Consider the following 1,041,648-nt stretch of genomic DNA (forward strand, 5'->3'; position numbering starts at 1 on the left):
CAGGGGGTCAAATGGACTGATTCGCGATTGACCTGTCTAAAGCATTTGATAGGGTGGATCATGGGAGACTACTGGCAGAAATGAGTGCAATCGGACTAGACAAAAGAGTGACTGAATGGGTTGCTATATTTTATAATTGCTTTTGAATTACTCGTCGCGAGCCATGAAGTATTTTGCGGCTCAGTTATGCCTTCGTGTAATTGTCGCCTGTTGAGTGAACTTGAACATCGTGGTTGGCATTGCCTTATTCTCCGCTCGGTAATTGTACGCCTTCTAGCGGCTGGCATGGTACTAGGCTCTCTTGTCGCTAGTATGTGTTGCTCTCTAGCTACGAGAACTTGAACTGACTCTGCGATCGACTGACGTAAGACGACAATGAATGAGGTGTGGAGTTGCTTCTGATTATTAGTTTGAAGAAGGCAGATTGCTGGCAACGATCTGGTACTTCATTAAGGATTAAAACTACACATTCGAGGACTGTGAGGATGGTTTTAGGACTGGATCCTGGGTGAATTATCGTCCATCTGGGCGATTACGCCCGAAGGCTCGGTTTGTTATTCTAAGAGTTTGTTATTCACCGACCTTGTGAGTATATTTGAATGTGCTTCTCTACTGGACTAACGTAGTCAACAGAATCTACTAATGCGTGGAATTTAAGGAAAATAGAAACTGTTTTGGCGGTATAAGGGGGTGAAAAATTACGGATTCAATGTTTCGGAAATTCAGTATTGAGAAATATTTGAGAAACAATTCGTGATCCTATCCATGTGATGTTGAATTTTATCCTTGGGGTTTCATTGTAATTGTAATGATGTGTTTCATTTTAGCTTCATGATATTGTTGTTTAAATGGTTCATGCACGTAAGATAACAAATTAATGTTAGAGGAGCTCCTAAGAAAGAGTGGTTATGTACATAGTATGAGTATAATGATCTATAAGGTGGTTTAATTTCATTTTATTAATTTATTCTAAAAATCGTGTTTATTATTTTGAAGAATTTTCAACAACCATTTGGGGAAGTAAGATAATTACGAGAAAGCTTTTCTAATGGACTCCTCGGTTCCTTCGTGTAGCCATCTTGTTTGTGGTGGTGGTCACGTGTTTCGTTGTCATGCAACAGAATGCAAACTGTTAGTGGGCGTTACTCTGTTGAGTTTGACATGTAAGTGTCGATTGATTATTATGACACTTGACATTCGCCTGATACATACATGATTTATCTGTGTGCGGAACCTCTTCCTGCGGTCTAGTGATATTTAGTTGATTTATGTGTCTCTTGGAGTAGCGATATTTATTTATTTGTCCCTCAATTATTTGTGGGTATTTATTGCATGATAATTGATTTTTCTTCTCGGGATAATTGTTGTTGCAAGACGTTTGCGATTAAATACCGTTTTCATATATCAAGTACAACCGAGAGAGTGCATTAGAAAAGGTTTTCAGTTTGGTATCCTAATTCTAGCGTTAAAGCATTGTAAAATTGGTGCTAATAATTTTTTTTACCTTTAAATAATCTTCAGTTGAGGAATGATATTATAAATATTTTAATTCGTAGATAGTTAGACGGGATCGGAAGTTTTGTTTTAATCAATTTAGCCTAAATGAAAGTTTCCTTTAAAATAATCTGAAGATTTGTTATTTCAGCCAACTATTAATTAAAACTTACTTTTAATTGTTCCGCTCGGCCTCTTGAGCCCTTATTTCCACAACTCGCGACGACCTTTTCCTTGGGATCTATTGGTAAGTGTTCTATTTATTATTATTCTTGTATTGCTTGCATAATCCCGGGTCGTGCTAAACACTTTTACTTATTGATATTATTTGTGTTGTGAGAAACTTCTAGAAAATAGATCTCAGAGAATTAGAGTAGGTGAAGCTTTATCTGACCGTGTAATAATTAAGACGGGAATTCCACAAGGCAGTATTGTCGGACCTTTACGTTTTCTTGTAAAAGGAGTGGAATCAGAGGAAACGCTTTTTGCGGATGATGTTATTCTGTATAGAGTAATAAATAAGTTACAAGATTGTGAGCAACTGCAACGTGAACTCGAAAATGTTGTGAGACGGACAGCAGGCAATTGTATGTTGATAAACGGGGTTAAAAGTCAGGTTGTGAGTTTCACAAATAGGAAAAGACCTCTCAGTTTTAATTACCGCGTTGATGAGGTGAAAGTTCCTTTTGGGGATCATTGTAGATATCTAGGTGTTAATATAAGGAAAGATCTTCACTGGAGTAATCACATAAATGGGATTGTAAATTAAGGGTACTTATCTCTGCACATGGTTATGAGGGTGTTTAGGGGTTGTAGTAAGGATGTAAAGAAGAGGGCATATAAGTCTCTGGTAAGACCCCCAACTAGTTATGTTTCCAGTGTATGGGAACCTCACCAGGATTACCTGATTCAAGAACTGGAAAAAATCCAAAGAAAAGCAGCTCGATTTGTTCTGGGTGATTTCCGACAAAAGTGTAGCCTTACAAAAATGTTGCAAAGTTTGGGTTGGGAAGAAGTGAGAGAAAGAAGGAGAGCTTCTCGACTAAGTGGTATGTTCGGACCTGTCAGCGGAGAGAAAGCGTGGAATGCAATTAGTAGACGAATAAGTTTGAGTGGCGTTTTTAAAAGTAGGAAAACTCACAATATGACGATAAAGTTGGAATTCAAGAGGACAAACTTGGGCAAATATTCAATTATAGGAAGGGGAGTTAGTGATTGGAATAACTTACCAAAGGAGATGTTCAATAAATTTCCAATTTCTTTGAAATCTTTTAGGAAAAGGCGTGGAAAACAACAGATAGGGAATCTGCCACCTGGGCGCCTGCCCTAAATGCAGATCAGTATTGCTTGATTGATCGAGCATCATTTTTGGTCATACAAATTTTAGTGAAAAATGGCAGGGTATATAGGTACTTTAAGGCAAAAACAGGTTCAAAGAAGGACATTCCCGGAATCATTAATGAACAAGGGGAGTGTGTATGCGAGGATCTTCAACACGCAGAAGTATTCAGTCAGCAGTATGTGAAGATTGTTGGTTACAAGGATAATGTCCAGGTAGAGGAGGAGACTAAGGCCAAAGAAGTAATAAAATTTACATATAATAACAATGACATTTACAATAAGATACAAAAGTTGAAAACTAGAAAAGCGGCCGGAATTGATCAGATTTCTGGGGATATACTAAAGACAATAGGTTGGGATATAGTACCATATCTGAAGTACTTATTTGAATATTGTTTGGTCGGAGGAGCTATACCAGATGAATGGAGAGTTGCTATAGTAGCCCCTGTGTATAAAGGAAAGGGTGATAGACATAAAGCTGAAAATTACAGGCCAGTAAGTTTGACATGCATTGTATGTAAGCTTTGGGAAGGCATTCTTTCTGATTATATTAGACATGTTTGTGAAATTAATAACTGGTTCGATAGAAAGGCAATTCGGTTTTAGGAAAGGTTATTCCACTGAAGCTCAACTTGTAGGATTCCAGCAAGATATAGCAGATATCTTGGATTCTGGAGGTCAAATGGACTGTATCGCGATTGATCTTTCTAAAGCATTTGATAGGGTAGATCATGGGCGACTACTGGCAAAAATGAGTGCAATTGGACTAGACAAAAGAGTGACTGAATGGGTTGCTATATTTCTAGAAAATAGATCTCAGAGAGTTAGAGTAGGTGAAGCTTTGTCTGACCCTGTAATAATTAAGAGGGGAGTTCCTCAGGGCAGTGTTATCGGACCTTTATGTTTTCTTATATATATAAATGATATGAGTAAAGGTGTGGAATCGGAGTTAATGGTGTTTGCAGATGATGTTATTTTATACAGAGTAATAAATAAGTTCCGGTTACAAGATTGTGAGCGGCTGCAGGGTGTCCTCGATAGTGTTGTGATATGGGCGGTGGGTAATGGTATGATGATAAACGGGGTTAAAAGTCAGGTTGTGAGTTTCACAAATAGAAAAGGTCTTCACAGTTTTATTTACTGTGTTGATGGGGTGAAAGTTCCTTTTGGGAATCATTGTAAGTACCTAGGTGTTAATATAAGAAAAGACCTTCATTGGGGTAATCACATAAATATGATTGTTAATAAGGGGTACATATCTCTGCACATAGTTATGAGGGCATTTAGGGGTTGTAGTAAGAATGTAAAGGAGAGGGCATATAAATCTGGTAAGACCCCAAGTAGAGTATGGTTCCAGTGTATGGGACCCTCACCAGGATTACTTGATTCAAGAACTGGAAAAAATCCAAAGGAAAGCAGCTCGATTTGTTCTGGGGGATTTCCAAAAAAAGAGTAGCGTTACAAAAATATTGCAACGTTTGGGCTGGGAAGACTTGGGAGAAAGGAGACGATCTGCTCGATTACGTGGTATGTTCCGAGCTGTCAGTGGAGAGATGGCGTGGGAGGACATCAGTAGACGAATAAGTTTGAGTTGTGTCTTTAAAAGTAGGAAAGATCACAATATGAAAATAAAGTTGGAAATCAAGAGGAAAAATTGGGGCAAATATTCGTTTATAGGAAGGGGAGTTAGGGATTGGAATAACTTACCAAAGGAAAAGTTCAATAATTTTCCAATTTTTGCGATCATATAAGAAAAGGCTAAGAAAACAACATATGGAAATTTGCCACCTGGGCGACTGCCCTAAATGCAGATCAGTAGTGATTGATTTTTATGATGTGAGTTGCTTGAGAAGGGGCAGTAATTTTTTGTCTCAAACGAAGTGATACCCTCTTGGAATTGAAGTTGATTCTTTTCTCAAACTCTTGGTTATCTAATATTCCATTAACTGCCTTGTAAAGAAATATCTGTTGAGCTAAAATTCTACGTGTACTGAGCTGCATTAAAACAAATTCATTTAATAGAGTTATATAAGAAACTCTTTGATGATATGATGATCGGTTATATTTTTAAAATATTAATATCGCAAATATTTGTTTTGTATTTTTCTATTTCTTTAATTGTGCACATGTACTGAGGAGTCCACACTACACATGCATATTCAAGTATACTTCTAACAAGATGACTGAATAAGATTTTAAAAGTATATTCATCCCTAAGTCCCCGAATATTTCTAATAATAAACTCTAATTGTTTAAATACATCATTTGTAATTTTGTGAATATGACTATTGAATGAAATTTTTGAATCAAGCATAACACCCAGATCGTTTTCTAAATTACACCTCTGCAAGATCTCACCATTTATACTGTAGTTATGCGCAGTCACATTCTTATTACGAGAAAATGTGATCACAATACACTTTTTAATATTGAAAAAAACCTGTTTGCATCACACCATTCAGTATTCACATCGCTCGCGCACCCAAACACGCATTTTCTCTTCATACACTACACAAAACGTTGGCTGTCTTAGAATATCTTAACATGTATTTCACATTTTTCTCTCCTCTTAATCCTAGGAAAATATTGCCAAAGCAATAAACCGTTTTGAAATGCGAAAATTTGGGCAGGCGAGTGTTTCAGATTCTGCCATTCAACATAGGCTACAGAATAGATATAAAATAGAATAGAAATGCGTGAGAATATTCATAGTGTTCATATTATTCTAAACATAAATAAATGACTCTCAACTCGTAGTCAGCTTGGAACCGGAAGTGTTAGGATGGTGGCGATTAAACTCCTACAAATGGCAAATAAGTTAATATGGGAAGGGCACCTGATTCAGAAAGTGAAGGAACCAATTAGAGGGAAGAATATTCTGGATGTTGTGCTGATAAAACCAGATGAGCTCTATAGAGAAACCGAAGTAATAGATGGTATTAGTGATCATGAAGCTGTCTTTGTGGTAATTAAAAATAACTATGAAAAAGGAAAATACTAAAATTAGGACTATTAGGCAGTACCATATGGTTGATAAAACAGGCATGAGGGAGTTTTTAATAAGTAACTATGATCGGTAGAAAACGGTAAATAAAAATGAAAACATACTCTGGGGTAGGTTTAAAGCAATTGTTGAGAAATGTGAAAATAGGTTTGTACCTTTAACGGTGGTAAGTAACGGTAAAGATCCACTACATTATAGCAGAGAATTAAAGAGCCTAAGAAGGAAGTACCGCACAGGTTAGAAAGAAATAGAAATAGAAATGGCTCTGGAAGTAAGGAGAAATTGAAGGAACTTACTAGGAAATTGAATCTAGCAAAGAAGTCAGCTAAGGATAACATGATGGCAAGCATAATTGGCGGCCATATAAATTTTAGTGAAAATTGGAAGAGTATGTGTAGGAACTTCAAGGCAGAAACAGGTTCAAAGAAGGAGATTCCGGGAATCATTAATAAGCAAGGAGAGTGTGTATGCGAGGATCTTCAAAAGGCAGAAGTATTCAGTCAGCAGTATGTAAAGATTGTTGGTTACAAGGATAATGTTCAGATAGAGCAGGTGACTAATACTAAAGAAGTATTAAAACTTACCTATGGCAAGAATGACATTTACAGTAAGATACAAATTTGAAAACTAGAAAAGCAGCTGGAATTGATTAGGATTCGGGGGATATACTAAAGAAAATGGGTTGGGATATAGTACCATATCGGAAGTACTTGTTTGATTATTGTTTGAATGAAGGAACTTTACCAAATGAATGGAAAGTTGCTATAGCAGCCCCTGTATATAAAGGAAATGGTGATAGACATAAAGCTGAAAATTACATGCCAGTCAGTTTGACATGCATTGCCTGTAAGCTTTGGGAAAGCATTTTTTGATTATATAAGACATGTTTGCGAAATTAATAACTGGTTTCATAAAAGGCAGTTTGGGTTTAGGAAAGATTATTCCACTGAAGCTCAACTTGTAGGACTCCAGCAAGATATAGCAGAAATCCTGGATTCAGGTCAATTGGACTGTATCGCGTTTGACCAATCTAAGGCATTTTATTGGGTAGGTCACGGGAGACTACTGGCAAAAATGAGTGCAATTAGACTTGACAGAAGATTGACGGAATGGGTGGCTCTGTTTCTAGAAAATAGAACTCAGAGGATTAGAGTAGGTGAAGGTTTATCTGTCCCTGTAATAAATAAGTGGGGAATTCCTCATGGCAGTATTATTGGACATTTATATTTTGTTATATATATCAATGTTACGTGTAAAAAGTAGAATCAGATATAAGGCTTTTTGCAAATGTTGTTATTCTGTACAGAGTAATAAATAATTAACAAGATTGTGAGCAACTGTAAAATGACCTCGATAATGTTGTGAGATGAACAGTAGGTAATGGTATGACGATAAACGGAGGTAAAAGTCAGGTTGTGAATTTCACAAATAGGAAAAGTCTTCTCAGTTTGAATTACTGCGTTGATGGGGGTGCAAATTCCTTTTGGGTATTACTGTAAGTATCCAGGTATTATTATAAAGAAAGATCTTCATTGGGGTAATCACATAAATATGATTGTAAATAAAGGGTATAGATTTCTGCACATGGTTATGATGGTATTTAGGAGTTGTAGTAAGGATTTAAAGGAGAGGGCATATTTGTCTCTGGTGAGACCCCAACTAGAGTATGGTTCCAGTGTATGGGACCCTCACCAGGATATCTTGATTCAGGAATTGGAAAAGCAGCTCGAATTTTTCTTCTCGATTTCTGACAAAAGGGTAGCGTTACAAAAATATTGCAAAGTTTGGGCTGGGAAGACTTGGGAGAAAGGAGACGAGCTGCTGGACTAAGTGGTATGTTCCGAGCTGTCAGTGATTTATTGATTGATTGCTTGCTTGCTTGCTTGATTGATTGATTGATATGAAAGACAGCAATTACTGAATCAATTTTGACAACCGTAAAACAGAGGCAGTCCTCGGATTCCTTTAAAAAGTCTGAGCCTGATTAACTCTTGCACAAACAAAACGTAAGTTACATCTGTCACAATGCAAGTAGTACAATAGATTTAATATTCTGTAATATGAAGAATTTTACAGAAGTATCGCAAAGAATACGGAAGAATATCGCCAGGAAACATAAGGCTGTAGTGACAAACTATTCTATATAGTAAAGTAGCACTACTCCGTCTCATACCACAAAGCGAGCCAGAGTACTGGATATACGGATGATTGAGGAATCTACTACTCAGATCACAGAAGCAATACAGTACATACGTAACAGATATGTTGACACTACCCTTCGAGAACTAGAATACATTGTAATCAGTGCTACGACAATAATACCAGAAATACCAGGAAAGGACAAATTACAAAGCCGTGAGCATAGAAGCAAAAGTAATGATTTTGAGGAAACAGCAACCTTTCTCGTAGAAGAAGCTAAGACCAGCCCATTCATGGTTTTAAAGCCGAGTATTCCGGCCTTCTCGAGAGAAAATGCTATGGAGATATGGCATGACCACTTCAGTAAGTTGTTACAGTCTAAGGACACTAGACACTGCGAAAATACTGCCAAACAAGGAAATGTTAGAATCTATAAGTTATTCACTCAAGATGAGATATTCGACGTAATTGCAACACCGAAACCCAATAAAGCCTGTGGACATGATTTGATTTTCGATTAATATCTACAGAGTTCAGCTCAAAAGCCTTTGGTTGTGGTACCATACACAACCATTAACCCGACACAAGGGAGATAGGGCCACCTTCCCTATTCTCCACTTGAGTAACTCCTGGCGCATCCACGTTGCGGGGGTGGGTATCCTCTACTCCAGTAGGCCGGTGTAAAAGGATGGCTAAGTTTAGGTGGGGTCCCAGTCCCACGGGGTATATCGTGGAACCCATGCCCAGGGTTACGGGTGAAGACCTTAACGGCGGATCCAGCAGAGAAGGAGACTTTCGGAATGGTGGAAAAGGCCGATGAGGCAACCCATCCTCACTGGGGTTAATTAGTTGAGGGCGTAAGACTGGTTAGACGGGACTCCTTAGTCGTGGTGAAGACAACCTGTCGAGGAGTAGGATGCTCCAAAATAAATGTCCCCAGCCAGTGGATAGGGTTGAGCCTGGGTTTAACGGCCTCACCTTGTAAAAAGGCATTGTTCAGAAGACTTCTACGAGAAAACCGGACGGAAATCAAAGACGACAAAAGCTTAGGAAAAGGACACGAGTAAGGAAATCGGACATAAAGATGGCGACATGGAATTTAAAGAACGATGTTGAAACCGGGAAATATGCAAGAAATTGTAAATGAATCAAAAAGATTTGGATACGACTTAGTAGCGATTCAGGAAATAAGATGGAAAGGGTAAGAGTGTATTGAAAAGAAAGATTATAACCTCTATTACAGTGGGCCGGAAGAAAGAACAGGACAGTTCTGTACGGGATTTATAGTACATGGGAAATTGAAGAAGAGTGTAATAGGATGTGAACCGATTTCAGATAGAATATGTAAGCTTAGGATTAAGGGGAAGTTTAGGAACATGACTGTTGTATCACACATGCACCAATTGAAGATGCGGATGAGGAAAGGAAGTAACAATTTTATGATAAGTTAGTACAAACCGTTGAAGGGGGACCAAGATATGACTTGATTATTATTTAGGAGATTTTAATGCCAAAGTGGGAAAGGAAGAGTGTACGAGACCAATAGCCGGGAAATATACACTACATGAAGAATCAAATGAGAATGGTTTTTACTTGGGACAGTTTGCAAGTACGAGTGGTCTTATAATTAAAAGCACCTGCTTTGATCACAAGAAAATACATAAAGGAACGTGGAAGATGCCAGGAAGCACACTGGTAAATCAAATAGATCATGTACTAGTGACGACGAGGCATGCAGCATCCATTATTGACGTAAGGACATGCAGAGGGCCAAACTGTGATTCTGATTATTATTTAGTAAAAGCAATAGTGAGACAAAAATTGGCAACAGGACAGAGGAGACAACCTACGGAGAGAAGGAAATGGAATTTGGAAAACCTACAACAACCAGAAGGAAAACAAGAATTCCAGTCAAAAATGAATAATACTTTACAGACGATTGGACAAGTAGCTGGAATAGAGGAAAGGTGAGCAAAAGTTCAAAAGTGCATACAAAATGCGGCACAAGAAACACTGGGTACCGGTATAGCTAAAAAGAAAATAAATATTTGGTTTGATATGGAGTGTGAGGAAGCGTTTGGAAAGAAGAATGCAGCAAGAGCAAAAATGTTACAGAGTACAGAGAGATACAAGGTCAAATAGGGAAAATTATGAGAAATGCAGACGTGAAGCTAATAAAATCTGTAAAAAGAAGAAAAGAGAGATGATTAAGAAGAAACTAGAGAGTATAGAGATACAAAGGTTACAGAAGAGGACAAAGGAATTCTATAATGAAATTATTTCAGGAAGGGGAATAAGCCAAGATTGAATGGCTGTAAGAATAAAGAAGGTAAGCTATTACAGAATGAAGTGGAAATAAGTCAAAGATGGACCGAATACTTCCGAGAGCTCCTTTACAAGGAAAGAGAAGATGTGGAAGAAAGTGAAAGGCATATGGAGCAGAGTGGGCCAGAACAATGGATAAATGGCCCCACATTGAAAGATGTAGAAAATGCTATTGCAAAATTAAATAACCAAAAAGCAGCAGGAGAAGATGGAATAACAAGTGAACTGATTAAAAATAGTAGCAAAGAAATGCTACGAGAGATACATGAACTGATTATTAAGATTTGGGAGGAAGAACGGATACCTGATGAGTGGAATACAGGAATAATTTTCCCAATATATAAGAAGGGATATTGTCACAGGTGAACAATGTAGTGGAAGTGGAAAATGTTTATTGAACACCTTATTTGTAAAGTGTGGTAATATGTTTTATTTGTAATGACCTAACCTGTACTGTGTAATATTTGTAACATATGGTATTTGTAAATAGTAGATTTCAGTTCTGTATTTACTGGAAATATCTAGAAAATTGTTACATGAATTTTTGAACAGGGTGTGTTGTATTTTGTTGGTTATGTCTTCTAGAATATATTTTCTGACTATTCTGGAAATGGAAGGTTCGCGAGCGTGTGTATTCGAGAATATTATTTAAAGTTAGCGACTGTAGTAGCAATTGTGATTGGTGAATCTAGGTGGTCATGATCGGACTCGTGCATTCTGATTGGCTACTCCAAGGCCAGGCTTTACCTATGTATAGAGAGCGAGGCAGCGTTCGTGATAATTCGGTCGGTCTTGTCTTGGTCTTGTCTTGTCTTGTCTGCCTAAAGTTATACGTCGTGTGCGACGCCTCGCTTCCGGGATGGGCCACCTTCGGATAAGCACTCTTGAATTCCGTTCCGGCTAAAATGTCCGTAATGTTCGGTTGCTATTTCCTATAGGAGTCTGCCCTAGCCTAACTTAGATTCGCCAAATTAATTATTTATGACGCCTTTGCTTTTCAGCTGGGCTGGCCTGTTTGTTTTCGAGGCATTCCCATTTCTTGTTTCACTAAATATGTAGATTGTTGTTTAATATATTTACCTTGGGGTTTGCCTCTGGTAGTTCAGTGTATCTTGATGTACACTAGAGTTTTGAAGAGTACGTTTACTTCACTGTAAATTGCATTGTACAACTGAATTTGTAACTAGATGTATAGTTGGTTTGAAATTTTGAACTTGTACGAAGACATTATCAAATAATCTCTAAGTTATGTGTATCAGAGGGAATATAGTTCGTAAGTTGCAAGTTGGCGGATTTTGTTCGGAATGTATTTGTAAAATCCTTTTGTAAATAACATTTTTCAAATTTAAGGATCACGGCTGACTTAGTTCGGGATCTGCAATCTAAGCCATGTCCATTACCCCGGTAGGTCCTGCCTGTTTCCACTTTCCTGGTTTATTGTCCACTAGTTGGCCCTACTGATATTTACGTATTATGTTGTTGTTGGTGGAGATCCGCGTAGTGCAGCTGATGTTTCGCTGAGTGTGTAGTGTTTTCTGATATTGTGTAGTTGCTCTTACTTCACCCACTTTATTGTGTTTAGTGCTTTGTTTTGTGTAACCACTGTAGTAGCGGTTACAGAAATAAATACGAATGCACTAATTATAGGGGAATCACGTTACTGAATATCATCTATAAAGTATTTTCAAATATTCTATTACAATACCTGACTCCATATGCTGAAGAAAGATTGGATGAAATATAGTTTGGCTTTAGGCGAAATAGGAGCAGAGTAGATCAAATATTCATGGTACGTCAAACGATGGAAAATGCTATCAGCATAATATAGGTCTACATATGTTGTTTGTAGATTTTAGATAAGCATTTGACAGTATATACAAGGATAAGCTATATGAATATATGGAGACAATAGGAATACCACAGAAACTGATTAGGATGTTCAGAATCACTTTAGGAGAAGTAAGGGCAAAGGTGATGGTGGATGGAAGAATTGGAAATGAGTTTACTCTTAATACAGGAGTCAGACAAGGTGATGTACTCTCAGCTACTTTGTTTAATCTGGCAATAAACCAAGTCCGTGAAAAAAATGGATACCGGAAATATTGTATATAAATCTAAACATATTTGTGTATATGCAGATGATGTAGTGTTAATGGCCAGGAATGGGAGATATTTGAAGGAAATGTTTCTTGAAATGGCGGAAATGTTTCTTAAAATGGAGGAAGCAGGAAAACGTATCGGATTGGAGGTGAATGACAGTAAATCTAAGTATATTCATGTGACTGTTATAGAGGACAGAAGAAGTCAAGATAATCTGACAATAAATTGGCATAATTTTGAGAATGTACGAAGTTTTGAGTATTTGGGAACCATGTTGACAAACAATAACAGAATAAGTGAGGAGATACCTCGTGGAATAATAGCTGGAAACAGGGCCTATTATGCAAATCTTACATTATTTAAATATCTTCTATTGTCCAAACCTACAAAATTCAAAATATATAAGGCCCTTACTAGACCTGTAGTGACATGTGGCTCAGAAGCCTGGAACCTTTTAGTTGATGACGCAAATAAATTAAGAATATTTGAAAGAAAGATTATTAGACGAATATATGGCCCAATTCAAGACCAGAATTGTTGGAGGATAAGGACGAATGCTGAAATACAGAACATATTAGACCAGGAGGATATAGTTAGATTTATTAAGGCACAGAGACTGCGATGGCTTGGCCATGTGGAAAGAATGGAGGAAGATCGAATGCCAAGAAAAGGAGTTAAATCCCGAGTAGTTAAAAGAAGGCGACAAGGAAGGCCCCTTAATAGATGGAGCGATGAAGTTGAAGCCAACTTGAGGGCAATGAACATCCGCCCATGGAGACCAGCCGCTCAGGATCGAAGTAGATGGCGGACTATCGTAGAAGAGGCCAAGGCTCACACAGGGCTGTAGCGCCGGATAAGTAAGTAAGTAAGTAAGTAAGTAAGTAAGTAAGTAAGTAAGTAAGTAAGTAAGTAAGTAAGTAAGTAGGTAAGTTCAGCTCAAAAACTCAAAAATTAGCATAGGCATGGACTGAAATGTTCAACGAATGTTTCCAGCTGGGGAGAATTCCAGAAAAGTGGAGGATTTCGAGAATTAAAACGCTGTATAAGGGAAGAGCAGACCCGGGTAACCGTGACTCCTGCAGTGGCATAGCGTTGGAATGTTCGTTACTTAAAACTCTGATTAAACTTCTGACGACAGTGGACAAGTGTATCCCAGAAGAAGAGTTCGGTTTTAGGAAATTTCGATCAAAAATACAAGCAGTAGAATGTTTACAAAATGACATACAAGAGGCTTATAGACATCCAAAAGCGAAGCTATACGCTGTCTTCTTTGAAACTACCAAAGCATTCGACACAATCAACAGAATAAAACAAAAACCAAACCCGAACATCTCGTAGGAGATGAGAACTTCTTTACAAATCTAGTGAAAAATGTGCTATCTAGAAGCTGTATTGAGGTTGACGATCCACCCAATATCTCTGACGTAATCGACCGGACGACAGGAATCTTACAAGGGAATCCGCTAAGACCCCGTCTATCACATATTGCTACATACGACGTGGTAAATTCATCGAAGACAGAGGACGTATAGATATATCTGTACGCGGGTGATACGGCCTTAGTTTCAACATCGGTCACTTCTTTACAAACAGCGTTTTATCATCTGGTAGACTGGGTCAATTGCAATGATCTCCAACTCAACAGGCTGAAAGCGGTGAGAATGACATTCAAGAAAGGAAGAAGACATTATATACTTAGGCAAACAGCCACTAAGCAATGTGAGCAGATTTACATATTTGGGAACCACTCTACAGACACAGGGAAGAACACTTTCTGCGCATGTCAGAGAAAGAGTAACTGCAGCTCTGATTGCAATAAACATATCAGACATATCGGAAAGATTTCGCTTCAAACATCGATGAAATTATTTCAGTTCAACATCATACCCGTAGTTGCATTGGTTACAGATTATTTGGTAATGTCTCACGAAATCGAACTTGAAGGATATCGAAAATTAAAGTCCACATACATGAAGTGAGTTCAAGGCGACTCCAAGTTCTTTTCATTCAGGTTAAGTTACGGATTGTACAGAAAAGCAATGCTGATGGAAGATCTTCGTGTACAGTTTGGATTGTCATCCACGCCATCCTACGAAGAAATAGTTTCCGAACATCACAGCGAAAAGAGAGACATATCTATTGAATGCTTCGTGGTAGATGCAATGTCGACAAGTGATGGAAAGAAGCGAACCATGAGCTGAGGCATCTCGTGACAAGTCTTGCGATTCAATGCTTTCACTTCAAAGTCTGTTGTACCGATCGATTCCACGAGCCATTTTAACCTTGTGTGGAAGGATATGCAATAGACACCTCGTGCTCTTCTGTGAGAACCGCCGTACGTTGCTCAAGAAGGTTTGCTCGGACGAGATTGCACAGATTACAACGTGACGACTGTCTAATTGTAGAATTTTCGTATGATTTATGTGAGTTTCTCTACGTCAGTTGCCAGGCTGAGTGGCCCAGATGCTTGAGGCGCTGGCCTTCTGACCCCGATTTGGCAGGTTCAATCCTGGCTCAGTCCAGTGGGATTACAATGTGTTCAAATATGTCAGCGTCGTGTTGGTAGATTTACTGGCACGTAAAATAACTCTTGCGGAACTACACTGACTGACAGTGACAATGCAACACCAAGGAGGAGTGGTTCGAAATGGATGAAAGTTGGGGAAAAAACAGAGACGGCACGAACGAATAATTGATGTTTATTTCAAACCGATATGCAGGTTACACAATGCGCACGGCATCGACTCAGTAGGATGTAGGACCACCGCGAGCGGCGATGCACGCAGAAACACGTCGAGGTACAGATCAATAAGAGTGCGGATGGTGTCCTGAGGGATGGTTCTCCATTCTCTGTCAACCATTTGCCACAGTTGGTCGTCCGTACGAGGCTGGGGCAGAGTTTGCAAACGGCGTCCAATGAGATCCCACACGTGTTCGATTGGTGAGAGATCCGGAGAGTACGCTGGCCAAGGAAGCATCTGTACACCTCGTAGAGCCTGTTGGGAGATGCGAGCAGAGTGTGGGCGGGCATTATCCTGCTGAAACAGAGCATTGGCCAGCCCCTGAAGGTACGGGAGTGCCACTGGCCGCAGCACATGCTGCACGTAGCGGTGGGCATTTAACGTGCCTTGAATACGCACTAGAGGTGACGTGGAATCATACGCAATAGCGCCCCAAACCATGATGCCGCGTTGTCTAGCGGTAGGGCGCTCCACAGTTACTGCCGGATTTGACCTTTCTCCACGCCGACGCCACACTCGTCTGCGGTGACTATCACTGACAGAACAGAAGCGTGACTCATCGGAGAACACGACGTTCCGCCATTCCCTCATCCGAGTCGCTCTAGCCCGGCACCATGCCAGGCGTGCACGTCTATGCTGTGGAGTCAATGGTAGTCTTCTGAGCGGACGCCGGGAGTGCAGGCCTCCTTCAACCAATCGACGGGAAATTGTTCTGGTCGATATTGGAACAGCCAGGGTGTCTTGCACATGCTGAAGAATGGCGGTTGACGTGGCGTGCAGGGCTGCCACCGCTTGGCGGCGGATGTGCCGATCCTCGCGTGCTGAAGTCACTCGGGCTGCGCCTGGACCCCTCGCACGTGCCACATGTCCCTGCGCCAACCATCTTCGCCACAGGCGCTGCACCGTGGACACATCCCTATGGGTATCGGCTGCGATTTGACGAAGCGACCAACCTGCCCTTCTCAGCCCGATCACCATACCCCTCGTAAAGTCGTCTGTCTGCTGGAAATGCCTCCGTTGACGGCGGCCTGGCATTCTTAGCTATACACGTGTTCTGTGGCACACGACAACACGTTCTACAATGACTGTCGGCTGAGAAATCACGGTACGAAGTGGGCCATTCGCCAACGCCGTGTCCCATTTATCGTTCGCTACGTGCGCAGCACAGCGCCGCATTTCACATCATGAGCATACCTCAGTGACGTCAGTCTACCCTGCAATTGGCATAAAGTTCTGACCACTCCTTCTTGGTGTTGCATTTGCTCTGTCAGTCAGTGTACATTCCGGCACCTCCGTATCTCCTAAAACCATCGAAAATAGTTAGTGGGACCTAGAAATAATAATTATTATTATATCTGTGGCAATTGACTGCAATACAATTATTATCGGTATTATTATAAAAGTGGTATTGCTAGGAATCTTGTCGTGGCAGTAGATCATTTTCGAGCAGCGTTAGCCAAATTTCTTTCGCTGTTAGCGCTCAAAGTCAGTCTTCAACTCTCGTGTACTCACACAATTCCTGCTTGGCAGCGAAGCAGGTAGGTTGTCCAGTGCGCAGTTTTAGTCGAGTCAAGTGTCGTGTGTGGAGTCGTGTCAACTAGTTCGTGTACTTCAATCCATATTCTTGGTGTGTTAAGTGCGCTTCATGGCAGCCAATAGTGGGGAAGAGGAAGCTCCTGATCCTCCACCATTAGTCGTAGGCCGTGAAGAAATTGTGCGAATGGACGATGATACATCAGCTAACCAGCCCCCTAGGATCTTAATCAAGTGCCACCATCTATTATTCGAGTGATAACATTCGTCATCCTCCTTCGTCCCCAGTGCCGCAAGAAGTATATCCACGATCACACTATGGGCCTTATGTTGTACTTGTTGAATCAAATTGTAATCAAAACATTGGCCAATTACATCCAAAGGCCTTGGAACGTATTTTTACGAATATAACATTTGTTTCAATTCAAGTACGCTGTCCAAACGATTGCCTTTATACGTCAACCAATACATACAACTATTAAGGCCAAAGCCTATATCCCCAATTCTAATTTCTTACGTGTGGGCATAATTCGTGGGGTAGAAAAAGGATCTATCTGATACTGAAGTTCTTCAAAATCTAAAATCAATCGTGCCCGTCAAATCCACCCAAAGACTGAATCGTAAAGTTGTACAACAAAATCGTGCTGAATATCTAACCACGCGATCGATTAAAGTTGTATTTAGTTTGCATCATTTACCCAAACAGGTTTCCTTGTATAATGTATATATAGACGTACAACACTTCATATTTGCTATAATCATTTGTAAAGAATTTCAAAGATACAGACACACTGAAAACAAATTGTAAAGCATTGGCACCTAGATGCGGACACTGTGCATCACAGCACTCTACAGCTGAGTGCACGGAAATCTTCCGCAAATTCACTCACTGTCAAACGGCCCATTCAACAGGCGATCGAATTTGTTGGGCTCAAGAGCACCAACTACGTGTAAAATAGATCATGAGCACAGAAAACCTCACATTCCCCGAAGCCAATTCTAAAATTCCACCCCCAGTGATTTACCCCACCCAGAACAGACAGTTTTCCACTCCTCACGAGACAATCTCCAACTCCCCTTCTAGAAAATCAGGGGAAAATGAAATTCACTGAGGTCGTGATGCAAAATCCTAGACCTACTCCCCCACTTGGTTATGACCGGGAGGAATATATTAATCTTCTAAGAACACCATCAATGCCCTCCTCTCACCCCAGTTCTTTCAGCCCAATTCAATACCCTCTGTTCAGCCCCAACCTTTAACGTCGGGTGCAAAAGTGTTGCCACACAGTGACCTGCTACCCACAGTAGGTAATCCTGTATAATGTCAAAGAGACCACCTCCAGCAGGAAATCCATCAAATTTTGCTACAACTCATACAAATGCTGGAAAATAGACCTCAGCTCTCCCATTAATCTACCAGTCACGTGATAGCATATATAACATTCTTGACTTCTATGACAAAAGTCCTCAGCGGAAAGCCAGGAGCGTTCTTCATAAACAGTATGAATTACAACTACTTATTACAAAAACCAATCCACAAATTTCCTCCCATATCGGCTTCAATATTAAAGGGAATAATATCGAGCGTAGTGATGGCCCGGGTTATGGTGGCGTGGCTACACTTGTACATAACAATTTGCCCTATCAAACATTTCCTACCCACAATACAATCCCAAATACTATCGTGCTGTATAATTATCTTCATATTATTAATATTTATTGCCCTCATGAGACCGTTATAACGGAACTACAATGGTACTAATTCTTTCAGCAATTTGATAATACGGCGTATATCCTGCTATTCGAAGACTATAACAGTCATCATACCATAAGGGGAAGCACTTCTGATACGCTCAATGGCTCCTACTTACGTAATGCGGTACACTGACATGGTCTATCCATCCTCAGTGACGGTTAACCTACACGTTTAACTGCTTGGGGAGAACCCCCAGCGCTGTTGACCTTACTTTGTGTCGTAATACTATGGTACCAGTTACCACGTGGCACACATTTGATACATACTCCAGCGATCATTTTCCGATTTTCGTGGCCTTCGAAAACCCCATCCATCCCCTGTTCTCTCAGCACGTTTAGCAATGTGTGATCACTTCGACATTTTGATTCGGATATATACCTCAACTTCCCCACTACCCAAATAAACTTACTACCCGATCCTATGTTAACGTACTTTCCACATCTCAACATTATGTAAGATTACAGTAATACCTTCCACCCATATAAATTAGCTATGGCCTTCCCACCGCGTCCCTCACACTGTATACACGGTGGGATAAAGAAGGTCATCAATTTAAAGTTAAAAACTTCATTATTGTTCCGTATTGAATAGAGAAAATAAGATGTACAATATTATAGGGAAGGATCCACCTTTCAATACTCTGTAGTAAAAAGTAGTTACAACCTGTCTAATGGGACCGGTTTCAACACATTTAGAGTGTCATCATCAGCCAAATCAAAATCAAAGTGGATATATAGGTTTTAAAATAATTTAAAACGTTAAAAAAGAATAAAGCCAAATAAAAATATATTAAAAATGGGAAGAAATAATGAAAGAAATACGAGGTTCAACTCGAGACAACTTGCCGTAGTAATTGATAAAGAAATGATATCGTCTATATGGGATTGAAATAAGTCCCATTGAGCACTTGATAGTAGGCGAGTTGCTTCGAGGTGAGATTCGTAAAGACGAATGTTTAGGAAAGATTTCTTCCTATAAAGGAATTTAATTTCATTGGTTAACCAAATCTTGTTAACTTTCTTTTGTGTTCTTGAACAATCATAAGAATTGCGATCTCTAAAACTGGTAGGTTTTAGAAAATTGGGGGTTAAATTTTGCGCGATACACTGTTTGAGAAAATTAATATCCTTGCCTAGCTTAGCAATCTTGATTTTAAGGCTTAAGTAGTTATAGGCTTTAGATTTTGCTTGGTAAGCATTATCATTTAAAGTTACAAACTTCATTATTGTTCCGTATTGAATAGAGAAAATAAGATGTACAATATTATAGGGAAGGATCCACCTTTCAATACTCTGTAGTAAAAAGTAGTTACAACCTGTCTAATGGGACCGGTTTCAACACATTTAGAGTGTCATCATCAGTCAAATCAAAATCAAAGTGGATATATAGATTTTAAAATAATTTAAAACGTTAAAAAAGAATAAAGCCAAATAAAAATATATTAAAAATGGGAAGAAATAATGAAAGAAATACGAGGTTCAACTCGAGACAACTTGCCGTAGTAATTGATAAAGAAATGATATCGTCTATATGGGATTGAAATAAGTCCCATTGAGCACTTGATAGTAGGCGAGTTGCTTCGAGGTGAGATTCGTAAAGACGAATGTTTAGGAAAGATTTCTTCCTATAAAGGAATTTAATTTCATTGGTTAACCAAATCTTGTTAACTTTCTTTTGTGTTCTTGAACAATCATAAGAATTGCGATCTCTAAAACTGGTAGGTTTTAGAAAATTGGGGGTTAAATTTTGCGCGATACACTGTTTGAGAAAATTAATATCCTTGCCTAGCTTAGCAATCTTGATTTTAAGGCTTAAGTAGTTATAGGCTTTAGATTTTGCTTGGTAAGCATTATCATATAAAGTTAAAAACTTCATTATTGTTCCGTATTGAATAGAGAAAATAAGATGTACAATATTATAGGGAAGGATCCACCTTTCAATACTCTGTAGTAAAAAGTAGTTACAACCTGTCTAATGGGACCGGTTTCAACACATTTAGAGTGTCATCATCAGCCAAATCAAGTTGTTTCGAGTTGAACCTCGTATTTCTTTCATTATTTCTTCCCATTTTTAATATATTTTTCTTTGGCTTTATTCTTTTTTAACGTTTTAAATTATTTTAAAACCTATATATCCACTTTGATTTTGATTTGACTGATGATGACACTCTAAATGTGTTGAAACCGGTCCCATTAGACAGGTTGTAACTACTTTTTACTACAGAGTATTGAAAGGTGGATCCTTCCCTATAATATTGTACATCTTATTTTCTCTATTCAATACGGAACAATAATGAAGTTTTTAACTTTAAATGATAATGCTTACCAAGCAAAATCTAAAGCCTATAACTACTTAAGCCTTAAAATCAAGATTGCTAAGCTAGGCAAGGATATTCATTTTCTCAAACAGTGTATCGCGCAAAATTTAACCCCCAATTTTCTAAAACCTACCAGTTTTAGACATCGCAATTCTTATGATTGTTCAAGAACACAAAAGAAAGTTAACAAGATTTGGTTAACCAATGAAATTAAATTCCTTTATAGGAAGAAATCTTTCCTAAACATTCGTCTTTACGAATCTCACCTCGAAGCAACTCGCCTACTATCAAGTGCTCAATGGGACTTATTTCAATCCCATATAGACGATATCATTTCTTTATCAATTACTATGGCAAGTTGTTTCGAGTTGAACCTCGTATTTCTTTCATTATTTCTTCCCATTTTTAATATATTTTTATTTGGCTTTATTCTTTTTTAACGTTTTAAATTATTTTAAAACCTATATATCCACTTTGATTTTGATTTGGCTGATGATGACACTCTAAATGTGTTGAAACCGGTCCCATTAGACAGGCTGTAACTACTTTTTACTACAGAGTATTGAAAGGTGGATCCTTCCCTATAATATTGTACATCTTATTTTCTCTATTCAATACGGAACAATAATGAAGTTTTTAACTTTAAATGATAATGCTTACCAAGCAAAATCTAAAGCCTATAACTACTTAAGCCTTAAAATCAAGATTGCTAAGCTAGGCAAGGATATTCATTTTCTCAAACAGTGTATCGCGCAAAATTTAACCCCCAATTTTCTAAAACCTACCAGTTTTAGAGATCGCAATTCTTATGATTGTTCAAGAACACAAAAGAAAGTTAACAAGATTTGGTTAACCAATGAAATTAAATTCCTTTATAGGAAGAAATCTTTCCTAAACATTCGTCTTTACGAATCTCACCTCGAAGCAACTCGCCTACTATCAAGTGCTCAATGGGACTTATTTCAATCCCATATAGACGATATCATTTCTTTATCAATTACTACGGCAAGTTGTTTCGAGTTGAACCTCGTATTTCTTTCATTATTTTTTCCAATTTTTAATATATTTTTATTTGGCTTTATTCTTTTTTAACGTTTTAAATTATTTTAAAACCTATATATCCACTTTGATTTTGATTTGGCTGATGATGACACTCTAAATGTGTTGAAACCGGTCCCATTAGACAGGTTGTAACTACTTTTTACTACAGAGTATTGAAAGGTGGATCCTTCCCTATAATATTGTACATCTTATGAAGGTCATCAACTCATAAAACACGTCATTCCTTGTTTCAAACCTATCGTAAAAATGTAAATCCCCAACATTATCTGCACTTTAAACGTCATATTGCTCACTCGAAGCAAGTTTTTAATTTCAAAAGACGAGCGGCATGGAAAAAAATTATTTTAAAGCTGAACACTCACATTCCTGCCGCCCACTTTTGGAATGCTGTTCGATCGCCTTCACGAGCCTCACAACATGCAACACACACGATAAAATCCAGCTCTATTCTGACCTCATTTCTTATCTCTATAACTCTTGATTATGTGGCATCTCCACTTGTTTCTCCTAACACCCCCTTCAATTCCCAATTCTCAGTCTTACTTCAACCCATCCATTCCCACGAAATGGAATTCGTCTTATAAACAACTCCCAATTCTACCTCTGGCCCTGATTACATTACGTATACAATGCCTCGCTTATTACCACCTCGCGCTAAACAAGTTCTTCTTGCTTTTTACAACAATATCCTGATAACTACCCGCACACCATACAATGGAATGCAATCTTTCTACTAACCATCCTCAAGCCATACAAAATACCGTCTGAGCCTAGTAGCTATAGTGGGATAGTTTTGGGTTCATGTATCCGTAAAACATTTCTAAAATTCCTTTTGCAAAAATTCATGTGGACATTAGAGTATTATAATCTTGCTCCTAAAAATCAATATGCCTTTCTGAAGGGACGAAGCTCGCAAGACGCCAATAATACTCTTATCTTTGATATTCTATTAGCGTGACATCGTATACAGAGAACCATCGCTATCATTTTAGATATTCAAAGCGCATACGATTCAGTCTCCCTTCACCTCCTCTGTGACAAGCTTCCTTCACGTGGTATCCCCCTTAATTTTTTAAATATCTTGCGGCAAGTACTAACGTATCGCACGCTCACAATTAAATCAGCACAACATCTTATACTGATCACCAAGCGTCCAATGGTTTACCTCAAGGAGATATCTTTAGTGGAATCATCTTCGCAGTATATATGAGTAACTTCGAGCAGCTAATTACACAATTTGCCCGATTACTTGCTTATGCTGACTAATTTGTAGTATATTTCTCACATGATAGTATATAAATGTGTCGAAATCATTTGTCACACATTATGAGCAAAGCATTACATTGGTTAGATTCGCATGGTTTACAACTCTCTATTGAAAAATGCTCACCATTGACATTTACTCATAAGTGCAACTACAACCAATCTCGTATTTCCTTTGATGGGTATGCAATACACATTTCCACTCATCACAAATACATAGGGGTTATCTTAGATCATAAACTAACCAGGAAACAACACATCCTAAAATTTCGTGATAAAGCTGATGTATAACTAAACGTTCTCAAAAGAGTTACACGCCAACATTGGGGAGCGGATCCAGTGACGGCTATATCGTTATTTAAAGCGTCTATTCGTTCGTATATGGATTACAGTGAAACTTTTATTGATAGCACGCCAATTTCTATCTTAACGCAACTAAATACACTACAATTTAAAGACTCCGTATTTTTCTGGGGGTTCTTTAAACCAACCCCACAAACGCTTTACTGGTGGATTATGTCGAACGTCTGTTATTGATTCACCGATAAATGTTAGCCCAGAAATATTTCATTAAAATTTGCCCTCGCGAATTATACACGTGTCCCAAAACTACAATAACTTCATGAATAATATCAATTGCAAGCCCCTAGAAACCCTCGTACACCTGCCATATATTATGCTTACATAATATTACATATTTATCGTAATTCCTTATTGCGAACCCCTAGGCTACCTTCGTACTTCTTTTCCCTAGCTAGTCTTTATCTTATTCCACATATCATTATCCCTTCGACATCAAGTTTATACTGGACACAACATGGTCCGTCTGATATAGAGTCGGATAAGAAAAAATGGCGAATATTCTTTACTGAACGAGGTATTGACCTATATATGGATGGTTCAAAGACCATGCAATGAGTTGGAGCTGCTTTCTTAGTACAATAATCATGTCACTGTACAGTACTGCCTACCGAATAAAGTTTCAATTTATTCCGTCGAATTATTTACAATTCGACAAGCCCTTCTCTATAATAAATGTCATGCCTTTACTAAAGTTACTATTTACACTGATGCTTTAAGTGTGCTACAATCGTTATCCTTCTTTACCTTATCCCTTAATTGGTATTTATATAATGTTAAGCATTAATGTGCACACTCGAAAAATCTGGGATTAACTCACATTAGTATGGGTGCCATGGCATGCCGGTATTTTTGGCAATGAAAAGGCTGATTATGCTGCCACACGTGTGGCTAGAACTACGACACCCCCTTACTGTAGCCGTCCCGCCATATGATTATTATACTCTTATAAAGGAAAACGCGTATCATTCCTGGTAATGGGAATGATGCAAATCTGCGCGGAACAAATGACGTTTTTATTATCACATTCCCCCCTTCATCCCTCTGAAGATTCTTATTCTCGTCACCACATAACACACATTATGAATTTGCGTTTTAATCATGCACTTACACCTCAGTAAAAAATAATATCGATTCCACATTACCAACCTGCCTCACTGCATATGTGGCTGTCCAGAAAGAGATATTAATCATTTAGTTTTTCAATGTCCTGTGTATTCTTCTCCGCGCTGAATACTTTTATCCCTCCGTGAACGCATTGAATACCGTTTCCGAACAGTGTTTCCTGTTTATTACATAATCTCAACCCTGCTATAATTGATACAATAAATCAGTTCATTGATGACTCTCAACTGGTTCTGCAAACTTTAGTAACTCCTTAACCTTTCTGACGGCCATACGCTACTACTTGAATAAACTTGAATATACCCATAAAATACTTGTATGGAACATCGAAGCATTAAGGAATGCATTGCCATACATACAGGAAAGTATATTAAAGGACATTTACGGAGCGATACTTACCGAGAAATTTCTTACAGAACCACTGAATCTGCAGTCATTCCACGCAGTGCATGCACTGTAAACACCGACAGCTGGCAGGCCAGCAGGAGGAGTCACATGCTACTATTAAGACAATTTGGGAAACCTTGAATGTGCTTCTAAAGAAGAGGATATGATAATAATTAGGCTACAATGGTCACCCTCTCACCGGGCGATTCAACGGAAAACACACTAGAAAAGGTATCCAAGGTAAAAAAAAGAAGGAAGAAACGAGAAAAATGTAATTACCGCTGAAAATTTTAAATGAAAAACTGACAAAACATTCACTAAGATAGAACTGCTTATGGAAGCTTTAGAAGAGCAAGGTTTTAAAATGGTAAACAATAAACATTGACCTACATATATAGCCCCAAATTGAACTAGTACAATCGACCTCGTCTTCTACAGAGGGGACAGGCTACGATTAAAGTAGCAAGGACGGTGGACCTTCTCAAAGCATTCATAAGGAAGAATATCCCTATTATAACAATGTTTCAAATGGAAACTAAACCAACAAAGACAAATGTGTTGGAGGGAATAAAATACTCGAGGAAACTGGATCACGAAATCTTGAAGAATAGTACGGGAGAAGTAGAGAAGGCGAGGGAGCTTAACGAGAAGGGAAAATTAGATGAGGCTTTAAAAACATCCAACAAGAGCAATGCAAACAGCCACCATGGAACGGAGGACAAGGCGAGAACAAAGATGGTTCGACCGGGAGTGCTTCAGAAAATGAAAGGAAACACTAAGAGCACTATTCAGAGCCAAAGAATCTAAACAGCAAGGTGACCTAACATACTACGCTGAGAGAAGAAGAGAATACAAACGTCTACTAAAACAGAACGGAGCTGACCATATAGAAAAAACGCAAGGAAAAAGGCAGTGAACGCGATGGCTGACCCTTTCATAGCTCTAAGGAAGAGGAATCCATTCATTACAGGAGAAGTACTGCCCCCTTCTTACCGGGCATAGCTCAGCTGGAGAAAGAGAGTCCCGAGGGTGGACCGTTCGTTGTCTGGCTTTACTTATTTTCGAAGGCAGGATAAGAGACAAGGACTAGTGGCAATAAGATAAGAATATAACACAACAGGTTCGGACATTTATTATAAACTAACACATTTAAAAATAACAAATTTAATTAACAATCTTGATAAGAAATTTAACTTTCTTCTCAGCCAGTTCCTCTTAACTGCATATAATCCCCACTATTCTCGGTCTACAATGTTTCTGTAAGTATACATAACGTTCATTAGCCTACTTCTGGCTCAACGAAATAATAACAAAATAAAAAAAAATTGTATGAGGACCTCCTCTTAATAACGATATTATTCTTTATAAGTTAAAAGAAAGTGAAAATTGTCTAATTCCCATTCATCGTGAATGTCGAATTACCAGATTTACTCATTCCAATATTTATCTCAAATAAATCCTTCCTTCTTTAATGTGCTGAATAAAGCGTTACCTCAATAAAATTAAAATTAATTAAACCAAAATCTTATCCAAAATATTACTAAAAATGTCTCCAATGGACTTAAATTTTGCACCATTTTGCCTGTACAATAATTATTCCTCTTAATGTTCCTCTAATATTTCGTCTGACAAACGTAAAGTTAACCTTTGGTATTTGACACTTCTAAAGAATTTTTTTTTAACATCGTAGGCTTTACAAAATTAAATAGTGAACCAAATCCAAGGAAATGATCCTTCCTTATTCATTACCGTGTGCCACTCTGAATCTTACTTTACTTAAATACCAAATAAAACCTAGTAAAGATTTAAATTACAAAAAGTTATGCCAACACAAACAACGACGCTGACAATCAGGTCTCAACGTAACTAACACGTGGTCTGGTCAAAATCATGGTCCAAAAATATCACAATGCATTGAAATAATATCAATCACACACACAGCATTCACACTAAGGCACACGAGAATTATTTACACTATTTACAACGAATATTGAATAATAATCTTTGATTTTTAATCCTAATATTTGAAATTTCTCGATGACGGCATCGGACAAAGAAAAATACTTCACGTCCCTCAGGAATGTGATGAAGTCTGGATAATCACTTAATTAAAGAAGATGAAATTAACAACTTTGATCATGATAACATCGGCGGTAGATGTCTGAAAAAATTTGTCGACTACAGAAACGCACATAAAACAGGTCAAATAAAAACATTCGCCTTCATTGTTCATGAGTCACGATATTATTATTACTCAAATCCACGTCTATCAATTAACACGTGCTCCACTTGAAGAAATCACGTTCAATAACACGTATTCTCCAAAATAAGACTCAATAAATGGATTCACAAATCACAAACAGACAGTAAATAATCCATCCTCAAGTCAATAAAATATAATAAATGATCTGACGAGAATCTGCCATATTCCAGGCTCATTTTCATCCTAAATGAGCACACATTAACATCATACACACAAGATCAAGCAATATTTAAACTCATGACCCTTATACATTTATTTAACCCGAGATGAAAATTCATTATTATTATTATTATTATTATTATTATTATTATTATTATTATTATTATTATTATTATTATTATTATTATTATTATTAGATTGCGAGATCTAAAATTTGCAGAATTTGGGATTCGACAATATATCAGATGACACTAACACGCCTTAAATCACAAATAAAGAAACTCTCACATAGAAATCCGGCGAAACACAACATGCCGTAAATCTGTCCCACAAGACTTCAAACAAATATATTCAAAAATTAAATTGTTAATTATCGGCGAGGACAATGATTTTTAAACACACAAGACTATTAAATGGGACAGCTAGAATAATCCTAGAAGACACACTTACGTTCAAGCTAAACTAATAGAGGTCAATATTCACCCAGACACAAATGACAAACTACCATCTCCCATATGAAAGAAGAGTGAAAATATTCAAATCTACTGCAAGACTAGTAGAAATATTACCACTAATGAATAAGAAAGCATTATTTCCACAAAGATGAACAGATAAACATTATTAAAGTGTACTTAAATGAATGATGGAATTGGATCTTCGCCGATGGTCTGGAACATGTGGTCAGTTATCTGCCCGGGGTCGCTATCTCCCCATGCCGGAGACAGCCTACATTTTAGCAGATCATCGTAGCCTCGGTGTTCCAAGTAAAGTTGCGGCAGGCTTCCTCTTCACAATGTAACAGCATCTTGAGACACTCGTTCCAACACGTAGCGATTTTCAATCAATCAATACTGATCTGCATTTAGGGCAGTCGCCCAGGTGGCAGATTCCCTATCTGTTGCTTTCCTAGCCTTTTCCTAAATGATTTCAAAGAAATTGGAAATTTATTGAACATCTCCCTTGGTAAGTTATTCCAATCCCTAACTCCCCTTCCTATAAATGAATATTTGCCACAGTTTGTCCTCATGAATTCCAACATTATCTTCATATTGTGATCTTTCCTACTTTTATAAACGCCATTTAAACTTATTCGTCTACTAATGTCATTCCACGCCATCTCTCCGCTGACAGCTCGGAACATACCACTTAGTCGAGCAGCTCTTCTTCTTTCTCTCAGTTCTTCCTAACCCAAACATTGCACATTTTTGTAACGCTACTCTTTTGTCGGAAATCACTCAGAACAAATCGAGCTGCTTTTCTTTGGATTTTTTCCAGTTCTTGAATCAGGTAATCCTGGTGAGGGTCCCATACACTGGAACCATACTCTAGTTGGGGTCTTACCAGAGACTTATATGCAATCTCCTTTACATCCTTACTACAACACCTAAACACCCTCATAACCATGTGCAGAGATCAGTACCCTTTATTTACAATCCCATTTATGTGATTACCCCAATGAAGATCTTTCCTTATATTAACACCTAGATACTTACAATGATCCCCAAAAGGAACTTTCACCCCATCAACGCAGTAATTAAAACTGAGAGGACTTTTCCTATTTGTGAAACTCACAACCTGACTTTTAACCCCGTTTATCAACATACCATTGCCTGCTGTCCATCTCACAACATTTTCGAGGTCACATTGCAGTTGCTCACAATCTTGTAACTTACTTATCACTCTATAGAGAATAACATAATCCGCAAAAAGCCTTACCTCCGATTCCACACCTTTACTCAAATCATCTATATATATAAGAAAACATAAAGTTCCGATAACACTGCCCTGAGGAACTCCCCTCTCAATTATTACAGGGTCAGACAAAGCTTCACATACTCTAACTCTCTAAGATCTATTTTCTAGAAATATAGCAACCCATTCAGTCACTCTTTTGTCTAGTCCAATTGCACTCATTTTTGCCAGTAGTCGCCCATGATCTACCCTATCAAATGCTTTAGACAGATCAATCGCGATACAGTCCATTTGACCTCCAGAATCCAAGATATCTGCTATATCTTGCTGGAATCCTACAAGTTGAGCTTCAGTGGAATAACCTTTCCTAAAACCGAATTGCCTTCTATCGAACCAGTTATTAATTTCACAAACATGTCTAATATAATCAGAAAGAATGCCTTCCCAAAGCTTACATACAATGCATGTCAAACTTACTGGCCTGTAATTTTCAGCTTTATGTCTATCACCCTTTCCTTTATACACAGGGGCTACAATAGCAACTCTCCATTCATCTGGTATAGCTCCTCCGACCAAACAATAATCAAATAAGTACTTCAGATATGGTACTATATCCCAACCTATTGTCTTTAGTATATCCCCAGAAATCTGATCAATTCCGGCCGCTTTTCGAGTTTTCAACTTTTGTATCTTATTGTAAATGTCATTGTTATCATATGTAAATTTTATTACTTCTTTGGCCTTAGTCTCCTCCTCTACCTGGACATTATCCTTGTAACCAACAATCTTCACATACTGCTGACTGAATACTTCTGCCTTTTGAAGATCCTCACATACACACTCCCCTTGTTCATTAATTATTCCTGGAATGTCCTTCTTGGAATATGTTTCTGCCTTAAAATACCTATACATACCCTTCCATTTTTCACTAAAATTTGTATGACTGCCAATTATGCTTGCCATCATGTTATCTTTAGCTGCCTTCTTTGCTAGATTCAATTTTCTAGTAAGTTCCTTCAATTTCTCCTTACTTCCAGAGCCATTTCTAACTCTATTTCTTTCCAGTCTGCACCTCCTTCTTAGTCTCTTTATTTCTCTATTATAATAAGGTGGGTCATTACCATTCATTATCACCCTTAAAGGTACAAACCTGTTTTCGCATTCGTCAACGATTTCTTTAAACCCATCCCCGAGTCTGTTTACATTTTTATTTACCGTTTTCCACCGATCATAGTTACTTTTTAGAAACTGCCTCATGCCTGCTTTATCAGTTATATGGTACTGCCTAACAGTCCTACTTTCAAGATTTTCCTTTCTATCACATTTATTTTTAACTACCACAAAAACAGCTTCATGATCACTAATACCATCTATTACTTCAGTTTCCCTATAGAGCTCATCTGGTTTTATCAGCACGACATCCAAGATACTTTTCCCTCTGGTTGGTTCCATCACTTTCTGAATCAGCTGTCCTTCCCATATTAACTCATTTGCCATTTTTGGTCATGTTTCCTGTCGTTCGCATTTCCTTCCCAATTGACATCTGGCAAATTCAGATCTCCCGCTACAATCACATTTCTTTCCACGTCGTTTCCCACATAGCTGACTATCCTATCAAATAATTCCGAATCCGCGTCAGTGCTACCCTTTCCCGATCTGTACACTCCAAATATATCAAGTTGCCTATTATCTTTAGAAATGAGCCTTACACCTAGAATTGCATGTGTCTCATCGTTAACTTTTTCGTAGCTTACAAATTCTTCTTTCACCGGAATGAACACTCCTCCTCCCACCATTACTATCCTATCTCTACGATACACACTCCAGTGCTGTGAGAAAATTTCTGCATCCATTATATCATTTCTCAGCCATGATTCAACTCCTAGTACAATATCTGGTAGATATATATCTATTAAATTACTTAATTCTATTCCTTTCTTTACAATACTTCTACAGTTCAACACTAACAATTTTATGTCATCCCTACTTAATTTCCAGTTCCCTGTTCCCGTATCACAGCTCCGTAGGCCATCCCGTTTCCCTGAATGTACCTCCCTATTACCCTTCCAAACAAATTTCCTAACTTATACGTACCACTGCGGTTTAAATGAAGACCATCCGAGCGCAGATCCCTATCTCCTACCCACCCATTAAGATCTAGAAATTTCACTCCCAGTTTCCCACATACCCACTCCATAGTCTCATTTAAATCCCCAATCACCCTCAAGTCAGTATCCCTCCTACACAGTATTCCACTAATAACAATCTCCGCTTTCTTAAACTTCACCCGTGCTGCATTTACCAGCTCCCACACATCTCCAACTATGTTGGTACTTATATCAGCTTGCCTTACGTTGTTGGTATCAACGTGAAACACTACTACCTTCTCCTTCCCCTCCTCCCTCTCTTCTACTTTCCTCAACATCTGCCTCAACCTAATTCCTGGATTACATTCTACCCTGGTTCCTTTTCCTCCACACACTTTCCCCACGTGTCTAACGATGGAATCCCCATGACCAGAGCCTCAACCCTACCCACCTCATTTGATCCCCTCCCCTCCTGGTCAGCCCTATCTTTCCTGATAGCTGCAGAAGCTACTTCCTCCTCCCTTTTCTCCTTCCCATGACCCTGTTCCACCTGTCTTTTCCTGTCCTCTACTCTACATTTCCCTTTCCTACCTTTTCCCTTCCTCCTACTTCCACGCATCTCAGCAACAGTTCCCTGTCCCTCATCTTCCCTCTGTTGTTCTACCTGGAGTGACTCGTACCGATTTCGCACAGACACCTGTCCTGAATTCTGATCCTGAATAGAGCCCTTAGCCTGCAATCTCCTTCCCCTTAGAACATTAGACCACCTGTCTTCTACAACTCCTCCCTTTCCTTCCCCTCCCTCTTGTACACCTACTGTAACCTGTGCATTGTTTGAGGGAGTCCTATCTTCCTTCCTGTCTTCTGTGAGAATCCTAATTATCTCCCTCAAACTTTCCAACTCCTCCCTCATAACCCTCAATGCCTCACCACAGTCAGGATCTGGAAGTAAGCCTTGAATAGATTAATTTTGGAGAATGTAGTTTGCCAAGTAATATGTGATGGAAGTCATCCACTCTTGGTAAAGGGAATTGGTCTACTACTGTCTGGTCATTAACTCTTTGGAAGTCTCCACAAGATTGTAATGTTCCATCTTTTCTTGAGTTAGGTGAAGTGGACTTGCCAACTGGGAACTGGATGGTTGAATCAGGCCAAATATATACTGTAACCTGTACGTTGTCTGAGGGAGTCCTATCTTCCTTCCTGTCTTCTGTGAGAATCCTAATTATCTCTCTCAAACTTTCCAACTCTTCCCTCATACCCCTCAATGCCTCATCACACCCACAGTAAGTACACTCGCGCTCCTTAGCCATTCTTTACGGGGAAAAAAATTAAATTAAAAATAAAATAACTTATTTGCAAAAAAATAAATGAACGGAGGGATATATTGTCTGGGATAGTACACAACAATAAGGTTAATTAAAGTAAACTCGTGTCCTCATCCTGAGGTTGTGCAGCTCTTTTTAGGCACACACCCATTGGAGGTGAGCTGCATGTACCATTTTAACCACATACCAGCCCTCCTGCCATTCTTAAATTCCTGGCATTACCGGGAATCGAACCCGGGCCCCCGAGGACGGCAGCTAATAACACTAACCGTTACGCTACGGAGGCGGAATAAGGTTAATTAATATACGACTACACTACAATACTCTTTACAATTTTCTTTACAATTTTCTTCTTTCTTCTCGTGGAGTAGAGGCTGAAACTAATAAACAGTTTTAAAATATGCTCCACACACATACGCGATGAAATTAATGATGGAAAAATACGTAACTTGTATTAAAGAAATCTGCCAGGCTCGTTGATCCAACTATAAACGAAGGGTGGCTGGTTTTACTGTCAAATAATATGTTTAAGAAGTAACCATCTCGAAGTAGACAGCACGTTTAAGTTCGCAGCATAGGAACACGTGGAAGAATCGAAGAGCAGAGAGAGATTCTTCTGGAAACACGGGTTTTTATGCATATGCAGGGAAAGGGTGTGGCACTATAATTGTCCGTAAATTGGTCGACGTCTAGCGTTCAAGTCTCGAAAGTACTTCTGCCTGAGATTTGACATGTGCTGTCCGCGTGTCCAGGCGGCCTTGGCCTACTCCCTCAGTGTGTCACGTGGGCCAGCTTATAGCCCCACAGAGAAAAAGCAATACATTTCTCCCCTACTAATAAGACCGGTTTTGAACTGTTGGGGCTGTCCCCGTAATACAAGGCTGGAGAATATGTCTCGCGCTAATGAAATAAAATTTTACACACTCAAATACCATAAATGCTTACTGTAGGCCAAATTTGAAGGGGACAGTACCAATAGAGACATGGGAAAACCACTTTAGCAAAATTCTAAACCAGCAACAGTATGGTCAGGCACAGACCTATGTTCCAATAACACAATAGATCCACATGTATGAGCCAGTAAAAAAGGAATAAGTAAGGCGGCGGATAAAGCACAGAAACATAAAAAGGCAGTGGCACCAGACAATATCTACATCCAGCACCTGAAGGTATCTGTGGATATTATGCACGATCTCTGGGTAGATCTAATGAACAAACGCATTGAATTAGGATGGATACCCGAAAGCTGGTGAATAGCAACAATGAAGATTCTCTATAAAGGGAAAGGAAGTACTACAAGCTTGGACTCATACAGGGGAGTGGTATTGGAAAGTGCTACGTTCAAGATGTTCACGAAAGTTATTAATGAAAGAATACTGGAAATTATCGACAATCAAATACCTGAATGTCAATTTGGATTCAGGAAAGGCAGGAGTACATTAGAAGCAAAGCAATTTCCTACCAATTAGAGGAAATAAATGACTTCCATAGACACTCCGGGGTGAAGTATTGTGTGGTATATGTAGACTGTATGAAAGCTTTCGACCTCGTAAACAGGAGAAACTTATCGAGAAAATTGTATGTCTGAAAAGGACCACCCAATTGCAAGTATAACAGAAGATTTCTTAAGGCATAACTACAAACCGGTATGTATAAGTAACAACGTACAAACATACAAACGAATGGCGTATTGCAGGGGGGCCCTATCAGTTCTACACTATTTAACATCTATACAGCAGACATCATGAAAATCATTAAGAACTCGAATACAACTATAATCATGTATGCAGATGACATGGTGATCGGGTCTCCTATAAGGACAGAAGTACAAGAAGTAAATGACAAGCTGGAGAATTGGGCCAGAGAAACGGTGTCACTATAAACCCAGAGAAAACTGTACAGATGACTTTTAGGAAAGGTGGAAAAGCGGCAGCAACCGACAAAGTTTTGTTTTCAGACACACCACAAGAGAGATTTAACAAATTCAAATACCTAGGGGTTACACTGCAAACAACAGCATCAGCGTACAGTCTTCATATAGAAGAAACGACAGCGGCAGCAATAAGGGCAATATACTATATAATGAATATTAGGAACCTGTCTATCAGCACGGCGATGCCTCTATTTAGAAGTGCAATAGCCCCGATCATAACCTATGACATACAGATCATCTGGGATAAGTTACAAATAGGTGAATTAACCAACAATGATAAGGTGAAGGCGATGTACATGAAAAGAGCAATGGGACTTCTATATGAAATGATGGGAGAAACATTCTTCATAGAGGACATCAGGATCCAAAGAAACATTCCACCAACCGGACCATATCAAAAGCTACTAAGAAACCGAAATAAAAAGAGATAAGGAATACAGATGGAATTCTACAGCTCGCCTGCTATGGTGGAGAAGTCCTGGACCAGAGAGAACCAGAAGCAAAGACATATAATAGCCAGACTTTCGGTACACGGCTTTTACTACATGCTGTGTATTAACAAGCGATTTCACAAACCAGACGTAGATTCCCTGCGTGTGCTGTGCGGCAAAATTGTGAGACATACCACATACTAAGTTACACGAAATGAACGAAGTCGATCACAGCCTACAGTAAGGACTAGGATTCTGTACTATGCTCAACTGAGCGCACCTTGTTCTTGTTATACGCTCCTACTTCCACTTGTGTTTTGTTTTCTGTGCGAAGTTCTTAATTTGAAGCTCACTTATTAAAAATGCGGTGGTGTTCACGCAACATTAGTACCATGGTTACCGCTTGCATCGCCAATATCTACGCGCGGTATGACTGTCCTGTATTCATTTCTCGCATATGACTCTCAGACGATACTATCGAAGGCCCTGTATCGAACAAAGCACAACGCTACGAACCACTGTACTTAGGAACTAGATCATCAGCGAGCAAAGGGGTTCTGGGGACGCTACAGCTTCGAAGATGCCTTAGGCCTCTAGTTACCAGATGCAACACCATTCGTCTGCAACGGTTAGGACAGGAACTAGACAAGACCATTGGTTTGAATAGCTTAGGGTAGGGTCTGGACAAAACCAGTGATATGAGGACAAGCCTAGTGGGTCAGGATGCGTAAGCCCCCAGGGTCGATCCGTGAAGAGGTCTTAGGCCTCTAGTTACCTGAGGAAATACCATTGGTCTGGACGGGTTAGGGTAGGGCCTGGACAATACCATTCGTCTGGATTGGTTAGGGTAGGAGCTGGACAAGACCATTGGTCTGGACAGGTTAGGGTAGGTTCTGGACAAAACCAGTGATATGAAGACAAGCAAAGTGGGTCTGGTGGCGTAAGCCCCCAGGTTAAACCCGTGAAGCGGGCTTAGGCATCTAGTTACCTGAGGAAACACGATTTGTTAGCAATTGTTAGTGGTTAGGGTAGGGCCTGGACAAGACCGTTATTTTTTACTTCGCGGGTTAGCGACGCTACTCGCTTCTAACCACTAATAGCAATGACGTAACAACACATTTTGCGACAGCCAATAGCAATGCGCGTAGACAGTACAGCAACGGTAAATGCGTACGTTAGGTTATAAAAGTAAACACACTTTCTGGGATGGGTTGGTGCGTGCCTGGCCAAGGTAACGGACACATTTCTTCTCTAAAAGAAATTCCACGCAAGTTTTGCATGTTTTATTCCACATCACCTCCTTATAAAACCTGCGTGCTTACGGCTGAAAATTTACCTCACACTTACTGGTGTGTGTACATTTGCACTGAAGAAATACTATTGCGTAAGTGTAGTTAGTGCTTTGCAACTTTAGTGTGAGTGGTCCCATAAAAACACGATTTGTGACTGGGCGATATTTAAGAGCACATAACAAATAGTAGAGACAATATGCGACACTTCCGGATTTCCCTTATTAAATGGGAGACGATTCGCAATTGGTGCTCCTAGTGGCGGGACCTGGAAATTCGTGCTAAATTCAAATATCAATGGAAGTGTACAGTATATACGGAAATGGATAAGTAAATTAAGTCTAGAAAGAATGTCTAGGACTATACCTAGACGGCTGATTCTTTTATTTCAGTAGCACCATTCCAAACTCAGTACAGTTTATAAATATTTCAAAGGGTCATATTCAAGACCAAAGCTAACAATCGTGTCAGTAAACATAGAGGGAAGACATCGAATAAAGATGCAATATTACAGCAAATGTGCCACACACACATATGTGACATTCTTTGTGTTCAGGAAACTCATAGAAGTAGTACACAGGACCTACCAAAATTACCAGGAATGCGACTTGTCGCCGAGAGACTTCACGGAAAATACGGCAGTGCAATTTTTGCAAGCCCTGAGCTCAATATACTATCAACCGCCGTTTCTGAAGATGATGATATAGAACTGATATCAATAGAATTATTAAACTGTGTGATAACGTCAGTTTATAAACCACCAAATGTTCCATGTCCGTTCATCTTCTAGGAAGTAACATCCATTTTGTTATGGGTGACATCAATAGCCGCAGCTCCATTTGGGGATATAGAGATGACAACGAAGATGGACTAGCTGTTACAAATTGTGCATCATGGCGCCCAATACCAGCAATGTTATGTGCAGGTCATGCACAATGTCAATCGAGGAGAACGAGAATTATGTGCAGTGTGACGGGAAGTGTAGTGAAACGTTCCACTTTAACTGTTGTTTTAAGGCAATGCTTTCAAATCCGGGGTAAATTTTGTGGCACTGTAAACAATACAATCATAACCCTACTTCGTCTAAACCGCCTTCAATCACTTTTCAGCATAATAAAGTAGAAGTTGACAATACAAGCCTATGTGACGCTGTGAACAATATGCAGCAAATCCTTAAAAAATGCCTGCAGCTCACTGGAGTTTCAGTCCAGAAAATGTGATGAACTGCTACAGCAAAACAGTGAATTTAAAATGTGCATAGACCATTTAACCAGCAAAGTGTATACAGCAAAGCTGAAAATAGTGCTCTCAAAGAACAAAATAATAATTTGAAGGATCAAATCAATGATCTTGAACAGTATTCTAAGAATTATAATTTATAAATCGCCGGCATACTCGTCTCTAAAAATGAGAATGTGTATGACACAGTAACTCAAGCTGCAGGTACAGTTGGAGTGGAAATTCAACCTGACCGAGAGGTTAAATATTGCCACCGACTCCCAGCGGCTACAGATAAGGACGGAAGGAAGAAGATTACTCTCATAATTGCGAAATTCTATTCGCGTATAAACAAAAAACATGATCTTGGACAAAAAAGAAAGCATGGGAAAATTCTCTGTGCGGATAATAAAGTCAGTGGGACACAACTGTATATTTAAATGAACACTTAACACTCCATGAACTACAAATTCGCTTGAACCAAAAACGGGAATATCTTCATGAGGAAAAATGAGGACAGTCCCATACTGCCAATAAAGACTGCAGCTGCCTAACCTGCAGCTCCTAAGAAGTAGAGACACTTAGGATTCCAGTTAGGGTATGTATACCTGAGCCAAGTGATTCATAAATATGCTTACATTGAGGTTCTCTCTCGAAGTGTGCACCAGGCAATAACAAATAGTAATGTTACACATTAGGCTATGGATATGAAACCAGATCATGAGTTAGGGCTTGCCGTATAAGATGATATCACCACAGGCATTGTAACACCCCTCAAGACTTGAACAAATTAATCCACTATACGGTATTGCAGGAATGAGAATTATGCACCTGAATATAAGTGGCATGATAACAAATGTTAAAACATGCTAGTTATGCTAAATCAACTGGACCATAAACCAGACATTATAATACTATCTAAAACCCATCTAATTAGGGAGATACCCTTCTCTATTTTAGGATATAATGGGTAACTAATACCCTCACAAAGTTCTACACATGACAGTTTAAAGATACACACACACGTAACCTTCAAACAAAATGTTGCTTTATCTACAGTGAAACCCTAAAAACAACCAGTGGTAGACTACTCAACTTAAAATATAATAAAGAAAGTTACTTGATACTTGCTCTGTACTGATCACCCTCCACAAGCCCAAAGATATTCATAGGAGAACTAGGAAATACACTTCGGCAGCTACCTGCAGCCACACATTATATAATACTAGGAGATATTAACATAGACATTTTAAACCCACCTGGACAGTACGCTCAAAAAATTAAAAATGAATACATAAACACCTTAAGTGCTAATGGTTACATTTCATATATCAACTCTGCAACAAGGATAACCTCAAAAATCTAGAAAATGTGTATAAATTATCACAAACATGTTAAATCCCATAGAAATAAATATATTAAGTTATATGTTCTATATACTAGTATCACACATCACAGTCCTACTTTCCTCAAACAAAAACAATCCCAGAAACATCATATACCACAAATGGAATGAAAAATACTGAACAATGCCAGAATGAATTATGAAGCTTTAAATCAAGCCTTAAAAAAGGAAAATTGGGAATCTTTCCTAAATGAACATGATGTCCACAAAGCGACCGGTAGTTTTATGCGGCTATTAACTCAACTTATCTCTGAACACTCTACTAACACAAGACGTGTAAGATCAAAATTCAGAGAGATAACTCCATGGATCACATCTGGAATCCTAGCATCCATTATAATAAGGGACAAATTACACCAGACAATTGTAAAACAAAACATGAGGTCCTCAAATAATGTCGAGGTCGCAAACACTATTAAAAAACATAAAACATACCGAAACGGGATAAACAGGCTCATTAAAGTAGCAAAAGAGGGGTACGATTCTAATAAAATTATGCCACGCTCAAACAATTATAAAATCCTATGGAAAAGCATAAATGATATAACATATAAAAAGGAGAAAAGAAATACAGATATAGACAGCATAAATCTTACAGACTCACAAGAAACAACCCAACCAACTATCATTGCAGACAAATTTGTACATTATTTCAGTGGTATAGGTTTAGAACACGTTGACAAAATAATGAATAACAGCAAAGAACCTAATGACACATGCACATACGACATTCATATAATACCTGAACCACAATCAATATTTTTTCTTCCCATAACAGAAACAGAAATAATGCATCACATATCAATCAATCAATCAATCAATCAATCAATCAATCAATCAATCAATCAATCAATCAATCAATCAATCAATCAATCAATCAATCAATCAATATTGATCTGCATTTAGGGCAGTCGCCCAGGTGGCAGATTCCCTATCTGTCGCTTTCCTAGCCTTTTCCTAAATGATCTCAAAGGAATTGGAAATTTATTGAACGTCTCCCTTGGTAAGTTATTCCAAACCCTAACTCCCCTTCCTATAAATGAATATTTGCCTCAGTTTTTCCTATTGAATTCCAACTTTATCTTATATTGTGATCTTTCCTACTTTTATAAACGCCATTTAAACTTATTCGTCTACTAATGTCATTCCACGCCATCTCTCCGCTGACAGCTCGGAACATACCACTTAGTCGAGCAGCTCTTCTTCTTTCTCTCAATTCTTCCCAACCCAAACATTGCAACATTTTTGTAACGCTACTCTTTTGTCGGAAATCACCCAGAACAAATCGAGCTGCTTTTCTTTGTATTTTTTCCAGTTCTTGAATCAGGTAATCCTGGTGAGGGTCCCATACACTGGAACCATACTCTAGTTGGGGTCTTACCAGAGACTTATATGCACTCTCCTTTACATCCTTACTACAACCCCTGAACACCCTCATAACCATGTGCAGAGATCGGTACCCTTTATTTACAATCCCATTTATGTGATTACCCCAGTGAAGATCTTTCCTTATATTAACACCTAGATACTTACAATGATCCCCAAAAGGAACTTTCACCCCATCAATGCAGTAATTAAAACTGAGAGGACTTTTCCTATTTGTGAAACTCACAACCTGACTTTTAACCACGTTTATCAACATACCATTGTCTGCTGTCCATCTCACAACATTTTCGAGGTCACGTTGCAGTTGCTCACAATCTTGTAACTTATTTATCAATCTATAGAGAATAACATCATCCGCAAAAAGCCTTACCTCTGATTCCACTCCTTTACTCATATCATTTATATATATAAGAAAACATAAAGGTCCGATAACACTGCCCTGAGGAACTCCCCTCTCAACTATTACAGGGTCAGACAAAGCTTCACCTACTCTAACTCTCTAAGATCTATTTTCTAGAAATATAGCAACCCATTCAGTCACTCTTTTGTCTAGTCCAATTGCACTCACTTTTGCCAGTAGTCTCCCATGATCCACCCTATCAAATGCTTTAGACATGTCATCGCGATACAGTCCATTTGACCTCCAGAATCCAAGATATCTGCTATATCTTGCTGGAATCCTACAAGTTGAGCTTCAGTGGAATAACCTTTCCTAAAACCGAATTGCCTTCTATCGATCCCGTTATTAATTTCATAAACAAGTCTAATATAATAAGAAAGAATGCCTTCCCAAAGCTTACATACAATGCATGTCAAACTTACTGGCCTGTAATTTTCAGCTTTATGTCTATCACCCTTTCCTTTATACACAGGGGCTACAATAGCAACTCTCCATTCATCTGGTATAGCTCCTCCGACCAAACAATAATCAAATAAGTACTTCAGATATGGTACTATATCCCAACCAATAGTCTTTAGTATATCCCCAGAAATCTGATCAATTCCAGCCGCTTTTCTAGTTTTCAACTTTTGTATCTTATTGTAAATGTCATTGTTATCGTATGTAAATTTTATTACTTCTTTGGCCTTAGCCTCCTCCTCTATCTCGACATTATCCTTGAAACCAACTATCTTTGCATACTGCTGACTGAATACTTCTGCCTTTTGAAGATCCTCACATACACACTCCCCTTGTTCATAAATTATTCCTGGAATGTCCTTCTTGGAACCTGTTTCTGCCTTAAAATACCTATACATACCCTTCCATTTTTCATTAAATTTGTATGACTGCCAATTATGCTTGCCATCATGTTATCCTTAGGTGCCTTCTTTGCTAGATTCAATTTTCTAGTATGTTCCTTCAATTTCTCCTTACTTCCACAGCCATTTCTACCTTTACTTCTTTCCATTCTGCCCCTCCTTCTTAGTCTCTTTATCTCTCTCTTATAATAAGATGGGTTTTACCATTCCTTACCACCCTTAAAGGAAAAAACATGTTTTCGCATTCCTCAACAATTTCTTTAACCCCATCCCAGAGTCTGTTTACATCTTTACCGTTTCCGCCGATCATAGTTACTATTTAGAAACTGCCTCATGCCTGCTTTATCAGCCATATGGTACTGCCTAATAATCCTACTTTTAAACCTTCCTTTCTATCACATTTATTTTTAAGTACCACAAAACAGCTTCATGATCACTAATACCATCAGTTACTTCAGTTTCTCTACAGAGCTCATCTGGTTTTATCAGCACCACATCCAGGATATTTTTCCCTCTGGTTGGTTCCATCACTTTCTGAATCTGCTGTCCTTCCCATATTAACTTATTTGCCATTTTTGGTCATGCTTCCTGTCGTTCGAATTTCCTTCCTAATTGACATCTGGCAAATTCAGATCTCCCGCTACAATGACATTTTATCCATGTCGTTTCCCACATAGCTGACTATCCTATAACATAATTCCGAATCCGCGTCAGTGCTACTCTTTCCCGATCTGTACAGTTCAAATATATCAAGTTGCCTATTATCTTTAGAAATGAGCCTTACACCTAGAATTTCATGTGTCTCATCTTTAATTTTTTCGTAGCATACAAATTCTTCTTTCACTAGAATTAACAATCCCCCTCCCACCATTCCTATCCTATCTCTACGATGTACACTCCAGTGCCGTGAGAAAATTTCTGTATCCATCATATCATTTCTCAGCCATGATTCAACTCCTATTACAATATCTGGTAAAAATATATCTATTAAATTAATTCTATTCCTTTCTTTACAATACTTCTACAGTTCAACACCAACAATTTTATGTCATCCCTACTTGATTTCCAGTTCCCTGTTCCCTTATCAACGCTCCCTAGGTCATCTCGTTTCCCTGAATGTACCTTCCTCTTACCCTTCCAAACAAATTTCCTAACTTATACGTACCACTGCGGTTTAAATGAAGGCCATCTGAGCGCAGATCCCTATCTCCTACCCACCCATTAGGATCTAGAAATCTCACTCCTACTTTCCCACATACCCACTCCATAGTCTCATTTAAATCCCCAATCACCCTCCAGTCCGTATCACTCCTACACAGTATTCCACTAATAACAATCTCCGCTTTTTTAAACTTCACCCGTGCTGCATTTACCAGCTCCCACACATCTCCAACTATGTTGGTACTTATATCAGCTTGCCTTACGTTGTTGGTACCAACGTAAAACACTACCACATTTTCTCCTTCCCCTCCTTCCTCTCTTCTACTTTCCTCAACATCTGCTTCAACCTAATTCCTGAATAACATTCTACCCTGTTCCCTTTCCTCCACACACTTTCCCCACATGTCAAACGATGGAATCCCCCATGACCAGAGCCTCATCCCTACAAACTCATTTGATCCCCTCCCCTCCTGGTTAGCCCTATCTTTCCTGATAGCTGCATAAGCTACTTCCTCCTCCCTTTTCTCCTTCCCATGACCCTGTTCCACCTGTCTTTTCCTATCCTCTACTCTTCATTTCCCCTTCCTACCTTTTCCCTTCCTCTTACTTCCACACATCTCACCAACAGTTCCGTGTCCCTCATCTTCCCTCTGTTGTTCTACATGGAGTGACTCGTACCTTTTCTCACAGACACCTGTCCTGAATTCTGATCCTGAATAGAGCCCTTAGCCTGCAATCTCCTTCCCCTTAGAACATTAGACCACCTGTCTTCTACTACTCCCCCCTTTCCTTCCCCTCCCACTTGTACACCTACCGTAACCTGTACATTGTTTGAGGGAGTCCTATCTTCCTTCCTGCCTCCTATGAGAATCCTAATTATCTCCCTCAAATTCTCCAGCTCTTCACTCATACCCCTCAATGCCTCGTCACACCCACACTTCGTACACTCGCGCTCCTTAGCCATTCTTTACGGAAAAAATGAAATTAAATAAAATATTCGCAAAAATAAATGAACGGAGGGATATTATTGTCTGGGGTAGTACTCAAAGATCACACTACAAGGTAATTAATATACGACTACACTACAGTACTACTTAGTCGTGCTCTATTTTTTATCCTACAACCCCTAACAGGATAAAAACTGCTGTTAATTACTGAATATCGAAAGTAATAGCCTACACAAGAACTACACAATTCCAAACTGCATTTAAGCCTATCCTAATTACAACAACAGTATTTTAGTAAGAGTTTCTACGGATACCTCTACTACACCAGTACTACACAATTATTTTATAATAATAAAATAAGCACACTAAATTCTAATAGGATATTACTCGTATACTGCTGTACAGTACACTACAGTAATTTTAAACTACTTTCAGACGTATCCTATTTACGATACCGGTACCGTACCGTATGTCACTACTAAGCACAACAGAAATGAAATTTGCAAGAACTACTGTACTCAAAGATTACCAATGAAGCTAAATGCTAAGACAATTTATTATTAGTATAACGGTGTAATAGATACACACGAAAGATAACACGCGAATATGGCAGGCAAGATACGGCACTATCTAAATGTACTGTATCTATACTACAATGTATCTACACTACACTACACTGCGTTTGGTTAAATGCTTAAGTAAAAAAAGGATTGCCGCAATAGAAGATAACTCAGCCAATGGCTATGACAGTATCTCAAGTGAAACACTTAAAACAATTAGTCTACATATTCTGCAGCCTCTGCAATATATTTTTAACTTTCACTAATGAAAGGACAACTTCCTGATCCGTTGAAAATTGCTATCCTAGTCCCAATCCATAAATCAGGCGATAAGAGAAAGTTAAACAATTATCGCTCAATTTCTCTCACAACCCACCTTTTAAAATACTAGAGAAATGCATTAAAACAGATTATTTAATTTCCTGAATAAGTATAACATATTGTCTCCAAACCAGTTTGGGTTTAGACCAAAAATTAGCGCTCAAGATGCAATATTTTCCTTAACAGATTATTTTGTATAAAACCATTGATAACTCCAAAAGGACTATTTCTATATTTTTGGATTTAACAAAGGCATTCATACCGTACCGTACTTAGTTAACAACTTGAAAAAGTAGGCATTCGTGGAATTCCTCAAAATCTAAGTAAAAGCTTTCTTTCGAACAGAATACAAAAGGTAACAATCAGGATACTCTAAGTAAAAGTGGTCAAGTAAAAAATTGGAGTCCCCCAAGGAACAGTGTTAGGACCAATATTTTTTCTGTTATATATCAATGATCTGTGTGAGCTAAACTCTAATGCAAAAATTAACTCATATGCTGATGACACGGTAGTCACATACTCGGGCGAAGCTTGGGAGGACACCTTCAACAGAGCTTAAGGAACCCTAGTCATAATTCAGAAATGGTTAAACAATCACCTACTTTAAATGAAAATAAAACGAAATTCCTCTGCTTTTCGCATAACAAAACAATGCAACCCTCAGACAACCTAACATAAAACTCCACACACCAACTTGCAAAAATACTGAAAGCTGCAAAGGTTATACTTTACAGAAATCAATAAATGTTCCGTACCTAGGGATAATTATAGATAGTTATCTGAAATGGAATTTTCTTGCATCAAATTTGATCTTTAAACTTCAGAAGCTTATATATTTTACAGAATTAGAAATGTTAATTTCAACAAAAGCCTTGAAGTCTGTATACCTTGCCTTAGTTCAATCGGAACTGCAAAATGGAATGGAGTAAATGATATTCACTAGATGCCATTATGTACATAATCTAGCTATTGTATTTTTGAAGCCCACACGCAAGTTTACCTTATGTAGGATTCACACTGTACGTTTTACTACCTCTGTATGTATATGTAATATATTGATTGAAAGAAATGTTTCAAATAGTAATAATAATAATAATAATAATAATAATAATAATAATAATAATAATAATAATAATAATAATAATAATAATAATAATAATAATAATAATAATAATAATAATTAACAGTTGGGGTGGAATACTTGATTCACACTGGGCTCAGGTAAATACATGCCAGAACTACATACTGAGAGTCATGTACAAAAAGCCACTGATGTTTCAAATAGATGAACTGTTCCACCAAAGCATGGTACTTAACATACGGCAGCTTTTTGTGCAGTCAGTGGCCCTATACATGCATAAAAATTTAAAGCTCTTCTGCAAAGAACACAAGTCAAAAATTTTCACTAGGCTGCAAGACAAAACTGGAATAAGTATACCACGCCGGAACATTTTACTTGGACAAAGAAATCTAAGTCGTCTAGGGCCACGGATATACAATGCATTACCTGTGGACGTGATCAGTGGCAGTCAGAATACCCTGAAGAAAAGGCTATTCACATGGCTCATTAACAATTATTACAAAGTAGGTCAAATTATACATTTCCGTTATAATATTTAAATCAACTTGCACACTATTCCTCCCTACTAAGAAACCAACCATCTCCTTAACCCGTGTCCCTCCTTTCCATTTTCCTGTTTATTACACCTAATTCAGAAAAACAGCTCATACAATTACTGTAGTCGAATACCTCTAAAATGATTATGGAGTAAACGATATTTACTAGATGCCATGATGTACATAATCTAGCTATTGTATTCTTGAAACCCACACACAAGTTTACCTTATGTGGGATTCACACTGTATCTTTTACTACATCTGTATGTACATGCAAGATACTGATTGTGAATAAAAATGTTTAAAATTATAATTCATGACAACAAGCTTCCACTGTCCTTCAATTGTGGCAGATTGAGACGCGGATAAAGTCCTGATATCATATTTGTTACTGATACCATATCCCATCATTGTGTAAAGGAATTCTCTGAACCTATTCCTCATACTCAGCACAGACCAAATAGGTGTCAGGTGCTCAGTCAATCAATCAATCAATCAATCAATCAATCAATCAATCAATCAATCAATCAATCAATCAATCAATCAATCAATCAATCAATCACTACTGATCTGCATTTAGGGCAGTTGCCCAGGTGGCAGAATTTCTATATATTTTCTTCCTAGCCTTTTCTTAAATGATCGCAAAGAAATTCGAAGCACACACACAAGTTTACCTTATGTGGAATTCACACTGTATCTTTTAGTACCTGTGTATGTATATATATAATATTGATTGTGAATAAAAATGGAAAGTGGAAAAATTATTGAACATCTCCCTTGTTAAGTTATTCCATTCCCTAATTCCCCTTCCTGTAAAAGAATATTTGCCCCAATTTGTCATCTTGAATTCCAACTTTATCTTCATATTGTGATTTTTCCTACTTTTAAAGACACCAATCATACTTATTCGTCTACTGATGTCCTCCTACGCCATCTCTCCACTGACAGTTCGGAACATACCACTTAATCGACCAGCTCGCCTCTTTTCTCCCACGTCTTCCCTGCCCAAATTTTGCAACATTTTTGTAACGCTAATCTTTTGTCGGAAATCACCTAGAACAAATCGAGCTGCCTTCCTTTGTTTTTTTCAGTTTTTGAATCAAGTAATCCTGGCGAGGGTCCCATACACTGGAGTCATACTCTAGTTGGGATCTTACCAGAGACTTATACGCTCTCTCCTTTGCATCCTTACTACAATCCCTGAATACCCTCATAACCATGTGCAGTGATATGTACCATTTATTAACAATCATATTTATGTGATTACACCAATTATATTAACACCTAGGTACATACAATGATCCCCGAAAGGAATTTTCACCCCATCAACGCAGTAAATAAAACTGTGAAGACTTTTCCTATTTGTGAAACTCACAACCTGACTTTTAACCACATTTATCATCATACCATTGCCCACCGTCCATCAAACAACAATATCGAAGTAACCCTGCAGCCGCTCACAACCTTGTAACTTATTTATTACTCTGTACAGAATAACATCATCTGAAAATCTGATTCCACTTCATTACGCATATAATTTATATATACAAGAAAACATAAAGGTCCAATAATACTGCCTTGAGGAATTTCCCTCTTAATTATATCAGGGTCAGGTAAAGCTTCGCCTACTCTAATTCTCTGAGTTCTATTTTCTAGAAATATATCCCCCCACTCAATCACTCTGTTTTCTAGTCCAATAGCACTCATTTTTGCCAGTAGACTTCCATGATCTACCCTATCAAATGCCTCAAATAGGTCAAACGCAATACATTCCATTTGGCCTCCTGAATCCAGGATATCTGCTATATCTTGCTGGAATCCTACAAGTTGGGCTTCAGTGGAATAACCTTTCCTAAATCCAAAACTGCCTTCTGTCGAACCAGTTATTAATTTAACAAGCATGTCTGATATAATCAGAAAGAATGCTTTCCCAAAGCTTATATGAAATGAATGTCAAACTGACTGGCCTGTAATTTTCAGCTTTATGTCTATCCCCTGTCCTTTATCCACAGGGGCTACTATAGCAACTCTCCATTCATTTGGTATAGCTCCTTCAACCAAACAATAATAAAATAAATTTCAGATATGGTACTATATTCCAACCCATTGCCTTTAGTATATCCCCAGAAATCTTATCAATTCCAGCTGCTTTTGTAGTTTCCAAATATATATCTTACTGTAAATGTCATTGTTATCATATGTAAATTTGAATACTTGATTAGTATTACTCACCTCCCATATCTGGACAATATACTTGTAACCAACAATCTTTACATACCGCACTGCTGACTGAATACTTCTACCTTTTGAAGATCCTCGAATACACTCTCCCCTAGTTCATTAATTATTCCTGGAATGCCCTTCTTTGAACCTGTTTCTGCCTTAAAGTACCTATACATACCCTTCCATTTTTCACTAAAATTTGTATTACCACCAATTATGCTTGCCATCGTGTTATCCTCAGTTGACTTCTTGACTTGATTGAATTTCCTAGTAAGTTCCTTCAATTTCTCCTTACTTCCATAACCATTTCTAACTCTATATCTTTCCAACCTGCACTTCTTTCTTAGTACCTTTTATTCTCTGTTATAATACAGTGGAACTTTATTATTCTTTACCACCTTTAAAGATACAAACCTATTTTCACATTCCACAACAATTGCTTTAAACCCACGCCAGAGTCTGTTTATAATTTTATTTACCATTTTCCAGGGATCATAGTTGCTTTTTAAAAACTCCCTCATGCTTGTTTTATCAGCCATGTGGTTCTGCCTAATAGTCCTAATTTTAATACCTTCCTTTCTATCACATTAATTTGTAACTACGACAAAAATAGCTTCGTGATCACTAATACCATCAATTACTTCGGTTTCTCTATAGAGCTTACCTGGATTTATCAGCACCACATACAAAATATTCTGCCCTCTAGTTGGTTCCATCATCTGAATCAGCAGCCCTTCCCATATTAACTTATTTGCTACTTGTTCATGCTTCCTCTCATTCGCATTACCTTCCCAATTGACATTTGATAAATTGAGATCCCCTGCTGCGCTCACATTCCTTTCCATATCGTTTCCAACATAGCTGATTATCTAATCAAATAATTCTGAATCAGCGTCAGCGCTACGCTTTCCCAGTCTGTACACTCCAAAGATATCAAGTTGCCTATTATCTTTAGAGATGAGCCTTACAACCAAAATTTCATGTTTTTCATCCTTAACATTTCGTTAGCCTACAAATTCTTCTTTGACAAAATGAATACTCCCCCTCCCGCCATTCATATCCTATCATCGAGCTCGATAGCTGCAGTCGCTTAAGTGCGGCCAGTGTCCAGTATTCGGGAGATAGTAGGTTCGAACCCCACTGTCGGCAGCCCTGAAAATGGTTTTCCGTGGTTTCCCATTTTCACACCAGGCAAATGCTGGGGCTGTACCTTAATTAAGGCCACGGCCGCTTCCTTCCAACTCTTAGCCCTTCCCTGTCCCATCGTCGTCATGAGACCTATCAGTGTCGGTGCGACGTAAAGCAACTAGCAAAAAAAAAGCATATCCTATCTCTACGATGCCTACTCCAGTTCCGTGAGAAAATTTCTGCATCCATTATATCATTTCTCAGCCATGATTCAGCTCATATTACTATATCTGGCAAGTGTGCATCTATTAAATTACTTAATTTGATTCCTTCGTTTACAATGCTTCTACAGTTGAGCACTAACACATTTATGTCATCCCTACTTGATTTCCAGTTCCCCGTTCGCTTAACACCGCTTCCTAGGCCACCCCGTTTCCCTGAAAGTACCTGCCTATAACCCTTCTAAACAAGTTTTCTGACTTACATGTACCACTGCGGTTTAAGTGCAGGCCATCTGAGTGCAGATCCCTGTATCCTACGCTCCCATTAGGATCTAGAAATCTCACTCCCTGTTTCCCACATACCCACGCCATAATCTCATTTAAATCCCCAATCACCTTCCAGTCAGCATCCCTTCCCTCCTACACAGTATTCCACTAATAACAATCTCCGCTTCCTTAAACTACATCCGTGCTGCATTTACCAGATCCCACACATCCCCAACTATGTTGGTACTTATACCTGCTTGCCCTACGTTGTTAGTACCAACGTGAAACACTACCACCTTCTCCTTTCCCTCTTCCTTCTCTTGTACTTTCCTCAATATCTGCCTCAACCTAATTCCTGGATAACACGCTACCCTGGTTCCCTTTCCTCCACACACTTTCCCCACATGTCTAACGATAGAATCCCCCATGACCAGAGCCTCAACCCTAACTACCTCATTTGATCTCCTTCCCTCCTGGTCAGACCTATCTTCTCTCACTGCTGCAATAGCTACTTCCTCCTCCCTTTTATCCCTCCCATGAGCCCGTTCGACCTGTCTTTTCCTTTCGACTACACTATATTTCCCTTTCCTACCTTTTCCCTTCCTCCTACTTCCACACATCTCAGCAACAGTTCCCTGTTCCCCATTTTCCCTCGGTTGTTCTACCTGCAGTGACTCGTACCGATTTCTCACAGACATCTGTCCTGAATTCTGGTCCTGAACAGAGCCCTTAGCCTGCAATCTCCTTCACCTTAAAACATTAGACCACCTGTCTTCTATAATTCCCCCATTTCCTTCCCATCCCTCCTTTACACCTACTGTATCCTGTAGTTATTTGAGGGAGGCATACTTTCTTTCCTGTCCTCTGAGAGAATCCTAATTATCTCCCTCAAACTCTCCAACTCCTCCCTCATACTCCTTAATGTCTGGCCACACCCACAGTTGCTACACTTGCACTCCTAAGCCATTATTTTTGGAATAATGGGAAGGAATTAAAAAATAAAATAAATTATTCTGTGCAGAATAAAATGAAAGGAAAGAAATATTGTTTAGGATAGTTCATTAAGATCACACAACAATGTAATTAATATAAGCTACTACTACACTACAATACTACTTACTTACATGAATTGTTTTCTACAACACCCTTACCGAATGAAAATTGCTGTTAATTACTGAAAACCGAAAGTAATACACAAAAATTAGGTCTACACAATTCTAAACTGCAGTTAAGTCTAATTTAATTACTGCAACAGAATACTAGTAAGAGAGTTAATACACATACCACAGATACTATATATACTATAGATACTATACTACACCAATATTTCACAGTAGTAGAATAAAAACACTAATTTATAATAAGATGCATACTATAATACACTACAATGAATTTAAAGAACGTTCAGACGTATGCTAATTATAATCAACAGGTTATTACTAAGCGCAACTGAAATGGAAATTAGAATTAAGTTTGAAATTCGCAAGACTACTCAAAATAATAGAATAAGTACTCTAATATCTAATATCATTACAATATACTACAACAGTTTTTTATCTATGTTCAGACGTATCCTTATTACAATAGGTTATTATTAAGCACAAATAGAAATGAAAATTGCAATTAGGCCTAAAGTTTGAAATTTGCAAGAACTACGGTACTCAACAAAGTTAAACTCGTAGAGAGAAGATCATTTATTTAGTATTACTTTATCCTACTATGCTCTAATAGAAATGAAACCTTGTGTTTGGTTAAACGCTTAAGTATCGAAAGGATTGACGTACACGAAGAAAATCACGAATATAACAGGCAAGATACTATCTAATATATTATACCTTATCTTCACTCCAATTCTCAACTGAAATGTAATTATATGATTATTACAGCTGGTGGATTACTATTATTTTCTCTTCTCCACGAGACGGAGAATAAAAGTGTCCTTAATTAGGCCTACTGGAAAATACGAGTTGTCTACAATAATTTTTCAGCGGTTCGACCTCAAATAATAACTTTCGAAGAAAGTTCAATTTTCAGTATTTTGACTGGGACGACTTCACCAAGAGTCTAGATCAAGCGATCTTAAACATTGATCCAAATCCAGAATCATATGATAAGTTCACTGATGCTGTCAAGAAATGTTCACGCAAATCAATCCCACATTGTTGCTGCACATGGTACATACAAGGTTTAGATTCTTGTGCAGTAGAAGATCTGGAAATGTACATTTCGCTTTAAGAAGCGGATCCATTTAGTGAAGAAACAATACAGTCTGGTAATAAACTGATAGAGACTGTTGGTAAATTGAAAAGGGAACGTTGGATTAAAATGATGGAAGAATTGGATATGTCGCAGATCAGCAAGAAAGCCTGGAGGCTACTAAATAATGACCCCACCAAGGCATCTGTTAATTACAATATACCCCCAAATGAAATCAACCATCAGCTCTTGTTGAATGGCAATGTTAAACGCAGAGATAGACCACCAGAATTTCTAAGTAATATTGAAGATGAAACCTGTGAAATAGCCAAAACTATTTTTGGAGAGCTGGAAAACGCCATCAAGTTGTGTAAGAACAGAAGAACACCTGGTCTTGACGGCATTCTTGTACAGCAAATTAAGCATTTTGGAAATGCTACCAAAGAATGGATACTCCAACTCTTTAATAACTGCCTGGAGCGCTGTCATATTCCAAAATTCTGGGGGAAGGCCAGAGTAGTTGTTATCCTTAAACCTGGCAAGGACCCTAATGACCCTAAGAACTTTCGACCGATCTTCCTTTTGTGTCATCTCTACAAGATCTTTAAAAGAATGCTCCTTAACCGTCTTGCACCATCTGTGGAGCCTTTGTTAATTCCAGATAAAGCTGCTTTTAGGCCACCCATGAACTGTACTGTGGAAGTAGTAAACCTAAAACACTATATAGAAGATGGTTTTCAATCCGGAAGAATCACAGGAGTAGCGTTTGTGGACTTTTCTTGTGCCTATGACACCGTACAACATCAAACAATGTTACAAAAACTGAACAGCCTTACAAACGATTTCAAGCTTACCAGAATTGTTGCTGCCCTTTTAGAGAACCGAAGATTCTTTGTTGACATTCAGGGTCAGCGAAGTCGATGGAGAACGCTAAAGAATATTCTTTCCCAAGGAAGTGTGTTAGCTCCCTTACTTTTCAATATATATCAAAAACCAGCCACATCCACCTCATACTAAAAGCCTCCTATACGCTGATGATCTGGCCTTGGCTACTCAGAGTGAATGCTTTGAAAGAGTAGAAAACAGACTCACTTCAGCATTGGATATTTTTTCTCACTACTACGAGACCAATAATCTCAAGCCAAACACATCAAAAACTCAAGTATGTGCTTTCCATCTGAAGAACAAACAAGCCCCAAGGAAGCTGCAAGTGAAATGGAAGGACAAAGTTCTAGAACATAATTACACAACGAAATACTTGGGTGTTACTTTGGATCGTTCTCTAACTTACAGGGAGCACTGTTCAAACATGAAGGCAAAAGTGTCCTCTCGGAACTCTCTGCTCCGTAAAGGGACAGGTTCAAAGTGGGGCGCCCTCCCTCGTACAGTAAGGACATCCTTAGCACGGGCTAGTCCCGTTTGGTTTAAATCTACACATGCCAGAAAGGTCGATGTCGCCCTGCAAGAAACATGCAGACATATTACACGTTGTCTGAAACCAACACCAACAGACAAATTGTTCTCCCTTGCAGGAATAGCCCCTCCTGAGGTCAGACGCGAAGTAGCTGCAAATGTGGAGAGGTTAAGGGCTTCTACCAGTTCAGCCCACCCCCTACATGGATACAAACTACCACCAACTCAATTGAAGTCAAGAAACAGTTTTATGCACTCCTCATCCCCTGCTAGTGCAGATGTAGGGAAGACCAGACTTCTACTCTGGAATCAGAAGATCCCTTTTCATCCAGATCGCTTAAAATTGGAGGAATAGCTCCCCCCTGCTCATGAAGAAACCTGGACTATTTGGAAGGTACTGAACAGACTAAGACCAGGCATTGGGAGATCAAAGGACAATATGAAGGAATTGGGCCTCCTGAAGGGCGATCGGGCCCTATGTGATTGCGGCGTGGTCAAACGACAAGGCACCTTAATTGCCTCTATGCCCAGTTAAATGCACAGAACCTGATCTGGCACAGGCCAGTATCAGCGCTGTTAACGTGGCTTAATTCTGGGCCGATATTTTGTAAATATCAGTTTAATTTTATGTAATATTGTAATTTCATATATTTTATCTAATTTGCATCTGTAATATATATTGTGCTACTGACACGAATGAATAATTTAAAGACTGAAATTAGACATATAATCAAGATGTGGAATGGACTGCTGTGAAAGGGCTTGATCTTTCATTTATGCATTACTATTTTAGCTTTAGCATTCCTGCATGAATTTTCACGGCTAGATTTGTCTTTTTTCTCATTTAAAAGCATTGTATCATCTCATTAAAACACTTGTCAATAAAAATATCGGAACATTCCTCACACACATGATTCAATGAATTTACATTTAAGAGCTGGACAATTTTTCTTTTAACTTGAAGCCTACTAAAAGAAAGAAAATCTATATATTTGGCCTCAAAAACATTCCAACTTTCCCTACAAGCAATAATTGCCATTACATTAGGGTAAAGCAAATTTACATTATCATATTGTTTCAATGAAATATGTACATTTCTTAAATCACCTATATTTTCTTTAGTGCTTGACAACACATGACGGCATTCTAAATGAACTTGGAACACAAACAGCCACACACGTATGCAAATGCATTTTCCTGAATTAAATCAAACCCACAGATCACACCTACAACAACACATCGGTACTTAAGTTTAACTGCTGCACTGTCCGGCTCCAAGGATAAATTATTAGCATGCCAGCCTTTGGTCACAGGGGTTTCTGGTTCTATTCCCGGCGGGGTCGGGAATTTTAACCATAATTTGTTAATTCCGCTGACACAGGGGCTGGGTGTATGTGTCGTCTTCATCATCATTTCATCCCCATCATGACGCGCAGGTCGCCTACGGGAGTCAAATCAAAAGACCTGCATCTGGCGAGCCGAACTCGTCCTCGGACACTCCCGGCACTAAAAGCCATATGCCATTTCTTTCTTTACTGCTGCACTATACAATAAAATAAGCGTATTTTATTTTAAGCCAGTTAAAATATTACTCGCGCAGGTCAGAAGTTTAGGTAGTACTATAAAAATCTCTTTGTAACTGGAAGAATATATATGCAAACAATTATTTACTTACATTTTCTTGTCAAGAGGGAAACGGAAGAAAGACCGCGAATCCTTCTGCACTTCATAATTATTGCAGTCAAACACAGCACATATTTTTCCACTCATATTGAGAGAAGATATAAAGGAATGCCTACGCTACTATTTACTTAAGTCAACTTAATGCAACGCATAAATAACGCCAAAACCTTCACCAACAAATACACGTGCCCTTATAACAGAATCAGTAACTCTAGTTTACTCCGCTAGATAGGGCTCTAATCGCTGTCCCTCGATATTTCGCAGTGTCGCGTATGTCTCTACTATATTTGCCCATAAACCCTCTGTAATGTTTTACTTCACGAGAACACTGAAATGTCATAGGTTGCTGATTTATTCTTACAAAATAATCATCCTCTGTTACAACATCATCAAAACATCACCATGACTACTATACTATTTCTTTCATGTAATCCATATTAAGCAGATAGCAAAGAGTATGTTATCGTCCATGGAGGCTCAAACTCCTTAGCTGTGTAGCGAAGAGGTACTGTCAATTAGATAATTCTCCACACTCCCCACGTTGAGTCGTATCACGGTTGCTCAACTCCAGTGGATGTACCAGCTGAATGGGTCTTCGAAACACTCTTCCCTCTTTGTCAGTCAGCTCACAGGACAAGATCTTCCCATCTCGTCCTATGACGAGTTTGGAGATTCTAGCTAGCTTCCAAATTTGCCTTGGTAGTTTATCGTCGCTTAGCAGATCTCCTTGTTGAAGAAGTGGACGATTCTGTTTCCGTTGCTGAACTTCATGGAAACGATTTAGATCCAATAGATACTCGTTCCTCCACTGGTAGTCATGATGATGTTTTGATGATGTTGTAGCAGAGGATGCTTATTTTGTAAGAATAAATCAGCAACCTATGACATTTCAGTGTTCTTATGAAGTCAAACATTACACAATGACTACTATACTATTACTTTCATGGAATCCACATTAAACAGATAGCAAAGAGTATGTTAACGTCCATGGAGGCTCAAACTCCTTTGCTGTGTAGCGAACAGGTACTGTCAATTAGATAATTCTCCACACCCTCCCCAAGTAGAGGAAGAACTCTCGTGTATTGACAAGCCCATTCAAATTTCAAAGGGAGTTACCTCTCGACAGTGATAGCGTGCGGACGTATTGTCAAGCATTGTCACGAGGTACAGTGGGAGGTTTGACGTCTGATGGTAAGAGTGTGCGAAGTAGACTATGGCAGCGAACAGTGGGGGTGAGGAGGCCCCTGACCCCTCGAAGTTAGTTGTAGTGCGTGAAGAACTAGTTTGTGTGGACCAGGATGTAGAAAACAGTTCTAGTGATAATAGTGATAAAGTGAGTAAAATAAATAATAAACTGCAACAAGATAATCGTTCGGATAATGTAATTGGTGATCAAGCTCCGAAGTCTGTGACACAAGAAACTACCCCAGTTCCAATTACGGTCCCTTTATCGTCTTCGTAGAGTATAATACATCCCAGAACATTAGTAATATGCATCCAATGACATTGGGACGGGTTTTTAGGAGAATAACATTCCAGGGATTAAATCTGTAGATCGACGGGGCAGAAATAAAGTCCAAGTTGAATTTGTGTATGCGGTACAAGCACATTCATTTCTCAGGCATCCTATATTAGCAGAACTTAATGTCAATGCGTATATACCAAGCTCAAATATTTTGCGAGTGGGTATTATAAGCGGAGTTGAGAAAACCCTATCCGATTCTGCCATCCTCAAGCATTTAAAATCTACTGTGACTATAAAATGTGTACAGCGACTTAATCGTAAGATAGTCAGTCAAGACGGTACCCAGTACGTTCCCACGGGATCCGTTAAAGTTCTATTTAGAGCCCAGATCCTACCCCAATATGTCTCATTTTATCTAGTCTACTTAGTGGTGGAACCCTATATATTTTCCCCCCGTTATCAGCAAAAATGTCAGAGATATGGACATGTAGGTAAGCATTGTCGGTCGACGAGTCATAGGTGTGGGCGTTGCGCTCTACACCATACCACAAAAGACTGTACGGAAACATACTTTCAATGTGTCCATTGCCAGGGACCGCATTCGACCGGAACACCAGAATGGCCGGCGCAACAGCAATAAGTGCGCATTAAAAGGATAATGAGTACTGATAATCTACCGTTCAAAGAAGCAGTGAAGAAAGTGCAGCCTGCTGACTATAACCCAGCTGTACATTCACAACATTTTCCCCCATTAACTCGGGAGACGTCGCCCCTCACACAAGAGAATCCTAGAAAACGAAAATTCACTCAATTTGCTATGCAAGCACCTAGGCCTGTGGCCTCCCCCCACGGGATATGATAGGGAAGGGTACTATAACTTTATCAGGACTCAGACTGGCACGGGGTTGAACTATTCAAGATCATCACATTCTTCCACTATTTCTATTCCGCTACCAGTGGCTGCAATAAACGCAACTGCTACAACTAGTAGTGCCCCAATGACAAAGCCGATTTCTTCTATTCAACAACAACGAGACCACATTCAAAGCGGAATTTATCAAACCATCACACAGTTCATTCAGTTAATGGGTGACAATCCAACATTCGCACAATCTATTTATCAGTTAAGAGACAGAGTTAACCAATTCTTACAATTCTATGATCAGAATAACCCAATGGAATCCCAGGAGTACTGTGTATAAACGACATGAGCTATATACACTGATTCAGGAAACGGTACCAAACTTTATTGAACTACAAGAAACCTGGTTTGAACCTTCACAACGCATTGCTTATCCTAAATATACTGTCGTTCTTAATGACGGGCCAGGATATGGAGGAGCTGCTTTTTTGGTACACTCTTCCATGACCTATAGACCTTTACTGACCATTCAGGCAATATTCCAAACGTACGTAATAGGAATGTATTATAAGTGCATTTTACTTGTGGATATTTACTGTCCACCGGACGTGTCTATCACCGAAAGGCAATGGGACCTATTTTTTCAACAATTTTCCGCCAAGCATTACCTGATTATTTTTGGGGACTATAATTTACATCATGCATTGTGGGAAGAAGTACGAATACACCTAAAGTTACTTATCTCTTGAATGCCGCTAATAAGCATGATCTTTCAATACTGAACGACGGATCCCCAACTCGTCTTACTGCGCCCCTTGTCCCGCCCAGTGCAGTGGATCTTACACTGTGCCGGAGGAGTATGGTGTCTATTACCACCTGGCATACTTTAGCCGACACGTACTCGAATGACCATTTTCCCATTGTCATTTTATTTGGTATAGGTAGACCCAGTTCATCAAACTCCCAAATACTTGCAGACAGCAATGTTCGTTCGTCGCGGCATTTTAATACACAGTTATATACTACATATCTTGAAGACCGATTTCGACAAATACCTAATAACATGTTAACTTATCAGTCGTTGTATCAGATTTTACAGGATTATATTAATCTACATCATCCTATAACACAATCTCCTTCCCCTACTTATAGGAGACCTCAGAAAATTAAATGGTGGGATGAAAAATGTCATTGTTAATTCAAACTCGTAAGCGTTTGTTTCAACAATATCGGCAACATCTCACACCTCAAAATTATTTTCGGCTTAATCGTCACAAAGCATATACCCGAAAAATATTTCATAAAAAAACGTCGTTTAGCCTGGCGAGAGTTAATATCTTCACTCAATAGACAAGTTTCTGCCACAAACTTGTGGAATGCCACAAGGGCGTTAACAAGAGTTACGCAACATATGCCTTCAATGACAATTCCTCGTCAAGTGTTATCAGATTTTCTTGTACACAAAACTCCGGATTATGTCGTATCTAATTATGTATCTTTACAAAATGCTCCCGATACACGTTTTTCTGTGTTATTACAGCCGTGCGATTACCGGGAATTAGAAGCGGTATTTCATTCTTGTACTAATTCCTCCCCGGGCCCTGATAATGTATCATATCAGATGCTTAAACTATTACCGACTCGAGCAAAGAAAGCATTACTAGATACGTATAACGATATATTCCGGACTTTTATTACGCCTCCTCAATGGAATGACTTTTTCCTTGTACCCATTCTGTAAAACAGGCAACTACCGGTACCTTCTGATCCAAACAATTATCGAGGTATAGTGTTAGGATCTTGTATTCGTAAAGTCTTTTTGAAGATTTTACTCCAGAGACTTACATGGGTATTAGAGTTGTACAATCTAACACCGCAATATCAATATGCTTTTATCAAGGGACGAAGCTCATACGATGCCTTCAACATGTTTGTTATTGACTTGTTACTAGCCCGTTATAGGAAGCAAAGCAGTCTTTCTCGATGTTCGACGAGCCTACGATTCTGTACCTCTCAATATCCTATGGGATAAGCTTGCATCTCTCAAAATCCCAATGGGGATTATTACCGATACCATTCTACGACATTTGCATACATATCGAACACTGATTACAAGACCTCACAACATAGAATACCCCCTCGTCAGGTGAGTATAGGGTTCCCTCAAGGGGATATGCTGAGCGGCATCCTTTTCGCCCTATACATGAGGGATTTTGAAACGGTTATTTTACGCTATGCTCGTCTCCAGGCGCACGCAAATGATTTTCTGATTTACTATACATATGAAAATTTACAAGGGTGTAAACAGCATATCATATCCACTCTTAGGAAGGCAATTACGTGGTTGGACTCACATGGTCTTCACCTTTCTATTTCTAAATGTCGTGCGATAATTTTTACGCATTCTATATCATACGATCGTTCTCTGATTTCCTTTGATGAGTATGAAATCCCCATTGATACTCAATATAAATATTTAGGCTTAATTTTAGATTATAAACTCACTTGGCGACAGCATTTCCAATACATACGCTCGAAAAGTGATAATTACATGCAAATCCTACAATCTGTCACCCGTCGACACTGGGGAGATGACCCGTGCGTTGCGATATCGTTGTACAAGTCCACTATACGAGCGATCCTCGACTATGGCTCCCTATATCTACAATGTGGCATTGAGTACGAACTTGACTCATCTTAATACATGTCAATATAAAGCATTGCTTATATGTATATGGGCCCTGAAGACTACACCCACAAATGCACTTTTTTTGGAATCTGGAGAACCTCTCTTGCATGTTTGCCGAAAAATGCTTGCCATGCAATATTTACTTCAATAATTCGCCCTTACGGGACACCCGTTAATTTCGAAGTGGCAACTCCTCCATGAGTACTTTCCAATTCATCGTCAAGGCTTACGAAGAATACTTTCTTTATATTTTGCTTTCAATATCCTAAAGTCGCTTAAAGATACATTACTACAAAGCGTATCGTTAATCCCCTATACGTTGTCGTATTCTATTACTTATTACAAGCCCCAGATGATAATTCTTCATCGAAGTCGCTACTCTGAGGCAATAAGTGCTCAAGAATACGCTCAGCTGTCAGTTTAAAAAGTTAAAACTTTCTTGTATTCCTACTAGCATAGATACATAAACCGATGGAGCTAAACATGCCACTGGAGGTGGAGCCGCATATTGTATACCAGCCATAAATATCAAGGAGCAATATGGTTTACCTAGTGATTGTTCAGTCTTTACCACGGAACTATTTGCTATCCAACAAGCACTCCTTGTTATTCAACAACACGACTATAAACGAGTTACCGGTACGATATATACGGATGCGCTGAGTGTCTTGCAATCACTAGCCTCCTATTCTCTATCTAATAATTGGTATGTATATAATGTTAAAAGCCTTCTCTATAGTCTTGATAGTTCTGGCATTTACTTAACATTAGTATTGTTTTCTGGACATATGGGTATTTTGAGTAATGAACAAGCGGATTTTCTAGCAAAGCAATTTTCTCGTCTTCCTGTTCCTCTTTCTAATAATGTCGTTCCTTCGTCAGACTGTATTTCTGTGATAAAAAATAGTGCCCGTAACGAGTGGCAGGACAGTTGGGGACCCACTGCCCAAGTCAAAGGTACTTTTTGTTATCAACTTCAGTCAGCCATCCCAACGAAACCATGGTGTACGAGAGGAACATATTCCCGAAGCCATATTACAAATATCATTCGGTTACGGTTCAATCATACTCTTACGCCCCAATACAAATTTCGTTTTCATTTGACACAGGCAGCTAGTTGCCCGTGTGGTGCTAGTGATGGAGATGCGAATCATCTACAGTACTTTTTCAGTGTTCTCAACATGTGGTTCCGCGTGTAAAGCTTATGAGTAGTCTTGTGCGTCTTAAACATGTCTTCCCAACCAGTGTTTCTTGTTTGTTATGTAATCCTTCTGCCGATACAATCAATGTCATAAATAAGTTTCTGGATGAGGCAAATATTATGTTATAACAGCCTGTGTGGTTATACTGTTCGGTCATGCTCATATACTCCTGCTTCCATTGGTATTGTTACTGATATACTTTCTGTGATCTGAGATTTTGAGATGGTGGCCTATAGTAGTGTAAATATTTAGGGTACAAAGTGTTCTCATAGATTGGTGTGTTTAATGTTTTACAGGCGATATTCATCAAATAAGGGATTTTGGGCTGGGCAAAATTATATATTAAGAGCCCAAACTACATCACCAAGGGCCTGTTCCACAAAAGTATGGTCTTGTACATTACAAGTTACTAGTGTGGGTTCTTGTAATGTATGGAGTTGTACATTTCTGTTCCACAAAAGATTGAAAGTCTCTTGTATATTACCAGTGAATTGTTACAAGTTTTACAAGTGACGACATATCAATAAACATACTACGTCATAACATGAATCAGCTGTTCATCTTCGTATTCCGTTCATTAAATTAGGTTATGTGTGTCTCATTTATCGTAATATCGTATTTTAAGGTAAGTTATGCGGCAAACATTCAAAGAACTCTAATATTTTTGTGAATTTCGTAATGCTACAATGTTATTTTTCAGTTTGTTTCTTTGATGATAGGAAATTCTGTTCTGTTCTTCCGCGATCCTCGCATGCTCGCTTGTGTTCCGCGATAGTCTGTCATATTAGGCAGCAGATGCCGCTAGTAACGATATTCGGCGCCAAACTTAATTATTACGAAATTGCAAACTCTGCAAGAATTGTAAAAATGGTGTCAAGGGAAACAAACTTATTCCTTTTGAAGGAAATAGAAAGAAGGAAAGATATTCTTTTCGGCGCATTCAGCGAGAGTCTGAAAAAACAAGACAAAGTAAATGGCTGGATGGAAATATTTGACTTGGGAAAAGCTCATGGAACTTTTGAGGGGAAAAGTTGGATGTACGTAAGAGATATATTCTGGCCTAATTTCAAGAAGGTGACACTAGTAAGTACGTTTTTATTTAAATTCTTCAATTAGGTTTATTTTAATTTAGTTTAATCAAAATTTTAATTAGGGTAATTATATTAACATTTACTACATAACAGTTCTTTTTTGTAGGCAAAGATTGATAATCAAAGGCAGACTGGCACAGGTGGTGGAAAACATGCCAAATTGACTGATATTGACAATAAAGTTTTGGACATTCTTGGAAAAAATTCACCGTCCGTTGACAGCCTCAGTGTCCCAGAATCTTACGATGAATCACCCTCAACAGCTGTTGTAGATATCTCCACCCCAACATTTTCCTGCAGTGAACGGAGGCAACCAAGGAAAACAGTTAGTAAAAGTCATGAAGAAAGCATGGCAGAAAATAAAAGGAGGAAGATTGATTTGCAGATAGATTTCTTCACCCTAAAAAACAGAAAATTAGCCCTTGAAGTGCTAGCAATGGAAAAGCAATTTTGCGTTCAGCCATCTGACACAGTAAAAAAATATTATCCTGAATTATCTGTGGACATTGTTGTAGTTTTAGAAGAAGGTTGTGAAGTAGTGATTGATTAAAATATAAATACTAAGTAATAGGTTAAAAGTTAAGTCTTTAATGTCTTAGATTCATTTTTTGCATTTTTTTAACAATATCATAATATAACTTGAAGTGTATTGTTTCAATATAATATTTAGTACTTAATAGTTTTTAATAAATTGGATATACAGATGAATTATCACTTTCACTGAAAAGTGTTAATTAGCTGATCTCTTCTGTAAGCTACAGCTGGTTCGGCAAGTTCTTCACCTTCATCTTCTGGCTCAGGTAAGTCATCCACAATGTTGTTTTCCTGCAGGTCTATTGCATTGATTTGTAACTCTCCTTGAGAAATGTTACATAGTGTTACACAGCATTTGAAAATGTTAGGTGCAAAAACGGGAAGTACTCGCAAATGGTTAAGACAGGGAAATTTCTCTTTGAGAATACCAATAGCATTTTCAATTAATCTTCTTGTACTCTTATGGGCTCTGTTAAACCTCTGCACTCTGAGTTCATCTAAATCGACCAGTTTAGGTGTAATAAGCCAATCCTTCAAAGGATAAGCAGAATCGCCAAGCAATACTGACTGCAGAAAGGGTCTCCAACCTTGCTCCATCATTCGAAAGAGTTAGCTGTTTCGAAGGACACGAGCATCATGGACGCTACCTGGCCAATTTGCGCTGGCATAATAGAACTTCATATCTGGCCCACATACAAGCATACAGTTAATATAATGCTTTCCATACCGATCAACATACTGCTCTTCATGAACATGGGGTGCATCAATGTTCACCAAAGTTCCATCTACACAGTCCACAACTTGAGGCATTTGAGCTATATTGTAGAAGTCTTGCACTATTTGCTCAGTATTTTTTTTGCTAGGGGCTTTACGTCGCACCGACACAGATAGGTCTTATGGCGACGATGGGATAGGTAAGGCCTAGGAGTTGGAAGGAAGCGGCCGTGGCCTTAATTAAGGTACAGTCCCAGCATTTGCCTGGTGTGAAAATGGGAAACCACGGAAAACCATCTTCAGGGCTGCCGATAGCGGGATTCGAACCTACTATCTCCCGGATGCAAGCTCACAGCCGCGCGCCTCTACGCGCACGGCCAACTCGCCCGGTACTCAGTATTTTCAGGCCACCGAACAATTTGAGGAAATTTTATATAATTTATTGCAGCTACCACAGAATGTATTGACCTACAGACTGAAGATTTTGCCATCCCATGTATATCTGCAATACCATCGTACTGACCACTATTTCCTTGCCAATGTAGTGTTGTTAGTAACTGTTGTTTAGCAGAGAGAGATTTATTTCTGTTTGTATGATGTTCTAACCTATGCCCAATATCCATCAAAAGTTCTTCCACTTGTATTGTGCTTAACCTAAAACGCTCATTGTATTCAAATACAGTCTTAAACTGGAAGTTTATTCTTTCTCTATACAGACGGTAGTTTTCGTTTTCATCTCCATCACTATCACTACTGCTAGACCACATATTTATCAAATTGTATGTAAAATAAGTATATTTAAATAGCACTAGTAGGTTTATTTATTCTTGTCCTTTCACTGGTAGAGAATACTTCCGAATTCACTAGTAAGTTACAAGTACTAGTACTTTTGTGGAACATACGGTACCTATAAAAATTCACTGGGAATTTGTAAGTATGGAGTAGTAAAGTACAACTGTAGAAAATTCTTTTGTAGAACAGAAACTCTGGTATTTGTACAAGTTACTAGAGAATTTACTTGTAATGTACAAGACCATACTTTTGTGGAATAGGCCCCAAGAAGTGGTAGAAGAAGAATTTCAAGGGGAAGGAGCAAAACGCTCGTGTACTCTAGTATTCAGGGTTGCCACCTTTAGTACTTTTGTACTAGATCTAGTACTTCATGGACATTTTTAGTACGTTAGTTCTTTTTATGGAAATCTAGTACCTTTTACGGAAGTAGAGCAGAAGCTCTTCTACTGCAGCAGAAGAACAAGAAAGAAATTGATAAGAAGTTTCAGAGACAAGTGCCTATCTTTTTATGTTGAATTCTGCGAACAGATTTTTAAGAGGATTGATTTTGTGATCCTATTTGAAAAATCTGTCCATGTCGAACTCAGAAAATTGCAAATGAGATAGCAGCTTCATCAGCACAATTCCATTAGCTATATATTTCCCTAATGTAATTACAGGAAGTGTTTATGAAGTTAGATACAAAATGGTGGTTAGCCAAATCCACAGAAATATAAGAGCCTTTCAGTCTGTCGAACACACAAGCTCAATATAAATATTATACTATAACATACACGTAAAAACACACACACCATTAAACAATATTTATATTGAACGTGTGTGTTCAACAGACTGAAAAGTTTTAAAGTCACATTTAACTGAGTAGACAGTGGAAAGTTCCTTCTTAATAAACAAGTCCACAGAGTCGCTGAAAGAAAACTAAGAGTATATGAAATTTTGCTTTTGAAGTGAAAAATCCTGTAGGCGACTACATCTTTCCAAATTTGACGAAATTTGTGAAGGCAGTGCTCTGTTTAGGGGCTGCCTGGCCGAGGCGGTAAAGGCGTGCTCGGTTCGCCCGGAAGGACGTGGGTTCGAATCCCCGTCAGGAAGTCGTAAAATTTAAGAAACGAGGTTTCCACTTCCTGAGATACATATGGCCCTGATGTTCACTCATCCTACGTCCAAAATGAGTACCAGGTTAATTCCCGGGGGCAAAGGCGGCCGGGCGTAAAGCTAACCGCTCTACCCCATCACGTGCCGAGGTTAACAATGGTGGAAGCCTTTACCTTCCACTCCTCCAAGGGCCTGTATGGAGGTGACTTTGCTTTGCTTTTTAGTGCTCTGTTTACCACATTTTTCTGCTGCAACAGAAGGTTTTCCTGCTGTTACTATAAATAAGACGAAACTGAGAAACAACATCGAATCCTGCATGTTGAATGGGCTCCTTCTGACAAAGGAGAAACTAAAACATTCATCTGCCCAAAATTTTCACATTTCTAAGCAGTTTATTGCTTTGCAAAGGTTTTCCGAGGATTAAGAGAACAGCAAAATGTGAAATGAATGTGAATATATTCTAAAAGACAGCCAACTTTAGGGTAGTGTATGAAGACAAAAGGTGTGTGAGTGTGTGGTGTGAATGTTGAAGAAATGCGTGAGAATATTCAGTATGTGCATATTCTAAACACAAATAAATGACTATAAATTCGTACTCAGCTTGGAACTGGATGTGTTATGATGGTGTTGATTGAAACTGAAACATTGCTGCTTCCCATAATAGATATCAAAACCAGTAAGTTCTGATTATTACAAATTTCTTATAAAATAAATATGTATTTTTAATAAGTATAAATTGTTTTCTATACTGCCTTTATGAATAATCCTACTACATTGTAAAAAAAGAAGATTTAGTACTTTTTCCCATAATTTAGTACCTTTTCAGGGGAAAATTTTGTACGAAACGTTTATGCCCGGTGGCAACCCTGCTAGTATTTAGTGATCGTTGACATAATGTTTACTCTTTGACGTAACGATCAGCTGCACTAACTAATCAAAATGTTAAAACAGAAAAGAAAAAATTCCCCATCCTTGAATGTCCCTCCGTAGGACAGAAGCGCAAAATTTATGTTGCATTTTTATTTAATATTTTTATGCTGGAAGTCATAGATTTATGGCGATTTGATATCCTATGTAGGCTACTGTCCCCGTTTGCGATCCCGTTCGCATCTCCGGCACGTGACCAACGTGAGTGGTGTTTTACTGTTTCGTATTTTGCCAGTTCGTTTTGTGGTTTAAGCGCCCCATACCGAAACATGTCGAGTCTTTATGGGCTGTCTTGTATGTTAGTTTTCGTATTGTTTTCCACTCTTACTATACGAGATTTATTTATTGCTTCCGATTCTGGTTCATACTTCAAAGAAATCCCTGCCACAAAAATGGGTATGAGCCAGTATGTAGGTCCAACTATGAAATTTCAATACTGGTAAGATTCAGTAAATTTTAAGAATTATTATCATTACTTCAAAAGCTCTCCCCTTATTTCAAAAGGATGTCATTTGGAATTACTTGTCCATTAATGACCTGTTTTTACAGCTACTCATGTGGTTATCATAAGGCATTCCAAGAGTATGGCAATATTATTCAACAAAAATATCCAGAAATCATCATTGAAGGAGAAAATTACAATCCTCCTACTTATATCATACTTATAGCAAAAATAATAGTAAGTGTTGATTATTGGTTTGTTTGTGGATAATTTGCATAAACTTGAGAAGCAAGTCTTATTTTTCCCATATTTTTAATTTTTCAGGGAGCTGTGAAAATGCTTTTAGTAGTTTGTATTATTAGCGGCGTGAACATCTTTCAGTGTATAGGTCAACCACAGCCATGGTGGTGGACATGGTGTGTTGATAACAGACTGTACTCTTGCTTGATGTTATTTTTCACCTGCAATGCTATTGAAAATCAGCTAATGTCTACTGGAGCATTTGAAATTACATTTAATGGTAAGTACAGAGCAGTGTAAGTAAGAGTATGAGCATTACAAAGATAGTGTTGTATAAGATATTTTTACAGTTGTATATTGCACAATTTTGTTATTCTATGAAAGTAAATATTGCGATCATGTGTTTGGGGATTTAAGAATGTGAGAAATTATTAACTTGCCAACTAAGCAACCGCAAGTACACCCGAGAAATCTCGGTTTTCAGTAGAACATTTTGGAGTGGATATAGAAATTTATATTTTAAAGCATTTTATTACTTATGCTAGGGTTAATATTTAGTCCTAGTATTTTAGTAGAATTTGAATTTTTTACTAAATTTCTGTTTTTCACTGTCAAGAAATACAAAAGGAACAAAAATTAATTAAACAATACCATCATCATCAAGGTATTCTGCCTTATGGCAGGTCTTGTCAGGGGACGACCTCTTCCATTGTTGCCTGTCCTGCACCAAGTTTTTCATGTCCGAATATTTATTTCCTTGGATATTGTCCAACATTTGTTATTTTTTCCTTCCTCTTCCTCGTTTTCCTTTCAACATTCCTTCTATTCCTTCTTTCAGAAAAAAGTCCCTCCTCAAACGATGTCCGATCCAGTTCATTTTTCTTCTTCTAATGATTTGCAACATACTTCATTCTTCTCCAACTCTTCGTAATACCTCCTCATTCCTTACCTGGTCTTCCCATTTCACTAGTTCTGTTCTCCTCCATACTCACATCTCTAGTGCCTCCAATCTTCTCTCATCTTCCTTTCTCAATGTCCAAGTCTCTGCACCATACAGCGCTATGCTCCAAATGTAACACTTAGCAAGTCTTTTCCTCAAATCTTTGTTTAGTGGTCCACAAAGTAATCTCGATTTTTTCTTAAAGCCTTCTTTTGCTATGGCAATTCTTTTCTTAATTTCTATCATGCAATACATATCATCTCTGATCATACTTCCCAAATACTTAAAGTTACTGACTTACTCTATTTCTTCTCCCCCTATACTAATACGAAAACTTCTACCTTTTCCTTCAATTATCATACTTTTGGTCTTATTAATTCTCATTCCATATTCTTCTAATTTCATGTTGAGTTTATCTAATATTTGTAGCATTTCATGTTCGCTTTCTCCCATCTCAACCATATCATCTTCAAATCTTGTACATTCTACTCTCCTACCTCCAACACAAACTCCACTTTTTCCATTAAAACTTTCATTGATTATTTCTTCGAGATGTTGAACAGTGTCGTGATAAAGAACAGCCCTGTCTTACACCTCTTCCTAATTCAGTTTCGTCACTCAACTCATCTCCTATTCTCACTCTTGCTCTCTGGTTTAAATACAAATTAGTTATTAGCCTTCTATCCCTCCAATCAACTCCATGTTTCTTCAGGATTGTCGTCAATTTGTCCCATCTGACACAGTCAAAAGCCTTCTCAAGCTCAATAAATGCAGCATAAACCTTTCTGTTTTTCTCTATGTACCTCTCTCCTATCACCCTCAGAAGTCCAATGGCGTCTCTTGTTCCAACTCCTCTCCTGAAACCAAACTGAACTATACAATTCCTGTGTCCACTCTGCAGTGTACCAATTACCAAGAGGTCATCATCATCGGTTTGCCCTTCCAGCGAGCCGGATAGGGTGTTTGAAAGCGAGCGTCTTCCAAAGTTGCCTATTCAAAAACATTTCGTTGTCCAAGACAGATTCCCAATTCCATCCTCTTCTCCTCACGTCTTCCCTCAGTTGGTCCATCCATCTTCTTCTTGGTCTTCCAGCTGGTCTTCTACCTGTTATTCTCTTTTCCAAATAAGCACATGGTAACCTTGTGCTATTCATTCGTTTAACATGCCCAAACCATTTAAGTCTAGATGACCTAAGTCTTTCCTCCATCGATTCATTTAGACCTAGGTTAGATCGGATCTCATCATTTTTCACATGATCAAGTCCGGGTCTTTTGGAGGGCAGTTCTAAGAAATTTCATTTCACAGGCTTGAATCCTACTATAATCCTTCGATGTTAGTGTGCAGGTTTCCAGAGAATATGTAAGGATAGGAATGAAATAAGACTTGTACAGGGTCATTTTTGTTCTTTGTGGGACTTTCTGATCCCATAGTAGGTGTCTAACGATGCTGTAAAAGTTAGAGCCTTTGGTTACTCTGGTACACCAAGTTTTCTAAGACTTTTCCAAATAGTTGATCTAGGAACATTATCATACGCCTTTTCAAGGTCCATAAACACAATAATTAGGTCTTTTCCTCTTTCCCAGTGTTTCTCTGCCAACATCCTCAAAGCAAATATCAGATCTGTTGTGCTTCTTCCAGTCCTAAAACCATGTTGTTCCTCTTCTAAGATAGGCTCTAGTATATCCCTTACTCTGGCTTCAATGATCTTCTCCATAATTTTAAGGCCGTGTGATAGGAGGGTAATGCCTCTGTAATTTTCACTTTTCCTTCTACTCCCTTTCTTAAAGATAGGAACTATCACCCCTTTTTTCCAATCTTAAGGTATTTCATTATCCTTCCATATTGTTCTGAGAACTCTATACAGCCACTGTATTTCTGGTGGACCAGCAGCTTTAATCATGTCAGCTGTAATTTCATCAGCTCCTGCTGACTTACCACTTCTCATCCTGTGGAGAGCTTGCTCTACTTCTGTCCATGTAATTGGGATATCTTCCTCTATTGTTTTCTGTCCTACATCCTCAACAGAAATCTCTTTAGGGCCATTTAGGAGCTTGTCAAAATACTGCCCCATTGTATCCGTGATATCTTTCATATTGCGAACTATATTCCCATCTGCTGTCTCCAGAGCTGTAATTGCTTCTTTATCTGATCTTTTACTTTTAACTATTCCATATATCATTTTCATATTCCCTTTACTGTCTTCTTCCAGTTTAGTTGTAAATTCTTTCCAACTTTTCTCTTTTTCTTCCTGTACAATTCTCTTGACTTCCAGCTTTCTGTATCTATATTCCTTTGCTATCTCTTCCAATTTATTGTTGTCTATTTGGTCACTGTTGATTCTTCTGTCAGACTTAGCCACATCAAGCAGTTTTTGGCTTTATTCCTTTTCATTATGGCTTCTTTCACTTTATCATTCCACCAAGATGTTCTTTTCTCTCTCACTCTTCTGCTTGTTCTTCTACATATTTTATCTGCACTACCAACCAGACTTTCCTTAAAATCATTCCATTCTTCATTACCTTTCTTTGTGTCTGTTATTGGTATTTTAGCTCTGATTTCCTCTGTAAACTGCTGTTTGACTTCCACATCTTTCAATTTCCAGTCTTTAATTCGGGGGTTTTTCTTCTTGTCTACTTTAATGATAGGTTTGGTGACTTTTAGGTCTGCAGTGAGGAGTCTATGGTCACTATCAAGGCTCTCACTAGGTATCACTTTTACATCATGCACCTTTTCTCCACTTGACCTATCTGTGATGATAAGGTCTATCACTGATCTATACTGACCGTCCCGACTGTATCTCGTTATCTTGTGGCTATCCCGTTTCTGAAACCACGAGTTCTTCACCAGAAGTTGGTTTCGTGTACATAGATCAAGCAGAAGTTCACCCTCCTCATTTCTATTACCAAATCCATATGGACCAATAATGCCTTCATAACCTGACCTATCAGTTCCTACCTGGGCATTAAAATCCCCAATTATCATTATGTTCTCTTCATCAATGATGTCCTCTAGTTTTTCTAAGAAGCTAACTTTTTGGTCATCGCTACAACCCTGCTGGGGAGCATAAACTTGGATTACAGTTTGAGTTTCTCCATTTAGGTATATTTTAGCTTTGATTAATCTCTCATTGATGAAGGAGACATCTGTTACACTATCAATGTCTTTATGGAGTATAAAACCAACTCCATTCCTCGCCACTGCAGGATTACCACTCCAGTATAATTTATATCCGTCCTCTAACATTCTTGTGTTGCAACCTTTCCATTTGGTTTCACAAGAGGTAATTGATGGAAATCTTACCTCATATTCCTGGTTGGAGAATGATAGGGACCCACGAACCTGCCCGTGGGTATATGGTATGGGTTACTGTAGTCACGTTTTACTTAATGAACCATGGGCAAGTGTGTGCGACCTAAGAAGTGGTCTTGAGAGACGGGATACCATTTGCTATGGAATAAGAGTGGACATATCAGATATATTGTGAGTCATGGTGCTCCTTGAGCTCACATGGCTAGGACCGTACCGCCCACCGGTGCTTTCTAACCCATTAGGGACGAGATTCTCAGTGGGGCTATGTGTAAGTAGACTTTTTACTGAGCACGCTTAGAACGTTTTAAGCAAGCCCCGGTCCTATGGGAGTAAGAGTCCCACTTCTATTTGACATGTGAGAGACTCTTTGGAAACAACTTGCAAATGAAATGAAATTTGATGGGGAGATGTCAGCATTAATGAGGCTTATGGAAGAAAGAAAGGTGGTGGTATATTTCGATGTATATTGGGACCAACTGAACTATGGGGAACTCCTTTCAAATGATTGGTGGCGAGATATCTTGGAGGTAAGCACAACGTGGTAGAGCAACACATCTGAACTTGAAGAAAAATATAGATTTGTAACGTAGAATGAAATAGTACTTGAAAAAAGGAGTTCCTCTGCTGGGTCCATTGTTTTGGCACTGTTCTGTTGAATTTGAAGTCTAGGTCAATTTCTGCCCATTTTCTCTGTCTGGTCCAAAGGCGATCTTATCTCTGCTGTGTGGACAGAAGCTGCAGACTGGTTTTAGATCTTTTATTAGGAATGTCTCTGCAACTAACTCTTATGCCTGTTCTGAAGGTGACATCTTGGAGATTCCTAGTATTCTTTTCATAAATCTAGCCTTAACATTTTTGGTGGTCCTTAGGTGGGATACTGTTAGATGCTCTCAGATAACTTCCAGCTTGCAAGTTAGCCCTGGGGTGATCTTGGCATTGAACAAGACCATAGCTGTGGTTTGAGTCAATCTGGGGGTGAACTCTCTCTTTTAACATACTGTTTAGATGTAGGTTTTTCTTTTACAATTTGCTTTAAATCGCTCCTACACAGATAGCCTTATGGCAGTGATGGGATAGAAAAAGGCGGAAGCGACCATGGCCTTAATTAACGTACAGCCCCAGCATTTGCTTGGTATGAAAATGGGAAACCACAGAAAACTATCTTCAGTGCTGCCGAAAGTGAGGGTTCTAACCCGCTATCTCCCGAATGCAAGCTGACAGCTATATAACCCAAACCGCGCAGCCACTTGCTCCGTAGATATAGGGTTGATCTGAGTGGGTACCTTCTTTGTTGGTCTGAATGGCAGCTTTGATTCTTTCTGTTGTACTCTATCTGTTGAATTATCTATACTTCCTTGGAGCAGTAGCCATTTCAAGGTTGTGCTTGTTGGAGACCTCTGAGAAGTGTTTTTCCCAGGAAGTTGTTGGAAATTTTGGAGTAGAGCACGCAGATAATTTTTTTGAGGGCTGTGAATGAATCTTTCAAGGTATCTTCAGCTTGCATTTGTGACTGCTTTTCTAAGTAGTGTGCTTCCTTTTTTGGAGCAGTTTTTTGTACGAAAATTCTCTGCATACCCTGTAAATTACACGTAATATCAGCTTCATATCTGTATTGATACTACTTGCTTGTTTGGGCAATGAACACTTGACTCCCTCATAGACATTGGAGGAAACTTTGTATTGAATAGGAGGATTTAATAAAGTCTTATAAGGGTGTAATACTCTGTAAAAGTGCACTTTCCAGTGGCTTGTCGTGTTTCATGTCCAGGGTTTCTTGCCGGAGCTTGTTACATTCTTTATCAAACCATGGTTTTGCCCATTGTTGGTGCCACTATTGGGCATGTTCTTATAGTGCTATTGACTTTTTCGCCAAGACAGTTTGTTTTAGCATTCAGTGTTCATTCCTTGAAAAGTCATGAAAGAAAGAAAGATAACCAAGCAAGTTGGCCATACGGTTAGGGTCACACAGCTGTGAGCTTGCATTTGGGAGATAGTGGGTTTCAAACCCACCGTCAGCAGCCCTGAAGGTGGATTTGTGGTTTCCTATTTTCAATCCAGGCAAATGTTGGGACTGTACCTTAATAAGGCCATGGGTGCTTCCTTTTCACTCCTAGCACTTTCCTACCCCATCGACACCATAAGACCTATCTGTGACGTAAAGCAGATTGAAAAAAGATAAAGAAAGAAGAAAGAGAGAGTCCAACATATAAAGCAGTCATGTTAATAAAGGATTGTTTTATTTTAGAAGTTATATTGTTCATCACAGCCCTTCCAACAAAAGTTTACAGTTCTTGTACTACCTTTTCCAGAAATCTGCCCATGGACAGCTCTGCACTGTTTAATTTGGTTTGCAGCCATGTTAAGAACTTTTTAACACATATTTCCTGTGTCCTTCAGTATAAATTTTGTTCTGCTTACAATTTTTATTTATACTTATCAAGTCAAATATTGAAATTTAGGAATAGATAATAAGATAAACATAATGACAGATGAGCATTGGCAGAGAGAGCGACATAAAGGAGACAAGGATGAGATCGTTTTTGCTTCCCAGCTTCATCAGGAGGACAGGCTCATTTAGGGGCCTTCTTGACAGGTCTTCGGCCTTGATGTGGGAAGCATGGATGCGAGACTTGTCCTCACGGACAGTTCAAATGTAGAAGAGAATGTTGGCTGCTCATTCGTTTCCTGTGATGTCAGCATCAAGATTTCACCTCCTACTGTCTGTAGCATATATACTGGAGAGCTCTTTGCCACCTTAGAAACTTGTTTGTGCTGAAGCATGATCGATGCCACTTTCTGTCTTGTACTGACTCAAGTTCTCTGCTGTGTATTGTTACAAATAAAAGACTGATTGTTTAATGATTTCATTTAGGATGAACCAAATAGATAAAAACAACAACAACAAAAAAAACACACATACTTCAGAATGAATGAAACTATAGGGAAATGGAACCTCAAACTTAATGCAAGGAAAACAAATACCATGACTACAAGGTAGTTAGAGTAAGAGGTAGGAATCATGCGCAGGTCTCCTCACCACGCTTGGCCATCAATGACCTCAACGTGAACCCTCAGTGCCTTGTCTTCTGTATGAGGTATGCTAATACACTGCTGTAAGCTATTATGTTTTAGCCACAAGTTAGAGATAAGAGAACTTCATTGATATTTTAACATCACCTAAGAAAATGCATTCCACTTCACTATTACAGTAGAGTAATAATACAGTGTGAATCAAGCAGTGTTTCTGAAGTATTTTGATCTGTATAAAAGGTTGTAACAATGCTAAGACTGTGATCGCAGTGGAATGGCCATTCCATATGTTCATGTTCTCAACACCTATGACAACAATAACAAGGGCCTCTAATTGTTACAGACTCGAACATTAAAGCTTGATGACTGCAAGAAGTATGTCCGTTGTTACAAGCAATATTGGGAAACTATATACACAAGTGATTATTTTCATCTTGACCGTATTGAAATTCAATTATTAAATGTTAAACAATTAATTTATTGAAACCACCTATTCAACTAGTATTGAATAGGTGGATTCAACTAGTATTGAATAGGTGGTTTCAATAAATTAATTGTTTAACATTTAATAACTATATACACTGTCAACAACACAAACAGAAAATGTTAGGAAACTGTCCACAACACAAACAGTACAGTAAATGTTCTCCAAGTGCCAGGAACTGTCAGATTCCATGTTAACGTTAGATAGGCCATGTAAATTAATGAGCCTGTATATTAACATTCTTAGCAGTGGTTTCATATACAACATAATAAATTGCCTTTCATAAAAAAATAACAGGTATATTATACACAAAGAATAATGCTGATATTAAAAAAAGAAAGAATATCAAACACACTTATCCATAGCATCAGTGGAATTTCTTTGCTTTTCTGCTTTCTTTATCGGTGTTATATTAACTGAAACCCGGTCTCTTGAATGTCTTACTTTTGTAAAGCGTCCATTCAAATAAAAGAACGGCTTCTCATGAAGCAACTTGCAAGCTCATAAATTTTGGTGAATTTCTTTTTGAGGATATCCGTAAGGTTTGTGATGATGTTGGAACCCTCTTTCAGTTCTTTCCCGTGATAAAATTGGAACTACCGAGCTTGATAGCTGCAGTCGCTTAAGTGCGGCCAGTATCCAGTATTCGGGAGATAGTGGGTTCGAACCCCACTGTCGGCAGCCCTGAAGATGGTTTTCCGTGTTTTCCCATTTTCACACCAAGCAAATGCTGGGGCTGTACCTTAATTAAGGCCATGGATGCTTCCTTCCCACTCCTAGCCCTTTCCTGTCCAATCGTCGCCATAAGACCTATATGTGTCGGTGCGACGTAAAGCAACTTAAAAAAAAATTGGAACTTTTTTGAAATATAATTTCCACCCCTTGTAGTTTGACCTGTTTTCTCTCCGTAATTACTTTCTGTATCGAGGTTCTTCTTTACCCTAAAAGCTATATAGCCAGTGAAGTCTTCAAGCAGCTCATCACGATCCTTGGTTTCACGACTGTCCAGAGCCGTTTTACTAGCTCTTCAGGGGCTTTAACAAACCCTTGCCCATACTGCGATAAGAAATAGGATGTTGTGGACTCAACGCTGGCCTTAGACTGGCACACGATATCAGAGTTTTGGTCGAGTTCATCAATACATATTTGGGCGTAATATTTCATAATCTTCCAGAGAACAGTTGGAATTTCTTATCGCCTCGGAAGCATTGAGGCTAGAAGCAATGATTTCACCTTTCGTGTCACAGCTATCGGAAGAGGATCATCATAAAGCCTTCCGAACCCTCGAAGCTGAGAAAGATAGCTTTCGTTAATGTCTTGATTATTTCTGTCACCACCAGGCTGAGTGGCTCAGACGGTTAAGGCGCTGACCTTCTCACCCTAACTTGGCAGGTTCGATCCTGGCTCAGTCCGGTGGTATTTGAAGGTGTTCAAATACGACAGCCTCGTGTCGGTAGATTTACTGGCACGTAAAAGAACTCCTGCGGGTCTAAATTCCGGCACCTCTGTGTCTCCGAAGACCGTAAAAGTAGTTAGTGGGACGTAAAGCAAATAACATTATTATTTATTATTTCTGTCACCATTTATTTACGTCAGTGGCTTTAGGGAATACATGAAAGTGTTTCATTTCTTTGTGTGCCTGCTATGATTTGTGCAGCCTGCAATGGCATGACAAAGTATACTGAAAAGTGTACACTATTACTGCTTTTTACGTTTTATCACATGAAATAAACATACCGGTACACAGTTTCTTATAGACCACAGATATGTTACTATCGTGTATTACTAGCACCTAGCTTCTGCGTGCACAGCGATTCTTATTCAAACTACCTCTACCTCATTCAGAGCAGATTCAACGCGAGGGTCCTGCGTGACGTCACAGCTCTGCTTTGCCACCGCGCACCTCTCTCGTGATCCCTACCTTGTATTCTACGTACCTTGCCATGACTATATTATGTAAATCCAAGAAAACACCTATAACACACATCAAAATTGGCCCTGATAAAATTGAACAAGTGAAACGGTTTTATTACCTAAGAACCCCAATCATGTGTGATAATTGGAGCATATCAGAAGTAACAAAATGGATAGCAGTGGCAAAGAGAGCTTCCAAGATGAAAAGCATCTGCTGGCCAACAAACATATATATATATATATATACACAAACTCGGAAGGCCTTTGCAAAAACCTTTTTGTGGAGTGTGCTTCTGTATAGTTGCAAAAGCTGGACATTACGAATGCAAGAAAAGACTAGAGGAAATTGAAATATGGATCTGGAGAAGAATGCAGAGTACAAGTTTGACTGAAATGAAAAGCTATTGCGAAGTCCTTAGAGAGATAGGAGAAAAATGGAATCTGATAACTGAAATTGAAGAAAGAAAAATAAAATTTATTGATCTCATTCTGTGGTATGAGTTTCTTTGTAACATGAATGAAGGAAGAATTGCTGGAAAAAGAGGAAGAGGGCGACCCAGTGTGTCTTATTTCAAGAACCTGCTTCTGAGGATGAACTGCAAGACCTATGCTGAGTTGAAAAACTGGCTCTAGATAGACATCTATGGCTGCCGTGACAAGGCTTAGCCTTTAGAATAAATGTTGATGAATGAATGAATGAATGAATGAATGAATGAATGAATGAATGAATGATAGTGGCTACTTGCAAGTCTTTTGTCCTCATTCAGTGGGTCTCAATCTGGCTTTACCTGGAAGGACAATCCCTTCCATAATCTTGAATGACAGGTCACCTTTCATTTGGCTTGTGGCTGCTTCACACACTGAACTACTCAATACATATACCTAAACAATGCCAGCAGTGGTGACTAGCACTCCCCTCCAACATGACGACAACCAAATCAAATCAAAATCTCTGTATTTGCAAATGAGGTGTCTACCTCAGTGGTAAATGGTATACTAAAATACGTTATTGTCAAGCACTAAATTTTTAAATTAACAAGAGAAGAAGAAAATTTTCCTAGAATACACCATTATACAATTTACGCTAACAATTTTTTCTATTACCTAGCTCATCCTTAATAAATTTATATTGTTTACAAAATTCTACTTATAATATCTCCCGAATTTACAAACATAAACCTATATACAGTATGTGGAATTACTTCAAATAATACTATATAACTGGTATAAGATTAAAATTTACGTTGCATTTATTTACATATTTATTTTTTACCCATTTTGGAACCTAAGTAGCATAACGACCTGCTGCGTCTTGACCAGAGCCCCTTTTGCCACCACTTTTCAGAGTTCCTGAAGGGCGTTCACAGCTACCTTAGCAGTCCCAGGGCCCTCAAAGTCCCCACTGTACTTCACCCCTACAGGCAGTCCCCTACTTTGGCTGTCCAAACTACTCAGACCAGGGGAGAGAGTCCGGCGCGCTGCCGCCTGAGCCACGGAGGCATAACAGGACGTACTATCAAGCGGTATATTTTGGACTTCCGATATAGTGCCACAAACCTACTATGCTGGCGTAGCAAGGGGAGAGGTGATACTCCCATGTGGCGCGTCCCAGGTGGCGGATAGGGGAGGGTCCTAACCGGCTTGCCGGCGGACTTGAGGGAAATAAAATACCTCTCATGGACCAAACACACAACACCCTGTGGGTGGGGGCTGCAGACGAAGAATACACCCATGGTATCCCACGCCTGTTGTAAGAGGCGACTAAAAGGGGCGACAAAGGGATGATCGAATTAGAACCTTGAGAGTATTTGTAATTAGTACCACCATGCGGGGAACACCCTGGGTCGTTTTTACTTGCGCATAGTACCACTGTGTTAGGTACAAAATAGGTTTGTGGTTAGTAGTACAGAGTGCGTTGCTGGCTTTTACAGTACCTGTGTTTAGTACCACTATATGAGTGACACCATGGGTGAGCAGCACCATGGTTCTGGCTTGCCCGTGATTAGTACCCACTATATGAGGAACACCACAGGATAGTGCATGGTCTCTATGGTTAGTACATTGTGATGAACACCATAGGTTTGTGTTGCCTGTAAATGGCACCGCAAGGTGCGAAACACCTTGTGCGAATATGTGCGAATTTCATTACCTGTGAGTAGCACCTTAATGTGTGTAATACTGAGAGTCTACGCTACTTTTGATTAGTACCGCAACATGACAAATACCATGGTTCTACTTTCATAGCGATAAGTACCATTATGAGGGGCAGATGACTTGGATTTTGGACCTCTTTAGACCACAAGCATCATCGATTCAGTATTGTGCTATAGAAGCAGTTCCTTTGTCAGTAATACTACTGTTTTATGTCAGTTTCTGTGACTGTGAGGCATTGGAGGTCAGCTCCACTGATTGTTTTCAATTCATATCCATCCATTCGTTCTTCGTCCTCTAGTTTTCAATTCTGGTCAGTGGAGGATTTTGAACTTTTAATTTTGTCATCAAATTTTGTCTCATTTCGTACCATTAGGGGCCAGTGACCTAGATGTTAGGTCCCTTTAAACAACACACATCATCATCATCATCATCATCATCAGATATAGTGGCATCGTTCTGTCGCAGATTACGCTTGTGACTTCCCTCCATCTCATACATGCTTCCTTTATCCTACTTTGTACTTCATCTCCTATCCTACCATGGTAACATGTAATAGTATTGATGCATATTTCCCTGAACACACACTGATTTATTTATTTTATTTATATCATATCGGAAGCATACATAAGTTTTAAATTAAATATGAGGAAAGAACATAAAACATAGTATAAATTATTCAGTGACGAAGAGCCACATTAAACTATGTGAACCCGAAACCTTGTGACATCAAGTGCATTGGGCTTTGCTTTAACCAGGTCTTCTGTTGTGCAACTGAATGGGCATGAACTACATTGCAGCAAATGGGCTGTGGTCTGCTCTTCTCCACATGCACACAAGGTACTGCCCACTTCGAAACCCTATTTCTTCTGGTTGACACTGCACCACGTAACACCACAGAGCAGTCTATTCAGTGCTCTCCAATTCACCCAATCTGTAACATTGCCAGGAGGGAGTTCCTCTTTTGGGGTCATCCATTGATTGATACTCGTATATTGACACCTGGTGCGCCATTCTTGAATTCTTGCTTGCTGCGCTGTTCCTGCAAGCGTTTTGATTACTCTCAAGAAGCTTTTCCTAGACTTAAGGCGCTGGCATGATGGCTCATATCCAAACAAAGGGTGGGCTTTAGATGTCAACGTCTTTCCCTTTTCTTTCTTGGCTGCCACTTCATGGCGGATATCGGGAGGTGCTATCCCTGCAAGGCAATACACTTTTTCCAGTGGTGTGGAACTCAAACATCCAGTAATAATGCGGCAGGTCTCGTTGAGTGCTACATCAACTGCTTTGGCATGGCAAGATTTGTACCACACCGGGCATGCCTATTCAGCTGCGGAATAGCAGAATGAAAGGGCAGATGTCCTCGTGTCTGGTTGTGTTCCCCAAGATGTTCCAGTTTCCGCACAATATTGTTTCTAGCAGCCACTTTCCGTTCGATGTTCAAACAAGGTTTTTTGTTGGTTAAGGCATGATCCAGAGTGACTCCGAGGTACTTCGGGGTAGGACAGTGTTGTAATGCTATGCCTTGCCAAGTGACCTTCAGAGTTCGGGAAGCTTCTCTGTTGTTTAGATGGAAAACACCACTGATGCAACAGTTTCATGACCTAGCTAGGTTGTGCAATGTTAATGATGAATGATGGTGGTCAGGTGCCATCAAGTCGTTGTCAACTCATGGCGACTGTATGGATGGACTGCCACCAGATGTTTTGGTCTTTGGCGATGTACTTCAGATCCTTCATTGATATGTTCCATATTCTATTGATCAATGAAATGCCTTGATGGTTGTTGGAATTCTTTCTGTTCCCTTGCTTATACAAGGGCTTTAAAAGTAATGGCAACATAGTCCATACTCTCACGGGAGATTGGGCATGCACAAATATGATGTAGGAGCATCAGTTGGTGCTGCTGTCAATGTGTAATATGCATTTGACGGACATCCAGTTGTGAGTGTTGTTGCTGTGTGGCGTTGAAGTGTCGATTTCCCCCTGTAAAGCGTGCTTTCTAAAGGTGAGCATTCATGGATTAAGATTGAGATTGCCTGTGGCAAGAATGCATTACCTTATAGGACGGTTGCATGATAAGTCAAGTCGTTTCCTACTGGTTGGAATGAGACTGTGGATTTACACCCACAGGTCGGCCATCCGTTCCTCAAGATCATATTGACACCATGCGTGGACTCGTATCCATAGACCATCAAATGGACTATCTGGAAATTATCTATAGAGGTTGGTCTCAGTCATCAGACGGTGTAGCACGTACTAACAAAATGTCTTAACACAAGGAAAATTGCATCCTGTTGGGTTCCACATCAACTCACCGTTGTACAGAAATGGGACCGGTATCCACTAGCTGGCCTCCACCTGGACAGATACCGCAACGAAGGAGACTCATTTCTGCAGCATATTGTTGCCAATGATGAGACGCAGGCATGAGCCTACGAGCCTGAATTAAAGCGTTAATCGAATGAGTGGCATCACAGAGGTTTGCCACGTCCACAGAATTTGGACAGGAACCCAGTTGGGTAAAGCTTATGCAGATTGTGGCACATGACTCTGAGGGTATTATTCTTATGCATGCTGTGCCTGAGGTACAAACCGTCAACAGTGACTACTATTGCTGATTTCTGGAATGACGTCTGCATCCGGCTATGTGGCGCAAACATCCACATTTAATGCGAGATGATTGCCCTATCATGTTGCATGACAATGAACATTCTCATGTCGCAAACAGTGTCAAGCTGTTATTGCGACAGTGGCATTGGGAGGTCTTGGAACACACTCCGTACTCACCTCACATGAGTCCTTGTGACTTCGACCTGTTTCCGAAGTCGAAGGAACCCCTCCGAGACCGCCGGACATGGTATCTGTACTCCGTGCTGTAGGGCGCTCCGTTGCTGTCATTGACAGAGAGCGCTTTGCCAGCGGTTCCTAACGGCTTCCCGACATTTGGCAAAAATGCGGTTGACTACATTGAAGGAAAGTAATGCAGTTGTACTTGTTAGTTCATTAAATACTGCATTCTATCATTATTTCCACTACTTTTCTTTAAGCCCTCGTAGATAACTTTACCAAATTTACCAATTTTCATTCATTGGGAAGGGCGTGAAGGAGTGGAACAGTTTACCAGGGGTAGTGTTTGATCCTTTTCCAGAATCTGTACAGATATTCAAGAAGGGAATAAACAGCAACAGAGAAAATAAATGAAATGTTAGAGGGCATTCGACCAGTGCAGGTTGTTGTAAATAAAAAATGTGTGTGAATAAATTAATTCCATCCCCTGGTCTAAGGAGTTTGGACAGCCAAAGTAGGGGACTGCCTGTAGGGGTGAAGTACAGTGGGGACTTTGAGGGCTCTGGGACCGCTACGGTAGCTGTGAAGGCCCTTCAGGAACTCTGAAAAGTGGTGGCAAAAGGAGCTCTGGTTAAGACGCAGCAGGTCGTTATGCTACTTATGTTTCAAAATGGGTAAAAAATAAATAAATAAATGCAAAGTAAATTTTAATTTTATACCAGTTGTATAGTATTATTTGTAGTAATTCCACATACTCTCCATGAGTTGACTATATTTGTAAGTACAGGAGATATTATAAGTAGAATTTTGTAAACAATATAAATTTATTAAGGATGAGCTGTGTGTTTAATAGAAAAATAGCGTAAATTGTATAATATTGTATTCTAGGAAAAAATTTCTTCTCTTGTTAATCTAAAATTTAGTGCTTGACAGTAATGTATTTTAGTGTACCATTTGCCACCGAGGTAGACACCTCATTTGCAAATAAAGAGATTTTGATTTTTTTTTTGATTTGAAGTGCAATTACTGCTTTGGTCCAGTCAGAAGGTACCTTACTAACTTTCTTTGCTGAACTTATTACTAGGGCTCGGATGTTTAGGAAAAGTCATATTTTTTCTTTGTCTCCATTTTATTACCTGATTGGATTTTGGTGCAAATCGGGTGATTATCGTCACAGTTAAGTGATTTTTATTTGTCATATAAATGTATATTTTGGCTATTCTTTGTCATAAGGTCATATTTTGAGTTATTTTCATAGGAACGTCATATTTCGGTCATATTTTGGTGGTTTGACGACAGCTGTAGCAGTGCAAAATCATCGCCAACTTTCCAAATGAGAACTAGTATTCACAAAACTGCTTTTCCGTATCGCATCTGTAGTCAATGCAAGTGGAATACTCTGCCGCTTCTATCAGGACTGCGCAGGAATTTTTTTCCTGCAGTTTGTCAGAAAGTCTGGCGTATATAGTAAGTCGAACTTTGGAATTATGTCGAGTGCAATTACTATTTTAGAAACTGCTAGCTTAGAAATCCATGCAAGTATTGAAAACGTGAGAAGTGTTGAACTTTTAGCACAACAATCACATGGAATAGTTAGCGCCAGTGTAAAATGGAAACTTTAAAATATGCTTAATCAAAGTGTGAGCAAGATAAATGATGTTCTTAGAGGAGAAGATACAAGTACATTTCAAGATGAGTGCATACTCGACAGCAGTGACGTGGTGCTCAATTTAAACTTTAACGCATTTGAGTTATATTAATGTAATCTGGGCTTAAACATTGCAAAATATTTTTTAAAAAAAATAGATTGATTTCTGGTTTTCTCGTATTTTAAACCAACAAAGAAGGGTGCAGACATGTTAGGATTTTTAACATGTTGTGTGATCTGATAATCTTAGCAAACTTAGTACTTTATAGGTATGTATTCACAAATATTTGATGAGTAAATGGAGGACAATAGACTGTGAATGACTGTGAATAACTGCTAAACATGTATATTCAGAAAAGTAATATGAAAGTATGAATAAACAATTTAGTTAACAAATATGTATCAAAGGAATTGCCATTTCGATTTATAACTTATTTTAAAATGGTCATATTTAAATCGATCATTTTTGGGTCATATTTTGCAATTTTTACGTCATATTTTGTCGCTTTTGAGGTCACATTTAATCACTTTTGAAGTCGTATTTGCTTGCTTATTTGAGCTATTTTTAGGTCTTACTCCATGAAGCCATTTCATCCATGCTATATTTCTTCATTTTTAGGTGGAGTTTCATCTATTCCTACAGCTTTATGACAATGGAGTTCATTTACCAACATTTCCGTTTCCTCAGGCGTAATTTCTCTTACATCATTGTCCTCCTCCTCATCAGCTTGATTGTTTGCGATGTCAACAAAAAGACTTCTTTTTACACTGAGATGATTTGCATAATATTCCTTCCACCTGTTCTGTGATTGCCAAAACACCGTTCAGTTTCTTTTTTTGTTCATTTTCTGGAATTCTGCAATACTGTCCAGTAAAGTTTCACTTCTGCTTGACCTAGCCTCTCCAGGCTATTACCCAAATCATCCCATGACTTCATTTTGGATTCAACAATTATTTGTTTTACACTACTTCTTTCACCTATTTATAACTGTTCGGATCTTCTTTCTGCTGAAATTAATTTGAGTAATAAATTTATAAACTACCTGAAGAAGGAAACCTGTGATATTGTTATGTGCCGGCCCCAAGGTAGTCCCTTTTGGTACTTCCACGAAGGGGCTGGTGACCCAGACGACCTGGGATCTCCCAGCCGGCCTGTGGGGTGGGGTGGGGTCGGCCTTTCCATGTATTGTTCTCGGCGGCCTGCTTACCTGTGAGTTCCTTGGAGATTGAACGGGAATGTTCTGTCTGTAGTGACATTGTGAAATTTCTGGATCAAATCATGCGAGTTATAAAAAGGGAGCCTAGTAGCGGACAGTCAGTCAGAGTTGGACTCCGTGTGGGAGTCAGTGTTAGAGTGAGTGACAGTTGGGCTCCGAGGTGGAGCCAGTGTGACAGTCAGTGAGTTGGGGTTCGGTGGCTGGGCTGAGGGCGACAGAGGTGTTGATTGTTGGGAAAAACTTAAAACGGTCCACCTTTTCAATACAAAAATGTTATATTTATTTATAACATGTATTTGCACTTGGAACTAGTTTCGACGCTGTGTTTGCGTCATTGTTGCGGCTTTTGTGTTGGTACTCGTCTGCCGCATTTCATTTTGTAACAGTTGGCAATGTGCTGCTGCGTTTTTGTTTTATACACAGACACTGAACATGGCGACCGGCAGCAGTACACGTGTTTTGGTGTACCTCCGAATTTGTTGTACATAATGTGTAAATATGCAGTGTTTTATTCATCTGTAATAAATGTTTGAATCACCTTGTGAGTGATGTGTTTGTGTCTGCTCGTTTGGGGCAGTCTGGTCCTCCATTTGATTTGTTTCAAAATTGTATTTGTGCGCCTATGGAACTGAACTTTGTTATGTGCGGCCGATATGTTGTTTCGTCGTTCGCAACATAAAATTTTGGTCCTTCCGGGCCGGATGAGAATCATTGTGAACTTTGAACATTGTGCTAGTCACCTAAAAATTGTTATAATAAGAAGAAATTTGCGCACAAATGTGCATTACATTTTAGAGTAATCCAATAAGGAAGCTGTTCTTTTGCTGCATGAATTGCTGCCTGCAATCTGCCTGCAATCGCCGTTTGAACATAGCAACGAGCTTGGCGCGAAAAGCATCGTGAACAGTTATTGTATAAAAGCACCAGGATGTCATGCTTAAGGCTAATTACTACGAATGGTTGAATTCGTCATATTGAGATTTCAACGAAGTCTACATTGTTTTGGAACTGCTTTGATATCGCACGTTAACAATCTGTGGAAGTTACCACGTGTTATTGCATTTGTTCTTGTGAGCTGTTTACGCCAGCCTTTATCTGATACCCTGATGTTCGAGATGTTAAATGCTACGTGGAATTTGGACTCCAGTGAACATTACATCGCAGACGTCATCCTTTGGACTTTCCAGTCACTTTGGGCATGTGATTCCAGCCAAGGAGTGTTTCCAGTGGTAGTGATGATTGATGATACAGCACCGCCATGTACTGTAAGTCTGTTCCATTTGTCTTTATTGTTCCTATCTTGACTAGGGTGGACATCCTGCCTGATATCCTAACCCTACTGCTAGCACTTTTCGTGTATAGAATTAACAGATTTGTCTTGACTTCTCATGGGCATTATACGATTTCGTGCTAATAATTTGTTGGGCCGCTTTGTGTATTTTGTATATTTTAGAACGTACGTGGTTTATTATACGTTATTTCATGCTTTTGTGCATCTACCTACATTGTTGGTTCCATTCAAAGACTGTCACTCATTCTAACAATGCAAATGAATGCAGTGCACTGATTATAGGGCTTATTGTTTGTATAGTCACCATAGTTGTAAGATTGATTTCTATTATTATCTTGTCAATAATTGATTACCTCAACTATTCATCATGGTGTTTGAATCCGAAGCAAAGGCTGTTCAAAAACGTGGTCTACTTAAAAGGTCATTAACTCACCTTGAAAATTACTTAAAGCAAGATAACATCAACCATCACGAACTAATTTCTAGGCAAAATAGGCTGCCAGAAATTTGGAAGGAATTCAGCATTGTTAGGGAGTATCTAGAATGTGAATTAGACTCAAAATCTAGCGAAACTCACTTTGGAGAGCATGATGAATTTGAAAACAGATATCATGCAATAGTTGCTAGGATTCAAGAATTGCTTTGCTCATTTGAGAGACCCACAAGTCCAAGCAATGCATCCATTATTTCTGATAACTCTACTCGGTCCAACTGTAGCTTGAAGCTCCCGCCCATTGAATTGCCTGTTTTTAAAGGAGATTTGACAAAATACTTGAGTTTCAGGAACACCTTTCAAAGCTTGGTTATTAACAATACCCACATTGACAATGTGCAAAGACTACACTACCTATTGTCGTCTCTTCAAGGCGAACCTAGGGATTTGTTAGATAACCTATCCATATGTGCTGATAATTTCACTGTTGCTTGGAATTTAATTGATGAAAGGTACAATAACAAACGCTTGATTGTTTCACAGCACGTAAAACATTTACTCAGTCTCCATAATTGTACTAGTGGATCTTCCGTTGAATATCGCAAATTGATAAACCAAGTAAAATCTAATCTTAGTGCTGTTGACAATTTAGAGGGTCAGGTTCCACTACATGAAATTTTGCTACAGGAATTGATTCTAAGTAAGATCAAGTCCAACCATAGGAGTGAATGGGAAAACAAATTTGCCTCCACTGATATTCCCACACTAAATAATTTGATTGATTTCTTGGAAAGAAAATGTCAAACATTAGAGCTAACAGAATGCAAGAAACCTGTTATTGAGCAAAAACGAGACTTAAAATCCAACCTAAAAGCCCTTCACATTGCTAACAATAGCACTTCCTTGAATTGTAGGTTTTGCAAACTTGATAATCACAGCATTTCTGATTGTAGAAAGTTCAAACAAGCAAACATTGATCACCGTCGCAAGTTTGTGAGGGAAAATAAACTTTGTTATCTTTGTTTTTCCGCTTCTCATGTTTCTAAACATTGTAAGCAAAACAAATGCTCCCAGTGTAATGGGCCCCACAACTTATTGGTTCACAAGGAACAAGCAAGTCCCAATAATAACAATAATAATATGAATGCTACAAGTTCTGCAATTGTTTCACCCACTGCCATGAAGGTTGTTTCAGGACTAGGTTCTAATGTTTTGCTGAGCACAGTGTGTGTAGGAATAAAAAATAGCTCAGGAGAGATTATACTAGTTAAAGCTTTGTTAGACTCTGCGAGTCAATTATCCTTTGTGACGTCTGATCTTGTCAAGAAGCTTGGTATTCGTACTAGGTCTTGTCGTCTACCTATTGTTGGTATAGGCAATTCGAATGTGTCTCCTGTAAGTTCCACATGTAACCTTGTTTTGTTCTCAAATGTATCAGATTATACATTGAAGTTGAACTGTGCAGTCGTGAACACAATCACAAGTCCACTCCCTGCGCAGGAAATTGATTGTTCCAATTGGGTTATTCCTGATGATATTATTTTGAGTGATAGGACATTTAATCAGCCCTCTACTATTGATATTTTGCTAGGTGCTGATGTCTACTATGAAATTGTGTCTTCTAATATTTTGCATAAGAAGGGTTATCCCGCCTTATTAGATACCGAATTTGGTTGGGTGCTGTCAGGCACTTTCCCTGAGTCGTGCATTAAGAATAATGCCAAGGCTCGTCGTGCTAATCTTGTAAAACTTGATTCTATTGACACTAAACTCCAAAGGTTTTGGGAGCTTGAAGAACTTCATCAACCAGTTCTTACTCCTGAAGAAAGGGCTTGTGAAGAACACTTTGTGAATAGTGTTCAAAGAGATGATTCTGGTAGGTTTGTTGTCAAACTTCCTATTCGTGCTGAAGTGCCACCTGTAGCTGAGTCTAAGCATAATGCTGTTAGAAGGCTCAAACAGATGGAAAATAAATTTGCTAAGCTTCCAGACTTGAAAAGGAAGTATGTAGATTTCATGCGTGAATACAGTGAAATGGGTCACATGGAAATTGCTCCTCCAGAGACCTCTAACTCTGTAAGCTTTTACTTGCCCCATCATTGTGCGCTCAAGGATTCTAGCACTACAACCAAGTTGAGAGTTGTTTTTGATGGAAGTTGTGAATCATCAAATGGGATAGCATTGAATTCTATGTTAATGGTTGGTCCTACTATTCAGCTTGACTTGCTGTCCATTGTTTTAAGGTTCAGAACCTATTTTGTTGCTCTTACGGCTGACATTGCTAAGATGTATAGATGTGTGCTAATTCATCCTGACCACAGAAATCTTCAGAAAATTGTTTGGCGTGAATCTACTGATGAAGAAATCAAGGACTACCGTCTTACTACTGTAACATACGGTACAAGTTCCGCCCCTTTTCTTGCTACGAGATGTCTAGTTCAACTTGCTGATGAACACAAGGAATCTCACCCCACTGCATCAGAGATCATTCGCTCTTGTTTTTATGTTGACGACCTGCTGACAGGTACTAGTTCAGTTGAAGAAGCTAAGGAGCTTCAATCAGAAATTTCTTCTGTGCTTGATAGTGCACATTTTCATCTTAGAAAATGGACGTCAAATTGTCCAGAAGCTCTTGCCAATGTCCCTGTAGAGGATAGAGAAATGTTGTCACCTTGTAACCTCACTAAGGATGAAGCTATTAAAACATTAGGTATCGTGTGGCATCCTAAATGTGATGAGTTTCAGTTTCAAATAAACTTGAAGAAAGCACCTAAGGAAGTCACTAAGAGAAGCATTCTCACTATCATTGCTTCCATATTTGATCCCCTTGGATTGTTAGGATGTGCCGTAGTTAAGTGTAAACTTATCCTGCAGTCTCTTTGGCAGTTGAAAATTGATTGGGATTTTGTGTTAGAACCTTCATCTGAAATTATTGAAATCTGGAATGCTATCTACAGTGAGCTCCCCTTGCTTAATGACCTCAGAGTGCAAAGAAATGTAATGCCCTTTGCTAAGAATAAGGTTATTGAAATCCATGGCTTTTCTGACGCTTCAGAAGCTGCCTATGGTGCTTGTGTGTATATTAGGACAGTATCTGAAAATGATGAGGTATCGGTGATCCTGTTGACTTCTAAATCGAGAGTTGCTCCATTAAAACAGCAATCTATTGCCCGTTTAGAGCTTTGTGCTGCTCTATTGCTTTCTCGCCTAATGAGTAAGGTAACTGAATTGCTGAAATTGCACATTCCTTTCTCAACATACTGCTGGACTGACAGCACGATAGTTCTGTGTTGGTTACAGAAACCCGCCAATTGTTGGAAAACCTTTGTCGCTAATAGAGTTGCTGAAATTCAATCCCTCACTTCAGTCTCAGATTGGAGACACGTACCGACCCACAGCAATCCAGCTGACCACTTGTCTTGAGGTGTTTTACCCTCACAAATGTTTTCTCTTGATGTATGGTGGCATGGTCCATCCTGGTTGCGCGAATTATTCCCGGTGTACCCTGATTTTGTTGCCAGTAATACACCATCTGCTGTGAATGCAGAATCGAAACCCTCTTTGAGAGTCTTGCTAGTTAATATGCACCCACCTGAGTTAGAGAAGTTTTCGTCCTTTCTCAAACTTAAGCGAGTTTATAGCTATGTTCTGAGATTTATTACCAATGTTCGCTCCACTAAGGATGCTCGTGTCATTGGTCCACTCACCCCTGAAGAATTGAGGATTAGTGAAATGAAGATAATAAGTCTGTTGCAAGCTATTGAGTATGGAAAGGAACTTCATGACTTGAGGTCTAATCATGTAGTTGCCTCTTCGAGCTCATTGAAAACTTTGAATCCATTCCTCGATGACTACGGGTTGTTGAGAGTCGGTGGTCGACTCATGAATTCTCAGTTGGAATACAATGAAAAACACCCCATCATTCTGCCTCCGAAACACTTTGTTACTAAACTGATTGTTAAACATGAACATGAGATGCTATTGCATTCCGGCCCTCAGGCTGTATTGTTTTCCTTGCGTAACAGATTTTGGATTCCACGTGGGAGGACAGTTGTTCGTGGTGTGATCCATTCATGCTACAAGTGCTTCAAGAGCAAACCTCCACTCACCACTCACATAATGGGTCAGTTACCCTCGTATAGAGTTGAGCCATCATTACCCTTTGTTAAGGTTGGTCTTGATTATGGTGGCCCAATCATCATTAAAGGTGATAACCCGAGGAGTAAGATAAAGTTTAAAGCGTACATTGCTCTCTTTGTTTGTCTTGTCACTAAAGCAATACATCTTGAAACTGTGAAGAGTCTAACGACTCAGGACTTCCTCGCCGCATTTAGAAGATTCACGGCGCGTAGAGGATTTCCAAATCTCATCTTGAGTGATAATGGCACAAATTTTGTTGGAGCCAACAATGAGTTATTAAGATTTATTAAGGATAGCTCTACTGAAATAGAGGAATATTCATCTAATTTGAATGTGAATTGGAAGTTTATTCCACCCTCCAGTCCTCATTTCGGTGGGCTTTGGGAAGCTGGAATAAAGTCTACAAAATCACTTTTAAAGCGGACCCTAGGAAAATGCATTCTTAATTTTGAAGAGCTGAGTACTCTTTTGTATCAAATTGAGTCTGTGTTGAACTCGAGACCTCTCTGTTCAATGACTGACGACCCCAATGATCAATGCTATTTGACACCTGGACATTTTCTAGTAGGGAGACGATTGACCTCTATCCCCTCTCCAGACATATCCAACAGCTCCCGCTCCTGTCTAACTAAATGGAATTTGGTGCAACAGCTGTATCACGATTTTTGGCAGAGGTGGTCAAAAGAATACATACAATCACTTCAACAAAGACGTAAATGGTCTTCTGTAGGAAAGTGGACTCCAACTGTGGGAGATTTAGTGCTTCTAAGGGAGGATAACCTTCCTCCTCTGGTTTGGAAAACTGGTATAATCCAGGAGCTCCATCCTGGTTGTGACAATATTACTCGTGTGGTCAGTGTAAAGACTAAAACTGGTCTTTTGCGCCGTGCCATAGTGAAATTGTGTCCATTGCCCAAGGATGTTGTATAGTTGTATATTTGTATATGTTGTATCTGAGTTTACTTTTTTATTAATTTGTCTGTGATGAACATGAACACTTGACTTTGATTTTGAGTGTTGAGATCCCTCAAAGGGGGGGGGTATGTTGCGGCTTTTGTGTTGGTACTCGTCTGCCGCATTTCATTTTGTAACAGTTGGCAATGTGCTGCTGCGTTTTTGTTTTATACACAGACACTGAACATGGCAACCGGCAGCAGTACACGTGTTTTGGTGTACCTCCGAATTTGTTGTACATAATGTGTAAATATGCAGTGTTTTATTCATCTGTAATAAATGTTTGAATCACCTTGTGAGTGATGTGTTTGTGTCTGCTCGTTTGGGGCAGTCTGGTCCTCCATTTGATTTGTTTCAAAATTGTATTTGTGCGCCTATGGAACTGAACTTTGTTATGTGCGGCCGATATGTTGTTTCGTCGTTCGCAACAGTCATCATCAGCCAAAATGTGGGAAATAGGCAAGATGTAGGCATTTATATTACACAAGGCGTTACATTAAACAATACACATCTTATAAGGAGATAAAAACAGGGACGAATGTAGAAACAAATGAATCGTTGAGAAAACAAAAGTTATACATATTAAAAATAACCTTAACCACATATCTTGCAGTGCGTAAGTGTTCTTCTTGAATGATTCCTGAATATATATATTAAAAAAAATAAAAAAAACACACATGCACACATTTCTGGAGAGCCAGCAGGCAGGACAAAGTAAAGTGAAACCTTAAGAGTTCTTCTGAGAAGAGTTCCTCATTTTTCTATGTTCCGACTAACTAATGAAGTCTCCCTTGAGTTCCTGATAAACATACACAACAGGAAAATCTCCTTCACTCTCAACAATAACTCTAAAGACCAACGGTAAAATTTTTATTTTAAATATTGCGCAGAGACGTGAAAGCATGATTTTGAACATGATATAACTCCTTCATATAACCCAGTTTTTTAATACAAGGTGTTGCATTAAATAATACACATCTTACGAGGAGATAAAAACAGGGACGAATGTAGAAACACATGCATCGTTGAGAAGGCAAGTTATACATATTAAAAATAAGCTTAACCACATAACTTGCAGTGCGAAAATATTTGCCTTGAATGATTCCTGAATACAAAACGCGCGCGCACACATTTCTAAAGAGCCAGCAGGCAGGAAAAAGTAAGGTGAAACCTTAAGAGTTCTTCTGAGAAGAGATCATCATTCTTTCTATGATCTGACTAACTAATGAAGTCTCCCTTGAGTTCCTGATAAACATACACAACAGGAAATTAAACAATACACATCTTACAAGGAGATGAAAACAGGGAAAGTTATACATATTAAAAATAACCTTAACCTCACATCTTGTAGTGCAAAAATATTCGTCTTGAATGATTCATGAATACAAAACAACCGCATACATTTCTGAAGAGCCAGCAGTCAGGAAAAAGTAATGTGAAACCTTAAGAGTTCTTCTGAGAAGAGTTCATCATTTTTTATGTTCCGACTAACTAATGAAGTCTCCCTTGAGTTCTTGATAAAGATGCACAACAGGAAATCCTCCTTCACTTCCAACAATAGCTATAAAGACCACGGTAAATTTCATTTTTAAATATTGTGCAGAGACGTGAAAGCATGATCTTGAATATAATATAACTCCTTCATTTAACCCAATTCCTATGTTTAAATAAAAGAGGTGTTGATTGTCGCTAGTGTCCCACCGAGGTTTGAACCAGGAGCTGTGGTTGTGGTGTTGGAGAGAAGAGCGTGTGCAGGCGACAGAACGAAAGACTGTACTGTGTCTTTGTGTAACTTTGTTGACTGAGAATCGCCATGAACCAGCGAGGAAACGCGCTATCGTGAGTGCAAGGATAAATGTACCCGTGTTAATGTTTGCTGTTGTATCATCCTGCTGTTGAATACTGTTGGGCTGTTTAATTGTTCACTGCATGGGACTCTGTGAAGAACCGGACCATAAGGGGAATCGAACCAACGAACAGTCGTCACGTGTTGTATAGCCAGTGTTCAAATCCAGCTCTCTACGAACAGTATTCAACAGCAGGATGATACAACAGCGAACATTAACACGGGAACATTTATCCTTCCACTCACGATAGCGCGTTTCCTCGCTGGTTCATGGCAATTCTCAGTCAACAAAGTTACACGAATACACAGTACAGTCTTTCATTCTGTCGCCTGCACCTACACGCTGGTCTCTCCGACACCGCAACCACAACTCCTGGTTCAAACCTCAGTGGGACACTAGTGACAATCAACACCTCTGTCGCCCTCAGCCCAGCCACCGAACCCCAACTCACTGATTGTCACACTGGCTCCACCTCGGAGCCCAACTGTGGAGGTAAATGCCCTTTGTGAAAGTGAAAGTAAGGATTATAGACGTTCCCAGGTAGCAACCGGCCGGGACTCCCGGGTGTGTGTACAGAAGAGAGTTGTAAATAGACTGGTAATTGCTGTAGTGTGGTCATTCATAACTGGTTAGAATTACCTGTGTTCAAATATGTGTGTGTGTGTGTGTGTGTGTGTGTGTGTGTGTGTGTGTGTGTGTGTGTGTGTGTGTGTGTGTGTGTGTGAGTGAGAGGGGGGGGGGGGTCATCCTGAAATAAATGAGAGTAATGAAACAGATGGAGTTTTATATTTGTAACAGTATTATACTTGAACTTTTTCAAATAGAAATTATAAACTACTATAAAATTATTAAAATTAAGTTATTAAAGTTAAATTAAATTAATTCCCCTGGACAAGAAAGGGTCTGTTAGGGATTGCTGTAACTACCCAACCATAGCACTTGTATCCCATGCAAGCAAAGTCCTACTATACATACTGAATCAACAGTTGAAGCCTTTCTTATAACCTAATATATCCGTGAAACAAGCAGGTTTTGTGGAAGGTAAAGGTACATGAGAGCAAATTCTGAACATGAAGCAAATAATTTTAAAATGTCGTGAGTTTCGTGTTCCTGTTTTTATCTGCTTTGTAGATTACAAAAAAAGCTTTTGACTGTGTTGAGTGGGACAAACTATGGAAGGTATTAGATGAATTTGGTGTTCCAGTACATCTCATGTCACTGCTGACAGGCCTTTATGAGAGTAACTTGGCGACCGTAAGGGTGTATGGTGATACTTCAGACTTTTTCAATGTATCCAAAGGCGTAAGACAAGGCTGTGTATTGTCTCCCCAGCTATACAATATCTATGCTAAGCACATCATCAGGAGAGTGCTGGATGGTGGGTCTTGTGGTATCTCAATTGTGGACGAAAAATCAACAACTTGCGTTTTGCTGACGACACTACACTCATTGCCAGTAGTGAAGCTGAGCTTGCAGATTTACTTGCAAGAGTAAAGGATGCAAGTCTCATTTACAGATTAGAAATCAATTTGAAGAACACCAAACTCATGATCATTGATCGTGGAAATCAAGTCATCCCACAGGTCGATTAAAGGGACTGGAGTTGGTTTATGACCTTGTGTACCTTGGGTCATGTATAAGAAACACAGGAAATTGCAAGAAAGATATAAAGAGGCGTATTGTCCTGGGACGTGCAGCCATGAGTAAACTAAGGTCTGGCAGAACAGGGCAATATCCAAAATCGCAAAGATTAGAATGGTTGAAGCACTAGTATTTTCCATGTTCTTTTACGGTTGTGACACACGGACCGTCAAGGCTAAGGACAAAGACCACATCGATGCCTTTGAGATGTGGTGTTGGTGTAGAATACTACGTGTAGCTTGGACCGAAAGGAGAACAAATGAGTCCATCATTAAAGAGCTGAAGATTGTGAAATGTCTCCCTACACATGTCAGTAAAAGAATACTTCAGTTCCTTGGACATATCTTAAGGAGAGATGCAGACAACCTGGAGAAGTCTATCATAGAAGGTAGAAGACCATGTGGAAGAACAGCAAGCAGGTGGCTAGATCAGGCTAGGAAGATAACTGGCCTTCCTCTTCAGAATGTCCTGAGAAAAGCTGAAGATCCAGTTGGATGGCGACGCTTGTGAAGCATGTAACTCCAGAGAGAAAACAATGGGATCACGATACTCAGTACTGAGTAATACGACTGATGGTGATGATTAAAATTATAAACTACTATAAAATTTAAACTTTTTTAAAACTATAATACTCTTAACTATGTGCTTTCTTTTTCTGGTAGTTTATAAATTTATCACCCAAAATTAGCTTCAGCAGACTGAATTTGACAGTCAAAACCTGAAAAAAAAAAAAAAAAAAAAAAAAAGCTTCAGATATTTAAAAAAGTCTGTTACCTACGTACAATGCCCTGTTTTCATCAGTCCTTGTTTGGATATGCCTTCTTTTTATGTTTCAGTTCATCGTCCAGCTCCATGGCTAAATGGTTAGCGTGCTGACCTTCGGTTGCAGGGGTCTCGGGTTCTATTCCCGGTAGGGCCAGTAATTTTAACCATCATTGGTTAATCTCGCTGGCGTGGTGATTGGGTGTATGTGGCGTCCTAATCATCATTTCATCCTGTTCTCAACGCGCAGGTCGCCTATGGGAGTCAAATCGAAAGACCTGCATCTGGCGAGCCGAACTTGTTCTCGGACACTCCCGGCATTAAAAGCCATTCCACAAAGATGTTTACTTTTTTTCATCTTTACACACAGTTGTTCCTAGGCATTTGCTTGCTGTTTCTACTGCATCGTCCCAGGACCTGCTGATTGTTTATTCTTTGATACTTCACACTAATAATATTGATGTACTGTACTTCTAATTTCCTCAACCTTGAATTTTTTTTCCTTATGTGTACCATAGAAAATTAGTTTCATTTATGCCTTCTGTACAGCAATTTAGTTTGGAGATTTCATAATATTTATCACAAGTCTTTTTTTTCTTTTTTTCTTACAGATGTTCCTGTTTGGTCAAAGCTTGAAACTGGAAGGATTCCTCAGCCAGCAGAGTTATTCCAAATAATTGACAATAACTTACGATTTCAAGGAAAAGTAGAACTGAAACCAGGATTTGCTAAGTAGTAATTTTTGTACTAGTTCAGGTCCAGCATAAAATAACAGACATTTCCAACTGTATATATTTGAATAAATGTCAGTTTATTTCAAATACACTGGAGATCAAAACTGACTGGCCAAGTTCCCAACTACCAGGGTTATTATTGTTGCTGCTGTTGTTGTTGTTGTTATTATTATTATTATTATTATTATTATTATTATTATTATTATTATTATTATTATTATTATTATTATTATTATTCTCTGTCGCTACTCGACACAGTCATGTGTCTCATCAGTGGGGCAGGCCTGTAACCTTAAGAACTTCTTGTGGGGTATTAAGCCAAATCTGTGTCGGTCATCCTACCAGTCATTTCCCCGTCTGCTTGCAAAGTGAAACCACTCATTTCTCTTGTTGTTACTTCTGTTCAAAGTACACGTCCATACCATCATAGACGGCTTTCTCTTGTCTTTTCAGCAACTGGTGCGAACTTCCGTGACAATTATAAAGTGTCCTTACATTTAGTACAGTTAGGAGACCTTATGGTGCCCCTCTGAAGTTCTATAAAGATCAACTCAAGAACACCTTGAGAAGCACAAGCATTGATCTATGACTTGGTGTGCCATTGCAAAAAAATCATACTCGCTGGCACTCAACCGCTTCAACTGTTGCTGCAAAGTTTGAACATAGACATTGAAGATAGGAATGAGAGATGTAAACTATGTCAGGCCCAGCCACGTGCTCCATCCTTCATTGAGTGCAATCAATATGGCCACCTGTTTCATGCCAGGATTGATCTGCTAGGCCATCAAAGACATCTGCATAAAGCATACAGATAATGAAAGAATTGCTGGAGAGAAATTAATACTAGGATACAAGCATCAGCCGCCGCCACCGATGGTGAAGTGTCCATCCGAGCATCTTTGTTTCCTTTTCGGCAAGTTGCTGTGCCACTACTTCTGATGAGGACCAGCATTCAACTGGGTAGACTACAGAACAATATATTTTCAACTTAAACCATTCTGGAATTTTCCTATCACAGAATACACCAGCCATAAAACACCATTTAAGCCATGCATTGTACACGGTTAGAGATTTCAGTACTGAGGGTTCTTGTCGTCGGTAGGTCAACACTGTTGATGGTATCCAAATTCTGTTTTCTTTTGTTGAATCGTAGGCCGACTGCTGCAAGGCAATCATTCCACGCTTGGACTTGATGTTGAGGGTTGGTCTTACCTTCAGAGTCAAAAGATATAAATTTCATGATGATTGATCTGTATTGAACTTTGATCACAATAGTGGTTAAATATTTTATTTTTAAGGTCCACCTTCCATGGCTAAATGGTTAGCGTGCTGGCCTTTGGTCACAGGGGTCCCAGGTTCGATTCCCAGCAGCGTCGGGAGTTTTAGCCATGATTGGTTAATTCCGCTGGCACGGGGGCTGGGTGTATGTGTCGTCTTCATCATCATTTCATCCTCATCACGACGCACAGCTCGCTTGCGGGCGTCATTTCAAAAGACATGCACCTCTGGCGAGCCGAACTTGTCCTCGAACACTCCCGGCACTAAAAGCCATATGCCATTTCATTTCATTTCCATACAAACTATGGAATGTTTACATTACATCTTCATTCAGGGACTAGTTTCAAGCTAACTGTAGGTCATCATCAGCCATAAAGCAAATCACACAAATACACCGAATAAAATAATCAAGGTACAGACACAATGGCCTTTAAAAAAAATGTATGCACAACCCATAGAACCCAACTTAAGACTGGTTACATGAATACATTATGTTAAAAGTTCAATCGATTAAGACACAGTGCAGTGTCAGTGACATTAAAATGATATGTACATCTATATATATAAAATTGGATGTTGGTATGTTTGAAGCTAATAGACTCAAAAACTACTGGACCAATTTCACTGAAATTTTCACAGTTTGTTCTTATTACATCCGAGAGGGATTATGAAGTGGTTTGAACGAAATCTGATTGGTAGTTCGGCACCAAGGGGGGAAAAATAAAATAGGGGAAGATAAGCAAACCGGAAGACAAGTCCGATCAGCGGGTTGCCTACCCAACAGTATGTTAAGATTATGATGTGTTCCTTAAAACTTATTTCTGCTTTTATCTTCGGTATAATTGAATCGTGCAGTCGAGTAAGGAACTAAGTCAAAATCGGCCATTTTCATTTTATTGCCTCATTTACCTCACATAACCAAGCCCTATCATTTGGTAAAGGAAAGAAATAAGTCAGCCTTCTCCTTGTGGGAGAAACAGTGGATGGACATCAGGCATATTGTGAAGAAACGCACTAAGTCGATGACTTAGTGCGTTTCTTCACCACTTGCTATTCATGACTTAGTTCCATTCTTTGCCGCACGTTGCATGCGATGTAGGTATAACAGGGGATATTTCAATTTACGGCGTTGGTACAACACAAAGGACAACATACTGGAGGGAAACAGAAATCGTACAGTACATGGTGGGTTATAGTGTACAGTATTTCAGTTTGTATCTCGGTGGATGACAAAGTGATCTATGTATTACGTTTGAGAATATGACTCCGAAAAGGAAGGCACAGCCTGAGGGCCATAAACATAGTGTTCTGAAACACGCAAGACTCAGAGGACTGGCATATGTGAATAAACGTGGGAGAGTTGTGGAAGGCAAAGAAACCGGTTCTGACTGCAGGTAAGTAAGGAGCTTGAAATGTATTACTAGGGATTGTTTAGTAAATAATATTCTAACATGCAACCAAACTTTCTACTCTTGTTTTAGATAACAATACATATGGTACAGATTTATACTTAGTATTAATAATATGTTATTCTTCTAGATGCAGAAAGAAGTGCTTTGAGATTATAAACGAAGAGGCTCGCATGTCCATTCTTTCCAAGTTTCTTCAACTTCCTAGTAAGGATGCACAAGATTTACACTTGCAGCGCCTCATCGAGAAGAATGAAATTAAGACCAGAAGACCGAGGAATGAAAATTCAAAGCAGCGAGCAGCAAGTTTCACTTACTTTGTTATGGATGGCAACAATAGAAAGAAGGTATGCCGTTCAGCTTTTATGAGCATGCATGCCGTCACTCAGAAAAGAGTATTCCGTATCATAATGCTTCTTCTTCATGGAGAAATTCCCAGGGACAAGAAAGGAACCAATCCAAATACCAGAAAGATACCGGAAGATGTCACTAAACTGATATCCGATCATATTCAATCATTCCCTCTGAAACGGACTCATTACGGAGGGAAAGAAGTGCATTACTTAGATGCCCGCTTAACTATTAAAGAAATGCGCAACATGTTTGTCACAAAATACCCGGAGTGTGGAGTCAAATACAGCTTCTACAGGACTTATTTTGTTGAGAATTACAACTACCGATTCGGACGACCACAGATCGATGTCTGCAGCAAGTGTGAGGAGTTCACAGCTAAACTTAGGAGTCCACGTATTTGTGAATCAGCAAAGCGTGCAGCTCAGGCTGAATATGATGTTCATAAAAGAAGAAGCAGGAAATTCTACAGGTCTTTGAAAGAAGTTGCAACACTATGCAGAACAAATGACAAAGTGACAGGCCTTGCCTTTGACTTTATGCAAAATCTGCCCCTGCCACATATACCGGTGCAAGAAGTGTTTTACATGAGACAGTTGTGGGTGAATGTGTTTTGTATTCATGATCTTGCAACGGACAAGTGTGTTGTGTATATGTATCATGAAGGCCAAGGAAAGAAGGGTGCGAATGAAGATGCTTCTTTCCTGAAAGATTATATAGACGAATTTGTGTCAGAAAATGTTGACCAGTTACACGTTTTCTCTGATGGTTCTCCAGGCCAAAATAAGAACCATACGGTCATAAGACTAATGCTAGGCCTGGCAGCTTCAAATCGATTTAAGGAGATTAGACAGTACTTTCCCGAGAGGGGTCATTCATTCCTACCATGCGACAGGGACTTTGGGCTATTTAAGAAAAACATTAAAAAAGTAGACAGAGTTTATACTATCGAAGAGTATATGGCAATTATTGTAAACAGCAAAGCAAATGTTACAGTTAAGTTAGTAGACTCAAGTGCAGTATTTAATTTTGACAAGTGGTGGCCTGAGTTTTTTAAAAAAGTGACTGTATCAGCTGAAACATCACAAAGAATACTCCTCGTGCTGGAAAGATTGCATTTTCTCCTTCTTCGTTTAAAGAATACAGATATAGGGCAGAGAAACCAGGAGTTATTGTAGCACTTCCCTTCATAAACAGCATTGTGAAACATACGTTTCATCTTGGGAAAGGTAACTTTTGCACATTTTCCTTGCAACCAATGGCAGCATATTCAGAGGGTGGGGTTCCAATAAAAGCTGAGAAAATAAAGGACTTGCGTAAACTGTTGAAATATGTTGCGAATGAGGATGCTTTGGCATTTTATTTGGACATTATTTCGCAGCCAATGAATTCCCCTTAGGTTAGTAGTCTCGGTTGTAATACTGTAGTTATTTGGCGCTTCAAGGTCATTTGTATTTGTTTTCCCTGTTTTTTTTCTGTTGGATAAACTGTAAACAGTGCTTATGTATTGCATTAAGCTATGTTTAATATATAACAAAGGTTGGTGTAGTTTGTATGAGAGATTTATTCCCAAACTCCAAATTTTTTTCGGTATTATTGGAGAAAGGAACTAAGTCAAGAAAGTTTAAACGGTCATAAAATTTATAAATTTTTCTTGAACATTTTCCTGTTACCTCCATTACATATCTATCACTGATCTAAATATTATATAAAATAATGGGAACTATTCATTGAAGCGTGTCGAAAAAAATCAGTTTTTTTTCTCTCCTGAAAAGTAGCAAAATCTGACTTAGTTCCTTACTCAACTGCACGATTCAATTATATAAAAATGAAAAGTCCCTTATATAAAAATGAAAAGTCCAAGTTCTGTCCCCATGGCACTGGGGGTGAGAAGGTGAGAAAATGTCGCAAATTACAGAGATTACAGGTGAATGTGTGTATGTTCCAGCATAGCTCTCAACCATATTTGATACTCGTATAACTTACTAACTGGAAAAATTACTGTAGGGGCAAGAAACCCCTAGCACCCCTAAAGGAAGGGGGTGAAACTTAAAAATCCGAAAATGACTATTAGTGACGAATTCATAGTCTTTGGGGTAGCTGAGATGAACTGTGACACACTGAATGCCGTTTAAGTCAAAGTTCATTCCCAATCGGTATGGTAAACATATTACGACTTACTGTTTGGGAAAGAAAACTGTAGGGTAAGACACACATACGGGCGGGATCGTACAGTATATTAAATGACTGTCATGACTGACTGACTGATTCATCATCGCCGAGCCAAAACTACTGGACATAAAGAAATGAAATTTTGGATTTATTCCGGAAATTCCTTTTAAGGGGGGTGCGGTGAAAAGAGGTTGAATACTTTTTATGAGGATACTTATATCTTAAAAACCGAAGATGTTACAGACGTGAAAATTGGTATTTTTAATCTCTTTTATAAATAATGAACCACATATTTTTTGTTTCTGGAAAAAAACACTTAAGAGGGTGGTAAAAAGGACTGAAAAGGGAGTGGAATGCTCTAAAAAATTGAAGATTTTACAGACGTGAAAACCGGGCGAGTTGGCCGTGCGCCTAGAGGAGCGCGACTGTGAGCTTGCATCCGGGAGATAGTAGGTTCAAATCCCACTGTCGGCAGCCCTGAAGATGGTTTTCTGTGGTTTCCCATTTTCACACTAGGCAAATGCTGGGGCTGTACCTTAAGTAAGGCCACGGCCGCTTCCTTCCAACTCCTAGGCCTATCCCATCCCATCGTCGCCGTAAGACCTATCTGTGTCGGTGCGACGTAAAGCCCCTAGCAAAAAAAAGAAAAAAAGACATGAAAATTGGTATTTGGAGTCTCCTTTAAAACTAAAGAAATACATATTTTTTTGTTTTTCGGAAAATCCACATAAGGGGATGAAATAATTGAAAAATTAGTTGAATTCCTTGTATGAGGATACTTATATTTCAAAAATTAAAGGTGTTGCAGACATGAAAATTGGTACTTGGAATCTCCTGTAGAAATAAAGAAACATGATTCTTTTGTTTTTGGAAAATCCACATAAGGAGGAATAACTGAGACATTGGTTGAATTATTTTTTACGAGGATACTTGCATCTCAAAAACTGAAGATGTTATAAACATGAAAATTGGTATTTGGTATCTCCTTTAAAAATAAAGAAATATGTATTTTTGTTTTTTTGTTTTCATAAAATCTACTTAGGTGGATTGGGCGTGGGGGTAGGACTGATAAAGGGGTTGAATTATTTTTATGGGGATACTTATATCTCAGAAACTGAAGATGTTACTGACGTAGAAATAGGTATTTGGAATCTCCTTCAAAAATAAACATTTTTTTTTTTTCGACTTGAGAGAAGATTATTTCTCACACCTATAGTTCTAAGTCGCATCTTAGAACCCAAAAGGCAATAGAACAAATGTGGTTTACAAAGACTTTCTGGGGTAAATGAAAATCAATTCTTCGGTGAGTTTTTATACTTTAGGGATTTTCAGATAATGTCTTAGTACAGTACCGAGGAACGATTACCTTTATCAGGTTATGAAATCTACACGAGCGAAGCCACGGGTAACTGCTAGTACCATGTATGCATCAAAGTAAGGCTCAAGAAATGTGTTGCACTATCTTAAAAAGTTGGTTTTGATCGAGATTCATAAAATGCTGGTTAAGGTTGACACATAGAATTTAGATTAATGCTGGCTTCTTAAATATGTTGCATTCAATTAAAAGTTCAATTGAGCTGAAGTCAAGGTGTCTTCTCAAGACGTTAAAAATATTTGAGTTATGTACACAAACACATATTCAATACACATGAATGCGATGCATGATGTTAGAAGGACTCTTCTGTTTTAAGACTTTTGAATGCTAATGATTGTTGCGCATGGAGGTCTAAATATATTGGTAGTTTCTAGAAGGTGGTGGGATTTCGCAGCTCAATGTAGACTGTAAAGTTGAACTAAATAAATAATAGCCAAGATTAGAAAGAGTCCCTGAATGAAGATGTAATGTAAACATTGCATAGTTTGTATTGATAAGGTGGTTCTTAAAATATTTAACTGTTATTGTTTTTACCTTCAGAGGCCAGCAGCATATTGTTAGCATACAGTAGAGTCCAAAGTGCAGTTTTTTGCTGTTCTTTTTTGACGTATACATGAGTGTGATGAAGAGGAGAGGTGAGAGCACAGATCCCAGTTGGACTCCCATAGATCCAATAATCCTGCAGCTGATTGTATCGGACTCTTCAGCTTATGGTAGAACAGTTCGACTCTTTAGGTACTCCATATTGAAGAAAGACAAGCCTAATCAACTTGTGTACCACATGGTCAGTCCTTTTCAGATCAAGGAAAGTAAGGTGTAGGTCTTTGACTTCTTGTGAATGAGGAATGCGGGACACAAATCCACATAGGTTGGCGGGGGGGGTTGACAATTTGTCAGATCATTTTATTGATAATAAGATCTTCATCTGTGATAGATGTCCTAGGTGATAGTTGCAACATTCTGCTTCCTGACCGGAACTATAGTACTTCATGTCTCTTCACCTGGAATCCTTCCCTCTTTAACACTTTGGAGTCCAGTTATATTTCTACTTGCAATTCTCCGTAGGTCCATTTTATAATCAGGCAAATATGGGACAAAATAAGGACATTTATTTATAGAATCAACAGCTTGAAAGTACACCTGTACAAAATGTTATATTATTAATCAGTTAACTACACTAACTTGTGATTTTTTTTCCATTGTGTGGCACTTTTGGAAACATTTGTTGGGATGGAGTCTTAGGTTCTATGGATAGGTTCCACAAATTTATTTATTGTATGGCTTTTAGTGCCGGGAATGTCTGAGGACATGTTCGGTTCACCTGGTGCAGGTCTTTCTGTTAGACACCCATGGGTGACCTGCACATCTGGATGAGAGATGATGACTATGATGATGATGATGATGATGGTGAGTTAGGCAGAGGGTGAAACTTGGTGTCAACACATAACCTACCCCTGTCGAATAACACCAAGGTGTCTGCTCAAAGCTTTACGTCCCCATCTGACAGACGTATCACCATCAACAGTGTCATATGCCCTCATTCCATACGAACACTGTGGAGAGGTTTGGAATTGAATCCAGGCTTTAGGCACGCAATCTAATGATTAGAAATAGTATACCACCACCTCCCCTACCCTGGTGGCCAACATTCTGGTAATTAAATTTTTTCAATGGATGAAACTCGAACTGGCTACCACGGTGTCGGACCATAACAATCATGGCCATCAGGTGGGCTTGGTTCCTCTACTAGCCTGCACTTTGGTGCCTGAACATACGGCATAATTTCTATTTTCTTGTCCTCTTGGGCATCAGTGATGTGTAGCTTCCTGTTGAGATGAAAAATAAACACTCGACTGACTACTATCATATAATTGCTTGTAAGTATCATCAGTATGTATGCCACCATTACAAGGAATGATCTTCATTGGGGTAGTCACATTAACGAGGTTGTAAATAAAGGATACAGATCTCTTCACAACATTATGAGGATATTTACGGTTTGTAGTAAGAATGGAAAGGAGAAGGCTTAAAAGCCTCTGATAAACACCTATTAGATTGTGGTTCCAGCGTATGAGACCCAAATCAAAATCAAAATACTTTATTTGCAAATGAGGTGTCTACGTCGGTGACAAATGACACCACACAAAAATACATTGTTCTCAACAACTAAAATTTAAATTCAAAAGAAAAGACATTTTTCCTAAAATACAGTATTATACAATTTACATTTAAAATTTTTCTGTTAAACACACAGCTCATCCTTATTAAATGTATATTTACAAAATTCTACTCATATCTTCTGTAACTTACGCACATAGTCAACTCATATACAGTATGTGGAATCACTTCAAAAAATACTATACAGTTGCTATAAGATTTAAATGTACATTGCTCTCTTTTAACCCGTATTGGTACCTAACGTGCATAATGACTTGCTGCGTCTTAACCAGAGCCCCTATTGCTACTGCTTTTCAGAGTTCCTGAAGGGCCTTCACAGCTATCGTAGCGGTCCCTGGGCCCTCGAAGTCCCATGATTACTTGATGTGAGAACTGTAAGGGATCCAAAGGAAAGCAGCACGATTTGTTCTTGGTGATTTCCAACAAAAGAGTAGTGTTACAATTGACAAATTTCATTTCATTTTCTGTGTTGTGTATTGATTAGGTGGATACTTTAAATAAAATAAAGTTCTTAACCAAAATAGCAGCATTACAAAAATGTTGCAAGCTTTGAGCTGGGAAGACTTGGGAGTAAGGAGATGAGCTACTTGACTAAGCAGTATGTAATACCAGTATAAATGGTCCATTATTGGACATTATAAATTTTCCAGCTAACTCATTCCCCATCATGTCCAATAATGGACCATTCATATTGGTATTATAAATTTACTCATTCGGGACAAATATTTCAATTTCCCTATGGGAATCAACATCTATATCATCTGATGGCCAGACAGGCATCAATTTTTGCTAATGAGACAAAGTCTCTCATAGTGCATTGGCACTGCCGGTGGCTCCAAGTAGCCTACGCAGTGGCCTCCACGGTATGCACTAGCCATGCACCTTGGTGGGTGTGCTATTTACCAACTGATGAGCCCAACTTAGCACACTGGGGTGAAACGCTGGCAACCAGGAACGAGTTAGCTGGAAAATTTATAATGTCCAATAACGGACCATTTATATTGGTATTATAAATTTACTCATTCAGGACAAATATTTCAATTTCCCTATGGGACTCTATATCATAAGCAGTATGTTCAGAGTTGTCAGTGGAGAAGTGGCGTGGAATGACGTGAGTAGAAGATTAAGCTTAGCTGGAGCTTTCAGAGGTAGGAAAGATGAAGATAAAGTTGGAATTCAAGTGGACAAATTATGGACAGGTTAATTTATAGGATGAAGAATAAGGAATTGGAATAATTTATCAAGGAAAATGTTCAATAAATTTCCGAGTTCTTTGAAAACTTTTTAGAAGAGATTAGGTAAAGAACTATTAGGGAATCTTCCACATGCAGCGTAAATGCAGACCATCTGTGATTGATTGATTGATTGATTGATTGATTGATTGATTGATTGAGAGATAAGTCTTCTAATATGATACAAATCAAAGATATCAGCACTATATAAAGGAATAGTTATGACATATACAAGGTAAAGCATATCTGCCCTTTACCCACAAATTTGTGAGAAATTGGACCTTAAAGTTAGGTCAGATCAGATCCAGAGTAGGACCTGGAAATGTTTATTAGCAATGACAGAGTGAGTCCAACGGAGGACCACGAAGTAACTTGTACCGAGCAAGTGGCAATGCAGTTTGGGTCATGCAACTGTCAGCTTGCATTTGGGAGATACTCGGTTTGAATCTTGCTATCAAACCCTGAAGATTTTTTTTCCCATGGCCTTCCATTTTCACACCACGCAAATGCTGGGTCTGTACATTAATTAAGGCCACGGTCACTTCCTTCCCACTCCTAGCCCATTCCTATCCCATCATCACCGTAAGATTTGTCTATATCTGTGCAATGCAAAACAAATTGTAAAAATACTTGTGAACTGAATCCCTGTGCTTTGATTTCCACAGTTCTGCAGGTAGATCATGTGGTCCATGTTTTATCTTACCCAGCACTTCAGTTACCTCAACCAGATGAGTTGGCTGTGCAGTTAGGGGCGTGCAGCTGAGAAATTGCATCTGGGAGATAGTGGGTTTGAGTCCCACTGTCGGTAGCCCTGAAGATGGTTTTCCGTGGTTTCCCATTTTCACACCAGGTAAATGCTCTGGCTATACCTTAATTAAGGCCACAGCTGCTTCCTTCCCAGTCCTAGGCCTTTCGTATCCTATCGTCATAAGACCTATCTGTGTCGGTGTGACGTAAAGCAAGTTGTAAAAAAATCAGTTACCTCAGCCTCTGTGATCGGCTAGACAGGTCCCAGTACAGGTGTAATCTCTGGAGTTGGAGTATGAGATAATTACTGTTTTCTCAAAGTGTTGCTGCCATTGCTCTGATACTTTCTTTCAGTTAGTGACAAGTTTGCCGTTTCATTGCCGATGCCATAAATTTTTTCTGTGTCAGCTGTGTGTCTGTGACACTGGTTAGCAAGTTGACTGGTATCTCGCTTGCTGGGTGGAGTGTCAACTTTATAATAGACTTTGCTGAACTGGGCTGATGTTGCTGCTACAACTGTTTTCTTTGATGCTCTCCTGGCATCACGGCTAGCATTCCAATATTCGTCAACTCGGTAGAAGCAAAGAACTTCAGATATAGTTGCATTTCACCTGTATTGTGTTCTTCACCTCTTCTGTCCATAGTTACGTCTGTCAACTGATTTTACATTGCCTTGGTTTTGTGGTGCTTAATACTCCATGAGAGGCTGTTTCTAAGGTGGAAAAGCGATGTCTAAGGGTACGTTTATGCTGCAGCTTTGCTGCTGGCACATTGCCAAGCCTCGCTGCTCGACGTTAGGCGACGACGAAACAAACCAATGGATCTCAATCGGTGCTTTTACCCTGAAGCTTGGCTCATAGCTGCACTGCTCGCTGCTATTCCCGCCACATCGATGGTCTCAAACATGTTTGTTTTTCGAGCCTGGCACGTTGCCGGGTATCCTGTAACTTGGACTGTGATTGGTTCATGGTCACCCGTTCCCCCCACTCTTCATCTTTTTGCACTCTATACAGATGTTCTGCAATCACTTGCTATTTGAACCTCTCTTCGAACGAAATGCAATTTGGAACCAGCAGCATGCGGATCATCAAAGGGGAAAATTCAGTGACGAGATAACGAGCGGCCAGTAGACCTCGTTCTTCATCTTATGAGGGATAATGGTCTGTTTTATTGGGTTTAAAAGTGAAGTTTCTATTTGTTTTTAATTTTTCTTTTATGGTTAACTACCTACTCTTTTATTTTATTTACTATGTGTTCATCTATCTTTGTGTATTTTTAATTTGAATTAAATATATGATTTTATTTCTATGTCAGTGCTTTATGCAATTTTATTACATTTTACACTTTTTTAATTTTAGAGGAAAATAAGGCATTATTGTGAATTAAATCCACTGATTATTTTAGATGCATAATCATTTTCCTCATTATCATTTTTCTAATCCTAGTCAGTGGGTTAATTATAACTTAATCCATTTCGTCTCATCTTGCACCATCAGGTGCAGATGACCTAGATGTTAGCCCACTTAAAAAAACAAGCATCATCATCATCAAACTATTGAATGAATTGGCAAAAGAATGCGGAACAATTATATCAACTTTGTTTTTATTTGTATTCTTGCTATTTAGGGACCTCTATCATTACAAGCAGGTGATTTATATGAAGTACCTTGATTTTCATGGAAAGTTAGACAATTATTTTTTTAAACTGCAAATACATTTTGTTCAGGAGACCCTAACTACAGTCAAAAAAAGGTACACCATAACCCCTTATTTTACATTATTCTAAAGTACACTATTAAATTACAAAATGAAGCTTTGGTAACTTCATTTTCCTATCAACTCCCGCAGTAGAAAAGCACTGAAAAATCCAGGCGAGGCATTTTACACTTTTTATTACACATTCAGTACACCAAATTATTGTAAGATATACTCGCCAACAAAACTCTGACTCGCTCGTTAAAAAACTCTGACTTTATTCCGCACTTCAAAAGCTTCAGCTGGAGCTGCGTTGTTCCTCCTTGACGGGGTAGCTCTTGGAAGTATGTCTTCGTAGTCGAAGTGTTCAGCCCCTCTATATCTATAATTAAATTATGCGAAATTGGAACAGCCTTAACTATCAGTTCTGCTGTTTTGAATTTTTGACTACAACTGAGAGCTGCCAGCAGCGTGAGCAACGGTACCTAGTGCTGCAGGGTAAAAGCTCCATGGTGAACAGCCTGGCTATAGTCAGCAGCGAGGTGCTGGGGCGAGCATCCATGTGCCAGCAGCGAAGCTGCAGCATAAACGTACCCTTAAACTAGAACTATATCATTTTCCTTCTCTCTGAATCGCCAATCACCACCTTTTCATCCATGCCAAGCCATTGTGTTCTTCCTTCCTCTGATGGATGTGCATTCGGACAACTAGTGGATGGTGATGTGTAGCAGTTGTTTCGTAAAGTCCGTTGCTGTACAAGAATGATACCGATCGGGCTCATTATTTTACCACTGTACTACCGTACATTCAAAGATGGGAAATTTACTTCTTGAAGGCATTCATGATAACTAGGTCATGTATATCAGCAAAGTCCAGGATTTCTATCGCCATCTTCATTTTTGTGTCCAGGACTATGGTTACTGTGGCATCGATATTCATCTGCTCTTGAACCAACATGACTGTTGAGATCACCAAAGTTGATGCTGATATCTTCGAATGGCACTTCCAAAACCTTTTCTTCAAGCATTTTCCAGAAGTCATCTTTTATCTTCTGTGTATGTCTAGTTTGTGGAGCATAACATGAGAATCTTTCACGCATGTAACCAAAACCATCTTCATCAAATGGGCATCATATTTTGGCTACAGTCACAAAATTTCATGTCAACGGTGATCCCAACACCAGTGATGGTCTTTGGGCTATTGTTATAAATGTTTTTATATCTCTTGCTGACATCCTGTAATTTTGCATCACTCCACCTGGTCTCTTGCACTGTGCAGATGTCAGTTTTCTGCCTTTTCAGTGCCTCAGCTACTTCACATACTCTTCCAGTCATACAGACAACCTAAGGGTGGAATACCTTGTACTCCAGGCATGACAAGGTCACGAGCTGCCTGACAGTTGTGCGTGCATGAGAAACAGCTGTTATGAGCACTTTCCGGGGACGTTATCAGAAGGGTGGTGTACATTACATGTTCATAACTAGTACTCTGGATAGTACATATATACTGTATATTCTTTCATGTAAGGACATACATAATTAAATATGTTCAACACACTGTTTGCATCGAATGTACAGAATTATATGTTTTGTAATAACTGTACACCTGGAAAACAAATAATTACTTTAAAGGTTGCCATAAGCACTGAAGTACAAAATAAGAAGAATTTATTATTTTAGGGGCTTAACATGCTCAACTCCCCTATGAGCAATTATGAAGCAGAATAATGCAGAACACTATGCCACTACCCTATCACTTCTGTAGCAAAACATCATGTTTTTATAAACTCAAAATATAATCTCTTTCGATTAAAGCAGCATCTCTTTGAAGCAATCATCATCGTCATTATCATCATCATCATCATCAATGCCCCACTTCAGTTGCATGGGTGTGGTTAATAAGCCTCCTCCACTCCTTGCTGACCTTCCACTTTTCCTGCTCCATTACTTCCGCCACATCCAATCCAGCTTCTCTATTGTCCTTCCAAATCTGATCCATCCACCTTCTTCTCAGTCTTCCAACTGGTCTCTTTCCCTTAATTTCACTTTCCAATTCCCTTCTTGCTACCCATTCCTTTCCCTTTCTTTTTTACATGTCTGAACCATCTCAGTCTTGCTTTTTGTATGTTCTGTACTAATGGTTCTATATTTAGCTCTTTTCTGATTTTAATATTTTGAATTCTCTCTCTTCTTGTCTTTTTAACCGATGTTCTTAAAAATTTCATTTCTACTGCTTTGATCTTACTATCTTGTCTCTTATTAGGTTGTGATTATTATTATTATTATTATTATTATTATTATTATTATTATTATTATTATTATTATTATTATAGTATAATGTACATAATATTTAGCCTCTTACTCATGTACATAGATCACTTTTATGGCCATACTTATATATCCATTTACTTTATTACTTATTGTGTTCTCTTTATGCATTGCTTATCTTTTCCAGTTTGTATCTTACTTTTTCATTATGACTTGTCTCTTTCTCATTATCTATACGCTCCGAATTTTATTCTATGTTACTTGTTGAACTCTGCTTTCTTTCTTCATTATATGTTGTCCAAATCTGTAATTTTTAGCTTATCTTTGATTTTATGATAGAATAGTACATTTCTTTTATGTATGTAATTATCTGTAGATTAATTATGTGGTTAAGTATAAGAGAGGACCTTGAGCCCTAACTTCGCCACTGCTAAAGTCAATAAATAAATAAATAAATAAATAAATAAATAAATAAATAAATAAATAAATAAATAAATAAATAAATTAGTTACCAGCGTTTCTAGTCCGTATGTTACAATCGGTATGAAATACTGTTTATATAATGTTAATTTTGTTGTCTTGAGTACTTTGTCATCCCATGAAAGCTCTCTGACTTGATGATAAAATGTTGTACTTTTACTTAGTCTGTTATTAATTTCAGGGTTGATTTCATTACTTCCATTAATAATGCTACCCAGATATGTAAACTGTTCTACATTCTCTAACCATTCTCCATCTATATTCATTTGGCTTCTCTTTTTCTCTTTTCCACAGTGCATGACTACATTTTTCTTTTTACTAATTACCATTCCAAACTCCTTCAGATTTTCATTCAAAATATCCAGTCTCCTTTGTACTTCCTTTTCTCCCTTTCCCCAAATCACCACATCATCTGCAAATACCAAAGCATTCACTTCATGACTACTGATACTCTGTTTTACACTTTTTTGATTTCATCCATCAATATAATAAACAATAATGGCAACAGTGCAGTTCCTTACTTGAGACTTTTTTTATTTATTTTTTTATAAAATGTTTGAGTCACCACTCCCCACTTGTACACTGTTTTTACTCTCATGATACAACATTTTTATCTTTTTAATTAATGATTTTGGTACATTTCTTTTCAGTAGGCATTCCCATACATGTTTTCTCTTAACCTATCATAAGCCAAATCCAAAAATACTATGAAAATGATTTCCTTGTTCCTTTCCAGATGTTTTTCCATTATCGTTAGCACTGTAAATATCAAGTCTATTGTTGATCTATTTGGTCTAAAGCCATATTGTTCTTCCCGTGTTTGTATTATATCCCTCAGTCTTTTGTTTATGACTTTCTCCATTATTTTTAGTGTGATAATAGGGTTATACCTCTATAATTTTCACATTTCTTCCTATTTCTTTTTTTGAACAGTGGTACAATGCTTCGTTGTTGCCATCATGTTGATACAAAAGTATTGGAATACAAACACACACTAACAAATTACTGTGTCAGTCTTAATATCACAGCCTATGTTGCTGCTGTATATTTCAGCCGTCACTTGTAGACCAAAACGGGTAACTGGAGCCTGTCATTAGAAGTTGTGCACAGCCCAGAGTCAGCAAAGTGAGGAAGTACAAGCTGATTGAGGGGAAGAGACTTGGGCCTGTGTGGACAGGTATTTCTAGCACGAGCACTGCACTTAAGGCGGGCAAGGTTTGACACCCATTATTTATAGCTTGCTTGATTAACTGGCATCACTTTGAAAATGCTGGTCACCCTTGCACATTTCTCAATTTGATCGGGCCAGCTTGACACGTCACCTATGGGACGTGTTCTAACCTTCTTCGTTTCCATATACAGGGTCTCTCATACAAACTAAGACCGAGCACACAATGTTTGTACTCTGTGCTACGGCAGTTGCCTCGGCTGAACTTATGTCGTGCGCAGCCGCCCTGCTTTAACCCATTCACTGCCAAACCCGTATATATACGTTATTGAACGCCGTGCCTCATCTGCCAAACCCATATATATAAGTTTTGGTGCAGCGTGTACTTCTCTGATCTCACAAATGAACGTGATACAGTGTCGTGCTTTGAGATTCCATGGAATTGCTCAAAGAAGTTCTGTATGGCAGATACACGGTACCACTCCATTTCATGTGTTTTGAAAGCAATCTGGAGTTTTTTCAGCTTCGTTGGAGTGCAACATCTTTCCCGTCAGCTGTCCTGAGAATGTATTTTTTTGGTGGTTTCGCTTTTGCACTCCCAACCAAATATCGGGACAGTTCCTATTCATAAACCACAGCCAATACCTTCCACTTACTTAACCAGTTTCATTCACCATCATTCATTTCATATTCATTATCTTCTCAACTGAGGTTTGAATCAGGAAGGGCATCCGGCCGTAAAAATATAACCTCATTTCATACCTCGTCCCGCATTGGGCTGCGAGGCTAAGGGGATGAAATGCATTCCATTAATAGTATCAGTAAATATGTGTCTGTAAAAGTGCTATTTCTTTAAAAAGAGCCATCCCAGAGGGCTCGTCTGGTCATCAAAACTCGGCAGTGAAAAGGTTAAGCATGTATACAATATTATATGAAGACTTACCTTATAAGAATGGCCAGAAGTGTCGTCTTCCTGAGTTATACAGGCATTATATCTGGTAACCACATTCTGACTGACGCGAGTGAGTTCTGCCACTGTAATGTTTCTGATTTAACTTGTAATGTTTTCTTTCAGTTCCTCCAGTGTGTGAGGATTTGTTCTTGGGTTCACTAGGCTAATTGGTGATAGTCCCAATGACAGTTGGAGTCGTGTACAGGATATCTATTGCACGACTCGTAAACACATACAACCATCACTTAAGTTATTTTTATTATTTGTCTGAAAGGATCATCTAATTAGCAGGCAATATGGACTGCAACGAGGACAAACTTCAATCCAAAACAATTTAAAACTTTAAGAACTTAAAAAAACTTTATAAATTAAACAGACAGCAATAATTCTAAAAGTACAAAAAGTTCATAAAATATCAGTCAGTGTCACAGTAAAAAAATTCTTAAAAATTCACTTGACGCATTAACAGGCAATATAAATCCTAAAAGAAACTTTTCAAAAAAAGTACACGTTATTTGACCTGTTTGTAATAATAATAATTTTGTGTGGCTATTTCTAGCCGAGTGCAGCTCTTGTAAGGCAGACCCTCTGATGAGGATGGGCGGCATCTGCCATTTGTAAGTAACTGCGTGTTATTATGGTGGAGGATAGTGTTATCTGTGGTGTGTGAATTGCAGGGACGTTGGAGACAGCACAAACACCCAGGCCCCGGGCCATTGGAATTAACCAACGAAGATAAAATCCCCGACCCGACCGGAAATCGAACCCGGGACCCTCTGAACTGAAGGCCAGTATGCTGACCATTCAGCCAATGAGTCGGACACCTATTTGTAATGAATGCTGCAGAGCAGCACAGGTCCTCTAGTAGAAATCCCTACTTGTGCTAATTCTGTGAGTGATTTATTCAGTAACTAATCAAGATTCACACCGTTATCTAGCTTTTGCTCTGTTAAAACTGTTTGTTTGTGCGCATGTCTTTTATTGAGCACTGAGCCAGTAGTTTCAAATTTATTTACAATTCAGTTATGTGAATCTGTGCTTGTGAAGGTGGCACTTCACCAGAAAACTGCTGAACAAACGCATCGTGTACCCGTCAAGCTGACTTGTACTTAAAATAAATTTTATGTACGAAAATACTGTGTTGCAATGATAACGGGCTCACCATGTTAACAGCTAAGATTCAGACTGGCGACTGCTGCTTGCAAGGCCTAAGAACTATGCACGTGCCTCCAATACTGCAGCTTATGTATCAGAGTAATAACGTTGCTTGGACGTCTTAGTTGATGTGAGAGACCCTGTATTTCAACACTGTCATGATGACATGAGAAATGTTTAATATCAGCTGGCCTACTACAAGAGTCTGCCACCGATCCACAGTTTTAAGCGGTGGGCCAACTGCAGGAAGGCAAGTTCCCTGTTGGTTCGATGGGAGGTATTCCATTTCCCTCCAGTCACTCATATGAGTGGCTCCCCTATTCCTTACCTGGGGATGAGCTCTCAATGATTTACAGTGTGCTCCAAGGCGATATGGATTTAGTCTTGTAATTTAGTTCTTATTTTCACTACCGTACCTAATGTTTATTCTGTCTTAGACAAGGAAGTTTGAGGAAAGTATATTTATCAAAGGAGTTCAATTTTATTAGCAATGCTCCATTGGTTCTTGAAATATCTATACAATTGCCAAATAATTCCTTAATTTTTAAAGTTGTGAACAGTAAAGCTTTACCCAGTAGACCTCCATCCTTGACCATATGAAACAAGTGAAGTACGTAATGAATGAATAGCAATGAAGGCTGTTTCAGATAATGCTTTGAAGGAGAATGAACAAAACATATGTTAAAAAGCACTGCAGTAAGGAACAACAATAGAAGGGAAAATATATTTAAAGGAAACTAATTCAACTTTTCAGTCTTCATGAAAAATTATACCATCCTGAGAGAACATGAAACACACTCTGAACCTTTCTGAACACTAACAGGTTTCTTAAGAGGTGGAAGATGTTTCAGTTTGGAGTCTCTTCCAACAGATTGCACCTTCTGTGACTATTGTCTTCTCTTTGCTTTCGGTCAACTGATTGTGGCTTTTGCACTTGTTTCCAGATTTACTTTTATAATCTATAGTTTTCTTTATGCTCTTGTCATCTCCACTTAACTATTAGCAAAGAGTTCTCCATGTACTAGCAACTTTTATCTTTCTCTTGTTTTCTCCAGTAACTGTAACTTTACCTCCTCGAAGTGGGATAGCTCTTTAGATAGTTGGTGGCCATGCTGAGTGTCGATGATGCCATCCCGATGAAATTGAGAAACAGAAATGAGCTTGTCGGAGGCTGAAAAGAAATGGACATTGAAGAACTTGTATTGATGAGGAGAAAGCTAATCTATTTGTGGGCCTTGGCCTTCTTCCTTTCTTGTCATTGCCATGCTGCTTCACTTTTTAATTCCTAGGATCCTGATGTCCTGACATGAACATTCCTCCTACCTCAGCTTCCGTCTTCCAACTTTTCAGGACTCTTCTGGCAACGTATTAAATATCTTCTTCATCACTTGATTGTCATTGTCACGAAGTACATGTCCGCTCATTCTAGCCTCTCGATGACTCGTCGGGTTCGTTAAATAGTGTGTTAATCTCATGGTTGTATTGTCTTCTCCACAGTCCATTTTCTTCTGCTGGCCCAAAATGCATTTCAAAATTCTTCTCTCAAAGATACCAAGCTGTGATTTGACATTTGTGTGTTCTTTTTTTATTTTAAATTCATCCTACAGCATTTGCAGGCTGCCACTAAGGCAAAAAGTACCTTACAAATTTTGGTTAGGCTTGAACCTATTGAATAAAGAAAGAAAAAGAAACAAGTAATATTTATTTTAAGGTCCATTTGAATGGTTCTTAAAAATGGAGAGTGAGCCTTTTAGTGCACTAATGGCAGTGGTAATGATGAAGGCTTTTGGAAGTTCAAACTGCTAGGAAAGAAAATAAGTCAGTGTGGACAAGAGTGAACAACAAGAAGGAAGTGTAGACATACAGTAAGAATATCAGTTTGCTACTAACCTACTAACCATGTAGGCCTACTGAGGCTGCAGACAGTGGGAGTCTGTCAGCAATTTTTGAATGGCATCTCATGCTTTTTATGTAAAATGTTCTTAGTTTTCTTATTGGCCTACCCTGTCAAGCAATTCATAATTCTTATGCTTGTGATAATATCCACACCAAGGGCAAAGCGTATCTTTCTCTCTCTTTCTTGAGGTCCTCCCATTTTTTTTTTTTTTTTTTTTTTTTTTACAGGTTCTGTACACGTGCAAGGTTTTTACCCCTTGCCATCCTTGAGGGTGGCATTAGCTGCCCTTCTGTATGATTGTGATTCACTGGGAGGGAGTTGCAGTGCCAGGCTCGTAACCAAAGATCCAGACAATGAGTCCAAAACCAACTCAGCACTGCCTCCCTCATCTTCCATACAATTGGTGCAATACCCAGTTGTCCAAGGCTCCAATGCCACATTTGCATTTCCATTACATGGGACAGTTGTTAATGTTTCAATGTTGCTGGCCTGTATTCCATTCCATACAGGCACACAGGATGAGCACCTGTTTTCTAAATGTTTGTCTTGAGGTGTTCAGACATTGGTTGGTCACAGAGATCTCCAGTAATTTGTTGCTATTTCATCTGTGCTGTATTGGTACTGCTATGGACACTGGAGAGGATATCATTGTTGTAACTAATGACTGAACCAAGCTACTTGAATCCGTGGTCTTACTTAGTTGTTCTTCATCAACACTGATGGTGTCGGGTATCTGGGGTCCACTTTCCATGTACTCTTATCGTCTGGGTATTAAGCCCATTCCTTTCATTTCTCTGCAGCCCTTTGATGCAAGGAGGATGTTGTCAGTGTAAAAGAGAGACCATGGATGAGGCCACTGGATGTTGGCAGTTATTATTGTATCCTTAAAAAGGATTGACAGTAGTGGCGAGAGGGCCAAGCCTTGGTGAACTCTTGCACTGATGTCGAAGAATGGTGAAATTCCAGTTGAACAACGGACTGTGCTATTTACATTGCAGTAGAGGGCTTTTGGCAGTTCAGTTTATGTTTCAGGGACATTGTGCGAGTGCGATGCATGACAGATTATAGTGTGAGATACCCTGTCAAATATCTTCTCCAGGGCTAAAAATGCCATATGCACTGTCGTATTCTTCTCCCAGTGTCATTCGAAGAGCAAACAGATCATGTGAATGCCATTTGTTGCCTGCATCCTTTGAAAAATTCACATTGCTTTGGTATAATGGCGATGAAGTTGCTAAGAAGAGTGTCAAGGGCTTGTTCAAGAATCTTCATGGTATGGCACAGCAGATGGATCTGGTGATAGTTTGGACATTCAGTTACATCGTCTTTTTCCTTTCGAATGGACAGGTATGCTGCTCAGCCAGACTGGGGGGACCTTGCCCGATTCCACCACACTATCAAAGAGGCCAGTGAAGTGGTAATGCCATGACAGATGAAAAACTTCCAGACTTCTGCTGTGATACCATCATACCCTGTTGCCTATCCACTTCTCATTTTTCTGAAGCCTTCTTCCACTTCTGTGATGGTGGTTGATGGTATCAATCCAAGAACCAGGTATGTAGTCTCTCTTGTTGGATGTGGAAATTCTTCATCGGAATTTTTTTAAGAAGTAATCTCTGGAGTTGGGTCTGAAAGAAATAGGTGTCTGTCATCCTTGTTGTTTTTGACTAGACAATATCTTGGTGGCCAGAGCTCATATAATTGAGCATAAAGTTTGAAGTTATCATTAGGACTGAATTACCTGTATATTGTCTGGCTGATTATTCATTTGAATGTTTGTATGTTAACATTTTAAATCAAATTAATGTAGTATGTTCTCCAATCCAGTCATCAATGAACTGTCCAGTTCCATGGCTAAATAGTTAGCATGCTGGCCTTTGGTCCAGAGGGTCCCGGGTTCAATTCCCAGCTGGGTTGGGGATTTTAACCTTCATTGGTTAATTCCAATGGCTCGGGGGCTGGGTGTTTGTGCTGTCCCCAACATTCCTGCAACTCACACACCACACATAACACTATCCTCCACCACAATAACACGCAGTTTCCTACGCATGGCAGATGCCGCCCACCCTCATTGGAGGGTCTGCCTTACAAGGATTGCACTTGGCTAAAAATAACCACTTGAAATTATCAGTGAACTGCATTTAGGGCGGTCGCCCAGGTGGCAGATTCCCTATCAATAATGTGCCTCGTATTTATATTTATTTATAATTGTTTACCTAGCTTTTTCTTAAATATTTTCAACGAATTTGGAAATTTATTGAACATTTCTCTGGATAATTTATTCCAATCCCTTACCCCTCGTCCGATAAATGAATATTTGCCCCGATCTGTCCTTTTTCCTACTTTTTAAAGATCCACTCAAGCTTTCTTCTACTTATGTCATCCCATGCCAACTCACCACTGACAGCTCGAAACATACCGTAGAGTCGAGCATCTTTTCTCCTTTCTCCCAAGTCTTCCCACCTCAAAGTTTGCAATACTTTAGTAACACTACTCCTTTGTCGGAAATCTCCCAGAACAAATTGTGCTGCTTTCCTTAAAAATTTTTCTAGTTTTTGTATCAAGTAGTCCTAGTGAGGGTCCCATACATTGAAGCCATACTCTGTGGTCTTACCAGACACTTATATGCCCTCTCCTTTACATCCTTACTACAACCCCTAAATACTCTCATAAGCATGTGAAAAGATCTGTAACCTTTCTTAACTACCTCATTAATATGATTACCCCAATGAAGATCATTCCTTATATTAACACGTAGGTAATTACATTGTTCCGCATGAGATACTATCACCCAATCAACACAATAATTAAAACTGAGAGGACTTTTCCTCTTGGTGAAACTTACAACTTGACTTTTCATCTCATTTACAATCATATCATTGTCTGCTGTCCATCTCACTACATTGCTTAAGTCCCCCTGCAGTCGCTCACAAACCTGCAACTCATTTACTACTCTATACAGTATAGTATAACATCATCCGCAAATATCCTTATCTGTGATTCCAGATCTTTACTTGTATCATTTATATATAAGAAAACATAAAGGTCTAGTGTCAAGCTAACTGGCCTGTAATTTTCCGCTTTATGTTTGTCACCCTTTCCCTTGTACACTGGGGTTACTATTGCAACTCTCAGATTCATTTGGTTGCATCCGGGAGATAGTAGGTTCGAATCCCACTATCGGCAGCCCTGAAGATGGTTTTCCGTGGTTTCCCATTTTCACACCAGGCAAATGCTGGGGCTGTACCTTAATTAAGGCCACAGCCGCTTCCTTCCAACTCCTAGGCCTTTCCTATCCCATCGTCGCCATAAGACCTATCTGTGTCAGTGCGACGTAAAGCCCCTAGCAAAAAAAAAAAAAAAAAAAAAAAAAAGATTCTTTTGGTATAGCTCCTTCTTGCAAACAGTAATCAAATAAGTATTTCAGATGTGGCACTACATCCCAACCTATAGCCTTTAACACATCCCCAGAAATCTTATCAACCCCAGCTGCCTTTCTAGCTTTCAACTTTTGTATCCTTTTATAAATGTCCTTATTACCATAAGTAAATTTCAGTATTTTGTCGTATTAGTTGCCTCCTCTATCAGTACATTACTTTTATATCCAACTACTTTACATATATATATTGCTGACTGAATACTTCTGCACAGACTGAGATGAACCTACTTGTAGGACTGAACAATATTTTGGCTGTGCAGCTTGCAAGCTGACAAACTTATGTTTTGTAACCCTCTGATTTTCACAAACTAATCATTTTTGGTAATCATCTTAGTGTGAGGTTAAATTCCAGATAAGACAAAAAAGAAAAGTAATTATATTGTTTTGTTGTTTGTTGCTTATTTGTTTATTTGTCCAGCAAGTAGAGTTTAAAGAGCTTGTTTAGGTATGGATATTCCACAAGGTCTAATAATGGAGGTAAACTCTGTACAGACTCTTTGAAATTAAGAAAGAATAGTGGTAGGATCATCATTGGCATTTTAAAGGAAAAACGCTTTCTGAAGGAAATTATTATTATTATTATTATTATTATTATTATTATTATTATTATTATTATTATTATTATTATTATTATTATTATTATTATTATTTAAAGGGGGCTAATATCTAGGTCATTGGCCCTTTTCTGAAGGAAAGACAACATAGTTAAGCTGAGGAGGATATAGAGAGGAAGACATGATTATCATAGATGTGGAAGAAATGACACAATGCCTGTATCAGGATGAGGGGACTAATTCTGTATCATAAAGTAAAAATTAAGTATTGATTCAAGAAATACTTGAATCATAGTCAATATGTACTGTAATCAAAGAGCCAACATCGAAATTGAAGGGCAGATTCTCAGCAACTTCAGATACCTTTGATTACAGTAGAAATCGACTATGATTTAAGTATCTCTCGAATGCCCTGTGTAATGTTATAATGACTGAAGTATTGCAAATATCCTAGCCTTTCAGCGACACAGACCATTTTAATGTCACTCTGTCTAGTGGATGTAGATGATTCAGGTGCAAGTGCTATGAAAATTTGGCAATGTCTTTAAAAAAATCACTGTTACTACAAAATAGCTCAGACATTAACCCATAAGAATGTTGCTTATAATCAATGATTTTATATTGTTTATAATAATGGAGTAGAGACCTGTTATATTTTAGACAGAATGATCATGACATTCTTTATTTGCAAGGGATGTTTCAGGATGTCGTGAAAACTAGTGTTACTATTGCCTCAGAAACATTGAGCAGAAGAATTGGAGACTATAGTTTTAAGATTTGTTTAGCACAAATCTCCAGTTAATTGGTTGGTTATTTCATGAGAAAGAGGACATGTATTTTGAAGTGTTTCACTGTCCGTCACTTGGCGTCTCACACAGCGACACACTCATTCCCGTTGTTTTTCAGATCTTGCTTCGTTTGTTGGTGATACACATTGAGTTTGATATGATAGAATTATTGTCTGATTTATTCGAAATTTCAATTATTTCACCTTCGTTCAAACTGCCCTACTTCCATGCCACGTAATTTGCATTTCAATCAGAGAGTGAGCAGAGTATTGAGTTCTAAGAGCTGTCAAGGCAATGGATAAAAAATGAAAGAAAATAGGACTCTCCAAGTAAAGGTTAAGGTCTGCCTGAAATTGAAAATTATTTAGGCACAATAACAGGAATCTCTTATGGGCTTGGCTGCCACGTGCAGGCATTTTGATTTGACATCATTTGTGCTGCTTGGCATCAACTTCAACATTCTGTGTTAGTTTAGCAGATCAATAAACTAATCATATCATGAGTTCATCTCTACTACAGGTAAGAATAACATAATCAGATTGAACACAAATGACAAGAGTAGAACTCAGACTTCATTGATGGAAAAAATACCTTCTAAGACAGGTATATTCCAGAAAGGCACTTGGATCTATTACATTCTTAAAGCTCCATGCTTCATTTTTAAAGAGAAACCATTCACATATCACTAACTCAAAAAACTCTTCACGTGAGAGCAGTAAATGTCCAACCCTGTACAGGTCTACACAACGGATAGAGCTCAGTCGGCGGCTAAAGAAGAAAATAAGGTCATACCACATATGGTTAACTGAAAGTATCTGTGTGAATGGTGAATGTATTAACATCATGATGCTGATGTCCGGCTCCATGGCTAAATGGCTAGCATGTCGGCCTTTGATCACAGGGGGCCGCGGGTTCAATTCTTGGCAGGGTCGGGAATTTTAACCATAATTGCTTTATTTCACTGGCACAGGGGTGGGTGTATGTGTCGTCTTCTTCATCGTTCATCCTCATCAAGGTGCTCAGGTCGCCTACGGCATCAAATCAAAAGACCTGCATCTGGCGAGCCGAACTTACGATCTCAGAGGATGGTTGCCTAGTTGTACTTCCTCTTAAAACAGTAATCACCACCACCTTAGATCTCAGAGTTTGGATTCTCAGATGCTATGTACTTTCAACATAGTTGTACGGTATGGAAGGCTGGACTCTTAACACAGAGTGGATGTAAACAACCAGGTGCCTTTGGAATGTGGTGCTGTAGACAAACAGATCAGCTGAAATTCATTTCTCTATCAGAGCATGTAATCTATCTGGTTTATATAATGAAGGGAGTAAATATAGTTTGAGATAATGCAGGACAAGATAAATGGGAAATGTAGACCTGTTCGACGAAGGATATAATGAATTTGCAATATGATTGTATGGTCTAAGAGACTATCTGTATGACCTACAGCAGTAAGTAAACGCAGGTAACACAAGAAATAAAAGATTTTATGATGTGTGAATCTTTACAGTTTTGAATGGGTTAGTATTTCTTCCTCTCTGTCTTTCCTTTTCCTGTTCGACTGTATTGTCTGAATTTGTTCTTGAAGAAAAATGTTGAAAGAAATGATTTATTCTTCAGTATTGGCATCTGTTGTTACAGAAGTATGTTTTGCATGTTGAAAAATTAAGTGCCTAAATTTTGTATTTAGTATTGCATTTTGTATTTAGTATGGTGCAGTTGTTATTAATATATTTAATCTCTAGGCAGTTTCATATACAGGGTTATTTTTTTTAATTACTTGATAACAAACAATATGCTTTTCACATTCAAGAATTGCCATAAGACAAAGCCTTCGGAGCACTGGGATTTCATAATTTAAAATAAGAGTGTTTGGAGAATCTTTAAACAAGGATTTTTTAGTTTATGGTCCATTGAAATGATTACATAATGTTACAACTGAGCCTTCCTAAGCTGTTACACCAAAATAACAGAAATTTCAGACACTAACAGAAAAGTTTGTACTATTACAATTTTAGGCACATAATTCATTCGTGCATAGGAGAGTTACGTTTTGAAATATCAATAATACTTCAGTTTCAGATCTAGTGGCTGAGAGCGGGCATGGCATTCACTGGCACAAGCTATGTGCTTGTAATCCCAACCACACAATTGGTACTGTACAGTATGTACAAGCATAAGCATGTCTCATGATGTATCCCTTGGTTTTTCAATGTGTTTGCAATGGGGAGAACTAAAGATTGGATAGGGAGGTTTATGCTTTTAAAAGAAATAAAGTAAGGTTATTGGCATGTGTTACAATATTCAGGAAATATTGCTGGTCTGTGGCATCATATCTCGAGAAAAGTCTGCAGTTGTACATTACTGTTGACAATCAACATTTGAGCCCATAATAAAATAAAAACAGTGTAAAGATCACTAAATGAGGAGCTACTTTTCAAACGTGTCCTAATTCATTCTGTTCATTGTTTGGTAATACAGTAATTCCACCTACAAGTCAACCACCAGCTGACCGTGAGCAGAAAATCAATGTAGTATAGTTTATCATATAAAGAAAAATACCTCTGCCTATAACATCTCTAAAGACAAAACTCCTGTTAGTGTCATGACAGACAATACTGTATTATATTCCAGTGTCCTGTCCTCTTCCATCATGACCAGTGAAGTCTAAATCAAATACTTGTATTTCTAAAAGGAGCTGTTCAGTTTTCATTTCCCATGTATGGTATTCTCACAACAGAGAGTGTACATCTTTAGTTAAATCTCTCTGTCCTATCTTAAGTTCGTCTGTCATAAACACATTGCAAACCCAGTGGATACATCCCATTGTGTTTATGAGAAATGCCTGTACGTACTGTAGAATGTATGTGGCTGGGATCACAAGGAAACTACTTTCACCTGTGAACGCCATCTGAAATAAAAATAACAGTGCCTGTTCTCACCCACTAGAGCCACAGGTTGAAGTTTTAACGATATTTCAAAATGCGATTGTCCGATGTATGAAGTAATTACTTGTCTAAAGTCATAATAGTATGAAATTGTTAGTTTCAGTAATGACTATAGTTCTGTTAAAAGAAACAGTGTTATTGTCAGTATCTCCATTATTGATAATTCCACAGAAAAACAAAACACAACTTTTTATGAGCTCCTTAATTCCATAGTAAGTGTATGAAAACAGAATATCAATATTTTTGGATTAGAAGTTATTTTGGTATAACATCTTGGTGAATAGCCCTCTATAATTCAAAATATTAATTACTGTCAATGTACTTTGATACATTTTGATTAGTGCTCTTGGCTGTTCGGTTTTACCTTTTTACAGTCGAAAGATTGTGGGGTCCCATTCCCTCTAAAGTCCAGTTGGCCATTTTTGTTCTGATTAAACATCTCTTTGGCATATACTATTTGTACTCAAGACACAATCTAAAAAGCTGAAAATCTATTTCTAGTCCAGTGCTATCATGAAAACTACATATGCACTTTAAAACTACAATAATTAATAGGGTGGTACATATTAGCTATCAGTGTACTTTAATATGATCACATTTTGATTAGTATTTGGATCCTGAAGATTATACAAACATACTTATCAGGTGCTAATTGCTAATCACACTATGTAATGTATTAGTGAGAATATGAAAAAAAGAAATTCAGTATAACACAAATTATAAAACAGAAGGGATTTTTTTGAAACACATTGTTTTGTCCATCTGGTGGACATAATTTTTTATATTTCAAATTACATCAAATAAGTTACCTTGGGTATATCATGAGATATATTTATGAATTGTAAACTATTTGCACACCTAGAAATATAAATGAGATTAAATAGCTGCAACTGAAAAGTTGTTACGTGGCCTAAAATTGTAAAAAATAATTGTGTGTGTTACTGTGCTCTTGTCTTCTTGCTGTGCTGTTTAATCCACGTTTCTGTAAGAAGTTTATAATTTGTAAACAGATCCATATATCTACATAAACAAAGTTGAAATTTTGTTGGTTCACTTCAAATTTAGGCCTCAAACTTTATACAGGGCTATTACAAATGATTGAAGCGATTTTATAAATTCACTGTAGCTCCATTAATTGACATATGGTCACGAAACAGTCGTAGAAAAACTCTAAAAGTTTTGGTCTGCTGAAGTCGCATTTCAGATTTCTGCCATGAGAGCGCAGCAGCAGTGAACAGTGCGCAGTGAGACAAGATGGCAACAGCAGCCGAGAAAGCGTTTGTTGTGCTTGAAATGCACTCGCATCAGTCTGTCATAACAGTGCAACGACACTTCAGGACGAAGTACCACAAAGATCCACCAACTGCTAATTCCATTCTGTGATGGTATGTGCAGTTTAAATCTTCAGGATGCCTCTATAAGGGGAAATAAACTGGTTGGCCTGCAGTGATTGAAGAAACAGTTGATCGCGTGCGGGCAAGTTTCACGCGTAACCCACAGAAGTCAACGGAGAGAGCAAACGGAGAGCTGAACATACCACAGCTGACTGTTTGGAAAGTCTTAAGAAAATTACTAAAGCAGAAGCCTTACCGCTTACATTTACTACAAGCCCTGACTCCCGATGACAAAGTCAAACACCTTGAATTTTTGGCGCGGTTGCAACAGTGTATTGAAGAGGATGAGTTTAGTACGAAACTTGTCTTCAGTGATGAAGCAACATTTTTTGTTAATGGTGCAGTGAACAGACACAATGTACGAATCTGGGGGGGGGGGGGGGGGGTAGAGAATACTCACGCTATTGTGCAGCACATTTGGAATTCACCAAAAGTGAATGTGTTTTGTGCAGTTTCACGGTTTAAAGTATATGGTCCCTTTTTCTGCTGCGAAAAATCTGTTACAGGACATGTGTATCTGGACATGCTGGAAAATTGGCTCATACCGCAACTAGAGGACAGCGTGGACTTAATTTTCGAACAGGATGGTGCTCCACCCCACTTCCACGGTGGTGTTTGTCAATTCTTAAACAGGAGCTTGCCAAACCGATGGATCGGTCATGGTGGAACTGATGATTAGCAATTCATGGCATGGCCTCCACGCTCTCCTGACCTAACCCCATGCGATTTCTTTGTGTGGGGTTACGTGAAAGACTCGGTGTTAACACCTCCTCTCCCAACAAACCTGCCAGACTGCGAGCTTGTATCAACCGTGCTTTTGAGTCCATTGATAGGGACATGCTGCGCCGTGTGTGGGGCAAACTTAACTATAGGCTTGATGTCTGCAGAATCACTAAAGGGGCACATATCAAACATTTGTAAATGAAAAAAAAAAAGTGTTTTTCTATGTGTGTGCAAAGCCTTGTGACAATATGTGAAATAATAAAGTTATTGTAAAGCTTTGGAATTGCTCAAATTATTTGTAATACTGTAACCCTGTATTTATCTTGGATTGGGGATATAAAGTTACATTTGAAAATATGTTCAGTTCAATTCTTGCCAGTCTGTCTCACCATCAACGGAAAACAGTTTAACATGTTGGCTGCCAAAGTGGTACATTGTAGTGATGAGTGAGTGTCTCGTGAGGCTACGAGGATACAAAGTACCACTGACAGGTTTTGTTACATGACTTTCCCTGCCAGGCTGACAGACCGCTGAGCTGTTTTCACCTTGCTAGTATACTGCTGTGGCATCGCAGAAAATCCTACATGTTTGGTTTCTAAATTATAGTTTTTATCTTTTATTAGTCTTATCTCCCTTTATTAGCAATATGTGAGTATTTGTCCAACTAGTTTAGCCATGCTCTTTTGTGTGCAAGGTTAGGTAACTCTCAAGCTCTGTCGGGAAACCTGTTAATGGTTTTCTGTGGTTTCTCATTTCACTCCATGGTTATACTTACCTTATCAGTATGTATGTATGTATGTATGTTCAGTCCATCAGCGATTCTGCTGGTGGGATCCTCAACAGCTCTGCCATCAGCTGTCATAGATGGCCTAGGCATCACTGAAGAGGCGTACTAGGGAAAATGAGGAGTAAGGTAGTTTCCCGTTCCTTTCCTCACCGAGCCAGAAGTTGCTATTTCATATCAGTCTGCCAAGCCCACTGAAATGCATGCACCATCCGACCCTATGAGCAATATTTTCACACCATTCATAGCAGGGACTGGCTGCAGAAGGAATGGTATTACTAGTATCACTCATACCTCAGTCACTTTCATTTCGTCAAAGCCAAGAATAAAGCTGAGACAGATCAATGAAAGTAACAAAATTGCTCTAGCCCATACCAGAAGATATAGTGCACTGTAAACATTAGGTCCCGCCAGCAAAGGCACGACCTTATCAGTAGACCACACCAATTCCTTCCAAATCCATGCACCCATACCAGATGCTTAACCCAATAAATTTAGCATAAACATGATCATATTTGCATTTTCTAAATTGACAACATTGATTTACAACATAACAAGGAGTAAACAGAAAATAATTTATAAGTCATATAACAAAACCCCCGTGGTCTCAGAAGAAACATGTTCAAGAAAAATATTGATTTATTTGTAAAATTTCAACATAGAAAATAATAAATCACACTTTTTACAATATCTACAGTACTTGAGTTGATGTAGGCTTTTGTGGTCTATAAGTTTGCCTCAAGAATATTTGCTGCAGGGTAGGTGAAACATGGCACCATCACTTCACAATCGTACTATAGAACAATGAGTGCCTTGGAGTTGTAGTGTTGAGCACTAGTAAACAAATTATGGTGCAGTCTGTTGGCTACAATGATTACTTTCAAGCTATGCAAGCTTCTAGTACCACTAGATTGCACCACTCTGGACATCTAGCCAAAACCATACAGTGACCTTTTCTGTGGGGCCACGGCAGTACCTCAGGGTGCTAGGAATTTTTCTTGTATTCAGTACGTATATTGAACACTTACGTGAAATATCACTTCAAATATTGTTTTACTTCTGATTTAATATATGCACAGTAGAAAGAAAGCTTCGGCCACCGGGACATTTCTAGCTTTGTGTCCTGGCAGTCAACGTGTTAACAGAATTTCTTGAAACTTGGTATTTAAGTTCAGGGATATCCGGAAAGTGCTCTAGGCTATATATTACTTGATTAAAATAGAGTAGCATAGTCATATTTCTTGGATTGAAAAACCGCATTATAAAAGTTATGTAAAATATAATTTTCAAACTTTTATGTTTTATCCACTTGTACCTTACTAGTAATAAAGAGAGATATTTGTGATTATCACATTTTCACAAACTTTCAGATATCTATGGAAATATCATTTTTATCTAAAAAGTAAACATAACAGTTATGAAAAAATCTATTTTTGAATAATTTTGTTGAATGCAGTTTTACTGTACAAGCTGTAATAATGAAGACATTCACGAATCATCATCAGTGACAAAGAAGTGACAATGAATCTTGAATCATTTGATGGTGATGATTGACTAAACAAATAAATGGTAGAAAATTTATTCTTTAAGCTTTCTGTGCTTCATTATATTTTTGTTTCTGATTTCCCAGTGGTCAGCTTGAAATCAAATAAAAATGGTAAACTGAATAATCAAGTGGATAGAATAGCTATTAGCAGAGTAAGAAAATTCCCAAACAGGACAGCATCCATTTACTCATTCAAATATACAAAAGAATTATAGTCTAGCTGGTTTTTATCAGTGGGTAAGAGGGAACTCTATATACAGCAGTTCTGAATATGATGTTATGTTGTAAATTATTAAGATGCTTGTGAAACTCAGCTCAATAAATCTAGTCCATTTACAACAAGTATTTACTAACTACTGTATTCAACCTCATTTCAAAATCAAATGACAGGTAGGATATACAAGATTGTTACAAGGTGAGATTAAAACTCAGAACCTCTATTAAATTTGTTTATTGTGAACAATTTAAGGTAACAAAAATCAAATTTAAGGATAACATTTTTTTGTTTTTTCTTACTGACTGCCTTTCATAATTACTAAACCTTGTGTTAATTTACCCTTTGCATAATGTAGTTGCTATTTGTGAATTGTTTAAATGTATATACTGTAAAATGCTTAAATTTTAGAAAATTAAATATTTTTGTAGAAAGTTATTTTAAGGCAGTAGTCCTGTGTATGTGCCAATACTGAGTGTTTGTTAAATACTTGACAGTGATACTATATGCCTCAATGTGTAAGACTGTAAACCTCTTCCAAGACTAGAATGTTTTATATATTTCAACTTCACCCAATGTGTACCTGAAATGCTTTAAATGTCAGTTGGCTGTTGATTATAAACATAAAAAAGTAACTTTATAAATATATTTAATAAATATTACTATACATCTGTATGAAAGCCTTTTTAATTAGCAAAAGTTATTTGCATGTTTTGAATTCAATCTAAATTTAAGAATGCTAATTCTATACGTCTTTGCAATTTTACCGAGGCAGTGACATGGCAGTGGAGAGCTTTGATCTTGACATCTTATATCTTTCTTTAAAATATACACAATAATTACAGCAAATGTTGCTGCTGTTAAACTTCACAGCATCATAAAAACTACCATTTTGTTATAAAATATATACAAAAAAATAGAGGAACATACTAAAAGAAAGCACTTCCATATTAATATATTAATGCAGTAGAAAATGGTAGTAGTGTGGACATCTTTAGTTTTTGTTAATATCTGATATCAACATTTTTATGGCACAGAAGATGAAGAAGAACAGCATCCAGAAATCACATTCTATTCTTCATGATGAGTCCACTTAAACACACATCTTGAATAATCTTTTCCAAGAGTTTTTAATGTGCTAAGTCTAAACTTTCTCCAGATCAGCAGTTTGTTTCCTATAGTGTCTGGAATTAACTGGAATTAACTGCACACGCTAATATCCATTTTTCATTCATGAACTTGAAATGGTCACCAAGTTCTAACCGTGGCGTCTACGGAGGCGCCTTCGACCTCCTGGTCTGTATTTGGTAATTTGTCGTGCAGGGACTTCAATCGGTATTTCAAAATCTGATTTTCTTCGCCTTATACAAACAGCACAGCGGCTGACACGAGTCTGTAAGAATCCAGCTTTGAGCGTTTGTTGTCTCGGTCTCCTGAACATCTCATATTCTTCTATGGTTGCTAACCAGTATGAATAAGCCGTGCTAAATAAGTGACAACGGCCCAAACCATGACATTCTAGGAACGGGGTTGCCCTAAATTCTTCTAGGCAAGATCCTGGTGACACCAGAGACTGGCCACTACCTTGTGCACCTGCATCTGTGTGCTGAAATGATAGAACAGTAAGCATGAATAAACAGTAAGAAAATATTTTCCCTTTTTAGAATGCTGGAGACAGGGTTGGTTGATTCAAATCACTGATTTTATCATGATTATTTCTTAAATCATGATGTGATTTTTTAAATGCCAGTCTAACAATGAACAAGCATAATGAAGTAGGGCAATATGATAAAAAAAGAAAATCTAAATTTATGACAGCAGGTGTGGAAAGAGATTCTTTCCCCCCCCCCTTTTACTTTTGGTACAGAGCAAGTTGGCCGTGCAGTTAAGTGCGCGCAGCTGTGAGCTTGCATTTGAACCCCACTGTTGGCAGCCCTGAAGATGGTTTTCCCTGGTTTCCCATTTTCACACCAGGCAAATGCTGGTGCTGTACCTTAATTAAAGCCATGGCCACTTCCTTCCTACTCACAGCCTTTTCCTATCCCATGCTTGTCATGAGACCTATCTGTGTTGGTGCGACATAAAGCTACTTGTGAGAAAAAAATCTACTTTTGGTGCAGTTCATTCAAGATAGGAAAAGGTATCAGTTAAGGGTGTGTACTGAGCCCTTTTTTATTTAACATCTATGGAGAATGAGGAAAGCAATAAAAACTGGCATGGTGGTATCAAAATAGGTTGAAAAATGATAACCTGACGTATGTTGATGACACCATATTATAGTTTTCTCATAACTTGAAATGCTCAGACTTCTTCGCAGAGTTGAAAAGGTAAGTAAAGTAATGAGTTGACAGATTAATAGAGAGAATGTCCGACTCGTTGGCTGAATGGTCAGCGTACTGGCCTTCGGTTCAGAGGGTCCCGGGTTCGATTCCCGGCCGGGTCGGGGATTTTAACCTTCATTGGTTAATTCCAATGGCCCGGGGGCTGGGTGTATGTGCTGTCCCCAACATCCCTGCAACTCACACACCACACATAACACTATCCTCCACCACAATAACATGCAGTTACCTACACATGGCAGACGCCGCCCATCCTCATCGGAGGGTCTGCCTTACAAGGGCTGCACTCGGCTAGAAATAGCCACACAAAATTATAATAGAGAGAATCAACGAGTCAAACTGGTTCAAAAATATGAAACATAGAAACAACTTGCAGGTAGTGGATAAATGTGCTTATCTATGTAAGCTCACTTATTACAAACACTGGTGGCTGCACTGTCAAAATAAACTGCTTACAAGAATAGGGAAGAATCGTGATATTACCATTGCCATCCTATAGGCATCTGAATGTTGGATGCAGAAAAAGATAGATCTTCAGTATATTAATGTGTTTGAAATGTTCTTTTGGAGGCGGATACTAGGAATTTTTGCAAGCTGAGTAGCTCCGATGGTAGAGCACTAGCCTTCTGAGCCCAATTTGGCAGGTTCAATCCCAGCTCAGTCCAGTGGTATTTGAAGGTGTTCAAATACATCGGCCTTGTGTCATTAGATTTACTGGCATGTGAAAGAACTCCTGCAGGACAAAATTCGGCACCTCATTGTCTTGGAAACTGCAAAAGTAGTTAGTGGGACGTAAAATCAATAACATAATTTATTATTATGATACTAGAATTCCATGAACTGTTAAGATAACCAATCAGTCAATACTTGGTGAATTGCAGATCAAAATGCAGCTGAATTCCATAGTTGAGCAATGAATTGTGAGGTATTTTGGGCACATTATTAGGAAGGGTAGATTTGGAAATCGTATCCTGCAAGGGATGGTTGAAAGCTCATGAGACCGTGGAAAATCTCCAACAAGATATATCGACCAAATTAAACACACTGCAAATGTTCCATTACAACACTGCATTAGAATAGTGGAAAATAGAGCTTGTATGGCACAACATTAAAAGTAGGATTTTTTTAAAATGTCCAAATTTTACGCTACTCAAATCAGATGATTGACAAAGAAGAATTAAAGCAAAATTGTCAATTTATTTAGTAGATAACATTTAAAAAGAGACCACTCAATATGCTGCATTCTTAGTGTATGGTGAAAGTGGCCATGGCTGATTTGCTTATTATATTTTATGAACTCTGACCTGTTGTGATAATGAAAAAGAAAAAACATTAAACATATCATCCCTGGAAAGGCAAAGTATCGTAAGCAACATTTTTGTCAAAATTGAGGTAAAAACTTTATATGTCAGTTGGACTCCTCTGCACATGCTGGCAAAGTATTGTAAGTGTCAAACATATCTAGAGGGTAAAAACAATGTTTAAAAAAAAAAAATCATAACCGCCATCAGTAATATACAGAACACCAGGTTATCATAAGCACCTTAAGTGCCTGAGTTAGAATCTTGTAATTTGCGTACAGATTATCATAAGCGACAAGTTTTAATTCTGGAAGGAACGTGAGATGCATCAGTTTCATTGTTCGTGACTGCTGTTGGTCATTGCTGTAGTACATGTTCTGTAACTGCCTCAAATCAATTTGGCACATGAAACATAAGGCACAGCCTGCTGGCGGACCTATTGCACATTGATTGACAGGTAGTATATTAGTGGAATGCAGAAGAGGGGCGGGAAGGGAAGAGAAGGAGCTGCTTCTTGTACCTTAAGGCCACAGCCGCTGCCTTCCCAATACTAGCCCTTTCCCATCCATCCGTTGCCAAAGACCTTCAATGTATTAGTGCATTAAACAAGTAGGAAAAAAATAGTAGAGCAGAGACAGCATGAGACTGAAGAAACTTTATTTGGTGCACTAGGAAAAACATGGAAAGGGAAAAAAGTGTGTAACGGATGGTTAAGATTTTGCTGAACAATCAAGAATTTTACATTCTTCTGAAAACACCTCCATCAATATCTAAATTACAACCTGTGTCAGGAGAGAGGATTGGTTTCCAAGGAAGTTGTATCAGTTGAGAAGTGCTGTAAAACAGTTAGGCTTTAACTGGAAAAAGATTAGTAATAATGGAAGGGTTTTAATCAAGGTTGCCTATACTGCGTCAACTAGAAAGACCCTGCACCAGGCCTCTCTGGAGGCCACATGACATGACAGTAGTTATCTTGTGAATTAATTTGTGAGTGAGTTGCTGTGGAAACAGAGTGCACTTCTGAAGACTGATGGATGATATCCAACAAGGAGATTAGCCGAAGAGGACGAAATTCCACCTCAAAACAACCAAACCAAGTGAGGGAGAAAATTTATGATCATCCTTCTCTTGTGTGGGAAAAAAAGTATCAAAATCTGGCTGTACCTTGTACTAAAAAACTGTTTACCAACAATGTTCCACAACAAGTATCTAAACCTTACTTACGACTCCAAACACATTGATCTACCCTCTAAAATATAACTGCTACAAAAGCTATAGTAAGAAGACCACTTTGTTAAACAATGCGCTCAGTGCTGACTGACATTTATGACTTTAAAATAAGTTCCTTTTCGCTATGATTAAATAAATACATAACATAATATGAAAATAAGGTGAAAAATTTATTTCTGGAGCAGAATAAAAACCAAAACTTCCAAAACTGTAAGTATTCAACTCGCTAATAGTTTTTATCCTCTCCTGTGAAATTCATATTTTGTTGCTTACAATACCTTCCCTTTTTGAGGGACGATATACAGTGTTAGAGTTACTACTATATCTGCTACCTGGTGGGACAAACTCTGATGAAGGTATGTATACCTACCATTAGGAAGCTGTATCCAGTCCACAGGACATCCCAGTCCCCTGGACATGATGGTATACTAATACTTTGACTGTGTACTGCAATCACACGGGTTGGAGCTTCACACACAATGCACCTAGAAATAGAAATAATTCTTAATTACTTTCAGAATGAGCCAACAAGGATATTAGCTCAAGAGGACAAAATTCAACAACACAACCCGCTATTCCCCTATAAAAGGGGAATGAACAATATAGAGGTAATAATAATAATAATAATAATAAATATCAAAGCATTCAATCACTTTAGGCCTTTCCAATCATAAAAGTACCGTTTTTTTCCCCCCATTGGGGCAGTGGGTTCATCAGTTGGATTGCTAGCTGCCTCTGTGGATCAGTGGTAGAATGTCGGCCTCCGGATCCCAAGATAGTAGGTTCAAACCCAGCAGAGGTAGTTGGATTTTTGAAGGATGGAAAAAAGTCCATTTGACACTCCATGTCGGCATGTAAAAGAACTCTGGTGACACATTTGGTGTTTACGGAATAAAATTCATTAATCTCAGCCATAGACACCCAAGAGAGTTTTGGTTTACTCGGTCTGCCATCCAGTGGGCCTAGAGTAAAATGGAATGTCGAAATTGATGAGCAGACAGCCAGATGGCATCAAATTGAAATGTCTGCACACGGTAGCTGAGGCCATATGATTATTATTGTTAGATGGATTGCTACATCTTTCCAAGCTGCTGGTGGCTAGTGTGCCATTGAGACACAACTGCAAGTGAGATAGGTACCTCCACGCTGGTAATGTCACACTTGAAAAGGCCTAAAGAGCCATCTAGCTGGCTTATGTGCCATTTTTCATGTTACAATTTGCTGTCATCTAAGAGCGAAGCAGAATTTTAATTTTGTAAGGTATTTGCAGAGTACACCACCAGGGGTCTTTAACAAGCCCATAATTATGATACAGTTTGCTACGATTTTTTTCCCTGCCCTTCAATAATTGGCAACCTTAGCCAGGATTGAATCCACACTCTTTGGATCACAAGTTGGACACACTACCTATGATCCACTGAGGTAGCTTTCCCTACATGTTACTTGATATTGGAATAAAGTACCCAAAAACTGTTTTAACAATTCATATTTATGTACCATCATCATCTAGCACAAGTTTCAGTCACTGGCTGCATTATTTGGAATATAAACCTTTGCATTGTTTCCTGTCATTCCACCAGCTCTCCATCAGCACTGTTCTAGTCTTCTCCTCTCTTCTCAGCACAGTCCTTTGGTTCCTTTAGCCATCTGTCTCTCTGTCTTCCCATCAGCCAATTACCCCACTCAAACTCTATCATGTGCATTCTTTCTGGGTATCCTCGAGTCCTCCATTCACTTGATATATCCATACCATCTTGGTTGACATTTCTCTATTCTATCTTGTAAGGGTTCCTAATTCTCATTTCTCACTCTGTTGCACGTTGTACTTATCCTGCTCCTCAAGGATTTATTATGATTATTATTAGAGCAGAACCTTGTTAATCCAGACTAATAGGGGGATAAGTTGACCAGATTAAGGGACGTGCAAATGAACTGAAATATTTGTCCCTATGAGAATCAATATCTATATCATTAACTGAAATAACCAAAAAGAACAGTAGAAACTGCATTAAAACTCCATTTAGAGGAAGAAAACAGTTAAAGGGCATAGGCCTAAAACAATTATTCATTATGTTATGGCATCTTGGAAATCTGGGAAGACTTGCTGAAAATGTGTGCCTAACTTTACCATTGTTTCCATGGCAGCTTGAATTTCAGTTTCTCAAACGTAGTTCATCATCTTGCTCTATGGACTTTCTAATTCGCTTCGATTCCCATTTTGTAAATTTTAGCACAAATGTCAGCAGCTCACTTTCTGTTCTTGATACCAGAGACAGTTTATTATTACTAATTTTTTATTATTATTTTTGGGATTAGAATAGATAGATAGAAAGATTTATTTATCACCAACACATTATTTTCCCAATTAAAGATGATTCAATAAAACATAATATACAACAAATAAATAACACTAATTTCCTAAAATAATAACCAATACCACACTTTCTTCGTACCAATCCTCACATACAGTTTAGAGACATGTACCCTACTAAACAAAGACTTCAGTAGAATTCAAGCAACTGAAATGACATTCATTAGGACCATGAACCAAACAACCAGAAAGGACAAGATTAGAAATGAAGTGAATAGGAAAGTAGCTGGTATTGAGGTTCCTATTATCGGTGTCATAAAGAAACGCAGACTTCAGTGGTATGGGCACGTAATGAGAATGAACAGGGAAAGACCTGCCAGAAAATATTTCGACTTTAATCTCGTAGGAAGAAGACCACAGGGAAGACCAAGAAAATGTTGGATAGAGACTGTAAGATCAGATGTGGAGGAGAGAGGATACAAATGGGAGGATGTACTGGATCAGAAGATGTATGAAGACAGAAGGAGATGGCGAGCGCTTGTACACCACACCCGGGAACCTGGAGTTGGGAAATGATGATGATGATGATGATGAATAACCAAGTTCAAACTAAATCTAGAGACCTTTATATGTGCATATTTAAAACACTTTAAATAAATAAATAAATAAATAAATAAATAAATAAATAAATAAATAAATCCAAATCTCCTTAAATAATTTACATTATTAAAATACATCTAGAAACATTTACATATTTTACAGAGAGGGCCTTACATTCATGATGTCATTAGGGCACGTCTGATTTTAGATGGGGGTGAGTGGAAAAGATCCACTGATTCACCCTCCTCATTGAGTGAAATAGAAATACTCTTGTGTTTGTGGCTCTGCCCAGAAAAGGGTGTACTGAATGACAAAATGATAACATATTAAAATTCAGAAAAATACTGTACTGTACAAGAATGAGATGCATTTAAGGGGTGTTTGAAAGACCTATCTGGCCAATGTCAAATAAACCAAGTTTATGTTCCTTCATCTTTGGGACCAATGAAGATAAGACTCTGAAATTTTTACAGCTAACTTTTGCATATTATTTGTGTATGCTGAAGCATAATTAAGAAATAAGATACAAAAAAATCAAAGATATTCTTTTTTTTAAAGATGCAATTTTTTATACAAAATGTAAATTCAAACCCCTAACTTAATGTCTATGCAAATCTATGCTATAATTATGCTTCAGTAGGGTTAGTAAGAAATAATAAAGCAGATCACAAAGTTTTGTGTAGCTATCACAAGTAGTTTTTCTGTTACAGAAACATTAAGTGTAAAAAAGTCATTTTGAGAAAAAAAGTTTAAAATGTAAAATTACAGCTTATAAATCTCATATTTTATCTTGTATTGGCTCAACACAACTAAGGTTAAGTTATAAGTAGGTTCCCACCTTCCAATACTTATCCATTTCTATATAATAGTTTTATTAATTACATAATATAAACCAGCTTAATCTCTAGGACATGTTTCGTTCTGATTATGGAACGTCTTCAGCTAAAAGATTTGACAAAATGGCAAGACAATTAAAACACATTGATAGTTATGATGATACAGTAGCTAAAAGATTTGACAAAATGGCACGAAAATTAAAACACACATGATAGTTATGATAAAATAAAATGTTCATTCATGTTGGTTAAAAATTTCAACAAGTCAGTGTCCAAGTGACAAAGTAAAATCGGTGATAAGGTTCTTCTTTATGTTGGGGACGTGTATATTTGTTAATCTTGAAGATAAAATTAGAGATATACAAGATTTTCTTAACGTATAGTTATCGGGGGAACTCTCGATAAAACAACCGTAGTTGAAGTTGAGTTGCGGTTGGACTATTAAAATGAGTCTGAAATGAGAAAAGAATGAGTAAAAAGGGGGGGTTATTTTAAGGAGAAAACCTTGTAAAAATGTATGTTCGTGAGAATAAAGGATAATGGAGTTGATTACCTTATAGTCAATCGTGTCGTATTTGATGTCCTCCCTTACGCCGTGTCGTTAACTGACTGAGTTCTGTGTACGTATGTGAGGCACTTGCGGTGGGCGGGGAATATCGGAAGAAGAGGTAGATGAAGTCAGGAAAGCGGGTGAAATGTTGTGTAGGGTGGAGCTAACTGAGGAGTGGCGCTGTGATAGGCTAGGGGAAATGGAAGGAAAAGTAGGGGGAATATTGTGTAGGGTGGAGCTAATTGGAAGAAGGTGTGTTGGTTGTTTTTTGGGATCCTTTTTGATGGTTTTTCTAGATGAATCTAATTTGGTAGCCTCTTCTAATAATATATTGATATTTTCCATGATTTCGTTAATATTCTGGCTAGGATTTCGTTTCTGATCAATCTCAATATAGATATTTTCAAGAATATTCATTAATTTGCCTTTGTTTAACGTTCGTAGAATGGTCAAGTCTCTTTCTATCGATGTAAAACTGTGTCTATATTCGGTCATATGAAGACTCATGGCCGAGTACTTCCTATGTTTTTCAGCATTAATATGTTCTTGATATCTTATTAAGAAATTACGGCCTGTTTGTCCGATATAAGAATTGGCACAATTTGAGCATTTAAGCCTATATATCCCCGAATTTAAATTTTACTCATTCTTTTCTCATTTCAGACTCATTTTAATAGTCGAACCGCAACTCAACTTCAACTATGGTTGTTTTATCAAGAGTTCCCTCGATAACTATACGTTAAGAAAATCTTGTATATCTCTAATTTTATCTTCAAGATTAACAAATATACACGTCCCCAACATAAAGAAGAACCTTATCACCGATTTTACTTCGTCACTTGGACACTGACTTGTTGAAATTTTTAACCAACATGAATGAACATTTCATTTTATCATAACTATTATGTGTGTTTTAATTTTCGTGCCATTTTGTCAAATCTTTTAGCTACTGTATCATCATAACTATCAGTGTGTTTTAATTGTCTTGCCATTTTGTCAAATCTTTTAGCTGAAGACGTTCCATAATCAGAATGAAACATGTCCTAGAGATTAAGCTGGTTTATATTATGTAATTAATAAAACTATTATATAGAAATGGATAAGTATTCGAAGGTGGGAATCTATTTATAACTTAACCTTAGTTAAAATGTAAAATGACAATAATTCACTCATATTTTATATGAAGACTCAAAATCACCCAGCACCACAGACAGGATCCTCACACTTGCACCCTTCCTTCTCCAATAACATTTTCCTTTAGCCTGACCTTGCTTCTTTGGTGGTTAACTTGGCTGCATGATGTGCTTTTGCAATTCTTAATTTGTCTGAATGTTGCAGTCCCGTAATGGTATGACAGTGAGGGTTAATCGTGAGATGTATTATCATTGTTATTATTCCCATGTTCCCATCATTAAATGTTAACACTGCATCACTGACTCCCCATTTCAAAGTTTTTAACCCCATAAATACCTTCTCAGGCACTCGAGTCCAGATAATATTGTTGAGCTCATTACAATTCTGAGTATTGAGCTCATGTAGAAACATTCTGAGGTCTGGATAAGCTAAGTCCATGTAGATTGGCTTTATGATAACAGCTTCAGTAATAGAATTATGTTCAAAATACTCTACTCTACTGAATGCAAAAACCACAGCCTTCTATGCGGAGAAATTTCAAAGATATCCATATACAAAGAAAGTGGGTCCAAACTAGCTTGACAGATATTCAAGTAATGTTATAAAATTAAAAATTAAATACTTCTAAAGGTCTCACAGAGATAAATTGTATACCACTTTACTCAGGAAAATATAATATTGTAAGACATATATTGTAAAATGTCAAAAAATTCACGTTTTTGTCTTTCAAACCCCACTTAACGCAACAACTTAATAACTGATTGCAGTATGTATCCACAACAATGGGCAAAAATCTTCAGCACCACACAGCTATGCGGCTATTGATTTCCAGCTTCTTTTAAAACTTTGCATTCTGCGTTTTGTAACAGATTTTTCTTTTTCCTGCATTTTTTTCCGTTCTTATGTCCAGATTAAGCAAAGTCTGGCTTACCGGGGTTTTACTGTGTTATTATTCTTCCAAGCCGGATAACTCTGTTGGGATCCTTTTCTCCTTTTGTGTTTGTCATGTGTTCCTGATCATTTGGCTTTCTTTTTGTCCTACACTGCCCACATCAAGACTGAAGATCTATCAAGATGGCTCCTCAATGAGTGATGATGTCCGCCCTCTTGATGAAGCTGGGAAGCGGAAACAAGCTTGTCAGTAGCTGAGAAGAGGTGGATAATCAAGAACTGGGGTTGATGAGTAAAGAGCCTATCAATTTAAAGATGACAGTGTAGAAAGATGTGGAGATTGTCATCGTAATATTGTGTTTTTATGTTTGTCCTAGTCTCGTGTCTCTGTTGCTTCCTCTTCCCAAACTGGCTTGCCATTGTGTTTGTCCTATTTTATGTTTCTTTTCTTGTTCCTTCTATCTGTATATGACTAAGTACCATGTAAAGCAACCATGATGCACCCCATGTAGAATGGGTTAGGAAGTGTAGAAATGACTTAGCCAGATGGTTGCCTTGGGAGCTGCCCTGTTTATACCACTACCTGAATGATCAATTTATTATTTATCATACAATCTTCCTGCAACAGCTGCAGGTTGCCCAAAGACAGAGAGTACCTTAACAACAATAATGGATGTGGATACAACAGATAATGTATGATGTTAAATGTAGGCAATCGAGTGAGGCATGTCAAACATTTATTTGAGGTCTGCAAGCATGGTTCTTGAAGATCATGATGGACTTCTTGAGTGTGGTAATCGCGATGTTATAGATAAAATCTCGATTCCGCCCAAAGGTGTTGCAGAAGTTGACAAAAAATGTAGGTATGATTCCTCTAGCACCTAACATCAATCCGATTACAGAAATGGATGAGATCGTATATTTTTGCTTATAGAAGTCCACGGTTTCTTCATAAATTCTTCTTTTCTCTGCATCAACCTCTTCCAGCTGGTTTTCGTTGGTCTCAAATCTAATTGTTGGATCAATGATGAAACCTTCAGAACAGGATGGCTTAAAAGCAATAATGTCAATGCGTTGGTTGCTTCCTCTGTTGGAGAGACCATGTTACTTTTTCATAGACATTATAATCTTGTCCTCTCAGAGCATTAGCTATCATTAATCTAGCTACATTATGACGTGAGGTGCGTAGTAATTCACCATGTGGACAGGCACAAAAGTATTATCACTCCAAGGAAATTTAAGAGCCCATTTGTCTCTTCCATGCTTGCCTGGTGGCCATGATTGTTAAGGCGTTGAAGTCTAAATGGTCTGACACCATGGTTAGCCAGTTCCAGTTCTGTTGGTCGAAAAAAATTTCACCGTCAGAATGTTGACCGGCAGGGTAGAGGAGGTGGTGGTATGCAATTTCTAATCACTAGATTGCATGCCAAAAGCCTGGATTAAATTCCAAACCTCTCTGCAGTGTTCATATGGAATGAGAGCATATAACGCTGTTGATGGTGATTCGCTTGTTGGATGAGGACATTAAGCCTTAAGCAGACCCCTTGGTGCTATTCGACAGGAGCAGGCTATGTGCCGGCACTGGTTTTCACCCTCTCCCTTCCTACTATCATATACCACGTTATTCATTTCATCTCATTAACTCCTCTGATAAGGTTGATGTCAGGAAGGGCATCTGGTCATAAAAACCTGCCATGACAGATTCATCTCACCTCAAACCCGACCCCGTAAAGAAACGGAACAAGGGTTGGACAAACAAACCATTTGTCTCTTCTATGTCCACAACTCTGTTTCAACACGTTTGTATGACACTATCATCGTAATTTTAATTTCCATACAACTACTTCCACTGTCAAACTCGTATAATCTTAGTCAATCTTCATACACTTCATTTTTTTCATCCAAGGTGCACTTACCTGCTTTCTTACAAAACATGAACTGCTGCTGCTACTACTACAGCCAGCCTGTACATAATCAATCAGTGAATCAATCAATCAATCAATCAATCAATCAATCAATCAATCAATCAATCAATCAATCAACCAGTCAATCAATATTTTGCTGCTCCAGTTTCCCAGGTGCGGTGTTCAAGCGCTAGCCACTTCTTCCTGTCAAAGTATAGTTTCTGTTCCTCTATGTCTCCCACTTGATATTCCTCTTGCTGACCTCCGATTTCACTGTGTTTATTCATCGATTTCTTGCCCTCCCTACTGGCCACTCCCCTTTCACTTCTCTTTCAAAGTAATTCCTTGCTGTTCTCGTTCTGACCATCCTCATAACGTGTTCAAATAATTGTAGCCTGACTCTTCTTAAAAACTCAGTAACAGGTATTCTGATATTTGCTTCATTTCTAATCTTGTCTTTCCTGGTCTTTTCGTTCATTATTCTAATGAATGTAATTTCTGTTGACTGGATTTTACTATTAGGTTTGTTCTGTAGGGTACCAATCAATCAATCAATCAATCAATCAATCAATCAATCAATCAATCAATCAATCATCTGCATTTAGAGCTCTCACACAGTTGGCAGATTCCATATCAGTTGTTTAAGTAGCCTTTTCTTACACGATTTCAAAGAACTTGGAAATTTATTGAACATTTTCCTTGATAAATTATTCCAGTCCCTTATTGCTCAACCTATAAATGAATATTTGCCCCAAATTGCCTCTTGAATTCCAGCTTTATCATCATATGATCTTTCCTACTTTTACAAGCACCACTCAAGCTTATTTGTCTACTAATGCCATTCCACGCCATCTTTCCACTGACAGATTTGAACATACTGCTTAGCTAAACAGATCATCTCCTTACTCCTAAGTCTTCCCAGCCCAAATTTGCTATGGTTTTTGCAACACTACTCTTTTGTCAAAAATCACCAAGAACAAATCATAATGCTTTTCTTTGGATCTTTTCCAGTTCTCGTATCAAGTAATCCTAGTGTTGGTCCCATACACTGGAACCACCCTCATAACCATGTAAAGAAATCTGTATCCTTTCTTTACAATCTCGTTAATGTGATTACCTCAATGAAGATAATTTCTTATATTAATACCTATGTACTTACAGTGTTCCCCATGATTATTATCTCCCCATCAATACAGTAATTAAAATTGAGAGGACTTTTCCCCTTGGTGAAACTTACAAGCTGACTTCTTATCCCATTTACCATCATACCATTGTCCGACTCGTTGGCTGAATGGTCAGCGTACTGGCCTTCGGTTCAGAGGGTCCCAGGTTCGATTCCCGGCCAGGTCGGGGATTTTAACCTTCATTGGTTAATTCCAATGACCTGGGGGCTGGGTGTTTGTGCTGTCCCCAACATCCCTGCAACTCACACACCACACATAACACTATCCTCTACCACAATAACACGCAGTTACCTACTCATGGCAGATGCCGCCCACCCTCATCAGAGGATCTGCCTTACAATTGCTGCACTCGGCTAGAAATAGTCACACAAAATTTTTAAAAAATCATACAATTGTCTGCTGTTCATCTTCCAACATTGTTGAGGTCTTTTTCTAGTTGCTCACAATCCTGTAGTCCAACTCTTTGGCTGAATGGTCAGTGTATTGGCCTTTGGTTGAGAGGATCCTGGGTTCGATTTCCAGCTGGGTCAGGGATTTTAATCTTCATAGGTTAATTATAATTATAATCTATCAGTTTCATGTCCGTATTGATACTTGGTATTCACAATCACAAAGAATGGGTACCGTCCACCTAATCATTACTTTATTATGTCTTTACAAGACATCCTTGCAACTCACACACCACACATAATACTATCCTCCACCACAATAACACGTAATTACCTACACATGACAGATGTTGCCCACCCTCATCGGAGGGGTTGCCTTACAAGGGCTGCACTCGGCTAGAAATAGCTACATGAAATTATTATTATTACAATCCTGTAACTTATTTATTACTCTATACAGTATAACATCATCCACAAATAGCCTTATCTATGATTCCAGTTCTTTATTCATATTATTTATATACATAAGAAAGCATAAAGGTCCAATCAATCAATCAATCAATCAATCAATCAATAATCAATTTCCCGCTCCAGTTTCCCTAGGTGTGGTGTTCGAGCACTAGCCACTTCTTCCTATCAAAGTAATCATTACAGGATCAGATAAGGCTTCACCTCCTCTAATTCTTCGAGTTCTTTTTTATAGAAATTTAGCCACCCATTCAACCATTCTTTTGTCTAGTCCAATAGCCCTTATTTTCATCAGTATTCTCCCATAATCTAATTAAAACGAACTTCAAAGCGTGGGTGGATCTGCGAGAACTACCAGTTTTCTTGTAAGATGACGTAAAGGATTTGTGCACTGATTAGTGTCTTTTGCTCATATATTAAATATCATACCTTGAAATGTATTTCTGAATATCTCTGGAATTGACAGGAGTCATCATCATCGGCAGTGGCTCGGCAGTGCTGAGCCAGTAGCTGTAGTCACTTCTGCTGGCGTAGTCGCACACGTTGTTCAGATTACAGAACAAGAATGGCATCGTAGAGAACCTAACAAGACAGCTACCAGGAGCACCTGTTACATAAAGAGAATCATAGTATTAATTATCATGTCTTCTCATTGTTTGCTCAGTACAGTATTTCCTTTAACCTGATTGGTGAGACTAATAAACATTATAATTGAAAAATGAAGTTGAGATGTGTATAGTAGTAATTAAGTTTCTGAAGTACTGAATAAATTAGCAAATCTTTCTGCTATAGTATGAAACAGAAAGAAAAATAGTATAGTTTAAACAGAAAGAAAAATAGTATAGTTTAATTATACGCTGATGAGCAACTGAAGTAGAGACACTTGGTTAAGAGTGTCTGGCACCCAGCTTCCTCTGATGACGATGGAGATGCGGCAAGGCATGGACTCCATAACACATCGGGAGTGTTGGGGAACCATACTTATCCATAGCCACTTCACAGCTCCCATAATGCGAGGAAATTGGGTGCACGTCTTTCTCAATAGCATCCCAGATGTGTTCAATAGGACTGAGGTTGGATGACTTTGGGGGTCAGGCAAGTATCCACATGTCCGTAGAGTATTCATCAGGCCCATTGGGAGCGATGATCCAGGCAGTTCCATATCTCCAACAGCGTGCTGGAGATGAACAAATGGGTTGGCACGATTTGAGAGAAGGTTCAAGTATCACTCATTGGTGAGGGACGTTGGCAGCCAGGAGTCCCACTTCATCCCTTGTGAACAGTCTCCATATGAGGACAGCTGCACCACAGACCTAAACTTCTTGCAACACATTTATACCATACCATCAGCGTGTACTGTCTGGTTCCTCGAATCATCTGTCCAGGCTTTGGGAGTTCAATGGTGATGATACTTTGCCCATGTTCATCTTTGTGGCTTGCGATGGATGGTGAGCGCAGGTAGACTAATGAGATGGCAGCTTCGTTACCCCATTTTAAGATGATGGTCTGGGGGTATGGTTAATCACACTCTGTTGTTATTCAGCATTGAATTCACTAGAGATCTGCTGCACTGTGGACCGTATGCCCACTCTTACCATCTGAGCTAGGCACCTACGACCGATGTCATCAACACATTGTACATCACAGCTGTTGACCTTGACGGCAATTGTTTTGCTCTAATCAAGAACTCACAGTACACTCGTGATGCAATGATTCTTGGATAGACTAGTGCTTGCATGAATTCAGAGATGGAATAACCTGCAAGTCTGACCCTGACAATCTGGCCACGATCAAATGTGCAGAGTTCAAGCCAATGACCTAGATGTTAGGCCCCTTTAAACAAGAAGCATCATCAAATGTGCAGAGATAGTCTTACTCATTCCATGCCCAACTATTACTGACACGGCCAGTACGAGGTCTGAAGACACTTCAGTCACACGCCATGCCAAACTATTACATTCAGCGGGCCATCCACATCGCCATTTCACCTAAATGTCAGCTATCTCTAATTCGGTTGCTCATTAGTGTATTTTCAAAATGTTATCCAACACAACAGCCTTCATATTTATTTCCTCATTACCATAAATTTTTAAAAAAATATGTGTATTAGGAAATATTGAGATCATTAACTTAATAATATGTCCTCCCATCTTGAAACAATATTTCTGTAACCTCCGACTTGGTAATATGTTTAGAGACATTAAACCAATTATTTGTGACCAAAACTGTTCTGAGTATTTGACTGGGTTCATTATCAGGCATTAAATTTAACAAAGATCTTAACGTATACAATATGGGTTTATTTGTTTTTCCAAAAGAATCAAACTCAAGAAGGATATAATTTTAATTTTATAAAATAAGTAAAAAATGTGGTCATTGAACATATTATGTCAAGTAAATGTTTTAATACAAAACTAAAATGATACTATATTACCCAATACTGTATCTGCCTTGGTGGATCAATGATAAAGTTTCCTCCTCAAGATCATGAGTTTTGATCCAAATTAAGTTACAAGATTTTTGACCATTTTTTAGACATCGACTAACTCTGTGCTACAAATTTTTGGTGGTGCAATCAGCCTTAGGAACTGTCCAGAGGAGTTACACTTTCACTGCCAGACAGCAGCACAATCACAACTCCTATACAGTTTCTAGCTAGGTAGTTGATGCTGCTCTATCTTTGATCAAATGAGGTAGCTTGATTGATGTCATATGGCCTCCGGAAAGCCCTGATGAAAGTGTTTCTACTTGATGCCCAAACCTGTGCATCTGGATGTGGGATGATTATGATAATGAGGTAGGGAGAGGGTGAAACCTGGTGTTAGCACATATTCTGCTCCTTTCAAATAACCTTAAGGGGTCTGCTCAGTGCTTAACATTTTCATCCAATGGAAGAATCACCATCAACAACGTCCATATGCCCTCTCTCCATATGAATCCCCCTGTGGGTGGGGGCAGTAGAATAATATTCACAGCATCCCCTGCCTGTTGTAAGAGGCAACTAAAAGGGGCCCAGGGGCTCTTTAACTTTGGAGCTTGTGTTGGTGATCACAGGGCCTTTAGCCGAGTCCTGGAATTTTTTCCACTTACTTGTGCCAGGATCCTCACTTTCATTAATCCCATCTGACCTCCCTTGGTCAACTCTTGTTTTTTTCTGACCCCAACGGTATTAGGTTTCCATGGCCTAGGGAGTCTTTCATTTTTTCCACTTACTTGTACCAGGATCCTCACTTTCATTAATCCCATCTGACCTCCCTTGGTCAACTCTTGTTTTTTTCTGACCCCAACGGTATTAGGTTTCCATGGCCTAGGAAGTCTTTCATTTTCACACCCTTCGTAGCCCTTGCCTTTCTTTGACTGATACCTTCATTTTTCAAAGTGTCGGACCCTTTCCATTTTTATTCTCTGATTAGTATTAATGGAGGATGGTTGCCTAGTTGAACTTCCACTTAAAAATAATAATCACCACCTCACCATATGAATACAATGGAAGGGTCTGGAATTGAACGCAGGCTTTTGATATGCAATCTAATAATAAGAAATTGTACGAGACTACCTCTCCTACCCTGCCAGACAACATTCTCAAAATGGAAGGAGTCAGACCATAATGATCATGGCCACCAGGTGGGCAGCACGTAGCTGACAAAGGATTAAAATGTAGTTCATTCTTGGCAAGGGAGGTGTATGATCATACTAACAACTTGACTTTAAACACAAGATAAACAGAAGACAGCAACCGTGGTATGTCCTCCAAACGTGTGAACCCAGTGTCCCTTTCTACTGAATGTGCCGGTGTACAGTGGTCACTAGTTAAAAACTTGCTCCAAGGTTGAACAGCGATCATATGTGGAAACTGCGGTTCTTTGCGATATCAAACTGCTGAGGCCTTCAAATATAAACAAATAGGGCTGATTACAGAAACGGTGTTTAGACGATGTCTACGGTTAAACAATGTAATTTGTATTATCATGTTGAGATGATTCCAGGAAGAAAGGTTAGTCCAACGGCTTCTTTGTAGGTTGCCCGCTGTGGAATCACAGTAATTCATTTGAAATGTACAGGGAGGTAGAGCTTAAAATAAGATTTTGTTTTTAAAGAGACTTGTTTCTTGAGACTGACAAAGGGCAATCCAGTAACTGTCAACTTGAATACAATTCTTGGCAACCGATATATTTTATTATACATGGGGTAATATTCATGGAATTATAGGTCACTTTGACTACATACATGTCAGACTTACTTGTCCCAATTGTCAGACATCAACTGGGAGGGATTCACTTTTATTTACTGCCAAGTAAGCACACATAATAGTGAAAACTAAAAAGTAGGTTGTATGTGGTTTTTATTTATATATATAGAATTGTCACACTAATTCAGATAAGTTTTTGGCAACTATGAGATAGGAAAAGGCAAGTGGTGGTGATCATGGTAATTATTGTTTAAAGAGGAGGACTGGGGAAAAAGAGCCGTGGCCATAATAACAGCCCTAGTATTTGCCTGGTGTAAAAATAGGGAAACTATGGAAAACAATCTTCAGGGCTGCCGATGATGTTTTTCAAACCTACGATCTCCAGACTACAAGCTACATCTATATGGCCCGTTCAACACATTCAGTTACACTTTACTATTGTTTCATCTTCCCTTCGTCGAAGCTATTTACAAGTAAATTACACTCACCGTACCAACGCTATAATCAAAGCTACACTTCCCCGTATGGTGGCTTGTCGCTTTAGTGTCGATACTATTGTGAAATTTAATTTCCACCAAAAGTGATATTCTTATCTGTGGGCAAATCATGCTCATGCTTAGCCATATTTCAGTAATGTGTAGGAAGACAAACAGCTGACTGGCGTTCGGTGCGTGCACCGACGAATTTCATTGGTTGAGACAAGCAAAGAGCTACATGAAAGATACTTCTATCTTTATTTTCAAACCAACATTGAAACTTTAAACAATGTCTAGTTAAACAACGGCTGAACATTGTTTATGCAGTGGAAAATCGTGTTCGATTTAGACGTTCTTTAGGTAGACGTTGTCTAAGGCTTAAAACTAGTCATCGTTTCTGCAATTGGCCCATAGTAACTGTTGAACAGTCACACAGGTGTCAGTGACCATTATCGAAAAGTGCTTAACAGAAAACAAATACTGTTCAGAAATTATCTATGTACATGGGTATTTCTGTGTTGACATGTTCCGAATTTTACAACAGGACTTGCAGATGTGCACGATTTGTGTGCATAAAAAGACAATGATTTCTATTTAATTATCTTTCCATTATTCTTTGTTATTCGCTCCTAAACCCAAAAGCATTTGGTGCTAGCACTGAGGAGCACAATGCAGTGGAATTCAATGGATATAATGGATTTACATTGCTGCTGCTTTATTGGAAGATATAATACAGTTGCCGTGACTTATAAAGTGATCCTCTTATACTGTCTTTCCTCATTGCTAACAAAGAATTATCATCATCATTCCCACATGTCCAGACATCTGCAGTTCCTCCTCATTTTAATGTAACTCTCCAACCCTTCTCAGGCTTCACTCGGCTCCATTGCTGTTCCTAACTCAGACAATTGCTTATAATCTGGGTCTTCCTTGACCCTATTTGTGATTCTACTGTTTATTTTGGCATTCTTTCTACATTCATATGCTTGACAAATTATGTTCAAACCATCTCAGTCTATTTTTTTTACATTTTATAACTCATCTTTACTATATCTCTCTCTTTTCTTAGATTTTTCATTTCTGAAAGATATATTCAATTTTAATTTTCCTTTGTTACTTGCCAGGTCTCAACCACATGTTGTAATAGACTACCATACTAACCATGAACATTATACCTTAATCTTTTATTGGTCTGTATCTTTATTCCACATTCTGTGACAGAAAACCCTCTCAAGGTCTCTCCCACAGCAGCTTTCCATATCCTGTCTTGAGATTTTTGTCTCTGATATAGCTCTCTTGTCCTTTGTCAACCACATGATCTTCCCTCTTGTTGAATATTTTTGTTAGTTCTTGAACCTGTTATAATTTCCTAAATCACATTATAATTTACAGGTTGGTTCATTGCTGAAGCTTCATTTGCAGCATCACTGTTTTCATCCATCATTATTACAGATGGTAAAAGTGACTTCTCTGTCTTGGTCTGATTTAAATTTCCAACTGTCTTGTTTTGCATATTTGTGTCTTGATTCAACTACAGCATTTAAAATGCATTTCCAGGCCAAGTGGTTCAGATGGTAGAGCGCTAGTCTTCTGAGCCTAACTTGCAGGTTTGATCCCAGCTCAGTCTGGTAGTATATGAATGTGCTCAAATATGTTAGTCTTGTTTCGGTAATTGTATTGGCATGTAAAATAACTCTTGCAGGAAAATTCTGGCACCTTGGTGTCCCCAAAACCATAAAATTAGTTAGTAGAACGTAAAAAACCAATAACAATATTATATTAAAATGCATTGCTTGTACCATTTTTATTTTCAGTATCTTTCTGTACCAAACTTACTAACACCGAGCTCGATAGCTGCAGTCGCTTAAGTGCGGCCAATATCCAGTAATTGGGAGATAGTGGGTTCGAGCCCCACTGTTGGCAGCCCTGAAGATGGTTTTCCGTTGTTTCCCATTTTCATACCAGGCAAATGCCGGGGCTGTACCTTAATTAAGGCCATGGCCGCTTCCTTCAAATTCCTAGGCCTTTCCTATGCCATCGTTGCTGTAAGACATATCTGTGCCAGTGCGACGTAAAGAAAAAAAAAACTTACTAAAATTCAACTGCTGAACTTCCATTTCTAAAACCAAACTGATCTTCGTGTATTTGCATTTCTACTCTTTCTGGAATTATTCTTCCTAGTATTTTGGCAACATGTGATGTAAAGGTGATTCTTGTATAACTATTACGTACCTTATTATCTCCTTCCTGCAAACAGCTATTACAAGCTATCACACCAGGACGGCCAAGTAAGTGGTTCACGTAAATGGAGGAAAGGAATCTGATTCACAGCTGTAAATTCCCTATTCCTATCAGCACCTCCATAGCATGGATTAAATACAGTAGTTTGAATACTATGATGGACCAGTGTGTCAAGAACCAGAATACGTGCAATCCAGAGAAATGGCAAGAGTAGTCTGGCTTCTCTGTTGAATGGTCAGCAGACTGGTCTCGGGTTCGATTCCCGGCCGGGCTTAGGATTTTAACTGTGTATGGTTAATTCTTCTAGTCTGGGGACTGGGTGTTTCTGTTTGTCTCAGTGTACTTCTCTTCACATACTACACTACTAACCACCACAGAAACATGCAAATACATTCCTCCACATAGAGTTGGCACCAGGAAGGGCACCCAGCCATGAAACTGCACCAAATCCATACCAGATGCTAACCCCAATAAACTGGGATTAAGACCAGGAAGAATAAGAAATTTTAAGATTAAAAAATAAGTGTCTAACTCCCTAGCTTCTTCAACAAAGTCAAGCAGATGTCCACACCTGCATGGGGACAGACCAGTATCAGCACCAGCACGATCTCTACGATAGATATGTAAGGTCAGAATTTACTTTTGCTCCTCCCTTAAGCATTCTTTGTTATCCCTGATTCATGATATCCAAATGTTTTCTTAAGCATGGCTGTTATACTTAACAATATTGATATATCTTCAGTCAGACAACTTTGATCAAGAAAATCAGCCTGTGTCACTGCAGGCACACTCATTGAGGATGAGTTTTATTTAAATCAAAACTGGAAGGATGAGTGGTTGGGATCACCTGATCACTCTCTGGGTCCTGCAAAGAAGCCAAAGGGTTTTGACCTCCCAAGAAAGCTCTGATGCAGCCTCAGCAGGCTTAGAACTGAACACGGTTGTGGAGCTGGATCAGCTCAGCAGTGTGCAACTGTGGTCTGGAAGAGAAGAAAATGAAAGCTGCCCTCTGTGTTCCTACCTTGGAAGTGCTAATGACCTGTTCATTTGCACCTCTGATGCCATTGGATGGCTGCAGAATGCAGACTTTCATGTGTAGTTTTGTAGTTTTACCTATCCTATGTGATCACCATACAATTAAATAAATAAATTCAAAGGTTAGTTATTCTATCTCCCTACTTATACCTAGTATTCTTTCTTCCTGAACCATGTGTTTCCCATAATCAATGATATCTGTATACAATAAAATAGAAATTTATTATGAACAAAGTGTATTTATTAATAATGTTCTAGAATTTAGTACTGCATGATGCAACAAGTATTTGGATATAATCATAGATAATAAATTTCGTATTATTCCATATTGAAGAGCAATATAATGTAAAATAAAAGCTAAAGGTTTCGACTTATTCACTTGTTTTACATTGCATTACATTTTACACTTGTTTTACATTATTTGGATATATGTTTATCAAAACAGAGAATTTACATAGACAAGAATGTCAAGATGGTGTCTTGGGAAGAAGTTGGTAAAATTCAGTAAATCAGAACTAAATAAAGGTATAATCATGTAATGAAAAAAAAATCTGAGAGTACAAATATAAACCCATTAGGTTTCTCTTTTCAGTCTGCATTTGTCTTGTGTTCCTTGCCTTCTGCTACCTATATAAAGCCTATGAAATCAACTTTATCCTGGGTCTATACTTCCCACAAGAGGATGTTTGATGAAAAAGGAGGCATGCCTCCCTGTTGAAGCTAGCAAATAAAAATGAACTCATGTAAGCTGATTTAAAAGAACAGAGCTGAAGAGAAGGAAGATGTTCCCTCTGTTGTGTATGTTCCAATCTTACTTTCAAGATACCAGTCTTTAATGTTTGTAAAGATATAATTCGGGGTGGTTTGAGTTTTATTTCTTTATTTAGGACTGTACTCACAAATTTTTTTCATGCAATAAGCCCATGATGATACAGTAGCTTAAGTAATGGTGTTTATCTTCTATATAAAAAAATCGTAATGATCGTGTGTCTGTACCTTGACTATTTTGGCAAAATTTCTGTACAGTTATCCATTTCAGGTGTAATAATAACCATCTGCATATTTTTTTAGCTTCAGTGTCTCCTTTTCTGTTTGTTTGTCTATAACTCAAAAACTACTGGATATAATTACAAGTAATAAATCTCATTGTAGACCGTATTGGACATCAGATTATGAACATTAAAATAAGAATAATAGTTAACACCAACTTTCCAATACTTATCTTTCCTTATATTTAGGAAATAAACATTACAACAGGCATTGTAAGATGGGACATGTTTCGCTTAACTGTCGTAAGCATCATTAGCCGAAATAAATCTTAGCCTAAAGGTCGGGGCCCCGAACCTAGTGTCCTTAAAAATATATGGCACCCTAAGAATCAACATTTACATTTAGAAAATCAAATAGACTTAAAACTAGTGTGAAAAAAAAACATAGAATGTTACAACATGGCTAGGAGAAAAACACACAATTGTGTTAAAACAGAGGATAAAAACAGAAGTACAATACAGAGCTGGTAGTGAAATGATTAAAATCATTAGGATATCGTTGCTACCAGTCAGTCAATCAGAATGTTCAAACATGAAACAAGAGTGAAAATATATAAGTGTGTTCGTCATGGCTAAGTGAAAAAAAACACGTAATTGTGTTGCCAGAGGTTAAAAACATAAGGTACAACACAGAGCTGGCAGTGTAATAATCAAACTCATAGCTACCAGTCAGTTTATAAGAATGTTCATACATAACAAAAAATGATTAATATAATCTTTTGATAAAGAAATAATTAAATCTCACTCATGTATAGATACGTGAGACGGGCAAGAGAAATCACATATTGTAGCAGACATGGAGTAGTAACACTTCAAACAGGATTGATCACACCTGAAGCCACTTATAAGGTAGAGGCCAATATCCACTTCATCCAAAACAATGGTTAAACCTGAATAACAGGTGTCTTCATTTTTACTGGGAGTTCAAGATCAAAACGGAAAAAATAAGATGCCAAGTGCATGAACTGAAATCTCTTATGTTGGATGAGCATTGACTGGAGACATTAGCCGTTTAAGCATGCACACAGATACAACACACGCAGCAATGGGCATACGTTTAACAGACCCCCTCGAACGGCTAATGTCTCCAGTCAATGCTCATCCAACATAAGAGATTTCAGTTTACGCACTTGGCATCTTATTTTTTCCGTTTTGATCTTGAACTCCCAATAAAAATGAAGACACCTGTTATTCAGCTTTAACCATTGTTTTGGATGAAGTGGATATTGACCTCTACCTTATAAGTGGCTTCAGGTGTGATCAATCCTATTTGAAGTGTTACTACTCCATGTCTGCTACAATATGTGATTTCTCTTGCCTGTCTCACGTATCTATACAAGAGTAAGATTTAATTATTTCTTCATCAAAAGAATATATTCATCATTTTTTGTTATGTATGAACATTCTTATAAACTGACTGGTAGCTATGAGTTTGATTATTACACTGCCAGCTCTGTGTTGTACCTTATGTTTTTAACCTCTGGCAACACAATTACGTGTTTTTTTTTCACTTAGCCATGACAAACACTCTTATATATTTTCACTCTTGTTTCATGTTTGAACATTCTGATTGACTGACTGGTAGCAATGATACTCTAATGATTTTAATCATTTCACTACCAGCTCTGTATTGTACTTCTGTTTTTATCCTCTGTTTCAACACGACTGTGTGTTTTTCTCTTAGCCATGTTGTAACATTCTATGTTTTTTTCACGCTAGTTTTAAGCCTATTTGATTTTCTAAATATAAATGTTGATTCTTACGGTACCATATATTTTTAAGGACACTAGGTTCGGGGCCCCGACCTAACTTTAGGCTATTTATTTCTGCTGATGATGCTTATGACAGTTAAGCAAAACATGTCCCATCTTACAATGCCTGTTGTAATGTTTATTTCCTAAATATAAGGAAAGATAAGTATTGGAAAGTTGGTGTTAACTATTATTATTATTTTAATGTTCATACTGGATATAATTCTACCAAAATTCATATTTAGAATCCACCTGTCTTTGGGTAGGTTTTAGGGCCAATATATTACTAAATCCCTGAACTGACTGGGGGTTTATACAAAACTGAAACTGTGATTTTTGCACTCGCACAAAATATACAGAACCAAACTTAATGAAAATCTACCTGCCTTAATGGAAATCAATTTCTAAACTTTTTTCTCATGTGCATCATTTTGATATGAGGATTAATAAGGGAGATATCATTTACAGACCAGTTTTTGGTACAAGTCTCACCGGACTTAACTCAAGAGTGGGTGCATGTAAAGCATATTTCCTATAACTTGAAAACTACTGGAGATATTTCAACCAAACTTCATATTTAGCATCCACCTGTCGAAATGTAAGTTTTTAGGTCCATACCATATCAAATTCCCGGAATGGACTGGAGGTTAATAGGGAACGAAAAGAATGATTTTACTCTCCCACAATATTTAAAAGACCAATCTGACTGGAAATCGACCAACCTTGATGGAAATCCATTTGTAAATCTTTTTTCTCATGTAACTCTTTTTCAGTAGGAGGATTAATAATGGAGATATCATGAACAGTCTGTTTTGCAGCTCAAGTCCAGCGTACATAGCCCAAAATCAGTTTTTACGTATAGCAGATTCCTCATCTATATAAATAAATTCGTAACAACCGTGTGTCTGTACACTGACCTTTTTGGCTAAATTTTCGTACAGCTATCTGTTTCAAGTGTAATAATGACAGTCTGCATATTTGTTAGCTACAGTTTCAGATTCCTCATCTATATAAATAAATTTGTAACAACCGGGTGTCTGTACATTGACCTGTTTGGCTAAATTTTCGTACAGCTATCTGTTTCAAGTGTAATAATGACAATCATGATTGAGGCACAATCTGCCAGACAAGCTAGAAAATTAAAACTTGGCGAAGTTATATGTCTTAACCTGTAATTGACGGAAAGCTTCCAAGATCTTAATAAATTTTTTAATTTTTTACCCCCAAATAATATCGGAATATTAAAGCAATTTTAATGACGGTGCAGACCTTTGTTTCGAGGTATTTCGCAGCTAAACCATAAGTTGTTTCACAAAACGGATGGCACAATCTCAGTTCAAATTGGAGTGATCTACAACTTTGGTCCTATGACGTTTCGTCGTATCTCTATTCCTTATATGTTAGATTTGTCTCTATTTCTCGATTATACCTACATTTTGCTCTTTGTACATGTATAATTCATAGTTCGAATCACTTATACGAAAGGTAGAATCATCTAATTCTACACGAGCATGGCCCACCCAGTATCCATACGCGAGCTAATTTCTCTGTTTGTAGCTGTCATATTAGTACCCAAAAGTAGTGCACTGTGAGAAAACCTTACCCAAATTTCACTCTGTTCAATGTTTCTAACTTAATTTCACCCATAAATAGATGAGACAGGAGAAAATATCTAAAGAACAGCCATTTAGACCGCCAAATGAGGCGTCTTAGAGTAAAATCCGATATGATGTATCGTTTAGCAGCAATTAATCTGTAAATGAAGGTTTGCAATATTGTAAACATGCATATACTTTGTATGCTGATCTATATATATTCATTGAAGTCGATGTGTAGCGATGTAGAAAGAGTGTGTTTGCCATAATAATCAATAGTGACTCTCAGCAGAAGGGCCTTTGCTATTGTAATCATTACTCTCCCCACGGAATTTGACTGGCAGTAGGAATGGGATCCTTTTCCAACTCCTTTGTATCTAGCTAGCATTAGTAATGAGGGACTACCATTGTAAATAAAAATTCACTTCTCGATTTGACTGTCAGAAGTCAAGGGAGCATGTAATTTGGTTCAAAACTCCCCTAACCGATTGTGTTTGGGAGTAGGCAAGTGCGCCCACCATTATAAACAAATTTACCAATCTAAAATGTGGCTGGCGTTAGACATGATGATGATGATGATGATGATGATGATGATGATGCTTGTTGTTTAAAGGAGCCTAACATCGAAGGTCATCGGCCACAGCATTAGGTATAATGGCCTTGGTATTATAATGGAAACTCACCAACTCGGTGTGACTGCCATTAAGGAAAGGGGCCTGTAATTATAATGATAACAGCACAACTCAATTTTGACTGGCAGTAGGGAAGGTGCCTGATTTTATAATAAAAACTTCTCAACTGTAATCTGTCTGGAAGTAGGAAACGGCACCTGCCATTGTAACGAAAACTCCCAAAATCGATTGTGACCGCGCAGTAGGTAATGGAACCTCCAATTATAATGAAAACTTTCTTACTCTATTGTGAATGGTAGTAGGCAAGTGAGCCTGCCGTTATCATCACAACTCCGCAACTCGCACTTTATACTGGAAACAACGTATGAGAACCTCCCCGTGCTGTTTCTGGATAACGCTAAGTGGCATACAAATAAAAAAATCTTATTCAATGCATGCATGTACAGTAATTTACTTCAATATCTGTACACAATGTAGAATACCGTAGCGAAGCATGGGTACATTTGCTAGTTAGATTATATATTTGGTGAGAAGAGATATATTTCCAAATAAAGATTTTGATCCACACTTAAAGGTACAAAATTATTTGAGGGCATCTGGCTCCATAGCTCACTGATCAGCATACTAGCCTTTGGTCCAAGTGGTCACAGGTTCAATTCCAGCTAGATCGGAGATTTTAACATTCATTTTAACATTCATTCCTTTGGCAGCACAGGGACTCGTTGTTTGTGTTGTCCTTAACATTAGATTTCATCCTAGGGGGGCCCCATACTCATGGATGTCCAGGTCAAAAGACTTGCATCAGGGCATCTCTGGAGGCCATACTACATTATTCTTTGTATTTTACAGCATTTATTGGCATGGGTTTAAAATCACTTACCTAAGTCCTGTCCATGAGCTTTAGCATTGCCCATGAAATGAAGTAGTGAATATCCATCCCACATCCTGACTGTATTTGCTGGACAAGCCGGTGTGAGTTCACTCTGAGAATGCCGAGTAAAGAAGAAACCTCGGCTCTTTGGTTCTGGGCCAGGTGGAGCATTATCACCCACAGGGCCAGGAAAACCTATGTCAGAGAGTTAAGACATTAGCTAAAGTATGGACTATAGAACACAGAAAAGTAATGATCTGGAAGAATATTTGTATGCCCACATACCAGGCAGACCCTTGGGCCCACGATTTCCATCTCTTCCAGTGAATCCTATAGCGCCTTTTGCTCCTTGAAGGCCTGGCAAACCTGTTCTTCCCAGCAGCCCAGGCTCTCCAGGAAATCCAGGAAGACCATCCAATCCTGGCTTTCCCATGAATCCCTGAAGACCAGGGAAACCTGAACAAAAAAGAAAGAATACAATAGTATTACTCTGAAATATAACTTCATACAAAAAATATTGTCTCAGTTCTATTGATAGAATGTATGATATTAGTCCACATTTACTGTGAAATATGTGTTGCTTGCCATTGGTAGGAAGACGTTGAATCCTATTATAATATTCTACATGTATTAGTGTAAGAAATGTTAGAAGGCATTCAACCTGTGCAGGTTATTGTATACAAAGAATTTTTATGAATAAATTAATTCCATCCCCTTATCTATGGAGATTGAACAGCCGAAGTAGGGGACCGTCTGTAGAGGTGAAGTACAGCAGGGACTTCAAGGGCCCTTGAACCGTTACAGTAGCTGTGAAAGCCCTTCAGAAACTCTGAAAAGAGGTGGCAAAAGGGGCTCTGGTTAACAAGCAGCGGATTGTTATGCATGTTAGGTTAAAAAAGAAAAAGAAAAGTAATTTAAATTTAAATTTTATAGCAGTTGTATAGAACAAAGAATTTTTTAATCTATTTAGGGGATTGTCGTTCACCCAGTCACCCGACCTGCAAGCCTGTTTCCCGCCAAGCACTTTGCTGTAATGCGCTTCTCGATGCCACAAGTTCCTCTCCTTAGAAGTCTACTGAGAGCTTTATCAATGTAAGGTTCAGTTTAGTCAAGTGTTCATGTGTTTAGTGCTCAGTGTGTTGTTTCAATACCATTTTCATTATGTGAGCATGTGCATATACATAATACCTTCATAAAGCACAGGAAATCTTGTGCGAAAATACTCTATGACTCAGTGCCGGGCAAGCGCTGGCCGCATTTAGGCAAAATACTTGGCGGGAGACAGGCTCCCAGTGCAGCTGACCGGGCGAGCGACAATCCCCCGAATAGATAAAATAATGTCCCTGTATTATCTGAAGTGATTCTACATACTGTATAGGAGTTCATTATGTGTGTAAATACAGAAGATATTATGAGTAAAATTCTGTGGCTTGGTTCTAAAAGGGCCAATGTCAAAAAACCTGTTTTTGAGCTATGAGCATTTGAAGTTTTGCTTATAGTTTTCCAATTATTTTTTTTTGACAACTAAATTTAAATAACTTTATACTTTCTTTATGGAAGTCACCTTATTAAACGCTAATTTTTTCTATCATATTCTTTAAAAATTGCCAGGTCTCTAATCTTTATTGGTAATCTAACATTACTGGCAAGGGCTTATTTAATTAAACGTTAACTGTTCATTTAGTACTTAACAGAGACATTGGCCCTTTTAACATGTTGCAAGCCAGGATAAAACACGTTTGTATCAGTTAATATTTCAATTTCGATAAAAAATGACATTGGCCCTTTTAGAATCAAGCCACAGAATTTTGTAAATAATATACATTTATTAAGGATGAGCTGTGTGTTTAATAGAAAAATTGTTAGTGTAAATTGGACAGTACTGTATTTTAGAAAAATTTCTTCTTTTTTTAATTTAAAATTTACTGCTTGATAATAATCTATTTTTGTGTATCATTTGCCACTGAGGTAAACAACTCATTTGCAAATAAAGTGATTTTGATTTGTTGAGTACTCAGCCCGAAGGCTGGTTGGATCCTCAACAGCTCTGCCATCAGCTATCATAGACAGCTGAGGCATCACTGAAGAGGTGTAGAAGGGAAATGAGTGATATAGTTTCCCGTTGCTTTTCTCATAAAGCCAGAAGTTGCTATCACACATTAGTCTGCTAAGCTCACTGCAATCCATGCACCAACCGACACTGTGAGCAACATTTTTCACACCATTCATAGCAGCGACTGGCTGCATAAGGAAGGACATCACTAGAATCAATCATAGTTCAGTTACCTTCATGTTGTGAAAACCATGGATGAGACCAAGACACGTCAATGAAAGTAACAAATTTGTTCTAGCCCATACCAGATGACAGAGAGCACTGTGAACACTAGGTCTCACCAGGAAAGACAAATTATTCTGTAAGAAACACAAAATTGCAGCAGTTTGGCATGTTGTATAACCTTGAGCTTTTAGCTCTTCCTTAGATCATAATTCCAGAATGGTGGTGTTGGTGATTACTGTTTCAAGAGAAGTACAACGAGACAACTCCTCTATTAATACTAATCAGAGGGAAAAAATGGAATGGGTCCAGTACTTCAAAAAATGAAGGTTTCAGCCAAAGAAAGACAAGGACCAGGAATGGTGTGAAAATGAATATCGTTGGCATCGGAAAAGAACAAGAGTTGACCGGGGGGGGGGGGGGGGGGGTCGGCGGATAGGATAGATGAAAGTGAGGAGCCTGTCACAAGTAAGTAGAAGCAATGCCAAGACTCAGCTAAGGGCCCTATGTTCGGCAACCTATGCTCCCGACAGTCAGGGTATACCATGGATGTTATTCTACCACCCCTACTGAGAGGGAAATCATAATCCCAGAATCTTGGTAAAAATAAAATTATTCCTCTAAGTAACATGTCTTGTTAATTAAATATATAAATATAAATTGTGTGATAACTCCTGAATGGATATCCATCATTGATGCCTTAAGGCACTGTTTCCCAACCTTCTTGTCTGAAGTACCACTAATACCTACATTGTAAACAAAATTTTAAAGACTGAAACATATTCAGAAAAGTAATAATATTCTTTGTTAATGTAATTTCAAAAAAGTAAATAGAATAGATATAATAAAGAGTAAGATAAAATTCTAAAAGAATTTAATTTATAAAGTCCACCTGTTCAATACAAGTTTGCCATTTGATAAATGGTTTCTCTAAAAAGCTACATAGGACATGTTTCAACCTAGCCTAGAGGTCATTATCAGCTAAAATAACACAAAGTTGAAAGACATACAATAACAGTGATACATAAATAATTTGAGATAAAATACAATCAACGAATGCAATGAAAATCTATGTTTAAAATGTTCATAGCTTCAATCTTGGACAAATCTAGTCATAACAGGTTTGGGTCCAACCATATTTATCATAACTATTGGTTGGCTGGAGGAATACTTTAAAATTGAGAAGACTGTCAAATGTTGTTCTATTTGTCATGCTTCTGGAAATGGAGTGAAGTTTGAAAATCCGTAAAATTTATTCATGGAGAATACAAGTATAGCCAGGATTTCCTCTTTCCTCCAGCCCTGTACTTGTATAGATAAGGTTGGCTTGGGTCATGTTGACAGCCATAAGTTCATTATTTGTAATAACAGAGAGTCATATTAAAGAGAGACTTGAGTTTATCTTTTTAAGATTTTATTCACGTTTCAAAATTGTATGCATTAAACCCATTGCGTACCACCGGACAGCACCTCAAGTAGCATTGGGTTATATGTATCATGAGCTGAAAAATGAAAACTTTTAGTTCAATTACAGTAGAACCTCAATTATCCATCCTTTGACTTGTTCCTACCATATTTTTATAAGGCGTGATCAAAAGTTTCCATTTGAGGGTGTTGCTGCAGTGGACATGCAACATAATGGGACTCCGAGGAAGGTATATAAGCACGACTTGTAGGCAAAGGGATTAGTGGGCAGTTGTGTCATGCTGAGGTGCGTGCGTTAAATGCGGCCTCGTGAACTATGGTGATGTTTTATCAAATGCGTCCAAACAGGACCAACGTGCTGTTATTCTCTTCTTGGCTGTCAAAGGAAAAACACTGGTGGACATCCATCGGAAAATGAAGACTGTGTATGAGGCAGCATGTCTGTCGAAAACCATTGTGGAATGGTGCACCAAGTTCTGTGCAGGTTGCATTTTGACACAAGACGCCAGTCAATCTGGTAGGCCAGCCTCATCCATTACGGACAGCAAGCGGGCGGTGCACCAGGTTGAAGATTTCCATGTGGTAAAACACTGTGTCCTGCTGCGTGAAGAAGTCTGTAACCACCTGCTGCATGCCCTTGTCTGACAGGAAGCATTGACCCTTCAAGGATGAGCGCCTCAATGCTCACGGCGATTTTGCCTGATTGGTATCCCGATTCAGGACCTTATGGCCGTTGAATGGAAATTTTTGATCACCCCTTACACCTATGATCTTTCCTCGCTCCATAGACTGTATGAAAGTTTCTGTAGATTCAAGTACAGTTTGTAGAGGAATACAGGATGAAGGTACAGTCTGTTCTTCCTCGCCACAGTCAACGGCCATTGGTTCATCATCTTGTCCCAAAACTTTGCATTTTCTCTTATTGAGTTGTTTTGAAGACATTGTGTCACGGAAGACGTTTATGCTCGAAGTAAGAATCGAAGCTAAACTGACTATAGTTGATGAGATGGAACCTTGTAATTTACTTTTTATATGGTTGGTAAGCTGATCTCAACAGCAGTCAATAAAACCCCCACTCATTCAACATACAAGAATACCACTTGTTGGCAATGGAAACTGTAGCCTCACAGAGGATCTGCTCTTGGATGCTCTGTACCTTATCTTTATAACAGATAAAACTTTATTATATTGTACCAAGGCACATAGAATTTAAGCTAGGATCGTTGATTGCTCACACGGGAAGACTGTCATTTAATCAAGGTACCCTTTGCTGTAAAAAAAAAAAAAAATAAAGAGAGAGAGAAAGGTATGACTTGGAACTTTTACACCCAAAAATCTTTCTTAAATTATGTTTGGAATTGACAGGCTGACTGAGTAAAAAAAAACACCACACATTGTATAGTAGTAAACATATACCGAGTCACTAGATTTTAGATTTCATGATTTAATGTACAAAAAACCTCACAAATGCATCTTTTGACAGATATTTGCTCACTAACAAGGACATATGTACACATTCCTCCCATGTATTGAACTCAGCAAATAGCTGTCATGTTGCCAACAGGTAAAGCATAGCACAGCTGGTTGTTGGTTCAAATGCTCTTATTGTATCTTTACCATTTAAAAATAGTGTAGATTTTTCTTTATCTATTAGAAAATTAAAAAACTAAAATTAGAATATAGGACTTCACTTACCAGCTAATCCAGGTAGTCCTTGGTCCCCAGGTTGTCCTTTGAGTATCATGTGAAATGGTACAGGGTCTCCTCTTTCTCCTTTGAAACCCTATCAGACATTAAAATTCTATTAGAATATACAAAGAAAGGCTTTACATAAGACAATCACATTTCATACAACTAATCAGCATTGCGATTCTACCAATAAAAAGTAGAATCATAACTCATCATCCCACAACATTATTGAGGTCATGTTGCAGTTGCCCACAATCTTGTAACTTATTTATTACTCTGTACAGAATAACATCATCTGCAAAAATCCTTATCTCTGATTACACTTCTCTAATCATATCATTGATATATATAAGAAAATATAAAGGTCCAATAATACTGCCGTTAGGAATTCCCCTCTTGATTATTACAGGGTCAGATAAAGCTTTGCCTACTCTAATTCTCTGAGATCTATTTTCTAGAAATATAGCAAGCCATTTGGTCACTCCTTTTTCTAGTCCAATTGCACTCATTTTTCCCAGCAGTCTCCCATGATCTACCATATCAAATGCCTTAGATAGGTCAATCGTGATACAGTCCATTTGACCTCCTGAATCCAAGATATCTGCTATATCTTGCTGGAATCCTACAAGTTGAGCTTCCAGTGGAATAACCTTTCCTAAATCCAAACTGCCTTCTATAAGACCAGTGATTAATTTCACAAACATGTCTAATACAATCAGAAAGAATGCTTTCCCAGAGCTTACCTGCAATGCATGTCAAACTGACTGGCCTGTAATTTTCAGCTTTATGTATATCACCCTTTGCTTTATACATGTTCATGTTGATGATATTAACTTATTTCACTTGCACTGTCCGCCTCTGTAATGTAATGGTTAGCACTATTAGCTGCCATCCTTGGTGGCCCAGGTTCCATTCCTGGTTCTGCCAGAAATTTAAGAATGGTAGCAGGGCTGGTATGTGGTTGCGAGAACCCCTGTGTTACAGAAGGGCTGTGATTCGAACTGTCTGTCTTGGTCGATTGTACAATGAGCAGGTGATCCGAAGTGTGAAATCCATACAGCGGCCAAACAATATCAGTAATTTCCAGTAGGTGGAAGTGGGCTAATAACATCCGCACATGTCGGAAGAGTGCAGAAGGCATAGAGATATCACCAAATGGAGCAATGTTATGACGGGTAATCTTACTGTGTTAGCAAACCTGGCAGGCTTACACCCATATACATGAATGGCTACATATAGCGTTCTGATACCAGATGGGTGGTAGCTGTGGTGCCTGGCTGACACAGATATTGAAGTGAGGTGAAAGCTTGTCAGTGGTATGGTGCGGTAATGAAACGTGTTGATCAGTTTGTGGAGGAATCACAAAAAAGTTCTATACTGGTTTCTGGGATATGGACTGGCTGCAGTCTAAGTGCTGAGCTTATTGTTAATAACATCATGAAGTTCACCAACATCTGCCTGGGATTTTGCCAAGGCAGAAAAATCCAGTGCGTGGCTGTAAATTCCATCAGCATTAAATAGGGCATTTGCCACCACATTAGATTTGACTTCAATGAGCAGTATGTCTGTCACGAACTCCAATGATAATTGGTTCAATTGCACATGTGGGAGTTCGTTACAATGTTATTGAAATGCATAGATCAATGATTTGTGATCTGTATAGATAGCGCACTGGTGAGCCTCCAAGATGTACTGGGAATGCTGAAGGTTACCACATTTACTCGCGTATTAGACCCCTTTTTCCCCCACTTTTACAGACAAATTTTGTTTTGCTACTTGCTTTACGTCGCACTGACACAGACAGGTCTTACGGCGATGATGGGACAGGAAAGGGCTAAGACTGGGAAGGAAGCGGCCGTGGCCTTAATTAAGGTACAGCCCCAGCATTTGCCTGGTGTGAAAATGGGAAACCACAGAAAACCATCTTCAGGGTTGCCGACAGTGGGGTTCGAACCCACTATCTCCCGAATACTGGATACTGGCCGCACTTAAGCGACTGCAGCTATCGAGCTCGGTGGGAAAAAATGTAAAGGGGTGGTCCAATATGCGATAACCTCAAATTTTATGCAGTGAACACATGAGTTCTAGGCCATAAAGAGCTATAACTACTTGTACATTCTACACTGTTCTTTAACCAAATGAATGTATTTGAGCTATACTGGCTATTTTTGTTGGAAGGCAGTATTTCTAAATGTAAAAAGTCAGTAAATGGTGAACACAACTTTTAGGCTTATATATCAACTAAATATAATCCGTTTTAGTTACTCATAGTATCACGTCATTCGTTTCATCTCATTAATTCCTCAGATGAGGTTGACGTCAGGAAGGGCATACGGACGTAAAAACTTCCTACAAAAATTCGTATCACTTCATACTCGACCCCATAGAGAAAAGGGATAAGGGTATCGTATTATCATATTATCCTCCCGAAGGTACCACCACCTTGACGAAGGCAAAACACATTTTGCCGGGTGTTCGGAGGCTTGCATGTTCAAATGATCCTTAGAGCTATGCTAGCGGGAGCACATACTCCTGGTAGGACCACCCAAGCTGGACAGGTCTGAGGTGATGATCCCGACTAAGAGGGATACCCTGGTCCCAATTTGGGGGTTGGGCTTAGGGTTAACTCCCCTACCTCGCAAAAAGACAAATGTTATGGATACCTTAAGAAATACTACAGGAAATTAAATTGAAACAATAAATAAAGTGGTTCAACCTATTCAATACAAGGAAAATAAGAAATGTAAATTTTACATCCTTATTTGATTAAAAGCGGTACTGGTTTTGACCACTATTCTGGGTCATCATCAGCCGATTAAATAAAAATATAAAACAATGCATAGGAGAACAATAAGTAAAGGATAAGTTTTCACTAAAAGCAGTTCAAGAAGCACCATAACACTATAGGGATTAGCATTGCGTGATGTAAGATCCTAAAATCCAGAAGAAGTCAAAGATCAGTCATTTAAATGAAGCAAGGTGCAAGTTCTTGAAGAGCAGCATAACATGCAATAACTGGCTGTCTGTTGTCTGGGCAATGAGAACTTTAAAACAGGGTCGAGCAAAGCAAACATCAACCAGATGTTTATGAAAACAACCAGGACTGAGGTGATAATGAATGAGAAAATTAGAGTCTAGTACGGGAAGAGTGACATCAGCTACAGTGAATTTTCATGAATGTTCATGACAAAGGCCGAAGTTAAGCTTTAAAAATAGTGTCCCATATGTGTGTGAATGGTGGAGTCATTAGCAGCATCGAGCTTGTATTTGGTTCGACAATGATGCCCCTTTGGGAAGATGCAAGGAAAACAACACAAGTCCGTGACAAGGGTATTGGAAAGTTGGTACCACACACAATGTCTATATCGGAGCGGATATGTAGAAAAATAGTTGGACCTAATGTTGCAAATAAACATTCTTGATTGCTATGGTTTTAATTTTGCGAGTGATCAGATATTTGTACATCCTTTGTACAATATATTAAATAGATACAGACTGCATTAAAGTATGGATTTAAAGTTGAGGTGGTCAATCTGATACCAGACAGAATTAATAAAACCAAATATGCCACATTTACGTATAATAACCCGATAATTCACCAAATCATGAATACGTTCAAGAAACATTTTATGAACATAGCCTTTAGAACTTCTAATACGAATCAAAGTATATTTTTTAATCATGGCAAAATTAATCAGGGAAACCATCGTTACTCGAAATCAGGAGTTTATAGATTGAAATGCTCAGAATGCGGGTTTTCTTATATCGGACAAACTGGAAGAAGCATTTTTACGAGGTACATGGAGTATTTTAATGCAGATAAACATAATAAATACTCAGCAATGAGTATGCACATGAAAGAGACAGGACACCATTTTACTTCCATAGAGAAAGATTTGACAATAATTAGGAGTATGGAAAAACGTAAGCTATTGAACGAACTGGAAAGCCTCTACAGTGAAACCTCGGAATGTGATTAACTTGGTCTACGAGTGTTTTGCAAGATGAGCAAACATTTAAAATAAATTGTAACTTGATAAGTGAGTGAGGTTCCGCAATATGAGCATCATGTGTGCCTAGGTTTTCCCCTCCCCTGTGTCTTTCTTGAATGGATGAATGAGGTCTTTGGTCCTGTAGTGAAGAAATACCTGTCAGAAAATAATCTGCCACTCAAAGTCTTGCTGGTTATAGACAATGCTCCTGCCCATCCTCCAGGCCTTGAGGCCTTGAGGATGACTTACTGGAGGAATTCAAGTTCGTTAAGATTAAGTTCCTTCCTCCCAACACTATTCCACTACTCCAGCCTGTGGATCAGCAAGTCCTTTCGAACTTCAAGAAGCTATACACCAAAGCACTATTTCAGCGATGCTTCGAAGCAACTGAAGGAACAAACCTTACCATCCGAGAGTTTGGGAGAAATCATTTCCCCATCGTGAACTGCTGAAGATCATCGATAAAGCCTGGGATGGAGTCGCCTAGAGAACTCTCACTTCTGCTTGTGGAAAGCTGTGGCCTGACGGTGTTCTTGGACTTGACTTTAAGGGGATTGTTGGTGAAAATGAGCCGCCGATTGTTGATGAAATTGTGTCCTTACGGAAGACTATGGGGTTGGAGGTGAATGACGTGGACATTCGAGAGCTGGTGAAAGAACATAGCCAGGAACTGTCCACCAATGAACTGCTGGACCTGCATTGTGAACAACAGGAGGAGATTATGGTGGAGATCTTGCGCGGGGAAGAGGAGGAGGAAAAGTCAATGGAATCTCTCACTTCAACTGAGATTCGGGAGAAGTGCAAAATGTGGGAAACGGTGCAAAATTTTTGTAGAAAAACACCACCCAACTAAGGCTGTAGCAGTACGAGCGATGAATCAGTTCAATGATAATGCAATGTCACATTTTCATGAAATCCTCAAAAAGAGGCAAAAGCAACAGTCATTGGACAGGTTCCTCGTTAAATTTTCACGAAAAGGAAACAATTCCAGTGAGCCAACTGAGAGTAGTGATTCCGTTAGTGAAATTCGTGCTACATAGTAACTCTTCTGATGTCATCTCTCGTCTCCCTCACACCAACAATGATTCTATTGTAAAGTGCAGTTTAATTTGTTTTAAGTTATATTTTGTTTCAGAAATGGTAAGTGAATAAATATTTTTGTGTTGTGGACGAATCATCTGCATTTCAATTGTTTCTTATGGGAAAACTTGCTTTGATATACGAGCGCTTTGGATTACAAGCATGTTGCTGGAATGAATTATGCTCACAATCCAAGGTTCCACTGTACATACTTTTGGATCAGAATTATAATAAGGATAAAAATCTCAATAATGTTACGGAAGTCAGAAGTCCTTTACACAAATTAACACCTAAGTTACTAAATACTGTTAAATCATATCAGAAAGGAATCCAACAGATGTTTCAGTTGTTAAATATAAAGGCTTATACCCCTCCTCCAAATGTCAAGCTTGCTCCCATCACTCGTAAGAATGCCCCACCTATACCGCCAATGATGCATAAGGGTCCGCCTATCTCCTCTCCCCTGCCAGGTTCACCATTACCTTTTACCCCCCGCCAAACGTTAAACAAGCTCCCATCACTCGTAAAAGAGCCCATCCTATACCGGCAATAACGCAGAAAGACCCACCCATCTCCTCTCCCACTCTAGGTTGCCCACCACCTCTATCACACAAATACAATACTAGGAGCTGCACTGGCAGACAGGTTAGCAACTCCAAATCAACAGGACGTACCTATCGCCTTAATAATAACAAGTAAGTTCCCATTTAAATGTGGTCAGTTAGGAAATTCACGCACACTTGTAATATTATAGTATTAAATTCCCCTTTTTTCTTTACAGTTTCCACTATCTGCATAAATTAGTCGGTCATGCATGACATTCTATACCTCGCAAATTTGCGTAATATAACTTACTACCTACATCTGTAAACAAGTTGAGCAGCATCTTTCAACTAGAGCCCACATTTGACTCCTGCACACATTCTGCATCCTGTCTGTTATATTTAAAGCAATATGGATTATTGTCTTTTCACAATTCAACTTGTGGGCACTCTATTTTAACTTACATTCTGGAAATACCACATCACTTAAGTTGCATTTTAATTTTCGTCTTTCCGTAAGATTGGTGTTCACCTTAGTGCTGTTTTTATAGAAAAACAATTACTACTGTTTTTAAGATGAAGATTCAATAATAGTTTCAGAGCAGGTTTTAAATTGACATTGTGATAATTTTAATTGTTTATGTTATCACGTTTAAACATGTCCCTTACAAGAATTAATTGTATGAAAGTGTAAACACCAATAAAGGTGATTTGTATTGAATAGGTGGACAAGAAATACTTCTTATTATAATTGCTGTGATTACGATTATGTTATCGAGACCAGAACAGATGTTACACCTTACATACTGTACATAAAGCCATGGGAGGTTTTGGGATTGCCTATTACTGTTTTGGTCCTAATATAAGACTGGGAATTTCACGTTTTTGTGTTAAAATGTTATAAAAACTGTATCATTTCGCAGTTGTACTGACTTGTATAGCGAGCGCGCTTTCCAACTAAGTCAAGGTCGCGAATAACCGTAATTTCGGAAGTGTCCCTTTCCAATTTGATTGTGATTAGTGACGGGCAGAACTGAATATAATGTATCTGAGAACTTGAGGATCGATACTTACAATCAAAACCGTATATTCTCGAGTTCAACATAACCTTTAAAAGTCGATTTAGGCTTGTTTTACACGGTAAAAGATTTTCAGAAACTGACTATGAACAGTACCTATACTGGTGACCAAACTAAAATGGAAAATTAAAAAAAAAAAAAAAGAAAGGGTTTTCGCCATCATGTTGGGCGCTTTTGTATCTAATGTGCTTTATTTTATTAGATTAGAGAATTAAAAACTACTAGTGGTCAATTGTTGTTTGGCTTGGCATTACGGGTACCTATTAGATTTTTTCAAAGAGTTTGGCTGATCAAAGTTGCTGAACTGAAAGAAGTTTTCAGAGGAAAATGAAAAAGTTTTCCCGGTAAAAGAGAATGAAAATTTTCGAGATTTTTAAGTCGTGTACGGTAATGAAGGTCTGAAGCCAGCCCCACGATCTAACTTGCCTGCCTCTCACCCAGAGGGTCCGGGTTCGATTCCCGGCCAGGTCAGGCATTTTTATCTGGATATGAGGGCTGGTTCCAGGTTCACTCATTCTACGATTACCTTTAATTGAGGAGCTATTTAATGGTGAGATGGCGACCCCAGTCTAGAGAACCAGGAATAATGGTCGAGAGGATTCGTCACACTGACCATGCGTCACCTCGTAATCTGCAGGCCTTCGGACCAAGCAGCGGTTGCTTGGTAGGCGGAAGGCACATTGGGGATGTAGTTTGGTTTGGTTTAGGAAGTTTGTAAGATTATAAGTATACATATTTCATTTTTGTGATGTTTACCCAAATTGTTCATTCGTTCCTGGATTATCAGTTTTCCTGAGTCGTACGTTTTTTTCTTGTGGTCCCTCCAAAAACGGAGAATTGAGGTTCCACTGTATCAACATACCACTTAGTTGAGTAGCTCGTCTTCTTTCTCCCAAGTCTTCTCAGCCTAAACTTTGCGACATTTTTGTAACGCTACTCTTTTGTCAGAAATCACCCAGAATAAATCGAGCTGCTCTTCTTTGGATTTTTTTTTTTTCCAGTTCATGACTCAAGTAATCCTCGAGAGGGACCCATACACTGGAACCATACTCTAGTTGGGGGTCTTACCAGAGACTTATATGCCCTCTCCTTTACATCCTTACTACAACCCCTAAACACCCTCATAGCCATGTGAAGAGATCTGTACCCTTTATTTACAATCCCATTTATGTGATTACCTCAATGAAGATCTTTCCTTATATTAACACCTAGATATTTACAATGATCCCCAAAAGGAACTGTCACCCCATCAATGCAGTAATTAAAACTGAGAGGACTTTTCCTCACAACCTGACTTTTAACCCCGTTTATCATCATACCATTGCCTGCTACCCATCTCACAACATTATTGAGGTCATTTTGCAGTTGTTCACAACCTTGTAACATATTTATTACTCTGTACAGAATAACATCATCTGCAAAAGCCTTATCTCTGAATCCACTTCTTTACTCATATCAATTATATATATATAAGAAAACATAAAGGTCCAATAATTCTGCTTTGAGGAATTCCCCTCTTAATTATTACAGGGTCAGATAAAGCCTCGCCTACTCTAATTTTCTGAGATCTATTTTCTAGAAATGTAGCAACCTATTCAGTCACTCTTTTGTCTAGTCCAATTGCACTCAATTTTGCCAATAGTCTCCCATGATCCACCCTATCAAATGCTTTAGACAGGTCAAACGTGATACAGTCCATTTTACCTCCTGAATCCAAGATATCTGCTAGATCTTGCTGGAATCCTACAAGTTGAGCTTCAGTGGAACAACCTTTCCTAAACCCGAACTGCCTTCTCTTGAACCAGTTATTAATTTGCATACATGTCTAATATGATCAGAAAGAATGCCTTCCCAAAGCTTACATGCAACGCATGTCAAACTTACTGGCCTGTAATTTTCAGCTTTATGTCTTTCACCCTCTCCTTTATACACAGGGGCTACTATTGCAACTCTCCATTCATTTGGTATATCTCCTTCATGCAAACAATAATCAGATAGGTACTTTAGGTATGGTACTATATCCCAACCCATTGTCTTTAGTATATCCCCAGAAATCTTATCAATTCCAGCACTTTTCTAGTTTTCAACTTTTGTATCTTATTATAAATGTCATTGTTATCATAGGTAAATTTTAATACTTCTTTAGTATTAGTAACCTCCTCTATCTGGACATTATTTGTGTAACCAACAATCTTTACATACTGCTGACTGAATACTTCTGAATATGAAGATCCTCACATACACACTCCCCTTGTTCATTAATGATTCCTGGAATGTCCTACTTGGAACCTGTTTCTGCCTTCAAGTACCTATACATACCCTTCCATTTTTCACTAAAATTTGTATGACTGCCAATTATGCTTGCCATCATGTTATCCTTAGCTGACTTCTTTGCTAGATTCAATTTCCTAGTAAGTTCCGTCAATTTCTCCTTGCTTCCATAACCATTTCTAACTCTATTTCTTTATTTCTTTCTTTCCAGTCTGCACCTCCTTCTTAGTCTCTTTCTCTGTTATAATAAGGTGAGTCTTTACCATTTCTTACCACCTTTAAAGGTACAAACCTATTTTCATGTTCCTCAAAAATTGCTTTAAACCCATCACAGAGTCTGTTTACATTTTTATTTACCGTTTTCCACCGATCATAGTTTTTTTTAAGAACTCCCTCATGCCTGCTTTATCAGCTGTATGGTACTGCCTAATAGCCCTTCCTTTCTATCACACTTATTTTTAACTATGACAAAAACAGCTTTATGATCACTAATACCATCTATTACTTCGGTTTCTCTAGGGAGATCATCTGGTTTTACCAGCACGACATCCAGAATATTCCTCCCTGTTGTTGGTTCCATCACTTTCTGAATCAGATGCCCTTCCCATATTAACTTATTTGCCATTTGTTGTTCATGCTTCCTGTCGTTCGCATTACCTTCCCAATTGACATTTGGTAAATATTAGAGACAATGCATAACACATATGCACAACGCTTCATTGGATTCTCACTACGGTTTTAATTTCACGACCAATCGGACCTTGAAAAAAAGAAAACCGTTCTATAAGATTACAAAACTAATTCTTTTAATAGATTTTATTCTGGAACTAAAATATTTTGTAGTTACTGAAGGACAATGTAAATATGTTTCTAGCTTTTGTCTTTACATTTTTAAACCTTTTCTTTTTTTTTTTTTTTTGCTCACATTTGATTGTAAAGAAACTGGACCATGTAGTGTACTTTCTGGGATGCAATGGTATTAAAGATTACAATTATTTCCATGGATGAAACGTTCGATGCTGAGGAGGCTGAGTTCACAGAGTCTGTCTCAGGTTGTAACATTTCATAAGTTTCAGTTTTGAAAATGATTGTTTTGCGGAAGAAACAGGAAAAATTAGATCTAAAATTTTATATTTTTGTACCAGTTTTCACTCTTACTTTAATAATAACTTGGTGTAGATATTTGTGAGAGAACGTACCGCTTGTGTTATGAGAGACTCAACACAATAATTTTCAGGCAGATGCAACCATCCGACAATTACTCCACATAAGCACTATGAAAACAAAGTATTTTGGCTCACTCTACAAACACATCACAATGTTGCCTTTCCCGTGCAGAATGGCATTTGGATAAATTTATTAATTTATTTGTTTTTTCTGGGGAAGTGTGCAGGCCCCCACCCCAAGCCTGCCTGCACTTCAGGCCTTGTGGGCTCTAACGTTATGCCACTATTGATACTTAATTCAAGGGAGCTGTTATCAGATGTCTATAATATAGGCACAGTGGGAGAGTATACATAGCTGTTAACTGACCTTGATTCCAGGGACACCTCTCAGACCAGGAATACCAACATCACCAGAAGGTCCTCTTTCTCCCTTCCTGCCAGGAGCACCAGGCCAACCAGGAGTTCCATCATCACCTCGTAAACCATCTGCACCGCGTAATCCGTCCAAGCCTGGAGGTCCAACATTACCTGTGATCCCTTTGACACTGAAAAATTAAAAGAAATGTATTACTCCAGCTGTTGAATCATACCTTGAAGTTTTCAGATGATCTGGAATGGCTGCAAAATCTGAAATGTGCAAGTAATGTTCTCTATTTCAAATTATCCTATTGGAAGGAAAGTGACATTAGACTGAGAAATAAGATAAGATTTCTCTATTCAGATATACCTATGATACAAATTAGCAAAGAGTCATACAGAATCCGCTGCTGCTTTCAATGGTAAATATGTCTGTGGTCAAGCACTTTCGATCATTTCTGATCAGCAGTCTGGAGAAGCAAGCCTGCTTCTTAACAGGAGGATCCAGGTTTGATTCCTGGCCAGGTTAGGGATTTTTAGCTGGATCCGAGGTACATTCAGCCTACATGAAATCAATTGAGGAGTTATCTGAATGTGAGACAGAGAGCCCAGTCTAGAAAGCCAAGAATAATGGACGTCAGAATTCATCATGCTGACCATGTGTCACTTTGTAATCTGTAGACTTTTTGGCTGGACAGTGATTGTTAGGTAAGCTAGGGCCCATCAGGAGTGTAACATTGTGAGTTTTTGTTTCATTTGTTTTTCTGTCGATATCTTTATGGTCCAGAATCAGAGAGAGAGAGAGAGAGTGAGTTCAGAACCTGTTGAAATTTTAAGTAGATTTCAGTCTCTAATGTGTTTGGTAATCTGGTCAAAATTCCAAAACAATGCTTACAGAACAAACCAGGACACTAAAACAAACTATAGACTTCATTTGTCGAGATATACATTCACCTCCTTCCAAATTTTTACCTATCCCAATTCCACCCGACCCCCCCTCTCTTTCTGTCTGTGTGTGTGTGTGAAGAAAGTAATGGGAAAGAATAAAATGTAATATAGAAAGCTAGGAATGAAGATAGGAATACATATAATGATAACAGGCCAGTAGGAGAAGATGGAAGAAAAAGAAATGGGAAACCAGGATAAATATCATCACAGCCATATTTGCATACATGAGTTCATTAGGGTGTGAGAAAGACTGGGAAGGAAATTTCCTTTCTATTCCTTTCTATTACAGAATTAACCAGTTAGGTTCCTTTTCTCCTTCCAGTGTTCTTACCAGAAAGTTTTGTCAACTGGGTGGCAGGAATAAGTAGTGGGTGAGGAATACTTTGTAAAAAAGAAGAATATAAAATTTCAATTTATTCCATCACAGCATTAACAGTAATATCAGACAGGTAAATATAAACTGCAGAATTGAACTATTTTAGTGTTATTATCACGAACAAGACATAATATAATATTTTGAACTTCTAATATTCTACTGTTCTTTCATAGTCACATAACACCAGAGCTTACTACTCGGTTGCTGTGGAATGCCCTACGGGTTTGTGACATCATGCGGAATCGATTGCTCGCATGCGATTCCATGCTAATCCAGACACCACTCGCGCATGATGATATGTGATAGTCAAGCTAAACATTTAAACTCCAATGTGATTGATGCAATTATGTTGACAATAATAAAGATTTAAATTAAATAAAAAGTCATTCGTGAGTAGACAAAAATGCTAAAGGATGACTCTGGATTGAGAACAGGCTACAAGAAAGACAAGTTAACAGTCAACTGTTTAGCCTTCGCAGACGACCTTACACTCCTGGCATCCAGTGTGAAGGAAGCTCCCCATCAACTATCCTCTCTCAACCATATAGCAGCTAAAGTAGGGTTGAAGATTGCCATCAACAAAACAGAGTTTATCACCAACATCAGAGATGCACCCAAATCAGTCCCACTGGGGAACAAAGCAGTACAAAGGACTAACTCCTTCAAATACCTAGGACAATGGATAACCCCAAACATGAATGAAGATCAGGCCATGCATAGCAGATGCATCACATTGGAAAGCACCTACCACCTATGTAAGAGTATGTACCGGTACAAATCCAAATCCCTCTCCCTTAACCTCAAAATTAGGCACTACAGTTAACAACGTCTATGAGGCAGAGATTGAACTTCTATGGTCAAGTCATGAGAATGGACAATCAGTGTCTCACCTCCAGAATCTTCCACAGCATCTCTAGAGGGAAAGTGACTACGTCTGGGAAGAGGTGTGAAATGGACTCAGGAGTAGAAAGACGTTCACAGTATAAGAATGAAGGAGCACTGGTCTAAGAAGAAAGCTGCTAGAGATAAGAACCTTGTAGTCCATAACAGGCCCAAATGGAACTTTAAAAAAAAAAAAAAAAAAAAAAAAAAAAAAAACAACAACAACAACTTTTACAGTATTTACATTTTAATTTGGAGCACCTAATGACTCAAATATGTATTAATATTATGTAACTATCTAGGTTATGTTAGGTGAGCGGTCTATAAAAATGACCGAGCAGTGCACCCATTAAAAAGGTCCTAGGGAGAACACTGCCTTCTATAGTTGGCCTGTGTTGTTTGTCTTCCATTTGTATAAACCTTCCACCTCTCTCTTTCTTTTCCTTTTTTGTGGGTTTGTCTGGTGTGATGAAACAGGAAAGCAGAAATGAGCTCAGTGAATACTGAGAAGCTATGAACTTTTAAGAACTGGGATCAATGATGACACAAGCCATCGATAGTAGTGGATGAAGACATGGAGCTAGTCCTTTATCATTTTGTGTTTTCATGTTGGTCATTGTATGTATACTTTGAGCGTGTTCCTGTTCACATTCCTATCTTTGTATCTCTGGTAACTAGCCACTACCTCTCCATTTTTCCCTCCATATGTCAGTTCCGTGTTGAGGAAATGTGCTCGATTCTTAGCATACCAAGGATTTTAATTCTGGACTGAGGGCTAGAACAAGGTTCACTCACTCATCAGATCAACTGAGGAACTGTCTCATATGAGAGGCAATGAATCCAATCACAAAAGTTAAGTGATACAACTGACGTTCATGCTGATCATGTGGCACATCTGTATCTGACTGGGCAGCAGTCATCTTGGCAAGCCAAGGGTCTTAATGTGCTACATGTGCCATGCTAATATAGGCAGGAGGATTTGGTTACAAACATTCAACAATCTCACCTTAAGGCTGGTATGCCTGGTTCACCACGATGTCCCTTGAAGCCTTGGTATCCAGGAGGACCATCTAAACCTGGCAATCCTGGTAGTCCTTGTGGTCCTGGCTGACCACGCCATCCTGCAGACAGAATTATACATGATAATACAGCATGCAGGCAATGTGTTGGGATAAGCAGCTGTACCTCAAATATTTATTTGATTAATGTTTGCATTAAGGAGCTATACCAAATGAATGGAAAGTTGCTATAATAGCCGCAGTGAATAAAGGAAAGGATGATAAACATAAAGCAAATAATTACAGGCCAGTCAGCTTGACACATGTTGCTTATAAGCTCTGGGAAAACATTCCTTCTGATTATATTACACGTATTTGCAAAACTGATAACTGGTTTGATAGAGGGCAGTATGGGTTTAAGAAAGGCTACTCCACTGACACTCAACTCCAGCAATATATAGCAGACATTTTAGATCCAAGAGATCAATGGCCTGTATCACTATTAACTTATCCAAGGCTTTTGAAAAGGTAGATCTTGGGAGACTACAGGCGAAACTGTGGGCTATTGGATTAGACAAAAGAGTGATGAATGGTTGGCTATATTTCTAGAAAATTAAACTCAGAAAAATAGACACAGGCTTAAGAGTTTTTCTGATGAATATGGACTCATTATATGTGGAAGTTTCTAATAATATTCTAATAACATGACTATACATGAGCATATTGAGCTGACACGAGTGAAACTGAATATTTAAACAGAGCTTTTCTAATTATGCAGGGGGCACTGACCTTCATGTTTGGCTCCTTAGAACAGCAAACATCACCACCATTTAATGACATTTGATTTTAAAAAGATATAGGACCACAAAAGGAAAACAAACTGGACTAACATTTTCCATTAGTGGAAATAAAAGTTATACATACCTGTTTCACCTTCCATTCCCTTGGGACCAACAATTATTCCACCACGAGCGCCCTCAATTCCTTTCTCTCCATCACGGCCATATTCTCCAGGAGCTCCTTTCTGTCCAGGTCTTCCAGGACGTCCATGACGCCCATCTATTCCTGGTCTACCTTTCTGTCCTCGTTCAGCATTCTCACCCGGAGGCCCTGGATTTTGAAAGAATTGGTTAATGGATATAAATTACACATACTGTAAGTAATAATCTGTGCATAAATAAAGGTTGACCATGGCATTAGTACAGTATACATCTAATCCGTCTTTAAGATATAAAATTATAATTACTATTAGGAAAAATATGAGTTAAAAACTCAGATCCTCTCAGTCTTATAAATGCCTAAGGGGTCTATCAGTCTTTGTGAGAATCTTGACTGTGAGTATTTATTCCTTACTTGTTTCTACCCTCAGCTTCACTAAGGCAATCACTGTTTCCAAAATATATACAAAAATATTTCAAGCATAATGAATAGGATACAGGCATCCAACATGAGCAGAATGTAGACAGACTGCTTTAAATAGCAAGACAATATTGCAGGCATTTTACTTGAAGAAAAAAAAAAAAAAAAAAAAAAACCATACATACATACATTATCATTATAGACTGTTATGCCTTTCAGCGTTCAGTCTGCAAGCCTCTGAGAATTTACTAAACGTCGCCACAATCTTCAATTTGCAACTAGTGTTGTGGCCTCATTTAGTTCTATACCTCTTATCTTTAAATCGTTAAAAACCGAGTCTAACCACCGCCGTCTTGGTCTCCCTCTACTTCTCTTACCCTCCATAACAGAGCCCATTATTCTCCTAGGTAACCTATTCTCCTCCATTCGTCTCACATGACCCCACCACTGAAGCCGGTTTATGCATACAGCTTCATCCATCGAGTTCATTCCTAAATTAGCCTTTATCTCCTCATTTCGAGTACCCTCCTGCCATTGTTCCCACCTGTTTGTACCAGCAATCATTCTTGCTACTTTCATGTCTGTTACTTCTAACTTATGAATAAGATATCCTGAGTCCACCCAGCTTTCGCTCCCGTAAAGCAAAGTTGGTCTGAAAACAGACCGATGTAAAGATAGTTTCGTCTGGGAGCTGACTTCCTTCTTACAGAATACTGCTGATCGCAACTGCGAGCTCACTGCATTAGCTTTACTACACCTAGATTCAATCTCACTTACTATATTACTATCCTGGGAGAACACACAACCTAAATACTTGAAATTATCGACCTGTTCTAGCTTTGTATCACCAATCTGACATTCAATTCTGTTGAATTTCTTACCTACTGACATCAATTTAGTCTTCGAGAGGCTAATTTTCATACCATACTCATTGCACCTATTTTCAAGTTCCAAGATATTAGACTGCAGGCTTTCGGCACAGTCTGCCATTAAGACCAAGTCGTCAGCATAGGCCAAACTGCTTACTACATTTCCACCTAACTGAATCCCTCCCTGCCATTTTATACCTTTCAGCAGATGATCCATGTAAACTATGAACAGCAAAGGTGAAAGATTACAGCCTTGTCTAACTCCTGTAAGTACCCTGAACCAAGAACTCATTCTACCATCAATTCTCACCGAAGCCCAATTGTCAACATAAATGCCTTTGATTGATTTTAATAATCTACCTTTAATTCCATAGTCCCCCAGTATGGCAAACATCTTTTCCCTCGGTACCCTAAAAGCCATCTCTGTACAGGCCATAAAGAGACCCCTGAAGTTGAAGGTTTCCACTATTCTTATCCTCAGCAGTACGTGTGACAGAGTAGTCAGCTCTATACACAACTGCCTTTGTCACCAGGAATTAAGCTAGTACTCAATTTTTGGTGTAGGCTGAGTGAACCTCAGGGCAGTGTGCCTCTTCAAAAGAAAAAATGACATTTCTAAATTTGAACACAGATATGTAAGAGTTTCTCTCCTTCATGTTCGACCCAGCCTCTTCCACTATGTGCACCAATGCTGTGTTATGTTCAGCTGCTACACAAACCACTTAACAACCCAACAGTATGTTTCATACTTTTCCTATCACCATCTATTACTATGTCTGTACATTAATGTGTAAATACATATTTGTTTCATTCCATCAGTATTGTATTTTTTCATGAATCTCTACACTCGTATACTCTATTACAGACACTCGTACATTTTCTCTGCTACACGGAAAAGCATAGAATTGAATTCGCTCTCTCTTCTTCTAAGCCCAAAGACATATTCATGATTCTGTGCTTTTCAATGCAGCAGAGAAAATGTACAAGTGCAAAATGTGGGTGTACTTTTTGGCTTCCTGACGGACAATGGAACCCGTGACCTTCCAGGTGAATTGAGCGTGCCTCAACGACCTTGGCTAGTCAGCCCCTATTACACATGGGCAGGGGTGGTGATAACTACTTGAAGGACAATTTGAACTAAATTAGAGCATTGTATGAATGTAATAAATGTGCTTTTGAATGAATTCTAAATTAATAACCAGGTCGAGCCCTTATAATATGGGTCTTTCTTGACCTCTTTTCATTTCATTTGTAATTCGATGGAATGTTTTGACATTGTTTGTTCATTCATCCATCCAATTCATTTGTCTAAACCACCTTACTCTATTTTCTCCACTTGACTTTTCCAATGTTGATTCTTCTATGTCTTCATTTTTCACTTTTTAGGAACAGATATATGTATTTAGAGTTATGAGGACTATGCATATGAATATTTTTGGAGGAATACAATTAATATCATTCTTATTCTCCTTTTCTGGCAAGACTAACAGTTAGCCCATTTTTATTTTTGTATTATCAGGTAAAATATGCACTAAAGCACACAGTTAGAAAGAATATTCATAAGAAATTTTTAGAGGAAACTGAATTGTAAGTGCATTTGCTAGGTTCCCTTTTTAATAGGACTAATTATTTAGGTAGTGTATTCACTTTTAAGGGACTCAGGCATACATTTTCCTCTGACTTTCTGCACATTTTCTTTTGCTGTGTGGCAAGGTAGGACTCAAAAATTTCAGAAGAATTGATAAAAATTTTGGAAGACATTCATAAATACACTGACTGACAGAGCAAATGCAACACCAAGAAGGAGTGGTTCAAAAGGGATGAAAGTTGGGGAAAAAACAGAGACGGTACGGACGAATAATTGATGTTTATTTCAAATCGATATGCAGGTTACACAATGCGCACAGCATCGACTCAGTAGGATGTAGGACCACCGCGAGCGGCGATGCACGCAGAAACACGTCGAGGTACAGAGTCAATAAGAGTGCGGATGGTGTCCTGAGGGATGGTTCTCCATTCTCTGTCAACCATTTGCCACAGTTGGTCGTCCGTACGAGGCTGGGGCAGAGTTTGCAAACGGTGTCCAATGAGATCCCACGCGTGTTCGATTGGTGAGAGATCCAGAGAGTACGCTGGCCACGGAAGCATCTGTACACCTCGTAGAGCCTGTTGGGAGATGCGAGCAGTGTGTGGGCGGGCATTATCCTGTTGAAACAGAGCATTGGGCAGCCCCTGAAGGTACGGGAGTGCCACCGGCCGCAACACATGCTGCACGTAGCGGTGGGCATTTAACATGCCTTGAATACGCACTAGAGGTGACGTGGAATCATACGCAATAGCGCCCCAAACCATGATGCCGCGTTGTCTAGGGGTTGGGCGCTCCACAGTTACTGCCGGATTTGACCTTTCTCCACGCCGACGCCACACTCGTCTGCGGTGACTATCACTGACAGAACAGAAGCGTGACTCATCGGAGAACACGACGTTCCGCCATTCCCTCATCCGAGTCGCTCTAGCCTGGCACCATGCCAGGCGTGCACGTCTATGCTGTGGAGTCAATGGTAGTCTTCTGAGCGGACGCCGGGAGTGCAGGCCTCCTTCAACCAATCGATGGGAAATTGTTCTGGTCCATATTGGAACAGCCAGGGTGTCTTGCACATGCTGAAGAATGGCGGTTGACGTGGCGTGCGGGGTTGCCACCGCTTGGCGGCGGATGCGCCGATCCTCGCGTGCTGACGTCACTCAGGCTGCGCCTGGACCCCTCGCACGTGCCACATGTCCCTGTGCCGACCATCTTTGCCACAGGCGCTGCACCGTGGACACATCCCTATGGGTATCGGCTGCGATTTGACGAAGCGACCAACCTGCCCTTCTCAGCCCGATCACCATACCCCTCGTAAGGTCGTCTGTCTGCTGGAAATGCCTCCGTTGACGGCGGCCTGGCATTCTTAGCTATACACGTGTCCTGTGGCACACGACAACACGTTCTACAATGACTGTCGGCTGAGAAATCACGGTACGAAGTGGGCCATTCGCCAACGCCGTGTCCCATTTATCCTTCACTACGTGCGCAGCACAGCGGCGCATTTCACATCATGAGCATACCTCAGTGACGTCAGTCTACCCTGCAATTGGCATAAAGTTCTGACCACTCCTTCTTGGTGTTGCATTTGCTCTGTCAGTCAGTGTATATCATAATAGGCTATTGACTATCATCATCATTATATGCAGTTTCAAGCTGTCGGCCAGGTCTGCTTGGAACATAAGCCCCTCCATTTCTTCTTGCCTTCCCTCAACTTCTCTCTCATTACCCTTGCCCAGTTCTGTCCTCTCTGTACACACTCTTCCACTCTGTTTATCTACCTGTCTAAAGGTCTTTCTCTCAGTCATTTTCCTGTTATGTCCATTTCATGCATCCTCCTCGGTATCCTTCCTCTGTCATTCTCTTCATGTGTCCGTACCATCTAAGTCTAGATGCCTCTATCCTGTTTGGTAGTGGCTCTTCTTTTACTATATCTCTAACCTTCTCGTTTCTCATCTTATCCATTCTTGTCACTCCTGTCCTGCTTCTCAGAAATTTAATTTCAATTGCCTATAACTCTGCCACATTACCAAAGTTTCTTCTGCATACGTCAGAATAGGTACATAGTACGCCCTGTATATCACTCTTTTGCTTCTCTGACGGACATTCTTGGAAGCTCCAAGTGCCTTACAAATTCCTCATACTAGTATACAATAATTAATTATGCTGCTTTCATCTCTCTTATTCTATTTCTGTCTGTTAGGTCATCAGCTCAGAGGTGGGTCAGAAAGTGTTATTGTAAGCAACACCTATTGTAATAAACAGACACACTGGCTGTGTTTGGAATGTCCATACCCCAGCAGCTTCCAAATTGCTGTGCAGAAAAATATTGGCTGTATATGTATTGCACAAGAATTTGTTACTATTTTCAAATTTAAAAGCTCATTCACTCAGTGTGAAATGTTTCAGATGCATATTTCCTGGTCTTATTTGGTTAAAGACTTCAATATTCAAGGAAACTTTCCAGTCTGTCAATTCAGTAATCAGAATGCCCAATTTTTTAAGAGAACATGGTAAAATAAAATATAAACCTATTACACCCAAAAGACTACCATGTCTAGTAAGCTATCAGTTTAGTGACAAACAGGAAAACTTCTTTGTATTGATTTATTTTATGATCTATGCTTCACCTTCTGCTCCGTACGGTCCTCTATCTCCAGGCATACCAGGTGCTCCTTCAAAACCTACATCTCCAGGTGCTCCTTGAGGTCCAAAATCTCCTCGTACTCCCTGTGAACATATTTTTCCAAGCATTTCACTAAGGGAGAAAGAAAGACATTTATAGAAATTTATAGAAATCTTAGAAGTCTTAGTTATAAAGCTAAAGTAATGGGAAACTATAGCTAGCTGTAACTCCAGAGCTCTCTCTTTATAACTGAGTGATGTGCTGATAATGGCAATCACCCAAGTAATTAAAAATTCCAGAGGAAAACAGTCACCCATTTGGATCTCTTGTGATAATCAGGAAGATGGAATACTGACATTCTGTGAGTTGGAATGTAGAATGTCGGAAGTTTCAATCACTGTAGTAGGTCAGAAAATCTGGATAGACCAAAGTTAGATGTAGTTGGCACAAGTGAGGTATGCTATCATGAAGAGCAGGATTTCTGGTCATTATCAACACAAAATCCAAAAGGATAAATGCAAGACTTGGTTTGATAATGAAAAAGAAAATAAGACAACAGGTAAATTACCATGACCAGCATAGTGAATGGACTATTGTTATCAAGACAGATGACACCAAGCCAACCCCACCATAATAGTAGTAGTCTGTATGACAACAAGTTCAGCCAATGATGAAGAAATCAAATTCCTTTCTGCCCTCCTAATATTTTGCATTCTTGAAGTGTATATGTGAGGATTTATAGAAGGCAGAAGTATTTAGTCAGCAGTATGTAAAGTCAGTTGGACATAACGATAATGTCCCAGTAGAGAAGGTGACGAATACTAGCAAAGTACTGACATTTACCAGTGATAAAGAAAGGTATTTACAAAAACATGCAAAAGTTGAAAACTAGAAAAGCAGCTGAAATTGATAAGATTTCTCAGGATATACTAAAGGCATATAGTACTATATCTGAAGTGCTCATTTGATTACTACAAAGGGAGTTCAATATATAATGCAACATTTTTTTTTTTCTAAAAGTAGGTTGGCTTTCTTGAGGATTCAAACAAACTAAGTTATTCCCCAATTCTTTTGCTACAATGCCCTATTTTTCACCATAATCTCCGTTCAATGCTACGGCCATACGCCACCGTATGTGAGGGCCTGTATTCCTACATGGTACCACTCGACTTGTCAATGTCAGAGCCAACGTCGTGTTGCATCGATAACTTCCTCATCATCCACGGAGTGCGTCCTTCACTGGGCAGAAGTCAGAAGGTACGAGATCCGGGCTGTAGGATGTATAAGGAAGAACAGTCCACTGAAGTTTTGTGAGCTCCTGTCGAGTGCGCAGACTTGTGTGAGGTCTTGCATTGTCGTGAAGAAGGCTCACCATGCTTTTGTCCACTGCCAGGTCTCCGTAGACATTCTGCAAGTGCCTATGTATATTTGTGATGCCCTGGTTTTCTGCCAAAACAAACTCAATAACTGCTCACTGTTTGGTTCGCACCTCTGTTACAGACGCCATTTTGAAGGCTAGTTACAGAGCTGCCACCTATTGTAAATTAATGAAACTCTACGATATGAAGTGGGAATATTCAAAGATGTCCCAAAGAAAATTTCAATTATTTAAAATCGAAATTGACTGAGAAATAAATTACATATTGAACGCCCCTTGTTTTTGCATGAAGGTGTCATACCAAATGAAAGGAGAGTTGCTATAGTAGCCTCGATGTACAAAGAAAAGGGTGATAAACATAAAGCAGATAATTACTGGCCAGTCAGCTTGACATGTGTTACTGGTAAGCTCTGGGAAAGCATTCTTTCTGATTATATCAGGCACATTTGCAAAATGACTAACAGCTTTCAGAGAAGGGAGTTCGGATTTAGGAAAGGTCATTTCAGCAAGGCTCCACTTGTAGGATTCCAGCAACATATAGAAGATATTTTAGGTTCAGGAGGTCAAACGAACGGCATCACTGTCGACCTATCCAAGGCTTCTGATAGGATAGATCATGGGTGACTACGACAGACATGAGGGTTATTGCATTAGACAAATGGTTGACTGAATGGTTGACTACATTTCTAGAACATAGAACTCAGAAAATTAGAGTACATGAAGCATTACCTGATCTTGTAATGATTAAGAGAGGAGTTCTACAGGCAGTCTTATTGAACATTTATGTATCCTCATATGTTTATAAAAATGTTATGAGTAAAGAACTGCAATCACAGATAAGGCTTTTTTCATGGAATAATAATGAACTTGCAAGATTGTGAGTGACTGTAAAAAGACGTCAACTATGTTGTGAGATGGACAGCAATTTTATGATGATAAAAAGGGTGAAAAGTCAGGTTGTAAAAGTTTCACCAAGAGGAAAAGTCCACCCAGTTTTAATTACTGTGTTGATGGAGTGTTAACCTATGTGTTAATATTAGGAAAGATATTCATTAGGGTAATCACATTAACAAGGTTGTAAATACAGGTTACAGATCTCTGTATATAGTTATGAGGATATTTGACGTTTACAGTTAGGATATGAAGGAGAGGGCAAATAAGTCACCGGTATGATTCCAACTAGAGTATGGTTCCAGTGTATAGGACTCTCACCAGGATTACATGATTCAAGAACTGGAAAAGATACAAAGGAAAGCAGCACAATTTTTTCTCAGTGATTTCTGACAAAAGAGTTGTGTAATAATAATAATAATAATAATAATAATAATAATAATAATAATAATAATAATAATAATAATAATAATAATAATAATAATAATAATAATAATAATCGTAATCGTATGGCCTCAGCTATCAAGTGCAGACATTTCAATTTGACGCCATCTGGCTGTGGGCTCATCAATTTCAACGTTCCATTTTACTCTAGGCCCACTAGATGGCAGACCGAGTAAACCAAAACTCTTTTGGGTGTCTATGGCTGAGATTTAATTAATTTTGTCAGGTAAACACCAGATGTGTTACCAGAGATCTTTTACATGCCAACATTGTACAACATGAAGTGTCGAATGGATTTTTTCTCACCCTTCAAAAATCCGACTACCTCTGCCAGGTTTGAACTTGCTATCTTGGGATCCGGAGGCCGACACTCTACCACTGTTATGAAAATGTTGTAAACTTCGGGCTGGCTAGACTTGGGAGTAAGGAAATGAGCTGCTTAACTAAGTGGTATGCCTGAGCTGTCAGCAGAGAGATGGCACAGAATGGCATTACTTTATGATTAAACTTGAGTGAAGTTTATAAAAGTTGGAAAGATCATAATATGAAGATAAATTTGGAATGCAAGCAGGCAAACTGGGGCAAATATTCATTTATAGGAAGAGGAATTAGAAATTCAAATAATCTACCAATGGAGTTTCCTTCTGTAGTGTAACAGTCAGCACTATAAGCCGCTGTCCTCAGAGGCCTGAGTTTGATACCTGGTGCTGCCAGAGATTTAAGAATGGCAGCAGGGCTGGTATGTGGTTAAAATAACACAAGCAGCTCTCATCCATTGGGAGTGTGCTACAAAGATTTGTACCACCTCAGGATGAGGATACGAATTTACTTTTCTTTTCACCAAGGGAGATGTTCAATAAATTTCATACTTCTTTGAATCTTTTAAGAAAAGTCTAGGCAATTGATAAGGAATCTTCCACCTGGGTAACAGACCTAAATGCAGATCAGAGGTGATTTGAAATGGGAAACCCAATTTTGAGGTCAGAACTTACCAGAGCATTGAGAGACCTAAATAGTAACAAGAGTCCTGTAAGTGATGATATACCTTGAGAATTTCCGACTGTATAGGGGGAAACTGACATGGAGAAGAGCAATCCAATTTTAAAAAGAGTGTGACTATATCTGTTCCTAAGAAAGTAGGTGCTGACAAATGTGAAAACTACTGTACCATTAGTTTAATATTTATCATGCTTGCAAAATGTTAACATGCATTATTTACAGAAGAATGGAGAAACAAGTTGAAGCTGAGTTGAGAGGGGATCAATTATGCTTCAGAAGAAATGAAGGAACATGTGAAACAATCCTGACTTTACGTCTGATCTTGGAGGATTGAATTAAGAGGACAAGCCCCGGTACATGGTATTCTCAATCTTCTAGAAAAGGCACAAGATAACATTGATTGGACTAACCTAATGTATTTGAAATTCTAAATGTGATTAGGATCAAAATACTCAGAAATAAGGATTATCTACAATCAGTCTGCAGTGATAAGAATCAAAAGCTATGAAAATGAAACAACAATCCAGAAAAGAAGGAGGCAGGGCTCCCTTTTCAATGTTCATAATGGTAAAGTGATACAGGAAATTAAAGAGGAATATGTAGGAAGAATCACAGTTCAAGGAGAGAGAATCAGAACTCTGAGATTTGTCAAGGATATTGTTATTTTATCAGAGTCAGCAAAAAGTCTGGAAGAATGAAATGTTAGATTAGGAAATTAAGTCTTAAAGGAAGGAAATGAATATTGTTACTTGGTTGGTAGAATAACTAATGATGGCAGAAGTGAGGAGGATATAAAATGTAGTCTAACACAAGCATGGAATGCCTTTCTGAAAAATAAATTTGTTCACTTCAAACACAGATATGCATATTAGAAATATGTTTTTGAAAACTTTTGTGTAGAGTGTGGCATTGTATGGAAGTAAAACTGGGACAATAACTAGCTCAGAAGGAAAGAGAATAGAAGCTTTTGAAATGTGGTGTTACAGAAGAATGCTGAAGGTGAATCAAGATGGTGAGAGGAGAAAAATTTGGGATAATTTGACTAGAAGAAGGGATAGAATGATAGGACACAACTTAAGACACCCAGGACTTGTTCAGTTAGTTTTTGAGGGAGATATAGTGAACAATAGCAGTAGACCACGACAAACAAATCTAAGTAGATGTAGGATACTCTAGTTATATAGAAATGAAATTAAAAGGTTAGCACAGGATAGGATGGCACGGAAAGCTGCATCAAACCATTCTATGCACTGATAACCCTGACAGCAACAATGCTGTATATCAGAGAAAGAGATCTGAATGATATAAAAAGCATTTAGAGAAACAACAGACACAGAGTTGAGAATTTCAGTCTGGTGTTCATCATGAAATGAAATTCATCACAGATTTTAGATGATGAAACCACTTTTGCCTCTACCTCAGGAAAATGGGCATCAACATTCATTGAGGGGCATTCTGGACAGAAAACTTTCTTCTTGTCTCTTCCATTTTCCTGTGTTTGTATTATACTTTCCACATCAAGACTGAAGATCTGTCCCTATGACTCTCAATGAATGTTCATGCTCTTCTCCTCATAAAGCCATGAAGTAGAAACATGCTCACTGGGGCTGAGAAGATTTAGATATAGAAGAACTGATTTATGAGAGTCATGTATCTATGGTGAAGATGGCAGTGTATTAAGGTATGGAGACTGATCTTATCTTTGTCTCTTCATCCTGTTTCCATACTGACCTGTCATTATGACAATGCCACATAAGAATTAGTTCTCACCTTACTTCCAGGGATCCCTGGCAAGCCATCTTCACCTCTTTGACCTGGGTAGCCTCGTAGGCCCTGCAGTCCTGGAGTACCTGCATCTCCTTTAATGCCAGGGGAATATTCACTGATTCCAGGTTCACCTACTTGGCCTTTCTGTCCAGGAAGACCTATGATGCCTCGATCACCAGGCCTGCCTGGCTCACCCGGGAATCCTATACATAAAATATAGACATTAATTTCTCAGGCTAGTATATAGTTGGATATCAGAAGAGAAGACAATGTACAAGGTGTTACATGGAATTTCAGAGAATTTGAATATCCCGTGTGAACAAGTAGCAGTACCAAGTTCTGATGCTAGGAGCCTCTTGGAGTATATTTCTAGTCTGGCAATTGGTATCCTTGAAAATGCACATGTTTTCAAGTCTTGATACTTTTCTTTATACCATGTTCTTGTGCTTCTGTGAATTTAAAAATGGCTAATGTTAAAGAAGAAAGAATCTGCATTACATTTTGCTTCAGACTCAATGAAACAAAGCAGAGTCTTTGCAGTAGTAGTTGCCTTCTTCTTTGCGACCGAAAATAGCATGCTAAGTTCTGGTGCTTCTGTGAATTTAAAAATGGCTAATGTTAAAGAAGAAAGAATCTGCATTACATTTTGCTTCAGACTCAATGAAACAAAGCAGAGTCTTTGCAGTAGTAGTTGCCTTCTTCTTTGCGACCGAAAATAGCATGCTAAGTTCACAGCAACAGTGCTAATACAGTAATTTGTTTTAACATTCAAGGAATTTTGCACAAGGAGTTCAGTCCACCACATTAGACTGACAACTGGAAGTTTTATTACAAAGCTATTTTGAGACGATTGAGGGAAGATGTGAGTTGCAAACAGGCTGATATGTGGAACAACAGGGATTGGTTACTACATCATAATAACGTACTGCCATATACCTGATAAGAAACATGACCACCACCACCTCCACCACCACCACTCGCCTGATCTGGTCATCTACTTCTTCTACTCTTTCCTAATATGAAACTTTGGTTGAAAGGGAAGAGTTTTGATTCCACTAAAGAGATCCAAGTGGAACTGCAGGTGGTGCTGAACACACTGAAGCCAGAAGACTTCAGTAAGTGCTTCCAAACATTAAAAAAATCACTGGAATTGCAGTATTCAAGCCCAGGGTGACTATGTTGAAGGTGATGGTGAAAATTATGTTTTAATGTAAGTACAGTAGAAGTCTGTTATAGCGAGAATTCATAACAGCCAAAAATTTACTCGCTACAGCGGATTGTCGTTATACCTGATTTTTGTATGAAAGTCGTAAAAATCCCCATAGACATTAAAATTGGTATGAAACAGCAATCTATTTTGTTCAACACTTGCATTTCCACGGACGATATCCACACTATGGATTACTTGTTCATTATTTTTTATGGAACCGTATGTTTAATTTCATTCTGAAAAAATTATAGTACTGTATTTCTCTGAATTCAAAATGAACCCCACTTTTTCCTTCAAAAAATTTAAATCAGGCTCAAAAAGTTCTTTGTAAAATTATATGAATGCCTTTGTTGTACAGTACGCATTTTTAGACGCTGAACATTGCCTTTCGTTATGCCGTGGTTTTTTTTTCTTTTGCAGCTGTACAATTATTCTTTATTTCCGCAGGTTTAATGACCACTAACGTAAAATTGGCATCATAATACCGAAGAGAACCCATTGAAAATTTGCCGGCAAAACCTATTCCAAGCGTCTCTACAATACGACGATCCATCACGAAAATATTCTCACTCCCTGTAAAACTGTTACTTTTACTCAGCGTCAGATATAATCGGCTACCGCTACATGCACGTCTCACTTGCCGGGTTCGGCCAACTTCAGCATCAGGTGATGTACAGGCCTAAACACGGACATTGAAGGTCAACGAACAAGTTTATTGCACCACGGTATGGCCATTCTGCCCTTTGGATTTTCGTGCACATGCCTTACAATTTCATCTTCGACTTCTTTAAAGCATCCTTGTTGCGGACTACTGAATGCATATTTTGTACAGTTTGCATATTTTAGCTATTTTGTCTTCACGCTAATGTCAAATATTGGCCTAATTGGCCTATGTCGTATTTTCTTTCGGCTGTAAAATTATTCTACATTTCCAAGTGTTAACTTAAAATTGGCATCCAAATATCGATGAGAATCCGTTGATAATTTGCCGGCAATACCTGTTCCACGTATCATTACAATACGACTATCCATCACGAAAATGTTCCTGCTGTCTATAAAACTTAATTTTACTAAGCGTCGGGTACAGTAGATGTTTTATAACTCTGCCACTGAGTAGCCATGGCCTTTCTAAGAATCTTCTGCCATATCTTGAGGTATATCACATTCTTACTCAATTACAGTATTAAAAAAAAAAAAAAAAGATTATAGTATATAACATTAAAATTAAGCGATCGTTTTCTTCAGCCTTTATTTTTAATGAGTTGACAGCCGTTATCGGCCATGTTATTTACGCATTTATTACGACAACGTGTTATCCTCTTTCATTTCGAATTTTCTTTAGAGAACAGCAGTTGATGGATATTACTAATTGACTCCAATATCGCCTTCAAATGTGTATGAGAGAGCTCACAAATGCACATAGCGAGAAAACTATACCATACCGAAGATGATTGATTGCATTTTGTGGCAAACATTCCATTTTTCTCATTCAAACAGCTTCACCTATTGTAACTTAACCATACTATATGTATGATGAAAACACGCTCAAGCACCAGTAGAGAAATTATAATCTTCTCGCTATAAATTTACACGATAATAGCCTTTCCGTAATTTAACCAGATGCGAGAAAATATAAACCAACCTCTGAAATAAATAATGCATTCTGCCATATCTCGAGGTGTATCCCATTCTTACTTAATTGCATTATTTTGCATTCAAATTAAGCGATCGTTTAGTCAGCCTTTATTTTTAACTAGTTAACAACTGTTATCGGACATGTTATTTATGCATTTGTTACGAAATATGCCCTTTTGCATTTCGAATTTTCATTATGGAATAGCAGTCGACGGGTATTACTAATCGACTCTGACATCGCCTTTGAATGTCAAAAGAGAACTCGCTAGTGGAAATAGCGAGGGAATGATACCAAAGGTAATTGATCGCATGCAACATAATCACTAAGGTGCATAAATACTGGGAAAAAATCGTGCACGTTTAATCACTCGTAATAACGGATGCATCAGTGATAGGGCTCTCGCTGTAACCGAAGGATAATACACAGTTTAATATAGGAATTTTGAAGGGACAGCAAATAATTGCCGTTATAACGAAGTTCTCGTTATATGCCGTACTCGCTATAGCGGACTTCTACTGTATTCATGTTTTATTAGGAAATTCTTGGAAATTGTATGTAGCACCTTGTCATCATTTGGAAGATCATCACTCCTACTACAGAATTAAACATCTTTAGAGACAGATGAGAAATTTGAGTAAAGATAAACATTTGGTATATAATCACAGGAAATTCCTATTTAGGTAAGGTAAGAGTACTTGGCCTTTTACTACACAATTATGAAAATGAAAATGAAAACCTACAACCTGTTTTCCAGTCATTTGACCGGGTCAGGGATGTAATGAATGAAACATATATAGGCTGTTATTACAATGAGGTCACCACTCCCAAGGTGATTTATTAATGAGTACTACACAATTATATGCTGTATAAATTCATAGACAATCAACATCCTTACTCGATACAAGACTGAGCTATATCACTCTCTTTTATTATGTTTCTTCAAGCTCATTGTACTTTGCTAGTGTAACATGTAGCAGTTCAAAACAAAGTACTGAGTACTTATCATTATGTTTGTCAGATATCAACACAGTAAAGTTATTAAATGAAAGTAGTGATGGATTTAAAATTAGTTATTATGACTCAATTAGTGATATATCTCAGTTATAAGGTATGATCAATATAAATCCATCCAAGCCCATTTACTAATGCAAACTAATACAATGAAATTACAAAATAAACAGAAACTGAAACAGAAACAGTTAAGTAGTCTGCCTCCGTAGTGTAACGGTTACCACTCTTAGCTGCCGTCCTCTGTGGCCCAGGTTCGATTCCTGGTACTGCCAGAAATTTAAAAATGGCAGGAGGGCTGGTATGTGGTCAAAATGGTACACACAGCTCACCTCCATTGGGGGTGTACCTGAAAAGAGCTGCACTATCTCGGGATGAGGATATGAGTTAAGTAGTAAGAAAGTAGTTCTGTTATAGGTATAAAATCACCCCATGCATACGGATATGAATCCCACTGTTTCACCAGATTTTGTAGTCCAACTCATTGGCTGAATGGTCAGTGTACTGGCCTTCGGTTCAGAGGGTGACAGGTTCGATTCCTGGCCGGGTCGGGGATTTTCACCTTCATTGGTTAATTCCATTGGCCTGGGGGCTGGGTGCTTGTGCTGTCCCCAACATCCCTGCAACTCACACACCACACATAACACTATCCTCCACCTCAATAACACGCAGTTACCTACAAATGGCAGATTATGCCCACCCTCATCGGAGGGTCTGCTTTACAAGGGCTGCACTCGGCTAGAAATAGCCACACGAAATTAAATTAAATTAATTAAAAACCAGATTTTGTTTCGCTATTGGCTTTACATCACACCGACACAGATAGGTCTTATGGCGACGATAGTATAGGAAAGGCCTAGGAGTCGGAAGGAAGCGGCTGCGGCCTTAATTAAGGTACAGCCCCAGCATTTGCCTGGTGTGAACATGGGAAATCATGTAAAACCATCTTCAGGGCTGCCGACAGTGGGATTCAAATCCACTATCTCCCAGATGAAATCACCAGATGTTGAACATCATCTTTAAGAAAGAAGGTTTGTGGTAGTTGCTTGAATCATTCCAATATGACACCTAGAATTCATCATTGTTTTCCCTTCAGAAATTCCTTGAGAGGCCTGAACAATCCTGTATTGCAGGATTCAAACATGTGTATGCAAGTTGTCATGAAGATGATGTTTTGTGCTGTTGTTTCATAAAGAAATAGGGAATATTGTAAAGAATAATAACAACATTTTTGAAAAGTACGTTCTACCTTAGATTTAAGAGCTCAAAATATTACAACTCCCAGGACTCAATCTTGTTTCCTCAGTCCTTCAGTTAGGTATATGCAACGGATTCTGCTTGGATCACCCATACATTCAGTTTTTTAAATAGTGGTCAGATGGTTGTTTGGGTTAGTGCTAGAGAGCTGAATTGTCAAGAAATCTGCACCATGACAATGTATCACTGCATCACTGAAGATTCATGAATTGTGTGGTAAAAGTAAACTTGTGTCCTCATGCTGAGGTGGTGCATTTTCCAAGGCCTCGATTCACTCGCACACATTTTTTTAGGCTATTTGGATGATGGGTTCACCACTCCCAAAGGCATGCAGATGAATGTTTAGAAGAGTTTCTAGAAGAACTGGAAAGTTGTATTGAAGAAAAAGAAGTTATAATAATGGGAGACATGAATGCACATGTTGGAAAAGACAGACAGGGAAAAGAAGAGATAATTGGAAACCAAGATGAAGAAGGAGATTTGATAATAGATTTTTGTAGAAGGAATGGATTAATTATTGGAAATAGGTGGTTTAGAAAAAAGAACTCACAGTAAATAACTAGATATGGTTGGGGAGAGAGAAAGGCAAAGACAATGATTGTTCTTATTCTGGTGGAGAAGGATAAACGTAGACAACTGGAATATGTGACAGCTATGCCAAAAGCAGATTTTGAAGGACACCATTAAGTGCTGGTAGCCAAATTAAGGCTTGGTAAAATAAAAAAGTTAATAGAAACAAGGGAAATAAAAATAAAGGGATGGAAGTTAAAAGAGAAAGAAATAAGGGAAAAGATTCAAGAGGACATATCAACGTTTGACCTGATCTTTACATTAAGACATATGATGGAGAAAAGGTGGGAGTTTGGAAAAGACATAGTAATGACATTTATTGACATTGAGAAAGCTTATAACAGTGTGCACAGACAGTTGGTATAGGACACATTAAGGAAAGAACAAGTTAACAGAGTGGAAGTGCAAATGATAAAAGCTATGTACAAACATTTTGTTAGTAGTGTGAAGACTAGTATAGGAAAAACAAAATGGCTTAAAGTTGAAACTGGTCTCTGACAGGGAAGTGTACTATCCCCCATACTATTCATCATAGTCATGGATGAAATTCATAAGAACATTAAACAGAGATTGGGAAGACAGGCAACAAAAGCCATGTTGTTTGCAGATGATATAGTGATATGGGGTGAGGATGAAACGGAAGTGCAAAAACAAGCAGATGTATAGAATCAAGAGATAGAAAAATTTGGGATGAAAGTAAGCACAGAGATAAGTAAAACAATAGTGATGACAAGGGGAAGGAAGGAAGGAAGGAAGGAAGGAAGGAAGGAAGGAAGGAAGGCAAAAGGTAAAACTGAATGGTAAAATTCTGGAAGCAGTTAAAAGTTTCAAGTAGTTGGGAAGTGTGATCACAGAAGATGGAAAGATAACCGAGGAAATTGGAAAAATAATACAACAAGCAAACAGCTTCTACCAGAGCGTAAAGGGTATTTTGTGGAACTAAGTTGTCCCAAAGAAATGTAAGAAAGTATTATATTCAACCTTTTTTGAACCCATATTAACCTATGCAACTGGATCATGGACAACAATAAAACAAGTGGAGAGTAGAATACAGGCAGCGGAGATGACTAAGAGGTATCGAGGGGAAGACCAGAATGGGAAATAGAAATGAAGAGATAAGGAAAAGGACAGGGATCTTGAAACTTCAAGACAGGATAGAAACAACAAAGCTAAAGTGGTATAGGCATATGATGAGAATGGGAGAAGAGAGAGTGCCAAGAAAAGCTTTTTAAGAGAAGTTTACAGGAAAGAGACCAAGAGGAAGACCCCAAAAGAGGTGGACAGATTCAGTGTGGGAGTGCATAGAGAAGAGGGGAGGAAAACCAGAAGATGTACTTAAAAAAAAGGAGAAGAGTGGTAGAGAGACAGGCAGGGATGGAGGTCCTTGATTCACAACCCGACCTGGGAAGCTGGAAACAAAAAGGAGGTGAGCTGCAAATTGTTTGGAGAAAACTAAGACAACTGGGGTTCCATCATCCACATTACATCTTGACCTTGATCCAACAGAAATTTGGTATTTCCTGAACTGGAATACACTCTGAAAGGGTGTCAGTTTCAGTCCATTAACTCACTGACATATGATTATTTCATACCAGAAAATGCAGCTACCGGGACATTATTTAATCTATGTGGGGAATTTCACTCGCCCGGTCGCCTGCGCTGCGAGCCTTTCTCCCATCAAGCACTTCGCTGTAATGCGGCCAGTGCATGTTTTCGCACACGATTTCCTTTACTTTATGAAGGTATTATGTATATACACTTGACTAAACTGAACCTTATGCTGATAAAGCTCTCAACATACTGCATAGGAGGGGAGCTTGTGGTGCCGAGAAGCACATAACGGCAAAGTGTTTGGTGAGAGACAGGTTTGCAGCGCAGGTGACTGGGCAGTGAGAATCCCCGAATAGATAAAATAATGTCCCTGTATTTATTTACATTTTAGGTTATGAAAATTACAATTGTATGAATAGTACATTTCAATGAACAATATTTGAGTTACTAAACGTATTCCTATTTTGAACTAAAATCTTTTAGTATCATGATAGCCTACAGGTTATCCCGCCTGAAGGCATCAAGTCTATTTTGTCTGACACCATGGTTAACCGGTTCGAGCCCTGTTGGTCGAAACAGTTTTTGCCAGCGAAGTGGCAGTATACACTTTCTAATAACTAGATTGTGTGCCAAAAACCTGGATTCAGTTCAAAACCTCTCCACAGTGTTCGTATGGAGTGAGGGCATATGATGCTGTTGATCGTGATTCATCCATCGGATGGGGACGTAAAGATTTGAGCAGGCCCCTTGGTGTTATTCAACAGGAGTAGGCTACGTGTCGACACTGGGTTTCACCCTTTCCCTACCTACTTCATCATCATCACTGTCCCACATCCAGACATGCAAGTCGCCCATGGGTATCTAACAGAAAGATCTGCACCAGACAAGCTGAACATGTACTTGGATGAAGAAGAAATTGACAAATTCTTACCTCATCCCGACGATAAGACATTGTGCCTACTAGCAGTAATTCCATGAAGAAAATGACCTAATTTAGTAGCTATGTACACAGGAAAAGTATCCTTTAGATAATCTACCATATTCCTAGCCATGAACATACTATTAATCTAGAAAAATCACAATGTAAAATTATAAATAATCAGAGAAATGCATTTCTGACTTGTATAGCTGATAAATCTTGTGCCTATCATTGCAGCAGAATGAGTTAAAGAAATCACAGGCAGATCTATGTGCAATCCCCAAAAATGCCAAGCAGGATTGCTTTCAATCAAGGAAATGACAATGTGAGCAGTATATTAATGAAGAATAGGAGAACTTCAAGATGGCTAAGTTAACTAGATTGTAGGTAAAATGAAAGCAAATTTTTTATATGTGAATTCTCCAAACAGGTCTCAAACAGTTGCTAATATTTTCACAAAATTGTATTACTTTCGGATAAAAAGTTCTTTAGAAGTCATTGCAGTATTTGTTTCAAAATATAAATGATTCCACTTTTACTCATGCTGGAGTGTTACATGAACTGACTCAAGGGTTATGCATCATACATGATAGACTTATAAAAGTATGCAAGCTTGCCTTTGTTATCATCTCCACTTACCTTCTACATAAGACTTCTCTTACATAAATATAATCACACATTGAATCTAAAATAGAAATTAATGATAATACACACCTGGCCTTCCAAGTTTTCCTGGTTCACCATCATTGCCAAGCATACCCTTAACACCAGGTTGTCCCGCATTACCAGGACTGCCTCGAGCTCCCTTCAAACCAAAGAGTCCATTGCGACCTTTCGGGCCAGGTAGACCAGGTAGACCTCTATCCCCTAGATCTCCTGGTGGTCCAACTGGTCCTGTTTCTCCTTCATCACCCTACACAGAAAATATGAATTTAAATCTCTTGGTACAATCTAGTAATGCTGTTATCATTTCCCTTCATCACTTATTACACACAGTGGAGTGAACACCAAGTGGCTTACAATATAATTGTTCAATAATTTATTAGCTTACGGTATACACACTAAAGAGACTAATAGTACAATATATTACATTATCCTTTTCACTGCTGAGTTTTGATGACCAGGTAAACCTTCTGGGCTGCGTTTTTTAAAAGGAAGAAACATTTTTACAGATACATCTTTTTATGATAATATTACTGAAATGCATGTCGACCCCTTAGCCCTGCTGCCCAATAGGGGGTGAGATGATATTTTACAGCATGTTTTTACGGCCAGATGTCCTTCCTGATGCCAACCTCAGTTCAGAAGATAATGAAAATGAATTATGGTGAATGAAATTGGGTAAGGAAGTGGAAGGAATGAGCTGTGGTGTATGAATAGGAACTGTCCTGGCATTTGCTTGTGAGTGAAAAAAGGAAAGTACAGAAAACTATTCTCAGAACAGTTGATGGTGGAGTTTGAACCCACTGGCCTCCCGAATGCAGTGCTTGGCTCAATAGCCATAGCATGTTAACACACACAGCTAATCTGCTCAACGATACTATTATGGAAATATAACAATTTATTGATCCAAGAACTGGTATTATCAAAATCATTAACATTTGAAAAAAAAAACTATCTGAGAAGGGGGTGACAATTCCACATCAGATTCATCATTACTACTTTGTCTGGTACTTCCTTGTAGTTCAATATTGTCCCCTACGTATTCTCCATCTTCTTTATCAAAATATAGCACTCTGGAATCACTATCAGTGAGGAAACAGTCAATTTCTTCGCCAACACTTCAAGACACCATGACGGCTACACGTTAGTGGGAAAGATATTTCACTCCAACAAAGACGAAATAAAATCAGATCACTTTCAAAACATGCAAAATAGAGTGGTATATCTGCTGTACAGATTTTCTTTGAGCATTTCCATGGAAATTCAAAGCATGACACTATATCCAGTTCATATACGAGATTGGTGAAGTAGACACTGCACCAAAACATATTTGTATGGGTTTGGTGGACAAAGCACAGCTTTCAATAACATAATTATATATGCAGGTTTGGCATTGAATGGGTTAATGGGTTTTTTACAAGGGGACATGATTAGCTCAGTGGATTTGCTGCTGGCTTCCACCTGGATGGCTAAGGTTCAAAACCATGTCATCTGGGTTGAGATTTTCATTCCAAAAATCATGTGGTGTCGGAAGGGAAAACAAAACCAAAATGTGCCTGGGTGGCTCCAGAGAACCCAGAAATAACTGGGATAAACTGAAGAATGTTCTCTGCATCCCTATGTCAGGAAATGGGATTAAGGGGTAGACATAAATACAATGAGTATTTTACAAAGAAGGCAAGAAAGTAAATACAGTATTGTAGTGTAAGTGATGATTCGGATAACTTAACAATGCTAAAGCCTCTTCAGACAGTGATGAAGTCAGCAGCCGACCCACGAATGTGCTACAAGGGAACTCAAATGTAATGTGGTGAACAGTCTGGTTCTGTGTCCCACAGTCAAAGCTCAGGGACAACCGCATATCCCACTTGAGCAGCACTGACTCACATCTTCCACAACCAATTCGAATGCAACCGAGACTGACCCAAGTTCCCCAAGGGATCCTTACTGTTCGGCTATGACTGGCATATATTTGGAACAGCACAGAACCATTCGGAGTGCCACTAGTCCATAATATTACAACCTCTTGAAATGAGTTGTTAGGCAGTTAGTTACTACTGAAGGTGATCTTGATTGCACATGATGAAATCTCAGATCTAGCTCACGATGGATCGGGAGGGAAACATTAAGTGAAATTGTTCTGAATTCCTGCACCAGATAATTTTTTTTTTTCTAATTCTTCTTGGTAGTTATATATTAATATAATAATATTGTGCTTGCAAAAACCTTGTTCCAAATTAAAAATGAAAAATGTAAAAATGAAAGAAAAACTGATCAACTCCTCAAAACTGAAAGAAGAATTACATAACCCAGCATTTTCAATTTTTTTTTTTTTTTTTTTTTTTTGCAGCAAGAGGTGTGATAGGTGATCTTAAACTAATTTTGGGTTGCTGAACACGAATCCGTTGTCCGTTTCTACATATCATGTCGCGTTTTCTTGCAATAGGTATATCAAAATAAGAGATACACCTGAATATTGCAAATAAAAAGTACTGAAAAATGATGATAATTTAGGAAATATTTATAATTTTTTGTATTCTATATATTTTGAATTTGTTGTATATTGTCTTGAATTATTATATACAATGAATAATTATTGAGTATAAAATTACAATGAAATATTTAGAATTTATTGTAATATAATACTGATTTACACAAAAACACATAAACAAACAACTCTGAGGCAATGAAAGCAATTTATGTTGACAATTAAACGTGATTTACAAGAAAACAATGTAACTTTTATTCAGTATCTTTATGCATTCATAAATGTGAACAAAATAAACTTTAATAGTCCTAGATGTTCCCTTGGAATGAACGCTTGGCTGCCCAGTATCTGACTGCATCAAGTTAGTCTTCTCTTTTCAAACACCAACAGTAGTCGGCCATCGTTGGTTCATCCGACCTCCCATGGTATCTTCTTTCTGCCTCCTTGATGTCCTGGTGGAACCTCTCTCCCATCTCTCATTAACAGCCCCAAGATTTTCCGGAAAGTGATCAAGGTGAGAATGAAGGAAGTGCAGTTTCAGTCTCATTTTACACCCCAACTCTTTCATATTATCCAACATCATTTTCACTATTGTTTTGTATTGTTCATCCTTTACATTTCCTAGGAACTTCGTTATGACGTCTCTTATTGAATTCCATGCAGCAAGTTCCATGGCATTCATCGTCTGTTCAAAGTTTCTGTCTTTGAGAAGCTTTCTAATTTGTGGTCCATTAAAAATGTCTTCCTTGACTTTTGTATCAGATAAATGTGGAAATTTGCTTGCAATGTATTTGAAACAGGGGCTACTTTTGTCCAAGGCCTTAACGAACTTCTTCATGATTCCCAGTTTGATGTGTAGCGGTGGCAAAATAATTTTTTGTGGGTCAACTAAGGCAGCATTTGTAACATTTTTCACACCAGGTGTAAAAGCTTGTCTCTTGGGCCAGGAAGGTGTAGACCAGTGTTTGTCCCTAGCTCTGCTGTCCCATTCACATAAATAACAAGGGAATTTAGTGTAGCCTGCTTGTAGTCCTAAAAGAATACCACACACCTTCAAGTCACTACACACATCCCACCGGTGCTCATGATATTTGATTTTATATAAAACAGTTTGCATTGTGATATAATTTTCTTTTAGTGAAATGGAATGTGCCACAAGAATTGAAGCTAGAATGTTTCCGTTATGAAGTAGTACAGCCTTTAAGCTCCTCTTAGAGGAATCCACAAACAATCTCCATTCTTTAGGATTGTAATCCCTCCCTAGATGTTCTATCAATCCTGGAATGTCACAGCGGTAGGTCACATCTTCTTCCTTCTTGAAATACTTCCTGAACTCCTTATATATATGTATATACTGTGACCGTATTGTCACAATGAATAATTATTTCGAATTATATATTTGGGAAAGAAGTAGGTTGGAAGCTTTCTTTGTGTGGATGCTGGCAGTTGCATCATATTGCACAACACTTCGCGACATAGAGGCGCCTGGAGCACCCAGTGGGTGGCTCAGAAAACCCCCGAATTGGGCGCGCATCATGGAAGAAGTAGAAGAAGAACACTGTTTTGCTGACTCCACCTTTAAAACAATTGCCAACGCACAGCGATGCCAAAGCGAGGGGGTAATTTAAAAGGTATTTTCAGCTCAAATAATGATTGTTTAACCAGAAATCATACGTCAGAGCAATGGGAAGAATATTGGATGAATTGTAAAATCAGTAACCAAGGTAGAAGAATATCACCCATGTAAATGCGCTTAAAGAAGCTTATGTAACTGGCTCGGCATCCCCACGCTAAGAGCGTAGCCAGATGCGTTTGGGGATTTCCCATTTCCCCTCCGATCTATATGAATTAATTGCTACGAATCTGAGGATCATTTCGAACTCCGCATAGCATCGCGTACTTGTAACTATTGAGTCACACAATCTGGCGCATAGTTCATTTTCACAGACCCGTTGGTTCAGAAGATGTCAAATTAGAGTAGGGGACTTTGTCCGTGAAACCACCCCTACTCCTGGTAAGCTTATAAGTTCTTGCACTTCCAAGGGTGAAGGAGTAGTCGAGGGCGAGCTTCAGGGGCAGAACAACGGTCGGTTCGCGAGCGGAACTGCCTTTGTTTTGTGTGAGAAAGTGATTGAAAACGGGAGTGAATTTTAAACAATTTCTCATGTACATTAATAATAGGAGAGGTAACTGCATGACAATGATATATGTGCGACATCCGACCACGAAGCAAACTCTAAATATGTGAAATTATGACGTAGGTTGTGACTGTATAAATTGAGTATGCCACGGGAATCAAATTCCGGACGGAGAACGCTCAGTGTGAGACTAATTTCTGTAGCATTGAGGGAGATCTTTTTTCGAGGAGTATAATTCTGGTATTTGAGGAACTCTGTTTCAGAAGAAATGAAGTAGACGTGAGACGAAGTACTGTTAAAATAAAATCCATGTAAAATTGAGAACAGGATTTCAGGATAAAAATTATCACACTAAGTAACAGGGAATGATAAATGTTCAGGATCTAACGACCCAGACAGAATATTAGGGGAAAGACGGTTGATTCGCGTCACGGTAATACAAGGCGATAGACTTAAGAGTAAGAAAATCGTGAATGTTCGACTTACCGTATTTAAATAAAGAAGTAGACTAGCTGAGGTATCTATCAAAATTAGCATCACGCAACTGGCAGAGGTCATAGAATGATAGAGGTGAAGTTTGATGGTGTCATATGATCAAGAAGTGCGCAAGGCTGTGTAAATATATTTTTTCAGTGATCTGTTTACCAGGAAGATGGATTACTCCAGCAACGTCATCGAACTCCTAGAACTCAGGACTGTACGAGCCAGTGACATGGAGTGAGCACCGATGGCAGGGCCCCAGAGGTCCGGACAGGCCAAGATGCACCAAAACTGTTGAGTACCAAGCTATTTTTCTTCCAATGTTAGTATTTCCCCTTGTAGATAGAGTTAATGTAAAGATAGGGTTAATGATGATGTAAATTGATAGGTTAAGTATCTCGGAGTGGTCGGAAGACCCCTTGTACAATTTGATTAATTTAAGTAGATATGGGAAGGGAGGGAACCAGGAAAGATGTATAGAGTTTGGGACCCCTTTTAGTGCCTGTATGTGCATGCCATACTATTTGGTTTTTTTATGAGTGCTGTGAAGGAATTGAGGGGGGAAAATGAGTAGAAAATTGTGCAGGTTAATGTCGTCGATCTCATCTGCATGACTGCATAAGACGAGCAGGGATTAGCAGGTGACAGGATTATCAACATGTGCCTGTACAGAAATAAATGTGGAATAGTGACAGCACTAAATTCGTAAAGGTAGAAACAGTAGTTTGTTTTGCATGCTAGTGTATAAGTTTTGGCTGTAACTGAAGATGTTCGAAAAGTTATGTGCAGAGGTTCGAGCATCCGCCCTCCTACACATTAGTTAGGCTAATGAAGTAGATATTTATTAGTTGAGTTTGAGAAATTCTGATTTATTATTATTATTATTATTATTATTATTATTATTATTATTATTATCTTAATGTAATTTGATCGGTAATTTTGTACCGATATATTTCGAGCAACAGGTTAGAGTATGACAGGTACACAATCTCGCCTCAGTAAACAGAGAACAGGGAACATTGCCGTGGTTGGCGGTTGACGGAAGTGTGGTAAGTGTACGACGAAGAGAATGCGCGATAGAACCCCAGACCTCTGGAGATATGAGGGAGTTGGAAGTGATTTAACGGCTTAATTTGAGAAATAATTCTCGGGTATTGAAAGTGTATGGGGTGGCTTGAGCAATGAATAGATTGCGCCAGTTTCAAATGAATTAAATTTCATAGACACAATGATCTAGAGTAAGTGGGTTGAATAGTGTCTGTAGCCTCCTGACCCTGGAGCGAGAGACAGCCGTAATTTATAACCGAGAGGGGAGAGACTGGTGAGGGAAGGACCAGACAGAAGCAGAGAAGTTGGTCGTTCTAACAGTATGCCTTTCTTTTGAGAATAAAGACGACAAAGTTCTGTAATTACCACACGCTGTAAGCCATGACCCACAAAGCAGTGTAGATGTTTATTTTTGTATGACAGTATTTCACATGATGAGGGTAATCAGGGATTGATTGCAGCATTCTTGATGGAATCGACCTGAGTCTCCTGTTCGAACCTCGAATGCACTGAAGAGAGTGGCAGCCCGCAAATATAGCGGATTATACGAGATGAAATACAGCCACTGATGTTTTGTGTTTGTGTATAATCTATGTTTCTTTTTCAGGGTGTAACCATGTTTGGTGTTATATACTGTTCTACGTGAATTTAGACTTCGTGAAATTTCGCTGATAGTTGTTGTGAGTGACTTGTTTCGTTCTCAAGCCTGTGTTCATTTTCCTTCTAATTTGGGGAGACGCGTAACCTTATTTTTCATTTCCATGGTTTAAGTAATGGGTTTTAGGGTATAGTCGGTGCATATGATTATTTCTCCAGGATAATTTTATTCATGTATAGATATTTGGTGGCGGTAGATGTAAGATAAGCGACCACTCTGAGGTATAACTGGATTAGTGTAAGTAAAATTTAACTTAGTGATATGGGATTCGGTCCCAGGGGATACTTGCATTTGGAGGAAGGTGGCTCATAATTGTAAATATGTAAAGGGTAATATGTTTGTTTTTCTGTAACACTCAACAGTTTTTAATGTTCAGTGGGTGATAGACAACAAAAACCAGAGGTAGAAATGTAGTATGTCTACGAGTATTGTCATCCCCCAGGGATGTATTTTGTGTTATATTGAATAAGGTTTCCATCAAGTTATTAGTCCGGATGGAAGAAATTTTTGCATCCGAAATGTTATCAGGAAACTGTTGTCATCCACATAAATATTCCTTTGGAATATGGATGGAGGTAGCTGATGGATTGTAGCACGGATTTCACCGTTGCTAAATAACTATATTGTTGTATTTTGTGTCAACATGTCAAGGTTGTAACTGATTTGTAGTGATTTCAACGAGCGCCTCAGTAAATTTGTAGAAACTTATTTGTGCCTATCAGTGTCGAAAGTTAGCATCCACAACCTCTTCCTTTCACTGTATGCCTTTAAGATAGTTATAAGTTTACATTTTTTTTTTATCGCCGCGAACGGTCTGCGACCCTGAGTGGCCGGGGTTCAGATCTTAGGAACAGGAGAGTAGCAGTGACCTTGCTGTGCCGAATGGATGTTGACCTCTCATGTGAGTGGATTAATTATACAATCCCAATGAGAGGGAATCGTCAAAGGCCGAAAAGGTCCCTTGACTATTGCCTTCCGTGGAGCATGGTCCCGTGTGAATGACCCGACAGGGTTACTTTTTGTTGCCACATGGTACCATGAGCTATGGGGGATGGTGGGAAAGGTCCCAATACCAAGAAAAGGTAGCTCCAAATGCAAGAAGGTTTTTTCTTTCAATCGTGACCCTACCAGTTCACTTTTTTCCTTTGTTACACCAAAGTCTCGTATCAGATTACTCAACTCCAATTGTTTAAACAATTGTGGACCTACTGCATCTGTGGCAGGTGAAAAATCCATATCAACTTGCTCGTTATCAGAATTTGAGGAACCGTCTGAGTCAGGTAAACTAGTAGGAGGAGAATGTATTGGAATTTCCGGTCCATGAGGAACAGGTCTCATTGTCAACTTTAAATTCGGGTACACAATACTATCCTTGTTTCTCTTATTGAATCCCGCTACTTTACACAGGCAAAAGTAACAGTCCCTGGTATGGTCCTGGGACTCGTGCCAAACCATTCTTATCCCAAATGGAAGGGCCTTACGTTTCCCAATGCTCCACTGTCATAGGTTTTGTAGGCTCGTTTTACAAATGATGTGGGGAGCCCACGACTTGTCCAGGTCTGGAAAATCTAAGTTCCCGAGGAGGGAAAATCCTTAAAATCCTTACATCTGATCTGTTTTTTTGTCCATGTCTCCTAATTTTATCTTAAAATATGCATAATATAAACGTTTCACTAATGCAGTTATGAGTCTACTCTGTCCCTTCATAATATAACAGCCACACACATAACAGAATGAGTCTGGCTTATTCACACATCTTCTAATTCCTGACACACTGCCATTTTCGAAACACAACACAGTATAAAAAGGTCAGACTTCTGCCACACTCATGACGCAACTGACTGGCTTCACCACATTGCCACTACCACAAGCTACAAATAGACTCTGTTATCTGACTAATTCAATGGAGGGGACATAGTCGGTGGAGGAGGTTTGGATTGACAAACGTATGCAACATTAACAAAGCAAACCATGGCCACTCTAACAACAGCCAATTCGCTGTTATCACAAAGCAGCACTGTGCCACAATGACACATTTTCAGACAGTAAATGGCCTGTTTCCCTGCCACATGTCTCTCCAAGTTAACATAAACTGTCCTTGTTGGTTCCATCCTCATTACATGCCCAAACCACCTCAGTTTGGACATGCTGACCTGATCTAACAATGATGTAACAATCTGAGCTTCCTTCCTAAACACACCATTCCTTAACTTGTCCAGTTTGGTTTATTGAATTGTGGACCTAAAGAACTTCATCTCGGATGCCTGCAACCTTGATGAGTCTTTCTTAGTGAGGGTGCAGGTTTCAATACCACAGGTTAAGATTGGTATGAAATACTAATTGAACATCACCAGCTTTGATTTTGTTGATACTTTGGGATCCCAGAGGAGTGTTCATACTTGCTGGTAGAAGTGAGAGCTCTTCTGCACTCTATTTGCCATCTCCTTTTTGGCTAGTTTATCTCGAGATATTACACTGCCAAGGTATGTAAAGCTTTCCACACTTTCTCGTGGATGGTTTCCAAGCATGATGTTCGGATGTTCGCTGGTCGTCTGTCTCTGTTTATTGCCATCACTACTGTTTTGAGTTTGCTTATCTTGAGATTGAACTCCTGGAACCTAACCTTCCATTCATTGAGTCTTGACTGAACTTCTTCCTCAGTTTCTCCCCAGATCATAACATCATCAGTGAAGGCCATTGCATTTAGTTCACCAGAAGTTTTCTTGATGTTCTTCATTAAGTCATCCATGATGGTGATAAACAATAATGGAGATAGTGCACTGCCTTGCTGGACTCCACTTTCGGTCTTGAAACAAGATGAATGTCCGTCACTCAATCGCACACAGCTGGTACAGTTTTCATATAGCATCTGAACTTTCCTCTCCAGTCCCTCTGGCACATTCCTTTTTCTCAGGCATATCTTCTCTCTTGCAATGCTGTCATATGCCTTCTCACTGTCAAGGAAAACCATAAACAGATCTTTGCCTTTTTCCCAATATTTTTCCATTAACATACAGACACTGAAGATTAGGTCTGTTGTGGACCTGTTAGGCCTGAAACCATACTGTTCCTCTTCAAACTGTGGCTCTGTTGGCTATATATAAATACTAGCTGATGCATCCGTGCTTCGCTATGGGATTCTCAGAAAGACTGACTTTGTGGTTTTCCTAACTGAAGTTGATATAGGTCATTACAAAAACATCAGTAGGAATGTAGCTGTTAAAAGCAATGTTATCATATAAAATACTCAATGAAATGAAAACTGCACATTTTCTCACTTTTAACGAACAGTACTACGGTGCTGATCTAACAGTCCAAAGTTCCAGAGCTGGAATGACCAGGCCACAGACTGCCATGAACACTCCTGTGCTATTGTTCCGTGAAATATGCAAAATGCTCATTCCAATCAGTGCCTCAGAGCAGGGATTGAGTAGCTTGAATGCTATGATGAACCAGTGTGTTGCGTACCAGTAATATAGGAAAATTTATGAAACAGAGGAATGGCATGCTAAAGAAGAAAGTTATATAACTCTCCAGCTACAGTACTTCCCACCAATATTTAGGCAGACTGTTACACTCGTACGACTGGGCGAGTTGGCTGTGTGGTTAGGGGCGTGCAGTTGTGAGCTTGCATCCGGGAGATAGTGGATTCGAACCTCTCTGTCGGCAGCCTTGAAGATGTTATTCCGTGGATTCCCATTTTCACACTAGGAAAATGTTGGGGCTGTACCTTAATTAAGGCCAAGGCCACTTCCTTCACACTCATAGCCCTTTCCTATCCCAACGTCGCCATAAGACCTACCTGTGTCGGAGCGATGTAAGGCAAATTTTAAAAGATACTTGGTGGACAGCAGTAATCTTATCTATCGGAGATGAGTGGTAACAGAAGACAAAGCACATCACAACAAACAATGGTCAATATGATGTATTGTTGATCAATTTTATGAGTTTTCTATGTTGTAGGCCTTCACATTTAGTTTTCTTTTGACTTTGTGATCTTAGGGCGTCTTATAATTATTTATAGCGTAGACTGTAGTTCCTTATTCTCCGACTTTACATACCGATTTTCATTAAATCCTGTCTACCCATTTTCTCGTGACTCGGCGCTGATAAGGACTTAGTAACAAAAATCCAAATTCATGATTATCTCTGATTGTAGGCGATATGGTAACAATGTATAAGATATAAGTGATTGGGAATATAATATTATATAACTTCAGTTATGTAGTATTTATCGATACGACCACTAATAACATAATTATTTTGGAATTCAATTTTAGGCCTACCCTTAAACTACCATTTTATTCAGTGTGAATAAAATTATCTATGGCCTAGATTATAGTGACTTATTCCCCGACTTTGCATACCAATTTTAATTAAGATAGGACCACTAATAACATAAATATTTGAGAATTCCATTGTACGCCTTCCCCTAAACTACCATTTTTCTCAGCGTGAATACAATTTTATGGCCTAGATTGTAGCAACTTATTCCTCAACTTCCTCCACTGATTTTCGTTAAGATACGACAATTAATAACAAATATTTGAGAATTAAATTTTAGGCCTTCCCCTAAACTACCATTTCACTCAGCCTGAGTAAAATTATTTATGGACTAGATTATAGCGACTTATTCCCAGACTTTGTATACCAATTTTCATTAAGCTACGACCACTAATAACATATACAGTATATTTGAGAATTAAATTTTAGGTCAGCGTGAATAAAATTATTTGTGGCCTAGATTGTAGCGACTTATTACCCAACTTTGTATACCGATTTTCATTACATTCTCTCCAGCCGTTTTCTCGTGATGCGTGTACAGACAGACAGAAATTACGGAAAATTAAAAAGTGCATTTCCTTGTTACTGTGGGCACTACTGATACAGAAATACCATCCTTTTTAAATTCTGAGCAATGTACAGACCAAACTCTTGTTTTATATATATACGTGTAGATCACCAAGGCAGCTTACCAGGAGAACAGGTAGTTTAAGGAAAGTAGAGAAAGTTGTACAACTATGACACTTGAAAGTGAATATGCTGCCTCAACTGTTAGCGTTATTAACAATTGTAGTCCACCAAGTGTATTTAGAATTTGATTTTCTAAAAGAAAAGAAAAAGGAAAAACCCATTCATATGCATTTCCTCCAGCAGTTTTCCAAGAAAACATTCTTTTCTATATTTTGCCACATACCTTACCCGTTAAAAACCAAAATTATTGGTAAAGGAGCGTACATACAGGATGTAGAATTTAAGTTCCTATAAAAATATTTGTGTGCATTCTCTTTGCTACTCTAATAGCTGAGCAGAAAATTGTCCTTTTATGAGTTAAAGAAGCATTTCAAGCATGTGATCCAGGGTGCTTGCATCTCCAGCACGGAGTCATATAATTGTAGGTAAAATTCTTGGACCAATATTAAAAGAGGACAAGTGACTTCAGAAAAGTTGAAGCCTCTGTAATTGTTGGACCGAGCAAAGGCGGGTACAACAGCTAGTGTTAAATAAAAGTAACAAAAATGTATTATCTACATGTATAAAATACATGTACTGACTGACTGATTCATCATCGCCGAGACAAAACTACTGGAAATAAATGAAATTTTGGAGATACATTCCTATTACAGTGTAGGTGCTCACTAAGGAAGGATTTTTGGATATTCCACCACTAAGGGGTGAAAAGGAGGTTGAATTTTCAAAATGAGCATATCTTATTTCTCAAAAACTGAACAGTTTAAATATATGAAAATTGGCATTTAGAATCTTCTCTAAAAATAAAGAATCATGTAATATTTTGTTTTCAAAATATTCCAATTTTGGGGGGGGGGGTAAATAAGTGTAAAGGGGGTTGAATCCTTTATATGAGGATGCTTACATCTCAAAAACTGAAATTGTTATTACAGACATGAAAGTTGGTACATAGAATCTCCTTTAAAAATAAAAAACCACATAATTTTTTGTTTTCAGAAAATCCACTTAAGAGGGTGAAAAGAAGAGAAAAGAGGATGAATTTTTTAAATGCATATATCTCATAAACTTACAGGTGTAAAAACTGGTATTTCAAATCTCCTTTAAAAATAAAGAAACAAGCATTTTTGTTTTTGTTTTTGGAAAATCAACTAAGCGGGTTAAAAGAAGTGAAAATCGGGTGAATTTTTAAAATGAGTACATCTTGAAAGCTTAACATGTTACAGACATAAAATTTGGTATTTGGAATCTCCTTTCAAAATAAACACGTATTTTTTTTTTGGAAAATTCACTTAGTGGGGGGTTGAAAAGGACTGAAAATGGGGTTGAATCCTTTGAAACGTGAAAATTGGTATTTGGAATCCCCTTTCAAAATAAAGGAACATATCATTTTTTGTTTGTTTTCGACTTGAGAGAGGACGGTTTCCCACATGGAGAGTTCCATGCCGCATGTTCCAGAGTTAGCTCTGCCAGTATCCTGGTCATCTTAGCCCCAAAGGCGATACTACAAACGTGATTTACAGAGAGGTTCTGGGACAAATGAAACACAATTTTTCGGTGAGTTTTTATACGTACTTCAGGGATTTTCAGATAATGTCTTTGTGCAGTACCGAGGAACGATTAATTTGATCAAATTATGAAATCCTCACAAGTTAAGCCACGGGTAATAGCTTGTTATTTATATAATTCAAATTAAAACTATACTGTACTAACAAACTGTCCAGGTCGTCCAGCAAATCCAAATAGCCCTGCATCTCCGGGAAGACCAGGAAGACCAGGAGATCCTTCAAAACCGATGCCATCTTCTCCACGTTCTCCTTTAAGGCCTGGTATTCCGGCAAGGCCAACTAGACCACGCCTTCCTGGTAGGCCTGAAAGTATACAACAGTAAAACTTAAAATAGTTATTCACAACTTCCTGTCTCCTGAAAGTATATATCTGTAAATCAAAAAATCAGGAGAACTGTCACTATGGACAAAATTATACAAAAATCTCTTTAATAGAATTATTAACTCATTAAAAAATGTTCTTATATAGGCTTACTTAACAATCATATCTAATAATATTTAAAACCTTATACAGATCAAGCCAATTATCAACTCCTTTTCAGTTGTTATGAATTATGAACATTCCCTACTATAAAATATTTTTCTTTTTTTGAAAGACCAACAGCTGACAAGTTTTCAAAGTTTTTATTGCAATTGATGACATTTATATGAGTTCTAATTCTCTGAATAGACTAAAGGTATACTTATATTGTTATAAACATGGCTTGACGAAACATCATCTTTCTTCTGCCAAGCCAGAAATACTCTCAATGAATCGCTCATCAATGATCTGCATATAGGGCTGTCGCCCAAGTGGCTGATAGCCTATCAGTTGTTTACCTAGCTTTATCTTGAACATAATCAAAGAACTAGGAGATTTATCAAACAATTCCCTTAATAATTTATTCCAATCCCTTATTCCTTGTCCTATAAATAAATATTGCCCCTATTTGTCATCTTGAATTCCAACTTTATCTTCACATTATGATCTTTCCTGTTTTCAAAAGCTCCACTCAAGCTTATTCATCAACTTATGTCATTCCATGCCAATTCTCCAATGACATCTCAAAACATATCACATATTGAATAAAACTATTTTCATGTTTCTTACCCGTATTGAACTTAATAGGTACTAATTGTTACAATTCTTGTTTTTATTTTCCACCTGAATACATAAAAATGTTTATTGTCTTTAGAAGGACATTTTATTACAATATTACACTAACAGGGACATGTTTTGCTCATTATATTGAGCATCTTCAGCCTCATTTGAACAAATATCTCAAGGTTAAGTCTTTACATTGAACCTTCTTATAATTAATTCATTTGTTAAAATTGTTTTACACCATTAAAATATTACCACTAGTTAACACATAATTAGAAAGAATTAACAAATTAAAATATGGCTGTGATGTACTAGATATTGATCTCATTTTACTGATGTCCAAGTCACAGTAATGTTCTAAACATCTGTAAGATTTGGCTAAAAATCTTGTTAATTCCCATTTTTTACTAACACTATTTAGTGCTAAGTTATTTTTCTAAGTTTAAATGTCGTATTTGAAATTAATGATGTTAGAAGATTAAACTTGCGATGTTTATCTTCTTCGTTGTACTTTCAGTTTAGTTGAGAAACCACTACATTATTAAAAGATTGTGCATTGAAGGTTTGTGGTCTGCTGGAAATGTCATACTGAACCATGCAGTAAACAATACACCAGCAGCTATCATTTATTGGCATCCCTTTTAACCAAGCTTCAATAACAAACAGATCAGTGTAAAAATAGGCTGACTCAAACCAGATGAGGTGTGACTGTTGGAGCACCGGAATCAAGGGATCGAGCACTCATAACCTAATCTAATATCATGTATTGAGAGGTATGTTTTCTCAAGCATTCTGACCGAGTGGGTATAACTAATTGTAGTGTCAACTCAAAGTCGAATATACTACCAAACTTGCATGTAGATACAAGCTTCGTAAGCTCGTACCAAAATCCATAATTGATTCACTTTCTCTTTGAGCAGCTTTTCTGAACTTGAAAGCCTTGAAGTACAAGTTTTTCTTAGGAGTAAAATAAGAGTTGAGCTTAGCAAGTGCTTTGGCATATGTGATTCCTGTATCAGGTAAGTTATCGAGAATTTCTCAAACACCATCTCCTGCTAAATTTAAAAGCACAGTTCTTTTTCTGAGGTCATTGGCTGGCTCAGTGAAGTACTGTAGTTTCTGAATGAGCATCAAACGATGGAGGTTTATTGGTTTCCTTGCCTGTAGGACTCAAATTCCGATGTCACCAATCTAATATTCTTCAAAAGGGAATAGTTTAGTTACTACTATACAATACACACTAGGTTGCTACATCATCATCATCATCATCATCATCATCATCATCATCATCATCATCATCATCATCATCATCGTCGTCATCGTCATCATCATCATCATTTTACAGTTCCAGTTTCCCGGGTACTACTGGCGAGCCTCTTCCATTCTGTCTTATTTTTGCTAGTTGCTTTACATCGCACCGATACAGATAGGTCTTATGGCGACGATGGGACAGGGAAGGGCTAGGAGTTGGAAGGAAGCGGCCATGGCCTTAATTAAGGTACAGCCCCAGCATTTGCCTGGTGTGAAAATGGGAAACCACGGAAAACCATTTTCAGGGCTGCCAACAGTGGGGTTCGAACCTACTATCTCCCGAATAATGGATACTGGCCGCACTTAAGCGACTGCAGCTATCAAGCTCGGTCATTCTGTCTTATTGACATACGTTCTGTTGTTAATGACGTCCTCCAGTGTCCTTCCCCAATCTGCAATGTCCATCCACTGGGTTCTTAGTCTTTCCACCATCAATTTTCCTGCCACGTCTTTCTAAATTAACATAAGCTGTCCTTGTTGGCTCCATCCTCATTACATGCCCAAACCACCTCAATCTGGACTTGATGACCAGATCTAACAGATGTCTCAATCCCAGCTTCCTTTCTAACCACGTCATTCCTTAACTTGTCCAGTTTGATGTTTTGAATTGTGGACCTAAGGAACTTCATCACAGATGCCTGCAACCTTGATGAGTGTTTCTTAGTGAGGGTGCAGGTTTTGACACCATAGGTTAAGATTGGTACTAAGTACTGATTGAACATCACCAGCTTTGATTTTGTTGTTACTTTGGGAGTGTTCATACTTGCTGGTAAAAGTGAAAGCTCTTCTGCACTATTTGCTACCTCCTTTGTGGCTAGTGTACCTTGAGATATTACACTGCCGAGGTATGTGAATTTTTCCACACTTTCTAGTGGATGGTTCCCTAGCATGATGTTTGCTAGTCGTCCCTCTCTGTTCATTGCCATCAGTACTGTTTTTGGTTTGCTTATCTTGAGATTGAACTCCTGGAACTTAACCTTCCATTCATTGAGTCTCAACTGTATCATAAATTAAAGATAATAAATAAAACACAATGGAGAGTCCTTATCCTTAATACCAGTTCTCATGTTTTACTGTTGCCAGCTGTTCACATGTTGATTACAGTACTACAACATGTTTTGTCATTTTATAAACAAGGTTGTAATATAATGAACTCTTTTTGGATCATAAATACATTGTGTTTTTGGCATTCTTTGATACTTTATGGGTCATTAGTATTTCTACCTGTATCAGGCACAACATTATTCAATGTGTACATCAATGATCTTCCAACAATAAAGGAAGTAAGTGACGTGAATATCAGCATGTTTGCAGATGATGTTATCATTTGGACCACAACACATAACAAACCAAACAGCAAATGCTTCTTGAACACAGAATGAACCAGGCACTTATAAAACTTAAAAGCTGGACTAAAAATAACAATATAGAAATCAATACTACTAAAACAATATATCAGCTTTTCTCCTTGAGACATCACAGTCTTACTTTCAGTTTAATCCAGTGATCAGGAACCTCCAAAAAGTGCAAGCACCAAGTACCTAGGTATCAACATGGACAAGAAGCTGAACTGGACCAAACACATACAGCAAGTGGAGGAAAAAGTAAACAAATGGATGAAATTGCTGAAGAGACTAGCAGGAGCTACTTGGGGGAGCACTGAAGACACACTCAACAGAACCTACAACACTTATATCAAACCTATTATAAAATATGGCAGTAAAGTATTTACTACAGAACCCCAATCAAACATTGATCACCTTGAGAGGTGTCAGAATAATGCCCTACAAATCACAACAAGCACAATAAAAACCACACTGTAACCGCCCTACAGTTGTATACCCAGAACTTATCAACAGAAGAAGAGATGAAACAACAAACAGCCAATGCATATCTTAGCTTACAAGAGCAATCTACAAATAAAACTTGAACCACTCTGTATGCCAGTCAACCCCATTGAATATATGCTAGTGACTGCAGATCTTATTTTGCTAGAAGAGGCCTCAAAGAAAGACTGTTCACCACATGATCTAAAACAGCTGGCCCTCTGTACAATAGAAGAAAGATATCCATCTAATCAATGGCTAAAAATATATACAGATGGCTCACAGGACAAAGAAAACAGAACTAGGGCAGGAATACAATCATCTCTCTTCTCACTCCACTTCCTAGTAGGCCAAAACAAAACAAAGTTTGATGCAGAGATAAAAGCAATTTCCCATGCACTACAGCAGTTATTAGGCAGAAACAACAATTACCAAATTTTTTTTATCCTTACAGAATCAAAAGCAGCCATCCAAGCCATCTCATCAAATACTAAGTTGCAAAATAAAGAACTGAAAAAAAGTCTATGTATGACAAAAACCCTCCAAAGACTCCACAAACAGATCTCATTTTGGTGGATTCCTTCTCATGTTGGAATAACAGGTAATGAAGAGGCAGATAGATTAGCCAAATTAGGTACCACACTACAACAACCTGCCAGTCAGACTAATTTTATGTCAGCAAAAAGGATACTGAAAAATACTATCAAAAACAGGCATGAAGAAATGGCAAAGTAAACAGCAGAAACCAAATTATGAAAGGATATTGATGCTAAATGGGATCAGTATAAAATAAATCCAAGAAGAGAAGCTGTAGCCTTCTTCAGACTTAACACTGGCCATGACTGTCTTGCAGCTCATCTGAAATGAATCAACATCCTGAGATCCGAAAAAATGCACACGTTGCCATGACCCTGGAAGCAAAATGGATAAGGAACACCTGCTACATTGCAACAAACTTGATGTGACAGCCAGAACTTCAGGAAATCTCACTCAACTATACTGGAATGCAAGAAAGCTGATTGATTGGAATCCAGGCTAGGCATAAGATACAACAACACCAACAATAACAACAACAACAACATATTTCTACCTTAATTACTGTTCAGATTAATCCAGGATCAATTTGTCATAAGACTGAGTGAGTTTAAACAAATTACTTTTAAGAAGAAGAAAGTATATTTCCATTCAAATCAAGAGGCTAGGAAAATCATTCACACCAGTCAAAAGTCACCCTTCTAAAAGAAAAAGAAGAGGAGACTTGATATGTATAATACTGGTTATGATATAATGAAAGTTTCTTCACCAAGTATGATCTGTATGATCTGAATGATGTTTAACTTATAACAACATATAAGGTAGATAAGATAAGAGATTAATCCTCACCTACATCACCCGGTTCTCCTCGCTCCCCAAAGGCAGAGTCATCTCCTGGTTCACCAGGGAGACCTGACACACCAATATCTCCAGGACGACCCTAGAAACAGAACAACAATCTTTTGAAATGTGGATTAATCTAGGTATATAAAGGAAAAAATACCACTGATTCGTTGACTGATCAGTGTATCTCCTGAACTCCTTAATGTAGGAAGTTCAAATTTCATATGATGTCTGCCCTTATATCTTCAATACTCACTAAGAAAAATTTTGATATAATTCCAACCTTAAGACAGGGGTTAAGCCCCAAAAATCAATCAGCTTTGAAAACATAAATATTCATTTATTCATTCCTCCAAAACTGTTTGATGTACAAAGTTGCTCCTTTGTGTCTTTGATATTGAATAAGATTTTAAAACAATCCACCCTTTGGCAGTTGAATCAGGGTTAAACCTGATACCAAAGTGATCCATTTCTCAAAAACCGTTTGATGTTTGAAGTGAACATTTCACATGATGGTCACTTCTATGTTCTGACTGCATTTTTTTTTTTTCTTTTCAAAAATGATATTTGTTCATGGCATTGACCTCTGCAGATCTTTTGCCACTACTTTCACCATTTGAGTGGAAAGTGTGAAGTGTTGAAAGTGAGGAAAGGAACGTTAAGGATGATACAAACACCCAATCCCCAGGCCAGGGATATTAATCATTTACAATTAAAAAACCCTCACCAGGCCGGAAATCAAACTCGGGGCCGCCGTGTCATAGGTGGACGCATTGCCCCCTACACCGCGGGGCCGGACTGTCCTGACTGTTAAATAAGAAATAGTTTTAAAACATCCCCCTCACCACTTGTTAAATGGGATTAAGACCCAAAACAAAAATTTTTATTCCTCCATACCAAGTTGAAATTTCATACGATGGTTGTTCTTTTATATCCTAAATGTAAAATAAGAAATATTTAAAATTATTCCACCCCTAAACAGTTTAAATAGGGGGTTTGCACAAAAAAAAAATTCCTTCGAAACTGTAAGACATAGAAGTTGAAATTTTTCACGATGTTGAGCTCAAATAGCAAGTGATTTAGAAATTCAACTCCTAAGGGTTGATGCATGGAGTGGACAGTTCACATCATGGTTCCTCTCATTTCCCAAGAATAATAAGAAAAAGATTTTAAAATTTAAACCGTGAGTTAGAAAAGGGTTACAAACTTAAAATCCAAAAGTAAAGGGTAAAGAACATGCATGGTTACATAAGGACATGTACCACTCTGGTACCGGTAACTTTTTTTTATATTTGTGTGGCCAGCGTACAGCTTTACTTCTGGCCATTCATGAAAGCATATAAACTACACATGCACATTTATGTTTGGTTCATGACCTGATCCTGGTGCTAGACTTTTGTATGTACTACTCATAGTTCTCTCTTTCCAGAGAGACTGCATTACGTAGGGTGGGGAATGAAAATATTTACAGACAGAAAGATAGTTCTCTACAGTGGAAGAACCCTGCAGACATGTGCATTTGATCATCTTCTTCTAAGTTATATATCACAGTGGGTATTTGTTGTTCTTTTGGTTAAAAAAATACAGTTTCATCATTTCAGCTGTGGTTGTTGGCTTCTGTCTTGAGGATTATAATCAAGCCCTTCTCTAGATTATACAGGGTCATCCAATTAATGCAGAACCCCAGCTGAGATGAGACTGAGGCCTCGGCTAGCAAGTTACCACTCCAAGCAGGCGGCTCAATACGAGAGCAAGCTATATTGACTGCCTGATAAATTCTAATGCACTTTAAAAGTACTCACCCATGTCACTAAAGGAGATACTAGAACTGCCTGCTTTTGTTTTTGATACATTTCTGGCATCTTATGAAACTACCCAATTACTCTTCTTAGTTCACTTTGAGGAACTGAATTGATCTTTTGATGAATGGTATCCTTCAGTTAGTCTAAAGTGTGTGGTTTTGTTATACACTTTATCTTTTAATGATCCCCATAGATAATAATTACACGCTCTTAAAGCAGGGATCATGGGGGCCATATTATGTTGTTGCTGATAACTCTATTGCCAAATATTTGTCAAATTCGAAATCAAAATCGACTTTCAACCTATTAGGTCGTGTTACATACATATAGTACATATTGAAGAGATGTTAAGTACAGAACAAAAATGGCCAACCGGACACCAGTGGGATCCGAATCCACAACCTCCCGATTTTGCATCAGGACCCACTATCTCCCAGGTGCAAGCTCACAGCTGCATGCCCTGACGCGAAATCTGGAGGTTGTGGGTTCAGATCCCACTGGTGTCCGGTTGGCCATTTTTGTTCTGTACTTAACATCTCTTCAATACATACTAAATATATGTGACATGACCTAATAAGTCAAAAGTCAATTTTGATTACAATGCGGTCATGAAAATTCAATATTCATTGACTTGTCAAATTTTCTGCAATGAAACATAGGCTCTATGAGCCCTCACCAAATCCTGCTGAAAAAAAAGAAAAAGAAAAAAGAAAATATGTTCTCTCTCAGTTAATTCATCAAAAGAAGGGTTACCAATTCCTGAGAACAAGGGAATTGTAATGCAGGCCCTTTAGCAGTTCCACGCTGATTTTTTATCTTGCCATACCAATTACTTTTGTCAACTAATGTTCTCGTTCAATTTGCCTCGAATTCTGGATTTCTTTTGCAGTCAGAATGCTTACAATAGGTTACCCTGTTACTTCCTCCAGATTTTCAGACTCTCTGTTACTTGGCTAGGTTTCCAACTTGCACCTTTTGGTAATTAAACCAAGCAGTGATTTCAGAGCGAGTCTCATGGTCTAAGGGTAGTGTGCCTGCCTCTCACCTGGAGACCCCAGGTTTGATTTACTACCAGCTCAAGGATCGAGGTCCACTCAGCCTCCGGGATTACAATCAAGGAGCTATCTGATGGTGAGATGGCAACCCCGGCCTAGAATACCAATGCCCGAGAGAATTCGTCGCACTGACCATGCGTCACCTCAGACCTTTGGGCTGAGCAGCAGTTGTGTGGTAGGCCAAAGTCCATTAGGGCTGTCGTTCATGGGGTTTGGTTTGGTTTTCAGTGATTTCAGGAGGTGACTTTTCAGCAAAGTAATCTAGTATTGTTCTTGGCACATATCTGAACGAACAGCTATCGTTGATTGTTCAGAGGCTCATGGGTAAATGATATTGTGAATTATTCTAAGCATGAAGAATTTGAATGGCTGTCTTATCTGTAAGATACTGGATTTACCACAATGACATTTCATCATTATTATGTAATTTACTTACCTTCAATCCAGCAACACCTGGTGGTCCCTGAGGACCTTCTAGTCCATAATCTCCCCGGTAACCTTTAGGACCTGGTGGTCCTGAAACACCTGGTCTCCCTGGAGTACCTGGTGTTCCTGTAAATTAAACACAACAGGTTTTGAGTTCTGTGAATAATTGATGGATTGTACTTTTTATTTTGCTATTTGCTTTATGTCGCACCAACACAGATAGGTCTTATGGTGACAATGGGATAGAAAAAGGTCTAGCAATGCAAAGGAAGCGGCCGTGGCCTTAATTAAGGTACAGCCCCAGCATTTCCCTGGTGTAAAAATGGGAAACCACAGAAAACCATCTTCAGGGCTGCTAACGGTGGGATTCAAACCCACTCTCCCGGATGCAAGCTCACAGCTGCGCACCCCTAACTGCACGGCCAACTAGCCCGGTAATGGATTGTGCAGTCACAATGGTCTCTTCTTAAAGAATTACTCTAGTAAAATACCATATTGGGCTAAATATAAGACAGCTTCACATATAAGATGACTGAATTTTTGGAAGGTATTTACAAGAAAATTAATTAATGAACATAATTACAACATATTCAAGCTCTCCTGTAACTAAGATAATTTAATAAGCCCTAAAGCAAATCTAAGAGCAAAAGTTTTAGTTTGGAATAAAATATTGTGGGCTTTGCTCGGTTTTATTATGTAAAAGCTGATAGGTAACCACATTTATCGACATAATCTGCTGATAAGGCATTGCACAGAAGTAGTGTGATGTCAGTGAAATCTACTGGTAGGTATTGTGCAATAGTGTAGACATCATAAACGGAGTTTCAAACGTCACATCATTTGCTAACACCACTCCGGGATTCCCTTACATTCAGTTACCTGAATTCTTATAGGATTATATAGAGCCTATACAGGAGAAGAAGCATGGGGAGATATCCGTGAGAGGCTTCAGTTGGAAAATAATTATATTGGTAGAACTGACCACAAGTACTAAATTAGAAGGAATTTTAGCAGAAGCGATTGGGGTAAATTTTCTTTCATTGGGAAGGGCGTGAAGGAGTAGAACAGTTTACCAGGGGTAGTGTTTGATCCTTTTCCAAAATCTGTACAGATATTCAAGAAGAGAATAAACAACAACAGAGATAATAAATTAAATGTTAGAGGGCATTCGACCAGTGCAGGATATTGTAAATAATAAATGTGTGTGATTAAATTAATTCCATCCCCTGGTCTAAGGAGTTTGGACAGCCCAAGTAGGGGACTGCCTGTAGGGATGAAGTACAGTGGGGACTTCAAGGGCCCTGGGACCGCTACGGTAGCTGTGAAGGCCCTTCAGGAACTCTGAAAAGTGGTGGCAAAAGGGGATCTGGTTAAGACGCAGCAGGTCGTTATGCTACTTAGGTTCCAAAATGGGTAAAATATAAATATGTAAATAAATTCAGTGTTAATTTTAATCTTATACCAGTTGTATAGTATTATTAGAAGTAATTTCACATACCGTACTGTATATGAGTTGACTATGTTTGTAAGATATTATAAGTAGAATTTTGTAAACAATATAAATTTATTAAGGATGATGTGTGTGTTTAATAGAAAAAATTATTGGTGTAAATTGTATAATATTGTATTCTAGGAAAATTTTCTTCGTCTCCCGTTAATTTAAAATTTAGTGCTTGACAATAATGTATTTTAGTGTACCATTTGCCACCGAGGTAGACACCTCATTTGCAAATAAAGAGATTTTGATTTGATTTGATTTGATTTATCTCACGTGCCACCCCTATGCCCTTGCAAATAATGAAAATAATTTTTTCAAGTTCTGTATTGACATTAACGTGTATAAATTTCCACTTATTCAAATATCCTGTATAATAGAATAATCTATTAGATTATTTAGTTAGCATTATTTTTAAGTGAAGATGTTTTGACTCTTTGAGCCATCATTAGCACTGGAGGACATATAATTGGGTATATATCGATTACATTAAAATAACATACAGAGATAAAATTTAGCTAGATATGCATATTAGAATGTACAGTCTTTATAGGATGTCTCGAAATGAAAAAGTACATGTGTAAAAACATCACAATTAAAATTGATGTGATGAAGATGACAATAAAAATTGTATTAAATTATTGCAGCTCCATCCATACTACATTCTTCAAATGGAAGTTCTTCCCAAAATTGAAGAATGACTTTATATCTACGTGACTGATAGATGTGAACTAGGACATGGTGTATCAAATGAAATGTGCCAATTAAAATCATTAGAGATCATACAGGAACTTAACAAGGAAGGTTTCAATGCAAACTATGGGTAAATAAGGAGCTGTTATTGAAGAAATGGATTTGTACAACTATTTCACAATCAATTCCTATCAATCAATACTGATCTGAATTTAGGGCAGTCGCCCAGGTGGCAGATTCCCTATCTGTTGCTTTCCTAGCCTTTTCCTAAATGATTTCAAAGAAATTGGAAATGTATTGAACATCCCTCTTGGTAAGTTATTCCAATCCCTAACTCCCCTTCCTATAAATGAATATTTGCCCCAGTTTGTCCTCTTGAATTCCAACTTTATCTTCATATTGTGATCTTTCCTACTTTTATAAACACCATTCAAACCTATTCGTCTACTAATGTCATTCCACGCCATCTCTCCGCTGACAGCTCGGAACATACCACTTAGTCGAGCAGCTCTTCTTCTTTCTCTCAATTCTTCCCAGCCCAAACATTGCAACATTTTTGTAACGCTACTCTTTTGTCGGAAATCACCCAGAACAAATCGAGCTGCTTTTCTTTGGATTTTTTCCAGTTCTTGAATCAGGTAATCCTGGTGAGGGTCCCATACACTGGAACCATACTCTAGTTGGGGTCTTACCAGAGACTTATATGCCCTCTCCTTTACATCCTTACTACAACCCCTAAACACCCTCAAAACCATGTGCAGAGATCTGTACCCTTTATTTACAATCTCATTTATGTGATTACCCCAATGAAGATCTTTCCTTATATTAACACCTAGATACTTACAATGATCCCCAAAAGGAACTTTCACCCCATCAACGCAGTAATTAAAACTGAGAGGACTTTTCCTATTTGTGAAACTCACAACCTGACTTTTAACCCCGTTTATCATCATACCATTGCCTGCTGTCCATCTCACAACATTTTCGAGGTCACGTTGCAGTTGCTCACAATCTTGTAACTTATTTATCACTCTATAGAGAATAACATCATCCGCAAAAAGCCTTACCTCCGATTCCACTCCTTTACTCATATCATTTATATATATATAAGAAAACATAAAGGTCCAATAATACTGCCTTGAGGAATTCCCCTCTTAATTATTACAGGGTCAGATAAAGCTTCGCCTACTCTAATTCTCTGAGATCTATTTTCTAGAAATATAGCAATCCATTCAGTCACTCTTTTGTCTAGTCCAATTGCACTCATTTTTGCCAGTAGTCTCCCATGATCCACCCTATCAAATGCTTTAGACAGGTCAATCGCAATACAGTCCATTTGACCTCCAGAATCCAAGATATCTGCTATATCTTGCTGGAATCCTACAAGTTGAGCTTCAGTGGAATAACCCTTCCTAAAACCGAATTGCCTTCTATCGAACTAGTTATTAATTTCACAAACATGTCTAATATAATCAGAAAGAATGCCTTCCCAAAGCTTACATACAATGCATGTCAAACTTACTGGCCTGTAATTTTCAGCTTTATGTCTATCACCCTTTCCTTTATACACCGGGGCTACAATAGCAACTCTCCATTCATCTGGTATAGCTCCTCCGACCAAACAATAATCAAATAAGTACTTCAGATATGGTACTATATCCCAACCCATTGTCTTTAGTATATCCCCAGAAATCTGATCAATTCCAGCCGCTTTTCTAGTTTTCAACTTTTGTATCTTATTGTAAATGTCATTGTTATCATACGTAAATTTTATTACTTCTTTGGCCTTAGTCTCCTCCTCTATCTTGACATTATCCTTGTAACCAACAATCTTTACATACTGCTGACTGAATACTTCTGCCTTTTGAAGATCATCACTTACACACTCCCCTTGTTCATTAATTATTCCTGGAATGTCCTTCTTGGAACCTGTTTCTGCCTTAAAATACCTATACATACCCTTCCATTTTTCACTAAAATTCGTATGACTGCCAATTATGCTTGCCATCATGTTATCCTTAGCTGCCTTCTTTGCTGGATTCAATTTTCTAGTAAGTTCCTTCAATTTCTCCTTACTTCCACAGCCTTTTCTAACTCTATTTCTTTCCAGTCTGCACCTCCTTCTTAGTCTCTTTATTTCTCTATTATAATAAGGTGGGTCTTTACCATTCCTTACCACCCTTAATGGTACAAACCTGTTTTCGCATTCCTCAACAATTTCTTTAAACCCATCCCAGAGTCTGTTTACATTTTTATTTACCGTTTTCCACCGATCATAGCTACTTTTTAGAAACTGCCTCATGCCTGCTTTATCAGCCATATGGTACTGCCTAACAGTCCTACTTTTAAGACCTTCCTTTCTATCACATTTATTTTTAACTACCACAAAAACAGCTTCATGATCACTAATACCATCTATTACTTCAGTTTTCCTATAGAGCTCATCTGGTTTTATCAGCACCACATCCAGGATATTTTTCCCTCTGGTTGGTTCCATCACTTTCTGAATCAGCTGTCCTTCCCATATTAACTTATTTGCCATTTGTTGGTCATGCTTCCTGTCGTTCGCATTTCCTTCCCAATTGACATCTGGCAAATTCAGATCTCCCGCTACAATCACATTTCTTTCCATGTCGTTTCCCACATAGCTGACTATCCTATCAAATAATTCCGAATCCGCGTCAGTGCTACCCTTTCCCGATCTGTACACTCCAAATATATCAAGTTGCCTATTATCTTTAGAAATGCGCCTTACACCTAGAATTTCATGTGTCTCATCTTTAACTTTTTCGTAGCTTACAAATTCTTCTTTCACCAGAATGAACACTCCCCCTCCCACCCTTCCTATCCTATCTCTACGATACACACTCCAGTTACAAGTGACTATTCTCATTTTGGTTCCGTATTGAAGTTGACGTATGTCTCAAGTGTTATTACAATATTATAAGTCCACCTGTTCAATACAATACAATATGATCCACTATTTCATATGGTCAAATGTTTTTTATACATAATACATAAAAGTCAAAGGTACATGTTTCACCCTCCTTAGGGGCATCATCAGCCTATATCAATCTTAAAAAATAATAATACATATACTTATAAATTATAGGTTAAAATGTTGAAAATGGTTTCGTAAAACATTATACAATAACATCTAAAACAACGATAATGTACCAAAGTATGTTAAAAGAGAGTGAAATTAACAGTTTGAAGATTAAAACGTGATTAAACATGAGATTTTGAGAGTCTAAAACTAAAATGGATCCATATTTTTATAATATCATTAAGACTGTGAAAGCCTTGAGTATAAAAACAATCATCAAAGGGGGATGTTTCTTCAATTCCCAAGTTGAATCCAAGGTGGTAAAATCACTTTCAGTTATTTAAAACGGAAGTGTGAATGTAACAAACAAGTTTAAAATGTATATGATTGGGATATCTGAAAGTCAAGAAGAAAATGGAACTTCTGTAGAGGCGATGCTTGTGATAAAACGTATGTCAAAGCTAGCAGAGTTCGGAAATTATGGTAGTCGAATGGATCTAAAAGATAGTCAAGTTGATATATAATTCCGTTGAAACATGTGTTGGAAGAAATGTTCAGGATTTTTCGTACGGAGCGTACTAAGTACGTCAGGTTGTCAAGCTAGCGTTGCTGTAACAACCTGACGTACTTAGTACGCTCCGTACGAAAAATCCTGAACATTTCTTCCAACACATGTTTCAACGGAATTATATATCAACTTGACTATCTTTTAGATCCATTCGACTACCATAATTTCCGAACTCTGCTAGCTTTGACATACGTTTTATCACAAGCATCGCCTCTACAGAAGTTCCATTTTCTTCTTGACTTTCAGATATCCCAATCATATACATTTTAAACTTGTTTGTTACATTCACACTTCCGTTTTAAATAACTGAAAGTGATTTTACCACCTTGGATTCAACTTGGGAATTGAAGAAACATCCCCCTTTGATGATTGTTTTTATACTCAAGGCTTTCACAGTCTTAATGATATTATAAAAATATGGATCCATTTTAGTTTTAGACTCTCAAAATCTCATGTTTAATCACGTTTTAATCTTCAAACTGTTAATTTCACTCTCTTTTAACATACTTTGGTGCATTATCGTTGTTTTAGATGTTATTGTATAATGTTTTATGAAACCATTTTCAACATTTTAACCTATAATTTATAAGTATATGTATTATTATTTTTTAAGATTGATATAGGCTGATGATGCCCCTAAGGAGGGTGAAACATGTACCTTTGACTTTTATGTATTATGTATAAAAAACATTTGACCATATGAAATAGTGGATCATATTGTATTGTATTGAACAGGTGGACTTATAATATTGTAATAACACTTGAGACACACTCCAGTGCCGTGAGAAAATTTCTGCATCCATTATATCATTTCTCAGCCATGATTCAACTCCTATTACAATATTACAATGTTTCCTTGGTGGCTATGAAGAAAAGTTGATGGCCTTTCATTGCTACATTATTATTTTGTGGAAGGGAAATTCCTATTTGCTTTCTCAAACTGGGAATGCTGACCAGACCTTCGTTTAGTTTGAAATGATACGAGGCAATACAGTTCATATTAAGGGTTCTAAAAGTGTTACCATAGGAACAGGCCGTTTGTGGTTCCAAAAAGAAAAACTCTTCCAAAAGGAAACTTGGTCACTATTTTCCAGACAAGTATGATCACATTTTGGGACAGTTTCTCATAAAGCGGTCACTGTTCTCCAGATGAAAATTATTGCATTTGAGGACGGTTTCTTCTAAAGCAGACAGGAAGCAGAAATGAGTGCACTGGAGGCTGAGAAGAGATGGATATGTAAGAAATGGAATGTATGAGGAGAGAACTTAACTATTTGTCGACAGCACTGTATGAAGATGTGGAGATTGTCCTTGTTTTCCCTTTCTGTTCCTCCCTCCTCACACACTGATCTGCTGCTGGTGGACGGCCGTACCCAGCTATGTATTCCTGTTTAGTGTATGATGTCAATCCAGCTCTCTCGCTCGAGGATATTACTACCGAACTTAGCCAGCTTGGTGTCCTTAGTGCCACCGGTCTCTACGCTGGCGCTGAACCTTCAATTGAAGTACTGCTTCATTTTGTTCCTTTTCTCGTTTCTCATATGACTTGAACTGACACTTATTTGTTGCTTTCCAATGCTTTAGGTTACCGTATGTTAGTTGATCAATTCTTGAAATCTGTCTGATACGAGCCAAGAACTTCCCGTGTTAGAGTCATGAGTTTTGTCTGGACAAATTAATCAAAGAAATACAGCAGAACCCTTAATTAGCGTTTTTACAGGGACCTGATTTTTTAACTTTAAATGGGGGTTTACCTTAAATTGAGGTTTCAGCAGAAATCACACTTTTCAGAAATCTTTGCCTGTATTAACATAAATTGCACAATCATACATTGTTTACACAGTGGTAGCAGTAAAACAAGGATACATATACCCTACACACGATAATTAGTTTTGTACTGTTTGTGCTGAAGATTGCGCTTGTGTTAAGTTGCCCCTGCCATCTAAGCAAGAGACCTGTATTGCACCATAAGCTGAGATTGTTCTTTAAAAAAAAAGTAATTAAATAAATAATTCAATAAATAATTAAGGCATGGTTAAGTACAGCCTAACAAATTTGTTCTTTTACACTATCATCAGATAACAGACCTATGCTATTTGCAGAACCCAGCTGAATAATTGCTGAAGGCAACTGATGATCCTCCACACACCTCACTCTTCCTCAATATTTTTTGTTCGGCCGGGGTGCCACATCATCTACATCTCTGCATCTCGCCGAGTCGCAACATCATAGGCTACCCCACGTTGGTAGACGGCCGTACCTAGCTATGTATTCCTGTTTAGTGCATGATGTCAATCCAGCTCTCTCGCTCGAGGATATTACTACCGAACTTCGCCAGCTCGGTGTCCCTAGTGCCACCGGTCTCTACTCTGGTGCTGAACCTTCAACTGAAGTACTGCTTCATTTTCCCTCTGCCCGTATCTGCATGTCTCTTCAAGATACCGGAGTGGTTCTTCATTGCCGTCTTCATCGCGTGACCTCTACTCCAGCTTACATCAGCATTCAAGACCCTACTTTGTCTGCTGTCTGATCGCCTCCACCCTATTATTCACTCCCTCTTCCTCCGTCTTCCTGTTTCACAACTACTACCGTTCCTACCATCTCAGCTCCTGCCTCTCCTGCTTTTCCCGACATTTCGCTTACCGTACCTGTCTTTACCACCACAACCACCACCACCACTATTTCTGCCCTAGTTTCTTCCAACCCTCCCATTACTACTACCACTACGTCCCATCCATCTCCCCTCCTGACCTCCCTCCCTCTCCTTCCTAACCCCGCTTCGCCAAGTACCCAGCAAACATCTCAACTGCCTTCTATCGAAGGACCGTCTACTGTTCCTCCTGTGAATGCGGAACGACCACCTTCGCCGCCGCCACCACCATCAGATCGCCCAACTACTTCCAGCTGTGTTCTTTGTGGGATGGACCCCAGCCTGGCGTCTGACGTCATCACCCGTGACCTTCGCCAGGCAGGCGTACTTGTAAGGAGATCACCTCGAATATATAATACCGATGGTCCTACGTTCCTGGTGAGACTTCAATTGCCGACTCACACCGATGTCCAACGTTTCATCGATCAAGGAGTCCACCTCTAAGGTCGTTATCATAGAGTGGAACCGTCTCATTTTCCTCTACAACAGTCGCACCGTCCTTCCTCATCACGCAGTCGCCCCCGGCCTGTCCCACCTCCCCAATCCCCTCGTCCCTCTCTGCGCTTTCCATCCGCCTCACCCCCTCCCACCTACTGTGCACCTCCATTACTTTTCTGAGACATTTTTCGCCTTCTCCTCACTTCCCTCGTTAACTTCTCTTCATTTTACCACCTTCTAGCCCTTCGTTTACTCCCTATCACCTTTGTGTAAAGTACTGCTTCTCATCTCTTGTATTGTATTGTGTACCTCTTGACAATAAAGCTATGTATAAAAATAAATTTTAAAACTTAGGCATAGGCAAAATTCCTCTCCCATCTCCTTCTTCCATCACATCTCCCCAACCCGCCCACATCTCTTGGCCAGAGAGAGGGCGTAACCCTCTAGGTGGCCCACCCCAGCCCTTCAGGGTGGAGAATGAAAGCATTTAAGTAAGTAAGATGATCCTCACCACATACACAGGGAAATGTGGTTGCTAGATGATGGATCAATATCTCATACGTCTTCATTGTACACTGTTATGCCTTTTAGCATTCAGTCTAAGTAAGTGCTTCCATAATTCTCCATTTGTAACCAGCTCTGCAGCTTCTTTTAGTTACACACGTCTTAAAACTTGGTCTCCCTCTCTCTCAGTTGGTTAAGAATTGTTTTCAATGTTCTTTAGGAATATGTTCGCTATTATTCTTGATAATGGTGAATCCATGGTCAACCCTCTCTTTTGACAGTAGATTTCTGTCGGTGAATGTAAAACTGCTTCAGTTTACGGTTGTTCTTATAAGGTTATACACATTTTTCCATAAAAGTGGGAAAGGATACCAAACCCACACAAAAATGCATTAAAATCGGTATACAACAGCAATCAGTTTAAGAATTTCGCAGATGTTTTCCAAACAGTGGCTTACTCATTAGCATGGTATTTTCTAATTCCAATAGTCTGAACATGCATATTCATTTTTTTCATTCTTAAAAATTGTAATAACATCACTTCAGAGGCTTGTGGCAAACTTTTCCATTTTCATACTTTAAATGGCATCACCTAACCTAGGTTTACTGCGCCTACATTATGAAAACATACTTCAAGCTCCCTATAAAGTAATGATAACCTTTTCACTATAAATTTACATAGGAACAGCCTTTCTGAAATTTAACCAGACGTGAAAGTATATAACCTAACCTCTGAAATTAGTTATGCACTCTGCTGTATCTTGAGAAGAAGTATCACATTCTTATTGTATTTCAGTACCTAGAATTAAAATTAAGCAATGGTTTACTTTGGCCTTTATTTCTAAGGAGTTAACAACTGCTGCCAGTGCACTGATTGCAAAAACATGTTCTCCCATTGTTTGTCGGAGTTGTGAAGAATTATTAATCGAGGTCAACAGCACCTATGAATGTGCATGTAGCGAGGAATTGATATGGAAGATTATCAATCGCATTCGATGTGAACCAAGACCAATTACAAGATGCTGGAGTAGAGTGTATGAATATTGATAACTGAAAAAATAACACGCCTGAATTTGCCCAAAATAATGGATGAATCAGTAAAAGGATTCTCATTGTAACTGAAGGATATTGCAAGATTAATTACGAATTTTCAAAAGGCATAATAATATTGTCATTACAAATGGGGTTCTCTTCTACTGTACTATAGTGGCCATGGTCGGATGCATATCTAACATTTCACTTTAGCCCTAAGTGCCCATGCTCTAAATTCCTCTTCTGCCTTCAGTCATCCTTAGCAAGCTTATGACGTCTTTTTCATAGGTAATGTCCCATAACTATAACAAATAGAAATAAATACTTGAGAAATTTAACATTTCCGTACGCTAAATGCGGGTTTTGCCCTGATGTGAATTATTTTAAATCAAATATAAAATTGCATTGCTCTTGTGGAATAATGTTCGGGAATTGAAATTTCTTCCGTTAAATGCGGGTTTACTCTAAATCAAGGTAACGTAAAATCGGGGTCATAATGTATATTCATACTAACCTGGTTCTCCCATCATACCACTATCACCATCCAATCCTGGAAGTCCAGGTGATCCTGCAGCACCAGGCCGTCCAGGGAAGCCTTGAGGGCCTGAATCACCATCAATTCCACGACGTCCAGGGAAACCAATATCTCCTTTTAAACCACGAATGCCCTTCAATCCTGGTTCACCATCTCGACCTGAAAGAGATTTCATCTTAATAAGTACTTTACCAGCAATGTTTTTTCCCGGAGAGAACATTTTGCAAGCAAACATCAACTGTTATTATCTTTATATAGATGCAAGCACATAATGAACAGCTCAGCATCACCCCAAGAAATTATAACATTACAAATGAGTGCTGTCTGTCTCACACACAAGTTACTCCCTCCCACTGTACACCCAGAAATGAGAGAATATGTTATAAAATACTAATTAATTAGATAGTAAAAAATTAAACCATTAATGTCCATATTTATATTTTTTACATTTCCTCTAAAATCAGTTAAAACTTTCTTTGTATAATGTGACTGAATGTAATAAGAAAGATTTATATAATTATTACTTAGTGGAAAGTGGATTTTTGGGGTGAGTTGTTAATGACCCACTGGGCAAAGTACAAACATTTTTTTATTTAATTAAAAAATTTACTAATAAGTTTACAAATAGATGCAGGATAAATTATAAATTAGCCATCATCTGAATAATGTTATAAATTATTTTATTTTAATATGAATTTATAATAGTGTTAAGTAGTATATTGGAGTGAATTGTTAAACATAGTTTTATTGCAATAATGATAAAATTAGTATTCAAGGAATGTAGCATATTTATTTGATGTTAATTTATACAAAGGAACTAGGCAAATTTAATGTTCGCCTGTTTATCAAAAACATGTCCTTTTGAGTTTAATTTAAAGTTGGGCCTGCCCCCTGATGGGAATTAAAGGGCCATGGTATTTTGACCGTGCAAAGGTAGCATGATCGTTAGTCTTTTAATTGAAGGCTGGAATGAATGGTTTGAGGAAATATTAACTGTCTCTTTATAACAAGTGGAATTTAACTTCTGAGTCAAAAGGCTTAGATGAGTATACAAAACGAGAAGACCCTATAGATCTTTATATGAGGATATACTTGTTTTGTTTCATGGTGTTGTTAACAAGTATGTTATCGTATTTTGTTGGGATGACATGAAGATAAAAAGTAACTCTTTATAGTTAGGGCATTGATTTATGGATGACTGATCCGTCATTAGCGTTTATAGATAAAGTTACCTTAGGGATAAGTTCTTGAGAGTTCTTATTGACAAAAAAAGATTGCGACCTTTATGCTGGATTAAGGAATATGATTAGGTGTAGAAGTTTAATTAATAAAGGTGTTCACCTTTTAAATCCTTACATGATTTGAGTTCAGACCGGCGTAAGCCAGGTTGGTTTCTATCTTTATAGTTGTAGGATGTTTTAGTACGAAAGGACCAAATATCTAAAATAATTTTTTTAAGATAATAAATATTAATACTACCTTGGCAGAGAAGTGCATTGGATTTAGAATTCAAAAATATAAGAGTATTACCGGTTGTACAGATAGTAGAGGTGTTAATAAGAATGTTAGGTGATGTTGTGTTAATTATCTGTGTATTGATCGGGGTGGCGTTCCTTACTTCACCATCATCATCATCATAACCATCATCATCATCATCATTTTCCAGCTTGCAGAAAATAATAGAGGCAATTAAAAAATGAAGTACAGTAGATAGGAAGTGCAGGACAGCCAGTGGCGTATACTGAGGGCTACCAAGGCTATCAGTGAAGCCCAAACCTCAATTGAGAATGATGTAAGTCTAAAGCACATTGTAATGTAAGCATCTGACACATTGTTCCATTTACAAAACTTGAAAGCAGTGAGATAAAACGTTGCACGTATTTCTGAAAGCAAGGCATTGGAGACTGATATTGCAGCCCAGACTCTTGTCCCTCTCCCCTTGACTCATCCCCTCGCCGTTTGTTGCTGTACATCAAATAGGAGTGGGGTCAGGGGGATAGGTGTGCTAGGCTTTGGTCCGTCAGATCACCACTGCTATCAACCATGCGTTACTAGCTGTACATAATTCCTCACCTCATACTTCTGACTTAATTATATGGACAACTGAGTGCTGGTATTTCACTCCCATTTACGTCTACATCCTTGTAGGAAGACCTTACAGGGCTGCTGTTAAAGGAGCAATATAACTTTATTTGTATAGGTAATTCTGCTAAAATGAAGTGTAATCTTTCAGGTTTAGTGTTATCTTTTGTTGGTTGGAATTGAACCCGTGATCATGGGTGGGACACCACCACTGATCTCCCGAGGAAGCTAATTAACCAGTGAATGATGGGCATGGCCGCTGTAAAATTAAACTTTTTATTTAATAATAATATTAATAATAATAATAATAATAATAATAATAATAATAATAATAATAATAATAATAATAATAATAATAATAATAATGGTGCATGACATCTGTATAGGCTTGGTGGTGACCTAATGAGGATAAAATGAATGGCAAAGACATCATAAAAACCCCGTCCCCAAGCTAGGGGAATCAGCAGTATGAGGAGTTTGATTCTGAGAACTGAACGGGGCCATCAGACCAAAGGCAAGCATTCTATCTGTTTAGCCACAAAGCCGGACTTTAATTTGCAAAACCTTAGGCTACCATCTCCACTGATCAGGTGTTGAGTATTGACAATAGCGGAGGCCAGGGCAGTAGCTTGTGAAGCAGCTTTGTCAATCAATCAATCAATCAATCAATCAATCAATCAATCAATCAATCAATCAATCAATCAATCAATCAATCAATCAATCAATCAATCAATCAATCAATCAATACTGATCTGCATTTAGGGCAGTCGCCCAGGTGGCAGATTCCCTATCTGTTGTTTTCCTAGCCTTTTCTTAAATGATTGCAAAGAAATTGGAAATTTATTGAACATCTCCTTTGGTAAGTTCTTCAAATCCCTAACTCCCCTTGCTATAAACGAATATTTGCCCCAATTTGTCCTCTTGAATTCCAACTTTATCTTCATGTTGTGATCTTTCCTACTTTTAAAGACACCATCCAAACTTATTCGTCTACTGATGTCCTGCCACGCCATCTTTCCACTGACAGCTCGGAACATACCACTTAGTCGAGCAGCTCATCTCCTTTCTCCCAAGTCTTCCCAGCCCAAACTTTGCAACATTTTTGTAACGCTGCTCTTTTGTCAGAAATCGCCCAGAACAAATCGAGCTGCTTTTGTTTGGATTTTTTCCAGTTCCTGAATCAAGTAATCCTGGTAAGGGTCCCATACACTGGAACCATACTCAAGTTGAGGTCTCACCAGAGACAAATATGCTCTCTCCTTTACATCCTTACTACAACCCCTAAATACTCTCATAACCATGTGCAGAGATCTGTACCCTTTATTTACAATCATATTTATGTGATTACCCCAATGAAGATCTTTCCTTATATTAACATCTAGATACTTACAATGATCCCCAAAGGGAACTTTCACCCCATCGACAGAGTAATTAAAACTGAGAGGACTTTTCCTATTTGTGAAACTCACAACCTGACTTTTATCCCCGTTTATCATCATACCATTGCCTACTGTCCATCTCACAACACTATCGAGGTCATTTTGCAGTTGCTCACAATCTTGACAACACAGGCTGCAGCTCAAAACGTTTAGGGCTTGACGTTCACTAAATCAACCATTGAAAAGTGGTAACCTAAGTCTAGTGGTAGCCCATGTCTTGATCCAGCATGCGCCACTGAGGACAGCTAAGGAAGAATGGCTGAAAGAGAATTGTAAGAATGTTGAATGTTGTATGGTTGTAGAAATGGCAAATGCTGCATACAGCAAAATCAAGGAAGTATTTGGAGAAAGAAAAACTAGATGTGTGGAAAACCACTTCTAGAGAAGGAAGACAAAGCAGAAGGATGACAGAAACATATTATTCAATGATATCAAGGGAAAGAAGTAGATGGTAAGATTCTGAAACAAGACGAGGCTGTTGATGCTGATGAAAGGGGAGTCTCAATTTTAAGGTCAGAATTCAACAGACCTTTGAGAGACCTAAATAGGAACATGGCACCAGGAATTAATAACATAATCTCAGAATTACTGACTGTCTTAGGAAAAGCCAGGATGGTGAGGTTATTTCATTTAGTGTGTAAGATGTATGATACAGGAGAAGTGCCATCTGATTTTAGACAGAATGTTGTTATACCTATTCCCGAGGAAACAGGTGCTGACAAGTTTGAAAACTACCACACCATTAGTTTAGTATCTCATACTTGCAAAATTTTAACATGTATTATTTACAGAAGAATGGAAAGGCAAGTTGAAGCTGAGTTGGGAGAAGATGTTTGGCTTCAAAAGAAAAGTAGGAACACACGAAGCAATCATGATTTGACGTCTCATCTTGGAGGATTGAAATAAGAAAAACAAGCCCACATACATGGCATTTGTAGATACAGAAAAGACATTTGATAATGCTGATTGGACCAAGCTATTTGAGATTCTGAAGATGATTGGGGTCAGATACCAAGAAAGCAGAATTATCTACAATCTGTACAAAAATCAGTCTGCAGTGATAAGAATCGAAGGCTAAAAAAAATAAGCAGCAATCCAAAAAGGAGTGAGGCAAGGTGGCAGTTTTTCCCCCACTCTTTTTCAATGTTTATATAGAACAGGCGGTGAAGGAAATCAAAGAGGAACACAATCCAAGGAGAGGAACTCAAAACTCTGAGATTATATTTGGGTCTGCAGAATCTGGAGAAATTGCTAAATGGTATGGACACAGTGTTAAAGAAGGAGTACAAGATCAAAGTAAACAAATCCAAAACAAAAGTAATGGAAGGCAGTCGAATGAACTCAGGTGAAGCAGGAAATATGAGATTAGGAATTGAAGTAGATGAATACTGTTAGCTGGCTAGTAGAATAACTAATGATAGCAGAAGTAAGGATGACATAAAATGTAGACTAGCATAAGCAGATAAGCCTTTCTTAAGAAAAGAAATTCGCTCACTTTGAACGATGATAAAGGAATTAGAAAGATGATTTTGAAGACTTTTCTCTGGAGTGTGGCATTGTATTGTTGTGAAAAATGGATGATAAGTAGCTCAGAAAGGCAGAGAATAGTAGCTTTTGAAATGTTGTGTTGATGCTGAAAGTAATATGGATAGATCAAATTATGAATGAAGAGGTACTAAATAGAATTGGTGTGAGGAGGACGATTTGGCAAAATTTGACCACAAGAAGAGGCAGAATGATAGGATACATCTTAAGACACCCAGGATTTGTTCAGTTGGTTTTTGAGGGAAGTGTAGGCAATAAAAACTGTAGGGGAAGACCAAGGTACGAATATGACAAGCAGATTAGAGTACATGTAGGATGCAGCAGTTACATAGAAATGAAAATACCAGGACAGTATAGGGTTGAATGTACAGCTGCATCAAACCAGTCTATGGACTGATGACCCAAACAACAACAATTAGCTGTCAAATTCTACTTACCATAAATATTTTAAATTTATGATGTGTCATTAAGAAAGACAGCTTACAGATTTATGAAATTTAAAAAAATGTGAGTCATTCCAAACAACAGCTAATGCTTATAATAATCAAATTACTGGAGTTAGAGTAAATGTAAATACCTACCTGGCAGACCAGGTGGACCAAAGACTCCCTGAAGGCCAGGCATTCCAGGGTAGCCTGGCTGTCCAGGAGCTCCTTGGATCACTTCACCAGGCAAGCCTTTGGGTCCCTGAAGAAAAATATTACACACAATATAATATGAGAGCACAGGAATGTATGAAAGACAGCTTGGCATAGTGAAAGGAAATATGAGGACAGGAATTATAAATTAAGTATACATGTATATATTACAGAGTATTATTTAAGTATTTTGTAAACTATGTAAATATTGTAAATAAGATCCAATCTTAAGATAGGTCTAGGGAACATTTTATATGTACATGGCAGCTCATCCTTTTTCTCTAGACCTTCCATGTACAGGAATTATGGTGAATAAATACTAATACTATTCGTCTACTAATCTCATTCCATGCCATCTCTCCATGACAGCTTAGAATATACCGCTTAGTTGAGCAGCTCGTCTCCTTCCTCCCAAGTCTTCCCTGCCCAAAGTTTGCAACATTTTCTTAACACAACTATTTTCTCATAAATCACCCAGAATAAATTGTGTTCCTCTCCCTGGGCTATTTTCCAGTTTTCAAATCAAGTAATTCTGGTGAGGGTCCCATACACAGAAACCATACTCTAATTGGGGTCTTACCACAGACTTATACACCATCTCTTTTATATCCATACTACTGTGACTTGCAGACAACATTATGATGCTAAAACACTGAGATGAAATGTCTCTTGCTGCTATCATGATGTTTATTCAGATGCTGTCTTTTCTGTTCTAGAAACAAGTTTTTCATGCTTACTAAGTCATATTTCCCAAACTAAGTGGCAGAGAAGACTTAAGTTTCCATTAATTTTTAGAAAGAGTTTCATTATTTTCTTTGGTACCATTTCCACAAGAAACATGGCTGTCTAAGAGTGATCTGCTGCTTGGTTGGTAATTCATCGCTTTACTGTATCATTATGCATAATGCATTCCTTTGATGAACATTTTTGGTATTTTTATATTTTTGATCTTCCTTGCGGCTTTTAGGCAATTAAAGAAGTGTTCTGAGGTTTCTGAGAAAAGTGTACCTAATTATTAAAAATGTCATTTTTGGAAATGTAATGCCAGATGACAGCTGATGGGAGTGGCAGTGATGCTGGCATATTTAAATAATAATTTTAAATACACTTCTTTTTTTGTGAAGAAACATTGTATATTTTTAGTTTATTCTATTCAGAGAAGTGAAAAACCAAAATGTGAATTTTTGATGACTGTTCACTTCTAGGTGCCCTTAAAGCAGTACATCCTTTATGAGGAATTGCAGTCAACTGGATTATATCATTCATCCAGAGATTATGATTAAAAAATGTAAGCACTATTTTCAAGTTTCTTCAGCTTTTCTTTTTAATGAGTTACTTTATGAAGCATTACTTGACTTGTCTGAGTCTAGAACACATTTCCCTTCCATTAATAAAAATTTTAAATCAGTTTTTTTTGAGTATCTTATCTTTTCACCTATCAGGTTTATTTTGTTGATATATAGGATGTTTAAAAATTATAGGTACAACGTACAGGGTGGGCAGAAGAGGCTGAAAACAAGGAGAAAAGTCCTAATAAAAGTAGGTTGTGAGACCAACAATTTTGTTGTTACAGCGTAATCACATTATTACATTGTTGTTGCTTTATGTTTCAGGTATCAGGCTCCACAGTGAATGTCATCAGCATCATGTACTTGTCATGGCACGTCCATACCTGAAATGGATGTTGTTCCTCTTTCTTTTAGAGAACTGCTTCAAATGCCTCACAAATTGGCATGAAATAGATCTCGGCCACATGTTCTTTAAAAAATGTGCAAGGTACCATGACAAATACTTCAAATGCTGCTACAGATGCAGGACACTGTTGACATCCAACGTGGACCCTGGTACCTGGAACATGATATGATCATGTAATCACATCTTGGAAATGATTATTTTCCTGACTTATGTTTATTAGGGACTTTTTCCTTGGTTCATTGTCCTCTACTCACCTAGCAGGTTGTAGCTGTGATTGTGAAACACCCTTTGGATATGGTTTGTCTGTTTTGTAGCATTAAACGGAGAGATACTGTTGTACAACCCTATATTTTTTAGATATTCAGCATTGTTTTACTGAGAGCATTCTATGATCTAGATTGTCATTCCTAGACAGCTACACCATCAGATGGAAATCATTCAAAATATTAAAATTAATGGCAGGATGTCATATAAAAGCAATTCTTTTCTGATTCTTGACATATGAAACAAACATGGCATAAAACATTATTCAATCATGAACTTCAAATAATTCACCTTGTGTGTTTCCAGTCAACTACTAGATTACGTACTACAAAATAGCCACTGCCCATATCTATGGTGATAAGTTAATAGGGAGTAATTTTAAAATATAAGTGATAGAGGTAAATAGATATCCTTGATGAATCCTGCCCAGTCATCATCATCTGGGTATCTTTTCAGCAGGCCAAGTAGGACTTTTGTGGACAATATGTCTCCATTGGTTCCTGTCATTATAGAGTTCCTCTCCTTTCACATCCTGCAGTGTTGTTCCTTTCTCGATAAGGTCTGCATTTATTTGGTCCAGCCACCTTCTTCTGGGATGTCCAACAGGTCTCCTTCTAGGTACTGCCATTTCCAAGTATTGTCTGGGTGTTCTAGTCTCTTCCATCCTTTGCACATGGCCAAACCATTTCAACCATGCAATGTATAGTCTTTCTTCCATCGTACAGGTCACTTGCATGTTATTTCTATTGCACTCATTTCTAATTCTGTCTCTTCTTGTTTTTTGCATAGCAGATCGTAAAAATTTCATTTCACATGCTTGCAGTTTGCTGATGTCTCTTTTCAATGATTAACACATAAGTCTCCAACCCATATGTCATGGTTGGCAGGAGGTAAGATTTGAACATTGTTTGTTTGGCTTTCATGGGAACTGCTTTCACCCACACCAGATTTTGTACCTGTTCTGGATTTCCAATTTAGCACTGCCCTGGTTCGATACAATACTTCCAAGACAGCTGGAGCTTCCTACACATTCAGTTCTCTCTCCATGAAGTTTGAGGTCACATTCGCTGGGTGTTCTACTAAATTTTGTTTTCTTCCTACTCACAGTTAACTTATATTCCTTAAATTTGTCGACCCAGCAATCTAATTTCCTTTGGACTTCTTGCTCTGTTTCTCCCCAAATGGCAACATCATCTGCGAACACCAATGCATTAAAATCTCCAGGTCCTGCCCAGTATCGGTTCTATTCACATACATTTCTCATACAGTGATAAAATTTAGAACCTCAGATGCAGTATTGGCTGATATCTAACTAACTGTGAGTAACAGAGAGATTGGCTCAATATCAAATTAACAATAAGAGTTTTGTTCTTGTGATGAAGTATACGGAAATACAGAAAAGAAAGAGACAGAAATGTTAATCAGTTGTGAATGGTGATTGATTGATACCATTTAGCCAAGAAAAGTAATTCAGAAATTACTTTCCTCTATTATCTCATACTATAAAACAACTTCTTCCTATGCCTACTTATTTGTGACAAATATGAATTGCAAGTACTGTGCAGTGATATGTATCCTACATATCTTTTTGCCAACTATGTTTCTATAGAAAACAGCTGAACATCAAAAGAAAAATGTGTCAATTTCTGTTTCTAAGTACTTAAGTAATTTAGTTGCTATAGAGATATACATATGATGGGAAGAGATCAAACAAGTATCAGTTTTGAAAATGAAGCTAAGAAGAGGATAGGTACATACATAAAAGATTAACATGATGACAAGCTAGAAAGAGAAAGGAGAAAAGAGAGCAAACATGGAAATACGACAGGACAAAAACTAATTCTGCATATTCACAAACTGCCATCTTTTCAGAAGGGCTCCTTCCTCAACTCCAACTCTTGCACATCTCTTTGTTCTCAGCCACTGATGAGCTCATTGAGGGAGTGTATGTATGAAGATGGTAGTGTGTGTATGAAGAAGAGGAGCTTGTACCTGTCCTTTATAATTTTGACATTATCCATGTCTCCCCTATCTTCTGCTTCCTCTATCTTTGTCATTTTCCTGCCTAGGCCACCATGCTATTTTCCTCCATAACTACAAGTCTGGAATGACCTATAAACCCTAATCTCTTCTTGTGTTCAAATTTGCCAGTTATTAATGTAACTTGGTTCGGTATCTTTTTGTTTGTGTTCAATTTAATATGCCACCACATTTCACACAAGTTACTGTGGATGCCACATTCCACATGTACACTTTATGAAACAAATGTAACAATGAAGAATAGCAAGAAGGCAGGCAAAGATGACTTACCGGCGGTCCTGGAAGACCTGCCAATCCAGGAGAACCTTTATCTCCTTTAATGCCTGTGGTGCCATCTGTTCCTCTTAATCCTTGACGACCTTGTGGACCTTCAGAACCTGGATCTCCTTTGGGCCCAGCAATACCAGGTTTACCAATACCACCTTCCAAAATTCTCTGACCTGGATCTCCTCGGTCACCCTTTGAACCAACTGATCCCTGAAATTTGAGGAACATATTTAGGAGTAGGAGTGTGTACATCAGTAGTTTCAAACATTTTATACGATGGGAAGTCCAACTGTAAAGTGAACAATGACATAAAAGACAACTGAAAAATTGGTAATCTTGTTATTATCAAGGGGCAGAGAAAGGTCCACCTATTCAATACCATTAGATTAATGTTATATCTTATATTAATGTTGGTACTGGTTTTGACCTTGCTATATTAGGTCATCTTCAGCCATGATCAAAACTGGAAAAAGCATGCATATAATATATTGAAATTATTTAAGAAATGACTAGGTAAACTGATGGCGAATCTGCCACCTGGGTGAATGCCCTAAATGCAGATCAGTGGTGATTGATTGGTAACTGATGTTGATAAGGCAGGAGGTGATCTATGTGAGAATGGCAGCACATAAGGATATGAAGTTCCTCTTTGTCTTTTCATGTTTATGTGCTCATTTCTGTTGCTCCCTATACCCACATTTATCTATTATTGAAAGGAACATCGAGAGAAACACATAACAGGAAAAGGACAATCATAGGTCAGTGTGGGAAGAGAGAGCAATAGAAAGAAAACACACAAGAACCAGGATAACCTCTACATCTTCACAAACTGCTGTCTTAAAATAGATTGGCTCTCCCCTCATCAATCTAAGTCCTTCTACATCCATTATCTCATCTCTTACTCTGTGTTTATCCAGCATTGTTCTTATCCTGCAGTTCCCACAGCAAGACTGAAGATCTGTCAAGCCTGCCTTCCTGGTGAAGCTGGGAAGTGGAAACAAGCTTGTTGGAGATTATTCTTATCCTTTGCGTTGGTCCCCAGATCGCAAGATAGCGGGTTCAAACCCGGCAGAGGTAGTCGGATTTTTGAACAGCAGGAAAAAGTCCATTCGACACTCCATGTTGTACAATGTCTGCATGTAAAAGATCTCTGGTGACACATTTGGTGTTTATCCAACAAAATTCATTAAATCTCAGCCACAGATGCTCAAGAGAGTTTCAGTTTACTTGGTCTGCCTAGAGTAAAACAGAACATTGAAATTGATGAGCAGACAGCCATATGGCAAAAAATTGAAATCTCTGCACACGGTAGCTGAGGCCCTATGATTATTATTTCTTCTTCTTCTTTTATCAATTTTGGCCAGCTGTGGATCACGTAAAAAACTCCTCATGATCTTAGTTTTCTTTGGTGCCAGTACTCCTTCATCCTCCCGCTTGCTGCTTTTTTCCTTTCAGCCATCCATTGTTGTTTCTTCTTGGTCGCTGTTTCTGGTTCTAGGAAACCCTTAAATGTGTGCAACTTTCTTCTGAAGGTGGTTCTATTGTGAATGTCTTGATGTGTGGTGTTCATTTCTTGCAAATCCTTCTTCGTGATAATAAATCATTTTTCATAAGAGCTGCCTTTCCTATTGGGCTTATTGAAGTGGTTAAACATTTTCTTAGCAAGCCTGTCATCAGACATTCTTGAAATATGTCCAAAAAATTTAACTCTTCTCTTTTGAATGGCATCTGAAATCCTGCTGCATGTTTTATATATTTCTTTGTTACTGCATAATTGATATGTGTCAGTACATTTCTTTGGACCGAGGATTTTTAAAAAAATCTTTCTTTCCTTCTTCTCAATTTCTTCAATAATGTCTTTCCTGTTTGTTAATCCCAGGCATTCTGAAGCAATGATGATGATGATGATGATGATGATGATTATTGTGCTTTTTCTATTATGAGTTCCTTTCAGTGTTCCTATCTTTCTATATGTGACTTTATTTGCATTTATTTGTTCCTTTCCAAGAGCTATTATTATTGAATTTATCCCTGTACATGAACAAGTTTTATCACCAGAAATGGCTTTAGGTGATAACTTCTCTTAAAGTGGTCAGGATTGTAAGAGACAAGAGTGAAAATGTCACCGCCCTTGGGATTCGAACCAGAATCTCCCACCCTTCAGATTAGTGCAGTAACTGCTAGGATGGCCAACACGAGAGAGATGTTGAACTGACTGTCTTTGGAGGCATCTACCAAGCAAAAAATTACTCTAAGTTTAAAACCTTAGTGGAAATCATTAGATTATGCGTCTTGTACACTTCATCATCATCATCATCATCTTGAGCAGTTTCCAACCACAGGCTGGGTCTGCTTGGAACATATGCCTCTCCATCGTTTTCCATCCACCACTTCTCTTCTCTCACTGTCATACAGTTCTCTCCTCTTGCCTCGATGCTCTTCTTTACCTCTTTCAGCCATGGCTGTCTTGTACACTTGTGGTTTACTAATCAAGTGAGGAATTTTTCTAGAAAAATAAATAGATTCAGTATATAACTATCATGCATGATTAATATAAAGGAAAATTATTTACCGGGGCTCCTGCGATTCCACGTCGTCCTGGCATTCCACCGGGTCCTCGAGGTCCTTGATTCCCGGGCATTCCTGGATATCCCTTTAGCCCTGGGGGACCTGCAGGACTAATGCCTGGCAAACCTGGCAGACCTGGAAGACCTGGAAGGCCTTCATCTCCATTGAAACCAGAACCTCCCTTCTGGCCTGGAGCTCCTGATCACATACAAAGTTTGTGCTTTAGATAAATGTTGAGATTAAATTTGTAGTTTGAATTCTATCTAATTTATCACATTGCCCCAATACCTTATAGTGATATACACAGTAAAGTAAATGTAAAGTGTGCATGGTAGACTTTTTGGTGTTAAGTTTGATATTTGTACTGTTTCGAAATTAGTCATAATGATGATTTTTGTGGACTTTCGGGAATTACAGCATAATGTTCTTTCCAACATAATAAGCAACAAGGACTGCCTCCATGGCTCACGCGGCAGCGCATCAGTCTCTCACCACTGGATTCCGTGGTTCAAATCCTGGTCACTCCATGCGAGATTTGTGCTGGACAAAATGGAGGCGGAACAGGTTTTCCTCCAGGTACTCTGGTTTTTCCTGTCATCTTTTATTCCAGCAACACACTCCAATATCATTTCATTTCATCTGTCAGTCATTAATCATTGCTCCAGAGGAGTGCGACTAGTTTTGGCAGCCAGCACAATTCCTATCCTTGCTGCTAAATGGGGGCTTCATTCATTCCATTCCTGACCCAGTCAAATGACTGAAAATAGGCCATGGGTTTTAATTTTGAAGCAACAAGGATCAATATCACAGAGACTCTACTTCTGATGAAAGAATGAGCAGTATGTAACCAGCCACTGTCTGAAAGTAAAAATGTCACAAAAATAGCAATTTCAACTGTACAGTAATGAGTGTAGCTGCGAAAAGTGACTTCTGGTGATAAAAAGAAACAACATTTGTTTTCATTGTACAGTTGTTATTTGCTGAAGTAGTCTAATATCTTGAAGGGAAACTGTTGAAGTAACTGTGTGCACAGCTGTTGTGCAGCAGTTCTTTTTTTCAGATTATGCAATACTTTGCAGTAGGTAATGTAAGGACTTCAGCAAATTTCATAATTTTTCATGATTCTTGTTGAACTTCATGATTCAAGTTCATTATTGTGTGTTTGCGATCATAAGAAGAATAAGCAGAATTCTATGTTATCTATCTATATATATATAAAAGAACATGTCCTGACTGACTGACTGACTGACTGACTGACTGACTGACTGACTGATTCATCATCGCTGAGCCAAAACTACTGGACATAAAGAAATGAAATTTTGAGGATACATTTGTATTACAATATAGGTGCTTGCTAAGGAAGGATTTTAGGATATTCTGTCGCTAAGGGGGTGAAAAGGGGGTTGAATTTTTAAAAATGCGTGTATCTATATCTCAAAATTTTAAAAGTTTACAGATGTAAAAATTTGTATTCAGAATCTCCTTTAAAAATAAAGAAACAGGTTTTTTTTTGTTTTGGGAAAATCCCACTAGGAGGGGTGAAAAAGAGTGATAAAGTGGTTGAATGCCTTTAATGAGGATACTTATATCTCAGAAACTGAAGATATTAAAGACCTGAAAATTGGTATTTGGGATCTCCATTACAAATAAAGAAACACGTATTTTTTGTTTTTGGGAAAATTCAATTACTGGGGAGGGGGTGAAAAATGGGGTGAGATTTTAAAATGAGTGTATCTCTATCTCAAAACTGTAAAAGTTTACAGATGTAAAAATTGGTATTTAAAATCTCCTTTGAAAATAAAAAAACTTTTTTTGTTTTTTTTTGTTTTCGGAAAATCCCACTAGCAGGGGTGAAAAAGGGTGATAAATGGGTTGAATGCCTTTAATGAGGATACTTATATCTCAGAAACTGAAGATATTAAAGGCCTGAAAATTGGGATTTGCGATCTCCTTTAAAAATAACGAAACACATATTTTTTGCTTTTGGAAAATCCAATTACTGGGGGGCGAAGAGGAGGTGAATTTTTAAAATGAGTGTATCTTTATCTCAAAACTGTAAAAGTTTACAGATGTAAAAATTGTTATTTAATATCCCTTTGAAAATAAAGAAACAGGTATTTTTTTGTTTTCGGAAAACCCCAATAGGAGGGGTGAAAAAGGGATTGAATGCCTTTAATGAGGATACTTATATCTCAGAAACTGAACATATTACAGACTTGAAAATTGGTATTTGGGTTCTCCTTTAAAAATAAAAAGCACCTATTTTTTTCTTTTAGGAAAATCCAATTAATGGGGGTTAAAAAGCAGTGACAAATTGAGGTGAATATTTAAAAAGGCTATATCTAAAATATATCTGAAATGTAAAATGTTACAGACCTAGAAATTAGTATTTGGAATCTCCTGCAAAAGTAAAGAAACATAGGTGATTTGTTTTTGGAAACTACACTTAAGGGGAACTAAAAAGGGGGTGACATTTTAAAATGAGCATTTCTGCAGTATATCTCAAAAACTTAACATGTTACCAAAGTGAAAAATAGTATTTTTTATCTCTATTAAAAATAAAGAAACATGTATTTTTTGTTTTTAGAAAAAGTGACTGAAAATGGGGTTGAATTCTTTTAATTAGGATACTGATGTCTCAAAAACTGAAGATGTTACAGACGTGAAATTTGGTATTTGGAATCTCCTTTTAAAAAAAGAAATACGTACCTTTTGTTTTCGGAAATCCAATTAAAGTGGGGGAACTGAAAAATTAGTTGAATTTTTGAATGAAGATACTGTTATCTCAGAAACGAAAGATTTTGCAGACGTGAAAAGTGGTATTTGGAATCTGATTTAAAATTAAACAAACACGTATTCTCGGAAAGTACAATAAGGGTGGAGGTGGGGTGGGGTGAAAGAATTGAAAAAATAATTGAATTAATTGTATGAAGATACTCACATCTAATAAAAACTGTTGTTACAGAAGTGAAAATTGGCATTTGGATCTCCTTTAAAAACAAAGAAAAACACGTTTTGGGGGGAAAATCGTCTTGGGGGTGGTCTTGAAAAGGAGTTGAATTCCTTTTTTGAGGGCACATATCTCAAAAACTGAAGATATCAGAGTCGTGATAATTGGTATTTAGAAGATCCTTTACTATTACAGAAACAAGTATTTTTTGTCGGAAAATTCACTTATGGGAAAGGAAGTGAAAAAAGTGAATTCTTTTTATAGGGATACTTATATCTCAAAACGTAAGGTAAGATACGTGAACACTGGTATTCGGAATCTCATTTAAACATAAAGAAACACGCCTTCTTTTCTTGGCCGGGGGGGGGATTAAATCAACTTAACGGTGGTGGGGTAAAAAAGGAGTTGAGACCAATTGATTTTACTGTTCACAATGTACTTATTCTGACCATAAACAGATCATTTTTAATCTTTCCTGGGTTCGTTTTCAAGAACCATCTGTTTCTTTGGAGAACGCATATAATCAAAAATTTAAACACATTTGAAATGAACTATAGGAATGATATTGACCGTGCAATTGTTCACCTCTTAAATAAGGTCAATAATACATGGAAGTATATCATTCGTATCGCCAAAAATCCCGCGCAATTACCTACGCGCTATAATGGTGCTCGTTGCATTGTCAGCAATGATGTAATGATGGCAGCAGATGTAATTAGCCGCCAAGTAGCTGTCTTGCATCTTGCTGTGGGTCCAGAACATCGACAATAATAAAATTTAAAAAAAATATATAATAGTAATAATAATAATAATAATAATAATAATAATAATAATAATAATAATAATAATAATAATAATAATAATAATAATAATAGTGTTCTGGATAGTCGTCAAAAGGTGCGGACTGCGCTAGAAACTGGTCCTGGCCGGGTGATGAATACGAATGCAGTCCGGCCGCAGGTTCAGTACCGCCAAGGCACCCACGACAACACCACACCAGATCTCCTCAGGGATTTGATCCATATTAAAAATGCTTATAGGAAAATATGTCAAAGATTTATGAACCCAACTGACCAGGTGGAATACCTGAACCTAGCCCGGGAAGTACAAAATCGATTGCTGGAAAGAAAGATTGAAAAATGGGAGGAAATTTGCCGTAATTTCTCAGAAAATGAGTCAGATCGCAAATTTTGGCTCATTCTCTCAGAAAATGAGTCAGATCGCGAATTTTGGTGGGTTTTATTTAAAACGTTAAACATTCAATTATAAATTTCAGTATAATACTGTAGCAAAGCACGGGTATCTTGCTAGTATTATAATATGAACCAACAAGGAACTTTACAATCTCGTTGTGATTATCATAATTTCAAAAATTTCTGTTCCTGATGGAAATATTTCCCTTAACAATGCATCCAATGTTAGGGACAGAAGAATAGGTTCATTAACAAAGCTTATCGGGCTTTAGGCTTACATGAATTTTGGTTAAATATATATATCAAGTTAACTACCATTTGTGTACAGTATATCTCTTCTGCATCACTGAGAAAGAAATGTCATTCCTCCCTCACTTTTTAAAGCAAAAGTACTGTTGAGAGAATACTCAAAGATAAATAACAATCCACTTGCTCATTCATTGGCAGAATATTCAGAACAACAAATTGATTTGCAGGATAGAGGGGAGAGTAATTCCCTCATATTCACCTTGGTAGGGCAGATGGTGGGAGCAGATTGTGAGAATGCCAAAAGACCTACTAAGAAGAAACCTTGGATGAGCTTTCTTGATCTATGAAGAACTACATACCATCTTATGTGGTTGTGAATCAGTGATTAATGCAAAGCCACTGATATATCTGAAAAATGAGAGCAAATTTGAGCCATTGAGCCCTTGCAAGTGTCCATAAGGAATAAGGAATATCTGGCTGTGTTGGTTCACAACAAACAGAATCTGAAGATCTCACAGATACTGCTTGGGAACGTTGTGCTCATTGGCAATGACAATACAAAGAGAACCTACTGGCCTTCAGGATGAGTGTTGGCCACATTCCCTGGGCATGACGGAATAACCCGAGTCGTTTACCTCCGCACTGCTAAAGGAGAAGCCACATTTCCAGTTCAACGGCTCTACCCCCTTGAGATGACATCAGAAAAGGAACGTGATGTCTTAGAGGTTATCCAGCAACGTGCTAAAGCACCATCTGAGGTTCCAGGAGGAACAGAAGAAATCAGCTGTGAAGATCACAAGGATAGATAGATAGATAGATAGATAGATAGATAGATAGATAGATAGATAGATTTATTGACCACCAACAGGCTATTTCCAATTACAAATGGTGTACTACACCTAAAATTTATTTCTTACAACTAACTTATATTTACAAATAATCAAGAACTATTTCCCCATGACACTACAGCCCTGAAGGGCTGCCGCTCAGCCTGAAGGCCTGCAGATTATGAAGTGTTGTGTGGTCAGCACAACGAATCCTCTCGGCCGTTATTCTTGGCTTTCTAGACCGGGATTACAAACTATAGTGTTCAAAAATTAACATTACTACATAGAGACCTATTATTTTACCATATGTACTGCCTTTCTAATTGTCTTTATATCAGAACAGAAGCAATCCAACACTATTCAATGTCTGCAGTGACTGTATTAACCACAAACTCCTGTGTGTTCAGTTCTACACTTGATCACGTGAAAGGTGACTCTGTGTCTTGTGTTTCGTGCCGAAACATGAAGTGGTAGGAGCTGCAGACAATCTGTTTAATTTGTTATGCATTTTATTGTGAACACTGTGTAAGCACATTTTGTGATGTAGCAGTAGAGCACTAGAGCCTCCATTTGCAGCTGTTGGCAAAACTCATCATATAATGAAGATGTAATCTTAGTTTCAAAGCTTCTGTTAGTCACCCACTTCATAAATTTTACCTGCACTCTCTCTAGTGAGTCAATTAAATAATGTAGGGATAGTATCCAGAGCTCGGTACCATATTCCAACCCTGACCTAATATAACTTTTGTGGTTATGTTTTTGATCTTAGATAAGTTGGACTATATTCCTTGGCGATGGCCCTGTGTGGAAAGTTTTTATGAGGTTTAACTTCAAATCAGTACTTATAGTTTAAGAATAATAACAATAATTATTTTCTACTGTTTTGCTTAAGTGCTTCCGACATGAGTAGTGCAGTAAAGTGCAAAATTTGGATATTTGAATAATTTACTTATTGAGGGGAGTGTGATATTTTGTTCTACAAACAGAGCTGAGCAGACATTATTATAGAATATCACTTACCTGGATCTCCTATTGGTCCTTTATATCCCTTGAAACCTTTTACATCAGGCAGTCTGATATAATCTATCTCGTCACCCTGTTCACCCTTGTTGCCAGGTATTCCTGGTTCTCCTGGCAGACCCCTAAAGAAAGAAAGAAAAAAGTGAGGATCAATATTGGCAAGCATAACAATTATTTCCAAGTCTCCTGTGCATGGCCAGCTCCAGGTAGGGAAACAAAAGAAAGGAAAGAAGGTATAGTGTTAAAAGTCTGGCACCCCCTGCATACAGAAGATGCTGGAAGACAATCATTTGAGTTGTATGCATGGCTGATAAATTTTATATTGTTTCAGCATGGTATATCTTCAGAACTTACAGGAATTTCAGGATGAATATTTATTTTTAAGGGTGTGATTGATGCACTCTTTCCCAACAAATAAGAATAACAGAGTGTAAGGTTGGGGGAGTCAACTGGCCATATGTTATCTGTAATAACTCCATTTTCAAAAACTTCACAAAACTGTCTGTTTCACGCAGTACATGAACCATTGTGGAGGCTCCAGTATGTTGATAATGTAGACAACACGGTTAACTGTGTCTAAGAATTGTCACATTAACATCACACCACACACTGACTTTTGTGTGTTAGTCCACGATTCATGTAGAGGTGTAACGAATATGATATGGGCGTGCCTACAGAAAACAATCAAAGAAATTATATAAGGCCTATGCAGCAAATTATTGTATATTTAGTCTCATTACTGTAATTTATTTCCACTACAATTTACACAATAAAAAATCTCTACTTAAACCAAGGCTCAACAGCTGTTATTTATTATCTTCTTTTTTTCTGTAGGAGAAACTATGTAGTAATACGAAGGTCGATCAAATACAAACGGGATTTTTGTTCCTGAACATCAACAGTTGAGATGTGGTCTTACATTAAACCCAGCAAAAACGCAGGCCATTATCGTTGGATACCCGAAACTACTTGTGAAGGTCAGTCGACCAGAGATTCCATCTATAAGGTTGTGTTGTTTGAGTCATCAGTCCATAGAATGGTTTGATGCAGCCCTCCATGCCACTCTATCCTGCGCTAACCTTTTCATTTCTACGTAACTATTGCATCCTACATCTGCTCTAATCTGCTTGTCATATTCATACCTTGGTCTACCCCTACCGTTCTTACCACCTACACTTCCTTCAAAAACCAACTGAACAAGTCCTGGGTGTCTTAAGATGTGTCCCATCATTCTATCTCTTCTTCTCGTCAAATTTAGCCAAATCGATCTCCTCTCACCAATTCGATTCAGTATCTCTTCATTCGTGATTCAATCTATCCATCTCACCTTCAGCATTCTTCTGTAACACCACATTTCAAAAGCTTCTATTCTCTTTCTTTCTGAGCTAGTTATCGTCCATGTTTCACTTCCATACAATGCCACGCTCCACACGAAAGTCTTCAAAAACATCTTTCTAATTCCTATATCAATGTTTGAAGTGAGCAAATTTCTTTTCTTAAGAAAGCTCTTCCTTGCTTGTGCTAGTCTGCATTTTATGTCCTCCTTACTTCTGCCATCGTTAGTTATTTTACTACCCAAGTAACAATATTCATCTACTTCCTTCAAGACTTCATTTCCTAATCTAATATTTCCTACATCACCTGCCTTCGTTCGACTGCACTCCATTACTTTTGTTTTGGACTTATTTATTTTCATCTTGTACTCCTTACCCAAGACTTCATCCATACCATTCAGCAACTTCTCGAGATCTTCTGCAGTCTCAGATAAAATAACAATATCATCGGCAAATCTCAAGGTTTTGATTTCCTCTCCTTGGACTGTGATTCCATTTCCAAATTTCTCTTTGATTTCCTTTACTGCCTGTTCTATGTAAACATTGAAAAGGAGAGGGGACAAACTGCAGCCTTGCCTCACTCCTTTCTGGATTGCTGCTTCTTTTTCAAAGTCCTCGATTCTTATCACTGCAGACTGATTTTTATACAGATTGTAGATAATTCTTCGTTCTCGGTATCTGATCCCTATCATCTTCAGAATCATAAATAGCTTGGTCCAATCAACATTATCGAATGCCTTTTCTAGATCTACGAATGCCATGTACGTGGGCTTGTCCTTCTTGATTTGATCCTCTAAGATCAGACGTAAAGTCAGTATTGCTTCACATGTGCCTACATTTCTTCTGAAGCCAAATTGATCTTCTCCCAACTCAGCTTCTACTTGTTTTTCCATTCTTTTGTAAATAATACGTGTTAAAATTTTGCAGGCATGAGATACTAAACTAATGGTGCGGTAGTTTTCACACCTGTCAGCACCGGCTTTCTTGGGAATAGGTATAACGACATTCTTCCGAAAATCGGATGGGACTTCTCCTGTCTCATATATCTTGCACACTAAATGAAATAACCTTGCCATGCTGGTTTCTCCTAAGGCAGTCAGTAATTCAGAGGGAATGTCATCAATTCCAGGTGCCTTGTTCCTATTGAGGTCACTCACAGCTCTGTCAAACTCTGACCCCAAAAGTGGGTCTCCCATTTCATCAGCATCAACAGCCTCTTCATGTTCCAGAACCAAGTTATTTACATCCTTACCTTGATACAACTGTTGGATATGCTCCGGCAATCTTTCTGCTTTGTCTTCTTTCCCTAGAAGTGGCTTTCCATCTGAGCTCTTAATATTCATACACCTAGATTTCCTTTCTCCAAAGGTTTCCTTGATTTTCCTGTATGCAGCATCTACCTTACCCAGGACCATACAGCCTTCGACATCCTTGCACTTCTCCTTCAGCCATTCTTCCTTAGCTACCTTGCATTTTCTATCCACTTGATTCTTTAATCGCCTGTATTCTTTTCTGCCCTCTTCATTTCTAGCATTTTTGTATTTTCGTCATTCATCAATCAGGTCTAGTATCTCCTGAGTTATCCACTGATTCTTAGTTGTCTTTTCTTCCTTCCTAACATTTCTTCAGCAGCCCTACTGACTTCATTCTTCATGACTCTCCACTCTTCCTCTATAGTGTTTCCTTCAGCCTTTTCATTTAGTCCTTGTGCAACATGTTCCTTGAAACAATCCCTCACACTCTTTTCTTTCAACTTGTCTAGATCCCATCTTTTTGCATTCTTTCCTTTCTTCAATTTCTTCAACTTCAGATGGTATTTCATGACCAACAAGTTATGGTCAGAGTCCACGTCTGCTCCTGGGAAAGTTTTGCAATCCAACACCTGGTTTCTGAATCTCTGCCTAATCATAATGAAGTCTATTTGATACCTTCTGGTGTCTCCAGGTCTCGTCCACGTATACAGCCGTCGTTTGTGGTGTTTGAACCAAGTATTGGCAAGGACTAAATTATGATCAGTGCAGAATTCAACCAGCCGACTTCCTCTTTTGTTCCTTTGTCCCAATCCAAATTCTCCTACTGTATTACCTTCTCTTTCTTGGCCTACCACTGCATTCCAGTCTCCCATCAGTGCAGAATTCAACCAGCCGACTTCCTCTTTTGTTCCTTTGTCCCAATCCAAATTCTCCTACTGTATTACCTTCTCTTTCTTGGCCTACCACTGCATTCCAGTCTCCCATCACAATTAGATTCTCATCACCTTTTACATATTGTATTAAATCTTCTATCTCCTCATATATTCTTTCGATTTCTTCATCCGCTGAACTAGTAGGCATATAGACCTGCACTATTGTGGTGGGCATTGGTTTGGTGTCTATCTTGACGTCAATAATTCTTTCACTATGCTGGTCGTAGTAGCTTACCCGCTGCCCTATTTTCTTATTCATTATTAAACCAACTCCTGCATTTCCCCTGTTTGATTTTGTGTTGATAATTCAGTAGTCGCCTGACCAAAAATCTTGTTCTTCCTGCCAACGTACTTCACTTATACCAACTACATCTAACTTTAGTCTATCCATCTCCCTTTTCAGGTTCTCTAACCTACCACAACGATTCAAACTTCTAACATTCCACGCTCCGACTTGCAGAATGTCAGTATCCATCTTCCTGATGATCGCCCCCTCTCGTGTAGTCCCCACCCGGAGATCCGAATGGGGGACTAGTTTACCTCCGGAATATTTTACCCGGGAGGAAGCCACCATCAGTACATCATTATTCATACAGAGAGAGCTGCATGTCCTCGGGAGTTAGTTATGGCTGTAGTTTCCCTTTGCTTTCAGCCGTGTAGCAGTATCAACACAGCTAAGCCATGTTGAGTATTATTACAAGGCCGTATCAGTCAATCATCTAGACTGCCGCCCTTGCAACTATCAAAAGGCTGCTACCCCCCTTTCGATGAACCATTCGTTAGCCTGGTCTCTCAACAGATACCCGTCCGATATGGTTGCACCTGCGGCTCGGCTATCTGCATCATTGGGACACGCAAGACACCCCACCGCGGCAAGGTCACATGGTTCGCGGAGGAGGATCTATAAGGTTATATAATACTAAAATACTATTCACGTCATCAGTAAAAGTCCTAGGCGTTACTTTCGATGATGACATGTCATGGAAACCGCACATTATGAAAATCACCCAGAAAACATTCTCTGCATTGCACATGTTGCATGGGTATAAATACTTATTTCCTGAAAAACTAAAAAAAATGCTGGTAGAAGCTCTGGTTTTCCCTCATTTCGACTATTGTGATGTGATTTACAGAGACGGTGGGTGCAAGTTATTGAGCAGATTACAACAAAGTCAAAATGCATGTGTGAGATACATCTATAACCGATGGTACTATGACCATGTAACTCCTTCTATAACCACCTATCTTGGCCCTGACTAGAAATCCGTCACACTGTTCATACCCTATGCCATCTCCATAAAATCCTTCCTTCTTCACAGCCATTTTACATTACTTCATATTTCAAATACCTGTCTTCTTATCACAGTCTTAACACCAGATCTACTAATAATTCCATCCTTGCTTTACCTACCCATAGATCTGCCATCTATGATAAATCATTCACAATAATTGCCTACCATGAGTGGAACCTCCTTCCTGAAAGTATCAGAGGGTTAAATGCTATTTGCACTTTCAAGGAAGCACTGTGGAGACATTTTATGCACCAGTAAGGATCATCTGTAAACTTGATGCTGCTAATCACAACCATTCTATTGTCATGGATGTTCTGGTAGAAGATTAGTCTAAAATTCTTACCCAATCTGCTTTTCAAATGTTATTAAATTTTATGTACTACCTCTATTTTACATGTAGGATATTTGTTTTAAGAATTTATCTTTTTATTAAATGTAATTTATTTCATTTTAATTTAATCTATCACTCATCATTCTTCTATTTCTATTAATTTAATTAGTATTAGATGTATTATTGTAAAGTGATGCAATGTAATATATGTATATTTCAGTGCCTGGTTAGATGGAAGAGAAGGCCTTAATCTTGCCAGGTAAAATAAAACATTACTAACTAACTAACAGTTGGTAGAACTGGCCCCGTGCTTCTACTATGCTTAGGCGGGACCGTTAGGAGTGGGGAGAGTGTGCTGTTAGATATTTCCCACTGTTTCATCAGTAACGCTCACGATGTCGAAGCAACAGGTGCACCCCTCCACTGCTCAATGCATAATTATAAAATTTCTTGCTTGTGAAGAACTTACAGTGGCAGAAATTTGCCAGAGATTGACTGCACAGTTCAGTGATCAAACATTGTCAAGGACGAGTGTGTTTGCCTGGCATAAAAAGTTCAAGGAAGGACGAGAATGTGTGGAAAATCAGCAACACGATCGCCGTCCTCGGACCAGCATTGCAGACAAAAACATTCATGCAGTTAAAGACACTATTGACGACGAGTGACAGTATCAGTATCAGAAATTGGAGAACCTACAGTTCTGTAAAGTGTGTTCCAGATGGGTCCCTCGCCTTTTGACCGAAACTGTCTCCAAGCTACAGGAAATGGACTGGAATACACTTGATCATCCTCCTTACAGCCCAGACCTATCACCGTGTGAATTCCATTTGTTCGGACTGCTTAAAGAAGCTCTTGGAGGGCAAGGATTTGAAGATGACCAGAGTGTGGAAGACTTCGTGTGCAACTGGCTGGTGACACGACCCTGTTCTTTTTACGATGAGGGCATCAAAAAGCTCCCCATACGCTGGAACAAATGCATTTCCAAAGCAGGAAACTGTGTGGAAAAATAAATTGTAATTGTCTTGTGTTTTACAATAAAGGAATTTAAATAAAAAATAAAATCCTGTCTATATTTGATCCCCCTCGTATATTCTGTTACTAAAACAAAGACATTGTTCCACCAAGGCAATGATGCCAGCTCATACCACTACACTATCTATATCCCTTTAATACTCTGTATACAAAAGACTTACTGTAAGATTAATAAAACTCGTTAACAAATTTTACTTTTAAACTAAATATTTTGTTGGGATTGAAATACAACATAAATTAGTACATGATTCCATCTTTTGTTCCTATTATTTAAAAAAAATACTGTACTCACAATACAAACTGAACTATGGGGCATGCTTTCTGCAATGTAAAGGTGTTGATGATTCCATTGAAATCAATGGATCTAGCCCTTTCAGATTCATGCCGAGGGTTCTCAAGTTCATGCCTTTCCAAGATATTTCTTTATCAGTTTAGGAAATTATTGCTCAATGGAAGAAACAGTAACAGGAAAAATTAGAAAGAGGTAAAACACAGTGCATAAGTCAGGGACACTTACAGCTAATGCAGAGTTACCTACTACTAAACAGCTTTGTTAAGTCAGCTACAGATGTTGTCAAGGTGATTTCTTTGTTCAGGCCATTTCTGAAACCCACTACCTGATCTGGAAATTCATTTGATAAATCTTCCTCATATTTATCTTGTAAAGTTATTGTTGCATTATGAATCTCTTCATTGGAAGCAGAATTTAGAACTTTAGTGAAATGGTTTTGAAGAAATGGCTAGCTTTATTTATACCCTCAAATATGCTTTTAAACTGAGCTAAAATAAATGTCCAAACAGCCATTGGAAACAGTGGTTCTGAAATATTGTTTTGGTCTACTAACCACTTATCCTGATCCAATTCATCAAATAATTTTTACTTTTCGGATGCTTCTATTTAAAAAATTTCCACTTCCTTGCCAAAGAGGGCAACCTGATTACGTTGCTTCTTCAAAATTATTTTTGTAGACAGATAAATTACCAGCTGCATTCTCAGGAATAGAATTAGAAATGAAGACATTAGGAAAATGACAGGAATCTTGAAACTTCAAGACAGGATAGAAACAACAAAGCTAAAGTAGTGTGGGCATATGATGAGAATGGGAGAAGAGAGAGTGCCAAAAAAAAAGCTTTTTCAGACAAGTTAACAGGAAAGATACCATGAAGAAGACCTCAAAAGAAGTAGACAGATTCAGTGTGGAAGTGCATAGAGAAGAGGGGATGAAAACCAGAAGATGTATTTAAAAAGGAGAAGAATGGTGGAGAGACAGGCAGAGATGGAGGTTCTTGATTCACAACCCAACCCGGGAAGCTGGAAACGGGAAATGAAGATGATGATGATTCTCAGGAATAGAACAAGCTTTATCAAGCTCTACATTTTCTGACTATATAATCTGTGATGCTAGATTAGTATAATCTATTATCTTTGTTTGAAACACTATCTGCATCATTTATTCAAATTTCTCTAACTGGTGTTTCAAACCAACAGCTTGTTCTCATTCTTCTTAGATATAACATTGTCTGGGCATTCTTTAATAAGAGACCCTTTCCTTCTCGTGCACTGTGGGTTTCCTTCTCTATTCCTAATGTATTTTGATCTTTTATTTTGCAAAACCCTAAGAAGCTTTCACTTATTTTCATGTCACATAGCTTCCCAGTAGTATCATTTGAAACTGTAACTTATCCAAATATATAACTTATCCTTATTTGTTGTGTTCTGGCCTGTATCTGTAATAACAGAAAAGAATGGGGAAGTTTTAATGCAGTTGATTTGTTTTTCAACTGCTTGTGACAGAAGATTTATCTGAACTGAATTCCTGAGGCACTTCTGTGTATATTTTGGTTTATTTATGAGATCACGTAAGACAGGATTATACTCTGAGGAAAGTTTGAAGATGGCTAAAAATTTCTACCATTAAGTTATCCTATTTCTTGCCTCCTCACCTGTAAACCATGTGACCCTGCTGTGGTGGGAAGGCTTGTGTGTCCCAATGAAGCAGGTAGTCGAACATTAGGTATAACCATATTAGATGAGTATCTGTTGAGAGATCAGACTAATGAAGGGTTCACTGAAAGTGGAGTTGCAGCCTTTCGGAAGTTTTAAGGGTGGAAGTCTGGTTGATTGACTGATGTGGCTTTGTAATAATGCTTAACTATGTTGATACTGCTGTGTGGCTGTTTCTAAGAAGGAAACTACAGCCGTAACAAACTGCCGAGGACATGCTGCTCTCTCTCAATAGGAACGAATCATGTACTGGTGATGGCTTCCTCCTGGATGTAAAGTATCCCCCCATTTGGATCTCTGAGAGGGAACTGCATGAGAGGGGCAATCATCAGGCAGATGAACACTGACATTCTGTAAGTTGGAGTGTGGAATGCTACAAGTTTGAATCGTAGTGGTAGGTTGGAGAATCTGAAAAGAGGAAAACATAGACTGAAATTAAATGTAGTTGGTAAGAGAAGTACATTGGCAGGAAGAGCAGGATTTTTGATCAGGCAACTACAGAGTGATCAAAACAAAATCAAACAGGGGAAATGCAAGAGTCAGTTTGCTAATGAATAAGAAAATAGGGCAGCAAGTAAGCGACTATAACCAGCATAGTGAAAGGATTATTTTTGTCAAGACAGACCCCAAGCCGATGCCAACCACAACAATGCAGGTCTGTATGCCTAGTACTTCAGCAGATGATGAAGAAATCAAAAGAAAATATGAAGAGATAGAAGATTTAATAAGATATGTACAAGGAGATGAGAATCTGAGGGGAAACTGGAATGCAGTGATAGGCCAGGGAAGAGAGGGTAATTTAGTAGGAGAATTTGCACTATGATGAAGGAATGGAAGAGGAAATTGGCTGGTAGAATTCTGCACCTATCATGATTTAGTCCTTGCTAATACTTGTTTCAAACACCACAAGCAATGGCTATATACCGGTACTTGGACAAGACCTGGAGACACTGGAAAGAATTAAATAGACTTCATTATGACTAAGCAGAGGTTTAGAAATGATGTGTTGGATTGCAAGACCTTTCCAGGAGCAGATGTGGACTCTGACCACAACTTGGTGGTCATGAAATGCTGTCTGAAATTAAAGAAATTTGAAGAAAGAAATGCAAAAAGATGGGATTTAGATAAGTTGAAGGAAAAGAGAGAGCAGGATTGTTTCATGGATCATCTTACACAAGGACTGAAGAAAACACAATAGATAAAGAGTGGTCAGTCATGAAAAAACCAAGATGGCGACTACTGTGTGTGAGTCTGTGATATCCGTAGTAGATAATGGTGTAAGATGCAGTGAAAAATGTGGCAAATGCAGAAGAGTAGTTAAAAATGGGATTCTGTGTCGTAAGTGTGATGAATGGTACCATTTTCGTTGTGCAAATATTGTAAATAGGACTGATATTGAAGAAAGTGAGTGGCTGTGTTTCGAGTGTAAACAAACTGATAGTGAGGCAGAACAACAAGAAAGAGAGACTTACGAAACTATAATTAAGATTTTAGGAGTTCTACAAGAGGACTTATGTGCTCTGAAACATGAAAATGAATGCTTAAAGGACAGAATAAAGAAACTGGAAGATAAAGAAGACATTGGAGAAGAAAGATCGCCGTGGAAGGAAGTGACGCGTGGCCATTTTAGGCCTAATGTTAAACATATGGGAGAAACTACGTACAACTTAAAACCGGGAAAAAACTCTTTGCAGTGCCAAAATAGATTTCAGTTATTGCAGCAAGTTCCAGAAGAAGACACACCAAGTTTTCCAAATAATTTTAAATCCAGTGGAGGTAACCTACAGAAGAAGAAAACCAACCGAAAGTCAAGATCACCAAAGATTCATCTCTACGGAGACAGTCAAGGGCGGGGTATGGCAGAAGGCATCAAGGATGAGCTGCAGAATCCAGAAACTGAGGTTTTAGGACTAATAAAACCAGGTGCCAAAACTGAAGACGTCCTTTCAAGTTGTGATCCTGTGTCAGAGAAGGACAATTATGTGGTGATTGTGAGTGGTACAAATGACATTGCTGCAAATGAAGGTAAGGAACTAATTACGACTCTCAGAGGTAAGATTTCCAAACTACCTGACTCAAAAGTAATTGTAGTAAATGTGCCACCCAGGTATGACCTTTTAGAGGACTCATGTGTGAACAAAGCTGTACATGATGTAAATATAAAAATCAAGAGATTATGTAAGAGTTTTAGAAATGTCTATGTAGTAGATACTTTAGGTCTTGGCAGGCAAATGTTCACTAGACATGGGTTACATCTAAATGGTAATGGAAAAGCAACTCTCTGTAGACAAATTGCTACAATTATCAACAGAGATTTGCAAACTAATCGGTACTTAAGAAAACCCGTACCACTAAACTGGCACATACAGGGAAACTTGCCAGAAAACCCAGACCCTTAAATCAAGATCTATGTACAAGGATCTGGGTTCCAGGGAAGTTCTCAACTCATGAGTCAAACGTTACCCAATTGCAACAGTCAAATTTTAGGGAGGAAGGAGGTCTGAGATTGCTCTTGGTAAACTGTCACAGTGTAGTAAATAAACAATTAAAATTCGGTACATTGATGGAATCTTATGAGACGGATGTGGTGATAGGAGTGGAATCGTGGTTGAGAGAAGGGGTGGGTAATACAGAAGTATTTCCAGAAGGGTATACAGTCTATCGTAGAGACCGAGGAGATAAAAAAGGAGGAGGGGTATTTATTCTGGTGAAGGAAACTTATTGTTCGCATGAATGGTTTACTGATGAAAGGGATGAAATATTAGGGATAAAATTAGTTTGTGATAATATGAAGGAGGTGGGAATTATAGGAACATATAGGCCTGGAAGAGAGGAAAGAGATATGGAAATATTTGAGAAAATAATAGATTATACTCATAAAAACAATAATGATACGGTAATAATTGGGGGAGATCTAAACTTGCCTGAAGTTGAATGGAATGGAGCTGCAAGTGAAGCCCATGAACAGAAACTGGCAAATAAGTTAATTTGGGAGGGAGGATTTACACAGGTAGTACAAGAACCAACTCGTCTCAATAACTTGCTAGATGTATTCTTGGTTAAGCCATGGGAAATTGTTGATAAAACTGAGGTAATTGAAGGAATAGGTAACCATAAGGCTGTAATAATGGATGTAGGACTCGTACCAAAAATGCTTAATAAGAGGGTCACAAAAGACAAGAAATTATACAGAAAAACTAAAGTTGATGAATTTGGGACTTACCTTAAATCACAATTCAGTTGTTGGATAAGTGAAGGGAATAAAGTGGATACACTTTGGGCTAAATTTAAAGGAATAATTTGGGAAGGAGAGAAGAGATTTGTACCTTTTAAGAAGGGTAAAATGACCTCAGACCCTGTTTATTACACAAGGGAAATAAGAAAATTAAAAAGAAAATGTAGAATAGTAAACAGGAAAATCAAAGAAGGTAGGGAGAATAGAGAAACTAGAAAACAACTAATGAGGGAACTGAATAGAGTGAAAAAGGAAGCAAAAGAGAATTATATGAATGGCATTCTTCAAGAGGGTAATGACCACAAAGGGAAATGGAAAAAGCTGTATTCATATATTAGGAATCAAAAAGGAAAAGGAATCCAAATTCCTACAATGGTGGGAGAAGGGGGTGAACACTATTTAACAGATACTGAGAAAGCAAACCTCTTTAGTAGGGAATTCCGAGATTCAGTAGAAGATTGTCAGGACTTGGAAACCGTAACAGAAGATAGAGAGGGAGAGACACAGAGGGAAACAAGAAGCTTCTCATTCACAAATGAAGATATTTTCAGAGAAATCCAACTGCTTCAGCAAGGAAAAGCAGCAGGAAGTGATCAAATTACTGGGGAGGTATTAAAGACAATGGGGTGGTATATAGTGCCTTATTTAAAATTTCTCTTTGACTATGTCATAAATAATAGTGTGATACCAAAGGAATGGAAGGAATCTATAATAATACCAATTTATAAAGGAAAGGGTGATAAAAGGAAACCAGAGAACTACAGACCAATCAGCCTGACCAGTATAGTTTGTAAAATACTGGAGAGTTTAATAGCAAAGTACATCAGAGGGATATGTGATGATAAAAATTGGTTCATGAGGAGCCAGTATGGATTTAGAAAGAAATTTTCTTGCGAGGCACAACTGGTGGGATTTCAGCAGGACATATCAGATCAGTTAGATTCAGGAGGCCAGTTAGATTGCATAGCCATAGATCTTTCCAAAGCCTTTGATAGAGTGGAACATGGAATATTATTAAAGAAATTGGAGGGAATAGGATTGGACGTAAGGGTTATACGTTGGATAAGAACATTTCTAAATTCAAGGGTTCAGAAAGTCAAAGTAGGAAATAATATATCACAGGAAGAGAAAGTCTGGAAGGGAATTGCACAGGGTAGTATAATCGGTCCGTTACTTTTCTTAATATACGCAAATGACTTAGGGAACAATATAACATCGAAAATAAGATTGTATGCAGATGACATAATTGTTTATAGGGAAATAAATAACATTGAGGATTGTTCAGAATTACAAAGGGACCTTGACAGTATCCAGGAATGGGTTGAAGAAAATAATATGAAGATTAATGGAGCCAAATCAACTGTTACAACTTTTACAAACAGGAGCTTTAAAACTGAATTTGAATATACTTTGGATGAGGTAGTTATCCCAAAAGATGGCAAGTGCAAATACTTAGGTGTGAGATTTGAAAGTAATTTGCACTGGAAGGGTCATGTTGATGACGTTGTTGGGAAAGCATACAGATCGTTACATGTCGTAATGAGGCTACTTAAAGGATGCAACAAAGAATTAAAAGAAAAATGTTACTTAAGTATGGTTCGTCCATTATTGGAATATGCAAACAGTGTTTGGGATCCTCACCAAGAATACCTAATAAAAGAACTAGATGGTGTGCAGAGGAAAGCAGCAAGGTTTGTAACAGGGGATTTCAGGAGAAAGAGTAGCGTATCAGAAATGTTAAAGGAACTTGGGTGGGAAACTTTAAGTAAGAGAAGGGAGAAAAGTAGACTTATAGGATTATATAGAGCCTATACAGGAGAAGAAGCATGGGGAGATATCCGTGAGAGGCTTCGGTTGGAAAATAATTATATTGGTAGAACTGACCACAAGTACAAAATTAGAAGGAATTTTAGCAGAAGCGATTGGGGTAAATTTTCTTTCATTGGAAAGGGCGTGAAGGAGTGGAACAGTTTACCAGGGGTAGTGTTTGATCCTTTTCCAAAATCTGTACAGATATTCAAGAAGAGAATAAACAACAACAGAGATAATAAATTAAATGTTAGAGGGCATTCGACCAGTGCAGGATATTGTAAATAATAAATGTGTGTGATTAAATTAATTCCATCCCCTGGTCTAAGGAGTATGGACAGCCCAAGTAGGGGACTGCCTGTAGGGGTGAAGTACAGTGGGGACTTCGAGGGCCCTGGGACCGCTACGGTAGCTGTGAAGGCCCTTCAGGAACTCTGAAAAGTGGTGGCAAAAGGGGCTCTGGTTAAGACGCAGCAGGTCGTTATGCTACTTAGGTTCCAAAATGGGTAAAATATAAATATGTAAATAAATTCAATGTTAATTTTAATCTTATACCAGTTGTATAGTATTATTAGAAGTAATTTCACATACCGTACTGTATATGAGTTGACTATGTTTGTAAGATATTATAAGTAGAATTTTGTAAACAATATAAATTTATTAAGGATGATGTGTGTGTTTAATAGAAAAAATTATTAGCGTAAATTGTATAATATTGTATTCTAGGAAAATTTTCTTCGTCTCCTGTTAATTTAAAATTTAGTGCTTGACAATAATGTATTTTAGTGTACCATTTGCCACCGAGGTAGACACCTCATTTGCAAATAAAGAGATTTTGATTTTTGAAAACAGATCAGTAGGGATGCTGAAGAAAGGTAAGATCAAGTACGGATCACTCAATAACTCAGGCGATACTGGACCTGACTGACGAATGGCAAAAGTATGAGAATGCTGAAAATTAGCAGGGCAGAAAAGAACACAGGGCAATTAAAGAATGAATGGATGGAAAGTGAAGAACAACTAAGGAAGAATGACTGAAAGAGAAGTGCAAGGATGTTGAAGGTTGTATGGTTATAGGAAAGTTAAATGCTGCATATAGGAAAATCAAGGAATTCTTTGGATAAAAGAAAATGAAATGTATGAATATTATGAACTCAGATGGAAAACCACTTGTAGGGAAAAATGATAGAGCAGACAGATGGCAGGAACATAAACATTCAACAATTGAATCAAGGGAAAGAAATAGATGGAGGTTCTGGAATAAGAAGAGGCTGTTGATGCTGATGAAATGGAAGACCCAATCTTGAGGTCAGAATTCAATATTAATATAGGAATTAGAAAGATGTTTTTGAAGATTTTCACCTGAAACATGTTGTTATATGCAGTAAGTCATGGACAATAACTAGCTCAAAAATGAAGAGAATAGAAGCTTTTGAAATGTATTGTTACAGAAGAATGCTGAAGAATCATGATGAATAAATGAACCGAAGATAGTTATCCAAAAGTATAGTTCGACACAAGACCAGGTTAGCACATTTGAATACATATACTGGCAAAACACTGTTGATATAGGAATGAATTCTGATCTAAAGAAAAGTACCTGTACAAACATTGGAAACAGATCCTTGAGCATATTTTAAATATGACATTAACACTGGCTTCTATTCATCTATATTTTTCGAGTCATAGGGTGGAAATGATGTTTGGATCTTCATTCCATAGACTGGTTTGATGTAGATCTCCATGCCACCCTTCCTGTGCTACACTTTTCATTTCTACATAACTACTACATCTTACATCTATTCTAATCTGTCATATTCATGCCATGGTCTACCCCTACTATTCTTGCTGCCTACATTCCATCAAAAACTAACTGAACAAGTTCTGGGTGTCTTATATGTGTCCTATCATTCTATCTCTTCTTCTGGTCAAATTTCGCCAAATCATTATCCTCTCACCAATTTGATTCAGCATCACTTCATTCGTGATTCGATTTTTCCATCTCATCTTCAGCATTATTCTGTAACACCACATTTCAAAATATTATATTCTCTTTCTCCCTGAGCTAGTTATTGTCCATGTTTCACTTCCACACAGTGCCAAGCTCCAGACGAAGGTCTTCAAAAACTATCTTTCAGTTCCTATATCAATGTTCACAGTAAACACATTTCTTTTCTTAAGAAAGGCCTTTTTGTTTGTGTTAGTCTGCATCTTATGTCCTCTTTACTTCTGCCACCATTAGTTATTATACTACCCAAGTAACAATATTCATCTGCTTCCTTTTCATTTCCTAATTCAATAATAATAATAATAATAATAATAATAATAATAATAATAATAATAATAATAATAATAATAATAATAATAATAATAATAATAATAATAATAATAATAATAATAATAATAATAATAATAATTTTGTTATGTAAGGGTCTGAAAACTTGGGGAAAAGTCTTTTAACATCACATTCTAGCAGTAGGGTCAGATATCCTCTTGTCATTAAGATCTCTTTCTTTTCATAAAATAATACAGTAATAGAAGAATTCACCTCAGTCCATCGAGTCCTGGTTCACCTTTCAATAGTTCCTTAGGAATTTGTGCATCTTCGCCCTTTTCTCCTGGTATTCCATTGAATCCTGGAAGGCCATCCAAGCCTGGAATTCCAGAGAGTCCAAGTTCACCCTGCAATCAAGGATTATTTGAGTTAAGAGAGTGAAGCATGTAGTGAACAGATAACTTTTCAGTTACTTTTACAGTATTTACCTTCTCTCCCTTTGGACCATCTGCACCGGGGAAGCCAGGAGTTCCTACTTTACCCTGAAGACCTGGTGGCCCAGCAGGACCAGGGAATCCTTTGTCACCCCAATCTCCTTTATCAGCAATTCTACTTCCAGGCCTGTACATAAGTTCACCCTTTTTTCCCTTGGGACCTGGTTCACCTTGTAGACCTGAAGATAACCAAATATTCATTTAGAGAACAGAGCAATTTCTGAACCACAGTAAGACATCACACTAGGGTGTAGACTCAAATTTATTGGAAACAGTAATGTTAAGAAAGAGAAAAAAAAGAAAAATATATATATATATCTTGGCAGGGATGTAATTCTCATACACACCATATACAGTAAGAGGATTAACTGTCCTCTGAGAACTGAAACAACAGACTAGTATGCTTTCCTAGGAATACTGTGAGACTAATAGGCAGAGGTTATGGCTTGAAGACAGGCAGAATGATTGAAATATGTGGCTAAGAAGGAACTACCTGAGGTTCAAGGCAAGTGTTTGTTTTGCCTCAACTAATGTTGACTCTTAGTCTCTGAATAAAAGGGAGGAAAACTCTGTAGAAATTAGTAGTATATTGATGAATCTAACAACAGCACTAACATTAGGACAGCACTGCAGGAATGTGTGTGAGTAGGAATAGTTGTAGTTTGTGTGTGGTTCTACAGAAAGTCACAATGAGGAGTTGTGGTTCTTCATCATCTATCATTTTCTTCAATGTGTATAAACAATTGAAAGTACCAAATCAATCAATCAATCAATCAATCAATCAATCAATCAATCAATCAATCAATCAATCAATCAATCAATCAATCAATCAATCAATCAATCAATCAATCAATCAATCAAATCTGCATTTAGGGATGTTGCCCAGGTGACAGATTCTCTATCTGCTGTTTACCTAGTCTTTTCTATAACTGCAAAGAATCAATCAAATCTGCATTTAGGGAAGTCGCCCAGGTGACAGATTCCCTATCTGCTGTTTACCTAGTCTTTTCTATAATTGCAAAGAATTTGGAAATTTATTGAACATTTATCTGGATAAATTATTCCAATTCTCAATGCCCCTTTCTATAAATTAATATTTGCCCCAATTCGTCCTCTTGAATTCCAACTTTATCTTCATATTGTGATCTTTCCTACTTTTAAAAACACCACTCAAACTTATTCGTCGACTAATTTAATTCCACGTTATCTCACCACCGAGAGCTCGGAACATACCACTTATTGTTGCAATTTACAAAATTCATTATATAGGTCCTATTAATACAGCTTAATTAAGAACTAATACAGTGTTTGGTTCAATGATCCACCCAGTCAATACACTTTACTTTATAAGTGAGAACACACAAAATATTTTATGCATTTATTTTATGCATGTTCTCACTTGTAAAGTGTAAAGTGAAGTAAGTGTATTGATTGGGCGGATCATTCAACCAAATATTAGTTCTTAATAACATACCACTTAGTTGAACAGGTCATCTCCTTTCTTTCAAGTATTCCCAGCAAAGTTTTTGTAGTGCAGGAATTAAATCTAAGAGGACTTTTTCTATTAGTAAAACTCACAACCTGACTTTTAACCCTATTTATCATCATACCATTGTCTGCTGTCCATCTCACAACATTGTCAAGGTCTCTTTGCAGTTGCTCACAATATTTTTATTTATTTATTACTCTACACAGTAAACATCATCTGCAAAGAGCCTTATCTCTGATTCCAGTCCTTTACTCATATGATTTATATATAAGAAACATAAAGGTTTAATAATACTGCCTTGAGGAATTCCGCTCTTAATGATTACAGGACCAGATAATACTTCACCTACCTCTAATTCTCCAAGTTCTACTTTCTAGAAATATAACCACCCATTCAGTCAACTCTTTTGTCTAGTCCAACTGCACTCATTTTTGTCAGTAGTCTCCAATGCCGTAGGCAGGTCAATCACGATATGACCATTTGACCTCTTCCAAATAACAAATATCCCCTGTGGGTGGGGGACACAGATGACGAATACAACCACGGTATCCTCGTGAGAGGCGACTACAAGGGGCAACCAAGGGATGATGAAATTACAACCATGAGACTACTTGTGATTAATACCATTACATGAAGAACACCAGGGGTCAACGTTACTTGCAATTAGTACCACCATGTGAGGAACATCATGGATATACATTATCTAGAGATAGTACTCTTATGTGAGGAACACCATGGGTCTGGGCGCTGCCTATGGTTAGTACCATAGTGTGTATCCCACCAAGGCAGTGGAGGGGGGCAGAGGGGGGGGGGGGGGTAGCGAGCACTCAGCTGTGCAGACTAATGTCCATGTGAGAAAAGGTGCTGTACGCTGTATGGTTCCCCTGTGTTCAGAATGGGTCTGCGTTACGTATGAGTAGTACCAATTAGTACCACAATATGAAGAACACCATGGGTCTACATTGCCACTGATTAGTACCACTATGTGAGGAACACCATGGGTTTGGCTATTGCCCGTGTTTAGTACCGAGGAACACCATGGGTCTGCATTGCCTGAGAGTAGTACCATTATGTGAGGAACACTATGGGTCTGTACTGGCTGTGGGTGGTACCATAATGTGCGATATGCCGTGGGTTTGCATTGCCTATGATTAGTACCACCAGGTGAGTGGCATCAAGAGTACATGTGGCCTGTGATTAGTTCCATTATGTGAGGAAAACCAAGGGAATACCGGTGCCCATGATTAGTCCCACTACGTGAGGAACACCACAGGTCTGCGTTGCTTGCGAGTGGTGCCACTTTGTGTGACATACCATGGGTCTGCATTACCTGTGATTAGTACCACTGTAGGAGGAACACCATGGTTCTGCTTTACTAGTGATTAGTACCATTATATGGGGCCAGTGACCTGGATGTTGGACCCCAGCAATTAAGGAATTGTGAATTGGATCCACTGATTGTTTTTGTTTCACAATCATTTTTTTCATCATTCATTTTAGATTCTAGTCGGTGGATATATTTCAAAATTTTAATGTTCATTTTGTTGCACCTTGTACCATTAGGGGCCAATGACATAGCTGTTAGACCCTTTTAAACAACAAACATCATCATCATCATCATCCTCAAATAACAAATAAAGTCTCTTATATAAAGGCATGAATTTAGAGAAGAATACATATTAGAATAAACAAATTGGCAGGTTAGCAATAGAAAGAAGACACAACGACAATCTCCACAGCTTCATATACTGCTGTCTTCTCATCAATCCCACTTGTTCTACATGAATTTCTTCTCAGCCCTCCGACAAGCTCTGCTTCTCAGCTTCATCATGAATATTTCCAAGAACCAATTTAAAACCCCATAAAAGTAATGCATTTTATACCTGTTTGTGGATGCAGGGTGGGTCTCGGCTCACAGGTGGCCACGGCTGGTCCGTGGTCCAACAGCTTTGCACTCTGACAGGCCAACCGAGCAGAGAAGGGATGGCCATGGCTCAACCATGGCTCTACGCCTCCGCATTCCGGAGACGGGACAGGGCTGGACCTCATGGCTAGCCCCAACCGTCGGCTGTCCTGAGAATGGTTTTCCATGGTTTTCCATTCTCCTGAACTAAGGCGAATGCCAGGACAGTTCCTAGTATAGGCCACGGCTGCCAAACCCCTCACCTTCTCCGAGCATCTCCTTCACCGTAACAAATCACTCTGCCTGAGAGACGGTGTTACTACTTAAGAGGCCCGCCCTTCAGGGGAGGAATGAAAACATTTCAGTAGCAGTAGTTCTGACCAATGACCAGGGATTTTCTTAGTCTGACCTTTTTTAAAAGACTATTTCCAGGGTTAAATCTACTGTATACTTTGTGAAATGATATCTATCTGCCTTCCAAAACAGCATGGCAGCAATGGTGTTAAAGCATTTGTTGTAAGGTACTCCACTCTCCAGTCGACCCACAAGTATGCAGTAGAAAGTGAAATGGTGACTCCTAAGTCTCTCGCCACATTTTTTCTAGGAGTAACGTTGCAGTACCATTAGATAAGAGCTGTGTGAATACAGTGTCCATAGAAGGATTACAACTCAGAGTTTCCCACTTCAAAGCTGATCTGTATTCAGTTAGAAAAAAAAAAAAAAAAAGACCTTATCAGTTGGAAGTTTATAGTTAAATACTACGTAGGTGCATTTTCAATAAAACTCAATCAAGGGACTACTACAAAACCTTCAGAAAGCAGCTCCAAAAATATGAAACCCCGACTCTACTGATGAAGGATGAAGATGGTAAGCTGGCCCATAACAATAAAGACAATGCAGAAATTCTAGCTAAATATTTCAACAAGATTTTTAAATTGTGAGGAACCTACAGAACTCCTTCATTTGGACACCAACACTCTGATAAAAACACCACCAGAGAACATCAATCCCCTCACAATAAAGGAAGTCTACCAAGCTCTGAATAAATTAAAAAACTACAAAGCGCCAGGAGAATAACAGACCTTTGCGGAAATCTGGAAATATGCAGGAACATCAGCAAAAGTTGCCCTCCATCAACAACTTGTCTCTATCTGGATTAAAGAAGAACTACCAGAACACTGGACAACAACCCTCATTCATCCACTGCACAAAAAAGGAGACAAAACCGACCCTAATAACTACAGGGGAATCTCGCTCTTAGACATAACACACAAAATATTTTCAATAATCATCCTTAATAGGATAAGTTTACAACTTGAGAAAGAAGTAGGAGAATATCAAGGAGGTTTCAGACCCTGGAGGAGCTGTCCTGATCAGATCATGAGTCTTAAGTTGATAATGGACTATAACAGGAGAAGAAACAGAGATATGGTGATAACATTTGTAGATTTCAAGAAAGCTTATGATTGCATCCACAGAGAATCTCTTTTTACAATTTTAAGACACCTTGGACTACACCGCAAATTAATAAACATGATAAAATTGACTCTCACCAACACCAAATCAAAAGTGAAGTTTAGGGGTGAAACATCAGAGACATTTGAAATTAAAACTGGACTACGGCAGGGAGATGGGCTCTCACCACTATTATTTAACTGTGCTCTAGAAATGGTAATGAGGGAATGGTTTAGGAAATGTCCCCCTAAAATAAAGATTGGCCGAAAAATCAAAACAAATTGCCTGGGTTTTGCTGACGATTTAGCATTACTATCAGTGGACATAAAAGAAGCAAAAACCCAGATATCAGAACTTCAAAACATTGCAAATAAAATTGGCCTCAAAATATCATTTGAAAAAACAGAAATTATGTCCCAAAAACCAACACAGCCAAAAGAAGTTACCATAAATGGTAATAAAATCAAAATAGTAACTCAATTTAAATATCTTGGTGAAGTAATAACACATAACCTAAATGAAAAAATCTCGATCCAAATAAGAACAAATAGATTAGCTAAAGCACAAAAATTAACATGGGATATCTAAAAAAAACACTCTCCATTCTCATTTCGTAGCATCTATCATTCATTAATATATCACTTTGGGAGCGGCGACCCCATCGTAATAACAGCCTATATATGATTCATTCATTACATCCCTGACCCGGTCACTGACTGGAAAACAGGTTGTAGATTTTCATCTAAAAAAAGAAATATCTATCAATAAATACAAAAATAAAACACTACAACACAGTTATAAAACTGGAAGCTACATATGCAGCAGAAACACTCTTTTACCTGAATAAACAATCAAAGACTGACAGACTTCAGAAAATTGAAAGGAGGATTGGAAGAACCTGCATCAACAAAAAATACCAGAAAGATGGACAGTGGCAGTTAATACCTAACAAAGTCGTGTACAAAGAGCTAGAACCCATTACAGATACTATGCGTAAGAGGAGACTGGGATTCTTTGGACATATCACGAGGATGCAGGATTCGAGACTTCTGAAACAACTAGTACAACACAATCTCATCTCAAAAAATACCACAACAGGATGTAAATGGATCAGAGAAGTAAGAGAGTATCTGAAGGAAATAGGCCTTACAACAGAAGGCACCACAAATAAGATAAAATTGAATACAAAAATCAAGAATACAAACCTCCGCTTTACCCTAACACAAAACAAACTAACAACACGCATATTTTCAACTGAGAAAAGGGCACAAAGATCGGAGTGTCTGAAGAAGTACTGGGAGGACCGCAAAGCCCAAACAATTCCTTCAAAGAGACCTGAACGACGGACTGACTAAAGTGATCCTATGTGGTCATAAAAGAAGAAGAAGAAGAAGAAGTATTGGTATTACTACTTAAAATTATTCCTACCCCTACTACTCCTCTAAAGTACCATTTGTTTCATGGAACCATCACTAGTCGCTTGTGTACAAGTTTAACAGTTGTCATGTTGACCTGATGGGTTTCTTTTCTCCTTGTGTTTATCCTATTTTCCTAGTCTTCTACTACCCCTCTACTACCTCAAAGTAAGGGTAAATTAACAGTATGTTGAACAGGATCCTTATAAAATAAACTGTTATCAAGTCTTGTATTCAGGGAACCACTAAGAAATTAGATAAAACAGTTTTGTACTCTTCAGGCAAAATTAATTTGCATTTAAAGAGTCTCATGTATGTAAGTGTATGTTATTTACATTTTACATGTGATGTACATGCCTGTGTTTCTGAGATGTTTCCAATTCTGTACACACTACAGGTACTGGAAGAAAAGTATATGAACTTCAAATTTTCTTTTCCTGTGTTTATCCAATTTTCTTTTTACTCTTCACTTTCGACTTGAAGACTGAAATTTATGACTCCATCAATGAGTATCAATGCGCACTCTCCTGGATAAAGCTGGTAATCAGAAAGGTGTTTGTTGGGGCTGAGGAGAAATACATTAGAAAAACCAGTACTGATGAGGAGAGAGCCCATGAAGACAGAGTACAAAGGTGTGGAGATTATCCTTATCCTCTTCCCTTCTTTTCTCATGCTTCCTGTTCCCACAGTAACTTGTCCTAACATCTATTCCAGACTTTGTTTCTCTCTTTCCTTCTTTTACCCTTGACAAGGTGTCGAGACATGTCACTATCAGTTGGATAATTTTCACCATGCTGATTGACCTTTGGCCAACTGCAAAGCTTCGAATAAAGACTTTCCAACAAATGTCCTTATCCGATCAAACCGTCTCATGGGTGCCCACTCCCAAGGTCTCCCTCCTGGTCCTTCCCTTCTACCACCATCTTCTCCATGGCTTCCTTCCTCATTGAAATATGGCCAAAGTATCTCAAGAATGCCCGGTCGATCTTCTCCGCGAGCCTCTACTTGACTCCAATCTCCTCAAGATCTGAAGCGTTGGTTCGGTGCTCTGTCCAAGATATGTGCAGGACTCGGTGGTAGACCCACATTTCCAACATTTCTATCTTCTTTCTGTCAGCTTTCTTAACTGTCCGTGTCTCAGTGGTGTATGTGGCGATCGGAAATATCTGTACATTTACGAGCTTCAGTTTCATATTCTTGGTGATGGTCCTGTCCCGTTTCATCCATATCTTGCTGAGTTTAGCAGTCATCATGCAGGCCAGGGCAAGGTGTCTTCTTATCTCATCCAAGCAGCCTCTGCTGTTCAAGACTTAATTTCTCAGAGAGATGGATCTCCTTACCACTTCAAACCCAGCTACCCTACTCATGTGTGCCAGGTTGTTGTTCACCCTGTCCATGATCATGACTTATGTCTCACTCTTGTTGATCTCAAGGCCATACTCCCTGCTCATTCTTATTAGTTGATCCATAATCATCTCCAGCTCCCAGGCACTTGTCGTTATGATGACAGTGCCATCGGAATACCTCAAGTTGCTTATTGTTTTGATCATTTTGCCTCCCACTATGAAGCTGCCTTCCCATCCAGGACCTTCCTCATGATGTGTTCAGAGCAGATGCTGTACAGGCAACAAAATGCATCCTTACCTGGCTCCTGCTTCGATCTTGAAGATGCTGGGGAAGATTTTGTTGACCCATACTGTGGCTCTGTTTTTAGTGTAGAGTGTCTTAATCAGAGGTGTCAGGTGATCTGGAGTTCTCATGTTCCAAAAGATGTCCCACAAAGGCCCCTACTTCATGGAGTCAAATGCCTTCCTGTAGTCAATGAAGTACAAGATATCAGGATGTGATGGTCTTGAGCCTTCTCCGCGATTTGTTGAAAAATAAAGTTCTGCTCCCTTGTGCCCTTGCCTGGCATGAACCCACTCTGCTCCTCAGCTATTTGTGGCAGAAGGAAAGCTTTCAGTTTCTCGATGATGTGGAGAAGGAACTTGCTAGCATGAGGGATCAGTGCCACTGTCATGAAGTTGCTGCAATCTGTTGGAACTCCTTTCTTGTAAAAAGGGCTGAATATTGACTAACACAACTCATCTACCTATTTCCCTATCTCCCATGCCTCCTTGTAAAGATCTAGTAATGTATCTACCCTTTCTGTAACCATAGCCATTAGGGTTTCAGCAGTGATTCACTCTACACACGGAGATTTATTTTGTTGCAGGTGTCTGATTGCCTTCCTATATTAGAATTGAAGGTTTGCTGTTTCCAGCAGACCATCCTGGTGTCCAGGGTTCCTTACTGGTCTCCCTTGAACAATGTTTCACAGTAGCACTTCCACACCTCGGTGATGCTTTTGGTATCATTCATTCATTCATTTATTTATTTAGCTTCCATAGACTGTACAATTACATATTTTGAAATATGCCAACAGTATAGGAGTTTTCAAGTGATTTCCTAATACTAACAATAATATATGCACAACAATGAACATTTTGAAAAAGAAGAAAAACAGAAACACCAAATACCTCAATGTTAGGACAGCACATCTTAATTTTTTAAAATAATATTAATAACCAATATTTACAAGACAAAATAAAAATATATTGGTGTGGTGTTAATAATGTGAACATAGTCAATGTGACATTAACATATTTTAAAGGCTATATACTAGATATTAAGAAAATTTACAAGTAGTAGCATCATTACCAGCACTTCATCATGTATTTTTCTGTACTATAGAAGCAGATACTCAGCAGGAGATTTTTTAAAGCTGTGGTAAATGAACTGATGGGACTAATATCTTTAATCTTAGTTGGAAGCTTATTATACAATCTGATTCCAACAGAGTCTACATGTCTCAAGGCAATGGTTTTACTCTTGTGCTTGATAAAAATATTATTTCTTGTTCGTGTCTGGTAATTGTGATTGTCAAAATTCTTTCTGAAGTGATCAATATTTTTTTTCACGTGTAGAATGCATTGCATGATGTATATGCTTGGTACTGGGAGTATCCTTAGTCTCTTAAATAATGGTCTGCAATGATCTAACCTGTTACGTCTCAATATAATTCTGATAGCTCGTTTCTGTATTCGAAAAATAACATCAAGATTTGATTTGTAGCAGCCCCAGAGACCAATAGCATAAGTGATGACTGAATGGAAATAACATATTCTTCACTACAACTATTAGACAAAATCCTTAAGGCAAAACAAACAGAACTCAGAGACTTCCCTGTTTTTTTAATATGACAATCCCATCTTAATTTTTCATCTATATGAACACCTAAAAATTTTGTGGTCAACATATTTTCAATTGCATTTGCATTTAATATAAGGTTGTGTTTTTTTTGCAGTTTTGTCATGGTAGTTAGATGCCTTGAATTCCATGTATTGGGTCTTTTTAAAGTTCAATGTTAATTTGTTTTTCCTGAACCATGATTCTAACCTAGACAGGACTGAATTTGCTGTAGTTTCTATAGACGTAGGGTCAGGATTATTAATAATTATGTTTGTATCATCAGCATACAGAACTGCTGCTTCTACTTGATTATTGTGAGGAAGATCATTCACATAGATCAAGAAAAGAACAGGCCCCAAAATACTACCCTGCGGAATACCTAAGTCTATGCTTTTTACCTGTGAGTGATATGTCTCATTATGCCCTTTACTGTTACAATGTGTAATTTCAACAATAAATTTTCTTGTCCCTATTTTGGTCACCGATGATTTGCTTTTTTATTCCGAATTCCATCCCTAGGTATTTCACTTTACTAAACAATTCACAAGATTCCTGATGCTTTGCTTGCTGTTCCAATTCATGGAAAAGGTCTTTGATTTGTGCATTCTAGTCCCTTATGATACACTTTGTATACTTAGTACATGCCTTCAATGTATGTATGTGTAAAACATCATTGTCTCAATAAATCAGTTTTTTTCTTGTTTTTCCTTTTCAAATCTAGTTACTTAACACATTAACTGCCTTTCAAAAACTGCTAAATTGCACATAGAGCAACAAAGAAGGTTTTGTTACATGGAAAATTCAAAGTGGTGTATGCAGTATAACACACTTATCTCACCTTAATCATTAACTGATTCTGATCATTACGATTAAAATATGGTTTTAACATTGTACCAGGTACCCAAGAAGTTTGTACTACTGGGATGAAAAGTGAAATTCAAACAGCAGGTGCTGGCAGCCCTGTGTGGATGACATCAGATGTTGACATTCCCATCAACCCTCTATCAGTGCAGAGTTGTGAGGCATGTTGATCATGTCGAAAGCAGTTCTGTGGGAACTACAATCCTGAAGTGAACACGTCAGTGTCAAAGGATATTTTATAGCCGTGTTTACTTTATGAGTTCAAATTCGGTAGCAGTGCTGCAGAAGCTGCTCGAAAAATATGCTCCGCATTTGGAGAGACATCAGTGGGTGAACGCATAGTGCAAAAGTGGTTCAGTCAATTTACATCGGGAGATGGACCAGTGCTGGTATTGTGGATTTTGAATTCCCAGAGCGTGGCAAGACAATCACAACCAAGGTGTATTCGTCCCAGTTGAAAAGGATTGCAGCTGCACTGCATCAGAAGCAGCCAGCACTAGTTAACAGGAAAGGAGTGATTCTTCTTCAAGACAATACTAGACCTCATATGGCGAAAGCGACCAAGGAGGTAACTAGCACACTTTGCTGCGAAGTTTCACTTCATCCTCCTTATTTTCCAGACATGGCTCCATCTGACTATCACCTGTTTTTGGCCTTGGATAACCATCTGTGTGAGGAACAGTTCCAAAACCGAGATGATATCACGCAGACTATAAGGACAATTTTTTGCTTCTAGTGACAATAACTTTTATAAAAGCAGGATTTATAAGCTTGTACCTCATTGGGGACATGTAATTGAAGCTGAAGGAGATCATTTTGCTGAATAAAATGCATTTGCAAGAAATTGCATAGCCGTTACTTCTCAGTGAAAAATATAGCACAAACTTTTTTGGATACCTGGTATTACTGAGAATATATGAACTTTTGATGGATTATCTACAGTATTTATTTTATTTTAATGCCATATAAACTCACCTGCAGATCCCGGAAGTCCAGTGAGTCCTTGGAAACCTTTTGGGCCAGGCCTACCTCTCACACCCTTTTCACCACGAGGTCCTCTTAGACCAGGGAACCCTGGTGGGCCAGGGGCACCATTCTGCGCTGCCTCACCACGTTCACCCTTAGGGCCAGGGAGACCTAAAAAAACAAGATTTCATCTAGAAAAGACCCTTTGACTGGAACATGAGTAAGTATTATGGAAGTCATTCTCCTCTGAATAATCTATTAAATCTATTAAACGAGTTTACTAAACACAGCTTTGGCAAATCCGTCCATTCATTCTACTGGATCGATTTGCTTCATTTTTGTTTTATTTTCTCCAGAATTACCTGCCAGGGAATTGTGAGATATATAGGTCTCTATGATCAGCCAACTTTGAGTAATCATAAAATCAAATCATTAAATGATCACTCCAGTAATGGCACGCAAAGGCGTACCCTACCCGCAATACAGTCTGCACTTAGCAGGTTGCTAAGCGACTAACACTTTCATTAATGTTCTGATATATGTGATTTTCATCCTTAGAAATGTCATTGCACGCAGACATGTTTGATTACTACATGTAAACCCAAAGAGCCACTTCCTCTGATCATGAAAGAATATTATTCTCTGCTAGATACTCTTTGATTCTCTAACCTTTCCCAGCTTCCAAATATTTTCAACAGATGGCAGAGCGTTCTTAATGACTTACATGCTGCTGAGAGAAAAATGTCTAGGCCTACGTGCACACAGACCTCATCGTGACATAGGCATTATCTGGGAACACCTATGGAAGGATAATCTAGCTATACTAGAAAGAGTGAGGGCCTTGCATCTTTAAAATGTTCTCTGGCTGGCAAAAATGCTCCTTTGAGACTAACTTATGAGCTCACAAGACAACCATTCTGTATAGAAGAATTGCGATTAATAATATTAACCCACAGCACACATTCATTAAGAACCAAAATTTTTTGGTATAACTCACACAATACTGAATCTTAGATTATGTGCCGGATTTCTACGCTGAAATATTTCATACAGCAATTTTCGCAGGCGCAACAACAAAATATGCGCAGGTATGACTGGAGATAAACAGCCAGATTGGATCTCATACCAGGAAGACTGATCAAAATATACAGCCTGTGAAAATACAAGTAAATTATGTTAAGTCTATATGGTCTGACACTGTGGTTAGCCGTTTTGAGCCCCATTGGTAGAAAACATTTTCAGCATCAGAATGGTGATTTGTCCATTCGATGGGCACATTAAGCCTTGAACAGACCCCTTGGTGTTATTGAACAGGAGTATGCTACAAGGTGCCAACGTGGGATTCCACCCTCTCCCTACTTTTTCGTCAGTCATCATCGATCTGCAGTTAGGGCAGTCACCAAGGTGGCAGATTCCCTATTATTATCATCATCATCCCACATCCAGACACACAGGTCCCCAATGGGCATCTCAAACGGACACCAGGCTAACCAAACATTACCTTCGGCACTGCCGGCACAAAAAGCCATACGATAAATAAATACTCGGTCAATGAAGCTTCTAGACTTCCACACCAACCGAAACACTTTGCTAGATTGGTCAAGAAAAAAATACTTTGCTGAATTATAGTGGATTTATTTTAAGGGCATTGGACTTATCAGTTCCATGACTATGCCTAGCAAGGATATAAACAATACTCCAGGCCTCGCCAATACAATATGCTACGAAAAACACATTGCAATGCCAGATCAGACAGGAAATATTAAAGAAATTAGCCTGTCTCAAGTAAGTGAAACAATGATAGGCTCAACTGGGACCCGACAATTGCTACACTCATCTCACATGTTGTGAGCCCTAAGGCCTAATAGGAGTGGGTGGGAGTAAGAGGCACAGCTGTGTTTATACTAGGAACATTTCCTTCTTGGTGCTCACTTCTTTACCACCCCTGGATGATCCTGAGTTGTCTCCATTTTTCATAAAATCTTGGAGTCATTGTCAATCAATTTATGGCTAAAGAAACATGGCTTGTTCAAATCAAATCGAGTCAACATTTTATTACCTGTTAAACATGTTGCTGAATAGCAGAGAAAAAATTATGAGAAAACTTGGAATAGCACAGAATGCGGTTCAGGAGAGGAAACTTGAAAATGTATTCCTTATAAATAATTAAATCCATTAGCAGTCACAATTTTTATTGAGAGATAAAGATTTTAAAATTAATGTGCAGTAACTGACAAGGCCTAGACAAAACATGGTTATGTTTCAGATTCCAAAATTTATGCTCAAGTTCTTTTCCCTTATCACAAAGATCGGCAATGGGCGAGTTGGTCAGGCGGTTAGGGGTGTGTAGCTGTGAGCTTGCATCTGGGATAGTGGGTTCGAACTCCACTGTTGGCAGCTCTGAAGATGCTTTTCTCATTTTCACACCAGGCAAATACTGGGGCTGTACCTTAAGGCCACGGCTGCTTCGTTCCCATTCCTAGGCCTTCCATGTTCCATCACTGACATAAGACCTATCTGTGTCGGTGCAACGTGTAAAAAATTCCCAGCAATGTTCGACACTAAACTTAACCTCACAACTGATTTGGAGATAAATTATACTCAGAATTGCAACAGGAGATAAAGGTTGGTTTCACCATTTCAAGGTTAAAATGAATGGCACCATTTGAATTCTCTGCCATTAAAAGGAATGCAAAGACCATGTCATCAGTAAGAAATCTTAGGTCACTGGCTGCTTGGATGCAGAGAATTTTTATTTGAGTTGATTTTATAAAACTTGGATAAACCATTAATGAAACTTAATATTTCCAAACACTGCACAAGCTCCATTGCTTATTGGGTAATTCTGGCAGACATGTGAAGTCAACATAAACATGTTGTTTTAACATTTGACTAACTGAGCAGAGCAGGCCTCAGCTTTACAATGGCTCCACAGCTCTGCATTCTGGAGACGGTGGGCTGCCGTCTGTCCTAAGAATGGTTTTCTATGATTTTCCTAAACTAAATGCCGGGACACATCCTTTTCAAGTCCACGGTCACTATCTCTTCACCTCCTCAGCATTTCAAATTACTGATACAAATCTTCCTGGCCTACGAGAAGGCATTCAGGGTACTGAATGAAAGTAAAACTTACGCTGATGCAGGAACTGTAAGATCTGGCTGGTGATAAAACCACTAGGCTGGATAGATTAGGTGTGGCTGGTGACAAGAGGCAAGCAAAGTGGGGGAGGGGGAGTCCATGGGTTTAAACTCCCCAGGTAAGGGCCGCAAAGCAGCCAACAGGCCTCTAGCATCCCCTGGATTCTGCCAAAATGTGACAAAAAGTAAGGTTAGGGGCACATGTGATGAAATTTGAAACTGTGTTTTTCTTATTTTCAACGAAGATGGCAGCCTAATGAGGGCACATGATGTGAGCTCAGTCCGTGACAGTAGAAAACTTGTCTTCAAGACAGCTGAACCAAGCCAGCCAATAGCAACACAAAAAATTGTCGCAAAACTCAGTTACACATTCTCCGATTTTATTCTTTATAAGCAAGAATACTTGTAGGGGCAGTCCCTGGCAAGCATAAATGAGGAATCTCTTCTCTATGCTACTTGAGGTATTGTTTATGTGCTTTTTCACCCACGAAGCGAAGCGTCAGCAGAAGTACCATCCACGTCTTTCTGTGTCCAGATGTAAGCTATATTATAACGATTTTGAAGTTTTGTTTCAGGATGAAAATGTGGGGTTAAAATATACGTTCTTAAAAAAGTATCATCAATTAGGGTTAACAATATATTAGCTAATATTTCTCATGAAAAGTTTGGAGAAAAGCAAGAATCTTAAATTGCTGTTAAATTTTTAATATGGTATTAACAAACAATTTGTTAGTATTAATTTAACAAACATTGATGAAACCAGGACTAGTTGGCCTATGGTACATGTATTCAGGCCACATGGGCCCAGGCCCAAGGAGACAAAATTTTAAATAAAAAAGGTCAAGATTTAAGTTGTGTGGAGAAAGGGAATTGTTGCTGCAAGAGCAAGATGTAAATTTAATTATGTATTTTAGGATGCCAGCATGCCAGTAACAAACTGCAGTTCTGGGAAAAATTAATAATTATTTACGTAGGCTACATCTCAAGTGCTTGGATCATCTGGCTATAAACCCTACTATAAATAGAAAAATATTTTAGTGAAACTAGATTTTGAAAACGTAATTAGTGTGTTTGCTTGTCCCAAAGCAAGAATAAAATCATTATTTGCCTAAGGGAATTCAGTGTTGTTACAGTGATCAACTGAATACCGTAATCAGGACCTGGAAGCTTGGTACAATACCAATATTATGGTTTACTTTTGGTGGTATTTTATACTGTAGTTTTAATTATTTCTGTCTTTATTGTTTCCCAACTATCTTACAATGTTTTGTTGAGAATCAGCTTTTTATATGGTGTTTGCTGAAGAGGCCTATATATCTCAAACTATACAGGCCTAGGCTAAAAATAATGGCAGGCAGAAAATTTTCTCGGGCTTTGAGGTGAAAAGCACTTAAAATACCGGTCTGTATAACTGAAATACCTTGCACTATCTCCTTCTCTCTAAACTGCCAAGAAGTGATTGTGCAAACAAAGCTTGGTGACCAAAGTCAAATGAGTAGGCTTTGCCTTACCGATGGCAGCTCTGCATTCAGGAGACAGAGCAGGGCTGGTCGCCACTGTTGGCTAACCTGAAAATGGTTTCTGTGGCTTTTCCATTCTCCTCCATTAAGGCAAATGCCAGGACAGTTCCTATTTTAGGCCACGGCTGCCCCCATCTTACCATTTCAGAAAGTCGCACCACTGTCACAAATTTCCTTGGCCTGCAAGGCAGCGTTACCATCTATACTTGGGCCCATACTTTCGAGCGGTGAAACCAGAAATTACGTGCGCGTCGTTGCCATAGTTACTTCCATCTGTCGCATATCATCCTGCGGCATATATGCCGATAAATATGAGATCACCTGATCACATAATCAAACCATCAAGTGCTGATAACATCAAAATTGCAGTCAGGGTTAAACTTTTTGTTTGTTTTGGAATTTGCTTTACGTCGCACCAACACAGATAGGTCTATATATTAATAAGGGCCCTTTACACGTTCAGACTTGTCTGCACAGACCACGTTTGCAACGACCGTCTGCAGATCTGGTCTGCACTGTTCACGCTGCGTTTACACGTTCCGACCATTTGTACCGCTTTCGCAAAGTCCTGTATTTCTAATCGAGACGAGCGCAGGTAGTATTTCCTGACCATGGTCAGATTATAAGTCAATTAACTTACAAAGTGGTACTTCTGTCTAGTGTTGTTATTTCGGAAGTTAAAAAGAGAAAGAAATCATAACGTAGAAGGTGCAAAAAGACTGGCTTCTACAACGCGTTTCGCTCTCGCACGTTGATCTTTTGAAGGAGTTGAAATTGGAAAAAGATGACTAGTTTAACTACTTAAGAATGGACGAAGAGACATTCTTAGTGCTGTTGCAGTATGTCACATCGTATATAAGGAGAGAAGACAGTGTAATGAGAGAATCGATAAGCACTTTAGAAAGACTTGTAGTAACAATGAGGTTTCTGGCAACGGGAAAAAGCTATGCGGACCTTAAATTTTCTGCTATAGTGTCTCCTTCATCGTTAAGCCACATCATTCCGGAAACATGCCGTGCTATATATGTTCTAAGAGAGGAATATTTAAAGGTGAGAATTCAAAGGCATTATTTTGCTTAGGTAAAATAGATTCCGCGTTCCTTCCTCAGCCACTGGAGTTCCGTAGCTGTAAGTTGAATGCATTCATTCATTCATCAATAATAAGGGCTCTCTTTTCAGCTGGTGGTTATCCGTGACAGGGAGAAAAGAGTAGCGGCATTTATTGGGTCATGCAAATATGCATGACTACAATTCAATCGTGCAATCATTCATTCATTCATTTATCTATTCATGCAGTCATTCACAATGTGTTTTGTAATTGTAGTATAACTGGATCAGGTACAGAATTGTGACATGAAGCACTAATTGAACTCACGAAGTGTTAAGATAGGCCTGCATGTTGTCCTAGATCATATAACACTGTTAACATCTAAGACAAAATGAATGAATGAATCAATTAATTCATTAATTAATTAAAATACAATTTGAAGATTGGATGTAAATAGTTAATAGGCTTAATTTTAATGTTTAATGTCGTGATAGATGGACAAGTTGTGATAAGGAAATGTTAGTTTTTAAACTAATACTTCATATTGCGCGTTTTCTTCATTCCGGACACTGTATTCTGTGCTCTTGATCTTCCAAACACTTGGCAATGATTTATAGAGTTCTATGAATTCAGTCATAAAGGTACGGGTACAATTATGCGAATCTTGAGTAAACTCACTCATAGCTGTTCCTGTATTGAGTGCAAACACTAAACTACAGACTACAGACCTATCTGCGCGTGGTCTGTGTTAATTCAAACTCCGCCAGACTTTGCACAGGCCGAACACAGACCGCAGTACAGACCAAAATTACGGTCGGCGATTCATTTACACGCAACGACTTGTCTGCACAAACACGGTCTGTACAGACAGATCTGTGTAAATGTCTGAGCGTGTAAAGGGCCCTTCATTATGATGACGATAGAATGACCTAGGAGTGGAAAGGACGCGGCCATGGCCTTGATTAAGGTACAGCCCCAGCATTTGTGGAAAACCATCTTCAGGGCTGCCAAGAAGTGGGATTAGAACACACTATTTGCCGAATACTGGATATTGGCCGCACTTAAGGGACTTCAGCTATCGAGGTCGGTAGGGATAAATTTATATCCATCAGTCAGTCATAGGAAAATTATAATGCAGAATAGAGCAGAATTGATACTTGTATTGACGCCAATTATTAATGCTATACTTGAAGAGTAAAACTAATAAAAACACTGATTAACAAAGATACTGTAGGCTAATAATAAACACAATATTCGGGAAACAAACACGTAAATAATAACAATCATAATATCCGGGAAACAAATAAGTAAATCAATAACAACAAAGCTTTTTTTTTTTGCTAGTGGCTTTACGTCGCACCGACACAGATAGGTCTTATGGCGACGATAAAACAACAACAAAGCTAACAACGCAGTATCATTCCAAATGTTATCACAAAAGTAACGGAGAGCAAGCCAAGCCACGTGGCGATAGCATCATTGGGATTGTCACCATGTAGCGCCATGTTCGAGCAGCGTTAGTTCTCTTTGCTAGCGCTAAACGTCAGACCAAGACCGACCGCAATCTCCGACAATAACAGCAAAACCAATACGGATGGACGTGGGATCAGTTGCCAACTGTTCAAGGTTAGGGCGTCATTTTAGTAACTTCATTTCGACGCGAAACCTTCGCATATCGGATTACTTCCCTCCAGGAACTTCGAGATCGATGGGCATGTCAAAATATACGGTAGTTGGTCTTAGTTAGAAACCAACTCCCCCGAGCCCCCCCCCCCCCCTCCTTGCCATGTCGGGGATACGGAATGCAAAATTGTACTCCCACCTCTCCCAGTCCAAAAGTCAAGGACGTATAATAGTGAGTCCCTGAAGAAAGTGTACACCGCGCAGCATTCAGCTATTTTAACACGACATACATCTAAAAGAAGACTGATACAACGGATGAATATTGAATTTTCATGACCGCATTGTAATCGAAATCAACTTGCAACCTACTACGTCGTGTTACGTAGGCCTACCCGTAAACTCCCGATTTTGCGTCGGTTGCTCTACGAGTTGAGCTGTGGTGTCCTAGGCCATCTTTGTTCTGTTACAAAGGCTCTGGATCCCACTGGTGTACGGTTGGCCGTTTTTGTTCTGTACTGTACTGAACACCTTTTCAACACGTACTACATGTCCTGATAGGTTGAAAGTCTGTTTCGATTACTAATAATACCGGTAGCTTGTTCGCACGGCTAGGCCTACTGTGAAGCAGACCCGTTATTCTGACAATGACACACGCTCTCTCTTTACTATTTGCTTTACGTCGCACCGATACAAATGGGTCTTATGGCGACGATGGGATAGGAAAGGGCTAGGAGTGGGAAGGAAGCGGCCGTGGCCTTAATTAAGGTACAACCCTAGCTTTTGCCTGGTGTTGAAAATGGGAAGCCACGGAAAATTATCTTCAGGGCTGCCGACAGTGGAGTTCGAACGTATGCTGATCATGACCATCAATTAATGCCATTGAATTTTTCTGGTTCCTTTCTTTCTTTCTTTCTTAATCGATTTACACTCCAGGGTCGGTTTTTTCCTCGGACTCAGCGAGGGATCCCACCTCTACCACCTCAAGGGCAGCCTTCGTACCACATTTCAAATTTCTTGGCAGAGCCGGGAATCGAACCCGGGCCTCCGGGGGGTTGGCACCTAATCACATTAACCACTACATCACAGAGGCGGATTTTTCTGCCTCCTTCCAGAGAAAACAGTGGTGTACAAGAATTTCCTTCTTGAATAGATCCCAAAATATGCTTCATTGAAAAACTTCACGAAGCATATGTTCTTATAACACAATGCCAGGCCATACATTGTGGCATCATGAGGAACTGGTATTCGGAAACGATTTAACGTCATTCAGTCTCCCGAATGACACTTTGGTCAGTTAACGAGAAAGCTACTAACAAATTACGGAGACTAAGGTCAATGAAGCTCTGGTAGCGGCAACTGCTCCGACTTGAACATTTTCAGCCTCAGTTTCATGTGGTTAATAAATAATGCAATTCATCCTGTTTCTTGTCTTGACACAAAACTGTATTTTACCTTAAACGTAAACATTTTGGAACTAAACCATGACGTAAGGGGCACAATCTCATCGCCTGTGATCGCAAGTATGCATCCGCTTTTTTACCTGACACTAACAATAATGTACTGGAACGCAACTTTAAAAATGTTTATGCTGTACATTTAAAGAATATATGCGAGACATTTCTTTTCTATTTTTCTTTCAAATAAATTCCCAGCCTGCACGTAAGTCATTGACGCCACCACTATCAACCTTATGAAATTTCTTCATATTTAAGGTAGGCTATAAGTTGATTTCTCTTTTATCATTAAATCAGTCGTTCGAGCAGTTTCTTGTTTGAATGAAGAAATCGTAGGGAAGGAAGCACTAGTGTGTATCCTGTAGACTCTTCTTGAATGAACGTCGCCTGTTATCTTGAGGGGGCGGACGTCCGCAGGAAAGAGATTGCATCCCGGAACAGCCAGCAGATAACTACAATGTCAGTGCTCCCTGCAAGGCAGTGGGCGACGAGTAAACTCTGTCTGGGTCCGAGAGAGAATCATGGTTACATTTTTGTTCCATCTAGGATTAACTTTTCGATTCTGTTCAGGAATTATGTGATGTGCACTCTAATCTACACCACGAGCAAACGCGTTCACAGTCTCCCAATTAACGGGTGCTGAATAAATATCCTTGAACGGATCTCTAAACTTTTCCCACCTGAAAATATTTTTGTTTAATTTTTCTTTAAAGTGAAAAACAAGGAAAAGAGAAAAAGTTTACTAGAAACATTATTCCTGAATATGTGTTGAGGAAAGGTACCGGTACAATTGGGAAAGCTTTCCCATTATTTGAAATTAAAATATTTTAAATGGCTCGTAACTAAACCTTTGGGAAGGGAATATAAAATAACGAGAAAAAAATCCCATGGCGCGAAAGCCCTGAAGAGCCATGGCCTACCAAGCTACCGCTGCTCAGCTCGAAGGCCTGCAAATTATGACATGCCGTCTGGTCAACACGACGAATCCTTGCGTTAATCTTGGCTTCCACCGAGCTCGATAGCTGCAGTCGCTTAATTGCGGCCAGTATCCAGTATTCGGGAGATGGTGGGTTCGAACCCCACTGTCGGCAGCCTTGAAGATGGTTTTCCATGGTTTCCCATTTTCAGACCATTCAAATGCTGGAGCTGTACCTTAATTAAGGCCACGGCCGCTTCCTTCCCACTCCTAGTCCTTTCTTGTCCCATCGTCACCATAAGACCTATCTGTGTCGGTGCAAGTTGAAAACAAAAATCTTGGCTTCCTAGACTGGGGACGCCATCTCACTGCCAGATAGTTCCTCAGTGTAATCACGTAGGCTGAATGGACCTCGAACCAGCCCTGAGATCCAGGTAAAAATCCCTGACCTAGTCGGGAATCAAACCCGGGGCCTGCGGGTAAGAGGCAGGCACGCTACCCTTACATCGCGGGGTTAGCGGTCAAATAATGACAATTTTACATAATGGAACACTTTACACGAAATTTACACGACAAACATTTAGTAAAGTAAACTCGTGTCCTCATCCCGAGGTGGTGCAGCTCGAATGGAAGTTCAGCTTCATGAACAACATAGCGAGCTTTGGTTCTACTTTTGCGTCGACATATTACAGTGACGTACGGCAAATATTCTAGGCCTGGCATCTACTGGTAAACCACAGCACAGAAACAATTGAAACACACTCAGCGAGACCGCACAATCATTGCAGTCCGTGTTGATGCAGCAAAAGCAACTCGTTAGCGCACTGTGTCGGCAGATGCAGAGTCAGCTTCGGTCATAACGGTGGCCACGGCTCTACCGTGGCTCTGCAGCTCTATATTCCGTGAGACCAACCGAGCAGAGTAGGCTTCGGCCGGAACGGTGGCCACGGCTCTACTGTGGCTCTACAGCTCTATATTCCGTGCGACCAACCGAGCAGAGTAGACTTCGGCTTACGGGTGGCCATGGCTGGACCGCGGCTCTACAGCTCTATATTCCGTGCGACCAACCGAGCAGAGTAGACTTCGGCGGGAACGGTGGCAACGGCTCTACCGTGGCTCTACAGCTCTATATTCCGTGCGACCAACCGAGCAGAGTAGACTTCGGCCGGAACGGTGGCAACGGCTCTACCGTGGCTCTACAGCTCTATATTCCGTGCGACCAACCGAGCAGAGTAGACTTCGGCCGGAACGGTGGCCACGGCTCTACCGTGGCTCTATAGCTCTATATTCCGTGCGACCAACCGAGCAGAGTAAACTTCGGCTTACGGGTGGCCACGGCTGGACCGCGGCTATAAAGGTCTATATTCGAGAGACGGAGAGGGGCTGATCCCCACCGTCGGCTGTCCTAAGAATGGTTTTCCGTGGTTTTCCATTCCCTTGCACTAAGGCGAATGCCGGGATACTTCCTAGTATAGGTCACGGCGGTGGACCCCCCCTCTCCCACCTTCTCCGAACATCTCCTTCACCGTATCACATCTCCCTGGTCTGAGAGACGGCGTTACCGTCTAGGAGGCCCGCCGTCCCCTTCTGGGACAACATTAAAACTTGTGTAGTAGCAGTAGCAGCAACACACCGGAATTGTTTTACAAATGTTTACGTCATGCGCTGACTTAGCTACGCCGATTGGAACATTAAGGGTCTTACTAATAAAAAGTCCTTATACCGTTGTTTAACTCTTGTTTAGTTATACAGTGAATAAACCCTGTATAAGCGTTTTACATTTTTCTTACTACTAAACGAGGTATACGCATTGTATTACTACACAGCACGTATACACTCGTTCCAAGGAGTAGGAATCTCTTCCTGCAGTTCACTGACGTATTTCGCACGTTCACCGCCTTTATGATCGCTTCTGCTGGTTATCTACGAGCAAAACTTTCCGGAAAGTCGCACAGTAACACGGCATATCAAAAGGCAGTGGCAACACTACGTGAGACAGCTGGAAATTCGCTTATACTGATATCAACATTTCTTCAGCTTGCTTGTGTAATGAACGCCAAAAAAAGAAATGGAATGGCTTAAGAAAAGATCAATAGCTCCTAACTGGGATAGTACGGAAAACGTAAGCAATTGTAATTGAATCGGCGGGTTGAAAAGGGTACACATTCCAAAATCCTTACTTTTCAGGAGAAAGGAAAAGCTGTTTTGTAGCTAAACGAAAGGTTAGATCAAAAAAATTTCTATTAGGCATTTATACATCACATTTCTACGTATTCAACTACAAAGTATGGAAATCATATTACGTACGGTTTTCAAGTTATACCATTTTTTATGTCAAGGAATATGTCCCTTTTTATACTCAAATTTGAGAGAGATCTAAGATCTTTGTAGAGGCAGATAATGTATAATAAACTCGCAATTTAAAGTCTATTAAGCAGTAACACCTTAATACACAAACATACGCCCAACCACAATTTCTTTTATAGTTATTCATTGTCATTCCGTGAGACAGCTGGAAATTGACTTATATTGATATCAACATTTCTTCAGCTTGCTTGTGTAATGGACGCTAAAAAAGAAATGGAAAAGCTTAAGAAAATATCAAAAGCTCCTAACTGGGGTAGTTCGGAAAACGTGAGCAATTGTAATTAAATCGGCGAGTTGAAAAGGGTACACATTCCAAAATCCTTACTTTTCAGGAGAAAGGAAAACCTGTTTTGTAGCTAAACGAAAGGTTAGATAAAAAAAGTTTCTATTAGGCATTTATACATCACATTTCTACGTATTCAACTACAAAGTATGGAAATCATATTACGTATGGTTTTCAAGTTATGCCACTTTTTATCTCGAGGAATATGTCCCATTGTATACGGTAGGTACGGTACCTACTCAATTAAGAAAGATCTTTGTAGGGGCAGATAGTGTATAATAAACTCGCAATATCAAAGGTCTATTAAGCTGTAACACATTTTTACACAAAAATACGCCCAACCATCATTTCTTTTATAGTTATTCATTGTCATTCCGTCTCTTTAAAGTGTTTTACTTGACGAAGATGTCTAGCTTCCATAACCTCTGAATGGTGTACGGTACCGTAGGATGTTTTCTATGTTTAAAATATCGTGAAGATCATCAACGTTATCGTAATTCTTTCAACGTGTGTTCAATGTTAAATGGATAAGTCGAATATTTTACAACGATTATATTACTGTCGACAATAAATACCACGAAAATAAACTGCTCACTCGTTTCTTTTTTTCCGCTACACGCTGCTATACAACGCTTATACAAGGGTCCTGGACTGTATAAGCAATTCAGTGAATAACTATAACAGATGTATACATAGGAGGCTTATACACGGTTTATTAGTATCGAATTTCGCGTAAACGGTGTATAAACCTTGTATAGAAGTTATACACCGTTTATTAGTAAGACGGTAATTCTATTGTCCTTTTTATAACTTCCTGTAGCGACATTTCACTAGCCACTATTTTTTTGGAATTAATCTGCCCGCAGAAAGGTACTGGTCATCAGCAGACGGGATGCACGCGAAGGCGAGATTAAATCAAATACAGTAGAGACAATACACGACACTGAGCGAGATATCGAGGGACAGCTATTGGAGCTCACTCTAGCGGATAGACCTGAACGGTACTGATTCTGTCATAAGAGCAGGTGTATTTTTGTGTCAAGTTTTTGTTGTTATTTATGCGTTTTCAGTGAGTTGACATAATTAAATAGTAGCGTGTGTCATTCCTTGATATCTCCTCTCAACATGAGGGGAAAGGTATGTGCTCTGTTTGGCTGCAGTAATTACGAAGTAGAGAAAAATGCGCGCTCGTTCTTCAGGTTCCCTCGTGTAAGTAATATTGTGTTTGTATATCTATTCTTCCAGTGACAGAGATTTTTATGGTACTTCATAATCTTCTGACCTGCTCGACCCATGTTTTAACGGGCTTAAAATATAATACGCATATTTTATTGTATAGTGCAGCAGTTAACCTTCAATACCGATGTGTTGTTGTAGGTGTGATCTGTGGGTTTTGAAATGTCACAGAAGCGATTTGGATAAAGTGTACAAGAAAGAAGGGACGTAAGGCTTGTATAAGAATTATAAGATCTGTTCAGATCATTTCCAGGCCAGCGACTTTAAAAATCCTCGACTATACAGCCAAGGGTATGTTACATTTTTACTCTAATTGTACGTAAATATTCCTCAAAGCATCACTATCGACAACATTTTCGAACTTTTCTTTCTTTTATCCCTCTTCTCAGATTAAAGCCGGGATTTTATAGATTTTCTTTCTGTTAGTAGGCTTCATGTTAAGAGGAAAATTGTCCAGCTATTAAATATTAATTCATTGCATCATATGTGTAAGGAATGTGCCGATATTTTTATTGACAAATGTCTTAATGTGATGATACATTGTTTTTAAATGAGGAAAAAAGACAAATCCAACCGTAAGATTTCAGGCAGGTATACTAAAGCTAAAAAAGTAATGCATAAATGAAAGATCAAGCCATTTCACAGCAGTCCATTTCACACCTTGTTTATATGTCTAATTTCAGTCTTTGAATAATAACCTTTTAAATAATTCTTCATTCATTTATCCAGAATTGCTTTAGTAACTTCGAAGTTAATATCTCAATACCACTGTCTTTCTAGACGTAATTTATTTGTTCATTTCCGTATATACATTTCCATTGATATTTGAATTTAGCGCGATTTGTTCAGGTCAAGTCACTAGGAGCGCCACCGTCGAATTGTCTCCCATTTTAGCAAGGCGAAATCCGTAAGTGTCGTGTATTGTCTCTACTGTATTTGATTAAATCCAACACTTCGTAAGTAATCACAATCGTGTGCGTCAGATAGAAAAGGGATAATTCCTTAATCCGTATTTCTAAGTAGGTAGACCCTCAATTTTACTGATTTCCATTACCTCACCTTGGATCGTTTGTCAAATAATGTCGTTAAGTTAATGCTGTGTGGCCTCCGAAGAGACCTTGTGTAGTCTTTCGATTTGACGACGTTTAGGCGACCCGCGCGTCTGAGAGTATGGGCCCCTACCTATGATGATGCACACACATCCGGTCCCCGAGTCACTGAAATTAACCAATGATGGTTAAAATCCCCATCCCAGCTGGTAATCCAACTGGGGACCCTATGGATCAAAGACCAGCACGCTACCATTTAGCCGCACAGCCGGACAAATAATATCATGATCTTACCCAAATATATTTATATGTATGGCAAATCTATCACAATAATACCCGAATAATTTTATTATCACGCAAATGAACTCATCTGTTACCTATTCGTATGCTATTTTGATATTATTTGGTAACTAACCCGGCATAACAGTCTATAATGAAGATGTATGCTTATATTTCATTGCAGTACTTCTGTATGTAGACATTGCAACTGGGATATCTTCTAACGGAAAGATATTTAATAATAATAATAATAATAATAATAATAATAATAATAATAATAATAATAATAATAATAATAATAATAATAATAATAATAATAATAATAATAATAATAATAATAATAATTGTACCGGGCGGTACACCTCTACTCTGTTTATTTAAAAGTTGCGCCAGTTGAAACTCCTCTTCTGGAGGAAGTCTGAACTTTATCTACACTATTAATCTACTAATTTCTCAGAAGATGTCACCACGTGGAAAATTTTGAGTTTTTGAACTGTGTCACTTTTGATGTGTTTTTGTCTCGCTTGAAGTAAGAAGTGTGAACTTTCTCTTCTAGAGGACACTACTGAAGAATTACAATAGTGCAACCTAGTGCGAAATCAAAGAACTATTTTGTTGAAGAAATTTTTATTTCAAATGTTTGTTCCTTGCTAAATTTCTTTCTGTTATTGTTTAAGTTGGCTGTATACCCCTCCTTTTCCCCTTAGTTTGGATCTAGCCAATCCCGAATTTCGTTAATTAATTTTCCACCAATAATGTGTTTCTTTTTCCTCTATGTAGGGGTTTCTTTTCCCTAGCCAATAAAATTTTTTGTGGGAGGGTGTTTTATTTCCCCTAACGCCTAGAATCTTCCGCGAGAGGATATAAACTGCTGATTTTAGGGTCTCCAGGCCACTTCTGTTCCATCTTTCAGTGTATTAAGTACATAGCAGGAGGCGGGAAGCGCCTCTTTCTTCGGCGGCGTCTACAACAAGGTAATGGCCAAGTAATAACTTCGTTCTTTGCTTGCTCAGCAGTTTAATCTTCGGGGCGGGTTCTAGGCCTTCCACCATGTAACCTTCCTTTAAAATGTAAAGACTACTGGTACCTATCCTATCTTCTAAACCACATATTGGGATAGAGAGTGCTAACCCTCTCGAGTTCCCACTCATATTGTTTTGAGGTGGACTTATTTTCTCAAACCAATTCTTCCGTGATGTAATGTAAATTGTTATTTTCTGAAGTCACCTCCGTAGTATGGGATTAGCCCTTGTATTAACGGCCTAGTGCCAAGTAGGTCTTAAACAAAGTGTATCAGGAGTGCGGTTAGCCTCCTCTCAAATTGTTATTTTAGAGATCATGTAACCAACTTTCTTTTTCATTCAATAGACCTCAGTAGGTTGGGTATTTTACCCCTGTGAATACGTCCTTAGAGGACAGCTTGAAGGTAGAGTTTGGTGTGGCCTTTGAGAGGCTTAAATTTTGAGAGCGGATCGCTCTTTTGAAATGGAGTGTCATATGCCTCGTGGAGGCTTTTCTGTGTAATTCGGAGCCAGGGGCTCCTAGGGATGAATGGGGTTTTCTGCCCCTCTGTTAAAACTTGTGTTTGTGGTAAAACTGAGCTGATCGCTGAAGTCAGGGCGTGAAGCCCAAAACCTGTAAATATTGTAACTCCCCTTGTTTTGCTACATTGTACCTGCCATGTCTGTTATTGCTTTGTTTTTGAAAAGGAAATATAACCTTGTAAAATTTTAAATTAATTTTACATGCACTATAATTTCGTAGCTTGAAACCCATTCACACCCGCACCTTCTTTTACGCATAACTACCGCTAAAACACGGTAACAAGTGGTAGCAGAGCGTGGTTGAATGGGTCTCAATTTAGCCCCTTTTGACGGCTAAACATTGCTTTGATTCGAACTCTAACAATTTTCTCAGTTGCTGGAATCTTTTGAGTTTTTCAAAACTGTTCCGTCATCATGCCCGGCCCTCGCGATGTTCTCCTCCTTAACTACTTGCGCAAAGAGGAGTTGATATACGAGTTAACTATCAGAAATGTGCAATCTGGAGGCACGGTTGCAATCGACACCAACAAGCTTAGAGAGTCCCTTGATTTGCCCATTTCCATCCCCAATTTGGGAGAGAAAGAAATTGATGATTCTCTTTCCACGATCGTCGAGAATATTACTGGGCTAGCATCTGTAGTCAGCTTTTTTGATGAAAACGATCCGTCTCCTAATCAAATTAAGCGTGTGCAAGGCAGGCTGTATCACTTTGCAAATAGAGTTAATGATCTGTTGTCTCTAAAGGTGAATGACGTTCAGAGGAAGGACGCTAATACGCTCCTTGAAACTATTTCTGAATTGTCTAATAAGGTTACTCAATTGCTAACCGGCGAAGTTCCTCCCAAAACTGATCAACCCGCCACAGTGAACGTAGGTAGTGATGAAGAGCCTCCTCAGGGAGAAGTCAATAGGATAACCGTTGCTGCTCAAACTATCTCTGCCCCATCGAACAACGAATCTGAACGCCGTGCGTCATTGGGTAACATCCGCTCTGAATTAACTTCTTTGCCATTGAAACCTTTAACGACTATGTCACCTGGGTTCAGTAGCTTGCCTCATCCATTGGTAATGTTGCTTAGAGGTATCTCTAAGTTTTCCGTCAACACCACCAGTGATGTAATTTCATTTTTAAGATTTCTAGTGGAATTTCAGGATCATGCCCTTGTGTTTTCTCTTTCCCCATGTCAAATTTTGCAAATTATCTATCCTTATGCTATTGGGGTTCTCTCAGATAAAATAGTAAGAGCCATAGCTGAACAGTCATCTATCGAAGATTTCCATGCACATCTGCTTGCAAATTTTATTCCTGCCCGCGCGAGGTCATCTCTTATTCAGAAATACTATTATCGAGTACAGAGGTTGGACGAAAACTTGGCTGACTTCATCCAAGATATTAAGTTTTATACTAGGGTGTTTGCTCTTCACTTCCCTGAGGATCAAATTGTACAAGCTATTGTGGAAGGCATTTCACCATCTTATAGATCATACTTGTGTTTTGCGGCGTGCCCGCAAACTTTCTCTGAACTTGAAGCGTTGGCCGTCTCAGCGGAAGGAGTTAGATACGCCGATTCTTTGCGTGTAGCGAAAGAACCCCCGCCTTCCTTTAGTAACACTCGGCCTCCACCTCGCCGACCAGTCACGCCCCGTAAATGTTATGCTTGCGGGTCGCCTGACCATCTGCGCAACAAGTGTCCACTGATCAAGCCAAGTGGGACTAGGAATGGAGCTGGTTCATCACAAGGCTGCTTTAAATGTGGGGCTTTCTCACATATCGCCAAGAATTGCCCAAACTCAAATAGCACCCCCTCCTGCTCTGGTGCAAATTCCACCCATGCCAATAATAAAAAGTGACTAGCGGCTTCGGCTGAGTCGACTAATTCTGCTTTCCAAGGCTCAGCCCCGGGCAAAAGGGTCGAGAATTCAGGGAATGAGCAATCTTCAAATTCTTTTTTTGAATGCCCCAGAGAGTGTCTTAGGATTGCGGCGGATACCCCCGCACCTGTTCCTTTTCTTAGGATTGAGTTGAATAACGAGCCTATAACAGCTCTCTTAGATTCAGGCAGCGTTTGTTCCATTATTTCGGCTGATTGGTATTCTAAATTGAAATCTGTTTGTAAACTCCCTGACTATGACTCATCTCCTGTTAAATATGTTTCGGCTAATTCATCTCCATTAGAAATTCTAGGTTCCTTACATGTCAAAATTCGTGTTTTTAAATTTACATGGAAAATCAAACTGTTTGTGGCTAAGCACTTGTCTTGCCCCATCATATTGGGAGCGGACTTCATTTCTCACACTGGTCTTGTGCTCGATCTCCAGAGTAGGTCGTGCACATTCAAATTTGCGTCCAATTGTAGAATTCCCTTGTTAAAGTGTAATTCTGTATCATGTTCATCTATTTCGCCTACCCAGGATGAGATGTTGTTAGACCTTAGACATCTACCTGAGGAGCAGGCTGATAGTATTCGGAAACTGTGTCAGTCGTTTCCCGAGGTGTTCTCTGATACTCTTGGTGTTACTGACCTTATTGAATACAAAATTGAGGTCACGGATTCGATTCCTGTTCGCTTTCCACCGTATAGGCTATCTCCACCTAAAATGAAGGCTCTGAAAGAAATCATCGATCAGATGTTGAAGGACGGTATTATTAGGCCCTCTAAGTCAGCGTATTCTTCGCCTATTTTTCTAGTACCGAAACCTCAAGGAGGTTTCAGGCCTGTCATTGATTACAGGGCTCTCAATCGGAAGGTGGTGTTACAATCTGTGCCCCTTCCCGACCTTCATTCTTGTTTTTCATGGTTTCGTAAGGCCAAGTTCTTCACCATCTTGGACTTAAATCAGGCCTATAATCAAATTCCCCTTGCCGAAGAGTCTAAACACCTTACAGCGTTTGCCACGGACTGGAATTTATACGAATACAACCGCGTGCCTTTCGGGCTCCCCACGGGGGCAGCTGTGCTCACTAGGCTACTAGATAGGGTCTTTTCCGACATCAAATTTGAGTACTTATATCACTACTTAGATGATGTCGTCGTATTTTCAGAGACCTTTGAAGAACATCTAGATCATCTGCGAGAAGTTCTCGATCGCCTTCGTAAGGCTGGGTTAACTGTTAAGTTGTCCAAGGTTGCCTTTGCTAAGCCCTCTATGTCATTCCTAGGGCATATTGTGTCACCCGATGGAGTAGCAGTCGATCATTCTAGAACACAGGCCATCCGTGATTTTAAACCTCCCAAGGACATCAAAGGTATCGCCAGGTTCATTGGTATGGTGAATTTCTTCAGGAAGTTCATTCCTAACTTTGCTAATAGAGCGGCGCCCTTAAACCTTCTTCGTAGGAAAGGCATCAAATTCGAGTGGGGACCTTCTCAACAAGCCGCTTTTGAAGATCTGAAATTAGCTCTCTGTAATGCCCCTGTACTTGCTATGCCTGATTTCTCGAAGAAATTCATCGTCCAAACCGACGCATCGTCGTCGGCGGTAGCTGCAGTCGTCCTTCAAGAGACTGAACTAGGGAGGCGCCCCATCGCCTATGCGTCTAGGACATTGTCAGCTCAAGAAGCAAAGTACTCCATATATGAGCTTGAAGGTTTGGCAGTCTTATTCGCCTTAGAAAAGTTCCGTCTCTATCTGGAACACGTCAAATTCGATCTGGAGACAGATAATCAAGCCTTAAGCTGGGTCTTAGGTAGGCCGCGTCGTACTGGTCGTATAGCCCGTTGGGCCATCCGTATTTCTGCCTTCCAATTCGATGTACGACATATCAGAGGTACTGAAAATGTTGTTGCTGATGGACTCAGCCGTATGTTTTCTAACGACGTCGAGACCCATGAACCTGTCGACAGTTCATCACCTTCCGAGTCCATACTATCTGAGGTTAATGCCATCCTAACAGATGCTCCCATGCTTTTTAGGGATATTGAGAAATACCAACGTGAAGATCCGACGCTGGCTCCGATAATGGAAACCCTTTCTTCTGGGGAACATGCTGTCCCTTATGTTCTGAGGAATGGTGTTCTATGTTGCCCTTCGAGGCATGATAAGTTGATGAAAGTTGTTGTTCCAGCGGTTCTTGTACCTATGATCTTCAAATACTATCATGAGACCCCATTGGGGGGGCACCTGGGTATCTTTAAAACTCGTGAAAAGATTCGTGAAATGTTCATCTGGAAAGGTATGGACGGTGAAATTCGGGAACTTGTAAAAGCTTGTAAATCTTGTTTGATCAGTAAACCCACCATGTCCTCTAAAGTAGGCCTTTTGTCTTCTCATCAAGCGTCGCGCCCCATGGAACGCCTGTATATTGATTATGTAGGACCCTTCCCCCAGTCGAAGGGAAATGCCAACAAATTCATCTTTGTATGTGTAGATGGCTTTACTAGATTTTCTTGGTTATTTCCGACTAAGCTGGCTACCGCTCAGTCCACCCTTACTTGCCTAAATTCTATTTTTGCTTCTTTTGGTCCGTGCCAATATATTGTATCTGATAATGCTAAGGCGTTCACATCTAATTTATTTCGTAAATTCTGTTTTGACTTGTCCATCTCTCATGTAACTACTTCCGCTTATTACCCTCAACCATCTCTGGCTGAACGGGTTAACCGTAATCTCAGGTCCGCACTTATTGCCTATCATCATGAAGATCATTCTAGGTGGGACACGTCCCTGCATTGGTTAGCTTTTGCTTTGAATTCGGCGGTCCATGAATCACACAAATTTACTCCAGCTTCTTTAATGTTCAAGTTTGTTCCCAACTCGCCGCTCTCTAACCTCTGGTCTCTGAATGACATTCTACCCGAGATAATAGATCCGGACAACATTAAAGATCTTTGGAAGAAGGCTAAAGCCAATCTTAAAGTGTCTCATGAAAAGGTTAGGGAAAGGTATGATCGTGGACGGAGACCCACCACTTTGAAGGTAGGTGACCAGGTTATGGTCAAAAATTTTGTTCCCGCGGGCAAGCTTGCCCCCAGATTTCATGGGCCTTGTATCATTCTCGATTTTCTTACGCCGGTTACCTTATTGCTAAGTAATCCAGCCACCGAGAGGATATTTAGAGTTCACCTGTCCCAGGTGAAACCGGTGTAATTTCTGTGTTAACTTGCTTCATATTATTTTGAAAGGATATGAAGGTTATATTTTTTTGAGTTTCACTTTTAAGGCATTCTGCCCCTTCTGTAATATTTTGGTTTTAGATGTAAGCCTTGTGTAAAACCTGCCCCGACCCGTTAAACTGCCATCCTGTTCTTGCCACGGCCATTACCACGCTCCCGTCTCCTGCTCCACCTTACACTGTGGCTTCATAATAGTAAATGCCATGGATATCTGCACGCCGCTGGCCCCTCAACCTCTCCACAAGCCTGTACCCTCAAAGAAGATGATAGTCCAACACAATTCTGCCGCCTAGCTTTAATGTTCCAGCGCCCCCGCAGCCGCGCAGCGCTGTGCAGCGACTGGGGAGGGGGATGGGCCCCCTCCTCTCCAGCGAGGACGACATGTGCACGGCGAGCCGGAGCTCTCCTCCCGGCCAAGGCTGATGTGCGGCGCACGACCTGCTACATGCCCGCAGCCTGTATCTGTTCACCGCGGGCGCGGCGTACTTCAACACCTCTGCTCCCCTCATAGTGCGGGCGAGCGGTATCTCAGGGTACTTGAGGGGTCCGAGCGGCCTCCGTTGGACGCAAGCTGCAACGGCCGGTCTGGCCATCCGACTCAATCTACATCAACTACATGGACAGTCACCATAAGTAATGATTACACTTGGGAATTCAACACCATATTTGGTGGACATTGCCAAATTTTTCATCACCTTCAAGTATTAAAAGTTTATCTTCAGAAATTCAACTTCTAAAAACAGAAAGACTTTACTTCACCTGCAACAACAAATTGTGAAACTGAATCACACAACATTCTGAAAATCTTGTAATCTATTTTCATATTCACTTTATAACTTGGAACTTGTTTCAAACTGATTTCATGTGTCACCCCTGGAGGAACTTTTGGGGGGGGGGGAGGTCTGTACCGGGCGGTACACCTCTACTCTGTTTATTTAAAGTTGCGCCAGTTGAAACTCCTCTTCTGGAGGAAGTCTGAACTTTATCTACACTATTAATCTACTAATTTCTCAGAAGATGTCACCACGTGGAAAATTTTGAGTTTTTGAACTGTGTCACTTTTGATGTGTTTTTGTCTCGCTTGAAGTAAGAAGTGTGAACTTTCTCTTCTAGAGGACACTACTGAAGAATTACAATAGTGCAACCTAGTGCGAAATCAAAGAACTATTTTGTTGAAGAAATTTTTATTTCAAATGTTTGTTCCTTGCTAAATTTCTTTCTGTTATTGTTTAAGTTGGCTGTATACCCCTCCTTTTCCCCTTAGTTTGGATCTAGCCAATCCCGAATTTCGTTAATTAATTTTCCACCAATAATGTGTTTCTTTTTCCTCTATGTAGGGGTTTCTTTTCCCTAGCCAATAAAATTTTTTGTGGGAGGGTGTTTTATTTCCCCTAACGCCTAGAATCTTCCGCGAGAGGATATAAACTGCTGATTTTAGGGTCTCCAGGCCACTTCTGTTCCATCTTTCAGTGTATTAAGTACATAGCAGGAGGCGGGAAGCGCCTCTTTCTTCGGCGGCGTCTACAACAAGGTAATGGCCAAGTAATAACTTCGTTCTTTGCTTGCTCAGCAGTTTAATCTTCGGGGCGGGTTCTAGGCCTTCCACCATGTAACCTTCCTTTAAAATGTAAAGACTACTGGTACCTATCCTATCTTCTAAACCACATATTGGGATAGAGAGTGCTAACCCTCTCGAGTTCCCACTCATATTGTTTTGAGGTGGACTTATTTTCTCAAACCAATTCTTCCGTGATGTAATGTAAATTGTTATTTTCTGAAGTCACCTCCGTAGTATGGGATTAGCCCTTGTATTAACGGCCTAGTGCCAAGTAGGTCTTAAACAAAGTGTATCAGGAGTGCGGTTAGCCTCCTCTCAAATTGTTATTTTAGAGATCATGTAACCAACTTTCTTTTTCATTCAATAGACCTCAGTAGGTTGGGTATTTTACCCCTGTGAATACGTCCTTAGAGGACAGCTTGAAGGTAGAGTTTGGTGTGGCCTTTGAGAGGCTTAAATTTTGAGAGCGGATCGCTCTTTTGAAATGGAGTGTCATATGCCTCGTGGAGGCTTTTCTGTGTAATTCGGAGCCAGGGGCTCCTAGGGATGAATGGGGTTTTCTGCCCCTCTGTTAAAACTTGTGTTTGTGGTAAAACTGAGCTGATCGCTGAAGTCAGGGCGTGAAGCCCAAAACCTGTAAATATTGTAACTCCCCTTGTTTTGCTACATTGTACCTGCCATGTCTGTTATTGCTTTGTTTTTGAAAAGGAAATATAACCTTGTTAAATTTTAAATTAATTTTACATGCACTATAATTTCGTAGCTTGAAACCCATTCACACCCGCACCTTCTTTTACGCATAACTACCGCTAAAACACGGTAACAATAATAATAATAATAATAATAATAATAATAATAATAATAATAATAATAATAATAATAATACACATAAGATGAGTTGTTAGCTCTAGCTTTATCTTTGCTTGACCTATGACTCGTTTGCACTCTGGAGAGATTTATTTACTTGATCTGGTCACAGAATCACGTCATCTCTTAACACCTACTTTCTCTTGTCTCCTAACCAGGACACAACTGCATACTCCACCTTATATGGTTTTCCGGCATGTGCATGCATAATGCTTATATTAAGTAACGCAACAGCTATTTTGTACAATAAAACGAATTTGCGTTTGGCCGGAATAACAGTTTTACTCAGAATGGCAAAAGGGTTGCCTAACGGTATCTCTCAGGGGACACATTGCAACCCTGAGTTGTGCGTAGTAGGAATCACCAGACATCGTTGTTCTCCTTCGTTCCGGATTTTGGCTGTCATTATGACGATTTTAACAAGGATGCGTTTTTGAGTTGGGGTCTATTTGGAATGAGAGCCATCAATTTTCCGACACCATTGTAGCCATGGCAACCAGTGTTCGTCTATGTACAGTAGCGTCATCTTCTCACTGTGCGCTTTCTTCCTTAAATTTAAGCTTGAAAAATCTCGTATAAAGTGAACCCCGTTCTACTCCTTAATCCAAAATTAAAATACTTGAACTGGCTGAAAAACGAATCCTTGGAATAAGAGACATGCACTCTAACTCTACACCACAAGGCTGGCTAATAATAATAATAATAATAATAATAATAATAATAATAATAATAATAATAATAATAATAATAATAATAATAATAATAATAATAATAATAATGTAGAATGTGTAATGAAACGTATCGTGGTCCCTAGTTGGTCGATTAGAGAATAATAATAATAATAATAATAATAATAATAATAATAATAATAATAATAATAATAATAATAATAATAATAATAATAATAATAATAATGGCATGTGGCCTCAGGGGAGGCCTGGTGCAGGTCTTTTTGATCTGACTCCCGTAGGCGATCTGCGCGTCGTGATGAGAATGAAATGATGATGAAAACGGCACCTACACCCAGTCCTCGTGCGAGGGGAATTAACCAATGATTGTTAAAATTCCCGACCCTTCCGGGAATCGAACCTGTGACCCCCTGTGACCAAAGGAAAGCACGCTAACCATTTAGCTATGGAGCCAGACAATAAATAATAAAAGTAATAATGTTACTGAAAATCTTCAAGACAGGCAAAGCACCTGGAGTGGATAATATTGTGACGGAGGTGTTGAATGTAGACTATGAGTTGACAGCTGAGATGCTTTTGCCATTGTTCGAAGACATATGGAAGACAGAGACACTCCAAGAGGATCGGAAGAAGGGCATTTTGATAAAACTACCAAAGAAGGGGGATCTGACTTGTTGCACCAACTGGCGAGGAATTACACTCTTGTCTATACCAAGTACCGATTGAGAGAACCATTGGAGGCCAAGATCCGGAAAGAGCAGGCAGGTTTTAGAGAACACCGATCCTCTATAGACAAAATGAATACCTTACGAATTACAGTAGAACAGTCCATGGAATATCATTCTTCACTGTACTTGGCATTCGATGACTTTGAAAGAGCTTTTGATAGTGTACAGCGCCAAGCAATCTGGAGAGCGATGCAGAGGTATGGGGTTCCAACGAAAATCATCAACATGGTAAAAATGTTATACAGAGGTTACACCTGCCAAGTGGAGCATGATGGAGACCTTTCAGAGCCCTTTCAAACAAAGTCGGGAGTGAGACAAGGCTGCCTGCTCTCACCTTTGCTGTTCTTGTTTACACTAGATCAGGTCATGAGAAAAGTGGCTGAAGGGAAGCAGAGGGAATACAGCGGGGGATGACAGATCGTCTGGAAGATTTGGATTTTGCGGATGATATATGTCTATTATCTCACTCATTTAGACATACGACTGAGAAAATGGAAGACCTCGAAACGGAAGCGCAAAAGGTGGGACTCAAAATAAATATTGCCAAGACAAAGGAACTAAGGATCAATGCCAGAAACACAAATCCACTGGTATTAGAGAAAAAGATAGAGCGAGCTGACAACTTCTGTTACCTAGGAAGTATTATTTCTAGAAGTGGAGGTGCCACTCAGAAATGAGTCACCGCCTAGGATGATATTATTATCATCATTGTTGAAAGTGAAAAGACGGGGCGTGCCGTGCGGTTAGGAGAGCGCAGCTATGAGCTCGCATCCGGGAGATAGTGGGTTCGAACCCCACTGTCGGCAGCCCTGAAGATGGTTTTCCGTGGTTTCCCATTTTCATACCAGGTAAATGCTGGGGCTGTACCTTAATTATGTCCACGACCGCTTCCTTCCCACTCCTAGCAACTAGCAAAGAAAAAGGTGAAAGTTAGATACTGCTAATTTGTGGAGAAATTCCTAATCATTTTCATTACTTCTTTCCTCTTCCAAAATTAACTTTCATTCACTTGAAGTTTGTTTTTTAAAGTTGCTTTAGATACGTTTCTAATTCCATAGTTTAGTTTCTTAAAACAACAGTCACGATGTATTCACGCACTGTGATCAGTAGAGAACTAATGTATAAAACATTTATGAATTCCAAGAACAAGAGTGTATTGGACTAGAACATGGGGTCTATTGGCAGAGGTTCTGTTAATTACAGTGGAATTATCTGTATTTATGTCAGCACCGACATTTTCCATTTTTCGTAGTCCATCCGTTTCCTTGGCCGAATGGCCAATGTACTGGTTCAGAGGGCCCCCAGGTTCGATTTCCGATCTAGTCGGGGATCTTAAATGTGTATGGTTAATTTCTGCAGCTCGCGGACTGCGCATCTGTCTTATTGCACACATCTTTATACACACACAGTGTATCACACCATCACAGAGACACGTAATATTGAACACATCCCTCCGCTTATGGTTGGCATCATGCCGTAAAACTGGGTCGAATCTACGTACGGGGGGATCGGAAACAACATGAACCGGCTATGTGGATATCCCGCGCCATTGTCATTTTATCATCCGGTGAAGTTAGCCAATCACATCGGATCGCAGGCGAATTCAGATGAGCTTTGTGAGGCGGTCTTGTTAAATCTGCATGAAACATAAGACCTGCTTGAGAGCACCAAACACAAACAAACCTTGGCTTTCAACCAGTGACACCGTGGCGCGGTCTTGTCAGCTCGGAGGTCCATGTTCAAATCCCTCTCCTAATTTTTCTTCGATTGGTGCTTTCAAGCTGGTCTTAATATACGTGCAGATTTAGCAACAGCACGTCGCAAATCCCATTTGAATTTGCCAGCGAAGCGATGTGACTGGCTAACTTCAGTATTATAGCGGCGAGAGGTATCGATTTTTTTTTCAAGTTATTCATCTTACCCGCTCCACGTTGTTTCCGACCACCCTGTATAGTACCAACCCCCCAAAAAATGCGAAAATGGTAGGAAGAAGAAAATTCGAAATTAAGAATAAACACGATAGGCTAAAGGGAAAGAATCTAACGGACCTTCAATATTTGTTTCTGAGATAAACTAACCTAACTGTAACTTATTTCTATTGACATTTTAGATAAACTTTGAAATAAATATAAACTCATCTATCAAATAAAATTACACTTGTAGACAACACAAGTTTGTTCAGATTTATAACGGCAATAACACATTGCAACCAAATACCTGCACGAAGCGACGAATTTAGCGTTCCGTAAATATCATTCTTTAAGTATTAAAAAAAATGAATGGGTCAGTTTTGAAGACCCTTTGCATGTATAAACTGAATATTTAACCCTGTGCGCCTGAAAAAAAAAGAGACTGAAACGTTTAACACTGATATCTTGGAAGTACTCAATTGGAGAAAACCTATTACATCCAAGCTTTTGATTGCCAAAGACTGGCTATTCAAGTCAATAATCCAACATTCCATACAATTGCAACCTTTTAACACTACAATTAAAGTCCAGTCGAACATGAACGAAATCATCATGATTTTATGAATAATAAATGCAAGTAGAGCTCTGAGTCTGTGCTGTAGTGGTTAGTGTGATTAGCTGCAAACCCCCGGAGGCCCTGGTTCGATTCCATGCTCCGCCACAAAATTTAAAATGTGGTACGAAGGCTGGAAAGGTGTCCACTCAGCCTCGGGAGGTCAACTGTGTAGGAGTGGTTCCATTCCCATCCTCGAAGTGGTTTTCCGTGCTTTCTCACTGCTCCTCCAGGCAAATGCCGGAATTGTACCTAACTTAAGGCCACAGCCTCTTCCTTCCCCGTTCCTTGCCCATGCCTTCCAGTCTTCCCATCCCCTACAAGGCCCCTATTCAGCACAGCAGGTGAGGCGACCTGGGCGAGGTACTGGTCCTCCTGCCCAGTTTTATCCCCCGATCCAGGACGCTGCCCTTGAGGCGGTAGAGCTGGGATCCCTCGCTGAGGCCGGGATAAAAAGAAAACCTGGAGTGGTAAACGGATTAAATGGGTCAGAAAGTAATGCAAAATGTGTAGAATATTTTATTACATAAGAAATGAAACACCAGTTTCAAAGTAAGCCCCATAGTAGTGACACACTACCGCGAGCGTCCGTGCCACTTTTCGGTGTGCTGTAGTTCACCTTTGGTCACTTCCGTCAGAGCGAGCGTCGCATTTATCTTCATTTCTTCGGCCGACGTTGATCTCCGCCCTTTGACCAGGGTTTTGACTTTTGTAAACATCGAATAATCCGTTGGAGGATGAGAAAGGACGGGTATGTTGTCCTCTGGGAGGAATTCGCTCACCTGGAGCGACTAGATTACTGGGGTGTTGTCGTCGTGGAGAATACAATATTATGTTCATTGCGCTGCATCACGAAGATGCCGAAGAATGACAACATATATCTCTTTGGTAAAAAGAAAACTCGTGTCCTCATCCCGAGGTGCAGCTCTTTTCAGCCACACCTCCAATGGAGGCGAGCTGCAAATACCAGCCCTCTTGCCATTATGCCATTCTTAAATCTCTGGCAGTACCGGGAATCGAACCCAGGCCCGCAAGTATGGCAGCTAATAGCGGTAACCGTTACGCTACGGAGGCGGGTGTCTCTAGCTACAGTTCGACATTTAGGATTGATTTAAAAATATACCAGTCCATGAATATCAATCAATCAATCAATCAATCAATCAATCAATCAATCAATCAATCAATCAATCAATCAATCAATCAATCAATCAATCAATCAATCAATCAATCAATCAATCAATCAATCAATCAATCAATCAATCAATCAATCAATCAATCAATCAATCAATCAATCAATACTGATCTGCATTTAGGGCAGTCACCCAGGTGGCAGATTCCCTATCTGTTGCTTTCCTAACCTTTTCCTAAATGATTTCAAAGAAATTGGAAATTTGTTGAAATCTCCCTTGGTAAGTTATTCCAATCCCTAACCCCCTTCCTATAAATGAATATTTGCCCCAGTTTGTCCTCTTGAATTCCAACTTTATCTTCATATTGTGATCTTTCCTACTTTCATAAACGCCACTCAAACTTATTTATCTACTAATGTCATTCCACGCCATCTCTCCGCTGACAGCTCGGAACATACCACTTAGTCGAGCAGCTCTTCTTCACCCAGTACAAATCGAGCTGCTTTTCTTTGGATTTTTTCCAGTTCTTGAATCAGGTAATCCTGGTGAGGGTCCCATACACTGGAACCATACTCTAGTTGGGGTCTTACCAGAGACTTATATGCCCTCTCCTTTACATCCTTACTACAACCCCTAAACACCCTCATAACCATGTGCAGAGATCTGTACCCTTTATTTACAATCCCATTTATGTGATTACCCCAGTGAAGATCTTTCCTTATATAAACACCTAGATACTTACAATGATCCCCAAAAGGAACTTTCACCCCATCAACGCAGTAATTAAAACTGAGAGGACTTGTCCTACTTGTAAAACTCACAACCTGACTTTTAACCCCGTTTATCAACATACCATTGCCTGCTGTCCATCTCACAACATTTTCGAGGTCATGTTGCAGTTGCTCACAATCTTGTAACTTATTTATCACTCTATAGAGAATAACATCATCCGCAAAAAGCCTTACCTCCGATTCCACTTCTTTACTCGTATCATTTATATATATAAGAAAACATAAAGGTCCGATAATACTGCCTTGAGGAACTCCCCTCTTAATTATTACAGGGTCAGATAAAGCTTCACCTACTCTAATTCTCTGAGATGAAAAAACAAACACAAAAACTCTTCAAGCATAACTTTTCTGTTACGTCTGGCAGCGGGGTGCAGGCTACAATCCACGCAGGTAGGGAAAAGAAGTTGCCTTCACGGCACGGAGGAGCTCTTGACTTGCTCTTGCTCTTTGACTCTACTGGTATAAAAATAAACTCTTCAGAATTCTAATAATGTCCAAAAATATGTATTCATATCATATTTTGTTTAAAGAAATGAAAATGATTGCGAACGAATGCATTTATACCATCACAGCGCAAACATTTGTGCTCACAAACGCGCCAAGTAATTACAACAACCAAGGGATCACGAGGGAAGAGATGCTTTAAGAGGCTAGACTTGCCAGTGATCTGTGCACCAACATGTTAAATCTTACTTTCTTTTTTTGCAGCAGTATGTAGATGCAATATGTTACAATCTGTCTGCAAAGGTGAGCGTTATATGTGTTTTGTGAAAATAACATGGAATTTACAAGATGGCAATCCAGAATGGTGAGCGAATCGGTGTAACCACAACCTGGAATATTTAACTTTGATTATTTTTTTTTTACTATTTTGTTTTACGTCGCACCGACACAGATATGTCTTATGGCGACGATGGGAGAGGAAAGGCCTAGGAAGTGGAAGGAAGCGGCCGTGGCCTTAATTAAGGTACAGCCCCGGCATTTGCCTGGTGCGAAAATGGGAAACCACGGAAAACCATCTTCAGGGCTGCCGACAGTGGGGCTCGAACCCACTATCTCCCGATTACTGGATACTGGCCGCGACTGCAGCTATCGAGCTCGGTACTTTGTTATTAAGTCACTCTTCATCGTCATGGAAATAGGGAAGGTTGACGTGCATGGTATGCTGAAAATAAGACATTTCTCTGTCGTAGAAAGGGCACACATTCTATAAATAAGAAAGTAACGTTATAGGATGTATTAACCCTTTATAACGCGATGGGAATTATTTTCCCTCCTTGGTATTTTGTCATTTCTGGGCGCTGGGAGTTTATTTCCCATGTATTGATGTGTGCTGCACTCTTGGGAATATCTGTGGAAGTATTCTGATCTCCTTGGAATCTTTAGCTTCTTTGGAAAACATCTGAAAAGCGATACTGTGCCAGCGCAACGCCTGTTGTGAACAAGATTTATGAAGTGAAAATAGGATAAGAAATCAACTTTTTATAAGTCTATATACTATTTACATTAATTTTCTTTGTTTATTGTGCATTTTTCTCCTTTGTTCTGAGATCATTTACTTCCTTTTACCAATTGAAGAGTTATGAGATATAAATTTCTTTCACATTGTATGTGGACATATGCGTCCCATTGCCCACATAGGTGCCCGAAATATTTCTGCTAAATAAAAAGTGAACTAACTGAACTGAAACTGTGTCCGTAGGTGGGCCGTGGAAATATGTTCCCACTTCTGAATGGCAGACAGCAGGCGGTGGGAAGCAAATTCCCATCTTATTACTGACCTCCTGAGCATTGGATTGTCATTTTTTTCTGTTAATTTGTAGTATCTAGCACTTATAGAGCTTGTAAATAAAGGTAGTTAGAAAAGAAAGTGTTTTATTGGGTACTGCCTTATAAAGGGTTAATCGAGTACACTTTCCATCGTTTCTTATCCAAACATGAGAGAGTGGTGTTCTAGTGTCACTCCTTCGTGGTCAGTTGTATTTCATCAGCATCCGAGACAACGTAGAAGAAGAACAGACACGCAGATAATTTTCAAGCAATTTACAGAGTGTCCTTTAGCGTCTTACGTGTGTTACATTGCACTGTGAAATGTCACTAGAGTCCAAGGAAGTGGACCCTTCAAAACGCGAGGCACAGTTCCCGGTGAAAGGCAATTGGGGCACTCCCTACTAACCTGGAAAATGTCTAAAGTGGGCTTCGTTAACATTCCAGTAGTAGAGGAAGACACTCACCTGGACTACACCAACCACAGTCGTCTCCCCTCAGACCTTTGAGTCCCTTAGGGCCTGGCGGTCCGTCCAGTCCTGGACGGCCTGCTGCTCCAGGATAACCAGGTAAACCAGGCTCACCGGGAGGACCGACAATCGCCACACCTTCTCCAGGAAATCCCTTAGGCCCTGTAATAAGCAAAAATAGGAAAATTAGTTTAAGTTGGGATAAGTGAAACAATATAGAGAAAATTCACACAAGCTCATGTCCATCAAGTCCCGCCCCCTCCATTGTACACACTCGTTATCCCTTCCCGTGGTAGGGAAACGAGCATCACAAGCCGAAATGTTAGTGTGATCGGCTATCACACATCTCCGGGACGATGTTTAGGATAATTCCTGTAAAGAAATTAACAACGGAAATAGGAGATATGGGAGAAATCGTATCCCATTTCTCCTACAATCACTGAAATTTCAACCTGAAGCGCGGTATTGAAAGTCCGATTTCTGGCGTTTGAGTTACAGGGGGATTCAATCGAACAAAAATTAAATGTGATCTCCTTATGAAGCTATATTCATGTCCCGTTATAAATCTTCTAGTAGAGTTTTATGACACGCCTTATAAATCTGAAGGAACAACAATTAATTATTTTAAGCTGATTCATGAGAATACCTACATTTAAAGATACTTTTGATATTGCGAAAAAAGTAGCTGTTGTAATCTCCGTAATAAAGAAATCAGGTGTTCAAGAGAAAATGCTCCTTTATCAACTTTTGATAAATTAAGCGAAATATTTAGCGCAGTAAATACTTATAATTAGTCTCATTAAATATGTATATTTGTACGCATGTGTAAATTTTCTCTTATAGCAGTTAGTTAATTTTCTATTACATCGTCTGTAATTGGGTAATGCTGTAGATGATAAATAAATATATTCTGTTCTATTAAAATATGAAAAGCTAGAATACTTGGATGTGGTCATAGGAACTCTTAATACAATATATTGGGCAAGGCATATTACGTTTTGAGCGAGAAGCTCCAGAAAGTTTCAACAGAGATAAGTTCAACCTTAAATTATTATAAACAAAATTGTGTTCAGTAATTGAATAAACCCTTTCTCTAGGAGCGGATTGTTCGTGAGGATAAAATATACCAAGAACGTTAATTTTAATGCACTGATACGTTTGGACAGAGTGTTTGAGGAGGAATATATGTCAAGAGGCAGTAGTAAAACAGTTCATATAAAGATGTGACCAACTTGCAACGTGTGTGCAATTACAGCTGTGTGTATGGTACGCGAACAAAAATTATTAAAGACATTCGAATGATTGATGCACAAACCTACGTCCTTTGGAATAATTTAGATTTTTTGTTTTTGAAGATGGATGAAAAGCGAAGTCTACGGAGACGAACTACTCTTGCATTATGTACTGAAGTCAGTGGTGAGATTCATGAACGTGTAATTTCCTGTGAACTGTTTCCGAGGATGTAGATTTCTGCATCAATAAATCATTTGTGTGTTTTGTACGGTTGTTTTTATGCACACCACACAAATAGCTGTATTTTGCATTGGACACATGCTTATATGACATTGTACTTGAAATAGTTTATACCTCCCGACGTATTTACCATTACTTCTGAAACACTGTGTTGATTTTGAATTAGTAACTGATCCTTTGTTCTTGATGAACGTTGGTACGTAGCAGCATTCTCATTCCTGTCAAGAGTCCACTTTCTCGACCTAAAGTGGGATGGAGATTCGTATAAGCGTTCCTTTTTCTCGTTGACGCCGTTAGGTTCATTGCTATAGATTTAGAAACAAACGATGGTATCGATGACGTATCCTTCAGGTTCGTATTTGAAGGTCATCATGTCGAATATAAGGGTGGATTGGATCCGTTAGCCGACGAGCCGTAGATTATTTGTATCCGGCGTAATTATTGGGCTATATAAAAGCAAGCAGGCGTGTAGTTTTACCAGACTGTTCATATCGTGATAATGACAACTGGATCTACAGCTATACGTGGAATCCAAACCACAGGGACGGAATGTTTCACTACAAAATCCCTCATGCATTGGCTGGGATTCAGGCAAGGAGCGTTTTGGTGGGATGCCAGCGACTAACCTTCTCGTCTATCACGCTCCTACTTGCTATCTCTACATGTGTGAGGAATGCTGGATTGTTCCGTATTGCTTAGTGTCTTATTAGGCACAGAGTTTGCTAGAATATGTGAGGAGTTTTTTGACACTGTCCTGGGACTTGTGAGACCTAGCTCCAACTACACTGACGTTGGCTGTCAACAGAGTCATGTCATTCACTACATGATACGCCTTCATGATGCAATATCAAACTGTTCACTGGAAGATGTTTGTTAGAAAGCAAATCACTTTTGCTTTTCAACTGAGCTCGCTGTTTTATGAAATTTCAAATCCCTTAGAAACTTTCTTAATTTTATTGAGTCTGGGAACACCATTATTAGGATTTCATACGGGATAATTCAAAGGTTTCCCACTGACGGGCTGAAATGCACCAACTTTCAAATAGGAACTTATAGCCTAGGTAGAAATCCTGCGTCACGTCTTACTGCTCCTCGCCATCGACTACGGTGTTCAGCCAGCTCCAGGTTGGTATTGAGCAGGGCTTCTACGAGGTCAGTCCAACGGGTTGGTGGCCTACCACGTCGTCGCATCGCATTGAACTTCTCCTGGACAACCAAATTTTCCCATGTAGGGGTTGCGAGCAATATGCCCGAAGAATGTAAGGATTCTCTTATGTTTCAGGGTTGACAATCTTTACTGAAGTCCGATTTACTCTCGAGGATGTGTGTGTGATAGTTTTGTTTGCTATCCTCGGAAGGCGAAGAATACGTCGCCAACACCACATCTCAAATGTCTCGATGCGGTGGTGGTCAGCAGTAAGTAAACTCCATACTCTGATGCGTAGGGAGTAACAGGGAACACGCAGGTTTGACAAGATTTATTTTTGTCAAATTGGTTATCGAAGTGTCCGCCATATTTTGGTTAGCTGCATCATAGCAGTTGTATGAATCTACGTATCTCCGGCTCACAGTTACCGTCACTACTCGCGATGTTTTCCATATATACGATCTGATTTTCCAACTCATATCTGCCAATCCTGTTAACATTTGGCCGATTCAGGTTTCCGCCGTCCACAATCATAATCGGGGTTTTACTAGCGTTGATACTTAAACTGTATTCAGTACCAACATCCTGCAACTTGCACGTCAGATCTTCAAGTTGTTCTTGGCTGGATGCAATGAGAATAGTTTCATCGGTAAAGCGGAGTTTAGAGATCTTAATACCACCGATGGCCACTCTATCATCACACTTATGTAAGAATCATGTATGATTCTCTTAAGATGACAGCCATGGTCAGTATAGTTGGAGCTGTGTCTGACAAGTTCTACGACAGTGACCGCTGTCAATAATACTGCGTGCCGACAAGCCTGGAAATGTCAGTAAAGACTTCTTATAGTGTCATATCAAAAGCTTTGTGTTGAGACACCAGTCCCCGACCCACAAAACCACTTGCAACATCTGACGAGGTTCGTGCGATGCGCGGTGTATTATTCTTGTGCTTCTCTAAACGATACAATTCAATGAGGCTTTGATGTTCGTTGTCTTGTGGCGCGCCAGTGACAGCTTCAGTAAACCAGGGAGAAATATGCTGCCATTCAAGCCCACCAGTGAGAACCCTGTGATATCCAGTGGAAACCTGAGAATGCTGCACAACAGTCTGTTGTCAACTCCGCGTGGAGTGGCGCGCTGTGTTGCGATATTATTCGTAGCCCAGTAATAGATTATCATTTCTATTGCATCGTCATTACACATTTCATAGGTTCTATATCAGTGATTTGGATACTAAGGAACTCACAACTCAATTGATCAGACCATAATGTAAATATGAAGTGAGCACCAAACTTGAAACAAATAAACACTGATGCATATGTACCGGAATTTTGTCCCGCAGGAGTTATTTTACGTGACAGTAAATCTACCAACACGAGGCTGACGTATTCGAGCAACTTCAAATACAACTGGACTGACCCACGATAGAACCTGCCAACTTGGGGTCAGAAGGACAGCGCCTCAACCGTCTGAGCCACTCAGCCCAAGAACACTGCAGAAAGAAAGCTGGCAATTCTGCTTTCTTCTCCTCGCATCCCACTCACTTCTAGGCAGCCCTTGAACTGCTGACAGAGAAGCAAACAACATTCACTGAATATTGTCTGACTTCACTGTGTGTACAAACGACTCTCACTGCAATGATTGTGAAATGTAGAGCACTTTTGAAAAAGAAAATGTTCATTACGTCGTTGCTGACATTCCTAGGCTTGCTCCGATGCAGGGTTTCGTCTTATGCAGTTCGAACCCTTCATGGGCTACTTGAATCATTCTGTATATTGTTGCCTAGTCCAGAAGCTCCGACGGTACAGCGCTGGTATTCCGCTCCCAAGTGGACAGGTTCGATCCCGACTCATTCGGGAGGTATTTGAACGTGGTCGAATACGCCAACCTTGTGTCGGTATATTTACATAAAATTATTCCTGAAGGACAACATTCCGGCATCTTGACTAACATTATTATTATTATTATTATTATTATTTTGCTAGGGGCTTTACGTCGCACCGACACAGATAGGTCTTATGGCGACGATGGGATAGGAAAGGCCTAGGAGTTGGAAGGAAGCGGCCGTGGCCTTAATTAAGGTACAGCCCCAGCATTTGCCTGGTGTGAAAATGGGAAACCACGGAAAACCATTTTCAGGGCTGCCGATAGTGGGATTCGAACCTACTATCTCCCGGATGCAAGCTCACAGCCGCGCGCCTCTACGCGCACGGCCTACTCGCCCGGTATTATTATTATTATTATTATTATTATTATTATTATTATTATTATTATTATTATTATTATGATATTCGTGATGTTTAGGCATCAGGAGGTTAGAATGCTAGGTGATTTGGCTTGTAGGAAGTGTCGTCTAGACTGCTCCACCATAATGTAGCGAGAATAACATAACTTCTAGGGTTTCAATAGACCGGGCTCCTAATGATTATACGAATTTCATAGCAGAACTGTTGTCTGGGCTAGAGTGTACTTGTTACCAGCTTCAGTAAGTTTGCATTCCGCCATATAAAAGTCTAAACGTCCGGGCTGTAATTATTATCATATAATGTTACAACGATACTTAGGGGAAGAACTTAGAGCTACTTGAAGAAAATAAGAAATGTAAACAAATAATTTAGGAAAATCGGCAATCCTGTAAAACCTGCTATGTTTTCCAGAACCTTCGAACTGTACGCTTAAAAATGAAGGTCACTCATTGAAATTTGTTCATCATTTTTCTCACAGTTTCCACTACCGGAAATGGACTTATCAAATTATCTATACTCCTAGATTCTTTGTCTTGACCTACCCTTACCTGTTCTTCTCTAAAGCCTTAGGAAGACCTACGTTTCGATTCAACCTCTTACCATATGGTTAAGCACTGAAATTCTAAGTTCACTTCAAATGATATTGTACGACATTTTCTTCAATGAAACTCATTTTCATACCCTGTAAGTTTACAACTACAAAAACTGTTTACCTGCTCGTCCAGCGTCTCCTCTGTCACCCGCTAAGCCGGGACGTCCATCTCGACCAGGAAAACCGTCGAGCCCAGGGGGACCCATGATTGTAACACCAGGCACACCTTTGGGGCCTAGCACTCCTTCAGGGCCGGGTGAACCAAGTGGTCCTTGAAGACCAGGTTCTCCGGGATAACCTGCAATGCAGAGTGATGTAAAGGTTCAGTAAAACAATACAAATATCTTATATCATAAGAATCTACTTCACACAGAATTACAATTTGACTGATGAATGAATAAATGTAAGATAGAAAGAAAGAAAGAAAGAAAGAAAGAAAGAAAGAAAGAAAGAAAGAAAGAAAGAATACTCTGCTCTTCCAAAAGCGAATGGGCAGGAACTCAGTGGAGATTATTCATTTACTTCAATCATAACTAATACAGTACATGCAGTTAGTTGTTTATAATAAAAATACTGAATATATATTTAAGAAAAATATTACAAAAGCTAATTAAATTATAATTTACTTATATATATTCCATAAATACGGCTTGGGACGAACTGTATTTTTAAGAATTAATCAAATTTAGACTTTTTGAGGTATTTGCTGGCATACAGTCTACGATAACTCCTTATGCATTTCCTCCTACTAGCTACATGTACCGTCTATGTCGCAGCTTCCTTAAATTTCTTTTTCCATATTCGTCTAATAATATTACATCGTTTTGCTGTTCCGTCAAACACCGCTGATCTGCATTTAGGTGGCAGATTTTCTTTCAATTCCTTAACTAGATTTTTTTAATGATTTCAAAGAAGTTGGAAGTTTTTCGGACATCCTACTTAGTAAATTATTCCAATTCCTAACTCCTCTTCTTATTTTCCTCTTGAATTCCAACCTTATCTTCATATTGTGATCTTTCCTACCTTAAACACTCTATCCAGCTCATTTGTGTATTAACGCCATTCCAAAGCATCTCTCCACTACCTGGTCGTAACATACCGCTTAGGCAAACAGCTCGTCTCCTTGCTCCCAAGTCATCCCAGCCCGAAGTTTGCAACATTTTCGTAACACTACTCTCTCCTCGGATATCACCCAGAACAGATCGTGCTGCTTTCCTTTGGATTTTTTCCAGTTCTCAACTCAAGTAATCCTTATATGGGTCCTATACACTCGAACCATACTCTAATAATTTAGAGTCTTACCAGTGACTAATATGCCTTCTCCTTTACAGTCTCACTACAATTCGTTTTTTCCTAACAATTTGCTTTACAGATAGGTCTTATGGCGACGAAGGGACAGGAGAGGGCTAGGAGTGGGAAGGAAGCGGCCGTGACCTTAAATGAGGTAGGCCCCAGCATTCGCCGGGTGTAAAAATGGGAAACCATGAAAAACCATATTCAGGGCTGCCGACAGTGGGGTTCGAACTCATTATCTCTCGAATACTGGATACTGGCTGAACTTAAGGTACTGCAGCTACCGAGCTCGGTACTACAATCCGTAAATACCCTCATAACCTCATGACTTTATTTACAACCTCGTTACTACCCCAATGAAGATCTCTCCTTATATTAACACCTCGGTACCATGTGCGTAACGTTAGGTGGATCCGTGCCTTTAAGGGGCCGCTAATGTAACTCTGCACATAAATGATCAGGGCGGTTTGCTAGAATCAGTGTATGTTGAGGGATTGCCACTCGGTTGTATCTAGCAGCAGTTTATTGTACTGGGTGTAACACAGCACAGCTGTAAACAATGCTTGCTCTAGCCGTCTCTCGCAACACCACGACATGTTACTATCAAACGACCTTCAGCAAATTATTGACAAATAATTACAGCCATGACAACTGATATCAAAATATCATATTTCAGTTAGAAAATTAACTTTGTTAACGTATAGTGCACCTGAAATCGCACTGTGCACAGATCTCGCTAAGAATTTAACTTTTGTCACACATTTATTGGACAATAACGTATAATTCCAACAATAACTTGGTGTAGTAACAATCAGTCAACTCAATTTCGAACGGGCTTTCTTTGCACGAAGTTAATAATGAATTAGGCTTATCAGTTGTACAGTTTGATATTTTTCCAATTTTATTTGAACAGTTTTTGATTTAATTTTGTTCTTTTTTGGTTTTGGTTTTTGTATTCGAATATATTATTGTAACCGAGATTTCAGTATCATTTACAGAGTATAGTTCTGTACTTACTGAAACATGAAACCAATTAAAGTTACGTGCGAACATCTAAGTGGTCTAAGGTTGGCAGTTCAGTAGCTTAGCCGTTAAATCAAGAAGGCTGTCAAGTAAAACCTATTAAACATTACTTTTTAACCATCTTACAATAACGAATAATCCCCTTATTTATATAACTTGACAATATATTGCATTACTTCTATCTGCTGAAATTATATTTAGAGTAGTTATAGGTTTTTACATTTTATTTGAGAGGGCTCAAAATTTTATTTTGGCAGGCGGGCCCGTGTGACACTGCTCGGTACTTACAGTGAACACCGTGAGGTACTTTCCCCCTATAATTAAAAGTGAGAGGACTTTTCCTCTTGGTGAAACTTACGGCCTGACTTTTTACCCCGTTTATCATCAAACCATTCTCTGCTGTCCGTCTCACGACATTGTCTAGGCCTTTTCAAACCATGTAACTTATTTATTACTTCCCAGTTTATGGGTTGCTGAACATGACAAAGTATACCATATAGGCAGTGTTGAAAATCATAAAGAAGAGTAGTCGTTAAAATGGGTTGTAAATGTGATTGCGAATAATTTGAAGTAACCCTCTGATCGCTGATACTGATACATCTATTAAGAACGCCCAGATTTCGCAGATATTTTCCACCAAATTTAGACATTGTTCCTCTGGCGCCAATTAACAGTATAACATCTTCCTCAAAAAATATTATCTGCCATTCCAGATCTCTGTTAGCATCATTTATATGAAGGGCCAGAGAAAAAAATCCAGATAAGCCAACATTTTGTCGTAATCGAGTTAGCGGTGATGTACTGCGCATCGAGCCTAGCTCAATTCAATTTACTACATTTCGAACTTCAATTAATCGAAGCATATGATTTTATAACTTTTTATTTGTTTATATAGTAACGTCTTGCAATGACATTTCGTTTTATGAGTTCTGAAGGAAGTTGACTTACCTGATTTTTCCCCAACCCTTCATATATATTCAGTATAAAGGAAACATAAATCTCCAGTTATCTCTGGTTGCTTCCATTCTGAGTTTAATTACTTAACAAGAAGTGTAAAATAAGTTCTTTTTTTCAGTTTTACATACCTTTCTCCAGTCTGTGTATTTTTCTCTGATTCTCCTCGTTTCTTTCCAGTCTCTTATCTTTATTGCATAAAATGCATTTTTTTCGTTATTATTTTGTCTTAACGGCTTTATTCTTATTTACCCCCACAAACCACCAAATTATTGCCCTTTTAATGAACATCTCAACTCTTATCGTAATATTTTGACTTATTTTGCACACTTCTACTAATGTTCTTACTATTTTATTTTATCATTATTGTTTAACTAACTGTATTTCAATTTTTGGCCATCTTCTTTCATTATCTCCTGACATTTTTTGATAAATTTCTTTTACATCCCCATTCCTGTGTCATCTGGTAATCTCCTCACCGCCCAGAATTACAATATTGTATTATATTTGCTCTGAAGTAACTTGTGATTTCCTAAAATGACAACATTTCCGCAATAATAATTCTGTGGGGGTTATTCCTGTCGTCCTCGTCGTCATCGGCTGATACTCATATTTGAGTATTCATTTCTCTCCTGTAATTCTTTCATTGTCTGCATACTCCACGCAGATGTCTTAGCAGATCAACCCTGGCATGAAACATGCGGCCGTAGGACTTTAGCTTTTGCGAGCAACGAGTTGGATCATTACTTATTTCAACAGTAGTAGGCCTACTGTACATCGTAACATACTAAATGTAAATTATTAAGTTCATAGAAGTCTTATATCGTTTGTGCTACAACAGGGAATTTCTGTGGGTATCCACATCCTTGCTCAGAAGGTCAACGGTTATGAGGGTCCGCATTCAATCTTCGGCAGGGCCGGGATTTTCTTCTGGCTCGGCGACTGGGTGTTTGTGTTCTTCTTAATACTCATATCTTCATATACACACAGCACATCACGATACAAATAAACACAGGAACACGCAATAGTGAAAACATCCCTCCATATAGGGTTGGGAATCGGACCGTAAAACTGAGCCAAACCCTCAAATCCTCATCTAGTGCCGACCCCAAGTAATTTACAAGAAGAAGAAGAAGAAGAAGAAGAAGAAGTTGTTAAAAGGGGCCCAACATCTAGGCCATTGGCTCAGAATTATAATAATAATAATAATAATAATCATAATAATAATAATAATAATAATAATAATAATAATAATAATAATAATAATAATAATAATAATAATAATAATAATAATTGTTGTCAAAAGGGACCCAACATTTAGGCTATCGGCTCAGAAGAAGAAGAAGAAGAAGAAGAAGAAGAAGAAGAAGTAGTAGGAGGAGAAGAAGAAGAAGAAGATGCAATATTGAAAATTAATGCTACATTGTAGAACCTAAGTTAGTTTTTCTACTTTTGTTGTTTAACTTCGTTAGGGGTAACTTGTTCCAGAGGCTCAGTACTTACCGTCGTCTCCTCTTTCGCCCTTGATGGAGATGCCTTTGGGCCCGCGAGGTCCTTGTGGTCCAGGTGGCCCTGGTTCTCCCGCCGGTCCAATGTAGCCTGGAGTACCCGGCGCTCCAGGGATCCCAGATTCTCCAGGCGGCCCGGGAGGACCTGAGGAAAAAGAAAGGTTACAACTTTGTAAACAACTAATCTTCTTTGAAATGTGAACATATTTTCCTAGTTCGTATAATATCAATAAAAACACCCTTTGAATAGAAAAGTGCTCAAGAAATTGATTTACAGATTGAAATTATAACGTATATAGAATCGACGTTTTATTCAGATGAAATAGAACAACATTCAATGTAACAAACAGTCCTACATTCAGAGTTTTCTAATACAAAATGGTCCACCAGCCCCTTAAAATACATGAAGATACGCAACCCACCTAACATTATTCTTGTTCAGTTTGCTACTTGCGTGCAGCGATGTAAAATGAACCAATCATCTGCCGTTTAGTCGTGTTATAATCCATATACTGCTTAGTACGAAGCGATCTGTTGTGGTGGAATCTAAATGAGAGCTTTAGAACATGAATTAAAGATATGTCTTGAATATTAAGGGTACGGATATACGGGGCGACTTTTGAAGCGTCAGCGGTGTCGCGCCTCTTAATTATACAGCGACTTGACTTGCGACTTCTAATAGTGACACGATTTCTCGCAGTAGAGGAATGGAACTGGAAGAAGTAGCCGCTGTACTGTATTTGTACGTCATTCTGAAAGAAAGTTTGACTTGTCAAAACACCGTCATGAGACCAGCTATTCTTGCGAAAGTGTTTCTATTTCAATCATACATTTCTCCTTGTCAGTTTCAGTAGCTACTACTCTCCATGTATGACAGAACAGTATGTACAGGGTGTTCATAAATATCTCGCGCCGTTGCCATTTTATCAGCTGCTCAAGTTAGCCAATCAGATCGCTTCGCGGGCGAAGTCAAATGGGCTTTGCGCGACGATGTTGCTAAATCTGTACGTGACTTCAGAACAGTTTGACAGACATGCCGAGAAATCCTCTTTTACATAAATATTTTTGAAACGATTCACAGTTTCATTGTACCTGTGTACGGCAGTGTCTCTGTTGATACGATAACACTATGTTATGTTAAACATGTATTCTGCCTTAACTCTACGCCCGTAGAAACAGTACAACACACAGCTTATTCATTCACTCGTGCAGTTGAAGTGAACTCAATTGGTTTTATGATATACATTCACAACGTATTCCTCTGATACATGGCAGAAGCCATTACAGTCGCAGCACCTGCATCACGAACGATTTCCTGAGAGAAAGAAGTCGATAACCAAACGTTCCGGAGACTTTGAATAACGCTTGTGTGTAAAGGGGGCTCTTGGAGGGTTAGTTATTGTTTTCTTAAAGATGTTATTCGTCCCATTATCTACTTTTACGGTTTTCGGAGTTAGCTCTTGTTAGAGCGCAAATGACGTCTGGTCAAAATGAAGAGCTTGTTCTAGACGCTGTTCGAAATGTGCCTCATATTGGTACACAGGCACTTCCACAACAGAATAACATCAACCTGTTATACGAGAATTACATAACAATACATTCCATTCGTACCATTTGTAATTATTGTCAGGATCTCTGCGATGTGACTTCAACGCTTCGGGAACATTTTGTCAATGGATATTGCACAAACTGAGCAATAAGGCAGACTTTCTACCAACATTCCTGTTTTTGAATGAACCACAACTTTACAACTACTACCACATCCCACGTAAAATATCTACGCGCTAGATGTTGTACGATCAGAAAATGAAGTTGTAAAACAAGTAGCCTACGGCACGTAAGTTTCCCCTTGTAGTTGGGAAATCTTCCTCTAACAGACACGTTTGCCTTCTTATTCCTCTGAAGAAGTGAACCACGTTTGAAGCTTAGATAGCATTCACATTACATCCTAGCAATGCTCTGTTGAAAAAATCTCTGAATACACGATTTGTTATTTCCTGACTAGGAGATACAAAACTGAACTGAATTGCATGACTCTAGACATATCTGCGTAACGTTGCCATGTTTAAAAACTGTTTTAAGTACATTAAGACAGATTTTTGGCCGCCCCCGCAGTGTCGGGGTAGCATGCCTGCCTCTTACCCGAAGGTCCCGGGTTCGATTCCCAGCCAGACCAGAAATTTTTACCCGGATCAGAGGCCTGGGTCGAGGTCCACTCAGCCTACGTGATTACAGTTGAGGAGCTATATGACGGTGAGATAGCGGCCCCGGTCTAGAAAGCCAAGAATAACGGACGAGAGGATTCATCGTGCTGACTACACGGCACCTCATAATCTACAGGTCTTCGGGATGAGCACCGCTCGCTTGGTAGACCACGGCCCTTCGGGACTCTTGCGCCATGGGGTTTCGGTTTTCGTTTTAAGACGAATATCTGCCGACCCAGCGTTTTAGTGGTAGTGAGCTAGCCCTTCATCCCGAGACCCTAGATTCGATTCCCGGCCAGATTAGGGATTTTTACTTGAATTTGTGGGCTGCTTGTAAGCCTCGTTACCCTACGTAAGAACACCTGAGGAGCTATCTGAAGGTGAAAGAGCGGCCCCGGTCAGCTGAGCGGGTTAGTCGAGCTGACCGCACGTCACCTCGCAATACGCAGGCAGCGCTTGTTTGGTAGTTCAAGGCTCAACAGGGCTGTAGCACTATTGGGGAGGGGAGGGAAGACTTACTGATCATATCGTCATTTAGAAATTAACTGCATTGTAAACTGCCTTCGTTTAAATTTAAGAAGCATTCATGCGCCAGAGAGAATAAGTGTTATTATGGTTTGAGCCGAGGGGTAGATATCGTCCGCCTTCCAAATCCAAGTTGAAGGATTCGGTCCCGACTCAGTCCACTGGTATTTGAAGGTGTTCGAATTCGTCAGCCTCGTGTCGGTAGATTTACCGGAACGTAAAGGAACTCCTGTGGGACAAAATTCCGGCACCTCCGTAAACGTAAAGGTAGTCAGTGGGACGTTTAACCAGTAACATTCTTCTTCTTCTTTCATTCTTAGATTTTGGCCTATTCTGGTAAACAATTGACTTTCTGGTTAGTCCTTTTTCCTGCTCCCAGAACTTCTTCATCATTTCACTGTGGTTCGTCTTCCTTTCCTCTGACCACATGTTCTTGGACTTTTCATTTTGTTTTTCCTGGAACCCCTTGAATTTATCAATTTTTAGCTCGATACATATCTCTATTAAAGATTTCTTTTGGACTGATACTTCAGAACAGTTTCTGCAGTACGACAGTTGGCTCTATTATATAAAGTTAAGGTATGTATTCACGTTTGAAACTGCGATTTAGGTCAAAATAATCAATATTTGGCTTTTGGTGTCAAATGAAAGCCTGGAATTTCTAGTTTCCAAATATGTAAGTATCATTGACCTGAGACATACAGAAAGGCCGTAAATTGTATTTAAATGGACCACTGCGTTCATGATTTCTCTGCTCCGGGGGCGTGGTCAGGTGCTAACATTCACTAGCTTTCCATACTCTAGGAGATTTTTCTACATAATTACATTTCAATACATTGCACTGGTGTTTCCCCACGTAGTACCTTTGTGAACCAAAAGATAGCATTGGTTGTCATATGATATATCTCTGGTGAAGGAATGTTGAATCTTGCATAAATGCTGTGCAATCCAACTATGAATGCCATGTGCTGTGTTATTTGTGTTTATATTGAGTAACTAACTTCTGCTAAGTGAACAATGGGTAGTAATAGACATAGTGGCTATAAAAGAAAGCGCCGTTGCTATGGAAATAAGTATACAATGAATAAACGAAATATTACTGAGACAGTAGTCCAAAATGAGAACAATAAAAATAAACTTCTCAATGTCAGTAGTGCTTCTGAGTCTAAAACTTTCTACTTCGCATTATGACAGTAATTGTGGTGATTCTCAAGGTAGTTTTAACATTATATTTAGTGTGGAATTTGTAGAAAAAATGTTATATTTGCTGGTATGTCCTGTCTGTATGAAATGTGGATCAATATCGCTGAAAAACTTCTGTAAACAAATTGGGCTTTTCTTGTTAGTTTGGTGTGTAGTAGTAGTGATTTTCAATCTGAACCTTAGTGTACATCATGGAGAATTGGTCACATTCCTGAAACTAATAGAATTGTGTATGGGATGCGCTTAAATGGTTGTGGGCGAAGTGAAGCAAGAAAATTTTCGTATATTTTGAATTTACCTTCACCGCCCGCACCTGCAGTATATACTGAACATGTCAAGATTCTGGCTGAAGTTACCACTGAAAGTATCTGAGGAAGAAAACGATTCAAAGAGGACAAAATACTACAATAAGAGGGACCTACTTATGCATCAAACCAAACCAAACCCACTGGCACTACAGCCCTTGAAGGGCGTTGGCCTACCAAGCGACCGCTGCTCAGCCCGAAGGCCTGCGGATTTCGAGGTGTCGTGTGGTTAGCATGAAGCATCCTCTCTGTTGTTATTCTTCGCTTTCTAGACCAGGGCCGCTATCTCACCGTCAGGTAGCTCCTCAATTCTAATCACGTAGGCTGAGTGGATCTCTAACCAGCCCTCAGGTCCAGGTAAAATTCCCTGATCTGGCCGGGAATCGAACCCGAGGCCTCCGGCTAAGAGGTAGGCACACTACTCCCACACGACTGGACCGGCCCTTATGCGTCAGGAGGGTTTTAATTAGCCAAAGTAAGTAACTTCAATCCCGAAATAAACTTCCAAGTTCAAGTTCAATTTTCCACACAGTGAATTTCTCCAGAGTTTTCATATTTCAAAAAATCATAACGTCATCAAATTTTAAGTTATAGAATACATTGATATGTCAAATTGAAGCTTATTAAAAGTAGAATGTTTTGAACTAAACATAATAATAAATAAGACTATAATAAGAAGGTACCAAATGAAAAAAACAAATCTAAATATTCTAAAATTTTGACCGCCATGAAAAATATATTATAAAAAATATGATATCAATAAATTCTTAAATTCTGTTTAGTTCATCACATTATATGCATTATTAGGATGAATTATGCGCAAAAATAATTGGAATTGAACTATTTTCCAGGAAGCTATGATTTTTGGAAATTAATGCAAAATTTTGGGGTTTTTGTCAATTATTTAGGAAACGGTACCTTAAGTGTGAAATTTTTATAGTGTAAATATCTTCCGTAAATGCAAGTATTTCATTGTAAAAATTTCAAAAACATTGATAAAATAGTACAGATTTTGGTCCGAAACGTGAATACATACCTTAAATTCTATAAGCCTTGTCTCATTGCAATGCGCTTGGAGGATAGTAAGTTCCTAAGTGTCACGATTGTGGCACTTCTATTCATTTTCATTTTGTACAGAGGCATCCCGGTTGGTGTTCAACTCTTAAGAAGTTGGTCAGTGTGAGCAAGTTGATCTTGTCCATGGTCTGTTAAAATACGGTGTAGTCTACACTTTCGTAGACTACCTCATCCCCAGGTAAACCTTGAAGAAAGCAATTCTTGATTTCAATAATCATTAGCGACAGCAAACGTTTCTCTTTCTTTAAGTTTCTGAGCGGTGACAGTTGTGCAAATAGATCTTCTATTTGTGGGTACATTTTAAGCTATCATAATCATCGTTCTAGTCCTGACTTCTAGTTCTAAAAGCCTTGTCGAAAATTCTATTTCTGGATTCAGAGTGCGCATGTTCCACATAGTTTCTTTTCTTCTGTAGTGCATACATTGAGACAAGATTAGCATTTCCTCATTTTCCTTGTGTAAACCACTTCTAGAATTTCCTTGACTTGCGAAAAACGCCTGAACTCGAATTGAAGTAAGCTTTCCTTGAGAAGGGAATGTTACAATTGATGGGCTATTTTAATCTTCTTCATAGCAGTCGGAGGCTATACAGCTACGGGCCTCGTTGCGCGCATGACGTTAGAACGCGCTTATGCATCATAGTCTTAAAATATAGTGCAGGTTTGGCTATTTTGTAAGGGATTTCACTACTGGACGTTTCAAACCGAGTGAACTTATAACGACAACTTCAGAACACGTTTTGAGAATTATATTGTGTCCACTTGCTTATGTGAAGCTCTCCATTTTCATATTTCTTTCTTAAACTTTCTTCATCAACTTCTTTTTTCTTCCTATCTGGATGTAAACGTACTTCGATTTCTCTCTTTCACAACACCCTACTTCGACATACTCGTTCATGAAAAGTTCTGTTCTCAGATTAATGTAAGTTTCTCAAATTTACATCAATACAAAAGGAGCTCTCATATAAGTCGCTTATGGAACTAGAGAAGGTCGGAACACAAAAATTTTGGATAATTTTAGGAACAAATAAAAACCTTTATTATAACACAGAAAGGATTGTAAAATAGTTTTATAGTAACAGCGATTGTAATAAGAGTAGATTTATATACAAAAGTTATCCCTTATTATGTTATATGACATGAAAAAGTACACAAAAAGGAGTGCAGTTCCGTAGGCCTACTGGCCATTTCTAGAGGCCTGCATACGCTGGTTTAGACACGGTCCGACTTCAACTGGTCAGCACACTGTTAGAAGTGAAATCAAACGATTCATACATCTGGTTCATCTCCATCCTTGTAATTCTATTGAGTAAACATTTTAATTTTCTCTCCGTTATTCTTTTAAAAGTAAGCACTGGATGTTAAAGTAAGTTACTGCTCGCCATAATCACCCCGCATTCCCTTCACGCCAGGTCGATTCATGTAGTCAACAATATTGCATTTCCTAATTTCACTGTAGAGAATAACTCCCGAAATAAACATATTTTCTGAATGAATATGTAATTCTAATTTCCTAATAGTGTTGTAAATTGTGTATTCAAAGCATTTTGGGCTTCAAAAATACCAAATAACTTCTAGTTACCTTTAAAAACAATCGTTTGATGCCATGTTTGCTACCCCCGACTACATTTTCTAATCGTATCATCGTCCATTTTCAAACAAAACACTGCCTCCTCTTAATGTGCATCTCTGAAGAGAAGCGAGATCAAGAGAGAACGAAAAAAAGAACGCATTCCTTCGGAAATTGTGTTATGCTAAATTTATTTACGATATACCAGGTGAATGCATACGTCTTTTTCGGTTTCACTAAGAGATGGCGCCAGCGAACAGTACGCAGCGTATGAATTTCACACATACGTCAGTTTGTTCTTCTGACATTAACCACCAACACACACAAGTTGAGTCCGCCAAACACTAGCGCCTGTATCGTTCATTGATCATGTCGACGTTTGTGCCTGAAAAAGACCATTTGCGGCACGCAATGCTTTTCTTACTTAATCAAAAGGAAAAGGTTGTGGAAAGTCATCGTTTGTTGGTAGAAACATATGGTGAATACGCTCCGTCGATTAGAACATGTGACACATGCTTTGTGTCTGGTGGGACCAGAGCGGCGGTATTGTGTATTATGAACTCTTGAAGCCTGGCGAAACCGTTAATGCACAACGCAATCGCTAACACATGATTAATTTAAATCACGCATTGATCGAAAGACGACCGGATTGGGCCAGAAGACACGGCAAAGTGATTTTCTTACACGACAATGCGCCGTCTCACACAACAAAACCAGTAAGGACATCTTGAAATCGCTTGGATGGGACGTCCTTCCGTACCCGCCATACTCTCCCGACCTGGCGCCATCTATCACCTCTTCGCATCAATGGGGCACGCCCTCGCAGAGCAGCACTTCAGCAATTTCGAGAAAGTTGGAAAATGGCTTGACGAACGGTTTGCCGTAAAAGACAAGCAGTTTTTCTGGCATGGTACTCATAACTTACCTGAAAGATGGGCGAAGTGTGTAGACGCCGATGGTCAATATTTAGAATAAACAAAAAATTATTTTCCCTTGAAAATTACGTGTTTTCTTTACCACAAAACTCGGCATAAATTATGCATACATCTGATACATTTCTCAAAGGAACGTTTCTCGGTAAATGGTGGGGGGAAGTCGATAACCTCATTGGGTGGCATCAAATGAAAGTAAATGAGAGTATATTTAATACCAGCAATACTTACCCAAAGGTCCTTGTGGGCCGATGACTCCAAATTTGCCATCTTCATCCAGGGTTGGGTCGTATATTCCCTGCTCACCCTCAGGACCTTGAACTCCAGGAAGACCAGACCGACCTGGTTCACCATGAGCACCCTATGCACATAAAAACAATAATTGCAATACGAAGGGCACTCTGTTGTAGTTCACTAACACACATGTGAGTACGGACCTTTTCACCGTCAAAGCCTGGGAGTCCACTGTATCCAGGAGCGCCCTTGGCTCCTTTGGGTCCACTAGGTCCACTGGGTCCATCTCGACCTTGCTTCCCTCGCTGGCCGTCCCTGCCCTGCTCGCCTTTCATTCCTTTCACACCAGGGAAACCCGGCTGGCCCTAAACACACCATTCACACATCTTTTGTTAGGCATAAAGGCTGTAAGACTGACCTTACTGAATACTATTTGTAAAAACTTATTGTTGTGGAACATTTTGGAGAGTAGCGATGTCATCGGTTAACTGTTCAAATACTGAATATTGAAGAATTTCCATAATAATCTATGTAACATGAAAATTACTTTCTATATCGTTCATTAATGTATAACTGTTTTTAAAGTAAGCTGAATCGATTAATCTTATAGGCACTCTTTATTATTAGCAAATTAAATAAGTTATGAAAGGAAGAAAGGAATAAGAAAGTGAAAGCACTTACAGATGGTCCCTTGTCGCCTGTTTCTCCTTTCAGTCCAGAGAGACCGATGTCACCAGGACGACCTTTGTCTCCTGGATATCCCTTCTGTGGTACCGTGCCATTCCGAATCCTCCAGCCTAGGAAGGCAGGAGGTCCAGGCTCCCCCTGCTCGCCGTAATCACCCCGCATTCCCCTCACGCCAGGTTGATAGTCCCCGGCCTCGCCTTTTATACCAGGAATTCCAGGAGGACCTTCTAATCCCTGTGAAGTCAAAACACCAGGCATACATTAATGTGTAACAGAAATATGTTACACTGATCACCTAGTAAACTTTCTGTTCATTGATCATCAGAGTATGGAAAATAAGCAATGTTGCAAAGCTGCGCTAGCTACCAGCGTCTTTGAAATGTCTGGGAATCCAACTGAAGAGCCCACTGCTACACTGGGAAGAAACGTTGATAATATCACATTTGAAAACACCTCATTTGATATTCGCAATCAATGGAAGTAAACTATGGTTTCCTTTTGGGAACTTATATTTTAGTATAGATGTTAGTCATGTTCAAGGATTCTCTAGACCGATGCAAAATTACGTAGGGAGAGCTGCATAAATAGCAGGGGATTTTAAATACCGCACTCCCATTGTTTATGCAAGTATATTTACGAAATCGTCGAACGGCATGTATGATCTAACCTATTACCGCGTAAAAATCAGTTGTCAACGACCAGCTGCTCCTCTCTGCCCTAGTACTAATACACTGAAAGAACAGACTTAAGGACAACAAAGCACACGGAGATTTCTATGAAGAATTACAGTAGTCGCTGTTGCTAGTAGAGTGTTTTCAATGCTGATGGTGAACGGAGAAAAGGCTGACAAGGAGGAAACCGTTCCGTGTTTACGGCTGAGGGAATGCTTCAGATCAGCTGTAAGGGAGTCCAAGGTGTGCTTGTTTGCTGCGGCACCATACTTCAACTGATAGAGCATCTGACGCGAAATCAGAAGGGTGTGGATTTGGTTCCCATTTGTGGTCAGTTGGCAATTTTTATTCTGTACTTACCATCTCTTCGGCGTAATGAGTATAAAGGTTTGTTTAGTGTACAATGCAGTCGCGAAAACTAAATATTCCATTAAAATTCAACTGCTGAATATCTCGATTTCAAGGAAGTTAGCCGGATATATACTGCAAGTTCTGCATAGTCATGTATACGTAAGTCCTGGTAACTTACTGGGCTGAAATACTATATATATATTTGATTTCAAAATGCATATTTGTACTGAAAATAATATAGTTTGTTGTAAAGGGCTGTGCAAACTCACCCAGTCTCCTGGCTCCCCCTGTGGACCGGGTGGTCCGCGAGGTCCTTCTTGGCTTGAAAATCCCTGGAAACAGAAGGTATCATTGAGTAACATGACGTCCCTGTTTCAATAAACATAAGTTATGGACGTTAATGTACATCAAACATAGGAAGCAGAGAATGGGGGATAGAAACAGACAAAGCGCAAACAAAATAACAGCGGAGTGAGGTAAGGAAGAATAAGACAAGGGAGAGACTCCTACTGGAATAAAAGTCAGTCAGATTAATCTAGCACTCTAACCTTGATAAGATAAAACTAGGATTTATCTGAGAAAATCTGTTGTACGAGTTGTGATTTATAGAGACAGAAATAGGCACTTACCTGTAGTCCAGGTAATCCTGCATCTCCTTGGTCTCCTTTTACTCCTCTGGTGTTCACACCTCCTTCACCGGGATCTCCTCTAGCCCCAGGGTTCCCTTGGGCTCCAATGGGACCTCTTGGGCCAGGCAGACCGCCTATACCAGGCCCTCCGTCACATCCATCAGTACCATTGCAACCGTCGAGACCAGGTAAACCAGGCAAACCAGGAGAACCAAGCAAACCCTGGGCAAAAATACAGAATGTAAAACACTAAGTACAAGGAACATTCAGGAAGTGATCATGTTATCTCGGATGAAGCTTTCTTAACTTGTCTCATTTGATAGCAGACGTAGAAATGCTACTTTCTACGGTCTTACAGCGCCGCGATTTTGAGATATCAAAGTTCAAAATTTATCATTCCAAGCTCACATCTCTTGAAAATCTCGTAAAGTGTAGATAAAATAGGTCAATTTCTTTCCTCTTCGTAATATTGTCTCAAGAAGTACCACGAACGGAGAGAAGTCATATCTTATTATCCAGACAACCAAAACGTATTGTGCCCCGTGATATCAGCTACAAATGTGAAGTACTAATTGGTGGTCGTTTAGCGTATCATGTTTGTTCGGCGGAACATTGACAGGATAGTCAACCCCCTAGACCAGGGATGGCGAACCTTTTCCAACTAGTGTGCCATTTTAAGTCTGGTTTATTATTCTCAACTGTTGACTGTGCCACTTGTTATTTTCCTTTAAGGAATGCCTACAACCTACAACACCCCTCCCACCCCGCAAGTTCCTTTCCAAATTCACAATTATGTTTCATAATATGCTATTTATTTAATTTATTTACTGATTTATTTATATTTATTTATTTATTTATTTATTTTGTAAATACATTTGATTGCATCTTCCGTGGTCGTATTTTACAAATACTCAAAAAAACTTAAATATGTAAGTTTTGAGAGTACATATTATTATTTGTAAATAAATAAATAAATAATAATTTCCCTTTGTAGCACACTTCGTCATTAAATATTGTTACCGAGCGAATTGGCCGCGCGGTTAGGAGCGCGCAGCTCTGAGCTTGCATCCGGTAGATAGTGCTTCCAGTCCCACTGTCGGCAGCCCTGAAGACGGTTTCCCGTGATTTCCCATTTTCGCACCAGATAAATGCTGAGGCTGTATCTCAATTAAGGTCACAGCGGTTTCCTTCCCACTCGGAAGCCTTTCCTATCTCATCGTCGCCATAAGATCCATCTGTGTCGGTGTGACATAAAACAATTTGTAAAAAGATAAATATTATTAGATATCCAAACACGAATATTGCCAATGGACTTCACTTCCTCCACAATTTAACTAATTTCCATCTCATCACATTTCCGAAAGGAAATCAGAAAGAACAGCTATCCTTGCTTTTAAGGTCACATCCATGCTTTCATCAAAACATACTGCATACATCTGAGAGTTATCCAAATTAGTTTTCAATTCCTGCGAAACTTCACTCATTCTTATTATTCTATCCTTGACAGCAGTTCACTTGGCTGGCATTCCTTTCATTCTCTTGAGTATTTGTTGTTTGTTAGGGAAGTTTTCAAATAATGTGTCGGACATGGAAGTTTATTTCAAGAACTCGCCGTCAGAAAGCGGTTTCCCATGCATGTCGTAGGCCTACTATGCAGTGAGACAGATGGAAACAGCCGCATTGATATTATTCCTCGGCCGAAAATATGATACAAAAGAACTAGTTTGTTTTGTGTAATGTTCGATATTTTGTGACACGAACTCTCTTCTTTCTTCATTTGGCATGGAACAAACATTTGAATCATTAGTCTCGAAATGGCGCTTTACATTAAATGTGAGGCGTACAATTGTTTTCGAACACAGGCAACATATCTTTCTAACAGTCTGAATTCCCTTGTCCACTGTTCTTGAAAAATCCAGTCACTACCTTTGTTAAGTTTCTGTTCTTTTCGGCACCGAAAACTTGTTTGCGAGGTCCGTATACAAAACCACCAGAAAACGACACTGTTATCTCAGTTGACTTTCGGACCTGTCAGTGAAGCAGTGTTTCCATATTGCACATCCGGACGGAACTAATATTTAGATTTTCGATATTTATTTCTTACACGTGAAACACTATAAGGTATGTATTGTCTGAGGTACAAGACGTATATAAAACATTATTATGTTCATGTGGTGTGCCACCGAAATCGTGTTCGCGTGTCACCTAGTGACACGCGTGGCATAGGTTCGCCATCCCTGCCCTAGACTATTTCACTTTATAATATCGTGTGGCTATTGCTAGCTTGGTGTAGCCCTTGTAAGGCAGAACCTCCGAAGAGGATGAGCAACGTCTGCCATATATAGGGAACTTCGTATGTGGAAGATAGTACTGAGTGTACTTGTCGCAAAAATGTTGGAGAAAACAGAAATACCCAGTCCCTGAGCCAAAGGAATATAGAATTTAAGATTAAAATTCCTATATCCAAAGAAGAATCGAACCCAGGGCCCAAGAATCGAAGGCCAAGATCATGACCATTCAGCCATGGAGCTGGACCAGTGACACGTTGATAATAATAATAATAATAATAATAATAATAGTAATAATAATAATAATGAGAGCTCGTGCAGTAGTAGGTTAGAATATGAACTTATTTGGCGAGTAGCAAATGTCGTCTAGCCCACCCTAAGGTCATATAGAGAGAGTTGCATAAGTTATAGGGGTTCAATAGCTTGTAAAGCAAGAGTCAAACTTGAGTCTGTTAGAAGGACTTTCAACATTGAGAGATGAGTCCGCCAAATAGATTCCATATCTACTAAGCCATTCACTTGTCTTTTGGAACATCTGGTTCGAGACTTGGACAGAGATGAAAAAATACGGCGTCTCTCCGTCCGTCACTGACAGACTCGAAGTTGGTAGAACTGTTTTAGTCGGGGACCAAAGGAGGTATGGTCCAAGAAGTGGAAATGGACTGGGTACTTAGCAAAATGTGGACGTCCACTGTCTGGTTGGTGAGTTCTAGTGAGGACAATTGTGCATGGGAACTGTCCAAGACAGGAGAACCTGGAAGACGACGGGGAAGGACTTTGCTTCAAAAGAGAAACAGGCTGTGATGATGAATAGCTCATACCCCTAATGCTTGTGCAAATCGCATTGCAGAAACCCTATGCAGGCTGGGAAATACCTGCTATTCGCTTAAATAATGCAGCATTCTAACATATTACTAAATAATAATAATAATAATAAAGTGCGGTCTTGACTTCCTGAATTGAAGTCTGAACTATTTGAAATCAGTTTCAAAACCCATCCTCAGTAACTTCTAGCGCTACTCTAGTTGACTACAAGTGACTCACTTTGTAATTAGTACACCTATCCGTTTACATTCATTGATGTATAAACTGAACTTTTTTGTATAAAGACTCACTGTATACGCAAAAAGTATTTGGTAACAATAATCGTACAACATATCCATAAAGCAGTACTCCTCAGGAAGTATTATATAAATGCACTAAAAATTAATCGTCAGAAAGTCGAAAAATTTAAGAAACGAGTTTTACACTTTTGGAGGTGCACATAGCCCCGAGATTTACTCAGCCTACACCAAAATGAGTAATAGGTTAATTACTGGGGACAAAGGCGGCCGGACGCAGAGCTAACCACTCTACCACACCAAGTGCCGAAGTTACGAATAGTGGAAGCCTCTACCTTCCACCACTCTCAGGGCCTTCATGGCCTGTACGGAGATGACTTTGCTGTTTTGCTATACCAAAAACGAACACACGTCTGACATCACTTTAGATTCACAGTGAAAGGTAAGTCTGCAAGTCTTCTGTCTTGCGTGACGCCCATCTTAGGATTGTCTTGAAAGAACTAACGTTTCACAATAGGAGGATTCAGTGCCATCCCATTCCTTTTGAAGGGCATTCTATTAATTAGCAAAGCCAATGTGTTCCTTCCTTCCGGCTTTGGGTCGCGCTTGTGCTCGGAGACTTTCAAATTTTTTCATTCAATCAATTTCTGTGTCAGGAAGTGTACATATAAAACCCAGTAAAATAAGTGAAAGAAATAAACTATAAAAATATTTCCTTTTCGAAGCCAATTACGCCATCACCCAAATTTTCCAGATAATAATGTTGGTTTTCTTTACGAAATGACTAATTATGACGTATTTAATTATGGATATGGAATAAATACTACTTAACGTCGTCTCATTGAGTAATTTAACGGAATTAAGATGTCCATAGGAGTGAGTATATAAATAACCTACAACCAGTTCCTGCAGCCTTGTAAGAACAGAGATCATCTGTTACCCGGTGAAGAAGCAAACAATGCAACACGGAGTACAGTAGACTGCCCAGCAACGAATCCATGTGATTTATACGATTATTATATCAGTCCGATAATTAAGGGGCAGATGTAGACTAGCGACAGCCACACAAAATTATATATCCTCGCAATTACAGAGTAGGTCCAAAGGAGCGCAGGATTCCCACAAATCTTCTCCAGTAGCGATGTATTTTTGTATATTCCTTCCAGTCTTTGCTAACGTCCATCTTTCGAATGTACTCTTGTATCCAATTCCGTCATCTTACTTGAGGACGATAAAGTGATCTTTCATCAGGTTTGAAATCTGGAATAGCTTTCGGACAATGACGGTTTCCCTCTTAGCAACATGTCGCGTCAGTGGAGTAGTTTGATTTACAGAAACCCAACGATGTCTGCATCTTAGTACATTTACTCACGTTTGGTTTTGTGCCTTATTCCTCACTCTCCTGTTCCTGCATGTTTCATAGGATCATAAATACTTCGAAGTATCCTCCCCTCAAACACTCGAAGTTCATCGATATCTTGCTTCCGTATACTTAGGTCTGTCAACTATACAAAAAAACGAAAATAATCTGGGTTTTATACAATATAATTTTGAGATTTTTTGATAGGTCGCATGATTCTGAAGCTGTAGTAGTAGCAATTTCCACCTTGCAGACGTGACTTGATTTCCTCTTCTAGTAATTTGTTTTCAGTACACAGTGAGCCTAGGTATTTGAAATGTACTCTCTTGCACCCCTTATTTCTAAGGTGCAAGGCTGACATTCCTTCAGTTATATCGAGTCGCTTGCGGGTTTGCAAGAAGTATTCTTTATTTTCTTCCTTATAAATAAATTAAACTTCTTAGATGCTCATAGATTTCAGTTCTTCCATGTGACTTATTTGAGCACCACATTGTCTGCATACTCTAGGAAAAAACCCGGCGGCCACTGAAATTGAGCAGTTGAACTTACAGAATGATCTTCTCAATAACAAGGTAGAATAATAGTGGTAATAAACCATCTCGTTACGGGAGTTGTGGTTTTTAATATCAAAACTCTGTTATATCATTACAGGGATGCCGTTAATCATAAAGGTATCTGAATCTAGACATGATAATAAGCTTTTGAGATTTTGCCATGTCAGAAAACAAGGTGAAGTTCTTTACGTTTTCGCAGAAATCCTTTGCGAAATGTAAATAATTTCGCCTTGTTTTCTTGATAAGGCAAAATCCCAAAAGGTTGTTATCATGTCTACAATTCGAGACCGTGACATCATCAATCTAAATATCTGAATCTAATCGGAGAAGTCCATTCTATGCATACGTAGAGGGAGAATTAATTGTAAGTTACCGATAGCGATTAATGATAATAGTTTTCAATTTGTGTATTGCAAGCACAATATGGAGGTGGTGTTGGGTTAAAGTTGTCATTCCATACCCGGACAGGGGTATGGCGGACCTCCTACACGGTAACGCCGCGGAAAAGGCAAGGAGGGTGCGAGTGTGGCCTAAAATAGGAACTGTCCCCACATTCGCCTAAGTGCAGGAGAATGGAGAACTACGGCAAACACCTCCACCTCCCGAATGTAGAGCTGCAACCAGCCGCTGTTTAGCCGAAGCATACTCTACTCGATATTCCGTAAGGAGTTGAGCAAAGAGATTATTAGGAATTGTTGTAGAATATAAGTGTCTTCTCTTCTTTGTTCGAGGACGTCCGGTATTTGCAAGGCTTGATACGAACTTTTCGTTTATATTATTACGTTCAATGTGTCATGCTTTATAACATGAAGAAGGCGTATGATATAAAGATGTGAGCAGCAAGTGCACCCGGTGAAGCGTAATGTAAGGACTTATAGATTGATGAGATGTGCGCATGTATTTCAATAAGGAGTGTTAACTGAAACGCGAGAAGAAGTCGCGAAGAGCGTGCCCAGGGCATTAGCGAGTTGAACCTAACTAACGAGCCATTAAGACGGCTGGACCGGCCTTGGACACCATAAGACAGCTTCCTGTCTTCGCAACGGAACTGGCTCCCATATAGCCAGAGATATATGGGGTTGTTGTTGTTGTTGTTATTTGGATCATCAGTCCATAGACTGATTTGTTGCAGCCTGCCATGCCGCCCTATCCCGTGCTAACATTTTAATTTCTACGTAACTGCTACATCCCACATCTACTCTAATCTCCTTGATATACCCTTACTATTCTTACCGCCTACAGTTCCCTTAAAACGTATTTATCAAGTCCTAGGTTTCTTCAGTTGCTAGCATGAATCAAAGATACCCTCGAAGAGCGATTTACTTCTCCGCAAAGGCCCCCTCTAATCTAATATTCAGTTGACATCGAATACTTCTTTTGTATCCACTATGTCCCTAGTTGGTGCAGTTAACATTACCACCTACATAGTACTCTTTTGGTGAAAAGACTGCATCTCTGTTAGAAATGACAACAGTAAGGGAGTTAAAATCTGAGTACCATGCTGCGCTTGTACATAAAGGATAGAGGAATGTGCTTCAAGAATAGAATGCGCACCGATTGTACGTGTACGGATTTTGAATTCACAGCACGCCCATTTCAATCAAAAAGTGGAGAAGGTCCTCTTATAAAATTGGCCAATTCAATTAGCTGTCTTTCCCTGAATTCCGAATCCACATTTCTGCCGAAAATTACAGAAAGGACCTGATTTTAGTGATCTATTTGGTTTGCTGTCAAACACCGTTCTGAATGTGAGCCTATTTTCTAGAAGATGAAAGCTGGATGCTGTTGTTAAACTTACCGGAATGCCAGGAGCTCCTTGTAAACCAGGTACACCAGGGTCGCCCTAGAAACAGAGAACATTCATATAGTTCAGCTCAACGGGAGAGGGAAGACGTCTGCAGCACAGAAATACCGGGGGAAAGTGGTTCGGTGTACTTACAGCGAGGATAATACAGTACCTGTTCACCTCTTGCTTCGTGCCAGGAAGTTGATGTGGTATCTGCAACACTTAAAATAACATTAGTCGAATGAAATTTAATCAAGGTGGGACTACACACACTGCAAGTGTATTTTTTTACGAAATATATTTATAGACTCAGTACAGCATTTCAGGGAGGTGCGCTACATTTTGACGAGACATACACCAAATCAGACGTATGTACACTGACGTGCATTAATAACTAGTGGCCAGAAATATTAATTTCAGGCAAGGAAATCTATACAGCCTTTCAGAACTTTCAGTACCGGATTACACTCTTTATCATTGGTCAGAGCAAACATGCATACATGTACACACCTGAAGAGCGAGGGGAGACACAGAGAACGAACACAGACATGTCAACTCACTGAGTGTACTACTACAGTATTACGAAACATTTTCATTCCTCCCCTGAAGGGGGAGGCGGGCCTCTTAGACGGTTACGCCGTCTCTCAGGCCGGGAGATTTGTTGCGGTGAAGGAGATGTGCGGAGAGGGTGAGGTGGTGGGCGGCCGTGGCCTATACTACGAACTGTTCCGGCATTCGCCTTAGTGCAGGAGAGTGGAAAACCACGGAAAACCATTCTCAGGACAGCCGACGGGCGAGGCCAGGCGAGAAATGCAGCACTGTGCCCCAGGCCCGTCTCCCGAATGCAGAGGCGTAGAGCCACGGTAGAGCCGTGACCACCTCTCCTCTGCTCGGTTGGCCGGTCAGAGTAGAGAGCATATGGGACAACAACCCACTCTGCATCTACCGACCCACTGAGTGTCAAATTCTCCTGTTTCTATGTAATCCTTGTGTGCAGAAATGTTAGCGATCTCGACCCTAAATGACATTGCACTCAACCACTGTAAGAAAGAATGGCCCTTACTTTCACCAATATAGGACTATTAAATTAAACTACTTTAATACTTTCGCGAACACTGTAAAAAGAAGAATTAATATACGGTATTTTGCACTAAAATATGCTCGGGTATAAAATGTGAACGTAAGAAATTGAGATGAAACAAACCGAGCGATAAAGTATGTGTAAAAATAAAAGATACAGGAATGCTTACATTTACAAAGACTTGTAAGTAAAGAATATTCTTCAAAAAACCAAAATATTAAAGAATAATGTTAGGCGAGTTGTAATAAATAAAATATGATATTCTCATAATATTATAATAAACTGTCTTAAATGAAACAAAGGAGTGCATATTTTTTTATAATGAAATGACAGTTTGTTAATTGTTTTCCTTGATTACGAAAAGCCAGTATCAACAGAATGTTTAATCATATAAACATCTAAATCGGTTCCCGAGAAACTGCCAGTTGAGTATGAACGATCAGTGCGCGCGTCGCGTCACAAACTACACTTCCTGAAATACGAACACATGTGACATCGTGCCGCTTGTCTCTTCTCCATTCTCAAGTTTGGCCAAAGTCCACGCGCCCAAACGTTGCTTGTTTCTCTTTCCACCCGGAATTCTTCCGATCGCGAGTGTATATTCGAGCCTTAGTGTGACGAAGTCACGTTGTCACATTCAGGATTATAGCTCCGGAACTCAGAGTTGATTGGAAATGTAGGAGTAAGTGGTTTGGCTAGTATAAAAATACTGGGTACCAAACATCGAATATAAAGTGCAGTAAAACGACCTATTTAATTCAGTAATTAAAGCAAAGTTATTGTATGGATCAGAAATTAGAGGGATAGATCATGAAATTGCAGCATTAGATGTAGTGGTAGGTAAATTTGCTAAAATAATTATAGGCTTGCCAAGCTGTACTGCAAATAGTGGAATGAGAATGATGTGTGAGTATACGAGTAGATATTGTGAAAAGAACAGTTTAATGATTGAGACTAAAAAGGGGGCCAGGAGGTAAAATACTAGGTATAACGTATCGGAACCAAATGGAATATCAAAATGAGGGTTACCAGGTTGATGGGGTGAAGAAGTTACTAGACGACATAGGAGTGGGGTACTATTGGGAAAGAAATCAAAGGATGACAGGAAATTGTTCAATGAGATAGTCAAAAGAGTGAAAGACACAGAAAGACAAACAATAAAGGCAGAATTCAGCAGCAAGAGAACACTAGAAGAATTTTGTAAAATAAGTGAAAAATGGCAATAAGAATTCAAATTTAACAAACAGAGAAATGAGAGATAATGTGGTGGTTGATGGGAACCTGACATACATAACGGAGACAGGGGGTAGTGTTATAGACTTGGCGTTATGTTCTAGGAATGCGTTGCCTATGATTAGAGGCATGAAGATTGAGGAATGGGGAGAGTCACATTACTGTCAGCGTAAATTATAGAGAGGACAGTGCCGTAACAAACAGCACGATGAAATTCAAAGAAAGAACAGTTGCTAAATTCAGGAAATGAAATGTCGTATGGCTTTTAGTGCCAGGATATCTCAGGACGGGTTCGGCTCGCCAGGTGCAGGTCTTTCTATTTGACTCCCGTAGGCGACCTGCGCGTCGTGATGAGGATGAAATGATGATGAAGACAACACATACACCCAGCCCCCGTGCCATTGGAATTAACCAATTAAGGTTATAATCCCCGACCCGGACGGGAATCGAACCAGGGACCCTCTGAACCGAAAAGCCAGTACGCTAACCGTTCAGTCAACGAGTCGGACGCTAAATTCAGATGGAGAGAGTGACTAAAGAAAGAGGTTATGAAGCAGAAACAGGTCGGATAGTGAAAGATGGAGAATAGATTCAATGACTGAGAATAACCAAACTGGTGTGGCAGTAAAACTAATAGAAAACACTATAAAGACGGTGGGGAAGAAGATACGGGTAAAGGAGAGGATGAGGATAACAGACAAGGGATGGTACAATGACGAGTGCAGACATAAACAGTGCGAAGAAATGAAAGCATTGAAGACATATGGGGAGTACAGCGGAGAAAGTCAAAGAAGAAGTAAAGAGTTGTTGAGCTGAATAGAAATTCCTAACACAATGGAAGTAGAAACGTGTGGGGTACAATTAAGCGGATATATGGAATGCAGAAAGTTGTTCGGCAAGCTGAAATAAGTCATGCTAACTGGGCTAACTGGGTGGAGTATTATAAGAAGTTAATGGGAAGGAGGGGGGGGGTGAAGACGGATGGAGTGCGAAAATAGAAGAGAATGGAATATCGGGAGATGCACTGCGGTCACATTAGATAAGGAAATGTCGATAGAAAAGTGGAAAAGATTTTAGAGAAAGGTGAAAATGGTACAGCAGGAGCTATTTCGGATATCACTAACGAATTTTGGAAGCAAGTGGCGAAGAATAGGCATATCCTAAAAAGCATTGTTAAATTATTCAATAAAATAATTTAAGGGAGAATTTCCAAAATGTTGTAGTCTTTTGTATATATTAAATGGATATAAATTGCATTAAAGTTTTTATATGTATTATTGATAGGTTTTCTTTGAGGGGGCTCAGTTGTATTTCGTGCAGGCGGGCCCGTGTCATATTCGTTACACCCCTAGCCGTGGCTTGAAGTGGGAGAATGTTGTGCTCGTTCTCCTTTGGCAGCAGGAATGAGGAGTCGAACCACTGACCTCGCTTACTCCTGCTGCAAAATTCAGATCAAAAGAGAGTTTTATAGAGAATATTGGGTATATGGGTATTCCTTTGTATTCTAGCCCTATTTTGATAGCCTTGTTGGGAAACCGAGATGAAGAGGAAGCAGTCGAGTGTGGAAGTTTTGCGTGGTGCACTCCAACTGTCCAACGCCATTCTCTTAATACGGTTACGTAATGTCTATTCCAGTGCTGTCGCCTTGTCTCCAGCTGCCTGGAGGGATGTGCCCTATCTTAGCGCACAGGATAGCATGACGTAAGCGTTCACACACGCCCACACGTCCTCTCTGTCATGCAGCAAGTGGCTCTCTACAGTCAGCTGGTGGAAGTAAACGTTGTTTTAAAGTATCGTCTTACCCGAGATAGTCCTGATTGATTTATATATTTTTGTAATTTAAACACAAAGTATCCCATTTTTCACTGATGGAGCTGAAATATCTAACGCGTAATTTTTAAATTCCCGTTCTCTCTTGACCTTTTCCACTTTTGCACACTTTTGCACACTTCTGCACTCTTAAGTAAAGATACTTTGAACAGTAATAAGAGGTGTTGACCTGCTTGCGTCTGCCTGTCTTTAAAACTACCATTGAGAGGATTTTCTCACAGATGAGAAGTTTGTGGAAGAAGGAGAAAAATAAACTTCGAATAAAAGATAAAGACGGTCAAGTCAATTTTGTTAGGATTTTACTAGGATTTTACTCGCACTTGCCTAATTTCTTTGGAATGATGTCTTCTGATATCAAACCGTAGAAAGCTACATACTATTCTGAAAATATGGAGCCCCCTCAGCCTCCAAATGAACAAATGTATCTGAAGCAGACGATTGTAAATAGATAACTAATTGTTGGTAAAATTAGTGTAAGCATTTTTAATATAAAAAAATATTCTGCGCTAAAGTTGAAAATAAACGTTTAAAATGAACTAATTATATTCATTTCGATTAGGAAATATGTCCTACACTTTTCCAAGAACTCTATCTAATGATGGAGATGATAATAATAAGCCTAGCAAAACCTTAAATTTAAGTCCACCTTATATGCTCCTGATATCGGAACAGCAGTTATCAGCTCATATTCATTGTAGGAGAAAGAGGAAGGTAATAATAATAATAATAATAATAATAATAATAATAATAATAATAATAATAATAAGTCTAATTGATACGTTTATAGTTCTCGAAGAAGTCAAGATGATGCAACACTCTCCAATATCATTTCATTTCATCTGTCAGTCATTAATCATTGCCCCAGAGGAGTGCGATAGGCTTCAGTAGCCGGCAAAATTCCGATCCTCGCAGCTTGATGGCGGTTTCATTCATTACATTGATGACCCAGTTGAATGACTAGAAACAGGCTGTGGATTTTCAACTGTATTGATGTCAGGACATACGAAATATTGCACAATTACCCATATTATTGACTGCATGTAATACTAAAAGATTATCTTCGGCTCTAAAAGCATTCCTCGTCAGGCTAACAATGATCGAAATAAGCACATGCGTGCTAACTGTTACCAAGTGCAGGCGTGCCTGAGGAAAAGTCACGGGATGTTATGAGACAGGGACAGGAATCTACAACACAAAAGCTCGCCCAACACTTTGTGTGAACTGCGTGCTGTTCAAGAAACATCTACGAACCACTTCACTTCCTTTAACGAAAGCGAGGTGAATACAAATTTTAAAATACACTCGTGAATAGGAGGAACCCACGAATCATGTCAATTGCTGTAACAAAAGCGTGGTCAATACATTTTTTCAAAAATATTGTGCGTGGATATAAACAGCAGGCGGTTTTTACGTGTGGTGGACAGGACTGCCCATATTATTATTTATTTTTATTAGCGATTTAGCGTCGCACCAACACGTGGAATGTTTCACCGACGCCGGGATGGGAAGGAGATAGGACTGGGAGGTAGCGGCCGTGGCCTTTATTAAGCTACATCCGCAGAATTTGTCTGGTGTCAAATCAAGAAACTACAGGAAATCATCTTCGGGGCTGCGGAAGATTGCATTCGATCCAACCATCTCCTGAATAAGAGCTCACAGCTACGTGACGCGAACTGCGGGGCCAACTTGCTCGGTAAAGCCAATGTAGTTCAAGAAAGAACTGAGCATAATTTTAAATTACGCCCTTTAACAAAAGTTCGGCTAATATAATTTGCGGATACATCAGTTATTCGCTAGATTTATTGGCACGTAAAAGAACTCCTGCTGGAAGAAATTCCGGTACCAAGCCGTTTGCGAAAACCGTCAAAAGTAATCAGTGGGACGTAAAAACAATAACATTTTATTATTCGGTTAATCGTCTATCGAGAGCAAAGTATCCGTCTGTACAATTCTGGTGAATGTGCTGCGGGTCAGTATTCACGTGCATCGCAAGCAAGTGCTGCCTCTGTTCTGTGTCTGTCTACCGGCACATTTTCTGAGCGGAATTGTGTAAAGTTCTTATATCTCGTCTCTTGCTATGGTTTATCGTAATATAATATAATATAATATAATATAATATAATATAATATAATATAATATAATATAATATAATATAATATTGAGGTTAGGGGCGCGCGGCTGTGAGCTTGCATCCGGGAAATAGTGGCCTCGAAGCCCACTGTCGGCAGCCCTGAAGATGGTTTTCCGTGGTCTCCCATTTTCATACCAGGAATATGATGGGGCTGTACCTTAATTAAGGCCATGGCCGCTTCCTTCCCAGTCCTAGGCCTTCAAAATCAAAAATCAAAATCACTTTATTTGCAAATGAGGTGTCTACCTTGGTGGGAAATAGTACACTAAATACGTACATTATTGTCAAACACTAAATTTTAAATTAACAAGAGAAGAAGATATTTTCCTAGAATAAAATATTATACAATTTACACTAACGATTTTTTCTATTAAACACACAGCTCATACTTAATAAATTTATATTGTTTACAAAATTCTACTTATATCTCTTGTACTTACAAACATAGTCAATCAACTTCGTCGCCATAAGACCTATCTGTGTCGGTGCGACGTGTGGCCTTGACCGAGAACTGCTCCGAACTAGCTCTGAATTTAGTGGGAAGAGCGTGAATTCAGAACTCACTGTTCAGAATTAGTTCTGGATTTCTGTAGGAACAGCATCGATGCTACTGCGTGAGCAGACAGTTCAGATTTAGTTCGGTACCGTGAGGAACAAACCTTAAAGTACATGCTAAGGAGGTGAGGGGGGATTTTTGGAGGTCCACTCTATCAAACGTATCTGCAAAATCGGCAATGATTAATTCAACGGACGACATGAACACGTAGGTCACTCACAGGACTCCGCCCTACGACGAAGAGCATTAGCCGAAAACTCAAGAAAGCCATATTTCTTGCCAAATACTGGGAAATTATTTGATTTGAAGAAGGAAAGAAGGGGACTTGTTCCAAAGAGTATAACATCGAGTTGATGCGCTCCAAAGTGAAAGAAGAGAAGTACCGCAACTAGACGTCGAAAGGATTCTTGGCAGAAAAACTGAACAGGCATAAAAGGTTAAAACATGTATGGGTAAACCCCGAAACATCTGATAAGTTAACTGCAAAGCCAAGGAACTGTAGACAGAGGCATGCACTGAAGCAGGTTCTTAATGTTTAAAGCCAATTAACAGGACGTTTGAACGAAAAAAAAAGGTTACCCGTTTGGACCAGTTCTTTCACGATGAAATGAAATTATAAACTGTGGGAACAGCAGTGAAACCTAAAGCAGAAAAAGACTTACATGCTAAACAGGACTATGTGATTTCAAAAACTATTAAACAAACTGGACTTGAGAGAGACATTGGACAAGAAGATATTCAACTTCTGAGGACAATCGTAAAGTCTAAATTAGTAGAAATAGTATGGTTTTGGTTGTTGTTACTTGTTGTTTAACGTCGCACTAACAGAAGCCGATTTTCGTCGATGATGAAACGGGGAAGTTTTTTAGAAAAAACCTGTGGCTATTACAGTCGGCTTCAGACCTTGTAATGCAGACCTTCTGATGAGGGTGGGTGTCGTCTGCCGTGCATGGGGAGCTGCATGTTGTGTGAGTTGCAGAAATGTTGCGGCGAACAGCTAAAGCACCACGTCCTCTAACCAAGGAAATTAAAGCGTTTATGATGAAAATCCCATGACCAACCGGGAATCGAACTCCGGAGCCCGAGGCCCGAAAGCCAGAGAGCCGGACCGGAAAGCGCTAGAACTGGGAAGGAAGCGACCGGGGCCTTAATTAAGGTACAACCAAACCATTCGCCTGGTGTGAAAATGGCCGTCAAAAAGTCTGCAAAATTTTTACAATCATTCTGATATCTTTAATGGTGTTCTAGCACATTGCAGTATACATTAAAGTTAACGTTAGTGTGAATCCGTGGCATACAACAGATAGAGACACTTTTCACTCAAACCTGTTGGTGCTAACTTAACAATATTCATATTTTATTTCTTACTATGTTGAATTTCTTTGGGCCTGCCGTGTGGTTTAGGGGTTCCATTCCCGACCTGGTTAGGGATTTTTACCTGGAACTGAACACTGTTAACTCAGGCGACGTGATTAGAATTGAGGATGTACCCGACGGTTGGATGGTGATGCCGGTCTGCAAAGCCAAGAATAGCGGCCGAGAGGCTCCATCGTGCTGACCACATGTCACCGCACAATCTGCGGGTCTTCCGGGTGAGCAACCAAGGTCCATCAGAGCTGTTGTGTCACGGGGTTTGTTTCTTGAATGTTTTTATTTTTATTTAATTATTATTAAGATGAACACATTATACCAGTCCAAGGCTCGCCCTTCAAACAGTCGATGACATCCGTAAAAGAATCAATGTCATCAAGAATCAATGGATAAATGTAGTGACTCGTTCATATCACCAATAGTCGCTACTGATCTCCATTTAGGGCAGTCGTCCAGGTGCCAGATTCCCAAACAGTTCTTTACCTAGTCTGTTCCTGAATGATTTCAAAGAAATTGGGAATGTACCAGACATTTCCCTTGCTAATTTATTCCAGTCCTAAATTCCTCGTTCTATAAACGAATATTTGCCCCAATTTGTCTTGATTTCCAACTATCTTCATTTTGTGACTTTTTCTACTTTTAAAAGCTCCGTTCAAGCTTATTCGTCTACTAATATAATTCCATGCCATCTCTCCACTGACAGCTCGAAACATTCCGCTTAGTCGAACAGCTCGTCTCCTTACTCCCAAGTCTTCCCAGCCCAAAGTTTGCAACATTTTCGTAACACTTTTTTCGTGAAATCACCCAGAACTAATCGTGCTGCTTTCCTTCGTATTTTTTCCAGTTATCGCATCAAGTAGTCTTGGCGTAGTTCCCATACACTAGAATCATACTCCAATTGGGGTCTTGCCAGTGACTCATGTGCCTTCTCCTTTACATCCCTACCCCTAAATACCCTCATAACCATGTGAAGCGATCTGTAAACCCTATTATGTGATTGCCCCAATGTGTAGCCAACTAGTAAACATCTAGAGGACCCGTACTGCGTGTCTCGATTTGAAATAGCCCCATTCGTTGCCCAGGTACTATTTTGAACGTTTACGTTTAGGATTTGTTTTACCTGCTGATTATCTGTGAAGTGTTTTTGTTTTTGTAGATTTCTTTATCGTGACGTTGCATTTTACCGAGTCTGAGGGCTAGGAGTGAGAAGGAAGCGACCGTGGCCTTAAGTAAGGTACAGTCCCAGCATTTTCCTGGTGTGAAAATAGGAAACCATGGAAACCACCTTTTGAGCTGCAACAATAAATTTCGAAGCCACTATCTCCAGAATGTCAGCTACGTAACACAAACCGCGTTGCCACTCACTATTTGGTAGCTTTAGAGTTACTGTTGCGTGTTTCACTTGAAGTTTTCCTTTTACATTATTTTGTTTGGCGTAGAACTTCCTACTTGAGGCAGTCCAAATTAGCTGACAAGTAACTGATCTTTCAAAAATAAAAATAAGTGATAATTGTATGTATTTATACTTAGCGCTATAGATGTGAAGTATACGGTTCCAACTGTCATTGGAACTATTACCAATCAGCATAGAAAACAACAAAACTGTAAATTCAGTACTGATGTCTGTCATTTTGGACGTTTCCTTTCTCACCCCTTATGACCCGAATGCCGATCGAGGCTGAACTTGTACTTCAATGTCATCCAGAGTGTCCCTAGACTCCGAAAACTATGGATTCTACAACAACATAGGCCGTTTTCGATTAGTTTTACTACCTCTCCACTCCATTCCTAGGGGTGATGGGCGTGTCTTACTCCCACGGCATTTCTCTCCAGATTGTCACAAGTCGTATGTTGAAATTTCAATTGAAATTTCAAGTTTGTCTATAGTCACTGTCATTTCTAATCGTTTAGCTTCGCCGATATCTTAACGTAAAGATATTGCGCCTTAACTGTGTGAAACCCGCTAAGTACAGACTGTATTGCGGGCTAGTATACACCTTCGCCTGCAATTATCGGAGATACAATTTAATGACTTGATTTTATGATTAATCAAACGTGACTGGTCTCAGATACCTAGCAATGACTCATAATTCACCCGCAGGTAATTTAAGAGAGATTAAAGCAAAAATCAAGCAAATTCGTCCAGTAGAAAGGACGTACGGATTGGTCGAACCTGTTTTAGTAAACCCTTTTAATATATAGATGTTATTGTTTTGACGTCCTATTACTAACTACTTTTGACGGTTTTAGGAGACGCCCAGAGGCCGGAATTTAGTCCCGCAGGAGTTTTTTCATGTCTAAGTAAATCCACCGACACGAGCCTGATGTATTTGAGCATCCTTAAATACCACAGGACTGAGCCAGGATCAAACCTGCCAAGTTGCGGTCAGAAGGCAGCACCTCAACCGTCGGAGTCACTCAGCCCGGCTGATATGAAAAGGTCTGTAGGTAGAAGTCAAGTGCCGTCAGAAACTACAGTATCGTGAAGTTCCACTTTCAACATTTTTTGGAAGAAAGTAAACATACGAAATTCGACATGCAGTAGAATAAAATGAAGCGATTGGACTTAATCAAGAAGGGTATCTTTAACGTTCGTTTTTTCATTGTTTATATTTCAGAGACGTCAATGACCGTTTCACGATTCTCTGTTTTTTATTGCGAAGCGAAAGCACCCACCCGAGGCCTGTGCTGTGATAATGACATAACACTAAGTAATTGTAGTTGTTATCCCCGAGGTTAACGCTCCTTTTTATAGGCTAGTGACTGGCTTTCTCCAGCAGGTGGCGGGGAATGCACAACACTTGGCCTTCATTCAATTCAATCAGCTCAGTGGCTGGCCGCACATTACAGCTATATGTTGTTGTTTTTTCTTCACGTAAGCGCACTGCACTCAGCATCTCTCGGCGTTAATGCTCAGGGCAAAGATCACTTGTCTGTCAGGACTTGTGTAACTTGTACATGGCGTAGCTCTTGATGATCAAGGGGGTTCTAGATGAGTCTAGCATTCCATTCACCTACTTGTGCCAGTATCGAGCGAGTTGGTCGTGCGGTTAGGGGCGCGCAGCTGTGAGCTTGCATTCGGGAGATAGTCGGTTCGAACCCCGCCGTCGGCAGCCCCGAAGGTGGTTCGCTTCTTTTGCACTCTTAGCCCTTTCCTATTCCACTGTCGCCATAAGATCTATCTGTGTCGGTGCGACATAAAGCAACTTGTAAACAAACAAAAACTTGTGCCAGTCTCCTCAGTTTCATCTTTCCCATCCGACCTCCCTTGGTCACTCGACGCACACTGTTGTTGCCTGAACCCCTCCCCCCCCCCCTCGACATTTTTGCCCGAGTATGTAATGAAAAACAACACCACCACGCATCTAAATGTCCCGCGTGAGCAACGCCGTTGAGCGGAGTACGTGGCGATCACCCACTTCTATACAAGCATTGTGTATGCGACTAGGGATGTTGCAATATTATCGATATGAGAAAATGTCAATATTCGATATTTCAGTATCGATGTTTTGTTCCGATATTTTGAGCTATCGGTACTATTTAATGATGTTTCTATGATTGAAAATATCATTAGAAAAAAAAAAATAAAGTAGTGATATTAATTGAACAATGGGTACAACATTATTATTAAGGCAGCTTCATGAACCGCCCATTACTCCAAAGGAAAAGTACGAAGTATTTTAATAGAGAAGAAAGGTAGTGACTGATAACAAGGACATTGTTGCCTATGCAGTCTATGTTCTGTGTGTGTGTGTCTTACGTAGCTGGTGTTGGTCTGTAGCAGACTTTTTTTATTTTGCGAGTAAATCGGAATTATTCATCACATATAATGTTCCTGCCTTGATGGTTTCTTGTGAAAAGTACTTTCAGTCGCGGAAATGGCTCCATCGACTAGTACAGTGCCGATGTACTTGACAAAAATAGACAGGTAAGTGTCGCAGTGTAATATACGTAGTATCAAGTAGTCGTGGTGAGGATCCCATACGCAAGAACCATACTCCAAATGGGGTCTTACGAGTGACTTATACGCCCTCTCCTTTACATCCTTACTACAATTCCTAAATAAATTCATAGCCGTATGAAGAGATCTGTAACCCTTATTTACAATTCCGTTTATGAAGCTGGCATTACTGACAATGCTAACACATCAGCCACTTTCGTATTTTCATAGCCAAATATCAGACTGAGACAGATCGATTGAAGTAATAAACTACTTCTAGTCCATACCAGAAGACATTTCCTGTGGGTTGTGGCGGTAGAATACATCCAAGGTATTCCCTGCCTTTCATAAGAAATGACTAAAACGGAGACTCCAGGGAATCTCACCTTGGGAGCTTGGGTTAGCGACTACTGGGCGCCTAGCTGGGTGAGGCATTGATTCTACTTTCTTGTATCGGCAGACCTGAAGATGGTTTTCCGTGGTTTCAGATTTGCCCACCAGGTAAATGCTGGGGCTGTACCTTAATTAAGGCCACCGCTTCCTTCTCATTCCTAGGCTTTTCCTATCCCATCGTCGCCTTAAGACCTGTCTGTGTCGGTGCGACGTAAAGCTAATAATAAAAGAAATACTTTTTGTGCCAGTCTTCTAAATTTCATCCTTCCTATCCAACCTCTCTTGTTCAAATTTTGTTCTCTTCCGATCCTGACAATATTAGATTTGCGAGGCCTATGAAGTTTTCGGCTTTACGCGCTTCGTGCCCCTTCCTTCATTTTCCGAATTGTCGGATTTCTTCCATTTTCTCTCTGATTAATGTTAAGAAACAAAGGCTGCCCAGTTGTACTTCCGCTTAAAATATCACCATCACCCCCACATATCAGAAAACATAGCTTTTTGGTAACACTAGATCTCTCCAGACGTAGATCTGGCTTTCGGTAATTTCTGTCAATTTTATGCCCAAGTTCGACAAAGGCAGATAGCTGAGATTTATGTACAAGTGACAGAATACAACACACGGTAAGGTGTCGTAATAGAAAGTTTAGTTCACAGCGTAGAGAGAAGTCATGGAGTGTGACAAAGGTCGGAGCCCACGAACTTTGTGATCTCACATTGCGCTAATGTTTATTTATATATCATTCCACTTATGGAAGAATGAGTTCATGTATCGTTTTAAAGTTCTAAACAAATCTGGACTGGTGCACATGTTCTCCCATCCGGCTGTGGCTACTTCCGCGAAGATGTGATAATAACTACGTCTACAGTACATTCCTCATGACTCATGGAGAGCGACATTTGACATATCACTCCCACGATTATGAAACGGTTCCTTGCCGAGCGCTTTGCTCCCTTACCGGGAGTTACGATGGAATTTTTTAAAGTAATCTTATTTTATGCATTACATTTTGTCCAGGGTTCCAATTATAGAATCAAGGAAAATTTCATCATCATCATCATCATCATCATCATCATCATCATCATCATCATCTGTTTACCCTCCAAGTTCGGCTTTTCCCTCGGCCTCAGCGAGGGATCCCACCTCTACCGCCTCAAGGGCAGTGTCCTGGAGCTTCAGACCCTTGGTCGGGGATACAACTGGGGAGTATGACCAGTACCTCGCCCAGGCGGCCTCACCTGCTATGGTGAACAGGGGCCTTGTAGGGGGATGGGAAGCCTGGAAGGGATAGGCAAGGATGAGGGAAGGAAGCGGCCGTGGCCTTAAGTTAGGTACCATCCCGGCATTCGCCTGGAGGTGAAGTGGGGAAACCACGGAAAACCACTTCGAGGATGGTGGAGGTGGGAATCGAACCCACCTCTACTCAGTTGACCTCCCGAGGCTGAGTGGACCCCGTTCCAGCCCTCGTGCCACTTTTTAAATTTCGTGGCAGAGCCGGGAATCGAACCCGGACCTCCGGGGGTGGCAGCTAATCACGCTAACCACTACACCACAGAGGCGGACATCAAGAAAAAATTATTACAGATAATGAACTGTTTTTTAAACATCGTTACGGCCTCATTGGACCATGTTTATGTGTTTGCCCACATGTCCTTCATTCTCTTAATGCCGGGCCGAGTGGCTCTGGCTGGCCTTCTGACCCGAACTTGGCAGGTTCGATCCTGGCTCAGTCCGCTGGTATTTGAAGGTGCTCAAATGCGTTCAGGCTCGTGTCGGTAGATTTAGTGGCACATAAAAGAACTCCAGCAGGACAAAATTACGGCACCACGGCGTCTCCGAAAACCGTAAAACAGCTGTTACTGGGACGTAGAAACTAATAACATTATTATTAACGTGAGATTTCTTCTGCTCTCTGACCAGGGAAGTCGTTGCACTGGTTTGACCTCATCTTCAGGTACCCTCCCTATCCTAGATTTTTTGTTTAAAGATGTGTCTGTCTAGGCAGGGGCGTAGCGAATATGATACGGGCGTGCCTGCCAAAACAAAAGTTCGGCCCCCTCAAATGTAACGCAAAACCAACGAATAACTAATATATGTCATCCCGCTCAGCTTCAAACCATCAGCCACTTCTTGGTGACATCTAGGTTTGCCTTTGAGATTCCGTCATACACAACCATTAACCCGGATCAAGGGATTTTTTTTTTTTTTTTTTTTTGCTAGTTGCTTTACGTCGCATCGACACAGACAGGTCTTATGGCGACGATGGGGCAGGGAAGGAAGATGCAGTGACCTTAATTAAGGTACAGCCCCAGCATTTGCCTGGTGTTAAAATGGGAAACCACCGAAAACCATCTTCAGGGGATTCGAACCTACTATCTCCCGAATACTGGATACTGGCCGCACTTCAGCGACTGCAGCTATCGAGCTCGGTGGTTCAAGGGAAATAGAGTTACCTTCTCCATCCTTCACTTGAGTAATTCTTGTGGGGCATCCACACTACGGGAGTGGGCGTCCTTCATTCAGTAGGCCGAAGAGATAGGATTGCCAAGTCCAGGTGAGAAGCCTGTCCCACAGAGTACATTGTGGAACCCGTGCCCTGGGTTACGAGTGAAGACCTTAACGGCAGCTACGCAACGGCGTAAAGTTATGGCTTGCAGGGCCTGAAATGCAAGCAACGAGACTCACAAACTCCTCGTGAAAAGTAAAAATAGTACATAGCTAGCCTAATGTCACGAGAATGATTAGGGCGATTTTGTATAATCAATCGAAATAGAATTTTCTTTTTACAATTTGTACGCAGAGGAATTTCCACTTGATAGCGCGTAGCAGCAGTTTAGTGTAACACAGCACAGCTGTAAACAAATGCTTGTCTCTCTCAGAAAAGACCTGCACCAAATTATTTAAAAATAATCGCACCAATGAAAATGATACTCCTGGTTGTGTAGTTCACCTGAGATCGTATTATGCACAAACATTGCACAACATTTATTCGACAACAGTGTGTAATGCCAATGAGAAGTTGTGCAGTAACTCATTTTCGAACGAGCTCTCTGTGCTTTAGTTAATAATCAATTGTCCGGTTTAAGATTTTTCAGACTTTATTTGTACAGTTTTTGATTTAATTTTGTTGGTATATTTTCCTGTTTCGCAGGGGCCTAATCGAATCGAGAAATCGGTATCGGTTACAAAGAACAGTTCTTTTCCTGTTTTGCTATTTGTTTTACGTCTCACCGACACAGATAGGCCTTATGGCGACGATGGGATAGGAAAGGCCTAGGAATGGAAAGGAAGCGGCCGTGGCCTGAATTAAGGTACAGCCCCAGCATTTGCCTGGTGTGGAAATGGGAAACCACGGAAAACCATCTTCAAGGCTGCCGACAGTGGGGTTCGAACCCAATATCTCTCGGATGCAAGCTCACAGCTGCACGTCTCTAACTGCACGGCCAACTCGCCCGGTAAGAATAGTTCTGCAGTGACTGAAATATTAAACGAATTAAAATTAAATACGAATATCTAAATAGTGCCTGGTTGGCATTTCGGCAGCTTAGGCGATAAACCAGGGAAGGAGTCAAGTAAAATCTATTAAACATGATTTTTAATAATCTTTCAATAACGAATAATCTCTTTGTTCATATAACTTGACAATATATTGCATTCATTCTACCTGCTGTAATTAAATGTATATTAAGTTATTAATGTATGTGGTGTAGTGGTTAGTTTGATTAGCTGCCCCCCCCCCCGAAGTCCGGGTTCGATTCCCGTCTCTGCCACAAAATTTGAAAAGTGGTACGAGGACTGGGACGGGGTCCACTCAGGCTCGGGAGGTCAACTGACTAGAGGTGGGTTCGATTCCCACGTCAGCCGTCCTAAAGTGGTTTTCCGTGGTTTCCCACTCCTCCTCCAGGCAAATGCCGGGATGATACTTAACTTAAAGCCACGATCACTTCCTTCCCTCTTCTTTGTCTATCCCTTTAAATCTTCCCATTCTCCCCACAAGGCCCCTGTTCAGCACAGCAGGTGAGGTCACCTGGGTGAGGTACTGGTCCTCCTTCCCAGTTTTATCCACGACCCAAAGTCTCACACTCCAGGACATTGCCCTTGAGGTGGTAGAGGTGTGACCCCTCGCTGAGTCCGAGAGAAAAATCGACCCTGGAGGATAAACAGATTAAGAAAGAAAGAAAGAAAGATATTAATGGTTTTACATTTAATTTGAGGGGCCCAAAGTTTTATTTAGGCAGGCGGGCCCGTATCGCATTCCTTACGCCCCTGCAGCTACGGCGGTGGTGATGGACTTTGGTAAGGCGGAGCTGGCGGAGGAGGCTATAAAACGTTTCATTTGTTGGTGATTAGTTTTTTAATAGTCCGCCTGTTGGCCATGACCGTTAAAGCTTTGAAGTCTAAACGGTCTGACACCCTGGTTAGCCGGTTCGAGACCCGTTGGTCGAAACATTTTTACCATCCGAATGCTGGCCGGCAGGGTAGGGGAGGTGGTGGTATATAACTTCTAATCATTAGACTGCGTGCCAAAAGCCTGGATGAAATTACAAACCTCTCCGCAGTCTGGTTATAAAACCTGGTTTTAAGTTTAATTGTAAGCCTTCTTCTTCTTCCAGCGCTTTTCTTACACCTGTGGGGTCGTGGGTGTGAACGGCGTCGCACATGTGAATTTGACCCTGTTTTACGGCTGGATGCTCTTCCTGACACAAACCGAATGTGATCACTATTGCTTGTTCTGTGGTGGCTGAATATGAAGAGGAAAGTGTCGAGATAAATACAAACACCCACTCATCGAGCCAGAAAAATTAATCACACGTGATTAAAATCCCAGACCCGGCCGGGAGTAAAACCCGGGACTTTTCGAACCGAAGGCCTCAACGCAGACCATTCCGTCAAGGAGTCGGGCATAAAATTAATTGCAAGTAAAATGTCATATTTCAAATGCAGATGAATGTAAGATGTTAGCTCCAACAGAATGGCAGGCTTCATAGCCTGAGTTCCGCCATGTAAAATAAATAAATAAATAAATAAATAAATAAATAAATAAATAAATAAATAAATAAATAAATAAATAAATAAATAAATAAATAAATAAATATTGGTTAGTGTGATTAGCTGCCGCCCCCGGAGGCCCGGGTTCGATTCCAGGCTCTGCCACGAAAATTTGAAAAGTGGTACGAGGGCTGGAATAGGGTCTACTCCGCCCCAGGAGGTCAACTGAGTAGAGGTGGGTTCGATTCCCACCTCAGCCATCCTGGAAGTGGTTTTCCGTGGTTTTCCACTTCTCCTCCAGGCAAATGCCGGGATGGTACCTAACGAAAGGCTACGGCCACTCCTTCCCTCTTCCTTGTCTATCCCTTCCAATCTTCTCATCCCCCGCAATACCCCTGTTCAGTATAGCAGGTGAGGCCACCTTTGAGAGGTACTGGACATCTTCCCCAGTTGTATCCCCGACCCAGTGTCTGAAGCTCCAGAACACTGCCCTTGAGGCGTAGAGGCGTGATCCCTCGCTGAGTCCGAGGGAAAAAACCGACCCTGGAGGGTAAACAGATAAAGAAGAAATATATATTTCATGTACGAATTATCTACAGCAGCTGGCGGCTGATACCACAGGTTATCTAGCGAACATGTTTGAACCTCGTGAGGAGCGATGGCTACCCCTGAGATCTGCACTTGCTCTGGCTAGCCATGCAAATGGGGACGTTGAACGCTGCAGACTGGTTGAGCAAGCAAGAACAAAACACCGCCATAACCCAAATACGACGTGTAGTGAGTAGTACTTCTACCATACTGGTGAACTGGGATCGTAAAACTCGTACGGATTTATTTTGTTCTTCTGCGTGCACAATAACAAATTCAAACTTGTCATAAATTTTCCATGAGAAGATTTAGAGATGATATTGAAGGAAATTAATTCTTAATGGCTGGATCGATCGAACTAATTGTTTGATCAGCTCCCACCCAGTGGCTACCTGTCTTATCAGATTTTTTATTTGTTTTACAAGTTGCTTTACGCCGCACAGACACAGACAGGTCTTATGGCGACGATGGGATAGGAAAGGCCTAGGAGTGGGAAGGAAGCGGCCGTGGTCTTAATTAAGGTACAGCCATTTGCATGGCTAGCCAGAGCAAGTGCATATCTCAGGGGTAGCCATCACTCCTCACGAGGTTCAAACATGTTCGCTAGATAACCTGTGGTATCAGCCGCCAGCTGCTGTAGATAATTCGTACATGAAATATATATTTCTTCTTTATCTGCTTACCCTCCAGGGTCGGTTTTTCCCTCGGACTCAGCGAGGGATCACACCTCCACGCCTCATCGGAAAACACGGAAAACCATCTTCTGGACTGCCAACAGTGCGGTTCGAACCAACTATCTTCCGGATTCAAGCTCACATCTCAAAGCCTCTAACCGCACGGTCAACTCGCCCGGTACTTACCAGATATTACTGCTCCTTCATACACGACAAAGAAAAAATCCATTGGACTTCTTTTCAAGAAGACCATTTTCCCACAGCTGTGGTGTCGCGAGTGCGAAGTGTGAAGCAAATGTGGATTTGGCCCTGTTTTACGATCGGATGCCCTTCCCGACGCCAACCCTATATGGAGGGATGTCATCACTATTCCCTATTTCTATGGTGGTTGATAGTGTGTTATGTTGTCTGAATTATTATTATTATTATTATTATTATTATTATTATTATTATTATTTATTTTCCACTAATTGTAGTTACAATTTAGGGATGGTGAATGGAGAAAGGGCATAGCCCCATATGAATATGAAGGGAAGAGTGTTGAGGCAAGCACAAATACTCAGTCTCCGAGCCAGAAGAATTAATCAGACGCGATTAAAATCCCCAACCCTACTGGGAATCGGGATCATCTAAACCGAAAGCCTCAGCGCTGACCATTCAGCCAAGGAGTCGAACTCAATTCAACAAGGCTAAGTTCTACAAAAAACCACTCTTGTACAGTTTTACCAGAGATGGAATTAAAATCACGTAAATCGCCGGGGACTGAGCTACAATGATTGAAATTTTTTAGTGCAATTAACGAATTGAAGTAATTTTGGAAAGAGCATCCATCTCACAATACCCACCTGTCAGAAAAGTCGAGGGCTAAAATCTTCCACGCCACGAATGAGAATAGGTCGCGGAAGATGTGCTTTCATGATGAAAACATCGGGATTCAACGATAGCGAGCGTCTCCTCGATTGTGGTGAAAATGAACAAAGGATCACAAACGCTGTGAAAAATTACCTACTGACAGCTTTCCGAGATTGTTTGGAGACTTTTCACAATACGACACCCAATGCACAAGTCTGAATTTTAATCCTTAACTGCGTATTTGTTGTTTAACTTTATAACTGTAGTTTTACCGGGCCAGTTGGCAGTGCGCGTAGAGGCGCGCAGCTGTGAGCTTGCATCCGGGAGATAGTAGGTTCAAATCGCACTATCGGCAGCCCTGGAAATGGTTTTCCGTGGTTTCCCATTTTCACACCAGGCAAATGCTGGGGATGTACCTCAATTAAGGCCACGGGCGCTTCCTTCCAACTCCTAGGCCTTTCCTATCCCATCGTCGCTATAAGACCTATCTGTGTCGGTGCGACGTAAAGCCCCTAGAAAAAAAAACTGTAGTTTATATTTAATTTATATATGCATTTGTGAAGTCATACAATAATAATAATAATAATAATAATAATAATAATAATAATAATAATAATAATAACGAGCGAGTTGGACGTGCACACGCAGCTGTGAGTTTGAATTCGCGAGACGGTGGGTTCGAACCCCACTGTCGGCTGTCCAGAGGATTTTTTACATGGTTTCTCATTTTCACACTAGGCAAATGCTGGTGCTGTACCCTAATTATGTCCACGGTTACTACTTTCCCACCCTTTCCTATATCATCGTCACCATAAGACCTAGCTGTGTCGGTACGACATAAAGCAACTTGTAATAATAATAATAATAATAATAATAATAATAATAATAATAATAATAATAATAATAATAATGGTTTTACGTTTTACAGTGTTTGGAGAAGCCGAGGTGACATACGCGTATTTGAGCGTCTTGAAATACCACCGGAGTAATCCAGGATTGATCCTGCCAACTTAGGCTCAGAAGACCACCTGAGCTAGCTATGATTTTATAGAAATTATTCATGATAAATTTAGATTCTTAGCAGCGAGGATGTGTTTTGGTATTAATGGCGAATTAGGAAGGACTACTACTACTACTACTACTACTAATAAAATGTTTTCATTCCTCCCCTGAAGGTGGAGGCGGGCCTCTTAGACGGTGACGCCGTCTCTCAGGCCGGGAGTTTTGTGACGGTGAAGGAGATACCCGGAGAAGGTGAGAGGGTTGACGACCGTGGCCTATACTAGGAACTGTCCTGGCATTCACCTTAGTGCATGAGAATGGAAAACCATGGAAAACCATTCTCAGGACAACCGACGGTTGGGGCCAGCCGTGAGGTCCAGCCCTGTCCCGTCTCCCGAACAGGGACAGAGCCGTGGCCACCCCTCCTCTGCTCGGTTGGCCGGTCAGAGTGCAGAGCTGTTGGACCACGGGCCAGCCGTGGCCACTTATGGGCCGAGACCCACTCTGCATCTACCGACCCCTTAGGAAGGAATTTAGAAGACATAGATAAGTTTTTACAGTCTGCGAACAATGTGAGAGTTCTAATTGCTATGTACGGTAAATCAAGGTCTACAACTGGTACGACGTTCTGACTAATGCAGAAGTTCCCAATAAGTGAAGAATTATATATCGTTGTTGCACCTCGAAATACCGCTATTTGACTATGTTGAGGGGAGAAATGAAAATGAAATGGCGTATGGAGTGTCGAAGGACAAGTTCGGCTCGCCAGATGCAGGTCTTTGATTTGATGCCCGTAGGTGACCTGCACGAGGATGACATGATAATGAAGACGACACATACACCCAGTCCCCGTGCCAGCGGGATTAACCAATGATGGTTAAAATTCCCGACCCTGTCGGGAATCGAACCCGGGAAGGCCAGCACGCTAACCATTTATGCATGGAGCCGTACAGGGGATAAATACTGACCCGCAACACATGTATCACTTAGAACGAAAATACGTCGATAAATTTCAAGCAACCTTAGACGACAGAAATCACAGATAAGACTTTCTGTGGATGATGTTTTCGAGAATGTTGTGAGATGGACAGCAAACAACGGTATGGTGGTAAACGAGGTGAAAAGTCAGGTTGTACGTTTCACCAAGAGGAAAAGTTCTCCAACTTTCAATTACTGTGTTGATGGGGTGAAAGTATCTCATGGGGATCACTGTCAGAACATAAGGGTGTATTGTACATAGGCATGGTTGGTTACAAGTGATTTAATAGAATCTGAGGATGTTCTCAAAGAACGAAACATGTCATTAATGTGTTATAATTAGTGTTTTGACAGACTGAAAAGCTTCAAAGTTGTGTTAAATTATGAATAGCTATAATTGTTTACATTCCGAGTTTAAATAGAAAAAAACGTGTGCATGTAATACGATTACTCGATGAATGTAGTTAATAAACAGTCCCTTCTGCTCAGAGTTCTAAGCTAAAATATTGTCACATAGCGCAACCACAATATAATGAATGAAGAATTGAAACTGATCTCTTTCGATAGTGAAAGACGAACCAACAATGAAAAGTTTGCAGTTATCAGCAATTAACTACTCAATGCATTCAATGTACGTAAAATCAGTGAAGATGAGGTACGCCAAACGTGGTCGCTAGACGTGACGGACGGTTATCACCTTCAGATAAGTGCAGAAAACTTTCCCGAAGTTACAAAGGTGAGAGTGGAGGACTACTACAATCACAATTTGTTTCTGCTGTTCATCTTTCTTTCTTTCTTAATCTGTTTACCCTCCAGGGTTCGTTTTCCCCTCGGACTCAGCAAGGGATCCCACCTCTACCGCCTCAGGGTTTCTTTACATCACAGATGGCCTTCTAAAAGGCGCCCAATTCAAATACACGGAGAAGGTGCACCTCCGGTACAATTATTATTATTATTATTATTATTATTATTATTATTATTATTATTATTATTATTATTATTATTATAAATAATAATAATAATAATAATAATAATAAAAATGTTATTTGCTTTACGTCCCATTAACTACTTTTTAAGGTCTTCGGAGACGCCGAGGTGCCGGAATTTAGTCCCGCAGGAGTTCTTTTACGTGCCAATAAATCTACCGACACGGGGCTGTCGTATTTGAGCACCTTCAAATACCACCGGACTGAGCCAGGATCGAACCTGCCAAGTTGGGGTTAGAAGGCCAGCGCCTTAACCGTCTGAGCCACTCAGCCCGGCTTATTATTATTATTATTATTATTATTATTATTATTATTATTATTATTATTATTATTATTATTATTATTATTATATCTTTTCTCCTAATTAATCACTTTGATGATGGTCCAAAGTCTATGATAACTGGAAAGACATCACGCCTATTCACTGCTTTCTAGAGTTGATCTCAGGAGTATGTGAATCATTTGCCTCGCTTTTGGAACGGGGCTGCCGAAGCCTATTGCACATCTCTGGGGCAATGATTAATGGCTGACAGATAAAATGAAATGATATTAGAAAGTGCTGTTGGAATGAAAGATGACAGGGGAAACCGGAGCACCCGGATAAAAACCTGCCCTGCCTTCGCTTTGTCTAGCACAAATCTCACATGGATTGACCGGGATATGAACTACGGAAACCAGCTGTGAGAGGGCGGCGCCCTGCCGCCTCAGCCACGAAGGCTCACCCATCTATGTATGTATGTATGTATGTATGTATTTTTTATAATTTACTGAACACTTTTATTAGCATCATGCTCCGTTTCTTCTAATAATACTACTACGAGTTGCAGACGTGAACATTTGTATTTGGAATCTCGTTTAAAAATAAACACACATTCTTTTGTTTCCGTACATGCATCGAGTAATCACATTACACGGGCACGTTTTGTCTGCACATATCAAAAAAAGATTTGCATCGCCTTGGTGATAAGATGTCCCGAACCCTTACTAACAGATGGAATAGAGATATAGACAAACAACATTTGTTGCTCATGAAAACCACACATTGCAAGTTGTACAATCATACACCAGCACCTCTGATACCCAGTAGCACGTCCTCTTGCACTGATGCATGCATACTGTCCACTAGTTCATCAAAGTACTGTTGATCCAGATTGACCCACTCCTTAACGGCGAGTCCGCGTGGATCTCTCAGATTGTTTGGCGGGTCATCTACAGGCAATCTCTCCAAATTAGGTATCACTGTGTTCTACGCAGAAAGTCAGGAACTTATAGTTAGTTGTATTCTGCTTTGCTTTTTCATTCTGTGATCACTAATCTTGATGTAGCAATGTATTTTGTTGAGCTATTAAATACATCTTATATATAAATAAGGAAGCTTGTCACAGTCGGAATGAGAAAACATGATGTTGGTTCATCTCGGAGTAAATAGAGAGCCTCAGAGTCAGAGGGATAGCATTCTTCTTCTTCTTCTTCTTCTTCTTCAAGTGCCATATCCGGTTGCCCAGACGTCGGCGATTACTCTGGAGAAAGTTTTTTTCTGTCTTCTGCTAGCCGGAAGAGTCTCTCAGTTGTCTCAATACCGGTCCACTGCTTGATGTTGTGTAACCATGTTATCTCTGGTCTGCCAACTCGCCGTTTGCCCTCTATTTTACCTTGGAGAATGAGTTTTATGAGGCCATATTTGTTTCCTCTTAATATGTGGCCTAGATAAGCTGTTTTGCGAACTTTTATAGTTGTTATTAGTTCTTGCTTTGTCCTAGCTCTCCTTAGGACATCGTTTGTTATCATATCTGTCCAGGGTATTCTAAGCATTCTTCTGTGCAACCACATTTCAAAGGCGGCAAGTCGTTTGATACTTGCGGCTTTTAAGGTCCATGTTTCTGCTCCATATAACAGTACTGACCAGATGTAGCACTTCATTAATCTCTGTCTGAGCTTCAGATTTAGATTATTATTACAGAACAAAGAGCTCATCCTGCGAAATGCACCTCTAGCGTTCTCAATTCTGCATCTGATTTCCTTATCTGGATCCATACTCTCTGTTATTATGCTGCCGAGGTACTTGAACTGGTGAACTTGTTCTATTTTACGGTTGTTTAATGACAACTTAGTTTTTTCTACATAAATGTAGAAAAAACTACATTTATGTAGAAAAACTAAGTTAATGGTATTTAGCAGAAATAGTAATGCAAATGTCACCTTGTCATTAAACAACCGTAAAATAGAACAAGTTCACCAGTTCAAGTACCTCGGCAGCATAATAACAGAGAGTATGGATCCAGATAAGGAAATCAGATGCAGAATTGAGAACGCTAGAGGTGCATTTCGCAGGATGAGCTCTTTGTTCTTGAAGGCCTTCTATAGTGTTGCACAGAATCAGAGTGTCATCTGCATATCTAATATTATTGATCAAAACACCATTTACTTTCACCCCCAGTTCAACATCATGCAAAGCTTCTTTAAAAATGATGTCAGAATACATATTAAAAAGGAGCGGCGAGAGAATACAACCTTGGCGTACCCCTCTTCTGATTTTCACATCTGATGTTTTGGTTTGGTTGATTGTGACTGTTGCTTGTTGGCCCCAGTAGAGATTCTGTATGATACGTGTCTTTTCCATCGAGATGTTTTCGTTGGAGAATCTCTATCAATTTTTCATGTTTCACTCTATCAAAAGCTTTCTCATAGTCAATGAAACATGCAAATACATCTTTGTGTAGTTGGCGGCATTTTTGGAGCAGGACATTGACGCTGAATAAGGCTTCTCGTGTGCCAAAGGCATTTCTGAAACCCATTTGGTTGTCATCCAAGTCTATTTCGCACTTTGTTCTAATGCGTGCGTGTATTATACGTAAGAATGCTTTTAGCATATGACTCATCAGACTTATGAGACGGTAGTCACTGCATTTCTTTGGATGAGACTTTTTAGGTATTGCGATGAATGTCGATTGCAACCAGTTCTCTGGGATTATTCCAGTATCATAAATTGTATTGAAAACTTTACCAATTTGGTCAACATTCTCTTCAGTTATTAGTTTTAGAACCTCGGCTGGTATCTGGTCTGGACCTACTGCTTTACCATTAGGTGATATTGTGAGGGAATGTAATACTTCTTCTTTTGTTATTTTTGGACCTTTCGCATTGTGTAAGTACACAATTTCACCTCTGTCATCACTGAACAATTCGTTTATGTATTCTGTCCAGGTCTGTATGACTTTTTGTTCATCTAGGATGGGTTTGCTGGTGTCATCAAATAGAGTCATTGGCGTCTGTTTTCTGTACAGCCCAGCTATCTCTTTTACTTTCTTGTATAACTTGAAACTATCATGGTCTTTATTTAGTTCTTCTATTTCTTCACAGTTCATTGTCATCCATCTTTCCTTGGCTAATTTGATTTCCTTCTTAATCTCCCTTTGTGTCTGTCGGTAGCTGTCTTCTCTGCCCTTTTCTTGTCTTCTCCGTTCCATTAGATCAAGTATTTCATCAGTCATCCATCTCTGCTTCTTTTGCCTTGTTGGTGTAAGATGATCCTTACAGACTTTTAACAGTGTATCATGTAATATTTTCCATTGATATTCTGTACTGTTGTCATTGTTGTTGCTATTGTTGGTTTGCATTTTGTTGTTCAGGTCTTGTATTACTGCTTTTTTAATTGTACTATCTTGCAATTTGGTAACATCAAACTTGTTAGACACTTGCTTTGATGTGGTAGTTTTCAATTTCAATCTGATATCTGCCACTAATGGCACATGGTCGGACCCAATATCTGCTCCAGTATACGTTGTTGCTCGTTTAACAATATTTCTAAATCTTTTGTTAATCAGAATATAATCAATCTGATTCCTGATTGGTCTTCCTGTTTCCTTTTCTAGTGGTGAAATCCATGTGTAGAGGCGCCGTTTATGAAGTTTGAACCAAGTGTTACAAACAACTAGATCTTGCTCTTGGCAGAATTGGAATAGTCTGTCACCTCTTTGTTTAGCTGAACCCAATCCATATTCTCCCACTAAGTCAGACCTTCTACCTTGCCAAATTTTGGCACTAAAATCTCCTGATATTATTATTATGTCAGTGCTGTTGAGTTCTTTACATACCTTATTCAGCATTTCATAGAACTCATCAACGTCATTGTCATGTTTTGTGTCCGCTGTTGGAGCATATACTTGTATAATGCTTACATTAAAGGGCTGATTCTGCATCTGTAACAGCATTATACGGTCAGAGATTGGTATGAAGTTTTTGACATATCTGACATAGTTCGCCGAAACGAACACACCTACTCCATTCCAGTGATTGCGGTCTTGCGGGTCCCTGCCAGAGAAGTAGAGTGTGCCATGTTCATGGCGACACAATCCAGAACCTGGCCAGCGTAGCTCACTGATTCCTAAGATGTTCATTTTCCATCGCCTGGCTTCTTGAATCATATTGTCCAGCTTTCCAGCTGCATATAAACTTCTAACGTTCCATGTAGCTATACGTAGTTGATTTTTAATTATGTTAAACCGGGGGATTCTTAGCACCCCTTGCCCACTAAAGGGCTGCCCGGGACTAGGGGCCTTTGATTTATTTTTTCTCTCCATAGTAACTTCCTGGGAAAATTGTCACTGGGGTGGTTTCCCGTTGCCTTCCCCTGTATAAATACAGCCGCTCCTGACATGGAGAACAGACATTGGGTGTAGCCGCCCACTCTGGATCAGACGCTACACGTCGTATCAAAATTTGCCCTTCTTAAGATGGCTGACAAAATGGGCAGGCTCTGTGTCCTAGGCAACCGCGTGAAAAGAGAGTAGAGTGCACATCTTCTTTGTGGTCTCCATGGTAGTGATAGCAGACGAGACAAAATGGGTGCCAGTTAGGGCAAAATGTTTAAAATAAATATAGCGAGTTTCCATCTAAGTAGTGATATCTGTGGAACTATTGTAACAGTGAACAAGATGGCAGATATTTAGGGCACAAAACTGATAATAAATATGACCCTAAAACACTATTAAATGAACGTGGACTCACTAAATAACACTAGCATAAACTCAGCACCCAAAATAAAATCACAAATACCCTCTGGAAACCACAAACGAAGCGCAGTTCTTCTTAACAGATGGATATAAGACGCACTACCACTACACATCTTATTCACTGGTGGCGCTCAGTACATAGCATTCAGCCGTAAAATTATACCTGACATTTATTTACTGGGATAGTGATAAGCTGAAATTGACTCAATTGTGCCGTTACATTGCTGGAGGGAGTGAAGAAACTCCAGCACGTCTCGAAGAAGAACGTTTATTACACCGAGGAAACAATGGACTGGAGATAATTACCACTCCGTGTTATGAGTTAGGCAAGTGACAGGTAGCAGCATATAAAACCCGTTCCAAAAGCGAGGCAAATGATTCAAATACTCCTGAGATCAACTCTCGAAAGGAGTGAATAGGCGTGATGTTTTTCCAGTTATCATAGATTTTGGACCATTATCAAAGTGATTAATTAGAAGAAAAGATAAATTGTACCGGAGGTGCACCTTCTCTGTTTATTTGAATTGGGCGCCTTTTAGAAGGCCATACGTGATGTAAATCCTGAAGTGTGTATTGGAAGAAGTTCGGAACTTTAATCATTAGATGTCTCTACTGTATACTTATGTGTCCCCTCTTGTGGGAGGACGGACAATTAATTTTCAAAGGGATTTTGTATGTTCTAGGTTTGTAAAACGGAAGTGTTCGTAGATTGTTTCTTGGTGTGCAAAGGTTACTGGCACTTCTATCACTTCCTTTCTTCTTAAATTATTAGCCAATCAAAAATTTTTGTATATATTTTGTAGACAGTCAAAACTGGGGGTGTGTACAGGCCATCGGCCTAGAGAGCTCTGGAACTTTCCCCTCTGCTATAAAAGCTGGGAGCTTTTGGGCCAATGTTGTATTTTTCTTCGCTCCAGTCTAGAGTGCATACGGTTACTGGAGGCAGGGAAAAACCTTGCCCGTCGTCGGAAGGCCACCATCTCAAGGTAATGGCAGACATCTTTTAAATATGTGATAGCTCCAGAGAGTTAACTTGTGGGGAGGGTTTCAAAATTCATTCTTAATGTAAATTTCTAAAGTTTAATATAATCTTTAAATGTAAATATTCAAGCAAGTCTAAGGACTCTATTCAAATCTCTGCTTGTAAAGATGTAACTTAGGGAATAAATAGTGTTCACCCTCTTTTAAGACCGATTCAACTTGGTATAGGGGTGACTATGATTTTCTAAAACTTTACATTTTAACTCTGTTTTGGAACTTAATATTTTCGCTATCTAGTCACCCTCTGTAGTATAGGCTTAACCTCTGTAACTTACGGCCATAAGCCCATATAGGATCCTAAGAATTTTTCAAAGTGTATTTCAGAAGGAATGCAACGGTTTCACCTCCTAGCATTTTGTTTATGGCCGATATCTTAAACCTTTTCTTTTGACCACTCAGACCATTTAGAATGGTCACTTATTGCCTCTGTTTATAGTGTCATTAATTATAGACAATTGTGAATCAGACTGTCGAGCAGAAAAGACAGTAAAAACAGAGCAGAAAAGACAGTAAAAACAGTTTACAAAGTGTAATGTAAAATTTCGATGGTTTTGAGAGGCTGGAATGTTGTAAATTTAAAAGCTCAGTCTCCGAGAGTGTAATTGAGTGGAGCAAAAGTGCTCTTTATAACTTTCGAGCTACGAAACTCATCTCTTTGAATTCATTGTGTCAACAATTTTCTCCATGGTGCCTGATTGTTATAAGACTTCAAATCATTATTGTTATAAGAGCTGACGAGCTCATCGTAATTCTACTTAACTGTTATTTGTTGTTCATCAAAGTTTAAAGTCAGAAAAAAAAAATACGTTTCAGAATTTATTTTAAATTATGCTCTCATCTTGTCTCTATCCACCCATTCAAGCCCGCACCTTCTTACACCTCTGCAATCCAGGAAATCCCCGTAACGATAATAATAATGTCCGCCTCTGTGGTGTAGTGGTTAGCGTGATTAGCTGCCACCCCCGGAGGCCCGGGTTCGATTCCCGGCTCTGCCACGAAATTTGAAAAGTGGTACGAGGGCTGGAACGGGGTCCACTCAGCCTCAGGAGATCAACTGAGTAGAGGTGGATTCGATTCCCACCTCAGCCATCCTGGAAGTGGTTTTCCGTGGTTTCCCACTTTTCCTCCAGGCGAATGCCGGGATGGTACCTAACTTAAGGACACGGCCGCTTCCTTCCCTCTTCCTTGCCTATCCCTTCCAATCTTCCCATCCCTCCACAAGGCCCCTGTTCAGCATAGCAGGGAAGGCCGCCTGGGCGAGATACTGGTCATACTTCCCAGTTGTATCCCCCGACCAAGAGTCTGAAGCTCCGGGACACTGCCCTTGAGGCGGTAGAGGTGGGATCCCTCGCTAAGTCCGAGGGAAAAACCGAACCTGGAGGGTAACCAGATGATGATGATGATGATAATAATAATAATAATAATAATAATAATAATAATAATAATAATAATAATAATAATAATAATCAGCGTACTTGTCTTCGTTTCAGAGACCTAGGCTTCCATCTCCGGCCGGGTCGGGGATTTTAACTGCTCATAGTTATTTCCCCTGCCTCGGGGACTGGCGTAAGGAAGGGCGTCCGTCTGTAAAACGGGGTCATAACCGAGTCAAGTGCCAATTATAAAAAAGTGCAGAAATAAAAAGAATAATTGGATACATACAAACAACCAGGCTGAGTAGCTTAAACGGTAGAGCACTCTCACACCAAGTAGGCGGATTCAGTCCGGTAGTATCAGAAGGTGCTTAAATACAGTACGCCAAGAGTCGGTAGATTTACTGGCACGTGAAAGAAATCTGTGGGAAAAAATTTTGTGCACCCCGTCCTCAAAAATCGTAACAGTATTAAGTGAGAAGTGAAACCAATAACAACACAACCATCTGAACCTCTCAGTCCGGCAAGAAAGCACCAGAAACAGCAACTTTCCTACAACAAAATCGTGTGTCTGCCTGTAGTAAAGGTCTAGAGATCGGCAGATACCTCTCTTCAGGGAGAACAGGGTATGACGTGGTCAGTGGTCATTGTAGTACCTACAATTTTTGTTTCATAATGATCTTCACTGTCCTCACGAGACTGAGCAACAACCCTGTTTTGCTACTTGTTTAACATCGCACGAACACATCGAAGGTTTTCGGTGACGGAAGGATGGGGAAGAGCTAGGATTGGAAACATAACGGCCGTGGCCATAATTAAGGCACAGCCCCAGTAATTGCCTGGTGTGAAAATGGGAAACCACGGAAAAACATCTTCAGGGCTGCCGACGGTGGGATTCGAACCCACTATCTCCGAAATGCAAGCTCACAGCTGCGTCGCCCTAGCCGCACGACCAGCTCGCTCGGTAAACACCTTTTATGTTAAAGAGAAACTCTAGACAGAACCGAGAAGTGATAGGCGGGATAAGAGTGCTGCTAGGAGATGGTTTTCCAGTAAGACACGCAGTGTTGACAGATCTAAAAAGTATTATTTCTAAAGGTAGCGCTTGAAAATTTGGAAGATATGTAGAAATATGTCAATTTTTATTATTTTACATAAAAGTTAAATGATCATACAATAATTAACATTGAGCGGTAATTCAGTTAGTCATTCATTTGAGGGTCTTGCTCTTCCTGATTATGACGATGATTGCTATTTAAAGAGGCCGAACATCTAGGTCACCGGCCCGTCCCCTTCCTCCTTGCCTCCGTAGACGCAGGCAGACACAGAAGGACCGTACCATATTCGAAATTCTAGCAGTTTTACTCTTCGATTGTCCCTGCGAACTTTGTGATAGGACACATATTGATATCTCATCTCAGTCAGCTGTCATATTAGAATGCTTATATGCGAGAGACGCCTGGGCCCGCGGTGTACGCGTAGTGTGCTTACCTCTTACTCGGAGGCCCTGGGTTCGATTCCCGGAGAGGTAAGGGATTTTGACCTGGTTCTGAGGGCTGGTTCGAAGTCTGCTCAGAATAAGTGATTACAATTGAGGAGCTACCTGACGATAAGATAGCGGCTCCGGTCTAGAAAGCCAAGAATAACGGTCTAGAGGATTCGTCATGCTGACAACACACCTCGTAATCTGCCCGCCTTCTGGTTGAGCAGCAGTCGCTTGGTTTGCCATGGCCCTTCGGGACTGTTGTGTCATGGGGGTTGTTTTATATGCGAGAGACCCGTACCGTACGTTATACATCTCAATCTCGCATCAAAAATTATCTTAAACTGATCGTAGATGAAGGGAAGTTGTACTGATGCGCAGTCCGATAAAATAGTTCCACCTAGTAGATTGTGACAATTGAGAACGAAAAAGAAAATCATATCAAATGATCATAATCATGTCTTTAGATAAATTAAACTCAAATTGATAACGATTAATATATTTGCATCTAACGAAGTCTGCCTCTGTGGTGTAGTGGTTAGTGTGATTAGCTGCCACCCCCGGAGTCCCGGGTTCGATTCCCGGCTCTGCCACGAAATTTGAAAAGTGACACGAGGGCTGGAACGGGGTCCACTCAGCCTCGGGAGGTAAACTGAGTAGAGGGGGGTTCAATTCCCACCTCAGCCATCCTCGAAGTGGTTTTCCGTGGTTTCCCACTTCTCCTCCAGGCAAATGCCGGGATGGTACATAACTTAAGGCCACGGCCGCTTCCTTCCCACTTCCTTGTCTATCCCTTCCAACCTTCCCATCCCCCGCAAGGACCCTGTTCAGCATAGCAGGTGAGGCAGCCTGGGCGAGGTACTGGTCGTACTCCCCAGTTGTATCCCCCGACCCAGAGTCAGAAGCTCCAGGACACTGCCCTTGAGGCGGTAGAGGTGATGTCCCTCGCTGAGTCCGAGGGAAAAACCGAACCTGGAGGGTAAACATTACGAACGAACGCATCTAACGAACCGTTTTCGAGGGACATGTGTATGCAATTTGGAGTCGACAAGTGTAGGATTCAGTACCTCGGAAGGGGTAATCTGACTCAGGGCCTAATTGTACTTCCTCTTAAAACAATAATCACCACCAACATCAGGGCCTATGAAACTACCACGAATGAAATAATAATTTCTCTAGAGTATGATGAGATGAGTCCGCCTCTGTGGTGTAGTGGTTAGCGTGATTAGCTCCCACCCCCGGAGGCCCGGGTTCGATTCCCGGCTCTGCCACGAAATTTGAAAAGTGGTATGAGGACTGGAACGGGGTCCACTCAGTCTCGGGAGGTCAACTGAGTAGAGGTGGGTTCGATTCCCACCTCAACCATCCTGGAAGTGGTTTTCCGTGGTTTCCCACTTCTCCTCCAGGCGAATGCCGGGATGGTACCTAACATAAGGCCACGGCCGCTTCCTTCCCTCTTCCTTGCCTATCCCTTCCAATCTTCCCCATCCCTCCACAAGGCCCCTGTTCAGCATAGCAGGTGAGGCCGCCTGGGCGAGGTACTGGTCATTCTCCCCAGTTGTATCCCCGACCAAGAGTCTGAAGCTCCGGGACACTGCCCTTGAGGCGGTAGAGGTGGGATCCCTCGCTGTGTCCGAGGTAAAAGCCGACCCTGGAGGGTAAACAGATGATGATGATGAGATGAGGCCTCTTTGATAAGGGAGCCTTCTATATATCTTTCAATCACGGCCATCCATCAATACTTCACATCACAGCCTGCACGGTTGCTAGGTAACATGGCGTCACATATTTTTTGTCGCTAATTTCGTGACGCACATTTTCAGATGACCCCCTGCCATAAGACTTATTTATATCAAAACCGGAAGTTGTTCGGAGGATCTGGCAACCCTGGAGACACGAGTATTGCTCCTGCCTGGTAACAAGTGACGTCACACTGAGCATACCGCTACCTGTATAGGGCGAGGTGAGAGCGCTTATGATGTCATACTTGTGGGATTGTTTACCTCGGATCGTGCCATTTAGGCACGGCTCACTTTCAACCTTCCAAGCCTTACGGAGCCGTGAAACCATCTCCCACCTAGTCCAAGACGAAACAGAACATTCCTCAGAAAGAACATGATCTACCTACGAGAGTAACTTTCCCTAATGGACCACGGGATAGGAATAACGCGGTGTGATTCCCTGTGGAAAGCTACGGCTCGAATCTCGTGCTGACTGTTCTTTTGCGGAACAAAATAAGCCCAGCAATTTCCTGGTGTGAAAACGGGAAACCGCGGAAAGCCCTTTTCAGGGCCGCCGACAGCAGGGTTCAAACCGGAATGCAAGTTCACAGCTGCGCGACCCTAAACACTCGGCCAACTCACTCGGTAGTTTGATTAAAGAAATACTTAGTAATTGAACAGCCATTCTACATTATATCATTATAGTTTTAAACTCTAATTTAAAATGTCAGAAAGAAAGAATTTGCTAATATACCACTAATTTTATCTCTGTATCCCTTTACTATGAACGTCTTTGAAATTATTATTCTCGACAACGTGAAACTACATTTTGATTACAATACATTATTAGACAATGTTTCAAAGCTAGCAAACATATATTCTTGTAATGTTGAGATACTGTAAATCTTAAAGCTTGTTTGTATTTCTTGTTGTTTCTTAGTTAGTCCAAACCTTAATTACTATTATAATTGAAGTGTATCTCTGCTGTATACTGTACTCATAAATAAATAAATAAATAAATAAATAAATAAATAAATAAATAAATAAATAAATAAACACGGACAGGTTCCTCACTTTCATCTTTCCAGTCTGACCTTCCTTGATCATCTATTATGCTCTTCCTGCCATCCGTCGCGTTGCGTAGCTCAGACGTTAGAAGCGCTGACCTTCTGAGCCCAAGATGGCAGGTTCTATCCCGGCTCAGTTCTGTGGTATTTATTATTATTATAACTTACTAACATGCAGGAGTCATCTACATAAAATACTAAATACGCCGAGAAGTTAGTTACCAAATTTCACACGATTATTTTAGATGATATGGTTTGCTCAACACCTAATTAAATATCTCACCGAGGGAATACAATTCCTGAGAACATCTTTCTTTCTTTCTTTCTTTCTTTCTTTCTTTCTTTCTTTCTTTCTTTCTTAATCCATTTACCCTCCAGGGTTGGCTTTTCCCTCGGACACAGCGAGGGATCCCACCTCTATCGCCTCAAGCGCATTGTCGTGGAACGTGAGACTTTGGTTCGGAGGAATACAACTGGGAAAGAGGAGCAGTACCTCGCCCAGGCGGCCTCACCTGTTTTGGGGGGGTATGGGAATGTTGAAAGTGATAGACAAGGAAGAGGGAAGGAAGCGGCCGTGGCCTCAAGTTAGGTACCATCCCGGCATTTCCCTGGAGAACTGGGAAACAATGGAAAACCACTTCGAGGATGGCTGAGGTGGGAACTGAATCCCCCTCTACTCAACTGACTTCCCGAGGCTGAGTGAATCCCGTTACAGCCCTAGTACCACTTTTCAAATTTTGTGGCAGAGCCGGGAATCGAACTCGGGCCTCCGCGGGTGGCAGCTAATCATACTAACAACTACATAATAACAACTAACAACTACTAACAAGTACCTAATAATTAAGATGGGAATTCCTCAGGGCAGTATTATTGGACCTTTATGTTTTCTTATATATATCAATGATATGTGTAAAGAAGTGGAATCAGAGATAAGGCTGTTTGCAGATGATGTTATTCTGTACAGAGTAATAAATGTTACAAGATTGTGAGCAACTGCAACGTGACCTCGATAGTGTTGTGAGATGGACGGTGGGCAATGGTATGATGATAAACGGGCATAAAAGTCAGGTTGCGAGTTTCACAAATAGGAAAAAGTCCTCTCACTTTTTAATTACTGCATTGATGGGGTTAAAGTTCCTTTTAGGGATCATTGTAAGTACCTAGGTGTTAATATAAGAAAATACCTTCATTGGGGTAATCACATAAATATGATTGTTAATAAAGTGTACAGATCTCTGCACGTGGTTATGAGGGTATTTAGGGGTTGTAGTAAGGATGTAAAGGAAAGGGCATATAAGTCTTTGGTAAGACCCCAACTAGAGTATGGTTCTAGTGCATCCCTCAGCAGGATTACTTGATTCAGGAACTGGAAAAAATCCAAAGAAAAGCAGCTCGATTTATTCTGGGTGATTTCCGACAAAAGAGTAGCGTTACAAAAATGTTGCAAAGTTTGGGCTGGAAAGAACTGGGAGAAAGGAGACGAGCTGCTCGATTAAGTGGTATGTTCCGAGCTGTCAATGGAGAGATGGCGTGGGAGGCCATCAGTAGACGAATTTGTTTGAGTGGTGTCTTTAAAAGTAGGAAAGATCACAATATGAAGATAAAGTTGGAATTCAAGAGGACAAATTAGGGCAAATATTTGTTTATAGGAAGGGGAGTTAGGGATTGGAATAACTTATCAAGGGAAATGTTCAATAATTTTCCAATTTCTTTGCGATCATTTAAGAAAAGCTAGGAAAACAACAGACAGGGAATCTGCTACCTGGGCGACTGCCCTAAATGCAGATCAGTAGTGATTGATTGATTGATTGACACATCATAGAGGCGGATATTATTATTATTATTATTATTATTATTATTATTATTATTATTAGTTAGTAATTGCCTATTTTGAAACTTTTTTTTGCTATTGCTTTACATCGCACCGACACGATATGTCTTACGGCGACGATGGGATAGGAAAGGCCTAGGAATTGGAAGGAAACGGCCGTGGCCTTAATTAAGGTACATCCCCGGCATTTGCTTGTTGTGAAAATGGGAAACCACGGAAAGCTATATTCAGGGCTGCCGACAGTGGGGCTCGAACCCACTATGTCCCGATTACTGGATACTGGCCGCAATTAAGCGACTGCAGCTATCGAGCTCGGTTTGAAACTGTTTACGATCTTTCAAACACATTACGACATTTAGCAGCTAAAGTACAATATTCATGCCTTGTTGTACAGTATACACAGTAGAATCATACTTACAGTATGACCAAATGCTAGAAGTGACATCCGCGCGTAGCCCATGACGTATCGCCCATGGCGTTGGTCTTTGAAGCGGGTACATAATACGACCGTCCGCCTCTGTGGTGCAGTGGTTAGCGTGATTAGCTGCCACCCCCGCAGGCCCGGGTTCGATTCCCGGCTCTGCCCCGAAATTTGAAAACTGGTACGAGGGCTGGAACGGGGTCCACTCAGCCTCGGGAAGTCAACTGAGTAGAGGTGGGTTCGATTCCCACCTCAGCCATCCTGGAAGTGGTTTTCCGTGGTTTCCCACTTCTCCTCCAGGCGAATGCCGGGATGGTACCTAACTTAAGGCCACGGCCGCTTCCTTCCCTCTTCCTTGCCTGTCCCTTCCAATCTTCCCATCCCTCCACAAGCCCCCTGTTCAGCATAGCAGGTGAGGCCGCCTGGGCGAGGTACTGGTCATACTCCCCAGCTGTATGCCCCGACGAAGAGTCTGAAGCTCCAGGACACTGCTCTTGAGGCGGTAGAGGCGGGATCCGTCTCTGAGTCCGAGGGAAAAACCGAACCTGGAGGGTAAACAGATGATGATGATGACATAATGCGACCAATACGCACTTCCTGCTTTCATGGATAAGGGGCGCGATTTATCCGGGTTGCAAAAAGGCTTTGGCCAAGGAGGGAAGCATTTCGCAAACATAATAATAATAATGCTATAGTTTTTACGTCCCAGTAATTACTATTTTACGGTTTTCAAAGACGCCGAGGTGCCGGAATTTTGTCCCACAGAAGTTCATTTACGTGCTAGTAAATTTACCGACACGAGGTTGACGTATTTGACCATCTTCAAGTACCACCAGACTGAGCCAGGATCGAACCTGCCAAGTTGGGGTCAGAAGGCCAGCCAGAGCCACTCAGCCAGGCTCATTTCGCAAACAGCGACGTTTGTCAGCTGTTCACGTTCCTCTGTGATAAAGGGACATCGTGAGTGGACGAATGACACCGTTGCTGGAAATAACCTTCGCTATTTACGTCCGACGTGAATATCCACTACGACGGTGCATGAAGGCCAACGGACAGGCTACAGTACCGTACAACAGATCACCGTCCTGATAACCGAGGAGGCATCCAGATTCGTTTCTACCACAACAACTCAGTGAATCCTTCTGCGAATGTGGTTCCGGAGTAGACGGAGAGTGACCGCACCCATGCTAACACAGTGCACCGACGAAAACGACGTGAATTTGCTCAACAGTATGGCGACTGGACCACTGCTGACTGGCGTGATTGGTGATGGGTTGCGCGCCTTGTCACACGGATAGAAGTGTCCGCACGTGCCTGAAAGAGCACCTTCAAAGTTCTCTCTTGCCTCCCGAACAGCCCCGATCTCAATCCTATTGAACATATGTGGGGCCACCTCGATCGTCGTGTTCGTCATCTATCTCCTCCGCCACGCACTGTAGACAGCATGGCTCCAGGTACTCATGCAGACCTATCAGCACTGTCAGCACGTCCAGCTGGTCACAGGGGTCACAATAATGTGTTTCGACTGAGCATACATATTGCTGGGACTGCGAAAACCTCTATGTGATAATATTTTTGGGGAAATACTGACACGCAGCACATATAATATGAAGAGCGAAAATTCCTTGAAAATATTCCCGCAATGTTGAACCTTAAGATGACAGAACCTTACAGGCCAACGTTCTAAGCTAAAATATTTCACATAGCGGTTTTTGTAAGCGCAATGCCGATATACAGTATGTAATTCACTAATATTCGAGTTTATATATATCATTTCACTGTTGGGTTCCGTGGTTCAAATCCCGGTCACTCCATGTGAGATTTGTGCTGGACAAAGTGGAGGCAGGACAGGCTTTTCTCCGGGCATTTCGGTTTTCCCTGCCATCTTTCATTTCAGCATCACACTCCAATATCATTTCATCTGCCAAGTCATTAATCATTACCCCAGAGGAGTGCGACAGGATTCGGCAGCCGGCATAATTCCTATCCTCGCAGCTAGATGGGGGCTTCATTCATTCCATTCCTGACCCGGTCGAATGGCTGAAAATAGGTATATAGGTATATAGGTATATACCCATACTCATTATAGTTGTAAACAACTTCCTGTAAGTAGTCTATGAAAGTGGTTGGGTGTAAAAGAAGGCCAGGTTAATTCACATGTAGCCTTTAGAAAGTTAGTAATAATCATAATAATGTTGTTTGTTTTTACGTCCCACTAACTACGTTTTTACGGTTTTCGGAGACGCCGAGGTGCTGGAATTTAGTCCCGTAGGAGTTATTTTACGTGCCAGTAAATCTACCGACACGAGGCTGACGTATTTAAGCACCTTCAAATACCACCGGACTGAGCCAGGATCGGATCTGCCAAGTTGGGGTCAGAAGGGCAGCGCCTTAACCCTCTAGGCCACTCAGCCGAACTAGTAGGCTGAGTTACTTGAATAATACTGTTTGTGTCTCTATTTAAAAGCCGGTAATACTTTTCACGCACCAATGCTCGTACCTTGAACTTTAGTTAAAAATATACGTCAAAGACTTAGAGAAACCAATTAATTTGAACGTTTACATTATATCATTTAAGAACTGAAAATATTTTTTTGAAAGTAGTGGACTGTGTGAGTGCGGAGTAGTTTGAGTTCTGTAGGTAACGGGAGCGCATGTACCCACACTTATTAATCTTGATTACTGGAACAGATGCACTACTTATAAAGACTGAGCATGACTGATATAGAACGTTAGATATGTTCAGAGACACTGATATCATGTAAAGTTCATATATAAACATTATTGCTTTAGTTTATTTGCATTCTTCTTGTTTTACTGGTATTTGTCTGGTAATTATGTTATTTAAAAACGTGCTCGTAAGTGTTAGGATGGTTATTTGTTGTTTTTATCATCATAGACCTTATTATTAATATTATTACTTCTAATATTTCTTTAAATATAATGTAGTAGAAATTAGTCTGTCGCCCCTATTGTAACTGGGGGAGTATCCCAGGTAAATAAATACATACATTTCTGCGAACTTACCAATATTGTCCTCACGAGGCTGGGCTAATCGTCTTCTAGTCCATCTGCTAATGCCAGTTGTTGCATCCGCCAAGGTGTGAACAGTTATCCATCTACAGAATCCTCCAACGGCTTAAGACACAGCTATCTAAATATACATTGGGATACACAAAGATCCTTCACAGCAAGAGTGAAAAAATAGCATTATAGAGGGATATATTTCTGTGCTGCAGACATGCTACCGAGAAGTTATAAATACATATAAACAATGCTATTTGGCATACAATAAACAAACAACCAGGCCCGGATACTGACACTGTCAAATTAGAACGCCTTCCTGTGCCTGAAGCTGCAGCTCTATAAACACAACCGGCGACAGATCTGTTAAATAATCCTCACCGTTTCAAACTTTATTCCTAGATTCCGTAAGTCCGACGTAACCGTAAAAATTTTCCTTATATACAACAATTTATTCTTCGTTTACGCAGTGAAATTTTCCTTATATACAACAATTTATTCTTCATTTACGCAGTGAAATGTCTTGTTTCGTTATTTATTGAAATTATGACAATTTTCAGTAAACTACACAAGATAAGGATAATAACTAAATGATACAAGGCATATGCGAGCCTGGTTATTTATTGACAACATGCGACACCTGAGCCATTCTCTCTCATTGCAAGTAAGCAGCAAGAATGTCTGATGGTGGATTGTGATGTAAATATCATGACAAGAGGAAACATTAACTTGCATGCACTGTACACCATTTTGTGAACTTGCTTCTTGCTACTCAAGGGCAAACATTACGTTGGTCATTTTACTTATACAACCGCATTCGGTTTTAAACTTACGAGATATCTCCTTAACAAGAAGAAAAGGTCGATTTAAAATTGCATAAATGAATGAATAATATTTTGTAAGTTATAGTAAACTAGTTAGAGTTAGATAATGTAAATAATTTTTATAAAGATAAAATACATAATGATTCGTAGTATTTCAAAAGACTTGTCGAATTTTTGCGGAAAATACACTGCACTAAACTTCGAAAATATTTCACCGACTTTGTACTTTTACAGAAACTTCGTCGTTAGTCAAGTAAACAGACTAGAGCACATCGGTGCGACGTAAAGCAACTAGCAAAAAAAAAAAAGACTAGAGCATTAACTTAGTTTACATATTTTAAAAGAATCTGGGAGAGAGTGATACACGAAGGACGCTTAAGTTTATATATGAAAAATCATCGATTTGATTCAGAAAAATTCTTCGAGCAAAATAGTTCAAGCAAATAAGCAGTTATTTTGAAATGAATTACTGATCTCCTTCTTGTGTACGAAGTGTATATAAAGTGTTTAGTTGATCACCTAGCTTGGTTGTTAGGTGAAGATAATAATTTATTATGGTGTTATATCTTGTTTAATACATTTTCAGAAGATATTTACTAATTTCACTACACGAAAATTGTTCATTGCATACTGTTTACGTAAAAGATAATACTATAAATCTTATCAGTATTCTTAAAATCTTGTACTAGTATATTCAGTTCTTTTCTGGAATAATGAAGTACTAAACTAATGAACAACGTATGAAAACAAGTCTAAAGAACTTGGTGGGTTTAATGAAAAAGCGGTGAACTTTAAACGAAGAAATCGCCAGATCAAAACCTGAGTTTGTATTTCCTTAGGATTACTTCTAAGATAAATGGAGGACCCTTGTAAAGGGATAAATACGTAATAAAAAAAATATCAACTCTATAGAAGTAGAAAACTACCGACCGGCATAAATCTTTTGAAAATTGGTGAGGGGGACATTTGACATTGTGTCTCTCGCTTCTAATGTGAGGTAGACTACTAATAAGAGCTACTTTCTTCTTCGGGATCTTCACGAAATGGTATCTGTGGTTAACAGAGGATAGACAATTTTAAAGAGTACATTTTAAACAAAAGGAAAGTGAAGACTATTTTTGAATGTTAATTGTTCATTCGATTGTCATGTGAGATACAAACTCTAGGCCTACACTTCTATGTGACTGAAAGAGAAGTTCCTTTGTTTCCAATTAGGTTATTATAGTATGTCGCTCAGTGGTGCTATTTCAATGTGAGAATGGCTAGGTGGTCACATAAACACAGAGTTTGGAGTACTTACCCGGTAGCCCTTCTCGCCGTAGCCACCGAAGTCGCCGCTCGCTCCCTTCTCGCTGTAAGAACCAGGTGGTCCGTCAGGTCCTATGTCACCGTGCGGGCCTTCGGGGCCTGGCATGCCAGGTATTCCTCGTTCTCCTTGGGTACCGCGTATCCCGGAACAGTCGCATTTGTAGGCTGCTGTGCATCCCTTACAGGCCTGGACACACAAACACAAGAAACAACAATTAAACAGGTAGGCATACAGCAAATACGGCACATTATTAAGTTTTAAAATGGAATACAAATTTGTAACAATAATCAGAAATCAACCAAAACGTTTGTACTACTGTATAAGCCTCTGTTCAACAGCAGCAAGACTGAAGAGACATTTGAAATATACTGCAAAGCATGCGCATATCAGCTACGAATTCTGAAAACAATAGGCTATTCATTCAATCTAGGAAGGCACGGCTTCTTGGCTGAATGAGCAGCGTACTAGCCTTCGGTTCATAGGGTCCCGGATTCGATTCTAGGCTGGGCTGAGGATTTTCAATACGTAGAGTTAATTGCTACATTTGTGTTCATCTTCGTCTACAGACAACAAATCACACTTGCAGCCACCAGAGAAACACGCAATAATTAATATAATCTTCCCCATAAGGTTGGCGTCAGGAAGACGTAAAACTGGGCCATATCCACGCAAATTATCGACCCCAATAATTAGGAAAAGGTACAGGAGGAGAAGAAGAATAACAGAAGAAAAATCATTGTTGAGTAGATTATAACTTGAGAGTGTGAAAAAATAAGGCTTTATATAATATTACATGTCTAGCTCATCTGGTGGCTAAGGTGTCGAGTCTATATGCTACGACACCGTGGTTAGCTGGTTCGAGTCCCGTTGGTCGAAAAAACTGTGTGAGGGTACATGACGCCGTTGATGGTGATTCGTCTGTCGGATGGAGACGTTATGCCTTGAGCAAACCTCTTGGTGCTATACAAATACGAGTAGGCTATGTGCCGTCTCTGCATTTCACCCTCTCCCTTCCTACTATCATATATCATGTCATTCATTTCATATTATTAACTCCTCTGATGAGGTTGACGTCAGGAAGGGCATCCAGTCATGAAAACTCGCTACGAAGATTCATCTCACTTCATACCCGACCACGGGACAAGGGTTGGACAACCAGGTGGTAGATTCCCTATCAATTGTTTACCTACCGCTAGTCATATCTTAAATTATTTCAAGGAATTTGGAAATTGATCGAATATTTGCCTTGATAAATGATTTAATTCCCTAATTCATCGTCCTGTAAAGGAATATTTATACCAATTTGTCCTCTTAAATTTCAAGTTTATCTTCGTATATGACCTTTCCTATTTTTAAAGGCTCCACTCAAGTGTATTCGTCTACTAATATCATTCGACGCCATCTCTCCCGTGACAACTCAGAACATTCCACTTAGTCGAGCAGCTCGTCTCCTTTCTCCCAAGCCTTCCCAGCCCAAAGTTTGCAACATTTTCGTACCTGGTGTGCGCGTTCGTGCCTTGATGTTGCCGGTCAGCACTCAGTCTCATAGAGGGCGTCGGGACGAACGACAAACAAACCCCAATGGCGCTACAGCCCTCATGGACCTTGGCCTACCAAGCGACTACTGCTCATTCCGAAGGCCTGCAGGTTACGAGGTGACGCATGGTCAATACGGCGAATCCCCTCGGCCGTTAATGTTTTACTAGACCGGGGTCGCCATCTCACCATCAGACGTAGGGCGAGTGGACCTCGAAACAACCGTCAGGTCCAGATAAATATCCCTGAGCTGGCCGGGAATCGAACCCAGGGTCTACAAGCGAAAGGCAGCCATGCTACTCCTAGACCGCGAGGCTGGCAGGACGAACGACAGTCATATACATTTTTGCCTTGAGCCTTTCGGGCTATGTTATGTAATAATTCCTTGGTAGTTGAAACTTGGGATAAGTGAAAGTTCCTGAGTGAAGTCAGATAATACAATATTATATATTTTAATTCACATGCTTCCTTCGTTTCAGAGTGATATGAGACGTTCGAGCCTCCGTGGCTCAGACGGCAGCGCGTCGGCCTCTCACCGCTGGATACTGTGGTTCAAATCCTAGTCACTCCATGTGAGATTTGTGCTGGACAAAGCGGAGGCGGGACAGGTTTTTCTCCGGGTACTCCGGTTTTCCCTGTCATCTTTCATTCCAGCAACACTCTCCATTCTCATTTCATAGCATCTATCACTCATTAATGTAAATCACTTTGGGATTGGCGGCCCCATCGTAATAACAGCCCATATATGATTCATTCATTACATCCCTGACCTGGTCAAAGACTGGAAAACAGGTTGTAGGTTTTCATGAGACGTTTACTACTCACGATGTTACCATGAAAACTGTTTTAAAATATTCTAGGTATGTGCGACATTTTCATGTCTTGTGGTGTGTGTTTATTAATTTTTTACGTTTTGTTTTATTTTCAAGTGCTATACTCACATTCATGGATCTAACAAAGACATACGATAGCGTTCTGAGGGAGAAGGTGTGGGAAACCATGGTCAACAAGTGACTGGGTGCACAAACTCTAGAAATGGTGCAAGCAATGTACAACTGCGTCAGCAGTGTACAGACTGCAGTTGGAAACGCGGAATGGTTTAGAAATGAAAATTGACTAATACAGGGGAGTGCGCGGTCACCTCTTTTGTTTCTGACAGTTATGGACGAAATTGTAAATGGGAACAGGGAGATGAAGTTATTACTATTTTGCAGACGATATTGTGGTCTGGGAACGAACAGCAAAGAATTACAAAAACAACTTTATGCACAAAAAGAAAAAAATTAAAAATTTGGTATGCGGGGCTGAGTGGCTCAGGCGGTTGAGGCACTGGCCTTCTGACCCTAACATGGCAGGTTCGATCCTCGCTCAGTCCGGTGGTATTTGAGGGTGCTCAAATACGTCAGCCTCGTGTCGGCAGATTTACAGGCATGCAAAATAACTCCTGCGGGACTAAATTCCGGCATCTCGGTGTCTCCGAAAACCATAAAAGGTAGCTAGTGGCACGAAAAAGCCAATAACAATATTATTTTAAAAATACAGTATGAAAATCAGCGTAAAGGAAAGCAAGACCAGTGTGATATCAAGAGAAGAAATACAAGGAAAAGACAATGTGAACATTAGTAGACACTTTCACATACCTAGGGAGTGAATTAATGCATACAAGGCTGGATATAGAGATTAGCAACAGGGTGCAACAGGGGAGTGTAAGAAACCTTGTCTGATATAAGAAAGTGCCATGGAAGTGTAAAGAGATCACGTACAAAATGTTTTAAGCATCCAAATTGACTAATGCGATTCAAACCTGGAACAATGACAAGTAGGGAGGAGAGTAGAATTCAAATCAGCGAAATGAAATACCTAAGAAGTATGATGTGAAATACAAGGAAAAGACAGAGTATAAAACGAAACTGGTAGAAAGGAAGTCGGAATAGAAAACCTCAATGAGAGAACTCATAGGGATAAACTAAGATGGTTTGGACATGTAAAGAGGATGAAGGAGAAACGAATACCAAAACAAATGACGGAGATGAAATTCGAGGGAAAGAGACCGAGAGGGAGACTTAGAATAAGATGGATCGGTTCAATAAAGAGGAGTGCAAGAGGAACTGGAGCAAAGATATGGAAGAGGAATGGTGGAAGGAGAGAGGAAGGTGGAGAAGTGCCATAAATGCCTCGGGATAAGGGGTAAAGGGGGATGGTGATTAGTTATGTATTTATCAGAGTTCGTTTAAATGCTACTCTAGTATTAATGCCGAAGTATCGGAATATTGCACTGGAAGGGCTTGTTTAAAATATCAGTAAATCTACTGCCATCAATCGTCTGAGCCGGGATTTGATCCCACAACGCTGCGAACAGTCGACGAGAGCTTTCACACATGAAGTGTTGGGTGTATACCCAAAGATATCAGCCCCAGGACACTAGGCCTCGTCCTAGACCGCCTACGATCTGAGTAACACTAATTTATATGATTTGTGTAGAACATAAAAAGACACTCTAAACACTTCAAATGCTTCTCTTGTTTCGTGGCAGCAGGGACTCCACCCATCCCGGCAGCCATAATATTCAGTCACCAATACAAAAAATAGGAGTTGATTGGTGGCATAATATCATCATCTCTATATTTGTAGTCCTGTGTTCGAATACTCTCATAACAACAAACAGGAAGCTGCTAATTCCAGAGAAGCTGCTCTAGAAAGGTTAAGGCCACAGGCACCCACTTTATTCCTTTTGCGGTGAGTTTCCTGTCGCTCTGCCCAGCACGCGTTCATGTGTGTGTGTGTAGTTCTTGGCTCTCCGTGACCAATTCGAGTGAACAGTGCAGTCAACATTTCTCTTTTCTGGTCAGTTTCAGCGTGGTGACAAATGTAAACAGTTTGTTAAGCTGAGGCGGCGAAGAAGCCGTGCTCGGTTCATGAGGAAGGAGGTGGGTTCGAACTTTCAGGAAGTCAAGAAATTTAAAAACAAGACTTGCAATCGTGGAGAGGTGCATGGCCCTGAGGTGCACTGAGCCTACACCACAAATGAGAACCAGGTTAATTGCTGGGAATAAACTCTGCCGGTTCAACTTACTGCCGAGGTTATGGCCATTGCCGGGCTGAGTGGCTCAGGAGGCAGAGCTTTCTGAGCACAGGTTCGCGGGTTCGATCCTGACTGACGTAGCTGATTTTTGAAGGACGATCAAAAATCTTGGCACTTCGTGTCATTGTTGTTGACATGTTAAAGATGTGGTGGCGCACTCAGCGTCACAGGACAAAATTAAACTAAGGCAGCCATAGGAACTGTTCAACAGATATCCACTTTCGTTGCTAGATGGCAGCACAATCGGGAAGTCGAAATTGGTAGGCAGACTGCCTACATGATCCCATATCAAAAGGTCTGCATTACGGCAGCTGACGCCATACGATTATTATTATTATTATTATTATTATTATTATTATTATTATTATTATTATTATTATTATTATTATTATTATTATTGTCTCTGTGGATCAGTGGTAGAGTGTTCAACCCGGCAGAGGTAGTCGGATTTTTGAAGGGCAGAAAAAAGTCTATTCGACACTCCATGTCATAAGATGTCCGCATGTGAAAGATCTCTGGTGGCACATTTGGTGTTTACCCGACGAAATTCATCAAAATCTCAGCCATAGACACCCAAGAGAGTTTCGGTTTACGCGGTCTGTCATCTAGTAGGCCTAGAGTAAAACGGAACGTCGAAATTGACGAGCAGACAGCCAGATGGCGTCAAATCGAAATGTCTGCACACGGTAGCTGAGACCATACGATTATTATTATTATTATTATTATTATTATTATTATTATTATTATTATTATTATTATTATTATTATTATTACCGAGTGGAGTGGCCTCGTATGTTAACGCGCTCCGGTAATGGAGTCAAGCTCTGGATTCGGGACACGAGTGGGTTCGAACCCCAACGTTGGCTGCCCTGAGAATGGTTTTCTATTAGTTTCCATTTTGACTGCGAGACTTAGTGGCTCAGATGGTTAAGGCGCTGGCTTTCTGAGCCTCAGTTGGCAGGCTCGATCCTAGCTCAGTCAGTTGGTATTTGAAGATGTTAAAATGCGCCAGCCCCGTGTCGGTAGATTTACCGGCACGTAAAAGAACTCCTGCAGGACAAAATTCCGGCAGCTCGGCGTCTCCGAAAACCGTAAAAGTATTTGGTGGGATGTATAACAAATACAATTATTATTCCGGTGGAGACAGTTCCTATTCAGCCAGTTCCTTCCACCTCCTTACCCAGTTTCGTTCACCCTCATTAATTTCATCTTCATTAATTCCTCAAAAATATTGGTGTCAGGAAGGATATTCCATATCATTTCATTTCACATTATCCCGAGCCTCGGACTCAGCGAGGGATCCTACCTCTACCGCCGCATAGGCAGTGTCCGGAAGGGTGAGACTTTAGGCCGGGGATACAACTGGGGAGCAGGACCAGTACCTCGCCCAGGTGGCCTCACCTACTATGCTGAACAGGGACCTTGTGGGAGGGGGGGGGAGATTGGAAGGGATAAACAAGGAAGAGAGAAGGAAGCGGCTGTGGCCTGAAGTTAGGTATCATACCGACATTTGCCTGGAGTAGAAGTGGGAAATCACGGAAAACCACTTCCAGGATGGCTGAGGTGGGAATCGAATCCACCACTACTCAGTTGACCTCCCGAGGCTGAGTGGACCCCGTTCCAGCCCTCGCATCACTTTTCAAATTTCATGGCAGAGCCAGGAATCGAACCCGGACCTCTGGGGGTGGCAATTCATCACACTAACCACTACACCACAGAGGCGGAAAAATTGAACCTTAAATAGAAATAAAAGCCATTTCTTGAGAGTTTCCAAATATCTATTGATTTTGTACCCATGTACGTTAACATTAGAAAGACTAAACCCATAATTTGGACAGGTGAGCTCTTTTCTTACCGTACTCAAAAGAATCTTATATGTATGTATGTATGTTGGGTATTCAGCACGAAGGCTGGTTTGATCCTCCACAGTTCCGCCAACAGCTGTCATAGATAGCCTAGGCGTCACTAAAGAGGTATACTAGGGAAATGAGGAGTGGTGTAGTTTCCCGTTGCTTTCCTAACTGAGCCAGAAGTTGCTATTACATATCAGTCTGCCAAGCCCACTGAAATGCAAGCACCAACCGACTCTCTGAGTGATATTTTCACACCATTCATAACAGGCACTGACTGCATAAAGAAAGATATTACTAGCATTACACATACTGTATCTCGATCACTTTCATATTGCCAAAGCCCAGGATGAGACTGAGACAGGTCAATGAAAGTAACAAATTTATTCTAGCCCAAACCAGAAGACATAGCGCACTGTAAACACTACATCTTGCCAGCATTGCACGAATCCGATATGTTGTGTCATATAACAGTCAAAACTTTCACAACTTTTAATCATTCTTAATGACAGACTATCAGTCACCATAAAGTATTAAATACCGAACGAGTTGGCCGTGAGGAGCTTGCATTCGGGACATAGTAGATTCAAACCCGACTGCCGGCAGCCCTGAATATGATTTCCCGTGGTTTCCCATTCTCACGCCATCAAATACTCGGGATGTATCTTAAGTAAGGCCAAGGCTGCGTCCTTCCCACTCCTAGCTCTTTCCTTTCCCATCGTCGTGATAAGACCTATCTGTGTCAGTGCGACGAAAGATAAAAATGTGTTAAACTTGCATTGTTTTTGTGAAGGTAAGAATTTAACTCTTCCTAGAAGGAACACCACTCGTAAAAATGATTGGTAAATAATTAATCTGTTAATACTTGGTAAATACCAGATTCTTGCTGTTCTTAAATAAAAAGGATACGCCTTTGTAGGATCAACCATCACATTTCATTATAGCAGCCGTAACAACAATGAATTATGATATCCATTACAGTCGACTGTTGCGAAGAAAACGTTTAGCCGCGCTGTGCGGAACAAATAGTGTAATTCGATTATTTCTCGTGACTTGTTTTTCTTACACTGTATAATCTTAATAATATTAAATTACATGGTATAAATACATATTTTTACCGTATAACCTAGACAATTATTATTTTTGTTATTTATTGTTATTTTATTATTGTACAATTTCGGTATATTTGTGATTTTCAAAACCATAATCTACACTTAAGTTTCATATCTGTCAAAATGACGGGTGATGGTTCTTCTACTGTAGGTATATTTCTAATCCTAGTCTTCTAATGTTAACTTTCGGAAAGCTCCACGAAAGGATGTCTGCGATAGAAAAGACTCCGTTGACAGAGGAAAGTCTTCGAAGGGAAATGATGTTCCATATCTTGGCTAACTCCAGGGCCAACGGCCTCCAAAGGAGGTCTGAAGGAACGTGGGTGCGCTACAGTTTGCTTAAGAGACTCTGCGTGGACCAACACCAAGGTTGACGGAAGGGTGTGGCCTCGCTTGCGATATTCTGACAGTCTCATCTATATGTATGCCATGTCGCAAACTCGTAACAATGGGACATTTTATGTGGAATATGAACCAATGGCTTTTTCACTTTCGGCATAAATATATTATTTGAGCAACCATGAAAGACAGGTCATACGCCATGATTATATCGCTTCATGCTTACGTAAAAAGCTCTTGCTTACGTACTATTTAACACAGTTTCCTCTGTGAACCAGTGTTAGAGCGTCAGCGTCCCAATCCGAAGAAGAATAATGAGAATCCACAGCCTTTCTCCAGTCAGTCGACCGAGTCAGGAATGGAATGAATGAGGCGCCCATCTAGTGGCGAGGATAGGAATTGCGCCGGCTGTCGCACTCCTATGGGGCAATGATTATTGACTGACAGATAAAATGAAATGACTATGGAGAGTGTAACCGGAATGAAAAATGACAGGGAAAACCGGAGTATCCGGATAAAAACCTGTCCCGCCTCCGCTTTGTTCAGCACAAATTTCACATGGAGCGACCGCGATTTGAACCACGATACCCAGCGGTGAGAGGCTGGCGTGCTGCCACACGATCCACGGAGGCTTTCTAATCCGAAGATTGTAGGTTCAAGCCCGACTGAGTTATTTTATTTATTTATTTATTTATTTATTTATTTATTTATTTATTTACATTTTTATGTGTTTGCCTTGTTTTGCTTGGCTTAGTTAAGGTTATGAAGCATTCTCTTACATTAAACTAAGGTTAAAAATGAATGAATCTAACACGGCACTTCCTGTCGTACACTGTCGCCATGCAAAATATTTCTGGTGATACTTGTAAGGTTTACCCGACAAAATTAAATAAAATACAAGCACAAATCGCCCAAAATAGATTTACTGTTTTGCCATGGATAGAGTATAAAAAAGAACGACTAAATTAGCACACAGATGGCGTCAAATTAAAATGTCTGCAACACGATAGCTGAAACTATACTATTACCACTATGTAATTGTTATTATTAGGCTATTATTTTTAACGTCCCATTGACTCACACAGGTCTTATGGCGACGATGGGATAGGACAGGGCTAGGAGTGGTGTAATAATACTTGGACGATCTTCATTAAATTATGAAGAAATGCTAACTATCCTTTGCGTCTGTGAGTCCCTGATGCTTTCCCGTTCTCTGACATACATTTCAGAAGACTTCAGGGATCCAGTGACGTTAACACCATCAATGTTTATACAAGAAATTAAGGAAGTAGGAAAACCTGATGTTGATAACGTTAATCCATGCAACGGATACCTTCGTGAGGCCTTCAGAGCAAGATTTCGTTAAGAATATTTAGGCCATTTAACACAAAATAGTTCTTAAAAACTTCAGCAGTTGAAGATGGGAGACGTTGTACTGATTGGCAATGCCAATGTGAAATGACTTGGATGGCGTATAACGAAGATAGCCAAGTTGATTCCAGGACGTGGTGGAGAGGTTCATATGGTATAACTCATTTGGCACGTGTCTGCATCCCGTGCAGCGGTTTTATTCCCTGACGTTATCGGTAGAGAAAATCCAGAGAGTACCGATAGCCCAACGAAGAATGGTGACAGAAAGAGTTCCAGTGCCGCTCCATTACTGAGAACGGTTAGGCCTATATGCCTGGACACATTTCTAAAGGGCACATAACCAAAACTCCTGATAGATTAAATTTATAAAATTGGTCAAATTGTTATTTTTGTTACGTACTTAAATCATAATTTTGTTTTGTTAGAAATGCCGGCTTCACAGTGTAGGGGTAGCTTTCCTGTCTCTTATCCGCAGGCCCCCGGTTCGATTCTCGGCCAGGTCAAGGATTTTTACCTAGATCTAAGACTGGTTCGAGGTTCACTCAGTCTATGTGATTAGAATTGAAACGCTATCTGACGGTGAGTCTAGAAAGCCAAGAATAACGGCTGAGAGGATTCGCCGCACCGACCACACGACACCTCGTAATCTGTAGGCCTTCGGGCTGAGGAGTGGTCGCTTGATAGGCCATGGCCCTTCGGGGACGTTGCGCCATGGGGATTGGTTTTGTTTTGTTATAATTTCTTATGTTGCAATTCTTATTCTTAACACGCCATCTCCTTACGGATGTTGGTGATCCACGTGATCTTGACAATGCAACATGAACATCTTCTTCTGATGGACATCTTTGCTGTACCCAGTAGCAGCGATTGGGATTTAGAAGTGTGTGTGTATGGTGGGGGGCAAAAGATTGTACAGACAGTAAATTTACCCGGGATTGTGGGGTATAGCGGGCGCGGGCGGGGTGTGTATACATACAAAAACTAGGAAGAAAAAAAGTCTACAAAATGGTAAGTTTTTTGAAGCTCGCTGAGCGAATTTTGACAGAGAGATAAAGGCTGAGAGTTTACCAATAGTGCGGTAATATTAGTCTTTGAGATTTTGATTCAGTACCATACAGTAAAACTTTCACCAAAGGAACAATATTACACATGTATTACTATTAAATAGAAATACGGGGTGATTATACAATTAAAAATAATTTAGTATTTGACTACACACTAAGAAACTAGCAAACACTAAAGAGACTGCCAGACTGACGAATGCACGCGGCAAGCGGGTGAATCATACTATGACCTTGGCAAAAAAAAAAAAATACCCCTGCTTCCCTTCCTCACAGCACATGCGAAGTCTCCAATACTGCTGTGGCGCTATACAAATCGGTTAGCCAGGACGAACGACATTTTCTGCGTGTTTCCGTTAATAATGTTGTTAATAATTAAAGAAAATAAAGGAAAGAATTCGCCGGTTAAAATGGAACAAAAATGTAATGTTTTCACTACAAAGTGGGGGCTGGGGAATAGCGACTGCCCCATCGCCCCCCCCCCCCCAAATCGCCGCTACTGTCTGTGCCATCTTTGAATGTCATACATTTCTTCCTCTACCAACGGACCGTTTCCCTTTTATCTTTCCTTCAATAATTAGCTGTAATAATTGATACCGCTCGCCCATCATAACACGCCCTTAGTATTGTGTTTTCCTTTGTTTTATAATAAGTAACAGATCTTTTTGTTTTTTTCGTCCAATGAAGGACCTCGAGATGTTAAATTTTCAATATGCAAGCTGGAAAGTTAGGTTACTTTGCACATGCTATATGATTGTCCAATCAACGACGGGTACTGCAGCTAGTTCTTATCTAACATAATCTTTAGTTTACTTTGCACATGCTATATGATTGTCCAATCAACGACGGGTACTGCAGCTAGTTCTTATCTAACATAATCTTTAGGTTACTTTGCGCATGCTATATGATTGTCCAATCAACGACGGGTACTGCAGCTAGTTCTTATCTAACATAATCTTTAGGTTACTTTGCGCATGCTATATGATTGTTCAATCAACGACGGGTACTGCAGCTAGTTCTTATCTAACATAATCTTTAGGTTACTTTGCACATGCTATATGATTGTTCAATCAACGACGGGTACTGCAGCTAGTTCTTATCTAACATAATCTTTAGGTTACTTTGCGCATGCTATATGATTGTCCAATCAACGATGGGTACTGCAGCTAGTTCTTATCTAACATAATCTTTAGGTTACTTTGCACATGCTATATGATTGTCCAATCAACGACGGGTACTGCAGCTAGTTCTTATCTAACATAATCTTTAGGTTACTTTGCGCATGCTATATGATTGTTCAATCAACGACGGGTACTGCAGCTAGTTCTTATCTAACATAATCTTTAGGTTACTTTGCGCATGCTGTATGATTGTCCAATCAACGACGGGTACTGCAGCTAGTTCTTATCTAACATAATCTTTAGGTTACTTTGCGCATGCTGTATGATTGTCCAATCAACGACGGGTACTGCAGCTAGTTCTTATCTAACATAATCTTTAGGTTACTTTGCGCATGCTGTATGATTGTCCAATCAACGTCGGGTACTGCAGCTAGTTCTTATCTAACATAATCTTTAGGTTACTTTGCGCATGCTGTATGATTGTCCAATCAACGACGGGTACTGCAGCTAGTTCTTATCTAACATAATCTTTAGGTTACTTTGCACATGCTATATGATTGTCCAATCAACGACGGGTACTGCAGCTAGTTCTTATCTAACATAATCTTTAGGTTACTTTGCACATGCTATATGATTGTTCAATCAACGACGGGTACTGCGCTAGTTCTTATCTAACATAATCTTTAGACTTCAGGTCGTTGATACATACAGTATATAACCAAATTAATATTTTTCACTCGATCGTGCACTCTTTGTTAGGGAGTACTGCCTAATAAAAACACCGCAACTTCAGTTGTAATTGATCTGCTGTAGATCTGTTTCACTCACCCCGCATATAACGTCCATAATACATGCTAAAAATAAATGCAACCAAAACTAAGGTATTGCACAGTTTTGATGCATTTATCAGTTCAGTAATGTAGAAATGTGTCCATATAATTGCTATAGTAGTTAACTTTGAATTTCACTGTTCATTTCTTTGGTTGTAAACGTGATAAATAACTTGCCGCTAGATTCTAAAATACAAGTGGTCATGCAATCATTTGTAAAATCGGATCATTTCGCATAATGTTTACGATTTCAACCATACACGGAACAAAGCGGAACATTCCCGTTAAAGCATGCATCTGGTGAGCCTACTTGAAGTTTCATCCTGCTCTGCAGGGGAGCAACATTTCTCTCCGTCTGTAAGAGCTGGAATTCGTTTTAGGAGCGATATTCCAATGATAGACTGTGTGAATGACTCACTGAGATGAAAGGGAACCATAACTAGCACAAGCCATACAAGGCAGCTGGCGATGACGAGAGACGAGCAGGCAGTTCAACAGCTTATGGACCTAAGCGACCCAGATAAATACGGTAGTTTGCTCAGAATTGTCAGGAACATTCTGTTGAGTATAGATATGAAGGACTTAGCTGTTATACTTTGTTGGAAGATTCTATTGAGTATAGACCTAAACTACTTTAAGTAAATACTAGAAAACTCGTCTTGATATGCCTGTCCCAGTCATATTGTTCTGCCTGCCCTTTTCAATAGTTTTATGAACATTTAATACCGGTAGTTTAAATAATAACTGATTCATTCGTCATTTAGTTTATATCAATCAATCAATCAATCAATCAATCAATCAATCAATCAATCAATCAATCAATCAATCAATCAATCAATCAATCAATCAATCAATCAATCAATCAATCAATCAATCAATCAATCAATCAATACTGATCTGCATTTAGGGCAGTCGCCCAGGTGGCAGATTCCCTATCTGTTGTTTTCCTAGCCTTTTCCTAAATGATTTCAAAGAAATTGGAAATTTATTGAACGTCTCCCTTGGTAAGTTATTCCAATCCCTAACTCCCCTTCCTATAAATGAATATTTGCCCCAGTTTGTCCTCTTGAATTCCAACTTTATCTTCATATTGTGATCTTTCCTACTTTTATAAACGCCATTCAAACTTATTCGTCTACTAATGTCATTCCACGCCATCTCTCCGCTGACAGCTCGGAACATACCACTTAGTCGAGCAGCTCTTCTTCTTTCTCTCAATTCTTCCCAACCCAAACTTTGCAACATTTTTGTAACGCTACTCTTTTGTCGGAAATCATCCAGAACAAATCGAGCTGCTTTTCTTTGGATTTTTTCCAATTCAGGTGAGGGTCCCATACACTGGAACCATACTCTAGTTGGGGTCTTACCAGAGACTTATATGCCCTCTCCTTTACATCCTTACTACAACCCCTAAACACCCTCATAACCATGTGCAGAGATCTGTATCCTTTATTTACAATCCCATTTATGTGATTACCCCAATGAAGGCCTTTCCTTATATTAACACCTAGATACTTACAACGATCCCCAACAGGAACTTTCACCCCATCAACGCAGTAATTAAAACTGAGAGGACTTTTTCTATTTGTGAAACTCACAACCTGACTTTTAACCCCGTTTATCATCATACCAATGCCCACCGTCCATCTCACAAGACTATCGAGGTCACCCTGCAGCCGCTCACAATCTTGTAACTTATTTATTACTCTGTACAGAATAACATCGTCTGCAAACAGCCTTATCTCTGATTCCACTTCTTTACACATATCATTGATATATAAGAAATCATAAAGGTCCGATAATACTGCCCTTAGGAACTCCCCTCTTAATTATTACAGGATCAGATAAAGCTTCACCTACTCTAATTCTCTGAGATCTATTTTCTAGAAATATAGCAACCCATTCATACACTTCTTTCCATAGAATATTCTCTGTGTTTCGGCCATTCGGCCTTATCTGGATCTTAAAATTTTCACACGATCCTGCCAGAGATAGTGCAAAAAAGTCGTGGCTGAATACTGGTTGTCCCTGTGCTTTATAATGGTCATTCAGAAGGCTAGTCGACTTGATACTTTCCCATCAGTACATACGTAGACCTTTTTCTCTTAGCAGCATGTGAGTTATTAGGAACGTTCTGCCATCTGTTAAGTATATTCAGGTGGGGACGTTCAGAGGATCAAAGAGTATCTAGCAGAGCATAGTATTCTTCTATGATCAGAGGAAGTATATACTCTCTGGCTGCATACAGTGATATTGCGAAGGATGAAAATCACATATATCAGAATATTAATGAAAGTGTTGGTCGCTGCAATTATTGGAGTGATCATTAAATGATTTGATTTTGTGATTACTCGAAGTTGACTGAATTTAGAGACCAATCAATGTCTCAAGATTCACCGGCAGGTAATTCCGGAGAGAAAAAAACAAAAGTGAAGCAACTCGGTCCAGTAGAACGGACGGACTGACTTGCCAAAGCTGTTTTAGTAAACTCTTTTAAAGACGACAGTTTGTTCAGGATTGTCAGGAACATTATACTGAGTACAAATAATCACGATGTTCGAAACGTATCTCATTTCCACGTGTTCTGACGACTGCTATGCACCAAATAAGATTTTTTGGGGTAATTACATTAGGGACATTTTACCCGAAGACGAGGCCAGTCGAGAAGATTGTGAACAATACTACCGTATCACATCTTCAATCTTCTCAAGGCAGCATTTATTGATTTCTTCAATAATTAGACCTACGATTTCTATCGACATGCCAGGCTCCTCACTTTTATCTATCCTATCTGACCTCACTTAGTTGACTCTTCTTTTTTCAGACCCCAGCGCTATCAGAGCATTCGAGGGTTAGGGAGTCTCTCATTTTCACGGCCTTCGTGGCCGATATGTTTATTTTTTGAAGTGTCGGATCCCTTCAATTTTTCTCTCTGATTAATGTTATGATGGTTGCCTAGTTTTACTTCATCTTAAAACAATAACCACCACCACCATCTATCTGCATGTTCTCTGTCAGCGTACGTACTTCTGTGAGGCAAGTTTTCGCATGCTGGTATTTCGATAAGGCCGATATGTTTCAAACTTCAGTAGCTGCATAAAGCTTAATTTTTAGAACTGATTTTATACATGTTTAACCTTAACATTTAAGCTCGTGTCCTTGTTTTGACACAGCTTCCGTTTAACATTTCATCACTTTTTCACAATTCCTACGGTCGAGAATTAGGATTTAATTCACTTGTATTTTCAGATGTGCACCCTTTTACAGTGCTCCGTGACAGAGCCACGGAAAGAACCTGGTACATTGCGAGGAATATCAAGCTGAGGTAGTAAAAGGCAAGCTTGGTCATCCAGAAGAACAAGTGTTCGACTGATCGTTCGATGATCGTGGAATGTGGATTTACACTACTTTAGAGGCACAGCCTGCAACATCCAATGATTATCCAGTAAATTTCAAGGATTGAAAGCGACCGGGCATCTCTTTAAACCACTTAGAACCGAGCTCGATAGCTGCAGTCGCTTAAGTGCGGCCAATATCCAGTAATCGGGAGATACCGAGTTCGAATCCCACTGTCGGCAGCCCTGAAGATGGTTTTCCGTGGTTTCCCATTTTCACACTAGGCAAATGCCGGGGCTGTACCTTAATTAAGGCCACGGCCGCTTCCTTCCAATTCCTAGGCCTTTCCTATCCCATAGTCGCCATAAGACATATCTGTGTCGGTGTGACATAAAGCAAATAGAAAATAAAACCACTTAGAGTAGAAGTTCTGCACAGTGGAAGCATTGGCCTTCCACTTCTGAGACAGTCTTCTTGGTCTGCACTTAATTTACTCTTTACTCTGATAATGTGGTACCAGGTTAATTCCTGGGGGCAACGGCGGCCGGGTGTATAGCTAACCACTCTACACCATCAAATGCCCAGGTTGCGGATAATGGAAGCCTTTACCTTCCACCTCTCCCAGGGCCTTCATGGCCTGAAGTTCTACGTACCGTGTTAAGAAGGTCTCAAGCAATTCGCAGCGATGTTATAATTCATCGTTCTAACAGAACAGAAGTGCATCATTTTATTGGAAAAGTGTAAAAGCGAAGAAATCTCTGATAATGTGGTTCTTCTTTTCAGTCGTGCTTCTACTCGGGAACTTACAATTTTCAACTGGTCTCTTTTTGTGTGAGGAAATGTAAAACCAAATAACTATCTCTCCCAGAAGAGACAGCGCTCTGCAATGGATCTGGATCCAGATATGCTCTATTATGCTCTTTACTCGTGTGAAGTTTTCCCAGCAATTTCTGTACACCTTAGCCGAACGCACTGTGAAAATTCTTATTTAAAAAATAAGATAAAATCTATGTTAATTAAATCCTTGATTGAAATTACACCGTAAAACAATCTAATTATCGGGAACAGTATAGGAACTCGAACTATTGCATCATGAGATACGGCAGTCGTGATTGTACTGCCAGAAGGTAGGAACAAGCTATGTGTAGGCGAGTTGGCGGAGGTCAATTGCTGCATTGGTTTGCTTAAAGAAAAGAAGCTAAATTTTTCATTCAAATTTTTGTCACCATGTCACCTAAGATACAGTACAAAATTTGATGACCTTATAGCCGCAAATGGTCGATGCTGTCAGGAATGGAGCTTGAGGTACCTCTGTAACTAAAAGGACGTGATATATTTTTTATTGTAGTATTGCATTTACAGCTCTGTATATTAATACTCGAGTAACAACAAGAAGTGGGACAGAAACTGGATATTCCAACTCCTGTCCGTCCTACCATTCAGTTGTGTGCATTGACTATGAGTGGTGGACGTAGGCGCCCAGTTGAGCCTTCAGTAAGCCAGGGAACCACTGACGGCAAGAAAAAGGAAAGATACTCGGACCACAGGATGATGCACTATTTGATATTGAGATTGGAGTATTCGGTGAAGCTGACAATTAAGTGAAATTTTATTGATTTTCCTTATAGCATTGCTGCTTTCAAATCTTAGTAAGATAGTGAATAAGAAGTAGCGCCCAAAGGTTAAAAACAACCCTGTAATTTACCAGATCTTGTACAGTTGTAAGTGTGTTCGGTGTTCTCAAAAGTGCCTTTGATATACATCCACCCAGAGTATAGCCTAAATTCTTTTTTTCTTCTTATTCTACTTTTACTGCACGGGAGTAAGAGGTGGGCCTTGTTTTACGGTCGGTTGACATTTCTGACGCAAACGCTATGTTGAAGAATGTCGACAATCTTCACCGACCATGCAGGCAAGGAGCCAGACCACGAGAGAAAATAATACCTGATGAAAGTAATTTCTCTCTCAATGAAAGGAAGAAATTTAACCCAAATATAAAATATTCCATTTTTTTTTCTATTTGCTTTACGTCGCACCGACACAGATAAGTCTTATAGCGACGATGGGATAGGAGAGGCCTAGGAATGGGAAGGAATCGGCCGTGGCCTTAAATAAGGTACAGCCCCAGCATTTGCCTGGTGTGAAAATGGAAAACCACTATTTATTACTGTTCAGCTGCTAACGTTTCTCGTTCGATGCACTACTATCCATATCTCTGTGTCTGGTTCGCAATCACAGACATTTTTCTAAAAGTAACTAATGCCTAGGATATTTGGTTGCGAGTTAAGATTTCTAGGAGGTAATGGGACGTCATTTTAGTTGATGTAAGGCCGGAAAAAATAGCCCAAATTTGGGAAATACCCCTGTAAAATCCCCCACTGGTTCGAAATTGTGAAATATATCAAAATCAAAAATATATCTTGTCACTCGGGATATCGTTACCAGATTTCAGCTCAGTTGGTCCAGTAGTTTACAAACAAACAAACAAACAAACAAACAAACAAACAAACAAACAAACAAACGAACGAACGAACGAACAAATAGACTTCATCTCATTTTTATTAATAGTACCAGATAATGTAACCCCACCAACCTGGGCCCAATGTTGGGAAGCCAGACTCTGCCTGTCAGAAGTCAGGACAAAGGGTGAGTGATAGAGGAGTAACACCTCTTTAAAAAATCTTGGTCCAGCTGGTAGTCCCATGTAAGGGTCCCTTGCCAGGGTTACGTTGAAGACCTCAACGGCAGTGAAGGCGGAGAAGAGGGACTTCGGAACGGTGGAACTGGCGGAGGAGGCAGCCCTCCTATTCGGGGAAAATAGAACAAGAACTGCTGCCTTGTAGTTAGAAGTGGGAACTTCAAAGGCTAAGGAAAGAAACCCCGACAGAAAATCAGTAAGCCTGGCTACTTAGAAGGCAGCCCAGGGTCTCACCTCCCTGAGGCAGCCCCTTCACCAGGCTTTGGGTGCTGAAGGTCAATAACCTACACACCCGAGATAAACTCATTACAGAACAGCAATGACGAGAAGCCGGATGGATATGGCACAGAACACAGTCCGGTGGCGGAAGTTCATTGATGCCCTATGCTCTACTTAGGAGATAATGTTACTCGGTTTAATTCTCACTAACTACTTCTACGGTTTTCGGAGACGTGAAAATGCCGGTATTTCATCCCTCAGAATTTTCTCAACGAGCCAGCAAATCTACCGACATGAGGATGACGTACAAATATCACTGGACTGAGCCAGGATCGAACCCGACAACCTGACCTCAGAAGGCTAACGTTCTACCGCCTGAACTACTCATCCCGGTGGCCGGTATCTTGACGGAGACACTCTCCTTTCGCTCCTTTGCAGACAAAACAACTTTCATCAGACATTTACACCATCCACAACAAATTCTAAGAATGTAAACCACCGGAAGAGGTCCAGCTTCTAGCCGTATTTGGCAGGGTTCAGTCATGTGGCCCACTTTGCTGACAGATAATGGATTCGGTTCATTCACAAAGAATATCGCCAAAAGCAATGAAAACATGACGCCATTAGCGTGTTATCGGGACGTGACGTCATCAGACAGAGCATGCCGACATGTGGAACACGAGTGCAAAGTGACAACACTTCATTTTTTTTTCATTGATGTTAAATAAATAGTTGCTCTTAAATATTGCGTACAAGTGTTTTATTTTTCTCAGCACTAGTACTGTTTTTGTAAGAGTCTCGTTTTAGAACCACCACAGGCTATGTATAGAAGAACATTCGCAGTAAACAGGCGGCAGCAAGTTCACTGTCCTATTAGTGTCAAGAGAAAAGTAATCAGTTGTCTGGGAACATACCCCATGTACTGTAAACACACTTGAATGTTTGATACCGCCTGGTGTCAATGGCATTCTCCACCACCACCACCACCACCACCACCGCCACCATCATCAGTGATCTGCATTTAGAGCTGAGGTGGCAGATTCCCTATCAACTGTTTAAGTAGCTCTTTCTCAAAGGTTTTCAAATTCATCGAACGTGTCTTCCCTTAATAAATTGTTCCGATCCCTTACTCCTCGTCCTATAAATGAATATTTGCCCCAATCTATCTTCTTGAACTCCAACTTGATCTTCACATTCTGATCTTTTCTACTTTTAAAAGCTCCACTGAAGCTTATCCGTCTACTTATGTTATTCCTCGCTAAATCTCCACTGACAGCTCGAAACAAACCACTTAGTCGAGCATCTCGTCTCCTTAATCCCAAGTCCTCCCAACAAAAAGTTTACAACATTTTTGTAACACTACTCCTTTGTCGGAAATCACCCAGAACAAATCGTACTGCTTTCCTTTGGATCTTTTCCAGTTCTCGTATGAAGTACGCCTGGTGTGGGTCTCATATACTTGAACCATACTCTAATTGGGGTCGTACGAAAGGCTTACACACCCTCTCCTTCACATCCTTAATACAACCCCTAAATACTGTCATATCCATGTGAAGAAATCATCATATATTGTTCGGCAGGTCGAATCATGTCTATGAACTCCATATCTCTCTGACTTGTGCCATTATCTTACCTTTACACAATCTTCCTTTCCTTTTCTAATGTTGTCTAATAGATGTTATTCCTCCGTCCTCTTCATCGTTTCCCTTTTACCATCCCTTCCATCGCTACTCGTAGTAAGGAATCATGTCGTAGATTATGTCCTATCGAGTTTTGCTTACTCGTTCGAATAACAGCTAGGACGCTTCTCTCTTCTCCCACTCTCTTCAGCGCTTCCTCATTCGTTATTCTATCTTTTTTTTGGTTGTTTTTTTTTTTTTTGCTATGAGCTTTACGTCGCACCGACACAGATAGGTCTTATGACGACGATGGGATAGGAAAGGCCTAGGAGTTGGAAGGAAGCGGCCGTGGCCTTAATTAAGGTACAGCCCCAGCATTTGCCTGGTGTGAAAATGGGAAACCACGGAAAACCATCTTCAGGGCTGCCGATAGTGGGATTCGAACCTACTATCTCCCGGATGCAAGCTCACAGTCGCACGCCTCTACGCGCACGGCCAACTCGCCCGGTCCTTATTCTATCTGCCCAGTTCACTTCTTCTATTCTCCTCCCAACCCACATTTCAAATGCCCCCATTCTTCTCTGTTCTTCCATCCGCAGCGTCCATGTTTCTGCACCCCATACAGCTGTACACCACACATAACACAGTACAAGACTCTTCCTCAGATCCTTCATATTTCTCTAGCTGGCTTTCTTTAGCTATGGAAATTCGGACTTTTATATCTGTAATAGATGGAAGTATTCAGTCGTATTATTTCCAAGGTTTTTAAACTTATTCACCTGTACGATCGTTTCTTTTTGTTCTGTTTTTGTTTTACGTTGCACCGACACAGATAGGTCTTATGGCGACGATGGGATAGGAAAGGTCTAAGTGTGGGAAGGAAGCGGACATCGTCTTAATTAAGGTACAGCCCCAGCATTTGCCTAGTGTGAAAATGAGAAACCACGGAAAGCCATCTTCAAGACTGCCGACAGTGGGGTTAGAACACACTATCTCTCGGATGCAAGCCCACAGCTGTGCGCCCCTAATCCATTGGCCAACTCACTCGGTTTAGTATGTTTGAAAGTCAAGGGTTTAAATGCGAAAAACTCGATATCACTGGCATACATTTCGAACGGGCTGTGTTAGGATCACGGTCACAAGATTTGATGTAGAATACGTACCTCAAGACATTTATTCAATTGTTTCTCAATTTGTGGGTTGGCATTATGGCAAAGCACACCACACAAGTATTTCTATACATACATTTGGCTATTAAAATGACAATAAATTGACGTTCATATCAATGTCGAACGACAACTAATTTAGATTAACAGGAATTGTAACAATGGTATCAAATTTCCCCTTGGGAGAATAAAATGATCATAAATATGTGCTTTAATAAATGAAACTCACATCAATAACGATGCATTTATTTCCCCATGTAACGAATAGTTTTAGAGAAACATCTTTATGGAATTTGGAGTCGGCAAGTGTAGGATTTAGTGCAAGGAAACGAGGAAACTGAGTCAGGGCCTATCAAACTACCACGAATGAAATAATCAGTTCTCTAGAGTATGATGAGATGAGGCCTCTTTGATGAAAGAGTCTTCCATATTCTCACAGTCATGTGCATCCATTGATACTTCACATCACAGCCTGCACGATTGCTAGGTAACGTTGCGTTACACAGTTTGCATCGCTAATTTCGTGACGCAATTTTATTTTTACGACAACTGCTTTACGTCGCACGGACACAGATAGGTGTTATGGCCACGATGGGATAGGAAAGGTCTTCTCTAAGGTACAAAGGAAGAATTTGCCTGGTGTGAAAATGGGAAACCACGGAAAACCATCTCCAGGGCTGCCTACAGTGGGGTTCGGTCGGAATGCAAGTTGATAGCTGTGTGACCCAAACCACGCGGCCAGTTGCTTGGTCGCAAATTTACAGATGACCCCCACCATAAGACATAATTATGTCACAATTATTTTGTAGGATTTGAAGGGAGACTTTCAGAGCCAATAAGACGAACTCTCTTTCTTCAGACCGACACTTGCGCTAAAGTTGCAGAACATTTTTGGAATGGTGTCTCTACACCGTACTGTAACTATGACATTATTGAGGCCATAGAAGGTCTTAAATTAGTTTGTTTCTGGCTCGTAGATATCATTCTTATCTCGATCGACTGCCGTTGGCTGATCTTTGTTCGATTCAAACCGTACGAAGGGATTGATAAGAGAGAGAGTATCCAAGAGGGTATCGAACCGATCGGCCTCCGAATCAGTTCACACACAACAATATTTATGACACTGAAATTTACAGTTGTTGAATGTTTTATTGCTAGTTCATATCTCGTATCGAGCATGGGGGTTATCTGTTGGATTTCCTGTCCTCTACACAAACAGTTATGTTGTAGGTAAGGGTTATTCTGCTCGAAGGCAGGTCCGAACCTCCGCAGAGGTGTTCCCGAGCCGGAGTTTACGTGCGGTAGGGTGGCCAGTTCCTTTCCGCTCCTCCATTCCCTTACCCCCCACCAACAGCGCGTGGCAACCCATCCAACTCCTGACCACGCCCAATGTTGCTTAACTTCGGAGATCTCACGGGATCCGGTGTTTCAACACGGCTACGGCCGTTGGCAGTTATGTTGTGATGCCTGATAATTAGATCTCGGACTGCTTTCCCACTTCACCTCCAGGCAAATGCCGGGATGGTACCTAACTAAAAGTCATGACCACTTCCTTCCCTCTCCCTTGCCTGTCCCTTCCAATCTTCCCATCCCTTCAAAAGGCTCCTGTTTAGCATAGCAAACGAGGCCACCTAGGCGAGGTCCTCTTCCCAGTTGTATCCCTGACCAAATTTCTCACACTCCAGTACACTGCCCCTGAGGCTGTACAGGTGGGATCGCTCGCTGAGTCCGGGGGGAAAATACAACCCTGGAGAGTAAACGGATTAAATAGTAAATAATAATTTCCATGTTGTTGTCACATTTTGGTAATTTTAGGGCACAGGTTTTCCAGTCTCAACTTTTCACACGATAAATGCTTACAGGTTGCAATAAGTGGTATGCTTTCAAGAGTTTTTTTTACGTCGCACCGACACAAATAGGTATTATGGCGTCGATAGGATAGGAAAAGTCTAGGGATGGGAAGGAAGCGGCCGTGGCCTTAATTAAGGTACAGCCCCAGCATTCGCCTGGTGTGAAAATGGGAAACCACGGAAAACCAGCTTCAGGGCTGCCGACAGTGGGGTTCGAACCCACTATCTCCCGATTACTGGGTACTGGCCGCACTTAAGCGACTGCAGCTATCGAGATTGGTGCTTTCAAGAGGAAAATAAATAATAATCCATAACGAAATTAAAAAAATTAAGGAATCTCTTGTAAGTAGAGTGCTACGCTGATAGCAGCCCACTTGAGGCATGCCGATCGTCTCAAGAGCACAGCTCGTAAAGTGGATCGGTCAAGCTGAGTGTGAAGAACGTTCACAACTTTGAGAGATCTTACATCAGCTTAACGCTAAACGCTAACGAGAAGTCGAGATGCATTCATTAATACATCTGCATTCCAACTAATAACTGTAGGACACACTTTATTTTATCGTGATTTGATATTGGGGCCGTAATAATAATAATAATAATAATAATAATAATAATAATAATAATAATAATAATAATAATAATAATAATAATAATAAGGACCAAGATACACGGGAGAAGGGTACAGCCTCCAAACCCGGAAATCCACAGAAAAATTATCTAATATTGCGAAAAGGCTAAAATTTTATGGACATGTTAAGAGGCTTCCAGAAACTAGACTAACCCACCAAGTTCTTGAAAGAGTTGACAAACTGAAGAATTTTCCTTGGGTACAACAAACAAAAGCGGACATGAAGAACGCACAAATTCTCTGTGTAGACATTTTGAATAGAAATATATACAGAAAGAAAATTGACAATTGGGAAGTTACTCCAGAGAATGAAGTACCAAAAAGAGCAGGTACCAAGTGGACGGAAGAAAGGATAAGGATCATTAGTGAACAGATGAAAGCATCCTGGATCCTCCGCAAACGAAATCATAAATAAAGCTTCGTGTGTTCCGAAACGGACCATTCACGCATAATAATAATAATAATAATAATAATAATAATAATAATAATAATAATAATAATAATAATAATAATAATAATAATAATAATAATTAGAATTCGATGATGATATGACATTTTTAGCAGGAGATAAAGAAGAATCCCAAATAATGCTTGAAAAATTACATAAAATAGAAAAAGCAGGTCTCATGATCTCATATGAAGACAGATTACATAGAATACAAACATAATAAAGAAAATCATCTGGAAACAACGCATGGGAAAGTCGAGAGGTCAGATAAATTTAAATATCTTAGCGAATGGATCCAGCCGAATGGGCCTGATAAGGAAGCAAATAAGGGAAGGGCCAGAAATATGGAGTTAGCCTTTGGATTAGTACAGAATAGATACAATAAAAGAACGATATCTTACAGGACAAAGATCAGACACTATACCACGGTTATGAATCCGGGGGTTTACAGTTCGCAATTTTTCGATACTGAATAGGAAAGGGGAAATGGATGAGCTAGAAAAGAGAGAAAGAAAAATCTTGAGAAAAGAAATGGTGGTAGATGGGGGATGAGAAAGAGGAGACCACACCACACGTAAGAAGAGAGTGAAGTGGGCACCTCAGAAGAATTAACGAGAGTCGAATGACAAAGAAATCGTTAACTATATAATAAAATTAAAAGCAACTACTAAATAGTTAGAAGCAACAAGAAAAGACATGGAGGAAGTTGGCATCAATCCACAAGGAATCTGTAACAGAGATATGTTTCGAGCTAAAATTGATAAATTCAAGGGGTTCCAGGGAAAGCAAAATGAAACTTCCAAGAACATGTGGTCAGGCAGAGGAAGAGAAACCACAGTGAAATGATGAGGTTCTGGGAGAAGAGAAAAGGACTAACCAGCAGGTCAATTGTTTACCGTGGTAGGCAAAAATCGAAGAAAGGTTAATAATGATCACCATACCATTGGCTTTACGCCCCACTAAGTACTTGTACGGTATTCGAGGACGTCGACGAGCGGGAATTTTGTCCCGCAGGAGTTCCTTTACGTGCTGCTAAATCTACCGACATGGGGCCGACGTATTTGAGCATCTTCAAATACAACCGGACTGAGCCATGATCGAACCTGCCCACCTGGGCTCAGAAGGCCAGCGCCCTAACCGCCTGAGCCACTCAGCCCGGCTTGGAAGGGAGTATAGTGAGAGAAATGCCCACATAATGAGAAGAATCTCCCTGGAGAAGGATGATGTAAAAAAGGACATCTGGAAGGCAAAGGTAGCGTTAAAGGAGATACTGGGATGATGATCGAAGTGAAAGAGGCGCGCGCGTACGCAGGCGTGTAGAACACAGTAGCTCAAGAAGACTCTGAACTACGACTGACGTCCATCCTTTTCATGTAATCATCACGTTATATCAGAATCTTCTTCGTCTATTAAGTCCCGTTCGTGAAACTTGTTTCCTTATTGAGAATGCTTCTTGGGTTGGGCTGAGGGATCGTCTCTGCAGTAATTTCATATCCATGGGCTTGACTGTGTTCTCGAGATCAGCTGTACTGTACAGCTGAGTATTTGCCATCTTCTACCGCAGATGTTCCAGGAACGTATTGAGCATAAAATGGCCGGAAGTCGTTAAATAGGGAAGGAAATAGAGCATGATGAGATAAAGCTGGAAGCTGTAAGATAAAGGATGGATTAACGAGACAATACGAGTCCTCAGTGAGAGCACAAAAATAACAATAGTCACCCCACTCTAGGAACTGGAGCTCAGTAGCAAATAATAATATTAATAATAATAATAATAATAATAATAATAATAATAATAATAATAATAATAATAATAATAATAATAATAATAATAATGTACGTCCGACCATGGCTTTAAATGCAAGTCTTTCACTTCAGTATCACTTAGCTTCCACTTACCGGTGGCCAGGACTCTACTGTGGCTCCACAGTTTTATATTCGGGAGACGGAGATGGGTTGTTTCCCACCGTCGGCTGTCCTGAGAATAGTTTTTGGTGGTTCTTCATTCTCCTACAGTAAGACGATGCTAGGACTGTTTCTAGTATAGGCTACGGCCGCCAACCCCCTCACCTACGTACATCCACCCTCATCGCTCCAAATCTCCTTGGCCTGAGAGAAGGCGTCACTTTTTATGAGGCCCGCCGTACCCCTTCAGGGTACGCAGTGAAACCATTCTGTAGTAGTAGTAGTAGTAGTAGTAGTAGTAGTAGTAGTAGTATGGTGGTGAAGCTTAGAACTCTAAAGGGACGGATGAAAATCCCTGCCAAGAAATGCAATTAATCTGGTTAATGTTGTCATCCGCAGACCACGTAGCACTTCCACTATCTGCTAAAGAACTGATTTTATTTTACAAAAAAAACCTGCAGTATCTAATTGGCCTTGGAGGAAAATTAGGCACGGGTACTTTCAAGATAAGTTTTCCATTTCTTTCTTCTTTTACAGATTGATTTACGTCGCTACGACACAGATAGATCTTATGGCGACGTTGGGATAGGAAAGAGAGTGAGAAAGAAGCGACCGTGGCCTTAATTAAGAGACAGCTCCATCATTAGCCTATGGATAGGAACTGTTCCGGAATTTTCCTACAAGTGGAAATGGAAAACCACATAAATCCATTCTCAGGACAGCCGAGGATGGAGGTTCGAACCCACTATCACCCGAATGCAAGCTAATTATCTAAGCGACCGCAAGCCGTGCGGTAAAGTAAGTACCTATATTCTTTAAATATCCCACCATTTTATTTCCAGTACAACTAATAGTAATAGAGGACTTGAATGAGAGTCCCAGCAACAAGGTACTACAACAGTAGGTGAGCTCAGTACGCGTTTGCCAGCCAATATTACAACCGCTACAATGCTTGAGTGGTGTATTACTTTGCAAGTAAATACGTAAAGGTAACAGATCTCTCCATATGGTTATGAGGTATTTAGGGGTTATAGTAAGGGTGTAGAGGAGAGGGCTCCAAGACTCCAGTCAGAGTATGGTTCCACTGTGCGGACCTTCATCAGAATTACTTGATTCGAGAACTGGAAAAGATCCAGAGGAAAGCAACAAGACTTGTTCTAGTCGATTTCCGACAAAAGAGCAATGTTAAGAAACATGTTACAATCTTTGGGTTGGGAAGATTTGGGAGTAAGGAGACAAGCTACTTGACTAAGTGGTATGTTCCGAACTGTGAGCACAGAGTTTTATCAGGTGTTTCAGGGCCGCCATAGTATCTGATTCTTCTCCTTCTTCTTCATGATCTTTAATCCGTTTATCTGGGATTAGTACTAATGTTGGATTAAGTTCGTTGCTTCATCACGCCAACCCTATGTGAAGCTATGTATTCACTACTAGGTGTTTTTGTGGTGGTTGGTAGTATGGAGTGTTGTATACAAATGAATAACATAAACACCTAACCCCCGAGCTGAGGAATCAACGAGAAGCGGTTAAAATCCCCGGTCCGACTGGGAATCGAATTCGGCGCCCTCTGAACAGAACGCCACTACACTGACCAATTAGCCAAGCAATCTCAGAATCACCGTCTTCCTTATTATGAATATGAAATTGGAAAGGTATTTTTTCTTTCCTGCCATGATAAGACCTCAGCAGCTAGTGCGTATCATTGTTATTATTTCCAAGCAGGATGGAGAAACTGCAGAGAGATCTCAGAAGTACTCTGCTTTAGGAATATGCACGGAAAAACGTACAGATGACCAGCTATGCTCTACGATGTGTGCCATTGAAACGGTGCCTCTAAGAACGTTATCTTTATGTTTTCTTATATATATGAATGATATGAGTAAAGGAGTGGAATCGGAGGTAAGGCTTTTTGCGGATGATGTTATTCTCTATAGAGTGATAAATAAGTTACAAGATTGTGAGCAACTGCAACGTGACCTCGAAAATGTTGTGAGATGGACAGCAGGCAATGGTATGTTGATAAACGGGGTTAAAAGTCAGGTTGTGAGTTTCACAAATAGGAAAAGTCCTCTCAGTTTTAATTACTGCATTGATGGGGTGAAAGTTCCTTTTGGGGATCATTGTAGGTATCTAGGTGTTAATATAAGGAAAGATCTTCACTGGGGTAATCACATAAATGGGGTTGTAAATAAAGGATACAGATCTCTGCACATGGTTATGAGGGTGTTCAGGGGTTGTAGTAAGGATGTAAAGGAGAGGGCATATAAGTCTCTGGTAAGACCCCAACTAGAGTATGGTTCCAGTGTATGGAACCCTCACCAGGATTACCTGATTCAAGAACTGGAAAGAATCCAAAGAAAAGCAGCTCGATTTGTTCTGGGTGATTTCCGACAAAAGAGTAGCGTTACAAAAATGTTGCAATGTTTGGGTTGGGAAGAACTGAGAGAAAGAAGAAGAGCTGCTCGACTAAGTGGTATGTTCCGAGCTGTCAGCGGAGAGATGGCGTGGAATGACATTAGTAGACGAATAGGTTTGAATGGCGTTTATAAAAGTAGGAAAGATCACAATATGAAGATAAAGTTGGAATTCAAGAGGACAAACTGGGGCAAATATTCATTTATAGGAAGGGGAGTTAGGGATTGGAATAACTTACCAAGAGAGATGTTCAATAAATTTCCAATTTCTTTGAAATCATTTCGGAAAAGGCTAGGAAAGCAACAGATAGGGAATCTGCCACCTGGGCGACTGCCCTAAATGCAGATCAGTATTGATTGGATTGGATCTTTTTTCTTTACAAGCTGCGTTACGCCGCACCGATACAGATAGGTCTTACAGCGACGATGGGATAGAAAATGGCTAGAAGTGGACAGGTACAGCCCCAGCATTTGCCTGGTGTGAAGATGGGAAACCACGGAAAATCATCTTCAAGGTTGCCGACAGTGGGGTTCGATTCTACTATCTCCCGTATGCAAGCTCATAGCTGCGCGCCCATAACCGCACGGCCAACTTGCTCGGTAAGAACGTTAGGCCTATCAGCACAGAGGTAGCAGAGATGGGGATGCTTCCATGGATGTGCAGTGACACCAGAAACGACCGCCTCCGAAATGATCACGTACGAGGCATTCTGAAATCTACCAACATCGGGGCTAAGATTAAGGTGATTTGGTCATTTAATGCCGAGCGACAATGACTATGTCAGTAAAGGGATCACACGCATGCAAGGCGAGGGGAAGAGGAAGTGTGGGCGCGCGAAGAAGATGTGGTGCCATAAAACTTGATGGAGTAACCCAGGACAAAGAGATACTCATTAGAAACAGCGACTCTGCGTAGTGCGGGACAGCTGCGGAAGGGGAAATATTATTTCGCAAATCATGATACAATTGAAGAACAGAAGATCCATAAAAGGGACATTTATAAAAGACGGTGGGCAACTTATAAAAACAAACGTACATATTGTAGAAATAGCGTTTGGATAATAATTAGATCCATAAATACACTAGTAAATATGAAATTAATTTACGAAATCACAACTGAATTAAGTTATCACATGAATGCGATTCAGAGTTAAGTACAAGATTATGATTATCTACTTGCCATTTTGTGGAAATGGGTAAATTTTAAAACGGAGTGTCAATGTATTGGAAACTCACCATGCAATGAGACATACTGAAACCAGCACTACGTCTGAGAAATAAAAGTTGTTTTGATCTTGAACATCCCCAGTACAAATGTACTCTTTAAATCTGGCTCCAGAATTGATTGATATGAAATATGAATCTGATTATAATATCCTGAAGATTTACCATTATGAAACAGTACACAAATACCTTGGCAAAAAACTCTATACACCGTGATCACACCTGAAAGAGAAAATACTGATAAGAGTTTATCACTGAAGGCCTAATGAGGGCACTGACTCGTGATTTTTAATATTGGTTCAAACAAAATCAAATACATGGTGCAACAGCCCATTAAGTGCCTAGCCTGCTAGATGGCCGGGAGATGCTCTCAATGAAGACGAAGAACTGGTAAAAGTGGCATTCATCCTCTGCGAGGTGTGTATATGCTGACCTGCAGTACAACTTGTTGAGAGAACTTTATAAAATAAATCGTTTATTATTCCTGGCCAACGGCGTAGCCATACTGAAACACCGGACCCCGTGAAATCTGCAAAAATTAAAACAACACAGGGCATGGTCAACCTTTGAATGGGTATCTCACTAATGGAGGAGCAGAAAGGAACTGGCCACCCTACCGCAAGCAAATCGTGACTCAAGATGGTTGACCAGTGGCCTCTCGCAAAACAGGGCACTAGTATATAACATTCCACCCGCCAAACGCGTGTTGCGGGTCAGTATTCGTAGGCATGTGAGGAAATGGAAAAGACTCGTCTTGAAGCAAGTGAGATGTGGCTAAGAGGGCTGAACTCAGCCTATGTGATTACAATTGAGGAGCTATCTGAAGGTGAGGTAGCAGCTCCCGTCTAGAAAGCCAAGAATAACGACCGAGAGGATTCGTCGTGCTGACCACACGGCACCTCATAATCTTCAGGCATTCGGGCTGAGCAGCTGTCACTTAGTAGGCCGTTTTTATAAAGGTGATTGCTTTGATTACAGGCCACAGAAACTTTCAAGTAATACACACACAAATATTCCCCTAATGAAGTCCAGTGTGTCATGCTGTCAGTGAGTTAGAGGGCAAACCCGAAGAGCTGCCGATAAGTCGTAAGGTAAAAGAGTCGCTGCAAAATCATAGGAAAAAGCTACGAGGTTTGTGAAATTGGAGCATTTGTCTCAGCTGGAGGGATACGATTCGTTGACAGGCAGAAAGCACGGGCACCGAGGAGCGTGACAATTGCATTATACCACATTACAGGCATGCATATTTGTCAAGGAGGGTTCTTATTAGAAAATGAGCTCACAGTTGGTCCAGCCAAGGTTCCAAGTCACTTTGCGAGGGCCAAACTAATTATGGCTGTGTAGTATGTGGGTTACGCATAGTTTGCCCACACGCAAGTCGTTTCCGACTGATATGCCGGCCGGCCGAGAGAGAACTCGCCCACTGCCATCGTCTTCGCCTACAAAAAGATGTATTCTGTAATACAGTGAATATTTCTGGTCGGAAAACTCTTAGGTACAGCAAGATACCAGTGAAAAGTGTATTTTAGAGTGATCAGTAAACAACTTCCCTCGTGTGTTATCGTTGAGTTCTTTTGCACCATTTTTAGGAGAACTAGTTTCAAAGGACAATCGGAAAAATAATTAAAATATTATCGGAGAAAGAATACCGAGTGGTGAGGCCGCGCGTGTTTACACGCTACGGCTATGGAGATAAGATCTGCACTCGGGAGATGAGAGGGTTCGAAACCCCCATCCTCGGCTGTCCTGATAATGGTTTTCTGTAGCTTCCCATTTTCACTTCCAGGCAAATGTCGAAACAGCTCCTATTCGTAGGCTAGAGCCGGATTCTTGTACCTCCTTACCCAATTTCGTTCACCATCATTCATTTCATCTTCATTAGATTCTCAACTGAGCTTGCTGTCAGGAAGGGCATCCGCTCGTAAAAGCACACGATATAATTTCAACTCATCTCATCCCCGCCCCCTTATCACGAAGCGGGACTAAGGGGTAGGCACAGTTCTTTGTTCTGTTTTATAAAAGGTTTGAATATTAAATAATAATAATAATAATAATAATAATAATAATAATAATAATAATAATAATAATAATAATAATAATAATAATAATAATAATATTTCTTCTTATTATTATTACTACTATTACTATTTTTATTATAAAAGTCTAATAATACTGGCTCTTAATCATTACAGGATCAGATAATGCTTTACATACTCTTTAATTCTCTTAGTTCTATTTTCTAAAAATGTTGCCATCCAATGAATCACTCTTTTGTCTAGTCCAGTATGTTATTGCCTAGTTGAATATGCGTCTTGGCTAGATATGTTAAGAACCTCCACCTTAAATAAACCAATTTTAGACAGACTGTACATTTGTATGCTGGCTGTCACGCAGGAGCTGCTGAAGAAGTTGAAATACCTTGTGAGAATTTATCAGAAACATAGCGAGATGTTAAAAACACGCCATGGCTAAAGAAGCAAAGTAAAGTAATCCATCTCGTTATAGGCCTTGAAGGCCCCTAGAGGAGTGAACAATAAATACTTCAACTACCCTTAACCTCGATACCTAGTGAAACAGAGTGGTTAACTCTTTCGCCGCCCACTTTCGCTCCCAGAAATTAACGTGGTACTCTTGTAGACAGAATGAATGATCCCCAGAGTTCCTCTCCACAAGTGGAAGTCTTCTTTCTAAACTTTCACGTCCTTCCGGGAGCGTTGATTACGCCTTTTGCGACTCGGCTGGGCAGTCCCAAGAAGTCAACGAAGCTGAAAGGTTAATATAACGCAACAAATCCCAGATAAACAAATTAGAAGAAAATGGGAGCTTAGTATCTACTGCCCTAAATGTGTTGACCAAATGCGAGAACACACTGTGAATGTGTGCAATCTTATGCCGACGCGTCAGCAAGCGTGCGACTGGCATGAATGCATATGACGACTAGGAGTGGTATTACAACATACACATTCGCTGCACAGTATTATACGGAACAGGGAATGCGGTATCCCTACACTCTACGGTGCATTTTTGGCCAACGGAACTGCTAGAGGCTCAAAGTTTGTCATAATTGCTAGCTCGCCCCTAACTAACAGCTCTACCGGGCGAGTTGGCCGTGCGGTTAGGGGGGCGCGGCTATGACCTTGCATCCGGGAGACAGTGGGTTCGAGCCCCACTGTCGGCAGCCCAGAAGATGGTTTTCCGTGGTTTCCCATTTTCACACTGGGCAAATGCTGGGGCTGTACCTTAATTAAGGCCACGGCAGCTTTATTCCCACTCCTTTGCCTTTCCTATCCCATCGTCGCCATAAGACCTATCTGTGTCGGTGTGACGTAAAGCAGATTGTAAAAAGAAACTAACAGCTGTCATATAAGAAACCTGCATTGGAATGAGCTGCTCTTCAACATACGTTCACGAATTACTCGTTCATCTCAGCTCTGTACTAACATTACATGTTTCTATGTGTTGTTAATCTTCATCCAAGAAACACTTCTCGTCTGTTTTAAGATACGTTGTGAGGGAATGAATCAAACGAATGACTCCACTTACTAATTCCAGGATTAGGGCGTGACAACTGATGAGGAAACTATTTGGGTTGAACCACACCGGTTACAATGAAATTTGTTGGAATTATTAATTAAGAAAACAGAACGTCGCTGCACGCCTGCTGTTGTTACATAACGGAGGCTGTCCATATGAAAAAATGAGCGATCCTGAACAGGACTCCGTCAATTTCCTCATTTGCGCTAATAAAGTGTTATATTAGTAACATGAACGCTTTTCTTATACTGTAGATGGCCAACATTTTATACCATAAATTTTAACTCTAATTTTAAACGATAGAAATGTATTAAAACTCTGATATTTTGATATATTCGTACACTGTACGTGCTTTTAAAATATGCTGGTAGAGCGTGAAATCAGATTCTCGTTTGCTTTTTTTTTTTTACAATTGACACAGGTAAGTCTTATGACAACGATGGGATAGGAAAGGGATAGGAGTGGGAAGGAAACGGCCGTGGCCTTAATTAAGGTACAGTCCCAGGATTTGTCTAGTGCGAAACTGGGACACCACGGAAAACGATCTTCAGGGTTGCCAACAATGGGGTTCGAACTCACTATCTCCCGGATGCGAGCTCACAGATGCGCGCCCCTAACCATACGGCCAACTTGCTCGGCCTCGTTTGCATTATAAATTATTTGTTACTACTTTAAACTAGAATTATCGGTATAATTTCTACAGTCCATACGTCATAAGCTAACTGCTTAGAGCCGCCCAATTATTTTTAGTAATTACTTATAATAATGCCGTTGGTTTACGACCAAATGATTAATACAATTATGCAGGGTATAACAGTATGGTAGGCCAAACTTTCAGCACACATTCCTCACACTTAGAGGAAGAAAATATCGCATATGGACATGGGTCTGGAAACGCTTTATTTCGATGTTAAAACTCATTTTCTACAACTCTACATAGCATTTTAATCATGGGAAACACACAGTGGCGGATGGTGCAGAAAATCAGTTGTGTACTGTAACCCATTCTCCCTCCAAAAAATAAAAATATTGAGAAACATACGCGGTTTCAAAGAGGCTATCCACTGAGTTTTCCATACTGAACAAATAAGTAAACAACCCCAACACATAAACACATTCCTCATACAAAACTAATTAAACACACAATAACTAACACCTTCAATGACAAAACATTCACGAGTTCAGAAACACTTGATGTGAGCGCGAAAACATAGAACTTCTCAATGTTATCAAAATAATTGAAATAAAACCAGCAACGTCGTAATGAAAAATTACATGTTATGTTGTTATAGTGAAATTTATAAATTAGACATTTTATAATTAAAGGAAATAAAATATCATGTCCTTATTTTGACAACGCAAGAAGTACAATTTGCATAGTTCGTCGATTTAAAATGTGGCTATGGAATAGGCAAGTTGGAAGTATTAAAGGACTTGGTGGGAACAGCTGATGGCTTCCTCTACAGTATTTTGTTTTCCCGTTTGCTCTGAGCGATCCTCTCTTAATACTACCGAGTTGCCACGTTCTCATTTCGGTCGAAATGCAAGTGTGACCAGTGCTGCCTCTCTGTGGTCGTACGAATCGCTACACCAGAAACGTTGGGCACGCGTGCGCTGAAGGCAGAGTCCTGGTTTCTGGCAAAAAACTTAGAAATTCTCGTTGAACTGTGAGGGGAATTGAATGATTTCCTATTCTTTGGCTGACTCTTTTTCAATGCACTGTGTTTGATTGTAGATAATATTATTAAAGTAGTTTATTTTCAAATAGACAGTGTGCTGCAGCTCTTCAACAAACACACGGGAACAAAACGTACCAGAATACCGCACGGAACTGTTTCTTTCACAAAATGATCAAAATGCTCTCCGTTACGCAATACTCCAGGGTTCAGGGCATCCGGGATTCAAAGCGACGGCGGGTTCATGCATTTATCAATGCTAACGGAGTTGTAGGAAATTAGTTCTAACATGGAAATGAAGCCTTTCCGGACCCAAATACATATGCCATATTTTGTTCTTATGCGTGTGAGCAATGTGTCCTGACAGTTTCTTGTTACAGCCTGTATTTAGGAAACGTTAAAAAAAAAAATCATTCACCCTAGTTTCATTGAAACCTGCCTGGTTCAATCAAAATGTTGTTCAGCCAAGAAACGTCCAGCTCTATGGCGAAATGGTTACCATGCTGGACCGAGGGGTGTCGGGTTCAGTTTCCGGCCGGGTTGTGGATTTTAACTTCCATGAGTCAATTCCTCTGGTTCCGGGGCTGGGTGTTTGTGCCATCTTCAGCATTAGAATTCATGTTAGCTAGGGCCCCACCCTCATAGACGCGCAGGTCACTCACACAGCGTCACCGGGGCTCCCCGGGTGCCACACGCCATCATATTATTATTATTATTATTATTATTATTATTCTTTCGAATGGGCCACCAGAGGACCACGTGCCAATTTCAATTCCTTCTTCTTTGTTCTTTCCTTTTCTTCCAGTACGCTTTCATCTGTTCACTATGTTTCTTCTTTCTGTCTTCAGACCACTTTGAACCAGTCGTTTTTACTTTCCTACCTTGGAATCCTTCTATTTTCAATACTTTTAACCGAAAGCCTTCTCTATTATTTATTTCTTCTGTTGTTATATTGTTTTTTTCTAAATCCTTTCTTACTTCGTTGACCCAGCTTGTCGTTGATTTCTTACTCCACAAATATCTGAAAATCTTACTGGTTAATCTACTATCTTGCATTCGATATAAATGTCCAAAAAACATAAGTCTCCTTTTCCTCATTACATCTGATATATTTTCTATTTTTTGATATATTTCAGCATTACTTCGTAATTTCCAACCTTCTGCTGTGTTTTGTGGGCCTAATATTTTCCTCATGATTCGCCTTTCTAGTATTTCTAGCTTATCTAAATTATAGTTTAATGCCAGACACTCGCTTGCATATAGGCATTCTGGCTTCACTACTGTGTTGTAATGCCTTATTTTTGCATTTTTGGATAGGCATCTTTTATTGTAGATATCTTTGGTGACACCATAAGCTCTCTCCATTTTATGTACCCTCTCCTCTACTGCAGATTTTTCTAAACCATTTTCTTGGATTATTTCCCCTAGATATTTGATTTTTTTTACCCTCTCTATTTGGCCAATATCTGTTTTCAGAAATTTTGGTGCATCCCAAATATTTGTTAAAAATTTTGTTTTTTCTGCAGAAATTCTTAAGCCAGTTCTGCTGGCGATTCTTTCCAAGACATTTACTTGGGTTACAGCAGATGTCACATTTTCAGAAAGTATTGCAAAGTCATCTGCAAATGCAAGACAATTTATTTCAATCCTTTTGTTTCCTCTTCCTAACCTTATCGGTGAAATGTTGAGTTCAATAAGTTTTTCGTTCCAAATTCTCACTATTTTCTCTAGGACACAATTAAAAAGAATTGGGGATAGTCCGTCGCCTTGTCGTACACCAGTTTTTATTTTGAAAGGCTGTGATATCTCTCCCAGAAATTTCACCTTAGAGACTGTGTCTGTAAGTGTTTCACGGATTAGATTTGCCAGTTTAGACTTTATGCCAAATTCTCGAATTATTTTATATATAGTTTCTCTGTCAACAGAATCAAAAGCCTTTTTGAAATCTACAAACATGACTACAATGTCCTTTGAATTAAGTAACCTGTGGCGAATTATTGACTTAAGATTAAATATTTGTTCTGAGCATGATCTTCCTTTCCTGAAACCACCTTGATATTCACCTAAATGATTGTCTAGTGTTGTTTCTACTCTGTTTAATAAAATCTTGGAAAATATTTTATATGCCACTGCTAATAAAGATATTCCTCTGTAGTTATTAACGTCCTGTTTATTACCTTTTTTGTGGAGTGGATGTATCAAGGCTACTTTCCATTCCTCAGGAATTTTTTCAGTTTTCCAGATTTCTTCAAAGAGTAATTGTAGCTCATTTGCTATATTTGGCAAGGACCACTTCAAAAGTTCCGCTGTAATAGAATCTTCTCCGCTAGCTTTGTTGTTTTTGAGGGTTTTAATTACTTCTTCAATTTCTTTTATAGTTGGTGGTATGTCTTCTTCCAAATTTTCATCAATATCTTGAAATTCTAATTTATGACTTGGTTCAGGACAGTTCAAAAGTTGATCAAAATATCTTGCTAATATCTCACAATTTTCAGTATTGCTTAGTCCAATTCTGCCGTTTTCATCCTTGAAACTAACATTTGTAGTTTGGTACCCCTTTAATTCATTCTTAAAAGTCTGATAAAAGTCACGGGTGTTACTTTTTATAAAGTTTTTGTCCATTTCTATAAGTTTCTCCTTTTGAAAGGCTCGTTTAGTACTTCTGATTATCCTTGCTGTTTCCTTCCTTTGTTGTTTAAACTGATCAAAATCTTCAATTTTCTTTGAGCATTTCCATTTTTTCCATGTTTTAGCCCTCTCTGCTAAAGCTTCTTCACATATTTCATTCCACCATATTTTCCTTTTATTTTTTATTGGCCCAAATGTTTTCTGTGCTGCATAATTAATTGCTTTGGATATTTCTTGCCAGTTGCCTTGTTTAGCCACTTTAATTTCATCTTGGTAGTTTTTAATTGATTCTTTTGTTATAGTAAGTCTGTCTACATTATATTTTATTAACCTCTGTGGCTTTCTTTGTTCTTTATTAGGTAGGAGTTTGGCTTTAATTTTAGAGAGAAAATGGTCGGAATCAAATTCACCATTCCTTACTACTTTCACATTCATAATTTCTTTTGTACTTTTTTTTGAAACAGCCACATGATCTAACTGAAACTCTCCTAACATTGGGTTTGGAGATATCCACGTTTTAGCTTTTCTGGGGAGTTTTCTAAAGAAGGTTGACATTAGTTTCAGGTGATAGCTTTGACACAAACTGATTAGCCTAATACCATTTGTATTTGTTCTTCTGTGGGCTGGGTAATGTCCTACTACATTTCTAAATTTCTTTTCTCTACCTATTTGTGCATTGAAGTCACCTAATAGTATTATGGTGTTCATTTTCGGAATTTTGGATATTTCATTTTCCAAACGAACCCAGAATTCTTCTGTTTTTTGAGGGTTTTTCCTATTGTCTTCATTTATTGGTGCATGGCAATTAACAAGTGTGTACGTTTTGTTTTTGCATTTAATTGATAGGAGAGATATTCTTTCTGAGTTGGATTTAAATTCTGTTATATTTCCTATTATACTTTTATGAATGTAGAAAGCTGTACCAAGTAGTGGCATCCCCTTCATAATTTTGATTGCTGGTTTGCCTTTAAAGATCCTGTAGTTACAAGTGTCTATTACATTTTCATCTAGGAATCTAGTTTCTTGAACTGCCAAAATTTGAATTTTGTTTTTCTCTAGAAGTATTTCTAGTTCTTTTTGTTTACCAGTCTTGAGTAGAGAATTTACATTTAAAGTGCCAAAAAATAATTCCTTTTTGAATTTCAGTTTAGAAGGATTCCAAGGTTGCTCCGACTCAACCTTCTGATTGCAGTTGTTGGGACTCCCCAGAACCTTTAGTCCCAATGCATTGCGTGACGCAATGGTGGATTTCTCTTTCGAGTTACCACCTGGGGTAGTGCCTTCATTCAGCGGACTTTCCATACTGCAATTGAAATTGTATAAAATACAAAGTGAGGAATTAGATTCCAGGATAAGATCGGATTGTTAGTCCGAAATTTGATTTTTGTTCGTGGTTCACTCCACTAGGCTCTTCCGCTCTCTCCACCGTTCGGAACTAAAGCAGAGTTCCTCTTCCGCCTTCAAGACCGTTGGCCAGGTTTCACCTGTAACCCTAGGCAGGGGCCCTTACTGGGTGCTACCACCCGGAGCCAGATGGACCCAGGTTTTTTAATGAGGTTGTTACTCCTCGCCCTCCTCACTTCCCCGTCTCTTGATAGACGAGGCCCCGGGCTTGGGACCGGTAATAGCGGAGTTTATTATTATTATTATTATTATTATTATTATTATTATTATTATTATTATCCAAGGAATACTACTCATACATTTTGCAAGGGAAAGAAGTACACGAAATACACCATCTCCTTCTTCCCCGGATAAAACGTGGTAGATGGTGACACAGGTACAGGCTCATAATTAGGGCGAATGCGGTTCGAATACCGGAAAATGAATGTTAGAATTCTATGCCTTTGTAAAAGTACCGTTAAATTGGAGATCCTGTGATTATGATCACGGTATGAACGCCCAGCCTTGCTTCCTTTTCCCCCTAATCCTCGAAAAAGGGAAACTATTTCCCATAATGCAATATGGGAACTTTTTGTTTATTTTGATAAGAGATACTAGTTCTGGAAGTCCCTAAATGTATTTCATAAACGTCCACAGAAGAAAAAAAGGTAAGATTTTTTTGGTTTCTGTTTTACATCGCACCGACATAGAGAGGTCTTATGGCGACCATAGGATAGGGCAATCCTAGGACAGGGAAGGAACTGATGGTGACCTTAATTAAAGTACAGCCTGGTTTGAAAATGGGAAAACCATATTCAGGGCTGCCGAAAGTGGCGCTCGAACCCAATATCTCCTGAAAGCAAGTACACAGCTATGTGACCCAAACAGCACAGCCAACTCGCTAGGTAAACGGGTGAGACATAATGAATGCCCGGGACTCATACTCCTACAACAATAACACATTTTCGCGGGAGAGAGTAGCATTAGCAATGCTAATACCACAAGTCTCTTACATGGCAATAATGCAACACGCGCTTGCCCACGTATTCCAATTATTTGCAACCAAAGATAATCTTAGTTATTTCCCGCCAAAATGGATGGACTGATCGATGTTGACTCCATGAACGGACAGGCGGAGTCTCAAGGTCGAACGCTTGCCCGCAGATCGCCCACTGTGCCCTTGTTTAGATGATCAGCTGTACGACTCGAGAGGGTCCTGGCAGGTGGTGAGAACAGCATTCCCTGCATTCATCTCGTGGCTAAGAAGGGTGATCTCTCGCTCAAGGGCGTGACTTGACCCCATGAAGTGAGCCGTACGGTCGCTTGAACAACAGAACTGGGAACAAAATCACAAAAAGGCTATCCTAAAAGATGATTTTTTCTTCTTCTTAGCATTTATCCCGCTTAATTGCAGGGTCTGCTGTTTTGGACTTTCTTTTCCACTTGATGCGGTCTTGTGCATCTTCAGGAGAGACTTTCGCCACATGCATGTCCTCCCGCAGGGTGTCGAGCCAGCCCTTCTCGAGGTCTGCGGCCCTCAGGACTGAAGTGTAATGCCCTTCCCGCAACTGAAGAACCGTTTCTGCGTAGCACGTGGCCATACCATCGCAAACGATTCTCTCGCATTTTCTCAGAGTCTGGGGCCACACCAAAAGCCATCCGAACATCCTCATTTCTGATGTGATCCAGTCTAGTGAGTCCCATTGGCCAGCGAAGCATCTTCATCTCCATGACATGCAGCTGTTGTTCGTATCTCCTTGTCACTGACCAACACTCCGTTCCATACAGTGCCACTGGTCTAACGGTGGTAGGATTATTGTTATCATTATCTGCAGGCCTTCGGGCTGAACAGCGGTCGCTTGGTAGGCCATGGCCCGTCGGGGCTGTTGCGCCATGGGGTTTGGTTTTGGATTATTATTATTATTATTATTATTATTGTTATTATTATTATTATTATTATTATTATTATTATTATTATTATTATTATCATTATCATTATCTGCAGGCCTTCGGGCTGAACAGCGGTCGCTTGGTAGACCATGGCCCGTCGGGGCTGTTGCGCCATGGGGTTTGGTTTTGGATTATTATTATTATTATTATTATTATTATTATTATTATTATTATTATTATTATCATTATCTGCAGGCCTTCGGGCTGAACAGCGGTCGCTTGGTAGGCCATGGCTCTTCGGGGCTGTTGCGCCATGGGGTTTGGTTTTTGGATGATGATGATGATTATTATTATTATTATTATTATTATTATTATTATTATTATTATTATTATTATTATCTGCCGACCTTCGGGCTGAACAGCGGTCGCTTGGTAGGCCATGGCTCTTCGGGGCTGTTGCGCCATGGGGTTTGGTTTTTGGATGATGATGATGATGATGATTATTATTATTATTATTATCATTATTATTATTATTATTATCATTATTATTATTATTATTATTATCATTATCTGCAGGCCTTCGGGCTGAACAGCGGTCGCTTGGTAGGCCATGGCCCGTCGGGGCTGTTGCGCCATGGGGTTTGGTTTTTGGATGATGATGATGATGATGATGTTGATGGTTATTATTATTATTATTATTATTATTATTATTATTATTATTATTATTATTATTATTATTATTATTATTATTATTATTATTATCATTACCTTGTATACATCACAGCTATTATTTAACTCTATATTTAATATTGTACTACTAATTCTGAAAGCAATATTATTGGTCCTACGTCCCCCTACTATTACGGCCAGGGTTGGAGAAGTTTTTAAATTTCAGAAAATCTACCGTTACGAGGCCAATGCTTTTGATCACCTGATACCACTGTACCGAACCATGATCGAAACCGACACCATAGGTTCAGAAATGACCTGAGCTTCTCAGCTTGCCATATGGAATATGAGGACGGGAGTTTCACGCTGAAAGACCAACCTGAAGAAGTAGAACATGCTCAACAACAGCGATGAGCTTTGCGACAGCGGTATCTCACAAGAGCCAGATCAATTACTGGTCTGGCCCTTGACGAAGGACAAATGTTTAAAAGAATATATTATGGCTGCAAATACTAAATCCATAACTGTTGCTACTCACTAGCAAAATGTTGTTTCTTTCGGACACGAAAATGAATTAATAGCTTGATACTACCACTACAAGTACTACTTGTAATATTAATAATATATAGTCTAGGATCAAATGCACCGCATGCTAGAGTCTTGGTCTCAAAGGAGATGTGTTTCCATAAGCTTACGCACACTATTTGCCTTATTATTTTTAAATTTCTTTTTGCTACTTGCTTTACGTCGCACCGACACAGATAGGACTTATGGCGACGATGGGACAGGGAAGGACTAGGAGTGGAAAGGAAGCGGCCGTGGCCTTAATTAAGGTACAGCCCCAGCATTTTCCTGCTGTGAAAATGGGAAACCACGGAAAACCATTTTCAGGGCTGCCGACAATGGGGTTCGAACCTACTATCTCCCGAATACTGGATACTGGCCGCACTTAAGCGACTGCAGCTATCGAGCTCGGTCTTGCCTTATTTAGACACTGTTAAATATCGACTCACTGAGCTTGGATTCGATCGCATAATTTTGGATACAATGGCTGGTGTTAAAGTAACTCCACCGGGCGAGCTGGCCATGCGGTTAGAGGCGCGCAACTGTAAGCTTGCATCCGGGAGATAATGGGTTCGAATCCCACTGTCGGCAGTCCTGTAGATGGTTTTCTGTAGTTTCCCATTTTCACACCAGGCACACCAGCAAAATCCATTATCTGGCCGGAAATCAAACCCGGGGCCTCCTGGATAGAGGCAGGCTGACTATCCCCGGGTCCTGGAGCCGGTAAAACCCACCCTCAGGTACTTATCAAATCGTTTTCTGTAGTTCTCATTTCATATCCAGTGATTGTTAAGGCGAAGCTCTACAACTGGTTCCTATAGAAACACAGAATTCAAGAAAATAAGTTATGTGGAACTGATACTTTTTGTCTCTGGTTTTATTTATTTATTATTTATTTATCGTGTGACTTTTAGTGCCGGGAGTGGCGGAGGACACGTTCGGCTTGCCTGGTGCTGGCGTCCATAAGCGACCTGTACGCCTGGGTTCAAATGATGATGTAGGGAGAGTGTGTAACCCGGTATCCGCACGCAGCCTATTCCTATCGAATAACACCAATGGGTCTGCTTGAGGCTTAACATTTCCATCCGACGAAAGGATTACCATCAACAACGTCATATGGCCTAACTCCATATGAAAACATTTCCAATGGAGTCCAGCCTTTTGGTTCGCAATCAAGTGATTAGAAATGGAATCACACCCCTTCTCCTGCCCTGCCGACAAACGTTTTTTTCACCAACGGGACTCAGACCGGCTAACCATGGCGTCAGACAATACAGACTTGACGCATTGACGATCATGACAACCAGGGGCGTTGTTTCCCTTGCTCTTAAACGAAACTACAAGTAAATTACGTATTTCGATCTCTGTAGTCTAACGCCTTCACGTAGCTCCTTTCTTAAGCCACTATGGAGTGCGTTGCTGCCTTCTGTTAATAGCTTGAGTGCGGAGGAGTACAGAAGTGGGGCCATGTTTGGGGAGAGTTCGGTCCTGGCACCTTCCTGGAGTGAGTGAAGGAAAACTTTGGAAAGAGCAGAGGCTCGACATCTGAGTTTGTTAAAACCATGACTTGAGCCATATGTCTTGGGGCCATTTACCCACACGAACCTGACCTACAAATACTAGCGGACTGATCTTGGGTTACCGGGCGAGCTGGCCGTGCGGTTAGCGGCGCGCAGCTGTGAGCTTGCATCCGGGAGATAGTGGGTTCGAACCCCATTATCGGCAGCCCTGAAGATGGTTTTCTGTGGTTTCCCCATTTTCACACCAGGCAAATACTGGGGCTGTACCTTAATTATTAAGGCTACGGCCGCTTCCTTCCTACTCCTAGGCCTTTCCCATCCCATCGTCACCATAAGACGTATCTGTGTCGGTGTCACGTAAAACAAATTCTAATATATATCTTGGGTTTAGAAGGCCAGCGCCCTCTTGGTTGAGCCAGGGGTGAATGGACTCCCATCCAAGATTCGAGAATTGAACTTGATATATTAAAAAACCTCGATGTTATCTCGATGAGGACATTTCCGATACTTCAGTACATGTAATATCGCGTAGTATTCTTTAACTCAATAATCATGAAGTATTGCGTTGTAGTGCATTGGACTGGATTCCATCCGATATTTCTCCTAAAATGTTCGTGACCCTCCTCACACTTGGATCTAAAACATTGGCGCTGCACTTGGTGATAAGCATTTGATTAATTCTTTTGTCAGTATAACAGAAGTTATATTTACGGCTTTGAGGGGAAAGTTACACAAATCTATCACACCGATGTTAAATTCCTCCATGATGTACCAGACAGCTTTAATTACTATGAAAACGCTCAGGAAATGTTTTTTGAAACTTTCTGAAGTACGGACTCTCAAAATGTAGGGGGCCAAAAACTTGCCATCCTTCACTAAATAAATTGTATTCATTTTATTTTCTATTTTAGCTAATCCGAAATAAGAATAAGAAAATAGCGAATGCATCGAGGACCGGAAAATTAAGAGTAGAGCACTATGCGATTCGCTTCTTTTAAAGAAAGGTTTCTTGCTTTCGAAACTTTGATTCTTTAAAAGTAACACGGTGATTTATCTGAAGGAAGTGGTCAATGTTCTTATTCTTCTTCTTAAGACGCCGTCTCCATACGGAGGTTGGCTATCCACGTAGCCAGTCTTGACAATTCAATATGAAAATCTGCTTGTAATGTGCATCTGTGCTATTTTCGAATGTCCTTTAGCCATAAATTTCTTCGTCTGCCAACGGACCCTTTCCCTTGTATCTTTCATTAATTAGCTGTAATAACTGATACCGCTCGCCCCTGATAACATGTCTTAAGTATTGTGTTTTTCTTTGTTTTATAATAGGCAATAGTTCTTTCTGCTTTTTCGTCCGATAAAGGACCTCGACATTTGATATTTTCAATATCCAAGGTATGCGCAAGAGATGGCGATACAGATACATTTCAAAGGGCAGCGGATCATACGGATTCGTAGCTGCAGACTGAGATTTGACCTTACAAAGAATTTCTTCCTGGTAATAGATTGTTTCCTGGCCTGATCAATTTTAGATTTTAGATCCGCATACCTGTTGTTTTTGTTAATAACTTCCCCAGTTATCTTGATCCCACCGTAGACTGTCAGCATTTCCTTATAAATTACCTCAGAATAAATGTTAAACAAAAGAGATGACAATACACAACCCTGAAGGACACCTTTTCTGATAGCAACTGTTTCTGATTATAGACAGATTATAGACAGAATTTTGGATAGTTAACATTACGTCAGTGTGACCGAAATTAATGGTCCATGAATATTCCACCAACATCTTGATACATCTTAATTCGTCGTCCTCTTTTCGGCAGTGCACGAGCGGCGAGAGGGAAAGGAATGGGAGAGCACGGATGCATGAATACATTAAGTGGTTTCACTAACATACTTTTTATGTGGCAAAAACAGAGATCGCGGCACTACTCTTGAAATACAAGTACTCTGAAATTCGTAGAGATAAGCACGTCTTTATTATTATTATTACCATCTTGCATTAAGTCATGTAGGACAAACCACATCCTCCATGTACTTGGAAGTTACAGCTCAACGAGTAAATTAGTTCGAGGTACAGAAATATTTCTCGGGTAGCTGTTAACATAAAATATCTGAGCGATCCAAGACTTTATATTTATGGTTTACTTCCTTTGACGTCGCACAAGCATAAGTCCTTCAGCGACATTCGGCTGGGACTGGGAGCGATGATATCCTTTTTATGTGAAAATGAGAAACAATGGAAAGCGGGGTTCTAATCCACCATCTTCCGAACCACATTGTCGGGAGCTCAGTGATGGTTTTCCGTTGTTTTCCATTTTCAAATCATGCAAATGCTGGGGCTATAGCCTCATTGAGGCTAGGGCTGGTACGTTCCAAATCACAACTCTTTCCCTTGCTTGCGTTGACGAAAACTTTCTGTGTTAGTGCGACGTTAAACCATTAGAAAATTTTAAAAATCTACCGTCTGAGCCCATAGGCCCTCTACGTAACCTCAGTACACAAAAGGTGAGTCAGCTGAACATTATATCGTCGCTGGAAAGGTAAAAGGTTGTATTCCACAAAGCTCTTCCTATCAATTATTCTCCTTAAGACTGGTCACGCCTCCCAGCCACATATGGATACGCAGTCCATCAGAACAATGTCCGTTGTGTTCGTTTTCCTATGTCGACGATTAAACGAAAATGAACCTTACATGCATTGTACACTAGGAGTGCGTAAATACGTAATGCAAACGTACATTCCTACAGTACGGTACTGTAAGGTTCATTTTCCTTTACACATGGGCATAGGAAAATGAACACAACAAAATTTGTTCTGATGGACTGCATATCCATACATGGCTGGGAGGCGTGACCAGTCTTAAGGAGAATAATGGATAGGAAGAGCTTTGTGGAATACAACCTTTTACCTTTCCAGCGACGATATTAACCATTAGAAAATTTTAAAAATCTACCGTCTGAGCCCATAGGCCCGCTACGGAACCTCAATACACAAAAGGTGAGTCAGCTGAACATTATATTAAATTTACCAGTTCTCAGCGGAAAAGAAATGTGGTACCGCAAGATTCCGTTATGTACAGGTTCCACTGTACTATGCTCCATCGGGAATTTAAGAATGCATGTACTGTAGGCACATCTTGAAATATGACACAATTTCTGCACCTTACAGTGGGAGTTCTCAGAGAGTCTTGTCCATCAGTTTATGCAATAGAGCGAGCTTGTTATTGCGGTTATGGTGACATCATAGTGTGTGTCCCACTAACACTCCAACACAAACAATCAAACAGCTGGTTATGTACCACGTGGAGTAATGCCGGGTCCTTTCCCACGACCACTCAAAGGTCAGCAATATATTTCACAGTTCCTTAAAGCTGCACAAAAAATAGCTGCTGAAATCTGTTCAACCCCGACCAATCGTTTCACGAGCCTGTTTTTAGTCAGCAGGCTTTCTTTAGAAATATTGTGGTGCTCAATGATTGAGTCACTTGCTACTTCCCACACACATTGCGTAACTGAATCAGTCATTGCACATGCCGCGCTCTAGACTACTCTAGGCTCTGTACGCGCGGATAACGGATACACGAAACAAATGAGTGGATTATCTTTAGTAAGAGACATAGAAGTCATTTCAATTCTACATTCTTGATTGTGTTGGAAGAGACCTATTGCAATCGAACTTTGTAGGATCAATTATAAACAACAGTGGCGAGTGAGAATTACAAGTGGGGAGGGGGGCACAAAAATTAATAGACAACAAGAAGTCCCCGAGTCCAAGGAATATCGCGCCGGAAGGGGGAGGGGAGTGGGTAGACATGATGCTCTCTGAGCGAATTTCGATAGAGGGTTGACAGTCTATCAATTTAAGTGCAGTACTAATAGTACTATAGAATAAAACTTCCACCAAATGAACAATAATTACGCACCTATTACAATTACGGGGTGATTATACAATTAAAAAGTAATTTAGAATTTGGCTACACACTAGCAAAGTAACAGACACGACATAGAACTGAACAAACACACTGACTGACTGAAACTGCCAGAATGACTAGTGCGGGCGGCAAGCGACTGACCTTGGCAAAAATATACCCCCGCTACCCTTTGTCACAAAACATACTACACATTGATCCGCGGGTCCCTACTACTTGTTGTGGCGCTGTACAGTTCGGTTAGCCGCGGCGAACGACATATTCTGGGTATTTCCGCCAAGTATTTTTCTTAAGATTAAAGAAATTAGAGGTAATAATTAGCTGAAAAGACGACAGGGTTTGAACTAATTGATTTTTTTAAAATCCCAGTCCCCCAGGTTACAGATTTCCTATAAATTGTTTACCTAGTTTTTTCTCAATAATTTCGAAAACATTTGAAATCTATTGAACATCTCCTTTGAAAAATTATTCCAATCGCTAATTCCTCTTCTTATAAACGAGTATTATTGTCAATGGTCCTGTTGAATTTCAACTTTATCTTCATATTACCAACTTTCCTACTTTTAAAAACTCCATTCAAGCTTATTCTTCTACTAATGTCATTCCACACCATCCCTCTACTGACAGCTCGGAACATACCGCCTAGTCGAGCAGCTCGTCTCCTTACTCCCAAGTCTTCCCAGCCCTAAGTTTGCAATATTCTCGTAACACTACTGTTAGTAATAGAAATTCGAATTTATCTAACAAAATATTTATCTTACTTCTCCTCACCTCACTCATCCTAAATTAATCGAACATTTCAAATGACGATGAGGCAAACATCGTCTCTTCTCTCCCTGGAGGCGTGCCGCTAAGCTGCTTTGATTTGTCGGCAGAGCTGAGCACATGCGAGATGATGCATCTCCTTATTGCAGTGACGTAACTTGCCGGATGCACCAAGCATGCGCTCCATTTTCGTCCTACATTAGCGCCTCTGCTCAAATATTCGTCAACTTTCCAAGAAATAAGAGAGGAATGAACTTCGCTATCGTGATAGGCCTAAGACCTTAAAGTGCAACAGGAAAGTTATTGGATCCGCGAGCAGATCTGCAGGGAGTTCACTCTAGCACGGAACGCAACCTGATATGGCAGTTATTCCTAACCTGGAAGACGAGTAGACACACAGATAAAACATCGCTTCCAAAATAATAATAATAATAATAATAATAATAATAATAATAATAATAATAATAATAATAATAATAATAATAATATAGTCATTATTCACAATTATTTACGCAAGTGCCACAGAAAGTGACGTTTTGCTTCACTATTGAATTTCGAAGCGAGTAACGTAAACATATCACTTATAGGCATATTGTACGTAACTGCCCCTAAAGTTATTTCATATTACGGTGAAATTTTTTTTATGCTTTTGCTGGTAAGATGTAGTGTTTACAGTGTGCTATTTCTGGTATAGGCTAGAATTGTTACTTTCCTTGACCTATCTCAGTCTCATTCTTGGCTTTGACAGTATGACAGTGACCGAGGTATGAGCGGTGCTAGTAATACCATTCCTTATGCAGTCAGTCCCTGTTGTGAATGGTGTGAAAATGTTGCTCATGGGGTCGGTTGGTGTATGCATTTCAGTGGGCTTGGCAGACTAATATGTAATAGCAACGTCTGGCTCGATGAAGAAAGCAGCTGGAAACTATCTCACTCCTCATTTCCCAAGTATGCCTCTTCAGTGATGTACACGCTATCTACGACAGCTGTTGGTGGAGCTGTGGAGGATCAAACCAGCCTTCGGGCTGAATACCCAAAATACATACATGATGAATTTACATATTTACTTATAAATGACAAGGTTCAGAGGGTCCCGGATTCGATTCCCTGCCGGGTCGTGGATGTTAATCGCGTCCGATTAATTCTTCTGGCTTGGGAACTGGGTGTTTGTGTTTGTCCCAATGCTTTCGTGTTCATATTCAGACAACTCACTACACTACCAAGCACTACTGAAACAGGCAATAGCGATTACATCCCTCCATATAGGGTTGGCATCAGGAAGGACATCCAGTCGTAAAACAGAGCCAAATCCACATGTGCGACATAGTTCGCACTCACGACCCCGCAGATGTGAGAAAATCGGTAGAAGAAGAAGAAAATTTTGACACCTCACGACGCAAATCATCCATGTTTGACTCATGCAGTGGCGGCTTTTTGTTTTATGTATGTGTGTGTATGAGAGAGAGCTAAACTAAGACACTAAAACAGAGTGTCTGCATACTAATGAATGCCTCCCAATTACAGGAATGTCGGGACTAAGAGAAGGAGGCTCTTAATAATAATAATAATAATAATAATAATAATAATAATAATAATAATAATAATAATAATAATAATATGTTTAAGAGCGACCACTATCGCTCTTAACAGACTTCATAGGGTTAGAATTTCTTTAACATGCCAGTCAAAATGCTGAAGTATATCTCACATTTAAGCACTCATAAAGCCCACAGCCGTAAGGAAAGCAATGGAAACCTACCTCACTCCTCATTACACTTAGTAAGCCTCATTGTAACACAGTAATCACTTGTTGCGGTTTCCGAATAACCGCATAACCTTTGGTGCTGCTTTTTGAGGATCCAACCAGCCTCCGAGTTGAAGACTTTAAGCTCACATGACTGCGTCGATAGTCGATTCTCAGCCAGAGTATACCAAGCTACGTAACGGCGGCGATCAGAAGTACATCAATGAGGGGGAGTAGCTACTTAACGAGGTCCAGGAAAATGCTTCCTGAACCTGCTTCTCAAGGCTGTTGACTGTAGCTGTATGTTGCCTCTGACACGTAGACCCTGTAATCTTGAAGACGAGGAGTATACACATAGGTTTAGGGTACGAGCATAATGAGCGGTACTTTAGACAGGAGCAGGACAGCAGGTGACGACACTTGAAGCTTGTCTCCTTTAAATGTTTTAATTAGTGTGATAAGTTACTTTGGTTGGTAGAGTTAATCATCCAACGGGAAAGTGCTGGTTCGATATTCATCTACGTTATATACCCATAAATATGAAGTACCACATACTCACTCATCGTGATACCTCAGGAACCGCCAAATCGACGACAGTAAAATTTTGTATAGCATTTCCTGTTAGTTAAGAGGTAACACCCAGGAAAGCTTCATGAAAAATTCAACCCGTAAAAAACACAAAATGTAGGCAATGTTTCCGAGGAATGAATGGCGGGCAGGTATGATAGTTTGAAAGCACCGATTGTTCGTGAAATGCTGTTATAGTCTATTTGTATGCCGCTTATTGGAATTCATATCCCTGGCACTGTCTTTCGTTGCGCTGTGGCAGACAGCCCAATACTTTGAAATGGAGAAGTAGGCAGCTCTGCTTACTGTTTTAAACGTGAAGGATTCTACTTGGTTGATTATTTAAATATGCCTGTGGAATGTGTATTTATTGATGGGATATAATTTCCTCATTCTGTATTGGTTATCAGGGGAGCCGGCAGTTGTCTTTTCTCCTCACTTTCTTTCTTTTTTCTTTATTTCTTAATCTGTTTACCGTCCAGGGTTGTTTTTTCCTCGGATTCAGCATGGGATCCCACCAATACCGCCTTAAGGGCAGTGTCCTGGAGCGTGAGACTTTGGGTCGGAGGGCACATAACCGGGTAGGAGAACCAGTATCTCGCCCAGGAGGCCTCATCTGCTATGCTGAACATGGGACTTGTGCGGGGGTGGGAATATCGGAAAGGGTGGGTGGGGGCCGTGGTCTTAACTTAGGTACCATCCCGGCATTTGCCTGAAAAAGAAGGGGGAAACCACGGAAAATCACTTCGAGGATGGCTGGGGTGGGAACTGGAACCCCCTCTACTCAGCTGACTTCCCGAGGCCGAGTGAACCCCGTTCCAGCCCTCGTAGAGCCGAGAATCGAACCCGGACCTCCGGGGGTGGCAGCTAATCACACTAACCACTACATCACAGGGGCGTACTCCTAACTTTCTTATTGAACATAAAGCACAGACAAATGTAGCCAAGAGGTTAGAGTGATCATGTATCTCTCAACTGATGTGGGTTCAAGCCGACAAGTGATACCTTTAAGAGCAAGTTGGAGTAGACAACCTGTTCGGTATAACCTTCTTCTTCTTTTTCATCCTAGCCGTTTTTCTTTTACCAATTACACGGCGTCGGCACTTCGAATTGATTTAGCTTAGTTTTAAGGCCGGGTGCCCTTCCTAACGCCAACCCTATGTGGACAGATGTTACAGTATTCGCTGTTGTGTGTTCCTCTGGAGGAATTTGTTGCGTGTATTTGAAGATGCATATTAAGAGGAGCACAAATAAGCAGTCCCCGATCTAGAGGAATTTACTAGACGTGATTTAAATAAAACCCGGTTTGGACGAGCTGAACTGAAGGCCACTACGCTGGCCATTTAGCCGTGGAACCGGACAACACAGTTGGTAAGACTGTAGAGATTTGTATACTTGTGAAGTTTTTCCGTCATTATGAATGGTTTCTGTAGTTATATCTAGTCGATCTACGTCACGTATTTTGTCGATAGTCATGACTCCTGCAATCGTGTAACAAGAACTGAATTCCTCACTAAATCTACTAACAAGACAGAGGAATACGCGAACACCACCGGTGGCACATTATGGACTCTGAGAACGTCATGTGTGTAGCACCAGTGGACAACGCTGTCGCGAATGTGTTAGTAACCAAGATAAAATTCGTATCAAATGGGTATTGCTCCCTATCCCATTCGGATTTTCCATCAAATCAGAGCAGGTACACCACCACGTACACGCATATACAGAAATGGTATAATAATAATAATAATAATTTCGTGTGGCTATTTCTAGCCGAGTGCAGCCCTTGTAAGGCAGACCCTCCGATGAGGGTGGGCGGCATCTGCCATGTGTAGGTAACTGCGTGTTATTGTGGTGGAGGATAGTGTTGTATGTGGTGTGTGAGTTGCAGGGATGTTGGGGACAGCACAAACACCCAGCCCCCGGGCCAATGGAATTAACCAATGAAGGTTAAAATACCCGACCCGGCCGGGAATCGAACCCGGGACCCTCTGAACAGAAATGGTGTCCCGACATAAACAAAGCATGGCCTTCCCCCCACCTCCTCACTTAACGCATTGCTACAGAGTAGAGAGCCCGCTACAAGACTGTTGTGATTTAAATGGGCAAAGTGGTAGATGCATAGCAATAGACACACTGTGCCTTTAGCACTACCCGTTCACTCCCTTCCCCTCTTGTCCGGTACTGGAATGGCCTTCAATACTACCCCTTTACTCCCTCCTCTCCTTTTCAGTACTGGAGTGGAGCAGTGTTGATTGTTTATGGCCGGACACCATTTCTGTACACGCGTGTACAACGACGAGAAATAACTCCCGGAAACTTCATCAATGATGGGAAAAACTGGCGAGGGTACACATCTCTGCAGTCTCACCAACTGTGTCAATAATTACTAGATGAATTAATGTTTGTAAAGAGAACTGGACTCCCTCGCGGCTATTTCAGGGCACTGAGTCGACACTGGAAAGTATGGCTACCTTCTTAGTGCACCTCATGTCAAATGTACTGTCCCTGCACAAACTGTAGGAATGCGAGCCAGCAGAAAGAAATGTTGGGGGATAAAGTGTGCACTGGAATTGGATTTCTCCGCCTAAATGACATATCAACACCTGAAAGTGTCGTACAAAACTATGTGAGTCGCTATGAAAGAGAGTTGTGCAGCAGCACGCTAACACCCAGCCATACACGTGAGCTGGGAGGTGCTGGACCATCCTGACCTCAACTGGTATCGACTGCTATCTGTTTCCTTGGATCATTGAAGAAGCATCTACGCGAAGTGCTTGACCCTAACTTTCCTATTCCAAGATAGATGCTCTGCAATGCAAGTAAAATAAATACTTATGCATGTATCGAGATTATGAGTAAAATTGAATGGTTGAAAACCATAATGGTATAAGTGACATTTAAAAAAAAATAGTTAAGTGCAGAAAGTAACTCCGGGGGGATGTATCTTTTCACCAGCAAAGAGATACAAGTGATAGCGGTAATATTCTGCGCTCTAGTGATGGGTGGTATAACTACAAACACCATGCTTTATATGAGTGTTATGATGTTTAAATGCCTTTTTCTCTGAATGACCAAAATGTTACTTATACCGTTATGGTTTTCATCCATTCAATTAATGTATACCAAGTCCATACTACGTATTATTCGTAGTACTGGCGTGAATTTACTCAACGAGGGGTCTTTCTATATCGTCCATGAATCGTCCTCGTACATACTGAATATTACTCGATTCAGATTCAAGTCACCATCGTAAGGTATAACTTTCATAAAAAACAGTGGAGTTTTAATGTCTGACAACCTGACAAGAGATTGAAATGTGGTAACCATTTTAGTAATAGTGTTAATTTTCAGAAATATTTTGTGCTAAAGTATAGAAACTTTCAAATTGTTATGATATATAATCATTAGTGTTCGGAAGTTTATGACCTCAAGAAGTAAAAAATATGCAAGCAAATGTGTCTTTATAACTAGCTAAATACGACCTGGAAAAAGGCAAAATATGACTGAAGCATTTTAGTGATAGGTACCACGTATTAAAGTATTACTAACATTAACGTGCCAAAACGAGATTAGCGATAATACAGCAGCCAGAGTTACAGTAGGTACGTTAAAACTTTATACATTCATTCAGTATCACAGCCCTGAGTCGCAGTTTTCACTCTGTTTTCCTAAAGAAAGACAAAAAAATTCGAAGTATTAGCATGCTTTTCAGTATCTGTCGGCGTACGCTCGTCCAGCATCACGTCTTCTAGACCTGCTACCTATATGTTTCGGGGAAAGAAAGAAAAATACATCTACTACAATATTTTTAAATCCTGTGTTTGAAAGTCGATGCGGATAACATGTGCCTCGTTTAAAACAATGCCTCTATTTAAACAAAAATATTCAAAATATAACCAAATATGACCTTATATCACTACAATAAGCAAAATATGACCAAGACAATACAAATGGCCGAAATATGCAAATGCAACATAAAATTGTTTTAAATGGGATCAGGGACCTATCATTCACAGTTAATTTTCAGATTTTGGGTAAAATGAGCTGAACAAAGAAATATGACTTTTCCCTAACATTCGAACCTTAATCATCATATACTAATAAAAATGTTGTCAACAATATAAGGATTGCACTGAAACGACAAATAATTTACGTATTTAACTTCTCTAACCCATGCAACTAAGTTTCAAAATATTAAATCATAATTGTTGCACCTGAGACATTTCAAAAATGGAACAAATAGTTTTTAAAATAATACCATGATTAATTTCCGTAAAATTTGCTCCATTTATATTAAAACACGTTTTCTTAATTAGAGCTGTATTAATCACTTCTTAATATTGCGTGTAATTCGGACTAAAATTATAGACAATACAAATATAAAGTTTACTGTATGATCTTTCCTTAACACTCAGCTATGTTCCCATTTGGAAAACTTCTTCTTCCGTCTTCCTGCAGACCGATCTCAAGGGAGAGATATATTCTTTCTCGGAAGGCCCGCTCGTCAACACGTGGTCTGTGTCCACACTATGCACGAGACGAAAGCTTTAATTGGGAGTACAAAGTACTTGTAACATCTCTATAGTGCAGTCAGCTTAACTTCGATCAGTGGTCTACCTCTACTCCCTTTTACTATTTATTTCCCTCATATACTAAAAAATTCAGGCTATTTCATTTCCAACCTAACCGGGCGAGTTGGCCGTGTGGTTAGGGGCACGCGGCTGTGAGCTTGCATCCGGGAGATACCGGGTTCGAATCCCACTGTCGGCAGCCCTGAAGATGGTTTTCCGTGGTTTTACCATTTTCACACCAGGCAAATGCCGGGGCTGTACGTTAATTAAGGCCACGGCCTCTTCCTTCCAACTCCTAGGCCTTTCCCAACCCATCGTCGCCATAAGACCTATCTGCGTCGGTACGACGTAAAGCCACTAGCAAAAAAAAAAAAAAAAAAAAAAAAAAAATCCAACCTTTACTATATCCATCTCCGTGACTATCTTGTCCTGATTTCGATTTCTGGCTGGGTCAGGAAGTTTGTACCTTCATTGACATTTCCTATGGTTCGATGATTGACTCAGTATTCCTGCCGTCTTCAACTAGATGTCATCCTAGGCAGAGCACCATCCTCACAGACAGGCAGGTCACCCATAGCCCTGCACCAGGACATTCCCGAGACCACATGCCATTATTATTATTATTATTATTATTATTATTATTATTATTATTATAGTAACAAAACTCCAAGGACAGCGGAGTAGATGGGGAATACAGAAGAACGATCTCCCACAAGGCAGTGTCCTAGCACCAATGGTATTTAACATATATACCAACGACCAACATCTTTCACCTCACACAAGGAGCTCCCTATACGCAGATGACCTGGCCCTGGCAACTCAGAGTAAAAACTTCGAGCCAGTGGAACAAAACCTCACTGCTGCTTTGATGCTTTCAGATTATTATGAGGAAAATCACCTCAAGCCAAACCCATCAAAAACTAATGTGTGCGCCTTTCATTTAAAGAACAAAAAAGCCTCGCGGAAGCTGCGTGTGAATTGGAAAGAAATGGAACTGGAACACAGCAATACCCCAGTTTATTTTGATGTTACCCTGGATCGTTCGCTGAACTTCACCACACACTGCACCAAACTCACGAAACTGCCTATTGCGTAAAGTAACCGGTTCTGGATGGGGTGACCATCCCCAGCCAGTAAGGACAACTGCCCTAGCACTCTGCTACTCTGCTGCTGAATATGCTAGTCCTGTGTGCTACAAATCAGCTCACGCAAAGAAAGTCGACATTGCCTTGAATGAAACCTGCAGGCTAATCACAGGCTGTTTAAAACCAACACCCACACAGAAGTTGTATTCACCTGCAGGTATAGCCCCACCTGATATTAGACGTGAGGTGGCCGCTAATATCGAGAGACAAAAGGTTTGAATCATTTCAGCCCATCCCCTTCATGAACATCAGCCATCATCAACTCGACTGAAGTCCAGGGGGAGTTTTCTACAGTCTTCTGCTCCACTTGATTCTGACCCAAAAAGGGTCAGGGTTAATCTATGGAAACAAAGGTACCCAGATCATCCGGAATGTGTTGAAATTGAAGAAAAGTTGCCACCTGGTCACGAAGAGGGATGGTGTATATGGAAGTCCTTAAACAGACTGTGGACCGGCGTTGCAAGATCTAAGGTCAATATTATGAAGTGGGGCATCGTGCATGGTGGGGACTCATTGTGTGAATGTGGAGAGAAACAGACTTCTAGGCATCATTCATGTACAGGGTTGGAACTGGCACTGGATGGTATCATTGCCATCAATGTAGCCAAATACTGGTCACAATTTGTGTAAATATTGTATATATAGCGTAGATATTTTCATGTGTACTTGATTTCTCCTTTATTTCTCCTGTATGATCTTTCATGTGTTATACTTCATATGCAAATTTTTCGTGTGCTTCATTTATAACTATATACGATTAAATTTGTCATGTATATTTTTCATATTCAGTATCTCTTTCTTGTATATATTGGTACCTCTGACACGAATAAATAATACAATAGTAACCAAACTTCCACGAACTTACCACACATGTAGCCTTCTCTACATCCTTTATGTTTGTCTGAAATTTACGACCATTAATACACATTTATGATGATGATGATGATCGTCATTATCAGCCAATTCAATCATTATTATGATGTGGCCTCCTAAAGTCTGTGAGCAAGATAATGACGTAATAGTTCATTCCAGGCAGTTCTCCGCCAATAAACTTCAGTAGTTCTCCTAAGTTCGGTGGGCTTCCTCTTGGCTTTTGATATTCTCTAGGGATCCACTAAGTCCTTTCTACGAGGCAGCGTACGATATATATATACGATCCAGCCCGATTTCCTTCCCTCTTCCTTGTCTATCCATTGCAGTCTTGCCATCTCTCCACAAGGCCCGTGTTCTGCACACCAGGTGAGGACACTTGGGCGAGGTACTGCTCCTCCACCCCAGTTTCATCCCCAAACAAATGTCTCATGCCCTAGGACACTGAGTGGCTGAGTGGCTCATACGGTTGAGCCGCTGGCCTTCTGACATCAACTTAGCAGGTTCGATCCTGGCTCAGTCCGGTGGTATTTGAAGGTGCTGAAATACGTCAGCCTCGTGTCGGTAAATTTACAGGCACGTAAAAGAACTCCCACGGGACTAAATTCCGGCACATCGGCGCCTCCGAAAACCGTAAAAGTAGTTAGTGGGAAGTAAAGCAAGTAACAGAACACTGCCCTTGAAGTGGTAGAGGAAGAGGGAGGAAAAACCAACTCTGGAGTGTAAACGGATTAAATGAATGAATAAATAAGAATTAAAAAGGTAATCGCTGTAAAATACGGTATTCTAAACAATTACCTTCAACTTTTTTATTTAAAAACTGTTTTTACTAACGTTACTCCGACTCAGCTCTTATGACGACGATGGGATAAGATAGAGAGAGGACTGGGAAGGAAGCAACCGTAGCCTTAATAAAGGTAAAACACAGCATTGACTTGGTGTGAAACACGGAAACAACGGAGAACCATCTCCAGAACTGCTGACAGTGGGGTTCGAACCCACCAAAATAAGCTTACAGCAACGTGACGTGAACAAAAACCGAAAATGAAATCAGATAGCCCTACCAATCTCTCCCTATCACTTGTCAGATTAAAACTACAAATTTTAATTTTATTTTTTATTTTGCTTCCGTAAATATGTATATGTTGTCTGTATGCCATATTTAGGACTAAAAGAAACTTCTCTTTACGCAGAAAATACGATCAGGCGATAGTTCTAACTTGTCATCTCGTTATTGGATTAAGGAGGGTCTTGCTGGCGACACGCCAAGGCGAGCACACATGTACGTTTCTCCCGCGAACGACATTTTCCTTCTGTTGGCTGCTGTCTCAACTCGAGTTAGCCGTTGCCTGAACGTGTTCGTGAGAACATGACACAGAGAAATGACTCCCTAAATGGTTGGTGATATGTGTCCGGCTCCGTGGCTAAATGGTTAGCGTTTTGGCCTTTGTCCAGGGTGTCCAGAGTGTCCCGGGGTCGATTCCCGTCCGGGCCGGGGATTTTAACCTTACCAGTATTTGGTTAATTTGTCCGGCTCGGGGACTAGATCGGTGGGTGTCTGTGCCGTCTTCATCATTAGAAATCATCTTAAGTAGAGCCTCATCTTAGAGCGAGTTAACTCAAAACATTGTGTAATATAAATTAGAAATGTCGTTCCACGGTTCTGCCCGATGGCAGGACTGTTACAAAGGCTTTAACAAATATCCTATAGCCGGCACGTACAGGCCAGCTAACACCACCGAAGTACCAGTATAACAATGACTGCTCTGCTTCTGACATGCACTAGAGAAGAATAGCGATTTGTTAGTTTTTGAGTAGCAGGAACATGACAATGATCGAGGAAAGATGAAAATAAAGGATGAAAGCCGTGCACGAGTGGTTGTGCAGACAATCAAGTAGGCCTATTTCTTTTTCTAGAGGAATCCGCGCACTTTATGAGCACTGGAGGGCTTTCGTTGAATGTAACGGAGATTACGTAGAAAAATGATGCAGCTGTTTTAGCTCAATAAAATATAAGTTAACATGTCGTCGTGCTGAGGTGACGAGTCTCTTGCACGCTTCGTAGTGGGAATGAAAACTATGCCAATCGTAATGAGCCAGAATGCAAAACTCACACTCTGAAGCGAAACTTACACTGACATCGATAGGGAACGTGAAAGATTCACTTCTTGAAACAGGTTGCAATTATTGGAGTTGTCGTCGCAGACTTCTTTTCCAAGGCGCTGTCCCCTGCCATAACACGTGACCAATCCTCATACGGGGTTGGGGATGATGTATGTCATGATTTTTACGGCCAAATGAAAATGAAATGAATGATGGTGAAAGAAATTTGGTAAGGAGGTGGAAGGAATCGGCTTTGGCCTAAGAATAGGAACTGTCCTGGCATTCGTTAGGAGGTGAAAATGTGAAAACTACAGAAAACCATTCTCAGCAACGTCGACGGTGGGGTTCGAACCTACTCACTTCCCGAATTCAGAGTTGGTTCCATACCCACGCGCGGCTGCTGGGCTCGGTAAATATGCTGCATTTAATATTGTAAATAAACTTCACATTACCTTTCACCACGGAGTAATTCAAAAGAACGCGATCGTGACTTCTGGGCCTCCCTGTAGAATATTCCTCAGTCGGTTACCTTTCATGAATTTTAGGTATCAAGATCGAACCTATAAAGTTTACAAATGGCAACTCGGATTACATTCACAGCAGGGCCATTGAACGCTCGAGGACAATGATCATATCTTTATTTTGCCTCACCGTGTAAATGAGACTCTGGTAGACATACAATCTACATAGATAGGATTTTCTTTTGAAGAGAATTACTCGTTCTGTCACACATAAACAGTAGAAGTGATTGCGGAAATACTGTTTATATTTTCCACATGTGTCTTCTTTACAGTATTTCTTGTAGCATAGAAGCTGAAAACGAAATAAATACAAGTGTTTATTTCTTATTAATAAATTATAAGAAAAGAACATCCGGGTTCGATTCTCGGCTCTGCCACAAAATTTGAAAAGTGAAACGAGGGCTGGAACTGGGTCCACTCAGCCTTGGGAGGTCAACTAAGTACAGTGGGGTTCGATTGCCTCCTCAGCCATCCTCCAAATTGTTTTCCGTGGTTTCCCACTTCTCCTCCAGGCAAATGCCGGGATGGTACCTAACTTAAGGCCACGGCCGCTTCCTTCCCTTTTCCTTGTCTAACCCTTTCAATGTTCCCATCTCCTCCCCGCCCATCCTGCACAAAGCCCCTGTTCAACATAGCAGGTGAGGCAGCCTGGACAATGAACTGGTCCTCCTCCCCATTTGTATCCTCGCGATCTCAAAAGTCTCATGACCGGGCGAGTTGGCCGTGCGCGTAGAGGCGCGCGGCTGTGAGCTTGCATCCGGGAGATAGTAGGTTTGAATCCCACTATCGGCAGTCCTGAAAATGGTTTTCCGTGGTTTCCCATTTTCACACCAGGCAAATGCTGGGGCTGTACCTTAATTAAGGCCACGGCCGCTTCCTTCCAACTCCTAGGCCTTTCCTATCCCATCGTCGCGATAAGACCTATCTGTGTCGGTGCGACGTAAAGCCCCTAGAAAAAAAAAGTCTCACGCTCCAGGACACTGTCCTTGAGGTGGTAGAGCTGAGTCCGAGGGATAAACCAATCCTGCAGGGTAAACGGATTCAGAAAGAAAGAAAGAAAGAAAGAAAAGAAAGAAAGAAAGAAAGAAAGAAAGAAAGAAATCGAACATGTTCGCACGAAATTTTTTTAGATATTTTTTTCCTGCGTGAATGAACATGTGATAGCGTTCAGTGCCAAAGTAAACTTTCCGCTCATACGAAGTTATATTAAAAAATAGAAAACAAATCTGTCTGCTTGTTATTAGCAAATGGCCATGATCACTGCCGAAACAAATGTTTCATTCTGATGAAAATGACAATCCACAGCCTGTTTCCAGTCATTCAATGGGGTCAGGAATGTAATGATTGAAGTTCCCATGAAGTGGCAAGGACAGAAAATGTGCCGGCTGCCGAAGCTTGTCGCGCACCTCTGGCACATTCATTCTGGTTAAATTCTGCTAAACGATGTAACATTTAGACATACTGTAAAGGTAGAACTATGGCATCACCCCGATTGTAGGCTCGCCGAGGCAGGGAGGGGAGGTATAGAAAGTCCATGTTAAACCACGAGAAATCTCTATACTACGGAGAGATGAGTAAGAATTTTCTATGTCCGCGATTGTGTCCTCTCTTCTCGTTGTTTTCCTTGTGAGCTAAGAACCACAGCACATAACGTCAAAAAGCAGTGTGCTAAAGTGAACGTGACAACACGCACTCTTGAAACATTGCAGACATCCTAGATAACGGCCAAGATCACTCCTGTTCGCCCTTCCGCCCCCTCATTGCGAGACAGATAAACCGACAACGAGTTCAGAGTTCCATTCAGTAGCGTTTGTCGGTGCCAGCGCTTCCATACTGGAAAGTAGCCAAAGAAAGAGAAGACGACAAGTGACCTCGAGTGCCTTGAACTGGACATAGGGTCGCGACACAGTTACAACGAAGCGTGGGTCGATCAGACAAGAAATGTTGCAAATCCATTCGTTCAGTCAGCGCACTGGGTGATCCTGATAACACACCCACTAAGAGTTGCGTGCACGTGCGAAGATCGGTAGGCGGCCGAGTTTCCTCTGCTCGATACTACAAGATCCACATGTTCCGTTCAATTAACATGTGTACCCTGTCTAGTGAAAGTTTAAGTCATACCAAGTAAACAGACTCTTCCCAGCCTCTTTGTTTTGAAAGAGTTTCATTTTCAGCAAGTATATATCTCACATGTGATTAGCAGCCACCCCCGGAGGCCCGGGTTCGATTCCCGGCTCTGCCACGAAATTTGAAAAGTGGTACGAGGGCTGGAACGGGCTCCACTCAGCCTCGTGAGGTCAAGTGAGTAGAGGGGGGTTCGAGTCCCTCCTCAGTCATCCTACAAGTGGTTCTCCGTGGTTCCCTACTTCTCCTCGAGGCAAATGCCGGGATGGTACCTAACTTAATGCCACGGCCGCTTTTTTTCCCTCTTTCTTGTCTATCCCTTCCAATCTTCCCATCCCCAAAAGCCCTGTTCAGGAGAGCAGGTGAAGCCGCCTGGGCGAAATACTGGTTATCTTCCTCCCAGTTGTATCCCCCGACCCAGAGTTTCACACTTCAGGATACTGAACTTGAGGCTGTAGAGGTGGGATCCCTCGCTGAGTCCGAGGGAAAAGCCAACCCTGGAAGGTAAGCAGATTAAGACGAAGAAGATAGATATCACATTCACATATCTGACAAAGCCGACGGGAGCGAAAAGATTAGTGCAGCCAATAATGTACTGAATCCGCACCAGTCAAACCAAGTAAGTGAATCGTCCTCTTTCACAGAACACCTTTGAAATCAGATTAGCATTTTGCTGATCAAAAACTACCTTTTAATCATATAAAAATCTACCAGATGGTGATTTAGAAAGTCTGAATGACGTGAAGGCATTCAAGAGGTCGTGCACGAGGTTGGAGGGGTCAAGATGAGGAAATCAGAATTTATTTACGATTCAGTGGTTAGAGCAGATTGTTTCCAATGGTTCTGCTAGTTGGAAGTGAGGGATCCTAGCTGAGTTTGACATTGCTTCCACATGTACCAGCCTCCTCGCGTTCATCTTTCCTATCCGATCTCCCTTGGTCAACTCTTGTTCTCTTCCGACCCTAACGGTACAGTATTGTTCACTTTCACGCACTTCGTGACCCTTCCCTTTCTTTTGCTGATACTTTCATCCTTCGAAGTTTCGGACCTCTTCCATTTTGCCTCTTATTAGTGTTAAGACAGCCAACGGCCGTAGCCGTGTTGAAACACCGGATCCCGTGAGATCTCCGTAGTTAAGCAACATTGGGCGTGGTCAGGAGTTGGATGGGTTGCCATGCGCTGTTGGTGGGGGGTAAGGGAATGGAGGAGCGGAAAGGAACTGGCCACCCTACCGCACGTAAACTCCGGCTCAGGAACACCTCTGCGGAGGTTCGGACCTGCCTTCGGGCTGAATAACCCTTACCTAGTGTTAAGAGAGGATCATTGGCAATAATCACCACCGCCAGTTTTACATAAAACAGAACCACAGGGACGTGGCATTTCAAGCATCTCAAATGAATTAGCTGAAATACGAATCATGACTCTTTTAGTATTAAACTAGCGTCGATTATTTACGAGGGCTGTTCAATATATATTGCAACACATTTTATTTCTTGGTCAGTTTCCGTTTTAATAAATTGGAATTTTGTATGAGTCATCTTTGAATATTCCAGTTTCGTCTCGTAGAGTTTCATTAATTTCTGATAGATGGCAGCGCTGTAACTAGTCTTCAAAATGGCGTCTGTAACGGAGGTGCTTACCAAACAGAGAGCAGTTATTGAGTTTCTTTCGGCGGAAAACCAGGGCATCGCAGATGTTATAGGCGCTTGCAGAATGTCTACGGAGACCTGGCAGTGGACAAAAGCACGGTGAGTCGGTGGGCGAGGCGTGTTTCATCATCACATCACTGACAGGAACTCACAGAACTTCAGGGGACTGCTTATCCTCATCCACGGGATGTCGCGCCTTTTGAATTTCATCTGTTTGACCCGATGAAGGATGCCCTCCGCGGGAAGCACTACGTGGATGATGGGGAAGTTATCGATGCAGCACGACATCGACCAGTTGAGTTGTACAGGCCCTCACATACGGTGGCGTAAGGCCGTAGTATTGAACGGAGATTACGTTAAAAAGTAGGGTAGTGTAGCAAAAGGATTGGGGAATAACATGGCGTATTTGAATCCTCAAGAAAACCAACCTGCTTTTAGAAAAAAAGTGTTGCATTATATATTGAACTCCCTTCGTAATTTTTAATTCCATTTTTTCAGGTTGCTTTACCGACACAGATAGGTTTTATGGCGACGATGGGGTAGGAAAGGTCTAGGAGTGGGAATGAAGAGACCGTGGCCGTAATATTGAGGCACAGTCCCAGCATTTGCCTGGTGTGAAAATGGGGAAACTACGGAAAAGCATCTTCGGGGCTGCCGGCAGTGGGGTTCGAATCCTATTTCTTCCGAATACTGGATACTGGCCGCAGTTAAGCTATCGAGCTCGGTATTGCATTTTTGCCGATGAAATCATACAATCAGCAACACTGTTATATTTCAGTCATAAAATCACAACTATAATACATATTGCTATATTTGTGATTGTGATGACTCTCGAATGGCATCTTAATCTCAACATTGACACTGGAAGGGATGCTGCTACTTGCTCCTGAGAAAGAAACATCCTGTATAAAAATAGCAACAGATTTCAAAGGTACACAGAAGTTAAATATCGATTCTAAGCTTTGTGAGAGATTGTATGATTGCCAAATAGTGTACTGTATTTCTGTCTCATGAAATGAGAGGTAGTCGGATTTTTGAAGGGCGGAAAAAAGTCCATTCGACACTCCATGTCGTACGATGTCGGCATGTAAAAGATCTCTGGTGACACATTTGGTGTTTACCCGACAAAATTCATTAAATCTCAGCCATAGACGCCCAAGAGAGTTTCGGTTTACTCGGTCTGCCATCTAGTGGGGGCCCAGAGTAAAACGGAACGTCGAAATTGACGAGCAGACAGCCAGATGGCGTCAAATTGAAATGTCTGCACACGGTAGCTGAGGCCATACGATTATTATTATTATTATTATTATTAGAAGCGCTGATATGAATTTCACCTTTCATCTTGCATTCGGGAGATAGTGGGTTCGAACCCCAATCTCGGCAGCCCTTAAAATGTGTTCTTTTATGGTTTCCCATTTTTACACCAGGAAAATGCTGGGCTGTATCTTAATTAAGGCCAGAGTCGTTTCCTCTCCACTCCTAGCCCTATCCCATCGTCGCCGTAAGATCTATCTGTGTCGGTGCGACGTAAAACAAATTTGATATGCAGTTTGCAGCTCCTGGTGATGGTGTAGTCTGCAGAATCTGCTGCAAGTGAAGAATGAGTGAGTAATGTCTTCACTAGTGGTTCTATCACATTCGCCGCACGGAGTATTCACAGCATTTATGCGAAAAGAATACCGAAAGAAATTCTGCGATTAAAACACGTTCAGATGACGGATGTTATAAATCTTCAGCTGACATTCCAACAATGTTGAGGTCTCTTTGCAGTTGTTCACAACCCTATAACTTATTTATTACTCTATACAGTATAGCGTCATCTGCAAAAAGTCTTATCTCTGATTGCAGTACTTTACTCACATCATGTACATGTCAGAAAACATAACAATTCCAAAATAATGCCATGTGGGACCCGTCTTATCATTATTACAACATCAGATAACGTTTCACCTATTCTAATTCTCACCGGGCGAGTTGGCCGTGCGCGTAGAGGCGCGCGGCTGTGAGCTTGCATCCGGGAGATAGTAGGTTCGAATCCCACTATCGGCAGCCCTGAAAATGGTTTTCCGTGGTTTCCCATTTTCACACCAGGCAAATGCTGGGGCTGTACCTTAATTAAGGCCACGGCCGCTTCCTTCCAACTCCTAGCCATTTCCTATCCCATCGTCGCCATAAGACCTATCTGTGTCGGTGCGACGTAAAGCCCCTAGCAAAAAAAAAAAAATTCTAATTCTCTAAATTATTTTTTCTAGAAATTGAAACACCCATTCAACCACCCTTTTTGCTAGTGGCTTCACGTCGCACCGACACAGATAGGTCTTATGGCGACGATGGATAGGAAAGGCCTAGGAGTTGGAAGGAAGCGGCCGTGGCCTTAAATAAGGTACAGTCCCAACATTTGCCTGGTGTGAAAATGGGAAACCACGGAAAACCATCTTCAGGGCTGCTGATAGTGGGATTCGAACCCACTATCTTCCGGATGCAAGCTCACAGCCGTGCCCCTCTAACCGCACGGCCAACTCGGCAGGTCAACCAATCTTAGAAGAGGAAGGATAATAAGAAGATGATATAACCTTTGTGGCATGCAGTTCTCTCCGAATATATTCAGTAGGGTTACTGGGCAATGCCTCAGTGCCATTTATTCTGAATTTAACATTCCCTGTCTTACCATAACCCAGTATCTCGCAATGGAGAGTGCAATGATCCAGTTTCTCAGCAGTGACATTAATGCGGTCTACAACCGGTTCTCACTGCAGATAGGTCGCTGATATGCTAAAGGCACTACCAACCAGCACATCTGCTCTACAACGAGTACTGCAAACATCGCGCCCCAAAATACTTACTTGAGAACTTCGTAACATTATGAACTACAGAAAATGAATTCTGAAATTATAAAAAAGTTCAGAAGTACGGAACAGGTTAGCTCAGTGCGTTGCTAGTTTTGTACTCGGGAGACAGGTGTATTTGACTTCCCCGTCATGGTTTTCCGTGGTTTCCCATTTCAACTCTAGACAAATGCCGGAAAGGTACCCTTCTCAAGGCCACGGCCCCTTCCTTCGCACTACTAGCCTGTACAATTATATCACAGCCAGAAGCTCACCCCCATGGGGTGCACCGGGAAAAGTAGCTACAGAACTGTCGAGCTGAATATGTCCTCGGACACTCCCGACACTAAACGTCTCTAAAATGATAGAACCCAATTTTTTAACAATCAATCAATCAATCAATCAATCAATCAATGCTGATCTGCATTTAGGGCACTCGTCTAGGTGGCAGATTGCCTATCTGTTGTTTACCTAGTCTTTTCTTAAAATAATTGCAAAGAATTTGGAAATTTATTGAACAGCCCCCTTGGTAAATTATTCCAGTCCCTAACTTCCCTTACTTTAAACGAATATTTGCCCACATTTGTCCTCTTGAATTCCAGCTTTATCTTCATGTTGTGATCCTTCCTACTTTTAAAAACACCATTCAAACTTATTCGTCTGCTAATGTCATTCCACGCCATCTCCCAGCTGACAGCTCGGAACATACCGCTTAGTCGAGCAACTCGTCTCCTTTCTCCCAAGGCTTACCAGACCAAACTTTGCAACATTTTTGTAAGGCTACTCTTTGTCGGGAATCACCCGGAACAAATCGAGCTGCTTTTCCTTTGGATTTTTTCCGTTCTAGAATCAAGTAATCTTGGTCAAGGTCCCACGCACTGGAACCACACTCTAGTTGGAGTCTTACCAGAGACTTATATGCCCTCTCCTTGACATTCTTACTACAACCCCTAAACACCCTCATAACCATGTGCAGACATCTGTAACCTCGGTTTACAATGATCCCCATGGACGCAGTAATTAAAACTGAGAGGACTTTTCCTCTTTGTGAAACTCACAACTTGATTTTTAACCTCGTTTATCATAATACCATTGTCTGCTGTCCATCTCACAACATTATTGAGGTCGTCGTTTTGCAGTTGCTCCGGGTGAGTTGGCCGTGCGATTAGGGGCAGCTGTGGGTTTGCATTCGAAAGATAGTGGGTTCGAACCCCACTGTCGGCAACGCTGAAGATGGATTTCCGTGGTTTCTCATTTTCGCACCAGGCAAATGCTGGGGCTATACCTTAATTAAGGTCACGGCCGCTTCCTTCTCACTCCTAGGCCTATCCTATTGTCGCTATAAGACCTATCTGTGTCGGTGCGACGTAAAGCAAAAAAAAATTAAAATATAAAATATATAGCCTATAAGAAAACAAAAAGGTCTAATAGTACTGCCTCGATGAATTCCTCTCTTAATGATTAACTTACAGGATCAGATAAAGCTTTACCTACTCTAACACTAACTGTTGCACCTTTTAGTTTTTGTACTACTAATTACTGTTATCAGTTTTACTTATCTCCACTAGATGCCATAACAAAAGCCGTGCTTGGTAGCTCAGATGGTAGAGCGCCGGCCTTCTGAGCTCAGCATATTGGGTTTGATTCCGATTTAGTTACTCAAATACGTTAGTCTCTTGTCGATAGATTAACTGGTACGTGAAAAGCGTGAAAGACGCCGTTTTAGTTATGGGTAGCGGGGAGAGGTCTTATTTAGGATTAAATTTGGAGTCAGGCATGCCGTTACGGACATTACAGTACTTCGCCAGCTTGTGGAACAAGGTTGCAATCGAAGACGTGTGATCCCTTGATTCTTCCAACGCGTCCGTCAATCAATGAGGTGGTGTATGCAGGCGTATGGTGGGCATTTTGAGCACCTCTGGTATTATACAAAGGCCCACGAGAGTTGGAGTCTGACGTTCAGCGCCACCGGCGAGAAATAGTTGACCAACGCTGCTCGAAAATGGTCTGTTGTTATGGCAACGATAACAGCGATGTCACATTTAAGGAAGCTATCGCCACATGGTTAGCTTGCTCCCAGTCGCTTTGGTGATATTCGGAGTGGTGCTGTGTTAGCTGTTGCTGCTTTATGTATTTACGTGTTTGTGTTCTGAATATTACTTTCGTTGTTTTGTAAGTTAATTAGAGGCTAGTTATACAGTTCTATTCTGTATTTAACATGTACATTTGTTGAAGTTATTGTCAGAAACTGATGATTTTGTTGGTGATTATGAAATCTCATATTCATCGGCAGTGATGTGTTCTGTCTTAAATGCTGGAATTATTAGCACGAGCTTAGAAACGGGTCGAAGTTTACTGAATTGCATTAGGCTCACATGTTTTATTAAACACTCAACCTGTATGAAAGGGTGACATGCCGCAGATGAAGGTAACTACGACAACGCAGCGTACTTCGTTCTTACTGCTTTCGCCGCTCAAATGTCAGACTCCAACTCCTGTGGGCCCAACTATACAATGCAGTATCCCTGCTGGTACAACTAAATGGCGACAACTACTCGACGAAGAATGTGCCCATGTGGCGACAGCTTCCTTAAATGTGACATAGCTGTTATCGTTGCCATAACAACAGACCATTTTCGAGCAGCGTTAGTCAACTATTTCTCGCCGGTGGCGCTGAACGTCAGACTCCAACTCTCGTGGGCTTTAGTATAATACAAGAGGCGCTCAAAATGCCCACCGTACGCCTGCAAAATTTGACCGGATTTAGAGATAGAATGATAGGTCACAACTTAAGGCGCCCAGAACTTGTTCAGTTAGTTTCTCAGGGAAATGTAGGAGCTAAGAACAGTAGGGGTAGACCAAGGCATGAATGTTACAAAGAAATTACAGTGGATGTAGGATGTAGTAAAATACTTTCCTAATTTAATTGTATCTGTCTGAGTCTGCAGATCCTCACTTTCATATTGTTGTTGTTGTTTGCATCATCAGTCCACAGACTGGTTTGGTACAGCTGTCCATGCCACCCTATCCTATGCTAATATTTTCATTTCTACGTAACAACGTGGGATGATCATCAGCGCACGGCGCATTGCGGATATTACACGTGAATTTGAGTGTCCGAGGTCAACAGTGTGGAGGGTGGATCTTCAATATCGCAGACAGAAAGTTACTACCCGCGTAAACCGCCGCACGGGAAGACTACAGGTGTATAAAGAACGGACATCACGTCGCCTCCGCAGAACCATACTGGCGCTCGACGGACTACTGTGTGTCAGATCACAGCCCAGTTGAATGCTCTGAGTCAGAAACCCATTTCTACCACGACTGTTAGGAGGCAACTGCACCGCATAGGCTTCACCAGCCGACGACCAACTCGTGTTCCTGTGCCGACACCTCGACACAGAGCTCAACGATGTGCATGGGACCGCGAACATCGGCAATAAACCATGGAACAGTGGCGGCATTTGGTATGGTCCGATGAATCACGGTTGAAATTGTATCGAGTTAATGGGCGCGTAAGAGTGTGTCGTATGCCCCATGAAGCTATGAATCCTGCGTGTCAACAAGGTTGTGTTCAGGCAGGGGGTGGCTGAGTTCTGGTCTGAGCGGCGTTTTTATGCTCGCAATTAGGCCTCATTGTCCAGCTGCAGGGAGCACTGACAGGTACATGTTATGTGGACATACTTTCACACCACCTGCATCCCTTTCTGACCCTAGAGTATCCTGATGGAGATGCCATGTTTCGACAGGACAATGCGCCATGGTGGCACGCAGGTGGTTGGAGGAGCACTCCAGTAAAGTTACGACCATGGATTGGCCATCCAGATCCCCCGATATTAATCCAATCGAGCATTTATGGGATGCTGTCGATGCTGTTGTACGCTACATGAACCCCGCCCCAAGCACACAAGACCAATTTTGTGGGTAGCACTGCAAGATGCGTTGGTCCAGATCCCTCGAGAACGATTCCAACACCTTGTAGAGTCGATGCCTCGTCGTATTCCTGCGTTTTGAGGGCTCACGAAGGAGCAACTCGTTATTAACATCACATTCAGTGTCTTACCATGACTTTTGGCCACTCAGTGTATATGAATGTAAAAACAAAAAGAAGTAGCCATCATCCATATATTAAAAGAGTTTAATCAGCTTTGGCAAATCCGTCCGTCCGTTCTACTGGACTTATTTACTTCATTGTTGTTTTATTCTCTCCGAAATTATCTGCTGGTGAATCATGAAACATTGACAGGTCTCTTAGTTCATCCAACTTTGAGTAATCATAAAATCAAATAATTAAATGATCACTCCGACAATTGCAGGCGAAGGCTTATCGTAACCTTCAATACATTCTGTACTTAGCAGGCTGCTAAGCGACTAACACTTTCATTAATGTTCTGATATATGTGATTTTTACCCTAAGTAATGTGATTGCATGCAGCCATGTTTGATTACTATCTGTTAATCCGCAGAGTATACACTTCCTCTGATCACGGACGAATACTATTCCCTGCTAAATACTCTGATTCTCTAACCTTTCCCAGCTTCCAAATATATTCAACAGATGGCAGAGCGTTCCCTGTAACTTACATGCTGAAGTCTAGGTACAAACAGACCCCATAGAGACATACGCTTTAGACATTATCTGGGAACACATATCGAAGGATAACCTAGCTGCATTAGAAAGAATGAAGTCTATGTATCTTAAACAAATTCTCTGGCTGGAAAAAAGCGCTCCTTCGAGACTAATTTATGAACTCAAGAAAACCTTTTTGCGACTAGAAATACCATTGCCTTCAACGACACATTGCCAATCTCTACATCAAGAAGTGCATGATAAGAAAGCAAATATATGGATTGATTTTTACCAAACAGACGGCATGATGGCGTCAGAATGGAAGAATTCCGACAACGAACTGTTGCACACCATAACGCGCTTCTTATTACATGTTCTTATAACAATTGAAAAGGACAGGCAAAACGCTGACTACGACAGGCATCATAAGTTATGTGACCTGGATCCTAGGACGTTCTGTAAATATTAATGTGTTTTATGTCATATAACACATGTCAACCATTGCAAACATATTTAAAGGCAGATTTCATGATGATTGTTGTTAAGATCCTTTGATTTATTTATTTACTGTGAACTGATGATGATTCCAAAGGAATCTAAACCGGTTTTTACTTAATAAATATTATGTATTACCGGTATAAATTGTGTTGAATGGTGGAATATCCCTCAATTAATTCCTATTATGTACAACAGTCATATCAAGACGAGTTATCTGAGCTATTTATAACGAATGCTGTGGAGCAGCACGGGTCCTCTAGTATATTCTAAATTTCTTTTTTTCTTTCTTTCTTTCTTTCTTTCTTTCTTTCTTTCTTTCTTTCTTTCTTCATTTATCGTGCAGGGTTGGTTTCTCCATCGAACTCAGCGAGGGATCCCACTTCTACCACTTCAAGGGCAGTGTCCTGGAGCGTGAGACTTAGTGTCGGATATACAACGGGAAGGGAGATCAGTACCTCGCCCAGGCAGCCGCACCTGCTGTGCTGAACAGGGGCCTTGTGGGAGGGGGATTGGGAAGATTGGAAGTGATATGAAAGGAAGAGGAAATGAAGCGGCCGTGGCCTTAAGTTAGGTATCATCCCGGCATTTGCTAGAAGAAGAGTGGGAAACCACGGAAAAACTACTTGGAGGATGGCTGAGGTGGGAATCGAACCCCCTATACTCATTTGGCTTCCCTAGGCTGAGTGGACCCTGTTCCAGTCCTCGTATTATTTTTCAAATTTCGTGGCAGCACTGGAGATCGAATTCGGGCTTCCGGGGGTGTCAGCTAATCAAATTTATCACTACACAACGGAGGCGGACGATTCTTAATTGACTATTTAATAATATTTAGCATAAAATGGGCTAATTCACAAGACACTTGGCGGTACGAAATCCGTCAAAACCAAGACAATCTTAATAATAATGTTTTTTTGTTTTACGTCCCACTAACTACTCTTTTACGGTTTTCGGAGACGCCGAGGTGCCGGAATTTAGTCCCGCAGGTGTTCTTTTACGTGCCAATAAATCTACCGACACGAGGCTGACGTATTTGAGCACCTTCAAATACCACCGGACTGAGCCAGGATCGAACCTCCCAAGTTGGGGTCAGCAGGCCAGCGCCTTAACCGTCTGAGCCACTCAGCCCGGCAAGACAATCTTAATGAGGCGTACTAAGCCTGGAGTCAAATAAGGTACCGCTACTGCGGAGAATGACAGGAACCTCGATTTCATATAACCAGAGCATTTTATTTTATCTTTCAACAACTAATGCAATTAGTAAGGGTAAAACTGGCTCCATTCATCATACAGACATCTTTTAATATAGAAAAAAATACCCATTTAATTGTCGACGCACTAGAAAACCTGCCTTGACCATCTGGAGTTAATAGAGGAGAAAATGAGAATTGTCTGCGCTAATGAAGTCATTGTTCTTTGGAGGAGTGACACTCACCGCAGTATGACGGGTGTTCGGTCAGCGAGACAGTGACCAGGGTCCAGCAGGAGAGGGAAATGCAAGATGGTAGTTTATTACTCGAAATAAACTTTCAACGTATTAGGATGTGTTCAGTACATACAGTACAGCCACCATAGCTCAACTGGTAAGAGTATCCGACATGAAATCGGAAGTTTGTGGTTTCGGATCCCACTGGTGTCCGATTGGCAATTTTTTCCGTACTTTACATCTCTTCTGCATTTACTATACAAGATGTAACAAGAAGGTAGACCAAACTTTCAGGATACATTCCTCAAACGCAGAAGAAGAAAATATATATGCCGGTGAGTCTACTGCGCCTGACTTTTTCTGTTGTTAGGCATCCCAACGAACGTCACTGGCGGTGTGATGGTCGATTCTCTTTAGCCGTACACCAATCATCAGTCACCTTTAATCACTTACTGGACCATCACTTTTCCAAACACATGTATACAACAGGCCTTTACACAATGAATCAAAATGCGGTTGTGTAAACCCTACGTGCCAATTATAAGATTTCAGTAGGGTATGAAATGAACGCTAAAATCGATAACATACTGATAGGAAACTTGTAGCACATGGTAGCCGAGGCCATATTATTATTATTATTATTATTATTATTATTATTATTATTATTATTATTATTATTATTATTATTATTATTATTATTATTATTATTATTATTTCCGGCTCCATGGCTAAATGGTTAGCGTGCTGGCCTTTGGCTCAGCGGCTTCCACGTTCGATTCCCGGCCGGGTCGTTAATTTTAACCTTCATTGGTTAATTCCTATGGCTCGGGGACTGGGTATGTGTGTTGTTTTCAGCATTAGAATCCATCACAGGTAGGGCCTCATCCTCACAGACGCGTAGGTAGCCTTTACGGTGTCGTCTCGAAAGACCTGCACCAGGCCTCTTCAGAGGCCACACGCCATTATTATTATTATTATTATTATTATTATTATTATTATTATTATTATTATTATTATTATTATTATTAAGTATGCCTCAATAACGTAACGGTTATCTGTTATTAGCTGCCGTCTGTGGGGGCCCGAGTTCGATTCCCGGTACTGCCAGAAACTTAAGAATGGCAGGAGGGCTGGTATGTGGTTGAAATGGTACATGCAGGTCACTTCCATTGGGGGTGTGCCTGAAAAGAGCTGCACCACATCGAGATGAGGACAGGTTGAATGGTCAGCGTACTGGCCTTTAGTTCAGAGGTTTCCGGGTTCGATTCCCGGCTGGGTCGGGGATTTTAACCTTCACTGGTTAATTCCACTGGCTCGGGGGCTGAGTGTTTGTGTTGTCCCCAACATCCCTACAACTCACACACCACACTATCCTCCATCACAATAACACGCAGTTACCTACACATGGCAACTGCCGCCCACCTTCATCGGAGCGTCTGCCTTACAGAGGCTGCACGTGGCTAGAAATAGCCACACGAAATTATAAATTCTTCTTCTTCTTCTCCTTCTTCTTCTTATTATTATTCCTCTCTCGTATCAGTTCCTTCATTACCTATATGTGGTGGAGAATTGCCTTTGTCGGGCTCATTGGCTGAATGGCTACCGTCGCAGTTTCGGTTCAGGGCTCCTGGGTTCGATTCCGAGCAGGTCAGGGATTATAGCCGCGGATACTTAATTCTTCTGATTTACGGACTGGGCGTTTGTATTTGTCACAACAAACATCTTTTCATCTAAACAAAACATATCACACTACCAAGCACAACAGCAACACGTGCTATAGAGAATACATTCCTCAGGGTAGGCCATCTAACCGTAAAACATGGCCAAGTGCACTCGCGGGACAGAGTTCGCATGCACGACTCCACGAGGATATGGGCAAATGTGTTAGCAGCAAAGGAAGAAGAATAAGAAGAATACGAAGAAGAATTGACATTGTCGTTAGAATAGCAAAACTATCCCAGCGCTGCGGGCGGTCGTCCGACGGTCACACGAGCTGCGTCATCAAGGCATCAGCAATGACTTTTAGCACCAACATCGGCTTGTCAAACTGTCTCATTACGGACCTGATAAATTCATTTTAAAGAGATGCTGTGTGAGATCCTTACACGCCAACGGAATGTTAAGTCAATATTACGGTCAATGACCGGGTGACCGAAGCGAGTGCGCCGTTGTACCCACGTATATCATTGGGCGCATAGACTGACAGATATGCATGCACTCACCTGATACCTGCAACTACAGTGCACTCGCCAAGTCACTCTACTATTCAATGTAGGACACTCAACGAAACTAACTCAGCCGGTCTGGGCTGAACTCCCCCTGTGGGTGGGGGCGGTAGAATAACACCCACAGTATCCCCTGTCTGTCGTAAGAGGCGACCAAAAGGGGCCCCAGGGGCTCTGAACATTGGAGCGTGGGTTGGCGACCACGGGGTACTTAGCTGAGTCCTGGCATTGCTTCCACTTGTGCCAGACTCCTCACTTTCATCTATCCTATCCGACCTCTCTTGGTCAACTCTTGTTCTTTTCCGACCCCGACGCTATTAGGTTTGCGAGGGCTAGGGAGTCTTTCATTTTCACGCCCTTCGTGGCCCTTGTCTTCCTGTGGCCGATATCTTCATTTTTCGAAGTGTCGGATCCCTTCCATTTTTTCCCTCTGATTAGTGTTATATAGAGGATGGTTGCCTAGTTGTACTTCCTCTTAAAACAATAATCACCACCACCACCATCTGGGCTGAACCAGACGTAGGGGCCTATGTCAATGAAACTTGGGTGAATGATTAATTAGCATATCGAAAATTAATGGTAATAATAATTCTGCGCAAAATCAATGGCAGGGTTAATTATCCGAGAAAAACTCGGAGCAGTTAGCCGATGACGACAGGGTCCAGGAGTTTAGGCAGTAATAAGTTAGAATGCAAACTAATTAGGCTAATCCGCTCTTCTGTAATGTAGCGAGAGTAACATAACTTCTAGGGGTTATAATAAGTCAGGCCCGTAATATTTATGCAAATTACATAGCAGTACTATTGTCCGGGCTAGAGTATACTTGTTATTGGTTTCAGTAATTTTGCATTCTAACCTACAAAAACTTACTTATCAGGGCTCTAATGATGATATAAATAAATCCCAGGGGTTCACAAGCAGTAAAAGTAGACCCCAGCTGGCGGTTTAACGTCGCACTAACACATCGGAGGTTTCTGGTGGCGCAAGAACGGGAAAGTGAAAGGTACCGTACCGGCCGAGGCCTTAATTAAGATACAGCACCAGCATATGCCTGGTGTGAAAATGGGAAACCACTGAAATCCCTCTTCAGGGCTGTCGATGGTGAGATTCGAACCCACTATCTGCCGAATACAAGCACACAGCCACGCGACGCTAACCGCACGGGCAAGTCACTAGGTGAGTATTGCTATCTTCCGACCTGAACGGGTGACAACATTCTCAGTCCCTTTCTTCCTGGGCCTTCAGCCTCTCGTATCAGACAGGTCTTTTGTTGGTCTCACGAGGCTGACTGAACCCCATTTCAGCCCTCAGTTGAGAATTAAATTATCTCGACTGGTCAGGAATCGAACTCGGGGGCTGTTGTTAAGAGGCAGGCATACTACCCCTGGGCTAAATCAGGCATGGCCACGGTTCTTCCGTACCCGGCCAGAGACTGTGAACTTGGGAGCGTGGTTTGGCGAGCATGGGCCCTTTCCTAAGGCCTGGCATTGCATCCACTTACTTGTGCCATGCTCCGCATTTTCACCTATCCTATCTGACCTCCCTTGGTCAACACTTGTTATTTTCCGATCCCGACGGTATTAGAGCATGCGAGGCCTAGGGAGTCCCATTTTCACGCCCTTCCCAGACCTTGTCTTTCTTTTGCCGATATCTTCATTTTCGAAATGTCGGACCCCTTCGATTTTGTCCCTCTAATTAGTGTTAATAGAGGATAGTCGCCCAGCTGATCTTCCTCTTAAAACAGAAATCCACCATAGCCATCACCACCACACACACCGCCGCCATAATCCGCACAACGCAGGGCAGTGTAAGCTCCGTTTAACTGATGTCCATTTTCTCAAAAAAAATCAAATACATAAAGAATTACAGAGTAAAAAATCAGTTGAGTAAAATCACAGTATATAAAAGGGAGAAGTTAGTCTCATTTTCATTTTACTTATTCATTTTTACATCGTCTATTCTGAATACAGGGTATATCGAAACTCATAGGCACAGAGAGATAAGAAAAAGGGTATAACAACACAGGTCCAAAAATGCATAACAACAGAGTTTTCCAACCTCGTAGTAAGGTCAATCAATGCAATCCGACAGTCCAAACACTGTAACGCCAGCTGTAACACTCTCTCCGTATCAGAAACGATGTTCTAAAGCAGGGCCTCTCAAACGCCCAAAATCTCACGCGTGCAAACAGCGGCGCAGAGTTCCTGTGCACGGTTCCACTCGGCTCAGCTCGGACCAACGCTTCGTCTCTGGGCTACTTGGCTAAGCTCGGCTCAACTGGGCTCGGATTTGGAGCGCTACGGAGCAAGTGAGGAACAGGGAGACGGGCGGAGCGAGCGAGACAGGCGTGGGGAAAGAGAGAGACAACGCTATTGCTCCAAATCGAGGAGTGCGGGTCTGCACTCTGGGCAACCAAACGAAGTCGTACTTTGCACCGTGCACAGTGCATGCACCCTGAGAGGCCCTATTCTAAAGTGACTCCCTGTCCTCATCTTCACAATGAGTGTCAAACACAACTTAAAATTCCTGGTGTAGCATAGGAGATTTGGTTCATCAATAACAAATTTTTGGTCAAAATTTTACACACAGTATTTTGATAGTTAAATTTCATTCTTTTACGTATACTGTTTCCCTTGAAACTATCATGATCCCACACTTGAAGCAATTCAATATCATTTCCAATCCGTGTATTTGGAAAAAATATCATTTGATGTCAACAAATATCGATATCTTGCTTTGATAATAACGGCATGTCGATACTTTCATTATCGATATCGAATGAAATAGGCCTAACGATATTTTAGTACACTTATGAAAATGGAAATTGCAACACCATGAAGGCATTGGTCGTTTGTGTTGATTTTCAAGATATGGAACGATGCCATGTAGGTATGTAAACGATCAAAGTTTCAGACCCATTGGATTGTTGCTACAGGTCTCCCCACGTGATTGGTCGCGGAAGAATCAACTCCAGTATACGGACTCTGATGTAGCGTAGTTGACTTGCAGTCTGTGCAGTGAAGTGTTCCCCGTTAAACATGCCTCGACGACAGAGAAGAGCACGCTATCAACAACTGTCGCCATTTGAGAGGGCTCGGATAATTGGGCTGTGTGAGGCTGGATTATCGCTAAGGACTGTCGCTGCACTTATTGACCGACAGGCATCTACAGTACAACGTGTATGGCAGCAGTGGTCAAATGAAGGTACCCACACTCGTAGACCTGGCACAGGCCCAGCGCGACGGACAACTGTGAGAGAGGATCGCCGCATCATTCGGATGGCCCGGATGGAACCCCATGCAACAGCAGCGCAAATTCGAGCAGCTGTGGCACCCCACGTTACACAACAAACAGTTGGTAATCGCCTGCGTGCAGCTGGCTTACGAGCCCGTGTCCCTGCAGAAGGTGTTCCATTGACCCTACAACAGCGACGTGTAAGGCTGGCCTGGTGTCGAGAAAGATCGACGTGGGTCGACGAATGGCATAGGGTCGTCTTTAGTGATGAATCGTGCTTCTGTCTTGCCCGCAGTGATCGCCGGAATCATGTGCGCCGACGTACCGTTTAGAGGGGCCGTCCAAATCTTATTATCGAGAGGCACACAGGGCCAACACCAAGCATTATGGTCTGGGGAGCTATTGGCTATAATGTGAAATCACAATTAGTGCTTGTTGAGGGCACTATGACTGCTCGACGGTACATTGATAGGGTACTCAATCCAGTGGTTGTCCCTATGATGGCGAACATTGCTAATGGGATGTTTCAGCAGGACAATGCCCGGGTTCACACTGCACGCATCTCCAGAGAAGCTCTCCACGACATCACAACCTTAGAATGGCCCGCCAGATCCCCGGACCTCAGTCCCATTGAGCATGTGTGGGACATGATGGGACGACAACTGGCCAACCGTCCTCAGCCACCCACAACTCTAGAACAACTGACTCGTGCAGTGCAGCAAGCATGAGCCACAATTCCTCAGGAAGCGATCCAGGGCCTTATTGACTCCATGCCTCGACGAATTCATCAATGTATTGCAGCTCGTGGTGGGCACATCCTGTATTGATTTTTCTCCAAACTTACGGTCAGAGGGACCTGAAAGTGTAATCATCGAAGCACAACTGAACACTCGTCCTGCATGTTCAATTGCAGCAATGTAGCACCACTCCTTCTGGGTGTTGCAATTTCCATTTTCTTCAGTGTATATCCGAACGTTCCTAAGCAAGAGGTTATTGCGTTCTATTTACACTCTGTGTACAGCGGCCATGACTGCTACGCTCGCCTCAACTCTCTCGTATAGTAGCCACGGCCATTCCATCCACAGCCGTCACCAAAGTCAAATGAAGATATTTGAAGCAGTTTTACACTCCCTTCTATTTTGCAGGCTCGCTCTCCAAGTGGCGCAGAACGGGTTCCGCGAAACAAGCGTTGATGCCTAATATCCTTACTCGTAGCATCTCAAGCAAATGCATCTATAAACAGATTACTTCTTTGGGGTATTGAGCAGTCAAAGTAATAACTGGCTACTGGAAACCCAGACACGTGCCATTAATAGCTTTATGAGATGTTAAAGGGCAAAAGTAAGTGTTCCACTAGAACTCAAAGACTGCGAGCTGGGGACTGAATGCCTGTGGTGACAACAGTGGCCACCGTAGTCACATTCTTGTTCGTGAACCATGAGCAACAGCTGAGTTGCTTATTAATCAGTCCTGAAAGTCGGAATACCAGTTGCTATTACGTAGATGTAGAGAATAAAGCGCACAGCCAGCCCTGTGTGTAATACCGCTTTTAGATTAGATCATGTGTGACATCGCCAAACGATTGTCCCACCTTTTCTTCTAAATTCTCGGTAAGAATAGCTGTTATAATATAGTATACTTCAAGCTTACCCTTTGTAGTTGTCATCACTTCTATACAAACTACACTGGATGATATTCACAACAGAAATGATTGGGTAGTATGGGGTATAGGGTAGTGGGAAAGGAGGGGGATAGGGTGCACATTGGAATTTCGTGGTGCATTGTTCTAAGTAAACTTTGCAGGTATACGGCAACGCGGGATAACCCAACTCCCCATGTCACAGGTCCCATGTGTGCGCTTATTTCACAAATTTGTATTTGTGCGCTTTTTTTTTCATCTATTCGGAGCGAGTATTCGGACATATTCCGAGTCATGACCCGACTTGAGCTCAGACTGCTAGGACTATACAATCCACCGACGGTCCCTAAATCGTTGGAAGAGAAATTTTCACTCGGATTATGTGTGATTCACAGCAACTAAAGACCTCCCGAGAATAAGGATGTAACCACCATTAAAAAAAAAAAAAGAGATTTCATTGTAAATAGGGTGCATTATCACATCTCTATGCTGTGGTGTCATCTTATTTCTTACATTAGAACTGCAAGATTGTTTACAGCCAGCAGAACTTTGTGCTCCGTGGTGCGAGGATGGAACGTCACTCAATGTGATGGACAGTGCTTCTGTTGGATCACCATCAGGTGTAATAAATCATTTAAATAAAGGCCATACAAGAAATCACATCTGTATTTTGAAATATTTTCTAGACTTTTTTTTGTTATTATTGCACTAATTTTATTTGCTATCAGGTTATGTGAACGAATCATATCCACGAAATTTCACTGTAATTTTTGTGCCAAATGGAAGATAATAATTGCTTTTACTCAAATAAAGTGTAAAATCTGCGGTAATTTAAGAAATACCGTCGTTACTAAAGAAATATGTATACGTATTTACGGGCTGTAGGCAGGACTCCATTATGTTGCATTCCGCTGCTCGTGCCGTCTTTTGTTCCTTTCTTGAGGTCCAGGACCAGCACTGACGAATGGGAGTGCTATGTCTGTGAATTCTCATTATCTTTGTCCACATGACTAGCGCGGACAGTTCAAACATCAAAATAGCATGATCCCTAGACCAATAAATATATTACTTTTTTGTTGAAAGGAAAATAGCATGATCCCTGGACCAATAAATATATCACTTTGATGAATGAGTTAGGGCACAAAACGAATGAGCAACTACACCTAATTAATTCAAACAACTTCAGTGAGCAAAGACATCACACACGAAAGTGTTAGACAAACAAAACACATAAGGAAGCGATGCGACGTAGCAGAAAAAAATTGTAAGGTAGTAAAGTATGTATCCATATTAGTGTCTACAAGTAAAATATTTCGTACTATTTCTTAATTTACCGCAGATTTTACACTTTATTTGAGTAAAAACAATTATTATCTTCCATTTGGCACAAAAATTACACTGAAATTTCGTGGATACGATTCGTTCATCTAACCATTTTCCGCCGTATCACTTCAAATTCATACAAATTTTTTTAAAACTTGGAGTTATAACAATAAAATATAAAATATAATAGATGAACTCATTTGAACACTTGCTTATGCTATGGCTTCAAGTAGTGTATACCATGAAATAAACTCCAAAAATAACTTTCCTCTCTCCTGAAAAATTACTGATTTGTTGCTTGCATCCTTATTCCGGGTTCTTTTTTAGAAAGCTTGGGATTTGTAGGAATTATATAGTCCCACTTCAGTTTGACAGGCCAAGGACTGCTTGGAAATATTAAAAGTTACCTTTCAGATAATTTTGCAGAATTCCTCATATGTAACTGCAAATTGACGTATTTCAAGGTTTCTTATCAGCAGAAGGTAACACTAAATGTGAGCTTGTAGCAGTCTCCAGGGTGCTGGCATGTTGTTTTCAGATAAAACTAGTTCATGAAGCTAGCTTGCTATTATTTAATTGACAGAGTAACTGTCATTGGAGGTACGTTCCCTCTTGGCGAGGCATATCACGTACAGAGAAGTGTTTCTCTCGTTCATCAGAGACATGCCTACTTGTTAACCAGCCACTTCCCATGAAGTCATCGCGGCCTGCAACGTGATTGAGCCTGTTGACAGCATACCATAAACACGCGACCTAACACATCTGCAACACCTATAACAATAGTCCATTAACTGCTATAATCGACATAACTGAGAAATGACGCCATTTTCAATATTTATATTCATTCCTTTTATATTATTATTATTATTCATTCTTATCGATATACATGGCATGCTCTCCGCTGTGCTCACATATCAGTGCTGCGGTGTGGGAGACGATAAATTACAGCCATTGTGTCAGCAGAAAGTGATCTCCGCTCTCACGGCCGGTGTTAAAAGTAATCACCGTTGTTGCTGCTGCAAACATGTTCAGCATGACCGATAGCCCCGTCCTCGAAGTTACGAGAGATTGGAACTTACTAGTAAGCTGAATTTAGCAAAAACGTCAGCTAAGAATACCATGATCGCAAACATAATTGGCAGTCATATGAAATTTAAGGAAACATTGAAGGGTGTATATAAGTACTTTAAGACAGAAACCGATTTCATGAAGCAGAGTCCAGGTATCATTAACGAACAAGGGGAGTATGTACTGTATGTTAGGATTTACACAAAGCAGAATTATTCAGTCAACAGTATGTAAAGATAGTTCGATATATATTGCTAGTTGTTTTACGTCGCACCGACACAGATAGGTCTTACGACGACGATGGGACAGGAAAGGGCTAGGAGTGGGAAGGAAGCGGCCGTGGCCTTAATTAAGGTACAGCCCCAGCATTTGTCTGGTGTGAAAATGCGAAACCACGGAAAACCATTTTCAGGCCTGCCGACAGTGGGGATCGAACCTACTATCTCCCGAATACTGGATACTGGCCGCCCTTAAGCGACTTCAGCTATCGAGCTCGGTGGTTCGATATAAGAATAATGTCCAGGTAGAGGAAGATACAAATACTAGCGTAGTACTGAAATTTACTTATGATAATAATAAGGATATTTACAACAACAACAACAACAACAACAACAACAACAACAGCAACAACATCAAAGTTTAAAGCTAGAAAAGCAGCTGGGACGGGGAAGATTTCTGGGGATAAACTACACGCAGTGGGTTGGGATATAGTGCCGTATCTGATATTGTACTTGATTATTTACTATTGATATAAAGGCCAAAGGCAGGCATTCATACAATTTGAGGCACAAGCTTCCCCTAGTACACTGTCACTGCATTGTCCTACATAAGAGGCTGCATTGATGTCTCAACGGCGCAATAGCCGCCAGCGTCTTGGAAAGGTGTAGCAATCCAACTGATGAGCCCACTGCTACACTGGGGCGAAACGCTGGTAATTTCACGACTGGAAAAGCCTAAAGAGCTTAATGTATTTTACTTGATTATTGTTTGCATGAAAATATCAAATGAATTGGAAGTTGCTATAGCAACCCTACTGTACAAGGGAAAGGGTGTTAAACATAAAGCAGATAATTACAGGCCAGTCAGCTTGACATGTGTTGTATGTAAGCTCTGGGAAAGCAACCTTTCTGATTATATTAGTCACGTTTGCAAATTTACTAACTGATTTGATATAAGACAGTTCGGGTTTAAGAAAGGTCATTCCAGTGAGGCTGATATTGTAGGATTCCAGAAAGATATAGGAAATATTTTAGATTCAGGAGGTGAAATGGCTTTGGCCTATCTACGGCACTACATGGGAGACTGTGACGAAAATGAGGGCTATCGGACAAGACAAAAGAGTGGTTGAATGGGTAGATTTAAAGAACTCCATTTGTAGAAAATAGAACTCAGAGAAATAGAGTTGGTGAAGAAATGATCTGATCACGTAATGAATAAGAGGGGATTCCCGCTAGGCACTATAATTAGATATTTATGTTTTCATATATAATATGAATAAAGAACTGGAATAACGGATAAGGCTTTTTGCAGGTGATGCTCTACTGTATAGAGCAGAAAATAAGTTACGGGATTGTGAAAGACTGTAAACAAACGTCGACAATGTTGTGAGATGGACAGCAGGCCATGGTAGGATGGTAAACAGGATGAAACCAGGTTCTTCTACTGGAAGAGAAATTACGAATTGGAATAACTTATCCAGGGGAATGTTCGATAAAGTTCCAAGTTCATTGAAATATTTTAAGAAAATACTAGACAAATAATTGATTTGGAGACTGTAACCTAGGCGACAGCCCTAAATGCAGATGATGACTGACTGACCGATTGTTTGATTGACTGAAGTCTGTGTGATAATCTGTGTGTCTGTAGTGTCCGTATTCGGATGTGTATTACAGGCCAGTACTGTGAAAAGAACGAGCATCTTTAGCCAATAATAATAATAATAATAATAATAATAATAATAATAATAATAATAATAATAATAATAATAATAATAGCCCTCACCGAGCTCGATAGCTGCAGTCGCTTAAGTGGGGCCAATATCTAATATTTGGGAGATAGTGGGTTCGAACCCCACTGTCGGCAGCCCTGAAGATGGTTTTCCGTGCTTTCCCATTTTTACACCAGGCAAATGCTGGGGGGCTGTATCTTCATTAAGGCCACGGACTCTTCCTTCCTATTCCTAGATCTTTCCTATCCCGTCGTCGCCATAAGACCTATCTGTGTCGGTGCGACGTAAAAAAAAAAAAAAAAAGCCCTCCGCTTTTCCCGCATTCAGGTGGGGTCGTGATGCAAAGGGTGTCGTACATGTGGATTGGCACTGCTTTACGGTTAGTTGCCCTTGCTGACGCTAACTCTATATGAATGAATGCATTTACTATTGTGTGTTTCTGTGGTGGTTGATACTGTAGTGTGTTGCATGTATATAACGGGGAGTGTGTTAGGACAAACGCCAAAACCCAGTCCCCGAGTCTCAGGAATTAACCAATCGCGATTAAAATCACCGATCCCGCCGCGAATCGAACCTGGGACCCTCTGAACCGAAGTCTTCAGTGCTGACTGTTAATCCAAGGAGCTGGGTAATAATAATAATAATAATAATAATAATAATAATAATAATAATAATAATAATAATAATAATAATAATAATAATAATAATCACCATCAAACAGAGCAATCACATTTCAAAACTTTTCAGCACACTTTCAACGTCTCCCTTCATGTTTCCCCCTTTTCCTTTAGCACCCCCTGGATACCACCCACCTTGGGCATCCCTTATCCTTCTTTTGGCAATGTAAATGAAGAATGGACCATTTTGTAATTGCAAAAGATTATCTTGTGTTTAGGTTGCTGTGTGTGAAGTGCATCTGCTGGGTCCAGATGTCGGAGAATAAATCTTGACTTGTTAGAATACAATGTGGAAGAGGGCCGCCGCGGCCACCCGTGCTCAGACCGGAAACAGTTCCAGCCCATCTCATTACTCACATCCAAATGAAGTGTCAGAGCGGGGGTGGAGACTGCAAGTCACTGTGGAGGGTCTTCACGTCAGTGTTCGAACACAGTCCCATTCAGGAAAAACACCTCACTGATTTACTATGTGAACAGTCGATTATCGGAGCTGGGTAAACCTTTGCAGGAACGGACGGGGAATGTGATGAAGCAATGCAGTTTGAAACACCTAACGAAGACGAGGTTGATGCTTTTGTTGTTCTGCATTGCTGTCTTACTAATAGCTATAAAATCCGCATAAGGAACAGCACAATTCCACATAGTATTTTTAGAAAGTAGTTTTGAACTAGCCATGTAATTAACAGATATTGATGATTATTTTCATAGCTTTATTCCTCCAATACTCTCTTCTCACTTTAGTACTTTCCTTAATGAGTTAGACAGACATATAGGATGACATTATCGAGACGTCAGACAGACTTTATAACTCCAATAAATGTTATTGTTATAACTGCAAATAAAAGGTTGACAGATTTTTGCTAGAATATAACCATTGTACAATCAAACAATAGACATGGTTTCATGTGTTCATACATGAATCTATAAATGTGTCGTTATACCCATCTCAACACGTATTATATTAATACACTGAACTGGTAAGGGAGAAGTTCTTTCTTTCTTTCTTTCTTTCTTTCTTTCTTTCTTTCTTTCTTTCTTTCTTTCTTAATCTGTTTACCCTCCAGGGTTGGTTTTCCTTCGGACTCAGCGAAGGATCCCAATTCTACCATCTCAAGGGCAGTGTCCTGGAGCGTGAGACATTTGGTCGGGAGATACAAGTGGGGAGGAGGACCCGTACCTCGCCCAGGCTGCCTCACCTGCTATGCTGAACAGGGGCCTTGTGGGGGATGGGAAGATTGGAAGGGATGGGCAAAGAACGGGGAAGGAAGCGGCCGTGGCCTTAAGTTAGGTACCATCCCGGCATTTGCCTGGAGGAGAAGTGGGGAAACCATGGAAAACCACTTCGAGGATGGCTGAGGTGGGAATCGAACCCTCCTCTACTTAGTTGACCGAGTGGACCCCGTTTCAGCCCTCGTACCACATTTTAAATTTCGTGGCAGAGCCGGGAATCGAACCAGCCATCGGGGGTGGCAGCTGATCACACTAACCACTACACCACAGAATCGGACTCGATAATTTATTTATTTATTTATTTATTTATTTATTTATTTATTTATTTATTTATTTATTTATTTATTTATTTTGTGTATGGCTTTCAGAGCCGGGAATGTACAGGGACTTGTCTGGCTCGCCTGGTGAAAGTCTCTGTATGTGATGACCATAGGCGACCTGCGCGTCGGGATGTGAGATGATGATGATGTAGAGAGAGTGTGAAACCCGACCTGCTCCTGTCGAATGACACTAACGAGTCTGCTCGAGGTTTAACGAGCCTATCCAACTGGCAAATCGCCATCAACAGCGTCATATGCCCTCGATCCATTTATTTATTGGCAATTGGTGATTAAACCATACAACCAGCTATATTTATTTTACATTTACAGTATATTTCTAAATTTCTATTTCGTCTGGAATTTAATCCAGGCTTTTGGAATGCAATCTAGTGATGAGAAATTATATACTATTAACTTTCGTACTCTGACGGCCAATATTCTGATCGTGAATATTTTTCGACCAACGGAATACGAACCAGGTAACCAAGGTGTCAGACCCTAAATACTTCACGCCTAAATGATAATGATCACTAGGTGGTCTAAGGGAGAAATGAAGCCTCTTATCGACCAGTTACGCCTGGTGTTGCATGCTAGAAACATGCCAAGCGCTTACGAGGAGATCCATTGCAGGCCACATCGTTACATTGTCGGTCATACTAACAAACATAACCATCATCATCATCATCATCTGTTTACCCTCCAGGTTCGGTTTTTCCCTCGGACTTAGCGAGGGATCCCACCTCTACCGCCTCAAGGGCAGTGTCCTGGAGCTTCAGACCCTTGATCGGGGGATACAACTGGGGGGTATGACCAGTACCTCGCCCAGGCGGCCTCACCTGCTATGCTGAACAGGGGCCTTGTGGAGGGATGGGAAGATTGGAAGGGATAGGCAAGGAAGAGGGAAGGAAGCGGCCGTGGCCTTAAGTTAGGTACCATCCCGGCATTCGCCTGGAGGAGAAGTGGGAAACCACGGAAAACCACTTCCAGGATGGCTGAGGTGGGAATCGAACCCACCTCTACTCAGTTGACCTCCCGAGGCTGAGTGGACCCCGTTCCAGCCCTCTTACCACTTTTCAAATTTCGTGGCAGAGCCGGGAATCGAACCCGGGCCTCCGGGGGTGGCAGCTAATCACGCTAACCACTACACCACAGAGGCGGCCACAAACATAACCACTGAACAAAATATGTTGCATTTTGTATTTGTTATAAATGATCGTCTTACTTCTCTATTACTTACACAGTTTGTGATTTTGTTCAATACACATAAAAACCACTTCTCCTGATTATTTGATTTATGAAACATTCTTCCCGCAACAGTTGCAGGTTGCCCAAAGACAAATGGAAGGACAGATGAATGGATTAGCCCTGCACGAGAGAGTATGAAGTTACAAAAGAGCGAGGTACGTCAAACATTTATGTGAGGTCTGCAAGCATGGTTCTTGACGATCGTGATAGTGGTGGTGGTGGTGGTGGTAGTGGTGGTGGTAAATATTGTTTTAAGAGAAAATACAATTAGGCAACCATCCTCTATATAACACTAATCAGAGGGGAAAATGGAAGGGATCCAACACTTCGAAGAATGAAGGTATCGGACAAAGAAAGACACGGGCCACGAAGGGCGTGGAAATGAAAGACTCCCTAGGCCTCGATACCTAATACCGCCGGGGTCCGGAAAGAGCAAGAGTTGACCGAGAGAGGTCAGACAGAATAGATGACAGTGAGGAGCCTGGCACAAGTAAGTGAAAGGAATGTTAGGAATCAGCTAAGGGCTCCGTGGTAGCCAACCCACACTCCCAAGTTGAGAACCCCTGGAACCCCTTTTAGTCACCTCTTACGACAGGCAGGGGGTACCGTGGATGTCATTCCACCACCCCCACCCACAGGGGGTGAGGATCATGACAGACTTCTTGAAAGTAGCTATGGCGATGTTACTGATGAACTCTCTATTCGGCCCAAAGGTATTGCAAAAGTTGACAAAAAATTAGGAATGCTTCCTCGAGCATCTAACATCGAGCCGATGAGAGCTTGTAGCCTACTTCTGCATATAGGAGTCCACCGTTTCTTCATAAATTCTTCTTTTTTTCCGCATCGACCTCTTCTGGATACTACCGGGCAAGTCGGTCGTGCGGTTAGGGGCGCGCAGCTGTGAGCTTGAATCCGGGAGAAAGTGGGTTCGAACCCCACTGTCGGCAGCCTTGAGGATGGTTTTCCGTGGTTTCCCGTTTTCACACCAGGCAAATGCTGGGGGCTGTACCTTAATCAAGGCCACGGCCGCTTCCTTCCCACTCCTAGCCCTTCCCTATCCCATCGCTGTCATAAGACCTATCTGTGTCGCTGCGACGTAAAGCAAATTGCATAAAAATCTTCTGGATAGATTTCGTTGGTCTCAAATCTAATTTATTGTTGGATCAATGGTGAAACCTTGAGAACAGGGTGGCCTAAAAGCAATAATGTCAATGCGCCGGTTGCTTCTTCTGATGGAGAGTGTACTTCTTCATAGACATTATAACCTTGTCCTTTCAAAGTGCCGGGCTGAGTGGCTCAGACGGTTGAGGCGCTGGCCTTCCGACCCCAACTTGGCAGGTTCGATCCTGGCTCAGTCCGGTGGTACTTGAAGGTGCTCAAATACGTCAGCCGGTAGATTTACTGGCACGTAAAAGAACTCCTGCGGGAATAAATTCCGGCACCTCGGCGTCTCCGAAAAAGTAGTTAGTGGGACGTAAATCAAGTAACATTATTATTATTATTATTATTATTATTATTATTTTCCTTTCAAAGCGTAAGCTACGGACGTCTACGGAGAGACTGGGATCGAATGGTCAGTGAAATTGCCAAGCACTGAGGAGAAGACCCAACTGGCACGGGATACAACAGAGTATCGAAGATGGTTGGAAGGCCCGACCGTAAGGTGGAAGTAAGCGGTGAAAATGCAGCACAGAAAGTAAAGCGTCATATATTGTATGTTTGAAATCTTAATTGCCCTCGTATGTCTCTTTATTTTGGAGTTATTAATCGCAAACCAAATCATTTACCTCAATACCTCAAAACCATCACTTTTTAATACCCCCCCCCCCCCACCTTCCCTCTCAGTCTTCTCGTATTTACCTGGAGTCCACTGAGTGTGTACCTCTCATTCCGAAGCTGTCCGACTCGTTGGCTGAACGGTCAGCGTACTGGCCTTCGGTTCAGAGGGTCCCGGGTTCGATTCCCGGCCGGGTCGGGGATTTTAACCTTAATTGGTTAATTCCAACGGGGGCTGGGTGTATGTGTTGTCTTCATCATCATTTCATCCTCATCATGACGCGCAGGTCGCCTACGGGAGTCAAATAGAAAGACCTGCACCTGGCGAGCCGAACCCGTTCTGGGATATCCCGGCACTAAAAGCCATACGACATTTCATTTCATTCCGAAGCTATAAGCTTGAATGTAAGCATGAGATTCCGTTACACTAAGTTTCGAATGTGTGTACAATGTATGCTATCAAGCAGATTAAGTTCATACATGGCTAGTTGACAAAAATGTACCAACTGCCCTACACGAATCAACAGTCGCAACAAAGCACAGAACTACAAGGATGCAGGACAATGTACAGCTCAGAATGTGTTTAGGTTAGTCCTCAATTGATTCACTACTTCAAAGCAGTGTAGTGTGGAAGTCAGCAATTAAAGCAGTGACACAGTCTTTTTTATATAAAATAATCATCACCGTACGATGTTTACTTTGTAAATATAAATAAGAAATTCAAATGCCAGTGAGAAGTAAATATGAAAGCATTATGTGCCCCACTGAAAGAGACACTCCACGTCGTTCAAACTGCACTCAACAAAATACGGTCCAAAGAAGCAGAGAGCAGGAAACTCACAATGTTTGTGGTAGGAAAGTCCTATCAACCTTACTATTAACATTACAAATTCGTTATAAAATTTTCATGTGAGGTGAAAGCCAATAATAATATTGGCTTTACATCGTACTAACTTCTTTTGCGGTTTCCGGAGACGCCGAGGTGCCGGAATTTAGTCCCGTAAGTGCCAGTAAATCTACCAACACGAGAGTGACGTATGTGAACACTATGAAATACCACCGGACTGAGCCAGAATCGAACCTGCCAAGTTGGGGTAAGAAGGCCAGCGCCTCAACCGTCTGAGCCATTCAGCCCGGCTGAGGTGAAAGAAATCTTAGATTCAGATTGTAAAATTTGGTAGCTGATTAGTTCAAGTATCGTCAGTGGTTCTACTATATTTTATATCGTCGCTAGGGCTGCAAAACCCGATAAGTAATAATCAAACTGGGAATACACAATGCCCAGATCCATTTCTGGTAAGATACAGTGTGCAGACTGCACTGTACCCCTGTGAAGTGCTAGATCAAGTTCACTACCTTCATAGGCGATATGGGAGTGACTGAGGTATATGTATTGTTAGTAACATCATTTCTTACGGAGCCAGTCGTTGTGATGAATCGGATGGAGTTTTACTCATAATGCGATTGATGTATACATTTCAGTGGCCTTGTGGACAGAAATATAACAGCAACTTCTGGCTCGGTGAGCAAAGCAACGGGAAATTACCTCCCTCCTAATCACAGGTAATGGAGAAGTGGAGAAGCCAATCGACCTTCGGGCTGAGGATTTGACTTACACAAAGTTATATATTCCGACAAGTGCCGTAAACCTCCTTAAAAGGAGAGATGAAATACAATCATTAATCACTACCATTACTCTCACCAAGAGAAAACTGTCACACCTACTGTACTTTAGTTTCCCTGTTAGCCAGACAAAATAAAATGAGTATAATTCTGAACCACTTTAAGTTATAGTACTTGTATTGTCATAAGCGATTCGGAGAATAGTGTATTATTATTATTTAAAACTTTAGGCTGATATTTGTGACCGCAAGTTTGAGAGAATGGCTGAACCGATTGACATCGGAAAGAATTCTAACGAAAGCTCTTAGCATGTAGATTTGCAGTGTCTTTAAAAGCATAAAAATCCCTTGCCGTATATATTAAAATTGTTGAAGAAAAACATAGCATTTTGATTGGCCAAAGCGCTCGCGGGTACTTCAAGGCCACCTGGACTGTGGAAGCGCTGAGACATACGAGAGGGGAGGTCGTGAAGTGTTAAAATTACGACATGCAGAAAAGGCCTTTTACATTTCTCCGACATCACTTGAAGCTAGCAAGGTCTCGACTAAGCGACTCTCTGTAGTACAATACAGACTGGAACTGCTGACCAGGTAGACGTCCGACTGCGCATGCGTGCTTACCCCCTTCCACCTCCGATAGTTAGGAAATGGAGTCGATCCTCCGTGTCATAATTCATTGTCACGGAAACCCGAAGAATTGTACCTTTACTATGATCAAACTGCTAATGTGCCAATTTTCAATTCTGATTTGGCAGACATTGTGCTCATAACAAAACATGAGCCCAGTGCACTGTACATTCAAAATAGGCAGAGAGCTATAATCCCTCGAGATGATTTAACTCCATCAGGTAAAACGCTTCCATTTTCTTTTAAGTAGCGCCAACTTCCAATGCGTTTGGTATTTTGTATCACGATCAATAAAGCTCAAGGGGAAATACTAGAACGTCAAGTTTCAATTTACCTCGGCCAGTTTTCAGCCATGGCATATGTTGCAGTGTCAAGAGTGCCGACTTCTGACGTCGTTAAAGTTGCAGTACTGAAAAAGTAATTGTACCTACAAAGAATGCCTTATATATTGAAATCCTTCACTAAATGTTTACCCCATTGGCCGTCATGTTTTGACGGACCTCGGTCAGTTATTATTATTATTAATTATTATTAATAATAATAATAATAATACGTATAACAACACCAGCACCTATTCAGAACTGAACTTTATGGGGGAAATCTCTATATCCTTTGAGATTAAGATTGGTGTCCGTCAAGACGATGGGGTTTCACCCATTATTTTCAACTGTGCTCTTGAAGAGGTCATCTGTGAGTAGAGAAACAGACTACCCTATAATTGGATTAGGCTGAGCACTGGATTTAAAGCAGTGAACATCGACTGCCTTGCTTTACAGGCGATATAGTCCTAATGGCAGATATCTTCAACATCGCCCGCTTTCTGGTGGAAACGTTACAAGAAGTAGCTGAAGCTGCAGGTCTCCAAATTATCTCTTGAAAAAAAAAAAAAAAAAAAAAAAAAACACCCTGAAGTAATGTTGTCTGACCGGCATAATACCGTCATTTCGAATTTAAATCGCATGTTAGTTTATCATTATTTATCGAGTATTTAAAATACATTATAAAGTGGTTTACGGGTAGTAAAAATGAAAATACTAAAGTATAAGTTTGTAGAAAGGCAGCCCAGCGGTGTGACAGTAGGGTTCCAGCTTCAATCCTCGGTCAGATCAAGGAATTTGACTTGTACCTGAGGGCTAGTTGGAGGACCACTCAGCCTACGTGATTGTAATTGAGGAATTATCTGTCGATGCGATAAAGGCACCGGTCTAGAAAACCAAGAATAACGACCGAAAGATTCGGCGCGCTGAACTAGCGTCACCTCGTGATCTCCAGGCCTTGCGACTGAACAGCGGTCGCTTCGTAGGCCAGAGGCGCCATAATTACCACCACCACCACCACCACCACCACTACCACCTCGGCCTTAGCGCCAAGGGTTTTATAAGCCTTTATAAACGTTTCGCGCAATATCGTTATCACGAAAATTCACCACCCTGACCATAAGCCAAGGTTATTGCATTTGAGCACCATCCTCAGCAGGGTCGAGCCCCACTATCTTGTACAACGAATAACCGACTGAGTCACTGAGAAGAGTTAGCTTGCAAGTGGGCTTCCCACAACTAAATTGCTCAATCGGTTAGTTTGTAGCAAATTACCAACTGATTAAGAGTTGCATGTTTGTTCTCATTCTAGGAGGCTTAGTCAGCCGCTGTCAGTGCCTGCTTACGGTCATTGCCCTGAGGAGTGGATATTTCATAGATGTCTGTTTTCATAGATATATTTCTTTTTGGAAATGCAACCACCTTAATGTCGCAACCTGAAGTTGATTTTGAGTTACTCCCACCAACAAATGGAACTTTGAGAGGTCTATGTACCTGTAAAACTGTTGTAATTCTAACTTAATTATTAACGAAATGTTAATACAAACAACCGTTTAAAAATTCTGTGGATGTTGCAGACAATTCGTGCATAACTCTCGTAAGTATAGTTACACAACTTTTTATTTATTTATTTAATTTATCCGTTTTCACTCAAGGGTTAGTTTTTCCCTGGACACAGCGAGGGATCCCACCTCTACCACCTCAAGAGCAGTGTCCTGGAGCGCGAGACATTTGGTCGGGATACAACGAGGGAGGAGGACCAGTACCTCGCCCAAGGGACCTCACCTGCTATGCTGAACAAGGGCCTTGTGGGGTTGGTGGGAAGATCGGAAGGGAGAGACAAGGAAGAGGAAAGGAAGCGGCCGTGGCCTTAAGTTAGGTACCATTCCGGCATTTGACTGGAGGATAAGTGAGAAACCACAGAAAAGCACTTCAAGGATGGCTGAGGTGGGAATCGAACCTCCTTCTTCTCTACTCATTTGATCTCCCGAGGATGAATGAATCCCGTTCCTGTCCACGTACCACTTTTCAAATTTTGTGGCAGAGCGGGGAACTGAACACGGACCTTCGAGGGTGGCAGCTAATCACTCTAAGCACTACACAAGTTTTACCTCATAAACATTGTTTATATTTAAACTGCCGTTTGTAAAACAACTACTACTTCTTGATAGGGACAGCGGGTCTCCTAGACGGTAAAGCCATCTCACAGGCCAGGAAGATTTCTTTCGGAGGTGTGATTTGCGGAGAATGTACGATGGGTACGGCCGTGACCTATAATACGAACTTTTCCGGCATTCGCCTTCGTACAAGAGAATGGATAACCACGGAAAACCATTCTCAGGACAGGCAACGGTGGAGACCAGCCCATCCGCCTCCCGAATGCGGAGTTGCAAGGCTAGCCAAAACTAGCCACTGTTAAGCCAAAGCCTATTTCACCCGGTGTGTGAAATAATTCTCGTATCCCATGCATAGGCAAATTCTGTAAGTTTTGGAAATATAAAGGTTGATTTCTGAATAAACATACATTTTGAGTTACGACACTTTTGTATCTCTGAAATTTTAAATTAAGAGGACGATGTTTTGATATTGAAGTTCCAATGTTGCAAATAAAGGCAGAATTCTCTCCCTAACAATAATATTAAGAGTTGACGCCACCAGGTCCAGTTTCGTATCATTTTAGACGTTCTCCTGGTAGAGAAACAGAGAACTCTTTGTAGATGCTTTTTTTTTTTTTTGCTTTACGTCGCACCGACACTGATATGTCTTATGGCGACGATGGGATAGGAAGGGCCTAGGAAGTGGGAGGAAGCGGCCGTGGCCTTAATTAAGGTACAGCCCCGACATTTGCCTGATGTGAAAATGGGAAACCACGAAAAACCATCTTCAGGGCTGCCGACAGTGGGGCTCGAACCCACTATCTCCCGATTACTGGATACTGGCCGCACTGAAGCGACTGCAGCTAGCGAGCTCGGTAGATGCATTTAAATGCCGAGATAATTTTGTCGAATAAAATAATGAAATCTCCATAGTTCCTTTACATAAATTATTATAAACACAGAGTGCACTATGGAATATTTCACCTTCAAAAATCTTTCGATTTCAGCTGAGGTCAAAATCACGATTAAGACGGGACACTTCTGAATTTTCTATTTTTTTCAATTATAGTCTGACTTACATGAAATTTCTTGAGAAATATAGTCTAAACGAAGAAAATTTCAAACTTGGGTTTAAAGTAAGCAATCAGTTTCAGATTTATTTCCGAAAATGTGTGTTTACTTCAGAATGTTCTTGGCTCACCAGTTCTTCTTTACTGATTTGAAGCTCGGTTGTTAAGTTTAGGAAGTACAATTGAATAAATTCTACCATTGTGTTTTTATTAATTAAAACCTTTTATGTTTAATTGTGAATAAGTGGCATCGTACTTTTAATACAGCCGAATTTTCCATTCATTGGCTCGGGGTCATGCTGAAATGATACTATAAACTTTGAACAACATATTGGTGCACGTTTGTGCAAAGTTTGAAGCTAATCAGGATTAAAACTAATTTGTCCGGATCTCATGTTAAATTCTAGAAGAAGTTACTTGTTGAAGAAAGCAAGTTTAAGTGGGCGTGCCTGGTTAATGGCGACACGAGGAAAAAGAAAAGGACCGAGCAAGTGGCTGTGAGGTTTGAGCCACGTAGCTATGAGCTTGCATTCGGGAGATAGTGGGTTCGAACTCCACTGTCGGCAGCCCTGAAGATGGCTTTGCCTGGTTTCCCATTTTCACACCAGGAAAACGCTGGGGCTGTGCTTTAATTAAGGCCACTGTCACTTCCTTCCCACTCCTAGTCCTCCCCTATCCCATCGCAGTCGTAAGACCTATCTGTGACGGTGCGACGTAAAGCAGATTCTAACAACAAAAAGGAAAGTGGGAAAGGGGGATACCATAATCCGCCCGGACGTTTGCAGTGTCCACTAATAACAAAATACCATTTTCGGTTCTTTGCCTCCTTTCTGGTTGAAAATTTCAGTAGGACCACCCCTTAGTGGTTAAAAGAAGCTTAAACACTTCATCGCCTGATGTTTAAAGGGAGAAGGATTCTTCTTGAAGGACACTTACCCTATCATTATGGAAAGTCTTCTGATACCTACAAGTCATGCCTCACAAGAAATTTCTAGTCCATACAGGAAGCACATGTACATGCCTCCTGGTCACAGGTTCATATACGAATCATTGAATTATTTCATTATTGTGCAGGCATTTGTCTTCTCGAGTTTGTACATTTTAACACTTATGCAATTCATTTCGACATGTCAGTGTTTGACAGGAGATTGGTATTCACTTGATGTGCAAAATACACTAACATTTTACGATTACGGTAAGAAACTCATCTAAACTTACGTACGGTTGATGGACCGCTCGAAAGAAAATGTGATCTACTCACCTGAAAGACAAAGAAACATGAAATTAGAACACTTTAATGACGCTGACAATGGGCAAGAACTAAAATAAAGCAACAAAGGTGACCTAATATTAATATTAATGAGACAGAATAATGAACAAAGTAGTGTCACGAATACAGAGAGTGATAAATAGGGAAGGAATTTTAAGGTAGAAAGTATGGTCAGAAAAAGAGGAAACGAAGTTCTGAAAATACATACAAAAATGTGCAAACATGGTGTTGATGAAATCACTTTATTAAGGTTTAAATAATCAATTACATGAACTTTCGTTATCCCATTTACTCGGTTCTAATAATTAATAAATTTTTATATTGAATTACACACACTATTTCAATGTTTTTGACAGTAAGTCGCTGGCGCTTTGAGCTCAGTAGATACTTATAGCGAGAAACTCCACTCGGCAACTACAGAAACCAATGGTTTTCTTGTCGGCACTCGTAAAGGGAGTAATTTCAGTAATTTCATCTAAAATGAATCTCACTTCACGTTTGTTAATCGCCTCTTTTTTTTTTTCTCAAAGACTTTCTCATAGATTGGCTGTATGCAGTTTTTTTTTCTCGGTGCTCTCCTCGGGCATTGACCTTAGCGTGTACTTCTCAAGGAATGATTTGAATGCAGGATTTGTGGACTGAAATTCCTGACCGGATTAATGCCATGGCAAGATCCACATTGAACTCATGAAATGACCGCTGCTTTTCAGATCCTGAAGCGAAGGCGTATATCAGAATAGTTTGCATAGGTTTCGACTTGCGAAGTTCAATTTCTTTAAATGTTTGCCGTAATGGATGTACTGGTTTACCGGTACTATGTTTCCTTGATGCTTGTCATCGAATGCAATATTTACTTCTCATAAAGCACATCGAAGTTTAGATAAACTGCATCTTGAATTCTTCTGAAAGTGCATACAGCTTTTCCTTCTTAACCTTCGGCATGATTTTATGTTGTGAAATATAAGTTCTGGTCTAAACCGGTAAAACACTAACACCCCCAACAAGAGAGTATACAGTCGATAGGTGGGACTGTTAAATTCATGCCAGCACTAACTGAACTTATTTCAAGCTGTTGCAGCATCATTGTTTACATTTTAATTTGATTTCACAGCTGCAGATTGGCAATTCTTGCTGGAGTATGAATAATTACTGGTGGATTCTGTAAATAATAATTTAATATTTTATTGACTAGTTTTGACTTCTGATTAAAACAACATTGTAAAAATCTGTTCAAGAAGAGAAAAGATAAAATAAAAGCACAGGTAACAGTGGGTGAAGAAGGTGTCAAAGCATGAAAGAGAAGGCAAAAAGTGGAAAAATGTAATCTTACAGAAAGGTGCAAAAGGTGCAAGAAATTGTGTTTATTTAGCTTCATTTCATGTCCCTAAATACATATATTTTTCTATCTGTATAAGAATAGTTATATTTTTGTAAAGGTGCTGCTTCACCTTACACTAGTGATGCGTGAGCCTTCTGTGCAATACGCAGTGATTACTGAGTTTCAAAGAGGTTTGTCACAACTGCTGCGTCCTTTGAGTCTAGAGCACAAAAGAAGCATTATTTGATTTTTATCGAAGTTTTCGCATAAGAAAATAGCGCATCTTATCTAAGTACCCGACCTTTTGATGACATGAAACTGTAGAATGTGGACCCCAGTCACTTCCTGGTACAAAAGATGACTGGGAGCCTTTGTGATAATAATGGGAGAATAATGTACACACGCTCGAAAAACAAAAAGAGCAGATGGTACATCTTCGCAGGCACACTTTTATCAAAAACAATAGATAAAATGTTTGTTATGGGTATCCACAGGATTTGCATCTACGTTGGAGGTGAATTATATTTTGATAATAATTTAAAATAAAGCCTGATAAAATATTAAATGTGAGGAACAAACAATATCATGAGATAATAATAATAATAATAATAATAATAATAATAATAATAATAGTATGGACTCAGCTACTGTGCGCAGATATTTTTATTTAACGTCATCTAGGCTGTCCGCTTGTCAATTTCGGCATACCATTTTACTCTGTATTTTTTGTAGGTTGATATATGGCCGAGTTTTAATTATCTTTTCGGTTAAACACCGAATGTGCCACGAGAAATCTTTTACATCCGACATCGTACGACATAGAGTGCCGCTTTTCAAAAATCCGACTGCCTCTGCTGGATTTGAAAGCGCGATCTTGGGATACGAAGGCCGACACTCTCCCACTAGAAATGGCTAGAAAGGGGGGATAACGTTATAAAGAGTGCAGGTGACAGTTACAGTATGATCCTTTTGTGCAACAAGAAGTGGCTATTGCCATCGTCGACACTTTGGTATTTTCTTCACTCAAAAAGTTCGTTAGGTTACTTGGGAACGTTATAGCACCCCTTCACGATTTCCGTTATTGGAGGTCACGAAAGGTCTTCTATCGTAAATAATTATTTGTTAATTAGGGTCATTTTTCTTCCGGAAAGCCTACCAGGCCCATTTCTGTAAGATATGGCCCTATAATATTGCGATTACTTCTTATCTCGTCAATAGGAATGATCCAGCTATACGCGGGGTGAGTTCAAGAACCTAAGTTTCTGACATTTTTATAATTTGTGTAGGCTATTATTCAAGTATCTATTGAATACAAAAATATTAACGTATTTAGACTTCTGATAACCTCCCTATCCTAAAGTTTTAGTAGTCGTCTGGTTATGAAAGGGAGCGGAAGTACTTATTCATATTTTTATTTCTTATTCTATATTACGACCTTCGTCATCAAATCGCTTATGACTCTCGTTGCTGAAAGTACTGAGGTCAGGATTGACTGTTGTTTACTACACTGTTCGTATTAATGGCAGTGACATTAAAATCAGATCAATCGAAGATCAATTGAAAACGATATGTTGACTGTGTCCCATTAATAATAATAATAATAATAATAATAATAATAATAATAATAATAATAATAATAATAATAATAATAATAATAATACGTCCTACTAACTACTTTTACCAGTTTTGACGCCACGAGATCCCGAACACAAGCTCACAGTTGCGCGACCCTAACAGCACGATAATTTAGCTCGGTCTCCTTATGGACTAATAGCCTATATATTATAGACGGGTCACAAGTATCCTCGGAATCGTAGAGAGTAATAAGAAAGAGAAGAAGAATGATGAAAAGTTCTTTTAATCATTGTCAGTGGACTTAAGAGCTGTCAGAGTACCGGAATTTTGTGTGTGTGTGCTAGGGGCTTTACGTCGCACCGACACAGATAGGTCTTATGGCGACGATGGGATAGTAAAGGCCTAGGAGTTGGAAGGAAGCGGCCGTGGCCTTAATTAAGGTATAGCCCCAGCATTTGCCTGGTGTGAAAATGGGAAACCACGGAAAACCATCTTCAGGGCTGCCGATAGTGGGATTCGAACCTATTCATCTCCCGGAATTTTGTAAAGAAGAGGGAATTTTCACATGTTCTTAAAACTAGGTACTGTGCATGAATATTTCGCATTTAATCCTCTCAAATGGCAACCGATTGAACTGTGCTTCAATCCTGCATCATAGAACACACGAGACGAACACTTAACTGCACTACACAGCCGGCCATAGCGGAAATGAATGAACGTAGCTGAAGAAGCAATACTTATGTCATCTTTAAGGGATCGTTGCAATAAAATGATGAACCCCTGCAGTGACATTCCAAAGGCCGAGAGGAAGTCAATTCTGAAAGCTTCCAATTAGGATTATGGCACCGAAACCAACACTCCAGCCTCCCACTGTTCATTTAGGAGTTGCCAAATTACCCTCATTTTGAAGTTTTAAACCGCCAACTTATTCGAACAACATCCTTTGTCCACTCTTCATGCTGGTCACTCCTTCACCATAATGTGCACTAGAAAAGTATTTGTAGAACTTCAGTTCCTGTATGACCGATGGTTTGACACAATGATGGATGTGTTCGCTGCTGACAAGAAAGCTCTTAACCTTGCCAAGATCAATTAGAGCTATGTAGCAGGGACACTGAATTGAAAAGGAGACTTACCACCTATTTATGTATTTATTTATTTTCTTTCTTTCTTTCTTTCTTTCTTTCTTTCTTTCTTTCTTTCTTTCTTTATTTATTTACTTCTATTCACAAGACGCAGCTCTATTGATCACCTCTCACTTGCACAGTCAAAGGACTAGTTCTCCAATTAAACTTGTTCACCTATACTGTATAAGGCAAAATCCTGACTGATTGTTAATCGACACCAAGGCAAAAATTTTGGACATAAAGATTATTATTATTATTATTATTATTATTATTATTATTATTATTTCTTTTTTGCAATCTGCTTTACGTCGCACCGACACAGATAGGTCTTATGGCGACGATGGGATAGGAGAGGCCTAGGCATGGGAAGGAAGCAGCCGTGACCTTGATTAAGGTACAGCCCCGGCATTCGCCTAGCGTGAAAATGGGAAACCACGAGAAACCATCTTCAGGGGTACCGATAGTGGATAAGCTCACAGTTGCGCGCCCCTAACCACATGGCCAAATCGCCCGGTGGGGACATTATGAAATTGCATTTTGAGGATACATTTGTATTACAGCGTACGTGTTCACTAAGAAAGGGTTTCAAAAAATTCCACCCCTAAGAGGACGAAACGGGCGTAATAAACCAAAATATTCATTCCTACGAAACCATTCGCCGGACAAAGTTGAAATATCACTCAGTGATTGCTCCCTTATGCACTGGGCTTAAATGGGGGTTAATACCCGAAAGCAAAATATTCATATTTGAAATTCCACACGTTGGTTCCTCCTACATGTCTTAGATCTTGAATAAGAAGTAGTCTTAAAACAATAATCCGTTTCGACTGGGGTGTTGGGGTGAGGCTTCATGACAGAAACATTCATTTCTCTGAAACAGTTTGATTTACAAAGTAAAATTTCACGCGATGGTTGTCCCTCTATTTAAATAAAAAGCGGTCTTGAAATGACACATCCCCTTAAGTGGGTTTGTCTGGGGGAGGGGGTTCCTGAACAAAAAATGTATTTCTCTGAATCCGTTTGATATACGAGGTTGAAATTTCACGTGGTACCCTAGGTGTTAAATAACAGAAGGTTTGGAAAAAAAATAACCCCACTGGGAGTTAAATGGAGGTTAAGATCGTAAGACAAGAATATTAATTCCTCCAAAACTGTTTCATGTGCGAAGAATACATTTCAAAGGCGGTATACATTTTATATCCTTGGTGTGAAATAGAAGATATTTTAAAACATTCCTCCCTTAAAATGTTAAATGGGGTCTTACTCTGAAAATCACAATATTCATTCTTCTGAAACCGTTTCCCGTAAGAACTTAACATTTTATATGGACTTTCATTTCGAACCGTTGCAAAGAACGAGTATCTTGCTAGTATGATACAAGAAGCATAAATAACGAGTAAAACGATCAGGTACTGTGTGTCATAGTATTATGGACAGGTTCGAAGAATGACGCAAAATTGAAGGTCAAGTTGAGTACATGCGAGATTAAATTCTGTTTATTGTGCTAAACTGTACTGAACAATGTAATGCACAGGTGCATATCATCGTTGTGCCTAAAAAACTGCTGTGTGATAATATTTCAGCTCAGAACTCTAACCAGAAATCTTCTGTCGACTGAGGTTCAATATTGCATGAACTCTGACAACGAATTTTCCTTCTGCGATACATGTGCTGCGGCTTAATATTTCTCCCCTCAAAATTGACAGGTATTTCGAGGGCCAACGACGATATATACTAAATTGTAAGGCTATTTTTGGTTCACCGTGTATATATGTATGTATGTAAGGGCACGCGGCAGGGAGCTTACATTCGGGAGACAGTGGGTTTGAACCCTAGTGTCGACAGACCTGAAGATGATTTTCCGTGGTTTTCCATTTTCACACCAGGAAAATGCTGGGGTTGTATCTTAATTAAGGACACGGCCGCTTCCTTCCCACTTCTAGCCCTTTCCTGTCTTTCCTGTCCCATCGTCACCATACGACCTATTTGTGTCCATGCGACGTAAAGCGAATAGAAACAAAAGTTCTGTTCGAAGGTAGAAAACAATAATAACTACGCTTTTATTTAGCAAATGACGGTGATAACTGCGGATTGTTTTATTGTGATACGTTATTTTCGCTTTCCAAAGAAAACGTTTCTAAGCTCATAAAAAGAGTTAAAAGAATAACTTTTAGATGTATTAACAGAAGTATGACCTCACTCCAAACTCAAGTCGGACGTAAGCTCGACAAGGCAGGTACAGGAGGGATGGAAAGACGAAGTTAAAATATCAAAAAATCACTACACTTTGGAGAAGTGAGTAAGTTTTCCTTTGACCATGCCTCTACCTGCGAAATTTCGTCTCATCATCCTTGTCGATAGTGATGAATATCGATGTTATTAGCTGTGTCTGGGTTTTCGGAAGGACGCCGTCGAAGGCTTGTTTATCAGGTACTTTCCGAATATTGGTCCAGATATGAAATAGTGAATCCAGAAAACTACTTCCAGGACGGGCGAGAGTGAGGTTTCAACCCAATTCTCCACTGAATTACGTTATCTGGTGTAAGTATATCAAGTTACAGTTTCTAAAATCGCCGTAAATTTATGAAAGGATCGGACATCGAACCTGGGTCAGTTGAGCAGGAAATAAAAATGGTAACAGGAAGTCGGACATCGCAAACGGGGTAGACGGGCGAGAACTAAAAATGGCACTATGAAGTCGGATATCAAGCCCGGTAAGACGGATAAGACGGGGGGGGGGGGGGAATAAAAAACGAATATGAAGTTATTGTGGTGTCCATCTCCGTAGCCAAATGATTATCGTGCTGGAATTTGCTCCAAGGTGTCCCGGGTTCAATTCCCGGCCGATTCGGGGATTTGAATCTTAATTGCACATTTTCTCAGGCTTTGGGACTGGGCGCGTGTGTTCCGCCTTGAAGATTAGAATTCATCATAGGTAGAGACTCATAGACGCGCAAGTCGCCTACCTGCACCCGGCTTCTCCAGAGACCTCACGCCATTATTATTATTATTATTATTATTATTATTATTATTATTATTATTATTATTATTATTAATTACTATACTTGTATTTATTTAATCCGTTTACCATCCAGGGTTATCTTTTCCTCGGACTCAGCGAGGGATCCCACATTTACCGTCTCAAGGGCAGTGTCCTGGAGCGTGAGACATTTGGTTGGGGATACAACTGGGGAGGATAACCAGTGCCTCGCCCAGGTAGCCTCACCTGCTATGCTGAAAAGAGGGCTTTGTGAGGGATGGGAAGATTGGAAGGTATAGGCAAGGAAGAGGGAAGCCCTTAAGTGGCCTTAAGTTAGGTTCCATCCTGGCATTTACTTGGAGAAGAAGTGCGAAACCACAGAAAAACACTTCGAGGATGGCTGAGGTGGAATCGTATCTCCCTCTACTGAGTTGACCTGCCGAGGCTGAGTGGACTCCATTCCAGTCCTCGTACCACTTTTCTAATTTCGTGTCAGACCCGGGAATCGAACCCGGGCCTCCAGGGGTGGCAGCTAATCACACTAACCACTACACCACAGAAGCAGATATTATTATTATTATTATTATTATTATTATTATTATTATTATTATTATTATTATTATTATTATTATTGGCAGGAAACGGAATTTCCTTTCCCGCGACATGTCTTCAGGAGCGGGGAATCGTATACCTTCACTGTTTTCGTAGTCAGTGTCTTGTTAAATGTTTGTCGGTCGTTTCAAAACCATGACTTGTAACAGGTTCCGATGTGGGAAGGGCATGTTACTCGGTTTTAATTAGCTGTTCGCCTATGATGTGATGTCTAAAATTAAAACAGTAGCAGTATCTGTAATCTGAATTATTAGCGCGCTGACGTCCGACGCAGACAAAACCTTAAACCGAGGTCATCCAAAATGATAAATGACATTAAAGAGTGAAGTTTTTTTACTTCCGCAGGCCACACATAAAGAAGAGGATGGGATGAGGCGCTGCATGGTCTGCATAGTGGGGCTTGAATATTAATCAGCTTTCTGAGTGGTGTTTGACACGAAGTTACACGATTGTCTGGTGAACTGCAGTGTGGATGTAACTCTGTTCTTTGGAGATAGGATTTGGTTTGTTGCGCCAAGAATTAAGTGTAAAGTACTACCGACGCCTGAGTTCGTAATTTATGGATAGGGAGTGGAAATGCATCAGTCCCTCCCCCGACACTAGATCGCATTTTCTATGCCTTCATGCCGAAACTGAAACGTATTCACAATAATTCTTAGCCTGTTAATCTTAAAATACTGCCATAACTAGTCTACTATTAAGTCTTTTCATTCCTCCCCTGAAGGTGTAGGCGGGATTTCTAGACGGTGACGCCGTCTCTCAGGCCAGGAGATTTGTGTCGGAGAAGGAAATGTGTGGTGAAGGTGAGAGGGTTGGCGGCCGTGGCCTATAATAGAAATGTCCCAGCATTCGCCTTAGTGCAAGAGTACCATAATTTTACAATTTGCTTTACGTCGCACCGTAGGTTTTATGGCGACGATGGGATAGGAAAGGCCTAGGAGTGGGAAGGAAGCGGCTGTGGCCTTAATTAAGGTACAGCCTCGACATTTGCTTTGTGTGGAAATGGGAAACTACGGAAAACCTTCTTCAGGCCTACCGACAGCGGGGTTCAAACCCACTATCTCCCGGAAGCAAGCTCACAGCTGCGCGCCCCTAACCGCACGGTCGACCATAATCATTAGGGACCGAGCTCGATAGCTGCAGTCGCTTAAGTGCGGCCAGTATCCAGTATTCGGGAGATAGTAGGTTCGAACCCCACTGTCGGCAGCCCTGAAAATGGTTTTCTGTGGTTTCCCATTTTCACACCAGGCAAATGCTGGGGCTGTACCTTAAGGCCACGGCCGCTTCGTTCCCACTCCTAGCCCTTTCCTGTCCCATCGTCGCCATAAGACCTATCTGTGTCGGTGCGACGTAAAGCAACTAGCAAAAAATAGGGTAGTAGTAGTAGTAGTAGTAGTAGTAGTGTTGCTATTTTAACAGGAAACAAAGTAACAACTCAAGTAACGGGTTAATAATAAATGTTTTTTCAACAAACAATGTTAAAATTTAAAGCATAGAATTTCCGCTCGAGACGTTATTCGTGATTATGCGTGTGCAAATGTCACATAGCCATAAGTTCACATAACGGAAAATAACGGGAATATACAAGTTGGTTTGAGGCGTTGGGTCTCTGAGGCCTAAGTTGTTCATTAAAGGGTTAACAAATTAGTAACAGCAAATCGTAGTTCTACGGCCAAGAGAGTTGCCACACGGTTCTGCTTCACGTAGCTCTGAACTCGCATTCGACAGATGGTCGGTTCCAATTGCACTGTCGGCAGCTCTGAAGACGGATTTCAGTGGTTTCCCATTTTCACGCCGCGCAATTGTATCTTAATTGAGGCTACGGCCATTACGTTCCCGGACCAAGCCGTTTGCCATCCCTCTAACACCAAAAATCTGGATATCTTAGTGAGACTTACAACCGGTAACAAGATTAAAAAGAACTAATATAATTCAAAATACAGATGAAAACAAACGTATCAAATACTCTACTTCGTCCCCCATAACAATAGAAACAGAAACCCTCCGTCCATACCATATATACAGCAAAGAAATAAACAATGAAACATGAATTCATCCCTGCGCTGTAGTTTCTAAATCTTGTCAGACATGTATACGAGCGAACATTATCAAGAAACCCATTGGTAAACCATTAACTGCTATCTACTTCTCAATTAAACAGAAATGCATCCTTGCTGGTAGAACAAAAAGTGGATACGTTTACACGGAAATGTTGGCAGCACAGCTGGAGTTCTTTGGGCGTGGGAGTTGGAAGCATCCCGCCCGGAAGATAATACAAAACATTCCCAGAGTTAACCCTGAACTTCATGTAGCCAGATGTGCAGTCGACAACGGAATGCAACTTCATAATTATCCTACTCTTCATATTTATGTGGTCGATTAACCACAAGAAATGATAGAGAGAAGTTCGCAAAATGAATCAGAGAACATGCGAGACACTTAGAGTGCCCTCATGGCACTCGATAGTATTCAACTACTGCAATGCATGTGGACGAAATACTCACAAAAAAGTGGACAGAGCACCTTTTGAACAGACACTCTTCAAATGGAGAGAAAATCCACTAAGGATAGCTGCCCTGAAACCACAAAGGTTCAGCCTTCAAAAGACAATAGAAATTAAAATACCTTAAATTAATTTTTATTAGAATTTAAGGAATATTTTCGAGCAGCTTTCTGATAAGAGTCTATTAATTCCAATGGCAATTAATTTAAGTTATAGAGATAATTTTGTACAATTTGTACAAAATCTCAAAATCGGAGTTAACTAATCTTGCAGAAAACTAGTAGGGCGTCGAAATCGTTTGAAAATATTCGCGGATACATTTGTGATTATTCAACGTACATCAAATAACATACCAATAACTTCCCAGTTTTTAAGTTTATACTTTGTCCTAAGGCACGAAAACAAGGCTCAGAGTTCCTGCTTTCCATCTCGCTCAAATCTGACTGTTGGCCAGTTTTTATTGCTCTTTTATCATGAAAATTCTTGTTTTGATATAATTTGTGTTCATGTAATTGTTTTGTTTTTATAAATTTCATGCTGATGTAATTTCATTTTATTTCATTGCTGCCGGCATTTGTCTTAATTGCAATGCAATAATAATACCTTACTACTGGTTGGGGCTCTGTAAGGAGATGTATCCATTTTCGAGACGGTGCTCTCTTTACATCCTATGACGTCGCCTAAGTAATGCTAAATTACATGACGCCCTAACATTTCCTTCATCCCGCGAGTCTGTCCAAGGCTAAGGAAGCCGACACCAGACTTGGGTCGCAGTAAAAGCAGTGCAGATGTCTGCCTGATAACAAAATAATGAGGTCGTTCGCCCCGACACCCTAAGAAGCTGCCTTGTCAGAGGAGTATCTCCATTCAAGAACTTGCGAGTTCAGACAGAGGCCCCTTTTTCTCAGTAAACAGGCCTTGTGCCTCTTGTTGACTACTACTACTACTACTACTACTACTACTACCACCACCACCACCACCACTACCCTGACGGGGTTCGGCGGGCCTCCTGGAGGGTGACGCCTTCTCTTGGGCCAAGAGATCTGTTGCGGTCATTTGAAGTGCTGAGAAGGGTGAGGGGGGGGGGGAGCTGCTGTAGCATATAAAAGGAACTGACCCGACATTCACATTAGTGAGGGTATTGGAAACCCACGGAAAACCATTCTCAGGACCAGTCCACCGCCTCCCGAATGCAGAGCTCTGGTTCAAACTGTAGCTGCTCGGCGCCTCTCGTTTTTAAGATTACAAAATATAATTTTTGCTCAGTCGTCAGTCACGTGGGTGTGTTAATTTTGAAACGAAGCCCTATCTGTAGATTTACCAGAGCCTAAAATAAATAACTTTAGATGACAATTCCGACAACTCTTCCTCTCTAAATAGCATTCCCATTTAAAGTGAAGATTAAATAATGATACAGGTAATAATAATAATTTTTTTATCAGTGACTTGTAATGTATTGCTTTGTAAAAGGAGCCATACAACATTAACCTCCAAATAAAATATAGTTAATTTCAGTGCTTTCAACATTCTTAAGAATAAATCCATTGTCTGATATAATAGTGGACCAAATATCTTTCGTGCCAGAGATCGAGAATGTAAGTCAAAAGCAAGTGCATTTCAGGATAATGGTTTGAAGTTAACTGTAGAGAGTTTGAAATTAAAAGGTCTACATCAACATATTTCACAAAATTGCATTTTCAAATTTTAATAATCGTCTTCTTCTGCTAACTGTTGAAAATTAAATCAGTGTCTTGTACTATGAGGACCAGATAGAATATGAGATACACTTACGTTATATTCGGGCGTAATCATCTGTGAACTTGTATTTAGGGGATGTGCGTTCGAACCCCCTGAAGATAATTTTATGTGGCTTTTTACTTCCACACCAGGAGCAAGCTTTCACCGTACGGGTTACGGGCGTTTCCTTCCCATTTCTGGCGTTTTCCCATCTTTGTGCCGCTGAAAGCGAATTAACCCACTCAAAACAAGTATAATTCGGTCAATATGTTCATTAAAACATTACTTGAAACCTTACTTTCATTCAGTCTGAAGTGATACATCGCCATTTATATAAGGATAATTATATAAATGCCTTTGTTGTGTAGCCTTGAAACACACGCTATTTTTAAAAATATTTTCGAAATTCATCGGCATTCTCTTCCATCACTGACGTGTCACATTCAATTGATGTTAAACCAGTTTTGATCTAATGATAGATATTGTATGTCTCCATTGAATTGAACCGACCAGCTGTTTATGCCCACTGCAAGTGAATTAGACTGCGTGGGTATGGGGTTCGACCCTCTTACTCCTTCCCACACACCTTCGAGTAATCAGTCTAGTACAGCCTGTTCCACATAGCACCGGGGAGGTTTCAGAATCTGACATCATGATACCCTTTCCATTTGTTCGGAAGGTATTAACATTCTGATAAGCCTACTCTATTTACCGTCTTCAGTAAGAGCACCTTCGTTCTGAGCAGAAATTTTACTGCCTATCCTGTATCCACTGCTTGAGTCATCTCTTGTATGTGTAGGTGTTAACTTCCATGTACTGATTAAACTGAAAACCCGATATGGAGTGGACCGACTAATATGGTTTGACAGCCTTACAACATTCATCACTGTCTTCAATGGGCTCTCTGCGAATGCTTCACAATAGATGAAGGTGTTATCCCCAAGAAGAAAAGTATTAGCTACACGGTGTAAAGCCTTAGAGAGGAACAGCGTGCCCTACTCAAGGTCTGAAAAGTTCTTTTCACACACAAAGAAACAAAGAAAGTATGAAATAAAAGGACGTTGCCTTTGTGATGACATATGTACTTCTTCTCCGAGCAAAGTGAGTATGTCCATGACAAATAGGTTAGAAGCCTGGATGGCAAGTCCATTGTCATGAAGTGAAAATATTTGTTATGCCTGTTGCACATCATCATTTTTTTTTTTGCTGTTTGCTTTACGTCGCACCGACACAGATATGTCTTACGGCGACGATGGGATAGGAAAGGCCTAGGAAATGGAAGGAAGCAGCCGTGGCCTTAATTAAGGTACAGCCCCGGAATTTGCCTGGTGTGAAAATGGGAAACCACGGAAAACCATCTTCAGGGCTGCCGACAGTGGGGCTCGAACCCACTATCTCCCGATTACTGGATACTGGCCGCACTTAATCAAATTTTTCCTTCCACTAAAATCTTGTCAAAGATAGTTCAACATTGCTCAAGGTTTGACAAGATTTGGAAATATTTGGCAAGGTTTTATAGCATTTTGTTTTAACATGAAGCAAAGGCAAACAGCAGTAGTGGTTCTTGGACCAACAGTGGAATATATTCTTAAAAAGAAGAGAAACGCGCATAAACTATCAATTACAAGTAGAAAATATTAATGTGGTTATCAACATAATTTTTAAAATGTATTTACTGCCGTAACATCAATTTCAGAAGTATATATATCGTGTGGCTATTTCTAGCCGAGTGAAGCCCTTGTAAGGCAGACCCTCCGATGAGGGTGGGCGGCATCTGCCATGTGTAGGTAACTGCGTGTTATTGTGGTGAAGGATAGTGTTATGTGTGGTGTGTGAGTTGCAGGGATGTTGAGGACAGTACAAACACACAGCCCCCGGGGCATTGGAATTAACCAAATAAGGTTAAAATCCCCGACCCGGCCGGGACTCGAACCCGGGACCCTCTGAACCGAAGGGCAATACGCTGACCATTCAGCCAACGAGTCGGACATCGCAGAGGTTATTTATTCACATTAAGTGACTAAAAATAATAGCAATGCAACGAAAACTCGTATCTTATTTCATGAAGATACATTAGGAATTCCGTGATGATAATAATAATAATAATAATAATAATAATAATAATAATAATAATACCGTGTGGGGATTTACCGGTTACCTCCATCGGGCGGGTCCCATTGGAATTGGGGAAGCTCGCTGGCTCTGCCGCCAGCAGAGTCAGAGGGTAGTAGGGAAATAAAATACCACCGTGAAAAAAAACTGGTCCCTTGTCAGGGTTACGGCGAAGACTGGTAAATGACCAGAAGCCAGAAAACATCTTGAGGCAACCTCTAGGGCTAACAACCCTAGTTGTAAAAGGATGGGTACCCGTCCAAAGCAAAGTCAAGTCAAAAAGCATGATGGCACAACATTTCAAGAAACATACCCCAGGGGGTAAATCTTCGGATAAATCCCTCGTCGTGAACGCCACGGCGCACGAGTCTCGTTCAGATTCTGGGGGAGACTCGACATCATGCAAGAGACGAGTCGGAGCGTCTCGGTGTACCCCGAAGAGTCAAAAACTCAGGCCAAAATCTAAAACCTTTCTAGCAACTTTCAACATAAATTCACTTACACAAACTGGCAAGCTGAAAACCCTCACCAAAGCTCTTCACGAAAATCAGATATCCATAATGGCCCTACAGGAAACAAGGTACCCAGATGAAGAGATTTTTGAATCCGAAGGCTACCGATTTTTCAAGAGCAAAGCGCAAAGAGGAATCCTCAATGGAGCTGTGATGCTTGGAACCGCGTTTGCTGTTAGAACCAAGATCCTTAAATCGGTTGCAAATTTCGAACCTGTGAATGACAGATTGTCTATACTCACAATTAAATGCGCGAACAAAACCTACACCCTAGTTAACGCACATGCTCCTACAAACGATAAGAACAAGTCTGATCCAGACGAAGTTGATAATTTCTGGGACCTACTGGATGAAAAATTAAACAAAATCCCCAAACACCATGTCAAGCTTCTTTTGGGTGACTTCAATGCCCAACTAGGTCGTGAACAGAAGTACAAGAAAGTTATAGGAAATTACCCTGCTCACAAAATAACCGATCCCAACGGCAAAAGACTGGTGTCCATTTGCGAAAATCACAACCTGCAGGTCATGTCGACCCACTTTCGCCATCTACCCAGAAAGCAAATGACTTGGTGTTCTCCCGTCCAAGCTCTCGGAGAGTTCCAAATTGGTCATGTTGCAATCTCCAGGAGAAACAGCCCTGAGATTATGAATGTCAAGGTAAAGAAAGGCATCAATGTGGCCTCAGATCATTATATGTCTCTTATCAAATTCAAACCAATTCCCGCAAACACAAGGAAGATAATCAAACAGATGAAAATGAAATGTCGTATGGCTTTTAGTGCCGGGATATCCCAGGACGGGTTCGGCTCGCCAGATGCAGGTCTTTCTATTTGACACCCGTAGGTGACCTGCGCGTCGTGATGAGGATGAAATGATGATGAAGACAACACATATACCCAGCCCCCGTGCCATTGGAATTAACCAATTAAGGTTAAAATCCCCGACCCGGCCGGGAATCGAACCCGGGACCCTCTGAACCGAAGGCCAGTACGCTGACCGTTCAGCCAACGAGTCGGACAACCAAACAGATCACACGCTTCGACAATAATAAACTTCGGCAAAGGGTCGAGGAGTTCCAGGAGAAGGCTAGACCAAATGACTGTGACTTTAACAACGCCAAAAGTCTCCTTGTTGAGGCCGCCAAAGACGTTGCAGAAATCAAGAGAAGCAAAAAGCATGCCTGGTGGAATAGTACCTGCGAATTAGTCCTCCAAGAAAGACTCAATGCGTGGAAACAGTACTACTCTACGAAATAAGAAAATGATTGGGAAACCTACAAAACCCAACGTGCCCAAGCAGCTAGGGTGTTCAGAACTGAGAAACTTAAATACGAAAAATCTCTCATTGAAAATATAGAACAAAACTTTAGGAAGAATGAAAACAGAGAGTACTACAGAGCCTTCAAACGCAAACTCACTGGCTATAAACCACCATCTCTATGCTTTGAGCGAAAGGACGGCACACTGGCGACGTCAAATGAAGAAAATTGCAGCATTCTGGCAGATTACTTCAAGAATTTACTTAATTGATCTAAACCGAAAAGCGCCATTGAGACCAAGGAACCCTTACTCAGGTACCCAGATTCCAGACCACCCGACAGAGATGAAATCAAGCGCCACATTGCCCGTCTCAAAAATAACAAAGCGCCGGGGGAAGACTCAGTAGTAGCAGAACTATGGAAATATGCCCCAGAGGAATCACTTGATATCTTGCAAAAGCAAATAGAAGAAATTTGGAACAAGGAGACCCTACCCAAAGATTGGAAAATAGCCTTGATCCATCCATTACACAAAAAAAGGCAGCATGAAGAACATCAACAACTACAGAGGAATATCTTTGCTACCCGTGACTTACAAAATTCTATCACTTGCCATCCTGGAGCGTTTGGAAGCACAAGTCGAACATCAAATAGGTGAATATCAAGGAGGGTTCAGAAAAGGTCGCTCAACAGCTGAACAGATCCAAAATCTCAAAACGATCATCAGATATTGTACACTAAGGTCCAAGCAGTATGTGTCTGTCTTTGTGGACTTTAAGAAAGCGTACGACTCCATTGACTGGGAAGTCCTGCTAAACATCTTAAATGAATTTGGAGTTGATTTGAAACTGCTGGCATTAATTAGAGCCACCCTGACCGATACAAAATCCAAGGTGAAGTTCCACGGATGTCTCTCGCATTCCTTTGACATCAAAACAGGAGTCCGACAAGGTGATGGGCTATCCCCGATACTCTTCAACTGTGTTCTTGAAAAGATCATCAGAACCTGGAGGGTGAGATTACAGGAAACCAACTACAGTCCATTAAGAATAGGAACCAAATCCAAGGGGATTGCAACAGACTGCCTAGCATTTGCCGATGATATTGCTGTTCTCTCAAACGACATAGAAACCGCTAGAGCTCAAGTTGAAATTTTAAAGGAAATTGCCGAACAAACTGGTTTGCAGATATCGTTTGAGAATACAGAAGTAATGACTAACATCAAAGAGGCTCCACCAAAACTCCATACAAAATACGGGGACATCACCCGAGTAGACAAATTCAAATACCTAGAAGAGATCATCATGAAAAATGGACTGGACAAAGAAGCACTTCAGAAGCGAGTACGCAAACTGGAAATGGCCTACCAAACATCCCGCACAATCTACAACAAAAAATGCCTTTCCCAAAACACCAAGATACGTCACTATGAAACAGTTCTGAAGCCAGTAGTTCTATATGCAGCCGAAACCCTGTCTCAAATTGCCAACAAAGAACTCCTTGAAGAACTGGAGAAAAGAGAACGCAAAATTGTGAGAGGAATATTGGGATCAAAGTACAGAAATGGAATCCATCAAAAGAGATCCAACAAGGAAGTCTACAGCAAAATAGAGAAAATTACCGACACAATCAGAAAAAGACGGGCACGATTTTACGGTCATCTGAAAAGAATGGGCGGAAGAAAATTAACTAAAGAAATATTTCTCTTTTTTTATTCAAACCCCAAAACCACAATTCCCTGGTTTAGAAATACCAAAGAAGACCTCCAAATGCTACATATCTCAGCCGAAGACGCCCTTAACAGAGATCTCTTCCGCAAGAAAATATTGACGAACGGGCTAAACCGAGACGAGCAACCGAAGAGAAGACACGGTGCCCCTTGGACAGAGGAGCGTAAGCAGGCCCACTCACAAAGAATGAGGGAAATTTGGGCTCTAAAGAAGGCCAAGTTCAGTGTCAAATGCAACAAGACTTAACGTGGTCCTTGATGGCTCCAGCGAATTATATAATAATAATAATAATAATAATAATAATAATAATAATAATAATAATAATAATAATAATAATAATAATAATAATAATAATAATTCTCTATGCGTCAGAATGTCTTATCCTCTCTCAGGGATATGTATGCGGTAAGTTGGGGCGAAAAGAGAGAAAGATTCTCCACAATATTCTTGGCCCAAATTACAAAAACGGTTATGTACATGAGAAAATCCAGACAAGAAATCTACTCTAAGATAGAGAATATCACGGACACAATGCGCAAACGCCGGACTCGCTTCTACGGTCACTTACGACGGATGGACGAATCTCGATGCACAAAATGCATTTTTAACAATTTTGACTCAAAACCAAAAACAGCAGTTCCTTGGTACGTTAACGTCAAGAAAGACCTCGAAGAAACTGAGCTACAACCAGATGACGCACACAAACCAGACCTTTTCAGAAAAAGCATTGTGACTTTTGGAACTTTCCGGGATGTGAAGTGGACAACTGATGCAAAGTGGTCGGATGAACGCCGTGTTCGACACAGCGAGCTCATGAAAACCTACTGGAGCAATCGAAAACTGGGTAAACGCCAGAATGTATAATGAAACCTATCGTGGTCCCTACTTGGCCGAAATGGAACTCGCTAAAGAACCAAATCAACTGGACAAACTTCTTGAATGAGAGAAAGTGTGTAGCAAAAACCATCCGCAGCGTTAAACGTGCTTTTGATAAACACCAGCTGGCTCAAATTGAGCAGGATTTCAGGAAGAACAATACACGCGACTTCTGTAAAACATTCAAAAGCAACTGGAGAAAATACGACCCACTTAGCCTACATCAGAGATTCCAATGGAAAACTAGCCCATAACGACAAGGAAAACTGCCGGGCCCTTGCAAAATACTTTGAATTCCTTCTTAACCCAAATATCCAGATTCACATTTGAAGATAAAACACAAGTCCACCCAGATTCATCCCCACCCATGAAAGGGGAAATCAGACAGATTATCCAATCCTTGAAGAACAATAAAGCGCCGGCTGAAGATTCGATAATCGCTGAGTTGTGGAAGTTTGCTAGTGACAATGCAGTGGAGAAATTAACGGACATTATACATGAAAACATGTGGAATACCGAAAGACTTCCAAGCGACTGGACATCTGCCCTAATCTACTCACTTCATAAGAAAGGCGACAAGTCGGATGTTAACAACTATCGCGGCGCGTTCCTCCTACTCATTTCTAGCCCATTGAAGACGCGCAGTACCGAGCTCGATAGCTGCAGTCGCTTAAGTGCGGCCAGTATCCAGTATTCGGGAGATAGTAGGTTCGAACCCCACTGTCGGCAGCCCTGAAGATGGTTTTCCGTGGTTTCCCATTTTCACACCAGGCAAATGCTGGGGCTGTACCTTAATTAAGGGCACGGCCGCTTCCTTCCCAGTCCTAGCCCTTTCCTGTCCCATCGTCGCCATAAGACATATCTGTGTCGGTGCGACGTAAAGCAACTAGCAAAAAAAAAAAAAAAAAAAGACGCGCAGCTCCATGTGACTGTGAGCAATGGCCTCTTGCGAAGTGACCGACTCAAAATGTTCATTGCATGAAGTTCCCGTCGCAATGTTCTATCACTAACAGGTTGTGATGGACCTTCATTCACTGACTGCAGCAATTCCTGTCGGATTTGGAAGCGATTTTGATTCACAAGCCGTGAAACACGTCTCCAGTCCTTCTCAGTCAGAATCATTTTGCGACCACAATTTTGAAGTTGTGGCCACGTGTAGTACACCACTGCTTGTAGACCCGTTGAACCGTCCACTGCGAAACACCAACAAACCCAGCAAGTTCATGCAAACACGATTACCCCTTTTTGCCATTCTGTCACATCCTTACAGCTACATCTATGCTGACGTACACTGTCCGTTTGTCACTGATTGCTACTGCCTTACATGCTCACGGAGAGGCAGTGCGTGTGCGGTTGAGCACGAGACTCGTTGACTGCGCCATCTGTACAGGCTTAACTATCTATCTGTGCGTGAGCACTAGGGTGACTCATGTTTGGTCGGGCGAGCTCATATATAAGGAAATAGAAATCAAGGAAAGATGTATTTTTTAGAAATAAAGTGTTAAATATGGGAAGATTCCGAGGCAAAAGAAAAAAAAAAGAACTGATACAAAGTGGTCTGACGAAAGAAAGAAGAAACACAGCTAAAGGATGAAGGAGTATTGGACAGAAAAGAAGATGAAACATCAAAGGATGAGGAATTGAAATACAGTAGGTACGTGGTTCCTAGTAGGCCATAACGGGAAGACCAGAAGAAGAAAAAGAAAGAAAGAAAGAAAGAAAGAAAGAAAGAAAGAAAGAAAGAAAGAAAGAAAGAAAGAATTCGACAACCTTTCAACGACTACCGATCTAAAGAGACGCCGAGTTTAGGGAGTTTTATGTGGAAAGGGGAAGTCTACTAAACAGGTCTATAGAATTTAAGCGCTCATTGTGGCAAACGGACTGAGCCAGAATTCTATCCCAAACCTCGAGCTCAGGAAGTGATCGCTCAAATAACTGCACTAATCAGATCGTGAAGTACAGTCTTGTTTCTTGGCAGAATGGTCAGCGTACTGGCCTTCTGTTCAGAGGCCCGCAGGTCGAGTCCCGGCTGGGTTGATTATTTTAACAGAGTCTGGTTAATTTCTCTGGTCCGAGGACTGAGTGTTTGTCTTAATAAACACACCCCACTTCCAGCCACCACGGAAACATGTAATATTGAACAGTCTATATCCCCTCATGAGGAACTGGCGATAGGGATGGCATCTGGCCGTAAAACTGCGCTAAATCCATATGAAGTGCCGACCCCGATTAACTGAGAAAAAGACTAGGAAGACGATGGAGAGATTCTGGGCCGTATAGAGGTCACTGCCAGGCAGTAGCGCTACTATGCGGTATACTGTACTGAAGCTAAGGGAATGAACCCTTTAACAGCATTTTCACTGTTGACCACATCATTTCAAAGAGCAAGCAGTGTTCCAGTGGTTGTAAAGAACACTTGAACTATCTTGCGGATGGTTGATCGCTTCAGTCGAGTAGCTTGCAGGCTTGTGTGTGAGTCACCCACCTGCTCCTGCGCTCACCACAACGTAACCTGAGCCGACCAGTGGCGAAGTTGCTCACTTATCCGCGATGGATGAATACTCTAGTTCCCAGCGGAGAACTCCGGTGAAAATGTTCGTGTGCCCCTTCAACTAGAAAGTTTCAGACGTGTAAATAATGACGTTCATTCACGATTATGGAACCACTGAACGCCTGCCCGTTTTGAGAAATGAATTGCTGAATTTGTTGTAACGAGCAAACCATCCCAATAATAATAATAATAATAATAATAATAATAATAATAATAATAATAATAATAATAATAATAACAATAATGGTCTAGGGAAAGTTTTGTTGCAGGTCTTTCGAGTACACACCCATGGATGTTTATAAGGATTGAGTCTTACCTGGGATGAGATCTAATGTTGAAGACGATACAAACACTTGGTCCCCGAGCGAGAGGAAGTGGCTAATGAAGGTTGAAATCCCTGACCTGGCCGGGAATCGAGCCCAGGACTTTTTCGACCAAAGACCAGCGTGGTGAACAGTGTGCTACGGAGCCGACAATAATAATAATAATAATAATAATAATAATAATAATAATAATAATAATAATAATAATAATAATACGAGCGCTAATGTGAGTCAATGCAGAGTTTCACTTAAGCCGTGTCCAGCTCCATGGCTAAATGTTTAGCGTGCTGGCCTTTGGTCACAGAGGTCCCGGGTGCGATTCTCGGCAGGGTCGCGAATTTTAACCATCATTAGTTAATTTCGCTGGCACGGGGGTTGGGCGTATGTGTCGTCTTCATCATCATTTCATCCTCATCATGACGCGAAGGTCACCTACGGGGGTCAAATCAAAAGACCTGCAACTGGCGAGCCGAACTTGTCCTCGGACACTCCCGGCACTAAAAGCCACACGCCATTTCGTTTTACTTAAGCCCGTATAACTACTTTCGGTGTGGACATTTTTCAAAATCAAAAATCGCCTGAGGGTATTGAACCAAGGAACACATTATAGAAAGAATTATGTAAATAAGTCCGCCTCTGTGGTGTAGTGGTTAGCGTGATTAGCTGCCACCCCCGGAGGCCAGGGTTCGATTCCCGGCTCTGCCACGAAATTTGAAAAGTGGTACGAGGGCTGGAACGGGGTCCACTCAGCCTCGGGAGGTCAGCTGAGTAGAGGTGGGTTCGATTCCCACCTCAGCTATCTTGGAAGTGGTTTTCCGTGGTTTCCCCATTTCACCTCCAGGCGAATGCCGGGATGATACCTAACTTAAGGCCACGGCCGCTTCCTTCCCTCTTCCTTGTCTATCCCTTCCAATCTCCCCATCCCTCCACAAGGCCCCTGTTCAGCATAGCAGGTGAGGCCGCCTGGGCGAGGTACTGGTCATACTCCCCAGTTGTATCCCCGACCAAGAGTCGGAAGCTCGAGGACACTGCCCTTGAGGTGGTAGAGGTGGGATCTCTCGCTAAGTCCGAGGGAAAAACCGAACCTGGAGGGTAACCAGATGATGATGATGATTATGTAAATAATTTGGCTAGGATTTGGATAAAAATGAAGAATAAAGAAACAAGCAATTTTAGCCTGCTTTTCCAGAACTTCATTTAGCCCGGAAGTGTTTTGCGAAATTTGTTCTTCTAGTTTGATAGAACTATCCAAGACACAATTTGGAAGTTCTCCGAAACCTTTAGCCCTTCAACGTTCGACACAGTTGAGGAAATTGCTTAATTGTACGTTTTTCGTAGCATGGGGACCGCTGCTGGGTCTGCTATGAAATGCTTTCAACATTAATATCCATATCGTGCTCTTTAGTGGTTAGTGTGATTAGCTGCCGGGTTCGATTCTCACCTCAGCCATCCTGGAAGTGGTTTTCAGTGGTTTCCCACTTCTCCTCCAGGCAAATGCCGGGATGGTGCCTAACTTAAGGCCACGGCCGCTTCTTTCCCTCTTCCTTGTCTATCGCTTCCAATGTTCCCATCCCCCGCCAAGGCCCCTGTTCCGCATAGCAGGTGAGGCCACCTGGGCAAGGTACTGGCTCTCCTCCCCAGTTGTATCCCCGATGCAAAAGTATGAAGCTCCAGGACACTGTGCCTGAGGTAGTAGAGGTGGGTTCCCTGGCTGAGTTCAAGGGAAAAATCATCTCTGGAGGGTAAACAGATTAAGAAAAAAGGAAAGAAAGAAAGAAAGAGAAAGAAAATCAATATCCCGAAATGCAAAATTAGGGCATTATAACAATGTAATCAAGCGTGAAGCACTACATGTATCTGAAACACTGGGTATTGAGAGCAGATCATTTATTAAAGATGTAGAAAATCAAGAAATAAAAACTCTCAAGGTATTTTTTTGGACTAGGCTGTACGGGGGGAATCGGGATGATAAGGAAATCTCGTGACTTATACCAACACTTAGAGAAAACCTCAGACACATTAACTAAAAGTCGTTTGAAATTTTACGGACATATTCTCACAATGACTAATCAGAGATTGATCAAAGTAATTTTCAACCTTACCCTATCAATGAAAGTGAAAAACAATTGGCTGTTCGAAGTCGGAAAACTTCAGGAAATAGGCATCACGGATGACATTTTATTAGATCTCAGTTCAGAAAATTAGTCAACAATCACCGCTTTGTACATCATCCAAACACTACCACGAACAAAACCTCGTCAGAAGATCGCAAGAAAAGCCACAGCGAGATTTTGGGAGAAGAAAAAGGCAACATCAGCTAAATAAGTTCAATCGCGCTCCTCAGTCGGGTATAACGAAGAAGGACTAATAATAATAATAATAATAATAATAATAATAATAATAATAATAATAATAATAATAATAATAATAATAATAATAATAATAATAATAATAATAATATGGCCTCAGCAACAGGGTGCAGTTTCTTTGATTTGACCCCATTCATGCTGCCTCCGTGTCAGTTCCGAGGTTCCGTTTTACTCTACCACATATTAGAAGCAGATCTCTATTGGGCGATGTATGGCTCGGTCTTATTAACTTTGTCGGATAAACACCAAATGTGTCACCAGAGATCGTTCACATGTCGACATCGTACGACATTGAATACAAAACAGACAGGATCTAAAATGTATTATTTCCTATCGTGTATTCAAATTCCACACTTTCAGGTGCCTACCGAGGTGGCTGCATGTTCTGGTCGCCTTCCCCGAGGCTCTGAACTGCGCAACTGCTCCCTGAGGATAAACTCATAATTCAGGCTGGACATTTCGTGGAAAGGATGGCAATTATGGCCTGCCACAATATCAAGGCGGCATTTCAAAAGGTTTGAAACAAAATTCTCAGAGGATGAACGGTATAAATTTTGAATGCAATAACGAATGCGATGAAAAACGTTTCTCGGGAACTGTGAGGAATCAAGCGAGGATTTAAAAATAGGACAGGTCACCCCATAGTTTAGAGTGCACCAAGCATACATAGGTGGAATTTGGTCTCATCAGACTGCTGCTGTTCATCTGGGAACGTGACTGATCAAGCCTGGTATCTTGGTAACATGGCGACCGTTGGCATTGACTGTACACTGGGGAAGAAATAAACGCACAAGTGGCAGTTCGACACTTTCCACCTCAGCATGAAGTAACCATAATTCGACGTTCGTAAGAATATGACGGAAGTGGCGCCGCAACGCAACTGTAACACGACTTACATTCAGGTTCATCGCGACACTTGCAAACAAATAGCAAGGTATGTCCTTCGTCGGCCAGTCTAATTCAGTCTGATTTACTATGTCGATCGGTGCAGTTCGTAAAGTGCTGCTTGCATATTGCTACTTGAAAAGGAGACGAAGAAACCGGAAACATATATTCACCATGTGAACAGAAGACTATTCGACGCAGCTAGAGAACTAAAAAGAAGAAAGCAAGTTTAGATCTGGCCGAGCTGAGTGGTTCAGACGGTCGAGGCGCTGGCGTTCTGACCCATACTTGGCACGTTTGATCCTGGCTCACTCAGGTGCTATTTTAAGGTGCTCAAATACGTTATCATCGAGTCGGTAGATTTCGTGGCACGTACGGGACTAAATTTCGGCACCTCAGCATCTTTGAAAACCGTAACAGTAGTTAACTGGGACGACTGAGCTCGTTAGCTGCAGTCGCTTAAGTGCTGCCAGTATCCAGTAATCGGGAGATAGTGGGTTCGAACCCCACTCTCGGCACCACTGAAGATGGTTTTCCGTGGTTTCCCATTTTCACACCAAGCAAATGCTGGGGCTGTACCTTAATTAAGGCCACGGCCGCTTCCTCCCCATTCCTAGGCCTTTCCTATCCCATCGTCGCCATAAGACCTACCTGTGTCGCTGCGACGTAAAGCAAATAGCAAAAAAAAAAAAAAAAAAAAAAAGTTAGTGGGACGTAAAGCCAAAAACATTAAATCTTCAAAAGGCAGAAGTATTCAGTCAGCAGTATGTAAAGATTGTTGGTTACAATGATAATGTCCAGATAGAGGAGGTGACTAATACTAAAGAAGTATTAACATTTACCTATGATAACAATGACATTTACAGTAAGATACAAAAGTTGAAAACTAGAAAAGCAGCTGGAATTGATAAGATTTCTGGGGATATACTAAAGGCAATGGATTGGGATATAGTACCATATCTGAAATATTTATTTGATTATTGTTTGGTTGAAGGAGCTATACCAAATGAATGGAGAGTTGCTATAGTAGCCTCTGTGTATAAAGGAAAGGGTGATGGACATAAAGCTGAAAATTACAGGCCAGTCAGTTTGACATGCATTGCATGTAAGCTTTGGGAAAGCATTCTTTCTGATTATATTAGACATGTTTGCGAAATTAATAACTGGTTTGACAGAAGGCAGTTTGTGTTTAGGAACGGTTATTCCACTGAAGCTCAGCTTGTATTTCAGCAAGATACAGCACATATCCTGGATTCAGGAGGCCAAATGGACTGTAATGCGATTGACCTCTCTAAGGCATTTGATAGGGTAGATCATAGAAGACTACTGGCAAAAATGTGTGCTGTTGGACTAGATAAAAGAGTGACTGAATGGGTGGCTATATTTCTAGAATATAGAACTCATAGAATTAGAGTAGGCGAAGCTTTGTCTGACCCTGTAATAATTAAGAGGGGAATTCCTCAAGGCAGTATTATTGGACCTTTATGTTTTCTTATATATATCAATGATATGTGTAAAGAAGTGGAATCAGAGATAAGCTGTTTGCAGATGATGTTATTCTGTACAGAGTAATAAATTACAAGATTGTGAGCGGCTGCAGGGTGACCTCGATAGCGCTGTGAGATAGACGGTGGGCAATGGTATGATGATAAACGGGGTTAAAAGTCAGGTTGTGAGTTTCACAAATAGGAAAAGTCCTCTCAGTTTCAATTACTGCGTTGATGGGGTGAAAGTTCCTTTTGGGGATCATTGTAAGTACCTAGGTGTTAATATAAGAAAAGACCTTCATTGGGGTAATCACGTAAAAATGATTGTTAATAAAGGGTACAGATCTGTGAGAATGGTTATGAGGGTATTTAGGGGTTGTAGTAAGGATGTAAAGGAGAGGGCATATAAGTCTCTGGTAAGACCCCAACTAGAGTAGGGTTCCAGTGTATGGGACCCTCACCAGGATTACTTGATTCAAGAACTGGAAAAAATTCAAAGAAAAGCAGCTCGATTTGTTCCGGGTGATTTCCGACAAAAGAGTAGCGTTATAAAAATGTTGCAAATTTTGGGCTGGGAAGACTTGGGAGAAAGGAGACGAGCTCGTCGATTAAGTGGTTATGTTCCGAGCTGTCAGTGGAGAGATGGCGTGGGAGGACATCAGTAGACGAATAAGTTTAGTTTGAGTGGTGTCTTTAAAAGTAGGAAAGTTCACAATATGAAGATAAAGTTGGAATTCAAGAGGACAAATTAGGACAAATATTCGTTTATGGGAAGGGGAGTTAGGGATTGGAATAACTTACCAAGGGAAATGTTCAATAAGTTTCCAATTTCTTTGCGATCATTTAAGAAAAGGCTAGGAATGCAACAGATAGGGAATCTGCCACCTGGGCGACTGCCCTAAATGCAGATCAGTAGTGATTGATAGTTCGTAAAGTGCTGCTTGCATATTGCTACTTGAAGAAGAGACAAATAAAACGCAAATGTTGGATTTACCTTTTCGTAAGTTGTTATGTGAACAAAGGACTATTCAAAGCAGCTGGAGAACATGAAAAAGAAGAAAGCAAGTTTAAATCTTTCTACAAAAATTTTTTGGTGAGGTGACAGAAGAACTTTGGCCTTTTCTAAAAACGAAGAGAGGACATTAACTACAGGGAAAGGAGCGTGATTTCATGAAGGAGAACGATATTTTAAATTTTCAATAACATGGTCATCAGCATATATCAAGATAACTTAATGAATTTCTTTTTAGTGCACCACTAGTTCTCTCTTGGAAATGTTGCGGCGGAAGACCTTCCTGACTAGAAAATATGATGGCTGAATAAATATGGACGTATATCTACGGCTTCCACTAATTTGTTCTGATAATTCAGACGTGCTAAATGTAGATTTGCAGATCACAACACCAATGAGCCTGTATAAGCAAAAGCTATTGAATACGTAGGTTGCAGTTACTTTGTTCCGGTGGCCGAAGGGTCTAACTCAGCTGATAAGGGAAGTCCTCGAGATATTATTTCATTAATGCACTTATTTGCGTAAAATATTCATTTCTTCGAATAATAAGATGCGTAGGTCGTTGCAGTTGACTGTATTCGCCGGTAAATATACTATGGAAGTTGTCTCCGATTATTTTTCTATGCCAGCCCAAAAGAGGGCTCTGTGAAAGTTGTCTATGTAGATTTTTCTATGTTAGTCCGATAGATGGTTCTGTGAAATCAAGTTATTGCTAGAATGTATGTTGTTGCTCCATGTTTTTCTAATAAGCGATGTACGTGCGACAAAATTATAAAATTAGAAGCCATTACAGATGCTTGCAAGAATCAGGCAGTTTATCTACCTAGAACTGATATGGTGTCTACTCACAGTGAGCTACCTTTCACATTTAAAAGGAGGCAGTTCCTGTTACGTCTTGCTTTCGGAATGACTATTAACAAAGCACAGGGTCAAAGTTTTGACAAAATAGGAACGGTGAACGGTAAAGTGATTAAAACATGACTGCTATTCACTTTTTGTATTTATTCGCAGCAATTGTTGCGACAAGCCACTAGTTAATATTTAATGTCGTTAAAAGTTGAGAAAATATGTAAGGATTGAACAACTTGGAATACCGTGTTTGTAAGGAACGAATCTTTTTTCTATTTGCTTTACGTCGTACCGACACAGATAGGTCTTATGGCGACGATGGGATAAGAAATCCCTAGGGATGGGAAGGAAGCGGCCGTGGCCTTAATTAAGGTACAGCCCCAGCATTTTCCTGGTGTGAAAATGGGAAACCACGGAAAACCATCTTCAGGGGTGCCGACAGTGGGGTTCGAACCCGCTATCTCCCGAAACAGAAAGAAAAAGAGTAGAAGGTTTTGAAATGTGGTGTTACAGAAGAATGCTGAAGATGAGATAGGTAAATCGAATCACGAGTGAAGAGATACTGAATCGAATTGGTGAGAGGAGATCGATTTTGGCTAAGTTAGACGAAAAGAAGAGAGAGAATGATAGAACACATCTTTAGACATCCAGGACTTGTGCCGTTTGTTCTTGAAGGAAATGTAGGCGGTAAGAACGGTAGGGGCAGACCAAGGTATGAATGTGACAAGCAGATTATTAATGTTAATTGCTTTACGTCCCACTGACTACGTTTACGGTTTTTGGGGGAGACAAGCAGTTTAGAGCAGATGTAGGATGCAGCAGTTGCGTAGAAATGAAAGGATTAGCACATATTAGGGTGGCATAGAGAGCTGCATCAAACCAGTCTGTGGACTGCAATGTTGCATGTTAGTTATGGATGGTCGCTTTTGGTCGCTTTCCATCAGCATTTTCAGTTCCTAGCTACGCCACTGTCTCAGCCGAATTCACATGTCGATTCCTACGCAATTGAGAACAAGCCGGGAAGAATATTATAAAGATTTCAGCCAACAGAAACAGGGTTATTTTTCCGATTAGTTCATATTTAGGGTTATCTGCCATTAAAATAAAGGAATGATGTGAAGAATGTTCTGTGTCTGTCACGTTCCATTAGGACGTACACAGACTTATTTAACTGCTGTTAGTTATCATTAAGTATTCCAAGAATAGCCGAGCTCTGGTGTGAAGGAAGTCTGCTGGACTACGAAGACCTCTGACCCTCTGTCTGAATCGTTTCCATTCACTACTAACAGCTCTGTGGGGCGTCCATTCTTCTCCACAAGAGGGCACTGACCTTCCTCTCCGTACTTGTCGTTGGTTCCTCCAGCACGAATTACAGTACTCGACATCTATGATGGATTATACCGCGGCTATTGTGGGTACTGCGACGAAGTTCTGGAAATACCGCCAGGCTATCACCAGCACAAAATTTTGTTCTTCACAACCCGTCGTGACCCTAGAGTTATCTCAACGTCAACTAAATACAAGGCTGTGATAAGGAAGTTCCTGTAGTTATGCAATCAAGTTTTAACTTTGAGAGCATCTAGGCCTACCATAGTCGTGGCGTTTGGATCGAACTGCTACTGTTGCTTCTTGCAACGGTTTTGTGACAAGATAGAAGTCCCATGGTAGAGAAAGTATGCACACACACACACACACATATATATATTTCGCAAGAACATCAGCACACGTACTGTGTGTGACTACGAGGATCCTGAATTAAAAAAAAAAAAACACTAGTAGACGTAATGTTACAATGTTACAATTTGGAAAATACGAGTAATAAACTATTCGTATACACAAATAAAGAAAACTGTTTGGACTTTACAGAATGCAATATTTTCAAAGGGGATTATCACACAAAATGGTCTAGATTAACGATTACTCTTATGAGGTATAAAGGAGGTTGTGCAGAATGTTGAACGAGTCGTTGATAATGCCTATTATGATGTTATTGAGTGTATTTCTGGGGATACCTAGTCCATTCAAGATATTCCAGGTGTAACTTGTAGTACTTCCCCTGCTACCAAAAAACAATCCTTTAACTGACCAATGCTCAAGTCAGATGTAATACTCGCCCAAATATGAGAGACATGGTTCATTTCTTCTCTCTGCCAACCTCAATCGCCTGTTCAATCAATGTCTCTTCCCAAACGAATAGTCGGATCCAAAACTAAAGCAGTGTGCTTTTTTGGATGAATGTCTTTCTCATAATATTTGTAGTTGTCCTTATACGAGGTAAGAACTCGAAAATAATCGACTGTTGACTCGTATCTGAGGCAACAACGCTAAGTCTCCTGAAGTCGAAGCACGCCATTTTATTTATTCGCTTTACGTCGCACCGACACAGATTGGTCTTATGGCGACGATGGGACAGGAAAGGGCTAGGAGTGGGAAGGAAGCGACCGTGGTCTAAATTAAGGTACAGCCCCAGCATTTATAGTATTTCCTGGTTTGAAAATTGTAAAACACGGAAAACCATGTTCAGGGCTGCCAGCAGTGCGGTTCGAACCCACTATCTCCCGAATGCAGCTGACAGTTACGTGATCCAAGCCACGCAGCCACCAGCTCGGTGTCAGAACAATTGACGATGATATAGCGGCCCTGTTCTAGAAACCCAAGAACAACGGCCAACAGGAGTGGTCGCGTTACCTCGTAATCTACGGGCCTCCAGCCTGAGCAGCGGTCGCTTAGTACGCCAAGGTACATCAACTCTGTAGCACCATGCGATTATTCGAAACCTGAACATCATCCAAAAGTTGTGGCATATAAACTTGTTTCCCTTATCTAAATTGTGGTATGTGGCATAAATTCTACCCATGCCGGTAAAAATAAGCCAGCGAGTTGAACTATGTATTAGTTATTATTTATGGTGAGGATATATGTTTCGTGTAGCAAGATCGCAAGTGAGAAAATCAGCAGAGAAAGGAGGACTAGGTCTCAAAGCAGTCTGTGAAAAATGCCAAGCGCTTTTAATGCGAGAGTTAATGATTGAAAAGACAGGAGTTTTTTTTTGCTAGTTGTTTTACGTCGCACCGACGCAGATAGGTCTTACGGCGACGATGGAACAGGAAAGGGCTAGGAGTGGGAAGGAAGCGGCCGTGGCCTTAATTAAGATACAGCCCCAGCATTTGCCTGGTGTGAAAATGGGAAACCACGGAAAACCATTTTCAGGGCTGCCGACAGTGGGGTTCGAACCTACTATCTCCCGAATACTGGATACTGGCCGCACTTAAGTGACAGCAGCTATCGAGCTCGGTAAAAGACAGGAGTAGGAGCTGCTCAAAGTACTTCTTTTTGGAATACAAGTCAGCAAAACCCAAAGTATTCAGTGCCGACACGATGTTTTCGAAGAGCGCTGCAAGCGATAGATACGATACGAGTGACAGGAATAATCGTACCTCCTACAAGAGTAATATACAATCATCTATTAGAGAAGAGCGCAACACAACCCCAGATCGTGGAGAAGTAACCAAATAGGAAATGGAATGAAATGAAATCTGGAAAAAATTCAAAGATCCTCATATACCAACTGACTGGAAAATTGCCGCATATAAAGCTATAAACGAAATTATTCGAACAGAAGATAAATAATTCCATCACAACATCACCCAACCCCTACTTTGTAAAAAAAAAAAAAATGTCTTGAGGTGGACACACAGAGGCATAAACTTACTACCTGTGAAAGTGCCAAAGTAGTCTGGAAATGGTTTTGGTCCGTGCTAAGACAGATGACAGGATCAGCTAATTCTAGTGTAGCTTACCGAGCAATTTTAGAGCTAGATTTCGGTACGCAGCACTTGAAATTTGTGCAAACTTGGCTTGTCATGGGGTATCTCTATCATGTCCAGGAAAACGAACAGTGCTCCATGAACACATTCATCCGACTTCTAAAAGATGCCAAACAAAAATTATTGAAACGTGTGCTACCGACAGAGAAACATCACGTTAGGGACGTACCGTGATTGGTGCAGTGTTTTTCACGCAATGTGTTTTGTGCCAATGAATTTTTTTCTTTTCTCAGTTGAAATGATTGTTTTCTAGAACAATAGCGTACGAGAGAAAATGTAATTTTTTGTTTCTTTTGTTTTTCAAGGACAGAAGGACATGTGACAAGTGAACAATATACTGTAAAACGAGATTGAGTGATTTGCTTGTTGTGTTACTTCCGTATGTTAGTACTGTATCTTGTAATTTGTGAGACATAAAATAATTACTTGAAAAATTGGGGAAATCTGAGAGCTTCCCTTGCAACAGGCAAGGGATACCGTGGATTTATTCTACCACTCCCACTGCCCTTTAGAAGAACAGCAATCATATAAAATTAAATGTGCATAAAGAAGGAATTTTCGATTTCAAGAACCCAGCGAGTACTTTCTTTACCACTTACTCTGACTTTATGAAAATACCTAAGTTACATGTGTTTATTTGTTTAACTTAAAATGTTTTCTCGGAGGCAGGGTGAGATGAGCTCACGCACAGTAGAGCAAACTTCACTACACATTGTGCCAAATGGGGAGTGGCGTTTATCTGGGACAGCAAAAACTGTCATGTTCCTTGAACTTCCTAACACACATTCTATAATTAAACTTTATGCAATGACCGCGTGAGACGCAGCCAGTGACCTGACCGTGATGTAGCAACAAGCGATAGGAGCAGTTCTACTTCTTGTGACTACGCGGCAAAATTACAATAACACAGATTATGCGGCCATAGTTTCATAACTAATCATATCCGGAAGAATAATATGTAATTTTTTACTTGGAAAATAGTACCAGGATAGGCCTACTTCAGTTTGGAGATAATAATAGAGACACCATCTGCTTATTCTAGCATTAAAATATCAATATGCGGAATCAAAACGTATCGATAGCGGAAAGTATGCGTTGTTAGTTTTCTGTTACCGGGCCAGTTGCGGTTAGGGGCGCGTAGCTGTGAGCTCGCATGCGGGAGATAGTGGGTTTCCCATTTTCACACCAGGCAAATGCTGGGGCTGTACCTTAATTAAGGCCATGGCCGATTTTTCCCACTCCTATCCCCTCCCTATCCCATCGTCGCCATAAGACCTATCCGTGTCGGTGCGACGTAAAGCAATTAGGCATTTTCACACCTGGCAAATGCTGGGGCAGTACCTTAATTAAGGCCATGCCCGTTTCCTTCTCACTCCTAGGCCTTTCCTATCCCATCGTCGTCATAAGACCTATTTGCCTACGCTACGAACTGTTCTTTCATGAACTACGTTCCCAACATGTTCTTCCGGTGTGCTGTAAATTCTGTTGGTGTTATTCTGGGATTTTGGTTAATCATTTTCATCACTTATCTTTTATCACTAGAAGTTTTGGCGGAGCACCTTTCCTAGGCTTCGTTTTATAGCGTTTGATGACACCACACAGAGGACGAATTTCTGTGTACAGCTTCTCTAATTCCTTTACGTGTCTTATTTTGATCATTCATACGCAAGATGATTTTTCTCTCCTCTAGACTCGTCTCTTTTACTTTCCGCACCATTAGGACTGTGGCCACTTGTAGCTGAATTTTCTTGTGCACTGTATGACTGGAGACACGAATGAGGAGTTCTGAAGGTACAAACGTGCACATTTCCATGGTGTACTGTGTTTACTGAAGTATCATAGAGCGCGATTGAATACTTGTGTCATAAGGTAACGGAAAGTTGTGAAGGGAAATCACATGTTGAGTAGTCCGGCTCCGTGGCTAAATGGTTAGCGTGCTGGCCTTTGGTCACAGGGGTCCCGGGTTCCATTCCCGGCAGGGTCGAGAATTTTAACCATAATTGGTTAATTCCCCTGGCACGGGGGCTGGGTGTGTATGTGTCGTCTTCATCATTTCATTCTCATCACGACGCGCAAGTCGGCTACGTGTGTCAAATCAAAAGATCTGCATCTGGCGAGCCGAACTTGTCCTCGGACACTCCCGGCACTAAAAGGCATACGCCTGTCATTTCATTTACATGTTGAATAATACACACTATTCTTATCATTCGTGTACTATGTATCTATTTGAAACACACTATAACGCATCAGTGGAATCACAAAATAACACATAATTCCGCTTTCTGTGTCAATTAACTCAACATTTAAAGCTGCATATCCATAGATTCGAATACTTCTGTCCTCCTCTGTACTTACGGAGGCTCTATAGAGCACTTACCCTATGTCTAAAGCAAAGCTCTTCTCTACTTTAGTTGTGAACTTGAGATACCGGTAGTTGTTGTACATATTATATTCATTTTACGCTAGATATTATTTACAACTGTAAGTTATTAGGAATGTGATAAAAATGTCAATAGTTGCGACAATAATCTGAACAGTAATAACAGTCCCAACTAAAAATAATTTCTTATACTGTACTGGTTTTTGAACGAGGAACTCGACGTCAGGCTCCATAACTCGTCTGGTTTGGGTCTTATTAGGACGCGGCTTCACGATGAAGATGAAATTAATGCAGGAATTTCGACTATTTTGAAACCTACTACTTAACTGTGAATTAAAGTTGTTATACACATCATAGTAGTCAAATAGGGGCATTATTAGAGTGTTAAGTTCACTTTTGCTGCTAGATGTAGGAATATTTTGGCTTTTTCCAATGGATGGAGGCACCGATACACTCTCGGAAAGGCATATTTTACGTGCTCTGCAATAACAGGCCATCGTCAAATATAACAAAAAGATCGTTTATTGTTTTGCCCAGTGCAAATTTTATGTCATGTAACACACACAACCTCAGGCAGGCTCCCACTTCTAACATGAGTTCAAGATTTTTGCTGCCCTGTTATGATGATTTGAGCCTTATCAGCGTTGATTATGAGTCCAATAGCCCAATTACCAAGAGACGACAATTCAGCATTTAGTTCTACCTAGTATGGTTACCAAGATTTTACATGAGTCAGAGTATTTATAGATCTGTAGATCATCAGCATAAATGTGGTAACGAGAGATTATCAATGCCTTGGAAAAGTCATTGATAAAAAAGCGAAAATAATATTGGCCTCTGCACAGAACCCTGAGGAACTCCACAAGTTACTTCGCACCAGGAATATGAACTATTGCACAAAATTACTCAGTCATATCGATGCCTGAGGTAATAAGTGAGACACTGCACTGTGCCATTGGCCATGTTCAGGTTTAGTACAACGAATTTACAGAAGTATGGAAAGACAAGTTAAATGTGTATTGGGAAATCAATCTTCTTTTCAAAGAAACATAGAAACACGTGAAGCAGTACTGACTTCGGCTAACTGTAGAGGAACGAACAAAAAAGAGAGCAAGTTCTCGTATCTGACATCTATAGATTTCGAAGAAGCATTTGATAACGTTGACTGGTCAAAGGTCTAAGAGATTCTGAAAATGAGAAGTAAGTCAAACAAGGGTTATCTAAAATCTGTACAAAAATTAAACTACAATGAAATGAATCGAGAGATATGAAAGGGGAGCCACTATCTAGAAAAGAGTGATACCAATTTCTGTTCTTTGGAGTACGAAAAATAAGACAAAGAGCTAAAACTAGAACATATAAAACTATAAGTAGAAAGTTCAGTCACTTGTGGATCAGAAGTATAGGAAATAAACGCAACCGTACGTAAGCAGCTAAATGTAATGGAAATGGGATATTGTAGTCTCCGAATGAGAGTAAGAAATGGAGATATCCGAATTAGGATGAAACACTGCAGTCCATATAAATGACACGATTGGAGCAAAGAGGCTAAGGCGGTTGGTTCTATGCAACGAATGAATGACGATTACTGCTCTTTGAAAATGTTGGACTGGATACCATCAGAGACGCGGAGAAGAGGAAGACAAATAAGAACTTGGACAGATTTGATCGACTGATTGATTAATTAATTAATTAATTAATTAATTAATTAATTGATTGATTGATTGCCAAGCGAGTTGACCGTACGGTTGGGTTCGCGTAGCTGTGAACCTGCGCTCTGGAGGGGAAGAGTTCAAATCTTACCGTCGGCAGCCCTGAAGATGTTTTTTTCAGTAGTTCTCTATTTTCATACCAAGCAAATGGTACCTTAATTAAGTCCACGGCCACTTCCCTCCCAGTATTAGCCCATCGTCGTCAAAAGACCTATATGAATCGATTCGACGTAAAACAAATAGCAAAACATTGACGCAGAGGCTGTCTACGTGGCATCAGATGGAAATACCGGCACACAGTAGCTGAGACTATATTATTATTATTATTATTATTATTATTATTATTATTATTATTATTATTATTATTATTATTATTATTATTATTATTATTATTATTATTTATTTATTTATTTATTTATTCGCTGATCGGCCACCTAGGGACCACGATAAGTTTTATTCTATATTCTGGCGTTTGTCCAGTTTTCGTTTGATCCAGTAGGTTTTCATTAGATGCTGTCGAGCACGGCGTTCATCTGACCACTTTGCACCACTTGTCCATTTTTCGTCCCGTAAAGTCCCACAAGTCACAATGCTTATTCTGAGAAGGTCTCGTTTATGCGCGTCTTCTGGTGGGCCCATGTCTTCGAGGTCTTTCTTGACGTTAACTTACCAGGGAATTGTAGTTTTTGGTTTTGAGGCAAAACTGGTTAAAAAGCGTTTTGTCCATTATTATTATTATTATTATTATTATTATTATTATTATTATTATTATTATTATTATTATTATTATTATTACTCGACTATTTACAGCAAGTTGTTTATAACTAAGTATGTATTTATACATACATAAATATCTGATAATCAAAATGGTATAATATCCGTAGTATATTTCGAAAATGATGATGCTTGTTGTTTAAAGGGGCCTAACATCTAGGTCATCGTCGCATATTTCAAAAATAAAACATGTTTATTTGTAAGGAAAAATATGAATAAAGTGCGTTATCTGCTGAACGTGGTTGATAGGTTAGAAATATTATCAATGTTAGTAATTAGTAAAGATGATGTTAGAGAAAATGTGGTTGGAAGGAATCTTCAGCAAGGTGACGGACTGTATCCACAGCACGTGGTATATCGGATGTGATAAACGATTAAAATGTTGTACTGACATCCCAGATGATGTTGAAAAATATAAACGCTACAAGGTCACGTAAATATCATAACTGATTCATTATATTTGTTACAGAATCTGGATTGATATTAGCCAAGCATTGTCCCTGCCGGATCTATCACGATATTGCCTGAATGGACTTCCAACTCCTTGACCTTCGGCTCCAGACACCATGTTCAAAAACGCCGATAAATAAATGCCTTCCCGGTCACGCAACAGTTCAGCGATAAGGTGGATAGATACTCATTCATCTTAAATATCAATAAGATGACTTCGTGTTATTCATACTAAACGATGTACCGCTCGTCAAGTGTGCACTAATTAATACGTTTCTATTGAGCTTCAAAGCTGGCCCCGTGGTGTAGGAAATTCATAGCAGACTTTCAGCACAATACGAGAGCATTGTTTTGCCACAGCGAAGTGTTTACCAGTGGATTGAACAGTTCAAAAGGGGTAGCACGAGCGTGAAGGATGAGGGAAGAACCGCGCGTCCATCTGCAGCCGTAACTGATGCCAATATTGAACAAATGCGTGATATTATCCTGAATAACAGACGAGTGACTGTTCTATGAATTTTAGCTCCTGGTACTCCCTCAGATCACAAAAAAAAAAAAAAACCGGATTACGGAACGCTATTCCTCCTTGGTACAAACAGAGTGTGATGTGGCCATCTTTACGTCGCAACGGCGCAAGCTATACTGATCTGATAACGCTGAAACCTACCACAGACGTAGACAACGGTGCCATCTAGTGGCTGGTGAGCACACAACGCCATAGAGTGGAGGTGGTGGTTTGTAGTGTGACGTGTTGTGTGTATGCGGAGAGACAAACATAAATACCCAGTCCCCGAGTCAGAGGAATTAATCAGACGTGGCTAACATCCTCGGCCCGGCCGAGATTCGAACGCAAGACTCTCTGAACTGAAAGTTCCAACGTTGACCATTTGGTCGGACATGGGAGTTAATGAATCTGTTTTGCTACTGTACAACTTTGTTTATTTTTTGTTTCTAGTTGCTTTACGTCGCACCGACACAGATAGGTCTTACGGCGACTATGGGACAGGGAAGGGCTAGGAGTGGGAAGGAAACGGCCGTGACCTTAATTAAGGTACAGCCCCAGCATTTGCCTGGTGTGAAAATGGGAAACCACGGAAAACCATTTTCAGGGCTGCCGACAGTGGGGTTCGAACCTACTATCTCCCGAATACTGGATACTGGCCGCACTTAAGCGACTGCAGCTATCGAGCTCGGTACTTCGTTTATTTACCCAGTGAACTAATACTTCAGCAAGCCGTTATACAACCTGTGATCAATAAATACGGTGAATCTTTGATTTCATGATTTATTTGTACATACAGTATATTGTCCTTCAAAATAATCGCCTCCCATGGTTATGCACTTTTGAGTTCTAACAACGCGTGTAGAGATCTCGCATACTTGGGCGAAGGCAGCCTGTGGGATGGGGTTGAGTTCAGCGGTTCACATTGCCTTGAATGTCGGCAATGTCAGAGGATAGTTGTCCTTTCCAATGTTTCTTCAAGGGAGAGGAAAGGAAATAATCGGCAGGGGCCTGATCTGGTGAATAAGTGGGCTGATGGAGCACAACCTCCTTGCGCGCCAGGAACTGCTGCACGGTCACGGCGGTATAGAGGCGTGCATTACCTTGCAGCAGCAATCAGGATCCATTTGCGGTATACTGAGGGAGCACGATCGAGGATGTTCACGTAGATGGTGGCATTCATTGTCGTGCCTTCTGGTAGGTATTCTTTATGAATGATCCCTCCAGCATCAAAAAAGGTCATGATGCACGACTTCTCGCACCTAACCTTTTTGAATTTCGGTGAACTGGGCCGCGCCACTCCATGCTCTGCCTTTTCGTCCTGACTCGAACGCCAGGCACCACGACTCATTCCCTGTAACGATGCTTTCAAGAAAAGTGGAGTCACAAACGGTGTCTACAGTGTCGATAAAGTCTTCACAAGCCTCCATCCTCTCTTTTTCGATAAAGCTGTTTCCATACACCTGGCGCAGCATGTAGTGATTTTTCCTTGGCGTTTTCCCAAGTTTGGAGCACAATTTCACGCTCGTACGTCGTTTTATTTCGCCCTTAACAGCGTCACAGGCGTACTTCCACAACGTGTACATACAAACTGGATGTCTGGATAAGGATGACTGACTGACCTTGGGCCAGTAATACCAAATATACCGCACGCCAGCAATTCATTCACCGGATTTATTGTTCACAGGTTGTAGTTCGTAAGATGAGAAATGTAAAGGAAGTTTATATGTAAAATATTGTGGTTTAGCATGAAGTTACAGTAATTCATTTATACCTGCAACCATTCGCTCCTGACTTTAGTTACAGACGAACGTAGTAGAAACATACTATAAAAATAGATGAAATTGTACATAGACTTAAGAAATTAGTATATAATACAATGTTTCCGTATTGTAACTGTCAAACATTTAACTCTCGTTTATAATTACTATTTGTTTAATTTCCTAATTAATTATATACGTGCAGTCCTAAGACTGTAGTTTGTACAATGTAGCATATACGAGTATAAGATGGTTTGGCAACAGATGGAACGCTTAAAGAATGATTACTGGCTAACGAAATTGAAAAGGATGATCGACAGAATAGGAATGGGAAGCTACGGGAGTAAAGAGATTCAGTATAAAGATAAGCAATTCATTAAGAAAGTAATGGTCAGAATGAATGATAGTGAGGAACAGACGATTATGGCGCAATGTGGAAGTAAAAGGACACTGCTGGAATTTTGTCAAATCATACACAATATGGCAATAAGGAGAGAAAGGCTTCCTAACAGAGAAGTGAGAGGAATGGTGTGGTGGCTAATGGGAATTTATAAAAATTAGGTTCAGAAAGAGAGAAATAACGAAAATGAGTGTCTACTCTGTGGAGAAGAAATTGAAGAAGCGCATCTACTAATGGTATGTACGGCAACCGAAGCACTAAGAACAAAATATCTGGGACGTGACTATAAAACAAAAATAGAAAGAGAGAGAAAATTCTATACCATTGCTAAAATATGAAATAAAGGGTGGATTTCGCCGGGAAGAATAGCAAAATTGTTTTGTATTTTAAAAAGTAGGTGGAAAAAGGAAATTGAAAACACACGAGAGTAATGAAAAATAATGTCAAATGTAGTAATATATAAATCGTTGTATTATCGTGTCATTATCTTCTATTCATAATTCAGCCGTTAAGTAAGGCATGTTGTTAACGTTAGGATACTCCAAAAGATCTGTAACAGAAAAGTAAGCATTCACTAAGCTAAGGAGAGGGAAGATACATGCTGTCCTGGACAATACAGCATTGTTAACGCCTAGGACAAAATAAGTTATATTTAGTGTAGTAATAGTCAAATAATTACAAGAGGAAAATGTAATTCTGTATCAAAGAGTGCTCTCTCCCTAGTTTCAGGAGATCCTGAACTAGGGGATAGGAGTATCATGTTCTATTCTATAAGATGGTTTGGGGTAACAACAGGTTTCACAGCCTTAGCCAAGCCATATAAAATAAGGGGGCCTATGACCTTCGATGTTGGGCCCCTTTAAACAAGCATCATCAACATATAAAATAACACAATAAATGAGTACATTAACCATAGGTCGTTTGAAAATTTCAGTATTAACTGAATGTCAGTTGGGAAAATGTCGAAGTCCAATTTTTAACTGTCTCTGGCTCGTGGCCAGTGTTGACCGACGTATGTGCAGAACTGTACAAGGAACTCCCATTAAACTCATATTAACTTCAGAACATGATTTAACGATTACCAGCTTCTGCGGAGCTGTTCTCCTTTTCCCCTTCATTTTTCCCGACTCGTTTATTGCCCACTTAATTTGAACTTCTGTAGTGGAAGACGTTCGCCGCATTAGAGTTTTTAGCAGGAGGTGCCCTGCAGCTGCAGATGATACGTGCTCAATTGCCAGTTGCTAAATTATTTCTTAATTAATAACTGTAGGAATTTAATGACAAAATTGCGTTCTTCGATATGGTCTAGAATTTAGCTTAGTTTTCCATCCGATATGCCTTGGTTTGTGGCGTAAATTCTGTTTGAAGTCATCTTATCCGTATTTTTCGCTGCACTTCAATTCCAGGTGAAATCGAGGATTGTGCCTACCACACAGACAACAGTTAATACCTTCTTGATTACTATAATATGTAGACTGCCAGTTAAAACGATTATAAGTCAAAAAATGTTCAAAGTAAGGTAAGTCCACGGTTTGAGTCCTGGAAGGAATTTGGATTTTTAGTCTACGTAATACAAGTCAGAAATAAACTATATGTACAATATTTCATTTAGTGCTAACAGTACAACTAAACATGTTAAAGAAGAGTACAAGTCACTTTCTGACTTTTACTCGTTCTCCCTGGCAGCCTAGATATATTAAAGGCAGCAAGGTAAAAGGCATTTCTCCAGCCTTAAAATTAATTTCGTAGGGAGCATCTTACGCACAGGCTAGTGAATTAATTTTAATAAATGAACTCAGGTGACAAGTCTTCAATTATATTGAAGAGAGTGGTGGTGGTGGTGGTGGTGGTGGTGGTGGTGGCGGCGGCGGTGGTGGTGGTGGTGGTGGCTACTTGTCCTTACACTGTATTCTGTTATCATATCTTGTGCTAATCTACGTAACTGCTATATTCTATATCCACTCCAAACTGTTTATCATGTTCTTATTATGGTCTATCTACCATTATTACCCCCATTACTTTCATCCTCTACACCCACTTCCCCTAAAACCACCACGACCACCAAGAAAATAAGAAAATCCCAACCGAAGAAATCTTGGATGTTTCAAGATGTTTCCCATCTCGTCTCTCTATCTCTTCTTCCGCCAATTCCTTCTCCTCTTACCTGCTAGATTATCTCCTCGCTTCATCTGCAACATTCTTCGGTAACATCACATTTTGAATTTTTCTATTTTTCTATGTTTATGCCCCAGTTATTACCCATGATTCACCTAGTTACACTGGCTCCTCATAAAAGCATTCAGGAACATTTTAAATTCGCATATCTACATTTAAGGTTAATACATTTTGCGCGTTTCTGTGGTGTGTTGTATGTAGATGAACACAAAGACTCAGCGCCGAGACAGAACAGTTAACCACATGAGGTAAAAATCCCAGGCCCGGTCGGGAATCGAATCCGGGGGCCTCTGAACCAAAGACCAGTAGGCTGACCATTCATCCTAGGAGCCAGACGTAGCGAAGGAAGGAGGACAGCCACAGCACTCAGTTTTGTTAACTGTTTTAGACAATCTATTAGTTCCTATAAGTTAGATCTCTGATAACTGATATTGATAACAGAAGTTCACTGGTGTTGTTTCTAGTTCTAGGTTATTTTATGGTGTCACGCAAAGGGAGCGCCGCTGCACCAAATCCTTTCTTCGGTTTTTAGTGTGTGGTTTCTATCAGTGCTGTTTCTGCAAGACTTCACTTTTTTGAACGTATATGCTCGCGAATGGATGACGTGATGTTCCCTTCATCTGGATCAAGCATCATCGTAACTAGGAACTATAAACTCGTTGAATGTTATGACTGTCATCCTTCACACTGCAATTACTGCTGAGATCTTACAGGGAAGATGATGGCGTATAGCTTTTTGTGGGTGGAGAATGTTTACGTAATTTGGCCCACATTCGCATCTTAGAATCTGCATGTCTGTTTCGCGAGCGCACTTTTTGCCAGTAAATCCAGACCTACAGTGTGTCAGCTGGCTGGAGCAGAACTTCCTGCAAGTTAGCAAACAAATCCAGAGTCAACAGCCTTATCTGCTGGTGGCTTAAGAAGGCTACCTTACTTACCGAGTACTCTCAGTCGGACAGATGCTTTTATGCAAATTCTCTGCCAAGTGTTTAGAGAATTTCTCGCAAAGAACTTACAAATGCAATTATATTGTTGTTTTCATTGTCAGTGCTAGTGATACCTACCTAGCCTAGAGAGCAATTTCACACTTGCGACCATACTTCAAACTGATATCCATAAACTGTACTCCTTGTTTTTAAAATAATAGTTGTTTTTTTCAATACCGATACTTTTGTTCAGTGGCTATCTTAAAATAGAATAGCAGAAATGAGGTAATAAGCTGGTAAATGAAAATTACAACCGTGGAAGAACAAAGGTCAGATTTAATTTAAGCAATATTCATAACACAGGAAATAAATATAGCTTCATATTAAATGATGGTCAAGTAATAAACAAACTCTTAACATGAAAATAATATGTGCTTGTGTTTTCTGAAAAAATCCTGTAACAACTGTTACACAGATTTCGCACCAGTGTAAACATTGCCAATGAGACGCTGAGATTGTTTTGATTCACATAGTTTTTTTGAAGTTAGGGAAAAAAGATGCAAAATGCAGTTTTAAATTCGGACTTTCATCAAGATTATTGCCATACTTACAAAGAGGTGTGGGAGGATAAAGCTTTCTTCACTGGTTCAGCACTAGTAAAAGGCAAGGGGTACTTGAGAAACTTTTCACTGAGCTATTGGTATTCCTCGCTGACATTCATCCAGAAGGTAACAAATTTTAACACGTAACTCTGCCTCCAAAATTTTGGAATTTTGTTCTGTAATCCCCATTATTTTCGCAGGTTTGATTTATATACTTCGTCATCACTGATTATTTCCCGTGTGCCTCTGAACGCTCCAACGCGTACCCCCACAATCCTGTAACTTAGTTACTACTCCACATACAGTTGCCGTTAGTAATGGTACCCTGCCGTAGTACTGGGCTAAATAAAAAGAAAGAAATTGGGGAAAAAGACAGGACAAAGAAGAAGAATGCATTAAGCCAATGTACAGTATACCATCTTCGAATAGCAATCGTGTCGTTAGTTCATGTATTTCACGCCCATTTGCGAATTTTGAAATGCCACCCAACAAATCGTTACGTATTATTACATCCTACAACCCCTTTCCTAGCAGGTGCAACCTTCAGTCTCTCATTTCCTGGCCGAGAGGATTCGTCGTGCCGACTACACGACACCTCGTAATCTGCAGGACTTCGGGCTGAGCAGTGGTCCTTGGTAAGCCAAGGGCCTTCGGGTCTACTGCCCCATGGGGTTTGGTTTGGTTTGGCTTGTATTACGATGGTGTCTGCATCGGATTTAAGATGAGGAAGGAAGTTGGCAATAACTCTAAGAAAATCATATTTATAGCAATTGTATCATGTTGAGATAGGAAATCATAAATTTTACTTGAAGTACTGCTAGTGGTTGGCTTCAAACATACCTCCTTCCTAGTCCTGGATAGTTGCCACACTATCCTCGTAGCTAACAGTCAGGCGAAGTGAAATACTCGCCGTGGCCAAGAACTTGAAATGATCAGTGCAAGAAACTGAACTCTTAAAGGAGATGACATTTGCTTATTATTAAAGATATGTTATAGGTCAACAGGGCTCAAAACCGCGAATTACGTCACTGTTAGTTTGGTGCGACCTCCACACGAAACCCTTAGCCCCTTCAATCAAGCAGAATTGTTTGTTTACTATGTATTTTAGCATTTTACTAGTCTGATGTCATGCTTAGCGACTAGGATTGCATCACGCAATCTGCTGAACAAGACTTGGCAGTAAAGCTGTTCATCTCTTGCTGGCATTTGTGATCATGAAGAACATTTAGAGCTGCACGACTATAACTTGGGAAGAAGGGATCTGGACACTATTGTTCTCATAATAACCAACAGGGTGGGCGGAGGCTCAAGATCTTCATGCTTACATTTTAAACTTCTCTTGAAGTTGGAAGTCCTGTAAAAGACCAATTAACTTTAACTTATTTAGGCGATAATAATAATAATAATAATAATAATAATAATAATAATAATAATAATAATAATAATAATACCGAGCTCGATAGCTGTAGTCGCTTAAGTGCGGCCAGTATCCAGTATTCGGGAGACAGTAGGTTCGAGCCCCACTGTCGGCAGCCCTGAAAATGGTTTTCCATGGTTTCCCATTTTCACACCAGGCAAATGCTAGGGCTGTACCTTAATTAAGGCCACGGTCGCTTCCTTCCCACTCCTAGCCCTTCCCTGTCCCATCGTCGCCATAAGACCTATCTGTGTAGGAGCGACGTAAAGCAACTAGCAAGAAGAAGAAGAAGAATAGTCATACACTGGGGTGGGTATAGTGTGATCCTTCCAATTTCTGCGTCTACATGGTATACCAACGCGGAAAATATCGTAGATTGCAACCTGAGCTGCTGTGAACAGGCGTCACACCGTTGTACGACATCAGGCTCACCTGTTGCTATCACTGATAGTGATCCTACTGGAACATCTTGTCCCGTCTAGCACCGAGTGATATTCGTCATTTGGAGCATTGAAAAAACACCTAATTAGAAGATTAGCAACCGACGGTAATTTTAGCGAATTGTCATGTCCTAATGTCAGATTCGGATTTCTTCAGTGACAAGACAGATGCCTCAGTAAAAACGTCAAAGCAAATTTTTCGAAAACTGTGTCAACTATAAGTAAAAACATGTACGAACAGTACGAACTACTACTACTGCCACTACTGTCCAGCTCCATGGCTAAGTGGTTAGCGTGCAGGCTTTGCTCGCAGTGGTCTCGGGTTCGATTCCCAGCAGGGTCGGGAAGTTTAACCATAACTGGGCACGGGAATTGGCGTACGTGTCGTCTTTATCATCATGTCATCCTCATCATGGTACGCAGGTCGCCTAACGGCGTCAAATCAAAAGACCTGCCTCTCCGGAGGCCACACAGCATTTAATTACTGCTAACTACTACTACTTCGTGCCTGGCCGAGATGGTAAAGGCGTGCTCCGTTCGCCCGGAAGGGCGCGAGTTCGATTCGCCGTCAGAAGTAAAATTTAGAAAACTAGATTCCCACTTCCGAAGGCTTGTACGGCCCTGAGGTTCATTCAGTCTACAGAAAAAAATGAGTACTAGGTTAATTCCTGGGAACAAAGACGGGCGGGCGTAGAGCTAACCACTATACCACACCAAGCGCCGAGGTTACGGACAGTGATAGCCTTTACCTTCCACCCCGCCAAGGGCCTTCATGACTTTGCTTTCTTTTTTTCATTATACGTGTATGTAGCAGTTACGTACATTTCCGTGATGAGAGGTCTTGTCACTGTGTTTACTGAATCGCTCTCATATTTATTTATTTAATTTGTTAGTTAATGTACCTGTTTTCTACAGATCGGCCGTGTGGGTGGTAATAATAATGGAAGTGAGAAAAGCAATCTGATTCCTGGCTACAGTGCCTACAGTATATACCACGGATCGAATAGCTCGAATACTATGATGGACAAGCGTGTCAAGTACCAGTAGTTATCACAATATGTATGATCCAGATTAAGAAGAAAGTTATCTGACATCCCAGCTTCTCTTTGCCAGCTTTCAGACAGAGGCTTTCCTACCCGGCGTGGTAACTCCCCTAGATCGCACGTCACGCTCTCTGCCCTCTGTAGCGACAATCACTCCAGATTCGGCCCGATAACCTTTCTACCACGATAAAAAATTATGAGACGCGGAAAATCAGGATTTACTATTCCGTCTCTACTTGTTGCAAAGGATTCTTCGGTAAGACTAGCAATTGTAGGACACAGAATATAAGTAAAAATATCAAAACGTAAATATTTCCCTTATTATTTGTCGCAGGATCAATTTGTACTGCAAATAACATCGGAAATTTCATTTTTTTACGCCAATATTTGTGAATTAATTTGTAGATCTTCCCCTAAACTACAAAATTTATTATAGCCTAGAATATAATGCATTCTCCCTAGACCTTCAATACCGATATTAATTAAATTATATTCAGCCGTTTTCTAGAGCTGGCTGTACATAAATGACGGAAATTCAACAATTGCATTCCTTTCTTATTCCGGACATGACTGGTACATAACGAACAAGTTTTTAAAGTTGTACCCAAAGTACAGAAACAATTGTTTTATTCATATAGATATATTTACTTATTTCTGAACCTGACAGCCAAACCAACGTAAGTCACATTTTATGAAACTTAGAGCCATATGAACGGAAGTTCACTGTCATTCTATTTTTATGGCAATAAAATAATAATTAACCATTTTAAGTGTACATTATATTAATGAATGCGTTCAGTGATCAAAATTACACAAAATATACCAAGAACAATGATGAACATTTATTGTCTAAGTGACAATACAGCAAAAATGCTGTACAACTGAAGGTTTTCCTCTCTCTTGAAAAAATGACTAAAATGTGACTTGAGCATTGATTTAGCTCTCAGATACAGATCTGTACATAGATTTAGTTTCTCTCTTCTTTAATAATTATAAGAAGAAGGAGAATATAATAGTAATGTTTGGGTCACGTAGCTGTCAGCTTGTATTCGGAAGATAGTGGGTTCGAACCCCACTGTCGGCAGATCCTTTACCTGAGAGCTAAACCAATGTAAGGCAGATTTTACAGGACAGAGGAAAAACGTCACTTGTAGACCATTTTTGCTGCATTGTGACTTAGGCAATAAATGTTCATCATTGTTCTTGTTATAGCTTGTGAATTTTGATCACTCAACACATTCGTTAATATAATTTACACTTAAAATCGTTACTTATTATTTTAATGCCATAAAAATAAAATGACAGTTAACTTATGTTTATATGGCTCTAAGTTTAATCAAATATGACTTACGTTGGTTTAGCTCTCACGTTCAGACTTATTAAGGCGTGTTTATATATTTTCACTTGTAGAATCCATAATATTTTCTCGGTCGGCAGAAAACGTAAAATATTGACTGAATATTCAGATAATCAATGAAATAAAAATACTCTCCGCACGAGTGACGACTCTCATTTGAGGGGTTAGAGGAGGTCAGAGAATACGCTACTCTTTCCGCAACGGCTGGCCGCAGAATCATTAATCAGAGAATCGTAAAATGTTGAGGTTATGTTTATACAGTGGTCTGTTTGTTCACAGCGTAGGCGACAATAATTAGATGTAATGATTCAATATGTCAGAGTCGTATGTCAGAGCACATTGCTATGAAGTAACCCAGGCATTTCCTGCAAACCAACTTACTTCTAAATATGAGAAGGCTCAAATGTGGAGTGAGCTAGCTGAAGGTCAGCTGTAGTCTTCGTGTGGGTAGACGTCATAAAATGTTTTATGGTCGCAGCTAGTGTAGAGGTCAGCACAAAAGAATGTGTTCACACAAACTTATTCGCTATACGAGCTCTATGGGCTGGAAGTGCGAAGGTCGAGAAGAACCATGAGAACTTTCTTCGCTTTAAAGGTCACAATATAGTTCAAAATTCCTAGCGTTCGAGTTCAGGAGAGACTCATTCCTACCTCCACCACTGAGACACGGTTACTTTACTAGAAAACTCACTTGACTGATTGATAGTTCTGTTTAAGCTGGATTTAGGCCTACATCGAGAACGTCTGCTTGGGTCATCGAGGAAGGGAGTTGTAAACCTAAATATTTGGCTGTGCGGCCGTGAAGCTGTTGGCTTGTATTCGGGAGATGGAAGGTTCGAATCCAACTGCCGGCAGCCCTTAAGATGGTTTTTCGTGGTTTCCCCATTTCCACACCAGGCAGATGTTGGGTTTGTATTTAAGAGCACGGTCGCTTCCTTCATAGTCATTAAACCTGGTTTATCCCATCGACCACCGTCGCCGTAAAACCTTTCTCAGTTGGTAAAAGAAAAATATTAAAAGTTGTGATCTTTCGAAGAATGAGGGTACCAAGTGAAGAAGTGGAACGGTCATGAAAGACAAAACTGCATTCCACATTTCCGGTCTGAAGTTTGAGATTGACACAGTACATAGGCCTATTTTACAACCCCGCGCTCTATTTATTACAACCCATTATATTTATTCACATTATGTTTATTTGTGTATTACTTATATTAGACGAGTTGAACGGGGGAAGGTGGTGCTCGTAGTGGTGGTGGTGGTGGTGTTCCATTTCCATTACTGATAAAGAGTCACTAGTCAATGAATATATTCGTTCTTCTATATTTGATACATGTTAGTTTAGCGCTATCTGAATTTCGTCGTAGTACATCTTATAGCAGAAGATCGTGTGCTTTCTTTCAGAACTCTCTACGGCTTACCCGGGTAGACAACCTATTTCCTATAACTACAGTACATAGCCTTAGAAGTACTTGCTAATCTATGGCACAGTTCTAAGGCAGATAAGCGGACTGTGTTTGTTCAACTGAAAGTACAATTAAACCAAGTGACAAAATCAGTGAATATAAGAAAGTACAGTATTAAAGTGAATGAATTCAACTGAGGAAACCATGTATTAACGGTGAAATTCTAAAAACTAGTGTTTGTACACAACACAAGAGAAGGGCATTATTCTGTATATACATACATTGTAAATTGTCGTCGGTTTCGCTACAAATGATGACACATTTCTCGCTGCATTTTTCGAATGCTTTTATTAAACTACTATATTGTTGTACATAGGGGGAACCTTTCAGCATTAGTTTTAGTGTGCTTCTATTTTATGTTCATTGTGTGTCAATATAGTGCCCATGCATGATTTTGGTTATATCAGAATATAGTTAGTTTATTTTTAAATTATTGTGGAAAAGTTATTGATTAATAAATAATTTTGTTATTGGTTTTACGTCCCACTAACTTATTTTACGGTTTGCAGAGATACCGATGTGCTGGAATTTAGTCCCGCAGGAGTTCATTTACGTGCCAGTAAATCTACCGACACGAGGTTGTCGTATTTGAGCACCTTCAAATACTACCGGACTGAGCCAGGATCGAACCTGCCAAGTTGGGATCAGAAGGCCAGCACCTTAACCGTTTGAGCCACTCAGCCCGGCAGAAGAAGTTATTGAAGAACCTCGGTGCAGTTCACACCACTTGAATCGTTTTCAGAGAGTTAGGTAAGGCCCGTAGTGGATGTACCATCACACAGCTTCATGTTCACGGCCTGGGAGAGAAGAGAAGCTGATCATGCTCTATCTAAATGCGAGGGATCTATTTTGGTGAACTCTGGCGGACGTTTTAGTAAGTTGTTTAATTGCCTATTTATTTATTTATTTATTTATTTATTTATTTATTTATTTATTCATTCATTCATTCATTCATTCATTTCACGTTCAAAGCAAAGTAGAAATAGTTAAGTTACAAAGGATGCTTAACATTTGTGAGGCAAGTGTTATGCAGTATTATAAGAGACAGAAACTTTACATTACGTAATACTATGATTTCCCAGCAACTTGCGCCTATAAATAAATAACAATGTTCAGAAATAAATAAATAGCTGGCGATTTCGTTAACTACTAACGACAACCGGTCAATCTTGGCGATCGGGCGAGTTGGCCGTACAGTTAGGGGCGCCGAGCTGTGAGCTTGTATCCGGGAGATAGTGGGTTAGAACCCACTGTCGGCAGCCCTGGAGATGTTTTTCCGTGGTTTTCCGTTTTCACACCAGGAAAATGCTGGGGCTGTACCTTAATTTAGGTCACAGGCAATTCCTTCCCACTCCTAGGCCTTTCCTCTCCCATCGTCGCCATGACACCTATCTGTGTCGGCGCGACGTAAAACAAATTGTAAAGAAAAAACAATGTCTTGGCGCGGAGTTGTAGCTCTCGGCAGACCTGATAACAATAACGTTTTATGTGCTTATTGTGCTCCTAACACACGATGTATCCACACTTCACCCCTGTATGACACCAATGCATTCTTGATCCTGGCAATGATCTGACTTTCCCTCAGATCGAACTTATGTCTCGCTACCTGTCTCTTCACAGTTGACAATCGTCGAGGCTACAGAAATGATTACCAGGATTACTTGATACGGGAACTGCAAAAGATCCACATTAAAGTTATTCTCGGTGATTTCTGATAAAAGAATAGAGAAAATGTTGCAAACTTTCGGCTGGGAAGATGATGTCCAGGGAAGACGGTGAGTTGATAATGAAGATGATGATGACTAAGCGGCATGTTCCGAGCTGTCAGGGAAGAGATGGCGTAGAATGACATTAGTAGACGAATAAGCCTGAGTGGAGCTTTCAAAGGTAGGAAATATTGGGTTAGAATTCAAGAGAAAATACTGGACTAAAGTTAAATTTAAAGGAGGAAAATGAATTAGGAATTCGAATGATTTATCAAGAGAAATGTTGTATACATTTCTATGTTCTTTGAAATCATTTAAGAAAAGACTAGGTGAACAACTGATAGGGAATCTGCCATCTAGGTAACAGCAGATCAATGATTGATTGATTGATTGACTGATTGATTTTTGATTTGATTTGGGGATTATCATAGAAGTTTCCTGCCCATTTGGCCTGTGTTCGATTCTCTGCCAACTGAGAGGAGACATTCTAATTCTAATTCTAATTCTAATTCTAATTCTAATTCTAATTCTAATTCTGAAGTGCTATTGTTTTGAGATAAAGTGCAAATACGCAACCATGCCCTTAAAATCTCACAGTCAGTCACATCATAAATATTTCGTTTGTGTATAAATGCTCGTAACGATGTTTTCTTTATTTAACGGTCTTATTATTTAGATGTATTTTAATAGACGCAGAAATGCTTAAAATGTGTCTTCTAAGGGGTTATTTAATAACATTATGGATTTTACGTCCTAGTAACTATTTTCACGGCTTTTGGAGATGCCGAGGTCTCGGAATGTTGCACCGCACGTGCCGAGAAATGTACCAGTTGGAGTACTTGAGCACCTTCAAATTCCACCGGACTGAGTCGGAATCGAACCCGCCAATATGCAAGTGAACCAGCTGACACAGATATTCCACATTTAAGTTTTACAAACCAACCTACCGTGCCGGAATTCAACCCTACACCCTTGAGCACAAGAGACTAACACTAAACGAATTACGCCATGCAACTAACTGGTGGGAAATAATTTGAATTTAAGGAAACTTTCCCAGCCGTGTAAAACAAGAATAGCATCTGCACACCCTACTAAGGACTGTATCATTAATGAGGATGGAAACTCTGAAAGTTTCTTTGTCGATGACTTAAATATGTACGTAATTATATTAAGATCTCGCCATGGGCGGGATTATTTATTTTTGAATATGATAAATGAGAAATGATGCCGTCTGAGCGCGGAGTAATGAAGAGTGACAAGGCCGGAGTAACAAGTCCTGACACTGCCATATCCAGAGAGCACATTCCAGACCAGTTCGAGTCAGAAACTAATCAGGTGACAGAATTCAATATTTCTTGCTCAATAATATAAGGAATATAAGTGTTGCAGTTGGTGACGGCAAGGATAACATGATCATCAACCCTGTGTGCTTTGTTTGGGGTTGGCTAGTCTAGTTCATGTGTCCTTCCAATTACCGAAGTCCAGGATTGGGAAATTTTCCTTCAGAAAACAATACGCTTGGAGAAAATTTGTCCTCAGTGTAGTTATCTTGCATTTATGAACGCAATGCCCCCAGTTTTTTGTTTTTTTGCAAATTGCTTTACGTCACATTGACACAGATAGGTCTTATGGCGACGATGGGAGAGGAACGGGCTAGGAATGGAAAGGAAGCGGCCGTGGCCTTAATTAAGGTATAGCCCCAGCATTTGCCTGGTATGAAAATGAGAAACCACGGAAAACCATCTTCAGGGCTGCCGACAGTGGGGTTCGAACCCACCATCTCCCGAGTACTAGATACTGGCCACACTTAAGCGACTGCAGCTATCGAGCTCGGTAGTCCCAGTCTTAGACTTCAATAATTACGCATACACGAGACAGAGCAACCACGAACCAAAATAACACCACGTTCCACTAACTTTGTACTTTACGATTTTCGGAGAACCTCAGCTGCCGGAATTTTCTCCTACAGGAGATCCTTCACGTGCCAATAAATCCGACACGAGGCTGACGTATTTGAGTACCTTCAAATGGAATTGCTTGTTGTTCTATTGTTGTTGTTGTTGGGTAATTATGTTTTAACCGTACTTTGTTATAACCTGTAATGTTAAGCTAGTAGTAAGTTCAACCTATGGTATTGTAAGCCGTAGTGTTAAGCACTGGAAATACTTAAGTTGTGTGTGAATTTGTATACTACGATGCTGGATTTAGAATGTTAAACTAGTAGTATTTCTTGTAATATTTTCTTTCCATGGAATTGCTTGCTGCACTCTTGTTGTTGTGATAATACCGAACTGAGCCAGAATCGAATCTGCCAAGTTGGAGTCAGAAGACCTGCGCTTTAACCGTCTGAGCCACTCAGCCCGGCCATACACAAGAATCGGCTCATTTTTGTATCAAGAAGTGTACATTTTCTGACATCATGTCATGTTTGTAAGGAGTGGGAGCACTCCGAGTAAACTTTCCGTTAAGTCTATAAATCTCTACGACCTTCCTGGCACAGTACCTTCCATCTGTTATGTACAGACAGCAGAAATTTCGAGGTACAAGCCAGTCAAAAACAGAATGCAACGAAAATGCACGGTCGCAATGGTCTTACTGAGATGAGAATTCTACTACATTTTAACTGAAATTCTTGACAAACTGGATCCAGATTTCCACAACTTTAAGACTACTTCTTTAAGTCTTGAGCTTAGTACAGCAGCTTTCCACACAGATCGCACGTATCTTCTTTCTTCCTCCAGTGGTTTAACGTGGCACTGGCACATCCAAGGTTTCTGGCGACGCAATGATAGGAAAGGTCTAGGATTATGAAGACAGCGGCCTTCATCTTAATTAAGGTACTCCCCCAGTATTCAGGGATTGTGAAAATAACGGAGATCATGGAAAACCATTTTCAGAGCTGCCGATGCTGTGATTCGAATTCGCTATCTCCCAAATGGAAGCTCACAGCCATGCGACTCGAACTGCGTACCCAACAATCTCGGTAAACAATTATAACCTTGGTCTGACGTCTTGCGAACTATGGAGCTCTAAAATTGCCAAACTCTCAAACGCAATTTTAGTTCAAGAAAGTAAATTACGAATACAAACTAGGTTACATTTTGTGAAAAGTAATAGTTACCCCAAAAAAAAAATACTAAAAACGTATTCATTACAAGTAATTGGTTTGATTACTTTTACTTAGTCCGCCAGGTTGTCATGATCGTTAAGGCATTGAATTCTATGTGGTCTGACACCGTGGTTAGCCGGTTCGAGTCCCGTTGGTCGAACAAATTTTCATCATCAGACTGTTTGGCTGCTAGGGCGGGAGAGGTGGTAGTATACAATTTCTTATCACTAGATTGCGTGGCAAAAGCGTGGATTCAATTCCAAACCTCCCCACAGTGCTCATATGGACTGAGAGCATATGAGGCTGTTGATGGTGATTCGTCCGTCGGATGGGGACGTAAAGCTTTGAACAGACCCCTTGGTGTTATTCGACAAGAGTAGGACACGTGCCTCTCCCTACCAGATATCATCATTCCACATTCAGACGCTCTATGGGCGTCAAATAGAAAGACCACCAGGCGAGCCGAACATATCCTTGGACACTCCCGGCACTAAAAACCATATACGATAGATAGATCAATAGATAGACTTGAACTTAAATACTTCCCAACTCTGCATACATTACATTACAAGCAATGCAGTATAATGTAAAGAGAGATCTTATGGATGTGCAAAAAACAGTGTCTATAAATCAAACCAGTTTGTGGAACAATACATATCTTCCTTTAAGTAACCTGAGAACGTACTGCTCCGTAGTTTACAGAAGGAAGACACAGACTGGAGTTTGATAATACTGTATATCGGAAAGTCTCCTAGATACGGGGAGATCACGATCGCTGTTCAGTTGTGTGAGGCTGCGATACTTCACCACATGCCGAGACAAGTGTTGAGCAGATGAGACGCACCCTGGTAGTTCACATGCCTAGCTGACGTAAGTTTATTTGGACGGAAGTATGCATGCATAAGAAACAAGCTTGTTCAGTTACATGAAGCGACAAACAAAATAATTGGCTGTCTTTTTACAGGTTCCTCACACAGGTAGAGTGTACACAGCGACATCTGATATGCCCTTTCTACTAATACATCCATTTATCAAGGACCACATTTTTAATAACAAAATGAGATGGGAAACTTTTGAAGATTTAATGGGCAAACCCTAAGCAAATCCACGCGGTACAGTGATCTTCTTCTTCTTCTTCTTAGGACGCCGTCTCCCTACGAAAGTTAGCGATCCTTTTGATTATGATTACTCGCGAAACAGCGGCTTGAAAGATTTCAATAGACGTTCGTCGAAATCAGCCCGGAATTTCTCCCTCTCGGTAGTGGTGGAGGTGATTATTATTTTTTTAAAGACGAAGTACAACTAGGCAACCGTCCTCTATTAACACTAATTAGACGGAAACATATGGAAGGGGTCCGACATTAAAAAGTGGAGGTGTCGGCAAAGAAAAACAAGGATCACGAAAGGCGTGAAGATGAAGTACAGTACTCTCTAGGATTCGCAAACCTAATACCGTCGGGGTCGGAAAAGAGCAAAGGTCGACTAACTGAGGCCGGACAGCATGGATGAAAGTGAGGAGCCTGGCAAACGTGGAAGCAATGCCAGGACTCAGCTAGGGGCTCGTGGTCGTCAACCCACACTCCCAAGTTAAGAGCCCTTGGGGCCCCTTTCAGTTGTCTCTTACGGCAGGTAGAGGATATCGTGGGTGTTATCCTACCGCTCTCACCCACAGGGAATAGCTCCGTCTCTCCACAGATCTTCGTCCTTCAGTTTTTTCTTCGAAGATGAGTTGGAGAAGTTCGAATCGTTCACCTCTCATTTTACGTCCGATCTACTTGAGCTTTCGTTCCTTGATGGTTCTTAGAAGCTCTTTTTCTTTTTCTTATTTAACATATTTCATTTCTTCTTCTCATTATTATTACTAAGCTGCTATCTCTCCTTCCTTAATAGGTAAGGAAGCAGATTTTCCTTGATGCCCGTCATGTATTGGTGAATGTTTATTGAGGGAAGAGTCACTATTCCCACTTACTGGGGATTTATCCCACATGATTTCTTGTCTGAAATTCCGTTTGTGCACCTGATTGCTTCCTTTTTCCATACAAAACTGATCTGAACTCCCGCACACCGCCCCCCTCCCCCCGCCCAACAGTCTGAAGAACAGCCACAAGAGCACGAGTCGAACAAAAGAGATGTTAGGAAAGAGCGAGCGAGAACGTCAGAGAAGTGACTATCGGGATCTAGAATGAGGAACTTTGTGCCACAGAGCTCGTAGTTCTAGAATTGCGCTCTTTAGCCCTCTAATCGTCGAGCTGATGCACTTGGAAGACGATATTAGACTCACCAGCAAGTGAATTCCAATGATGTTGATGATTCTCTACTTCATCTTTCCCAAACTAGGGTCCATGAAATTTTGCACGAGGTTCATCAAACATTTTCCCCAATGGCGGGTTACTATTTTTTTGTTTTTCGTGGTATTATTATTATTATTATTTATTATTATTATAAGCTACACCTGGAATATAGCTGTAGCAACTATGATTCTATGGAGATGAGGCATTATTTTCAGTTCTTCGAAATGTAGCATGAAATAAAAGTTTTCAGATAAGGGGGGAATTTTTAAATACTGAAACTATCCTGTAACTGAAGCCCGCATGAAATTCTTTCACCATACAAAACATTTCAATAACGTAATTCTTACTGTATGTTTGAATTAAAATGTGTGAACTCTAATGACATGACTTTAAAGGTAGGAAACCGTGTTATTGTACTGTTTACTTACCGTTTACCTTTCGATTTTAATGTTAATGTAAATTAAACGTACAAATTATTTGAACTTACGTAGTTGCTGTATTTTAAGCTTTTTTGCGTCATTTTGGAGGGAAATCTTAGCGTAACTATGGCAACTATAGGTAGGCTTAAGGTTGGTAAATATTAATAATATTTTCACTCAGTTTAGATCTTCGTGAAAGGGTTTCGAAACAATGGCCCTAGTCCATTATAAGATCTACTAAAGTTTAATTTCGTTCACTAGTATCAGGCAATATTCACGAACTTTCTACACGCAGATCAGAGTCCTTACCCACGAGTCCCCCCAGCCGCTTATCAAGCTCCGTGTAACTCGGCCAGTCTCTGTGGCACGCAGCAAGTGACAAATGTCTGCTGATGTGCACTTTATCTGCTGACACACAAGTGGTGGTGGGAACTCCGCTCTGGGGTCAACCACATCCCAATCCATGGCACTTGCAATGAGCAAGAGAGTTTCAGCATCTCTTGCTTACTGCATAACTAAAGTAACGCTACATTTAGCAAAGAATGTTATAAGTTGATTTTTGACGCTCCTTATTTCAGTTAGGTATCATAGAGCAACTTTTTATGTTATTGTTTGATAATATGTCTAGAAGGCCGGAAACTGGATCACAGTTGTTGACGAGATGGAACAGACACCTTGGTTCACCGGATTACTACGTGCCTAAATGCTGCTGTCATATGGAAATGGACGTTGAAAGTTATCACAAAACTACAGGGTGCAGAGTCTGATAATTCTCTCCAAGCGCTTCTGCAATTTGACGTTCCGCAACGATCGAGCAAGAAGAGGAACGCAGCCCTCTGGTTTGTAGCCGCTGCCATTCATTACAACCTTTCTGGCTATAAGCAACCAATGTTGCTCACACTCACCGGCTTTCTGGATCATCTGAGGAAGGAACGCTGGAGACTTTGGTCGCCATCTATATCACTTTTGATCTTTGCTCAACATAATGGATGTGGTTCATCTGGTACACATGTTTCAGTTAGCTAACTAGGATGCTAGCGACTTAGAAAGTCACATCAGTGAGGGAACATTCCAGCTATCAGGCGACCACCTTCCTCAGACAAAGTGTCCTTTGCCACCGAACTGTATGCCATACTTGTACTTTTGAGTGTTTTAGTTCCGTTTGTAAGTGTTTGTTTCCACACTATTTGGATGAACTTATATTTATACATATCAAATCCAATTATATAACAAAAAAAAACCGGGCGAGTTGGCCGTGCGCGTAGAGGCGCGTGGCTGTGAGCTTGCATCCGGGAGATAGTAGGTTCGAATCCCACTATCGGCAGCCCTGAAAATGGTTTTCTGTGGTTTCCCATTTTCACACCAGGCAAATGCTGGGGCTGTACCTTAATTAAGGCCACGGCCGCTTCCTTCCAACTCCTTGTCCTTTCCTATCCCATCGTCGCCATAAGACCTATCTGTGTCGGTGCGACGTAAAGCCCCCAGCAAAAAAAATATAACAAAAAACTAAACTTGTGTGAACGTTTCAGAAAAAAAATTGGTATAATGGTACTTCTGAACACAAAATTTATAAAAATTTAAAAAAAAAAGGTGGAACAGAAACATGTGACCTGGATTTACGGCTGTCTCTCACGTAACAGATTCCCTATCGGTTTTTACCTAGTATTTTCTTAAATTAAGAACTTTGAAATTTACCAAACATCTCCCTTGGTAAATTATTCAAATCCCTAATTCCTCTTCCTAAAAACGAGTATTTGCCCCAGATTGTCCTCTTGAGTGTTTGGGATAGTGTAGATGCTGAAAGACATTTGCTCCTTGGCTGAATGATCAGCGTACTGAGGGCTCCGGGTTCAATTCCCTGCATAAAGTAAGTTCCATGGAACTTCCCGCTGTAAGTCTCGAGTGATCGTGTCCATTACAGAAATAAAGAGTAGAGATGACAAGGGTGAACCTTGATGAACATCAACTTTGATTGGAAAGCTGTCAGATATACCAGCGGCGCATCGTACTCTACTCCCGGTGTCAACCTAGAGCATTTTAACCGAATTAATGAGATGTTCTGGAACTCCATGATCTCGCAATCCATACCAAATTACACGGAGTGGTATGCGGTCAAAGTCTTCTCAAGATCAAGAAATGCCACGTGAATGGGCTTTCCTTTTTCACAATGAAAAAATGAAATGGCGTATGGCTTTTAGTGCCGGAAGTGTACGAAGATATGTTCGGTTCGGCAAGTGCAGGTATTTTGATTTGACTCCCGTAGGCGACCTGCGCGTCGTGATGAGAATGAAATGGTGATGAGGACAATACATACACCCATCCCCCGAGCCAGTCAAATTAACCAATGATGGTTAAAATTCCCGACCCTGCTGGGAATCGAACCCGGGACCCCTGTGACCAAAGGCAAGCACGCTAACCATTTAGCCATGGAGCCGGACTTTCACAATGCTTCTCAATGAGCTGTCGAGCTGCAAAGATTGCATGAGTGGTACCAGATCCTCCAACGAAACCACACTGATTTTGGCTGAGATGCACAATGTCACGCAGTCGTTTATCAAGAATCGTTTCGAAAATTTTCGTTGTGTGTAACAGGACGCGGACTCCACGATAATTAGAGCACACAGCTGTATCACCCTTGTTCTTCAAAACTGATATTGTGAGACTTGTTATTCAGTCTGAGGGTATGTGACCAGCATCAACAATGGCATTAAAGGAGGTTGTTAGCCACTTTATTGCTAAATTATTTAATTCGTCGATCTTCCGAAGACCTGCTGGAAGTTCGTCGAGTCCAGGAGCTTTCAGTGACTTCATTTTATTAACTGCTTCTGCAGTCTCCTGTGTACTGATAGTTGGAATTGCTTAACCCTATATCAGTTTAAAATAAATGTACGGCTTTATTGTAATTTCACGTTTATTTCATCATTAGCTTTGTGCAAATGGTACTTTAATTTCACATTAATGGAATCAAGAGGCCTATTTAACAAACTTAAATTCTGTTTTCTTGATAATCTTATAAAAAGCTAAATCACAATTTATTGTAAAAACGCTACAAAATGCTAAATGCACAACTCAAAATGTGAACTTTTTGTATTTCAAAACGATAAAAATACCCACGGTACGAGAGTTGGGGCGTAAAGCATGGCAACTATATTTTTCGCACGAATGCGGGATCTACCAGACAAATGGAAATATACAGATGGGAGCGTAAGGTGCAGCAGGATATAATGAGAGGAAACTGCCAGCCTTGTGATACACAATGTTTATTCACAGAGAGCACAGTAACCTTTCCGGTAAACTCTCAAAGTAGTCCCCTAGATTGTCCACAACACGTTACCAGCGATGAGGGAGATGTGGTGGTGGTGATTATTGTTTTAAGAGGAAGTACAACTAGGCAACCATCCTCTATATAACACTAATCAGAGGGAAAATATGGAAGGGGTCCGAAACTTCGAAAAATGAAGATATCGGCCAAAGGAAGACAAGGGCCACGAAGGGCGTGAAAATGAAAGACTCCCTAGCCCTCGCAAACCTAATAGCGTCGGGGTCGGGATAGAACAAGAGTTGACCAAGGGAGGTCGGATAGGATAGATGAAAGTGAGGAGCCTGGCACAAGTAAGTGGAAGCAATGTCATGACTCAGCTACGGGCCCCATGGTCGCCAACCCACGCTACAAAGTTCAGAGCCCCTGGGGCCCCTTTTAGTCGCCTCTTACGACAGGCAGGGGATACCGTGGGTGTTATTCTACCACCCCTACCCACAGGGGGTGATGAGGGAGACATCGGATACCAGTCGCCTCACCATGTGTGAATTTTGCGGTAGCTGTTGGCAAAGTCCTATGTGCCCCAAACCGTCTCCCACGCAACGGTTCTTGCACTTTGGAGATGAGATCAAAATCACACGAAGACAGGTCCAGTGAGTATGGCGGTGTTCCAGAACTTCCCAGCCCGCAGTGCTGAAGTTCCCTCGTCACATCCATTTTGCACGGAGCCTCACTACTTTTGTCCCATCGCCTTGTGCGTGGTAGCTGTCATGTATCATGTTTTCCAGGATATATCGCCATTGTAAAGTAGCACGGTGAAAAAAAAGGCTGCCGTGACTTGTACCTCAAACCTTGCATTAAGTTTTCGAGATTTAGGGAATGTATTGTTTTCATTTTTTCTTAAAATTTGCTTTAAATCGCACCGATACACATAGGTCTTATCCGATCATGGGAGACGAAAGTGCTAGGAGTGAAAAGGAAGCGGCCGTGGCCTTAATTAAGGTACAGCCCGAGCATTTTCCTGGTGTGAAAGTGCGAAACCACATAAAGACATCTTCAGGGCTGCCGACAGTGGGGTTCGAACCCACTATCATCTCCCGAATGCAAGCTCACGTCTGCGTGACCCTAATCGGACGACCAACTCGCTCGGTCTTTAATATTCATGTTGTTCGTGACTCTTCCCTTTTTTTCCCGTTACCTTCATACTTCAACGGGTTAAATCTCTTCCATTTTATCCCCAGGTAAGTGTTCACAGGGGATGATTATCTTGATTTCCCCGTTTAAACGATAATCACCAGTATCAAGTGCTCATGCCCATTACCTGACCTTCAAATCAGCCCCCACTACAGTCCCCCACCAATAAAAGGCAAAGGAAGTTATTTCATTAGGCCGAGTCGCTTTCAGTTTGTCTGGCAATCTATCAATCACTTCCTGGCCGTAGCAGCTGTGCCCCGCCATATGATGTCATAAGTAGAACACAGCCGCCCATTCATAGAGCTTCCAGCTATTAGCGCACTCCAAGTTCTCAGCACTGCCATTCCGAAACAAAGCTACGAGTACACAGTCTTCACTGTTACCAGACTGTGTGGCTCGTTACTTTGTTAGGTTATTCTTTACGCCCTTGACGACCAAGGCCACAGAGTCAACAATTTTATGTGAAAAATGACCGGAGAAGAAAATATTCTTAACACTGAGAACAGCATCTCAAACCCCTGAAGTGAGCTCAATTGGGAAGAATTAATTTTTACAAGTTGCTTTACGTCGCACCGACACAGATAGGTCTTATGGCGACGATGGGATAGGAAAGGGCTAGGACTGAGAAGGAAACGACCATGGCCTTAATTAAGGTACAGCCCCATCATTTGCCTGGTGTGAAAATGGGAAACCACAGAAAACCATCTTCAAGGCTGCCGACAGTGAGGTTTGAACCCACTATCCCCCCGAATGCAGGCTCACAGCGGCGCGCCCCTAACCGTACGGCCAACCTGCTCGATAATTGGAAAGAAGCCTAACAGAATTCAGTCCCACCCTGGGAATAAGAAACTGGGCCAGGTGGATGAGTACAGTCTTCAGCCTGGAGGCTGGTTGAATCCCCATACTGCACTGCCGAATATTATGCAGTTAAGTAGTTAGTGGTGCGTAAAGACAATAGCATTAATTATTAGACGAAATTATCGTTAAACTTTTCTATTTTCAAAACGACTTCTTTTAATATGGGAATGAAAAGAGGGTGGATTGACGAAAATCGTATACATAATTTAGAAGTAACAGACATGAAAGTAATGAGAATTATTGTCCATACAAGCAGGTGAGCACAATCACAGAACGGCATGTTACAAGTTACTTTTTCAACAAGTACTCAATAAAAGTATAAATATTCAATATATATATATATATGTTGTGTTTAATCCTCAGCCCGAAGGCTGGTTGGATCCTCAAGAGCTCCGCCACCAGCTGTCAGAAATGGCCTAGGCATCACTGAAGAGGTGTACTAGGGAAATGAGGAGTGAGGTAGTTTCCCGTTGCTTTCCTCACCGAGCCAGAAGTTGCTATTACATATCAGTCTGCCAAGCCCACTGAAATGCATGCACAACCGACCCTGTGAGCGATATTTTCACACCATTCATAACAGGGACTGGCTTTATAAGCAATGGTATTACTAGCATCACTCATACCTCAGTCACTTATATAAATATATATATTTTGAGAAACTTAACGACTTTCCAGACATTATCATTCACTGAACGCCAGTCTTTGGGAAATTACTGATCATTTTTTCACATGAGGCTGGAATGATACCAATGTTTACAGGGAAAAAGATGTTACTTCATTATTATTATTATTATTATTATTATTATTATTATTATTATTATTATTATTATTATTATTATTATTTATTCGTTATTCCCAATGAAGGATTGCGTTTGAACTTATTAGCACTTTTATGGCTTTTCTTCTTCTCTTCCCAATATCTCTTCATCCTTTCGCTGTGTTCCTCTTTACGTTTGTTCAGCCCGTACTGTATTTAGTCGGGTGGGCTTTAACAGAAAATTTGAATTCTGATTTTTTTTTATTTTTTATTCTATCTTGAATGGTTTCTTCATTAATGTCAATTTTATTTAGGTCTTCGCTGATTTATTTTAGCCAATTATTGTGATTTTTCATTGATAAAGTTAAGTTTAAAATGTTCTTTGTGAGCCCGTTATTATGAATTCTATATAAGTGACCATAGAATTGTAATAGTCGTTTCCTTATTGTATCTATGATTTTTTATGTAACTTGATAGATTTAATGTGATTTCTCTTTCATCCAAATTCCATTTTCTCACTTATTATTATTATTATTATTATTATTATTATTATTATTATTATTGTTCGAACCTCACTGTCTGCATCCCTGAAGATGGTTTTCCGTGCTTTCCCATTTTCACTCCAGAAAATGCTGGGGCTCTACCATAATTAAGGCCACGGCCACTTCATTCCCCAGTCCTAGCCCTTTCCTATCCCATTGTCGCTATAAGACCTATCTGTGTCAGTGCGACGTAAAACAACTTGTAAAAAATATTATTATATTTATTTACGTATTTATATTTTTATTTATTTTTTCATAGAGGGATTAAGTGGATATTATCACTAAGTGAGACTAAATATGATGCCTTGAAACTATGAAAATGATTGCTCCCAAACAAAGTCCGCATTTCACACTCATGTTCTCGTTATTTTTGACGGCCAATTAGTGCAAAATATTTCTTCAAACAAGAGAATGGAGATTCCTGAACTCTTTCACCGCCACATGTTTCTTTCGGTTCCATTATCGAACACGTGCTAACTCACAAAGTGGTAGTACACGATTAACTAATTCTCAACCAGAAACCACAAGCTGCCAGTAAATGAATGAGTGCGCGTAGTAACACGAGTGCCAATCTTCATGCGATGTATATCGATTACTGAAATGAAACGATAACATTTCTTTTTCAAGAAGTAAATTACCAGATAAAATTACATTTTATGAAAAATAACGATTACAAGTAAACATTACTGAAGAAAGTAATTCGAATACTTTCACTCCATTACTTCCCAAATCTAATAACGGTGAGTTTTGTAGAACTTGGACGTTTCTTTCCGAAGTACCGAACGATCTTACTCCAGCAACTGTGGCCGTACGAAATTGGAGAAACAAAGCCTACACAAATGTGTATCCCAAGTTCATTGACTTTTAGTATCTCCGCGGGGTCATTTCCTTGTGTCGATAACACAGTCCACTTCTCCCACATAAAATACAGTTCACTGGTTATTTCGATCTTTTGTCTCGTCTTCCAAACAAAACCCGGAAGCTTGACGAAATTCAGACATATATTACGGTGTATTGCATCATCATGTTCAACAGACGAAGAGGAGCACAAAACATACTTAACGATGGTAACTTTTCATGGAATTACGATTTTATGATCCGCGGTAGTTTATAAGGTTGTTTAATGCGTCTCTCCCCTTTAATGACTTATGCCACCCACTTCTTGGTAGTGCGGGACAAACTTTTTCTGAATGATCTCAGTCCAGTGACATCATCATACTCCCACTAGTGAAGTGTGCTACATTCTTCGGTGGCAAGTCTTTTAATTAAATCGAGCAGTTTAATTATTATAGAAACAGATTGTATTACTACTACCAAGTCATTAAATAGAATCTTGTTCTTTTATTTTCTGTAAAGTTCTCGTACTCATTTGAAGGTACTAACTTCAAGTTTGGATTTCACGCTGAGCATTTGCGTAAATATATAACTTCCATACATCTTGATTATAAATTCTTACGCCTTTTAGCGTTCAGTGCATCTATGAATTAACTCGGCGCCTCTAGAATCCTCTAATTTTCTGATAGCTCTGTGGTCTTGTTTAGTTGGCTCTGCAGTCAGGCTCGCGTAGCTGTGAGCTTGCATTCGGTAGATGGTGGGTTCGAATCCCACTGTCGACATTGGCGAAGATGGCTGTCCGTGGTTTTCCATTTCCACACCAGGCAAATGTGCCTTAATTAAGGCCACAGATCCTATCGTCTTAATCCCAGCCTTGCGTAGCCGAAAACCTTCAATGCGGTAGTTTGACATTAGACCACTAGCGAAAAAAATAGTTGTACAGTTCCATGTCTCTTAGGCCTAAATTATTAATAGCCGAGTCTAACCGTTTTCGTCTTGATCTCCCTCTACTTTCCTTAACCTCGATGGACGGGTCCGTTATTCTCCGCCGGGCTGAGCGGCTCAGTCGGTTGAGGCGCTGGCCTTCTGACCCCAACTTGACAGGTTCGATCCTGGCTCAGTCCGGTGGTATTTGAAAGTGCTCAAATACGTGTCCGAAGATTTACTGGAACTTAAAAGAACTCCTGCGGGACAAAATTCTGGCACCTCGGCGTCTCCGAAAACCGTAAAAGTAGAGTGGGACGTAAAGCAAATAACGTTATTATTACCATTATATCTCGTATCCTCCCCAACTCGCCTCGTATAACTCCACCACTGAAGCCAGTTTATGCGTACAACTTCATCTACCGAGTTTATTCTTAAGTTAATTTGTATCTTCTTATTCCAAGTACTCTACCGCCATTGTTCCCAACCGTTTGTTCCAACTATCATACTTGCCACAATCATGTCTGTTACTTCTAACTTATGAATAAGATGGACTAAGTCCAGCCAACTTTTCCTACCGTATAGCAAAATCGGTCTAAAACAGACTGGAGTAAATATATTTTCGTCCTAGAACCGGCTTCTTTCTCCCAGAATACCGCTGCTGGCAATTGCGACCTCACTGAATTAGTTTTGCTGCACCTTGAGCTAATTTCACTCATTGTACTACCATCCTTGGAGAATATAGCCTACATCTTAAATACTTGAAATGATTTACCTGTATATCAAACGACTAATATAAGATTATTGGGCATGTCCAACTTAGTAATTTTATCCCGCAGGAGAGTTCTTGTCTGCGAGAAAATCTACCAACGCGAGGCTGACTTATCTGAACACCTTTTAATACCACCGGACTACGATGGATTCGAACCCGACAGTTTGGGCTCAAAAATCTAACGGTATATCGTCTGAACCATTCATCCTGGACATTGAATTCGATTTCATCCGAATATCATTTCTGGTTCGTGACAGAACTAAGAAGCTGCGATTTTCAGACATCTATAAAATCCAGCGTCGATGGGGGACAAATAAATAAATAAATAAATAAATAAATAAATAAATAAATAAATAAATAAAAAGGATAAGGGTATGTGTTTCAACTTTGGGAGCATGTATTCATATCGTAATCTCCATTTTATACATATTTAATACCAACGGTGTAGCCAAGATAAACATGATATTCCTTGAGATCACAAAGATTAGGCAACATTGGGCGTGGTCACCACTTGGACGGGTAGCTCACGTGCTGTTGGCTAGAGAAAGACGAGAGGTCACCGCAAGTGAACTCCGGTACAGAAACCTAATTAGTGGCCCCTTGACCCAGCTGAGAAGAATGACTCGGTTGTCGACGTCCACGGTTATTACATTCACCTGTATCTATTTCTTGATGGATGCAGTAGTAATTATTTCATCTGCTCTCCTGGCACAGGGAAGAGTAAAATGCAGCTTCCACCAAAATCTCAGTCACATTTACGGCTGTGTAATATCGAAGCTGCTGAGGTATGACATACGGAGCATTACTTTTCATTTTTACAATTTGCTTTACGTCGCACCGACACAGATAGGTCTTATGGCGACGATGAGAGAGCAAAGGGCTAGGAGTCTGAAGGAAGTGGATTAGGAGAAGCGGGAAACCACGGAAAACCATTCGAGGATGGCTGAGGTGGGAATCGAATCCCCCTCTACTCAGTTGACCTCTCGAGGCTGAGTGGACCCCGTTCCAGTCCTCGTACAACTTTTCAAATTTCGTGGCAGAGCCGGGAATCGAACCCCAGCCTCCGGGGGGTGGCAGCTAATCACACTAACCACTACATCACAGAGCCGGACAGAGCACTACTAGTACGTTTGGATGTCATGAGAGGTGCGACTCATAGGCCCAGTCGTGCTGCAATAGCGCATTCTGGCCCAGTGAGGAAAGCAATGGCAAACTATCTTATGCTTCGTCTTGTCCAGTACGCCTTATTTTGGTACCACCATCGGTTTTTGCGTTTTCCCTATAACAGAATAACTTTTTCTCTTTGACGATCCAACCACACAACAGACAGATACACAGATCCCATAAAAAATGTTCACTGTCCACACCCCCAAACAAGTACACTGGATTATTCACAAAATATATTGTTAGCATCACTTAATGCCATCATCGTCAACGACAACTGTCGAAACCATTTGGATACTAGTTTATGGAACATAAAATAAGATACAGCTGTGTTATTCGATTGACGAAAAGTAAACAGTAACTTGAGCCTCCAAGACGATCAACGTGTGAACATTCTTCTTTGCATTTTCACACCCCACTTATGTGGGGTGTGCATTCCTGCATAATTTTCTCCACTTCAGACAATCGCGAGGTTTGAGTTTTCCGAGAAACTTGTCGTCTCTCACCCTGTCCTGCCAGAAGTGTTAGAAGTCCACCTCGAAACTAGCTGCCTGCTATGTTCAGTTGGAGGCTGATCTTCGCACCTGAGGTGTCGGTGCAGCGGAGTGCATGTCCATTATAGGCATGCAGTCTCTGGCGAGAGTAATGATGTCTCTCGAATGAACCAAGGTCACCTATTACAAAGTTTTAAATAGCTGAAGATACCATTCCAGAAGCACAAGATTTGATGCATTCCTAGCAAAACTTTTTTGTCGTTGTACAACCTGCTGGTTCATTTCTTCTTTCACTTTGTCCTTTTTTAATATGATCTCTTTTATCGGAATCATCGCTATTGTTAAAAATATTGTGAGCCCTCATGAACAACGCATCCTCCCAATTACCGACCTCTCGTCTTAATATTAGATTTTAGAATGCCCATCATAGGCGTGATCCCCACATTTCCTGAATAGCTGGGGCAACCTGGAATTTCTTTCGTTCATCAACGCTCCTTGCATGCTCTAATCGAGTAAAGCTAATGGAGAATTGTGACATCTTCATTTCCATCGCAGTAAATGTATTTAATTAATAAGTACTACAGTTGTAGATTAATAGCTGAGGATCGGTTTAAAAGTTTCGTTAAAATATAAAATTTCATCGATTGTTAGATAACTGACATGAAACTTAAGGGAAATACTTAAAACGGTGTGAGAAATTTTATTAAATAACGAAAAGGACGAGTGCCTGGAAACAAGGGGTTTATATGTTTTGTCAAGCAACTTATCTTTAGAACCAGGGAAATTACTTTCTATGAAACAACTAGTCAAATTATAATTTACAAAATCATGAAGTTGAAATGTAATCGGTCTTATGAACTACTATCGCGTTCTTCGTCTGGGTTGGACGGCGTCGTAGTTTGTAAGATAGACTATATATAGGTTGCTCACGTTTCGAATACATTACAGTGTTCTTCATCAAGTCGACTGTGGATTCCATGATCACCTTGAATCGAGTAGGGGTACAACAGTCACCTTAATAGAGAGTATTGTAATGCTCCGTCTCTCAAACAGTGGATAACGTCTCTTAAGGAGATAAGGAGAAGAGGGAGGGCGTGCGAAGAGCAGGATAATTTCCAGCGTATAAAAATTATTTTTCCAAAGAATTTATATATGTATTTTAATAAATAGTTTTAAAATAATTTAGGCTAATTTGATTAAAATCCATTTGAAAATGCTTGGGCTATTATCCGTTGTTATTTTCGTAGCAGCTTACTTATGTGAGATAGTATTTTCAGCTTTGACAGCAATAAAGTCAAAGCATCATTCTAAACTAAATAGGCCTATCGCATAAAAATTTGTGTGTTGTCATTTCTGATATTGCACCACATTTTCATAAAATTTTGTTCTCAGAAACAGGCCCATCAGTCGCATTTAAATATTGGATTATCTTTACTTCCGCAGAGGTCCCAGTTACTTAACTGGTCATGAATACTACTGTAATACGCAGTAAGTAAATAAATAAGTACGCCTGTTTTTTCACTATGTGTAGGTATCTTCGTGCAGCGAAACAATATTTAAGTGAGGACGAAGTCCGAGTTTTGAATGAGACGGATCATGAAAATAAAAATATGACATTAACTAGGCCAAGAATCCCTAAAGTTTTAATTTTTTAATTTCGTGTGGCTATTACTAGCCGATTGCAGCCCTTGTAAGGCAGACCCTCCGATGAGGGTGAGCGGCATCTGCCATGTGAAGGTAACTGCGTGTTATTGTGGTGGAGCATAGTGTTATGTGTGGTGTGTGAGTTGCAGGGATGTTGAGGACAGCACAAACACCCAGCCCCCGGGCCATTGGAATTAACCAATTAAGGTTAAAATCCCCGACCCGGCCGGGAATCGAACCCAGGACCCTCTGAACAGAAGGCCAGTACGCTGACCATTCGGCCAACGAGTCGGACATCCCTAAAGTAGACTGATCACACTGGATCAACGGAGGTCATCTAACATTATAGAGTTACACCTACACAGGGAGGCAAGAGTAGTTTCAGCTAGGGAGCCAAAATTTCCGTCCCACCCCATATGCAGTAAATTCCAGGGAGATTCATATATTTTAGATATAACAAACTGGTCGTACTACCCACATAAACTGGCTCAAGGTATAACTGTCAGATATTTAACATTGACAAAGTAACAGCCCAGCCACTAATTTCTAGAGCTGAAACATAGATCGGAATGCTTTAGGAAATAAATCCATGCTTTAACCTCCCAGTGAAATAGACACTGAAATATTGTTTTTCGGTGGTATGGGATAGGAGAATCAGTCTCGTTATCTATCATCAATGATCACATCCAAAGCGGTGGTAGCACGATAAACGAACAGTAGCTGGCTGTGTCTGGATGGCCGCCGTGCATGCAGGCAGCTTATCGTAGTGATGTGCTGTGTGGGTGGCCTGCTCAACTGACAGCAGGCGGTAACCATCCAACAACTACAGGCCGGATGCCAATCGAGCAGTTATTCGTAAGTTACATACTGAATACTTGAGAAAGCTAACACTTTAATGTAGCTCGAAGCAAAAGTAATACAAGACCAGTCTGGGTGGCTCAGCAACTGAGTTCAAGGAGGCGGATTTAATCCCGGCTCAATCCGATGGTATTTAAAAGTGTTCATATATAGAAACCTAACGTCGGTAGATTTACCGGCGCTCAAGGGAACTCATGTTTAACAAAATTCTGGAACCTCATCGTCTCCCGAAACCATAAAAGTAGTCAGTGGAACGTAAAATCTATAACGCTGTTATTAAAACTCAGGACTGGGAACTGAAAAGTTGAAGGTATTATTATTATTATTATTATTATTATTATTATTATTATTATTATTATTATTATTATTATTATTATTATTATTATTATTATTATTATTATTATTATTATTATTATTATTATTATTATTTATTAATAATAATTAATTATGAATTAATTATTAATAATAATAATAATAATAATAATAATAATAATAATAATAATAATAATAATAATAATAATAATAATAATAATATGAGCCACTATGAAACACCCAAAATTATCTGCACATCACCTATTAAACATAGATGAATTTAGAGAAGTTTCAGGACAAATATTCAAATGTAAAGTGGAATACAGCCTACTAGAGTAACATAATGGCGGACAACATTTCATGGTTTCATAGTTAAATCACAATATATCGATATAGCAAGCGTGAAAGAAACGACCTGCCTTCCTTCATTTTAAGTTGTTTTATAATACACTAGCAGAATTATTCGTTCTTGGCACTGAGTTCTTTATTGTTCTGCATGTAAGAAAAATAAACGAGCCACCATGAGGCGACACCTATTACTTTTTTCCCACTTCAAACTAACCCGTTCTATCTCACAAGGTAGATATATGGATAGATAGATAATGCCTTTATTTATGGCGAAGTTAGGGCTCATTTCCCTCTCTTATACATAACCGCTAGAGCAGCATATATCTACATTTAATTACACATACAAATAAAACAAATAATAGGCCTATAAACAGTACTTGGACTGGATCTGGCAGAAACATTGGTGAATAATCAATTGATACATCCTAAAGTTAATGGTTATAATCGTTTTATAGACCAGGGTCGCTATCTCACCGTCAGATAGCTCCTCAACTGTAATCGCGTAAGATGAGTGGACTTTGAGCCAGCCCTCAGGTTCAGGTAAAAATCCCTGGCGAGGCCAGGAATAGAACCCGGGGCCTCCGGCTGAGAGGTAGACACGCTACCGCTAGACCGCGAACCCGGCCATCATAAGTACAACAAATGTTTGTGCCGGCATGAAAAATTGAAGATACTGTTAAGTAACTCCACTGAGAAATCGAACACCATGAAATAATGACACACACCTAGAAGTCAAGATCTCTACAAAGTAAATCCAACGCAGATGGTTTAATGCAAATTCTAAGATAAGGCGAGAGTCGGGTAGCGAGTTTATGCTAAAAATACAAAGCGTTCAATAAGAGCTGATGGCACTGAACTGTGTTCATCCGGCCTGTTTATCAAGTGTTCTCAATGCACTCTATCCGGGAAGACAGCGTGGGCGCGCTCCGTCACGGATGCGGAAGTCTGCAGCAGACGTCTCGGTTTTAGCTCTACCTCTCGCAGCCGCAGCTGGTACAAGTACTTTAACACCTCATAATCCTTGAGAAAGAGTTTTTACAACGAAGTCCAAGGATACCTGTCTTTACCTGTCAGTCGGCAGACTGGTTTGATGCAGCTCTCCATGCCTCCCTAGCATGTCCTGACCTTTTCATTTCTACGTAACTACTACATTCTACATGTACATTGATCGGTTTGCCCTATTCATGCCTTGGTTCTTACCACCTACACTTCCCTCAAAACCAACTGAACATGTCCTAGGTGTCTTAAGATGTATCGGGCGAGTTGGCCGAGCGGTTAGGGGCGCGCAGCTGTGAGCTGGGTTCAAACTCCACAGTCGGCAGTCCTGAAGATGGTTTTCCATTGTTTACAATTTTCGCACCAGCAAATGCTGTACCGTAATCAAGGTCACGGCCGTTTCCTTCCCAATCCTAGGCCTTTCCGATCCCATCGTCACCATAAGACCTATCTGTGTTGGTGGGAAGTGTCCTATCATTCTATCTCTTTTTCTGATCCAGTTTTTCCAAATCGTTCTCTTCTCACCAATCTCTTGATTCGTGATTTGATCTACCCATCTCATCTTCAGCAATCTTCTATAACACTACATTTCAAAAGCTCCTATTCTCTTTCTTCCTTTCCTAGCTAGTTACTGTCCTATTTTCACTTCCATACAATGCCACGTTCCCTACGAAAACCTTCAAAAACATAGTTTTAATTTGTATCTCAATGTTTGAAGTGAGTAAATTTTATTTTTTAAGAAAGGCATATCTTACTTATCCTAGCCTGTATTTTAGGTCATCTTTACTTCTGCCATCGTTAGCTATTATATTACCCAAGTAAACATATTCACCTACTTCCCCTAAGCATTTCTTAACCTAATATTTCCAACATTACCTGACTTTGTTGGACTACACTCCATTATTTTTGTTTTCAATATATTTATTTTCATCGTGTTTCCTTTTTCCAAGACAGTGCAGACTCAGGCAAAATGACATTATCATCAGCAAATCACGAAGTTTTGATTTCTCCTCCTGAAAACGTGATTCCTTTTCTAAATTCCTCTTTGATTTTCTTTACCGCCTGTTCTGCATAAACTTTGAAAAGGAGAGGGAAGAAATACAGCCCTACCTCACTTCCTTCTAGACTGCTGCTTCTTTTTCATAGTCCTCGATTCATAGCATTGCAGCCTGACTTTTGTACAGATTATAGATAATCCTTCTTTCTCGATATTTGATTCCAGTCACCTTCAGAATTTCCAATAGTTTTGTCCAATCAACATGGGCTTGTGGGCGTTTCCTTCTTTATTCGATCCTACAAGATCAGACGTAAAGTCAGGATTGCTTTGGGCGTTTGTACATTTCTTCTGATCTTCTCCCAATCAATCTTCAACTTGTCTTTCTATTCTTCTTTAATAAGCATTTCGATAACTGCTGCTGGCTTAGAAGCCGCCTCACATTGGAAGCTGTTTACGTTGAGGTCGTTGAGATAAAGTAATGAATATTTTGGCCCGGCACAAGTGATATTTAACGCAATGAAGTTTCCGCGTAGTGCAACACAACGTGACAACATAGCAGAAACTTGGTTGGACAAATCTGTGCAGCTTCTCGAAGTCAAAACGCTTCCCATTTGACACAGACTATAGAGCGACTTATTAAAGTAATTCTGGCAAAGAGAATTCCCTGATTTCCTACGAAACCTACCCCTCCTACTTCCAACAATACAGCTACAAATGATTGTCAGAATGAAATCTTGATTCTTTGTTATCCACCGCGGTCAGAAACTCGCTATTCTTCTTCTTCTTGCCACATTCCGGCGGGTTCGCGGGTGTCAACTATCACAGATGTGAACGTGGCTCTGCTTCGCGGCCGGATGCCCTTCCTGACACCAAGCCTATAATGTGGAGGGATGTATTCACCCTCTGAAACGAAGACCACAACGATGACCATTCACCCAGGGAGACATATTTCAGAAGCAGAATAATAACACGTCGAAAGAATCCAATAGCGCTGAGTAATGAGCAGTATGTATGGATGTTGTAAAAGATGCTACTCTTAGGCCAGATGTGCTGTAATACTACCTTCTAGTCCAGAGAATAAAGCAATTGCAAAGTAACTCACTCCTTGTTATGCCTTGAACAGTTCACTAGGGAGCCAGTTCTTACGCTTATCCTTTAACGGCACACATTTTTGTGGTGTCATGTTGAGGATCCAACCAACCTCTGAGCCGAAGATTTTACACATACCACGTTATCTTGAGCATCTGAAGTAAAACATAAACAACAAGAGATCTTATATCTGGAATGACTCACATGCCAGAGTTCAGTAGCCTCGAGCCCACAGCGGCGAGTGCTGCCCTAGTTCGTAAGGAAGTAGCTAAGAATTTCACAGTCCTTACAATGACAACCATTCATGTAACAGCGAGCAAAAATGGCCCCCAGAAGACACAAGGAATAAAAACGCTCTATAGACGACATATGCTTGCTAAGACACAAACTATTACAGCATAAGAGCGGCATTATTGCGCGTCTCAAGGCAAATGTAGGCTACTAAAGATACAGTGTTACTCGTTGGAGATCAGATCAGTTCAGATCTAGTTTCCTGCTTTAAAACATGGCAGCCAGATTCCAACGAAAAGATAAAAGAGGCTTGGAACAAGTCTACGGTTACGACAGTAGCAAAAGCAGAAATTGGTAGTGGGGATCAGTTTCCATCGTTCATGTAATAGTCATAGACCTTTACATGGTTTATTGATATTCAAGCTTCTGGACCACTATTCTAAGAGGCAGTGTGAATAGTTAGCCGACCGACAATGCATGTTAGCTAGCACGTTTAGCTCCAAAGGTGACTGACAGCGTGATGGTTTGAACCTAAGAGCCCTAGCTATATTGTTAATTGAGCTCTGGAATTTCATTTGTGGATGGTTAATTTCTGCAGCTCGCAGCACACGTAGTACAGTCGATACTCCCTCAATATGTGACTGCCTGATAGACGGGATCATCCTGCAGAGTGGGATAGCGGAACTACTGTTTATACTTCCATATATGTATACAGTACACGGCAGTTTTTCTCGTTGTGTTGTAGCAAGAAACGAAATAGACAACAGTATTTATATCCGACAAATCCTCCCTAAGAATATAGTTTATAATATGATTAATAATGATCTTAGCCCGACCCGCACTGTAGAGGCAGCGAATCAGTCTGTCTCTAACCCGAAGGACCGGGATCTAATGGTTGGTTCGAGGTCATTTCAGGCTACGTGAGAACAATTGAGGAGCTATCTAACGGCGTAGGTGCCTCGGTCTAGAAAGCCAAGAATATGGGCCGAGAAGATTCGTCGTGCTGAGTAGCGTTCGTTTGGTAGCTCAAGGCCCATCAGCTCATGATCTTAGGTAGGTGATCGCGATCTGGAAAAGATCCGAATTCTTCTTCTTCAAAGTACCATATCAGATCCTCTTGACGGCAATCACTGTGGCGAATGTTGTGCGATCTCTAGCTAGATGGAAAAGTATTTCAACACTGTGAATTGCAGTCCATTGTTTGATGGTTCCAAGAATTCTGAATTCTACTAGTTCTTAATTCACAACATTCCTTGATTTTCGTTTTGCTGCTAATCTCTACGTCGACAGATTCTGCAATATCGTTCGTTCGTCTGCGATTGTGCTCCTTGTAAGCCCGCATTTTGTAGACGGACTTGGGCTTCACATGCAGACCTGAAAATGTTCATTCTCACGCAAGTCTTGGGCAGAGAACTGAAGCAGATTTCTAATTGCTGGTAAGTGGGAGGAATGTAGAACCTTAAGACACAAAGCCCCGTCTGTCCCCAACTCAAGATAAACATCAAGGCTATTCTCGTTCGTTGCGCGGTCATTAGTTAATTAATGGATGTGCTTCCACATGGTCGGTCTGCATGAAGACGCTGTGTGATGATTAGGGCCACGAATTCTGGGCCGAAGACCTTTCAAAATGTGGGCACTAATAGTGCGATAAACAGTTACAGGCACGGCATATTGTGAAACATCTAAATAAAACGTACGGTACCAGTTTAGTTTGATGGTGGTGATTTATTTCAAGTATCCTGTTTTGTAAACAATAATGGTGGAGTGAAGTCTTTTGTTGAATGAAGGAGAAATATTACTAGTTGTTATTATCCGAGTCAGATATCGATGAAAATGACAGCAATATATTAGAGAACGACTCTTTATCAGGAAACAGGGGTTGAGCACAGATCATGGAACCCACCCGGGTGAGAAGTGCTTCATCTTAAAATGGTCATCAAATTATTCTGGAGAAAAGTTAATATACATTTTTGCGGATTACAAAAACAACGTTCTTTCACTGTTTTCGTTACACATAAACCAATGATTTAGGGCGATGTTGTTTTGTCTGCGCGCACAGTAATGTTCTTTCGTTACTGCATGCAGCTGGCATTACGGAAACGAAATAAAACATTAAGAAGAATTAAAATTATATTATTTCTTAAAAACAACAGAAATGCCCTGGGCCACTTATGGGAAGTTTCTGAACCTAAAAATAATGCGATGGATTTTTTTTACGTCGCACCGAAACAGATAGGTCTTAAGGCGACGATATGACAGGAAAGGGCTGGGAGTGGGAAGGATATCAAAATATCCTGAGATGTTTTTCACGTTTTCTGTAAACTAATTTCTGTATGACTAATTATGTTGCAGTACACTTGGTCACAATATCTGCATTGTGAAAAATACAGAAAATTAAATTTGCAATACCACTGTTCGAAATGTCACTGCTGTTTGCGATTAGAACACACAGCGTGCAGCCCACCTGAATGCCATGTATTTTCTCTTAAAATGTTCATCAAGTCATTCTGAAGAAAAGGTTATTTTTTCGGATTACTCACAAAATAATGGCCTATGCTGACGACTTGGTCTTAATGGCAGACTGTGCCGAAAGCCTGCAGTCTAATATCTTGCAACTTGAAAATACAGTAGTTACAATGAGTACGGTATGAAAATTAGCCTTTCGAAGACTAAATTTATGTCAGTAGGTAAGAAATTCAACAGAAATGAATGTCAGACTGGTGGTACAAAGCTGGGACAGGTAGATAATTTCAAGTATTTAGGATGTGTGTTCTCCCAAGATGGTAATATAGTAAGTGAGATTGAATCAAGGTGCAGTAAAGCTAACGCAGTGAGCTCGCAGTTGCGATCAACACTATTCTGTAAGAAGGAAATCAGCTCCCGGACCAAAGTATCTTTGCATCGGTCTGTTTTCAGACGAACTTTGCTCTACGGGAGCGAAAGCTGGGTGGATTAAGGATATCTTATTTATAAGTCAGAAGTAATAGACATGAAAGTTGCGAGAATGATTGCTAGTACAAACAGGTGGGAACAATGGCAGGAGGGTACTCGGAATAAGGAGATAAAGCCTAAGTTAGGAATGAACTCGACTGATGAAGCTGTACACATAAACCGGCTTCGATGATGGGTTCATGTGAGGCGAATGGAGGAGGATATGGACTCTGTCATGGAGGGTAAGAGAAGTAGAGGGAGACCAAGACCACGATGATTAGACTCAGTTTATAACGATTTAAAGATAAGAGGTATAGACCTAAATGATGCCGCATCACTAGTTGCAAATAGCGGATTGTGGCGACATTTAGTAAATTCACAGAGGCTTGCAGACTGAACGCTGAAAGGCATAACGGTCTGTAATGATAATGTATGTAAGTATTTATCATCAGTCCTGCAGTCGAACGAGTCGGGTGATGCAGGAAATACTAGATTAGGAAATGAAGTCTTACAGGAAGTAGATGAGTATTGTAGCAAAATAACTAACGATGGTAGAAGTAAAATGTAGACTAGGACAAGCATCCTTTCTTAATAAAATAAATTTGCTCGCTTCGAATATTGATTTAGGAATTAGAAAGATATTCATGAAGACGTTCATCTGGAGCGTGGCAGTGAACCTGGATAATAACCAGCACAGGAAGGAAGATGTGTGGTGTTAGACAGTTAGACGGAATCACGAACGGAGTGATCGAATTGGCGAGAGGAGAGCGATTTGGCTAAATGTGAAGAGAAGAAGAGACAAAATGACAAGACACGACACCCAGGACTTGTTCAGTTAGCTTTTAAGGGAAGTGTAGGTGGTAAGAACGGTAGGGGGCAGACCAAGGTATGAATATGACAGATTAAAGTAGATGTAGGAGTTACACAGAAATGAAACGGTTAGCACAGTATAGGGTGGAATGGAAAGTTGCATCAAACCAGTCTATGAACTGATGACCCAGACAACAACAACAACAACATGACCCATGCGGTAGGGAACGTACCGCCTAGTAATTAAAGTGGAGTCAGAATAGCCACCCGTCTGAAGGCCAAGGTCTACAGGAGTGTCGTGCGGCCAGTCGCCCAGTTGGCTGGTCACCGTCAAAACATGAATAAGCTCCGCGTGTCGTGGAAATGCGCATGCTTCGATGGATGCTGAGCCTCACGACACTAGATCATATCATGAATGAAGATGACAGCATTGTTCTTGGAGTGGCGCCCGTACAAGAGAAAATGGGAGAGAACCGTAGGTTATGCGCTGGTATGGCCAGGTTGTACGTGGTAATGTACAGTCTACCTCAGCCTAGAAGGACGCCGACCCAAGAACCGCTGGCTTGACCGGCTGAAGGAGGGCATGAAACTCCTGTGTCGGCCCCACCCGGCACGAGTGGCGAGTATATGTAAAAAAAGCGGGCCCTGCACCTAGGCGAGACGAACACTGGGAAGAAGAACGAGATAACCATCCCCTCATAACGCTGATTAGAAGAGAAAAATAAAAGATAATAAAAAATAATCGGCAAAGGAAAGGTAAGGGCCATCAAAGGCTCAATGTGAACGACATTCTACGCCTCGCAAAGCCAAAAACCATCGTGTCGGAAGAAAACGAAGAGTTTACCAAGGAAACTGCTATTTGCTTTACGTCGCACCGACACAGATATGTCTTATGGCGACGATGGGATAGGAAAGGCCTAGGAATTGGAAGGAAGCGGCCGTGGCCTTAATTAAGGTACAGCCCCGGCATTTGCCTGGTGTGAAAATGGGAAACCACGGAAAACCATCTTCAGGGCTGCCGACAGTGGGGCTCGAACCCACTATCTCCCGATTACTGGATACTGGCCGCACTTAAGCGACTGCAGCTATCGAGCTCGGTTACCACGGAAAGTCCGACAGAAAGGATGAATGCTAGAAGCCTGGTACAAGTAAGATTGAACAAACGCTCCCCAAGTTGAGAACTGCTGGGTCACGTTTTCACCTCTTACGACAACCAGAAAATACCGGCCCCACTCACAGCCGGAAACATTCCACTTGATAACTAGACATGCTTTACTTCCGTCAGTGTTTTATTTACATAATGTAATTAATTATTTATTTAATATTTATCTATGAATGTATACCTATAACATACAAGTATTTTGGTTCTTTGAGAAAATTCCACTTTTACAATACCATCATTATTTATTCTTTTCAGCATATGGGATATGTATCATCTCGTTAAGAGCATGCTCAGCCATAAAAAAGAACAAAACTAATAAGCAAAGATACCTAAACATTAAAAAACACTAAAACACCGGGTCAGGAATGGAATGAATGAAGCCCCATCTAGCGACGAGGATAGGAATTGTGCTGCCTGCCGAAGCCTGTCGCACTACTCTGGGGCAATGATTGATGACTGATAGATGAAATGAAACGATACTGGAGAGTGTTGCTAGAATGAAAGATGGCATGGAAAACCGAAGTACCCGAAGATAAACCTGTCCCGCCTCCGCTTTATCCAGCACAAATCTCACATGGAGTGACCGGGATTTGAAACCTGGAACCCAGCGGTGAGAGGCCGGCGCGGTGCCGCTTGAGCCACGGAGGCTCTACTTATAGCAGCATTACGAGTATCAGTTATATCAATGAGGTTCTGAGACCTGTGGGACTTCCATTTTTCATGCGGGCTAAATGGAGTTGGCGGTGGCGATTCTTGTTGAGAGAAGTACGATTAATTACTCCATCTTATTCACCTCTTACAGAAACACTGTTCCTTACAACTGTACTATTTCTAGTACTGAATCATTACATTCTCACATGGCAATAGTGTCATATTTTGAACTTAATCTATGCCGCCCAGAAAACAGCTCAGGAAGTACATCTCCTATGGATTAAGGCCCCGCTGGTATAATGATGAACGAGATAGTAGACCAGCTAGCGAAAGAAGCCACAACTTGTGAACAGTTACCATATTCTAATTTCCTGCCCATAATCAAACAACAGGTCTACAGGGAATGGTCTGAGTCCTGTAAAATTTCACAGCTAACAAGAGGAAAGAACTATGCTAAAATTCAGCCCACCATACCAACGCAAATCTGGTTCAAGATATTTAAACTAACTCGCAGACACCTTTCATTTTTAATAAGAATTAGTCTGGGCCATGGATGCTATCAGAGTCATCTACACAGGATCATGGTCTTCGACAATCCTCACTGCCCAGAAAAGCCTGGAGAAATAGCCTACTTGAACCACATGATACTCTCATGTAAGAAATACTCCCAACAACAGAACAATCTGTACTCTTCTTTAGTGAAGTCAAATACCCCACTGCCAACTTCAGTTGCCATCCTGTTACCAAACCTAACTCCACAAGTATGCGTTGTAATTTGCCAATATTTATCAGACTCAAGTATTAGTTTATAATATATTACTTTTCCTTTCAACCACGAAATGTATGTACCATAAATGTATGCTCACCCTGTAGATGCTGGCCACATGGTCTTCCGAGACTAACAGCATTAGTAGTTAATAAAAAGAAATAGTGTCACCTCTTCCCTACTCATAATAGAAGACTGCAATGCTGTCTTGCACATTGACATTGCATCCTTAACGACATGCGTAAACCACAGATAGAAAAACCAACTGTAGTTCATCCTTGAATGTTACCTAATTTTCATCTAATTTATGTCATGTGGCGTTGGCATTCTGATATATAAGACTCAATACCCGGACCTACGAGAATGCAGTGATCATTATTTCATCAGCTGTGCACAGCAAGCCAGTTCTGCGAAAATTAAACGGTGTTCAGGTACTTACGAAAGTAATAATAATAATAATTTCGTGTGGCTATTTCTAGCCGGGTGCAGTCGTAAGGCAGACCTTCAGGTGAGGGTGGGCGGCATCTGCCATGTGTAGGTAGCTGCGTGTTATTGTGGTGGAGGATAGTGTTATGTGTGGTGTGTGAGTTGCAGGGATGTTGGGGACAGCACAAACACCCAGCCCCCGAGCTACTGGAATTAACCAATTAAGGTTAAAATCCCCGACCCGGCCGGGAATCGAACCCGGGACCCTCTGAACCGAAGGCTAGTACGCTGACCATTCAGCCAACGAGTCGGACACTTACGAAAGTAAAGCAAAACAAATCCATCCCCGTACAGGCCATGAAGGCTCTTGGCTTCCACTATCTGCAATCTCGGCAATTAGTGGGATAGAGTGCTTAGCTCTACGCCCGGCCGCCTTTGCTCGTAGGAACTAACCCGGTACCCATTTTTCCTGTAGGCTGAGTGAACCTCGAATCCTGTGCTTCTATAGAAGAGGAAATCTCGTTTATAAATGTTTCGACCTCCTGACGGGGAACTGAACCCTCGTATGTGCGGATAAACAGAGCACGTCTTTATTTATGAACCGCAGCGTGCATTTATCGCTGGCTTCTCTAATATTATTCACATTGGTGCAGCACGCAGTCTCAGCAGACTGTGGCCCGCCCTTTGAGATATTATCTCCAGTCGCACAGACTTTCACCACGCGCAGTCGTGTTGTTCGATTCTACCCTCCTATGGGTATCCCTGCTCACAATCCCACAACTTACTCCCACCCAGGGAACTTCTGCGCAAGTCTGAATGCGAGGCGCTCCCTCGAACTAAGATTATTATTTATCAACACGGTACAGTCTATGTCCTGCGTACAACTTCCGAAGACATTCCTGATCATTAACTATACTTCCGGATCAGGAGGAGATAAACTATGGTGGAAGAGAAATATTGTCACTATTCCCCGTAACCTGCTCAGTTCCCTTCACTGCAATGAGAAACAACTCTTCCGTTATTCAAATAGTTCTACTTATTTCAGACTACTTCGCGCCAAGTATGGGCCTACTTAGATATTCCAAGTGCTTTCTTTATACATGATGAACCCGAACTCCACCGACAAACTTTCGGACGTTGTTCAGGGAGATCTTCTGAGTATACTGGTTAAGGAACCCGTGTTCTCCGATGGATCATTACAGAATAATTGCATTTCTTTTGTTGCCCCACTTAGCTTTGTATCTGTATTACGCTAAATATAATAATAATAATAATAATAATAATAATAATAATAATAATAATAATAATAATAATAATAATAATAATAATAATGTCCGCCTCTGTGGTGTAGTGGTTAGCGTGATTAGCTGCCACCCCCGGAGGCCCGGGTTCGATTCCCGGCTCTGCCACGAAATTTGAAAAGTGGTACGAGGGCTGGATCGGGGTCCACTCAGCCTCGGGAGGTCAACTGAGTAGAGGTGGGTTCGATTCCCACCTCAGCCATCCTGGAAGTGGTTTTCCGTGGTTTCCCACTTCTCCTCCAGGCGAATGCCGGGATGATACCTAACTTAAGGCCACGGACGCTTCCTTGCCTCTTCCTTGCCTAACCCTTCCAATCTTCCCATCCCTCCACAAGGCCCCTGTTCAGCATAGCAGGTGAGGCCGCCTGGGCGAGGTACTGGTCATACTCCCCAGTTGTATCCCCCGACCAAGAGTCTGAAGCTCCAGGACACTGCCCTTGAGGCGGTAGAGGTGGGATCCCTCGCTAAGTCCGAGGGAAAAACCGAACCTGGAGGGTAAACAGATGATGATGATGATAATAATAATAATAATAATAATAATAATAATAATAATAATAATAATAATGTTATTTGTTTTACGTCCGTCCTAAATGCTAGTTATTGACAGACGCTGGGATGTTGGAATTCTTCTCCGCAGGATTCCTTCAACGTGCGGAAAACCAACGACACGGAATTGTTACGTTTCTAACACCCTTTAAAGGCACATTACAGGCTTTTTCACTGTTGTGAAGGTACTACCACAGAAACAAGGATTACCAAAACCACAATTACATTATTAATCTGTAACGAGCTGGTCAGCTGCAGTCGCTTAAGTGCGGCTAGTATCTAGTCATAGTGGGTTCGAACCCCACTGTCGGTGGCCCTGAAGATGTTTTTCCATTTTCACACCAAGAAAATGCTGGAGCTGTACCTTAGTTAAGGCCACGGCCGCTTCCTTCCCACTCCTAGTCCTTTCCTGCCCCCATGGTCGCCACAAGACCTATCTCTGTTGGTGCAACGTAAAAAAAAAAAAAAAAAAAAAAAAAAATCACGGAAACATCCTCGAAGAAATTAAATGCTACTGAATTTTCCAGTGCATGAGTTTGTTAACGGTGGCTCCTTGCACTCTTGGTTGCCTATTTCCAGTGATGAAAAAAGTACAAAATAAAAGTAGTCTAATGGGGCTGAATTACATTTCCTTGAGAACTAAACCAAACCAAACTCCATGCCACTACAACCCTTGAAGGGCCTTGGCCTACCAAGCGACCGCTGCTCAGCCCGAACGCCTGCAGATTACAAGGTGTCGTGTGGTCAGCACGACAAATCCTTTCGGCCGTTATTCTTGGCTTTCTAAACCGGGGCCGCTATCTCACTGTCAGATAGCTCCTAAATTCTAATCACGTAGGCTGAGTGGACCTCGAACCAGCCCTCAGGTCCAGGTAAAAATCCCTGACCTGGCCGAGAATCGAACCCAGGGCATCCGGGTAAGAGGCAGGCATGCTACCCCTACACCACAGGGCCGGCCTTTACTTGAGAAATAGTTTACTTAGTTATAATAACAAATTACTTTTTCAACAAGTAGTCGGTAAGATTACAATTGACATTATAACTGTTTCACATAAGGCCAGTCTTTCCACTGACATTTGTTTCACATGGGGCTGTAATGATACGAAAGATTGTAAGGAAAAATATGTTACTACATTTTTTGTTTCCTTTTCTAACATGTATACGTTTTGGGCTGGGAGTATCTTTCTGGAATTAACGTCATCAATTTCCCGACACTACTGTAACCATGACAACCAGTGTTCGTCTATGTACACAAGGTCAGTAGCGTCATCTTCTCACTGTGCGCTTTCTTCTTATAAGCAAGAGCTTGAGAAAATGCCATATAAAGTGAACCCTGTTTTACTCCTTAGTAATAAAAATCCACAGCCTGTTTCCAGTCATTCAGCAGGGTCAGGAATGCAATGAAAGAAGCCCCATCTAGCGGCGAGGGTAGGAATTGTGCCGGCTACCGAAGCCTGTCGCACTCCTCTGACAGATGAAATGAAATGATATTGGAGAGTGCTGCTGGAGTGAAAGATGCCAGAGAAATCCGGAGTACCTGGAGAAAAACCTATCCCAACTTCGGTTTATCCAGCACAAATCTCACATGGAGTGACCGGGATTTGAGCCACAGATCCCAGCGGTGAGAGGTCGGCCTGCGCCACAGAGATTCACAAAATCCTTGAACTGGCCGGAAAACGAACCCAGGGCCTGGGAATGAGAGACAGATATCCTCCCTCTACATCACAGGGCTGGCGAATAACAATACGTAGATGAGGTCTAGACTGTCTTTCATTTTCTCACAACTCATGAGTCTTGCCGTTCTTTTGTGGACACATTCATTTTGATTCCGATTTACCGGAACTCTTTATCTTCCCTGTGGGTGGTATCAAAGGATGCATTATCTGTGCCCAGTTACAGGCTGCAACGAGGGGAACCACCAAAGAATCTGCACTCGCTTTCTCGTCTTCTAAGTCGAAAACTTATCCAAGATTCTATACTACTTGTCCGTGTAGCAGAGAAAATGTGCGAGTGCGAAGTAGTTGTTTTTTTTTTTTGTTCATAGAGACGTTAAGTAGCTACTATCAGTGAGTGAGACATGTTACCTTAAAACTTTAAACATGATTGTTCCCTAACAGTCTGAATTTCACTCTCACATTCTCAATATTTTGAGGGCGAATTAATTCAAAATATGTATTCAAATACGAGTATCGAAATGTTTTGCCCCTTCGCCGTCGAACTTTTATTCCTGTACCATTATCGACCACATGCAAACTCACAAAGTTGTTGAGCATGGTTACCTAAGTCTCGTCTGTCTCCATGCCTAAATCATTAGTGCGCCGGCTATTCATCCAGGGGTCGCGGGTTCGATTTCCGGCTGGGGCGGAGATTTTAACCTTCATTGATTAAATCCAATGGTTCGGGGGATGTGTGTGTGTGTGTGTGTGTGTGTGTGTGTGTGTGTGTGTGTGTCGTTTCCAGCACTAGAATTCATCATAAATAGAGATCTATCCTCACAGACGCGCAAGCCGCCTACACGGCGTCCACTCGAAAGACTGCACCAGGCCTCTTCGGAGGCCACGAGCCATTATATTATATTATACCTAATTCTCAACCAGTAGCTACTAGAAGCTGTGGGAAAAGAACGAGTAAGCGCCTTATCATGAATGCTGCGGCTCCACAAAGTTGTTAAACTTTCGATACGATGTACACTACTAGAATGAAACGATTACAATTGTATTTCAAAAAGTAAGTTAGGAGTGAAAATTACATTGAAGAATAGTAACTGTTGCAAGTAAAATTACTAAATAGCACCCGTTACAAGGAATTCGAATACTTTTACTATTACTTTCATCCTCTGCTCATTTCCACGATCTGTTTGTTCCTCGGTTGATATCTTCCTTGACGATGTCTGCTAAGATGGGTTTTAGACGAAATATGCTACCTTTTGCGTTATACTTGATTCAACTCTTACAGAAAATCGCTTGTGGTGGTGTCCGGCTCCATGACTGAACGGTTAGCATGTTGGCCTTTGGTCACAGGAGTCCTGGGTTCAATTCCCAACAAGGTCGGGCATTTTAACCATAATTGGTTAATTTCGCTGGCACGGGGACTGGGTGTATGTGTTGTCTTCATCATAATTTAATCCTCATCACGACGCGCAAGTCACCTACGGGAGTCAAATCAAAAGACCTGCATCCGGCGAGCCGAACTTGTCCTCGGACACTCCCGGCACTAAAAGCCATACGCCATTTAATTTACTTATTGAGTGGTGGTTGTGGTGGTGGTGGTGATTATTGTTTTAAAAGGAAATACAACTACCCAACCATCCTTTATTAACACTAATTAAAGGGGAAAACTGGAATGAGTCCGATATTTCACAAAGGGTGTGAAAATGAAAGACCAAGTGAGGTCGGATAGGATAGATGAAAGTGAAGGGCCAAGTAAGTGGAAGAAATCCCAGGACTCAACTAAGGGTCCCGTGGTAGCCAACTAACGTTGTCAGTTGCCTTTTAGTCGCTTCTTACGACAGGAAGGCGATACCGTGGGTGTTATTCTACTGCCCCAACCCACAGCCGGATATCACTTATGGGACCGTGTCCGCAAGCCCCGTGCAACATATTAAGGGCTGATGTTCAGTTAGATAAGTTAGCTTGTATACCTTGGAGTGTTACGTATTATTTGGTTTCTGAGACTTGTTCCACTATCTCTCACAGCGTATCAGACAGCTCCTCATTTGATCTAACGAAGCTGAGTTAACTCAATTCCAGCGCTCATGAATCGAACCTGTGGCATAAACGCAACCTCAACACCACGGGGCTGACATACATGAACTTAAAATACACTGGAGGTCGTATTTTGATTAACATGCAATGTCAACACGGTTATTAAATATCAGGCGGCTGCTTAGCGGAAACAGTAATAGCGTACTTGCTTCTCCTGGAAGAAAGTGGGTTCAATTTCCTATCAGGGAAGCCGAAAAATTTAAAAACGAGATTTCCACACCTGGAATTCTGAGGTTCACTCAGCCTATAACATAAATGAGTATCAGGTTAACTTCTGGGGACAAATAAGTTACGTATGAGATATCTTTATTTTAAAATAAATAGCAAGGCCTATGATTATTCTTCAAGTACAGTTACACGTGTTATATACAGCAATTACTAGCTATGTTATCAGGTTCAGATAAGCAAGTATTTCTTTCAGACTGATGACATTTCCCTGTATTGTGCCAAATTTTCCTCTTTCAGTGTTACAAACAGAAATAACCTGGATAGCTTTCTGAACAACACACAGGTGAGATTTTGGGAATGACCAGGCTTTGCAATGCGATTTACGAAACACGACAGAGGAAGGAATCGATTATGACCGTGTGGAGAATTTAATACTGTTCACCAAAAGTTTGAAGTGGAATGCAGTTAACAAGTAAAACCTGAGGTAGCACAACTGTCCGTATCAGTCATGCAAACATGTTCATTCTTCAGCTTCCGTGGTGTTATGAAAAATCGTTATTTACCTAACTAAATTATATCAAGACAACTACTTTCAGAATTAGATAACATAGTATCGCTATATTCATTACTAACATTTTTAAGACTTCTAATTAATATGAGAAGTAAAATTTCTGGGTTCAGTACTGTTACGCTGATCAAATTGTAAGGTATCCAGGATGTATTGGTCGCTAACATCGGCCCTGAATTCCGCATATTTATCTTATTCGACAGGAATGCTTAGTTCTTACATTTGCGAGCAATGAATCTTAACATACGTACCTTAATTTTTGACAGTTATTTTTGTTGACTTAATTGTAAAATTCGAACTATGATAAATGAAGTAATTGCTGTAGATTCAGGCTGTTCTGAAGACAGTTAGTTTCTCTTGCCCTGCACCAAAGTATATATAGAAATAATTAAATATAGTGATAATAATACTGTGCACGGGCCTCTTTGAAAGTCATGAAGGACAGACATATGGCCGGCGAATTGTAGTTTGGGTATCCCTGATCTACGATTTGTTCACATCCCCGCATTGGAGCATGTCTGGGAGATCTTAGAAAATATTATCACATAGTACAAAGTGAGATGAAACCAATTAAATATCGAGCATACTTTCACCAAAAATCAGATCCCAATCAAGAATTTGACAAACAAGGCTTCATCACTGACTTGGAGAGTAACTTTTCTATCATGGTCCCAATCTGTTGGGGAGATTCTCAAAGCAAGACCCCAGGTTCACTAGCAGTGGAAATAAATATCCCACTTAAAATGTTTTATGTGCAGGATTTGAGAACCGGTTTCATTTCAGATTAGTTGTAATTCTTTCACTGGTCACTATATCAATGACCTTACTTAACACAGGTTGTGCTCCAAGAGGAAAAGAAAGCCAATTTGCTGCTTTTCATCTGATGTTGAATCTACTTCGCAGGCTAATCACTGAATAAACAGATTTTAAAGCAGAAATAACGGATCCTTTAAACTGAGGGATTCGTCTTAACGGCGTTTCTCTGTAAATGAATATCTTCCATACTACAAATCGTGGATTTAGAAGCAAACACACATTACAATAGTTTTGAGCTTTGTACATTTTCACACTTCCCTACAGCACAGACATTCTAACAAACGCATTGAATAATTTTAAAGGTAAATATTATTATGTTGAGAGCAGACGTTTGCAGTGAAAGAATGGAAAATTTTAAACCTCTTCTTTTTCTCAGAAGTAAGATTTTTGACTTATGTGTGTTGCTTGTAAATCCACTATATGTGTCTCAAAGGTTGACGAATTCTAATTGTTGCAAATATGTCCACTATGACTCAGTCTGGCAGGTTTATGGCTGCTTTGTTAATAGTGACATTTTTTGTTCCCAAAAGACTCATGGGTATCATTTCAAACAATGGAATGCTTACTTTTGTAGGTTTATATTTTTGAGAAAGTTTGCGAGTAAATGTCTACTTGCATTATGTTTCCACATTGGGACGTAGTCGAGACAGTTAGACCCTCCACGGGTAGCTGACATATGCCGTTTATTCTACTGACCTGCAACTCCAGTATCCAACCTCCCTTCGTTAGGCGTTTGATTTTTGTATTGATTCAATTTACTTATGCAATCCTTCCTGTTCGACTCCCTTTAATCGAGTTGTGTTCTTTTCCCATCCCTGACTGCGCTAGGTTTATGAAGCCAAGGAAGGCTTCATTACCGTGCCCCTCATATCCCTTCCCATTATCTGGCTGGTACTCGCATTCTTCGAAGGCTACATAGGAATTCGGTCCCAGCGAGAGTACTTGAGAATTAAAGTTATCCTAATTCAGCCCCAATACCTTTACCAATTCGGCCTTGGTTACGTTGACATAAGATTTGTGATTTCCGTATACATACACAAGCGTCTAACTTGAATTTTGCAGTAGTTTGTATTGTTCAACCCGGAAGAAAAGTGATGGTGTCAGTCATGCCGTTGCTTACGAGATAGATGGATGCAATACTTTTCCTCCAACCATGTAGGCAGATTTCACTTCAAGCACTATGCGCACTACAAACAACTCTCCTCACCGCCATACATTTAAGGTTAATGAAATTTCGAAAAGTGTTCAGTGTGTGATTCAGATACGAAAACTGGTAAATACTGCCAAAATGATCAGAAGGAGAAACACTGAAGGAAAGGGGGCATTTTAATGCACAAAAAGTTGGTAGGACTGCTAAACGGTACCACCAGCTGGTTCGTTCGAACGGTATCGTCAAAATATCTTTCCATCATTTAACAATAAAATTCAACACATTTTAAAGGGAAATTTTAACTCAGTTGTATATATAACTAGGATTTATTAACCCTACACTTCCATATTCCTGGGTTTGCCTAGCACTTAACAAATTTTTAGTTGGTTAACATTTTGAGTGTTCGTCATGGTTTGTTTTCATTGCGGTTGCTTCTCGATAGCAATGATTCCTGAAGATAGAGATCGATCCTTTCAGACCGACATTTTAACTACTTTTAAAAAAAATACTAATATTATTAAATATTAAGAAAATTTACCAACAAATGATTTTAAGCGCAGCCGAAGTGGCATACCATTGATGACGGTCCTAAGTTCGTACAAACTGGGAAGGAAAATATTCTTGGTTTATGCGGGCGAATTTGTTAACAGTCTGGGGTCGAATTAGGTGTGACTAGCAGGGGTTGGGGCCGATTTAGTATAGGCCTGCTCCGTCTTCGAGGATGTTGGTCGTGATTCATGTTTGAGGGTCTAGAGCAGGAGTACCTGTTAAGATTAATGAAAGGAGAAAGAGGGAGAGATCTGTTAAGATTAATGAAAGGAGACAGAGGGAGAGATCCTATCTATTGAAGAGTTAAGATCATCAGGTGAGGGAGAAAAACCTAGAAATGCAGGAGGTTTAAGGATGCGCAGTTGTAACACCATATGGGCACGAAAAGAAGAGGATTTGATCAATAGTGCAGCACAACAGGACCTGATGATGAGCCTCATACAAAGGAGTACAATTAAAGATTCAGCCGGTGTCCTCTAGTGGATGTACCGCGTTCCACTGTGGGGGTGGCGACCGTGGCCCCTCAGCTGAGTCTGATATTGGCTCCACTTACTTGTGCGAGACTTCTCGCTTTCATCTTTCCGGTACGATTTTCCGAAACAAACTCTTGTCCTCTTCCGACAGTAGGTTCACGAGGCCCTTCCATAGCCCTTACCTATCTTTCGAAATGTCAGACCTCTTCCTGTGATAAGAGTTAAGAAGGGTGAGTTATCTAGTTATACCTCCCCTTTAAATAAATTTATCTCCACCACTCCCAGGATGTTTCAAAGATGTTCCTTATACTCCACTTCGTGTTGTGTCCGAAGACTTCGATGCCAATCTTGAGTTAGCCAGGGTTAAGCAGTGCCTAAGATGTAAGCTGCGGAAGGTTCTCAGAAACAATGAAGCATAATTTGCAGGCATCATCCAGTTCACTGTGGCAACGAACTCTTCTACTTACTGAAACTCGTTCCTATGAGTCAACCAAAACCGCGGCACTTCAAGTTCTACATGCCCTAGGCTTACACTGCTAAGGTCTGAGGGAGTCCACTGCTAAAGGGTCAATGCTTTCATACATTTGACAGTTAACATCAGAGATTATTATTATTATTATTATTATTATTATTATTATTATTATTATTATTATTATTATTATTATTATTATTATTATTATTTCTAGCTCCATACTGACTGGTTAGCGTCTTTGTCGATGGTCTGGTGGCCCAGAATTAGATTGCTAGTCAAGCGGTAGAATTTTCATCATTAGCATTTCCTTGGTTCGGAGACTGAGTGTGCTGACTCCAACATTCCTGCATGTCACACACATCACACAACCTTTCAGTACGTTCCTGTAAATTGCAGACATCAGTGCGAAGTAGAAATGTGGTACCAAAAAGCTACGACACACTGGCGGACCGTAAAGCACTTGTTGAGATATTCCTGGCCTAGGTAAAAGTTGTTTTACTTTTCGTCCTTGTTATTCTTACATTCTTCCCTCTGTCTCCCACACAAGTGACTTCATTATTTTATGAATAAAATGAAATAAAACATCTCTGATGTAATCAGGAATGAGGGTTTCTTCTATATTTCATTCTTCGAACACTCCGCTCATGACATGGCGCTACCTTCTTTTTGTGCCGGTCATTGATTCTGCCTGCAGCCGCAATGGTTCGCACATGAGGCTGCCTACGTTTCTCCAACAAAGGTCATCAAGTCTCCTTAACGCAAATATTGACTGACTCAGTCAGCCAGCCCAGCCCTGTCCTTGCAATCCGCCAAACATACAGAGTGATCCAGGAGCGAGCACAACATTAGACACAAGTCGCAATTTTCGATCGTTCCCATTGAAGACTGAGTTGTATTCCTAGGGTCTATTTAAATAAAAGAAACATACAGAAGTGAACCAGAATGAGACAAGTAAATGGTCTGGGGAACGCAAAATAGAGTTCAACAATAAAATGAAGGATTATTGGGCCAACTGAAAAGCTCAAGGTACCAAGAAGAAAGCAGCAACCAAACGCACCATCAAGAACACCAGAAGTGCCACACATCATCATCATCAACAACAACAACAACAACAACAACAACAACAACAACACAACAGCACAAAGGCACAAGAACCGTGGTCCTCAGGCGGCCCAAACGAACTCAAAAAAAAAAGAAAGAAACTGAGTCGCCGTCCATGAATCTACATAAGAATTCTCTACATTTGAACGGGTGATTTTAATTCATGGTCTAGACTTAATAATGACTAAATAACATATTGTAATACCTAAACAGGCTAGCTGCTGACACGGAGGCTGGGTGTATGTGTCATCTTCATCACCATTTCATCCTCATCACGATGCGCAGGTCACCTATGGGAATCAATTCAAAAGACCTGCACCTGGCAAGCCGAACTTGTACTCGGACACTCTCGGCACTAAAAATGATACGCCATTTTATTTTTCAAGAAACACGAATATTCTCTTATTGTGGATGTCTAACAAGACCGGAATAGAGACGTACTTAAACATGAATGCTAATGTTGATGCATTCCCAGTAGATCCTTAGATGGCACCTGGTGTAGAGGTGGATGCTCGGGGACTGAAATCCTTGCTCACGTCTTGGGACAGTGTGACAAGTGGAAAGCTCTTTCAGAACTCCCGCACCACATTGTAAGGTCAAAGATAGATGACGCCCTGAGGAGGAAGGGCTGGACAGTCGACAAGGAAATCTGAAATCTGAATGGATTAATTCGGAGTGCTGACGTGACAGAGCACTCTATTAATATAAAACGAGGTGTAGTTATGGATCCCACAATACTTCAGTTGGAAATTAACGGGGTACAGAGGTACATCAGGAAAAGTATTTACGAACCCACAAGTAAATTTCGTCAAAATATCACTTGGAGTCACTTGAGGTATATGGTCTATTACTGGGAGATCGAGGTGCGATACCAAGGTTTGTTTTCTTTTTTTTAAGGTTTTAGGAAGAGATTTGGCTTACCATCCTGTCTTAGAGATGGTCTTTTTGTAACGGTCCTGAAGAAATTCTGCCAAGTCTAAAATCACCATTTTAATCCAAATATTTGCGACAGCTGTTATGTAAAATTTCTGTTAGTGAGTAAATTGAGTGTCAGCCCCACGGTGTCGGTGTAGCGAGCCTGCCTCTTGTTCGGAGGCGCCGGTTTCGATTCCCGGCCCGGTCGGGAGTTTTTACTGCATCTGAGGACTGGTTTGAGGTCCATCCAGCCTACGTGTTTATAATTGAGGTTCTATCTGACGGTGAGATAGCGGTTACAGTCTAGAACGCCAAGAATAATGGCTGAGCGTATTAGTCGTACCGACTACACTACACCTCAAAATCTGCAGACCTTCGGGATGAGCACCAGTTGCTTTGTAGGCCAAAGCCCTTCGGGGCTGTTGCGCCATGGGGATTTTTTAAAAAGTAAACTGAGTTCTATTCGGCTACTTTCATTGAAGGCAGTTTTGAATAATACAATTCGGCAAAAAGCAAAAATATTCGTAACACGAATCGAACTAACTTCATGTTCGGTTACATTCATGGTTAAGAGATTTATAGATTTGGGAGTCAATGAATCTTCTTCTTCTTTTCTTCTTCTGTCTTTCCCACACCCTGGTGAAGTCGCAGCTGCAAACTGTATCGCACATGTGGACTTGGCACTTTCAATCCTATGTAGAAGGATATATTCACTATTCCGTGTTTCTATGGTGGTTAGTAGTGTGAAGTTCTTTACGCACATCAAGGAAATTTTATTTATTTATTTATTTATTTATTTATTTATTTATTTATTTATTTATTTATTTATTTATTTATTTATTTATTTATTTATTTATTTATATTATGGCTTTTAGTGTCGGGAATGTCCCAAGACATATTCGGCTCGCCTGATGCAGGTGATTCCATTTTACGCCCACGGGCGACCTGCACGTCTGGGTGTGGGATGATGATGATGATGAGTAATGAGATAGTGAGAAGGTGAAATCCGGTGTCGGCACGTAGCCTACTCCAGTCGAATAACACCAAGAGGTCTGCTCAAGGCTTAACGTCGCCATCTGACGAACGAATCACCATCAGCAGCGTCATATGCTCTCACTCCATATGAATACTGCGGAGAGATTTGGAATTGAATCCAGGCGTTTGGCACGCAATATAGTGTTTATGCATTGTATACCACCACTTCACCTATCCTGCCGGCCATTAGTATGATGGTGATTTTGCTTTTACCAACGGGACTTTAACCGGCTAAGCACGGTGGCAAACCATATAGACTTGACGCCTTAACGATCATAGTAACCAGGCGCGCCAGGGGAAGTGTATTAAGACGAATACAAACACCCAGTCCCCCAGTCAGAGGAATCAACCATATGCAGCTAAAATTCCAGGCCAGGCCGGGAATCGAACCGGGGTCCGCTGAACCGAACGCGACTACGGTAACCATTCAGCCAACGAGCCAGACTCCTCTTCTTCTTCTGATTATTATTATTATTATTATTATTATTAAATGTTAGCGATGAATAGATTTCACAAAGAGCTAAGTTCTGGATAAAAATAACACATAACCACCTTATGAAGCTTCTTCCATTAGGCTACATGCAGTATCTGAAAATCTTGTGTCTCTTACAGTCAACGTCTGGTAGCAGAGAAATTTCCATACAAATACAGTACAATGCTCTTAACTCGGAAATATAATACACCGGCTGGCCGATGACATTTTTAAACAGTAAAGTATTTAGTGACATTTTTAGATGCAAAACCTGGGTCTTAAAGACATTTACATTCAAAGAAGCAGATGCCCAGATACCAAACCAGTCAGTGTCTAACAACTCGCAGCGCTTTTTACACAAAGAACAAATCAGCGTCAAGATCAAAGAAATACGTGCGGTCTATATTCTAGGGACTGTAGCAATTATCTGAGAAAATCTGACAAAATGTGGCGTATATTTAGCAGTGAAGTCACTGGCTTCCTGCTAAAATTGCTTACATAAGAAGTATGCTCCTTTAAGCAGTATCAGTGGCATAAGCAAAGAAAACAATAAACTAACAGTAGGGAGGACATCAAGTTGTTCATCAAGACGCGATGAAACGAAGAATCCCGCCATATTTTGCTGTTAATAAAGATTTGGCGGAACTATCACTAGGATGTGTAAAAATGCTGACTTGTTGTTTTAAGGGGCCTAACATCGAAGGTCATCGGCCCTTCTAACAAAGGAATAGTAGAAAAACAAATACGCACATTTCTTAAATACAAACTATCCCTCAACACATCACATTAAATACAAAAAGAAAAAGACAACGTCACCTCCGTACAGGCCATGAAGGCCCTTGGAGGAGTGGAAAGTAAAGGCTTCCACCATTGTTAACCGCGGCACGTGATGGGGAGAGTGGTTAACTCTACGCCCGGCCGCCTTTGCCCCCAGGAATTAACCTGGTACTCATTTTTGGTGTAGGCTGAGTGAACCTCAGGGCCATATGCACCTCCGGAAGGGGAAATCTCATTTCTTAAATTTTACGACTTCCTGACCGGGATTCGAACCCTCGTCCTTCCGGGCGCACTGAGCACGCTTTACCGCCTCGGCCAGGCAGCCCCTATCGCGTTAAAGAAGGGAGAGATAAATAAATACATTAATTAATTATATATCAGTAAATATATAAACAAATGTACCAATAAATAATCATCCCTTACCATCTCTTCTCGGTCACCAAGTTGCTGATTTCAGTCAAATAGCCTACAGTCACATGCACTCTACAAACATTTTTTTTTTAACTCTACAGTTGGAAATTGGTATTTATTAGCCTTTTAAATAGGTTGACAATACTGTTGCCAAGCTCGTGAGTACGTGGAAAACAACATGGGGTTCAAGTGCTACAACTCTTCACTGCTCGGCGCTTGGAGTGAGTACTGTGCGCCTGTTTGGTTCAACAGCTCTTATGTGAAAAAGACTGATATCCAGCTGAATAACGCCATGCGTTTGATCACAGGAACTTTAAGGAGCACCCCTCTACAGTGGCTCCCTATCCTAAGCCACATCCCTCCACCACATCTTCGCAGATGCAGTGATCTTATGCGACTTCACAGTCGACAACTGCCCATTCCTGAAGATGTGAGCGGCAAACTTGTTGGCAGACTGATCAAGGAAGCCTCTGCTTCGACTGGCTGAATACCTCATTGCCAGCAATTACGACCTGAACAAACAATGGTCCCAGAAATGGCAAATATTCTCATCTTCGGAACTCCGTGATGTACCTTGCATAACAGAACGTATTCCAGGTTTTGATCTATCGAGGAGAGCCTGGTCAACACTTAACAGCATACCGACTAAACATGGAGCATGCGAGGACCTCCTGTTCAAATGGAAGACAATTTATTCTCTACAGTGTGAATGTGGGGCTGATAGACGTCACTCAGGAGTGTTCTATACAGGGTGTCCCCAAAAAACACCGACAAGGCTTAGTATGTTGTGCGGGATGGTGGACTGGTCGGTTTCCAAGAAGGAGCCCCTGTCCGGAAATGCACGGTTTGCGCGCTGGAGAGCGTCGAAGTCTGAGAACGATTGTGACCATGTGTTCCGATTTGGTGTCTTAATAAGGAAGGTATGCAAACCTTAAGCCATCTGTGTACTGCGGATGGACAACTTCAGCCTAATAACATTCCTGCGCATGCGCTACGTTACTCCACCCAGTTCTCGACGCGCATCTTACTGTGTTACTTGTGTATTGTAGTTTGCCAGTGCAGTAAATTTGTTAACCGCAGTGCGACATGTACCAGTTCACAGCTGCGGCAAAGAGTGCCATGGTGCTTGCATACGGCACAGCGGATTGCAATGGTAGAGCTGCTGCAAGATTGTATGCGGAACGTTTTCCAAACAGACGTACCCCACGTTCGCGGCCATCGACAGACGACTATGAGAAGCTGGACAGTTCCACGTAGCTATTATGAATAGTATGGTGTACGACAATCCTGTAACGTCAGCGGAGGACCTTATTGCTCGAGTCCATGGAGAGATTGAATTTTTTCAAAGACAACCACACGTATTGGGTCATATGCGTGAGGCTCTGCAATGACGTAGGAGGTACACAGTTCGAACCCCGTTTGTAATAAGGCCGATGTCCTACTCATGTTGGGTTTATTGACGACATGCGGAACGCACACCCATCTCACACTTCGATGCGCTACAGCGTCCAAGCCGTGCATTTCTGGATATGGGTTCCTGCTTGAAAACGGATCTGTTTGCCTTCCTGCACAACATCTAAGCGTTGTCAGTGTTTTGGGGACACCCTTCATATGCTTACGCAGAGATCCGAAAGACCTCCCCTTTTAACACCTCAGGTAACTTGATATGTCCAAAGTTTAAGTTGTAGTCATTTTATTTATATGATGGTATGTTGTTGAATAATGTTAGTAGCCTACTGCTCTAGAAACAGTATTATGCATTTTTCTTTAATCAATTTTTCAACGTACAGTTGTTCTAAACGTTCGAAAACCAATTCTTGTTTCCTTCCGATCTTCACGGCGTAAGTTTTGCGAGGCGTAGAGAGACTTTCATTTTCCTGGTATTTCTCTTTCTTAATTTGAATAGCCTCATTATTAGAGACAAGGACACAACGTCCGATTAAACTACGGGTATCACAATGGAACAGGTGACTGATGACCGCGATGTTGTTAATCCCTGAAGAACCTCCATCAACAATAAGAAGCGACGTGAAGTGAGACTAACTTTAAGCCATCGGGCTGCAAGAAAAGAGATTTGTCAAGCTAGACGCAACACCACCACTCCTAGCTGATGATGTGCACGATTACATGCAGCGTGCGAAGGCAACTCAAAAGCTAGATCTCGATAGAAGAAAATCATGGCTTCGAGTCACGACAACAGCACAGACAAAATAACTTCTCTCCGTGGGGTGCATTCGTAGATCCACCCGAGGAAAGCTCGAGATCCACTTGATAAAAGCAGTATGTATGTTCAGTCCGTCAGCGATTCCGCTGGTGGGATCCTCAACAACTCTGCCATCAGCTGTCATAGATGGCCTAGGCATCACTGAAGAGGCGTACTAGGGAAATTAGGAGTGTGGTAGTTTCCCGTTGCTTTCCTCGCCGAGCCAGAGTTGCTATTACATATCAGTCTGCCAAGCCCACTGAAATGCATACACCAACCGACCCTATGAGCAACATTTTCACACCATTCATAGCAGGGACTGGCTGCATAAGGATTGGCATTACTAGCATCGCTTATACCTCAGTCACTTTCATAATGTCAAAGCCAAGGATAAGACAGAGACAGATCTATGAAAGTAACAAAAATTGCTCTAGCCTATACCAGAAGACACTAGGTCCTGCCAGCAAAGGCATAATAAAAGCAGTAGCCAATAAAAATAAATACTGGTATACTGCGTACAGAGGCGTATGGGGTCGATGTTCGCTCTAACGTCCGCAGTTGCGGAAATGATCGCCAACTTCTCAGCAAATTCCCTCAGGAGCTCACAACTCGTGAGCCCTGGCGTGATATTCACAAGAACCTAGCTGAGCCTGGCACTGATTTTAATTTGTAAATGTATTTCTATTTTTATTCTTTTATTGTGTACAACACGGTGTTTCACCCCATACATAACGTATCGATCTTATACTTTTACATTAGAGAGCGAGATGATTTTTTCTTTCAATTTGCTTTCCTTACGTCTCACCGACACAGGCAGGTCTTATGGTGACGATCGGATAGGAAAGGGCTAGGAGTGGGAAGAAAGCGGCCGAGACTTTATTTAAGGTGCGAAAAAGAGAAATCACGGAAAACCATCTTCTGGGCTGCCAACAGTGGGGTTCAAAACTACTGTCTCCCGAATGCAAGCTTACAGCTGCGTGACCCTAACCGCACGGCCAACTTGCTCGTTGAAGCTTTAACCCAGTAAATACAGTACAAATCTGTGCTCGAGTTTCCTTAATAATATTTTTAAATTTATATTGAAACTCCAGGTTTTGTTACCACACAATGACAATTTATTCATTTCTTCTTATTATTATTTTTCCCACTATGTACCACGCTAATTCGAATTAAATTTCATCTGTTTCTGGGATTTAATCCTCGCCCAGTTCTCTTTCATCCTTTTACTCTGTAATCTCCTCCTTTCTTCTGTCCACGGCGCTTGGGTACGTGATCCAACTTTTTCTTGAAACATCTTTGTGGCCTTGATCCTCAACTTCTAATCATCCCTACTGCTCATTTCCGTTCCTTGTTTTCCCGGTCCTTCTTCACCTCCTGATACCAGCGCATTGTACTTTTCCTGATCGCAAAAATCTTATTATCTGATTGGTCAGTCATCCCGGGTTCATTCTATAGATATGTCAGAAGAATATGGTTCTCCTCTTCCGGATGGTATCTGAGATCTTTTCTATCTTTACATATAATTCTTGGTTTCCTTTCTTTTTGTAAGATCCATCCTCTGTTCTTTGGGGGTCCCAGCATCTTTCTCAGAATCTTTCTCTCCACTAGTTCCAACTTCTTTTATCAGGTTTTATCGGGCGCTGATCACTGTCTGGCAGTGCCTGAGATTTACATTGATCGATATGTTCTTCTTGTTGTAAGTGTTCATAGTTAGTTTACACGCCAAGTTCATCTTGTTGATTCTCGATAACAGTGCCTCTCTTCCTGACAGGTTATTGTCTATCCACTCCCCCAGATACTTTTATTTATTTATTTATTTATTTATTTATTTATTTATTTATTTATTTATTTATTTCATATTAAACGCGATACTCAGAGGTGCCCTTACTGGAGAGACCTAGTGTTTACAGGCCACTAAGTCTTCTGGAACGAGCAAGAACACATTTGTTACTTTCATTGACCTGTCTCAGTCTCAACCTTGGCTTTGACGATATGAAAGAAACTAAGGTATGAGCGATGCTAACAATGTCATTTCTTATGCGACTATTCCCTGTTATGAACGGTGTGAAAATGTCTCTCAAAAGAGTCAGTTGGTGTGTGCATTTTAGTGGACTTAGTAGAGTGATATGTAACAGCAACTTTTGGCTCGATGGGGAAAGCAACAGGAAACGACATTATTCCATATTTCCCTGGTACACCTCTTCAGTGATGCCCAACATATCTATGACAGCTGATGGGGTAACTACTGAGGATCCAACCAACCTTAGAGCTGAGTTCTCAACATAAATACATACACGACATTTAGACTAACAATTTTGCTTCTACCGGGGTCCTGGAATTGTGATCTGAAGAACGAGCCATCTCCTAAAATCCACGACGTACGGAAGTGCCGCAACTTCGGGTTCCTTACGGAATCATACTGAATATGAGAATGCCATGGTATCATTCACACTATGGATCACTAGGCATCTCAGTTTCAAATTCAGACGAACTTCTTTGTTTACTTGTGCCACGCCCTCGATTTGATACTGTTCAACTTTTCTTGTTCTTTTCCGTCACTGATGAGACCTAGCAAGTGTTTTTCTACGCCCTTCAGTTTCTTCTACTCCATACCCTTAACATCTTCTCTCCCTTCTTCCGTAGACATACTGAGATGAAACATTATTTCCCCGTTGAAAAATAATGACTACTTCCACATGCCAAATAGACACAATTTCATCGAACAAGTGCCGACAGTAGGGTTCGAACCCACTACCTCCCGAATGCAAGCTGATAGCTATGTGACCCAAACTGCACAGCCACTGCTGATAGCCCTGAAGATGATTTTGCGTGGTTTCCTATTTTCACATCAGGCAAATGCTGGGAATGCACTCTAGTTTAGACCACGCTCTGTTCTCTCACACTCCTAGCCCTTTCCTATCCCATCGTCGCCATAAGACCTACTTGTGTCGGTGTGACGTAAAGCAGATTGTAAAAAGGCGGAAAGAGACAATTTCCACATATTTACGCATATTCATTAAAACCTTCCTAGTGCACGTATTTATTGCTTGAAAACAGAGACAAACAATAGCCTTTCGCACTCGCGGAATGCTATAAAACAAAGCGCACTTAATATTCCGTATCTGTAAGTTTTAATAGGATTTTAATAGCTGTATCTAAAATAATCGATGATCCGTTAAGTAGATTATAAAACGGAACGTTGTAATGTTCAATAGCTATTCTCAGTAGAGAAATGTCTATATCATTTCACGACCAGACTCACTACTGTGTTTCTTCCCGACAGAGTGTGTCCTGCCTCAACCATAATGTTCAATGATTTTAGTCTTGATGCTTGTTGTTTAAATGGGCCTAACATGTAGGTCATCGGCCCGATTTCAGTCTTATCCGTACATCATACATCTGCACTACAGAGTGTTGTGGCTTTCTGTGTTCAGTCTGCAAGCCTCCGTGAATTAACTACGCGTCTCGACAGTGTTCATCTAGATCTACACTTCCGATCTTTAAATCCTCGAGCCAGTTGGCTGAGCGCTTCGTGCAATCGGGAGATGGTGGTTTCGGCAGCCCCAAAGATGGTCTTTCGTAAGTATTCCATTTTCACATGACAGAGGATGTGCCTTGACGGTCAGCCCCTTCCGAATCATAGCCCTTTTTCTATCCTTATACCGCTAATTAAAGAGGATAACCCAAAAACCTGCTAAGTGTCAAAAGGTTGTTTAGGAGTTATATTAGAAAAATGTATCCCAGGACGATTGCAGGTATATTTAATTAATGATATTGAATGTCACGTAAGTAGTACATGAAATGAAATTGCGTATGGCTTTTAGTGCCGGGAGTGTCCGAGGACATGTTCGGCACGCCAGGTGCAGGTCTTTCCATGTGACTCCCGTAGGCGACCTGCTGGGAATCGAACCCGGGACCCTTATGACTAAAGACCAGCACGATAACCATTTAGCCGTAGAACCGGACATGAGTAACACAAATTGGTGAGAAATACTAAACATAGCTGAGTGTCTATACTCCTTTAGTAAAAAATCAGCTAAATGCCAAATGTAGGTAGTTTCAGTCTTAGTACCAATACTTTGAAAGAGACTCAAAAAGAAATCAGTCCACATTTGTATGACACAAGTTCTCATAGAATGGTCTGTATTTTCCATCCAAATATGGTATCATTGATAACAAATCGTCTTTTTTTCTCTCTTTGCTAAGTACTTTTTGCCCTTCAATTCCGCTTAATATTACATTAATGATGTCAGAAACCTTCACTCCCTCTTTTTTTAGAATATTAACTTTTTTCAAGTTTCCCATTCGCTAAAGGTATATTTCACTCCTATGACCCCGAGATTCCTTGCTGAGAAGCGTTAGATCGTTACCTTTGAGATGTGCAAATGTTTCGTTGTTATGAAAGAATCAGCAGCAGACTGAATATTGATGAACATATTTTGTTCAGTTAAATCAACGACTTCAAATGTGTTAGCATATGTAGCGGGTCTTCGGGTACAAATGCCTTGCACAGCCTCTTCCTCTTCTCAATCTCATTCTTATATGTTCTTTTATGCTTTCGAAATAATTCTCAGTTTCTTCTGCACATCTAACTCATATACAGTACCTTTCTTTCTTCTTTTCGACCCTATTTCAAGCTTATTTTCATGCAAAACACCTGAACTTTTTCCCTGCATTTCTGAAATCAGCTATTGGTACTTACCATACTTCTTGGTTAATTAGTGAGCAGCATAGCACAGCTTTCATCGCAAGATGTATGAACTGTGGCACATAGCTATGTCTTCGGTGAATTGGCAATGGGTTGTAATGCAAAAACTATTTTTTTAATAGCACAAAGCATGCTTTTGGGTTACACTCATCAATTAACCTTCCCTGTGCGACGTTAAATCAGTTGCACCTCAGTACCTTGGTCTCTCGCACCTTCACTCTTAATCGTAGCGAGTTTTAAAGAGGCAGCGGTTGATATTTTAACGGGAAAGGCAAAGGGCTTACAAATTCATTTTAAAACTAATCGTAGGAAGGACTGGGCGACTTCCGAGCCTTGTAGGAATTGTTTGTAAAGAAAAGCAAATTTCATGAACGGCAAGAAAATAGAAGACTTCCTGGACTTCGCATACAAAAGAGCAATAAAAGGCCAAGAGAGATCACATTAGGTTAAGTGAAAGAGAGGAGCCTTGCACATGAAAGAAGCTATGCCGGACTCAGATGAGATATAAATGGAATCAGAATACTGAGAAATCCTAGGTGTACCGAGCTCGATAGCTGCAGTCGTTTAAGTGCGGCCGATATCCAGTATTCGGGAGACAATGGGTTCGAACCCCACTGTCGGCAGCCCTGAAGATGGTTTTCCGTGATTTCCCATTTTCACACCAGGCAAATGCTGGGACTGTACCTTAATTAAGGTCACGGCCGCTTCCTTCCCACTCCCAGCCCTTCCCTGTCCCTTCGTCGCCATAAGACGTATCTGTGCCGGTGCGACGTAAAGCAACTAGCAAAAAAAAAAAAAAAATCCTACGTGTCCATTTGTTTTTATGAAATGGAATTACACATGATTTCGTGCTGTAAACGGAATCATAACTAGTGATGAAATGAAATGGCGTATGGCTTTTAGCGCCAGGAGTGTCCGAGGACATGTTTGGCTCTCCAGGTGCAGGTCTTTTGATTTGACTCCCGTAGGCGACCTGCGCGTCGTGATGAGGATGAAATGATGATGAAGACGACACATATACCCAGGCCCCATGTCAGTGAAATTAACCAATGATGGTTAAAATTCCTGACCCTGCCGGGAATCGAACCCGGGACCCCAGCACGCTAACCACTTAGCCATGGAGCCGGACAACCATAACTAGTGAAGGGATTTCAAGTGCAGCACCTTTTTAAAATTACAGCTATTTTCATACAGATAAGTCAAAATATGTTTGTGGTATATGACATGAAGCGAAATAATCTCAATTTGTTGCACCTTTTGCACCTTATTTTTGTAAGATTGCCTTTTCCCTTGTATTTCATGTTTCAGCACCTTTTCATCCCATATTTATCTGAGTTTTTAAAATATTGGATACTTTTTTTCTTTCCTGAACAGATTTTTAACATTTTGTTTGATCAGAAGTCAACACTAGTCAATAAATAAATATTAAAATATAATTTATGGAAACCGCCAATAATTCATATCCCAGCAAGAATGGCCAATCTTCAACTGTGAAATCAAATTAAAATTTAAACAATGATATTGCAACAGTTTAAACTAAGTTCAGTTCGTACTGGCATGAATTTAACGGTTCCACCAATCTACTGTGTACTCTCTTGTTCGCCGTGTTAGTGTTTTATAAGTCCGGACCACAGCGTATTTTTCACAACACAAAATCATGCCGAAGGTTAAGACGGAGGTATGCAGGAGGAACAGTGGAAGAAGCTAGGGACAATCCCGATAGATTTGCTAAAGTCAAATTCGAATTAAATTTGAAGAACAATTCACTTTTGCAACTTCAACTGAACTTCCTTTACGAGTGCTGAAAGATATGCTCCACTGGTTTCTGTAGATGTCGAGAGCAGTTTCTCGCAATATAAGGATGTACTGAGCTCAAAGTGCCAGCCACTTACTGTCAGAAACTTTGAAAGATTATGTTTAATCCAATATAACATGTTGATTAATTATTAGAACCCAGTATATGCGATAAAGAAAGTTTATATGACACGTTTAAACCTTAATACAATGATTTCATCAACACCTTATTTTGCACCATTTTGTATGTATTTTCAGAACGTTTCTTATTTTACCCCTTTTCTGACCATATCTTCCACTTTAATATCCTCTCCTTGCTCATAATATTCTGAAGAGAAGCTGCAACTGTTCTGTGGTGTTATGGAGTCCACTGTTTTCTGTCCGACAGAATATCCACTTTTACACAGTTCACTATTCACCTTCTTTTACCCACATGTATTTTGTCTGAAAACATGTGCGGGTCCACATTCATACTGTCCATGATCATGTGAACCCACTTAGTTTATGTCCAGACCGAGTGAGAGGCTGTGTGGTTTGGGTCACGTAGCAATCAGCTTGCATTCGGGAGATAGTGGGTTCGAACTCCACTGTCGGCAACCCTGAAGATGGTTTTCTGTGGTTTACCATTTTCAAACCAGGCAAATGATGGGACTGTACCCTTAATTAGGCTCGCTTCCTTCCCACTCCTAGCCCTTTCCTATCCCATCATTGCCATAAGACCTATCTGCGTCCGTGCAAGTTGAAAAAAAATCTATGTCCAGAGATTTACAACTACTTTAAAACATTGTATGAACGTTTCCGTTAATAAAGGTTCCGTATTTTCCAAAAAGTTTATTATAATTTGGATAACGAGCAATGTATAACAATGGATTAGTTTTAAGTTAAATATCAACATTCACTGGCAACCTCTTCAGGATGAAGCTTTAGCCGATAAGTCAAGCCTCTCAGATGTCTGTTTCACCTCTTCCTCCATGTGCAACAGAATTTCGAACCATACGCTCAACTTATCTTAATTTAATGGGATGCCGAAAAAGCAATTGGTGCTTGCAGCATACAATTGATAGGTTCAATTAAAATTGTTACACATAATGTACATTGATAAAACGAGGGCATCGTGTAAAATGGATATTTTTAAAGTGAATATAATTACAATGGACATATATGTACATGTTGTTTTTTCAACCTAAAGGTTGAAAGGCAACGTTCATGTCTTCCTTTCGTCGGCCAACAGCTTTATGACATAACTGTGCTTCCCTTTATGTCTATAAATTGTACTCTTGGTCTTCCTTTGCTCCTTCCGCCTTCTGCCTTCTGCCTTCTGCCTTACATTTTCCCTTCAAACAGGGCGGTGCACCAGTCAGAATGAGGAATCAAGTGACAAACGAAGCTATTTATTCTCCTATTTAAGGTATCGGCCAAGGTGCGTGCCTAATTTGCTCGTGTGAGAACGTTCTGGTACATTTTTTTAACAAGTTGCGTTTATGTCGAACCAACACAGATGGGCCTTGTGGCGACGATGAGACAGGAAAGGTGAAAATGGGAAATTACGGAAAACTGGATACTGGTCGCACTTAAGCGACTGCAGCACTCGAGTTCGGTGAAAGTTCTCGTTTGTGACTCTATAAGCCTAAGGTATTCTTGAGAATAGACACCAGCACCATGTCTCAATTGCCCTGATTTTCAATACTTTCGCTTTTCTAGGGTCCATGTTTCATATCCGTAGCTTACAACCCTCCATACAAAACATTTCACGAAGTGCTTTCGTACCTCCATGTTGATTTTCATTTTTGGGAAAACTCCCTTCGCCTGTGCAATTCCGGAGTCTAACTCTCTCCTATATTTTCTATCAGATGTGATCCGACTTCCTAGATATGTGAATTCCTTTACTTGATCCACCTCCTTTCCATCCATCAACACATTGACAATTTGGTCATCATCCCTTGTACTCGTCGTCTTTTTTTGCTTATTCTCATACCGCACCTCTCTCTTAGCAATTCGTTCATTTGATTTAATTCCTTTTTTTCTTATGGACATACTTCGAATTGGCCTGTGTGAAAAATGGACATATTGTTCGCGGAGCGATCATCCTGGAACCCTTACGAGGATCACATATTGCGTGCGACATATGAAGTGCCCAACGACCTTCAGTAAGACTGAGGCAGACACTTCCCACTAAGTCGCGTGTTAACCTCTCGTCTGTTTCTCATTGCTCTCTATAATGACAGAATTCCAGCCTAAATTGAACAATGGGGGACAAATCTATTTCGAGCACGTGCCTTAAATTATCTACGAATAAACAACTGACCAAGGCTGCCTATTCATTGGCACTGAATGGTGGCTCCATTTATAGCAGTCGAGATTCCGTCCCTTGATTCAACAAGTAACACTGTACATAAGAGGCAGTATGATAATAAGGGTGCCGATATACGTAAACACACTGACGAAGAAGTTGTTGCACAAATCTCATGAAATGCATCGGATAGGTTAGATTGTTATATGCTCTTATAAAACATAAACTCTTCACTGATACAATTACATGAAATGAGAAAGAAAGACATCCTCGCGGTCAACCGAAACAACAGTGAATTGACACAGTCAATGCAGGTATGAATATCACCGCCACTCGTCCCGAAGATACAAATGATCGCGCTAAATGGTGTTCCAAAATCAGAATAGTGGACCTCCAGGACAACTTTTAGAATAAGTGGAAGAATAAGAAGAAGATACTTGTCCATGAAATGTACCAAAGAATTTCATTCTCGACAAGAAACTTACAAAAAAACTCATTATTCCTATATAGAATAAATGGTTTCTCACCCCGCGTAGTGGCCATGTTCGTTAAGGCGTTGAAGTCTGAACTGTCTGACTCCGTTGTTAACCGGTTCGAGTCCCGTTCGTCGAAAAATGTTTCACCATCAAAATGTTGGCTGGCAGGATAGGGAAGGTGGTGGTATACAATTTCTAATCATTGGATTGCGTGCCAAAAGCCTGAATTAAATTCCAAACCTCTCCGCAGTGCTCATATGGAGTGAGGGCATATGGCGCTATTGACGGTGATTCGTCCGTCGGATGGGGACGGTTAAGCCTTGAGCAGACCGCTTGCTGCTATTCGAGAGGAGTAGGCTATGTGTCGGCACCGGGTTTCACCCTCTCCCTTCCTACTGTCATTCATTTCATCTCATTAACTCTTATGATACTGTCGACGTCAGGAAGGCCATCCGATCATAAAACCCGCCACGACGGATTCATCTTACCTTATGCCCGACCCCGTAGAGAAACGGGACAAACAAACAAGAATAAACGGTTTCTAACGTTCCATATTTAAAATACGGAGAACATTAAAGATAGCGTGTTTGTGTAGTTGACTGAGAACACCACTCTCGCATGAAATAAAATACTCCTCAATGCAACATCACGTCCGCACATGGACGAATGGTCGCTCGGTGCGAAAGAGAACTACCGCAAGTGATCTACAAACAAGTACAACACACTAAACTATCATTTCCCCATCCTTATAAGACTTTTCATAGAAACCATTAAGATTTTGTTATGACTTCCAAGAACAGCTCATACATGATAAGAACACAACGCGTTGCGAGACATATAAAACATTCCTTTGAGGATAAAACGCGTCTGCCGTCCTAAAGACACGGGAACAACTCACTGATAATTGCAATTTTGTATTATCGAGAGTTTGTAGACGTCTAAAAGCTAGAGGAACCCGTTATATTTAACAATATTCTTAAATAAAAATAAATGTTTATATTGTTGATTTTTAATGATGAGCTCTGGGTTGAGTTAAGTTTCGAAGAGTTCATCAAATTCTGAAGGTTGGCATGTACTGATAGACTTGTGTTCAGTTGATAATCTGCCATTTCTTACTATCCATCATTAGCTTTGCTCGTATTCTTTATGTTTAGCCACAGAAGAAATAGGGCTATTTTTATTCAGGACGGACAGTAATCATCGTACAGAATATCTCCGTGTCGCAGGTTAGCACGGTTGGGACTATGCTGGCAGACATTCTATAAGAATTCCCCTAATAACAGCTGTGAAGCAAGAAACTTAATCTGAATTTTCCCATGACAATCGAAAATTGATCATTGAAAGAAATGTCTCATGGCTCGATGAATTCAGGTTTACTGTACATTGTGCTATACTGAGAGGAAGTTCCAAGTGCAGTGAAAACAACCTGAGTCAACCAACCTCCTGAGTCATGCGATGACATTACGATAACAATACTGTAACGATTAGACATCAGTCAATCACTACTGATCTGCATTTAGGGCAGTCGCCCAGGTGGCAGATTCCCTATCTGTTGTATTCTTAGCCGTTTCTTAAATGATCGCAAAGAAATTGGAAAATTATTGAACATCTCCCTTGGTAAGTTATTCTAATTCCTAACTCCCCTTCCTATAAACGAATATTTGCCCCAATTTGTCCTCTTCAATTCCAACTTTATCTTCATATTGTGATCATTCCTACTTTTAAAGACACCACTCAAAATTATTCGTCTACTGATGTCATTCCGCGCCTCTCTCCACTGAAAGCTCGGAACATACCACTTAGTCGAAACGCTCGTCTCCTTTCTCCCAAGTCTTCCCAGCCCAAACTTTGCAACATTTTTGAAACGCTACTCTTTTGTCGGAAATCACCCAGAACAAATCGAGCTGCTTTTCTTTGGATTTTTTCCAGTTCTTGAATCAAGTAATCCTGGTGAGGGTCCCATACACTAGAACCATACTCTAGTTGGGGTCTTACCAGAGACTTATATGCCGTCTCCTTTACATCCTTCCTACAACCCCTAAATACCCTCATAACCATGTGCAGAGATCTGTACCCTTTATTAACAATCATTTTTACGTGATTACCCCAATGAAGGTCTTTTCTTATATTAACACCTAGGTACTTACAATGATCCCCAAAAGGAACTTTCACCCCATCAACTCAGTAATTAAAACTGAGAGGACTTTTCCTATTTGTCAAGCTCACAATCTGACTTTTAACCCCATGGATTCGGTCTTCAAATACCTATAAAGGGACGTAGAGGCGCTGGTAGATATTTACAAATTATTGGTGATCATGCACATTTATTCACGCAGTTGGTGTTTCTAGGAGGGGTACGGTTATTTTGAACAGGACAAAGCGCCGTAACACAGAGCTGTTATTGCCTCAAAGTGGCTCAGGAACATGGCAGTATATTTATATAACTTCTTTCCCCGGTTTTAATCCTATCGAACTCTTACGAAACGAGCTACAGGCACGATCACCTCCATAAGAAATCTGTAGGAATTGCAGCCCGCTATCCTGTCAGCGTGGTACAGCTTTCCTCAGTAACTCCATCAGGAACTTACGAAATCGCCACCACGAAGAACTCGGCCTCTGTGACATCCAAAGGTGGCGCAGCATTAAACTAGGTGGGTATCTCTAATTTAGTATGAAGAATGAACATTGTGTATGCATCATTATTCTAAACAGCAGTATACGAGAAAGTAGTTCCGGTACCTTATTGTATTACGGCATAAAATGTTTATGAGAAAATATAGGATAAGAAAGAGTTGCAGTAATTATGACATTACGAATTAACATTCATCTATTTCCATAAATAACAGTGACTTACAGATAGCTGACGCCCTTCTTTAATCACGAACCATGCAGTGCAGTCAGATAACATCAGTACTTACCTAGAAAGAAAGAAATGAACATTAGACTTACAGTATTGACATAAATAACTGAATTTCACTCAAGAATACACACATACTGAAATAGATGTCAGGTATGGATAATTTTGATGATGAATGTATACTAAAGTTAGGCGAAAAGCGAACTGTATCCGCCAAAATAATCTAATACGAGACTCCTTAAACTATTGCCCTCATGGACAGAGTGTACTAAAAGCCTTATAACGGTACACGGACACTTAAATATTGGAGGTTTAAATAATACTAGAACATTCTATAAACAAAGGATGGTTGTCTAGTTGTACTTCCTCTTAAAACAATAATCACTACTACCACCACCACCACCACTTCTATGAACACAATAGCATAGGAAATAACATACCGAGCAAGTTGGCCGTGCGGTTAGGGTCACATAGCTGTAAGCTTGCGTTCGGGAGATAGTGAGTTCGAATCCCACCGTCGGCAACCCTGAAGATGATTTTCCGTGGTTTCCTATTTCACACGTAGCAAATGTTGGGGCTGTACCCTGATTAAGACCACGGTCGCTTACTTCCCAATCCTAGCCTTGTCCCACCCTTGCGTCGCGAAAAACTCAATCTGCTAGTGCGGCGTTAAACCACTAGCAAGAAAAGAAGGAAATCGCATAATAAAGCATACAAAGTCATTCAGTTATGAAACTATATTGAAAAATTAAGTCAAATTGGATTAGAAGGCCAAGCTCACGATCGAGAGACCGTAGTATGCTGATGGAACCTTTCAACGAGAGGGTCGAGATCCCCTTGATTAGTTCATCGCCCAGGTCAAACAATCGGCAGAAGTGGATGAAAAGTTTGAGAACGGTCCCTCTAACTCCAATGAGTGAAATATCAGCTAACCGGTACTTAACCTTATAACATAGGGTAATCATTCCCGCGAAAAATAGCGCAGAGATCCAACATGACGAGGGATCGGATAACGTCACAATGTACTGTTTGCAAATGTCAGCGCATTAAGCAACATGTCACAGCAGTGCGTTCTATTTTCGAGAACGGACGAAATTGGAATTAATTTGTTGTCTCGTGAATAAATACTATTGGTAGGTTCGGTGAGTGAGAAAACCATTAGTTTGGACTGGTTAGATCATGTGGTCTGGGCAGACCATATTTGCACGGCAAACCAAGCGGATTGGGCCGCGGTATCTCCTGGACAAGACCTACTCCCATGACAAAAAGCGACACAAACATGATAAAAAGTGATAGCAGCATACTCCACGTTCGAGAGTGGATAACATTTGAATCAGCGAATGAACGGTCACATCCGGCACACGCAATGGCAGTTTCAAATTCGCGGCTTTCTTATTTCCACCGAACATGACAGCCCTATGACCACATAGCCACCCAATAGCAACAGAGAATGGCCGCGTTTCGCATATTTACTTTGTTTCACTTTCCGTTCTATATAAGTTAAGATACTTCTTGGGGTGGGTCACTGGCAAGCATAAAAGAAAACTCTCTCCTCTACGCTAGCCGGGCTGAGTGGTTCAGACGGTTGAGGCGCTGGCCTTCTGACCCCAGCTTGGCAGGTTCAATCCTGGCTCAGTCCGGTGGTACTTGAAGGTGCTCAAATACGTCAGCCTCGCGTAAGTAGATTTAATGGCACGTGTAAAAAAAGTCCTGTGAGTCAAAATTCCGGCACCTCGGCGTCTCCTAAAACCGTAAAAGTAGTTAGTGGGACGTAAAGACAATAACATTATTAATATTAAAAAACATTTAAGCTCTTTAGGTTTTTTCAGTCGTGAAATTACAAGCGTTTCGCCCCAGCGTAGCAGTAGGCTCATCAGTTGGATTGCTACACCCCTTCCCAAGACGTTGGTGGCTAGTGCGCCGTCGAGACACCACTGCAAGCCTCGTAGGACAATGTAATGACGGTGCACTAGGGGAAAACATGTGCCTCCCCTGTTGAGTTGTATGTTATGTGACCATTGTTTTTAGTTGTCGGTGTTGAGTAGTTCGCTGTGTGGGGCGGCCATGTGAAGTGACTGTGTTAACAGAGTGAGTGTTGGACTTCCTCTGGAGTCGAGCCAAGCTACAGTCGTGGTGTGTTGTGGTGAGCAGCCTTGTCTTCAAACCTGTCTGCGTGCAGCTGTTGTATGTGAAGTGATTGAACGTGTGAAGCCGAAGTGAAAGGTGAAACCTGTCAATAAGGATTATAGCCCGTACCAGGTAAATACTGCCCAGCTGGAGTCCTGCTATGAGAGATTTGTAAATAGACAGGAATTAGTGGATTGTGGTCATCAATTAGGCCATAATGAATTAAATCAGATCGTAAAAACATACAGTGTTTTACTTGCAACGATATCTTACGCGGAATTATGTTTACAGATGGAGAAATAAGCTCTGAGATCTTGGCGTAATGTGAGATCAAAGTCTTCGCTGAGGAAGTAGAACCACAGTGATGATCCACACACTCGTGAGTGTAGAGGCTGGGAAGATGTATTATTATCTCGTTCGATAGCGGACGACATAATTATCTCCTTATATGGCGACTTGAATGGAGCCAGCAAGCACTGGATTACGAAAGCACGTAATCGTGTATGCAAACGCAGCGTGTCACCGAAGAACTTTCCATTGATAAAATAAGGACTAACGGTTAACGTTGAAGATCTTTTTATTTGCCGTGAAACTACGCGCTTTCTCACACGTAATTAAGTCGGCACGTTAAAGCATCACTTAATGTGACGTGTATCTTTTACATAGATACACGTTGTATGTATTAATGATCATCTTTCTTTGTTTCCCCATTTCAACAAAGGTAGATTCTTTTAATTACACCCTCTTCAAGGCTACAACCATTTTCTGCCTGTCTTAATAGGAAAAATAATATTGAATAAGAATCTTACATCTTACCACACGAAACCTTGAAAATTACATTCTTCAAAGATATATTTATTTATTGCGAACCTCAACGACTTTTCAGACATTCTGGGCTGACACAAGGACAAAGTTTAAGGGCACATGTCGGTGAAGATCACAGAAAAATATTAGAAAATCACTATTTTTTCCATCATAATTTTGACAGAAATAGTTATTCCAGGTGGACAAAATATGTCACTTGCAATGAATGAACATTGCAGATCCCTATTAGCTTACTGGTCAAACTTCATGGTAAATTGGTTAAGGCAGTTTGTACCTTGAAATATTTTTTTAAGCTGCAAATTCACTCCAAACTGTCAGAAGGGTAAACTATGAAACTACACATGTGACATGAATTATATTTTCACAGCTACTACCCACAGCATGTAGGTACAAAGTAGAATACAACCATTATATTTGGTAATATAGATTTTTGTCAAGAAAAGTTCAGATACTGTTACTCAATTTTTTATAAATTTTGTTGACATTTTTATTGCTCCTATTTTTTTCATAAATAAAGAGCTGTATTCACGATTATATTCCATTCTTATGATAATTGCACTCTAAAACAATGTGATAAATTTCATTTGACTATGATTAATGATTACAGAGATAGTAAAATTAATATTCTAAAAAAATACACTTTTACAAGACAGCAATACAAAGTATAACTCTGGTATCTCAGTAACGATTAATAATAGACCAATTTAATTGGCGCACTGTTTTTATCTTCATTGTGAACTAAAATCATTAATGTATCTCTTTATTTTTGAAAAATAGGCTATAAAATATTCAACAAAATTTGAGACATTGAAATTTTCCTGCAATAAAACTATTTTACATAATATAATGATTGTAGTCTACTTTGTACCTACCGGCGGTGGGCAGTAGCTGTAAAAATATCATTTATGTCACATAAGTAGTTTCCAAGTTTACCCTTCCTACTGCCTGGAGTGAATTTGCAGCCTTAAAAACATTGCAAAGAATAACATACATACATACATTATCATTATAGACTGTTATGCCTTTCAACGTTCAGTCTGCAAGCCTCTGTGAATTTACTAAACGTCGCCACAATCCTCGATTTGCAACTAGTGTTGTGGCCTCATTTAGTTCTATACCTCTTATCTTTAAATCGTTAGAAACTGAGTCTAACCATTGTCGTCTTGGTCTATCTCTACTTCTCTTACCCTCCATAACAGAGTCCATTATTCTCCTAGGTAACCTGTCATCCTCCATTCGCCTCACATGACCCCACCACCGAAGCCGGTTTATGCGTACAGCTTCATCCATCGTGTTCATTCCTAAATTAGCCTTTATCTCCTCATTCCGAGTACCCTCCAGCCATTGTTCCCACCTGTTTGTACCAGCAATCATTCTTGCTACTTTCATGTCTGTTACTTCTAACTTATGAATAAAATATCCTGAGTCCACCCAGCTTTCGCTCCCGTAAAGCAAAATTGGTCTGAAAACAGACCGATGTAAAGATAGTTTCGTCTGGGAGCTGACTTCCTTCTAACAGAATACTGCTGATCGCAACTGCGAGCTCACTGCATTAGCTTTACTACACGTTGATTCAATCTCACTTACTATATTACCATCCTGGGAGAACACACAACCTAAATACTTGAAATCATCGACCTGTTCTAGCTTTGTATCACCAATCTGACATTCAATTCTGTTGAATTTTTTACCTACTGACATCAATTTAGTCTTCGAGAGGCGAATTTTCACCTACTCATTGCACCTATTTTCAAGTTCCAAGATATTAGACTGCAGGCTTTTGGCACAATCTGCCATTGAGACCAAGTCGTCAGCATAGGCCAAACTGCTTACTACATTTCCACCTAACTGAATCCCTACGGGTGTCAAATAGAAAGACCTGCACCCGGCGAGCCGAACATGTCCTCGGACAGTCCCGGCACTAAAAGCCATACACCATACTCCATATGAACACTACGGATAGATTTGGAATTGAATCCAGGTTTTTGGCACGCAATCCAGTGATTATAAATTGTATACCACCACCTCCCCTATCGAGCTCGATAGCTGCAGTAGCTTAAGTGCGGCCAGTATCCAGTATTCGGGAGATAGTGGTTTCGAACCCCACTGTCGGCAGCCCTGAAGATGGTTTTTCCGTCGTTTCCCATTTTCACAGCAGGCAAATGCTGGGGCTGTACTTTAATTAAGCCCACGGCCGCTTCCTTCCCACTCCTAGCCACTTCCTGTCCCATCGCCGCCATATGACCTATCTGTGTCGGTGAGACATAGAGCAAATTGCGTGTGTACCACCTCCCCTACTCTGTCTGCCAACATTCTGAATGTAAAATTTGTTTCGACCAATGGGACTCGAACCGGCTAATCATCTTAACGATCATAAACATCAGGCAGGCTTTCTGAACATATAATATTAAATGTCACCTGATAAGTGACTAAAGAAGCAAAGACTAATACAATATATATTATGTAGTGCTGACACATAGGAGACTTAAAATACAAAGGATATTTCATCTGACATTAGGGTATTAATATGGATGTGAAGGGAGTTGAAAACTATTGATAATATACATTAGATGTGATTTTCAAATACACAAATAGCGCCGTTAAGTGCGGCTATCTAAAGATGGATTGTAGACTTTTGTAAGCCGATTATGTTGCAGAAATTAATTTTCATAAATACGTATTGTACCACGTGCTCCTACCGTTAAATCCAATACTTCCATCCCCCCTAAATAAGAATTCTTCCTGTAAAATCCTGTTGTAGGTGTGTAGATGTTCCCTTTTTCAGTGTTAACCTCCTCATGCCTTCTGGGATGATCTCCATTCTGGCCATCAGATGGATGACATCACATTTTTGCTGCCGTGTTTAAAGGCTAGCATGTCGATTTTACTGGTACTACTGTTCGCTGACACACCGTCAACCTCTTCGCAAACGGTATAACACTTTCCACGAAGCTCTTCGGCAGTGAATGATCTTTATTTTATGATGGCGAGCGTTTCTCAATGTATCGCCATTAGGGCAGTTTCCCAAGACGTGACCCAGTGCTCTCCTTATCAACTCTTGATCTCTTCCGACCCCACGGTATTAGGTTTGCCAGGCCTGGGAAGTCTTCATTTTCACGTCCTTCACAGCCCTTCACTTTTTTTACCGGTACTTTCATTCATTGAAGGATCGGACTCCCTCCATTTTTCTCTCTGATTAGTATTAATAGAGGATATTTCCCCTGTTGTACTTCCTCTTAAAACAAAAATCATCAGCACCACAACCCCCTCCATTTTCCCCTCTGATGAGTTTAATAGAGGATATTTCCCCTGTTGTACTTCCTCTTAAAACAATGATCCTCCCCACGTACTACGCTTGTTCTTCAAGTCTCACTCATCATCAGTATTTCAAAATGAATCTGTTCCAGTGGCCCTTGCACCATTCTCGCCAAATTTGTTGGCATTGCCTGCGAGTTCTGCTCGTGTTTATCCAGCTGACAGCAGTTATGTCAATGTTTAATTACAGCTTTTTCTTGTTTGATTCTCAAGTGTTTCCAGCAGGGGAAGCTAGAAGATCAAACACACTCGAGGCAAGGCCGATGTGGCTGCGGTCAGTTCTCCGCCCGCCCACGTCCATCTTGTTCAGGAGCCCTCCCCAGAGCGAACGGACCACGAGTTTGGTCAGCAATACTGTATACTATGTCTCCTGGTATAGGCTGGAGCAATTTTGTTACTTTCATTGATCGGTCTCTGTCTTATCGTTGGCTTTGACAATATGAAAGTGACTGAAGTGTGAGTGATGCTAGTTATGCCATTCCTTATGCAGCCAGTCCCTGCTATGAATGGTGTGAAAATGTTGCTCATAGGGTCGGTTGGTGCATGCATTTCAGTGGGCTTGGCAGACATATGTAATAGCAACTTCTGGCTCGGTGAGGAAAGCAACGGGAAACTACCTCACTCCTCATTTCCCTAGTACGCCTCTTCAGTGATGCCTAGGCCATCTATGACAGCTGATGGCAGAGCTGTTGAAGATCCAACGAGCCTTCGGGCTGAGAACTGAACATACACTGTATACTGTTCGTTTTCTTCATTGTCACGTCACGGCATCCCCTACCTGTTATAAGAGGCGATTAAAAAGGGGAACCCCCAGCGGTTCTCAAATAGGGAACGAGGGTTGGCGAAAGGGTTGCTAGGTGTCCCGTATTATACGTGAGTTCCTTTTTTTCCCATATTTAAACTCACTTCTGGAACTTGCCTGCATTTTCTCCAGGAGTTGATTAAGATAAGTTCCAGATTTCAATTTCATAAGTAGTTAAAGAGAAATAAACATAAATATTTGAATGTGATTTGATAGAATCTGATGATGTTCTTTTAAGAACGAAACATGTCATTCTATTTTAATTAAGTTGTTTCTTTTTCACATAGTTTAAAAATGTATTAATCAAACACAGTTTCAGCAGGCTGAAGAACCTAACAGTAATAAATTAACTAAGTCGAAACCTGAGAAGAGATGGTTTTATATATTACAAATGATGGGAAAAGGCTAAAATTGAAGTAAAATACGGGTTTAAAACTTTGTATGTATAAAATGAAACAGAAAAATACTGTAATAAATGTTTGCGCCCGCAATGTAATTATACCTAGTATAGTAAATTATATCTCTGAAAGAATGTCGATATATCGTGTCAACATGACCTGATACTTATTGGCATTTCGAAAACCTGGCAACCCTAGCTGACGACCACGAGGCCCATAGCTGAGTGTGGCGGTGCTTTCCTATCTGACCTCCCTTGAGCAACTCTTGTTCTCTTCCGACCATTCGGTATGCCATTAATTTTTCAAGGCGTAGAGTGTCTTCCATTTACATACCTCCTCATATCTTTTCCGTTTGAGCCTCCGTGACTCAGGCGGCAATGCACCGGCCTCTTACCCCTGGGTTCAAATCCCGGTCACTCCATGTGAGATTTGTGCTGGACAAAGCGGAGGCGGGACAGGTTTTTCTCCAGGTACTCCGGTTTTCCCTGTCACATTTCATTCCAGCAACACTCTCCATTATCACTCATTTCATATGTCAGGCATTAATCATTTCCCCAGAGGAGTGCGACAGGCTTCGGCAGCCGACACAGTTCCTATCCTCGCCGCTAGATGGGGGCTTTATTCATTCCATTCCTGACCCGGTCGAATGACTGGAAACAAGCTGTAGATTTTCATTTCATATCTCATCCGTTTGTACTGCCGAGTTGGCTCCCTTCATCAGCGCAGACAAAGCACGTCTGCAGGCCATGATCGTTAAGGCGCCACGTCTTTAATGGAATGACCCTGTGGTTAGCTGGTTCGAAACCTGTTAATGGCAAATATGTCACTTTCAGGTCGTTGGCCGGTAGGGTGGGAGAGGCGTGCCAAAAGCCTGCATTCGATTCCAAACCTCCAAGCAGACCATTTGGTGTTGTTCAACAGGAGTAGGCTACGTGACGTCACCGGGTTTCAGCATCTCCCTACGTCATTATCATCATCATCATCATCATCATCATCATATTACAACCAAATGCTCAGGTTGTCTATGGACATCTAACAGAGATATCTGCATCACGAGAGACGAACATGTCCTCGGACACTCCCAGCACTAAAAGCCATACGTTAAAGAGAAAAAAGGGAGGATGATTGCCCAGTTGTACTCTACCTTTAAAAAATCAGCACCACCACCATCACGATCGATTATGGTTCATACTGTTAACTGCATATTTTAAGTAGACACTGAGTATTTCTCTTGCCTCTTGGTCTGTACAAAGGTAGGAAACATCATAATATGAAGATAAAGTTGGAATCCAAGAGGACAAATTGGGATAAAATATTAATTTATTGGAAGAGGGAATTAGGTATTGGAATAATTTATGAAGGGATATGTTCCACGAATTTCCAACTTCTTTGAAATCATTTAATAAAAGACTAGGTAAATAAATGACAGAAAATCTGCCACCTAAGTGACAGTCCTACATACAGATCAATGATTGATTGATTGATTGATTGATTGATTGATTGATTGATTGATTGATTGATTGATTGATTGATTGATTGATTGATTGATTGATTGATTGATTGATTGATTGATTTGCCTTTAGTATTGTCACGCAGGTGGCAGATTCCCTATGACTTGTTTATCCAGCCTTTTTTTTAAATTATTTCAAAGAAATTGAAAGTTTATCGAGTATCTCTTTTGGTAAATTATTTTAATCCCTCATTTCTCTTCCTATAAATTAAAAAGTTTTAAGAGGAAGTGCAACTGGGCAAACATCCTCCCTTTTTATTTTAATATTTGCCCCTATTTGTCGTCTTTAATTTCAACTTTGTCTTCATTTCATGGTCTTTCCTACTTTTAAAAACTCCATTCAAGTTTCGTCTACAAATGTCACTCCACTTCCAGCTAGGAACATACCGCTTAAGCGAGCAGCTCGTCTCATTACTCCCAAGTCTTTCCACTCAAAGTCTGCAACATTTTCCTAACAGTACTCTTCAGTCATTTCTTTCCTTTGGATCTTTTCCAATTCTCGAATCAACTCGTCCTGGAGAGGGTCCCATACAGTGGAACTACACTTTAATTTTATTTCCTCTTATAACATGCTGGTCATTTTCGTACAGTCGTAAGAGAACATAAATATGTGCAGATGTAATAAGTTAGCCTTAGAATAGGCGCCAGATCGCTTCCTCACGTTTTCTTCCGACTCTGCTGATATTCGATTTGTGAGGACTAGGGAGTCTTTCATTTTCACGCCCTTCGTGACCCTTCCCTTTTCTGATAGCTTCTCTCTTCGACGAATGGGATGTCTACCTATTGTTCTGTTCTAACTACAGTTAATAGAAGATGGTTATCTAGATTGTATTATCCTTAAACAATATTTAATCAAATCGTCATTACTTGGAGTAAAATTTACTTTTGTAGTTGTTTTAATCCGTTTTAATCATGGTAGTGTGGTGCGACTGTTAACATAAATATGTCTTATGGGTAGGTGTCGTCTGAAAATCAGCGCCAAGAAATTAGTGAGGTGGTGGTGGTGATTATTGTTTTAAGAGCAAGTAAAGCAAGGCAACTCTTCCATATAACGCTAATAAGAGAGAATAAATGGAAGGGAACCGACACTTAGAAAAAAGAAGATATCGGCCAAAGAAAGACAAGGGCCACGAAGGGCGCGAAAATAAAAGATCCCCTAGTCCAGGAATGTTCTAATAGCGTCGGAGTTAGAAAAGAACAAGAGTTGACCAGGAGAGGTCGGATGGAGTAGATGAAAGTGAGGAGCCTGGCACAAGTAAGTCGAAGCAATGCCAAGACTCTGCTAAGGGCCCCATGGTCGCCAACCCACGCTGCCAGTTAAGAGTCCCTGGGGGCCCCTTTTCGCAACCTCTTAGGAGAGGAAGAGGATGCCGTAAAAGGCGACTAAAAGGGGCTCCAGGAGCTCTCAACTTGGGAGCTCGGCTGGGGACCACCGGGCCCTTAGCTGAGTCCTGAAATTGCTTCCACTTGCTTGTGCCGGGTTCCTCACTTTCATCTATCCTACCCCACCTCCCCTTTTCGATCCTGGCGGTAATAGAGCACTCGAGGCCTAGGGAGTCTTTCATTTTCACGCCCTTCGTGGCCCTTGTCTTCTTTTGGCCGATATCTTCATTTTTCGAAGTGTCGGACCCCTTCCATATTTTCTCTCTGATTAGTGTTATAAAGAGGATGGTTGCCTAGTTGTACTTCCTCTTAAAACATAATCACCACCACCACCACTACCACAGGGAGTGATGAAATTAGTAATACAAAGTGTGCGACGCGATGTTACCTAGCAACCGTGCAAGTTGTGGTGTGCAGTATTGATGGAAGGCCATGACTGAGAGACATATAGAAGGCTCTTCTAACGAAGACACCTTATATAAGCATACCATATTTCATTCGTTGTAGTTTCAAAGGTGGTGGTGGTGATTATTGTTTTAAGAGGAAGTACAACTAGGCAGCCATCCTCTATATAACACTAATCCGAGAGAAAAAAAAATGGGAGTCGACACTTCGAAAAATGAAGGTATCGGTCAAAGAAAGACAAGGGCCACGAAGGGCGTGAAGATGAAAGACTCCCTAGGCCTCGAGTGCTCTATTACCGCCAGGATCGAAAAGGGGAGGTGGGGTAGGATAGATGAAAGTGAGGAACCCGGCACAAGCAAGTGGAAGCAATTTCAGGACTCAACTAAGGGCCCGGTGGTCCCCAACCGAGCTCCCAAGTTGAGAGCCCCTGGAGCCCCTTTTAGTCGCCCCTTACGACAGGCAGAGAATATCGTGGGCGTAGTTTCATAGGCCCTGAGTCAGTTTCCCCCTTCCGATGCACTGAATCCTACACTTGTCGACTCCAAATTCCATACAGATGTCCCGCGAAAACGTTTCATTAGATGCAAATAAATAATTAAATCATTAAACAATTTGAGTTTCATTTTATGAAAGGCACACTCGTGATTATTTAATTATGATAATTAGACAGCATTTTTGAACGGTAAAACAAGAAGTTTGTTAACCTTCCCGCTAACAATAATTGAAGGACAAAGAGCAAGTGGTATAATCACTCGAAGAATGAGGAGTATTGGCTAAAGGGTAGTGTCATAAAATGAGACTCCCTTGACTTCACGAATTTAATATCGATGGGATCGGAGTCGAACAGAGAAGCTCAAGAGAGGTGCTTAGTGCAAGCAGTTGAAAGTAGTCTTCAGCTGCTCTTGGCTGTAGGAGTACCCGGAGAGTTTCGACTCCTTGCATGGAAAAATGACTTAACTCGGAGAAACATGGAGACTAGTCGTTACTGCCCATCATAAAGTAAGGGGGTAGAAGAATAAATATGAACCTTTTGAAGGTGAGCTTATAAATAAAGAGAATTGTATTTAGACACTCGTCGGCACGCCATAATTACAGGCAGACTTTTGTTGGGTTGCAGGTGTTTTACATAATACAAGCAGCTGACCCGGCAATCTGAACCCATTACAAACGACAATATCTTTTGGTGATGTGTACTGCCGGGGAGTGTTACATCGTGAAGGAAGATTGTAATGACAATATTAAACTTTGTTCTTCTTAAATGATATACAGCCGACTATTGCTCTTTCGATCCGGACATACCCAAAGAACTGGAGGTCTTGCATATTAAATATGATGGCTTCACTTTCAAAACTAATAGAAACCGCTGCCCGCCGGAGATAGAAAACTTGCTGTGCTGGTTGGCTCGGCGCTTCTATGTTGAAACCTGAAGCAGTCGATTTACATTTAAGAATCCCTTAAATAAGAAAATCGTGTCAGTAAATTTACCTTCAGGCAGTCAAGGCAGAAAATAAGGTTGAATGGACACATAATGCTCAGTAGTAGTAGTATGGATTTGTTTTTTGACTGGGTGTCTATTAGAAATTAGCGTCATCAGTTTAACGTAGACATTTTTTTTGCTAGTTGCTTTACGTCGCACCGACACAGATAGGTCTTATGGCGACGATGGGATAGGAAAGGCCTAGGAGTGAGAAGGAAGCGGTCGTGGCCTTAATTAAGGTACAGCCCCAGCATTTGCCTGGTGTGAAAATGGGAAACCACGTAGAAATTTTAGCGTGCACAGAAAACCGACACTGTGGTAACCAGGTGATCAGTCTTCGCCATCATCTTCCTCATCCCCTGTGGCGTCGCCGGTAGAATAATTCCCTGCCTGTCATAAGAGGCAACTAAAAGGGATACCAAGGGCTTTCAACAAGGGAGCGTGGGTTGGCGACCAAGGGGCCCTAGCTGATTCCTGGAATTGCTTACATTTACTTGTGTCAAACTCCTCATTTTCATCTAAGCTTACCTGACCTTCCTTGGTCAACTCTTGTTCTTTCTCGACCCCGACGGTATTAGAGCAGTCGATACCTAGGTAGTCTTTCATTTTTCGCCCTTCGTGGCCATTGTCTTCCTTTGGCCGATACTTTCATTTTTCGAAGTGTCGGATCCCTTCCAATTCTTTCTCTCATTAGTGTTATATAGAGGATGGTTACCTACTTGTACTTCGTCTTAAAACAATAATCACCACCACCACTCTTCTTCCTCACATTATTTCCGTCTGCCAGAACTCTGTCTTCTCTATACAGTAGGTACAAATGGTGCCTTGTTTTAAACGAGTTTCCAGTCTTTGACTGGCGTTTTGTCTAGGTCACAGAAAAGTCCCTTACACACGGTAACATCACGGCAGGTAGCATAATTTTTTCTCATAAAACGTATCTTAAAATATTTATGGCCATAAAACTGTGTGCTAAATTAGCAACCATTTTGTTGGACGCAGATCTTGCTAGGTGGGGCTATCTTGTTACATGGCAATGCTGCGTGCTGGATCAGCTGCCATATTGTTGAGCGTAGATCATGATGTTAAATATTACTTTCGAAGTATCAGAACGCTTTATCTCCACTGTGGGTGGAGTGAATGAATGCATACCGAGCGAGTTCGCCATGCCGTTAGCGGCGTGCAGCTGTGAGCTTGTATTCGGGAGATAGTGGGTTCGAGCCCCACTGTCGACAGCCCTAAAGATGGTTTTCTGTGATTCCACACACACCAGGCAAATGCTGGGGCTGTAACTTAATTAAGGCCACGGCCTCTTCCTTCCTACTCCGAGCCCTTACCTATCCCATCGTCGCTATAACACCTATATGTTTTGGTGCGACTATAGAGTAAGATGAATATCCAAAAGTAAAGTCACAGTAAAGCTAACGGAGGTGAGTTTTCTGCAGCAATCTAAAATATTCTGATATTATATTAATTTGTCAATACAATGTTCAGACTAAGTTATTTGTCTTCTATTATGAGATCTGCCGACATCCTGTAAGGACGTTAGTTCTCCAGCATTTTGAAATTCTGTATCCTAAAAAATATACGACATTATGTTTGTCACCATCAGTTATTGTAGAGTTGTACCTGCAGCACAGAGAGGGAGCTAAGGTGTGGTGTTCTTTTATCAGATCTTCCCGTCACGTCTTCTTTCACGAACCAGCCTGTTCGTATTTTCTTTTTCTTGTTTCTTGAATTTCTCACTCAAGTATCTCCCCCTCGTCACCCTGCATATCCCTTCAGTTTTTGTCTATGTCCTTCTCCAGCGTGTCACCCAGTCGAGAGATCCTGTTTCTCAAACATTCGGGTTACGTTTTGGTATCTCTACACGAGCGCTTAGCAGTCCAAGTGACGAGGAAATTTATTGCCTTACAGGAATTAACTGGGAGAATTCCGTGAGCTGTTGAGGAGACTTTTAAAACACTACTAAAACCAAACCAAACCCCATGGCACTACAGCCCTTGAAGGGCCTTGGCCTACCAAGCGACCGCTGCTCAGCCCGAAAGCCTGCAGATTACGAGGTGTCGTGTGGTCAACACGACGAATCCTCTCGGCCGTTATTCTTGGCTTTCTAGACCGGGGCCGCTATCTCACTGTCAGATAGCTCCTCAATTCTAATCACGTAGGCTGAGTGGACCTCGAACCAGCCCTCAGGTCCAGGTAAAAATCCCTGACCTGGCCGGGAATCGAACCCGGGGCCTCCGGGTAAGAGGCAGGCACGCTACCCCTACACCACGGGGGCCGGCTTTAAAACACTACTACAGAAATGAAACTAAAAGATCCTCCACACCAATATTCTAAAAGTTGCCATTCAATGATTCATTCATCTTCGAACTCTCCAGTCAGAGGCGTAACGTTAGCGTCTACAGGGCCTGCAATGCAGGTGAGCTCGGGACTTTAAGGGGCCCCTCAAAATCTTCCCAAATATATATATGTATAGGCTAATGTCACTCTTCACGGAAATGTTCAGGATGATTTTGTAGAATCAGCCAATACTTTTTTTACAATTTGTACGTAGAGGGATTGCCACTTGGTTGCACCTAGCAGCGGTTAATTGTACTACGTACTGAGTGTAATACAGCACACTTGTAAACAATGCTTGCCCTGGCCGTCTCTCGCAACACCGCGACACACTCCTCACGAAAGACCTGCACCAAATTATTTAGAAAATGATACTTTGTTGATGTATAAGTGCACCTGAGATCGTATTATGCACAAAATTGGCTGAACATTTAACTTTTGACACACATTTATTAGTCAACAATCTATAATACCAATTAGAAGTTGGTGTAGCAGCAATCAGTCACCTGAGTTTCGAACGAGCTGTCTCCCCGCGAAATAACGGAGTAGGTTTATCAGTTGTGCGGTTTGATATTTCTTTCTTTCTTTCTTTCTTTCTTTCTTTCTTTCTTCATCCTTTACCCTCCAGGGTCGGCTTTTCCCACGGACTCAGCGAGGAATCCCACCTCTACCGCAACAAGGTCAGTGTCTTGGAGCTTCAGACTCTGGGTAGGGTATACAACTGGGAAGGAAGACCAGTAGCTCGCCCAGGCGGCCTCACCTGCTATGCGGAACAGGGGCTTTGTGGGCGATGGAAAGAGTGGAAGGAGTAGACAAGGAAGAGGGAAGGAAGCGGCCGTGGCTTTAGGTTAGGTACCATCCCGGCATTTCCCTGGAGTAGAACTGGGAAACCGCGGAAAACCACTTTGAGGATGGCTGAGGTGGGAATCGAACCCACCTCTACTCAGTTGACCTCCCGAGGCTGAATGGATCCCGTTCCAGCCCTCGTACCACTTTTCAAATTTAATGGCAGAGCCAGGAATCGAACCTGGGCGTCCGGATGTGGCAGGTAATCCACTAACCACTACACCACAGACGCGGACGCGGTTTGATATTTATAAAATTTTATTTGAACAGTTTTTATAAAATTTTGTTCTTTTTTAATCGAATAAATTATTATAACAGAGACTTCGGTATCGATTACAGAGTATAGTCCTGTAGTTACTAAATAATGAACCAATTAAAGTTAAGTATGAACATCTAAGTGTTACATGGTTTGCAGTTCAGCAGCTTAGCCGTTAAACCACGGAGGTAGTCAAATAAAATCTATTAATCATTATTTGTTAACAATCTTACGCAAACGAATAATCCCTTTTTTATATAACTTGGCAATCTACTGCATTACTTCTACCTGCGGTAATCAAATTTATATTAGTTATTCATAAGTGTTTACATTTTATTTGAGGGGGCCGAATTTTTATTTGGGCAGGCGGGCCCGTATCGCATTCGTTACGCCCCTGGCTCCAGTGATTCGTCTTCGGCAATGTCAACTAGGAAGAAATGTTTATTGAATGAAATGCACAATTTCTATCATTTTCCGTCTCCAAGTACACGCATCGTTAGCAACGTAGATCGACGTAAACAAAATAAAAACTCGGCGTGTCCTTCCCAATACTTCAGACAGAAGGGTAAACAGGTGCATTGACCTGCCTTATGTTGATGCTTCAAGCGCAGTGGTGAACAGGTTATTTAGAGGAGTAGGTTTTCGAGATTAGTTTACCATTACAGACAGGATACGAACAATTAATTTTAAATAATGTAGAGTAAATTACAAAGCTGCTTTTTTTTTTCTTCTAGGTTTACATCGATTTTACAATCCACAAAGTTATACGATGATGATGATGATTGTTGTTTAGAGGGGCCTAACAGCTGGGTCATCGGCCTCTAATAATAATTATTATAATTTCGTGTGGCTATTTCTAGCCGGGTGCAGCCCTTGCAAGGCAGACCCTCCGATGAGGGTGGGCGGCATCTGCCATGTGTAGGTAACTGCGTGTTATTGCGTTGGAGGATAGTGTTATGAGTGGTGTGTGAGTTGCAGGAATGTTGGGGACAGCACAAACACCAAGCCCCCAAGCCATTGGAATTAACCAATGAAGGTTAAAATCCCCGACCCGGTCGGGAATCGAACCCGGGACCCTCTGAACCGAAGGCCAGTACGCTGACCATTCAGCCAACGAATCGGACGGCCTCTAATGGTACGAGGTGAATGAAACGAAAATTAAAACTTCAGAATGTATCCAGTGAATAGTATCTAAATCGAATGATGATGAAAAAATGATCGTGAAACAAAACAATCAATGGATCCAATTCACGGTGCCTTAATTACTGGGATGATACTCATTATCTAAAGGGGTCCAACATCCAGGTCACCGGCCTCTCGTTGTAACAATCACCCATGGTATGTCACACACAATGGCACCACGCACAGGTAACACAAACCCATGGTGTTCCGCACATAAGGGTACTACCAACAAGCAACGTAGACCTGTGGTGCTCCTCACACCGTGGGGCAAATCACGGGCGCCGGTGTTCCCGTGGTGTTCCTCACAAACAACGCCCAGACTCGCAGTGTTTCTCGAATAATGGTACCGCTCCTATGTAACGTAGACCCATGGGTTTCTTCACAAGCTTGTAGTATTCGCAAGTAACGTCGACGTCCGATGTGCTAAAATACCAGCTGATCGCAGATCTCATTCCCATACTATCTTGAGCCAAAAGAGTGCTCTCTCTGTGGTTCAGTGCCGGTCTCTGGATACCACCATCGTGAGTAGCCTACTAACCCGTTACAAGTATCAGATTAATTGAAAAGCAGAAATGTGGAAGAAAAGTTCAATCGCCATTCCTTGTGATTTCGGCATGTACGAGATATCTGATGTAATATTCCATATAGTGGTTGAACCTCGGCAACAGGCAGGAGTTTCAGTTTCCTCTGTCATCCAACAGAGTCAAGCGGAACATCGTAATTGACACGTAGGCAGCCTAAACGATGTCAAATAAAAAGTGTTTGCGCACGCTTGTTGAGACAATTTTAAAACATCGAGCTGAACCTCTATGGACTGTGTGATTTCATTTCAGTGTCTAGATCTTGTTCTTCTCCCGGCTTAGACATCCTCCCAGTATTTCTTCAGTTCATCAGCCAGCACCTTCTTGTGCCATTCGCGTAGAGATCCTCTCCGTCTTTAGGGTTTTGATTCCACTTTAAAGCCTTGATACCTCTATAATATCTGTCTAAATTTGACCCTGTCATTAATTTTACGTTCCAGGATACCGGTCTGTCTCACACCCTCCTCAGATTCCTGGAACCACCTCGACCTTGTTGACTTGGCTTGAAGAAATTCCATATTTTCTTTGTTAGTCGTTCAAGTGACAATCTGAAAATGTGTCCGTAGAATAGCAGTATTTTCTTCTTAATCTATGCCGTGATTGCTTCTGTTTAGGATCTTCTTTCATTTCCTGCGTTCCCTTTTATCCAGTTGACTGACACGCTCCTGTCTACTCATGGTCAAGGTTTCTGATGAACAAACTGTAATCCCTCCGGTTTAACAACTGCGTTGCAGTGACTGAACTTGGCTACTATCATTGTCTTTATCTTGTACGTATTCTTCGCGAGACGGTATACATAGTCTAATTTCCATATCCTGATGTTTATAGCTTCCTGTTCTAAACCATTCTGCTGGATCTCCTCACCCAGATATATGAAATTTCTGACACGTGTAATCTTCCCATACTAGGCGATCATCCAGTCTGGTCCCTCACGGATGTCCTACTATCTCACTAATTTCCATCAGTCTATTGATCGTGGTCGGATGCAGAGTACGTTTCGGCCTACAAGTTGCCACGGCTGCCCGCACTCCGACCGGCCAACCGAACTTGCAAGGGTGGCTCTACGCCTCTGTATGCGGGAGACCGAGAAGGGTTGGTCCGCTCTCTTGAGAATGGTTTTCCGTGGTTTTCCATTCTCTTGCAGTAAGGCGATGGCGTAAGTGTTCCTAGTACAGGCCACGGCCGCCAACCCCTTCACCTTCTCCGAACATCCCCTTCACCGTAACAAGTCTCCTGACCTGACAGACGGCGTCACCGTCTAAGAGGCCCGCCTCCCCCTTCAGGGGAGGAATGTAAACATTTTATTAGCAGTATTGATCTTATTGATTGCTGAATCAATATCGTTAAGATAAATGACCAAGTCACCCCCAAGAGACAGGCAGTCACCTAACACCACTTTGAGTTTGGGACCAAGTCTGAACCGATCTTCTTGCTCAACATTTGCCTCCACTCTCGAATGACCTTTTCCACAACACAGCTGAAGAGGAGTGAAATGAAATGGCGTATGGCTTTTAGTGCCGGGAGTGTCCGAAGACATGTTCGGCTCGCCAGGTGCAGGTCTTTCGAGTTGACTCCCGTAGAGAGGAGTGAAGATAGTACATCACTCTATTTGAGGCCTAATTTTTATTATAAACGGTTCCGAGATCTCACACATTCATGATTAGCATAGTGTCTTCTTAGCTATAGACTTCCAACACAGAAGGCTGAGGTTCGATTACCAATCGATCCTGCGTTGATATCCTTCAACTCAAAGATCACATGGAGTCAGCAAGGGCTTCGACCTAAACCCTCGGCAAAAAACTAAAATGATCGGGCGAGTTGGCCGTGCGGTCAGGGGAACGCGGCTGTGAGCTTGCATCCGGGAGATATTGGGTTCGAATCCCACTGCCGGTGCCCCATAAGATGGTTTTCCATGGTTTTCCATTTTCACACCAGGCAAATGCTGGAACTCTACCTTTATTAAGGCCACGGCCGCTACCTTCCAACTCTTAGGCCTTTCCTATCCCGTCGTCGCCATAAGACCTATCTGTGTCGGTGCGACGTAAAGCCACTAGCAAAGAAAAAAACTAATATTAGCCCCTGTGACTTAAGCGACCCTTGAAATAGCTGGAATAAATTGAAGCTAGTTGTATTATTACTTAAGAGCTCTTTTAAAATTGACATATTGCGTTCGAAAAAAGGATTGATCACATGAGATGATGATGATAATAATAATAATAATAATAATAATAATAATAATAATAATAATAATAATAATAATAATATCTACGCGTTGTAGCAGGCTGTGAATAAATGTGAGGATTATTCAGAAAACTAACATATCCAGAACACAGACATTCCTCGTGAATTATTAGTTTTAATTCAGTGATTTACAGATTCATACTAAGGTACCAGTTTTCGAAGGTTTCATGCGGACATGAGAGCCGAGTGACCAAGGTGGTCAAACGTAGAAAACAAGTCAATGCTTGTAAGATATTCGAAAGAGATAGTAATGTCCCAGCAGATGACATTCTACGTTAAACTCGTGCCTTACGACTTGCTACTTAAAACTTCTAACGAGTCTTTTAGAAAAGAAAAAGAATTCTGTCGAGTTTGGAAATTCCGGACGCAATAGTTAGGCGAGTCACGTTCACTGGCTGAGACGTGGCGCGAAAAATATGTCATGGCATCTCCCAGTGCATCAAAAGTGTTCGTTTTTTTACGTCGCACCGACACAGATAGATCTTACCGCGGCGATGGTGTACGAAAGGGTTAGGTGTGAGAAGAAAGCGACCGCGAGCTTAATTAATTAATTGATAACAATTAATTAATTAATCATCCTCATTAACGTTGAATACGGGAAACTGGAGGCTAGACCGAGCAAGTCTGCGTTTAAGGTCACATAGCTGTGAGCTTGCATTCGGGAGACGGTGGGTTCGAATCCCTCGGCAGCCCTGAAAATGGTTTTCCACGGTTTCCCATTTTTACACCAGGTAAGTGCTGAGCTGTATCTCAATTAAGGCCACGGCCGCTATTTTCCAATCCTTGCGACGCCGAGAACTTTGAATGTGCTAGTGCGACGTTAAACCACCAGAAAGGAACAAAAAAAAAAAAACTGAAGGCTATGGAAGTTTTCGTAGTAGCAATGAACCAGAGTTTACGTACAATAGGACTATCATCACATCAATGTCATGTTCCATGGCTAAATGGTTAGCGTGCTGGCCTTTGGTCACAGGGGGCCCGGGTTCGATTCCCGGGAGCGTCGGGAATTTTAACCATCATTGGTTAATTTCGCTGGCACGGGGGCTGGGTGTATGTGTTCTCCTCATTACCATTTCATCCTCATCACGACGAGCGGGTCGCCTGCGGGTGTCAAATCAAAAGACCTGCACCTGGCGAGCCGAACTTGTCGTCGGACACTCCCGAAATTAAAAGCCATACCGATTTCATTTCATCACATCAATTACCACTGTCACCTGGATGGGAGATTACTTATCAACTGTTTACCTAGTCTTTTCTTAAATTATTTCAAGAATTTGGAAATTTACCCAACGTCGCCCATGATAAATTATTCCAATCCCTAATTCCTCTTCCTGTAAACGAATATTTCCCCCAATCTGTCCTCTTGAATTTCAACTTTATATTCATATTATGATCTTTCTTACATTTAAAAACTCCAATCAAGCTTATTCATCTACTAACATCATTCCACGCCATCTCTGCACTGACAGCTCGGAACATACCGCTTAATCAAGCAGCTCGTCTCCTTATTCCCAAGTCTTCCCAGCCCTAACTTTGCAACAGTTTCTTAGCACTACTGTTTTGTCCGAAATCAACCAGAACAAATCATGCTGCTTTCCTTTGGGTTTTTCCCAGTTATTGAATCAAGTAATCCTGATGCGCTTTCAATACGCTGAAACCATACTCTAATTATGGAATTAGTAGTAGTAGTAGTAGTAGTAGTAGTAGTAATGTTAGTCATATTTCGTCGTTACCGGGACAAAACCGCCTATGTGATAATATTTTTGGAGATATACAGACCCGCAGCACGAACATAATGAAGAGCGACAATGCCTTGACGCTAAAGTTCTAAGCTCAAATATTTCACATAGGAGGTTTTGTCCCGACAGCGACGATTTATCATATCCATTTATATAACGGCCTCAGATCAAAAGTACATTGTTAAAATGAATAACGTATTGCACTGACTAACAACAGTTGGTGCGTAAGGCGCCTACCGACGGAATCACATCATCGTTGCGCCTGAAACGCAGCTGTGACGATGTTTTCAGAGGAATACTGGCCCGCAGTACATGTATCAAGAACGCGAATTCTTTGATAAAACTTATGCAAATTAAGCCTTAGAAAGCCATCCCGGTCAGAGTTTCTAGGCGCATCTACGAAATGCAACATCAATCAGAAGATACGCACGCATAACAATATTTCAATTGCGGACAAAGTAATGTTCTTCGGATGAAAACTATCCGTAGCCATGAACAGTGACACTCTGCATTACAATAGAAACATCACTTTTCGTACAAAAAGCAGATTCCTTGAAGTAATATGCAATGAATGACTTCTTCACTACCTGTTCAACATCACACTTCCAAAGTACCATAATTTCAACTTTTATAATAACGAACACCAACGATAACGATTAATAGTTAGTTTCCGCAGCAATTTGTGAAACTTGACCGTCAGAAGGATCAAGCTCTAAGTATAGACATACTTAAGTGGGAGCAATTGTGGTGGCGTGAGGCGCGAGAGAACATTTCTATGTAATTACAGTAGATGGTAATGTGAGGTGAGATGTGCATCGTGATCGACCTGCCTAGGGCGCCGTACACATGGGTAGGGCCTGCACGTTTCAGTGAGGTATATTTTGCAGAGTATATGTTCGACGGTACTGAGCGACAGGATGCGAAATCGCGAAAGAAATAGTGGGGGGAAAGTAGAATCATAGGGCTTAACTACTAGTGTTTATTTCACATAGTACCTGGCGGGGGAGGGGGTATATAGTTACCCCTGTAAGTAAATTACCCCCTTCCCCAGAAAAATGTGCATTTTAAATCTCTGTGTTTGAATGCTGTTGTTATAACAAGGATGATAAACATTGGAAAGTTATTCCTGGCTTTCAGATAGACTTTCCAGAGTGAAACATGAAAAATACCCTGCAGATGCAGTGTTGCCACCGCTACGTTGCTAAATTGCTCAAGGTCTGGCAGGGCAGTCATTCTATTATTTCTATATTATGTGTATTATTGTTGATATTTTATGATAATATGCACGTAAAAACATTAATTTCAGTAATATATGTGTTCTACATTTTTTCGTTATTTTATAATGAAGGAATACCCCCTCACCCCGGGCAATTTTAGTGTGGAGGAACCTTTGAGGTAAAATCATCAATAGGAGAAAACCATCTCTTTCCCCTTGCGATTTCACACCCGGCTGAGTGGGAAATGTGTTATTAAAGCTAGGTGAGACATGGGTTACTGAACGTGACATTAAAGGGAGAAAGAGAGAGGTGGGCTGAGCAGCTCATATGATAGAGCACAAACATTCAGGTTCGTTGTCGACTCAGACCAGTCGTATTTGAAGGTGCTCAAATATACCAGCTTCGAGTCGACAGATTTAAATTGAAATAATTTCTAGACAAGGCATGAAACGACACCAACAGTATCTCGTTTCAAAGAGGAAGGACTAATGTACTAACAACAAGAGGTAATGCAAGAGCGCCACCATCTTGCGATCGCCTTGCCACGCTGCTAACAATAGTGTCGCTCTGGACTCCATCTCGTGTGAAGTGTTATTTAATTTTTCCCACTGATTTCTACGTGGATAATGAGAAATAGTATCAATTAGTGAACTTTTCAGACAATTATATTGCAAAGAATAGCGCAAAAGTCTTTCTTTCGTCGTGACATATAACAACAATAAATGGCTTCAAACGTATCTAAAACGCATTGGAGAGGATAGACCGGTTTGTGAGAATTCCAAAATGTCTAAAATCACCAACAACGCGCTTCAAAATTCTTATCGAGAGCGTCTGAAATTTAAGCCGACGGAGCGTCGTAAACACGGTTCTAGGTACGTGTGGCTCCGATACAGCCTCGTGCCAATAGATTTTTCTAGTGGTTAAACGTAGCCTTAACTCGGACAGGTTTTCGGCAACTATGGGATAGGAAAGGAAGCGACCGTGACCCATTAATTAAGGTATAGCTCGGAGAATTTGCCTCGAATGAAAATGGAAAATCACGGAAAACCCTCTTCAGGGTTGCCGATGGTGGAATTTGAATGCACACAAGCTCACAGTTACACAGCCCAAATATTACCACCAAATCAATCTAAACCATAAAAATAGTTAGCGAGACATATTATTATTATTATTAGTGGACCCGCGCTGCTCAGCAGAATTAAGTATTAAACAGGTCAGATAACTCGTCTTGATACGCCTGTCGTAGTCATGTTGTCTTGCCTGCCCTTTTCATTAATTTTATGAACATTTAATACCGGTACTTAATAACTGATACATTCGTTTTATAGTTTATAAGACTTCTTTCCATACAGTATTCACTGTGCTTCGACCATTCGGGCGTATCTGGATCTTAACATTTTCAAACGATCTTGCCCGAAATAGTGCAACAGTTCGGGTAAGCAGACACCCACTTTTCAAGAGTCTGTCCCTGCGTTTTATTACTGGTAATGGTCATACAGAAGGCTAGTCGACTTGATACCTTCCCGTCTTGTGCTTACGTCGATGTTTTATATTAGCAGCATGTAAGTTATTAGGGATGTTCTGCCATCTGTTGAGTATATTCAGAAGCTGGAGAAGGTCACAGAATCAAAGAGTATATAGCACAGAATAATATTCTTCCATGATCAGAGGAAGTGAATACTCCAGCTTGACAGGTAGTAATCAAACATGGCTGCATGCAATCACATTAGTAAGGATGAAAATCACATAATTCGATCAGAATATTAATGAGTACAGAATGTATTGCGGGTTAGAGTAAGCATTCGCCTGCAATAATTCAAGTGATCATTTAATGATTTGATTTTATGATTACTCAAAGTCGATTGAGCTTAGAGACCTATCAATGTCTGATGATTCACCGGCAGGTAAGTCCTGAGAGAATAAAACAAAACAGAAGCAAATCGGTCCAGTAGAACGGACGGACGGATTTGCCAAAGCTGTTTTAGTAAAGTCTTTCAATATATAGATTATTATTATTATTATTATTATTATTATTATTATTATTATTATTATTATTATTATTATTATTATTATTATTAATCGCAGTTTGCCCTGTCTTTTGCTATTTACAATATTGATGCAGAATTTTTGCATCTGTCTCTTGACTTAAGGCAGAGTAAGGTCCAATCCCACTTATGGCTGTGGCAGCGTGGAAATACAACTAGTGCAACTTAGTGTTATGAAGAAAAGTGCTACTCATAGAATCAGTTGTGCTGCAATAGTACTGTCTGCCCCAGTGAGGACAGCAATGGAAAACTACCTCACTACCCCGTCGGACATAGCAATCAGGTTGTACGGTTTCCTTACAATGAAATAGCCTTTGGTGGTGATGTTTGAGGATTCAACCAGTCTCCAGGCCGTTAACCTAACAGACTAACCTAGTTTATTAACATGACACTGTTCACGGTCAACGAGGAGGAAGAACGTTCTCTTGGTTTCCTTGGACGGATCAAGACTTAGGTTGACTGAGGCCGAAACTCTCAGAACCGTGAGAATAAAGCCCAGTATCTTCTTAGGCCATGTTCTTGGGTGATTTGTTGGTCAGCTTATAGCTGGAGTACAGCAAATGAATACCAAACACTGCCGCTGCTGAGGCCTCCGCTCGTGTTTCCCATATTTCACACCTGACGTCAGTGTGTCAGACATGATCCGTCTAACACGCTTCTTCGCTCTGAATTAGGAGTTAACTCAATTCAAGTAGGTTATACATGCAGAATGTTATTTATTGACTTCCATTCTGAGACTGAACTTGTTCGAAATGAGACGTGCTCATTCACTTGATCTCGACAACATGACAACAAGATCGGATGTCTTCGTCTTTCTCCAATGATTAGATCTAAGAGGGAATTATTACCTCACAATTTCCACTAACATTTTAATTTAATGTTATTTTTTTATGTCCAAATGTCCTTCGTGTTCACAAGATATTGGTTCGGCCCCAGCTCAGGTCAGTGACATTTCAGTGTGCCCAAATGCGACAACTCCGCGTTGTTTGTTTCTAGCTCGTTATAGGAGTTCTGGAGAACAACATTCTTCGTCTCTTGTCATTCTTAACAATTGGATCAATGCAAATAATAATAATAATAATAATAATAATAATAATAATAATAATAATAATAATAATAATAATAATAATAATAATAATAATAATAATAATAATAATAATAATATACAACAAATTTGAATTCTGCATTAGACCGAGCCAAGAGTTATAGTGATAGTTTGAAAAGTATTAATCTCTATACAATATTACCTCAATCAGTGAAAGACTGATCTGCATTTAGTATTCACGCACGTGGCAGATTCCCTATCAGTTGTTTCCCTAGTCTTTATAAGGAATTATTTAATAACAATTTCAAAGCAGCTGGAAAGTTTTCGAACATCGCCCTTGGTAAGTTATTCCAATCCCTTTCTCCTCTTCCTGTAAATAAATATTGTCCCCTGTTTGCCCTCTTGGATTCCAACTTTATATTATGGTGTTTCTTACTTTTAGAAACACTACTCAACCTTATTCTTGTACTACGCTGGTTGATAAATACAAACGTGCCTTTTGTAATTTAAAAAAAATCATCAAAATGAATTCAAAAGCACATTTTTCTTATTTTTCTACATATTCACCCACCTCATCCACGCACTTCTTCCAACGGTTATGCAATCTTTTGACGCCACTATAAAAAAAAGTCCGAGACCGGCTGTTCAGCCAGTTGCGCATAAAATTTTGCACCTCCTCGTTAGTTGTGAAGCGCTGTCCACTAAGATCATGTTTAAGCCGTCCGAACATGTGAAAATCACACGGTGAGAGATCTGGACTATAGGCTGGATGAGGAAGGGCCGTCCAAATCATCTCGGCCAATCTTTGTTGTGTTACGGCTGCAATATGGGGTCGTGGATTGTCGTGGAGAATCAGCACGTCTCTGATTGGGGCAGGTCTACTGCGCCTTTTCGCCCGGAAGGCACTTCGAACTTGCCTGGGGAGGTCGCAGTAGTGGGTAGCATTAATGGTCTGTCTTTCTTGAAGGAAATCAACCAGTGAGACACCTTTCGAGTCCTAGAATACTTTGCACAAGGCCTTACCTGTAGACAATCATTCCACACCATCTCCCCACTGACAGTTCGGAACATCCCGCTTAGTCGAGGAGTTCGTCTCCTTACTCTCAAGTCTCCCCAGCCCAAAGAACCTTTTCGTAGCACTATGCAATACTTTTGTAGGAAATCACCCAGCACACATCGTGCTGCTTTCCTTTGGATATTTTCCACTTGTCGAATCAAGTAGTCCAGGTGTGGGTCCTGTACACTGGAACCATACTCTAGTTGTGGTTTTACCAGTAACTTATATGCCCTGTCCTTTATATCCTTACTACAAATGCTGAAACAATGAAGAAGAGGAGAACGGCCTTCTATGTACACGTCAAAAGTATGCAACCAGACGTAAGAATGGTGTTACCTGTTAGGTGGCCCACCCCGCTCCTTCAGGGTTAAGAATGGAAAATGAAAAAAAGCTCACACTTTAATACAACCAGTTAGGATAGCAAACAAGATCTTGGCTTTGTAGGAGAACAGAAAGACGCAAGTTTAATATGTGAAAGAAGTCCACCAAGGCGGAACACATAGTAAACACGGAAGTGTTCAAAAGAAGAAAAAAATGTGGTGGTAAAGGACCTGACCGAAGAGAAGTCAAGGAGAACAAATAGGGTATTCTCTGGAGAAGAACGAGCCACATTATGGAAGGAATACTGACGAAAGAAGAAATAATGTGATAAAGTAAAGGAAGTTTTGTAATCGTAGCACACAGTTGGCTGTAACGAGAATAATAATAATAATAATAATAATAATAATAATAATAATAATAATAATAATAATAATAATAATCATAATAATAATAATAATAATAATAATAACCACGGCGCGAGTTGGGCGTGCTGTTAGGGGCACGCAGCTGTGAGTCTGCATCTGGGAAATAGTGGGTTCAAACCCCACTGTCGGCAGCCCTGAAGATGGTTTTCCGTGGTTTCCCATTTTCACATCAAGCAAATGTACCTTAAATAAGGCCACGGCCGCTTCCTTCCCATTCCTAGGCCTTTCCTATCTCATCGTCGCCATAAGACCTATCTGTGTCGGTGCGAAGTAAAACAAATAGCAAAAAAAATTAATAATCACCACAACTTCAAACACCAGTCACATTGATGCTACACCTGGTTTGGAAGATTAAATATTTCTCAATGATTTCTTCATCGATTTCTTAAGTGCATGTGTTATTTACTTGTACATTGTTCCATTAGCTGTAATGTAGTTCACGATAAAGTGCTGTGTTCTAACACATGCGGTCGGAAGCTGTCTCTCAAGTTCCCTGCGACTGGAGTAGCCGTTGGACGTGTGAATAAACTATTCAAATTACAAGCAAGGGGCGATGCACGTGCTTGACTGTCTTCTCCTCATAACAGAGCTTCTTTTTGTTAGTTCAAGCTAATCTTCGGGAAAACGAAACTTAATGCTGAATAAATGTTTAGAAGTCCTGATTCGGAGATTTGTCAGTTTTTGTGAGGATTTTCATTTAGTGAGGAGGCACAGCTGCGTTTGTTAGGCAACATGCTTGCTCTGACGTCAGACAAGAACTGGCTTACCCGTGCTTTCACCAGCCAAAGAGTAAGTAGCAGGACCATTCACAGGTGGTTCGCGGATTTGTAAGGAAGATCTAATAACAGTGCGTTGAACTGTTCGATGCTACTGTGATCACTTCCATTTACGTTCTTATCCAGCGCAAGCAAACGGGATCAAATTTCGATTTTCGGTAGAACATTCGAACTTTTCTTTTTAATTGAAACCTCCCTTGGTCAACTGTTGTTTTTTTCCGACCCCGACGGTATTAGGTTTGTGAGGCCTAGAAAGTCTTTCATTTTCACGCCCTTCGTGGCCCTTTACTTTCTTTTTCTGACACCTTCACTTTTCGAAGTGTCTGACCTCATCCACTTTTCCTTTCTAATTAGTATTAACAGAGGATGTTTGCCGAGTTGTACTTCCATTTAAACAATAATCACTTTTTTCTTTACAAGTTGCTTCACGTCGCACCGACACAGATAGGTGGAGGAATGATTTTTCGCATTAATTCATGGTCGATTTCGCGAAATAGAATTAAATTTTTGCGTTATTTCGCGAAATAGGGCTGAACCCATCGCTTTAATTTCATGTTAATCATTTCCTAAAATTATTCATAAAATGTTTAATTCGTGAGATTTATGAAATTATTTATGAGGAAGATGGATAAATAAAGGGAAACAATATTGATAATCATTCATTATTCTTTATGTAATCCTGATTATTAACAAATTACCCTTTCACCGTTCGTGGCCGTAACATTAAGGGATTTTATAAAATATTAATACGAATATAATCTTCTGTCGAACTGAGAAATACTTATTCTGTCTTCGATTGTCTTCTGTTTCCCTTCACACACGAGATACTGGAATACAATTTCAATTTACCATTAATTTCGCTCCAGTTCCGCACTTATCGCAAAATAAGTAAATTTCGCTTTAAACTGGCCTTGCCGCTTCAATTCGTCGTAATTCCCGAAAACAAAATCACTAATTTCTTAACCAGAATCATATGATTCCTTAAGCTATCTCAAAATCGCATCAAAATATTTTTTGTCACGCTTATTGTTAATGCAAAAAAATCATACCTCTACAGTTAAGTCTTATGGTGACGATGGGATAGGAAAGGGCTAGGAGTGGGAAGGAAGCGACCGTGGCCTTAATTAAGGTAAACCCCAGCATTTGCCTGGTGTGAAAATGGTAAACCACTACCGACAGTGGGACTCAAACCCACCATCTCCCGAATGCAAGCTCACCACTGCGCATCCCTAATCGCTTTCGGTCAATAATCACTATAATCTCATTTTTAAAAATTCATTTCGGGGACTTCCGACATCTTCAGTCATCAGATCGCGTACTTCTGGGTGTGGAGTTAACAACCTGATAACCATGACAACCTACGATACATAATGTTGATGAGTTATTATTAAGGCGTGCGATCGAGATATGAAGTACCATCTCAGTAATAATAGAGCGAGTATGTAGAATCACGGGGAAGGAGAGTGGTCCTGGAGGTCTAAAACCTAACTGTGAAGCGCTTTTACCCGTTTGTTTGATAGACCCGCCAAGTTTAATCACATTCTATGCAGGTACTTGCCCTCGACTTGTAGCTGACCGTAATTCATTCACAACCTTTTTTTTTCTATAGGCTTTACATCGCACCGACACAGATATGTCTTATGGCGACGATGGGACAGGAAAGGGCTAGGACTGGAAAGGAAGCGGCCGTGGCCTTAATTAAGGTACAGGGCGAGTTGGCCGTGCGTGTAGAGGCGCGCGGCTGTGAGCTTGCATCCGGGAGATAGTAGGTTCGAATCCCACTATCGGCAGCCCTGAAAATGGTTTTCCGTGGTTTCCCATTTTCTCACCAGGCAAATGCTGGGGCTGTACCTTAATTAAGGCCACGGCCGCTTCCCTCCAACTCCCAGGCCTTTCCTATCCCATCGTCGCCATAAGACCTATCTGTGTCGGTGCGACGTAAAGCCCCTAGCAAAAAAAATTAAGGTACAGCCCCAGCATTTGCCTGGTAAGAAAATGGGAAACCACGGAAAACCATCTTCAGGGCTGCCGACAGTGGGATTCGAACCTACTATCTCCCGAATACTGGATACTGGTCGCACTTAAGCGACTGCAGCTATCGAGCTCGGCCATTCACACCCTTTAGTATTCAATGGAGTGTCTTCATTTCGATATCAGTAACATAAAAGATACAATCATTCGGGTCCGGCAGGCAGCCTACTCGTGTTGCCAGTTGATGTGTGAACGAGGAGGGGACTCTTTGGAATGCTGCGCACCCCGCGTGTTGCGGAGACCAACGGACCAGGACAGCACTGGACAAGGAAACTGTCTCACATGTTTACTAGTTGGATAGGAAGATAATATTCGCCGTTCGTTTGCACAGTTTGTCAGCACTGAGAAGAAGTAAAGAAGCTGACTGAAAAATTCAAATTATTTAGATTGAGCCGTGTTTTTCAGCAAAGTTTAAGTTGTTCAATCAGTTGAACATAAGATAGAAATTTATAAAACACTGTAACATATCTCAAGAAGAAAACATTATACTCATAACAGAATGAGATGTTCGGTTCTTTAAGAAAATCCTTAGATTATTTCAAATAGCCTAATAATATGTGTAAACTTGTCACCGATTATGAATGGATGATGCTGTAAACAACTGAAAAATGATTTTAATGTTACAATGACCTGATGGTGAGTATGTCAAGAAGTACACAAATACGAATTAACCAGGCATCAAATCAAAATATGCAGAGGTTCGTGTGGATAATGTAAACTGAGAAGCATTGTGTGTTGGTGAGCAATAAGTAATGCTGATATGTTACAATGGCACGTCTCATGTTCACTTTTTATGTTAAAACAAATGAATTAATAATTGCGCAGGTGATGAAATTTTTTTTTTCGTCGTAGTTCCATTACCTAGAAACGAAAAGGTAGCTCTCAGATAACAACTGCTAACATTACAGCTCTCACAACACAGTCGGATCATGATGTAAACAACACGCGAGCAACACTGCACGATCCTTACTCGCCCTAATTAATTTGATAGCAAATAATTTACAGTGTGTTTTATGTGCATGAAACACGTACGTGATTCGTTAGAGCCCAACATACTCCAGGACCTTGTAATTTAAGTGGTCCTCGTAACGTTATATTTCTCGTTCCCATTGCATCTCCTAGTATTTCTCACTCCTGCCAGCATCAACAGGAAGATACCAGAGTTGGGGAAGGAACTTCATAAAATGCCTTTCAATTAATAACTTAGGGTAGGGAGTTCGTATCTGTGCCGTGTAGAGTTCTTGTGTGGCCTCAACCCCTCCCGTAGTTTCAACAATTGGTATGATGTGATGTGGCAACGACGAGGTCTTCTCTTACAGATTAAATCAATCATCAATGATCTGCATTTGGGGCGGTCGCCCAGGAGGCAGATTCCCTATCAATTTTTTACCGAGCTTTTTCTTAAATATTGTCAACGAACTTGGAAATGTATCGAACATTTCCCTTGATAATTTATTCCAATCCCTTACTCCTCATTGTATAAATAAATATTTGCCCCAATCTGTCCTCTAGAATTCCAATTTTATCTTCGTATTATGATTTTTCCTGATTTTGAAACTTCCACTCAAGCTTATTCTTCCAATTATGTCATTCCACGCCAAGACACCACTGTCAGCTCGAAATATACCGCAAAGTCGAGCATCTCGTCTCCTTACTCCCAAGTCTTCCCACCCCAAAGTTTGCAACGGTTTAGTACACCTTGGTTGGAAATCATCCAAAACAAATCGAGCTGCTTTTCTTTTAATTTTTTTCTAGTTCTCGTATCAAGTAGTCCTAGTGACACTGGATTCATACTTTAACTGCGCCCTCTCCTTTCCATCCTTGCTACAACACCTAAATACTCTCATAACCATGCGAAGAGATCTTTAACCTTTCCTAACCACCTCGTTTATTTGATTACCCCAATGAAGATCATTCCTTATATTAACACCTACGTACTTACATCGTTCTCCATGAAATACTATCAACCCCATCAACACAATAATTAAAAATAGGAGGACTCTTCCTCTTAGTGAAACATACAACTTGACTTTTCATCCCATTTACATTCATAGCATTGTCTGCTGTCCGTCTCACTACATTGTTTAAGTCCCCCTGTAGTCACTCACAATCCTGCATCTAATTCACTACTCTATACAGTATAACATCATCCACAAATATCCTTACCTGTGATTCCAGATCTTTGCTCATATCATATATATATATGAGAAAACATAAAGGTCCAATAACACTGCCCTGCTAGACATCCTCTTAATACAGGATCAGATAACGCTTCACCTGCTCTAATTCTCTCAGTTCTATTTTCTAGAAATATAACCACCCATTCACCATTCTTTTGTCTAGTCCATTTGACCTCCAGCAGACCGATCGCAGTGAAACTTTGCAGGGCGATCCACTAAACACAGGGCCTCTCAGGGTGCATGCGCCCGTGCACTGCACGGCGCATGGTGCAGGAGACGACTTCACTAGGTTGACCAGAGTGCAAACCCCCACTCCTATTTCCCTACATCTGTCTCACCCGCTCGGCCTGTCTCGGCTTTCTTCACCTTCTCCACTGATTTTCCCCTCACTGGGAAATGTTTATGTGCGGTAAGCGGAGACACTCATTTGTATGGGACAATGTTACAGGTGTTAAAAACGTATCTTTCAATATGGTTTGAACAGACAGTTTATCTTCTCTAGCTCTTCTTTTCCTTTTTCTTTGCAATTATACCAGTACTATCTGGAACAAGGGATCGGCTGACAGCAATTCTGAGAGCGTTCTTTAAATTACGATCAGAAATAATCGCACGCAATCTAGTTTTCGTACAAGTTAAAGCAGAGAAAATAAATAAAACTTTGATATGTGCATGTGGAACCAAACATAGAAATAAACTTAGCTGATTCTAGATGCAGCTTAGCAAAATCTTCCTTCGACAAATTTTCGTAGAATTCGAGCAAAGCCATTATATTGAAAAACAGATCTTTTTGAGGATCACGTAATTATTGTCGCACAGATTAAGCATTTGGCTTTATCGTCACGACTGGGAAAAAATACGAAAGTTCGCAGTTCGATTTAAATAGACTTTCGGAAGTGTTTGCTCCCTTCGAAACAGGTTGCTCCATGATTATGTTGTTGCCTTACGCTAATCTATTGCACTGATAAACAAGCCGTCTATCACCGAAGGCTTCGTCGCTCTCGACGCCCTACATCAACCGAGTCAAGCCGAGTCGGACCGACGCACAGTGCACGGAGCCCTTGCGCCTCGGTTTGCACGCGTGAGATTTTGGGAGTTTGAGAGTCCCTGCACTAAGACATCATATACCTAATGGTAATGGTCACTCTGTCGCTGTTTACGCAGCTGTCACGGAAAGTGATGTTTTAAGTTACGAGTGAGATGTTTACATCCAAGCTTCACGCAAGGACGCAGTTTGGAAACGAGTAACATAAACTGGCTATTGCGTACAATATTTTTATTTTTGACATGAATAAGTCATATGGCTGGGGGTCATCCGAAAATGTGTGTAACGCGACAAAATGTGTGGCGGAAGTGACGTCACATTAGTCGTTACTGCAGGCCTCGGTCGCCAAAGATACTGCGGCTGAGGTTTTCTATAATCAAAATGGCTTCCTGAGGAATACATGCTTCGTTCTTGAAAGAACATCATCAGATTCTATCAAGTCACAGTTAAATATTTATCTGAAAAAATCAAAAATCCACAGCCTGTTTCCAGTCATTCGACCGGGTCAGGAATGGAATGAATGAAGCCCCCATTTAGTGGCGAGGATAGGAACTGTGCTGGCTGACGAAGCCTGTCGCACTCCTCTGGGGCAATGATAAATGAATGACAGATGAAAAATAAAACGGCAATGGAGTGTGTTGCTGCAATGACAGATGACAGGGAAAACCGGAGTACCCGGAGAAAAACCTGTTCCGGCTCGTCTTTGTCCAGCACAAATCTCACATGGAGTCACCAGGATTTGAACCACGGAACCCAGCGATGAGAGGCTGCCGCCTGAGCCACGGAGGCTCATAAATATTTTTCTGTCTTTGTTTAATAATGTGTATTTTTATTCCTTGTTTACTAATGTATTCGTTTACAGGTATGTTATATTGTAATATTTACACTGAAGGTGTGTGTTCGACAGACTGAAATGCTTTTCAGTTACATTTAACTGAGTCGACACTGGAAAGTGTGGCTTCCTCCTTAACAAAATAACAAATGCATTGAAATGAAGCATTGATCCTGAGTGAATCCATAAGAACTTGATATTTCTCAAGATGAACATAATCTTTTGACGCTTTTATATTAAACTGTATAAAATTTAATTCGTCAAAATATAAGTGTATCTTCTTGGAATTATCTTCCAAACCAGTTGATAAGTTGTTAATGTGTGACATTCAGTCGAGTTGTCGATTATTCCCTGTGCCGTGTCTGGGCGAGTGGATGATGCAACAGCAATCTGGCTCGTACAGCTCCTCCGATGGTCATGGTCTGTGGTGGTGGTGATGGTGGTGGCGATTACTCTTTTAAGAGGAAGTACAACAGGGCAACCATCCTCTATTAACACTAATCAGAGGAAAAAATGGAAGGGATCCGACACTTCGAAAAATGAAGATATCGGCCAAAGAAAGACAAGGGTCACGAAAGGCGTGATTCCTTCTTATACAACAATAATTGATCGGTTTAGTGCGTTTCATGACTTCTGAAGCTGCCTCCGTGGATCAGTGGTAAAGAGTCGATCTGCGCATCCGAATGTAGCGGGTTCAAATCCGGCAGAGGTCATGTTTACCCGACAAAATTCATCAAAAATCTCAGCCATAGACTCCTACGAGAGATTCGGCTTACTCCGCTATCTAGTAGGCCTAAAATAAAATGGAACGTCTGCACACAACAGTGGAGGCCATACGATGATTATTATTATTATTATTATTATTATTATTATTATTATTATTATTATTATTATTATTATTATTATTATTATTATTAATTATGGCTTATGAAATAAGTGTTGAACAGCGTATTTTCGTGTGTTGTAGATTTTTAATGCAATTTTGAAGATTCGTGAGACTGAATTGCAGAGAGTGAACTGGAATCGCACGCAACAACGCTTGTCTTCACTTACTGTAATGGAGTAAGTTTTATTGTTTTAGTTATTTTTTCCACTCGGATTATACATTCATCGAACTTGATCCCTATGCTTTCTACGAGCGTACAAGAACGGTTTGACGGCGATCGCGCTCTCGTTTACCGACACGCAGCAAGCTGGAAGGACGCCAACCGGGACTCGCCCTGAATTTGATCGTCTTCGAAGAGCGGGTGATGGACTGCAGAGTCCCCATTGCATGTCGCTTCCTAAAATCTTTTCAGAACTTGGCCAGTCCGAATTAAAACTAGGTAAGCTTCATTTTGATGAAATGAAATGGCGTATGGCTTTTAGTACCGGAAGTGTCCAAGGACAAGTTCGGCTCGCCAGATGCAGGTCTTTTGATTTGACTCCCCTAGGCGACCTGCGCGGCGTGTTGAGGATGAAATGAATGATGAAGACGACACATACACCTAGCCCCCGTGTCAGCGAAATTAACCAATGATGGTTAAAATTTCCGACCCCGCCAGGAATCGAACACGGAACTCCTGTGAACAAAGGCCAGCACGCTAACCATTTAACCATTGAGCCGGACTGTTTCTCTCTTTTTGTTGTTTTGTTTGCTGGGCTGAGTGGCTCAGACGGTTGAGGCGCTGGTCTTCTGACCCCAACTTGACAGTTTTGATCATGACTCAGTCCGGAGGTATTTGAAGGTGCTCAAATACGTCAGCCTCGTGTCGGTAGATTTACTGGCACGTAAAAGAAATCCTGCGGGACAGCATTCCGGCACCTCTGTCTCTCCGAAAACCGTAATAGTAGTCAGTGGGATGTAAAACGAAGAACATTATTATTATTATTCTGATATTTCTTGCTCCGGCGTTCAACTAGGATGAATGATATAATGGTAGAAAATTTTACACACCCTGTCCTTTGAACTTTTATTCTCTTGTGTAACTGCCCATGTGCGGTCACATTACACTCAGCCTCACACGAGCTGCCTGAGGGTTTGAACTGTAGTTCTGCCACGGCGAGCCTTCTTAGTATTGAGCCAAGCTTATTACCCTGTTCTATAGTCTCTCAAACGTACTGTGCAATTCACCTAATTTTATGCTGAGAGTCGGGCACCATTATAACGCTGGCCAACAACCAAAATATTTTTGTCTTAAAAACAGTAAAACAGTCAATTCCTATTCAAATCTCTTCAAAAGAGAATATGGTGTTTGAAATGCCTATTGAACTAGCTATTTTCTTGAAGAACAGGAAGTGACTTTATGACTGAGTGAAAAATTCTTATGTTGGTAAATGAATTCAAATATATAGGCTAGCAACACTTACTACGTTATTCCTCAAGAAGCCATTTTGATTATATAAATGAAACTCAGTGTTGAAAATTAAGGTTTGTTGTAGTTTATGTAAATGTATTATCATTCCTAAAACTGAACCGTTTCCACAAACACAATAACGGAACTTTATGTAAAAGGAATCCCTTGTTGCTACTTCTCGATAGATGTAGTATTTTTCGTCTATCCCTTGGCACTTAAAATGTAACTTCCACTAAATTCCCAGTCTGTGAAAGTATGGAACATGCTATAATAATGGCGTGTGACCTCCGGAGAGGCCTGGTTCAGGTCTTATAGGCAGGCGACCCGCGCGTCTGTGAGAATGTGACCCTACCTATCAAGAATTCGTGAGCTGAACTCGGGACCCTTGGACCAGGCCAGTACGCTAACCATTTAGTCATGGAGCCGGTCAGAGGTGATGGCATTCGGTGCACAACTACTGCATGCATGTTATGTTATGTGATCCCTACAGAATGTGACTTTTCAGAAAGACTAAACAGGGGCCGATGACCTTAGATGTTAGGCCCCTTTAAACAACAAGCATCATCAGCATCAAGCCCAAACAGAATAATTGAATGGAAAAAATAAAACACATTGGAATTAAATGTAGCAAAATATGTTTCTGTGTAGTTCACTTGAAATATAAACACTATCGTTTGTGTTGTAGTCCCCTGAAAGCCGTGAATGAAAATAAAGATCTTGGGATATTGCTACATATAGCCTAGATGCATGTACAGAAAATAGTAGCCGACTCGAATAAGATACTGGGATTTGTTATTAGAAACATAAAACCATTTAAACACACAAATACTGTACATGTATCTATCTGTACAATATACTAGTCAGACAGAAATTAGAACATGCAAGAGTTGTGTTGAGTTCTAGATGCAAGATATAATGTCTTAAATATTGATGAAACACCAAAATCTTAAAATGTCCACATTACAAAAGAACGGCCAACTATCCGCACTTGATACCGTATCAGGAACTTCTACTAAATTTCGTAACAGTCTAGAAGTGGTGGTAGTGATTACTGTTTTAAGAGGAAGTACAATTGGACAAGCATTCTCTATTAACACTAATCAGAGGTAAAAATGGAAGGGGCCCGACACATCGAAAAATGAAGGTATCGTCCAAAGAAAGACAGGGGCCACGAAGGGCATGGAAATGAAAGACTATCGTCGGGGTCGAAAAAGAACAAAAGTTGACCAAGGGAGGTCGGATAGGGTAGATGACAGTGAGGAGCCTCGCACAAGTAAGTGGAAAAATGGCAGATCTCAGCTAAGGGCACCGTGATCGCCAACTCACGTTTCCAAATTAAGAGTCCCTCGGCCCCTTTTAGTCCTTTCTCTTTTAAATTTCCAAGTACCGCACATCAATTCAGGGAACAACATCACGTTTGCAAACAAAAGAAGTAGGATATCTGCCCACATAAATTCGCCACTGAACCGACTATGAAATATCTTCAATGGAGCTATTCGTAGAAATAGTACGTTAGTTTTCAGTATGCCCTACTCCTTTTAGCAGAATTCCTTACCACTATCCAGAGACAATTTTGTAAACTGGTAAACTTTTCGTTTCGTTATTTGAAATTGCTTATCCTAGCTTGTATTAGAATTATACGACTTTGATTTTCACCTTTTGTTTTTCATATTCATCTTCATTTTTATTAAATGGAGTAGATGTCTAGATATTAATTTAGAATTAGTTGTACAAATATCGTTCTGTGTAAATATAACATCACTGGAATTGGAATGTAAAATCCTGTAGTGAGCAAATAAATAAATAAATAAATAAATAAATAAATAAATAAATAAATAAATAAATAAATAAATAAATAAATAAATAAATAAATAAATAAATCTTGCAGAGCTTAATATTAATCAAGCCGCCATTACTGACAGAAATGGATACCGTTTAATGGTCAAAACTAAACCTTTCCTAACATCCCTTACATCAGCTAGCCACAAAGGAGCCGGGAATTGGTCAGAGGAGCGCAGGAAAGAATACAGCGAGAAAATGAAGGAATACTGGGCCAACAGGAAGGCTCAAGAGGCCACTAAGAACACAATCCAGTATGCTAAAAGGGGCAGACGACGACAAAAGCACAGCTAGAACACAAGCACCGTGGTCCACAGATGGCCTAAACGCAAAGAATAAATAAATAAATAAATAAATAAATAAATAGCACTTTCTGGTACATTAAGGAAAGCAATAGCAAACTACCTCACTCCCCATCATGACTTGTACGCTTCATGATGGCACCGCCATTGGTTTTTGCGGTTTCCCTATAACCGCATAACCCTTGGCGGTGCTATTTGAGGATCCAATCAGTCCCCGGGTTGAAGACATAACAAACAAATGTAAAAAAGAAGGCCTTCCTAGGCCTCGAATACTTGATATCACCGGCATCGAATGGACTAAGAGTTGATAAAGGGAGGTCGGGAGGTTGGTTGTGAGGAGCCTATTTCTCCTCGTGCAGCAAAGGGGATCCAAGAAAGCTCTCAATTCGGTACGTTCTGCAGCCAATTCTTTTACTTCACCCCATGTCTTCCCAGTTCCAATCAGTTCCACTCCAGCTATTCCCCTCAAAGCATTCCTAGGTTTTCTACGCTTCCTCTTTCCGATTCCATTCTAACACTGACTTTTCAACTGCCCCATCCTGTTTTTTTAATATTTATCGTATTCGGACAGATATTTCTATTACCTGGCTGGAATAGCACCACCCTGTGTACGTAGAGAAGTAACTGCCAACAGAAAGACACTTAAAGTGGAACAGAACAGCGCCCACCCGCTGCACGGTCATAGTCCTCCTGAGCAACGGCTGAGATCCCGGAAGAGCTTCCCGAGGACATCTGAGGTGCTTACCGTCTCATCAGAGAAGGCAAGGCTGGAGCTATGGAATAAGAGGACCCCTCACCTCCGCGGATGGATGCCAGCAGCTGAGCAGTTACCAGGTGAACATAATGAAAGCTCGCTGATGTGGAAGTCTGTGAACAGGAGTGGGAAGATCCAGGGATAACTTGAAGAAATGGGAGTTCAGCACGAGTGATACGAGGTGTGAATATGGACAAGAACAAACCACGAGCCAAGTGTTTCAGTGTCCTCAGTGTCCAACATCTTGCACAGAGGATGATCTCCAATAAGCCACTCAGAGTGTATTGGACACTGCTTCAAACTGATTTGTACATTAACTGTAAACTTTTATGTTTTCACCTTGCGTATAATAATAATGTTTATCCTAAGCATCCCCATTTTTCCTTATTTCTACATGAGTGGGTTTGTGGTTGATTTCCTTCCACAGGTTTCCGTTCTGGCACAAGTAGATGGAAACAGTATTTCAGATTAAGCTAGGAGCTCCGTGGTCGTCTTCTGGCAGTCCCAAGTAGAGCCCTGCGCGGATGCGGATATCCGCGAAGTTAGTGTCTTGGCGGATGCAAACTGTATGCCATTGAGGATAATTTTGCTCATAATATCTAAATAATGAAGTTTATTAATTTTCACTCAGGTATACTCTAATTTTTGCTTGTGGTTAGGCGACCCTTGACAGTGGTATGGGAGAATAGTGATACATAAAGAGCCTTGAGACCACAAAGCTGTAAGTCTGACCGTAACCTAAGTGGCTGTTGCCCGCAATTAATGGAAGTAAGGAACAAAGATCAATATGTCAGAAGTTGTCGCAAGAGAAAATCCCTCATAAACCCGTGGTTATGAGGGGTCTGGTGCCAGGTATCAGACCTATTGTATTATGTTAACAGATCTAGCCGTTTCAATACCTTGGGTGTAATATACTGCAGTTAAATATACACAATATCCGTGGACAACCATTCGGGGATGCGGATATGGATGTGGGTGAGGATGAAGGAAATCCGGATGTGGAGGGGATGTGGATAATATTTTGTATATTCGCGCAAGGCTCTAGTCCCAGGGGCTCTGAACTTTGGAGCGTGGGCTGGCGACCACGGGACCCTCAGCTGAGTCCTGGCATTGCTTCCACTTACTTGTGCCGGGCTCCTCACTTTCAGCTATCCTATCCGACCTCCCTTGGTCAACTCTTGTTCTTTTCCGACCCCGACGCTATTAGGTTTGCGAGGGCTAGGGAGTCTTTCATTTTCACGCCCTTCGTGGCCCTTGTCTTTCTTTGGCCGATGCCTTCATTTTTCGAAGTGTCGGACCCCTTCCATTTTTTCTCTCTGATTAGTGTTATATAGAGGATGGTTGCCTAGTTGTACTTCCTCTTAAAACAATAATCACCACCACCAAGCCGTCCTTCCAGTTGCCTCTTACAACGGCAGAAGATATTGTGGAAGTGTTCCCGTCCGGTAGCTGTCATTGACCTGGTCTACAACATCTAGCATTGGGCATGTTTCTTCTTAGTCATGGAGATTTACAAACCCCTTTGCTTCTAAGTAAAATTAATTGTCGCCAGATGGACATGACAAGGACAGAATGTTACTGAAACCTAGACTAATAAGTCTCATTTTTCTTAAACACTTGTGAAACGCATCTCTCTTCATTATAACATAGAAAATTGCGTTAAAATGCGAAGAAAATACTTATTAACATGCCTAGTCTTCTTTATAGCGTCCATTTCTGTTGACAGTGATAATATGCTAAGCGTTCATTTTTCTTAATGTGAACATCACTTTCTATCTAGCCTGTTAACTTACCCATTAGGACTACCGCTAGTCATCCATTACCGCTGTCATCTTCTATCATCAGTGTCAATTTATCGCATACAGCACGGACGACAGTGCTGTCTCGAACGATGAGCTTTAGGTAGGATACAGTATCTTTACACTATCATGCCGTGAAGAGGGTACAATGAGTAAATGGGGCCATTTTCGAGCTCTGACAATGTAAGATTATAATAATACTTATTTTTGTATGCTGTACCTCATCCGGAAGCACTATAATCGTCCGATTGAATTATTTACGTGCATGGTAATTAGTAATTACAATATTCTTATAGTACAATCCCGGCAAATTATATGAACAATTTGAAGTTGTTCTAAATAAAAGTCTTCTTTTCCATTTTCTGTTCGTTACGCATTAAAAGGAAGCACATTAGGTGACGATATAATATCATTTTTGAACCTAGAAAAACCGCTATGTGACAATATTTCAGTTTAAAACTCCGACCATAAATGTTCTGTCTTCTAAGGTTCAGTATTGCAGAAATTATATCAGCGAATTTTCGTTCTGCGCTGTGATACTTGTGCTGCGGGTCAGTATTTCTCCCCTGCACACTGCCACAAAACTTGATGGCTTTCTTTTAAAACCTCGTGTGTCCCGACGCTCTTCCTACCCATTACATTCCTTAACACTGGTCACGCCTCCCAGCCACATACTGTATTTATATGCAGCCCATCATACTAACTTTCATTGTGATCATTTTCCTATGCTAAATGTAAAGAAAAATGAACCTTAAATACATTATACTGTAGGAGTGCGTAAATTTGCCATGCAAACAATAACCCTACAATACGGTATGGTAAGGGCCATATTCCTGTACAAATTATCATAGGAAAATGAACACAACGAAAATTATTTTGGTGGACTGCATAAAAATGTGTGGTTGGGAGGCGTGACTAGTCTTAACAAAAATAATGGGAAGGTAGAGCGTTGGACATACGAGGTTTTAAAAGAAAGCCATCGTTACTTAACTCGAGGCATGACGACGAGATTATCCTGAGTTTACACCATTCAGAGAACCACGATTTGTTGCATTTCAACACTGGACGATCGGAACGAGACTCAGCTACAAAATTCCACGAGGAACAGAAAATCACAAAATTTCACTCATTTGGCTTTATTAACTGTCGAATCAATTGTTCTTTTCCGAGTTCCTGATTTTAAACTAGAACATGGATTAATAAGAACCTACATCTTCAGAACACATGTAAACACTCTAAACTGTTACACATTTTTAAGAATTCAAACACACAACACGATCTAAGCATATAAATGTGAAAAATGGATGTACAGTAAATGTCGGACTATAAATCGAGGTGACTAAGCTTTCCATTAAACTCAGACATGAAACCAATTTTTGATGACATAATGTGACCAATCAGAAAGTCGTTCGCCTTCTATTTTATGGAGATATTAACCTTGAGAATTTTCTGAAGGAGTAGATATGGACACTACCGACAAAAGAGAAGTAGGATGCATCACAGATCCATCTCCCTCATTAGCGGATATAACTGGCACGCGCATTCTCGATTCCTATGATGCCATTGCTTGGGCGGACCTCAGGAAGTAGCGAGCCCACATCGCTAACCGGTATACCTACGCTCAGTCTGTCCACACACACACATCGGACCAATTAAACCTGGACACTGGTTGAGTGAAATTCGTACGGGAATGTTTATTCCCTTATACTTGTCTCATTTCTTGCAGGGGTAAGTTGATCAGATTCGCTTTAAAAGGAACGTAACATTTCAGAGAACTTTATGGGTACCTGTCTCTGAAGGCCACAATAATCGTCATCATAATTTGGATACATGTACAAAAATTACCGTGTGCAATGAATGAACGTTGTAGACTCTGAACGAAAATGGTTTGAGCGGTTTTGTAGAATCAATCGAAATAGTTTGTTTTTTCACAATAAGTACGAAGAGGAATTGTTATTTGGTTGTATCTAGCAGCAGTTGATTGTGCTGAGTGTAAAACAGGATAGCTGGCTCAGTCCGGTGGTATTTGAAGGTCCTCAAATACGTCAGTCTCGTTTCGGTAGAACTCATGTAAGACTAAATACCGGCACCTTGGCGTCTCCGAAAACCGTAAAAGTAGTTAGTGGGATGTAAATCCAATAACATTATCATTAATATTATTATTATTATTATTATTATTATTATTATTATTATTATTATTATTATTATTATTATCTATTCTGTATTCCCAATAAGTACGTACATAATTATTTACAGGAATTATCTAATATATTGATACAAAATAATTTCAAGTAACTGGGAGGATTGTAAGTATAATAATTTCGTGTGGCTATTTCTAGCCGAGTGCAGCCCTTGTAAGGCAGACCCTCCGATGAGGTTGAGCGGCATCTGCCATGTGTAGGTAACTACGTGTTGTTGTGGTGGAGGATAGTGTTATGTGTGGTGTGTGAGTTGCAGGGATGTTGGGGACAGCACAAACACCCAGCCCTCGGGCCACTGGAATTAACCAATGAAGGTTAAAATCCTCGATCCAGGAAAAATCCAGGAATCGAACCCGGGACCCTCTGAACCGAAGGCCAGTAAGCTGACCATTCAGCAAACGAGTCGGAAATAATTAAGTATTAATGCATGATCCAAAAGAAATGTTTTAAATGTTAAAAGAAGTTGGATTACGAAATAAAAACTGTCTTTCTAGAAATCTATTATGTATTCTTCCTCAAATGACTGAGGTTGACAAACCGACAAAGAATATCGTACAATACAAATTTAGTACCTAATCTAATGACAATACAGAATAAAAGATGAGCAATAATTCTATTGACAATCTAGAGAAAACAATCCTTAGTGACAAAGAAGCAGATAAAATACATTCTTTCTTTCTTTCTTTCTTTCTTAATCTGTTTACCCTCCAGGGTTGGTTTTTCTCTCGGACTCAGCGAGGGATCCCACCTCTACCGCCTCAAGGGCAGTGACCTGGAGCGTGAGACTTTGGGTCGGGTGTACAACTGGGGAGAATGACCAGTACCTCGCCCAGGCGGCCTCACCTGATATGCTGAACAGGGGCCTTGTGGGGGGATGGGAAGAATGGAAGGGATGGACAAGGAAGAAGGAAGGAAGGAAGCGGCCGTGGCCTTAAGTTAAGCACCATCGCGGTATTTGCCTAGAGGAGAAGAGGGAAACCACAGAAAACCATTTCAAGGATGGCTGAGGTGGAAATCGAACCCACCTCTACTCATTTGACCTCCCGAGGCTGAGTGGACTCCGTTCCAGCCCTCGAACCACTTTTCAAATTTCGTGGCAGAGCCGAGAATCGAACCCGGGCTTCCGGGGGTGGCAGCTAATCACACTAACCACTACACCACAGAGGCGGACATAAAATACATTAATTGATTTAATTAAGTGTGTGGAGCGCAGAGGTGATGCCTCAAGATCGATGGCGAGGCTTTAAATGTACGTATGCCCCAGCTCACATTGGTCTTCAGCATATCCCACACATTTTTGGGGCCACTGGAGCCATCCAGGCCGGGGATTTACGACCCGATACCCTTCCAGATGCCACGTGATTACTGATATGAGAGTCTCGACCCGAAATTGACGAAAATTCGAGCCTCAGCCTTCCGGGTGGAAATCAAACAGCTAAGGCACTGAGCTAACCACGCTCCACACACTTATCATTAGTCTAATTGAAACAATGAACGCATTTAAAAATAAAACCATGCTTAACTACTTTGTTTGTGATTATTTCTCATTGTGTTATTACCACTATGCTTTTACACTATCACATCAATATTTGCCTAGATTCCTCTTTCACGTTTCACGAGCAAACGTACAAGAATATTTTGTCTGTTCCGTTGTGATGAAACCCCCATTTCAAGTATGCAGTGAGCTTTACTTCCAGCCCATAGAGATACAAGCCAAACGAAGCAGATTCCGCCATATGATGACGTAACACATGTGCCTGCGTAAATCATTTTCGAGATCTCCCGTAGCCATACACATCATCTTTCATCGCCCTAAGGTAACCTGTGCTAAGGTTTTCCATTAGCAGGTAATATTGTGCATGTGGACTCCCGAGCGTGTTAAAGCGCTGCGGCTATGGCACCAAGCTCCACATTCGGGGAGACAAGTGGGTGTGAACCCCACTGTTGGCATCCCTCAACATGGTTTCCCGTGGTTTCCCCTTTTCACACCAGCAAAAGCTGGAGAAATACCTTAATTAAGGCCACGGCCGCTTCCTTCCCACTCCTAGCCCTGTACTATCGCATCGTCGGCATAAGACATATCTGTGTCGGTGTGACGTAAAGCAAATGGCAAAATATAATATGTTTATTATTATTATTACTATTACTATTATTATTATTATTATTATTATTATTATTATTCAGATATATAGAGATGTAAACTACTTTGTGGTACATTCATGTCGAAATAAGGGATAGAAATATCTTTTTCTGCCTAGGGGCGTCAAGTAAATAAATTCGTCCCTGAGTAGAACGGTTATTACGATAGCACCGGAACATTCGTACAATAAGCATGCAGACTGGTTGTATTAGACAACGACGACAACAACAACAACAAACATAGCACAGGAACAACGCAGGATATCTCTTGAGGTAGACGTGACTCTACACAGTGCCAGAGTAGCACATTCCAAAGACTGCAGCAGGAGCGCATAAGGTGTGTTCCATTGTGCAGCGTGCTTACGATCTCTTCAACCTGCTCACGGAGTGTGTAAGACTGCCTTTGTTAAGAGCACGACAGCCATTTAATGGGGCTAAGCTCACAGCAGGTCCAGGCCGGAGACTAAAAGGAAGAAGCCGCACACCCATGCACAGTGTGTAGGAGAGGTTACAATACCGAGACATTGATATTACAGTATTTCAAACACTGGCAAGAATGTCCAGAGGATCCAGCTTCAAACTTATCTCACAAGCTTTGAATATTGCAACAAAATGCTTCAGACCTAACAAAGTGGAACGTAGAACAGTACAGCAGCGGAATTTAAACTTGAATAGGGTTTTGTTAGTTAGTTGCAAGATAAATGTAACTGAGAAACTTGCATTTTGGCAAGGATAGGCCAATGTTGACCAATGTGGTAAATAACCATGTAGACCTATTATGAAGACCACTGGTTTCCAGTTCCACCACTGGCCTCTCTTGAAATGGATTAGCATTGTTTCTCCATTTTATCTCCAGGAGAATGATTGGCCTCACCTACTGTCTTCCCATTCCTACTCCTAAGTAACCTTTCTCCGGGCAAGTAGTGAACTTGAAGACATTTTATAATACTAGCGGTACGCATTCCCTTCATTGTATGCAATCACAATAAACATTACGCAAAAAATTCACCTTTAGATTACATTACCTATGGAATGGACTCGTAGAATGTAGCTAAGCCTCTCTATGAACAGGAACTACGAACAAGCCAGATGTTCTGTCGAATTAAAACACCCTCATCCGTCCGCGTGTGCGTTGTTGGACCACCTATTGACTGTTTTGGATGCAGTACCTCGAAAACTATTCACTCGAAATACTTCCCATGAAAAGCCTTTACACCTACATTCACTATAATCGCCCACGTGGCAGGTTATTTCCATGAAGAGTCTCAGGTTTTCGCAATAACCATGGCAACATTCTGCTGTTCCGTAAACGGTAAAGATGGAGGTAGAAATTTAGGTTAGTTGCTGAATGCTTCATTGCAGCTCGCCACGCCATGATTGTCTTCTGTTGTTACTGGCTTGGTTACTTCCGACCAATTGTTGCCAGCTGAGACACCCCTGCATCAAGTAGGTGGCGGATGTTGGGTGGCATTTCAACAAATTTTAGCCTTGTTATATATATATTGCTGTATCGTCATTGATTTCTTTACGACATAGCCAATAGGGTTACTCTTTGTTTAGGCGCGTGTGTGTGTAAATTAACTTATCACAATTGCTTTGGTTATAGCATGGTAAGGGGTTAGACTTCATTTACGAAGTTTTATTGTGCAATTGTTGGTAATGGCTAATGGCATCTATCTTTGTTGAATTCTGAAAGTCAAGTCGTATTCTATGAATTTCAGCCAATTACAGTGGTAGTCACCGTGGTAGGTATCAAAAATGTCACTCTATTTGGTTATTAGAGCAAATATAGGCTATCTTTCGGCGTGTGTTGGTGTTTCCTAGCCTTGTCAATGAACACTTCACTCTCGTTCAAGTAATAAGCGGTAAGATTTGCATCGCTATAATGTCATTTTATACTGCGATTCCCTTATTCAAATCTTTGTGAGCAATCTGTTGGAGATTGATATATGCTTCCTATTACGTTTTCGTAGATTTGGTTAAGATCTAGATACCATTCCCTAACAGCTGTTGTTCTGTCTGCCATCATTTGGAAATTCCGTAACTTTCAGTTCCAAGTTTATAAAAGAAAATCCAACCAAACTCGAATCAACTTTCAACCACGTTTCACTTTATTAGACTGTCAAACCGTCAGCTATTTCAGGATTTAATTTTCCGAATTGTTTATACTCTATGTTTTGGTAAGTTTTGTTTGTAGCAGCCTTGTACGTCAAGGAAGCATTTAAATAAAACTACTCATTAGATGTACATTTTCTGCTACGGTTTGCTCCTCTTCTGAGGCATATTTATGGCATATAGCCTAGTATTCACCGATAACAAAACATGCACTTCTTCGGTGAATAGTTGGTTTGATAAACCATGAGGTTTCTTTGGAAACTTTTATTTATATCTAAGTTTCGTAAATGTACATCTATATTAAACCCTACAAATTTAATTTCTTATATTGCATTGTCTTATTCTCTGAAAGTAATACAGTACCTGCCATAGTTTACAGTAATTTTTTCCTTATTTAGGGAAAACACATTTTCACCCTAGGCTATTTTAAAAATATATTCCTCTAGTTTTTCTGATATATTTCTATCTTTTTATTACCATTTTTAACACGGTGTTTTTGAAGAATTTCACGAGCTGACGACATACTCCTGTATGTTACTCGCGCACCATCCTCGTTAACGAGCGTGTAAGATCAAAACCAAAGTTACTAAGTTTCAGTTGTGTCTCAAACACTTCCTGTATTTTAGAAGTGAAGCTTCCGCGGTGTGAAGAATTATTTAATTTAATTTCCGGGTTGAACCGTGTTGTACTTGTCTGCACATCACGTACAGTTTGCCGACGTTTCGAATATATTGCAGTATTCTTTGTCAAGGCGACTGAAATACCCCTACTCGATCCGAGGTAATCAGTCTCCCTGGGAGATTGATTACCTCGGATCGAGTAGGGGTATTCTGGGTCTGCCTGGGAGACTGATTACCTCGGATCGAGTAGGGGTATTCTGGGTTTGCCTGGGAGACTGATTACCTCGGATCGAGTAGGGGTGTTTCAGTCGCCTTGACAAAGAATACTGCAATGTATTCGAAACGTCGGCAAACTGTACGTGATGTGCGTACAACACGGTTCAACCCGGAAATTAAATGAAATAATACTTCCTGTATTATCAATAAACAGGGTTCACTCAGTCTATCAGACTGCTCGGATATTGGGTGATAACAAACACATGCATCAGAAGAGACGAACGACATAGTAGTGGGCAAGATTCAGCGACGTTTCCTGGACCAGAAGTTCAGGCGTTGTTATAGATGAAATTAATGGATTAAATATAAGCCCGTACATCTCCCTACCCCCACCTCTATTTCGTTTACCAGATCATTCAGATCACGAAATGAATGAGAAGAAGAAGAAGAAAGGAGAAAAGAAAGTCTGCATAGGATTACAATTTTCTTTCAAATGTGAAATACATACTTTTACCATTTCAGTCACTTTCTTTACCTGTGTAAACTTTTATATGCTGTAACAGTATAACACTGCAAAACTAAATTACAGAAAATTAACAAACCATTATCGGCAACCCTGAAAATGGCTGAGCATTGTCGGCCATTGCCATTCACTTGTGGGTTTTTCACCAAAAGGAAGTGATGTAAAACTAGTGTTTAATAATAGTTTTACTATGCTCCCATAATACACTCGCGCGGAACTCAAAAACAAAAATCAACACAAAGCGCTGGAAAATGAAACAACGCCTTGGTCAGGTTTAGCAAGTATGTGGAAAGTGTACTGAGAGCGTATTCCAGGAAGTGAAGCTGCCGAGTCGCTGGAAGCAGAACCAACGCCTTGGCGGCGGGGCAGACGGCTCCGGAAGGTGCTGAGAGTAACCACAGTATATGGAGCGGAACGACGAAAGAAAACCAGACTACATTGTAACATTACACTTAAACAAATGAAATAAAATAATTTATTATTTTTCTTTCCATTGTATTTGGGCGTTGACACGCAACTTGCATACCCGGAGTAAACGCCACTGGAAAGATGTTCCTTACGAATGTAAACTCGATGGTAGCGTTGCCAAGGAGGTAATGTCACGATTCAGACCAGGGGAATAATGATAAAATCTTCAGGTCGATATTCTGATCTTCACGTTAGGGTAGCTGGCATATACTATACTCAGACGGTTTTCTCATTTCAATGGACAGGGTGCCTACTTCACTGGCTGATCCTGACGCAACCTCCCTTCGCTGGCATGTGAGCAGGTGGCGCAGTGTTCGGCTCTAATGATGTGGAACAGCCAGCGAGCACGTGCAGATGGTATCTACAAGCTCTTCAATTACTGGAGCCTGCATCGGCATCGCAGTATCCTACATCCATTTATTACTGTAATACGTGCGGCCTAACGCGAAATGTTCTGGTAAGCAATCAGGCACGTTATGCATAGATATAGCAGATACTTTACATTCAGGTCAAACTGACCTATCCAATGCCTTTGAGAGGGTAAATCGTGGAAGATTATTGACAAAACTGAGAACCTTTCGACTATTAAGTTGAAGAAAGATATGTGATTGTTCAACCTTTCAATACTATTAAAATAAGAAATGTAAATTTTACATTCCTATTTAATTATAATTGGTACCGGTTTCGACCATTAGTCTATTCTTGGTCATCATCAGCCGATCACATATAAACACAAAAGACAATTCACAGGTAAATAAAATGTGAAGTTTAAATAATTCCGTCAGTTGCTGTTTGTGAAGCACTATAACACTGTGTGTTGAAATTTCAATGTTATGAAGAAATCTAGGATCAAATACGTATTTTTCAGTTGCGGTTCATTAGGCACTGTATAATTTTAGGGATCAGCACTGCGTGTTGATACTTCCGAAAATCATGAAGTCGTAGATCAAATACGCAAATGTAGTACGGAGCAAGTTCTTGAAGAGTAGCAAGACATATGTGCCGATCCAGTAATGACTGAGAGGAACATCACGCAAGGCAGTATTATAGGACCTCTGTGTTTTCGTACACCGAGCAAGTGGCCGTGCGCTCAGTATCGCGCAGCTGTGAGCTTGCATTCGGGAAATAGTGGGTTCGAACCCCGACTGTCGGCAGCCCTGAAGATGGTTTTCCGTGGTTTCCCATTTTCACACCACGTAAATGCTCGGGCTGTACCTTAATTAAGGGCACGGCAGTTTCCTTCCCACTCCTAGCCCTTTCCTATCCCGTCGTCGCCATAAAACCTATCTGAATCGGTGCGAAGTAAAACAATGTGTAAAGAACTGGGATCACCGATAAGGCTTTTTGCGGATGATATATACTGCATATGCCTTTGCTGGCGAGATGTAGTGTTTAAAATGCACTATGTCTTCTGGTATGGGCTAGAATAAATTTGTTACTTTCATTGACCTGTCTTAGTCTTATCTCTGGCTTTGACAATATGAAAGTGGCTGAGGTATGAGTGATGCTAGTAATGCAATTCCTTATGCAGCCAGTCCCTACTACAAACTGTGTGAAAATGTCGCTCATAGGGTCGGTTGGTGCACACATTTCAGTGAGTTGGCAGACTGTTATGCTGTAGCAACTTCTAGCTCAGTGAGGAAAGCAACTGGAAACTACCTCACTGCTCATTTCCCTAGTACACCTCTTCAGTGACACCTAGGCCATCTATAACAGCTAATGGTAGAGCTGGTGAGGATCCAACCAGCCTTCGGGCTGAATACCCAACATACATACATACATACATACATACATACATACATACATACATACATACATACATACATACATACATACATACATACATACATACATACATACATACATACATACATACATACATACATACATACATACATACATACTGAACCCGAGTGACTTAGGCCCATAATCAATCATGATTTGATCGGTAAAATAATATGAGACATTTATTGAAATACAGAGGAGTGTATTTGAAAATATTTCGTTTAGGTAATGTCGAAATCAGAGCGAAGGAAGGACGACAGACTGGAGCCTGACGGATTAGCTCAACACGACAACTTTTAGCTACTTCACAGCAGGGAATATCATTAGTTGGCGTACAAGGAAATACAGAGTCCACAAATAAGTCTTGGTCAGAAAGAGGAAGGGGGAGAATCATACAAAGAAAACTCACCACATGAGTAAGACCTTGGGATATTTTTGGTAGGACGGAAATTCCATGACCTCATGGAAAATTACAGCGGCTGAGTGTACGTTCGCTAGCCTAAGTTCGAGCAGGTGGAGATTTAAATCACGTGACCGCTTGCCGGCCAATAGTAAAAATTTGATGGGAGACTCAGTGATACCATCTTAAGGAATGATGGATGAGATATTTTCGTAATTACAAAAGTATTCTGTAATAAATTAATATGAGTACGCGGATGGATGTAATGAATTTATTAGGGGTCATGCATGGAAAAATAATCAATACTTATTGGCAAATTAATTAAATTGAAGGCTGGATTTCTTGGAAACCGGACAGCTTGAATCTCATTGGCTGAAAGAAGACCACGTTGTCAGGGACGCTTACAAAGGCGCGAAATGTGAGGAGCGAAATCCACCCATATCTCCTAAATCTGTGATCACCAGGAGTTCATATTTTATCCAGCAGATATGCTAGCGGAGTGGATTAATTTGATGTAAATTTTAACTTCCAATTCGGAGCGCAAGTACCGATATTAAAAATCCACCCCCTCCCTAAGGGGCATGACGTCAACGAATCCGCGGGAAAAAGGCTTCATCCATATATACGGAGCTGAATTGACGGTCGCAAGCCACTTGTCTTGAATCGTTGGAGCTGAATTGACGGTCGCCAGCACACGTGAATTGAATATCGGGAGTTGAACTGTTGGTCGCCGGTAACTTAGAATTCTACGGACGTACAGTCATTTAATGGCGCGAGCATCCGCCAGTATTTGTAAAGTGTGATCGCGCTCAATCAACATGTTAAATCTGGAAATAGTTAACGTAGGACAGTGTTTGTCATTTGTGAATATCAGTGATGTAAAGTAATTACCCTGCACGAGAGTAGTATAAAGTATATCACCAGAGGTACGTGCATAATAGACTGTGTGACGAACAGTACTTTCAGGAAGTAGTAGCCTGTACTTAGCTATACCGAACCGATGTCATGAACACGTCAAGAATGCCGTATAAATCGGGCGTATCGCGACGGGCGAAATAGTTGACACCTCGTCGTACGTGTCCAGGTCCATTGTGCGGTAGGTGGACGAAGATTAAATAGTGTAAATATATTAAATTCTTGGGTCTAGGATAGAAATTTGTTGTATCCAAATTAAAGTATACAGTGTTAACGTAGTAAATGGTGAAGGTTTGTGGTAATCAAGATATGAGTGTAAAATAATAATGTGCCGGGAAATCTTTTGTGAAACTACGCCATCAAGGATGGAGGAGTAAAACGCAGAGAGGGGCTGGATGAAGCCTCTCGTCTGCAAAGCTGCAATGGAATACCGATAACTAAGATGAGTACTAAATTGTAAAATATATTTGGGAAATGTTATCGTGATGGGAAAAATGGGAATAATTTGGTCATACTTGGTTACCTTCTGTAACAAGATGGGTCGCTTAACGACCCCATCCTAAATTTGTAGCACGGACAGTAGTAAATCATAATAATGTAAATAATCGGGTCTTTTATGTATTCAGTTTGTTGGAGATGTAAATTTGTATATATAGTGTAGTACGTTAAGTCATGCATGCATTCATATTTTCTTTGTAGTCAGTAATTTTCTTTACATTTGATTTTGGTTATGCTAGTTAAATAAGACCCGATATGTGCTTTTATGTTTTGTCATTTTAACGAGCCATTTAATGACATGGAAGGAAAATCCAGCTTCGCCATACCAAGTGTGTTTTGTTGAAATTAATATGGTCATATTTTCAAAGTGAAGTTGTTAAATTTGTGAGATGCGATTAATATAATATTTCCATGTAAATCATATTTGGAGTGTTTAGTGCCAGAATAAATTGACTTTGTAAAAGGGGTTATGCGTTAAACATAATAAGAGTGGACTACCGAGTTACAGGCGATATTATTATTTTTTTAAATATTAATAATAATAAATAAATAAAATAACTATTTTTTTTAAAGAAGATATTTTTTTTTAAATATGATTTGGAGATAATAATAATTTATGTGATCAAGTGTTGAGTTTATTGGGAATCATTTAATGACGGGATGTCGTTTTTTTTTATTCGGAATTAAAGTGCGTGATAACTTAATTTGATCTATTAATAATATTGAAATGTAGATCGGTGTTAATAATCCGTACATGTTAATGAACGTGTGGTTTAAATTACGGTCCAATATTTTTTTACGTATAAATGTCGCGTTTTGAAGTTGCGATTCATTAGCCGGAACATGTAGTGCTAATATTACGAGACCATGATTGTCAAATTTTGGTAAATATAATTTCAAGATGTTACGATTATTTGTGGAGAATGAACTAAGGCATAGATCCAAATGAAATAGAAAATGTGAAAGAATTTGCAGTCAGATAATAAAAGGTCGTACGATGTCCGAAATGAATAAATAAGTCAGTTGATAATTCTGTGAGGAATAAATAAATGAATCGAGGAATATTGAGATAGAGAGAAAAATAAATTCCGTACGAGAGACACTTAGGATATTGATATGAGTGTAAAATGTACGGGCAGTGTCACAGAGAAATACTGAGTTACGCAGCGGGTAGAATTCGAACCCGTGACAGCATGTACGAAATAAATAGACTGCACAGTTATTCGTTGAGATACAACGGATCTAAGGATAATGAGAGTTCAGATTCCACAGAAATGGTCGTATATTGTATTCATTGTAATAACGAGTGAGGACAATCATGATGTCGTGGTAATAATAATAATAAATATTGCAGATAAAGGATTGGACCGCCTTAATTAATTGAGCGTTGATAACGATGTTAAACGGGAATCTAAATGATAATGTGCAACCGATAATAATAATAACAATGTAAGGACGATGTTAAATCACCGCGGTCGGATTAATAATAATTGTCATAATAATAACTGTAATGATGTCGTTGGTTGATCAGTGAATTAATTTGTAATTGCGACCGATATCTTAATATATATGTTTTGGCGCAAGTGACCGGTCCATTAATAATAATAACCTCTTAAGTGACGTGAATAATAATAATAATATCTTGAGTCACCTATTCATTAATAATAATAATAACCACGAGAGGGATATAATAATAATAATAATAACAGTAATAACCACTTGGTGTTTGCATCCCGCATAATAATGACGATATTAATCAACGTGACAGTGCCAGGAACCGTTGAGGAATAATAATAATAATAATAATAATAAGAATAATAATAATAATAATAATAATTTCGAGGATGATAATTTCGTGGATTAATTGTTTGGTGACGACATCCCTCTATCCGTATGTTCGTATAATGAGAGTGAAAATATTAGAGTCATTTGGTATCTTTTTATTGTACGGTTTCCGTACGGGACGATGTTACCGTCATACTTGCGTGTTTGTTTACTTCGCTCGCGATGCGAGGGGGGTCACTGGCCACGGTATTTCCCACCGCTTCTCGTTATCTCATCTGTGGCAGTAATCTACTGAGGCTAACTGGTGACAATTCAGATCACATGTAAATAAAATGTAAATGCTAATTCATTGGTATGGCATCAGCTGGATATCGTAAGATAGGGACTGTCCGTGGAATCCAGTTTTCGCACTTCACGAGAAACATTACCCAGTCCGAGTACCGGTCTCGGAAAAATGTATATAGCCGGAGTACATCATCTTAGTTAAATCGGGAAGCCGACCGTAACATGGGTTATGCTCGGGCTCCCGATAGAAGGAAGCTATATCCTTGAGTAACGGTTCGATTCAAATGGAATCGATCCGTAAATTATACCTCCAAAATGTCATTTTATTTCAGAAGCAACGCAGCAAGATATTGATACCACTTGCGGTATGGCAAGTGATTTATATATGTAACATGTGTGTAAATTCAAATATTGTTGCCACGTGTATCAAAGTTTTATACGTCAAATGGCGTAATAAACCGCTCCTTCTGGCAAATTATTTCAAAGGAAACCACTCTCATAATCTTTTTATTGTAGTTAGATGATGCCCTTTTTAAAGTAACAGTAACTTCCTAGTCCTATCATGGAGTCCTTAAATTCAAGTTACAATCGAGCCTTCCCCCTTTTAATTTTAAGTTGCTCCGTTCATCCCCGTGTTCTATTATGCCGTTATATTTATATTTGATGATTTAAATAATGAACCGACACCCCTGAGATAAATGCTAGTCTGGGACTCGGGAGGTGGACGGGTGCAAAATGGCTGGCCCAAAGTGGGGCTTTAAGAACGGCAAAGTGTTGCGTTAAGAACGGCAGAGAGGCCAATTTTATTGCTAATCAAATTTTAGATTTTTATATTTTTTCCAAATTTTATATTTTTTTAATTTTTGATTTTTATTAATTGATGACCGCATCACGGTCAAGTGTGTGTTCACTTGTAACGTAGTATCATGCTAGAGTAAGGTTAGTTTCGAACGGAGCTAGATTTGGCTAGTTATTAATATAATCCATTGCTAATCTCTTCAAGTTTGGCAATGATTCAAAATTCAATAAGCTCGAAGATTTGATGTTTCTCTTTTCCCATATGAAATTTAATATTTTTTTTGTTATTCAGGACTCCATTTAAATGTCATTGGACATGAGATGAATATTATAAACAGCTGTTTAGGAAGGCTTGAAATGGTAAAAATATTACTGAGCACCAGTTCAAGTTGTTATTTAAAAAGAGGTTGAGATGGTATAAATTAAAATTAACGTATTTCAGGGCAGGAGATTTCCAACTTCATCGTTGTTTTTAATGTTGTTGTTGTTGTTATATTGGAGCGGTTTATTGTGAAATCTTAGGCGCAAGCCAGCATTCAAGGTGAATGACCGGCAAATGTAAACAAGTTTTATAGTCAAAATTTCTTGTTGTTAAATGAAAGTTAGTGTAGGGGTATAATGTCATAGGATAGGGCCTAGACCCAATAGCGTATTCCTTCGTGTGCAGCAAGGCGAGAGGCCGATCGGCCCTTTTGCTTTCTCAAGAAAAGTTATAATGTCTGACGACGGTGGGGAGCGATCCCAGGACATATTGGTAGAAGGACAGGGAGAGGTGAAAGTTCTCACGTTAGAGGATTTAATGCGGAACTTAACTCTGAACATGGAACGTAGGTTCGATCAAGTACAGGCTAATAGTGTTTCATTAGAAAACAAAATAGATCAAGTACAGGCTAATAGTGTTTCATTAGAAAATAAAGTTGATCAAATGCAGGCTGATAATGTTTCAACTAAACATGAACTTGCAGAACAAATGAAGGTTAATAGTGTTTCACTAGAAAACAAAATAGACCAAGTACAGGCTGCGTGCGAAGTTAATAAAACAGAACTCAAGGCACAAATAGATGCAGTTCAGGCCGCGAGCGTAGCGATGGGACAGGAACTTAGGGACAAATTAACTCAAGTCCAGGAAGCATGTCACTTCGCGAAAGACGAATTAAAAGTGCACATGGATGCGTACATTACCATCGTTAATGAAAAGGTTGACCGCGTTAGAGATGAGGCTCAAATGGAACGCGCAGAAATTAAGGAAAAATTGAACGCTAGTGTCAAGGAACTCGCCGATCTACGAGTAACTGACAGAAAAGACATAGAATCACACATAGAGGAAATTCGGGATGAATGTCGGAAGGAGAATGACATCGTCCGGGGACAAGTAGAAGAAAAATGCGCGCAGATAGCTGGCACCTTGGACAAGCATGACAAGGGCATGAACGAGTTACGTGGGGAAGCCGCACGTACACTTGTCATCGTAGCAGGACTGAAAAACAAAGTCGAAGAACTAACTATAAATTTAGAAGACCGTAGCCAGAGAATAACTAAGTGCGAAGACGCAAACTTAGCGTTATTCCAGCGGACGGAAGATCTAATCGAACAGGGCCAATCATTTGCCGACACGGAAGTTCGCCTATTAGAACAACGCAAGGCGTATAATGGGCAAAATTCCGGCACAAAAGAAATAGCCAGTTGTAATCCCGACGGAATGGATGACATCCGAAAAGACTTGGAGATGTTGAAGGCTAGGTTGGAACCATCAGCGTCTAGCCAAGATTTTAACCTCCAATATCGCGAATACGAACCCCATGATAACCAGGGGATTCATAAGAAAGGAGGCCTATCCCATGCTGATACACACGGTTTCAAGTTTGAAAACAGAGATGGGTCATCTACGTCATCAAATGCTATCCCGACATCGGTGGTACACGTCATTAAGATGTCTGATGACAAGCCACCAAAGTTCGATGCCCGTGGGCATATCACCCCGAAAGGTTTCATCCGGGAAATCGCCGGTTATATAAATGAGAATAAAATACCAGTAGAGCGACAACTGCGGACGGTCGAGAAATTCCTAGACGGAGCACCAGCTGTATGGTTCAGGGCTTTCTTGTATACTTTTGAAGATTTTGAAGGATTTCGGCGGGCTTTTCTCCAAAAGTTCTGGAGTATTCAGGAACAGCAGGAGTTAAGGCTGGAAGTATACTCCAGACGATATGCAACATCTTCACCAACGAAATTCTCTGATTACTTTGTGGCACAATTTCACAAGCTACGGGAGCTTGATAATCCAATGAGCGAAACAGAATTGATTAGCGCCATTGGAAAACAATTGCCATTCGAGGTCCAACGAATGATGATAGCGTCAAATGTCCAGACAGCTGTCGATGCGGAGGCTTTATTACGTCAATTAGACCTCACAACGCATCATTCGAACCCAAGACAAATTAGGAGCAGGGACCAACAGGTGAATAATATCGAACGGACAATCGAACCGAAGACCACTAGTACGAAGAACCAGGGAACTAGTACTGATCCGGAACCTCGTCGAGCATATAATACGGAGTGGAAGCCGCGACAATGGACGAGACCAAGGAATTTTGCGGAAGGCAACCGGCAAACAAACCAAGGGAATTTTCGAGCCGACAGGGGATACCGTGGATGCCAGAGAAGTAATTACAGGCCGTATCCAGCTAGGAATCAAGGGAACCCGAGATATTACCAGGGAGGATCTCGTCAAGAGAAGGATGACAGATACCAAGAGTCTAGGCGGTACATAGAAGAGCTGAACAAGAGAAAATGGAAGGAGGCGATCCATGATCGAGGCCGTGATGAGGAAGCGACAGGAGCGGAGAGCTTGCAATTCCAAAGAGCAAGGAAAGGGGGCAGCGACCTAAACCCGAATGCACCGACGTTCGATTCGGGACAAGGAAACAAAGAGATGTGACTAGAAGCAGAGGATGAACGAGAGGAAGCAGATGACGAGCCGGAAGAAGATGATGTCGAAGAAGAGGATGAAGAAGATGACGGAAGGGAAGAAGAAGTCCAAGTAATCCATACACCAATCGAAGCAAGGCCATGTCCAGAATGTGGAGAGATAGACAGAGACGTGCAGGAATTTGTAAATACGATCCATCAAATCGAAAGACAGAACGAGGAGTTAAGGGTCAGGAACCAGATGTTGAGAGACGAAATCAATAGCCGTCACAGAACAGAGGATCCGATGTCAAATCATGACAGTGATGATATGAACACATCATAAAAAAAAAATCTCATGATACTCACTAGATTTTTTTTTACCTGGGCAAGAGGAAGATGAACCCGAGTGACTTAGGCCCATAATCAATCATGATTTGATCGGTAAAATAATATGAGACATTTATTGAAATACAGAGGAGTGTATTTGAAAATATTTCGTTTAGGTAATGTCGAAATCAGAGCGAAGGAAGGACGACAGACTGGAGCCTGACGGATTAGCTCAACACGACAACTTTTAGCTACTTCACAGCAGGGAATATCATTAGTTGGCGTACAAGGAAATACAGAGTCCACAAATAAGTCTTGGTCAGAAAGAGGAAGGGGGAGAATCATACAAAGAAAACTCACCACATGAGTAAGACCTTGGGATATTTTTGGTAGGACGGAAATTCCATGACCTCATGGAAAATTACAGCGGCTGAGTGTACGTTCGCTAGCCTAAGTTCGAGCAGGTGGAGATTTAAATCACGTGACCGCTTGCCGGCCAATAGTAAAAATTTGATGGGAGACTCAGTGATACCATCTTAAGGAATGATGGATGAGATATTTTCGTAATTACAAAAGTATTCTGTAATAAATTAATATGAGTACGCGGATGGATGTAATGAATTTATTAGGGGTCATGCATGGAAAAATAATCAATACTTATTGGCAAATTAATTAAATTGAAGGCTGGATTTCTTGGAAACCGGACAGCTTGAATCTCATTGGCTGAAAGAAGACCACGTTGTCAGGGACGCTTACAAAGGCGCGAAATGTGAGGAGCGAAATCCACCCATATCTCCTAAATCTGTGATCACCAGGAGTTCATATTTTATCCAGCAGATATGCTAGCGGAGTGGATTAATTTGATGTAAATTTTAACTTCCAATTCGGAGCGCAAGTACCGATATTAAAAATCCACCCCCTCCCTAAGGGGCATGACGTCAACGAATCCGCGGGAAAAAGGCTTCATCCATATATACGGAGCTGAATTGACGGTCGCAAGCCACTTGTCTTGAATCGTTGGAGCTGAATTGACGGTCGCCAGCACACGTGAATTGAATATCGGGAGTTGAACTGTTGGTCGCCGGTAACTTAGAATTCTACGGACGTACAGTCATTTAATGGCGCGAGCATCCGCCAGTGTTTGTAAAGTGTGATCGCGCTCAATCAACATGTTAAATCTGGAAATAGTTAACGTAGGACAGTGTTTGTCATTTGTGAATATCAGTGATGTAAAGTAATTACCCTGCACGAGAGTAGTATAAAGTATATCACCAGAGGTACGTGCATAATAGACTGTGTGACGAACAGTACTTTCAGGAAGTAGTAGCCTGTACTTAGCTATACCGAACCGATGTCATGAACACGTCAAGAATGCCGTATAAATCGGGCGTATCGCGACGGGCGAAATAGTTGACACCTCGTCGTACGTGTCCAGGTCCATTGTGCGGTAGGTGGACGAAGATTAAATAGTGTAAATATATTAAATTCTTGGGTCTAGGATAGAAATTTGTTGTATCCAAATTAAAGTATACAGTGTTAACGTAGTAAATGGTGAAGGTTTGTGGTAATCAAGATATGAGTGTAAAATAATAATGTGCCGGGAAATCTTTTGTGAAACTACGCCATCAAGGATGGAGGAGTAAAACGCAGAGAGGGGCTGGATGAAGCCTCTCGTCTGCAAAGCTGCAATGGAATACCGATAACTAAGATGAGTACTAAATTGTAAAATATATTTGGGAAATGTTATCGTGATGGGAAAAATGGGAATAATTTGGTCATACTTGGTTACCTTCTGTAACAAGATGGGTCGCTTAACGACCCCATCCTAAATTTGTAGCACGGACAGTAGTAAATCATAATAATGTAAATAATCGGGTCTTTTATGTATTCAGTTTGTTGGAGATGTAAATTTGTATATATAGTGTAGTACGTTAAGTCATGCATGCATTCATATTTTCTTTGTAGTCAGTAATTTTCTTTACATTTGATTTTGGTTATGCTAGTTAAATAAGACCCGATATGTGCTTTTATGTTTTGTCATTTTAACGAGCCATTTAATGACATGGAAGGAAAATCCAGCTTCGCCATACCAAGTGTGTTTTGTTGAAATTAATATGGTCATATTTTCAAAGTGAAGTTGTTAAATTTGTGAGATGCGATTAATATAATATTTCCATGTAAATCATATTTGGAGTGTTTAGTGCCAGAATAAATTGACTTTGTAAAAGGGGTTATGCGTTAAACATAATAAGAGTGGACTACCGAGTTACAGGCGATATTATTATTTTTTTAAATATTAATAATAATAATAAATAAATAAAATAACTATTTTTTTTAAAGAAGATATTTTTTTTAAAATATGATTTGGAGATAATAATAATTTATGTGATCAAGTGTTGAGTTTATTGGGAATCATTTAATGACGGGATGTCGTTTTTTTTTATTCGGAATTAAAGTGCGTGATAACTTAATTTGATCGATTAATAATATTGAAATGTAGATCGGTGTTAATAATCCGTACATGTTAATGAACGTGTGGTTTAAATTACGGTCCAATATTTTTTTACGTATAAATGTCGCGTTTTGAAGTTGCGATTCATTAGCCGGAACATGTAGTGCTAATATTACGAGACCATGATTGTCAAATTTTGGTAAATATAATTTCAAGATGTTACGATTATTTGTGGAGAATGAACTAAGGCATAGATCCAAATGAAATAGAAAATGTGAAAGAATTTGCAGTCAGATAATAAAAGGTCGTACGATGTCCGAAATGAATAAATAAGTCAGTTGATAATTCTGTGAGGAATAAATAAATGAATCGAGGAATATTGAGATAGAGAGAAAAATAAATTCCGTACGAGAGACACTTAGGATATTGATATGAGTGTAAAATGTACGGGCAGTGTCACAGAGAAATACTGAGTTACGCAGCGGGTAGAATTCGAACCCGTGACAGCATGTACGAAATAAATAGACTGCACAGTTATTCGTTGAGATACAACGGATCTAAGGATAATGAGAGTTCAGATTCCACAGAAATGGTCGTATATTGTATTCATTGTAATAACGAGTGAGGACAATCATGATGTCGTGGTAATAATAATAATAAATATTGCAGATAAAGGATTGGACCGCCTTAATTAATTGAGCGTTGATAACGATGTTAAACGGGAATCTAAATGATAATGTGCAACCGATAATAATAATAACAATGTAAGGACGATGTTAAATCACCGCGGTCGGATTAATAATAATTGTCATAATAATAACTGTAATGATGTCGTTGGTTGATCAGTGAATTAATTTGTAATTGCGACCGATATCTTAATATATATGTTTTGGCGCAAGTGACCGGTCCATTAATAATAATAACCTCTTAAGTGACGTGAATAATAATAATAATATCTTGAGTCACCTATTCATTAATAATAATAATAACCACGAGAGGGATATAATAATAATAATAACAGTAATAACCACTTGGTGTTTGCATCCCGCATAATAATGACGATATTAATCAAAGTGACAGTGCCAGGAACCGTTGAGGAATAATAATAATAATAATAATAATAATAATAATAATAATAATAATAATTTCGAGGATGATAATTTCGTGGATTAATTGTTTGGTGACGACATCCCTCTATCCGTATGTTCGTATAATGAGAGTGAAAATATTAGAGTCATTTGGTATCTTTTTATTGTACGGTTTCCGTACGGGACGATGTTACCGTCATACTTGCGTGTTTGTTTACTTCGCTCGCGATGCGAGGGGGGTCACTGGCCACGGTATTTCCCACCGCTTCTCGTTATCTCATCTGTGGCAGTAATCTACTGAGGCTAACTGGTGACAATTCAGATCACATGTAAATAAAATGTAAATGCTAATTCATTGGTATGACATCAGCTGGATATCGTAAGATAGGGACTGTCCGTGGAATCCAGTTTTCGCACTTCACGAGAAACATTACCCAGTCCGAGTACCGGTCTCGGAAAAATGTATATAGCCGGAGTACATCATCTTAGTTAAATCGGGAAGCCGACCGTAACATGGGTTATGCTCGGGCTCCCGATAGAAGGAAGCTATATCCTTGAGTAACGGTTCGATTCAAATGGAATCGATCCGTAAATTATACCTCCAAAATGTCATTTTATTTCAGAAGCAACGCAGCAAGATATTGATACCACTTGCGGTATGGCAAGTGATTTATATATGTAACATGTGTGTAAATTCAAATATTGTTGCCACGTGTATCAAAGTTTTATACGTCAAATGGCGTAATAAACCGCTCCTTCTGGCAAATTATTTCAAAGGAAACCACTCTCATAATCTTTTTATTGTAGTTAGATGATGCCCTTTTTAAAGTAACAGTAACTTCCTAGTCCCATCATGGAGTCCTTAAATTCAAGTTACAATCGAGCCTTCCCCCTTTTAATTTTAAGTTGCTCCGTTCATCCCCGTGTTCTATTATGCCGTTATATTTATATTTGATGATTTAAATAATGAACCGACACCCCTGAGATAAATGCTAGTCTGGGACTCGGGAGGTGGACGGGTGCAATACATACATACATACATACATATACTGTATGGAGTAATAAACAAGTTATAGGTTTGTGAGCGACTGCAGAATGAGCTCGACGATGTTGTAATGGGCCGCAGACAATGACATCCTGGTAAACGGGATAGAATCAGATTGTAAAATTTCATCAAGAGGAGAAGTCCCCTCAGTTTTAATTACTGCGTTGATGGGTTACAGTACCTCGTGGGGATCACTGTACATACCTTATATCTTGCTTGGTGTAACCGCATAAACGGGATTGTAAATACAGGTTACAAAATTAATCTCTTCATACCGTTATGAGGGCATTTAGGGGGTGTAGTAAGGATGTAAAGGAAGGGTATATGAGACACTGGTAAGACCCCAATGGTTCTAGTATGTGGCCTCCTTACCAGGATTACTTGATACGAGAACTGGAAAAGATCCAAAGGAAAGCATCATGATTTGTTTCGGGTGATGAAATATCTGTTCTCTAGAGTGAGATGAGAAGGGGCCTCTTTCATAAAATAATCTTCTATATTTCTTTCATCATTGCCATGTTGCCAGGCCACATGGCGTCACACATTTTAAATCGCTTATGTTAATCGCTTAACATAGAAATGTTAAATTTTTTTTTTGCTAGTTGCTTTACGTCGCACCGACACAGATAGGTCTTATGGCGACGATGGAACATGGAAGGCCTAGGAATGGGAAGGAAGCGGCCGTGGCCTTAATTAGGGTACAGTCCCAGCATTTGTCTGGTGTGAAAATGGAAAACCACGGAAAACCATCTTCAGGGCTGCCGACAGTGGGGTTCGAAACCACTATCTCCGGGATGCGAGCTCACAGCTGCGCGCTCCTAACCGCACGGCCAACTCGCCCGGTGAAATGTTAAGTAGAAACATTGCTATACACATAGTGAGATTGTTATATAGAGAGGACCTTACATTCTTGAGGTCGTTAGAGCACGTATAATTTTAGAGGAGGTGAGTGAAAAATGTCCACTGATTCACCGACCTCATTCAGTGATTTTAGTGCCCTCAGCAGCCAGGCGTTTGCCCGAGCCACAGTTCTCGTTTTAGGCAGATGGAAAATATACCTTTGCCTAGTATTTCGGCGAGGAACATGAAATGGAATCAATCCCAACAACGTTGAGCAATCCACTCTATTCGTCAAAAGCCAAAAAATATAAACCCTTTCCTAGAAATCTTGTCATCGAGCGAGTTGGCCGTGCGTTCAGGGGCGCGGTGTGTTGGAACCCCACTGTCGGCATCCCCGAAGATGGTTTACCGTGGTTTCCCATTTCCACACCAGCCAAATGCTGGGGCTGTACTGTAAATAAGTAACGGGCACTCCCTTCTTCCCACTCCTAGCCCTTTTCCATCCCATCGTTGACATAACACCTACCTATGTTGGCGCAACGTAAAGACTTTAGTACGAGCATTGTTATTCGAAGTAAGAGAACATCGCGCATGCGTCGTTGGACGGCTACGTATGTCAAGAAGAAATTGTCCAGCGTCGGTTTTTCAGTTTAGTAGCACATGGTGTTAGTGGAGGGGACATTTCATTCGTATTAAGGCTGTCCACGGTAATGAGAGTGTATCACGCTGCAGTGTTCATGTGGTGTTGGGAATTTCATCATTGATGGGTAAGGAGGTGCAAGGTGAGGTAGCTTGCTGAGAAAATGAAAAAAAAATCCAGGTATGCCGGTTCGTAGGCAATAGAGAGCCCGCGGAGCCGCTGAAGAATGGTTCCATCGCCAACCACGGACGTTGTTTGCTCGAGCTCTTCGTCATCAAGTGGACTGCTGGGACACTTGCTTGAACCAACAAGGCGACTGTATTTAAGTAGATATGTCACTCTTCACTTATGTTCATGTATTCCAACCATTCAACCATAACAGTAACCAACAAAAGTCTGTTTCATTTGGGCAACCCTGATACTTTAATTGCAACGCCCTTTCAATGGCTTATCCGTCCAATAACAGATAGGGGCTAGAAATGAACAACGGTTGACCAACAGAGACCGTGCAGTAAAAAGACCAGAGGTGCATGACCCACGAAAGTGGAAGCTATTCCAGACTCAACTAAAACATCGGGTTATCTCCGCCTCCAAGATTAATGTTAAAATGGGTTGACAACGCCGTTGTTTTCCGCTTAAGATAACCGCCTTCACAAATCGAAGGGAACTTACTTCCCAAGAGCCATAAATTAAGAGAAATGGGCTATACAATCACTTCTTAAGAAAAACAGTTTACGTAGAACCTCTCACTTGAAAAGGTGATAACTTATTCATACACATTCAGTTGAAACAGGGGAAAGGAATTCCATTTCATTGACCTGTCTGAACACGTTGGCTACACATTAACTCGAGAATATATTCCTCCTAAAAGTCTTTAAAGATGCATGTCATGGTTCCGCTGCGAGGCTGCGAAACAGAAGACAACTCTCTTCTTTGTGCGCATCCATGAAGAGAAGTATTTGGCTAGAAGCAGATATCATCTCAACGTGGGATCTCCGGTCGCGGATACACCATGAGAATTATTTGAGCTAGCCTTTATTCTTTATTATACTGAAACCAAACATTTGTGAGTTTACAAATACTAGTACGAAGAATTAAACCTCAAAGACAAGGTGTATAAAATATACACACAGTATCTCCTTGCCTGTCGCAAGTGGTGGCTGAAGGAGGCGGCCTAGTACAATCACACGAATACTAATATTCACTAATGTAGTTATTACATACGTACATTCATATATACTGCACCCATATCCTAACCTCTGTGAATTTAATAAACGCCTCGACAATCCTCTATTTGCAACTAGCTCTGTGATCTCGTTTAGTTCAATACCTCTTATATTTAAGTAATTAGACAATGAATCTACCCAGCGTCGCCTTGGTCTCCTTCTACTTCTCTTACCCTCTATGACCGAATCCATCATTCTCCTAGGTAACCTATCCACCTTCACCCGCCTCACATGACGCCACTTAAAGACAAGTGTCCAACTGATGCCTTCGAAATGTGGTGCTGCCGGAATATGATGGATGGAGAGAAGAACGAATATGCCCGTCATGGAAGAACTTGACATCACTAAACGACTACCATCCCCTGACTGAACTAAACGTCATAGAAGAACTTAACATCGCTAAACGGCTTCCTCCCGTGTGAATGAAATAAACATCATGAAACAACTTAACATCGCTAAACAGCTTCCTCTCCTGTGAATGAACTAAACATCATGAAACAATTTAACATCGCTAAACGGCTTCCTCCCGTGTGAATGAGCTAAACAAACATGCTTAACATCGCTAAACGGCTTCCTCCCCTGTGAATGAATTAAACATCATAAAACAATTTAACATCGCTAAACGGCTTCCTCCCCTGTGAATGAACTAAACATCATAAAACAATTTAACATCGCTAAACGGCTTCCTCCCGTGTGAATGAGCTAAACAAACATGCTTAACATCGCTAAACGGCTTCCTCCCCTGTGAATGAATTAAACATCATAAAACAATTTAACATCGCTAAACGGCTTCCTCCCCTGTGAATGAACTAAACATCATAAAACAATTTAACATCGCTAAACGGCTTCCTCCCCTGTGAATGAACTAAACATCATAAAACAATTTAACATCGCTAAACGGCTTCCTCCCGTGTGAATGAGCTAAACAAACATGCTTAACATCGCTAAACGGCTTCCTCCCGTGTGAATGAACTAAACATCATAAAACAATTTAACATCGCTAAACGGCTTCCTCCCGTGTGAATGAACTACACATCATGAAACAACTTAACATCGCTAAACGACTTTCTCCCATGTGAATGAGCTAAACAAACATGCTTAACATCGCTAAACGGCTTCCTCCCGTGTGAATGAACTACACATCATGAAACAACTTAACATCGCTAAACGACTTTCTCCCATGTGAATGAGCTAAACAAACATGCTTAACATCGCTAAACGGCTTCCTCCCCTGTGAATGAACTAAACATCATAAAACAATTTAACATCGCTAAACGGCTTCCTCCCCTGTGAATGAACTACACATCATGAAACAATTTAACATCGCTAAACGGCTTCCTCCCCTGTGAATGAACTAAACATCATAAAACAATTTAACATCGCTAAACGGCTTCCTCCCCTGTGAATGAACTGCACATCATGAAACAATTTAACATCGCTAAACGGCTTCCTCCCCTGTGAATGAACTACACATCATGAAACAATTTAACATCGCTAAACGGCTTCCTCCCCTGTGAATGAACTAAACATCATAAAACAATTTAACATCGCTAAACGGCTTCCTCCCGTGTGAATGAGCTAAACAAACATGCTTAACATCGCTAAACGGCTTCCTCCCGTGTGAATGAACTAAACATCATAAAACAATTTAACATCGCTAAACGGCTTCCTCCCCTGTGAATGAACTACACATCATGAAACAATTTAACATCGCTAAACGGCTTCCTCCCCTGTGAATGAACTAAACATCATAAAACAATTTAACATCGCTAAACGGCTTCCTCCCCTGTGAATGAACTAAACATCATAAAACAATTTAACATCGCTAAACGGCTTCCTCCCCTGTGAATGAACTAAACATCATAAAACAATTTAACATCGCTAAACGGCTTCCTCCCGTGTGAATGAGCTAAACAAACATGCTTAACATCGCTAAACGGCTTCCTCCCGTGTGAATGAACTAAACATCATAAAACAATTTAACATCGCTAAACGGCTTCCTCCCGTGTGAATGAACTACACATCATGAAACAACTTAACATCGCTAAACGACTTTCTCCCATGTGAATGAGCTAAACAAACATGCTTAACATCGCTAAACGGCTTCCTCCCCTGTGAATGAACTACACATCATGAAACAACTTAACATCGCTAAACGACTTTCTCCCGTGTGAATGAGCTAAACATCATAAAACAATTTAACATCGCTAAACGGCTTCCTCCCGTGTGAATGAACTAAACATCATAAAACAATTTAACATCGCTAAACAGCTCTTTTCCAGTGCGAGTAGAAGCTACCTCCGGTGCCTTGTGCACTTTGAGGAGGGCAGGGCAGAATTTGGAAAATACTGTTTCGAAAGACAAAGCGTAAGGTAGAAGATATCGAGGAAGAACAGCAAGCAGGTGGTTCTATCAAGCAGAGGTATTCTCTGGGTGGCGACGTCTTGCCAGGAATGCAATGCTAACGAGAAAAGAAGAGAAATAAGGACGTTAAGCAACGAGTAGAACGACGACGATGATGATGATGATGACCTTACTACATAACCTTGTCGTGGGGTGAGTCTCCTTAGTTCCTGTTCCGAAATCAATAAGGAATCAAGGACTTCAAAGGTTAGTCTGAAGGAAGAACTTGACTTTACCAGGGGGGCACTTGAAAAATATACTGAAAACATAGGTGAAGAGCATCTGCGTTACCTAATGGAAAGGCTGATGGCACTGGAGGTTCTGTTCAACAGGAAATTGGACGAACAAAGAGGAAAGCATCGACGAGATGGCTGCGCGGTTTGGGTCACGATGCTGTGAGCTTGTTTATAACACACTGTCAGCAGCCCTGAAAATGGTTTTCCATTATTTCCCATTTTCACACTAGGCTGTATCTTAGTTAACGCCACGGTCGCTTCCTTCCCAGTCTTAGAGATGCCCTATGCCATTGTCATCACAAGACATGTTTGCACGACGTAACACCCAACGCAAAAATAGGGGAGGAGGGAAGCGTCTCATAATAATAAGAGGAATCAAAGAGGGTGGGGGTAATACTAAATAGTCTCTAGCGAGAAATCAGTCATAAACACTAGTATTCCAAACCAAAGACGCAGACTTCATTCACTTGAAGAACCGGATGTTTCCAAGTCTACACATTTGATGTCAGGTATAATTCCAGAAGGCAAATTCGTCAACTGGAACAGTCTCCATGTAAGAGACTTGCCTTGACTTAAAATACTGCATTGTTTACCCTGTTAGGGAACAGTCTCCTTAGTTCATAAACAAAAACTCAGTTTCTCTCTTTTTGAAACTGAAAGCATGTTGTAATAGTAGTGAAGGCATTTACTACTCGACTTTATGTCCGTTTATATCTGACAAGAGTCACAATTTGCAATTGTTCTGTTCAGTATTAACTACAGTTCTCAAATAACCGGGCTGAGTGGCTCAGACGGTTAAGGCACTATCTTTCTGAGCCCAAGTTGCCACGTTCGATCCTGGCTCAGTGTGATGGTATTTGAAGGTGCTCAAATACTCCAGCTCCGCGTCAGTAGATTTACCGGCACATAAAAGAACTTTTGCGGGACAAAATTCCGGCACCTCGCTGTCTCCAAAAATCATAAAAATAGTTAATGGAACGTAAAACCAATAACATTATTATTATTATTATTATTATTATTATTATTATTATTATTATTATTATTATTATTATTATTATTATTATTATTCCTCAGATAATTCGTTTGCACACTTTAGTATTGTAACTTCACGTGATGTTGGAGAATTAAATATTTAAAAGCCTGTACGTTTAACAATATTCAGACCTACTGCCCATTGAATGGAATCAGAGGATGACAACTGCCTGGCGGAATAATTCACAGCTACCTTCTACTCCTACTGTAGAGAGAAAAAAAAAGGAAAAATCAAAGCTAATGGTATGTAGGCTATGTAGGCCTAAAAAACCAATCTACGCACATTTTTAAGCCACATTACAGTTTTAGATCACGCAGCAGGGAAACGTGTCGAAACTGATGTGCAGATAACTAGACCCAAATCCGATAGCTGGTAGGCCTGACTTCTTTAAATATATTATTATTATTATTATTATTATTATTATTATTATTATTATTATTATTATTATTATTATTATTATTATTATTATTATTATTATTATTATTATTATTATTCCACCAAGCGAGATGGCCGCATGGAAATGACGACTTAGGTGTAAACTTGAATTCGGAATATAATTTTTCGAAATCCCTTTACCCCCCCCCCCCCCCTCGCCCTGTCGGCACCCGTAAGATAGTTTCCCGTGGTTTTTCATTTCCAAAATTCTAGGCAAATTCAGGGGCTGTACATTAGTAAAAGGCAAGAGCACTTCCTCATGTCAGAGCCTTTTCCTATCTCATCGCCCAAGCGCCAGAGAAAATAAAATAGTAAATTAATATTATTACCCTACTCTGTGAACCATGAGCGGAGACTTGTGTGACCCAGTTAAGCAGCTAGCCGAGCCGTCTGTCGAGAGATCACACGAATGAGTGATTCCCGACAAAAGAATAGCGTTACGAAAATATTGCAAAGTTTGGGCTGTGAAGACTTGGGAGAATGGAGACGAGCAGCTCGACTAAGTGGTATGTTCCCAGCTGTCAGTGGAGAGATGGCGTGGAATGGTATTAGCAGACGAATAAATTTGAGTGGTGTTTTTAAAATGAGGAAAGATCACAATATGAAGATAAAGTTGGAATTCAAGAGGACAAATTGAGACAAATATTTGTTTATAGGAATAAGAGTTAGGGATTTGAATAATTTACCAAGGGAGATGTTCAAAAATGTCCAAATTCTTTGCAAACATTTAAGACAAGACTAGGTAAACAACAGATCGGGAATCTGCCACCTAGATGAGTGCCCTAAATGCACACCAGTGGTGATTGATTGATTGATTGATTGATTGATTGATTGATTGATTGATTGATTGATTGATTGATTGATTGATTGATTGATTGACTGATTGATTGATTGATTGATTGATTGATTGATTGATTGATTGATTGATTGATTGATTGATTGATTGATTGATTGATTGATTGATTGATTGATAAGGGTAGCAGCCTTTCGGAAGTTGCAAGGGCGGCAATTTGAATGATTGACTGAAAAGGCCTTGTAAGAATACTTAACATAGTTTAGTTACGCTTATACTGCTACACGGCTGAAAGCAACAGGAAACTACAGCCGTAACTTCCGAAGACACCCAGCTCAATCTGTAGGCCTATGTATTGCCATAGAGAGCTGCTGCGAACCAGTCTATGAACTGATAACACAAACAAACCAAAACCAAACCCCATGGCCCAACAGCCCCGAAGGGCCGTGGTCTACCAAGTGACCGCTGCTCAGCCCGAAGGCCTGCAGATTATGAGGTGTCGTATGATCAGCACGACGAATCCTCTCAGCCATTATTCTTAGTTTTCTAGACCGAGGCCGCCATCTCACCGTCAAACAGCTCCTCAATTGTAATCAGGTAGGTTGAGTGAACCTTGAACCATCCCTCAGATCCAGGTAAAAATCCCTGACCTGGTCGGGAATCGAACCCGGAGCGTCCGGGTAAGAGGCCCTTACCCCTACACCGCGGGGCCAGCAGGATAACACAAACAACAACATTAAAATTATTAAAGAAACAATATTGTTTCTCGTGTAATAAAAAAATTCGGCACTACTGCCCCAATGGGCCTCGGCCTACCAAGCGACCGCTGCTCAGCCTGAAAGCCAGCAGATTACGAGGTGACATAAAGACATTGTGACGAAGCCTCTCGGCCGTTATTCTTCGCTTTCTAAACCGGGGTCGCCAGTTCATCGTCGGATAGCTCCTCAATTGCAATTATGTAGGCTGAAAAGGACCTCGAACCAATCCTCAGATGCATCTAAAAATCCCTGACCTGGCCGGGAATCAAAGCCGAGGCCTCCGGGTGAGAAGTATGCACACTACCCCTAGACCACCGGGCCGGCTTCTCGTATAATTACTTCCGAATACATTCGTAAGTAAATGATCAATCCACGTCATCGTTATCAATGCCGTATACTTATTGTGTGTATGATTACTAATGTTATTACGGTACGTTTTTAAAAATAGGATGTGTTACCATTAATAACATGTTCTGCTTATGATTACTGCTTTAATGGTTAGTACGCCAGATAACGATTCTTCTGAACTCTAATCAAAATAGTACGGAAAGGAAACATCGGGTAAAGAAAGCGAAGAGGCCTGAAGGACGTGAAATACTATTCTAGGTCACCGTCCGGGTCGGAATAGAACACACATTGATCAAAGGAGCCTGGCACAAGTAAATATAAGTGATATCACTTTCAGCTAGCGGTCCCGTGGTCACAACCCTAATACTTCAGAACTCGAAATACGAGCAGTCTTAGCACTTCCAAAAATGGCTTTCACGGCCGCAGATCTTACGATCACGGGAATAGAACCAGCTTTTGGGTAATTAGGCCGTGTGTGTTTGCAGAGTTTCGCCCAGACGTGTCATTTGGGCTCATCAGCTGAATTGGCACGCCCTTCCAAGACTGCTTAGCAGTGGCAGACCAACCGCGTGGTCCCGCCATGTTAGCAAATAGGGATTGCTAACCTGCTAACGTCTTAGCACTTGTCCGATAAAACCTTCCGGAGAAAATAAGACTCAGGTAGGTACAAGAGATCGAACCACTTAGCTACGCCTTGTAGTCTTGTCTAACTACTAACAAATACGTAGGAAGATAAGATCTTGCCAAGACACCTACACACAAGCGGGAAGTAGCTCGCGAGGTATTTGACCTAATAAACCGGCTTAGAGTTTCATTGTTCCGTTCATACTGTTATCATTGCTGTGTTACTGCCAATTCTGGTTTATTCCTATTTAGCCAATGACATTTTAATGAGCATGAGAGCGTCTTACGATTTTACACGGAAATGAAACCCAAGCAAACAAACATGATTGACCTACAAATTGAGCGTTTAAGTAGAAAGAGAGGAGGGGGATGACTGCTAGCATTGGACCGAGTTCGGTTACCGGCTCTGCCACGCAAAGTCTCCAGAAAACAATTGAAAGGGGAAATGTGACCAAACACACCCGGAGTCATCGTAGAATACTTCTTCTTCTTCTTACGTCGCACCGACACAGACAGGTTTTGTGGCGACGATGGGATAGGAAAGGGGTAGGACTGCGAAGTGACCGTGGGCTTAATTAGGGAATAGCCTCAGCATTTGCCTGCTGAGAAAATGGGAAACCACAGGAAAACACCTTCGGGGCTGCCGACAGTGGGATTCGAACCTACTATCTCCCAAATGCAAGCTGAGAGCTACGTGACCCAAACCACGTTGCAATCACTCGGTCTTCCAATGTTTTCCCCGCATCACTAGGTGGGCAGCTTCCTCTCTCGACCAGTGGTAGAGTATCCACCCATGGGTTCAAACCCGATAGAGGATCTCGGAGTTTCGAGAGGTAGGCACTCCATATCCTGGGGAGATGTCTGGTGCTTACTGAAAAAAATTACTGCATAGAAATAAAAATAAAGCGCCCAACAGAGATCCGGCTTCTCTGCCATCTGCTAGAGTAAAACGTAACGTCGAAATTGAAAAGCAGGAAGCCTAAATGGTGTGGAATTAAAATGCTTACACAGGGTAACTGAGGACATACGATTCTTCTTCTTCTTTCTTCGTTATGCCCGACTAACGAGCGCGACTGAACTTATTTAGCTTATGTCGTTGCCTTTTTCTTCTCCCAAAATCTCGCTGTGGCTTTTCTTGCGATCTTCTGACCTGGTTTTGTTGGTAGTAGTGCTTGGACGGTGTGTAAAGCGGTGCTTGTCGACTAATTTCCTGAACTTAGATCTGTCTAACACAATGCCATCTGTGATGCCTATTTCCTGAACTTAGATCTGTCTAACACAATGCCATCTGTGAAGCCTATTTCCTGAACTTAGATCTGCCTAACACCATGCCATCTGTGATGCCTATTTCCTGAACTTAGATCTGTCTAACACCATGCCATCTGTGATGCTTATTTCCTGAACTTAGATCTGTCTAACACAATGCCATCTGTGATGCCTATTTCCTGAACTTAGATCTGTCTAACACAGTGCCATCTGTGATGCCTATTTCCTGAACTTAGATCTGTCTAACACAGTGCCATCTGTGATGCTTATTTCCTGAACTTAGATCTGTCTAACACAATGCCATCTGTGATGCCTATTTCCTGAACTTAGATCTGTCTAACACAGTGCCATCTGTGATGCCTATTTCCTGAACTTAGATCTGTCTAACACAGTGCCATCTGTGATGCCTATTTCCTGAACTTAGATCTGTCTAACACAGTGCCATCTGTGATGCTTATTTCCTGAACTTAGATCTGTCTAACACAATGCCATCTGTGATGCCTATTTCCTGAACTTAGATCTGTCTAACACAGTGCCATCTGTGATGCTTATTTCCTGAACTTAGATCTGTCTAACACAGTGCCATCTGTGATGCCTATTTCCTGAACTTAGATCTGTCTAACACAGTGCCATCTGTGATGCCTATTTCCTGAACTTAGATCTGTCTAACACAATGCCATCTGTGATGCTTATTTCCTGAACTTAGATCTGTCTAACACAGTGCCATCTGTGATGCTTATTTCCTGAACTTAGATCTGTCTAACACAATGCCATCTGTGATGCCTATTTCCTGAACTTAGATCTGTCTAACACAGTGCCATCTGTGATGCTTATTTCCTGAACTTAGATCTGTCTAACACAGTGCCATCTGTGATGCTTATTTCCTGAACTTAGATCTGTCTAACACAGTGCCATCTGTGATGCCTATTTACTGAACTTAGATCTGTCTAACACAGTGCCATCTGTGATGCCTATTTCCTGAACTTAGATCTGTCTAACACAATGCCATCTGTGATGCTTATTTCCTGAACTTAGATCTGTCTAACACAATGCCATCTGTGATGCTTATTTCCTGAACTTAGATCTGTCTAACACAATGCCATCTGTGATGCCTATTTCCTGAACTTAGATCTGTCTAACACAATGCCATCTGTGATGCCTATTTCCTGAACTTAGATCTGTCTAACACAATGCCATCTGTGATGCTTATTTCCTGAACTTAGATCTGTCTAACACAGTGCCATCTGTGATGCCTATTTCCTGAACTTAGATCTGTCTAACACAGTGCCATCTGTGATGCCTATTTCCTGAACTTAGATCTGTCTAACACAATGCCATCTGTGATGCTTATTTCCTGAACTTAGATCTGTCTAACACAGTGCCATCTGTGATGCTTATTTCCTGAACTTAGATCTGTCTAACACAATGCCATCTGTGATGCCTATTTCCTGAACTTAGATCTGTCTAACACAGTGCCATCTGTAATGCCTATTTCCTGAACTTAGATCTGTCTAACACAGTGCCATCTGTGATGCTTATTTCCTGAACTTAGATCTGTCTAACACAATGCCATCTGTGATGCCTATTTCCTGAACTTAGATCTGTCTAACACAGTGCCATCTGTGATGCTTATTTCCTGAACTTAGATCTGTCTAACACAATGCCATCTGTGATACTTATTTCCTGAACTTAGATCTGTCTAACACAGTGCCATCTGTGATGCTTATTTCCTGAACTTAGATCTGTCTAACACAGTGCCATCTGTGATGCTTATTTCCTGAACTTAGATCTGTCTAACACAATGCCATCTGTGATGCTTATTTCCTGAAGATCTTTTCCAACTTCGAGCCGATTGCTTTTTACTTTCATTGATAGGACAAGGTTCAAATTCTTTTGGTCAATCCTTGATTACTCATTCTGGGAATGAAAATGAAAATCTACAACCTGCTTTCCAGTCATTGTCCGAGTCAGGGATGGAATGAATGAAACAGATATAGGCTGTTAGTACAATGGGGTCGCCACTCCCAAGGTGATATTCATCATCATCATCATCATCTGTTTACCCTCCAGGTTCGGTTTTTCCCTCGGACTTAGCGAGGGATCCCACCTCTACCGCCTCAAGGGCAGTGTCCTGGAGCTTCAGACTCTTGGTCGGGGGATACAACTGGGGAGTATGACCAGTACCTCGCCCAGGCGGCCTCACCTGCTATGCTGAACAGGGGCCTTGTGGAGGGATGGGAAGATTGGAAGGGATAGGCAAGGAAGAGGGAAGGAAGCGGCCGTGGCCTTAAGTTGGGTACCATCCCGGCATTCGCCTGGAGGAGAAGTGGGAAACCACGGAAAACCACTTCCAGGATGGTTGAGGTGGGAATCGAACCCACCTCTACTCAGTTGACCTCCCGAGGCTGAGTGGACCCCGTTCCAGCCCTCGTACCACTTTTCAAATTTCGTGGCAGAGCCGGGAATCGAACCCGGGCCTCCGGGGGTGGCAGCTAATCACGCTAACCACTACACCCAAGGTGATATTAATGACTGATAAATGCTATGAAATGAGAATGGAGAGTGTTGCTGGAATAAAAGATGCCAGGGAAAACCGGAGTACCCGGAGAAAAATCTGTCCCACCTCCGCTTTGTCCAGCACAAATCTCACATGGAGGGACCGGGATTTGAACCACGGTATCCAGCGGTGAGAGGCCGACGCGCTGCCGTCTGAGCCACGGAGGCTCTATTCTGTGAATATGTCTGTAAAATTTCAAACGTCTTTTCATAAATGTGTCTGAGATTTTCTCTGAGTGTTCGTACAGGTCATGAGATTTCCTCAACATCCAAATTCCTAAATATTTTTTTCCTGCTTTTCTACATTTTTAATCAATGACCTGCCCCCAATGATCAGTGTTTCAGATGCATATAATGCGTCAGACTTGATTACAGTGTTGTAATGCCTTAATTTTTCATTTCGCTGTCGTAGCAGGGGGAGAGGTGATATTCCGACGTGGCTCGTCCCAGGTTTGCCACTTGCCACTTGAGCGAAATAAAACAGCTCTCGCGGATCAAACACATAATTATTAGAGGCGGCTGACAAACAGAAGCCGTAGAAGAGCCAGAACCCATCATGAGGCAACCTCTAAGGCCCATTACCTTAGCTGTAGTAACATCGAGATGGGCAGTTGACGGTCTCCCCGTTATCTTCAACCTTTTAGCATGATGGAAATGTCAGCTGAATAAGAAATTATTATTATTATTATTATTATTATTATTATTATTATTATTATTATTATTATTATTATTATTACACTGGCGGAAAATGAAATTTGAACACGAAGAAGGAGTAGTTCTAGATAAAAGAAATTAGGGAGACGTGTTAGTACATGTGAAAGATGACACCTATTCAGATTTGCGCGCTGGTCATCTTTCATTCCAGCGATACCCTTCAGTATCATTTAATTTCATCTGTCAGTCATTAATTATTGACCAGCGGACCCCATAATTTGGGATAAACGCTACGAAAGAGAGTGCGACAGTTTTTTTTTCTAGTTGTTTTACGTCGCACCGACACAGATAGGTCTTACGGCGTCGATGGGACAGGAAAGGGCTAGGAGTGGGAAGGAAGCGGCCGTGGCCTTAATTAAGGTACAGCCCCAGCATTTGCCTGATGTGAAAATGGGAAACCACGGAAAACCATTTTCAGGGCTGCCGACAGTGGGGTTCGAACCTACTATCTCCCGAATACTGGATACTGGCCGCACTTAAGCGACTGCAGCTATCGAGCTCGGTGCGACAGGTTTCGGCAGCCGGCAAAAGTCCTATCCTCGCCGATAGATGGGGACTTCATTCATTCCATTCCTGACCCGGTCGAATGACTGGAAACGGGCTGAGAAATTTCATTTTCAGGAAAAGAAATAAAATGCAATTCTAAATTGATTTTGTTAGCAATATTTAAACTTTGGTTTATGCTTTGTACAGCCATTCACTCCCGCGCTTCTTTCCCTCTCTGCTCCGTGGAATTCTCCGAATCAATAATAATAATAATAATAATAATAATAATAATAATAATAATATCAGTTTCGTCGTGGGGCTATCCAAACGCTTTTCCGAGTAACGCAAGGAGTGCACGCTGACATTAAGGGTGGTTGTAGGTTATTGTTGTCGATGCATCATTCCGGATGATGCAAGCGAGACTTATCGATGTTCAGTGTGGGAGTGCTGCGGTCAGCTAGACTCTTGGTGACCTTTAATGCTTGTTGGAAGTCTCTCACCAGTTAGGCTATACTAGGATGGTGACTGGATGGACTCTGTTTACGACTATTATAATCTTTGACGCTCACAGTTCTAGACCATATGGACTGATAACTATAGTTTTTAGTAGATGTACTTTAATAAGTAATATTTTTTGTTAGGACTGTACGTCAGCGATGTTGATATGGAAAAGGGTTTGGCCTAGGATTGTAGCGGTAGTGGCTGCACTTGTCTGGTGTAAAAACATCATCTCCAGGGCAGTGGACAGTCGAGTCCGAACATAAACTAACCTAGTTTTAAAAATGAACAGGTAGTTACAGAGCATGCACTGGTTTGTTTGATTTATTAATAATTATCAGATATTTAACAAACGGTGGTGGTGATTATTCTTTTAAGAGAGAGAGTGTAACTGGGCAACCATCCTCTGTTAATACTAATCAGAAGAAAAATGGAAGAACTCCGACACTTCGAAAAATGAAGACGTCGGCAAAAGGAAGGTAAGGGCCACGAAGGTCGTGAAACTGAAGGACTCTCTGGGCCTCGCCAACCTAATACAATCGGGGTCGGAAAAGAACAAGTGTTGTCCAAGGGAGGTCGGATAGGAAAGACGAAAGTGAGAAGCCTGACACAAGTGGAAGCAATGACAGACTCCGCTAGGGGAATCGTGGTCGCCAGTCCATGTTCCCAAGTTCAAATCCCCTGGTTTCCGTTGTAGTTACATCTTATGACAGCCAGGGGATACCGTGGGTGCTATTCTAGCGCCCCTATCCACTGGGGGATATTCAAGGAATGTTTATCTACAAGAAACAGATTGTATGTTGGTTGTATTCACAGAATATGCTAGCATATGCCACAGACAGAGGGCGTGATGGCCAAGTGGCGCAGTTCGAATCCTCGCCAATGCACCTGGAATTTTTGAAACGCAATTCCGTGTCATCCTTGTTCGAATTTCACGAAAAACGGGAGGTTCCATCACTGTGATCACGATCACGTAAAACTACAAGTTTTTTTTTTTTTTTTTTTTTTGCTATGGGCTTTACGTCGCACCGACACAGATAGGTCTTATGGCGACGATGGGATAGGAAAGGCCTAGGAGTTGGAAGGAAGCGGCCGTGGCCTTAATTAAGGTACAGCCCCAGCATTTGCCTGGTGTGAAAATGGGAAACCACGGAAAACCATTTTCAGGGCTGCCGATAGTGGGATTCGAACCTACTATCTCCCGGATGCAAGCTCACAGCCGCGCGCCTCTACGCGCACGGCCAACTCGCCCGGTACTACAAGCTTTATTGCATTTCTACCATACTGTTGAGTTTAGTCTGCGGCTCTTGTACAGTTACAGAATACAATATCTAAGGTATGAAGTTCAAACAAAAATAGTCATTCTTCTATTCGTACGTTTCCCCAAGCAGTTACACGCAGTTTGTTTCGTTCTCCCTCTCTTTTCCCTGAAGGAGGGGTAGAACAATAACAAGAAATGTCTCCAGTAGGCCTGCACATTGTTTCTGGTGCAGAACTCGTAGCAAACATTCCTTTCTTCATTCAGTAATCCTCTAAGCACATGTTTTCTTATCGCGTGATCAAGATGGTCACACATAGTTCAAGGTTTTGAAATGCAACACCTAAAAGAAGTCAAGCCTAATAAGCATTCATCATCCATATCCCTTGCCCATACTGAGATAAATATTAGGATGCTCAGAACAACAACGGCTATAGAAAATGATAAGAAAAAGAAAGAAATTTGTTTTTAGTAGTATTACTGTTTTTACGTCCCACTAACTACTTTCGGCGGTTTTCGGAGACGCCGAGGTGCCGGAAGTTTGTCCCGCGAGAGTTATTTTACGTGCCAGTAAATCTACTGGCACGATGCTGACGTATTTGAGCACCTTCAAATACCACCGGACTGAGCAAGGATCAAATCTGCCAAGCTGAGGTCAGAAGGCCAGCGCCTCAACCGTCTGAGCCATTCAGCCCGGCAAAAATGTGTTTATATGGGCGGAGCAACGAAATTAACACCCCCTCTTGACGTAAAATGCCATCTCTCGGAGACTGAAGGTATCGGCCAGAGAAAGAGAAGGGCTATGCTGGACAGAAAAGTGAGAGACTCCCTAGGCATCCAAAACAAAATACCATCGGGTTGGAAGAGAACAGGAGTAGATTAAGGGAAGTCGAGTAGGAAAGAGAAGAGTCTAGCACAAGTGAAAGTACGTCGGGAATTGTGAGTACCTGGAGAAACTGAAATCTGTGATTAACTTTGGAGCGTAAAGATACTGTTGCTCTTTGTTTTACGTCGCACTGACCCAGAGATGTCTTACGACGACGATGGGATAGGAGGGGAAAGAAAGCGACGCAACCTTTATTAAAGAACAGTCTCGGCCTGGTATGAAAATGTAAAACAACGAAAAACTCCATTGAGGGCTGCGAACAGTAGAGCTCGAACCCATCATCTCTCGAGTGGAAGTTACTGCTGTGCAACCAACTACCTCGGTTTAACCTAACGATTTATGAAGACAGGAGAAATCCAGCCCCTGAAAAGAATAAAGGCATTGGGGAGAGAAAGTAAATGGCCTTCAAATGCAGGAAGAACAATCGGATTCATAAAGTTTATACCCTTAGGGTCATAAAGTAACAACAATTGACCAAGTTAGGTCGAAAGGGTGACAAAAGAAGACTAGTAAAAATAACTGAGAAATGTTAGCTTTAGCTGGACTTTCACGGCAGCCAACACGTGTCAGAGGCGTGATTCAACGAAAGACTTTGGATTTCCGTGAACTATTAATTTTTCGAGGCGAAGATGATAATACCAATCGATAAAGAGTTAAATTGCCGCCAGTGTCAGTGTAGCGCTCTTCGGTTCAGACACACGTGGGTTCTATTCCCGGCCGGCTAGGAGAGTTTAGCTGCGTCTGTTTGGTTCCTCTAGTTCCGGAGCTGGGTGTTTACGACCGTCTTAATAAACATCCGCATTTACGTATAACACGTCACACTGTTTACCACCACAGACACATCATCCCGCACAGGTTTGGTGTCTGACCATAAAACTAGGGGTACCGAGCTCGATAGCTGAAGTAGCTTAAGTGCGGCCAGTATCCAGTATTCGGGAGATAGTGGGTTCTAACCCCACCGTCGGCTGCCCTGAAGACGGTTTTCCGTGATTTCCCATGTTCACACCAGGCAAATGCTGGGGGCCACGACTGCTCCTTCCCACTCCTAGCCCTATCCTATCCCATCATCGCCGCAAGACCTAACTGTGTCGGTGCGACGTAAAGCAACGTGTGCAAAACTAGGGGTATCGACCGCAAGGAGTTGAAAAAATATTAGGGAGAAGAAGATCGTAAATTATTGCAAAACGAACTAACAGTAACTCATTCTGTTATCAGGGCTGCGTGGCCGAGGTAAAGGCGTGCTCGTTTCACCCGGAAGGACGAGAGTTCGATTCTCCGTCAGGAAGTCAACAGATTTAATAAACATTTCCACTTCCGGAGATGCACATGGCCCTGAGGTTCACTCGCCTACACGAAAAATGAGTACCAGGTTAATTCCTGGGGGCAAAGGCGACCAAGTGCCGAGTTACGTATAGTGGAAGCCTTTACCTTCCACCCCTCCCAGGGCCTTCCTTGCCTGTACGGACACGAATTTGCTTGCTTGCTTGAATTCTGCTGTCATTATTACCATGTAGGCTGCTTTTTATAAAATGCGTGTGCCTATTGCTAATCTGGCGCAGTCCCGGGAAGGAAGGCCGTCTACTTAGCTTGCATTAGAGAGATAGTGGGAAATAGTTCGAACCCCACTGTCGGCAGACCTGAAGATGTTTTCCATGGTTTCCCATTTTCACACCAGGATGTACCTTAATTAAGGCCACGGCCGCTTTCCTCCCAGTCCTAGCCCTTTCCTATCGCATCGTCGTCATAATACCTGTATGTCGCTGCGACCTTAAACAAATTGTAAACATGAACATATCATCACAATCTTAAGCGGGAACTCCATGTACTTTATGTGATTATAAGGAAATGATGTGCAACACATATGTCTTTTATAGTCTACTGTATATATATTTCAAAATGTGACAATGAATTGTAAAGTTCAAACCAGCATACTGTAATATCCATGTGGCTGTTTGGTCTGTAACTGATCTAGGCCAGGCACTTTTCTTGTGAGTCCAGCGATCTTCCTCTAGCTCTGGCGTTGAGGACGATACACTTAAACAGTGCGCAGCCCGCAGCTATTCGTCGAAAGGGGCATGCTCCCGACTGCGAATTACGTAAGTACTGTACTTGGATGTTCCAGGCGGAGGTAATGATAACCTGTCAGTTTCAGACCATGAATGAAATAGGTCAATAAATTACGATTGTAATTTATTCGCACTATAAACCTTCATAATCACAGATAGAGATGCAAGGCGGGAGTGAGCAGCAGACAGGCTGGGAGAGGAAGCGTGACGTCATTGGAATGCAACTGGTCAAACATCTGTCTGAAGAGCAGAGCACGAGAGAAAAAGGTTAAGGGTTCAAATCTTAGAATGGATAGATAGCCCTTTGAGCTTTTCTTAGAATTCGTTTAAAATCTTTTTACTGGATAGACTCGGTAGGAAAGGAGAGACGAGCTGTAATCACTACAAACTGCCTTCATACTGTACTTTTGAACAACTACAGATAGAGTAATTTTTAATCCGGGAGCAGTCAAGCCTCACTTATTATTTTATAGTGAAAATATGTATATAAATCTACTGAAAATTAGCATTTCCAATACTAGAGTGATGCCAGGAGGGATCAGACCTAAAAGAATTGAACGCCAGGCAGGGAATACAAAACTGAAACTGATGGATCATTTCAATTATATACGATGTGTAATTACATGCCGGAACCGTGGTGTACGGGTAGCATGCCTGCCTCTTACTCAGAAGCCCCGGGTTCGATGCCCGGCCAGGTCAGGGATTTTTACCTGGATCCGAGGACTGGCTCGAGGCCTACTCAGCCTACATGATTACAACTGAGGTCCCCCTGTTGATGGGAGTGGTAGAATAACAACCACGGTATCCTCTGCCTGTCGTAACAGGCGACTAAAAGAGACCCCAGGGGCTCTGAACTTTGGAGCATAGGTTGGCGACCACGGGACACTTAGCTGAGTCCTGACATTGTTTCCACTTACTTGTGCCAGGCTGCTCACTTTCATCTATCCTATCCGACCTCCCTTGGGCAACTTTTGTTCTTTTCCGACCCCGACTCTATTAGGTTTCCGAGAGCTGGGGAGTCTTTCATTTTCACGCCCTTCGTGGCCTCATCTTCCTTTGGCCGATATCTTCATTTTTCGAAGTGTCGACTCCCATTTTTCTCTCTCTGATTAGTGTTATATAGAGGCTGGTTGCCTAGTTTTACTACATCTTAAAACTATAATCACTATGGCTACCACCTTACAATTGAGGAGCTATCTGACGGTGAGATAGCGGCCCGGTCTAGGAAGCCAAGAATAACGGCCATGAAGATTCGTCGTGCTGATCACACCTCATAGTCTGCAGGCCTTCGGCTGAGCAGCGGTCGCTTGTTAGGCCATGGTCCTTCGGGGCTGTTGTGCCATGGGGCTTGGTTTGGGTTTTTAGGATGTGTATGCACCCAGGATGGTACAGCAGTACACAAAGTGAAAATGAATCTAAGTGCAGCAAAGCTAATGCAGTGAGTTCGCAGTTGTGATCCAAGCGAGTTCTCGGACCAAACTATCTTTACACCGGTCTGTTTTCAGACCGACTTTGTTGTAAGGGAGTAAAAGCTGGATGGGCTCAGGATATCTTATACTTATTTTCATAAGAACATCCACACACGTAATGTGTGCGACCATAAAAATCCTGAATTTTACAAAACCGTTAGTACGTGTAATATTTCAATTTGGAAGAAAAAAAATTCGTATTTGCAAATAAATACCTGCTTGGATTCATACTTTACGGAAGATAAATGCAACAGATTCATAAAGGATTATCGCACAAACTATAGATTCTTATTTTATATTTTTTTCACACAGATAGGTCTTACGGGAGGGAGAGGAAAGGGCTAGGAGTGGGAAGGAAGCGGCCGTGACCTTAATTAAAGTACATTCCCTGCATTTGCCTGGTGTTAAAATGGGAAACCACGGAAAACCATCTCCAGGGCTGCCGACAGTAGGGTTCGAACCCACTATCCCACGAATACCAGATAATGGTCGTATTTAAGCGACTGCTGCTATCGAGCAGAATAATTAACGAATCTTTGCTTATTATGATATTGTTGAGTGTATTTCTGGGGATACTCATTCCTTTCAAAATGTTCCATACCAGATGTATTTTGACTACCTCGCCTGCTTCCAAATAACAATCCTTTAACTGACCAATGTTCAAGTTGGTTGGAATATTTTCTTAAATATGGGAGGCAAGCTTCATAAATGTCTCTTTTTTCTGTGTCAACCTCAATCGCCTGTTCAATGTGTCTTTCCAAACGTATAGTATGACTGGCAATGACGTCGGCTCTTCTATTCGACTCCTTAGAAGACACACAGTGAACTTCTTTGTCAACTTTCCACTTTATTTAAATAATAATAATAATAATAATAATAATAATAATAATAATAATAATAATAATAATAATTGTACCAGGAGATACACCTCAACTCCGAACATTCAAAAGAAGCACCATAAAGAATTCTATCTATCGAACAAAACGTGAAATTGCTACTGCATGAAGTTGGGACATTCATCAGAAGATGTCACTACTGAATAATTGAGAAGTTTGTCATTTCAAAGTTTTCTAAACTGATTGGATTTATTTTGTTTTGTTTTGTTTTGTTTTGTTTTGTTTTGTTTTGTTTTGTTTTGTTTTGTTTTGTTTTGTTTTGTTTTGTTTTGTTTTGTTTTGTTTTGTTTTGTTTTGTTTTGTTTTGTTTTGTTTTGTTTTGTTTTGTTTTGTTTTGTTTTGTTTTGTTTTGTTTTGTTTTGTTTTGTTTTGTTTTGTTTTGTTTTGTTTTGTTTTGTTTTGTTTTGTTTTGTTTTGTTTTGTTTTGTTTTGTTTTGTTTTGTTTTGTTTTGTTTTGTTTTGTTTTGTTTTGTTTTGTTTTGTTTTGTTTTGTTTTGTTTTGTTTTGTTTTGTTTTGTTTTGTTTTGGTGTAGGGCCTACATCAAGATGTTTGAACTTTTCTCCATAGATGTCTCGACAAAAAACCTGTGATCATGCACTCTGGTGCAAGACGGAAGAATTAGTGATTTAAAGACGTTTTGTGTTCTTCTGTTTCCCAACTAAATTATTTTTCATTTGTTTTTTATATATTTCTAGGTTTGCAGCACTTCTCTATCATTCGCCAGTTTTTGAATTTGACCACTCACTATTTTTCTGAAATCATTTTTCAGCCTATCACAGGCTTCTTGTTGGTTTTTGGGTGTAATTTCTTGATTCTGCCAATAAAATCGAGAGGGTGTGTCCGGATTAGTCCAGAACCCTCTAGAACCGTCCCCTTGCGTATATAAGCTGCGGCTTTTCTGACTACCTTGTCTTTGGATCACCGTACTTCTGAGAGTGTGTGTGTTAAGACAGGAGGCGGGGCGCCTCATTCTTCGCAAGGCAGTCCATCAGCCAAAGTAATGACCATCAGTCTTATTTTTCTGTAACTACCTCCGCAGACTTACACGAGGGGAAGCTTCAAATTTCTAATTATGTAACCTCCTGTTTTCTAAAATGTAAAACCTTCTTTCGGCTAATGTAAAATTTCATAAACTCTTAAAACTGTAAATCGGGGATAGAGAGTGCGTTACCCTCTCGAGTTCCCCTTCAACTTGGTTAGAGGTGACCACGACTTTGTAACTGTTTTTCATTCCTGTAATGCATTAAATTAACCTTCATTCGAGTCATCTCAGTAGGTTGGGATTAGCCCCTGTATCATCGGGCCGAGAGCCCCGTTAGGATTTTATACTTCATTATCTAGGAGCGCAAGGGTTCGCCTCCATTCATTTTGTGTTCGGGCCATTAATTTAACCTGTTCTTTTTCCACGAAGGCCCAGTAGGTTGGGTAATAGATACCCCTGTGTAAAAGAAAATTTAAAATGTAAATTGTGCCTGGGGAGGCCAGAGATTGTAAGGTTTGTGTAATGTCGCCTTAAGCGGGGAGCATGTAAGCTCTTTTCTGAGATTGTGAATTCCCTGTAATAGGGAGGGGTGCCTCTGAAAGGCTATAGAGTTGTAACCTTTGGAGGAAAGTGCTCTTGAATTGGGGGATTTCTGTCCCTGTCTAAATAATACCTCATTTGCGAAATTGTAAAATTGTAAACTAGGGGCTTGAAGCCCAGAAATTGTTAAGGTTCCGAGTCTTGTGTTTTCCAATTCTTGAATTTGTCATTGTACCTGTAACCTTATTATTTCACTAAGTGAAAAATTTGTTAAGTTTGATATTCTGAAAGAAATGTAACCTTTATTTAAAGTTTTAAATTAATTTTTGATATCGTAGTTAAACCCATTCAACACCAGCACCTTCTTTCACCACTTTTTGCTCCACGGAAACCCCGGAACAATAATAATAATATTTTTTTTTTTTTGCTAGTTGTTTTACGTCGCACCGACACAGATAGGTCTTACGGCGACGATGGGACAGGAAAGGGCTAGGAGTGGGAAGGAATCGGCCGTGGCCTTAATTAAGGTACAGCCCCAGCATTTGCCTGGTGTGAAAATGGGAAACCACGGAAACCCATTTTCAGGGCTGCCGACAGTGGGGTTCGAACCTACTATCTCCCGAATACTGGACACTGGCCGCACTTAAGCGACTGCAGCTATCGAGCTCGGTATAATAATAATAATAATAATAATAATAATAATAATGTTTTTACGGCCGCTAACTACGTTTGACGGTTTTCGGATACGCCGACGTGCCGGAATTGTGTGCCTCGGTAGTTCTTTTACGTGCCAGTAAATCTACCGCCACGAAGCTGACGTATTTGTGCACCTTCAAATACCACCAGTCTGAGCCAGGGTCGAACCTGCCAAGTTAGGGTTAGAAGGCCAGCGCCTCAACCGGCTGAGCCACTCAGCCCGGCATTTAAATTAGAAGTAACAAACATGATTATAGTGATTTCGGGTACAAAAAGGTAGAAACTATCGAAGCTACATCTACAGTGAGTGATTAGAGAATTAGAAATATTAATGCAAATGTTTTAATAACAAAGTAACGCTGGTTTATATGTAATGGTTAATTGACCCTAAAAGGAGCAGTAAATTAGGATTATGCTACGAAACACTACACTAAAACCTTCTAAATTCACAAGAATTTGTAAAGAGATCACACCAAAAAGTGGGGAGAATTAAAAATAAGATCAGGTTGAGTAAACCCATCACTCACAACAAGCGTACAAATTGAATAGGCCTAAGTCTAGAGAACTATTCTAAAATAAACTGTAAAACATTTCACAAAAACAATGGTATTGGGCGTGGTTGAAATAAAAAGCATGCCGACTATATCTTCCCATGGCCAATGAGGAAAATAATGTATTTCTTAATATTGGAAACATATTTAATTCTGCAGCGGAAGGAGTGATTCTCAATGCCACACAGACAATCTTCAACAAAACGGAAGGTGGTGAGTTTGTATCCCACTGGTGACAGGTTGGCCATTTTTGCTCTGCATTTAACATCTCTCCGATATGCAGGCCCTACTATATGTACTGAATACCGAGCTCGATAGCTGCAGTCGCTTAAGTGCGGCCAGTGTCCAGTATTCGGGAGATAGTAGGTTCGAGCCCCACTGTCGGCAGCCCTGAAAATGGTTTTCCGTGGTTTCCCATTTTCACACCAGGCAAATGCTGGGGCTGTACCTTAATTAAGGCCACGGCCGCTTCCTTCCCACTCCTAGCCCTTTCCTGTCCCATCGTCGCCGTAAGACCTATCTGTGTCGGTGCGACGTAAAACAACTAGCAAAAAAAATATGTTCTGAACACGAACTAATATGTTGAAAGATTATTTCGAGACTGTCATGAGAACATGAAGTGCTAGACTGAGGATAGGCTACATGTAGAACGTGCACAACCAAATTTTGCACCATGGAAATGGTGAAAGATTATTAGCATCAAGAAAAGGAGTCGGAAACTTTGCCATTTAGAGAGTCTCTGCTCATCTGAGATAACGCTGACCGAGCAAGTGGCTGTCAGCTTGCATTCGGGAGATAGTGGGTTTGAACCCCCCTGTCGGCAGCCCTGAAGTTGGATTTCCGTGGTTTCCCATTTTCACACCAGGCAAATGCTGGCGCTGTACCTTATTTAAGGCCACGGTCGCTTCCTTCCTTATACCATCGTCGCCATAAGACCTATTTGTGTCGGTGCGACGTAAAGCAGACTGTAAAAAAATTAAGGTTAACGATGTATGTAATGAGTTAAATTTTGTTAAGGTAAAAATGTTTCTGTCCGCCTCTGTGGTGTAGTGGTTAGCGTGATTAGCTGCCACCCCCGGAGGTCCGGGTTCGATTCCCGGCTCTGCCACGAAATTTGAAAAGTGGTACGAGGGCTGGAACGGGGTCCACTCAGCCTCGGGAGGTCAACTGAGTAGAGGTGGGTTCGATTCCCACCTCAGCCATCCTGGAAGTGGTTTTCCGTGGTTTCCCACTTCTCCTTCAGGCGAATGCCGGGATGGTACCTAACTTAAGGCCACGGCCGCTTCCTTCCCTCTTCCTTGCCTATCCCTTCCAATCTTCCCATCCCTCCACAAGGCCCCTGTTCAGCATAGCAGGTGAGGCCGCCTGGGCGAGGTACTGTTCATCCTCCCCAGTTGTATCCCCCGACCCATAGTCTGAAGCTCCAGGACCCTGCCCTTGAGGCGATAGAGGTGGGATCCCTCGCTGAGTCCGAGGGAAAAGCCAACCCTGGAGGGTAAGCAGTTTAAGAAAGACAAAAAGAAAAAGAAACTTCCAAGCTGTGGTAAATATACACTATATATAACTTCCAATTCGTTAGCCATCCTCTCTATTCTCAGGTTTAAACGTTAAGAGGCAGTTTCTTCCAATGTGTGTGCGTCTACTCTTAACGACAACCCTTGAGAATATACTTTCATTTCACCTAGTCCTTGCATATGCCAGTATGGAGGTATGCACACAGTTTAAAGCCATCCTCCCCAGTTTTGCAAGCTATTCCAAACGTATTTCAGCGTGCACACGACGAAAAACTTCTACTGGGGGTCTAACTTAAACAAGAACTACAACTGAGACTGTTGTGAGAATATGAATAAATAAAATAACAATTAAATAAATAATTATCATAATTATTCTTTACACATTCCGAGGACCAAGGCCGTCTGCTACTATCCAATATAAACATTGGAAGACGGAGGCAGTAGCAATCAATGAGGCAAGTCCCGTTACGCCACAGGAGGAAAAAAAGGGGAGAGGATTGAAGAGCACATTCTTTCGAACCGAACCAACACGTATTTAGCGATACCTCGAGCCTAGTGGTCCTTTTAAAACACAGGAGTGCCGCAAGCCAAGAAAAAAAAAAAAAAAGAAATGGACTATTACGGAAAGTTTTTAACAGCAGGGTTCTTAAACCGAGCGGCACTCACAATGGAACAAGACATTTCTTTCTTTACGACTTGTTGTCGCATAAATATGACTACGAACATCCCTTGCATGTCTGGAGATAGAGGATAATTTCTTACCTGCCTCTATAAATACAGCCGGGCATGCATACTAAACAAGTTGCTGATACAACAATAGGTTGATCCATAGCCCGATCTCCTCCATCAAAATTTCTCAACTACCAGTACGGCAAAATTTCGTTCCAGTCCCTCTCCTTAACTGAATGGACAAAATACTGGCCTTCGGTTCACAGGACCCCGCATTCGATTCCCGGCCGGTCCGGGATTATATAACTGCACGTGTTCCTCTTGCTTGGGACTGACTGACTGTGTTTGTCTTAAAGACATTTGTCTCGTCACACTCAACACTCAACGCACCACACTATCAACCAACACAAAAACAAAAACGAAAAACCAACGCAATAATCACCAGATCCCTCCAAATACGGCTGGCATCATGAAGGCCGTCCAGCCGTAAAATGTAGCCAATTACATCAAGTGTCGACTCCAATAAACCGAGGAAAAGATCAGATAAAATAATGTAAAACATAGCAAGGATCCTCCCTCTAAGCCACTATTCATGCTTTTCCTTCTCTTTAACCCTCTCGTTATACCAGCGTAGTATTTCCTGCTTTTCTTTCCTTTTTTTTTGCGTCGCACCGACACAGATAGGTTTTATGGCGACGATGGGAACAGGAAAGGCCTAGGAATAGGAAGGAAGCGGAAAACCCTCTTCAAGGCTGCCGACAGTGGCGCTCGAACCCACTATCTCCCGAATGCAAGCCCAGAGCTCCGCAACCCTAACCACTCGGCCACTTAATCGGTCAAACAGTCTTTTAAAAAAAAATCTTAGAAGTGGAAAGCTGTAAACTACACTCCCCGGAAGTCCTCCATAGCCTTCTGTGGTAAACACACACGCCCTCAGTCTGTGTGTCACGAGGCGGGAGGCGGTGTACATTGACCTGCTAAAAAAAAACCTCTTCATTTCATTCTCTGTGAACATTTCAGTGTCTGTACCTTAATTAAGGCTACGCACGCTTCCTTTCCATCCCCAGGCCTTTCCTGCCCCATCGTCGCCATAAAACCTCTGTGTCGGTGTGACGTAAAACAAATAGCAAAAAAAAAAAAACAGTTATTTTCCCCTACTGTATAAGAAAGTGTAAGTTAACTGCTAAGTTTGAAATGAGCTATAATTTCTTTTTTTTTAAAGGTAGCACTCTCGAAGAAGCAAAGTGTTACAGCAAAATCCTTTGTTTTGAAATTGGAAAGTGTAAAATTAAACGGTTTTAATACACCCATCTTTTGACCTACTTCTTAAAACTCATTTAACCGCCTTTATACCCACAACCATCTGGTAACTCATTTTATTCTCTGTCAGTCCCAGTATTAACGCATCAGTCTCAAACGGTAAATATCAGTAATTTAATGAGTTTCAACATAAGATTCGTAAAAATCCTAGTATGTAGTTTCGCCTGTTATTTGAGGGATGTCTTCCTGAACCAGTCCTTCAGTAGGGAATTCCTTCACAGCAACCTGACTGTATGTCACTGATAAGAGTGATCGCAAATGAGACTGATCGCAAATGGGACGACACCCTGCGAAGAGGTGACTGATTTATTATTATTATTATTATTATTATTATTATTATTATTATTATTATTATTATTCATTTCCCCCTAAAGAATTATAATGAATTTAGCAAAATACAAAAATGTTGTTTTAATTGACAAATGCTTATTAAAGTCCGCTTCTGTGGTGTAGTGCTTAGCGTGATTAGCGGCCACTCCCGGAGGCCCGTTATTGATTTCCGACTCTATCATGAAATTTTAAAAGTGGTACGAGGACTGGAACGGGGTCCACTCAGCCTCGAGATGTTAACCGAGTAGAAGTGGGTTCGATTCCAACCTCAGCCATCTTCGTAGTGGTTTTCCCTGATTTCCCACTTCTCCTCCATGCAAATGCCGGAATGTTACCTAAATTGAGACCACGACCGCTTCCTTCCCTCTTCCTTGTCTGTCTCTTCCAGTATGACCACACTCCCACAAAGCCCCTGTTCAGCATAGCAGATGAGGCCGCCTGGGCGAGTTACTGGTCCTCCTCGCCAGTTTGTCCCCGACCCAATGTCTGACGCTCCAGGACACTGTCCTTGACGCGATCCCTCGCTGAGTCCGAGGGAGAAACCAACCCTGGACGGTAAATGGATTAAGAAAGAAAGAAAGAAAGAAAGAAAGAAAGAAAGAAAGAAAGAAAGAAAGAAAGAAAGAAAGAAAGAAAGAAAGAAAGAAAGAATAATAACAACATTATTGCCTCAGCAATCGTGTGCAGGCATTTTGTTTTGAAGCTTTTTTTTTTTTTTTGCCGTGTGTGTCTGTGTCAATTTTATTTTACTGTATCAGTTGCCAGAGGAATGGATCTTCGTTGGGCAGAGCATTGATTAATTTTGTTAGGTAAACATCAAATGTGTCAGCATGCCGTTATCCTTTCGACATGGAATGCCAAGTGAACATTTTTCTGCCCTTCAAACATCCTCAGACAGATCAGTAGCCGCGATCTTGTAATCCGAAGAAGAATACACAAACTATTCCAGGATATTGTCACAAACATCTCCAAGGACACTTAACATGCGAGAGGCGAAGGGATTAGTGTTGACTGCTGAAGCTACCACGTCTGCCCGTGTCGAGATAAGCTCTTGAGTGTACATGTACACTAATGGAGGGTGTGCGAAGGAGAGCACATCCTCCTCCTCCTCCCTTAGCATCTCCTCCTCCTCCTCGCAGAAGAAGTTTCTCACGAACAGCCGCTTATGTTTACAAACTGCGCAGGCAGACGCGATGTATCTCGTCTGATTACAGGCGTTAACCTCACGTCCGGCCCCTTTCATTCGCACCGTCATCACTCTGAAGATAATACAGACATTACAGCCACTTAAAGATGCAGTATGTATCCGTCAACAGCTTTCAATATGATATTAGAATGAAGCTCACCACGTCTTGATACTGTACTTCGAAAATTCTGCATGTTCGCGGTTGGGGGTGGTATACTGCTGCAGAAGTCCGTCTTCGTAGCGTAACGGTTAGTGTTATTAGCTGCCGTCCTCAGAGGCCTGGGTTCGATTCCCGGTACTACCAGAAATTTAAGACTGGCAGGAGGGCTGGTATGTGGTCCAAATGGCACATGCAGCTCACCTCCAATGGAGGTGTGCCTGAAAAGAGCTGCACCACCTCGGGATGAGGACACGAGTTTACTTTACTTTACTGCTGTAGAAGCAGGTACTTCAAAGTTACAAGATGTACATACCTACTTTCTTCAGCATATCCCAGATATTTCTATGGTCGCTAGTGTCACCCAGACTCATTTTGGTTTTGGCCGCGGGCTTAAGGACGGATATCCTTCCTGGCACCACATGATCTTTCAAGTGAAAATTTCAAGACAAAATCTACCAGGATTCGAACCTCGATCATTTGGACGGAAAGCGTTCATCACACCCCCTTCCCCACCCACTATCGGTAAACATAGCATTAAATTATTTCACCAAGCGAGTTGGCCGTGCGGTTAGAGTCGCGTACCTTGAGCTTGCATTCGGGAGATAGTGGGTTTGAATCCCACCGTTGGAAGCCCTGAAGATGGTTTTCCGTGGTTTTCACATCAGGCAAATGCAGGGGGCGGTACCTTAATTAAGGCCACTGCCGCTACTTTTCAAATTCGAGCCCTTTGTCGCCGAAAAACCTTCGATGCGTTAACAGGACGTTAAACCAATAGCCAAAAAATGTTACTTCTAGCCCTAAAGCAATGGTTCCAAAACTCAACGGGGCTGACAGATTTACACCGAGGGACGGGAGAGGAGGCGGCCCAGACAAGTGACTCAGAAAAGGAAAAGAAACATGTGACCTTTTATTATTATTCTCGTGTCAGAAATATATACATATAAGGCACAGTTCAGATATTGTACTATTTGTGACCAGAACTTGGCTACTTCCAGTGCATTTACTGTGGAGTAACGAAGGTCTTCTTGAGTACAGGAAGCTGGACACAGTTGGCATTGCAGCAAAAGTTATACAGGCTGGACTTCTCCACATTGACACTGAATATCACTCTTATCAGAGTACCCCATCTGGCTAAATTCACTTTTGATCTGCCCATTCCAAATCTCAGTCTATTCAGGTACTTCAAGTCAGCCAATCCGCATCATGGCTAGAGCCCTGCGCGGATATACAAAATAATATCCGCATCCGCAAAATGGTTATCCGCGGATATTTGAAATATTTAACTACAGTATATTACACCCAAGGTATTGAAGCGGATAGATCTGTTAACATAATACAATAGGCCTGACACCTGGCACCAGAACCCCTACAGTCGCAGGTTTATGAGGGATTTTCTCTTGCGGCAACTACCGACGTATTGAACTTTGTTCCTTCCTTCCATTAATTGCGGGGAACAGCCAGTTAGGTTACGGTCAGACTTACAGCTTTATGGTCTCAAGGCTCTTTATGTATCACTATTCTCCCATACCGCTGTCAAGGGTCGCCTAACCACAAGCAAAACCTAGAGTATACCTGAGTGAAAATCAATAAACGTCATTATTTAGAAATTATCAGCAAAATTATCCGCACTGCCATACAGTTTGTATCCGCCAAGATACTAACTTCGCGGATATCCGCATCCGTGCAGGGTTCTAATGGCCAGGAGGCAAAGTTTCCGAAATTCTTCTCCAACCAGCGCGAAGGTAGATCATAGTCTTCCATAGTTGTAGCCTAGTATTTTCGGCGGTGGTTGTAAGTTCCATTGATGTTCTAAGCAAGCTCTTCCTTGATTGCAATCGTTGCGGACGTCGTTTGTACCCATGCAAATGATGGGTTCTTTCTTTCCTTATTAGCAGCTATTTCTCTTCGAATAGAATGTGGTGCTATTCCTACGAGGTGGTAAAGCCATTCAACAGGAGTGGATTTCAAGCAGCCTGATCTCATTCTACAGGTTTCATTAAGGGCTACATCCACCTGTTTGGCATACGTGGAACTATACCAAACAGGACAGGCATACTCTGCTGGGGAAAGTTCTGATGGTATCAGGATGAGTTCCTCGCTGTGATCCAACCAATTTCTTAAGGAGATTGTTCCTGGTGGACACCTTTGACTTGCAGTTCATGCAGTGCTTCTTGAAAGTAGAAGATCTGTCGAGCGTCACTCCTAGATATTTTGGAGTGTCGCAATTTTCCAGTTCGACCCTTGACCATGCTATCTCCAAGTTGCGAGTGGCTTCCCTGTTTCTCAAACGGAAAGCGCATACTTGCATCTTTGAGGGGTTTGGTTTAAGCTAGCTTACACTGTAGTATCTGGAGAGATCTTCAGTGGCATTCGTAAGAGTTTCCTTCACTGATTCGAAATCTCTGCTCTGGATGGCTTTGAGCAAGGTCATAAGCATACAAGAAACTCCTGCTATTAGGAGCTGTGGATTGATCGTTCGTATATATATTGAAAAGGATAGGAGCCAGTTCACTTCCCCGGGGAAGGATGCTCATTTTTAGTCTCCATCGAGAACGCTGTTGTTGGAATTCGACAAAAAAAAACTGCGATGTTGTAATAGAGTGGCGATGAGCCTTGTTAGGCTAAAATTCTTGGTCAGGTTATACAGTAGATCTTGACGAGAAGTGTAGCTGGTGGTTGACAGTGTCATATGCTGCTGATAGATCGACAAATACCACTCCTGTCACCTTTCAAGCCTCAAAACCATCTTCTCTACGCTGCGTAATATTCAGCAGTTGTCCGCAACAGCTTTTACTAGGGAGAAATCCAGCTTGCTGCTGTATAAGCAAGGGGTCAATTACAGGTGTTAGGCGGTTTAAAATCAATCTTTCCAGCAACGTATAAAGGTGATTGGGAGAGCAACTCTCTAAAATACTTTAGATTATTTCTTTCTTTGCCTGGTTTCAGCAAAGCAATAAATCTACTCTTCCGCCACACCTTTGGGATTTGACATCTGTTCTCGCAGTTGTTGATGATTTGGAGAATCCATTTCTTTGTTGTGAGACCGAAGTGCCTAATTTTCTCGGTTCTTATATCATCCAAGCCAGCTGATTTTCCATTTTTGCTCTGTTTGATATTCCGCTCCAGTTCTTCTATACTGAATGGTGTTATAAGGTCATTACTCGTTCTTGACCTCATAAATAGAGAAATTAATATACAAGGGCTTTGAAATTAAGACGCTGCTGGTCAAAGAGACCTCATGGTGAACTCCTGGTCAACGCAGCGACCACTTGCCACTGAGTGGTCTGAATGCTGATTAGTGCCACGTCCGAAACAATCAGTACTCCAAGGCCACTCAATCAATCAATTATCACTGATCTACATTTAAGGCTGTAACTATCAGTTGTTTACCTACGCTGAGTGTGGCCGCGTGGTTTGGGCCGCAATTCTTCGAGCATGATTTTCGAATCCCACCGTCAGCATTCCTGAAGGTGGTTTTCCGTGGTTCCCTATGTTCACACCTGGTAAATACCGGGGCTGTATTTTAAAATAGGCCAGGATCGCTTCCTTGGCAACTCTAGCCCTTTCCTGCCCATAAGACCTGTGTGTGTATGTGCGGCATAAAACAAACAGAAAGAAAACCGTTTACCTACCTCCTTTAAAAAATTTCAAAAAGTTACTTATTGTATTTTTAAATTCAAGTCACCTTGATAGATAATATTAAATACTGCAAATATATTCCACTTTCTAAGCATCACACATATATATTTACAAAAATTCACATGCAAAACATACAAAAAGTAAACAACTAAGCAAGAATAAAACTTTAAAACCTTATTATTAAATAATGGGTCAACAAATTTATTATAACTTCTACTATAACATCACACGTCCCTTGGTCAATTATTTCAATTCACAATTACTTTCCCAAAAACCAATGTTTACTCCAATTAGTCCTCTTGAATTCCAACTTTACTTTCACATTATGATCTTTCCTGCTTTTAGAAATTCCATTCAAGCATATTCGTCTCCTAGTTTCACTTTATATTCGTGTTTTAGGCACACTTCCTAGTTGGCTGTGATGTGAAGTACTAACGGATAGCCTTGCAAATTTGCGTCACAAAATGATCGATACAAAACGAGTGACGCGATGTTACCCAGCAACCGTGCAGGCTGTGATGTAAGGTATTGATGGACGGCCTCGACTGAGAGACATATTATCAAAGAGGGTCGTTAAAAGTAGGTTACAGATGGTCAATGTGATCTTGCAGGCTGAGATGAGAAGTCCTAACAGATGGTCTCGACTGACAAATATATACTGTACGTAGGTCGAGTCATAAGTCATGGCAACTATTTTTTCTCTCGCGAACAGGAGACAACACGGAAAATCGAAGATATGCATTTGGAAACGTACAGTATGTACTTGCGTATGATGCTACTAGATGGTGTATGTAAACAACAGTGTGGGTCTAAGCATGCCCCCAAGTTCTGTGTGTGAGTGAGAGCGTCATAAAATGGAAGTCAACAAGCAGGAGCAACGATCGTATATTAAAATAGCAGTTCTCCGCGGCAGAAATGCACGCCAATGCCATGCAGAGCTGCGGGAAGCATTAGGTGTGTGACTATGCTCTAATCCCCAAAGTCAAGAAGCCATTGCGTGGACAACGGTTTGCTAACAAAGAGGACATAGTAACACCATTTCGGAGAGAGGTGTCACACGTTAGCGATACACATGCAGCGAATGGTATTCAGTGCCTGCCCCACCCCTGGCAACGCACAGTGGAAACCTTGGGTGATTATTTCGAAGGTCTGTAACCAGTGGAGACCTGCCCTTTGTACGTAGTCTTGTGTATTTGCTGCCTGTACCATAATAAAACAATGTTTACCAATGGCCTGTGTTCTGTCACTTTCCTACGAGAATGTCCTGAAGTCAGAATTTGTCTTCAGGCACTATGCGTAAGACGAACATGCCCTATATTTCCAAATGTGTATCTTAGATTTTCCGTGTTGTCTCCTGTTCGCGAGAAAAAAATAGTTGCCATGACTTATGACTCGACCCTTGTAGAAGCCTCATCTCATCATACTCTAGAGAAATGATTATTTCATTCGTTGTAGTTTCAGTCAGTTTTCGCCTTTCGATGAACAGAATCCTACACTAGTCGATGTTTCTCGAAAGCGATTCGTTAGATGTAAATAAATTAATCATTATCAATTTGAGTTTCATATTCAAACACATATTTATGGTCATTTGATTTTCCCAAAGGAAAATTTAACACTTATTTTTAAATATTAGTTACTCTACTGTTACGAATTTTGAGATTAATTTACTTCTCATTATTCATAAGTACCCTGAGAAAAATGTAAATTTGTAGTAACTGTATGTGGGAATGGGACTTACAGGTCTTACAAAGGGGGCCACTAGTGGGGTCGTGGGTGCAACCCGTGTCGCATATGTAGACTGGACCCTGTTTTACCCCGGCTGCTCTTCCTCTTCTCCGATCCTTTGTGGAGGGAGATGTGGTTTGTGTGGTGGTTGGTAGTGTAGAGTTATGTATTGAGACAAAGATGAACAGCCAGTCCCCGAGTCGCAGAGGAGTTAATCGGAAGTGGCTAAAATCTTCGACCCATCTGGAAATCGAACTCAGGACCTCTGAAGTGGAGACCTCGACGCTGACCATTCAACCAAGGAGCCGGACATTATTATTATTATTATTATTATTATTATTATTATTATTATTATTATTATTATTATTATTATTATTATTATTATTATTTTAAACTTAAACTAGTAGTATTTCTTGTAATATTTTTCTTTCCAGGGATTTGCTTCTTGTACTGTTGTTGTTGTTCTTGTAGGGTAATTATGTTGTTAACTTTTCTTTATTATGATTGTAATTTTTAGCTTGTAGTAAGCTTAACCTATAGTATTGTAAGCCGCAGTGTTAAGCACTGGAAATACTTAAGTTATGTAGAAATTTTATACGATGATGCTGGAGTTAGAATGTTAAATAGTAGTATTTCGTGTAACGTTTTCTTTCCATGGAATTGCTTGTTCTCTTGTTGCTGTTGTTGGGTTATTATGTTTTAACCTTACTTTATTATAACTTGTAATGTTTAATGATGCTGGATTTAGAATGTTAAACTAATACTATTTCTTGTAATACTTTCTTTCCATGGAATTGCTTGATGTACTGTTGCTGTTTGTTTGATGTTGATGGGTAATTATGTTAACTTTACTTTATTATTACACTACTGTAAGTGACCATTGCCACCGTGATATTTCCCATTTGCAATGTATTTGTTAATAATAATAATAATAATAATAATAATAATAATAATAATAATAATAATAATAATAATAATTTTCTGTCATATATTTAAGCACTAGTTAATTCCATTGTGCTCATCCGCGATGGAACCCATTATCCTGAGATCAGGCGATAAACGAATAACCGACTGAGCCACTGAAATCGACAGCTGCATTGTAATCTTGGAAACGTGAGCTAAGACGCGGCATACCGGAAATGCAATGTCTTGTGGTGACATTTACGAGATGTGAGGATGTACGGTAGAATATTAATCTGAGAAAACAAACCGCGAGTTTGAATGACATCATCGCTCACACTGGGTCGAGAGGAAGTGGGGTATGCTAATTCTGTATTGGAAGTAGAGTTAGCAGTAAAACTCCAACTCACGCTTAAATGGAGTTGATTGGGTCCTTCCATCGCGTGTGCGCCGGAAATGATCAATGCTGTCATGCCACTATGCCGGGAATGTGGGACAGATGCTGCATAATACTGGCTTAATCAGTTCGGATGAGACGATGCTGTTCGCGGAGTTGAGTCGGCCACAGAAGTTAAGTTTGGAAAAGGTTTTTGCATCTGTTAGGGAAAACACCTGAAGAGTTGCAACCAAACACTTTTCCTCCTATGTTACGGAAAGTGGAAGTCATTACCTTTCATCCATCCAAGGGCCCTCATGGAGACCGCTTCGCTCTACCGTTGATAACTTATATTAAGTCTACTAACATGTTTATCAAAGCGGATTCCAATTACCTATTTTTTGTTTTCAAGATCTTCCTCCACTAGGAGGCTGCCTGAGACAAGGAATATACTGAAACAATTTCGTTAAAACATAATTGAAATTAAATTAAAAGTCCGTGATTTCAGTTCGACGAAAACAAGTGATGTCTTCCTTTTTGTTCCTTTCTTTTTAAATGGCGAGTGGCCTCCGGAGAGGCCTGCTGCAGGCCTTTCGAGTTGACTCCCGATAGGCGACCTGCGCGTCTGTGAGAACAACTCTTAACTATGATGAATTCTAACAATGAAGACAGCACACACACCCAGTCCCCGAATCATCGGAAACTGTTAAAATCCCCGACTCGGCCGGGAATCGAGCCCAGGACCCCTGGGATCAAAGGCTAGCATGCTAACCATTTAGCCATGGAGTCGGACATAAAATTTGAAAGATTAAATCTCTCACACCGATCATGAGGCTCATCGCTTCTTCTATAGTACGGCAAGCAATGTAGCTAGCCAGATGGTATTCTTTTCTCTGTCTGCTTCATCTTGTTGGTCAGAATGTGTTTCAAATTTTACCGTCTTCTTCGACCTTCATTCGAAATATTAATTATATCGTGAGTGTACAAGTACATGATAGTGCCAGAGTGTAGAAAGTCAGCTGTTTGTTGAGTTTATACATTCAGCCTACCTCATGAAATGTCGTCATGCTTACGGTTGCAATAAAACCTCTTTTAAATACAGCCAACTTCATTTGTTTTAAATCTCACTACCGTTGTTGTTGTTGTTGTTTGGGTCATCATCCAATAGCCTGGTTCAATGCAGCTCTCCATGCCACCCTATACTACACTAAAGTTTTCATTTCTACGTACCTACTAAATCCTACATCTGCTCTAATCTTTTTGTCATATTCATGCTCTTATCGTCTACACTTCCCTCAAAAACTAAGTGAACAAATACCGGGTATCTTATGATGTCCCATCATTCTACCTCTTCTTCTCGTCAAATTTCGCCAAGTAATTCTCCTCTCATCAATTCGATTCAGCATATCATACTTCGTGATTCAATCCACCCATCTCACCTTCAGCATTCTTCTGTAACACCACATTTCAAAACCTTCTATTCTCTTTCTTTCTGTGATAGTTATTGTCCATATTTCGCTTCCATACAATGCCACACTCCGGACAAGAATCTTCAACCGAGAAAGTGGCTATCAGCTTGCATTCGGCAGATAGTGGGTTCGAACCTCATTGTCATAGCCCGGAAGATCTTTTTCCGTGGTTTCCCATTTTCACACCAGGTAAATGCTGGAGCTGAATCTTAAATAAGGCCAAGGTCGCTCCCTTTCCACTCTAGCCCTTTCCTATCCTATCGTCGCTGTAAGACCTATCTGTGCGGTGCGACGTAAAAAAAGATTGCAAAAATGTCTTTAAAACATATTTAATCTTTAAAAACAAATTTCTAATTCCTATATCGATGTTTGAAGTGAGCAATTTTCTTTTCTTACAAAAGGCCTTCCTTGCTTGTGCTAGTCTGCATGTTATATCCTTATTTCTGCCATGGTTAGTTATTCTGCTACCCAAGTAACAATATTAATTTACATTCTTTAAGACTTCATTTCCTAATCTAATATTTCTTGCACCGAACTCGATAGCTGCAATCGCTTAAGTGCGGCCAGTATCCAGTATTCGGGAGATAGTGGGTTCGAACCCCACTGTCTGCAGCCCTGAAGATGTTTTTCCGTGGTTTCCCATTTTCTACCAGGCAAATACTGGGGCTGTACCTTATTAAGGCCACGAACGCTTCCCTTTCACTAATATCCCTCTCCTGCCCCATCGTCGCCATAAAACCTGTCTGTGTCAGTGCGACGTAAAGCAAATTGTAAAAAAAAACCAATAAAAACCTTGCATCACCTGACTTCGCTTGACTGCACTCCATTACTTTTATTTATTTATGTATTTTATTTATTTTTCATCTTGTACTCACCAAATGATTAGTATACCGGTAACCCGTAAGTGCCATCCCTGTGGGTAAGAGCAGTAAAACACATCCATTGCATCTCCTAGCTTTCATAAGAGGGGAACTGAAAGGGATAACTTCAAGGGTCTCTCAACTTAGGAGCGTGGGCTGGCGGCCACGGATCTCCTAGCTGGGATTGTATCCACTTACTTGTTGCATGATTCTAAATTTCATCTTTCCTATCCGACCTCCCTTGGTCAACTCTTGTTCCTTTCCGGTCCCGAAAGGTGGTAAATTTGCGAGGTCTAGGAATCTTTCATTTCACATCCCTCCTGGCCAATTCCCTTTCTTACAAGGTCGGACTTGTTTCGAGTCTCTTCCTGATTAATGTTAAGAGGGGAAAGTTGCCTGATTTTACTAACTCTTAAAACAATAAGCACAACCACCACTAACTCACAAGTAGCCAATATATATCCAGTTTGAGAAGTCGATCATATTTTAAAGTGTGCTTCATAACACTGCGACTTCGTTGCAAGATTTAAAAAAAATAATTTGTAACTATCATAAAAGACGGCTGCCGTGATGAGAAAGAGTGACGATATTATTAGTGAAAACCGATAAGAATGTCCTCAACGCCACCATACGTGTACGTACTCTGGGTATTATCAAGTGGTTTGGTGGCAAAAAATTTTTTACCAAGCAAAGGTATCTAAAGACAACCAACATCAAAAAGCTCAGTATGTCTCCCGAGAGTGGCGGATATTTGTTTCGAAACCTGGAGGTGGCCGCATTTTCGTCTCAGGATTATAATAGTATTATTGACTTTACATCCCACTAACTACTTTGACGGTTTTCGGAGGCACCGAGGTGCCAGAATTGTTGTGCCGCACGAGTTACTTTTCGTGCCAGTAAATCTCCGAGAGGAGGCCGGCGTATATGAATACGAGCGCTCTATCGTCCAAGCTACTCAGTCCGGCCGTCTCAGGATTAGAAATGCAATCATATTTATTTTGTATAAAACTAAACACGTCTGAACTTTCATGAGGTCCGTGAATTGCATTACGTTACACCAGGGATCGCCAAACTGCAGATCGGTAGCTCGCGGTATGCTGTCTGGCTGACTACACTGCAGTGGCTCTTCAACTCTCCGTCATCTCGCCTTCCTGTTGCCAACTTACTCAGTCTTCAGTGTGGTCTACCGTGGACTGCACTCTGGAGTATCCAAAGCAATGTATCCTTATCTGGTTCTTCTTGCACTAAGAGTCCACACTACCGGTGTGAGACTTCGTTTCTTAAATGTGAAAATGATGAAGATCAAGAATTAATCTCGCAGCTGGACATTTCGACCATTGCAATTGAATGGCTGTGATTAACTATACACCTGGAATCTTTAAAAAATTGTGGAAAAATAATAAGAAGCAGTATTAGAGTGATTGTGGTTATGGTTGTAACCCATCTGATTTCAATTTTTATATCTATAATATTTATATAAAGTTGTAGGGGTTCCGCTGTCTGTAATTTCGTTTATTTTTACAATGTTTCAGATATTTATCTGTTTTAGGCCAACTCAGGACCGCATCAGTGGTTTTTAGCTTTCGTGTCTGTCTGTTCCACAATCACGGCGAAGTGGCTGGATAGATTTCGACCAAACTTCATATTTAGAGTATACTCATCCAGGAGCAGGTTTCAATACACTATTCATTTTCTCTAAAATCTGTAGACTATATGTGAAACGTCCCTTCATATTAAATATTTTTTATCTACATAATTTCGCTGAAATGACGAAGAAAATTACTCTTTTCTGAGGATAAAATGCTCTGAATTAAGTGATTGAAACCCTCGTAGACCAATAACGAACCTACCAGGTTACCACGGCAACGTCTCTGGCTGCTTGCCAGCAGGGAAGTAACGTAATGCCATTTTCATCATCATTCCAGTCAATTCGTGGTTGTTCGTTGGGTAGAAGGCGAGAGACATATCAAGCTGCCATTCTGGGGGATACCATTGGATGTTACAATCATGGCTTATGACATTTCAACACTACCACGGAGTGTGTCCATTATTTCACACCGCAAGGTGTTTTCTGGCATCTGCTATCATTTTTATTGTATTTTTTCTCTTCTACTTCAGTTTTCTGCTTTAATTTTTTGTCTTTGCCTTGCCACTTTAGGCTTAAGTAATAACACGATAGATCATCATATTATCTGATTATCTAAGGATCCCTGGGCCTAAATTTATCTGATGATACCACTTTCTTAAATCCGTAACTCATATCATCAAAATTTAGTGAGAGATATTTTATTTTTCAAATACATCCACATGGTATTTACGTATCTGCCCTATCCGGCTGTCTTCAGTTACTATCCTATCCTCAATTAATTTCAACTTTATTAACTGTATTATTCTTCCTTAATTTCTCCGTACGTAGGTTATGTGAGCGCAAATCCCAAAACCTGAACTCTCTTTACTTTGAGTGATACTATGCACTATTTCTTTCGTGCATTTTTCCTTCACCGTCTATGATTTCGCCGATTAAGTTGCATAACATACCGTTAACTGGAACCTATTTAGAGTCAGTAGGTATGTTATGACACTTTTGAGAGTCGGTGCTTCTTTCTGTGGTGACTACAAGTAAAAACCAAACTGTCAGTGGAAAATCTTGGAAACACCAATCCACGTCTTGGGCATTTGAGAATACTTCTGAATGTGAGGCCGTTTTAATTTAGGAAGACATTTGGGAAACGATGCTGATATCAGGCCAGGTTCAGCTCGCAGAGAGAACGTAATTGAAAATCCAGGGCGTCTGAGGTTGCTTTTAATAACTTTGCTTTACATCCCAAGGTTTCCAAAGATACCGAGGAGCCGGGCATTCTGTGCCGCAAGAGTTCAGTTCTGTACAAGTAGATCTACCGACACGACATTTACAGATTTCCAGCTTCCCATGAACGACACCTCTTCACGTACCATCGAACTGAAGCAGGATCAAACCCACTTACGGTTTTGAAATTTGGGGCTCAGCATAAGAACGTAAGTGCAAGCATTTCCTTCACACACTGGGGTGTATTTTTCCAAAGCGATACCTATAGTTTTCATGGGCTGAACAGCTTCCTGAGAGTCTTAATTTTACCCCCCATCCCCCAAATCAAGGTGGTGGACATAATTTGCCAGACGAGCTGGAAAATTGAAATTTGTCAAAATTATAACTTTTAGCATGTAACCGAGAAATTCCAAGATGTTCAAATGTGTAACATTTTGGCCCCGAAAAATATTGAAATATGGAGGCAATTTTAATGACAGTCCAGAACTTCGTTTCGGGGTAATTGGTAGCTAAACGGTAAGCCGTACCACAAAACAGATGCCACAATCGTCGCTCAATTTAGAGAGATCTACAACTTTGGCCCTATGACTTTTTGTCGTATCTTGATTCCTTATGAGTTAGATAGAGCTGTAGGTAATTTTTGTAATTTTTACCCGTATATTTTATACTGTCCGCCTCTGTGGTGTAGTGGTTAGCGAGATTAGCTACCACCCCCGGAGGGCCCGGTTCGATTCCCGGCTCTGCGACGAAATTTGAAATGTGGTACAAGGGGCTGGAACGGGGTCAGCTCAGCCTTGGGAGGTCGGTTCCCACTTCAGCCATTCTCGAAGTGGTTTTCCGTGGTTTCCCACTTCTCCTCAAGGTAAATACCGCGATGGTACCTAACTTAAGGCCACGGCCGCTTCGTTCCCATTTCCTTGTTTATCACTTGCAATCTTCCCATCGCCCACAAGGCCCCTATTTAGCATAGCAGGTGAGGCCACCTGGGCGAGGAACTGGCCCTCCTCTCCAGTTGTACCCCGACCCAAGTCTCACGCTCCAGGACACTCCGCTTGAGGCGGAAGAGGTTTTCTCTCTCGCTGAGTCCGAGGGAGAAACCAACCCTGGAGGGTAAACAGATTAAGAAAGAAAGAAAGAAAGAAAGAAAAGAAAGAAAGAAAGAAAGAAAGAAAGAAAGAAAGAAAGAAAGAAAGAAAGAAAGAAATGTTCCATTGTAATAAAAACTTCCAATCTCGATTGTGACTAGCAGTAGTCAAGTATACCTGCCATTATAACTAAAATCTCCAACAGGATTGTAACTGTTATTAGGAAAATGGGCCTGTCATTATCATGAAAACTGCCTAACTGAATTGTGAATGGCAGTAGGCGCGTGAGCCTGTCATTATCGCAGAATCTCCCGAACTCGCTTGTGAATGGCAGTAGGAAACGTCGCCTGCTATTATCATCAAAACTCCCCAACGCTCACCTTACAACTGAAACAACGCATGGGGACCTCCCGTGGTGTTTCTCGCATAAGGCTAAGAGACACGCAGTTTAATAAAATCTTAACTCACTGCGTGTACAGTAATTTACGTAGAAATCCGTATAGAGTGTAGAATACCGTAGCGAAGCACGGGTAGTTTTTGCTAGTTTTTCTTAATAAATCCATTCACACTGCTAAATTCATAATTCAATTACTCCATATGTTGTAAGAAAATGAAATATATGTCATCACACTTTGTTTTTATAAAATATTCCTAGTAGACTACTACTGTACTTATTTTCAAATCTACCGGGTGAGTTGGCCGTGCGGTTAGAGGCGCGCGGCTGTGAGCTTGCATCCGGGAGATAGTGGGTTCGAATCCCACTGTCGATAGCCCTGAAGATGGTTTTCTGTGGTTTTCCATTTTCGCACCAGGCAAATGCTGGGGTTGTACCTTAATAAAGGCCACGGCCGCTTCCTGCCAACTCCTAGGCCTTTCCTATCCCATCGTCCCCATAAGACCTATCTGTGTCGGCGCGACGCAAAGCCACTAGCAAAAGAAAAATTCAAATCCGGAACTTTGGTGATCCCCGGTTTAAACAATATTTTCCGGCAAAAGTAGTCTTGACGTTCAATGTTATATACTAATGCGGACTAAAGTTACAAGGATATCCTCGCTAAACTTTTGGACCGTGCTGTGCAATACGACTCGTATTGTGAAACATGCATTTCTATTGTAAGCTGAGTTCGTTCATACCACATAAATCTCGAGTGAGATACGACCGCTGCCATACATTTTTTAATGCTAGGGATCTGGATAAACAGGAAGACAGTATACAGTATGAACTCATACTGCTCCTACTCGTATTTCATGACCTGAATTCTTCACAACAATTTAACAATATTATCGTATATGTGTTGTTCCACAGAAAGACGCAATAGTGATTACATCCCTGAATATAGGGTTAGCGTCAGGAAGGGTCTCCGGCTGTAAAACAGGGCCAAATTCACATGTGCGACACTGTTCACACCCGCGACTCCACATGTGTGGGAAAAGCGGCAGGAAAAGAAGAATAATCGTATATGTCTCCTTTTTTTTTTTTTTTTTGTGCTTGTTCAAGGTCGCACTAACACATCGAGGTTTTCTGGGGACAGAAGAATGGGAAAGAGCTAGGACTGGAAAGATAGTGGCCATGACCTTCATTAAGGTACCGCCCCAGCATTTCCCTGGTGTGAAAATGGGAAACCACGGAAAACCATTTTGAGGGTTGCCGACGGTGGGATTCGAACCCACTATCCCGAAAACAAGCTCACTGCAGCACGGCCAGCTCGCTCGGTCGTATATTAAATGTTCTGCTACTGTTTTGGGGAGAACTGTCACCATAGATTGTGAATCCTAGAATATATTAGAAATAGAATCAATAAGGTTAAGAGTTGATTTCAATGATGCTGAGGCCGATCTGGAGGTTTTTTTTTAATTTGCTTTACGTCGCACCGACACGGATAGGCCTTTTTTTACGATTTGCTTTAAGTCGCACCGACACAGACAGGTCTTATGGCGACGATAGGAGAGGAAAGGCTTGGGAGTGGAAAGGAAGCGGCCGTGGCCTTAACTAAGATACAGCCCCAGCATTCGCCTGGTGTAAAAATGGGACACCTCGGAAAATTATCTTCAAGGCTGCCGACAGCGGGGTTCGAACCTACTATCTCCCGCATGCAAGCTCACAGCTGCGCGCCCCTAACCTCACGGCCAACTCGTCCGGTGATCTGGAAATCTAGGGAGCTAAATGTTCAGTCCTCAGCCCTAAGGCTGGTTGGATCCTCAACAGCTCAACCATCAGCTGTTATAGGTGGCCTAGGCATCACTGAAGAGGCGTACTAGGGAAGTGAGGAGTGAAGTAGTTTCCCGTTGCTTTCCTCACCGAGCCAGAGTTGCTATTACGTATCAGTCTACCAAGCCCACTGAAACGCATGCATCATCCGACACTATGAGCAACATTTTCACACCATTCATAGCAGGGACTGGCTGCATAAGGAATAGTATTACTAGCATCGCTCATACCTCAGTCACTTTTCATATTGTCAAAGCCAAGGATAAGACAAAGGCAGTTCTATGAAAATAACAAAATTGCACTAGCCTATACCAGAAGACATAGAGCCCTGTAAACATTAGGTCCTGCCAGCAAAGGCTCAGGGGAGCTAAATACCAACACTAAACTGCGAATCTTTAATACGAATATCAAGTGTGTCTTGTTCTATGGTTGAGAAACCTGAAAGTCAAATCAACAATTGATCAGGAGTCTTCAGACTTTTGTGAACGAACAGAAGTCGGGGGAACATCCTGTGGATATGGTGGCCGGAGGTCATCTCCAACGAAAGCTGTGGAGCAGAACTAAACCAACACCCATCGACATCGAGGAAGTGGAGGTAAATTAGACACACGCTGCGACGCGATACAAGCGTTCCAGACAAGCACTGGAATGGAACCCGCAAGGCACAAGATGAAGAGGCTGACCGAAGAACACCTGGTCTGAGATCAAGGCCATGGTGCAAAATAGAGTCCGGTGACGGAAGGTGCTTGAGTCACAGGACCTAAGTCAATCGTCTACTGTACGTTAAATATTGACTTGTGTGACAGGATGAGCTGCAGCTAAATGGGAAGTTTATATTCATGGCATCAAGTTCACGAAAAATTGTAGATATTTTTATATTACATTGCTGTTCCTTGACATGAGCTGTTGGTGAAGATTAAACACGGCCTTCACTTCACTGTTAAAATCCTGTACGAGAGTCACACATTTGTGTGACAAGACCTAGAGATTTAACCGATTGTCACGAACTAATATTGATATTATATCCTTCTATCTCTTTAGTCTGCAAGCTTCACAATCCGGTCAGTAGCCAGGGTGTAAGCAAAGAACAACACGAAACATGTAAGATCTTACACAGAACAGCAACATCTTTCAATTCGTAGTTTCACGTGACTGATAATGGCCTCCAATCTTACTTTCTTCTTTCCGGCCGTCTTCTCAATTTATTGCATTGGCACTCTTTTACGGCCAGATGCCCTTCCTGCCGCCAGCCCTATATATATGGAGGGATGAATTCACTTTACGTGTTTCTGTTGGTAGTTAGTGTAGAGTATCGTTATGAACACAAACACACTCTCCCCGAGCCAGAGGAATTAACCATACAATCATCATCATCATCATCATCTGTTTACCCTCCAGGGTCGGCTTTTCCCTCGGACACAGCGAGGGATCCCACCTCTACCGCCTCAAGGGCAGTGTCCTGGAGCTTCAGACTTTGGGTCGGGGATACAACTGGGGAGAATGACCAGTACCTCGCCCAGGCGGCCTCACCTGCTCTGCTGAACAGGGGCCTTGTGGAGGGATGGGAAGATTGGAATGGATAGGCAAGGAAGAGGGAAGGAAGCGGCCGTGGCCTTATGTTAGGTACCATCCCGGCATTCGCCTGGAGGAGAAGTGGGAAACCACGGAAAACCACTTCCAGGATGGCTGAGGTGGGAATCGAACCCACCTCTACTCAGTTGACCTCCCGAGGCTGAGTGGACCCCGTTCCAGCCCTCATACCACTTTTCAGATTTTCGTGGCAGAGCCGGGAATCGAACCCGGGCCTCCGGGGGTGGCAGCTAAACACGCTAACCACTACATCACAGAGGCGGACTAACCATACAGTACGTATTTAAAATACAAGGTCCGGTGGAGAATCCTCTGAACTGAAGGCCAGTACGCCGATAATTTAGCCAAGGAACCGGACAATCATGGCCTTCAATATTTACTTGCCATTGGTAGTGTCGAAGTTAGCGTTCACGGTCCTTTCTTGCACTTAACCACAGTTAAAAATATGTATATTAATAATGTTACTAGCTTTAAATCCCACTAACTATTTTTACGGTTTTCGGAGACGCCGAGGAGTTCTTTAACGTGGCAATAAATCTATCGACAGGAGGCTGACGTATTTGAGCACCTTCAAATACAACCGGACCGAACCGGAATCGAACCCGCCAACTTTAGCTCAGAAGGCCAGCGCTCTACCACCTGAGCTACTCAGCCCGGTTTTAAATATTAAGATAAATAAGTTGAATAATATCACATAACATAAATAGTTTAAAAACTAACGTAGAAATACACATAGTTCAACTATTATTCTAATATTTATGAAGTTCATTATATAATTCACACAACACTGTCACACGCACTTCATGATTCATACCGTTGGTTTGTGGAAGTGGTTTCTGTATGGTGACTTTAAAGAATTCATCTTACGAATGTTGTTCGGAACCGAGTTTTATAATCTGGCACCTGTCGCGATAAATTAGCTCTTATAGACAGCTGCCTTGTTGAAGGGAATGACAAGGGTGGTAATAGAACGTGTATAATACTGATGAAAAAGAAAGGTAACTAATTTTTTAGGACATAATTGGGAATTTGTCATTTAAAAATATGAACACCAAGATGACTGCATGAATATTTGTCTCTTGTTCAAATTCCAGAAGAGAGTATTGCTTGTTATACGTGTGACACGGCGTAAAGAAAATATAATAATAATAATAATAATAATAATAATAATAATAATAATAATAATAATAATAATAATAATAATAATAAACACTACAATAATGTGATCAAACCTGAAGTTCTATACGCGAGCGAAACGCTGGTACTCAATAGAAAACGGGATCTATTCGTAGAAAACATTATGAAGAAAGAACGAATGATCATGAGGAAAATTCTTGGTCTAGAAAAAAACTGAAGACGGATACAGACTGAAATCCCGTAGAACAACGGAGAAAATTACAACCTGGCAGCAGATATTCGAAAACGAAAATTGAAATGAAACAGCAACAGGGCTTACAAGTTCGTGAAATACAGCAGAAAATTGAAGAGTCTACCATGGATCCAAGTCAAAAAGGACCTGAAGAAAGCCCAGATAGATACATCAGTAAAATCAATAAAATATCAATAAAAGTAAACAGATGGGCAGTACAGCCAGAGAATTACGTTCCAAGGAGCAGGAACCTAGTGGACTGAAGAAAGGAAGAAATGGTGGTGGTGATTATTGTTTTAAGAGGAAGTACAACTAGACAAACGTCGTCTACTAATCAGAGAGAAAAAAAAAATGGAAGGGATCTGACACTTCGAATAATGAATATATCGACCAAAGGAAGACAAGAGCTACGAAGAGCGTGAAAATGAAAGACTCCCTAGGCCTCGAGTGCTCTAATATCGTTGGGGTCGGAAAAGAACAAGAGTTGACCAAGGAGGTCGGATAGGATAGATGAAAGTGAGGAGCCTGGCGCAAGTAAGTGGACGCAATGCCAGAACTCAGCTGAGGGCCCCGTAATCGCCAACCCGCCCTCCAAAGTTCAGAGCCCCTGGGGCCCCTTTTAGTTGCCTCTTGCGACAGACAGGGGATACCGTGGGTGTTATTCTACCGCCCCCACCCACAGGGGGAGAAAGGAAGGGAGCCCACGGAGAAAAAATGAAAGCTATATGGAAGACCAGAAAGGCGATACATAAAACACTGAGTGATCCAATAGGGTCCATACGCAAATAATAATAATAATAATAATAATAATAATAATAATAATAATAATAATAATAAATGCATAAGATCACCAGTAATAGTAGTAATAAAATATTGGATGAACTGATGGTCTTTATAATTTTACGTGGATCCGAATCACTGTGACGTAATTATTTTAAAATACCACATACATTCGACAGGATTAGAACCGCAGCCCCTTGGTAAGACGTTGTCATAACTTGTAATCAATGTGTTGTTCATTCTTATATTTGGAACTGGCAAGGAGACGAGGAATATGAAACACGAACCGTTCCGAGAGTGGATGTAAAAACAAGTGGCCCATATACTGTATCTAGTTCGTGAGTGCATGTCACAAGCGGAGTTGAACTTCGTCCATAGCCGCGGTGTGTTTTAATACGGCAGCCGGGTTCGATTCTCGAGGCTACCACGAACTAGTCTGAAGTACTGGAAAAGGGTGCACTTCCTGGCATTGAATTCCCACATAAGTTACCCTATCAACTCAATATTCAGAATGAAAAAATGGAATGGCGTATGGCTTTTAGTGTCGGGATGTGTCCGTAGACTTCGGCTTGCCAGGTGCCGGTCTTTTGATTTGACTCCCGTAGGCTACCTGGGCGTTGTGATGAGGATGAAATGATGATGAATACGACATAGACACCCAGTCCCCGTGCCAGCGGAATTAACCAAGTATGGCTAAAATTCCCGACCCTGCCGGGAATCGAACTCGGGACCCCTGTGACCAAAGGCCAGCACGCTAATCATTTAGCCATGGAGCCGGATAATAGTCAGAATTATGTTAGTGGATGGAGCCAGTTTATACTTCTCTTATAAAGTAAACTCAACAAAACACATGACATCTACTCTAGGAGAAGCGTTGCACCCTGGAGTTCACAAAGAGCGGAGCAGGAAGGAGCAATTGACCACAAGAAAAGGCAGCCAGGGCTAGTTCTAACCACTCTACTGCGCTTAGTGCCGAGGTTACAAATAATGGGAGTTTTTGCTTTCCATTTCTACACAGGATTTCATATCAAACGCGTAGATTACTTGAGCTAAAGGTTTTATGTTCCTCCAGAGGCACAGAGTAAACTATTTTCTCCACCAAAGTTTTGTGAACGTTTTTAGAATAGTCGAAATGTGATTCCTCAATATGTTATTACAGTGCAACTTACGGAAGTATACTTGAAACTCGCTAGTAGCCTATACCCGTACAATACCATTGGTCTCTTCATGGAAAACAATTCAAAGAATTTCAATTTACGGTATCAAATTAACGTGAATCAAGTTAAATGTAATCGAATTACAAGAATATGACTGACATCGGTATTACACCCAGATATGCCCGTGGCAGTATCATGAAATAACCTCATTGAACAACCATTCAATTTATTATACATAGCAGCCTGTTTTAGTTTCCCGGTCTAGAAAGCCAATAATGACGACCAAGAGGATTCTTTGTACCGAGCGAGTTTGCCGTGCGGTTAGGGACGCCCAGATGTGAGCTCTTCTTCTCGTCAAATTTCGCCAAGTCATTCTCCTCTCATCAATTCGATTCAGCATATCAATCCACCCATCTCACCTTCAGCATTCTTCTGTAACACCACATTTCAAAAACTTCTGTTCTCTTTCTTTCTGTGATAGTTATTGTCCATATTTCACTTCCATACAATGCCACACTCCGGACAAAAATCTTCAACAGAGTAAGTGGCTATAAGCTTGCATTCGGCAGATAGTGGGTTCGAACCTCATTGTCGTAGCCCGGAAGATTGTTTTCCGTGGTTTCCCATTTTCACACCAGGTAAATGCTGGAGCTGTACCTTAAATAAGGCCACGGTCGCTCCCTTTCCACTCTAGCCCTTTCCTATCCTATCGTCGCTGTAAGACCTATCTGTGCGGTGCGACGTAAAAAATGATTGCAAAAAATGTCTTTAAAACATATTTAATCTTTAAAAACAAATTTCTAATTCCTATATCGATGTTTGAAGTGATCAATTTTATTTTCTTACAAAAGGCCTTCCTTGATTGAGCTAGTCTGCATGTTATATCCTTATTTCTGCTATGGTTAGTTATTCTGCTACCCAAGTAACAATATTAATTTACATTCTTTAAGACTTCATTTCCTAATCTAATATTTCTTGCACCGAACTCGATAGCTGCAGTCGCTTAAGTGCGGCCAGTATCCAGTATTCGGGTGATAGTGGGTTCGAACCCCACTGTCGGCAGCCCTGAAGATAGTTTTCCGTGGTTTCCCATCTTTACACTAGGCGAATGCTGGAGCTGTACCTTAATTAAGGCCATGGCCGCTTCATTCTCATTCCTATCCCATCGTCGCCATAAGACCTATCTGTGTCGGTGCTACATAAAGCTAATTGTAAAGAAAAAATTCGTTGCTCCGACCACATGACACTGGTAATATGCTGGCCTTCGGGCTGAGCAGCGGTCGTTTGATAGGCCAAACCCTTCAGGGCTGTGGTGCCATGGGGTTTGGTTTGATTTAGTTTCTCGGTTTAAATATTGGTCATGTAATATTCATAAATTTAAACCATAACCGTTGTCTATATCAAGTGGTCACTTATAAATACAGAACTGATGTCCCTTGACATTATTATTTATTCGAAAATAAAAGCTGACACAGAGGGTAATAATTCGAACCCTAGCTCATAAAGAATGCGCGCGCATGTTAAACAGAGGGCGCTATATCCACACTCCTTCAACAGTTACCGCTCGAATCTCGGACGTGACGCACCGCGGCAAGTGCGTGAAGCTCCCTCGACAGAACTGAACTTCAATGCATTTCCACCGCCAGCAACAACACACTTCTTTTCGTAAAATATTCCTAGCTATGTCCCTCTTCTCGTGCTGTGGAAGAAACTACAAGAACGTGAACTAAATTAGGCACCTTCTCAGGTGATTCACTTCAGCACTATCACTAGTTCAGTCAGTCTACCCCAGAAAAAAAAACATATAAATACACTGATAAACCCTGACCTCCAACAATGGTAAGAAAAAAGGAAAATAATTTATTTTCCAGGAAGACAGTTTCATAGTCGTGACAGATATCTTAGCATCACTTCACATGTATTCTGAACAAGATTTGTCAAGTCCTGCGCTTGTAGAGGGTGCGCACTTTGAATTAAATGTGTATGAATGTACTCACCGCCCCTTGTGTCTCGCGGACCGAAGCCAGCAGCCCCCAGAGTAGGATGAAGAGGAGCGGCGATGGCGGGCCGCCCCGAACCGGCTGAAGTTGCATGGCCAATCTGTGGCTGCTTCTCCTTACTGTTGCTGCTGCAGCCAGCCTCAGCCGAGATGGAATATGATTGTGTTCTTCCGCGCAGACCGCGCACTACTGGGCAACATGGCGGAGGGATACTGTCCGCACGTCCAAAAGCCGTGAGTGCGAGCGAGACAGAGATAGGCGGGGCTGCTGGAGAGGCGAAGCTCCAGCGAAGATTCAGCTTGCGGCTCAGTGGCGCACAACCTGGGTTAGGGGGCCGATCGTGCCAAGTGTTTGCTGCCTCACCCGGTCGCTATGACCGGCCACGGAGTACGGTGCGTACTCTACCAGTGTCTTCGTGTGTGGTGAATATTAAGTGTGGCCTGCCTGGTTCTATGTCTCTTCTTCTGTTGCAGGTTCCTCGCGTCCTTCGCATGGTTAGCAACATGCACATCAGCGGTGAGTCGCATGCCCACACCTGTTCTTCTGACATCTCCCACTTTCTCTTTCGCTTGTTTCTCTGCCATTCACTAAACTTCTTTCTTGCCGTAAGGGTGAGCTGAATGTGGGATAGGGCTCGGAATTCTTCACGTGTTCCTGTCCCTCCCCTAGAGAATGCTCAGCTGTCACTTCGGCTCCAGTGAAAAGTGTTTCTTGTGCTGAGTGTGTGAAGATGCTGTAAGTGAGGGTGAAGTGCGGCTGGGCTGGGCATAGCTCTCACTTCTTAAATCTTCTTTTAGTGAATATGAGGGTAGACCAATGTGTTTTAATGTTAAGTTTACTAGCGGTTCAAGTGAATCGTGGATTTCCATACGTTGATATTCTGATGCATTCAGAATCAAACCTAGCTTTGTAATTTGGTTCTTAAGCAGCAAATTATTAGTCTTCCGAAAAACAGAAATCTTTTAGTATTATTAAACTAGTCGTAAATATTGGATTTTTAAATACAGGATGGTGAAAAAGAATTATAAGCCATATGAGCTTTAATCAAGACTTGATGACTCGATAATATTGTATCGTCCAATCGTCCATAAGCAACAAAATTACATTGAACATCATATGATTTTACGAATTGAGGTAATTGTCAGAACCTTGAATATTTAAGAATATATATATTTTAAGAACTCTGAGTTCGTTCACATACATTTCTGAGTAATGACACAGTTTGTCTTTTTTCTTCATCTGAGCGTGCTTTTTATGACTTGATGAGATCGCAACTTCTTCATGCACGTACTTAATCAATTTTCTTAAAAAGAAGACGTGAGTCCGGTATTTAAGATGTGCAGTTGTTCTTTGCAGCATTCGAATCTCTAAACTTTGGAATCCTATTCGTTAAATTCTATCGAAGTCTCTCAAATAGTAGCTCATTCAGTTAAGAATTACTGCAGGATTGAGAACCCAGAAATTTGCTAATCGTGGAAATGTGATCAAAGAGACACAATAAACGTGATCATAGCTCTCGTGCTTGGAGGTGGTGAACCTAAGGGACTTGCGGTTAATGAAACGTTCCCACAGCTCGTCAGTACTAACGTGTTAAACACTTTCTTGCCAGTTGTTAACCTTTCTAGTGTCCCGTCCTCCTCCCAAGTATAAAGAGCGTGATAGTGGTGGCATCATCCTCACCAAGACGGCCACGGTTCCAATCTCGACCAATGCAGGAAAAGCTTTAGAAATTAACAGTCACGTCTCGGTTGTTCAGATTCCACGTAAAGCTGCAGGACCTGTGATTTATAATACAATATCGATAGTCTTTTAAATCTGTAGGACATGTGGTTTATAATACAATATCGGTAGTCTTGTAAAACTGCAGGACTTGTGGTTTTTAATACAATATCGATAGTTTTATAAAACTGTAGGATCTCTGGTTTATAATACAATATCGATAATCTTATGAAACTGTAGGACTGAAGTTTATAATACAGTATCGAGATTCTTGTAAAATTATAGGACCTTCGGTTTATAGTACAATATCGCTAGTCTTGTAAAACTGTAGGACCTGCGGTTTATAATATAATACCGATAGTCTTATAAAACTGTAGGACCTGTGTTTAATACAAAATCACAGTCTTGTGAAACTGTAGGACCTCTGGTTTATAATACAATATCGAGTCTTATAAAACTGTAGGACCTCTGGTTTATAATGTAATATTGATAGTCGTGTAAAACTGTAGGACCTCTGGTTTATAATACAATATCGATAGTCTTGTAAAACTGTAGGACCTGTGTTTAATACAAAATCACAGTCTTGTGAAACTGTAGGACCTCTGGTTTATAATGCAATATCCATAGTCTTGTAAAACTGTATAGGACCTGTGTTTAATACAAAATCACAGTCTTGTGAAACTGTAGGACTTCTGGTTTATAATGCAATATCGATAGTCTTGTAAAACTGTAGGACCTCTGGTTTATAATACAATATCGATAGTCTTCTAAAACTGTAGGAGATCTGGTTTATAATACAATATCGATAGTCTTGTAAAACTGTAGGACCTCTGGTTTATAATACAATATCGATAGTCTTCTAAAACTGTAGGATATCTGGTTTATAATACAATATCGATAGTCTTGTAAAACTGTAGGACCTCTGGTTTATAATACAATATCGATAATCTTGTAAAACTGTAGGAGATCTGGTTTATAATACAATATCGATAGTCTTGTAAAACTGTAGGACCTCTGGTTCATAATACAATATCGATAGTCTTGTAAAACTGTAGGAGATCTGGTTTATAATACAATATCGATAGTCTTGTAAAACTGTAGGACCTCTGGTTTATAATACAATATCATAGTCTTGTGAAACTGTAGGACTGAGGTTTATAATACAATATCGATAGTCTTGAGAAACTGTAGGACCTGTGGTTTATAATAAGATGCCATAGTCTTGCAAAACTGCTCGTGTACCGGGCTGGCTGGCTCAGACGGAAGGCCGCTATTCTGAGTTCAAGTTTGCCAGTTCGATTCCAACTCACTCCGGTAGCATTTGAAGGTCCTCGAGGTGCTTCCCGTCGCTAGATTTACCGGCACGTAAAAGAACTCGTACAGGACAAAATTTCGGCACCTCGGCGTCTCAGAAAACAGTAGAAGTAGATTGTTGAACGTAAGACTAACACTGTTAAAACATCTCGCTTGCTTTCCTGGATATAAATACGCTGCTCCTGATAAGACAACTAAAAATGCAAACCTCAATTATTAATCATTAATAAGTGCTATATAACCGTCGGGCTCCTTGGTTGAATGGTCGGCGTAGTGGCTCAGAGGACCTGGAGTTCAATTCCGGGGTGGGTTGGGAATGTTAACTCTATGTCGTTAATTCCTTCGACTCGGGGACTGGATATTTGTGTTCGTCTGAATACATACAGTGTATTAATCTACCCACAACACTTCACATAAACTCGCATTAGTGAATACATACTTTCACATGGGGTTCACGTCAGGAAGGGCATTCCGTCGTAAAAATAGGCCAAATCCACACACGTGCCGACCCTAGGAAATTAGGGGAAAATGTCAGGAAGAAGAAAAATAAGCGTTATATAACCAGATGTTATTTCTCTCTTTTTAATTTTCAAAATACTGTATATAATGCCTTATAGTTGATTTAGGCAGCGCTCCTAGGAGAGTGATTCTCATCTGCCGTGTATGTTAGCTCCCGCACGGGATGGATCAGTCGTAGAGTGTCGCCCTCCGCATCCCAAGAACGCGGGTTCGCAATAGTCGGATTTATGGGCTATTCGTCTCTCCATGTCGTACGATGTTGGAATGTAAACGATTTTTGCTGATACACTAGGCGTTTGTGCGACTCGTTGGCTGAATTGTCAGCGTACTGGCCTTCAGTTCAGAGGGTCCCGGGTTCGATTCCCGGCCGGGTCGGGGGATTTTCACCTTTATTGATTAATTCCGATGGCTCGGGGGCAGGGTGTTCGTGCTGTCCCCAACATCCCTGCAACTCACACATAACACTATCCTCCACCACAGTAACACACAGTTACCTACACATAGCAGGAGGGTCTGCCTTACAAAGGCTGCACCCGGCTAGAAATAGCCACACGAAATTATTATTATACTTGGCGTTTACTCGACAAGATTACTTAAATTCAGCCATTGAACGCCCAACAGCGGTTCGCTTGTCTGCCATCTGGTAGAATAAAACGCAACACCAAAATTGAGACGCAGGCAGTCTAAATGTCAATGTCTTCAGTACGATAGCTGAGCTAATAATAATAATAATAATAATAATAATAATGGACTAGGAATAGGCGATTCTTACTGTCCTCACAGTTTCTTGTAGCTGGTCTTCGTGGTCAGGGTAGCCGGAAGTCACGCCCTGCAGCTCCTCAGCCAGTAAGCGCTCTATTTCATTTGAGTGAACGACCTTTTGTATGCGCAATTGTTTATGAACAAAGTGGCCCAGAGAGTTCCATGCTGGGCTGCGAAGGCGAGCCCAGACCGCCAGCACGGAACAGATGGTGGCCCACAAGTTAGCCAATACTTGCGGCTGCAAGAAGGTCGATCATTTCCTCTTAACTTGTTTGCCCACCCATCGCTCCCCTCTCTCCGTCTCTCTTCCCACCTCTTCGTACTCTTACATCATCCTCACTGCACCTGACTGACACGCAGCATTTCGATTCCGACATTTTCCACCTTCACACTAAGTTTTCACATGTTATACCTCATTTCGACCTCTTCTTGGAAATTAAGCTTTTTTATATATATCAAACGAGGATCCTTTCTTGTTGGATGTGAAAATGTAATAATGTAACCCGGAAATTAGGGGGAAAATCCTTTTTTCTTTCTAAATTTAGGTGTCAAATAGAGATACAACATTTCCGTACATTTGGACCAGATATTATTTTGCCCTCTTTATTTGTGCGTATTTTAGCCCCGTTGCCTATTTGAAAGTTTAATGTCTTTTTTGAGTTATGGATATTTTCTGCTATAATTTACGAATTAAAATTAATCAATGAAAATATAATTTCACTGTGCTGAATTATTAATAGGGGCTGCTTGGCCGAGGAGGTAAAGGCGTGCTCGGTTTGCCCGGAAGGACGTGGGTTCGAATCCCAGTCAGGAAATCGTAAAATTTAAGAAAAGAGATTTCCACTTCCGGAGAGGTATATGGCCCTGAGGTTCACTCAGCCTACACCAAAAATGAGTACCAGGTTAATTCCTGGGGGCAAAGGCGGCCGGGCGTAGAGCCAACCACTCTACACCATCACGTGCCGAGGTTAACAATGGTGGAAGCCTTTACCTTCCACTCCTCCAAGGGCCTTCATGGCCTGTACGGAGGTGACTTTGCTTTGCTTTTTGTATTATTAATAATAACGAGAACAACTTCATATAAACTTAACAGATAAAAATTAACATTTGCGGGAATGATATTTTCGTATTACACAAATCTCTACTGAAAATCTCACTCCACAAGCTAACTGGTCTTGTTTTTACGTCCCACTAACTACTTTGACGGTTGTCGGAGACGCCGAGGTCCGGGAATTTAGTCCCGCAAGAGTTCTTTTACGAGCCTATAAATCTACCGACACGAGGCTGACGCATTTGAGCACCTTCAAATATCACCGGACTGAGCCAGGATCGAACCTGCCAAGTTGGGGTCAGAAGGCCAGCGCCTCAACCGTCTCAACCACTCAGCCCATCTAATTTGATTCAGATATGTATCAAGTAGCTTACATTAAGTCCGCCTCCTTAGTGTAACTATTGTTGTTAGCTGCCATCCTCTGGGGCCGGGGTTCGATTCCCGCTATTGCCAGAAATGTAATGGCAGGAGGGCTGGTATGTGGTTGAAATGGTACATGCAGCTCACCTCCATTGGGGGTGTGCCTGAAAAGAGCTGCACCACCTCGGGATGAGTACACTTTTTTTTTCAAGACCGGATCCATGGCCAGATGGTTAGCATACTGGCTTTTGGTCCAGGGGGTACCGGGATCGATTCCCGGGCGGATCGGGGATTTTAACCTCCATTGGTTGATTTTGATGGTTCGGAGGCTGGGTGTAAGTGCCGTTTTTAACATTAGAATTCATGGTAGGCAGGGCCCCATCCTCATAGACACGCAGGTCGCCCTACGGCGTCAACTCGAAAGACCTGCACCAGGCCTCTTCGAAGGCAACACGCCACTATCATTTAGCTGATATTAATACATTTTTATTGTTTCAGGGCACACTTTCGTCTTTTTAAATGCCTATTTTCATAATTTTTCTGCCTATTTCCTAAACTGAAGTGCTTATTTGCCTGCCTATTTTAACCTGAACTTGCGGACTCTAATAATAAAAATAATAGTGCAACTACATCGCTGAATGGTCAGCGCCGAGGCCTTCGGTTTAGAGAGTCCCGGGTTCGTTTCCCGGCCGGGGATTTTAATCGCGTCTGGTTCATTCCTATGATTCGGGAACTGGGTGTTTGTCCCTACACACTCGTCCTTAATATTCGCTCTATGAACCACCACAGATATGCGCAATACTGAAAAATATCCCTTACCGAGCAAGTGGCCGCGCGGTTTGGGTAACTATCAGCTTGCAGTCGGGAGATAGTTGGTTCGAACCCCACTATCGGCAGCCCTGAAGATGGTTTTCCGTGGTTTCCCATTTTCACACCAGACAAATGGTGGGGCTGTACCTTAATTAAGGCCAAAGTCGCTTCCTTCCCACTTCTAGGCCTTTCCTATACCATCGTCGCGAAATGACTATCTGTGTCGGTGCGACGTAAATAAATTTGTAAAAAAATGTCCCCCCCATGGGGTTGGCGTCAGAAAGAGAAAAGGGCCGTAAAGCAGGGCAAAGTCCAAATGTGCGGCACAGTTCACACCGACGACGTCACGAGGTGTGGGAAAAGCGATATGATATAATAATAATAATAATAATAATAATAATAATAATAATAATAATAATAATAATAATAATAATAATAATAATGTCCCTCTGTTTTTACGGTTTTCGGAGATGCTGAGGTGCCGGAATTTTGTTCTGCATGAGTTATTTTATATGCCAGTAAATCTACCACCACGAAGCTGACGTATTCAAATACCACCGGAAAGGCGTGAACATGTTTTTGCAAAACATTGTGTAAGATCATTGCATTATGTTTACAGGATTCACATTGAAGTAAAGCGACAGATTATAGTTAGGGTAAATAAATATCTGGGTTTTATTTGATGTTTGAACTTAGAAGAACCACATGAGATTTTAAAATCATATACTGCAATGCTTCAAGTTTCGCGTGAGATGCGAGCTAATGAAGTGTGATTCCTCATTTCTTACTTGAGGGATTCTAACCGTGGCCACTTTAGTCAGAAGTTAGTAATGTTTTCAAAGAATGATTCCTCAAATATACTTTTTGGGATTTACTGTGTGTCAATCATCATCATCTCTGTTGTTCCTTCTTAACGTCGGATCATGTCCTCTGAAGCGTTATTTAACTGACAAAGCTGTGTTTGTGTGGGTTTGTTTTTACGTTTGGCTTTACGTCGTACCGACACATGTAGGTCTTACGGCGACGATGGGGCAGGAAGGGGTTAGGAGTGGAAAGGAAGCGGCCGTGGCCTTAATTAAGGTACAGCCCCGGCTTTTGCCTGGTGTGAAAATGGGAAACCACGGAAAACCATCTTCAGGGCTGCCGACAGTGGGGTTCGAACCCACTATCTCCCAAATACTGGATACTGGCCGCATTTAAGCGACTACAGCCATCGAGCTCGGTACAAAGCTATGATATAAACGCATGTGTCAATAAAAATGAAATATTTTAAGCATTACTAATTACATTTGTTTAACTGTTGAGGATGCTGTGCATGTTATATTTAACATTAGCCGAGTCCAAACTTTGAATTCTGTTCGGTTTGTAAATGGAGGACTGTCGCGTGGTGTCCATTGCTGCTAGACGGAAATGTGTTCGCCACCGAGATTCAACAGGATTTCAGCTCAAGATACCCCGTAGTTTATTCTGCTTAGGAGTGGGGGCGATGCTAGACTGGTTAAGGCTAACTTTTGTTCAGCTTCGTAACGACTGTACCAATATTCTTCGTTCATTTATAATAGTTTCAAGTATTTGCATGGCTTTAATCTACTCACACATTTAATCTACAATTTCGTTATACCGGGTAAACCCGAACTCCACCGACAAACTTTCAGAGATTGTTCAGGGGCACCTTCTGAGTAGCTCGTTACAGAGTAATTGGATTTCGTTTGGTTTGTTGCTCCACTTAGCTTTGAATCTGTATTGCACTGAAAATAATATTAATGTTATTTTCTTACGTCCACAATAAGTTGATTCTTGTCTAATAAAGAGTTCTTTATTTAGAATTTAAATGAACCCACTTGTATACTCGTAGACCTCGCCCTGGGATGTTAGTGAAATCCCGTAAATTTAATGGTAAGATGTGGCAATTTGTGTGATCATTAATCTTGAAATCATGTACTACGAGACTCCAAGTTTTTCGTCGAGTCCGGAGCAAGGGAATGTGCTTTTCTATTTCAAAAATCCTACGTGTATTGTCAGAGATACAAACAGTTGCTTGGAAGGTAAAGAAGTCATTGAGATATCACACCAAGGTGACGAAAGATGTGGTGGAGGTCTGAAAGGGGCAGAAAATTGGGTAATTAGCATTATTCTTACGAGAAAGGGAAGAGGTAGTGGTGGTGACTGTTTAAAGGTGTCTTTCGCCTGGGAAACCACCTCATTTTATCACTAATCTTAGGGGGAAAATTCAGGAGTACTGATCCTTCGAAGAATGTGAGAATGGGCTAAAGAAGAAGAATAAGGGTCAGGTTGTAGGTTTCACCAAGGTGAAAAACTTCTTAGTTTTTATTACTGTGTTAATGGAGTAAGCCGGCTCCGTGGTGTAGGGGTAGCGTGCCTCCCTCTTACCCGGAGGCCCCGGGTTCGATTCCCGGCCAGGTCAGGGATTTTTACCTGGACCTGAGGGCTGGTTCGAGGTCAACTCAGCCTACGTGATTAGAACTGAGGAGCTATCTGACGGTGAGAGAGCAGCCCCGGTCTAGAAAACCAAGAATAACGGCCGAGAGGATTCGTCGCGCTGACCACATGACACGTCGTAATCTACAGGCCTTCGGGCTGAGCAGCGGTCGCTTGGTAGGCCAAGGCCCTTCAAGGGCTGTAGCGCCATGGGGTTTGGGTTCGGTTTGGTTTGGTTAATGGAGTAAAGTACCTCATGGGGATCGCTGCAAGTACCTATGTAGGTGTTAATATAAGGAAATATATTCCTTGAGATAATCACATTAATGGGACCGTAAATAAAGGTTACAAATCTCTTCATATGGTTATGAGGGTATTTAGGGTTTTTTTTTACAGTTGGCTGTACGTCGCACCGACACAGATATATCTCATGGCGACGACGGCATATGAGAGGGCTAGGAGTGGGAAGAAAGCGCCCGTGACCTTAATTAAGGTATAGCCCCAGCATTTGCCTGGTGTGAAAATGGGGAAACCACGGAAAACCATATTCAGGGCTCCCGACAGCACGGTTCGAACCCACTATCTCCCTGATGCAAGCTCACAGCTGCGCGACCCTAACCGTAGGGCCAACTCGCCCGGTTTTAGGAGTTGTAGGAAGGATGTAAATATGAGGGCGTAAAAATCGCTGGTAAGACCCCAATTAGAAGATGGTCCTGGTCGTTTTTTTTTTTTTTTTGTTTTGATTTTTACAATTTGCTTTACGTCGCACCAACACAGATAGGTCTTACAGCGACGATGGACTTGGAGTGGGAAGGAAACGGCCGTGGCCTTAATTAACGTACAACCGTAGCATTTGCCTGGTGTGAAAATGGGGAAACCACGGAAATCCATATTCAGGGCTGCCGACAGTGGGGTTCGAACCCACTATCTCGCGGATGCAAGCTCTCAGCTGCGCGTTCCTAACAGCGCAGCCAGTTCGCCCGGTTGTCTCAGTGTATGCAACCCACACCAGGATTACTTGATTGGAGAACTGGAATAGTTCGAAAGGAAATCAGCACGATTTTTCAGGGTGATTTACGACAAAAGAGTAGTGTTACGAAAATGTTGCAAACTTTGAGCTGGGTAGACTTAGAAGTAAGGAGACGAGCTGCTCGATTAGATGGTATGTTCCGAGCTATGAATGGATAGATAGCGTAGAATGACATTAGTAGGTGAATAAGCTTGAGTGGAGTTTTTGCAAATAGGAAGGACAGTAACATGAAGATAACGTTGGAATTCAACACTAAACAAATGTGGCAAATACTCGTTTATGGGAAGAGGAATTAGGGATTGGAATAATTTCATCATCATCATCATCATCTGTTTACCCTCCACGTTCGGTTTTTACCTCGGACTTAGCGAGGGACCCCACCTCTACCGCCTCAAGAGCAGTGTCCTGGAGCTTCAGACTCTTGGTCGGGGGATACAACTGGGGATTATGACCAGTACCTCGCCCAGGCGGCCTCACCTGCTATGCTGAACAGGGGCCTTGTGGAGGGATGGGAAAATTGGAAGGGATAGGCAAGGAAGAGGGAAGGAAGCGGCCGTGGCCTTAAGTTAGATACATCCCGGCATTCGCCTGGAGGAGAAGTGGGAAACCACGGAAAACCACTTCCAGGTTGGCTGAGGTGGGAATCGAACCCACCTCTACTCAGTTGACCTCCCGAGGCTGAGTGGACCCCGTTCCAGCCCTCGTTCCACTTTTCAAATTTCGTGGCAGAGCCGGGAATCGAACCCGGGCCTCCGGGGGTGGCAGCTAATCACGCTAACCACTACACCACAGAGGCGGACTTGGAATAATTTACCAAAGAAAATGCTCGATAAATTTCAAACTTCTTTGAAATCATTTAAGAAAAGTATGGTAAACAGCTGATAAGGAATCTGCCTCCTGTGAACTGTCCTAAATGGAGATCTCGTAGTTCGATAATGGAAAGCTCCCTAAGCCTCGTAAATCTGATATCGTCAGCGTTGGAAGAGAACAAGAGGGAAGTCGTAAAGGAAAGACGAGAGCAATGACCATGGGACAAGAAATTAGAAGCAGTGATACAGAACTCGGCCAGAATACCCGTGGTGGCCACGTTGGGAGATGCTGAGACTTCTCATTTAATGACAGGCACGGGCTACCGTAGATGCATTTTATGTTCTCACTCCTTCTAAGAATGAAGCTATCGGCTAAAGAAGTGGAAGGGTCATGAAGGGCATGAAAACAGACAAGCATAAGTTAATACATTTTTTCTTAAATTTGCTTTACGTCGCTCCAACGATGGAATAGGAAAGCGTCAGGGGTGATGGGATTGTAAGTAAAGGGTACAGATCTCTGCACATGGTTGTGAGGATGTTTAGGGATTGTAGTAAGGATGTAAAGGAGAGTGCATATAAGTCTCTGGTAAGACCCCAACCAGAGTATGGTTCCAGTGTATGGGACCCTCACCAGGATTACCTGATTCAAGAACTGGAAAAAATCCAAAGAAAAGCAGCTCGATTTGTTCTGGGTTGGAATTCAAGAGGACAAACTGGGGCAAATATTCAGTTATAGGAAGGGGAGTTAGGGACTGGAATAACTTACCAAGGGAGATGTTCAATAAATTTCCAGTTTCTTTGAAATCATTTAGTAAAAGGCTAGGAAAGCAACAGATAGGGAATCTGCCACCTGGGCGACTGCCCTAAATGCATATCAGTATTGATTGATGATGAGGAGGAAGCGGCCGTGGCCTTAATTAAGGTACAGCACCGGCATTTGTCTGGTGTGAAAATGGAAAACCACGGAAAACCATCTCCAGGGCTGCCGACAGTGCGGTTCGAACCCACTATCTCCCGGATGCAAGCTTACAGCTGTGCGCCCCTAACCGCACGACCAACTCGCTCAGTAAACGTAATACTATTGAGGTTCACTCTCAAGGCAGATAGGTTAGGAAATATGAATGAATGGAACCTGTCAAAAATAAGTGCAAGATATGCCACACTCAGCTGGAGTCCCTCGTTCATAAACTGTGACAAAACATGGTAATATCTTCAGGCTGTGAGTTCGAATTGCAGGTTAAGGAACGATTAAACATTATATTGTTTTTCGTTTCGTGTCACACTAACAGATACACGGTTTTCATAGATGAGGTGCCGGAAATGTTGCCCCACAGGAGTTCTCTTGCTTATCGTTAAAGATACACTTCATTGAGGTTCAAGCCCACCATCTACCATATGAAACTCACAGCTAAGAACCGCTCGGAACCCACCATCGAACTCGCTGCTCTAGGTTCAGAAATCTAAAATATCAGCCGGTATTTTTAAACGTAACATAATATCTAATGTACAACACATCTCCATATCCCCGCACCTCACCGACAATAGGAGCACGGTTCATCTCAGTTATGTTGTTTCCTTTTACCCTCCTACTCGACCTGCCGTACCCTCACCTCACCTCACCTCATTGACCACCTGCCTTTTCTGGACGGGGCACGCTCTTACTCTGACCATCCCCACTGTAAACCCAATAAGAAGATCGTCTATCAAGATTTTTTTGTTCACTGAGCAAGCAAACTCTCTTCGTGCTGTGCTGTACAGGGCTTGTGAAATTGTAAGAGAAGTCTGAAACTATGTGTGTTTGAGAGAGACAGCGATGAACTGGAAAAGATCCAAAGAAAATAAGCACTATTTGTTGTGGTGTTACGAAAACTACAAACTTTGGGCTGGGAAGACTTGGGAGTAAGGAGACCAGCTGCTCAATTAAGCAGTAACTTATGTTCCGAGCGGTCATTGGAGGGATGGCGTGGAGTGACATTAGCACACGAATAAGCTTGAGTGGAGCTTTTATAGCTACGTAAGATCATAATTACTTTCTTTCTTAATCTGTTTACCCTCTAGGGTTGGTTTTTCCCTCAGACTCAGCGAGGGATCCCACCTCTACCACCTCAAGGGTACTGTCCTGGAGCGTGAGACATAGGGTTGCGGTATACAACTGGGAAGGAGGACCAGTACCTCGCCCAGGCGGCCTCACCTGCTATGCTGAACAGGGGCCTTGTGAGGGAATGAGAAGATTGGAAGGGATAGACGAGGAAGAGGGAAGGAAGTTGCCGTGGCCTTGAGTTAGGTATCATTCCGGCATTTGCCTGGAGGAGAAGTGCGAAACCACGGAAAACTACTTCCAGGATGGCTGAGGTGGGAATCGAACCTACCTCTACTTAGTTACCTCCCGGGGCTGAGTGGACCCCGTTCTAGCCCTCGTACCACTTTTCAAATTTAGTGGCAGAGCCAGGTATCGAACACGGGTCTCCGAGGGTGGCAGCTAATCACACTAACCACTACACCACAGAGGCGGACTAAGATCATAATATGAAGATACAGGTGGAATTCAAGAGGACAAATTGGGGAAAATGTTCAATTGTAGAAAGAGGAATTAGGGATTGGAATAATTCATCAAGTGAAATGTTCTGTAAATTACCGAGTTCTTTGAAAACAGTTACGAAAAAGGTAGGTAAACAATCCGCCACCTGGGCGACAGACCTAAATGCAGATCTGTGGTGATAGACTGAACTGGGATAGGACTAGAGATGAAGTGGAAAATCATCGTAACCAGTCCTATGATGGCCGAGAGTGAAGTTTTAATATAATCCTAATAATTAACTAATGTTGTTGGCTTTACGTCGCACTAACTACTTTTACGATTTTCGTTTAGGCACTGGAATTTTGTCCCACAAAAGTTCTTTTACGTGCTAGTGAATCTACCCACACGAGGCTGCCGTAGTTAAACACCTGCAAATGGATTGCAAGAAATAAATTCCATAGTTAAACCCGTATTGCCACCTTAACGGCGTTATGGAACTTTTGGTAAATATTCCACTTTTACAATACAATTATTTTTATTATTTTCAGAATAACAATATCTTCACAAAATGGGACATGTTTCGTCCCCCCATGGTACTAAAAAGTGCCATAAACTTCAAATCCTACACACTGAGCCGGGATCGAACCCGTGACTTGGGTTCAAAAAGTCAACTATTTTCCATCTGTGACAGTGCGGCAATGCAATTCTCTTATCGTATTACATGAAGGAAGTCGGGAATCGAACGGGTGTCGACAGAGTGAGAAGCTTCTATACAAATCCCTAGAAAATAGCAATGATTTTCGCTCCTTGGCTGAAAGGTCAGCGTTGAGGCCTTCGGTTCAGAGGGTCCCGGGTTCAATTCCCGGCTGGGTCGGGATTTTAATCGCATTTGATTAATTCTTCTTGCTCGGGGACTGGGTATTTGTGTTTGTCCTAACACTTTCCTCTACATATTCACACAAGACACTACACGAAGAACCACCACAGAGACACTCAATAGCGATTACATCCCTCCACATAGGGTTGGTGTCAGGAAGGGTATCTGGCCGTAAAATTAGGCTAAATCCACGTGTGCGTCACAGTTCGCACCCGCGACCCCACAGATGTGAGAAAAAGCGGTAGAAGAAGAAGAAGAAGAAGAAGAAGATGATGATGATGATGATGATGATGATGATGATGATGATGATGATGATGATGATGATTTACATACAACACATCACACTACAAACCACCACGGAGACACGTAATAGTGAACAGGCCTACTGTATATACCTCCACATAAGGTTGGTGTCAGGAAAGGCATCCATCTGTAAAACTGGTCTTATTGGAGACATAGTACCGACCCCAAGTACTTGGAAAAACAGGACGAAATGGCAATGAAAAATGTTTTTCTGGTCGGACAGTGGTCAAGGAACTGTGGTTGTGCACTCAATATTCCAGTCACTTGTGGATCCTTGCGATAACGTGTGTCGTACACCATACTCCAAACAATAACGTCTTTGACCATGTGCACCAATGTCTGCACCGACAATGTAGGTTCTGTGATCAGGTTGGAGAACGTCAATGGTGTCATATTTCCCCTTGGGAAAATCAAATATCATAAATGTATCCTTCAATAAATGAAACTCAAATTGATAATTTATTTGTATCAAAAGAATCGTTTTCGAGAGGGCCTATAAAACTACCACTAATGAAATAATTAGTTCTCTAGAATATGATGACATGAGACCTTTTTGATAAAAGTGTCGTCTGTATGTCTCTCAGTCATGGCCATCCTCAGTACTTCACATCACAGCCTGCACGCGGTTGCTAGTAACATCGCTAGTTTCAGACGATCCCCAGCCATAAGATATATTTATATTAAAATGTGGAAAGCACACCAAGTGCCATGTCCGAAACGTTTTGGAATTTTGTCGCCTAACAGCTTCCAAATCATGCATTTCCGGAGATTCGTCCCCGCTTGAAGAATGACCAATTTGCCGTCCCGCAGAAGATACTAAGCGTTGTCATATTCATTGTGAATCACTCTCTATTAACAGCAAGTACGTTTATATGCGCGTATACAGTAGATGACCAAGATATCTTCCTACATTACATTTTAGCTTGCATTATAAAAAATTCAAAGAAAAAGAAACAAACCCATGGTCCTACAGCCCTGATGAGCCCAGGCCTAGCAAATGACCGCTACTCAGCCCGAAAGCCTGCAGAATCAGAGTGACACCTGGTCAGCGCGACGAATCCCCTAATCCGTTATTCTTGGTTTTCTTGGCCAGGGCCGCTATCCCACTGTCAGATAGCACGTCAGTTGTAATCACGTAGGTTCGGTGGACCTCGAACAAGCCATCAGATCAAGATCCTGGCCGGGAATAGAACCCGGGGTCTCCGGGTAAAAAGCAGGCTCCTTACCCCAGACCGCGACGTCGGCACATTATTATACAGAAGTATTAACACCCTAATATTTTGAATTACTATATTCATATACGGCACTGTAGAAGACAGCGTTTGTAGAGCGCGGCATTCGTTCGTGTTGTCAAAATCCAGTGCCGTGCTCTGGGTCGAAGCAAATGAAGCACTGCTTCTCGTTTTTATTTAAGCTTTCATTCCGTCCCTGGAGGGGTACAGCAGGCCTCTTAGAGCGCGACGCCCTCTCTCAGACCAGGAGATGTGTATCGATAACTTGAGTTGAGAAGTATGGTGAGGTAGGTGGGGAAGCAGAGGTGGCCTATAAAAAGATCGGTCCCGATATTCGCCGACGGTGGGACAACCCCCTCTCCGTCTCCCGATTACAGAGGCGAAGAGAACCGTGGCCACCCCTCCTCTGCTCGGTTGGCCGGTTGGAGTGCAGAGTCGACAAGCCGTGACAACTTACGGGCCGAGACCTACTCTGCATCCACGGACCTGCTTCACTACGCTAAAATAACATTCAAATTAGTTCCAAATGCTCTTTAAACTGAAGTAGCGATTACTATCTTGTATTATTTGAGCGCTCACGTTTCCTCTCGTCTGTGAGTAAACTCGCTACTAGTCAAAGTTCAGTTTCCTTGTACTTCGATATTTTCACAAAAATATTGCTGCAGTCTGTAATGAAAGTGGCATACCAAGTCTCGGATCTACAAGCTTCTGACGACGCAAGGATGGTAAAGAAGGAAGTAGCGTCTGTGGCCTTAATTAAGGTACAGTTATTTTACCTGGTGTGCAAATGGGAAACCACGGAAAACCATCTTCAGGGCTGCCGACGTTGGGATTCGAACACACCACCTCCCGAATGCAAGCTCACAGCTGCGCAACCGTAACTGCACGGCCAACTCGCTCGTAATTAGTTCAAAGCCCTTTCAGGGAAGCAGATTATACTGTTAACCCATTTCGTTCATATTATCACGAACTGAATTACATTCGTGCATTAAAAGAATGATATGAATGAGCGAGTTGGCCGTGCGGGTAGGTGCACGCAGCTGTGAGTTTGCGTTCGGATCAAAGTGGAATCGAATCCCACTGTCGGCAGCCATGAAGATGGTTTTCTGTGGTTTCCCATTTTCACACCAGGCAAGTGCTGGGGCTGCGCCTAAATTAATGCCATGGCTACTTCTTTCCCACTCCTAGCCCTTTCCTGTCCCATCATCACTATATGATCTGTCTGTGTCGATGCGACGTACGAATGGCTGGGAGAGGTGGTATCAAACTGCACACGCAGGCGACAACGCTGCTTTATAGTTTATAAAGGAAGGATAGTTCACTTCAACGTCAAGGCACAGCTCAGGACCATCATGTTTCGTGAACGTGTGCGAAAAGTCATGGGAATAATTCACATCGAATGTTTCCATGATTTGGATTCCACTCAAGTAATGTAGACATCCCGTTTTGAACGGGAGGGTACCGTATTTCAGCCTGCTTCCCCGATGTGTCGAAAGATTTTGTCGGGACGCCCTTTGGTCCACATTTTGTACGAAATGTTATTTCATCATCTGTTTTCACTACCTTAACATTATAAATTATTATACATCCTCATATACTACATCTCTGTCTTAAAGTAATGATGTCCATCACTGTTAAGAGGGAATGTTCTTGATGGGTATCGTGCGTTATAAGAAACAACAAACATAGCAATGCCGCTGCATCTACTTATTCCCCTGTTATAAATGTAGTAACACAATAATAAAAATGTTGATGTTTATAGTAAACAGATTAACAGTACAGTTGACAACAGTGTTTCTGTTGAGGTACTGTAAAATGTTGTCTTTGTAATAAGCATATAAACAATTGGTATAGTTAATAGTTTACAGTAAGGAAACAGTGAAATAGACAACAGTGTTATTTGTTGAATAACGTAATCATTTTGCCTTACGCTTACAGTAAATAGGCAAACAGGCCTATGATTTTCTTTCTATTTAAATTTTATAGAGTGTGTGTCCAACGCTTTCTCTGCGGGGTCGGGTCTGACGTGAGATGAATCTCCGTAGCGAGTTTTTACGACCGAATGCCCTTCCTGACGTCATCTTCATCAGATCATAATAATACTAATAAAACCGTATGACCTCAGCTACCGTGTGCAGATATTTCAATTTGACGCCACCTGGCTGCCTGCTCGTCAATTTCGGCGTTCCGTTTTACTCTAGCCCTACTAGTTGGCAAACCGAGTAAACCGAACTCTCTTGGGCGTCTATACAGGTCTTTCAATTTGACAGCCGTAGGCGACCTGCGTGTCGTGATGGGGATGAAATGATGATAAGGACAACACATAAACTCAGCCCCCATGCCAGCGAAATTAACCAATGATGGTTACAATTCCCGACCCTGCCGGGAATCGAACCCGGTCCTCCGGGGGTAGCAGCTAATCACACTAACCACTACACCACAGAGGCGGACCAATACTCATTTTACAAAAATAAAGTTTAACTCAAAAAATTCGTACAATTTTATAGCATAATGCGGTTTTAATCATTTAAGCATATTAATGCGCATTCCAAATAAGTGTATAAACATGCGTCATATAACAAAACATACATATCAAAATCGACGCTGTCATAGAAAGACAAGTCAGTATCTTGGCTTGTAACAACTCAGGTTATGTAGTCAGACATCTCTGTTCATGTTTGATTTGGACGCCAGTTTTGACTCCTGATTACAGTGGCAAACTTTACTTTCGCGCGACACAAAACTTCAACGCTGATTTAGACAGTGAAAAAGTTATTGAACAAGTCCCATTTTAGCATCATCAGATGCGGAATCATGTAAAGATAAGATCCACAGTAATAACTCATATACCACCAAAATGATGACTAGTCCCATTTTGATCTCAGCGCCTCAATTGTGTAACAACACCTCTCCTACCCTACCGGCCAACATTCTGAGACTGAAAAGTTTTTCGACCAACGGGACTCGAACCGGCTAATCACGGTATCAGACCAAATACGTAGACTTCACGCCTTAACGGTCATGGCCACCAGGCAGGTTCAGTAGCCTGGTGCAGCTCATAAGGCAGACCCTCCGACGAGGGTGGGCGGCATCTACCATGCGTTATTGTGGTGGAGAACAGTGTTGAATGTCTTGTGAGAGTTGGAAGGGTGTCAGGAATAGTGCAAACACCCAGACCCCGGCCATTGGAATGAACCATTTAATGTTAACATCTCCGACCCGGCCGGAAATCGAACCGGGGCCCTCTGAACCGAAAAGTACTACGGTGACCATTCGGCCAAACCGGACATTTTAAAATAAAGCATCACACATGAAGAATTTTGTACGATTAACGGGAGATTGGGGATCCAAATCTGTCGGTATTTGTGTCCCTTTTTTTTTTTCAACTTGCTTTGCGTTGCACGTCTTATGCCAACGATGGGATAGGAAAGGCTTAGGAGTAGGAAGGAAGCGGCTTTAATTAAGGCACAGCCCCAGCATTTGCCTGCTGTGAAAATGGAAAACCACGGAAAACCCTCTTCAGGGATGCCGACAATGGGGTTTGAACCCACTATTTACTGGATGCAAGCTCACAGCTGCGCGCCCCTAATCGCACGGCCAACTCGCCCGGTTGTCCCGTTTTCAACTTCATATTAACTCCAATGAACGTTGCATATCTCTAATACTCGTAGGAGCGTATCTTCATAAGTTCGAGTGAGGAGTTAAGTAGGTAGTTCCAATATCATAATTGGTGAGTGGTGTATTTTCTGAGAGAACCTCAAGGAAATATACAGTATACAAGATCGAAATACAGTATCTGAAGTCACTGGCGAAACCATTTCCACTAGTTCCCTTTCTTCCCTCTGTCAGCGAGGTCCCTCTTCATTATCCAGAACCTCCCTCAAGGAGCAGTTCGTTGGGAACGTGAAGTGCTGTACAGTTTTTCAAATGAATTGTTTCCGACTGTTTTGAAAGGAGATGGAAGTGGCTGTGTCACCCAAGTCCGATGGGAACAGCTCTCCAGTAAAACGAAACATAAACCGAGGGTACACGTGGTGTCTGTCCTCACACGTGTCAGAGTCTCAGGCGGCAGATGTGGTCCTATTTTTAAACTGGAAAGGTCAGTGACCCATTACATGCTACTGAGAATGGATGCACTCGGACTCCTAGTTAGACTTTAATTTCAATTCATAGAAGATATTCCACTTATTTTGAAAGTACTTAGGGTGGGCACGTTTTTCCTACTGCAATATTTAAAACCTCGGTCATTTTCCTCTGGTTAATAATTTCGTGTGGCTACTTCTAGCCGAGTGCAGCCCTTGTAAGGCAGACCCTCCGATGAGGGTGGGCGGCATCTGCCATGTGTAGGTAACTGCGTGTTATTGTGGTGGAGGATAGTGTTATGTGTGGTGTGTGAGTTGCAGGGATGTTGGGGGGACAGCACAAACACCCAGCCCCCGAGCCAATGGAATTAACCAATGAAGGTTAAAATCCCCGACCCGGCCGGGAATCGAACCCGGGACCCTCTGAACCGAAGGCCAGTACGCTGACCATTCAGCCAACGAGTCGGACATTTTCCTCTGGTAGACTGTATATATATGTCATAATAATGATATAAGATACTGTTAAGGAAGAAAACCATAGCAAGGACGTCTGCCGGTAGGTTCAAACGCACGCGCCTCCTGAGTTTGGTAAATCTAGTTCCATAGGCACTGGACTTAAACTCGCTGAGTTGGCGCTGGCCGATGACGATTCTTGCGCTATAATAATAATAATAATAATAATAATAATAATAATAATAATAATAATAATAATAATGAAAATCCACAGCATGTTTCCAGTATTTCGACCAGGTCAGGAATGGAAAGGATGAAGCCCCCCTCTAGCAGCGAGGGTAGAAATTGCGCCGGCTGCCAAACCCTGTCGTACTCCTCTGGGGCAATGGTTAATGACTGACAGATGAAATGAAATGATATTGGAGAGTGTTGCTGGAATGAAAGATGACGGGGAAAACCGGAGTACCCGGAAAAAAACCTCTCCCACCTCCGCTTTGCCCAGCACAAATCTCACAAGGAGTGGCCGGGATTTGAACCACGGGACCCAGTGGTGAGAGGCCGGCGTGCTGCCGCCTGAGCCACGGAGGCTAGCTATATTATTATTATTATTATTATTATTATTATTATTATTATTATTATTATTATTATTATTATTATTATTATTATTATTATTATTATTATTATAAAAATAGGATGTAGAAAAGGTGCGATCCCATTTGACTGTCTAGCTTTCGGGATTGAAAAGTCACCATCTCTCATGCACACATTCTTGCCCTCTACTTCTAAAATAGAATCTCATTTTGGGCCAGAAGGCACTTTTCAATACTTTAAGTCAGTAATGACGTACTATTCCAATTTTCCGACAATCAGATGTACTTACCTGTTAGCCACGAAGTTACGTGGACTTTGCTCAAGATATCCCAGGTTTTTTCTGGGGTTATTGAAGTCAATCTGCCTGGGGATTCTTGGCGGACGATTGGAGGCCTTTCCTGATGAATCACGCCCAATTGACCATCGAGATTTGACCCACGGCAGTCTGCGCGGAACGACTACAGTCATGTTCATCATCATCATCATCATCATCATCTGTTTACCCTCCAGGTTCGGTTTTTCCCTCGGACTTAGCGAGGGATCCCACCTCTACCGCCTCAAGGGCAGTGTCCTGGAGCTTCAGACTCTTGGTCGGGATATACAACTGGGGAGTATGACCAGTACCTCGCCCAGGCGGCCTCACCTGCTATGCTGAACAGGGGCCTTGTGGAGGGATGGGAAGATTGGAAGGGATAGGCAAGGAAGCGGCCGTGGCCTTAAGTTAGGTACCATCCCGGCATTCGCCTGGAGGAGAAGTGGGGAAACCACGGAAAACCACTTCCAGGATGGCTGAGGTGGGAATCGAACCCACCTCTACTCAGTTGACCTCCCGAGGCTGAGTGGACCCCGTTCCAGCCCTCGTACCACTTTTCAAATTTCGTGACAGAGCCGGGAATCGAACCCGGACCTCCGGGGGTGGCAGCTAATCACGCTAACCACTACACCACAGAGGCGGACCTACAGTCATGTTACCTTTCATAATCACGCTACGAAGTTAACGAGTGGAACAAAGGCAGCTCCAGCTTGCTGAAAAAGACCTCAAATATCTTTATAATTTCCACACATGGAGTGATTACTTCCAAAAGGCCGCTTGTTTAGCTGCAAGTTTGGCACCGTGTAGGTGATCTGTTGATGAAGAGAAGGCTGTGAGAAGTTTTGAATTACAGAAAGAATATTCGAGTATCTTCAAAGAAAGTACATGGTTGCTAGGAAGGCATTTAGGGGCAATAGCAATTGGTGACTGCTCATTTGAAATCGTTGAATTGTTTAAATACCAAGTAACTCAGTGACTAATTGCAATGCCACTTCTAATGTAAGAAAACAGAGACTAATTGAGTCTACACTTTGCTACCAATCTACTTCTCTGAAGAATTCTATGCGGCATCTACAAAACAACGGTGCTCATGTGGCCACTAACAGCAAAGGGATGCTGAAATGTTGGATGCTTTTGGGAGAAAGGTACTCCATAGTACTCTGTGAAAGGCAATGCAATAATGAATTTTACTTTATCTATCACGATCTACTCCATCGACAGAAACGTGAAATCAGCAAGACTGAGAAGATTCCTCTGTACCGTAGATCAATGGTAGAATGTCAGCCTCTGCTTCCAAAGATCGCGGGTTCACACACCCGGCAGAGATTGTGGGATTTTTGAAGGGTGGAAAAAAGTGCATTCGTACGATGTCGGCATGTAAAATATCTCTGGAGATACTTTTGGTGTTTACCAAATTTCAGCCAAAGATCGTCTCTCTGCTATGTGGCTGAGAAAAACAAAACGTCAAAATTGATGCGCAGGCTGCCCATATGGCATCAAATCAAAATGCTTGAACACAGTAGCTTTCTTTCTTTCTTAATCTGCTTACCCTTCAGGTTCGGTGTTTCCCTCGGACTCAGCGATGGATCCCACCTCTACCGCCTCAAGGGCAGTGACCTGGAGCTTCAGACTTTGGGTCTGGGGATACAACTGGGGAGAATGACCAGTACCTCGCCCAGGCGGCCTCACCTGCTATGCTGAACAGGGGCCTTGTGGAGGGATAGGAAGATTGGGTGGGACAGGCAAGGAAGAGGGAAGGAAGCGGCCGTGGCCTTAAGTTAGGTACCATCCTGGCATTTGCCTGGAGAAGAAGTGGCAAACCACGGAAAACCACTTCAAGGATGGCTGAGGTGGGAATTGAACCCACCTCTACTCAGTTGACCTCCCGAGGCTAAGTGGACCCCGTTCCAGCCCTCGTACCACTTTTCGATTTCGTGGCAGAGCCGGAAATCGAACCCGGGCCTCCGGGGGTGGCAGTTAATCACGCTAACCGCTACACCACAGAGGCGGAAGAATACAGTAGCTTATGTCATATTATTATTATTATTATTATTATTATTATTATTATTATTATTATTATTATTATTATTATTATTAGCTGGCCCCGTGGTCTAGGTGTAACGTACCTGCCTTTCACCCGCAGGCTCAGGATCGATTCCCGGGCAGGGCAGGGATTTTGACCTGGACCAGAGGGCTGGTTCGCGGTCCACTCAGCCTACGTGATTACACTTGAGGAACTATCATACTTTCAGATGACGACTCCGGCCTGGAAAAGCAAGAATAACTGGCGAGTGGGTTCGTCGCACTGACCATGCATCACCTCGTAATTTTTTTTAAGTTCGTTTGGGCCACCTGAGGACCATGGCGCTTGTGCTTTAGCTATGTTGTTGTTTTCGATATTTGCCACTTCTGAAGTTCTTGATGGTGCGTTTGGCTGCTGCTTTCTTCTTGGTACCTTGAGCTTTCCTGTTTGTCCAGTAATCCTTCATTTTCTTGCTGCACTCTCCTCTTGCGTTCCTCGAACCATTTCTTCGTCTCATTGTAGTTTGCTTCTGTAAGAGATGTTAGGAAGGATCCGGTTTTAATATTTGAACGGTAGTTATTTCTGTCAGTTGTTGTGGCTCAATTAATATTAAATTCTCCGAGACCCTCCTCTTCCTGCTGGATCCACAGGTCCTGTGGCTTTACTCTTGCTGGCTACTTTGAAGGTCTTAATATAGGACAGCCTATGGGAGTCAATTCTCTACAGGTGTTCGTAGGAAGCCAGCCGTCTTCTTCTGATGGTTTCTGTGAGGGTTTCTTGGTGTTTGTAGAGTTCACGGTTTGGTTTGTACAATAGCCTTCCATCTGAGAGGATCCTTGGTCCTCTGTCTTTCTCTTGTACCTCGAGGACTCTTAATGGGATCTTCTTAGTTTAGAGATAGGCACTCTGCTGCGTAGGAGACTGACGGTCTGTATATTGCATTATAGTGTTTTACAAGGGGAGGTCACGATGTCCGCATCACCGATTTTGTTCAAACTTTGTAGGTTAGTAGTACTAAATAACAAAAACACACTGGCAAAGTAGTAGCGCACAACTCTCAAAAATGTCCGAAAAAAGCTATTTTGAACATGTCGAGAAAAGTTACGAGAGGTTTAGCTTGCCAGGTACCATCAAGCGAGAGACTGTGGCGCGGTGTTCGAGTGGGTAAGGTTCTCCACTGCAGTTGTGAAAACGCCGAGTTCGAGTCACGCTCGTCTCAACTTTTTTTATCCCCCTGACATTTCGTGATCCCCTTTTTCCTCAAGTTGCGAATGAGAGCAACAGTTAGTCACTGTCTGACCGCGCTGTGTCGTGTAACGGTTGTGTGCGCATCATAAGTTCGATCGGCATGGAGATCCCCCATGTTGAATTATGTTCGAACGGAAGTGTTTTTGAATGTAAAGCTACGCAAAGTGCAAACGAGTTCCCGGGAGAGCAAACAACAAATAAAGAGTTGAAAAGGGCGATGGCTTATGTTGAGCACCTTCTTTGTATAAATCGCTTACTGGATCCCGGCGACTCTGTAGAGACTACAGAAGAGGCCGAATTATTATTATTATTATTATTATTATTATTATTATTATTATTATTATTATTATTATTCTTAATCTGTTTACCGTTCAGGGTTGGCTTTTCCCTCGGACTCGGCGAAGGATCCCACCTCTACCGCCTCAAGGGCAGTGTCCTGGAGCGTGAGACATTGGGTCGGGCGATACAACTGGGGAGGATGACCAGTGCCTCGCCCAGGCGGCCTCACCTGCTATGCTGAACAGGGGCCTTGGTGGGGGATGGAAAGATTGGAAGGGATAGACAAGGAAGAGGGAAGAAAGTGTTTTTTTCTGTAGTGGCTTTACGTCGCTCCGACACAGATAGATCTTATGACGGCGATGGGATAGGAAAGGCCTAGGAGTTGGAAGGAAGCGTTCGTGGCCTTAATCAAGGTACAGCCCGAGCATTAGCCTGGTGTGAAAATGGGAAACCACGGAAAACCATCTTCAGGGCTGCCGACAGTGGGATTCGAACCCACTATCTACCGTATGCAAGCTCACAGCCGCGCGCCTCTAACCGTACAGCAGGGAAGGAAGCAGCCGTGGCTGAAGGAGAAGTGCGAAACCACAACCACTTACAGGATAGCTGAGGTGGGAATCGAACCCACCTCTACTCATTTGACCTACCGAGGCTGAGTGGACGCCGTTCCAGCCCTCGTACCAATTTTCAAATTTCGTGGCACAGCCGGTAATCGAACCCAGGCCTCCGGGGATGGCAGCTTATAAACACTACACCACAGAGGCGAACTTCGACGTTTTCAAAATCGCTTTTTTTTCGATATTTTTTTTAGAGTTCCGCGTTACTACTTTGCCAGTGTGTTTTTGTGATGTAGTACTACCAACCTACAAAGTCTGAACAAATTCGGTGATGCGGACATCGTGACCTGCCCTTATTAGCTTGACATTCATCGGTAGGTGTTTTGAGGCGTACAGTGTTCTGCATGCAAAGTATTATTATTATTATTATTATTATTATTATTATTATTATTATTATTATTATTATTATTATTATTATTATTATTATTATTATTATAAAGCCCGGAATCTTAAGCACTAATAGGAATGCAAACTTATGTACGTGAGTAGCAAGTACAGCATCTTCTAGTCCGCTGCAATGAGAATTGCATAGTCTAGCGATACGACCTGTTAGAACCCCTACAATTTATGCAGTTCACCTTCATAACTGTAGAGCAGATTAGACGCTACTTGTTAAATAACGCTACATTCTAACCTATTAGTGCTTACAATTCCGGGCCCTGGTTATTATTATTAGCAAGACTGAGTGTGACTGGGCATACGATACGGGTGAAGGATACAGAGATGTCAAAGCAAAAACAAAAACTATTTGTAGAAGTCAAGATTCACTAGATACTGTAGATTCGAATATTTCACAGAAACTAATAGCGAGTAGTCATCATTGGCATACCAAATTTCAGTCTATAAAATCTGAAGATGAGGAAGAGTTCAGGTTCTTCTTTGTCTTGTAGGAAATCCGCTGTTGATAAGCATGGTGAGCGTGGGTGTAGTTCCCATTGCCATTATCTGTAGCAGGCTGGGCTGCACATTCCCAGGCGCCGCGCGTGTGCAGAAACCAGACCTGGCGATGAGACAGCACGAGTCTCAACAGTTTATAACGAGATACAGCATGCCGTGAAGTTCTGCAACCCTTGGCATCTTCGAACATCAGCACAGTAGCACGAGATGGTTTGCAAAGGAGTTCAGAAATTTAGACCTTTATAGCGAGCGGAAGGTCGCAACGGAGTTATACATTACTTCTTCCTAATAATAACTGCTTAACTTACGTAAATCAAATAATTAAATTTTCCGATAAAAGTAAAAGTTTATATAACCAACGCCCCGAAGGGCCATGGTCTACTAACAGACCGCTGCTCAGCCCGAAAGCCAGCTGGGTGTCGTGCGGTCAGCACAACGAATCCTCTCGGCCGTTATTCTTGGCTTTCTAGACCGGAGCCGCTTTCTCACTGTCAGACAGCTCCTTAATTGTAATCATGTGGACTAAGTGGGTTCTGTACAGAAGAAGAGATGAACATATTAGGGTACAAGACAGCTTTTAGAGCAAAGAATGCCGGGCTGAGTAGCTCAGACGGTAGAGCGCTGGCCTTCTGAGCCTAACGTGGCAGTTCGATTCCGGCTCAGTCCGGTGGTATTTGAATGTGCTCAAATACGTCAGCACCGTGTCGGTAGATTTACTGGCACGTAAAAGAACTCCTGCGGGACTAAATTCCAGCACCTCGGTGACTCCAAAATCCGGAAAAGTAGTTAGTGGGACGTAAAAACAATACAATCAAGGAACAAAGAATAAAAACTTTTCACATAAACAACGTTCCACACACACACACAATAATAATACTAATAATAATAATAATAATAATAATAATAATAATGGAGTATGATCTCCGGAAATACCTGGTGCAGATTTTTCGGGCTTGACTCCTAGAGGCAACCTGCGTGTGTATGAGGATGCGGCCCTACCTAAGATGAGTTGTAATGCTGGAAATAGCACAAATACCTAGCCTCGGTGCTAGAGAAATTAACCACCGAAAACTTAAACCTCGACTCAGCCTAGAATCTAATCAGAGACCCGTTGCACTGGAGGCGAGCATGCTAACCGTTTAGCTATTGAGCCAGACTACATCTTCATTGTATGTTGGTTATTCAGCGCAAAGGCTGGTTTGATCCTCTACAGCTCCACCAACAGCTGTCATAGATAGCCTAAGTGTCACTGAAGTAACATACTAGGGAAATGAGGAGTAAGGTAGTGTCCCATTGCTTTCGTCACTGAGGCAGAAGTTGCTGTTACATATCAGTCTGCCAAGCCCACTGAAATGCATGCACCAGCCGACCGTATGAGCGATATTTTCACACCATTGATAACGGGGACTGGCTGCATAAGGAACGGTATTACTAGAATCGCTCATACCTCATGGGAAGATTGGAAGGGAGAGGCAAGGAAGAGGAAGGAAACGGCCGTGATCTTGAGTTAGGTACCATCCCGGCATTTGCCTAGAAGAGAAGTGGGAAACCACTTCGAGGATGGCTGAGGTGGAAATCGAACCCTCCTCTACTCACTTGGCTTCCCGAGGCTGAGTGGACCCCGTTCCAGTCTTCGTACCACGTTTCACATTTCGTGACAGAGCCGGGAATCGAACCCGGGCCTCCGGGGTGGCAGCTAATCACACTAACCACTGAAAAAATGGCGTATGGCTTTTAGTGCTGGGAGTGTCCGAGGATATGTTCTGCTCGCCAGGTGCGGGTCTTTTGATTTGACTCCCGTAGACGACCTGCACGTCGTGATTAGGATGAAATGATGACGAAGACGACACATAGGCTACACCCAGCCCCCGTGCCAGCGAAATTAACCAATGATGGTTAAAAATCCCGACCCTGCCTGGAATCGAACCCGGGACCCCTCTGACTAAAGGCCAGCATTTAGTCATTTAGTCATGGAGCCGGACCACACTAACCACTACAACACAAAGACAGACTACCCAGGTGGTTACGAGATATCATTTGTTGAACATTCGCGTACGTCGATTAGTTCAGTGGATTAACTACTGGCTTCCCGCCCGGAAAGTTGAGGTTTGAATCCCGGTCGGTGTTGAGATCACCTCAAGTATGGCGTGGCGTCAGAAAAGGCTTCCGGTCTTAAAAAATACCGGTCAAAACCAAAATGAGCCTGACTGGTTCTAACGACTCCAGAGATAACTGGGATTAGATGAAGGAAATTAAGTTATCCGGATAATAATATATTCTCGCTTTTTTTTTTTTTTTTTTTTTTGCTAGTTGCTTTACGTCGCACCGACACAGATAGGTCTTATGGCGACTATGGGACAGGGAAGAGCTAGTAGTGGGAAGGAAGCGGCCGTGGCCTTAATTAAGGTACAGCCCCAGCATTTGCCTGGTGTGGAAATGGGAAACCACGGGAAACAATTTTCAGCGCTGCCGACTGTGGGGTCCAACCTACTATCTCCCGAATACTGGATACTGCCCGCACTTAAGCGACTGCAGCTATCGAGCTCGGTATTCTCGCATTTTTCGAGAAAGTGTCGTGTAATTGAAATAACCATTCGTATTTTGTTTATAACAATAAACTGACATTTCACTTAGTTATAACACCAATATAATGGTCCGTTATTGGACATTACAAATTTTCCAACTAACTCATTCTTGGTTGCCTGCGTTTCGCCCTCGTGTGCTAAGTTGGGCTCGTCAGTTGGGACTTAGCACACCTCCCAAGACGCAAGGCTAGTGCATACCGTGGAGGCCACTGCATAGGCTACCTGAAGCCACCAGCAGTGCCAATGCACTATGAGAGCTATGTCTCATTTCCAAAAATTGATGCCTGCCTGGGAGGTGTGCTTAGTCCCAAGTGACGAGCCCAACTTAGCACACGAGGGCGAAACGCAGGCAACCAAGAATGAGTTAGTTGGAAAATGTATAATGTCCAGTAACGGACCATTATATTGGTATTGTAAATTTACTCATTCAGGACAAATATTTTAAGTTCCCTATGGGAATCAACATCTATATCATTTCACTTAGTTGTAAAGGAAGTTTCCAATGTAATGCAAATGTACACAAGTGCATACATCTATAGATTTTGTAATAAGTGATCTTTTTAAGCCTTCGCTTTGCACCTGTTACAGTACATTGAAATTGGTCAATTAGTCGTATATGACCTTTTTTTCAAACTTTAACCATGAATGTTAATACAGATCTCCGAGATCGGACCCGGAAGTTTATTTTAAGGGTTAAAATCCCTCTATTCGACCGGGAATCGAATTCGAGGCTCCGAGGACGGAAGGCCAATACGCTGTCCATGGAGCGTGACACTCAAGTGCAGTGAATGCCCCAGATTCTACCTGGGACAAACTAGCTGAGGAAAAACAAAAGCAAAAACGGTTGAGAGGACCCATCAAAGCACTTAAGGAAAGGACAGATTCTGCAGCATACTTTCTAACTTCTTATAGATACAGGATTCAGATATCCTCGTATTAACACAAGCGTGGAAATTCTCCACACCAGCACCTGTAACACACCAGAGCTACATGAAATATATAAGCATAAGATTGTATAAACTGACTTTAATCACTAGCAATAAACAAACGTTATTCAGATCTTGTCCGCCTCTGTGGTGTAGTGGTCAGCGTGATTAGCTGCCACCCCCGGAGGCCCGGATTCGATTCCCGGCTCTGTCACGAAATTTAAAAAGTGGTATGAGGGCTGGAACGGGGTCCACTCAGCCTCAGGAGGTCAACTGAGTAGAGGTGGGTTCGATTCCCACCTCAGCCATCCTGGAAGTGGTTTTCCGTGGTTTCCCACTTCTCCTCCAGGCGAATGCCGGGATGGTACCTAACATAAGGCCACGGCCGCTTCCTTCCCTCTTCCTTGCCTATCCCTTCCAATCTTCCCATCCCTCCACAAGGCCCCTGTTCAGCATAGCAGGTGAGGCCGCCTGGGCGAGGTACTGGTCATTCTCCCCAGTTGTATCCCCGACCAAGAGTCTGAAGCTCCAGGACACTGCCCTTGAGGCGGTAGAGGTGGGATCCCTCGCTGTGTCCGAGGGAAAAGCCGACCCTGGAGGGTAAACAGATGATGATGATGATGATGATGATGATATTCAGATCTTACTAAAATACCTGGTAGTCAGTTGCTAAGGACTCCAGCGAGGTAACTTTAAGCAAAAAACTTGTGACTGTTGATATCGTGATCAGGAGCTCCAGTTTTATGCGGAATACGAACCCCGGGAGGGGGGCGTGGGGGGGGGGTTGACTTGTCACTCAATAACTACCTCATACATTAATAATAATAATAATGTTATTTGTTTTACGTCCCACTAACTACTTTTCAAGGTCTTCGGAGACGCCGAGGTGCCGGAATTTAGTCCCGCAGGAGTTCTTTTACGTGCCAGTAAATCTACCGACACGGGGCTGTCGTATTTGAGCACCTTCAAATACCACCAGGATCGAACCTGCTAAGTTGGGGTTAGAAGGCCAGCGCCTTAACCGTCTGAGCCACTCAGCCCGGCACCTCATACATTGGCCGGGATTCCAACTACAGGCGCTTTGGTGATAGGGTACTTCCGATGGCTCTCCGCCATTACATCCGTCGAAGTAACTATTTTTCAGTTTAAAAAGGAAACCGTTAATGGCGTGGGACCTCCGAAGAGGTCTGGTGCAGGTCTTTCGGGTTGACGCTGTATAGGCGATCTGCGCGCCTATGAGGACGGGTCTCTACCTATGACGAATTCTAATTATGAAAACGGCACACACAGCCCGGGGCCATCGGAATTAACTAATAAAGGTTAAAATCCCCGATCGTGCCGGGAATCGAACGCGGGACCCTCTGGACCAATGGCCAGCATGCAAACCATTTAGCCATGGAACCGGACAGATTTTATCATCTGGATGTCAACATTCAAGAAGTAAACACGTTATTTCTGTAATTAGAACATCGGTGTAAACAGTTCTGTGCGTCAAAACATGTCCTAAATAGCGTGGAACAAAAGTAAACAACTCGAATGACATTCCAATCACTTCCGGCGTGTCTGTGAATGAGTAGTGACGTCACGTCATGTCAAGAGTTTCACATTGACCTAATAAATAAGGTATTTATCTTTCTCTGCAACTATGACACTACTTCATTTGTGATACAGAACTAATACAGAACTTTCACTCAGCCTTGTGAGTTCAGGTGAGGACCTGTCTGATAAATGAGCTAGCGCACCCGGTCAATAATGGCCACGTGCCATGGCCTACTAGGAAACCGCTGCTCATCCCGAAGGCCTGCAGAGGTGCCGTGTGGTCAGCACAACGAATCCTCTCAGCCGTTATTCTTGGCTTCTTAGACCGGGACCGCCATCTCAGCCTCAGATAGCTCCTTAGCTGTAATCACGTAGGTTAAGTGGACCTCTAACCAGCCCTCAGTTCTAGGCAAAAATCCCTGATCTCTGCGGGAATCGAACCCACAGCGTCCGGATAAGAGGTAGATACGCTACTCCGATGCCGCTCTATAAAGACGAAGAGATCAACATATTAAGGTAAATGATAGCTTTTTGCAGTCGCTTAAGTGCGGCCATTATCCAGTAATCGGGAGATAGTGGATTCGAACCCCACTATCGGCAGCCCTGAAGATGGTTTTCCGTGGTTTCCCATTTTCACACCAGGCAAATGCTGGGGCTATACCTTAATTAAGGCCACGGTCGCTTCCTTCCCATTCCAGGCCTTTCCTATCTCATCGTTGCCATAAGACATATCTGTGTCGGTGCGACGTAAAGCAAAATAGCAAATAAAAAAAGATACTTTTTAGAACAATGAATGCCGGGCTAAATAGCTCAGACGGTAGAGCGCTGGCAGGTTCGATCCTGGCTGAGTCCGGTGATATTTGAAGGTGCTCAGATACATAAACCTCATGTCGGTAAATTTAGAGGCACGTAAAGAGAACTCCTGCTGGGCAATATTCCGACTTCTCGCCATCCCCCAAATTCGTAAAAGGTATGTAACCATAGTACTGGGAGGTTAATCAGCCGTATGTTTCATCTTAAACTACCAGTTACGCTTTAAAACACGCTACAGCGTAATAAACAGCATAATCGCTTTAGAAATGTTCCAGTTCGCTCTGAAACAGTGTTCAGTTTGTAGGCGGGATGTCTTGAACCATCCCATTCTCTGGTTGTGGAGTATCGTTGCAAACCGTATTTCAAATTGAGTTTGATACGTTTTCACGTGCTCTTACAGTTACGAAATCAAATTGTACCAAACCGCGAAAAATCATTAGTCTCCTTCTGTTACAATAAAGTTCCATAACTTTCAATGTAATTATTGCGAAAGTCCGACTCCTTGGCTGAATGGTCAGCGTTGAGGCCTTCGGTTCAGTAGGCCCTGAGTTCGATTCCCAACAGGGTCGGCGATATTAATCGCGTCTGATTAATTTTTTGGCTCGGGGACTGGGTATTTGTGTCACAACACTCTTTGTCTTCATATTCACACAACACAAACACCACACTACCAACCACCAGAGAAACACGCAATAGGTATTGCATCCCTCCGCATAGTAGATCCATGTGTGTGACACATTTCACACGCACGACTCCACCAGGGTGTGGCAAAAGCGGCAGAAGAAGAAGAAGAAGGGAACAATCAAGTTCTTGACACTCACTGGCTGTACTTGTTTAGTGTCCACAGCTTGTTATCGGCCTATCTTACTGTCTGTCATCTACCGTCTTTTATACACCCAGCGATATGAAGTTAGCAAGAGATCTTAACAAATGCACTTCTGTTATTTCTAACCAGTTCTTTTCAGTCTGGCTCCTTGGTTGAATGTCGGAGATTTTAACCATAAATGGTTAATTCCCCTGGCTTGGAGACTGGGCGTTTGTACTCTCGCCAAAGTTCCTGCAACTCACACACAAAAGAATCCTCCACTACAGAAACACACTGTGCCCATACATGGCAAATGTCACCCACACTCGTTGGAGGATCTGCCTTATAAGGGCTTCACCAGGCGAGTCGAACATGTCCTCGGACACTCTCGACACTAAAAGCCACACGATATATAAATAAATAAATAAAACTTCTTTACAGCAGTAGATTTGACCCATAGTTCCATTCTATTTCTTGGAAAATGATTTCACAGAGTTCCCACAAATATTTCAACTTTCATCAGATGAGATACGAAAATATTCGAATAAACGTTGCAGGGAAGAATACTCCTTAATATTAGACAGCAAAGTATTCCAGTCCCAACGTCGTTACGTCCTTCAACTGCTCCTTCTACCCTCTTCCGTACATCTCAGATGAGGACCGGGCCTGGCTATTAACGTACAGTATCATTTAATAACCAATTACAGTATGGGATGGCATAGAGCCAGAGTTCCTTCCTAGTCTCATATGCATTTAAATGAGACATCACATCACATTTGATGCCATCCCTCAAGCGGACGTGGCCTGCATCAACTCAGGGCTCTTCAAGTTTTATCATGAATACGAGCTATGTAAAGTCAGCTTGCGAGCACGTTCTTAGTTTAACGTGGAATCCTAACCACTGAATTCATTTGAAAAATCCTATGTGAACTGGTCGGGATTCAAACCGCGCTTTGGGAAGTCAGTGACGAGGTCACAAAATTACTTCTTGCTCTTCGCTTTTTCCCAGTTAACTGTGATCAGTTGCCATGATCGTTAAGACATCAAGTCCATATTATAAGACACCGTGGTTAGCTGGTTCGAGTCGCGTTAGTGGGGGAAAAAATCACCATCAGAATGTTGGCCAGCAGGGTAGGGGAGGTGGTGGTATACAATTTCTAATCACTAGATTGCGTGCCAAAAGATTGGATCAAATTCCAAACCACTACGCAGTCTTTATAATGGAGTGAGGGAATATGACGCTCTTGATGGAGGGGGGTTCCCGTCGGAAGGTGGCGTTAAGCCTTCAGTGTAATTCGACAGGCGTAGGCTATGTGCCAACACCGGGTTTCACCCTCTCAAAACCTTATTACCACCATCATTATCGTTAGCAGCATCATCATCATCCCACATTCAGACGCGCAGGTCGCCCATGGCCATCAAATAGAGAGACCTGCACCAGGCGAGCCGAACATGTCCTTGGACACTCCTGGCACTAAATAAGCCATACGATAAATGTAAGTTCAGTTTTTCGGCCTGGTGCCCTTCCTGACCCCAACCCTATGGGGAAGGATGTATTCACCATTGCGTGTTTCTGCAGTGGTTGGTAGTATGATATGTTGGTGGTTTTTCTTTTTCTTTTTTTACAAGTTGCTTTACGTCGCACCGACACAGGTAGGTTTTACGGCCACAATGGGGTAGCAAGAGCTAGGAGCGGTAAGGAAGCGACCGTGGCCTTAATTAAGGTACAGCCTCAGCATTTGCCTGGTGTGAAAATGGGAACCACGGAAAATCATCTTCAGGGCTGCCGACAGTGGTGTTCGAACCCACTGGTACATTAAAGTTTAAAGGTGTCAGGAATTCAGAGCTACCAATTCTACCATTTATAATTTAGTAGAGAAGTGTCACGGCATCATTCTCCCTTCGGAATTCTGGGCTGCACAATTTGACATTTAGAAGGAATTCGTTGTGTGATGTCATTAGCGGGCATATGCCTGTCGTTTTGTACTGTAACACTTCCAAAAATCGTTTCCATACGTTTTCAATTTGTGTAATGTGTGTTTTACATTTGAGACTCCACATAAGGCTTGCGATCTCACGGGGCATTGAACAAGCGAATGTACGTATGTATCTGTAAATTATTTTTAAGTCCCTAAGCACAAAACCGAGGGTTCCGTATGCTCCATTTATCATTTTATGTATCTGAGGAGAGAAAGTTAGTCCTCTGTCAAATAATATTCCAAATTCCTTCACCTCTTTTACTTTTCGTAGGTCATGGAGTCACCATTTTGCGCGTGAAACAAATAGGTCTTTTTCTTCGTGTGAAATGCATTGAAACACATTTGTAGACGTTAAAATGCCATTTGTTTTCAAAATATCAATATAATACGTTGTTTAAGACGAGTTGTTTGAAGGAATAGGTTGTAGTTACTTTCTTCCTAACATTGTGTAATTCTTGCTTTAGCTGCCTGTAGTTACTGAATGATGGAGCTGGAACAACTCTCTGGAAGGCTGTCTGCTGAACAATTGTAGCAAAAAAAAGCTAATTGCAGCGCTTGCATTATTGATTAGGTAAAGTTTAGTGTGATATCCGTTGGCTCAGACCACCCCCACATGCTGCTGTTCCTCATTCCAGCGCCGTGACATGATCATCCTGCTGCTCTACTTATTAATGGGCTGTGGGCTCGACCCCCGCGCACAATTCTTGGGCTATAGCCAAGGATACTGACATCACTCACTTTATTGTGAAACAGCTGGAGTTCACTAGATCGATTTGAGCTTATCCAGCACCGTTCGCAGTCGAGTACAATTACTACCATATCCCATTTCAGTACGGAGAAGAACTCAGTTTCCTTACTGAGTGAGTTAGCTGCGCAATTGGGGATGTGAAATTGTTGGCTTGCATTTGGGAGATAGTAAGTTTGAAGCCCGCTCTAGAGATGGTTTTCCGTGGTTTCCCATTTTTACCCCAGGCAAATGCAGAGACTGTACTTTAATTAAGGTCCAGTCCTAGCCCTGTTCTGTCCCATGCTCGCTATAATACCTGTCTAGGTGAGTATTATTTACTTCATATATTGTATTGAAATTTATTCAATTATTGACTTTCTTATCAATTTATTCTTATAATTGCACTTCAATACGGAACAAAAATGAAATTTATAACTTGTAATAATAGGCTGAAAGTCAATTTTGAGGTCCACAATCTTACCATTTTGTTCTTCATTGATAAGTTTGATAACTTCAGCTGAAATCTCATCAGGGCCCAAAGCTTTTCCATTTTTAAGTGTTTTTTTTTTTTTTTTTTTTGCACGAGTTGCTTCCAATTACAAAATTATTGACCCATCTATGTATTCTATCTATAGTTTCCCATTTTTACACCAGGAAAATGCTGGGGATGTACCTTAATTAAGGCCTCGGTCGGTTCCTTCCCACTCCTAGCCCTTTCCTACCCCATCGTCGCTGTAAGATCTATCTGTGTCAATGAGATGTAAAACAAATTGTGAAGAAAAATAATAACAAAAAAGCTTCTGTCTACGAAGTTTCTAAAGGAAACTCGTAACCGACAGGGTATCCTAACATCTTGTGCTAGTGATAGTGCGAGTTCTAGTCTGACATTTTCTTCTCTCACTTCAGTCAGGCTCCTTGACTGACTGAACGGTTAGCGTTGTGGCCTTCGGTTCAGAGAGCACCGAGTTTGGTTCCCCAACTGGCCGGGGTAATTCCTCTGACCCGTGGGCTAGGTGACTAGTACACAACATCTTCGTTTACAGACACCACACGACACAAACACGCAGTAGTGCATACATCCCTTCATATACGGTTGACAGCAGGAAGAGCATGCACCCGTTAAACTAAGTTTAATCCACATTAGTGCCGACCTCAAATAATTGGGAAACCGTTAAACTAAGTTTAATCCACATTAGTGCCGACCTCAAATAATTGGGAAACCGTTAAACTAAGTTTAATCCACATTAGTGCCGACCTCAAATAATTGGGAAAAGGTTCAGGAAGGAGGGAAGGAGAACCTTTCTTGAGCAATTTCCGTTGTTCGGTTTTTGTCCTCTTCGAACCCAGAAGAGTCACATTAAACTAAAGCTACTCGTACATCTTGGTATTCATGTCATGTAGGCCTACTCATTTTTCGAGATCATCTCCAGTGTATAACGGTACTATTAGCTATCGTTTACGGAACTCGGGTTAGATTTCCAACCCTATCAGAAATTGAAAATTGGCTGGGAGTGGGGAACGTGCGTCCAACTCACCTTTCTCGAAGGTTTATCTAAGAAACATTGCACACAGTAAAGGAAATGGAACTTTCTTAAACAGATTGAATATTTTCTTTTTTACCGGCTGCGTAGCGAAGTTGGTGAGCACTCCTCTCCTATGCTAAAGATTGCAGGTTCGAATTCCGGAGCAGCTGGTCGACATTATTATTATTATTATTATTATTATTATTATTATTATTATTATTATTATTATTATTTCATGTCTCATTAACTATTTTTACTATTTGTGGAGACACCGGTGCGGCTATAACTATTTTAAATAAATAAATAAATAAATAAATAAATAAAAGAAGTTAATATGACCATCAGTTACCTTCTTTTTCCTTCTTATTCGTCTTCTTCTTCTTCTTAATCTGTTTACCCTCCAGGGTTGGTTTTTCCCTCGGACTCAGCGAGGGATCCCACCTCTACCGCCTCAAGGGCAGTGTCCTGGAGCTTCAGATTTTGGTTGGGTCGGGGTATACAACTGGGGAGAATGACCAGTACCTCGCCCAGGCGTCCTCACCTGCTATGCTGAACAGGGGCCTTGTGAAGGGATGGGCATATTGGATGGGACAGGCAAGGAAGAGGGAAGGAAGCGGCCGTGGTCTTAAGTTAGGTACCATCCCGGCATATACCTGAAGGAGAAGTGGAAAACCACTTCCAGGATGGCTGAGGTAGGAATCGAACCCACCTCTACTCAGCTGACCTACCGAGGCTGAGTGGACCCCGTTACAGCCCTCGTACCACTTTTTTCAAATTTCGTGGCAGAGCCGGGAATCGAACCCGGACCTCCGGAGGTGGCACCTAATCACGCTAACCACTACACCACAGAGGCGGACTTTTTTCCTACCTTACTATTAATGCATTCCACATACAATCTTACCTGCTTGTGACATTCAGGTCTTGGTATCTTCCTACACTTCCTTCAAAACTCAACTGAATAAGTCCTGGGTATCTCAGTATATATCGTTTCGATCCATCCCCACTATTGATCAAATTTCCTGTCTCCAGCTTGATTCAAACCGAGCAAGTGGCTATGCGGTTTGGATCATGTAGCTGTCGGCTTGCGTTCGGGAGAAATTGGGTTCGAACCCCACTGTTGGTGGCTCTGAAGACGGGTTTCCATGATTTCCTATTTCCACACCAGGTAAAAAGAACTTAAATTTAAGGTCTCTATTTGTGATCTCACGTCAACAATCTTTTGCAGCACCTCATAACATGTTCATGTTTCATTTCCACGCTATGCAAAAAAGTCCACAAAATATTTCTAATACGTAACGTATATACGGTATAGGAACAAAAATGAAACTGCGTATGGCTTTTAGTGCCGGGAGTGTCCGAGGACATGTTCGGCTCGCCAGATGCAGGTCTTTTGATTTGACACCCGTAGGCGACCTGCGCGTCGTGATGAGGATGAAATGATTATGAAGACGACACATACACGCAGCCCCCATGCCAGCGAAATTAACCAATTAAGGTTAAAATTCCTGACCCTGCCGGGAATCGAACCCGGGACCCCTGTGACCAAAGGCTAGCACGCTAACCATTTAGCCATGGAGCCGGACTACGGTATAGGAGTACTGTATGTTTGAAGTGCTCAGATTTCTTTTCTTAAGAAAAGGAACCTTCATTTTCAGGGCTAGGCTACATTTTATGCCCTTGTTTTTAACCGTACTGGCATGTCCAAAAACTGTAAGAGTATTTAGTTGAACGTAAAACTGCTAAAATTAATGTTACCATCAATGGGTACTGTGCTACCCAAGTAATAAAAGTCATCTTCTTCTACTTTAAAAATTAAACATATTTTCCGTATCATCGGACTTCAGTTGATCACACTCCAATACTTTTGTTCTAGAGTTATTTATTTTCATCTCGTACACTTTATCAAATACTGTGTCTGTACTATTCAGCAGTTACTCCTGATCTTCTGCAGACTGTTATAAAAATAACAATATTATGATAGTAGGAATTGCTTTACTATACCTAAATTGCTTCTCTCTGATGGCTGTGGTACGGAGAATTTTTTGTCTCGTAGGGGAAGACGTTACCAAGTCTTAAACACGTACTGGTGGATTATGTGCAATACTTGGTGGGAACTGAAGAGAATTCGTAAGTCGCATACACTATAGATATTATTCTATACGGAATCCTGCTACCAAAAGGAAAGGGGATTAGTAACTCTAGTTCATCTCCCAGAGCATCAGACAACAAACTGATGATACAACCATTATGTTTTCCATTAATCGTTTTTCTCTACACCCTTGGCGTGTTGCTCAGAATCATGTTAATCTGGAAGGGTAAGCAGTACATCAATAAAAAACATTTGTAGACAGCTCTTTCCCCACGTCCCGTAGGAAGAGATTTGACCACCCCTGTCCTAACGACCTCTCTTCATCCCTTAGCCCTTGACTTCCTTTCAAAAGGGGAGAAAGGGACAGAAAGAGGTCGATTGATTAAATAGGAGTCATTTAATCAGCTCGGTAGTGACTGTTTAGTCCTGTTTAACTCGCTCTGTGATTCCGACTGCATTACGTTTGCGAGGACTAGGGAGTTTTTCATTTTCTCGCCCTTCGTGGCCCTTACCTTCCTTCTTCGAAGTGTCGGGCCTCTTCCATTTCTCCCTGAATGTGTTAATAGAGGATGGTTGCCCAGTTGTGCCTCCTCTAAAACAATAATCACCACCACCATGAATGAAAGCTAACAGCTACACACCTCGAACAGCGTAGCAAAAGTGTTCAGTAATCAGAAAGATAATGAAGAGGGAATAAGAAGTAGAGGAAGCATAAACATTAAAAAGCAAATTAATGTGATGGCCCATAGGAATGATCAGCAATAACGCAATAGAGAGCGCTTGATTTTAGTTGAGGGCGTACTCTGTCTCTCTGTGTTGATGGGGTGTAGTACCTCGTGGGGAACACTGTACCTAGGTGTAAATATAAGGAATGATCTTCATTGGGGTAGTCATGTTAACGAGGTAGTTAAGAAAGGTTACAAATCACTTCACATGGTTATGAGAGTATTTAGGGGTTGTGGTAAGGATGCAAAGGAGAGGGCGTATAAGCCTCTGGTAAGACCGCAGTTAGAGTATAGCTCCAGTGTATGGGACCCTCACTAGGACTACTTGACACGAGAACTGGAAGAAAAATCAAAGGAAAGCAGCACGGTTTGTTCTGGGTGTTTTACGACAAAGGAGTAGTGTTACTAAAATATTGCAAACTTCGGGCTGGGAAGACTTGGGAGTAAGGAGAAGAGATGCTCGACGATGTGATATGTTTTAAGCTCTCAATGGAGAGTTGGCATGGAATGACTTCAATAGAGGAATAAGCTTGAGTGGAGCTTTTGGAAGTAGGACAGATCATAATGTGAAAATACAGTTGGAATTCAAAAGGACAAATTTGGGGCAAATTCATTTATAGAACAAGGAATAAGAGATTAGAATAAATTATAAAGGGAAAATTTCAATAAATTCCTAAGTTCTTTGTAAATGTTTAAGAAAAAGTTAGGTAAAGCGAATCTGCCACCTGCGTGACAGCCCTAAATGCACATCATTGATTGATTGATTGATTGATTGATTGATTGATTGATTGATTGATTGATTGATTGATTGATTGATTGATTGATTGATTGATTGCCGTTCATCTCCGCTAGATGGCAGTACTGCTGCAATTCCCCTTGTCACCGACGAGCTCTACATCTAACCATTAATATAACATTTATCAAAGGAGGTTCGGTAGAGATGCTGGCTCCTGCTCTCAAGGCAGCACTGTTGAACACTTAATAGTACTTAGATTGGAGAGTTCGGTGCCAGAAGATAAAGAACCCTTTTCATGTCGAAGTTCCCGTACTGTGGCGTCTGTTACAGTATCATAGCCACTTATACCAGTCCGCTATTCAGCATACTTTGCTCTGGTCAGTACTAAATGTTTTGCTTAATGGAATTTAGTTCTTCATTTTTTCTATTACTATTCACCAGGATTCTTTGAGAATTAAAAATAAAATTAAAAAGCTTTCCAATCAAAATATACAGAATACTACAAACAAGCTTTCAAAAATTTCCTTCATAAGCCCAGATATCTGGCATTTACTGTACGCTGTGTCTATTGATATACTGCACAAGCTGCAGTCCGGCTCCTTGCCTGAATAGTCGGTGTAGTGGTCTCCGGTTCACAAGGCCCCGGGTTCGATTGCGTCCGGGCCGATTATTTCAACTGCATATGGTTAATTCCTTTAACCCGCGGGATGGGTGTTTCTGTTCGTCTTAATGCATATCTCTTAATGTACAAACAACACACCATACGAACACGCTATCGTGGACATATCCCTCCACATAGGGTTGGTGTCAGAAAGGGCATTCGGCCGTGAAGTTGGGACAAATCCCCACCAAGTGCTGACCCCAATAAATTCGGAAAAGGGCCACGAAGATTGTAACATACAGTACCGGTCAAAAGTTTAGGACCACATTAAAAAATCACGAAGTTCCATCTAGAACCTACAATTGTGTTACTAGACCTATATATATCTTTCCCTGAGCTCTTGCATCTAATATGATATACGTCGCCCGATTTTAGTGATTTACGCTAAGTTTTGTATAAGTTATACATTTTTAACTGTTGGAAGGTCACATCAGAAAGTCAACATTTTTGGAAATACAGTATTATGTACTGTATCCTCTAATTGGTTTCAAGTATCAAAGATTCTTTTATAGACTTAGCAATAGTTGGGGGTCATTTTGGTATAAATATAAAAATTCCGAAAAAATGCGGCGCCGATTTTTTGCGTTTATTTTTTTCAAACCAGCACTAAAAATAGTCAATTTTCCTTGTTCTTGTCATAGGTCTCGGTGTGAGCTATCGGCGTCAGAAACGTGTTCTTGGATGCCATACGCAGAGTGAAAATCAAACTATCAGGGCAGATAAGTTTGACGCCGATAGCTCGTCCTGATACCTTGGGTCATACATGACAAGGCAAAGAAAAATCAACAATTTTGGCCCTCGTTCAATAAAAATAAAACACGCAAAAAACCAGTGCCGCATATTTTCGGAATGTTTATATTTATACTAAAACGGCCCCCACCTATTCATAAGTCTACAAAAAAATCTTGTTGGTGATACTTGCAACCAATCAGAGTATTTTTTGTGTGACCTTCCAAGAGTTAAAAACTCATAACTTCTACAGTATTTGGACAAACTCAATGAAATCAGGCGACATATATCCTATTAGACGTGAGAACTCAGAAGGGAAATTACAGAGGTCTAGTCAGAAGGCCAGCGCTTCAACCGTCTGAGCCACTCATTTCAATTCTCTCTCTAAAATAGCAGATATCATGACAGCATATCGCTTTGAGATGTTTGATAAAGATGTACTTTCTAGCTCTTAACCTCTATAAACTCTGCAGGATGAGCAACTTAATAGTCTGCGTTCCACTAGAGACTGGCTGCTACAGGTCGGTTTCAGTTCTTTTTAGTACGTTTACATGGGGATTGAGATCGATTTGAGTACACTTACCGTATTGAATACGATCCCCGTTTACATGTAGTAGGCTATTTGAGTATCGTATTGAATCCGCCAGGCAACATCGACGTATACGAACGATGCAGAATTGTAGTAAAGTCGATATCACCTCTTAGAATTTAAAAACGCCAAATGCAGTAGAAGAAAATAGTAGAAGCCCAGGAGATACCTTTCAGTTTTGAAAGTATGTGTGGTATTCCAAATGTAATTGGTGCAATAGGTGGAACTTAAACTCCAATTTTACCCCCAACATAAGGTTATCGTGATTTTGTTGATCGCAAGGGCGATCGTCTTATAATATGATTGCAGTTGCTGATCATTTATACAGGTAAATATATTTACTAGTTTATTATATTTGTTATTTGAACAGAACTTTGATGATGATGGTTTCGTCAGAACAAACATCTCAGTACGATACGATCCCAGATTTTACCGTATCGACCTTGAGACTCAATCCGAACTGAGTATCCGTTTACATGGCGTTTTCAATACGGGAAGTGTACTCAGATCGATCTGAATCCTGCATGTAAACGTGCGACGTAAAGCCAATAGCAAAAAAAAAAAACAGCATGCAAACGTACTGATCGCTGGCACAGAGGAAACAAGGCCATATTACTGTTTTAGGTGATATGTCCACGGAACCGCCTGCTTTACGGAATCCGAACCAGTTTTTCCATTTCAAAAATCCTTCATGCGTTGCTTGGGATTCGCATCACGATCCCCTTAGATTAGAAACCAGTGACAATGCCAATCGAGACTCCATGCCCTCAAGTAGTAAAATCTACATAAGAGTAACTTCCGTTGCGTTTCCATTTCCAACGGAAGGCTATGCTGTAGAAATTATGTAAACCCGGGACCCTCTGAAGCGAAGGCCACTACGCTGACCGTTCAGCCAACGAGTCGGACACTGTTTCCTTTATAATTTAGTAATTCATTGCAATGATTTTCCTCAATCAATATCGCCCTCCATACATATTATCTGGAAAAATTAATTTTAAAGATTAGAAAAGGTCGAAAAACTTTCTTCAAAGATGAGCGCGATTGTATTGCTATCAAAGATTGTATTCTAAGGCTAGTAAAATGTTATATTCAACTACAGTCCGAAATATTTTAATTTGATTTTTTTATCCCAACAGCTGGCAATAATCAATGTCTCATATTCCTTTGCGTATTCCATTTCTGTCCTGAAGTAACAGCTGTTGCTGTGTAGTAATAGAATTTGGAATGTTGAGCTGCCGTGCCCCGGTCAATTGAACTTCACGAATTGCTCCAACTGATGTAACAAACATGAAAGCGTCTTGTCGTGACAGATACAGTGCATAAAAATGTGTCTGTTATTTTTAAACTAGTTAACTCTTAAGGAGAAATTTCGTTCTAAATTGGCATTAAAGGGCTTGATTGTACTTAAGAAGTATCTTAGTGTCACGAATGCATCTTTCGATGGTACTGTGATACCCAGAACGGAACAAAACGCACGAGTAATCTTGAACACTTGCCCGTTATATTTTTGAGAAATGTCTATAGTAGTAAGGATTTAACGTCGCACGAACACACAACGGATTTCAGCGACGCTTGAATGGGAAAATCTTAAAATTGTGAAGGTAGAGGTTGTGGAATTTTTCTGGTGTGATAATGGGATACATCGGGAAGACAAACTCAGGGCTTTCGACGGTAGTAGATCCTTTCAAACAAATAATTAAAAGTCATACAGTAACTGGCAGGGTAGGGGAGGTCCCGGGTTCGATTCCCGACCCTCTCAGGGTTTTTATCTGTATATGAGGGCTGACCACGCGTGACCTCGTAATCTGAAGGCCATCGGGCTGAGCAGCGGTCACTTGGTAGGCCAAGGCCCATCAGGGCTGTGGTGCCATAGTGGTTTGTTTTGTAAACAAATAGGTTGTTCCACATGAAATGACGCATTTGGTAGCGAATTTGCTAACAATGACAACTCTATGACACCGAACTGTTAACCAGAAATAGGCATCATTAGATATATTACAACTACCACCTTTGAGATATAAGTTTCATAGACGTCTGGCTGTCCAGAAAAAATAAATTCCTTGAAGAAGATTTTGACAGCTGTTTCTTTTTTGAACTGTTCTCCTGCGAAAAAGTATTGTTCTGCTTAAACAACTGTTAGTTGGTGTTAAGGTATCTGGTGAGAGGAAGCGTCTCATAATGCAAGTTGTGCAGATTTTGGACTGATATTCTTGACATACGTTGTCATAAAACCGTGTAAGGCATAGCGATCGGTGAAGTAAATCAGGAATTACGCATTAAGCGACTGATTTATCTGCAAAGTTGTACTTCCTCTTAAAACAATAATCACCACCACCACCATCTGCAAGTAATTTTAGTTGTAATTTCGCCGATGTTTTCATATTATGTTATTATCCTAGTAAGTTAATTGAAATGATTCATTAGTTTGCAAGTGGCAACTGCTCATGTCACATTCTTCTCCTATCTTTATTTTCTATCCAGGATGGCCTTTAGCTGTTTTTGATTCTCTATTCCCAAAAACTCATTAGTCTTTAGTGTTTCTACGACATGAACTTCATCTCTCACTTCCATTACTTCATCTAGCACATCATTTTCTTCGTGGTATTTTTTCGAAAAAATTTGAAGTCGGCAAGGTTTGCTGATTTGGCCAAGTTTTACGGACGGATGACCTTCCTGACGCAAGCCCTATGCGGAGGAATGTATGTACTGAATATTTGTATGCTGGTTGGTAGTGTGATGAGTTTTGTGTATTATGACGAATCCTCAGTCCCAGAGCCACATGAATTAATCAGATGCGGCTAAAATCACAATCGAACCTGAGACGTTCAGAAACGAAAACCGCTACGCTAGCCACTGAGCTAAGGTGTGGGACAATACGGTGAGGTTCGAACCCATCTGCTCCTGAATGTGAGCTCACAGCTATAGTCAACTTCGTCTTGTAAATGATCTATATATACAGAAAGGTAATGCATAATCGTGATTAAACCCCTTCCTACCTGGCGGAGGTCCCGTGCCATAGGACATTGCTGCTACTTCAGGGTGATTAAACAGAACTCCACGTCGTTCTCTTCCGATAAATTGAAGAGGTGTTGGTGGTGGTGACTGTTGTTTTAAGAGGAAGTACAACTAGACAACCATCCTCTATTAACACTAATCAGAGGGAAACATGGAAGGAATCCGACACTTCGAAAAATGAAGTTATCGACCAAAGAAAGGCAAAAGCCACGAAGACTCCTTGGGCCTCGCATGGAGAATCTAGTCGTCAAAATTTGAACATCCTACTATCTGTTAAGACCATTATCAGTTAGAATGGATGTTAGACGAAGTCCATTATTATTATTATTATTATTATTATTATTATTATTATTATTATTATTATTATTATTATTATTATTATTATTATTAGGTCTACTTATTCGAGGTGGTAAAGGCGCGCTCGGTCCACCCGGAAGGACCGTGGGTTCGACTCCCCGTCAGGAAGTCGAAAAATCTAGAAACAAGTTTTCCATATCAGTGTCTCACTTAGTGTCGAGGTTGTGAAGCCTTTTCTTTCTGCTTGTTCACGGGACTTCGTGACCTGTACTTAGTAGATTTTTTGCTTGCATATACCGGTATAAATTAATATTCTTATTATTCTTATTATTATTTTGCTACCACTTTTTCCCACACCTGTGGGGTCGCGGGTGCGAACTGCGTCGCACATGTGGATTTGGCCCTGTTTTACGGCCGGATGTCCTTCCTGACGCAACCCTATATGGAGGGATCTAATCACTGTTGCGTGTTTCTGTGGTGGTTGGTAGTGTGGTATGTTATGTGAATATAATCAGGAGAGTATTGAGACGGACACATACACCCAGTCCCCGAGCCAGAAGAATTAATCAGAAGCGATTAAAATCCCCGACCTGGCCGGGAATCGAACCTGGGATCCTCTGAACCGAAGGCCAGTACGCTGACCATTCAGCCAACGAGTCGAACCTGTATAAATGAATATTATACTATAAATTAATACTCCCTCCCCAGTTGCTGGTCATTTATGATAGTGGGTGAAAAGTACTGTATTTTATTTCTTCCGTCTTAATGGTTCTGCACTGGAAACACATTTAATGGTTTAATCTGGTTTCTTTTGGTACCGTTTGGTTTTCTTATTTTATCATTATATATTTGAAGTCACGGATAATTTTCTTACAGCATTATGTACCTTTTAAACGTACCCATATCTCTGTCTGGCAGGTATTTGGAATAATGTATTAACCCTGTTTGCGTATAGACAGCTCACGCAGTGGCCATACCAGATGGTGCTCGCGCCCCTTCAATGAACTTGTTATCAGCAGGGTTGTGCTCTGTCCGGAAGACGAGACGGAAGCGCTAATGTAATCAACGAACAGTCTCCCACTGTGAAAGATAACATTAATTCTATTTGTGTCTGAAGTCTGTAGATCCGGATGCAATTCGCCATCCTATCCGTTATGGAATTGTAAGTCTATGTTTCGAAGAACATTGCTGCCAACTTCATAACACCAAGATGCTCTAGTGTGGTTTGGTGGTTATAATACCCCAGAAACATTTCGGGAGTGAGTATTGTCTCATAATACGAGTTACTGAGATGATTTCATTACTGAGGGAGTATCTACTTTGTAAAGGTGACGTGGGACTTGAATGAATTATTAACTCAGTATCTGCTGGGAATGAGTGAAATAATAATATATCATTATAGCCATCTAACCCCTACAGTGTGATTCAGGAGCAAAACAGTTACTTGAGTATTCTAATTTCTTTAGTATGTGTTCTTGCGCTCACGTCCATGGAAACAGGTGGCTTCAAGTGAAATAATAGTGTTTAATAAGTTACAAATGAAAATTATTTTCATCAAATGTACGAAAAATAACGCCAAATTGGCCTGTCTAGTGGCTGTGATTGTTAAGGCGTCGAGTCTTTATGGTCTGACAGCGTGACTAGCTGGTTCGAGTCCCGTTAGTGGGAAAAGTCGCGATTAGAATGTCTGGAAGAGAAGTGGTGGTATGCAATTTCTAATCACTAGATTGGTGTGCATATCTCTCCGCAGTGTCCATATGGAGTGAGGGCACATGACGCTGTTGATGATGATTCGTCCGTCGGATGGCGACGTTAAGCCACGAGCAGACCTCTTGGTGTTATTCGATAGAAATACGCTATGTGCTAACACCGAGTTTCACCCTTTACGCACTTCGTTCTCCCGTTCTTCACACACACACACACACACACACACACACACACACACACACACACACACACACACACACACAGAGAGAGAGAGAGAGAGAGAGAGAGAGAGATACGCAGGTCGCTCATTGACGTCAGCTGGGAAGTTTTGCACTAGGGCTCTCCGGAGGACACGCGACATCAGATCAATGTCAAATTAATATTACAAAAAATATTATTATTATCACTATAATTCATAATCGTTCCAGTCCCACTGTGTACTAATAGTGTGCCTAATTCAGAGACCTCGGGTTAGATTCCCGGTCAATCGGAGGATTTTAATTTTGAATTCTGAACTGAGGGCTAGAACGTAGCTCACTCAACCTCACGGGACCAAATGAGGTCTGATACGAGACGCAGCGCAATCACAAAAGTCAAACAGTAGGCTGAGGATTTCGTCAGACCGACCACGAGATATTCCAGTATCTGGAGGTGGAGGCTGGGCAACATTCGACTTGGCAATGGACTGTTGCGTTACGGGTTTAATTCAGAATCCTACCCATTATGGAATTATTATGTCTTGAAGAACGTTCTTGCCAAATTCAGAGCATTAAAATGTCCTAGTGTGGTGTCTCTGTGAGGAAGTCAAGTAATTTAGGAATGAGACTTCTGTTCAATCAATCAATCAATCAATCAATCAATCAATCAATACTGATCTGCATTTAGGGCAGTCGCCCAGGTGGCAGAAGAGGGGCTTCCTCAGCCTACCAGGCAAGGTGGCTGAACTAACGTATACCTCACTGATGTTACAAATAGTGGAGTTCCTCACTTTGCACTCCTCTAGGAGCCTTCATGAATAGAATGTGTATGATTTTAATGTTCCTTTAACCGCTCATTCTTTACCCACAACAATACTGCATTTAATTTAATCTCCACTACATGATAGAGGAGTGACATTGTCAACGGCTTCTCACAAATGCTGCCAATGCAAGTGGGAATTTTAAAATGAAAAGTCACTCTCGCGTGTGGTTCGGATTCCACGTAAATCAGCAGGTTCTGTGGCTATGAAGCAGCAGTCGCGCAAAACTACAAGGACGTTTTTTCTGCTGTCCTTGTGATTGATTGATTGATTGATTGATTGATTGATTGATTGATTGATTGATTGATTGATTGATTGATTGATTGATTGATTGATTGATTGATTGATTGATTGATTGATTGATTAAAGGAAATGGCTACTGGGCAGCCAGAACAATAGGAAGGCCACGGGTTGAACTAAGTTGCTTAGTAGCCGATATTCCGGTGGTAACTGTATTTACCCGGTGTCTCAGCAATTACAGGAGCCGTTTCAAATATATTCGATGGTTAGAGCGTTAAATGCAGTGACGCTATTTGCGAGTAAATGGGGATTGAGAATTAATGGAAATAAGTCTAAATTATTAGTAGTCCAGGTAGACAAAAGAAGAAAGATAGAAGGTAATTGGGTAATGCAGGGAGAAAGTTTGGAACAGGTAAGGAAGTTGGAATATCTAGGAGTTATTTTTAATGACAAAGGAACGTGGAATGACCAGATCAGAAGGGCGAAAAACAGGGGATTGGAAGCCCTAGCCTCAGTTAGAAACATGCTAACCAAATATCCGGGTATCAGTTATAAAACCCTGAGGCTAGTGTTAAGGTCGGTAATTTTTGGGAGGGTATTGTACGGCGCAGAAGTTTGGGGGCTGGATGAGAAAAGAGAGGAACTAAGAAGGATTGTTAGTAGTTTTGCTAAGTTAGTAATGGGCTTACCGAGGTGCACAGCAAATGCAGGGGCGGAACTAATGTGTGGGGAGGATTTGGAATCAGAGGGGGTAAAAAGAATAGTGAGATACTGGATGAATTTAAAAAGACAGGAAGGTGGGAAGATATTGCAGGCAGCGTACGAACAGCAATGTAGGAGCATGTATAGGGGGGGCTGGCTAGAAAAAATAAAGGGATATGTGGAGAGGATAGGATTAGGACACCTGTGGGGGGAGGTATGGTCGAAGACAGAAGTTAGAGGGATGAAGATACTGGAAAGGAGGATTAGAGATATACATAGGCAGAAATTATTAGGGGAAAGCAGACTGAGAAATTCGTTAAAGGTTTTGACGAAAATAGAGGAGATAGCAGGGTTGAATATTAGATACGTTGATAGGTCAAAACGATATGGAATGATGTGGTGGTTGTTAGGTTTGCCAAGGAATACAGGCTGGATGCAGGGGAGGGATAAGACAAGATGTATACTTTGTGGAGCAGGGAATGATGAATTTCATTTGCTAAGAGATTGCGAGGAAACGAGGGAGATAATACATGGATTATTGAGTGAAGAGCATCGGAAAATATTAGGAAGGGGGGATGAGAAAGCAATCTTGAGATGGATTATTAAGCAGTGGGAAAAAGGGGGTGAATTGAACAGGTATTTATGCGCGGCAAAAAAGGCCTGCGAGAGTAAAATGAAGGAGGCTGAGTTAGAGGTTGGACAAGGGAGTAGGGGGGTGGAATAGTTTTGTATGTATATGGGAAGAGTGGGTATATAAGGGAAGGGGATAGTATGATAAGATTCAAATGAGCTAGGGAAGATAGGAGTTGTGTACTTAGTTGAGTATGGGGAGTTGGGTAATGATATGGGATTACATGAAGGCAAGGTCTTTCTGTTTGTGTTAGAGTTGGTGGGAATGCAAGTGTTGAAATGCTGAGTGGTGTTGTTTGCAGTATTGATTAGGTGTAGGTCAGTAACAATAAAGTGACGAAAGCGCAGAACGAAATAAGGACACTTGATGAGCATGCTTGAATATTGAGTAAGAGACTGCTACAGCAAATGACTGTTACGAATAATACTCTTATACATAGATTATTATTATTACTATTATTATTACTTTCATTATTATTATTACTATGATTCTCTTTTTTAGTTTTACTCTCTTGATTCTGGGGTGTTAATTCTACGGAATGAGGGGCATGGCACGAGGCTCTGAGGATGACTGCTGTGGTGGCTCTACTTTAGGGGTTTCACGTTTCCGGAGTGTCCAAACGAGCCTTATGACATGCCCAGGGGATACGATAATTTTCTCTTCTTTTTCTTTTTTTGGTGATCTGAGTGGTTTATTATTATTATTATTATTATTATTATTATTATTATTATTATTATTATTATTATTATTATTATTATTATTACTATTATTATTATTATTATTATTATTATTATTGTTATGAAATTAGGGCAGGTGCCTTTTCTCGCCATTCATGCATATTAGGGGGGGGGGGATAAGGGAGGATGGGCAACGGAAAATGACGGGGTGGGTAAGGCCCATTACAAATAAGCAAAGGAAGGGAAGAATGCGATAGGTGGGATAGGAGAGGAGAGTGGATCCAGTTAGATGTGGTTTGTTGCAATGGAATGGTGAGAATAAACGCACTGTCATCTGGTTAGGATTGTTGGGGTTTCGCCTTAGGGCCCCACAGTTAGTGTCGGCTGTGTCATCATGAGGAGGGCGGCCTTTTTCTCACCAGGGTGATGACACGGTCGGACGGTAGCAGTAGTTAGTAAATTTGTATTCTCTATTGTTTATTTTTCCTTTTCTCTGTATGTGAACATGTATAGGGGCGAAATCGCCTGTTATGTTCAATAAATGTTCAATGTTCAATATATTCGATGGCCTGCCCCTATAAAGAACATTCACCATCATCGTTGCAGTCCACTTTGTTCTTGAAGCGGGGAGGGTGAAGGTGCATGAGACTTCTTGTACACTCTTCCAACGAACAAGCAGGGAGTGTCCATAATGTGCAGTAAGCATATCACGTCGCACAGACCAGGGAGCTTTGACATTCAACATTATTCTCTACGTGAATGAACACCGTCCAGACGGAAAGCCAACACCTCAGACAATTACAGAGAAATGGAAGCAAGAATACATTGAACCGATATGAGCTTTTACTGAACCCCCAAGACCTAAAAGGACCATAACAACGTCCCAAAATACAAAAAAAAAATCGACGGTTCCCCATAGAAAATTATTTCAAGCTATGTGGAATTTCATGTTTGTGTTCTTCAGAGTAATGTGAAGACCGATACTGTAGTTACTTACCGCACTCAACTTCTATCAGCATAAAAACATACCATCGGAAACCTTTTTCGGTTCTCATTACGTAGACACTTACCAGATGGCTACATTGACAATATGCGTAGGTTAATACATTTCCGACGGATAAATATCGCATTTATCAGAGTATATACAAAGTTCGTATTACCTTCATTAATCCTTGACCGGAGTACTAAATTTTCGACTATGGTAGTTTAGTGAACTATTCACTGCTTCAAATAACATTAATTTTGATGTCCTATTACCATATAATTGACAGCCAAGAATAACGCCCGAGAGGAATCGTCGTGCTGACCACACGACACCTCGCAATCTGCAGGCCTTCGGGCTGAGCAGCGATCGCTTGGTAGGCCAAAGCCCTTCACGGGCTGTAGTGCCATGGGGTTTGGGGTTTGTTTTTTTATTACCATATAATTCTACCTCGTGGTGAACAGGGCAGGTCTTGTCGTGCTTTGTAGACTGGGCCTCCTTATACCGTACACAGCACTAATTCCTAAAATATCCAGAGAATGCATAACAAAATGAAATAAATCTGCTAATACAGAAATAAAGAATGTTACGTATTATGATATCCCCCATTTACGTTTCTTCGAGTTCTACCTGCTTCAGTTACGTCCTTGAGAATTGTTCAGCACAGCTGATCGAACCTGGTATTTACAGTAGACACAGAGAAACTTTAGCCGTTCAGTGATATAATAGATTATTTGTATCTCATTGTTCCGCTTTGCAGTCTTGGGACTCGTAGAACGTGGACAGTAGGTAGTAGGCCTGTATATAGACATGACATAATACTTCTATAATCCGCCTGGTGGTCATGATCGTTAAGGCGTTGAAGTGTAAACGGTCTGACACCGTGGTTAGCCGGTTCGAGTCCCGTTGGTCGGAAATAATGTCACCATCAGTATGTTGGCCGGCAGGGCAGGGTAGGGGAGGTGGTTTTATAATTTTACTTTTTTTTATTTTTTACAATTTGTTTTACGTCACACCGACACAGATAGGTCTTATGGTGACGATGGGATGGGAAAAGCCTAGGAGTGGGAAGGAAGCGGCCGTGGCCTTAATTAAGGTACAGCCCCAGCATTTGCCGTGTTTGAAAATGTGAAACCACGGAAAACAGTCTTCAGGGCTGCCGACAGTGGGGTTCGAACCCACTACCTCCCGGATGCAAGCTCACAGCTGCTCGCCACAAACCGCACGGCCAACTGCCCCGATTATATAATTTCTAATCACTAGATTGCGTATCAAAAGCTTGGATTAAATTCCAAACCTCTCCGCAGTGCTCATAAATGAAGTGAGGGCATCTGCCGATGTCGATGGAGGCGTTAAGCCTTGAGCAGACCCCTTGGTGCTATTTGACAGGAGTAGGCTTTGTGACGACACCGGGTTCCACCCTATCCCTTCCTGCTATCATTTATCACGTCATTCATTCAATCTCATTAACTCCTCTGATGAGGTTGACGCCAGGAAGGGCATCCGGTCATAAAAACCCGCCACGACAGATTCATCTCACCTCATACCCGATCCCGTAGAGATAAGGGACAAGGGTTGAACAAACAAACATATCTTTCTATAATCTCGAACATTTTATCTCTTTTTTTAGGTTCAATACATCAAAATTGAATTCAATGAATACACTACTTAAAGTAAAGAAAAGTAATATCGGCAAATATTATGTACTAAACAATGTCCGATTGCCTGGCTGAATGGTGAGTACTGAAACCTTCGATTCAGAGGGTCCCGGATTCGATTCGCGATCTGTTCACAGATTTTTGTCACGTCTGGTTAATTCTTCTGGCTCGGGGATTGGGTGTCATGTGTTCATTTTAATACATACAACACACCACACTACGAGTATTAACCACCACAGAAACACAGAATAACGAGTATATCCCTCCACATAGAGTTGTTGTCATGAAAGGCATCCGGTAGTAAAACTGGGCTCTGCCGAGCGAGTTGGTTGCGCAGTTCTGGCCGCTAGCTGAGAGCTTGCATTCGGCAGATTTTCGGTTCAATCAATCAATCAATCAATCAATCAATCAATCAATCAATCAATCAATCAATCAATCCATCAATCAATCCATCAATAAAACAAACAGCCAATCAATAGACCACTCATCACTGATCTGCATTTAGGACTGTTGCCCAGGTAGTAAATTCCCTATAAATGTACGATATATAATCGATCCAATTGTCCACTTCGAATCCTCCGTGAGTCGACATGACGATGTTCCTCGTGAGAAGAGGGGAATATACGAGCCCACAATTCCTTTCTACAAGGAAGCACACAACCAAAAAGGATCGAAGTCATGGGCTTTCTAATCGGGAGTAGGAGCACAATACCTCGAAAATTCGTCGATCTTAGATTGTTGACATTGCACTTTCTGCCTTGAAATCGTCAATAAGTATTTTCAGAAACCATCTTCGGTGATTTTCTTTAATATTCACTAGACTTTTATTTTCTCCATTACACAATATTAGTTAGTATTAAGTATACTTCGTCTTTTAGGCAACCTGTGAATTGACGAAGTATTGCTGTGTAATATTATATAGTCTTTTCTTAAGTGATTTCAAATAACTTGGAAATTTATCGAACATCTCTCCTGATAAATTATTCCATTCCTTAATTCTTCCTATTATATGAATGTTTGCCCCAATTTTTCCTCTTGAACTTCAACTTTATCTTCATATTATGATCTTTCTTACCCTCTTCACTACCAAGAGTGGCTAGCCTTATATCTGGCCGCCTTTGCCACAGGAATTAACCTAGTACTCATTATTGTAGCAGGCTGAGTGATCCCCAGGCTCGTGTGTCTCTCCATAAGTGGAAATCTCGTTTATACATTTTTAATTTTCTGACGGCGATTCGAACCCAGACCCTACGGGTAAACAGAGCACACATTTCCTACCTCGGCTAGGCAGCCCCTTAAAACTTCTTGTAAATGTTGAAAGAATATTTTCCCCAGTTTGTCCTCTTGAATTCTAAGATATGATATTTTCTACTTTTAAAAACTTCATTCAGGCTTATTCGTCTACTAATGTAATTTCACACCATATTGGGAGGTAAAGAACAGGCGTCATTAAGGATAAAAAGCAAGCAAGCAGACTTCCGTATTTACGTAAACAACATGATCACAGCCATTAGACCTCCAGTTTGACGTGCAAACTGAACCACAGGAATATGACTTTTCATTTCAAAAACACTACATGCCCTGTCCAGGATTCGAATTCGCGTTGATACGAAGCCAGGTCATTTGGTAGGACGGAATGAGGATTAGGTCGCCTATAAGGTAAGCTAATGAACGAAACTTTCTGCTCGATGCTTCAGTGAACACGAGATGCAAACACATTCGTGAATTACTCTCAGGAAAGCCTCAGTATATTCATCATGCACGCAAGAAAATATTAACCGTCGTTTTGACCGTTCACATTATCACTTTCAGCAACTGCTAAAACTACGAGTTAATGGGTGTCTTTCTCACTGTGAAAAACATACAGTGGCTCAAAAAAGTATTGGTCTGTCGAGATATGCTACATATGAGGAAGAGGAGTCTAAGGGAAAGATGAAAAAAATTGACATATACTAGAATCCCTGATTATTTATCATCTTGTTTAACATGTACATTGTAAGAAAAACATAATTCTTCCATGTCCATATAACTAAAAAGCCATAACTTAAACAATCATTTTCACTTGCCACCAAAAAAGTATTGGTCTAAATTAACATAACGCAATTTCTTGATCCTTCTTGAACGTTTCAGTACTATGTAGGTCCTCCTTTCCTCTTTATAATCTCAGCTAACCTATTTGGCATCGATCGTACCAAGGTTTCCGTAGTTTTCTGTGGTATATTATTCCATTCGGTGAGTAAGGCTTCTTTCAGGTCAGCTTTGTTTGATATTGCATGCTTTCTCATGTTTTGCTCCAAATAGTGCCACAAATTCTGGATGGGGTTGATGTCGGGAGATTGTGGTGGAATTTTCATCCAACGCGGTGTATTATATAACAGCCACAGCTTCGTGTTCAGGGCTGTGTGTTTGGGGTCGTTATCTTGCGTAACGTATACTTTGCTGAGAGTCCCATTTTTGTACACTTGATGGAAGATGTGTCTTGAGGATGTTCATGTGTGCTTTGTGATCCATAGTCCCTTCAATAAAGGCTAATTCACATACACCATTCGCACTCATGCAACCCCACACCATCAGGGAACCACCTCCATGTTTCACAGTAGCTGTCAGGTTCTTCTCTTCAAGTTCAGAATTTGTCTTCCTCCACACAGTCACTCGTCTGTCTGACCTGAAGAGGGTAAATTTACTCTCATCGGTAAAAACGGCTGTCTTCCAATCCTCATAGCTGTCATTTCTGTGCTCTTTAGCGTACGCAAGTCTCTTCTTTCTGTAAGCCTTACTGATGTACGGCTTTCTAAGGGCTCTTCTGCCGGCATATCCTCTTTCCCGTAGCACATTTCGGATGGTTTCAGATGACACATGCACTCCTACACCTTGTTGTAACGCAGCTACTATCTTCGGCGCACTCAGCTGAGGATTTTGGGCCACTTTACGCACAATTTGCCGTTTGTCTTGTACTGATAGCTATGAGGGACAGCCACTTCGTTGTCTATTTTCTATTGTCTTTGTCCGTTTGTACCTGTACACAATATTTTTAACAGTTGTAACAGCTCTTCCAATAATCTCACTTATACCCTTGAAGGTACCTTCCTGAAACAGTCGCACTTCAATCATCTTTTCTTCCACGGTTGTTTCTTTCATTTTCCTTCCCATTGCTTGCTGAACACGGAAACAGTGCTGAATATTACCTTTCGTCGTGTCAGCACAGACACAATGAGCCAGATGCAGCAGACAGCACGATATCACGATTATATTGTGTACTAGACCAATACTTGTTTGGCGTGTAATGACGCACGCCGTTGTATTGCTGGTCCTTTTGCAAACAGCGTGAACCTCCTTGGCTCTATATTCAACCTACTGATGTATTTGACTGTCTTACATATCTGCATATGTATAATTCCATTATATGCTCCATTATTTGTACCATACAGTTCCGTTCATACCACGGCTATGGGCAGACCAATACTTTTTTGAGCCACTGTACCTTATCTTGAGAGCATGCCTTCTTGTTGGTACAAAGAGGTCGAAACTTTTAACCAGGGCTCGGACTTGAACGACCTGTTAAAATCAAAACAAATACGTGACCTGTAAGTTATATTGTTCAAATAAATGTTAAAAATGGCTCAATAATGAAAGAAAATATTACTCAAAATATGAATATGTACGTTGTCCATGAAATCGTTATAAAGCGACTACAACTGATAAATACCGTCAAGTAATAATAATAATAATAATAATAATAATAATAATAATAATGATAATAATAATAGCAAAGCAAAGTCACCTCCGTACATGCCATGAAGGCCCTTGGAGGAGTGGAAGGTAAAGGCTTCCACCATTGTTAACCACGGCACGTGATGGGGTAGAGTGGTTAGCTCTACGCCCGGCCACCTTTGCCCCCAGGAATTAACCTGACATTGTTTGAGGATTTCTAATGAAATATGCACACCAGCTGCACATGCCACGCGTGATCCAGTTTGCGCTGGGCCTTAGAAATATACTCTATCTATTCCCTGTTATTCCAAAATATGAACATTGTTTGACCACAGTATAACGATAAATATCGGGTAATTAACATACATAACCTGTTATTTCCTTGTAATGTAATATCGTTTATTTAAAACAATCCCACGATAAAAGTATATGCTCACTACCATTGCAAGTAGCTACAATAAATGTGTAATTATCTGTTATTACTCAGTTTCTGGTACCAGTGCTTTTATGGACACGAATGCAGTCACAGATACAAATATGATAAGACTCAGTAGTAGCAAAGGGTACCGTAATATTAATATGTGATCAACAGGGGGCAATGTAACATTATTTGTCACAGGACGCAAATTGTCACATATAACCTCGGCCAAACGTACAGTATGACAGTATATTTGTTTAGTCTGAATCCGTCTTTGAATTCACTTTCACTATACTTCATCAGAACAATAGGCCGACGATGATATAATTGTTGTCATTCTATAATGTTGACCATTTCTGCTATTTCTTCGTCGGAAGATGATAAGAAAGCCATAGAAAATTTTAACAAACACAATATTAGCTGCCGATACTGAAGTACTGCGCACGCGCCCACCAAGTTCACAAATAGTCCGGCTCCATGGCTAAATGGTTAGCGTGCTGACCTTTGGTCACAGGGAGTCCCGGGTTCGATTCCCGGCAGGGTCGGGAAATTTTAACCATCATTGGTTAATTTCGCTACCACGGGGGCTGTGTGTGTGTCTGTTGTCTTCATCATCATTTCATCCATCAAAACGCGCAGGTCGCCTATGGGAGTCAAATCGAAAGACCTGCACCTGGCGAGCCGAACATGTCCTCGGACACTCCCGGCACCAAAAGCCATACGCCATTTCATTTCAGTTAATAAATAGATATCTCCTGTTCAAGGCCCTCTAATGTTTTCATCCCGTACTCTGAACGGGCCTCATAGAGTGGTATTCCCCTCTCTCAGGGCAAAGCGATTTGAAGCGTTGATTTGGAGTGCGGGGAAGGGGGTTGGAGTGGCTGTGGCCTATAAAAGGATCTGTCCCGATAATAGCCGATGTGGAGACTAGCTCCTCCGCCTCAGCTGCAAGTCTATAACACCAACCGCTGTTAAGCCGAAGCTTATTCGACACTGTGCGAGCCTCACTGAACTCCACGTAGTTGACTGACAGACTCACTCCCAATGAATGACCACGGACTCGCGATTGACTTACTCAAGACTGACTGGGGTGCACCAGTTGCGCTCTTTATAATGGTCTGTAGAAGTTTATAGTAGTTACCACTTCCGGATCATTTTCGGCACGTGATCCACTTCCAGCTTCTTCTAGGAGCTTCCTTATTGAGAGCCTCAACAATTCGCCGGCGCTTTTGTCTATCTCGCTGCAGGCCCCGTCCACACTGTCTCTCGCTGGCATTACCGCTGGTCGCCTCGCACACACCCTTCATTGTAATAATAATAATAATAATAATAATAATAATAGACACATCAGAATTTGAGATAACATTTCCGTCCTTTCTAAGTGTAAAATATCCGAGAGGAAGGCCTTCGCTTTTAGCTGTTACCGGATAAGAAAATATGAAAGATAAATTCCAATATTTACCACATTCCATATTGTTGCAGTATCAATTGAAACTATAACTTGCGGTCGCCATGGTTTGTGCTTTAACATACAAAGCTATATTAATTAATTTAACAGCAGCAGACACTATGCTTTTAAATGCTACGTATTTAACGTCCTTTAAACTACTGTCAATGAAGATACGTCCCAGCCATGGTATTTCGATGCTAAGATTTTCTTTAACGTTCACACATCTCTTGAATTTTAGCACTCTTCGATAACAGCCGACTGTGTCGGCATTTGATCTCACGACCGTGAGCAGAGGTGGCGATCGTCCAACCAGTTGCTATTTCAGCTCTCATGTCTTAATTCTCAGTGTTGGGAATAGTACAAGAAAAAAGTAATAGGGCTCGATTATACTTACTTCAGAAATATTTTACTCAATTCCGATTACAAATTACTTTTACAAAAAGTAATCACTAAAAATACTACAATTACTTTACAAAATGTTAGTTTTAAGGAGGTCACTGATTTATTTTCGCTTGGGTCTGGAATAATACAAAATCTTGCAAGGAAAGGGAATATATTATATCATTTTGTGTGTTCTTTTAGCACAGAGGCATCAAGTGGCTGTCATCACTAGGTGAGGCTAAATGAGACCTTGGATTTTTTGAAATTATATTTTCCCATCATTTTTATTTTAGTTATTGACTTTTAGCGCTTGAAATTACTCTCCATTTAGTTTGCAAGTAAATTAATTGGCTCTTAAAATTCTTATCGCTAATCCTCAACGAGTTATGTACATATTTGGTTTTACTGAAAAGACGCCCTACCAGGATCGTCTTCAGAGCAATAACAAATAATGTATTGGCAACTGTCACTCCAAAGTAATCAGGCTCAAGATAGAGAGACCCTGTTAGAAATATAATTCATTTCAGGGCCTTCAGAGTCAAGGAGAAAGATATTGACGAGTTAAGGGAAGTCGTAAAGGTCCGAATCGGCAAATTCTGACATTTTCACTTTTTTACATTTTATTAACGTGTTATTCATTCTGTTTAATGTGACATTTGTTTCATTAAAATATTAGAATGCTTACTATTTTAAATAATTTATTAAATATATTGATGCACTTCTATTTCAAAACATGTTTTGTGCAATGTATCACTGATTCACACATTTCTCAGAGACTATTCATTCTAGAAGAAGGCTGTGGTTTGGCGTGTTTTGAAGAGAAATATATGTTTTATTAGTTGGTCACCCTGTTTGAGCTGCAATCGGAATATGCAGTGTTGTTTCGCCGGAGGATTTTAAGCTTCAATTCTTCACTGGGTGAGGTTTACCGAAAATTTTACTTTTAAATTCAATTTACTCAAAATATCTTTTTCCGAAACAAATGCTCCCTTTTCTCAGAAACTACTGGGTGCAATTTCATGAAATGTTTACCAAATGTTTGTAATATTCTTGTGTTAGTAAGGATCTACTTTGGTTGACATTTCTTGAATAGTTTATTCTTTTATGAAAAAAATCTGCAGAAAAATTTAAAACTGGGGAATATGTTTTTTAAGATATCATAAATGTTTTGGTTATATATATTTTAAATCTATTCTAGATCAGTGTATGAAAAAGACATGAGTTAACATCATATTAAAAATCATATTTCTATATTCAATGGCTACTGAGAAAAACGTTCATTTCTTCAGCTATTTTAACATTGACGGGATACATTTGGTAAAACGTAACGATTACAAGTAAAAATTACTAAGAATGTAATCGTTGCGAATAACTTGTGATAGTACATATATCACACCCCCGAATTATATGTAGAAGGTAGAGATATTATTGTCAGTATTTGATTTATTATTATTATTATTATTATTATTATTATTATTATTATTATCAGTATTTCATTTGTATATTTTGCCGTTTATATTGGTAAGCTGGAAGATATCCACATATGTAGATATGAGTAATATGTTTTGCACGAGTGGGAAAACATTGCTTTAATAACTCTGGTAATTTGAATGAGTCATATGGCTGCCCCAGTGTGTCGGGAAATTCATGTGTCATGTATATATCCCAGCCTGATGAGATGAGCTTGTTGTTGTACCAGGGAAATTTGATGATTCATGTAAAACTCCAGAGAGTTTGTTATTGTCTTGGGAGGAAGAAGTAGTTCAGGGCTTGGTCTTGACAAGAGGTTCACTCATGATTGGCTGGCAAGCACCAATCCAGACGTATCATCTGACAGGAGGGGGATGTTGATGTCTATAAAGGTGGATGATACGGCGGCAACCGAGACATTATTATAAGTGACATTGTATGGAACATTGTGAAAAACATTGTAAGGGTGATTGTAGAGGTGATTGTAAAGGAACGAGAAGGAAGATAACTACAACTACAACTGACGCACTGTACGGGAAGGAAGTGGTGCTGATACACGGTACTGGAGTGGCACGGCTGCAATGAACTGGACTTCAAACGTTCGTGGAGCGTAGTCTTGTTTGTGGAAAGTGGCTGATTGTGGAGAGTGCTTGCGCATTAAGTATTGTAGCACTTGTGGCGACCTAGCATTATATGTTGGTGAAAGCTATCTCAGACTTTCCATAATTTATGTTGAGGATCGACAGACGTGTGTATATATCTTTACAAGTGTTAAAATATGTGAACACAGTAGTACAAGGTACAGTATCTGTGTGATGTGATAACTGCCGATTATGAGAATCGGTAAGTCGAATTGATATAGAGACAGTGAAGGGTGTTTATCTTCATACATGTACATTGTTCATCGGACCATCTACAAATGGTAGCTTAGTTCTCGCTTTCGTTTTCCCACGATTTTCATTATTATTGTTGTTGTTGTTGTTGTAAATATGGAGTCTTCCAGCAATATTTTATATGTGTATTATATGTATAATGTTGTATGTTGATGAGGTGCTCATGCACGGAATTTGTTAAGAATATAGTTAGCTATTTTAGAATCAGTGTTATTGATGACCCTAGGTGCAGTTCCTACCTATTTAGTCGTTTTCAGGAGGTTAGGTAAGGCCTGCAGCAGATGTACCAGTACGCAGCATTATGTACACGCCCTGGGATATAAAGTTTATCATGCTCTTATCGAAATTCGAGGGATCCATTCTGGTGAACTCTGGCGCCCATACTACGGACATTTCGATTAATTATGCTTATTAATTTTATTAAGTTTTGAGTAATTTTATTTATATATTTTTATTCATGATTTTATTTATCAGTAGTCATCAACTTATTACAAACTTGATTACTTGTACTCGATTGCTTCCCAACTCTGGTTATAAATTATTATTAATTATGTTCGATCGACTGGAAAACTTGTTCACTTTCTGCAGTTGAGCGATGAGACTCAATATTTTCTCATATTTATCGCTTTTCCGCACTCAGAAAATCCCGTGGGGTAACTATATATTAGGCCACCCGCATGTCGATTAATTTTGCGCTCTGCTGAGGAGATACAGATACTGCAGCGAGGTGATTTCAACGTGGTACTCTCCTACAAGGTATAGTAGTAGACAGGAGACAGCCGAAGAAAGGAAACCACTTAGCATTCTAATGCGCTATCTCCATGTCAAGTATTGTTTCCTAATGTCAGCCAAGACAGTGTGTGTAATTGACGTGTTAGTTGTGGGTATAGCTTACAAAAGAAGGGTAGGATAACATACAACCGAAGCAGATGTTTCAATTCCAACAAAGATCCGGGAAATGTATGTTTTACTTTATTTTTCTTCGTAGAGGAACGAGCATCTCTGGAGGCCTTTCGTAAGAAATGATATATTGTCTGTGGCATTTCTTGTTCTGTAACCATCTAAAGTGCTCATTATCCCTGTGTCACCCCTGTGTTCGTGCAGCCATGAAATAAATTTAAGGCTGATAAGACCACTGCTGTCTATAATGGGGAAATGACTTGCGCGTGATATGCGCCACAACTTCTAAATGATTCGTGTGTCTTTCCATTCACGATTGAGTACGCTACCTTTCATATCAGGTAGTTCCTCGAATGTCCTTCGTAGATTTAGTAAACTCCGTTACAGCCTGAAGATCAACGTCACTGGACATGACTGTACTGGCCGGGAAACGAATTTAGCATTTCTGGCTAGAGGTACAGAGGTTTCTATGGTAAATTATTATTATTATTATTATTATTATTATTATTATTATTATTATTATTATTATTATTAGCAATTCATCCATGGGCGTTCATGTACTACTTCCATTCCTTTTCCTGTCAGTGACGTGATATTCCATGCACCGATTCTCATCGCCCTATTCTGGCTGGATCGTAACCTTGAAATCCGTCCAGCTACTCTTTCATACTTTCTCTGAATGGTTTTATCTTACTCATGTGGGTTATTAGCCTTACGATGAGCCAGTCCGATGGAGGGGCTGCCTCCTTAAAGCCTCCGGACTTGCTGGAGTTTTACTTTCTTAGCCTTTGGGTGTTTGCCTAAACCACACGGCGGTGGATGTCGGTTCTTCCACCTTGATTTGAATTTCACTTCCTATACAACTATCCTGGGGAAATACAATAGAGTCACCTGTTCCAATTCCATATCCTCTACTTCTCATATGTTTATTCCCAACCGATATAGCTTTTCCCTTGGCGATTCTAATCTTCATATTATACGGGTTACATTATTATTTTTAAATGAAATGGCGTATGGCTTTTAGTGCCGGGAGTGTCCGAGGACATGTTCTGCTCGTCAGGTGCAGGTCTTTTCGATTTGACGTCTGTAGGCGACCTACGCGTCGTGATGAGGATGGAATGATGATGAAGACGACACATACACCCAGCCCTCGTGCCAGCGAAATTAACCAATGACGGTTAAAATTCCCGACCCTGCCGGGATTGGAACCCAGGACCCCTGTGACCAAAGGCCAGCACGCTAACCATTTAGCCATGGAGCCGGACATTGTTATTTTCAAGCACCATGATACTAGATCGTGAGCTTCCAATACAATCTACTACCAAGACGTCCGCAGAGGTCAAACTGCTTAATTCGTTCCTACACACCTGAATCCCCCCCTGCCATTATATACGTTTCAGTAAACGTTCGACGTAAACTATGGACAATAAAGGTGAAAGATAACAAGAACTCGTTCTACCATAAGTTCCTATTGTAACCGAAAACCTACACTTGAACACATGATCCCTCCCTCAGTCTGTCCAACAGTTTTTCCCTTGGTAGATCTTCTTTTCCTACTCTAGATGTAAGAAAAATAAATATGTCTGTCTATTCCTTTCGAAACATACCGATACTGAACGTTTATGTACTGATTTTTAGCCTTTACTTAAATTCATACATCGATACATTGAAACATTACAAACTTAAAATCATTGGTAAGAAAACCAAAATTTTAGTTGTGAACAAAGATGCAGGGGAGTTAGCACAAACATAAGAATAGGAAATAGCAAGATAGAACAAGTGCAACATCTTACTTAGGAAGCATTATCACTGAAGACAATAGATGGAGCGAGGAAATCAAAAGAAGATTAGCTCTTGCTAAACAAGCCTTTCAAAATAACAGAAGACTTTTAACAAATACCCATATAAGTTTAGAAACAAGGAAGGTTTTTTTGTCAAATCCTTTGTATGAAATGTACTACTTTATGGCTGTGAGAGTTGGACTATTGGAAAAAAGGAAAGAGATTCAATGGAAGCAACTGAAATGTTGATTTGGAGGAAAATAACGAGGACATGCTGGACTGAAATAAAGATGTTCTAAAGGAAATCAGTGAACAACGGAGACTTATAAAGGATATGAAAGGAAGGAATATAAAACTAGTGGGTCATATCCTCAGACATAACGAATTCCTAGTAAACGTCTTTGATGGAGAAATATAAGGAAAGAAAAGAAGAGGGAGACCAAGGAAGACATACTTCGAGGATGTGAGAAATTTGATGGGATGTAACAACTATAAGGAAGTGAAAAGAACAGCAGGATTGAGAGGAGAATGGTAGCAGCGACAAGGCTTAGCCTTTAGTGTATGATGTTGATGACTTAAATTCAGATATGGAATTCTTTTTCTTTTTTCCCTCATTCTTCCTGGCATTTTCCCCAATTTATTGGGGTCGGCAAGTGATGTGCACGTTTGACCCAGTTTTACAGCCGGATGCTCTTCTTGACTCAACCCGATTTGGAGGGATGTATTCTTTTTTTTTATAATTGGCTTAACGTCGCACCGACACAGATAGGTCTTATGGCGACGATGGGATAGGAAAGGACTAGGAATGAGAAGGTAGTGGCCATGGCCTTAATTAAGGTACAGTCCCAGAATTTGCCTGGTGTGAAAACGGGAAACCACGGAAAACTATTTTCAGGGCTGCCGACAGAGGGGCTCGAACCCACTATCTCCCGGATGCAAGCTCATAGCTGCGCGTCCCTAATCGCACAACCAGCTCACCCGGTGGAATGTATTCTCTATTGCTTGTTTCTGTAGTGGTTGGTAGTGTAGTGAGTTGTGTGTGAATAAAGAGAAGTGTATTTTTTTTTTTTTGCTAGTTGCGTTACGTCGCACTGACACAGACAGGTCTTATGGCGGCGATAGGATAGGGAAGGTCTAGGAGTGGGAAGGAAGCGGCTGTGGCCTTAATTAAGGTACAGCCCCAGCATTTGCCTGGTGTGAAAATGGGAAACCACGGAAAACCATCTTCAGGGCTACCGACAGTGGGATTCGAACCCACTATCTCCCGGATGCAAGCTCACAGCCGCGCGACTCTAACCGCACGGCCAACTCGCCCGATAAGAAGTGTATTAAGACGAGCAGAAACATCCAGTCCCCGATCCAATGAATGACCTATATGCCGTTAAAATCCCACGCCAAGCTGGGAATCGAACCCGGGGACCTCTGAACCGAACGCCAATACGCTGACCATTCAGCCAAGGAGCCGGAAATGATGCTCTGTTCCTACGCAATTACTTATAGACTTAGTAGGTGGGAATCCAGAGGAGGTAGAGGTGTAGTCGGTTAACCTGAAAGAACTTAAGCTCGATTTCAGCCAGGAAGTCGTAAATATTTAGGAACGATATTCCTACTTCTGGAGACGCGCATGCTCTGAAGTTCACTCAGCCTACACCGAACATGAGTACCAGGTTAATTTCGGAAGTCAAAGGCGGCTAATCACTCCATCCCACTCAGTACTATCGTTACGGATAGTAAAAGCCTTCACCTTCCACCCCTCCAGCGGCCTTCCTAGTCAGTAAGTGAGTACTGTGATGGCTTGGTTTAGCTTTGGAAGGCGGGGATTCGCAAGTTGTTGTTCCGAATGTGCCGACGTTACTAAAGGAGTCTCTCCATAGTTTGGCACGAGAGTACGTTGATGCTTTGGTGTCAGGTTCAGTAATATTGGCTGGATGTTAGGGGTTATGGTTTAATAGTGTTAATTCAACGATAGAGACTTTGAGATTAATATATAATTATATTTCAATTTCTGCTAGCTTAGTAGGAAAAGTTTAACATCGTGAGGATCATTGAGAATCCATCCTAAAGCTGTAGTAGACGGACGAGTGGAAAGGAATTTACCACCTTTCTGTGAGTAAACTCTGGATAATTAAGACTACAAACACGTACGATCATAGACAATGTTTTAGCACAGGTTTTCAGATGAGAAAAATACACACTCGCACACACATTTAAGGACGTGTATGGCGATCGTGGAAACCCTGCTGACGCAAACTCTTCTACGCTCTCGCGACTAGTGGTGTCGGCTTTGTCGGACTTGAACGGAATCTCATTTTCCATGGACTTCTGATAACTTAATTGTATCGCCACTGGCCCTTCACCGAGGCGGTCATTGTTGGAATCCCGGTTAATGTATCGTGAATTTTTTAAATGAAAAGTCATGTCCCTATGGTTTGGACTCCACGTAAAACTACAAGCCAACTTGTTCTCGTTTTCCCACCTTTTATTGTTTTATTTTGTTAGTGCTCTAACGACGCACTAACAAATCGAAGGTCAGTATTGGGAAGGTAGGGTAGCGACAGTGGCCTTAATTTTCCCACATTTTATGACCCTCCACGTCCTAGTTCCTTTCTCTGATTAGCATTACTACAACCCTTATTATTAATTAAAGCTCGTGAATTCAGGGCTAATTTATATTAACGTAAATCGTCAGTCAGTCAAAAAAAATGGCTAAAGAGTTCCCTGCAACTAAAAGAGTAGTAGTTTCATTTATTGCCTTTCGTCATTGACAATTTTCTAGTTACAATGTTCAACTATCACACAGTGAATGAAATTTGACATTTACAATGTTTAACTAATACGCTATATTTGTATCTACAGAAAATTAAATAATTTATGCAATGGTTATTTTTCACTGGAGATGTCTCATTCGCATTTCTCCACCCCCTCTTTCATCCAATACGCCCTCTTGACGAATTCTTCCTTTTTCTCCCCTCCTTGTCCGCGTACACTCGTGTCCTTTTGTCCTTTCCACTTTCTCCGCAGATGGTGCACTTCTGCTGATCTGTTTTTGCCCCAGTAGGCCTACCTGTTCGCCATTCCTCCGTTCCCGCGCCTGAATCTGATGATGATGATGATGATGCTTGTTATTTAAAGGGGCCTAACATTGAGGTCATCGGCCCCTAATGGTACGAAATGTTAGGGAAAATTAAAAGTCCTAAATCCTCCACTGACGAGAATTCAAAGCGTGAGGACGAAGAATGAATGAATGGTTGGATATGAATTTAAAATGATTAGTGGAACCGACCCACAGTGCCTCACATGCACAGAAGCTGGCACAAAACAATAGTATTACTGACCAAGGGACTGCTTCTATGCCACGATGCTGAGTCGATTATGTCTGTAGTCGAAACGAGTCCAAAATCCAGGTCATCGGCCCCTCATAATGATACTTATCGCTAGGAAAGTAGAACCATGCTATTTGTCATTTGGCGGTACTAATCAAAAGTAGCGTAGACTCGCGGTATTCCACACATTATGGTACTATTCACAGGTAGTGTAATGCGCACATGTAACACAGACCTATGGTGTTTCGCACATTGCGGCGCTATTTACAGGCAACGCAAACCTATGACGCTCCTCACATAAGTGGACTAACCACAGGGACCCGAACTATCCCGTGGTATTCCTCATATAGTGGGAAGTAAGCATAGACAAGGCAAAACCATAGTGTCGCTCATCCCATGGTGTTGGTCATATAGGGGTACGAATCACAGGTACTGTAAGACCCTTATCCTGATTTACACACCCTCGCTACTAATGACAAACCTATTGCGTACGTAATATAGTGGTACTACGAGCAAGTAAATGCGACCCATGGTGTTCCTTGCGTGATGGTACTAATTACAAGTAGTCTCATGGTTCTAATTTGAACATCGCTTGGTCGCCCCTTTTAGTCGCCTCTTACGACAGGCAGGGGATACCGCGGGTGTATTCTACAAGTGTGTCCCCCACCCGCAGGGGGTAGCGCCTGAATCTGACAATCATGATTTGGTCTTACTTGTGTCTTCTTCTGTGTAGGTATTGCGGTAGATCCGTTGTCCTAATGTTCTTGTACAGTTGGCAGTACTGGGTTCTCCCCATCCTGTTGAATCAGACCTACTGCTGTACGTCCTTGTCCCTCCTGCGCAAGCTGTCAAGAACGTCTTGTCCCTATCTCCTTGTGACATTTTCTGGTGACAGGCCGTAATGATGTCGTTTCGTCTCCCATTTAGAGAGTCCTTCTATCCTGCCATCTATTTCTTTCAAACATTCCTTCAGGATTGTTGTTGTTTGGGCCATCAGTCCACAGACTGATTTGATGCAGCCCTCCATGCCACCCTATCCTGTGCTAACCTTTTCATCCCTAAGCAACTACTACATTCTACATCTTCTCCAATCTATTTGTCATATTCACAACTTGGTCTACCCCTCCCGTTTCTACAGCCTACACTTCCTTCGAAAACTAACTGAACAAGTCCTGGGTATCTTATGGTGTGTCCCATCATTCTGTCTCTTTCTTCTGGTCAAATTTCGCCAAATCATTCTCCTCTCATCCATCGATTCAGTATCTCTTCATTTGTGATTCGATCTTCCCATCTCTCCCTCAGCGATTCTTCTGTAACACCACATTCCAAAAGCTTCTATTCTCTTTCTTTCTGAGCGAGTTATCGTCCATGTTTCACTTCCACACAGTGCCACGCTACAAACGTCTTTCCAATTCCTACATCAGTGCTTGAAGTGAGCACATTTCTTTTCTTAAGAAAGGCCTTTCTTGCTTATGCTAGTCTGAATTTTGTATCCTCCTTATTTCTGCCATCGTTAGTTATTTTACTACCCAAATAACAATACTCATTTACTTCCTTTAAGACTTAATTTCCAAATCTAATATTTCCTGCATCACCAGGCTCCATTCGACTGCACTCCATTACCTTCCTTGAGGATTATATAATAATAATAATAATAATAATAATAATAATAATAATAATAATAATAATAATAATAATAATAATAATAATGGCGTATGGCCTCCGAAGAGACCTAGTTCTGGTCTTTCAAACTGACGCCCACATGGGGCCCTATTTACGGTGAATTCTGATGTTGAAGACAACACACACAGCCAGTCTCCGAACCAGAGGAATTAATCAATGACGGTGAAAATCTCTGACCCGGACAGGAATCGAACTCGAAACCCCTTGGACCAAAAGCCAGCAAGCTAACCATTTACCCATAGAATCCTGAAACTAGCAATACAGTTGAGCCTAATTGGTAGTACGGAAGGAGCTGTTTTTCCCTTTTAAACAACAATCGCGACCATCAGTCACCTGAACTAACGTCATCTGCCGCTATTCAAGCGGTCGCAGGAGGCTTTGATTATCATAGCTCCTCATCCCCGCAGTTACTTGATCTCTCGTTCAGGCGGGAAACCAGACGTCAAAAGTTATGTTATATCTGAATTTAAGGCACAGTGATACCATTTGGTATCAGCTTGAAGTTTAGATGTTTCTTAAACCTTCTGGAATAGGTCTAACAAAATGAATCCTAGAAAATTCATTTCTCCAACATATATTTCCTCAGATGTCGGCAAGCATCATTGCAGATCTAATAATGTTATTTGTGTGTGCCTGTCTTTCGTTTTCCGGCCAATTGAAGGATTTTAATTCTGGACTGACGAGTAGAACGGGGTTCACTTCGTACGAGATTTTCTAAAGCACTTAGTTACAGGAAGAAAGCGCACAGTGAGAAGATAACACTACTGACCTAATACTGAGATAATAGCCTTTAAACATGGCAGCAAGAAAGGTTATATAATCGACCCCACAGTCAGAATAGAGCATCACACTGGTCAGCCTGAGGAGGTTAACGCTGAAAAGGGGAACGTCTACATACCTACAATAGAATTTTACAGGGGCAAGTACCATTTAGAAGAAGTGAAAGTGTTGCGTTTAATAATAGGGGCACATGGCACTATAAGAAGGTTCTTTATGATTTTCTGGAATAGATTCGGCTTACAGAAGTCCATAATCAATCTTTTGGTAATCACCACTTTACAACGATTTTTACCAATTTTAAAATCACATCGGTATTCACAGTACAGTAGTTCGCTTTAATGTCCTAAATGTATTGGTCCTTAATTTTTGTTGTATTTATCAATGTTTAATGCTACAGACTGTATATTATATTATTAATTATTCAAATTTAATTTTGTTATTTTTTGGTGTAGTTAAACTTTTTCCTTGTGGCAATCCAGAATGTCTGGAAAGTAGATGAATTTCGAACACTGGTTGCCATGGTTACAATGGTGTCGGGGAAACTGATAACACTAATTCCATAAAGGCTCTCATCCCGAAAACAATAACTATCAACATCACGCACCATAAGAACTACTAGAGGGTCCCAGTTTCCCTTAAAATGTGTTGTTCTATAACACTGCAGTAAATTTAGTTAATGCCTCACATTTACGCTCTCTTAAATACCAACTGCAAACGATGAAACTCACGATCCCGTAACATCTCCAAAGTTAGGTAATGCTGGGCGTAGTTACCACTTGGCTAGATGGCCCACGTTCTGTTAGCTTGACGAGAAGCACATAGAAACTGCTCACTCGACCGCAAGAGAACTCCGACTCACGATGGGTGATCACTTGCCATCGGATTAGCCGGGAACAATAATTACTGTAGGTCACCAATATCCAGTAGTAGTAGTAGTAGACGAAGAAGAAGAAGAAGAAGAAGAAGAAGAAGAAGATGATGATGATGATGATGATGATGATGATGAAGAAGAAGAAGAAGAAGTACTAGTAGTAGAAGTAGTAGTAGTAGCAGTAATAGTAAGTAGTAGTACTAGTAGTTTTACGTCGGACTGACATGGTAAATCACAGAAAACTGATGATGATGATGATGATGACGATGATGATGATGAGGCTTGTTGTTTAAAGGGGCCTAATATCTAGGTTTTCGGCCCTTCCACGAAAATCTATCTTCAGGGCTGTTGATAGTCGGGTTTGAACCCAGTATCTCCCGAATAGGTTACAAGCTGACAGGTACGAGATCCAAACCTCGACCCAAGTCACACTGTATTATTATTATTATTATTATTATTATTATTATTATTATTATTATTATTATTATTATTATTATATTCCACCAAGCGTCTATGCCAGCGTTCGTTCTTGCAAGGAACAACGTAAAGGGCGACCAGCCAATCAAGAGTCTGCCAGAGGTATGCTATTAAGCATGTGTACTTTGCTATAGGCCTACGCATGGAACTTAATTACCTTGTCAATATAGTTTTTTGAAAGTGTTGCTGGTCGTTCATCTGCTACAGCATGAGGAATGTAATAATGTGTTTACAATCCATTAGTGCGAAGGATATTTGAGGAGCTAAACATTCTGACGCCAGCCTCTGTTACCAATATACTATACTTTACTATGCGATATTCTTCAGAATCTACTCTTACATTTGAGGTCAAATTCAGTTATATTACTTTCTGGAGTTTAATACAGCCATTATTACAATCAGCAGTAACTCTTTCTTTTTTCTGTAACTGGAGATCGCAAGTATAATAAGTCCACTTATATGGACAAATAATAAACATATTGAGAATGATCAGAAATACTGAAAATATGGTGTTCATCTTCTGAGTCCAAATCAGTTTCAGCAGAACTAACAGACTCACAAATCAACCGCTAGTGATTTTCATTTCAGTTAGGGGCGCGCAGCTGTGAGCTTGAATACGGCAGATAGTGGGTTCGAACCCCACTGTCGGCAGCCATGAAGATCCTATCCCATCGTCGCCATACGACCTATCTGTGTCGGTGCAACGTAAAGCCGCAGTGTTGCCGGAGCCTTGGAATATATGACATGACTAATGACTAAGTTTTGCTCAAGTGAAGTAGACTTTTTGCTCAAATGAAGTAGGCATTTCCTCCTCATTTGCTCAAAAGTACGTCACCCAAATTAATGACATGAGTTGAGTAAACAGAAGAACAAATTAGGGAAGGGGTGCACGCTCTTGAAGTAAAATTAGAAAATGCCAGTTTGTAGAAAGTGAGTGAAATGATAGAAAAACGTTCAAGCCAATGCCTCAGACCAAGCCCAATGTTCGAGACTTGAGGCAAGAGATGAATGAAATGGAAATACATTTGAAGACAGTACCTCACACTGCGGAGTGCTGCGTGGTCGGCCGAATGAGTCAGTCTTCAGTCAGCCGCGAGTGAATTACGAAACGGTCTCGAGCAGTGACGAGTCATTCAGGAGTAAGACGGTCTTGATTACGGGAATTGTGGCGACCTGCTCTGTGGAGGTCGTGCTGGAGAGCAGGAGTTCCGCACACCATAGGACTGTGTGTTCAACTACGCCCGAGACTAAAAGCTGTGTAGAGTGGAAAACTCAAACGGGCGTGAACTTAAATTATATACAGTATTTGAATAAGTTTAGTCGATGCTAACACATGCTACCTCCTTGTGTAGTTTTTAAGGGCCCTGATACCCTGCCACAGTAATATCACCGCAAGTCTTAAGAGTTTTGATTTCCTCTCCTGGAACTGTATGTGATTCTTTTTCCAAATTTCTCCTTACCACCTGTTCTACATAAACTTTCAGAATGAGGGGACAAACTGTAACCAGCTTCACTCCTTTGTGTAGAATTACGGTACTTTTCTTTCCAGTACCTCTATTCTGTTCACTGCAGTTTGACATCCATACAGACAATGGATAATGCCATTCTCCTTCCCAATCTCGAAGAGCTAAAACAAGTCGATGTTTTTAAACACCTTTTCCGAATGTGCAAATGCCATATTTGTGGACTTGTTCTTTTTTTTTACTCTGTTTTCTAGGATCATCGTCGAGTTATCATTGCTTCTTATGTCCCTACAGTTCATCGGAAGCTTTAATTCTTAATTAAAAGAGTACAGTACCTAGGTATATAGTTTAAAAATACTAATGATTTTTGGGCATACAGTTTTTTATTTCCCCAACACATATTCTGAGGTATTCATATCATACTGTACCTCATCATCGTTCTAAACATCACGTCGTTCTCCACCTGAATCGGTAGGACGTAAAAAAAGAAAAAAATATTCCTATAACCCGTTCTTCTCCAGTATCGAAATCCGTGGCAGGAGAAACAAGCCTCATTGCGGTGTTCCACCTTTACAGGCAAGCAGGAACCCTGTCTGAGAATCTTTTCAGTCTGGGCACATGTAATTGGCCAGAGCAGGTCAGGTAACACGGCTTGCTGAGTTGAAGGCTTTTACGAGTCCAAAGCTCGTAAATCTGCAAGAACGCGCACTGCGGCCTGTGTTGGTGAGAGCTCTGGCGTATTCGTGCAGAACCACCGGTGTGCAAACATGTTGAAAATTTACTACCTGCACATTTGTAGTACAATGTTACATGCATTTACCTTGCCAGTAATTATAACCAGTGATGGCAAGAATACAAGAAAAAAGTAATTGGGCTGAATTACAGTTACCTGGTAAATATTTTGCTCAATTACAATTGTAAATTCAATCCAGTCAACAGAAATGAAATTCGTCAGAACAATAAAACAGATCAGGAAGGACAAGATTAGAAATGAAGCAAATAGGAAGGAGGCTGGCATCAAAATACCTGTTACCGAATTTTTAGGAAGACGCAGGCTACAATGTTGGACATGTTATGGGGATGGACGGAGCAAGAACAGCAAGGAATTATTTTGACAGAAAAGTTAAAGGGGACAGCCAGTTGGGAGCCCAAGGAATAGATGGATAGACACAGTGAAATTAGGGATCAGCAAGAGGAATGCCAAGTGGAAGGACATAGAGCAACAGAAACTATACTTTGAAAGGAAGAAGCGGTCGTACCCATCGTTCACTGGTTTATGAGCTTCCTCGGGAGATCAGCCGTGGTGTCCGACCCATGATTACGGGCTCGATTTCAATCAACTGGAACTGGAAAATGATGATGATAATTGTAAATTACTTTTTCAACAAGTGATCAGTAAAATTACAATTACAAGTACAATTACTTTACTGATCGTTACTTTCTAGAAATAGTTACATTCTATTAATTGATAGGCATCGCACGGAAGTATAAACGGGGAAATAAATAAAATGGTGATGAAGATAATAGGGGCTGCCTGGCTCGGTTCGCCCGGAATGACGTGGGTTCGAATCCCCGTCAGGAAGTCGTAAAATTTAAGAAACGAGATTTCCACTTCTGGAGGTGCCCTGAGGTTCACTCAGCCTACACCAAAAATGAGTACCAGGTTAATTCCTGAGGGCAAAGGCGGCCGGGCGTAGAGCTAACCACTCTACCCCATCACGTGCCGCGGTTAACAATGGTGGTAGCCTTTACCTTCCACTCCTCCAAGGCCCTTCATGGCCTGTACGGAGGTGTCTGTCTTTTTTGATGAAGATAATACTTTCAGCTCTACTATAGTAGAACTAGTAACTTCCCTAGTTCTGAATGAGGTATGTTCTTATCTCTCCAGTACTTCCATAGACATCAAACTTATACCAAAATTAAACATAAGTATTCCTTCACGTGCTACTGTAGGGCGTCTTTTCAGTAAGTGTAAAGATGTACAGTACTTCCTACCAAAGACGTCGAGGCTTAGTGGTGAAAATCTTTTTTTTTTTTTTGCTAGGGGCTTTACGTCGCACCGACACAGATAGGTCTTATGGCGACGATGGGATAGGAAAGGCGTAGGAGTTGGAAGGAAGCGGCCGTGGCCTTAATTAAGGTACAGCCCCAGCATTTGCCTGGTGTGAAAATGGGAAACCACGGAAAACCATTTTCAGGGCTGCCGAGAGTGGGATTCGAACCTACTATCTTCCGGATGCAAGCTCACAGCCGCGCACGGCCAACTCGCCCGGTAGGTGAAAATCTTGATAACCAATTAATTTATTTTCAAAGTAAATGGCACATTATTTGAAACACTAACAGTCGTTCACTAGAATAAATATGATGCAAAAATATCATTGCTAAAGTTCCGAAGTATCATGTTTAGTCTCACCTGGTGATGACAGCCTTTTAATATATTTATGCTAAAAAACACACAAAAAATAAAGTACTACTTTTCCCTTCAAACTTTGTACTAAGCGTTTTAAGTTGCAGCCAATAGACACAAAAGAAGCCTGCTGTGTTGTCAAGGCTGCTTCACAAGCTACTGCCCTGGCCTCTGCAACTGTCAATACTCAACACCTGATTAGTGCAGATGGTAGCCAAAGGTTTAGCAAATTCAAGTCCGGCTTTTGCCTTTGGTCGGGTGGCCCCGGTTCATTTCTCAGAATCAACTCCCGCATACTGTTAATTCCCCTGGCATGGAGACTGGGTGTTTATGGAGGCTTCGCAATCCATTTTATCTTCATTAGATCACCACCAAGCATAATCAGATGCCATGCACTGTTATGATAATTAAATTAAAATGTTAATTTTTATTTTATCTGTGTCGGTGCGACGTAAAGCCCGTAGCAAAAAAAAAAATTTATTTTTTATAGCTGTCGTGCCCATCGTTCACTGGTTTATTAGCTTCCTCGGGAGATCAGGGGTGGCCTTCGACCCATGATCACGGGTTCGATTTCAATCAACAAAAGAGAACGCGAAACCTGAAAGACTGCATTTCGTTTTATCATCTGTCTGTCTGTTAGGTCATCAGCCCAGAGGCTGGTTGGATCCTCAAATAGCACCACCCAAGGTTATGCGGTTATAAGGAAACCCCAAAAACCAATGGCAGCACCAAAATGAGGCGTACTAGGCAAGATGAGGAGAGAGGTAGTTTGCCATTGCTTTCCTCACTGGGTCAGAAAGTACTATTGCAGCACGACTGACCCTATGAGCAGCACCTTTCATAACACTCAGATGCACTAGTCATACTCTGAATGTCATTACTCAGCACTACCCATTCCCCAGCAACTTCCATGTTGTCACAGCCATGGATGTTGACTGGGACTTCGGTGGAAGCTACACTTTACTCTGGCCTGTGCCAAGAGATGCGTTTTAGCATATCTACCTATAAAAAGGAAACTACCGTATATTACTCCTTTAACAGCAGCCCTGCAGTGTCTTCCTATAAGGATGTAGAAGTAAACGGTAGCGAAATACCAGCACTCTGTTATCTATATAATTAAGTCAGAAGTAAGACATGAGGAAGTATATACGATGGATAAACGCAGTGTCGATCTGATGGAGCGAAGCCTTGCACACCTATCAGCCTGGGGTCCGCACCTATCGGACATACAGCAGCAAGACGCTGGAGGTGGGTCGAGGGGAGAAGGACGATGCCTTGCTCTCAGAAATATGTGCGACGGTTTTTCTCATTGTTTTCAAGGTTTGTAAACGAAACTATTTGTCAGATGCTTACATTATAATGTGCTTTAGATTTCCGTCGTTCTCTTTTGAGGTTTGGGCTCTACCGATGGCCTTGGTAGCCCTCAGTATACGCCACTGGTAACGATTACAAGAACAAATACTAAGAATGTAATCATTACAATTAATTCGATTACTTTTACTCAATTACTTCCCAACTCTGATTATAACTATTACTTTCAGTGCCTGGCGATTACATTGCTTACCTGGCCAATACCACACGTTCGTACACACTTCCAAATTGATATCCACCGCAGTGACGACACCATCATAACTTAATATATAGCAGATTTTAAACAATGTACTTACAATTTCATCCGGTGACGCTTCGTGATAGTACAGTCATGGTTTTCAAAAAAAATACACTGGGACTAACTATTTGTTTTTTACTTGAAAAGCTTCATCTAAACTAATCAGTAAAATTCAACTGGTATTTTACCACCGTTGAAGTTTCATACTTTCACTCGCATACTGAGTGTACGTGCATCAACGACAAACGAGGGAAAATGTTTGTCACGGCGTATAACACACGTTATATTCGTTTACTTCGAGTGTCAAGTATTAAAACTAACACCCCTTACCTAAGCTAGCTGGCATGTCGCCGTAAATTGCTGTCGGGGGAGGTGGCACAGCTCCGCCTCGAGAAAGCTTCAAGTGCATGCGTCACCCAAGCGACCTTAAATTTCGCTGTTGCTAGCTCTCCATCGCGCCGGCAAGGAAACCCAGCTCGCTGGAGAAGCTGAACTGCGGTAGTGCGAGCGGATTGTCGAGACAGCTGTACTTGGCTCGGCTTGGATGTTCGCAGTTTTTTTAAACATTATAGAAAGCGTTCTAAAGAATAATTAGAAAATGTTAATACAAAGTTATTTAACCCAGCAGCGCTGGGGTAGATGGGGTTCAGTGCACGCCACTGCTTTAACGGATACACTGAACTTCAACAGACTTCTTTATCCTTCATTGTCGACTACCATACGAAGATTTTATTCTTGTGCGATCTGGTTAGAATTATTTGTTGCTTTGTTTGAAAGGTGTACTGGCACGGAGTAAAATTTCGCGCGTGATAAATACGTCAGCCACGTGTCAGTAGATTTATTGGCACGTAAAAAAAACTCCTGCGGGGCAATATTCCGGCTCCTCGGCGTCTCTGAAAACCATAAAAGTAGTTAGAGGGACGTAAAATTAATTACATTTTTATTAATAAGGTACAAAGTAAAGTCATCTTCGTGCAGGCTATGAAAGTCCTTGGAAGAGTGGATGGTAAAGATGTCCATTACCTTGGTACCAATCAATCAATCAATCAATCAATCAATCAATCAATCAATCAATCAGTCAATCAATCAATCAATCAATCAATAGATCAGCCATCATCGATCTGCATTAAGGACTTTCGCCCAAGTAGGAAGTTCCCTATAAGTTGCATACTTATTTTCTTGAAAGATTTCAAAAAAAACTTGGAAATTTATCGAACATATCCCTTGATAAATTATCCAATTTCCTAATTCCTCTTTCTTCTTGCACCAATTTTTCCTCTTGAATTCCAACTTTATTTTCATATTATACTCTTTCTTATCTTCTTTCCTACCAAGAGGGAGAGAGTGGCTAGCCTTACACCTGGCCGCCTTTGCCACCAGGAATTATCCTAGTACTCATTATTGTAACAGGCTGAGTTATCCTCAGGTTCCTGTGTCTCTCCAGAAGTGGAAATTTCGTTTATACATTTTCAGTTTCCTGACAGCAAATCGAACCCAGACCCTTCGGTAGAACCGAGCACACCTTCCCTACCTCAGCTAGGCAGCCCCTTAAACATCTTAATATCTTGTAAATGTTCCTGTCATCATAGATGATGTTATGGGAACCTTACTCTTGCTCTAGAAAACTCTGTACAACAACTTTGTACACGTGCAGTTGAGAACATTCTATCTTGGTCGTCACTTTGTTCACTGTGATTACTAGACTTTTCTCTACCGGGCGAGTTGGCCGTGTGGTTAGAGTCGCGCAGCTGTGAGCTTGCATCCGGGAGATAGTGGGTTCGAATCCCACTGTCGGGAGCCCTGAAGATGGTATTCCGTGGTTTCCCACTTTCACACCAGGCAAATGCTGGGGCTGTACCTTAATCAAGGCCACATCCGCTTCCTTCCCACTCCTACGCTGTCCCTATCCCATCGTCGCCATAAGACATATCTGTGTCGGAGCGACGTAAAGCAAATATCACAAAAAAAAAGACTTTTCTTTTGTCCAAGTATGCCGTGTTGTTGAATTCGTTCCGCTATTATAGGGAAGGAAAGAGATTCATTAATGATGAACTACTTTTCGATTACTCGTAGTTCATGGACATTTATGCACCTAATTGAAAGTGGCTCTGCGTCATGTAGACGTTAGAGGTAGAGACGAATCTCATGCTGTGATTTAATACACTCTAGAACCGTGCAGGGAGGGAGCACGTGGAGAAATCATCCCACGCGTTGGCTCAGCGATAGCCGACTCGTTCTGTATCAGGCGTAGCCGCGACCGTGTGATTCATGTCGGGACAAACAAACTAATTTAAATGATTTATAATGCATTGCCTTTCTGTACCCCCTGACACTCCCCGCGCAAGGAGTGGCAGGTCGTTAGTTCGCGTCCTAGTTAACTGTCTTTCGGTTAGCGAACTTCGCGGAACATCTATAGCCTTTCTAATGAAAGATAATTTCTACATACATTTTGATAGCAGTGAGCTTGATTCTAGCTAAATTGAGTAAAATTGCATGTCAACTAATGAACTCACAACTGATGAGAGAAGGATTGTGATCATATACAGATATATGGAAATTCAATACTCCAACGTATAAGGATGACAGAAGAGATCAAAACAAACGGGTTTTTTGGGGGGGTAAATAACCGTGAGTCCGAAACGAATTACTGAGTGACAAAATCCCAAACTATACTGTAAGGGTATAAATTAATTGTGACTCATTCTTCAAAACCGTCAACATTGCATATTCTGTTAAATATGTCATGACGTCAGAGTGTAATGTCTATGCTGTGACAGCAAGCAGTACGTTTGCGTTCGTTTAGAGCTGAGTGCGAGAGTGTATGAGACTCGAAGTGAATCCGAGGAAGAGCTACTCGCTCGGGTGCTTGCAGTTGCGTACACTACAGTAAATACAGCGCATGCTTTGAATGTGTACGAAAGACAACGGCACGCTGTTGTAGAGAAAGTACTGATGCAGACGGACGCATTTTTGAACAGTTTTTTAAGATTGCAATTAAATTGGCATGTACTAGTTTTACTCTCGACAATCTCAAAACGTACTTCAGCTATTGATTTCCGATCTATGGTAGTTTAATTTTTTTAAATCTGTTTTTGTTCCTTACCGCGCGTGTTAACACGGTACGACTTTGGGTCCAAGCTCTGCATTCGGGAGACACATGGGTTCGAACCCCACCGTCGGCTGTCCTGAGAATGACTTTCTGTAATTTCCCATTTTCACTTTCAGGCAAAAGCTGGGACAGTTCCTATTCATAGGCCACAGCCGAATTCTTCCGCCTCTTTGATAAATTTCATGTCCGGTTCCATGGCTAAATTGTTAGCATGCTGGTCTTCGGTCCAAGGGGTCCCGGGTTCAATTCCCAGTCGGGTCGGGGATTTTAACTTTCATCAGTTAATTCGTATGGCTCGACGGTTGGGTGTTTATGACGTCTTCATAGGGCCCCATCCTCACAGACGCGCAGGTCGCCTATCCGGTGGTCACATGTCACTCACAGCCATTGATTTGAGACGGTACTTTCCTAGAAATAAAGTGACAGTTCGCACACAGATGTGCTTACCGGGCGAGTTGACCGTGTGATTAGGCGCGTGCAGCAGTGAGCTTGCATGCCGGAGATAGTGGGTTCGAACCCACGTTAATTAAGGCCACGGCCGCTTCCTTCCCACTCCTAGGCCTTCCCTGTCCCATCGTCGCCATAAGACCTATCTGTGTCGGTGCGACGTAAAACAAATTGTAAAAAACAAGAAAAAGAAGCAGATGTGCTTCTTAGCGGCATCGACTTCCTACGACTGGCTTTCATGGATCACGAGTTTGATAGTGGGATCAATTATGTATCCATGAGGATAATTTGGCTTAAATGAGACATCTGCCCGTCCATTTCTGCCACATTCTATTGCCAGCAACTGATTGCTACTTAGTAGGTTGGGGGACTTGTTCACTGTTATCAAACAAGAGCAAAAGTCTGAGACCTTTTTTATTAAGTTGTTACGAGATTTCGTGGCTAGAATTGACTGCAAGGCTGAACACATCATTGGCCTGCTTTGGGCCATGACCCCATAAATCCCTCTTGATTACTAACTTACGTCAATTTTTTTTCTCAAGCTGTGATGTCGGACATTCCATTTATGGTCCAGAAATCTTTCTCGTACTAAATTTCACGGTTGGTTTTATTTTCTTCATGTTACTAGCTTTCCAGCGTTCTTACGTCTTTCAGTCCTTAGTTCCTTTTGTCCTACGGAGAACAACCCATTATTTTCCTTTGACCCTGAACTAGTTTCGAGGTTAATGATCGTACGGTAGCCGCTTAATACGGTTTGGCAGGGAATGAGAGTTTCTGGCTCATTCATTATTTCGACAGAGGTTTCCTACCATATTTCTAATGTTAAAAGGAGGGCCAGCCCCGCAGTTTAGGGGGAGGGCACCTGTCTCTCACCTAAAGGCCCCGGGCTCGATTCCCGACCATCTCAGAGTTTTTACCTGGATCTGAGGGCTGACCACGCAACACCTTGTAATCTGAAGGCCATCGGGCTGAGCAGCGGTCGCTTGGTAGGCCAAGGCCCATCAGGGCTGTGGTGCCTTAGGAGTTTGTTTTGTAAACAAACAGGCTGTTGTACATGAAATGGCGCATTTGATAGCGAATTTGCTAACAATGACAACTCTATGACACCGAACTATTAACCAGAAATAGGCATCATTAGATATATTACACCTACCACATTTGAGATATAAGTTTCATAGACGTCTGGCTGTCCAGGCATAAGCAATTCCTTGAAGAATTCGACAGGTGTTTCTTTTTTGAACTGTTCCCCTGTGAAAAAATATTGTACTACTTAAACAATGTTAGTTGGTGTGCAAGGTATCTGGTGAGAGGAAGCGTCTCATAGTGCAAGTTGTGCAGGTTTTGGACTGATAGACATGCGAAGTGGTCACACGTTGTCATATAACAGTGTATGACATAGCGATGGGTGAAGTAAATCAGGAATTACACAATAAGCGACCTACTGCAGGCTAATCAACAAAGGTGCAGTTTATCCAACAAGGTGCACAACTTTTTCCGCATTGATGGTTTCACCACATTTCAAGAAAGAATGGTGAACACCACCCAACAGTCACCGTTATATTCCTCGGTGAAGTTACAATTTTTGTAAGTGTTTTTGGGCCCGTATCAACATCTAGCGATGGTTATATACATTTTTCGTCACAGGTGGTGGTGGTGATTATTGTTTTAGGAGAAAGTACAACTGGGCAACCATCCTCTATTAACAGTTGTGTTGTTCAGTCTTCAGCCCTAAGGATCATTAGATCCTCAACAGCTCTGCCATCAGCTGTCATATATGGCCTAAACATCACTGAAGAGGCGTACTAGGGAAATGAGGAGTGATGTAGTTTCCCGTTGCTTTCCTCCTATTAACAGTAATCGGAGGGAAAAGTGGAAGAGGTCCAACGCTTCAAAGAATGAATGTGTCGACAGAGAAAGGGAAGGGCCAAGAAGGGGTGAAAATAAAAGACTCCCTATACCTCGCAAATCTAATACCATCGGGATCGGAAAAGAACATGTTTGACCAAGGGAGATCTGACATGAAATATTAAAATGAGGATAGCGACGCAAGTAAATGGAAGTGCGAGTTACGATTTGGTGCGCCGTATCCGGTCATGGAATATTGGGCCCTTATTTCGTCGAGGATGCTGTACAAAATCCAAGTAGATTATAGAGACCTCATTCTTACCATATTCGTGCGGGATTTGCGCCAGAAACGTACATCTCCAACGATAATGGATGCGGCAAGATAGAGCTACAGCCCACAACGCGGAAGAGTCACTTAGCCTTCTTCAAATACACTTTGGAGATTGCATAATTTCTCGTGAAAATCCATTGCCGTACCCTTCCTGCTCCCCGGATCTCACGGTCCCAGATGCCTACATATGAAGCATGTTGAAAGAATATGTTTTTCAAGACAGATGGCCATCTGCAAATATTCCCGAATTACGCGAGAAGATATCGTCTTCTTCATGTGTCCTTTGTTCATCAACATGTTCAATAATCTTCAGAAATTCCAATGTTATGAACAATGTGTGGCATGTGATGGTATACATTTTGAACACATATACTGTAGCAGAAATGGAAATAACTTTTAATAAAATGCTAAAGGATATGAACGAAGCTTGAGAGGAGTATGGGATGAGAATCAATACGTCAAAAACAAAGAGAATGGTGATCGGTAATGGAAGAAAACCGGCAAATATCAAGATAGGTCAAGTTAATATCAGCCAAGTAAGAGCTTTCAAATATGAGATGCCATCAGGAGGTGAACATTCGCAATGCTATAGCAAAGGAAGCGTTCAGTAGGAAGAGGAGATTATTGTGCGGCAAATTAGGTAAAGATTTGAGAAAGAGGCTTGGTATGTGCTTTGTTTGGAGGTGGCATTACATGGGGCAAAGACGTGGACATCGAGAAGATAAAAAGAAAGGCTAGAGACGTTTGAGATGTGGATGTGGAGGAGAATAAGCTCAATGGAAAGAGTGAGAAATGGAAAATATTGGAAATAATTGGTGAGAAGTGAAGATTGATGCAAGTTATAAGAGAAATGAAGAAAACTGGATTAAGACGAGAGTGTTTGTTAACGGAAGCACTGGAAGGATTAGTTTACGGAAGGAGATTGAGAGGAAGGAGAAGGTACAAGATGATAGAGGGCGTCAAAGAAGGAGAAACTTCCAAGAACCTGAAGTGGATGACAGTAGACACGAGAGTATGGAGAGCTGCCGCGTGAAAATCTGCCTGTGCGTAGAACACATGATGATGTCTGTGCCAACGCAATTAAATGACATTTTAGTGTTGTTTGTTTTGTATAATTATTCAAAACTGAGCGTATATAATGGTTTTTTTTGTGCTGGTAGTGCTGCTTTCAGCTATAATTTCATCAACATAGTCTTTCACTCACTAGAGAGTATACCGAACGAGTTGGCCGTGCGATTAGGGGCACGCAGCTGTGAGCTTCCACTGGGGAGATATTGGTTTCGAACCCCACTGTCGCCCTGAAGTTGGTTTTCCGTGGTTTTCCATTTTCACGTCAGTCAAATGCTGTGCCTGTACCTTAGTTAAGACCATGACCGCTTCCTTCCCACACCTAGCCCTTCCTGTCCCATCGTCCCCATAAGACTTATCTGTGTCAGTGCGACGTAAATCCAATTGTAAAACTAGCAAGTATTATGAAATAATTCACAACATGCATGTAATAGATTTATTCATGAGGCTGTATGGAAATGTATTTATCATTTACCGCTATGTATGAAGAATAAAGAGTTCATAATAAAGAAAATAAATGTCGGTATGTTAGAACTATTCTCATAATGTTTAAACCAGGGTGCGAAATCGCGTGGGGGGGGGGAGGGAGGGATTCCCCCCCACCGACAATTTTATCTCAAAGGTCCCCCCCCACACACACACTAAAATTGCCCGGGGGGGATTCTTTCATTATAAAATTATGAGGAAAATGTAGAACACATAATTTATGACTGAAATTAATGATTTTTACTGTACATATTTTTATGAACACATCAGCAATAATTCAAGTGACAGCCAGACCTTCAGCAATAAAACAACGCAGCAGTGGCAATCCGGACCTGAAACCTATTATTCATGTTTCACTCTGAGAAGTCCATCCGAAACCCAGGAAAAAAATTACTTGAAGCTCTCCTCCTTTGTAATTTCTCTAAGTAGCTCGAGCTTACACCACTCCTGTACTTCTTGGAGAGGGTGTGTTTCCGGTAAGTAGCCAATAGGACAATATTCACTTAAGCAGTGTACAAACCGACAAAAATTTTCAGTCAAAACTTAGCCCTGATAGAGGGAGGTTCCACTAATAAAGCAATAAATCAGGACAAATCGCGCCTCGTCTGGCCTTTCGTAAGAAAACGACAGTATCTCAATACTTCTCAGCTGATTGGAATGATGTTCTATTGTTTATCATTCTCGTTATAACAACAAAATTCAAAATTCAAAAGGAAGAGCTACAATCTACATTTGTCTGGGGGAGAGGGGGTAATTAAATTACATGAGAAATTTAACTCCCCACCCCCCGTGAAATACTATCTGAATAAACACTAGTAGTTAAGCCCTATGTCCCTGCCCCCCCCCCACCACCACCACCATTTATTTCTGATTTCGCACCCTGGTTTAAACTGATGCTTTCACGGTCCGTAATTGTGGACTTTGCTCCCCGTCTTCTTCCTCGTAGACAGTGAGATTTTCTTACGAAGACGCGGAGCAAAGTTCTCTGCGAAACCTAAAGAAATTAAGCTTGTTTTCTTGACACGACAAAAGTTAATATCACGTCTACTATTTTCATAATTTCCACTCCACGAATACTTTCTCCCTCTATTTTAACAGTGACTTTTTTCGAAAAAAGGGACAAATTACGCGAGAAAACGCGGTATTTGAATTCGCAGCTTAGGGCCTACCCTCTATAACACGATTAATAATAATAATAATAATAATAATAATAATAATAATAATAATAATAATAATAATAATAATAATAATAATGAAAAAATGAGAATCCACAGCCTGTTTCCAGTCATTCGACCGGGTCAGGAATGGAATTAATGAAGCCCTATCTAGCGGCGAGGATGGGAATAATAATAATAATAATAATAATAATAATAATAATAATAATAATAATAATAATAATAATAATAATAATAATAATAATAAAGGCTTTACGTCCCACTTACTACTTTTACGGTTTTCGGAGACGCCGAGGTGCCGGAATGTAGTCTCGTAGGAGTGCCAGTAAATCTACCGACAGTAGGTTGACGTATTAGAGCACCTTCAAATACCACCGGACTGAGCAAGAATCTAAACTGACAAGTTGGGGTCAGAAGGCCAGCGCCTCAACCGTCTAAGCCACTCATCCCATCTATAACACTATTCGCTTCACCACAGATTTTATTCCAGTGTTCTCTGATGTACAGTATCACATACAAATTACACACGGAAAGTAAAGATAAACCTGTTTCATTTTATCTCGCAGAGACAAATGTTTTATAACACACGCTCGGGAGGAAGAATGTTCAGCACTGTGTTTGCATAATGCAAGCTTGTCTTTTTACCTCGCTATCAAACGAGTGTTTACGGGTGACGTCATTATCTGCTCTGCTATTCCAGTCGCGTCTTGTATTATGCATACCACAATGAGTGCAGTGACGCTATTAATGCCGTCATAACGTTTATATGTAAATTGACACCTACGCTCAAATTAAGTTTTGATGGGTTCCCCTCATATCCTGCTTCTCCGTACCCGTGAATTATCAGGTGATTAACATATCCCATAGCATTTTAGAGGGTGCAGCACAACGAGGGCTTATGGTGGATGGAAAATGTAGGACCGATTTCTTGTTTTGAGGAACATTGGTAAATTTCGCACTTACACGCGTACCATATATTTTATTAATGTTAAAAGAATTGGCGGAAGGGGTGGGGGTGGGCCAGAATGATTTATTTCTGGATTTCCTTAAGGGAAGTTCAGATTCGAATCCGTATAGATCCCGATTTGGAATTTTCACCTGAAAAAATCAGAAGCTATTCAAATACTGTCAGACTGAGCCAGGATAGGACCTGCCAAGTTGTGATCAGAAGGCCAGTGCCTCAACCATCTGAGCCACTCAGCCCGGCGCTATAGGATTTAAGAGTCGCTGGTTTGTCGGAATGTTGTTCCGCAGGAGTTCTTTAGCGTGCTGAAATCCAGTGCAACGGAGTTATCGCATGTGAACACTCTCGGATGTAGGATGACGTACAGACATAATGTGAAACACATTGTACTCGTAGTAATTGTACTTTTGGTAGTATATTACACTATGGCAGTGGTTACAGAACGTCATGTGAATTCTTACTGTTGTACGAAAGTTAGAGATTATATCTCATGTATAATAACAATAACAATTGTGTGGAATTTTGCTGCGTCTGTCTTCGAGTACCGACACACGCTTGGTAAAGCGCTCCTAATTAATTTACATAAATCTTGCGATATTAAATAATTTAAATTTAATTACAGTATAATTACTCTCATTTTTGTAGAATTCGGTTCCTGACTTGAATGTTCAGCGTACTGGCCTTCGGTTCAGAGGGTCCCGGGTTCGATTCCCGACATCAACCTCATCAGAGGAGTTAATGTGATGAAACGAGGGGAGAGATTGAAACCCGGTGCCGGCGCATAGCACACTCCTGTCGAATAGCACCATGGGGTCTGCTCAAGGCTTTACGTCTCCAGCCGATGGACCAATCACTAACTACAGCGTCATGCGCCGTCACTTCATATTATGGACAATGTGGAGAGGTTTGGAATTGAATCCAGGCTTTTGGCGCGCAATCTAGTGGTTAGGAATTGTATATCACCACCTCCCCTACCCTGCCGGCCAACATGTCTTAGAGGATGGTTGTCCCCACCACCACCAACATATGTCTTTCAATAAAATGTGTACTGTGATGTGATGTACCTAGCAACCGTGAAGACTGTGATGTGAAATATTGACAGATGGCCATGGCACACAGATCCACGGCCTGTGCAGCTCTCAAAGCACTACTGCAAGGTAACATCGCGTCACACATTATTTTACATGACACTATTTCGTTACACAAGTTTTCGGATGATCCCCAATTCATAGACATATTGATGTCAATATGAATGAACTAGCTTTCCATTTCTGACAAAGAACAGGTGTTGAATCTTGTCACATCTTGCCACGGGAAACGCCTGGGAGAACATACATACTGCCCGCAGCACTCTTCAGTTAGAAGGGCTGTAGAAGGACTCCTGCCATTTGTGTCGGCAAACATCGCAGATCCGTGCAAGAATATGGCCCACAGTTTTAAGCTGTTTTTCTCTTTTTACCATTCTAGAAAATACGATTTAAAAAAGAAAGTAAGCTTATAGTTCAACGTGACGGGAGTTACCGTTATCGTAACTACTGGACGTCGATTTTATGTGGAATCCAAACTCTACGGAAGTGACTTTTTATGTCAATAAACACACGTGCATGTCTGGGATTCAGTCTGTGGCCGCCTTGATGAGAAACCAGTTACGATGCCACTCGGATATCACACCCCTTCTTCTCCCCCCAACCCATCAAAAAATAAGGAATCTGAAACCAAATCCAGGCCTAAATCGACTGTTAGCTATTGGCCGACAAGTTCCATTACCAGGAATGAATTCGTACAAGACTAAATCGTTGCTGTGTTAATCATTATTATTATTATTATTATTATTATTATTATTATTATTATTATTATTATTATTATTATTATTATTATTAATAGTCTTTGGGAAAGGAGTACAAGATGAAAATAAATAAGTCCAAAACAAAGTATTTGAGTGCAGTCGAACGAAGTCAGGTGATGCAGGAAATATTAGATTAGGAAATGAAGTCTTAAAGGAAGTAGAAGAATATTGTTACTTAGGTAGTAAAATAACTAACGATGACAGAAGTAAGGAGGACATAAAGTGCAGACTAGCACACGCAAGGAAGGTCTTTCTTAAGAAAATAAATTTGCTCACGTGGAACATTGATATAGGAATTAGAAAGATGTTTAGAAGACTTTCGACTGGAGCGTGAAACATGGACGATAACTAGCTTAGAAAGAAAGAGAATAGAAGCTTTTGAAATGTGGTGCTACAGAGGAATTCTGAAGGTAAGGTGAGTAGTGTAAATCGAATCACGAATGAAGAGGTACTGAATCGAATTGGTGAGAGGAGATCGATTTGGCTAACTTTGACGATACGAAGAGATAGAATGATAGGACATATCTTAAGACAGTTGGTTTTTGAGGGAAGTGTAGGTGGTAAGAATGGTAAGAGTAGACCAGGGTATGAATAGACAAGCAGATTATAGTAGACGTAGGATGAATTGGTTACATAGAAATGAAAACGTTAGCACAGGATAGAGTGGCATGGAGAGCTGCATCAAACTAGTCTATGGACTGATGAATCAAACAACATCACTTTATGAACAGATTTTACTATGCGTCTAGATGATTCCACTTCTTTTAAAATTAGTCAAATAGTTTACATGTCGTGTTTTGATAACACCGCCATTTCTTTCATTTACCTCCATCAGTATTTTCACCGAGAACAAACACTTTCTGAACATTTGTTATGTTACAAAACATTTAATTTGTAAAAGAAACGCTCGGGAAGTTAAAAATAAAATTTAACGTCACGGTTCACAATGTAGAAAATAACGAAAAACCATTATCAGTTGTTTCTCCTCACCAAATGTTCCGGAACAAAATTTCCCTTTCCTGGTACCCAAAATTGGGCAATTTTTCAAAAATCTAGACTTAGTATTTAGTTCCTGGGATCTTGCGTGATTTCTTTCTCGATACTAAATTAGGTGGCAGAAAAACATCCGATGGCTAGTCTTATTCCTATGCAGATCTCTGTATCGGAAATACCCCAACCATTCGTGAACCCTATAAGGGAAGTTCTACAACCGGCTAGTGATCGTTTAAAAGTCGCCTCGTTTCACAACTGATCGAACGCGTATTTTTTTATATTTCTGCAGCCCATTGTCTGTGTGACAAGGTTATTCCAGAGCCATATGAGATACATGGAGTGAGGTGAAATATAATTGCAGCCCAGGAAAGACGTGTAAAGAACACGTGGGCTCATCTAGACCTCACACGAGGTTCTGGCGCGCACCCTCCAGCTCTCGCAGAGTGTCGTCACCGTCGACACGGCTTGGAATAATTCGAAGCAAGGAAATCGTGGAGCACGCAACCAACATTTTGTAATGGATTCGGGCTACTTCCAGATGGTGGCGCTATTTAAAGAGGAAGTACAACTGGTCAACCATTTCCTCTTTGTACTAATCAGAAGAAATATGGGAGAGGTAATCTGCAGGCCTTCGGGCTGATCAGCGGTCGCTTGGTAGGCCAAGGCCCTTCAAGGGCTGTAGTGGCATGGGGTTGGGGTTTTGGGTATTCGACCCTTCGAAGAATGGAGGCATCGAAAGGAAAGACAATGGCCACAAAAGACATCAAAATGAAGGACATCGTAGACCTCGCAAACCTAACACCGTCGAGGTCAGAGAAGAGAGGTCGGATAGGAAAATTGACAGTGAGGAGTCTGCTACAAGTAAGTTGAAGCAATGCCAGTCGGTTTGAAGCCCTATGATCACCAACCCACACTCTCAAGATAAGAGCCCCCTTTAGTCACCTCTTACAACAGGCAGGGGATACCGTGGATGTATTCTACCACCTCCGCTCACAGGAGAAGCTACTTCCAAAAATGTCTTCATCTACCTTAAAACCTCGGACTAGTGGGATGTCATAGAAAGTACTTCGAAAATTCGAGACATGGAGATACGTGTATAAGTGTTTCTACTTGTGAAATATTGCGCGTGTTGACAGTGAAAAGTATATACATTTGCCATCCTGCCTGTATTGGCTAGTATGGATAATATTATTGGTTTTAAATCCCACTAACTACTTTTATGGTGTCGCCGAGTGCCAGAATAATGTGACGCAAAAGTTCTTTTACGCGTCCGTAAATCTACCGATACGTAGCTGGCATATTTTAAGCCCCTTCAAATACCACTAGTTAGGTAGGCACTTACAATTCCTTACACTTTTCAACGTTTCATATCCTGCTCCTAAAATTAATAAAGTGGGCGGGGAGAACTGAAGTTTGCTCTTAAGGAATATATTGACAGAAATAAAGATATTGCACAATATGCGAATAGGCCTAAATAGCTATGAGATTGGCCAACACAGACATCAGAAAAATTATGTTGAATTCGATTGTATTGTCAGTTTCTTTATTTATACCACTCTAATAAATAATGATTTTTTGTTGTTGAACTTCTCTCTCAGCCGTGCTTTTCTGATAAACATCGGTATTACCGAGCGAGTTGGCGGTGCGGTTAGGGTCGCGCAGCTGTGATCTTGCATTCGGGAGATAGTGGGTTCGAATTCCACAGTCGGTAGCCCTGAATGTGGTTTTCTATATTTTCCCATTTTTTACACCAGGAAAATTCTGGGACTGTGCCTTAATTAAGGCCATGGCTGCTACTTTCCCAATACTAGCCTTTTCCATCCTTCCGTCACCCCGGAAACCTTCAGTCTGTTAGCACGACGTTAAACAAGTAGCAAGAAAAAAATAAATCAGTGTTATGAGCGTTAGGAAATATCCTACCTACCTCCATGACCAACGATAAATTGGCTTTCACAAACCTTCAACTTGGCAAAATATTCATTTTCCCCTTATCTATCCAATAATAACTAGACATCCATGATTTCCTCAATTTACTCACCTTTTCATTCTTTTGCACACTGGAGAAGAACGAATTTTCAAATGTGGTTTGCCACCATTGACATTTGGACTGTCAATTTCATCATCACTTTCAATTTAAACATTCGACTTCGACAATGCAGCACCCCAGGTAGGTTCTAATGTATTCTCTTCTATTTCACTTTTTTTTTTTTTGCTATGGGCTTTACGTCGCACCGACACAGATAGGTCTTCTGGCGACGATGGGACAGGAAAGGGCTAGGACTGGGAAGGAAGCGGCCGTGGCCTTAATTAAGGTACAGCCCCAGCATTTGCCTGGCGTGAAAATGGGAAACCACGGAAAACCATCTTCAGGGCTGCCGACAGTGGGGTTCGAACCATCTATCTCCCGAATACTGGATACTGGCCGCACTTAAGCGACTGCAGCTATCGAGCTCGGTATTTCACATTTTAGTGCTAGGAACTTCACATTCGGTAATCTAACTTTATGTTCGTTGTTCTAGGTTCCAACTGTCGGCAGCGCAGCGTGTTAATGCGTGAAAGTTCAAACGCGTATTGTTGCGTAAATTAAATGGACACTAAAATACTTTTAAAAAAAAGATTCCAACGTTACAAGGGATGACAACAATATTAAAGGGACCTTTATTTTCTAAATGCAGGACTTTTTTGTGTCCTACCTATATTCGAAAGAGGATCGCAGAATTTTATCTGAAAATTGGAACATCTAGTAGCTAAGCCAGAAGTGAATATTCATTCTTTCTTCTCTACCGTGCGTGAAGCTTCGTAGCACTACAATGTTAATTAGAAGAGACTACAGCAGAACCTCTCTCCAGTTAAAGACTACTTTCTTGTGGGTTGCTGCAGTGTCGAAGTCGAATGTTTAAAGGAAGCAGCCGTGGCCTTAAGTTAGGTACCATCCTGGCATTTGTCTGGAGGAGAAGTGGGAAACCATGGAAAACCACTTCGAGGATGGCTGAGGTGGGAATCTAACCCTCCATGGTTGGATTTTCCCTCGGACTATGCGATGGATCCCACCTCTACCGCCTCAAGGGCAGTGTCCTGGAACGTGAGATATTGGGTCGGGGTATACAACTGAGGAGGATGGCCAGTACCTCACCCAGGCGGCCGCACCTACTATGATGAACAGGGGCCTTGTGGGGGGGGAGGGAGATAGGGAGGGATAGACAAGGAAGAGGGAAAGGAAGCAGCCATGGCCTTGAGTTAGGTACCATCCCGGCATTTGCCTGGGAAACCACGGAAAACCACTTCGAGATGGTTGAGGTGGGAATCAAACCTCCCTCTACTCAGTTGACCTCCCGATGCTGAGTGGACCCCGTTCCAGCCCTCGTACCACTTTTCAAATTTCTTGGCAGAGCCGAAAATCGAACCCGGGCCTGCGGGGGGTGGCAGCTAATTACACTAACCACTACACCACAGAGGTGGCCAGAAATTAATATTCTGGTATTAATCTAGAGTACGCGATGCATTCATACATATTTTGGTACAGAATCATTGTACATGGTCACCTATTGGTTGAAAATAACGCGCCCATTGTTAAGTAAAAATAACGTCTTAGGCACAGCAAGCCTTTTTTTTTTTCTTTTTTCTTTTTTAGGGTGTGTTACAGGATTTTGTACACAGACCTAATGAAGTGTTAAAAGTCGCTGTAAACATGGGAACGTGTGTTAGTGTTACACGCCGTATGTACTGTAGGTCTAATGTGGAAGGAAGGACAGTGGTACTAAGTCTGCCATGACTTGAGATGTTTATATTTCACCGTAACTTTTATTACGTTTTGTCATTTAGAGTACGGTCTCAGTAACAAGAACGACATAGCTTATCAACAGCGAAAATAATATTTCACAGCTAAAGTTGCCCAGCCACCACTGAAACGTTCTGAAATAACGAGGAATTCTCTCTTCCATCTAATACATGCTTACAATGTAGGCTACATTACGTGACCAAAAGTATTCGGGCACTTACTTAAAACCGTCCCCTAAGTGTTTCTCAGATATACTGACCAATACTGCCAAATTCTCTTCGTGTAATTCAAACCGCTTCTCAAGTTTCTTAAACCATCTAGTAGCCGGTGAAAGAACATCAAATACCGGTACATACTTTGAATATCTACTATGAATCACAAATGAGGATCAATCATAAAGAACCTCACCATAGCAAGAGGAAATTAGTTGTGAAAATAAAACGCTGTATATGCAGTATATTGACTCCTCAGCCTCAAGGTTTGTTGGATTCTCCACAGATTTACCACTTCTTATCACAGATTATCGTCACTGAGGAGGCGTACAGAGTGGGGTAGTTTCCTGTTTGTCTTCCTTACCCAGGCAAACGGTGCTGTTTCACCTAGTTCGCAGAAATCTACTGAAAATTACACACAAACACAACACATGAACCACACATATGCACGGTTCTCCACAGGAACTGGCTGCGAAAGGAATAGCAATACTAGCATCGCTCATCCCTGAATCACTTTCAAATTGGCAAAGCCAAGGATGAGACTGAAGAAAATAAAAGTAATGAATTTGTTCCAGCCCCTACCAGAAGACAAATGAGGGTTGTTTATATGAAACAGGCTGATACATACGTTATATGTATTGGTCAACGTACACTAGATCAAAACGACAGTATACTGATGACAATCTGAGATGGTCTAATAATATGAAGATTATTAAACATAGACTGACCGGGTGAGTTGGCCGTGCGATTAGGGGCGCGCAGCTGTGAGCTCGCATCCGGTAGATAGAGGGTTCGAATCCCACTGTCGGCAGCCCTGAAGATGGTTTTCTGTGGTTTCCCTTTTTCACACCAGGCAAATGCTGGGGCTGTACCTTAGTTAAGGTCAGGGCCACTTCCTTCCCATTCCTAGACCTTTCCTGTCCCATCGTCGCCGTAAGACCTATCTGTGTCGGTGCGACGTAAAGCAAAAAAAAAAAAAAAAGAAACATAGACTGGGGTCCAGAAACTTACACTAAACACCGATGAGCCAACCGTCGCACCGACACAGATAGGTCTTACGGCGACGATGGGACAGGAAAGGTCTAGGAATGGGAAGGAAGTGGCCCTGACCTTAACTAAGGTACAGCCCCAGCATTTGCCTGGTGTGAAAAAGGGAAACCACAGAAAACCATCTTCAGGGCTGCCGACAGTGGGATTCGAACCCACTATCTCCCGGATGCGACAACCCTGACCCGGGAACATTTAGCGCGCCTGGAGCGGGGAGAGTAATGCAAGCTAGTATCATGGCATATACAAGGCAGATCTACAAAACCAAACATCAAACCCAGGAAACTTAACTCCACCCCAACCAAACAGAAAATAAATCCACACAGATAAAACATCTCACAGTCTCGATCCCCACCCCTCGCCTCCCGCACAAACCACTGAGAACCAAAATACCCACATGCACCACACCTCCGCCTCAGGGGCCCACAACACACCATACTACTACACTCACCGCAATGGCTTCAACTGCCTTAAGCTAAACTATCCTGCTGCCCTATGCACAGGACGCACCCGCTACAACATGTGTTGTAAGTCATCAACACCACACAGACTGCAAGGTACCAAGGAATCAGGCGAAGTGTGTCAATTGCCACCGAAATCACGTCACTTCGTACCCTGGCTGCCCTTACATCGAAAGAGCACTTCAGGCAAAACACAGAAATCAGAACAAAAAACGCACACGGTAACGTATTACCCGTCAAAACTACCTCCCCCGCCTTCCCCCTCCCCTCCTGAGACACCAGACTAGTTTTACTTCAAGCCTAGACGTTAGCAGCCTCACCCTGCTCCTTATCCTGAACCTCTTCTCGAAGCACTGGAATTAATGGGAAAAGCCGAGGCGGTGCCTACGAGAAATGCCGAAATTCCAGCTGCATTAACGTTTCTAAATTATTAACCAACGTGTTACTAATTCACTTTTCCATACCTAAATTCTCCGCTAAATATTGAGCAAGAATGCAGAGTGGGTCTCGGCCCATAAGTGGCCACGGCTGGCCTGTGGTCCAACAGCTCTGCACTCTGACCGGCCAACCAAGCAGAGGAGCGGTGGCCACGGCTCTACCGTGGCTCTACGCCTCTGCATTAGGGAGACGGGACAGGGCTGGACCTCACGACTGGCCCCAACCGTCGGCTGTCCTGAGAATGGTTTTCCGTGGTTGTCCATTCTCCTGCACTAAGGCGAATGCCGGGACAGTTCCTAGTATAGGCCACGGCCGCCAACCCCCTCACCTTCACCGTAACAAATCTCCCGGCCTGAGAGATGGCGTCATCGTCTAAGAGGCCCGACTCCCCCTTCAGGGGAGGAATGAAAACATTTTAGTAGTAGGAGTACCGAGCAAGTTGGCCGTGCGGTTAGGGGCGCGCAGCTGTGAGCTAGCACTCGGAAGATACTGGGTCAATCAATCAATACTGATCTGCATTTAGTGCAGTCGCCCAGGTGGCAGATTCTCTATCTGTTGTTTTCCTAGCCTTTTCTTAAATGATTTCAATGAGATTGGAAATTTATTGAACATCTTCCTTGGTAAGTTATTCCAATCCCTAACCAAACCCCACTGTCGGCAGCCCTGAAGATGGTTTTCTGTGGTTTCCCATTTTCACACCAGACAAAATGTACCTTAAATAAGGTTCCTTCCTTCCAACTCCTAGCCCTTTCCTATGCCATCGTAACAATAAGACCTATTTATGTCGGTGTGACGTAAAGCAAATTTTAAAAAAAGGTACATAAAATCTCCGCTAAACAAAAATGATTAAAAATTACATTTTTCCAGTTAAATCCAGGGTAAATTCCTCGTTGCTATTTACTAAGCAGCACTGGGTGAGGTTAGTACAACTGAGTTACAATGTGGTATGTTTCTCCTAAAAATATAGTCCAGTACGGTATCTGTCCTTGAAACTAAACGGTTCATATGCTTCATCAATGTTTAACCTGTTGTTAACATGTTGGTGTAGGGCAGGGTAATGAGCGTATGGGATCAGAAATAGTAACAATTAATTAGCATGGAAGCAAGTTGATGAAACACGAGCGTTTGAAAAGAGCCAGCTTAAAAATATGCGGCCGTGCTTAAGTGGTTCGCTGGCTAGACCTAAGTACCTCTAGCATCCTTGTAATGTCTGGATCTCCCTCTCTCATCTGAGCAAAGTAGCAAATATGACACACGTCTACATGTTCTATTTATACAACAAGCGCGTGTCCAGGATTTTTTTTTTCACGTGGGATCTCAATCCATTAATATAAAATAACGTACGCGCACATAATTGAGTCCGGATCCATAGATGAATGGTCAGCGTAGTAGTTTTCGCTTTAGAGGGTCCTGGGTTCCATTGCCAGTAGGGCGGAGGATTTTAGAGACGCCTAGTTAATTCCTCTGGCTCGGAAAATGCGTGTTTCTGATTGTCTTCATACATACACTCAACTACCACCACACAAAGACGTACTTTAAATGCATCCCTCTACATACATTTGGCATCTGAAAGGGCATCCGACCGTAAAACTTGGCTTAATCCACATTACTGCAGACTTCAAATAATTCTTGAAACTGTTCTTCACACGGAATGTTCAAAATGCCCTCCGTCAGTATTGACACATGCGTCAACACGCCGTCGCAATGAATCCCGGACGTGCTGATGTATCCCGTAACTATTGACACACCTTGTATGCCAAAGTACAAGATTGTTACGTATCCAATTCTGTATACACTACAGGGACTTTGAATAACTATATTTTGAATCTGAGAAAATAAAATATTTCCGCTCCCGCAAAACCTCTATAAAGTCTCTTTAACAAAGAAAAGAATTAGTTTGCATCAACTTACGGTATTTTTGATGCAAGCTTGGAATCAGAATGATAATAAGATTAGAACAGAACCGCTAATCATTTTCTGTATAGGTATATCAAACAGATTAAACAGAAATATATGTTATATGCCCTTAGTATTTATAAGTCCTTAGTTAACACAAATGTTAGTAATCGATCTTCTATTATCAAAATAAAGTAGGAGTTTTTGTCTGTACTGTGGTTTGAATGTTTAAATTTTTAAATCAGAAGGAAATGCAGTTTTTAGTTGTTGTTGTTTTTGGCATATTTGTCTGTCTGTACGTACGTACATAGGCACTACAATCTAGGCTACAAATAATTTCATTCAATCTGGGTAGAAGTTCGGGAGGTCTTAAAATTAATTCTCAAATATCTCCATTAATACTGGTTCTATCGATAAATGCTACACAACAAATGTTGTAGAGGAGAATATTTCAAATCTTGTGCTCAGTACAAACTTATCCTACAACGAATTCACAGATAGAGTGATGATGATGATGATTGTTTTAAGAAAAACGTCAACGTGATGAGCATTCTCTCGTAATTATTCATCGGTGAAAAGAGGAGAAGTCCGACCCTTCGAAGAGAAAGGAAAGAACCATGAAAGGCGTTAAGACGAAAGACTTGCAGCTCGTAAACGTAATGTCATTAGAATCGAAAGAGTTGTCCAAGAGAGGTCGGATAGGAAAGATGAAAGGGAGAAGACTGTCACATGTAAGTGAAACAATACCAGGCTCAGCTAGGGGAACGGGGTCGCCAACCCACGCTCAAAAGTTCAGAGGTGGTGGTGGTGATTATTGTTTTAAGAGGAAGTACAACTAGGCAACCATCCTCTATCTAACACTAATCAGAGGGAAATAGGGGAAGGGGTCCGACACTTCGAAAAATGAAGATATCGGCCAAAAGAAGACAAGGGCCACGAAGGGCGTGAAAATGAAAGACTCCCTAGCCCTCGCAAACCTAATAGCGTCGGGGTCGGAAAAGAACAAGAGTTGACCAAGGGAGGTCGGATAGGATAGATGAAAGTGAGGAGCTTGGCATAAGTAAGTGGAAGCAATGCCAGGACTCAGCTGAGGGCCCCGTGGTTGCCAACCCACGCTCCACAGTTCAGAGCCCCTGAGGCTCAAAAGTTCAGAGCTCTTGGTCCCCCTTTCAGTCGCCTCTTACGATAGGCAGGGGATACCGTGGATACTACACCCACAGAGGGTGGTATAACGTCATCAGGTGGTGCAACAGCGCAGTCATCTTGAGATACTAAAATCGCCATGCTACTCAACTAACAGTGTAGCTCAGAACTGCGACGTGGTATCGTTTCATTCGTCTCTCTGAGTTCTACAAATATATGGCAAAAATAAACAGCCGGTGAGCATTTGAGAAAACTGTAGTGCGAAAAATGTCTCTTTATTAAAATTTTGCGACATATGGACAATAACAGACTTCAAACATAACGTGTTCAAGACGATAAAGAGGCTCGTCATAATTCCAACATGTTCAATATCACCAATGTCGAACGTCTCAGGCTTATCGGAAGCGCTTCATAGTCAAGGACATCGAGTGTTACAAGGCTAATCAGGAACGTCTAAAAATCAAGGACGTCGAGCGTCAAACGGCTTATCAGGAGCAAGTTAAAGACGTCGGACTTTACAAGGATTACTGGGAGCGTTTCAAAGTCAAGGACGTCGAGCGTTACAAGGCTTATCCGGAGCAAGTTAAAGCCTTCGGGCGTTAAAAACGTTATCAGGAGCATGTTAAAGACGTCGGGCGTTACAACGGTTTCCACGAGCAAGTTAAAGACTCGAGCGTTACAAAGGTTATCGGGAGCGTCTGAAAGTCAAGGACGTCGAGCGTTACAAGCCTAATTGGGAGCCTCTCAAAGTCAAGCTCGTCGAGCGTTACAAGGGTAATTGGGAGCCTCTCAAAGTCAAGATCGTCGAGCGTTACAAGCCTAATTGGGAGCCTCTCAAAGTCAAGGTCGTCGAGCGTTACAAGGCTTATCAGAAGCAAGTTAAGGACGTCGACCGTTACAAGGCTTATCGGAAGCAAGTTAAGGACGTCGACCGTTACAAGGCTTATCGGAAGCGTCTCAAATTCAAGGCGGCTGAGCATCCATATTCAGTATCACCATATGTTTGCTACGTCTCATATCGCAGACCCATGGTACATCGACTTTGTTTTGAAGATATGTACATTTGTTTAGAATTAAGAAATACACTACAATGTCAATAGTAAAAGTTAAAACCCATACTGACTTCTATATATATCAATCACGCGGTACGTATTATACGTCAAAACTTGCGGTCGTAACCCCGGAACAGTCCCGTTCGATTCTTAAAAATTATGAACCGACGTAACCAATCCTCTGCTAAAAATCTGAACACAAAGAAATAGTTGTTTCTTCTTCTTCCACTATTACCGCTTTTCCCACATTCGTGGGGGGAGCGGGTGAGAACTGTGTAGCACGTGTGGATTTGGCCCTGTTTTACGGCCAGATGCCCTTGCTGAGGCCAACTTTATGTGGAGGGATGTATTATAATCACTATTGCGTGTTTCTTTGGTGGTTGGTAGTGTAGTGTCTGAATATGAAGAGGACGGTGTTGAAACAAATACCTAGTCCCCGGGTCAGAAGAATTCATCAAACGCGATTAAAGTCCCTAACCCGGCCGAGAATCGAACCCGGGTTCTCTGAACCGAAGGTCTCAACGCTGACCATTCAGCCAATGAGTCGCACAAATCGTTGTTAGTTTGTCTAGTTAAAATGATCATGTTTACACACTGATCGCTGAAGAGGGTATCGTAGAGTAAAGCTTGTGATCATGAGAAATGAAGCTGTCACACCCCAGTCAAGATTAATGGTTAGCACCATTGCATGACCCAGCATTCCTCTGCTCGCCTGTATTCAACAGCAGACATATGTTTACTAGGGCGACCTTACCTTTAAAAGAGGTTTGCTGGTTTCACTCTAAACGATAACTATGCCGTTATCTCTTCACGTAGACTCGGTTAAGGGTTCATTCGTTTGTGGAAAGGCTCCTTGTAAACAAAAATCTCGTGGTATGTTACCCTATGTCTAGCAGTGGTGAATTTTCGCAATTGCGATATTACACGAAATACTTATAAAGGCTGGTACCTTCTTTTCCATTTTCCACGACCAGCAAACCTCTTTTTAATGTGTTCTGTAAACGAGATTTTTAAAACCCGAAATGTACCGTATGCTAAAATGTGATATAAATGCGAAACCGGCTATTTAATCAAATAAAAGGTTATGCTTTCATTTTTCACTTATGTCTAGCGCCTGACAATGTGCAGCCACTCGGAGTAACTCGGCTAAGTTCGGTCCGTCACCTATGAAATGCAATATGGCCGGCAGGTAAGCAGCTGATGGTAGTCGGCAACACGGCCGACTGGATCCCTCCCTGCGCCCTAGAGCGACGCATCAAGTCGGCCGTGTCGGCAAGCTAATTGTTCGACAATCACCCACCACGTTTGCAGTTAAGCTCCCTACATTGCCCTACTTCCTCAACTTTCAAATGCGCACAGCTCGTAGAAATTAAGTATTTGAATCTTAAATCCCATTATACCTCACACCGATATTTACAAATCTTAATTCCTACGCTACTTCTTAAACCAACCATGCAACTCCAGTATGCTAAGGTTTTTGAAAGTACAGTAGGTAAATTAATAAAAAGTTACCATATTAACGCTGCGTATGTTTCATAGATCTCACTGAAGTTTTAAAATCTTCCTGTTGAGAGGTTTCTATTGAATTGTATAAATCGCTCGCACTTCTGTAAATAATTTGTGGCAATGTTAATTAAAGGTGGCTTTAAAAATATTTCTAAATAGAACTATGAATGCCCATCATTACAAGTGCCACATTATATTTCTCTCGTGAATTTGTCTTTCATGAGAGTGGAGCAGTTTAGCAATTCATTTCGAGGAAGCTGCAATAAGAAAATCAGAGATTGTCAGAAGCGATACAAAAAGTGACTAGAGTCATAACAAAGAAATAGTGACCTTCCATTACCGGATGGATGTATTATTTCATGCTTCAAAAGTGCCACGTCCCCCACATAATGTTTCGAACATTGAAATATTAACCTGGTAATTATCGGTTACTATTCGAAGAACTTGAAAACCACCGAGAGAGTTGGCCGTGCGGTTAAAGGCGCGCAGCAGTGAGCTTGTATTCGGGAGATAGTGGTTAGAACCCCACTGTTGGCAGCCTTGAAGGTGGTTTTCCATGCTTTCCCATTTTCATACCAAGCAAATGTTGGGGCTGTACCTTAATTAAGTGCACGACCGCTTCCTTCCCACTTCTAGCCCTTTTCTATCCCATCGTCACCATTAGACCTATCTATGTCGGTGCGAAGTAAAGTAACTCGTAAAAGCTTGAAAACCTTTGTCCTTTGACTGCTTCAGTGGCATCTAATGTAAATTATGCCACCTGCTTTCCAGTTAGTGAATAAGTGAAATATAACAAACTGGGAGACTATTCTATAAAATGTTCGAAATCCCTTGAATAGAATACACAGTAGTTTGTTAGCCAGCTTGACTTCAACGCCCATCTCTGTCGACATCTCTCATGCCGAAACATGTCTCAAGCTTCTATCATATTGTAGTAATATTTGAATACTGGTGTCCCATTGCTATCGGAAAGTTCAATATTACAAAGTCCATAACAAATATACTAGTTAGTAATTGTAATGAAGGTATTGCCTAATATATGGACACTGATATTCCATTACTATCTTAATGTGCGCCAGTAGAACATAGCCGACAGATGTCACCCGAGCACGGCCGTGTATAATCGACAGATCTCATCCGAGCACGGCCGAGTATAGCCGACAGATCTCACCCGAGCGTAGCCGAGTGGCTTCACATTGTCAGGCGCTAGACACAAGTTCATTTTTCTTCTGGAACATTAAACCAAAGAGTTTATGCAGGCATCCATTAAAATGAAAGTCGGTCGAATGATCAACTTAGACATCACAACTATTATGCGCATGACAAAATGAGTGATTCTGAACAGGAATCCGGCTTAATTTTCGTGTGTGCTAATAAAATATATTAATACGCCTACAGTATTTTAGGTACCATTATAAACGATATAGCATTTTTTGATATAGCCTAATAAGTACTCTGCGTGTTAGTAAAATAAGTTTGTAGAAATTCAATTCATGTTGTCAAATCTCGTTTTTCTGTGCGGTATAAAGTGTTTAATGTAAAATAGAATTCTCGATATACTGTATTTCTATTCAGTGTGTAGTCTTGTTTATAAAAGTACTAATTTATTAACAACTGCATAATGAATGTCAAACAAGACGAGAATACTTGCGGCTTACGGGACTCCTATTCTTCAAACTCCTCTATAAGATGGTTTCTTTTTTAAATCTGTTAATGGAAGAGCACTACCAAAATGTGATCATACGCATTCACTATAGTGTCCGCTGTTTTTCACCTACGGCCACGTATTACTGTTCCTACGTAAGTGCTGTAATTTCTAGGACTTTGTCAGCCATGGCGGCCATTGCATCGAAACCAATTTCTTGACTAGCGGCGAAAACAGATCGTGCGTTGGTGGGTAGTCTGTAGAAATATAGTTCTTAAGAAGTCCATCTGTAACTTGTGAGTTCGCAAGGACACGCATCTCCTTGAATAATGCGGATGGCCTTTTGTCTCGTAATTCTGCCTCAGAGCGTAGGTTTTTGGCCTTATGGGATTCCGATTCTTCAAAGTCCTCTGTAAGCCTTTTTTTAAAAAATATGTGAATGGAATAGGTGATAAAGTTTTAGAGATGAGTTCTTAAATGAATTCGGCAACTTTACAGTGTAGAACGTACGATTTTGGTTGGTTATGTTTGCGGTCACAAATCGAGATTCTACCTGAATAATCCATATTTTGAAATTCTTCTTCCAGAACGGCGGTATTTTCACAGCTACTCGTGATATCTCCGTACCCGTAGCCTACGGTAGCCTACTGATTCTCGTTTCGTCGTTTGAAGTTGGGTTGGGTTAGGTTGGACACGTCGTGCTGTATGTAAATGCAAGCGGTAATATTGCGGTATTTTTATTTAGGTACGCACAATCACGTCGGCAGGTCACCAGATGTAGTTTTGTTTATAAAAGTACGAATGTATTAAACTACATAATGAATGATAAGCCAAGAACACAAAAAAACTCGAAGTCAAAGAGTAGGCTATGCCGTATCTGAAGTTCAAAGAGCTCTAATAAAATGTGATCGTACTCATTCACAGAATTTATTTAGTGAATGTTGTTTTACTTACGGCCACAAGTGCGCACCTATGCAAAATCATAGGTCCATCGATCAGTCGTCGGTGATCTGCATTTTAGGGCTGTCACCCATGTGGCAGACCCCTACCAATTGTTTATCTAGACTTTCCTTAAATTATTCCAAAAACCATGTAAATTTATCAAACATTTCCTTTGATAAATTATTCCACTTCCTAATTCCTCTTCCAATAAGAAAATATTTGCCCCCAATTTGTCCTCTTGAATTCCAAGTAACTTATATCTTCATATTATGATCCCTTCTACTTGTGGAAATTCCATTCAAGCTTATTCGTCCACTAATGTGGAGATTATTTTGGAGATGCCATCTCTCCACTGACAGCTTGCTTGCAAGTTTTCCCAGCCTTAAGTTTGCAACATTTTCATGACACTAATCTTTTGTGGGAAATAACCCAGAAAAAAATCATGCTGGTTTCATTTGGAGCTTTTACAGTCTCGTATCAAGTAATCCTGGTGCAGGGCCCATACCTAAAGTGGGGTCTTACCAGAGACCTATATGCAATCTCCTTTATATCCTTACGACAACTCTTAAAATACTCGCATAACCATGTTAAGAGGTCTGTAACCTTTATTTACAACCTCATTAATGCCTCCGTTTTATTAATAAGACATTCCAGATTGTGAAGTGCAAAGTCGGCCTGAAAATAGAAAGATGTATGGATGTTGTTTTCAGACAACTAATTTTCTTGTAAAATTTGGAAGACTGCAAATACGAACTCAGTTAAATTAGCTTTATCACACTTTGATTCATAATTTCTCACTTTGTTGCAAGCCTGGGAGAGTAGGCTACATGATGTAATTACAGTACTTGACGTAGTCCACCTGATCCAGTTTAATATCTCCTTCATGGCATGCAATCTTCTTATTTCTCTTCACTTCAGCTTGGAAAACCTGCTTTTTCTGCCTAACTGCATTTCTCTTCTGTTACTCCATATATGACTGAAAATGTTTGATACATTACAAATATTTCCAAAAATGTTTGTTTATTTCATAATGTTTATGCTATATTTTCTTCTGTTTCAGCAATTCTGGGGTTCCTCCTACAACGAGTCCTCAGGGTTGTACGGTCGATCTGAGAGCAGAGGAGGTGGCAGCAGCTATGATATCTACCCTAACGGTGTATATTACCCTGGACGGAATTGTAATGGCAGTTCGAATGCATGTATTCCAAAGTGCTTTGCGGAAAAGGGAGCAAGGGTATGTAATACAGACACATACTGATATTATTATTATTATTATTATTATTATTATTATTATTATTATTATTATTATTATTATTATTATTATTATTATTATTATTATTATTATTATTATTATTATGTCCAACTCATTGGCTGAATGGTCAGCGTACTGGCCTTCGGTTCAGAGGGTCCCGGGTTCGATTCCCGGCCGGGTCGGGGATTTTAACCTTAATTGGTTAATTCCAATGGCCCGGGGGTTGGGTATTTGTGCTGTCCCCAACATGTCTGCAACTCACACACCACACATAACACTATCCTCCACCTCAATAACACGCAGTTACCTACAAATGGCAGATGCTGACCACCCTCATCGGAGGGTCTGCCTTACAAGGGCTGCACTCGGCTAGAAATAGCCACATGAAAATTTATTATTATTATTATTATTATTATTATTATTATTATTATTATTATTATTATTATTATTATTATTATTATTATTATTATTATTATTATTATTATTATTATTATTATTTATCTATTTCGTCAGTAGGCTAATATACTTGTAAGAACATTTTCCACAGGAACAACACTTTACACAGAAAATGGATTGGACCATAATTTAGAGTGGTTCATGCATGTGCTAACTAGATTATGTTACAAGCTGTTTAGATATAATTCCCAATGATTTTTCACCAGAATACTCTGAATAAACTGAGGTTTAATAGCTATAATTTTAAGGAATAACAAATGTTCAAAATATAAAAAAAGGAAGTACCGGTACTTCAATCATTTTCTTCTTTGATGGTAAGGATTTTTGAAATATTTTGAAAAAATCTCCTCACCATTTGAAGCATTTTTCACAATGTATTCTACAGTAACTGAAAAGCAGTGTATTTTATTCTTCCATATAACAAGTATTAATTATGAAAAAATTCAGTTTTAAGTTCATGGAAATAAGCTAAAATGAAAGAAAATGTCTATCTGTCAGGTCATCAGCCCAGAGTCTGGCTCCATGGCTAAGTGGTTAGCGTGCTGGGGTCCCGGGTTTGATTCCCAGCAGGGTCAGGAATTTTAACCATAATTGGTTGATTCGCTGACACTGGGACTGGGTGTATGTGTTGTCTTCATCATCATTTCATCCTCATCATGCCGCACAGGTCGCCTACGAGCGTCAAATCAAAAGACCTGCATCTGGTGAGCCAAACTTGTCCTCGGACACTCCCGGCACTAAAAGCCATACGCCATTTCATTTCATCAGCCCAGAGGCTTGTTGGATCCCCAGAGGTTATTGGTTATAAAGAGACAGCTACTAGGCAAGATCAGGAGTGAGGTAGTTTGCAATTGCTTTTCTTAATGGACCAGAAAGCGCAGCAGCACAATTGACCTTATCGGTGTAAGTAGCATCTTTCATAACACTTGGATGCACTAGCTGTGCTTGGAATGTCTTTACTCAGCATCACCCATACCACAGTAGGTTCTGTACTATCACAGACATGAATAAGACTGAGACTATGGCAGAAGTTACATTTTCAGAAGTTACAGATGCAGAAGTGCTGCATCCATCAGAAAATGGCAAGTGTTGGAAAAGAAAATGTACAACAGTTCATTTCTGCAGATATTGTAATAAAAGCTATCATGTTTGTCCAAAAGCCCATCCAAAGACGTTGGTAACAGAATCGTTTTCCATTCATTCATTTCAATTAATTCCAACGAGCCTGCAGGCTCATACATAGGAATTGTACAGGACATTACATACTGGCGGGCACTTACATATCAAAATATAGTTTGTGTATCTAAGATTATTAGTAAACGGTTGAGCATATAAACACATAAGTTTTACACTATATAAACTATGTACATCATCAATATGAGGATTACAGAGAATTATTTCTGACTGTATTTAAATTTACAAAACATAAAAGTTGCAGAGGTACAAGAATAGCTTACAGTGTATGTACATTTACATAACATAAAAGTTGCAGAGGTACAAGAATAGCTTACAGTGTATGTACTTTTGCATAACATAAAAGTTGCAGAGGTACAAGAATAGCTTACAGTGTATGTACATTTACATAACATAAAAGTTGCAGAGGTACAAGAATAGCTTACAGTGTATGTACATTTACATAACATAAAAGTTGCAGAGGTACAAGAATAGATTACAGATTATTTACATTTACATAACATAAAGTTGCAGAGGTGGAACAAATTTGGAACCTTAAGACAATACTGAAGGACAGAGTTGCCAGGGGCAAGAAGTATGTAGCAGTTTTTGTTGACTTTCGAAAAGCATATGATTCAGTTGATAGGAGCACATTGTTTAACATCCTTAGAGAAATGGGTACAGATAACAAGACATTACAACTAATAAAGGAGACCTTAACAAACACATACTCAAAGGTTAAGTTTATGGGAGAGATATCTGAACCCTTTGAAATCAAGACAGGTGTAAGGCAAGGAGATTGCCTATCCCCACTACTGTTCAATTGTGTCCTGGATAAAGTCATCAAAGAATGGGAAAAAGAACTCGCAGAAAAAGGCATTAAAGACCAAATAAGGATAGGATACAAGAAAGAGAACATCACTATCAACTGCTTAGCATTTGCTGACGATCTTGTACTGTTATCAGAAAATATTGAATCGGCGATAATACAAGTTAACACTTTAAAAGAGGTAGCAATGAAAACTGGCCTGCAGATATCATTTGAAAAGACACATTTCATGACCAACATTAAAGAAGCCCCAAGATACATAGTAACAACAAACAATGATAAGATAGATAAAGTTGTTAAATTCAAATACCTTGGTGAGATTATACAACCTAATGGGTTTGATAAAGAAGCAAACTGCGAGAGAGCCAGAAAAATGGAGCTTGCATTCCACCTTACAAAAAACACAAATAACAAGAAAGCGATCTCTATTAGGACAAAACTACGCCACTATCAGGCAGTAATTCAACCAGAGTGCTTATATGCTTCAGAATGCCTGGGATTAACAACCAGGAAAGACATTGAAGAAATTGAGAAGAAGGAAAGAAAGATTCTAAGAAAAATCCTCGGTCCAAAGAAATGTACGGACACATATCAATTACGCAGTAACAAAGAAATATATAAAACATGCAGTAGGATTTCAGATGTCATTCGAAAGCGAAGAGTTAAATTTTTTGGAAATATTTCAAGAATGCCTGATAACAGACTTGCCAAGAAAATCTTTAACCACTTCAATAAGCCCAATAGGAAAGGCAGCTCTTATGAAAAATGGTTTGTTAACACGAAGAAGGATTTGCAAGAAATGAACAACACACATCAAGACATCCACAATAGAACCACCTTCAGAAACAAGTTACACACATTTAAGGGTTTCCTAGAGCCAGAAACAGCGACCAAGAAGAAACAACAATGGACGGCTGAAAGAAAAGAAGCAGCAAGCAGGAGGATGAAGGAGTACCGGCGCCAAAGAAAGTTTAAATCATGAGGAGTTATTTACGTGGTCCACAGCTGGCCAAAATCGATAGAAGAAGAAGAAAGTTGCAGAGGTACAAGAATAGATTACAGAGTATTTTCATTCACATAACATAAGAGTTGCAGAGGTATGGGAATAGATTTCAAAGTATTTCCATTTACAAAACATAAGAGTTGCAGAGGTACAAGAATAGATTACAGAGTATTTACATATACATAAAATAAGAGTTGCAGAGGTACAAGAATAAATCTGTACAGTATGCACGATTGTTTCGGGGAATGACTTAAATGACAAACAGTATTTTTAATTAAACAGCACTGTACCTTTCCCACAAATAATGCTTGACTCTTTGTTTGAATTTTGCCAAAGTTGGTGCTGTTTTTACCTCCAAAGGGATGTTATTAAATATTTGGATCACAGAGAACTTCAAGCTGTTTATACCATATTTATAAGAATGAACATCGTATAAGGCAAAGTTATTTGCGTGCCTAGTACTATATGGATGATTGTCAGAATTCAGGGTATATGTAGTGTTATGGTGTATAGATTTATGTTTTATTTTATATGGCTGCATTGAATTCTGTATTCATGATTAGGGGTGGTATCTTAGTACTCAGATATAGATATTTGATTGGTGTTAAATAGGGAAGATTAAGTATATTTCTAACAGCTATATTCTGTACTACCATTAGCTCATTCAAGTCAGACTTCTTAAAGCGCATCCAGATAACATTCATATATTGCAGGTGACTATGAACTAAAGAGTAGTATATCTGTTTTAGAAGATGTTGTGGGATAAGATAACTATCTTTAAAATTCCTGCAACAGGTGTGGTCTTTTTAGTAATATATTCCATGTGGTCTGTCCAGTTCAAGTTTCTATCAATTACCAACCCAAGATATTTGACAGTACTCACTAGTTTTACTTCAGCATTGTGCATATGTATTTTACTGTGTGGGATTTCATTCTGACCTTGTTTTGTCAATATCATTTTTTTTTTTTAATGCTATTTGTTCGGGGCGTAGACCTATAGAGATCTTTTGCCCCTACTTGCACCATGTGATATGAACCTGCATGTAATTGGAATTGCGGAAGTGTAGAGTGTTGAATGTGAGGAAAGGAATGTTAAGGATGGCACAAACACCCAGTCCCCAGGCCAGGGATATTGATCATTTACAATTTAAAACCCCTGACCCAGCTGGGAATCAAACCAGGGGCCGCCGGATGACAGACGGCGTGTTGCCCCCTACACTGCGGGGCTGAACTTATCATATAATTAGTCTTTTGCACATTAATTGTTAATTTATTTGCTTCAAACCAAAACCACAGTGTATTGAGGTCTTCCTGCATATCTTTAACAACCAAGTCTATATTGGAACCAGTATAGAACATGTTTGTGTCATCAGCATATAGTGTGATACGTCCTTTCAAACGGCAAGTTGCAATGTCGTTGATGTAGACTAGAAAGAGTATCATTATTTATAAATTTCATTTTCCGTATTGACAGACTCAAAGTATAGATAAGAAATGTGTTTTTCCACCATTCAATACACAATTTATTTTAATAGATTAAGCTAGTACAAGGATTCGTTAATGATCTCCGTTAGCATCCCGCCTAAAGAATTCTGGAATTATTTGAGAAAGTTGGCAGTTATACCATCCTGCCCACAGCTACTCTTGTTTTTTTAGATTTGATATTATAGATCTTACTTCTGTTTCATCTGTTGGATATAAGTAAAATGAGTTCAAGTAATTAGGAACCCCAAGTGTTTCAGTGCTCTGGGGAGGGATTGCTGAAGCCAGGGTTTTAGCAACATTTGAAAAATATAAATTTAATGATTCACATAATTCCTGACTGTCCGTAATTATCTTGTTATCTATTTCTAGAGACGCGCAATCATTGCCGTTTTTTTTTTTTTTTTTTCTGTTATGAATTATGATAACTGAACACATGACATTTCACTTGATCTTTACCATACCTTTGATATGAGGAAGTGTAGTAATAGTAACCATGATGTATGGTCATGCCTGACAGTGACACCTGCAGTACATTTCATCCATACTAACAACAACACTGTCTGGCATTATTTGAGGTATGGAGTCCAACTTGTCTATGCACACCTCCTAAAGTTCATAGATGATTTGTGGCCATACTATATCTTCAACATCACAATACACCTAAATGGGTTCAACAGAGTCATCTGGTAGTTGAGGACAAATAATTTGTGTGAACGATTTGCTGAACGATCAACTGGTTTTCCTTCCCTGTCAGAGCCTCTGCGCAACCATGGAAATGCAGAACATGCCATCAGCGTCTGAATGAGACCTGCTTTGAGCTTATGGTTGGTTCTTCCTTGCATTTCGTCGTTGATATGGGTTAAATGACCCACAGTGATCAAACACTCTCTAATTTCATGTCTAGAACATGCATACAAAACAATCCAATCTATTCCAGCTATGATGCATTTCCCACTACCTTCCTCAGACTGTATTTACAGTGTTATGTTGCAGCCTTGATCAGACAGGTTGTGAACATAACTTGATGCCGTTATCAGTATTAATGATGACCTCATCCAATTTTGCAATGGACTTCATTATTATCGTTCATTTTTGTATGTGAGTGTATGATCTTTCAATAACTGCAGGGAATATATATACCTGCAATACCACAATAAAAGGAAGATGATAGAGCACCGATATGGTTTCAAAGAGTTCTGAGGTGAAGTAGATGTAGCACCCTAGAAACATAAAATATCTGAAGGCAGTTATAATAGCATGTTTAGCAAAATAAATTTCAAAATTACTTGTCAAAATGGAATGGAATTTCCTGGCTTATAAAATACATGCTGAAGAAATAGTTCATTATTCTATCGACTTTCTTAAAGTGGGTAAAATTTGGAGAATTCATGCCATTAGCTAGAATTGCAATGTATTTCTGAGCTCTCTTAACAAGATCTCAATTTAGGTCAGTAAAAAAAAATGCAAGAACTGTGGTTAATAAATTGTCCTGCTAGGCAATATTTTAAGTACAAGGTAGGTCTTCTCTCTTGAATCTATTTGAGTTATTTGACCTTCTATAACCTCCTCAGATTCACAGTCATACAAAATAAGACACACATCATGATAGGACCCAGGAACTAAAGGGCATTGGGTCGAACCCGGATCATGACTTTCAGTGGCTCTCCTGAGTGTGTTTTAAATAATTCAGGTAAGCTTAAATGAAGCTGTTGTCAGAACCCATCCAGAGCAAATTTTTTTCAGCCCCAACTGATTAGCATTCTGAACACATTTGCTTTCCTAAGTTCCAGTTGGTACAGCATTTCACTCACAGTTATATGTTTGTTATCCATAACCATGTTATTGACTCACTGTACACTGTCAGGTGTTTCTGCAGTCTGCTAGTGCGAGGAGAATCCAGTAATCCATGTGGCCAGCAATTTACTGTACTGTAATCAACAGCATCATCTCCGAGATTTCTTGTGAATGTTTCCCACAGTCTCATTCTTACATCACTGGAACTCTATAACAGTACTTTACTTTCGACAGACATGTGCAGCAGCCATCTTGACTGAGTGCTATGAGTGAACTGGTTGATCTAAATGCAAATACAAGTAGTAAGAGTTCAAGGAAAGAACTGACTTTGTAAACAAATGTGGTGCATTTATTTTGGAGTGACCCCTCATATTAATATAAGAACCATCTGGGAAAATTAGTTGTCCAAGGGAAAGTAGACAGATGATGACTCGGAAGTAGAATTCTAACGAGATAGCTGGATAAATGGAACAGTACACTGGAAAACCTCTGCAAGTTTCCTTGAGAAAAGTAGGAGACAGGCACAAATGAGAAGTAAAGTGGACAAATGCGCTCTGGATTTAAGACAGTGGTCTTGCAAGCCATGCCCCTGAACACAAATGTCACAATGCACCCCTCCTTGCTCAACCACTCTGTTTTGGTTAGAAGAGGTATCAAGGAATTTTATTTCTTTGTTGTGTACACTGATGGCAGGAAGAGTGTTCACAGTACACCTCTGCTTTCTCACTCTGTATGATAAAAAAAACTCAACCTCTAGCCTCCACTGTGTGTCAAGAAGGTGGTAATCTTAATATGTCATTAATCTGAGAAGATATGCGACTACTGCTATAAGATCATGATTCCTCAGTAATGAAGAGAGTGAGTAAGAAGAAGAATTCAGAAGTAATCTTAGTGTAACGTACATATCTTCATGGATGAACTGTTAAGTCACACCCCACTTTAGGTGTTATGAATTACATGCAGCATTTACCTGGAAAATATTTAGAGAAAATTTGTACACATGTTTCTTGCTGCAAGTGCCAGGATTTGAAGCAAACGTTGGCAAATAATGCACCTTTTCTGTTCTGCTATGGATTAAGATTTTACAAGCTCAATTTAAATTTTTTTTTTTTTTTTTTTTTTTTTTTTTGTTTAGTCCTCTTATACAAATGTGAATATTGGACAATTAACAATAAAGATCACGAATGATTGGAGGCAGTTGAAGTACAGGTGTGGAGATTAATGTCGAAGATTCTCTCTCATGTGATTGTTGTATAAGAGGAAGTGAAAATCCACAGCCTGTTTCCAGTCATTCGACAGGGTCAGGAATGGAATGAATGAAACCCCATCTAGCGACGAGGATAGGAAATGTGCCGGTTGCCGAAGCCTGTCGCACTCCTCTGGGGAAATGATAAATGACTGATAGATGAAATGAAATGTTAATGGCGAGTGTTGCTGGAATGAAATATGACAGGGAAACCCGGAGTACCTGGAGGAAAACCTGTCCTGCCTCTGCTTTGTCCAGCACAAAATCTCACATGGAGTGACTGGGATTTGAACCACATTATCCAGTGGTGAGAGGCCGGTGCGCTGCCGCCTGAGCCATGGAGGCTTTTAAGAGGAAGTACAAGTTGGTAAACATCATCAAAAGAGTAGTGGCATCATGATATAAAAGAACATTGATGATTGGCATCCGGGACTCCCTGTTCTGAGCATGGTGGATCTCATCTTGCAGGCTCTTTCTAATCAGGCTCTGAAGTTGGTTTGACCATAGTGATGGTATACATCCTCGGAGACTTCGACCATCAACTTTTTCAATTTCTATAAAACACTTTCTCGCCTTGTCAATCAATTTCTATAAAACACTTTCCCACCTTGTCAATACTTATTGACAAGTTATAAGTCAATATGGACAGGATTGAACCAACATGGTTAAAATAATCAGTTCATCAACTTTTTCTTTAATTATCAGTTTTTCCATTGCCTTTTTTCTCCTGGCAATGTGTCCAAAGTATTTCATAAATTGATGCCTCACATGGGTTGATAGTTATATTTTCATTCCGAGTTGTCTCAGGATCGACTTGTTAGTATGGTGTGTCATCCATGGTACTCATTATAGCCTTCGGTTCGAAGGCATCAACCCTGCAGCAATCTGCCACCTTCACAGTCCTAGTTTCTGCCATATGTGTTGTGATGGGGTAGATGAGAGTTCGCACCAATGTGGGTTTCGTCTTGACAGTAATGGAGGTATTCTTCCAGATGTGAGTCAGCTTTGCTGTTGAATTTCTCACTATGGCAATACACTGATGGATTTTAGGCTCACAGTCACCAATGCTAATGACGACAGATCCCAGATACCAATATAAATGGTCCGTTATTGGACATTATAAATTTTCCAGCTAACTCATTCCTGGTTGCCAGCGTTTCGCCCTCGTGTGCTAGGCTGGGCTCATCAGTTGGTACCTAGCACACCTACCAAGACGCTGGCTAGTGCATACCATGAAGGCCACTGCGTAGGCTAATTGTAGCCACCGGCAGTTGATACATTTATTCTTGTCTATTGTAAAAGTGAACCTGATGTCTCTGTTCACTTCTATCATAATTCGTTCCTGTTGCTCAGGGTCTGCTGTAGAAAATGCCTGTTAAATTCAATGGACACAACTTGTGACATTATGCTGTACTTTCTTGACTAATTTAATGAAAGGTAAAATCCTGGCGGAAGAAGAACATGGAAGATTTGATATAAAATTTTCAGTATGCTACTTATCAAAAAGGGAAACATGAAGCTGAGTACAGAGGCCAATTCTTGCATCAACAAGGCACTGAATATTGACTGCCATAGACATATAAACAAAGATTACACAAATTAATTCTAACCTTTCTGTGGTTTATCACATTTGGTGACTGTTTTCTCATGCCTCTCAATTACATATAATGATTCGAGTGAAATGTTAGTGTATGTAGTGACAGTGTCACCTTCTTGTTTTTTTGTTGTTTTTTTTTTTTTTTTCATTCTCTTATCTGGTAATTCTCATTCCCTAATGTGTAATTCTTGTGCTTATTTAAGTCAAATTCTTTCTTCAGGGCCCTCCTGGTTTATCAGGACTTCCAGGACCCAAAGGACAACAGGGCTTCCCGGGAATGGAAGGTCTTCCTGGGCCAAAAGGTGAGAAAGGAGATCCTGGCCCCCAGGGACCTCGAGGCCTGAAAGGTGACCGGGTAAGTTTCTTATTCCTAGAATAATATCTGGATACTGAATTAAAGACACAAGGTTAAATAACTATAGACATTAAATTGAAATAATTAGCAAAGGTAGGTGTGAATTTTTGTTTGTACATCAAAAACAGACTAAAATACTCTTAAATACATATATTTATATTTATATTTATATTTATATTTATATTTTATTTTACAAAATAAAAATTAACATCTGAAAAAAAGCACTCACATAATTGTGCGTATTAGGAATTAATTCACTACTTACAACAACAAAAAATAAACTCAGTATATGTGAATATATTTATGTACATGATCAGTTGTTCTATTATACAGTGTGGAATGATTTAAAACAGTTAAAATATTTGTTCAGACACAAGTATACATTACATTTCTTACACTGAGTACGACTTTTGCTTTTACAGTCCTCTTGGTGGCAGCACCTTGCCATCAGACCTGAAAGAAAACTGGAGGTCTGAATTTTTGTTTGTATGTCAGAAACGTACTAAAATGCTCTTAAATAAATATGTTTATAGTTTATTTTCGTTCGTTCGTAATCTGTTTACCCTCCAGGGTTGGTTTTTCCCTCGGACTCAGCGAGGGATCCCACCTATTCCGCCTCAAGGGCAGTGTCCTGGAGATTCAGACTTTGGGTCGGGGATACAACTGGGGAGAATGACCACTACTTCGCCCAAGCGGCCTCACCTGCTATGCTGAACAGGGGCCTTGTGAAGGGATGGGAATATTGGATGGGACAGGCAAGGAAGAGGGAAGGAAGCGGCCGTGGCCTTAAGTTAGGTACCATCCCGGCATTTGCCTGGAGGAGAAGTGGGAAATCATGGAAAACCACTTCCAGGATGGCTGAGGTGGGAATTGAACCCACCTCTACTCAGTTGACCTCCCGAGGCTGAGTGGACCCCGTTCCAGCCCTCGTACCACTTTTCAAATTTCGTGGCAGAGCCGGGAATCGAACCCGGACCTCTGGGGGTGGCAGCTAATCACGCTAACCACTACACCACAGAGGCGGACTATAGTTTATTTTACAAAATAAAAACTATCATCTGGAAAACAGCACCCACACAATTGTGCATGTCAGGACTTAATTCACTACTTACAAAAAATACAAAAGTTAAAAAAAATCAGCTCAGTACATGTGAATATACACATCTACATGATCAAATGTTCTGTTTTATAGTGTGGAATGATTTAAAACAATTAAACATTACATTTCATTACATTACATTTCGTACATAGAGTATGGGTTCTGCGTTTACAGTCCTGTTGGCGGCAGCACCCAGCACTCCCACATGCATTGCCTGTAGGGAAACCTAGCCCACACAATTGTGCATATCAACATTCAGAACCTCATGGTATTATGTATGATGTTATACGTAGGTCGAGTCATAAGCCATGGCAACTTTTTTTTTTTCTCGTGAACAGGAGACAACACGGTAAATCTAAGATATGCATTTGGAAACATACGGTATGTACTTGCGTATGATGCTACTAGATGGTGTATGTAAACAACAGTTTGGGTCTAAGCATGCCCCCAAGTTCAGAGTGTGAGTGAGAGTGTCACAAAATGGAAGTCAACAAGCAGGACCAACGATCGTATATTAAAATAGCAGTTATCCGTGGCAGAAATGCACGCCAATGCCATGCAGAGCTGCAGGAATCATTAGGTGTGCATGCCATGCCCTATAGAATAGTGGCAAGGTGGTTATATTAATCCTGGCATTTCAAGGTGTTCTTGTGTGTCATCCAGTGCATGAGGGGCACATTGTCAACGCAGTTTATTACAATTCCTTTTTGTTGTACCAATTGCGCCATGCAGTGTGAACCAAACATCCAGATCTTTTGGGCAATGCCATAATCCTACAAGATAACGCGACAGCTCACACAGCAGCCATTGTTCAGCGTCACTTACAATGGTGGGGATGTGAGGTTCTTCCACACCCGCCTTATTTGCCTGATCTGAGCCCATGTGACTATGATCTAATTCCCAAAGTCAAGAAGCCATTACATGGACAACGGTTTGCTAACAAAGAGGACATCATAACAGCATTTCGGAGAGAGGTGTCACACATTAGCGATACACATGCAGCGAATTATATTCAGCGCCTGCTCCACTGCTGGCAACGCACAGTGGAAACCTTGGGTGATTATTTCGAAGGTCTGTAACTAGTAGAGACCTGTCCTTTGTATGTAGTCTTGTGTATTTGCTCTCTGTACAATAATAAAACAATGTTTGCCAATGGCCTGTGTTCTGTCACTTTCCTGCGAGAATATCCTGAAGTCAGAATTTGTCTTCAGGCACTATGCATAAGTACATGCCCTATATTTCCAAATAAATGCATATCTTAGATTTTCTGTGTTGTCTCCTGGTCGCGAGGAAAAAAATAGTTGCCATGACTTATGACTCGACCCTCGTATTTTCACGATTTACCTTTCACTAAATAATTTACACACTTCATTTATTTCATTCGATGTTCAGTAAAGCTTCTAGATTAATATAAATAAATAAATAAATAAATAAAATAAATAAATAAATAAATAAATAAATAAATAAATAAATAAATAAATAAATAAATAAATAAATAAATAAATAAATAAATAAATAAATACGGTCTAGCACCAAGAAAAAGTCAAATATGCTCAGGCATACATAACATACGAACCCGCATAATTGTGCGTGCGTGGTCTGAATGGGATAAACATCATTGTTTAGTTAAACAAAGGGGTTACTGTATATTTTGGGTTACTAATAATGTTCTTTGCTATCCCACATACAGTTTTACACTTTTTTTCTCAGGACCTTGTACATCTCATATATAAAGCCTTTAACTCCTCAGTGTTGGAGCTGTCATAGCGCATGCCATTCAGTGCAGGAGGAGGCTGCTCACTTACCCGTGAGTTACAAAAGTAAATTTGTGAACCACTGAAACTCAGTAGTTTTGGCACATACACAAAGATTCCAAATAATATAATATACTACTATTCTACATTTAAAATTACCTCCCTCTGAATCACTGGAATACACATACCTTTCTACTGATGTGCAAGCACAGGACTCAGAATCATAGACTGTGTTGTCACCTTCTTCACCTTCGAGATTCATTTCCACCACAGTAACATCATTAGAATTATTATCACTAACACCTGAGTCATTGCAACTGTTCTTCAAAAGCAAAGAGGTATTCTCAGCAGAGAACTGCACTTTACAGCTTTCTGCCATGATCGGTTGTCACAGCACTTAAATTCATGACATTCAAGCTGCTCAAAGGAAAGGAAAACGGTTGGCAGAGAGAATTCCTATATCCACCAAATGCAAAGGAAAGTTTGATAAAGTTCACAATCTCTGCAATAGATGGTAGCATAATGCAGAGGTTACATGTTATGTATAAGTACAGCACTCCACACCTGCCAACGTTTCGGACATGTTGTACCTAGTACAGCATTCCGCACTGTCTGGTTAAAATTTATCCTGTATATTGTCCTTGAATCTCATCTATTACACTTCATTCATGGAATTTTTTTCAATTCAATCTCAGCATTGCTTGGAAAAGTTACATTTTTGTTACTTGTTCTCGCTAGGGTCATTACTCTGTAAAGTGTTTCATTGTACAGAACAATACCGTGACTGCTGTTTTGTTTCCCTTGTCTCTCACTCTAACAATCCCTAGTTACTTACACATTTATTTAAACATTTTTAAATATGTGGTTCCACTGTTAATAGTATTGAAATGATGGAACAACATATTTAAAAGTGTTTAAATAAATGAATGTGTAATTAATTTTGAATCAATATGGATCTAAGATAACTGACCATTATGGTTAAAATAATTAGTCCTTACAAGGGAACTATCAATATGATCATATCAAAACCGACAATGAAATTTTTCAGAGAGGATGAAGAGACCATAAGAAAGCAATGTACAGAAATTTACTTGCCATTTCAAGCTGCAAGGTCCTGAAATTGACACGGAAATATGTAATAGGATTGCATGGGTTAACATATAGCTGGATGTGGACATCCCTGACGGCCAGCTGAAGTGACCTCATTACCTTGAGCTTTCTGAACTAGGCACTTAACACATGCTTCTTTCAGAGAGCAATCATGTATCCAGCTAATGTTGTAGAGTATGCATTAAGTTATTTCCATGAAAAAGGTTTCTCCTCTTATCGCATAAAATAAATTTCACTGCAAAGCCTGTATTGTCGTTCAGTCAGCCGTCATTAGTAACACACATATCAAGCATAACCACTCTTGGGCAGACAGAAATGGATACTCAACCACAACACAATTTTTCTCCATGTACAGTCTAATATTCTGCCTGCCTCATAACCTAACCAAGAATTATCAACAACATCATCACACCAACAAGAAGAGCTCGATTATCATATTCTATTGGAACTATCACGTGTGTTTAACATCTTTATCCTCATTTTAGCAGAACTAAACGTTTGTGCTCCAGCATCTTAAAACATTCTCCAGTTTTTTATCATGCATTTTAACTGACGCATTCGGTAACCCGAATTGCATTTTAATGTCTATTTGTCTTTGCCTATTTTACTTATTCTTACAATTATTTCAGCGATGATGTCCACCAGGAAGGACGAAACATGTCCCGACATTTGTTAATTGCTAATTAAATTTTAAAAAATTTAATGTTGTAAAGGTGGAACCTTTGACTGTACCTTTTGAAAAAGTTTTTCCTCTTCCCGTGAAATAACTTCAGAAGAAAGGGAGATGGGTCGACATGTGATTGAACTAATTGAAAATCATCCCATAGATGCCAACATTGTCTTGAATTTGGGTCTGAAGAGAAACAGTGACAGTGAAAGTGTTTGTAGAAGCAGCAACACCCCATCTACATTACCTGAAAGAGAAGGCAGCATGCCATTGCCAGGTACGAGAGGTGTTACGGACCCGAGTTTAAACCCTGAGTCTGATTCCCATCAATCCAGTCAAGAGACACTGCAGTCACCTAACAAATCTACTAGTTCAAGCTATGCTTCCAGTCTGCAGAAGAAAGTGAAACAAGCTGTAGATCTTGTGTACAAGAGGAAAGCTCTAAATTTATGGTTAAATAGGGGGGGGGGGGGGGGGTAAAAGTGGCCTTCATTAACCACTGTTCACAAAAGTTGTCGTAAGGTGATGTCACTATGCCAGCTGTACAGGTGAAATAACTAATTATAATATTCATCTGCAAGTCCCGTTGAACACAGGAAATTGGTGCAAAAAAATTATTTTCTCGCTTTGCAGAAACAAGAAGGCTGAAGCAGAATGTTTGTGATGAAGACCTGCGACTGTGAGCCTTGGAAATTTCAGGAGAGATTTCAGTGGGACAAACTAATTTCAGCACATCTACTAGTTAGTTGAGTCATTTCAAGAAAAAGTACAGAATAAAAAGTATAAAAATTCACTAAATTTGTATCCCATGCATATCTGCAAGAACAAGAGAAAAAAGATAAGGTTGCAAAGGAATTTGTGGAAGCAGCTACAGAGCGAGGTTTAGACTACACCCCTTCTTCAATATACAATACAGATCAGAATGGTTTTGTGCGTGAAATGAAAGCAAAAAGGACTCATCATTTCTTGGTGAGAAACATACCAAAATAGTTGCTCAATCAGTTGGTGCATTCACCCATTCACACACAATTATGTCTACAATTAGTATGGCCAGTATTATTTACCTGAAATTATTATTGTACTACAGGAGGCAACTAGAATTTTCAGTCTGAAAGTTTCCAAAGAAATGTGTCATGCCAGACATATAATTGTAATGGCCACAAAATCAAGAAAAAGTGGGAAAAAGGAATTAAAATATTGGTTTAAAGAATCCTTCTTCCCATTTGCAGAAGAGAAGTGTTTGCTACTGTTAGATTCCTGGACTACTTATAGTGATAAAAGCTGTCTTGAAGACATTTCTCCAGGCAACAGCATAGAAACTCTCCAGATTCCTCCCAGCACTACAGGGAAAATACAGCCCGTGGATAAGATTTTCTGGCAATGGAAGGCCTTGTATCGCCATTTAACAGACATTGTGCTGACTTGGGAAGACTTTTAGTTTAATTTTTATCAGAGAAACAGCCTACTGAAAATGCAATCCTTCATTCATTTTCAATTTTCTTCCTCACTGTTCGAGGACATGACTAAATATTCGTGGTTTGCAACCAATTACACAACAGAGAGACCTCGCAAGTTCAAAGTGCCTGCAAAATATTGCCTTCAAACAAGTAAGGAAAACTGTGAACAACAATGTGGCCTTAAAGTGCATATTCGTTGTGCGTGGTGCCAAAAATATTTGTGTTTCTATCATGCGATTAACACATCTCATTTATGTTTCACATTCATTCCCTAACAATAAAGTGACCTTGGCATGTGATAACCTGCCAGTTAGTTCTCTCTCTCTCTCTCTCTCCAGCACAACTGCAACTCCATTCCGCTGTGCGCCACACCAGGCAGCAAGATGCAAGGGTTGTCCAGTAGCCGCATTCTCACATGGATTTTATATAAATATTTTAACACCTTCCAGTTCAAAATGGCTGCTAAATTTTTGTACCTGACTATTTTATGGTCTACTCATCCTCAACGAAATTGCATTGTCGGTTTCAGTATGACCATATCGATAGTTCTCTTGTTAGTTGTGAAACATTTTGCTTGTCAGTCTCATTTTTTCCTTGGTGTATTGAAGTATCTGTGTGATTAAAATGAGTTTTAAGCGAAAAACACTGTCTTTGTTGGATAAATTAGAAGTCTTAAGGAAGAATAATGATAACATCATTCTTATTACATGTAACAAGCTTTGACAGCTTCATTTCTAATAATAATAATAATAATAATAATAATAATAATAATAATAATAATAATAATAATAATAATATGGTATGTAAGTTTACCTTAAATATTCTCTATTTGATTTCAACACCATTCTAAATCAGAAACAACTTGCCAGTTCATTAGGCTTACCATCAACAATATTAAGAACAATAATAAAAGATAGTGATTCAACAACTACAAGCATGTTGTTGGAAGGATGTAACAAGGGAAAGTAAACTGCAGGAAACACGAAGATCTGGAGAAAATTTTAGTTGAACAGTTTTGTCAGCCCTAGAGCTTAGCAATATTTTGTATATCTGTTATACTGTGTGTACGAGTGATTGTCTTCCACTTAATACATCGTCCTGGTTAATAGTATGTTAACTCACTGTCTCTTGAAGTTTCAATGGGGTTTTACTGTACGGTATTGCAGATTAACATTATAGTGTACTAAACTGGCAAAACTACTGTTGTTATTTAATGGCATGATTACTAGATTACTTTCCATCAAACTTCTGTCATTCGAATACAGCTTGGACAGACTGGGTGATGGTAGTGATTATTGTTTTTAGTATAAATGGGCAAATATCCTCTCTTTAACAGTCTTATGCCCAGTTTCTGGAATGGTGAGATATCTGTCCTATTTGTTGCAGTTGTCGACTTGACAAATCTTCGCTGCATTCCAGAGCGTAATAGCAGCTAACTTAATGAACTGTTAACTATTGGCTCATTGATCAAGTTTCATAACTACTCACTAGATGCCCCCCCTGTTTTGTTTTTGTGCATTAGATGCGTTCTCTAGATTATCAGGCACATGCACACAAAGAATGTGCCTTATTTACTCTTTTTGTGCAGTGAGAAAATGTTATTCTGACTAGTTCATGTAGGCGTGAGTGTCAGTTTCATAGGGTTTAAGGACAGTCAGAAAAATGTGACATTGTTTGAGGATTTCTAATGAAATGTGCACATCAGCAGCATGTCATGCATGATCCAGTATGTACTGAGTCTTATAAACATACCTATTCCCTGTTATTCCAAAATACACACATTGTTTGACCACAGCATAGTGATAAATATCAGGTAATTAACTTGCATAAACTGTTAATTTCTTGTAATATTCTATCTTTAACTGAAAACAATCCCACTACCAGTGCAAGTAGGCCTACAGTACTACTACAAATTTGTAATATACTCCGTTAGTCATACCAGTGCTTTTATGGACACAAATGCAGCCACAGATAGAAATATCATAAGATTCAGTAGTATAAAAGCGTATCATAATTAATATTTGATCAAGAGGGGACAATGGGAAACTGTTTGTTACAGAATGCAGATTGTCGCCTATAACCTCACCCAAACATATGACAGTATATTTGCTTAGCCTGCATCTGTCTTTCAGTTCATCCTCAATATACATCATAAGAATATTAGACTGACGATGATGATAATCACCATCATTCTAGAACGTTAATCACGTCTAGAACTACTTCGTCTAAAGATATGAGAAAGTACAAAAACAATGTACTAACTGCCGATATACAGTACGTACTGTGCATGTGCCTGCTAAGTTAACAAATAGATATCTCTTGCCCAGGGCCCTCTAAATTAGCGGGCAGTTTATCGAACCAATAGATGTAGCTTACATTTGTGCAACGCAAAAACACAAGTTAACCATCCGATATCTCACGTTCCAGATACCGGGCATTAATAGACTTTGGTTATGATTGACCTAATTCTGGGCACCCGAACAAGGTAACTTTCATTCATAGTTGTTATAATGAAGTGGTTAGTCAGGCAGTGCAGATAGGCTGAAAGACCGATATTGGAATCCATCTCAACAGATGTAAGTTGCTTTTAGATTGTTTATTTTTATTAGTGGTTTAACTTACGGAATGTTATCTGCGACACAAGGATAGGAGTAAGCAAGATTGGGAAGACACCAGCCATAGCCTTAATTGAGGTACAGACTCAACAGTTGCTTAGTGTCAAAATGGGAACCCATGGAAAACCATCTTCAGGGTTATCAATGGTGGGATTCAAACCTATTATCTTCCAGATACAATCTCATAGCTACACAGCCTGAGTCGTGTAACAAACTTGCTCAGTTTGCTTTTACTAATAGTAATCTTAGTCTAGCAGTAGCGTCTGTATCTTGATTGTTGGTCGAGGTTGCACATTGCGTGATAGATGTGGGACATCATCCCTACCTACTTACATTGGCAGCTGCAGTTCAAATTCAGGCCATACTGCTCAAGAGATTTTTGAAAATGAAATTTCTGTCCCTGTGGTTTGAATTCCATTTGAAAATGGATGTCTAATGGCATGATCAACAGTCTTGTAAAACTACTGTACAAGTTAGCTTCCTTTTTCTCATTTCCATTCAGCATATAGCAAGTGTTTCTTTCTTTTTAACTTGTGAGAGTAGTCTATGGCTCAGAGCACCTCAGATCATATCATAAATGGACTGTTGTTGGTAAGAGGCCTAGAGGAAAGCCTCATGTTAGGTGAGGAAAAGCACATTTTCAAAGACCTGGCAAAATGTGGTAAAAATACTGCCTGGAGGAGGCTCAAAAACACACTCAGCTTACTGGAGTGAAGAACAGATGATGATGATGATGATGATGATGATGATGATGTCTAGGAGGAAGAACAACATTACTGAAGTGTTTTTAACTTGAAAATTGTTCCAGCATTAGTGAACAAATTTAAACATTAATAAAATCATAATATGAAGGAAATAAGCTGTGCATTTGTGTTTAACATAAACTGGTCAAAGTTTTATAACTCATCACTAGAGCCCAGATTTCCATGCACTATCAAATCTCAAAATATGCATGCATTCATGCACTATCATATGACAAAACATGCACAATAAACTGGAAAATATGCATGATCAAAATTCGGTTCCTTTTGAAACCTTGTACAAAAACTCATTTCTCCAAATTGTCTTGATTTAAGCTCATCTGTTCATCTGTCAGCACATTCTTAAGTACAGAATATGACCTTTTCACATAACAAGAAGTGGCAGGTGCTTATTTAAATGAAGACATTTAGGACAAAGTGAGGTCAAGTTGTACGTATTTTGCATTTTCACCATAATACGGCTTTTATAAGTTTGACGAATATTCAAAATGAGATTTTGAACGGATCATTTTGTTAAGCTTATCTCTAGCTGCCACAGCTACTTCTCTGTGCGATGATTGCAGATGATGATGTCTTCAATAACTGCTAAAGATTGAAGCTGTGTTAACAAAGATGTGTGATGAGTGAGAGTTCTGGGCAGGAAATTCCAGGATAACAACGGAAGGTTCAGTGCAAAACCAGGATTGTAAGCTGCTTACACAGTAATGCAGCATCACAGAAGTGTGATACAAGTTTTGTTTCATTCGTCTGACCAGAAGAAAAATGAGCCGTCATTTAGTAATGCAATTTATAACTGGGGCACCTTATTCCCAAGAATTACAGAGATCGACATGGGGCCTTCCAGCTTACATCAATGTTTACTCCAGCATCATAAATGAAAGTGCTTGGTTAATTGGTTTATAGGATCTCTACCGTATGTATAAACTTTGGTTGTCAAATAGGATGCCAGGAATACATTCTATCCATCTCTCAACAACAGACATACTGTATAAGGTGGAAAAATGGTCCCAAATTCTGCAAACCAACATTCATAAAAGGCACTATCATGCAAGTTAATATTATATATGCACCAAAGTCAGAAGAAAAGTCATATTATGCAATTTAAACGTCCAAATATTTGCTATTAAATGCAAAATTTCAAAATATGCATTAAGCATGTATTTTCTCCTGAAAAGGCCAAAACATGCAAACATACATGGAAAAAGAACAGTTATTTGGAATCATTAAGTCATAAAACAAATATCTGCAAAGTTTGTGAAGTGTGATAATAATAATAATAATGTTATTTGCTTTACGCCCCACTAACTACTTTTTCGGTCTTCGGAGATGCCGAGGTGCCGGAATTTAGTCCCGCGAGAGTTCTTTTACATGCCAGTAAATCTACTGACATGAGGCTGACGTATTTGAGCACCTTCAAATACCACCGGACTGAGCCAGGATCGAACCTGCCACGTTGGGGTCAGAAGGCCAGCGCCTTAACCGTCTGAGCCACTCAGCCCAGCAAATTTGTGAAGTGTAACTAGCTTATTTAAAAACATGCATTTGCATGGAAATCCAGGCTCTGCTCATCACACTTTTGTCATTGTAGACATGTGCTCTTTAGTTTGAAAACTCTTAACTCTTTTACTTACATACTTGTTTAATACTGTACGTCTCATTCCTTGTTTGTATGGTACTTGACCCTGACAAGAACATTTGAATCAACAAAACAAAAATCCTTCACCACGGTCAAGTATCTGTTCCTGACATATCTTTTTTTTTTTTTTTTTTTTTTTTTTTTTTTGCTAGGGGCTTTACGTCGCACCGACACAGATAGGTCTTATGGCGACGATGGGATAGGAAAGGCCTAGGAGTTGGAAGGAAGCGGCCGTGGCCTTAATTAAGGTACAGCCCCAGCATTTGCCTGGTGTGAAAATGGGAAACCACGGAAAACCATCTTCAGGGCTGCCGATAGTGGGATTCGAACCTACTATCTCCCGGATGCAAGCTCACAGCCGCGCGCCTCTACGCGCACGGCCAACTCGCCCGGTCCTGACATATCTAAACATGACCTCATATACTTAGCATACTCTCTTCGCGTGCCAAAGTACCGACCGAAATATGTAACGTTTAGAGACTTTAAAAAGATGAATTTAATACAACTGAGACAAGATGCACAACTCTGCCCCTGGTATGACATAATGATGAAGAGTGACATTGACGAGAAAGTGGAAATATTTAATTCCCATTTATATGAATTGTACAACAAACATGCTCCAAAGCGTTCTGTGAGAGTAACACGTCCACCGTGCCCTTGGCTGACAGCTGATGTTAAGACTGTGATGAAAGAACAAGACGCACTACACCGACACTATAAGTAGACTCAACTAGCTGACGTACATAAGCAGTACCGTGTTCTTCGAAACCGAATTAAGCTTGTAATTCGTAATAAGAAATTTAATTATTTCCAGCATTTAAACAAAAACATTAACACTGGTTCCACATGGCGACAACTTCGGTCACTGGGTATTGGCAAACCACTTGCGAAGCATACTGATCCCGAGGTGTCCCTTGATGAGTTAAATACATATTTCTCCACGGAACGTCTCACTCCTGACACAATGACAGTGCAAAACACCATTGACAATATATTAAGGCTACAATCCCCAGTCCGTCCTGTATTTGAATTTGATACCGTTACAGAGCATGAAGTAAGAAGGGAAGTTAATTCAATAAAATAAAATCTCATGCAACAGGAGCTGATGAAATTCCCATTTCATTCGTGACTTACATAATCGACATAATATTGTCCATTTTTACGCATTTACTTAATACCTGTCTTACTTCAGGCAAAATTCCAATTAAATGGAAAGGTGCACTCATTGTGCCTGTCCCAAAAATCTCTCCTGCAAGCATTACATTTGACTACTGACCTGTCTGCATCCACACAGCACTTTCTAAGATTCTGGAGAAGATAATGCATAAACAAATTGTTAAATACTTGGAAAAACATTCTGTACTTGATCCCTTACAGTCTGGTTTTAAGAAAGGACACAGTACTACAACTACACTAATCAAAATCACGGATGACATTAGACGGGCTATGGATGAACGAAAACTGACTATACTTATCCTTCTAGACTTTAGCAATGCGTTTGACACTGTAAATATAGACATATTGTTAGCTAAGTTACAAAAACTTCACATGGCTCATTCTGCTATTCAGCTCTTGGGCTCATACCTCAAGAACAGACAACAGCGAGTTGTATCAAACATGAATACTACAGAATGGAGGACTAAGCTATCTGGCGTTCCCCAAGGGTCTACTCTTGGACCTCTTTTATTCTTAATCTTAATGACATTTCTTCTCATCTGAACGACTGCAACTATCATCTTAATGCTGACGATCTTCAGATATACTCACACTTTAAGGTCCCCCACATTGACAAAGCAATCCACCATATGAACTCGACTTTAAATTCAATTAGCTCGTATGCTAAAGAGAACTGCCTATTAATTAACCCGAAGAAAACGCAAGCAATCATAATAGGACAATCTAGACTTTTAAATACATTAAACATCATACAACAGCCTAACCTCATGCTCTGTGGTGAAGCTATACCTTTTCAGAAGTCTGTAAAAAACCTAGGCGTTGTCATGAATGACACATTAAACTGGAATGACCATATAACAAGTGTCTGCAGAAAAGTATATGCATCTCTTCAACCCCTAAAAATGAAACAATCCATTCTTCCACACAGAATGAAAATAAAACTTATTCAAACTCTCATTTTTCCAATAATTAATTACTGTGATGTCGTATTAACTGATGCAACTGCAGAACAAACTATGAAACTTCAAAGGGCAATGAACTCTTGCATACGATTTATATTTTCTTTGAACTTTAGGACACATATTTCCCCTTATTATGAGAAGCTATCCTGGCTGAAAATTGATCAACTGAGGAATTTACATACTGCAACACTAATTTTTCGACTTCTGAACGAATCTATACCTGAATACCTATCCTCACATTTTAACTTCCTCTCATCTATCCATGGACATAATACCAGATCGACTTCTACCCTTATGATACCGGTTAATCATTCATCTGTATACAGCCACTCTTTCCAAGTGTCTGGGGCAAGGCTATGGAACACACTCCCTGTCAAATAAGTAATAGCACTTCAACAGTCTCATTTAAATGGTCTTGTCGAGATTTCCTCTTAAATACGTGACCAGCTTGTATGAGTGCAAGCGTGATTTAGAACTATTATAATCTGTTATAATATTACTCCATAAATTTAGGTATCTCCTAGGGACTGTTAATGTTATTTTACCAAAGTATGTGATTATGTACTGTACGTAGTGGTTAAGTGTAAGAGAGGGCCGTGAACCCTAACTTTGCCACATACAAAGGCATAAAATAAATAAATAAATAAATAAATAAATAAATAAATAAATAAATAAATAAATAAATAAATAATATTAATTATTTATATATCAAGTGAATGAAAGTAGGATGAGTCAGATTAAATTCTTTGCATACATGGTACATTCTATATGTTTTAGTAAAAGCTCTCTAAATTGTATGAACAATTTAAAGTTATTTAAAAATGAAAAGAAAATATATTGAGTCTGTTATTCTCAATTCACAGAGAATTTAAAATGAAGTACATTTCTATGCAACCTTTTGTGTATCAACACATATTTTGTTTAATTCTGCTAAACTGTTGCTATTACAACTTTCTATAGAAGATAGAAAGTGTCAGGAAATAATATTTTAAAGAGATACTTCATCAAGAAATTCATTATTCATTCTGGGCTATTTATAAATTCATATTTCAACAAACGAGGATGCCCGAAGTATTTCTTTTAAAAATATAATTTAGTATTACTTCAAATATAAGGTGTAAAAGAGGATTATTAGTCCCAACATAAAGACAAAAAAATAAATAAAATAAGTATGTAAGCTGAACCACTTATTTGAAAATAAAATTACAGAAATACATGGTATTCAAACTAATTTTTATGTTTGGCTCTTTCTCTGTTGTTTCATGAAAAAATATTCAGGGGAAAATGGGAATGCCAGGATTCCCTGGAATCAATGGCGTACCAGGACAGCAAGGCCCTCCAGGAGCAACAGGAATTCCCGGACTGGATGGATGCAATGGAACAGATGTAAGTACTTTTTTGCAGTTAATACTGTATATAATGGTTCATAAATAATATTTATCAAAACAATGTTTATATTTTCTTAACCCTTTGAGCGTCGCATGCTATTACATTTTTCCTACTGCTGAGCACCAAGGCCAGTTTCTGGTTTTTGCAATTTTTTGTTTGATCACTCACAGTTCAACTGTTATTGTAGGTAGAAGCTTGAAATTTTTATTATTTTTTTACTAATATGATTGCTTATACGAATAAAGCCTTACTCAGTTCATTTATGACCATTAGTAAACATTTGGCAGCCAAAACCCAAAAATATTAATTAAAAATAAAACAAAACAAAAGTTTAGCAATAAAATTTAGGTAGAACAAAAAAAGTTTATACATCGCGAACATATTTATTGAATAGTACAACCTATTACGAAGCTAAATTGAAAATTTCAATTCATTTGGTGCCTAAAATAAATCTGTAGTAAAAATAATTAATTTATATATACAAATGAGCCAAAAATACAAGTCTCATTACACTCGGTTTGTTTATATATCTTTACTTACTAAATACGGTACAAACGTCTTTTACATAACACTTACATAACATACTACAAATAATAATATTAATAATTATAATAATAATAACAACAAGTATATTTTCCAAGACCTCTCAAACACACTTATGTTTTATCAAGCACAATGGCTATATAATCATTTTCACAGCAATAAACGAACGAGTAAAAGGTCAAGAGCAACTAGACACAGAGCGGACAAGTTGCACAACCGCTTCAAGTCAAGCGCACCAATAAATATGCCTGCTGATTAGGCTAATATACCGAAAGAATGGCCTTGAAAATAAACGAGGCTGTTTATTGCAAAAATATTAAGTCTTTAATTAACTAAATTGGGAAATTCTGAAAGGAAATGACTGTTACTTTTAATAATAAAAAAATAAATACTGAACATCCTTTTCAAAGGACGTTGGCATTTTTCAGATGAAAAGCAAAGGGGCTTTGACATTGGCGCTTAGAGGGTTAATCATCCAGCTCTTTGGTTAAATAGTCAGTGCGGAGGGCCCCAGATGTAATTCCCGGCCAGTCTTGGGATTTTAACTGTGTATGGTTTAATTCCTCTGGCTTGGGGCTGGGTGTTTGTGTTTATCTTAATACACTTCTCTTCATCTACGTACAACATATCACACTACCAAACACCACAGCAACACGCAGTAGCGACTACATTCCTCTAGATAGGGTTGACATCAGGAAGAGTATCTGGCCAAATTCTCATCAAATACCTGCAAAAATGATGGGGAAAAGGCCAAGAAGAATAATAATTAATGTTCTTAATTAGCCTTGTTGCTAACAGTTGAACTCATCTTGATACATTATTATTTTATTATATTTTACAATAGAAGGCTATACTTTCAAATGAGTTTCTGTAAGGATAAGAACACATTCTATATACAGTATTTAAAGTGAAATCTCAATACAACACTGTTACAGGGATACTACTGCTTCCACATCGCTGTCAACAGGGTAAACACAATGATGGGATCTACACTGAGGGACCGTAGATATTTCGTGGAGGTAGCTCTTTTGTATTGCTTGTTGTTACCATTACAAGGGCAGGAGAGGGGAAGAAGTGGCAGAGCCTAGGGTCCTGGACAAAATGACCACACAAAAAACTTTAAATTTTGAATGTATTTCCTAAATAAATTTTTGTTCTTTTCTTTTTGTTTCTTTCCCAAAAACAATAATAACAATAATAACAATAATAACAATAATGATTAACAATGGCAAAAATTAATTGGAAGGGTATTAACAAAAGTTTAGTAATGCAAGTTTTAGAACTTCGTAAATAACTGGTGAAAAAGAACTCCCAATTCACAAGCCTTATTACGCAAATTTTTGGTGTACAACACAATCATTTGATACAGTATAATTTACACCACTTGGGGAGATCAAACTCCCAACCTTCCAGACCAAAAGGAGCTATTACCCACATCAAGGGACCTCCTTAATATATTCCCAATGGAAAACTCAGAATTTTAAAAGCATATCAACTTTTACACCATTTGAAACTCGCTGCCCTCATTTAACAGGGAAGCAACAACACAACTTTTGGATCAGGCGGACCCAGAAGGAACAAGAACAGTAGCTCATACCTCACGGCCAAGAATCACTTAAATAGAAGGTTCAAAAGAAAAGGACAAAAACAAAATTGAATGGGATGCTGAACCCACTCTAGCAATCCCGTGACATGCCTACAATAAAATCTAATGGGGCAGAAGGCCCAGTGACACAGAGGATAAGTCATACTACATTGTGACTAAGGCAAGGAAGGAGAATGTCCAAAAAGCAAGAAGTAATAAAATTAAATTTGGAAAAGCTTAGTTGCAATAACACAAAATGAATAAGGCAAACAAGGGCCCACACTTGTACGTCCTTAAGACATTCATGACCCCTGCTCAGGTGGTTACACTCGTGGCAAGGAACCCTAGAAACCTACATTTTGCAAACTAAGTTAAATGAAGAAAGCCGTACATTAAAACAAGGTAAATGCGACTCAACCCAAAATGTTACATGCTAGAGGAAAATGCTGGTATCTTCTCGTCGTCACAGGCAAGTAAGTTCACATGATAGGATAAGTTTTTTTTTAGCTGCATATCTTAGCAGTTGCCCCAGCTCACCTCTAGTCTTATGTGAGGAGAACCTTACCGGGCGTTATACTGAAGATAGTTATGTAAGATCCAAAATTTATTTATAAGGGCAAGTTGGGCGATGATTGACTTAATTTGAAATTACAGTTGTGGCAACTTAGAAACAGAAGAAATAAACTATCGAGCACCAAGCCTTAACAGTTACAGTACTCCACTAAGGAGAGTTCATTCCAAGTCCCTGGGTGGCACCCCAAATCAAAGTAGTGGCATCTGTTACCAAACTTGAAAATCATGTGGGTTTTCAGATATTTCAGGCTGTCACCGCAAGACTTCAGCATACACAGGCATTTAAGGTGTTGCTTACCACTAGGGAGATGCCTTACAGATGGTACAGTTGTAATTCATTGTTGTCACTAAATTTGAATTGTTGATAAAATGCCCATCTTTGTCATGAGGTCCATTAAATACAGTAGCTTCAGTACTAAGTGCTTTACAAATAAAACAGATCCAACCAGTACTGGCAGCTAAAATTTAAAATGACTAAATATTTTGTTTAAACAGTTTGTGTTATTCAACGCTATAGAAAAGATATTTTCATATGAAAAGTATGAGATCTGTAGCAATATTTTCATTGGTATATTGGCTCATTAAGAAAATATTGCTTCATTTTGAACCCTGAGTTGCTATGTGAAGTAAAATACACCTTGTGACAACATGCCCTGATGATGGAGATGTGCACATTATCAAAAATTCAAGTTTTGAGAAGGTGTATATAGGCCCTACAGTAATCGGCTTGAAAGAAAGCAGATTAATTCAAAAATATTTTACATGTTGGACAAAATGTTTTTACAAAAAATGAGTATGACCACGTACAGGTCCTTGTAGATTGACAGAGGAGAAGGGAAAGAATAACACATCATTTGGAAGGATCTTAAGGATCCTCAACCTACAGCTACTACCACTACTACTACTGAAATGTTTTAATTACTCCCCTGAATGGGGTGGCGAGCCTCTTAGATGGTAATGCCGTCTCTCAGGCCAGGAGATTAATAACGGAGAAGGAGATGTGCAGAGAAGGTGAGAGGGTTGGCGGCCGTGGTCTATACTAGGAACTGTTCCGGCATTCCCCTTAGTGCAGGAGAATGGAAAACCACAGAAAACCATTCTCAGTACAGGTGAAGGTGGGAACTAGCCCATCTCCATCTCCCAAATACAGAGGCATAGAGCCATGGTAGAGTCGTGGCCCCCCCTCCTCTCCTCGGTTGGCCGGCTGGAGTGCAGAGCTGGTGGACCACGGACCAGCCATGGCCACTTGTGGGCCGAGAACCACTCTGCATCTGCCGACCCAAACTACAGTATATTTTTTCAAATTTGACCAGTCATAGAGAGCTCTGTGTGGTCAAAAGGATGTAGCATAGGTGCACGGGTGTTATCTCTGAAGTTTAAATGCTTCCTTCTTCAATAATAGGCATGAGTACAAAGATTTTACACTCATTCAATGGAAAATGAAACTTTAAGATTCAATCATCATTATTATTTATATACATCCATTATTTTGCAAAAAGAGTTGTGCACCATGAATGGTTCACATGAGTACAAGGGAGATTGCCACACAGTATTGTCATAGTCTGACTTGTGTCCCATTAGCAGTGCTGATAGCTTGTACGGAAATGCCACTAGGGGGCATAAATGTCCCTCCCTCTTTCATAGATAAAAGACACTGAATAAGACCTTAGTAGCAGTTTGAGCGACAGAGCTAAGTTAAGTGAACATGCAGCGTGCCCCAACAGCACATTCGACAAGCCTTTAACCAGCTAGATGAGTTTAAGAGAGGCAGGTTGGATGTTTCGGTACATTGCTCCCACTTGAACCATTCAGACTGTGCATTGATTTTGGACATGGTGGGAACATGAGGGTAAAAAAACATGCACACATCGAGACCGAGAATGTTCGGGTTGACCCCAGAGAACCGCCAGCAGGGAGAATTGTTTTATTGTGCAACAGGCTGTAAGCACCTCACAGATGTTGCTGCATACCATCCTGAGACATCTCACAGCAGCTGGAGATATGCCTGTGCCTGCCAGGGCAGCTGGCAGAGCAGGATCTCTCGTCATGCGTCCCTTCCAATGTCTACCACTATGAGCTGAGCATCGCCAAGCATGCTTGAACTTCTGCTAGGAATGGGCAGCATGGCAGCTTGTGGATTGGTGCGTTCAGCAACAAATCACAGTTCTGATTGGATACAGCCAACTGCCAAATTCAATTCTGGAGACATCCTAGCCAGCGCAGTGATCCACACTTTGTTGTAGAGCAACTTACCACCCCAGCAAGATGTGTAGGGATGCCATTTCCTATGATTCCTGCTCCCTACTGGTTATGATATTAGGAACCCTGGCATTGCAATGATACGTTCAGGAATTTCTGCAAGTGTGTGTGTTTCCCTTCTTGATGCAACTCGACAATCCTGTTTTCCAGCAGGACAGTGCCCGGCCTCACACAACACAGGTATCTCTGGCCTGACTTTATGATGTCAATATGCTTCCTTGGCCAGCAAAATCTCCAGACTTCTCCCTCATTGAGAACGTGTCAGACCAGATTGGACGGCAACTTCAGGCTGCAGTAATTATGTCAGATTTGGAAGCTCACTTGCATCAGCTGTGGCAGGATCTTCCGACGTCTATATGTCTCCATGCCTGACGGTATCACCACCTGTGGTCCAACACTGTACTAAGTGCATCCTGAAAGTGTTTGTTACCCTGCAATGAATGCTTGGTGTGATACAGTATTCTGATGTTATCTGTATCGTACCATGTCCTGTACCTGCACCCACGTACGTGCCCCTGTGATGACTCATTCAAAGAGTGCAATTTTTTCTTTTTTGCAAATGAGTGTAATTTTTTAAATGCTGCATTTTTTCATTGTTCTTTACTAAAATTTGAAACTTTTTTCATATGAAATGTTAATTCTGTATTTGTGTCAACATGGTGGGTTGGAATTCATAATTGTTTTGGTTACAGGGAGCTCCAGGTCGTGACGGGCTTCCAGGAGAACCTGGTCCTAGGGGTTTTCCTGGACCAATGGGAATTAAAGGTGAAAAGGGTGAAGCAGCTTATGCTGGACTGTTCCCTAAGGGGCAAAAAGGTGAGCCTGGTTTGAATGGAGTCACAGGTCCTCCTGGACCTCCTGGTGCAGCTGGACCCATCGGATACCCAGGACCAAAGGGAATCTCTGGACCACAAGTAAGTAATCTAAAATGAAGAACTTTTTGTTTTTAGATTTATTCTGAGGATGGTTTATACTTATTCTTCTTTGTGTAAGGTGGAACAGTTCAAAAGGACAAACTTAACTTGAATTATCTACATGTGAGTTCTGAAATGTCCATCATCCTTTATTATAATCAGTCATTCGTAACAGAAATAAATATTGTAGTGCAAATCTAGAATGACAGTGACAACATTATATCCTAGCATAGAGCGGGCACCAGCATTCTCGAATATTATTCTCCAACCTTTAATATTGTCTTAGGTAACAGGTAATGGAAAGTGGATATGTGACGGCTTCTATGGGACAACATTATGATCTGCAATGTAAAGTTAGCCATTCTCCCCATTATTATGTACTTTCTGTTTTTTATTTTTTTATTACCAAGTAAATACCCCCCCACTCTCTCTCCTCAATTCCAATCACGTGGGCTGAGTGGACCTCGAACCAGCCCTCAGGTCCAGGTAAAAATCCCTGCCCTGGCCGGGAATCGAACCCGGGGCCTCCGGGTAAGAGGCAGGCACGCTACCCCTACACCACGGGGCCGGCATACCAAGTAAATACAACTCTGGTTAAATTTTAAACATTCAGATACGTTGGTTAAATGTCATGTTTTAAATCATACAATGATATCATAGTGTACTGGATTGCTAAAAGAAATATGTACATTCTTTGAAACATGTTACATGTGTGATACACTTCAAGATTGTGATGGCTACATATTGAATTACAGTATAGTAGAGATGGCATTAGTGTTGTGACACCACACATGAATTGATGTGACCGGTTTCAGTCATTTTAGAAAGTGCAACAACAGGTCTGTCATTTGAGCAGCAATAAAACCATCTGAAATGAATGAATGCCTCTGAAGTGCAGCGACAAAGGAGGAAGGAATATGGAACTGAACCGCCAACACACCTAACCACTGCTCTCCTTCGGGATAAGTTTGAATGGGATGGATATGCATAAAGGAAGATTTGGACAGCCTTGCACAGCTGCAAGTGAAGTGTCTTCTGTCCAGATGTTAGATGCATTCACACTCGCCACAGAAATCAGTAGTACAGTGTGCAGCTAAAATAGGAGTGAGTAAGGCAAGTGTAAGCTGTATTTTGCACAGAGAAAAATGGGAAGTTTAAATTCCTCAGGGGTTACATGCATTGAAGGACGATGACCCAGATGCAAGAATTATGTTTTGTGAATGGTTCCATGCGCAGGTGGAAGATGGTTCAAATTTTGTTGGCAAGGTGGTGTGGCAGATGAGGCACAATATAAATTAAATGGCATAATTGTGTGTACTGTGCCCCACGAAATCCTTGTGTTCATGTTGAGCAAGTGGTCAATGTTCCAAGACTCAATGTCTGGTATGGGCTATCATCAAGGAGACTGATTGGACCGTTCTTTTTTATCTGTATAATAGGACGTGAAGGTTATTTCAAAACACTTTGCATGAAAAATTGGCTTATATACAGTACAAGATAACAATCTCTTCAAAAGAAAAGAAAATCCAGTTGCTTCACCATTGAAACAGTCAGGCAGTTTGTGAGTAAATTTCTTTCTTCAAGGAACTTGAAAAACCCAGATTCCACTAGACCAGTGTAATAAAATTCTTGAATCACCTCCAGATGAAATACTTCTACCACCATGCTTGCAGTATCAGATGTACCAAAATAAATTGCACAGCAGAAGCATAAATTCTGCATTATATGGTAAATTTTGATCAAATATATTGATAATGTAATTCTGTTTCTGTATTGAACAAATTCCACTTTATACCACATAAAGAACATGCAAAGGAATACCAATTACAATGGGACCATAAATTTTGTCACATTGGACAAGTTTCTGCTTTATGCACATTCTGCTTCAAGCAAAGTTTTCTGTACAATCATCATCATCATCATCATCATCATTTCACCTTATCCAACTCCTGCTGGGTCGGAGTATTTATGGCACTTCTCCATATTCCTCTTTCCTTCTACCATTCCTCTTCCACGATCTTGTCCCAGTCTAAATTTCGTCTTCTTATGCCGCTCTTCACTAATTCAATCCATCTTGTTCTAGGTCTTCCTCATGCTCTCTTGCCCTTGCACTTTGCCTCCAGCATCTGTCTTGGAATTCTATTCTCTTCCATCCTCTTTACATGTCCAAACTACCTTAGTTTATTCTTTTCAACTGTCTCATTTAGCTTTCCTATCCTAACTTCCTTCCTAACATCTTCATTTCTCACTCTGTCTTTCCTATCATACTTCTTGGGAATTTCATCTCACTAGTCTGAATTCTACTCTCTTGCCTGCTAGTCAAAGTCCAAGTCTCAGCTGCATAGGTCAGTATGGGTACATAGTACATTTTGTACATGATCTCTTTATTTTTCCTCGGTACTTCTTTGCTCCAAACAAGTTTTCTTACACTTTGGTTAAAATGCATCACTCTGTTATACCCTCCTGCTAATCTCCATGTCCACCCTAGCATTTTTGCATTAATTCACTTCCTAGGTATTTAAAAGCTGACCACAATTTCCAGACTCTGACTTCCAATTTTCACAGTGCCCTTTCCTTGCTTTTCCCCTCTTGGCGTCACCATAGTCTTGCTTTTCTCTGTACTGATTTTCATGCCATACTTCTCAGTTTTTTTGTTCAGTACATCTAGTTGTTGTTTCACTACTTTGCTGTTCTTTTCCCAGATCACAACATCATCTGCAAATAGCAGCATCTTCATCTCTTTATCTCCATAGGCTTCCTTTGTTTCCTTTACAATTTCGACCAGGACCATAATAAACAAAAGTGGTGACAGCACATTCCCCTGTCTTAGTCCAGTCTTATTCCTAAACCATTCTGTCTTTCCAAATGGGGTCAGTACTTTTCTGTGCAATATTTGAAGTTGTTATATTTTTTTGGATGGTTTCACCTACCTCAGGAGTATAGTCTCCAGAGACAATGTAGCCTCATGATCACCAATGAGGGAAGATCCTTCTTTGGACTGCTAAGATTCAAAGAAAGCAAAATTAGAAAATTAGCAGTGTTCAGCTGGTACTTCATACTGATCTTGACCTATGATATTAAAACATGCACCCTCATGAAGAGAAACTCATCAAGGCTGCAGGCATCAGAGATATAAAGTTCTTGAGATTTACTATCCACAAGAACAGGTTGGACAGATTAAGAAATGAGAAGGTGAAGCAGGAAGCTGGAAATGGGACATATCTACTAGACAGCGTCAGTACATCCATAACTATGGTGGTTCAGGCATGTGATATGAATGGATGAGAAAACCTAGGAGTGGTTTATTCTATATGCAGTAGAGCAGCAATTTACTTCATTGGCATTAATCTAAGTGGGTGGGGACCTGGGACTCTTGTAGATTGATTATTAATAAGAACATAGTTCTGTGAGTATCCTGCTATCCATTCATGCTCCCATTCTACGTTCTTATCAAAGCCACAGTTGCATCTCCATATTGGTCATCTGAACCTCACCATTCTGTATGCAAGGACTGAAGTTTCACATATAGAAGGGTAGCCTACATTAAACCTATGAAACTTTTCACTGCTGATTTGGTAGAGCTGTTACCTGATGAAGATGAGGAGGGCAAAGGGGAAGGTTTAATTTTTTAAAGTGCTCAACAGAACATGTTTGAAAACATCAGTTTAAAAATTGTTCCCTCTTCTTGTTATTCACTATTTTAGACATGTTTACTTTATCTTAATTATAAAGACTTTTTTTTTTCATATTCTGTAAGCATTCACAAGATCAGTGGTCACATGTGTGATTATAAATGTTGTTTTTGCAGGGCCCGAGAGGACCACCAGGTCTGAAGGGTGAAAAAGGGAATATAGGTATTGGTTTTGAAGGACAAAAAGGTGACAAAGGCCAAAAAGGAGAACCAGGTCCTCGTGGAATTGGTACAGCAGAGTTTGTGGATCCAGAACATCCAGATGTAATTGGCCCCAGAGGAGAACCAGGGCCTAAAGGAGACCGGGTAAGACCATGAAAATACAACAGAATCAATTGAAATGTCTAATTTCTTCTCCCCTAGGTTTGAGATTATCATCCTTTTGAGATGTTAAATTTTTCAGCATATTAAACAATTTATGCTACAAGTTTTTTGCTATTCTGTTACACACCGGGCGAGTTGGCCATGTGGTTAGGGGTGCGCAGCTATGAGCTTGCACCCGAGAGATAGTGGGTTTGAACGCCATTATTGACAGTCCTGAAAATGGTTTTCCATTGTTTCCCATTTCCACACCAGGAAAATGCTGAGGCTGTAGCTTAATTAAAGCCACAGCTGTTTCCTTTCCATTCCTAGGTCTTTCCTATCCCATCATCACCATAAGACCTATCTGTGTTGGTGTGACGTAAAACAAAATTGTAAATAAAATTTAAAAATAATTGTATGAAGGTAATCTCAAAAATAAGGTTTTATTTTTTATAAATACATAGACCTGTTTATTTCTGCAGTGATTTACCTCATTTTACAGCTTGAACATTTAGCTGTTTCTACATAATCACCATTTTGGTCGATGCATTTTTGTAGACGCTGTGACAGTTTTTGTATCCCCATGTCATACCAGCTTGCCACCATGCTGTTCAGGAAGTTGTGAGCAGCGCTTCGGGAAACCTCAGGAACCAAAGTGCAGAGATCATTCCAGGAGATCCAACGACCTTCACACATGATTTGCTCAACCTTCACGACTGTTTTGACGGAAATTGACGGTCTCCCGCTCCTTTGTTCCTTTGTCGTGAATTTCAGTCCGACCGGCTGCAAACTCTCTACACCACTTACGAACATTTTTGACATCCATGCACGACTCACCAAACACTTCCGTCAATTGGCGATGGATTTCAATCGGTTCAGTACCTTTTGCATTCAAAAACCAATTAACTGTGCGCACTTCGCACTTGGTGGTAACATCCAACGGGAGCTCCATTCTCAACGGCTGCCATGCCATGGCTGAGTGCTTCAATGCGGCGTGTGCATGTTTATATGCGAGTGCGGGAAACACTCTTCACAATATTGTGACCAACAGCCACACAAACAGAGTTCTGTAATTATTAAAAAAATAGGAGACCTTATTTTTGGGATTAGCCTCGTATACCACCATCAATCCTACCCTATCATCCACCATTCAGACAGTGAAAATTATTTGCTCTTATAGGACTCAAACCAGCTAGCCACAGTACCAGACCCTGGAGAATTTACGCCTTAATGATCATGGCTCCAGACGTGTAACAATGATGAATTCTCTTACTTTTTTGGCTAAATGATCTTTTGATTATGTCTAAGTAATATATTTTCAGTTTAAAGCTAAAGAAACTATTCTTTCAAAGGGTTAGGTTTAGCCACAAGTTGTTACATTGGTAACAATAATCCTGTTCTAACAACCTGACATCACAACACCTTGGTGATTATCAAAATAATTACAGTGTAGTTCTTGAGGCTCCACACTGTAAGTTTATAGTGTGAGCAAGCCACTTTGAAGGCAAGCCGTAAAATTTTGAAATTAGCTAATCACATCACAAGATGGCTGCCCATAGTTGTCAAGGAAAATAAACACTGTACAAGTGTTTCAACAAAGGGAATAATACATACATTTAAAAAAATCAAAATAATGTTATAATAGACAGACTAATTATAAAGATAACAAATAACTTCCATTTTTTAATAAAGATGAAAGGAGTATTTTCAGATCTAGAATTTTTGCCAGTATACTAACCACATGTTTTTATTTATGGCAGTACAGTGTACTGGCCCTATTACAGCACTGATAACAAGAAGAAAATTAGGAGGGTAAAATAAATCTCCCATTTAGATTCTGCAATGGAAAGGCAATTAATTGTTATCTTGTTTGCTGTGCAAACATAAGTAATGTATACTTACAGTATTTAACAAGAAAAATGACATGTGATGTATTTATTTCTTTTCTTTTTAAATGGATATTTACTCTAGTGAAATATGTTATTCTGTCTGTAGAATGTTCATCGAACTTGTGAAAATATTAATTTTAATAGTCTAATTTGTATAATTTTCTTCTTTAGGGAGAAAATGGTCTGCCAGGGCAGAAGGGAGATACTGGACCCATGGGAGATCATGGAATTCCTGGTGAACTGGGGATGAAAGGCGAAAAAGGACTGCCAGGAGCTCCAGGACCTCGGGTTAGTTTTCATAATCGTCTCATGTATATAATTACATATTCTTTCAACGAAATGGAACTGACTTGTATTTTAACTTTAATAGGGACGAGATGGGTTTCCTGGTCCACCAGGTCCTGTTGGACAAAAGGGTGATCGTGGAATTGATGGACTTGAAGGACTTCCGGGTCGAGAAGGCCAGAAGGGTGAGCCTGGGCTGGATGGACCTGTTGGTCCAATGGGATTAAGAGGGCCTCCCGGACCTCCAGGAGTAAGACTCTTATATCCTTGTTTTTTGTTAATTAGTATTAAAAAAACTTGCATTTTAGTTTATCTTGCAGTACCTCTGATCCTGATCTTCTTCTTCTCCTTCTTACACACCTTGGTTGCAGGTGCAAATTGTGTCACATATGTGGACTTGGTCCTGATAGTCTCCTTTTATTTTCAAGGTGTATGTTAAGTCCAAAGCATTTCACATTTTCATTGATTTCATAGGACACTTCATACATTGTTTTTGCGAAGAATTAATTTGTCCTAGAAACTTCATCCAGACCAACTTGTCATTGTGTATATTGTTGAGATATAATATATTATTAATTTTGAATGTGATCTCTAGCCACGGTGAGTATAAGTACATGTGACACTGTCAGATAAACCATATCTTAAGACTGTAGCAAAATTTTACAGGTTGAGGAAAGGACATAATGTACTGTACCATATTCATCTTCTTAATATCCCGGGCTAGTCGCGGCAGAGACGTGGTTACTGTTTGAAAAAAAATGATATGGGCAAAACTAAATTCAAGACTCGTCATGAGCAATATACTGCACCCGTCCACCTCCCGAGTCCCAGACTAGCATTTATCTCAGGGGTGTCGGTTCATTATTTAAGTCATCAAATATAAATATAGCGGCATCAATGAACACGGGAATGAATGGAGCAATTTAAAATTAAAATGGGGAAGGCTCGATTGTAAACTTGAATTTAAGGACTCCATGATAGGACTAGGAAGTGACTGTTAACTTTAAAAAGGGCATCATCTAACTACAATAAAAAGATTATGAGAACGGTTTCCTTTGAAATAATTGCCAGAAAGAGCAGTTTATTACGCCATCCGACGTACGAAACTTTGATACATTTGGCAACGATATTTAAATTCCCACACATGTTACATAAACAAATCACTTGCTATACCGCAAGTGGTATCAATATCGTGCTGGGTTGCTTCTGAAATAAAATGACATTTTGAGGTATAATTTACGGATCGATTCCATTTGAATCGGACCGTTGTTCTAGGATATAGCTTCCTTCTATCGGGAGCCCGAGCATAACCCATGTTACGGTCGGCTTCTCGATTTAACTAAGATGATGTACTCCGGCTATATACATTTTTCCGAGACCGGTACTCGGACTGGGTAATGTTTCTCGTGAATTACGAAAAATGGATTACACGGACAGTTCCTATCTTACGATGTCCAGCTGATGCCATACCACTGAATTAGCATTTATATATTATTTACACATGATTTGAAATGTGACAAAGTAGCCTCAGTAGACTACTGCCACAGATGAGATAACGAGAAGCGGTGGGAAATACCGTGGCAATGACCTCCCCTCGCATCGCGGGCGAAGTAAACAAACACACCAAGTATTACTGTAACTCGTCCCGTGCGGAAACCGTACAATAACGAGGTAACAAATGACTATAATATTTATCATTCTTATTATTCAACATAAGAGTAGAGGGATGTTGTCACCAATTAATTAATTCACTATCGTCAGAATATTCATTTAATTATCATCCTTGAAATTATTATTATTATTATTATTATTATTATTATTATTATTATTATTATTATTATTATTATTATTATTATTATTATTATTATTATTATTATTATTATTATTATTATTATTATTATTATTATTCAACGGTTCCTGGCACTGTCACGTTTGATTAATATCGTCATTATTATGCGGGACGCAAACACAGATGGTTATTAATGTTATTATTATTATTATATCCCTCTTGTGGTTATTATTATTATTATTAAATAGGTGACTCCAGATTTTATTATTATTATTCACGTCACTCAAGAGGTTATTATTATTTATGAACCGGTCACTTCCGCCAAATATATTAAGATATCGGTCGCAATTATAATTATTTCACTGATCACCCAACGGCATCATTACTGTTATTATTATGACAATTATTATTAAGCTGACCGCGATGATTTAACATCGTCCTTACATTATTAGTATTATTATCGGTTGCATATTATCATTTAGATTCCCGTTTAACATCTTTATCAACGCTCAATTAATTAAAGCGGTCCAATCCTTTATCTGCAATATTTATTATTATTATTATTATCACGACATCATGATTGACATCACTCGTCATTGGAATGATTACAATATACGATCATGTATGTGGACTCTGAACTCTCATTATCCTTAGATCCGTAGTATCTCGACGAATAGCTGTGCAGTCTATTTATTTCGTACATGCTGTCACGGGTTCGAATTCTACCCGCTACGTAACTCAGTATTTCTCTGTGACACTGCCCGTACATTTTACACTCATTTCAATATCCTAAGTGTCTCTCGTACGGAATTTATTTCCTTTTCTATCTCAATATTCCTTGATTCATTTATTTCTCACAGAATTATCAACTGACTTATTTATTCACTTCTGACATCGTACGACCTTTTATTATCTGACTGCAGATTCTTTAACATTTTCCTATCTCATTTCGATCTACGCCTTAGTTCATTCTCCACAAATAATCGTAACATCTTGAAATTATATTTACCAAAATTTGACAATCATGGTTTCGTAATATTAGTCCTACGTGTTCCGGCTAATGAATTGCAAATTTAAGACACGACATTTATTCGTAAAGAAAAATATTGGACCGTAATTTAAACCACATGTTCATTAACATGTACGGATTATTAGCACCGATCTACATTTCAATATTATTAATTGATCAAATTAAATTACCACACACTTTAATTCCGAATTAAAAACGACATACCGTCATTAAATGATTTCCGACAAACTCAACACCTGATCACTAAAAATTCCAATATCTCATGAATTATTATTATTTCCAAATTATATTTTAAAAAATTTCTTCTAAAAAAAAGTAGTTTTATTTTTATTTATTATTATTATTATTAATTTTAAAAAAATTAATTTTCGCCTGTTACACGGTAGTCCACTCTTAATATGTTTAACGCATAACCCCTTTTACAGTTTCGATTTATTCTGGCACTAACCAATCCAGATACGATTTACTTGGAATATTATTATTATTATCGCTTCTCACAAATTTAACAACTTCAGTTTGAAAATATGAACATACTAATCACAACAAAACACAACTGGTATGGCGAAGCTGGATTTTCCTTCAGTGTCATTACATAGCTCGTTAAAATGACAAAACAGAAAAACACATATCGGGTCTTATTTAACTATCATAACCAAAATCAAATATAAAGAAAATTATTGACTACAAAGAAATATGAATGCATGCATGACTTAACGTACTACACTATATATACAAATTTACATCTCCAACAAACTGAATACATAAAAGACCCGATTATTTACATTGTTATATTTGCTACTGTCCGTGCTACAAATTTAGGATGGGGTCGTTAAGCGACTCATCTTGTTACAGAAGGTAACCAAGTCTAATCAAATTATTCCCATTTTTCCCAATCACGATAACATTTCCCAAACATATTTTACATTATGTACTCATCTTAGTTTCTCGGTATTCCATTACAGCTTTGCAGATGAGAGGCTCCTTTCGGCCCCTCTCTGCATTTTACTCCTCCATTCTTGATGGCGTAGTTCCACAAAAGATTTCCTGGCACATTACCATTTTACACTAATACCTTAATTATCACAAACCTTCACCATTGACAACGTTAACACTGAACACTTTAACTTTTATACAACAAATTAATATCCTAGACCCAAAAATTTAATATTTACACTATTTTAATCTTCGTCCAATTACCGCACAATGGACCTGGACACGTACGACGAGGTGTCAAATTTTACGCCCGTCGCGATTTATGTCGTCCGACGCGATACGCCCGTTTCATGCGGCACTCTTGAAGTGTTCATGATAGCGGTTCGATATTGCAAAGTACAGGCTATTATTCCCTTAAAGTACTGTTCGTCACACAGTAGGTTATTTACGTACTCATTGTGGTACAATTTATATTACTCTCTTACAGTGCAATTAATTTACTTCACTGATATTAATAACTGACAAACACTGTCCTACGTTAACTATTTCCAGTTCATGTTGCTTGAGCGCGATCACATCTTATAAACACTGGCGGATGCTCGCGCCATTAAATGTTGAGTTACTGTACGCCCGTAGAATTCTAAGTTAGCTGCGACCGACTGTTCAGCTCCAGAGATTCATTTCAAGTGTGGTGGCGAGGATCCCTTGTCCCGTATATATGGATGAAGCTTTCCCTCGCGGATTCATTGACGTCATACCCCTTAGGGAGGGGGTGGAATTTTAATATCGGTACTTGCACTCCGAATTGGACGTTAAAATTTACATCAAATTAATCCACTCCGCTAGCATATTTGCTGGATTAAATATGAACTCCTGGTGATCACAGATTTAGGAGATACGGGTGGATTTAGCTCCTCACATTTCGCGCCTTTAGAAGCGTCCCTTACAACGTGGTCTTCGTCCAGCCAATGACATTCAAGCTGTCTGGTTTCCAAGAAATCCAGCCTTCAATTTATTTAATTTGCCAATAATTATTGATTATTTTTCCATGCGTGACATCTAATAAATTCATTACATCGATCCGTGTACTCACAATAATTTATTACTGATTACTTTTGAAGTTACGAGAATATCTCATCCATCATTCCTTAAGATGGTATCCCTGAGTCTTACATCAAATTTTTACGATTGGCCGGCAAGCGGTCACGTGATTTAAATCTCCACCTGCCCGAACCTAGGCTAGCGAATGTCCTCGCAGCCGCTGTAGCTTTCCATGACGTCACGGAATTTCCATCCTGCCAAAAATATCCCAGTGCATTACTCACGTAGCGAGTTTCCTTTGTATCACCTATCCCCTTTCTCTTTCTGACCAAGACTTATTTGTAGACTTGTATTTCCTTGTTCGCCAACTAATGAGATCCCCTGCTGTGAAGTAGCTAAATGTTGGTGTGTCGAGCTAATCCGTCAGGCTCCAGTCTGTCGTCCTTCCTTCGCTCATCTTTCGACACAGATGAAATATTTTCAACTACACTTCTGTATTTCAATAAATGTACCATATATTATTTTATCAATCAAATCATGATTGACTATGGGTCTAAGTCACTCGGGTTCAATACCAAAGGTACATGACAGGAATTCGGGTACATAGACTGCGTGAATAAGACAGAGACATGGGGGTAGAATGGATTTATTAAAGACATTAACCCATTCACTAACGACATGAAATATATATATACATTAAGCCTGTTGGCCTCATAAAACCAAAGTAAAATATGTGCCCCGCACATGTCCATGTTAAAACACAAAATTTATACACTGGGGACTCTGCCCTACAAAGAAACACACGACTTGGAACTGACTTCGGATGAATACATTTTTAATTTAACTCGACGCAAGATTCCCTTCAATGTCATGATTCCCTTATGGGATGCGCTTCGGAAAGTGTCTATACATGACCGCGGTAAATAGTTAAACACACTAGTAACCGATCCAAACTATAGATATGTACATATCAATAACAAAATCAATTCAATGCAACACTAGCCCTGAGCTGCAACTTATGATTACACAGATTCTAAATATGTGGCCGACCACATAGCAATTGGATGACATGAATGCCAGCGACCATCTATTTAGCAAACGAGCTAATAAAACACACAAAATAATCTAATGCAATGCTGGTCATGCCGACACCTAACACAAAGGAAATAAAACAAACAAACACAAACAAATCAAACCAGTCGTCACCATCTCATACAAATCATGGATCAAACCAGATAAGAATGATAACATTTGTAAATAAAGTAGGAGTATAGAACCTGAAAATAACAACATGAAATATGCATAAATGCTCCACATGTGGTCAGCGGGATCCTCCTCAGCAGGCAGGTACATGGGTTATGTCCATAAGTCAGACGCAAGGGCAATCCCTTAAGAATCACTTTCACTGTCGCAAACAGCTGTTACCTGTAACTTCCTAACTTGTCGGGAGAGAATGCGAATAACGGTCCACCTAGCACTCTATGAAAACACGGCCTTGGGGCGGTACACTTTACTTCTCAAGAAAAGGGTTGGTCTCTACCTGCTAACTCTCGTTCGGAGACAAGGATAAATTCACAACATTCGCAGCACTATTACTGCTTCTTACTTATAATGACCTGCGATCTCAATTCGCAGATTTAAAATAAAGGCACATCAATACTGGCATCAGCCTCTCTCGTATGAATACACACATCACATACTGTAAATCCTGAGACCATACTCGGCCCTTTCATTTTGCAGTACACGGGTTCTCGCCCTCCTTATGTCATGACTACGGCAATTCCAGCCTCCTTCACATGTCTCACTCTATCAACCCCTGAATTATTCATCAATATACTCGTGATTCCACTCGGCTCACATAACCAGCCCCAGGTTAACATTGATCTATAACGTGCACTTCCGGCGTCTTACATGGCCGGTCAGTTGTTCGATAAGAACCGTTAATCGTCCTTCCCTAGTGTAGTAATGACTCTATCTAACAACGTTGAATTTCTGCGATTCTGCTTTCTGACCACATCTGAAATTCCCATGCATGAATTAAAAAAAATATATGATAAAACTACAACTGTAATCTGATCTCCCATACATCATCAGCGGCGTATAGCCTCTGTAAATGACGATCAGAGCTTGCATACTGACCACATAACGGAGTACACTGAAAAACACAAAACAACACTCCTATAACTACACTGGCATACCCTCAAACCCATCTAAACTTAAAAAAAAGGATAAAAGGAAAATAAAAGCATGCATCAGCCCAGGACGTAATTACTGTAAACTGAAGTGGAAAACCACTGTGCCCTCTGGCTGACAATTAACTTTAAATTATTTATACACATCTGATCTAAACTAGCGTGCAACTATTACCCAGGCATGCTAAAAAATGACAAAGAGCTTATCTTGCGCTGGCTTCATCACCCATGACGCTTACATGGCCACTAGCGTCATCGCAAACTTAGGCCATTTAAAGTTAAGAACTTCATTTTGGTCCGTATTGAATTTAGTTTTACACTATAAATTGAGGATAGTTATGTCCACCTTTTCAATACAAAAACAATGTGAGGTCATTAGCACATCACATATTTATTACCTTTCAAACATTGGGACCGGTTTCGGCATTATTTGTATGCCATCATCAGCCATAGGAAACTTAGTGACAAGGCCTAAGTACAATATTAACATAACTTACAACATACATATATATATATATATAAAAATGAACATATTCTTACAATGACTATTAAAATTTTTTGGTGTACACCATAAAACCTTAGATTAAAATTGGTAGCATATTTTATGCGACATATTATGACTTTATACAATTATTTGACTAAAGTTAAAGCTTTTTGTCAGTTTTTCTAAATATTACAAAGTGTTAAAAGAGCATCCAGATAACAATTTTCAATCTTTAAAAACTTTTATAACTACTAGGCGTTAAAGATAATAGTGCATTTGTTTGGTCGATAGTACTAAATTGACATGCATTAAAATGAAATCGCCTACTGTCAGATGGGAAACAGTGACCTATTTGTACTAGGTATGGAGATAAGTTACATTATAAGTCTGTAGTAATTCTATAACTTGCGTTAATATAGTTTGGTTATTTAATAACAAGTCGAATAAAATGATAAATTCGGCTGATATTTTAAACTTTAAAAAACATTAATTGTCCATTGTAGAGGTCCCTTTTTCAGTGAAGATATATAGTGAGCAAAGCAGTTCCTCTTAGAATCGATTGCAGGTTCACTCTATTTTAGGTGGATTTTGGATTGAATAAATTTCTTATTTCGTAATGTAATGTCGTTGAGCAATGTTCGTATATTAACGCAAGTTATAGAATTACTACAGACTTATAATGTAACTTATCTCCATACCTAGTACAAATAGGTCACTGTTTCCCATCTGACAGCAGGCGATTTCATTTTAATGCATGTCAATTTAGTACTATCGACCAAACAAATGCACTATTATCTTTAACGCCTAGTAGTTATAAAAGTTTTTAAAGATTGAAAATTGTTATCTGGATGCTCTTTTAACACTTTGTGATATTTAGAAAAACTGACAAAAAGCTTTAACTTTAGTCAAATAATTGTATAAAGTCATAATATGTCGCATAAAATATGCTACCAATTTTAATCTAAGGTTTTATGGTGTACACCAAAAAATTTTAATAGTCATTGTAAGAATATGTTCATTTTTATATATATATATATGTATGTTGTAAGTTATGTTAATATTGTACTTAGGCCTTGTCACTAAGTTTCCTATGGCTGATGATGGCATACAAATAATGCCGAAACCGGTCCCAATGTTTGAAAGGTAATAAATATGTGATGTGCTAATGACCTCACATTGTTTTTGTATTGAAAAGGTGGACATAACTATCCTCAATTTATAGTGTAAACTTAGGCCATGGTCATCTCAGTCTTCAGGATGTGGGAAGTCAGTCCATCGATGCTCACCGCGGGCTCCATAACGTTGATTGATGTTGCTCCTGTAATAGTTGAATTAGGCACCGTATTCTTCGCCGCTAGTCACACACGTGTGTAAGATCACGCCCTTAATGTTTCGCCGTTAATTGACTACGACCCGCAAGCGAGAAATTAGTTCGTCCCACTCACCATTAATTTAAGGGCAATTCGGCCCGGACGTGAAGAGTCCTTGGCGCGGCAACGCAACACACGATTACGAGAGTTACCCGATCGTGCCCACGAATTGTTATTATTGCATATATACGGATCACTCCCGGATTGAATTAAACTACTGCACATACATTGTGCCACAGTTGATCACAGTTATTAATTGTATTAACTCGAACCCGTATCACTGGCTCAGTTCTCAAACATCAGAACAAAGCGTCCTCTGGTAAATATAGCCTCAGCGTGCAAGCGACCTTCCAGCACGAAATTCAGACGGAGAATGAGGTGACGCTCCCTTGTTACTAGCAGTTATAAAGACTCTTCAAGTTTTTCAAATAACGGAACTCCCTTCTGAAGAATAGAAATTCTGTTGAGCGGCGGTTTAGTTTAAATGAGAAGCCGCTGATAAGTGCGAAAGAACATCTATGCCTTAGGTAGGCACCAAATATATTCTCAGGCATCAGAAAAATTACACTTATCTATCTGGACACATCAGAACTGTGGAATATCGGCGCAATGACAGATTATTATCATAAATGAAAACTGGTTCAAAGATGCAGTTAGGTGGTTGGTTATTCTGCCATCGCGGTTCGGCCGTTCGCAGAGTCCTTCTACTAGCTCGTGATTGGCGGATTTTGAAACTGGCTTGACAAAGAGTACTGCGGCGGCTTCCAGCAACCACGTTCAAATTTAAACAAAATTCGTTGTCTGAAGCCATCCACGCGCCGCTCCCCTTAATGCTAGCGTGGTCAGGTATCTAACCGTCTTCCAAACAGACTCCCACACAAAGCCATGTTGCGCAATAAGTCCACAGTGCCTTATCATGATTAAAATTTTCCAATGAAGCATAAGATGATATGGTTCAGTACTGAGAAATTCATTTCTTGATTTGGCGTTATCTGTTGGCCTCATCCTCAAACAACATTACAGTGGCATCAGCAGTGTTGTCAGTGCACTAGAATGTCTCTAAAATGTCCATCAATACAGGTTTGAACACTAAGAAATTCAATCATAATATCTGTCGAACAATGTTCAGTTTTCAAACTAGAGATTACAGGTTATCAAGAAGAAAAAGTTGTTATATTGTGTAACTACTATCAAAATATAAAATAAACAAGTGACAGTCACACATATGGCCACCAAGAAGCTAAGCAATGGTTTGTTCATTCAGGTGCTGTTCAGCCTTTGATACATCTATTAACAAACTATGCACAATCATTTTATTTCTGCAACTCACTCAGTCAACCCTAAATTCAGAGACTATGCTCACCTTCATTCTCTGTGTTTACACTGGCTACATTGTCCCCAAGTAGTTTGTAATTTCACCACAACATTGTGTCTTATCATGCCAAGGATCAGGAGTACGTATGGATGAGAGACCAAATTGCAATGATTGCCATTGTTGAAAATATCCTTTCAGTAGATGCATTCAACGGAATTGTAATTAACACTGTTACAGGGATACCCGTGGAGCAGAAAGAGGTTAAAGAAGGTGCCGGGGTGAATGGGTCTAACTACAATGTCAAGAATTGAATTTAAAACTTAAACTGAAGGTTATATTTTCAAAAACTTCAAAATTAACAATTTTTTCATGATAATATTCCAGGTACAAGTAGCAATCATTAAACAAGATTGGGAAAATCCAAGATTCAGAATTTTAACTCTTTGGGCTTTAAGCCCCTAGCATTATATTTCCTGAGCTACAAGCTCAAATTTTTAAAAAAGCACAAATTTGTACAAGGGCAGAAATCCCCTAATTCAAAGAGCACTTGCTCCCAAAATTACAACATCTAGCCTTCAAGAGGCATTCATTAATCTTACAAAAACTTTGAAAAAGAGCTAACAGGCTCTCAGTTTTCCAAGCCTACTCAAGGCAACATCAACTTACAATTTCTGGCCTCTCAGGGCACAACTTACAATTGGAAAATGATTATATAGGGGTATTTAATACCCAACCTACTGGGCCTTCATGGAACGAGAATAATGGTTAAATAAATGGCCCAAACACAAAATGAATGGAGGCAAATATTTGCACTCCTAGATATGAACACTTAAAACCTAAAGGGCACTAGGCCGATGAAACAGGGGATATTCCCGAACTATGGAGGTGACTCGTATAAGGATAAATTAATGCATTACGGAAAGGAAGAAAAACAGTTACAAAACGTAGTCACCTCAAATCAGGATGAAGGGGAGCTTGAGAGGGTACATCACTCTCTATCCCCGATTTGCAGTTAAAGATTTTATGAGGTTTTTACATTAGCTTGCAGAAAGTTACATTTTTAGAAAAGAAGGTTACATAGTTAACGATTTGGATCTTTCCCTCGGGTTAAACCGCGGAGTTAGCAAGAAAGAAAGATGTTAGGTGGCCATTACCTTGTTGATGTACTTGTGACCGATGAAAGAGGCCGCCCGCCTCGTGCTTTGACACACACACTCAGTAAGATGACGCTCAATTGGCCAAGAGACGTGAAAAGCCGCAGTTTATAAACCCTCAGGGAAGGTTCGAGATCATTCATGAATAATCAAGACATACCCACAGAATTTTATTGGTAGATTTCAAAAGTAACAGTCAGAATTGGAGAAGAAGCCTGTGATAGGTGGAAAATTAATTACAAAAATTAGTGATTGGTTGGACTCATAACTGGCGGAAAGAAAAGGTAAATATTGCCAACCCAAAAATAAATGAACATCAATCAGTAAAAAAAAAAAACTTATGAATACAAAACTTCTTTAAATCAAAAGTTCTTTAACTTCGCACCAGGGTGCATCATCATAGTTTTTGTAGTGTCATCTGTGGGAAAATGTCCAAACTTCTTGATGAATGGCAACCAAAACACTAATAAATTCAGTCAGTGCAGGCAACTGCACAATAACAAAATTACTCGATATTTTAGTGGTGACATCCTCTGATTAAATTTCTAAGTAGGTGTAGTTTCAGTTTCACTGTTTTACCAATAGAGGAGTTCTTTAGGCGCTGAATTTGAATGCGCGGCGTTGAGGTGTACCTCCCAGTACAAACACACTCTTAAGTACCATCAAAATATTCTTCGGTTTTTTCTGGATCACTTAAATTTTCGTGGAACAGGCTTTGGCAGCCAGCACAATTCTTATCCTCACCGCTAGATGGAGGCTCCATTCATTCAATTCCTAACCTGGTCGAGTGACTGGAAACAGGCTGTGGATTTTCTTTCTTTTTGTTTTCTTACTTAAACATGTAATATATACCCACCTCTATTTCAACAACTTCTGAACTCTAAACTTAGTGTCTCCACTAACTTTCAAAACTTGCTGAACTGAGGTGAGTTTTCTAGAGTTATACATTTCATCAATGTAAAAACATTAGAATCACTAAAATCAAACCATTTTCATAGATAGTTTACACAAATGTCATAGACATGTTTAAAATCATTTTCACAGACCTTAAGCCAACGGCCATAGCCTTGTCGAAACACCGGATCCCGTGAGAACTCCGAAGTTAAGCAACATTGGGTGTGGTCAGGAGTTGGATGGGTTGCCACACGCTATTGGTTCGAGGTAAGGGAATGGAGGAGCGGAAAGGAACTGGCCGCCCTACCGCACGTAAACTCCAGCTCAGGAACACCTCTGCGGAGGTTCGGACCTGCCTTCGGGCAGAATAACCCTTACCTACCTACAGACCTTAACTTCTCCAGTAAACAGATCATTCAATTTATTGAATGTGTAAGTCACTTTGTTACCAAAAAATTATTTCTCTGTTCTTCACATACTCTACATCCACACTAGTACCACTAGTACACAGCCAGAGGTGCTGTTCTCAACTGTAATGACAGAATATTTTGTAGTCTATCATAACCGCGTTCTTTCTTGATTCTGTACTATTGTCTGAACTGCGATATTTAAGAAAGAACGGAACAGCTGATGCACCATACACAGAACAAAATGAAAAAAAAAGAGTAATGTATATCTGGCAACACTCCATGTATTGGAAGTTCATTCTCCCTTTAAATTGTGTATAACATATATGGGTCAGGCCTTCCATGGCAGGAATGGCAAACCTTTTACCAACTAGCGTGTCAATTAAGGTCTTGTTTATTACTTTTTACTGTCAAGTCTGCCACCAGTTATTTTCCTTTAAAATCATCATGAAGCCCATTATTTGGCTTTATTTCGGTATTAGATTGCATTACATATAAAGCCATTCAACTGTATGTTTCATGATTTTATTTTGCAAACATCACTGACAATTATATTTTAAAAACAGGTAAATTTTAAGCATAAGGTGTATTTTTGGTTTAACCTAATAAAACTGGAAAAAATATGGCCATAGAATTAATTGTGACATACTTCTTTATTAATGCATAATGCTACCTATTTGTTACATGTTAAAAGCATTGAAATATGTTACTATAGTCTGCGCACCTTTTAGCGATATTACTTTGTACGATGGTGAGGAGTAAGGAGGGAGCTCTACTGGTCCCGGTTATACTGCCAACTGAATGGAAATGAAATCTGAATTGAATCGATAATATGATCGATAGATATAAATGTTCTAAACATTTATTATCTTATGCCAACAACTGTGTCACACATACATTATTTAACAGTATCAAATCTTCTTCCTAGCATGAATTCTATAGTTTGGCTTTGTTGTGTAAACGACAACAGTACTAGTACGTAAATTGTATGCCAGATGTCGCACAGCGATGCATAAGCGATTCATACTTTGTGTTTCAAAGGTTGACAATACGAATCTCGAAGATAACCGAGTTCGATCGATTCAGCACTAGGGTGTGCATGTATCACTAAAAGGTGTGCGTACTATATGTTGTGCAGTGTGCCACATAACTCGTGTTCGCGTGTCATAGGTTTGCCATCCCTGATCTATGGAACCGGATATTTGATGATCACTCCTGAAATTACTACCTCATTACATTTTTTTCTCTTCCACTTTTTTTGGGGGTTTGTATTTGACTGCCCAGATCGTTTAAGACTCAGAGTTCCATAGCTCAGACAGTACCAGTACACTGTATTAATTCGATATGATCCAAGATCATGTCCAATTTCTATTTTAACAGGCATATAAAGTCTGTAGCCCTTTCTGTGTTACTCTGCAGCTGTTGACTGTGACCCCACCATCCCCTCAATTAAAAAAAAAAAGAGATGATAATCATTGCAATGTTTTAGGGTGGTAAGGGCCGACCTGGTCCTCCTGGCCCTCCTGGGCCAAGAGGTTTCACAGGTCCTCCTGGACCAAAAGGACTGGATGGATTCCCTGGAGCTCCTGGAGAACGAGGTCCAATAGGACCAAAAGGAGGGCCTGGAACACCTGGAGCTTCAGGACCAGAAGGCTTTCCAGGTCAAAAGGGTGCCAAAGGAGAACCAGGCCTATCAGGTATAGCTCTCAGGAATATACATAAATTTGAACATCATAATTTATATTTAGTTATACTGATAGTTCTTGAATATTTATTTCAGGTTTTCCTGGTGAGATGGGTCCAAGGGGCTTTACTGGACCTCAAGGTCCTCCTGGGGCTCGTGGATTTCCTGGGGAGAAAGGTTTATCGATTGTGGTAAGTTTTCAGTTAAAATATAACTATTGCTACATAAGAAAGCAGTTTCCTTAAAATGTAATTTTTCAATACTGTATCATCACTAAACCAAACGTAACATTGTTGTTTTCCATAAATAATTAAACAAAGCCATTTTAAAACATTTGCCATCCTGTGCTATAACTCAACGACAAGACAACTACTTGCAAGAGATATACGGTCATGAAACTGGTATAAAATAATTTATGACTCAGTGACTATCACAATACCTAACAGAGCACATCTACCACAACACACATGAAGGAGCGGGTGAGGAAATGGCAACGTACATGGATGTGCGGCTGAAAAATGTGCTGTTATTGAATTTCTTAGAGCAGAGGGTTATGCCTCCACGGATATTCATGGAAGGATGAGTGTTGTCTACGGCAGTGCATGTGTGGATGCGAGTACCATCAGATGGTGGGCAAAGATTCTTACATGCATTGCATGTAAGCTTTGGGAAAGCATTCTTTCTGATTACTGTATATTAGACATGTTTGCAAAATTAATGACTGGTTCAATAGAAGGCAATTCAGCTTTAGGAAAGGTTATTCCACTGAAGCTCAACTTGTAGGATTCCAGCAAGATATAGCAGATATCTTGGATTCAGGAGGTCAAATGGACTGTACTGTGATTGACCTATCTAAGGCATTTGATAGGGTAGATCATGGGAGACTACTGGAAAGAATGAGTGCAATTGGACTAGACAAAAAAGTGACTGAATGGGTGGCTATATTTCTAAAAAATAGATCTCAGAATTAGACTTGGCGAAGCTTTATCTGACCCTGTAATAATTAAGAGGGGAATTCCTCAAGGTAGTATTTTTGGACGTTTCTTAAATATATAAATGATATGAGTAAAGAAGTATACTCAGAGATAAGGCTTTTTGCGGATGATGTTATCAAATCAAATCAAAATCTCTTTATTTGCAAATGAGGTGTCTACCTCGGTGGCAAATGGTACACTAAAATACATTGTTGTCAAGCACTAAATTTTGAATTAACAGGAGACGAAGAAAATTTTCCTAGAATACAATATTATACAATTTACGTTAATAATTTTTTCTATTAAACACACACATCATCCTTAATAAATTTATATTGTTTACAAAATTCTACTTATAATATCTTACAAACATAGTCAACTCATATACAATACGGTATGTGAAATTACTTCTAATAATACTATACAACTGGTATAAGATTAAAATTAACATTGAATTTATTTACATATTTATATTTTACCCATTTTGGAACCTAAGTAGCATAACGACCTGCTGCGTCTTAACCAGAGCCCCTTTTGCCACCACTTTTCAGAGTTCCTGAAGGGCCTTCACAGCTACCGTAGCGGTCCCAGGGCCCTCGAAGTCCCCACTGTACTTCACCCCTACAGGCAGTCCCCTACTTGGGCTGTCCAAACTCCTTAGACCAGGGGATGGAATTAATTTAATCACACACATTTATTATTTACAATATCCTGCACTGGTCGAATGCCCTCTAACATTTAATTTATTATCTCTGTTGTTGTTTATTCTCTTCTTGAATATCTGTACAGATTTTGGAAAAGGATCAAACACTACCCCTGGTAAACTGTTCCACTCCTTCACGCCCTTCCCAATGAAAGAAAATTTACCCCAATCGCTTCTGCTAAAATTCCTTCTAATTTTGTACTTGTGGTCAGTTCTACCAATATAATTATTTTCCAACCGAAGCCTCTGTATAGAGTAATAAATAAGTTACAAGATTGTGAGAAATTGCAAAATGACCTCAATAATGTTGTGAGATGGATAGTAGGCAATGGTATGATGATAAACAAGGTTGAAAGGCAGGTTGTGAGTTTCACAAATAGGAAAAGTCCTCTCAGTTTTAATTACTTCATTGATGGGGTGAAAGTTCCTTTTGAGGATCATTGTAAGTACCTCGGTGTTAATACTGTATAAGGAAAGATCTTCATTGGGGTAATCACATAAATGGGATTGTAAATAAAGGGTACAGATCTCTGAACATGGTTATGGGGGTGTTTAGGGGTTGTGGTAAGGATCTAAAGAAAAGCATCTCGATTTGTTCTGGGTGATTTCCAACAAAAGAATAGCGTTGCAGAGTTTGGGCTGGAAAGACTTAGGAGAAAGGAGACGAACTACTCGAATAAGTGGTACGTTAAGATTTGTCAGTGGTGAGATGGCATCCATGCACTGGTAACAAACTGCATGTTGAAAATAATCTATATTGTATAGTCAATTTGGCATGATACTCCTCCACTTTTTTAAGTTATCAAGTGTTCATCCCATTGTAGGTCCCAAGGCTGTATGCGAAAGGAGGAGGGTTAGTGCCAGGCAGGCAGTTGGCCATAAAAGTCCTAGCTACATCAGACATATGGATAAGATTAAGATAAATACATACATGCATACATACATACATACACACATACATACATACATACATACATACATACATACATACATACACACATACATACATACATACATACATACATACATACATACACACATACATACATACATACATACATACATACATACATACATACATACATACATACATACATACATACATACATACATACATACATCATCATTATAGACCATTATGCCTTTCAGCATTCAGTCTGATAGCCTCTGAATTTACTAAACATCACCACAATTCTCTATTTGCAACTAGTGCTGTGGCCTCATTTAGTTCTATACCTCTTATTATATCTTTAAATCGTTAGAAACTGAGTCTAACCATTGTCGTCTTGGTCTCCCTCAACTTCTCTTACCCTTCATAACAGAGTCCATTATTCTTCTAGGTAGCCTATCCTCTTCCATTCGCCTCACATGTCCCCACCACCAAAACCGGTTTATGCGTACAGCTTCATCCATCATGTTCATTCCTAACTTAGCCTTTATCTCCTTATTCCAAGTACCAAAAATTAGGAACAAAGACAAACACAATAAAGAGAGAAGGATCCCACTGGGATCCTGTAATTGCCCAGCTTTTTTCTTATCCTATACTTCCCATGTGAAGACTGAAAATCTCTTAAGATGGTTCCTCAATGATTGTTGATGCCTGCCCTCCCGATAAGGCTGGGAAGCAGAAATGAGCTCACTGGGGGCTGAGAAAAGATGGATGCCTATTCAAAGATGACAATGTATGAAGATTTTGTATTTTCATGTATGTCTTGTCTCCTCTTTCTTTTGCTCCCTGTTCCCATACTGACCTGCCATAGCAGGTCTTGAACAGGTAGAGCAATTCATCTACCTTGGTAGTGTTCTAACTACACACTGCAAATCAGAAAAGGATGTGGGAAATAGAATGTGCTCTGGCCATGCATCTTACGGCTGCCTCTCCCACTGAGTATTCTTGAATAAGAATCTCAAAATATATACCAAAGTAATGGTGTACCGAGTTGTAGTCATAACAACATTACCATATGTATGTGAAACTTGGACGCTTTACTGTCATGGCATAAAGAAACTGGAACGCTTCCATCAGCAGAAACTTAGATTCATCATGATCATCAAATGGGATGACTACATAAGCAGTGTGGGAGTTCTTGACAAGGCACATATGAACAGCATAGAAGCCTTCATCATCACTCATCGGCTAAGATGGATTGGTCTTATCCAGCGTATGAATGAGAGAAGACTGCATAAACAACTTCTCTACAATGAGATTGAGCATATATTAGAGAGGCATGATTTTTTCCCATTAACAATAAATGTGACAAAAAGATTTTGAAGCGAATTTGAAATATCTTAACAAATCATATGATTTTCTTCAAGAAATTAGTGATTTTGTTTTTGCAAATTAAAGCAACATGGCCAGGTTAAAGCAAAATTTACTTATTTTGCAATAAGTGCAAAAATGCAGCAAAATTCATGGAAAATAACAATCTTTCTAATGATTGTATTCCAATATCACGTGTGTGAAGGGAAACAGAGAGAGAATAAGGATTTCTCATTTTGACAGAAGTTTCTCTTCGTATTAATATTCTATAAAATCCCTTAATGGTATGGTCATGAGGGGTGAAAGGGTAATTTGTTATGTAATCTTGATTAGGGCTCTATGATAGTTCTAATCAAGATGACTAATAATGAATGATTATCAATATTGCTTCCTTTATATATCTTTCACATAAATAATTCACAAATCTCATGAATTCAACTTTTTATGAATAATTTTAGGGAAGTATTAAAGCAAAATTAAAGCAATGGGATGAGCCTTATTTCGCAAAATTATGCGAAAAAATTGTTTCCTTTTCACGAAGTCGAACATAAATGAATGTAAAAAAATCATGCCTCTAGTCATGGCAAAAGGCCTCAAGGGGCTCCTTTGAAATGTTATAAAGACCGGCTTAAGAAGACTATGAATAGCACCAACATAAATGCTAACACCTGGGCAACAACTGCACAAAACCCATTTTTCCTTGGCACAAAGCTATTGCAGAAGGTGTCTCATTGTTTGAGCAGGCACGTTGCAGACAAGAAATTGAAACCCATGAAAAGCGGAAACTCTGTCAGATCCAACCGTGTCCTACACCCACCTTTAGATGTGACCTGTGTGGCCACATATTTCATGCGAAAATTGTCTTGATCAGTTATCAGCGACACCTCTACAGAGCCAACAGACTTTAAGAAGAATTGCAGGAGAAAAACGTATTCTCAGAAACAAGTAGCAGCCGATGATGATCATATGTTCCTTTTCTTGTTCCTATGTCTCCATATATGTCTTGATTTAACACTTGTTTGTTCCTTTCCAATACTTAAACTGAGTAGGAAGTTTCCTTTAATGATCATTATGATAAAAAACATTCTTTCAATTTTTTGTGCACAGCTTGAAGATTTTTTAATGGATTTTCCATTTAATGTTAATAGGGACCAAAAGGCATGGATGGTGCTCCAGGTCGAGATGGGGAGAAAGGTCAAAAAGGAGAGAGAGGTTACGATGGACCTCGAGGATTCCCGGGTGATTCTCTGAAAGGAATACCTGGTCCTCAGGGACCAGAGGGTCGTCCAGGTGACACAGGAAAGGATGGAAGACCAGGATCACCTGGGCTCCCAGGTAATTTATATTTTATGTTCACTAAATAGAATGAATGTAATTATACAGTCAAATTAGGTTGTGATTTATCTTCTTTTCACAATTATATACTGTATTGATATAGAATCCAATAGTTTTCTGTTAAAATGTAATCTTTATATGGTCTTTGCTTCCTATATCTTTCCATTTGTATGCTTACTTAAAGGATTCCAAACAATTTAAATCAACTCAATTACCCCTTACTGTATAAATAATGTTTTCTCTGAGGAAACTTCCTTTTTTTTATAATTTCCTCCATTGGGGAAATGAAAAAATATTTTCAACAGTCCCGTGTAGAAATTTCACTGCATTGGAATCAGTTTTTGGGTTGTTAGGCCATGTGCATCTATTGCCATGAAAGTCTTAAATGGCATAGTTCAAGGTTGGTTTCTTCTTTAGACAAGATAGAAATGATGTAGACCTACAATGTACTGCAATTTATCTCTTCCAGCCATAATGTCTTTTGGTTTAGTACTATCCTCAGTGCTGTAAACAGCTCTGTAACAGTAAAAAGTAAAATTTAGATGGTTGAGATTTATGAGTTTTTGTTAATGGGGATTTGTTTTCTAATTTAACAATCACACACTTTTTTCTTTTTTGCTTGTGGTTTTACATCACAGTAACACATTGAAGGTTTTTGGTAATGAAAGGATAGAAAAGGGCTAGGATTGAGAAAGTAGCAGCTGTGGCCTTAATTAAGATGCAGCCCCAGCATTTGTTTGATTTGAAAATGGGAAACCACAGAAAACCATCTTGAGGGATTCAAACCCACCATTTTCCGAATGCAATCTCACAGTTACACAACCCTAAAAGCGTGGCCAGCTTGCTCGGTCACACCCATGTTAAGAAGGACTCATCTGCACTACATGCTAGTTATCAATGAGGGAAATTATTCTATTTTTAAGGTACTCCTGGTGAGAAGGGTGAAATTGGAGGACGGTGCCGAGACTGTACTCCTGGATCCCGAGGAGAGAAGGGAGACAGAGGTTTGGATGGTGTCCCAGGTACTCAAGGACCACGAGGACCTCCAGGAGAGAGAGGAGAATTTGGAGAACCTGGAGCTGATGGACTGCCAGGTCAACCAGGACCACCTGGCATCCCAGTAAGTAAATTCAGATTTTTTTTTTTCTTTAGGCCTCTGTGATATTTCTAGTTATGCAACTAATAATATTCATCAAAAATCCATTAATTCTATGCAATAACATTTTGAAAATAATTTGCAATTAAGTAAAATACATCCTCAGATTTATGAAGCACCTCATTATCTAACCATTCTAACTATCAACATTTAGTGGAGCATCTGAAAAATTATTCATTCCATAATGAAATATACCCAGCTGTTTGGCAAACTTTCTTCAAAATAGCAATGTGTTTTCTTCCTATTTATCTTCTTTCCACACTGACCTATCATTTTTTTTTTTTTTTCGAGGGTGTGTGGAAAATCTTTCATAAGACGCTTGTGAGGGTCCACACTCAACAAGTGTGTGGAGATTCTTACCCACTAAAAACCACACTCCCTTTTCCCACAACGTTTATCTCCGCCCCGGAAACCGCTCTCGCATTACTTCAGAGCGGATGTCGTGCTTAATGCATCTTGTGCTTCGTCTTCCTTCTTCTGCTTTACTGTCTGTCGTAATCGTCCAGGTCCTTCTTCTTCTGACGCAGAATATTTTCTACGTAGATTGCCACCTGATCCCAAGATTCTTGACTTCGTAGCATTACTGACACAATCCCTTCTGGCGTCAATTCTCCGTGCATAACTTCTAAGCATCTTCTTTGTGGCAGCCAATGAACACACACAAAGAAAGTATGTATTACGTCATTGATATCACCGCAGTGTATGCACAGTGGACTAGTTGCTACCCCTAGCCTATGAAGAAATTTTCGGAAGTATCCATGACCTGTCAAGAACTGTGTGAGATAGTAGTTCACTTCACCATGATTTCGGGCAATCCATACGCCCAGAGAAGGTATCAGTCTTTTCGTCCATTTCCCTCTAGAATCATCTTCCCATCTTGTTTGCCATCGTTGCATTCTGCGACTAAGAGCCAAAGCCTTTGCCCTTTTCCTTCCTAGCTCTTCTTGTGTGAACCAAATTTCTTGTTTTTCGAAGGCCAACAAGTCAATAGGAGCTTACTACTAGAATCGCAGGTTCTGATACTGTGCGATATGCGCAAGCAATTCGTAAGGCTGCTCCTCATTGTACAGCCGCAATTCTTGTCCGATATTTCACAATTTTTAACGATTCAGCCCAAATTTCCGAACCGTATAGCAGTATCGATTGAACAGTCAACATGAGAAGCCGCCTTTTACTAGATATCGGCCCCTTGATATTTCCCATGAGTCTACTCAGTGCAGTCATGGTTTTCGCTGCCTTATCTGTTACCCGTTGGATGTGGTCCCAATATGTAAGCTTAGTATCAAGCGTTACACCAAGATATTTTGTGCTCCTAGTTGTTTCGATGGCTATCTGCCAAATCTGCATCGGTACAACAGTATTAATCCTTTTCCTCGTCAGGAGGACAATTTCCATTTTATGATCTGCAAGTTCTAACTTGTGATTTATCATCCATTCTTTGACACGTCGCATCACCTGATTCAATTTAAATTGAGCCAGCTCTAGGTTACGGGTTACTATCACAGCAGCCACATCATCAGCATAACCCACAAGTTTTACATCTTCTGGCATCTCCAGCCATAACAAACCATCATACATGATATTCCAAAGGTGTGGTCCGAGAATTGAGCCTTGTGCTGCACCAGCTGTGAGCCGTTTTCTTCTCTGACCATCTTCCGTGTCATATAACAATGTCTTTCAAATAGTCTCGCAGTATATACATGAGATATTCTGGTACCTTGAAAGTTTCTTGTAGAGCTTCCAAAATATCACTCCATCTTGCCGAGTTGAAGGCATTTTTAACATCTAGAGTCACAAGAAGCGTCAGCTTTCTAGAGTAATGATTACCCGTTTGAGCTCGTTCTGCTGTCTTCACCACTTCCTTCACAGCATCTAACGTTGAGTGACCTCTGCGAAATCCATGTTGTTGGTCAGATAGGTCGCCAGCTAATCGGACTGCTGCTAGTATTCTCGGTTGTAGTAGCTTCTCTAAACCTTTCCCGGCAGTGTCCAGCAGGTCTGTAACCCCCAGTTTTCCCTTTACTGATCAGAACCAATCTAGCTATCTTCCAACGAAAGCTAAAAATTCCCGCTTTCAAACAATGATTATACATTCTCAACAGCAGTTGAGGACATAATTCGACTGCCACCTTTAGTACTTCTGCTTGAATACCATCTGGTCCAGGGGCTTTCTTATTTCTAAGGGAATTAATTGCTGTTATCAATTCTTCAGTTGTGAAAGGTGGTACATTATCTAGTTCTTTCTTGGCCTCATCATCAATCCTCTCTGCATGATCAGGGAATAGTGTGTGTACTATTTCTTCCATGGTGCGTGGATCCATGATAGGGCTTGGTAGCATCCCGAATTTCTTCATGACAATTTTATACCCTAATCCACTTCCTTAGACATTTCCCACCAATTGTCGGCTTTACTCTTTTTAATTGAGTCGTATGCGCGAACAAACGTCTATGTTACATTCCCTAAATATTGAGAAAACGGCAATAAAGATAATTGGGACATGGCTACGCGAGAGAATGTAACATAGACTTTTATTCCGTAAATCAACATGCTCACTCATTCGTACATAATGTATGCAAGCAGAGGAGAATAGTGTTATTTTAAAGTTTTATTCTAATTATAATGATTTGGTGCATACATCTTTCCACTCACTAGGCTCACGTTTCCTTTTCCTGCATCTGTTTTTCGTCAACTTGTATATACTGCTTGGGGACAACAGTATATTACGACCACTACTATCATCTGATTGCATGATTATGGTTTCGATGAGTAACTAAATACACTCAGTAATATAAGACTGAACAAACCAGAAGAATCTGCGGACTAGAATGTGTTTTTTACATTGCATTCAATTCGTGACATTGTCGAGCGCTCGCGCGGGAAACGATGTAACATAGACTTTTGTTCCATTATTTTTCAAGTGCATTTCTCTTCACAATTTCCAGAATACTACAGCCATCTGTTGAGATATGCTCAATCTACCTGCAAATACATATCCAGGACACATCATAGATGTTTGTTCCGTGAATATCTCAAATTCCACAAAAATGTAACATAGACGTTTGTTCGCGCATATGACTCAATTGTATTTTGCAGTCTTTTCTTCATAGTCTTATACTCTACTGAGAGAGCTTCATCATTATGTCGTGCTCTTTGTGTCCTTCGTCTGAGTCGCAGGCATTGTTTCCTCAACTCAGCAATTTCTTCATTCCACCAATATGCTGGACGCTTGTCTCTCCGTTGTTTGATTCTGGTCATTGATGCGTTGCATGCTTGCTGAAGGAGTCTCATGGTGTGTTCCACGCATTTATTAGCAATTATGCTTCTTTTGCCTCCGTGACATGTATCCGTCATACAATCCATTCCATTCTGTATTACTTCATGAAATTTTTCTCTATCCATAGTGGCTATGTTCCATCTTTCTGGCTTGCGTGTGGTAATTCTCAGATTCGGAGTCTCTTGAAGTACACAAAAAGTGATATACTGATGATCGCTTCCAGTATATTCTTCAATTACTCGCCATTCAGTTATCCTAGACGCAATGTCTTCAGAAGCAAAGGTTACATCTGGTATAGTTCCCCGACACCCTGGTCGCCGAAAGGTTGTCACATTACCAACGTTGATAACCCTTAATCCCAATCTGGCGACCATCTCCATTGAACACCACCCTCTAGAATCTGTTTGAGGCATGTTCCATTCAACTGCTTGAGCATTAAAATCACCAGCAACAACTAGGTTAGTGTTCATCCCTTGCAGAGTATCTTCAAGCCCATCTAGTTTTGTATGGAAGTCAGAAATAGCCTCATTCGGGGTAAAATAACAGCTGACAAAAATTACCTTCTCAACTTGGACCCAGACAAAACCATCTCCGCATCCTTGATTTATAACTGAATATTTTCCAAGGTCAGGTACCCATATTGCAGCTGTCCCTAGATTGTCTGAAAACCAGCCTGGTTGATTTCTGTCTTGATATTGTTCGCTGAGAATCAAGATGTCTGCTCCTATCTCATAGATCATCTGCGTCAATAGATCATTGGCAGTTAGACTCCTGTGTATATTGGCTTGAAGTATCTGTACCATTCACCACTGCTTTTTGGCCTTTTCTTCCGTATCGTACAACAATGTACGGTCTTTCAAATAGTCTTGCAGTATATACAGTATATACTGACCTATCATTGTAAGTACGTAAATAATAATAATAATAATAATAATAATAATAATAATAATAATAATAATAATAATAATAATAATAATAATAATAATAATAATAATAATAATAATAATCCATTACATTCCTTTTGTGTTTGTTCTATGTTCCTATCTTTTACCACCTGTTTTCCCTTTTCCTGTGTTTATCCAGCTTTCCTCTTATCCTACACTTCCCATATCAAGATGGTCAAGATGGTCCCTCAGTGAGTGTTGAAGCCTACCCTCCTGATGAAGTTGGGAAGCAAAAACAAGCTCCTTTGGGGCTGAGAAAAAATGTGGACTTAGAAGAACTGAGATTGATGAGGACAGCCAATCCACTGTATTTGAAGAAGGGAGTGTTGTTTATGAAAATGTGGAGATTGTCCTTGCCATTTTGGAAAGCAGTGATAAATGACATGTGAAATGTACCTTTTGTAGCCCATGATGCCTTGCCAGAAAGAAAGTAACTGAAGAGATGGAAAATAATAATCCAAGAAAAGAAAGAACTCCCTCAGAAAAGTAAAGAAATCTGAGTGATATGGTACTCAGTTGAGATTGACTTTGTAGTGCATGATAAAATAACTGGATGATTTAGAGACTCTCATTTTGAAATTTTAGTGTTTATTATAATTCAGTAAAATTTGGTATCACTAATCTATATTGCTCCCTAAAAATATATTTCAGACCTAATTTTTCATAACCAACCACCAGTAAATATCCATCATGAATACACAGATGGCCCAATAATTTTGTAATTGGAAGCAACTCGTGCAATAAACCACTTAAAAAATGGAAAAGCTTTGGACCCTGGTGAGATTTCAGCTGAAGTTATCAAACTTATCAATGAAGAACAAAATGATAAGATAGTGGACCTTAAAATTGCCTTTCAACCTATTATTACAAGTTATAAATTTCATTTTTGTTCCATATTGAAGTGCAATTATAAGAATAAATTGACAAGAAGGTCAATAATTGAATAAATTTCAATACAATACCGTATATGAAGTAAATAATACTGAATAAGTCTTGGGACTAGTTTCAGCCAGTTAGTGGCCATCTTCAGCCAAATATAAATTAATTAAACAGATTATGTAATAACTAAAACATATGTATACCAGAGAAAGACAATGCTGTAGGAATAATTATAACATTAATATATATATGGTAATAAACAAATTAAGGTTATGATCTTCTTGTCACAATATGATGTCTTTAAGTTAACTTAGAACCTCAGGCAAAGAAGTAAATCTCTAATGTCTGATGTAGAACAAGCACTGACTTGCTGGAGGAAGCAGCAATAAATGTCAAGTACAGAACAAAAATGGCCAACTGAACACCAGTGGGATCCAAATCCACAACCTCCCAATTGCTCTACCAATTGAGCTATGGTGGCCTTGGGCACATTTGTTCTGTTGGAAAGGATCTAAGCTACAGGTTTGGCATTACTGCTATCACACTGTAGAGTGCATGCAAGTTGCCTGTAGTAGGCAGAAAAAGAATGTCATGTCTCAAGGACATTCAAGACTGGACTGAAATAAAAACTGTCGAACAACTCTACTGTGTTTCTGAAGATAGAAGAACACCATCCATATTGATCGCTAAGATCCAGGAGACTAGGCACTGCATCTAGAAGAAGAAGTAGCATTAGTAGCATTAGTAGTAGTGATCCCTACTTTAGAATTGGCCAAAAAATGCATTCCATCTGAATATCTCATATTCCATCAAACTGTAAAAGAATAAAAGTGATTGCACTAGAGAAAGTTATGGATAACATAGAATTATGTCAGAAAATTTCAACTTTGAATGTGATTCTTTCTTTCTAGGGTCAAGATGGTAGACCTGGTTTGAATGGACCTCCTGGACCTCCAGGTGCTCCTGCTACCGTCTCAGATAGTCTGGTGAAGGGAGAGAAAGGAGATAAGGGTGACAGAGGTGAGACTGGACGGCTTGGTCCCCCTGGACCACCAGGACCACAAGGTTTACAAGGAAGAACAGGACTGGAGGGTTTCCCTGGAGCAAAAGGAGATAGGGTATGTATACACTCTAGAAATTCATCATGACAGAACCATTGTCACCCAGATTGTGGGATTTATTTCAGTTTGAGAGGTTTTACAATAGCTTTGTTTGTGCAGCAATACAAAACTATCCCAAACTACCAGGTGCATGCGCACATGTATTTTGCTGTATTTGAAGCGTTCATGCAGTGAAAATTCAGTATTCTGACTGATAGACTGTTGTTCTTGCAGACATGAATTCCAGTTTTTTACAGTTTGAGAACAGTCAACAGAATTTGGGGATTGTTTTCAGATTTCTAAATGACGCATGCGCATCAGCCCCCATCTCATGTGGTTCACAAAGCACAGAACCTTATAAATAAATAAATAAATAAATAAATAAATAAATAAATAAATAAATTTGTTTTGTGTTTTTCTTGAAAATTACATTCCTTGATGGCAGTAATTGTGCATTCTGTTTAATGAACATACATGCATACATGAACGGTTCATTTGCATCTAGTACATATCCTTAATTAAAACAATATCATGATAAAACACAGGTGAACTGTCAATGTAAGTAAGTCTAGGTATTGTAGATAAACTAGATATATTTTAATGATCTGTTAGTCTATGCTTACTGATAGGGTGTTAACTAATCATGAATATCACAGATCGTTGAACTTAGATATTTTCAGATGTCAGACATTAGTTTTACGAGTGACTCAAGCGAACCGGGAACTGGAAATCAAGTAGGGATGACATAAAAATTTTAGTGCTCAATTGTAGAAGCATTGTAAACAAAGGAATCAAATTAAGTACTTTAATAGATATATATACTTACCAGACATTGTAATAGGAGTTGAATCATGGCTGAGAAATGATATAAAGGATACAGAAATATTCTCACGGAACTGGAGTGTGTATCGTAGAGATAGGATAGGAATGGTAGGAGGGGGAGTATTCATTCTAGTGAAAAAAGAATTTGTAAGCTACGAAAAAATTAAGGATGAAAAACATGAAATTCTGGGTGTAAGGCTTATCTCTAAAGATAATAGGCAACTTGATGTCTTTGGAGTGTACGGACTGGGAAAGGGTTGCACTGATGATGATTCAGAATTATTTGATAAGATAATCAGCTATATGGAAAACGATAAGGAAAGGAACGTGATTGTAGTAGGTGATCTCAATTTACCAAATGTCAATTGGGAAGGTAATGCAAACGACAGGAAACATGAACAACAAATGGCAAATAAGTTAATATGGGAAGGGCACTTGATTCAGAAAGTGATGGAACCAACTAGAGGGAAGAATATTAAGGTGGTGCTGATAAAACCAGATGAGCTCTATAGAGAAACCGAAGTAATAGATGGTATTAGTGATCACGAAGCTGTTTTTGTCGTAGTTAAAAATAAATGTGAAAGAAAGGAAGGTATTAAAATTAGGACTATTAGGCAGTACCATTGCTGGAAAATGGTAAATAAAAATGTAAACAGACTCTGGGATGGGTTTAAAGCAATTGTTGAGGAATGTGAAAATAGGTTTGTACTTTAAAGGTGGTAAGGAATGGTAAAGATGCACTATATTATAAGAGAGAAGTAAAGAGACTAAGAAGGAGGTGCAGGTTGGAATGAAATAGAGTTAGAAATGGTTATGGAAGTAAGAAGAAATTGAAGGAACTTACTAGGAAATTGAATCTAGCAAAGAAGTCAGCTAAGGATAACATGATGGCAAGCATAATTTGTGGTCACACAAATTTTAGTGAAAAATGGAAGGGTATGTATAGGTACTTTAAGGCAGAAACAGGTTCAAAGAAGGACATTCCAGGAATCGTTAATGAACATGGGGAGTGTGTATGCGAGGATCTTCAAAAGGCAGAAGTATTCAGTCAGCAGTATGTATTGTTGGTTACAAGGATAATGTCCAGATAGGGGAGGTGACTAATACTAAAGAAGTATTAAAATTTACCTATGATAACAATTACATTTACAGTAAGATACAAAAGTTGAAAACTAGAAAAGTAGCTGGAACTGATAAGATTTCTGGGGATATACTAAAGGCAATGGATTGGGATATAGTACCATATCTGAAATACTTATTTGATTATTGTTTGGTTGAAGGAGCTATGCCAAATGAATGGAGAGTTCCTATAGTAGCCCCTGTGTATAAAGGAAAGGGTGATAGACATAAAGCTGAAAATTTCAAGCCAGTCAGTTTGACATGCATTGCATGTAAGGTTTGGGAAAGCATTCTTTCTGATTATATTAGACATGTTTGCAAAATTAATAACTGGTTTGACAGAAGGCAGTTTGGGTTTAGGAAAGTTTATTCCACTGAAGCTCAGCTTGTAGGATTTCAGCAAGATATAGCAGATATCCTGGATTCAAGAGGTCTGTTGGACTGTATTGCGATTGACCTGTTTAAGGCATTTGATAGGGTAGATCAAGGAAAACTACTGGCAAAAATGAGTGCTATTGGACTAGAAAAAAGAGTGACTGAATGGGTATCTATATTTCTAGAAAATAGAACTCAGAGAATTAGAGTAGGCGAAGCTTTATTTGACCCTGTAATAATTAAGAGGGGAATTTCTCAAGGCAGTATTATTGGACCTTTATGTTTTCTTATATATATCAATGATATGTGTAAAGAAGTGGAATCAGAGATAAGGCTTTTTGCAGATGATGTTATTTTGTACAGAGTAATAAATAAGTTACAAGATTGTGAGCGGCTGCAGGGTGACCTCGATAGTGTTGTGAGATGGACGGTGGGAAATGGTATGATGATAAACGAGGTTAAAAGTCAGGTTGTGAGTTTCACAAATAGGAAAAGTCCTCTCAGTTTTAATTACTGTGTTGATGGGGTGAAAGTTCCTTTTGGGGGATCATTGTAAGTACCTAGGTGTTAATATAAGAAAAGACCTTCATTGGGGTAATAACATAAATATGATTGTTAATAAAGGGTACAGATCTCTGCACATGGTTATGAGGGTATTTAGGGGTTGTAGTAAGGATGTAAAGGAGAGGGCATATAAGTCTCTGGTAAGACCCCAACTAGAGTATGGTTCCAGTGTATGGGACCCTCACCAGGATTACTCATATTCAAGAACTGGAAAAAATCCAAAGAAAAGCAGCTCGATTTGTTCTGAGTGATTTCCGACAAAAGAGTAGCGTTACAAATAAGTTGCAAAGTTTGGGCTGGGAAGACTTGGGAGAAAGGAGACGAGCTGCTCGATTAAGAGGTATGTTACATGTGATATATATCATTTTTGATCCGTATTGATGATATTTGATTGTAATAATAACAACAAGTTAATTTATTAATTTGACCACCTAATCAATACAATAAGACTTATTATTCCAATAAGTGGTATGTTCCGAGCTGTCAGTGGAGAGATGGCATGGGAGGACATCAGTAGATGAATAAATTTGATTGGTGTCTTTAAAAGAAGGAAAGATCACAATATGAAGATAAAGCTGGAATTCAGGAGGACAAATTAGGGCAAATATTTGTTTATAGGAAGGGGAGTTAAGGATTGGAATCACTTACCAACGGAAATGTTCAATAATTTTCCAATTTCTTTGCGATCTTTTAAGAAAAGGCTAGGAAAGCAACAGATAGGGAATCTGCCACCTGGGCAACTGCCCTAAATGCAGATCAGGATTGATTGATTGATTGATTCATTCATTCATTCATTCATTCATTCATTCATTCTTAAAATGATGACAACAATCTAAATTTATTTGATGATATTAACTGAATAGAGAAAGGCCGAAGAATGAAAATAATTATATTGTATTATATATGAATAATATTCATTCATGCATCGTATTATTTTCCTGCTTTTCAGTCCAAATAAGTGATATATTTACAGTAAAATATTACGTTCAGTAGAACACAACCTTGATCAATCAATCAATCAATCAATCAATCAATCAATCAATCAATCAATCAATCAATCAATCACTCAATCGATCAATCAATCAATCAGTCAATCAATCAATCAATCAAACCTCAATCAAATCCTATAGACATTAATTGGGAATGATGCTGACATCTAACGGCAATATTGTCTACTATGTGACCGTTCACGCAGGAAAGAATTAGAAACTGTTTCCAACTGTTCCTAATCCATGCATGCGCTCTTGTACAAATCACAAACTATCTCAGATTTGCTGCACGAACAAAGCTATTATAGAGATGTGAATGGAATGTTATGATTCTTCAAGATGACTGAAATGGTGAAATATATTCTGTGCAGTGCATTAGTTTTTTATTTTACAATGCCTAGAATTGATAATGTTAAGCAAACTACTATTTACCAAATACTTCTTCTTCTTCATTTCCCATTTGCAGATTTCTGGGTCGGGTTTTGAATCAAGGACCTCCATTGTTGCCTGTCTCTCCACTTTTCGTTTCCTTTCTTAAGTATGTCTTCTAGTTTTCCTCCCTTCTTCTCTATGCACTCCCTCACTGTATCTGACCAAATTGAACTTTCTTAATGCATGGGATAATTCTTCGAAGACAACATTTTGTAACAGTCTGTGGGTGAATACATTATACTGCATGAAGTTTTTGTACATTTAAGTGTAAAAAATTAACTTCTTGATATTAAATATGTATTTTAGGTGGATAATTGTCAGAAGTAACATCGTGCATTGTGTAAAAATGGACAGTAAGTTAAAATTGCTCATCATCATAACAATCATCATTGGTTCCTTCTGTGCAAAGTACAAGCTTCCGCCAACGAATCCTATTCAAAACAGCATTTTCAGTATCATCCCACCTGATGATCACTATTCGTAGGTCTTCTTTGAATGTTTGACACCATGTTTTGCGTGGTCTGCCCGGCTTCCGCCTGCCTCCTGATGGAGTCTTTCATACATTTCATGCAGTTATTTTTGCTTGTGGTGAGGTGACCCTTGACATTGGTATGGGAAAATGGTATATAAAGAGCGTTACGTTCATAAAGCCGTAAATCTCAACTAAGCCTAACTGGCTCCTGTCCACAATTAGTAAAAGGAAGGAACAAGGGTTCCAAAAGATAACCGTTCAATATGTTGGTAGTTGTCGCAAGAGGAAATCCCTCATAAACATGTCACTATAGGAGGCTGTTGCCTATTGTATTATGTTAACAGATCTATCCGTTTCAATACCTTGGGTGTAATATAGTCAAATAGTTGCAATATCCGCGGATGTGGATGAGGAAGTGCGGATGTGGGGTGTATGTGGATAATATTTTATGTATCCATGCAGCGTTGTATCCATTCGTTGTTCAGTGCGAGTGGGAAGTAAGGAAGATATGGGAAGTGATAGCGAGTTTAAGGGAGATAATTAGACTTGTAACGGAGAACAGGTATGAAGATAGTTCTCCCTTAATTAATGTACAGGATATGGTAGGCAGGCAAGAGGCGGGAGAAGGAAGGGGAGAATTTGTGAAAGACAGGCGGACTGTGTTAAGGTCAAAGAAAACAAGGTCTAAGTGTTTTCCTTAGGGAGTGGGCCCAGGAGAGGTTTTGATGAGAAATCGGTATGTCACTGCAGGTAGATCAGCAGAGGGAAGATGGAGATCAGGGAACTGTTACAGAGGAAGGATGGGGCTAGAGGAAAGGGACCAGTAGGAAAGAGAAATGTAGAGTAGAGGATAGGAAGAGGTAGGTGTAGCAGGGTAGTGAGAGGGAGAAAAGTAAGAAGTGGGTTCTGCAGGCATCTGAGAAGTTAAGGGAGACCAAAAAAGAGGGGGATTGAATGAAGAGGGTGGGGTTGAGGCTCCGGTCATGGGTGATTCTATTTTCAGGCATGTGGGGAAAATGTATGGAGAGAAGGAAACCAGAGTAGAATATTATCCAGGAATTAAGTTAAAGCAAATGTTGAGGAAAATAAAAGGAAGGGAAGGGTGTAAGGATAAGGTGGTTATTTTCCACATTGGTATCAATAAGGTAAGGCAAGCTGGAACGGGTACTAACGTAGTTGGGAATGTGTGGGATCTGGTTATGGCAGCATGGAAGAAGTTAAAGGAAGCAGATATTCTTATCAGTGGGATACTGTATAGGAGGGATGCTGACTGGAGGGTAACTGGGGATTTAAATGAGACTATGGAATGAGTATGTCGGAAGTTGGGAGTGAGATGTGTAGATCCTAATGAGTGGGTAGGAGATAGGGATCTACACTCAGATGACCTTCACTTGAACTACAATGGTACATACAAGTTAGGGGGTTTTTTTAGAAGAGTTATATAGAAGTACATTCAGGGAAATTGGGTGGACTAGGGAGCGATGATGACAGTATAGTAAGCATGAAGTCAAGTAAGGATGACATAAAATTGTTAATGTTAAACTGTAGAAGTATTGTAAAGAAAGGAATAGATATATATTTACCAGATATCGTAATAGGAATTGAATCATGGCTGAGAAGAGAGATTATGGGTGCGAAAATTTTCTCATGGAACTAGAGTGTTTATCACAGAGAAAGGATAGGAATGACAGGAGGGGGGGTATTCATACTGGTGAAAGAATTTGTAAGCTACGAAAAAGTTAAAGATGAGAAACATGAAGACTTATCTGTAAAGACAATAGGCAACATGATCATTTTGGGGTGTTGCAGAATTAGTAGATATGAGAATCAGCTAAGTGGGGAACAACACAGAAAGGAACATTATTGTAGTGGATGATCTGAACTTACCAAAATATTAACTGGGAAGAGAATGCGAAAGACAGATAGCGTGACCAACAAATAGTGAGTAAGTTAATATGGGAAGGACAGCTGAATGATGCCAGCTGATGGAGCCAACTAGAAGGAAAAATATTCTAGACGTGGTGCTGATAAAACCAGATGAGCTCTATAGAGAAACTGAAGTAATAGATGGTAAAAGTGATCATGAAGCTGTTTTGGTCATAATTAAAATTAAATGTGATTGAAAGGAATGTTGTAAAAGAAGGATTATTAGGCAATACCAGACGGTTGACAAGAGAGGCATTGGGAAATTTTAAAAAAGCTATTATGATCATGGAAAATGGTAAATAAAAGTAAACATCCTAAGGGATGGGTTTAAAGCAACTGCTGAGGAATGTGAAAACAAATATGTACCTTTAAAAGTGGTAAAGAATGGTAAGGGCTCATTATATTATAACAGCAAAATAAAAAGATGAGAAAGAGGTGCAGATTAGAAAAAAATAGTGTTAGTAATGTTTGCAGAAGTAAGGAGAGATTGAAGGTGCTTACTGGAAAATTGAATTTAGGAATAAAAAGAAATCAACTAAGGACAATATAATAGCAAACATACTTGGCAGTGATATGAATTTTAATGAGCAATGGAAAGGTATGTGGAGATACTTTAAGGCAGAAGCAGGTTCCAGGATCGTTAATGAACAAGAGGAGTGTGTATGTGAGGACTTACAGAAGGCAGAAGTATTCAGTCAGCAGTTTTCAAAGTAGTTGGATATAAACATAATGTCCTGATAGAGGAGGCAAAAAATACTGGCAAATTACTAAAGTTTCCATATGATAATTAAGATGTTTACAAAAAGATATAAAAGTTGAAAGCTTGAAAGGCAGCTGGAATGAACAAGATTTCAGGAGATATATTAAAAGCAATGGGTTGGAATATGGTGCCATATCTGAATTACTTATTTGATTGCTGTTTGCATGAAGGAGCAATACCAAATAAATGGAAAGTTGCAATAGTAGCTCCAGTGTACAAGGGAAAGGGTGACAATCATAAAGCAGATAATTACAGGTCAGTCAGCTTGACGTGTTGTTTATAAGCTCTGAAAAGGCATTCTTTCTTATTATATTATGCACATTTGAGCTGTTTTTTTTTTTTTTTTTTTTTACGTCGCACTGACACAGATAGGTCCTATGGCGACGATGGAACAGGAAAGGCCTGGGAATGGAAAGGAAGCGGCCGTGGCCCTAATTAAGGTACAGCCCCAGCATTTGCCTGGTGTGATAATGGGAAACCACGGAAAACCATCTTCAGGGCTGCCGACAGTGGGGTTCGAACCCACTATCTCCCGGATGCGAGCTCACAGCTGCGCGCCCCTAAACCGCACGGGCAACTCGCCTGGTGCACATTTGTGAACTTGCTAACTGCTTTAATAGAAGGCAGTTCAGGTTTAGGAAGGGCTATTCCATGAAGCTCAACCTGTCGGGAGATTGCTGATAAAAATGAGGGCTGTTGGACTAGACATAATACATTTTTTGCCTCATAATTGCATTCTTTGATGAATGGGTTGAAATGTGTATTCCTAAATATAATTCACCCTTTGTGGTGTTTGATAATGCAAACAAAGTCACTTTTTATTTTGTCCAGGGTGATAGGGGTTTTCCTGGTCAAGATGGTATTTCTGGAAATCCTGGTATTCCTGGTGCTAAAGGTGAAAAGGGTTTAAGCATCAAAGGAGAGCCCGGAGATGAGGGACGGCCTGGATCTAAAGGAGATAAAGGTCAACCTGGACCACTTGGTCGCAAAGGAGAACCAGGTAAAAAAATTTAAAAAATCTATTCATTCATTCATTATTTATTTATTTATTTATTTATTTATTTATTTATTTATTTATTTATTTATTTATTTATTTCCATTCAAAGAGCATGTTTGAACTTGTTCGCTGGCCTGATGGTTTTCGCCTTCTTATCCTCCCAAAATCTCTTCATGAATGTACTGTGTTGCATCTTGCATTCTGTGCACCACTTCCTACCAGTTTTGTTTTTAGGTTCTCCATGAATTTGTGGTTGGCTATTATTGCACTAAAGGCTCCACAATCTTCTACGATGTCGTCTGTAATATTAATTTCTTGGAGGTCCGCCTTAGTTTCTTCCAGCCAGTTTGTTTTGACCTTCATTGATTACTTTAAATAATCGTTTGGTGAGTCTGTCACTGTCCATTCTATAGATATGGCCATAGAACTTCAGGCGTCTCTTGTACACGGCATCAGTGAACCTAACATTCAAAGAAATATTTAACCACATAATCGATACCTTTATTTGCCTTTGGCAATTTTATAAAATCATTAATATTACATGTTTTGACTGCTTTGCAGTCATTATCAGCTACATTCACATAAGCTTAGGTGTAAATAAGGTCAAAAAGTATGCACAATACAAATTCTCATGAGAAACTTAAAAATGTTTGTCTATTGGGGAAGGATGGTGGTAGTGAGGGGGTAGAGGGGAAGGGGGGGGCGGGAAAGAATGCTTAAAAGTCATAATAACTTGTCCTTAACTAAAATATTGTTAAAAATTTCTCTTCTTCCAATAAGAAGATAAAATGTCTTTTATGCCTCTTTTTTAGCTTCTGTTCGAAAGCATATTTGAAAAAACACTGATTAACTTTTCACCAACTAACTACTTGAGATGGTATTAAAGTATAATTAAAATTCTTAACTAAAATATTAATAAAAACATATGTCGGCTTCCAGTCGAGGAGCTAAAATCTTCTTTTTTAAGTCCCATTCATGTTTGTGCTTGAAGGCTTGTGGAAAAAGCTGGTTAACTTGCTTTTTTTATTGCCAAAGGTAGATTCTTAGAATGCTCTTGCAGCTCAATGTTGGGATGTGCTTAGAACAGAAGCTAAAAAAGAGACATAAAATGGGCTGATGACCTTAGATGTCAGGCCCCTTTAAACCACAAGCATCATCAATAGAGAGACATAAAAGACGTTTTTATCTTTTTATTGGAAGAAGAGAAATTTTTAACAATATTTTACTCAAGGGCAAGTTATTATGACTTTTTAAGCATTCTTCCCCCCCCCCCCTCCAACTTCCCCCCTCCCTCACTACCACCATCCTTCCCCAATAGACAAAACATTTCTAAGTTTCTTATGAGAAGTTATCAAGGCTAATACGAGAACATATATTGTGCGTACTTTTACCTTATTTATACCTAAGCTTATGTGAATGTAGCTGATGATGACTGCAAAGCAGTCTAAGTACTATTAATTATTTTATAAAATTGCCAAATGTAAATAAAGGTATCGATTAGGTGGCCAAATATTTCTTTCACTGTTAGATTGTTGTATCGATACAGACATGAAGTGGATAGTTTGTAATCAGTGAACCTGTCAATTAGCGAGTAGAGGTCTGCTGTTCTCCTCTTAATTCACATTTCATTTTCTCTCATGGGACCATCAATTTTCTGGATAATTTTCCTTTCTTGCTTTTCAGTTTCTGTAATTTTAGAGTGACCTCCAAGGGATATGGTTTCCGAGGTGTATAAAGCTTCCATCAAAACAACTTGTAATGTCGTAATTTTGCAATTATGACTCTCTTCTTGTTGTAATTCCATGTTTGTCTGTATGAATTATGGAGTTTAGTGGCTCTTTCTTTGTTGGCCCTGCTGTCTAGTCCCAATGGTAGTATGATTTCTCCAAGGTATTTGAAGGAAGACACCTATGAAATAGTGCTGTTTTCCATATATAGCGGATTATTTCTGCTATCTTAATGTAGATTTTCCGTGAACTGGGCTTTTTCACACGATATCTGGAGGCCTGCCTTTGATGCTATATTGTGTTATCTCTATACATCATCTCTGGTCTTAGTAATGATTGCTAGATCATCAGCAAAGGCTAAACATTTCATCTTAACTTTGCTCCTCAAGTTTCCGATGCTCACACCTTTGACGTCCCTTTTCCATTCTCTAATAACTTTGTCTAGAACTAAGTTAAAGAGAATAGGGGAGATGCCGTCACCTTGATGAACGCCCATACATATTTCAAAACGCTCAGAAATTTCCCCAAGGAATTTCACTTTAGAAGTCGTATTCATGAGAGTCTGCCAGATTAGTTCTCTGGTCATCCTGTCCACTCTGAATTAAATTAAATATTAAATACAGTCTGTCTGTCCACAGAATCATACGCCTTCTTAAAGTCCACAAAAGTGACAATCGTGCTGCTAGCTTGGTGGATCCTTAATATCGTCTTCAAATTTCATATTTGTTCAGCACATGATCAACCTTTCCGGAAATCTGCTTGGTACTCGCCACTCAGGTGATCTGTGTGTTTTTCTAAATGGTTTAAGAGAGCTTTAGAAAGAATTTTGTACGTGATCGGTAGTAGCGATATGCCTCTGTAGTTGTATGGATCCACCTTGTCGCCGTTTTTGTACAATGGGTGTATTAATGTGCACTTTCAATCCTGTGGGATTGTTTCAGTTTCTCAGATTTCTACTAAGATTGCATGGATTCTGTTTACGAGGTCATCTCCTAGTTTCCACATCTCTGTGGTGATGCCACCCTCTCCAGGGGCTTTATTATTTTTAAGCAATCGGATGATCTCTGCTGTTTCCTGTATTGTCGGGGTTGTGAATCGGGGTTTGCCATGAACTTTTTGAACTTCGGTCTTTCTTTTGGAGGATCACGGTTGAGGAGGTCTCAAAAGTAGTCAGCTAGAGTTGTGAAGTTCTCTTTGGTGTTTTGTTTCTAATGTTCCATCTGCTCGATGGAAACATAAAGATGTGGTTGATAATTGGATAAATTCTCATAGAAGGTCTTGTAGAAATTCCTAGTGTTGTTTCTGAGGAATTCTTGCTCAATTTCTATGCGTCTGTTTCTGTCTTATGCTCGTTTCTCCCGGCGGATTATTTCTGAAGTAATTTTCCTCGGGGGCTGTTCTAACTTCAGGGTTGATGTTTGAAGTGTTTTATGTAAGTTTGGCCAGCCCTTGGGATCCTGCTCTCTCATGTCTTGTAAGAAGGTGCTGACGTTCTGTTTAAGGGGTTGTGGGTCAACTCTTTGAGATTTATTGTGTTTAGGTCTGGATCGGTTGGGTTGAAATCTCACTTTGAATTGTTATAGATGGTGGTCCAAGTCGACAGCTCCCTTCTGTACTCTGACATTTTGGATGTCGCACATATTTTTTCTGGAGACTGCAATGTGATCAATCTGGATTTCCCCTAATAACTGGTTCAATGATTTCCATGTTTTCTTTTTGTGTGGAGGTCTCACAAAATACGCAGACATGAGTTTCAAAGTGAAAGTTTTACAAAAGTCTATAAGACATTCTCCGTTCTTATTCGTCCTCCAATGTGCCGAGTGATAGCCTGCAATCTATTTGTGTTTCCTGTCTCTGCCAATCTGCGCGTTAAAATCACCAGATAAAATTTTCAAGTGATGTTTTGGAATCTTGCTAGTGGTTTCTTCTAAGGGTTCCCAGAAGGTTCTTGTTAACCGACTGAGATGCCTGAAAGAAAGTTAAAGGAAGAATGTAGTAATAATACTTGTGAATGAATGGTATTGTTACATCAGCATACTAATATCTTGTTCATTCTTTAGTGACAGGCAATTCAGAGATGATCCTCAATAAGCATGAGAGTTAGGCAGTTAATTATGTTACTTGCATTCTGCCTTTGATGATCTTTTTGCTACTTTCCAGTTGTCTCCATTTTTAAATTGCCTCATGGTCTTGTCATTTCCAAGGAGAAAGTTCATAATATTGTTTTTTATATTTTTGATTCAAGGCAACTGTCCAACATCAGAATATCTCAAAGAGAAGATTAAAGGAGAGCGTGGAGAACGGGGAGATAAAGGAGAACCTGGTCCTCCAGGCAGAGATGGACTACCTGGAGATAAGGGGCTGCAGGGATATGCCGTGAGTAAAATTTAAAGAATAACTTTTTAATATATTAAAGGTATTATATACAAGTAAAAATGTGTCATTTGTTGTGTTTCAAAACAGGGAACTCCTGGTCCTGTTGGACCTCCTGGATCTCCTGGTCCAGTAGGTCCTCGAGGCTTACCTGGTCCACGTGGGGACAAAGGAAATGATGGAGTAATGGGCTTTCCTGGAAATCCTGGACTAGATGGCCCATCTGGACCCCCAGGAGCACCTGGATTGAAAGGTTAGTTGCATTCATTCAATTTCACAATTGCTGCCATATTTACATCATTTTCCCATAATTTTAGCATTTTTAACATTTAAAAAATGAGAAGAGGGAAGATGAAAAATGTAATTTTGAATCTAAAATACCAATGGAATTCACCACATTTTTGATTTGGTGGTTTGGCAATCACTGACATAGAAATGTCCTCCTTCGAAGAGAAAGGTTTTTCTTCTTCATGAATGTCCAGTCACCTTCTGTTGCCCTGAAGTGTGAGACCATATATTGATTTTATGTATGATCTCCAGCACCTTTAACTGAAGCATTTCATGCAAAACTATGCAGCCATTGTTTCTTATGCTAGTTACAAATCAAAAAAGTCTTTTTTTTTAATTTCTGGATGCTGGCCTGATTTTGGTCTCCAAAATGATAACGCTGTCTATTTGGCACACAGCAATTGTTCCTTTTGTCTATGCCAGTACTGTACATGTGATGGCTCTACACATATTTCACGTGCTACAGTACGATTCCATTATTTTCTGCAAATGTAATCACTTTCACTGTCAGTTTAAACCGTGTTGTAATTCCCGTTCTTATTACCCATCGTTAACCACTATTCACTTATGTTTTTAAAAATAATTAGCACTGGAATATGTTACAGGCCAAGTGCATGTCGTTTCCCAAGTTGTTACTAGAAGCCTACTAGCAATGCATACATGGACCAACACTATTATGTAGCTTACCGAACGGTCCCATTACTGCAGTGTTACAACTTGCACTTCTTAGTCACCGCCTACAAACTGGCGACTGGCCATCGAAACAATAGATGTTTTCATTACTACACATTTCACAAAAATATAAATAGAAAGCACATGACAGAATTTTCTTATATAATCACGGTGGGAAAATTATGCAAATTATTTTCCCCAAAATTTTCATTTGCAATTCACAATTAAGGGTGAGAAAATTGTGCAAGGGAGGAAATTACATAAGTAAATACAGTATATATTCCAACTACAAGGGACTTACATTTTCTATTATGTAGAATAAAACCATGTCCCTGCTATCAAAGTTATTTTTTTCTTCCCTAGATTTTAATGATGAGGAGTAGACTATTGTTCAATACAATCTAATGTATACAGTTAAACAGTTTATGCAAAGTAAATGACAAGTAAAAGTCTAGAAACTAGGCCTACTTTTCTTGTGCAGCATGGTTGTAAGGTTTTCTACTTTGAACTGTAAAAAAGGGTTGCATGAATTTTGAGAGAGTGTAAATTATCTCACATATTTTTGATAGAAAAAGCAGGGGTGTTTTTTGAGCAAGAAATTAATGCCACTTTCCGATGCTAAAATGATTTAACAATACCATTCGCATAGCTTGATGAAGAAACTTATAAAATTAAAAACATACATTTTTATTATTTTCTAAAGTCTTAAATTATAAGTTATTTTCTCATTTAGAGAAGGAGCTGTTAGGGAAATTCAAAATTCAAAAGAGAAAATATCATAACATGAAGATCATAATCAGAGAGTTCACTGAAATCAAAACCAAACTATGTGGAATTTTCAAAGGAAACAGATACAAGGGTTGAAAGTTTGAATTGGTTGAAATTGAGAAAATATAGTTGATTTTGTTTGATGCTTTTTGTTTTGTTTTTTAAACTGCTATGGGAATTGATGGTTGAATGAGTTCTTAGTTCAAAGTAGTTTCATTACGAGTAGCAGCTGCATTCTGCTGCCTGAATTCTTGATTACTAATGATAGCTTCAATATATATGCCGGTATTATCCACAACTCGTCAAGCTCTATTATGCATAAAATATACAAAAACAGGACTTTAGAATGAATAGATCCACTTTTTTTCCCAAATGCATTATCATATGGTAAATGCAACAACATTTTGATATGTTCAAATTATCAGAAGTTTATACTACAAGTTAAGAATGAAAAAAGTTGAAAATTATATTTGCCTGGGTTCCAAAACACTCGGAAATAATAGGTAATACACACTAGCAAATGAAACGCCAGGTAGTTTAGGAGAACCATATTACATTGCTATTTCATACCTGGACATTTGAGAAAAATTTAGAAGTCTAACAAAAGAAGAATAGAACAACCAATAGCAAATAGCAGGTGAACAAAAAAGCCCTTGTGTCAGTTTTGTGGGTGGCGTTTGTTCTAAAGTATTATTTATTAAATCTCTTTAGGTAATCTATGAGTCACATTTAGTTCATGCTTTTCTGCTTCCTGTCTCTTTTGCTCCCAAACATTCTTCATGTTTGGACTTATGGCCTCTCACTGTCAGTCTGTCAGGTTCTGCTGCTGTTTCTCAGGTTTCTGGAACTCCTCTCGTGTATGTTGACCATCTTTCCTGGCCCTATCACTGTCTGTAGTGTCTTGATTTTGTTTCTGATGGATAATTACTGCTTCTTGTACAATTATGTTATGCATGAGTTTGTAGGCTAATTATACCTTCTTAATCCTGTTCTTATTCGCCTCTTCGTCATGACTGTTGGGCTGTAGGAGCAGTCTTGTGACTCACTAGAACCGAGCTGGCACAAGCAACAAGAGCATGTTGCACAACTCTAGATGGAGATCATATAATTAGATACATTTCTGTTTGTACAACTTATTTATAAATTTTTCTGTTGTTTTGATTCTTTAATTTTCTAGCTTGTCATTTCACATTTACTGCCCTCCTTCACTTGTATGATCCTTCCTGAAGAAAGTTTTTGTGAGATCTTAAGTGACTGTAGAGGCCAATCCTAGAACCGCAGATTTTTCCTCATTTTTGACACACATTTATTCTATTTGTTCTATGTATACAGTAGGATGACCTAATTTAGCGTACTGTAATTCCTGCACCTTACAATGTCCTGCATCTACAAATTGACAGTATACCACAGGGTGCAAATCAAAACCAATTCTTCGTTTGTCTACTAGATATAATGTTGGGAAGAAAGATGTGATTTTTATGATTTTTATGATTCTTTAGGTACTAAAGGAGAAGCTGGTATTCCACAAGTTGGACCTCCTGGTCCTCCTGGTGTGCCTGGAGAGAAGGGAGAAAAAGGACTTCCTGGATATCCAGGAAAACATGGGCTTCCGGGGCCAGAAGGTGAGGAAATATAAATATCACAAAAAATTACTTTAGTACTCCTGAATACGAAAACCAATAATTGCATGTATGTATAAGCAAGGAAACAGGAAATATTGCAATAACAATTGAGGTATTTTATTGATCAGTTTGCTAGGCATTTTGGAAAGGAGGACACAGTCAATAGCAGAGAGTAAATTGGAGATAACCAATGTGATTTCAGATCTCAGACGGGCTGTCAGGATCAGATTTTCAGTGCACTTCTAGTAAATGAGAAGTGATATGAGAAGAATAGACAGTTATCCTTATGTTTTGTTGATCTAGAGAAGGTGTATGATGAAGAACCAATGAAAAAGAAGTTGTTCTGTGGGAGTGGAGTCTGGGTGAAATCAGGATATCTTAATCTTAAGTTAGAGATAATGGACATGAAAGTACACATAGCCAGGAACAGTGGCAGGAGGGTATTCACAATTAGGAGATAAAGGCTAAGTTAGGATGAAGCTGCAAGTACAAACCGGCATTGGTGGCAAGGACATGTGAGATGAATGGAGGAGAATAACGGACTCAGCCATGGATTGTAACAAAAAGCTGATGGAGACCAAAGGAGACTCAGTTTTTAATAATATTTAATAATAATTAAATGGGGCCACATACCCTGTTGCAAGTAGAGGACTATGGAAGCACATAGTGAATTCACAGAGGCTTGCAAACTAAATGCTGAAAGGCATAACAGTTTATAATGAAGAGGTATGTAAGTATGTATTGCAGCACATGTGCCCTCTACGTTCGCCATTTTAACCTCTGACGGGGCGGGACCAGCACCCATAAATTGTATGATGTCACCGAATTGGAGCCTCGTGGGAGAGGGCTAGTGCTCATTGGTCAGACACCGCTCCAAGTGTCATCATTGGCTGCTATGTTCCTGAGGACTTGAGGGGTGCAGAAACTACTAGGCTGCAGGCCGAGAGCTTTCCATATCTGAAGATTTCTAAGGAGTTTGGGAGACCAATGTATTTCAAACATTGGCCCAGCTAAATTTAAGGCAAGAGCAACCTACAGAGTTCAGTACAGTGTGTGGACTCGGTGAAAAGCATCCTGTGAGTGAGCTCAGTTAGTGAGGAGCTCAGCCAGCAAAGGAGAATGGAAGGTGCTACAGTTGTGACTTCAGTACGGGTGAGCTCAGTGCAAGCTTTGTCAGTCAACGGTAGAGAGCCATTGTGACAGTTGAGTTGTCAGTTAGTGGCCGAGTGTGAGTGACAGCCTGAGTTCAGTAGGGCAGGCTGTGGAGAGTCCGTCTGTCAAACTGAGAACTCATTCTGTATGCCTGTATTCGTGGGTGTCTCTTTTAGGTCAGCTGTTGTAAGAGAACTTCGCATGTTCTGGTACAGCATGGAAGAGAACGTCAGATTTTGGCACAGGGCTGTGAACAGAGTTCTACCGAAGTGTGGACAGCGAATATCATTCTGAACTGCGAGACTATCGTGCGCAGCTGCAAACTGTGGATTGGGACGGTAGTAATGAAGTAACTGAGTGAAACTGTAGTGTTAGTGACCGAAGTCTGTGTGAATTGTGTGAACGAACAGAGTGTGCAAACTGTGTAATTATGAGCGTAAATCGTGATCTCGGCATTCTGGTTAGTGTTATTGTGTAGATTTAGTAATTAGTTAATAAATTTTAGAAGTAGAATACTACCAGTTTCTGAACTCATTCCGGTCTAGAAAGCCAAGAATAATGGCCGAGAGGATTCGTCGTGCTGACCACACGACACCTCGTAATCTGCAGGCCTTTGGGCTGAGCAGCGGTCGCTTGGTAGGCCTAGGCCCGTCAAGGGCTGTAGTGCCATGGGGTTTGGTTATTTTTTCTGAACTCATTTATTTACCCTACCAATGTACTACAGTATGTATGTATGTATGTATGTATGTATGTATGTATGTATGTATGTATGTATGTATGTATGTACGTACGTATCTATTGCAGCACGTTTGGCCTCTATGTCCGTCATTTCAACCTCCGACGGGGTGGTATGTTGTTGTTGTAGTAGTTTTGTTGTTGTTGTTTCTCTGCTCATTAATACCTAACTGTTTTTGATGAAGACCATAAAATTCTAATATTGAGCAATATAAATTTGCAGGCTACCATTTTATGCAAAATTAAAGATGAATTTTCTTTTCTTTCCCTTTTTTTATTGAGCTTACATAGGAATTATCTATTGTTTCTTTATTGAATATTATGAATTTCCTTTTCATCTTCTCTTGTTTCTTGCAACAGGTTTACCGGGATTTGCAGGACAGAAGGGTGAGGCAGGTCTTCCAGGTCTTGCAGGATTATCAGGTCCTTCAGGTCCAAAGGGTGAGCCAGGCCCAGTTGGCCCACCAGGTACACCTGGCATTTCTGGACGCCCAGGAATTGATGGTGCAAAAGGTAGGTAGTAATATCCCTAAAGATTAGGAAAATAGATACAAAAATAGAACCTTTCATGAGGCGCGAGAAGAGTTTATATTTTTAAATGGTGTAAGTGTACGAAACAGATGGAGAGTAGTCTCTACCTTACACAGTGTCTACTTGTCAATAATGACCACTACTATTACTATGTTATCCTCCACTGACGAAAGCTGCAGCTGAAAATTTTGGACTTGTGTCTTTCTTTTATGTGTACTCCATCCATATGATCTTACATGGTAAGTTGCTGCTCTCCATCTGATTCGTAGACTTGTATATATTGTTCCTGCTAGCTTTCTTACCTGAACATTTGCATGATATAAGAAGTTGGTCTCAAACCATAAACCATTTCTAGTATATTTATTTATTTATTTATTTATTTATTTATTTATTTATTTATTTATCTATCATATGCCAATCTATAACACTGTAGTATATGAAATATACTATTTTTTAATAACTGAATGAAAAATAACTAACAATGAAGTAGAAAAATAATTACACTATAAAAATTAAAAAAGCATAAATATAACCGTCACTTTGGGAGTGGCGACCCCATCGTACTAATAGCCTATATATGGTTCATTCATTACATCCCTGACCCGGTCAAAGACTGGAAAGCAGGTTGTAAGTTTTCATTTTCAAACATAACTGAAATTATTGCAGTTCAAAATAGTAAAGCGTAATAGCTATCATGCTCACTTCGAAATATGAGGGTTGCAGGTTCGAGTCTTCATTCAAATGCCCTTTCAGATGCACCTTTTCATTAACAATAAAATAATAAAGGTTCTAAAAGGACATTAAAAGCATAACTAGATGAAGAGTACCACAGAAATTGATTTTAAAAAAGATTGACAGACAACATTATTACAAATTTACAGGAATGGTAGAGTTTTACAGTCAGATGGTTTAACCATTTAACTGTTTGCTTTCATAGTGTAACAGGAAGCTTTATTAGTTGCCGTCTCACAGGCCCAGGTTTGATTCCTGGTACTGCTAGAGATTTAAGAATGGCAGAAGGGCTGGTATGTGGTTAAAATAGTACATGCAGCTCACCTCCATTGGTGGGTGTGCCTGAAAAGAGCTGCAACACCTTGGGATGAGGTCATGCATTTACTTTTTACCATTTAATTGCTCCTGGGGTGGTATACAATCCAGTGAAACTCTTGTACAGGGACACACTGTAATGATGCAATTCACAGTTTGTTTGGCAGTTCCACAGTTACACTCTGGAGAGTTGGAGCTCCACTTAAGGCCACAGTCGATTCGTTCCCACTCCTAGCCCTTTCCTATCCCATCGTCGCCATAAGACCTATCAGTACCGGGCGAGTTGGCCGTGCGCGTAGAGTTGCGCGGCTGTGAGCTTGCATCCGGGAGATAGTAGGTTCGAATCCCACTATCGGCAGCCCTGAAAATGGTTTTCCCTGGTTTCTCATTTTCACATCAGGCAAATGCTGGGGATGTACCTTAATTAAGGCCACGGCCACTTCCTTCCAACTCCTAGGCCTTTCCTGTCCCATCGTCGCCATAAGACCTATCTGTGTCGGTGCAATGTAAAGTAAAAAATAAACACTCTGGAGAGTCTGAAATTCCTCACTTTTATATTTCCTAACACCAGTTTTAATACCATTTAGTTGACACCAGACATTCTTTGGAAGTTGCTTTCCAGATAGAGCTTGGGTAGGGATCTTGGAGACTGCCCCAATCACCAGTCATCATTGATCTGTATGTAGGGCTGTTGCACTGGTGGGAGATTCCCTATCAGTTGTTCACCTAGTCTTTTCTTAAATGATTTCAAAGAACTTGGAAATTTATCAAACGTTTTCTTGATAAATTATTCCAATCCGTGATTCTTCTTCCTATAACAGAATATTTGCCAAAGTTTGTCTTCTTGAATTCCAACTTTATCTTCATATTATGCCTGTTTAAAGGTGCAAGATGACCATTTTTCTTTCCATAATTCTTCTAAGGACAACTCTTCAGCTTTCCACACAATTGCAATCCAACATGATGTAACTGGTCTTCACATGCTGTAGTCTTGCAAGATACTCCTGAACCTGGTCTCTATCTGTACACATGTTTACCTTGTCTTCACGTTACACAACCTCAATAATTTGACTACACAACCAAAAAGCTTCTTGCAAGTTGATTATGCAACTTTTCTCAGTATTTTTTAACTATATGAAAGCACCATGGTTCAATCTTTGTGACATGACACATTGCTCAGTACATTCCATTTAACACTCTCATTCTGTACCAGTAATTCTACATTGCCTTGATGAACTCTGTAACATAACCATGTCAATATAATTTTTATTTGTATGCACTGTACTTCCTGGCATTGCTCTTTCCCTTTCTGGCATTGTATTATTTGCATTTATGTTACAATATTTAGGGGCTGCCTGACCGTGGCAGTAAAGGCATGCTCAGTTCACCAGGAAGGGCATGGATTTGATTCCCCGTCAGGAACTGCATGTGATAAAATAAATTGTTATTATTTCAGTCCCCATTAAGAAGTCAAAAAATTTAAGAAAACAAGATTTCCACTTCCGGAGGTTCACATGGCCCTGAAGTTCACTCAGCCTATACAAAAAACGAGTATCAGGTTAATTCCTGGAGCAAAAGCGGCCAGATAGTGGAAGCCTTTAACTTCCACCCCTCCCAGGGCCTCCATGGCCTGTACGGAGATGACCTTGCTTTTGTTACAATGTTTTCCCATTATCAGATGTCTTACTAAGGTAAAGAGTAACATGAAGAGTTTTAGATGTAAACCAGTTTTAGGATTCTAGGTTGAAAAATATAGAAATCTAAATATTGTAAAATATTTTCAGTTCCATCATACATCTGGAACTAATATCTTTCTAGAGTACCTGATTTTAGCGGATAAATTCTCTCAGGGTGTAAAAGTTGAAAACAGGAGCCTTGGGACTTGAATTCCAAATCTCTGTTGTGATTTCTTTAACAATGCCAATATGTCAAAAACTAACTTGATAAATTCAAGAAATATCTAAGTAGCAAAGAATAGCTTCGAACTTTATCCAACAGAGGTTCCACAGTCAGCTATTCATCTTCAAAGAGTTGAAAATACGATTTCCTAACATATACTTTACTCATGAAATCAGTTATTCTCCATATCTAGAGAACTGAAAGTTCATATTTGAGCTCTGAGAGGGGTTATATTTTCAACTCTCATCCCATACCTTCTTTCATATAGTAGATCAACTTTGTTCCAATTGTAATATACAAGGGGGATCAAATATAAACAGGATTTTATTTTTTATTTAAATTTATATATTGAAAAACACAAGGCAATTACAATTTATTTTTCCACATAGCTTCCTGCTTTGGAAATGCATTTGTCCTAGCGTATGGGCAGCTTTTTGATGCTCTCATTGTAGAAAGAACATGGTTGTGTCACCAGCCAGTTGCACACGAAGTTTTCCACACTCGTATCATCTTCAAATCGTTGCCCTCCTAGAGCTTATTTAAGCGGTCCAAACAAAGGGAAATTGCAGGGTGAGAAGTCCGGGCTGTAAGGAGGATGATCAAGTGTAGTCCAGTGCATTTCCTGTAGCGTGGAGACAGAGCTGCAGTATGGGGTTGCGCATTGTCGTGGAGGAGGATGACCTGTCGAATCGGTTGGTCTCGTCTTTTGCGGCGATATACAACCCTCGCCTTGTTCAACAGCTTGCAATAGTAAGCAGCATTGATTGTACATCGCTCATGCCCATCAATCGTCGTCAATAATGTCTTTAACCGCACAAATGTTTTTGTCTGTAATGCTGGTCCAAGGACAGAGATCGTGTTGCTGATTTTCCACACGTTCTCGTCCTTCCTTGAACTTTTTATGCCAGGCAAACACATGCATCCTTGACAATGTTTGACCACCAAGCTATGCAGTCAATCTCTGGCAAATTTCCACCACTGTAACTCCTTCACGAGCAAGAAATTTTATAATTATGCATTGCGCAGTGGAGGGGTGCACCTGTTGTTCCAACATCATGAGCGTTACTGATGATATGGCGGGAAATATCTAACAGCACGCTCTCCCCATTCCTAATGGTCCCGCCTAAGCATAGCAGAAGCGCGGAGTCAGTCCTACCAACTGTTCATCTTCAGGAACAAAAATACTGTTTATATTTGATCGACCTTCGTATCTATAAAATTCCTTATCCTTCGCCTTTGTTTTAATTGACTAGTATCAATTTTCCAGGTCTGTACATGGCTAATTGAAGGTACAGTCATTCATAACCATTTACCGTAATATACAGTATGAGTTCTTGGTAAAACATATGATACATGAAATTGTAATGTAAGAAATAAGATAATGCAGTGAAACACAATACCTAAGAAAATGTCCTATGGCAGAACAGAACCAGTATATTATAGAGAATGCTATTATACCCAGGAAATCCTGCTTTCAAAGTGTGTCTAGTATTAAATGGACTCTAGTATCTGAGGACCTACTTTTCTAGTTCTGAATTCACATTTTTTGTGCTAAATATAGAGTTTCAATTTCTAATTTAATGGTATTGATGAAAATGTCTTTGATCATCAGGTTAGACATTCAAGAAAATAGTCCATTATGAAGATTTAGTAATTGAGCTAAAAATATGAAAAATTGTAATACCTTTGTGATTAATTATTTATCATTTCATAGAGTCATAACTGTTAATGATTAGTTATATGTCTTATTTGGATTAATTTACTACTGGCAATATATGTATGATCTTTTCAGTTTTTTAAAAATTTAATTTGCCTTGCTCACCGCTGTAAATCTAGTCTTTATGTGATTAATTAATCTAATTGTTTGGTCAGATCTTTATTTACTTTTTCAGTGCAATAGCACCCTTGATTTAGTTACACTGATGAACTCTAGAACTAATGGTTATGTTATGGTGTTTTAGGTGAACCTGGTTTACTTGGCGAACCTGGAAGAATGGGCATGCCAGGATTCCCTGGACAAAAGGGTGATATAGGTCAACCTGGAGCAGATGGACCTAAAGGTTTCCCTGGACCTCGAGGACTACCTGGTAAGCTCATTATATTCCTCTTTTTTTTTAAACTTTTCTGACCATTCTGAACAATGGAGGCATATTAGACAGACTGGAAGGTCCAATTTAGGAAGAAATATTCTTGTAAGCAGACTTTTGCAATTTTGGCTAATGCAAGATAGTGACCAGTTCTTCTTCTTCTTCTTCTTCTTCTTCTTCTTCTTCTTCTTCTTCTTCTTCTTCTTCTTCTTCTTCTTCTTCTTCTTCTCCTCGTTAAATGAAAGTTTACATAAAATATTGAGGCCTGGCTTCCTTTGGATGTTAGCTGATGATATCATGTCCAGGCAGCATTTACCTGCTTAAAGTTGTGCTTGTGGTAAAGAAAAATTATCAGCCTGATGACCAACATGAGGGTGTACAATGGTGTTATTATTCCAATTCTTCTGTATGGTTCAGAAACCTAGACATCGTAAGCTGGAGACTTGTGTAAGCTGGAGGTATTTCAGATAAAATTCTGGGCATCTTGCTTCTAGACCATTAGTGCAACTCACAGATTAGAAAGACATGTTCTAATCAATCGGCCATCACAGATAAAATCGGGGAGTTGTGTTTCTGTTGGTTGGGACACATCTGCAGGATGGAGGAAACCCAACTTCCAAAGCAACTATTGGGTTGTTGTAATCATGAGATTGCATGCAGAGCTCCAAAGAAAACATAGATCACCCAAGTAGAAGCAGAGGCCAAGCAACTGAGATCAGTGATACAACAACTGAAGGAAACAACCCAAAACAGATTGAATTATAAGAAAACCATCAAGAACGTGCTTGGCATGGCTGCCACAGAAACAGTAGGCCTAGGGGATGCTTTATCAGCTTAGGTAATGATTTCTGCTGCTCTAGACCGAATGATTGACTGTTGGTAATTCACAATGAAAATTGTTTTATGAATAGAACGAATATGTTCAGTGTACTTACTCCAAAATTAGTTTGGATATTATTAATTATGTATGAAGAAGTACTGGGAGGACCACAATGCTCGGACAGTTCCTACCAAGAAATCGACAACCAAAGGGTTGATTAAAGTGGTCCAATGTGGCCTCAAAAGAAGAAGGAGAAGAAGAAGAAGAATTGTGAAGATTGTCATGTCTGTTCATAGTTTATTATGTCTTAGTCTTGTTTGTGTAGTCTTTTCATGCTTTAAGTTGAACTTATTTTACAAACTTCTTTTGTCCAGTTATTTCCTTCATGAATGAATGAATGAATTAATGGGATTAACAGACATAGAATTTAAGAAAGACAGAAGCATGAATAGGAGCACACAATAAAATAAAAATAATGATAGGTACCGGTAGTCATTGAAGAGAGAGCAACACCTCACTCATTAATGAACAATTCCAGTGTTGGTTTGGGAGGGATTTCTTCAATAAAGAGCCATCCCACTATCCATCACCTGCTGTTAACCTCCATCAGAGGAGTTGAGAAGGCTGAAATAAACACTGAGATGCACACAAGCACATGAAGGGAATCCACCAGTATATGAGGCAGCTTGCTAACTTGGGTCTACCTGAAGAAGAAAGGATTTTTGAGTATGAATTTCGGAAGGAAGCAGCCATGATCTTTAAAGAATGTACCATTCCAGCATTTGCCTCGAGGTGAAATGGAAAACAATTTCAAGAATGGCTGATAGTGGGATTCGATCTCACAGCATCTCCAGCATCTGGAGTAGCAGACAAGGCCCTACTACTGAGCTAATCTAGTCAGTTGCTGAAAATAATAATAATGAATAATGTCCACTCATAAATGTTATCTTGGTTTGTACCTTAATTCCATTTATTGTATATTAGGCCTATGTACTACATTTATAAATGCATACATTTTAATGTTTTGACAGCCATGGAAAGTTAAATTAGCCATATAAGTAGGCCTGTGTTAGGATTTATTCACAGCAGTGTTACAAATTTTTTTTTTTTTTTTTTTTTACTGTGAGCCTATTTGATCAGCAGATCATTAAAAATCCCAGTTTCACTAAACTTGCTGTTGATTTATTTTAAAATTTCTGCCTTCTTTGTGTCCCCTTCTTGAATATATCTTTTGTGCCAGAGAGTAAGAGTATATATCAAGTTATGCTGTGTCCTCAATGCACAAGTCATTAATTTAATTTTCAACAGTTGGCAGGAAGAAGTCATTAAAAAATGAAAATACAATTTTCTGATATATGTTGATGTGGACCTATTCATTTCAAATCCTCTAAAATTAATATTGTCTCTGTTTTATAACTTCAAACTTATGTCTTGAAATGCAGCTAATTTTGACTTATTCTCTTCATCCCTGGCACGAAAGATACAGTATATGAAAATATCTACATTCACATTGATGAGAGAAATAATCCAATCGGCATCCTTAATAAAATAACAGAAAAACCTAACAATTTTTGACGTAATTATAATTATAAAAGTATTTTTCTCAATGAACAGAAATACTATTACAGCAGGAACACATTTCCCCTACTCCCTCCAAATGCCTGCTGCTCAATGCAGCAAGACAGCTGTTTCTAGTCCTACACAAGCTAGCCAGCACGTCAGTTATCAAGGGACCAAGCAAGTGACTGTGTGGTTTGGGTCACGTAGCTATCGAGAGATAGTGAGTTCGAACCCCACTGTTGGCAGCCCTGAAGATGGTTTTCCGTGGTTTCGAATTTTGACACCAGGCAAATGCTGAGGCTGTACCTGAATTACGGCCATGGCCACTTCCTTCCCACTCCTAATCCTTTCCTATCCCATTGTTGCCATAAGACCTATCTGTGTAAGTGTGACGTAAACAAATTGAAAAAAAAAACATGTTACAACCTCAGTTCTTTCTCTTTTCACAATATTCCTAATCCTCCCTTTTCTTTCTCTTTTAGACTCCTCTTTTCATACACATAAAAAAATACAGTCTGCATTTGCATCTTTCATCAGCACATTTGACATTTTATTTTACCAGTTTGATTCTTCAAGAATCTTCTTCATTTAAATAGAAATGTACAGCATATCATTACCTGGGAGCATTCTGCTATAACTTTGAAAATGTTTTATCATATAACCATAAGCTTGTAAGGACTGCCCTCTATAACCTTTAATGGAAAACAGCCATATACGGTATATTAAAATTTATTGTTCACTGAGGAACAGTCTACTATATTTTCAACATGCATATATGTATTTATATTTTCAAGGACACAAGTTTATTAACAACCAGTTGTGCTTGTTTTGTAAATTGTGTTAATACCAATGCCCTATGGGGGCTCATTTGACTGTTCAAAAATATCAAGGCGTCGTCTCCAAGACTTTTAATAAGAGATTACCTCTGATACAGTGATACGTTTTTAGACAGACAGAACTTCGCCCTGCGTCATATTATTTTAACTTAGTGTATATTTTTGTGCTTTTGGAATAGTTCTTATGTAATAAGTGGCTAAGGATATGCTGGAGGAAGGGACGAAACATGTGCCACTAGATTTTAAGTGTGTTTTAAGTAAATACATTGTTTATAGGTGTTTATATGTGCAATTTCTTTCAAAATATTTAAAATATACCGTATAGACTTGACATTTTAATGATCATGGGTGCCAGGCGGGCTGCTGAATCTCACTAAATACTGCACTTCTGTCTGTACATTCACTTCCTTTTTATGTTGCTTTCAGTCCCTCAGAAATGGGGTGACGTACTGGAGGGACAAATTTTAGTACACTTGAGTTCCTTGAGCTTTTCTGGATTGAAAGTATGCCCCATAGTATAAATGTAGGCAAAAGAAAAAGAACAAACCATTTTCTTTCATTAGTTAGTTCACTTTAGAATATAGAACATGGCACTACTAACCTTATTCCCTAACAAAAAATCTCTTTAGTGGAAATTACAGTACATCGTTCCCTCTGCCATAAGAAGAAGCATGCTTTAAGCTTTTTTTTTTTTTTTTTTTTTGATATCATTAATTCTGTTTTTCATGTATTCGTTTTTAATGTCGCTTGGCTTAGTAAAACATAGGACCATTAATTTCTTCTTACCTTCGAATATGATCTATTCATGTTCCTGTCATTCTATATGACTTGATTTGATATGTATTTGTTCTTTTCCGTTATTTGAACTGACCGGTTGAGTTCCTTTTCTACTTTTGTTTGTCCAGTGTTCCTAGTCTATGACTACCTGTATTCAACTTGATCCTTTTGTCTCTTCCCATTGTCTGTGTTTATCTAAACCCACACATACATATCAAGGTTGAAGATCTGTAAAGATACCCCAAAATAAGTGTGGAAGCACACCCCTCTGATGAAGATGGGAAGCAGAAATGAGCCCCTGGGAGGGGCTGTAGATGAACTGATATTGATTTATTTGAAAAACGGGCAAGTTGGCCGTACAGTTAGGAGTGCACAGCTGTGAGCTTACATCCGGGAGACAAGCCCTGAAGATGGTTTATTGTAGTTTCCTTTTTTTTTTTCTATTTGTTTTACGTCGTTCCGACACAGATAGGTCTTATGGCAACGATGGGATAGGAAAGGCCTAGGAATAGGAAGGAAGTGGCCGTGGCCTTAATTAAGGTACAGCCCCAGCATTTGCCTGGTATGAAAATGGGAAACCACAGAAAACCATCTTCAGGGCTGCCGACAGTGGGGTTAGAACCCACTATCTCCCAGATGCAAGCTCACAGTTGCGCGCTCTAACCGCATGGCCAACTCGCCCAGTAGTTTCCCATTTTTTTCACATCAGGCAAATGCTGGGGCTGTACCTTAATTAAAGCTACGGCCACTTCCTTCCCACTCCTAGATCTTTCCTATCCCATTATCGTAAGACCTATCTGTGTTGATGCAACGTAAAGCCAATTGTAAAATTTTTAAAAAAATTGTTTGAAAATGGTAGTGTATGAAGATGTAGAGGTTGTCCTTGTCCTTTTGTTATTATGTTTGTCCATATCTCCTTTTGTATTGCTTACTCTTCTAATGCTGACTTGTTCTTATATTATAAACATATTTATTCGCATAATTTTCCTGGTTTCTTAAACCATTTTTAACTTTTAAAAAATGGGAAGGGAAAATCATGGAAATTTAATTTTGACTCTAAAATACCAGTGGAATTCCACCAGTTTTGCGGCATGGTCCTTCAGCAATGGCTGGTACATAGATGTCCTCCTTTAAAGAGAAAGGTTGTTCCTCTTCTTGAATCTACACAGCTATCCTGTGCTTGCTTTAAACTGTGAGATTCCTGTACTGCTTTTCTCTGCATATCCAGCACCTTTAACTGTAGCATTGTGTGCAAAAGTGAATAGCCATCGTTTTGTAATCCAGTTACATATTTTAACAGTTCTTTTTCAATTTATTCATACTGGCCTAATTTTGGTTTCCAAAATCATGATGCTGTCTTCTTGGCACACTGTCCTTTTATTTATGACAGAAGCATATATGTAATGACTCTACACAAAACTCACATGTTGCACCACAACCGCAACGCTTTTCTGTGAACGTGATCGCTGTTAACTTAAACTGTGCACTGTAACTCCTGTTTTCTTTACCCATCAGTCATCACTAACCACTGTTCACTTACATATGCACAATTAATTAGCACAGAGACTGGTATACGTTCAAGAACTCTGCGCACCTCCCGCGTGGCTAAATAGCACACTAACGATGTATCTAGACCAGCATGATGCATAACTTGCCAAGCCGAGCTGTCTTTTTACTGCAGTATTGCTGCTTGGGCATACAAATTGATGACCTGCTGTTGAAACAGTAGGGCTATGTTTAGACAGGTGTTATATTTTTGCATTATTCAATGGACGAATGTTATGTGTGAGAATGCCTTATGTTTTCACGAACACACATTTCACAACAATCATGGGTGTGAAAAGATGCAAACTTTTATTTTCCCTAAATTTCCATTTCAAAATTAAGGGTGGGAATATTATTTGGGTAAATATGGAATGTGTTCCTATATATGTTTTTATCTTTCTATGTACAACTTGATTTGTTTCATGTTTCATCCTTTCCATCACAGACATAGAACTTAGCAAGTAAATACCTTTTTTTTCTTTTAATCACAAACAGTGGTGCAAGATCAATAAAGGTATAGACAGGGAGAAGCCATGATATAATCCATGCACATAATAGATAAGAATAAAACCAAAATGAAAATTTTCATTGTTTTGGGAATGTCATGATGATATGGACAGGGAGGCACTCTGGTGGGTATCAGTAGAATGTCAATGAACACTATTAAGGATCTATAAAATTCATCCTGATGCAAATTGTGAACATTATTATGCTTTCATTCTATATATTTGCTTCAATCTCAATTATGGTCACTCTGTAATTTGGCATATATTATTTTTAGGAGAACCTGGAACTCCTGGTATTGATGGACTTCCTGGTCCAAAGGGCAATCAAGGAGCACCTGGAATTTCTGGATTTCCTGGAGCTCCTGGTGAACCTGGTCTTCCTGGGCCACCTGGTCTCATTGGGCCTAAAGGTGAAAGAGGACCATCTGGTCTGACTGGTCCTCCTGGACTTCCAGGATTGACTGGACTCAAAGGAGATCTTGGACCTCCAGGACTGGTGGTATGTGTCTGCTTTATCAACACAGATATGTAGGCTCAGATTAAAAAGTTGATATAGTACATGAAGTGTAACACAGTGGACTCCAAGTTGGGCCACAGTATGCTGTTTTCTTGGATGGTAAATCACTAACAATGACAGAAAAATTCAAGTATCTAAGATCTCTCGTTACTACTGATGCCACGTCAGATGCTGACAGTAAACATCGCATTATGATCGGTGGGATGAAATAGTGTGTGCTAAGTGGAATTGTGCAAAAGGCAGATGTCAGTCAAATTGAAGGGCAAGGTGTATAAATCTATAGTCTGTCCTGTTCTTCTACGTAGCTCTGAATGATGGATCAAGAAAAAGAAGTGTGATGCAACAACTGCAGGTACTGCCTCTGATATTTGCCTTATTAACTTCAAAACATCAAACACATTACTCACATGTTCTTCGAAACTGCACAAAACTACCACAGAAATGTATCTCCACAAATAATAATGTTGATTTTGAAAAGGAGCTTATTAACAGTGTCAGTAAAATTCTGCCCCAAACAAACAGTTGTTACTTCCTTTACCATGGACAATCCGTTTATTAGAAGATCTGAGCTGAAGGCCATCAGGAAGCATACAATAATTCAGCAGACAGAGAAATTAAAGTTTTAACACACATGATGCTACCTTTCTTGATTGGCCCAGCAGGGGATCATCTGACACACATGAACAATTGAGAGAACTATATGCAAGAACAGTTATTTGTTGTTTTTTATTACTTCCAAAAACATATGTTATTGCATTGGTAGAAGAGCAAGAGGTTGCAAGAGGGCAGCACCATCATGCTTCCCAATCGAATTATAGAACTGTTGTGGGACAGGGCAACAAGGCATAACTTTCACAGAACGAATAATATTTCTTGATGGATTTTATCACCCCTTCACAATAAAGGAACTTCCTGACTGATCTCCAAACAGTGCAGGCAGATACAGAAACCACAATAAATTAATTTTCTGTTGGAAGAATGGTCAGAGCATAACCTAAAAACACATAATCTTGTATGTCAGAAGAGATTCCAGTATGAACAACAATGTAAAGAAAAGAAAGAAAGAAATGGCGTATGGCTTTTAGTGCCGGGAGTGTCCGAGGACAAGTTCGACTCGCCAGATGCAGGTCTTTTGATTTGACACCCGTAAGCGATCTGCGTGTCGTGATGAAATGACAATGAAGATGACACATACACCCAGCCCCCGTGCCAGCGAAATTAACCAATTAAGGTTAAAATTCCCGACCCTGCCGGGAATCGAACCCGGGACCCCTGTGAGCAAAGACCAGTACACTAACCATTTAGCCATGGAGCCAGAAAATATAAAGAAATTGAAGACCAGACTATTAGTAGACCATAGGCCACAATCTTCACATGTAATACACCATACAGTAAACCCAGTTCCATTAGGAATTTTGGATTAGGAAATTTCCTTTCAGAGAATTTGTGTTTTCAAAGCTTGGTCTTCAGGAAATTGTTAATAATATTTTTTTTAAGGAAAAAATAGTCATTTTTGTCTGCCTGACGCCATGATTGTTACAGCGCCAAGTCTATATGTTCTGACACCTTGGTTAGCTATGTTGGAGGTCAGAAAATATGTTCACCATCAGAGTGTTGGCTGGCAGGGTGGGAGAGGTGGTGACATACATTTTCTAATCGCTAGATTATGTGCCAAAAGCCTAGTTTAAATTCCATACCTCTCTGCGGTATTCATGCGGAGTGAGGGCATGTGATACTGTTGACGGTGATGCACCCATTAGATGGGGATGTTAAGCCTTGAGCAGACCCCTTTGGCTATTGGACAGGAGTAGGCTATGTGCCAGCACTGAGTTTCACCCTCCTGTATCTACTATATATAATGTATCACATCATTCATTTTATCTCAGTAACTCCTCTGATGAGGTTGACATGTAAAAACTCGCTATGAAGGTTCATCTTGCTTCATACCCAAACCCGTAGAGAAATGGGACAAGAATTGCTTCATCTTGCTTCATACCTAAACCCGTAGAGAAATGGAACAAGAATTGGATACACACAGTCATTAGGAATTTTTAATTAGGAAAATTTGTAAGTCACAGAATCAGTTGAATGAAACACAATGTTCGTTCTATACCACCAGGGCCACACCGGACAAGGAAGGCATGTCACAAGATGGCAGCGCGTGTGATGCCATGTCAGTATTGAACGTACTATGATCATCTTCTTGGGTGCATATCTCTTCAATGGATGGAGATATCTTGAGATTTTTTCACCATCATATTTGGCTTGATGAGATCTATCTATGTTTGACATTTAAGAGCTATGCATACAACAGAAACAGTCACAGACCTCAAACGTCAATTTTAGCTTCAAGATTCAAATTTCGCTCAGAATTAGTAACACAGTATTGTCACAAGCAATATGTGAAGTGTATGTCTATTCAGCCTTGAAATGGTACCTTAAATAAATCAAACGAACCACACATCAGCTAGCAACAACCGTTCAAACAGTACTGAGTGTTTGCTTTGATGGAGCATCATATAGGTGCCGTGTCACCCTGCACCTGCGAGAGAAGGGAATGGATGGGTGTGTTTCAAATGAGTGGGGCATAGAATCAAGGACAGCAGCTACACAATGACATGAGAACAATATTGCTTTGTGGTTTATAGTCACAGAACAGTAGCCTGTTATAATGAGGTCTGATTTCTTGCACAATGTTTCAGTACCTACATTGTCATGTCAAAATGTCCAGGGATGGTCCTCTGCTATTTGTTATGAGTAGGGAGCGGATTTTTATGTAATTACATATTTTTTTTGCGTAAGTTTTAACGCAAGTTACGAAGTTCATTATTCCTATTGTGCATCCCCAAGTGTAAAAACTTAATCTTATTTCACATAAAAACACATTTTCACATTTTTAAAATGTAAATACATATTTTAAGAAAATCTATAATAAGCACATAAATCAGCAATATTTGTTGATCAATAAAATTTAAAATGCTTCTGTGTTATAAAACAATGCTCATATTTTCATTTTACGATTACGGTATTGTTTTTAACAGTGTATTTAATGTATCTGAATGTTTCGGCTATTTATGGACTTCCCTCTATAAGTTCTAAAACTTGCTGGTCACTGGCTACGTCATTACATTTAGACAGCGATTTGATTTGCTGCACAAGATGTTTCTTTGCATGATGTCATTCCAACTCTTTATGAGTCAGCCCTCTCGGGTTTTGTTTATAGAATATCAGCGAAAGGCAATCACGGAGAGATAAGGCGACGTAATTCCGTTACGACATGGGAGACTCGGAAGAATATTGCCCCACCATTAGGTAGTGGAATTTCATCACTCCTAAGAGTAAGGTTAGCTGTTAGGGTCCATATATCATTCCCGTGGTCGTGTGATTTTGTATGGATTTATAAGAAATATTTCCTTCAGTGTCCGCTGCTATTCTTTTTATTGAAACAGTGATTCACCGTAAATGCATGTGTCGAAACCTGCAAAATAATGCCAAAAGAGAAGTCGAGTACAAGGTCGCGTCTTCAACAATATGTAGTGGAATTTAAAAGCATTTTCACTACCGATGGAAAAGTATTTATTTTGCCAACCATGTGGTAAAACAGTACATGAAGATCAACGTTCTCAAGTAATCCAGTATTTGTCTGGAAATAAGCATACTGCAGCTGCTTCACGTATGCATTCGCGACAATTACTAATAGCTGAACCAGCTACTTAAAATGCAGGCCCATCTAAATATTCCCGGTATTATTTAGATGTGTGCAGAGCATTTGTTTGTGCCGACATTCCTCTTGGTAAAATAAATAATCCGGGACTGAGAAATTTCCTAACAAAGTACATTAATTTTTAAGCCTCCAGACGAATCCACATTAAGGAAAAACTATCTCCCAAAATGTTACGAAGAAACTTTACACAGAATTCGGGCAGTATGTGATAGCAAAAAACTGTGGGTGAGCATTGACGAAACCACTGATTCAAGTGGCAGAAAAGTAGGAAATGTTGTAGTTGGTGTGTTGAAGAATGACAAAACTGCTTGCGAACATTCTTATTTGCTAGCGTGTAAAGAAATGCTTGCTGCAAACCATGTCACTGTAGCTAGGTTATTCAATGAAGCCATGCACTTACTTTGGCCAAAAGGTATAAAATACGACCATGTATTGCTTTTCCTTACTGACAGTGCAGCTTACATGAAAAAGGCAGCCGAAGGCCTTTCTGTGAGCTTTCCGAAAATGATACACGTAACTTGCGTTGTTCATGCTCTATACAGGTTATGTGAAACTGTGTGGGCTCAGTATCGTCAAGTGGATAAATTAGTGTCTAATGGCAAAAAAGTCTTCGTAAAAGCACCCTCAAGAATCGATTTCTTTAAAGAGAAGAACCCGGATCTTGCGCTTCCTCCTCTGCCTATTGTTACGCGGTGGGGTACCTGGCTTAGCGCTGTGGTATACTACACAGACAATTTTGAAAGTTTTGCATCCGTTGTGAACGTGCTAGATAAAAACGATGGGTCGTCAATTGAGATTCTTCAAGAGATACTAAAAGACAGCTCTTTGAAAAATGATTTGGCATTTATATCTGCCAATCTAAGCTTCTTGTGTAAAACTATAGACATACTTGAAAAATCCACTAACCTGTTGTCCGAAACAGTGAAGGAAATGCGCGCTGTTGAAAATAAATTAGATTCACTCCCGGCTTCGCAGGTACAGGGACTGTTAAAGGTCAAATATCAAAATTTGTTCAGGAAAAACAGAGGATTTCAAACAATGTGCCAAATTTCTAATGTATTAGAGGGTGCTCATGTTGGCGAAATTGATGGCGTTGTTGGTGACGTTCCTCTCTTTAACTATGTTCGTCTGTCTTCCTGTGTTGTGGAGCGATCATTTTGGCAGTGTAAGGCATTGTTTAACCCCTCAGCGTCGCAGCCATTTAAACAGATTCCTACTCCGCGGCCGGATGAGATTTCAACTACGCGCGACTGAAATACATTGATTCACTTACAACGTTACTACAAGTATAAGAGTAGCCCGATATTCACGAAATTTGGAATTCCTTATGACAGAACTAAGTACGTGCAGATAATTACATAATTGTTTCACATTTCCTTAGTAATTTAGTTCCGTGTGATAGAGTTCGAAGCACTCTTCGAGATGGGGACCCAAGTCACACTCCTGGCAGCAGTACACTGATGTCTTCTTTTCGTCGTGTTTTTAACACATGATACAATGTCTCTGAGGTTTGGATTTCTCATTCTTTGGTGCTAATTTCCTGATAAAATGTCTTTTCTGCAACCTTGGAACTGTATTATCTGATGCGCGCCGGCCTTGAATATTTCTTTCCCCTCCCGAGCGAGCGTATTTTGTAAATAAACCTTTCACCAGCTGCTCCGATAAGGTACCCCTAATTGCTCAATATTTGTCTCTGTGACATGTGTGAATATTATTAGAGAATTTAGGAATCATAATTCACTGTTGAAAACTTCCCTTTGATCTGTATAATTATCTATAGTCTCCTACACGAAATTTCCAAGTACTGTTTCCTCCTCATCGTCGCTCTCATCATTTACCACTGCTACATCATCTATTTCATTATCACTGCTGCTTATACTGTCACTACTACTTCCGACTAAACGTTCATCTGAATTATACAATATTCCAAGCACGTTACTGACAGTCAAACCACAGCTGAGCGCGGCGCGCCACACGGACTGATAAAGCTGCAGCAGGACGAAACTGAATGAGGGGAGTAACACTTACTGTATGCGAAACAAACCAACTCGATACATATTTCAGATGAAAGGTCGAGACATAGTCTTTCAAGTGAGATATATACCATGAACAACTGGCTCTTGTATTGTATGACAGAAAGCAGCACTTGCTGATGCCTACACAGAGCGCTCATGGAGAGTTACGAAAATATTACGAGCTGAGAAATAAAGACAAATGTAATAAATAAACCGCAGTCGCAATGTACAAATAGAGCAAAGAATATCACGCGAAAAGACAAACTTCTCAGATCATCATTTCTTTATTTTCTTCTGTGGGAAATAATGAAGCAAACAGACTTTTAAAAAAAGCAGAGATTAGTGCTCAGACTTATTTGACAAATAATTAACCTTGCAAAAACAACTACATTATAACGATTTTCAATTCTTATTTACAACACTGATAAACCTGAAACTGTCTTCTTGGAAACAAAAAAATTTGCATATCAATAACTACAAAACTCTTCGCGCTATAGCCGTAAATGTGAAACCATGTATGGGTCTATACCACGTATAGAGGTCGGCGCTGAGGGGTTAGAGATAATCGGCATGCATTTGTGATGGACAATTTGGAGATGACTTTTGTTGTTCACTGCAATTCTGAGACTACTTCTAGCAACTAATATTCCAGCATGTGATGGGTGAGTATGAACTGGTACTATTTTTTTCAAAGGTTGCTTTTGCCATATTTAAACAAAACATTACCTTTAAAAAAATAACCATTCATAATATCTACTCTGGCATATCAAAGATTAATATACCATACAGCACGTTTCCATACACAGACATCATTTTGCCTTAAGGAGCACGTTTGGTAGCACCATATTCTAATACAAAACATTATACTTATTTACTTCTTGAGCGCGACTAGTTATGTAATATTTAAAGGAAAATAATTTCAATTTTTTAGCACATAAAAATCTGCTCCCTAGTTATAAGTTTCAGTACTCTCAAATCATAGCCTCGTCTACCCACAGTATATTATCAGTGAAATTTAAATAATTGTCATGCTGTTCGAGCAACCACTCATAGCAACATGTGATGCCTTGTAGATGCTGTTCTTATATTACAGTATAATATAAGCTGAATGAGTGTAAGCAAATGACTGCATGTACCGTACATTTTTCATTTCAAGGGGTGTGCATTTTCAAGAATATTTTAAGGAATTTTTAACTTCTGGAAGAAGCTCTATTTATCAATACCTGTTTCTGCTTTCAGGGAAGAAAAGGTGAACCCGGTCGTACTTCAGAAAAGGGTGTTAAAGGAGAGCCTGGCCTCGATGGCTTCCCTGGTGAGCCAGGACCACCAGGAATAGACGGACGTCCAGGAGAAAAAGGTGATGCAGGACTTCCAGGTATCGGCCGACCAGGTCCCAGAGGTCCCAAAGGCGATGCAGGTATTCCCGGTCTTCCAGGAGTGGAGGGCCAGAAAGGACAAAAGGGAGCTACAGGAATGCCTGGATTCCCTGGTGTTAAGGGTTATATGGTATGATCTATCAATTTAACTACCGTACACATTTTTGGCTTTTGATCATGATAATCTACTCTACAACCATCTCTGGTGAATCATACCGTGATTAGTCTAGCTGGTTCATAATAATTCCCATATGATATCTTATGAGTTCATAATTTTCACCATTATTCCAGAAAGTACCTTATCTCCAGCCCTGGAGCATCTTCCCAAACTTTCATGAAAGTTATTTACATATATACTCAGCAGTATAGATACCCCTCAATTTTATTTCACATTAATGGTAAAGATGTTAACATGATCAAAGAAATGTATTGAAACCAAACAGCTCATATCATAATTGAAGGTCACATTATAAAAAGGTGTTTAGCAAGGTTGCATCCTGTCTCCAATTCTTTATAACTTATACCCTGAAGCCATCTTTTTGAATAGCCCTTGATGAAATTGATAAAGGAATCAAGATCAGCAGGAAGCAAATAATCACTCTTTGATACTTGCTTACAATTTAGAACATCTTCAGTTGTACTTGAACAGCATCCATTAAGTAAGCAAAGGGTTGGACCTTAAAACAAACATTCCGAAGACAATATTCACCGTAATCAGCAAAAAGAAAATTACCAAAACTGGTATCACCCTGGACAGGGTGTCGTATTTTAAGTGCCTTGGATGCTGAGATTCAGATGTAGAAATTAAAACCAGAATTGGCACTGCAAGAAATATGTTTCTGAATTTAGAACATCTTGTGTCACCGTAACCTCTCATTTGAAACTTGCAGGTGTGTGTGCTTTATGGTGTCGAAAGATGGACACGAAAGGCTTAACCAACTGCAGGCTTCTGAAATGTGAATGTATAACAGAATGTTGAAGATCCCATAGATAGATCTTCTTACTACAAGAAGGTATATTGCCATGCCGGGAAATCATGTGAAGACTTGACCCTTTTTCATTACTTGCAAGACCTAACCTTCGCAAAATGTATGAAAGAAATGACAAATACAGCCTGATACAAATCATCATGGGCCGATGACCTAGCTGTTGGGCCCCTTTAAACAACAAACATCATCATCATCATAACTCATCATAGAAAGCAAGATAAAAGGGAAACTTGAATTTGGCAGAGAAGATTATCCTGGATGTGGAACATCTTAACAGTGGTTCAATCAATCAATCAGTCAATCAATCAATCAATCAATCAATCAATCAATCAATCAATCAATCAATCAATCAATCAATCAGTCATCATTGATCTGAATTTAGAGCTGTCACCCAGATGGCAGATTCCTATCAACTATTTATCGACCCCCAACTTGGCAGGTTCGAACCTGGCTCAGTCCTGTGGTATTTGAAGGTGCTTAGATATGTCAGTCTGTTGTCGGTAGAGATTTACTGGCACGTAAAAGAACTTCTGCAGAACTATATTCTGGCACCTTGGTGTCTTCAAAAACCAATGCCAATTGGCGTAAAGCCATTAACATATTATTATTATTATTATTATTATTATTATTATTATTATTATTATTATTATTATTATTATTATCAGTTATTTATCTAGCCTTTTCTTAAATGATTTCAAAGAACTTGGAAATTTATTGAACATTTCCCTTGAAATGTTGTTCCACTTCTTAATTCCTCTGCCAAAAAATTGTATTTGCACCAATTTGTCCTCCTGAATTCCAACTTTATGTTCATATTATGATCTTTGCTACTTTTAAAAGCTCCTCTCCAGCTTATTCATCTACAAATGTCATTCTACACCATTTGTCCGCTGACAGCTCGGGACATACTCTGCTTAGTTGAGCAGCTTGTCTCCTTACTCCCAAGTCTTCCCAGCCCAAAATTTGCAACATTTTTGTAACATTACTCTTTTCTTGGAAATCACCCAGTCACTCTCAATCCTGTAATTTATTTATTACTCTACACAGTATAACATCATTCGCAAAAAGCCTTATCTATGTTCTTTGCTCATTTAATGTACATAAGAAAACATAAAGGTCCACTAATACTGCCCTGGTTCATTAAAGGATCAGAAAATGCTTCACCTACTCTAATTCTGTGTGTTCTATTTTCTAGAAATTTAGCCACTCATTCAACCACTTTTTTTCTAGTTCAATAGCTCTCATTTCTGTAAGCAGTTACCTCATTATCTAACCCTATCAAAAGCCTTGGATAGATCAATAGGGATACAGTCCATTTGATGCCTGGAATTTAAAATATCTGCTACATATTGCTGGAATCCTACACGTTGAGCTACACTGGAATAACCTTTCCTAAACCTAAATTGACTTCTATCAAATCCATTAGTAATTTTGCAGACGTGTCTAATAAAATCAGAAAGAAAGCTTTCCTAGAGTTTACTTGCAACACATATCACGCTGACTGGCCTGTAATTATACACTTTATGTTCATCGCCTTTTTCCTTGTACAGTGGGGCAACTATAGCAACTCTCCATTCATTTGGTATAGTCCTACATGCAAACAGCAGTCAAAAAATATTTCAATATGGATCTATAACCCCAACCCCATTGCCTTTAGTACATACATACATACATACATACATACATACATACATACATACATACATCATTATAGACTGTTATGCCTTTCAGCATTCAGTCTTCAAGCCTCTGTGAATTTACTGGATGCCCCCACAATCCTCTATTTATTACTAACTAACTAATTAACTAACTCTGTGGCCTTTTTAGTTCTACACCTCTTATCTTTAAATCATTAGAAACAGAGTCTAACCATCATTGCCTTGGTCTCTCTCAATTTATTTTGCCCTTCATGACCGAGTCCATTATTCTGCAATGTAACCTATCAAATCACTCACTACTGATCTGCATTTATTACAGCCGCCCAAGTGGCAGATTCCCTATCTGTTGTTTTCCAGGCCTTTTCTTAAATGATTGCAAAGAAATTGAAAATTTATTGAACATCCCCCTGGGTAAATTATTCCAATCCCTAACTCACCTTCCTATAAACAAATATTTGCCTCAATTTGTCCTCTTGAATTCCAACTTTATCTTCATATTGTGATCTTTCCTACTTTTAAAGACACCACTCAAACTTATTCTTCTACTGATGTCATTACTCTCCATATTTCCGCTGACAGCTTGGAACATACCACTTATTGCAAGAAATCAGCTTCATTTCTCATATCAGATCTTACTTACATTGAATCAATAACACTAAATTTCCACTTTTTTTTTTTTTTTTTTAACTTATATTTGCTTTAAGCAAATCAATCACTTACAGTACATGTTTCATTCCATTTGGAACATCCTCAGCTATATTACAGCGCTTAGATGAAATTACAAAGTATATTGTCTTCTTAAAAAACATCTTAATGAGTACCTCGTTTTGCTTAAAATCTATGTGAATAAAAAATTTAAAATTATTAAAATCAATGTGGATGGTTGAATGGGGTGGTGAAATGGGAAGGAAAATGGATTTATTTTAACCTATATTAAAACTATATTCATTTGAACAGATGTAAAAAAATTGTTTTTGTTCCCAGCACTTTCTCACTATGATGTATGATTTTCTAGTTGTCTACTAATAAAAAGGTTTTGAAAATTAATTTTTCTTTGTCACTGTTCTATTTTTTACAAGGTTGTTCTCTTCACTAGCTCTTTCCAAGGCAAATGTTGTTTATTTTAATTTTATAAAAGTGTCTCTTGAATTCAGTTCAGACAATATACTTTGTAATTTCACGTAAGCGCTGTAATATAGCTGAGGATGTTCCAAATGCAACGAAACATGTACTGTAAATTATTAATTTATTTGCTTAAAGCAAATATAAATATCAAAAAGGTGTAAATTTACTGTTATTGATTCAATGTACATACCCCTTAATCAAGCAGCTTGTCTCCTTTCTCCCAAGTCTTCCCAGCCCAAACTTTGCAACATTTTTGTAACGCTACTCTTTTGTCGGAAATCGCCCAGAACAAATCAAGCTGCTTTTCTTTGGATTTTTCCAGTTCTCGAATCAACTAATCCTGGTGAGGGTCTCATACACTGGAACCATACTCTAGTTGGGGTCTTACCAGAGACTTGTATGCCCTCTCATTTACATCCTTACTACAACCCCTAAACACCCTCATAACCATTTGCAGAGATCTGTACCCTTTATTTACAATCCCATTTATGTGATTAGCTCAATGAAGATCTTTCCTTACATTAACACCTAGATACTTACATTGATCACCAAAAGGAACTTTCACTCCATCAATGCAGTAATTAAAACTGAGAGAATTTTTCCTATTTGTGAAACTTACAACCTGACTTTTAACCCCGTTTATCATCATACCATTGTGTACTGTCCATCTCACAACATTATCAAGGTCATGTTGCAGTTTTTCATTTATTACTCTATACAGAATAACCTCATCTGCAAAAAGCCTTATCTCTGATTCCACTTCTTTACTCATACCATTTATATACATAAGAAAACATGAAGGTCCAATAATACTGCCTTGAGGAATTCCCCTCTTAATTATTATAAGGTCAGATAAAGCTTTGCCTACTCTAATTCTCCGAGATCTATTTTCTAAAAACAGAGCCACCCAATCAGTCACTCTTTTCACTAGTCCAATTGCACTCATTTTTGCACTAGTCTCCCATGATCTACTATCAAATGCCTTGGATGATACAGCCCATTTGACCTCCTAAATCATCCAAGATATCTGCTATATCTTGCTGGAATCATTCAAGTTGAGCTTCAGTGGAATAACCTTTTCTAAACCCAAACTGCCTTCTATCTTCCAAAATTTTACACCAAGATGAATTTATTTATTTATTTATTTATTTATTTATTTATTTATTTATTTATTTATTTATTTATTTATTTATTTATTTAAGATGAATTCATTACACCCTTAAGAAAGGTATTTATAATAATACTGAAATAATAGCATTAGGATAGTGAATGGTCTCAAAATGTGAGAAAACCAAGAGTCATTGATTTATTTATTTATACCTTGTGTATAACATATGCATGTTTGCTTCAGGGACCTTCAGGAAAATCAGGGGAACCTGGTCTGCCTGGTATGGATGGACTGCCTGGATTGCCCGGAGAACCAGGATTGCCAGGCCCACAAGGTTTACCAGGACCAAAAGGAGATTCTGGTCTACCAGGCCGAGATGGACTAGATGGACCAAAGGGAGAGAGAGGCTTGCAAGGTATGTGTTACTCCACTGGACCTCATTAATGGCTTTGCATTTACCTTACATGAACTCCTTTAAACAAGAAAAGTCTCTAGTTTTAATTGCAATCTCGCCTCTACCTCTTCTGGAGTAATACAACAGAAGCTCTAAATATTCTACTCCAAAACCAGTCATTAGATAAAATCATGAACTCAGGGAATTAAACTGGAACAAGAAGAAATTTTCCAATACCTTAAGTGTATATAACAAGATAATCACTCTCTTTAGAGTGCAGAAAGGAATGTAATTCATAAAGCACCTTATCTACAGCATTACTTTGTACTCGTTTCCATCCAATTGGTTCTAATGCTCTGTTAGGTCTTGTATTTTCAGTGGAAACTGGTTTATATGTAACTGAAATGGAACAATTTGAACTACTCATTTGTATTTTAAAACATACTCTTCCTGGTAAACAATAAAATCTAAAAACTTTCTACTTTTATGAAGATTTGAAACTTACATTCACATCTCTGACACTATGATGGCTGATGGCCTTTTTGTTTTTTGTTCTGATACCTTTTTTGGGAAATGTATTCTAATCAGTACTTAATTCAGAAGAAAAGTATGAAAATATTACTTACAGTCACAAAAGTAAATTCACAACAAAACAGTACCAATCGCATTAACTGCTTTTGTCTTGTGTGGGTTACCCTTTACTTCTCAAATAAATTTCAATTTTTCTTCTAGAAAGATGCATTTTCATTTTATATCATTCATGGCTGCTGTAGACATTTTAATCGAGGGTCACATAGCTATCAGCTTGCATTCGGGAGACAGCAAGACAGCTGTTTCTAGCCCTACACAAGCTAGCCAGCACGTCAGTTATCAAGGGACCGAGCAAGTGACTGTGTGGTTTGGGTCACGTAGCTATCGGGAGATAGTGGGTTCGAACCCCACTGTTGACAGCCCTGAAGATGGTTTTCCGTGGTTTCCCATTTTCACACCAGCCAAATACTGGGGCTGTGCCTTAATTATGGCCACGGTCACTTCCTCCCCACTCATAGCCCTTTCCTATCCCATCATTGCCATAAGACCTATCTGTGTCATGCAACGTAAAACAGATTGTAAGAAAAAAATTCACTGGGAATTATAATGACCTATGCTTAATTCAGAAGTAAACACAACTAAGTTTCAAATGTACTGTATCTTGCTCCTTCAACATATTAATATGGTACAAGTATTAGTAAATTGTTGACACAGATCTTTAATGGGATCTCCGGTGGTCATATTCAGTTATTACTGATCTGCATTTAGGACATTCACTTAGTTGGCATATTCCCTATCAGTTGTTTATCTAGTCCATCCTTCAATAATTGCAAAGAGTTTGGAAATTTATCGAAGATTTGCCCCAATTTGTTCTCTTGAATTCCAACTTTATTTTCATAATGTGATCTTTCCTACTTTAAAAACACCACTCAAACTTATTCCTCTACTAATGTCATTCTACGCCATCTCTCCACTGACAGCTCAGAACATACCGCTTAGTCAAGCAGCTCATCTCCTTTCATAATGCTACTCTTTTGTTGAAAATCACCCAGAACAAGCTGAACTGCTTTTCTTTGGATGTTTGCCAGTTCTCTAATCAAGTAATCCTGGTGAGGGTCAATACATCAGAACCATACTCTAAATGTGGTCTTACCAGAGACTTATATGCCCTCTCCTTTACTTCAGTTGAAACTGAAAAGAGATGGCTTCAGATAAAAATGATTAAATAAATACGTTCATTAAATTATTAGTCATTTCTTCAGTATTGCATAAGAAATATATCCTTGACAAATCACACTACCATCACAACTGTCTCGTGGTCTTCAGATAATTACAAACAGCAGTTGAGTTGTGAAGGCAACAAATGGTGCTGCTGTTATTCTGAGAGAAGATCTAGTACAATATGTGGAAAAAAATTGCCCCAGTCCATGACAGAAGAATTAAAATCAGACAAGAATTTGAGAGTGGCAGAAAAGACTATATACAGGTGTATGCACCTCAGACAGGCAGTGCAGAAGTGTGTCTAAATTAATTTTTGGAAGAACTAGAGATGTGCACAGAAAACAAAGAAGAAGTAATAATGGGGAATATGTAGGAACAGATAGGAAGCCTCCGTGGCTCAGGCGGCAGCGCATTGGTCTCTCACCGCTGGGTTCTGTGGTTCAAATCCAGGTCACTCCATGTGAGATTTGTGCTGGTCAAAGCGGAGGTGGGACAGGTTTTCCTCTGGGTACTTTGGTTTTCCCTGTCATCTTTCATTCCAGCAACACTCTCCATTATAATTTCATTTCATCTGTCAGGCATTAATCATTGCTCCAGAAGAGTGCGAGAGGCTTCGGCAGCCAGCACAATTCCTGTTCTCACCGCAACTTTATCCCTGACCCGGTCAATGACTGGAAAACAGGTTGTAGGTTTTCATTTCATGTAGGAACAGACAGATGAGGTAGAGGAGATAACTCGTCCCTTTGAATATGGAAAGAGAGATATGGAAGGAGATATTCTAATTGATTTCTGAACGAGAAATTGTCTAATAGTGGGAAATGTGTGGTTCAGAAAGAAGAATAGTCGAAAAAATAACTAGATATGGATGGGGAGAAAGAAAGACTAAAACAATGATCGACCTTATTTTAATTAAATGCAGGTAGCTTGAAGGTGTCACAATTTACAAAGCCTGTTACATCCCTGTAGGGCAAGGGCCTCCTACCATTCGGTAGGGGTAGCTCACCTGAACTAAAGAAAGTTCTGACTACTCATTTTACGTTTCAGAATTATCACTCATCCCTATTCCAATTACTTTAAAATTAAGAATTATTATTTCCACTTCACTAAGTCTCTTGTTGTCCTTGATGACTGAACACCAGCCACTTCACTGAATTCTTGAGATCATCTCTGTAGTGGATGCCCTCTGTTTCTTTTTTCCGATCCTGGGATCCCATATTGTTGTGGGGTAAGGCCATCTATGTTGATGGATCCTGGCCATGTAATGAATTATAATAATAATAGTTTTTATTAGTATTGACAAGGCAGACACATAACATCACCTGTTTTTACAGTGATTAAATTATTAGATAAAAGGCGATACCGATCAAACCAGTCCAATATGGTCAAAATAATAAATTCAAAATACAGTTATACCAAGACAGGATTTCGAAGGAGATCAAAATTGTAGTAGCTAAATTAAAACTTGGTAAAATATGTTAAGAGAAATAATGGAGAGAAAAATTAAGATGTGGAAGTTAAAGGAGAAGGAAACAAGGAAAAATCTGAGGAAGTTCTGAAAAAATTAATTCCCAAGAAAGAGTTCAGCAGTATGGAAGAGGAATGGACTAATTTCAAACATGAATTTTTGAAATGTGCAGAAGACATCTGTGATAGAGTATCAGGTAAAAAGAAGGAAAAGGAGACATGATAAGAGAAGCAACTGACTTGGAGAAAGTGGAAAGGAAGGAGAAATGCAGAGAATAGGTAGATATATCAAGAAGCCAAGAAAAGTGTGCCAAATGGTTGTACAGAGAAAAAGATATGCTGGGAAAGTTTCACAGACACCTCGCAGGAGATTGCTGGAGGAAAAATAGTGCTGTATGGACAGAAGCAGGACAGATTTTGACCCAAAGATGAGAAAAATACTTTTCAAAATAACTGAATATTACATATACAGAACTAGCTGAAGAAACACAAGAGAAAGACTTATCCATGGTAGGAACAGAAGAAGCCATATGGAAGGTGGAGTGCAGCAAAGCACCTGCAGTAGGTTAGGCAGCTATGGAGATAAAAAAGGCAGCGGGCCTGGTAAGAGAGCAGCAGTTGTGAAGATTATTTAGAGGAATACAGAATGGAAGTCAAGAGAAGTCCCAGAAGGTTAGGATAAGGTTCTAATAATCCATTTATTCAAGGAAGGTGATAGAAAGGAATGTTTCTACTACAGAAGAATCACTCTTATTTTACATGTATCAAAATAAATTCAAGAGGATATTGGAAGGAAGATCGAGAATGAAATAAGAAAATGAAGAAAAACAATATGGCTTTAGGAAAGACAGATCAACATTTGACCTGATCTTTACATTGAAGCACACGATGGAGGAAAGATTTGGGAAAGATTTGTTGATTGCATTTATACATATTAAGAATGCCTATGACAGTGTACAAAGGCAGTTGGTTTGGGATGCACTGAAGAAAATTCAACTAGATAGAGCAGAAGAGCAAATGATAAAACCTCTATACAAAAATTGTGTTAGTACTGTAAAGATCAGGACAGAAGGAACAAACTGATGGGCACAGGACTTCAGTGGGGAAGTGCACTGTCCCCCATACTCTTCATCAGAGTTTTGGATGATATGCATAAATGTATAAAATAGAAGATAGGAAGAGACAAAACAAAGGCCCTACTGTTTGTAAATGACTTCGTTGTTGTCGTCGTCATCGGCTTTAACTTGTTTGCGAGTAATTAACTTCTTCCAATAAATTCACTTCTGTCTGTGGTGGATGTACTTTCGATGGTTGAACAGATCAATTCTGGCATGGAATAAGCGTTCACACAGATTGCACAGAATTGTTGGAGGAGGGCGTAGTTGTGCTCCTGGTCTCTTCACGTCTGCGTCATTCCCCTTCAAACATATTGACAGCAGGAGGGATGGTCCGGCACCAAATTGCACGGTCTTGAGCAAGCGTGTCCCAGGTTTGTGGATTGAGACCTATCATTTTCATAGTGTGCTTAAGCTAGTCCTTGTAGCGCCTCATGGGGGTTCCAGGAGGTCTGGTGCCAGAACAAAGTTCACCATACAGGATTTGGCATGGAAATCTGGCATCACTCCTCCGATGGACATGGCCAATCCATCTAAGCTGATGACCAATGATGGATGACTGTAGGCTCTTGGCATGCGCTTTCTCAAGAACAGCTATGTTGGTGACATGGTCTTCCCTTTTGATGCTAAGGATGGATCAAGTTTTTGTTGGTGGAAATGCTCAAACGTTTTCAAGTCACATTGGTAAAGGGTCCAAGTTTCAAAACCGTACAGCAATGTTGCGATGACAACAGCACATTACACCATGAGTTTCCTCTTCACAGTCAGGTCTTTATTCATGGACAGTCTGTGTGATATTGATATGGGGAGAAAATGAAATGGAAGTACAAGAACAAGTTAATGTATGGAATCAGGTGATAGAAGTGAATGGAATGATGATAAGTGTGGAGAAGGGTAATACAATAGAGATTACAGAAGGAAGGAAGGAAGATAGAAGTAAATGGAAGACCAATAGAAGTTTGAAAAGTTTCAAATACTTGGGAAGTGTAATCACAGAAGATGAGGAGAATGGTGGTGGTAAGAAAAGAGAGAATCAGAAATGAAGAAATTAGAAACAGGACTGGAATTTTAAAACTACAGGACATGATAGAAACAAGCAAGCTGAAATGGTACAGACACATGATGTGAATGGGAGTCCGATTCATTGGCTGAATGGTCAGTGTTGAGGCCTTCGGTTCAGAGGGTCCTGGGTTCAATTACCAGCTGGATCAGGGATTTTAATCATGTCCGATTAATTATTCTGGCTCAGGGACTGGGTGTTTGTTTGTCCCAACACTTTTATTTTCATATTCAGACAATACACCACACTACAAACCACCACAGAAATACGCAATTGTGATTACACCCCCCCATATAGGGTTGGTGTCAGGAAGGGCATCCGGCCGTAAAACAGGGCCAAACCCATATGTGCACCACAGTTCGCACCTATGACCCCACACATATGGGAAAATTGGTAGAAGAAGAACAAGATATGATATGAATGGGAAAAGACAGAGTTGCAAAGGAAGTATTGACAAAAAAACCAACAGGAAAGAGACCACAAGGGAGGTCTTGAAAGAGGTGGATGTATACATTGGAGGAGAGTATAGAGAAGAGAGCAGAAAAAATGGAAGAAATATTGGAAGCAGTAAAAGAGTGGTGGAGAGTCAGGCAGATGGAAGTCCTTGATTCATGACATGACCCAGGAGAGAATTAAAAATGAGAACTGAAGAAAAAGAAGTGTATTTTAGCTTTTTGTAACATAGTGAGTTGTCCTTCAGTTCATATGAACAACTCTGTGATCAGGTTGATATGTAGAAGAAATGAATGTGACAGCTTCAAACATCACCCATTATTTACAGAATAAACTCATGTACATAGGTTTCATTTATTAGGAAGTTCCCAATCCCTTGAATAGATGGAGCAACATGGATATAGAGAGAGTTTCATGGAGTGTCCAAAGCAATAAATTCACTGGAAGTCCACTTTGATCAACATGATGAAGTTGTTTACAATATAATAATGAAGACAACTGATTCAGTTTGTATAAAACTGTGATATCCATGATACCTCACATGTGAGATACAATAACCAATAACACTACTAAAAATGAAATAGGTCAAAGCTTGATGCATGATCCCTTTCAGTTTAGACTAAGATGTGTGGCTTTGTTAATTTTTTTTCTTCCCCAAATTCTGAAATATATTAGTGTCATTTAATTTTGTCAAAGAAATGACAAGGAATATGTTTATTTGCAGGTTTGCCAGGTCTTCAGGGTTATACTGGTCCTCCGGGACCAAAAGGAGATCGTGGGCCAGCCTCTCCAACACTGAGTGTAAAAGGTGACAAGGGAGAACCAGGACTGCCAGGTCAGATTGGTCCAGTCGGAGCCAAAGGTGAACCAGGATTAGATGGTCTTCCAGGAAGGCCAGGAGAGAAAGGTAACGCAGGACTTCCAGGACCCACAGGTCTGCCAGGTCTAATGGGAGCTCCTGGACCCAAAGGTAAGCAGTTATATACCCAATTATCCTGTAATGGTATCTTAAAAGAACACAATATTTTAAGCTTCTTTGATTCATATGAAATCATGATAAAATGATATACGATGACACAAAATGATTTATATTTAAATGCTTGTTAACACTTCTTTTAAAAAAGTATTTTTACATATTCACATATTTACATATTCATATCAACTACAAAGGTATTTTTGAATTTTGAAAAGTACATTATTGTAACATACACATTCCAATTTGTTACACTATGACCAAAAATGTTTAAAATAGCTATATTCTTATTAATGAAACTTTTCATTCAAAATGATCCATTTCTTTTGTTTGTTTATATCCTATATCAGTTTATTTAGCAAGTAATATTTCTCTTTGGTATGGGCACATTATGAGAATGAACAGCAAAAGACCTGCCAGGAAATATGTTGACCTTACTGTCCAAGAAAAGAAGACTAAGAGGAAGGCCAAGAAAATGCTGGATAGAGACAGTAAAATCAGATGTGGAGGAGAGAGGTCTCAGGTGGACAGATGTACTGGAACAGAAGATGTATAGAAGACATGAGAAGACGACCAGTGCTTGTACACATCCCCTGGGAAACTGCAGTTGGTTGAATAGTGATGATGATGATGACAACATTTGTTTTTGCTAATGGTTTAATGCTACACTGATATGTACAGGTTTTCAGCTACATTGGGATGGGAAAGGGCTAGGATTGAGAAGATAGTGGCCATCATCTTAACTGAGGTACAGTCTTGGCATTTGCCTAGAATAAAAGTGGGAAACCTTGCAAAACCATCTTGAGGACTGCCATTTCACCAAACTCACCATCTACTGAATGTAAACTCACTGCTACACAAACTGAACAGTGCAGCCAACCTGTTCAGTTTTGGAAACCATATATAAATTTCATTGACTTGATGGTATATTCTTTAAATTCTTCACATCATGTTGGAATACAGGCAAATAATCGATTTGTATGAGGAAAATTGGTAGAAAGAACAACTATCCTAGGCAGGAACTCAATAAACACTTGCATAATAGATAGGATAACACCAAAATTAAATATTTTGATTTTTCATCTTCATTAGGTACAGAAGAAGAAAGGTCCTGTATGAGATTGTGGATAGAATTTGCCAGCACTCTGTAGGGATGGGAAGAATAGTGATCTATCTTATTGTGACCTACAAAACCCTTCCAACCTTAAGGACATTTTGACTCATGATCAGTCCATCAATGTCCATTCTACCATGGTTCCTTACAATGTGAATGACCTCAGTGGAAGACTTGTGATATTAATTAATGTGAATGACCTCAGTGGAAGACTTGTGATATTAATTAAAGTGATACTGCCTTCCCCTCCTCCCATAAGAAGACTCCTCAATCATAGGCCATAGTGGCTACATGACAATGACTGCATTAAAAACTGTGTGGATATTTACTTTACTTTGTACAAAGGATAAAGAGGCCACCTAGCCAAGGCAGTGAAGGAGAGCTTGGTTCACCCGGAAGGAAATAGAAAAATTCAGAAACGAGATTCCCACTTCTCGAGAAGCCTGTGGACATCAGGTTCACTTAGCCTACAACAAAAATGAGTATGAGGTTAATTTCTGAAAACAAAGGTGGTCAGGCATAGAGCTAACCACTCTATCCCACTTGCTGATGGATAGCAGTAGCCTTTACCTTCCACTCCCCCACCCCTCCCCTCACAGAATTTCATGGCCTGTATGGTGAGGGCTTGGTTTACACAAAATACATAATGAAATAATAGCAAAAGGACAAGAATACATGTTATTTAATTCAGTTACTTCCCAGTTTATTGATTTCCATTACAACAAACCGTACCATATCAAAATATCTTAAAACTACATCATTATGGGTACAGAGGAAAATATTTACAATGTGGTTTAGATAGTTTAGTAATGTGAAGTGTACTAATAATTTTCCAAAATCTGAAGAGAGCCTTTAGCGTCAGTAGATCAACATCCAGAACAACTTGTTTATTTACACTGATGCGGTCACAAGTGTCAGATCCACAGGATGACTGAGAGCCATGATCGAATGCTCAGCTAAACTGTTAGTAACACAATGGTGTGGAAAATAGCTCTAAGAGATTTTGCTTACAAAGATTGACCACATGAGTTGGCTATGCAGATCGAGTCATATAGCTGTGATCTTGCATTCAGGATAGTGGATTCGAACCCCACCATTGTCAGCCCTGATCTGTCCTGTGGACATCAGGTTCACTTAGCCTACAACAAAAATGAGTATGAGATTAATTTCTGAAGACAAAGGTGGTCAGGCATAGAGCTAACTACTCTATCCCACTTGCTGATGGATAGTTTCTTATTTTGTCCCTCCTTGTTTTCTGAATCAATGTTCTTAAGAACATTTCTACTGCTTGTAGTTTGGTGATATTGGTTTGGATGCAAGTTTTTAGACTGTATGTGGTAACTGGTACAAAGAAGTTCTTGTAGAGTATTAATTTTGAATTTAATGGAACTTGCTTATCCTAAAGAAGTTTTCTCACAAGATGATATAACTGTGCTCCATAGTGTACTCTACTTGTGCTTTCCTTAGATCAGCTATCTGTTATTACTACATTGCCAAGATAATGGAACTGATGAACTTGTTCCAACTTTGCTCCTTCTAGAGTGATGTTAGTACAGATGTTCTGTTGACTAACACGCAATACTGCTCTTTTGTACTTGGTTATCTAAGACCAAATTACAGAGTTGTTGCTGAACACATTTATACTGATCTGTGATTTATAGTCAATCTCTACTGGCAACAGAGAGCCAACAACATCAGGGTCAGGAATTGCACAAGAGAAGAGATGAGTGAGAGAAGAGTTTACACCGGCACCTATGATCTTCAATTGCTGTTACAAGTATATCTTCCTAACAGCTCACTATGACACCAAAGATGGCATCAACATGAACGGAGTGCTGATTAACAACATTAGATATGCAGATGACACCATGCTGATTGCTGATAGCCAGGAAGGAATACAGAAGCTACTGGGTCATGCTGTGACGGCGTTTGAGATATTCGGGTTCAGGCTGAATGTCAACAAGACCAAATACTTATTCATAGCCTAGCCGCTGATGGCAGATCAAGGCGTGTCATTGGCAGGAAGACCTCCCCAGAGAGCTGGAAACATGACTTGCCTTGGTTCTTCAGTCAGTAAAGATTGGGACCAATCCCTGGAAGTTAAGTACCACATTCAAAAGGCACAAACCACATTCTTCAAGCTACAGACAGTCCTCAAAGGCAAAGACCTCGGCCTCGACCTCAGAGTATGTTGCTATGCATTTCTGGTCATTCTTTACAGAGCAGAACCATGGACATTGACAGAAGCTTCTCTGAAAAATCTTGAGGCATTTGAAATGTGGTGCTATCAGTGTAAGCTCCAGATCAGCTGAGTAGATCAGATTCGAAACAAAGATATTCTGACATGGTTGGCAAATGAGCAGGAGATCTTCAGGAACATCAAGCCCCAGAAACTCACCTACTTCGGTCGTTCGTGTGACGCGACACCCTGAGAAGTATGGTTTACTCCATCTCATCCTGTAGGAAAAGATATGTGGAAGATGCAATCCAGGCAGAAGAAGGATCTCATGACTGGGAAACCTATGTCAGTGGTTTAGGCTTTCCTCAGCTGTTCTCTACAGATTAGGAATCAATAGGATGACATAGCCAACATGATTGTCAACATCTGCTTATGGATATGGCACTTCAAGAATAAAATACAAAATTAACTGAAGTCAAGTTTATGAGTCAGTGATTCTTTTGAAAGAAATCCTAGATCATACTTGAACTTTCTGTTCTGTCATTTATGTCATTAAATACAATAAATATCTTTCAACATCTACAGTCTTAATAGGACCTCAGATACTTTGCAGAGTTACTCGAGCACACTCCGGTTATTGTAGCGTAACAGCCAACAGCATTTGTAGGCAGTTTAAGGGGCCATGAACTCCTCTGTTTCAGTTCCAGAAGAAGAATATGAGAAGATAAATTAAAACTTACTTGAAAAATCATATTTTGCATTCATATCAGATTTTTTAATAAATATAGTATTTTAGTATAACTTTCACATTTTATAGTTTTCAAAATCCATTAAAAATCATTACAATTGAAAATACAAAAGTACAAGCATTTATAAGCAGCTGAATACTCGTAATAAAAATGTTTATAATCATATTGCCTCACTGAGCTCGATAGCTGCAGTTGCTTAAGTGCGGCCAGTATCCAGTATTCGGGAGATAGTAGGTTCGAACCCCACTATCGGCAGCCCTGAAGATGGTTTTCCGTGGTTTCCCATTTTCACACCAGGCAAATGCGGGGCTGTACGGTACCTTAATTAAGGCCACGGCCGCTTCCTTCCCACTTCTAGACCTTTCCTGTCCCATCATTGCCGTGAGACCTATCTGTGTCGGTGCGACGTAAAGCAACTAGCATATTGCCTCAGAAATAAAGCATAGCAGCTGACTGTGAAGCTGTAATTGCCAGCGTATTTGCTTCGATTGTAAATAGACAACATGAAATATCTTAACACCCCAATCAGTAGTTGTGTTTCCTTATCTGAGCAACTAATATTTCTTAGCAGTCATTAATGAATAGGAGATACATGCAATTGGTTTCTATTTCCCATCATCAACTGTATGGGACTGCTCAACATTTTTGGTTCATTCTGCACATGCAGTAGATTTGACCTTGACAGGGTCATTCTTCACTTCATCTTCTGAAATAATATACTGTACTGATACCTTAAGTACTTGATCTCTGTGGGTTTTTAAATTATTATTTTCTTAAACATTTGTCTAGATGGATGTTAAATTTATCCAACTTCTCAAGCTCTTTTAGCAGCTGATCTTTGCAAGTTCTAGACTTTCTCTAGACTACACAGGCTTCAAAATTTCTAGGAACAGGACCAAGGACAGAATGGAACAAGAATGTTCCCCAGTGAGGCCTAATTGCTGCAATTTCTGCACTCTTTCAATCAAGAATATAGAAATAGGTATTCTTTCTTTGAAAAATTATTTCTGAACTTAGGGTATAGGGTAACTTGAATCTACAAGCTGCTTATTTATTTTCAGTCTATAATATGCACATATTCTAACCTCCCCCAACATTCAGCATAACATTGATAGGTATACCCTCCTGGCAACAGTTCATATTAAAAATAATAGCTATATGAAGTGGCAAAGTGGATCAAGACAAGGAGGTGGTGAAATAGAGGTCAGTGATCCACTGCCCTACCCAGGAGCTCCCTGGACAAGGGTGACAGAAGATATTACATTTCTAACTCTTCTGTCTCAGTATTGACGTTACTGAGCAATGCAAATGGAGTGAATCTAGGCTTCATAAAAATAGGCTTGGTACAAACCTACTACGCTGGCGTAGCAGGGGGAGAGGTGATACTCCCACGTGGCACGCCCCAGGTGGCGGATAGGGGGGTCCTAACCTTTTTGCCGGCAGACTTGAGGAAAATAAAATAGCTCTCATGGACCAAACACACAACCCCCTGTGGGTGGGGGATGCAGACGAAGAATACACCCATGGTATCGCCTGCTGTCATAAGAGGCGACTAAAAGGGGCGACCAAGGGATGATCGAATTAGAACCATGAGACTACCTGTAATTAGTACCATCACACAGGAAACACCATGGGTTGCTTTTACTTGCACATAGTACCACTATGTTGGGTACACAATGGGTTTGTGTTTAGTAGCGACAGTGTGTGTGAATCCGCAAAGGTTTTACAGTACCTGTGATTGGTACCACTATATGAGCAACACCATGGGTCTGCCTTGCTTATGATTAGTACCCACTATGTGAGGAACACCATAGGTTTGCGTTGCCTGTAAATGGCACTGCAATGTGAGAAACACCATAGGTCTGTGTTACATGTGTGCATTACATTACCTGTGAGTAGTACCATAATGTGTGGAATACTGCGAGTCTATGCTACTTTTGATTAGTACCGCAACATGACAAATACCATGGTTCTACTTTCCTAGCGGTAAGTACCATTATTAAGGGCTGATGACCTGGATTTTGGACCCCTTTAGACTGCAGGCATCATCGATTCAGTATTGTGCTTGAGAAGCAGTCCCTTGATCAGTAATACTATTGTTTAACACTATTTTCTGGGAATGTGGGGCATTGCGGGTCAGATCCACTGATTGTTTTAAATTCATATCCATCCATTCATTCTTCATCCTCATGTTTTGAATTCTGGTCAGTGGAGGATTTTGGATTTTAAAATTGTCATTACATTTCATCTCATTTTGTACCATTAGGGGCCGATGACCTAGATGTTAGGCCCTTTTAAACAACAAGCATCATCATCATCATCATCAATAGGCTTGGTATCAACATACAACTGCAGAGGTTCTGAGTCCAAGCTAACCTTCTCCAATCACATCCGCATTTCCCCCCTGTGATCAGTTGTATCAGGCTTCATTTGTCAGTTCAGAAGTCATGTGTTCGAAACAGGCTGCTTTCCTGCATCTGACGAGGGTTAAGATGACATGACAGAGTACTCCTTCCTCATTGGTGACACAGTCTACATGTGAGATCTTGATTATCCTATCAGGGCCTGCTTTCATATAGAACACAATATTTCCAGGTGATCTTAAGAAATTATTTATCTAGGTTCTTTTTCTTAAGGTAATGCTGGACCAATTGGTTTCCCTGGAGAGCCTGGCTTGACTGTGAAAGGAGAGAAAGGACTGCCTGGATTACCTGGAAAACAAGGACGAGATGGCCAACATGGAGCTCCAGGACCGAAAGGTAACTGAAGATTTCCACTAGGTAGAATATTTTCTGCAGTGAACAAAATATTTAACCTAGTTAAGGTTCCTAGTTTTCATTGCATGAGGTATTTTAGTTCCAGGTGTAATATTATATGAGAATGTCAAAAAAAAAAAAAAAAAAAAAATTGATTTAATTGTGCCTCAATCACATGTGTATTTCATGAGAATCACATATACATGACACTTATAAAATAAAATAAAGTACCGTCAAACGGGGTGATTTTGGACGGTTTTGAGGTTATTTTCGTCTTAACTCACGAAGGGAATCTTAAATTGTATTGTTTATCATCCTAATAATGAGGAATATATCCAATTAATGCAATACCCTACCAAAGAAAAATATACATCAACGCAGGTTTTCCTGAGAAAACAAAAAGTAGTGTCCGAATTCACCCCATACTTCGGGTTGATTTTAGGACGCACGTGCATTTTAAACCGTTGTCCGAAGTTTCAAAGCATATTAGGTGATTTCGGATATAGATAGTCCTTTATTTCAATTCTTCGTTCTTTTTGCTTAGTTTTGTGATATTTAAAGTGTTCTGAGGGTGTCCAAAATATGACTAGCTGGTTAATATCATTGTAATGATAAATGGAATGTGTTACTGATTGATCTTTATTTTCTGACAAGGTAAATGTAAAGTTTTCTAGCCTAAATTGAAATATTAACAGTTAAGAACTGCACAGAGATCCTACTGAGAAATCTTAATAGTTTTTCTTATGAACAATACATATCTCAAAGCAAAAAAAGGTCGATACAATGAACATGTAGTTGCCATGGCCTATAAATCTAAAATATATTTTCTTTGAAAATAAACATTCCTCTCTTCTCAACTTGGACTGGAAGTATTTTCGAACTTTGTTCTTTAACTATTGTATCCTCAGCAGGGATGTTAGGTAACACAAACACTTTTCTGCTGTTTTTATATGGGCACAAGTATTTGACATCCACAACCCTTGAATGAATATTTCAGGCCAGCCAAAATACTTCCTCTGTGCTCTTTGTTCCTCAACTTGTATTTATAATCTGCAACAAGGAAAGCCTCTTCTTGCAACACCAGAATGTCATTACATTCATAGTGTGCTTCATCGCATTCATTTTCACTGCTGCTGCCAGCGCCATCACTTGTTTCTGCACTGCTTCCTGCTTTCATCTCGGTGGAAGTCACGGCCAGAAAATTGACTTCCCAGGAAGAACATTTTATTTGCGGTGGCAGCAGCGGGAAGTAGCAGGTTGTGTTGGGTTGGAGCATGGCCGGAGGGTAACAAGCTTTCTTGAGCATTTCCTTCTTCCTCATTTAGCATTGGTTGTCTTCCCATTTTTTGGATGTATATTCCGCACTTTATTTTGTAGGGTGAACCAAGGCACACCATAGAAATCAAATGTTTTCCTATAAGACAAATTCTAATAATTTTGGTTTGTAATTACACCTCGAAGCAGCTTCTTTCTGCCTCTGATAATTTCTAAGCATTGTCCGAAATCATCCGGACTGCATTCAATTTTCAGTAAAATGTTCGTAAAACACTATTTTTCACTAAATCGTACCAAAATTTCACAGCAATCGTTTATAAACACTTCAGTCAGTTGATCTCACTAAGAACCATAGTTATAATGCATTCTGTCCGGCCGCGACAATCGAAAATATCCACTTAATGTTAATGCATGAACTTTCAACAATGCCAGTGCACACGGGAAAATTTCCAAAGTATGAAGTCGATTCATAATAAAAAGCACAGAACGTGGGAAACATAACCTCAAGATCAAACTAAAACGTGTGCGGAAGTGCAAAGCTCCGGCGGCTCATTGCTATGCGACAAAATACGGAAAATCTACCATGCTGTCCGAAATCACCTCTGTGTCCGAAATTGCCCCGTTTGACGGTATATGTTCATGTGATATTGATTTCATGTAAAACACACAATCACAAGATGTGTCAGATTGTTGCACATGAAATTTTAGATTTTGGGACAAAGTGGTATTCATGCTAAACAATTCCACCCAATGATGTCAGTATATTGGGCAGTACAGTTCAAATATCCTTGCATGTGTACATGGAATCATTATCTGAGTTCTAGTTTGAGATGTGGATCTGATAGATGACATGGACATTTTATTTTTGTTCTCTGCATCTGCTGTCTCAAGTCCCAACTACTTTGAGATTTTTTGGGTCCACTGCCCTCCTGTCTTCTTTCCACGATTTCTCATCACTAGTTGTTGTAAAGTCTGGTTTCCTGTCAGTCACAAGGTGTGAAAGAAATACGAGATTCTTTTCTTCATTGTGCTGGTGATTGGGTCAATGTCACAATAGACTGTTTCAGTAGGAGAGATTCTCCAGACTCCTTCAACCTGGTATTTTTTATTTATACAAGTTCCGTGGATTCTTATTTCAGTTTTGACGAGCTGATCAGGTCTTCTGTCATTTTTAATTGGGAACGGGGTTTCACCAGCATAAGTGGCTTCCAGGAGAGTTATGGTTTTAGAATGTTGGCTCTTGGTGTCTATTGACAAGCATTGACCAGGTTAGAAATTGGGCTTTTTTTTTATTTTGTTAGTTCTATTTATCCACGTTTCTTTCTCGTTTAAGTTGTGTGTGATGATTTCTACAAAATATTTAAATTGTAGAACTACATTAATATTTTGATCATTTATGAAGGCTTTATTTATGTTCAAGGGTTTCAAGGGCATGATCTCAATTTTCTTGAAGGATATTTGTAATCCTATTGTTAGGTCAATTATTCGGAGACTGGTGATCTGCGCACAAACTTCTTCCAAGTCAAGGGCTAAGGAAGCGAAATAATCTGCAAATCCCTGTCAGTTTGTTCTTATTGAGGGTTTTGCTCTAATTTTGATTGTAGGTGGGTTTTCCTTTTGCCAAAGTTTCATGAGAGTAATTGAGAGCCATACTGAAAATCAGTGGAGATAATCCATCACCTTGTTTGAGGCCAGTTATTAATTTAAAAGCTTTTGCCAGTTCTTTACTTAATAACAATGGAATAATTCAGCATGTGTTGCTTTGTTGTGAAAAAATATACAGTGGTTAGCATTCTTGCTTTGCTTGCCACAAACTCATTCAGTTCTACAGTGGTTTTCAGTTCATGTGAGACTATTGCATGTTTGTAAGGTTGTACAGTATGATATAATTAATAAACATGATAAAATTGACTCTCACCAATACCAAGTCAAAAGTGAAGTTTAGGGGTGAAACATCAGAGACATTTGAAATTAAAACTGGACTACGGCAGGGAGATGGGCTCTCACCACTATTATTTAACTGTGCTCTAGAAATTGTAATGAGGGAATGGTTTAGAAAATGTCCCCCCAAAATAAAGATTGGCCGAAAAATCAAAACAAATTGCCTGGGTTTTGCTGACGATTTAGCATTACTAGCAGTGGACATAAAAGAAGCAAAAACCCAGATATCAGAACTTCAAAACATTGCAAATAAAATTGGCCTCAAAATATCATTTGAAAAAACAGAAATTATGCCCCAAAAACCAACACAGCTAAAAGAAGTCACCATAAATGGTAATAAAATCAAAATAGTAACTCAGTTTAAATATCTTGGAGAAGTAATAACACATAACTTAAATGAAAAAATCTCAATCCAAGTAAGAACAAATAGATTAGCTAAAGCACAAAAATTAACATGGGATATCTACAAAAAGAAATGTCTATCAATAAATACAAAAATAAAACACTACAACACAGTTATAAAACCGGAAGCTACATATGCAGCAGAAACACTCTTTTACCTGAATAAACAATCAAAGACTGACAGACTTCAGAAAATTGAAAGGAGGATTGGAAGAACCTGTATCAACAAAAAATATCAGAAAGATGGACAGTGGCGGTTAATACCTAACAAAGTCGTGTACAAAGAGCTAGAACCCATTACAGATACTATGCGTAAGAGGAGACTGGGATTCTTAGGACATATCATGAGGATGCAGGACTCGAGACTTCTGAAACAACTAGTACAACACAATCTCGTCTCAAAAAATACCACAACAGGATGTAAATGGATCAGAGAAGTAAGAGAGGATCTGAAGGAAATAGGCCTTACAACAGAAGACACCAAAAATAAGATAAAATTGAATACAAAACTCAAGAATACAAACCTCCGCTTTACCCTTACACAAAACAAACCAACAACACGCACATTTTCAACTGAGGAAAGGGCACGAAGATCGGAGCGTCTGAAGAAGTACTGGGAGGACCGCAAAGCCCGAACAATCCCTTCAAAGAGACCTGAACGACGGACTGACTAAAGTGATCCTATGTGGTCATAAAAGAAGAAGAAGAAGAAGATGTTGATTCCTGTAGGGAACCTCAAATACTTGTTCCCAATGAGTAAATTTATAATACCAATATAGTTGGTCCGTTATTGGACATTATAAATTTTCCAGCTAAATCATTCCTGGTTGCTGCCAGCGTTTTGGCCCAGTGTGCTAAGTTGGGCTCATCAGTTGGTAAATAGCACACCTACCAATATGCATGGGTAGTGCATATCATGGAGGCCGCTGCATAGGCTACTTGGAGCCACCGGCAGTGCCAATGCACTACAGTATTAGACTTTGTCTCTTTTTCAAAAATTGATGCCTGCCTGGCCATCAGATTATATAAATGTTGATATAGATGTTGTTGTATAGTATATCTAAACTGAAGGAGGAGCAATTATGATGGTGGTGGCTATTCATCTGGAAGCAGTTGTGATAGTGGAGGGGTAATGACTCCGAATCAACTGACAAATAAAAGTAGTAATGGTGTTGATCAAGTTTATATCATCTCTGAGGAAAGTGATGTAACAGGTGAAAGCTTATCAGAAGTCCATGAGTTACATTTAATAATAAGTTGTACAAAATGATTTTTAGTGGAGCAATAATATGCCCACATCTTCTGAAGTTCGATCAAATAACATTGTAAAATCTCTTTACTGTAAAGAACACTTTCCTTGTTGAAAACTATTGTTGAGACAAAAGAATAATTTAAACTTCTCTTACTGTAAACTATCATAGAAGATATCGTGAAGTTCATGAATCATAAAGACAAAAAGTGTGTGGGTTGAAAGAATTGTTCCTGTTTTGATTATTAAAAATTCATTGGCTGGAGTTTTCTTTTCCTTTTAAATTTGGTATTTCATGTGCAACAATGTGATGAAATAAATCTTGAGAGTTTCCAGGCATTTAATCTCTTTCACTTGTTTTGTGTCCAAGTCTCAGAACAATGTAATACAACAGACCAAATATACCTTACTATTATTCACAGAAATCTGTTGTAATAAGCGCTGCTTTTCAAGACAGGCTCACCTTCCTTTAATTATAATTAAAGATAATTATCTGATCTCTAATTTTAAGATGACATTGAATAATTTTCTACTATGATTCAGCAAAGATATCTAAATTGCATCACATGTTGCAATAGTATGCCTTCTATTCTTACATTCCATGGATGTGCATTTCTCTGTTTTACTAATGTTAATTTTCATTTTCTTTTCACTCCTTTGCCTTCTTAGTAAACTGCACTCAAAATTTTGTTGGACTTCCTCATCTGCAACTTGAATAATATTTATCTTTTTCTCAATTTTTCAATTATATCATACTTGAATGTTTAAATATAGGCCAAAGCTGGTGAAAAAACTAGGTCTTTATTTCAGAGCCGGTGGATCTTTGAGAATCACTTTTCTTTTAGGTGAACCTGGGTTGACTGGATTGCCTGGCATCCAAGGTGTACCTGGACTTCCTGGACCAGTAGGACCTGCAGGGCCAAAAGGAGATCAAGGACCTTCTGGACCACCTGGATTGCCAGGTCGTGATGGTACTCCTGGAACTTCTGGTAATCCAGGTCCTGTTGGGCCTCCTGGCCTCAAAGGAGATACAGGTCCCCCAGGACTGTATGGTGCACCAGGACAGAAGGGTGACACTGGTCCTCAAGGTGAGTGCAATTTTTGGTATCGGTCTCAAATATGAGAACATTTTTAATTTATAGATAAATTTTTTCCATGAACTAATTAGTATTGAATTCATAGTCATCAAATAAGTTTCAGGCAAACATAATTTTGGAACTTCATAGTGGAGGGAAAAAAAAGAATCACACAAATTTTTGCATAGGAGAGAGACCTACTTGGGATTTTCCCATTTGACTCTTTGTTTGGTTTGAATAGTGGAACCAAAAATACTTTTGGGATTCTACACATAATAATAATAATAATAATAATAATAATAATAATAATAATAATAATAATAATAATAATAATAATAATAATAATAATAATAATAATAATAATAATAATAATAATAATAATAATAATAATAATAACAACAACAACAACAACAATGGCATATGACCTCCAAAGAGGCCTGGTGCAGGTCTTTCTCTCGAATTGATGCCTTATAGGCGACCTACGCGTCCTTCAGGATAGGGCCTTATTTATGATGAATTCTAATGCTGATGGTGACACACGCATGCATCCCTGAGCCATTGGAATAAACCAATGAATGTTAAAATCCCAGACCCAGCTAGGAATCGAAGCCGAGACCTGTTGGACCAAAGGCCAGCATGCCATGTAGCTGGACATTCGACAAATGAGAAGGACTGAACTATGGGGAACGAGAATCAGTGTGGGAAAAAAAAAAAAGACAATGGTGACACACACACACACACACGAGAAAAATATAGCTATAGAAATTGGAGTAAAAAAATGTTGAAGTTGTGGACAACTTTCAAATACCGTACTTGCAGAGTAAATTATTTGAGAATTCAGTGCTGGATATGGAAATTAGGTGGCTACAACTTGGGAGTATTTTCTATCGGAGAGTTCAGAATCTACTATGGAACAAAAATATTGAAATAGAGGCCAAGGAAACAATGACATTGCCAGTGATAAAGGAGGATGAATACTGAAATCAAACAACACAAAAAAAATTTCTGAAATGTATGTTGCAGAAGACATAGAGAAACTGAGAAATGAACTTAAGCAGAAAGAACACTAATTGGAGAAGCTGAATAATAAAATGGAGAAAAAGACTGAGATGATTATTCAGACACATTTTCTACATTTATCTAGCTTTCTTCTTATCCTATAGTTTCCATATCATGACTGAACTTACATCAAGATATGCCCCCAACAAATGTTGTTTCCCAGTATCCTGATGAAGTTAGGAAACGGAAATAAGCTCATGGGGGGCTGAGAAGAAATGGATGTAGGAGAGCTGGTATTGTTGAGGAGACAGCCAATCTATTAAGATGGTAGTGTATGAAGATATGGAGATTGTCAGTCTGTTAGGACATCAGCCCAGAGGCTGGTTGGATCCACAAATAGCACCACCATTGACTATGCAGTTATAGGGAAACTGCAAAAACCAATGGCAGAGCCCAAATGAGGAGTGAGGTAGTTTGCCATTGCTTTCCTCACTGGGCCAGAAGTTACTACTGCAGCACGACTGATCTTACGAGCAACACCTTTCATAACACTCGACACTAGTTGTGCTCCAAATGTCATTACTCAGCGCCACCCATACCCCCAGCAGCTTCCATACTGTCACAGCCATGGATGAGACTGGGACTTTGGTGGAAGTTACACTTTGCTCTGGCCTGTGCCAAGAGATGGATTCAAAAATACTGCATCCATCAAGAAATGGCAACAGGCAGTATATGGAGATTAAGCTTGTCTTTTTATATTTTTGTTCTATTTCTCCCTCTTCCCACCCGGACCAGTCACTGTGTTTAACCTACTGTATTAGATGTTCCATTCAATGTTCCTATCTACCAAATGAATGTAGGAATAATACTAAACCATGGAATTACAAATGAAAGAAAAAAGAGAGTGGAAGAGTGTCACATTACAATGCTTGGACTTGGTTAAGAACAACGCATAGCAACAGGGTTTGGTCTTAAAAATGGCACTGAAGGAAGAGAATCAGTATTTGCTGCAACCCAGATGTATCTGGATAATCAAAAAGGAAGGTGATGATGATGATGATGTTTTTGTTGCACAGTTAAACCTCATTAAGGTTCTTCTGCAGGGGACAAGGAAAAAGAACGTGTTAAGCGAGAAAACGTGGTACTGAATACACAAATAAAAACTATCAAATAGGAATATGGAAACGATTTTTTGCCAACATGAGGGTATTTTGCAGTGTGTATCTGTGGGTAAAGTGAAAACTATACTTACCATTTCTAAAGTTGACAGGAGAGTATTAAAAGGTGTGGAAAAACACAAGAGAAAAATATGCAAATCTTTTCTGCTGGGGCTTATAAAATAACAAAAGGTGTGAAAAATGCTAGACAACAAATATGAAAACATTCACACTTGGTCCCATAAAAATATCATTATTGAAGATCACACTCTTTCTCAAACAATATTTTGGACCAGTGGGTTATTAAACATCATTTTCTGGTCACACTGTTATACAATGAATTGGAGGTTTCACTCAGCCATGTGCAACTGCGAGAGAATGACTTTGGCCGCCATTTTGAATCTCTAACAAAACAATCAAGTCGAAACTCGAAGGTGCGAGTTTCAACATTTGCGTCACCTCTGCACGCTTAGAGATGTGGATACCAGTCCACTTTCTGAAGGATTTTAATTTTGTCTTCATTAGTAAGGCATTTCATGACTTTTGCCATATCCATAACTAGGCTATCACAAGACAAATAGGCATCACTCTAGTCAACTTCACACTATTATGTTCCTAACCCAGAGGAAGACTATCATGTGACAAATATACGCTACCCTTCACTGTACCACTCAACACAAAATAAATTTCTAACTTCTGAACGGAAAGCAAAATACAAGTACAAACAGGCTCACTGGGCTATTTAGAAATCTCAGTGCAAACCAAGTAGCAAAACTGAACATTCCTGAGGCTAACAGCTTGTTCCCCGAAGGTATAACTTACCCTGTGAAGTTCAGGGATTCAAAGCCTTTTCTGTTACTATGCAACTTTCCCAGACCTGCCATTTTCAGTGAGGGCTCTTACCTGAGTTGGATATTACACTCCTTTCACTAGGGATGACAAACAACATTTTCGGGGTTAGGAAAAATACGATTCTACTAAGCTGTAATAGCGATGAATGACCTACATAAGCAGAAACATATCAGGTAGAAGTAGAAGAAGGAGAAGGTAATAGCGAAAATTTGTGATGCGATGAGTAAGATATTTTTATACAGATTTAATATGATGAGAATCGGGACTTCAAATTTATGATGTGCTAAGTGGGGAAAATGTGTTAATGAGGAACTCACTAACGAGGTTTCACTGTATATCAAATCAAGACTTAAAATTTTTACTTAGCATTTCATCGGGTGCAACATTGATGATCCCACAAATGTGTTTGACTAACTCTTAAAAGGGCTCTGTAGATAAATCAAATTTGATGCAAATTCTGCGATATGGGAATTACACGTTGTTAAATACAAATGTCATTAAATCTTCCACTTTTTTCTTTACGTCGCACTGACACAGATAGGTTTTACGGCGACATTGGAAAAGGAAAGGGCTAGGAGTAGAAAGGAAGTGTCTATGGCCTTGATTAAGGTACAGCCCCAGCATTTGCCAGGGCAACCATGGAAAGAGCTGCCAACAGTGGGGTTCGAACCCAACATCTCCCAAATGCAAGCTGACAACTATGTGACACAAACCACACAGCCACTTGCTCGGTAATGACATTGAATATTTTAATAAAATCAGTGCCAGGAATCATAAGGTAGCAAGCAAGCAACAGAATAGAACACAACCAGTTGGCGTTGACCATGACATAGCAAAAGTAATTTGTTTCTGTAACAACAGATATCTATGAATGAGACAGACAGTGGAGCTATTTTAAATGTGTTTCTGGGAAATAAATAGTGCACCAAAGTCTATTAGGGATAATAAGGATCTAGGGAAGCCAGTTATGAAAGTTTTTAAGTACAGTAATTGCGAAGACAGCAGCTGTTCAGCCAAGAATCAATAAGGACACATATCTTGTAACAGTGCACTAAATTTAGAATTATTTCAAAGAATGGCACAATTTTTTTTTTTAAATGCCAGATTTATTTAACAGTTAGTTATTGTGATAAAATTAAATATTTGAAGTGTTTCAGTCTGTCAAAACTAATGCAAGATTAATAAAGTTAGAAAACACCTGAAAAAGATAACATTTAATTAAACACAGAATGATGTTTCATTCATGAAAGAATGTCATCAGATTCTATAAAAATATAAAAATGAGTAAACATCTGATTTCAGGAGATAACTCTTTAAGTACTCTTACACAACATTAGAATCAGATAAGCCAGTAAGAAAAATGGACAAAAAGTTATCTTAAAAACCAATGCATTTCCTTATTTTCAAAATTATCAAAGATGTTATAGCCTACTTACTTTAAGAAATAAACTAATGAAAAGGAGGCATATGAAATTCTAAGAATGTATAAATATGTTCATATAGGCCTACCTAGGAAGTTTTCATAAAAAGTTGATTAACTGAAATTCCATTGCCTACAGCAAATACAAACATTTCATTCTCAAGTAAATCTACAAATGTTAGATAAAAATGTGGTAACATTTCTTAATACTTTGTATGAAATGATATCCAAAGAAAGTGTCTCAAAATAAGCAAAATTTTTCTATGTACACAAAACCTGAAATATTAATAAATTTACTCATACTGACACGTTAAAGTGCATGAAAAGCTTCTGCAGGACTTTTGATGTTTTGATAAAAGATATTCAATTTCACATTCTAGTAATTGTTACCTGTTATTATTGTACCCAGGTCAATCAAGTTCAGTAACTAATTCAATTTTCAACCACACATCTAGAATGCTCCTTAATGTGTTACTACACTAAACAAAACATATTACAGTGCTTTTAAATTAACACAGTTTTTCTTTTGATGTAACATATAACTAATTTAGAACAGTTTACATTTTATCATTTCTGTTTTTCAGGTCAAAGTGGATTGCCTGGTATTCCGGGTGCAAAGGGAGAACGTGGATTCCCAGGTATACCAGGTCCAATAGGACCCCCCGGACCTATTGGTGACAAAGGTAATGCAGGCTTGGATGGTATTCCAGGCCTTCCAGGAGCAGATGGTTTCAGGGGTGAAAAGGGAGAACCAGGCCCCATTCCTCCACCAGGTCCAAAGGGCGACAGAGGACCTGCTGGTAAGACATTCTCTGAATTAATAGCTCTCATTGGAAAAGTTTATGATATTGCTAAATTCAGCATTGGAAGATATGTATACTGTTTATGATTGTTGAAAGGATTATTTTGAATTTGGTCGCCAGGCCTCGAGCTACGGTAGTTATATCACATTTAATATATTCTGAATGTCATGAGTAATTTAGAGATGCAAGCAGATAATAATTGAGACGTCTATTTGCAAAACCAGCCATCTCCTAAAAAAATTTAAATCCACTTTTTGTGCTGAATGTGTTCTCTGCCCACTTTTACACAAGGTGGCAAACTATTAGCTGCAAGCTCGGTCTCCAACCAGCTTATTTACTTCATCAAAAGTTGGGGTTAGTTGCAAATACAGCTGTCCGCGTATGGTTATGAGTTGCAATACCAGCTATCTCCTCTAACGCTAGAGAGCAGAGCAATTGCAGCAATTGTGCAGGAAAGAACAGCTGATTCATGGTGCCTATTGTAGGTGTCGTAGTTCTGTTGTAAGGAAAGTTGTGGTTTTTAGCATAGAACTGTGTAGCTATTATAAATATATAGGGAAAAATGGACAACAAGGTTGATGAAGTGACACCTGAGAGGGCCAGAAAAAGGCAGAGGAATCCGGCTTCTTGGAAACGAGAAAAACAGAAAAGGGGAAGGTAAGTGTATCTTTTAAGGTTATGTTTTGATGTTCTTCAGTGAAAATGTTTTTAAACATTGCTGCTTTTTGAATTTGCACAATAACAGCGGTGTTTTGTTTTCAAGCAGATATTGTGCTTCAAGTGACAGGCTGAAACTTCCAGTGTGTGGGCATTCAACAAAAACTCACCAGTGTATGACTGTAAAGAAAGCTGATATAACTACCTTTCATGATCAATTCTACAGATATCCTGATAAAATAAAACAAGATTGCTTCATTCTGAAGTACATTAACATAATGCCTCCAGTTCAACATAGGCCTAGTGCTGCCACCAGGGAAGCAAAAACGCTTTCGATACCGGTAGTATATTATATGAACAGAAACACAACCAAAATTCCTGTGTGCAGGGAAACATTTTTAAGTGTGTTAGGTATTACAAAACACAGAGTACAGGGAGTAGAAAAAACGCTTTCATAAGTCTGGTTTAATGCCAAAAGAAAATAGGGGAGGTGACCATAGAACCCAGATATATTCACTAAAGAGGGATGCAGTTATAAGTTTCATAAAGCAATTCAAAGGTCTGGAATCACATTATTGTAGAGGTAAATCTGATGTTAGAATTTATTTAAGTAGTGAGTTAAATATTAAGAAAATGTGGTGCATGTATAACTCCCAAACTGTCATTGAATTAAGGGTAAAAGAAAGTCTTTTTCGCAAAATTTTCACCACATCGTTTAACATTGGATTTGGCTCCTCACGTACGGATGTATGTTCCAAGTGTCTTGAATTAGATGAGAGAATTAAACTGGCTGACAATCCAGAGATCTTAAGAACAGAAAAAAACCTGCATAAAATGAGGGCTAAAGCATTTTACCAACTAATGAAAGAAGAGAGAGATGATTTGCTGATTCTCTCTTTTGATTGTCAAAAAAATTTCCCTATGCCTAAAATTCCAGACCAGGCAACATATTATAGTAGGCAAGTGTATTTATACAATTTCACCATTGTGAGTGGTCCTTCAAAAAAGCCATTGACAGATAACACATTTATTTACACATGGGGTGAAAATGATTTGCCGAAAGGAGCCAATAAAATAGCATCAGTGCTTCATCATAAGCTAAATACTACCGATATGTCCAATGTTTCTTTTATAGGTGTTTTGCTGATGGGTGTGGGGTTAACAAAAATTCTGTTATGATATCAATGCTCTCCTTTTGGTTTGTCACAAAGGCACCTAAAAGCATTACGGAAATTGAGTTAATTTTCCCTGTGACAGGCCATTCATTTTTACCATCTGATAGAGTTTTCGGACTCATTGAAAACAAACGAAGAAAATAGAAACTTTAATACAACATGAATTTCATAATGTTCTTTCTCAGTATGGCAAATTATTTTTACGAGGAAAAGATGACAATGTTCCCGACTTCGACTGGAAAACAGAATGTATTTCTATTTTCAAGCCTACAAGGGAAATGACACTTCAAATTTTCTGCTGAAGGAGGCAATTCAGTGTTAATTCAAGGTGAACCCAACTACAGAATAGATGTTGGAACAAAATCAGGAGTTTGTAAGAAAGGCAAGAATGTTTTGATGATGAATCCAAAAGTAATACATGCTGGTAAAATAGTAAACAATTTAAAGGCAAAAGATGTTGACCAAACATTTTGGGACTCAGTGGAGAAATGTTGAAGTGCTTAAGTTTTACAAAGAACTCATTGATAACAATAACCTTCCACAAAACAACCCAGAAGATGAGGGAGATAAATGTGAGCACAGTGTAGACAATGGCATTAATGTTTAATTTAATGTTTAATGTTTTTTAAAGTTTAATTAAAATTTAATTCTGGCTCATTATGTGTAAATACATTGGCTTTTTACACTGCATTGATTTTTTAAGTTAACTCTTAAATAAAGCATTTTTTGTACATTTTCATTCCTTCACTTTCGTTTGGTGCAAACCCGGCCATCTCCAAATTTGAAATTTAAATATTTCAAATAATTATACGAATAAAACATTGGCATTCTGTAACATTAATTACAATGCTATTTATAAGTGATAAAGCAAATACAAATAATTCTAAATCTCTTTATTTAGATTTTATATGTTTTTTTTTTTTTTGGTCTCCTGAAAAATTTAACCATTTGGAGATGGCCGGTTTTGCAAATAGACAACTCAATTATAAGTTGTGCTACCAGATCACTATAATGGTTTATTACAAACTACAATATTTTGTGTAGGTTATCTTTAAGAAGGGAGTTAATACTATATCATTTTCTTTGAACTTATAATATTGACAACTGATGTAACATATTATAAGGAACTATTTCATAATAAGAGATAAGCCATGTAAAACAATGCAGGAGATGTGGATTTCTGGGCAGTACTCAGAGAGGATTGTGTCTAGAAAAAGACTTGTATAGGACAACCTAGAAAGAGGTGGTTGTACTAAATTAAAGAAGGTATAGCAAGAAAGGGAGAAGCATAGGAAGATGTAATGAGAGAAGGAATTTACAAAGATAGAAATGGAAGGAAGCATATCGTTCACACAAATCTTACCTGGCCTGCTGGAAGAATCCATAGATGATGTACCATAATTTGAGAATTTATGACTATATCCAAGTATCCTCAAATATTGTATGTTCCAGTATGAAGCACCCACAGTCACTGACTGTAATGAGGTCTTCAAGTTGAGTTTCCATAGGGCAATTTGGAGAGTGAAAATGAGAGCTCAAGATCTTGAATTGCACCACAATCACACTCAACATTTTGTGTATAACCCCATCTTTTGAGAGCAGCCTTGGTTCTAGGCATTCCGCTTCTTATCATATTAACCATCTTCCAGACAGGCCAAGCATCTGAGGTACTGGAGTTTCTTGCTGGCCAATTCCAGTCAGGTAGTGTGGACTGCCAGTATTGATTCCTAAGAACACTCTGTGTGGCTGGAACTGCTTTGGTGTTATTAATGAAATTCCTCCATGTCCTGAGACATTGTTGTACTAATGCCCATTTAGAGAATGAGTGCCCTCAACTCTTGTCTGAGTTTTTCATTTTCAGCTGCCACTTGCCATCAGATTGAAGGTGCAGCTATGCCACGTGTGTTTGTAGGTTTGAGGCAGCACACATCGCTCAAAGCAGTATTCACATTCTTAAAATGGACAGAGTTGTCCCACACAGGGCAAACATACTCAGCTGTGGAGAAAATAAGTGCCAATTCTGTAGTTTTCATAGTTGCTGGATGTGCTCCTCAGCTTGACCATGCTAGCATGCGTAGTAAACTATTCCTGGCTCTGACCTTCATACTAGCAGAATGACAGTGTGCTTTAAAAGTAAAGCCAAATGCCAAGGTATTTGACAACTAAGGTACACTGAAGTTGTTAATTTTGTGATTTTCAGCATGATTACATGGGTGGAAAAGTGTAACCTATGTTTTGCTGGGATTTGGTTTATGGTAGTTGTCCCTATAACATGTGAACAATTCATTGAGGAACTTCCGCAGCCTGGATTCTACTTCCAACAATGATCTGGACTGAGTTCCAGCATCAAGATCATCATCAGATAGAAAATGCCTAGTATTCAGTCCAATAGGTTGATCATTAATGTAAATATTGAAGAGAATTGGTGCAAAGACACTACTACTCTGAGGGAGACCATTTTTCTGGTTCCTACAATGACTTTTTTTTTTACCTTGAAGTGTCACTTGGAATCTTCTGTTCAGTACCAAGCATTGAATAATTCTTGTAAGTTTGAAATCTTCTGTCATTTTAAACAGCTTGTGGCTGATTGTATTGTAAGCAGCAGTCAGGCCGATAAAAACAGCACCAGTTATAAGGCCTTCTGAAATCAGTCCTCAGTGTACTGAGTAAAGTTCGGGGAACAAGTCATTCTGTTGAATATAAGGTGTTTGAACAATTTAAAAAGGTGACTTAGGAGAGAGACAGATCTGAAGTTTTTGGGGTCATCTGGGGTCTTGCCTGGTTTCAAGATTGCCACCACTTTTACTTTAAGTCAGGTCTCAAGGATCGTCCCAGACCGAGTGCACCAACTGAAGAAATTAGTGAGCCATTACAAGGTCTTTGCACCAAAATTCTTCATTTCCATTTCTTAATTTGTTCATTTCTTGTATCATCCAAACTTGCAGACTTCCCTACTTTGAAACTTTAGAGGTGTTTCTGACTTCCCTCACAGACAACAGTATATCCACACAAGAAGGTTGAGCAACTACTGGCTGGGTGAGATGTTGGAGTCTTCTCCACATGGACTTATCAGGCTCCCATTTCATGATTAACCGATGTGGCACTTGATCTGGAGTAATATTATATGGGCTTTCATTGTGTTGTTTAATGCCAGATAAGCAGTGAAATGTTTGTCCATGCTTTCCAGCTACTCTTCGACATATTGATCCCAGAAATTGTCTTCTGTCCATTTTCTCTCTTTCTTTTATCTATGAGCTCATTCAGTTTGTTCCATAAGTCATTACTGATCTGCATTTAGTGCTGTCGCCCAAGTGTCAGTGATTTTTGGTAGGTAACAGTGGAAGTTTCCTCAGCTTGTGTTGTTTAAGAGTTAATGAAGCTTGGCTCATCCGTAAACCTTGTTAATGAGAGAACTTCTGGATTAGATATCAACAATAAACATTTGGTCTGATTTCTTTATTTTCTGCACTACATGGTTATGTCTGCTCTATGGCATGCAACATTTGAGGAAATTCTATCCTAATTTTTATGATGTTAAACATCATTGAACATCACATTCAAAATTTTACAGCACTGCAGTCTTCACTGAGAGAAGTGCTGACTTTTTCCAGGATTTTTCTGACTACAGAATTGTCAGCTTGCTTGAAGCATAAGACATAATATTTTCAAAATGTTTGTTGTGTTTCATCCAAGGAATTTTAAATCCTTTTCATTTTAACCAAATAAGCACATTATCAAAGAGAGTGCTGCATAATTGCAAACATTACACAATTACACACAATAAACCTCATAATAGTTCCATTTACAAATGATGAATACTAACTCTTACGAGAAATTTGTATTATGCCGACCTACAATACAATTTGAGTCACTTTACACTATAGCTGAATAATAAATTCAGTCATATGAAAGCATTTTTATCTACCAGTACAGTACATGTTTTTGTCTTTATTTGACCATCGTCAGCTGGCTAGTAAACTTGGCAAAAGACAACTTAAATGATACTAGAAAAGTACAGAAACATTATTACATAAAATTATGATGTATTATGAAGTAAAAAAAATGTCATTAAAAATTAGCAGGACTATTTTGAAAGTAGGCCTTTGCTGGCAAGCCCGAGTGTTTACACTGCACTATGTCTTCTGGTGTGGGCTAGAACAAATTTGTTACTTACATTCACCTATCTCAGTCTTAACATTGGGTTTGACAACATGAAAGTGACTGAGGTATGAGTGATGCTAGTAATGCCTTCCTTATGAAGCCAGTCCCTGCTATGAATGGTATAAAAATGTTGCTCATAGGGTCAGTTGGTGTGGTCATTGCAGTGGGCTTGGCAGACTAATATGTAATAGCAACTTCTGGCTCAGTGAGGAAAGCAGTGGGAAACTACCTCACCCCTCATTTCCCTAGTACGCCTCTTCACTGATGCCTGGACCATCTATGACGGCTGACGGTGATGCTGTTGAGCTCCGGGCTGAGCACTCAACATACATTTTGAAAGTCCTCTTGTTACAATCATAATAATGCATAGGCATTGTTCTAGTACGCTACAGTGTGACTATGTTATAAAGTTTTTTTGTTACATCCTTGATACACAATTTAAAAATTACTTTGACAATGTTGTTGTGGTGTATTCTAGCCGTAAAATGGACCGGGTGTTTGTGGAGTTGATTGTGGAAACTTCTTTGAAATGAACTAGAGTGGACCTTTATATTCACAGGAGGGAGCTTATGTTGAAAATTGTCAAATGTTTAATTTTTCTGTGTTGACAGTTTTCTGTACCAAACATGCCTTTATGATTTATAGAAATTTCCTCATATATGATAAAAATCCTATTTCTACACTGTTTTCTAGAAAGATATGTTCATGATTCAGACAAAAATAGTCGGTATACTGATGATAACATCTGATTTCAAGTTTACAATGACTTCCTTAATATGGTAGAAGTTGGTATAAATTACCTTTTATTAACACTGAGAACAAATCCTCCAGTTTACGAAGATACACGTTACTTATTGTCAAATTAAAATATTTGCCAATAGCTACCCTTTAACATCAAAACTGATTTCTATTAGCCTCTACCCTGGAGTTCCAGTCAACAATCATAAATGGGGTTGTAAATAAAGGGTACAGATCTCTGCACATAGTTATGAGAGTATTTAGGAGTTGTAGTAAGGATGTAAAGGAGGGGGCATATAAGTCTCTGGTAAGACTCGAACTAGAGTATGGTTCCAGTGTATGGGACCCTCACCAGGATTACTTAATTCAAGGACTGGAAAAAATCCAAAAAAAAAAAAAGCACCTTGATTTGTTCTGGGTGATTTCCGACAAAAGATTAGAGTTACAAAAATTATGCAAAGTTTGGGCTGGGAAGACTTGAGGGAAAGGAGATGAGCTGTTTGACTAAGTGGTATGTTCCGAGCTGTCAGTGGAAAGATAGCGTGAAATGACATTAGCAGACGAATAAGTTTGAGTGATATCTTTAAAAGTAGGAAAGATCACAATATGAAGATAAAGTTGGAATTCAAGAGGACAAATTGGGGTAAATATTTGTTTATAGGAGAGGGAGTTATGGATCAGAATTACTTACAAAGGAGATGATCAATTAATTTCCAATTTCTTTGCAATCATTTAAGAAAAGGCTAGGAAAACAACAGATAGGGAATCTGCCACATGGGCAACTGCCCTAAATATAGATCAGTAGTGACTGATCATGCATCAATTATTTTAAAAATAAACATCTCTGAAGTGGTGATGGTGGTGATTATTGTTTTAAGAGGAATTACAACTTGGCAACCATCCTCTATTAAAACTAATCATAGGAAAGAATGGAAGAGTTGTACTTCTTCTTAAAACAATAAAGAAGAAAGATCACATTGGTCCAACATCCTCAATTAACACTAATCAGAACAAAGAATGGATATCAGTGTCAGTCTCGATTAGAGACACAGTGGTCATCAACCCATTCTCCAAAGTTGAGAGCCCCTAGCGGTCCTAATTTGGTAACCTTTTATAATAGGCAGGCGATACATTCTACTGTTGCACATAGGAGGGAAAAGCGTTTGGAAGAGTGAATGTATTAACTGTATTATAATATTATCATCAATTTAGCCATTTATGCTTGTAAAATCCTGTTGCAATTTAACAATGAAAGAACTGATCACCTCCTCAAAACGGAAAAGGAATCTTCATCAGAACTTCCAAAAATAAAAAAATACCAGTCGAAATAGTCTGGAGAATCCTTCCCAATGAAACTGTCCATCAAGAAATTGACCCTGTCACCAACATAACGAAGAAGAAAAATCTTATATTTCTTTCACACCTTGTGACTGTCACGAAATATGATTTTATGATGACTAGTGCTGATAAATCTTGGAAAGAAGACAGGGAAACAATGGATCCACAAAATTCAGCAAGATCTCAAAGTAGTAGTTGGACTCAAGATAGCAGATGCAGAGAACAAAAATAACACCCTTCTTAAGGCTCACAAAATTTCATCAGAAATGGCATAGAAGGGCTATAGAGATTTCAGACGAATTGAGAAAATTACGATTGGAGCGTATGTGAAAGTACTGGGCAGATCACAAAAACCAGACAGTACAACCTTCAAAGATATAGTGAACGTGGAATGACTCGAATAGCCCAAAGTGGTCAATAAAGTCAACAACAATAATAATAATAATCAACAGAGCAAGGTAGGTTGTGAGATCTGTTTTCATCTATTTCAAATTATATTTTTGGTCTGCTGTCTAATATGAATTGGTTAATATTTTTAACTAGGTAAAACTTAACTTTTCATCTACTAGAAGATAGGTACACAATCATAATTTATTGAATGCAGATTCATAAAAACTCAAATTTTCCACATAACAGACACAACCGACTACAGAAAGTTATCCCAGAATAATATCCTGCTGTTGTATCCAGTCCTTAATTTATCATTCCAGTGATCTTGTGTTGCAATTTATTTGTCCATACTTTTATAACTTATGTTTATTTGAGAATAAAGAGGGTAAGAAACTTTGAAGATGTAAAATGAGATGATGCTATTTTGTTCTAGGTTTGCCTGGCAGGCCTGGTGAGCCTGGTCCCCCAGGGTTGGACGGGACACCAGGTTTACGTGGTCCAAAGGGAGAACCAGGAAGGCCTGGAATTGATGGTCTACCTGGTCCTATTGGACCTATAGGACCAAGAGGAGAGATGGGGCTGGACGGAAGGGACGGCCCTCAGGTTAGTTGAGAGTGGTTAATATGGAAGACATGCAATATTTTGAGTCCTCTTACAGGGCATTACTGCTGTCAAGGTGCGGGGTCCACCATTCTGCATCTTGCCCTCCACTTCATTTGGTCTGTGGCATCTGCCCCTCCAAGCATTATAAGGATGAGGAACTTCTGCTTAGCATTGGTAGTTTTAACTATGTGAAAGAGAAAAGACAAGTCTATGGTTATATTTCCTTTGCTGACTTTAAATTACTTTGTTATTTATGGTATTTACGCATAGCAATTTGACATGATGCAACTAGCAAAATAATTTGCAACCAATCTAATGTCCATCATGTAGTTAATTTGCTCAGATTTGGTGACAGTGCCCTTTTCCAGCACTTCAACAACAAAGATCTGCAATGCATATCTAACAGCGAAATGGCTATGTGCTTGACTGGCACTTTCATGGCAACAAATGTCAAAAGACTCTGCCTATCCATTTAGGCTGTATTTTATACAACTCTCTTGTTCTAGAACTTCCTCAGTCATCTATCTCCTAACATCAAATCTTCCTATATGTCATGGGATTCTGGAATTATCATACTGTGCCTTTGCTCTTGTCTTTGCTACCTAGGCAATGCAGCTGTCATCTATTCTTGGAATTCTTCTGCATTTCTATCTCCATTGAATCATTGCTGATTGTACCATACCTTACAATCCAACTTCAGCTCTTTCTTTGCTGTACAATTTATATCACAATTTCTTACATTCTTTTAATTAATTTTGCTCTCATTATTTAACATCATTACTGAACTCAACAACGCTATTAATTCTGCATTCCCATCTCACCACTCAGGTTCAATCCTCAGATAGAATAGCTATCCTGGGTTCGATCCTTGGCACCTGAAAGGCAGATGCCTATATTTCACATATCCGTATGCAGGCAATCCAATCATAATTTCATTCATCTTCTTCTAGATCACTGTCCATCAGGACTGAGCATGAATGCATGTTGTACAATGGTCTCCACATCAGCTCTAGCCATATATCAACACTAGTGCAGTCTCGCCCCTTTCATCACTTTTGGTATGGGGGCAACTTCAAGAGTATTCTGGATGCCTTTGTTTCTTACAGTTGTGACTCTCAGATACAATCATAGCATTCTCATTTCCATTGTATGAGTATATACTTATTCTATTTTGTTGTAGGATATTTTTTTTAGTGAAGGCTATGAATGTTAATACATCATTTTGGTCCTGTATGAGATGTTTGCTGATCAATAGCTTCAGAGTCACTCATGTCTGTCCAAGCATTATACTAACATTTACTGAACAAGTTGGTTGTGCGGTTAGGGCCGTGCAGCTGTGAGCTTGCATTTGGGAGATGGTGGGTTCGAATCTCTCCATTGGCAGCTCTGAAGATGGTTTTCCTTGGTTTTCCATTTTCACACCAGACAAATGCTGGGTGTGTGGTGATACAAATGATATCTTCCCAGTCGTAGCCCTTTTCCATCCTTCCATCACCAAAAACCTTTGATAAATGAGTGCAACATTAATTAAAGCAGTACCAAAAAAAAAAAAAAAAAAAAAAAAACACTACTGGAGTGAAAGTTGGTATAGTATTTAAGAAATAGTCACCGAAGAAGTAAGCTACCAAATTGAATATGTAATTTCCATTACAACATTGTACTGAACATGGCATAATAATTGAAAGTTTACTTCAAGCTACCAAATTGTTACCAAATTTGAAAGAAGAATAGTGATTTAAAGGAAACAATAAAATATTAGGGATATAGAGGAAAAATATTTTAATTTACATTGGTTATATTCCTCCTGGCAGAGTAATTTAAGAGAACAGGAGAAACCAGGCAAACAACAATACCGGTAAATAGAGGGAAATTTAAATGTGAGACATTAACCCAGAAGGTGGCAAAATTCTACTGAGGCTTTGATATATGTCACACACTTGAATTTTTAATTACTTAAAACTTCATAAAACAATAGACCCAATTTACAATTTAAGCAAACATTTCAAGAAATACAATAAGAAATAAAAATAGTCAAGGGACAAATAACATGCCTCAACTATGGTAAATGGGATTAAATTTGCAAATAGTCTCCTGTTAACAAATCTAGCCAGCCCCATGGTGGAGGGGTAGCATGCCTGTCTCTTGCCCGAAGGCCCTGAGTTCGATTCTCGACCAGGTAGGGATTTCTACCTGGACCTGACGGTCTGGTTCAAGGTCCACACAGCCTATGTGGTTACAATTGAGGAGTTATCTGATAGTGAGATGGTGGTCCCGGTCAAAAAGACCTAGAATAACAACCAAGAGTATTCATCACACTGATCAAGCGTCACCTCGTAATCTGCAAGCCTTCGGTCTAAGCAGCGGTTGCTTGGAAAGCCAAAGCCCCCTCAGGGCCAGTAGCACCAAGGTATTTATTTTAATCAGCAAATCTATAGACTTGAGTTGATATTTACAAATACAAGCATGATCTTTGCAACACAATATAGCCCCGAGTAGGACTACAAATTCTGTAGAAAAAAAATGTCTTCCACGTATGTATCTTCAATACTGAAACAGAAATTACAAATGATGAGAAATATAAGAATGATCAGAGGCTGGAGAACGTGTCACAATGTAATTTGTTTCTCTGGCCATTGGGCATTCCCAAGAATCACTCAGGGTCAGCTCTTCTAATCAGAAGAGAGTATTCCCTGTGTTTCTGTACCTGCACTGGGATATCTTTCTTTCTCAGGGAAGTTTCAGCTTTTCAGCACCAAGTTATTGCACTTGGGGACCCTTGGCCTCTTCTTGGTTCTTTACTGGAAAAATCTTTTGCACAGAACGATCTTCATGATGCCATTTGACATGCCCATACCAGCAGAGCTGTCTCTCCTCCAGTATCTCCCCAGTGTCGGCGATACCGAAGGATCTTGAGCATGCTCATTGCATACTCAGCCAGAAAACACCCGCAGACTACTGCAGCATTCGCATCTCTGTGGCAGGCATTTGTTGATGATGCTTCTTCTGCCTTCCCCAGCATTCAGAGCCATACATGAGGACAGACCTGCAATCTTTCCCTTTAAGCAGTATGGCCATCTGTGTGTTGCACAAGATGTCTGTTAGTGATCACCACATCATCCAGCCAACACTGGTGGGATCACAGTCAATTGTGGCACTAGTGATGATGATGATTATGATGATGATGATGATGATGATGATGATGGTGATGATGATGATGATGATGATGATTGTTGTTTGAAGGGGCCTAACCTAGTAATAATAATGACGAAGTTGAGATACTTGAAGCTGTATGTCATCATCAGCCTTTCGATGGTTAGGAAGACAGTGTTGTGTGAATCAAACAGCTCTGACTCTGAAAAGTTGCAGAACACACATTCTGTCCTCTTACAGCTGATATTGAGTCTGTTTCTCTCCAGCGATGCTCTCCATCATTGTAGGGCTCCCTCGACCTGTTCATGTGTTTTGTCAGCAAGAATGATATCATCAATGTATAGCAGGGTCCATGGAAGGTCTGCTGGCATCATCATCTACCTGTCAAATAGTTGACGACAGTGTTAAACATAATTAGACTCAGTTGTGATCTCTGATGCACTCCAACTTCAACAGGAAGTCTTTCAGAAACACCTGAAGCGGCTTTTAATTTGGTAGAGTGATGATCATACATGTCCTGAATCAGTCTCATGTACTCCTCAGCAATCTTTTGGTTCTGCAGTGCTAGGTCAAAGGCTTTCTCCAGATTGATTAACACCATGCAGACTTTGTTGTGTAGTTCATAGTATTTCTTTATCAAGATCTGCAGTTTGAAATGCATCTCAGTTTGACGTACCACACTGGTTCAACTGGATGCTGATGATCATCTTGATACTATACACAATGAAATGCTCCCAAATTTTGAGAATGTGTGAAACGAGTCTGATGCCTCTGTAGTTCCGACATTCTCTGCAGTCTTTGGTCTGCTTGAAAAAGGGCCCAAGGTAGCTTTGGTGGAAATGTTCTGGCATGGGCGCACAAGCAAAGATCTTATTAAATATCTTAGTCAGCCAGACATCCTTCTGTTCTTATCTTTGACGAAGCTGCTTTGATTTCTGGGGTGATCTCAGATACAGGTCGCTGAACAGGAAGCTGCAGAGTTGCTGTATACTGCAGAATGCTTTATTGAGCAACTCACTGAAGTACTTCCTCCAGTGGTTGTTGATGGCCTTGTCCTCTGTGTGCAATAAGATAAATTTAGAAAAAAGAAATCTCCAACAAAATCACCAACACCCTTAGTTCAGTGTGAGGGCTGGGGTTCATGAGGAGAAAGCCTGTTTGAAGATGTCAGTGTATGATATGGAGATTGTCCTTGCCCTCTCTTTCTGTTGCTTTCTCTTTCCACACGGACCTCACATTGTGTTTTTTCCTGTCAACAGCAGCAATTGGGGGGGTGGGGAAGGGGCAGTGGAGAAAACATTAAATTTTTATTCCATTGTAGCCAGCTGAAATGAGGGATTATTAAAAAAAAAAAAAAAAAACAATTTGTACAAGCCCTGTTGTCTAATCAGATAATTCTTTAATTATTAACAAAATGATTAGTGGAAATACGCACAAAATGTTGTTTGTCGCAGCTAACTAATTTGTATAGCACCTCAGCAAATAGTGCAGACTTTGCATGTGTTGTGAGGAAGGGTAGCAGGGGTATATCTTTTTTTGCCAAGGCCATGGACGCTGAGGTATGATCACACACTTGCCACGTGCATTCGGCAGTCTCGCAGTCTCTTTAGTGTGTAAGTTCTTTATTAGTGTGTAGTCAAATACTAAATGTTTTTAAATTGTATAATCACACCATACTTGTGTTTAATTGTAATACATGTGTTGTTATTGTTCCTTTGGTGAAAGTTTTTTATTGTATAGTATTGAATCAAAATCTCAAAAAACAATTATTACTGCACTTTGAGTAAACTGTCAACTTTTACCTCTCTGTCAAAATGTGCTCAGAGAGCTTCAAAAAACTTACCATTTTGTAGCCTGCCCCGCCCCACCCGCTGTATCCCACAATCCTGGGTACTTTTTGTTGTCTGAACAATTTTTTGCACCTCCACTTTTAATTCCCAATTGCTGCTATTGTTTCCTGTTATGCGTTAATTCTCATATTTTTATATTTTTTATATTTGACTTGATTTGTTCCTTTCCATTACTTAAGTAGTAAATGATTATAACTCTTGTAGCACAAATCAACTGATATTTCCAATAAGGACATGTAATTACAGAAAAATCTGAAACAAAGAAGTTAACGTACATGTAAACTGTATATTACTTCATTTAAGATTAGAGCATAAAATCAGAGTACCTGTAAATAAGCAACTAATACTGTTTTATAATATCTTGAAGGTTAATCTGATGACATATTTCAGGGAATTCGAGGAGATATAGGACCAAAGGGAGAGGCAGGTCTGCCATGTGAACAGCAACCTGATTACCTTACTGGCATCTTATTGGTTAAACACAGCCAAAGTGCAGATATCCCAAGATGTGAGCCAGGGCATATTCAGCTGTGGGATGGCTACAGTCTGTTGTACATTGAAGGCAATGAGAAGGCTCACCATCAAGATTTAGGTATGATATTCCCTATCATTTGGCATCACTATTACTGCAGTTATGTTTCTTTAAATACTAAAGTTGAAACAGAAGTAATACTTGGATTAATAAACTACTTTGTACTTACGATACTTTTCCACTGCTATGTCATATTCATGAGTTTGTTTGTTGTCACAAAATAAGTTTTGTTCTTTGTATTATTTAAAGGGCTTCATACACTAACAAACCTTATGAAATCACTTCATCCTGTTTAAGGTGAGGTATATATTTATTCATTTTTGTACCATTCTCTTGTGATTGTGAACGACTGCATAAAGACCTCAACAATGTTTTGAAATGGGCAGGAGACAATGGTATGATGGTAAATGGGATGAAAAGTCAGATTGTAAGTTTCACCAAGAGGTAAAGTCCCCTCAGTTTTGATTACTGCATTGATTGGGTGAAAATGGAGTATGTACCTACTACTTGGTAGAATGGTTAGGGGAGTTAGGGATTGGACTAACTTACCAAGGGAGATTTCAATAAATTTCCCATTTCTTTGAAATCATTCAAGAAAATCCTAGGAAAAAAAAGATAGGGAATCTGCTACCTGGTCGACTGCCCTAAATGCAAATCAGGATTGATTGATTGATTGATTGATTGATTGATTGATTGATTGATTGATTGATTGATTGATTGATTGATTGATTGATTGATTGATTGATTGATTGATTGCAGTTACTCAGTAGCTCTTGTTAGTTTACAGGTTCAAATACCACAGTAATAACAGCAGGTGTCTCCTGCCAGCTTTTTTAAAAAATCAACAGCCTTTCCACCATGACTACCATTAAAAAGATGACTTCTATACGCGAACCTTTTCTTGAGCCCAATTTTTACGGGGTGAGGAGTAAGGAGGGAGCGCTGCCGGTTCCGGTTATACTGTCAACTGGATAGAAATGAAATCTGAATTGAATCGATAATATGATCGATCGATATGAATTTTCTAAACATTTATTATCTTACATTAACAACTGTGTCACACATACATTATTGAACATTATAAAACATTTCTCGATACGAATCTTGTTACTAGCATGAATGATATAGTTTGGCTTTGCTGTGTAAACAACAACAGTACTAGTTCATAAAGTGTACGCCAGATGTCGCACAGCGATGAATAAGCGATTCATAGTTTGTGTTTCAAAGGTTGCCAATATGGATGTCGGAGATAACCGAGGTCTACCGATTCAGCGCTAGGGAGCTCAGGGCTCAAGAAAAGGTTCGCGTATACTACTACTACTACTACTACTACTACTACCTCCTTTATATACATGTCATCATTGTTTTCAAAGTAATAAACTTCATTGTTAGGTTCCGTATTGAGTTGAGACTATGCTTAAAGTAAATACAAAATTTTAATATTCCACCTTCTCAATACTAAAAAATCATTTGATGTTTTTACAAAAACATTACAATGATATTAATAGGTACTAGGTACGACCGTAATCATAGATAAGAATGAATATATCAGTAAAACATCAGACTTATTTAAAGATAGTTCCTTTTCCATAATTAAAAAAGACCCCACACAAAAAGTCCAAAGACTCCTTAAACAAACCTTAAAAAACTCCTCCTTCCTACTCACTGAACATGAAAAAAGCCAGTTTATAAGTATGAACCCTGGGCTTCCTATGGCTAGAGCTCTTCCAAAAATTCATAAGGCAGGTGCTCCCATTCGTCCAATCATCAATTTCAGACCAAGCCCTTTGTATAAAACTGCACAATTTATTCAAAAGTTTCTAAGCAAAAATTACCGTTTTTCATCCAATAAATCGGTTAGAAATACCTTTGACTTAATAAATTTAACATGCAACCTCACTACTCACTTCACTCCTTTGATATCATAAACATGTACCCAAGCATTCCAATTTCTAAATTAATTCCCATCATCAAAAGTAACTTACACAAAAACAGTCAATACAGTAAATTGGAAATTCAAGATTTCATTACATTGTTCAAATTAGTCATAAATAACAACTTTTTTACGTTTAATGGTACCATCTATCAACAAAACGGTCTGGCAATGGGTTCACCTGCATCAGGCATTCTCGCAGAAATCTATTTGGACTTTCTCGAGAATTCTAAAATCAACAATAAATTCGACAATATCCTCCTTTGGGCTAGGTACGTCGACGATGTCCTAGTAGTTATCAACGAGAATTTGGAAGATGCTCACACCACACTTCAAATACTTAATAACATCGATCCTCATATTAAATTCACATTGGAGTCGGAAGTAGATAAAAAAAATCAATTTTCTGGATCTTACCATCACTAGACAACAGGAATCTTTAACCTTCAAGATCTACAAAAAGCCCACCCAATCGGCCGTCACAATCCGACAAGATTCAGCTCATCCCCTCCCCCACAAAAAAGCAACCTATAACAGTCTTGTACATAGAGCATTCAACGTTCCTATGAATAAAAAAGATCTTCATACCGAATTGAATACTATCCACTACATTGCCAGATTCAATGGCTTCAATAGCCATTTTATAGAAAATATCATTAACAAACATAAATTTCGCCCCAAGACCACACTTAAAAAAGAACCACCTAAACATGACTCTTTTTCCATCTTCACTTACGTCAATGGAATTCACAAGATCACCAATGTTTTAAAGAAAAAAGGTATGAAAATAGCCTTTAAAACCAACAACAACAACAACACACAAATCTTACATAACACATCACATATTAATAAAATAAATAGATACACAAAATCAGGCGTCTACAGGATTAAATGTAATACATGTTCTAATATTTCTTATGTGGGGCAAACCGGCCGGAGCTTCAACATTAGATATTTGGAACATTTCAATGCAGTCAGATATAACAAATTCTCAGCTATCGGCCAACATATGGTCGACTATAACCACAAATTCACGAATATTGAAACAGACATGGACATTCTCAAAATAGTTAAGAAAGGACCTCTACTCAATATAATAGAGAACTTTTACATTCATTTGGATCAATACTTTAATGCCAACTATAACCTTAACGAAATAACTGAGAAACCCAATATTTTATTTGACCTTTTCATTACTTACTACAGAAAAAACAAATCGGTCATTCAAAACTCTTTCTTTAAGTCAATTAAGGGTCCCCCTACAATACAAACACCATCACTTCCTCTCCCGTCCACCCCGCCTTGAACCTTTCCCATCCCTCCCACCCTCCACCACTTACGTCATTCCTCCCCTCCGTATTCACCTACCCCCTCTCCCGCTGATCTACTCCGCGCTACGCTCACTCCGTAAGTTGCATTCAATACAGCAAGTTTGTTCCACGCAGCACAAGGTGAGTCATCGTTTATATTTCCAGTGCCTCGCTTGTTCTCTATTCGATTACTCGCGTTAATACTAACTTCTTTCCCCAGGTTCATTGGGGTCCCGATTGAACTGAGACTACTTCTGTTTAACACAGCAAACTTTTCATTCCACCACAGAACATGTCCAACTTTGTCAACTTTAAATCTTATGCTGGTCTCATCGGACAATTCTTCCCTCTATGCTAAAGTGGAACTCACATCTAGAACTTTCTAGAAGCATATACTTAGTTATATATTTTAATTGTGCAACACAGGAGTAACTGTCAACCAAAGACTATCTCATCAAGAGTTTTTACGTGACTTCACAAAGATTTTACTTGTCAGTGTGAACACTTCTGTTACTTTTATCATAATTCGCAAATACGGTTTTTCACTTTTGTCTGTCATTCCACCACCATCCCATACTTCTAGATCCTCTCTCATTTCTCCACATTATTTTACTTTATTTTATCACTATGTCTTTTACTGTTGTAATTTGGCTAGGCTGATGATGGTCCACAGTGGACTGAAACTAGTACGGTACCTATTAATATCATTGTAATGTTTTTGTAAAAACATCAAATGATTTTTTAGTATTGAGAAGGTGGAATATTAAAATTTTGTATTTACTTTAAGCATCATCATTGTTTTGTTTATTCAACAGGTTTTGCTGGCTCTTGCATAAGAAGGTTCAGCACAATGCCATTCCTGTTCTGTGATTTTAACAATGTTTGCAACTACGCCAGCCGAAATGATAAATCATACTGGCTTTCGACAAATGAGGCTATACCTATGATGCCAGTTGGAGCAAACGAAATACGACCATTTATCTCGAGGTATGATGGATTACATTTACTTATTATTAATTTCACAGTATGTGTTGTCTGTTCTCATGTATTTTGCAATTAATATCATAAGAAAAGAAAAAATACCTTCTATTCAAACTAATCCTTGTTTATGTGCTGGCATTGTTATGTTTTGTTTTCTCACTTGACAAAAGATGAAAAATACAGCTTATAAGGAAAGAATTGTCTAGTTGGGTTTTTTTTGCTAGTTGCTTTACGTCGGCCCGACACAGATAGGTCTTATGGCGATGAATGTCTAGTTGTACCACTGTCACAATTCTGTATATTTATGTCATAATACTACAAAGCCTTTGTGGCTCAGGCGGCAGTGCATCGACCTCTCACCGCTGGATACCGTGGTTCAAATCCAGGTCACTCCGTGTGAGATTTGTGCTGGACAAAGTGGAGGCAGGACAGGTTTTTCTCCAGGTATTCCAGTTTTCCCTGTCATCTTTCATTCCAGCAACACTCTCCATCAAAATTTCATCTGTCAGTCATTTATCATTGCTCCAGAGGAGTGTGACAGGCCTCAGCAGCCGGCACATTTCCTATCCTCGCCGCTGGATGGGGGCTTCATTCATTCCATTCCTGACCCGGTTGAATGACTGGAAACAGGCTGTGGATTTTCATTTATGTCATAATGCTTTCAATCAAAGCCCCTTTATTCAGTTAATTAATAATTAACAATCGCTTGTTCCCTCCCTCTGTTACTGCCATCTTTTTATTCTGAGTATAGGCTACTCCACTATCCGGTGACAAACTTGCTTGCATTATATTGCAAATTTTTGTCTCATATGATATCAAATGTTTGATTTTTCGGAAGTAGCTTTTTGCAGAAATCATATTAAAACAAAGCAGATGATTCAATTACATATTCATTATGTATATTGCTGAAATATAAAATTTAAAGGAGGAGGAGTAAAGGAGTAAATTTTATCTAGCATCCTATGTCTTCAAAATTATTTCATGTAGATGATTCGACCATTTAACATTCATTCAGAGAAATATATTTTCTTGATATCCTATCAGTTCATCATTAAAAGCAACAATAGGATTTACAATTTTGAAAGAAATTGTTTTCATATTTTGAAAAAATATTATAACTTTCCTAAATATTCCATACTTTTTCAATCAAAATGGGTGCACAGTTAGTTCTATATTTCATTTGTATGATTTCACAGCACCAATAACACCAGTTTAGTAACTGTCTAACTCACTACATTTGCAGTGCCTTTGTGTCCAACTCCATAAATCATGTTTTATCTTCTTTTGTGGGTGCTACAACTAGAGCCAAAAATATCTTTCTAGCACTTATCTTCTGTCATTGTGTTGTTATCACTACCATATATCAAAACCTTAACAGATCATAGTGCGAGAGCACTTTTGAAAAATCTCTCAATAGTAACCATCCACATACTCACACCAAAGGTCAACATATTTTTTATAAGTTCTGAGGAGATGATGAACCCACTTTTAACTATTGGTATGTGCAAAATTCCATCTTCGTGCAGGCATATTGAGACCACAAAAAACATAAAAGTAATAGAAGAGCACTAAAGGTACTCTACAAACTACAACAGCCACAAAAATCACCTTTAGCAGAACATATGTGGAAAATGAGTCATATAATACAGTTTAAAGCCTGAAAATACTGGCCAAGATACCAAACTGTCACACATGACTATGCAGATAAGTCATTGAAATTTATACATGTCCAGAAAATGTCAGCAGGAAAGGTGAAGAACTCTACTTCAATAATATTTGGTATCCAGTTCTTAAAACATCCATGAGTGTATTTGCAACAGCTACCCATTCAAAGTTACATCTCACCCCTTCCCTCCAACAAACCCAAAGTGAGCATGAGATGACCCTAAGGCGGAATAATCTTAGTATTACCAAACAGCAGCCTACAATTCTCCACTCACCTAGAATTTTCACCATAAGCACACAGAACCCAGCTAGTGCCACCTACTATTCCTTAACCCCTCAGCATCGCAGCCATTTAAAGAGCTTCCTACCCCGCGGCCGGATGAGATTTCAACTACGCGCGACTGAAATACATTGATTCACTTAAAACGTTACTACATGTATAAGAATAGCCCGATATTCACGAAATTTGGAATTCCTTATGATAGAACTATGTGCGTGCAGATAATTACATAATTGTTTCACATTTCCTTAGTAATTTAGTTTCGTGTGATAGAGTTCAAAGCACTCTTCGAGACAGAGAGCCAAGTCACACTCCTGGCAGCAGTACACCGACGTCTTCTTTTCGCCGTGTTTTGAACACACAATACAACGTCTCTGAGGTTTGGATTTCTCACTCTTGGGTGCTGATTTCCTGATAAAATGTCTTTCCTGCAACCTTGGAACTGTATTATCTGATGCGCGCCGGCCTTGAATATTTCGTTCCCCGCCCGAGTGAGCGTATTTTGTAAACAAACCTTCCACCAGCTGAACCCGATAAGATAACTGCTCAATGTTTGTCCCTGTGACTTGTCTGAATATTATTAGAGAATTTAGGAATCAGAATTCACTCTTGCAAACTTCCCTTTGACCTGTATAATTATCTATATTCTCCTACACAAAATTTCCAAGTACTCGTTCTTCCTCATCGTCACTCTCATCATTTACCACTGCATCCGTCACAGCCACATCATCTATTTCATTATCACTGCTGCTAATACTGTCAATATTACTTTCAACTAAACTTTCATCTGAATTATACAATATTTCAAGCACGTTACTGTCAGTCAAACCACGGCTGGTACTAGCCATTGAGCGCGGCGCGTCACAAGGACTGATGAAGCTGCAGCGCGTCCGAAAGCAGCAGGACGAAACTGAATGACAGGAATAACAAACCAACTCGATACATATTTCAGATAAAAGGTCGAGACATCGTCTTTCAAACGAGATATATACCATGAACAACTGGTTCTTGCATCGTATCACAGAAAGCAGCACTAACTGATGCCTACACAAAGCGCTCGCGGAGAGTTACGAAAATATTACAAGCCTAGAAATAAAGACAAATATAATAAATAAACCGCTCTCTTAATGTAAAATTAGAGCAAAGAACATCGCGCGGAAAGACCAACTTCTCAGATCATCATTTCTTTGTTTTGTTCCGTGGGAAATAATGAAGCAAACAGACTTTAAAAAAAAGCAGAGATTAGTGTTCAGACTTATTTGACAAATAATTATCCTTCCAAAAACAACTACATTATAATGATTTTTCAGTTCTTATTTACAACACTGATAAACCCCAAAATGTCTTCTAGGAAACAAAACAACTTGCATATCCATAACTCCAAAACTCTTCGCGCTATAGCCGTAAATGTGAAACCATGTATGGGTCTATACCACGTATAGAGGTCGGCGGTTACGGAAGAAAAGAGTGCCTATACCACGTATAGAGGTCGGCGCTGAGGGGTTAAGGAAAAATGGATCTCCCACTTAATATTTTATCTCTTAAAAAATAAATCTAGGAAGTTTGCATTTTAAAATATTGTCAGTATTTCTAAAAATATTTTTAAACCTCCGTAGCATAACAGTTATCACTATTAGCTGACATCCTCGAAGTCCCGGGTTCAATTTCTGGTACTGCCGGAGATTTAAAAATGGTAGGAGAGTTGGTATGTGGTTACAATGGTACATGTGGTTCACCTCCATTGGAGGTGTGCTTGAAAAGAGCTGCACCACCTCGGGATGAGGACATTTATTTATTTTTTTATTTATTTATTGGTGATAAAAGGTCCCATGAGCCTCTGGCTCGTGATAGGGACAATACAGTACATACTTTTTTAAGGCAACACAATAATTACATTTCATATACAATGGCTTTTCTGTAAAGTGACAAGTACTTTTTTCTTTCTTTCTTTTTACATGTTAGGATCATAATTTTTCAGAAGTATATTCAGATATTGCATGGCTGTAATATACTAAATATGGACAATATATATATTATTGTATTAATTAAAGCAAGTTATATAGAGATTATATTAAGATATCTGTAAAAGAGTAATATTCCTTCAGTTTTTTCTTAAAACATATAATCGATTTAGAGTTCTTTATAACAGGAGGCAACACATTATATTCCCTAAACATTGATGATTCTATGCCTTTCACTCCGTACTTTACTGAATTAGAATGAGAGGGATATATCCTTAATGATCCTCTAGTTTCATATCCATGAACTTCACTAAAGTGGGAGAAGTTAACAGTAGAATGGGTTAACTTCCTGTCTAGCTTATACATAAAGACTGCTGATGAAAATGCAATTTGTTTATGGAATGGCAGAATATTTGACTCTGAAAAAACTTCATGTGATGGTTTGAGGAAGGGGAATCCATACATGATTTTGATGGCTCTTTTTTGTAGGATTTCCAAATTATTAATGTAATCTTTCCTACATCTTCCCCAAATAAAGCTTGCGTATGTTAGATGTGGGTGGATTATTGCATAATATATACACTTCAATTGTTGATGGTTTATTTACTAGTATAATTCTAAGGAATATCTTTCTTTAATGCCCATATTTTGCTGTCTGAAAACTTTCCTAAATTAGAAATAAGCTACTGCAAGTGTAAATTGGTAAAAAATAATTACCGGTATGATGTGTATTCTTTATTCTGCAGATGTGTTGTGTGTGAAGCACCAGCCAATGTGATTGCTATCCACAGTCAGTCTCTTAATGTGCCAGAATGTCCCAACGGCTGGTCAGGACTCTGGATAGGATACAGCTTTGTTATGGTAAGAAAGAGATACAGTTCTAGTAATCACATTATTGCATTTGAAATCTATAAAATAGGAAGGGCTAATTAAAAGTTGCAAATGTGTATTGTTTCTCTTAATCCAAATCATCCTCCATCAGGTAAATGAAACATTTTATCCCCTTTAACCCCAGTGTGATTAATGTTTTCTGGCTGCCTCTCCACATAAGCTACCAGTACTTGTATTGGTCAAATGAAGTCTGCTAATCTAATTGTAGGGTGAATAGATCTATATACGAAAGTCGATCAAATATAAACAGGATTTTTGTTCCTGAACATTATCAGTTGGTAGGACTGGCCCCGTGCTTCTATTATGCTTACGCAGGACCATTAGGAGTGGGAAGAGTGTGCTGTTAGATATTTCCCGCCGTTTCATCAGTACCGCTCACTACGTCGGAGCGACAGCTGCACCCCTCCACTGCGCAACGCATAATCATAAAATTTCTTGCTCATGAAGGAGTTACAATGGCAGAAATTTGCCAGAGATTGACCGCACAGTTCGGTTATCAAACATTATTAAGGACGCGTGTGTTTGCGTGGCACAAAAAGTTCAAGGAAGGACGAGAACATGTGGAAAATCAGCAACACGATCACCGTCCTCGGACAAGCATTACAGATGAAAACATTTGTGTGGATAAAGACATTATTGACAACGATCGACAGGTGAGAGTATCAGAAATTGCAGAAGAAGTCGGAATCAGTTATGGGAGCTGTCAAGCAATCATCACAAACGACCTACAGGTCCATAAAGTGTGTTCCAGATGGGTCCCTCACCTTTTGATCGAAAATCTGAAGCTGAGATGTTTGGAGGTCTGTTAGAGGCTTACAGCAAGGTTTGCAGAAAAAGGTGATGCATTTTTGAGTCGGATCGTCACCTGCGACGAAACATGGGTCCACCACTACACTCCCGAATCCAAACAAGCCAGTAAGGAGTGACGGAGGAAAGGGGAGACAGCACCAGTGAAAGCCAAGACTCGACTGTCGGCTGGCAAAGTTCTTGCAACCGTTTTTTTCGATTGGCGAGACATTTTGCTGATTGATTTTTTGCATGAGTGACACACAATCAATGCTGCTTACTGCTGTGAGCTGTTGAACAAGGCGAGGGTTGTATATCGCCACAAAAGACGAGACCAACCGATTCGACAGGTCATCCTCCTCCATGACAATGTGCGGCCCCATACTGCAGCTCTAACTGTTTCCATGCTACAGGAAATGCACTGGACTACACTTGATCATCCTTCTTACAGCCCAGATGTATCGCCCTGCGATTTCCATTTGTTTGGACCGCTTAAAGAAGCTCTAGGAGGGCAACGATTTGAAGATGATGAGAGTGTGGAAGACTTCATTCGCAACTGGCTGGTGACACAACCCTGTTCTTTTTACAATGAGGGCATCAAAAAGCTGCGCATATGCTGGGATAAATGTATTTCCAAAGCAGGAAACTATGTGGAAAAATAAATTGTAACAGCCTTGTGTTTTTCAATAAATAAATTTAAATAAAAAATTAAATCCTGTTTATATTTGATCCTCCCTCGTACCACCAAGCAGGAAGATCTTGTACTTATTCTCTATTTAATGTATTGCACATGTTACTTTTAGGCTCGGTGATGCTTTATCTTTGTATGTCTTGTCTTCAATGGACGTTGGCCTCATCTTGTTCCACAACACTTCATCAGTACTAGCTTGGACCTCATGAAGTCCTCCTTTTTTTCTACCATGGACTTGCTATGATGAGCCCAGAAATGTGATACTTTTTGTTCCATATTATGTGCCCAAAATACTTCATTATTCTTTTATTCACAGTTTCTATGACCTCCATTTCTGTATTCATTCTGTGTAGCACAATTACATTTGAGACATCATAGTCATCATCATCATCATCATTTTCATATCGTTCCAGTGAGCCCAGGTAGGTTGTTTATGAACAACTTGCCTCCATTTTGCTCCATCTTGATATACTTCTTGTCTTACAGTTACCCAATTTTCTCCTCTAGTTTTTAGATCTTCTTTCATCTGATACAGCCACCTCTTCCTGGGTCATCCAATGAGTCTTTTTAGCTGTATTCTCCTATCCAACTATTGTTGTGGTGTTCAGCTCTCCCTCATCCTCTTCACGTGTCCAAAACACTTGAGTCGTGCAGCACTCAGTCTCTCTGCTATTGATAGATCCACCTGCATCTTTGAGATATGATAATATATTATAGCCAGAGTTGGGAAGTCATTGAGTAAAAGTAATTGGATTGCCTGTAACGATTACATTCTTAGTTATTTTTATTTGTAATCATTACTTTTTACAAAAAAATAATTCTTACATATATTTCTTGAAATAAAATTGTAATCATTACATTCTAGCAATTGTTTTCTATTAATTGATATACTGTACATCACACGGCAGCAGAAACAGGACTTTAAAAAAATGAATATATGAATATAACATTTTCAGTTCTATCATGGCAGAACCAGTAGCTTCAGCAGTTCTGGATGAGGTATGGTACTTTCTTACCTCTCCAGTACTTCCAAATACATTGTACTTATCCCAGTGATGTTCTTAAAATTAAACACTGAAATTCCTTCATGTGCCCCTGCAGGGCATCTTTTCAGTAAATGCAAAGAGGTTGAGGATTAGCAACGAGAATTTTAAGAAACAATTTTTTTACAATTTTGCTTTATGTCACACCGACACAGATAGGTCTTACGGCATTGATGGGATAGGAAAGAGCTAGGAGCGGGGAAGAAGTGACCAAGACCTTAATGAAGGTACAGCCCCAGCATTTCCCTGGTATGAAAATGGGAAACCATGGAAAACTATCTTCAGGGCTTCCAACAGTGGGGTTAGTACCCACTATCTCCTGAATGGAAGCTGGTAGCTACGTGACCCAAAACGGTTAAGAACCAATTATTTTATTTGTAAAGTAAATACAAATTATTGGAAATGCTACAGGTCATTAACTAAAATAAAAATTATGGGAAGTGATCATTTCCAAAATCTCAAGGTATCATGCTTAGTCTACTTAATGATAAAAGGAAATGGCGTATGGCTTTTAATGCCGGGAGTGTCTGAGGACAAGTTTGGCTCATCAGATGCAGGTCCGTAGGCGACCTGCGCGTCATGATGAAGATGAAATGATGATGAAGACGACACATACACTCAGTCCCAGTGCCAGCAGAATTAACCAATTATGGTTAAGATTCCTGACCCTGCCGGGAATCGAACCCGGGACCCCTGTGACCAAAGACCAACACGTTTAGCCATGGAGCTGGACACTTAATAATGATAGCCACTTAATGTCTCTATGCTTTAAAAAAAACCATATAAAAGTGAATATCTTTTCCTTGCACACTTTGGTATTGTTACAGTCACATGCAAAAAATGAGTGTGATTTCCTTAAGATTAGCATTCTGTGAAGTAATTCTAATTGTAATGATTACTTGTTGAAAAACTAATTTTTAATTGTAATTGAGTAAAATATTTCTCAGGTAACTGTAAGTCAGCCCAATTACATTTTTCTTGCACTCTTCCCATCACTGATATCTGAGGCATATGTCAGTAACAGCACATCTCAAAGGCATTTATTCACCTAGCTGTCTCTTTGGTGAGAGTCCATGCTTCTTCTCTGTAACAAAGGATGGAAAATGCTTAACATTGCAACGTTCTAGTTCTGAGGTGTAAATTTAGATATAAGCTGCACAAGATGTTTCTCAATTTTATGAATGCCTATATAGTTTTCTACACATCTTGATTTCTTTTCCAGAGTCCCCTTTTCATGTAGTACATATCCCAGATATGACTGTAGGAACTTTTTCGAGTACTGTCTGGTTGATCTGTATTTTTGCTATTAAGTTAGTATTTTTGCTTATCACCATAATTTTTGTTTTGTTCGCACTGACCTTCATACCATACTTTTCACACATACTATAGTGATGTGGTTCATTAATCTCTGCAGGCCTTCCTTCACCTGTCATCCATATATCTGAATTTGTTAATGATATGACAATAGATCAGTACCGTATACCATCTTCTACACCTTCTAAGGCTTTTTTAAAAGTAGGTTTTGAGTATATGTTGAACAACAGCAGTAAAAGTACACTTCCTTACTGAATTCTTTTCTGGATGTTGAATTCTTGTGATAATATGTCCTCGAGTCAGCTGCAGTCATTTCTCAATAAATTTTTGTGATCATTCTGACATCTTGTCATCATCATGCTTTATAGATAAAGTTGTAATGAGTTATATCGGCAAACAATTTAGGTATGGAAAGATTTTCTAAAGGTCTGAAGTGGTGGAAAATAAATTGGTCTCCTTTGGTGGAAAATAAATTGGTCTCCTTTGTTATATAGACTGCTTTCAGATAAATAAGTATAGTCAGTGTCCTCTTATATTTTCAACCTGCAGTAGGTTTATTAACTCTGCCTGTAAAGTGAAAAACTTAGAAACCAGCACACTACAACACTAATATTTTGAATGCTACTGGTACTGGTACTGAAAACCTATCCTCAGATTTTGGCTATCTCTCCACCTTCCATGGGCATAACATCAGATCCATTTATGACACCCTTTAATCGCTCATAATTAAACAGCCACTCCTTCCAAGTGTCTGGTGCAAGAGTCTCATTTAAGTGGTCCTGTCAAGATTTCCTCTAATCTAAAATATATAAATAGCTTTTATGATTATTAAAGTGAATTAAAATGAATGAAAGTAAGTATGATGTAGAGCTATCATTAGGTTAACATATAATTGGAGAATATTAATCTGTATTAACATAATCACTATTATAATACCACAGTAGTAGTAGTATTCTATTACATCAGTCTAGGTCATTTGTAAGTGTAAGAGATGGCTGAGAATCCTAACTTTGCCATTTACAAAGACATTAATTAAATAAATAAATAAATGAGAGAAGGATACCACATAAAAATACAAGGTTTCTAATAAATCTGACTCTGACATAAATGGCAATTGCAGAGTTCATCAGCAAGAAATGAAATGAAGACATGAAGAGATAGAATTCAAAATATTAAAATCAGAGAAGAGCTAAATATAGAACCGCTAGTACAGAAGATACAGAAAGCAAGACTGAGATCGTTCAGACATGTAAAAAGAATGGGAAAGGAACAGGTACCAAGAAGGGAATTGGAAAGAGAAGTTAAGAGGAAAGAGACCAGTTCAAAGACCGAGAAGAAGGTGGATGGATCAGATTTGGAAGGACATTAGAGAAGCTGGATTGGATGTGGTGGAAGAAATGGAGCAGGAAAAGTGGAAGGATAGAAAGGAGTGGAGGAGGCTTATTAACCACACCTGGGCGACTGGAGTGGGATATTGATGATGATGATTAACATAATCACTATCACCATTTATTGAAGGATAATCCTGCAGAAAAAAAATAATGCCCTTAGAATTATGGCTGATATTCTTGTAAGTTTACTCTGTCAAATACATATTGTCTGAGAAAAGATAGCATCTCTTAAGATGGCATCCAGGATGAAAGTGCTGAATATTTCACTGCTCTCAAAATTAGAACCTGAATCCTCTGCTCTCTAAACTGATTCCAATAACATGGCTAATACATGACAAAATCAAATTAGGCTTGTTTAGTTTATGTTGACTAGCTGACTGAAGAGACGTCTATTGGGCAACAACCTTCTCAGTCCTTTTTACAATACAATACTTCCATTGTAACTGTTTGATATGATTGTGTTGTTTGGGTCATCAGTCCATACACTAGTTCAAAACAGCTCCAATGCCACCTTATCCTCGGCTAGTCTTTCTACACAACTACTGTTCATCCAAAATCGTCAAAATAATATGTCTTATCAATCTCTCTCTTCTTCCTGTCAAATTTCATCACATCATCCTCCTCGCACCAACTCAGTTTAGTATCTCTTCATTTGTGATAATGGGCCGATGACCTTAGATGTTAGGCCCCTTTAAACAACAAGCAACAACAACAGCATCTGTCCATCTAACTTTCAGCATTCTTCCGTAACACCACATTTCAAAACTTTTACATGTCTGTATTCAAAGTGAGTAAATTTCTTCTCTGAATTTTATGCTCTTGCTTGTGCTGCCATTAATTATTCTACTTCCCAAGCAGCAATACTCATTTACTTCCTTTAAGGACTTCATTTTCATATCTAATATTTCCTGTATCATCTGACTTTATATGGTTGTGTTCCATTACTTTTGTACTGGATTGATTTATTTTCATCTCGTACTATTCTCCCAGACTGTGATTTCCTTTCCTGAACTGCAATTCCTTTTAATTTGTCTTTGATTTCCATACTGCCTCTTCTCGTTGTCGTGAGTTGTCGTTTCTGAGTATAAAATTTCTCCTGCGTACAATTCACTTGCACTCAATGCTGTTTGTGGTTGTACTTGAACAAACCAATTCGAGCATGAAACAAGTATCCACATAGACTGCACTTGATAGGAGAGAATGAAGCTGCATCTGATGGAATATGTGTATCTGTCATTTAGCCTGCTCATGCCTGTGATATTCTTGCTCAAACAGTTCAAGAGCAGTACAGGTGGTTCGGCACCAAAGCAAGCAATCCTTGACAAGTGTGTTCCAGGTTTGAGAGTTGATGTTTGCCACTTTCATGGCTTCTTTAAGCTGGTTTTATAATGCTTCAAAGGAGCCCCTTGTGGTCTTATGCCTGAAGAAAGTTCATCATACAGGAATTGGTGAGAAAAACTGGTGTCATTCATATGGCAGGCATGCCCAGTCTTAAGCCAACGGCCAGTGACAGAGGCTTCTACACTGTTCGTGCATGCTTTCTCAAGAAGTGCAAAATTGAAGACATGGTTCCTCTATTTGATATGTAAGATGGAATGAAGTTTCTGACGATGTCATGGTGGTACAGGGTCCAGGTTTCACATCCGTAGAGTAATATTGTGATGATGACTGCTTTATACACCATGAGTTTCAGTATGAACTATTAGGCCTTCATTCCTAAAGATCCTGTTGGATAGATGACCAAATACTAAATGAGCATCACAGAGTCTATTTTCCACATCCTCTTGTGAGGTGCATTGTTTAGACAAGATGGTCCCAAGGTATGAGAAATGTTCTATTAGCTAGTGGCTTTACATCGCACCAACACAGATAGGTCTTAGGGCGACAATGGGATAGGAAAGGCCTAGGAGTTGGAAGGAAGCAGCCAAGGCCTTAATTAAGGTACAGCCCCAGCATTTGCCTGGTGTGAAAATGGGAAACAATGGAAAGCCATCTTCAGGGCTGCCGACAGTGGGATTCGAACCCAGTATCTCCCGGATGCAAGCTCACAGATAAAAAATTGGATGTATGGCCCTTCAGGCGTTTGCTCTATTAACCAGCATTTCGTCTTAAGTCCGACACTAGACTCGTCAGAGTGGGATGTGTCAGACCCTACCCACTGATGCTGGGGTGTATGCAGGCGAACTTATCAGAAGCCTCTTATGTGGCACAGACTGATAACTGCAGGCTTCTGATAAGTTCGCCTGCATACACCCCAGCATCAGTGGGTAGGGTCTGACACATCCCACTCTGACGAGTCTAGTGTCGGACTTAAGACGAAATGCTGGTTAATAGAGCAAACGCCTGAAGGGCCATACATCCAATTTTTTATCTGATTTTTGATATGCTCTATTGGTGGAAAAATATCTAATTCCCTTCATGGGAATTTAGTATTACCATTTGCAAGCTCACAGCCGCGCGCCCTTAACCGCACAGCCAACTCGCCTGGTGAGAGAGAAATGTTCTACCTGTTTCAGAAACACTGAACTCTGTAAGGCTTGTCCCTGTGTCAGGTTGGGCAAGAATTTTGTTTTTTTGTGTATTGATGGTAAGGCTAAAACTATTACGACGTTGTTGCACCTGCAAAAACCTCTATGTGATAATATTTTTGGAGAAACACTGACCCACAGCACATACATTATGAAGTGTGAGAATTCGTTGACAATAATCACACAATATTAAACCTCAGATGACAAAACCTTACTGGCCAAAGTTCTAAGCTAAAATATTTCATATAGTGGTTTTTTCAGATGCAACAACATGCGCTCTTCAAACTATTGACTGACTGCTGCAGCTCCTCGGGTGTAAGAGCAGGGGATGCTGTGTCTTCAGCATACTGCAGTTTGGTTATCCTGGTCACATGAGTTTAGCATCGTGAATGAAGTCTTGTCAAGTTGAAGGGACTTCCATCAAGGTGATACCTTAAATCATTGCCAGAGGTGTTGGTACATGAAGCGTCACAAAACATACCAGCCACATACAGAGCACAGAGCATTGGAGCAAGTGTACACCCTTGCTTCAATCCATGAAAGATAAGGAAAAGCATCAGAGATGTCTTTTTGATGGAGAACCTGACCAGACATACCATCATGGAGCACTCAACCAGGCCAACAAAGTATTCAGGGCAACCAAAATGCCTTAACACCTCCCACATAGCAGGCCTCAGGACAGAATAAAAGGCTTTTTTTATATCATAAAATATTAAGTAGAGAGGTTGCTGCTTTTCTCTGCATTTTTCTTGGAGTTACCGAGGACAGAAGATCACGTCAATTATGCCTCTTGAGACACGGAGACCACACTGAGACTCAGGAAGAATCTTCTCAGAGACAACCTGGAGATGGCTAAGTAGAATCCTTGCAAAAAGTGTGCCAGGTATGGGCAGCAGGGATATGCAGCAATAGTTGCCACATACACTGCAATCACTTTTCTTGAATATGATGATAATACAGTAGTTTCATTCTTAAGGTTAACAGATACTTGCTGAGTTGCCCAGTTCAAAAGTATTAGTGTGGAGAACCTTATCTTTAAGAATAGTTTCCACATTGAATCAACTCCATTGGAATGTTGTCTATCCCAGGTTCCTTTCTGAGTTTCACTTCATTAAGAGCCTCACAGAATTCCTGGTATCACAATGGCATTGCCATCCATGGCTGAAGGGGTTCTTGTGGCACATCACATAGGAAGTCATCAGGTGTGGTAGAGTTGCGGTTTAAAAGAGAGGAGAAATGTTGTTTCCAGCATTCCAAGATGTCATTACCATCAGTAAAGCTGGTAGCATTGTCGGCTGATTTCAGAGTTCCTATTAAAAAATGAATTGGTCCATATAGATCTTTAATTGCTACATAGAAATTTCACAGATCTTTGGCATTGGTTGACCTTTGAAGTTCTTGAGCTTCGGTTGCTACCAGTTATTCTTTATTTCCCTTATTCGAGTCTGGTATTTCTGATTAAGATCTTGGAAATGGGATTCCTTCAAGCCGGAGGTTTGATCTTAATGAAGGAATATAAGAGCTTGCCATCTAGTGTTAATGAGGCTCATTATTTCTGCATTGTTGTTCTCAAATCAGTCTTGTTTCTTCTTTACTTCAAAACCAATAGATTGCTTAGAATACAAGGAGAACAGTTTGAATTGTTGATCATTCTTGCTCCACGTCACTTGTGATATTTGAATTGGATGCCAGCAACTTGGAGATTGCATTCTGGAACTGTGCAGCAATGGATTGATCTGAAAGTTTACGGGTATCAAACTTCATTCTGGACACACTTGAGCAATGTACAGTGGAAAGAGGTTCTGAGTCGGCAGAATTTCTCTGTAGAATAAATAAATGTATTTTATGTTAATGTTTGTTTCCATTTAATTTGTTCAGAGAGGATGATTACCTAGTTGAACTTCCTCTTAAAATAAAATCACCACCACCACATCGGCAGATCAGAAGTTTGTGATCTGTCCAGAAGTCATATTTCTTGTGGCCTTGGTGATCAAAATGTCTTTCTTATCACATTGCCGGGTGAAGCATGGGTGCATCCATGTGATCTTAAAACAGTTATGTAGCCAGAACTAAGTACTGGTGATGAATAGGTTATGCTCAACACATAAGCTGAGAAGCAATAACCCATTGGTGTTGCATTTTCCAGTGCCATGTTTGCTCATTACAGGAAAATGTGTGTGTGGTGAGGGTAGGGATGGAAGAACCATAAAAGTGCCTGTTGCATATAAACATTGAAGAGAAAGGGAGACAAACTGCAGTCTTATCTCAATTTTTTCTGGATAGTTTCTTTTTTCTTTTTTGTATTCCTCCATTCTTATCACAGCAGTTGATTGCTGTATAGATTATAGATAAACCTTTTTTTCTCTGTATTTGATCCCAATCACCTTCAGAATCTCACACCCTTGCTTCAGTCCATGAGAGATAAGGAAAAGACCTTTTCCAGAGATTTCCCTTCTTAATTTGATCCTCTATCAGATGTAACGTCAGTATTACTTTATATGTTCCCTATATTCCTGCCAAACAGTCCTTCTCCAGACATCAGTCTGTCTACCCATTCATCTATAATAAATAATATATGTTAAAATTCTACAATTATGTGATGTTTATACCTGACATACTTTTGTACTTCACAGCATACAGCAGCAGGAGCTGAAGGAGGAGGCCAGTCACTAGCGAGTCCAGGATCATGCCTGGAAGACTTCCGAGCCACTCCGTTCATTGAATGTAATGGTGCTCGAGGCACGTGCCATTATTTTGCTAATAAATTCAGTTTTTGGTTAGCAACTATCGAAGATAAAGACCAATTCCGTAGTCCAGAAAGCCAAACCCTGAAAGCAGGGAGCTTGAGGACAAGAGTTAGTCGATGTCAAGTTTGCATAAAAAATACGTAGGAGTGTGCTTCGATGTGAGAAATGAAAGTGACATTCCTTCGAGGACTGTATGCCACTTCATCTGCAGAGAATATGAGAATCCTGCAGGAGCTGACTATGGGTGCTACATGCTCGCCATCACCACATGATAAAGTGCATGCTCATGCACATGTGTTCAAATGTTGACTGACTAAATCAGAACAAACTGTGACATGTTCCTCACCAGCTTTATTTCTTCTCTTTCATTTTTTTAATTACATGCTTTGTTTCCATTCTGTAAAATGCTAATCCTAATAGTGGTGTTAGCTATGAACAGCAGGTGAGTAAATTATCATTGTGGCGGCAAATAAGTTAATGAGTATTAATGTATAACAAACAGGTTTATTAAAGTTAATTTATATCTCTGAGAGATTTTCCAGGGGTGTAAATAACACAGATGCAAAACTCTCTGGTGCTATATTACTTAAATGTATAAATGAAAAATAATTTTATTGTAATATGAGAGGGTCTGAAATTCTAAATACTTTGATACTTTTATTTAGTGAATCATGTTATGAAGTTTGTATATTTGTATTCAAGCTCACTATTATTTCACTCTTCAGAATTTTAATGACACTAAAGAGGAAAACTTCATTTGGTTATTAATTTGCTCCACCAGTTGTATTTATTAGGGAGAATCTACAGCATAAGCACATTTTTAATGATGTAAAACAAATATAATTAAGACTCTAGTCAATTGGTCCAGTTCTGATTTAATTAAATTTTCTCTCATTTGCTATATAATTAGAGACAAAATATTTCTTTTGATAAGCTTTTCTGGCAAATTTAACTAAACGTGCAACTTCATTGTGTAAGCAGGAGGATTACGAAAATTTAAAAATAAATTTGGGGTAGTATTTTAAACCATTTCTTAAAATATTTACTACAAATCAAAGGAATATTGTCACATCCAGAAATGTTCACATTCCTTTGCATTTATCAAATTTTCTGTTTGAAAATATGTATCTTTTCCTTTGCATTCCAGTAAATATAAATTACATCTTGTTATTATCTTTGGAAAATTTTTAATGCACTGATTGTAACAGATGTGAAATAAGTTAACCACTCACTGCCATTCAGCTGTATAATGAATTTATTTCTTCCAGCCTAGCAGCTATACTGCTAGTCACTTTCTTGTGAATGTACTGCACATTTCCAATCGTACAATTTGTACTTTTGCTTTAATTTTATAATGCAATATTGTATATGTAAAAAATCTATTATCTGCATAAGGTAAAGTTATTTAAAATTACTAAGAGCACCTAAAATTTAGATGCGATGATATTATATAGTTACATTAATTCATTGAATAGAAACTATTTTTCAATTATTTATAGTATAGTAGTTAATAATTCATTTTATAATGTATAAATGAGAAGCAACCATAAAGACCAAAATCAAATTTGTGCTCATTCTGCATTTATTTAGGGTAATATTTTTGTATTTTAATTTCTCACTCCATCTCTTCCTCTCATCCTTTAGATGTCTTGTCTGTCTGTGTTTCTATGATGTATGTTATGTCTAAAAACACTGCCAATTTGTAACATAGATTAATTAATATTTTAAAATAAATTGGTAAACTGTTTTTATCTATAGTTTTCCTGTTTATGACCCCATGTTCCTTTCACTCCATCAGATGCAACTGTAAATTCTAAAAGTATGTTTGTTTTTGGTCCTCGCCAGACAATCGCATGTAAGCATGGCAGGTGGGCCAGGACCAAAACGCAACACTAGCATGAAGATTTATTATGTTTGAACATGCTCTATAATGAGTACTAACCTTGTCACAGGTGATATGAATCTTCGTAGCGTGTTTTTATGACCGGATGCCTTTCCTGATTTCAACCTTATCAGATGAGTTAATGAGATGAAATCATTGTCGTGATACATGGTAGTAGGAAGGTGAAACCCGGAGCCGGCACATAGCCTAATCTTGTTCGAATAGCACCAAGGCATCTGCTCAAGGCTTAACGTATCCATCTGACGGATGAATCACCATCAGCAGCGTCATATGCCCTCATTCCATTTGCATACTGTAGAGAAGTTTAAATTGAATACAGGCTTTTGGCATGCAATCTAATGATTAGAAATTGTATACCATCTCGCCTACCCTGTCGGCCAACACTCTAATGGTGAATTATTTTCGACCAATGGGGCTCGAACCGGCTAACTACAATGTCAGACCATATAGAGTTGACTCCTTAACGATCATGGCCACTAGGCGGGATGTTATTTTACTAAGTGAGATTTCTAAATAATGAATTCTTAAAATATTTACTACAAATCAAAGGAATTCTGTCACATCCAGAAATGTTACGGGGTGAGGAGTAAGGAGGGAGCGCTGCCGTTTCCGTATCATGTTAAATTACCACCATTGAAATATAATATGTGCATGACATTTTTGTGTTAGCCAATACCAGCAGTCTGGCTACTTCAGACGAATTGTTTTTATTTTATTTTTTATGTTAAGGTCTGAGTATTGGAATCGGTCTTGATGAGAACAGCTATATCACAACATGTGCTGCCATAATAGTATCCAGGCGAAGCAATGTGAACAAGGGAGGAGCATCACCATAATTGCCAACCGTACAGACATTTGACATTTTTTATTTTTCAGAAAGTCAATTTATTGTAAGAATAATCAAATACACTACACAAAATACATGCCACTTTGCAAGAAATCACAAGACATTGATTGCCAGCGCAGCTAGCGGGACGGCCTTGAAAGTGAGTGTAGTAGTACACTATACACTATGAATTATGCCAGAAGTGTCAGGTTCCAGGTTGTCTTTAATTAAAAAGTGGTGAAAAAAATTAACTGGCGTATGGCTTTTAGTGACGGGAGTGTCCGAGGACATGTTCGGCTCGCCAGGTGCAGGTCACTTGATTTGACTCCCGTCAGCGATCTGTGGGTCGTGATGAGGATGAAATGATGATGATGAAGACGGCACATACACCCAGCCCTCGAGCCAGTGAAATTATCCAATGATGGTTAGCCTAAAATTCCTGACACTGCAAGGGAACCCGGGACCCATGTGACCAAATGCCAACACTCTAACCCTTTAGCCATGGAGCCGGACAGAAGAAAGTGGTTACAGGAGTTTTCCCATTTCACATCGGACGGTAAAATTATATTCTGTGACGTTTGCAGCAAAGAGGTGAGTGAAACTTGTTTTTTGTTTCCACCTAATGAGTTGTTATCAATTCAGCAAAATAAGCATGGTATTTTAACTGATGCCTATTAAAAAAAGTAAAATTAAAGCTAACTAAACAAATTTTAGAAGCTATTTGAGAATCTATTTTAGGCTGCTAAAAGAAAACACATTTAAGCACCTAAATTCCAAGGTCTAGTAATCGCTATTTCTTGTGGTGGTTGGAAGTGTAGTGTGTTGTCTGAATATGAGGAGAAACATTTTGGAACAATCACAAACACCCAGTCCCCAAGCCAGAAGAATTAATTAGACCCGATTAAATCCCCGATCGGGCTGGGAATCGAATCAGGGACCTTCTGAACTGAAGACCTCTACACTGACCATTCAGCCAAGGATTCGGACAAAGCAAAATCATTATTTTCATTATTTATATCAATTTTAACATACAACTGTTGTAGTTTCTATCTTGCCGCCAGGTGCACCAGTGTCAACATGTCTCTCGGTTTAGTACAGTAGAATAGGGAAGTGTCCAGTATTGGTATAATTTCTTCTTTTTCTTCTTCTTCTTAATCTGTTTACCCTTCAGGGTTGGCTCCTCCATCCGACTCAGCAAGGGATCCCACCTCTACCCCCTCAAGGGCAATGTCCTTGAGCGTGAGAATTTCGGTCGGCGGATACAACTGGAAAGGAGGACAAGTACCTCGTCCAGGTGGCCTTACCTGCTAAGCTTAACAGAGGTCTTGTGGAGGGATGGGAGGATTGGAAGGGGTAGACAAGGAAGCGGCCGTGGCCTTGAGTTAGGTGCCATAAGGGCATTTGTTTGGAGAAGTGGGAAACCACGGAAAACCACTTCGAGGATGGCTGAGGTGGGAATCGAACCGTCCTCTACTCAGTTGACTTCCCGAGGCTGAGTGAACCCCGTTCCAGCCATCGTATCACTTTTCCAATTTCGTGGCAGAGCCAGAAATCGAACCCGGGCCTCCGGGGATGGCAGCTAATCACGCTAATTGGTATAACGAACCGTAAACCGGGGTTACTTTGCACCATCATTGGAAAAATTTTAGGTGGCGCTTGAGAGAATCCAATCGGCTCGTTCTTCGCTTAGGTACGCCAATAGATGGCAGACGTATTCTTGAGCCAGATTTTTACGGGGTGTGGAGTAAGGAGGGAGCGCTGCCGATTCCGGTTATACCGCCAGCCAGATGGAAATGAAATCTGAACTGAATCGATAATGTGATCGATCGATATGAATTTTCTAAACATTTATTATCTTACGTCAACAACTGTGTCACACATACATTATTTAACATCATATAACATTTCTCGATGCGAATCTTGTTACTAGTATGAATTATATAGTTTGGCTTTGCTGTGTAAATAACAACAGTACTATTTCGTAAAGTGTACGCCAGATGTCGCACAGAGATGAATAAGCGATTCGTAGTTTGTGTTTCAAAGGTTGCCAATATGGATGTCGAAGATAAGCGAGGTCTACCGATTCAGCACTAGAGAGCTCAGGGCTCAAGAAAAGGTTCGCGTATAGTATACATAATTTTAGTTCCAGTTCGCGGTCATGCTTTACGTTTATGGGGTGGTATGAATAAAAATGAGAATATAGTATGTACTCAACTTTTCTGAGTATATACTCCACTTCATAAGAATAAAGTTCTTGGGTGGTATGAATAAAACGTGAGTACTTACTCAAACTACATACTCATGAGCATGAGCATTTAGTAGGAGTATATTCTCAGTCCAAGTAGTATGTACTCCATTTGGTAAGAATAAAAAGACTCTCCTGTGATGGAGTAGATACTCAAGCGCACCGCCATGTGGATCGTTTGAAACTGAGTAGATACTCATGTTGTGTACGATCGTCAACTGTTATCTTGTTTGGTTCCAATCGCAACATAACCTCAACTGGATCCGGTTTGGTTTGTAACTTTGTAGTTTGCACTGATTGTTCGTTCGTGAAGTTCGTCGATATGGAAAGTATTCATCCGGTAACATATTCGAATATATTGCGGGAACATGCTGTACTGTTTAGTAAGTCCCAACTGCCGGCGGTTCGGAAAGAAAAATCCGAATCGTTGGAGGCAATTCAAACGAAATTGATAGCTATGTGCGGCAAGAAAGTTGAGATCAGCACCATTACGAAAAGGATAAACAACATGAAAATGAGGGTGAAACAAAAGTGCGACCTAAACCAAACGGGGAATAAAAGGATAGTGCTGAAGGACTGGGAGAATATTATCCACGAGCTGTTGGATGGGGATACCAATCCAACATTAACACGAATTCCAGGTATGTTCCTAAAGTATATTCACGATTATTTTCTTGAACAGGTTTATAGAGGTTGTAGAAAGTTCAGTATTTTGTGTGCCAACACTACAAACTTTAAGGTTAAGATATTTATATTCATTTTGCTTTATAAGAACCAAATAGCACCTAGGCATTTGGTTCAGAGTACCGGGTTTGAATCCCGGGCCTGGGATTTTAGCTCCGTTTAATTCACTTGTCCGTAGAAAACTGAATTAGTGAATTAAAACGTTTTTCGTTTTTTTTTCGTAGGAGCAACTGCGGTTGGAGTAGGGCTTACTGAAGTTCAGCCACAACATATTCCTCCACCTGTAGTGGAATTTGTAGTATTGGAAGAGGGAGGAGAAGGAGGGAGTCCTGTAGAAATCGTCAACTCTCCAAATGTAGCCACCCCTAAACGAAAAAGAAGTGTTTTGGATGACTATGAAAATGACGAAACCAGAACTCTAAATAACACAGACCTGCAGCGCTTGGTGCTGTTAAAGCAGATAAGAGTGTTTGAACTCACAGAAAAAAAAGTTAAAATCAGAGATGAAAGAATGAGAGTCGAGTATATATATATATATTTAAAAATAAATTGTTTTGCATACATTTTTGATTTTTTTTTAGTGAACAATAAACAGAGTGACACTGGTACTTGCTGCAACTCAAACACCTTGATATATTATCTCTGCCAATTCATTTCGCCTAGCTTCACCATTCCACCTGATATTTGCAGCAGCTGCCATGTCATCCTCATTTCCATCTTCTAACCTTACATTGCCACCTAATGGTTGTAGTTCAGGGTCCTCATCCTGTAAGTACTTGGCAATATTGTGCAACACACAGCAACAAATGATCAGTTTTGGCACTTTATTTAAAGATAGGCGTACTTTGTGCTGAAGAATTGGGAAACGTTGTTTTAGTTGCCCAAAACATCGTTCGATCACAACTCTTTCTTTGGTAATGCGCCTGTTATAAGCAATTTCTTGAGGTTTTTGTGGATTTCTGAACGGTGTCATAAGCCAAGGTGCAATATCATAGCCACTATCCGCTAACAGTAAAGCATTTACCCTATTCAGACTTACTGTGGTCTGGACAGCTGAATTTCTCCAGACTCGAGAATCATGCACAGATCCAGGCCATGATGCATCGACACTGGTAAAAACTTCCTTGGCATTGCACGTTGCCCGTACAGTAATACTTGTATAACCTTTCCTGTTTACATATTCATCACCATAATGTGTAGGCTTATTAATTCCAACATGAGTGCAGTCAAGAGCACCTACCGCTGCTGGAAAGTAGTACTTTTCCTGCCACTCTTGTTTCGCAACTTCAAATTCCATATCTGTTTGAGGAAATTTTATCCACACTGCAGCTTTAGCCATGATGCGGTCCATAACCTCAACAAGATTTTTAGACACAGTTGTTTGGTGGATTCCAAGATCTTCTCCTATGCCACACTGGAATCCTGGGTCACCTACCAATCTTAAAAATGCTTTTAATTTTACTATGTTTTTAACAGCACCACCTCTTGTTTCCAGTTTCTCCGGTCCAAATAAGTATAGGTTTAACCAGTCCACATTAACTTTGGAAAAACGATATAGACTTTTAAAATTATTAGAGTCCACATGTTCACTTCTCTCCTTGTAAATTTTTCCACGAGGCACCACATTATTAATAAACTCAGCCACGTTATTTCTCCTCAGAAGCTAAAAATTGGCATATACTCAAGCTTGAGACAACTATCAGCCATACTCAAAACAAAGTGAGTCTATACTCATCAATCTGAGAAGGTACTCCCTTTTATTCATAGCACATATGAGAAACTACTCTCAGACTCTTAGGAAGGTGAGTATATACTACACCATCTCCATAACATGAGTATATACTCAGCTAGTGAGTACATTCTCAAGAACTTTATTCTTATGAAGTGGAGTATATACTCAGAAAAGTTGAGTACATACTATATTCTCATTTTTATTCATACCACCCCTTGAGAATGTACTCACTAGCTGAGTATATACTCATGTTATGGAGATGGTGTAGTATATACTCACCTTCCTAAGGGTGGTATGAATAAAAATGAGAATATAGCATGTACTCAACTTTTCTGAGTATATACCCCACTTCATAAGAATAAAGTTCTTGAGAATGCACTCACTAGCTGAGTATATACTCATGTTATGGAGATGGTGTAGTATATACTCACCTTCATAAGAGTCTGAGAGTAGTTTCTCATATGTGCTATGAATAAAAGGGAGTACCTTCTCAGATTGATGAGTATATACTCACTTTGTTTTGAGTATGGCTGATAGTTGTCTCAAGCTTGAGTATATGCCAATTTTTAGCTTCTGAGGAGAAATAACATGGCTGAGTTTATTAATAATGTGGTGCCTCGTGGAAAAATTTACAAGGAGAGAAGTGAACATGTGGACTCTAATAATTTTAAAAGTCTATATCGTTTTTCCAAAGTTAATGTGGACTGGTTAAACCTATACTTATTTGGACCGGAGAAACTGGAAACAAGAGGTGATGCTGTTAAAAACATAGTAAAATTAAAAGCATTTTTAAGATTGGTAGGTGACCCAGGATTCCAGTATGGCATAGAAGATCTTGGAATCCACCAAACAACTGTGTCTAAAAATCTTGTTGAGGTTATGGACCGCATCATGGCTAAAGCTGCAGTGTGGATAAAATTTCCTCAAACAGATATGGAATTTGAAGTTGCGAAACAAGAGCGGCAGGAAAAGTACTACTTTCCAGCAGCGGTAGGTGCTCTTGACTGCACTCATGTTGGAATTAATAAGCCTACACATTATGGTGATGAATATGTAAACAGGAAAGGTTATACAAGTATTACTGTACAGGCAACGTGCAATGCCAAGGAAGTTTTTACCAGTGTCGATGCATCATGGCCTGGATCTGAGCATGATTCTCGAGTCTGGAGAAATTCAGCTGTCCAGACAACAGTAAGTCTGAATAGGGTAAATGCTTTACTGTTAGCGGATAGTGGCTATGGTATTGCACCTTGGCATATGACACCGTTCAGAAATCCACAAACACCTCAAGAAATTGCCTATAACAGGTGCATTACCAAAGAAAGAGTTGTGATCGAACGATGTTTTGGGCAACTAAAACAACGTTTCCCAATTCTTCAGCACAAAGTACGCCTATCTTTAAATAAAGTGCCAAAACTGATCATTTGTTGCTGTGTGTTGCACAATATTGCCAAGTACTTACAGGATGAAGACCCTGAACTACAACCATTAGGTGGCAATGTAAGGTTAGAAGATGGAAATGAGGATGACATGGCAGCTGCTGCAAATATCAGGTGGAATGGTGAAGCTAGGCGAAATGAATTGGCAGAGATAATATATCAAGGTGTTTGAGTTGCAGCAAGTACCAGTGTCACTCTGTTTATTGTTCACTAAAAAAAAATCAAAAATGTACCCAAACAATTTATTTTTAAATATATATATACTCGACTCTCATTCTTTCATCTCTGATTTTAACTTTTTTTCTGTGAGTTCCAACACTCTTATCTGCTTTAACAGCACCAAGCGCTGCAGGTCTGTGTTATTTAGAGTTCTGATTTCGTCATTTTCATAGTCATCCAAAACACTTCTTTTTCGTTTAGGGGTGGCTACATTTGGAGAGTTGACGGTTTCCACAGGACTCCATCCTTCTCCTCCCTCTTCCAATACTACAAATTCCACTACAGGTGGAGGAATATGTTGTGGCTGAACTTCAGTAAGCCCTAATCCAACCGCAGTTGCTCCTACGAAAAAAAGAACCGAAAAACGTTTTTGTTACCGTGTTTTTGCGGTAGTTATGCGTGAAAGAAGGTGCGGGGTGGTGAATAGGTCTCAGGCTACGAAATTAAAGTGAATTTAAAATTTAACAAGGTTATATTTTCTTTTCAAAAGAAAGAAATAACAAGCATGGCAGGGACAGAGTAGCAAGTCAAAAAGGTACTTACAATATTTACAAGATTTGGGCTTCGCGCCCCAATTTCACAATGCTTGGGCAATCAGCCCAACCTTACTTCAAAATAAGTATTAACAGAGGGGCAGAAAACCCCATTCGTGCTCAGGAGCACTTGCTCCAAATTACACAGAAAAGCCTCCTCGAGGCATACAACACTCAAGCCACACGCTCTCAACTTTAAGCCTCTCAAAGGCCACACCAAACTCCACCTTCAAGTTGTCCTCTCTGGACATAGACACAGGGGTAACATACCCAACCTACTGAGGTCTATTAAATGAAAAAGGGTAATTACATGACCTCTAAAATAACAATTTGAGAGGAGGCGATCTGCACTCCTAATGTATTTGTTTCAAAACCTAATTTGGCTCTAGGCCACTGATGCAAGGGCTAATCCCATACTACGGAGGTGACTTTAGAAAAGAAACAAATTTACATAATGTTAAGGAAGAATAGGTTGAGAAAATAAGTTCACCTCAAAACAATATGAGTGGGAGCTCGAGAGGGTTAAGCACTCTCTATCCCAATATGTAGTTTAAAAGATAGAATAGATACAAGTTTCTTTACATTTTAAGGAAGGTTACATAATGGAAAAACTTCGGACCCGCCCCGAGAGTTAAACTGCTGAGCTAGTAAGAAAAGAAGTAATTAGTCGGCCATTACCTGGTTGTTGACTGTCGCCGAAGAAAGAGGCGCTTCCCGCCCCCTGCAATGTACTTTACACACTGAAAGATGGAACAGATGTGGCCCGGAGACCCTAAAATCAGCAGTTTATATTCTCTCGCGGAAGGTTCGAGGCGTTAGGGGAATGAAAACACCCTCCCACAAACTCTTTATTGGGTAGGATACAGCAACATATTCAAGTTGGGGGAAGATACATCTGATTGGTCAGAAATTAATAAAAGAAATTCGGGATTGGCTAAATACAAAACAAGGGGAAAGAGAGGGGTATACAGCCAACTTAAACAATAACAGAAAGAAATTTAACAAGAAACAAACTTTTGAAATAAAAATTTCTCCAAAAGATAGTTATTTCACTCCGCACTAGGGTGCACTATTGTTGATCTTCAGTAGTGTCCTCTAGAAGAGAAAGTTCACACTTCTTACTACAAGCAAAACAAAAATACGTCGAAAATGACACAGTTCAAAAACTCTAAAATTTCCACGTAGTGACATCTTCTGAGAAATTTGAAAATTAATACCGTCAATAAAGTTCAGACTTCCTCCAGCAGAGGAGTTTCAATTGGCGCACATTTTAAATTAGCGGCGTGGAGGTGTACCGCCCGGTACAGACCTCCCCCCCCCCCAAAGTTCCTCCAGGGGTGACACATGAAATTTGTTTGAAAACAAGGTCCAAGTTTTGATATAGATATGGAGATTAATTGCCGAAGAATTTATAAGATTTTCTTAATGTGGTTTGATTCAGTTTCAAAATTTTTGTTGTAACTGGAGAAGTAAAGTTTTTATGTTTGTAGAAGTTGAATTCAGAAGGAAAACTTTAGTTTTTAAAGTTGAGGAAAATTTTCTAAGTCCACCAAATATTGCAGTAGAATACCCAAGAAAAGGTAGTAAAGTTGATCTGGAATGTCCATATAGTTGATGTTGATTAAGTTGGATGGCCAGACCGGCCGTTGCAGCTTGCGTCCAGAGGAGGCCGCTCGGACCCCTCAAGTACCCTGAGATACCGCTCGCCCGCACTATGAGGGGAGCAGTGGTGTTGAAGCACGCCGCGCCCGCGGTGAACATATACAGGCTGCGGGCAAGTAGCAGGTCGTGCGCCGCACATCAGCCTTGGCCGGGAGGAGAGCTCCGGCTCGCCGTGCACATGTGGTCCTCGCTGGGGAAGAGGGGGCCCTTCCTCTAACCCAATCGCAGCACGGCGCCGCACGGCTGCGGGGGCACTGAAACATTAAAGCTAGGCGGCAGAATTTGTTGGACCATCATCTTTTCTGAGGGCACAGGCTTTGTGGAGAGGTTGAGGGGCCAGCGGCGTGCAGAAATTCATTTCATATGCGAGCCACTGTGTATAGTGGAGCAGGAGACGGGAGCGTGGTAATGGCCGTGGCAAGGATAGGACAGCAGTTTAACCGCGCGGGGAAGGTTTACAAAAACTTACATATGAAACAAAATATTATAGAAGGGGCAGAATGCCTTCAACGTGAAAACTCAAAAAAAATATAACCTTCATATTCCTTTCACGATTATATGAAGCAAGTTAACCCAGAAATTACACCGGTTTCACCTGGGACAGGTGAACCCTAAATATCCTCTCGGTGGCTGGATTGCTTAATAACAACGTAACCGGCGTAAGGAAATCGAGAATGACACACGGCCCATGGAATCTGGGGGCAAGCTTGCCCGCGGGAACAAAATTCTTGACCATTACTTGGTCACCTACCTTCAAAGGGGTGGGTCTCCGTCCACGATCATACCTTTCCCTAACCTTTTCATGAGACACTTTAAGATTGGCTTTAGCCTTCTTCCAAAGATCTTTAATATTATCCGGATCTATTGTCTCGGGTAGAATGTCACTCAGAGACCAGAGGTTAGAGAGCGGCGTGTTGGGAACGAACTTGAACATCAAAGAAGCTGGAGTAAATTTGTGAGATCCATGAACCGCCGAATTCAAAGCAAAAGCTAACCAATTCAGGGACGTGTCCCACCTGGAATGATCTTCATGATGATAGGCAATAAGCGCGGACCTGAGATTACGATTAACCCGTTCAGCCAGAGATGGTTGAGGGTAATAAGCAGAAGTTGTCACATGAGAGATGGACAGGTCAAAGCAGAATTTACGAAATAAATTAGATGTAAAAGCCTTAGCATTATCAGATACAACATATTGGCACGGACCAAAAGAAGCAAAAATAGAATTTAGGCAAGTAATGGTGGACTGCGCGGTAGCCAGCTTAGTTGGAAATAACCAGGAAAATCTCGTAAAGTCATCTACGCATACAAAGATGAACTTGTTGGCATTTCCCTTAGACTGGGGGAAGGGTCCTACATAATCAATATACAGGCGTTCCATGGGGCGCGACGCTTGATGCGAAGACAAAAGGCCTACCTTGGTGGACATGGTGGGTTTACTGAGCAAACAAGATTTACAAGCTTTTACAAGTTCACGGATTTCACCGTCCATACCCTTCCAGATGAACCTTTCACGAATCTTTTCACGAGTTTTAAAGATACCAAGATGCCCTCCTAATGGGGTCTCATGATAATACTTGAAGATCATAGATACAAGAACCGCTGGAACGACAACTTTCATCATTTTATCATGCCTCGATGGGCAACATAAAACACCATTCCTCAGAACATAAGGGACAACATGTTCCCCAGAAGAAAGGGTTTCCATTATCGGAGCCAGCGTCGGATCTTCACGTTGGTATTTCTCGATATCCCTAAAGAGCATGGGAACATCTGTTAAGATGGCATTAACATCAGATAGTATGGACTCGGAAGGTGATGAACTGTCGACCGGTTCATGGGTCGCGACGTCGTTGGAAAACATACGGCTGAGTCCATCAGCAACAACATTTTCGGTACCTCTGATATGCCTGACATCGAATTGGAAGGCAGAAATACGGATGGCCCAACAGGCTATACGACCAGTACGACGCGGCCTACCTAAGACCCAGCTTAAGGCTTGATTATCTGTCTCCAGGTCGAATTTGACATGTTCCAGATAGAGACGGAACTTCTCTAAGGCAAATAAGACTGCCAACCCTTCGAGCTCATAGATAGAATACTTGGCTTCTTGAGTCGATATAGTCCTAGATGCATAGGCGATGAGTCGCCTCCCTAGTTCAGTCTCTTGAAGAAGGACTGCAGCTACTGCTGACGACGACGCGTCGGTTTGGACGATGAATTTCTTCGAGAAATCAGGCATAGCAAGTACAGGGGCATTACATAGAGCTAATTTAAGATCTTCAAAAGCGGCTTGTTGAGAAGGTCCCCACTCGAATTTGATGCCTTTCCTACGAAGAAGGTTCAAGGGCGCCGCTCTATTAGCGAAGTTAGGAATAAACTTCCTGAAGAAATTCACCATACCATTGAACCTGGCGATACCTTTAATGTCATTGGGAGGTTTAAAATCACGGATGGCCTGTGTTCTAGAATGATCGACCGCTACACCATCAGGTGACACAATATGCCCTAGGAACGACATAAAGGGCTTAGCAAAGGCGACCTTGGACAACTTGACAGTTAACTCAGCCTTACGAAGGCGATCGAGAACTTCTCGCAGATGATCTAGATGTTCTTCAAAAGTCTCTGAAAATACGACGACATCATCCAAGTAGTGATATAAGTACTCAAATTTGATGTCGGAGAAGACCCTATCTAGTAGCCTAGTGAGTACAGCTGCTCCCGTGGGGAGCCCGAAAGGCACGCGGTTGTATTCGTATAAATTCCAGTCCGTGGCAAACGCTGTAAGATGTTTAGACTCTTCGGCTAGGGGAATTTCATTATAGGCCTGATTCAAGTCCAAGATAGTAAAGAACTTGGCCTTACGGAACCATGAAAAACAAGAATGAAGGTCGGGAAGGGGCACAGATTGTAACACCACCTTCCGATTGAGAGCCCTATAATCAATGACAGGCCTGAAGCCTCTTTGGGGTTTTGGAACTAGAAAAATAGGTGACGAATACGCCGACTCAGAGGGCCTAATAATACCATCCTTCAACATCTGATCAATGATTTCTTTCAGAGCCTTCATTTTAGGTGGCGATAGCCTATAAGGTGGAAAACGGACGGGAATCGAATCCGTGACCTCAATTTTGTATTCAATAAGGTCAGTAACGCCAAGAGTAACCGAAAACACCTCTGGAAATGACTGACATAATTTACGAATACTATCAGCCTGCTCCTCAGGTAGATGTCTAAGGTCTAACAACATCTCATCCTGGGTAGGCTAAATAGATGAACATGATACAGAATTACACTTTAACAAGGGAATTTTACAATTGGACGCAAATTTGAATGTGCACGACCTACTCTGGAGATCGAGCACAAGACCAGTGTGAGAAATGAAGTCCGCTCCCAGAATGATGGGGCAAGACAAGTGCTTAGCCACAAACAGTTTGGTTTTCCATGTAAATTTAAAAATACGAATTTTGACCTGTACAGAACCTAGAATTTCTAATGGAGATGAATTAGCCGAAACATATTGAACAGGAGATGAGTCATAGTCAGGTAGTTTACAAACAGACTTCAATTTTGAATGCCATTGGTCCGAAATAATTGAACAAACACTGCCTGAATCTAATAGAGCGGTTATAGGCTCGTTATTTAACTCAATCTTAAGAAAAGGAACCGGTGCGGGGGTATCCGCCGCAATCCTAAGACATTCCTTAGGGCACTCAAAAGATGAATTTGAAGACTGATCGTTCCCTGAATTCACGACCTTTTTGCCAGGGGCTGAGCCTTGGGAAGCAGAATTAGTCGACTCAGCCGAAGCCGCTAGTCACATTTTATTATTGGCATTGGTGGAATTTGCAGCAGAAGTTGAGCAGGAGGGGGTGCTATTTGAGTTTGGGCAATTCTTGGCGATATGTGAGAAAGCCCCACATTGAAAACAGCCTTGTGATGAACCAGCCCCATTATTTTCCCTACTAGACTTGATCAGTGGACACTTATTGCGAAGATGGTTGGGCGACCCACAAGCATAACATTTACGAGGTGTGACTGATCGGCGAGGTGGAGGCCGAGTATTACTAAAAGAAGGTGGGGGTTCTTTCGCGACACGCAAGGAATCGGCGTATCTCACTCCTTCCGCTGAGACGGCCAACGCTTCAAGTTCAGAGAAAGTTTGCGGGCACGCCGCGAAACACAAATATGACCTATAGGGTGGTGAAATTCCTTCTACAATAGCCTGTACAATCTGGTCTTCAGGAAAATGAAGAGCAAACACCCTAGTATAGAATTTAATATCTTGGATAAAATCTGCCAAGTTTTCATCCAAACGCTGTACACGATAATAGTACTTCTGAATCAGAGATGACCTCGCGCGAGCAGGAATAAAATTTGCAAGCAAGTGTGCGTGAAAATCTTCAATAGATGACTGTTCAGCTATGGCTCTTACTATTTTGTCAGAGAGAATACCAATTGCATAAGGATAGATGATTTGCAAAATTTGACATGGAGAAAGAGAAAACACAAGGGCATGGTCCTGAAATTCAACTAGAAATCTTAAAAATGAAATTACGTCACTGGTGGTATTAACGGAAAACTTAGAGATACCTCTGAGCAACATTGCCAATGGATGAGGCAAGCTGCTAAACCCTGGTGACATAGTAGGTAAAGGTTTCAATGGCAAGGAAGTTAATTCCGAACGTATATTATTCAACGATGCACGGCGTTCAGACTCGTCCAATGGGGCAGCGGTTGTTTGAGCAGCGATGGTTTTCCTATTTACTTCTCCCTTAGGAGGCTCTTCCTCGCTACCTACATTCACTGTGGTGGGTAGATCGCTTTTGGGAGGAACCTCCCCAGTTAACAATTGAGTGACCTTGCTAGATAATTCAGAAATATTTTCAAGCAGCGTACTAGCTTCCTTCTTCTGAACGTCATTCAGCTTTAGAGACAACAGATCGTTAACTCTATTTGAGAAATGATATAGCCTGTCTTGCACACGCTTAATTTGATTAGGAGAAGGATCATTTTCATCAAAATACTAACTACAGAGGCTAGCCCAGTAATATTCTCGACGATCGTGGAAAGAGAGTCGTCAATTTCTTTCTCTCCCAAGGCGGGGATGGAAATAGGCAACTCAAGGGACTCTCTAAGCTTGTTTGTGTCTATCGCAACCGTGCCTCCAGATTGCACATTTCTAATAGTCAATTCATAGATCAACTCCTCCTTGCGCAAATAGTTAAGATGGAGAACATCGCGAGGGCCGGGCATGATGACAGAACAATTTTGAAAAACTAAAAAATTCCAGCAACAGAGAAAATGGTTAGAGTTCGGATCAAAACAATGTTTAGCCGTCAAAAGGGGCTAAAATGAGACCCATTCAACCACGCTCTGCTACCACTTGTTACCGTGTTTTTGCGGTAGTTATGCGTGAAAGAAGGTGCGGGGTGGTGAATAGGTCTCAGGCTACGAAATTAAAGTGAATTTAAAATTTAACAAGGTTATATTTTCTTTTCAAAAGAAAGAAATAACAAGCATGGCAGGGACAGAGTAGCAAGTCAAAAAGGTACTTACAATATTTACAAGATTTGGGCTTCGCGCCCCAATTTCACAATGCTTGGGCAATCAGCCCAACCTTACTTCAAAATAAGTATTAACAGAGGGGCAGAAAACCCCATTCGTGCTCAGGAGCACTTGCTCCAAATTACACAGAAAAGCCTCCTCGAGGCATACAACACTCAAGCCACACGCTCTCAACTTTAAGCCTCTCAAAGGCCACACCAAACTCCACCTTCAAGTTGTCCTCTCTGGACATAGACACAGGGGTAACATACCCAACCTACTGAGGTCTATTAAATGAAAAAGGGTAATTACATGACCTCTAAAATAACAATTTGAGAGGAGGCGATCTGCACTCCTAATGTATTTGTTTCAAAACCTAATTTGGCTCTAGGCCACTGATGCAAGGGCTAATCCCATACTACGGAGGTGACTTTAGAAAAGAAACAAATTTACATAATGTTAAGGAAGAATAGGTTGAGAAAATAAGTTCACCTCAAAACAATATGAGTGGGAGCTCGAGAGGGTTAAGCACTCTCTATCGCAATATGTAGTTTAAAAGATAGAATAGATACAAGTTTCTTTACATTTTAAGGAAGGTTACATAATGGAAAAACTTCGGACCCGCCCCGAGAGTTAAACTGCTGAGCTAGTAAGAAAAGAAGTAATTAGTCGGCCATTACCTGGTTGTTGACTGTCGCCGAAGAAAGAGGCGCTTCCCGCCCCCTGCAATGTACTTTACACGCTGAAAGATGGAACAGAAGTGGCCCGGAGACCCTAAAATCAGCAGTTTATATTCTCTCGCGGAAGGTTCGAGGCGTTAGGGGAATGAAAACACCCTCCCACAAACTCTTTATTGGGTAGGATACAGCAACATATTCAAGTTGGGGGAAGATACATCTGATTGGTCAGAAATTAATAAAAGAAATTCGGGATTGGCTAAATACAAAACAAGGGGAAAGAGAGGGGTATACAGCCAACTTAAACAATAACAGAAAGAAATTTAACAAGAAACAAACTTTTGAAATAAAAATTTCTCCAAAAGATAGTTCTTTCACTCCGCACTAGGGTGCACTATTGTTGATCTTCAGTAGTGTCCTCTAGAAGAGAAAGTTCACACTTCTTACTACAAGCAAAACAAAAATACGTCGAAAATGACACAGTTCAAAAACTCTAAAATTTCCACGTAGTGACATCTTCTGAGAAATTTGAAAATTAATACCGTCAATAAAGTTCAGACTTCCTCCAGCAGAGGAGTTTCAATTGGCGCACATTTTAAATTAGCGGCGTGGAGGTGTACCGCCCGGTACAGTTTTAATTCACTAATTCAGTTTTCTACGGACAAGTGAATTAAACGGAGCTAAAATCTCAGGCCCGGGATTCAAACCCGGTACTCTGAACCAAATGCCTAGGTGCTATTTGGTTCTTATAAAGCAATAAATATAAATATCTTAACCTTAAATTTTGTAGTGTTGGCACACAAAATACTGAACTTTCTACAACCTCTATAAACCTGTTCAAGAAAATAATCGTGAATATACTTTAGGAACATACCTGGAATTCGTGTCAATGTTGGATTGGTATCCCCATCCAACAGCTCGTGGATAATATTCTCCCAGTCCTTCAGCACTATCCTTTTATTCCCCGTTTGGTTTAGGTCGCACTTTTGTTTCACCCTCATTTTCATGTTGTTTATCCTTTTCGTAATGGTGCCGATCTCAACTTTCTTGCCGCACATAGCTATCAATTTCGTTTGAATTGCCTCCAACGATTCGGATTTTTCTTTCCGAACCGCCGGCAGTTGGGACTTACTAAAAAGTACCGCATGTTCCCGCAATATATTCGAAAATGTTACCGGATGAATACTTTCCATATCGACGAACTTCACGTACGAACAATCAGTGCAAACTACAAAGTTACAAACCAAACCGGATCCAGTTGAGGTTATGTTGCGATTGGAACCAAACAAGATAACAGTTGACGATCGTACACAACATGAGTATCTACTCAGTTTCAAACGATCCACATGGCGGTGCGCTTGAGTATCTACTCCATCACAGGAGAATCTTTTTATTCTTACCAAATGGAGTGCATACTACTTGGACTGAGAATATACTCCTACTAAATGCTCATGCTCATGCTCATGAGTATGTAGTTTGAGTAAGTACTCACGTTTTATTCATACCACCCAGGGACTACTATAGCAACTCTCCATTCATCTGGTATAGCTCCTCCGACCAACAAGAAGGTAAGTTATATGTCAAATTGCACCTTATTTATCCATTTAGACTGTCTGATTTAGTTTGTACAGCTGATATAAGAGGTAATATTATCATTATATTAGCCAAGAAAGATTTGAGGTTAAATCGGGGTTACATTGCACCAGTAACCAATATTAAATCCCATTCACAATGCAAATGTAACGTACCGGTAACGTAAACTTAAAATTAACGTTAATTAGAAGTTTGCGGCTATGTTATTTGATGGAACCATTCAGAATGCGCCGACGTATACATAACTGCGAGTCCGTAAAGTTAAGGGATTGCAAACTCCAAGCTTATGCGGTTAATTTTACGTTAGGTTTAAGAAGGACGCTGTCCCGAAAGAGAATACATAGAAATAAATATGCTGTAGCAATGAAATCTGACGGTAAATGGCGGGAGACAAGCTCGCAGTGCTGAAGACCGGGCGAGAAACAATCCCTGTCATAGATAAAACAGTGGCCCTGTATATTTCTTAACATGATGACAGAGTACTAGTTTGCGAAAACGATATCATCCAAACATCTCATCGACGTGTGATAGCTAGGCGCATAAATGTTGGTAAAGGAGACCTTACACAGTTTTATTACGAAAGGGGAATCAAACAAGACCGACTCCAATCCTCAGACCGTAATATTAAAAAACATGGCGGCAAAAGTAGCCGGATTGCTGGTATTGGCTAACACGAAAATATCACGTACATATTACATAAACAGCGGTAATTTAACATGATAACTGTAACGTCGTAGGAAAAATCACTTTCGCACGTATGAAAATGCTTCGCCAACAAGTACGCATCGCATATAATCAACTAGAATCACATACTGTATATTCTACTAGAAAACAGCCCAACGAGGTGATTATTTAGAAATTTCAATTCGTCAAATAACGTTTTCTCTTAGATTTCACTTCGCTGGATAGATGCAAATACATGATAAAACTGCTAAAATGATATTTCTAACCATTTTGAATGTTTCAAAAACAATTAAGGTGCGGAATTCCTCGATTTATTCGCTGTCATGAGGACTGTGGAACGTAATTTGTTACCTTAGTTTTGAAGTGGTGGATAATTTCTTAAATTCAGTCCCCAATGAATGGGAAGTACACCAGAAATAATAATGTTATTGGCTTTACGTCCCATTAACTACATTTTTTACGGTTTTCGGAGACGTCGAAGTGCCGAAATTTAGTCCTGCAGTAGTTCTTTTACGTGCCAGTAAATCTACCGACACAAGGCTGACGTATTTGAGCACTTTTAAATACCACCGGACTGAGCCAGTATCGAATCAGCCAACTTGGGGTCAGAAGGGCAGCTTCTTAACCGTCTGAGTCACTCAGCCCACGAACACCCGAAATGATTATGTTAACCCAAAGATTGGCCCTGGTAAAGTTAACATAATGTTGACATATGACATAACAGCACTTCACACAGTGATAGTAACCTTAGTAATGAAACGTTCAGACACTAAAGATAAATAGGTTTTTACCCTTTAAAGAACATGAGTGCAAAAACTCTATTGACTAAACATTGATATTTAACCACATGGACGAGCTTCAGTTCGGCGCTCTTTGCTTGATAGCAGATAACCACAGCATGGATCTGAAAGTGTTGGTAGTGTAAAACCCTACGTTACAAACCCAGCTAATCCGTCAAGTCACTATATCGTCTGTGTAACAGTATACATATTGCTCCATCTCTCACACTTATAAGTTTTGTTATACTCCAAGATCCAGCCAAACATTTCCGCAGGAAAAGCACAGATTAATGTAAAATACACGTGCATATAAATCACTCGACATTTTGAAGCACATAGACACCGACGGAATACCACAATATCAGTGATATTCTATCTAATTTAATATTTTTCGAGGAACACGAATAGTTTGGAAGTAGAGAAACGGCTTCCCTAACCTCCGACTTATTCTCAAAATTATGTATGCACGCTACAGTTTTGTCATGGACTACAAAATAATCACGATGTACATTCCTAATCCATTTCTCTCTTAATGTACCGTTCCGTAGAAAACTTAAGAATAGATGTATGAGAGGCATTGCCATAGTTAGACTAATACCTGCCCACCTCGTGCACTAATGTTCTTTAATGGAAAAAGCACGATCAAAACAAGCACATTCTCACATTACTGTGTATAATTACAGTGTCCACTGACTCATATAAATACACTCACACACTTATATTCTACAAAGAAACTAACATTTATCGTCAACTTTCTTAAAATTACACCGACTACATACGATAACAACATACCAAAACAAACCCACATTTCCAACAATTCTGGCTACTCAATTCGCCATCTTTGAACGATAGGGAGTAACATTACGGTCTGAGGATTGGAGTCGGTCTTGATTCAAATCGTAAGATAGCGCACGGCCGACTTGATGCGTCGCTCTAGGTAGCTCCAGCGCAGCGAGGGATCCAGTCGGCCGCGGACAGCGTCAAACAGTTCAGGTTTCATCCGCATGTACAAAACGAACTAATGAGGGATATTTCTTACAGTAGATTACCGAAATCGCCCTGAGATAACCTTTTTTGATTCAAGTGATAAACCCATTTTCCGCACCGTTGTTTAGTTCGCCTTTTCATGTACACAACTCCCAGAAGCAAAGCAAGAGATATTTGAAGTAATATGAATTTCGCTACCGCGTTGTTTGATTCCATCGAAGTATTAAAATATAAAACTGCGATATTGCCTAAAACCCGACTTCCATGCAAAATAACATGACTGTGTTTTGATTGGCTGCTGTGTACTCTTTATGTTCATGCATTGTGAATACCACAAATTTTACGTTAATTTTATGGTTACGTTAGACCTTAAGCTTACGGGTAAGGCTGCATTGAGAGTAGGGCCTCAGATATTCTAAACTAAAATGACATTATTTTCCTTAGAAAAAATTTCTATCATTTATCTATCTATTTTATCTATTTTATTGCAAAATAAATTACTTGAACTTGTTTTGTTACTCATTTTAGTCATGCCGAGGGTATACAAACGCACCAATGGCGCCAGACCGTATCGTAACTACTCGGAAGATGTAATGCAAGAGAGTCTTCAGGCAGTGAGAAGCGGAACGATGACCCCGAGAGCAGCGGAAACTTATTTCAAAATCCCCAGGAGGATCATTAATCATAATTTGAAGGGCAAACACTCCAAAAAGCCAGGTAAACCTACATTGTTTTCATTTGAAGAAGAGAAAACCTTTGTTGATTGTGTTATACAAATGAGTAATTTTGGATTCCCAATCGACACATTCAACCTGAAGCGTATTGCAAGGGATTACTTGAAAGTCAGGGGAAGGGCTATAAACCAGTTCAAAAACAATTTACCAGATGATGATTGGGTTAAAACATTTTTGAAACGGCATCAGGCCCTGACAGCCTGCTTTGCCACGGACATCAAAATGACAAGAACTGGAATCGATGAACAGGTACTCCAATGTGAGCAGTGGAAGTTGTGCCAAAAAAGAACATCCGGAATTATGACGAGACAAACTTGAGTGATAATCCCGTTGAGAAGAAAGTGCTTACCAAGAGAGGAATAAAATATCCAGAGACGATACGCAACACATCAAAAACTAGCATTTCTTTGATGTATTTTTGAAGTGCAGCAGGGGAGCTTCTCCCCCTTTATGTTGTATATAAGACTTCCCACATGTGGAATACATGGACTCAAAATGAACCCAAAGTAGCCAGATACAACAACACATTAAGTGGTTAGTTTGACTGAGTGACATTTGTTGATTGGTTCCAGGCTATGCTGCTTCTAAGGCTAAAACAATTGGAGGGGAAGAAAGTGGTGATAAGAGACAATTTGTCTTCGCATGTCACGCAAGAATTACTAAACTTTTGTCTGCAAAATTACACCTACTTTGTGTGCCTGCCTCCGAATTGCGCTCACCTAACGCAGCCCTTAGATGTTGCTTTCTTTGGTCCATTGAAGAGAAGACGGAGGCATATTTTGTCCCCTGTGCAAAGAAATTCCAAGTGGAATCAGAAATACTGTGATTCAAATGCAAGATTTCCCAACGCTCATGAAGGAACTGCATGAAAACATATTATCAAATGCTGCAAAAACCTAAAATCGAGTTTCTTGAACTGAGGAATTTACCCATGCAGTCTTGTACACCTCCCAGACCAACAACCAACATCAGGTTGCAATGTCAAGGATGTTGAGTCTAGTTTCACAAGATTTCTAGAAGAGAAGGGACAGATAGTTACCGGTACGGGAGGTGCAGGTGCAGGTCCAAAACGAGGCAGGAAGCGAGTACAAGTGGAAGCAGTGAAAAGCATTTGACAACAACCTTACAATTCAAGGATCATCAGCCTCTGAAATCAATTTTAGTGTGAATGAAGTGTAAGACCATGTCCATAAAGAAGTTTGGAAATCGGTCCAGAGGAATTGCGGGGAGTTTGTTGTGTTTCAGTATGAAAGTGAAATATTTCCTGGGAAAATACTGGAGATAAAAGAAGACAGTGGAGTTATCAAGGCTATGCAAATCATGCAAATGGCCTTTAAAGGATGACATTATAAAATATTGCAACCGTTCCACCGCACGCCATTTGCCCCAAAGAACCAAATGACTGCATGGCAATCCCTAAAATATCGGGATAACGTCATATAGCACCATACGTCAAGGCGTTCGCTGGAAAGGGACCTTTTTAGTCTAGAGTCAAATGCCACATATTCTGGAAAGAACAAAAAAGAAAATTTTCAGAAAGATGGGTGAGCAAAAGCTCTTCCGACCGTGCAAGGATCTACTGCACCCTTCCGCTCCATAGAATAAACGACCGACCTTCCAGGGCCATGATGCGTTCGCGGCAAAAGATCAAAGAAAATAACACATAACTAGCTTAAAGGCATAAATGAACGGAAGGAAACTTGGGATACAATGATTTTCGGCAAAATGACAGGCAAACAAAAGTTTAATTACCTATTTATTGATCCTTGATAAATCAAATTAATTAAAATTGACCCTGAATATTTATAATATAATCTTAATATAATATGCAATGTCCAATGGACTAAATACAAAATTGTGAAAAGTCAAAGTTGATTTCTCCTTTCCCTCTTTCCTCTTCCCGACATGACGATACATATTAAATTAAAATTTGTATAACTTATTTTTTAAATCATAAATATCCTTATAAATGCGACGGTTATCATTAAGAACTTTCTTCACGCTCAGAAGAAACAATTATCTATACAACAACAAAAAATTGAAAATAACTTGAAGTGGTCACCTACCTAAATTATTTATATTACAAATTAGTAAACAAAAGAATAAGTGAATACTAGTGGATGAGATCATAATCATAAAATAAATAACAATGACCGATGTCGGGTCCAGAAATCGAACCCACATCCCAATGAATCTAATGACAAAATAACGAAATAGAGCTCGTTTTGTCATCCAAGTAAAAATGTAAAACACAATTAAAAGAACGTATAAAAGAGGAAAATATGTACACATAATTTAAAAGGAACAATAAACAATATGCGCATGCAATTTGCTGTATTATGAAAAAGAAAATAAATCGTGTGACAACAAAAATCCATGGTTGCCTCAGAGTTCGAACCGATGACATCAAAGATGGCATCGACAAACGGGTCTGTAAAAACTCCCTTTCTTAATTAATCATAAGGACAACAGATCAATAATAATACTGGCGTTCCAGTTGTATAATTTCATTATAAAATGAAACATGAAAAAGTTATAAGAATCCTTTAAACTATGATCGGTTTTCTGCAGATTTCCCTACCTCCATTCTAAGTGGAACAGCTCGAACAGTAGAGTAGACAGTAACCCTTTTACAAGGGACAAGCTCTCTCGTTCCCCTTCAAGTTGTAAATCTTTCGATGTCATGCTATAACAAGTAATGGCCTGGTGTGGCAGAAAATATTTTGTTAACAGCTAAAGGCGAGACCAAATCGTCTCCCTTAGAATCCATCATTGTTAAATAATCTCATTTCAATACATATTCTCAAATCATATTTCAAAGCTCCACTGGCTTATTAGTTCACTGCCTTATCACATTTCTTTAACTCAATATCAAGCCACCTTTTATCTTCTCATATTCACATCCTTCGACTTAGAATGACCGGGTTCGCATCCATCCGATTACAGAGGTACACAGCCTAGGTTTTCCTACATTTTAAACTCAGACAAATAAAATCAAATATGGATTTTAAACATATCCATAATGATATTCTCATACACAGAAAGGGAAAATATTTGACATTAAATGAAAACACTAACCTCAATGGGAGGGCGTTTGTTCGTTGTCCAGGCTTGTCACAAGTTACGCAAATAATTAATACAGCCATCTACAAATATTTTCATGCAAATTACGTGAAAATAAGAGTGCCTTCCTATCTTGATATAATGAACCGATAGTCCATTTATGAAGAGATAATCACCATGCATTATCACAATAAGCTAGGATATTTCGTAAATAAATTATACATATTACGGTTTGGGATCAGTATAAATACAAATCTGCATTTTTTTACCTAATCTAAGCACTCTCAGACTAACTAATATTTTTCATCAAATCATGGGCATGCATTACGTTAGATATATATTGAAGCCTACGTAGTAGACTATTAACTCCATCTAGATGAATATAAACGAAATGAAGACCACTCACAAGTTCTCTTTCTAATTCATGAATACATGCAATTTACATTTCTAATCTAATTTATGTGATCTACATGTTAAATAACCGCGCATTTATTTAGAAAAATTATTATATTTTAGTACTTATCATCATGTCGTGAAATCTAAGGCTAGAGCCCAGGAAAAGGCCCTCATTTTCTTTTTTAGCTTCCATGGCACTGACGTTGGTCACAGGTTCGTGTCCACTGCTACTCCTACTGAGCGCGTTCATAATCCATGGTCCTCTTCTACACTTATCACAACTTTGATGATGTTATCATATGTTGCATCACTTTAACAAAAAAATACTGTAACACTTTAATGATATTAACATATATTGCGTCACTTTTAAAAAACTACAATAACACCGTTCTTGCAGTCACATTACTTCAACCCTTTTAATACTATCATTTGTAGATAATTATAATAGTCTCGAAGATGTAAAATGTATATTTCCAGTCTGAAATACTAATAAAATCAGAACACCAGCAAACCGTGGTTCTGCCTCGAATCCTTCACGTCAAGTGGATCCTGGTGTCATCACTGCCATCCCTTTTAAAATATTTCCGCTACTCACACCACAGACAGTGGCAAATCCCCCCTACTTTTTTAAATTAATTGTTTAACGCGTCCTATGACATCGGTAATGCACTCAAAGGCGTGACTCAGACTCTTCAGTGCTCTTGATATGTGCGGAATCTGCGTCGATCGGCCGTTTATTTACAATTAATTATTCAAATGTTTCCCCTACAGAGTCTTCTATGGTAGTTCTGCGTACATAGTAAGCGTACTGACGCTAAGCTGTTATATAACCCAGATGATCGCGTATTTTTCCACACGTTAATGTTTTATGAAAGATTGGAATTTTGGCAGAGGTCTATAATGAAATCATATAACGTCCCGAGCTTTCCCATACTAATTGTTATCCATATCTCGAAATCTTATCATACAAATGAAGCTCGCAGGCAGGCATCGCCGCGATTCGGCCATTTTTCAACGGGTGGAGGGATCATTACTGATTTTCTTTGCTTGACATTTTTCATCTCTCTCTCTCTCTCTCTCTCTCTCTCTCTCTCTATCTGGGGATCCTTTTAGTTAAGACGGAGTGGTGTTTACCATGTCAGAAGGTTGTGTAAGCATGTGCAACCTAATGCAACTATCTGTAACATGTACAAGGGAGCTTAACAAAGGTTTTTCACTGCCTAAAATAATTAATAAATATGTACATGACCGGTACGGTCACAATATAAATGGGAGGATGTACTTGGAGGAATAAATCCTCCCAAACAAGTATCGAGGAGAGGCTTATATTCCGTTCCAGAACTTGACACGAAATGGTTCGCGTGATTTTTGACAACTCATTTGTGTCTCAAATTTTCATTAACAGATCTCTAATTAATTTTCCAACAGTGTCCTTTTATATTGATATTTTTTGTATTTCTTCAATAAAACATCTTTTGATTTACAATTTAAAGCAAAATTTGAGCCTGTGTTGTCATTTCCGTGATCCTGATAATGTATCTTTTGATTATATTGACCAAGTTTATGGTGCAATGTAACACTTGGAGTGACAAACTTTGCACCATCTCTCAAAAATAAGTAGCAATGTAATAGTGGTGCAAAGTAACCCCTTCTATGGGTAACTTTGCAACACGTTTTGATACATTATATAATAAAAAAATAATTTCATTTTCGAATATACAGCCTGTGACAATAAAGTTCGGTTAATAGTCCTGTACTATCAATATAGACGAACAATGCACGACAGTGACCTTACTGACCTTCGAAGTAGTTCCGTCCCATAACTATGCACTGTTGAGATCGGCGATAAGTGACCTGGAAACTTTGCAGCAATGCTTCCTTTGGGATGCCGTGCAATGCCCTCGTCACGCTTCGTTGCATGTCAGGAATATCGCGAAAAAAACTTTCCTTTCAAAGCGAGTTTGAGTCGTGGGAATAGGAAGAAGTCTGGAGGATTGAGATCTGGCGAGTATGCGGGGTGTTCAAATTGCACCACCCCCTTTTTTCCATGAACCCTTTGGCGATATTGGCTATGTGTGGGCGAGCGTTGTCATGGACAAAAATCATTAACCTTGTTGTGCACAACGAGCACCTTGTGGGTTGTATTTTTCTTTGCCGACTAGTAAAATATTTGCACGTATATCCCTAACAGGTATATTACTCGTAAGAAAATAATTTGTGTTGACTGTATTTGACAGATTCGAAATGTACGCCACACACCCAAATAAGTTGAAAGTCGATTTAGACTTAAATGCGGTCGTGAAAATTCAATATTCACTAACAGATATTATTTAAATAGTTGATTCTTCCGTCGGATTGGGACGTAAAGCCTTGAACAGACCTCTTGGTTATATTCGAAGGGAGTAGTCCTTGTGTCGTCATCGGTTTTCATCTTCTGTCTTCCTACTATCAAAATTATATCAAATCATTCATTTCATCTCTTCTCATTAAGTCCTCTGATGAGGTTGACATCAGGAAGGGCATTTGGCCGTAAAGAATCACTAAGAAGAGTCACCTCACTTCATACCCGACCACGCAGAGAAACGGGACAAGGGTTGGACATACAAACAGTCCATTAGGAAGGTCGTATTTTATAGGCGACTATCTGCAGTAACCTTTGTTCACGGGACAATCATACATAATGTGCAAAATTATCAAAATCCTTAGATATTTTATGCCAATATTCAGGCAGGCTGTTTTATTCGGAGATGAGTGGCAGCTGAAGAGGCAAAATGCATCGCAAAGGTGGTCAATGCAATGCCAGTGTTCATCTATTTTATTCATCATCATCATCATCTGTTTACCCTCCAGGTTCGGTTTTTCCCTCGGACTTAGCGAGGGATCCCACCTCTACCGCCTCTAGGGCAGTGTCCTGGAGCTTCAGACTCTTGATTGGGGGATACAACTGGGGAGTATGACCAGTACCTCGCCCAGGCGGCCTCACCTGCTATGCTGAACAGGGGCCTTGTGGAGGGATGGGGAGATTGGAAGGGATAGGCAAGGAAGAGGGAAGGAAGCGGCCGTGGCCTTAAGTACCATCCCGGCATTCGCCTGGAGGAGAAGTGGGAAACCACGGAAAACCACTTCCAGGATGGCTGAGGTGGGAATCGAACCCTCCTCTACTCAGTTGACCTCCCGAGGCTGAGTGGACCCCGTTCCAGACCACGTACCACTTTTCAAATTTCGTGGCAGAGCCGGGAATCGAACCGGGGGTGGCAGCTAATCACGCTAACCACTACACCACAGAGGCGGACATCTATTTTATTAACTTTTGATACTGTAGATCTTCACATTTAATTTTTCCGACTCTGGGATATTACAGCATCTGATGTCAAAGTAGCTCTTCCTTCTTTCATGAATCTCTCTCGCCCTATTCCTCAAGCAATCCTTCCTTTACGATTTTTCTCATTTTTTCGAAATCGAATCACAATATACAGTATTAGGTCGTGTTACATACATTTAGTACGTGTTAATATTCATTGACTTGGCCCTCAACGGGCGACTCTACGCACTCTATAGTGTGATGGCAATAGTAAACCTGCAGCTTAGATCCTTTCCAACATGACAAAAACGACGTAGGCCAACATAGCTCAATTGGTAGGGCAACCGACGCGAATTCCGGAGGTTGTGGGTTCGGATCCCACTGGTGTCCGGTTGTCCATTTTTGTTCTTGTCGATTTCGATACAATGCGTCATCATCATCATCGTCATCATCTGTTTACCCTCCAGGTTCGGCTTTTCTCTCGGACTCCCACCTCTACCGCCTCAAGGGCAGTGTCCTGGAGCTTCAGACTCTTGGTCGTGGGATACAACTGGGGAGAATGACGAGTACCTCGCCCAGGCGGCCTCACCTGCTATGCTGAACAGGGGCCTTGTGGAGGGATGGGGAGATTGGAAGGGATAGGCAAGGAAGAGAGAAGGAAGCGGCCGTGGCCTTAAGTACCATCCCGGCATTCGCCTGGAGGAGAAGTGGGAAACCACGGAAAACCACTTCCAGGATGGCTGAGGTGGGAATCGAACCCTCCTCTACTCAGTTGACCTCCCGAGGCTGAGTGGACCCCGTTCCAGACCACGTACCACTTTTCAAATTTCGTGGCAGAGCCGGGAATCGAACCGGGGGTGGCAGCTAATCACGCTAACCACTACACCACAGAGGCGGACACAATGCGTCATGAAAATTCAATATTCATTTCTCATTTTTATTATCATCTTCACACTTCTCTTGTACCAGTGACCACGCTGTTTTATACCTTAAGACAATCATGACAAAAAAGTTGCCATTTAACACGATTAAACTATATTTCCATGATAATGCTTGGACTAAATTCATTATTCTGTTATCATAGTCGGTACAGTAACATTGTGTGAGGTTATACATGATTGGAACTTGTATTCTCTATAACTTTTGTTCTTCTTTTTCTTCTTCTTCTTCTTCTTCTTCTTCTTCTTCTTCTTCTTCTTAATCTTTATCCTCTAGATTTGGTTTTTTTTTTCATCGGACTCTGCGAGGTATCCCGCCTCTACCGTTTTAAGGGCAGCGTCCTAGAGCGTGAGACATTGTGTCGGGGGATACAACTGGCGAGAATGACCAGTACCTCCCCAAGCGGCCTCACCTGCTATGCCGAACAGGGGCCTTGTGGGAGGATGGAAAGATTGGAAGGGATAGACAAGGAAGAGGGAAGGAAGCGGCCGTGGCTTTAAGTTAGGTACTATCTCGGCATTTTCCTGGAGGAGAAGCGGGAAACCACTAAAAACCACTTACAGGATGGCTGGGGTGGAATCGAATCCACCTCTTCTCTTTTGACCTCCCGAGGCTGAGTAGACCCCGTTCCAGCCCTCGTACTACGTTTCAAATTTGGTGGCAGAGCCGGGAATCGAACCCGGGCCTCCGGGGGTGGCAGCTATTCACACTAACCACTACCCCACAGAGGCGGACTGTAACTGTTGTTACGGTATGTAATAAATTTCGGGAGGAGCAGTAATATAGGCATTTTAAAAATGAAATTTGGGGCACCTTCCCCATAACTACAATTTAATCCAGAGTGAATAAAAATTATTTATATTCTAGATTGTAGCTCATTATTCCCAGATTTTACATACCGATTTTCATTCATTTCTGGTAAATTATTTTCTTTTACTTCGGCGTTGATATGTACTTGGCAACAAAAACCGAAATTCACGAATATCTCTGTTGTCATAGCCGGTGCGGTAATATCGTGCAAAACATAAATGGTCGGAAATTTAATTCTATATAACTTTAGGTATATAGTATTTATCGATAGGACCATTAATAACATCAATACTTGATAATTGAGTTTTATGCCTTCCGCTAAACTACCATTTCACTCAGCGTGAATAAAAGTATGTATAGCCTAGATTACAGTGCATCATTCCCCGAATTTACATACCGATTTTCATTAAATTATCTTCTGCCATTTTCAAGTCATGCCCGTACTGTGCCCTTTTTAAGGCACATGTGGTGGTGATCCTCCTGTAGACTCTTGCCTCGGCTGCTGTAACGAAAAATACCTAGAGCACACGTAAATTCTTACTTCAGGGGCGGACCATCCGGTGTTTCCTCGTGTTAGGGCTGATGATTGGAGTGGAAATAAATAACTTCGGGTCAAGATAGCTACAAAATAACGTTCCCCATTACATATTCATTCAAATGAATAAAATTTATTAACAGAAAATTAAATATAATTAAAATTTAAAAATCTCAACAGAAATTAAAATGGACAAATTTACTATCGTTCAAACGACGTAATGAAATAACCATCTAACAATCTATGCAAGTTTTAATTACCACGAGATGAATTCTCCTGACTGAATTTACTACTGATCAAAAATTAAAATAAAATTAATGAATTGATTTACATAAAAAGAGAATGTCGCTAAAACAACTCAAATTGTAAATGGACTTCACACACTTAAAAATCTGACATCAACATGGTCAGATACACACTCTTCTCAACTGAGACATTACGTCTCGTTGTTATTAACAACACACTATATTTTCACTTGGCTGAACGTTGCCTATCATCGCTGTCTTTACATATAATACAATGAAACGTTACAGATTAATTGAACAGACATAATCTATATATATATAAAATAACTTGTCCTGACTGACTGACCGACTGACTGTCTGATTCATCATCGCCGAGCCAAAACTACTGGACATAAAGAAATGAAATTATGGGGATACATTTATATGAAGATGTAGGTGCTCGCTAAGAGAGGATTTTTGGATATTCCGTCGCTAAGGGGGTGAAAAGGTGGGTGAAATTTTAAAATGAGTGTATCTATATCTCAAAACTTTACAAGTTTACAGATGTAAATATTGGTATTTAGAATCTTCTTTAAAAATAAGGAAACACGTATTTTTTGTTTTCAGAAAATCCCAATAGGAGGGGTGAAAAAGGGTGAAAAAGGGGTTGAATGCCTTTAATCAGGATACTGGTACTTATATCTCAGAAACTGAAGATACTACAGACCAGATAATTGGTACTTTTGATCTCTTTTAAAAATTAAGAAACACGCATTTTTTTCGGAAAATCCAATTAATAGGAGGGTGAAAAGGGGGATGAATTATTAAATCAGCCTATCTATATCTCAAAAATTTGAAAGTTTACTGATGTAAAAATGGGTATTTAGAATCTTCATTAAAAATAAACACGTTTTTTTGTGTTTGGAAAATCCCAATAGGAGGGGTGAAAAGGGGTGAAGAAATGGTTGAATCCCTTAAATTAGGATACTTATATCTCAGAAACTGAAGATATTACAGACCTGAAAATTGGTGTTTGGGATCTCCTTTAAAAATAAAGAAACACGTATTTTTTATTTTTAGAAAATCCAGTTAATGGGGGGTGAAAAGTGGGTGAATTTTTAAAATGAGTGTATCTATATCTCAAAACGTTTAAAATTTATAGATGTAAAGATTGGTATTTAGAATCTCCTTTAAAAATAAAGAAACACTTATTTTTTGTTTTTGGAAAATCCCAATACAAGGGGTGAAAAGGGGTGAAGAAATGCTTGAATGTCTTAAATTAGGTTACTTATATCTCAGAAACTGAAGATATTACAGACCTGAAAATTGGTGTTTGGGATCTCCTTAAAAATAAAGAAACATGTATTTTTTTGTTTTTGAAAAATCCAATTAATGGGGGTGAAAAGGGGGTGAATTTTTAAAATGAGTGTATCTATATCTCAAAACTTTTAAAGTTTATAGATGTAAACATTGGTATCTAGAATCTCCTTTAAAAATAAAGAAACGCGTATTTTTTCGGAAAATCCCAATAGGAAGGGTGGAAAAGGGTGAAAATATGTTGAATGCTTTTAATGAGGCTACTTATATTTCAGAACCTGAAGATATTTCAGACCTGAAAATTGGTATTTGGGATCTACTTTAAAAATAAAGAAAAGGTATTTTTTCGTTTTTGGAAAATTCAAATAATGGGCGTGGAATGGGGTGAATTTTTAAAATGAGTGTATCTACATCTTAAAACTTTAAAAGTTTACAGATGTAAAAATTGATATTTAGAATCTCCTTTAAAAATAAGGAAACATGTATTTTTTCGGAAAATCCCAATAGGAGGGGTGAAACAGGGGTTGAATGCCTTTAATGAGGATACTTAAATCTCAGAAACTGAAGATGTTAGTCATGAAAATTTAAATTTGGAACCCCTATAAAATTAAAGGAACTAATTTATTGTTTTTGGAAAATCCAAATAATGGGAGGTGAAAAGGAGGGGAAAATTTTTAAAATGAATGTATCTATATCTCGAAACTGTAAAAGTTTACAGACTTAGAAATTGGTATTTAGAATCTCCTTTCAACATAAAGAAACACGTACTTTTCTGTTTTCGGAAAATTGCAATAAGAGGGGTGAAAAGGAGTGAAAAGTGGGTTGAATGCCTTTAATGAGGATACTTATATCTCAGAAACTGAAGATATTACAGACCTGAAAGAAGGTATTTGGGATCTCCTTTAAAAATAAAGAAACATGTACTTTTTGTTTTTGGAAAATCCAAATAGTGGAGGGTTGAAAGGGGGGTGAATTTTTAAAATGAGTGTATCTATCTCAAAACCTTCAAACTTCACAGATGTAAAAATTGGTACTTAGAATCTACTTTCAAGGTGAAGAAACACGTATTTTTTTTTTTCGGAAAATCCCAATAGGAGGGGTGAAAAGGGGTTAAAAATTGTTGAATGCCTTTAATAAGGATCCTTATATCTCATAAACTGAAGATGTTACAGACCTGAAGATCGGTATTTGGGATCTCCTTTATAAATAAAGAAACATGTACTTTTTGTTTTTAGAAAATCCAAATAGTGGGGGTGAAAGAGAGTCGTATTTTAAAAATTAGTGTATCTATATCTCAAAACTTCAAAAATTTGCAGATGTAAAAATTGATATTTAGAATCTTCTTTAAAAATAAAAGAACACGCATTTTTTTGTTTTCTGTAAGTCCCAATAGGGGGGCTGAAAAGTGTGAATAAGGGGTTGAATTCCTTTAATAAGGATACTTATATCTTAGAAACTGAAGATATTACAGACCAGACAGTTAGTATATGGAATCTCCTTTAAAAATACAGAATTTTTTGAAAATCTAATTAATGGGGTTAAGCAGGAGTGACAAATTGGGGTGAATTTTTAGAAAGACTATATCTACAGTATATCTCAGAAACGTAAAATGTTAGAGACGTAAAAACTGGTATTTGGAATCTCCTGTTAAAGCAAAGAAACAGGTATTCTCGGAAAATCCAATGAAGGGAGGGAGGGGACGTGAAAAATTAAAAAATAATTGAATTAATTCAATGAGGATACTTACATCTAATAAAAACTAAAGTTGTTACAGACGTGTAAATTGGTATTTAGATCTTCTTTAAAAATCAAACGACGCGTATTGGGGGGAATCATCTTTGGGGGCGGGTGTGAAAAGGTGTTGAATTCGTTTCATGAGGACACTTATCTCAAAAACTGAAGATAATCGGTAACTGGAAGATCTTTTACTATTAAAGAAACAAATATTTTTGGCGGACAATTCACTTGGATGGGGGTGGGGGTGGGGAGGAGTGTGAAAGTAAGTGAAAAAGTGAATTATTTTTATGGGAATACTTATATCTCAAAACTGAAGGTAACACAAGTGAACATTGGTATTTGGAATCTCCTTTAAACATAAAGAAACACGCCTTCTTTTTGGAGGGGTGGGGGTAAATCAACTTAACCGCGGTGGGGTGAAAACGGATGTGAGACCAATTGATTTTACTGTTCCTAATGTATTTATAAGGAGCCTCATTGGCTCAGGCGGCAGCGCGCTGGCCTCTCACCGCTGGATTTCGTGGTTCAAATCCCGGTCACTCCATGTGAGATTTGTGCTCGACAAAGCGGAGACGAGACAGGTATTTCTCCGGGTACTCCGGTTTTCCCCATCATCATTCATTCCAGCAACACTCTCCAATATCATTTCATTTCATTTGTCATTCATTAATCATTGCCCAAGAGGAGTGCGACGGGTTTCGGCAGCCGGCACAATTCCTATCCTCACCGCTAGCTGGGGGATTATTCATTACATTCCTGACCCGGTTGAATGGCTGGAAACAGCCTGTAGATTTTCAATGTACTTATTCTGATCATAAACCGATCATGTTTAATCTTTCCTGAGTTCGTTTTCAAGAGCCATATTTTACTTTGGAGAACCTTCTTAGATTACAGTAGAATCTTCTGGCATATAAATAAAAATTTAAACACATTTGAAATAAACGATAGGTATAAGATTGACCGTGCAATTGTTCACTTCAATAATAAGGTCAATAATACACGGAAGTATGTCATTCGTATCGCCAGAAGTCCTGCGCACTTGCCTACGGGAGACAATGTTGCTGGTCATACTGTCATCTACGACAATGGCAGCAGATGTAATTTACCGCCAAGTAGCAGTCTTGCATCTTGCATCTTATTGTATTATTATTATTATTATTATTATTATTATTATTATTATTATTATTATTATTATTATTATTATTATCGTAGTTGTAGAACTCCTTAGAACTCAGGACAATTATTATTATTCAGAGTATATTTCAGACATCGCAAATCGCAAGTACACACTGTATAGTTACACTGACGCACACAAATTTTATTATTATTTTCTTCCACGATACAAGCTCAAAAATGCACATTCTGATCGTTAAATCTGACTGCTTCTATCTCTACAGTGGGATATTATTATTATCCCAAACTTTTATCATAATTATTAGTGATACGTGGATTTAACGCTATAATTAAACTATCATTTTAACCTACACGGACAACGCGTTGTTCAACGTCATATTAATTTACAAAGATAATAAATACAACATTTCCTTAACATTTTGTAGGCTGCTACCTGCATCCCGCCGGGGCCCGCTTCATAATGGTCTACTACATCATGGACTTCATGATTACCTCATAAAATGCGTAGCACACGCAAATTGGATCCATTATAATTTTTCGTAGCACACGCATTAATTATTTCATACGAGTTCATCAAGCTTACACTAATGATACAACTTATACACATAAGACATATTTTATACACTTAAATGTTAGATCCAAGTTTGTATTTTGAATGACATGATTCCGCTACCCGACGTTTGTCTCTCCCAATCAGCTGGTCAACTACCTGCTTCCTGTTTCAATTCCTAGCCCTCTTGCATTGTTTGTAAAAAAGATTCCTGGTCAGTTACCTGTCTCTGCTGAATGTGTGGAATGTGATCTTGGCCGAATGCCTCCTGTTATCTGAATTCTGAAACTGGCGGTCAAGACTACCCTTCTGATCTCGTACAACTTGTTAACCAAAAGTAGTTGCTCCCTCTCTCTCTCTCTCTCTCTCTCTCTCTCTCTCTCTCTCTCTCCCTCTCTCCAAAACTGCTACTGTCTTTATGAAATATTAGCAACCGCTAGATTGTTGTGGCAGATTTACTGATGGTGAACTCCCTGCACAGTTCAGCATTATGAGTTCGTAAATTTCCATCTGACTTCTCATAAATGTTTAGCCTTCCCGGGAAGCGACTAATGTAACTGAGCTGCAACTCCCGTTGGTAAGTACATCATATCTGAGTCCTCATTTACGGCAAGATGTAAATATAAATATTTTACCGTTTTCTACCTTATCACTGTGAAGTTCAACTAAATGTCGTAGACTATTCAAAAAACTGATTATAGACTGGTGGCAAAACAACACCGACTGTTCAAAAACATTCTAACAGTTCGAAATACATAGACAGTTCAGACATACAGACATTTCGGAACATTCTAACAGTTCTAAACCCTTAGGCTCTTTCTCGACTCACCGACTACTCATGACGACTGCATACATCCCGACAATTTCAAAATCCACGGATGATTCAAAATATACTCTGACGATTCACGACATTCAGACAGTTCGTGACACGTTACACACATCGACACATTAGAAATAGGAATAGCAGTTCGTCAGCTTCCACTGCTCGTATTGTATGATTATGACACCACGCCTCCGAACTCATTCTTTGAGAGGGGACGGCGGACTGATACTGTTAACTCCAGTTGATTTATTTAGTGTCCGTAACTTAATTAATCACTCAATTATTTCCTGTGAATTCAAAAATTTGTGCGGTTTCAATGTACCAAAAATGATAAAAATAGATCATTCACTTTCATATAAAATAACAAGCCTCCTTGGTGCTATTTATCCTGGTGGATTTTTGACTACTTACCGCCATGCGGCTCCTTCATCCAGACAAAACCTTTCTCCCCGAACTTAAGACGTAGTTGCCGATATTTAATTAATTATGGTATAATTTAACACTTAAATCCACACAAAATATCTTCTTAATTGTATAAAGACGAGAGCACAGTATTAACTCACTTCTCAGTCTCGACAATGAGTATTTAATATTTTTACTTCGAAAGGGCGATTGAATTTTCCAATTTTATGATTGTCCGAAAACTGCCTGCGGCTCTACATGAAGTCTTGCAACAAGGTCTCAACCATTTCCTCTCAAGGGGTGTAAAGTGTCGTTCTGTCTCTTACAGAAATAGTGCTTTCCTCGTCTCTTTTTAAGGTGCGGCTGCTTTTGTTCCGATATTCGCTTTCCCGTGGGAACATTTTGCTGGGATGCCCCGCTTCGGCTTGTAAAATTTTATGTGAGGCGTTTATGACTCTTGGGTCTTCCAGGACGTGACTTAAAGCAAGTTCTGGAGATGCATTTTCTCCCTGAGAGGTCTCTTTGTTGCAAACCTGGTAAATACCTTGATTGCAGTGGCGGTGGGCTATCAGGAGCACAGGAGCACGTGAACACCCAGTTTTATTATATATTTATGCATTCATTCCTTTCTTTCGACCTGATTTCGACAATCGATCGAAAGCATTCGACAATCGACTTATATCGAAGCTCCGTTACACCGACAGTTGTTCGTTTTGACTGACAGTGCAGCGAGCACACTGGATAATGCGCTATTGTGCTGAAGACTATACGCATGCGCAAAGCAGATGACGTCATGGTTTTCTGCACTGATATTCCCATTAGCGAGGAGCACGGTAAGGTACGTGCCTTGTCGTCTAGAGCCACCCTCAACCCAGTGGCAGTATTACAGTTGACCACAAGGGTCCGCCACCTCCCCTATTATGGTTAGCCACAGCCTCCCAGGAGCTACTATTGCATTACATTACCGGCAGATTTCGCTAGTACCCTAATTCTGAATAGGCATTTTGGTGTCTGTTCAGACTCTTTTCCAGAAAGAGAACTGAATACAATGGCGCATATGTATCCCTGCCTAAATAAGATACAGCTGAAGACTGAACTAGAAGTATTGTATATGAGAAATGGCTTTCAGAAAGATGATGGGGCCATTTCCATGTTGCAGTTTCTGCTTGACAATGAACTAGATAGGGACACATTTCCACAAGTATGCGAATTACTCCGAATTGTTGTCACAACCCCAATTACGACAGCGGAGCCTGAGAGGTGTTCTTCTACTTTGAATACGAATTAAAACGTTTCTGAGGAACACCATGACTGGAGAACGACTGTCAGCGCTGGTTATGCTTGCTATTGAGAAGAGATTTGTCAACAACATCAGTGACTTCAATCGTAAAGTGATTGAGAAATTCGCGCGATTGAAAGACAGAAGGATTGCTTTCCTGTACAAATAATCAGCATTTACGTGAGTTTCTAATCTAAATTCTATCATTTAAATAAGCATGATCTAGTATTGTTGGTTGTACTGCATGCTAAATTGTTTAGAGTAGTGGCTATAATTTGCAAAATGAGAATAATTACCATGTGATACAGTAGAACCCTAACTAACCGAGATAATGTGAAGACTATTGGGGTCAATTCGGAAATAATTATTTAAAAAAAATTACCGGTAAATGCGGTACACATTCCTTCTATGCTTCTCGTCATACCCAGGTGAACTTCGTGCTGTTTAAAAACCAGGAATAGTGCTCGCATCCTTCAGTGTTCGCAGTGCAGTAAAGCTATTATGAATTTTACTATTATAGGGGTAATATGCCTGCCTCTTACCCAGAGGCCCCGGTTTCGATTCCCGGCCAGGTCAGGGATTTTAACCTGGATCTGAGGGCTGGTTCGAGGTCCACTCAGTCTACGTGATTACAATTGAGGAGCTATCTGATGGTGAGATGGCGGTCAAAAAAGCCAAGAATAACGGCCGAGAGTATTCGTCGTGCTAACCACACGACGCCTCGTAATCTGCAGACCACCGGGCTGAGCAGCAGTTGCTTGGTAGGCCATGAGGTTTGGTTTGGTTCTACACTAATACCCAGGTGAAATTCGTGCTGTTTAAAAACCAAGAATAGTGCTCGCATCCTTCAATAATCTCAGTGTAGTAAAGTTATTGTGAATTTTACTTTTGTTCTACACTAACAAATTAGTCTCGTATAAAATTTATCCTCGGTTACAGGGGTTCTACCAACGTATTTGTGAAGAAGGAACCGTACAAGAAACTGTTAGTGAAATGATTTATGTACCTATGTTACTCTTTTGCTGATTTGAGACATGAACAGAAATGTTGTGAACCTCCTAAAAATTTTGTCACGAGCCGCCACTGCTTGATTGAATTTGCTCTAACAATCAATCACTACTGATCTGCATTTAGGGCAGTCGCCCAGGTGGCAGATTCCCTATCTGTTGTTTTCCTAACCTTTTCGTAAATGATTGCATAGAAATTGGAAATTTATTGAACATCTCCCTTGGTAAGTTATTCCAATCACTAACTCCCCTTCCTATAAAGGAATATTTGCCCCAATTTGTCCTCTTGAGTTCCAACTTTATCTTCATATTGTGATCTTTCCTACTTTTAAAGAAACCATCCAAACTTATTCGTCTGACTAATGTCCTCCCACGCCATCTCTCCACTGACAGCTCGGAACATACCACTTAGTCGAGCAGCTCGTCTCCTTTCTCCGAAGTCTTCCCAGCCCAAATATTGCAACATTTTTGTAACGCTACTCTTTTGACGGAAATCGCCCAGAACAAATTGAGCTGCTTTTCTTTGGTGTTTTTCCAGTTCCTGAATCAAGTAATCCTGGTAAGGGTCCCATACACTGGAACCATACTCTAGTTGGAGTCTCACCAGAGACAAATATGATCTCCCCTTTACATCCTTACTACAACCCTTAAATACTCTCATAACCATGTGCAGAGATCTGTACCCTTTATTGACAATTCCATTTATGAGATTACCGCAATTATGATCTTTCCTTATATTAATACACTAGCAAGATACCCGTCCTTCGCTACGGTATTTTACTGAAACTTATAATTGAATTCTTATCGTTTTATATATAACCCGCAGATATTCGCGATCTGACTCGTTTTCTGAGAGATTACGGCAACGTTCCTCTCATTTCTCCATATTTTTTGCAGCAATCGATTTCGTACTTCCCGAACTAGGTCCAGGTATTCCACCCGGTCAGTTGGGTCCCTAAATCTTAGCCATGTTTTCCTATAAGCATTTTTAATGTGGATCAAATCCTTGAGGAGATCCAGCGTGGAGTCGTCTTGGGTGCCTTGGCGGTACTGAACCGGCGGCCGGACTGCAATCGTAGTCATTACCCACCCAGGACCCGTTTCCAGCACGGTCTGCACATTTCATTTTGACGACGGTCCAGAACATTATTATTATTATTATTATTATTATTATTATTATTATTATTATTATTATTATTATTATTATTATTATTATTATTATTATTATTATTATTGTTCTGGACCTCACAGCAAGATGCAAGACCTCTACTTGGCGGTAAATTACATCTGCTGCCATTGTCATTGATGACTGTATGACCAGCACCTTTGTCGCCCGTAGGCAAGTGCGCAGGACTTCTGGCGATACGAATGACATACTTCCGTGTATTATTGACCTTCTTATAGAAGTGAACAATTTCACGGTCAATCTTACCTATCGTTTATTTCAAATGTGTTTAAATTTTTATTTATATGCCAGGAGAATCTACTGTAATCTAAGAAGGTTCTCCAAAGGAAAAGATGGCTTTTGAAAACGAACCCAGGAAAGATTAAAAATGATCCGTTTATGATCAGAATAATTACATTGAAAATCCACAGCATGTTTCTAGTCATTCAACTGGGTCAGGAATGGAATGAATAAGCCCCAAGCTAGCAGTGAGGATAGGAATTGTGCCGGCTGCCGAAGCCTGTCGCACTCCTCTGGGGCAATGATTAATGAATGACAAATGAAATGAAATGATATTGGAGTGTGTTCCTGGAATGAATGATGACAGGGAAAACCGGAGTACCCGGAGAAAAACCTGTCCCGCCTCCGCATTGTCGAGCACAAATCTCACATGGAGTGACCGGGATTTGAACCACGAAATCCAGCGGTGAGAGGCCAGCACGCTGCCACCTGAGCCAATGAGGCTCCTTATAAGTACATTAGGAACAGTAAAATCAAATTGTCTCACCTCCGTTTTCACCCCACCACGGTTAAGTTGATTTCCCCCCTCCCCTCCAAAAAAGAAGGCGTGTTTCTTTATGTTTAAAGGAGATTCCAAATACCAATGTTCACTTGTGTTACCTTCAGTTTTGAGATATAAGTATTCCCATAAAAATAATTCACTTTTTCACTTACTTTCACATTCCTCCCCCCCCCCTCCCATCCAAGTGAATTGTCCGCCAAAAATATTTGTTTCTTTAATAGTAAAAGATCTTCCAGTTACCGATTATCTTCAGTTTTTGAGATAAGTGTCCTCATGAAACGAATTCAACACCTTTTCACACCCGCCCCCAAAGATGATTCCCCCCAATACGCGTCGTTTGATTTTTAAAGAAGATCTAAATACCAATTTACACGTCTGTAATAACTTTAGTTTTTATTAGATGTAAGTATCCTCATTGAATTAATTCAATTATTTTTTAATTTTTCACGTCCCCTCCCTCCCTTCATTGGATTTTCCGAGAATACCTGTTTCTTTACTTTTACGGGAGATTCCAAATACCAGTTTTTACGTCTCTAACATTTTACGTTTCTGAGATATACTGTAGATATAGTCTTTCAAAAAATTCACCCCAATTTGTCACTCCTGTTTGATCATTAGTTAGATTTTCCAAAAACAAAAAAATAAATGTTTCTCTATTTTTAAAGGGGATTCCATATACTAACTGTCTGGTTTGTAATATATTCAGTTTCTGAGATATAAGTATCCTCATTAACCCGCGTGTGGTCGCTATATAAGATTTTTTCTCACATTTTTTATTGGGAAATTACTTCATAGTGATGAAAGGGAGGTGACTGTTCCCGCTTCTAGCTGAGTTTATAACAGTCGTGAGTAGAGCGATTCACATTTGAAGGGTAAGCACCCCCTCCCCTACTCAGAACAAAGGTTCCTATATGACCGTGCGCACTGAATGGGAGTTTCTCTCATCGCGCGACCAATGGCGTTGGTGTTATGTTGAAGTGGAGCGGAGAACTTTCACCTGTTGTAGGCGTTATTATTTGTGTTATGAGCACTTCTTGTTTTTGAAAATGTTATTGTGTTCAGAAACCTTGCCTTTTACGTAAATATTACTAGACTAGCAAGATACCCGTGCTTCGCTACGATATTATACTAAAATTTATAATTGAATGCTTATTGTTTTAGATATATAATCCGCCAAAATTCGCGGTCTGACTCGTTTTCTGCGAGAACCCACCAAAATTCCCGATCTGACTCGTTTTCTATTAGATTACGGCATGTTTCCTCCCATTTTTCAATCTTCTTTTCCAGAAATCGATTTCGTTCTTCCCGGGCTAGGCTCAGGTATTCCTCCCGGTCAGTTGGGTCCGTAAATCTTTGCCATCTTTTCCTATAATCATTTTTAATATGGATAAAATCCTTCAGGAGATCCGGCGTGGTGTCATATTGGGAGCCTAGAAGGCACTGAACCCGCGGCCGGACTGCATTCTTAGTCATTACCCGTCCAGGAGCCGTTTCCAGCGCGGTCCGCACATTTGACGACGGTCCGGAACATTATTATTATTATTATTATTATTATTATTATTATTATTATTATTATTATTATTATTATTATTATTATTATTATTATTATGTGTTGCTGGAATGGATGATGACAGGAAAACCGGAGTATCCGGCGAAAAACCAGTCCCGCCTCCGTTTTGTCCAACACGAATGTCACATGGAGTGAACGGGATTTGAACCACGGAACCCAGCTGTGAGAGGCCGGCGCGCTGCCGAGGATCCTTATAAGTACATTAAGAACAGTAAAATCAATTGGTCTCACCTCCTTCTACACCCCACCGCCGTTAAGTTTATTTACCGGCACCCCCCCCCCCCAAAAAAAAATTAAAAGAAGGCTTGTTTCTTATGTTTAAAGAAGATTTCAAACACCAATGTTCACGTCTATTACCTTCAGTTTTGAGATATAAGTATCCCCATAAAAATAATTTACTTTTTTCACTTCATTTCACACTACTCCCCTCCCCCCTAAGTGAATTTTCCCGCAAAAAATACTTGTTTCTTTAATAGTAAAGGATCTTCTAAATACCAATTATCACGACTCTAACTTCTTCAGTTTTTGATTTATGTGTCCTCATGAAAGGAATTCAACTCCTTTACACTCCCGCCCTCCAAGATGGTTTCCCCCCAAAACGCGTTTTTCTTTGTTTTTAAAGGAGATCCAAATACGAATTTTCACGTCTGTAACAACTTTAGTTTTTATTAGATGTATGTATTCTCATTCAATTAATTTAATTAATTTTTCAATTCTTTCAACCCCCCCCCCCTCATTGGATTTTCCGAGAATACGTGTTTCTTTATTTTTAAAGCAGATTGCAAATATCAAATTTCACGTCTGTAACATCTTCATTTTTGAGATATCAGTAGCCTAATTAAAAGAATTCAACACCATTTTCAGTCACTTTTACCCCCCTCCACCCAAGTGGTATTTCCGAAAGCTAAAAATACACGTTTCTTTATGTTTAATAGAGATAAAAAATACCATTTTTCACTTCTGTAACATGTTAAGTTTTTTGAGATAAACTGTAAAAATTCTCATTTTAAAATTTCACCCCTTTTGAGTTCCCCTTAAGTGGAGTTTCCAAACACAAATCACCTATGTTTCTTTAGATTTACAGGAGATACAAACACCCACTTTTTACGTCTGTAACATTTTACGTTTCCAAGATATTCTGTAGATATAGTCTTTCAAAAATTCACCCAATTTGTCACTCCTGTTTAACCGCCATTAATTGGATTTTCCAAAACTAAAAAATACGTGTTTCTTTATTTTTAAAGGAGATCCCATATACAAATTTTCAGTTCTGTAATATCTTTCGTTTCTGAGATATATGTATCCTCATTCAAGGCATTGAACCCATTTTTCACCCTTTTACACCCCTCCTATTGGGATTTACAGGAAACAAAAAATACGTTTTCCTTTATTTTTAGAGGAGATTCTAACTACCAATTTTTACATCTATAAATTTTAAAGTTTTAAGATGTATACACACTCATTTTAAAAAATGTACCCTCCCCCCTTTTTCCCCCCAATATTTGGATTTTCCAAAAACGAAAAATACGTGTGTTTATTTATTTTTAAAGGAGATTCTATATATCAATTTTCACATATATAACCTTTAAAATTTTTGAGATAGATACACTCATTTTAAAATATTACTCCCTTTTCACACCCCCCTAAATTGGATTTTCCAGAAACAAAAAAATACGTGTTTCTTTATTTTTAACGGAGATCCCAAACCCCGATTTTCAGGTCTGTAATATCTTCAGTTTCTGATGTATAAGTAGCCTCATTAAAGGCATTCAACCACTTTTTAGCCCCTTTTCACTCCTCCTATTGCGATTTTCCGAAAACAAAAAAATACATGTTCCTTTATTTTTAATGAAGGTTCTAAATACCAATTTTTACATCTGCAAACTTTAAAAGTTTGGAGATATAGATTCCTTCATTTTAAAAATTCACCCCCTTTTCACCCTCCCATTAATTGGATTTTCCAAAAACAAAAAATTACGTGATTCTTTATTTTTAAAAGAGATCAAAAGTACCAATTTTCAGGTCTGTAATATCTTCAGTTTCCGAGATATAGGTACCGGTATCCTGATTAAAGGCATTCAACCCATTTTTCCCCATTTTCACCCTTTTTCACCCCTCCTATTGGGATTTTCTGAAAACAAAAAAAAATACGTGTTTCCTTATTTTTAAAGAAGATTCTAAATACCAATTTTTACATCTGTAAACTTTTAAAGTTTTGAGATATAGAGCAACTCATTTTAAAATTTCAGCCCCGTTTTCACCCCCTTAGCGAAGGAATATCCAAAAATCCTCTCTTAGCGAGCACCTACGTCTTAATATGAATATATCCCCAAAATTTCATCTCTTTATGTCCAGTAGTTTTGGCTCGGCGATGATGAATCAGTCAGTCAGTCAGTCAGTCAGTCAGGACAAGTTATTTTATATATATAGATATAATGCATGTGTGAGATTTTATTTTTTTACAAATTCAGGACGGAAGTTATGTTTATGTACATTGCATATGTTATTTTAAGTAGCAACTTTTTGTCTTTAATAAACAGCTAATCATTTAGTTTTTATCAACGAGCTAGAAAGAGGACTATAGAGTGGCTATTGGACCACCATATTTGAATCTACTTGAAAGCCACGTCCGCCATATTGTAAGCGATCAAATCGAGTGGGCTTATGAAGCAAGTACAGAGGCTGCGGGAATAAATACCGTTTCACAGTTTTTTTTTAAATTAGGGAAGCACTCAAAGATGCGCAATGTCTGTTTAAAAGGACATTAAAAATACAAGATACAGGCTACATACTTACATATTGTATAAAGAAAGAAAATTAGCGCATTTCCAGTAGTCCGAATTACAAAACAAATCACAAGACATTGCCAAAAATTTAGACCCACTTACAGGGAATGAAAATATAGAACAGAAAACCTTGAGCAAAGTAATATAACTTCAAGAAATAATTCATATAACTTTAATAATAATAATAATAATAATAATAATAATAATAATAATAATAATAATAATAATAATAATAATAATAAAATCCTAGTATCTTTCCATTTACCTGGAATTGGAATTTTGTATGGATTTAGCCTAATTTTACGACCGGATGCCCTTCTTGACGACGCCAACCCTAGGTGGAGTGATGTATTTACTATTGCATGTTTTTGTAGTCGTTTGTAGAATGTTCTGTTGTGTGTAGATGAAGAAGGTTATCCAGTCCCGGATCCAGAGTAATTAACTGTCGACGACCCGGTTAATATCCTCAACCCGGTCGAATCCGGTGCCCTCTGAACCAAAGGCCAGCACGCTGATCATTCAGCCAAGGAGCCGACCCTAAACAACTTAGCAGGTTCGATCCTGGCTCAGTACGATGGTATTTGAAGGTGCTCATATCCCTCAGAACTCCTGCGGGACAACATTCCGGCACCTCGGCTTATCCGATAAAGTAGTTAATAGGACGTAAAACTAATAATAATTTACGAAAAAGAAGTATTCTAGAGCCGTGGGGTACAAGGTTTGAAGTGAACAATGGTGTAATAAAGTATCCCTTAATAATAATAATAATAATAATAATAATAATAATAATAATAATAATAATAATAATAATAAAATAACAAGAATTTGTAGGATAAACAATTTGAAATAATTGTTGAAAAAGAGAACGGTTCTTCTTGTGATAATGATCTTAAATCAATAAGTTAACTTTCCTGAATAATTCACTTCGGTTATCTTTGGAAGAAGATTATGGTAACGCCGATTTTTATTTGCCTTATGTAGCACCCACTCAGACACGCCTTATAGCTACGATGGGATAGGGAAATGCTAGGACTGCGAAGGAAGTGTCAGTGGCATTAAGGCACAGCAGCCCCCGTATTTGCCTGATGTGAAAATGGGAACCACGGAAAACCAGCTATCAGTGCTGTCCGGCAGTGGAATTAGAACTCACTATATCCCGAATGCAAGCTAAGAGCTATATACCGCGAAGCACGTAGCCAACTCGCTCAGTAGTAGTGGTGATGTAGGACTTGTAACACCGTTGTTCACTTTATATTTATTTTCAAAATGCTGGGGAAATGTGCTCTGTAGGATACAATGTAATAATAAATAGTGGTCTTGGTTTTTCTTCCTACCGACTACTTAGTACGGTTTTCGGAGAAGCTGAAGTGCCGGAGTTTTGCCCGGCGGAGTTCCCTTACGGGCCGGAAAATCTACTGACACAAAGGTGACCTATCTGAGCATCTTCAAATACCAAATATGGCAACTTGGGCTCAGAAAGCTAGCGCTCTACCGTCTGAGCCACTTAGTCAGGTAGGATACATTTTTATCGTGTTTGGCTGCCAGTTCCTACAAGAAAATAAAAGTAGGCCTAATGTACACGTGCTGGATTGTGCTACACAGGCAACGTAATTCTGCTAATCGCCCAAAACTGTGTACATTAGTAAAAAAAAAATCTTATCTGAAATGATATTTATTCTTCGTGTTTTCTCTACTATTTATGCAATTGCATGCCACACACGTAGAGAGCATAATTTCTTCGATCTAATCTGTTAAAAGTATCGCACCGTATGCGGAAGAAATTATATGAATGGCGCTTAAACTATGGAGTCGCTATTTCGTCTTGGCACCACCCAGAGCGCTGTAGCAGCCATGTTAGCCACTCTATAGTCCTCTTTCTAGCTCGTTGGTTTTTATGTATGGCTCCATAACTAAATGGTTAGCGTCCTGGCGTTTGGTCACTGGGGTCCCGGGTTAGATTCCCTGCAGGGTCGGGAATTTTAACCATAATTGGTTAATTTCGCTGGCACGGGGCTGGGTGTATGTGTCGTCTTCATCATCATTTCATCCTCATCACGGTGCGCAGGTCGCCTACGGGTGTCAATTTAAAATACCTGCACCTGGCGAGCCGAAGTGTCCTCGGACACTCCCGGCACTAAGAGCCATACGCCATTTCATTTTCTTTATTACATTTTTATGTAGAATATGTAAGGTTGAACTTGCGTTTCATTTCAGTATTAAATTTCAGCCTTACGCGACCCCCCTACAAAACTGTGAAAAATGTCATATTTATTTAAATGTGAGAGAAAGTCTCACGCGCGACCACTCACGTTACATTTCGGCTAGCGACCACTCGCGGGTTAAAGACATTCAACCACTTATTCACACATTTCACCCCTCCTATTGGGATTTACAGAAAACAAAAAATACGTGTCCTTTTATTTTTAAAGGAGATTCTAAATATCAATTTTTACATCTGCAAACTTTTGAAGTTTTGAGATATAGATACACTAATTTTTAAAATACACCCCCCTTTCACCCCCCACTATTTGGATTTTCCGAAAACAAAATAAATACGTGTTTCTTTCAAAGAGGTTCCAAATTTAAATGTTCATGACTCTAACCTCTTCAGTTTTTGAGATATATGTCTCTCATATAAAGTGTTCAACACATTCCCCCCCCCCCCTTTTCACCCTCGTTCATGGGATTTTAAGAAAACGAAAAATACGTGTTTCTTTATTTTGAAAGTACCAATCTTTACATCTGTAAACTTTGAAAGTTTCGAGATATAGATACACTCATTTTAAAAATTAACCCCCCTTTCAACCCTCCACTATTTGGATTTTCCAAAAACAAAAAAATACACGTTTCTTTATTTTTAAAGGAGATCCCAAATACCTCTTTTCAAGTCTGTAATATCTTCAGTTTCTGAGATATCAGTATCCTCATTAAAGGCATTCAACCCATTTTCACTCCTTTTCACCCCTCCTATTGGGGTTTTCAGAAAGAACGTGTTTATTTAGTTTGAAAGGAGATTCTAAATAAAAACTTCTACGTCTGAAAACTTTTAGAGTTTATATATATATATACACTCTTTTTAAAGTTCACCCCCCTTTTCACCCCCATTATTTGGATTTTGAAAAACAGAAAAATAAGCGTTTCTTTATTTTTAAAGTAGGTTCCAAATTCAAATTTTTATGACTATAACATCTTCAGTTTTTGAGATATAAGTCTTCTCATAAAATTTGTTCAACCACTTTCCCACCTTTTTGAGCCCCCTTCATGGGATTCACCGGAAACAAAAATATACGGGTTTCTTTACCTTTAAAAGAGGTTCCAAATGCCAATTTTTATTATTCTAAACCTTTAAGTTTTTGAGATATAGATATTCTCATTTTATAAATTAACCCCCCTTTTCAGCCCCTTAGCGACGGAATATCCAAAACTCCTCCCTTAGCGAGCACCTACATGTTAATATGAATGTATTCCCAAAATTTAATTTCTCTATGTCAAGTAGTTTCGGCTCGGCGATGATGAATCAGTCAGTCAGTCAGTCAGTCAGTCAGTCAGTCAGTCAGTCAGTCAGTCAGTCAGTCAGGACAAGTTATTTTATATATATATAGGTATTTACAATGATCCCCAAAGGGAACTTTCACCCCATCAACGAAGTAATTAAGAGGACTTTTCCTATTTGTGAAACTCACAACCTGACTTTTACCCCCGTTTATCAACATACCATTGCCTACTGTCCATCTCACAACATTATCGAGGTCATTTTGCAGTTGCTCACAATCTTGTAACTCATTTATTACTCTGTACAGAATAACATCATCTGCGAAAAGCCTTATCTCCGATTCAACTTCTTTACACATATCATTGATATATATAAGAAAACTTAAAGGTCCAATAATACTCCATTGAGGAATTACCCTCTTAACTTTTACAGGGAGAGATAAAGCTTCACCTACTCTAATTCTCTGAGTTCTATTTTCTGGAAACAGAGCCACCCATTCAGTCACTCTTTTGTCTAGTCCAAATGCACTCATTTTTGCCATTAGTCTCCCATGATCTACCCTATCAAATGCTTTAGACAGGTCAATCGCGATACAGTCCAATTGACCTCCTGAATCCAGGATATCTGCTATATCTTGCTGGTCTCGGGAGGTCAACTGAGTAGAGGAGGGTTCGAATCCTACCTCAGCCATCCTGGAAGCGGTTTTCCGTGGTTTCCCACTTCTCCTCCAGGCGAATGCCGGGATGGTACCTAACTTAAGGCCACGGCCGCTTCCTTCCCTCTTCCTTGCCTATCCCTTCCAATCTTCCCATCCCCCACAAGGCCCCTGTTCAGCATAGCAGGTGAGGCCGCCTGGGCGAGGTACTGGTCATACTCCCCAGTTGTATGTCCCGACCAAGAGTCTGAAGCTCCAGGACACTGCCCTTGAGGCGGTAAAGGTGGGATCCCTCGCTAAGTCCGAGGGAAAAACGGAACCTGGAGGGTAAACAGATGATGATGATGATGATGCCATAAAAGTGTAAAAAAATCAACCCAGAATCTTTTGCAGTTTTGTTTTAAAGTGTACCTAAACAAGGGGATGTAACAAACTTTTTAAATTGACTGCACTGGTGTCATTTTTATAACTTAGATAGTTATTGTTTGTTGTATAATAGCCCAATCGTTTATAATTAACTAAACAAAGTTTCGTCTTTCTATGTCTTATGTTGTGGACTAAGTGAAATTTTAAATCCAGCAATGCATTTTCGGTTACATCCCCCCTTATCATCATACCATTGCCCACCGCCTATCTCACATCACTATCGATGTCACCCTGCAGCCGCTCACAATCTTGTAACTTATTTATTACTCTGTACTGAATAACAACATCTGCAAACAGCCTTATCTCTGATTCCACTTCTTTACACATATCATTGGTATATATAAGAAAACATAAAGATCCAATAATACTGCCTTGAGGAATTCCACGCTTAATTATTACAGGGTCAGATAAAGCTTCGCCTACTCTAATTCTCTGAGTTCCATTTTCTAGAAATATAGCTACCCATTCGGTCACTCTTTTTTCTAGTCCAATTTCACTCATTTTGCCAGTAGTTTCTCATGATCAACCCTATCAAATGCCTTAGATAGGTCAATCGTGATACAGTCCCTTTGACCTCCTGAATCCAGGATATCTGCTATATCTTGCTGGAACCTTACAAGTTGAGCTTCAGTGGAATTACCTTTCTTAAACCCAATCTGCCGTCTGTCAAACCAGTTCGCAAACATGTCGAATATAATCAGAAAGAATGATTCCCCAAAGCTTATCTGTAATGCATGTCAAACTGCCTGGCCTGTAGATTTCAGCTTTATGTCTATCACCCTTTCCTTTATGTACAGAGGCTACTATAGCAACTCTCCATTCATTTGGTATAGTTCCTTCTACCAAACAATAATCAAGTAAGTATTTCAGATATGGTACTATATCCCAACCCATTGCCTTTAGTATATTCCCAGAAATCTTATCACTTCCAGCTGATTTTCTAATTTTCAACTTTTTAAATTTTATTTTATGAAATGCTTTTTCTCATGCAGAGGCTGCCTTGCGACAAAGTATACTTTTACATTTATTTTAGAAGAGAAATAGATAGACTGTACTTGAGAAATGTTGAAGGTAACCTAATTGTAACAGTGATTTCTTAGAATTATCAGTGAGCCCCTTAAGGCTATGATGGCAATCTCCCGTAACGTTGTAACTGGCAGAGACATCTGTTTCCAGAAATTAGCGGCAAAAGCGGGAATCGTTCCCCTTGCTCCAATCATCAGACCTACTATGTCGATTTCCTCTGTCTGGTATTTCTCCCTGTAGTAAAGGATTGTTGGTAAGTAAAAATTCCTTTTCTCTAGGTTAACATCTGAGGGCTGCGACTTATGGCTTTCAAAGCTAATTGTGGGATCGATGATGTAACCTCTCTTCTTATTCTTGAAAGCAATGATGTCAATCCTTCTGTGGTTTCCGTTGTCCGCTAAGCCATGAACCTCTTCAAATACCTGGAAACCATGGTGTTTTAGCGTTGCCGCAATTAACGAGCGGATATTATGATGACGCGTATTCCTTAAAAGTTCACCATGAGGACAAGATCCCAGGACATGTGCAAGAGTTTAAATCTCCTTTAGGCAGCACCTCAGTACTATTCTCACTTTCCTGGAATCTGTTATTTCTAGGAGTGGATGTAGCAAATTGTCAGATGGAGGGACATTGAGGGATTGTTGTGAGAGAGTTATTTCTTCTTTCAGATTTCTTGTAGCATGGATGTATTCGTCACCTGAGCTTAATAGTACATTACAGATGTGAATGTGCTGAAGATGAGCTTCCCAAGTGGCGCAGAAGGGTCCCAACCCCTTATATTTTTTCTCAGTGTAGACCATTCCATTAGGAATATCTGCAGGTATTTGAAGAATTTCCTTAAGAGCTCTTCGAATTAGTATGTATGTATCAACAAGGAACTTTTTCGGAATCTTCTCTGGCTTGATAGTTTGGAATGGGTATATGAGAAATGGGCATATAACTGTGTTTATTACTTTAAATTTCTGACCAGCCTGCAATAGTGGAGAAGAAACCAATTTCTCCATTATATTTTGTAAATTTTTAAGCTCCTGTGTAGGTTGAAAAATTATTTCATTTGAAAAATTAACTCCCAGATAGCGGATTGTTTCCCCACGTCGCAAACTCGATGTATCATAGCTCTTACATTCAGCTGGGTCTTCGATTAACTTTCCGCGTTCGATGCACATTGCCGTAGATTTCATTGGGTTGACGTAAAGCCCTATTTCATGAAATCTCCTCGTGACTATTTTCGAGAGCTCAAGTGCTGCTGTTCGACTATTTCCTGTGACAACCAAGTCATCAGCGAAATCCATGATCGTTAAAGGTGGAAGATGTGGTACTAAAGAAAATCCATAGTGGCTTGTGAGAGAGTCTTCAGTTAGTTCGTTTAAAATATGACCTGTCGCTAGATTCCGGAGACAGGGAGAAAGAGGTGAGCCCTGCATAACACCCCTTTTTAGGTTAAGGTGGCTATCTTTCCAGTTACAGTTTCTATTTTTGTAGTGTTTCCTGTCTGGGTATTAACTATTAGTTCCTTTAATTTCTCAAGTATTCCTAATGTCCTAAAGGTCTCATGTAAATGAAGGTGCCCAATGTTGTCAAACGCCTTTCTCACGTCTAGATAAATCACTGCTAGATCAGTTTTGTTCTGTTTCGCGGAATTTAAATCGAATCGAGTGTAGAAGTATTGATATGTGTACCAGCTGAAAATATAAATCCCCGTTGTTGTGGATTAAAAGCAACGTATCCTCTCAGGCGTTTATCAAGAGCTCGCTCAATTACTGTCCTAACAACAGAAAATATTGTGATTGGTCTCCAGTTTGCAATGTCATCATAGATAAATTTTAATACTTCTTTAGTATTACTCACCTCTCCTATCTGGACATTATCCTTGTAAACAACAATCTTTACATACTGCTGACCGAATACTTCTGCCTTTTGAAGATCCTCGCATGCACACTTCCCTTGTTCATTAATGATTCCTGGAATGTCCTTCTTGGAATCTGTTTCTGCCTTTAAGTACTTATACATACCCGTCCATTTTTCACTAAAATTAGTATGGCCACCAATTATGCTTGCCATCATGTTATACTTAGCTGACTTTTTGCTAGATACAGTTTCCTAGTAAGTTCCTTCAATTTTTCCTTACTTTCATAACCATTTCTAACGCTATTTCTTTCCAACCTGCACCTCCTTAGTCTTTTTACTTCTCCGTTATAATATAGTGGATCTTTACCATTCCTTACCACAATTAAAGGTACAAACCTATTTTCACATTCCTCAACAATTGCTTTAAACCTATCCCAGAGTCTGTTTACATTTTTATTTGCCATTTTCCAGCGATCATATTTATTTTTTAAAACTCCCTCATGCCTGTTTTGTCAACTATGTGGTTCTGCCTAATATTCCTAATTTTAAAACCTTCCTTTCCGATTTATTTTAAACTACGACAAAAACAGCTTTGATATAATCTGTATGCCTCTCTTCATACGTTCTTTTGTCGTGTATTGTCTCTACTGTTTTTGATTTTCACCTCATTTTCATTCCTCACCCTGAAGGGGTGGGACGGGCCACCTAAAAGGTAACGCGCTCTCTGTGGCCAGGAGATTAGACGGGGTTGGGAAGAATTGAGGAAGAGGGAAATGTTTATAAGGCGGTTTGAATAAGTAAAGGAGATGCGAACAAGGACGTGTAGGTTATCCAGCGCTTTATTGACAGATTTATAAATACAAAGACATGAATATTAGAGATGCAAAGAAGGGAAGATTTAACCAAGGTTGCAAGGGAAAAGGTGAACTGCAAGGATGTGATAGAAGGAGTAGAAATTAACAAGGGAAGTGAGTAGGAGGCTGAGGAGGTCAGAGGTTGGCGATGGTGGCGAAAAGTAGCGTGGTGGGTGTGGATAATGTCGGATATGTGGACTGGGTATTTCACGAGGAGGGGCAGGTTGGGGACGGCGACGAGGTGTGGCAGGACGGGTTCAACACTGAGGAGGAGAACGAGACTTCAACCCAGTGGTGGCGGCCGTAGAGCTGTATACCATGGTGGATAAGTCGTTGAGCGTCGTCGAGTTTAGGAAGGTGGAGTCTCATTAAATACGTGGGTCCATCTGCGTTGAAGTTCCGGAACGCTCGGCGACTGGTAATCCTGCTTGACGGAGTTCATGGACGATGTCTTCAGATGATATGCTAGGGTCCACACTGCGAACGACGCAACCGTAGGTGGTAGAGCGGTCGAACGGCGGCGGTGACGACGGTGGATGGGCCGTATCTGCAGGTGCCTCGGTGGCAGTTCCCTCGACAGGTGGCCGAATTAAGGTGCACTCGGGACGAAGTTGGTCAGTGGTGGGAGAGATGCGAAGAGGAGATGTCATAAGGGGGAAAGGATGGGACATAACTGAAGTGTTTATAGGAATGTTGGAGGAGGTGTGAGGAGAATTGGTGGTGGTGGTGCAGCTAGACGACGAAGGATGGAACAGTGTTGTAGATGGTGGTGGCGTGGTTGCTACAGACGAATCGGCTGTGACAGGCATATCAGGTGCGTCGAGCAGTAGTTGAGTCATGATGTTCGAAGGAGTAGCTTCGACTCGATGGAGGCGGCAGTGAATACATGCTCCATTGTCTAGAAGGTTGAAGTAATCGTCGGAAGAAGGAACATACAGGAGTACATCAGGCTATGGGTCAGGTCCGACGTAGAGTCTGGAGGCGGTATGGATGCCTGTTGAGCGGAGTTCCGTGTAGATGGCGTCATTGGAGAGAGCAGGATTATCATCACAGACGATAAGCGTGTACACGTTGGGGAGGCCGACTTCCGAATTCGTGCCAGCCTATATGCTTTATTGCTATCGGAAGGGTGCATAGGTATAGTTGTGGCGTCACCCGACCGACAAAAGAAGGAAGAGACGTTGCTGTGGGGAGATTGGAGTCCACTTGTAGTGGTGTGTGTATCTGCAAAATGCGAAAATAAGTTATTTCGATTCTCTCCCCAAAATAGGGAAAGCGGGCCTTCAGCTAAACGAGGTGGCTCTTAGGCCATAGAAATAGATTTAATGCACGTGAAGAAATAAGAAGGGAAAGGGCATGTATCGTACACGCCAGGAGAGGGAAGGAGAGTCTTTAAGAACGTCCGGCACAAGGGAAAACGCAAACACAAGAGGCATCTCAGGGAGAGTCTTGCACCCCACCCCGGATAGGCAACCCCCACTAGACCCCGTTTATTGATAGGTAACAACATACAGAGATACAGACAATACATACAATATATACAAATGAGTAAATAAGATTCTTCTGCAGAATGCATGTTCATACATTACTATACGCACACAAAGAAAAACAAAGTTCATCTTGAGGGTAAAATAGCAGCACAAACGTATAGACATAATAGTCTTGCCTTTCTAAGCGAAAATAAAATAAAGGTACTCAAATAAGTACAGCAATGAAGCAAGAAGTACACAGCATAGATATGTAAAGACCACAGGCAGGCGTATGCAGATGTCGCTACTAATACATTGCACACGAAAGAAAGTCATTCACTAAGTCTTGTATGCCAAAGAGTTTGATACGAAATACGAATAGTAACAGTAAACACAAGGTATACGTATAACATAACGGATATACACTTGCATAATAACGTTAATAATATCAACAAAACGAAGAAAGAAATACGTGAATGACGAATTAGTAGAAACTATAATAATAATAATAATAATAATAATAATAATAATAACCGTGCCCGGTCAGCTTACGTGGGGGTTTAGCTCTGAATTTAGTAAGAGCTAGGCATAACCCTGCGTAAGACACTGGGGTGGGGGCCCTCAACCCCGACACGGCGCGTCCCAATGGCTGATAGGGGAAGCTCCTGTAGATATGCAGGACAGGTGCGAATAAGGCTTCGCCAAATAAGCACCCGCGGATCAACTGAGGTGTCAGGAAAAATGGTCAACGGCTTCAACGGCAGAAGAGGACATATCCCAATGGCAGAGAAGGCGGAAGAACCGACCCAAATCCACTTTGCGTCTGACTTGCAGCAAGCGGCAAAGTGGTCAGCGTCTGTCTCCAATGGAGCGGCTGAACATCACATCACCTGGCTGTAGGTTATAAAAAGCAAAAATCAACTATGAAGAGTTCTAAAACTGTGCCTCGGAAAATGCCGCTGCCTGGGGTACGCCAGGGCATCTCTGGAGCCACCGCTAGAGATGACAGCATGCGAGCCGGTGGTGGTGGGAGCGTAAGCTGCTGGCCTCCCATCGGGTCACCCGAACAAGCTACAGTAGCTCAAGACGATCATGGCGGAACACAAGAACCTGATTATCATACCGCACCTGGTGCGAGTGCTTTTGTGCCAAGTACGACCTCTCGTATCAGTAAGCCCAAAAAACGCATTAAATGGAACAATGATATGAATGAATTTATCATACGGGCATATCTTCGAATAACTCGTCTTGAAACTGAAATTGCAGGATATAGGCAACAACTACACACAGCCTTTACAAATCAGTACCCAACAATGAAAGTTACTGAACAGCGCATTGCAGATCAACGAAGATCAATCATCAAGAACAATTTGATCCCGGGTCCTGTTCTTAGTAGAATCAGACAAGAAGTAACACAAGAACTCTTTCCACATCTTGAAAGTACCGAGTCTGACTCAACGGTTAACAGTCCACCTGATACTGATATAACAGTACATACAAGTAATCCTGAAGTGATACTTTCAGATAACTCTGACCTCCATGACAAGACACATGTTGAATTCTACAAGGCCCTTCTAGAATATTCTGGTACCGATCCTACACAACGACCCATACTGCCAAGGCAGCAATCATCCAAAAAGTTTGGAAAAATCATTGAAGATCTTAATTCGAAAGTCTTGCCAGAATATCTGAAAGAGCATCAGACGTTCCCTGAAGTACATACTGCTATATACTGTGCAGCACTTGCCGCAGTACGACTGAACAATGGAAAGCCATTTTTGCCTAACAATAAGTCTGTCAAGAAAAAATTGAGAGAACCACCTTGGGCAAAACGCCTCAAAGATCGCATCATCCAAATCCGCCAGGACGTGAATCGCCTGCAGCAATACAAGAATGGAGTAAGAGGGAAACGCCTAAATAACAAAATTATTCGAATTCTGAAAATCAATTCAAGGCAGAGTCTGGAGGAACCTGGAAGCACAGTACTACAAGAAACCCTCGAAACCATGAAGCAAAAGTTGGCCGCATTATCCAAGCGCCTCAAAAGGTACCAAAACACCACAGAGAGAAAATCACAGAACGCAATGTTCGAAAGAAATGAGAAACAGTTCTACAACAATCTGAACGAGAGAACACAAGATGCAGCACAAGATGGAAATACGCCCAGCGAAGAAAAAATTCACAGCTATTGGTCGGGAGTATGGTCGAACCCAATAGAGCACAATGCGGAAGCCCATTGGATCAGTGAACTGCAAGATAGAACTAATGAAGTGAAGCATATGGCAACCAAGGCTGTTGAGATCGGAGAAATACAACAGAGCATCAAGAAACTGCAGAACTGGAAGGCCCCAGGCATTGATCGTATACACAATTATTACTACAAGAAATTTACATGTACTCATTTCCTTCTGACTCAACATTTCCAGAAATTTTTAGACAACCCGGCAACATTCCCAGCTTTCCTGTGCACTGGCATCACATATCTGAAACCAAAGGATGAAAATCTGCAAAATCCAGCGAAGTATCGGCCTATAACATGTCTATCTACTCTATATAAGATATTTACATCTATAATAGCCAACAGAATTCTGAAACACTGCGAGGAAAACCATATCATTGCCGAGGAGCAAAAGGGTTGCAAGAAGAATACCAAGGGGTGCAAGGAGCAACTGATTATCGACACTGTGGTCCTGGAACAAGCACACCATAAATCCAGGAACCTATACACGTGCTTCATTGACTACCAAAAGGCCTTTGATTCAGTACCACACACTTGGCTCATACATGTTCTGGAACTATATAAAGTTGACCCCTCAATCATTCACTTCCTGAAGACGGTAATGGCAGACTGGAACACCTCACTTCACGTTTCTCTAAGAAACGGCAGTGTTGCAACAAGACCCATACCAATACGACGAGGGATCTTCCAAGGAGACTCACTGAGTCCATTATGGTTCTGCATGGCATTAAATCCACTATCCTACCTACTGAACACAAGTGGGTATGGATTTAGCATTAAGAATAAGCGAGAAGAGCTATTCAAAATCAGCCACCTACTCTATATGGATGACATTAAGCTGTATGCCTCTACCAAACCCCACCTCCAACATCTCTTCTCAATTACCAAGATGTTTTCTTCAGATATAGGCATGCGGTTTGGATTGGACAAATGCAGAACCCAAACTGTCATCAGAGGATCCTACTCAGCACAAGGGACACCTTCGAGTTTAAGCGACGAATCCATACAACAGCTGGAGGAAGAAGAAATGTACAAATACCTCGGTTTTCATCAGAGCACTCGTATGAAACATGCCGACATCAAGAGAAATGTCACGCAGCAATATATAACACGTCTCAACAAGGTACTATCATCAAAACTGACAGCTAAACATCTTACCAAAGCAGTCAATACGTACGCCGTACCACTGCTCACATACTCCTTTGGTATCATAAAATGGACCCAAACAGAACTCCAGCAGTTACAAACAAAAACAGCAGTTTCACTCACCCGGTACCATATGCACCATCCTAAATCTGCAACCGAACGTCTTACACTCCCGAGATCAGAAGGTGGTAGGGGCTTCTTATCCATTGTCAATTTACATAGCAATCTGATATCAAGTCTAAGAGAATATTTCCACTCGAGAGCTGATACATCGTGTCTTCATCATGCTGTTTGCAGAGCTGATATAAACTATACACCTCTCAATCTGTCGTCACCAGAAATGCCTGTTTCTACCCCACCTACAAAAGAAATGAATATGGCCATGTGGAAGCAAAAACCTCTTCACGGGAAATACCCCCATGAATTGGATCAGCCTCATATCGACAAACCTGCGTCGCACGCTTGGCTGACCTACTCCGGTCTTTTCCCAGAAACAGAAGGATTTGTTCTGGCCATCCAAGATCAAGTAATTGCTACACGGAACTACCGTAGATTTATCATGAAGGATCCAACAGTTGTCTCAGACAACTGCCGCCGCTGTTCCAGAACTACAGAGAGCATACAGCACATCATCTCTGGTTGCCCACACTTGGCCAACACCGATTATAAGCACCGACATGATCAGGTAGCAAAAATCATTCACCTGAAACTTTCTGTAAAATGTGGATTTCTTCAGTCATCAACCGCATATTGGAAATATACACCTCCACCCATTCTCGAAAACTCTTCATATAAACTACTATGGGACCGAGAAGTCATAACCGATGTCACGCTCAGCAACAATAGGCCAGATATTATTCTAATCGATAAATCAAAAAGATCCGCATCCCTTATAGAAATTGCTTGTCCAAATACCTCCAATCTGCAAACAACAATAGCCACAAAGATATCAAAATACACAGAACTGGCAATAGAAATACAACGCCTGTGGAAACTAGAATCAGTCACCACAGTTCCAATAGTAATATCATGTACCGGTGTTATTCCAAAATGCTTGCACAGCTCTCTGGCCGCATTAAACCTGCATCATCACACATACGTAGAACTACAGAAAGCCACCCTCCTGAGCACTTGCCACATTGTGAGGAAGTTCCTAGGAACGACTTTTCTTCTGACTCACGCCACACAGCATGAAGATCCAGGCCGCAGTTCCAGTAATACTGAAGAACAGATTCCCAAAACGGGGACATAAGAAGTCTGAAGTTGTTTATATTTATTGTATAAATGTATATGTTGTAATTATTTCTATTGTAAATATTTGTACATATATGTACCTGTAGTTTCATAATCAAGAGGGTGACTCCTTGCTTAGGCCGAGTCAGCCCATTATGTTACCGGCACAAGCCGAGCCTTCCTAAATTGATACAAATAATAATAATAATAATAATAATAATAATAATAATAATAATAATAATAATAATAATAATAATAATAATAATAATAATAATAATAATAATAATAATAAATAACACAACACTTCACTGCACTGCACTGTATTGAGATAGCGCTTGTGGCGCCATTGTCGGAGAGTGGCAGAGATATGCGCGATCGTAGCCAGGTGCAATGAACTCAAACTGAGCTTAAAGGGGATATCTTGTTATGATGTAGGTCGGTGCGTGGAGAGTAAGTGGATATTAAAGTAGATCGCGAGGAAAGAGATGAGCAGTGTGTGGGGTTCGAGTATTATTCAAGAGGGAGGTAGCAAGAGGAGAGTGTTTCTTTAATGATAGGATGATTGAAATATTGACCGATGGTGAGATATTTGAGACGTAGGGAGTGAAGATGGGTAAGAATATGTGGAAAATCATAATAAGGCAGGAAGTGAGCAGAAGGGGTATTGAAGGGAAGACGATAGGCAATTCGTATGGCGTGTCTGTCGAGTCGGGAAAGTCGAGCATAGTCGGTAGGATGGGCGGCGATCCAGGTCAGGGAGGCATAAGTAAATAAGGGGCGGATGAAGGATTTATAGTGTGTAAGGATATGATGAGGTTTCAATACCCAGGTGGATCTAGTTAAAGAACGAAGGGCTTTGAAGCTATATAAGGCCTTACGGTGGATCAAGGCTAAATAATGTGTCCATTTAAAATTAATTTGAAATTGTATACCAAGGTAAGTGAGGAGTTTAGTTTCTACAATAGGAGTATAATACATAGTTATGCGGAGGCGATTACTAAGAGGACGAAGACGGGATTTTTTACAGAAGGTCTGAAATTGAGTTTTTGTAGTGTTAACTGTTAGGTGCCAAGAATTAAGCCAAGTTTCAAGGCTGCTGAAATAGTTTTGAAGTTTACGAGTGAGGGAAGTGAAATTGGGCGCAAAAGCAAGGATAGCAAGATCATCAGCATATTGATATATTTTAAGAGGAGGGTCAGGGTGAGGATTATCGTATGTATGGAGTACATATAAGAGAGGGGAAAGTGGGGAACCTTGAGCCACACCGGAAGTAATAGGAAAAGAATAAGAATAAGTAGCATGGATATAAATTTTAGCAGATCTACATTTAAGTTTGTTAAATAAAAGTCGTAATAAGGCAGTGGGCAGAGGTAGATGGGAAAGTTTGTAGAAAAGACCTTCGTGCCAAACTGTATCGAAAGCCTTATCGACATCTAGACAGATTAAGGGAGCGGGACGATGGGTGCGGGGATAAGTGTCCAGAGAGGAAGTTATGTAGGAAAGATGATCATGAGTGGAGAAATGGGTTCGAAAGCCGGCCTGAAAATCGGGGATGATATAAAGGGAGTGCAAATAACGAGATATTCTCTGACATAAAATACCTTCAAAAATCTTGGAAAAGACGAAAAGAAGGGAGATAGGGCGATAAGTGCGGAGATCGGAAAGAGGTTTATTTGGTTTTGGAAAGAGGAGGATAACGGCTTGACCCAGTGGTCAGGGAACAAACCAGTATAGAGCATGGTATTATTCATGGTACAGAGATGATGAATGAGGATTAAAGGAGCTTCGCGAATATGTCTATAGGTAATGCGATCGGAGCCTGGAGCGGTATTACGTTTATGACGGATATGTGAGAATTTCTTGGGGTGTGATGGGAGTTTTTAATGGATGTGAGTAGTCAAAATCGCGGTAATGGGAGAAGGAAGGTTGAAGATGGGGAAGGGTAGAATCATTATATTGAAGTATAGTGAGTTCGTCAGGATGGTGATATTGAGGTAAATGGGATGGTGAAAATAAGGTAGAAAAGTAATCCGCAAAAACATCTGCTTTTTCTTTGGGCGTAGTAGGAGGTGTAGGATGGTGGTGGTGGTGATTATTGTTTTAAGAGGAAGTACAACTAGGCAACCATCCTCTATTGAACACTAATCAGAGGGAAAAGTTGAAGGGATCCGACACTTCGAAAAATGATGATATCGGAAAAGAACAAGTGTTGACCAAGGGAGGTCGCTTAGGATAGATGAAAGTGAGGAGCCTGGCACAAGTAAGTGGAAGCAATGCCAGGACTCAGCTAAGAGCCCCGTGGCCGCCAACCCACGCTCCAAAATTCAGAGCCCCTGGGGGCCCTTTTCGTCGCCTCTTACGACAGGCAGGGGATACCGTGGGTGTTATTCTACCGCCCCCATATCAACCGAGGAGAAAAAATTTCGCCACAACTTGGTCCAGTCTCCCTTGTGTCAAAAATGTGAGATTCCAACTATTGACCCACGGCTCCGCAGACTAACACGATGTGCTGGTATGATGGACGTTTGGCGATGGACACTAACTCTGGTGCAGCAGTTAACCAAGACCGACTCCAATCCTCAGACCGTAATATAAGAAAAACATGGCGGCCGAAGTAGCCGAATTGCTGGTATTGGCTAACACGAAAATATCACGTGCATTTTATATAAACGGCCGTAATTTAATATGATAAATGTAACATCGTAAGGAAAAGCACTTTTACACGTATGAAAACGCTTCGCCAGCAAGTACGCACCACATATAATCAACTAGAATCACATATATTCTACTAGAAAAGAGACCAACAAGCTAATTATTTAGACATTTCAATTCGTCAAATAACGTTTTCTCTTAGATTTCACTTCGCTGGATAGATGAAAATACGTGATAAAACTGTTAAAATGATATTTCTAGCATCATTTTGAATATTTCAAAATAAATTAAGGTCCAAAATTCCTCGATTTATTCGCTCTCATGAGAACTGCGAAACACAAACATAACTTGTTGCCTTAGTTTTGAAGTGGTAGATAATTTCTTAAATTCACCACCCAATGAATGGGAAGTACACCCGAAATCATAATGTTATTCGTTTTACGTCCTACTAACTACATTTTTTACGGGTTTCGGAAACGTCGAAATGCCGAAATTTAGTCCTGCAATAGTTCCTTTACGTGCCAGTAAATCTACCGACACGAGGCTGACGTATTTGAGCACCATCAAATACCACCGGACTGAGTCAGGATTGAATCCAGCAACTTGGGATCAGAAGGCCAGCGCCTTAACCGTCTGAGTCACTCAGATCATTGCGAGTTTTTTGCTAATTGCTTTACGTCGCACCGACACAGATAGGTCTTATGGCGACGATGGGACAGGAAAGGTCTAGGAGTGGGAAGGAAGAGGCCGTGGCCTTAATTAAGCTACAGCCCCAGCATTTGCCTGGTGTGAAAATGGGAAACCACGGAAAGCCATGTTCAGGGCTGCCGACAGTGGGGTTCGAACCTACTATCTCCCGAATACTGGACACTGGCGCACTTAAGCGACTGCAGCTTTCGAGCTCGGTGTCACTCAGATCAAGTACACCCGAAATGATTATGTTAACATGATGTTAATATAACGTTGACATATGGCATAACAGCACTTCACGCAATGATAGTAACCTTAGTAATGAAACGTTCAGACACTAAAGATATAGCCTAATAGGTTTTTACCCATTAAATAACATGAGTGGAAAAACTCTATTGACTAAACATTGATATTTAACCACACGCACGAGCTTCAGTTCGGCACAGTCTGCTTGATAACTGATAGCCACAGCATGAATCGGAAGGTGTTGGTAGTGTAAAACCCTACGTTACAAATCCAGCTAATCCCTCTAAGTCATTATTTCTTTTGTGTAACAGTATACAGATTGCTCCATCTGTCACACTTATAAGTTTTGTTATACTCCAAGATCCAGCCAAACATTTCCGCAGGCAAAGCACAGATTATTGTAAAATACACTTGTATCTAAATCACTAGACACTTTGAAGCACATAGACACTGACGGAATAACACAATATCAATTATATTCTATCTAAGTTAATATTTTTCGAGGAACACGAATAGTTTGGAAGTAGAGAACTAGATTTCCTAACCTCAGACTTATTCTCAAAATGATGTAGCCTATGCACGCTACGGTTTTGCCATGGACTTCAAAATAATCACGATGTATATCCCTAATCGATTTCTCTTCTAATGTTCTATTTCGTAGGAAACTTAAGAATAGTTGTATGAGAGGCATTGCCATAGTTAGACTAAAAACTGGTCCACCTAGTGCACTCATGTTTTTTAATGAGTAAAAATACGATCAAAACAAGCACATTCTCACATTGCTGCGTATAATTACAGATCCTATGTACCCACCGACTCATATAAATACACTCGCACACTTATATTCTACAAAGAAACTAACATTTATCGTCAAATTTAATAAACTTACACCGACTACATACGATAACAACAAACCAAAACAAACCCACATTTCCAACAATTTCGGCTACTCGATTCGCCATCTTTGAACGATCGAGAGTAGCATTAAGGTCTGAGGATTGGAGTAGGTCTTGAGTTAACATATTCCAATAACCCTAACGATATATATCGTATCGTGTTAGCTTTGGACATATCCAACAGGAACAACGAGTTTGCCCTAGTATGGCTAGCAATGGGCTTTCTTCATTATGCGCAGACCAACGAGAAATGCTCTGTACAATGTTTTGGGCAGTTTCTCAACACAGCAAGACAAAAAGTGAGAGTGTATAGTGCTTCTGGAGGGCATGAGATATTCAATGAACTTTATGTTCTTACCTTGTGATGGTACAGCTTGTGTAAATACTACTTTGTTTCTGTATGCATTTGTTTCTCTATTTAATAATTTAAATTAACGATGTAATTGTATATTGTATCGGTCACCGACGAAAGTGAATCGCCTTTCTGTTCCTCATTTTAAAGTGATGGATCTCGTGTGTTAATTATTAAAAAACCGAGATATCTTAATGGTCGTGTATCTCTGGAGATTTGTTTTTTGTTAATTTTGTATTTGGTGTTTATCTGTAACAGTATGTCTAATTTAAGCAACACTGTAATTAATTATGTATCCTTTTCTTTGCTCCAGGAAATAAAATAATTATTTGAAAAAAAAAAACACCGGTTGTGTGTGTCATCGCCCATTTTCTGTTATGAGCTGTTAGTATCGCACTATGATATCTGGCGAATTTCGAGAGAACTATTTCATTTGATACCACCGCCGTCGCGATCCTCTCAAGGCTCGCTTCCACCTAGTGGAATCGAATCGAACCGAACAGCCGAAATTTCCACTCGACCGCTCACATCTAGCGGAACAGAATCGAACGGGATTCTACGGGAAACTTCACAGGCTTGCAGTGGACGGTCTGATATAAGGTGTGAGGAGGTAGAAAGTTACGAGAGATCGGAGAAGTTTCTGGGTTCATGAAATTAGGAGAGGATTCAAACTTATTTGAACGTTGAATGCACGATAAAGTTTCGACGATAGGCCTACTTCATAGTTACTGTACTGCAATTTCAACAACTACCGTATTTCAGATAGTAGAATTTAACAGAAAAGTTCACTTTTACAGGAAGAAATGCTACATCAGATGCAATGGGAGGTCGTGATCATTTTTAAAACTACTTTAATGCATTAGATTGCGTCCCGTGGGAGGATGAAATCATTAATCGAGGTAACCTCAACATTCCTTTTTATTATTTTTTTACAATTTGCTTTACGTCGCACCGACACAGATAGGTCTTATGACGACGATGGGATAGGAAAGGGCTAGGACCGTGGCCTTAATTAAGGTACAGACCCAGCATTTGTCTGGTGTGAAAATGGGGAAACCACGGAAAACCATCTTCAGGGCTGCCGACAGTGGGTTTCGAACTCAATATCTCCCGAATGAAAACAAACCACACCTACGCAACCCTAACCGCACAGCACAAATACGACAGTTAGAAACCTAGGGAATGCCACTTACGAAATCGTTCACTGAAAATATAATAAACACTGAAAGATGCATCCTATGTGAGATGTGTCAATTATCGTACTGATATACTGTATGTGGACTCCAACATAACATGATTTGGTGATGAAGTCAACAAAAATTATGAATTAAATTGTATATAGACTATAGAAACCTACCACAAAATTTAATATTATAATAAGTTCGGTTTTACATAGCCTTGCTTATAACCTCCCAGGCATTATTTTTTACGTTGTTGCAGTGATGCTCGTGGGTCTTGTAGCAGAGGAAATTATATTTTTGAACTAAACTAATAAGTTTTTCCGTGTCTAGTATCAATAAGTTAAATAAACGATAACAAAACAAAATTTTCCCGACCGTATCCAAGAAACAGCTGACTCTCCAGCTGAAGTTGATACACATTTGCCGCCAAAATGGTCGTCCTAAAGATATCGACTCGACCCGACCGTCTACGAAGTTGCACGAATCTTGACAATTCTGTTCGATTCCGTTCCGCTAGTCGAAAAATATTCTTGGCAGAGAATCCTTTTCCGTTCGGTTCGATTCGACTCGACTCGTGGCGATCGCCATGTCTATCTCCCATTTAAACACATGTTAAAAACAAGTTCTGTTAGGTTCGATTCCATTCCATTCCACTAGTTGGGAGCGGGCCTTTATTCTGTCTGCTCTATGCCACTAACACAGGAAGGCGCGACTACCAATATTTCTCCAAGTTGCCGTAAGAGTGCAGCAGTAGACGCATAATCTTCGCTCAGTGTGGGTGTAGCACTGTGTTATTGTGCATGAATGTGTGTGAATACCTGAATTATTTTGTACAATGAGTAAACGTGTCTGGTCACTTCCGTTCGTACAAGAGATGTTTTGAGTAGAACTGTGAAATGAATTAATCATGTTATGCTTATAGATATTTCAAAAGTGATTTTAAGGTGTTGGTACTTGTTTCTTTCCGTTTGTGCAAGGTATATTTTTCGTACAAGTGAAACTTCAGATCCTTTCCGCAAAATATTCAACTGTTGTGTACCATTTTGCCAATCTTGACAATGTGGTTCGCAGCCAGAAAAGATACGACTCCATGAACTACCGTCTAGAACGGAATTACGAGAAAAGCGGCTGTCGGCTTTATCTAGGCAAGGACCTAATAAAGAAAGTAATTGGATATCCTCAGATTACTCTCGCATCTGTGCCTTTACACCTTATTTCAGAAGGTGATGGAGCCTCCGCGGCTCAGGCGGCAGCACGCCGGCCTCTCGCCGCTGGGTTCTGTGGTTCAAATCCCGGTCACTCTATGTGAGATTTGTGCTGGACAAAGCGGAGACGAGACATGTTTTTTCAGGATACTCCGTTTTCCCTGTCATATTTCATTCCAGCAGCACTCTCGAATATCATTTCATTTCATCTGTCATTCATTAATCATTGCCCCAGAGGAGTGCGACAGGCTTCGGCAGCCGGCACAATTCCTATCCTCGCTGCTAGATGGGGCTTCATTCATTCCATTCCTTACCCGGTCGAATGACTGGAAAAAGGCTGCGGATTTTTTTTAGAAGTGATTAAAGGCGTGGAGGATAGTGGATTCCTTGTGTTAAAAGTTGTAACGCACAATCACAAAACAAACGTCTTCATGTTTAGACATTTTGGACAACCTCAGATATCCACACGATAATATTCCAATCAAACTAGAAACAGGAAATCAAATCCTAATTTGCGGGTACTACGCTCATGTTGTTGAAGATAGGATGGAGTGTCACATTTGTGTCAGCAACATCACACTGCCTAGAGCTTTGACACCGCTAAATGGAATTGATTATGCATCAGGACAGAGGAGTAGTTCGATATCCAAAACCTTGTTTTGTTGCTCTGGTGAAGCATCTGCAGGAGTTCGTTTAAGCTGCTGTGCCCTAATATCGAAGTCCTTCAAACGTACGAGCGTAATACGACGACTTGCGACGTCTTCCCTTTCGGAATTCCGGGCGAGTTGACCGTGCGGTTAGGAGCGGGCAACTGTGAGCTTGCATCCGGGAGATAGTGGGTTCGAACCCCACTGTTGGCAGCCCTGAAGATGGTTTTCCGTGGTTTCCCATTTCCGCACCAGGCAAATGCTGGGGCTGTACCTTCCCATTCCTATCCCATCGTCGCCTTAAGACCCATCTGTATCGGTGTTTCGTAAAACAAATAGCAAAAAAGGAACCCCTTTCAGAATGGGTTTTGTTACAGCGTGAGGACAAAGAACATCAGCAAACTGTTAGTGGTATTATCCTAACCAAGTTCGTAAGACATCTATTATTTGATATTGCGTTGGGAAGAACACAAAAAGTACGGTACCACTCCAAACCTTCGTCCAGGAAAATCTTAAAATTGTGCATGAAGAGGCCAATTGCGACTTCATACAGGTAATATTGCCGAGATTTGATATTACTGATGTAATTTACGAGCTTCAGTGAACATATAACCATACTGCATAGTGTTTTGTAGGCTGTCGTCTATATATATAAAATGAGAGTTTTGTCTGTACATTGCTCAGAATTTGAAAAGAATGGTATTTCTGTATCGGTCATGTCCCCAGTAACAAGAAAATGCATTTTTTACTTTTCCGTAATTTCTGTCTGTCTGTCTGTCTGTCTGTCTGTCTGTCTGTCTGTATATATGTACACGCATCACGAGAAAACGGCTGAAGAGAATTTAATGAAAATCGGAATGTAAAGTCGGGTGATGAACCGCTACAATCTAGGCTATAAATTATTTTAATCACGCTGAGTAAAATGGTAGTTTAGGGGAAGGCCTGAAATTTAATTCTCAAATATTTTATTAGTGGTCGTGTCTTAATGAAAATCGCTAGACAAAGATGGGAAATAATTCGCAACAATATAGGCTATACACGCTGAGAATAATGGTAGTTTAGGGGGAGGCCTAAAATTTAATTGTCAAATATTTATTTTATTAGTGGTCGTATCTTCACGAAAATTGGTATGCAAAGTCGGGGAATAGGTCGCTATAATGTAGGCTATCAATAATGTTATTCGCACTGATTGAAATGGTAGTTTAGGGGAAGGCCTGAAATGTATAATCTATATATATAAAATAAGAGTTTTGTCTGTACATTGCTCAGAATCTGAAAATAATGATATTACTGCATCGGTCATGTCCCCAGTAACAAGAAAATGCATTTTTTACTTTTCCGTAATTTCTGTCTGTCTGTCTGTCTGTCTGTCTGTCTGTCTGTCTGTCTGCATGTATGTATGTATGTATGTATGTATGTATGTATGTATGTATGTATGTATGTATGTACGTACGTACGTATGTATGTATGTATGTATGTATGTATGTATGTATGTATGTATGTATGTATGTACGTACGTGTACGTACGTACGTACGTACGTACGTATGTATGTATGTATGTATGTATGTATGTATGTATGTATGTATGTATGTATGTATGTATGTATGTATGTATGTATGTATGTATGTATGTATGTATGTATGTATGTATGTATGTATGTACACGCATCACGAGAAAACGGCTGAAGAGAATTTAATGAAAATCGTAATGTAAAGTTGGGTGATGAACCGCTACAATCTATGCTATAAATATTTTAATCACGCTGAGTGAAATGGTAGTTTAGGGGAAGGCCTGAAATTTAATTCTCAAATATTTATGTTATTAGTGTTCGTGTCTTAATGAAAATCGCTAGACAAAGATGGGAAATAATTCGCAACAATATAGTCTATACACGCTGAGAAAAATGGTAGTTTAGGGGAAGGCCTAAAATTTAATTGTCAAATATTTATTTTATTAGTGGTCGTGTCTTCTCGAAAATTGGTATGCAAAGTCGGGGAATAGGTCGCTATAATCTAGGGTATCAATTATGTTATTCGCACTGAGTGAAATGGTAGTTTACGGGAAGGCCTGAAATGTAATCTATATATAAAATAAGTGTTTTGCCTGTGCATTGCTCAGAATTTGAAATGAATGATATTTCTGTATCTGCCATATCCACAGTAACAAGGAAATGCATTTTTTACTTTTCCGTAATTTCTGTCTGTCGGTCTGTCTGTCTGTCTGTAGGTATGTATTTACACGCATCAATAGAAAACGGCTGAAGAGACTTTAATGAAAATAGGTATGTAATGTCGGGTGATGAACCACTGCAATCTAGGCTACAAATTATTTTATTCACGTTGAGTGAAATGGTAGTTTAGGGGAAGGCCTGAAATGTAATTCTCAAATAAGTTATTTATGTTATTAGTGGTCGTATCGATAAATACTGTCGTAAGTTAGTAGTAGTTATGTAAGAAATTATTAAATTTCCGATCACTTATGTCTTATACATTGTTACGGTCAATCAATCAATACTGATCTGCATTTAGGGCAGTCGCCCAAGTGGCAGATTCCCTATTTGTTGTTTTCCTAGCCTTTTCCTAAATGATTTCAAAGAAATTGGGAATTTATTGAACATCTCCCTTGGTAAGTTATTCCAATCTCTAACTCCCCTTCCTATAAATGAATATTTGCCCCAGTTTGTCCTCTTGAATTCCAACTTTATCTTCATATTGTGATCTTTCCTACTTTTATAAACGCCATTCAAACTTATTCGTCTACTAATGTCATTCCACGCCATCTCTCCGCTGACAGCCCGGAAAATACCACTTAGTCGAGCAGCTCTTCTTCTTTCTCTCAATTCTTCCCAACCCAAACATTGCAACATTTTTGTAACGCTACTCTTTTGTCGGAAATCGCCCAGAACAAATCGAGCTGCTTTTCTTTGGATTTTTTCTAGTTCTTGAATCAGGTAATCCTGGTGAGGGTCCCATACACTGGAACCATACTCTAGTTGGGGTCTTACCAGAGACTTATATGCCCTCTCCTTTACATCCTTACTACAACCCCTAAACACCCTAACCATGTGCAGAGATCTGTACCCTTTATTTACAATCCCATTTATGTGATTACCCCAATGAAGATCTTTCCTTATATTAACACCTAGATACTTACAATGATCCCCAAAAGGAACTTTCACCCTATCAACTCAGTAATTAAAACTGAGAGGACTTTTCCTACTTGTAAAACTCACAACCTGACTTTTAACCCCGTTTATCAACATACCATTGCCTGCTGTCCATCTCACAACATTTTCGAGGTCACGTTGCAGTTGCTCACAATCTTGTAACTTATTTATCACTCTATAGAGAATAACATCATCCGCAAAAAGCCTTACCTCCGATTCCACTCCTTTACTCATATCATTGATATATATAAGAAAACATAAAGGTCCGATAATGCTGCCTTGAGGAATTCCCCTCTTAATTATTACATGGTCAGATAAAGCTTCACCTACTCTAATTCTCTG

General features: G+C 40.0%; 3 protein-coding genes across 3 annotated transcripts; 2 read left to right on the forward strand and 1 right to left on the reverse strand.

Moving 5' to 3' along the window:
• Window positions 1-66,682: 66,682 nt before the first annotated feature.
• On the forward strand, window positions 66,683-96,564 carry LOC136877133 (thioredoxin reductase-like selenoprotein T homolog CG3887). The gene is made up of 4 exons (XM_067150944.2): window positions 66,683-66,945; window positions 67,056-67,185; window positions 67,273-67,468; window positions 96,351-96,564. The coding sequence occupies exons 1-4, from the start codon at window positions 66,776-66,778 to the stop codon at window positions 96,473-96,475; spliced, it is 621 nt and encodes a 206-aa protein (XP_067007045.1). The 5' UTR covers window positions 66,683-66,775; the 3' UTR covers window positions 96,476-96,564.
• A 32,877-nt stretch (window positions 96,565-129,441) lies between these two features.
• Window positions 129,442-700,381, reverse strand: LOC136877597 (collagen alpha-5(IV) chain). Its single transcript, XM_067151761.2, has 34 exons — window positions 700,207-700,381; window positions 378,752-378,946; window positions 337,065-337,109; window positions 330,004-330,225; window positions 329,644-329,706; window positions 328,347-328,586; window positions 327,869-328,030; window positions 327,663-327,792; window positions 319,612-319,761; window positions 314,960-315,136; window positions 309,375-309,539; window positions 277,293-277,454; window positions 265,958-266,142; window positions 265,743-265,876; window positions 249,972-250,093; window positions 243,737-243,930; window positions 241,168-241,374; window positions 236,842-236,947; window positions 231,174-231,353; window positions 220,244-220,359; window positions 216,957-217,047; window positions 211,498-211,655; window positions 198,057-198,255; window positions 189,195-189,394; window positions 183,717-183,816; window positions 178,201-178,386; window positions 177,285-177,399; window positions 174,083-174,260; window positions 163,592-163,679; window positions 158,482-158,652; window positions 158,206-158,391; window positions 144,787-144,964; window positions 134,461-134,575; window positions 129,442-130,826 (listed from the first exon to the last, which is right to left on the reverse strand). Exons 1-34 carry the CDS (start codon window positions 700,300-700,302, stop codon window positions 130,479-130,481), a joined length of 5,364 nt encoding a protein of 1,787 aa, XP_067007862.2. The 5' UTR covers window positions 700,303-700,381; the 3' UTR covers window positions 129,442-130,478.
• Window positions 700,382-700,461: 80 nt separating this feature from the next.
• Window positions 700,462-971,544, forward strand: Col4a1 (Collagen type IV alpha 1). The gene is made up of 32 exons (XM_067151762.2): window positions 700,462-700,601; window positions 700,683-700,725; window positions 804,870-805,043; window positions 814,865-814,999; window positions 829,515-829,622; window positions 835,278-835,499; window positions 839,308-839,496; window positions 841,554-841,670; window positions 841,753-841,917; window positions 855,766-855,973; window positions 856,057-856,151; window positions 861,046-861,232; window positions 862,156-862,352; window positions 868,398-868,604; window positions 876,877-877,045; window positions 881,015-881,145; window positions 881,233-881,395; window positions 884,370-884,492; window positions 886,740-886,892; window positions 891,818-891,943; window positions 898,263-898,486; window positions 905,483-905,749; window positions 910,743-910,914; window positions 917,462-917,707; window positions 924,389-924,511; window positions 930,221-930,463; window positions 935,464-935,679; window positions 944,575-944,744; window positions 950,135-950,336; window positions 954,335-954,506; window positions 959,153-959,267; window positions 969,684-971,544. Exons 1-32 carry the CDS (start codon window positions 700,582-700,584, stop codon window positions 969,939-969,941), a joined length of 5,340 nt encoding a protein of 1,779 aa, XP_067007863.2. The 5' UTR covers window positions 700,462-700,581; the 3' UTR covers window positions 969,942-971,544.
• Window positions 971,545-1,041,648: the final 70,104 nt, after the last annotated feature.

Source organism: Anabrus simplex, chromosome 7 (assembly GCF_040414725.1).
Source record: "Anabrus simplex isolate iqAnaSimp1 chromosome 7, ASM4041472v1, whole genome shotgun sequence".
In the NCBI taxonomy this organism is placed as follows: domain Eukaryota; kingdom Metazoa; phylum Arthropoda; class Insecta; order Orthoptera; family Tettigoniidae; genus Anabrus; species Anabrus simplex.

Coding starts and splice junctions, on each gene's coding strand:
- LOC136877133 (XM_067150944.2), top strand. CDS start 66,776: ATGTCGAGTCTTTATGGGCTGTCTTGTATGTTAGTTTTCGTATTGTTT. Junction 66,946..67,055: donor ACTATGAAATTTCAATACTG/GTAAGATTCAGT, acceptor CTGTTTTTACAG/CTACTCATGTGGTTATCATA. Junction 67,186..67,272: donor TACTTATAGCAAAAATAATA/GTAAGTGTTGAT, acceptor TTAATTTTTCAG/GGAGCTGTGAAAATGCTTTT.
- LOC136877597 (XM_067151761.2), bottom strand. CDS start 700,302: ATGCAACTTCAGCCGGTTCGGGGCGGCCCGCCATCGCCGCTCCTCTTC. Junction 328,587..329,643: donor AGGGGGAGCCAGGAGACTGG/GTGAGTTTGCAC, acceptor TTGACTTCACAG/GGATTAGAAGGTCCTCCTGG. Junction 217,048..220,243: donor CAGGTGTTGCTGGATTGAAG/GTAAGTAAATTA, acceptor TTCTGTTTCTAG/GGTCGTCCTGGAGATATTGG.
- Col4a1 (XM_067151762.2), top strand. CDS start 700,582: ATGACCGGCCACGGAGTACG. Junction 815,000..829,514: donor GAGGCCTGAAAGGTGACCGG/GTAAGTTTCTTA, acceptor AAAAATATTCAG/GGGAAAATGGGAATGCCAGG. Junction 829,623..835,277: donor ATGGATGCAATGGAACAGAT/GTAAGTACTTTT, acceptor TTTTGGTTACAG/GGAGCTCCAGGTCGTGACGG.